Below are 1,153,433 nucleotides of genomic sequence, written 5' to 3'. Positions count from 1 at the left end.
GAACCTAACTGTGCCCTAGTTGCCCGTGCCACCATTATCTCCAGGATGGATTATGGTAATGCCCTTTTAGCAGGGGCCCACCAAAGAAACACAAAGCCTTTGCAGGTGATACAGAATGAGGCAGTGAGGATCAATATACGGAAGACCAGAAGAGAGCATATCTCATACAGTCGACAAGAACTCACTGATTACCCAGTGATGCACAACTAAAATTCAAAGCAGCAACGCTAGTGCACAAGTCTTTGTATGGTAACACCCCTGTTACACTAAAAACTGTGTAACCATGTACGCACATATAAGAACTTTGCGCTCCCCTACTCTAACTATGGTTAGGAGACCAGCCGACAAACTCACCAATTGACTGGGAATGTATTTTCCTGTCCAAACTGCTAAGATTTGGAATTCTCTTCCTGTGAACCTAAGACTACAAAAAGATCTAAACTGCTTTTGATGACAACTGAAAACTTTACTATTTCACTGAGCATCCTCCCCACACTGCCTAGTCAACTGCACTCCTAATGTCCTGTCTATTTGTACGTCATGTGTTTATGTTATGGCGCCCGACACCTGCAGGTTTCCGGTGCCAAATAAATAAATAAATAAATAAATAAATTAATAAATATTGTATCACGTTAAGGGAATGTTGGTGAACCTGAGTCCTCAGGAGGAATTGGTGGTTGAAGGGCTGGGGAGGTTCGGGAGTGAGAGGGCAGTTAGAAGAGAGCATAGAGGTAGTGGAGGCTGGAGGCCCCATTGACCCCTGTACTCCTGATTGACATTAAATGAACCTTGTTGCATGCCGCAGTGGACTTACCTTTATTATAATGGTCAATGGAAGCGATGTGAAGAGGAGATAGAGAGAGGAGAGAGTTGAAGTGGTCAGTGATGTAGGAGGACTTGTTGCAGAAGGATTGTACATTCCTGAGGCCAAGGGAGAGTGATAGGGAGACAAGGGTAATAGAAAGAGTTGGAGATCCTAGGAGAACGAGTGTGTCTGGCTTGAGTGGTGTGGGGAGAGTAAGGTAAACATTGCACAGAGTTGTAACTGGAGGTCATATCTTCCTCTCTCGCCCCTGTGGTACTGGCAACCTAAGCACCACTCTATTTTTGAATTGACTTCTTACTCTCCTCCAGATCCTTGCCCTCTTCCTTTCCTTTCCAAGTCTCAAGCCATTACATGCATGGCTCTTCATCCTGCCCCCTTATGTTCAACGTTTACCTCCACCATATTATTGCTCTAGTCCACTCCTTTATTCTCTCCTTCTATTCTTACACTTTTAAACCCAAATCCTAATGGGACTTGGCAAGGACCTCAAGTGTAGATAATACAGATAACCCTCACCAACACTGGATTGCCTCCCCCTGGCCGTCCCCATTAGACCCTGCCACATTATCCTCTCATGCTGTCAAAACCCTTGGCTTTCTTCTCACTCCGACCTCTCACATATCCCCCCGGATTGGTAATTTAATCAGCTCTTGCTTCTTCCTCCTTTGAGCTCGCAAAACAATCTTCCCCAATCCATGTTCCCTTCCAAAGTGAACGTTGTTAATGACCTCATTAGTGACTGTTGTTACTGGCCACGCTGGACTATGGGAACTATTTTATTTATTAGATATTTATAATGCAGCTATACAGCAAATGGGTGTTTCAAGGTGCAAACATGTCCATAATGCTGCTGGCTGCCTCCTGTATAGCCTCTGGGGAAGTTAAGACATCACTCCTGCCCTTTACGCCCGCCATTTCAAGTCTCACTGCTCGACGCATAGCCTTCAACTTCGTCAGTTCTCCCTTCATCATCTCTAAATCCCAACATAACTCAAAGTACCTTCTCTCATTTGCTCCCTTCAAAAACATAATGTTGTGGAGGACGAGCTGCCTTCGTCATATCTCAGCTCTGGAACCACTTCTCAGATCTCATCCCGGATTCGTGCCAGTGACCTCCGGCAACCTTGCCTTCCACCGAGAAATTAAAACCAGTGTCTCTTGCAGCTGTGATAGCACGCGTTTTCCTGCTCTACTCACCTAAGACTGTCCAAAGACCAGTTTGGTGGTAAACCTCGCGCTACGCACGTGTTGCAATAATAATAATAATAAGACCCAACGCCAAGTTATCGGTAACTTGGCATCGTGTAGCCCCCACCCCGACCCCCTGACCAGGGTGCACTCTACTCACTTCAGAACTCTGACGCCAAAACCTGCTCCTTAGTGTTGGGGGTCGCCTGCCGTGTCCATCCGGCAGGCGCCCCCGGGGTGCCGCTTCCACACAGCCCCAAACAGGCCCAGCGCCTGTGGGAGTTTGGGGCCTGCCATGTCCATCCGGCAGGCCCCGTGGCGCTATGGGACACCAGCGCCATCGGGGTAGGGGCACAGCCCGCCAGGGTCCTGACCATGCGGACCTCGGCCGCCATCCTGGCACGAGGGTCCCATGGCACCAGGGCCTGCAGGCCTGCACCTCCTACAGCATTAATGAGACACGAACTCAGACCAACCTTCCACGGAGTCTGCAGCCGTTCTGTTTCACGTGCCTGCAGGGGCTCCCTTTATTAACTTGGGCCATGACACCGTCATGGCCCATCTTAAAGGGGCAATACACGGGGGAGGGAGACATCCCCTTAAAGGGGCAACACACATGGGAGGGTCCCACCTAACACTCCTCCTTTTTCATAACGAACAAACAAACGTAGCTAAAACACACATGCCTCCCACCAGTTACAGACCAACAAAATACGTATCAATCAGTACTTGCAGGGTAGACCGAAAATATGATGTGTCACTGACACATACCTAGCTAACGCCAACAGTTACAAATATAAAGTATACTAATCCGTTTCTAAACATGCTCCAATAAGTGATCATGGTGGCCGATGAGCTGCTGGAGGACCACAGGCAGATCCACCACAGTTTGCAAGACCCTTTATTAACCTGGGGTTCGGAATGGCAACTACACCAACAACGCCATGGTCGAAGGCTGGCACCACATGCACATCTCGCACTTACGGGATCACAGCCTCACCTCATTGTTATTTACTGAGACCACTTAGAGCATGTAGTTATTATGCAGGCTCACAGCCTCAAACACACACAGGATTACTGAGTCCTCTTTAAGCAACTGCCGAACGGCAGACGGCCAGTTCCTCTTCCATCAGCGTCCGTTCAGGAGTCACATCCCAAGTCCAGGTCCATTGATGGTACAGTTCACGGCCGGCAAAGCCGCGCCTGGCAAGTGCCAGGGGCCACCTCGGCATGGTCTCTTGATGTTCACAGCAGAGCAGCGAGACGCCGGTCACGGGCAGCCAGGCTACTCCATGTGATGTTGATAGGGCACAGTGTTGTTGATGGGGTACGGGTTGACAGGACATCGCTCACCCCCTTCGTCAGCAATGTTCTCCCGATCTGGTACATGTCTTTCCTCCAGGAGCACAGGAGGGCGCACAAGCACTCATGATGAGCTGCAACCCATCCCTTGACTGATGCACTGATTCTTGGTGTTGGGGCCCAGGGCTGCCTGACTGAACTCAGGGGGTCCGGCAGGTATCTCCCCGACGCCCTGTTTCGCCTGGTCCTTCGATGGCATAGCGTGCAGGGTGTCTTTAGCGACAGGCCGCCAGGGTGTCCTCAGTGGCAGGCAGTCATGGCCACCAGCATAGTAGGCAGGGTGGCCTGTGCACCGATGGCACTGTTCCTGGAGATGATCGTTACTCTGCTGGTTAGCCTTCCCTTCCGACTGCTGTAACAGTGCACCAGTTCTTGTCTGGCTGCCAACGCTGGGCTGGATTGGCGTACCAGGTGCGTGGTGGGAGCTATCATCTCGTATCACCTGATAGCGCCGGGGTTGCACCGAACGCAGGATGTCCTAGTGCTCATGGTTCTGAAACCTGGGGGGCATGAGGGTGAAACTCCCACGTCGGCCACGGTGATGCCATTGTTGGTGCCGGGTCACTGCGGTACCATGACCGCAGAGGGCGGTCTTTTGTGCACATAGTCATCTGTCCATCGCGTTCAGCATCTGGGGCATCGCACTGGACGTGAGGTGCATGATGCACAGGGTACCGTGTGTTCACATACCCTGGGCTTGCCGATGTGGGGCTGGTACATTGGTGCTGTGCTGTGGCATGTGTTGGCATGGAGTACGCGACTGCCTACGTTCTCCCGGGTGGATCGGGCTCATCCGGCTTGCCCTCCCTCCTGGTGCCTGCAGAGCAACCTGCTTCCCAGCTTGCCTCGTCACTTCTACTCTGGTCTGGAGCAGAGGCATTGCTAGGGGGGGCATAGGGGGCCACAGCCCCTGGTCTCTTGGCTGCCGCCCCGGATCTTTTCCAGACCCAGCAACACCCCTGGTCCGGAGTACCTGTCATTTCCCCCTTTTCTTCTGCGCACCTTCCCGCAGTGCAGGGGCATGTTCACTCTCGCGGTGCTGCTCCCGACTGGAGCACGTCATCCACTTTCCGGCGAGTGGCAGGCAGGGCAACTGCAGCGGCTCGGTGGTGGGACTTGTCCAATCGGGCAGACAGTCAGGGCGGCTTCCGTTGCTCTGTATTGGGCCACTTGTAAGACCAAGTCCTGTGGCCACTGATGTCTGCGGGTCTTGGGTCGGCCAGAATACGTGTGGTAGTGGGGCGCCGTTGACTCACTAATGCGGCTTTCTCAGTGTCTTCCCCATTCCGCCGGGGCAGCACTGTCCTCACTGCTCCAGACCGGAGCGGGTCCCTATGTGGCCCTCCCCCTGGTCCGGCTTTCGGAGGGCCCTGTGTTTCTTGGTTTCAGTGCCGTCAGGGCAGGGAGCATGCACATTTTCAATTGATCACCGCCTGGCCTGGGATCTCAGTGACACTCGACCGGTGTGGCACTACCGGGGAGAGGTGCTGCTGTTTGGGCACTGACAGGAACCCGATCTGAAACCGGGGCAGCTTGACTCTCTCTCCACCGGGCCCCATAGTCACTGAAGGGCACGGGCAGCGGCATACACCCTCCCCTGTGTCGCTGTCCGCAAAGGGGGGCAGAGGGGCCAGTGCGTCCGTTGTTCCGGACCTGGACAATGAGGTTGCCCGCCGTCCGGCAGCCCCAGATCCTGATACAGGCTGTTGGCATTGTTGGAGCCTTTTGGTGTCCCCCCCCATAGCTCGGCCAGGGATCTTAATGGGGCTCTGGTGGATGGTGGTATAGCACCGAGTAGGATGATGCTGTCACCTGCGAGGTCATTCTTCCCCCGCAATGATGTTGCGTCAGCGAGCACATTCGCCTCAGGCGCTCCGTTTCTTCTTTCTTCTTTTTTTTTTTTTTTTTTTTGCACGGCAGGCCCATGCTCTTTCGGGGCACTGCCGCATGCTTTCCTTCTGTTGGGGGGGGGCAGACAGCCCACCTCACGGTGCGGCAACGCCGCAGGTTCACCCCACACGGGGCGGGCATCTCCTTTGCGGGCCCAGTTGAAACTGGGCCCGCTGCACAATGATGCAGCGATGTTCGCCGCTCCTCCCCCGCGCGGCTCACAGGCAGGGAAGGGGCAGCGCCTCCACCGTTCCATTTTTTTTTTTTTTCACGGGCCCAGCTGATGATGGGCCAGCGTCAGCTGTTGGGCGGCCCCTGCCCCAACTCCGAGCCGTGGCCGATGCCGCTCCTCTGTCGGGGCCGCCTCAGCTGTTCGGCGGCCCCTCCTTTCAACCTTCCTCTGCGGCGGACTCCGCCAGCATGCGTCGCAGCCAGGTCGCGGTGGAGAGGCAGCCCACCTCACCACCGTGGCGGATGCCACTCAACTCTTCCTGGAAGGGGGGGTTTGCGGGGGAGCCACCTGGAGTCTCACTGCGGCCCCGGCCACCAGCGTTTCCTTGTGGGGGCCCCATACCCCTCGCGGGGAGGACCCTCCTCCTCTCCGGGCGGCAGAGGCAGTATCCTCCTCCTTGCCGCTGCGGGCCCCGTTGATGTGGGCCCGCATCTTCGTTGTCTTCTTGCGGGCCCGGTTGGATTCAGGCCCGCCACCCTCTGTCCTTTTTATTCTTTTGTTTGCGGCGATGTTTGCCGCTCCTCCCCACCGCGGCTCGCAGGTGGGGGAGGGGTGCAGCCACCCACGCGGCCGACGCCGCAGACCTCTTCCGTCCCCCTCAGGGGATGGCCAGGCAGCTGCCCACCATGTTTCCATCCTCCTGCGGGCCCAGTTGGTGTTGGGCCCGGCACACAAGTTCCTCAACGCGGGCCCAGATGTAGATGGGCCCGCCACACTACGACGTCTTCAGGGCACGCGAGGCCCGTTCCTCGTCGCCATTGTTGGGGGTCGCCTGCCGTGTCCATCCGGCAGGCGCCCCCGGGGTGCCGCTTCCACACAGCCCCAAACAGGCCCAGCGCCTGTGGGAGTTTGGGGCCTGCCATGTCCATCCGGCAGGCCCCGTGGCGCTATGGGACACCAGCGCCATCGGGGTAGGGGCACAGCCCGCCAGGGTCCTGACCATGCGGACCTCGGCCGCCATCCTGGCACGAGGGTCCCATGGCACCAGGGCCTGCAGGCCTGCACCTCCTACAGCATTAATGAGACACGAACTCAGACCAACCTTCCACGGAGTCTGCAGCCGTTCTGTTTCACGTGCCTGCAGGGGCTCCCTTTATTAACTTGGGCCATGACACCGTCATGGCCCATCTTAAAGGGGCAATACACGGGGGAGGGAGACATCCCCTTAAAGGGGCAACACACATGGGAGGGTCCCACCTAACACTTAGGCTGCAGTATTGTAAGTGCGTTCGTGATAATGTTACGTTTAAATGCAAAATAGGTTTTCTACGATCGCTTTGCGAGTCTCACATTTCATAATGCACCATATCAAGACTCGTGGTTTTTGTGAGAATGTGTGCGCTGCTGGGCCTTTGAAAACATTACCAGATCTAGGATTTACCAAAGGCACTTGATTATCCTGCCCCAGCTTCTTGCAGGTTTAATTTAACATTTCAGAAAAATCCGTAGGAATGAAATCTTTGAATGTAAAGACACACGTGAAGAGAATCACACTCACAGTGACGTATCCTTTCAGTGTTTGAAATCATGGTGGTTTGTTATACTCATAAAAAAGCAGCTGACACCGCCTGTTTCCTAATAAAGCTCAACTAAAATGTCCTCGTTCGCAAAATGTCTTCCGTTTTTGCCGGTGACCTTAAGCGTGGAAGCAGACATGGCACTCTCTCCAGTCTCCCTCTACGGAATCACCTGCTGAAGGTCGCCCGTGGCCGTACCTGTAACTGCATCTCCTTTTATGGACATATGTGGAATGAGGAAGTGTTTGTACTACAGCTGATAGTTGCCCCCGAGACTCCACCTCCAGATAAAGTGCCTGTCAGCCGTCAGGGAATGTGCCAGAGCTTCCTGGAGTTGCCGTTGCCGACCTCTAGCGGATGTAAAAACAGATGCATGCGTTTACGAATACATTACTTGCCGCCAGTGACGTCACTAGAAATCATTACTGGGGGAACGGTGCGTGCAAACCAGGGGCCGCGAATACAACAAGGGGATAGGGGGGGGGGTAGTGGGGCGGGGCTTTGAAGGTGCGGTGCTGCCACATTAAATAAGGATCAGCGGGCCAAACTGGTTAAAGTATTACATTTATTTTACCAAGCTATACATCCTAAAAGTTAACTCATGTTCAACAGTTGCAAAAAATGCCCTATGCACTGACTGCATTCTTTTAAAGCTAGCAGACATCACTCCCAGGACAGTTTCAAATAGGACAGAGGAAAAAGGCCCACTGGGCCCTCTGCTCTGCCTTTCTTACACCAAAAGGAAACAGCCTGGAATGCACTGAGATCTTATCCTTTTAACAGGCTCAGCAAGCACAGCAATGAAGATTACCCCTGCTAGCTGCGCAGGGAGCATTAATTCTATTAAAGACTAAGGAGGCGAGCATTATGGTTCATCTTCATTTATTTCTACTCTTCAGCAGTTCAACAAAACATAAATAAAACCATGAAAAGTGTAGAACAGAACTTTTCTCTTTTCAAAACTACAATATCCATGAGTCTCTGTAGTCCATGCCCTTTCCACCAGTAACAACCCACTTCCTGTGCTTGGGCTCCTCCTCTGCTTTTACTCGCTCTGACAGTCACTCATGTTCTTTAACTGATCCTCGCCAACGGTGCGGAGGGTCTTCTGAACTTTAAACTCAACTGCCGGTGCTCTCCCGGACTCTTCATACCTTCAGCTACGACACTGCCTTCAGCTGTTCTTCTGATCTTCCCCTATGAAAACATAATAAGAGATCTTAGGGTGGTGTGTATGTAATGTCCTCACTCATATAATGCATCAACATTTATATACATTACAGTACTCGGGTGGGAATTTAATGCTCGCCTCCTTAGTCTTTAATAGAATTAATACTCTCTGCGCAGCTAGCAGGGGTAATCTTCATTCTATGACAAGACTGGAGGCGAGCATTATACTCGTTCAAAGCTTCCCCAGCACCGCACCAGCTAAACCTTCTGCTGGCTTAAAGTAAAACTCTTTAAAAGTATGATCGCTTGACCAGTCTGCTGCTAGCATTATTTCACTCAAAGGCACTCCCGCTCTCGCGGCTGACGATGCCATTGCTCCTCTCACTGAATGAGCTCCATACGTCTCCACATTCACACCTGCTGCCTGCATGACCTCTTTGACCCATCTAGCTATGGTAGCTGATGCCACTGCGTGGTAAGGCTTCCTGCGCGCTATTAATAACTGAGTAGTATTTACTGCTCTATTCTCTGCTGTTCTATTCTCGTATTCTTTAATACACCGTGCAACGCACCATTTCGAATTGTTCGGAAAATACAGATAATGCACTGTGGAGGTGCCTGTCTTGGTCCTCCTGGCTATGGAGAATGTGACTCCCTCCGGACCGAAGGACCGTCTGTTAATTTCTAGCGCTCTAACGTCTGACACTCGTTTGCATGAAATCAGACATAATAACATAGTTAGTTTACCTGATAGCTGTTTAAGAGAAGGGTATTTATCTGATGGCCAATCTGCTAATAATCGCAATACCGTCGTCACGTCCCATGTATTATATTTGGACCATGGCAGCACTCTGAATCTCGCTCCTCTAATGAGCCTCACTACCGCGGGATGCTCCCCTGCCGGTACCCCTTCTATTGGCATATGCCCTGCTGATATGGCTGATCTGTATACTCCTATTGTCCGGAAAGCTTTCCCTTTCTGCAATAAGTGCACCAGGAAATTCAGTATTTCCACTACAGGTGCTGAAACGGGATGAACACTTCTGTTCTTGCACCAGCTTGTCCACTTTGCCCAAGCTGCGTCGTAGCTCCTCCTAGTGGATGGGCAGTCTGGGCCGAAATTCCTGGCAGCGCCCAGCGTCTCCTGATATCCTGCACGCGACTAGCGGGAGTGTCCCTCTCACTCTCAGCGGATGACACGACCCAACTCGGTCCGTGAGCAGTCGCTCTCCTTCGGGGAGGACTCTGGGAACGTCCGCTACTAGTTCCATTAGTGTTGGAAACCACACTTGTGACTTCCACAAAGGTGCTACTAATACCAGTTCCGCATTCTCCCTCCGACACTTCTCTAGCGCTCTGCTCAACATCGCGAAGGGAGGGAAAGCATAATGCGGGCCTCCTGCCCATTCCTGCAGGAAAGCATCCGTTCCTTGCGCTCCCGGGTCCAGCCTCCAGCTGAAATAGAGGCTCGTTTGTGTGTTGAGCCGAGAGGCGAAGAGGTCCATATGTAACGGTCCCCATCACCTGCCCAGCTTCTGAAACACTGCTGGATCCAGCTTCCAATCGCTGGAGTCTGTCAGGTAACGAGAGTTCCAGTCTGCTACCACATTCAGCGAGCCTGGTAGGTACTCTGCAGTCACTGACGTTTCTGTCCGTAGGCAAAAGTGCCAGAAGTCCTTCGCTAGCTCTGCTAGCATCTTGGACCTTGTACCGCCTAGGTGGTTTATGTACCTTACTGCTGATATGTTGTCCATCTTCAGCAGTACACAAGATTTCACCTTTCCTCTTGTGAAGGCTTTGATCGCGAATGATCCTGCCAGGAGCTCTAGACAGTTTATGTGGAGACGGAGCTCCTCTTCGCTCCACTTGCCTCCGGTCTGTAGGGTCCCACATCTGGCTCCCCAGCCCTTCCGGCTGGCATCCGATTCTATTATCAGGTCTGGCTTGTCTCCGAATATGGCTCGCCCATTCCAAGCTTCCATATTCTTTAACCACCACTCTAGTTCTGTAATGGAGTCCTGATCTAGAGGCACCTGTTGGTGATACTTCAGACCCTGTTGTAGATGTTTTATCTTCAACCTCTGTAAAGCCCGGTAGTGCAGGGGCCCTGGGAATATGGCCTGAATAGATGCTGCTAACAGCCCAACTATCCCCGCTAATGTCCTGAGGGATATTCGTTGTTTCTCTAAGCATAACCTGATCTCCCTCTTTATATCTTTGAGCTTTCGAGTTGGCAGCTCCAGAGTCGCTTTCTTTGTGTCTAGTATGCACCCCAGAAAGTCTAATCTCTGTACTGGAATGGTATCTGACTTCTCTGTGTTCACCAGAAATCCTAGTAATACTAGAAGTTCGTGTACCCATCTCGTTTGGTATACTAACACTTCTCGATCTTCTGCCAGGAGTAAGAGGTTGTCCAGATAGATGATCAGTCTGACGCCCTTCTCTCTGATTGCCGCCGCTACTGGCTTCATCAGCTTCGTGAATGCCCAGGGTGCTGAATCAAGCCCGAATGGCATTGTCTTGAATTGCCAGAATTGTCCTCACCAGCGGAAAGCTAGGTATGGCCTGTATTCTCTGAGGGCCGGGACTGTGAGGTAGGTGTCCTTCAGATCTAAACGCGTTAGCCAGTCTCCTTCTCTTAGAGAGTCCCTGAGCTGATGTATGCCCTCCATTTTGAAGTGGCGGTATACTATCCATCCGTTCAGCTCTTTGAGATTTATGACTGGACGCACCTTTTCCTTCCTGTGCACTAGGAACATATTGCTCACAAATTTGGGGGCCGTCTCGCATCTCTCTATCGCCTGTTTGCGGGCAAGCTGCGCTATCTCGCTCTCTAAGCATGCTTGTTCTGCTTGCGCTAGCCTCTGACTCTGTGGTCTGCTCCGCTGAACTGGGCTCTCTATGAAATCTAGCTGCAGCCCTCTGACGGTCTGCAATATCCAGGAATCGCTTGAAAGCTTGCGCCAATTCTCTAAAAACATGCGCGTCCTGCCACCTACAGGAGGATACTGAATCGCTCTCACCTGGCGTAAATCCTTGACCTCGTCCTGATCCCCTGGATCTGCGGCCTCTCGGGTATCTCCCTCTGGACGGAAAGAATGTATCCTGGCTCTTGTTCTCCCAGTATTGCGCTCTGCGGTTCTGAGGTCTTCTGCCTCCTTGACTGCAACCGGCTGCACGACCTCTGGAGCGGCCGGTCCCTCCAAAAACTCTACTTGGGAATATTTTCCGAATCGATGCCTGAGCCTTTTCGAGGGAAGCGTATGTCCCGACAAACCGGCCCATCTCCTTCCCAAAGGTCTCTCCGAAAAGGAGGCCCTGGGCTCCTTCTCCCGCTTCATATGACGAGAGGTCACCAAGTTTCAAATCTATTTTGAACAAAAGGCCTTTCCTCCTCTCCGAAGCGATGGCGCAATTGGCATTCCCAAGAAGACATACTGCCCTCTGGGCCCAACCCACGAGAGCTTCGGGGTCCACTTCTTCTCCTGTGTCCCTAGCTCTCTCTGCAAGGTCCATGATTTTCGCGAGAGGGCCTGCCAAATCTAAAACCTTTTCCTGGCAGCTTTTCCAGGACCGATCGATACCCTTACGGGGGTCTTTATTGGTTTTTGACACGAAGGTCAACATCTTCGGATCGAGCTCTGGGGCTTCTGCTACTTTCCCCGGGAGATCTGGATGCGGGCATTCTGCACGCAGTCGTTGTCTCACCTCCTTGTCCAAAGGCTTGCGTAGTCTTGCTGTCATATACTGTTCCACTCGGGGGGATGGCTGCTCGGGTTCCGGATGCTCTCCGGGTCAAACATATCCTCCTGAGGTTCCAGAAGGTGCTTCTCTTTCCGTGCTCTCTTGCCCCCACTGGGTTTCGCCCAATATTCTTCCTCGACCTCTTCGTCTTCCTGCGAAGTCTGATTGTCAGCCTGCTCATCTTCCGAGCCGGGGTCATCTCTTGTATTTTCATCCCCTTGAGAGGTGGTCATGAGGTTCGGCACCGTCTGCCGTTGCAGATAAGCTTCCTTCAGCTTAGCAAACATGTCAGGCACCTCTGGAGCCCTATTCGCTACCCCTTCCAAAGCGCCCTGGGGGTCGTCCGAGGCTTTCCTTTTGAGGGCTGTTTTACTCCCCTTGAGTTCCCCTTTTAAGGGGTCTGTGGGCGTGTGCTTCCAGTCCTTGGTGCTGCTACTAGGCTGCGAAAACATAACCACCAGTGTCTCCAGCCTCTCATTTAGGGGCCTGACGCCCTCTGCCACTGCATCAATCAGAGAGCTCCCCAGCACTTGCTTAAAGCTGGCAGCGAGGTCCTGCGACTGCTCCTCCTCGCTCCACTCGAACTCTGACATTTTCTGAAGTGCTGTGTGCCTAATATACCCGAGACAGGTCTCTTAGCACGCCCACTGCTCCTGATTGATAAATCAGAGTCAGTAAAAGTCCTTTTTACTTCTTAACTCTGTTCTCTTTTTTTTATTTTTATTTTTCAGTGACTGCACCTATGTCCTTAGCTCTGAGGCTATAGTAAGCCTTTGTCTCTAAGGCGCCAATCGTCTGTTGAGTAACAGTATAGGGATCTGCAGTGTCTTAGCTCAGCAGCTCTCTCCACGTGCACCTACAGTCTCCTAATATGCTCTCCTGGAGCAACGACGCTCACGATCGCAAGATCGCTGGTATCAGGGCCTTGATCAAGCCAATGTAAGCTATTCGCTCTTCCGAGCGCTCTGCTGCTGGTGTGTAAGAAAAAATCTGACGTCGCACAAATGCAGCGTCCTGATGCGCGCGTAACGCACCTTACTCCTCCCACCCGCGAGTGGGGGCTAACGCTTCGGAGCGTAGAGCCTACACACGGCTCACAGTAGCTCCGCCCACCCTGCTTGCGAACTCTCCGGCCGCGCTCTGAACTTCGCGGGTGCTGGCTCCGCCTCCCCAAGGGTGGGGGCCGGCTTGCGGATGCCAGCGCGACCGGCGCTGCGTGTCTTCGCGAGGCTGACTAAACCCCTGGAGTGCCGGTCTTACGACACGGGGCTGTCAGCTTCGCAAATGAAATCTCTCCCTCACGAAAACGTCGCGGAATCTACTCCGACGCGTAGCTACGATAAAACACTCAATCTCACCAGAGCACGCGCCCGTGTTCCTAAACTACGCGCCTATAACACTCCGGATAAATTATTACAGAAATGATTATATTTCTTTTTTTTTTTTTATATGCTACATAAACGAATCTTCTCTTTCACACACGTACTGTGCTAGGCATAATCTTAATCTTCCACTCAAACCCAGTCATTCCAACCCTGACATGCGGAGAGGGAAGAAATGGTACTTATCAGGAAGTGGGTTGTGACTGGTGGAAAGGGCATGGACTACAGAGACTCATGGATATTGTAGTTTTGAAAAGAGAAAAGTTCTGTTCTACACTTTTCATGGTTTTATATATGTTTTGTTGAACTGCTGAAGAGTAGAAATAAATGAAGATGAAGCATAATGCTCGCCTCCAGTCTTGTCATAGACAATGGGAGGTGATTAGTGAGATTAACAGGTTACACAATACATGGAACATGTTCCCTTAAGTTCATAAATGTCACACTTGTGATAACCATTAACTCCTCCCACCCTAAGCTCCTCCTACCGAGGGCCCTCTGTCAATCTGCCCATGGGGCCCCTTGGCTTAAATCTGCCACTGGTTATAAGTGGTATTTATCAGAAGAGACATTGATTCCATCTCAGCCTTAAATAATAGCCAGTAAAAAAAGTCAGTTTAATAGAATAGATATCACTCCTACCTCAGTTTCAAAAGATAGTGAAGGACAGTCTGCTTAACAGATGAAATATCACATACAGGTGCCGAGTGCAGGGGCAAAGGAGGCAACTGCTACCTTGGTCCTTTACCAATGGCTGCAGGAATCTCACTTTGCCCCCATAAAATTGTTTTCAGTGTTCAGTTTCTGGCGGTATTACTCAGTGGTAGCTGGTGAATTTATTTTTTGGAGGGGCGTACATATTTCCCCCAAATATGTTTTAGCAACCGAGCATAGCGAGGGAGCCCAAACCAATGACATGGGGTTGCGGGGGGGTTTCCCCCACAAGAACATTTTTAAAATAATATCTTAAAATGGTGAATTTTGAAAATGTTTTGAAAACAGTTTGCAATTGATTTTGTACAGTAACTCATGAAAAAATCCAATAGATACAAGTCACCAACAGTGCACAGTAGCATTTCCCCAAAACATTCTCACGATGCCTTCACCCAAAATATATTCCAGTATATACATTTTCACACTGCCTGTCCCATACATTCCCATGCTGGCTGCACCATTATATGCCACTATTCCCATATAAGAAAATACTCATGATTGCTTTGCGCATAATGGCACTAATGATACTCTATAAGAAAACATAAACACGCTTCTTCTGCCAATATAGGAGAGGAGCCCTATCCAAGAGCATACTCCAGTTGGCGTTACCATTAAAAATGCCATTTCACATTATGAAAACATGTCCAAACTGGCTGCATCAAAATACCAGTCTAGCCGTGTTATAGCACTTATCATGCTTGCTTTATCAAAGATGCCCAATACAAAATGTCATGCCACAGTAAGAAATGTCTAGACTGGCTACACCAAAAATGCCAGTCTGTCTAGCCACGTAATAACACTTATCATGCTTGCTTTATCAAAGATGCTGTGACGAATCTTATTCCGTCACTTTTCCCCATGGCAGGAGCATTTCCCTGTGAGGCTAGGGAGGTGAGCCCCTATGTGATATCCCCGCTAGGGGTAGAGTCAAGTGGGACCTCACCGGGAGAGACTCCCCCCTTTGGGGACAAGGACTCCTGTTTCGAAGAGGAGCTCCCTAAGTTACTTGCCCACAACCCACCACTAGCAGCTCCTACCCAAAGAAGATATGAAGAACAAGCTAATGTTTGTTATTGTGGTGTAGAAAAATTAAATCAACATGAGAAGATGAAGATCGTGCAAGTAATACAGAGTACTCACACAAAAGAGAAAAGGGACTTTGATGCTCTGCTGAGGAAGACCCAGCAATGCGTCATAAATTAAAGAGGAGGATTCCTGGTAGAGAGAAAAGCCTGGGAGCTTTGAAACAGCTGTGAAAGGAGAGCTAAGGGAGACCGGGACGTGCAGCTTTCAAGCGTGGAAGGAAGCTGGCATGTAAAGGCTACGTGAGAGAGGGCTTGTTAGGCAGAAACCTGTGCAGTTCCCTTAGGGACCACTGCAAAAAGTTTAAGACTACAGGAGCAAGCCGTAAACCCAATAGGTAATAGTCTGCACCACCCAGATTTACCTGGTAGCTGTGGCTGAGCAGTCAGACTTCTCTCAAGAAGAGGTAGGCAGTATATAGAGTAAACACAATAGGGCTAAAAATACAGTAGCACAAGCAAACACTGACCAGAGCTTTGGTATAAAAGTATATCATTATTTAATTAAAAACACACTTGTAAAAATACACTGGCACTAATATGTCAAGCAAGTTCAAACACAGTCACTATAAGTATATACACCTCCCTAGTTAATTATTCGACAAGTCTAGGTTAAGACACCACTTATTTAGCAAAAGAGAGATGAGCGCGTAACCGTAGATGGCACTCCAATAATTTGTTTAAAAAGGGAGAGAAAAGGCAGAATAGGAAAAACACACAGTACCAACACTTTTAAGAAACCACAGCAAGTCAACAAAGGCAGGGTCTACTGTAGAGCAAAAAGTTCATAGGCCAGGCCCACTCTTGGAGAGAGCAAGGCGGAATGTGCCCAAGATCACACAGTGGAAATGCACTCAAAGTCTTTGCAGAAAAGTCAAAAAAAGAGGTTGGATCAAGTCAGAAAGGTAATGTTAGCAGGTCCAAGGTCACCCCAGGATAGAGAGTCAAGGATTTACGCGACACCTTGGACAGTCTGTTGCAAGGGAGACCAGGCGGGACACAGTACCTCAAATGGTGAGAAAGCTCCAGCGGGGGCAGTTGTTCCTGGCAGCGGATGCAAGTCGGAGCTTCGTCCAGGGGAAGAGATGATGGAGGAAAGCTGGAGGTCGTTGTACTGCCAGGGAACAAACCAGCCGCGGAGTTTCCCGGTTAAAAGGTACTACACTTTTATTCGCGGGAGTGGTGAAGCGTGGCTATCCGGCCGCCGGAGTGCTTGGCACGGGCGATTCGACCACGAGACGATCCAGGAAGGTGAAAAAGGCAAACTGGTTGGTCCCACCAGCTCAAAGGGAAGAAGACTCTCCTGGAAGAAGATCTCCTCTGTCGTCGGGAAAGTGGTGAGGTTCATACAGCAGGGCTCCACCGGTGGTGTCGTTGTAGATGGCTGAGCTTCTCCCCTCTTCAGATTCTTTATGTCCTGTGGCGACTTCTGAAGTTCCAGTCCCCAAAGCCATGCTTTTATGCAGCAAAACCCCCGTTCATCAGCCTAGCTGTCACTCAAACATGCTAAGTGGTGAGCCGGGCGGCTCACCACTGGGCCAATCACACAAGAGTGCGACTTGAGTTGCCAAGGCAACTCAGTCCAGGGTGCCTAATCCCCCTCCCGCACATCCTGTTGACCCCAGACAGAGTGACACCATTTGGAGGGCTTCTGTGGAGAAGCCCGCCAAAAAATGGAACAAAGGGCTCGACTTGGGTTAGAGTTTCGGAGGCGAACACAAACGCCATTTTAAAACCGAGTCCTGGCAACAAGACCCAACCGGGCAAAAAAGTGGTGCGTTTAAAATTAATGGGAAAATCCCATAGGAAATATTCTGGTGGAATATTTTGCGTGGTATCCACTGCCACCAGCCAGAAACTCGACAAGGGGGGACTGGACAGTGCCCCCTTGGAAAACAGACCCAGGGGTAATCAAATTACCCCTACCAGTACTTCCACAATATGATGGTTTGTACTGGTTCTGTTCACAATTTGAGACTAGTAAAGCCAATGGTGACTTTACAGGCCCTGGGAGACAGTAGTCAGTCCCGGGGTATGGAGTCTATGTTTGGGAGTCACTATGACACCCCTGTGTTACTGCACTGAGGGTGCTGTGTAACACACATACCAAAAACACATGACGCCCTATGGAGTAAAAGACCTCATAGCCCATAAAACACATTACATAGTCAAAGGACATTCTCAAATCATGCCTAAGAGTGGGAGAAAAAGAGTCTCACTCTTAGCAGGAGAATAAAATAAACCCCAAAAATCCAGCAAAGCTGCTGGGGGACTCACTAGGTTTGGGAAATTAGCCTTAACAGAGAATTCTCCCTAACAGGGCTGAAACGAGAGAAGTTGAGGGAAGGAAACCTCACACGAGTTACTAAGTCCTCGGAGAGAGAGAGAGAGAGAGAGACAGAGAGAGAGAGAGAGAGAGAGAGAGAGAGAGAGAGAGAGAGAGAAAAAAAAGCCAACCTGACGGACCAAGGAAAGGTCACTTTCTTGAACGCAGGCCCGGTGCTGCTAACCCTGATAGAAAGAGGCATCTGGGAAGGCGGGAGACCCAGGAGGGATACCCGAATATAACGAGTCTAAGAATCATACTCACCCCAGTGAGGATCTAAAGTTAGTGTTCTTTAGGAAGAGTGGGAAGTCATGGAAACACTCACACTCGTCTCAGTAATGATGAAATAATGGAGAACACAAATAATTATTATTTGAACCGTGATACTTGTATCAATAAGGAAAGAACAGTAAAGAACCAAGAGAATCATTACTGTTACTTTCATATTCATCCCAGTAAACCCAAAGAGATTGAAACAAGTGAGAATCATTGCTGGTATGTTCATCCTCGTCCCAGTAAGACTAAAGAGGTGTAGAGAAGCAAAAATCATTACTGGTACTCTCATACTCGTCCCAGTGAAACCAAAGAGATGGAGAAAAGTGGAAATCATTACTCAAACATTTATTCTTGTCCCAGTAACACTAAAGAGGTGGAGACAAGTGAGAATCATTATTTGAACATTCACACTCATCCCAGTAAAACTAAAGAAGTGGAGACAAGTGAGAATCGTTATGGAAATCCTCATACTTGTCTCAATTACTATGAAGTGGAAAAAGAAAGAGAGAACCCTTTTGGGAACATCTCTAGCTGGCTCAGTCAAGGAAAAGAGTGGACATTGTGTAGTGCAAAACTGAAAAGTGTGATAAAGAGAGAGAGAGAAATTTTCTCAGAAAGGGTAACCAAGGTATCAACGACCTGATTGAGATATTGAAGAATCATGTTTTTGAACTGTATGAACTGTATGAACTGATCAAAGTAGTTGCCAAGAACAACATATGAATACGTTACTACAGTGACTGTGCTGAAAAACAGACCACAGGAGAGGGATTCATTCTCCTGTCCCTTAGTTGGTTTTGATAGTGGTAGGGACAGAATAGATTAGCTTTGGACAGAGAACAAATCTCCCTTTTGGACTCACCGACGACTGACAAGCATCCTAGTTAGTTTGTTTTAGGTAAGGAAAACCCATAGTTTAGGGATAGTCAGGAGTTTGCACTGTTTCATTTACTCAATAAAGTCCTTAAAATGGAAGATACAAGTCTCTGTCCTTCACACGTGTCCAGCCTATTCACTCGTTTGGGTTTTTATGTTACTCCTATGTGGCCGATACGCAAATTGTGGTGCGCCTTAACCTGCCCCTTTCCACCACTGCGGATTATTGCCGGTCCTGTCTGTAGGCGATCTACGCCTAGATGGGCAGCAATTGGCTCAGTTTGAATGGGGAGAAGACAGAGGTCCTGGTGGTTAGGGTTGCGTCTAAGACCTCTCCTTGATCTGCAGAGTTCTGGAGCCAGGAAATGGGTCCTACCTCGACCGTCAGCCATCATGCAAGATCTTGGCGTCGTGTTGTCATCCTCGCTGTCTATGGTAGATCAGATCAGGTCAGTGCGGTGTGCAAATCCGTCCAGTTTAAACTCTGGGTTCTTCACAAAGTTCTAGCTTTTCTGCCTTCTCATCTTTGCCCCCTTGTTGTCTCCTCTTTGGTGGTGGGCTCCCTTGACTATTGTAACGCTCTCCATTTGGCACAGCCCGCTTATTTGATCCATCGCCTTTAAATTATTCAAAACTCGCCTGTGCGTTTGGCCGCAGGGCTTCCTGCCTTTCGTCGGCCTCTGTCATTCTTAGAAAGCTGCACTGGCTTCCAGTGACCCAGCAGATTACGTTTAAGGCACTCTGCCTGGTCCACAGGGCCTTTTTTAGAAGAGGCCCGGAGTAACTGCATCTCAAGTTTAGGCGCTATAAATCTTCTTGCCCGCTTCGATATGCCGCTACTGGTTGTATCTCTATCCATCAGTTTAAGTGTGCCCGCCTAGGTGGTCACTCCTTCTCAGTGGCCGCATCCTATCTCTGGAATGGTCTACCTCCCTTGCTTCGTACTCTGGAAAATCATCCGCCTTCCGTCGAGCGCTTAAAACCTTTCTTTTCTCAGTCTAATGCAGGCTCCTGGATTTTCTCTTTTGGCTGGTCTCTGTTCTGTTTCTTCATAGCCTGATCCCAAGCGCCATGTTGCCCTAGCTGGTGATGGTTTTGCACTTTACAACTATTCATAACATAACATTAAAATGCAAGTATAGCTAAATAATAACACTTATCATGCTTATTTTATCATAGGTGCCCTGTAAAAAAATACCATGCCATGTTACACGCACACAGCTGGAATGTATTTTTTACTAGACATCTATCATAGATGCCCAGTAAACAATACCATGTCTGCCCCCTGGGTCCCAGCCCCGCACAGGGAGTTGACTTTGGCCATTGGGGAGGGTGGTTGTGCCCAGCATGTAGGGAGCCTGCTTTTAACACTAATGGCCCCCAGCCCAGTGATATTCATGGGCCATTGATTCCCTGTGGTGTCCCTTTGAGGCCAGAAGAAAGAACACAGGCTAAGCAAATAAAACTTGCACATGCGCGTGAATGGCGGCTGGGCAAAAGAGCACCTTTAAAACTCCTGGAAAGAGTTATTTGCCAGATTAAGGGGGTAGGCCACTAATAAGGGGGGACAAAGCAGCAAATGGCAGGGGCAATTGCCCCCCTTTTCCCCTTCCTAGGAATGCCTATGCATGCAGCCAGAATGAATTGTAAAGGAGTTGGAAGTTATTGTTAGGAAACCGAATCATCAAGAAAGAGATGTGGCCTAATTATGGAGGGCTTAGGGAAGTAAACATTTGGTGTAAGGGAAGGCGGGATGGGAGGTAGCAGGGATAGGGAGGGACCACCATTATTCTTGTAAATTAATAGTTAATGGTGATTTCTAGATTCGTTAGTATCTCACATGATGCAGATTTTAAAACCTTTTCATTTGACTGAAAATACTAAGCAGACAAGGAACAAAGGATTAGCTTTCAAAGCCCCACAGACGTCTTTGTCTGATGGTGTAGTGTCAAATGATTTTTAAAGAGAAAACAGCAGCACAGTTTGCTCTCAAAATGAAGGGAAAACACATTTTAGACTTCATTGTCTGAAGGGACAGTGTGGGCATTCTTAACTGAGTATTAAGAAATGTTCCCCCATTGTAATGCAGAGGCTGCCCGAGAGTCCCTCCAGGTAGACCCAGACGAAGAGCCGCCAAGAAATGGAGAGTGGTCGGATTGTATTGTATTGTAACAATATTTGTAAAGCGCAGCAAGGACCTGTTGGCATGTAGGCGCTAATGGGGCCAAAGAGAAGAGGAGAAGCATCCCACTCTAAAACAGCAGTGTTTTAAGTTGTTGAAGGAAACTTAACAAGACGTGATTGCTCCTGATGGGGTATGGAAGAGCATTCCATGATGATGGGGCCAGCACAGAAAATGATCTGCCGTTGGCCTGGGCTCTCCTAAAACGGGGGGCAGATAGCAGAAATTGAAGATGTGGTCAGCTCGTGATAATGAGGTAGGATACATTCACACTGCTGAACCTATTAGGAGAAAGGTTGACCCTTTCAAGAGAATACCACACATTTGTCAGTACTCCTTAAAGCCAAAGGCAGAGCAAGGAATTACTCTTGCCATTGAGTCACTCCTGAACCATGGTATAATTGTCCCAACCACCAGTCAATGCAACAATCTGATATTGCTTGCCAAGAAGCCCGGGAAGACCACTCATTGTTTTGTCCAAGGACCTGTAGGCTGTTAATGCTGTGGTAGTTCCCTTGTTCCCGGTTGTGCAAAACTCGGCAGCAATACTGTCATGTATCTCTGTCGAAGCTACTCATTTCACAGTAGTTGATCTGTGTTCAGCATTCTTCTCTGTCCCCATTAGGGATGTACCGAATAGTAGATTTAAGTATTCGGCCGAATACTGTATAATTGGACAAGTGTTTTGCTGGAGCCGAATGTGGAGCTGAATAGTTGCCTTTTTAATAAATAAAGTTATGTGGACAAGAAAACAGGTTGTAAATCAAAAACACTTTAAAATATGTATATCCATTCTTCATTGCATTTAATTTCTTTGTTGTCTATGGAAGATGTTTGTGTAACCCATGTTTTTGTGCATTCATAGGTGTCGCTTGTTGGGCACCGGTCAACTATCCAAGACTAGCACAAAAGTATAGTATGCATGTATGCAATAGCTGTGAGCTGAAACTGGGATGTACTTGTACTTTCAAATGTTCCTTTTGGGCCTGCCCCTCTTTAGCCTTCTGGCACTGAAACACAAAAGGAGTGAATACATCAATTCACACTGGGCTGCCTACACAGGTGTTAATGAATGCAACCCTTTAGGATGCTTAAGCCTTGCTTTCTACATGTAGCACTGAGTGGGAATGAGGCATTTGAAAAATCTCTTCTCATTAATAGATAGTATTTTTCTTTTTTTTCTGTGTGGGGTATGTTTGTTTGTGCTGTCCTGGGACATGGTAAAAGACACCAAACAAAAATATATAGGGAATGCTGAGTCCTCCATGGTTCTCGGATGGTTTGGCTCTATTTGACCTAAAACATTTGACCTATTCACATTTGTTCAAATTTATTTGACCTTTGTTTCGGTCTAAAATGTGGGAGGAGACCTCCCACACGTCCCCCCACTTTCGCTCAACAGAATCTATACCCTTACCCACCCCCATATTACACGGCCATGGTAGTGGCCGTGTAGTTATGGTTAAGTTGCTGTTTCCATAGGAAGAGCACTTTTTGGGTGGCTTATAACTTCGCTCTCCCTGGACAAATTCTCACCAAACTTTGCAAAAACAGTATATGGCCCACACTGAATTTTACCGCAAAGTTTGGTGAGGTTTGGTCCGGGGGGGGCAAAGTTATAGGGGGGATCCCAAAATATCTTTTTTCCCATAGACTGAATGGGGAGAAAATTTTGCGCGCGCCTACAGCCCAAACAGCTGGACGGATTTTCATCAAATTTGCGGCAGGAGCAGTGGCTTGGTAAATTTGGTGAAAATCCATCCAGTACTTTTCTTTAATAACGATGAAAAAGTAGGTCTAGAAAAATTAGTGATATCTATGTCCGCTCCGCGGTCACACTTCCCTGTTCGCTCCGCGGACAAGAAATCGATTGGCTAATCCATAGCGTCATGCCCACGGACATGTGCCGCTTTCACTGATTGGTTGCGCAACAGCATGAAGTGCGTTAGATTTCTTTGCGGCCTCCGCCATATTTTGTTCATCTTTTGGTGTACACGGACATCGCCGGTAACACATATAAAACAAGACACTAATGCACTTGTTACAATTATGAAATACTGTTTCCGAAGGTGAGCTTTACTTAGGTTGGAATGGAATGTGGCCGCGGAAAAATTGAAAAAGTGGTGTTTTCTTGCCACCAAATTCTACGGTAAAGTGGAAGTTGGTGCTCAATGCAAGGCGACCAATGCCTGCGTCTGTGTTACAATGTTTTCAGAATGATATTGAAGTTGGACTGGCGTCCTATGTTTTGAAATCTGAGGCAGCCACCTGGAGTGTTTGATGGAAACAGTGGTTTACGCGCCGTATGGGAGTAGCGGTTCTGATAGGATGCTCATATGTTGTTGCAAAGTGAGAATGTATTTGCCTTCTGAGTGAAGGTCAGTTGAGTTGCTTTTTTGGTTGCGAGGTCAATAGGCCCATGCATCCAAGTCAATTCATAAGGGGCTATTGTTTTTTGACCTTGAGCAAAAGGGAATAAAAGCTATGCAAGGAATGAAAGCTTGGGAAAAAAATACTATTTGTTAAGGTTATATTTTAAAAACGTTTGTTAGGAACATGAAATATCAGTTCACGAATATTCTTTGATGCAAAAAGTTTGCTGTCTGACTTTGGCAAAATTATTGAGGTTGTGAAGATGATGTAAGTTTAATTTTGACGACTGTATACTAATTGTGACAATGTAACTGAAGTATTATATTTTTGCGCAGTTGTAATTTTCATCCAATAACAGAGAGTGTACATTGTTCGCATTTGTAGGCTATGACTAGAGACACCGTTGGTGACCGTTATTTCTTTTTCTTTCAAATGTTATGCTTGCCCACATAGCTTTGTGTATCAGTTTGCACGTTCTTTTGGTCTTGTGTAATATTACGACATGTCATTTTTTCTTGCTTGTCCATTCATGCTGCCTTCATAACTGAATTACCAACCCACTGTGTAGTTGTCCTTATTTTAACCCTTACGACGAGTGCTGTTTATCTGCGTTTGTAGGGTGTCATTATATGTACCCATGGTCAACTCTAATATTTCTTTAAAATGTCATGTTTGGCCACTTACATTTGTGTAGTACTTTCCACAATCTTTGTGTCTGTTTTGGTATTTTTTCCTAAAGGTTGGGTATTGACACACATTTTCTCTTACGTTTTCCGCCTAGCTACATTTTGCCGTACTGTACATTCCATGGTTTCCAGATGCCAAGTGACGGCTTCTTTCTACGCCAGATGCAACTGCTGGTGACCGGGTGCCTGTCCATTATAATGTTATGGGATGACAGGCCAGGGCCGCTCTGTCCCTACGCTGAACTAGCGACAAGGAGCGACTTAACATCATTTATGGTGTAAGGCAACGGTGATGCCGCCGTGTTGGAAATACCTGTGCAAACAAAGCGGGTGCTTTAACAGAAACGCATACTTCGTGTATGCGAAATTAACTGCATGTGTCTCTCCACGAACATTTTCAATGTCGGCCTTAGAGTCATTGCTACAAATTATTTGGAAATGGAATTAGTCCGTTGAACTCTGACAGTTGTTTGTTTTACTTTTATTTAATCAATGACATTTGTGATGTCATCTTTGATGTCCTGGGTGTTAGTGTTAGCAGTGCACCGTGGTGCGGGCAGTTATGGTTGCTTAGCCTACCATAACTGTCGAATTTCAAGGGTTTTTCGATTGTACTTTGAACCATAATGTCACGTTTATAAAGTTTTTTTTAGTGAATTTCACAGGTTTTTAGTAGTGCAACTTAACCATAATGTACCTCAAACAAAGTATTTTTCTAGTGAATATATATGTAATTAAATATGACCAAAAAAAAGGTCAAAAGAATTAGGTCAAATGTTTTTAGGTCAATTATGCAAATACCTCTTGGCTGTTCCTATAGATAAGGAACAGTGATGATTTTCAGGTATTTAATTGGCATGTGCCTCTTTATTTCATTTGTTTCACTTGTACATTGATTTGGTCCTATGTTCTAAATTGTAAACTTGTATCTTCTTGTCTTCATTGGAAAATATCCCTCTTTTTTAACTCTCCAATGTTGGGAGAAATATGTATGCTGCTACCGTCTGGGGCATTTTGGCTAAAAATAATATACCCACGTTCTGTCACTTTTACTCAATTGAAAGGGACTCGTTTTGGCAATATGAGAAAGTTGGAGGGCAGGAATTGTAACCTATGTTTCGATATTAGAAGAACAATTCTGCTGCAATCACACTTGCCACTGAGTTATTTTCCTTGCTTTATAACCTTATCCTGCAGGCTGAATACAGTTCTTTGCTGTAGGCATACTACCTCCTGAGCTATTTTACTCAGGTTGTGGAACTTACTGGGATCACTGATACTGCTATATTAATCAACTTTTATGTATCATTTGGGTTTGGAATTGGTGGAATTGGAACCTGTAGCTTTCAGATTTCTCACACAGATCAACAGCAAATCAATAAGTTCCTAAAGGAAATACCATTTTCCAATAGCGACTTCATAAATTATTGTTCCAGTTCAATGATTTTCAACTGCAAAAAACAGGGCAGACCATAGATACATTTAAAATATTGGCAGTTTTGCTTCAGATCACATCCCTCAGCAAACCACCACATGAAAGTATGTCTGTCTAGCACATGAAGGGCAGGGACGTTGTTTGCACTTACACACCTCTGATCTGCCTGTACTCAATCAAAACATGACAGCAGCATTTGTTTAATGATCTTTTTAAAGGATAAACATGACGGTATACACGCATTCGTCGAAGTATTTTTCATCGTGGGACTTTTCATCGCCGACCCTTTCATCAGCAACATTTTTTTAATTAAATAAATAAAAATGTTGGCGATGAAAGGGTCGGCGATGAAAAGTCCCACGATGAAATTTGGTTCGACGAATGCGTGTATACCGTCATGTTTATCCTTTAAAAAGATCATTAAACAAATGCTGCTGTCATGTTTTGATTGAGTACAGGCAGATCAGAGGTGTGTAAGTGCAAACAACGTCCCTGCCCTTCATGTGCTAGACAGACATACTTTGGTTCGGCGAAATAACGTAGAACCAAACATGACATGCCTGAATGATTTAAGGCACATAGTCAAAGCCTTACTTAATGTATTTTGAAGAGGAAACTATTCAGCTTTGAGTGATAATTAATTTAGCATTCATCTGTAGCCGAACATCGAATTTTTAGCCAGAATTTGGTTGAATACTTACTCGAAGCTGAATTTCAGTACACCCATAGTCCCCATTGTACGGAACTCATGGTGGTAACACTAAAGACAGACACAAGTGATTGATCATAGTTCAAAGGTGTTTATTAAACTGTATATGCAGGTTTGAAAAACACTTAATCTAAACCTAAATCTAAGATGGGAGAAAGCTATGACCATCAAATAATAATATGGCAGTCCTAGCGGCGTTTTGACATACAAAAGGGCCTAAACTAACACAAAACTATTGGCAATCCTTACTGCTAAATACAAAAAGAGTGTGGGATAAGATTCACAAGAAAGAAAGAAGTGTTCACAAATGATAAATCAGGATGTGGTAGCCGAGGGTTTCCCTTCCCCACGTTTTGAGCATGGGACAAGGCGGGACTCCTGAGCACAGCACACTCCCCAGCTTTCCCAGCACGAGACAACAGTTCTGTTTTCAGCTATCAGCTATCGTTGGTTAAGTCTCTTTTCTACAAAGAGTCTCTTGCCTCCGGAGGCCTCCAGGGGGCGCAGGCAAGATGGCTGCCTGATTGCTGTGCTCCACTTCTAGCCGGGGATTTCGTGAAGAGCAGGCTACTACCTGCTCAAACTACTGAGATATGAGTATCAGATCCTGAAGCCGACCTGGGGGGCTGGCAGAGATCTCCTGAAACGACCTTAGTGCGCTGGAAACATCCTGATGCGCACCGGCGCCCTGCCTGTCTGCTGCACCTTGCACCCTCAGTGAAGGGAAAGGATTCTGCTCGGCCCGCTCAGCCTACGGACTCGGATGTGGTGGCAGTGACACTCCGAGCTACGGCTGAGATCAGCTTGTGAAAGCGGCTGGTGAGTCTGCACAACCCGACGAGTGCAGTGAGGAACCCCCCCACACCGAGGCTGACGTGGGAGCGTGCCTTTCCCAGGTGTGGAAGAGTGAGAGAGACGGCCCAGGACATCACTGGAGGCGGCCGAGGTGAGGAAGAGAGAGGGGGAACCCGGCCCCCTTTGCCGGGGGTGCTGCGCCAGCTCCTGCCATCCTTGCGATGCCTTCAGAGGACCAGGCCCGCGTAGCATAAGCCTTTGGACAGCGGGTTGGAGGTTGGGAGAGATGGCTGGCTCACGGAGGGCCGTTGAGGATCAAAGGTGCCTTTCCGACCCCCACCCACACGCTGAGCACTTACGCTCCCTCTGGGGTCAACACGCCACAGAATATGTTTTGAATGGGAATTCGAATTTAGGATCCAATTTCAGAAATAGAGTTGAAAACATCACAAGTCATAGAATTACGAGCAAAACCACAACACATGCCTTTCAAATCGGAAATGGCTGTTATGGGACAAATGCTGTGCCCAAGAAGCAGTTAACATAGCCACATACTTGATTGATATTGTTGCAACCTGCTTGATGAACCACCATAACACAGGTGGAGAAACACAGGTGGCGAAACGTGTGCCGAGAGAACACGGGTGATCTGAACTCTACCAGTACCTCACAAGACAAACTTACTCTGTCTACTGTGCCAACAATCATATATTAAGAGAATCCAAACTGGCTCAAAAATTCGGATTCCTTTCAATTTTCTCAAGTAACCTATGCTACCCCAGGCAGTGCATGAAATCTGGGCTCATTGCCCCCTGATAGGAACAGTGCAGACCAAGGGGGGAAGAGAGGAGCTAAAGAAAACACGGGGCAGGGCGCCATTGGAAGCCATCAACAGTTCTCGGCTGTGGAAGGACAGTTAGGGACTACGCGGACTCTGAGGCCAGACATCAGAGGGGGGAGGCTTGGTCGCCTCAATGTGGTGCACTTCCCAACCCTGGGGAGGGGGGATTCGAAGATGTAGGTGGTGTAGTTGAGACCCACCACCTGTTGAGACAGCAGAGGGTGCTCAGCGCCACTACTCATTGGAAGGGGAACATCCAAGTGGAGGAGAAAATAGGGTTGGCAGCCCCTTTGAGTTTAGGGGTGCTGCCCCCACCACACGGGTGCCCACCCGCCTCCATGAACGAACAGTCGCTCCTGCTACAGACAAAGGATGAGACATTAAGAGGGGCACCTCTGGGCCGGGGACTGCGCACCTGAGACTCCTGGAAGAATAGAGGAAGGAGGTGGCTTGAACACTCTATGAGCTGGAAGGGGGCTTTGGCAAAATTCCAGTATCAAGCCAAGGACACTGTGATGGAATCTGGTAGTGCCACTTTAGTGCAGGCAGAGCTCGGCTCTATAAAAACAGACATTCAGACCATATTGGAGGAGATTCGGGGGATGAGAACGGACATGGGGGTGAGACTGGCCGACCTGTCAGCTAAAGTGACCACTCTGGAGTACAGGATAGACAGCGTCAACGCTAATCAGACGTCCACTTGGCTCCTGGAGACGCAGATGGAGGCTCACTTCATGGAAATGGAACACCTGGAAGAGGAGCTCCGTTTTAAGGTGAATGGCATCGAAAATCTTGAGAGGGGGAACAATCTCCGATTCTTCAGCCTGCTGGAGACCGAGGGCGAGACATCGGAAGGCCTGGAACATAAGGTGCAGGACATAATAAGGATGGTCCTCGGAGCGGAGGCCAAGGGGAGAGTGACTATACACAGAGTGCATCGCGCAGGAGGGGGAACACGAGGCCCCCACACGGTCCTGGTGCAGATGCACGACTACGGAGACAAGGCGAAAATAAGCGCCTAAGGGAAATACAGTATGGTGACTCAAAAGTGTCCATCTTCCAAGACCTCTCGGCCCGCACACTGCTGAGAGGTAAAAAGTGTGGGGCCCTTACCAAATAGCTCCACCCTTTATGCACCCACTGTGGGCCAGGTGGGCTTTATATGCCAGGTGCTTAAAGTAATGGATGAGTGGGGCGCAGGGAGAGATGCTGCTGGGAAGGGACTTCAATCTGATAGTGGCCCCAAATTGGACTGGTGGCCAGCGAAGGTGCTGGGGACGAAAGAGGAGAGTAGGGACATCCTTGCCCTGAGAAATCTACTTCAGGATCATTTTTGTGTCGACGTCTGGTGCAGAGCTTGGCCGGAGCCTGGGGATTACACGTTCTTCTCTCCCCCGCACCAGATATACAGGATAGATCTCCTGCTGATACCCAGGGGACAGGTGGGTGAGGTGAGAAACCCAAGAGTGGAGGCCATCACATGGTCAGACCATGAATTAGTGGTGGCAGACTGGAAACTACCGAAGGTGGAGTTGCAATGATACCTTGTTGAGAGACCAAATCTTTAGAGACTCCCTGAAGGGGGAGATGCAGGCTTATTTCGATACCAACGACAACTGGGTTGTAGGTATGGCAATGGTCTGGGAGGCAGCAAAGGCCACATTCCAGGGGCCTGTTGATTGCGAAAGTTGCCTAGAAGAAACACGCAAGGGCACTGATTGAAAACAGGCTGCGTGGGGAACTGAGAGCCCTCTGCCTCCAACTAAACCAGCGAGATGCGGACAGGGGGGCCTTATTAAGTGACATGAGGGATAAGAGGCAGGAGCTACACACTGGCCTTATTGGGGAGGTCATCAAGAGAATGCGATATACCCGGCAGAGAAATTATGGGACACAGCAGGGACTCTCCTGGCGAACAGAGTGAGAGGCAGTAGAGTGGAAAGGATGGTGGAGGGAATCCGGGATAGAGGAGGACGGATCAGGAAAGTTGGGGAGAACATAGCAGGATGCTTTGCGAACTTTTATGAGGAGTTATATGCTATGTCAGCGGAGGAGTCTTTGGAAGATATGCAACAGTATCTAAACAAACAAGACCTCCCCAAGCTTACAGCAGCAGATAGGGATGCTCTGGAGTGGGAGATAACTGGGGTGGAGGTGCTCTGAGCTATCAATAGGTTGAAGGTGGGGCCGGGAAAGCCCCGGGAGAGGATGGCTTCACGGCTGACTTCTATAAGCAGTTTCAGACGATGCTAGTGAAACCACTGGCCAAGTTGTTTAATCAGATAGCAGGGCGAGACACATTCCCATCAACTGTCTTACATGCCATGATAGCTGTTATACCAAAGGCGGGAAAGGACCTAACGGACTGTGCTTCTTATATGCCTATCTCCCTCCTCAACGTCGACGCAAAAATCTTTGCCAGAATTATAGCAACAAGGTTGGAAGCGCACCTCCCCCGACTGATCCATCAGGATCAGGTAGGGTTTGTGCTCAATAGGCAAGGTGCGGACAGCATGAGAAAAAACCTTCATGTGCTGAATTTGTGGGAGGTGAGAAGGGAGGGGGCACTCTTGTTGTCCCTGGATGCTGAGAAGGCATTTGACCGGGTGAGATGGGCTTTTATGCGGGAGGTCATGGTGTCCTTCGGAATGGACCTGCAGTGGTTGGGTTGGCTGGCTGCTCTATACTCCGAGCCCGTGGCTAGGGTTGTTGTTAATGGGAACAAATCAGGGTCTTTTCCACTAAGGCGGGGTACACGCCAGGGATGCCCTCTCTCTCTGCCAATATATGCGTTTGTGATGGAGCCATGGCCAGCAGCAGTAAGTGCGAATGAAGGCATTGAAGGGGTTAGGATAGGGGGGTACATTGTAAAATAAGTACTCCCTCAAGTACTGGATAGCTTGGAGCAGTATGGGAAACTATTGGGTTTCAGGGTCAACCTAGGGAAATCGGTGATGTTCACAACTGGGGGGGTTGTCAGCAGTGGAACAGGAATATGTGAAGGGGCTCCCTTTCAAATGGCAGAGCGAGATGTTCCAATATTTAGAGATACAGCTAACACAGCATCATGGGGATCTCTTCTCCAGTAATTTTCTCCCTCTGTGGACGGTGGTAAAACAATATATGGAGAGGTGGGCGGGACTGGGTTTGTCCTGGATGGCACGGCTAAATTTCATCAAGACGGTGGTTCTCCACACATTTTTATTTTTGTTTCAAATGTTGCCTATCCTAGTACCTTTGTCCTTTCTGTCTAAAATAAAGAGATGCATGTTACAGTTCCTCTGGGCAGGGAAGAAGCACAGGATCTCCTGTGAGATGTTGACCAGGCCGAAAGAGGAGGGGAGTGGGATTCCCAGACTTTGCCACATATTATAAAGCAACCCAGCTACGGTTTTGGTGGAGCATCTTAACCCGAGATCAGGGAAACAGCAGGTGGCTATGGATAATGAGGTACTGGCTCAGGTCACTCTGGATCAGTGGTTATAGGTTCCCAACACCTGCATTCCGAACAGAGTCCTGCACCACCCAGTCTTGGAAGTTCTGTGGTCTGTATGGATAGAGGGAGGGGAGAGCAGATGGTTTACAATATGGTCATCTCCGCTGAGCTGTATTTGGGCGCCCCCTCTCAGGGATGGGATTGCGGATGCCTTGGCGTTTCAATCTTGGTACGAAGCTGGGCTTAGTAGGGCGGGGCAACTATGGGTTCACTGTGCTTTCATATCCCTGGAGGGTTTGGAGGAGGGCCTCAGTGTGCCGGTTTCTGCTATTTAAGGGGGTCCTGACTGAAGAAAAATGGGGGGCAAACCTTAAGAGGGGACTGACGGATTTCGAGAGAGTTTCTGGTTACACAACAGGGGTCCAAAGGGCTAATAGCTGGACTATATAAATTGTTTCTTTTGGAAGTCCCAAGGGACCCCCCTTTGAGACTGGGGACACGATCTGGGTAGATAAATTGAGGACACACTCTGGACCCATATATGCAGGCGAGCCCATTGCTCCTCCTCTTCACTGCAGTACAGACACCAGGCCCTGAAACTGCTACATAGATGACACTACCCCCGGTCAGGATAGCCTGAATGAGCGAAGGATACGACCCACACTGCTGGAAATGCCACCACGAGAAGGGAGACTGTATACATATGTGGTGGGGGTGCCCCATGGTACAGGTGTATTGGAGGGAGGTTTTGTATTGGATGAAGGGGTAGATGGAATTCAACGGGACCTATCTCCCTGGCTTATTCTTTTCAGAGTTAGTAAGGATGAGGAGCCTCAAGTTGATCGGGGTCACATGTCTCAAATAATGTTGGCTGCTGCACAGTGTTGTCTGGCCCAATTGTGATACACGAATGCCTGGAGAGAAGGAATGGGTTTCTAAGATTAGGGCTATATATGACATGGAGTATTTGACCCACCTCTTGGCTGAATCCAGGACCAACATTGAGGGAGTGCGGCTCCCCTTCTTTGAGAAATATGGTCGGGCAGATCGGAAAGACTGAAAAAGAAAGAGGGATAGGATTGGAGGGAGGTACTTTGCCTATCAGGAAGTGATGTCGAGAGACCTGGAACCTTAAGGTGAGGGTATAGGAGAGATGTTCGCCTGCCCAACGTTTGGACGTACCCGGAAGGGGAACCTTGACTTTGAAAGGAGATATTGCTGTGTATCCACTCTTAAGCGAAGTACTGTGCAAATATCCATAGCTGAGGGGGTGAGGAGGGATGTTTTGTAGTAAGAATACAGAGAAATATATTTTGGTTGTTTTGTGCTGTCATAATTAAAATGCCAATAAAAATTCTTTAATTTTCAAAAAAAGTCTCTTGCCTCCGAGGACCTGATATGTTCAAAAAAACAAAGAAAAAGTTCCTTTCCAAATGTATGTTGGGTGATGAGTTTTCACCCCTGGGTACACTATTCCGGGCTCAGATCCCTCTCGAATATCAGCCTTCTTCCGTCGGGTTCACTGCGGCTTTTCCTCTCAAAACAATTTCACCTGTGGCATTCACAAACCTTAATGTCTTTTTAAACAGTTCACTGTGGACATCCCTCTGTCTGGTTCACTCTTGCCAACACACTGTTAATTGGGACTTCAAGCTTCGCCCTGTTCTATCGGCATCCCTCCGTCGGGTTCACTCTTGCCAAATAATGTCAATCCCACAGTTCATTCTCTTTTCTCACTATGCAGGATTCCTCTCCCTTAGCTTTCCAATTACATGCAGTTGAAAGACTTTTGATTGTCCAGGTTTTTTTTTTCTACACCACTGTATGACCACTTTGACCTTTTCCTTATGACTCTCCTTGGGCCTTCTGGTATCGGTAGTTTCAACAAACGTGGGATGAACCAGGGTCTCTCAAATGAGCACCCATGTTGTGCCAGACCCCTCTGCAGCTGGCTTTCTCTTACTGTTAACAGTTCTTGGAACCTCCCTTAACTTGCCATTTGCACCTCTCATTCAACACAGTTCGGTTTCTTATTTCTCCCCTCGACTCACCGGCTGTGATGAACGGCTTGGCTTTTCTTGTCTCTGGAGTCAAGGACAGTACCACGGTAGCAAGCGTCTCTCCCTGTTCTGATTATCAGTGTAGTTGTGCTCTGTGTACCGTTGACATCTGCTGCAACACACCCTGGCTATTGTTCACAGTCTTATGATTCCTTCCACTGAGCTTTTGCGGGTCTGGGTCGGAAAGGGCAAGGCCGCTTCTCTCCTTGTCACCCCTTCGGTTGTCGCAGCCTTTCTCCTCCTCTTGAATTGCCACCCTGGGATAGATGTCCCGTAGTGCGGTCTGCCTTGCTCGTAGTGTGCTCTCGTGCTCCACCTTTTATCCCTGTGGGAAAGGGAAAGGGCCGTCAGGTGTGTGTGGTTCTCGTCAATTGCCTGACTCTGCCTGACTCTTGTATTGGGACGTGTCAGGTAAACGGTTCTAATGTTAGTCCGTTGTCTTTCGTGGTATAAGAAAGTGTTTGTGTCGGAAAAGGGGGAGAGTAGAGTGTCTTAGTATCAGTAGGCTGGGGAAAAGGTGTTATAAGAAGGAGGATACTGCGTCTCACCCGTCAGTGCCCCGCTTTCACTCCCTGAGGACCCCTCATCCAGGTGGTCCTCACTCACTGATCCACCCCCAGGAACTGGAGCCAATAGCGATGGCCGTGTCCTGGCCACCTGGATGGCAGATCCCCAGGGATTAGTCAGGGAGACACCTTCAGGTTTCTCACACCATACATAAGGATAGCCTGTATTTATTTGCATTTCCACATGGAGGAATTTGGTACATCTGGACAAGATTACCCCAGGAGGTATAAATAGACCCTATACTTTTCTTCCAATAACTAAAGAAACATGTAGATGCATACAACTCGCCGGAAAATTGGAGTTAGTTCAGTATTTGGACAATTTATTGATATCTTCACCATCCTATAAATCATTAAAGCAGGACACACAGATCTTGCTGACCACCCTCACAGAGAAAGGACACCGTGTATCTAAGCAGGAATTGATGCTATCTAGGTACTAGTTCTCACTTCATGTTAAATATGGAGGCACACATTTAAGTTCCCATGAGTTCCTAACCTGATTGTAAGGGTTCTAGGAGAGGTACCCAGCAGTCCGACTGTAGAGCCAAGCAACTCCAGGATCAGGTGATATTGGGGTTTGGGTGATGGCTGACAGTGTGTTACACTGCGTCATTCAGGCTTTGTGGCAACACAGCGTGTGGATCTGATGAACATTCGCAACAGCCGTGTGGTGTGGCACAGGCCTGCCCCAGCAAGATGAAACATTTATATAAATGTTGCTGGGGTGGGCTGCTGGCATCATAGTGGTGAACCCCTATGCAGCATGTGCATTACTCATGCTCAATCAAGATTGTTGATTAACACCCCAGAAAGGGTGAAGCTCTCAGCTTCAGCAGAGCTGCTGCTTCAAAAAAGTAAAATGCAAACGTTCAATTTAACTTAATTATAATGTTGAATGAAAAAACTGGCCCATGCATTAGCCATTGAAACCTGACCACATGAAAGATGGATTCATTTTGGGAAATTACCGATTTCCCAAATGGCCAGTCCTTCGTCCTCCAAGGAATGAGCAAAGAAGCTGATGCTTTGCACCAAGAACTGCACCAGTTTATGAACATTTTAAATGTGATTTAATCAAATTAAATAATTGAAAAGAGGACAACTTACTTTTCTGCTCCTATGAGAGTTGCACTAGAAGCGCATAACGAATCTCTGGAAGAACACAGCCCCTAGTCAATGAAATAAAATAAATAATGTATCCATCAGAGGGACGGGAAACACATGAAATGAAGGGCTAGGAATGGGAGTCATCTTCTGCAGGTCAGAAGTCTAAATAGAATTCGACCCCATCATGATGTCATCCCGTGCCCCTAATCCTAGCGTTTCTTATTTTTTCTTTTACCTTCTAGCAGACTTTAGTTTGGGCATCACTTTGCTCCTATTTTCCTGAGGCAATGCTTGCCTTTGCTGGACTGGACTGCTCATGTGCTCGCTAACTACTGACTACGAACCTTGTGGTCTACCCATGGTTACTGGGACAAGGCCATTTGACTAAAGTCAATGGATCATCCCGGCTCCATCTGGGGGATACAATGGACCTCTCAGCAGAAATGTCATAGGCCCTCATTACGACCCTGGCGGAAAGTAACTGACCTGACCGCCATAGCGTAAATAGCGTTTCCGCCATTGCACGATGGAGTAAAGTGCGGCTAATTCTGACCCATCGGGCACGAGCATTACGCCATGGCGGAAGTGCAAAGTCCGCGATGGCGGAAATGTCCCCAAAACGCCCCTCACCGCCGTCGTGCGGCACCCTAGGTGCAATTCCGCCACCCATCATAGCAGTCACCGTAATGAGCGGTAATCGCAAAATACGGTGACCGTAAATATACGGAAACGGAAGTAAAAACATGGGGCCGGAACGGGAAACAGCACGCCGTACACCTACAAAATCAGAATCCCAACACAACCATTACAAATCCGACCCTGAGACACATCCCAACCCGTTAGCCACCCTAGTCAAAACAATCAAAATGGGAAAAGTTGCTAAAAAAGCGTGCGACCGCAAGCGGCAGGTCCACTTCTCCCATGAGGAACTCACCGTGCTCACAGAGACCCTCCAGGAGAATGCTGCCGTCGTCTTCTCGACGCAAATGACCAGGACGGCACTTGCGAACAAGAAGGCCATATGGCCCTGGTGGCACAGCGGGTAAGTGCGGTGGGGACCGCACCCCGCAACCCACAGCAATGCAGAAAGCGATGGGACGACTTGCGGATACGCGTACGGAGCATACTATCAGCCAACCGTAACATTGCCACAGCTACCGGGGGAGGATCGGAATCACCCATCAAGTTGACCCCCTGGGAAGAAATCTGTGCCTCCACCATTGGAATGGAGAGTATAGAGGGAGTCGGAGGGATGGAGAAAGGAGTGCAGACATCCGAAGAATCAGGTAGGTGGGCCAAATAAAACAATGCTAAATCCACAATGTCCAATCATGTGAAGTACCATGTGTCCACATAGTGCAACAGAAACACATGTCCAGGAGAACGTCCACATACATTGGCCTGATAGCGCACTTTAAAAGTCACATTAAATACATAAATAATCAAAAATCCTAAAAACACCCTCTACACGTGCAGCATGCACACCCTAACTGCAGGCTGCAAAACAACTGCATCCTCAATCCACACAAAAATGAAACCACCTCCAAGGCCCTGACCCAAATCACCCTCAGGTACCACCCCAATGCATGTGATACATTGCCATTCCAATTTCCACAGACCCATAAATAACGCTCGCCCTCCTTTACTCCACCACAGGGTCCGATTCAAACGACGAGCTCCAGGACACCCCTACCAGCACACCTGCAAAGAGGGCCAAGACCAACGGCCAAAGACCCTCCACCTCAGCTGCACGGATCAAGACACGGCAGCAGCACAAATCAAGTGGCAGCACACAGGAGGGGACTTCAACAGGCACCCCAGCAGCCAGCATGCCCACAACAGCAGCACCACAGGTCCCCCCAATGGATGCCACAGAAGGCACTGCTTCTGGTGGCAGCAGCACCATAGGTGACACTGCAATAATGGCAGCATGCTCCGACACAGAAAACGGTGCTGTCGATGTAGGACCCATCCATGACCTGTCTCAATCCCCCTGTTTGTTTCATCCCGTACACCATGAGGATACCACGCAGGGGCACCCACAAGACGACGACTGGCCATCCCCCACAAGCCCTGTGGCAAGGCAACATGAGGTGATCAGCCCCTCTGTGACACCACCGCAAATGGCCATGGCCCAGCAGAGGCAACAGTCCCTCGACCAGGTGATCGTGCAACAGCAGCAACTGGCCACGCTCCTCAAGGAGCATGCTGATGAATGTGGGGGTTCTAAGGCAGTCATAGAAACATCTACTGAGACACTTAGGGCACAAATGGAGAGAAGTACAGAGACACTAAGGGTACAAATGGAGAGAAGTACAGAGACACTAAGGGTACAAATGGAGAGAAGTACAGAGACACTAAGGGTACAAATGGAGAGAAGCACTGAGAGCCTGAGGGGGGAACTGCATGCGACGTCCAAAGACGTATGTGGTGAACTTGCCGCTGTGCGCCGTGTGCTCACTGAGCTCTCACAAACCCTTAGGGACATGCATGGACGTGAGCAGGCAGAGACATCATCCGTTGCAAGTTCCGTCCAGGGCAGCCCCCAACGTAGATCTGGGAGGAACCTGCGCTCCACAGGCAGGGGTGCCCCTGATACCCGGAGAGGGGGCTTGCAATAGCGTCTGCCCACTGACAATGAGCATCTTTGGACACTGGTGTTCGGGGGGGAGGTAGGAGGGTGGAGGGGGGGTGTTGGGCTTTCTTGGGTGGCGGGTCGATGGGGTGTGTAATATAATTTCACATATGCTATAAACATTACATAATCATCCAATGAGATGTGTGGACATTGATCTTTGTGTACGAGGCCTTTATTGGCGTACAGTCCACATTGTGCATGTTCCAGACACACACAGTGCCACAAGTCCCGTGTCCATGTATCAGCCACCAGGCGTGAGTGCTAGAAGCATGAATCTATGATATTCTGACGAATTTCACGGGCCTCCTGTGCCTCGCGGACTCCTTGAGGTGCTGCCACATCCCCACCCTCATCATGACCATCTTGAGGTGCTTGCAGTTCTGCGTCAGGGGGCATGGGCACATTTCTACGTACGCACATGTTGTGTAGCATGACACATGCCATGACCATCTTTGCAACCTTCTCATGGCGGTACAGGAGTGCCCCGCCAGACCTGCTGAGGCAGCGGAAATGACCCTTCAGTAGGCCGAATGCCTGTTCTATGACTACACGGGTACGTGAGTGGGCATGGTTGTAGTCCTCCTCATGCTGGTTCTGTGGGTTCCGGAGTGGTGTAAGGAGCCATCTCTTCAGTGGATACCCGGCATCACCTGTATGTGGACAATAAAGGATGTTTGTGGAATGACATTGCTACGTACGCACCCCCCCCCTTCCTGCCAGGTCATTGCCGCATCACATACCCCACATTATCATGCATGAAATGAGACTCACCGAGTAGCCAGGATCTGTTCCCTGCGTGTCGCTCCATGTAGCGTGGTATTGTAGAGTTCCTCAAGACCATAGAATCATGGGTTGATCCAGGAAATCGGGCACAACAATGTGTAAAGATCCTGTTGGAGTCACACACCATATGTACATTAAGAGAATGATATTGTTTCCGGTTGCGGTACTGGGCCTCCATGGCATGTGGGACAACCAATTCCACATGGGTGCAGTCGATGGCACCAATGCAACCCGGTATGCCGGCCAGTGCATGGAATCCCACTTTTGTGTTTGTAATCTCCTGCTCCGAGCGTGGTAAAGAGATGTAGTCGTCTGCGTGCTTCAGGAGGGCATCGAGCACTTGCGATAGTGTCTGTGACAACAGTGGCTGTGAAATGCCATGCAACTGTCCGACTGTGTGCTGGTAGGTGCCTGTGGCCAGGAAGTGGAGTACAGACACCACCTTCAGTAGGGGTGGGATGGCGGTTATGGTGTCCCCGTCCAAACGGTAGAGGGTGTGGATCTGCTCAGCAGTGAGGTTGAACGGATGAGCTCGGAGGCGTGGGATTGCGGGCTGCCTGCGTGGTGGTAGTGGCTGTGCTGGTGGCCCTTGCTGGCCCTGCCTTGCCCTCCTCCTCCTCCTGCGTCTCCTCTGTGCGGCCGGTTGTTGTAGTAGTTGGTGTTCGTCTTCTTCTTGAAGTTGTAGTACTTGCAGTGCTATCAGGTCCCCCAGGGCCAACATCGCTAGTCCTGCCGGTAGCATTTTGGAGTGGGTGTGGTTGTGGGAGGGGGTTGGGTGTGCAATTTATGTGTTTTCAGGCTGTATAGCCTCCACCTGTGGTGATTCATTCCACCTGTGCCAGCTGCAATCCCCTTTGGGCGAGCACGTCCCGCACACAACGCTGCAATGTGACGCATGGCATCTTGCTATTACAATCATGTATTTAATCCCGATGGCAGTGAAATATTGGTTTATATGTTCATTCTGCTATGGTCCCATTGTTTCACATACTATCTTTGCAGTCGCGAACAAACTTGTGAAGGGTCAGTGGAATGTAGTACTCGATTAACGGTGGACCCTCATGCAGCACTGTACCGAGGTTCACCGACGGGCGGGGCGTCCCATTTGTGAGTGAAGCCAGTTGCCATTTTCACACACTGCCGCACTACATGGATGAATTTGTGATTTCAAGCGGTCACAGATGCCTTTTCGACGTGATGTTGCAAATGAGGAATTCGAAGGACAGCGCTTTCGGTTTTCAGCTAGCGGCGAGGAGACGCCCACAGGTCTGACTGCAAATATAACGTTCTATTGTTTAATGTCCTTGGGACAGGGGCCATGGCGAGAATGCAATGATTGATATGAATAGTATGGGATGCGCAATAGCGTAGTGGACGATAAGGCAGGACGTTCCCAAATACATGTTACTTCACAACACTAGAATTCCGGGCTGGAGCACAGTGGATTTTGCAGACTGCATTACGCACAGACTCAATGGAAATTTCAAATGTGATGTGAGTAAATAATCAGGCGTTTTTATACCGGGATGAGGGAATGATGTATGGATGCATGGACAGATGATTTAATTGAGAGTTTGCCATGTACATGGCTTTTTGGAATCTATCCCCTTCCCCTGCGCTATGTGATGCAGAGCTACCATAGTGGGACCATCGTCTATCTGCCCTTGTTGAACCCTCCCTGTCTCGACGCGCCTTCAAACACTTGTGTCTATGCACGTTACTAATCCCATCTAATGGATTCTGTCTTAACAGACGCATGCACACAAACACTCGTTTGTAATAGTGTTTTCACCTCGATTTATATAGTTATGATTCGCAAGTGATTTTTGGGTGGAAATAATCCTTTTGAGTGGGCTAGCATGCATATGGCTGTAGATTTAGTGTGATCATTGAAGTGAGTAATACAAATGAAGTTCTGATGCCCATACTATTCTTTTTCATTTCATTTGGGTGACAGGTATCTCCTCCCCTTTTGCCGCTGCCATCTGTATGCCACTCCTGCAGATGGCTTTTACTCCCGACACCTGCTGCTTCGAGTTAATCAGTGGAGCACCATTACGATCTTATGGGACGATCGCCAATGGGCCACATGCCCTTACGCAGTACTAGTGGCTAGGAGCTACATATCAACCTTTCAGCTGGACTAGTGCCTACCTAATGGGACGGCCCTGCGGTTCTAGGCGCTTCCATGTTGCCTTTTTGAACGTGAATGTAGCCCCTGTGTACCATGAAGGAACAGGGCGTCACACAAGAAGAAGCTGGTCATTTATTGCGGATGCAGCCCACAGTAATGAAAAATATTTTGGAGTTTATGACCTAATAGCTGTATGGGCTTGGTGAATTTGATGTGCATTAAAATTTGATTCTGATATCAACCGTGTAGCGTTATTCTTTGCGAGTAATGTAGCATATTCCTATTTGTGGAGCGATGTATTGTGAGAAGATCTGCATTGGGTTCCGGCTTCTGAGTATAGTTGCGTGGTACTGTACTGGCCGCGTTTGCCTACGAAGCCCAGTAAGGTCAGGGATGGGGGCTGCCATTATGACTGTTTTAATGATGTCATGCTCAGGGGCGGGGGATTAGCTTTTGTGTAACAGATGCCGGTCAGCCAGGTGGATTGGTGGAATGATGTGATTATCAGAAAATGGCTGGTCACAGGTGCCTGTGTTTGCGTGCGTTTCTTGGAGGGAGACTGAGGTCATGTCCATTGGAATAGCTTCTGTATTCGTGCCATCTGTGCCCTGCAGCTCCCATTGGCCCCTCTTGAGATGAGCCTGGCTGCTCAGTCACTCTGCCAACTTGTGTGGTACATGCTTATGCTGATGGTTGGTTTGTTTACTGGCAAGGGTACAGGGCTGGTGCAGTCTCCCTCAGGATACTGCTTTGAATGTTGCCTTACACTGGTGTCAAGCGATGGGGGCCTGTTGTTGTTTTGTCTCATGTTTCAGTTCATATTGCTGTACTTGAACTTTCACATGCCTGTGCTGCATCAGTACGGCAATGGTGCCATGCCAAATATGGATGGCCACTCACAAGGCACTTGGAGCCCCTACATTCATTTGTTCGTTGGCATGCATGGGTGACTTGTACATTTCACTGGTTGCATTGTGTAACTTCATTGCACCTACGAGGAGTTGTGCAATGTGGGCAGGGAGTGGTGTACAGGCACTCAGTAGGGCCATTTACGGTTGGTTCACGATGCCGTAATTCTCACCATGGCGGAATGGTACTTTCCGCCATGCTTGATGGCGTTAAGTAAATGTCCGCTAGGGTCAGAATTCGCGTACCGTTGCGCCATGGTGGTAATTACGGTTTTGCATGGCGCACGTGCGCGTACTTGGTGCAGTTAGCGTTGGCGTTCACTACGGTGTCGCTGATGGCATCGTACTTTACGGTGACGGGTCATAATCGCACCGAGCGGTATTCGATGGCGGTATTACATTTCTGCCATCGTTTTTCGATTTCCGCCAGGGTCGTAATGAGGGCCATAGAGTGGAGGCTTACACCCCTCACAGGAGGTGCAAGTGAGCAGCCACGTCAACTCGTAACTGCCGCACCACGTGGTATTTCTCACCATGAACACAAATGATGGGCTAATGTTTTTAGTAATATTGAGGGATGTTGTTTTAGGCCAGAGTCTGGAATAGCGTGCTGGAATGCTTGATAAAGTGCATGTCGAATTTTCCGGGACAAGCGCCCCAGAAGGTATAAGAATAGAGGGTTCATTTGTTGGAAATGGGTTAAGGGCTGAAATGATGTCTAATAACTTCTTTTGCTCAATTATCACCTATACAAAATCTAAGACAATTCTTTTTTATGTTTGCAACCTCTCAAGCCTCTATTGCCTTCTGTTAACGACTTCGCTCACTACTTTTCCTCTAAAATCTCAAAATTTCATGATGCGGATAGCCCACTTCTCTCCCTTCTCCATCCTCCTTCTGCCCACCACCTCTTCCCACTACCACTCCTACTTGCGACTTCTTTTAACCTACCGCCCGTACCAAATTAGCACCCTTCGATCGCAGCGCTAACCTATCTTGTGCTCCTATTGACCCGTTTCAAAGACTTGGGGCCTCATCATGAGTTGGGCAGTAACCCTTAAATGCAGCAGTAATGCTATTACTGCCACATTTTTAAGGGTCCACCAAATCACAGGTTTGGCAGGATTTACCCCCAGCTCGGAGCTGGGGGTAAATCTGCCACGAATTAGCCGATTTTCGGTGCTATTACCATGCACTAATACCGCCGGCGGTAGTAGGACCAAAAATTCCCTATTGGTCCAGTGGGGAATGGGGAATTCCCAAATGGGCCCAATGGGGAATGGGGAATTACTGTTCTGCCAAACCTGTGATCCGGCGCTAATAGCGCCGTGGGTTTGGCAGTAACGCTAATATCCCCGGCGGTATTACCGCTGGGATACCGCCCAACTCGTGATGAGGCCCTAAGTCTCAATCACCCATCCATATCTCTCTGAGCTCTTTATCTCTCCTCTCTCTCTCCCCCCACTGAACGCTTGCTTGCCTCCTTCAAATCTGCTTCTGCCCTACCTCTTTTGATGAAACCCTTTGCTGACCCAAGTGTCTCAGTGAACTATCACCCAATTTCTCTCGTTCCTCATTATTCAAAGGACCTTTAGTGGGTGGTCTTCAACTGGGTCACTAGGTGCCATGAGGATAAACCATGAGGATAATGGCCTTGGAGAGCCACGGGTGGTAGCACAGAATCAGAAGATGGACACAGTGATATTTTAGCACTTTCCTTTATTCCCACTCACAAAACCTAAGCTTTGCCTAAATCTAAGAATCTTTGACCTGTTCTACAAAGGAAATTCAAAGAAAGGGTACTCGTCTGGATGTCTTTACAAAAAACCAAGAAAGTCCTCCCTCCACAATCCTACTCTAATCTGAGTCTACCCCTACTACTGTAAACGCAAGCATACCAACTAAAACAAGTCAAGTTAATGGTGGCTGGTTTCTGACCCCCACCCTTGTGTCTCTTTCCTACATATGCTCCTCACCCCTAGTGCACAGTCTAAGCCGGTAGGCTAAAAGTCTTTCTCTTGCTCTGCCTTGGGGTCTTGTTTCCTTCACCCTGACTTGGGGTCTTATTGGCCCTTGCCTCACCTCTCCCACTTACCCGCGGCGACCGCGTATGTTTAGTCTCGCTGCGGAACTCCTCAGGAGAATCTGGGGGGGTTGAGCTCATGCAGCAGTGCTTCTCCTTCCTTCTCGCAGTGCTCTGCTTCGGACGGAGCTTACCCTTCTTTCCCACTGTTGTCCTGCGGCCCACCAGTTGTCAGGTAGCAGTAACTCCTTGCTGCTCCTCTCGGCCAGGTTGGTTGTCGTTCCATGGTCTCAGCTGTGGTTGGGCCGCCATGCCCCGTGTACGCTCTGCGTGGTCTGCCTCACCACCCAGGAGGAGGGTCTCCTCTGGTTCCAGTTCCCTGGCTGCAACTCCCTCTTCACTCCACCAGTGATTGGCACTTTATACTTCCTTTGGTCAGGGGGTGGGTCTTTCCACTCTGGTCTGGTTCCCGTGAGCCAGGTGTAACCAGCGGACAAGAAACCACACCAGCCATTTTTACAGGTTGTGTCCAGTCATTAATTAGATTACCTCCCATGTAGCCAACGAAGATGCTAGGGTTTTGACAAAGGGAGGATTATTCACATTCCTTTCTTGGGACCTTCTGTGCCCTAAAGGTGGGTTACACCATGCTTGACCTGTCCCCTAGGGGGTGTTAAGCTTAGCAGGCTCACTTCCCTAGTCCCAAAGGGGTGGCTCCCCCTTTGAGAGAGGGGAAGAATGAGAGGGGACAAATTCCCTGGAATCGTCACACACTTCAATCTGACTTCTGTAGTATACACTCCAACGACACTGCACTTATGAATGTTCCCAACTTGCTCTCTAATGCTCGTCACTCAAAACTCTTTTCTATGCTCAACTTTCTGGACCTTTCTGCTGCCTTTGAAACTGTTGGTGACACCTCTCTCCTCCTCACTCCCTGGGACGATCATGTTGAGGCTTCTCCATGCCAATCATTATAACGTCTTCATTGTTCTGGACAAAGGTTGCTCTCTTGGATATAAGTTCTCCTTTTAAGTGGATTATTATATTCATATTGAAAGTACATTCAACCAGGAATTAGACACGTTGTTCTATGTAAAGAGCTTCAGTTAAGTAAAAACATGCATGTTCTGGGATTATAATGTAGGTATATAAAAAATAGAGGGCCTTTTGGTGGAGTCAGCCTAGTCCTGCCGCCATCTCTCATTCATATAAAAGGAAAACTCTGTTGATAGTGAGGCCTGAAGAAGAAAAGGTTGTGTTTTTAGGCACACAAAAGGGATGCAGCCTTATGTATGAAAGGGTTCATTCAATGTATGGGTCATGAGGTTCCAACGGCCACTCTTGCTTTCAGAACCTTCCCAGATGAGAAGACCTTGGTACCATGGAGTCAGCATGAGTGTCAGACCTGGTGGGCAACTTATAAACATGTCCATTCTCATTCAGTCTTCTATCGGATCATCGCCACTGGTTTATCCCACTGAACCTGTTCCTAAGTGTCTCTTTCTGATTTACTGGTTTATTTATTAATTTCATGATTTCGTTTTTTTCAGTTACAGGGTGTATCCTCATTTTGTCTGCTAATATATATGTACACTGAGTGGCTTCCAGAAGGTCATGTGACTGAATGTTTTAAAGTCATTTTATCCACATCCTGCATTTCCAGAAGATCCTTTGCACCATCTGAGGGTCCTGCCTTAAAAATGAAGCCACCTGGCCCTACTACACCCAGGACCCTGACTGCATCCTGGCTGAAAGTCTGAAAGCCATTTTGAGCACTCTGATTGGCTCCCAGAGGTTCATGATACACAGGGGCGGTTTATCCATAATTGGAAAGGGGCGTCGACCCACTGGGTCTTGGCCCCCTCTCACCTATTATGGAGGAGTCAGCCCAGTGAAATACAAGCACTCCCTCAGCTGTTTCTTCAAGCTGGGGGAGTGCTCTTAAATGTCAAAGGGAAACACAGTTAAAGTTCCCTAGCCGTGCAAGCTCAATGAACCATGCAAGGCTGGAGGCGTTTGCTTCCCCAGCCTTGCATGACTCATTGGAAATGCTGGCTGGGGAACTTAATGTCTGTATGTGCAAGCAGGGGCGCTCCTGTGCCTCCTCACGCATACAGACTGGAGTGGGGCGTCTCGTCACACACGCTCAGACCCCTCTACACATGAGCAGAAACCAGGAAGCTTCCTGATTCCTGTTCATGCTAGCAGGGGCCTGAGTGCTGGTGAGGAAAGACCCACGGCAGAAGTTACGTTTATTCATGTTCTGTTTTTCATTTTAAAGGATGTGTATGGGTGCATGCGTGCATGCTTGTGTTGTTAGGTGAATAAATGTATGATGATGGATGCTGGTGTATGAGAGCGTGCTTGCTGCTGTGTGCATGTTGTGTAAATGTGTATGTTCGTATGTTCATTTATTTATTATTTAAATATGTGTATGGTTGAGTGTATGCTTGTGTTATGAGTGAGTGCATGATGATTAGCCGGTCAAGTGGCACAGCGAGTAGAGCGCTCGCTTTGACATCTGTGCAGAGCCTGTTACCGCAGGTTCGAATGCCGGCGGGGCCAAACTCAGATACCTGAGGGTTCGTAGCGCTATATAAATGCCTAATTATTATTATGGGTGCGCGTGTGAATGAGAGAGTGTTTGCAGTGTGTATGTTGTCTAAATGTGTGCGTGTGTATGTTCATTTATTTATTTAAATATGTGTATGGATGCATGTATGTTTGTGTTATGAGTAAGTGCATGATGGATGTCTGTGTGGATGAAATAGAGTGTTTGCTGTGTGTATGTTGTGTAAATGTGTGTGTTTGTATGTTTATTGATTTAAATATGTGTTTGGATGCATGTATGCTCGTGTTATGAGCGAGTGTTTGATGGGTGCTTGTGTGAATGAGACAGAGTACTTGCTTGTGTATGTTGTGTAAATGTGTGTGTTTGCATGTTCATTTATTTATCATTTAAATATGTGTATGGATGTATGTATGCTTGTGTTATGAGTGGGTGCATGATGGATGCTCGTGACTGTGAATGAGACAATAAGTGCTCGCTGTGTGTATGTTGTGTATGTGTGTTTCTACTGGTCCTAGTTGATTTTGGCGAGTGGGGGTAAGAGGTTTGTACAACAAAGGCATTTTAAAAATGCCTTTGTTGTACAACCCCCCTCCCCACTGGCCCAGGGGACGGGGATGGTATTTTTTTACTATGATAGATGTCTAGTAAAAAATACCATACCTTGCATACCCACAGAATCACGTTGATTGTGTGTGTGTGTGTTTGGCGCTGTGGTATTTCTTTTACTGGACATCTATGATAGATGTCCAGTAAAAAATACCATCCCTGTCCCCCCAATGCCTGGCATACACACATAACCACGACAGGCTGCCATTTTATTTACTGTGCATCTATGATAGATGTCCAGTAAAAACCATTTGTCTTACCCCAGTGCCCCGCATACACACAATCACATTCATCGTGTGTGTGTGTAAGGCGCTGGGGCCCAGGGGGCTGGCAGGGCATTTCTTACAGTCCGCTAGGATTCCTAGCGCCTCAAATGCAATATCAAGCCTGATTCCTAAGCCCCCCAGCACCTGGCATGTACAGACAAATGATTATCTGTGCATGTGAGGTGCTGGTGGGCAATGAGGGAAGGAATGCCATTTATTAATGGGCATCTGAGAGATGCCCAGTATACAATACCATGACTGTGGCCCCCAGCACCTCGCATGCACACAATTAATGTGTGCCTGTGAGGAGCTCGGGGCCTCAGGGGTCGGGCATTGCAGTTTTTCCTTGGCATCTAGGCTCAATATAAAATATCATGACTGTACCCTGAGACCCCAGCTCCTGACACGCATCTTCCCCCTGTACCTCCCATTAATGTGATTATGTCTGACTGAAAGACACTGGCACACCATGGAGCAGGCATGGCATTTTGTACTGCGCTTGATTGATAAAGCAAGCATGATAAGCGTTATTATATAGCTAGACTAGTGTTATCATGGCTAGACTAGCCATTTCTTACTGTGGTATAACCTTATATCTTGAGCATCTTTGATAATGCAAGCATGATCAGTGGTATTATTCTTTCTGGGAAGTCTTTGAGGTTGTTTTATTCAAGCCTTACCATCAAACTGTATGCGCTCAAAGTGCTTGCCACTGTTTCTTCAAAGCAGTCTTCTGAGAGTTAAAGACTTCATTGGAGCTGTAAATGTTCTACTGGTGTAATAAAAATGTCTTAACCAGGTCTGCCTTCGGCCACTCGCTTTATCAGCCCATGTGTGTCCGGTTATAATAAGCATTGGCAAAGCCAACCGTTTTGGCTTGTGTATAGGTATTAGGCAAGTGCCTTTCCTATGCCTTCACAAAAGCCTAAACGGTTGGCATTGTCAATGCTTGTTTTTATACGTGCCTCTCGAAGATGGAAACTCACAGTATGGTTAAATCATAGGTTTTATATCAGCATTTTCCGTAGCAAAATGAAATGGATTTCTCCAGTTTGAGTTGAGGATATTCGTTCAGGCCAATAGATGGCGTTCTCATTTGCTAATTGCAGTGAGGGGCTATTACATTTGGTTGACGGAAATCCCAAATAAGGGGCGGCTAAAGAACCCCTTTCATGCTGTGCAAGGAGAAGGCTTTGTTGCTTGGAATTATTTAGTAACTTGCTTAAGGCCAACGTCAGTTGGTCGGTAGGGGGCAGCATTCTTTGGAAAAAGTACGGCGAAGTTTACTTATAAAGGGAACAACAGAATGGTCAGATCCACAGATACAATGAATGGAAAATCACCACTTCATGGATTCAGTGTGTGGCATTGCAACGAGCTGCTAGTGCACAACATTATCACACCTAAGTGTTGGGGAATCCAGGAATCGGTGAAGTCAGAGAGAGAGTTCAGAAGCTTATCATGAAACCTGCTACAACACATGGCGAGAATGGGGAGTGCGACTCAATCGCAATTTTCTTAACGTGAGGAGGGGTAAATTAGATGAAAGTCAACACTGAAAGGGGCAAAAGATTCAGACGACAGAGACACCCTCTAAAGGGACGGATTCATTATATTTAGCGACCTTACTTTTCAAAGTGTTGCCTATAAATAGGCCCCCAGTAATTAGACCCGTGCAGTGGCTTAAAGTAGAGTAGCCACGCGACTAAATGAAACTCCCTCCTAGTAGAAGATTTTTGGGCTTACTGCACAAAAACCCAGACTCGCTTAAAAGTGGAAAAGGTCGCTTTAATGTGGCAGGTCAAAGCTCACAACATAAACGCTAAACTGGCCCCTGGCCTTATAGACTAAAAATTAACCGCTTTAACAGTTTGCCAACATTAAATAAATAATTAACTCTTTAAGCCCCCAACAATTAAATGAATAACAAAAAACTTCCTCCCTACCTATCTCCAGGTCCTTACCATCCCCTTACCATCTTCTCCAGCCTTCATCCCCGCTTTCTGCCATCCTCTCCCCGGGGCCATGCCCTTCCATCTTCCAGACCTGCTCCCCTCTCTGCACCCCCGGGGAAGTCCATTTGTGCAAACAGCACCACCCCCATCCTTACCCGCGCTATCCCCCCATTGCTTGCCTTCCCCCCTCATCCAAAGGGGCCATGCCCCCCCGGCACCAGAAAAAACCCTCCCCTGAGGTGTTCTTTTCTGCCCCACCACTGAGTTGCTTAACACTTCCAACTCTTCACCATGCCCTCCACAAGCAACGTCAAATCCAGAAGATAGTAGCTATTTCCGTAAACCGACAAATGAACTCCATCTTCCTTAAAAACCTCAAAGTTCTCATATCGAATCTCCTTGTGCTCAAGAACTCGCACTGCTGCCAGGCCACAAACCTTTATCATCTCCCTGTTTATCTTCTTTCTTGTTCGCTCTACCACGCCTTCACTTACTGCACCCCTCCACACTCTCCTCGGTAACAACTTAGTCCATACCAAACTTACCTTAGGCCATATTTCCCTAAGCCATGCCAGGTCCCTCTTCATCTTCTTCAACAAAGCTACTCCCGTATCCCGCACCAGATCATTCTCTCCAGCATGTATGATCAACCCGTCCGGGGCCCCAAAACGCTCCTTCATCCCCGCCAGCATGAGCAGCAGTTGATCCCAGCGCAGCCCCCCAAGACCCAACCACCTCACAATCCCTATTTCATAACTGCAGCCCAATAGCATGCCAAAAATCCTCTTTTCTGCCTCTCTGCCTGCCCACTTCACAATCGAATGCCCGACAATCCATATTTGCCGAATCTGCCCTGGCCTCCTCGCTGTCTCTGAAAAAGAAATCACAGGGCCTCATTACACGGAAGGCGGTAATGGTTAACGGCCACCGTTAATGGTAACGGTGACCGTTAACCATTACCGCCTTACTACGAGGTCCCTTAGCGGGTTGGTGCTTTAACGCCTGCTTTTTGCAGGCGTTAAAAACCAACCCGCTAAGGGACCTCGGAGCTAATTACGGCACCGCAAAATTGCGGTGCCGTAATTAGCGCCTTCCCCATTCCCATAGAGCCCTATGGGGCAGAAATGGGAATGGGGAAGGGCAATGGCGGAAGGGGGATTTACCACCCCACCAACCTTGGAATGGGGCGGTAAATCCCCTTTCCGCCAAGGCGGTGCCGGTAATTTACCGGCATGGTCCAGGGTGCTAATAGCACCCTGGATCACCGCCTTCCGTGTAATGAGGCCCACAGTGTCACTTACAAACCTCCACTCGCCCAAAACCCACTCCCCACCACGACTCCGCTGCCCCTTCTCAACCAGACCCTTTCCCCAGCTCCCTGATATATCCCTTATACTTCCCAGACCTCCACCTACCCAAACTCTTGACCTTATCCTCTGACAACCCCAAGCGGTTACCCTCAGATGCCGCACCCATCCTAAATGAATGCGTACCAAAATCCTCAGGCTTTTCCCCCACTACCTCCAATGCTTTCCTCAGAACCCCCAGCACCTGCGCTGCCGACACCCCTGACCCCTCAGCATGGCAAGAAACCATCCCCGACCTTCCTCCCGATAATTCCTTCCATACCAAACCCGCCCTCACCGGGCACAGCTCCTTACTTCCCTACACCAGCGGCACCCAGCAGCCCTTCCCCTTCTGGTCCGTTTTTGACCTTCCAATCCAAATATCCACCCCCAAATCCGAGAAATTGACATCCTCCCACTGCAACCCACCCGCACCACCTTCCTCCCCCACAAGCTCTGACACTCTGAATGCCCCAAAAAACAACCACGTAAAGCAAGCCTGAAACATAACTCCTTCCCAAGCCGACCAGCAAACTACTTATAGGGCCCGGCATAATCTGACCAACAGGGTTGCTGATATCGGTCTTCTGCTATCCTTCTCCCCACCCTTTTCCCTCAGCCAGCCCTCTAACATCCTGCTCGCCAACTCCCCGCCATTAGGTGGAAAGCCCCAAAACCATTTGCCGTAGAAGGCTATTCCCGCCAATTTTCCCACTATGGTTGCCTTTGACCAACCTATACCACAAAAGAAAATTAACCACATCATCCCTTCTGCGTTCCTCAGCATCCTCTGAGCCCTTCCAGCTACGAGCCCCCCTTTTTAGGAATTCTTCCCACACCCTCCTGTACGCTGCCCTAGACGACGGTGCCAGAGAGCCCTCCACTAGCGACAGAGCTCTCAGCTTCCTAGCTTCCACAGCTCCTCCGAGATCCGCTGCCCAATCTGGTCAGCTCCAGGTGCCAATCCACGGAATCTCTGCCATTGAAAACGAGATAATGCATCAGCGATGGCATTATATTTACCCGGCATGTGCATAGCCCTGAACAGCACATTCCATTCAAGGCATCGCAACACAAACTCCCTCAATAACCTTGCCACCGTCTGGTCCCTCGCTGACTGCCTGTTGACGACATTGACCATGCACTCATTGTCCACATTGAAATTCACCTTCTTATTTGACTACTCCCTGCCCCACAGTTCCAATGCCACCAACAAAGGAAAGAACTCAAGGAATGCTATACTTCTCCCCTCTTCCAACGGCCACCTCTCCGTGCACCATCTACCTTGCCAGAAAACTCCAAAACCCCCGCACCTTCTGCATCTGAAAATATCTGCACTTCCCAAACTACTGGATCCCCTTGTAGCCACATGGACACCCCTTTAAATCCTTCCAAGAAACGCAGCCAAATCCTGCAATCCTCCGTCACCGCCCCTGAAGCCCTCACCCGATGATGTGGGCATTTAGCTCCCGCCATTGCCCTCGACATGTTCCTACAAAAGGTACGAACCGGGGCCACCACCTTACATGCACATTTTAAATGCCCTACCAACTGCTGCATCTCAAGCAAAGTCATCTTCCGCGCCACCACCACCTTCTCCAGCAAACCCACCAAACGACTCACCTTGTCGTGCTGCAAGCGTGATGTCATTGTCCTGGAGTCCAGCTCAATCCCCAAAAATGTCAAAACCACCGCCAGCCCTTCTGTTTTATCCTCAGCCAAAGGCACCCCCAACTCCTGCATCAATGCCTGAAAAGTCGTTAGCATGTTCCTGCACACAGATTCATTTTACGCCCCGCCGATAAACAAAAAAACATCCAGGCAGTGCAAAACCCCCTCCGTACCTGAACTACAAGTAAAAACCCACTGCAAGAATGAACTAAAACGTTCAAACAAAGCGCAAGAAATCGCACATCCCATCAGTAGAGCCTTGTCCACATAGATTAGATCTTCAAATTGCATTCCCAGCAATCAAAAATCCTCTGGGTTCACCGGCAGCAACCTGAACGCTGCCTTGATATCACACTTGGCCAAAAATGTTCCGCGACCCACCTTCCTTATCAATTCCACTGCCTGGTCCACGCTCGCATATGACACCCCACAATCTTCCGGGGCAATAAAATCATTGACTGACAAGCCCTCCGGCCATGATAAATGATGTATCAGTCTGAATTCTCCCGGCACCTTCTTGGGCACCACCCCCAATGGGGATATCATCAAATCGCCTGGTAAATCCACAAATGGACCAACCACCCACCTGGCTGCCACCTCCTTGAGCAACTTCTCCTTAACCACATCCCCCTTTTCCTTGGCTGATTTCAGATTTTCCACCCATCTGCGCACCCTCGGACCTTGGTACCCTAACCTCAAACCTTCCCTAAAACCATCCCCCAGGATCTTCGCCCCCTCCCTGTCTGGATAAAAACTGAGCCACCTCTCCAGAACTTCTACCTTAACCGGAGTAGAAGCCTTTCCCACAATCCCTCGCCCCCGCCGTCGGTCCCCTTGCTGGAAGCACTGTGTAACTGGGTGCCGACCTGCACATCTGGTGCACTCATATCTGAACCTGCACGCCGTCCTCGAGCAGCCATCCTTGTTGAAACTCCAACACACTGCTGACTGCTGACCCCTGCCTCTTCCCCCTACCCCCTCGGGAGTGGGGTGACCAAGAAAGGGCCGGTAAGGCACGGGTAAGCCACTCGCCGTGTCCACTGTCGGCACGGGCCTTGTCTGCGCCATCCATTGCAGCCAGAGGTCCATATCTATCTCCCCCCAAACCGCCTGGCTATCCTCCGCCAATCTTGCCCTAAATTCCTCGTCGTATCTCACCCATGCAAAACCTCCAAAGCTCGTGAAAGCCTTCCTAATGACATTCATATACTTCCACAGTGCTGCACACCTCTCTGGAAATTTTTCGCAGTAAACACTGCCATATATGATAAACGCTGATGTCCAATTCTCTATTGTCACCGGAACTTTCGGACGCAATGCTAACTCCCTCTCCTCTTCCTTCAAACCCTCTTTGGCTCTGACCTCCCTGTGTAACAGCTTGAAAACATCCACAAATTCACCGGCCCAAATCCTATCCTTTGTAGATGCCATCAAGTGCGCTCCCAATGGTTTAGTGATGCCCATATATGGCAACTTCTTATCTTTTCCTTTACCCTCTGTCTCCTTATCTTTCGTTGCCTGCACCTCAGTTGCCCTGAGCTCCATCGCCCCGTCAGTCTGGACCTCCACTGACGACACCTTTCTCTCCTCACCAAAAGCCCCCGCAGCCTGCATGCCCACATCTCTCATCACCCCTTGCACCCTCACCCCCCCCCACTTACCCCCGACCTCGTGTCTCCCCTCTGCCATGCAGCTGACCACTCTCTACCCTACTCACCTCGCTCTCCCCTGCCGTCGCCCGACTGCAGCCTTGCCTCCACTCGAATGCTCCTCGTCTCCCTCCTCAATGGGCTCCTGCTGCGGGAAGAAAACATGTCAGAAGACTCGCCTAACCAAATATTCCCCCGGCCGCTCAGCTGCCGACCTCCAAACCTTTCCACATCCCCTTCCCACCTTAACCCCTCACTCCCTCTCCCCCTCCTCCTAGCCACCCTGTAACTCTCATCGCCCCATTGCCCCGCATACTCTTCCACCCCATCATCATCCCCAATGCCATACCAGGGCTGCTGCGAGCACATAATCGTTCCGGGAAGCTCCTCTTCAGGTGAACTCAGGGCGTCCGCCCCACCGCTCCTTCTCCTTCTTCTAGGTGGGGCCGTAGGAACCCCTGCCTGCTCTTCTCTTCCTGTCACGACCCTCGCCCAAAACCCCCTCTGGCAAACCCATTGGCCAGGTGGAGTCAGGACTCAGGCCTCTAGAGCCTGGCATCCTCTTCAAAAGCCCTCATGGGGCCAGGCTCATACACCATGAAAAACAATGTGCTTGGGAACTACTTTATTGAATTGCCAGCCAACATGGAGGCATCCACATAGCTTGGTTCTTAAGAATCAAGCTATGCGGTCTAGTGTTTTGGGTGTGGTAGCCTAGGGACTACTTTACCTGGACTATTTTGTTGGGGCTATTTAAGCCACACCCGAGCAAGACAACACGCTTTGCGTTACTTTGCAGCTTGCAACGTGATGCTCACTGTGTCCAGCTATTCCCTCGAACCTCGGAGAAGCAGAACCTTCAAGGAAACAAAAGGAACATCATTAGCAGCAGCATCTTACCTGCAGTCTTCATCTTTAAACACTTGCAGCTACTGAGAACAGCTTCCTCGAATCAGCACGCCTCCTGGACAGAACGATCTGAAAGAGGAAGATAGAGGCAACATTAAAGAAAGCAGTAGAGACATTTACAATTTACGAACTGCTCAAAAGGCTTACCTTGCTGGTCACCTCTCGGCTGGCACCACTCCGGACATTCCACTCGCCCTGAAGAACACCCGACCTACAAGGAAGGAAAACACAGGTTAGCAAAGGCAAGACTTCGTAGCGCTGCACATATCGCTTACTTACCGTATCATAGCGCTCTTAATGCACCATCATTTACCAGCGGGGCTCAACCAAGCCAGTTCGCCGCGCTGAAGTTCCGCATGCCTAAGGGAGAAAAAAAGAGACATTTTAAACAAAGAAAGGCATGCAGGATAGCAACAAATCTAAAGAACAGCAATAAGACCTACCTGAACAATATCAAATGGGCCGGCGTCAGTGAAGTAACTGGACCGCACTCGCCCATGAAAGACAACGCGCCCCTGCAAAGAAGGCAGGAGGTAGAGCACGCCTAATTCTACCACAAGGTGAGGAGAGGGCGCCAGAGGGACTGAAATCATACGGGGGTGGAGGGAGGATACTTACCCCAGTCGGCCAGTCTTGAACACAGTCCTCCTGTATTTTCAGGCAGAACCTTCCCCGCAGACCACATCAGGGCAAAGCTGAGAAGCATACCAGCGAGTCATCCGGCTGGGTGGCGTCCCAGTGGATACCAGGTGAGCGTAACAGAACGTGAAGCCTACCATAACAAATCCACCTGGGCGCCATGGAGACATCAGAAATGGACCAATTGACCCAATTACTAGGAGAGCTTTGTGCTGAAGTTCATTCTGCCCCACAAGAGACTAATGCCCTCAGGAGAGACCTAATAGTGACCAAAGAACACACTGAAGAGATTAGCAGGCAATACTTGCAATCACAGGCAGGACAGACGCCGCTTCCTGAAAGCAATCCAACGATGCAAAACCCCTCCATACCACCCACTCCGGTACAGATCATGTTACCTGGAACAGTGCCCCTGGTACCACCAGAAAGGTTCTCAGGCGACCCACGGAAGTATGCAGCATTCATCAATCAGTGCCGCCTTCATTTTCTTTGTAGGCCTGGAGCATTTCCAAATGACCAAGCTCGGGTAGCTTTTGTCTTATCATACCTTTGTGGTAATGCAGCAGATTGATCGGTGCCGTTGGTAACCCATGACAATCCTCTATTACATGACTTTGGGGGGTTCCAGAGAGAAATGGAAAAACTTTTTGCTAGCCATACCCAGGAACAAGCAGTAGACAATGAACTCTTGTCCCTCCGACAGGGGAATTAGGACTTGTTAACGTACATTGCTACCTTTAACAGACTGGTTGCCAAAGCTAGGCGGCCAGAAAAGAAAAGAACCACGTTATTCCATTGAGGCTTACGAGGCGAATTAAAGGACGTCTTAGCCCAGGTGGTTGATCCACCCAGAGACTGTGCAGAATTCATAAATCTGGTCGTGCAGCTAGACCACCGGTTGCAGGACCGAAAGGCAGACCGGTCTCAGATGGACCCTCGGACCGTGTATGTTCGACCAAGGGAAAACACACCCTGTGTACCTGAAAATGCTGTAGAACCCATTCAGATTGGAGGGATACGGCCTCCATTAACAAAACAAGAGCAGGACAAAAGAAGACAACAAAAGATTTGTTTGTATTGTGGGAAACCAGGACATTCCCTGAAGGACTGTCCAGTAAAACCCCCAAGAAGAACAGTCGGGGCCACAGAGAAGGATGAAGCTAAGGAATCGGAAAACTAACAAGCTCGACAAACGTAGAGGTCAGTTTGTCGAGTGAGAAGAAAGAGTTGCTGACCTCGCACTTTGCAATACCAGTGATCTTAATTAACCACCAACAGTCGTCAAGAATGCATGCCGTTGAAGCATATATCGATAGCGGAGCAGTTGGAAATTATATTGATCAATAACTGGCAGCAGAGATGGGGCTTCCTTTGTGTTCTAAACCAACTATGGACAAGGTAACCACTGTGGATGCGACAGAAATCGCTTTCAGACCAGTAACCCAGTGCACAGCCAGGGTAACCTTGCTTGCCAGGATGGACATCGGGAGTCTATTTCATTCGATCTCATCAACGCACCTCAGTTCAGGCTAATACTAGGGATGCCATGGTTGGTTGCTCACAACCCTTTGATAGACTGGCGGGCATGAAAATTAACCTTCCCCGGTGACTGCTCCCCTGCCTGCTATTACCAAGAGGAGAAACCCAACGTCTGTATCCCCATGACTCCCGGATCGACAGTATCAACCCTGAGAGCAACTAATACCTTGCCAAGTGAATACCATGATTTCCAGGATGTTTTTCAAAAGGACCAAGCCAATACATTACCGCCGCACATGCCCTATGACTATCAGATCGACCTTGTTCCTGGTGCACAAATCCCTTGCGGCAGGATCTATGCTCTCACAGAACCAGAAAACCTTCATTTGAAATCCTATTTAGACTAGTACCTTGCAAACGGATTTATCCGTCCTTCGAAGTCCCCAGCAGCCAGTCCTTTGTTCTTCGTACCGAAAAAGGAAGGAGACTTGAGAACCTGTATTGACTACCGCGCATTGAACCAGATCACCGTGAAGAACCGCTACCCCTTGCCACTTATCCCTGAGATGCTAGACCAAGTTAAAGATGCACAGATTTATACCAAATTGGACCTTCGAGGAGCGTACCACCTGGTCCGAGTCAGAAAAGGAGATGAATGGAAAACCGCCTTCCATACTAAGTACGGCTTGTTTGAAAATCAAGTCATGCCCTTCGGGTTATGCAACGCTCCTGCGGCATTCCAGTATTTCATGAATTACGTCTTAAGGGAATTAATTGATGTGTGTGCCTTATTGTACATAGACGACATCTTAGTATACTCAGCCTCGGAACAAGATCATGTCAGGCACGTTCGTTCAGTCCTCACCAAGCTCCGTCAACATCGCTTGTTTGCAAAGCTTGAAAAATGCTTTTTTCACGTCACCGATGTAGAATTTCTTGGTTTTGTCCTTACTCCAGGAGGCATCAGAATGGACGTGCACAAGGTAGATGCCATTGTGAAATGGCCTTCACCGACGTCTCTGAAAGGGGTACAAAGCATGCTGGGCTTTGCGAACTTCTACCGCCGGTTCATCCCAGACGTCTCTCAGGTTGTGCACCCAATCACAGTACTATTACGATAACACAATAAAAAGTTTGCTTGGACCGAAGAAGCAGAAGAAGCCTTTCAGGAACTTAAACGAAGGTTTACCTCCGCTCCAATCCCGCGACATCCTCATCCAGACCTCCCTTATGTCGTTGAAACTGATGCGTCCAGTCTCGCAATGGGGGCTGTCTTTTCACAGAGACACCCGGAAACCGGCCAGCTTCATCCTATGGCCTTCTGGTCGAAAAAGTTCTCACCTCCAGAGATTAATTATGCCATCCCGGACAAGGAACTCCTGGCTATCAAATCCGCCTTCAAAGCCTGGAGGCACTACCTTCTGGGGGCCAGACACACCATTACAGTCATCACAGACCACCGAAACCTGCAATATCTCAAAACAACCAACGCCCAGTCCTCGCGGCAGTTACGGTGGGCCCTTTTCTTCGCCGAATATGATTATGTAATCACATTTCGACCAGGAGTCAGAAACGGAACGGCGGATGCCGTATCTCGCATGGGCATAGATGAAATAGTATATATAACTCCAGAACCAGTACCTATTATACCTGAAGACAAACTCTTGTGTATCATGACAGCCTTAACACAAGCAGAACTACGAAAAGAAATCCAACGGACAATGAATCCTTATGCCTACCTCGCATGGCAAACTCAAGGAGAACAATATACCATCAAGGACCATCTACCCTTTTTTAGGGATCGCCTATATATACCCAAGAAGGAATTACAACAGCATATTATTTCAACCTATCGCGATTCACTGATCGAAGGGCATCCTCGGATCGCCAAAACCCTAGCTAAGGTGAAAGATAACTTTTGGTGGCCTACCTGGCGTAAGGACATCATTCCGTATATTCATTCCTGCGGTGTCTGCGCACAAAATAAATCACAGAAACAACAACCATCTGGTCTCCTACAACCATTGGACATTCCTCCAGTTCCATGGCACACTCTTTCCCCTGACTTCATCACGGATCTACCTCCAGGCCAAGGGTTCAACACTATCCTTGTAGTTGGGGACTTATTCGCGAAGATGGCCCATTTTATTCCTCTCAAAGGCCTCCCAGACACAGCCACTTTAGCAAAAGTGTTCCTGGAGGGTGTGGCTAAGCTACATGGCTTCCCTTCTGTTCTGGTCTCTGATCGAGGCAGCCAGTTTGTTTCAAACTTCTGGAAAAAATGTTGTGCAATGGCACAGATCGACGTTCGGCTATCTACCAGTCACCATCCCCAAACGGACGGCCAAACCGAGAGAACCAATCAGACACTCGAGCAATATTTACAGTGCATGCTGCACCACAAACAAAGGAATTGGAAAGACCTACTATGGATAGCCGAATGTGCATATAACAATTCTTTGCATTCAAGCACGGGACAAAAGCCCTTCTATACCCTTTATAGCAGACATCCACGTACCTCTGAACTAGACCTTCCAGCCAGCTTGGAAATGCCAGCAGTAAAGACTCTACACACAACCATTACTTAGGCTTTCAAAAGGGCAAAGGAACACCTTATTCATGCCAAAGAAAAACAAAAGGGATTCGCTGGCCAACACCGGAAAAAGGCCCCTGATTATCAAGTAAGAGACAAAGTTTGGTTAGCCACTAAATTCGTACCCATCAAGGGAACCAGGACCTTTCATCCCATATTCTTAGGACCCTATACCATTAAGGCAATTATCAACCCAGCAGCCGTGAAACTGGATTTACCACCTAATCTACACATCCACCCGGTATTCCATGTGTCCCTCCTGAAACCAATGCAACCCGGCACACGGATTGGGACACCACCGAAGCCCATACTTGTTGACGGAGAACCAGAATTCGAAGTCAAAGATACCTTTGGCTCTAAATACTCTAGGACCAAGCTATATCATCTCGTCGATTGGAAAGAATTTGGACCACAAGATAGATCCTGGGAGCCAAGTGAGAATATCCATGCACCACGTCTAATCAGGAAATTCCATCGGAACTTCCCAACCAAACCTGGGCCAGACAGAAGGAACACCATGGGAGGGGCCTTAGGGGGAAGTGCTGTCACAACCCTCGCCCAAAATCCCCTCTGGCAAACCCATTGGCCAGGTGGAGTCAGGACTCAGGCTTTTAGAGCCCGGCATCCTCTTCAAAAGCCCTCATGGGCCAGTCCTGGCGCCTATGGCGCCAGGCTCATACACCATGAAAAACAACGTGCGTGGGAACTACTTTATTGTATTGTCAGCCAACATGGAGGCATCCACATAGCTTGGTTCCTAAGAACCAAGCTATGCGGTCTAGTGTTTTGGGTGTGGCAGCCTAGGGACTACTTTACCTGGACTATTTTGTTGGGGCTATTTAAACCACACCCGAGCAAGACAACACGCTTTGCGTTACTTTGCAGCTTGCAACATGACGCTCACCGTGTCCAGCTAGTCCCTCGAACCTCGGAGAAGCAGAACCTGCAAGGAAACAAAAGGAACATCATTAGCAGCAGCATCTTACCTGCAGTCTTCACCTTTAAAACTCTCAGCTACTGAGAACAGCTTCCTCGAATCTGCACGCCTCCCGGACAGAACCACCTGAAAGAGGAAGATAGAAGCAACATTAAAGAAAGCAGTAGAGACATTTACAAATTATGATCTGCTCAAAAGGTTTACCTGGCTGGTCGCCTCTTGGCTGGCACCACTCCAGACATTCCACTCGCGCCGAAGAACACCGCGACCTACAAGGAAGGAAAACACAGGTTAGCAAAGGCAATACTTCGCAGCGCTGCGCACAGCGCTTACTTACCGCATCATAGCGCTCTTAATGCGCCATCATTTACCAGCGGGGCTCAACCAAGCCAGTTCGGCGCGCTGAAGCTCTGCATACCTAAGGGAGAAAAAAGAGACATTTTAAACAAAGAAAGGCATGCAGGATAGCAACAAAACTAAAGACCAGCAATAAGACCTACCTGAACAATATCAAACGGGCCGGCGTCAGTGAAGTAACTGGACTCCACTCGCCCATGAAAGACAACGCGCCCCTGCAAAGAAGACAGGACGGACAGCATGCCTTATTCTACCACAAGGTGAGGAGAGGGCGCCAGAGGGACTGAAATCATACGGGGGTGGAGGGAGGATACTTGCCCCAGTCGGTCAGTCTTGAACACAGTCCTCCTGTATTTTCAGGCAGAACCTTCCCGCAGACCACATCAGGGCAAAGCTGAGAAGCATACCAGCGAGTAACCCGACTGGGTGGCGTCCTTGTGGATACCAGGTGAGCGTGACACTTCCTGGGCGAGGGGTCCTCACCTCCACCCGGTGCTCCTCCTCGCTAGGGGGCGTGCTGCGCCCTCTAGGCTGCACCCCTATATCCTGTAGAGGGGCCATTCTGAAACCCTCCCTCGGTTGCTCCTGATGAACTGTGGGGGCTGCCCCAAACCCTCCACCCAATGCCCTCCTAAACGGGGAGGTCGTTCCGCACCTCTCCCTCTCCTCACTGCTCTCCGATGACCGCTCCCTCCTTCTCCCCCTCACCTGTAAATACTTACCTCCCTTACCTCTCTGCGCTACTGTCCCCTTCTGCACCTCCTCTCCCCCTCTCTCCTCCTCTGCCAACCCCGCCCCCATGCCCATTCCTCTCCTCTCCATCTGTGCCTGCATCCCCCACCTCTGAAATCCTCCTATAACCATTACTGCCCCCCAACCCTTCTTGATGCTCTCCTGGGAGTTTCCCTCCTGGACCTCCTGCCCCCCCTCCCATGCTCCCCTTTTCTGGCCGCAGGGCTACATGCGACTAGAGCTGCAAGCGCTCCATCCACCGCAGCGCGCCTCTGTGGTCTACCTCCATCTCCCTCCTTTCCCCCGTAACCTCTGACACCGCCCCTTCAAGCTGCGCTTTGGAAGCCCTGCTGATGATCACCAGGGCCTCCCTCAGTACCTTGGCATCAATGAGCCCGTCCTAGTTCGCCTTTTGTCCCGCCATCTCCCTCCTACCACTGCACGGGCTGCGAACCGCCAGCGACACCACTGCTCGCTAACCTGACCCAAAACCACTAGCACTCCAAAGCGCTCACTGCCTCAAGGAAGAAAACTGGAACCGAACCCGGCACAATTCCTTGGCCCCAGAAAAGACCCCAGTCGCTGCAGCCTGACCTCCGAAAATTAGCCTGCCGCACCCCTGCACCAGTTACTCACAGGCGCTGCCAGGCAATTGCACCAGACACAACCACTGCCTGGCCCCCCCAGCTAAATGCAGTAACGCCTGCCAAGTACCACCTGGTGCCCCAACCCCCAGGCCGCCACCACAGTATCCTAAGACACTGGGGCCCCACTACTGGTCACAACGGCCCTGAAGATAAAAGGGGGAAATAGATGATATCCCTGCTAATCTATGTATCCCCAAGCCAAAACAAGATAAATCTCCCTGGAAGCAATATCCTAATATATATATATAAATAACCTACAGGAATTCCGTTCTGCTTTTATTTATTTTTATACCCCCCCACCTACCCAAACTCCCCCCACAAATGGCCAAATCCACCACCCATCTGGCCCTGCGATGCTGCTGCGTCTGAAAACACAGCAGCTGCTGAACAAAATCCCTCCCTGCCTCCGCCCCCGGCCCCTCCTGCTCCCCGGTGGCGGTCCGCCCGCACCGCGCCCACTCAACCCTCGATGAGAGGCCACAGAGAGGCACAGGCCTGCACCTGGCAACAAGCTGGCGAGGCCCACGGCCCCTTTAAGCAAACGCCCCGCCTCCGGCACTTCCCCTCTGCCGCGCCCGCAACAGGCTTAGGTGCTCGCGGCAAGCCGGCGCCACGCACAACGCCTAACCCGCCAAAGCCGACACCACTGCAGCTAACCCCGACAAAGCAGAGCTGCCCCCCAAGAAACCCCCCCAGCTGCTTAAACCGGAGAAAATACCCACCGACTGAGGGGGCTACCCCTCCTGTAACGCAGGTGCGCCCTGGGACTGCCTTATCTACGGCAACTCCCCTATCAGTACCTGTTGCTCCCCGCACTGCTGTTTGTTTTGTGTTTTTTTTACATGCTATCAAACTCACTCCCCCTTCCTGCTCTACCCTTACCGCCTGCCTACCTCACCACACAATCACCCAGGCCCCACGCAGGGAAGGCTCGAAAGCAGGCGACCTGGACAAAGACTCGCCCTCAACGGTCGCCAAATCTCGAACCTTCCCTGCCCCTTAAATACCGCCCCAGGCGGCGCGCTATGCACAGGCCAGCTCGCTGGCCTGTGCAGCGCCCAAAACCACCCTTAGCCAGCTCTGTCCAAAATGAACTAAACCACGTGTATAAGGCCCACTCCCACTGTCAGCAGCAGCATTAGTAGCTACAAAGCAGAAATGTGACAACATATATTTACATGTACCCTGGCCAATCACTTAGGGTCACCAGATTTAAAAAGTAAAAAACCGGAACAGGGCAACTAACATATAGGTAGGACTAACTCTTGAAAGTGGCTGTCAAGGCACTACACTTCAGTAGCCTTTGGATGAGAAGGGGGGTTTTACTATTCAAAGAAACACTTATAATTAACTTATTACAAAGTATCACCATCCGAAGTTGTAAAACGCAGCATTTCTTCTGTGTGAGATTGTGCATTCCTGCCTGCCAGCGATGAAGACCTACTACAAAAAACCAGGACCACTGCAGTTTCCAATGGGAACATAATCTTGAGAAAGGGTGACAGAGTACCAAATACCGGGACAGTCCTGGCAAAACCAGGATGTCTGGTCACCCTACAGTCACTGGAGCAAGTGGAAGAGGAGGGGTAGGGGTGAGCGCAAATTAGAGAGGTTCGATACACAATATTCCTTCCTGACTAGCAACGGAGGTACAGATCCACACAGGGAAAACATTATCTGGGCAAAATATACAGAGGATTGATGACACAAATATATGATATAGTTCACCATCCACTGCCCATAGTACTCTCTGAACAGGCGCCAAAGTAGCTGTATGCACTTATATAAGGACGACTGGGTGCGAGGTCGACTGGGCAAGGGGTTGGTCAAAATACAGGCCTGTGACTAGGATGCATTCACGTGCTCCTTCCAATGCCAAAAGAGCTCAAGGAGGGGGCTGAAGCGTCCTATTTCTATCGTTAATTAAAAGGGAGCCGTGTCCCCTTTCCATTGTTGTGTTCGTGGGTTGCCACCAACGTGACATAGCTCTCAACCCACACGCTTTTGGCGGGTGTCACCCGCTTTGTAAACAGCTGACTCACCCGCCAAGCCTCCAGTACCCCCATTCGTTTCAATGGGCCTCTCACCCGCCAAAAATAAAATCGGGTGTTTTCACCCGCCTTTGTGACTCAAATGGTTGAGAGCTATGGTTACCGCCTGGAGGGCAGTTCGCGCCTAATGATTAAAGTGTTAACATCTACGTTCCATGGCTCTGTGATTTATTGTATTCCTGCTTCATCATTAATGTTCACTTTATTGCCTGAACAACTTATAACAATGGCGACGAGGTAGCTGCTTCACATGAACAGCAGCGTCTGAATCCAGCGCGCTTTTTCAGCACGGCATTGAGTGCTGCAGCCAGCCGGTTGGAGTACGCCGTGGTGAGACGAACACCCCAAGTCACGGGTCGAATCCATATCCAGGAGGACACGTCTCCCAGTGCTCAGCTCGCCTGCAAAGTAAGACGGACATACCAACAAGATTAATTGCACTGCCACAGAGGAATTTCACGGTGCGCATGATTGATAAGCTACTGTGACGTCCCAGCGCCACTATCGCGCATGCGTGGGCCTCGTTCCCGGCCACGCATGCGCAGTTGAAATAAACCGCGCCCGTGCGGCAGTTCGCGCCGGAACGCGTACAGACCACCAGCGCGTCCCGTGTCCTCCTTTACTGTGTGCGTGTGTGTGAGTGCATGCGTGCATGACGGTTCCCCGAGGCACGGGGGACCCTACAACAACTGGCGACGAGGATGGGATATCGCCACGGCAACGTTTGCACGAACGCACGGCAAGCGTAGAATCGGCAGTGCTACGTGTCGTAGCGAGACACGGACCCAACGCGAATAATCCCGTGATGCTTGTGCAGCAGTAGCGGCCTGAAAAGGTGCTTGTGCGCCGCTGCACAGATACCACAATCAATTTTTGGAACCTTGGTTGTTCCCCATAACCCGGGGACGAATCATGCAACCTACAGGTGGTTACGTACAGCACTGTCAAGACTGCGCTAGAGAACCATTTCATACCTCTCTCAAATGTTGACTACGAGGGGTTTCTGTTTTGTGGCGAGAAGCAGAGAGAAGGAGAATCCCTTGATCAGTTCTGCGCCAGGTTGAGGTTGATGGCCACCACGTGTCGGTGGGACAATGATGAGTCAATGATACGGAACCAAGTCATCCAGGGCTGTAGCTCCGGAAAGTTAAGAAGGCAAGTTCTAAGGGAACCGGGGTGGACTCTGATGCAAATCCTGGACAGTGGCAGAATATATGAGCTGGCGGATTTGAGAGGCGCCAAAATGGACGCTGCAAGGCGTCCAGGCATGTTCGAAGATGCATTTGCCGTAAGTAAACGACCCGGAATAAAGGACAAGTGGGGGCAAAGAAGACAAGAGACTCGTCATCCTCCCGAGTCGGGGTCAATGTGTCCATCTTGTGGGTACGACTTACCCCACGCATAAGAATGCCCAGCCGTGTCGAGGTCGTGCGGCCGGTGCGGCAAGCTGGGGCACTACGCCCGGATGTGTCGTGCTCCAGCTCCCATTTCTGTGCTGAGAGGCCCAGCCAGGAGTAGTGGTAGTGGACCCAGAAGGCAAAGGAGCATTGCGGCACTTGAACAAGAAATGCAGCGGCTGCAGCTGGCCGAAGAGGAAGAGGAGGACGATGAAGAGGTGTTCTTCATCTCAAACCTGGCCTCTGGGGCTAGTAAGAAGAGACAGCCCAAATGCATGGTGGACATTCAAGGTGTGCCGACACAGGTCTTGATTGATACAGGCGCCTCAGTATGTGTGTTGGCCGAGGACCATTATCAGAAGTTGCCAGGTCCTCCCCCACTAGACAGTTCGGCAGCAAAGATATTCACCTTTGGAGGGGATGCCCCACTGCCCATTAAGGGGGTGTTTATCACGCCAGTCGCCAAGGGAGACCGAATCATTAGGGCACGTTTTTTTGTCACGGACGTGAGTCCCCATTCGTTACTCAGCTGTGCCGCCTCAGAAGCCCTCGACTTGGTGCATTTTGCATTGGAGGTGTATCAAGTGGAAATTGAGAGCCTGCTCGACAAGTATGCGGGTATCTTTGAAGGGGTAGGGAAGTTGAAGGCGCCCCCGATAAGGCTACATATTGACGACACCATCAGACCAGTTGCCCTCAAGCATAGGCGGATCCCGTTTCATCTCAGGGAGAAGGTCGAGGAAGAGCTGAGGTCGCTCATCAGCATGGATATTATTGAAAGGGTGGAGGGACCCACACCCTGGGTTTCACCTATAGTGGTCGCTCCCAAACAAAGCAGCCAGGAGCGGTAAGAATCTGCGTTGATATGCGCCTCCCTAATGCCGCGATTAAGAGGGAGAGACATTTAACGCCAACACTGGACGACATTGTGGGGGAACTTCAAGGGGCACATGTGTTCTCAAAGCTGGATCTACGGGCCGGCTATCACCAACTGGAACTCCACCCGGACTCCAGATTTATTACAACCTTCACAACCCACGAAGGCCTCTACCAATTTAAGCGCCTGCGCTTCGGCATCTCGTCGGCGGCTGAAGTTTTTCAGAACACTATTAGGGGGGCACTAGCCGGCCTTCAAGGCGTTATAAACATGAGTGACGACATCTTAGTGTTTGCAGACTCTGAGGCGGAACACCTGAGAAGGTTGGAAGGTACTCTAAGGAGGTTGAAAGAACTGGGTCTCACTTTACATCGCCAAAAATGCAAATTCTTTAAAGACCGGATAGGGTTTTTCGGCTTCATCTTTCAGGCTGCAGGAGTGTCACCAGACCCGGCAAAGGTCAGAGATATAAAGGAGGCAGCGGCACCACAATCCCCCACGGAGGTAAGGAGCTTCTTGGGGATGGTGACCTATTGTGGGCGTTTTATCAGGGGACTAGCTTCGATGGCGGAGCCTCTCAGGGCTCTGACAAGAAACGACGCGGTGTGGAAATGGGAGTCCCGAGAACAAGAGGCATTTCAGGCCCTCAAGAATGCTTTTTCAGATGCAGACACCATGGCGTACTTCAACCCGGCCGTCGAGTCAGAAGTGGTAGTAAATGCAAGCCCCCTTGGTGTAGGTGCGGTGTTGCTGCAACCGGATGAGCGCGGCGAGATGAGACCCATTGCCTATGCCAGCAAAGCACTTTCTAGTACAGAGATGAGATACTCACAGATAGAAAGGGAAGCACTGGCCATCCTATGGGGCTGTCGGCACTTCCGCCTGTACATTTTGGGCAAGCCGGTCGTGGTGGTCACCGACCACAAGCCGTTGCTGCCGATACTGGCGGGCGCATCATCGAAGCCGCCGCCCCGAATCGAGTGGTGGATGCTGGCCTTAATGGAATATGGGGTAAAGCTTGTATATAGGCCGGGGACCAATAACCCCGCAGACTATTTGTCGCGTCACCCTAATAAAGAGAACGCAGAAGTAGAAAACGGGGAAGTGGACTGTAAGGGTCTGCTATGTCAAGTGGTAGAAGGTGCACTTCCCATGGCGTTATCGAGACTCACCGTAGCGACGGAGTCCTCCAATGATGAAGTCTTCGGCATCATCAAGGCAGCAGTGAGAAGCGGGGACTGGACAGACGTGCTGCGGAACAACTCAAGGCGCCAGGAGGAAGCACAGAAGGACTTACAAGCGCTCTGGAGGGTGAGAGATGAGTTGTCGATTTCCGACGATGGACTGCTTCTCAGGGGCCAGCAGATCGTCATCCCGAGGGAGCTAAGGCTGTGTGTGCTGGAGCTGGCACACATTGGACACCAGGGTGTCGTCAAGACGAAGGCTAGGTTAAGGCCCAAAGTCTGGTTTCCCGATCTGGAGGCGAGAGTTGAAAGCTTTGTGAAGAGATGTCTGGTCTGCCAGGCGTCGACACCGGATGACAAAGCTCCACCCATTAGCTCGATGGAACGTAGTGAGAAGCCGTGGGGTACGGTCCATGTGGACTTTGGTTCGACAGGTCGAGGCATGTACTTTTTGGTGGCTGTCGATCAATGGTCGCGGTACCCGGAGGTAGAGGTGATTGAGTCAACGGCGACTGAGTTCACCATGGCGGCGTTGGACAAAATGTTCGCTGCGCATGGATTCCCGGATACCATCTGCTCAGACAATGGACCACCGTTTACTGGCAGCCAGTTTGCGCAGTATCTACGAGAGAGGGGGATACAACATAGAAGAGTCTCCCCGCTATGGCCGCGAGCCAATGGCGAAGCCGAAAGGATGATGAGAACGCTCAACAAGGTAATGCGGATCTTGGCCAGCAGGGGTGAGGATCTTGTCAAAAGAGTTGTGGAGTTTCTTCGAGTGTATCGCTCAACTCCCCATCAGTCCACAGGGGTTGCCCCAGCTGAGGCGCTCTTCGGGCGGTGCCCGAGGGGGATGTTACCAGAAATGGAGGACAGGAGGCCAGGGGTCATAGACAATGATAAAGTTTGTGAAGAACGAGCGGTGCGCAACCAGAAGGAGAGTGAACGCAGAGGATTACAAGAAAAGGAAGTGAGAGTTGGGGACTCAGTACTAGTCAAGAATCGACATCCGGAAGGAAAGCTGTCCTTACCGTTTGAACCACGCCCATGGAAAGTGACTCATGTGAAGGGCACGATGGTGACAACAGCCAGTGAACAGGGTACCGTTACCCGCAATCGATCATTTTTTCAAGAAAGTGGATGTCCCGGCGGAAACTCAGGTCTTGAATGACCCTTCGGGCCAGGAAGGAACATCTGAGGCCCAGGAGGGCGTCCCCTCATCGGATCCTGGACCCGCGCCAGAGGCGGACCGCCCTTTGCCTACGGTCACATCGAGATATCCTGTGCTTGGGAGCAGGAGACCTCCAGCTCATCTTAAAGACTATGTCCTGGACTCAGGGGACTGAGCGAGGGGTGACTTACACTTGTGGTCACCGTTTATCATGGTCATGTTACTGTTCTGTTTCACTATAAGGGTTCCATACACCAAAGGTTTGTTTTGTTCTGTTGTTAGAAAAAAGAAGGGATGTGACGTCCCAGCGCCACTATCGCGCATGCGTGGGCCTCGTTCCCGGCCACGCATGCGCAGTTGAAATAAACCACGCCCGTGCAGCAGTTCGCGCCGGGACGCGTACAGACCACCAGCGCGTCCCGTGTCCTCCTTTACTGTGTGCGTGTGTGTGAGTGCATGCGTGCATGACGGTTCCCCGAGGCACGGGGGACCCTACAACAGCTATGTAAGATATTCCAAAGCAAGCCCCTCTTATAAGCAAGCCAATAAAGACTGTCACGGAGGAAACAAGTTCACCACCACACACGGTGCAGTGAATCACCTCATCACGCCTCACAGACACATTTTCCTCGAACAGCACGATCACACGCTGGCCTTTTCTCTTTCATCCAGCAGAGAGCACCAGGCACCAGGCTCCCCATGTGTCACGAAGGCCCTGTTTGTTGCTCCAAAGCCATCCAGCCATCTGCAATAGGAAACGTTCAGAATAAACCAAGGCACTCTGCCACAGTGAGAGTTTTGAAAGCCCTGTGTCCCAGGCCTGTGCACCAGGCAAAGCCCCTGCCACCATGTCAAGCAATGAGTCTGATATTAGTCTGCAGAGCCCTCAATCCAGCTCCACTCCACGCCACCTCACACCCAAAGAAGAAAGTGCCACTGATTCAATGCAGCTGCAGGCCATGCAACACTTCGACATATCTGACACCAGCAGCTTAGCGCCTAGATGGGCCAGGTGGCTTAAATAACTGCAAATATATATTGATGCAACAGGGGTCTGAGAAAAGCACTGTCTAAGGGGAATCTTAATGTACTCGCTCGGCCCTGTAGTTCGAGACATTGGGGGTCATTACGAGTTAGGAGGTAGCCATGCCGCTATTAGCGGCATGGCTAACCCCTTACTGGGTCCGGGTTCCTTAAATGAGGAATTATCGGGCCATTCCAACCTTGGAGGGCCCGGTAATTCCTCATTCAAGGAACCTGGACCCGGTACATCCCCATTCCCATTCGAGCCCCCATAGGGCTCAATGGGAATGGGGAGCATGCTAACAACATTCCCGTTAATAACGGGCCCGTTTTAGCATGCTGGTCTCCTCGCGGGACCCGCTAAGGCCACCTGGTTTTACCAGGCGGCCTTAGCGAGTCCCGCGAGGAGACCTCGTAATAGGGCGGTAAGGGGTTGATGGCTACGGCACCCTTACCGGCGCCGTTAACCCCTTACCGCCCAACTCGGAAAGACCCTCCATTGTGTTTGAAATGCCAGAAAATAACACTGACAAATTTCAAGGCGTAATTGATTCCCTGAACAATTATTTTGCACCACTGAGAAACGTGGATTACGAGAGACATATTTTTCATACGACCACCCAATAGAAAAGCGAAAGCATGGATCATTTTGTGATGAGATTGAGAAAACCTGTAATATTCTGTGACTTTGACCGATACTCGATGGAAGAAGCACTCAAGTCACAAGCAATAGCAGGCTGTGAGTCCCCTGAACTCCACAAAAAACTACTACAGAAAAGCAGAATGCTGGACAAAACACTACAGCTAGCGAGAGCAGATTCTGCACTATCCTAACCGAGTCGCTCAGTAACATTAAAATTAATCAAACTGCCTCATCAGCAACAGTATGCCCCATTCGGACGTCAGGATACACAGCAGAACAGAAAAGGTGCTACAGATGCGAATACAAATTCCCACATGTTGTTCTATGCCCGGCTATTGGTCATCATTGTGACAAATGTGGAGGTGAGGACCATTTCCAATCGGTCTGCAAACACATAACATTTTTTCAACCAGCGGAAACTGGCTGAGTTTCCAGAAGACAAGATGACCATCGCTCGAAGCCGGCGGGAAAGTCCATGCAACGGCCAGCGGTGATCCCCCACCACTAGGAGACGCAGCTCCCACAGTAATCCGCGTTGAGTCATTACGTAGAGACAGATGGCACGAAGAGAAAAGTGATCAATGCAGTTCATACAGATCCAGGCGGGACTCGCAACGATGGCCTACACAACAGAAAATTAGATATTTGGAGGAATCCCCACGACATCGATGGGACTCACACTCCTCCTCAGCCAGCAGAGACAGAAAGAGAGGATACGTCCACGCCATTGGGAACAGGATCGCTGCAGAATACAGCCCTCCATTACTGCAGCAATTAAATGGACTGAGCCGCAAATTTCTGACTGATATCGGGGCTACAGTAAACATAATAAATGAGGACACATACAAGTCTCTAGCCAGTAAGAAGGAATTGAGTGAAGCTGACACTTAAATCTACCCAAATGGGTCGAACAAACCACTCAACTGTCGAGGCATGTTCACAGCCTCATGCCAATACAAGGACAAAAGCCTAAAAGTCAAAATGTATGTCATCAAAGGAGAGGTACCAGGAGGAAGCATACTTAGCTTCCGGTCGGACATTCAGATGGGTCTCACACACATAATGTACCATATCATGTCTGCATACACTACTGGCCCAAAGGAAATGATTCAGAAAATATTCCAGACACTATTTAAAGGCCTAGAGAAGCTCAAAGGCAAACAAATCAAACTACACATAAACACGCAGATACAATCGATTACTCAACACTACAGGGGCATTCCCCTCAACATCCAGAAGCACGTCGAGAATGAAATACAATCCCTGTTCGAACAAGACATAATTGAGCCTGCGTCAGGACCCACACCATGGGTGTCCAGCATCATGCCCGTACCCAAAAAGGAGAACAACGCCAGCATCCTTATTTGCGTTGACATGAGAGCTCCCAATATAGCCATAGAAAGAGAATGTCATCTTGCGCCCAGGATGACAGACATGATGCATCTCCTACAAGGGGCTAAAGTGTTCTCAAATCGAGACTTAAATAAGGGCTATCACCAGCATGAACTGCATCCATCATCCAGATACATCACCACCTTCTCCACGCACCTGGGACTGTTCAGGAATAAAAGGCTCAGCTTCGGAGTATCATCAACGGCTGAAATATTCCAAAATGAAATTCATCAGGTCATCAAGCATATCCCAAATTCCTTAAATTATAGCGATGACATTTTAATATACGGCACTACGCAAGAAATACACGACAAGACTCTAAGAAGAGTGTGCATGGCCCTTGAAGATACCCATCTCATGGTCAACCCTGACAAGTGTGAGCTCAGCAAGACGGCTCTAAAATATTTCGGACATATAGTTTCAAGCGACGGGCTACAACCTGACCCCGAGAAAGTGCAGGCACTGGTGGAGGCTCCACGCCCACCTCTGTGTCCGCGGTACGGTCATTTGTGGGTATGGGGAGTTATTATATGCAATACATTCAAGACTTTGCATCAGTGAGTACGCCCCTCCAACTACTCACAGGGAAACATCAAGAATTGCAAAGAAGCCTTACAGGTGATCAAGAAGCGAATCGCCTCAGCATCCTGCATGACGTACTGTGACCCAGATCTCAATACAGAGCTGACTGTTGACGCAAGGCAGGTCGGGTTGGGAACAATATTAGCCCAATCAAAACCAGGAGCATCGCCTAACACACCGAGGCGCATCATTGCATACGCAAGCCGCAGCCTCTCTGCAACAGAATGTGCATATTCTCAACTGGAGAAAGAAAGCCTAGCGGTTGTGTGGGCGTGTGAACACTACCATCTATTCCTCCATGGACGCCCGTTCACCATCATCACCGACCACCAGGCCCTAACCACAATTTATGGCAAACCAACAGTCAAGATGCCACCCTGCATCGCAAGGTGGGGACACAGGCTGCAGGAATATTCCTTCAACATCATACAACGCCCGGGGAAGGACAACAACCCAGCAGACTTCCTGTCCAGGTACCAACTTTCAGCTCAGGATGAGAGCCAGTCCATCAAGGCGAACCAGTACATATGCTATCTAATAAGTGACGCACTTCCCATGACGAGTGAACAACTGATTGAAGCTCTGAGGAAAGACCATCTACTTCACAAAGTACAAGAATGCCTGACGTCAGGCCAGTGGCATGTCAAAATCAACCATGGACAGCCCTTATCATCAGACAAGGAGAGACATTTCCACACCTTCAGACTCATTGGACACACCTTGTCCATGTCGCCAGAAAGGCTTATGCTGAAAGAGAACAGAATCGTCACCCCTGCAAGCTTGCAAGAGCAAGTGCTCGTACTGGCACACTTGGGACATAGAGGAATTGTATCACAAAACGACAGCTGAGAACCAAAGTGTGGTTTCCCCAGATGGACGAGAAAGTAGAACAACTACTAAGCAAGTGCATTGCATGCAAGGCTGTTGCCTCACGCACCTTTCCGGAACCCCTCAAAATGTCATCAATACCATTACAGGTATGGGATGAAGTTGCCATTGACATGTTTGGCCCATTGGCAAATGGCAAGTAAGTTCTAGAAATCATCGACAAAAATGTCCAGATTCCCAGAGGTGCATCTCATTCACTCCACAAGTTCTCAAGTAGTAATACCAGCGTTAGACAAGACTTTTTGCAGACTACGGGATCCCGTCTATAGTAAAATCAGATAATGGCCCACTAGTCAGCAGACACGACTTTGTCATGTTTGCGGAACATCTGCGTTTTCAACACCGCAAGATGACGCCACTGTGGCCACAGGCCAATGGGACAGTGGAATGAATTATGAGAAATCTGAAACGGGCCCTCCAAGTTTTGCTCCATCACCAACCTATCATTCTGCTAAGGGATTACAGAAATACTCCACAGAGCTTGACAGGAGAGTGTCCCTCGGCACTAATGTTTGGGTGAGAAAGGGCGTGGCTAAAGAGCCATGGGATAAGATGTGCCTCCTGATGTCTCTTGCAGATCCTTAAACATCCTGCTGTACACTGATGCTCGAACTGATGCACTCGGGATACAAATTACACTTCTGCTGGGGGAATGCGAGGAGCATGATGGTAATACTTGTGAGAAGATCTGAGGTGAAAAACTACAGCTACGGCCATAAGAGTAGCGAGAGACTCCCAGGAGAAATACCCAAAATGGCGCCTTCATGGGAACAAAGGACAATGATATGAGCTGCACACACAATGATTCAGGACCGCAACGCGACTGGCTCGGAGAAGCACAATTGATGGCTATAACCCATGCATAATCAGAGGCAATGGCAGCCAAATGAGCCTTCATAGATCCGATGCCTGTGTGAGCTGTAGACAGAGGGAGTAAGGCGCAGTGATTTGTGCGCTCAACAACACATGTCATAAAAGCGGACTGTGCCCCTGAGGTGCGGTGCGGCAGATCGGGAACCAGCGGCCATCCAGCACAGGCGCCCCGGCAGGAGATAGTGGCTTAACAAGTACAGTACAGACACGGATGCATTGCACAGTGCACCCTGAGGCGGTGACATGAACAAGGAGGCACTAACAGACGAATTGGTACAAGCTACCGTGCTGTGCCGTCTGGGTCAGTAACCGCCACTTTATTAAAAACTGGGCTGCGAGATGCCCGGAGATTCGTAGGGTGACCGAGCCCAGATTGGGAGCCGGTGTGCTTGAAGTGGCTGTAAAACACTCTCCTGCTACAGTGATCAGAGCTGCGCTGTGCCACGCCAGGCACGAATGAAAGGATACAGAATAATAAGCAAATGCCACTCTCAAGGGAACGAAACTGACGAAGCCAGTGCCCAGTCAATCCGAAAAGCATAGCCGCTGATGGAAAGCACAGCGTGAGGCAGAGGGCACTCATTTGCATTTTCTCTATTTTTATTTTCATGTTTTGCACTCCTGTTTCACTATGTCCTGTGTGCACGCTGGATGCGGTATGTATCTGCTATGTACACTACCTTTGATTCTACCCTATGTGATATATTGTGAACATTCCACGTGTATGACATTATGGACTTAATTTGTTTAACTAATTCATTTTTTTTGTGGTTCATTAGAAAAAGCATATTACGTTATGGTTTCAGCCCTGAGGAAGGAGCTAGACTCCGAAATGCACAGGCACTGTTAACCATATGTTTTTGGCAATCGACTTGAATGTTGTTGAGTTTACTATGCACATTGATCAACGCAACAATCAAATACATTTTGAATATTAATTAAATTGTGAAGAAACAATTTACAAATGGAACTCTGATTGACTCTGTTTAGAAAATAATTATATCATTCAGTTCTCGGAACAGAAGCGTGAGCACCAGTCTTGGCTGGATGGTTCATCCAGCCTCTTCATTTTTGTTTAGTCTCACATGGTCCTGGTGTCATTAGGACCTACCCAGACTGGTTGCCCCGCACAGAATTTAGTTATTTGTACCAAAAGAAAAGATACACTGACAAATGGTGGTGCCCGCCTTTCATCTGGCCTTCTGCAGAGGGCAATATTAACATATTGGGCCTCATTACAAGTAGGGCGGTAAGGGTTAACGGCCACCGGTAACGAGCCCGGTGCTGTTAAACCCTTACCGCCCTACTACGAGTTCCCTTTGCGGGTCCTTCCTTAACGTCTGCTTCTAGCAGACCAGTCATAAACAAATTTATAAACTCTGATCAAACGGGGTATGTTCCATGCAGAAGTATATCTGATAACTTGAGGAGACTACACCACATTATATAACAGACACAGGGAAGTTCCCAAGTTCCTAGGAGGTAGCAATAATCTCGCTAGATGCAGTGAAAGCCTTTGACTCGGTCAAGTGGCCTTGGCTGATGGCTGTACTAGAGGAATACAGTATTGGGCCTGTGTATTTAAAGTGGGTCCAATTACTATATGATAAACCCCTAGCTCCAGTCAGGATGGGAACAACTATTTCAGAACAGTGGCAGTTAGGAAGAGGTACCAGACAGGGATGTCTGTGGTCCCTGATGCTTTTTATTTTGGCACTTGAACCCCTGACAGTGTACTTGAGGCAGTAATATGGAGAAGTAGGTATCAGCACTAAGGGCGGGCAACATTTGCTATCGATGTACGCTGATGACATGTTGCTGTACCTGAAGTACCCCGAGGAGAACCTACAGTATATTTTGGAGGGTATGGAACGATACGCAATGCTGTCCGGCATAACAGTGAAGCCAAGCATAATCCCCCTGGGTAGATACATAGGGACACCACAACATAAGCTGCCAGTATTACAGATAAGATGGGAAACGGTGACGTTCAAATATCTGTGAATAGATATATACCACAACACAGAGGCTGAACATAAGCAGAATACCGAAAGAGCAGTGTCAAATATTGGAAACAGTATGATATTTTGGGCCAAGCTTCCCTTAACAATGATGGGCAGAGTGGCACTGTTAAAGATGGTGGTGCTACCTAGGTTGTTACACTACTTTGCGAATATACCATATATGATGCCCAAACAATTCTTCATTAAGGTACAAAGCATATGCAGGGGGTTTATATTGCATAACTCCAGGAACAGGGTGGCGTTGTGGAAATTACAGAACCCGTATGAACAAAGGGGCATCAGATTGCCCAACTTTGAGGAATACTACCTGGTTAGCCAACTCTAATACGTGGCAAGGTGGCTATCAGAGGATCCCACGCTGGAATCCAAACTGTTAAGGGCCAAATGCACCCCCTACTTCTTGAATGAATGTATGTGGTTGCCAAAACTGCAACGGGAGAGAGGAAGTAGACTGCTGAACCTGGGGGGAAGATGTGGTGAAAAGCCTGCCAGTTAATCAGGGACCCATGCCCGTGCTCCCCACAGATACCGCTAGTGGCACTGGAAGGAGTGGATGAGCAAATGAGGAGGACTATCAGGGAGAAATGGGAACTGACGGGCAAAGTGACCATGGGGAATGTGTGGCACGATGGGAAGGTGAAAGAGTTTGACGCCTTGGTGGAAGACATTGGATTACATCAAGGACAATACATCACATATGCTAGGCTGGTGAAGATGATAAAAGACAGATGGTTTTATGCAGGGTTAGCTCAACAGCCTGAGGCTGTCATAGAAACATTCTGTGACATATCAGAGGGGGGCCATGAGGTCTCCCGGATATATGAACTGTTGATGTCTAAGGTGGGGAAAGAAGTAACCCAAACATGGCTAGACTGGGAGGAGGACGTGGGGGAACCCATGGGTGATGGGTTATGGGTCAAGGTGCAGGGATACCACAAGAAGGTCTCAAGGAATGTGAGGTTGCAGCAGGTGCAGCTATACTTTACCCATAGAGCATACATGACCCCTAAGAAGATAGCCAAGTTTTAAAATGCTGGTACACAGACACATCCGAAATGTGGGGAGGTAAACGCAGGAATGGCACACATGTTCTGGGCATGCCCCGAAATAACTCTGGGAGGAGGTGGGCCGCCTTCTGGCAAGAAAGGAGATCAATTTAGATGTGAACTCTCCGTGGGCATGCATGTTGGGGGGGTTCCCCAGGCCGAGTAAACTTAAGCATGTGAGAAAACCTAAATATTTGGCATATATACTGGCTAAACGCAGAATAGCAATGAATTGGAAGGCAAGCAGGAGACCGAGAGCAGAGGCTTGGTGGCACGATCTCCAGAAATGACGCAGTGAATAGTGTTGGGGAGGACAAGCAAACACGTTGATTGCCTGGAAACAAATAGTAGTGACACTGTCCAGATGACCAAGCAAGCCAGGAAGATGGTGGCCCTTCAGGTGGGGGAGAAGGAGGAATGCCCGCAGAAATTGAATGAGGAAGGTTGGAATGTTTGGTAGGCTCGGGGGGTGGGGGTGTGGAATTGGATGAAATGAGGAGCCTGAATTGTTATCATTATTAGAAATCATAAGTACTATCTGTAGAGAACCATTACCGATTATTAGACTCTCTGTTAGAGAATCATTAGAATCACCATTACTTTGCTATGGAATTATTCCATTATTGCATTCTGTTTAGTTCTGATTAGTATATTGCTTATGTAGACACCATTACCCAATCACACATTAGACTGTCACCTTTGTATGCATTTGCAATATGCTTTTAGAATGATATTGTATGCATATAGTGCTTGCCATTTAGGCTGCCAATTTGCACTTTGCCATTTGAAATAGAATGACACTTGCATATATCTGAAGTGCCATGTAGTGTTTTAGAGACACGATATATACTCACCATGATATGCTATGTATTTATGTTTGCATTAGAAATAGCGCTTAGGCTGTGAGAGAAACTTATGTTTGCACTAGAGAGAAACTAATTAGGCCTGGAATGACACACACACCGGCATATTTGAAATACACGTAAAGCCATTCACACATTGTTATGCTAGGTAGAGACACATTTAGAGATATGTTTGGTATGTCATGTATGTATGAATGTATGTTGAGTCACATAGAATGAGTCTGCATTATGTAGTACTTGTATTGTGAGAGAAATCGTAAACGCTAGAAAGCATTAGGCTGGAATTTGGATCCATTCTGATGGAGCAGAAGTTGCCTGCGCCACTGGGCTCAGTGCAGAGAATTGTTTGAATTACACTGAGAAAGTATTCGTAAACATTGGCAGAGAGACACAGATAACATGACTCTTGTCCGAGAGGGAGCCTAATCAGCTTGGCTGGTGTGCTTCGCGGAGAGAACACAAGGGTGGGGGCTGCGCCATGAGCACGATGGAGAGATGGAGAGGTGCCTTTTGTATGTTAGGGACGGGGCCTAAGACAGCATTTTTGTAATGCAGAGAGTTCCTACAGTGGAGCGAATGGAGAAACAGGGAATAGATGGTGTTTCGCACTCAGAATGGCCATGAAAGAAAGATATGATGTTCTAATGTCACGCTGACAGCACACGAAGTGACAGAACATGCCGTGAAAGTACACGCGACAGGAACACGACAGGAACACATAACACAGACAGGCAGGCATTTTGCTAAACGCTGAGAGAGAGACGTTCTTGCAGAGATATGTGCGTCATTGGGGACTATAACCAGGAGGGAAGAGAGAGTTGGAGTTACTGAAGAGTTGTGGGACTGCACGAGAGATTGAGAGTTGGCCAGTGAGATCGGGAGAGCCACAGAAAGAGTTGGCTGGAGATGGTGCTTGGTGTAGCAGACTGATGGGCCTTGATGAGATCGATGAGGCAGAGAGAGAGCTTGAGAGAGCTTGGCAGTTGGCAGTCTTGAATGGGAAGTATGGTTATGGCCTACACTAAATTGATTGATTAGGACAGACACTAACATAAGGGGTGAAGGAGAAACTAGACAGGGATTGTCTAGAGTGAGAGTGTGAAGATGGTGTGAATTTGGGGTGGATTTGCCCATGAAGGTAATGGATGCTAGCGCTTGCATTAGATTGCATTAGAACCACACACTTGCAGCACAGGCTTGCATTAGAAACCTAAAAGGCTTATAGTCACTGCATGGTAGCTTTGCGCCAGAAGTATAAATTTATTTTAAAATTTATTTATTGGCATTTGTAGTTAAGAGCGCTTTACATTTTTACTGGTCTGGGCCTTAATTCAGGGCACCTGACCGACTTATTATATACATGCCTTGTTCATAAAACAGAATAACAACATACATAAACAAACTTAACATTAACAGTCTCCTTGCGATTGGGTGTTTGGCGGTAGGCATTGTCGGGGAGGGTGGGTTTAGTGTCCACAGGGGAGTGGGGGGAGTCCTTCTCAGTGTAGATCGGGGGTTGGGGGGTGTGGTTTCGAATGTTCCTTGATTTCATGTTTAGCAGTGGGATGGATACCTGCGACATTCAGGGAGGTTTGTCATCGGGGGATCTGAGCAGTTTGGTTAAGGTGTCTTTCCATGCCTCCAGTGCCATGCTCGAGTCTTCGGTGGATCTAGTTACACTGTCCTCCCAGGCTCTGGTTTCGGCATTCGCCCACCTTTCCAGTTCTCTGCGCCATGCTTTGTGGCTTGGTCCTGTGGGCTTTTTCCAGGCCATGGCGATGGTTCTTTTGGCCGTTATGCATAGCAGGTCCATTACCTTTACAGCGTGTTTCAGTTTGGCTGGCCTAGAGTAACTGCCTAGGAGGCACTCAGCTGGGGTCCATTTGTATCTTGTGACTTCTGCTGCCTCACAGGTTTGCTGCACTTTTGACCAGAGGTTCTGTGCCTTGGTGCAGTTCCATAGCATGTGGATCAAGTCGGCCTCATCCGTCCCGCACCAGGTGCAGTGCATATCAGTGGTCCTTTTGAACTTTGCCATCTTGCTCGGGGTCAAGTAGGTACGGTATAATACGTTGATTTGAATTAATCTAAATCTTTGGTTCCTGGAGACCTCTTTTGGGAAGGTCAATGCTCTGAGCCATTCGTTATCTGTCATTTCCTGACCCATGTCTGTTTCCCAGCGGGTCTTCAATGCAGCACTGCGAGGATTAGGGATGTTTCTCAGAAGACTGTATATTTGAGATATCGGTTTTCCCCCTTCGCTCAAGTTATACAACAGTGTCAAGAAGGGGTCTTCTTCGGGTTCTTCCGGCCAGGTGGACCATCTTGTGCGGGCTATGTTGCGGAGCTTTTGATACCATAGGAATTGGCCGACCTGGATATCTTCTGCCGCCTGCAGCTCAGTGAATTCTCTAAATATGCCGTCGGTGTATAGGTCGCCCCAAGTGTATATCCCTTTCTTTTCCCAGAGCCTGATATTGTATAGGTTGGTGTCTGTCTTGTCGAGCCCTGAGATGATTGGCACTTCTCGGGAGTATGGGTGTTTCAGGCGCAGGACCATCATGGCTCTGTGCCATATCTTTTTGCCTAGGGTCGCCAATAGTGGTGGTCTATGTGTCAGTTTCTGTGGGGTCCAAAGCCATTCTTTCAAGCGGATCGGGGCTATCATGGCCTGTAGCAGGGGTGTCTCAGACGTGGCTTCGTCCGCTAGCCATTTGGATACATGGCTCAGTTGGGCCGCCAGATAATACTTTTCTAGATTTGGTAGTTGTATGCCACCCTGGTCGTACGGTAGGACTAGCGTGGATAAGGCTACCCGATGCCTGCCCTTTCCCCAGAGGAATTCCTTGATTATTTTGTTGAGAAGCTGGAAGAAGGGGTTTTTGATGTAAAAGTGGACATTTTGGAATCCGTACAGAAATCTGGGTAAAATAATCATCTTGGCTATCGAGGCCCTCCCTAGCATGGACAATGGGAGCTTCGCCCAGAACCTTATGGATTTACGTAGTGCTGGTACTTTGGCCTGTGTATTGTGTATGTGCATTAATTCTGGGGTATGCATTATTTGGATCCCTAGATAACGGAAGGAGGCAGTCTGCCATTCGATACCCACTTTGGGGAGATCGTCGCTGCTTCTGTTTTTCAGTCCTGCCAGAGGGAACAAGCAGGATTTAGTTTTGCTAAACTTGATACCCGAATATCTGGTGAAATTGTCGAGCACCTCTAATATTGTCGGCACATTTAGGTGGGGATTGTTAACATACAACAGGACGTCATCCGCATATAATGAAATGATATGGTCTATTCCTGCTAGCCTGATCCCCGCATCAAAGAATTGCTGTCTGAAATAAATTGCTATAGGTTCCAATCCTAAGACGTAGAGCATGGGGGAGAGCGGGCAGCCCTGTCTAGTACCCCGCTGAATATCCCATTTTTCAGACACGTATTTCCCAGATTTCAGCCTGGCCTTAGGTTTGCTATACAGGATCTTGACCCATCTGATAAATCCTTGGCCGACTCCGAATCCCTCCAGAACTGCTATTAGCCATTCCCAGTATATGGAGTCGAACGCCTTAATGGCGTCTAAGGATAGTATTGCTAGGTGTTCGTCGCATGTATTGGTCTGGGCTATGATGTGTTGGAGCCTGCGCAAATTTAGAGATGTATTGCGGCCGGGTATGAAGCCGTTTTGGTCCTGGTGTACTATTTCCCCTATCACTTTGGATAGTCGTTTTGCTAGGATCGTTGTTAATATTTTAACGTCGCAATTGAGCATAGCAAGTGGGCGGTAAGAGTCACATTTGTCAGGGGGTTTGTCAGGTTTGAGCATTGGGATCACTAGGGTCTCTGTCATACTGTCAGGGAGAACGCCTCTCTCATATGTTTCTGAGAAGACCTGGTATAGTAGTGGCGTTAGGGTGGGTTCGAATGTTTTATAAAACTCAGAGGGCAGTCCATCGCTTCCTGGGGTTTTGCATGTAGCTAGGGATTGTATAGCGTCTGCTATGTCTTCTAGTGTGATGTCAGAGCTCAGGGTATCGGATTGTGCTGGTGATAGCTTAGGTAAGCCTATTTCCTCTAGTGTGTCTGCGATTTGTTCCGGTGGGATCTTGTCCACGTGGGAATATAAATTTGTGTAGTAATGTTTAAAAGTATCATTGATACTCTGTTGGGTCTTGTGTTCTATGCCATGCTCGTCCCTTAATGTCATGGTTATCTGTTTGGGGTGTTCACGTTTACACAGCCAGGCCAATAACCGGCCCGGTTTATCTGCTTCCGCGTGTGTTCTGTTGGTCCTGGCGCTAAAATCAAATTTTTCCAGTCTATTCCACGCGCCAGAGCAGGCATCTCTAAGGGTTCTGAGGTCAGGTGCAAATTAGACATAGCATTAGGACTGCCTGCATTGTTATGCATTATGCTTAGCTGTGTGTATATAAATAAATGTATCCCATTGTTATAAATTGTATCGATTCTTTGTGTTGTGTCTTATGCTATTCTGTATGCATGATAGTAATCTAGGAGTAATCACAGTGCACATAGGGCCTGATACGAATGCAGTCAAGGGGGGGTATAGTGATCCACACCCCAATAGGAGATTGTCCAAGATTGTCTGAAGACCGGAGCGTGCTTGCCCAAAAGGAGGGGGGGGCAACATGATGGTTAGGGGTTTGGTTTTTTCAGACTGACAGGGGTGGGGTGAGGTGAGGGGGGAGAAAACACAATATGGAACTGTACTTGAGAATTGACATGTATATTGGTTGCTACACTGTATGGTGCACATGTTGGAAAGTCAATAAAAACTTTACAAAAAAGAAAATAAAAAAAATGTTTGGGTGAGTGATACGTACCACACCGCAACAAAATCCAAAGGCCTCTCTCCCCAACACGTATTTATTTATTTTTTTTTGCATTTTTAAAGCGCTCACACAGCCCGTGGGCATCGAGGCGCTATTACAGGAACTGTTTGTTATAGTTGCATAATTGTATGTCTTAGTTGTGTATTTATAACGCGCTTAAATACCCAGAGGTTTCTAAGCGCGGGCCCCGGGGTTCACACCTGTGTTGCTTCGTGCCGTCTCGCTTCCAAGGCGAGCACGTTGCCATTGAGCTATCCTACCAGTATGTCGACACTGCAAGCACTAAGGACAAAGAGAGTAAAACAAAGATGAAGGAATATTCGGACCTAGGGAGGAAAGCAAAACCCTGTCACATCCAGGTGGGGGACCAAGTATAAGTAAGACAGACTCAAGATGCCAAAGACATCCCCGCATTTAAACCCGAACCAATGACTGTGACACACATACAAGGGTCCATGATAACTGCAGCCAGGCCTCAGGGCACCATCACAAGGAACTCATCATTCTTCAGAACTTTCAAAGGTGACAGAGTTCACGAGAGCACCGACCCCATCAGGGAAGAAGACTCATCTAATGTAGACTCGGAGTACAGAGAAGAAGACAGGGATGCTGACGACATCCCACCGGCATGCAGCCCTTCGCGAAGAGTGGTGCGCATACCCTCAAGGTGGATAGAAGAAATGAACTAAAACAACCCCAGGTTTATGTTTAAGCAAAGGGGAGATGTAGCGTCCTATTTCTATCGCTAATTAAAAGGGAGCCGTGTCCCCTTTCCATTGTTGTGTTTGTGGGTTGTCACCTAAGTGTTTGGACGTAGGCGGGGTTACAGCCTGGAGGGCAGCTCGCACCTAATGATTAAAGTGTTTACGTCTACGTTCCATGGCTCTGTGATTTATTGTATTCCTGCTTCATCATTAATGTTCACTTTATTGCCTGAACAACATATAACAGGAGCTGGAAGAGGGACCTCCCCCTCAGCACCACAAGGCGGGTGGTACACCAGCACAAGGGGCCAAGCTAGCTGGGGATGACTATCCCTTGTGTGGGAGCAAGCTGTGAACAGTAGTCAGTAGATTAACGAGGAACCTTTTTTTTTTAATGTTATACAGTTACACAGTTAAATAACCTTTTACATACTTCTCGAGAAACCTATTTATCCCTGGGAGGTGCGGGGGGGGGGTTTCAAGATCCTCTCAGCTGGTCTGTGCTGATGCTATATGTAAAAAATGTATAGCAGCACCTGGATGCTCGTGAAATCTTAAAAATGTGCATGGGTCTGTGTGTCCAAGAGCACTGGCGATGCAGACGCTCTTTTGATGGCCTCTGTGGAGAACCCGATGCAGCATAGCTTCTAACAGCATTTCGGCGGTCCATCGCTGCAGCACTATGCCTGGTTCGGTGTCAGAAGGTCCCGTGCCACTGCGGACGAATTTCCAACACTTGGCGGACCTGGGATCTTACAGATTGAGCCCGATGAGTGCCGCAGGCCCGCCGCTGCACCTCTCCAAAATGGTGGGCGGAGCCAGGGAGAAGCGCTGGGACGCTGTGTGCACTCTTGGAGCTTTCATCCCTTCTCCATGAGGGCTCTGTCGGCAGCGACTCACCTTCCTTGTGCCCCCCTGGGGGTCCGGCTGCACTGCCATCCAGGGCCTGCCCGGCGCGTGGCGCACATGGGGGGACTGGCTCCCCTCCACCCGAAGTCACAGTGAGTGGTTGCCGCGGGGCGGGGAGCGGGCGGCCAGAGTGGGGCCTGGCGCTGGGGCCACGGCCGGGATGCTGGGCTCCCTTGGGCTCCCCCACCCGCCTCTGGGGACACAGAGGCGGGCCCGGGGAGGTCCCTGAGCCCCAGCGCCCATGGACATCCCGGTGAGGCGTAGAGGACCTGCCGGGCCTCCCCGGACTGCACTGCTGTTCTTTTTCCCCTCTCGCGGGTGAGGGGGGACCAACCCCAATAAACAACACGGCCACAGCGCACTGCTGCAATGTGGGAGGAGGACCAGCAGGAGGGCCCCCAATCACTCCAGCCACATCCCATGGCCTGAAGGGCCACACTGCTGCAACTAGAGCTACCAGGGGGCCTAACAGGAGAAAGGCTCCTCTTCTCTGTTTCCAGGACAGTGAGCTACTCCAAGGCTCACCTAGGATCCGGGGGTGCCCCTGCCCACACATCAACCCTCTTCCCCCCATTGGCAAGCCCTCCCCCTGCTCTGGCCCCAGCTGGCTTTCAACACCACCCTCAGATGAGATGGGGTGATAGCCTGACCTATAACCTCTGCAGGGTCTCCCACAGTTGGCTTCTCTATAACCCATCACGGGGAGCAGCACCTCACCATTCCTGGGGCACTCTGGCCCACCTCAACCCTCCTCGGCATCGTCAGCACCAAGCGACCATCTCAAGACTCTGACAGGCTCTGGATAGACATCAGTACCAGCGGTCCCGACCCACGCAATCATTTTGGAGCCTCACTACCCCACCTCCCCTCCGGCCGGTCCACACATAACCACACGCTGCGCTCAGCAGATTCCACGAGGCTGGATAATAAGGGCCAGAGGCCTCTTTCCTCCCCCCTTATCCAGCGCCCCCCACCTCTGCACCTCAAGCCACAATGTCTAGAGAATCCAAAACCACCAAAAATTCAGACATAGCTGTAATGCTACTTTCATCAGATAAAGGAAAGGAAATTGAGCCTTTGAAACTCACGCCTGCAAAAACCGTGGACGACAGAGGAGCCCTAGCTACTAAAGAAGACATACAAGCATTCATGTCGGACATTAAGGCTGAATTTATATCCTGCATGACCAAACTCTCAGCAAAGTTAGAGCAAACTGATCAAAGACTTACAGAAGCGGAGCAGAGGCTCGGGGAGGTAGAAGATAACTCCCAGGATCATTCCACTACCCTAAGGGAGGTCCAATGCTCAATCCGGGCTCTCGAGGACAACTGTGAGATCCTCGAATACAAACAAGAGGACCTCGAAAACAGGGCTCGGTGCAACAATCTTAGGATCCAAGGCATTCCATCTGCAGTGCTAGACACAGATTTGGTGGAGTACGTGGGGGAGTTCTTCCAATCCCTTTTGCCACAGCTGGATACACACCAACTCCTGCTAGATAGCACTCACAGATTGTGCCTTCGTCCAGGGGGTGGACTCGGACGCTCCCCCCAATGTTATAACACGCATACACTTCTACACCACGAAGGAAGCTATCTCTGCAATTGGTCAGACTCGAGATGAGCTCATTTTCCAGGGCTCCCCCTCCAAATATACCAAGACCTCTCCCTTCTCACCCTGCAGAGGAGAAGAGCCCTTCGACCACTAACTCTCTTCCTGCAGGACTACCAAATCCGCTATAGATTGCTCTTCCCAACAGCGTTGCAATTTTCTTATAAAGGCACTCCCGAGAGAATTAGCCACCTAGAAGATGCAGAAAAGATCCTACATCCTGGCTCCCCTGAAGACTCTCAGAATCCGACACCCGAAGGCACGGAGGGAGAATAGTTCCTGCGATGCTGAAGCCAAGACGGGCCTCCTGGTCTAAAGTGCATAAGAACAGGAGGGGGAGATGATCTGCAGAGACATACCCAGAAAACTTACACCATGGCAATCGAAACTTCAGTGAAGCCGACACACGAAACATAAAAGGCTGCATCGCGCTTCCCATGGCCCATGCCCACTCCATCATGAAGTCCTTGGAAAGGAATACAGTCACCCTAGCCACGTTGGCGAGGAGTGGACATTTGGCCCTGTTGGCCAGGAGGATCGCCGACCCCAAAATGTCGGCTCCACAAACAGTTACAGTTCTGGTCGCCCGTTGGTGGCCGAAGTTAAATTCCCAATTGCAAGGTGCCACCCAGCTGTCTTTCCCCCAAAATGATGCCTGATATACCCTCAACTCGACCCCCCAGAACAACGTTCCATGGGGGCCCCGGATTCCACTTCGACCCTCCGCACCCTGAAGTTCTCCTCCCACAATATCAGAGGGCTGAACTACCCTTTTTATGCGCAAATCCATATTACAAATGTTATTGGACAATGAGACCGAAGTGGCATTCCTACAAGAGACCCACTTTTTGCCGGCATATTTTGGGCGGCTGCGTAACAAACACTTCCCACATCAATATTTAACATCCAGCGGCACCAAAAAAGGGGGAACTGCAATCCTCTTTGCGAAAGGTCTGCACCTCCAAATCCTGGACCAAAACTATGCCCTGAGGGCCGCTATGTAGCACTTAAGTGCCTTCTACTGGGTCAACTATATTCACTCATCTCTGTTTATACACAGAACGAAGGGCAGGCCAACTTCTACCAGACCCTGGCCAATGAGTTAACCTCTTATGTGGAGGGTCAAGACATAATCGGAGGGGACTTTAACGGAGTCCCATACCCCTCCAACGACAGATCACACTTATCCTCTCCCAGGGATTTCAAGCAGGCCCTCAGCCTTCTTCACCTCTTCAGGACTCTGGATGTGGCAGACGCATGGCGCGTGCTTCGTCCCACCGAGAGAGACTATTCTTTCTACTCTTATGTCCACAAAACTTTTTCAAGAATAGATCTTCTCCTGACATTGCCGCAAGTCCTGTCCTATGTCGACGATGTTTCCATTGGCTCTAGGACCCTGTCTGATCATGCCCCGGTTTCCATGAAAATTCGAGCGTATGATGTTTCTCCGAGCCCCTGACGCAGTTGGTCCTTATAAGATCCCATGCTTAATGAAATGTCACTGAGAGACTCTGTTGGCAGGTAAATCCAGAACTTCTTCAGGGAAACCCCCTACGAAGACACTACTCCAGCAAAGCGAACACCTGGGATGCCATGAAGGCAGTCACACGGGGGAGCTGATAGCACAGAGAGTGACATACCATAAACGTCCACGTCAAGCACGCCTGGCGCTCGAGGAGGAACTCCGTATAGCGTAAAGGAATCACAAGCAGAAGGGTTCGTCCCCAAAAACCCAATGAGCCGTCTGCACTGCCCGGAATAAGTTGGAAGCACATTATGCAGAACACACTGCGCACTTGTTGGCGAAGGCTAAACAATTCTATTATGCCAGAAACAACAAAGCAAACAAATTAATGGTGGTAAAGCTAGCCAAAGTGCGCAGGAGAAACACCATTACCAGACTCCAGGACCATCAGGGGGTGGTGCGATACTCTGAACAGGAGAAGTTACAGCTCGCAATAGACCACATGAAACAGGTGATAGACGTGCCAACCCGAGACCCCAACGAACAACGAGAATTCATATGGAAGGCGGTCCTCCACCAACTAGATGACTCCCTGGAAGCTCCGATCACAGGTAGTCATCAAGGCTCTCAAACCCTGTGCTCCAGGCCCCGATGGCGAAGTTCTACAAGATTTTCCGCCCCCAGCTGACCCCCTCCTCGGTCCAACTCTTCATTTCCTTTAGGGACTCAGGCGCAGTATCCCCTTCAAAGCAGGAGTTGATCACCATTCTCCTCCCTAAGCCAGGCAAGGGCACGAAAGATTCAGCCTCCTACAGACCGATTGCCCCCCTAAATAAAGACGCCAGTATTTACTCCAAAATGTTCGCAAACTGCCTATCACATATCCTGACCAATATAATCAATCCCGACTAAACTGGCTTCATCTTAGACAGATCCACAGGGGATAACATACACAGAACCCTGAACTTAATTGATATTGCAGCTCAGGACTCACAGAAAATGGTGCTCCTAGCATTGGACGCCACCAAGGCATTCGATAAAGTCGACTGGGTATTTATGCAGCTCATCTTGGAAGCGTTCCGCTTTCGTCCAGCCTTCCGGGACATGGTCATGGCCAACTACAGATCCCCGAAAACCCTCCTCAGGGTTAACGTCACACTCTCTAACCCAATTGCGCTGACTTGTCGGACAAGACAAGGATGCCCGCTGTCCCCTCTATTATTTGCCCTGGTTATGGAACATTTCGCCCAAAGAATCAGACAGAACACCAATATTAAGGGCCTACAGGTGGGCACATCTCCACACAAAATAGCCCTTTACGTAGATGATGTGCTCCTAACATCTCAGAGGCGCGCAACTCAATGAGACAGGCTCTTTCGCCAATAGGCGCCAGTCTCATAGATTGAAACTTACCTGATGCAGACCATGCTGCAAACTTACCTGATGCAGACCATGCTGCAAGAGCTCCAAGCCAAAGGAGGTTTGGAAGGGACTACTTTACCTAGGGACTATTTTTTTACTCGGGTGGGGCTGGGGAGGAATACTTACCTGGGACTACTTTGGAGGCTATTTAAACCACGCCCGAAGAGCAGCACACGCTTCGCGTTATTCTGCATCCAGCATCGTAACGCTCACCGTGCCTGCAAGTCTGCATCCAGTCTTCTGCCACGCCCGCCTTGAGTCTGGAGCTCCTAGAAAAAGGGAGAAAGAAGGAGAAAAGGTTAGAACAAGAGCAATACATTTGATCCTTACCTGAATTCCTGATCCACCGCGCCTTCGAGCTGGAAGAAAGAAGTTATTTTATGCGCATCGCCTCGCCTGCTGCAGCGCTGCGCTGTACTCACCGGCCTTCGCAGCATCTTCACATTCCACAGCATCCTTCTGCATGTTCCCGCCGCACTCCGGCACCTAAGGGGAACACAAGAACAGGAAGGTGAGCCAAGGGAATAAACAAGAGGCAATATTAGTTACCCCCCATAGACTTACCTGATTTTACCACCGGGGGTACTATACCTCTTCACGGGTCGGCGCAGCTTCCGCAGCATCCTCGCCGAACCACGACCCCTAAGGGGAAACAAAAGGACAGCAAGGTGAAACAAGGGACAAACGAGGGGAAACCTCCTCACCACAATAGACTTGCCTGATTTTACCGCCGGAGGCATTATTCCCTAAGACTTTATACTTTATCTCAGTGCCTGAATAAGGGAAAAGGCGACAGGTTACATACTGACATTATTTTATCGAACTGTGTTGGATAATACAAATCCTTACCTGAATATTACCAGTTGCCACGAGGAACTCTTCGCTAGGGTCAAGCTGCAACCTGACAGGAATCGGACAAGAGTGAAAGTCAGACATTTGAACTCTTACAAACTACATACTTACGGCGTCTTGCCAGAAATCTCAGAGTCAATATTGTTCTGGAACTCACCAATTCCTTCGAGCCAGTGAAGCAACTGGTTATCTATGCGCCCCTGCGCTCAATGCAGGATGGAGAGCTCATCTTTCCAAACCATCAGAAGAATATTCCTACGGGCCAAGCAAACGAAGCTAGGTGGGCCAGTCCAGTCCGCCATCTCGGCACTACGCGTAACATCGGTGGAGACTGTAGCTGTCCAGTTCAGATCGATGCCCCTGTGAGAGCCAGTGTGAGCGTAACACCCTCCCAGCCATGCGCAAATTACAAAGGAAAATATTCCAGTTTATTTGGAGGGGTAGAAAAGCAAGGATCTCGCAGAACACAATGATGGGCGATGCCAAATTAGGCAGGCTTGGAGTCCCCAATTTACAAAACTATCAAGTGGCAGCTCAATTAGCCCAGTCTCACGCCTGGATGTTGACCTCGGAACCTCCAAGATGGGTAGAAACTGAACAATCATGGCTTCCCCTCCCGCTACGATTTCTGCCACATATCGAACTTCTGCATCGCCGGCGATGGGAAAAGCTACTATCCTCCACTAACCAAACCCTACGACTATAGGATTGGGCCTTGAAACGTAAGGGGTCCCAAGTGGGCTGGGCCTGTCTGCCCCGGTCTTTCACAACCCAGCATTTTCCCCGGGTATTCATGCCCGAAATTTAAAAAACTGGATCGTGGGAGGCCTGACCACTCTGAGCCAGCTCTTCGTGGGGGGCGAGCCCCGCACATTCGAACAATGCAAGGAGGCCTTTCACCTCTCGGAGATGGACAGATTCCCCTACATCCAGCTCCGCCACTAGTGCTCCCACCCCCACAAGCGACAGGCCGCAACACGCACCGCAACGGCTCTTGAACTTACCCTGCTAGAGCCCCCAGCACGGGAAATAATTTCCTCCTTATACAGACGCCTGCAGGTTGACTTTCTCTCCGTGGAAGGCGCCCTAAATGGCACAATGGGAGGCCGACTTGGGCCGGCATATAGAAGAATGGGTGGATATAAGGACGAGAATTCACGCCTCTTTCCCCGGAATCACGAATAGGGAATGTGCATACAAAATCCTCCTGCGCTGGTACTACCCTCCCCTGAGGCTCCATCACATGAACCAAGCACTGGACCACGCTTACTGGAGACTCTGCGGCCAACCGGGTTCCTTCTACCACATGTGGTGGCTCTGCCCCAGGGTAAAACAGTTCTGGACACAGCGTCTAGCCACCATTGAGAATATTACCCACGTGGCGCTTCCACTGGAGCCCAAGCTTGTTCTCCTGGGAGCCCCAAGCCCGGGGGTGTACCCCCTATCAGGCAGGAAAGCCAGGTTGATAAACCAATGCCTCCTAGAAGGGAGAATCGAGGTAGCACGCACCTGGAAAGCACCAGAGAGTCCCCTTATGATCCTGTGGTGGGGGAAGATGTGGGATATTCTAATTGCAGAGAAAGTGGCGGCAGCGGGAGCGGGACTTCTCCACCGTTTCTCAGACACATGGGCCCCATTCCTGGAATATGATAAAGCCTACCCGGCACTAACATTCAAACCCCGACATGCCCAGAGAGTCCTCGGCGCAGATATGGAGCCCCAGGGGGAGACAGAGCCCGGGACAGACCTGGAGATCTGAACACCAGGGGAAGCTCCATGCTATAAGGATCAAGGGGGGGAGGGGTAACCGGGGAACTTATTTGTATAATTTTTGCTACCTGCTGAAATGTCTGTCTGTTGTCACCTTGCATTGGTTTAAAATAAACACATTTAAAAAAAAATGTGCATGGGTGATAATGTATGCAACATTGCACTTCAGCATCCAATGCTCCTTTCACAAATATATGAAGCAGCTTCTAAAGGCCCACTTATCGCATTCACCCTCATTTTTGAGTCTGCATAGACTGAGCTTTGCTCACTGGCAGAGCTCATAAAGGTACATATTACAGAAGTGCGCTGGTGTCAGTCAGCAGCTCCTTCATGCATAACCATTTCAGGGGCCACATTCAGAGCAGCAGTGGAATATTACCTCGCAGTAGGTCTGTTTCTTGTTAGGTTGGGAGCAGCCAGGTTAGATGATACAGGCTTGAGGGGTTGCTTGAACCTTGGGTTCCTCTCCCACCACTATGCATACCAAGCTTTCTTCGACACCCAGAGTAGGAATACGAAAAGCTCCTCCAATGAGGTGCATAGGAAGGTATTAAGCCCCAAGTTTGCCAAGACTTTGTTTCTTGCTAGCCAATCATTTGTGGTCTTCGGCTAAGAGACAGGCCAACCATCATCAGTGCACAAGCCGCATTGTATAGTAGTTATAAATGGCACCAAAGCTCCTTTAGAATGCTAGTGATGTCTTGAAACTTAGCAGTAGCACAAAAAAGACAGTAGCTTTTTTTACCATCCCTAGAATGGGATGGTGTGACGCCTGCAATCAAGGTGTAGAGGTCCTTACCCTTTCCTCACTCACTACTTTCCTATGTCTAGATTATCAAGTGCACACCTATTGGTGGTCGGTTTACTTCTTTAATCTTACCGCCTCCAATCTGTGTATCTTATAATTACAACTGGTTAGACCTATTGGTCGGATTAAAATGAATGAATATCTAATAGTGAACTCATTTTCTATTAGATAAAATTAAAATGATGATGACTAAATCAAGCCCTTTCATCGAAGTATGGTGGGTATCGGAGTTTGGGTCATCAACCTCCAAACTACTTCTATTAGTCAACCGGTTTCAGCGGTTCTATTAACTGGCCGCTTTCTTCAGGACAAGAATTGCTACTTCTGCATTATGCATTATAAATATGATTTCTTCTATGTTCTCCACATCTTGGGTACTTGAAGGGTGTTGTCGGGTTTCCAACGGGCAAGCTGGATAGTATCCCGGTCCCTATAGGGTTACAAAAATGGACAAAGGGGAATCATCAGTTTTGGAGTGATACTGAGTCACTTGTGGGGTGTACAAGGATTGCAGTATGAAGGGACCAACAGGGGAGACCTCCATTACCTGTTTGTCACAGTTCTCTGTGGTGTCCACGGTTATTTTGTTGGTTTTTACCAGTCTTCTTGACGTCTTGCTGCGTGGGCACCTACAAGAGAGACCCTAAATCGTCACTTCTCTGGATTCGAGTCTGGCTGGCCTACGACATACTAGCTCATAACAGTTTGGATGGGGTCATTACCTGCTGTAAGCAAGCCCCTTTGTGTGAGCTGTGGAGACTCTCCGTTAGATGCTGGCGCCTCTGTGTAGTCCAGGAATCTTCATGCTTTGATTTGTGGGTTTCCTACAAGAGAAACTGTTTGACATCAGTTCTCATGCTGGGATAATCCACCATTCACACATATGTCAAGCACAGTATATGTTGTCCTCTCTATTACTTACAAATGTTAAAGCTTGTAAGTGCTCTTATAGTATGCATCGTTCTAGGTGGCTTACCCCCCACTTGGGTTAGTCCCGTGCTCCGGTGCTATATTCCCTTATTTAGGATTGTATAGTATCGTGTCTGGTGATTAATACCTAGTGCAGTGACATAGGTGCCGTGATTCTATGCATCCGCTTAGCGCATATGTATGTCCTGTCTAAGTTCCTGGTTGTTGTGCTCAAAGGTATTACCCTTGCGCATCTTACCTTTCATTTCGGTAGCGCCGTTTCGTGGTCTTACTTTCCTGTTGTAATAGCGTCGGTCGCGACCGCTATCTTGTATTCCTCTCATATTTACCTGAACAGTGTCACGGGATCCGGTCACTCTGAGGTCTGTCAACTCCCTCTGTCTGACATTATTTATACCTGCTGATAAAGGGGGAGCTATCGTCATCATGAACAAAAAGACTATGAGGGTATGGTGAACACTTTGATTGAAGATGATAACACGCATCAGAAACTGGGAAGTGATCCCACAGAAAAACTTGATCAACCCCATCATAGAAGAAGCGGAGGCACAAGGTCATATCAGTGCAAAAGAAGCAGACTTTCTGAGTCCCAAACATCCCAGTTGCCCCGCTTTTTACACACTCCCAGAAATCCAAAAAGGGATCTCACCACCACCGGGAAGACCGATAGCCTCAGGCATCGGGTCTATATTGGAACCCTTATCTCAATTTGTGGATTTTTTCTTGCAAAACGAGGTCTGCAAAATGTGATCCTATACTAAGGATACAACAGCAGTTCTAGTGTATCTTGAGAATCTAACCTTGGTCAACCCTGACATTTTTATTGTTACCATGGACATTGAATCTTTGTACTCTAGGATCCCCCAAAGAGAGACCCTGAAAGTAATAGAAAAAGTCCTACAAGACAAAACAGGAACCCTCGATATGCCTATCTCTCTCATTTTACAACTGGTGGAAATTGCCCTCATAAAGAATTACTTTCTGAAAGAGGACACCTATTACGAACAAATAGCTGGGACAGCAATGGGTGCAACATTTGCCCCCACATTGGCAAATCTCTGTGTCGCCAACTTCGAGGAAAAACATATTTACCCTGAGACTACCCCATACTCTAAGAACATCTTGAGTTGGCGTTGATACATCGACAACATTGTCATGCTCTTTGAAGGAGATGAGACAACATTAGCAAATTTCTTTACATGGGTGAATGAACTAGATCCTTTTCTGAGGTTCACCCGTGATGTAAGTAAAACAGAAGCCACCTTCCTTGACTTAAAGATTACCAAAACAGGGCATACTTTTGAAATGACAGTGTTTCGCATAGCCACAGGCAGAAACTCTCTCCTAGAATACACCAGTTTCCATCAAAGGTCCCTTACGGAAAACCTCCCATTCCGGTTTAGGAGGAACTGTACTACCAAAACAGAATACGATCAACAGGCGGAAAGACTAACAGCCAGCTTCAGAGAGAGAAACTATCCCAACAAGATTATAAAACAAGCACGGAAGAGGGCAAGAAACATACCAAGGGAGGTTACCCTAACACAACATGGGAAAAAGGAGAGAGGAGTAGATGTCATCACTGCAGTCTTTAGCCATTCACCAGTGATCAACTGCCTCAAAAAAGAAATCAAAAAGGCTTGGCATATACTGAATGCAGAAGACAACAATCTACCCACACCTCTCTTTGCTATAAAAAAACAAAAGGACAGCCTAGTGCATACATACAAAGAAACAACAAAAGTACCAGAGACATACACCCTTTGGAACACACCTGCGGTAGCTGCTCGGTGTGCCAATTCACGAAGCGCACCACCATGTTGGACATCGGTTGGAAATATCCATGGGAACAGAGGACTTTTACGAATTGTAATACCACAAATGTAATGTACCTAATTCAATGCCCGTGCAACGAGAGGTACATCAGAATGACAACAAGGGCCATAAAAATATGTATCTGTGAACACAGATCGAATATCAGGACCAAACAACACACAGCCCCATTAGTGGAGTATTACATGTCAAAGGGCCACTCAGAAAATGAAATATTGTGGACAATATTGGAAAAAGTAACGACACAAAGAAGAGGCGGGAATATATCTGCACTACTATTGAGAAGAGAACAGATGTGGATCTTTAGACTCCAGAGCCATAAGAATGGCCTAAACGAAGAAATCTGCTGGCATACATTAGCTGTCCAGTATGATTGACATGAAATAGACGTTATCTCTAGGTTTTACCTTAGAGGACAAGAATGTAGCCCCTAATAGCCGGGCCCTTTGTGGGCTATGAGTGACATATGTTTTTCACATATGCTGTGATGTTGCACACATGTTGTATGCATTGGCAGGAGATGTGTGAAAAATGTAGCCATCATTTCCCCATGCGCAGTGCACATTGGCAGGAAAGGGGTGAGACATGGACTATGCCTAATTATCGATGATCGCAAGAGAATGTGCACGTTTTTCAAGCAATGTGTAATAAATTGTCCAGGTGTACTCATTAATGAGCCATCACCGAATGTTCTGGGATGCACATTTTTCCCACATTCATTTTGTGAATTCTCACCTCACAGTAATAGGCTCTATTGCAAAATGCATTATGCTTCATCGAGCATTTCAGTGTGATGCACGATTGCATTTGAATCGGCCCCAAAATGTCAAAACACACTGTGATGTCTGCACAGGAATTGAGGAAAAGCATGCAACTCTACTCTTTCTGGGTGTTGCGCGCTAAAAACATTTTACATGGGCATGCAGGGCAACATTTTGGAGCACCTGGGAGAGAGATTTTGTCATGGAAAGCGAGAGAGCTAAATTTTCCCATTGGATTTCATTGGGGTTAGAATTATTTATTTCTCTTCTCACTATCTCACAGGGTATTCCCACTATCAGATCACGGTGGGCTTGGTTCCAGCCTCAGCACCCTCCAGCTACTTATCGGAAGCTGCTGTGTACCTTTTTTATGGAAGCCCTGCTCCGGAGTGGAGGCGGTCTCTCTGGGTCATGGAGGTCTGCGTCCTTGCCTTTTCTCTGGTCTGCATGATCTGCTGTTCTGTGTAGCCTCATCCTTCTAAGATCTTTGCAGGAGTTAGAACACCAGTGCATCCTATTTTGTCTGCTTCGTTCTTTGGCGGTCCCGGTCCGGTTGGGGCTCTCGCCCTTGTGAAATGGTCATGCTCCACAGACTGCATTGGGTCTCTACCTGCCACGCCGACTGCTTGGCTGTCCGCTCTTCCTCTGCGGAAGCGTCTACCTCTGCTGCACATCTGTGCATGCTGCTGCCTCCAGCATTCCGGCTGTCTCTCTCCTCCTCTGTTGGTGTTCCTCCCTGGAATAGAGAGGAGGATTGCATTGGTCCTGGTCCTCCTCAAGAAGCGTCAACAAAAACCGGTCATAAACCAAGCCATCCACTTTAAAGAGGCCCTGTACCTGCTTATAAGGTTCATCTCCCATATAACAAACACACACTGTGGAGTTTAAAGTGGAGGGAGGTGGGATGGAATCCTTGCTTGTGCCTGCATTGTCCCCAGATGGGATGAGGGGATCCCACTTGCCCTGACGTAGAGACGGTATGCGAAGCAGGCTCATCTCCCAAGTTTGAAAGGGGGTGGCTACCGCTTGGGGAGAAGGGATGAATTCCCTGGATTCGTGACACCATCTATAGTTCTATATGTGTTGTTCTGTTGGGTGAATTCAAGGGAGAGGGGCAAAGGCCCTTCTCGCTGGAAAATGTGAGCAAGTGCAAGGTCTCGGCAAAACCTAAAAACTGGGGAATTTTTCAGAAGCTCCTACAACTTCTTGTGCCCCTCTTTACTGTCCTACATTTCATAGCAGCTGCTGGTGAATGTACTTATAAAATTAAGACTAACAGGAGTTTAAAGCAGGGATGACGTTTTGCTCTGATGCTTTTTAATACTGTCTTTTGGGATTTTACCTGGTTTACTAATAAATGTTAGAACCTTCAACCCCCATCAAATTATGATTTACTCATATTCAATTACTTTTTATGCGTGTGGTTTCATTGTCTTAGATGGGATTTCAACTGGCCTCCAGAAAATCCATGACCATTTGGTATATTACTGTGCAGTACATTAGTTAATCATTAATAAGGAGAAAACTGAAATAATGGTTTTGAGTAAGACAAAAAAGATAACAGATAAAAGAACATTGTAAATAAAAATAGATAGTACATTAAATCAAATTAATTCCTTTATTTACCATGGCCTAGCCTAACTGTTGTTGGAAGCTTAACCTGAAAGCATCATTTCAGATCATTGAAGAGTTGGTTGGGTGAAGAGCCCTGTGAGTGGACTATCGAAATGTGATGCATCATTGGGTTCCACATCTTTACAGTGACTGAAATGGCTGGTATCTGTTTACCACATAACTGCGGACAAAGGATGCTGGTTAGCTTGACACCAACAGGAACCAGGAGCTACCTATGACACCTCTTGCCAACTTGTCCCATAAACATATGTCTACATGACATTAAGTCTGTATGTTTGGGACAGTGTATAAAGAAAAATTAACACGCATCTAGAAAACTAGCATATATACTAGACAAAAACGTAAAGTTGCCATTTAGTGTGGAAGCTATATTTGCAGGACACTATGCCCCATGCATATGTTTATACTATATTCACTGAACAAAACTTATTTGACATTTAATTTGCGCAGATTTAATGCAACAAAACCCCTGAAATTCAGCGCATATGGGAAGTCATGACCAGCTTAACTGATGTTGATGTCCCCCATAATGCCATTTTGTATATCATTGTGAATCCCTTCTCTTATAATATGTATGTGCTTGTGAGCTTTGCAACGGGAACACGCAGAGTTAGGCTGGTCATGACTTCCCACATCCCCTGAATTTCAAGGGTTTGTGTTGTGTTAAATTTGCGCATCTTAACTGCACCTTAACTAAAGTTTTTCAGTGAATTTCAGGGTTTTTGTCATACCATAGTTTACACTGTACATGTTCCCCCCAATATGTTTCTTTTGAACCCACTAGGTGGCCACAGCCTTTGGACACTACACATGTCTTTCGGCTCCACTAGCCAGGGTCTTCAGCCAGTTAGCACGGCCGTCCACTGTATCTTTTAAAACACTATCTTTCTTTCCCGCTCACTAGCCATGGCCTTTGCTCATGACCATTTGCCTCGGCCTGCGGCCGTGGCCCCTTTACATGTTTACAGCTTTCTTCTGGTCCCACTAGCCAGGGCCTCTGTCCGTGGCCACACACCACTAGCATTCTTTTGTTCACACTAGCCATGGCCTTTGGCCTTGGCAAGTGGCCACAGTCTTTTTCTGTGGCCCATCGACATGTTGCCTAAATAGGTTTTGTTGGAACCTATTAGCCATGGTCTTTGGCTACGGCCTTTGGCTGTGTCCACTTTCCATATTGCACCATTTGGTTCCTTAAAGTAACCCAGTAGCCATAGCCTTCAGCCACAGCCATTAACCCACACCCCAACCTCACTATAGCTGTAAAATTCCACTTTTGTATCAATCTAATATTCTTAACTCTCTTTAAAAAAAAAACTTTTTCCCATAACCGCGGTTAGTACCCCCGATAATAACAATGTACTACAAATAATTGCAGTTATCCGTAAATGCATGCAAATAACCAAAGTTATCTGTAAAAAGTGTGCAAAATCCCAAACTCTTCCCTGTCCTCCTAGGTACACTCACCAAGTGCCCCCTCCTTTTGCATTGCCCTCACCCACACTCTGCAAGTTCTTTTCCCCTCCCATTTCCCCCAACACTGGCCTTTTGCGTGACGCACTTTAATTCCTGATCACGCTTTCTATTATACCCAGGGTTCTACCATGGGATAACCGCTGTTATGCGAACATGTTTGAGTTCTGAACTTTGTCCCCAGCACCCTGCAAACTCCCCAATTTCACATGGTGTCCTCTTTCCCCCGCCCCACCTCCAGCCTGATGCAATTTCATCCATTTCCTCCTCCAAATGGCATTTTTCCACTTTTTGTTTTCAGCTAACCCCGGTTGTATCTGTTATAACCGGGGTTAGCTCCCACATCGGGCCAAAGAAATTGCAGCTTTTTAATTTCTGAAAAGCATCACTGATTCATTGTGGGAGACACTTATAGCTAAAATTTTGGGAGAAGGGGGCACCCCCTTCCCAGTCAAATATGTTAACAACTACTGGATGGAATAGCTCTAGAGCCCTCCCGGAAATCAAGTCAATGGTTCGTGCCAAAGCTGTGTTGTATCTGGTCCAATTCCGTCCAGCAGTTTTTGCTGTGCGCTGCGCAGAAACTTTGACTTTTTCTCTATGGGGAAATGAATGGGAGTAGGCTGAAAAACTGTGTTTTTTTGCTTTCTTAATAGCTTCTTCATTTTTTAACAAAACATTCCCAAAATGTCCAATCTGAGGGGCCCATGACAAATGTTTTGTTTAAAAGATCAGCCAATACATCATGCAAGTCAAATGTTATTAGCAATTACATTTCCGGGTTTCCGATGGAACTTGATACTCAACTTAACTATAGTGCGGCGACCGCCACACTATAATAATGAACATATATTTAGTGCCCTGGTTAAGGATAACGTCCGGCTCTGCCCTTGTCTATGCATTCATGTCACCATACAATAGGAATGTTTGCCTGTCTTTGAAAGCTGATAATTTCAGACGGAACTGTTGTGATGTAGTCTAGGTTAGAATAAATGGAGTCCACAGGGGCCATGTAAATTGGAGAGAGGTGCTTTATTTAGACTGTAGACATCCAAGTTCAGTTGGAGTGAATGTTTGGATATTTTAATCAACAAGTGTGTAGTCAGTGCCATTTTTTAAAGGGGTCGGGAGTTCTGCTTGTTCTTCTTTGTACCGCACAAGGGCTCCCCCCTTACCACCGCACGATCTCTGTGTCCCTGTGGTTTTGCACATGCAGAGAGTAAAGAGCAATGACTATCCCCTTGCAGGAACACTTGAAAAACTGTGGCAGCCCATGCACTCAAGGTACCATGCATCAAACATGGGGGAAAAAGGAAGAACACCGGAGGAAGAATCAGGGAAAACGAGGCCCACAAAGCTTCCCTTTCCATTCTGGCAAGGCAGACAACAACAGGGATATCAAAGCATCTGGGGTAGGTGAGAGAGAGAGCCTTAAGAAGATATGTTTGGTGGGCACAAACACGTGAGCTCATAAGGCTATATGGCTATGATGTTAGTCTCTGCCCCCCCGAGGATACATGCAGTGTCACGTTAGATGCCACCAATGAGGATGAGGTTGCATCACCTTATAACTGGAACAAGAGTCAACTCGGTGCTAGTCACCAGGTTAAATCCTGGTACGTGTAGTGGAAAGATTTGTTAGGCGTGGAGGTTGGATCGTCTGGTTAGTCCAACCAGAGTTGTACAGCCCTCACATGGGGGTTTAAAGCCATGCCCCCCAAGACTGCAGAATGTTCTGTTAGGACATTCATTTATAAATGTAACAGACAAAATGTATTTTACAGACTTTACTGTATGAATCCCATTGTGTAAAACCCTATGAAATCCCCAAGTTGTGTGAGCATGGGGGTGCATCATTTTGGGGTGGGTATTCTCTGCCTGCAAACATGCCCAGGACAACGTCTGAACATACGCGCATGCGCGAGCCGGCACCGCGCATGCGCAGACACCAAGCGCCTGTTCGCACTCAGCCTTCCTCACGGGCGGACGCATCTAAGAGATCTCCAAGCCAGCGAAACTCAGTGCGGGGCCATTCCTCGTCGAAAGCAGACCCCTCGGCCCCCCACGGTCATTAAAATAAGTTGTCTTCCTTATTTTACCAGTTCCTTACTAACCAGTTCCTTACTAACCGCACTGCAAATTGGGGTTCAGACAAGGGAGGGACCCGATCACTGAAGCAGCCCCAGAGCGCACCGGAGCACAAGGCTCAGGGGTGCACCCACGAAACTAAAACCACTAAACTGCCTGAATGCAACTAAATTGCATGATGAGAACAAGTATGCAACTTGCTGAGAAAATGCGCGTTAATCTGTAGAATGCGTACTAATTGTTTCTCCTTTAGCAGACGCAGCGGATAACCTCCGAGACACCGCTGGTGCCAGGGACAAGCCCAGACCTCCGCCAAATCACTGAAGCTAAGTGCTAGTTGTTTTTTATTTTTGACAATTGAAAACTGTGATGTAAAACAAGTGACATGAGTAACTGGTGCTGGAACTAGTACAAAGCCAGAAGCTATGTGCATCTAGTGCCACTATTGTATTGTATGTGCAGTTGTTGTTGGTAATGCAGGCACTGGAGTAAGTGCCCTCATAGTTGCTTCACATTGGGGCTCAGGTACGGACAATTGTCATAGCCAATAGAGACACCACAATGACAGGGGTCTTGAGGGCTGTTGCCTCACTTTGGGGGCATATAAACATGTGCTGGCTTCTAAATCTGTGTCAAGGGGCCAAGCACAGCTGACCTAGTTCAGGTTACATGCCTTGGGGGAACAACTCAGTGCAGCATAACTGAGTGGCGAGACCTCAGGTGTAGATTTGCTTGTATAAATGAATGTGGGTGTTGTATGAGAGATAAGGTGCACAAAGGGATCACGCTCCACTAGTGCATCTCAGCAGCAACAGGACAAGAGCCCAACTCCCCCTACCCATCCATAACTGCTTCCTAACCCTGTATCCGGTGTTCCTACTACCCCATACCCACCCAATCCGTGGACCCTAACCCTCTTTGCCCGTGGTGGTCGCAGTGCCCTGTGTGTATTAAGTCCCAGGCACCAAGACCGTCAAGGGGAGGTGGTAGTTTGTGCTGCTTCTGTGCTGGACCAAGGCTTCTACGACAAGGGAACACTGCAACAACCTGCGCTTCTTTGGCTTACCGGAAAAGGAGGGGGAGACGGAGGGTGACATCAGAAGGGCCATCAGGGTGGTGGTATGTACACTCTTCGGTGATGATGCCATGGAGGAACCTAGAGAATTACCGGAGTGGTGGGCACCACAATGTTTAATCGCTTTAATTAAGTGTACAGATCTCTCAGTCAGTTTTATATAATTTTAACCTGGAGCTGCCAGTTCAAAACTGGTCCTATATCACAAGGACCTTGATAAACCACAAACAGAAATAAGGCAACTTTTCCTTATTATAACTGGCACATCTCAGTTGGCCCCATATTTCTGTCCTTGATAACCCATGCATATAGAGTTCATAACGCTGAAACTAAATGGCAATTTCTGTTTTTCATTTATTTTTTCTGGCGCAACAATTGAATATTCGTGGGACAAACCTAATGAAATGTGCGAATTTGTGAATGTATTGTATATATACCATGTGATGTATTCAAATTGACAAATATATTACAATGTTAAGATTGATGATGTAATCAAGTGCCCATGTACAGCCCTGATGAAGGTTCTTACCGAAATGCATTGGCAGAATGTAGATTGATGGCAAAACATGATCGCACAACACAGTATACTGAAAATTAATATTACTGCAAAAACGGGAATGTGAATAAAACATTCCTGGCCAAAACTACATGGATATAATTGATGTTTTGATTTAACTAAAATATTGGAGAGAGAATTACACTTCTAGAAATTTGCAGTCCTATTTAGAGGCCAACTGAGATGCGTCAGTTTTAATAAGGCAAAGTTGCCTTATTTCTGTTTGTGCCATGGAGGAACCTACCATTGCCCAGGCGCATAGAGCAGGAGGAGGCCCAAGACGGCCGCGCTCGGTGCTGGCATGCTTCCACTATTATGTACAGAGAACAAAGATCTTGGACCGAGCCTGGAGGGAGGGCCCAATCAACTACGGGGAAGCTCGGGTGACTATCTTCCATGACCTCTCGGCTCTCACGCTCACGAGGAGAAAGCTGTGCAGCCCTCTCACTAAGTGGCTGTGGACAAAGGAGTGTGCTACTGTTGGGGATTCCTATTTTCTATGAACTTTGAATACCAAGTGGCAGCTACATGCTGAATTTGACAGGTGCTCTGAGTATCCTTCATTTTGGGATACCCAGGCCCTGCCTTTGGCATCAGTTGATTCCTGATAGGAAACAAGATGGCCCCTGTGGCCTCTTGCTTTCTATCACCTGTTACTGTGTTTTCCCAAAGTCCCAGGAAGCCCCGACTCTGTTGTCCCTCTCTGTTGGGAAGTCCCTTCCCCCTGACTGGCTGTTGGGTGGAAGTTCCTTATATGGTATTGTGGGGAGGTCCAGGCCAGACCGGCTGGAGCCTTCCCAATGACTTTGTGGCTGCTTGGCGACTAAACTAGACTTAAGATCCAGCCTGCATTACCTCTTGAGAGCTAATTCTTGATTGCTCGTCACGTTTAACCAATTAGAGACTCTTGGCTGGGGTGCTCGGTGCCTCTACTCTGCCATATAGAGAGCAGGAGTACAGATAAACCCCCTCCAGTCTTTACACTGGTGGCAGAGGTGGGATATTAATGGTTTTAAGAATCAGTGTGTAACCTTGCCACTTACAAAATCTCTAAACTTTGTTAAATTGAGGTTTAGTTGTGTACTAGATAACTACATCACAAACAATGGAACTATTGCAAATGGTAAATTGACTAGGATGAGTTTAGAGGCTCTCCAGAGTACTTGTGAAGCCAGGGAGTTAGACTTTAAGGATAAGTCTAGGGCTGAGCTGATAGCTGCCCTGGTGGACTACCAGACTGATTGTGAAGCTCTTGAAGGGGGATGCAACCATTGAGGCCTCTGCCCCTGGGGTTGTCATTGAATCTGATTCTGGGAATGCCACCACTCCTGCTGCCTCTGTTCTGACCTCCAGCAATGTTTCTTCAGGCAATTCCTTGGAACTTGACACTGAATGTCAGAAATTCCAGCTAGAGAAAGCTATAGCAGAGACTTCAGTGAAACCAGTTGAGGGTGCCAAGTCCCCTGCCACCAAGTTTATGAAAGATTTGGTTGGTGTGTATGTGGAGGGTTCTGATATCCTCCAGTGGATTGAAGCGTTTGAAATGGCTTGTGCAATCCATGATGTTGATAAAAGCGATTGGGCTAAGTGTTTGTTGAGCAGAGTGCCTCAGACTGGTTATGACTGTATTCTGAAGCTGAGTGTGGAAGAAAGGGGTCAGTATGAGTGCATGAAGTCTGCTTTGATTGCCAAGTTTGGCAAAACACCTACCCAATACCTTAAAAAGGTTCAGGTAATTTAAGAAAAGAGAGAATGTGTCTTGGGTTGACTGGGTGAGTGCTGCACACATGAACATGATGGAGTGGATAGATGGATACAAGGTGAAAACCTTTGTTGAATTATCCCACCATTTGTTTTTTGAGCATCTTTCTTAAGCCTGTTCACCAGAGCTGCGTCAGTATGTTGCTGACCAGAACATTTTAGATCCCTTTAAGCTGGCCAGGCTGGCTGACAAATGGGTCTCCCACCGGGTGTCCCCTAAGGACTCCAGTGGGAAGGACAAGGACAAAGAAAATGGGACCTCTCAGAGGTCTGAGGAGTCCCAGAAGCAATCACAGTCGGGTAAACCAAAACCTTCCTCTCCTAAGACCCAAAAATCTAGTGGGGATAAGTCCTATGTGGGTGGGAGTAAGAGTTGTGGTCCTCCTGCTGCAAAGCAGGCTCCCAGTGGTTCCAGTATCGTATCCCGCATTCCTGGCACTTGTTGGGACTGTGGGGTTCTGGACCACAAGAAGGGTGACCCCACGTGTAAAGATAAGGCACTTGGAGTTCAGGCTGCCAGCCTGACCTACCCTTACCCCATGCTTGAGGTAGAGGCCACTGTCCTCCCCTCCTCTACAGGGATCACATTCAGTGCTCCTGTAGAGCTATCCCTAGTGTCCCTTGGGGCCTGGGACCAGTACGCAGAAGTACTGGCAACAACAGGACCAGTACACAGAAGTACTGGTGACAATCCCACAGAACACCCATAGGTTTTTGAAAAGTGTCCTCTTAAATGGCCAGCCTTCTACTGGTTTGAGAGACACTGGGCAAGCATGACAGTGGTGGACAGGTCCCTGCTCAAGCCAGAGGACTATGTAGGTGCTCCTCTGAGAACTACCAGGTTAGCTGGTGGGCCTCGCAAATTATCGCCTGCAGGCTTAATCAACCTTACGATTGGAGACAAGACAGCGAAGCTTCCTGTCCTGGTTCAGGACAACATGCCTGCTAACATTTTGTTAGGCAATGATTTGGTGGAAATGGGGATGATCACGGATGGTCCACCCATAGCTGCTACGGCAGTCACCCGATCACAGGTCACACCAGGTCCGGCTGCAAGTCCGGTACTCAAGTGACGGTGAAACCCAAGGCAAGAAGACTAAAGAGCAAGAAGGCCATTTCTGTGAAGGGGGCTCCTTCTCTTCCTGCTGCTTCAGCAGCACCCATTGGGATTCATGTTCCGGGCGAGCTGGGTCCAGTGGGGAACCCAAACTCAACTCCTGAGGGAGAAGAGGCAGAAGACCCTCCTGTGGGAGAGGTGCTCAACCCAGAGGATCACCCTGACCTTCAATGCCTGCTGGCTGGAGGGGGGCCCTCTAGGGGTGACTTCTGTAAGGGACAGAGAGAGTACCCTTCTCTTGAGGGTCTGAAGAAACAGGCCCTGGCCCAGGCACAAGAAGAAGTGCCTAGGCCATTCCGGATATATTGGGAGGATGAGCTCCTTGTTAGTGAGCCCCCTAAGCCTGAACCTGGTGCCCTCAAGAGGTTGGTGGTACCCCAGGTTTACAGGCCCTTCCTACTGCAGTTGGTGCATGAGGTGCCATTGGCTGTCATCTTGGTACCAAGAAGACAAAGCAAAGGCACTCTGCCCATTTCTACTGGCCCTGGATGGGAGTAGAAGTGGAGTCCCACTGCAGGACCTGCCCAACTTGTCAGTTGTCTGGCAAGACTGGAGGCAGAGTCAACGCCCCACTGCAACCGTTGCCAGTGGTTGGCACACCGTTTGAGAGGGTGGGCATCGACATTGTCGTCCCCTTGACCCTCCCACTTCAGGTGGACATCGGTTCATCCTGGTCTTGGTAGATCATGCCGGCAGGTACCCTGAGGCTATACCCATTCGAACTGTGACTGCCAACTGTGACTGCCCAGGGCGCTACTGGGCATTTTCACCCGAGTTGGATTCCCTAAGGAGGTGGTCTCTGACAGATGATCCAACTTCATGTCATGTTACATGAAAACCACGTGGGGAGAGTACGGGGTACCTCTGGTCTGGTTGAGAGATTTAACAAAACTCTCAAAGCATGCTGGCTGCTTTGGAATAACCCCTAAGGAGGAAATGGAATCTCCTCCTGCCATGCCTGCTGTTCGCTTACAGAGAGGTACCTCTAGAGGGTGTTGGTTTCAGCCCCTTTGAGTTACTCTTTGGACATCCCGTGAGGGGGCCTCTTGCCTTGATCAGAGAAGGTTTGGAAGCCACCCCTACAGGTCCTTCCAAGCAAGTGGGGGACTATGTGTTAGGCCTCAGATGGAGGAGGACACAGATGATCGGTCAAGCGACAGCAAACCTTAAGGCAAGCCAGGAATTGAACAAATACTGGCATGACCTTAAAGTATCACAAGTAGATTGGACTCCAGGACAGGAGACCCTTGTGATGGAGCCTACCAAGCCTCGAGCTTTGGCAGATAAGTGGACTGGACCTTTCAGGATAATCTCCAAGATGGGTGAAGTCAATTAACTGGTTGACATGGGAGTCCCTGAAGTAGCCCCTCAGGTATTCCACATCAACAGGCTCAAGCCTTTCCATAGGCGAGCAGTAGTCTCATGTCTCTTGCTAGCTTCAGAGCAAGTAGAGGATGAGAGTGAGCCCATTCCTGATTTGCAGCATAGCAACCCTCAGGATGGCTCAGTGGAGGGAGTGCATCTCTCTCCAGATCTGACTCCAGAGCAGCAGAGGGCTCGCTGGGCTTTGGTCCAGCAGTATGTACCTCTTTTTCCCGCTGACACCAGGCCTCACTGCATGGTGCAGGCACGAAATTGACACTGGTGACAGCATACCTGTCAAAAGCAGATGCTACAGGATGTCAGCCACTGTGAAGAACCACATCCAGGCTGAGGTCACCAAGATGTTGGATCTGGGTGTTACTGAACCCTCAACCAGTCCCTGGTCCAGTCCAGTGGTCCTTGTCCCCAACGCAACTTCCCAGGCAAGTACCAAGGACTGGAGGTTCTGTGTGGACTACAGAGGGGTCAATGCCATCTCCAAAACTGACGCGCACCCATTGCCCAGGGCTGATGAGCTTGTGGACACCATAGGTGCTGCCAAATTTGTGAGCACCTTTGACCTTACCTCAGGCATTTGGCAAATAGCTCTGACGGACCATGCCAAGGAAAAAACTGCATTCTCAACACCTTAGGGGCTCTACCAGTTTAGAGTCATGCCTTTTGGGTCGATACATGCACCTGCCACCTTCCAGAAATTGGTCAATCATGCGCTCAGTGGGCTGGAGGCCTTTTGTGTGGCCTACCTAGACGACATTGCTGTCTACAGTTCCACCTGGGAAGAGCATTTGACTTATCTGGATAAGGTGTTACAGGCCTTGAAAAGGGCTAACCTCACTATCAAGGCCACCAAGTGCCAGATAGCTCCGGGGAAAGTTACTTATCTTGGTCATGAGGTAGGAGGGGGTCAAATCCAACCTCTCCCCAGTAAGGTGCAGGATGTACATGACTGGGAGACTCCCACAGACAACTCAAGGGTAGAGAACTTAGGTGGGCTACTGTTGAAAAGGAATGTTCCAGTATAGTTTGGAGCTTTAGGCGTTTTACTTTACAGGGTCTACCTTCATGGTCCAAACTTACCATAAGCCCCTGAAGTGGCTTATGCAGATGAAGGGTGAAAACCCAAAACGCATAGGTGGTCCATTAGCCTGCAAGGGCTAGACTTCACCATTGAGCACAGACCAGGGAAGAGTCGTGATAATACAGATGGCATTTCCAGAAAGTATGTTGACCGTCTGGATGAGGGTGTCAAACTCGTGGGAGATTCGACGCCCTAAGCTCAGTCTATAGGGGCGGGGGGGAGACTGCGATGCTCGAAATCCATTGGAGGGACAGGGCCTCCATATCCTTGTCCTTTACACCTTATCATGTATGTTCTGTCTTGTTATCCATGCAGGAGTTCATGAGGGACTCCTGGCGGTGCAGCTCTTCCTCCTTTTGGTTTGGTGAACAGACCCTTGGGATACCCTTCTGGCACCCATGGGTGGGAGTACAACCCTATACTCCTAGTGTTTGTTTTGGGCACCAGTGTGTGGCCCACAGAGCAGGGTATGGGCTGGAGGCAACTCCATGCTGAATTTGACAGTTCCTCTGAGTATCCTCTATTTTGGGATACCCAGGCCCTGCCATTGGGATCAGTTGATTCCTGATAGGAAACAAGATGACCCCTGTGGCCAATTGCTTTCTATCGTCTGTTACCATGTTTTCCCCAAGTCCTGGGAAGCCCTGACACTGTCCCTTCCCCCTGACTGGCTGTTGGGTGGAAGTTCCATATATGGTATTGTGGGGAGGTCCAGGCTACACCGGCTGGAGCCCTCCCAATGACTATGTTGTGGGTACGCCCGTGGGGCGGGACCTGTGTGAATGGAGTGTGGGACGAATACGCATTTCATGTTATGGGTGTCTAGTATCTGCTGTTTGACCCAATGACTGAGACAGCCCTGCCCGAAACTGGGATGAATGCAGTGTGGAGTGCTGAATGGCTGGGTGCTTGTCCACATCCACATTCCGTGTTGTGAGTGTCTGGATGGAGAAGAATGGCCTGAATGCACTGTGACCCTGATTGGCTGCATGACTGCCTGAATGCCCTTCTGAATGATTGGTTGCCTGAGTGTGACCCAGCAGAGTGAATGGGAGATCAACAGTATATGTGTGGGCCTCTCACTGATGGAAATCATTCAGAAGCTGAAGTTGATACTTGATGCTTACTTTCGAAGCCGAGCCAGAAGAAGAAGGTGAACCGCTGTTCCCTTCAGCTTAATCTGAAAACTGCTCTGCCTTCAAGAAACTGATCCAAGAGAGGACGTGGCTAGGATACCTCTCCCCGAGCTATGAAGGACCATCGTGCACCAGCTGATCTTTGCCAAAGCTTCCTGGAAGCCAGACCCTCGAAAGGCTGCCAGCCGGAGAAGGGGACCACCGCGTAATCCGAAGTGAAGCACCCGGACATCCGTCCATCGTCGTTGTCAAGGGTACACAGGTTTGCTATAACCACTGGAAGCCCGTCGAAGTGTGTTGCCCAGACGCAGGGACAACTTGATGTCATACTGTTCAACAACCGGAGCTGCTACGCTCCACCTTTGCCTAAGACATTTCATTCAAGGACTCCCTTATTCATCCTCGTCGACTACTTTGTCCGGCTGGAGAAAGTCTAGGTCGTCGACGACCGAGGAGAATCCAGCGGTGGGTTTCCTGCCACCCGAAGACTTCAGAGATGCCAACGAAGAGCCGAGAGCCAGCCATCGTCACGTCCCGATTGCCGCCGACGACCCAACACCCTTGCTGGGCCAAAGTTGTTCATTGACTCTGTGCGGCAACAAACTATCGTGGTCGAAGTATACCGCACGCCTCATCACAGGATGTTCATGAGCTTTCATTGACAAGCACCACGAGGATCAAAGCTGCTTCCCCGATGACAGCGTTCACCCTTTCTTCACTTGGAATCTCGACGACCCGTGGCTCATACCTTAAAGGGAGTTCACTCAAGAAGGGCCTGTCGACGACTCATCAAAGAACTCTACGAAACTAGGTACATTGGGGTCATAGAACCTTTAGAGAGACCCTAGACTATATTAAGCATAACTGGACTGGGATTGTCAATACGCGTTATTTACAGGTTGCCCAGGTGGGGGGGATCCTCACACCGAACTGTCTCTAGGTAGACAGGAGACTGTTGTGCCATTGCTTGATTTAACTTGCATTCTATCATTGATTCATCTTATAATCTGATTCGTATGCTATGTGGGGCTGTTAGCTGTGGACGCATTTCAAGGGAATCGATAGTAAGAGTGGTACCATGTAGACCTGTATATATTTGCCATTATAGTATTAACAGAGTACAAAGTGTGTTATTGTGATTGTGTATATAACGTGAACCTTATTTATCTAAAGACGGTGTTTTCACTAACATAGTGTGTGGACATTCCTTTGTGGGTGCTTGGGGACTACACTGTACGTAAGAACCAGCCCGCTTCACCTCCTGAAAGCTACGCCTTGATTGCTCACCACGTTTTACAGAGAGCAGGAGTACAGATAACCCCCCTCTAGTCTTTACACTGGGCAGGCACTATCTGTTCATCAAGGGAAGCCTGAAAGGTGAAAGGATTACCCTTTGCTCAATATACGCCCCCAACACGGGACAGGCAGACTTCTAGGAAGGGGTCACGGTTACACTGATGACATTTGTGGAAGGCCGCCTGGTGGGGAGGGGAGATTGTAATATGGTCCTGGACCCAACGAGAGACCACAAGAGATTGGGAGGTGGTGCAGGGTATACCATGGGCAGAGCCGCCTACAGGAGATTTGTGAACATCAACTGGGACTTGGCCCTTCTTGACTCACTGTGAGAGGGGGTGGGGGGAAACCGACCTTTCACATGTTTCTCAGGGGTGCACAACTCCTACTCACGCATCAATCTAATACCAGTAAATATAGAGTTGTAGGCTCAGGTGAAGAACTCAGTGATATAGTGTGGTCGGTCCATGACATGGTGGTGTGCACGATGGGATGTTAAAAGATAGAGAGGTCTCCCAGTTCGTACTAACTGAGACCACAGACTATTTTGACTTTAATGATATTGGGGAGCTGGGGGTGCAAACTTTTTGGAGGGGTTTTAAGGCCACGATTCATGGGTGCTTAATAGAATAGGCTCCCAAAAAAAGAAAGAGAGGGAGAAAGAAGAGGGGGAGCTGAGACATAAAATCCTGGTGCAACCCGGTGGACCTGGGAGGGACGTGTCTCACGCCGTACAGTGCTGCAGAGCTGAGGCTCCATAGGGCCAAGCTCAAGGCGATCTTAGTTCAGGACACGGAAAATAAATCATTGTTCCTAAAGCAGAAATACCACGAACGAGGGGAAAGGGCAGATAAAATACTTGCGTGGAGACTGAGGGAGGAGAGGAAATAGAAGCTGATTGGGACTATAACAGTCGAGGATGAGGTGGCAGTGCACGACCCTGAGGGAGTGGGAAAGGAATTTGCCAGGTTCTATGAAGGGCTCTATACATCGGAATTTGAAGGTGACAAGGGGCAAATTGCACTGTTTTTGGATACCATGGATTTACCAGGGACACAACCAGGGGAAGCGGCCAGCCTCGGAGAGCCCAACTCGGAGGAGGAGCTTGTTCAGTCTATTAAAGGGCTGAAGTCAGGCACAGCCCCAGAGAGCGATGGCTTCTCAGTGCAATTCTAGAAGCGATTTAGATCCACCCTGGCCCCGTATATGGCATGGGTATTTAACACAGTGTTGGCGGAGATCATTTGCTGCGCTCATTGCTGGAAGTAGTAATTGTGACAATACACAAAGATGGAAGAGATCCGGAAAAGTGTGCCTCGTACCTACCGCCCGATATCCCTACTAAATAGCGACGTGAAGAGGCTGGATAAAATGTTTGGCGCCAGACTGGAGAGTCTCATGCCGTCCCTGATTCATAGGGATCAAGTGGGTTTTATAGAGTGTAGACAGGGCGCCGATAACATATGGATAACAATTAACCTGCTGTGTAAAGCCCAGACCCAGGGGAGCGATGCATGCCTTGCCTCTGTGGATTCAAAGAAAGCGTTTGACAGGTACTGAGGAGAATGGGCAGGTATTTTTTAAATGGGTCGAGGCGATGTACACACAGCCAACAGCGCGAGTGAGGGCTGAACAGAATCATGTCTGAGGTATTCTGCCTGATGTCTGGTACGAGAACGGAATGCCCCTATCTCTGCTGCTATACGCACTCACGATGGATCCGGAGATATTGAACCCCCAAGGGAACATGCTGTACTATGAATGGGACAGAGAATAACTTCTCAAACTAAATAATAAGACTGATAAATGTCCTACCAGCTTTCTGCGTGCTATGAATATTAAACATCAAGAACTGAAAAGTTGAACAGCTATCTGACGGCAAAGAGAAGTGCACAATCGTTTTCCATTGTGTTCCGGCCCAGAGGGGGAGCTAGAAGGACAGCCTACATAGCGGGCTGCCCCTCTGGCTGCCCCACCCCGGGTTTGGTGAAACTCTCTCCTCCTCCCCTTCCATGCAGAAGGGGCGTCCCCCAGGGGCTGACACATCTGGTCTTGGGTACCTGGGGGCCCTCATAAGATAGGGGCTGCAATGGTGCAGTCACTTTGTCTGATAGCAACAGGTTGTGGGAATGATTTGTCATATGGTTAAGAACTTGTCCCAGTGTATGCAAGTGGTGTTAACCTTTATTTTTCAGTTGATGTAGGATGGGGGTTACGCGTTTGCATGATTAAATTCTAACTACATTCGTTTTAAGTTCTCTAGTATCTATTTGTATCAACAGGGTTGCATCACATGATGTTTTAATGTTGTTATGTTTTTGGGTAACAGGTTCTAATTGTCTTTTTCTGTCACAGACAGAGTTTTGACGCTGAGGCTTTGGCCGTGAGCTGTTCAGGAATGGCCAGACTCCCGCCAAATGCAAGAGATGGGCACTGACTCCCCCTCAGGGACAGTTGAGACTCCGGCATCTGATGTCAGGGGTCCTGATAATGATTTACTGACTGGCAGTGCAGAACCAGAAGCGAATGTCCGCTTTCTTGCCAAGGGCAGACAGGGAATGACATAGTGGTCATCCTGGAAATGTATTGTATCTTTACTGATGTGGCTGGGACCGCCCCAATTTGCTTGCTCCAAATAAACTGTTATCTTTGTTTTTCCAAAAGCTTTACAGCCGTTTCTGTGGTTTTTTATGAATAAAATGAACATGTTTCTCATACTGTGATCACACATGAAGGGGGAGGGGGTGGAGGGGGCTCAATAGGGGATCACTCTGCTAAGCCAGACACATGAATGAGAGCACACATTGAGGTACAAAGACCCATCCATCACTCAGCTCTAAAGGCCGCTCACGTAATGGGGGGACCTTATTTAGCAGATTATATTTGGTAAGCACCTCAGAGAGAATTAAAGCCGCAGTTTGCAAGGCTGAAAAAGTTCACTTTGATGTTTGATTCCTGAGAAGACAGAGGGAAGTTCCTTTCCTCTTAATAGAAATACTACCGCTTCGTCTTCCAGGCTTCCAAGAAACTGGAGAGGTGAAAGACAGCAGATGGATATGCCTTAGTTCCTACTTAATGTAACAGAAAATAAGTTGCCTGTGAGCCATCCTTAAACCTATCGCTCTGGGAAATGCAACCTGAATATCATTTTATAACCTGCGGGAAAGAATGTGCAGCGAAAGCACACCCTCCCGTGTTGCTCAATGACGCACTTCGCTAATGAGGATGCTATGGTGTGTGTTAGCTAATTGAGCCTTCCATTTCCAGAGCTGCGTTTTCACATTCAGGCACTAAGCGGGCGTGCATGGCAGAGTTTGGAACTGCTAGATAACATGGCACATTTACAAAAGTACTGGAACTTGTCCCTCCCTTGCTGACATGCAGACAGAAGGAAAACAGCAACGAGGAATACATTTTCGCAAGCCATGTTCTTTCTCCGCGTATGCAGTGGGCGTGAGGGAAGGAGGAAGCAGACGACATTGGCGGTCCAACAACACTGACCTGTGACACACCCATTATCCATTCTGCAAGCAACCAAGGATGGTCAGTTACAACGTTCAGCACAATATTTACATGTAGACCGATAGTGAATGCTGCAGGCATTTTTAAATGAATGTTTGTGACTCACTGCTACAGGCCAGTTACTCAGGGCCATTTTAAGCACTTTGGGGGCCTGGGGCACGGACACCTCCCTTCAAAAGACCAAAGGAATTAAGGGATATAGAATATCTAGTGCGCCCCACCCCTTCTCACGATAACAACCCATAGCTTGATATGCTGCCTCGCAGAGATCAAAATAAGCATGGTAAACTTCCTTTCAGATACCTTACACTCTTCATTCATGTTGTAATCAGTGATTAACAAGTAGCATTTCAAGGGCAACATTAGCAGTCTATGCGAGGGTACTTGTGTTCAAACATAGGTACAGCAAACATTTCATCAATAGCAGCCATGTGGAAGGTATACTGGACATAGTATACCTGCAGGGCACAGATTTTATGACAAAGGTACACATAATCCAGAATAGTCTGAGATTAGCTGCCTCAGAGACAGCAAAAGTGTTCAAGCATGGATACAGATGAACAATGGGAAGCAAGGATCAAACTACACACACCATACCATAGCATAGAGAGTGGATGACGATTTGAAGATACCAGGAACGTCTCTGTATCCAGACAAACTGAGATTAGTAGTGGGACATGGTTTTCAAGCAGTGTCGCCGTTCGAGAGCAAAGAAACAGGTGGCTCTGGTGGGCAATATATCAATGCTCACTATCATTATAGAGCAAGCAACACTATATATAGTCAGTGAAACCATGAATGAGTCTTTTTTAAAGATCGTACCCTGAGAACGAAATCACTCTGATGGGCTGACAATCTAGAAAGGTTTAGGGACTTGCAATTTTGACAAGTGAGGAAATACCAGATTAAATGAGATACCTAGGATCACACATTGATTAAGAGGTGAAGATGGGATTCGTACCCACAATTTCTGGTCTTACCAATTCATTTTCTAGGATTTACAGAACTGAATTGGAAAATATGAAAATCACATAACCCAATATAAACATTTAAAAAACAAAACGTTCGCCCAGCGCAGGCATTGGCTATCCAGTGGAGCGGCCAAGAAACTAGGCGGTAGAGAGCTAACAGCCCTAGAGCGGATCCTCTTGTCGAATCCCCCCAAAGGGAAAATTTTGACCCTTTATAAATTGCTTGACAGGTCGGACTCGTCCAAAAAAAAACTGTACATGCTCAATTGGGGAAAAGACATTGGCAGAACTATCGAGCCGGAGGAGTGGAGTCAGATCTGGGCCCGCACCCACAAGAGCTCCAGATGCACGACAAACAGAGAGGGTGCCTACAAGGTATGTTACCGCTGGTACCGCACCCCGGAAGTCCTAAACAAATTCAACCCGGCCATTCCCCCACAGTGGTGGAGGGGTTGCCCCGACCAGGGCATGCTGCTTCACCTGCTATGGACCTGCCCGAAGTCCACGCGGTTCTGGAGGGAGGTCCTGGACCAGATCAGAGGGATAACAGGCCTCACGATCCCCTGGGACCCGGGCATTGTTCTCTTGGGGGCTACAGGCGATGGCCAGTTCCCACTGACAGGTCGCATAGCGGACTTATGCACCCAACTGTTGACGGCAGCAAAGATTGCCCTGGCCAGACTCTGGAAGAATCCCGAGGGCCCAACCATACAAATGTGGTGGTCCAAATGTTGGGAGACAGTGGCGGCGGAGAAGATCACAGCCCTAAGATTCGGCAACCCTGCCAAATTCAAACAAATCTGGTCCCCCTTCCTGGACTACACAGGGAAATACCCGGGCCTAGCGAGACAGCCCCCCAACCTCCGCTGGATGGGGGTTCAGACTTAGCCGGTGAAGCCGGAACAGGAACCATCTCTGCCAGCGGCAAACAAGTCTAAGACCGACCTAATCCTCCGGCCGACGCCCTGAGATGCGGGGAGACCGGCACTGAGCCGGATCCCCTCACCCGGGCACACGATAAACCCCGCCACTCGCACCATCAACCTAAGACCTTCTGCTCCTCCGACATCCCCCCTGTGGATAGCTCCCCCGCAGTCTCCCCCCCTAGACACCCAAAGACTTGCCCACCGTTGGGCCCAATTGGTGTTGCGTTCATGTTTTATTTTGTTGCTCTTTTTCGTTGTGATACACTACTTGCTAGCCTTCTGTGAAAGGTGTCTCTATCGTTGCAATGTTAAGCTGGCATGCATAAATACCAATAAAACATATTTGAAAAAAAAAAAACGTTATAGAAACATATTATTCAAAGTGGGAATGATTCTAGCTTCATTGTCTCCATCATCAAGGAAAGTATATAAATACCAGCATACTAATGGATGTGATCTTAAAATATTTCAAATAGGTTTCTCTTTTGTATTTTAAAGCTTTAAATACACCCCAAACACGGGCTTGTGCAATGGTATTTAAAAATGTGCAGAAAACCTGTTTTTTTGTCGCATAAGCAAACCTTAAAATATGCTGGTAAGAAGCCTGCAATATCTGGTCTGCTCACTTTTGTCTAGAACTACTTCCACTCAAATGGCCTACATGATAGGAAAGATCAGGAAATTGGCCAAACAATGCCACCAGTATGTGAGAAGAAGGCAGTACAGTACTGTCAGTGATATAAGATTTGTCCAGGATCACTGTATTGTCTGCTGGCAAAGCCAGGATCCAAGCATGAACGCTTTGTTTCCACAGGCTGGAATTCGGATACTTAAACACCTCTAACACTTTATTGTCATCATTGGAGGTGCCTGCCTAGGTTATACAACACCCCATCTAAGCAAACCAATTTCTAGACCATCACCATATTGATGGTATGTTAGTTTCTATAGCAACCACTATCTAGTGCAGGTACATTGGTGATGATAACACCTGGGGTGCTATAAAATAATGTACATTTACATGCAGGCTTAACAACTTCATACATTGGAAAAGCTGAGTCAGCCTTGCTGGAATTTGGTATTGTAATCTTGCATGTGAACGCATATCTCTGCAATGAGTGCTTAACACACTGGGCTATCCTCTGAACCACTGGGACACTGAACTGTATCAATATGTATTTCAACTTTGGCTATTGCACATGATCAATATAATACCCAAAGGAAGGTGAGAATGCTACAGTTGGTGTGCCACACAAACTATGTACACCACAGTGAACATAGCATTACAGGATGAAAAGATCTGAACAAAATGTACTTGTCAACAACAGACAGAAAATAGGTTTAGCCTTAGCAACACACCATAGAAAATCCTGATGTGGGATACTTAATTTTGTCGACTTAGGGAAACTGACTTTTTAAAAAAAATAATATTCTTTCTTGGGGCCACCTCCAAGGTGAGGCAAGTGCCCCTGTTGCCCTCCCATAACGACGTCTCTGCAGTTACTAAAGAAACAGAAATGTTGATACTTAATTAACACACAAATCTTAGGAGCTGCTAAAGTCTACAATTTGGAAACTTTTTTTCATGATTGCATATTTTCTATAGAAAAGTAAAAATTTTTCAAATGATGAGCAAAATATTCTCATAACACGTAATAAACAAGCATTGGCAAAGCCAACAGTTTTGGCCTTTGTGTCCCACCGGAGAGTAAAATGCATGGTATATCTACCATTAAAAGATGGCCGGCTTGCTTCCAGAGAGCTTCCTTAGAGACAGTCATCCAAGATGGCTGCCTCCATGGAAGAGCTCATTCAAAATAAAAGAGTTCGGAGATGTACAGGAAAGGGTGGAAATAGCCATATGGATTACATTGGCTAGGGGCAGGGAATGGGTAGATTACAGCTGTGTAACCCTCCTCAAATGTCATCCTCATTGGAAAAGCATTACAGACCCACATTCAAAGCCCATATTTGAAGCTCTTATGTTAATGGCAATAGTTTCGGCTTTTAAGGTAGTGCTTTCAGTGCCACCTAATAGCCAAACTAATGAACTCGGACTGCCAATGGCCACACTACCTCTATACACAATCACAGTAACCATCATTCCCTTCCATCCCTACCAATAAACTCACCTAGAAAAAGCACCCCACTGCACTAAAACCTATATAACCCATCATTAATAGCCCCCCTACATAGAGTAATTGGTCCCTTATTTGTATTTGTATTTTATTTATTAATATTGCGCACCTGGCCCAAAGGCACCTGGGTGCATTTCTTGAAGTTACAGTTACATAGTATGCATACACGAGAACAGTACAATAATTACAACAATACAGAATACTTACAGGTTATATACAAGATAGTTACAGAGGTAGTTACAAGGAGGTTAGACAGAGCGGTAGAATCTAGTAACGTAGGTAGTATGAGGCAAAGTAGGTTATTGAGGTCGATGAGACAGGTGTAGGTTTTGAGTGGCCTGCGCTATGAGCCACATTTTAGCTTTACTATTAAAGGTGTGGAAGGAGGATTCAGATCTGAGAGGATTGGGAAGTGAGTTCCACAGTTTGGTGGCCAGGACTGGAAAACTGCCCCCCCTTGCTTTCTGAAGCTTGTACCTCGGTAGAGAAAGCAATGAGCTTGGGCTGCTCTCTGTGGGGTGTGAACCGGTTCACCAGATATTTTGGCGCCTGGTTAGCCAAGCATTTGTGTGTAAGTGCAAGAGTTTTGAGGGAGATTCTTTGAGAGACCGAAAGCCAGTGTAGGCTACGTCTGGTGTCAGAGATATGCTGGTTCCTGGGAATATTTAATGCTGCTGTGATAGCGTTATTTTGGGATACCTGTAACTTGCTTAGGTTCTGTTGATTGGTCTCTAGATAAAGCACATTACAATAGTCGAGTTTCGACAAGATGAGGGTTCTGGCAAGGATGATGCAATTAGCTGTGGTAAGGAAAGGTCGACATGCTGTAATAGGTTTACATGTATAGGCTGATGCTGCAATAACAGCATTGGTTTGTCTCATAAGAGATAGGGTAGAATAGAGATAAATGCCTAAGATTTTCGTATCGTTGGATACCTTGACGGTGATGCCATCAATGATGAAAGATTTGAATGCTGGAGCCAGACTGTTGTGTCTGTGTTGGGAGCCTAAAATGAGTAGCTCTGTTTTATCGTCATTAAGACAGAGCCCATGTTGTGCCATCCATGCCTGGATGACCCAATAGACATCATTTGAGACTTTAGTGTCAACTGTATAGTCTCCAGAGATAGGGATGAGTATTTTGGTGTCATCTGCGTAATTAGTGTAGGTGACACCCAAATAATCAAGAATATCGAAGAGCGGTTTCGTGAACACGTTATAGAGAGTAGGGGATACACAAGATCCCTGAGGGACCCCGCACAGGATTGGCAAGGGTTCAGCGGAGGCCGAGGGGGAGAATACCCTCATGGATCTATTTGCCAGGAAAGAACTAATCCATCGTAGTGGCTTTGTCTGAGAAATGTGCAGCAGACATGAGATGATGGAGGAGGATTTGATGGTTCACCAGATCAAATGCTGCTGACAAATCAAGCAACAGTAAGAGGGCCAATTTGCCGTTATCTTTGAAGTCCTCGATTTGAGTTTGTAAATCGATGCGGGCAATTTCAGTTCCGTGCCTCGGTCGGAAACCGAATTGTCTGAGGCCGAGGAGTTTATTGGACTCGAGGTACTCCTGGATCTGCAGATAGGCGGCTCGGTTCAGGATTTTAAGTAAGAAGGGGACGGTGGTGATGGGCCTGTAATTAGTAGGGATGCTAGGATCTAGGGAGGGTTTGAATAGGGGGGATGACCCAGGCGTCCTTCAGATTATCCGGGACTGTACCAGTGTTCAATGTAGACTTTATAAAGGCGGTGATGAAAGGTGCTAATTTGAGGGAAGCCTCTTTAATGATGGGGGCTGGGCATGTGTCACCCTGGCAATTGGAGGGTTTGATTGATTGATTGATTGATATTTTATTTCTATCGCGCTCGTACACAAGTGTTTCAGAGCGCGACAAGGCAAGGGAGGGGAACTGGGGAGAACAAAACAGCGATCTTACTAGGCCCAGTGACATTGAGAACGCACAAGTGCATGGGAGAGGGGGAGGGGAAAAGTGCATGGAAGGGGGAGAAGTGGAAAGTGCGAAGCAGAGGAGAATGAGATAAATAACAATAAATAAATAATAAAGGCAACAAACAGATGTAGTGCAGCCAGCAATTTGCAAGTGCTAGGTTTAAGGCAGCAGACAGGGTAGGTCTGATAAGTGCAGGAAGAAAAAGGGGGGGGGTGTATGGGTATAGATACAGACCCCAGTGCAAGGGGTGGCCCGGAGGCAGTGCAGGAGGGTGGCAGGGTGAGCAGATACCTGGGCCCGAAGGACAGAGGGTGGCCAGATGCACAGTGCCAAGAGAGAACAGATCAGCAGGGGAAAGGGGGAGTGAAGGCAGAAGAAAAGGGGAAGGTCTTGAGGTGCTTCCGGAACCAGAGATGGTTCTCCTCAAGTTTAGTGTGGCAGGGAGGCTGCTCCAGAGGGAGGCCCCAGCCGAAGACAGAGATCTACCCCCAGCTCATTTCTTTAAAAAACGACTGACCCGAGGGAGTTGGAGGTAGAGGAGCGAAGAGCTCGAGAGGGGAAGTATTTGTGGAGGGATAGCTGAAGGTATTTTGGACCCAGGCCCCAGAAAGCCTTGTGGACAATGCAGAGGGTTTTGAATTTAATCCTTGCATCCACTGGGAGCCAATGGAGAGAGTTCAGAGCTGGAGAGATACGATCCCAGGTCTTGAGGCCAAGGACAAGTCTCGCAGTCCTGTTCTGGATTAGTTGCAGAGGGCGGAGAGTAGAGGCAGGTAGATTTAGAAAGAGACTGTTACAATAGTCCAAGCTAGAGAGAACCAGCGCTTGGGATACCATGAGCTTCTGGGGAAAGGAGAGGAAAGGCAGAGTACCTCTGAGGAGGAGCAGTCGGATATTTGACTTTTTAGAGACCTCAGAGATGTGGGCGGAGAAGGAAAGGGTGGAGTCAAAGATGACCCCGAGGTTCTTAGCCTCGCAGGTGGGGGTAGGAGGAGGGCCAAGGGAGGCCAGCGAGAGAGTGAGGGGAAATGATGGTGAAGGTGTGCCGATGAGGAGGATCTCCGTCTTGCTGGCATTCAGACAAAGATCATTGGCGGCCCACCAATCTTGAATGGCAGTTAGGCAATCGGAGATGAGAGAGGGAGAGGAGGTGGCAGAGGGCAGCCTGAAAATGAGTTGAGTGTCGTCAGCATAGCACTGGAAATTGGAGCAGAAAGTGGCAATGCAGTGGGCGAGAGTTGCCAGGTATTGGTTGAAAAGCCAGGTCAAGAGGTTAGACACCTGGGGAACACCACAGGTAGAGAGGAAGATAGATGAAAGAAAGGACCCAAGTTGGACCTGGGAGGGTCGATCTGAGAGGAAAGAGGTCAACCAGGCCAGAGCCTGATCAGTGATACCCAGGTTTTCAAGGAGATGGTTGAGCAGGATGGTATGGTTTACCGTGTCGAAGGCAGAAGAGAGATCGAGGAGGAGGACAGAGGGAATGTTAGAGTCAAGGTTGGAGAGCAGATCTTCACAGATGTTCAGTAGAGCAGTTTCCGTGCTTCTGGCAGCTCTGAAGCCAGACTGGTGGTCATGGAGACAGCCAACAGAATTGGAATGAAGGTTAAGCTGAGAGATGGCCAACTTTTCCAGGCGTTTGCCAAGAAAGGGAGTAATGGAAATTGGGCGATAGTTAGCTGGACAAGAAGGATCATCTGTGGATTTCTTGAGAAGAGAATGCACAAAGTAGTGCTTCAGAGGGGAGGGGAAGGATCCCGAGGCAAAGGAGTGGTTGCAAAAATCAGCAAGGGCTAGAGTGAGGGTGTCAATGTGGTCCTTGATGGTTTTAGAGGAACAGGGATGAACCTGTTTTGACAAGGCTTTCATAGATCGGACTTGTCTAGCGACCTCGTCGGGGGAGAAAAGAGGAAAGGACGAGAAGGATGGTGGGAGGGTGGCTAAAGGAGAGTCAGCAAGCACAGATGGAGAGGGGAGAAAAGGGGTGTGGTTGGAGAGGGTGCACAGGATGTCCTGGGTTTTTTAAATGAAGTGAGAGGCAAGGGCATTGCAAAGAGCCTGGGAGGCAACAGGAATGGTAGAGACTGCAGCAGGGTTGGCCAGCTCCTTGCAGATTTTAAAGAGTTCGGCCAAGTTGTTAGATGCCACAGAGACACGAACTTGAATGTGGACTCTCTTCTTGGTGAGGACAGAGAGTCAGTATTGCCTTTGTAGCAGGCAACAGGCCAGTTTGTCAGAGAATGAACAGGAAGTCCTCCATTTCCTCTCAGCTGCCCTACACTTAAGTTTAAGTGTAGCTAGGTCAGAGTCATACCAGGAATTGCACTTGGCTTTGGACTTAAAACAGACCCTCATGACAGGGGAAAGGGCATCAAGCGTATCAGCATAGCTCTCAACTCACGCTTCTGACGGGTGTCACCCGCCTTGTAAAGGGCTGACTCACCCGCCAAGCCTCCTGCACGCCCATACATTCCAATGGGCGTCTCACCCGCCAAAAACAAAATCGGGTGATTTCACCCGCCTTTGCAACACAAATGGTTGAGAGCTATGTATCAGAAATTGAAGAGCAGAGCAGAGACAGGGCTGTGTCAGGATGTGAGACAGCCAAAGGTGGAGGGGGGGAGAGAAAGTGGCGGCAAAAGCCTCAACTGACACACGCTTCATGGGCTGGATGTCTGAAAAGGTAGATGGCAGTGTTGGGGTAGGCTTGGCTTGGGGGGGAAGAGAGGGAGAGATGAGAGGAGAGGAGGGATAGAGAAGTGGTCAGAGGGGGAGGTCAGAGGAGATCAAGACATCGAGTGTGTGCCCTGCAGAGTGAGTCGGGTCAGAGGGGAGGATGGACAGGGAGAGGGAGTCGCAGAGGTCACGGAAGAGTACAGAGGAGGAGCAAGGAGAGTCTAAATGTATATTGAGGTCACCGAGAAGGAGGAGTTGAGTGGTAGAGGCCAGGAGGGAGGAGGAGAGGTCTGCCTACTCAGAGAGAAATTAGGTGATTTGACTAGGAGGACGGTAGATGGTAACCACAGTAAGAGAATGGGTAGGCAAGAGAGAAAGCCAACAGACAAGGCATTCAAAAGAGGAGTAGGTCTGAGTGGGAATGATAGAGGCAGGAATCCACTCAGGAAAGATCTGGGCTACCCCCCCCCACCGGACCGGGAGGATCTGGGTGCTGAGAGGATCTTGTAGCCATCAGGGAAGAGAGTGTCAAAGCTCGTGACAGAGCTGGCCATGAACCATGTCTCAGTAAGACCACGGACATCAAGGTGATGAGTTTACTGATGATGTTTTCTACCTCTTTGATAACATGGTGAGAAACTGACGGGTTTATGGGTGTGCAGAAGAGGGACAGTTTTTTCCGGAAGGGATGGTGTACGGGGAGTCAGTCAGTAAACTACTTTTATTGACGTTGATTTTAGTTTGTAATATGGAAATGTTGTCAAGGAGCGCTTTTTGCATATTGGAGCACCATGTACTGACTTTAATACAGGTGTCAGCTGGGGCTGAAGGTGATTCTAGTTCTTTAAGTATTTTAAAGAGCTCTTTGGTGTTGGATTCCGCTTGCAGAATACGCTTGTTCTACATGTCTTTTTTAGCTTTAAAAACGTTCTCTTTGTAATTAAGGGAAGCTATGATAAAGCTGGCCTTGTTCGCAGCCGAAGGATGGCTTTCCAAACGGGCCTCAGAGTTTCTCTGTTCCTTGCGGAGTGCTCTCAAGTGTGGTGTGAACCACGAGTTGAGATGTGCCCAAAGTTTGGGTTTCCACAGTTTAATTGGGGCAATGGTGTTCATGGCTGTAAGTATGGTTTGATTGAAAGTATCGACTAGGACTGTGGGGTCCGTGCACGACACAGGCATTATGTAGTAAAGGTAGGATAAGTGGGAGCCGTTTCTCTCTTGTTATATCTTTTATTTCTTGTGCTGATAGATGGTGCGATGATCTGTTTAGAGCATTGGTTATTGGCTTTAAAGTTAATGGTTATAATATGGTGATCTGACCAAGCATATGGTTAGACACTACGTTGATGATACGGCCAGCCAATCAAGGGTTCTCCCCTTGTTGTGTGTGGGTTCCTGAATGTGATGAGAAAAGCCCAGATCGGTTAATGTGCTAGCAAGGTCCAATGCTTTGGATAATTTGTGAATTAGGCTTGGTATTTGCTGCAAGGAGGGAGGTGATATCATCAGCAAAGGTGGATACAGGACCTGGAGGTCTGTAGATAAGGTGCAGGGTGGCAGTTTGGTTAGGTGAGATGGGTAATTTAATAGCTAGTAACTCAGCTGATGGAATATGCTGATTATGGGTGAGTCTAAGACCAAGGGAACTTTTAAAAATGAAGGCGACGCCTCCGCCTTTGGATTGAATAGTATTACGGTTGCATCTGCTGATGGAATAGCCATTTGGGATGGCGAGGGAGAGAATGGACCGGCTGCTGCGTGTAATCAGGTCTCCGTAATGGCTAGGAAGTCTAGGGGCCTCATTACGAGTATGGAGGTAGCCATGGTGCTATTAGCGCTATGGCTGCCTCCATACCGGGCTTCAATACCGGGTTCCTGCAATGAGGAATTACCAGGTCATTCCGACATTGGAGGACCCGGTAATTCCTCCTTGCAGGAACCCATCCCCATTCCCATTTGAGCCCCCAAAGGGCTCAATGGGAATGGGTAGGGAGTTAATAACGGCGCTGTTAATAACGGCCCGTTATTAGCTCCCTCTTCCGCTCACGGGACCCGCTAAGGATGCTTGGGCTAAGGACGCCTGGTTTTACCAGGCATCCTTAGCGGGTCCCGCAAAGGGAACCTCGTAATCGGTGCTCCCGTAATGAAGGGTGCCGGTCCCGTACCGGCACCCTTCATTACGGGAGCGCCAGGGTTATAATGAGGCCCTAGGTCTTGGGCTATGATAAAGTCTGAAATATCCAAAGCATGCGCAAGGAGGGACCTGGCATTGACAAGGGCACCTTTGATTGCAGTATCTTTAGCAGTGCAAGGCTTGCTAGTATTATTACTCGAAGGAGTTTTAGAAGGGGTGTTCTTGGTAACTGATACCTTAGGTCCTTGAGATAGATCGGCAGGAATATTGAGAGATTTCGCAGTAGTAGTAATAAGGTGTTATTGACCAGCTGAGTGGGCAACTCGAAGGAATCTAGAGCCTAGTCTGATGTTCCTGCGGTGCAGAGTGCATGGTTGATTGGGGGTAGGTTTGGCTGAAAAATGTTCCAACCATAATACAGATGAGTTCAGATATGGGTTATGGAGTAGAAAATTGGAGTGGGCATGGTGCTGATGAAATGTGCTGAGGGCCCGGGGGCAGGATGTCGGGCGGGGAGGAGCTTAGTAGCGGTGGTAGATAAAAGCTTGTGGTGCGTGCTGTACATAACCTAGAGCACCTGAATTTCGCAATGGTGGTGGGCTGGGTAGATAACATTCTGTTAATGTTGGGGGATGTCAATGTCAAGGATAGTGATGCGGAAAGTAGCAGAAGAGTACAACATATCAAATAGGGCAGGTACATCATGATACAAATATGATCTAGGCAAGTGGGAAAATCAGCCGGTCAGATGGTGATGATCACCACAAGCAACATAATGTTAGAATAAGGTGGTACAGAGATACCTAGAAATGAGTCTACTGGGTGTCCCATGGACTACAACACAAGCATGGATTGTATAGGTTACAACAGAGTAGTGGCTAAGGAACAGTCAGCTTCAATACAGATACATAAAAAGCGGTTAGAAAATTTTGATTCCATCAGGTGGAGCTTAATAACCTATACAGTTAGCTAGGCAAATTGATTCTGAGAGCCATCAAGAGCTACAACGGCATGCAATAGGTCGAATTGGGTGGTCACATACAGATAGGGCATGTGAGGATAGGATGGCAACACAGTAGGCTGGGTTAAGAGGTGCAGAATGCAATGAAGCAGATCGCAATGTGCGCAGTGTGCTGGAGGAGAGTTCACACAGCATAGTTCAAACTCAACACCATGCAGGGCAGCATGCCAAAGTCAATGGAGTAGGAATTGAGGTGTAAAAAATGCAAGGAAAGTCACGCGGAGCAGGGAGTTTGCTGAAGTCACGAAGTAAGCAGGCTTGCAGGTTGCATTAGGGCGAATAATAACCGTTAGATCTGAGGCACAATGGGTTAACAGACCTGGCACAGTGGGCTAAATGCTGCATGCAGATTTCAGAGCATAAATGAGTTAGATGCAAAAACATTTAAGGCACTGGGGCTGGTTGCACTTTCCAAACTTTATTCTCTTCTTCAAAACATCACCTCCTGCCGCATCTGTGAAAGAAAAGACTAATTAAACACCACACAAATAGAACTCAAAACACCTACTGCACTCTGCTACTCCTCCTTTCTTTACCCAACGCTTCTTGCTATAATTTTCTAACTCCTTTCCGCCCCCATTCCAACCCAGCTCCTCCTCCCTGCTCACTGAACTCCCCTTTTCCATCAACCCCCCCTTTATGTAACACCATGCTCTCACCAAACCCCAACCCCCTACCACCTTTCACTGGTGTCCCTGTCTCACACCCTTGACCTGATAAACCAGCAACTAGTCTTAGTCCATCCGTGTCTTCCTATTGTACCTTTCCATAACAGGGCACAACACTACCCCCCCTCCCTTTCCATTTCCCTTTTCCAAAACCCAGTACCTTCTTTTCCATTCTTTCCCCTTCTTTCTTTTTCTTTTTTAACTACACCATCCCAAATCATCCCACTCTTATCCCTATGCCCTAAAAACCCAAACACCCCACTTCTTCCTCCTCTCACCCTTCCCCTGCTAACCCCCCATTTCAAAATCCCCCTCATAATTTTTCTGACCTCTCTACACCACTTGCTCCCCCGCATAACTATTCCTCAGAGCTGTTGCAGGCCCTTTGCCAGCCCTTTGTCTCTTTTACCTATATATTATATATATATATTTTTTTACACACCATTCTGTCCTTATTCCAAATGCTCATTAACTCCTATTTCCCCGATACCACCTGCCCACCCGCTTTCTGCTGTCGCCAAACAAATTGTTCCCATTCCTGAGCCCCCAACCAATGCTCCCCTTTACTTCTTTTTCCTAGATAACTAAGAGCCCTGTAACGTAACGTGGTGTCATTGGGCCTCATTACGACCCTGGCGGTACGGAGTGAACGGTACCGTAAAAGGTGCCGGCGCCGTTCACCCCGTACCGCCGCATTACGAATTCCCCTCGCGGGACACGGTAAGCACGCCTGGGAAAACCAGGCATGCTTTCTGAGTCCCGCGAGGGTAAGAGGGAGCAAACAACGGGCCATCTCGTAATGGCCCGTTGTTTGCTCCCTCTCCCATTCCCATTCAGCCCTATGGGGGCTGAAATGGGAATGGGGAAGGACCGTGTCCGGGTCCTTGGAGGGAGGAACTACCGGGCCTTCCGAACTCGGAATGGGCCGGTAAGTCCTCATTCCGAGGACCCGGACCCCGACGCGATTTCAGAAGCAGCCATGACGCCAATAGCGGCATGGTTACCTCCGAACTCGTAATGCGGGCCATTGTAGTAAAACTAATTGAAAACATCACTCCACTTGTCTAATCAACCAACAGTATGCTCTCCTCCTAAATGCTCCACAAATGTTGCCGCCACCATCCTCTGCACTTTCCATATTCATCACTCCACTCCTCTTCCTTGCAACTCACTGTAAACCCTCGTAACCCCAGACCAATCCCAGCCACATTTGCTTAGGGCCAGCATTTTCAATGGCATCTCAAGGCAATCTACCCACCAACGCAATCCCATGAGTACTCCCCTGAACTCACCCCAACAATACCAATTGCTTACCCGCTCCTGGCCATGCACCCCTCTTTGTCGCTCCCCCACTGCACCAGGGGCCGTACCTGCACCCTTGGTCCATGCAGTTTAAATCCCTCTCTCCACGTCCTGACGTAACTCCACCACCCTCTTCCTTTGGCAATGCGTCCCCGTTTTCACCCTTGTAAATCCTTGCTCCCCCACTCTTTACCATGCACCTCCCCTATTGCCCCCCTTTTGCACAAGTTGCCGTACCTGTGCCCTTTATCTTTGCAATTTCATTCCTTCTGTGCGCCGTACCCGCATTCCTCCTTCTTGGCCAATGCATCCCTATGCTCACCCTTGATCATGCTCTAATGCGGTCACTGTTCGCTCAATGCATCAGGGCCGTCCGTGCACCCCCTGTCCATGCAGTTCAATCCACACATTATGCTATGCTACTTCACGTAGCACCACTGCCCCCTTTCATCCGCTGGCATGCTGCTCTGTCTCTGCTGTGCAACAGGGGGCGCAAAGTTAAGGTGGCTTTAGCTGAATTTTAGGGGTTTTGTTACTTTAAGTTCTCACTTTAACGTCCCTGCAACTAAAGTTTTTTCCTTGAATTTCAAAGGTTTTGTTACAATGGGCCTCATTACGACCCAGGCGGTAAGGGGTTTACGGCGGCGTAAACAGCGCCGACCCTTACCGCCTGATTCCGAGGTCCCTTAGCGCCATGGAGGATTTAACACCTGCTTTTAGCAGGTGTTAAAATCCATGGCGCTAAGGGACCTTGTTGTTAATTACGCCACCGTAATTTACGGTGGCGTAATTAACGCCTTCCCCACTCCCATTATGACCTATGGGGCAAAAATGGGAATGGGGAAGGGTAAATGGAGATTGGGGACTTACCGCCCCGCCAACCTCGGAATGGGGCGGTAAGTCTGCCAACCACCATGGCGTAAACGTAGTTTACGCCATGGTGGTAAAGGCACGACCCAGGCGGTAACTTACCGCCTGGTCGTAATGAGGCCCAATGTATTGCTCAGCTTAATGTCCCTGCAACTAAAGTTTTTTCCTTGAATTTCAAGGTTTTTGTTATGCAATACACAAAGTTGCATATTTTTAAACTGTATTATTTGTAGCTGCAGCTACAGTTACAGCATCAGCCAATGAATTGCAGGATTGTACGTGCAAAGCTAACACGAGCAACAACTGGAGTGCCTTTATTCGCAGCTAAACTACTGCCCATGTTAACAGTGTAGCCCCAGCTACTGATATTGGGCCTCATTAAGAGTCAGGCGTTAAGGGGTTAACGGCGCCGTAAACGGCGCCGACCCTTAACGCCTGATTACAAGGTCCCTTAGCGTCATGGTGAGTTTAACGCCTGCTTTTTGCAGGTGTTAAAATCCATGGCGCTAAGGGACCATGGTGCTTATTACGCCACCGTAATTTACGGTGGCGTAATTAGCGCCTTCCCCACTCCCATTATGCCCTATGGGGCAAAAATGGGAATGGGGAAGGGTAAAATGGGAAATGGGGATTTACCGCCCCACTCACCTCGGAATGGGGCGGTAAATCCGCCATCCACCATGGTGTAAACATAGTTTACACCATGGTGGTAAGGGTACGACCCAGGCGGTAACTTACCGCCTGGGTCGTAATGAGGCCCATTGTAATATATTTTTGCAGTTTGTGTTCAATTTTATCTATTTTTGTAACTTAAAAGGTGACCCTTCAAAGGGCCATTTCGGGGGACGGAAAGAGGGGGATGGAAGAGGGGAGGAAAACACATAAGGATGAAACATCTAACAAAGGGAATTAAAATAAAAAGCAACATATATATTTTATTTTAATTTTTTATTTTATTTTTAGAAAAAAGGAGGGAATTGCCACTTAAAACAAAAAATAAGAATGACAGTTAATCTGGTATTCAGCGATTAACTTCTGCCATTCCTCAAATGTAGCACCTCCCTTGACTACCCATTGAAGACATCGGGCCTCATTACGAGTGCGGCAGTAAGGGGTTAATGGCGCCAGTAAGGATGCCGGTGCCATTATCCCCTTACCACCGCATTCCGAGGTCCCTTAGCGGGTCCCACTAAGGCCAGCTGGTAAAACCAGCCGTCCTTAGCGGGAGCCGCCAAGGGACCAGGGAGCTAATAACGGGCCTGATATTTACGGCCAGTTATTAGCTCCCTCCCCATTCCCATTGAGCCCTATGGGGGCTCGAATAGGAATGGGGAAGTGTATTTTGAATGGGGATTTACCGGGTCCTCCAAGGTTAGAATGACCCAGTAAGTCCCCATTCAAAGAACCCGGACCCGACTTTGGAGGCAGCCACGGTGCTAATAGCACCATAGCTACCTCCAAACTTGTAATGACCCCCATCATCTACACTTCACTTTCATCATGGAAAGATCGGGAGTCGGTAAAACAGGAGTCTGTGCAGTTGACACCACTGCTGAAGTTGAGGCTTTATTTGCGGTTTTTAATATTGTTGCACTGGTGAATGGAAGTGCTGCAGGTGGTGCTGATGTCCCCCTACACAAAGGGCCTCATTAGGACCCTGGCGCTAAGTGTTTAGCGCCAGGGTCTGGACCAGCCGTTAAAGTAGGGACCCACAAAGGGACCTTGGTGCTAAGTACGGTATCGCAATTTGCGGTACCGTATTTACCGCCTTCCCCATTCCCATAGACCCCTATGGGGCGAAAATGGGAATGGGGAAGGGCCATGGTTCAATGGAGAATTACCGCCCCGCCAACCTTGGAATGGGGTGGTAATTCCCCATTGAACCATGGCGGACCCGTTACAACACCGGCACCAACCATGGTCCTAATAGCGCCATGGTTTAGCGCCGGTGTTGTAATGAAGGCCAAAGAATGGAACCCATGCATTTTTTCTTTTATAATGTTTGTGCGCTTTCCGGTAGTCATTACCGACGTTATCCCAATGGACTCACACTAGATGATTAATCATAATAGTTGTTCCTAGGCGTTCAGATGGAACATTGGAAGGCCCAAAGCATAGAGTTTTGTTGCAGATTGTGCAAAGTTATTCCTCTGCCTCTTTTCTAGAACAGTGTTCTTTAACTTTACAGAAGCGCTAACTGTCAGCAGTGGTTTTCATCCCAGTTGCCTTCTTCCTCAGTGGTGATGGATTCGTAACACAAATTATAACATCATCACTGCTGGTACTCTCATGGTCGGACATGTTGGAATGTCCAACCAGGAAGGAAAATGTAAAACAAAATAAAATACCAACACAAAAAAGACACTGGGGCTCATTCTGAGCCTGCCGGTACGGAAACAGTGCTGGTAAGCTTACCGACCCCATTGTTTAAGAACCGGCATATTACATGTCTGCATGCCGGAGCCGCTGTGCCCGACAGGTCAGACCCTGCCGGACACAGCTGCCACAGTAAGCGGACCATCATGGAAGCACTCCTATTGGACTCTATGGGAATGGGGAATTACAATTTACTGGCGCGTGACTTTCCGGAACACTGGGGTTGTAATCCCCTGGTGTTACCGGCAAGTCAGGTGCCGGTAAATCATTACCCATCTGGCGGCAACCTGTCTGTAGTACCAGCACGGTTAGTGCCGGACTCGTAATAAGCCCCAATGCCTCAAAAAATGAAAAAGTAAAAAAAAAAAAAAGTTAAACAAAAAACAGGCAAACTAAACAAATCACAAAAACTAAGAAAAATAGTATTAGGGAAAAAGTGGGTAATAAGAATAAAGAATTTAAGGGGTAAAGTGCCAAAGATTCTTGCAGTTACTGAAAAACCCTTTCATTAGCAAGTACAGAAAGTTATGATAAATGTAAACTTGTATTTTTGTGGGTGTGGTGATTATTCGCACCTACATACTTCTGCGTCCGCTGATTGGACGGTGTTGTACGCATGGTTGTCATGATATGTCGTAAAACGGCATGGGCGTAGCTGCGTCAATACATCCAAACGTGCGATGGCACTGTCCGTAGACACAGCTAGCAATGACACGTAGGCGCGAAGCCACAGCAAGTAATATAATTGTCTGGAGGGTGATGCATAGCTGCGTCAATGTAATGTGACGCGGACCTCCATGGAAAGAGCTACCTGATTGTTGGCTTTGAGCACCTGGCTAGAGCAAGTGCACCCATGGGCAGCTCCAAAGAAAGGTAAGCCCTTGTTGGGCAAAATCCTTCGAATTAGCACCGTTTTCACCAGCGACTTGAATCGACTTTTATTTTCTGCTGTATTTGAACACCGCCTTATCTATTACACTGATACAGTAATAGCAGCAGAGCACTAGCCCTGAAAGTGCAGCACTGTAGTATGGCATATAGTCTTACCCTAGGTTTTGAGCACAGAGCCCATTCCCAAAATGCCTGCCGCTTTAACACAGGAGTGTTAACTCTTCACTGCTCAACGAGACAAAGCCGGCTCCACACCTAAGGCCCGCCCTCAAGGCCCTGTTAGCGCCTGCCTGTTCGCGTCAGGCCGCGTAGCCTAGGAGAAAGGAACTTCACAGCCCAAGTAAGCGCCATCTGGCATGCTTACTCGCCTCTCACTACAGCGCTTGACTTATTGCTGTGTGCAATGTCCATTTCTACAGGCCAACCGGTATTACCACAGTTGCTCGCAAGCCACATGACTTTTCGCAGCAGCTATCCCTCACGCAGTGACCCTTTGCTCATCAAAAACATTTTAGGCGGATTCCAAGATGGCTGCCAGCACAGTGTAGACATGCTGACAGCGCTCTCTGCACCCCGGCTGGAGAACGGTGCCCACCACCCTGCCAGTGTCAGGGCTCCAGGAGTCCAGGCGCAGGAGTGACACGAACCAACCACCCCCTCTAAGGTTTTGGCGCCTGCAAGCGAGGGCTTACGCAGACATCCGCAACCCCAGCGGGAAAGAGGGTTAGGGAACGCTGGTTGGATGGGTACGGGGAAGTAGGAATACCGGATTGAGGTTGCAGGGTACAGTATTGGATAGGACACGGGAAGAATAGGGAAAAAGTCATTCAAAACCAAGTTATGACATTACATTCACTCATGCATTGCCACACCCATTTGGGGAGTGATTCCAAACAAAACAATAGGGCACTTAGCTCTGGGTTTGAGTGCTGCCCACCTGCCTGCGCACTCCAGGTCCGGTCTGTATCAGAAGCGATCGATCGCTGCAAAAAGAGCAAGAATTAGGCAATGCTCCCTATAGCTCTGAATTACAGTGACACAGCAATCATTCACACATGCATGCTCATTGTCCCATTCTCCAGAACACGGAGGTTAGTGTGTAAGCCACGCGGGGCCCCCGCTGTGTCTTTGTCCCCCGACCCTCACACCAGAACAGGGCTCATAAGGCTGAAACGTCCTCACGCCTCAACTAGTACTGTTTTGAGCCGGAAGTGTTTCCTGATCGTCAATCCGTGCTTGTAAAAGAACCGCACGTGGTTAAAGACGCTCCGGCATTGTTTTTGGGTTCTGGGCGTGACATGCGGGAGCCGCACGTGGCCCACGAAGATTAACCGCAAGCGCTGTTAATTCACCACACTCGCATGGGTTAATGTGATACTCGAAAGTTAACGTTGCCTCCTGGATTAAACGCCATCCAGTGCAACTGTGCACAGTACTTAACTTAGCCGTGCGCAGGGGGGCTTAAGAGTGTGGGCGTTAATCCCCTGCGCGTGATTCCCCTTTAACTCGTCTCTCCCCCAGCTGGGCATGCATGCGCCACTTATCTGAGTGTCTCGAGGGGCCGGGTTGAATGATCCGTGGGGCGTGGCCCCTCGCGTAGTCCCCTGTGGCTGGAGTTCCGGAAGATGCGACCGCTCACGATGAAGTTCTGAGCACAAGCCCTGTGCTTGGAGCTTCGCGCATGCGCGCTGGCTCGCCACACCCCATGTGGCCTGTGAAGTGTAGTTCTTGCCGCCGGGTGTGCTGGGAAATGTGGTCCTGGAAGGTTTCTTCCTATGGAAAGGATGAAGAAGCCTTCTGTAGGGCAAAACACTAGTCCCTCGCACACTGGGTAGTCTGTACTTCTGCCTGGCACCTCTGGTACCCTGACAGTACTCCCCCCCCTTCCGAAGGGTTCGAGGATTGGGTTTCCCGGGATAAGTAGCATGAAAGAGTTTCACAAGTTTCGGAGCATGGACATTACAAGCTGGTTCCCAGGAGCGGTCTTCAGGCCCATACCCAACCCACTCTACTAAATAGTACACCTGACCATCGCTTCGTAGTTGTGAGTTCAAGATAGCTTGCACCTCATATTCGGGGTGACCCTGCACCAACACGGGTGGTGGTTTCATAGTACGAATAGTGGGTCTAGCTGGTTTGAGTAAAGACACATGAAACGTGGGATGGATTTTCATTTGAGTTGGCAAGGCCAAACGAACAGCCACCGGATTTACCACCTCAGTGATCGTGAAAGGCCCAAGATACCGGGGTTGTAGTTTACGAGGACCCTGTAAACGTATATGCTGGGTGGATAACCATACTCGATCCCCCTGTTGGTAACCGGAACTAGGGCGCCTTTTCTTATCCGCATAAGATTTATAGGTGTCTTTGGCCTGTTGTAGGTTGCACTGTATATCCCCCCATACTTGTTTTACGTGTGCGTGTCGTCCTACAAGCGTGGGTAAATCTAAAGAAGGGGCTATTGGCGACATGGGCATGGTCTGTGGATGATAACCGTACATGCCAAAAAACGGCGTATACTTTGTTGAGCTGTGCACAGAATTGTTGTAGGCAATCTCGGCCAACCAGACATATTGCACCCAGGAAGTTTCGGCAGTGGTGGCATAACAGCGCAAATATTGCTCTAGCCCTTGGTTGACCTTTTCAGTTTGTCCATCGGTCTCAGGATGGTAACCAGACGACAGGCTGACTTCCATATTGATCAGTTTGCAGAATGCCCGCCAGAATCGGGATGTAAACTGAGGTCCCCTATCCATAACAACACGAGAGGGAAGACCATGTAGACGTACTACATTATTAAGGAACAACTCAGCTACCTCCCCCGCAGTGGGCACGCCCTTGCAAGGGACAAAGTGACCCATCTTAGTGAGGGAATCTACAATGACTAGGATTGAAGTGTGTTTATCCACTTGTGGTAAACCCACAATTAGATCCATTGGGCCTCATTACAACTCAGGCGGTAAGGGGTTTACGGCGCCGTAAACAGCGCCGACCCTTACCGCCTGAGTACGAGGTCCCTTAGCGCCATGGCGGATTTAACACCTGCTTTTAGCAGGTGTTAAAATCCATGGCGCTAAGGGACCATGTTGTTAATTACGCCACCGTAATTTACGGTGGCGTAATTAACGCCTTCCCAACTCCCATTATGCCCTATGGGGCAAAAATGGGAATGGGGAAGGGTAAATGGGGATTGGGGACTTACCGCCCGCCGACCTCGGAATGGGGCGGTAAGTCCGCCTACCACCATGGCGTAAACATAGTTTACGCCATGGTGGTAAAGTCACGGCCCAGGCGGTAACTTACCGCCTGGGTCGTAATTGTTACGGTATGCCACGGAGCTGATGGCGTAGGTAGGCGTTGCAGTAATCCTGCCGGTTTTTGATGGCCAGCCTTTTGTCGACTGCATGTTTCACAGTCGGATACGTAAACTCGAGTATCTCGCAACATAGTGGGCCACCAGAAATGTCGCGCCACATTTCTTTGGGTTTTTGCTATACCTGGGTGTCCAGCCAGTGTGGAATCATGACACCACTGCATTACCTCAGTCCGCAACTCTGGCGTGGGCAAATACAAAGCTTTCTCATAATAGGGAAGGCCATGCACAACAGTATGTTTGGACCCTCTAGTGCTCCATTCTTGTAACTCTGAAGCTGACATATTTTCTAGCACATCCTCAAAGATGTTAGGTCTACCAACCACTCCTATAATCTGGTGTGGGGGTATTATTGGTCGGGTCTCACTCACTTGCTTCTCCTCGGGCTCAGGATACAGAGACAAGATATCAGCTTTACGGTTGTCGGTCCCAGGCCGATACGTGATAAGAAAGTCGTAATCGGCAAAGAACAGAGCCCACCGTAATTGGCGGTGGCTGAGCGTTTTAGCGGTTTTTATGAACTGCAAATTGCGGTGGTCTGTCATGACAGTTATTTTCTGACGGGCCCCTAACAGATAATGCCTCCATTCTGCAAAGGCGGACTTCACTGCCAACAGTTCCCTGTCGGCTATGGTATAGTTTGTTTCTGCCGGGAGCAGTTTCCTGGAATGGTAGGCTACTGGGTGTAAAAGGCCAGTCTTAGGATCACGCTGGGAGAGGATTGCTCCCAGAGCATAACTAGACGCGTCCGTTTCTATCACGAATGGTATTGATAGATCTGGATGCCTTAACACCGGTGCAGACGTGAATGCTGACTTGAGTTGTTGAAAGCCACGCTCGGCAGATTCGTCCCAATGAAATACTCGACCCTTCCGTAATAGCGTAGTTATCGGGGTTACTAGTTCTGAGAAATTTTTAATGAATCGCCGATAGAAATTAGCAAAGCCAAGAAAGGCCTGCACTTCCTTCACGGAAGTGGGTGCTGGCCAATCCAAGATTGCTTGAACCTTTCTTTTGTCCATTTGTACTCCTGACGGGGTCAAAAAATACCCAAGGAATTCAACCGTGGTGCAGTGGAATTCGCACTTTTCAAGCTTGGCGAACAAGTTGTGCTCTCTAAGGCGTTGTAAAATTGCCTTCACATGCTGAACATGCTCCTGCATATTTCGTGAGTAAATTAAGATGTCGTCTATATACACGACAGCGAAGACATCAAGATACTCACGAAGCACTTCGTCAAGGAAGTCTTGGAAAGCGGCAAGGGCATTACAGAGACCAAACGGCATCACTTGGTATTCATATAAACCAAACTTTGTTCGAAAAGCCGTTTTCCACTCGTCCCCAGCTCTGACTCGCACCAAGTGGTAAGCCCCTCTTAGGTCCAGTTTAGTGTAGACTGCAGCGTCTCGTACCTGATCTAATAAAACTGGTATTAGGGGTAATGGGTATCGATTTTTTACTGTGATGTTGTTAACCCCGCGATAATCGATGCAAATTCTTAATTCACCGGACTTTTTGGGGAAAAAAAGAGTGGTGACGAGACTGGCGAGTTGGAATGCCTCATAAACCCACTACGTAGGCTATCATCGATGTATTTTTTAAGGTGGGCCGTTTCCGCCTCGGTAAGGCAGTAGATATGGCTACACAGGAGTACTGCCCCGGGTTCTAGATCTATATGGCAATCGAAAGACCTATGTGGAGGTAATGTCTCAGCTGCTTGTTTGTCAAACACGTCCTTGAACCCATGGTATTCTGTGGGCAAACGCTGGAAGTCTTGCACCTCCGTCAGCATTATAACGGGCCTTAGAGGGGAGTCATGATCGTTCCGAGGGACTATACAACCTTTTTGACAATAGTCCGATGAAAAGGTAACTGTGCCTGTTGACCAGGACACCTGTGGGTCATGCTTTCTGAGCCAGGGGAGCCCAAAGATTAGGCGAAACTGCGGCGCAGCTATAAGGTCGAATTGCACCTTCTCGAGATGAGTTCCCGAGCAACGCAGTTCCAAAACTTGGGTCCTATGGGTTATGGGCCCGGAACTTAGGACTGTGCCATCCACTGCACGTACTGCTTCTGGATTTTCCAATCGGCATACCGGTATGCCTAATTTGGCGGCATAAGCTATGTCTATGAAATTACCGGTTGCTCCTGAGTCCAGAAACAGCGTAACCGGGGTTTCTTGGTCTAGAAAACGCAAGCACCCTTGCAGAGAAATATGTGGTGCGTAATTAGTACTGTTGTTCCTTGGGGCCATTAAAGCATCCTGGCTCGACTGTATGACCCCTACTGTCGAGCTGACGTGTTTCCCTGCACCTTGGGTCCCGAGGGACATTCTCGGACAAAATGTCCTGAGGTTCCGCAATACATGCAAAGACCCTCCTTTCGTCGGCGATTCCTTTCTTCCTTAGCAAGGGATCCCCGGGCAGCACCAATCTGCATGGGCTCTTCCCCACTCGCTTTCTCAGGTGTTCGTGCTGAGCGTGACTGATCTAGACAGGCAAACGGGCGTGAATCCCCGCGTCGCTTATCTCCCCGTCGCTCTGCCTGACGATGATCCAACCGCAGAGCTAGATCAATCATAGCTGGGCAGCTAGTGGGTTGTGGGTCCACCTGGGTGATTAAGTCCTTTAATTCATCCCGCAGACCCTGGTAAAAAAGGGACATCCTTTTTTCCCTAGGCCAATCAGCCTCAGCCACCAGACGATTGAACTGAGTCACGTACGTGATCAGCTCCCTGTTGCCTTGTCGTAAGGTTAATAGCTCTCGGTCCCTACACAATGCTGCAGCTCTTCGATTGAATATTTTTTCGAATTCAGCCAAAACCTCGTCCCAATCATATAGGACACCATCATCCCGTTGTATCAGCGGATTAGCCCATGCCGCCGCATCACCACTAAGATATGAAATCACGAAGGCTGTTTGTGCCTGTACAGAGCGAAAGGCGGCAGGTTTGGTGAGAAAATGTAGCCTACATTGTGTAATAAATGTCTGGAACTTATGGGGGTCCCCAGAATACCTCTCCGGAGGAGCCAAGGGAACCACAGATTCAGGAGTGACTTGAACCTGCACTGGGGTCGGGGCTGGTATTCCTCCACTGGGCAGGGGGGCCACCTGAGCACTAAGGCTGTGCACCTGAGCAGCCAAGGTAGCATAATCCTGTCTAGAGGCGGCTAGCTCGGCCTGCAAATCCTGTAACACTTTAGTAAGTTCTTCCATGGTGGGGATGGGTCGTACCACTCGGGCGCCTGTCACACATGGGCTTGTGCTACTGTCAGGGCTCCAGGAGTCCAGGCGCAGGAGTGGCATGAACCAACCACCCCCTCTAAGGTTTTGGCGCCTGCAAGCGAGGGCTTACGCAGACATCCGCAACCCCAGCGGGGAAAGAGGGTTAGGGAACGCTGGTTGGATGGGTACGGGGAAGTAGGAATACCGGATTGAGGTTGCAGGGTACAGTATTGGATAGGACACGGGAAGAATAGGGAAAAAGTCATTCAAAACCAAGTTATGACATTACATTCACTCATGCATTGCCACACCCATTTGGGGAGTGATTCCAAACAAAACAATAGGGCACTTAGCTCTGGGTTTGAGTGCTGGCCACCTGCATGCGAACTCCAGGACAGGTCTGTATCAGAAGCGATCGATCGCTGCAAAAAGAGCAAGAATTAGGCAATGCTCCCTATAGCTCTGAATTACAGTGACACAGCAATCATTCACACATGCATGCTCATTGTCCCATTCTCCAGAACACAGAGGTTAGTGTGTAAGTCACGCGGGGCCCCCGCCGTGTCTTTGTCCCCCGACCCTCACACCAGAACAGGGCTCATAAGGCTGAAACGTTCTCACGCCTCAACTAGTACTGTTTTGAGCCGGCAGTGTTTCCTGATCGTCAATCCGTGCTTTTAAAAGAACCGCACGTGGTTAAAGACGCTCCGGCATTGTTTTTGGGTTCTGGGCGTGACATGCGGGAGCCGCACGTGGCCCACGAAGATTAACCGCAAGCGCTGTTAATTCACCACACTCGCATGGGTTAATGTGAAACTCGAAAGTTAACGTTGCCTCCTGGATTAAACGCCATCCAGTGCAACTGTGCACAGTACTTAACTTAGCCGTGCGCAGGGGGGCTTAAGAGTGTGGGCGTTAACCCCCTGCGCGTGATTCCCCTTTAACTCGTCTCTCCCCCAGCTGGGCATGCATGCGCCACTTATCTGAGTGTCTCGAGGGGCCGGGTTGAATGATCCGTGGGGCGTGGCCCCTCGCGTAGTCCCCTCAGGCTGGAGCTCCGGAAGATGCGACCGCTCACGATGAAGTTCTGAGCATAAGCCCCGTGCTCGGAGCTTCGCGCATGCGCGCTGGCTCGCCACACCCCATGTGGCCTGTGAAGTGTAGTTCTTGCCGCCGGGTGTGCTGGGAAATGTGGTCCTGGAAGGTTTCTTCCTATGGAAAGGATGAAGAAGCCTTCTGTAGGGCAAAACACTAGTCCCTCGCACGCTGGGTAGTCTGTACTTCTGGCTGGCACCTTTGGTACCCTGACAGCCAGCGGGCAAATAATTAGCACGGAAAGGACCCCAACAGTGTTGGGAAACTGCACATGCAGAAATCGCAGGGTGCAAAAGGAAATCGCTGCCCCACGAGTAGAGGATCTCCCCGGCGGACCGGGACAGCCAGGCGGCCGCGGGCGGAGAAGCAGAAGAGGGAAAATCCACCCAGCAATGGGCATCAGCGGTGCGGAAGAAGCACGCCAGTCAGAGGCGAGGGAAGGACCAGCGGTCCGAGCACCATCAGAAGCTGGGACAACACCTGGCAGGGAAGAAAGACTCTGCACTCCAGCCACCCCCCAGTCAAGAGGAGAAAAGCAGCAGCAGGAGTAACGTACCTTGGCGGTGAGCGGAAGGACTGCAGAGGACTGCAGCGACGGTTTCCAGGAGGCCGCGCGGCCCAGAGAAGCTATGGTGGGGGAGTCGCCAGCTCCAGAGACAGGAGGAATCGAGGAGCCGAGGCCGCAATAGTAGAGCAGAACAGCCCACAAAGAGAGAAAGGGAACGGCAGAGTCCCCCCTGCCCTGGGCGGACAGGAGGGCTGCCCTGAGACCGCAGGGCCTGGAGGACCAGGCGGAGAGGAGCCGGTAAGTGAAGTGGCCCCGGGGGCGACACACAGAGGTGGGGGGAGCACCGGGCAGTGGGGGTCTTGGAGATTAACAGTGCAACACAGGGAAAGAAAACCACTGCAGAATGGAGGGGGGCCCGGGGACCGAACACCAAGACCTCGTGACCCCCCCCACACAATCATAGCCGCAACAAAAAATGTAAAAATACGATGGACTTTAGAGTGGAGGAAGTACGCAGAGACAAGTGTGGTAGATATGTAATGGTGTGAGCACATGGAGGTCAAATACACAATGGCATCGTCTATGCTCCAAATGTGGTGCAGGACGCATTCCTAAGGGAATTCATGGGAAAACTTGAGGATTTTGCGAGAGGACACATAATCATAATGGGGGACTTTAATTTGGCATGGCAGAGGGACAAAGACAGATCAGGGAGGAAGGACCAGAGGGGGGCAGGGGGGACAGTGGCCTCGCGGAACTGAATGAAAGAATGGAACAAGCCGGGTTACGGGATGTATGGAGGGGGCTGAGGGGAGAAGAGGAGGGTTATACTTTCCTATCGAATGTGCACGGAATCAACTATATCTGGGTATCTGGGCCACTTCAGGGCAAGGTGAGGGAAGTGGAGGCGGGACCCCTAGGAATAGCAGATGACCAACTGGTCTCAATGACACTAGAGCACCAGAGGCGGATGCACAAGATCCGGGGGTGGAAATTCCCGGGGGCACTGCTGAGAGACCCGGTGATTAGAGAGGATTTTGAGGCAAAAATCTGAGAATTTTTCACACTAAACAAAGCCACTAACATGGGGAAAAGCACCAGATGGGACGCATTCAAGGCTACAATCAGGGGGGAACTCATTGCCTCCAGGGCCAGTAGAGACAAACAGATGCAGGCACTTGAGAAACAACTAGAGGCAGAAGTAGAGACCCCCACGACCGGGGCGCAAAGGGCCTATAGACAAGCGATAGGGCAACTAGGGCTCCTGCGCACAAAACAGGCAGAGGGAGCAGTCCTCTATGTCAGGCAGCGGTACTACGCAAAGGCAAACAAGGCAGATGTTCTATTGGCACGTCTACTGAGGGGAGCAGGGACGAAAAACTTTATCGCAGCCAGGGGTGTTGCTAGGTCGGGAAAAGATCAGGGGCTAAGCTAATATCAGGACTGGTGGGACTCTAGGCTAGCTAGCATTTAGGTTGTAGTACCTGAGCTTCCATCCGGGGCTACAACCAAAAGATCCAGGGCTATAGCCTCCTTAGCACCCCCCAGCAACGCCTCTGATCGCAGCCCTAAAAGATGGAAAGTGGGGGGCTCTTCACACGCAATGAAGATATACAGGAGCGTCTGGCAGGATTTTACACTGAACTCTATGCATCCCAAACCCCCAGAACCTAGCACAAGAGCGCTTCCTCGAGAAGCTTAAACTACCCCAAATAGACAGATTGGCCCAAGAAGCCCTGAGCCAACCTATAACGGAGGACGAGGTGAGGAGAGTGGTGAGGAAACTACCCACAAATAAGGCTCTGGGGCCCGACGGCTATACAGCGGCCTTTTATAAAGCGTATGCAGCCACGCTAGTCCCACATATGACACAGCTCTTTAACTCATTCAAAGAAACAGGCCGCATTACCCCATCAATGGAGGAAGCAAAGGTGACTCTGATCCCGAAACCCTACAACAAACATCCAACAGAATGCGCAGCATATAGGCCCATCACCCTCATAAACGTGAATGCAAAAATATATACAAAGATATTGGCGAACATGCTGGAGGGACATCTCCCCGAACTCATTCATCCGGACCAAGCAGGATTCATATGCGTAAGGCAGACAGCGGACAATATCCAGAGGGTGGCACACCTGGTAGAAAAGGTACAGAAAACAAACACCCCCACGGTCCTACTAGCGTTAGATGCAGAAAAAGCATTTGACCTGGGGGAATGGTCCTTCCTATCTAGGGTTATGGAAGCAATGGGCCTATGGGGAGATTACCTTAGACTGGTGCAGGTAAACTACTGAGACCTGCAGATGCGCCTGTCAGTGAACGGGGAGATGTCGCGCCCTATGCAGTTGGGTAGGGGAACAAAACAGGGGTTCCCACTCTCCCCATTGCTCAGGGGAGATCAGGGGAATACCCTTTGGGGGGCAAAATCATAAGGTCACACCCTTCGCGGACAATATGATCCTTGCATTAACAAAACCCCAAGATTCAATTAGGGCAGTGAGGACACTACTAGATAGATTTGGGGAGGTGTCGGGCCTATGTGTAAACATCACTAAGTCGGAGCTAATGAACATCTCACTGAAAAGGCAAGACGAGCCCTGAAATAGACTACCCCGTTTGTCTGGTCCCCAAGGGGGATTAGATACCTGGGAATCCACCTCACCCCGAATCTAGTGGGATGGTACGCAGCGAACTACCTCCCAATGTTGAAGGAAATGAAAAAGGAATCCCAGAGATGGAGGAACCTGAGAATATCTTGGATAGTACGGATAGCGGCTGTGAAAATGGTAGTTCTCCCCCGACTCCTATATCTGTCCCAAGCAATACCAATCGCACTCCCAGCAAGCTTGTTCAGGAAGCTGAAAAAGATGGTAAATGAGTTCATCTGGGAAGGGAAGAAGGCTAGGGTAAATAGACGTCTACTCATGGCCCCGAGGAGGGAGGGGGGCCTGGCCCTACCGGACAGCCACATATATTACAAAGCCGCACAATTACGGGTAATCAGGGAATGGTTTAAGGGAGGTGAGGGGAAGCTCTGGGTGGTCATGGATCAAGCAGTGGCACGACACAATCTCAAAGAAGTGCTCTGGCTGCCAAAACAACATAGGCCAGCACATCTTTACGAGAGCACCATTACGGCACTAGTGGCAGATATATGGGACAGGGTGGTCAAAACGAAGGGGAAAACAACCTTTCCCTCTCCATTCATCCCCATATTTCAAAATGGCGACTTTAGACGGGGAATGGAAAAGGGGGCATTTGGGCAGTGGAGGGAAGGAGGGTGCAGGGTCATCAGGGACCTGTTCCAAGGGGAGGAAGTCTGCTCCTTTGAGGCATGTAAACGAGACTTTAGGGTGGGAGAGGGGGAGTAGCTGAGATATGCGCAGCTGAGACACTGGGTAATGAGTCCGGACAATAAGAAAGCAGCCACCAGGAAAGTAACAACATTCGAGAAATCCATATTGACGAACGATGGAATGAAGGGGCTGATATTCAATCTCTATAAAATACTAGAAGACGCCACCCTGAGAATCCCATGGGCACACATGCAACGATGGGAGCAAGTACTAGGACAAGAGATCACGAGGGAAGCATAGGGTAAACTATGGGGGTAAATACAGAAACTGGTGAGAGCGTCACAACCACAGGAAGCTTGGTACAAAATCCTGTATGGGTGGCACTACACACTGGCCCGACTGCACAGTATGTACCCGAACACAATGTCAGCAGAGTGCTGGAGGGGGTGTGGAGGCAGGGGTACGGTGGAGCACATATGGTGGAAATGCCCCAAGATAGGGCCCTTCTGGAGAGAAATATGACAAGCCTTACATCAGGCATTCAGGACGGATGGGGACAGGCCACCGGAACACATCCTACTGGCTTTTAAAGAACAAGTCGAGTCCAACGAGCCCAAGCACTGAGAGAAGGCAAGAGTAGTTTTAGCCCTAGCTGCAATGACCACCATTGCCGAGAGATGGAAGAGCAACAATATCCCCACCATTCAGGATTGGCTACGCAAAGTGTGGGAGATAGTAGCCCTGGAATGGGCCACCTAAGCAATGAACAATAATGTACAACACTTTGGAAGGGACTGGGGAGAGGTCATGAACTTCCTGAAGGAGGATTTCAGAGTACAGTGGGGCCCCCAGCGCCTCAAACTGCTGGACTTGGAATGACTCTGTGAACCTATATGCTAAAGAGCTGGAGGAACCCTCAACTGCACCCGGGGGGGGGGGGGGGGGGGGGGTAGATTGGGGAATTGTTATACATGTTGTAAAACTAATAAAAAGAAGTAAAAAAAATAAAACATTTTTCGCAAGTTCTGTTGGTATCTCAACTCAGTACTACTATTGCGCTGTTCTCAGAGCCTACGCTTGTTACATTTACTCCTCAAGGGCGCACGCCTTAATCTCAACTTGATGCTCCCTCTTACATCACCCAGCCATACAATGTCCATTCTAGTATGCTGTAGCCTGCATTCAACACCATAAGTGTATTGTGACGACTCCAACTGTTGTATTGATTATAGCTATCTAACGCACAACCCTCTGTGCTATTTCTTATAGCATGTATGTATTGAATTTACAAGGCTGCACCCATATCTCGCTGTACTCAATAATTTCCACATTTGGTTAATACCTATTTGTTGCATTTCACTGAAATCTGCACCTAGCTGCCGCTCATATCTTGAATGCATTTACTGAATTCTGCATTTTGTTGATACCTATTTGTTGTATTTACTGAAATCTGCACCTATCTGCCGCTCATATCTTTGATGCATTTACTGATTTCTGCATTTTGTTGATCCCAATTTGTTGCATTTTACTGAAATCTGCATCTAGCTGGTGCTTATATCTTTGATGCATTTACTGAATTCTGCATTTTGTTGACACCTATTTGTTGCATTTACTGAAATCTGCACCTAGCTGCCGCTCATATCTTTGATGCATTTACTGAATTCTGCATTTTGTTGATACCCATTTTTTGCATTTTACTGAAATCTGCCTCTAGCTGCCACTTATATCTTTGATGCATTTACTGAATTCTGCATTTTGTTGACACCTATTTGTTGCATTTACTGAAATATGCATTTTGGTGACACCTATTTGTTGCAGTTTACTGAAATCTGCACCTAGCTGCCAACCATATTCTGTGGCATTTACTGAACTTGTCAACTTGAAGGATACCTTAGTTACTGCAACTACTGAAATTCACACTTAGCAACTTCCTTTACTGGTTGCACACAACCTATAGAGCAGTACCACATTTGTTGCGGCTCCACATATACTACCGCATCTAACCCACCTGTACATGTCGTGATAACACCAGATCTCTTACTCTAACCATCCTTACCACCCACATGGCCTCCCTACGAAGAGTAACACTCACTATGGCTACTCTCCTTCCCTTGTTTCATTCTATAGCACCTACCAGGTTCTTGCCATCCCTTCAACCATCGACACAGTGGTGGCTTGATGCCAACTCAGTACCACCTAACCAGGACCACTGCCCCTTCACCCCTACTGAGTGGATCGATCGCTTCGCATCCCCACCTACACCTTTGAATCCGTGTCCACTAAGTCTTAGGAATGCTAGACTGGGATCCCATATTCCGGCCTTTAAGATGTCACCCAAGCCCCATGCTCTGCTGGTGGCCAATATACCTCTCAATCCTGTGCCTACAATTCCCACCTCTACACCTTTGGACACTAATAAGAACACCTGTGTACCAGTACTTGGCGCTCCTGAGGTTCCAGCTATCAAAGGGGCTCTTATTAATGCACGATCCCTGCTAGCTCATGCCCTTGACATAGCCAACTTGATCACAACCAACCAGACTTCCTGTCCATTACAGAAACCTGGCTATACCCCCATGGCAGGACTTAAACTGTCCCTAGCCCTCCCAGAAAATTACACAATCATCAGAGCAGACAGAGCTTTCGGCAAAGGTGGGGGAGTAGCCTTCATAGCCAAATCGCACCTTGGCCTGAGAGAATTTTCGAAAGCTAACTTCCCATCGGCTGAACTTCTGTCGGTTAAACTCCCTCTCTCAGCCACCTGCACACTCCTATTCCATCTTATTTACAGACCCCCTGGTGCAATCTCCTCCTTTGAGGAGAACATTACCCTTCTCTTGATCCAAAACACCAAACCTGGTTCCCAACTCATCCTGATGGGCGATCTTAACTTATGCCTTCATGACCCTAACGACACCAACGCCACTGCCTTAGAAAACTCCATATCACAACTGGGCTTTAAGCATTGTATCAATGAGCCTACACACAATAAAGGCAGAACCCTGGATTGGCTGGCTGTCCTAAATTGTACTAGTACAATACTCAACAATGAATCTTGTGCCTGGTCAGACCATCATTGCATTACCTTCAGCATTCAGGAAAGCACCCGACCTGATACCAGTACAGCAATCACCCCACAAACCTTGTCCAGAAATTATCGCAATATAACACTTGATAACTTATGCTGATAACTTATCCTGCTACGTCTGATTACTGCTCCCGATAATAATTTAGACAAGGATCCATCCGCATTGGTAGATCTTTACAACTGCACCTTAGAACAAGCCTTAAACAAAGTTTTCCCTCTCAAATGAAGAAAGGCTAAACCCTCAGCCCATTTAAATAAATGGTTCACTGCTGACCTAAAAACCTTGCGGAACAATAAAAGATCTTATGTAGCCACCTGGAAAAATTAACCTTCCTCCTTTAATAAGGAAATATTCATGACTGCTGCTACTACTTATCAAGCAGCTTTCCTTAATACCAAAAGGGAGATCTACAATGCCAGAACCCAAAATGCCAAATCTGGCACTAAAGAGCTCTTTTCTATACTAAGGGAATTGGAGGCGCCAGCACCGCCTCCAGAAGCCTGCATCAAAGATGTGACCTGGTGCTCCAATACTCAGAAAGCAATTGCTGACAAAATTGCCCTACTTCAAGTTAAAATTGAGACCAAAAAGAACGCCTAGCCTTAAGTTGCCACTCACCCAATCTGCCTGACCTTCATTCTCATCTGTGCCACACATTCTACTTTCCTCCAGTCACCACAAAAGAAGTAGAAAACATCATTATAGGTTTAAAACCGTCAGGATGCCAGGGAGATACATGCCCAGCCTCAGTTATCAAGGAAGGAACAAAAGACGTAGCTCCTTTTATCACAGCCTTGATTAATGCTTCTTTTGAAAGATGATCAGACCCTAACAATCTTAAAGAAGCTAGGGTTATTCCCCTACTTAAAAAACCTACTCTAGATCCAAATGTACCCACTAATTATAGACCCATTACAACTGTTCTCTTCCTCCTAAAAATACTAGATAGAGCGGCTTTTCTGCAAATACAAAAACACTTGGAGGACAATAATGTCTTGGGCCTGCGTCAATCCAGTTTCAGACCCAGGCATGGCACAGAAACTGCCCTCCTGGATCTAAAAATCCAAATGGATGAAGCCAAAGACAAAAGCAACCTGGCCATTCTTTTACTGATGGACCTCTCTGCAGCGTTTGATCTGGTTGATCATCAGATCCTCACTAAACATCTGATCACTGCTGCATCATTCCCACTAACACAGCTAGCTGGATCCAATCCTTTCTCTCAAACAGAACAACAAGGGTCTTTGCACCTTCTGCTTCTGCAGATGCAATACCAATCTCGTGTGGAGTCCCACAGGGTTCATGTGTTTCTTCTACACTGTACAACATCTTCACAAAGCTCCTCTTTGATAGCCTTGACAGCCTGGGGGGTCACCTACACGAATTACGCTGACAACACCCACGTCCTCATTACGCTCATCTTGCTATGAAGAAGACTCAAAAATGCTAAATGATATTTACCTCGAAATCCAGGTGTGGATGGCTACACACAGCCTTTGTTTAAACGACGATAAGATGGAGCTTCTGATCATTGGATCTCTTGCTCGTCTAAACAAACTTGACATATGATACAAACATTTCAACATTGATGGAAACATCATTAAAGTGGCCAATAAAGTCAAAACTCTAGGCGTCTACTTAGACTCTGCGCTTTCCCTCAAAAAACAAGTTAACAACATAGCTTCATCTACAGCTTACACCAACAAATTGATCAACGCCTGCAAACCATACTTGTCCACTAACAGCTGCCTTACGCTGGCCAGGGCATTAATCTTATCTAAACTGGACTATTGTAACACTTTACTCTTAGGTTCCTCTGAACGCAACTTGAACAAATTACAAGTTCTTCAGAACAATGCCCTCAGATGTGCTCTAAATATTCCACGTTCAAATCACATCTCTGCCACCAGACGGGACGCACACTGGCTACCAGTGCGTGACAGGATTACGTTGCGCAGATTAGTGATCACACACAAATGTCTGACAAACACAGCTCCTAAATATTTGGCTGTCAAATTCAGTAGGAACCAACCATCTAGACCCACAAGATCTTCCTACTCACGCTGTCTCAACATCCCTAAGTACAAACTGAAAACAGCAGGTGGATCCAGCTCCCCAGTGTTAGCTGCTAAATGTTGGAACTCTCTACCCGCTGCCATCGGTGCTGAACCCTCTTTTTGGACTTTTAGATCCAAAGTGAAAGCGTGGCTCTTTGCCCAGCAACATTAAACCTCTCACCTACTGTAATCACTACTGATCTCTGAGAAAATGCTCTGATATTGCTACAGCCGTGCTATACTTTGATCCGGGTACGATGTCTAACCTGTAACTTCTGGTAACAATTTGGTATTTCTTTATGGATTGGGATGCTGACTAACTTGTAACCCTTGTCAACATACCTGTATCATTGATGGCGGTTTGCTGGCTTGCGTGTAACCCTTGTCTACAAACTCAGGCAAAACTGTCTCCTTATGTATGTACTGTAACATTTTCCCTAGCTCAAACGCCCAGATACCCTAGGGTTAGGTGTGTTCTACAAATAATAAACTAAACTATTGGATGATTCTATACACGCAGATGTTATGGAATGTCATGGGCGTAGTTGCGTAAATGCATCTCGGTGTGCCATTGGCTCCTTTGTTAATGCAGCAAAGGAAGACAGGAGCTCACAATGCAATTGGCCGGTAGGAAGAGGCGCAAAGCTGCGTGGCCATGTCAACGCAACTTTCAATCCGTTTGCCAGACCATCTTGTGCAATTTCCAATACACATCGGGCCTCATTCCGAGTCTGGCGCTAACCAATGGCGCTATTAGCGCCTTGGTCGGCGCCGGACCCGTACCGGCACCGCCCTGGTCGAATGGGAAATGACCGCCCTATTCCGAGTTGACCAGGGCGGTAATTTCCCATTCCCCAGGGCTCTTCCCCATTCCCAAATGAGCCCCCATAGGGCTCAATGGGAATGGGGAAATTGCAAATAACGGTGACCGTACTTTACGGTCACCGTTATTGGCTTAAAAGCCCCTTTGCGCCCTCGTTCCTAACGCCTGCAGGCGTTAAGGACGAGGGCGCAAAGGGAACTCGGAATGTGGCGGTAAGGGATTACCGGCACCGGTCTCGTTAACGGTGACCGGTATCCCTTACCGCCATACTCGGAATGAGGCCCATCATCCACATCATCCCCATCATCCCAGAATACTCACACCATATAATTTATCATAATTGATGCTCTCAAGCTTTCTGATGGAACATTAGAAGGGCCACATCTTAGTGTTTTCTTGCACAATGTTAAACATATTAAAATGTGCAACTGGTGACAAAAATATAAAATAACAAAAATGACAACTCTAAAAAGGCAATGCCACAAAAAATGACACCGCGTCTCTGAACCTCTCTAGCATTTCTAATACCTCTTCAAATAGAGTTTTGCAATGCTGCTAATGTTTAAAGATTCTGGCTGTTGCTAGCACCACCTTTAATAGGTGAAGGTTAATTTTGCAAAACCACCGCTCACAGCTATAGAAAAAATATAACCCTGTAACACCATTTCCACCACATCACGTCCCAGTGCCACCAAGATATTATGGCAGGTGGCGGAAATGGGGAAATAGTACATCCCCATTCCCATGGGATTCCATGGAAATGGAATCACTGAAGCACCACCACCATTCTTAACAGTGTTGGTGCTTTAGTAAAAACACTGCTGGTAGGAACCTGTACTCCCAGCAGATCAGGTCTGCCAAGAGTTCCAAACCTCTACAAGCAAATGCTTAGCTTGTCGGTCGGAAAGAGTGCTACTACATTGCTACCGGATGTGTAAGGTCCAATTACAAAGATACTATCAGAAGGAAAATGGACCCACACACTCTCATTCCTCCCTGGTCATCAGAATGGAAGCAACGAACAAAAATAGCTTTAGTTTGTTAACTCAACATCAAACATACACAAGTCTTGTACAGTCACACTGCCATTGCATAAATTATTCTGCTCCAATAGAAACGCAAATGCATTTTTCAAGTTTCCAATCTATAAGCTGTTACCAAATGTTCTTATCTTTTTTGTCAACATCATTTACTAAAACACAGAAAGAATCTGCAATGTCACACTTCACTCCTAGAATATTTACATTTGCCTCCAGAATTCAGATGCAAATTCACAACTTTGCCTCTGACCCCTTGCACTAATTTTTTACTAAACTTTGGTATTTTTATTTGCAATCTAACAATAACTTCAAAAAGGATAAACAGTTTGCAATGCAATCACTTCAAACATGTCCAATTTTTTAAATGCAACAGAGATTTCAGACATTATCATGTTGTTCAAAAAACTTCTTGCTCAAATAACTGTTTCATTATAAAACCCAACGCAGTGTCTGCAAACATAAAGTGTCTCATATGTGTCAAATTGTTCTTCTACAAAGAAATACATATAAAGTTTTAATAACCGCCATGGAACGGAAAAACAGACTATATGTAGTCCCTTCTCACATTCCATGGTGGCTATCTTCTTTCTTTAGTTTTTGTTAACTGTTTTAAATGGCCGCCATCAAAAGGGTGAATGGCCTTCACATCCCATTACATGGCAGACATCTTTTCTTTTTTTTCAGTTGCGAAATGCCAGAGTGTCTTCAACTGAATAAACACACTATTAGTACCCTAGGATGAAGACTTTCAGCAGATGCATTGCCTCAGAAAGTAAAGAACCTGGGAAGGCCTCTCGCTCATCCAAGTGGTACTGCTGGAGAGAGGAGCAGCACATCTGTAGACACTTCATAAAAAGCCTCCTCTCTAAACCTCTCTAGCATTTCTAATAACTCTTCAAATAGAGTGTTCCACTGCTTCCGGTGTTTCAAAACTCTGGCTGTTGCTGGCAGCACCTTTAATGGGAGGAGGTTGATTCTGCACAACCACAGTAAAGCTACAGTAAAGATATAACACCACCTATAAGCCAAAAAAGGTTACAGCCCAGTATGGGCCAGACTATCTATTGCAATTACCAATATGCATCATTCACATCATTCCAGAAGACTTGCACCATATAATTTATCATGATTAATGTTCCCAAGCTTTCTGATGGCGCATTACAAGAGCCACATCTTAGTGTTTTCTTGAACAATGTTAGACATGTTTAAAGGTCAAACTGGTAAGTAAAACATAAAATAACAAAAATGACAACTCTAAAAAGACAATGGGCCTCATTATGACTCCGCCGGTAGCCGTGCCGATAAAACCGGCATGGCTGCCGCCAGAGTAATTTTTTCCGGCACCCGGAAATGGGCAATTACCGGGGGCATTCCGGCCCTACTGGACCCGGTAATTGCTCATTCCCGACCGCCGGAAAAAAATGCTCCCCATTCCCATTGAGCCCCAAAAGGGCTCAATGGGAATGGGCAGGCCGGATGCACCAGCACCATTCGTGAATGGTGGCGGTGCATCCGACAGGGTCTGCTTATGGGTGCCGGTATGCCCACCAGGTCAGACCTGGTGGGCGGGATGGCACCCGCGAGCAGACCTTGTAGTTTGCTGGTCTGATAACCACGGTACCAGCAAGCTTACCGGTACCGTAGTTACCGGACCAACAAGCTTATAATGAGGCCCCATGCCACAAAAAATTAAACCTCTCTGAACCTCTCTAGCATTTCTAATGGCTCTTCTAAAAGAGTTTTCCAGTACAGCAGGTGTTTGAAAACTCTGGTGGTTGCTGACACACCTTTAATGTGTGCAGATTGATTCTGCAGAATCACCACTCACAGATACAGTAAAAATATAACACCACATATAATTCAAAAAAGGCTGCAGCCCAGAATAGGCCAGACCATATTGTGCAATTTCCAATGTGCATCATCTACATCATCCCAGAAACTCACACCAAATGATTTATGATAATTGATGTTCCAAGCTTCATATCCCATCCATGGCGGACCTCTTTTTTTTTTTTCTTCTTTTTTTCAGTTGCGAAATACCAGAGTGTCTTCAACCAAATAAATGCACTATTAGTACCCCAGGATGAAGTGGACAGCAGCACCTTTAATTGGTAGAGGTTGATTCTGCACAACCACCGCTCACAGCTACAATGGAGATATAAGACCACATGTAAGCCAAAAAAGACTTCAGCCCAGTATGGCCCAGACCATCTCATGCAATTTCCAATACACATCATCCACCTCATCCCAGGAGACTCACACCAAATGATTATCATACTTGATGTTCCCAAACTTTAGATCCCACATCTTTCTTTTTTCTTTTTTCAGTTGCGAAATGCTTGGGTGTCTTCAAACGAAAATACACACTAGTAGTACCCCAGGATGAAGTGGATGAAGACTGCCAGCAGATACATTGCATCAGAAAGAAAAGATCCTGTGAAGGCCTCTCGCTCATCCAAATGGTACTGATGGACATAGAGCAGCACATCTGTAGACACTTCGTGAAAAGCCTTTAATGGGTGGAGATTGATTCTGCACAACCACCGCTCACAGCTACAATTAAGATATCAGACCACATACACGCCAAAAAAGTCTGCAGCCCACTATGGTCCAGACCATCTCATGCAATTTCCAATACACATCATCCCAGGAAATTTGCAACAAATTAGTTGTCTGCAGTCTTTACTGCTCAGCATTTACGAATATACTCCACAGTGCAGAGCACGTTGCAAAACTGCTGCAGAGGTGTCTGCAGTCTTTGCGGTCCTTGTGTGACACACAGGTAGAGTGCTATACTGAATACAGGATGTGAAGCGCCAGACTTCAGAAATCCATCTTGCTGGTGTAGGTAAGCAAATATGTGAGAGATTGACTTTTAACCGGCAAAATCTAATAGCTACTGCTCCTACTGTTCCTTGTGCTGCGTTTTGCCTCTACGTCTGCTATCCTTGTTCTGGCCAGCTTGTTCCTTGACACTGAGTTTGAGTACTCGAACAGATATTGACACAGAAGAGGGTTTGATTCTAAATTACATCCTTTCACAGAGAGAGCCTGTGTAGCCTCTTGCAAAAAACTATTTGAAATGTCGGGTCCTTGTACTCGTGCCAAGGAAAGAAAGCAATGCCAGCTGACCTGGGGCGCCTTCCGCAGTAACTCGCTGCTATAGCAACACCTCTGCGTGTTTGTAAAGGAGGAACAAGTCGATGTGTGGATCCGCTGAAAAGCAGCAGCTTGATGTGTAGTGAGCGAGACTCTACGTTGTTACCAAGAGAACACGCAAGTAACCCTATTACTGACAATGGTGCCTAAGTATAGAGACTAGCTTACTTGGAGTGTTGAGTGAAAGCCAGAGACTTGCGAAAAAAGAAACCTCACACAACAGGTTTGCCAGCTCACACTTAGGGTCACCACACACCAACATGCTCACTTGCACACCACAATTGAAGATGCCTGCGGCCTTACAATCCACTGAGCTTCCAAACAAAATGACTCTAGTAACATCCCTATGGAAGGGCAGATGAGGACAACATATATACAACCAAATGAGGAAATCGAGACTGTGGCCAATATCCTCCATCAATATGGGGAGATTAATGAAGAGACTAATCAGGGTTACAAAGAACCAAGAGACGATGTCACTGTTGACTTTGATATCGAAGATGACCTCGTCTTTTTAGAAGAACTCTTCACATGACCAGAATCACCAGAATATGCCACGCTAACTCATTCAATCAGTGAACAAGGCATGGCTAATCAATCCATTTCAAGTATTTCCTCTCAATCCACAAAATTACTGATGAATCAACATGCCATTCTTGCTAGCTGAATTTCACAAGATATGGCAAACGTGAGTGCAACTATGGCAAAGAAGCACAGGCGTTAATGGAGTGTATGGTACGTTAAAATGTTCGACGCCTACAACAAACAGAACTTCAACACAAAATGATTTGATTCTAACGGAGGGAAGCGATGAGAGCCCGATGCCATTGAAGACAAATACACTACAGACTAATGAAGATTTGGCAGACCAATATATAAAACTGAGTTTGGCGAGGCAAGCGGTTGTAGGTTAGTCAAAGAACAAAAATGACTGTCAAAATCCATGCGCCCCAATACTATCGCTATTGTCTGAGGAATCCTCAGACTCTGAGGCACACATAACGAGGCAGTCACCGCCAACTTTTGCAGGGTGCCATATAAGCTCTAAAGAACATTCGCAATTTCAAAATATGATTGCAGCATCCCTGGCAGTTGGCTTAAATCCATTGGTCAAACTTTATGAAGGTCTGAATGAAGCCATAGTTGACCAAATGTCCCTCTTCGCGACACTACTCATGAAAATGCAAAATCTTCATCAATCTGGTACAAGTTTGTCTCGATAAAGAAGCTGAACTCATTTCACAGCGGCAAGCAAGGCTTTACGATTTAGCCAGAGGTGAGGAAGCAGAGGAAACAAATCTAATGTCCACTATGCTAGAATTATAAGATCGAAAAAGATTTGAAAAGTACAGCTCAATCTGCAAGGATGGTACAATTGCAGTTCCGATATCTAAAAATAAAAACTTAAGTGCTTCCAACAACAACAACACGACAAAGATAACAATGAAACAATGAACTGCTTCAGTCAGACTGCAAGACTCACCATAAATATTATGAATACATGAGACTCTGATAGTGTAAAGAAGCACAAAATGAAAGATGTGGTACCTGCAACTAAGAAGAACTGCTGATAAGTCCAAATATGGAGGCAGAGGAGCCAGAAACGGAACGCTTTAACTCAAGAGTCATTTTGGTCTCTGAACCAAGTGAGCTGCCAGCTCAGGATTCCACATGAATTCTAGAGCTTTTGCAATTTTCTTTTTAAAAACCAAGCTCCTCGGGCTTACAAATGACCAGGAAACTAATAGTACAATGAAAGAAAACAAAAATGCACTTCCTGCAAAGAAAGCCAAAATCGAACGGAACAAGATCGTTCTTGAGAAAACTAACTTTACCAAACAAATCGTCTGAGGAAAATACCAAGACAACTTTATTATCAAAGAAGCCTGTTACTGTGCTCAGCGATAATAGAGTATTGTATGATCTAAACTCCAGCGACCCGAACATGAGTTTCCTATTGAATTTATCCACCTACTCCATCGATGATGAAGAAGAAGGTCTGAATGAGAATTTTGCAAACCAAACATTTGAAGTGGAGGGCGAATATAAAGACCAAATATCGAATCTTGAGGAAACCACAAAGATGGAACTGCTGAAGAATAACAAGCGCAGAGTTGATTCATCAGCGACCAATATAACTCAGATAGAAGCAAATTTTGTGATGTTTGAACTCCCAAGGTCCGCACTAGCAAATAAGGCAGGAACAAAGAAAATAATGGCAATGAAACAAAATGCCCGTTCCGAACATTGCGAAGTGGGGAGAACAAAATCCATACCTGACAGTGCGTGTTTGGCATCATTACAAATAACAGTGGAGATAATTATTCCTGAACCTGAGGGCCTAATAATGAACAGAAGAAACATTTTGAAATTATTACACTGTTCTCCAAACTTGAGGTACATCCGTACAGATTATATTAAAATCGTTGAATTTGTTAATTAGCAAAGATTTGATTGGGTCACTCTTAAAACAACTTCAAAGCTGAGTTGTGATAACAAGGAAATAGAAGATTGGTCATGGTGAGCAGGATCACTAGCCCAGAAAGCCAAACAATAACAACAAGCATCACAATTCCGTACCCCTGCTTTTTTTTGGATCATGGAATAGCAGAGGCTTCAAGCACCTTTTTAATGATGACTCATGGGATCAAAATGCCTTTGATATCATATAACTACAGGAGAAATGGGTGTCTTCTAAGACCTTCTGTGATGGCTTTGATCTATATTTAAAACCTGCGATAACAAGATCCATGGGCAGACCTTCCTCTGGCCTTCTAACAATGATAAAGCGAAGAAGCACTCTCAGCGATGTCTACCACGATTAGCCTCTTCAATTTGTATTGGAACTCATTGGGCATCAATGACGCCTTATTTGTGAGACCTGTTCCACCCACTCTCAAGAGGAGGTGATCTCCAAAAAATCTTAGCCCAAAGAGAGTTGTATTGGATACAAAAACTAGATGCCATGTACCCCTTAGGGTTAAATGAGGAATACTATTTGGGTCCATTCTTGTGAGCTTGTATACTTATCTGGAAACACAGCCATGGTACCTCTTCTCTTATTTGTTGATTCCTTTGACCACCCCTGATTTTTAATACCATACAGTTTTTTAATATAATTGATTTTTAGTAAGTTCCCTAAATTGTAGCATGTCCAACTACACGTTGTTACCAAAGAGGATGAAAACCCTTCAAATTCTGGGTTCAAATGGAATATAATAGACATATAAAATTATTACAAGTGTATACTTTGATTTTTAGAATGTACACCCATTCATGGGTCAGATTCATCTAGATACACAGTTTTATTTGTGTTCTGATACCATTTTTTGAAAAATGCATGGGAGTCTCTTTTGTATTTAAGACGATTTATCTTATTTTGTTTTTATTACTTGCTCACCAAATTATCATTCTTTTGTTAAATATTTATTCTATCTCACTAACAACACTTAGTTAGGTTGTGGACATACATTGCCCACTCTCCCACCACTGGTGCCCAAGATCTCCAGGAGGGCTTGTGTAATGGTCACAGTGACACTTATGTGCAATAACACTTTTTTTCAACACTTTTTTTCAACTATTTCAAGCCTTGAGTAACACACAGAAACACTCATACACGATCGGTTGAACTATCATTTAGTGCATCTAGGGAGCGTCTATACGCATACAGATTCATCTACACACAAACGAGGCGGACTACCACCTTTTGCCTCCCAATAGGAAAACATATTCTGCGTTCTAGCAGATGCTGCCGTCTGACATACGGTACGATGGGAAAATAAACTTCAATTCCCATGATTCCCTCTACACGATTATTTCGTGTGAGGTTGGTCGCGTCGACGTCATCACGCGACACGCGCGGGTGACGTCACTTGCGAACATGTTTACACTTAAATCCAATCAGAATTGGAGCTTGCGACGTGACGTCATCACGCGCATGCGCGGGTGACGTCACTCGCGACTATAAATATACATACCACTCTCATCCGGCATTCGGGTGCGGATGGAGAATGCCCATACTCTACCTCTTACCAGCAGTCACCTTCTTGTACTGTAAGTATCCTTTAAGGCTACCTTTTCTTAGGCGGCTTGACCTTTTCTTTATAATATAGCCATGCTATTTCTCTTTTTTAGAATACTACAACCAGTTCACACTGATGCCTTTAAAAGACTACTGGTGGTGTCCTACATGACATCGTGAAGTGAGTCTAGGTTTTATTCTACACTTCATAAATCACCACGGGTGCTTGGCATTTGTCACCATTGTAGTTCTTACATGGCTAAATAGCACAGGAACAGGATCTTGTTACACCATTCCCCACTTTTTTTCTTAATAGGTTACTAATCACACTCCCAATCTATTGATGGTTTTGTCTACAAACTCAATAGGCTCCCAAGCATTTGGTGAATAAGTTCATTCTTTGTTACAAGACTAACAGGCCGATTCATGGAATAATTAGCGCGGCGCAAGTGGGCAAAAACGTGCGATTCGCAGTGGAATAGCGAAAATCGCAGTGCAAGTGCGAAAATCGCACGAAAAGCAGCGCACGTCGATTCATGGAAGGGCGTGCGCGAGAAAACCAGCGGATGTGCGATAAAAAAGTGTGCGGCGCACGTTGGCGCACAGGCCATCTAACAGCGTGCGCCAGGTCACAGCGAAAATCGCACAGGCCACAGCGAAATTCGCACATAGCGCGGCGCACGCAACAAAAGTAGGCGGAACACGGGCGTAACACTCGGAATGGGGAACAACTTGCCAAAACGTGGGCGTCACGGGGGAAGTACAGGGCACAAGTGCGCGGAACGCCCACACGCTCGCCTACAACACGTATTCATGGAATAGAATAGGGCAAAAAAGCGCACGCTCAAACCAGCGCACAGGCACAAACACGACCGCCACAAGAAAGCAGGCGGTAGCGTCTCTGCGGCTGTAAGAAATGTGCGCCAAAAGGTGCGCCAACAAATAGCACCTATATACTGCCATGATGAATGTCCCATACTGTGGCCCTCCAGGAAAAATGACGTGCAAAGGGGTACCCACAAACACGGACACCCGCTGACAAAAAATACGTGTGCGAGTATACCGGGGTGCGCGGGAAGTCTCACACGCGATTTCAGCAGGGTACGTGCATCACAGGGGTTCGGGTGAAGTCATTCACGCGATCGGGCCTGGGGGAGCGGGCTACGTGTATTTCAGGGGTTCGCGTGAAGTTTCTCACGCGATCGGGCCTGGGTGAGTGTGCTATGTGTATTTCAGGGGTGCGCGGGAAGTTTTACACGCGAATACCCTGGGCGCGTGTATTTCAGGGGTGCGCGGGAAGTTCCACACGCGAATAGCCTGGGCGCCTGTATTTGAGGGGTGCGCGGGAAGTTCCACACGCAAATAGCCTGGGCGCGTGTATTTCAGGGGTGCGCGGGAAGTTCCACACGCGAATAGCCTGGGCGCGTGTATTTCAGGGGTGCGCGGGAAGTTCCACACGCGAATAGCCTGGGCGCCTGTATTTGAGGGGTGCGCGGGAAGTTCCATACGCAAATAGCCTGGGCGCGTGTATTTGAGGGGTGCGCGGGAAGTTCCACACGCGAATAGCCTGGGCGCGTGTATTTCAGGGGTGCGCGGGAAGTTCCACACGCGAATAGCCTGGGCGCCTGTATTTGAGGGGTGCGCGGGAAGTTCCACACGCAAATAGCCTGGGCGCGTGTATTTCAGGGGTGCGCGTGAAGTCTTTCACGCGATCGGGCCTGGGGGAGCGGGCTACGTGTATTTCAGGGGTGCGCGTGAAGTTTCTCACGCGATCGGGCCTGGGTGAGCGTGCTACGTGTATTTCAGGGGTTCGCGTGAACTTTCACACACGATCGGGCCTGGGGGAGCGGGCTACGTGTATTTCAGGGGTGCGCGGGAAGTTCCACACGCGAATAGCCTGTGCGCGTGTATTTCAGGGGTGCGCGGGAAGTTTTACACGCGAATAGCCTGGGCGCGTGTATTTCAGGGGTGCGCGGGAAGTTCCACACGCGAATAGCCTGTGCGCGTGTATTTCAGGGGTGCGCGGGAAGTTTTACACGCGATTTCTGCACGGTACGTGTATTTCAGGGGTGCCGGGGAGTCCCACATGTGATTTGACAGTGTGGGTCCTCCCAGGTGTACCCTGTACACCCTCCACGGCCCCTGCAGGCAGCCCACACCACAGGGGACTACCCTGCATCCCTGGTCATGTCCCGCAGGCAGCCCACCCAACATGGGCATGCCCCCCAGCAAAGGCACATGTCTCCTTGAACTAATAAACACCAACTCATGTCCCCTTGCACCCCCACCCCCCAGCACTGTGGGGCACCTGCCAGCAGGCCCCCACCCATGTCCAACTCTTGTCCCCTACCACCACCCCCACCCCCCAGTACTGTGGGGCACCTGCCAGCAGGCCCCCACCCATGTCCAACTCATGTCCCCCACCACCCCCACCCCCCAGCACTGTGGGGCACCTGCCAGCAGGCCCCCACCCATGTCCAACTCATGTCTCCCACCACCCCCACCCACCAGCAGTGCAGGGGCAGCCTCCACCAGGCCCCCACTCATGTCACCCACCACCCCCACCCCCCAGCCACCAGGGTCACCCTCCACCAGGCCCCCACCCATGTCTCCCACCACCCCCACCCCACAGCCACCAGGGTCACCCTCCACCAGGCCCCCATTCATGTCTCCCACCACCCCCCACCCCCCAGCAGTGCAGGGGCACCCTCCACCAGGCCCCCACTCATGTCACCCACCACCCCCACCCCCCAGCCACCAGGGTCACCCTCCACCAGGCCCCCACTCATGTCTCCCACCACCCCCCACCCCCCAGCAGTGCAGGGGCACCCTCCACCAGGCCCCCACTCATGTCACCCACCACCCCCACCCCCCAGCCACCAGGGTCACCCTCCACCAGGCCCCCACCCATGTCTCCCACCACCCCCCACCCCCCAGCAGTGCAGGGTCACCCTCGACCAGGCCCCCACTCATGTCCCCCACCACTCCCACCCCCCAGCACTGTGGGGCACCTGCCAGCAGGCCCCCACCCATGTCCAACTCATGTCTCCCACCACCCCCACCCACCAGCAGTGCAGGGGCAGCCTCCACCAGGCCCCCACTCATGTCACCCACCACCCCCACCCCCCAGCCACCAGGGTCACCCTCCACCAGGCCCCCACTCATGTCTCCCACCACCCCCCACACCCCAGCAGTGCAGGGGCACCCTCCACCAGGCCCCCACTCATGTCTCCCACCACCCCCACCCCCCAGCAGTGCAGGGCACCCTCCACCAGGCCCCCACTCATGTCACCCACCACCCCCACACCCCAGCCACCAGGGTCACCCTCCACCAGGCCCCCACCCATGTCTCCCACCACCCCCCACCCCCCAGCAGTGCAGGGTCACCCTCCACCAGGCCCCCACTCATGTCCCCCAGCACCCCCACCCCCCAGCACTGTGGGGCACCTGCCAGCAGGCCCCCACCCATGTCCAACTCTTGTCCCCTACCACCACCCCCACCCCCCAGCACTGTGGGGCACCTGCCAGCAGGCCCCCACCCATGTCCAACTCATGTCCCCCACCACCCCCACCCCCCAGCACTGTGGGGCACCTGCCAGCAGGCCCCCACCCATGTCCAACTCATGTCTCCCACCACCCCCACCCACCAGCAGTGCAGGGGCAGCCTCCACCAGGCCCCCACTCATGTCACCCACCACCCCCACCCCCCAGCCACCAGGGTCACCCTCCACCAGGCCCCCACCCATGTCTCCCATCACCCCCACCCCACAGCCACCAGGGTCACCCTCCACCAGGCCCCCACTCATGTCTCCCACCACCCCCCACCCCCCAGCAGTGCAGGGGCACCCTCCACCAGGCCCCCACTCATGTCACCCACCACCCCCACCCCCCAGCCACCAGGGTCACCCTCCACCAGGCCCCCACTCATGTCTCACACCACCCCCCACCCCCCAGCAGTGCAGGGGCACCCTCCACCAGGCCCCCACTCATGTCACCCACCACCCCCACCCCCCAGCCACCAGGGTCACCCTCCACCAGGCCCCCACCCATGTCTCCCACCACCCCCCACCCCCCAGCAGTGCAGGGTCACCCTCGACCAGGCCCCCACTCATGTCCCCCACCACTCCCACCCCCCAGCACTGTGGGGCACCTGCCAGCAGGCCCCCACCCATGTCCAACTCATGTCTCCCACCACCCCCACCCACCAGCAGTGCAGGGGCAGCCTCCACCAGGCCCCCACTCATGTCACCCACCACACCCACCCCCCAGCCACCAGGGTCACCCTCCACCAGGCCCCCACTCATGTCTCCCACCACCCCCCACACCCCAGCAGTGCAGGGGCACCCTCCACCAGGCCCCCACTCATGTCTCCCACCACCCCCACCCCCCAGCAGTGCAGGGGCACCCTCCACCAGGCCCCCACTCATGTCACCCACCACCCCCACCCCCCAGCCACCAGGGTCACCCTCCACCAGGCCCCCACCCATGTCTCCCACCACCCCCCACCCCCCAGCAGTGCAGGGTCACCCTCCACCAGGCCCCCACTCATGTCCCCCAGCACCCCCACCCCCCAGCACTGTGGGGCACCTGCCAGCAGGCCCCCACCCATGTCCAACTCATGTCTCCCACCACCCCCACCCCCCAGCCACCAGGGTCACCCTCCACCAGGGTCTCCCACCACCCCCCACACCCCAGCAGTGCAGGGGCACCCTCCACCAGGCACCCACACATGTCCCCCTGCCCCCAGGTCCTGAAGATACTCAATCATGGCAGTAATGGCCAGCATACCCAGCACAAACACCCAGGCAAGGATTGCATCCACCCACATATTGAATGCAATTACATGATACAACCCCAATGGCAAGTCTGTAAATGAACACATGTCCGTCACACACACATACACAATGGGTGCAAGTGAATGTCAAAACCCATATCATGACATGTATGAAACCAATGAGAAAATACCACAAGTGAAAGTTAAAAAAACATGTATTAAAGATGAAAAATAAGTAAAAAAATCAAACATACAACAATGGGGATAACAAAATAAATGGTCCATGTCCGAGAACAAATGTAAAAATAAAAAAAAAAAAGTAATCCAAAAACAAATGTTGTCCAAAGCAAAATCATGTGGAAGTAAAATAAAGAAAAACCATTTCCTCATGCTGAACACAATAATTAATAAAAAAAAAAATTCTTCAAAAAGCTAACTATATACAGGAAAATTCCAGGGTCCATGAGCCCAACACCATAAATGAAACCTACTACTACCTAATGAAAATAATATATACAAAAAAGTGGCCATTGTCCGAGCGGTCCAAAAATACAAAAATTAATAAAGGAAACCTAACACTAACTAACTAAATAACTATATACAAAGGCAGCGGGCAAGTCCTGCGGCTCACTCGGTGATGTTGCTGGCCAGGGCATCATCGAACTCCATGTCGATGTCCTGGAGGCGGGACTCTGTCCTGGCCCCGAGGTCTCGCAGGGATAACCCCATGTCCAGCTCAAACCCCCTGCGAGCTTCCTCGACGCACTCAGCCCACCTCAACGCCCGACGCATGGAGAACTCCGCCCTGACCATGGTGAGCCGCTCCTCTTCCGCCCGCTGCCGCTCCGCACCTATCCGCTGGACCAACTGCTCCCACACGGAAGACACCACCATCCCAGGGTTGCCCTGCCCTCCGGCCGATGCCTGCCCCTCTGATCTTGAAGGCCCCGAGCCATGATGCCTCCCACGTCGAGCCTGCTGCTGTCTCCGACACCACTGCCTCTGCCAGCACGACGGCATCCAGGCTGATGGAAACCACCGACGCCGTCGTGCACGTGCCCTGCCCGATGATGCGGTCACATCTTCCATCTGCTGGGGTCCAGTTGCTGTGTTGTCCACCCCTGCTGGACCTCCGACTCCCAACTGTGGCAGGGATGGGATCCCCACCGAGCTGGCTGCATTGGTGGGGGCAGGTCCACAGGGAGCCCTGGTGGCATCTGGGCCGGAAGACGGCAAGGAGAACGACTGGTGTATAGCCTGCACAGAGGAGGAGAGGGCCGCCAGATTGGACAACACATGCAGGAAACCCCCGAACATGGCCGATTCCAATTGGGCCACGTCGGCACGGTGCACTTCGTGATGACGTGCGTCCTCCTCCCGGGAAGCACGCACGGCATCACGAATCACAGCCGTGCGCATCGCGACCCCAATCAGGACCTTCTCCACACGGCCAGGGGTTCCCACGTCCGCAGGTGGAGTGGAGTCAGGTGACATGGACATCCCCTCTACCTGCGGACGGGCCTGGGACGGGGCATCCCTGCTGGTGCATGGTGGTGCACTCACAGGGTCAGGGACAGCGACATGCACAGGCCCCTCCACGGTGACCTGTGCTGCCTCCTGCCCCTGGCCCTGGACTGCACCACTTGCACCAGCAGGGATGCCCCCACCAGGCCCCATGTGTGCCCCAGTGGCGGCCTCCTCCTCCTCTGTGCAAACCACCAACCTGGATGGCTCCTCACCGTCTCCCACCGTAGCAGGCCCCTGTGGGGGCTCACCCACCCCTTCCGCTGCAGCCGTGGGGACATCCCCGCTGCCTTGCTCCACAGCGCCGTCTCCGCCCTCTTCTTCACTAGCCGCTGCGTAGAGGGAGACAAAGAACACAAGCATCAGGGCACTGTACAATGGTCCCCTAGACAGGAAGCAATAGCAGATGAGCACCACTGTCAAAGTACACTTCCATCATGTCCCTCCACAACACATGGGTCAGTCCAGGCAAAACACACACAGTAACAGGCATGGTGCATGCCATGGACATTTCCATGCATGTCCAATGGACTCTTGAAACATTCAATGATATGTAACTCACATGCATCATGGCTCATGCCTATCACATGCACACACTTCACCTCAGTCACATCCATCTGGCCCCAAACACACCAAACACAGCGGATACAAGGGTAATTTGGCAGCTTCACTGAATCTGTGCATTGTCACACACATGTGTCATGCATCCATGGCATGCACAAGTCACAGACACGCAGGTCAGGCACACAGACATGGATACCATATATGTACCTGGCATCAGCACCCATCCCTCACCCCCACCCATGTCCAGGTACAGAGACTGGCATGCTGTCATGTTCAAAATCTGCATAGGGCTCCCCATGCGGCATTTGAACACATGCAACAACCATGTGGGTCACACATCACTGGTCGCACATGCATTACCATGATGTCCCTGCACACATACATGCATACATGGCCTATGGCACACATACAGGCAAGTATCAGACAACCAGCACACCGCAACATGCCCTGTCTCACACAGTAATGCTTGGACACTTACCGCTCAACTCCAGACGGGCCTCCCTCTCAAGGATCTGGGCGTGGAGCGCTGGGCGTACGCGTTCCAGGACCCTCATCTGGATGGAACTCATGCGGCCCCGGCCCCCCTCCACGAGGCGCCGGGCCTTCACAAGGGTCCTGGACCTCAAGTCCTCCCAGCGCTTCTTGATCTTCAGGACGTTGCGGGTTGCCACCCCCTCCGCGTTGATGGCAACCACACAGTCGGCCCAGATCCTCTCCCGTCCTTCCTTGCTGGCGCGGGACGATCCAAAGAGGGCATCATACTGCCCCAGGACATGCTCCACCAGGACACCAACTTCGTTGTCAGTGAAGCTGGTGCCCCTCTGCCCCTCTGGCCTGGGGTTGCCACTGGTGCCAGATGTGGAAGTGCCCGACATGGCAACCCCAGAGGCAGGTGTGGGTGGGCAACTGGGTCCTGGGGCTGGGCTGTGGAGCGATGTAATCCCAGTCGGGAGTCTTCAGTTCCAGCAGGGGTGGACACAGCAACTGGACCCCTGCAGATGGCTGATATGCAGGCACCAAATGGCAGGGCACGGTGGCAGCAGGCAGGCAGGCAGGCAGCAGCAGATGGCACGTGGGAGGCTGCTCGGGGCACTGGGGGGCAGTAACTGGGCCTTCCGGGCAGGAGCGTGGTCTTCCGTGTGTTTTCGCGTGGCCAGCTTGATACGGAGTGATTTGGCACGTGAAAATCCTGCACGTCAGCGTGAAATCCGAGGAAAGGCCCTTAGCGCGTAAGCGCGTCAGCACGCATACGCGATTCTATTGGACCAGAGTCCCTCAGCGCGTAAGCGCGTCTGTGACGTGACCCGCACGGGTGTTCCCCACTCAGCACGTGATGACGGAGCACACGTGGAAATACTGCACGTCAGAGTGTCATCGCGTGTAATTGGACAAAAGTGCGCGTACACGCGATTGGCCTATGTACGTGTATTTCATGGGTGCGCGGCCACTTACACACGCAAGTACGTCAGCGAACCTGTATCCCGTGGTGCGTGTGAATTTCCACACGCCATTGGACTGTGAACTGGATTCCAGGGGTGCGCGGGTCACACGCTCGCCTAGAACACGCGCAAAGCATAAATTTGCGGACTTTAACAATAACAAGCTCAGACGCCAGGATGAACATACCGTTCCTAGCAGCAGTGGCAGTGGGCTACCAAAGGAGGAGGAGGAGGATAGTCAGGGCCAGAATATTCACACCCAGAACCAGCCTTTTCGGGATGCCTGATGACCAGGTGTATGGGAGGTACAGGTTTCCACCACACATTATACTGGACCTGGTGAGTGAGTGGGAGGATGACCTCACATCACCCACCCTGTGCTCCCAAGCACTCAGCCCCCTGGAGAAGGTCCTCAATGTACTGCACTTCTTAGCCACTGGATCATTTCAGCGGACAAGTGCCATAGTGGGTGGGGTGTCACAGGCCACCCAGTCACGCTGCCTACACCAGGTCTTGAACATCATCACTGCACGCCCATCAGTCCGCAGGCACATATACCTGCCCAGAACACCTGCAGAAAGGCATGCTGCCGCCCTGGATTTTTACGCTGTGGCACGATTCCCCAAAGTGCTAGGTGCCATCGACTGCACCCATGTGGCTCTACGTCCCCCCAGGGCATCTGAGCACATCTATAGGAACCGCAAGCACTGGCATTCCATCAACGTGCAGGTAGCATGTAATGCCAAGGGAATCATCACCTCAGTATATGCCAACTATCCCGGCTCCACCCACGACAGCTTCATTTACCGAATGTCCACCCTAAGCCGGGACCTAGAAGCTGGGCGGCATGGCGATACATGGCTGCTTGGTGAGTATGTATGCCACTGCACATGCATGCATGTTGGATACTGAGCAAGGTCACAACCCCACCAATGATACCAATCACCACCTCCACAGGGGACAGTGCCTACCCTCTCAGCCCCCACATGATGACGCCAATTCGGAACCCCACCACGCCACCCCAGGTAAGATATAACACAGCCCACATTACAACCAGGGGCATAGTGGAGCGCACATTCGGAGTGCTAAAGTCACGCTTTCGCTCCCTTGACCGTTCTGGCGGGCAGCTGTTATACGCTCCCCCAGTAGTGTGCAGGATCATAGTGGCAGCATGTGTCCTGCACAACGTTGCAACACGCCGGGGCCTGGCCGTGGACATGGTGGTGGCCCCACATCCCCAACCACATGCACAGCCGCTGCGCATGGGAGGGGAAAGGGCACGGGGGGAGGCAGCCCGTACACAGCTAGTGGCTAATTACTTCACATAGAAATCACACCCCTGTGGAGTGCACACTGCCCTGGCACATTCCATCTGACAATCAATGATGACTCAACCTGACACTGATCCTGAATGTCTGGAGAATGAACCGTGAATACCATATCAGCCTGAGATTGTTCACCTGGAAGTGTCACAATGTGTGCATCCCTACCCACACAGACACCACCAATGCAGTTTTGTGAAGTTACACATTCAAGCAGCTAAAATGAATACCCACTTGCAAAATGCAACAAGAGGACAGTGCCATGTCAGCCAACCCAACCCCAGCACCGCCACACGACACACCGTGCCATGTCATGCTAATTGCAGGTAAACAAAGTAATCCCCACAACATGACATCAGTCTCACTATGTACAGTGTCCCTATTAGAAACCTGCAACACCTGAAATGCTCACAGCAATGCCGGACAAACAACATACTTGAGCACGTACTACCATTAACATGACATCACAAATGTTACATATTAGTAGTCTCACCACCTGGAAATGCCTGCACTCCCACCAGTACCAACTGTGCAGTGTTGGCGCCATGTAGAGTTGTAGGTGCACTGCTGCCAACATGGACCCCATCTCCAGACTAGAGGTCCTTGTGTAGACATGAGGAAGGGACCTGCAAATTGGGAGGTAGACACAGAAGAAGAGTTACACATCAATGCAACATGCAGTGTACAACACAACAGCAATATGCACTAGGAATGTATACACAGTATTGACTACAGACTGCCCACACAGCTCATGGGAGTCCAACGTCACTGTGTAATTCACTGTCACTTGGGCACACCCTTTGCAAGCCCATGGAAACGGGAAGCAGGAGGGGTGTGTGTGACTCAAACCCAAGCATCTGAACCAAATACATTACAAGCCTGCATGTGCCCAGCCACAATGCAGCGTATGCCCACAGGAACGACGGAAGCCAACAAATCGTCCCCAAAAAATTGGGAATAAAAGAAATCAAAATAAAAATAAAAATAAGAAACAATCAAAAATGGCCATTGATGGGCCCGGGGGGGTTGGGGAGGCCACCCAGGAGGTCCGAGGACAGGATGCACACCAGAACCCACCTGCGTGGATCCTGGGAAGATAAAACACCTCCATGGGCTCATGGCCCACACGGCTACCCTATTGTGGGAGTATCACTGCTGTCGCTATTATCACCCTGTGCAGCTGCATCCGGAGGTGGTTGCACTATGGGAGGCAGCCCACGCAAGGCCCTAGTCTGCTCCTCCATGGCTGCAAGCATGCGGGTGTGGTAGGTCTGGTTCTGGAGGATGAGTGTGCGGAGGTCCCCATGCAACAACTCACGAGATGCCCGGACCTCCGCCCTCGTTGCCTGCATCTCAGCTGAGAGCGTACGGGTGAGACGCTCCAGCTGCTGTTCTGTCCTTTGGTGTGTTGAAGCCTCAAGCTCAACAAGAGTCGTCCTGAGGTGAAGGAGCTCCTGCCTCAGGGCTTCCCTGTGGCCCTGGGACTCAATGGAGATGGCCTCCTGCAGAGTCGCCAGTGCCGCCCGCCTGTCCCTGTTGGACCCCAACATGTCCTCCCTGTGTGACTGGCAGATGGAGTCGGTTGCCTGCTCTAGTCGCTCCATCAGCCTTTCTGGGGGGACAATGGAAGTGGCCACCCTATCCATGGCCTGAGCCATCATCTCGGATGATGCAGCCTGTTGGGTTGCCATACCGTAAATGGATTGCTCCCATGCGGTATTGCCGGGTGGCGTACGGCCACCACGTCGGCGGGCACCACACCTGTCTGGGGCAAGGCGAACTGCGCCTTGCTGTGCCGGCACTGCCTGAGGCTGCAGGACTGCATTCCCCCTCTGATCTGCTGGCCCAGGAACAGGATCAGATGTCGCAGAGTGTGACCCTGCATCCGTAACCACCGAAGGCGTAGCTGCCAACACTGACATCCCCATGGAGGGTTCTGACCCTGGTGCAGGTGGGTGAGACAGAACAGAATCCCTCCCTGGAACACTCACCTGCGACGGCACGTAGGTCTCATCCGAATCAACACCTGAGTACAGCTCGGGGGAGGTGCAGCCAGAGACACCCCTTGAGAGCACGACCTGCAGCACTTGTGGGTTCTCCCCCACCACCACACCACGTCCCTCACTGGTGGTTGGTCGGCCCTCGGACCCCTCCTGGGTCTGCACCATCTCCACAACCCCAGCAGTATCAGGTGCGTCTTCCCCTGCAAAGACATGAAAACAAAGAAATGGAAACAGGCATTAGCACCATGGCACACAATGAGGGCTGAGAAGCAAGAGAACCAGTACTTGATTGACACATGTCCCACATGACTAAAACCCTCCCATGCATGCACCCTCACTGCGTATGAAGTGCAGGCAAATGGCACACACTGATGACACCAAGATGGAAGATGAACACATTTCCTGCATGCTGCCTGGCAGTGGTATCACACATTGGCCTGTGATTGCCAGGTGAAACACACATGCCATCACACAGATGGCATGTACCATTGCTATTGAGTGAAGATGGAGAGGAGGGCAGCACCTATTCATTCAGTCCAGTTCCCGCATGTAATCGCTTTTCTAATTCTAACAGGTCAGATTTTTCACCTGGAGCTGCCAGTCTGAAATGGTCCAATTGCACAGGGACATGTGTGTACAAATGATATCCAGGTAACAAAGTCACTCCACTTTACCATACCCATGTCAGACATGTGACTAGTGGACAGCGACATGCCTAGTGAAAGTGGTGGAATGCAAACAAACTGACTGAATGAACAGTGAAAAATGAGCAAATATGTTGTGGCAAGGTGACACTTCAAGGGCAACTGGCGTGCAGTTGGGCTAGATGTCTACTGTTGGCAGAAGGGATACTGCTATGGCCAAATGCAGCTGCGCAGGAAGGATTGCATGAAGCACATGGCTGACCCATACAACTCAGGCGCACACACTCTCACCTGGCACACAAACAGAAGCCCTCACACACACACCATGCACATGGATGACACACACATGCATGTGCACTCACCGGACAATGCCTCGTAATCAGCCAGATCTCCCACGCCTTGGATCTGTTCCTCCGTGACGTAGGTCCCAGCGACTGACTCATGTGGAGTGAGTTCCATGTCTACTACTGGAGACCCACCTCCAGTCACTAGAGTTGCGGCATGACATGAGGCCAGCTTACTCTTTGCCCTGCGCTTTAGGTCATTCCAGCGCTTATAGCAATCATTGGCTGTGCGCCTCACGATTCCAAGGGCACTTACGATGTCCGCAACGGTCTGCCAGTGTGCCTGGCGTTGTGCAGGTGTGGTCTTGGATCCTGCAACAATGACCATCTCGTTGTCATGTCCGGACACATACTCGACAAGTGCATTCAGTTCGTCATCCGTGAAGCTGGGCTTCCTGGATGGGCCGGACTGTGTAGCCGTGTCTGGGGCATCAGCCAGTGCCGGACGAGCACTCTTCCTCTTCCGCTTGGAAGGTGGTGGTGATCCTGAGTGTCCTGCGCCGCTCTGGACACTAGGGGCAGGAGCCCTGGTGGACTCTGTATCAGGAGTGTGGGATTGCACACTCAGCATGGGAGTTGGTGCAGGCATTGGCTCTAGTGTGATGGTGTCAGGGGGAATGTCAGCAGCATGGACTAGGACCGACACTGTCCTGGCTGGGTGTGTGAGGGCTGGGGTGGAAGGAGCCGCAGCTGCCCCTGCAGCCTCTCCACCCTGCCTCCTTGGTGCAGCAGATGACCTTGCTGGCCCAGATGCACGTGGCATGGTGACATCAACGTGCACCAGCGCACGTGTCATAGGCCTGCTGACCTGGAAGTCAGCCATGGAGTCAGCCAGATCTGGTGCCACAATGGGCTGGTCCAACAAGGGCTGAGCATGGATGGTGTCAGCCACATCAGCCTCAACGGGAGGGGGGGGGGGATTATGGGTGCCCTTGACTGGTCCTCCACACATGGGGGGACAGGCTCACCCTGCAAGTAACGACCACGTCCCCTACCGGATCCACCACGGCCACCACTTGTGGCTCTTCCACCTTTGCCACCCTTACGGAATCCTCGCCTCCCAGCCATGGCACTGATGTAAATGTGCGTATGGGAGTGGCTGGAAACTATTGTCCTGGGCAATAGGGGGTCAAAGGGGTTGGGTACCAGATGGTAATTGTACCCTAGTGCTCTTGCAAGGCTGATTGTAACCCCTGGGGAAAGATGACGGGTCACGCTACGCACAGGAGCCCCAAGAAAGGGAGATGACGTGCACGCAACCCCTCCTAGACCACGTGTGCAGAAAGAAAAACCTGCACTACGCTGTGGCACCCAGTAACACAAGAATGAACGTATGCGTGTCACACGCAGCCTAGAATGACCTCTGAAGGGGTAGGCTACACACGGGGCAAGCACAGATGTTAGATACGTGTGTGACTCACCGTCTGCCTGGTAAACGAGCGTGTAAAAGGAGCACGTTTGGTTGGCAACACCCCCGCCAAAAGAAGATTTGTACGCTGTCTGAGGAGACAGGACAACAGTAGAAGGGAACACTGTTTGAGGGAACAGGCCCAGGTAAACCAGTAAAAGCGAAAGAAGAGAAAAAGCTGTCAGAGGTAACAGGGAATACGAACTTGAAACGCCGTGAAGTAAATCGCGTGTGAAACGACAAGAAGTACAGAATTCACCCACTCGCTCTCCACGAAAAGCACGTACAAGGAAGTGGTGTTCTACGCGTACCTTTTATACAGGCCCACACGTCCAGCGTCACTTACGCGGCGTGTACGCGCTAGGGCCATTTCCACCAATTACACGCTTTGTCACTTCTGCGTGTAGGGACATTTCCTCCAATTACACGCTTTGTCACTTCTGCGTGTAGGGCCATTTCCACCAATTACACGCTTTGTCACTTCTGCGTGTAGGGCCATTTCCACCAATTACACGCTTTGTCACTTCTGCGTGTAGGGCCATTTCCACCAATCACACGCGATGAGACTCCGACGTGCAGTCTTTCCACGTGTGCTCTGTCATCACGTGCTGTGTGGGAAACACCCGTGCGGGTCACGTCACAGACGCGCTTACGCGCTGAGGGCCTTTGGTCCAATAGAATCGCGTATGCGTGCTGACGCGCTTACGCGCTAAGGGCCTTTCCTCGATTTTCACGCTGACGTGCAGGATTTTCACGTGCCAAATCACTCCGTACCAAGCTGGCCACGCGTAAGCACACGGAAGACCACGCTCCTGCCCAGAAGGCCGAACTACTGCCCCCCAGAGCCCCGAGCACGCTCCCACCTACCATCTGCTGCTGCCTGACTGCCTGCTGCCCACGTGCACTGCCATTTGCTGCCTGCACATCAGCCAGGGGTGCTGTTGCTGTGACCACCCCTGCTGGAACCGAAGACTCCCGACTGGAATTCCATTGCTCCACAGCCCAGCCCCAGGACCCAGTTGCCCACCCACTCCTGCCTCTGGGGTTGTCATGTCGGGGCAAACACCATCTGTGACCACTGACAACCCCCGGCCAGAGAGGCAGAGGGGCACCAGCTTCAGTGCCACCGAAGTTGGTGTCCTGGTGGAGCAAGTCCTGGGGCAGTATGATGCCCTCTTCGGAAGTTCCCGCGCCGACAAGGAAGGACGGACTCGGATCTGGACTGACATCGTGACTGCCATCAACGCGGAGGGGGTGGCAGTCCGGGACTTACAACATGTCAGGAAGCGCTGGGAGGACTTCAGGTCCAGGACCCTGAACAAGGCCCGGCGCCTCTTGAAGGCAGCAGATGCCAAGGGGCGCCGGGGCCACTTGTCGGAAGAACAGATGGGGGTCCTGGAACGCATATCCCCAGCGCTCCACGTCCAGGTCCTGGAGAAGCAGACCCGTCTGGAGTCGAGCGGTGAGTGTACATGCATCCTGATTGTGAGCAGTGCGTGTGGTGATTATTCGGTATTGTGCAGGTTGCACATCTGTTTGTATGGGGTCGAGTATGGGTGGGGGTGTACATGGCCGTGGGGCTGACACATGCGAGGGCTGTAATGTGTGAGACATGGATGGTGCTTGTGTGTGTAGGCTTGCATGGCAAATGCAGTTGTGCGTGCACACATGTTTGTATGTATGTGTATGTAAGTAGACATGTCCGTGATGTCACGCATGTATGTTGTTTTGGGCTGCATGTATGAGCACTGTGTACATGTGCATGTGTGTGTATTTGTCAAGGGTGCAACAGTGATGCAACATGGATGCATGTGACTGCGGTATGTGTAAGCCTGATTGGCAGATGTGACATGGATGCCCGTCTGAACAGTGCGACACTTGGCAGAGGTGTACACATGCATGCAAGTGTGGTGGTGTGTGTACATGTGTGGTGCACTTCCTGTGTTGCATGTGATGTCTGGGTCACCTTTGGCTGCTCATGCTGTTGTATGTGTATGGATGGTGGTGGCAGTTGCGATATGGCTGTGGTATGGCTCATGTGTGCGAGTTGCAATGACATGTGTGTTGGGGATTGTGATGACATGTCTGAGGTTTGCCAATGCCACTCATGTGCAACTGTCATGTGTGTATGTGTCCATTGTACAGTGCCCTGATGCCTGTGTTTTGTTTCTCCCTGTCTGCAGCGTCAACTGATGAAGAGGGCGGAGAAGGTGCTGTGGAGCACAGCGGCGGGGATCCGACCGCCAGCCGGAGACGCAAGGCCCGGCTCCCCTCCCGTGTTGTCATCTCATCGGGGAGTGAGGAGTCCGGTGCCGCGTCCCAGGCCGCAGCTGCCGGGGGGAGGTCGAAGAGGCGGAGGTTGGAGTTGGACTCCTCGGCAGCAGAAGGGGCAGCTGGGACCCCACAGGGCCCAACAGGGGAAGATGGCACGGAGTCATCCAGGTTGGTGGGGGGTCTGGTGGAGGAGGAGGCCGTGCAAGCACCAGAGACGGGGTCTGGAGGTGGGGATCCCACTGGTGCTAGTGGTGCAGTCCAGGACCAGGGACAGGAGGCAGCACAGGCCGCCGCGGAGGTGCCTGTGTGCAATCCTGTCCCCGATCCTGTCCCTGCATCATCTTGCACCAGCAGGGATGCCTACGTCCAGACCCGTTTCCAGGCAGGGGATGAGCTGACGTCAACTGGCCTTCCTCTGCCTGCGGACGTGGCTATCCAGGTCCGGGTTGAGCCTGTCCTGGCTGGTGTGGCGTTGCGTCAACGGGCCATGCGAGGTGACCTGCAGTCTTTTCATGGAGAGACTGCACGTCATCTCGAATGGCTCGTTGACCACGTCAGCCTGCTGGGACAGGTCACCCAGACCGGATTCCTCCGTCTGATGGGGCTTGTTCCGACCCCCTCCTCAACTGGACCCCCTACGCGCCAGTCGTCCTCTGTGCCATCTTCCCACCCATCAGTCACCTGGGTGCCCTGTGGAGCTGCCTCTGACAGTGCGGCCAGGCTGGTGGAGGAGGCATCCCTGCCACAGTCGGGAGTCGGACGTCCAGCAGGGGTGGCCACATCAACAACTGCACCCCAGCCGGCGGAGGATGTGCAGGCAGCAGGAGGCAGTGCACGGGCAGAGGCAGAGCAGCAGCAGCAACATGGTGGGAGCCATGAAGGCTCGGGGCCTTCGACATCGGAGGGGCAGGCATCGGCCGGAGGGCAGGAGGACCCAGGACAGAGAGTGTCTTCCGTGTGGCAGCGGTTGGGCCACGCCATAGGTGCGGAGCGGCGGCGGGCGGAAGAGGCGCGGCTCACAATGGTCAGGGCGGAGAACTCCATACGGAGGGCCCTGAGGCAGGCCGAGTGCCTCGAGGCAATCCGCAGGGGGTTGGAGGAGGACACGGCGTCGTCCCTGCGGACCCTCGGGGCCATGGAACTGGACCGCCTCCGGGACATCGAACAGGAGTTCGATGATGCCCTGGCCCGGAACACCACGGAGTGAGCCGCTGGACTTGCCCGCCGCCTTTGTATATAGTTCTTTAGTTTTAGGTTTCCTTTGTTTTTTCTTATGATTTGGAGTCGACGGACACTGCTCCACTTTTTGTATATAGTTGATATTTAGGTAGGTTTTTTAGGAGGTTTCCTTAGTTCAGTTGTGATGATGGACCCTTGTTATTTTTGTACATAGTTCTTTGTTGCATAGAGAGTTTTTGCATTTCACTTTGGACAAAATTTTTGGGATTTGATTTTCTACTTTTGTGTTTTTATGCGGACATGCAGCTTATTTTTTCACATTTACATTGTAGTTATTTTTCTTTCTTTACCATTCGTATTTTTGTCCAATACATTTTTTTTTCCATTGTTCACTGTGTGGTTTCATCTCATTGGTTTCATGCATGTCATGTTGTGTGTTTTCCCATTCAATTTGAAAATATGTGTGTGACGGACATGGGTTCATTTGCTTCATGAACATTGGGGGTGTAACGTGTTTTCATTTCCATGTGGGTGAATGGGTTACTTGGTAGGGCTTTTTGGCTGTGGAGGCTGACCATTACGCACATGATTGGGGATTGTGAGGACCTGGTGGGGGCTGCACATGGTGGCAGGGGGGTGGGGGTGGTGGAAGACATGAGTGGGGGCCTGGTGGAGGGTGCCCCTGCACTGCTGAGGGGTGGGGGTGGTTGGAGACATGAGTGGGGGCCTGGTGGAGGGTGCCCCTGCACTGCTGGGGGGTGGGGGTGGTGGGAGACATGAGTGGGGGCCTGGTGGGGGCTGCCCATGGTGGCAGGGGGGTGGGGGTGGTGGGAGACATGAGTGGGGGCCTGGTGGAGGGTGACCCTGCACTGCTGGGGGGTGGGGGTGGTGGGAGACATGAGTGGGGGCCTGGTGGAGGGTGACCCTGCACTGCTGGGGGGTGGGGGTGGTGGGAGACATGGGTGGGTGCCTGGTGGAGGGTGCCCCTGCACTGCTGGGGGGTGGGGGTGCAGGGGGACATGAGTGGGGGCCTGGTGGAGGTTGACCCTGCACTGCTGGGGGGTGGGGGTGCAGGGGGACATGAGTGGGGGCCTGGTGGAGGTTGACCCTGCACTGCTGGGGGGTGGGGGTGGTGGGAGACATGAGTGGGGGCCTGGTGGGGGCTGCCCATGGTGGCAGGGGGGTGGGGGTGGTGGGAGACATGAGTGGGGGCCTGGTGGAGGGTGCCCCTGCACTGCTGGGGGGTGGGGGTGCAGGGGGACATGAGTGGGGGCCTGGTGGAGGTTGACCCTGCACTGCTGGGGTGTGGGGGTGGTGGGAGACATGAGTGGGGGCCTGGTGGGGGCTGCCCATGGTGGCAGGGGGGTGGGGGTGGTGGGAGACATGAGTGGGGGCCTGGTGGAGGGTGACCCTGCACTGCTGGGGGGTGGGGGTGGTGGGAGACATGAGTGGGGGCCTGGTGGAGGGTGACCCTGCACTGCTGGGGGTGGTGGGAGACATGGGTGGGTGCCTGGTGGAGGGTGCCCCTGCACTGCTGGGGGGTGGGGGTGCAGGGGGACATGAGTGGGGGCCTGGTGGAGGGTGCCCCTGCACTGCTGGGGGGTGGGGGTGGTGGGAGACATGAGTGGGGGCCTGGTGGGGGCTGCCCATGGTGGCAGGGGGGTGGGGTGGTGGGAGACATGGGTGGGTGCCTGGTGGAGGGTGACCCTGCACTGCTGGGGGGTGGGGGTGGTGGGAGACATGGGTGGGTGCCTGGTGGAGGGTGACCCTGCACTGCTGGGGGGTGGGGGTGGTGGGAGACATGAGTGGGGGCCTGGTGGAGGGTGCCCCTGCACTGCTGGGGGGTGGGGGTGCAGGGGGACATGAGTGGGGGCCTGGTGGAGGTTGACCCTGCACTGCTGGGGGGTGGGGGTGCAGGGGGACATGAGTGGGGGCCTGGTGGAGGTTGCCCCTGCACTGCTGGGGGGTGGGGGTGGTGGGAGACATGAGTGGGGGCCTGGTGGGGGCTGCCCATGGTGGCAGGGGGTGGGGGTGGTGGGAGACATGAGTGGGGGCCTGGTGGAGGGTGCCCCTGCACTGCTGGGGGGTGGGGGGAGACATGGGTGGGTGCCTGGTGGAGGGTGACCCTGCACTGCTGGGGGGTGGGGGTGGTGGGAGACATGAGTGGGGGCCTGGTGGAGGGTGCCCCTGCACTGCTGGGGGGTGGGGGTGCAGGGGGACATGAGTGGGGGCCTGGTGGAGGTTGACCCTGCACTGCTGGGGGGTGGGGGTGCAGGGGGACATGAGTGGGGGCCTGGTGGAGGTTGACCCTGCACTGCTGGGGGGTGGGGGTGGTGGGAGACATGAGTGGGGGCCTGGTGGGGGCTGACCATGGTGGCAGGGGGGTGGGGGTGGTGGGAGACATGAGTGGGGGCCTGGTGGAGGGTGCCCCTGCACTGCTGGGGGTGGGGGTGCAGGGGGACATGAGTGGGGGCCTGGTGGAGGTTGACCCTGCACTGCTGGGGTGTGGGGGTGGTGGGAGACATGAGTGGGGGCCTGGTGGGGGCTGCCCATGGTGGCAGGGGGGTGGGGGTGGTGGGAGACATGAGTGGGGGCCTGGTGGAGGGTGACCCTGCACTGCTGGGGGGTGGGGGTGGTGGGAGACATGAGTGGGGGCCTGGTGGAGGGTGACCCTGCACTGCTGGGGGGTGGGGGTGGTGGGAGACATGGGTGGGTGCCTGGTGGAGGGTGCCCCTGCACTGCTGGGGGGTGGGGGTGCAGGGGGACATGAGTGGGGGCCTGGTGGAGGTTGACCCTGCACTGCTGGGGGTGGGGGTGCAGGGGGACATGAGTGGGGGCCTGGTGGAGGTTGACCCTGCACTGCTGGGGGGTGGGGGTGGTGGGAGACATGAGTGGGGGCCTGGTGGGGGCTGCCCATGGTGGCAGGGGGGTGGGGGTGGTGGGAGACATGAGTGGGGGCCTGGTGGAGGGTGCCCCTGCACTGCTGGGGGGTGGGGGTGCAGGGGGACATGAGTGGGGGCCTGGTGGAGGTTGACCCTGCACTGCTGGGGTGTGGGGGTGGTGGGAGACATGAGTGGGGGCTGCCCATGGTGGCAGGGGGGTGGGGGTGGTGGGAGACATGAATGGGGGCCTGGTGGAGGGTGACCCTGCACTGCTGGGGGGTGGGGGTGGTGGGAGACATGAGTGGGGGCCTGGTGGAGGGTGACCCTGCACTGCTGGGGGGAGGGGGTGGTGGGAGACATGGGTGGGTGCCTGGTGGAGGGTGCCCCTGCACTGCTGGGGGGTGGGGGTGCAGGGGGACATGAGTGGGGGCCTGGTGGAGGCTGCCCCTGCACTGCTGGGGGGTGGGGGTGGTGGGAGACATGAGTGGGGGCCTGGTGGGGGCTGCCCATGGTGGCAGGGGGGTGGGGGTGGTGGGAGACATGGGTGGGTGCCTGGTGGAGGGTGACCCTGCACTGCTGGGGGGTGGGGGTGGTGGGAGACATGGGTGGGTGCCTGGTGGAGGGTGACCCTGCACTGCTGGGGGGTGGGGGACATGAGTGGGGGCCTGGTGGAGGGTGCCCCTGCACTGCTGGGGGGTGGGGGTGCAGGGGGACAGGAGTGGGGGCCTGGTGGAGGTTGACCCTGCACTGCTGGGGGGTGGGGGTGCAGGGGGACATGAGTGGGGGCCTGGTGGAGGTTGACCCTGCACTGCTGGGGGGTGGGGGTGGTGGGAGACATGAGTGGGGGCCTGGTGGGGGCTGCCCATGGTGGCAGGGGGGTGGGGGTGGTGGGAGACATGAGTGGGGGCCTGGTGGAGGGTGCCCCTGCACTGCTGGGGGGTGGGGGTGCAGGGGGACATGAGTGGGGGCCTGGTGGAGGTTGACCCTGCACTGCTGGGGTGTGGGAGTGGTGGGAGACATGAGTGGGGGCCTGGTGGGGGCTGCCCATGGTGGCAGGGGGGTGGGGGCGGTGGGAGACATGAGTGGGGGCCTGGTGGAGGGTGCCCCTGCACTGCTGGGGGGTGGGGGTGGTGGGAGACATGGGTGGGTGCCTGGTGGAGGGTGACCCTGCACTGCTGGGGGTGGTGGGAGACATGGGTGGGTGCCTGGTGGAGGGTGCCCCTGCACTGCTGGGGGGTGGGGGTGCAGGGGGACATGAGTGGGGGCCTGGTGGAGGGTGCCCCTGCACTGCTGGGGGGTGGGGGTGGTGGGAGACATGAGTGGGGGCCTGGTGGGGGCTGCCCATGGTGGCAGGGGGGTGGGGTGGTGGGAGACATGGGTGGGTGCCTGGTGGAGGGTGACCCTGCACTGCTGGGGGGTGGGGGTGGTGGGAGACATGGGTGGGTGCCTGGTGGAGGGTGACCCTGCACTGCTGGGGGGTGGGGGTGGTGGGAGACATGAGTGGGGGCCTGGTGGGGGCTGCCCATGGTGGCAGGGGGGTGGGGGTGGTGGGAGACATGAGTGGGGGCCTGGTGGAGGGTGCCCCTGCACTGCTGGGGGGTGGGGGTGCAGGGGGACATGAGTGGGGGCCTGGTGGAGGTTGACCCTGCACTGCTGGGGTGTGGGGGTGGTGGGAGACATGAGTGGGGGCCTGGTGGGGGCTGCCCATGGTGGCAGGGGGGTGGGGGTGGTGGGAGACATGAGTGGGTCCTGGTGGAGGGTGACCCTGCACTGCTGGGGGGTGGGGGTGGTGGGAGACATGAGTGGGGGCCTGGTGGAGGGTGACCCTGCACTGCTGGGGGTGGTGGGAGACATGGGTGGGTGCCTGGTGGAGGGTGCCCCTGCACTGCTGGGGGGTGGGGGTGCAGGGGGACATGAGTGGGGGCCTGGTGGAGGGTGCCCCTGCACTGCTGGGGGGTGGGGGTGGTGGGAGACATGAGTGGGGGCCTGGTGGGGGCTGCCCATGGTGGCAGGGGGGTGGGGTGGTGGGAGACATGGGTGGGTGCCTGGTGGAGGGTGACCCTGCACTGCTGGGGGGTGGGGGTGGTGGGAGACATGGGTGGGTGCCTGGTGGAGGGTGACCCTGCACTGCTGGGGGGTGGGGGTGGTGGGAGACATGACTGGGGGCCTGGTGGAGGGTGCCCCTGCACTGCTGGGGGGTGGGGGTGCAGGGGGACATGAGTGGGGGCCTGGTGGAGGTTGACCCTGCACTGCTGGGGGGTGGGGGTGCAGGGGGACATGAGTGGGGGCCTGGTGGAGGTTGCCCCTGCACTGCTGGGGGGTGGGGGGGGTGGGAGACATGAGTGGGGGCCTGGTGGGGGCTGCCCATGGTGGCAGGGGGTGGGGGTGGTGGGAGACATGAGTGGGGGCCTGGTGGAGGGTGCCCCTGCACTGCTGGGGGGTGGGGGGAGACATGGGTGGGTGCCTGGTGGAGGGTGACCCTGTACTGCTGGGGGGTGGGGGTGGTGGGAGACATGAGTGGGGGCCTGGTGGAGGGTGCCCCTGCACTGCTGGGGGGTGGGGGTGCAGGGGGACATGAGTGGGGGCCTGGTGGAGGTTGACCCTGCACTGCTGGGGGGTGAGGGTGCAGGGGGACATGAGTGGGGGCCTGGTGGAGGTTGACCCTGCACTGCTGGGGGGTGGGGGTGGTGGGAGACATGAGTGGGGGCCTGGTGGGGGCTGACCATGGTGGCAGGGGGGTGGGGGTGGTGGGAGACATGAGTGGGGGCCTGGTGGAGGGTGCCCCTGCACTGCTGGGGGTGGGGGTGCAGGGGGACATGAGTGGGGGCCTGGTGGAGGTTGACCCTGCACTGCTGGGGTGTGGGGGTGGTGGGAGACATGAGTGGGGGCCTGGTGGGGGCTGCCCATGGTGGCAGGGGGGTGGGGGTGGTGGGAGACATGAGTGGGGGCCTGGTGGAGGGTGACCCTGCACTGCTGGGGGGTGGGGGTGGTGGGAGACATGAGTGGGGGCCTGGTGGAGGGTGACCCTGCACTGCTGGGGGGTGGGGGTGGTGGGAGACATGGGTGGGTGCCTGGTGGAGGGTGCCCCTGCACTGCTGGGGGGTGGGGGTGCAGGGGGACATGAGTGGGGGCCTGGTGGAGGTTGACCCTGCACTGCTGGGGGTGGGGGTGCAAGGGACATGAGTGGGGGCCTGGTGGAGGTTGACCCTGCACTGCTGGGGGGTGGGGGTGGTGGGAGACATGAGTGGGGGCCTGGTGGGGGCTGCCCATGGTGGCAGGGGGGTGGGGGTGGTGGGAGACATGAGTGGGGGCCTGATGGAGGGTGCCCCTGCACTGCTGGGGGGTGGGGGTGCAGGGGGACATGAGTGGGGGCCTGGTGGAGGTTGACCCTGCACTGCTGGGGTGTGGGGGTGGTGGGAGACATGAGTGGGGGCTGCCCATGGTGGCAGGGGGGTGGGGGTGGTGGGAGACATGAATGGGGGCCTGGTGGAGGGTGACCCTGCACTGCTGGGGGGTGGGGGTGGTGGGAGACATGAGTGGGGGCCTGGTGGAGGGTGACCCTGCACTGCTGGGGGGAGGGGGTGGTGGGAGACATGGGTGGGTGCCTGGTGGAGGGTGCCCCTGCACTGCTGGGGGGTGGGGGTGCAGGGGGACATGAGTGGGGGCCTGGTGGAGGGTGCCCCTGCACTGCTGGGGGGTGGGGGTGGTGGGAGACATGAGTGGGGGCCTGGTGGGGGCTGCCCATGGTGGCAGGGGGTGGGGGTGGTGGGAGACATGGGTGGGTGCCTGGTGGAGGGTGACCCTGCACTGCTGGGGGGTGGGGGTGGTGGGAGACATGGGTGGGTGCCTGGTGGAGGGTGACCCTGCACTGCTGGGGGGTGGGGGACATGAGTGGGGGCCTGGTGGAGGGTGCCCCTGCACTGCTGGGGGGTGGGGGTGCAGGGGGACAGGAGTGGGGGCCTGGTGGAGGTTGACCCTGCACTGCTGGGGGGTGGGGGTGCAGGGGGACATGAGTGGGGGCCTGGTGGAGGTTGACCCTGCACTGCTGGGGGGTGGGGGTGGTGGGAGACATGAGTGGGGGCCTGGTGGGGGCTGCCCATGGTGGCAGGGGGGTGGGGGTGGTGGGAGACATGAGTGGGGGCCTGGTGGAGGGTGCCCCTGCACTGCTGGGGGGTGGGGGTGCAGGGGGACATGAGTGGGGGCCTGGTGGAGGTTGACCCTGCACTGCTGGGGTGTGGGAGTGGTGGGGGACATGAGTGGGGGCCTGGTGGGGGCTGCCCATGGTGGCAGGGGGGTGGGGGCGGTGGGAGACATGAGTGGGGGCCTGGTGGAGGGTGCCCCTGCACTGCTGGGGGGTGGGGGTGGTGGGAGACATGGGTGGGTGCCTGGTGGAGGGTGCCCCTGCACTGCTGGGGGGTGGGGGTGCAGGGGGACATGAGTGGGGGCCTGGTGGAGGTTGACCCTGCACTGCTGGGGGGTGGGGGTGGTGGGAGACATGAGTGGGGGCCTGGTGGGGGCTGCCCATGGTGGCAGGGGGGTGGGGGTGCAGGGGGACATGAGCAGGTGTGCAGGGTAGTCCCCTGTTTTGTGGGCTGCCTGCAGGGGCCGTGGAGGGTGTACAGGGAACACCTGTGAGGACCCACCCAGCCTAATTGCGTGTGATTATTCCCGCACACCCCTGTAATACACGTACCTGGCCAAATCGCATGTGAGAATTCCCGCGCACCCCTGTAATACACGTACCCAGCCGAATCGCGTGTAGAACTTCCCGTGTACCCCTGTAATACACGTACCCAGCCAAATCGCGTGTAGAACTTCCCACGCACCCCTGTAATACACGTACCAAGCCAAATCGCGTCTGATCATTACCACGCACCCCTGTAATACACGTACCAAGCCAAATCGCGTGTGATAATTCCCGCGCACCCCTGTAATACACGTACCTGGCCAAATCGCATGTGAGAATTCCCACGCACCCCTGTAATACACGTACCCAGCCGAATCGCGTGTAGAACTTCCCGTGTACCCCTGTAATACACGTACCCAGCCAAATCGCGTCTGATAATTCCCGCGCACCCCTGTAATACAAGTACCTGGCCAAATCGCATGTGAGAATTCCCGCGCACCCCTGTAATACACGTACCCAGCCGCATCGCGTGTAGAACTTCCCGTGTACCCCTGTAATACACGTACCCAGCCAAATCGCGTCTGATAATTCCAGCGCACCCCTGTAATACACGTACCTGGCCAAATCGCATGTGAGAATTCCCGCGCACCCCTGTAATACACGTACCCAGCCGAATCGCGTGTAGAACTTCCCGTGTACCCCTGTAATACACGTACCCAGCCAAATCGCGTGTGATAATTCCCACGTACCCCTGTAATACACGTACCCTGGCTAATCGCGTGTATTACTTCATGCGTACCCCTGATATGCACGTTACCCGCTTTGCGTTCCTTGTTTGGCAGCCCTGTGGACTGGTCCAGGGTTAGCGCTGCCCTTTGCGATGATTTAGCGATTTTGATGGCTTTTCCTTGCGCGAGGGCGTTCTTGGGGGCGTTACTGCCGCTGCTGCAGGGTCGCTGCGATACTCTGCGCCACGGCTGGTTTGGGAGCCTATAATCCATGAATACGCTGTGCGCGGAAATCGGTTTTAGCGCACGTGCCTGGCGCAGTCAATCGCACGCGGACACTCTGCGCCAGCCGCTTGCGACACTTTTCTGCGAAATTCTATGAATTACCCTGTAAATCTCTTAAACTAATGTTATTGGTTGAAAACATGCGATGATGCCAGTTTTTGTGCTCCTATCTAACTAATGAAGTACCTTGTTTTGGTTCAAAAGTATAAACATGAATACATATTATTAGATAATTAATTTAATTTATTACTTTTTTCTACAGAAATTGTATTTAATGTTAAGAATACAGAACACTTTGCCCCTGATGAAGAGTGAAAATTGATACTCGAAACGCGTTGGGCCACATTAAATTGTGATTTATCATTTGTTGTTATAAAATGAATAAACTACTGTTTGTTGGATAAACAGAAAAGTTGTCAAGAAATAATTGGATGATTTAAGAATAACTTTGTGAGCTAAACAAAGCAATGAAATTTATTTTAAAACGGTGAAAACTACTAGGTTACTGACTGTACCTATTAAAACTTCTATACAGGCTTTCAGCCTCTTGTTGATAGTATGCAGGGGACGCAGGTTTCCTTAAATAGGAAACTATTGTTCAATGTGGAGAAGGTTGCCATCCTTGAAAGACTTCCGGGGAGGGGTACACATCAGAGGTACGCCCTGCAGAGGTGTAGAAGGAGCCCGAGGGGTGGCAGAAGAGGAAGGATGAGTGGGCAAGGTAGCCAAGGAGGAGACAGCAGGGTGAGGCAAGGAAGCCGTTGAGGGAACAGAGTGGACAGCAGGAGAAGAAAGGAAATTGATGAGACACGGAAAGCAACTGTCAAAGAGGAGAAGGTTGGCCTGAGGGTCTTGGACCAGGACAGTATCATTAAGGTAAACATTGATGATGACCTTAGAGGAGTGGAAGGAGGCCAGGAGGGCCTCCCACCTGGTGCCACCATTAATGGGAGAAGAAGCTAAAGGAGAAAGCATAGAGACCATATGAAGTGTCCATAGGTCTGGCGAGGGAACGACAAAGAGGATGTTGGTGAGGGTTTGCCAGGAGGAAGCACTAGTATAGGTGTCAGTGTTAGGGAGGCGAACACTAGGGAAGGACACAGGGAGGGGCGCAAGCAGACGAGACAAGGAGAGACTAGACAGCAGGGGACAATTGAACAAAACGACAAGAGCTCAGACAATAGTAGAACAGTTTGATAGATTAATGTTTTGCTAAGGAGGCAAAAACCAAAGACAGCACTGCTTACACAATGTACTTTAACACCTGAGACAACACACCTAGGTCCGAGAGTCACAATGCAATTTTTAAATACCGGAGAAAACACATCTAATTCTGAAAGTCCTGTATAAGGGGAAAAGGCCCAGGTTTCACAATGCAATTGTAAACACTTACACAATGCAATTTCTTTTTAAATACCGGAGAAAACACACCTAAGTCTGAAAGTCCTGTATAAGGGAAAAAGGCCTAGGTTTCACAATGCAATTTTAAATACTTACACAATGACATTTTTTAAATACTGGAGAAAACACACACCCAGGTCTAAGAGTCTGCTATATGGCAGGGTTGTCAGGGTAGAGTGCAGGATCTATTTCTTTTTTTTATTTCTTTTTATTAAAGTTTTCAAAACATGTCATACACATTACAGTAACATTGTCAAGAGCATTTCATGCATGGTAACTTATAGTTTCAATAAAGCCCCCCAACAACCCCTGATTGTTGAGTTCACAACCACAATCCCCTCTTTCCCCCCATTCCCCCTGTTGGTTTGGCGTTTCCTCTAGTTTCACGATGTTATAAACAGCTATCCTGCTCGTGTCCTGTGTGCAGTGTTCCCTTTCATTGTTCGATAATGAGTATGGCAGCCTCCTTGGGGTCCCGTTTAAGCGATTACATTGGTCTCCTCAGGCGAGGCAACAGTCCAATTTATTTCAGTAGCTATGCAAGGCTTAGAAGTGTTCATTCCAGTCTAGGTCAGTGACTTGATAACCTGTACCATTTAGGGTACAGGTTATCAAGTGCTAGGCATATATTTCTTCACAAAATCTCCCCATAGTAGCTCATATTGAGCATATTTTCCACGAAGGGCTGCAGTGATCCTTTCCATTATACAAATATTAGTGGCCAAATGTATCCATTCCTTCTTCCCCGGCACCTGGTTTGCTTTCCACCGCATCACGAGGGCGCCCCATGCAGCTAATAACAGTGGCGCCGCTAACCCTGTCACTCTCTTGTGTTCATCGTCTCACTCTTCAAACACAAACAGCATTAGGAGGGGGTCAGCAGTTTGTTGGATCCCGTCCAGATCTCTGATCCATCCCAAGACCCCATCCCAAAAGATCTTGACACAAGGGCATCCCCACCACATGTGCCAATAGTTTGCACTCTCACCACATTCACGCCAGCACACCAGGCTCATTGACTGGACATTTATTGACAATCTGTGCGGATCGTACTGCCATCTGTATAACAGTTTAATGGGTGTAACTTATACTGGCTACATATTTTCCCCCACAGCACAGGATCAATTTCCCCTTCCGAAGTCGCTTTCCCACCTACGCTTTACATTTAGCGTTGACCCCCTCCCAGCGTCAATCAACACTCTATTCATCGCGGAGATCAGACCTTTAGACTCAGATTTGGTATTCAATAGTTTTTCAAAGGTGGTAAGGTCCCTCTGAACCTTCTCCCTCCATTTGTCCCTCATAAAGATTCCCTTGAGCTGAAGGAAGGAAAAGACCAGAAGGGGGCCCAACCCCAGTGTTTCCTCTAATTCTGCAATTGTTACAAAAGTCCCCTCCCTCCAGAGTTGGCCCACTGTCTCTAACCCAGCTTCAAACCAGGGCTGGAATCTTTCGTGATTAGGGATGACTTCTCTGACCCCGGGTGCCCAGACGTGACTCATAGGGGAGGGCCATGAAGTGATCCCCTGCATGTTGATCCCATCTCTCCATATGTCCCACAGGAATCGCAAAATTGCCTTTTTTCCCTCGTCAAAAAAAGGCTTCTGCATTCGGATCGGGAGCATCTGAAAGGGATAGAGGAATCTAGGCAGGCATACCATCTTTACCGCGTTCAGTCTCGCAAGCCAGGATATTGTTAGTTTCTGCCACTTTACCAGGTCTGCATGGAAGCTCCAGAGAAAGGAAGGGAAATTGGCATTGTATAACCTATTTAAGTCTCTTGTGATGTTTATTCCCAAATATCGTAGGGTGTCACCTCCAATTGTTAGACCCAGTGGGGAGAATCTTTCGGCGTCACCTTGCGTGGGACCACACAGGGGGACAGAATGGATTTAGCTCTATTTATTTTAAAGCTGGAGAGCTCAACATATTCCTCAATCAAGTGTATCACTCTGGGTATGGACACCAAAGGGTTCTGAGTGTGTAGGAGTAAATCATCAGCATAGAGGGTCACTTTATAGTCTTTCCCTCCCATTTTAAGTCACTCCACTTGTCGATCTTCCCTAAGGTTTTGGGCAAGGGGTGCCAGAGAGAGGGCGAACAATGTTGCGGAGAGCGGGAACCCCTGTCTTGTACCCCTGCCCAGGCCAAACCAGCTAGAGTATTCACCATTAACAAACACTGAGGCTTTGGGGGAAGTGTACACTGCCTCAATCCCTTTTCTAAATTTAGGGCCAATTCCCACCTTGCCCAAAACCACCCCTAGGAAGCCCCATTCGACCCTATCATAGGCCTTATCTGCATCAACCGAAAGGAAGGCTGAGTCGTTTATCATCTTCTGTGAATCATGGATCAGGTGTAGGGTCTTTCGCATGGTATCTGTGCCCTGTCTCCCCATTATGAAACCAACTTGGTCACTGTGTATCAAGCTTGGCATGAGTGTTTCCAATCTCGCAGCGAGGAACCCTTGTGTAGATCTTGGCATCAATATTTAATAAGGATATGGGGTGTTACGATCCACACTGTTTGGGGCCTTCTTTGGGGATTACCGTGATTAGCGCCCGCGAAAAAGAGTCAGGGGCAATACCTGCCACGATGATATCGTTAAAGAGTTCTACCATGAAGGGAAGGAGGAGGGATAGGAAGGACTTGTAGAAGCCTGCGGTATAACCATCTTCCCCCAGGGCTTTCCCTAGAGAGAGTCTCTTCATTGCCCTCTTAATTTCCTCTGCAGTGATGGGGGCATCAAGATCAAGGGCTTCATCATGTGTGAGCTTTGGAATCTCAACACTTACTATATATCCATCTATTCCCGACTGTGTAAGGTCTGTATCCGATTTGTATAGGGTCTCATAAAAGGCTGCAAAAGTCTCCAGAATGCCTCCCTCCTCTGCACTCTGGGCGCTACTACCCTCCTCTATGGACGTCACCCTTCCCTCAGCGGGTTGAACCTGCAGTCTGGCGGCCAACAACGCATGCGCCTTGTCTCCCTTTTCGTAAAACTTCTGCTTAAGAAGTTGCAGTTTCCAGACTGCTTGCCCTTCTTCCAAATGTCAACGCTCTTCCCTCTTCTGTCTTGCCTCCAGGGTCTTACTTCTCTACCTTCCCCGGCCTTCCTCGCCACCTCATCTAGTTGGATTATCTCTTTTCTCAGTCTGTCTTCGATCAAGGCTCTTTCAATTTTTTTGTTGGCCCCCTCTCTGATCAGGATTTCCAGCCATGTTGCTTTCCCTGCCTCCCACACCATCATCTTTGGGACCTCTCCTGTGTTATTGGTTTTGAAATATTGCCCGATTTCGTCCCCCATTTCCGTCTGAAAGACTGGGTCCCTCCAGAGTGACTCATTGCATCTCCACCTTGATCCCTTACGTGGAATGCCTTGCCAGTTCAAGTCAACCGTGACCATGTTGCGATCAGACCACGAGACCGGGACTATCTCTGATACTATCGCTGCCCCCCTTAAGTCCTCGGTAAGATATACGTAATCAATCCTAGTAATGGTTCCATGTGGAGCGGATTAAAAGGTGTAACCTGTCTCCAAAGGGTGAAATCCCCTCCATGCATCTCGCAACTTGTATAGGTCTAACATCTCCATAACCCCTGCACGACCTCCCTCCCCTGGTTCGCGTGCTCTGGGGTTACCCACTTTCCTATCTAGTTTGATGTCTGCCCATAGGTTAAAATCTCCTCCTAGTATTACGTGCCCAGTGGCTTCGAGCATTATTTTGGGAAGTGTACTTGTTAGAAATCGAGATTGTCCCGAGTTGGGGGAGTCCACCGTTGTAAAAGTGAAAGATACCTTCTGCGCAGTGCCTACTACCAACAGCGCTCTTCCCTCCACGTCAGCCCATATATTTGGCACCTCGAATACTAATCCTTTTCTAGTGAGGATCCCAACTCCTGCCTACCTCAGGCGGCCAGAGCCCCAACGTTCGGTCCCCATTCTCGGATTCAATATCCTCCGTTCCTCCCCACATGCATACTTAGTTTACTGCAGGAACATCACGTCAAGTCCCGCTCTTCGGAACTCCCTGCATACCAGAGCCCTTTTAGTCGGCGAGATCAAACCCTTAACGTTTAGTGTTCCCGCCCTGAGGAGACCCCTCCTACGAGGGTCTTGATCTACCGCCATTTGTTTTTGTGTACACCTGGTGTACCTCCGATAGGGACCGGCGCCCGGTCACATGAAGGTACACACACATTGTCACGAATCCGAAGCTTAAGAGTATCCCGTCCCAACCCATCCGCCACCCCACCCCCCTCGCTCCCACCCTCTCCCCCTCACGCCATCCTATCCGACCCGGGCAACATCCCCAAGTCAAGTGCGGACCATCAGCGGAGACGGGTTACTTCACGGTACTACCTTGGAAACAACCAAAATAACATTGATCCCCCTTCAACCCTCTAATCCAACACCAGACATAATCATTCCAACATTTCTCGTATTACTTTTGCTCCATTGCCCAACACAGTTCGGGGATGTCCAATACTCGCATCGTATTACATTCAACTAAGTCATAGCTCCCCAGCGTTGACAAAACTGACACTGCATCCGTTCCAATGACTGGACCCTGCCCCCAGTGGGGAGTATGTTTAGTCGTCAGACCCTGAGTCCAAGGCCCTGATGCCCCCTGAGCCGACATACCCTGGGTCCCTTTGATGCATTCGTAAGGTAAATCCACTGCGGAGGCCTTCTCCCCCAGCACCCCTGCAGAAAATTATCTTTCGGTCACACCCTGTGAGGGAGCGCAACCTGCCCTTAGGTCAACGTGTTGATTCCTTCAGGAATTTTCAGGCCTCTCCATCCGAGGAGGCGTTCCCCCTTCGATATTTTCTGGAGCCTGGTATACGCCTCCTCCTCGGGCCTTAGGTACGCCACTGTCTGTCATCCACTCTCCTCTCATCTTGATCCTGCCCAGTGCTTTAAGTGGGGTAAGAAACTGAGGGGGGGCCCTCATTTGGGGGCGTGGCCTAAGACATGATGGGCGTGGCCCAATTGGTGGGCGGGGCCTAAATGTGACATGGTAAAACTAGTCGGGCCTACATTACTAAGTACATATTTTGTAGCAGACTGCTTGCTACATGGCTTAAAGTATAACAAATCAAAGCTCAAGGTGATTATTTATTGGACCCTTAACTGGGCCGTTGACAAAAGGATAGGTGTTGAGGTACATTAACAGGTGCATAGGTCAGCCTACTAGTCCAGTTTACTTTAAATAGACAGTGTTACTTTAAATAGAATAGTCACCAAAAAACAGAAGAGACAGGTTAGAGATGTCCACAATCAGTGACATGTTTCACCCGATTTGGGCCTCACCAGTGTGATCTATGTGAGATATTTTGAGAGCGATATAGATCAAAAGTTGCCAATCCCAAAAGATTAACAAAAGGGGGAGTTACCATCCTCCCACGTGAAACATTCATTTACAAATCTGTGTTCAAGTGCAAGGCAAAAATTATTGGGGTTAAAAACCATCACATCAGATCAACGCAAATACTATTGTATAGGAGGGGTGTAGAATTTGTTAATACAACCTCTTGTCCAAGCGGCCAAATGTATGAGAAATCAACTTATCCCATAAATAAACGGACTCGTCCAAACATGACACAGGAACTGTCCCTTTTTGGGTTCACCAAACCAGCGAAGTCCCCCTTTGAAAGAAACCCTTACATTTCCAATCCCGGTCTCCCAAAGCGCTGCCAGCTAATCTTAAATATTATAGTCCAGCACCAGCAGCCTTTATTCTCATGGAGTCGAGTCACATACTGATGGCTGTACGAGTGTACCTTAGTCCTGGTTAGTGACGTGATGTACAAAACTGCTTGTTGTACACATTCTCATGCCAATTGCTATGGCAAAAGGAAGGAAGCTCTATGAGGTGGTGGCCTGACAACATAGAACACCAGCCAAGGCAGTTTCTTGGGACTGGCAAATAAGATGGCAGCCTGGGTGAAGTATTTTAGAGGGTGCTGGATTAGCTCTCCTACCCAGACCTCTGAGATTGATGTACCAGCTCTGTTCCCGCTTTTTCCCCCACTTTGCATTCAGATACAATAAGGAAATGGGGCAGTTGATACATATTTTTCTCCTCAACAGAGCATTAAAAACTAAGTGATCAGTGGTAGATCACAAAAGAGACAGCAGAGGGTAGGTAATTGGGAGGGACAGGGCAGTCCCTAAATAAGTGCAAATATTGGGTAATTATAGCTGTTGGAGGATAGTTCAGGGGAAACGCGCTCACCTTGTATGCAAAATGACGGGGAACAACACAGGTTCGAACCCCCGGTCCGCGCTTAGAAACCTCTGGGTATTAAGCACGTTATAAATAACCAATTACAATTACATTGAAAGAATGCATCGTAAGCCCCATGCTGTGGAAAACAATGCCTACACACAGGCAACCTTATCATTAATTTTCCTTGACTGCCATTTGAGTCTCCATAAAAAAGCTGCAAAACCCAGAGCAGATTTGTTAAGAATTTCATTAACTTGCACACTGGTGATAGTAGACTCTCATAGTATGGGACAAATAAAGCTTAAATTATACCCCAGACCCCCACGTCGCTTATGATTTATAGCAATTTACAGTGGGGTATGGGAAGTGAGAAAAGAGAAAAGGACAGAGATAACGAGAGCAGGAGTGAGGGGGAAGCGGTGGAACGAGAGAGAACGACCAACATAGGGGAACACCGAGATGGGCGGCAAACACGCCAAAAACTCAAATAAAGGGGGAGAGAGAAATGCAGAGGCGAATGGGGTAGAAGGCGGTGGAGCATCACCGAAGAGAGCAGAAAAGTAAAGGGGACAATCAAAGGAAAATTAACGTTAAAAAAAAGCAACAGAATTGTCTGTTGCAGTTTCAGCTTTCCAAGGCGAACACACATACACATTGAAGTGCGAAGTTCGCCTTGACTAGCTGAAACTGCAACAAGGAACAGCAGAGCAGACTTTCACTTACCTCATGATTTTCTCCTTCTCTCGTCAGATGGGGGTCGTCGCCGGTCGTCGCAGGTAAGGAAACCGACCGTCCCAAACCTATGGCCACTTTAACTCCTTGTGAGCCTCGGTGACGTGACTTCCTCTGGCAACCCCTCGCGAGGCCATTTTTAAGGGCATGCACATCCTCCTAAGGGTGAGGGGCAGAGACGACAAATCTTGGAAGATCGTTATTCTCGCTGCACCAAGGCCGATAGGCGCTTTCCGTTTAGCCTTCTTGAGTATTCTGGCCTTGTCTTGGTAATTGTGGAAGAGGACTAGGACTGTACTTGGTCCGCCAGGAGCTCCCCCCGCTCTGTGTATCCTTTCAGTCTTTGGTTTGTCAATGGCATCATCTTCGAATAAGAGCTTCATTATGTCATGGAGCGTTTTTTTTTCAAGTCCCCCTCAGATTCCCCTCTTTTTCCGGAATGCCGAAAAACAGTAAGTTGTTCCGTCGCTCTCGGTTCTCTAAATCATCCATTTTAAGACGGAATTCTTCTTCTCGTAGCTCTATTTCAGTAATCCTTTGGTCCATTTGAGACTCTAAGGTATCCAGGGAGGTCTGGTTATTTTGGACTTCTTCGAAACTCTCCTCCATCTTATCCATTCTCTGAGTGATTTTGTCAATCTTTCCTCCAATGTTTGCACCCATATTTTTAATTTCATCCAATAAAGCTGCCACGTCTGCCTTGGTAGCTGCAGCCTCTGCCCCGGAGGTCGCCATGTCTGAACCTTGGTAAGTTTCCTGTGCAAGGTGAGTTGGAGAGTATCTGTATGGTGCCAGTTTCTGTCGTATTTCCATGCACTCGATAATAGGCACCTTGGCAAAGGTTCACAATTGTAGGTGCGTTGCCAGAGGTAGGGCATTTCGTCCTTTTCGTCGGGGTCCAACTTTGAACTCATGCATATGCGCTGTTTCGCTCCCTGGAGGAGGGCACATGCCCCAAACAACTATGAGGGCCCAACCCTCACGGGATCAAGTGATCCGGGTTTTCGGCAATGTTCTGCGCTGTCTATCAGCAGTTGTACCAGAGGAGGCTGGTGCTTGGTTGCAGAGGATCGGGTAGTGTAACACTAGAATGGCCTCGTTTATCGCGGTTGAGGCTGTTGTGGCTGGAACCTGGCAAAGGTCTTAGCATGTGTGGGGGATTAGTCCATTGTCTGCTTTCACCAGAGGGGGGAGGTTAGCCTCTGTTTCATAGCCTTGTCTGGTTGTGGCTCTGTGACACCATAGCCCGGATAGTATGCAGCAGGTGGAAGGACCAGACTTTACAGTCAAGATCCCCGAACACTACAGAGCACCTTTAGTTACGGGCTTGTCCCCTTGTCATCCATTAACTGGGGTTACACTTAAGTTCAACTTCTCAGCAGTGTCATCTCTCCTCCTGGTATGCAAGTTGTGTCACATCCAGGGCGCCAAGCATGCAGATGGTAAATTTAAGTGTTAGGCACACTGAACCGTGTAGTCTTCAATACAGCAGAGCCCTGTCGTGTTTACTTCCTCTCTCCTTGCACATAGACTTCGGGGGCCCCAGGGAGGTAAGGACGCTGATTGTGGGGAGGGTCACCATGCCTTCATAGCGTGTCATGTGTCACTGGGGCCTGTGGAATGCTGTGCCCCTGCGCAACACCACAAATTGAGGAGAGCCCGTGTCGAGTCCGGGGGTGCTACAGCACAAACCCCAGGATGGATCAGGTGGGTGTTGGGGGGTGTGGGGAGCACGTTTGCTATATGGGACTCCCACCGGCCCACTGCTCCCAGGTGATCGCCCTTTGGATCTGCTATACTGCGGTTGGTGCGCTGCAGGGCCTCCGGAGGGAAGGGGCCTCTGGCTCTGCGAGGCTCTTCCTCGGTCAAATGTATGCACAGTAAAGTGCTCGGTCCCCTATTTGGGGCAGCGCACCTGCAGGTCTCCTGTGGGGCAACCGACAACCCCTACTCAAACCCCCCGGTGGACATAATCTGCGGCTCCCCCATGGGCCTGGGGTCCAGCGCCTGCTTCCCGGCTCACCTGGAAATGTCCCGCGCCGCAGGTCCTTCTGTCACGTCGCCAGTCAGGGGGCAAGTTCTCCGGTGGGCCGCGTTCAAGTCCAGAAGGCTGGGCCATGATCTTCCTCGATGGCCCGAGTTGCTATGCTTCCTGGGGCTCAGCCATCTTAGTCATTGAGTTATCTGCAGAGATCCCTCAAGCCGGTGCCGCGTGTGTCAGGCTTCTCGGGTCACAGGGCCCGAATAGGGCGCAACTTTAGGTCCGTATTGAGTGGGATGGAGCCCGTCTCCCCCTGCTGCTGCTTGGGATTGGCAGGCAGTGTGTTTCACCTTCAGGGAGCGGGCACTATGCCCTTGTCTTGATCTTAGACGTGGGCAGCTTGTGACCACAACGAGGTTGCCAGTGCAGTGGGGGTCCCAACTTTAGCGGTCCCAGTGCGGCGGTCCTCAGGAAGTAAGATCTATATCTAGGCCGTGCGCAGCACCTCAGCTCCCCGGGCCATACAATACAGCCTCCGGGCAAGTTCCACTTTCACATTCGGCAACCCTGTAAGGCGCCGTTTCTGTGACATCCGGCGTGGGGGTCACAGGGACCAAAGGTCAATCGTTGTAGGCGGGGGGTCAAAAAGGGGGGAGCTCAAACTCTCTTTCTGGACCCATGATCCGGGAGCTCATGTGGAGTTAGTCTTCAACAACACGCCCCCTGGTGGCTGAACCAGGCTCCATTTCTAACCCGGGACACTCCTACCGTACTTAGTTGCTCATGGTTGACGGTTGGCTGCTGGCTTCCCCTGCTGACACCTGCAGACACTCACTGGAGCTGCCACAGTGGGAGCCGCCCTTTGCTAGGGGCCCTTCGCTGCAGGGGCTGCTGGGCAGGGGGCTGCCTGTGAGGGTCAGTTTAGAATAGTGATCCAACCAATCACGGGTGGTGGGGGGCTGGGAGCCAGGAGGAGGGAGGGGAGAGGAAGTATAAGGAAGGAAGGAGCACAATTAACAACGCCGCAAACACGGGACCTGGGGGGGGCTCAAAGTATGGAATTAGGCCACCAGAGTAAAAGAGGATCAGGAGGGTCAGAGCGCTATCACCACTCACCTGGGCAGGCCCGGGGAGATGGTTCAGTACTTCTGACCACTATGGTAGCTGAAAAAGCAAAGCTACTGATTACAGAATTGAATGATATGATTTGGTATGGCATTTATAACGCGCCTATACACAAGTGTTTCAAGGTGCAACGAGGCAAGGGAGGGGGAACAGAGGGAAGACAGACAACGATCCTACTAGGCCAGGTGTCATTCAGATCGCGCAAGTGCACGGGAAGGGGAAGTGAGAAAGTGCAAGGGGGGAACAGTGCACATGGGATAAAGGAATAAATAACAATAACGTCTTTGCCTGCATCTGCGGAGGAGAGCAGTCACGGAGTGCAGGAGCCCCCTGCTGCATCAGCATGGAGAAAACCACCGGAGAAGCAACCCATTACCACTGTATGCCCAAACAGCAAGCTACCCCTGAGAGCAGGGCTCTACTACCTGCAATAGCGCCTCACCGCCATACATCTGCCCAATTGCCCCCTTTTGCCCCCTTATGCACAGACCTACCGCATGGCCCACAAGCACAAGGAAGCTACACAAGATGGCGGCACTCGCTTCCTGTGACCGTTGATACATGTTGCCTTGCAACGTACGATCAGCTGATTGGCTGACCCGTGGCCCTGCTGGTACTTCCGTGTGCGCCAGGCACCCGAAGGCAAGAGCCGGATCCTACCAAAGGATCGTGAATCTGTCTTTGCTTGTCTTGCCGCAACGCAGCCGCAGAGAGCCCTCCCCGTCACATCGTCACCTCTGCATACCAAGCCCTCGCCAGATACAGACATTGATATACACAGACGCTCCGTGGGAAACCTGGAATCCCCCTAGCCTACAACGAGTGCTCTCACCAACATTTGTAAGTACTAACACTACGTACTGCTCATTGTTACAGAGTAGCCGACCTCTCGGCTCACCACCTGCTATATCCAATGTTTATTGTTCACACGGTCATAGTTCATTGTAGACTTAGCACATCCACATGTATAGTATCTAATCCAGCATCAAGCCTCACACCTGAACCTGCATTTAGCCTGCTGTTGTAACAATGCTTTTAGCCTGTTGCCTGAACTTGCATTTTGCCCGCTGTTTAAACCGTGCATTTAGCCTGTTGCCTGAACTTGCATTTAGCCCACTGTTTAAACCATGCATTTAGCCTGTTGCCTGAACTTGCATTTAGCCCACTGTTTAAACCATGCATTTAGCCTGCTGCCTGATTTTGCATTTAGCCTGCTGTTTAAACCGTGCAGTTTGCCTGCTGCTTGCACTTAGCCCGTAGCTGATTTAAACCGTGCACCAGCTCTGCTCCTGCACCCTCACCCAAGATCTAAAGACCTCCATCTTAATCAGGAGCTGCACTCTTACTATTGCAACCTAGCGCACCCTAAAATACTATGTTTGCCTTGTTCCTACCACTATTACAGGTGGTGCTAGGCCTGTCTACCACTGGCGGCCAAACATGGTCCTCTGTAAGGAAATCAAGGCAGCACCATTTTTACCTGAACTTAACCACAGCCCCCTGGACTCATCCATTAGGCCAACACACTTTCTAACCAAGTTAAACGCGTACCAGAACACACAAACTTTAAGCCCCTTGAGTGATGAGATTTACCGTCCATCTATATCTACTCTGCACCCTAATGGATCCCATACCACAAGCTGGCCTTGCCGGACTGCCTTCAAAGATCTCAGACTCTGCACCAGACCTCAGTCACTACTCAACACACAGGATAACAATGCAACACAGTCCCTCTCTGCGCGCCCTCAAACGCCCTTGCCCAACCAGAGACAGAAATTCTAGACTAGGTACTAGACTCCAAACTTTGTGGGACACCCATCATATAGATCTGTTCGCAAACAGAACCCCAAACATCAGTGAACCGAGGAGAAATGTAACAAAAAAACTTAACTAACCAGAACAAGCTACCTAAAAAGAATAAGCAAATCACTTCCACTAATAAAGACTGTGTTCAGATGATCAAGGGGGCACTAATTAACACCAGACCACTAGTAGCACACGCGACGGACATTGCCGATCTAATCACTGCCGACAATCTAGACTTCCTGGCCATCACAGAATCCTGGCTATATGCAGCAGCAGGACCGTCACTCCTACTCGCTGTACCAGATAATTACACAATTGGAAGAGCTGAAAGAGCTGATGCCAGAGGCGGCAGAATCGCCATCATAGTTAAATCCAACCTAGACCTTATATTAGCCATGACCCATAATCTCTCATCTTGCGAACTACTGACAGCCAAAATACCAATTGACAATTCCCACACCATAACTATCCAACTAGTATACAGACCCCCTGGGCTCATTGGCACCTTTAAGGAAGATCTGTTGCTACTAATGATGGAGAATATTAAAACATCCTCTCAAATGCTATTATTAGGTGATTTCAATCTAGGTCTGAATGACCCTAACGATCAACAAGCACTAGCAGTCGCCAATACTATTACAGAACAAGGCCTTAACCTAAAGGTCACCCAACCTACCCACAGTAAAGGTAGAACCTTTGATTGGGTAGCTGACCTTAACTGTGACACCAATGTTACTGCCATCACTCCCCAATCTTGGACAGATTTAGACCCCTACATGGGGCCAAAACGGCATTAATTGACTTAAAAGCTCATATGGATGAACTTAAGGACAATGGGAAAATTGCCTTGCTACTATTCTTGGACCTATCTGTGGCTTTCGATTTGGTCGACCACAGAGTCTTATGCAACCACCTCGCCTCTGCAGCACATTTCTCGCAGAATGCCATTACATGGATACAATCATTCCTAAATAATAGAACAATGCAAGTCTTCTCTCCATCAGCAGCTGCCAATCCCATCCCTATTACATGCAGAGTCCCCCAAGGCTCCTGCGTATCACCCACTATGTACTACATCTTCATGAAGCCGTTATTCGATGAGCTGCACCATCTGGGTGTCACCTACACTAACTATGCAGATGTCACCCAAATCCTCCTTCCACTGACGGGCATCTATGACAGTGACGTATTACTTGTGAACAAAATCTTTCTAATAATTCAGGCATGGATGGCCACCCACGGCCTATTCCTGAATGACGATAAATCTGAGCTTCTGATAGTGGGCTCTTCATCCAATCTGAACAAAATAAATACAGACTACTCCTCATTCAACATCGATGGAAACACTATCCCAGTGGCCAAAGAGGTAAAGTCTCAAGGTTTCTATCTCGACGCTACATTAAATCTGCACAAACAACTGAATGCTACTGCCTTGGCTACTGCTAACACGGGGAAACTAATCAGGGCTTGCAAACCTTTGCTTACCAAAGAAAGCTGTATTACCCTCGCCAGAGCACTGATACTATCCAAGCTGGATTATTGCAAGGGACTGTACCTGGGAGCAAGTAAATATGTTCTCAACAAATTACAAACATTGCAAAATAACACCCTGAGATCTGCCCCAAGTATCTCAAGGAGAGCTCACATATCTGAAACAAGAAGACAACATAAATGGTTGTCGATTTGAACCATGCGGCGCCTCTTTATCTAACTGAAAGGTTTAACCTCACGTCATCAACCAGAGTCACCAGGTCTTCCAACACCCTCAGCCTGCTAGTCCCCATATACAAACTACAGAAATCAGGGGGAAGTAGCTTCCCAGTCATGGCTGCTCAGCTGTGGAACACACTCCCTCTCTCACTGAAGACTACCAAATCATTCACCAACGTCAGAAGTAATTCTATTAAAGGGTTAGTTGAGAAGCAAAAACATTCCGCTTAACCTTTCCAACCACGGATACCCAAGCTGTTTCCTGGCCTGCATGCTGTATGTAACTAAGCTATCACTTTTATTACCACGGCCCCACTAGCGGATTTGTGGTCTTCTTACTGTATGTCATTATTTAAGCATTTCTAAGATGTGTTGTATATATCTGTAAAATCTGTATGCCATTTCGTTGTATACCTATAACTCCTGTAACTGTCAAACGCGCCCATATACCTATGGGTTAAGGTGCACTATAGAAATGAATAAAACAAAACAAACAAACAAACAATAAGTAAAAGTACGGCCAGCAGGGCAAGTGCAAGGGTAAGTGCAGTCATCAGGTGTCAAGTGCTGGTGGTGGGACTGTAGGGATACGGAAACAGTCCCCAAGTGCGGGGGTTGCCAGGAAGGCAATGCAGGTGTGCAACTGGCGGGGGGGGACTTGGGCCTGAGATCAGTAGGTGGCCAGGTAACCAGTGCAGTATCAGATTCAGCCAGGAAGTCAGCAGGGGAGAGGAGGAGAAAAAGCAGAAGCAAAGAGAAACGTTTTGAGGTGCCTCCGGAGCCAGAGATGATTCTCTTCAAGTTTCAGGGAGGCTGGGAGGCTATTCCAGAGAGAGGCGCCAGCTGAAGAAAGAGATCTACCACCAACTCGTTGTTTGGAGAAGTGACCGACCCTGAGAGAGTTGGAGGCGGATGAGCGACGAGCTCGAGAAGGAAGATATTTAGGAAGAGAGAGTTGAAGGTATTGAGGCCCCCGGCCCCAGAAGGCCTTGTGGACAATGCAGAGGGGTTTGAATTTAATCCTCACAGCCACTGGAAGCCAGTGCAGAGCAGTGGTCGAAGTGAGCGGGAGCGTTCGGTAGAGGTGCTCCTCTACTTTTTTAAATTACCTTTTACAGCTCCTATACTTTTATCTTAAAAAGAAACTGTTCCGGAATGGTTTCTTTTTCAAATAAAAGTGTAGGAAAAAGTTGAAACTTGAACTTCAGTGCACTGCACTGACTGTTCCCTTAAACAGCAGGTGCAAGTGTTTGGGGGTGTGCATTGTGTGTGGGAGGAAACATGGTGATGGGGTTTGTGGGGAGTAGGTTCAGGCCAGCAGTGAACATAGTTCCACTACTTCTTTTCATACACTTCGACCACTGGTGCAGAGATGTCAGTCCTGGAGAGATACGATCCCCGGGCTTGAGGCCAAGGACAAGTCTCGCAGTCCTGTTCTGGATGAGTTGCAGAGGGCGGAGAGTAGAAGCACGCAGATTTAGAAAGAGGCTGTTGCAGTAGTACAGCTTAGAGAGAACCAGTGCTCTGGAGACAGTGAGCTTCTGGCGGAAGGAGAGGAAAGGAAGAATACCTGTGAGGAGGTGCAGCTGGTAGTGTGAATTCTTAGAGACGTCACAGATGTGAGGAGAGAAGGAGAGTGTGGAGTCGAAGATGACCCCGAGGTTTTTAGAATGAGCATGATGTTGTGATACTGAATGGTAAGACGCGTGGTGATACTCCTAGCGGTGTGACAGGGCATAGAGGGGTGTCTACTGCATGCCTAGATGATTACTTCATATCTTGTGATTTCCATAGATGGCTGGATACCCTGAGAACTATTCCAATGTCTCATAGTGATCATTATTTACTTAAATTGACCTTGAAAGAAATTACATCGAGCAGGCACCAACAGACCACTGAGATGTTGGAGAAAAAAACAGAGAGACAATCGTTTAAACATTTTACCAAAAGATGTGAGAAAAATCTATTAAAATCTTGGCACACTTTTGGGGAATGATAGGAAAAATCTCGATTACTCTAGAGTTTTGTTGGACTTCAAGGTACAACATAGAGTTTAAGTACCTGCATTATTCACACCAACAGGTGAAGGAAATGAAAAGAATCCTGAGAAGGGATTTGCAGCAAATTGAACGAATCAGCAGAGAACAAAGTCTTGCTAAAGAATAAAAGGAGACATCAATATCGGAATTGGTTGTTATCCTCAAAAGCCCAACGCTTTCAAGCACACGCTGAAACAATGATGAGTACCCTCGCCAAACAAAAATACACTGCATTTGTGGTTGTTACTGAATAATAATCCAGTCCATCAATTGGCGATTGCAATCCCTGTGGTAACGGAAGCAAAATGGATGAAACACTTTAGCAAATTATTTAGTAAAATACTCCAGGTTGTCTACCCCTCTGTAGCCTTGACCACCTCTCCATGGCCATTCTATTCTGACAGAGAACATTTAGTTGGCTTAATCAGAAAGTTAAATCCTTCCAGAGCAGCTGGTCCTGATGGGTTGAATAACTTTATAATAAGGCAGAATTCAGAAGGGTGGGCTGAGTTCTATTTTATGTTGTTCAACCAAATTAGTAAAACCCATCAGGTTCCACACTCGTGGAAAACAGCACTGATCGTGCTGATTTTCAAGAAGGGCGATAGGGGAGATCCAGCAAATTTTAGACCTATCGCCCTGCTTGACTCTCTTAGCAAGACCTATGCCTCAATTCTTATGAGACAATTAAAAAAGTGGGCCTTGGAGGCTGGTATTCTTGACAAAAGACAGGCAGGTTTCATCAAGGGTATTGGAACGAATCTAAATGTATTCTCGTTGAACATCTTGAAATTGAAAGCCACAACAACACAACAGAAAGTATAACTAGCCTTTATTGATTTAGAACAAGTGTTCAACACAATCAATAGAAATAAACTCTGGAATAACTTGAGAAAATGGGGTTGCCCGGCTGAGCTTTTGGAGGCATTGATGGCCCTGTACTCATCAACTTCAATACAAATTAGAATGTTGCGAGAGGGATTGTTGAGCCAGTCAATTAAGACAGGCAGAGGGGTAAAGCAAGGGTGCCCCCTTGCTGCCACTCTATCTGTCTTATACATGTCTGACATGGTGTCAGTGCAAACAGATGTAAAAGCTTCCCCCCCAAAATCTATGACCAGGACATCCGGTGAGTACTACGTGCAGATGACCTGGTTGATATGGGTTTAACCCCCATTGGTCTGCAAAGACGATTACACCAGCTGAACATTTACATTAAAGAAAATAATATGAGAATAAACATAAAGAAAACAAAAATAATGATCTTAGAAAGCAGACGTAAGAAGACGAAATCTTAATTTGTTTGGTCAATTGATAATGAAACCGTAGAGAAAGTAGATTCTATAACATATTTGGGTGTACATTTGAATTGTAGTTCATAAGAAAAAACGTAGACCGACGGAATTAGATCTAAATGCTTTCGTCTAGCCAATCAAGCAGCAATAATTCTTAAAAAATTCACATTAATACCGGTAGTGGTGTTTTATAAACAAAAGGTTGCTCCAATTGTAATATATGGAGCAGAAACCGCGTAGACTATCCCACCCGAGTGCTGGGATATGATCGAAGGACAATTTTGGAAAAAAGTCCTCAGACTACAGAGAGCACTCCCAGTAGCAAAAATACAATATGAATTGGGTTTACAATCATTAAAGTCCATGATTAAATGGCGAAAACTAGATTTATACCAGAAATGTATTGATAAAGAGCTGTTGCTCCCTTTTGAGATACTGAAAAATAGAGATCAGATAGATGAATCAAAGAAAGAGCTAGTGCTGGACGATTGGAAAAGAGAGTTCCAAGATTGTATCACTTCACTTAACCAATCTAAAGAGACTCTGATAATAAACACTGACAAGATCAAACAGTCTGTAAAGAGACAGGACTGGATAGATACCCAGTCCAAGAGAGCCACATATAAAGCACCCTTGGATTCAGTCCGTGAAGCAAGAGCTCTGAATCAACTTCTGAGATACCTAGAAAAGTTTCCAAGTCTCAAACATCGGGAGACATTCATGCGACTAAGACTAAACATACTGCTCACGATGGAGATTCTCGGAATGAGAGTGTTGACCCCCGGTAAGAGTTCCACATGCATATTTTACAAAACTAGTGGGAAAGTAGAAACAATAAAACACCTGGTAACAGAATGTGAGAATCTGGCGTCAGCAAGGCAGAGACAGTTGGGCGATGTTGCTGCCCACCACAGTTCACTAAGTATAGATGAATGGTGGAACTTATTATTGGTGGGAGAAAAATGTAATATGGTTCTAGCAGTAACAACATTTTTAATTGAGGTGCTGGAATTGCAATAGAGTGTGACTAGATTAAAGCAACATGATTGAGGAATGATGAAGTGAGACATAATTGTATCGATATGTGATGATTTAATACTGTTTTTAGAATTTCTTATTGAGGATGATAATAACTAGATGATTTTGTATTTAGGAATGAATGGATAAGACATTTAGGTTTAATGTAATGTAATATTTGATGGTTTATAATGTATTTTGGATTTTGGATTTATGAATGGTTTGTAATAAACCAAACAAAACAAAATAAAAAATAAAAATGATTTATCATAATTGATGTTCCCAATATTTCTGACAGAACATTACAAGAGCCATGTTTTAGTGTTTTCTTGCACAATGCTAGACATATTCAAATGTCCAACTAGTAACGAAAATACAAAATAACAAAAATTACAATTCTAAAAAGACAATGTCACAAAAAGTGAAGCCTCCTCTTTGAACCTCTCTAGCATTCCTAATGACTCTTCAAATAGATTGTTCCAGTGCTGCAGTATTTGAACACTCGGGCTGTTTCTAGCAGCACCTTCAATGGGTGGAGGTTGATTCTATGTAAAGACGGAGGCAAGCTTATGCTTCATCTTCTATTTATTCTACTCTCCAGCAGTTTCAACAAATAACAACATTTTCAATCTTTTCATCGAAATAAACTTTTTTTTTTAAACTACATGCCCCATCAGTCTTAGGTCCCTGTAACCCCAGTGTCCTGGTCACATGACCTAGTCCTTCCTCTTCCTGTGCTCTTGCTCTTCTTGACTGCCTCCAACTGTAATCCAAACTAGAACTGGGCTGCCGACAGGTCAACATAGTCTCTGAACTTTGATTACTCAGTCGAGTCGATCTTTTGCATTCCAACTTACGACTTCGAACTTGACTCGCTTACTTCTGGGTCGAACTCAACCGTTCTTCTTTTCTTCGCCTAATGACAGAAAAACCATTACATGTTTAGGGCGGCGATACACACACTATTCTGGGAGGAATACATGTAAGTCATCTTGAAATACATTGCACAGATTCATCTTTCAATACTCTTCTCCTCACCCATGTATCTAGAGCGGGAATTTAATGCTCGCCTCCTTGTCTTTAATAGAATCAAGAGCTCCCTGCGCTGTAGTAGGGGGAATCTTCATTCTATGTCAAGACAGAGGTGAGCATTATGCTTGTTCAAAGCTTGTTACCACAGTTTCTGCTAAAGTATTAACTGGTCTAAAATAAAACGTTCAAAATGTGGTATCACTAGCCCAATCAGCTGCTTTCATAATATCTTGCAAAGTCGCTCCTTGCACTAGTGCCTTTGAGGCCATTGAGCCCCTAACTGAAAGCGCTCCAAACTTTGACGATTTTATGCCCGCTAGGCTCATAATCTCTCTGACCCATCTAGCTATGGTGGCTGTTGCTACGCCTTTATGTGGCTTCCAGCTTCCAGCTCAGCTGTTCTATTCTCGTATTCTTTTATGCATGTAGCCACACACCACTTTGGATGTTCTTGCATGTAAGGATACGTAATCGTGGTGGAGCCTGTCTTTGTCCTCCTGGCCAGATTGAACGTCACTCTGTCTGGTCCATGTACTTTTCTATTCACTTCTAGCGCTTTAACGTCTGCTACTCTCCTACATGATACCATACATAACAGCATTGATCATTTTCCAGATAGTCTTTCCAACGACAGGTATCTATTACTGGGCCATTCTGGTAGTAATTTCAGCACTACCGCTACGTCATATAAGGACTCGTACCTCGGTTGTGGTGGTTTCCTAAACCTTATTCCTCTTAGAAGTCATATTACTGCCCCATTCTCTCCTGCTGGCACTCCTTCTATGGGCGTGTGACCTGCTGATATTGCGGATCTATACACCCCTATTGTTCTATAGGCCTTCCCATCTTGCAGGAGTTCCGCTAAAATATTTCTCTCCTCATGGTAGAACTCTCAGGTATCTGTCACTAGCTCCATGAGCCCTGGAAATCATACTTGTGATTTCCATATCGGGACTACTACAATCAGAGTCACTGCTTCTCTGTGTACTTTTGATAGTACTCTGCTCATCATCATGAAAGGTGGGAATGCATAGAGTATCTCACCTCTCCAATCTTACAGGAAGGCATTTACTCTCGCTGCTGCTTGGTCCAGCCTCCAGCTGCAAAATCTTTCCTTCTGGGCGTTCAGTCTGGACGCAAACAGGTCGGTGGGAACTGGGCCCCAGCGCTTTTCTATCTGTCGAGAAATCTCTCTGTCCAGCATCCAGTCGCTGGAGTCCGCTAGGTGTCTGGAGTTCCAGTCCGCTTCTACATTCAGCGAGCCTGGTAGGTATTCCGCTGCTACAGAGGTCCCTGACTCTGGGCAGGAATGACAGAAGTCCTTGGCTTTCTCTGCTAATAATAATGATTACCCTTGCTAATTGCACAGGGAGTATTAATTCTATTAAAGACTAGGAGGAGAGCATTATGCTTCACTTCTTTATTGTTACTACTCTTCAGCAGTTCAACAAACTTATATATTTAACAACACAACAGACAAAGGTGCTCCACTGCAACTTTTTCTAACTTAAAACTACAATCCCCATTGTCTCTGTAGTCCATATCTCTCTCAGCCCCTCTATGACACACTTCCTGTACTTGGGCTCCTCCTCTGCTTTTACGTGCTCTGAACTGTCTTTAAGATGCATAACTTGTCCCGCCAACTGTGCGAAGACTCTGACACTTGTACTCTTAACAGCCGACGACCTCTCGGTTCTTTAGGCTAACTTGTTCCATCCTCCTGCCTTCAGCTATTCTTCTGCTCGTCTCCTAAGAAACACATAATAGAGACATTCAGGGTGGTGGCCATGTACGTGCCCTAATCCAATACAATACATTATTCATTGGACACTACATGACTGGGTGGGAATTTAATGCTCGCCTCCTAGTCTTTAATAGGATTAATACTCCCTGTGCAATTAGCAGAGGTAATCTTTATTCTATGACAAGACTGGAGGCGAGCATTATGTTTGTTCAAAGCTTCCCCAATACTGTTCTTGCTAAACTTTCAGTAAGTTTAAAGTAAAACTCTTTAAATACACGATCACTTGACCAATCTGCTGCCAACATAATCTCTCTCAATGGCACTCCTGTCATGAAGGACTTGGATGCCATCGCACCTCTCACTGAAGGAGCTTCGTACATTCCCACGTTCACACCAGCTGCAAACATCACTTCCTTAACACTTCTTGCTATAGTAGCGGTCGGAACTGTGTGAAAAGGTTTCCTGCGTGCTACTGCATCGTGCTCGCCGCTCTATTTTCTGCTGTCCTCCCCTCATATTCTTTAATACGCTCTACTACACACCAATTAGCTTTTCTTGGAAAATAGGGGTAATGGACTGTCGTCGTTCCTGTTTTAATTCTCTTGGATATTGAGAAAGTTACTCCCTCTGGCCCAAAAGATCTTCTACTAATCTCTAATGCCTTAACGTCTGGTACTCTTTTGCAAGATACGAGACACAACAGCATAGCAAGTTTGCCTGACAACTGTTTCAGGGATAGGTATCTATTCGATGGCCAGTCTTCCAATAAGCAGAGAACCTTAGTGACATCCCACATAGAATTATACTTTGGTTCTGGAGGTACTCTGTAGTTTACTCCCTTGATGAGACGCACTACAGCTGGATGCTCTCCCACTGGGATTCCCTCTATCTGTATATGTCCTGCCGAAATCGCTGATCTGTACTCTCGTATCGTAAGGAATGCTTTACCATCTTGCAGTAAATGTGCTAGAAAATTTAGAATGGCTACTACAGGGGCTGAAAAGGGATGAAGACCTCTCCCTTTACACCAGCTAGTCCACTTGGCCCAAGCCGCGTTGTAGCTCCTCCTAGTGGAAGGAGCCCAGGATTCTGCGATAAGCTTTGCAGCTTCTGTCGAAATTCCTGGCAGCGCCCAGCATCTCCTGATATCCTGCATGCGACTAACTGGAGCGTTCCTCGCACTGTCAGAGGATGACAGAACCCAGCTGGGTCCGTGAGTAACTGCTCTCCTTCGGGGAGAACTCTCGGCAGGTCTATTGCCAGTTCCATGAGCATCGGGAACCACACTTGAGATTTCCATAATGGTGCTACTAAGATCAATTCCGACCTCTCCCTCTGACATTTCGCTAGAACTCTGCTCAACATCGCGAAGGGGGGAAACGCATAGTGCAGGCCGCCGGACCAATCCTGTAGGAAGGCATCGGTCCCTTGTGCTTCGGGGTCTAGTCTCTAACTGAAATACTCCTTTACTTGCGCATTGAGCCTGGACGCAAAGAGGTCTATGCGCACTGGGCCCAATTTCGTGTTCAGAATCTGAAACACTGCTGGATCCAGTCTCCAGTCACTGGAGTCCGTAAAGTACCATGAGTTCCTGTCTGCTATTACATTCAAGGTTCCGGGCAGGTACTCCGCTGTCACTGATGTCTCAGGTTGAAGGCAGAAATGCCATAAGTCCTTCGCTAGCTCCGCTAACAATTTGGACTTCATTCCTCCTAGATGATTTATGTATCGGACTGCTGATAAATTGTCCATTTTCAACAAAACGCACAATTTCATCTTTCCTTTTGTAAATGCCTTGATTGCGAACGACCCTGCTAGTAGCTTCAGGCAGTTTATATGAAGGTGAAGCTCTTCTTTGCATCCAACGCGAAGGGCAGTCAAAGAAAAGCGCAATTCCTGTTTGGACCTGTTTGGACCTTGAGGATCCCGGGTCCGACCCCCTGCTAAAACAGCAGGTAAGCATGCACCAACATGTGTTTACATGCTCTGTCCTCACAGGCCATCCCCACCCTCTCTGGTCCTCCCGTGTTGTTCCCTTGTGCCCCCCCCCTTCCCGCACACAGGAGTCTGTCCTGATACTTTCTGGTTTCATTGTATTGTGGCCAATGCTGGATTTTGCTTTTATGGACTTTATTGATTCACGGTGCATCACCCTTTCTCAACTCTCATGCTGGACTTCCTTGCATCTTGTACTCATGTTGGCCCTGAATCATGCTGTTCCCATCTTCATCTTGTATCCTGGTTTGCAACATTATGTGTTACTACTGACTTCTGCAATTGTATTCGCTCTCCCCTCTTGCTTCTCCACTCTTTTTGACTGCTTACTCTCTGTTCTCTCCTCCCCTCCCCTCTCCCTTTTCCTATCTCCTCCCCTCCTCCCCTTACTTTCGTCTATGCACTTACTCTATCAGAATTGTCCCTGGACCTAGTATGATAGCAAATTCATCTGTCGATACCCCATCGCCTTACTGTTCCCCCCCTCACTCCAGCACTATCTGAAACGTTTTCAGGTTTAGTACGATAGTCGCTTGTTTTGTTCCTCCCCTCCCTTTCTAATCCCCGCGCCCTCACCTTTTGTTTTTCTCCGGCTCTACCAGAAATGTCGTCAGGCGTAGTACAGTAGTTGCCTGTCTGTTTCCATTTCCTTCCCACTCTCCCCCGCCCTTCCTTATACATGTCTTAGCTCTTGCACTATCTTGCACTATCTTGCACCTTGCCTTCAAGCGCTTTGAAACACATTGTGTATAGGCGCTATATAAATAAACTATCATATCATTTCATATCTTCCACCGGTCTCTAGAGGCCCACATCTTGCCCCCGAGCTTTTCCGGCTGGCATCCGACTCGATCACTAAGTCTGGTCGGTCTCCGAAAATGGCACGTCCATTCCAGGCGTCCATGTTCTTGAACCACCATTCCAGTTCTGTAATGGCCTCCTGATCTAGTCGAACCAGTTCATGGTACCTCAGTCCTTGCTGAAGGTGTCTTATTTTCAGCCTCTGGAGGGCTCGGTAGTGCAAAGGACCTGGCAATATGGCTTGGATGGATGCCGCCAACAGTCCCACTATCCTTGCTAACTCTCTGAGCGAGACTTGCTGTTTGCTCAAGCATGCTCTGATCTCTCTTTTGATATCCCTTATCTTTCGAGCAGGGAGTTCTAACGTAGCTTTCTTGGTGTCTAACACAAATCCTAGAAAATCTAGTCTCTGTGCTGGGGTGGTATCTGACTTTTCTATATTCACTAGAAATCCCAGTGATCGTAGCAGATTTTGCACCCAATTCGTCTGATACACCAACGTCTCTCGGTCTTCTGCTAGGAGCAGTAGATCATCTAGGTAAATTATCAGCCTGATGCCTTTCTCTCGAATCGCTGCTGCTACTGGCTTCATCAGTTTCGTGAACGCCCAGGGAGCGGATGCAAGACCAAAGGGCATTGTCTTGAATTGCCAGAGCTGCTTGTTCCAGCGAAAAGCTAGGAAGGTCTTGTAATCTTCTTGTATGGGGATCGTCAGATATGCGTCTTTCAGATCTAAACTTGTCAGCCAGTCCCCCTCTCTCAGGGAGTGTCTGAGCTGGTGGATGCCCTCCATCTTGAAGTGTCGGTACACAATCCACCCATTCAGCTCCTTGAGATTTATAACTGGGCGTACCTTCTCCTTCCTGCGTACTAGGAACATATTGCTTACGAACCTGGGGGCCGTTGTGCATTTCTATCGCCCCTTTTAGTTCCAGCTGCGCTAGCTCGCTGTCTAGGCATCTTTGCTCTGCCAGAGCTAATATCTGTTGGTGTGGCCAATATTGTTGGAACGGTGCCTCTACAAAGTCTAGCTGCAAAACTCTGACGGTCTGCAATATCCAAGTGTCGCTGGAAAGCGTGCTCCAATTGCTCCAAAACATACGTGTTCTCCCTCCCGCCGGGGGTATACTACCGGTCTCACCTCAGGTGAATCTTTGGTCTCTTCCCGATCGTCTGGGTCTGCGACCTCTGGGGAAACGTCCTCTAGCAGGGAAGAACGTGTCCTGCTGTTTATTTTCCCAGTACTGCACTCTGGAGTTAGAGGGCCTTCTTCCTCCTTGGCCTCGACCGGCAGCACGACCTCTGAAGCAGCCGGTCCCACCAAAAACTCTGCTCGGGAAAATCTTTCGGATGGATGCCTGTGCTTTCTCCAGCGATGTGTATGTGCCGATGAAATGGCCAATTTCTTTCCCAAAGGTCTCCCCGAAGAGGAGCCCCTGGGCCGCTTCTCCGGCCTCGTAGGATGCCAAATCGCTCAGCTTCGAGTTGATCTTTAGAAGCAGGCCCCTCCTACTTTCTGATGCTATAGCGCAGTTTTTGTTACCTAGGAGGCATACTGCCCTTTATCTTTTGCCCTCTCTGCTAGGTCCATGATCTTAGCGAGGGGTCCGGCCAAATCCAGCACCTTCTCCTGGCAACTCCTCCAGGATCTGTCGATCCCCTTGCGGGGGTCCTTGCTGGTCTTTGCTACAAAGGTTAGCATTTTGGGATCTAGTTCAGGGGTTTCTGCCACTCTTCCTGGGAGGTCTGGATGCGGGCACTCCGCTCACAGTCGCTGCCTCACTTCCTTATCTAGGGCCTTACGCAGCCTGCTTGCCATGCATTGTGTTACTCTCAGGGATGGTTGCCATTCTGTGGATCTTGGGTTCCTGATGCTCTCCGGATCCAACATGTCTACCTCCACCTCAGTGAGGTGTTTCTCCTTACGAGCTCTTTTGCCTCCACTGGGCTTGACCTCTTCCTCCTCTGAGATCTTCTCACCCTCTTGAGAGGCAAGGTTTCCTGAAGGCTCTTCTTCCGAGCCCGGGTCATCTCCTTTATTATCGTCCCCAGGAGTGGGGTTCATGAGGTCCGGCACTGCCTGACGCTGTTAGTAAGCTTCCTTGAGCTTAGCAAAGGCATCAGCAACCTCTGGGCCTTTTCTTTCGCCCCGTCTGCAGAGCCCTGGGGGCCGTCAGAGGCTTTCCTCTTGCGGGCTTGTGTACTCCCCATTGACCCTGATCCTGAGGGTCCTGTGGGCGTGCGCTCTTTACCTCTGGTGCTCTTTACCTCTGGTGCATTCACTGGGCTGTGTGAGCATGGCTTCCAGCGTCTCCAGTCTCTCTTGGAGGGGTCTTACCCCTAGAGCCACTGCATCTATCAGGGAGCTTCCTAGCACCTCCTTGAAGCTAGCAGCGAGGACTATCTGCTGCTCCTCCTCACTCCACTCGAAATCCGACATTATGAATTGGTGCTGTGTGCCTGTATACCTTTGCCAGGTGTCTTAGCATGCCCACTGCTCCTGTGATGCTCAGTATATATCTTATAAATAAATTCTTATATATATATATATTTGTTTTCTTTTTCCTTATTGTGGCTGCACCAGGTTGTCCAGCTGGCCCTTTAATGGGCTGCACGTGAGAAACTCGCTTTCTTTATGCTGATAACTGTCATGGATCTATGCTCCTGTGGGGGGAGGGGGAAACTCCTCCGTGATACGAGCAGCGGCGTGTACTACACGTGCTTCTCTGTAAAGCACTGCGCTCCGCGTGGTTTCTGCTGCTATGCGATACTCGGATCGCTTATTGTCTTTTATTAAAAAGCACTCGTACGGTGCGTTGTCCTGCAAACACCGCCGGGCCCGGTGTCCTTTACTTCTATCGTAGTGTGGAACTGAAGCACATGCGCTTTCGCATTCACACGCGTATGCTCAAGCTCTGCCCCCGCAAGGGTGGGGGCCGGAGCGCTGTGACCTTCAGCGCTCTTTTTCCTGCCTGGAATTAGGATGACTCGAGCCACGGGCCGAGCTGGACCCCTGAGGTGCCGAGAGTGCGGCACGGGGCTACTCGCCTCCAGGATCTGAAGGCTACTGCTTACCTGCAACGCTTATTGCGAAATATGTACTCTTCATTCGAATCACTCTAATTCACTCTGCCTCACGTACTACGGTAAACTACTCCATTCCATATGACATATTGCCATATTGCTACTGTGCTATTATAACACATAATCATATTACATAATTATATGTACTTCCGATACACCACGCTCACTCTCCGCAGTCAAACTTTCAATCAAATATACATCTGACACAAGGAGAGGGATAGAAATGGCACTTATCTGCTTGAAGAGCAGTAAATGAAGAGGAGGAGCCCAAGGACAGGAAGTGTGTCATAGAGGGGCTGAGAGAGATATGGACTACAGAGACTATGGGGATTGTAGTTTTAAGTTTGAAAAAGTAGCAGAGGAGCACTTTTGTCTGTTGTGTTGTTAAATATATAAGTTTGTTGAACTGCTGAAGAGTAGGAATAATAAAGAAGTGAAGCATAATGCTTGCCTGCAGTCTTGTCATAGAATTTGGACTTCGTCCCTCCTAAGTGATTTATGTATCTGACTGCTGAAATGTTGTCCATCTTCAACAGAATACATTAATTCACTTTGTCTTTCGTAAAAGCCTTGATCGCAAATGATCCGGCTAACAGTTCTAGATAGTTGATGTGCAGTCTGAGTTCCTCTGCACTCCACCTGCCACCTGTTTGGAGCTCTCTGCACCGGGCTCCCCAGGCCACTCTGCTGGTGTCTGATTCTACTACTATTGCCTTTAATAGAATCAAGAGCTCCCTGCGCTGTAGCAGGGGGAATCTTCATTATGCACAACCACCGCTCACAACCGCAGGGAAGATATAAGACGACATATAAGCCAAAAAAGGCTGCAGCCTAGTATGGGCCAGACCACCTCACGCAATCTCCAATACTCATCATTCACATCATTCCAGAAGACTTGCACCATATGATTTATCATGATTGATGTTCCCAGGCTTTCTGATGGAAGATTACAAGAGCCACGTCTTAGTGTTTTGTTGAATAATGTTAGACACGTTTAAAGGTCCAATAACTCTTCAAATAGAGTTCTCCAATGAGACCAATGTTTGAAGACTGTGGCTGTGAGAAACTAAATATTAACATTGACCTAGGTTTGAGAGATTTTACATTTACATGGTTTAGATTGTGGGGGAATGCATTGTTCCAAGTCTTTCCAAAATTGTTAAGTCTGGGAAAGTAGAGAGCACCGGGACGTCATACTAATTCATTGTGGAGGCAATGATTTGGGGAATGTAACAGGGGTGTCCCTTACTTTAATGATAAAACAAGACATGGGAAAACAAATGGAACTATTTCCTCACACCATCTTTATCTTTTCCCATCTCACTCAAAGGCAAAAATGGAGATGGACCACCATATTCAATGGTAAAATTGAGAAATCCCGGAGAAACGTCAATGAAGCAGTTTCAGCATTCATGATATACCACAACCAATTATGGATTTCGAACAACAACATATAGTTCAACATGGCCAATTTCTATAGACATGATGGAGTACACATAACCGATGAAGGAAATACAGTGTTCCTTCAAAACATAAAAACAATACACCTGATTGCTAAGGTTCTACACTCAGAGTACCCCTAAACAGTCCTTTTAAGGACTACTCATCATACATAAATATCCAAATACAATAAATAATAACAAAAACATGTTTTATTATACCCGCAACTACAGTTCATTACTTTTACCATAACCACAGTTACAAAATGTCAGTTAAAAGGGAATTGACTTCAAGTTTTATACTACAATCCAATTTACAATCCAACTTAAACGATCAATATAGTAGAACACTACTCATGTACTTATTTATTTATTTTTATTTAATATGATATAGTTTATGAAAAAACTTTACACATAAAATATACAAACTATAACATACTAAATAAAACATAGTAATAACTCAGCTTCTCAATGCAAGAATAAAACCTAATATTTACCAACATTAAATACAATGAAGTAAAATAAAATGACACAAGTAAAATACATTTTCGTACAGCCATAGAATTGTAATATTATCAATGTCCGTCGTTTAGAACAACATATATCACAGATTGTATCTACAGCTGTACATGCTACACAATCAACCATACGAGAGACAGTCATAGTCCTTCCTACTATCAGTAGCAGGTGGGTTCAGAGGACAGCACACAAGTAAGAATTGGCATCTCAAGGGCAACATAAAATTATTTCAGCTGGAAATTCCGAGTAGGTTCTCTATTACCAACCAAACATTGTATATTGCGATCAAACGCCTAATGTTCAATCTATTGATGCTATGCCAACAAAAGGCTAATTCTGCTATAAGGTTGGAACTATGAGTATATCTGCCATATTGGGTCTGATATGTCATGCATAATTTAGGGCAGTTTGTTAGCACATGTTTCCCTGTTTCTGCTGTTGACTTGTTCTTACATAGTCAGCAGTAACATTCAGCATATGGTATCTGATGTATTACCCCTGTGCAAACCAGCACCGGTAGATAGTTCATCCTAAGTAGCAGGATAAAGCGCCTTAGTCTAACTGCTGAGCACAGATTAAGGTAAAACTGCGGCTTTTATAAAGCGTATATAGCGTGTAGCGTATTCTTAACAAATTGGTAGTTCTTATGATTTTCCAGGTGTGTATAATTTTCTATCCAATCCCAAAGCTCTGCTTTTTTGGAAAGAGCGATTCTGGACCTTTGAGTAAACCCCTCAGCTCGAGTATTCCATCCAATTTCTTTCAGGTACATGTCAACCTTGTTTTTAGGAGAAAATTCCCAGACTGTTTAACAGATTCAATCCTCAGGGTGTCAACAAGTGGATTGCCCGATTTACTCAGCATCAACAGATATAATTTAGCCCTTTTCTTGAGTACCTGAGATTTTTATAAGATCAATCCTAATTCAAGCCTAATGATGGCCATTGGTATGCATGTTGGGAGGCCCAAGATCTTTCTCCAGTATTTGCCTTCCACAGCCTGCAACCAGTTCAGGTCCATATTTTGTATGGCTTCAAGGCCGTAGGTCATCATCGGGACTAGAACCTATTGATATAGCAATCGTGCAGCCCATATGGTGAAGCCGCCATGTTTAATAGTAAAGCGGTATACTAGAGAAGTAATTTGGAAGGCCCTGATCTTTCTATTCTGATTGCACTGGAGATAGTCTCCCTTTGTTTCGATGTCATTTCCCAAATATCTATAGTTCGGGGTATATAGAATCTCCAGCTTCTGTACCTTTAAACTGGTACGTGCTACCTTTTTATTTGTGAATAGAATCAATTGGGTTTTCTGTAGATTTATTATCAGTCCATTGCTGTTAGCATAAAGCCAGAAGGCTTCTGCAGATCTCCGCAGGCCACTAAGTGTATGATCTAATATCACTAAGTCGTCTGCGTACGGAAGGACTGAACAGTGCTTATCACCAATTTTCAGGGGACAGTTATATACCTTTCCGATAGCCTCAGGTAGTTCCCATGTACTTATGTAAAGTAACTGAAAAATAAGAAAGCATAGAAAAATACATAACAATAAACTAGATAGACAAACATTTCACAGCCACACAATATAATACCATAAGTGAGAATACATAACCTAAAATACATTGTATGGCGCATCTAAAACTAGCCTACAATTGCTCCTTTTTATATTCATTTTGTTAAACTATTTTCTTCTAATTTTCACCAAAGTCTCACATGCTCAAAAGTCTGAAAACACGCATCCAAAATAAAAAAAGACTCTCTAATACCAACCAGGTCACTGACCCAAAGGCCAGTGATTTTTCACCCCCGACGTCACTATACCTATACAAATAACTTTCGAAAATAAATGAAATACAGATACTCCCAAAAACATAGCCGGGAATACAGAACTACTCCTACCCGCTGGTATCCATAGTCCTTCGTAGCCTTGGGTATGGCTGCAAATATTGGCAAAATGACTGAAAAAATAAATGCTTCCCTGCCCCCCAGGCCATCACCAAGTGCCCCCCTTATCTGTGCCAGTTCCCCCCACTTCCCTACGGCCTCCTCACCTCCCTTGCCCTCTCCCTTTCACCCCAGAACACATGCTGCTTCTGTGACGCAGTTTGCTTTCAGATGTCGGCTATTCGCAGTTATAGCCAGCTGCAGAAAGCTTGGTGTTGGAAACTCGGTCCCGGGACCCCCTCCAACTCCCACATTTCACTCAATGCCCTCTAGCCTCTACCCTGATGGCATGTGTATGTTTTTTGACCTGCCTATAGCTTTTTACTGCGTTTCATTTCCCCATAACCTTAGTTATAGCAGCGAATATCTCTCGCATCAAGAGAAAACCAAGATAGCGACGTTTCATTTCTGAAAACCATTATCCTGCAATGCACCATGGGAGATATCTCTATTTTTTGGGTGGAAGGGGCACCCCCTTCTCCATCAAATACTAAAATAACTATTGCACAGAATAACCCCAAACCATGTATGGTGTGTGAGCCAATGCTTCATGCCCAAGTTGTTTCGGACCTGGTCCAAATGTGTCCAGCGGTTTGGGATGTGCACTTTTGGGAAAATTTACCTTTTTTATCTATGGGAAAATTATTTGGGAAGTAGGCGTCACTTATGGAGAAAAAAAATGTTTTGGGATGCTTAATAACTTTTATATTTTTTAACAAATCTTTACAAAACTTTGCAGTTGACTCTGGTGACTTCCTGGTTGTTGTTGATTTTCCCAGTTTAAGGAGCCCTCCAGCCTCTTTTCCTTTGCAGATGGGGAGCAGGTGCAAGTGGATCTTGGTCATCTGGCCTAAGCCCCACCCACCTAGTGCCTTCCTGGTTGCCGCTCTTTTTCACTACTTAAGGAGCCCTCAGCACCTGGCCTAAATCCTGCCCACCTGTTGTCTTCCTGGTTGCCGCTCTTTTCCCCACGTAGAAAACCCTGCCCACCTGATGCCTTCCTGCTTGCCTCTATTTTTCCCTAATTAAGGAGCCCTCCACCCTCTTTGCCTTTGCAGATGGGGAGCAGGTGCAAGTGGACCTTGGTCACCTGGCCGAAACCCCGCCCACCTGGTGCATTCCTGGTTGCCGCTCTTTTCCCCACGTAGCAAACCCCGCGCACCTGATGCCTTCCTGCTTGCCTCTATTTTTCCCTAATTAAGGAGCCCTCCACCCTTTTTGCCTTTGCAGATGGGGAGCAGGTGCAAGTGGACCTTGGTCACCTGGCCTAAGCCCTGCCCATCTGGTGCATTCCTGGTTGCCACTCTTTTTCCCACTTAGCAAGCCCTGTCCACCTGGTTGCCGCTCTTTTCCACTACTTAAGGAGTCCTCCAGCCTCTTTTCCTTTGCAGATGGGAAGCAGGTGCAAGTGGATCTTGGTCACCTGTCCTAAGCCCCGCCCACCTGGTGCCTTCCTGGTTGCCACTCTTTTCCCCACTTAGCAAGTCCCGCCCACCTGTTGCTTTAGTTGTTGCCGCTCTTTTTCCCACTTAGTAAACCCTGCCCACCTGATGCCTTCCTGGTTGCTGCCCTTTTCCTCACTTAGCAAGCCCCGCCCACCTGGTGCATTGGTGGTTGCCGCTTTTTTTCTCACTTAGCAAACCCCGCCCACCTGATGCTTCCAGGTTGCCACTCTTTTTCCCTACTTAAGGAGCCCTACAGCCTCTTTTTCTTTGTTGATGGGGAGCAGGTGTAAGTGGATCTTGGTTATCTGGCCTAAGCCCTGCCCACCTGGTGCCTTCCTGGTTGCTGCTCTTTTCCTCACTTAGCAAGCCCCGCTCACCTGGTGCTTCCTGGTTGCCACTCTTTTTCCCTACTTAAGGAGCCCTCCAGCCTCTTTTCCTTTGCGGATGGGTAGCAGGTGCAAATGGATCTTGGTCGCCTGACCTAAGCCCCGCCCACCTGGTGCCTTCCTGGTTGCCGCTCTTTTTCCCACTTGGCAAACTCCACCCGCCTGGTACATTACTGGTTGCCGTTTTTTCCCCTCTACTTAGGGAGCCCTCCAGCCTCTTTTCCTTTGCTGATGAGGAGCTGGTGCAAGTGAATCTTGGTCACCTGGCCTAAGACCTGCCCACTTGGTGCCTTCCTGCTTGCTGCTCTTTTCCCCACTTAGGATGCCCCACCCACCTGGTTGCCACTATTTTTCCCTACTTAAGGAGAACTCCAGCCTCTTTTCCTTTGAAGTTGGGGAGCAGGTGCAAGTGGATCTTGGTCACCTGGCCTAAGCCTCACCCATCTGGTGCCTTCCTGGTTGCCGTTCTTTTCCCCACTTAGCAAGCCCCGCCCACCTGATGCCTTACTAGTTGCCGCTTTTTTTCCCTACTCAAGGAGCCCTCCAGCCTCTTTTCCTTTGCATATGGGGAGCAGGTGCAAGTGGATCTTGGTCACCTGGCCTAACTCCCACCCACCTGGTGCCTTCCTGGTTGTTGCTCTTTTCCCACTTAGCAAGCCCCGCCCACCTGGAACCTTCCTGGTTGCTGCTCTTCTTCCCATTTAGCAAAGCGCGCTCACATGGTGCCTTCCTGGTTGCCGCTCTTTTCCCCACTTAGCGAGCCCTGCCCACCGGGTGTCTTCCGGGTTGCTGCGCTTTTTCCCTACTTAAGGAGCCCTCCATCCTCTTTTCCTTTGCAGATGGGAAGCAGGTGCAATTTGATCTTGATCACATGGCCTAAGCCCCGCCCACCTGGTGCCTTCCTGGTTACTGCTCTTTTTCCCAACTCAAGGAGCCCTCCAGCCTCTTTTCCTTTGCAGATGAGGAGCAGGTGCAAGTGGATCTTGGTCACCTGGCCTAAGCCCCACCCATCTGGTGCCTTCCTGGTTGCCGCTCTTTTCCTCACCTAGCAAGCCCCACCCATCTGGTGCCTTCCTGGTTGCCGCTCTTTTTCCCTACTCAAGGAGCCCTCCAGCCTCTTTTCCTTTGCAGATGGGGAGCAGGTGCAATTTGATCTTGGTCTCCTGGCCTAAGCCCCGCCCACCTGGTGCCTTCCTGGTTGCTGCACTTTTTCCCTACTCAAGGAGCCCTCCAGCCTCTTTTCCTTTGCAGATGAGGAGCAGGTGCAAGTGGATCTTGGTCACCTGGCCTAAGCCCCACCCATCTGGTGCCTTCCTGGTTGCCGCTCTTTTCCTCACCTAGCAAGCCCCACCCATCTGGTGCCTTCCTGGTTGCCGCTCTTTTTCCCTACTCAAGGAGCCCTCCAGCCTCTTTTCCTTTGCAGATGGGGAGCAGGTGCAATTTGATCTTGGTCTCCTGGCCTAAGCCCCGCCCACCTGGTGCCTTCCTGGTTGCTGCACTTTTTCCCTACTCAAGGAGCCCTCCAGCCTCTTTTCCTTTGCAGATGAGGAGCAGGTGCAAGTTGATCTTGGTCACCTGGCCTAAGCACCGCCCACCTGGTGCCTTCCTCGCTGCTGCTCTTTTCCCCACTAAGCAAGCCCCGCCCACCTGGTGTCTTCCTGGTTACCACTCCTTTTCCCTACTTAAGGAGCCCTCCAGCCTCTTTTCCTTTGCAGATGGGGAGCAGGTGCAATTTGATCTTGGTCACCTGGCCTAAGCCCCGCCCACCTGGTGCCTTCCTGGTTGCTGCTCTTTTTCCCTACTCAAGGAGCCCTCCAGCCTCTTTTCCTTTGCAGATGAGGAGCAGGTGCAAGTGGATCTTGGTCACCTGGCCTAAGCCTCACCCATCTGGTGCCTTCCTGGTTGCCGCTCTTTTCTCCACTTAGCAAGCCCTGCCCACCTGATGCCTTACTGGTTGCCGCTCTTTTTCCCTACTCAAGGAGCCCTCCAGCCTCTTTTCCTTTGCAGATGGGGAGCAGGTGCAAGTGGATCTTAGTCACCTGGCCTAACCCCCGCCCACCTGGTGCCTTCCTGGTTGCCGCTCTTTTCCCCACTTAGCAAGCCCCGCCCACCTGGTACCTTCCTGGTTGCTGCTCTTTTTCCCATTTAGCAAAGCGCGCCCACATGGTGCCTTCCTGGTTGCCTCTCTTTTCCCCACTTAGCGAGCCCTGCCCACCTGGTGCCTTCCGGGTTGCTGCTCTTTTTCCCTACTTAAGGAGCCCTCCATCTCTTTTCCTTTGCAGATGGGGAGCAGGTGCAATTTGATCTTGGTCACCTGGCCTAAGCCCTGCCCACCTGGTGCCTTCCTGGTTGCTGCTCTTTTTCCCTACTCAAAGAGCCCTCCAGCTTCTTTTCCTTTGCAGAAGAGGAGCAGGTGCAAGTGGATCTTGGTCACCTGGCCTAAGCCCCACCCATCTGGTGCCTTCCTGGTTGCCGCTCTTTTCCTCACCTAGCAAGCCCCACCCATCTGGTGCCTTCCTGGTTGCCGCTCTTTTTCCCCTACTCAAGGAGCCATGCAGCCTCTTTTCCTTTGCAGATGGGGAGCAGGTGCAAGTGGATCTTGGTAATCTGGCCTTAACCCCCACCCACCTTCTTAGCCCTGTCTCTTCCTTCCTGCTCTTAACTCTTAGACCAAAGGCATCTCTCGCCCGCGCATCCAAAGTGAAGGGCAGACTAAGAAAAGGGCAATTTCTGTTTTGACCTGTTCAGACCAAGAGGATCCAGGGTCCGAACCCCTGCTCAGTCAGCAGGTAAGCATGCACCAACATGTGCTTACTCCCTCTGTCCCCACAGGCATCCCCACCCCTTTGGTCTCCCCGTAATGTTCTCTTGTGCCCTCCCCCTTCTCGCACAGAGGTGTTGTCTATTTTGCTTGATTCTTCTACCCTGCTCCCCCTCCGACACTTCCAGCCTACGTATGCAGGAGTCTGACGTGATACATTCTGGTTTCACCATTACCGTCTTGTGGCCAATGCTGGATTTGACTTTTATGGACTTCATTGATTCACGGTGCATCACTCTTTCTCATGGTGGTCCTGAATCATGCTGTTCCTATCTTCATCTTGAATCCAGGCTTGCAACATTTGTGTTACGCTCTCCCCTCTTGCTTCTCCACCCTTTTTGACTGCTTACTCTCTGTTCTCTCCTCCCCTCCCTTTCTCTCTTTTCCTATATCCTCCCATTACTTTCTTCTATGCACTTACTCTATCAGAATTGTCCCTGGACCTAGTATGACAGCAACCTCGTCTGTCTCCTCCCCCATCCCCTTACTTGTCCACCGCCCCCTCCAGCACTATCTGAAATGTTGTCAGGCCTAGTACGATAGTCGCTTGTTTTGTCCCTCCCCTCCCTTTCTGCAACCCTCACCTTTTGTTTTTCTCCGGCTCTACCAGAAATGTCATCAGGCCTAGTACGGTAGTCGCCTGTCTGTTTCCATTTCCTTCCCACTCTCCCCCTCCCTTCCTTATCTATGTCTTAGCTCTTGCACTATCTGAAATGTCGTCAGGCCGAGTATGATAGTTAATTTCACATCCTTACTGTTCATGGCCTGTGAGAATGTCACTGTATTTTCCCTTGTTCCCTCCCTTGTCTTGAAACTTTTGATACACATTGTGTATAGGCGCTATATAAATAAACTATCATCATCATCATAACCAGTCTGGGGGGGGGGGGGCAAGACTTTTAATCACTTTCAAAATTTCAGTCAAATCTTGTACTCAAATCAAAAGTTATTAACAATAGAATGTTATGGGGTTCCTATGTGTCTTCGACTCACCTTAACTATAGGGCGGCTATTGCCACCCTTTACATTTTTTTTAGAATTAAGAACCCCCCACCCCACCCTGCCCTACACCTGTACCCGAGTGCCCCCAGGCCGCCACAGCAGGTCTTACCCCCAACTCCTCCCCTTTAACAGTCCGATGATGGCTGCTGTGCCCAGACACCAACTATACCTTTTTTTAAAATATATTTCCTGCTCACCTATCTTACGTGGTAACAACCCCACCCCTCGCTATGACACCCCTACCCAACCCCCCCCCTCCCCCCCCACCGCGTGCCCACTAGGTCGCCACCTCAGACCTAGTGCTGGAGAAGGTGGAGGCAACATGGAACAGCGCTAACGTCCAAATGTTCCTGAACCTTTGCCAGCCAGCACCCGTATAAATAACCTGGGGAGGCACTCTACACCTGGACCTGCTCGCTGGACTAGGTGCAGTGCCCACCTCCACGAGGAGCAAAGTGTACTGTGTGCTCCCCCAAGGCCCCCCTTTTCCTTAAATCTGCCACTGGCGGCGGCAGGCTGTTTCTGATCTGGGCTGCGTATGCGCGTTAGCCACTACTCATCCCTGTACACCTGAAGAGCACTTGTCATTTCGTCACATTGAGACAATGTCGCTCGCTCTGACTTTCCTTCCTGGCAACCTGAAGCTGGTTTCTTTTTCGGCCCGCTTTGTGTTGGAGACTGAAGCCGGTTTCGGTTCAGTTTCCGGGTTTGTTCCCTTGGTCCCCGAGCCTTAGTAAAGCTGCGTGGCGGGGCTGAGGCAGCCCGAGTGACAGCAGCAGCTGGAGGGAGTCCCCCTCCCCTCCCCTCCGCTCCGCTGGGAGTATGCAGCGTGTGGAGGACGTTGTCCTCTCGCTTCTGGGATTGATTGGGCTCTACTTGGGAGGACTCGCTGCCGCCCTGTTGGTGGGGTGTTCAATCGCTTTCCTGCTTATGGGCAACATGCATTCAGGAGAACAGTGGGGCCAGGTGAGTGACAGTAACTGTCGCAAAATGGAACCTACTAGAACATTCATCTATGGAGGGCGGGGGGAGATGGGGTCGGGCTGTTACCACTTGTATGACCAGTCAAGCTTAGGGCAGGTAGCAGATGCTAACATACAATTGCAAAAATGCAAAGAGAAAAGTTGGCAATTAACATGGGACGACTTGACAGCTTTGCAAATGCCTACCGACCGTCCAACCGCTAGTATCCCACTGAGTAAAAATTAAAAACGCGCGTACTTACTTGTCTGTGTCAAACCCTCGCCAACGCGTCCCATGTCGGAAGATATCCAGTCCTGTTTTTGTCCATTATTAATCGTGTAGTCCTTGGTTTATAACTGGAGAAGCAAAACTACAAGTACCAGAATGCATTTTTAAAACAGAACTTCATTGGCATCTCCAGAATAACATGGGACATGTTAGGATGTGCTGGACTGTTGTTATGCGAGATCCTAAACATTGAAAAGCCGGGTACATTTGAATGTTCTATTGCCGTGCCCTGCACGAAATGTAAACGTGAGAGGGGATGATGTCGCTTGAGCGGTATCATATATGCCAACATGCCCCATTCCAGTTGGCACAATGCTAATGCAGCACAATACAAATTTCAATTTTGCATTCTGGGATTGGAAGTTATGAATCGCCGGATTGTAAACCCGGGATTCCAATCCCACAATGCAAAAGTAAAACTAGGACTGGACTAGCATTCCCCGACTGGCATGTGGCATATTGGCATGTATGCGTGTGCCCCATTGTAACTTTTAGTTTCGTTTTCTAAGCAATGTGCAACGCATGCTCCAACTTGCACGAAGGTTTCCCATTGGTTCGTGTCTACCAGGATGCACATTGTTTTCGATTTAAGCAAACGAAGACTGGGTGTATTTGGCATACATGATATGGCCGTTGAAAAGAAGTGGCTCACGCATGTGCTCGTTAGTGTTATTTTTCGGGCACGAGTTGAGTTTTTGTCATCGGCTGGATAATATCGTATTTTGCCATGTCTCCAGTGCCCAGCCGGAACAAGCAAATAACGACAGGAAAGTGTGACCCAGCTGACCGACACTTGTTTATTGCGCTTATTAGTCCGACCTTCCAGGATTTTGCGCCTTGAAATGGCAAATTTTGCGGCACAAACCTTTATTTATTGCAGCATTTTTGCAGGACATTTTGTATTAACTGGAGGGATTAAGATTGCCACATTGCAGGAAATAGGCAGAGTGCAAGGCTACAAGAGAGCCAGGGTATCATTATTATGTATCTTTTGTATTAATTTAATAGGAAGAGTCCCAGATGTCTCTGGCTTGGCAGAACAGTGTTTGATTTGGCTACATTTCTGGTTTAATGTTCATGCCTATTTAATATTATTAACTAAATTGGTCATTAGCAATTGTAAGGCTGAAAATATTCCCCTTCTATGTTCTCCAATCCTCCAAACACCCACACACCTCTCTCACCAACACACATCTCACCAACTCTCCATCACAACTTACATTCCTTAACCTCTCACTCTGTCATACAAATACTCACGTGCTATGTCACACTGTCAAGTCGCAATTTGCACTGCCCAGCACCTGCCACACTCCAAATCATACTCCCAACTCACACCTTACACTCTACAATTCCTCCCGCAATATACAGTCCTTCATTCTTTTGTGCTGCTTCTGCATCTTGCATCCTTTCTCCCATTCTATCGTACTCTTCCCTCATCCTTTTTCCCAATCTGCAGCTCACTGCCTCTTTCCGGCCAACCGCTTCCTCTCTGCTTTCTGGCTCACTGACCACACGCTCCCTCTACTTTCTGTACCTTCGCTCGCTCTCAGATTTCTGGCCCACCGCATCATTGCTTCCTCTGCTCTCTTGTGCAGCGCTTCCTCCTATGACCCACTGCTCTCCCTCTGCTTTCTTGCCTATCACTTCACATCTCACCCATCACTCTTCCTCTTTCTCATAGTGTAACCATTTTTTTATTTTTTTTAAATGTAGATTTTGACCCAGTTCCTCAAATAATGGGCCATTTAAAAAAAGAATGGAGGATATGCTATTTTTAGACAACCCATTTTTGGAAATGAGCAGGTCACCTTATTCTCAAAGGTGACCGGTGCATTTCCACAGGCTTGAGCTGTAGCGCAAATTGTGCGCTGGCCAGCTGCCTTGAATGGTGTTCTGGGTTGTTTGACTGTAGTCAATTTCGCTGCGAATTGATTTGCACTTCAGCCAAACAACCCAAAATGTGCCTTTCACCACCACCCCACCCCCACCCCTACTTAACTGCTTGGTCGCTGCCGCTTCCCCTGCAACCCTGCGGTGCCAGATCCGTCCGTCTAACGTGGGTCGGATCCGACTCCGCAGGGTCCCTTTTTCGTTATTTTCTTTTTTTTCTGTCCCCGCCCCCAATTTTGAGGAAAAAGGGGAAAACACTTCTGCAACCACCCTAGACCAAAAATACTGAACATGGGGAGCGGGCGACACCACCGCAACACATGTTCAGTATTTATAAAAATCGATCGAATAGTACCGGACGCAATAGGTCAAATTGTAACATTCGATAGATTTTTGTCATCAAAATGGGCAGTACTTTGAATAGAATCGCTCTCCCGACAGTGTTCTGCAAGCTCCCAGCGCCTTTCACAGGGACAGGCCCTCCAGGTGCCTGCCGCTGTAAAATGCGACCCAAAAAATTCATTTTTATCCAGTTTGAGAAACAGAAATGCAAGCAACACAGCAGCGGTTCATACCTTAAAAGAAATGCATGACAGGGTCAGGAAAGACCCTGTCATGCAGTGGCAGCCCCAGATCCCGTGCGTGTAGGTTTGCCCACAATTTCTGCACATTTAAAAGTGCATCTTGCTTGGGAATGAGGGATGCGCTTTTAAATTGACAGAAACGCCACTTTATTTGATCAAGGAGGTGAAAAAGGCCATCTGAATGGGCGCGCATATAAAATGTGCCCATTCATGTGTCCCTTGTGGATTGGGCTGCACTTTTTTGGGGCGCAAGTGATGAGATGTGTTAGCGCATTTCATTTCTTGTGTAAAAAAAAAGTTGAGAACCTGGCACCCTGAGTAAAATTTTTTTAAAACAGTAATTTCTGAAGATTACTTAAAAAAAATGTAAAAAAAATGTTTGTTTTTAAAGATGCTGTTTTTGCACAAAACAGCAGTTTTTGCAGCAGTTTGCGCAAAACGGCTGTTTTCGCAGCATTTTGCGGGATCGCAAAATCGCTATAAACTGGAGGGTCTGCTTAATGGTGTTCATTTGGGTAGCATGTTTACACAGCAATACCATCAAATATCCAGAGTATGTATCCACAATGGTGCATGCGTATTGACAGCCTTTGCTGATGGGCATAGGACCGATATAATCGATCTGCCAGGTTTGACCTGGTAACTTTCCTCTTCGCAACGTACCCTGGACAATTTGAGGGATGGGTCTATGCTGTTGATTTTGACACACTGGACATTGCTAAATCATTGCTTTCACTACCTCTAAAGGGATACTGATTCCTCAAGCATGTGCCCACTTGAGAGTAGCTTTTTCTCCAAGGTGCCCACATTTCTGGTGAGCCCACTTGGCCAGACCCTCCAAATCATCCTCCTGAGCCTCTGCGTCCCCAAATGAAATCATGGTGTGTTCATCTGCAACAGAATGAAACCAACATTCTAATGAATCTGTAGCACAATGTGCATCTCTACATGATACACTGTGACTTCACTTTGTGATAACATTTCCACAATATCTTGCCACAGTTCCTTTCCCTACAACTCTTTTGAATGCATTTTCCATCCATTCTCTTGCTATGTTGGCAGCCTCACCTCCAGCCCATTCGCCACCGACCATGAATCTGTGTACAAATGACATTGACCAGGGGTCTCTTGTTTCAACGCTTGGTAAACTGCGTAGAGTTCTGCAAACTGACTGCTCTTTCCTTTCCCTGATGTAGTCCCAATCTTTTTTGTCTTGGGAGTGTATGACACTGCTTTCCAATATTGCTTGGTTCCCACATAGGGAGCCCAGCCATCCGTAAACCAGGCATGTTCTGTATACTCTATACTGTCAGATCGCCATTAGGTGCTCCCCATTTCACGTGAGACTCGCGTATTTCAGTCACTGCCTGTGGTATGTCATCTGTGGGTGGTATGTTGGCCTCATGCTCATGTAATTTCGCAACTCCACCCTTTCCTGATTTGGCTCTGTCTTGAATGTACCATTTCCATTTGATTATACTGAGGGTGTCCTATTCTGTGTGTTTTAGGAAAGCTCAATACGCATTGCATAACCAGGATTTCGGGCCTCATCAATACATCATGCCCCACTGTCATTTGCTCAGTATTGACAAGAACCCAATAACCTGCCAGCAACTGCTTATCAAACGGAGTGTTACTAGCCTCGGGAAATCTACGACTCTAGAATCCCAATGGGACACGTTTTCTGTCCTGTTTCTGCCACACGCTCCAGTTAGAATAATTGTCTGTACAGACACATTTAATTCCACTTTGCATTCCATCAATTGCCACACATCAAGCACCTGCTGCACTGTGTCTTTTGCCAAATCAAATCTTTGCTGCGCCTCCCCCACTGAAATTCATATTTCTTTCATGTCACTTTATAGAGGGGGGCCAGTATCTGCCTTAGATGGGTTATGTGCTGTCTCCAGAACCCAAATAGCCCTATGAACTGCTGAACTTGTTTTTTGTTCATCAGAGTGGTGAACTGAAGAATTTTCTGTCGGGCCTTCGGCACCATCTCTTGATGTCCAGTATGCCACTGAATTCCTAAGAATACCACTGTCTCAGCTGGCCCTTGAATTTTGTTAGGGTTAATCTCCCACCCTTCCTTCTTCAACCCTTCCATGACGACTTCTAACTGAGTTTGCACACTTTGCTCATCTTTCCACTGAATCAAAAAATCATGAATGTAGTGAGAGATGTGTATGTCAGATTTACATGGTATCTTGTCTAAGTGTTCTGCCACCAGCTGGTGACAAATGGTCAGGATATGTATGTACCCGATAGGAAATCACGTGATGGTGTACCAACGCCTGTTCCAAGAAAATGCAAACTGCTCTTGGCATTCCTCAGCAAATGGCACAGAGAAAAATGCATTGGCTAAGTCTACCGCTGCATACCAAGTTCCCTCAAACATTTGTACATTCGCAATCAAAGTAACGGTGTCTGGGACTGCAGGCACTAAAGGAGGAGTATGTTTTTTCAACTCGAGATAATCCACAGTCATCCTCCAGCTTCCATCCCCCTTTTCAGGGGATTGTTCCAAGCCGTAGCCACAGGGCGTAACACTCCTGCCTCTACATACCCTTTGATGGTGTCTGAAATGTCCTTCTGCCCGTCCCTCCCCTGGAATGCAGTATTTCTTCATCGATACACACTTTGTTGCCAAAGGCACATGCACTGGGGACATTTTCAATTTGTCTATGGTAATTGGTGGTCAAGTCAATATACTCACTCCAAACTGATAGGTTTTACCTCCAAGTCCCCGAGTCAATCCTTCCAAAATGTCAAACCCAATTATGTACTTGGGTATCGGGACAATCAACACTTGGTATTTCTGCCTTTTCAAATTGCCTATCTTCATTTCCACTCCTGTTTGTACTGCTGGGGGTTCCTTCCCCCTAGCCCTGTAATGGTAAAGTGTCTACCTTTAAATCGTGTAGGCTTTCCATGAATCAAAGAGGCCTCCGCCCCGGTATCAATCAATGCTCGTGCCTCTTGTGTGTTTCCAGGCCCTCAAAAAATCTTAACATTGATATGAGATAGCCTATCCACTTTTAATGCGAGCAGACGCTGCCGGAGCTTGGCAGTACTCATAGTCAAATTTTGAATGAGTGTATCCCGACTCTGACTCTAACATGGCACTCGCCACCTTCCCCAAATCAGCACATGTTGGCTGGTACGGGGACGGGATCCCCATAGACACTTCTTCCTGTTCCTCTTAACCTGTTTATAGCTCTCTTTCGCTGCATGCTGTCTCTTTTTGTATAGCTCGTACATCGCCCGTTTCAAAACATATCCTTTCTGAACACTCAGGAGTCTCTACTATCTTGCCTCCTACCTTCAGTTCTTCTCTCGCTACGGCCCTCTCTATCTCTCTCAATGCTTATCTTCACTTTTGTCCCATTCCCCCAAGTCTTGCAGTTGCCGGATTGCATCCACTACTTCATCAGTGGATTTTCCCATCATACCTACAAGCAATGTCATGATGATACTTTTGTATGTGGGTGGGGCAGTTCTTATCACCATATTTCTGGTTGAAACTGAAAGCGGCACTACCCCCATGTGTCCTGGCTCATCTATGTGAATTGCCTCCTTCATACTCTCTGATCTTTTGAATCACTTCTTTCAAAGTATACCACCTCTTTTCCTCACTAGGACAGTCTGTAGGAATGGTATACTTGTGGTTACACCCTTGGGCTGCTAGGTGCAACAAAGACACCTGCAAACAAAATGTCACTTTCTCTATAAATCTAGCCTACCAGCGTTCAAGCATAGATTCTTGGATTTCTTCCTCACAAAGAACCCTGCTCACAACGCCACATGGATTGCTTGCCAAAAAGTGCATGGACAGACATTTATATTTTTTATCACCAGTACACTGAAGGGCATATCTTGGGCATAGGTAGGCAATGATTCACACATACACACACAGTTAGAAGATAAGCTAGCTCTTATATGGCTATTTATTAATGAAATGCATACATAAATGAATAAACTGCAACAGGAATAAATCACAGAAAAGACAGTAATCTAAAGAGAATACATCACCATTGGTGCAACTTCATTAAGCCCCAGAAACAACTAGGCAGAGAGCACAGCTACAAACAGGCCCGGAGTGAAAAGTCCCCCCTCCGACTGAGGCCTTTGCTTTCTGTCTAACCTTTCCAGAGTACCTTTTCAGAGTACCACATCAGGGGTGTTGCTAGGTCTGGAAAGGATCAGGGGCTAAGCTAATGTCAGGACTAGCGGGACGCTGGGCTAGCTATATCCTTTTGGTTGTAGTCCCTGAGCTTCTATCCGGGGCTACAACCAAAAGACCCGGGGCTATAGCCCCCTTAGCCCCCACCTAGCAACGCCTCTGTACCACATTATAAGCTCTCCGCAAAGGCGGTGTGGAATTTTCTCGAACCTTCTGGCCTGAGCATCTGCGCATTGGTAGTTTACTGCTTGCCCCCTGCCGGAGTGACCTATGGTAACCACAATGAGCAGAGCTCTTCCCTTTCTCAAAACAGCAAAGGAAACAACTCTGTAACTCATCCTCAACTTTGAAAGTGTCCATGGCAATCTTATCAGGTACCAGCCTGCACCTGCAGATCGCTGTCTTCTCGCGCTCCTTGTCCTTGGATGAGCAATGCAAACCAACATAAGCCACGAATAACGTTGAAAATATGTTTTCCAGTAAAATAATGCTAACAATGCTGAAACTGTGTACACGGCAAGTGCAGCTTTCACTGAGGCATGGAGCAAATATCCATTATGGTTCTGAGCGCACCAGAATGCACTGTGCACCAGCGCCATATTTTAGCTCAAAGCATTACAGGGCCACACCCTCTCATGCCGCCCGGTGTTTCGCCAGCATTTCTTCTTGTTGTGTAGCCGAGACAGAGCAGAGAAGGCACAGGGAGCGGTGGGGAGGGGTGTCCACATCTGGGTCTGTGTGGCGGATCCGGCCCGATCTGTTGAGTGCAGTATTGTGCTAGTGCTCCCAGGGGGCGATGTGCTCTCCGCTCCTCCCCGAATCTTCCAGTTTTATTTATTTATTTCGCGGTAGGGAGGTTTGTGAGGGAAAATAGATTTAATAAAGCAAATATAGTTTCATATGTGGGTCAGCTATAATATTTCCCCCCAAATAATATTTGTTTTTTATTATAATTATTTGTGAAAGCTCTCTCATTAGTGGATATTTAGGCAGTTGATTTAGCCTGTGGTTTAGGTGTTTGTCCATACTGTAATAAAAAAAATAAAAGAGAGTGGGATAAATTGGTTATTGGAATTTCTCCTCAGTGGGACCATTTGAGGTGCCCTTGCCGGTTGGGGGGTATGCTCAGTGTGGTGAGGGTGCAAGGGGTTAGCCCAGTGGGTTTTCGCATACAGCCTTTTCTGGGTGGGTTTTGTTAGGTAAAAAGACCATTTCAAGCAGTTGGGTTCCTTGCGTCCCTTTTTGTCTGTTAACAACATGTCTATTCTAGCCTTTGCTTTAATTAATTCGAGGCTAGATTACTGTAACACTCTTTTAGCATGCCCTGCTCAATCCAATCTGGCCGCCCACCAGGTCACTCAAAATGGCACGGTCAGAGCAGTGCTGGGTCTTCAAGACGGCACTCCATTACTGAAGCCAGACAAAAACTGCATTGGATGCCTCTTAAGCACCGGATCTCCTTTAAGATCTTGACTCTTACGTTTAAGTGTCTGAATGCTGCAGCCCCCAGCTACCTCGCTGAGCGTATTAAGCGATATGTACCTGTACGATCCGTGAGATTACTCGAACAGGCTAGGCTTAGTCAACCTAGATTTCGCCTAGCCAAATTTGGGAAAACCAGGTCTGATGTTGTGGCCCCTGCTACCTGGCACTCAATCCCTTTGGACCTTAAGTTATCCACCTCTCTTGCGGAATTCAAAAAGAAGCTGAACACGCTTCTCTTTAGGGCTCCTTAGATTTTGTATCTCTTTTCTTGAATTCTGTGTCTTTTGTTGATTTGCTGTTCTGTTTTGTGTTTTTTGTGCGCCTTGAAGCCTGCGGGCGAATTGGCGCGTTATGAAGAATTAAAATAAATAAATAAATGTCAGGGATGGTGGTGGACGCCCCCAGGCCTTGCAAGAGACCTTGAGCATTATCAGCTGGGCTTCAAAGGCCCAGCTCGAGGGGGCGACGCAAGAAGTTTCGGTTGAAAAGGGGCCCATGGGGGGAGGTTGCAGCGACAAGCGGCTTCGGATGGGGCCCTTGCAACGGTGGTGGCGTGTAGTTCATCAGCGGGGGTGGGGGAGCAGAATGGGAAAAATGGTCCAGGAGAAGCAGGGTGGATATACCCAAGAGGGCGGCAAGTAGCAGGGGAGCTGCAGGAGGTGGGTTAAGGTGTGGGTCTGGAGCAGAGGATATGGGCAGGGGTGCAAATGTGGAGGGAGTGCAGAAGAAAGTGGGTGCCGGGGGCGAAGGGGTGAGGGCTGTAAGGAAGGGATGGATCGAGGGGGTGCGGCGGTACGGAGGGGGAGAGGAGGGAAATGCCTGCAGAAGAGTGCAAGGGGAGGAGGAAGACAATCTCCCCGGGGATAACGGAGATAGGGGAAGGGACATGGTGAGCTCCCCGCAAAGTGGTTTGGTAGGCGGAGGGAGCGGCTTGGCCCCCGTGGCAGTAGAGGTCGAAGAAGGAGAGGGTTTTAGAGCGGCCCCTAGAGGGTGCGGTACAGCCCCTAGCACGACTGATCGCAGGGTGGAGGAGGGAACGCTCGCCCAAGAAGAGAAGAGGAGCAGGAAGGGGTTTGTGCAACCCTGCAGAGAAGACAACACAGGAGCATCAGGGTGGATGCCCCTTGCTGGCCCGTCGAGGGTCTGCCCGGCCCGAGCGGACGCTCGCAACATGAATGGTATAGGACAGGGGAAGATGAATTGGGGGAGGCGGATTGGTTGCTGTGGGATGAGTTGGACCAAGGAGAGCGGGTCGGGAGATAAGGGGTGCAGTGGGGTTTAAGGTTTGAAGTGAAAGAAGGGGCTAGGGGTAGCAGGAGTTGGGGAAGACTGCAGGGAAGATGGCTTGGAGACACTGCTGATGTTTGTTGTCCCTGCAGTAGCAGCCCTTTGAGGAAGGAAAGGAGGAGTACTGGTGTGGCGGCCAGGATGATGCAGATAGGTGATGGCGGGTCAGTAAAAGGTGAGCAAGACAGGGAATGGTCTGCAGCATGGGTCAGTTTGGGGCCTAGGTGGGGGAAAAAAGAAAGGGGGGGTCGGGGCACCTGAGGCAGGCGGTGAGACGTAGTGTCGGCAGGGGCATTGGTTAGGGCGCCTCAGTTGAAGTGCAGACGGACAAGGTCACAGATCCAGGGGCACAGAGGGTGGTGGAGGTGCCTACGGTAATTAAGCATTACAGAGTCAGGTAATGCCCCGAGGCCCATAGCTATAGGCCTGAACTAAGTGATAATGTCCCCGTTGCGAGGGGCATATTGCGATTAGTATCCTGGTCTGCAAGACCAGGGTACTAATAGCAATCTCTTCTGCTGCAGCATTTCAGAACAGAAAAGAAAAAAAATAAAATGTCCAAGGAAATGGCTGCCGGGAAAGGGAAAACTGGGTCAGTTTTCCCTTTCCATGGTGGCCATCAGGAGCAGACACGCTTGGTACAGAAGTGTTCCCAGCGCGTTCGCTCCTGAAAAAAGGAGAAATCGGAAGGTAAGTGGGGTTGGAAGGGCGGCGAGGAAAATAAAAAAAACACATACCTCAATCACCGCCAGGGGACGTGGCGGCCGGGTAATGCCTCGGCGATGGCCAATCAGAATGTGTGTTACATTCTGGTTGACCCTCGCCGGGATACTAATGTAGATTATATATGCAGTTCCATTAGGTCAGATTGTAGCACAGGAGAGGGCTACACTGTTCAAAAACATACCCAACATGTTTTCGATGCATTACCCTCATCTCGGCCATATTTTTTCCAAACAGAATAACAAGCAAGCAAGCAAAAAAGAGAATCAGTAAACGCTAGTACTCATGTCTGGGGTTTCTTGTGGTCTTGTGCAGAAGGGATGCTACAAAGCAGTTTGGGCTGGACCGCCCATTTTGGGGTGGAACCAATCCTGATTTACATATGGTCTTTCCCCTTTCTTTAATTGCTTGGCAAGCTGGAAGGTTGCCCAGAGCTATGCCAGACGTTAAGATTAATTGTAAACCTTATAGCCATCACCTCTTTTGTTTGTCTTAGTCACCTCGACTGGGATAAATATGCCCAGACGTGGGTCCCAAGCCACACCTCGCTGATGACAACCAATGTAGCTGAAGTATGGTTGGGGTCGCTTGTGGTCTCGTGCAGAAGGGATCTGACCAAGCAGTTTGGGCTGGACTGCCTATTTTGGGGTGACACCACACCTGATTTCTCACTACTTGCCCGGCGACGACTAATAAGGATACTTCAAGCTTGAATCGAAGTCCCTTCTTGAAGATACTTGGAAAGATACCCACTCTAAAGATATTGAATTCAAGTGACTTCGATTTTGTCGAATAATTGAGAAAGAAAGTAGGTTGTGTGTCACAAATTAATTGTGGCCTTGCAGAAACTGCTACAAGGATTAGATCACATGTGAACACAATGGAAACTTTGGGTTATATTTTAGACCCTAAAGAGTTAAATGTCACTACCTCACCTTGTTGCCGAGATGTTTGAAGGTCGGATCATCTGCACACAAAAATTCATATCGTCTTGCCAGTCTCTAATGTGGAGAACGAGTGAAGTTAGGATTGTCTGAAGAGTTTCCTACCTAAGCCTTATATGATAAACAAGGGATTGCTAATTTATTAGCTGGAATACAAGAGGGAACACACATATTTTGGCTGAAGTAGGCACTTTGCCCAAACACTTGGAGCATGACATTTTCATGCTCCAGGAGACTTGGTCGATTATCCCTATCAGTATAGATGGGTACTGCCTGTTTCAAGAACCTGCCAAAAAGGGTCCGATGTGATCCCCTTTGGGAGGATTAATAACAGGGATTAAATCAACTTTAAATCCCAGAACTGTATTACTAGATGAAAGTAATAGCAATATGCTTGCAATTGAGATCACTTTGAAATCCGGTACAAAAAGTAGACAGATGCTGTTAAGACGGCATATTTAGACACATTGATGTGCTATGCTCTGAGTGGACAAGTAGTTTAGAACATGACTTATTAATAGTTGGCAGAGATGTGAACGCTCAATGCTATGATAAAGAGATTAGTGCTGTCTATCGCAATGTTTTCGGTAACTGCTCATTATTGCAAAAGAAGTCGAATAAACAGAGCAAGAAAATAGACTTAATTTCTCAGACAATGTGAAATTACTGTTTTAAATGGTCGTACCAGGGAAGATCAGCCTGGTCAAGGCACCTGGAGATGTGGTAAAAAATGGTGTGAGGCAGGCATGGTATTAAGAGAAACACAGACTCAAAAGTAACCGTTTGAAAACCTTTATTATAAAACTTTGTAGGGTTGGTGTAATGCCTAACTGGCTCTAACTCTAATGGGGTTTTTACCTCAACTGATGCTTCTATGGGCCGTCGATGTCTGTAAGTCCAAAACCAAAGTCGGTCTGTGTCCAAACCTATGCTTACCCTCACTCTTAAAACAAATGTGATGTTAGGTCTTCTTTTTTTTTTTTTTTTTTTTTTTTTAATCTGTTTTATTATTTTCATTGTGTCATCAACGTGAACATACACAAAAAACAAAGTGCAATCACACCCATCCCACCCTCCCCCCTCCCTATCCCAACTTGTCCGGGCCCAAACGTGTTACACCACCAGTTCATCCACGTGATTGTTGTGGGTCATCTGTGTCATCGCCAGAGGAGCTTCCCATGTTGGGGCTGAACAGCGTAACCGTTAGCTCCACCCATTGTAGTAGGTCGTCTGAGGTGTCCTGCCTTTGTTGGCACTGCGCCATCTCCCAGACCGCTGTCTCTGCGTTCGTCCATTTGCGGAGGTCTTGCCACCAAGTCAACAAGCAGGGGGCCCGCGGGCGCTTCCAATTCATTGCAATGCGTCTCTTCGCCAGTATATACATTAGGTCTTTTAGTTTATTGAGTGGTCTGTTCTTCTTGCTTCTGGGGTATATGCCGAGGATGCATGCTTTTGGCGTATGAACTTCTAGGGTGATGTTCGCCTCGGCCACCTTGGCTTTGACCTGGGCCCAGAAAGACTGAATGGCGGGGCATCCCCAAAACATATGTATCATCGCCGCGTGGGCTTCGTTGCATTTGGGGCACCCAGTGGTCACAGCTCCACTAAATCTGGAGATGACGTCTGGTGTGAGATACGCTCTATTCGTAATGTAGAATTGGATGAGTTGGAACCTGGCGTTCCTGGATACTTTCCTGTGGTATCCCATTATGGCCCCCCATTCATTGTCTTCGAATTGTGATCCTAGTTCCTGTTCCCACGCCGCCTTACACTGGAGGTTTCGTTGGGTGACGCTGTCTAGCAGTGTGTCATATATTCTTGAGGTCTCATGGCCACCCTCGGCCGCCCCGAGCAGGTCCTCAATGTGTTCGTGACCAGTATTTAACGGATCCGTTGGTGGCCAGCGGGTCACCAGTTTCCTAATCACTGCATTGTGGAGTAAGAACTGTCCCGTGTGGATACCAGAGACTTTTTGTAACTCCGCGAAGGTTAAGATTCCCTGATCATCCGCCAGGTCGCCCAGGGTAGCTACGCCGCAAGGTTCCCAAGTGTCTCTTATTATCCTATGGCTTCCCGGTCTGTTGGCCATGATGGCGGCTATAGGGATCTGAGGAGAGTAGGGGTCAGGGATCAGTGCAGCCTTGCAGGCCCTCCGCCAGATTTGGACGCCCAAGAGAATCAGGTATGAGTGAGGTTGTTTAGACTTGGGTTCAGACCATAGCAGGTCCCTGAGGAGCAATTGCGGGACTTGCGGCTGTAGCAAGCGAGTGTCCGTAGTGGCCTCGTCGGCCATCCATTGTATCACGTGCTTCAATTGTCCGGCCAGGTAATACAGTTCGAAGTTGGGCACTCTGAGGCCCCCCTTGTCATACGGTCTCTGCATCGTTTCGAGGGCGACCCTACGCCTGCCATCCTGCCACAAGAATGTTCTGCACAGTCTGTGTAGTTCGTTGAAAAATTGTCGTGGTATGTTGTGTGGTACGTTGGTGAAGAAATACAGCAGTCTGGGAAGCGCCACCATTTTCAGCAGGCCCACCCTGCCCGCTACCGATAGCGGCAGCCTGCTCCAGAACTCCATTGACCTTGCCAGGCCTTCCTTTGCCCTCACTGTGTTCAGTACGTGCTCAGTCTTGGGGTCTCTGTGCACTCTGATGCCCAGGTATTTGAAGGAGGAGGGTTCCCAGTTTAGGGCAAGATCGGGGAGCTGACCGGCCATTTTCCCGCTCAAGGCGGCGAGGGGGAATAGGCATGATTTGTCCCGGTTGATCTGGATCCCCGTGTATCTGTGAAATCTATCTAAGGTTTCCAGTATGTAGGGCAGTATGTGTGTGGGGTTTGTTAGATAGAGGAGCATATCGTCGGCGTACATGGAAATCACATGGTTCACCCCATCTACTAGTATGCCTCCATCCCCGTATTCCTGTCTCACATATGCTGCCACGGGTTCTATAGCTATAATATACAGCATGGGTGATAGGGGGCATCCCTGCCTAGTTCCTCGAGAAAGCTCCCATTTGTGTGAGAAGGTGCTGTTGGTGCGTACTCTGGCCTCTGGATTGGTGTAAAGGAGTGTGACCCATTTTATGTAGCTGAGCCCTATTCCCATCTTAGACATGGTGGCCAGGAGCCATCTCCAGCGCACTGAGTCAAATGCTTTAGAGGCGTCAAGGGATGCTACTGCACATTGTGTCCGTCTGCCTTCAGTGCTGTGGATAACATGGTGCAGTCTGCGTAGGTTTTCCGTAATGGTTCTACCGGGCACATATGCTGTCTGGTCTTGGTGGATCAGGGACGGGATGACTCTGCGTAACCTCATGGCCAGGATTGCTGCGAGAATCTTGCTATCTGTGTTCAGTAGGGATAGCGGCCTGTACGAGCCGCACTCTGCGCCATCTTTATCAGGTTTCAAGAGGGGTATGATGGTTGCCTCTCTCATGGTGCTGGGTAGTCGGCCTGTGTCGTATGCCTCGTTGAAGACTTGGGCAAGTAGTGGGGCTAGTTCGGCTTCGTAGGCCTTATAGAACTCGCCCGGGAGCCCATCCGGACCTGGGGTTTTCCCTGCGGGGAGCGTTCTAATGATCACTGCGACCTCGTCGGGGGTTATTGGCCCTTCCAGGGATTCAGCCGCGTGTTCCTCGAGGTGTGGTAAATCAATGATGTCCAATACATCCCCTATTTCAGTGTCTGTTGGCTGTGAGGGGTCGGTGTAGAGGGCCTGATAGTACTTCGTGAATATATGGTTTATGGTTGCTTGTGAGTACGTGTCTACGCCTTCATCATCGCGCATGTGGCAGATAGGTATTCTAGGGGTTTCCCGCTTGCAGAGCCACGCTAGTAGCTTGCCCGGTTTGTCACCGAGGGCGTGGTTTCTTTCGATGTATTTCGTGTAGCTGAGTTTCCCGAGGGCCTCCCAATGTTGTAGACAGGCCTTCTTTAGTTCGATTATGCTATGTACGTGGGCTGGGTCTGAGGAGGCCAAAGATTCTAGTTGCTGCAGCTCGTTTTCAGCAATAGCCAACTTAGCTGTGATAGACTTTTGGGCCCCCCCTATAGTGGCTATCGCCTCCCCCCTAATCACTACTTTGTAAGCTTGCCATGCCGTGCTGACATGTTGGACACTGTCCTTATTTGTCAGCCAATAGTTCGCCGTGCATTGCCTAATCTGTTCTTGGAAAGCCTTGTCTAACAGTGCTTCGCCTCTGAGTCTCCATGTGGGTATGGGGGGTCGCGGTGCCGTTAATGTCCAGGAGGTTACTATGGGGGAGTGATCAGACAGCACTCTAGCGAGGTATTGCGTGTCTACAAATGTGTCTAAGTGTTCCTCGCTCACCAGTAGGCTGTCGATTCTAGTGTAGACCGCGTGAGGGGGTGAGTAAAAGGAGTAGCCTCTTTCTTCCGGGTGCTGAGTCCTCCAGAGGTCTAGCAGGGCGTATTGATGTAAGAGGGCTTTCAGTATTTTAGCGGGAGGGGAGGGGCGGGTATGTTTGTTATCCGATCTGTCCATACGCGGGTCAAGGGTGCAGTTATGATCGCCACCCCATATGAGCGTGCCGTCTCTGTCCGGGCTAAGCCGGGTGTATAAGGAGCTGAAGAAGACCGTCGCATCATGGTTGGGGGCATAGGTGTTTACTAGGCAGAATTCTCTGCCGTCTATGGTGCCTCTGAGCAAGGCCATCCTACCTTCGTTATCGATGTGGGTGCATGCGAGGTTGACGGGAATGGTGGGGGCAATCCATATCAGGACTCCCCGTGCATAGTTAGAGTACGTGGTGCCTATCAGGGTTCCTCTCCATCTCTTAGCCAGTGCCGCAAGTTTCTGTGCATTCAGGTGGGTTTCCTGCAATAGGGCGATTCCTATCTTGTGGCGTTTGAGGAAGGTGTGGACCCTGTGTTGTTTGATGTAGCTGTTCAGGCCCCTAACGTTCCATGACATGACTTTAACAACGTTAGTCATGGGTGTAGCGTGAGTGTGAGGACGTGGGTGGGCTGCCCTGTGGTGTCGCCCCCCGGCCTATCAGTGTATGGTTCAGTGGCCTGCTCTGGCGGTGGCACTTAACAATACTAGTTTGAAGTGGTGATGTGTGGTGGTCAAGGTGGTTCCGGACTTTCCCATTAACTAACTGGGACGGGATGCTAACGGGCAATTTCCCGACCCTGCAAACAGTGAACTTGGCGTTAGCCAATAACAGAACTAGTCTAACGGGGTTCCCCCCATCCTGACATCCCCGTTTCTGCTCCATTAGACCTACGGTCCTCTGGTGCCCTACGGGCGGGTTAGATACCCAAAGAGATTCGGGGGTGCGGGCCAATCCCCTTGGTAGTGTCCGATACCAAGCGGTGCCATTCGGTCAGCTCCAAGACACTCGATGGTGCCACAATCTGCAAGGTGAGATTACTTCGCATACGTCCCGATAAAGTGGTTTCATTAGGCTTCCTTGGGGGTGCCGTTTTCTCTTGTTTTCCGTTGCCTTCCTTCTATGTCAGGGATCTGCTCCCTGTCCATCCATTCATTTATATCTGTCGGTGATTCGAAGAGGTGCGTTCGATTGTTATGGATGATCTTAAGTCTGGCCGGGTATAGTAGCATGTATCGCAAGCCCGCATTTTTCAATCTGGCCTTGATGTGGGCGAATTGGGCTCTGCTCCTTTGGACTTGGAGGGTATAGTCCGGGTAGATTGCGATTTTGGCGGAGCCAGACTCAATGTGGCCCCCATTCCGTGAGTGGGCCAGGATAGTCTCTCTGTCTTTGTAATTGAGGACTTTAGCTATTATCGGCCTTGGCGGGTTCCCCGGTGGTGGGCGCTTAGTGAGGGATCTGTGCGCCCTCTCGATGGTGAACCCCTGAGACAATTTGCCGGCACCGACCTCTTGCAGCAGCAGATTTTCGACAAAGTTCGTGGGGTCGTTCCCTTCCGTCCCCTCCGGCAATCCGATAATTCTTATGTTATTGCGGCGTGCCCGTCCTTCCGCCTCGTCCGCCCTGTCTTCGAGGTTCTTGACTTTCTGGGCTAGGGCATCTACCTCTCTTAAGAGGCGAGTTTTGGCGTCAGTATTTTCTTTAACCTGGGACTCCAATGCCTCCGTTCTGCCCGCAATGGAGCGCACATCTTGTCTGAGTAGGTTTAAGTCGATGGCCATGGCATCTATCTTGCCCTCCATGGTTTTTTGGAGCGCCGTAATGGCTTCCAGTAGTTGCGAGTTCGTGGGTTCAGAGGGTCCTACCTCCGAGGTCGTCGAGGCGGCATCTGGTTTGAGGGCGCCAGTGGCTGCGAACGCCTCCATGGTTGTCTGCTTGTGCTTGTTCCTGGGGCCTTTTGCGGACATCTCTTGTGCGGGCGGGCTTGGAATGGGGGGCGCCGGCGGGTTGGGGTGCTGGGGGGCGAGGATTATGATCTCGGCAAACCCTTGCTTCCGGAGCGCCCCGGCCTCCAATAGGGCCGGTGGTAGAGTGCAACCTCTCTCAGGGATGATGCAGCAGGTTCGGTCGACGAGCCGAATGTCCCCCCAGCCCTGTTCCCACTCCGTACCTCGTAGCGCTGTTACCGGGTCTGAGCCCTTCGTTGTGCGCCTCTACCGCAGGGGAGGCGCACGGGGCAGATGCAGTCTCCGGCCGTCGGTCGACTGGGCCAATTCCCCCTGGTAGCCGGAGTCCGAGGCGAGCCTCCTTTTCCGCTCTGTGTTGGGCGCGATCCGGCGCTCGTCTCTTCCGCGGTCAGCAAGCGGTCGCCATTTTGAGTCGTGCGCTTTCCTCCTACACCACGGCGTTTCTCCTCGGTGAGGCCACGCACCGGCCCCAAAACACCGTCGGAAGGTCAGCCGACTGTACCGAAGCGATCTTCGGGTCGCAGGTGTAGTTTCATTTAAGGTGGATGCAGGTTGTGGGCAAAATGATGAGCGCATCAACGGAGCTGCTACGAAGCGCGGCTTTCTCACATGGCGGTCGGCCACGCCCCCCGGTGATGTTAGGTCTTCTTAAAGAAAAATGGTCGTTCAAAAAGAAATGCAAACCAAGATTGGTTTCAGATAGCCTTCAGGTAGATGTAGATCTGCCAGTTTAAAAATAGTTTAATGCAAGAAGGGGTATCTTCCAAGTAGGGCTCTTGTAGCAGGAGGATACAGTTCATAATGTCTCTGGTTCTCTTGTGGTTCCCTTCCACAAGCTCTGACCCCCCTGGTTCCAAAAGAAAAGTCACAGTTGTTTTTAGGCCTCAGCTCTCCCCTTCGAGCAGAGCAAAGGCTGAGCAGCCCGGCAGCTCCCCAGTGGTCAGATTAGAGTGGACGGGTCGGGTGGCGCTAGCCCCAGTGCGGGGCCCTGCAAACCACGCTGAGACCCCTCCTCCACCTAACACGTTTCTCCAGCAGTTCGGAACGCACATTCCATGGGATGCTGACCCCCTCGGTCGCCACACCGGTGGTGGCGTGTGGGCGAACCCCATACCGTTTCACGTTGTACCTGGGCCCAGTCTCTTCCTCCCCCAAGTCTATGCCTCTACCATATTTGTAACCAAGCTGTAAGTTGTTTTATGAAATGCGCCCGGTTACTCCTGGGTCTGGTGCGCAATACAAGTAATAAAAACAAACAAACAAAACAAACAGTGTCTCTCACGGTTTCCTTTGGGCCTCTCAGGGTTCCCCTCCCCAAACTCAGGCCTCTCTGTCTCAAAAAGATTCACACTTTCTTACTTTATAACTCAAATGAAGATTCACAGTTCCTTTCAGGCGTCTCAAGGTTCCCCTCCCCAATCCTCGGCCTTTCTCCCTATAACAATGTCTTTTACAGTTTCCTTTGAGTCTTTCAGGGTTCCCTTCCCCAATTCTAGGCCTCTCTCTTGTCAACAATGTCTCTCACGGTTTCCGTTGGGCATCTCAGGGTTCCCTTCCCCAAGCTCAGGCCTCTCTGTCTCAAAAAGATTCACACTTTCTTACTTTATAACTCAAATGAAGATTCACGGTTCCTTTGGGCCTCTCAGGGTTCCCTCCTCCAAGCATAGGCCCCTTGTGTATCACAAAGTTCACTTAAAAGTTCACAACCACCAAAAGTTCACCTCGTCAGGATGCACCTCTCATAGCACCGTTCCTTCTGGTGAGGTTGCAACAGCCTTCCCTTCACTTCGGAGGATTTTGTTCCCACTTCACTCTCAGTGTAGCTACCCCTTTTCCCACCTTCTATCAAGTGGCGCTGTACACCACCTCTGGTCAGCACAGGGGCAGTATCCCAGACTTTCAAGAATGCAGGGCTTTTGCTCCTCCCATTTCTGGCCGCTTTCCTTACACTTTGTACCTTCGTTTCTGGCACTGTTTCCATTCCTATGCCTTTTCCACTCTGTTCTTGTTTTCTTTCCACCTTTCGTCTTTCCGTGCTGCTCACACCTTTCTCACTGTCCTTTCTTCCGGGTTGCTCACACCCTCTCTTTACTTTCTGTCCTTCACATTTTACTGCTCCTGCTTTTTCTGCCTTTCTGCCACTCGCGCACCTTCTTAACAGGTCACTGCATACCCCAATCCGGCTCCATGGAGACGCAGCTCCCTCGCCATGCCCTAATCCCTCTGATACACTGGGTCAGCGTCCTGGCATCCCGTTCTCCTCTGGATCTTCCGGGCCCCTCCTGATGCGGCCTCCTGTTCCCTGGCTTCCATGATCCGTCCAGCAACCACAGCTCGCTAATTTGTCTTGGCAGAACCACACCTTTTCATATCCTAACTGGGAGTCAATTGGAGTCAGGTGTGTATGGTTAATGTCAGATGCCTGACCTTGCCTGACTCTATTAATGGGACAGCCTAGTGGTGGAGTGTAGTAGGCCTCTTCCTGCATCTTCCTCTTCACAGTGTTGTTACTATGGGTAAGCTTTACAACTCTCGGTTGCCTCTTCCACGTACCAGTACATGTTGGAAATGGAGAGGGGGAAACAGGACAAGACGGAAACTGATATTTATAGGCTGAATAATCATAGGGTGATTGACAGAGGACAGAGGAGAGAGGGGAATCCCATGACCCTGTTTTTATACAACCTAGGTGACTCTTCTGTTTGGTTACTCCTTATCACATGTACACTGCCATGAAAGCACTGGTCTTGACAGCGCCCCCTAGGGTCTGAAATGGGGTAAGACAAATAGGTGTTGAGCTCAAAGCCATGCTTTTGTCTCATCTGATCCTTCTCACTGCCTGCTTCTGCTCTGGTACAATATTGTACGCCTGCCTCTTGGATCAGGGAAAGTGGGACCTGCATATCCCATGAAGGCTTCAGGGACTTCTTCCTCCTCGCCTATCGTCCCGTTGGGATACCGCGTCTCACCTGGGGTCTTCCCTTGAGCACAACCCCACACTCCCTTACCCAGGTGATCCTCGCTCGTCCACCCCCAGGGTTGGGATCCAAAAGCGATGGCCCTCCCCTGGCCACCTGAACAGAAGATTGTGGGGATCTACATGGGAGAATACCCCCAGGTTTCTCACAATGGCCAACTCGAGACTACATCCTTGTGACAAATAATGTACTGGAAATAGTCTCGAGCTGGTGGTGATAGCAAATGTAAATATCAATCATGGTATATTGAAACTTACAATGGAATTGCCACTTAATAAACCAACGATATCGGGCTTAGGAGGTATATCATCCAATCACGCTGGCAATGAAATATACTGGTCTAAAGTGAACATTGATACGATCTCGCTATGAAATCCTCCAGAGCTTGTGGTTGGGATGGATTTTCTGTTATCCTTAAAAATGCACCGCAACTTTGGGCAGAGCTAATGCATATACTTTTGAGCCAAATTTGCGTTCACCTGGTCAACGGCCTACATTGTGTTAATATATAAGAAGGGAGATTGGCTGAATCCTGGCTGAATCCTAGCAATAATCGACATATTGCGCTGTTATATGTAGGCAGCAAAGTCTATGACAGTTTGGTCTTGTATGAATTGGAGGCATGGGCAAGAAAGCAGCATAGATTGGACAAACTCCAGACAGGATTTGGTAAGAATCTAAGTACATGGTTTTGTTTTGCACTTGTTGCAGGATCATGCCGTCACTGCCTATACATAGATTTGACTGCTGTTTTCGATAACCCAAACAGAGCCATTCTGTGGAGCAAGTTGTGAAAACTGAGACTTTCTGTAAACATATTAAGCATTATAACAGCACTTCATTCTAAGACTATTATACAAGTCCACCTAAACAACAGAAGCAGCTTGTCTTCTATGATTAGTATGTATAAGGGTCTTAATCAATGCTGTCTGCTTGCTCCCTGCTTGTTCAACCTATACATATCCAATCTAGGAGAAGCACTGAAGGCAGCTTGTTATTTTCCACCTCGGTTAGGCCAACTGAAGATAGATTGGTTGGTCTATGCCAACGACATATTATTATTTGATGTCACTCCTATTGGCTTGCACCGCTCTATACCAGTTTGCGTTCCTGAATTATTTGACCATCAATATTCAGAAATCCAAAATTATCACCTTTACGTGATGAGAAGAATCAAGGTTTTTCTGGGCATGTCTCAAAATCCAAATTACAAACTGTAAACCATCTGGCATATTTAGGGTTTCACATTTAAAAAATCCAATCTACCTCAAATTGATATATACGATTAAGATTTAAGTTTTTTTTATTTGTGGCTCAGATGAAAAGATCAACATGAAGTATGGCGCCGCTGCTTTAGTTCCAGTAATTACGTTTTGTAGAGTAAAAGCTGTAACAACACTAATATACAGTCCGGAACGCACCGATTCGGTAGATGATAATGTCTTTAATAAATTGGAAGGCTGGTTGTGGAGATGAGTTCTAAATCTGCCAGCCTGTGTTCCAATTCTGGTCACTCGCTAGGAGCTGGACTTGCTACCTTGAACTGGAGGTTGCTCTTGCCAAATTCCAGGATTCTCCTCTCCTATCTTTATATGAAGATCTTTACACCGGACAATCCACTAATGTTATTAATGCTTTTATCATCAAATGTGAGTCCCCCCAAGAAAGGATTGGAGTGGGCACCCATTGCTCTAATTAAAAGCAGTTCCCAAGCCATAAAAAGCCTTGGGAATCATAGTGGCTCGTTATGCAAGAATCAATCCTGAGCTATACATTGTATTGCAATTTTCCCAGAGAAGAAAGAATCTTGGGCTTATTACAGACATATTTAATAACAATTCTGAGCTATAAATGGAAAACCTATGTATGTGCTTTAGATGGAATCTATTAGCTACTCACGAAGTTCTGGGGGCTAGATTAGGAATGGCATGTTGTGATTGTACTTGCCATTCCTGTTTGGCCTCCTCCGAACTGGAGGCTTTGCTTCTTTGGAGTGCCCTTGCTTTCATCAAGTTTTAATTTAGACAGATTTGTGTCTTGCTCTACATCAATAAATTCACTGGAGCATTGGCAATGCATTCCGGTGAGTAAACAGTGTGTGCTAACATTAGCAGCTCTGAGGTTTATGCAGTTAATTATTCCTCCTCCTTAACAGTGTCCCAATAAAGTTTACTTCATTAAGACATAGCATACCATAAAAACACAACAAATTACATCATAATATCCATAAAACATTAAACAAATAAAATCATCATAAAGACTTCCAAACAAAACTGTAAAATCATGAACAGTCACAATTTAATAAAAGTTCTCTTAATGAAAAGGCACGTTTAAGGAACGTCAAAATGGCCCACCTCACCTGAGCTGAATCTGCACATAACAGACAATAAAGTGCATGCTCATAACTTCGAAAGCCCCGGGCCTGCAAGACGGGCTTCAATGTTTGGTCCCTAATCAGTAAAAAAGTAGCGGAAAAAAGAAGAAAATTAGCCAGGTCTTCTTTAGATGCCCTACAAAGGGGACATGAGTGATCCACGCTCCCTTTAGACCAAGCCGACATCACAGCTCTCAAATGTATAGAGTTAAAACAGGCCCTTGAGACAGGAAAGCGATGGGACGGGTGATTGGCCTTGCGCAGATATTTTTAGATGCTGGGGGACGTGATGATCAAATGTGTCCTATTAGATGGCTACATGAGCTCCAAAGACTTTCTTCTGGCCAAGAGAGACTGGAGCACTCTTATTCTCGCAGACTTTGAAACCCTATGGAAACAATGATCCACCCCTGCTTTGGCCAAGCTCGTTTTTACATATGTGAGCCATGGGATAAAGTAGGGGTCCCTACGCACAAAGTACCTCATAAATTCCTGGGTCAAAAAAGCTTTAGGGTTCCCCCAAATCCTCTGCCAAGGACTGACCAGTAAGGATGTGGCCAGATCACCCAGAAACCAGTGGACTGCAAAATTGGGGGTAGACCCAGGCAGGCCCAAAATGTTCTTAAAAAAATCATTCTTAGCAACTTGGATGGGCCCAAGCTTACCAAAGCCCCACAGCACCATACCATATCTTGCCACAGAAGCAGCTTTACCATGGTAAACTTTCAGCACAAATTCTATCGACTTCGCTTTAAACAAACTCTGCGCTCTGGTTACCCCCCTACCCCCGGTTGCCTGTTTGAATCTTTGTGACTGCTTCTCGATGTGTGCCTAGGCCCCAAATATTTCAGAAAATCACACCTCTCAATAGTCTAAATGATTCACTCTAGGGATTGGCTCCCCTTTGCAGGAGATAGCTAAAAACCTTGGGAGACTCTTTCTCCCACAACAAACCATAACGGCCGATTTCTGTGCATTTATCTTAAGCCCTAGAGTGTTCATGAAACAAGAATAGTCATCGACCAAGCGTTGTCATGATCTGGGGGTGCAGGCTAATAAGACGGTATCGTCAGCATAGGCAAGTAAAGGCAAACGCCTGTTGGCCAGCCTAGAGCAGTCAGAGGAGGATTACAATAGATGTTCATATAAGCTGTTAGAATAAAGACAAAAAAGCAAGGGAGCCAATAGACAACCTTGGCACACCCCACATTGCACCCGGAAAGTAGGGGTGCGTTGACCACCACTAGAAGTCCTAATTCGAGCCACTGTGGAGAGGTGCAATATCTCCATTAAGTTCACCAATGCAGATGGGCACATCATGGCTCCGAGTACACTCTACAACCTAACCTTATCATATGCAGTCCTCAGATCCATGAAAGCCAAAAAGATAGGCTGCTCCTTCATAAACAGCGAGCGTGCTATTACCAAATAAAGATACAGAAGCTGCTCTGCTGCTCCCAGGCCTGGCCTGAAGCCCAGCTGAATAGGGGAAAACATGCTTGTGCTCTGGACGCAGTACTCTAGTCTCCCTAAAACAGTCCGACACCAGATCTTAAACACTGAATCCAGCAGGGATCGGTCCGTAGGAGTGTTCACTTAATATTTGTGATATTATGAATGGATAGTCGTAACGATTTTTTATATTGCCATTAAGATGAATTTGATCAAAATGTATGATGATGAATTTGTGTATTTGTATTCATCGATATTTTCATTTTATAAGAATTTTGGGTAAGGTTTAATATTAACCATTACACAATAAAATGTAAATAAAAAATAAAAAAGCTTTCCCTGATATATCAGCCAACATCACTTTGTATTCTGGAACTTGTACATTCTGTTTTCTCATTTTAATTTTGGTCCTACCAGACAAAGTTTATGCAAAGTTAAGCTGCAGCTGACACACATGAAAAGGGGCAATTTGAAAGCTATGTTCAGGAGGTTCCAATTTCTCTCTGTCCTACTTATGTTGCTCAGCCCATGAAAAGTGAATCCATTCTCCAGCTGACCTTTTTAAGGATCCGTCCAACAAGTGCTGATTTGCACCTTCAACTCGGTCCCCTGCCTAAAACTACAATGGGTTTTTAAATACACTCTGGGATTCATGCTACAATCACCAGTGGCGGAGGCAGGCTGTGGCCTGAGTAGCAAGTGCATGCATTCCTCAATCCCCCTGGGCCCAAACTGTGACATGGGAAGGGGATGAGTTTGGGATGGGAAGATGCTGCTGTTCTTGAGTTAACTGGAATACTGATCACTGTGCTAACAAGTTAACACACTTTAAACACTGGGAGGGCCCCCACCTGGTTGCCTGATACGAAGAATCATAAATAAAAATAAATGGCATAATATGATACATGTCTGGTTGCTGTTAATAATTAAGGTCTGAGTAGATCAATAATTCTGTAGCATATTCTCTGTTCACTGTAGTACATACAGTTTGTGTGCTCACCAAAGCTCAACTTATGTCACATTTTCACCTTTTTGGGGTGGGGGAGGAGGGATATATTGATCATTTCAAATAACCAAATTTGAAATGTATGTGTTTGAATAGAGTGCTACAATGGTTTCGTAGATAGCCCAGTGTGTTGAGCACTCATTTTAGAGATGTGTTCATAGGGCCAACTAACAGTTCCAAATCCTGCCAAGACTAACTTAGCATGTCTCTCTGGGAGATCATATAAACTTTGATGATCGTAACACCTGCCTTGCCTGCCAGTAGAACAACTTACCTGCACCAGAAAAGCTTAGTTATAGTAATTAACAAAGCAACAATAGGTGCTGGTGCAGTGTGTGGTGCCTCCAAACGAGGTTTGTGAGCACAGGTTAGCCACCCCAATACAGATCATAATGCATTAGTCAGACGAGGTGATTAGGCACTTTGTAGTTAAGCAGTCAATGCCCATATCAGGCTTTACCACTTAACTATTCTGTGATCCTGGACAAACAATGTCCTTGTATAGTACTGTGCTGTCTTCGGTGGAAGGGTTTGCCTTCTCGCATTCTGATGCCATTGCTTAGACGTTTGCATGCTCTTTCTTATGATGTAGGCCCTTTGAGAAGAAAGACAGGAGAAATTCCAACAAAATATACAGTGCTCAAGCAAGCTTATTTTGTGGTCTGCTCAATTGACATAATAACAGTTTGCTTTTTGTGCAGTTTCAAATGTATTTCTTCACACCATTAACAACAATCTGCAAGTCTGTGTCAAATAATGACTACAAGCAGCTAAACTAATCACAAATGTTCTTTCCCTGGGTGCGTATAAATCTTTAAAATAGAGCAGACAACCCAGATGAGATATTTTTTTGCATCACATAGTAATACGGTACAACGTTATTACAACGCCAGCCTATTTTTCGTGGAGTTTTTTCGGCCGTAAAAACTCAGCAAAAAAATAAACTGGGGATGTGAGAACATAGACCCACTGATACTTTTAATGCTTCCATTTATTACAGAGAAAATAAAGCTACAATCTTTCTCCTTTTGCACAGATTTTAACAAAAGATATATATATATATATATATATATATATTACATGGACGCGGTAGCGTCCATGTAGTTATGGTTAAGTTGATGTTTCCATAGGAAGACCATTTTTTGGGTGGCTTAGAACTCACCAAAGTTTGCAAAAAAAGTATATGGCCCACTCTGAATTACTTTGCAAGGTTTGGAGAGGTTTGGTCCAGGGGGGGCAAAGTTATAGGGGGGTCCCAAAATGTTTGTTTTTTCCCATAGACATAACTTTGCGCACGCCTACAGCCCAAACCGCTGGACGGATTTACACCAAATTTGCGGCAGGAGCGGGGGCTTGGTCCCGAAAGCGTGCTTTTGCAAATTTGGTGGAAATCCATCCAGTAGTTTTTTTTAAAATGACCAAAATGTAAGGCAAAAAAATTAGTGATATCTCCGTTCGCTTCGCGGACGGACTTCCTGGTTCGCTCCGCGGACAGTGCCCTGATTGGCCGAGCGGGATGCGCGATGTCCGCGGACATCTGACGTGTTCGCTGATTGGACGGCGTGGAGCGCTTCAGATTTTTGGTGGCGCCCGACATCTTGCATTCACGGACGACCGCGGACAGCGAGGTGACACTTGCTTTAAAAATTGCATTTAGTGGAGTGTGTTGGTGTGTAAGAGTGTTTGGGGAGAGTGGGGGAGTATGAGATAGGTGCAATGTTGTATTTTTTTATGTGCTAGACGCTTTTGTTGTGTTTGATTTGTCTGCGGACAACACGGCTGTTCTGAAATGTTCGTAAATAAGCAGAATGGATTCGGTGTCAAGTTGAAAGTGTTCTAAGAAGACTCGTGGGGTCCTGGAATGTTTGCAGGGGGTGTCCTGAAGACGTTGTCTGTATTGTTCATTGTCAAGCTGAAAGTGTTCTAAGAACACTCGCGGTGTCCTGAAATGTTCGTACATAAAGAAAATGGGGGTGTCCTGAGGACGCTGTCCGTATCGTCCTCTGGCAAGTTGTATGTGTTCTAGGAACTTCCTTGTGTCCGCGGACATTAAAATGGTTGCAATGCTTGAATCTATGGGTGTGATATGCTGCAGTGGTTGTGGCCAGGGTATAGAATGTTGGGTGCATGGCCATTTGGCCATGCACCCAAGACTCTATGCCCTGGCCACAACCACCGCAGCATATCACACTCATATGCCATGCACCCAAGAGTCTATGCTCTGGCCACAAGCACCGCAGCATATCACACTCCTAGTGGCTTATAACTTTGGGTCAAAAACAAATTTATAAGGAACATTGTTATAAGCCAATATGGGTGTGATATGCTGCGATGGTTGTATTTATCATGTTATACTTACTATTTGGTTTAGTAACGGGAGTCCATGTTTTTCTTGTTCATTTCTGTGATAAAAGAAAATAGCATGTTAGTATTAGTATTTTATAAAGACTTATTACATTGTACAATCAACATTTTCTTCTTTTTTTTTACCCTCATATTTAGTAGATGACCAACCAGAGTACTCTGCAATTTGCTCAGTTTCTGTGTTTGTTGCTAAAATCATTGGGTCGGTGGGAGAAAAAAAATCCATGTTGGATTTAAAAAAAAACCTTTTTGTGTTATGCTAAAGTTTATTTGTTTGTTTGTTTTCAGTGTTTACTTGTTATTTCTGGCTAATGCTTTATACATTGGCTTGTTCCAGTTTTTGGGAGCTGTAAGATATTAGGTATTTGTTTGGATATTGTAAAATTTTGGAGCAGTTAGATACCAGTAGGCGTATTCTAACTGTTTATTTTTTATATAATTTCGTGGAATTTATTTATCTGTTTGGATATTTCTAAATTTTGGGACAGTTAGATACCAATTGGCGTATTCTGTCTGTTTTTTTCTCTATTTGAGTGGTATTAATTTATCTGATTAGTTGTTGTAGCATCTTAGGGCAGTTAGATAGCTTTTGGAATATTGTGACAGTTTATATTTTATTTACTACAAGTGTACTTAAGGATTAAGTACAGTTTAGTTATTAAATTTTGGTTTTAAGAAAATTAAATAAGCGTGTGTAAGATTTGCTGGTAATCTCTGCTTTAGAGTAATGGTACTATCATTACATTCAAACCATCCACATTTCTTTTTTATGTATGCAGTGTAGTTCCCTGAATTGGTTGTGGCTCCTGCGTGGTAGATTATACCTATTGTTGTGAAGGTTTTCCTACCAAGTGATATTTGACCATGTGTGAATCCAGTCAGCTTGCAGTTGTTTTTGGTACCATCTGCATTGTAACGTAGAAGCATTAGTATTACGTATTTATTATGTGTTTGTATCATCTGAATTGCAGGTCGAACATAATCTACCATGGTTTGCATTTTGTACAAGTTGCTGAAATGGAACGGATTCACAATTAGGTATTGATATATACACAAAGCGTTCATTGGGGATTTGTTCTTGTGTCACATTGTTGCAGAGAGTGCATGTATGTTTCCACATGTATGAAATCTGGAAGATTTCTTTTATAGGTATGTTTTTGTTTTCCAGTACTAATAGTAAGTACATTAGACATTCTTGTGGATCTTCCTGTGAGTTTATAGTGAATTTCACCATTCCGGCAGAGTAGTCCAATTGTTGTCTTATTCCATAAACACTATACGTGTTGTCAGGATTGTTTGCTGCATTTCTGTGAAGTACTAACATTTGCAAACACAATGGGTCTGTACTGTGTAAGTAAATGTTCTCAACAATTGGTGGTAATTGAATAGAATATTAATTGCTACATTTGCGTAGCAATTTACACCAACTATCTTTGAGAGTTTAAATGGACCAGGTAGTTCTGTATCTGACTGCTTTTTTTGGAGTTTGTCTTCCTTCTTTGAAGAGGTACCTGGTTTACTTTCCCTAATTGATTCTTTTTTGCTTGTGGCACTTGATGAAGTATTACTTTCTTTTACTCTCTTTGGAGGATTTGCAGTTTCTGTTTGATTTATTTTTCTTTTATAATGTTTTACTTTTTGTGGAACATAATATGTGTTTAGATGAGGAGTGTATAGTGAACGAAGTCTATTGTATTCTAAAATGCAAGGAATATCAGCGTTTATTTTACTTGCATCAAAGTTGATTAGAAATAGACCGTCAAGTGTACATAAGCGTGATAGTGCTACGTAGCTCATGCCTTCTTTAAAGACTGTGTTACCAATGTCTATCATTGCTTTGTCTAGGGTAAGACCTTGTGATTTATGAATGGTGACTGCGTATGCAAGAGTTAGAGAAAATTGTTCTCTGCGTACATACATGTCTTTGAAGAGAAGGAATCGAGCTGTTGAGCATCCTATTCTTTTTACTTCTGAAAGTGTGTCAAAGAGTATATTGACAAACTGAATTTTGTTGTCACGTGGGTATGTTTGAAAGCCAACAACTGTACCCAGTGCTCCATTAACTAGTCCTTGGTCCACGTCAAGGTTACGTTTCAGCATTACTCTGCAATTTAAGGATAATTTTAATATCTTTTCCAAGCCTGCTGTGTTTGAGATTGATTTTTATAAACTATTTAGTCTTGTTGTGGCTTGGTCACACATGGGTAGCGTCATTCCATGTACATCTAGTTGGTCTGCGGCGCTAATTTCCATTATTGGTTACATTTCTTTACTTAACATTATTTCATTGAATTTGAAACAGCTTGCAAGAGTTGGCATTGAGGCCATACAATTGACATTTTTGTGGGATAATTGTTCCATAACATCTGTAGCACATGCATTATCACCATAAAGTGCATGAATGTGCCGGGTTTTCAATATTGCTTCTGCTTCTTTAGAAAATATACCAACTCTGATACTTTTTAAGATGTTGGCATAAGTGAGATCTGCAGATTGGCACATGTTTTCTGTTAATTCTCTGTATTGGAAATGTTGCCAAAGGTTGACATTTCCGATGCTGCCAACAGTTTTACGGAAGAGTTTGTGTCCTAATGTTTTAAAAATAGGCTCACCTATTACTGGTGTCAATTGAAGAAGATCTCCGAAAACAATAATGTGTTTTCCTGCAAAGAGCTCTTCATAGTTTGTTTTGAGTACTTCTTGTAATCTGAGGTGAATCAAAGCCAACATTAGGTTGGACACCATGCTCACTTCATCTATTAGTAGCATTTTCATTTGTTTCAATACTCTGCGTAGTTCCATTGCAGCTTCTGCATAAAGTTTGTAATAATCTAATTTGTTTTGGTGTTCTACTGACAGGAGTAGTAATCGGTGTAAAGTGACACCACCTATGTTGTAGGCAGCTAAACCTGTGGGGGCAGTGACAACAGCTGACAGTTTGTTGTTTGTCAATTGTTGAAGGAACTTACTGATGATTTTGATTAGGAATGTTTTGCCAGAACCAGCTTCACCACTGACATACAATATTATAGATTTGTAATTTTGACAGGTGCATTCTTTGTTTTCATGTTGTACACCATGTGCAATTTCTTTTGTTACTTCTTGAAAAATGCTACGTTGCTCATTGTTTAGCTTTGATTGTAGTTTAGTTAAGTCTTCTTTATCTTCATACTGACACATGGTGTTTTCTACTTCTATCATAGCTAATTCTGCCTAATTTGTTATTAGTGGGTCTCCCAGTGGTTCTTGGCTTCCTGTGACAGAAGGTTGCCTACTGTCAGGAGTGTCCTTTCTAGTTGGGCCTGGAGTTCTTCTTCGTGTTGCTGTTCATTGTGCAACAATGTTTTGTACTGTGCAAAGTTTACATCAGTTATACTGCTTTCATTTGCTTTGAAAGCGTCTTCATATGAGTCATAGTTATCTAGTATTTCTTCTTCTTTTCTCCATGGTTTAAAGAGTTGTAGCAGGGACATGTAATATACTTCTTTATGTTGAGGAATCTTTAATGACAATTTGATATGATTAATTAAATTTGGTCTGGTGAGTTTTACTAAGCTGCCTTCACAGTTTGTCACTTTGTATTTACGGTTTTGTTCATCAGGTTTTATATTATTTTTGTATGTGTAGTTTTGGGCTATGTGGTATAGACACCTGGGTTCCAAAGTGGTACTCCTGTTTGGGTAGTATGTGTCCAATAAATTGTTTTTTAAAATGTCTTGGCTGTTGGGATCATGTTTGGCTATTGTTTCTATATCTTCGTATGATTTTAGAACTCTTTTTCTAGATTTAGCTGGACCAAGACTTAGCCATACTATATTTGCATATTTACCATACAATGCAGTACCAGTTAATCGATCAGCTGCTTCATAGGATCCACATTCTCTATGGGACAGCATTTTTATGCCCAAGCTGTATAATTTCTGAGACACTGTTTTATCTGATGAGAGGTCATTCCAGAGGTCTTGGAGCTCTGTCTTTTCTGATTTGGTTAAGTATGCTGTGACATATCGTGCAACTGCAGTAGAATTGTCTGCAATGTACTGCACATCTATGTTTGCATTCCATAAGTGGGCAATAATTGCATTGTAATCATTGATACATTTTTCTTCTTCTTTTCCTTTTATGCAATATGTATTTTTAGGTGACTTAACTTTAACACTATGTCTAACTGAAGACATGAGGGTGTTCACTTGACCTGTATTTGTAACTGGTCTAGGGAAACCAAATCGGCATTTGGTGTAGTATTTCCCTTTGTTTTTGTATTTGCGACGACAATATTTGCCACATTTGTGTCTTTGGAATTGTAAAATATTTGCATGAAGATCACTATTTGTGGATTCTGATGGAATTTCACAAGTGACATATTTTTCAATAAACTGTAAAACAGTGGCATCACTGTCTTGACCAAATTTAGGAGCATCTTTAATCCATAAAAGCATGTGGACATGTGGTGCTCCTCTGGCTTGGTATTCTTTTCTCCAAAAGAAGTGTTGCAATTCTCCAAGGGGAGGAACAATTTTATTACAAATAAAATGTAGCATAGCAATGAAGCGATGGTGAAAATATCTTGAAACATTAACAGGATCCTGAGAACAAAGTTCTCCAGGTGTTAGTATATCTATGTTTGTTTTGTTTTCGTTTGATATGCGTAGGAAAGCATGTAAATCTTCCCATGCATATTCTGCACAACTTAATGTAACAAACCAAGTGGGTGGGCCAAGGTTTCTGATCATACAACGTACATCTCCATGACGTGGAAACCAGTACTCTTTAGTACCATGCATATTTGCTAATAGATTTGTAAGATTTGCTTGTAAAACCTCATCTTTTTGTTGAACTTTTTGTAATAATTGTGTAGCTGTCATATTTTGAAAGTGTGATCCTGATTTTAATATGTGTGCAATTCCGTAACATAAAGTTGCTAGTTCACTTTCAAAGAGTAGGTGGAATATGTGTTCCACATTTTGTCGAAATCTGGGATCTTCAAAATACATTCGTAATGAGCGATATTCTGATGCTGATATTTGAATAGGTCTATCATTGTATCTTCCTCCTTTGCCAGTCGGAAAGAGTAGAGGAAAAGCACGTGCTTCTATACTTTTTTCCCATATGCTGATTGGTGATCCTTTTGTTTGACGCATTTGGTACGTTTCTATGGTGTCATTAGAGTGCAATGGATGAATTGTATAATGGTGTAAAGTGTTTGATATTGTAGCAGGATCTAGGAGCTCAAATTGACCAGCTTCCTGTGTCACTTGAATTATTTCAGTTGTATCTTTCAAGTTTTCTTCAATATTAATTTCTTTGTAATATTTGTAATATTCATTATTCTCTTTAAGATAATTAAAGATTGTTGCATTGGACGTTGCACTCCTAGAGTGTGCACATTTTCTTTTAGATCTAATGGTAAATACACTACTTTTCCACAAATACCTTTCACTAATTCAGAGGGAGGTAATTTTGCAGTTTTTGGTTGAAGGCGTATTATTGCTTGAAATGGGTGCACTGTTTGAATTATGATGCTCTCATATAAATTAAGTTGTTGAAGGGGTTTTGGTAGTGGATATAATTCCAAGTTATTTGTGATAGCACGTGAAGGAGTTTGGTTGTTGTCTAGTTTTGTAGTGCAGTAACTGCAAAGTATTATGGGGTCAGTTATTTCGTATTTGTTTTCTGCTATAAGGTAGAGAGCTAATTCAAACCATTTAGATTCTTCATTGTCTTCTATTTTGTATGATAGGTCTACAGTTTTTGTGTTACTTTTATAAAAAGTTCTGCGGCAACATACACACATGTGGTTTGGTACTTCAGCTGAAGTACTTTCAAATTTTAGTATTTCTTTTTTGTATGTGTGTAGTGAAAGGTTGCCATGTGTAGAATTGTTACAAAGTTGGTTTACAGCTAATTCATCTTGTAAGTGGGTTTCACTTCCAAAATATTTTGTCTGGAAATAGTCGATTTCTTTTAGTAGGTCTTTTGGTGTACCATGTAGAAGAATGTTATTTAAATTGGCTAGTGCTAAAGCAGGACTTTTAGCATAGTACAGTTTATAAACTAGATTTCTTATACTTGCATGATGTGTTGATATCCTTTTGATATCATGGAAGGTTGTTTTGCAAGTAGGTCATGTAATGCAGACCAATGAATGTCCTTGTAGTCCTGTGTACTTGCGTACTGGACAAGCATCCATATTTTGCAGTAGTTTAATTTTGATTTTGTCTTTGCTTTTCACATATTGATTGAGGAATTGGCATAAAGACTTGAACATTTTTTTGGGAATGTTACACATTGACGTGCATGGCCATTTGTACACTAGATGTTCTGATTCAGTTGAATGGAGGGGTAAATCTACGTTTTCAGGGCATATTTTTGTAAGGAGTACTTCCTGTTCCATTATGGTATTATTAACTTGTTCATAACCTTGACCACTGCTATGTATGGAAATTGTATTTGTTTGCTTTTGTTTGTACGCTTCTTCATTAAAGTATGGTTCTGTGCTTGTAGTGTGACTCCATTCACCTCCACAGATATTTAAGAAGTTATTTCTGTTGACATTTCGTTTATTGAGAAGTCTTTTTTGTAATTTAGTTATTAGTTTTGTTAGTGGTTTTATTCTGTTTAACACTAAAAATAAATAACTTTCTTCTGAGAAGAATTGCATTGTCTATCAACGCTTCTAAGATTACTTTTCTACGATAGGTTTGAAGTGCTGAACCTGGTTTCTCTCCTGTTTTCATAAGATTTTGAAGGACTTTGTGACGGAACATTTTGGCTAAAATGCTTTTCTTGGTATGCTTACTTTGTACTACATCAAGATTTATAGAAGAAGTTTTATTTGTAGTGATAGTTGATTTTCTGTTAATTGTTTTTTGGTTTGTTTTACTTTTTGACAAATTCTGCTATAGATGGATGTTTATGTTGGAGAGTTTTCTTTTCATTTGCTCTACTTCTGCGTTCCTTTCAACGGAGTTGCTTTTTGGTAGGCATTCTTTAGGGTCTGTTGAAATAAATACAGAAGGTATGGGTTGGGGTGTTCTGGAATGCATGAGTGTTGTGTGCATGAGTGTTTGAGTAAGATGATAAAGATGTATGTAATGGTGTGTGATTGTGCTTTGGGAAGTACAACTACTAGGGATGGGTATTCTTGAAATAATGTGTTACTAAACTGGGGTTCAGATGACAGAAAAAAGAAGCCAGTGGTTTGGAGAAGTATAAATAGTATATCTAAAGCTATACAATTAAAACAGTTGTTTGTTCTACAACATCTAAAATCTAGTGGCTCAGTTGGGTAATTTGTGTGTCGAAAAATAGGAAGTTGTGGGCCATTCTGCCAGTAAATCACTGTTTAAGACGGGGGTATTTTTGGTCAGAATGGTGCGGAATCTCTATTTTTAGGCACAAAAATAGCATGAATTAACCTTACAGTGTGTTTGAGTAATAATTCAAACATTATGGTAACATTTGACTTACTTTGTTTCTAAAATGAGCAGTTTGCTTCTTAGTTGTTCTTTGTACTTCAAATTCGGCTGCTTCTTTTCTGGAGAATGGTCTTCACTGCAATTGTAAAAGAAAGAAATTAGTAATTTGGTTTGTATATAGCACTGTTTTTAATTTAGACATAGAATTTTTAAATTGAAATGCTCAGCGCCTTCCTCAAAACCATTAAAACTATCTTATGACTAACTGTAGGAAAGAAAATATCTTTACTATGGCTTGTGATATTCATAATGTAGCACTGTATACCACTATTCCTGTAACTAAGCTTTTCCACGTAATAGTGAGTCAATGTCATAGCCTGCTTTTCCACGTAATAGTGAGTCAATGCCATAGCCTGCTTGTCCTATATAAATGTAAGTAATTATATAAATTGAAAAAATTAAAACCAATTATGTGTTTGTACAAATATTATTGTTTGAGATTTGATCATAGAGTGTGCATGTAATATTGTTTGATTATATGTAATCTATATATTTTATTTCAAAAATGTTGATTTAACATTATTTGCATGTGTGTGTGTGTATGAAGAAATTAAACGATATAAAGGTTTGTAAGTCACAGTTCATTTTAGGACAATGAAAAAATGATCGTAGATTCATTTCACAGATTATAGAAGGTAAAAGTCGGTTAGAAAATGTGTTCATGTACTGTATAGAAAATATGCATACCTGTAGTTTGTGTTCATGCATATGGATATGGACGAAGCTGCAAGTAGAAATCTTGGAGACTTGTATAGTATTTCTCGTAGATCGTGCTTGCCAATGGTATGAGACTTGTACTCCGAGAGATTCACCGTACATTTGCACTGATCTATGATGATGCAGTTACATGTAGAGGTCTTGGATTTGATTGGTGGATGGTCATGTGATTTCTTAGCTACATCCAATGAGGGAATGGTACAGAGAGTGAAGTGGAAATGGTAGAAGGGCTGTCAATGTTACGATATGTTCGCGGACATGGTGGTAGTTCTAGGACACCGCATATTACATCCGGGGGATTTGGGGTGGGGAGGCATGCCAATGAGATTGAATGTAGCAAGGGATTGGTCAGTAAAGTTTAGTGAGTGTGTTGTGCTAGGAGAGGTTTTCTCTGATATTCTTTTTGCTGAGAGAAGAACAGATATCTATGGCTGAGTGTTTCAAAAAACAGATTGTGTGGATTTTGGGAGACTCGTGGATACATTGGTTGAAGGTGCATGCAGAAAGCTGTGGAGTATCTATAGATCTTGGATTCCCACATGTGGAAGTGCACTGGCATGGAGTGCGTGGAATTAAGTGGTTGGACTTGCTACCTCTCTGTGCAACTTTGAAGATAGAGGAACATCCAGACATAATTGTAATTCATTGTGGAGGGAACAGTTTAGGACATGTGTCTGGAATTTCTTTGCAATTTGCAATGAAAGAAGGACTTCAGAAGATCATGGACATGTTTCCAAATTCCAAAGTAATTTTTTCACGGATTGCTCAGAGACAAATGTGGCTTCGTTCTTTCTCATGTGGTCCACAAATGGAGAAAGCAAGGCGTAATGTCAAGTAAGGCTGTTTGTGCCTTCCTAAGAGATTTTGGCATGTCCTCTTTTCACAATGAAAATATTATGTTATGTAGTACATACATTTTTCGCAGAGATGGAGTCCATCTTACTTATGCTGGCAATCAGATTTTTCTGAGAAATGTACAAAATGCATTGCGACCTTTTTTAGAAATACAGCATCCATTTTGAAGTAGGTGTTAAGTATTTATCATTTTTGACATACAAACACCTCCCAAAGGCTCTTTTCAGAGCCACCACTTGCTCCCAGAGAACAATGCAATGGTTACAATAGGGTAGCACCCCAATTTTTCTAATATTCGCGACCTGTCCGCTGACTTTTAAGATATACAAAGGGCCCTGCTTTATTTATCTTCACTTCTATTTTTTAACTGTGAAAGGCGGCTCTGAAAAGAGCCTTATTTTTTTTGATTTTTGTTATTTTGTATTTTTTTGGTTTTTTATACACAACACACTAGGAGAGGAGGGGAAAGGAGGGCAAAGGGGGGACACCAACCACAGGGATAAGAAAGGGCGAGCTGAGAGAGGAAGATGTAGAGTGGGTTTTATTTGGGTAGTGAGCAGGTCTTCTCGTGCTCTGAGACGATAGTCTCAAAAGCACTCCGAAGTCGCTCCCTCCTGCAGAGTACTGTGTCACAGTACATACACACAACTGTGACCCTCGAAAGGTAAGGGTCATCAGAATTCTGTATGGCCTGTGAGGCAGCTTGAGGAAGAAGCTGTCCCACAGAGGTGTTCCTTGTGGTGACAGGATCAGAAACGGAGGATGAAGTAGAGGCAATCAACCTACTACGCTCTTCGCAAGGTACAACCTGGCGAATGGCCCCAGTGTGGAATGAGTTCAGGTGTCACTTCATGGTCGTGGTCCCAAAGCTGTACGCACCATGCCTCCCGCGACTGAGTACCATTTTCCACTCATTGCAGGTGACACGGTTCGCACGAGCCTTAGGAATATTCCCATGAACGGTAAACAATCGCCACACCCAACAATCACGCCGAGGGCGGGTAGTAGGGTTTTTATCTACCTCATTCTCGTCATCCTCCTCTTCCTCCTCTGTATCCTCACTCCTGTTCCCCTCTTCAGGCCCTTGAGGAGATGGTAGTGGTGGAGGGGGTGGGGGTGGTGCTGAGGCAGATGTAGCACCAGGTGGCAATAGTGGACCCATGGATGTCATCGTCTTGGAGATGTAAATCTCAAAATCTGCAAAGTATGCAGAAAAATGCAGTGTGCTCTGTGGAATAGCCAGAAACACAATGAAAATGAGCTCTAGGGCGTGGTCTTTTATAGGGGTGTTGTACGCGGTTCGCGGACATGCGCGCCGTCCGCAAGACAGATCGAACACCAAAAAAGGTTCAAAAGCCACAAAAACTATGTGGAAACTTAGGATTAGTATGTGGGATTTGTGGTATGTTGAGTTTTTAATGAAAAATATTGTGGATTACTTTGAAATGTACTTTTAAACTGTTCGGGGATACGAACAGTGTCTGTATTCAGAACACGCGATCAGCGTGGGCGTGGTCACATGATTGCTTCGTGAGCATGTTCGCTAAGGAAGCGGCTGTCCGCAGGACACCCAATGTACGGACATTGTTTTGCGCATGCGTGTTGATGTTCTACGGACAGTGTTCGGGTCCTGAACTAATTAAAAGTGCGTCACACGTAAAACAAACAGTTACGGACAGCCGTTTGTTCTTAGCACAGTTTAACTTACTTGCGAACAATACAGACAGACATAGCGTCACCTCCATTTTCATTTATTTACGAACAATTCAGGACACCAGGAGTGTTCTTAGAACAGTTTCAACTTGCTAGCGAACACTACGAAAAGGCATAGTGTTCTTAAGGACATCTCCATTTTCGTTTATTTACGGACATTTCAGGACAGTACGAGTGTTCTTAGAACAGTTTCAACTTGCATGAGAACATTACGGACAGATATAGTGTCCTCAGGACACTTACATTTTCGTTTATTTACGAACAATTCCGAACAACCGCGCTGTCCGTGGACACCTAAATTGGTTTTAACACAAAGAAGTGAAAGTAATTACAACACAATATAAAAAAGTAACTTTATTTGACATATATAAACAATTTATGACTGAGAAGGTGGGGCAGAAACGGAAACAAAAACAGGAGAATTAGGGATTTCAACATAATTGGTATCAGGTGAAGAAGGGATGGAAATGTCATCAAAATGTTTTGGTCCATGGAGAGGGTTTGGGGTTAAATGAGTGGGATATGGTGAGGGAGGACAAGTACAGGTGGGACAATGGTATGTTGTTGGTAGTTTTAGGTGATCTTCCACAAAGTTCTTTAAATCGTTAAAATTTGCCATAAGTTGGTCCATTTTTTGGTTAATGTGTTCCAGAGTGTTATCCACCGCTTCTTTTTCTGCAGTAGTGGCAATTTTTGTATGGTCTGTAAAAGAAAAAAATGTATATGTTAAATGTATACAAAATAATATTCATTAATTGGTTTATATAGTAAAGTGTGTACCATTAGGTGCACTATCTTCTGACATTTCTGCATGAGTTGCTTAGTATACTGGATAGAACTTCATAATAGAATGCTATTTATATCAATGCATTGCTTAATGCACTAATTAGCTCATGATATTTATTCAAATGATCCTTGACACTTTTTGGTCAACATTATAAGAATCGCTCCTACAGAGTTTTCATGAAAAGTAAATGCACATGTGATGTCATCAATGATATTTGTGATGTCATCTTTGATGTCCTGGGTGTTAGTCTTAGCAGTGCACGGTTGTGGCGCGAGTTATGGTTGCGTAGCTTACCATAACTGGCGAATTTCAGGGGGTTTTCGATTTTAATTGTAACCATAACGTCCTTTAACAACGTTTTATTACTGAATTTCATAGGTTTGTATTAGTGCAACTTAACCATAATGTCCCTTTAACAAAGTTTTTTCATTGAATTTCATGTTTTTATTAGTCCAACTTAACCATAATGTCCCTTTAACAAAGTTTTTTCAGTGAATTTCATGGGTTTTTACCAGTGCATGCTATTTTCCTACAACTTACTAATATCATACTTACCAAATATAACAATATTTGTGTCCAATTTACAAAGTGTCACCTTAAAACTCTGCCTGCCATTTCCCACCTTTTAGAATCATTTTTAACACTTCTATACACTTTTTGCAACTATTTCAACTAGTTTTGCATCCGTAGACATCTACGAACATCTGACTTCATTGCGGACCTTCCGGACAGTGCCACATGCCCATACACTGGCGCGCAGCATGATGACGTGTCCGAGAACCCGTCCGCACTGCACGATAAGATCCGTCTTTCGCGGACAGTTCGGAACTGCATTTTCTACTGATCTAGGAACTTTCAACTTCAAAATTTCCCTAGCACACCCCCTACACCTTTTCGTACTCATTATCCATTACCAATCTAGTAATTGTACATACTTGGAAGAAATTTATCAAAACTGCTATTTATCTTAAAAATGACATCAGTTATTACCATCCCTCCTCCACAAGAGCCACCGCCACCACCATCTGGAGGACCTTCACAACAAAATTACTTTCAAAGACAATGAAGAGGACCAAGAAGATGAGGTAGTGGAAGTGCCTAATTCTAGCACCAAGATCGAATCATGGGTGTGCCAGTTCATTGCTACTGGTGGGAGTGTACCAAAGGCTAAAGCTACCAAAATGAAATACACTCAGTCGCAGACTATCTGGGCAGTACTCCTAAGGGACCACCTCCATGCGCCGCCACACCAAATCCAATGCCCGCAATGCTCTCAGAAAGGTTATTCCTTTCTCAGCAAGTAGTAAGCTGTCTTCCTCCACCTCATCTTCCTCAACAAATACTGTAACCACACAGCCTGATGTCTACGTGCATTGGTGCGTTATAAATAAATAAATAAGGAGGGCTGCGGACCATTATCGTCCATTGCAGCCCCTGAAATGGCGGGTAAAGGCCATTAGCACCCTTGGTTCCCAAAGCGGGAACCCAGGGTGCTAAAACATAGATTTTTCTTCCTATAGCGGGATGCCTGCGGCGTCCCGCTATAAGAAGGAAGGAAAATCCTTTTCCAAGACAGCCAACATGGAAAGAGAAGGCGGGGCTCCATACACAGCCCCTCTTCCCTTGCCATGGCAGCCCGCACAACCCTATGAACATATTACCACAAGCACTTTTGTTCCCTTTCAAACCTATCCTACCTTCGAATAACTTTACCACATAGCCGTCCTAGGTAGACATAGCCACTTTAACACCATTTTCCGTCCCTAGCGGTCATGGCCCGTTGCCAGATTCTCCGTGTCATAACCTTATGCCATGACCCAGACAATCTGGCTACTGCCCACGGCCACAGGCTATACCTCAGTCAACAAAGGTATATGACTGTAACTACATTATTACACTTGTCAAAAAATAAAACATGGGCACATTTGAAAAACCATGCTTTAATGTCCTTTCCAATGCCCCGCACAAGTTTGCTCGAAGTCCACCCATGTTTTATTTTTTAAAAAGTGTCAAAATGTATGTACATACAATAGTCATATAACTTAGCCCCCACTCAACAAAATACATTCAGTCTTTACACAAACATTGAAGGTTTAGTCTGTAATCTTTCTCAAAACTTTTGTCCACATTCGTCAAATAGCACAAAGTTATAAGCCATCAAAAAATGATGAGACCCCCCCTCTAATTTAGCCCCCTTTTGAGAAAATCCCACCAAACTTTATAAAACCATTTATATCTAGATCCAAAATTGTTTTGCCAAATATTGTGCAGATTCGTCAAATGACACCACATTTATATGTCTTTACAATATTTTGGGACCCCCCCTCTAATTTTGCCCTCTCTTGACAGAATCCCCCCAGAAAATTGCAGAACCATTCTGGATTAGTTCTAGAATAAAATTGCAAAATTACATGCGGTTTCATTGAGTGGCGCAAAAGTTATAAGCCATCCAAAACTGCTTCTCCCCAACTCTGTAATGCAGAAATAGGTACAGATGACCTAGGACATCTGAAGGGTCCACGAACACCACAGGACTGTTCCAGGACATCCAGAGTGTTCGCGGACTTACGGGGAGGTGAAACAACCCGTTTTTTGGCTTCTTATGGCCATATTCAATCCAATCCTCACCCCCCGCATCCCCAGAGATTGTTTGTCGAGTTTGACAAGTGAAATGCTTTTTTTTAAAAAAGAATTTTCACTGCGCTGTTCGCGGACCCCAAAAAAGTCTGCGATTCCAAGATGGCGGGTGTTTCAAGGCAACATACGCATTTCACATTTTCTCACCGTCCAATCAACGGCCGTGTCCCGGTGTCTGCGGACTTTGCAATTTTTTCTGACCAATCAGAGGCCAGTCTGCGGACAGTGCAGCCAATCAGAAGTGAAGTCCGCGGACTGGACATAGATTTCACTAATTTGTTTGCTTTACATTTTGGTAATTACAAAAACATTACTGGATGGATTTACACCAAATTAACAAAAGCATGCTTTCGGAGCCAAACCGCCGCTCCTGCCACAAATTTGGTGTAAATCCGTCCAGCGGTTTGGGCTGTAGGCGTGAGCAAAGTTTTTTTCCCATTTTGTCAATGGGAAAAAAAGAATTTTTGGGACCCCCCTATAACATTGCCCCCCCCGGACCAAACCTCACCAAACTTTGCAAAAAAATTCAGTGGGCCAGATACTTTTTTTGCAAAATTTGTTGAGGATTCGTCCAGGGAGAGCAAAGTTATAAGCCGCCCAAAAAGTGCTCTTCCTATGGAAACAGCAACTTAACCATGACTACACAGCCACTACCGTGGCTGTGTAATATATATATATATATATATATTGAAACAAAAGCAAACAAAGACCGCAGAGTCTTTTTTATATATATATATTTATATATATATATTTGTTTATTATATTTTTTCAAACAAAAAAAATGCCCTGGAACAGGGCAAATCCGGCGAGTTGCACTCCCGAGGGCAGCTGAGAAATGGACGTCCAGTCTCAGCAAGGAAAAGGCAAGGAAAAGGCATGACAGCAGGTCCAGGCAGCACAACAGAAGGGAAAACCTGGATGGATGACGACCCGTTTCGCTGTATTCTGACCGCTTGTTCACGTAGGTAGGGAGTGACACAGAAAAAGGACTCCTTAAAAATGCTTAATATGCTCTATGATCCAAGAACATAGAATGTCCCCATCCACATAAAGGTAGTGTTTAGTGGATTCCTGGCAGCCATGCTACAACGGTGTAAAACACCTCAGTATCAAGTGTACAAACAAAGTCAAATACACTCCACAGTCATTAAAACATTATCGAAGTACTGTGTAGTTCAAAATATTATATATATATGTATATATATAATATTATATAATCTGACGAAGCCCAGTTTGGGGTGAAACGTGTTATTGCAATTTTTCACGGGTGTGCTCTTTGTAGTCCATATCAAAAATAAAGGACATTTTTTACAAATGGAATATGCGTGAGAGGCGCACTTTGTTTGGAGGAACGCTGGATGGAGGAGTGCCGCTGTGAGCCGCTGCTTCGCGGTTCATTGTTTGCTTCAAATATATATATGATCAAGCGGCGAGGAAAGCCGCGAAACGCGTCAACGTTCCTAAACGCGCATATTTTTGCACCTTGGGAGAGCCTTATTTCCATGGCTTTTTAATTATATTTTGCCACTTTGCAAGGCACTAATAAAGAATATATCTTATTTTTCAACTTGGATGTCCGGATTTTGTTTATTCCTAAACTATGAAGAGTGCTACTCACCCAGCCTGACGTCCTCTCAGTGCTTCAAAGATATATATATATATATATATATATATATATATATATATATATATATATATATATATAGTCATATTGGTTTATCATGTGATGTGTCTATTTTCAAAGTCCAATCTACAAAAGAAAGTATTCTTTGTAGCATTGGTTTATCATGTGATGTGTCTATTTTCCAAGTCCAATCTACAAAAGAAAGTATTGTTTTTAGTTCATGAAAGTCAGACAGTCACACATAATTGCATCTTGCTGCTTGACAACAATTGGGAAACAATGCAGTCAAGTGCTAACATTATAGACTGAGCCCAAAGTGTGTGATCTAGGCCAACTCATTCACAATCAAAGTGGCTGATCTGTCAAATTTGGCAATCCCAAATATTTCAAAATTGTGAGACCTTGAAAGTAGTTTAATTTTCAGGGTACGTTCTTCATAAATTCACATTCACAATATACATGGCTATGGTATTGGTTTATATATAGTAATAATAATAATAATAATAATAATAATAATAACCACCGGATATTGCAAACCACAATTTGTTTGTTGGTAAACCCATGCCATGGCCTTGGTGCCCCAGGGTTTTTGTGCGCTTTATAAATGTAAAAATAAATAAATTAATATCAACACCAAGTAAAAAAGCTAAAGCATCTTCTAATCGCAGTCTGTGTTTGAGTGAACTCAACTTCCTGCAAACTCTAGATCTGCATCCTCTCTTTATGCTGTGGTATGTGTACAATTGCCATTGCTTCCAATCTTTCTCCTTACCCATGCTTCAGCAGTGGTGCAATCTGTTAGGGTGCTAATCGGAGTTCTCTCCCTATGCTGGGGTATGTTTACCTCTGTCATATCGGCTACTGATCTTTGTCCTGCCTCTATAGCACAGCCTGTATACCTTCCTTGTGGCTGATAATGCCCTGTAGCTATGCAGAGGAACAACAAGTACTCTCACTGTGGACAGCTAATGTTGCTCATGTAATGCCACTTTGTTTATTATTCTCATTCCAGTATGGATGATGGGGGTAAGCGACTTTGAGGGGGTTTCCACACTTATTTTAATCACTATCAAAGCAACATATTAAGCCAGTGGTGGTTGGTGAACTTTTTCATTGAAGGTGCGTACAGTTTTGTTACACTTAAGAGTACAAGCGAGTGAGCGCAGCAAGCGAAACCCCAAAAAAACAAAGAGAATGTGGGGGCTCAAGCACTGAGGATATCTTTTAAATAATCGTTTAAATTGGTGTTTTTTTGTGCACACTTTTAGTAACAACTCTGGTAAAAGGCCATACAATTTAATTTTGGTAGTCTAGTGTACAATGAAATATCCAGTAGATGCCTTGTCAACAACAGTACGCAGAAGAATTTTCCAACACAATATGATACCTTTTTTTCACAATGTAAGCCACCATTGTCACTGTTCAGCTTTTCACAATGCCTATGCACACAACATATGCCAGTATTTTACTACTGTAAGAATATATTTTAAAGCAAACTGTACACATTTGCCACCATTGTTGTTGTAGGAACTCTCGAGTTGACAGTGCCTAATAATGGCAGTATTGCCATTGCTAGCCCAATACTTCTTTTGGTTGCACCCATTATTGCCAGTAAATGATATAGTAAGAACACGTGCGCTAGCTGTCCTTAGTAAGGCCAGTATATAGCAATGAAAGAACACTTGATTTATCTGTGCATAGAAAACCCTACTCACCTCTGTAAGAGCTTTGTTCTTGGCCAGTACAGGCTGTAGAAATATCAGAAAATAAAGAGAATCAGAATTTGCTGCAAGTGTGCTGCCACCACATGCTAGTATACATCAAATGCATAGCAAAATAAAGTGAAGACGTGAACCTACAAGTAAGTCTGGAAGCATGAGCAGTGCAATCGATACCGCCCTGAAAAGCTTCCGGAGAGGACAGAATGTGCCAATTTCCTTTTCATGTGACATTAACGTTTGATAGTAGTTCCTGTTTTATGCATTCTCGGTTTCGCCAGATAGGTGGACTGAGGCACAGAAAGGCAGGCTGATTGGCCTATGATTATACAATGTGGGTGATGTAGAGAGGCAGCCTAGATTGAACAACCAAGCCTCCTAACATTTTAATCACAAATTTGAGGACAGAGGTGATGAGAGATGTGGTTATGTAAACGGTGAAGTGAGTATCACTGCAGGGATGTGCTTTGCCATCGTTGCATGTGGTATAGGTATGTATTGTAGTATACTGTAATATAACCACATAACCCTGCAGCAGGAGCTGAACACGATGAGCTATGCAAATGATGTCTGCAATATAAATGTTCGACAGCACCAGACACCTAGCTTCTAGTAGCTAGAAAACTGTTGTTACAAGTTATATGCAAAATTCTCCTTTATTGCTCGCATGTGGAAGAAAGTCTCCCCCTATCAAACATATATTGTTGCATCTAGTAAACTTTGCACCGAGCAAAAGATGTTAACTAGATCCTGGGAAAATTACAATTAAGAGGCTGTACTGTGACCACAGGCTACCACTGTGTCTTCCATCACGCTCACCATGACATGCAATTATTTTACTGTCCTAACCTGAATTAGAAGTGTCCTGTAACAGAAACTGATGCCATTGGTTGCGCAGGGACAGTCAGATAACCTGCAGAAACAAATGAAACCAAATGGCATTTCATGATGTCTTACAGAGTCATTCATACATTTTTAATAAATAAACAAAATTAGATTTTTTCATGTGTGCAATCGATTTACTCTGACAGTTGTGAGAAACCTGAAGTCACTCTCACATTTACTCCCTGGGGATCTTCTGTTCAGGTGGCCAGGGAAAGGCTATCGCTTTTGGATCCCGACCCTGGGGGTGGTCTAGCGAGGCAGGATCACCTGGGTGGCGGGTCCTTGGGGATTGGGAAAAGGGTGTCAGAGGGCAAGACATGGTATCCCCCATTTCCTGATAGTAATGTACCTTAACCTCCCTCAGCCTTTGTAGGCTATGTTACAAAGACCCTACTTTTCCCCTTGAAGTCAGACCAAGTACTGAGCAACACTATAGTAATGGGACGAAGAAGAGGGAACCTGAAGGCTATAGAACTGAATGTCAGGCATGTCCTGTTAATTGGACTAATTGGGATCAGGCAAATGAGCCTAGGACTTCACACCTGTAGCCTCTCAAGAAACTCACAGGTGTATAAAAGGTGGAGTTCACAGAGTGTGAGAGGAGAGAGTTGTAGGGAGTTGGAGAGAACAGCAGGAGAGCCATTGCAGTCTGGGGGAAGCCGGAGGAGAATGGGATGCCAGGACGCTGAAGGACAGCTGAGTAAGGGAGGCTGTCATTGCATGGCGAGGGAGGCGTCTCTCCAAGAAGACGTAGAAGGCAGGAGAAGGATACCGTGGAAGATGCCGGTCCCTTTGACTGTGGCCAAGAACTGCTTGTTCCCCTGAATGGCAGTAACCATCCAGGAGTGTCTGAGGGGCAGGCGGCGAGACCCTGACCTCAAATCCCAGAAAGCATCTGGTTGAAGAAAAGGACATCGCAGCCCGTGAATTTCAAGAGAGTGCGAGGAAAACCGGTGCACATATGAAAGTGAAAGAATTACATAGTACCAGAGTGGTAGCGTGCGGTCAGCACGTTCTCGAAAGCCTCTGAGTGAATTAAGGGAACTAATTAAAGTGAATGCAGTAATTGAAGTGAAACTTGCAGAAATATTGTGACAGAATGAAACACGCTGAAAGCAATGAACGAGTAAACTGAGGGGAGCCAGCGATGGGCAAGCAAAATGCTGACCAGGCAAAATAACACTGTAATTGAAGATCAAGCAAGCACATTATAGAAAGGAGAACTAAAAGAGCATAAAGAAAGGCAAACCCTGAATCTAAGAACTGGGGAAACTGTAATCCTCCACAGTGATAAAAAGCTGGAAATGGGTAACTGGTTGCATGACCTGTAATGGGTGCGGACTATTAACTGCGCCTAGACCAGGACGCCCCAACAAGAAGAAGTGTTAAAGCAACCTTGAAAGACACTAAAGCTGAACAGTGGTTTTTTGAGCCATCAGTATTTAAAGCTTGGGGAAGGGAAACCCCTGAGCTCCTTTGAACTATTGTTGCTTTGGACAATCCTGCTTGAATCTTGGGGAAGGGAACCCCTGAGCTCCTCTGGAACTTTGTTGATTTGGTGAAACAGTGCCAGACCTTGGGGAAGGGAACCCTAAGTGCTTCCTGACCTTGTGAAGGGGGCTAGAGATGGCTCCAGACGTTTTGTTGAACACGATTTAGGTTGGCATATACCTACACTACATTTCTGTATTAGATCTGAGGGCAAGCATAGGTTTTGACATAGACAGACCTTTGAGTTGAATTTACGGACTTAGACCTTTCCTTAATTTCTTTAGGTCAGGGTATTCCCACCATAGCTGTGGGGCAAGTTAGGTATTACATCCATTCTGACATTTAAATAAAGGTTTTCAAAACTGTTACATCTGTTGCCTGTGTCATCTCTTGATACCATGCCTGTCTCACACAGTAAACAAGACCATAGTAATGTTGCCTTGCAATCACCAAAATCAGACATGTGGTTAGAGAAAGAGTGAAAGCATCCTGACTGTAAACTATCCCTAGCCATCACAACACCCCTTTCACTGGTAATAAATAGATATGAACCCACATTTCGCTAAAAACATAATATTACAAACACATTCCAAAACAGTTTAATTTTGTTGTTGATGCAGACATTAATATTTGGGAAACACAATTTTAACAAAGCTCTCTTTAAGAACATGAATGTACCCCTGGGCAAACTAAATTATCTAAGCACTGCTTCACATCTAACTTAATAAAAATCCATGCATCCTACTCATTTTCGGATCTGCCTGCCTGAACACCTTTCCCACAACACAGCCGGATATTTGCTGGTAAGATAGCTCAGCGGGTTGAGTGCTCGCTGCTGCAAACTGTGTGTGATGTGCAGGTCCCAGGTTCAAATGCTGGCAAGGGCAACTCAGCCTTTCATCCTTCCGAGGTCGATAAATGAGTACCGACTCCAGTTGGCTGATATCTATGTATATACATATATATCAATGACATTTGTGATGTCATCTTTGATGTCCTGGGTGTTAGTCTTAGCAGTGCACAGTGGTGACGCGAGTTATGGTTGCTTAGATGACCATAACTGGTGAATTTCAAGGGTTTTTCAGTTTTACTTGGAACCATAACGTCCCTTTAACAACGTTTTTTTTGTGAATTTCATAGGTGTTTAGTAGCGCAACTTAACCATAACGTCCCTTTAACAAAGTTCTTTTACTGAATTTCATAGATTTCTGGTAGTGCCACGTAACCATAATGTAAACAAACACCTGACTTCATTACACACCTTCCGAAGAATGCCACATGACCATATGCTGGCGCACAGCATGGTGACGTGTCTGAAAACCCGTACACACTTCACAATAAGATCTGTGCCTCATGGACAGTGTGGAAGTACATTTTGTACTGCTGTAGGAACTTGCAATTTCAACATTTCCCTTGCACAACTCCTATTCGTACGCAGCCTTTAACAATGTAGTACACAGTACATACTTTTAGCAAAACTGCTATTTATCTTAAAACAACATCATCTAAGGGCATCCCTCCTCCCCAAGAAACAGCACAACTACTATAATGAAAGAGCATGAGAAACACTGCCCCTAGCTTACAAATAACACTTCGCACAACCTTTTTCCCCGTCCACCTACCCCTCCATATTACTGTTTAGTGCCTCTTTCCTCAGTTCCGTCCGCAACTTTCGTTCTTAGCTATCCTCCCAAAAAAAAGCTATCCATAAAAAAAAATGTTTCCTTTATGATCCATTTTTCACAGGTAAAAAATGGAACTAATAAAAAAACCGCAACGACTTCATCTACTTTATATTTCGCAGTAAAGTACATAGACGCAATAAGATTTTCCAACATTTCCATTTGCAGTTTGTGTTATGCTAATGGGAATAGTGTAGAGTTGATCCTCCGGTCCAGGGACTGGAACGGTGGATAAAGGGCCAGCAGGCCAAGTTATCAGCCCAATCGTAGCGAGAGTGCATAACGAGGTCTTTCGATCATTACCCCCCTTCCGCCCCTAAAATGGAGGATGAATGCCATTAACAATCTAGATTTCCAAAGCAGTAACCCGTGCTTCTAAAAAAGATGATTATTTGTCCTTAACCGGGACGCCAGAGGAAAGAAAATCCTTTTCCAAGATGGCCACCATAGAAAGGGAAGATGGGTGTTCCATACAGGGCCCTTCTTGGCTTTCCATTGCAGCCTGCAAAAAGCAAAAAGGAAACCCTGTGACGATATTACCATGAGCACATTTTTCTTCCCTTTCAAATGTATCCTAATGTGCAACAACTTTACCACAAAGCCAGTCCCAGGTGGACATGGCCACTTTAATCCTATGTTTTGTCCCTTCTGGTAATGGCCAGTACCCACATTGTCCGGATCATGACCTTATACCATGACCCCGACATTCTGCCCACTGCCCATGGCTACAGCCTACCCCTCAGTGACTGAAGCTGTACCGCTATTGTTTTATGATACTTGTCAAATATGAAAACACTGCCACATCCCCATGCTTTTCGGTCGTTGCCAATCAGCCTTACGCAAATTTACTGTAAATCCACCCAGGTTTTTTTTTGAAAACTGTCAAAAGAATACACAAATGATTTGTCATATTAGGTGTGCACAAAATCCCAACAAACTTTGTAAACTCATTTGCAATCACGTCAGAAGTATTAGAACCATCAGCATTAACCCTCACCTCCCCACACATTATTTCATAAGTTTCACAAGGGCAACAGTCAGAGAATATCATTATCCCGAGGGTTCGACCATGTATTTTTTTTTACAAATGTTGATCTATTGCAAACATTTTCAGCGCACCTTACCTCATTTTTCCTCTTTTAGAAACATACGAAATCTGACAGCAGAGCGCGTCCATCTTGTGCTAATGTTGTCCATTGCCGCATCTGGCTAAGATAAATTGCCCGGATGTCACTAAATCATATGGCCCGCCCCTAACCCTCACATAACCAACCCTAGTGATGTTCAATACCTTTCTCGATAACGTTCCTCGCCAGCGTAGGCAAATGCGCCCATAAGCACCTACGTGCTGTGACGCAGAACCTGAAAACGAACACACATTGACTTACAACATAGCACATCACAATTTGAAATAATAAAACTGTTTTCTTTACAAAACCGGAACACTTTACAATTTGTAAAACACTTTTATTTCACAATAAAGTGTCCAAGAACATCAGACTATTTCCATATGCAAGCAAATTACAAAATAGTTTCTGCGCTCGTGATCGAAAATGTTAATCGTGAGGCACACTTTGTTCTTTTCCCATACACAAAGTATTCGTTTTCGATAAAGGAACCGCTTCGGTCGCACAGTGAATTCCAGGGCGTCGGCATGAATGTGGGCCTAGACCACCATAAAAGATGTTATGTAACTCCTAAGCGCCAGTGCGGCGTATGGACACATGGGCCCTGCTCGATCGTCCCACAAAATAGTCAGTGATGCAGCCATTCATGAGTATGTGCACCTGGCGTGCAAAACATCCATCACTTGGCATCTGGAATCCATGGCAATCGCAGTAAGGCAGCATGTAACTATTTGGAAAACATAACAGAAAATATGTATCAATACCCACCCTTTATTACAATACAACTATTGATTTCTTAATTCGGCATACAGTTTAAAGTAACGATTACTACACACAACAAACACTTTCAAAAATGACAAAAAGAACGTGGAAACTGATACACAAATCGATGTGGTCATGCATGACATTTTAAAGAAATATCAGCGTTGAACATGGATGAATCTAGTAATAGTCTACAAACGCCAAGATTCTGGACTCCCCATAACTACAAAAAAATGACAACTACACAGAAAGATAGTACTTCAGTTACATTGCCAAAATTTATGTTCAGGTAATAAAAAATTAAATCTTTTTCCGGTGTAGAGTTGTCAAAAGCAAACTTACACGATATCCATTCTCTTCGTGAAACTCAGACAGCAATGTGCTTGCACCAAATAATCTTCATTAACTGATATTAAATGTGCCTTACAAATGTTTGGGATGCATAACCTTATCAAATTTGCCTTATTGCAAACTTCCACTTCCTGTATTCTTACTGAATATTCCCTTTCGCTCAAGGTCAAAAAACAATTGACCCTTATGGGTTCAGTCCAATGCGTGGGCCTCCTGAGCTTGCAACCAAAAAAGCAAAGCCAGTGACCTTCACTCAGAATCCAAATACATTCTCACTTTGCAACAACATGGCTCAACGCATTCATGAGAACTGGTACTCCCATACACTTGCAGACCCGCTGTTTCCATCAAACACTGCAGGTGGCTGCCTCAGATTTCAAACTCTAGGGTGCCAGTCTGACTGCAACATTATTTGAAATACATTGTAACAAAGACACATTAATTCTTCGCCTGTACTTTACGGACATTATATTGAGCAACAACTTCAAATGTACCATATGACTTTCGTGACAAAAAAACACCACTTTTTTTCTTCCTGCTGCCACATCCCATCCCAGCCTCATCAACCCTCACATTCCAAAACAGTATTTGATAAGTTTAACAAGTGCAATCTTGTGTTTTTTTATATGTTTTAGCTGCGATGTCCGCAGACACCAAAACACGGATGAAAGATGGCGGGCGCATCGGAACAATCTGACGCACTTCACGCTCTTCACCATCCAATGAGTGAACGCGTCACATGTCTGTGGACATGATGCAAGCCCATTAGACAATTGTTATCTGGTCCGCGGAGCAAACAGGGAAGTGGGACCGCGGAGCGGACATAGATATCACTAATTTTGTGAGACATACTTTTTGGTCGTTTTAAAGAAAACTACTGTACGGATTGTCACCAAATTTATAAAAGCACGCTTCCGGGACCAAGCTCCTGCTCCTGCCGCACATTTGGTGAAAATCCGTCCAGCGGTTTGGGCTGTAGGCATGCGCAAAGTTTTTCCCCCATTCAGTCTATGGGAAGATAAGATGTTTTGGGACCCTCCCTATAACTTTTCCCCCCTGGACCAAACAATCCTCACCAAACTTTGCAAACCAATTCAGAGTGGGCCATATACCTTTTTTGCAAAGTTTGGTGAGAATTCGTCCAGGGGGAGCAAAGTTATAAGCCGCCCAAAAAGTGCTCTTCCTATGGGATTAGCAACTTAACCATAACTACACGGCCATTATTGTGGCCGTGTAAAAAGGCTTGGGTATGTTTCTGTACTCAGCTGATGCCGTTTGTCAGTGTTAGGTTGCCCTCTGCTGTCCAAATGGCAAAGTGCACCCACTCCAACAAAACTATCATTTCAACAAACGGAATGAACACGGTTATACGCTGTCACCTTCACCTTCCACTATTGTAAACATTTGGAAGTTGCTTCATTCCACCCCCACTTCTCTTCACACATGGCACAGCGGTTCCAGTGTCAATGAACAGTTAATTACTGCTCAACGTTTCAGTCCCTAAAGAGCTAAATGCTGTAGGATGAAGGCATCCTCGCAAGCTAAAACGGAAAGTAGGTTCTTTAAGTATGCTACTACGCAATCTTATGCCATCACAGGGACTCTGCAATGGAACAAGGTTGACAATTACGCATCTCTAAAGACATCACAGAGGCCTGTGGGATTGATGTAACTTAGATACTATTCTTATACCGTGCATAACTCTCATTCCATTTGATATTTAGCCTTTTCAATGACCATTAATAAGTCACAGTGACCTACGCCCCCTTCCTGGAAGCAATCATAGTAATTCCAATATTTAAAAAGGGTGATAGAAGTAACCCTATGTATTACTGACTGATATTGACCTTGAATATAAGCTAGAACGTTGGTATGTTATGCCGGGAACAGCTAGGCGTCAGCTCTATATAAATAACACATGATTATCATTAACAAAACTATAACTCAGAAGGCAGGCCTCCATTCCATTGAAAGCTAGCCCATGTTCTTCTTAACGAAATGCAGCAGATTCTGTATAAAGTAAAAATCAGAGGGTTCCACGGTCAGAAAGAACATGGTTTCATTTTTGGTGTTGGAGGCTGTGTGTTCTTGGAGGGAGCATTGATGGCGATGTTAAAACTGAAATGTTTATGACTGAAGGAGCTTTAGTCAAAATATTTTACTATGAAGATGAACTAATACTCTGCTTGAGGCATAATTGGTCAAAGTAAACCTAGCCCAGTGTGTGCTAAGAGTTAAGTTAGAAAGGAAAGAAACAGCGCTGTTCCTGTATAAAATCATGCTGGCAGGCCCACACCTCTAGCGCCCACCAGCATTCTAATGCAAACAATGAGGCTATCTGCATGGAGCCCAGTGTTGGGGCAGAGGCTTGCGATACGGTCACGGCCATAATCTTGCAAGACTTCAGTGGGAGTTTGGGCGGTGAGCGAGCTCCAAGCAGTCAGCGTGAGTACGTGCAACATAGCGGGGCTAACCCCTACTCCTTGGCCCCTTACATCATATTGGTAAAATCATAACATCTCCCGCTTGCTTGCCCCAATGATAGAGTCAGAGACATTCTGAAAGTTGGAAACATATATAACATTTTATTTGGAAAAACATATGGTCGCATAATTTGGAGTCATTTTATGAGGGCGGCCCCCCCATCCCTGCTCAGGTCTTATGACTGCCTGGCACCAACCATGGTCCTTAGCCGCGTGGCTCTGCCAATCCCGCCTTACAAAAGTCCCATGTCCAAAAGCCTGTGAGCCATCTCACACCAATACGTTCTTGCGAGAACGGCCCGCCCTGCATTCCACTGCCAGTTCAGTCATTCCTCCAGAGAGTATGGAGCGAATAAGGCCACTGCATCGGTTGTTGAGGAGTCCCAACCGTCCCTAGTGGAATCAGCGCCCGTGTCACCCCATCCTGCCTGAAGCAGCCAGTGGTTGTAGCTCACGGACCAGACCGCAGCGTGCCTCCTTCTCTAGGACCGCCCTCGTAACTCCGACTGAGACAGAAACCTTAGTTAGTACAGTAAATTGCCACCACCATCCCTGAAAAACAATTTAAAAAAAAAAAAAAACCTTCCTTCTTTGCCACCCTCACCTTATTCCCACACTATAATTAAAAGACAAATCATTCCTCCCCCAAAGCACTCTAAGCCCTTTTACCTTCCCAATGGACCAACCCTTGATCCTCTGTTTACCAGTCCAGTACTCAGCAGCTTGGGTGGGAGGGTGGATGTCGCTGCTGCCAGGGCTGGATGAGAGGACTTGCTCTCTCAGCCCTTGCTATTTAAGCCCCCGGGGGTGCAGGCCGTTTCCGGCCGGACCCCCGAGGGCACCCTGACTGTGTCCCCCATAGAGGAGGCGAGTCCACGCCGGGGGCGGCCTGAGGGGCGGCCCGCTATGTGAGCTGCGCCTCTAGCGCCCCCTGCGTGGGCTGGTGCATCTGCTTAGCGGGGCTAACCCCTACTCCTTGGCCCCTTACATCATATTGGTAAAATCATAACATCTCCCACTTGCTTACCCCAATGATAGAGTCAGAGACATTCTGAAAGTTGGAAACATATATAACATTTTATTTGGAAAAACATATGGTCGCATAATTTGGAGTCATCTTATGAGGGCGGCCCCCCCATCCCTGCTCAGGTCTTCTGCCTGCCTGGCACCAACCATGGTCCTTAGCCGGGTGGCTCCGCCAATACCGCTTTACAAAAGTCCCATGTCCAAAAGCCTGTGAGCCATCTCACACCAATCCGTTCTTGCGAGAACGGCCCGACCTGCATTCCACTGCCAGTTCAGTCATTCCTCCAGAGAGTATGGAGCGAATAAGGCCACTGCATCGGTTGTTGAGGAGTCCCAACCGTCCCTAGTGTAATCAGCGCCCGTGTCACCCCATCCTGCCTGAAGCAGCCAGTGGTTGTAGCTCACGGACCAGACCGCAGCGTGCCTCCTTCTCTAGGACCGCCCTCGTAACTCCGCCACGCTTTGGGGTGGCCCCCCCGCGACCCCAAATGCCCCCACACCAAATTCCTCTTCCTGCTAATCCTCACCAATCCCTATTTGCACCCAGTTCTTGCCATCAGTCCCCATAGTCCTAAATTGAAATGGCCCATCCCGTGCTCCGAAAGATGCACTCCATCTGTTGCAAAATCTATTGGTTTCCCTTCACATAATTCCAGGTGTCTGACAAAAACCAGCCCTTCCTGCTTCATGAAGCGCTCCATGCTCTTGTTCACCCTCTTCCTAGACCTTTCCATTGCACGGTTGGACTCTGCTCCCCGCCATACTTTCCTTGGGATCAGCTCCGACCAAGCTATTTCCGTTGCAGGCAGCATTCTTGCTAAGATCCTAATGCCCTCCTGCATTACTCTCATTAATCTGCCCCTCCCCGAGTCTGCAAGGTCATTCCCCCAAGGTGCACTATCAACAACCTTGGGGGGGCCCTCTTGGTGATTTGCCTGCGCAGCGCGGGGAGAAGTGAGTGCCAGCGCATGCCTGGGGTGCCTAGCCACACCAGCTCGGTGTCCCGAAAACCCAAATTGGCCCCCCGCACCGGCTTCGTGCAGGCGCATTTCTCCGCTCTGCTGATAAACGAGTGGCCAATTATCCAGACTGTACTCCCAGCTGCAATAAATCAAAATGCATAGTTGTTACACCGTTTACCCTTCCTACCCCAGACCCACCCACCCCCATTCTGTTGTCCCCTAGGGACCTGACCTATTCCACTGAAGGGGCTGGGATGTCCTGCCCACCTGGGCGAATGTACAGTTTATACCTGTTGGATTGCCATCTACCCAATCTCTGGATCGCTGAGCCGTGCATCCCAGCTTGAAATGCTGTAGTTGCTGCCCCTATCCGGAAACCATGCGTGGACCATCCTTCCCCATGACACCCTGCTTTTTTAAAAGCCATGGCCAGTACCTTCCGGAATTGGAACATTGTCAGTGGAGACCCGTCCCTGTGTATTAAGAGGTACTTCCCACCGGCTGGCCTCATTGTCATGTAGTGGGACAGTAGCCAAGTGGGGCAGCTGGACTGTTCCGCTGCCCTTCGCAATTTGATTGAGGCGCCCTTCCCGGCCTGATCGGTCTTTGATATCCTGACCTTCACCATGAGGCCATCCTCTGTGAATGTGACATCCCCTGGAGCCAGTGCCCGCCCAGAGTCATCAGCCTTCCCTGTTGCCACCAATTCACTCACCCGGAGGGCCCCAAAAAATGCCAATGCAAATGCCGCCCTGAAGAGCCCCAGCTCAAAACCGTCTATGAATTCCCCTTCCAGTCCCTAAGTAACTTCCCCAGCACTTCAAAGTTAATGGGCTTACGTACATCCTTCCAGTTTCCCCCAAACTTTGACTGCTGCCCTTACTGAGATTTCCTTAGTTGGGTCCCCCTCTCCTTTCAGTTTGGAATGGAACGCTACAGCGGCTAAATGGCTTGTGACCCAGCTCCTGCTCTGCCCCTGGTTGTGTGCCCACAGCACAAACCGCTCTACCTGTGCTGTAAGACCCAAGTTTGTATGCCCCGCTTCCTGCATCACCCCTACAAACTTACTGTAGCCTTTCTGATACCTGGACCGCACTCCTGGTGAGAGCGACTGCTCCCCAAGTTTCCAGAGCGTCGGGTCCACGACATCAGGTGCCACCACTCCTGCATGAACTCTGTGCCCCTCTGCTGTGCCCTTGGGTGGGCCTTCCGGAATCTCTCCCACTGAAAACGAGAAAGAGCGTCAGCAGCCACATTCACAATTCCTGGTAAATGTCTCGCCCTAAATTCAATATTCTGGTACAAGCACACTTCCACAAGTTTCCTTAGCAGCCCCAGAACCACCGGGCATGAAGCGGACTGTAAGTTGATGGCCTGGACCACTGCTTTGTTGTCCGACCAAAAATGGACCCTTCTGTTGCACAACTCACCTGGCCACAACAGGAGGGCTATCACGATTGGGAACAGCTCTAGCGCCATAATGTTCCCCCACCTCCCTTTCTTTCTCCATTGTGTTGGCCACCTCTGCGCACACCACTGTGTGCCCAGGATCACACCAAACCCTTCCTTTCCAGAGGCGTCTGAGTGCATTTGCAACTCACTGCTGGTAACCCATGCGTCCCGCCAAAGGCTTACCCCGTTGAAAACCTTCAGAAACCCCGCCACATGACTAGGTCCTCCTTGAGTGCGGCACTCAGCCTGATGTGGTGGTGTTTGTTAGTCACCCCCGCTGTGGCTCTTGCTAACCTCCTGGCAAACACCCTTCCCGCTGGAACCACCCTGGCTGCAAAGTTGAGTTTCCCAAGCAGCTGTTGCACTTGACCCAAAGTTGTCTTTTCTTTTGCTAGAACACTGGAAATCAACTCCATTAGCCCCTCCACCTTTTCTGTTGGTAACCTGCATGTGCCTTTGCAAGTATCAATTTCTATGCCTAGAAATGTGAGGACATGGACTGGGGTTTGTGTTTTCTCTTTGGCTAGGGGTATCCCCAATTCTGTCATTAGAACCTGAAAGGATGCTAATGCTGATCCGCAGTCCTCAGTACCCTCCAGGTAATGCATGATTGCCCCCCCTTGGTTCCTTTTCTTTTGCTGCCCATTCCAAAAAGGAGCTGAATTGTTCAAAGAAGGCACATGAAACAGCACATCCCATTGGCATGCACCTGTCAAAGAAAAATTGGCCTTCCCATTTGAATCCCAACAAATGAAGGCTATCAGGATGGACTGGTAGGAGCCTGAAAGCAGACTCAATGTCGACCTTTGCCAACCATGCCCTTCTTCCCATCTGGTCCAGTAGCTCCATTGCTTTGTCAAAGGAAGCATATGTAACTGAGCAATAATCAGGGTCCAGCCAATCATTAACCGAATCCCCTTCCGGGTAAGATAGGTGGTGAATCAACCTGTACTTTCCTTCCTCTTTTTTAGGGACAACCCCCAATGGGGACACAATGAAGTTAGGGAGGGGAGCCACCCTAAATGGACCCGCTATTCTCCCCAATGCTTTTTCTTTGGCCAGTTTTTCGCTCACAATCCCTGGTAGCTTGTCTGCTGAAGGTAGGTTCCTAGCCCCTCGTGAAGTCAGGGGTCCTTCGTAAGGGATCCTAAACCCTTCCTTGAAACCCTGGGAGATCAACCTTCCTTCGCCAATTTTTGGGTATTCCGTTAGCCATTGTTGTAATGTTGTAATTTTTATGGGTGAGGGTCCCTTCCCCCAGCTCCCCTCATTGGGTGTTCTTACCTCAGCCCCTGCCACGCGGTCCCCTGGACCCTTGATAGCATGTAGAGGCGGGGTGGGACCCTTTGCATTTTTCACAGGCATGGGCAAATATACATTCACGGCCGAAGCAGCAGTACCCTGCATTAAAACCCCTGCATGTGCCCTTGGCTGTGTCACCCCCCGAGGTGCCCCTGCCGCTCTCCCGTGCCCTCGGTCTGCTCCCGCCGTCTCTCCCCCTGCCCCTCTGCCTGTTCCGAAAGGGCTGCCAAGCTTCCCTCTTGTCCTGTTGTACCTACCCGACCCGGACTTGGTAGTATCTCTGATTGGCTCGCTGGACCTCTCCTGGCCACCCATGAATGCGAACCAACCCTCTGTGTCCTTCTGGGCCCAAGACATTGAGAGCAAATCCTCCATCTTATGCCTGAAACCCCTATCATAATCTATCCAACCCGTCGTCCCATATGTCTTATGTTCTGCCACTATGGTATCCCTGTAATTCCATAGGTCAATCCCTTGTTCTGGGAACTTTTCCATCATCACTGTAGCATACAGAGAGAAGGCCTTTGACCAGTTGTCAATGGTTTCCTCCGGCCTGTACCGCTTTTGCCTCTTTTTCTCTTCCTCTTTTGATACATTAACATCTGGGCCCTCATTTTCAGTTGTCAGCATAGAAAATATGTCAAAGTAATCCCTCGCCCATATCCGTTCCTTTACCTGTTTATGAATGTACCAAGACAACGTACTTCTCCCTGTCAGTAGTGGGGCTATTGTTACCAATGGCACCCCACCGCTTACCGTGGATGTCCCAGCACCCAAGGAAGTCACTGGTAGGCCCTCTGGTGGTGCCACCCTATTGGACCCCAGGGAACTCACGGGCAGCCCCTCTGGTGGTATTACCCCTGCTGCTTGGGGTACCCCATTGGCTGGTGCCCCTATCCCGCTGACCTGCCCTGGGAGTCCTACCTGTGCCCCTGCGACTGCAGCCGGCCCTGTTGGTTGACCCCAGACGGCGAGTGGGCCCACCCCGTTCCCCACTTGAGGTGCCACCGGTACCTGGCCTAACCGGAGCATCATCTGGTCCATGAATCTAGTCATTTCCAATTTCACCCACTCCATGGTCTGCCCGCTTACCTCGGGCTGTGCAACATTCTGGGGGGATGTCCCCGTGTTCGCTACCGGCCCCACAGGACCAGTGTTTACCAATGCTACTGGCTGAATCCCCTGGCTTGCCCCATGTGCCTGGTCAGTATACCTGTGCTTGGGGAAATTTCTGTTGTGGGCAGCGAAATAGAGACATTTGGAGACGCATTCGCTACAGTGTTATGCTCCTTACCCTTTTTCTTCCTGGGTGCGCGCTTTCTCTTGGTGGGAGTGGGTGTCACTACCTCTGGCCCCGTTGGAGGTACCCCTGTGTCCGGTGATCCAGTTGGTGCTGGTCCTTCCAGAGACTGCTCCACCATTCTTTTTGCCCATTCCGCACCTTTATTTCGGACCCTTTCTTGGAACCATGCCACCATCTGGGCCTCCTCCTGGCTCTCATAGGACCTTTCACTGTCGGAAGTGCCCTCCCCACTATCGAACAAACTTGGTGATCCCAGGCTGGACATGTTGCCCCTGCGTAAGAAAGCAAACAAAATAGTGCAACCAGAGTTTGTTGATTAATATAATTTGACCAGTTGTGTATCTTTAAAACCCTTTTGCGCTACTCCTTATGGAGTCCCAGGTTATTGCTACCCCCGTTTAATGCCAGTGCCGTGGCCCTTCCCCAATGCCAGTTGTCCCTCCGGCGCCTGTTCACATTACCTGTGGCAGTCATTTGGCTGCCTCTTTCAGTTGCTAGCCACTTCCAGCCCCCAGTAGGCCCCCTTCCTTACCACAGATCTTTTCCTTCTTCCTTCTAACAAACTACCTCTGTTGCCGTACCTCGAAGATATTCGCTGTGATCTGTAAACACACACATAATTTGTTAATATTGTCCTTTGGACTAAGCCATATGCGTGCCCCAGACTCCTTGTACATTGCATGCACACTTTGGCACAGTACCCCACGGACGCCCCAAAGGGGGGTGTAAAAGATGTCCTCCTAACATCTTACCGTGCAGGTCTAATATTGCATTGCTGTGTGCATAAATCCCCTCACGTCCGCCATCCCCAAACTATGCTTTACAATGCTCAAACCGGTCAACATTTGTGTATATGCGCGTTATAAATTCCTTTCTTGGAATAACCGGAAAAATTATGAAAAAAGTTATTAATTTCCTCTTCTTTAGCAAGATAATATGAAAACAAACAGTTCCTTCCCCATGAACCTTGCATTTGCCCCACTCAGTACGCACTCATTTGTAATTACGTTATAAGTTCCTTCTTAGATTATCTAAAAAGCCATGAAAAATAAACAGCGCCCGCGGTGAAACTAATCATACTTCTTTTAAACTGGTGTGCCTGCTGCTTGGTAATAAACCTTGCCTGCGCACCAATCCGTACATACTTGTGTATAGGCTCGTTATAAATTCCTTTCATTCCACAAGCGAAACTGACACCCTTCATTCCACTGTAATGTGCACGGCTGTGGCTTTCCCCAGCTGTTTTCGCAGGGCCGCATCTTTAAACTAGCTTGCAGCATGTATAGTAAACACATCAAGCCTTCCTCAGCTTGAAGAGCCCTTGTCACTTGACCTCTTTGTTTGCTATCTGCTTTCTGCACACGCAACAGAAATTCTACGCCCTTTCATGTGTACAACTCCTTAAACCATCCGTCCCTGAGCGTCGCACCTTTCTTTCCCTATTCCCGAAAACAAACGGTGCCCTTCCACCTCTAATGATCGATGCGATGGCCCACACCCCCGCAGCAGTTGGTCACCATTGCGTGTCTGCACGCCAGAAATCCCTACCTCCTACGGCCTCACTGTAGAATTTTAGATAATGCAGACCGTGCCCTCAGCCCTCGACCTTCCACTTTGCTCGCACCATGGAGGAAAACTCGCTGCATCGCCCCTTTGTTTTTAAAATTCAGCTTGCATAGTGGCGGAAAACTTTCCCCGCATCGCCCCCTGCCAAAAAGGACCGAAAAAGTGCATTGCTTCCTCATAAAGCACAACTACAGCGCTATAGGAACTCTCTTTGTTTGACATCAAACCCTCGGAATGCGGTATGCAGTGAAAAAAAAGCGCATGACCAGTATGCGCTCACGGCCAGTTCTCCCCACCTGAGCTTCCGTGGCCAACAAAGGAAACCCTCTGCCAAAAAACCGGGCCACCAGCGCCAACCGACAGCAGCAATTTCCCCAAAGCGCCATCTGCCGCTGACCGCAGCACCTTTCCTCGCCTGCTTTTCAAAACGCATACTCTTTCCACACGGTTGAAACCTCGCACACGTGTGTGTTCTGGCGACCATGCGCTTTCCGGCCGTGTTTCAAACATTTTCACTCGCCCCGGGAATGCCTCCCCTTCCCCCGCGCTTTCTTGGCCCCCCCCGGCCTTTAAGAAAGCATTCACCACCTGGCAGCTGCGAATTCGGAGGCATCCTTTACGGCACCCAGGCCGCGAACAAACATAAGGCCAGACTTAAAGAAACCTTCTTTAAAACATCCGAATCCTTGCGTGCAGTAAAAAATCCCAAAGGCCCTTCTCAATACCAAAATAACCATTGCAGCTCTTATAACGCTCCCTACACCCGCCGCTCTAGGTCGCGGCTTTCCATCTAACCCCGACATTCCTTTGTGCTCCTGCGGCACTGTGTGGAATGCAGTGGGCCCCGGCCCCCCAGGCAAGCGCCAGCTACCCAGCGCCTTCCATCTACCCCCGACATCACTTTGCAAGACGCTGTGGAGGAAATGCCATGGGCTCCAGACCCACGGCAAGGACCAGCGCCACTGCGCTGTCCATCAACTCCAGACCTCCCTTTTGTGCCCTCGAGGACCCGTGGAGGAAATGGCGTGGGCTCCAGCCCACGGCAAGGACAAGCGCCCTCGCGCTGTCCCTCAACTCCAGACATTACCTTTTTCAAAAGGATTGCTACTCCCGCTCGTCCTGCCTTGTCCTTGTCACTTGCTTCGCTGCTCCAATGTCGCTGCTGCCAAGGTTGGATGAGAGGACTTGCTCTCTCAGCCCTGGCTATTTAAGTCCCCGGGGGTGCAGGCCGTTTCCGACCGGACCCCCGAGGGCACCCTGACTGCGTCCCCCATAGAGGAGGCGAGTCCACGCAGGGGGCGGCCAGAGGGGAGGCCCGCTATGTGAGCTGCGCCTCTAGCGCCGCCCGCATGGGCTGGCGCATCTGCTGAGCAGCGGCACCCCTCCTGACAGAGGCCCAGCAGGTCCATGCACCTGCAACACAAGAACACTGAAGAATGTAAAGAACAGTTGGAACAGTGACGTAACTGTTCTATGTAACTAGTTATTGCTTTACATATGATAATTAAACAAGTTGCCATAGCACTTGCAGGGAGTCATATTTAAGCCACAACACACAGGCTCCATGCAGAACTACACAAATAAAAGATTCTTAGTTTGGGACGCGCCCCCGCGTGTTCGTGCAGTCACCACTCCATGTTCTAGCCACCCAGACTGAGGCCATCATTATTTATTCATGCAGCATGTGCTCTGCATGACTTCCGCTGCTGAATGTCTGTACAAATAAAAGTCTTAATTCAGCCAGGCAGAATGTGCTGAAAGGGTGGCGTTGCCCCTTAACCCTAAGAAACCGGCCACCACTGTATCAATGTTTGGGTTGGGACGGCAGCGAGAGAGTATTGGGGAACCTTTGTTTTTTTTTTTATTCCGGAGGACCCAAAAGTTGTCTGTGCCTGCATCCCAAAACACATTAAGATGGACATGACCTAAAAGGGTCAGACACAACCTCACAGGGAAAAGAGGACTAATCAGGACAAATCAACCACCACCGCCCCATCTGCACTACGACTCTGCCTGCAGTTTGTTTTACTCCATTAGATAAAAAAAAGAAAACGTCACCAATGTCTGTGCCTTCCAAGGATACAATTGGTCCTCAGCACAGGAGTGAATGTTTGTTGGGAAGTAGTTCCCATCTCTGACTGCAATATGTTGGATTTCAACGTTACAATGGGCAGGTCTGCACAGCAGCCATGCATCCATATTAAGAGCTCTTTTTTCCACCTGAAAGCACGATGAGCCTCTGCAGAAAGACCATTTTACTAAAACAAACACAAATAAAGCCCAGTAATATCTGCCCAGTAAAAAGTCATAGTAACAAAATGCTTGCATGTGTCCAACAATGATGATATATATTGTATATATTTATATGTATTGGAATGTGTAACACGCCACGTGCACACTTAACTGGATGAAGAAGGCGTGCAATGCTGTACACCGAGTGCTTAAGGGCTTTTTGAAACAGCGAGAATTCATCCAACTCCCTAATGCTCTGGGGAAGGGTATTCCATAGTCTTGGTGCTGTCACAGAGAACCTGCAATTGCTTCTATGGACGAATTTAGATACAGGAATGGCCCAAAAAAAGTGCCTCTTTTGAGCACACGGTTCTTGTTGGGCTATATATTTTAATTTTGTTTTGCAAATATGAAAGAGCCAATCCATGCAGGCATTTGAAAGTAAGAGAGAGAACTTTTAAAAGTATCCTGCTCTTTATCTGCAGCCAATGACGGCATCTCCCTCAGTAAAAACTTTGGGAGTGTACCATGATGCCTCTCTCTCACTCGCCACGTCAATGCCATCGCCTCCTCTGCAGCCTACACCACCAAACTCATTAACGCATGTCGTCCATTCCTCTCTTCAGACAGTTGTCTTACCATTGCCAATCCTGATTGAAACATATGTAGTAATTTAGTCATGAGTTTCATTCCACAAAAGATTGCAGCTGACATGCAACTATAGGTTCTATAATCTTTGCAACCCAAGGCAAGCCTGCAACTGAATAATAATTCTTCAAAATGAATGGCTCTAAGGTGGATTTCTTCAATGGTGGAGAATCAATGATTTGTTAATCAGATTGGTGATTCAATCTGCTATAGAGTCATAGACAATTCTGGTGGCGAGGCTGATAGAGGATCTTCAAGGCGAACTGTGGATTTTAGTTGTTTAATCATCCCTGAAATCTCTTCTGACGATACTAAGTGAATGTGAAATTTGCATTTTACCTGGGATTTCAACACACTAGGTAAATCACTTTGTGTCTCCTGATAGATTTTATATTTGCTCATAACTATCTTACATGCATTAATCTCTTCCTGAATATCAGACATTTTGGAAATAAAATACTCATTTAGAGCAGTACAATGATTCTCTGAAATCGGAATGGATTGAGCAGCCTTAGCCGGATTCAGTGTTGAATTTATCATTTGATTTAATATTCTTGGTGCAGTTTCTGCCTTCATGATCTGCTAATTTAAATAAGATGTATTTGTGTTAAAAAATCATCTGTTTATACTTTTTACAAATAGATTTAAGAGAACTCAATCTGTCCTCAGTTTGTGAATTTTCCAGATCCTTTCTGCTTTTACTAAGGTCATTTTAATTTCCCTTAATTCTGTATTTGTATTTTGTATTTATTTTAATGTATATAGCGCGTTAATCAAAAGCGCTAATTCTGGTGTAAACCATGGAGATGGATTGTTATGAAAACATTTCAGAGGTAGCAAAGAAGCTAGGATGGCACATACATGGGGAAATTATTAAAACATCTTGTCTGCAAACTCCTTATATTTGAGATTAGGAGTGATGTTTAAATGATCCAGTCCTGCTGCTAAAAGGGGAGAGGTCAGTTTATGTCTTTTGCAAGTAAGATTTCTAAGGCTATTATTGTCAGTAGCATGTGAGGACCTAGGGTAATCAATAGAAAATTGTATGAGATGGTTATTCAGATATAAATAATCACGTTTTGAAATTCGAATCATTTCAATGGTGTCATATTTGAAGACCTCAGAACAGGTGGTACACCCATCCCCCTTGCCATTGGCAATCTTAATAGCTGTTCTTTCGAGCACTTCATTTTTTCTAAAAATGCAAAGCAAAGTAGGTTGACCTACCAAAATGGCGGGAGACAACCTTACGGTCTGAGATGTTCGAAACAAAAAGCAAAACCACATTTGACCTTCTGGGAGATGACCTTCTGGGAGAAGAAGTCTCTGGAGGAGAGCTCAGGGGCAACGTGCTCGCCTTGGGAGCAAGGCGACGCGGAGCAACACAGGTTCGATCCCCGGGTCCACGCTTAGAAACCTCTGGGTATTAAGCACGTTATAAAGAAACAATTACAATTACAATGTAGCTTCACTGGCGTGCTGATGCGAGCCAACTTTCCGGTCACAGAACCAAACATCAGTTCTGTGCGCTGGCAGAGGTCATATGGGAAATGTAGTGCAGAGATATCTGTTTTAAAGGTTCTTTCTGAACTTTAACTCAATGACATAATAAAACAATGAATTGTTTTAAAAATGAATTAAATAGGGTTATGTCTGTGAATATACAATCTAGAGATCAGGTAAATAGATATTCTATAAAATGTAACTTAACGCTTCTCTTTGTAGCATGGCAAATATCAATTCATCATTAAGTTCATGAAATGCTATAAATGTATGTACGGTATGAAATGCTAAAAATGACATTCTCACGCATTCCTAAAGAGCAGTTAAATGCAATAAAACGCGTAGTTCTTGAAATGCATAAACAGCACAACAGCACACCATAAACAGGTCACATGTCCACAGTGTTAAGGATTCCAATCGGGCGTCACACACCGGACCAGGACTCTTGCCCTTAGCCTATGATGTAGCGCTCAATTAGAATACTTTTTCTTTATTTTCTACGAATTCGAATTGAGCTGGCACCCAACCCGTCTCACACCCCCTTTTACAAATACCTCGGGTCACAATGGACCATGAATCAGGCCGGTGGGTGGTAATACAATATTTATTTATTTTAAATTCAAAGAAAATCACACAGTTTGAATATTGGGCAGCAATCACCAATGGGGTGAAAATTACAATGTAAATTAATGACATACACTTAGTTGACCTTCTACAAGAACATATCCAAAGCACAAATGAATAGGAACACTTTTTCTATTCGGGTAGATGGCACCTGAGTGAAGATTTCCCCCTGCAATGCTCCCTCAAACCCCAATTAATCGACTTGTGAATAGATACAAAGGAGCAGCAAGGAGTCAGAGATATTAGGCAGCAAACGGAATCAAAATCCGACCTTCCCTTACAAAATAAGAGGCAAAACCCTTTGCAATTGCATAAAATGACACTCGGAATTGGTAAATAATTAATTTGTGTGAGGTTGAATAAATGAGATAAATATGACTTATCACAGTATCAGGGATGTAATATAACTAGCAACTACAAGGCAAAGTATCAACAAAGGTGTCAGGCTGAGATCCTGGTGTCTGCAGAAGCTGCTGAGCCCCCGACAATCCACCCAAAATGTGGCACTCTGAGCTGATACTATAAACTGCTCAGTTTACCTCACTTCCAGGGGAAAGGGGGAAGGGACAAATTAACAAACACCAGGCTGGAAGCTAAGACTAGCTGGTTCTTCACCTGTGGTAAAACATAAACATATAATACACCTTGTTATTCATGAGGCACTATACTAACCTTAAGTATCAATATCCTTTACCAAATAAAGTAAAAACCATACCTGGAACTTCTCTACAATATGCCCAGAGAAGTGATAAGCTGACTAGACTTCCTTACTAGTTGACTTGAATCTCAACGATCATTCAGCCTTCTTAGTAGGTCCATGAATGTGAAATTAACTTTGCAGGTAATCTTCTTTAATCTCAAGAAGCTTGAACAAAGTCTTAAGTTCATTAAAAGTAAATGGAAGTTCTAGTGTTTCTGGAAAGTATTTATATTTCTTCTTATAAATTTCTTTTTAGAGTGTTTTTACTTAAATTAACAGTTCTTGAAACTTGCGTCAAAAATCTCACGTAGAAATCTCTTGAACTCGCATAGGGATCCAAACTGAGTGAAGATCGTTGAAGCGCTGTAGATTAAACCACAGAAAAAATCCACACGCGATTAAACGAAAGCACGCACACGCGCTGAAGTTCAACCGCAGGTAAAAATCCACACGCGCTTAGTCCAGGATGCGAACACACGCGCTGACAACAAACCGCGGGTAAAAATCCACACGCGCTTAGTCCAAGATGCGAGCACACGCGCTGACGACAAACCGCGGGTAAAAATCCACACGCGCTTAGTCCAATATGCGACCACACGCGCTGACGACAAACCGCGGGTAAAATCCACACGCGCTTAATCCAATATGCGAGCACACGCGCTGACGACAAACCGCGGGTAAAAATCCACACGCGCTTAGTCCAATATGCGAGCACACGCGCTGACGACAAACCGCGGGTAAAAATCCACACGCGCTTAATCCAATATGCGAGCACACGCGCTGAAGTTCAACCGCGGGTAAAAAACACACGCACAAGAGTATCACGCGACACCAAAGAGCTCGCGCTAGATACTCAAGCGAAGTCTCTCACGCGCAGGCTTCTGTTAACGGAAAAACCACGCGCTTGATAGAAAACGTAGCGTAACAAAGCCAAACATGCGACAGCAATAAAGTTCTTAGTAAATATTTTTCATATGAACTTGAAAATCAGATTAAATCTTCTACAATGACATTATAGAAAGAGTCTTGAGTTTTAAAAGAACTTATCTTGTGGAGAGTCTATGAAACCTTTCTTTTTTCTTGGATAACTCGAAATCTTCTTACTCCTGTTCAGTGCCAAAATGAATCTCCGCAAGATTCCTGTTTGCTTTTCCAAATAAGCCGCTCGACCGCTTGAAACTTGAAACCCCTGAACAAGTTAAGCAGGAGCAGCTTAATACGCGACCTCTCAGCTGGGCAAAGACGATGAAAGGCAGTTTAGAATGTTCATTGTCTTCCCTATAAACAATCACCAGCCAATCAGAACTTAGACTGAGGACCTCCATCTTGGCTTGGGGCATTCTCCATAGACTGCAATGAATGTTAAGGGCAAAATTGGCTGTTTTAAAATTAAACTCATAATAGCTTCCAAAAACCTTTCTATACTAATTTTCCCCAGACCTAATGTCTCAGATGATGTCACTGTATCCTAACAGTACCTGACAGTACCCCCCTTCTAACGCCCAGTCCCTGGGCCTTTTTTCAATGGAAATTTCTTATGGAATTTTTTAACCAAATGAGGAGCATGTACATCACTTGCTTTCTTCTCACTATTCTAGAGTCCAGAATTTTCTTAACTACAAATTCTTCTGAATCATCTTCCTCAAATACAACTGGTGAAGGAGTAGGTGTCAATCTAGTTCCTTTAACCACTGGTTTCAACAAGCTAACATAAAAAGTTGGATGAGTTTTCATATGTCTTGGTAATCTAAGGCGAACAGCCACTGGATTTATCACCCTTTCAACCACAAACGGCCCTACAAAACGAGGGCAAAACTTATTTCTTCCCTTAATTCTCAAAAATTTGGTTGATAACCATACCAAATCTCCCTCCCTATACTGGGGACTAGTCTTTCTTTTAAGGTCCGCAAATCTTTTATATTTCTGTTTACTCTCCACCAACACCCCTTTTGCCTTCTCCAAATTTCTTTTCATGATCTCTAGTCTCTTTTCCACTTCCGGGTTTTCAGCATCATAATCGATCTCTATACTAAGAAAACGAGGATGAAAACCTCGTCCCAAATAAAATGGAGACATTGAGGTGGCATCCTTACTACAGTTGTTATATGCAAATTCTGCCACCCACAACATATCTACCCACTCTTCCCCTGTCTGCAGATAACACCTCAAATATTTCTCCAACTCCTGATTTATCCTTTCCACTTGCCCATTGGTTTCGGGATGGTAACCGGATGATAGGCATACCTCAACTCCCAATCTCTTACAGAAAGCTCTCCAAAATTTAGAAATAAATTGAGACCCTCTGTCTGAGATGACCTGACTGGGAATTCCATGCAGTTTAACTACTTCTTGTAAGAAACTGTGAGCTAAACTATCAGCGGTAACCTCTCCCTTCTTCTTGTCTTCTCTTCCTTTGACAACGGACCTCTCACCCGACTCTGCAGCTCATTTCCCTTTGACTTAACTTCCCTGTTCACCACCTCAACCTTAGATCTCTCTACTCTTCCAGGAAACCTAACTTCCCCCTGAGAACGTCTACGCTCTAAACGTCTTTCGGTTAAACGAAAATCTAACCGAACCACCAAATCAATTAGAGCATCTAAAGTAGTTGGTCGTTCCAAAACACCAGCCAAAGCATCTTTCAATTCATCTTTTAAGCCCCGATAAAATAAGGAAGCCCTCTTCTCCTCTGGCCATCTACTCTCTAAAATTAAAGTTCTAAATTGAGTGATATAAGAAATCAACTCCTTTCCTCCCTGACGCAACTCCAGTAGTTCTCCATCTACCTCTAGAGATACCTGTCTCTTATCAAACATCTTTTTAAATTCGGCCTGGAACAGGGAATAATTATTCAAAGCCAAACTCTTTTGACTCACCAAGAGACTTCCCCATGCAGATGCTTCTCCTGATAAATAAGATAACGTAAATGTAACCTTGGAAGCATCCGTTGAAAATAACTCGGGACGACTTAAGAAATGTAATTCGCACTGAGTCTGAAAAATTTGAAACTTTCTCGGATCTCCCAAAAAACGCTCAGGAGCAGCCAAAGGAACAGGCATAACTAAAGTTCCTAAACCACCCACCACTTCCCTTGAAAGTCTAGGTTCTTGTTCTTCCCCTACTCTCACTAGCTCAGGTGGGTTTCCTGCACCTTCCGAAACTTCCTTTTCTTGTATTTGTGTTACCTTTAAATTTAACTCATCTATTCTTTTATTAAGATTTGAGTATTCTCGATGAGCCACCCGTAACTCTTCTCTAATTTCCCTAACCATTTCTCCCAACGCCTCCATGGCTGTCTCGTCGGGGTTCATACAGCTTGGGCAGACTTTTTCTTTTTTATTGGCCTTTCATTCTGTCAGGCTGAGATCCTGGTGTCTGCAGAAGCTGCTGAGCCCCCGACAATCCACCCAAAATGTGACACTCTGAGCTGATACTATAAACTGCTCAGTTTACCTCACTTCCAGGGGAAAGGGGGAAGGGACAAATTAACAAACACCAGGCTGGAAGCTAAGACTAGCTGGTTCTTCACCTGTGGTAAAACATAAACATATAATACACCTTGTTATTCATGAGGCACTATACTAACCTTAAGTATCAATATCCTTTACCAAATAAAGTAAAAACCATACCTGGAACTTCTCTACAATATGCCCAGAGAAGTGATAAGCTGACTAGACTTCCTTACTAGTTGACTTGAATCTCAACGATCATTCAGCCTTCTTAGTAGGTCCATGAATGTGAAATTAACTTTGCAGGTAATCTTCTTTAAACTCAAGAAGCTTGAACAAAGTCTTAAGTTCATTAAAAGTAAATGGAAGTTCTAGTGTTTCTGGAAAGTATTTATATTTCTTCTTATAAATTTCTTTTTAGAGTGTTTTTACTTAAATTAACAGTTCTTGAAACTTGCGTCAAAAATCTCACGTAGAAATCTCTTGAACTCGCATAGGGATCCAAACTGAGTGAAGATCGTTGAAGCGCTGTAGATTAAACCACAGAAAAAATCCACACGCGATTAAACGAAAGCACGCACACGCGCTGAAGTTCAACCGCGGGTAAAAATCCACACGCGCTTAGTCCAGGATGCGAACACACGCGCTGACGACAAACCGCGGGTAAAAATCCACACGGGCTTAGTCCAAGATGCGAGCACACGCGCTGACGACAAACCGCGGGTAAAAATCCACACGCGCTTAGTCCAATATGCGAGCACACGCGCTGACGACAAACCGCGGGTAAAATCCACACGCGCTTAATCCAATATGCGAGCACACGCGCTGACGACAAACCGCGGGTAAAAATCCACACGCGCTTAGTCCAATATGCGAGCACACGCGCTGACGACAAACCGCGGGTAAAAATCCACACGCGCTTAATCCAATATGCGAGCACACGCGCTGAAGTTCAACCGCGGGTAAAAAACACACGCACAAGAGTATCACGCGACACCAAAGAGCTCGCGCTAGATACTCAAGCGAAGTCTCTCACGCGCAGGCTTCTGTTAACGGAAAAACCACGCGCTTGATAGAAAACGTAGCGTAACAAAGCCAAACATGCGACAGCAATAAAGTTCTTAGTAAATATTTTTCATATGAACTTGAAAATCAGATTAAATCTTCTACAATGACATTATAGAAAGAGTCTTGAGTTTTAAAAGAACTTATCTTGTGGAGAGTCTATGAAACCTTTCTTTTTTCTTGGATAACTCGAAATCTTCTTACTCCTGTTCAGTGCCAAAATGAATCTCCGCAAGATTCCTGTTTGCTCTTTTCCAAATAAGCCGCTCGACCACTTGAAACTTGAAACCCTTGAACAAGTTAAGCAGGAGCAGCTTAATACGCGACCTCTCAGCTGGGCAAAGACGATGAAAGGCAGTTTAGAATGTTCATTGTCTTCCCTATAAACAATCACCAGCCAATCAGAACTTAGACTGAGGACCTCCATCTTGGCTTGGGGCATTCTCCATAGACTGCAATGAATGTTAAGGGCAAAATTGGCTGTTTTAAAATTAAACTCATAATAGCTTCCAAAAACCTTTCTATACTAATTTTCCCCAGACCTAATGTCTCAGATGATGTCACTGTATCCTAACAGTACCTGACAAAAGGTCATACAGTTCAAAAAGCAACTTAAAAGTAAAAACACAGTGCAGCCAAAATCACACGTTGAAAAGTTGCATTTTTCTATTTTGCCTTTTATAAAAGTCAAAACGGTTTTTAAAATGAAAGGGGGAAATGGACAGAATCGGAATGCGCTTTTTAGGTTGGGTGATAGATGCACATCACAGGGATAATATAGAAGTGAAAGAGTGACTCTAGCTGAAGAATTGGATGAGATTTTCAATATGGAAGGAGATTCGGTTTTGGGAAAATAAAGCAGTTAAAAGAGAAAATTGGTTGGGAAAGGAAACAACACGTTTTACTTATACTAGATTATCAAGGCTAAATTGTTAAAGAAAGACACAATACGCTCCAAGGTTAATTTGCAACTTAACCTTTTCACCCCGTGTTCAGCTCTATGTGGGAATTACTTCAAATTATTCAAAATATGACTAAGGATCTATGCAAGATAAAATGAATGGAAGAATTGCGCCAACACTAGAAAATCAAGGACAGGATGCGCAGAGAATTCAGACTTATTTTAACCAAGGTATCAGGGTATGGATGGGCTTACTTAGAGAGTAGGACAAAGACAAGGTATCAAGATAGGTTAGGCTATGCGTTGTTATGGGATGGGGAAATACTCGCAATCAGCGCTTAAGGTGGGGATTTGGGACAGCCAACAGGGTTCTGGACTCAAAGGCTCTGGTCAGCGCATGGCAGACTCTCCTGGCAAAAGACAGCTGGGCAAAGGTCTGGTCACGGCACAGCGACGCCTACGCTGGATGGAGCGGGTAAGCAGGGCAAGCAGAATCCCAAAGCGGGCTCAGCCACCTTTCCCCTTTCTCCCTGAAGTTAGTGGGATTGTTTTATGGGGTTTAGTGCTGAAGCGGGGTTCTGCCTGGATAGGAAGGCCTGGATCAACTATCCCTTTTCTGGCAGTGTGGTCTGGAATCTTGCAGAGTGAAGGTGGAATATCTGGATATGCAGACGCTGGAAAATTCAGAAGAGAGTGTGTCTCCTCCTGTGATCTTCCCCCTTATTTATAAGACTGGTGACATCACAGGGTTTATTGTTGGGCAGAACTAAGCTAGACCTACCCATCAGAACCGGATAGGTCAGCCCATGTTGGTCTCCTCCTCTAGGAGGGGACTCAGTTCATGGGGTTGTGTTTTTATGAGGTGCAAAGCCATCCCGCAGTCATTTTTGCCGAAAATAAATGTATACATAAATCGCTCCTTTTACAGTTGTGTTACTTTTGCAAATTACATAGGCAGATTGCATATTTCAGACAGAACATGGTATTCCAACTCCCAAGTTTGTAGGACTTTGTTTCGCCTTTCTAGTAGTTTTTCATGCTTTTTAGTAGGAACCGCTTCACTCAACATCCCACAATTTTAGGTGTGTGTACATATCGTCATAGAGCATATTTCCATACATTTTTAACGTTCCACCATATGTACTTTTCCCATGATTCACATTTTCCTGGCATTTCCATCCCATACATGCTATGGACAGCCACGCTATCTTCTTTTAAAGCCACAAAAATTACCTTTAAATTGTAAAACCTTTAAATTACGGCGTTGCCCGGCTATAGAAATAACAGTCTTACAGTTTATTAATAAAAACAGTCTTTTAAGCCAGATGGGCTGGCCCTTTGTCCTCCAAATATGGTCATGTCTTTCCAGGCTACCACCAAATGTCAGTTTAGCCCAGAGCTGCGCTGGAGTTTCTCAGTTTGAGTGAATCGTAGGTGTCACTTCAGAAAGTAACATGTAGGTGTCCCAGAATCTATTGTCTCAAGCTGGAGCACAGACACAAGTCTGACGAGCGTGTGAGATGCATCCTCTAGGCCATTCAAAGTTTTGAAGGGCAGAAAGTAACACGTAGGTATCCCAGAAATGTATTGTGGCTCCTTTTGGGGGAGGCCACTCCTGTTGCCAGCACATAATTGTCCTTTGAAGCTATGCAGGAAACCTGTTTGGCTGGTTCCACTGTACAGCCAATGCATCTATTTACTTATTTATTTAGTTTTCCTGAGCCCAAAAGGCAAGGCTGTTAGAATAATGCATCATATTATCTTTTAACCAAACCCCCCTTACATTTCTTCTAGGCAAGGACAGGGCCTTATTCAACATTACACTTTTAAAACAGATATTTTTCTTGTTTGCAAAAGCCCATTTTGACACGTGGTGAATTCTGCTGGGATGTCCCTTTCAAATTCGGTTTTCTCTTCCATCTGGACTCCAAACATGTTTGCAGCCCTAGTCGGTTTCTCTTACACAGCAATCTGTTCAAGGCACAGGTCCACTGAAATTGACATATGCACAGATGAAAAGAGCACCAGGGCGGCATCATTTTAAATGTAAAATAATTCCTTTTTCAAGTGGAAATTTTGAGCTATCAGCAAAGCAGTGCAGCTGTTCTATTCTCTTCTTTGGTGCGCATAAGGAAACATACTGGCAGCCTTTCTCTGTGTGTTCCCTGTTTCCTCTTGCCCAGTAGGTGCTTGGCAAGACAGTGCAGCCATTATATTGTACCTGCAAAACACAGTTTTAATGCGGGCAATAGTGCTCAAAGGAGCCAGCACAGCATTCTGCTGGTAACTGCTGAAGTGCAGCTTGGAGATGGAGGGGAATTCTTCTAAGTAGGTAAATGTATCCCAAAACACACATGTGATATTAGCACATGCCCTGGGAGGGACTAGTTCTATCAAAAGGGGTGGCACACCACAGTGACTATCACACAGGCTTTTCTGGGTTGTAAGTCTGAAAAAGGTATAGCCATATGTGGGTAGTTTGCAGCAGTTTTAAGTTGTGCCATGTGTCAGGTGTGAAATAATAAACCAGTTCTGGCTTCTAAGTTCACTTCATATTGCATTCTGGTACCTTCAGCCTTGCATTTAAAACATTTACTGGAATACAAAATGGCTTGCAATACAAATGTCAGGACTTAAAGAACGTGATTAAAGTACTCTCTTTTGAGATATATGCTTACAAAAGAGCAGTTTGCATGAAGGAATAATGTTAGGTCAGAAAATGGGATTGTGTTCATTCTGCATTTCTACCTTTATTAGGCTTCTGAACTTCCTTACTCTGCAAATGTAAAATGGCCTTCACTTCATAGTGTTCCTTTACTGGCTGAGTGACATTGCAAGTGCATTTTCTGGAGCCAAACTAAGCCACCTATCAGCAATCATCCTAATATTCGCTATAAAACTGGAAGGCATGAAACTAACTCTAGACAGTAACACACCATGTGTCAACTTATTCAACGAATCATCAGGGGTGTTTACAAGCTTCCAGTATGTAAATAAGGCACACAAATCAAATATGACATAGATCGGTACAATATTGAATTTCAAGTAGATCAAGTAGATCATTTCCATGGATGTATGGGGAGTTAATCTCAGAAGTCTTTTTAAGATCACTATCCCCGGTTTTGTCAGCTCTGCCATAATTTGAAAAGCCCAAATCTCTACACCATACAGGGAAATTGCTAATATTTTGTCTTGGTACAGTTTAGAAAGGGCTCCAACAGAGTAACCACCGCCGCTTTTGGCGAAAAAGTTGATAGTACCAGCTATCTGACAGATCATGCTCTTAGTGCGTTCTAGGTATGTAACACCTCACAACCTAGAGTCCAAATTGATTCTGAGATATTTAGAGTCAGTAACTTCCTCAATTACTTCCCCATCCATATGCTAATTAACTTTGAGGGAGTTTAGTTATGAATATCATTTCAGAGAGCTTAATGAAGATTTCAACCCACCAGGAGTTAGGTCAAAGAGAAAAAGATCATCATTATAACCCATTCATTGAATAGGAGTATCTCCTAGTTTCGGTGGTATTGTGGAGGCGTTAGCGATGGCCTCTCTGAGATCTAATAAATAAAGAATAAATAGCATTGGTGCCAAGACGCAACCCTGCTTAAGCTCCTTCTGCAAGCCGGTCAGTCTACCATGTTGATAGAGGCAAACTTTAACCTTGGTTTTCTCATGTAGGGAGATTATCATTTTTAACAGGCCTAGAAGGATGTTCCTAGTGTGCATCTTTCTCCATAACCTGCCCCTATCCACAGTATCAAAGACTGCACTAAAACCAATACATGTCACAAACACAGGAGTATTACGTATTGACCAGGCCTGCTGAACTATGGAGGCCAAGGCCAAACCATTTGTGGTGGTGTTAAGGCACTTCCGAAAGCCGTTTGATTAAACAGGATGACGTTATTGCTCTCTGCCCAAGCTCCTAGCTCTTCTAACAGGACTCTTAGCTGGTGCATTTAACATGGCCAGCAAACGATAATTGCCAGGTTCCGTATGACTGCCTTTTCTGTGAACTGGAACAATAATGCTGCCCCGCCATGAAGACGGGATGATCTGTGTCGTTCTGATCCAGTGAAAAAGCCAATGTAATGCATTTGCCCAGACTTCTGAATCTGTTTTTATTAACAGATTACAAATGCCATCAGGGCCAAGGGCTCGGGACGATTTACTAGCCATAATTAGCCTATGAATATCATTGCTGACCTTGAGCAAAGGCACGTTATAAATGCCACATCATATCATGTCATATAATTAGGGCTTTTAAAAAAGTGCCAATCGGCAGAAATGGTAGCAACCATGATGTTTTCGGTTTCGCCCCCCACTCCCGCCAACAAGAGATTATTCAACATAGGCATTCCAGTCACGTTCCGAAACCCCATTGATCTCTTTAACCAAAGGTTTTTTCCATTTATGATTTTCCAATACAGAGTATTGTTGTTAGTAAGAGATGCATAAATCAGAGCCCACCACTGAGTGCACTGGACTTGAAACCTATGCAGTAGCTGTTTTGTATGTCCTTGGCCCCAGCAGCATACCTGGATGGATGTGGTTCCAAATGTGCTAATCCCCGTAATTCTTTACTTGCAGCCCTTTTCTTATCCTTGATGTGTTTATCAAAGGCATGCTGATGTGTTTTTTTAGGGCCAATCCCTACTCTCGAACGTGTCACTGGGTTAGCAGAAGTTCTTATCATGACATTCTCCACACATCTTTCATATTTAACAATTTCAAGGTGGGCAGCCTCTGGTGATGAATTAGAATCAATGAGCATGCTAGCCAGTGTGTAATCCACAAGAATAGACTGGGCCAAAAGAGAACCAACCCCAATATTGCTATCACTCCAAAAGAGTTGATTTAGTGACGAGTTAACCCGCAACAACCCCGTTGGAACAGTACTCGGAGGGTAACTGCAGATTCAGACTGGCAATAATGGGGAAATTATCACTTTTCTGTTGTTGAAAGATGCACATTTCTGTGATCAACTACGGGGCATTAGCAAAAACTTAGGTAGTCTATAATGCTACAGCAGGTGTGCCCATTCGCCATACTAAACCCAGCCAAATATAGCAAATTTGCCCAGTTACTCCCACATTTACACAATGTACCTAGCCCATCACCCAATAGGGGTGAGGATGAGCAGTCAATCTCCTGCTCCCTAAGGCTGACATCTTGCAGGACCCTGGAGTTAAAATCCCTGCAGATGATGGCAGGTGTCCTGCCAACCTTGGTATGGATAGATTCTTACAGGTCCTTGATTATTGCCTCATGGCAACCCACATAAGGTGGATCATCTATATGTTGATGATTATTATTTCTCTCATTCTGACCTCCGAGGATTCCCGTGGATGTAACACTCTACCAATGAAGACATTCCGGGATACACTAGGAATAGCAACCAAGCCTAAAGGTTTCCTAACTCCCAGTGCCAAGCTGCCTTTTGGGGTGACCCCTAGGTTCCTGAGTAGCTAAAGAAGAAAGTATGTTCCACCCATCTATTAATAAAGGTTCGGTGAGCAAAGTCTCTCGAAGTGTTATAACATTGAAATTGCCAATGTGTTCAAGTAATCTGTCATGTTCAAAAAGGTGCAAGTGACTGCAAGTGTTCCAACTTAGAAGTAGGAAAGGAACGCTGCAACCCTTATCTCCATCCCCAGCCGACAACCCTCCTAAGTAATGTGGTTCACCATGATTAGGGCGTGTGCCTGGGGCGTTCATCTGTGGTGGATTAACCAACATGGGCACCCCCCCGTTTTGTCTCCTATTCAATGGTAAATCATGAAGACGTGGGACACCAGCCTCTCCCAGTGTAGTAGATTGCCCGCCACCTCTTGATTGTTGTAAGGCAATTTACCACAAGAAGCTGTTCCCAGGTGTTCATCAACTTGCAAGGCTGTAGATTTGTCGCCAAGCCTATTAAATGCAGAGCAGTAATCCATGACATAGTCAAGAGAGTTTTCCGCTTCAAAATACAGCATGACTAACATTTTCACAAATGTCCACAATTCTTATATCATTGCTTCTAATGAAGCTTAACGGTAAGAGTATGTGAAGCAATTCCAGTGACCTTGTTCTATTCAGATAAAGAGTTTTGCCATCGCAAAAGAGACTTTGAATTTGCAAAACCTTAAATTTACGAGAACGCTCATTTTTCAAGAATGACATCTGATGCAATTCTATTTAGGTCAGTTTGAAACAAGATGTTATTTACAGCACATCCTGCGTCGACAACTTTAGCAACAGCAGCTGAAGTGGTAAACAACTCTTCTAGATTGTAGACAGGCTCCTCCGCCACAGTCTCGGCAGATGATTCCGCCGGGTAAGAGCCTTATTGCTTTGTTTGACTTTAATATATTCTGGCATCAGAGAGCTATCTTTGGAAATTTTCTCAGTTTGTCGATTAACAGTTCCCACGGTATAAAGCGAGGGGTTAGCAACCTTATTAACAGGCTCACAGTCCTCCTCCACTAATAATGGCATGACAGACACACAGTTGTTCAGGTTAGAACCCTCCTTGCATTGCCCCTTAAAGTTAGGGGCAATCATACCTGCTATGACAAGTAACAGCCTCACCGGAAACAACAGTGAGAATGCCTTTCTATTCCTTTTAGACAGGAGGTCGTCACACATAATGGCTTGTTTGTATACTTTCCTCTTCTTACGTTTATTCCATGCGGCAGAATTAGAGTCTTCCCCAACAGAGGCAGGGTTCATGGACGACTTACCTACAGACAGTTGCTGTGGGATTAAACTCATTAGATCTGTGAAATTCGCAAGAGTTTTGCCCAAACTAACAGTATGTCCATTGGTGATGTTAATAAATGTGTTCACTGATCCCTCTATATGCTTGAGAGAGTTGCCTTGCTTCTCTAGCCTTTTAGCAATAACATCACTTCTAGCAATTAACTGCATAAGGAAACTTTCCAGGACACTGAACATAGCTGCTGAAGAGCTGCTAACATCACAATCATGTAATGTGTCATTAAGCTCATTAACAAGCTCATTAGCAAGCTCGCCATCTGAAGTCTGTGAGAAGGTATCCAGAGAATGTGTCAAAGCGTGCACAGGAGACATGCTACCAATAGACTGATTTTTAAAGTGTGTGGCCACAATAGGCTTAGAGAGGTGGGAAATGTGATTTTCTTCAATCATAGAAATATGCTTGGCCAATGTAATTGGTACTGCCACATCAGTTGCCACATCCATTGCTTCAAGTTTGGTCACCACTGGATTAGCACATGCATGAGTTGAAGATGAGCCAAACACAAAAGTACTAACAGATGCCGGTGTAGGCGCAGATGAAGACTCTAGTAGGGCTCCCGGTGCTGCTCGGGGCAGCTCATTACCAGTGTCTTTACCACGGTATCGATGGATTTTGAAGCAAGGCACGAGAGTGAGACCGTATGCTTCTCTGTCAAATTGGAGCAAAATTCGGTAGCCAGTGTGGGGTCTTTAGCGGGACTGTATCCCGTACAGAATATTTTTTGGGGTCAAACATGCACCCCATGGCAGCATCACCAAGTTGGAAAGTCTTTGGGGGGGCAACTTCTGGAGAGTCGTTGTAGTCAATACTAGGAGGCTCCACTATCTCTACTAGCGAGTCCCCGCCCTCTCGGGCGCGACAAGTAGGGCTAATTATAATGGTAGGGCATTCAGCGTCTTCACACAAGAGTGACACAGTGGCTGTAGTCAAAGGCTCCATACTGTTGACAAAAGTGGGTCTCTTTGAAGCACAGGCTACCACGCCCCCAGTGGCACGTCGTTTCGACATTTTGGCAGGAGGGCTGTAAACCCTAGGAAGAAGAGTGGCTCAAAGGAGACTTCCCCACCCCTGCAGTCACCACCCTGTCTTCTGGAATTGCAACCACCCTCAGCTCATAACAGTTCAGTAACAATGTCCACTTTCTTCCTACTTGCTTTTGCACTGGCTAATTCAAGTGGCTAGATCAGCCAGCTTTAAAGTGCTTTAATCAAGCACTTCGAGACAAAACACTCCATGTCTTCATATAACATCAGATGGCCTGACTATTGCAGTTATAGCAGCGCCAAAGGACCCTAAAACAGAGCATGGTGCTAGTGGGTGCAGATAAGCCTTACTGAATCCCAGCACAAGTTGTTCTTCAACCGTTCCACAATAAGCCTGGAATGTTTTAGTGCGGGGGGAGAGCATGCAGGTGACACAGTGACAATGATGACAGGTATGACAGTAATGACAATGTCAGAAAGGAGGAGGCCAATACGAGATGTGAGGTGGAAAAACTTTGGCCACACGCATTACTGTAATACAAGCCATTGTGCAAAAGAAAACCACCCATAAACAACATCATCAGAAAAAAAACATTAATATATTTTGGGGACAGAGGGATCAGGTGAGCGGGGGCCCTACTCCCACATAGGGCCAACTTGAGGCTGATCCCTGCCGCCCCTTCATAACAAAGCTTGTGATGTTTGCTGGACCAGCGTGTGAGCTGTGTCTAGTGTATTTGGAGGACCCAACGTTTGAGCTGTGTCTGGAGTTTCTTCTTTGACTTTGCAGTTGACTTTCCTCTGCATTCTTCTTGTCTTTTTCATGCCAGGTGTAGAGGTATATGCCTTTCATCAACCGTTGTGCGTTTTCCCATACTTTGCGGCATGTGCATACCTTATTGCTCTGGTGACCCACTTGTAATGTGGCCCCCTGAGGGGCACTACCAATATTTAATCCTCAGAGGTGGATTCTGGAGCATTGGCATGCCTACCACTTGTCTTCAGTTTAGGGGCATTGTCCTTCCCTTGATCCCTTTGTGGTGGGGCGTGTGAGCCTGTTCCACTGTGTTTAGGCATCCTTTTTAGATCACTCTGATCCACTTGTTTTGTGGCCCCTGGTGAGGCGCTATTACTTTTCATCCTCAGCGGTGGGTTCTTGAGCTTCCACTTGCAACCAACCTGATCTTGTTTTGGACATTTTGCCCTTTCACGACCTCAGTGTGAAGGAGGGGGCATCCTGCCTCCCCCCTCCCCCCCCCCCGTTGCCAAGTGCCCTTCTTTCACTTTTAAGGCATCTTTTTCGGCGTTCCTGTAACTCATGATCCACTTGTGTTTGGACCCCCTTGTGCGGTGTTATTGATTTGTTTGTCCTCGGAGGTGGGTTCTTTGAGCCTGTGTTTTCATAACTGAATTTCCATTCCCTTGAACGTGTTTATCTCCATTCTTGACCTTTTGAATTTAGTTATTATTATTATTTGTCCCTATTACACTTTGTAACTAAGCTTTGCATATTCTTGTAAATGCTGCGCCCTGATACCCTCGGGTATAATAGCGCATTATAAATAATAAACAAAACAAAACAAAGTGTTTTAGCCTTTATCTATACTTATTTGATTGTAGTGGGGACCTGGCTTTCCGCCCTGGCCCTCGCATGCTAATGGCGCGAGCACCTAAAAGGTGCTGCTCCAGCCGGACCCACAACAACCCCACCTCCCAGCTTATGCCCTCAGGCCTCCCATGCTGGAGGGCCCATGTTTATTTTCCTTAGTTTTCTCAGTTCCAGTTTTTTCCACTAATTGAAACAGTAAATGCGGAGTGAGGTGAGCTGATGTAATAATTGTTTAGCAAGGTGAAAGAAAGCAAGAAAAGATTTATTGCACCGGATTACTTCTAATGATGTTTTCATGTGTCTGTCAGTTTTCAGCCTTCCTGGCTTTTGGAGACCGCTCCCCAATCCGAGCTGTTGTTGTAGTTGATGCCACACTGCAAATGACGCACTCTGTAGGTTCTGCTCACTCCAACGCGCACGGAACACGAAACACACTGCAGCACACCGCTGCGCTCTGCGGATAGAAGAGCTGTATGAATGAGAAGCACCTCCTTCTCTGACAAGAAACTGGAGACAGACACTGCTCTGCCCTCTGGTCATGGTCACGAAACACACTGCAGCACACTGCTGCGCTCTGCGGGTAGAGGGGCTATATGAATGAGGAGCGCCTCCTTCGCTGCAAGGAAACTGGAGACAGACTCTGCTCTCTGTTCACGGTCATGAAACACACTGCAGCACACTGCCTAATTTTCCTATTCAGCAGTTGCTTTACATACCTTTTATTCTTCTATACCAGAAGATAAAGCATGTATATGCATGCTTTCTGCCTAGGCCAACTCTTGCTTTTATTTTAATACAGTAGATTAAATGAATACTGTTCAGTTGGGTAATGCTAGCAAGTATTATTTGAAATGTTATGAAGCTGTCAGTGCTCACTATGGTGAGTGAATTGGACTCCTTTGTCTGCGACAATTCGTTCTGGTGAGGGTAAATGTTTGATTCATTCACACTGCAAAGGGTGCAATTGGTTTCAGATCCCCCCTCCCCCCCCTCCACACACACACACATACCAGTGAGCAATCTAAAATTCTAAATTAGCAAATCGAATCATAAAGTTAAACCGGCTTTTGTTTGTAGTACTTACATTTTTTTATCACAAGAAGTGGCATGCCTTTGTCAATTACTACAAGCAGGTACCCATATCACACCGTTTTTTTAATGTGTGCTTTTAAATGCAGTCGTAAAACTCGTAGATCATTTTTTGGGCTCACATTACTTTTTGTTCGAGGGGACATGAAGTCGGAATTTGGTTGAATTTGGTCTTTAACTAGTTCAAACATTCTCGTAGTCCATGTGAGCATACAAAAGGTAACTACCCAAAACAATAAAGAAAACTCTCCTTTAGTTGCTAGGGCCGCTACTCTGGGCTTGCATGTATGAAGTGCAGGCCTACCCTGGCAAGAAATCCTAGCTAGAACACTGACTATTGCTGATTTCTTACTTACCACTGCTCGAGGACTGTTATTTTGGTCGTTCCACTAGAATTTGTCATCATCCATGCATTGCATGTTTTCTCTAGAGAAGGCGGTACTGAAATTCCATCTGTATTGCTCGACTTTGAAGATAAATGTAATCTCTCGGCCCTCGTCTTCAGAAGCAATTCTCGTAACCTGCTGTTTTTCTTTGAATTTCGTGATATGGTCAGAGGTTGTTTATCGCCCGGTTAACTCTGATCCTCTGCTGATGCTCTATCTGAATTTGGCCATCGAATGTTTTGCAGAATGTGGTGAAAAATGCAATCATTTAATGGCCTTATATTTAAGACCATATTGTTCTCACATTCGCCAACATGTATAATAGTTTTTTGTGACAAGTGATTTTAACAACTGGCTCAAGGACCCTTTGCTCCTATTTGAAAAGCACTTGGCAATTTCCAGAAACTCAGCATAGTGCATATTGAGGAGGGCCGGCTCATGTTCGCTACCACGCTTTAAACCCAATTATGCTTAGAGATCCAAAGCATGACTGTCTTGTGGTCTGTGTATAAAGGAGGGTAAGTCCCAATTTTTTTGGTAAAGGGGGATTGAGCTGAAAAACGGGACTTAGTTCTTACAGAGGGAACAGAGGAACACAAGCTCAATTACCCCTCTTTTTGTCCGCCTTGCAGCAGGGCAGGGACAGAGGGATTTTTGGATAGATATATTTCTTGTCTATCTAAGAGTCGCATAAAAATATTTCATTATTCAGAGGGTAGTCACAGTAAAAAACATATTTTAATAGTATAATTTATACACTTTTGTAGGTGGTTGGTGCTGTCCACCAGGCACCTCCAGGCTTAGAAAACAATACATACAACTAAAAAGTCCAAACTAACACATACATATTCTGCTTGTGGTGTCTCGGTTAGTAGAGTGACAATTCTAATGATGCACTTTGTCAATTTTAATTTATTGACTTTCAAAAAGTGGGGAAACTCAGACATTCAATGTACAGCATGCAATTTTAAACGCTGCAAGGGAACACAGTTGTTTCAGTGTTAGGATGTCTACATATGTTTCGGCACATAGTATGCATAAACACCATCCCTGGTGTTCTGCTATTTTAGTTGTGGCCCTCTTCAGGACAGAATGTTGTTTTTCGGAATGACAAAAAAGTTCAGAAAAGACCCCAGGTATTCACGTTGTTTTTCAGTGCTGTAAAGGGTGGAAAATATGGAATTTGTGTTAGTGGTGTGTCTAGGACTCAACTTGCATTAAAAACTCTTCTGATAGAAATTTATGCGACATGGATACAATCTTCTCCACATTCCCACTTCTCACTGACCTTTGTATGCTTTTGTGGTCGGACTTAAGATTATTATTTTTGTTCTAGGCAAGCGTCGAAGTCGCTGTCATGCCCTTGATGTCATCATACAATTGGTTGCCTATATCTTGTTTGGGCTTAATGGTTGGTCCTTACGTCGAAGTAATTCAGACTTTCGAGCCTACAGGCACAATTGAAAATTTAAAACAAACCGTTTGTTGTATTTATGCATGTTGGTATTTCAAACATAAAAGTTGTCCTCATTGTTTACTGACCTGAAAGTATCGTCAGAGGATATAATTTAATTTGGCGCTAGTTGTTTTTGCAGAGATGCATGTCCCCTGCATGTGGGTTCCCAGGGGTACCTTCTTTTCCAGTTAGACAGAACCTGTGGGGGCAGATGGAATAAAACCTGCGTTTAGGAGGCCAAATCTCCACATGAGCTGTAATATACTTTTTTTCTTTTTCGCTAGCGTGGTTTCGTAGTTGTTTTATGGAAGATTAGCATTTAGGTTTTGTTTACCTTCTATTTGATTCGATGAAACGATCTTTACGTATCGTAGTGCAGCTCCTCTCAGTTTCGACGTGGAGGTACCAACTTGTTTGAGTTTGGAAGTAATATATTTCATCTCTTGAAACACCAAACTCAAACAACTACGAAACCACGCTAGCGAAAAAGAAAAAAAGTATATTACAGCTCATGTGGAGATTTGGCCTCCTAAACGCAGGTTTTATTCCATCTGCCCCCACAGGTTCTGTCTAACTGGAAAAGAAGGTACCCCTGGGAACCCACATGCAGGGGACATGCATCTCTGCAAAAACAACTAGCGCCAAATTAAATTATATCCTCTGACGATACTTTCAGGTCAGTAAACAATGAGGACAACTTTTATGTTTGAAATACCAACATGCATAAATACAACAAACGGTTTGTTTTAAATTTTCAATTGTGCCTGTAGGCTCGAAAGTCTGAATTACTTCGACGTAAGGACCAACCATTAAGCCCAAACAAGATATAGGCAACCAATTGTATGATGACATCAAGGGCATGACAGCGACTTCGACGCTTGCCTAGAACAAAAATAATAATCTTAAGTCCGACCACAAAAGCATACAAAGGTCAGTGAGAAGTGGGAATGTGGAGAAGATTGTATCCATGTCGCATAAATTTCTATCAGAAGAGTTTTTAATGCAAGTTGAGTCCTAGACACACCACTAACACAAATTCCATATTTTCCACCCTTTACAGCACTGAAAAACAACGTGAATACCTGGGGTCTTTTCTGAACTTTTTTGTCATTCCGAAAAACAACATTCTGTCCTGAAGAGGGCCACAACTAAAATAGCAGAACACCAGGGATGGTGTTTATGCATACTATGTGCCGAAACATATGTAGACATCCTAACACTGAAACAACTGTGTTCCCTTGCAGCGTTTAAAATTGCATGCTGTACATTGAATGTCTGAGTTTCCCCACTTTTTGAAAGTCAATAAATTAAAATTGACAAAGTGCATCATTAGAATTGTCACTCTACTAACCGAGACACCACAAGCAGAATATGTATGTGTTAGTTTGGACTTTTTAGTTGTATGTATTGTTTTCTAAGCCTGGAGGTGCCTGGTGGACAGCACCAACCACCTACAAAAGTGTATAAATTATACTATTAAAATATGTTTTTTACTGTGACTACCCTCTGAATAATGAAATATTTTTATGCGACTCTTAGATAGACAAGAAATATATCTATCCAAAAATCCCTCTGTCCCTGCCCTGCTGCAAGGCGGACAAAAAGAGGGGTAATTGAGCTTGTGTTCCTCTGTTCCCTCTGTCTTGTGGTCTGGACATGATGCCATTCCCGCTGTTCTCCCGCATGCGGTCTGGCATGGATTCATATGCTCATGAATATTCTCTGTGTCAGGCCGGGAATCCTTGGTAAAAGCTCTTGGCAATTCCTAGAAACTCAGCATAGTGCACATTGAGGAGAAACAGCTCATGTTCCCTACCACGCTTTAAACCCAATTATGCTTAGAGATTCTCATACACCTAACCAGAGACTACGATACAGACTCTTCCATCGTCAATTACATTTACCCAGCTGATACAATCCTAGATGGCACAACATTAACTTTGTCTAAACGATGACAAAACAGAGCTACTGCTGGTCAGCCCACAAACTCACCTCAAGAAACTTGATCCCAAATACAAGCACTTCATTATTGATGGAAACACCTTTACCGTCTCTAAAGAAGTTAAAACACTAGGCACGTATCTAGATTACTCCTTAACCTTCTACAGGCAAGTTAATTCCATAATCTCATCAGCAGCCTACACTGCCAAACTCATCAATGCTTGCAGACCCTACTTATGAGCAGACAGTTGCCTAACCTTATCTAGAGCCCTCATTTTGTCAAAACTTGACTATTGTAATATCCTCTTTGCGGGCACAGCAACCAACAGTATCAAAAAACTACAGGTCACTCAAAACAACCCCTTACGGACAGCACTGAACACACCAAGAAGAGGACATATCTCTGAAATCAGACGCAAAGTGCGTTGGCTACCAGTTCAAGACCGGATTAAATTCAAAACCTTAGCAATTGCCCACAAATGACTCATCAACATTGCTCCTAAATATCTTACTAATCTGCTTACTCCAATCCAAACCATCAAGTCCACACGCTCCGTGTCAGCATTCCTTCTCACAGTGCTAAAATTCAAAGGCGGGGGGGCGTAGCTTCCCAGTTGTGGCAGCCAAAGGTTGGAACGCCGTACCTCTAGACATCAGAACCGACCCCTCTCACACCTCATTTCGCAGAAAATTCAAGGCCTGGTTCTTCACTTCCAATGTGTAGCCCTCGATGCCGCAATGCCTACAGTATATTTACTAAACAATCTGCCTATGTAAATACTTCCACTCTACTTCATCAGTACACCACTTATGTGAATAGATGCACATGTAAATGTCACTGATTATTATACCTACGGATCCTGTGCATCTGTAAATTATCCTATGTCTGTATATGCTACTTATGTGAATAAGATTGAACATGTAAATATCACTGATTATCATACTCACGGATCTTATGCATCTGTTAATTATCCTATGTCTGTAAATATGCTCAATATAATAGATGCCAAACTTATGTTTTCTATTGTTGACTGTACCGCATTACCTGTTTTCCAGCGCCCAGATACCCACAGGTTTGGCGTGCTCTATATATGTTAAATAAATAAATAAATAAAAATAAATGAAAGCACCACTGCCTTGTGGTCTGGACATGATGCCATTCCCTGTGTAATTAAGGATCCCCCTTCCAATGTGTCTACACCTGATTCCTTCCATATTATTGTATCTAGGCCATGGAAGGTAATCCTCAATGAAACCCAACTGGCGCTCCTTGATGCATTAAATTCACCTACTGTTTTGGGACCTCCCATTGGTCTCACAATTTTTACTTAACTCTTTTGCAATCTTTGGACAGGCTTGTTCCCATCATGCATCATTATGAATTGATGATTTTAGCTTTTTACATAAAGCTTAGGTGCACTCTTGCCTGGAAGCAAGGTATTTATACCATCACTGAATAAAACCAGCCCTACAGGTGTCTGAGAGGTGCCCGTTCAACTCACGAGATGGGTTATTTCCCTTAATGTATGAGCACAGATGGAGTGTACTGTACACCCTCTGAAAGTGGGACTTTAGAACTGTGCTTAACTGATGGATCTATGTTCATAATATAGTAGGAACTGGGCCTAGCAGAAGTTGATATACTCCTAATATGTGGGCTGGAGCTGGGCAAAACCTGAGTTTGTATACTCACTGTGTGACGTACTGAAATATTGAACTGATAGCTCTTGTGATCATGGTTTACACCATGGCACTGTCTGACTCTTGTCAGTGAAGTCAGAACAAATGTATTGCCCCTAGATGTGCAGAAGCATCATGCATGTGTATTCTATTTCCAATAGGCCACCCATGATGTTGCTGGAAGTAATACTGCCGCAAGAGTTACCGCTGCAAGGGGTACCGATGAGCTCGATGTCCCTGGTGCTTGTCAAAGTGCATCATTCCAAGAAGCACTGGAAAAGGGTATAGTATTATACTTGTTCCATATAGGTGTTTTACTAGCAATTGCAATTTAGAGTTTGACCTAAAAAACACTGATAGCTACATTGTGAACATATTTACCATTCACACGTCACATGCACAGCACAGCCCTTGTTATATAGTGCCTCTAATAATCGTAACACTTGTCAAAGAGTGTTTTATATGGATATCATCTGATAATGTGAATGTGTACTGCAGAGAGATTTAGTAAACCAGACCGGGGAATGCTTCTTTTAAGTTTCCCAATGCTAATTTGATGGTCCACTTAATCCACATCAGGCTCATCTCCCAATGCATTCGCCTGGAGGTGCACATGGCCTGCAAACGGTCCATCTGGCTGTGCTCTGTGAGCCTTGCCCACATGCCTCCTTTCCTTGCTACCTTTGGCAGTGAAACTGGGGAGTGCGGTGGGGCGCAGTGAGTACCGCAGGAGGGCACTCCACCTTCTGAGGACTATAAAGCACTTCATTCCAGAACAGGGCTGTCCATCAGTGGTCCAAGTAGTAGTCCTATCAAAACAAGACTCCAGGAACCCCTCCTTACTGCTCCCCCAAATAAATGATTGGCTTCGCTAAAGGTGAATCAACATGAAGTTGCACGCTTCATCTTCTGAAATGTTGCCTACATCACGCCAGTTCTAACCAACCCACACTGTGTCACATAGGTGACGGGGGCCAATGACTAGAACAAAACAGTAAACATAAGTTCAAGGTGTTTCATTATTGAACAGAATCACATACAGGGATGGTATTAAGTGCAACTGAAACATAAGACTGGGTCTGGGGATGTTTAATTATATATTCAGGGCAACTAAACATTTTAAATCACTTTCCTGCAGCCTTAGTATGGGTCAGGGTTGCCTTCCTGGATCAACAGTTCATTATATTCCAGTAAATGAATCTTTGAGCAAGGTTTCTGGATTCCCAGTATCTAGAACGTGGCTTTTCCAGGGGAGTGTTGATAGCTCTCAGCAATACTGGTATTCAGGGAGATATCGTTCTCTCATTCTTTTCCCCATTGACCTCTAGCTTCTGCACCTCATGGTGCCCTACCTCCATGAAAGCCTATGAATCTCGGGTGCCAGAAATGAGGTGTTTGGGGAGCGAGCATAGAAGGTCCCAAATTCCTGAGTGCAGACCCATGCTGTGAAGTAGGACAAGAGGGTGGCTAAGTATTCCAACACTTTCAGTGTGCTTCCTAGTCACCTCTTGGAACTGTATTCACACACGAGCTTCACACTCCTCCATCTCTAATCTTAATTCCTGCACGAAATTATCCTCCTGTTATCCTGATCTTCCTCCTGCACTTCACGCCTCAAGTTCCCTTTTCCGATCATGCACCAACTCCTTGTTCCCTTTCCCTTCACAGCAACCTCTCATCTCTGTATTTTTCCTTCCACACTCTACTCTCTACCTTGCCTTCTTAGAACTTCGGGACAACTTCATTTTCTTAGTGCCAAATCTCTAAATGACTACTGTCTTGCCCAACTTCGTCACCCTTTTGGGCATGTGCGTCATTGAAATCCATGTTTCCCAGCCCTTTCTGATCCCTCCCATCTTCCATGCCCCTCTGGGCACCTACCATCTTCTCAGTGCTCCTCTCCAAGTCACAATTGTCTCTACCTTTTTTACCCCCTCTCCTCATTAATCTCCTCCAGCTTACTACTGTCCGTCACACCCCCACATCTCTGGGCACCACCCCTGTCCTCACCGATCTTCTCCAAGACACAGCTGCCTCTGACACATTTTTTACCTCTCAGAGTACCACTCCTCTCAACAATGATCTCTTACAATGATAACTATCTCTGGCTCCTTCTTTAGCCCTCTATGCACTTCCCTCTCTCAAGTCACTTCTCCTCCTTTACTATCTTTGATCACAACCCTCTCGCTCCTTACCAATAGCCTCAGTTCTCTTGGCCCCTCTGTTTGGTCTCCTGGGTCTTTCCTACGGCTCCCAGGCTCCTGTGTGGCCCAGCCTTCTGGACCTCTCTTCCAGCCTCCTGGTCCCTGCTCCAATACAACTCCTGTCCTCTCGTTGCTGTCTCCAGCTCATACTCCAACTGCTTCTGCTCTCAGGCTGAGCACCTGCAATTTTTCTAGAGCTGCCTTGTTGCTTCTCTGGGATTGAGTGTTAGGCTCCGCCCCTTGGGATGGTTTACAGGCCTGCTGTGGGACTTGGGATAGACTCATCCCTCCCCTGGGGCGGTCCTTATTCTGTATGCCAAACCCTTGTACTGCCTGCGAGTCTCTATCAAGGGAAAGAGAATACGGGTATGTCTCATCAGGCAGCTAGTGTAGGGATGGACTGAAGAAGATGTCTCTGAATTCTAATGTGAGACTTCGAGCTGCCTAGTCTCTTCTCTTGTAGTGGCATCTTTCTGATTGTCAAATCCTAATCCTACCCCCTGGATGGACACCCCTAGCCTATCTGCCCCTAGCTGTGTGACAGTGAAGACTTTGAACAATGGATGGATGGCTGGTTGACTGGTGACTTTCCCTTCTTAAATATGGTCCCTCTGTTTCTCCCTTTGGGTGGCATACAGGCACCCGCACAATGGGAGCTGAGAGTGCGACAACTGCCCCTTGATTGCCTTAAATGGCCAGTCACCGCCTTCAGTAGAGGCGAAAGCACTGTACCTGGGGTTAAAGAGAGCCTAATTTCCAGGATCCCATGTGATATCCTCTTCCTAGGTATAGGGGCTTTACCTCTTAAAGGGACCCTGTTCCTAGTTGGTGACTTGTGATGGTCCCCTGCCCTGAGACCAGGGTTGGACTGAGGCATAAAATGGGCTCTGCCATGCATGAAAAAGTGGGCACTGTTACATGCTCGTCCTGCACCCCACGTTATCAGTGTGCCCCAACACCTCAGGGACTCAGGGACTTAAGTTACCCCAGGCAATCACCCCAAATAATACACAGGAGACCAGAAGTGCAGAGAAATGGGCTGTAATGCAAACACACCATTGCATGGGAGGGCTGCTCACTGCTCTGCCCCTCCAGGCCTGGCTCATCCTTATATACAAACTGAGTGGCTAAATCCATTCTTCACCCATGAAACAGTATCAATAAGCACGCATAATAACAGAAAGGTACATTTCGGAGAACAGGGGGAAGGAAGCCTGCAGTTGCGAAAGGCCTTCAGTGCCATATCTGCGAGGTAACCTTTGGCAGCCTCTGGCCTTTGAATTTGAGCCAGTGCATTGTCACTATGTACTTATCAGGAGGGGCTTGGGCCTGAGGCATCGAACATTCCACACCTCAGCTCTGCTCTGCAACCTCGCTTGGCATGGGTGTTTCAGCTGTAGGGCAGTCTGTAGGCCAGTCTCATTGTATCCGATGTGCCTCAAAGAAACCAAAAGAAAATGCAGTATCAGAGATAGTAACAGTCACAATCGAAATGACAAATTGTTCCTTTAGTGATAATTTGAATTGTACCCAAGGGAGAGTTCTTTTGATAAAATGTGTTGCAGGTAAAAGCCATTTTAAAGTAAATATGTTCAGTAAGACTGCTCAAAACTAACAGATAGACAGTGAAGTAACTCCCCAAACTGGCCCACTTCAGCCCAAAAACTTGCTCACATTAACTTGTTGGGCTTGCACTGCGGGCATTGTCCTATATGCCAGTCTAACCCTGCCTGAAACTATGACTAAGTGAGTTTCTCTGCCCACTTCAGCCCAAAAACTTGCTCACATTAACTTGTTGGGCTTGCACTGCGGGCATTGTCCTATATGCCAGTCTAACCCTGCCTGAAACTATGACTAAGTGAGTTTCTCTGCTTCTGGGGGATCCTCCCCATACTGCTTTCAGGTTCATCACCCACTAACTTGGGGTCGCATCGGGCCTACATTGGTCACCCCACTGCTGGCCCCCAAAGTTAGGCAGGGGAGTTCGTTGCAACTGGATCCCTCGTCAATCTCACTACATCTTCCAGAAGGCTTGTATCAGATACCAGTCTCTTCATCATAACTATCCGAATTACCTGAGAGACGCATAGCACATTATTTTCTTCTCCTGCTTCTTACCTTGGGCACTCCCCAGGACTAGACATCACATATTTTATTCTTATTCTGTGCTCCCTTCACTCCACCTTTTCCACTTCAGCATGCTACTTGCATAGACTACTATGGCCCGACATATTACATTGTTAGGCCCCCACTCCACATGTTGATGGCTTCACTGCCAGCATTATTCTCCCCTATCCGCTCATCCTACAGCAATGCCCTACCTTCTTAGAAGTCACCCACTCCACATGCTGATGGCTTCACTGCTGGATTTCTTCTACCATGCCTTCTCCTCTTATTACAATGCTGTATTCCTCTCTTGTCACATAACTGCTTGCAGAAATCATCTGCCCAGCTGAGCTGCTCCTGCCGCCACACACTCTACCCCCTCTTCTTAGCTCCAATCCTCTCATGCTGTCCTCTTTCCCTTCTCTCTTAAACTCTATCTGATTGATTTGCTTAATAATATCAATAAGGCAACCACCCTTGGATTGTCCTTGGAGATTTCAATCTCTGGGCTAATGATCCCCTCAATAAACAAGCAGTCTCCCTCCTTTTGTATTGCAGGCTATTGGATTTATTCAGAAACTCCTGGCTCTTACTCGGAGATGGACACACTCTGGATGGGGGTTTGACACACTGCATACCTGCAATGGACACTTGCATTAGCCAGTCTCCCTGTTTGGATCATTTATTGGTGAATTGTATTCTTCCTTTGCCAGTTTCTTCCTTGATCCTTCATTCTAGCTTTAAACAATTTGCAACTGTCAGGAACCTGAAGAAGGTTACACCTCAATTGCTATCTTCTCAGCATTTAGCCAAGCTCATTCCAGCAGATTCATGTACCAATTCAAACGATCCTGCGTTTGTTATCTGACTTTTACTATTAATGACATTATTGAAGCTCTTGCACCTAAACAATTCAAATTAACCTAAATCCAGCAAGAGGGCCTGTTTGATGACCCAATTATTACTCTATGATGTATAAATGTAAAGCTGAGAGGGATTGGCGGAAGAACCCTTCTCCTTGTCCCCTCTCCCTTTACAAGCAATCGGTACATAATCTGAAAAAGCCATCATTGATGTAAAATCACACAGTTTTAATTAAAAAACTTCTTCTGCAAAATCCAACACGTGTGAGCTTTTTACAATCTTTAAAGAGTTTGAGGTAAACTTTCCACCGAAATAACACTACGCAAAGACTCTGGTGCCAATCGATACATGATGAGTTCAATCATGAAATCGCTGATCATCAACAATCCACAGCAGCCCGACAAAATCAATGCATCAAGCTGACTAGAAGCCCATCCAGGCCTGCTGACTCCTCAGCGCCCTTTCTTAACAAAGAACACGTACAACAATATTTGAGTTAAATCCTGTACAGAGGGCCAAATTTGCAAAATCTTTGCAGGTATGAAACCCACCACCTGTCTAGTGGGACAGCTGCAATTCTAGGATCTTTAAGGCCTGTATGGACACTCTTGCTCCCTGGGTGACTACACTTGTTAATGTTTCTTTTGGTGAAGCCAATGTGCCCATGGTTTTTAAGGAGGCATGGATTTTAGACCAAAGATCTTATAATGTTATCGTCAACCTTCTATCATGATTTGCGATTATGTGTATATGAAAATGTAAAATAATATGAAAATGTTGAATAAAAAAGATGTTTAAAAAAAAGGAGTCATGGACCACTCCCCTCCTGAAAAAGCGTCATCTCGATCCCAATATAGCGAAACACAACCAACCTATTACCAATGTTCCAGTTTTACTTAAAATCTTGGATCGTGTCGCTTACACTCAACTTCAGTAGTTCATAGAGAGCAACAATCTACTTAATATAAGACAGTCAGGCTTCAGATCCAGGCACGGTACAGAGACCGCATTACTGGATTTGAAATCCAACATTGCCAGCATTGTTGAGAAAGGCAAGCCATTTCTCCTTATGCTGCTTGATCCATCTGCTGCGTTCAACCTAGTGGATCACTCTTTGTTAGTTGCTAGGCTAGGCAAATAGGCACATTGGTCTAACACGGCTTCCCAATCGATTTCATCTTTTCTTGGTCCCCGGAGCGCGAGAGTAGCCCTGGACAATGCCAGCTCCGATTCCGCACTTGTTACCTCCTGGGGTTCCACAGGGATCATGTATTGTTCCCACTCTGTTTAATATTTACATCATGCCTTTTCTCACCCTCCTTTTAGTCCATTCTACAGGTTGTGCTGGTGACACCCTGGCTGTGTTTGAATTGGACTCGGATGCTATTAATCTAATTGATGAGTATATTCAAAAGTGATTGGTCATCAGTTCCCTGGCATTGAATGCCGAAAAAACAGTACTTTTAATCATAGCATCAGGATATAGGATTACAAAATTGGGCTCTGACTATGAAAGTTTCCTAATAGCAGGGAACAAAATCAAAGTTGTTACGAATGTAAAGACACTGGGCATAATTTTCGATGCCGAGTTTTCTATGAAATCCCATGTCACGCATGTTAGCGCCTCCTGTACATGTTTACCAAACTATTGAATTACATTCGTCCCTACATTTCGCTAAAAAACAGATCATTACTAGACACAGCTCTGATTAACTCGCGCCTTGACTATTGCAACAGCATGTTGTTGGGTACATCAAAGGCCTATTTTCAGGCACTCCAAGTTTCACATAACGGTACAGTTAGAGCTGTGTTACGCCTGTCTAGGAGAGACCATGTTCCAGAGGACAGGAGAGGGCGTCACTGGCTCCCGATTAAACAGTGCGTCACTCACAAGCTAATCTCTCTTACTTACAAGTGTCGTAATGGCGAGGCTCCACAATACCTGACAGATCGCCTTACCACCCTACCACCCAGGCATCACGTTTCTACAACCCTCTAAATTTGGTCCAACCAAGGTTTAAGCTTACGAGCTTCTGAGGTACTACGTTTAACATTCAGGCCCCCTCCTCCTGGAAAAAGCTTCCACCTGATCTTAGGTCGGCTAATTCCCTTTCAGGCTTTAAGAAGGGTGTCAAGACTCTCCTCTTTAATTGCAATCTAGATTAACCTCTGCCTGGTTTAGATCTTTATCCGCCTGTTTAATTGCTATCTTGTGTGTCCTGTCTGTTTGATTTGTGCGCTCTGAGGCCTCTGGGCGAGTAGTGCGTTACAAAAATATAAAATAAAATAAATAAATAAATCGCCCAACCCACCTTCCCCTCTCGCCAACTACATCCACTTTCTCCTGCTATGATGCTTCCCCCCTAACCACCATGTCTTTCGTTATTTATGCCACAACCTCATGGACACCATAGACACCCCCCTCATTTAATAACCCGAAAAACCCACTACCCCATTTTATATGATGTCTAATACTCTTACTTTACTGTTTCCATTGACTCCAACTTTCGACACTACTATGGCTGTAATTTACATATTTGCATGATTTATGTATGCAAATATGAACACCCAATTGATGTACGTAGATGCCACTGCACATGCCCATATGTATGTATGTTTAACTCTGCATAACCATGTTCGTATACATCCCCGCTTTGATGTATGTATAACTCTAAACTTCTTGTACAGTCCCCTGATGCCCTGTGTGCTAGATTCACGCTTAATAAATCTGCACCGTTAAATAAATAAATAAAACAAGGGGCAAGCACCCCTGTTCCACCTTCTCTGTTGCATTCTGACACTATCTGGGGAAACCGGCAATATTCCTACCAGAAGTCACAAAGGCCCCCACAGAAAAAAATTATTTGCATCCAAAACCCTCAGTCCCTTTTCCACTAGCCCCTATCATGTGCAACAATGTCGATGATCTGATCCAGGATCTGCCAACAGTTAGTGTCAAGCGTGCAAGTTGTGCATCCAGTACTTGGCTTCCATAGCTGCACTGTTATTTCATGCTCAGTGCTTGGAATTGGCCCTAAGAGAATGAATAAATGAAAGCCCGAATGAAATGAATGGGCATGAGCTGACTTCAAAGGTACAGCAATTTCACTTCCGAACAGAAGGTCTAGATTGTATTTCTTTTTTCTCACATAATTCGGATGTCCACCAGTCAATAAGCACTCTAAAAAGGTTTAAAAGTGCCCCAAAAAGGTTTGAAAGTGCAGGTACTGAGACTTAGGGACTGATTCACAGAACATTTTCCTATGCGATTCTGCCATTATAAAACGCTTCTGTGAATCAGGCCCATAGGGAGGTACAGTGAATTGCCAAGAATCAGAGTTTCTTTCAAGTGGGGAAGGTTAGATGATTTCACAAGTTGCCAAAGTCGGAAAACTAACTACTAGTTTAGGCTGTACCTTACTGCAAATCAGGAAAACCTAGAACATTGTGCTTGTTGAATACCTCTATGGCCGATAAACCCAGATTATAGTTCTCATCAAATATGTGGATTTTGTTTGGTGAGTGCTGGGTAGAACTGCACCACCTGCGGTCTTGATGATGCAGGGAACACCCCTGATACAGGGCTGTAGGAGTCACTAATGATAATTTGTTTTTCCTATCATATCCTGCTGACAATAATATGTATCCCAGGCCAAAAGGCCTTACTGGAGTTCTGGGGCTCATTATGACCTTGGCAAATGGTAATACTTTTACTGGCACTCGGTATTACCACCGCTTTCCGAGTGCCCGGTTGACAGTCTGTAATACATGCAATTGTTGCCGGTAGGGTGGAGGAATGACCTCCAGCTCTTAGTTGGGGTTAATTCCTCCACCCCACTGGCAAACTCTTAGTTGGCCTGTGCCTGTCGGTATACGTAATTACAGGGTACTAAGCGCTTTACAGCGTTATGTAAGGCCCTTATGCAGGGTCCTATCTCTTTTAAAAGAAATGTTTGGTTTCTGTTTCCAGTGTTCGACTGCATTTATCATCAGTTCATCTTGATGTGGTATGATGCCACTGAGCCAGTGAAGGACCAACCCCTCTACCTAGCCCTGCAGGAGGAATTGTTTTCAGCTGTTGAAGCTATCAAGGGAAAGACCCCTCATATTAACGAAAGTGAGATCTTGACCGGACTTATGAACATTTTGACGCGTCACTTGCAAAAATGCAAGAACAGCAAAGATCAACCAAGGTAAGGGCACATAGCAAGCACTTCTGTAGATTGACCGTTTCTTTTCATTTAATTATGCAAACTGCATTTTCATCTTCCTTGAACAGGGAAAAGCTATCCCAAACCAGAGAGGAAGAGCTAGCTTTCTTCAGGACATACGCTGGAGAGCTCGTGAGTTTTTTGCTACCACCTTCACTGGCTGGGTCACAGCTTCCAACCGTTTTTCTGACGGAGATCCTAGCATTGAAAGGTAGGTGCAGATAAACATACGAAACAGGATAATTTCATTCCCAATATATATCGGCAAAAACATGCAAAGAGAACCCCTGTAGCCCAGCTTTCCTTCTCTCCCTATGCCCGTAACCTTGGTCTTCATATTGACCCTCACCTCTCTCTAGCTCACCACATTTCTCATGCTGCCAAGTCTTGTCGCTTTCACCTCTACAACATTCGTAAAATTCGACCCCTCCTTACTCTTCACGCTACTAAACTCTTAATCACCTCCCTCATCTTCTCCAGACTCTTCTACTGTTCCTCGCTTCTCTTTGGACTCCCCTCCTCTCATCTCACCCCACTCAAATCTGTCTACCACTCTGCCATCTGCTCCCTCTGCCTTCTCTCACCTCTTGATTCCATCTCCTCTTCTCTCACCTCTCTAGGTTGGCTCTCTTTTCACTCCCCCTACGTCTCCTCCCTTCAAACTTTCTATACCCCTTCTCGTTCTCTCCGCTATGCTAATCCTTTCCTACTCTCTGCTCCTCCACCACTCTGCACCCCCTCCCGGTCCCACTCTTTCCAACTCCTCGCACCCTTCCACTGGAACCGCCTCCCCCTCCACATCTGCTCTTCTTCCTCCTACCCTTCATTTCGCTCTTCTCAAAAATCTTATCTTTTTCACTCCCCTCCCTAACACCCTTCATTTCCTCTTCTTCTTCTCCCTCCCCCTCATTCCTCACCTCTTACTCCTGCTTTTCTTTACCCTCTCCATCCTCTCTACCTCCTTCTTCCCCACCCTCAGCTCTCATCTAGCCTTACTCTTTCCTCTCTTCTTCCTCACACCTTCTTGCCTTCCCTCTTACTACCGCTCTTACCTCCACTAATACCTACCATTCCCTTGCACACATCTGCCTCTCCCTACTCCCTCCTCACCTCAGCATTATTGTAAATTGTTCCTTATACTGTTTTCGAGTTGTGATTCAATTGCCATCTTATGCTTGTTGTATTTTTCCTTGTTCTCATGTAAAGCACTTTGGATTAAAGGGCTATATAAATTCAATAAAATACAAAATACAAATACAAATGTCACAACAGAGCATAACCCCTCTGACCATAGAAACACCCAATCTGACAATCCGTTTATGGATAGCATCATATACAACACTCAAATTGCTAGCCAGCACAGCCGAAATCCCCCCCCCAAAATGATAGTACAAAGTACGGTATTTTAAAAAACTAAATTAGCAATCAGCAGTAGTTGCTCATCAGAAAGTGTGCGCTCAAAGCAATGGCAAAATTAATGCAAAGGACCCGATTAGCAGGACTGACCATAAGGCCCTCCGGGTGGGTGAGGCATGTGGGTGAAGTAGGCAATTAAGGAAGGGCTTGGCGTGGGTCAGGAAGGGTGGAGTTTTGTGGTTGTTTGAATTTGTTTTTAGGTTTCTTGTATATAGGTATGGGTGGAGGGGGGTTTAGCGCTATGCCAGAGATCTTTATGTATGTATTAGTGCAGTCCTGTTGTCTAGCAGTGAGGCAGAGCAGGTGTATTATTGTGAAAGTTATTTAATAGTGGCAGGCATTTTGTAGAAGTGACTAAAACTGTTTAAGTTGTGACGAGAGTCTTGATTATTGCAGATAATCTTCATTACTCCAAGTCTTCCTCGTCCCGGTTCTATACCAGTGAGGGCAACAGGCCCCGGGCAAAACCATTCCCAAGCAAGTGTGTTTCTTCCCTTGTTTATCTACTAAGTCCTGCCTCTTAAGGGGCTGAAACATATAGTCCCCATCGACCACATCCCTTCCTGAACATAATAAGCCTGAATCCTAGTCGAGTCAGGATGAAGAAGATTTGGACTTTGAGTAATCAAGATGATCTCTAAGTAATCAAGGCGTTACTCCTCGTCCCGTCTTACTGGTCCCAGTCCGATACCAATGAGGTAGCAGAACATTGAACTAAGATCACTCAAGCACCACATGAAATGCAAAACCAAAAACAACACTTGAGGTCATTCAACTTAAGAGTCAGCGCAACTCAGAACAGCTGTACAGAAAGAACCAACAGATGCTTCTCTGACAAACAACATATAGTGACAGACAAACGTTGAAGGAGATATCCAATTAGTAACTCAACAAATTTCTTTCAGAGACACCCCTTTCAGTTCTGCCCAAGAAGCAGCCACTCGTCTAGTGAATCAACCTAGAATATACCAGGCCAAAGGGACCACCCTAAAGTCCGTAGACCAAAGAGATACCCTCTCTAATCCAACGACTAATAGTGGCAGCTGAAGGCTTATTCCCTTTGTGACCTAGACCTAAAGATAGCAACAAAGTGTTGCTGGAGCGAAAAACAGCAGACCTTTCAAGGTATGTTTAGACTACCCACCCCACATCTAGAAGATGTAGAATCAGTATTGCAAAAGGATGGAAAAACAAATTGTATTGATGCAGTAGAAACACAACCATTAAGGTAATCATTTTAAGAGCTACTTCTTGCGGAGTCTTGAAAGGAGCAACCTGAAAGGCTTCACACCACTGATGGGAGATCCCAAGGAGGAAGACTAGGGTGCACTGGCACACAGTCCATCACAGGGTTTAAAAACAGCTTGGAGGCATAAGATTTCACTTAAGCAATACCTCCCCAGGGTTCTCTCACCACCCTGATTGCAGCAAGCTGGGCTCTCAAGGATGGCACAGCCAACCTCAAGCCAAACCCAACAAAAAAAAATCAAGAATTTGCAAAGGTTCCTAAGATAGAGGAGGACAGATGACAATGCTCACACCATTTTGAAAAAGAGGTCCAATGACTGTCATAAACCTTAAAGGTAGACAGCTTGCAGGCTCCCAGTGCGAGACCTGCTTCCTCTGGCGAAATGCTGTTAGCAATCAATACCTGCTTTTCAGTTTCCAAACTGACAGATGCAATCTTCCGAGAGTGCTATGATGCAGGCTGGGCTAACTCAGCAGAGGAGACATAGTTGTTGCAAAAACCCATGGAGTCCCTGAAGAAACGGAATCCATGTACTCCTCTTTCACAGGGTAAACATCAACAAAACCCGAGCCCCTTCTCTGTTCACTTTGGAAAGGACCTGAGGGATTGGGGGAAGCGGGGAGAAAAAGGTGCAAGAATGTCTCCGACCAAGGAATCGATAAAGCATCCCACCCCCCCAAGCAGAAGGCTCCCTGAGGCCGGAGCAGAACCTTTGCAAGTGAGAGTTGACCTCTGAGGTCATCATTTCCCTACATGGAGGCTGCCATCGACTGCAAATCTGGAGGCACACTCAGGGCTCAGGAGTGAACTCCTGTGAAGATTGGAAAAATCTACTGAGAGAATTTGCCTGAAGATTGTCCGCCCCCACAATGTACAATGACATCAGTAAGGTAAGACCTCAGGCCATGAACAGGACGACTGGGCCAGGTCCATCAGAGATTTGCACAATATCGCACCCTGTCGGTTAATGTAGCACTTTGCCACTAGAATGTCTGTGCAGATATGCACTCCTTTCTGGAGAAGCAGAAGATCAAATCCTGAACAGCATGGCCTATAGCCTCTAACTTCTCCAGTTGGAAGGGTTGGAGGCCTCTGCTGCTGGCCTGTTGTGGCCTAAGGCAGCACCCTAAATCAGTAAACTTGCATCCGTTATTATGGTCACTTGTCCTGAAGGTTGGATGAAACAAACTGTTGAAACACTCTCCTTAGTCATCCACCATTGCAGAGACTGTGCAACCTCCTCCAACATTGTGCCCATAGTCTTGTATTGAAACCACCCCAGGGATCCCACATTTGCAGAGGATAGCGCACAAAGTGTTTGAAGTAGAGCCTGGCCCATGGCACTGTTGATACACAGGCTGCAGAATTCTGCTCAACCAGCAACCTCTGACGAGTCGTTGGACATTGAGCAGACAGAAGAGTAGGCACTTAACTCCTCATCTCCTGAGTCTGACGACGAGGAAGAAAAAGCCTGTTCTGCATGGTGTTGAAGATAACCCAAATGAACTTAAGACACTCAGTCAGAGTGATCCTTGGAATCTCATACTTGATCACCCACCCATGGGCTTTCAGTAGGGCACACACAGTCCTAATGTCTGCCTTTGTCTAGGATGCTGAAGGAGAATTAATCAACCAATCATTGATGTCGGGATGAACTGCAATCCCTACCTCATGCAGGAGTCCCACTAGAGGAACAAGAACCTATGCGAAGATCCTGTGCGCTGTTTTGAATCCAGAGGATAGGGCCACACACTGAAAATGGTCACTGCCTACACAAAACCAGATGAATTGCTGGTGCTTGTCAGAAATACGGATGTGAAAGTAGATGTATTTCAAATTAATAGCGGTCCTTAACTTCCCTAACCTTTGGACACTGTAAATGGACTGCCCTGACTCCATCCGAAAGGTGGTGTGGTAAATGTAAAATCTAAGATCCTTTAAATCCAGGAGAGGTTGGAATTCTCCTGATGTTTTTGGTACCAGGAATGAAATCAATTAGCACCTGATGTTCCGTTTGTTGGGGGGACTCTCGTTATCACACCCTTTTCAGCATGTTTTCCACTCCCTGAGCTAATGGCATACCTTTGACTAGCTGACATTGGAATACACCTTAGTGTTGGTAGCAGTGTTTCCTGAAGAATTCAATCTTCTAGTCCTTCTGTACAATGTCCAGCGCCCATTGATCAGAATTGGAGGCACCCCATTGGCTGAAGAATCCCCTTAATCTGCTCCAAATCTGGATCTTGTGGCTAGAGTGGCACCTCCCATAGCCAGGATGGAGGCTGTGGTTTGGGAATGTTGGAAGTTCTAGAAGCCTGAAAGTTGGCAGCCTCTCTAGCCCTGCTGCAGACCCTCTCAGGTCTTTGTATGAAAGAGGATTGAGTGAATCTAGCGTGAGTCTTCCAACTGCACTGCACTGCATTCTGTGCCAAACTGGAAGAGACAGACCTTACTGACATCCTAGGCTTGTTTCATCATTTTTGCTGAGTTTAGGCCCAAACAACTTTTGTCCTAAAAATGGCTACCTTAAAATAGTTGCCTTCTGGGCTGCAGCCACCATTGGGAATCTTAGCCAGACCCGATGCCTTGCCCCTTCTGTAGAAGATCATGACAAGCCAACCAATTTTAAAGTATCAAAGACAAAAGGTCTGACAACAGCTGAACCTGTTTTACCATTATTTTATTTCAGAAAAATCAGTACCATCTTCCGTTACTTTCCATAAAGCTGAAAAACCACTTATCAGGCTCCCTGTGACATATGGGTACAGGTAGAGGCCCTTATTGCAACATTTGTGGAAGCATAGGGATGCTTTAGACCATTTCTACTTTTCTATCCAATAGGTCTGTGGGTGCTGCATTGCTTGTGTTTCACCCTCAATATGGAGCGAGTCAATTTTAATTGTGGCTTTATGGATAGCTAGTCTCCCCGAGTTTGAAAGGATACAGCGTAGTGAAGAACCTAGGGACTCAGGTTTTATGTTTAATGCCTCAAGTGTTCAGGGAGTATTAGAAGACCTGTTTGAGGAAGAGCTGTTAGCTGCTTAATATTTGCATCGACAGAAGTAGAAGGCTCCCCTTAAATCCTCCTACTGTTCTCACAAGCTAGTCTCACCCCCATCAGGAGGTTGGCATGGGGGGCTTTTAGCCAGGGTCATGTCGACTTTGGATTCCACCATGGCTTGTATTTAATCCCATGGGAGTTCAAGAACAAGTACAGGTGTGAAGCAATGTTTCTGTTTATGTTTGTGTAAACCCTGAATAACATACCTGTACCAATGCCTCCCGCTGCACCCTAAGGTAGGTATGTCTACAATGAAGAGTCCTGATTTCCCCCAATGTGCATGCTTAAGTTATGGCAATAACAAGTGCAGCTTTCAATATCAAACATCTAGTATCAATGGCTCTTGAAGAGACTGAATTAGTAAAGGGATACTAAGGAGGAGCACCTTTGTGGGACTTAGGTCTGGTCAAAGAAAGGCTCTTTAATAATCTCCTAATCTCCTCACCACTTTTTCAAATTTATTTTGATTAAGGTTTTCAATTTCTTACAAACTTTTACTATTTAACAAAACTTAACAAAATGCATTCCAACTTAATTTATGCAATCAACAATCTCGCCAAAACAATTTCTAAAAATGTGGTTAACGCATAAGATGATCTGGGCATCTGGCCTGCATAAAGAGCCTCCCACCAGGCTTCCGCGTCTAGACCAAATTGTGCCAATAGTTGGCAATTTAGGTACAAGGTTCTTAAGCTTCGAAGCTTTTGACAACAAAGATCAAATGTTTTAACAACTCCTCCTGTGCATTTAGAATGCAGATCCAGACCATATATATGGAGTGTAGTATTGTTATGAAGAATGTTTCGCCGAAATCTCATGAACAGATTTCGATGTTTAACACTTGGAAACTTTGTCAAGTAAGCCAGAATTCGATTATAAGAGGCTGTCAAGGTCTTCATGAGTGTATGAGTCTTTGACTGTGCTTTTTTTGTTTCTTTCTCTTGCCAGTCGTGTGTCCAAATAACTTTCTTCACATGCGAGGGATTATTGGTCAAAGTCTCTTTTGAAGTTCCCAGATCAGTTAGAATGTCGAGACATCTTCTCGACCATAAATCTAGAGTCCATTTAGAGAAGCTTCCAGATTCAAGCACCAAAAGTGCAAATTGTGGAAGGCAGGGGAGTTTGATTTTGTTAAAGAGTTGTAGGGTATAATATGATATGATATGGCATTTATAACACGCCTATACACAAGTGTTTCATACCATCTCACTCTTGCATAAAAGGAAAGCAACCCAACCATGTGACGAATGACAGCTACAGGGACTACGTTCGGCAAGTGCAAGACCGTCTGCCAGAATTTCCCTTCTAGTCAGTCCCATGTGTCCCAAGGGAGGCTAAGATAAGATTCTGCTCTCTATGTTGAAGTGGGAATGACTTTTTGATTGTAAAAGCATACAATAGGGAGGAGTGAGAACTTTCCATATTTGTGCCGTATAAGCTTTGCTTGTGCAGATAGTTAGATTACTTTCCTGTCCAAGTATTCTTTCCATGGAACCTCATTTGCATTTGAACTGATCATGATGCCAAGATACTTGATGGTGGGGACTGAGTGTAGGCGATGATTATTTAGCAACCAGATAAGGTTTTTGGATTTCTGTGAGCTTTTTTTTTCCACATTAATACTTCTGATTTTTTGGGTTTAATGCATAGGTCATTTAGGTCAAAATATTTATAAATAATTTCTAGTTTTTGTTGTAGCCCATGGGGAGTTCTATCCAGACTCATCAAATAATCTGCATAAAACATCCACCCAATCATTTGATTGTTTCGTTTTGGTGAGCAGGAGGGCGTAGGATCTATGATATGCCGTATATCTGCAATGAAAAAGTTGAACAAGATGGCTGCAAGAGGGCATCCTTGCTTTAGGCCCTTCGTAATTTTGCTAGATTTAGTCAATAGGCCTTCATGATTAAGTCTGATGTGCACTGATGTGCCGGTGTATAGGGCTTTTGTTGCATTTAAGAGATGATGCGGGCATCTGGCCATTATCATCTTTGACCAGAGTCGTTCCCTTTCAATGCTGTCAAATGCACATTCACAATTGATGCATTCCATATAGATTTTGAAATCCTCTTCCAGGGTCTTCACTTTCAGTAAGTTCAGCAGGAGAAGGTTCAAGTTACACCCTACACTTTTGACAAAACCAGTTTGTCTGTTATCTTAGAGCCCACTCAGTTAAGCGTTTTTGGAGCACAGACGCAAAGATCTTTCCTAGAACGTCCAACAGGGCAATTGGCCTGTAACTGGCGGGGGTTCATGCGCTCTCCCTTTTTGAACATAGGGATGATGGTGCTTTTTTTCCCAAGAACCCGGCACATAGCCTTCTAAGGCGATCCTTTGGAATAGTGTAAGGCTGAATTTGGCCCATTCTTCAGGGGCAGCTACTAGAATTGCATTTGTCAACCCATCAGGGCTCGGGGCTGTAGATTAACTCACATGTTTTATGATTGCAAGAATTTCGTCTGCATCAAAATGAAGGTTCCATGATGAAGTGTTCATTGGGATTTGCGCTGGTAATTTCCCAGGATGATAACTGTATAAGGTTATAAAATGTAGTGCCCAAGTCTGTTCTGGAATGATGTTTGATATAGACTTGCAGGAATCTGATTTTCTCCCATTCAGTAATTGCCAAACATTTCTGTTGTTATTTTCTCCCATTGCTTTCATCATTTTTTCCTTATCATTCTGGAGCATTGTGAAGTTATGAGCTCATACCCAGTGTCGGTATTTCTTCCTCCTTTTCCTAATTAGTTCGCTTCTTACTATTAGTGGGGCATGACGAAGTTCTCTCGCCTTTTTGCGCATCATATGCTTTTGCTCAATCAATGATTCGTCAAAACAGTGTTCCACAGTGGGAACCTGTTTGGCGCCTTTTTTGCTTGGATTGTTGATAGCAGCTAGCACTTGTGTGTAATTTCTCAGAATTTTTTTGGGATATTTCAAGTCTAATCGCACTCGAGTGAGAGTGGAATCTGCTTTGATCTGATGCAGCCAAATTTCTGCCTCTCTCTTATTTTACATTACGCATGTAAGAGTGATTGGCTCATGGTCGCTGTTGGCAAAGCTCTCAAAGATTTTACTTGGTCTAGCAAATTAGTAGAGACAATGAAGGAATCTAATGTGGCCTCAAGTGCACCGTTTTCCCAGGTTTTAGCACAAGAAATGTCTCCTTGTATATTGCCATTTAATTTAGCATATGGACGTGTCTCATGTCCATTGCCTCTGTTCATTGTTTCAGCTGAACCTTCTTTTTAGAATTTCCTGATATAGCTGATCGCTTTTTTTCTTTCTCATATGCCAAACAGTCTATATTCATGTCTCCACAAAGGATGAATATTAGTTCTTGATAACTTGCATAGGTGTTTTTGATCTGGTAGTAACAATTTCCAGAAAATCAATACAAGCAGTGCTGCTGGGTTTCCATTATAGATTGAACAATGCAAGATGTTTGTGAGAGTTCATCTTAGCGCAATCCCCAATTTTTATTATCAAAATATGAATTAAAGGGTTTGGTTAAATTGTCTTCCCAACATCTAAATTTGGTGAGCTTTTCACAAAGATGCTCAGACCTGCAGATGGCCTTCCTACCATCCCTTTCAGGGCTTTATTATGGTAAGTTACAAATCCAGCCATGAGTGGAACTTCTACTAACTAAAGTTGTAGACATAGAATGTCAGCACAAGCCAGTGATGATGGCAGGCCCTGTGTAAGATGTTGGAAACCACGCGTGTTCCGGGCACCGATCGGCAGATTCCATTTATCTTTGGTCTTCTAGCTTTACCACTGCTTGTTTCAATCGTAATTGTCCAAGCTTCCGGATTGAACTTTTCTGCGAGGTCTGACAAAGAGCATTGTTTCTGTCAATTGTAATTTAAATTACTTGGCGTCTTTTGAAAGTGAAAATGGTTTTCTTCTAGCTCTGCGGTCAACATCATGTGTCGATAATGGCGGTTCTGCATTAAAGACCTTAACAGGAGTGTTTTTCAGTTTAGGGGATGCTGGCTGCAACAACTCTCCTGAGAAGCTCGCTTGTGGACTTTGGTCAGCGTGTTTTGCATCGAATCCAAACGATCGAAGGTCGTCACAAGTTTCTACCAACAGTGTCGCCAAAGCAGCCAAAGCCATGTGGAGCAATACTCTATCATTTTCTTCCTCGTTAAAGAAGGCGACAAATTTGATGTCGCTAGAGTGGATGACTCATATTTATGGAACATGGTGCAGTAGGCACATGATATTTTGTTGGTTAAGGATAAGGCTGTCATCCGCTCTCCAGACACGTTCTAAAGACACTACATTTTCCTTTGAATGTGGTGTCGGATGTAAACTTAAAGTTAGTTTATTTGAATTAGCTCGGCCGATGGTTTGAGCATTCTGAGACTCAAAATGGACTTTTTTGCTATGACCATGCGGGCCGAGTTTATGATCATCTTTGCCAATAAGTTATTGGCTATTGGGAATTTGGTTGTCTTGGTCCTGTTTTGATTTCTTTTTTGCTCTAATGTTCTAATCTAATGTTCGAAATGTAGGAAATTCGAAGAGGGAGCCAGTATCTTGTTCTTGTGTCAGAGTTATGACAACTTCACAGATGTCGCTGTCATTGATCACATCTTCCTATTCTTCTTCATGGGTGGATAATTCCATCATAAGGTCATCACGTGGCTCATGGCCATTAGCGGTTACTATTTCTGCGTTGGTTTTTAGATTTTTTCTTCGGGGTCACTGGTTTAGACAAATTTCTTGCCACTCTCCACCAGGCCTTGTTGTTTAATTGTAAATATGGAGTAGGTTGAAGCATTTCCTACATGGTCATAATCCTCTGGATCTACACTGCCGTTTGAAGGTTTAGTGTCATGCTCTTTTCATGGAGCTTGTATTTATTTAGACTCTGGTCCTTCAGATTGCATAGAGCAGCCAGGGGTCTGACCTTAAGACAGCACAGGGGCTTTGTCTCTCTCTTCCGATAAAGATGGGGAAGTGTTTGAGAAATCAATTTGTGTGGAGTCTGTTGCCATACCCGGTCTTCTTTCTTTGGGTGTTCTTTTATCAGCCCTCAACTCTTCCACAATTTCAATTAATGATTTTAACACAGCCCCATCCAGTTCTTTATCTTTTACTCTTCTCTCTCTGGCAGCCTCTATAAAAGATTCTATCAGGATCAATTGGGAGTTCATCAAGGCAATCAGAATAGTCTGGTCTCTCTGCGACTCCAACAAGTTCTCATAAAGTTTCAAGTAGGGAGCAAACGTGATGGTAACTGCTGAAATAATATTTGCTTGTAGGTGCGCTATCTGTTCAGGGCTACTTGCTTCCCTATGTTGGACCGAGGGGTCAGGTGAGGTGATTGATCTGCTGGCACTTTCCTTTATCACCTTCTAGCTATTCTGTAAGCAGCCTTAGGTTCCAAAACATTTCTTGTTTCTGTGTCAGAATCTGTGTCTTTGGTGGAGCTTCTTTGTTCCCAAACTGATGGCACTGCATCATTGTTACATTCACGGTTCTTGTTTAGTAGCAAGACAGTCGTGTTAGAAGTCTGCTGCAGGTTTCGGTCTGGGTGTATCTTTACATCTACAAGTAGCTGTGTTTCTTTTAATTGACCTGCAGCATACCTGATCTTAAGGAGATGCTATTTTGATCTTCACATTCCGAAAAGAAACAAGGATCTAGACAAAAGTTTGCGACTGCCGATGCAAGGTTGTCAGGCAGGTTAGCTAGCAGACATTCTTTATGAGGGTGGTCTTGCCCTGCTATTTTTTCTTTCATTTCTGGTAATAACGGGTGGGGCTCCCTCGTTGCATCTTTAGGACTAAGGTCAACCAAATTAATATTCAATCATATTCGATCATACATTAAGTGAAACAGGTTTCATGGCTCTCTTGTCATATTTTACAGTAAGTTGTGTCGACGACATGCTCCCCAGAGGTTCATTAGTCCTTTCTCCTAGCTCTGTGTGCTGGAGGCTCACTTTGATTCTCATTTGCTGGTGCGGAATGCAGTCATCATTAGCTAATAGCTCAGCATCAGACAGTGAGTTCCAATGCAGAGAGTTCACACCGTCATTTGTTAGAACACTTTGAGAAGCAGTGCTCTTATGTCCAATATGTCCAGTTTAGTTCTTGAGGCTGATTTATGGCATCTGCAGCAACAAACTTTGCCCGATTAAAGTGCCATCTTATATTTGGTGACTCAGACATTGATTTGCTTCTTTTCAACAGGAGAGTTTTTGTTAAATGCCTGAGTGTAGTTCTAGCGCTCTTGTTATTTTCTGGGTTCTCTGACAGCTCGGGAAGTGATTGTTGATCGTTTTTAGGCGTCAGTGTCATTTCAGCTTCCTCTGTCTGAGCTTGCAGAAAGCTACATTGTTATAGTGGAATTTGATTCGTTATAACAGACTCAGAAGGGAGCTCTGCATAGCCTGCAGGCGAGTTGAGGTTATTTGTCTCCAATGGGATTACAGTTGTGAGTAGCGAAGCGCACACTCCGGGGGGAGGAAGCACTGCAGCCGGGGCTGTATTGAACATGAACAGTTCATCTGCAACAGGGATCTCTTTACCGGTACATGCGGTTTGTATTGGGCTGGTGAAATGGGCCGTAGAGCTTTTAAGGCTACTTACACAGTTTGTGCCTTTTGCAGAATGTTTTAGAGGGAGAGCGCCAGTGTGTAACAAATGAGCATTACCCTGGAGCTGATGACGGAAAAATCAGCCCAAGATGGAGGAGGCAGCAGGGTAACCCCTGCGGGGTCATGACGCCAGGACCGGGGACCCTCCCCTTGGGGTCAAAAGGCGAAGGGCGGAACGGCGCCAAAGGCCTAATGGCCCAAAAACCCGCGAAGGGTCGAACAAAGAAAAAGGGGCGGGGCCACCAGGATATAAGCAGGCGGGACCGGGGTGCCAGGCATCTCGCTCCTGCACTGGGACCCGGTCGCCGCCTCGCAAGTGTAAGGAATTTCGTTTTGAGAGATCGGGTCGTGGACGCCGGAGGACTGCCCAGCGGACGGAGGGACGCACAGCTGACCGGGGCTGTGGAGTCACTGCGGGAGGAGAACGCGAAGGACCGGCAGCAGGATCGCTCAGCGGGTCGGTGAAGTCCAGGTCGGGGACGCAGGAGGACCGCCCGGCAGACGGAGGAAAGCCCAGCTGATCAGGACCGCGGAGCTGCTGCAAGAGGAGGCCGCGAAGGACCAGCAGCAGGATCGCCCAGCGGATCAGGGAGGGGACGCCGGAGGACCGCCAGCGGACGGAGGAGAGCCCAGCTGGTCCGGCGGGAGGAAGCGCGCACAGCGTCGAGGCGGGGCTGGAGCCCGGACCTGGAGCGGAGCGGCGCAGGCGGACCAGAGACGAGCAGGAAAGGAGCCCGCTCGATTCAGCGAACGGCCGGGGGGCGGAACAGGTGAGCAGCTCCGGGGCCTGGGAATGGCAGGGGCCCAAGGGGCAAGGAGGCGCGGCAAGGACGCCCGGGGCAGTAACCCGGATCCGAGCAAGCCCAAACCTCGGCAACCCTCCCCCATACGGACAGAAGCGGCTCGAACGAAGGGCCTGGCCAGACGCTGCGGAGGGACAGCAGCTCACAGGCGCCCCCCCCCCCAGGAACAGCCACAGGGGAGGAACGCTCTTACCAGGAGAAAGGTGCAGGAGAGGAGGCACCAGCGGGGGGGGCAAAGGAAACACGAGCAACAGCAACAGGGTGCCTGGGGAGGTCAAGAAACAGGTGGCTTGCACAGTGAGTGGTCAGCAAGCAATGGATCTGGCGGCATTTATGGAGATGGCCAGGGTGGCAGCGGCAACCCATGGCCCGGACTGGATGACAAGGATGGTGGCCCAACCTAGCCAGGAAGGGCCCAGCCAGAGGGTGGAGAGCTCCCCTCTGATGTTTCAGGACAGCGGCAGTGAAGCCACAGTGGTCGAGGCAGAGATTCACAGCGTGGAGGAGGAGGAGGAAGAGGAGGAGATCCAAGTGAGCAAAAGGAAAAGGACAATGACGGCCAAGGCTAAGGCAAGCAAGGAACAGGCCAGCAGCACCAAGAGACCGCGGCAAAAGGGGGGGGCGCAGGAGGATGTGGCTTTAACGGCTCCTACACCTGCTGAGGCTCCAGGGAACCATGTGAGCCCACCCAGCACTCCTGTGACCAGAACGGTGGAGGTCGCTGATGGAGGAACCACATCCCTGGAGACGGTAAAAGGTATGGTGATTGAATGCATGCAGGCCTGGGGGAAGAATGTGCAAATCCCAAATGTTGTTGCCAATACTAGTATGTTGGAGGGAATGATGTCTCAAGGGGTTATAGCTACGCAACCAGGGGCACCACAGGGGCTAGGGGGGCCAGTGTGCGGAGGTAGGAGTCAGGGCTGGTCACAGTCAGGGGGACTAAGTCAGCTGCCACAGAGGAGTGGGATCCCGCCCGTTGGTTTCTTAGCGGTCGGTCTGCCTAGTGTGGGCCCACCTATGGGGGGCGGTCAACTGGCACAGATGGCGGGGCTTCCTTGGGGACAGGAATGGACGGGCCAAGGGCCAAGGGCACCAATGAACGGGGAGATGGCCCAGCAGTTTGCTACAGGGGTACCAACAGCGGCACAGGTGACTCAGAAGGGAGTGGGGCCTGGGCCAGGGGCGGTCTTGCCGGGTGGGCAGAGCGCAGCACAGCTGCCGGCGGTGGGCCCGAGCAGCGGGGAATCAGGGGGAGTGTGGGGCCAGGCAACCCAGTATGGGAGACCAATGCCGGGGTTCTCACCGATACGGGCTACGGTAAACTCCTTGGTGTGGCACATTCCGTGGGGGGTCAAGGAGAGGTTGTGGAGGAAGGAATTTATTGACATCTTTGACTTATTAGGGATTGTACCCACGGGGGGAGGGCTGAAGGAGTTGTCGGAGAAAGAGAAGGAGAAGAGGGAAAGAGAGTGCACCAAGGTGGAGCGCTCCATTAACAACTGGCTAAAAGCTTATAGGATGTATATGTCAGTCATGTTGGAGAGGTACCCGAAGGATGCACTGGCAATGATAGCGTACGAGCAATATGTGCATGATTTGCACTAGAAATATGGCGGCGAGGGTTGGCTGGATTATGACCAGGGCTTTAGGTTAAAGATGCAAATATGGGCAGCAATGTCATGGGACGAAATGGATGTCGGGGGGTATATGGACAAAGTGGTCCCCTGCAGGGAACCCCAGGACAAGCCCCATGGGGAGAGGTCCCGGGGGGGGGGAGAGGCAGGGGCGGGTTCTCGCAACAGGGGAGAGGGTCCTTTCGCGGGCCTTCCTCCTGGGTGTACCGGGCAGCAGCTCACCAGGGGGAGCAAGAAATCTGCTGGAGGTTTGCAGAGGGGTACTGCTCATACGGGAAGGCATGCAGATACAAACACCAGAAGGGTAGGGGCGCGGGCCCCCGCAAAGCCACTCCAGGAGTGGCTAAGCCCAGGGAAAGTGGTAAACCAAAGGAGAAAACAAATGGTGATTGATGCGCCGGCAGAACAAGGCATTGTTAAGGAAGTGGTGACTGACAAATGTATGATTAAAGGGACACTGCCCACACCAGTTAGCCTTCTTGCCATGACTCCCTTTCTAAATATATATCACAACAAGGCCGACGCAAAGTTGTTGTGGCAAGGGTTCAGGTGGGGCTTTCGGATCCCTGGGACAGGTGCCCAAGGGGGGAGGGAGGCGGCCAACTTACGGTCTGCACTGGAGAACCCTGAGGTGGTGGTAAGGAAGGTCAGCAAAGAAGTGGGGCTGGGGAGAGTGGCCGGCCCATTTACGGGGCCTCCCATGAGCAATCTGGTGGTTTCTCCACTGGGACTGGTGCCCAAAAAGGAAGAGGGCCAATTCCGCCTGATACACCACCTGTCCTTCCCCGAGGGTCAGTCGGTGAATGATGGCATCGCGGAGGAGCAGTGCAGGGTGCATTACGCCTCCCTGGAGGACGCAATACAAATGGTGAAAGCAGTAGGGGAAGGGGCATTATTGGGAAAGGCAGACATAGAATCGGCCTTCCGATTGCTACCAATCCACAAGGATAGTTTCCACTTGCTGGGTTTTAAGGTGGGGGACAAGTACTACTACGACAGATGCCTACCCATGGGTTGCGCGATTTCCTGTTCATACTTTGAAGCATTCAGCTCCTTTCTGGAGTTTACAGTTAAACTAGGGAAGAAGGGAGGGGGAATATTGCACTACTTAGATGATTTTCTCTTCATTGGGAGAGAAGGGACGGAGGAATGCGGGGCCCTGATGGAGGGATTCCAAAAACAAATGGAGCAGCTAGGGGTCCCCCTAGCACCAGGGAAGACCATGGGTCCAGCGACAACATTGACATTTTTGGGGATTGAGATCGATTCAGTTAAGGGGGAATGTAGGCTCCCGCAAGACAAGGTACAAAAATTGAGGGGCCTGATTCAGGAGCTATTGGAGAGAAACAAAGCGACTTTACGGGAGTTGCAGTCACTGGCAGGGAACCTCAATTTCCCAGGCAGAGTGATACCGGCTGGGAGGGCATTTGCCAGGAGTGTGGAGCTAATAACTGTGGGCTTACAACACGCCTCACAGCACGTCTGATTGGGTTCAGAGGTAAAGGAGGATCTCCGGATGTGGGAAAGCTTCTTGACAGACTCCAACGGGGTGGCGATCTGGAGGGCTGACTGGGCAAGCAGCCAGAAGCTCAAACTGTTTACAGATTCATCTGGGTCCCTGGGTTTTGGGGCGATCCTGGGGGACAGTTGGTGCGGCATGGCATGGCCAAGGGAATGGCATGAGAAAGGGGTCACTAAAGACATTACGCTGCTGGAACTTTTCCCCATAGTGGTTGCATTTAAGTTGTGGGGGGGGGGGCAGCTGCGGAATTCAAGGGTCGCTCTATGGTCAGATAACTTGGCGATGGTACAGATTATTAACACAGGGTCATCCAGCAATCTGAGGGTTTTGAGGCTCCTCAGGGAACTCACCAGAAGTCTGTTAATGCTGAACATCGAGGTTAGGGCACGGCACATTCCAGGAGTAAAAAACACGGCCGCTGATTCTCTGTCTCGTTTACAGTGGGACCGGTTCCGAGACAGCTTCCCCGAAGCAAGGGAGGAGATGACCCCATTCGAGGAACAGTGGTGGGGGATAATTGGGGCGATCTGACCTCGCTGGTAGAGACTGCCCTGGCACCAGGTACAGCCAAAAGGTACAGGGCTTGTTGGGATCGTTTCATGCAGTTCCAGGAGGAGGTGCTGGCAGGTGGCCGGGGGGAGAACCCGTTGAGGGCATTCATAGGCTGGTGTTGGAAGACAGGGAAGACCCGGGCGTGGGTGGGCTACCACCTGGCGGCCATAGCACATTACGCGAAAGTAAAAGGGGAGAAGGACCCCACTAAGGAACACTACGTCTTGCTGGCCATGAGAGGCTGGGCGAGACAAACCATAGCAAAGCCAGACGAGAGGCGGCCAATCGATATTGGGAAATTGCACAGGTTGGTTAAATGTCTAGGTGCAGTGTGTAGTGAGGAGGCAGAGAGATTGCTCTTCACGGCCGCCTTCACGGTGGCATTTTTTGGGGCTCTCAGGATCAGCGAATTGGTGCCGGAGAACAAGGCCGGCAAAGGGAATGGGTTCTTGCGCGTCAGGGACGTCCAAGTGGGAAGCGCTCAAGTCGTCATTTATGTAAGGAGATCAAAAACGGATCAGAAAGGAAAAGGGGCAGCGTTGACCTTACAGGCAATTCAGGCAAGCAGGGTTTGCCCGGTGGCGGCGGCGGCAAACTTTATGCAGCAGCGACGGCCATCAGGGGCTGAGGCGCCGTGGCACATGCACAGGGATGGGTCCGCACTAAGCCGCTTTCAGTTCAGGAAAGTGATGGCGCTAGGCTTGGATAACATGGGCCTGGCAGGGGGCCGGTTTGGGACGCATTCATTTCGGATAGGGGCCGCCACCTCCACGGCAGTCGGGGGGTTAGGGGCGGAGGACATCAAGAAGCTGGGGAGATGATCTTCAGGATGTTATAAACGTTATGTCAGACCAGAATAAATGTAAAGATAACCATGGCGTTCCCTCCATTTCATTTCCCAGCAGTGCGCCAAAGGAAACTACGCACAGTGTGGGTAGTGGGGCATTCATTCACCTCAAGGGCAAAGGCGAGCTGGACGCAACAGCAAGAGGTCTTGACGGCTGGAGAGTTCAGGATCGAGTGGCATGGGGTGCCAGGGATGAAATGGGCGCAGCTGAAGGGGCAATTGCAAAAGCTGCTGAGTAGGCAGCGGAGGCCGGACGTGTTGGTGATACATTTAGGAGGAAATGACCTGACTACCCTGGGGAGGGGGGTCTTGCTGAGGGACATTACAAACTCACTACAAGAGATATCGGCACAAGTGGGGGAAACGGAGATCATCTGGTCTGAGGTGATTCCCCGGGCACAATGGAGAGGGGCAGAGAGCCATTCAGCAGTAGAGAAATCAAGGAGGAAGCTGAACGGGGCCGTTGCCAAGTTCTGCAGGGGCAGAGGTTTCCATCAGATCAGACACGGCCTGATTGACGGGAAGACACCCGAGTACTTCCTGGCGGATGGGGTACACCTATCCAAAAAAGGAATGGAGCTCTTTTTATGGAACATTTGTACCAAATTGCTGGAGTTGTGAGAGGAATTGTGGAAAGGGGGAGCCACGGTGGGCGGGAACCCACCAGTTGGCGTGGCGGTGTTTGGGCAACCAAGCACAAATGATAGACTCCGGACGAGCCAGAAGGAAACGGAATGGGTCTTCGCTCTTCCGGACCAGCGCCTCTTGGGGGCCTAAACGGCGGGGGCGTCTGGTAGGGACAAATAAGGCTCAGCTTCCCCCAAAACAAACAGCGCTCTCCCCACCCACGGACACCTGCACGGGCAGGTTTGGAACAGGTACAATGGGGCGGGGGAGTTGGGGGCCTACTATACCAAGTATAGGGGGAAGCAAAGGAAATCCGGCAAGCAAAGCGCCAACCGTACAGAATGAAGTTCACAATGTGTACAAATAATTCTGTTGTCATGGAAATAAAACTGCAGCCAAGTTTGCCATTTGAAATTCTGTGTCATGCCAATTTGTGGGGATAAGGAATAATGCATTGGGGTGCATGCGCAAAGAATAATTGGCAGTAAAGGCAAATGGACGGCTGCAGGGGTTATGGAGCTGACGACGGAAAAATCAGCCCAAGATGGAGGAGGCAGCAGGGTAACCCCTGCGGGGTCATGCCGTCAGGACCGGGGACCCTCCCCTTGGGGTCAAAAGGCAAAGGGCGGAACAGCGCCAAATGCCTAATGGCCCAAAAACCCGCGAAGGGTCGAACAAAGAAAAAGGGGCGGGGTCACCAGGATATAAGCAGGCGGGACCGGGGTGCCAGGCATCTCGCTCCTGCACTGGGACCCGGTCGCCGCCTCGCAAGTGTAAGGAATTTCGTTTTCGACCCACCCACCCACGAAATACAAGCAAGGAGCAGGAGACCTGGGCGTTGCTGTCGCAGGACACCCAGGCCAGGATATGACAAGTTGGCGGTGTTTGGGCAACCAAGCACAAATGATAGACTCCGGACGAGCCAGAAGGAAACGGAATGGGTCTTCGCTCTTCCGGACCAGCGCCTCTTGGGGGCCTAAATGGCGGGGGCGTCTGGTAGGGACAAATAAGGCTCAGCTTCCCCCAAAACAAACGGCGCTCTCCCCACCCACGGACACCTGCACGGGCAGGTTTGGAACAGGTACAATGGGGCGGGGGAGTTGGGGGCCTACTATACCAAGTATAGGGGGAAGCAAAGGAAATCCGGCAAGCAAAGCGCCACCCGTACAGAATGAAGTTCACAATGTGTACAAATAATTCTGTTGTCATGGAAATAAAACTGCGGCCAAGTTTGCCATTTGAAATTCTGTGTCATGCCAATTTTTGGGGATAAGGAATAATGCATTGGGGTGCATGAGCAAAGAATAATTGGCAGTAAAGGCAAATGGACGGCTGCAGGGGTTATGTGTACTCAAGGCACGGCTGTTAATTGAAGCCAAATCCACTGCACCGCGTTGAATCTCAAAGCCAGTCACACGCGCTTTAAACCCAGCCCAGGAAAATGCAATTGGGAGGAAAACAGAGGAGAGCCTTTTCGGGGCTGCGCACCGGTGGCCTCACGAATGTACACAGCTGCCAAGTGTCACACATGGTATAAAGTATTTCAAATGCTAACGCTGCTACACAATGCAATCCATGGATTTTGATACTGGCTGGGATGGTACTCATTGTTTTGACACGGCTGCCTGAATCCACGAAGGGTGATTTCAAACAGTCAGTCAGCTGAACGCTCCTCGTCCTGCGTACTGCTCACTGCAACACCACTTAGCAGCCCACTTTGCAGCCACTTTGTGGCCAACTGGCCTTTTGAAGGTATTGAAGGCGGAGCTCAAAGCAGCTCAGAGCAAATGACAAACAGCGAAGACAGACTTCTCCAGGCACCAGACTCCAACAGGTAAGCAAGGGGGGACTGTTGACTGCAACACCACTTAGCAGTCCATTTTGCTGCCGCTTTGCAGCTGGACTGGCCTTTTGAAGGTATTTTGAGCCTGGAGAGGGTAGCTCAGTGGCAACGTGCTCGCCTTGGGAACAAGACGACACGGAGCAATACAGGTTCGATCCCCGGGTCCGCGCCTAGAAACCTCTGGGCAGGGCTGTCAGAAGATGTGGTGAGGCCCGGGGCAAAACATTTGGTGAGGCCTCCTTACAATTCTTTGCACTCAGCCAGCGGCGGCCCCTCCGCAAACAGGAGACTCGAGAAATCTCCCTTTGAGTTTGTGTGCAGGATACCAAATATGGTTTATTAATGCAACTCCAAATCAACTACAGCAAAGTTAGATTTCTCTACCGAAGAAAGGTTTATGCCGGACTAACTTTTGTATCATATGCATAAATATATATAGGATGGCATGAGCTCTCCACTCCGCCACCTCCAACTCTCTGATGGTCAGTCACTATTCCAAGTAAAGAGTTGAGGGCAGATCTGTTTCTTCGGCTGGGGCCTCCCTCTGGAAAGAGCCTCCCTGCCTCTCTTAAACTTGAGCAGAATCAACAAGGGAGAGGAAGAGAGAAGGCAGAAGCAAAGAGACAGGTCTTGAGTTGCTTCCGGAACCAGAGAATGGCTCGGGAAGCAACTCAAGACCTGTCTCTTTACTCTTCTGCCTTCTCTCTTTCTTTCCCTTGCTGATCACCTGCCTGATCCATGCACTAGTCACCTGGTCAAGCTCTGAATTCGGGCCCAGGTCCCTGCATGTCCTGTTGCAATCCTAACACACAAAGGGGAGTCCCCCAAATGAACCATTAACCAACTGGTTCACAAGGCATGTTCTTGCATCAACTTGGCCCTATTCAATGGGTTTCTAATTTACTTCAAAGAACAGCACACACAAAGAGTAGTGCTTTAGTTACATTAAAAACAAAAAATGTATTACGTAGGCCATAGGTCCTACAAATTCAACCTTAAAAATGCTAATTAAGTCTGTTTATAATGATACAGGTAAGCCAAGACATAAGTTAATACATAAAACAATATGACAAATTCATACATTCACTATTGATACGCATACCCACCCTATATGCAACGCATATAAACCATAACCCATTCACAATGCCATCTCTTCTAGATTTGTGAATGAATAGTGTGACATAAAATGGGGAAAGAAAGGGAAACAAATGCTCGATTTAATAGATACGTAAGGGTATCAAATTAATCAATGCAAACCTACGTGGCACAGTATGGTAATTCAGTTTGAGGAAGCACAGACAAGGACTATCTTACTGGCCCCATCGGTCTAATAAATCACAGACATCCTCACTTCAACAGTGCCACTTTCCCTAAATTCTAGAAATCATTGTTCAAGACCGAAAACACATCCCAGTGTCCTGTTGCAATCCTGCACTGCCTCATGGCTCCACTGCACTTGTGGTCTGTATCTGTAACCCTACAGTCCCTCTCTTGCACTTATTCTCCACCCGTTGGCTGCTCTTATGAGTGCCTACACTTGCCACCCGTTGGCTCCACTCTTTGTTTCTCCTTTGTACCCGGACTTCTGCATCCTACACCACCCTCGGCACTTCTTTCCTCCCCCCTTCCCTGCTCTTGTGCGATCTGAATGACACAAGGCCTAGTAAGATTTGTGTTTTGTCCTACAATTTTGTTTCCCCCTCCTTGCCTTGTCGCGCATAGAAACACTTGTGTACAGGCACATTATAAATGCCATATCATATCATTAAGGAGCACACTGCCCCTGTGTGCGCATTAAAACACACATACACAGTGACAAATGATGTACAGTGGAGGCTGGTACATTTCTGAACTTAAGAGGCTTACATGTTTGTGCCAATTAGGTAGGATCAACAGAGCACAGTTATGGAGCCCAAACCAAACAAGGGTTGCTTGAGGGGGGAGGGGGTCTCACTCCCCAGAAAATGTTTGAAACATTGGGTTTAAATTATGCATCTTACAGTACTTTATTTGCAAAATTGGATACAAAGCCATACAGTTTGCAATTAGTTTTGTATGGATTTGTATACAATTTAATGAAGGTCCAGACCAGTGCCAAGGTTTCAAACTCTTCCCCAGAGACCACGAAGAACATGCACACTCTGGGATTCTGGGATCGGTGTCTAGGCAGGTGGTCTGGACAAAGGGGGGAGGAGGATGTGAGAGGATGGAGAGGAAAATGTAATAGGACAGAGATAAAGGGGAGAGGAGGATGTGGGGGAAGGGAGACAAAAGGAGGAGAGGAGGATGTGAGATGAGGGAGACAAAGGGGAGAGGAGGATGTGAGAGGATGGAGAGGAGGATGGAATAGAACAGAGACAAAGGGGAGAGGAGGATGTGAGAGGAGAGAGACAAAGGGGAGAAGGATGTGAGAGGAGAGAGACAAAGGGGGGAGAAAGATGTGAGAGGATGGAGAGGAGGATTTGAGAGGACAGAGACAAAGGGGAGAGGAGGATGTGAGAGGAGAAAGACAAAGGGAGGAGTGGAGGATGTGAGAGGAGAGAGACAAAGGGAATAGGAGGATATGAGAGGAGAGACAAAGGGAGGAGATGAGAGGAGGATGTCAGAGGAGAGATACAAAGGGGAGAGGAGGATGTAAGAGGGTGGAGAGGAGGATTTAATATGACAGAGACAAAGGTGAGAGTAGGATGTGAGAAGAGAGAGCCACACAACAACACAGGAGCCTTCATGACAGGCCGCCATGTGGCCTCCGAGGCCGCATTAGTTCTGCTGCTCAACTGCGACGTGCCGGGCACACACCAGCCCCACAAAGGCAAATAGCGCAGGGCTTCATGCTGGAGGCCTCTCGAGTTGAACGTTTTATAGACCTAAACAAAGGGCTGTATCGGGCATTAGTGGCCCTGAAAACCCAGTTAAAGGCTCAAGCACAGCGAGGGTGCTCAATGAGGTTCACGGTCCCCATCGCCTGCTATGGCCGGATGGTCTAGAAGGGCATTAGAATCCACTTTTTCCCCCTCAATTCGATATTTTTATTCACAATTCATCAACATAGAACACACTATGCGGTGGGTTGCATATTAATGCGTATGAACGAGCATGTGCCTAGTACATAAATCTGCCAATGCAATGCACCTACCTCGCACCCTTCCTCCCCCGCTGCCCCAACCCCACCTCCCTTAGAACTGAAATGGTCAGATCACTCCAAGTGCCCACTGGCAGAACAGGTCCAGCTTCGTACCCTCATCCTCCATGCTGGGCAAAAGGGACAGTCCCAAGTGTGAGTGAACACTCGGGGGAAAAGCACAGTGTAGGAAAAACAGAGGTTTCTGGCAAATGAAACAAGCTATTGGCCAACTCCTCCGCCATCCTGTAATCTCCCCCAGTGCTAATCTTTCTCAGTCCTGCCATCCAGAGCGCAGAACCAATTTGTATTGGAGGCCAACTCCAGCAAACCAGAGTGCCACTGAAGTGCTTTGTGGACAGGGGGGTGCAAAGAGGTTAAAAGGCAAAAAAAAACACAAGGACTGAGAGGTGGGGATGTGGAAGAAAGCCTGGGAAGGGACACCAGAAGGAAAAGTAGTGACAGATCAGTGTGGATAGAACTGTTACACAGGAGAAGTATAAAGAAAAGTACCATGACAGAAATGGGTGACAATATTAGCACGCAAGAGGCAAGGAGTTTGAGAAAAGTGTGGGTCTGCAATGGTAAAAGGAAGGCTACAAGACAATCTGAGGGGAAAATAAAGTAAATAAGAGGGACAATGGAAGGAAGAATAAGCTATGAACATTGTAGGTGCATAACAATACACCATAAGCAACCAAGATGCACATCCCTGATAAAGCCCAACAAGGCCGAAACATGTCTGGCGTGGCTTGTGTCCCGGTACGGAAGGGCCGTGGCCAAGCAGGTGGGCCCATACAGTTCCTGTTCGTGGAAGCCCTAAGACAAAGGGGAGTGCAGGATGCCGGAGTACAGAGACAAAGGGGAGAGTAGGGCGTGAGAGGAGGGAGACAAAGGGGAAAGGAGGATGTGAGAGGAAAGAAACAAAGGGGAGAGAAGGATGTGGGAGGAGGGAGACAAAGGGGATAGAAACATGTAATGGGACAGAGACAAACAGGAGAGGAGGATGTAATAGGACAGAGACAAAGGGGAGAGGAGGATGTGAGAGGAGGAAGACAAAGGGGAGAGTTGGGCGTGAGAGGAGGGAGACAAAGGGGAGAGGAGGATGTAATAGGACAGAGACAAAGGGGAGAGGAGGATGTGAGAGGAGAGAGACAAAGGGGAGAGTAGGGCGTGAGAGGAGGAAGACAAAGGGGAGAGTTGGGCGTGAGAGGAGGGAGACAAAGGGGAGAGGAGGATGTAATAGGACAGAGACAAAGGGGAGAGGAGGATGTGAGAGGAGGGAGACAAGGGGGAGAGGAGGATGTGAGAGGGGGACAACGGGGAGAGAAGGATGTGAGAGGAAAGAAACAAAGGGGAGAGAATGATGTGGCAGGAGGGCGACAAAGGGGAGAGGAGAATGTGAGAGGGGGGAGAAGGATGTGAGAGAAGGGAGACACATGGGAGGGGAGGATGTGAGAGGATGAAGACAAAGGGGAGAGGAGGGTGTGAGTGGAGGGAGACAAAGGGGAGAGGAGGATGTGGGAGCAGGGAGACACAGAGGAGAGGAGAATGTGAGAGGAGGGAGACAAAGGGGAGAGAAGCATGTGGGAGAAGGGAGACAAAGGGGAGGAGGATGTGAGAGGATAGAGACAAAAAGAAGAAAAGGGTGTGATAGGAGGGAGACATAGGGGAGAGGAGGATGTGAGAGAAGGGAGATAAAGGGGAAAGAAAGGAGCGAGAGGAGGGAGATAAAGGGGAGAGGAGGATGTCGGGTAAACCCAAGTAACATGGGTAGAAGAGAACATGGGGGGAAGCAAAGTAGCAGGGAGAGCGTAGAGTGACAAAGGGAAGAGGGGGGAGTCAAAGGGGTGAGCAGAATGTGGAACAAGTCAAAGTAACGCTGAAGGAGTGAGACACTGGGGTGATCAGGGTGCAGGAGAAATCATAGTAACAGGGAGAGGAGAGAGACACAGGGACGGGGATGTGAAGAAAGCCCACCTGGAGTGGAGCCTGGAGACAGAGGAATAAGCATGACGTGAGATAACACAAAGAAACGGAGAGGAAAGTGATAAAGGAGACTTGGGGTGGATGACATTAGGTGCACGGGCAGAAGAGAGACAAAGGAGAGAGCACAGCGCAGAGGAAAGCAAACGAGACACAGGGACATGCTGTCGGACAGCAGAGAACTCCTCTCATATCAGTCACACACTGAGCAACGTGAACACGCTGACTGACAGGAGAGGAGCCCTCTCATGTAATTCAGCATGTCTACATTGTCAGCTGAATAACGGGAGGCAGCAGAGCTCACTTCAGAGCCCTGCTGTCTCCCATTATTTTGCAGTTTGTTGCGGAGCCAAATGGCTTTGCAACAAACAGCAAAATCATTGCGGGGGCAGAGAGGAGACAGCACAGTCCACCATGTAAATAAAGGACACGGGAGACTGTGCTGCCTTCTCCTAGGAGAGGGGGCCGCGAGGCCCCTCGAAAAGCGATGCCCGGTTCAGTTTGCCACCCTTGCACTCCCCTCGTGACGGCCCTGCCTCTGGGTATTAAGCGCATTATAAATAACCTATCATATCATATCATTATTGAAGGCAGAGCTCAATGCAGCTCAGAGCAAATGGCAAACAGCGAAGACAGACTTCTCCAGGCACCAGACTCCAACAGGTAAGCAAGGGGGGACTGCTGACTGCAACACCACTTAGCAGCCCACTTCGCTCCTTCCATTTTCCTCTCCCATCCCCTCCTATCTTGGAGCCTTAATTGCCACACTATACGCACTTGGGGAAGCGACTGCCTATCCCTTTTGCAACCCATCTTTTAAAAACTGCAAAACTGCTGTGGTTCCACATTGCAATGCAGGAATGTTATGAATATTGCTCCATGCAATGAGATTCACCCTTTGTAGTGACTGGCCGTTTAAAGTGCAGAATTGTCTCTGCAAACCATATCCCCTATGTAATGTTCTCTGCTCAATTTCCATACTGGTTTCCGTTTGATCTTTGGGCACTCTGTTCCCCTGTCCCCCACACTTGTACTAGGGGAGATGGCTACTACAGTTTCTTCCACTCTTCCTATCTATGAAGTTCTAGTACAGTTGGAAACCAACACTTTCTGGGCCAAACTCTGACTTGCATTCTCTCCCCTCCTCCTCTTGATCTGACTCCTAGTTAATTCCTCTTGGTACTGACGTTGCTTCTTTTTTCTCATTCAAGGTCACCCTCCTGCACTTTGGCTTATTCTACTCCTGTTTTCTCTTCCTTCTCTCCCTCTGTTTCTATGTCCTTGTTGCGCCCATTCTCTAACTCAGACATTGCACTTCTTCTGTCTACAACCCACCTTTCTCATACTTTGTAAAAGTGCTGGGGTCTTCCACCCACCAGCTCTCTATTCTTGTCAGGATTTCTGGCTCTTGGTGGGGAGGCTTTGTCATCCTTATTGCCACCAGCTTTCGATCTAGAACCTAATGTCTTTACACTGGCAACCTGTGTCTTAATGAAGAGCCACCTTTTTTCTTAATTTGTCTGCATATATTTTCTGTTTTAAATGCCTTATGCATTTTATTTTCTAAGGTATCTCCAAACAACGTTTTATCTTAAAAACAGATTTTATGCTGAATGGCTTTTCTTTTTTTAACTTTGGTTTTTATTAGCATTTTGTAAAACAGAAAAAAAAACAGAAAACGGGGCCTATCTGAGGCCCCCCTGCCCCTCCTTTCACGGCCCTCCCCCTCCCACCCCCTCACCATGTCCAAACCAAACATAACAGCAAAAAAGAGACCAAACTTTCACATATTTTCCTAGTTCTTTGGAGCGCCGCAACATGTGACCCATTCAGTTACTGGCCAGAAGCCGACATCGCCCCAGGCCGTGGGGACCCCCCGATTGGGTGCTGTCCTTCACTGCGGTGGTTGCGCCCCGGCCATCCGGGGACGCCATTTCGGGACTAGTGGACATCCCATCCCCATGCCTGCTGGACCCCGTACCATTCAGTGGGGAATGAGCTTGAGCCATTGTTCACCAAAGCAGTCAGTTTGTCCATCAAGAACATGTTCTTAAGTTTTTTGGTCCAGTCGTCTTTGGAAGGTGTTTCCGGGCTCTTCCACCTCTGGGCCAGGGCTACTTTGCCTGCCCTCAACATGGTTTCCCACATCCTAGGGTATCTGTGTATTTCTGTTTCCTCCGGGGGGAGGCCCAGCAGCATGGTCAGCGGGTTGAGGGGTAGAGGGTCCTCAGTTACCGCCGCTATCCAATCTCTCACCGCTTCCCAATAGGTTTGTACCTTCGGACATAACCACCACATATGACCTCTAGTCCCTAACTGGCCTCAGCCCCTCGGGCATTCAGGGGATACCCCTGCGAACAGTTTCGAGAGTTTTACTGGGTCCCTGTGCCACCCCTGCAGGATTTTAAAGTTGTGTTCCATGTCTGAGGTAAAAAGATTGCCATGAAACGATATCTTGAAAATGCGAGCCCAGGCGTCCTCAGATATCTCCTCCCCCGCCAGGTCACTCCAAAAACCCCGGAATCCTCGCCTTGCCTGGAGGTCATGAGCATTTAAGACAGTGTACATGCGGGAGACCGCTCCCTTTCTAGAGGTTGCTGAGTCAAGGAGTTTCTCGAAGGGCGTTAGTTGTCTTCGCAGGTTAGGGCCCCATACGGGGTTGTTAAGGATGCCCTTGAGGCGGAGGTATTCGAAGATGGAGAGGGTCCCACCTCCCAGTCCCTCCCGGAGGTCCTCATAACTCACAAATTCTCCCTCCCTGAATAGCTGGCCCGCCCATTCCATTCCCGCATCTGACCAACTCTGGGATTGTCTGAACCCTCTGCTGCCCAATTTCAGGGAGGGCCCCCACAAGGAGGTCATAGGGGACGGCCATGAAGATAGATGTGCTGTCTGGGGGCACTCCCTCCAAATGTCCCAGAGAACACCCAGGGTCGGGTGGGATAGCGCTTGCTTCGGGATCGACCTGCGAGGAGCCCACAGGAGGTCACGGACTTTTAGAGGGTGGACATCCATGTCCTCTAGGTATGACCAATATGTCCGTAAACCTTCCTTCATGTGTTCTAGAAGGACCCGCAGTTGCGCTGCATGATAGTACAGTTGGAAATCTGGGAGACCAAAACCCCCCTCCTCTCTCGGAAGCGTCAAGGTGGCCCTGCCAACTCGCGGAGTTTTCCCCTGCCAAATGAAATCTCGGATCTCCTTGTGTAGGTCTATAAATGTTTGAGTGGGTACTTGGGTAGGGAGGGCTGTAAAAAGGTACAGAAGCCGAGGCAGTATGTTCATTTTGACTGCCGTCATCCGACCGTACCATGAGAGGATCATTCCTCCCCATCTTCTCAAGTCGGCGGCGATCTCAGATAGCATGGGTTCATAGTTGGAGGACCCTAGTTTTGTTAAATCCCTAGTGAGGAGAACCCCCAGGTATTTTATTTTGTTCTTGCTCACCGCTATCCCATGAAACCTAGTCAGGGGGTCTAGTACCGGGTCCACCAGTCGCATCGGAAGGAGGACAGATTTGGCGGTGTTTATTTTTAAGCCCGAGAACCTCCCGAACGAGCCAACCAGGGACAGGAGGGGAGGGACCGAAGAGCTCGGGTCCACCAGATATGCTCGGATATCATCCGCAAATAGGGATAGCTTGAATTCCACCTCTCCCCTACCAATTCCCCTGATGTCTGGGTGGGACCTAACCGCTATGGCCAAAGCTTCCATCATGAGGACATACAGGAGGGGGGAAAGAGGGCAGCCCTGTCTTGTTCCTCGAGTAAGGGGGAAGGAATTTGACAGCACTCCGTTCACCTGGACTCTTGCTGTAGGGGCTCTGTAGAGAGCGGCGACCCAGCTCAGGATGTGCGACCCAAAGCCCATTCGTTGGAGAAGGAGGGTCATGTAACTCCACTCCACTCTGTCGAAAGGTTTTTCCGAGTCTAGGGACAGGATGCATGCCTCAAGATCAGAATTTTGGGTGAAGTGAACCAAATCTATCGTTTTGCGGATATTATCCGAACCCTGTCTGCCCCTAATGAAACCCACCTGGTCCCTGTGGATTAGCTTCTGCATTATCCCCTCCATCCTCCTACCCACCACCTTAACCAAGATCTTGACGTCGATATTGAGCAGCGATATGGGTCTGTAGGACGAACACTCCCTCGGGTCTTTTCCTTCCTTGGGAAGGACCACTATTATGGCTCCCATCATGGTGTCGGGGAGAGTGCCCCCCTCCAACACCGAGTTGAAAACCTTCGCCAGATATGGAGACAGGGTGGATCGGAACCTCTTATAAAAATACACGGGAGAAGCCATCCTCCCCCGGGGAAGTCCCCACCCTCATCCCACTAATCGCCTTCTCCACTTCCTCCTTGGTCACCCGGCCCTCCAGCCCCTCTGCCTGGTCTCGTGAAAGGGAAAGTATCTGTATGGAGTCGAGGAACTCTTCGATATGGGCATCGCCGCCGTCCTATTCGGAGGTATATAGTGTCTCATAATATTGACGGAAGGCTTCACTTATGTGGGGGGTGTCAAATCCCATTGTGCCCCTACTGTCCCTCACTACCTTCACCATCCTGCTTCTCTGGACCTCCCTCAGTTTCCAGGCCAGGATCCTGTCCACTCTGTCCCCCTTCTCGTAGTATTTCTGTTTGACCATTTGGAGGCTTTTCTCCGTTTTATGGAGGAGTAGGTTTTTCAATTGGAGCCTGTAATCCTCCAGGGTGGCCATGTGGTCACGCTCTAGGGTTCGTGCCGGGGAGCCCCCCGGTTGGAGGCGCGCTATGTTTTCATTCAGAGTTCTCTCCTGGGTCTCCCTTTCCCTTTTCTGTCGGGAACCAATTTTTATGAGCACTCCTCTTAGTGTTGCCTTAAAGGCATCCCAGAGAGTATGTGTGCCCACCTCCCCATTATCGTTAAGCTCGAAGAACTCTGTGATGGCCTCCAGAACAGTCTGGGTATGTACCTCATCTCTCAAGATGGCGTCATTGCATCTCCAGCGTCCCCTCCATTCTTTGCACCAGCCCCCTGCCAAGGTCACCCTGACCAAGTCGTGGTCTAACCAGGGTACGGGATCTATCCTGTAACCCGCTATGTGTGGTCGGAGTACCTCATCTGCAAGGATATAATCTATTCTGGAGAAGGCTTTGTGGGTGGAGGAGTAGTATGAGAAAGAGTGAGTCCCCTCTCGGGGGGTGGGTAACGTGTCCACCAGGTTCAGGTCATCATTCACCCTTTGGAAGCAGCGAGACGTGGCGTCTCCAGCGGGTCTGAGGCTTGGAGCCCCTACCCGTTGTCTATCTCTGGATGGGTCTAGGACCATATTAAAATCACCTCCCACCACCAATGGGCCTTGGACAAAGGTTTTCAGTCTTTCCCCCGTTCCCTCCCAGAATTGGGCCTGGCCCTCGTTCGGGGCATATACAACCGCCAGGGTTATGGGTGATCCTTGTAGGGAGCCTCGTACGAAGAGGTAACGGCCTTCGGGGTCCCTTAGGATGGACTCTTTCTCAAAATTCAGCCCCCTTGCAATCAAAATTGCAACCCCTCTTTTCTTCCCTTTGTGAGATGCATAGAAAGTCTCTTCGATTCCACCACCCCGCAACCTGGGCTCCCTCCCTCTCGCCCAGTGTGTTTCCTGCACAAAAAGCAGGTCCAGCTTGGCCCTCCTAAATTCCCTGCTGATTAGGGATCTTTTCGTGGGGTGTTCAAGCCCCGAACGTTCAGGGTTCCCACCCCTAGGGCCGGTCGGTCGTCAGCCATAGTCGCTGTCGCCTTTCCCCTTGGTCACCGGTGTCGCAAGGGCGCTCCCTCCCTGCTTACTGTATTTTCTTGTTTGGATCTCTTTGCAACGTTTTCCCAACTTTCCCCCCAACGCATTCCCCACCCTAAAACCACCAACATGTGAACAAACCCCCACTCCCCTCCCCGGCGTCCAGCCATGTAGTTCTTCCATTTCTGGGTTGTTGGCTGGACCACCAGCCGATTCCCCCTCGGCCAGGCGTCATATCCCAAGCTCGCTACCGTGAGCCCCCCCTTCCCCCCTCTCTTCGCTCCCCCGGACCTCCTATTTTAGTTACTCTCCCGGGCCATTGGTTGGTGCCTCACTCGGTTCCCACAGTTTTGATCCCCTCTATGCCCCCTTATACTTGCAGTTCAGGGGGGTGCAGCAAAACCCGGCGTCTCCAGTGTCATTCTGCATTCTAGGCCCGATGATCTCCGTGGGGTCGCTGGTGTCACCCCTCTGAGTCGACCCGGTCATCCTCCATTGGCGTTGGTGGTGTGTTCAGTTTCTTGAACTTTCTCGCGCCGGTTTTTCTCCTTCTGGGGTTGAGATGCCCGAGGGTGCCCCCTCTGAGCGCCTCCGGACCCACTGGTTCCCTCCGGGGGGCGGGTTCGCCCACATAATCTTGAATAGCGCCTTTAATGTCCTCTTCGGTTACCAGCGTTGTGCGTTGGCCAGAGTATTCAAAGGACAGGGAGAAGGGATATCCTCATCTGTAGCGGACCCCCTTCTCTTTCAGTTGTTGTGTTAGAGGGCGGCACATCCTCCGTTTGGCTAGGGTGTAAGCAGAGAGGTCTTGGAAAATGGCGATCTGTGCGCCGTTATAGGTTATCGCCCCCGCTTTCCTCGCAGCCTCTTGAACTTTGGCTTTCTCCGTGTAATAGTGGAAGCGGGCCAGAACTGTTCTGGGGCCCCCCGCTCTTCCCCCGGCCCTGTGTACCCGGTCAAACGTGAGTTCCGTTGTCATTTCCTCAGCAAATAAGAGGGTGATGATGTCTCTCACCACTCGAGTCAGTTCTCTCTCCGTCTCACCCTCCGTCTCCGGAATTCCAAAGAACCTTAGATTGTTCCGCCTTTCCCTATTTTCATAGTCGTCCATGATCCTGGCTCTCTCTTGGTCCCTCTTCTCCAAGGCTGCGAGCCGTGTGTCAAGTTGGATTTCCTGAGATGTGGAGGATGTTTGATAGTTTTCCATTTGTAGGACCCTATCCTCAATTTTGTCTACCCTTTGGTCCAGCTTCTCGAACTTCTGGGCAATGTCGGATCTCATTTCTCTGATCTCCTGAAGGATGGAGGCGAAGCCCTTTTCCATCGTCATTGCGGGTTGGCCCGCGGGTTCCGTGTGGGCCATAGCGCCGGAGACTGTGGGGACCTCAGTCGTGTTTGGTGTTTCTTGGAAGCGAAACGTTTGTAGGGCCTTCTTCCAGCTCATGGGGTGTCGTTGGTCCTTTGCGCGGGGTCCGCTGTAGTCCGGGGGGCCCTAGAGGGGAGTGCTGTGCCACCCCTGGATCAGCCCGTAGTGCGTCTCGCCCGTGAATTTTGTGGTCGATAGGGTGTCCCCCGCGGGGGGCTGGGGTAGCCCTTCAGGCGCGCACACGCCCTGCCAACTGGGGTCGGGGGCCTCACACCTGGGTCCCGGGGCAGCCTGTGAGTTCAAGGTGGGCCGGGGGTGCAATGGTGCGGTGGACGTCGGGGGTGTGCGTCACTTCACTTGACGTGATCGTGGGGTCTCCCTCCGGGGCTAGTGTGTTTATTGCCCCCCAGCTGCTTGGAGGGTCGTGGCCCAGTGGGCCCCTGAGGGTATGCTGCGCTGACCCGGGATGTTGTGGGTCTCTGGTCCCAGTTTAAGGTGGGGCAGCCCCTCAATCGGGCCTGTTGAGCGGGAGGGGGCCTCTGGGCGGCCCCTCGCCCCACCGAGAACCGGTGGGGGCCACACACCCAGGTAGGCCTCTTTAGGCGTTTCAGTCCTGACAGGCTGCCTCGCGGTGTCTTCTCAGGGCGGGTGCACGCCCGGTATCCTCTGGGTCTCCGCCGCGCTCTTAGGTCCTCCTTGCCGGGGGAGGTGGGCTTGGTCACCGTGCGGTGGCGGGCAGCGGGCCCGACCAGCGCCCGCCGCCTGTAGTCCTCCCTGGCGGTGGGGCTGGGGGTCCAAGGCTGGCGGGCAGGAGAAAGTTGGGAAGCCGCCGCCTCCCTCGCGGGCGATCCGCAAGCCTCCCCAGGGGGCCTGTGCCGGCACCCACTCCTCTCCGGAGGCCGATCGGGGCCGGCGCTCTCTTTTTCTGTTCGGGCGCGTGTCACACGCGGCCCGCACCGTCCTCGCCCGGGGGGTGCAGGTGGCCCACACCCCTAGGCGGATTCTCCGGATTCCCTCTCCGCGCGCCACCTCAGTGGGGGACGGCCAGCTGCAGTGCAGGAGGACAAGCCCACCCGTCTCCAACTCCTGTGTCGGCGGGCTGCGATTTAATCTTCCCGGTTCACGGCCGCCCGGGTCCTCTGCGGCGCTCCCACCGCCCAGTCCACGGCACCCGTTCTCCGCTCTCCCGGGGTCCACGGACCCCGCTGTTTCGATCAGCGGGGGCCCCGGGGGTTCCCTCACACTCCGCCTTCCTCTCTTGCCGCAGGGGGGTTTCGGGGGGGGCTCAATACCTCTTACGACTCGGCTGTTGGAGGAGCACGCAAATCAGGCAGCCATCGCCTGCGCGGCCTCTGGTGGCCTCCCTCCTGAATGGCTTTTAGGGAACCTTTGATGTACCAATCCCTTAAATTAATATGGCATCTGCCCTAGATTACTGCCCCCACGCCAATGTAGCTTACCTCAACCTAAGATAGGTCTAACAGAAGCTCTGCATATCAAACAATAGCACCGCACAGACAGCTAAGTCATCTTTATGGAGAACTAATCAAACATCTTTTCCTCATCACGGGTAGCAGCGATTGCTCTAGCTTGGGGGTTAATTTGTGATTGAAAGCAGAGGAGTAATCTCAAATTCAGCGCAGTAGTTCATAAGGGAATAGAACCTGATTCTGGCAGCCAACATTTTTGAGAAAATGTTCATGTCAGCATTTATTAGTGACAGTGGCGGATAGGAACCTAGTTCCTCTGGTGGCTTGTTGGATTTGAGCAACACAGTGATAACCTCCTCTCTATGTGATAGGGGTAGTGTACCGCATGCCATAGATTCCCCCCACACATCAAGTGAGGGACCAGCAGTTGTTTGTATTTATGTATTTGTATGTATTTTATTTATTTATTAATACACAGGAGGAACTATGCTCTTTTGATCACAAAAGAACATAAAATAGATGAGAAATCGATTAGAAGAGAAGCAGTCAGCTGGATGGGTAAGATGGAGGGACCTTCTGACCAGGTTGTGGAGGGGAGTAAATGGAACAGTCACCAGGGACAATACATAACTGGACATAAATAGATTAAGGACAACGCATATTAGACATTTTTAAGTGCAGGTAAGCAGTACGGCCAGCTGAGCTCGGGATGTGACCGACCATGATGGGTGGAGTACTGGAATAGAAGCAGAGGAAGTGAGGGACAGGGGCAGGTTATAAGTGAGGGAAACACAATTAGTCCTGAAGGGCTTTGGGTTTGGTCCACAATTCTCCAAACTGGTCCTATCGAATTTCCAGATCCCCTCCACTCGAATACGAGTCAACTCTAGTTGGACATCCCAAATGCCCCTCAGTAGAGGGACCAGACAAGGGTGCCCCCTATCTCCACTGGTATTTGCACTTGCGATGGAACCCCTAGCCCAACATATCCGCCTTCACCCTGGCATTCGGGGGTTTGAGGTGGGAGATCAATGCCATAAAGTTGCACTTTATGCAGATGATGTGCTTTGTTTCCTAAGGGACACTCGGACTTGAGTCCCTCCACTCATGGGTCTTCTTGATCTCAGGATTCACAATAAACACGTCAAAATCGATAGGCCTGAACCTATCGGAACCACCACACGCGCTAAATGCCTTGCAAAACACTTACTCTCTTAGATGGGAAAGCTCCAAAATTACATACCTTGGGGTGCATTTGACCCCGACCTATTCGGGCCTACAGAAAACCAACATACCCCCCTACTAAAAGGCGCCAAGGAATCCTTACAGAAGTGGGCCCTTCAAGAGATATCTTGGCTGGGGCGCATAAGCGCAGTCAAAATGACTTTGCTCCCTAGGTTTCTTTATACCCTGCAGGCATTCCATGTGTTCATCCCCGAGAGGGACTTATTAAACGTACAGAAAGAGATTAATCGGTTCATCTGGCAACGAAAAACGCCTAGAATTCAGCCCAAGATTCTCACCCGGGGCAGACATTTGGGAGGCCTGGGGCTCCTATCTATATTAAGATATTACAGAGCAACTCAAATTACCCCCATCCTGAGTTGGGCCAATCCAGATGACCCCCCCCCCCAAGTGGCAGGACATTGAACAGCTGTTCTCTGGAGCTCCCCTCTCCCATCTTCCCTTTCTTCCACGAGAGGCACAGACCTCTCTGAAACTCCTCCTCCCGACCACGGGATCCACTCTTCATTGTTGGGATAGACAATACAAGCTAAGGGGACTTTCCCCAGGTTTGGGTCCACTCTCCCCAATCACTCAGAACCCTGCCTTTACACCCGGCCTCCAGGTCAACTCCTATCAAAATTGGTCAAGGGAGGGACACCTTCGACTGCAAGATCTCAATAACAACAACGTCCCACTGACCTTTGCCCAATGCAAAGAGAAATGTACTCTCCCGGAGACCAAGAGATTTAAATACATACAATGGCGACATTGGATTACCAATCCGATTACCAAAAAGGCTGCCACTAGGCCCCCCTCAGGCCTAGAACTAACGGTCGTGGATGGGCAACGCCCACATAGAGTAGCACTCTGTTACCGCCTCCTGGAAACTGTTCCAGAGGACGAGAAACTCCCTTATATGTTGGCATGGGAGAGAGAATTAGGAATCAAAATATCTCCACAGTCATGGCAGAGAATCTGGGGCAGAGCGCATAGGTCCTCTAGATGCACTGCTGTAAGGGAATGGGCTCTTAAAATCTGTTACAGATGGTATTTCTACCCGCAAAGACTACATGGGATGAACCCAGAATATCCGGACACCTGCTGGCATGGATGCGGGGCAAAGGGAGACCTGGGTCATTTATGGTGGCACTGCCCGGTCATTCAAATTTACTAGTTGGAAATTAGGTCAAAGATCAAAGACACATGTGGAATCCTCCTCCCATGGACCCACTAGTGATGCTGCTAGGAGACGCACCAAATGATGGGTCTTATCCCCGCACTGGCCCCTCTGCTCGTCTGCTTACTCAACTACTTATGGCGGCTCGACTTACACAAGCACGATTCTGGAAGGAAATAGAGGGTCCCCACATAGCATACTGGTGGGTAAAGGTGTGGGAACTCCTGGGGGTGGACAAATTAACAGCAGCAATAGAAAATCAGATACCCAAATTCACAAGCGTCTGGGGACCTTTTCTAGACCATGTTGCAGAAAAGGAGCATATGTTCTTCCAGCCCAGGATGATTAAATACCTTCTCCAGCCCTAACATGCCTCTGACATTGTGAAAATAGTCATCAGATGGACATCTAACAGGGGGAATGATACCGCCCTCACAGGACAAGGTGATGATCTGTTGGTAACTATGGTGAGGTCCCTCCCATTTTCTTTTTTCTTTTTCCCCTTATTCTCAGTTCAAAGAGCTACACGAGGTTAAACTACAATATCCTATTCCCAGAGGACGTTTAAGATACTTATAAATTTGATGAATTACAAAATGTTAAAATTAAATGTTGATGTTTGGGGGGGGGCGCTGTTGCGCCAAAGCAAGATGGCAGCCTGAGTGCCGAGCTCCGGACTGAGAATGCACATATCCCTTAATTTCTCCTCTCTGGTACAGCTACTCCATACATCCGTGCTGTGGCCTCTGCGGGAATATATATCACACATCTCTGCCAAGACACAGACCTACAGCCCCTCTGGGAACATTGTTACGGCCGCCGGGGGTGCCAGGGGTGCAGACGTTTGGCTCACCCCCTGTGGCGGCTCCAGGGGAGTCGGCGAGCCCAGCTGCCAGGCGCTGCGGCGCTGTCGGCCCTCGTGGGGGAGGGGCACCCAGAACTGAAGAACGCGCCAAGCCGCTGATTTCACCCAACCAGCGACTCGGATCGCTCTGGCTGGGATCTCACCGTACACACTCAGACCTTCGGAGTGCACCCCGGCATGAGACCGCTGTGGGCTGCCCCGGCCAGCCGGGGGATGGCTCCGTTGACACCTGGTGTCCCCGTGCTGTGGACCCGGACGTAGGGGGCTGGCGCCGTCTCCGCCGCTGGTCCCACACTGGTGCGCGATTCGCCGCCCTCCCTCCTCCTGCCTTCCTCCTGGAGAACAACTGGCCCGGCACACGGCAAGGTAGGGTGGCTCGGGGGGCGGGTGCTTGCTGCTCCCGCAGTGCCACGGTTTCAGCTCTGGCGGACCCGTAATCTCCTCCATCATCCTCCCCCCTCAGCCATGGGGTGTGACTGTTGGTTGCCGCTGGACCGGCCTGCGCGGCCCTGGTGCGCCGGCAGCCCGGGCGCCTTAAGGAAGGCATCCCTGGGCCCGTGGCCCCAAGATTACCTGAACTCTGGGGACCCTTCCCCACCTGGCCTCAAATCAACACGTGCGGCGTCCCCCCATAGGACATAGCCTGCTCCTCTCCAGCGGCTCTGGGCCTGGTGGTGGGCTCCTGGACCTTTGCACTGAGGAACTGACCTATGCACACGTCCTCTGTGCATAGCAAACACCTGCACAACAAGCTGCTGACCCCTTGGCTGCCACCATTGACTAACCACTTTGGTCTGAGTCCTCCTATAGGGGCCCCCCATCGCCACTAACAACTCAGCAAAAAAGTGGCATAGGGGCAAACATATGATCCAGTGACTTGACCATGGTCTGGCTAGGCTGGTATATAGGCTCAGCTGGGTCAGTGTGATAAACCCTATGCAGCGCCGGGACTCATTGGTCACTCCACGTGGCCCCGACCGCTGACACAGCCTAGTGCTGCTCACCAGAACCTGAACTGCGTGCGGCTGGCCCTGCTGACATACATCGCCAGCATACTCACCAAATCTCTCCTAGGGGGACCCCTACCCCTGCATATACGGTCTCGGCCCGATCGTACTAGTGACGGCGCCACCTGCACTGAAACTACAGAGGGCCAGCACTTAAGGGCTACTACTGCAGTGAGCAACCACATCCTGAAAAAGAAGCCTGAGGACACAGCCCAACCAGGGGCAGCTACATAAACTCAGTAAACAGAAGACCCCTTAATCACCTGCCCAGATACCCCCTGGTCTGACAATCGCCATCAAGAAACTCTAACACCTCTGATCACACTCGCTTACCATTGTTTCTGGAACCCTCTCCTTATCCTCACCATGACTAAAGGCGCAGGTGCAGGGAAAAAGCAAAGTTCGCTAAACATGTTTACCAAAACACCATCCAGGTCGGCGGCCGAGACCCCGGAGGAAATGCTCGCCACCGAGGCCCCATCAGTCCCAGATGACTCACAGAAGATGCTGGAATATATCCGGGAGGGCTTTACCACATTGCACACTAAACTTGACGATATGAATGGCACCATCTCCTCCATATGGCCCATATTGAAAAAACAGACGGTCGGGTCGCCGAAATTGAAACTAGGGTGGGTGCCACTGAAGATGACCTGGGCGCTCTCCGCGCTGCGGTTTCCACACTCTCCAATCGGGTATCAGCAGTAGAGAAGAAAAATGATGATCTCGAATCTCACTCGAGACGAAATAACCTGCGCATTGTCGGAATACCTGAGGACAATATCATGGAACCTATGGTAGACTACGTGGAACGCATCCTCATGACACTCCTGGATACACCGAAACTCTCCCCGCAGTTTGCAGTCGAAAGGGCTCACCGATCCCTAACCGCAAAACCCAGACCTGGTGCCCCCCACACGGTCCATCATAGCCAGAATCTTAAACTTCCGTGACCGTGATGCCCTCCTACGAGCAGCCAGGATTAAGGGAGAGCTTCTTCTTGGGCCGGCAGGGATCCACCTCTACCCGGACTTCTCCGTAGCGGTACAGCAGGAACGCAAAACCTTTTTAGCTGTGAAAAAGAGACTCTGAGACTTAGGAGTTAAATACTCCATGCTGTTCCCTGCAAAATTAAGGATCAAATACTCCAACCAAACATTCTTTTTCACGATCCCGGAAGAGGCTTTAAAGTTTATTGATGAGCATTTCCCTGGCTGATCCCTCATCACCGCAGTGGACATTTAGTCTGTTTTGTTTTCTACCAATTGGGCCTATGCCAGCAATAGGCCGTACACAGCCTTGCTCATGATAGCGACTATACTTCCAAGAATACATTAGTTGTCAGTTTGTTTCCTCTTGTTAAGCTGATCCTCCGTTATGCGGTCCTCTTAGGACACACAAACTGTTTAGTAATTACAGATATCCTAATGCTTTCCCAGTCCTAAGTGGTAGCACTGAATCGACTCACATGCTCCCGGGCGTGGTACCGGGGACCTGCTTATATTCACAATTATACTGTGTCATTCTTAACCCTCACGAGAATGCATTAACAGGTTGTTGTTGCCCCCTTGTCTCAACCAACAATCCTCTGCACGCGCGACCTACATTAAACACACTAGTTAATCCTACTGTATTGGAAATCTCCTCGCACTCTCTCCAGTCCGTTGCGCCATCGCCAGGCCAGCTAACATGCCCCCAGGCGCTGATGCCGAGAAGTTTGCTGTTGTTATGGTTGTGTTGGGGTACCTTTCCTCTGTTTGGGGGGAGGGGTGTATGTGGGGGGATGGGATATTATGTTAAAAAAGTCTTGACAACCACCAGAGATGCCACACATACCACAGTAGTGCATTACAGATGCATAGATTGGGTGACACACCTGCCCAGGCTGAGATGGCATTGGCCACTACTAACACATAGAGAAAAACTCAAACAACTCCCCCACACCAATGGTGGATAGCAGCTTAACCTTTATGAGCTGGAATGTGAGGGGTCTGGGCAACCACAAAAAGATGCGACAGATACAACTCTATGCTGAGCGCCAAGGTGTTCAAATCTTATGCTTACAAGAAACCCACGCCCGCTCTGAACAATGTGAGAGATTTGCTAAACAGTGGGGACCCCAGAGGTACTACACTAATTACCTCCACTCAGAGTCGGGGTGCCCTTACTTTAATACACAGGAGCCTTAAGTTCTTTTGCCGCCATTCACAAATAGACCCCCTTGGGAGATATATACTTATTATCGGCAAATTGCAAAATCAAGAGGTAGCCATCTTGAATATATATGGCCCGAACATTGATGATCCCGAATTCTACCTGCACCTGGCTTCAGTCCTGGAGAGTTACCCCAGGTCCCGATCATATGAGGCGGCGACTTCAACACGATATTAGACGTTAACCTAGACAGATCAGGCTCCAGACCTCGCCAGCTCTCCAGGGCAGCCCACACGATTCTCACAATTCACCCCCGACTAGCAGTGGTGGATGCTTGGCGCCTTATGTACCCTGATTCCCGCACATACTCCTTTTATTCTTCAGTCCACGACTCACATTCTAGGATAGACAGATGGCTCTTATCAGACATACTGATCAGTGCCTGTCCCATCTGGCTATCCTCCTCAGAACGCTATCAGATAATTCTCCAGTGATTATCTCATTGAACTGGGGCCAAGACTATGATAAAACGAGACAATGGAGAATGAGGCCCCATGCCCTCCTTGATCAGGCCTTCGCCTCCGAACTTGAATCTTCCATCGAAGAGTTCTTTGAGATTAACACAGATTCAGTATCTTCACAAACCACCCTCTGGGAATCCTTTAAAGCTTATACTAGGGGTATTGCCATATCCAAAGGGAGCGGCATCCTGAAAGGTATCCGGGCGGATATCGCTGACAGCGAATCCTCCCTAGCTAACCTAGAGTCCCAATATGCCCAGGATCACTCCCCTGACACACTAGCATCACTGGGGCCGGAGCTTGACAGATTCCGTAGCCTTGCAGAGCGAGAGGTCAAGTTCCTGGATGGCCCTCAGTCGGTGAGGAGATATGGGGAGGGTGAGCGACCAGGCCGCATGCTGGCTAGATTAATGGGTCGCAAATTTGGAGCCCCCAACATACCGGCGATAGAAAGGCCCGACAGAACACTAGCTACCTCACCACAAGACATCAACTCAGAATTTCTAACATTTTATACCTCCCTATATTCGAAGGTCGACGGCCCCCATGTCTCAGAAATCTATGCCTATCTGGAAAGCCTCCCTCGGTCCTGTCCACTGATGCCATTGTCTCCCTGGAAAGACACTTCACTGCCGAAGAACTTACAGAAGCCATCGAGTCGCTGGCATCAGGAAAAGCCCCTGGGCCAGATGGCCTCCCCATGGACTTTTACAAACATTATAAATCTCACCTGGTTCCGCATTTACTGGCCCTTTGGGAGGAGGCATGCAAAAAAGGCATATTCCCCCCTCTCTCCGAGAGGCAATGATAACAGTCCTTCTCAAACCCGGCAAACCCCCCCCCCCCATGCGGTTCGTACCGGCCCCTCTCGTTCATTAACTGCAACGTCAAAATATACGCTAAACTACTGGCCAACCGACTGGCTTCATTCATGCCCCACATCATTCACCCTGACCAAGCAGGTTTCGTCCCAGGTAGGTCCACATCCCTGAACCTAAGAAGACTCTTCAATGTGATCAGTAGGATCAATCCAAAGACACAGGAGGTGGTAGCCACTTTAGACATGCAGAAGGCATTCGACTCAGAGTCTTGGGAATATTTGTGGCGAGTCCTTGAAAAAGGCAAGTTTGGCCCCAACTTTCGAATCTGGGTCAGGCTCCTCTACACCGGCCCATTGGCCAGGGTCCGCACTGAGGACAGGTGTTCCACCCCCTTCCAAATAGCCAGAGAGACACAACAGGGATGCCCCTTTTCTCCGCTAATATTCGCCGTAGCCATGGAACCCTTTGCGGACATGATGCGCCAGTCACCCTCCCACAGAGGCTTGCGCACAGCGGGCCAGGCCGTTATTGTCTCCCTATATGCCGACGATGCCCTTCTTTACATCCGCTCCCCAGAAACCAATCTTGCTCCATTTCTGAACGATGTAGCAGGATTTGGACACATATCTGGGCTGAAAGTAAACTGTTCTAAGTCGGTCCTATTTCCGCTCACAGACACCATGCAACCACCTTCTGATCTAAGGGGATTCACTTGGTCTCAATCCAACATCACTTACCTGGGGGTGGCAGTTTCCTGGCACACAGAGAAGTTGCGCGTTGACAACTACCAGAATTACCTCACTAACCTGACCCCCAAAACCGCTAGCGGGGCTATACTCCCCATTTCCCTAGCAGGTAGAATCGGAATACTTAAAATGGTAGTGCTACTTCAACTCCTCTACCGATTCACCAACCTTCCTCTACGGCCAGGCGATGAATTCTTCAAGACGCTACGCTGCATAACTAACACCTTCCTTTGGCATTCCGGTGCAGTCTGCCTCAAACTAACTACACTGACCACCCCCAAGGAATTAGGTGGGTTTGGCGCCCCCGACTTTATTAGGTACTGGGTGGTAGCCCAATCTCAATTTGCTTCCCATTGTTTCAACACCATAGATCCCCCTCATGTCCAGCTTGAGAGACTAAAGGTTAGCGAGCGAGCAATTGGTTCTCTCATTCTCAAACCCGTCCCACCTGACCTTGATTCAGCAGACCCCGTTGTTAGTACATCCTTAGCACTCACAAAGATCTGGGCAATGGTTGCTACACCTCACCCATTTCAGGGGGACCTCCCGCTCTGGAATTTCTTCCCTGATGTTCCATACATTCCTCAATCCATTGTGTCTCGCTGGACTGAGGCAGGCTTCTTGACACTTCACAATGCCTATGAACAGGGCAATTTTCTAGAATGGACAGACCTCCCTCTCTCCCTCAGGCGGAAGTCCTCAGCATGGCTACAATACTCCTCTCTTCGGAAGAATCTCAAAGCCAGATACCCCAAATTCCCCACACTGCCACCCGACGATCCCATAATTGCAGAACTCTGCTCCTCCAATTTCTTCAGAGGGAAGGTATCAAGACTTTACAGCCTACTACAGACTAGAGCTGCCCCCTCTTTTCCCAAACTAAGACTTAGGTGGGAGGAGGATCTCAGAGTCGAGATTACCGATGAGCGCTGGTCCCGAATGTGCGCTCGTACCCAGGATGTGTCCTATAACTTTAGGTTTAAATTACTACAATTTAAAGTGTTGCACAGATATCACCACACGCCAAGTAAACTGCATCATATGTTCCACGAATTCTCTCCTAATTGCCCCAGATGTGGCGCTGACCAAGCTTCCTACATTCATATGATCTGGCACTGCTCACACCTGACGCAATACTGGACCGGAATATGCTCCACACTATCCGACATACTAGATCATACCATAGACCCTTCCCCTATGCGGTGCCTCTTCCACGATTTCCCCCAGTTGAAACGTGACTCTAGGAAGTTAGCAGGTCTCTGCATGGTGCTGGCTGTACGCTGCATACTAATGTGCTGGCTTCGCCCTAGTGCGCCCACGTACGCACAGTGGCTCAGGACAGTCACCTGGGCGCATGATACCGAGGAGGCCTGGGGTGCATTGCAACATCCACACTCGAGACCAAGGGTCATCTGGTGTCACTTCCGTAACTACATGTCTGCCTTGAACTCAAACTCAGATTCGGAATGTTCCCTCCCTCCACGGTCCCCTCATTAATTCCCCCCTGTGATTTGTTTCTCCGTTATCCCTGTTCGCAATACATCCTTTATTATTCGACCCTTGTGATCTGCATGAAATCTTACAATGTACTGTAAAGTTTCCTTGTTGTAAATTGCAAATTGATGTCATTCTGTGCCCATATCTGTTTTTCTGTGTGTTGTCAAGTCAAATAAATAAAGGTTTAAAAAAAAAAAAAAAATGTTGATGTTTCATTAAGAGTCTATTTTGCAGGATCAACTGTAGTGACAAACTATGAATGTATCCACTCTCTAAAGTTACTGACGTTTTTATGACTGATGATCTGCAGACGATTCTGAATTAGATTGTTGTTTCATAGACCCTGAGATGAACTACGTTATCACTTGCAATGACTTTTGATGAATTTAATGTTTACTCAATATTTCAATAAAAATATCTTGACAAAAAAAAAGAAGAGAGGGAAACATGTTAGGTAGCAGGCAGATGAGAGGTAAGTTAATAGGGTAACTCAGAGGCAAGGAGGTAGGCTTTTAGTTTTGTTTTGAACAAATATGTGTGGGCTATGTCTCGCATGTCTCGTGGAAGAGAACTCCATGCAAGTGGAGCAAGAAGAGAGAAGAGCAGAAGCAAGAAGAAGCACAGGGAGGGTGAGGACCCACAAAGGTAGTTGAGGAAGCAGATCAATGATTACAAGAAGGCTTGTAGAGTTTGATAGAGAAGGATAGAGTGGTGTTTCAAAAGGTAGTTGTGTGGCATAAGACTGGAACCACAAAGCGCTTGTCAATGCTATAACTTGGATTATATGTATATTAGTCCTCTGAGTAAAATTTGACAGTTGGTTGATTGTCTGATGGCGATGCAGCGGGCGGTTGTGATGATTTGGACCCTATGCCCAGGGTGATCAACCAGGAATTAAGTACAGCAGTTTCACAAACACACCGCGCATACACAATGAATTTAGATGAATAGAATATTTAATATGTCTCTGGGTGATCGCTGTGTGTCAACTCTCGAGAGTGGACCCACGCGATCAGCCAGGGACGGCAGACAGAGTTGAGAGTCACACAATTGGTGTCAATTTAATTTACTGAAAACAGTACACTTTAAGATCCCACAGGTGGGCAACAGAACACAGTCAAGCCTGGAAGAAGTCCTTGTGGACGAAACACATGTCGGCTGTTTTCAATCTCATTAAATATTCTATTCATCTAAATTCAATGTGTATGAGCAGTGTGGTTGTGACACTGTTGTACTTAGATATAGTGATGCCTTACTGTGGATAGATTTGTGAACCAGGAGAAGAAATTTAAATTGGACCCTATTTTGCATCATCAGCCGTCCAGCCTGCTGACGGTACGAGGAAGTAGGTGTGGAGTGAGGGAGTTCAAAGAGAGTCCTGATACCGAAGTTAATGATCTTGTTGAGAGGACAGAAAGCATAGTTGGGGAGACCAAAGAGGATGCTGGCACTGTAGTCCAGTTTAGAGAAGAAAAGAGTGGTTAAGAGATCCTTGGTGGTGTTGAAAGGAAGAAGGTGCCTGCATTTCCTAATATTTAGGAGGTTGAGGTGAGCTGCTGTTCCTGTTATGGAGATGAAAGTAGAAAAGGTGTGAGAAGGGTCATCGATGACGCAGGCACTTCTAGCTGAAGAAGAGTAAGGGAGAATGTCAGGTGGGAACTGAATAGGCAGAGGAAGAGATGAGAGAGAGCTTTTGGCAGGGAAGAAGAGCACCTCTGTTTTGGTAGAGTTTAACATCAGAGTGTGAAGCCATCCAATATTTGATGGGCGAGAAACACTTTGAAATGTTTATAGAGATAAAAGAGGGGAGTTCAGCAAAAGAGAAGAAAATGTGGGTGTCATCTGCAAAGAGTTGGTACGAGAACCCACAGGACGAGATTAGTGCCCTAAGAGCAGAGGTGTAGATTGCAAAGAGGAGTGGACCGAAAGACAGCGCCTTGTGGAACAACAACAGTTAGAGGAGTGAGTTGAGCGTTGTTGTTGCTCCAGGAGGCAGAGAATTGACGAGGTGCAAGGTAGGATTCAATCCAGGCAAAGGCTTGATCGCAAATTCCAAGAAGATAGAGAGTATTGAGATCAGAGTGATCGGCAGTGGCAAAGGCAGCAGATACTCCAAGGAAAATTAGGATAGGTTGGAGTGCTTAGCAGAGGTGATGAAGTTTGGCACATTTATGAGAGCATTTTCTGTGGAGTGATGGAAGTGGCAACCTGCATGTAGGGGGGCTTGAATGTTGTACATATCTAAGAAATTAGTAAGACATTGAACGCAACACTTTCAAACACTTTAGAGTAGTACGTAAGGAGAGACATAGGGCTGTTTTGAAAATAGAGGGAATGCAAGCAGAGTCGAAGGACAGATTGAAGAGTTCAGCAAGGTGAGAGGCCACTAAAGGGGCAGTAGTCTTGACTAGCTGAAGAGCAAGAGGGTCTAATTGGGCACACGCGTGGTTAGCCTTCATTATCAGAAATAGAACTTTGTCAGTATGAGTGTGACTAAAGTGGGAGATAGAGACAGAGGATGATGGTAGAATAGGCAGAGTGTAAAATGTAGGCGGAGGGAGTGTGAGAAAGGTCAGTAGAGAATCTCTAATTCTGGACATTTTTGCAGAAAAGTATTCAGCTAGGTCATTAGCTGCGAGAATAGATTGTCATAGACTTAGGCGAAGTGAGGGGTGAGTCTAGGGTTCCCTGTAGCCCACAAGGATTGTTGGAGTGAGAGTCAATGAGGGTCAGGTAGAATTCCCTTTTCGCTCTGTCAAGAGTGGACTTGAGAGAGTTTAGGTGTTTTGTGTCGATTTGGCCCTGTTGGGAAAATGCTAACACTTATGTCTCCCCAGCCCCCTTAGCAAAAACAAGTAATGGGACTCAGACTAGCAGAAAAAACACACATATATTGTATAAGATTATAAAACAAGTAGCTCATTATAGGCCCTTTATTGATACAAAATATGTATAAATACCAATAAACATACATTTAGATATATAAGAATTTGAATATAGGTTACATCACCGTTAATCAGAAGGCAGAAGAAAACTTCATCTTGGCCACCAACAACACTGCTTAGTCCCTCAGCATGTAGGCAAAGAGATCACTGCGTCCAACGCGGTCTGAGGCGGAGCGTCCTCACTTTCAGTGAGACTGTATCACCCGGGGGTCCAGATTCCAACCAACTTTCTCCATACAATACTCTCTCCTTTATGGGGGCATTTCCCCGCCCTTCTCAATTGCGTTTTGCTCTCGGCCAAAGAGCGGACCACAAGTCGAATTGTGGAAAAATCCAGTTAGAAATGGAAAAAAACAGTGCCCCTCTCTCTCGCATTAATTCCCAGACCCCTTATCATGCACCTGCAGTGTGCTCTGACTCCCTTTCTGTACTCGTCCTTTAATGGACAATACAATAACTATTCTCTGCAGTAAGTCCACTCGAATAATATTTACGCGACCTTGTCCTGTTTTCGCTGCTACTTGCTCATTCTGTGAGGCCCGCGGAAATGCAGACTTTATTACTGTAATGGAAAATGAGTGTTCAAAATGGCTGTGCATCGACGCCATGTTATTCCGGCTCTCCTTTTTCTAGCATTATACTCCACCCCTTGAACACTCAACTACCATAACCGGAAGGTCGTTCAGTAAAAAAACAGAATCTACGAATCATTCTCCATATATTAGGGATACATGAAGCAGACCAACAAAAACAAAACTATAGCAATGCCAAAAAGCCAAAGCAGTGCAGAACATAGTGTTTCAGGAATCGATGATAATAAGTATTCCCACCAATCTCCGTCCTGATATTGCGTCACCTGGGTTACAAGATCTTTGATGTTTTTAATATGCCATATGGGAATGGTCATCTAGATCAAAACAACACAGACTTGGGATTTACCCAAAAAATGTTGAGCCCTACCCACTCCAAAGGCCGCACCCTTGACTGGGTGATTGACCACAATTCTGCCTCCTCCATCACCTCTAACCTTGCTTACCCATGGACAGACCATAATTGCATTCAATTCACCTATAACCTCCGACCCTATCTTGACATCCCATGCCTAGCACCTCCGTTCTCACGAGATCCTAACATCTTAGCTGATAGATTTAAGGACACCCTAACTAACGCAGTAAACCCCTTATCCCCATTAGAATTCAAGAAAGAAAAAAAGTCTTTTCACGCAAACTCCTGGTTCACAGATGAGCTCCAAACCTTGCATGCTAACAAACGCCAGGCTCTCAAAATCTGGCAGACTAACCCATGTGACGCTTCCAAAGAAAACTTCAAATCAGCTGCTCTGCAGTATAAAGATGCTATATTCACTACCAAATATAATGCATTTAATCTCGAATATCCAATGCCAACTCCCAATCCAAAGAACTTCTCACCATCTTTAAAGCACTCACCGCTCCTCCTACCAGCACTGACGAGATCATTAAAGATGAAGCGTGGTGCCCAAGCATACAAGCTGCAATGCTTATAAAAATAGACCTCTTACAGAACAAAATTCAAGATCATTATAAATTCTTACTTAACCAAAACCAGGCCACACAGACCTTGCCCAACCGCAAAACACTCAACTTCCCAAGATTCTCCTTTAAAGCTATCTCAGAATCTGAAGTTATGGACATTCTCAAACATATTAAACCATCGCTATGCAAGGGCGATATATGCCCCCCCAAGATTATTAAGGAGTGTGCCGAGCCCTTTGCTCCACTCCTGACTGCGTTTATCAACTCCTCATTTAAATCAGGCATCGTCCCGGACAGCCTCAAAGGGTCTTGGGTGCGCCACTCTTGAATCTCACAGAAACTGCCCTGCTAGATCTAAAAAATCAAATCACTCAAATCTTGGACAAAGGCAAGCCTGCCCTCCTCCTACTCTTAGACCTCTCAGCGGCTTTCGATCTTGTAGCTCATAAAACCCTTACCGTCCACCTTACGCAAACAGCTCATTTTTCTGATCAAGCAGCTTCCTGCATCACCTCCTTCCCAGAAGGTAAAGCAATGAAAGTTTTCTCAAACATAGCAAATGCAGAACCCACTATCATTCACTCCGGAGTCCCACAGGGATCCTGCACCATCCCAACTCTATACAGTCTCTTTACTAAGCCCCTTTTTGACAAGCTTGATGCACTTGGGATTGCACACGCAAACTATGCTGATGATACTCGGGTGCTCCTACCTCTAACAGGCTCATACGACCAAGACGTAACACCGCTAGGCCAAATCTATTCCACCATCCAAGCATGGATGGCCACAAATGGCTTATGCCTCAATGGAGATAAGACAGAGATTCTTATTCTTGGCCAAAAGACCACACTAGCTAATCTAGATCATCTATACGCCAATTTTAGCATTGACAACTGCATCATCCCAGTCCTATCGTCTGTAAAGACACTAGGGGTTCACATTGATACTACATTATCCATGAACAAGCAAGTCAGCGCCATTGTCTCTACCTCCGCCTTAAGCACCAAACTCATTAACGCTATAAAACCTTTTCCAACTAAGGCGAACTGTCTCTCAATAGCCAGAGCCACCATAGGTGCAAAGCTTAACTATTCCAACGCTCTCTTAGCAGGCACCTCTATAAAAAACATAAACTGGCTCCAAATCACCCAAAATAACTCCTTAAGAGCAGCCTTAAGCATCCCAAGAAGAGACCACATCTCACAAGCTAGGCAGGCAGTTCATTGGCTCCCAGTCAAAGACTGCATCATCTTTAAAATCCTCACTACCTTACACAAGTGCCTCAACTCTACCGCACCCTCCTACCTTTCAGACACACTATCCAGGACTATCTCAGCCCGGCCCATCAGAACACGCTACACCAATCAACTCACCGTCCCGCACATCAACAGGGCTAAAGCAGGAGGGATAGGCTTCCCTTATTTAGCCCCTAAGCTTTGGAATGCACTTCCTACTACACTCAAAGCAGAAACCTCGTTCCTTGCCTTTCGGAAAAACCTGAAAACCTCCCTCTTCAACTAACAATTTACCCTCCCACCTGCTCTCCTCTGCCTCACCCTATGACATATGTAAATTGTTTTTATATGTACACTAAGTATTTCTGCTATCATGTAACTAAGCTCTGTTCACTCTCTGCCACGATGCCTTTGGCTGTTACACGCTCTACAAATAGGAATAAATAAATACATAAATACCTTCCATCAGTTCACACCCCAGATTATGCTTTAAAACTAAGTAATGAATAGCTGCTCTATTCTGCAAAATAGCCTTCCTAATATTTCTATTGTCCAATAATAATTCTGTCAAGGCTTGTGAGGTTTCATTCAGCCCTTTCACTACCAAACAGGCAAGCTTAATAATAGTTGTATAACCACCAGCAGCTAAACCCCGAACTCCAACAATAGAAACACCTTTCGCTAACACTTCAGCTTCAAAAAGCAAATGTACTTCAGAATTACAATCCGGAGTCAAAGTAGTATATGAAGCGGCACATATAGAACGTGTAAAAGCAAGTTTTAGTGGATACATCATTAAACCAAGCCGGGTCAAAGCACACAGGCCACCTGAAATATTAGCAGGAATATAAGAAAAAGTAAAATGACCACAAGAAAATAACCAACCAGGCGGAAGTTTTACATGGTTCAGGTGGCTAACTGTAATAACTGTAAAGTTACACATCATATTGTTCGAAACATCAGGACACATTTTTATAGATCTAGTACACAATAATTTCTCGAAATTAGTTTTCTCAATGTCTTTATCAAGTTTCAATTGTTGATACTTTTTAATATAAGTAGGATCACAATTCATGTGGTAGCAGACGTCAGCAGGAACACCAGAGAATCATTGTGCAAAATACCAAATACGTTTTTTAAAATCAAAGTAGGTGTTGGAATCCAAAAAGACCTAAACATTTTCGGGTTGCCTGACCAATGCCGAATATCCATGATGGGAAAAAGAAGCTGTAAGGATTCTATTTATTTTCCTGAATGCAATACGATAAGCTGCAACAGATGCATCCTCAGGCGCATAGCAGATGGGTGGAGCATCAGTCTTCTTCCAGATGCCTTGCTCCACTTGGAGAATAGAAAAATGTGCCACATTCTCAGACATGAACCCGGACCCTCCCGAATGGACTCCAACGTGCCACACACAGGCACTCCTCACACTCAGTATCTAAAGCATCACTCACGTAAATAACATTTGTCAGCTGGGATATGCATCCATTTCTTTTTCCTAGGCTCCATCCCCAACACTAGTTGATCATCCCCAGTCGCGATTACATCAGCTGGTACGGGCTGACCAGTAGGTTTCTCAATCCATACCTTTGCACCAGGCACCATTGCATCTGATTAGCCAAATCCTTTATATCCACAAATAGTTAATACCATGGGAGGCTGACCTTTCTTTATCGTGGACATTTTAACTGCCACTAATATTAATTGTGCAATTCTGTCCCCTTTACGAATAGGCAGTACATTTTCACTGCTGTTTAAAAAAATAACTTTAATGATGCCTTGATAATCAGTGTCAACAATTCCACCCAATACTTGAATACCCTTTAGGGCTAGGCCAGATCTTGGAGCAGTCAAACCCATATGCGCAGAAGGGATATGTACACCAAGTCCAGTGTCAATTACAACAATGCCTTTTGACTGTAGCTGAATCTCCTCCCTTGCATGTAAATCCACCCCTGCAGACTGAGGAGTGGCTCTATAAGGAGCTAAAGCACCTGTGGAAATTTCCCAATACAACCGGTCTCACAGGCACGATTTGGTTTCATTTTCAAGGCAGGTGTCAACAAACGCATCAATGGAGTTTCACCGTTCACAATGGGATGGTTATTTAAAATTTGAACAGCTTCAAATATATGTTCCCACCAACCTTGCAAAGTACCATGTCCAATCTTGCGCAACTGTTGCTTCAATAAACCATTCATTCTCTCAATAATCCCAGATGCCTCCGGGTGATAAGGGACATGAAAAATCCATTCTATGCCCTTATCTCGGCAGTAATTAATAACCATTTTGCCTTTAAAATGGGATCCATTATCACTCTGAATTTGTAATGGGATACCGTAATACACAGCCACCTGGTCCAGTAATTTAATCGTGTTCAATTGGGTAGCTCTTTTACATGGCAGAACCATTAGGTAGCCGGAATATGTATCTACAATAGTGCATGCATATTGACAACCCTTACTTGTGGGCATAGGACCAATATAATCAATTTGCCAAATCTGACCAGGCAACTTTCCTCATATCAATATACCATGAATTATGCATGGAATAGATCGATGTTTCTGATGTTGGCATTCAGGGCATTGCAAAATCACGGTTTTCACAATCTCCAATGGATGCTAATTCCCCTATCTTGTGCCCACCTTAAGGGGTCCCGGCCCCGGGTGGTACCCCCACCTCAATTCCATCAATGGGGCACCGACCCACGATGGTCACGCCCACGCAGGAGGAACATCAGGCAACAGTGGAGCCAATAAATCTTCAGATTTTTAATCTTTCTCACATTCCGCTTTCCCACATGGAAATGTCAGTCTTGGCGAAAGGGCTCACTTTCATTCCGACTCATGCCGCAGACTAGTTTACTACCAAAATTGAAATAAAAAAAATCTTCAGAACAATCCAGCTGAAAATATTCTTTCAAAAGAATTCTACCCCGGATACTGATACAGGGCTTCGCCCTCCATCTTCATTTACACCAGAAGATAGCATTATGCCTAAAGAGCTATTAACTTTTGTGTACTTAAAGAACTCAGGAAGATTCAAACTAAACAAAAACAGATGAGGTATAATCTCGCACAGCAAAAAAAACAAGCCTTTCACTCCCTTGCAAACAATCCACAGATTGTAATTAAGCCTGCGGACAAGGGGGGTGGGATTGTCGTTATGAGCCTTGAGCAATATCACACAATGGTGATGGATTTACTCAATGTGCCAGGCAGCTACCGCCGCCTTCGGAAGGACCCCACTAAGGGCATCCAAAATATTTTTCAAGAAATTACAAACTATGCTCCAGATCGGGCATGGATCTCGGAGAAAGAATTTAAATTTCTTAACATGTCCAAGGGTTCAACACCCAAATTTTATGCCATCTCCAAGATACATAAGGATGCTGAACATCCTGCAGGGAGACCTATTCTAGCGGGTTGTGGCACGATATTGGAGCCAATTTGTCAATTCATTGACAAATTCCTGCAACCTATAAGCCAGAACACTGCTACTTATCTATGAGATAGCTCATCTGTAATTTCACTATTTGATGCAAACAATTTGACCCCACAACGAGCCTCCTGGTGACGCGTGACATTGTAGCACTGTATACAAGTATCCCCCAAGATGAGGCCATAGAATGTATTCGCTCATGGCTAGTTCAATCACCATCACCTTTAAAAGCACAAGCTGAATTTATCATTGAATGGCTTACCTTGTCTCTACAAAAGAACTTTTTTAAGTATCAAGACCAGTTTTGTGAACAGTCACAGGGCACTGTCATGGGCGCAGTCTTTGCTCCCAGTTTGGAAATATTATCCATGGCCACTGTTGAAGATCAATTTATTTTTGCAGACTCCAATCCTTTTCGTCAATGTATTGACTGTTGGAAGCTCTCCATTGTCAATACAATTTTTATCTGGCATGGCACCACACACCATCTCAATAATTTTCTCATTTGGCTCAATCAATGTCATCCAGCAATAAAGTTCACCATGACGGCCAATAACCACCACATACCGTTTTTGGACTTTTCAATTCAACATTCAAATAATAAATTGATCTGTTCACTTTACACTAAACCTACTGATCGTAATACTCTGCTACATTTCAACAGTTTCCACCCTCGCAATCAAACGGAAAGCTTGCCATACTCACAATTTCTCAGGCTCAGGCGTAATTGCACGCCTTTACCTGATTATGATCACCATACTCAACGGCTTACAATTAAGCTTAGGGAACATGGCTCTCCTAAAAAACTTGTCTCTGACTCTTACAAAAGAGCTAGATTCACTCCCTGTGAGACTCTTTTTGAACCCAAATCTAAACCACTACAACAGAAATTAATATGTGCCTTAACATACAGCCCAGACACCTTTTCCATAAAAAAACAATAAAGAAATTTTGGTCAGTGGCTCAACTTTCGCTACCCGATGAACCAGTTCCCATTTTTGCCATGAAAAGACAACAAAACCTGCAGGATCAATTGGTACACGCATCTTTCAAAAAATCCAACAGATCCACAACCACAAGCTGGGATCTGCGGCCACTCACTGTAAATTCGTCCATAGGACCGAATCAATTACTATTGATGGCAAAATATGGACATTACGGCAGTATACAAACTGCAAAACTCCCTGGGCTATTTACTGTATTGAATGCCCTTGCGACTTTAAATATATTAGCAAGACTACCCGCCCGGTACATACACGTATAACTGAACATCTATCCCCCATTAGATGTAAGTAAATTACTTCTCCGCTGGTCAGTCACCATATGGAAATGGGTCACTCCCCTGATGGCATATCATGGTACATAATAGATGTGGTAAAAGAGGCATCCAATCCACATGCAGCCTTGGCAAACAAAGAAGCTCGCTGGATTTTTCGTTTAGATACCATCGATCGAGGCCTGAATGAAGCACTGCCGATTTGGTAGTCTCCCTCCCTCTGAAGTCTTATTTGACTTCATCATGCATGTGGTTTCGGCTTCAGCACCTTCCTGTACTGTACACTGTGGATTGCACATTCAATGCAGGATCACGTTTTACCCTTCTTTTTATTTTATTTTACTTTAGTTTTTTCAACCAAGCCTTCACTTAACTAGAACTATTTAAGCCATACAGACTGTGTTCAGTACACACATGTATCTTACTAGGACAGCCAATTCAGCCTCTTTTCATCTGGCTTTATCTCGTAGTTTTAATTGCCTCATAAATAGCAAATATATCTGCCTGTCTTTTTTCAGGCACTTTCCTACATTTACCAGCAGGCATTCTCTTTTAGTCCCCTGTCTACCTCTATTACGGGATTCAGACAGCACCTAGTCTATAGTCCTCTTTTTCTTTCCTTACTGGGGGGCTCCTGCTGTCTATAGCCAGATCCTGTCCCTCACGCTTACTTTCCTACATGTACCAGCAGGCACTCTGTTTCAGTACCCTTTCTCTCTTTACTACAGGGCACAGACAGCTGCCAGGCCATAGTCCTCTTTCTTTGTTTACAGGAAGGCTTCTGCAGTATACAGCCAGATCCTGCCTTACCTGTTTCTGCGTCCCCATACAGCTGACTTGCACACAGGACTCTTTGCCTGTAGGGAATTCATTTCTCATAACAGCGCACCCGCATACAGGTGAGTGCAGCCTTTGCCCAATTGTATCCAGAAATGGTCTCTTTCGTGCCGTCCAGTATTCTTGACTTTGACTTCCACTGGCACATTCCTCAAACTTAATAGTAACCTGCTCCTAACAGTTCTTTCCGCCCACAACTGCATTATGGTCTGCTGCCACTAATTTACTGACCTTATATAAGAAATCCATTTCAAGCGTGGCTTTCCTTTTGGTATTGAGGTCCTGCGCCTTATGTTTCTTTTCAGCTCGGGATGATTTACTTAATCAAATGATTTCGATGACAGGTGCCTTCAAATATTTCTGCCATGCGTTTTGGCTACATGTAGGTAAGAAGCTTTTCATCTTGCATTTCTGCTTCAAGGTTCTTTTCCTTTATGACAATTGAGGGTCATTTTCTATTTCTTTTTTCTTCTGGGGCTCTAGCTGCTTAAAACTACAGACCTGCACCAATGTGACCTTTTGCTACGAATTAAACACTCAAGTCTTTGGTGTTATTTGTCTCAACTGAATCATTCTTCCTGTGAACTAACATACCATTGGCACACCACAGTTTGCCTAAGAGCACCTTACTCTATTCAGGTAAGCAGCGCTGAATTGCGCTGTTCCTTTTCGCTGCCTCTTGTGCAAGATTCCACTGATTTCAGGCTGGGTGACTTCTCTGCACTTTTGTTCACGTTTTCTTATGTATTAAACCCCTTGCATTTTCCATTCATCTTGATGCCAAGGGTTATTATTATTTTCTTCAATTTGATGTTTTGCACTCCCCTAGTGACCACATTGGGTGATGGGTGCTAAAACATTTTGCGTCTGTCCTGGGTCCACTCTCTCTGGCTCTGATAACCTAGCTTCACTGGTTTTAATAAGCTGTAGCAATACTACAAACTATGGCACCTGTCTACTTTCCAGACATCCATTTATTGTAAAACTTCCTCTAGGGCTGATCAGAGAAATCCTCTACCTGATGAAGGTGGTACACCCCTTTAATTCCACCGAAACACCCATTGTGCCAAACCTCTGCTTGGGTACTGTGTTGTACCATCAGAACAATAACGGTTGGCTATCCACACTTTCTTTCAACTCAGGCAAGCGGAGGTCGTAGGCTTCTCTACATCAGCCTTCAACTGGTATCTCCTAACCAGGACTTTTTGGAATGATTTATTCATGTTTATAATTATGTATTGATGTACACAATAAGTTGCAATTGGTGTTTCTCGTGTCAATATGCACATGATGATGGCTTAACTTCACTGATTAGCCAGGGACAGTCAGCCAATTCAGCTGTATTTTCTGTTTTGCAAACACATAGATCGCTCTTGGGACTAACATTGTTTAAAATTACATTGGATGTGCTTTTCCATTTCATGTTGAAACTGTTACTGTTTGTGTTCCCTCACAACAATATTTTCTCTGTTGCTAGCTATTCCGCATATGATTATGTTCAAATGTACATTTACATTTTTTCACAATCACTGTTTAATTGTTGAAATAATAGCAAGTTGCTCTATTTTATTTAGCTTTTGTATTACTTTTTGATTTATCAGCACTATATTAGGCCGGAATGTCTATTTCATGAATCTCAGACAATTTTCTTTTGCACTAAAATAATTAAAAACAATTTGTTGTATACTCTATTTACTTTTACTTTTCTTTTTTTTGATTTTGGCATCATTGAGACCCTGAATACTCACAGGGCTTTTGTTACAATATATATACAGGTAACAAAGATCTGTAAAAATATGTGATTAAATCACCACTTAAGGCAACATCTAAATAGCATAAGTTGTACTTGCAAAGTTAACTAATTTCGCACACGGGAACACCTTTTTGTGTACTCTAGCTAGTTCCATTTTTGTTCCCGTTGTTTTGGAGTTCCTCTTTGTCTTACCCACCTTATATTAGCCTTCTTTTCGAGATGTCCTCTCTTCATGTGGGCCCATTTGGCAATCCCCTCCAAATCTTCCTCCTCAGCCCTCAAGTCCATAATTTCAATCTTTGCAGGTTCGTCTGCAACAGAATTGAACCACCGTTCTAATGAATCTGTTGCGCAGTGTGCATCCACATGGTATACTTTCACAGTAGTATGCATCAGCATATAAGCAATATCTTGCCATATCTCTTATCCCCACACTTCTTTTGTGTGAATTTTCCATCCATTCTTTTTCCAAGTTGGTAGCCAAACCACCAAACCATTGGCAACACACCATGAGTCAGTGTAAATATGAGAGTTACCAGGCGATTTATGTTTCAATGCCTGATATACGGCATATAGTTCAGCAAATTGGCTACTTCTCCCTTTACCTGAGGTAGTAAGCATCTTTTTTTTGTCTTGGGGTTGTATGCAACTGCTTTCCAATACCGATCAATCCCTACATATTTAGCTGCACCATCAGTAAACCAAGCATGTTCAGCTTGTTCAGTAGTCAATTCTCCAAATGGGATCCCCCACATAACTGGAGCTTTCTCCACAGTTCTCTCATCCTCCGGTTCGAGATCTGTTAACGGCACGCCTGTTACTTGTTCATGCAGTTTTGCTACACCATTTTTACCAGGTTTGGCTTGGCCTTGTATATACCATTTCCACTTAATCACACTAGCTTCTTGAGCATGCCCAATACTGTGTGTGTTTGGAGAACTAAGCACCCACTGCATGATAGGTATTTCTGGTTGAATGATTATATCATGACCAACAGTCATCTGTTCAGTGTCTACTAGGGCCCAATAACAGGCTAACAATTGTTTTTCAAAAGGGGTATATCTATCACCTGCATCAGGTAATTTCCTACTCCAAAACCCCAAAGGTACTCGCTTTCTATCCTGTTTCTGCCCTAGGCTCCAATTTGCATAGGCATCTTGAGTGGACACATTCAACTCCACTTCACCATTTCTTAATGGCCAATCAAGCACTCTTTGAATGGTACTTTTTGTTTTTCACCCATAGAAACACATTTTTTTGCGTATAATCTTGTAAAGAGGTGCCAACATTTGCCCCAAATGTGGGATGTGCTGCCTCCAGAATCCGAACAAACCAATACATTGTTGTGCTGGCTTTTTGGTTTTTGGAGGCGGAAATTCAAGAATCTTTTGTTTAGCTTTCGGCACCATCTCTTGATGCCCATTGTGCCACTGTATTCCTAGAAAGATAACAGTTTCTGCTGGACCTTGTGTTTTAGCATCATTTATTTCCCATCCTTCCTTGCGTAAACCCTCCCTAATGAGGTCCAAATGTGTTCGTACACTTTGCTCATCCTTACTTTGAATCAGTATGTCATCAATATAATGTACGATTTGCACATCAGGTTTACATGGAATTTTATCTAAATGCTCAGCCACCAGCCGGTGACAAATCGTTGGACTATGCATATAGCCCATAGGTAGACGATTAAAAGTATACTGCATCCCATTCCAAGAAAATGCAAATTGCTCCTGACATTCAGAAGCAATCGGTACGGTGAAGAAAGTGTTAGCCAAATCAAACACGGCGTACCAGGTGCCTTCAAATTTCTGTATATTCTCAACCAACGTTATGGCATCAGGTTCTGCAGGCACCAATGGAGGAATATATTTGTTCAATTCACGATAATCAATAGTGATTCTGAAACTGCGTCTGTTTTTTTTTGACAGGCCAGATGGGATTGTTCAAGCTGTGGTAACAGAACGTAATACACCTGCCTCAGCATATCCTTTAATTGTTTCCGAAATTTCTATTTGCCCGCCGGGTATCCAATATTGTTTCATAGATGCTCTTTTAGTCGCTATCAGAACCTGCATAGGAAGCATTTTCAATTGACCAACTACCACTGGTGTACAGGTGAAGGCACTCACACCAAATTGATAAGTTTTACCTCCTAATCCCAGAGTTAGCCCCTCTAGAATATCAAATCCAATAATGTATTCAGCTAAGGGAACAATCAATACTTGGTAAGTGTCTCTTATTAATTGCCCAATTTTCATATCAATTTCCGTTGTACTGCTGAAGTTTCCTTACCACCCAATCCTGTAATCATAAAATGTTTGCCTTTAAATCTGGAAGGGTTTCCATGTATCAAAGAGACCTCTGCCCCGGTATCAATTAAGGCTCAAACTTCCTGTGTATTACCTGAATGCCAAAACAATTTAACTTTTACATGAGGTCGCCTGTCTACCTTAATATGAGCTGTTGCTACCGGGGTTTGACCATTATCCTATTCATCTTTAGAATATGTTCCTTTTGATCCTCTCTCCACCTTGGCACTAACCATCTTCCTCAAATCAGCATAAGTTGGTTGGGAGGGTATCGATATAGTAGAGGAGTCATCATCACCCCCTTCTGGGGATGATGCGAAAGGATCTACCTCCTTTTTTAGTTTATGCAAATCTTGTTGCTTCACCTGTTTGTAGCACTCTTTCCCACCTAAACCTCATTTTTTATACAACAAATACATATCATGTGTTGCAATTCCATCAATTTCTTGTCATGGCACACCATCTTTCAAAAAAGCTAGGAACATATCCTTCCTAGATATGCGGGAATCTCGACTGTCAAATCTTTTGCCAGGAGTGTGTTTTTCATTTTGTCCCTTGTTCTTGTGGCTTTTCCCATTCACCCACTGCGAGCTGCCTAATTGCATCAACTACTTCATCAGTAACCTTCCCCGTCATATCCACTAACAAGGTCATTATGCCGTTTTTATATGTGGAGGGTTGTCCGAACCAAAGTGTTTCTGGCAGAAACAGACAAATTTGCCAACCCCATATATTGTGGAGTCTCTAGGGGTTTCTCTTCCTTCATAGCATGTTCTCTAATTCTTTGAATAGCTTCCCTCAACGTGTACCATTTTTTGTCATCAGTCGGCCAATCCGACGTAATCGGATATGTATGATTACAACCTTGCGCAGCCAATTGCAAAAGGGGCAATTGTCCATCGTCATCTTTGCCATCACGAGGAGGACCTGCACGCAGGGTCTCCTGTATTTGAACATCATTAGATAAAGGCAAAAACCAAGCAGAATCTGTTGTATCGACCAGAAGACCCGCAGCCCCTCCATCAAACTGTTCTAACTTGATGGGTCCGACTTGATGGTCGTGCAGTTATGTAATGCCTCCGTCCCCAAGTACCGCTCGAGCAGAATGTAAAATACTGCCCTAGCAATCTTTGAGGCCACAGGTGGGAATGTCGTCGTCAGCCTGGTATCGGGAACGCCAGAAGGACCCCTGAGTACTGTAAGGCAAAGGGTTATAATCAAAGAAACACTCAAAAAGGCACTTGGCAATTGGCAGAAGGAGTAAACAAGATGCAGTGACACCAGCTTACCTAAAAGGGGTGGAGTGTAGGTAAGGAACCTATGCAGGGGAACCCACAGCAGGCTGGCATGATGTAATCGACACTCCTGAAAGCACCTGGTGGAGCAAGACTGGATCCGTGGCACAACGTGAAGCAATCCGAGGGTTGCAAAAACAGAAGGGCAATCCAAAAGCAAGTCCAGAGTACAAATAGGTGTCAGATGTCCGGGAAATCAGAGAGCACGCCAGAGTCCAAGGGTAATCCAAGAGCAGTTCCAAGAAGCATTCCAGGGTCGAAGCAAGAAGAGAAAACAAGAAGCAAAGGTAACGCCTGGCAGTCCTCCGTAGAAGTAGCTGTGAAGCAAAGAGTCTTGTTTGCCGGCTTCTTTTGAAGAGGCGAGCGGTATCACGTGACGCATCACGTGACTGCTCGCGCACGTTGCGTGGAGCGCAACGCAGCCAGCGATTGGGGCTGTCGGTACGTCCTGGTATCCTGGCGTCGCCGGCTGTGCAGGAGGCGCCATGGCAACCGCCAACTCGGAAAAGGGCGAAAAGAGGCAGGTCCGCCCAACATGGTATTCCGCCTGCCGTGTTTCCCCCGCTGGTGTGAATGGGAAATACGACGGCGAGAAGCGCCTGATGAGGGAGACAGGTGTGAGGGGGGAAGTGAGAAATGGGTTGTGTGAGAGGGCGTGACAGAGCCCCCCCTCAAAGGCCCACGACCGCGTGGGCTGGAAGGATGCTCCCGGTGAAACCAGGCCACCAGGCGAGGAGCGTGAACATCCCGGGAAGCAACCCAGGAGCGGTCCTCAGGGCCGTACCCCCGCCAGTCCACTAGATACTGTAATCCACCCCTGTGCATACGGGAACCCAGAATAGCCCGCACCTCAAATACATCGGGGGACGAGACAGAGACCGGGGTAGCCAATCGGGTAGGGCCAGGGCATGGTTTAAGCAGGGAGACGTGAAAAACTGGGTGGATCCGCCAGGCGGGGGGCACCGCCAGGCGCATAGCCACCGGGTTCAGGACTTTGACCACCTCATACGGACCCACAAAGCGAGGGAGAAGTTTGCGACACCCAGGGATGTGTAAATGGCGGGTAGAGAGCCAAACCCGATCCCCCACCTTGTATGCAGGTGCATCCGCCCTCCTCCTGTCAGCAGCGGTTTTCATGGAGGATTGGGCCTCACGCAGGTGGACCAATGTTTGGGCATGGACCGAGACCAAATCCCGAGCGCAGGCCGAAGCGGCGGGGGTATCAGAGGAGGAGAAGTCCGGAATAGGAAGAGTACGGGGATGTTGGCCATAGAGGGCGAAGAAAGGTGAGAACCCAGTAGCAGAGTGCAATGTATTGTTATAAGCAAACTCGGCGAGATGCAAGAGGTTAAGCCAAGTGTCCTGATACTGTAACGTTAGGCAGCGTAGATACTGCTCCAATGACTGATTGACCCTCTCGGTTTGCCCGTCGCTCTCTGGATGGTAAGCAGAGGAATAACGAGCATCAATACCCAACAGAGAGGTGAGGGCCCGCCAGAATCGGGAGGTGAACTGTGTGCCTCGATCGGACACCAAAACATCGGGCAGGCCAAAGAGACAGAAGACAGACCTAAAGAAATGCTTGGCTAAGACCGGGGCTGAGGGTACCCCCTTGCATGGTACGAAACGGGCCAGTTTGGTATAGGAGTCGACAACGACCCAAATAGTATCGAAACCCTGTGTACGTGGCAGGTCGGTAATCAGGTCCATGGAGACCGTGTGCCAGGGACGTGGAGGAACCGGGAGGGGAAGAAGAAGACCCAAAGGTCGGCCCCTGCGTGACTTGCCCTGGGCACAGAATGAGCAGGTATTGACGTTATTTTGTACGTCGCGTTTCATAGTCGGCCACCAACACCAGCATTTGAGTAATTCCAGAGTACGATGCTGCCCGGGGTGACCATTAATGGCAGCATCATGAGACCACTCCAACGCCAGGTTCCTGGTTTCACTTGTGGGAAGAAAAAGCTTCCCGTGTACAAAGGGCAGCCCATCCCGCATGACCGGATCCCATTCTGTTAGTGACTGTGGATAGCGAGAGACCCACTGCCGTATGGTGGACTGTAATGAAGGTGATGGTGTGCAGACACAAACTACATGAGTCTCACTCAACAAGGTTTCAGGGAAGGATGGGAGAACCTCCCCCCCAGGGGAACGAGACAGAGCGTCTGCTTTCCCATGCCCGACACCTGGTCTATGTTTGACCATGAAGTCGAACGCGGCAAAGAAGAGATGCCAACGTACTTGTCGGCTGTTTGTACATTTCAGGGAGGCCAGGTCTTGGAGATTCTTATGATCGGAGAACACCACCGTCTGGTGTTTTGCGCCCAGAAGGTGGTGTCTCCAGGTCTGTAGGGCGTCCTTAATGGCCAATAGTTCTTTTTCTGTGACTGTGTAGTGCAATTCGCTTGCCGCGAACTTACGAGAGTGAAAGGCAACCGGATGCAAACGACCAGTGGCAGGACATGGTTGGGACAGTACAGCTCCTAGTGCATAAGAGGATGCGTCTGCCTCGAGGACAAACGGGAGTTCAGGGTCAGGGTGTTGTAACACCGGAGCAGTGGTAAACATAGTTTTCAGGGATTCAAAGGCGTTTTGTTGTGTCACGGACCAGACATAGGGGACTGAAGGGCTAGTGAGCTCAGTGAGTGGTGCTACAATAGAGGAGAACCCAGCTATGAATCGTCGGTAAAAGTTGGCGAAACCCAAAAATGATTGCAGTTGCTTGAGTGTGGTCAGAATTGGCCATTCGTTAATTGCCCGGACTTTGGACTGATTCATAGAGAGACCCCCAGGAGAGATATGGAACCCCAAGAACTCAACCTGACTGGTGGGGAAAATGCACTTCTCGGGTTTAGCAAATAGTGTGTTGGCTTGAAGACGCAACAACACTTCCTTGACATGCGTGATGTGTTCATCAAGGGAGGAAGAGAAAACCAATATGTCATCCAAGTACACTACCACGTAAGCGTTCAGGATATCGCAAAATATGTCATCCATGAAGCGCTGAAACGTAGCAGGAGCATTACAGAGGCCAAACGGCATAACTGTATACTCAAACAACCCTTGTCGTGAGCAGAAGGCCGTCTTCCATTCATCACCCTCCCGCATGCGTATGAGATTGTATGCTCCCCGCAGATCCAGTTTGGTGTAGATTGTGGCATGAGTGAGTTTGTCTAACAATGGGGTAATGAGAGGTATAGGATAGCGGTTTTTTACCGTGATGGCGTTCAAACGCCTGTAATCAATGCAAGGACGGAGATCCCCTTCCTTCTTTGGCACAAAGAAGATAGGACTCGCAGCTGGGGATGTTGATGGGCGAATGTGACCCAGACGCAGGGCCTGCTGTATGTATTCTTGCAGGACTCGCTCTTCTGTCTGGGTTAGGGAGTAGATCCGCCCCTTTGGGATGGGGGCGTCCAGGACTAAATCAATGGGGCAGTCGTAGGATCGATGCAGAGGAAGACCTTCTGCAGAGCCTTTGTCAAACACAGCCCGAAATTCAGAATACTTAGGAGGTATGTTTGTCGTGACCGCCCCTATCATGTGAGTGCCCTGGGCGTCAGATCTGTCTTCTATGGTTAAAGAAGCGACTACCCCTAGAATGTCTGCGGGACCGGAAACCCAAGGTGTCTCGAGCAGACAGTAGTATTGGCATGTTTCTGATTCAAAGGAGACCTGACCCATGCCCCAGTTTATCAGAGGATTGTGCCTCTTTGTAACGCTCACCTGATTCTCGCAGAGGCGCCGGTCTTGACTGGGCGACTACCGTATCTTCAAAGGTGATGTGTAGCACCCGGTTGGCTCTTTGGGCTGGACCTCTGTGCACTGTATGCCTGACGTGTAGAGTAAGATGTCTTAGGTAAGTGAATGCCGAGCTCTCCATCTGCCTCGGGGCAGGGTGCTGTAACCAGTTTCTTCACTGGATAGGTAGCGCAGGCCTCTTGACTTCAGAGGACTGCTGTCCGTCGTTTACTGCACGAACGGTAAGTTTCGAGTCATTCAAATGTCTGTAAAGTCTTTAGTAATGATGTCTCTTGTTTTGCAGGGTTCCGGCGATGGCGGATGACGGGCTGAAGTGAGTTGAAGATGGAGCCCGTGTGATGAATAGAAGCGCCTGGAAGCACGTAAGTAAGCGCTTGTTGCCTGCTTCACGATGCGCTCTAGCTGTCTTTTTATTTTGCAGGTACGAGTTCGGAGAGGCTGCAGGGTGCCGGAATACCCACTGGATTAGATGTGGAAAGGAGTAATGGCACGTGAGTATTAAAGTTCCCCAATGTCTTAAACGCACCTTGTTTTGTCTTTCAGATGCGGGATGCAGCGCCGAAGGCCTCCGGAGCGTGCGAAGAGTTGGTAAGCTTTTGTCTTTCAGATGCCGGAATGCAGTGTGAAGACCTCCGGAGCGCACAAAGAGTAGGTAAGCCTTTGCCTTTCAGATGCCGGAATGCTAACCTGTTCTTCCTTGTCTTTATAGGTGTTGCTGAAGACTGGATTCAGGATGGTAAGCCTTTGCCTTTCAGATGCCGGAATGCTAACCTGTTCTTTCTTGTCTTTATAGGTGTTGCTGAAGACTGGATTCAGGATGGTAAGCCTTTTTCCTTAGGCCCAGGACCGGATGCAGAAGACACGATGAGCGTTCTGCTGCAGAGGTTGCAGAATTACGCAAAGCAAGATTCATCCACCGGGTGTGGTTTAAATAGCCTCCTGTAGTGCTTCGGTGTCTCCTTCCACAGCCACGCCTAGGTAAGAAAAGAGTTCCTGCTTTCCAGAAGAGTTCCAGTGTTCTGAATCTAGGGAGTGGCTCCAGCCCCACTCAACAGGAAAAGTAGTTCCAAACAGAAGGGGATCAGAGGCTCAACTGGCAGGCAAGTAAGCAGCATGGTCTGCTGCAGGTAAGTCCACCCAAGCATTATGAGCCCGGCGCTTCCAGCGCTGGGACTGGGCATATTTATGAGCCTGGTGCCACTGGCGCCAGGACTGGGTCCAAAAGGTCCCAATTGGGACTGGTTGGCACTCGGAACCTGGGTTATGGATCTGCTTCCAAGGGAGTTGGGAAAACCCTGACCTTTTGGAAGCAGAGATCATGACAGTACCCCCCCTCAAGGCCCCTCCCAAACCGGGCTTCTCCGGGGGTTTTGGCTTGTCAGGAAATGTTCGGTGAAATCTTTTGATTAGGCGAGGAGCGTGAACATATTCAGCAGGTTCCCAGGATCTCTCTTGGGGGCCGTAGCCTTTCCAGTCAATTAGGTAGAATAGTTTAGATTTGGAGATCTTGGAGTCCAGAATGCTTTTGACTTCAAACTCGAGTTCTCCATCAACTAGGATAGGTTTTGGAGATTTGGTTAGTCGGGTTTGAGGTTGCACGGGTTTTAATAGAGAGACGTGGAAGACCGGATGTATCTTCATGTGCGGGGGCAAGTCCAACTTGACCGCTACTGGGTTTACTATGGTAGTGATGGAATAGGGACCAAGGTATCTTGGGTTGAATGTGCGTGGCCCTTTTAGAGATAGATATTTGGTGGATAACCAGACTTGATCCCCTTCTTGATAGTGAGGGGCTTCCTTCCGATGTTGATCTGCTCCTTTCTTGTATTGTTCTTTAGCCCTTTGAAGGTGAGAAACCGCTTCCTTAAAGGCTTGGGTGATTGTAGAATGCAGGTAGTCTACTGCTGGTGTTTCAAGATCTTGGAGGGGATCCAACTCCGAGGTTCGAGGGTGACTGCCGTACAAAAGAAAAAACGGGGTTTTCCCAGTTCCCGAATGGACAGAGTTATTGTAGGCATATTCGGCTATCCAAAGGATATCTTTCCAAGTTTTTTCAGTTTGTTGCAGCATGCAGCGTAAATACTGTTCCAGAGTTTGATTGGTCCTCTCGGTTTGTCCGTCGGTCTGAGGGTGGTGACTGGTCGATAGTCTCACATCAATTTGAGCCGACCGACAGCAACTTCGCCAAAAATGAGAAATAAATTGACTACCTCGATCCGAAATTAGAACCGAAGGAAAACCGTGCAGTCGGATGATGTTTTCGAGAAATTCTCGGGCCAGAGTTGCTGCTGTTGGCAAGCCTTTGAGCGGAATGAAATGCGCCATCTTGGAGAATAAGTCCACGATTACTAGAATCGTATTGTATCCGGAGCATGGAGGTAGATCGGTGATGAAGTCCATAGAAAGCGTATGCCAAGGGCGAGGTGGGATGTCAATAGGGCGTAAGAGGCCTGCTAGTCTTTCCTTTTGACTCTTGTTTTGGGCGCATACTCCACAGGACATTATAAAGTCTGTGATATCTTTCTTCCAAGACGGCCACCAGAAGTAGCGCTTGATCTTTTCTGAGGTCTTGGCCATACCGGGATGACCTTCCATTAAAGAGTCGTGATAACAAGAGATTACTTTTTTCTGTAAATCTGTGCTGGGTAGGTATAATCGTTCTTGGAAATACAATAAGTTTTCCTTTACTGCAAAGTCCTTTCCCTGCAGATGCCAATTCTGTATGTCTGCTGGAGTTACAAGTTGCCTGGCTTTATCCTTAACTTCCTCTATGGATTCGGTGGCGATTACACCCAGAATTCTTTGTTCGGGAATGATTGGTACAGGTTTAGGGTTGATCAAGTGTTCTTCCACTCCCATCCGAGAAAGGGCATCAGCTTTACCGTTCTTTGTACCAGGTCGATAGGTAATTATGAAGTCAAACTCGGCAAAGAATAATGCCCAACGGAGTTGTCTAGAGGATTGGGCTTTTGCGGTTTTCAAATATTGCAGGTTTCGGTGATCCGTAATCACAGTAACGGTGTGTCGGGCCCCCAGCAGATAATGCCGCCAAGCCTTAAAGGCAGACTTGATAGCCAGAAGTTCCTTGTCAGTAATCGTGTAATTGATTTCAGGAGGCGAGAATTTGCGGGACCAAAATGCCACGGGATGCAACTGATTGGTTACCGGGTCCTTTTGTGATAGAACTGCCCCCATGGCAAGGCTTGAAGCATCAGTTTCCACGATGTAGGGGAGTTCGGGGCGAAGGTGTTTTAAGATTGGTGCAGAGATAAATTTAGTCTTCAAATCCTGGAAAGCTTGTTCCGCCTCGGTAGACCATTCAAAACGTTTGTTTTTCTTTAACAAGGCAGTGATGGGCTGGACTATTCGAGAGAATTCGGGGATAAACCTGCGGTAAAAGTTAGCGAAGCCTAACATGCTTTGCACACCTTTTACGGAGGATGGTGATGGCCATTTGAGAACTGCATCGACCTTCCTGTTCTGCAGCCTGTGATCTATTTGAACGACCAAGTCTATATAATCCGAACAGTCTTGTGGGGGATTCACTACTTGGGCTAAAACATCTTTGAGCTCTCCACGTAGACCTCTATAAAACAGCGTAATCCTTTTGTCCTCAGGCCATTGAGTTTCCACTATTAGTCTATTGAAAGATGCAATATAAGCCAAAAGGTCTTGATTACCCTGTCGCAACGAAAGAAGCTCATTGTCCAAGGCCTGCCCCTGTGAATGTCTTGCGAACAGTTTTTCCATACTAAGCTGAAAGGCTTGAAAATCATGGAGAACCGGATCATCTTGATTAACTAGAGGGATCGACCAGTCTGCCGCATTGCCACTAAGGTACGAAAGTACAAAAGCTACTTTTGCTTGATCAGTTGGAAAGGCTGCTGGCCGGCATAAGAAGTGCAACCGGCACTGATTGATAAAAACTGCAAACCTCTTTGGGTCACCAGAAAATCGTTCGGGCGGAGCCAGAGGTACATTCCCAGGTAGGTTGATCTGCACTGGATTCATAGAGGAGGTTGAAGGAAGATTTGCCCCTGATGCGGGTAACGGGGTCTGTCCGGCTTGTGACTGTAGCACTTGTCTAGCAAGATTGTCTGTTCTCTCCTTGGAAATAATTAGTTCCCTTCTTAGAGCATTCGTTTCCTGACGAGCTGCATGCACTTCTGCCCTTAGTTCCCCAAGTAACCGGGCTAGGGGGTCAGTATCCGAGGTTTCCATAGCGCCTGGGTGAGAGTTTTGCGGTAGGCTTTGCGTTCTGTAACGCTCACCTGATTCTCGCAGAGGCGCCGGTCTTGACTGGGCGACTACCGTATCTTCAAAGGTGATGTGTAGCACCCGGTTGGCTCTTTGGGCTGGACCTCTGTGCACTGTATGCCTGACGTGTAGAGTAAGATGTCTTAGGTAAGTGAATGCCGAGCTCTCCATCTGCCTCGGGGCAGGGTGCTGTAACCAGTTTCTTCACTGGATAGGTAGCGCAGGCCTCTTGACTTCAGAGGACTGCTGTCCGTCGTTTACTGCACGAACGGTAAGTTTCGAGTCATTCAAATGTCTGTAAAGTCTTTAGTAATGATGTCTCTTGTTTTGCAGGGTTCCGGCGATGGCGGATGACGGGCTGAAGTGAGTTGAAGATGGAGCCCGTGTGATGAATAGAAGCGCCTGGAAGCACGTAAGTAAGCGCTTGTTGCCTGCTTCACGATGCGCTCTAGCTGTCTTTTTATTTTGCAGGTACGAGTTCGGAGAGGCTGCAGGGTGCCGGAATACCCACTGGATTAGATGTGGAAAGGAGTAATGGCACGTGAGTATTAAAGTTCCCCAATGTCTTAAACGCACCTTGTTTTGTCTTTCAGATGCGGGATGCAGCGCCGAAGGCCTCCGGAGCGTGCGAAGAGTTGGTAAGCTTTTGTCTTTCAGATGCCGGAATGCAGTGTGAAGACCTCCGGAGCGCACAAAGAGTAGGTAAGCCTTTGCCTTTCAGATGCCGGAATGCTAACCTGTTCTTCCTTGTCTTTATAGGTGTTGCTGAAGACTGGATTCAGGATGGTAAGCCTTTGCCTTTCAGATGCCGGAATGCTAACCTGTTCTTTCTTGTCTTTATAGGTGTTGCTGAAGACTGGATTCAGGATGGTAAGCCTTTTTCCTTAGGCCCAGGACCGGATGCAGAAGACACGATGAGCGTTCTGCTGCAGAGGTTGCAGAATAACGCAAAGCAAGATTCATCCACCGGGTGTGGTTTAAATAGCCTCCTGTAGTGCTTCGGTGTCTCCTTCCACAGCCACGCCTAGGTAAGAAAAGAGTTCCTGCTTTCCAGAAGAGTTCCAGTGTTCTGAATCTAGGGAGTGGCTCCAGCCCCACCCAACAGGAAAAGTAGTTCCAAACAGAAGGGGATCAGAGGCTCAACTGGCAGGCAAGTAAGCAGCATGGTCTGCTGCAGGTAAGTCCACCCAAGCATTATGAGCCCGGCGCTTCCAGCGCTGGGACTGGGCATATTTATGAGCCTGGTGCCACTGGCGCCAGGACTGGGTCCAAAAGGTCCCAATTGGGACTGGTTGGCACTCGGAACCTGGGTTATGGATCTGCTTCCAAGGGAGTTGGGAAAACCCTGACCTTTTGGAAGCAGAGATCATGACACTCTTTAACCAAGGAATGCCCAGGATAACACCAAACTGAGGCGTGGCTATGAGATCCAATGACATGGTCTCTCTATGGACTTCCTGTATAACTAATTCCATAGGGGCTGTCTGTTGTAGGATTGGTCCAGAGGCTAGGGATGTCCCGTCTACTGCATGAACCGGTTCGGGGTGTTTCTTTTTGATCAGAGGTAAGTTTTGCGAACTGGCTAGCGCTATATCTATAAAGCAGCCTGTAGCTCCAGAGTCGATCACTATTTGTACTGCATGGGAGACTCCTGTAGCTGGGTTTAAGGAAGCGTGTACCACCACAGGTCGGACGGGGCCAAAAGCTGGATCAGAGGTATTTTGTATAGGACTCGCCCCAACCCCTGATCTCAAGGGCGAGTCTTCGGAAAACCCGGAACTTTGTTCCTTGGCCGGCGGGGACATTCCTTTACAAAATGCCCGTTGAGACCGCAGTAGAAGCAAGCGTTGTCCGCCCTTCTGCGCTCTCGTTCGGCATGAGTAATAGGACTGCATACCCCGCCGATCTGCATGGGTTCAGGTAAGGTGCCAGATGAGGTTGAAGGTGAGGTATGGGATAATCCTGCTTCCCCCTTACGTTCTGCCCGCCTGGTGTCGATTTGCAAGGTCAAATCGACTAGGTCGATATAAAGTGAGGTAGGAGAAGGCACCACAGATAAAGCATCCTTCATGGAACCACACAATCCCCGATAATAGATCACTGCTTTCTTGTTCTCTGGCCAGGAAGTCTCAGTAGCGAGTTGGTTGAACTTGGTGATATATTCAATGAGGGTGGATCGGCCTTGAGTAAGATCTAAGAGTTCCATGTCTCTGGATTGGGCTTTATATCTAGTGTCAAAAACCTTGGCCATTTCTTGGGTCAATAACTCGAAATCATACAGAGCAGGATGGTTGCCCTCCAACAATGGGTTAGCCCATGTGGCTGCCACACCCGACAAATGGGATAGAAGAAAAGCCGCCTTAGAGACCGGATCAGAGAAAGCCTGGGGTCGGCATAAGAAATGCAGTTTGCACTGATTTATGAAGGTGCGATATTTCAAGGGATCCCCCTGATACCTCTCAGGGGCTGCTAGAGGAAATGGGGTCTGAACCACCACAGACGGGGCTGGCAGAGTGGGTGGTGTGACGGGAATCGTGTTTTGGGATGGGGCAGCATCGCCGAACTCGGCGTCAACAGGTAAGGGATGTCGTGTGCTTTGCATGGCATCAAGACGGTGGTTCAGTGCAGTGGTGGCAGAGGCCAAGTCAGTACGGAGGGCAGTGGTAGCAGCTGCCATATCTGTCCTAAGCGATGTCACTGCTTGCATTAAAGCAATCACAGGGTCCCCGGCTGAAACATCCATAACTGGACGACCATAAGGCTTCACAGTCTGTTCTAACTTGATGGGTCCGACTTGATGGTCGTGCAGTTATGTAATGCCTCCGTCCCCAAGTACCGCTCGAGCAGAATGTAAAATACTGCCCTAGCAATCTTTGAGGCCACAGGTGGGAATGTCGTCGTCAGCCTGGTAGCGGGAACGCCAGAAGGACCCCTGAGTACTGTAAGGCAAAGGGTTATAATCAAAGAAACACTCAAAAAGGCACTTGGCAATTGGCAGAAGGAGTAAACAAGATGCAGTGACACCAGCTTACCTAAAAGGGGTGGAGTGTAGGTAAGGAACCTATGCAGGGGAACCCACAGCAGGCTGGGATGATGTAATCGACACTCCTGAAAGCACCTGGTGGAGCAAGACTGGATCCGTGGCACAACGTGAAGCAATCCGAGGGTTGCAAAAACAGAAGGGCAATCCAAAAGCAAGTCCAGAGTACAAATAGGTGTCAGATGTCCGGGAAATCAGAGAGCACGCCAGAGTCCAAGGGTAATCCAAGAGCAGTTCCAAGAAGCGTTCCAGGGTCGAAGCAAGGAGAGAAAACAAGAAGCAAAGGTAACGCCTGGCAGTCCTCCGTAGAAGTAACTGTGAAGCAAAGAGTCTTGTTTGCCGGCTTCTTTTGAAGAGGCGAGCGGTATCACGTGACGCACCACGTGACTGCTCGCGCACGTTGCGTGGAGCGCAACGCGGCCAGCGATTGGGGCTGTCGGTACGTCCTGGTATCCTGGCGTCGCCGGCTGTGCAGGAGGCGCCATGGCAACCGCCAACGCGGAAAAGGGCGAAAAGAGGCAGGTCCGCCCAACATAGTATTCCGCCTGCCGTGTTTCCCCCGCTGGTGTGAATGGGAAATACGACGGCGAGAAGCGCCTGATGAGGGAGACAGGTGTGAGGGGGGAAGTGAGAAATGGGTTGTGTGAGAGGGCGTGACACAAACATTCTGACCATCCAAACCAGCAAAGATTCACCTGCCCTCTGTTTTAATTGATTGACTATTTCTCCAACTTCCTGGTGTGAATAATCTTCAAGGGCAGTCATGTCTACTACACTGCCTCCCGGATTCAATGGGTGGTGACCCAGTTTTCTGCGTATGATGGGATTAACCGTCACTTCTTTACATGCCGCCTTAAGCTTTGTTACGGGATTTGGTTCAAAATCACTGCTAGTAGTAGTGCTGTCAAAAACATCGCCATCCCATTGATCGAGGTCCCAATCTACACCTGCGGAGGCAATTACCGTTGCTACTTTACATGAATTAGCGCTACCTCTTCTCTTCCGAAACTTATAACCAGCAACTCTTATTGCGGCTCGTTCGGCCACTGACTGATCTTAGTCCACTTTATCATGAAATAACTTAATTTGAAGTTGTTGCAATAACACAATCTGTTTTTCAGCGGCCAATTCTTTTTCTAACATTTGGACAGAATTTTGTAATTTTACATTCAATTGATGCATTTTTCTAAATGCATGCAACAAAATCCAGCCTCTTCTCCCTAGAGCTGAACACACCTTCCCCTTTTCCACTGGGACTAATTGTAAACAATCAATTCATCTGGACGTGCCTCTCCTATGCTAGTATCCCAGGTTTCACTCAATCCTGCACCACATGCCCTAGTCTGTGCAATTGTATCATAAGGCCTTTTAAACCACCCTGGGATAGTTGCTTCTGGGCAATCTCCGTCAGCGGAGCCACCTTTCTTCCTAAATAAGGACATCATTATAACAGAATGGATGTTTCACCTCCCTAACATCAATATCACCACATGCACACTTACACCACAAAGTTTCTAAAAATCATTTTTTTTCCACCGGTCTGAGTCCAAAAACTTTAATTTATCAACAAGATCCTTTGGCATCCATATCAACACAAAGACCCTGTTCACAGCGCCAAAATGTTTTGAGTCTGTTTGGCCCTGTGGGGAAAATACTAACACTTATGTCTCCCCAGGCCCCTTAGCAAAAACAAGTAATTGGACTCAGACTAGCAGAGAAAACACACATACATCATATAACATTATAAAACAAGTGGCTTGTAATAGGCCCTTTCTTTATACAAAATATGTATAGATACCAATAAACAAACATATATTTAGATATATAAGAATTTGAATATAGGTTACATCACCGTTAAGCAGAAGGCAGAAGAAAACGTCATCTTGGCCACCAACAACATTGCTTAGTCCCTCAGCAGGTAGGCAAAGAGATCACTGCATCCAACAAGGTCTGAAGCGGAACCTCCTCCCTTTCAGAGAGACTGTATCACCCGGGGGTCCAGATTCCAACCAACTTTCTCCATACAATGCTCTCTCCTTCTTGGGGGCATTTCCCTGCCCTTCTCAATTGCGTTTTGCTCTTGGCCGAAGAGCAGATCACAAGTCGAAGGGACAGAGGGTGGAAAAATCCAGTTAGAAGTGGAAAAACCCAGTGCCCCTCTCTCTCTCGCATTCATTCCCAGACCCCTTATCATGCACCTGCAGTGTGCTCCGACTCCCTTTCTGTACTTGTCCTTCAATGGACCATACAATAAATATTCTCCGGAGTAATTCCACTCGAATAATATTTACATGACCTTGTCCTGTTTTCACTGCTACTTGCTCATTCTGTGAGGCTCGCGGAAACACAGACGTTATTACTGTAATGGAAGATGAGTGTTCAAAATGGCTGTGCATCTGCGCCATGTTATTCTGGCTCGCCTTTTTCACACTAGCATTACATCAGGGTGGAGAGGTAGAGTTGCAGGTCTTCATGCATGGGTATGCTTTCTTTTGTGCAGCAGCTGACACATGTCTGTGTGGAGAGAGCCTATGAATGAGGTAACCCATGGTTGAGGATGCTGAGACTTAGGGGTGAAAGTAAGCAGTCGGAAGTGAGGGGAGAATAAGTCATATAGTTAGGATTGGAAGCTGGAGAAGGCAGTGTTTGTTGATGGACAAAGCATCCGGTGTGAAGGAGGAGAGTGAGTACTGTAGGTCGGAGAGAAAGGGGGGAATGACAGAAGGTTTACATTTCCTTTTTAATAATAGGTAAAGCAAGTGGTGAGGAAAGGAGATGGTGGTGGAAACAATTGAGTGATCAGATATGGATGGTGTGACATGGGTATTAGTGGCTGAGAGAGCGGTGGAGATGAATAAGAGATCCAAAGAGTTACCCCCTGTGTGGGTAGGTAGGTTATGGATAGAGTGGAGAGCATGGTCAATTGCTTATAGTCTTTGTAAAATGTAGCTACTAAACCATCTGAGCCTGGACCCTTACCTGACGGTAAGTCACTGATAATTTCTACAGTCTGCGGTAAACAGTGTATCCAAGAACATGGTATTTTCCAAATTTAAGACAGGAGTGGGGACCTCCTTGAGGAACTATGTAGTCTCCTGAATAGATTAACTATGGGTATTGGCATAAATGGAGCTATAATAATGCACAATATTATCAATGACAAGATCATGAGTAATTGATCGTACACCTTGTATCATTGTTCTATCGCCTTCTACCTTTATCACTCGTGCCAGTGTGCAGCGGGTCTGTTGGCTTTACTGTATCTCTGGGCCGATACAGGCCTGTTAATGTAGCAGATTTTGCATTCTGCAAGGCCGTAGAATTTCTCAACTATTTTTCTAATGAATACTATCAGGAGATGCATGTCTGCAATTGGCCCTGTTATTGCCTGAGTCTGTCGTTCATAATGTTTGTATTAATATGACCCCTCATAGTGCTATGGTATATTCTGATGAGATCAAATGCCCTAGGCCCTCCTACGAGAATGACTTGATGTAATCTTGTGCTAATTATTCATATTGTTAGAAGACACCAAACGTTGATCAAGTAGCACAGGGATGGTAACGTAAAATCACATGTACATAATATAACCAATGAGACACCTTATGGGAGTTGCATTTTCCTTTCCCCTCTCTGATGGAGAAGACATGGTAGCTTCCCCTGGTTATTGTGGGACTGATGATGAAGAAGGACCTTATTGTTTCTTTGTAACACACCTAATGCACAATGATAATTCTACTGAGATGGTACTTTCTAATCACATCAGAATTTTATGTGTTGTAATGCTCCCTGTTTCTTGTGTGACTTGTGCACTTTTCCAATGTGACATATCTGTGAGGTCTTACTACTGTAACAGCCCAACAACTGTTGTATGTAACACGGGCCAGAGAAGATATAATGAGGCATAGATGGACCATATTGCATACCTCCCTATAGTCAAATTTTCTTTAATCTTGCCAGGATTCCAGATAACCTTTCATTTCTCTAGTTGTTCAAAGAGTGCTGCTATTTTTCTAGCTCAGTGGAGAGCTTCAGTCTCCACAATAAGGAGAGGATTAGAAGGGCAAATATGGGATGTGGTGCTAACTGTTGCACTGTGGAATGTGGATAAAGGCCAATTACATGGTGAAAAATTAGGACAATTACAACAAGCAGCAACTCTTATTAATGGGGTAGAAATGACTAATGTTGAAGCAAGTCTTGATGAATTGCACATTATCTCTGATCTGAACATTATGGTAAACAACCATGAAACGAACTGAGGGGGACATAGTATGTGATGAGTTGCAAGACTTTTGAATGACCAGCTGCAGACAATTCAGTATGACATTTGGCACAAAGCCTGGTCAAAGGCTCTCACAAATGACTGGAATACCACCTGTTTTGTGGTTTTTACCACCACGGTGATCACTCTGGAAGCACTCTTGATTGCAGTGCAAGAATTCACAATACTCATTTCAAGCATGCATGCCAATTCAAGGAGTGTGGGCTCCCATCTCCTTAATAGTACCAGGATGGGAGTGGCTCATTTACTGTGAATGTCTTGGATATTAAGACTCCTGAATGACCAAGCCAATTTGTCATATGTGCCTCAGAGATAACTCCTGTTGTCTGATTAGGAGTAGAAAGCCAGCGGTAAGTCTGGCCATTGGGGCGACGAGGCAACTGGAGAGGTGGGCAGAAGGTCATATCCAGAAGAACCGAATAAAATTTCCTCCTCGCCCACAGGAACCCCCACAGCTCCAATGTATGAATAAACGTAGTCCAGGTCAGATAGTAACAGTTAGTAGTAAAGTATGTTGGGAAGGAGTAGGTAAATGTTTTTCCCTAAATGTAAAGAAGTTATTTAGTGAAAACGGTAGCTGTATATGGGAAAATGATGCAGTTAAACACAACATCCAAGTTACAAAAAACACTGTTCACTAGCCTGAAAAAAAAAGTCAGCAAAGTATAAATATTAATAGGCCACCTTAGTCTCCATGCTTTCCAAAATATATTTGATCTCCTACCACAAATAGAGAACATTTCTGAACTATAGAAGCAAATTCATGTGCTACAGAGAACATAGAACACTGAGAAACGTGTCTGTCAGGCAGCATATAGAACTGTGTTTTGCAGTAAAAACATGAAACCAGCCTCAACATTCCTTGTAGGCCTTTCTGTTAATAATGTTGATTTTAATTCTTACATTGTTATTGCCATAAGCGCTGCCATAAACAAAATTCAGTACATAACCATATATAGTCTGAAAGTATTGAAATACATACTTTTTATGGTAATACAAATATTTCTCCAAGCATTGAAGATGACGTTTATCACATAATGTATATAGACATTGTTTAAGATGCTATTATAAAACTACGTATGAGCAGGGTTAGTGAAATAAAGGTCAGTCCACATTGTTCTAGTTAGGGATAAAGTACGATTCTGCAAAATCTTGAAAATTAAACAAAGTATTTTGATGGATGGTTGTGGAAAAAGCACAGAAGGAGAGTGTGGTGGTATAATGTAAGTTGGCATCGCCATGGAATAACGTTGTTATAAGGGTAGCCTTGTTGTTGGTATGCCTTGAGGACTACAAGGCATTGTGATTAGAAAGAGACAAGGCCCTTAAGGGCCCTTAAGGCACTGGTGAAACGAGAGTGTAGAGTGGCTCCAAGCATGTGTTGGGGTTTATGGTTTTTATGCACACATGGGAAATATATGCAGAGATTGGATGCCACAGGGTTGGGTTGTGTAGTCTGAGGCCTGGGTTTGTGAAATAGATTTCTATCTTGTTCAGAGGACTGGCTAGCCAAGCAGGAAGGTATCGATTGCCAGAGGGACAGCTAAAACAACAATAGAGTGGCTATTTGGAGCTGAAATAGAATGAAGAGCGATGAGCCCTGGGTTTTGAGCTCGGAAATTGTTGATTGAGTGGCTAAAGAAGCATCCGCCACTTGGCAGGGTCAATCTAGGGTTAGTGGCTAAAACTGGAGACGGATGACTGGAAGAGAAGTTGACCACCGGCTATGTGAGGGTCAAGTAGATTAGCAGGAAAAAGAGTATAATAGAGCGTAGACCAGCACCCTGCGAGAATGCGTGGGCTGGAGCCCGTCTCCCTCCTGCAACACGCCAGCTGATCCAATCTGCGCATATTGTCCACATCCGCTCCTTCACGATTGCATCCTCGCTGAGTTACACCGATCCGACCTACCACACTTCACCCGTGGCCACCAGCCTGCCAGAAACAGTGAGATTTCAATATCCTTGCTACCCTAGTACCTGAAATATCCCAAACCGACGTGTTTTAAAAAAATACGTCTCAGCCGCCTTATCCAACATGGCCGGCGCAACGCGGCCCCATTGTGTGGCTGCATTTGGTTGCTAAGCAACCTACCCACTATATTGGCAAAGCCGCTCCCCTGGCAGGTGGAAGCCAGCAACGGAAAAGGCCAGGAAAAAGGCCCTGTTTGCCCTTGTTTGCATCAGGGTGCCACTAATAAAGCCAAACAAGCATCTGCCCCCCCTCTTTGCACATGAACTCAGCATCTGATGTGCCAATCTTATACCACCAACACCATGACGCCTATTCACATCCTGCTCACATGAGGCATAACCTGTTCTTCCGGTAATTATTCCGCATGGTACCCATTTCTCATCCAGTTCCTGCCTCCAAGCCTGCGGTAATTGCCTAAATGCCTTTGTACTGCATCCAGTCTGTACCACATAAAACATTTTTGCTGCCTACTAGCCCACTGAGCTATACTGAACCTCCCCACTTCCTAGCCCATCTTGTTGCTGCTGTTGCCCTAGGCACACTAGCCCAATGCTCAGTACTGGACTAACCTTTAATGCTGTTGTTGCTGCCATTTGCATTTTAGCCTATTGCCTAATACTGGAATAGCCTATCTCGCTGTTGTTTGATCAATAGCTCCAACCCATCTCATTCATCAAACTCTCATGTCCCTTCTTGCCCACCTTCCTCCTTCTCGCCTGTCTCTCCTAATGAAGTTGAAAAAATTATCAAAGGCCTTAAACCCTCAAGATGCCAAGGAGATTTCTGCCAAGCCACAATCATTCAGGAAGGCGCTAAGGACTTGGCACCGTTCATTGCTACCCTGATTAACTCCTCCTTCAAGACCAGTTCAGTCCCTAACAACCTCAAGGAGGCATGGGTTATGCCTCTCTTAAAATAAACGAACTTGGACCCGAATACACCCACCAATTACAGGCCCAACACTACCGTCCCCTTCCTCTTAAAAATACTAGATAGAGTGGCCTATATACAAATCCAGAAACACCTGAGGACAGTAATTTACATGGCCTGAGACAATCCGGCCTCAGGCCAAGACACGGCACAAAAACGGTCCTCATGGATCTCAAATTCCAAATGGATGAGGTCAAGGATAATGGCAATTTAGCCATGCCCCTGCTGTTAGACCTCTCTGCAGCATTTGATCTTGTTGATCATCAGATCCTCACAGATCACCTGACTACAGCAGCTGCCTTCTCTAGCTACGCTTCTAACTGGATCCAGTCATTTCTCTCTAATCGAACTACCATGGCCTTCGCACCCTCAGCCTCAGCTGACGCTATCCCCATCCAGTGCAGTGTTCCGCAAGGCTCTTGCGTCTCACCGACAGTTTACAATATCTTCACGAAGCTCCTCTTCGACCATCTCAACAACTTGGGCATCACTTACACGAACTACGCTGATGATACCCGCACTTACGCGATCTCAATGTCACCTGGCCTAGTACAATCATTGTCTCTGTCTTCCCTTTGTTTCCCCTCCCTTGCCTCGTCGCGCCTTGAAGCACTTGTGTATAGGCGCGTTATAAACGCCATATCATATCATACCCAAGTTCTCATCACACTGTCAGGGTGCTATGGAGATGACTCTAAACTGATCAATGACATATACCTGGAGACCCAGGCGTGGATGGCAAACCGCTGCCTTTGACTCAATGACGAGAAGACAGAGCTTCTGATCGTCGGATCTCAAATACGGCTAAACAAACTAGACTCCCGATACGCATCCTTTGACATCAATGGGAACTCGATTAAAGTCGCCAAGAAAATCAAAACATTGGGGGTCTACCTAGACTGAACCCTCTCGCTCAAGAAACAAGTGAGCGCCACCCCCTCAACTACTGCTTACACTAACAAGCTCATTAACACATGCAAATAATTTCTATCTCCTAACAGCTGCATCACATTACCCAGGGCCCTAATAATATCCAAGATTGATTATTGTAACACTTTGTTCCTAGGCTGCTCTCAACAGAACCTCAACAGGCTTCAGGTCTTACAAAATAACGCCTTAAGATCTGCACTGAACATCCCCAGATCCAACCATATCACCAGTTTTAGACAGGATGCCCACTGTCAAACTCGGCCCCAAGTACTTGTCAGACAAATTCTCTAAACACCAATCAACCAGACCCACCAGAACTCCGTACTCACACTCCTCACTATTCCGAGGTTCGAATTGAAAAGAGCTGGAGGACCTAGTTTCCCTGTACTGCCGGCTAAATCTTGGAGCTCCCTCCCCCTCACCATCAGAACGGAATCATCCTTCTGGACCTTCAGAGCCAAAGTAAAGAGTTGGCTCTTTGATAAGAAACACTAACAGACTAAGCACTTATTGCCTTGTTAATTAATTCTGATTTACCTTTGTAACACTGTATGCGTGGTACTGTCGCCTAAACTGTAACTTCGAAGGGATTGTGTCCTCCGACGTATTCCTTATCTTTGATAATACGTTTCCAGCTTGCTGGCCTCGGAAATTTTTTCTGTAAAGGGTGCTGCGCGTCGACGTCCGCCGAGTCGATGTCCCTCGACGGCCACCGTATCGGCGCCGACGTCACCATGCCCATAAATAGACACGCGCTGCGTCTGTTGCTCAGGTCCGTTTTTCCGCGCTTCGTGGGGCCTCGGAACGTCATTGCTCAGTTCAGTCAGGTTTATCTAAATCTATTTCGACGAATATTCCTTATCGTTCTCGATGGCTTCTTCATCAGAACCGACGACGCCGCGATCCGGCTTCAAGAAATGTCGAGACTGCGGTAAAAAAATGTCAATAACGGATCCACACCGGGTCTGTTTATGGTGCTTGGGGTCCGAGCACCATTGTTCGGAGTGTGAGGACTGCATGTCCATGACGGCGAAAGCCCTGAAGGAGCGAAAGGGGAAGCTCGAGAGAGGTAAATCAGCCAAATCCTCCTCGAAGGTTTCGTCGGCCGGGTCGAGGCATTCGTCTCCTCGCCCTCGAAAACACTCCCATTCTAGATCTCGAAGCAGCTCCCACCATTCGTTGAGATCTAGACACTCAAAAAAGAGACGTCGAAGGTCCCATTCCTCGTCGTCTTCGGTGTCCCCAGAAAGAGTTTCCTGTCCCACCAAACACAGTTCTCAAGCTGAGTGGGAGGAATTCAGAAAGAAAATGTTAAGCGTCTTCGAGAACGCGGCCTCAACCCCCTCGAAGACAGCTGAGGGTGATACCCCGGGTGAAAAACCCAAAAAATCAAAACGCCGGGAGTCGCAGCACCCGGCGAAACATTCCACCTGAGAGCACCATGAGCCATCGGGTAAGAAGGCACCGTCTTCGACGCCGTCGTCGAGGGTTCCTTCGACGCCGTCGTTGAAGATTCCTTCGACGCACGGGTCGGCGCCATCGGCGCCGTTGTCGAAGGGTTCCTCGACGCATCGGTCGATCAACTCGACGCCGATGAAAGAGAGGACCAAGGCTCCACAGCCAACGGTGTTTTCAAGGGCCTCCGGCACGACGCCAAGACAGTCGTCGATGCCCTCGAGTAGGATCCCGATCCTCTCGAATTCTTCGAGGCCCCTTCCAGTTTTTCCGACGCCATTTTCGGCGCCTTCGAGGCCGGTTACATCGGCGTCGACGACTTTGACATTTTCTCGTCCAATAACGACGAGTTTGGCTCCTTCGGCCCTAGAGATGGGCTTTACTCCATTTCAGAGATCAGAATACCCTGGTCTTTCTTCAATTTTTGAAGAAAGAGAAGACTCTGACCAAGAAACCTTTGGTTTACAGAGATCCTCACTGCCTGCTGCAGAGGATTTCACCTCTGAAGAAAGGAGCTGAAGGAACTACAGGACTCACTTCATGAGGCCAGTGGACTTGACACTTCCCCAGAAGTGGAATTTGTAAAGCCAGACCCAGGGGAACATGCCGAAACACCATATAGAACCCTGATGGCAAGAATAATTGAGTTTATGGGTTGGTCTGCGCCTTCACCTGTTTTCCAACAGGATGATTTAACGGATATACTGGACAAAGGCCCACAGGAGGACCCGGTGGTCCCCTTCCATGCAGCCCTACAAAGAAAAATTGCATCCAATTGGGAGACTCATCCCTGCAGTCAATAAAAGACTGTCAACAAAGTATAGGGTAGCGGCTGCTGACCCTGAATACCTATCAAAACACCCGACCCCAGAGAGCCTGGTGGTTCGAGCGGCAACTTCATCCAGCAGTAGGACTGCTTACCCTACTGTCCCATAGGACAGGGATGACAAGAGGTACGACTCTATGGCAAAGAAAGTCTTCTCTGCCTGTAGTATGGCATTGAAGGCCATCAACGCCACCTGTACGCTCGCCAGGTTCAGTCACACATTATGGGAGTGTGCTTCATCAGCGGCTGACTGCATACCCGATGGAGAGGAGAAGGAAGCCTTCCTTAACATCATTTAAGATGGCAAAGATGCCATGTGCGAGTCTCTTCAAACTGGCATCGATTCCGCTGACAGTATCAGCAGGGCCATGGCGGCTAGTACAACAATCCGCAGGCATGCGTGGTTGCGAAAGTCTGGCTTTGCTCCAGATGTACAGGCCAGACCTTTGAATATGCCCTTTGACGGCTCTTCGTTATTCGGAAAAAAGGCTGATGACAGTCTGGAAAAGTTACAGACTTCTAAAGCAGCAGCAAAATCCTTAGGAGCTGCTATCCGCCAAACTCCTTTTTGCCCCTCAGGAACCTCTGGGAGAGGAAAGTCCTTTCGCTATTATTCCGCATTCGGGAAAGGCAGAGGACAGCCGGCTCAAAGAGGCCAAAGAAGATCCACCCGCGGTGGATGGGTCAAAGGTACTAAGACCGCAGCAGCAGCAGGTGCCTCTTTACCCTCGGCATCTGCATCAGCTGCCCCCAAACCACTCTGAGGCCTTCGCACACAAGTCACCTGTAGGGGGCAGGTTAACTCACCATCTGATGGAATGGCAGGCTATAACGTCAGATGCTTGGGCGTTGGAGACAGTTGCCCAAGGTTACTGCCTACCCTTTCTACACATCCCTCAGAGTCATCCACCGGGGAACAGCTCCCTAAAAGTTCCAGATCCGCTCCTCTTGCAGGAAATTATGGACCTGCTAGAGAAAGGTGCCATAGAACCGGTACTTGTAGCGGACAGGAACAAGGGCTGGTACTCCCCCTACTTTCTCATACCAAAGAAGGACGGAGGACTGAGACCCATCCTGGACTTAAGAGAATTGAACAAGTTCCTCAGGAAGGACAAGTTCAAGATGGTAACTCTCTCTCAGATCCTTTAGGCCCTCCAGATCCAGGACTGGCTGGTATCTCTGGACCTTCAGGATGCTTATTTCCATGTGCCAATCCATCTCAAGCACAGGAAATACTTGAGGTTCGCAATTGGGAACTCTCATTAACAATTTCGAGTTCTGCCATTTGGGCTGACCTCCGCCCGAGGGTCTTCACCAAGCTGATGTCGGTAGTGGCGGCGAGTCTAAGGAGGGAAGGGATCCACGTCTATCCCTACCTGGATGATTGACTGATCAGGGCTGTATCTTCGGAACAGGCCCGGACCCAGCTAGATTATGTCTGCCTCTTCCTTCACAGACTGGGCTTCTCCCTCAATTTAAAGAAGTCACAGATGATACCATCTCAGAGACTCTAGTTCATTGGAGCGGTCCTGGACACTTCCCTGGGAAAAGCCTCGCCACCAGAGGTGAGGGCTCATGATATTCTACAGATGGTCACCAACTTTCAAAATGCCCAACGTCTCCCAGCCTTCGACTTTTTGAGGTTGCTAGGCCTCATGACATCCTGCATCTTCCTTGTGCCAGAGGCTCGCCTGAGAATGAGATCTCTTCAGTGGGCACTGAGAAGTCAGTGGTCACAATTCTCAGGGAGAATGTTAGACCTCCTCCGGATTCCAGACAAGGTAGCCCACGACCTTCAATGGTGGGCCTAATCAGAGAACATCTTGAAAGGAGAACTGTTTTGGCAACCATGGCCGGAGATAACAGTAGTCACAGACGCCTCGCTCACAGGGTGGGGAGCCCATGCCAACGACTTGACCATCAGCGGTCGTTAGTCTCCATCGGAGTCCAGACTACATATCAACCTATTAGAGCTGAGAGCGATCAGACTAGCGCTGAAAGCTTTCCTGCCATCAGTACAGGGGAGAAATGTCCTGGTAATGACGGACAACACGGTGGCCATGCACTACCTCAACAAAAGAGGAGGCGTAGGATCACTGCCACTGTGCAGAGAGGCAATGCAGCTCTGGTTTTGGGCAATTCGGGAAGGAATCTCTCTATCGGCAGTCCATCTAGCCGGAGAGAAGAATTTGACAGCGGACGCTCTGAGCAGGCAGAGCACAGTCTCCCACGAATGGGAGCTAGCTCAGGAAGTCCTTCAAGAGATCTTCGCCCTTTGGGGAACCCCTCAGGTGGATCTGTTCGCCACAAGCACCAACAAGAAGTGCGATCTGTTCTGTTCAAGGGAATTTCCCCCGAGAGGAGCTCTGGGAGACGCGTTCATAGTGGACTGGGAGTTTCCACTCCTCTACACGTTTCCACCAGTCCCTATTATTCCTCAAATGATCAGGAGGTTGAGAAGATTCCGGAAAACCATGATCCTAATTGCCCCGGACTGGGCCAGGAGAACGTGGTACCCGGACCTTCTAGATATGTCCATCTGTCCTCCAATCTGTCTTCCACTCAAAGAGAATCTTCTCTCGCAGAAGGGAGGTCAGGTTCTCCATCCAGACATCAGAACCCTCAACCTTCACGCTTGGCTTCTGAAAGGTTGAGGTACAAGGATTGGGATCTCCCTGATGACGTCATGGAGGTGTTGCTTTCAGCCAGAAGACCAGCAACAAAGTCTTTATACCGCTGCCGTTGGAACAAGTTTTGCAGCTGGTGTAGGGAAGAGAATATCAACCCTTTTTCATGTGATACACCAACGGTGCTATCGTTTCTACTCTACTTGGCAAACTCAGGCCTTCAAGTTGGCACTGTAAAAGGCTATCTCGTAGCGCTTTCTATCTTCAAGCGCACTGCGGAGGAACCATCCTATTTCAAAATTCCTCTAGTGGTACAATTTATCAAGGGTCTGACTAATGTTTACCCTCCAAAACCATTCCAGGTTCCATTAGGGGACTTACATTTAGTCTTAAACTTCTTAATGGGCACTCCATTCGAGCCACTTCACTCTTGCGCATTAAGATTTCTCACACTTAAAACTGTCCTACTGGTAGCACTAACATCTGCTAGGAGGGTGAGTGAGCTACAAGCTCTCTCCTGTAAACCCCCACATACAATCTTCCACAAGGACAAGGTTGTCCTTCAGGTGAAGCCTAATTTTCTCCCAAAGGTGGTCTCTGAATTCCATATTACTCAGAAAATTACCTTGCCTACATTCTACCCTCCTCCCCATCCGGGGAAAGAGGAGGAAAGGCTACACAGGCTGGACCCTAGGCGAGCTCTCAGCTTTTACATCAGCAGAATGGCTAGGATCAGGCAAGCAGACCAACTGTTTGTAGGATACTCAGGTCACAAGTTGGGACTACCCATAACAAAACAAACCATCTCCAGGTGGATTATCTTGGCCATCCTGGAATGTTATAGACTAGCAGGGAAAGAGCCATCCCAAAATCTCAGGGCTCATTCAACCAGGGGTATCGCAGCCTCTTCGGCTCTCCAGAGAGGGGTACCGGTCCGGGACATATGTGCGGCTGCCACATGGTCGTCCGCACATACATTCACAAAATTTTACAATCTGGATTCCTCCACTGCTCAAGAGACCAGATTTTGCAAGGCCGTATTACATTCGGTCCATCCCTAAAGGGATACATAACACTATCACTCCCTCCTCCAATTACATACCACTGCTATGGGAGTCTATCAAAGATAAGGAATACGTCGGAGGACACAATCCCTTCGAAGAACAAGTTACTTCTTACCTGGTAACGTTCTTTCGACGGGATGTTCCGCCGACGTATTCCTTATCGCCCCTCCCATCCATCCCCGCAGTGATAACTTCCCTTGTGGTTGCAGCTTTCGCTGCTTCAAGGTTACTAACCTATTCAGGCATGTCTTTTCTTATGCTACAAAACGGAACTGAGCAACGGACGCAGCTCGTGTCTATTCATGGGCATGGTGACGTCGGTGCCGATACGGTGGCCGTCGAGGGACATCGACTCGGCGGACGTCGACGCGCAGCGCCCTCTACATAAAAAATTTCCGAGGCCAGCAAGCTGGAAACGTATTATCAAAGATAAGGAATACGTCGGAGGAACATCCCGTCGAAAGAACGTTACCAGGTAAGAAGTAACTTGTTCTTCTGGCATCTTTCCCATATGCTCACCTGTACTTAACTTGCATCTCAACTACCTTGTAGCCACCAGTCGACCTGCACGTCTGTATCTTAATCCTCTTGTATGTCTGTAACCCTATCTTAAGTTCTTGCGCCCAGTTACCCTAGGGTCCGGTGCGCGTTACAAATAACTAAACTAAACTAAACTAATTGAAATGGTGGTCACATAATGAAAGGGCTTGAAAGGACGCCAAGAATAAATATCCAGGTTTCAGAGTGATTAGCTAAAGGAGTTAGTCCCGGATCAAAGGAGCTTTTTGTTAGCTCTCTATGCCTCATAAAGTAAAGTGCCCATACATAAACTATGTGTGTCAGATTTAGCGTTGCAGGTCTGTGACCAAGTGGAATCAGTACTAAAATGGAACGATCTACCCATGTTAGAGTTGTCTGTCCTGCAGGAAGGAACCCAAGAAGAGGACTGTGCTTGTATTTGCAATGTTATGAAATTGGGTGTCTAAGGTGATGGTGCCACAGTGAAGGCAGCCAATGAGATTGTGACGACTAGATTTCCTTGTATAGGCCTACACCATGTGTATTTTGGGTGATGAATTTGTAAGGGAGCATGAGTGAAATGTGGGAGTGTGTTAACTGTTCTGGAAATGTATATACTCCGTATCTGTTCTGTGGTTCAGGGAGACTCAGGTTTGTTCAATCTCCAGGGGTTGTCTATCCTCTCCCAGTGGCCATTGTAAAATAAACGTGTTTTAAAGACAATGGGCCTCATTACGACCCAGGCGGACTTCGCGGTGCTAAATGCACCGCGAAGCATGGCGGAAAGCCGCCGATAGCGCCATGGGGGTTGGCGGATTTACCGCCCCATTCCGACCTCGGCGGAGCGGTAAATCCCCAATCCCCATTCTGCCCTTCCCCATTCCCATTTTTGCCCCATAGGGTATAATGGGAGTGGGGAAGGAGTTAATTACGCCACCGTAAAATACGGTGGCGTAATTAACAACGAGGTCCCGTAGCGCCATGGTTTTCTCCGGCTGGTAAAACCAGGCGGAGAAAACCTCCATGGCGCTACGGGAACTCGTAGTATGGCGGAGAGGTACGCCATGCACTACGCTGGCGTAATACCCTCTCCGCCAGGGTCCTAATGAGGCCCAATGTGCATTCCCTTCTTGAGAGGTGGGCTATTTTAGAGTACAGCGGTCACACCTGACATTTGGTGACCGGCTGATGTGATATCCAGGCCCACCCAAGCAGGTGGGATTTACCTGTCCGCACGTATTGCTGCAGCTGTCATGATGCCTACTCCCAGGCATCCGGATCAAGCCCATCAGCCCCGGGAGCAGGCATCCAGACATTTACAAAATCCCCAGCAGCCCCAGCTAGGGGCTGTCTGGGTTCAGTCCTGGCGCCGTAGGCACCAGGCTCATAATAAAAATCAGTCCTGGCGCCTAGACATTACTTACCTCATGCAGACCATGCTGCAAATAAATCCAAGCCAACGTGAGGCCTGGATGGGACTGTTTTACTACAGGGACTATTTTTTACTCATGTGTGGTCCTGGGTAACATCTTTCATGGGACTACTTTGGAGGCTATTTAAACCACGCCCGAACAGCAGCACATGCTTCGTGTTATTCTGCATCCAGCAGCGTGACTCTCACCGTGCCTGCAGCCAGCATCCAGTCTTCTGCCACGCCCGCGTGCCTGCAGCCAGCATCCAGTCTTCTGCCACGCCCGCTTCGAATCCGGAGCTCCTAGAATAAAGAGGAAGAAAAGGACAAGGTTAGAAAACAAACTTATTTCAAATTCCTCACCTGATTCCGGATCCATTTCATCTCCCGACCTGGAAAGTACATCAGTCCTGCATGCATCGCTTCGCCAGCTCCAGCACGGCGCCATACTCGCCAGTTCTCACAGCATCTTTCGATCTGTCACTGTCTCCATCATTTCTTTGCTGTACTCCGCCACCTAGGGGCACAAGAATAACAAGGTGAGCCAAGGGAATCAACAAATACCTCTTACCACCATAGACTTACCTGATTTACCACCGGCGGTATTATTCTCCATATCTTCATATGCCGCATCTGTAAAGAGGGAGAAAAACAATATGTTAACGCATGTAATAGTTACCGGACAGCGTTGGGTAACACAGACTCTTACCTGAACGCCAGCAGCAGCTACGAGACCTTCTTCTCACAAACTCAGTTGCAACTTAAGGAAGGAAGGGGACAAGAGTGAACATCGGGCACATTGACCTCTTTGAACTTGATACTTACCAACCCCGCCTGGGACTTCAGAGTCAATGCTTACCGGAACTCTCCCAACGCCTTCAAACCAGTGAAGTAACTGGTATCTACGTGCCCCTGCAAGACACGCAGGATGGAGAGCTCATCTTTTACAAACATAAGGTGAGGTTACTAAGGGGATACCGGAGGTGATTAGTGGGGGAGAGCGAGAACAGTTGGGAGGCCATCCCTAAAACCCACAGGTGGCTAATCCCTGTCTCCACTTGCAGGAAAATACTTATTTGGGTCCAACAGACAAGACTAGGCGGGCCAGTCCAGACAGTCATCTCTGCACTATGCATCACGTTGACGGAGACCGTAGCTGTCCGGGTCCGATCGACACCCCTGTGGGGTCCAGGTGAGCGTAACAGCAGTGCTTTTCTGAGGGGAGAAGTTTTCGGGTGCCATATTGGTTAAAATCCTGTCTGCTTCCTGAGGCGTGGTGCCACGGCCTAGTCTTGCAGGACAATTAGGAGCTTCAGAGGATATCTAGTTTTTGTGAGTGCACTTTAGCGGGAAACCAAGTGGGGTTTTAATAAGGTTGTGTATTGTATCTTATTTGGGGAATGATAATTGTGGATGCGTATGTATGGAGTCAGATAGGGTGGTTGTGTGAGGCGAGTGGCAGAAGTGATTGAATTTATATGTTGTGAGTCTTTTTTTCATTTTTTCTGTTTTACTTTGTTTATTATTATATTTTCTTTGTATAGTCAGTAGTGATGGGAATATTTCTGTAGTCAGATAAATACTGTGCTGTACTCAAGAGCACTGTAAAAGAGATGAAGAGATAAAACGGATTTTTAACATGTTTTCTTTTGTCTATGATTGTCTTGGCAAGGAATAGAAAAAAAGTTAGTAAAACAATTGTGATGTGGCTAAAAAATGTATGAATGATTAGGGATGAAATTCTAAGAAATTGGTAGGAAAAAATGTGTTTTGTGCTGATGTTTTGATTAGAATTTTGTGCTGGAGGTCCAGCTGTTAAGTTTTGGTAGAAATAGATTGTTGTATCAGGATTCATTTAAGTATGGAGACTCTGCTCGATTACTCGTGCCTGGTGCTTCCACAGCTTAAAGTACACATTCTAAAGTACCACAGGGACTGTGTACGAGAAACTAAGGGGAAAATGTTTACATCATGGCCAGAGGAAGGGACATTTGATAAAGGGATGTTAGAAAATATGTATACCTTTTTATCTATGTAGTATAAGGATTCTAAATTAGAAAAGCAATTTAATATTTTAGAGTTATGGAACATATATGATGAGAAAAAGAGGACGCACAAGGATATGGAAATGAGGTTAACCATGGTAGGCACAGAGGCTCCCTCTGCACCACCGCTATATGGGTGTTATCCCTTGGCGCCCGCCGAAGGATACTCCAACCCAGAGTATGAGCCCCCGGCAACTACTCCAATGGCTGTGGATAGATGAAGGCAAGACGCAGCGCCTTTAGAGAGGAGCTATGGAAGATTTAGAATGGGGGTAGAGGAGAAATGACAGCTTCATCAGTCCAGTTAGCAGATAGGTTTACGACTAGAAGAAAAGGAGAGGGTTACACCCCAAAGGGGGAGGCTTCTGGATAAGCCCAATTAGAGAGAATGGCGAGGGATATGCTGCTGACCGAAAGGTTAGTCGAAAGACTAAGAGCGGAAGATGAGAGAAGGTCAAAGTTCTCGACAGGTAGGACCAATGGAAGAGGACTGGAAGGGCCTTCGACAGCCAGAATAGAAGATAGGTTGAGAAGGGAACTTGTTAAGGTGAAGAGATTGGGACAAAACAGAGCTACGAAGAGGAGTGAACTGGGGTCATCTACATTTATTACCTGAGAAGGAGAAAGTTCTAAAAGTTTCATCCTCTAAGCATGATCTTTAGGCAGAAAAATGTCTCGCAAAATCTCCATGTGTGACTTCCTTTTAGAAATTAACCTTGGTTCATTTATCACAGGACCAGGTGCTTTTGTGTGTATCTCTAAGGTAGGAACAATCACATATGGTCTCGGCTGCCTAGTAGTTGCCACGTCTGTATCCTTCTTTTCTTGCACAGGAGGATACACAAGAATTTTGTCTTTACTTACGTCTACATAATATGACGTTCGTACTGTGAGTGAGAGCAGTATTACTATGAACAAAATACAGGTGTAAATTGTTCATAAACATGACCACTTAAAGCAATAACTTTTAATACATTGTGGACGTCTGTCATGATCTTCCATGATGAAGTTGCTACTGATGCTGCCCATATTACGTTTCAGGAAGGAAAAATTATTTTTAATGTTGCAACATCATGCACTTTTCTGGAATCTGCGGAATCGGCTCAAAAAAGTTCCTCGATCAGTTTTAGCAGGCTGACTAAACAATAATGTACTCAAAATCCCAATAAATGCCACGAATTGGCCTCCGACCAGATGATATGAAGAATTTCTTTCAGCATGAAACAAAAGTTCCTCACTCGAAAAACCTTTCTTGATCTTCTTCCTTGGAAGTTTCACTTCGTCCTTAAGGTTCTCTCAGAGTATGCATTCACTTTGTTGATGATGTCTTTCAATATTTCATTGAGTGCTGCATCGTTTCTCGGATCTCTTAGGAAAGTTCGGATGTCGGTTTGACTCCCAACAAGATGTGGGCATTCCTCTATCAGATAAAGAACTACTGTACTGGCTAGTCTATGAGCATTATCTGGTAACAGGGGCATTTATGTTCCTCACTCTGAACTCAGGAAGCTGAAGGATCTGTTTGATTATAACTATGAGCAACCTTCTTACAATTGGCCCATTTTTTGGATCTTGAAACAACAAGTCAACATTAGTAGTTCTCCCCACCAGTGCAAGGTCAGCGCGCAAGATGAACACAAAAACAGCAAGAATGATCAGGAAATCGTTGTCGTTAGGCACCACCATAGGCACCCTAGAAAAGATTTTCAGTAAAACAGGAATAGGGGACCCTTTCCCTCTACCCAATAGTAAAAAAGAAACTCAGAATTTGGCATATCCTTCTTTTCAATCAAGGCTTAGGTGTGCCTCAGTCCAATGTGAACAAGTTTCTGAGGTTCATGAACAATTATTTTCCCTTAACCCCTTTTTAGTGACTTAAGGAGTGACTCGCAATAAGCCACAGTCCAATAAAAACTCTTTATTTTACTCAGCAACAGCTTCAGCGTCCTTCTTCCTCGTCATAGACCTAGACTGCACGTGCTGTGGTTCTTCCCCGATGCTCTCTTCGGGTGGGGGTGAGGGTGATGCGGGCTCTCCAGTGTAGATCTTTACATCGTCAAGGAAAATCCAAGCGCATCTGCCTTGCACTTTGACTGCAGACGGCATGACATCTTCCACAATGAAAGGGCCATTGAAACGTGGTTCGTGCCACTTCCGAGTGAAATTGAGAATTAGAACTGCATCTCCAGCAAACAGTTTAGGGAGACACAATTGATCAGCTCCTGTTGCTGTTGTATCTCCTTCTGTGTTCTGCATTGTCCTACACCCCTTTTGTTTGAGCTGAGCTGAAATGACAGAGATACTTGAAGTCATACATGTAAGATAATCACGTAACTCCTCTTCCCTAGCAATTCTGCTGTTGGCTGGGCATCACTCCTAGTTCTAGATGGAGGTGGGAGGGGTGTCTTCTTCTGCCTCCTTGTCACTATCTCGTGAGGGGTAAGTTGGTGGTCTGACCCTGGCTGGTTCCTCAACGCGTACAATGCCAGTGGTAGACAATGCAACCATCACTTTTTCAGGGTCAATTTCAATTTAGCTATTCTCTCTTTAAGCAGGCCATTGAGTCTCTCACAGACACCATTTGCTTGTGGGTTATATGGCGATGAGAACTTGTGCTTAATGCTAAGCAACAAGCTTTTTTGTTCAAAGACTTCATTGACAAAATGAGGGCCACTATCTGATCTCAATACTTCACATATTCGCCATCTAGGAAACACTTCTCGAACTAAAAAGTTTGCTGCACAGGTGGCGTCTGTGTGAGTACACGGTCCAGCTTGGATCCACCCTGAAAAGGGTCATACTACTACAAACATATATCTGTATCCATTACATACTTGCAGCATATCGACATAGTCGATGTGTAAATGCTGAAAGGCACCCTTAGGTCTTGGAATGACTCCTCTAATTGTGTGCAATGTGTGCCCAGCAGTAAGCCTTTGACATACTATACAATTTACTACATAAAATGCAACGTGTTCTACGATATTTGGAAAGAACCAATCCTCTGCTATTGTTGCGGTGAGGCGCTCTCTAGTAATGTGCACAGCATAGTATAGCTGTTCCAACGCCACCCTTAATAAGGCTACAGGCATCACCGGTTTACCAGTGCTGTCTTGTCGTCCCAATGCCTCAGAGGGGTTTAAAGAACACCCTCTCTGCATCCACAAGTCTTTTTCGTCTTGGGGTGCTTCCCCTTCGATTTCTCCCATTTGAGTTCTGGACAGATTGTTATAACAATTTGGCACACTCATCATCACCACCATGCTTTCATTCACATTAGGCATATCAAAAGACATGGTTACTTCTGTACATGCAATGCGTTTGACTTCCTCATCTTCTTTTTGATTCCCACGTCAAATAAAATCTGCCCGTTTAGTGTGAGCGGCCCATTTTATGACTGCAATGGCTACTGGGAGTTGTAGTGCTCTAATGAGTCTATCCAATAAGGCTGCGTTGTTTCACTGGTGTGCTGTCTGCTCGGAGGTAGATCCTCCATTTCCAACATGCCAATCCTGCATGCACTGTTGACATCACATAGGCAGAGTCTCTGTACACTGTTACTTCCTAGTCTGCATGATTCTGAAGCGCGACAATCAGTGCTACTAATTCTGCAGTTTGTGCAGAAAATGGAGACGGTAGTCGTGCACTTGACCCTACCTCAAACTCTCCATTGGCCGTGTGCTTTATAACAGCGGCACCTGTATATCTTTTTCCATCATTTTGATCGATTCTAGACCAACCGTCAATAAAGAGATTCTGCCCAGCTGCCAGTGCATTTTCCCTCACCCTTGGGAGTTCGTCACAGAACTCTTTATAGTTTGAACAATCATGCGCATGCTCACCCTCTACCAGTGGTTCCGCTACAAACATGGCAGGATTCACTATTCTGCATCAAACTATTTTGGTCACTGGATTCGTACCTTTAGGTTTTTCCAGAATGGCAAACAATGCATGCACAACAAATAACGTCATAGAACATCCCATCACTATGCAGGCAGCCTTCTCAATGGCGAAAGCGGTGGCTGCCAAATATTGTTCGCACAGGAAGTGACCCCTCATTACTGGGTCTAAAATCCCACTGTAATACGCAAGGGGCTTAAACCCCAATGTAGTTCTCTGCGTGAGTACAGCTGTCATAACAATGCCATTCCTGTGTGAAAACAAGAAGCATTCCTCTGCATAATTAGGAATCCCTAGAACTGGAGCTATACACATCGCTTTCTTCAATTCATCAAACCCTTCTTCCATTGCCTCGTTCCAAACATTTTTTTCCTGATTTACCTGTGCTTTTGTCAGAGCTTGCAACAAGGGCCTTATGTATGAACTGTAGTCAAAGACCCATGCTCTCACATAATTACATAGTCCTAAAAATCTCTGCATGTGTTTTATCTTGACTGACTTTACTGTCTTTAATGTAGCCTCAGCCCTCTCAGGAGTAACCTTCTATCCTTCATGTGAGATTAACTGTCCTATGTACAACACTTCTTCCTGACAGTACTGTAACTTCTCCTTGTCCACTTTATATTCTTTGTCTGTAAGAATAATCATCAGTTGAACTGAATCGCGTGTGCACTTCTCCTCTTTGGCACTACAGACCAATATATCATCCAAGTACTGCAACACAATACTTTCCAAATCAATATTGCTCAAGTCCATCTGTAGGACCCTGTTGAAAATAGATTGGGACTCACAGTACCCCTGTGGTAATCAAGTACTTTTCAGGCGGGTTTGTCTGAACGTAAATGACGTCCGATCTTGCGAGTCTTTGTGCAATAGGATTGAGAAAAACACATTTTTCAAATCAATCACGGTGAAATATCGTGCCTCAACAGGTATGTTACATAAAATTGTCACCGGATTATGAACTAGAGGAAACTCGGCCTCTACAATCTGGTTAATCATTCTTAAATCTTGGATTAAACACCACAAACCCCCTTTCCCTCTCTTGATCGGATAGATAGCGGTATTGCACAGTCACTAAAATACCCTGTTCCATCATGGCAGATATCGTCTTAAAAATACCTTCATCTGCCTCTCGAGACATGGGCTACTGTCATGCTTGAGGTAAAATTGCTCCTGGTTTCAATTTAATCCTTACTTCCCCAGCCCCTTTCAATAGACCTACATCATAGGGGCCCTTTGTCCAAAAGGAAACTCGTATCTTTGCCATTTATTTCATCATCTGATGGATGATCTCTAAACAAGTCTTCATCTGTGACATCAGTCAATCTGTAACCCTTCCCAATGGCGATTACGGCACTCTATTGTCTCCCGTCATAATCAACTCCATCAAGCATAGCTAGTTCTCCTCGTACTATAGCTGCTTGTAACGCTAAAGGGAACATTCGTCCTTCCTCTTCAAACATTATCTTTGGCCTGAATAAAAACTCATCAGGTATTCTCACAGTTTTGCCTACTAAGCCTGGTAGCCATGTCAACAGAATGCATACCCCATAGTAAAAAACTTCTAGTTCGAATGGCACTCCTCGTATGACTACCTTTCCTGCAAATGCCATAACAAACTCGCTTACGTTTAAATGATACATTCCTGGTGTCGAACACACTATGGCTTCATCAGTAAACGAAATTGTCATATTCAACTTAGTCATTAAGTCTCCACCCAATATATTGACAGGTGCCTGTCTTGAATATAATAACGGTACAGACATGTCACACTCTGCTATAAAGACTGCTAGTGCATCAGTAAAAGGAACTCTACTTGTAGCTCCTGTGAAACCTTGAGTATTCATGGCATTTCCAGACATTGAAAATGTCCCCTCTCGTATACATGAGCGTGTTGCACCTGTGTCTACTAAAAACGAAAAAGATGTGCCTCCTATATTAACGTCAACACTCGTTTCCTCTTGAGGATTAGGCGTTATCGATAGTATAGAACACATGAAGTCTCCCAGTGAGCTGTCCTATTGCGGGTAAATTCTAATTCCCGTACCTGTGAAAGGATTCCCTCCATCAATAGTGACACCTCCTATACTAGGAGTTATTAACTGCCCTGGCTCCTGCTTTGCTGTATCTGCAAAGGTGACTGCTGCGACTGCCCTTGTGGCCGATTCATTGTCGGCTGCTGTGTTTGAAAGTCTTGCTGTACTCTCTGTACTTGTGTCTGATTTTGAGCAAACCCATCTCCATTCTGCTGCGAATATGCAGGCAGATTTGACATCCACCCCTCTCAAAAATGGATTATTCTGTACAAATCCCATACGTGCAACATGCCCTGTCATTCCACATGCCCAACATACAGGAGGTCTCCTAATCTTTCCTCCTTGCATGCCTTGGTTATTATTCTGCATGTTCTGGAACCCACTCTGATTATTATGGAAGTTTTTCATGATTATTCTGGAAGCCTCTTCCTCGAAAACCTCCCCTTCCCCGTGGTATAAACCCATTATTACCTTGGTCAAACTGTCTTCGATTATTCCCTTGTCGCATGTTTGCTGATTGCTGTGAACCGGATTCGTCTCCACTAGTCAACATTGCCCCTTCAATGGCGCAGTTGGAAAGTTTTTTCTGCACGAACTTTGCCTCTTCGCCTTTCCTCGTATCATCTTTCTTTCGATTCTTTACTTGCATAAGCCTGCAATAATGCACGATGGTCAGCTGAATTTCTGACCATGGCTTTGCTTCCATGCCCACTAATTTCTTGAGCTGCTTTTGTACTGGGTCTGGCAGCCCTTGGCATAATATGTGATAGAACACAGGTAGAGATTTCTGCCTAGCCTCACGTGTCTCCAAAGCCCACTGCTCTTGAAAATTCGGAATGTAAACAAGCGGATCATCCCCTTCTTGTATCTTTTTCGTCATTATAGCTCCCATATCTGATGTATCCAGATATATCACTCTGGGCGCTTTCCAAACAGCTGCTCTGCAATTATTGAACAGTGCTCCATCATGAGCAGTGTTAACCGTGGTAACACTAGAATATCCTGTTCTTGACCAGATATCATCAGCTCTTTCCCCAAGAATGGCAATCAGGAAACCCTCAATGTCCCCTATAGCTAATGTATTTCCTCCTGTCATTTTCTCTAGCTCAGGTATCCACTTCCCAGCACCAGAAGTTAAATTCGGGAGTTTGCACCTTAAATTATTCTTATCCATTTGCGGCCAAAGTATATACTGTGGTCTCGTTCCTCCCTTCTCCAACAAAGGAAACAGTGAAATCCCAAACTCGCATTTATCGCTCATCGTTTGCCTGTCCATAGCCGGGACAGTAGTTCGACACCGCCTTCTACCTGGTAGTGACCTTAGCCTGCTCACATATGGTGGTGAGTCCCCCCCTCTGACCATGGGGTCTCACTTTAGATCAATTTAGCCACGTCACGGAATCTGACGCCCGAGATATAGGGAGGTCTAAATCTGACCATCTTTCTTCCTTGTCCATTGACAAACACCCGTCAGGCCCACATATATTTTCTTGTTCACCATAAGCGGGTTCTCTATCTTGATATGACATCTCTTGTCCCCAACTTATGTGACCTCTCTCTTAGTCATCTTTTTTCAGAGTCCGTCTATCTGAAGACAGCTCCTTTGGTTCAAAACTACATGAGGCTCCTTCCTTATCGTACAGCTGCGTACTCTCAAGTCGATAATTTTTACCTTTCCCCTGCAATGCTTTCTGGGACTTCATGCCATGATAGACTTAATCAATTGCCTCTCCAATGCTTCTAAAGTCAAACTCATCCTCCAGATTTGCTCTGGACGGGCCTGCTATCGGCTCATGTGTCGGGAAGAATTTTTCTATGTCCTCCCATTACACTACTGGATTAGGATCCATTACCCCATTTTCCATGCAATCAAAATTGCGTGCTCTCTGCCTTCTCTTTCGTTCCATTTCATCGTCAAATTCCTTTCGCCTCCTTGCATCCTCCCTTACCCTGTCTTCTTCTTTTCTTTTTGTGTCCTTCTCTCATTTGCCCTTCGTATTTCTTCATCTCTGCGTCTTTGTATTCTTTTATCCCTTAATTTCTGTTCTTCTTCTTTCCTTCTTTTCCTTTCTAGTCTTTCTTGTTCTTCAATCCCCCTCTGCCTATTATCATACTATATCTGCTCCTCTGCTCTTTCTTGTTTTCTCAGTTGCTCCTCTTGGTACAACTCTTCCCGTCTCTGTCTATTCTTTCTTTTTGTTCTATCGTCTTTCAATCTTGAGGTATTGTTCCAATGGGTATGCACCCCTCACATTGACATTAACCAGAATTACCAATAAACTATTGAGAATACTTCTCCTACCCATGGTGGTGCCTGCTCAGACCTAGAATTTGTGTACAAGCTTACCCATATGGTCTGTATGAGAGGTGTGGTTGTGATATGATAGTATAGGCATGCATTTGATTGTAGGCTTATGGGTGGTGAAGTAAGAGAGATAAGAGTACGAAGAGAGGTGGGGCAGTTTGTTGTGGTGCAGTGATTGCTGCCCCCTGTCCACACCACACCTACTTTGTCAGTCGAGACAGGTTGACGGCTGCAGGCTTCCTGCTTCCCGGGCTGGAGCTGCTTCTGCAGGAGCTGCCCTTTGCCCTTTGCTTTGGGATCCTTCTTCACAGGGGCTACCCAGGCAGAAAGGCTGCTCTCGTGGGTGGGTCCTTTAAGGGCTTCTACAGCCAATCAGCATTGGTGAGCTGGATGGAGGGAGGGTACAAAGCCCAAAACACTAAGCTTTTTTCAATCCAGGCTACGCAGCACTCTAGGCTTCAAAATACAGTTTAAAAATTCCCAATATGCCCTCAAAGTTAAGGCAGTGTCTAGCGGGCCTGCAATACTCACCCGATCACCTCTGTGATGAGAAGGACTGGCAGACGTTGAAACTACAAGGTCTCTGAACCTCGATTCTGACCCTGGGCTTCTTCAGCCAATCAGCGTCGGTGGGCTGGATAGAGGGAGGGCACAAAGCCCAAAGCAGGAAGCCTTCTTCAATCCTGGCAACGCTGCACTCTAGACTGCAAAATACACTTTAAAAGTTCCCAATCAGACCCCAAAGTTAAGGCATGGTCTAGCGGGGCCTGCAACACTCACCCGATCACCTCCACGAACTGATGCCAGTGACACTAGAATTGGAGCGGTCTTGTCTCAGTTAGACAACAAAGGGAGAGAACACCCATCCTTTTCATCAGTAGGGAAGTCAGGAGGGCCACTGTTGAAAGGGAGTGTTTTAGTATAATTTGAGCACTTAGGCATTTTAGAACTTACCTTATAGGATCTGCCTTTAAGGTCAAACTGACTGTAAGCCATTCTGTGTTATGGGTATCCAGGTGTGGTGTGTGTGACACAATGACTGAGACAGCCCTGACTGAAACTGGAGTGAATGAAGTGTAGAGTGCTGAAAGGCTGGGTGCTTATTCCAATCCACAATCTTTGTTATGGGTGTCTGGGTGGAGTGAATGGCCTGAATGCCTGTGAGCCTGATTGGCTGCCTGCCTGCATGAATGCCCTTCTGCATGATTGTGGACTGAGCCTGGCTCAGCCTGAGTGAATGGGGAACAGATGTTTATATCTAGGGTCCTTGCACTCAACAATTTGTTCAAAAGCTGAAGTCAAAACCGAAGCTGATCCCTAGAGTCCAGCTGGAGGAAGAAGATTGTGGCTGCTACCATTCATCAAAATCCAAAAGCTGCTGTGGCGCTCCAAGGACTGATCCAAGAGAGGACCTACAAAGGAGACCTCTCCCCCTGAGCTACGAGGGTCCATCGTGCAACCTGCTGCTCTTCATCTGAAGTACCCTGGAAGCAAGTCCTGTGTGCCTGCTGTCTGGAGAAGGGGTCTTCGTGAGTCCTGAAGAGGAGTGCCTGGGCATCTCGAGTCGACAAAGTCCATTAGTGTTACCCAGGGTCCGGAGGAGCATTTGTGACGCCTGTTGCTGTCCACCGCCCAGACAAATGGGGTACCCTGGCATAGTGCTGGTTGATACCCGGTGGTGCGAAATTTCCAAACTGCTAAATAATACTTCAAGGTACAACTTGGGTCCGTCCTTTCCTTTATCGCCCTCTCTACCTGTGGTGTTCCCTAGGGGTCTAGCCTGTCGCCCTGGCTTTTCAACCAATACCTGGCTACTCTCGCCTACTGCACTTCCATTTTCTGCTCAAACTTCCAGTGCTATGCTGATGACACCCAACTCATTTTTAGGCTTCCCTCTCACACCGCCTCTCCCTCCCTCATCTGTGATTGCCTAATCAGCATTCAAAGTTGGTGTGCCGCCAACAATCTTTGTCTAAATGCCAACAAGACTGAGATCCTTCTCATTGGTACACCTTCACCATGCTTTCCACTCACGCTCTCACAAGCTTCCCTTGGCCCTCCTCCTACCCCTACCTGCAAGGCTAAGAATCTCGGTGCCATCTTTGATTCCACACTTTCCTTCTCCGCACACATCTCTGACGTCTCTAAAAAGTCTAACTTCCTACTGCACCTCCTTAGAGGTACTCTGCCTTTCCTCTCATTCACCAAGAAACTCACGGTCTCCCAGGCTCTGGTTCTCTCTAGGTTGGTCTACTGTAACAGCCTCTTTATATATCTACCTGTCTGCACTCTCCACCCTCTACAACTAATCCAGAACTGGACTGCAAGACTTGTCCTTGGCCTCAAGGCTTGGGATCATATCTCTCCACCTCTGAAATCCCTTCATTCGCCCCCAGTGGACGCAAGGATTACATTTAAAACCCTTCAAAATACCTTCAACTATCCCTCCGTAAATACCTCCCCTCTCAAACCCTTTGCTCCTCTACTTCTAACTCCCTCAGGGTCAGTTGTTTTTCAAAGAAACAAGCTCGGAGTAGATCTCTGTCTTTAGCAGACGCCTCCATTTGGAACAGCCCCTTGGCCACCTTGAAACGTGAAGAGAACCATCTCTGGTTCCGGAAGCACCTCAAGATCTTCCTCTTCGCTTCTGCCTTTGCCCCTCCTCTCCCCTGCTGATCTGTTTTCTCTATTGGCATCATGCTCCTGGCCACCCTTTGTCCTTCAGGCTCAGGTACCTGCTCATCCTCCTGCAGTACCTCCTGAGCCACCTCTTGCAATGGGATCTGTTTCTGTACCCATACAGTTGCCCATTTTTCTTCTGCATATACCTGCATATACCCTGACAAACTACGTACTTGCCTTTGCCTGTATTTATTTTATTAATTTCTTTATTTCTTTATTGCACTTATTATTTATTCTGTTCTCTCCTTGTGCCTCACTTTCCACTCCTCCCCCTTCCTCGCACTCTCTCCCTTTCCCTTTTCCATGCACTTGCATGCTCTTAATGTCACTGGGCCTAGTAAGATCGTTGTTTTTATTCTCCCTTGTTCCCTTCCCTTTGCTTGGTCACGCTCTGAAACACTTGTGTATGAGCATGATATAAATAAAATATATCATATCATAAGGGATATCCTTGCCATCATCACTGACCACTTTTTCCCACTGGCGAAGGCCCAGCGTTGCTGAGTGCAGGGGAAGGTGCGCTGGTGGGTTTCACACCACCAGAATCCAATGAAGATGTCCGGAGGGTCCAGACTTGGTGAGGGTCTGTGGTCCACTCCTGTGCTAGAGTCCAGGTTGCTAGAAGCCTTCCAGAGGTCCGTGCTGCAACTGCAGCACCGAAGATCTGAAATTCACAAAACCGCATAATCCCAACACCAAATGTGACCTATGCATCCGTTGCCGCCTGAAGTCATTGAAGGTCCCCAGGTGCCTTAGTCTCATCTGCTAAGCTGTTAAGGAGCCCACAGCAAGTGTCATCTTCCCAGGACTTCTACAGCGAGAGAAATCACTGATCAACAGAGAGCACTGTGAAGAACAAAACTGCTGCACTTCCGAAAGACTTTGGTTCCATTTTTATTTATGGACTCAGCATCGTTGTGGCACCTTTTTTGAAGGGAAGCATCGAGTGAAACCGAGAAACTCTGCCACTTCGGCTGCCAAGGCACCAAAGGTACTGTGATGAGGAAGAGCATCCTCTAGCCTCAGGAGTTGCCCAGGGGTCCCAGATTTGTCTTGGATCCTGTTCTCCTGTGGCCTCTCAGGTACTTTAGGTTGGTAGTACCTTTAAGAAGAAAGTAGAGGGTAATAGAACATTTTTTGGACTGGGCTCTAAAAGACAAGATAAGTTACTCCATAACTTTTCCATTGCAGGTTGCCCAGGTGTCGGGATCCTCACACATAATTATGTATCCAGAAAGAAAGCATTTTGCCACTGTTCATAACTAACCTGCCTTTCCTCCCTAATCCATGTTGTTACACATCACTTAAGATTTCACGTTGTCTATTTGAAACTGTCTGCAATTGGTGCATTTATTACTGAATTTAAGTATTGTGTGTCACCACAGAGTGTATATATTTGCCATTCTTTGAATAGAACTGCCTGAGTACACAGTGTTATTATTTATATGTATATATATTACTGAACCTTATTTTATATAAACCTAACATAGTGTGTGGACATTCCTTTGCAAGGCTTGGTGACTCATTGTACTTAAGAACCTGCCTGTATCACCGCCTGAGTGCTTAAGCCTTCATTGCTCGTCCAAGCTACCATATAATGAACCTTGGCTGGAGTGCTCTGTGCCTTTGTCCCAACCAAATAGAGGACAGAAGTACAGTCTTTACACAGATGAAAGAGAATCTAGAGTTGTATTGTGTTTGGTGCACCTAGCCTTGCCTTATGTCGGGATAGAGGGCAGTTTTCAAAGCATTCTGTTACAGCTTCAGTAATACCGGTCAATGAAGATGAATGTATAAGAAAAGATGTTAAGGAGCAGCAAAATAATGAGCGTTGTTCCAGAATGGTGCAACTGAATCTCGAAGGCTTTATTGTCGTAGATAACTGATGGGAGCAAGGGGGGGAAGAGTTAAAGAGTTGGTGGAATGAGGGGCTATACAGATGAAATGGTAGCACAGACTGATGAACATTGTGGAAATATCTGGAACCATCATATAAAATGTCTGACATGACTCAAGAAGCCAGAGAAACCTGCAGAGACTCAGCTACTTACACAATATTCTCTGCGATGGGCACTAATGGAAACTGGAGACACATAATATGCCTAGCTGACTTGGCTGGAGGAACATCTGCATTGTTGGACACACCTTGGACTTGTGGAGCAAATTTCTATCGCCAATTGCCACCAGATGGGCGGGTGTGTGCGGTTTGACAACACTGCATGTGCCCATCTATGTGGGTATGGAAAAGCACTTGATGTTTCGAAAGTATGGTATCAAAAACTGTATCTGTGCCTACCTTGCCCTCCTGTGACTTTTGCATCCTTTAGGTTTCCGGATGAGAATAGTATATCAAAGGTTTCTGAGCCTATGAAGATGGAACTTCCTTGTAGGGTCCAATGCTCAAATTATGTTTCAGCAGTATCGACAGAAGCACTTAACAGGATTCCTGAACAGTATAGACACTTTAGCAAGGCTGAGATGGTGTTTGCCTCATTCCTGGCCCTGGGTGCCCAAGCCATAGCAAATACAAAATGGCTCCAGGTTACCCGATTCTAACTGCTTTTGTTGGTAAACTCTTCAGAGTTAGAATTTAGTGCCACAAAGGGAGAAATGCATGTTTTGAGGCATATGACATTGCAGAATCGCTACATCCTCGACCTCCTCACTGCAATGGAGGGTGTGGTTTCTAGCAAAATTGATAGTTTGTGCTGCACCTTTGTACAGTGGTGAGAATGAGACATGTGCAAAGATTATTACTGCATTGCACAAATTGGAACAGGCCTTGGAAAGTGAGGCTGGCATTAAATCAGATTTGTGGATTCACTCCTGGTTCACGTGGATTTCGTCATGGATGAGCCTTGCAATGAAGATCCTGATGACAATCATCGTTTTTTGAAGATGTGTATTTTTTTGTATTTGTCAAGTTTTTTCTAGATACTATTCCTTTAATATGACAAGAACTGCCGATATAATGACTGTCAACCTGTCCAAGGCTAGAGCAACTGCCATTTCATGCCACGTGGGTACTCGAACTGTAAATTGGGAATTGATTGGGGGTTCAGATTTTGGTCCAGGAAATGTATTAGTTAATCAATTAACTAAAAGGGGGAATGTTGGTGTAGATGGATTTTATCTCAATAGAAAGGAGACGTTCACATTGCACGCACCATATTAATGTTATGATGGGACAAGAATGGATGCGATTATGTTACAACATTGTAGTTTTGCATGTATCTAGAAGAGTTCATTAAGGGATGTTAAAGGTTACTTTTAGTGTTATTTTGTGTCTAGTGTGATACATTTTAGATTTACATACATGTAGCAGCATAATGAAGATTGTGTGAACATAATATGGGAGCACATTGTGCAACTTAGCGCAATGAGATTTAAAGCGCAGAGCTTCATATAAAGTGGAAGAAGGCTCTTGAAATGGAAACCCATTATGAGGAGATGCAGTAGTTTTGAACACACATAAATATAAACATGCACACATAAGAAATATATGGGGAGATTGGATGCCGCAGGGTTGGGCTGTGTAGGTAGAGGCCTGGATTTGTGAAATAGATTTCTAGCTTGTTCGGAAGACTGGCTGGCCAAGGGGGAAGGTATCAATTGGCAGAAGGACATCTGCAACAACTTGGTAGTGGCTATTTGGAGCTGAAATAGAATGAAGTGCAATGGGCCCAGGGTTTTGAGCTTGGAAATTGTTGTTTGAGTGGCTGAAGAAGCATCTGCCACTTGGCAGGGTCAATCTGGGGTTAGTGGCAAAAACTGTAGAAGGATGACTGGAAGCGAAGATGACTGCCGGGCTATCCGGTGGTCAAGTAGATTAGCAGGAAAAAGAGTATAATAGGACCAAAGGCCAGATTAATTGAAATGGTGGTCGCATAATGAAAGGGCTTGAAAGGATGCCAAGAATAAGTATGCAGGGTGTCAGAGTGTTTGGAGAAACTAGTTAGTGGCCGATCAAGGGGAGCCTTTTTTTAGGTCTCTATAGCCTCATAAAGTAAAGTGCCCATACATAAACCATGCATGTCAGATTTAGCGTTGCAGGTCTGTGACCAAGTGGAATCAGTACTAAAACTGTATTATATGCCCATGTTAGCTTTGTGTGTCCTGCAGGAAGGAACCCAAGAAGAGGGTTGTGCTTGTATTTGTAATGTCATGAAACTGGGTGTCTAAGGTGATGGTGCCACAGTGAAGGCAGCCAATGAGATTGTGGGGACTAGAGTTGCCTGTATAGGGCTAAACCATTTGTATTTTGAGTTATGACTTTGTGGGAATGTGTTAACTGTTCTGGAAATGTATATATACTGTTTTGTGGTTCAGGGAGACTCAGGTTAGATCAATCTCCAAGGAGTTGTCTAGCCTCTCCCCAGTTCCTGCTGTGAAATAAACTTGTATTAATGACAATGTTTTAGAGCTATTTTAGAGCACAGAGATCAGCCCTCACACACATGACTAGATGGGTCAAGAATGTGTAAGCGAGCTGATACACGTGACCAAATAAAGCAGGAGATGGTACTATGTTGCTAAAATGTGATTTGTCACTGCATGGACAAGGAGCTAAATTCCTCCAAGCCGAACTTATCTTATAGCAACCCAGAAGAGATTTAAGAGCTAGCACCAACCTCCAAAGTGAAACTAGACACTATGAGAAAACATAATTTGGAGGAACTGCCTTCTCCTATCTGATAGCCTAACTGTTGAACTCTATCCCGGAGAAAATAAGAACGATGGAAAACCACCTAACATTTAGTAAGCAGCTAAAGCCTGCCTTTTCAACTCGCTGAGATAAACATAGATCAATCATACAACCATGCCCGCGAGCAGACCACTCCAATTCACATACAATGCCGAACCTCATCTACAAACTATAAGCCCGGAATAAGGAAACCACAAGATAAATACCCACAAAAAGAAACAATAACACAGCTACACAATACACAGAGAGAACCCACTGACGAGCTCCCCATTCCTCTTCCACATCCCACAACTATCATTTACCAAACACGCCCAGAAGGCTAGCGGAACAACTTACCAAAACATGCAAACCGCACATCACTCTCTAACCAAGTTACAAACCCAATAACCTCCAACACCAAACACTGGATGCCGCCCATCCAGATACAACAAGCTCACTGCACAAAACAAAGCAAACCCAGAAAGCTCACACACACAGATGCCAGTTGCTTGTAGATCTGCACGCATCTACAGATAAGCACAACACCTATCCTATCCCTCTCTCCCTCACTAACCAACTCAACCTATTTTACCTTGGAGGGTCACATGAGCACCTGGAGACCATGAAAATGGCAGTGGTGCAAAGTATAAATCAATTGAACATAACATAACTTGTGCAAGGCCATGAGAACCCTTCCCTATATGACGTAATGAACTATTCCTTGTTCGTTAGTGTAATAAATACAACTTTAAAAAAGGTCTTCTTTATTTGGATGGGGGTTTCACTTTTTCCGACAACGATACTCTGTTGGGTTGTTTCCTTGCTTTGCAAAGAAAATAATCTAACTCTGTTATCTGCTGCAAATCCGAAATCAACGAGTGAAGTTTTTGCTTTGACAATAGGGTCATCTTTTTATTTCTATCGTTTGAGCCACAAAGCAGTTCAACTGAGCTACGTAGGCCATTAAATCCTTGTAACCACATTTTAGTTTGAAAAACATGCATCCATAGCTTCCATACTTCATGTTAGTTGTAGGAAAAAAAATATTTATTACAACTATGCCAACAGCACTGTCATGATGGATTACAATTATAGCATCAATCATTCTTTATTTTGCCAAAACAGTGCAGCAAAATATAACACATAGAAAATGAATCTTTGCGTTTGAAAGAGCATTAAAGACGCTTCCCTCAGCAGATCCTCCAGAGAACTTGTGTCATGAATCACATCTCATTACGCACCACTGTTGGATTGTTGATAGCCTAATAACTCAGCTTGCCCACTGAGGCCTGTCAGACCTGTGAGAGGATACATCTCTGCGCATTCATATTAAGTCTGTCATAAATAAAGGCAGAATTGTGTTTGCCCTCCTGTCTAGCAGTCATTCAGTATATTATGATATTATGCTTAGGCCCAGTTTCCCAATAGAAATCTGCATTTCTATTTGAGTCCACACCCTACATTCCTTAGAGGCACACCTGAATTGACCATGAATATCACATTCTACTGGAAGTGGGGTTTGAGGCACAGCATTCATATCAATCATTTTTAGGATATATGGTGTCAGTCAATTGGTATTCCACTAGAAACCAGCAACAGTTAATCTCATCAAAATGAAAGACAATGACAATGACACATCAACCTTTTCCAAAAGTGAATTGACTCAGGTGGCCTCCATTTCGCAATGGATCAGAATGAATGTGGCATTTTTGAGTGTGCCATAAAGAGTAGAGGACTGCATAAGAAAGGCAACTTGCACTGCATAGGAAAGTGCTGACATGTGTAGGATTTCTTGAGCCACTAACAAAAATTTGACTTTGACAACCCCCACAGTGAGATTTAAAGGCATAGCTCATAAGAAGGACCCAAAGCTGGAGTCCAAAAGAGAATGGCACACAGCAGTCTACGCTGCAGGCAGTGGTGGTGATATTCAGGCCTATACAGAGTTGGTCACTGCAATAAAGTTGAGATAAGATCTTATTGCAGATCTTGAACAGCGTCGGTCAGTATCATCATTCAGTATCACTGTCTGGGGGAATAATCTACTTGCACGTCACAACCTCTGTACAATACCAGTTAAGAAACAGTATGCCATTACTTAACTGCAACCCCCAGAATATCAAATTGACCCAGTAGCTCATCAGAATACCCATGGCCCCTACAACTAAACTGAGCTGAAAAGGAAGTGATGTTGGCCCACAAAATATTTGACCTGTAAAATGGAAATCAAAATATATCCAATTAAAGTAATGTGTAAATGTTCAAAACAGAAAAATTGTAAAAGCACTATTTCCAACTCCCTCCAAATATAGCACAAATTCCAATGCCAGAAAAACCTCACACCAAAGTATGGCTGTGTAGGCATCCTACAAAAGTCCAAACTATTAGACCCTTCAAGTATCATATTGCCATAGCTGTCATGATCCATAACCCCGGGAATCCAGACCACGTCCATCAGCCCCGGGAGCAGGCATCATGTTGCCTTGAGAAAACCCAGCAACCCCTGCTAGGGGCTGTCTGGTTTCAGTCCTGGCGCTAATGGCGCCAGGCTCATATGGGACATCAGTCCTGGCGCCATAGGCGCCAGGCTCATAAGTGCACACTTACTTGATGCAGACCATGCTGCAAGAAGATCCAAGCCCATGTGAGGCCTGGAAGGGACTACTTTACCTTAGGGACTATTTTGTTACTTGGGTGTGGTCGGGGAGGAATACTTACCTGGGACTACTTTGGAGGCTATTTAAACCATGCCCGAAGAGCAGCCACGCTTCGCGTTATTCTGCATCCAGCAGCGTAACGTTCACCATGCCAGCAGCAGCATCCAGCCTTCTGCCACGCCCGCCTCGAACCTGGAGCACCTAGAAAGAAGGAAGCAAAGGTTAGAACAAGAGTATTACCTGATTTCTTACCTGATCTCGGATTCATTGCATCTTCAAACCTGAGGAAAGACTTTGTTTTAAACGCGTCGCATCGCCAGCAGCAGCACCGCGCCATACTCACCGTTCCACGCAGCATCTCTTCGATCCAGCGCTGTCTCCATCTTTACATCGCCGAATTCCGGCACCTAAGGGGGACATGAAACAACAAGGTGAGCAGAGAGAACAGACAGAGACAATCTCTTTAGCCGCCATATTCTTACCTGATTTACCGCCGGAGGTATTATTCATCAGCATGCCACATCTTCTTATGCCGCACCTGTGAGAAAAGGAGAAAGCAGCAAGTTTAACCCTTGGCATTATTTACAGGACAGTGTTGGGTAACAGACTTTTACCGGAGCGCTTTCAGCTGTCAATCTTCTTATTGGGTCAAAGCTGCAAGATAAAAGAGGAATTGGACAGGAGTGAATTCCAGACATTTTGAACTCTTACGAACTATATACTTACGGCTCTTCGCCAGGACCTTTTGGAGTCAGGATTCGTCTACAACTCTTCCAATATCTTCAGGCCAGTGAAGTAAATGGTCATCAACGTGCCCCTGCGTACTTCGCAGGATGGAGGGCTCATCCTTCAAGAAGCCAGGTGAGCGTAACAATAGCTAAAAGCTCCCAAATACCAAGTGTCCAAAGTAGCAAATTCACAAATATCAAATTATAATGCCCCGAATCAACAAACCTCCAAGATTATCTCTCAACCAATCTATAAATACTTTATTTGGATCATAGAGTATGAAAGTAATTCATATCAGATAATAACATTTTAACATTGCAAAATAAAATTAATGCTTATTAAAAGAATAAAGCCTCGATGGAAAAAATCAAACACCAAATCCTATGTAATTTTTAGAAATACATAATTAAAACAGAGAAATAACTTACTTCAGGTATCACAAAACTGTAAACTTAATAATATTCAAGTTATATGCAAAATGTGTTTTTCATGTTACGGAAGTTGAATTCCTTGGTTTTATCCTGACTCCAAAAGGAGTCCGAATTGACTCACGAAAGGTGGACGCAATTCTCAAGTGTCCATCACCTAGTTCAGTTGAAGGGGTACAAAGCATGCTTGGATTTGCCAATTTCTACCGCAGATTCATTCCGGACTTCTCACATTTTGTACATCCCATCACAGCACTTTTGCGAAAGAACAAACGCTTCTTGTGGACCAAAGAGGCTGAAAAGGCCTTCCAAGAGCTGAAAGCGAAATTCACGTCTGCGCCTGTCTTAAGACATCCACGCCCAGAGCTTCCATGCATAGTGGAAACTGATGCACCCAGTTTAGCCATGGGAGCTGTCCTGTCCCAGAAGGATCCTGAAACTGGTCAACTTCACCCAGTGGCATTTTGGTCCAGAAAGTTCTCGGCACCCGAGTTAAACTATGCGGTTACCGATAAAGAGTTATTAGCCATCAAATCCGCCTTTAAGGCTTGGCGACACTATCTTCTCGGTGCCAGGCATACCATTACTGTAATCACCGATCACCGGAACTTGCAGTATCTAAAAACAGCCAAAGCCCAATCATCGCGCCAACGTCGATGGGCATTGTTCTTTGCCGAATTCGATTTTGTGATCACTTATCGACCAGGCTGTAAAAATGGCAAGGCAGATGCCTTATCCCGAATAGGAATGGAAGAAGCATATGCGAACCCGGAGCCGGTGCCTATAATTTCTGAACAAAGAATTCTTGACATAACTACTTTACAGACACTGGAAGAAATTCATTTAAAAATCCAACAACTCTTCGATCCAGCAGCCCTGCAGGATTGGGTAAAGAAAGGCCCGGATTACTCAGTCATCAATGATCTACCCTACTATCAAGGACGACTATTTCTACCACACAAGGAATTACAGGAACTTGTCATCTCCAATTATCATGATACCCTGATGGAAGGTCACCCAGGTATCGCAAAAACCGAAGCTAAAATTAAGAGACAATTCTGGTGGCCCACCTGGCGAAAAGATATAAAGTCATTTGTGATGTCTTGCGGCATTTGCGCCCAAAACAAAAGTCAGAAGAAAAAACCAGCTGGCCTTTTACAACCTTTGGATATTCCACCTACACCATGGCACACCTTGTCTTTAGACTTTATTACTGATCTACCTCCATGCAATGGATTTAACACCATTCTAGTTATCGTGGATCTTTTTTCCAAGATGGCCCACTTTATTCCTTTGAAGGGATTACCTTCTGCTTCAATTCTGGCCAAGGAGTTCTTCGAAAACATCGTTCGAATACATGGGTTTCCTTCGGTATTGATCTCTGACCGAGGTAGTCAATTCATTTCACATTTTTGGAAGAAATGTTGCCAATTGGCGCAAATCAACATAAGGTTATCAACCAGTCACCATCCCCAGACCGATGGTCAGACGGAGAGGACCAACCAGACCCCTTGAACAGTACCTACATTGCATGCTTCACCAGACCGAAAGTAATAAGAAAGATATTTTATGGATTTCCGAATATGCATATAATAACTCTGTACATTCAGGAACCGGACAAAGCCCCTTTTATACCATATATGGACACCACCCTTGAACCTCAGAACTCGATTTGCCTCAGCACTTAGAAATGCCCGCAGTTTGTCATTTGCATTCTACTATTACACAAGCCTTCAAGGAAGCAACAGAACATTTGAAGCAAGCAAAAGAGAAATACAAGAAAAATGCTGATCTACATAGAAGTGAAACTCCACAGTACCAAATTGGAGATCAGGTTTGGCTAGCTACAAAACACATACCTCTGAAAGGAACTCAGACTTTTAATCCTAAATATTTAGGACCTTACACCATTAAGGCCATTATCAACCCGGTGGCCGTCAAACTGGAATTACCCTCCAATATTCAAATTCATCCTGTCTTTCATGTTTCACTTTTAAAACCAGTTCAACCAGGAACAAGATTAACCAAACCACCAGATCGTATCTTGATAGATGTTGAACCTGAATTCGAGGTGAAAAACATCCTGGACTCCAAGGTGGTTAAATCAAAACTTTTTTACTTAATCGATTGGAAAGTTTGCGGGCCACAGGACAGGTCATGGGAGCCTAGTGACCACGTTCATGCACCTCGATTAGTGAAGAGATTCCATCAGGACTTCCCAGACAAACCAGGACCAAGGGGAAGAACGACTTTAGGAGGGGCCTTGAGGGGGAGTGCTGTCATAATGCATACCCCCGGGCATCCAGACCACGTCCATCAGCCCCGGGAGCAGGCATCATGTTGCCTTGAGAAAACCCAGCAACCCCTGCTAGGGGCTGTCTAGGTTCAGTCCTGGTGCTAATGGCGCCAGGCTCATATGGGACATCAGTCCTGGCGCCATAGGCGCCAGGCTCATAAGTGCACACTTACCTGATGCAGACCATGCTACAAGAAGATCCAAGCCCATGTGAGGCTTGGAAGGGACTACTTTACCTTAGGGACTATTTTGTTACTCGGGTGTGGTCGGGGAGGAATACCTACCTGGGACTACTTTGGAGCCTATTTAAACCACGCCCGAAGTGCAGCACACGCTTCGCGTTATTCTGCATCCAGCAGCGTAAAGTTCACCGTGCCAGCAGCAGCATCCAGCCTTCTGCCACGCCCGCCTCGAACCTGGACCGCCTAGAAAGAAGGAAGCAAAGGTTAGAACAAGAGTATTACCTGATTTCTTACCTGATCTCGGATTCATTGCATCTTCAAACCTGAGGAAAGACTTTGTTTTAAACGCGTCGCATCCCCAGCAGCAGCGCCGCGCCATACTCACCGTTCCACGCAGCATCTCTTCGATCCGGCGCTGTCTCCATCTTTACATCGCCGAATTCCGACACCTAAGGGGGACAAGAAACAACAAGGTGAGCAGAGAGAACAGACAGAGACTCTTTAGCCGCCATATGCTTACCTGATTTACCGCCGGAGGTATTATTCATCAGCATGCCACATCTTCTTATGCCGCACCTGTGAGAAAAGGAGAAAGCAACAAGTTTAACCCTTGGCATTATTTACCGGACAGTGTTGGGTAACACAGACTTTTACCGGAGCGCTTTCAGCTGTCAATCTTCTTATTGGGTCAAAGCTGCAAGATAAAAGAGGAATTGGACAGGAGTGAATTCCAGACATTTTGAACTCTTACGAACTATATACTTACGGCTCTTCGCCAAGACCTTTTGGAGTCAGGATTCGTCTACAACTCTTCCAATATCTTCAGGCCAGTGAAGTAACTGGTCATCAACGCGCCCCTGCGTACTTCGCAGGATGGAGGGCTCATCCTTCAAGAATATAAGGTGAGATTGCTGAGAAGGCACTTCAGAGGTGATTAGAGGGGAGGACAGTGTGGGTGCTATCACTTGAATCCACAAGTGGCTAAATCCATCTCTCCAATTGTAGGAGAATATTTCTACGGGTCAAGCAGACAAGAATTGGAGGGCAGATCCAGTCAGTCATCGCTGCACTACGCATCACATGGGTGGAGGCCGCAGCAGTCCGGGTCCGACCGACGCCCCTGTGGGAGCCAGGTGAGCGTAACAATAGCTAAAAGCTCCCAAATACCAAGTGTCCAAAGTAGCAAATTCACAAATATCAAATTATAATGCCCCAAATCAACAAACCTCCAAGATTATCTCTCAACCAATCTATAAATACTTTATTTGGATCATAGAGTATGAAAGTAATTCATATCAGATAATAACATTTTAACATTGCAAAATAAAATTAATGCTTATTAAAAGAATAAAGCCTCGATGGAAAAAATCAAACACCAAATCCTATGTAATTTTTAGAAATACATAATTAAAACAGAGAAATAACTTACTTCAGGTATCACAAAACTGTAAACTTAATAATATTCATTCACAGTCTACATTTAGGTGGAAAATGCATAGCATGTATCCAAACAACATAAAAACATGATACTGATTTCTCACAAGGCATTTAGTGTAGCGTTCAGACCCTCCTTCGTAAATTGTTTCAATCCCTAGTAGTAGGAGGACACTAGTAGTGGAAGGAGGGGGGTATTAGTGTATAAGAAGAGTAGTGAGTGGTGTGGGAGGAGAGGTAACATCAAAGGTTTGAGCCTGGCATTAGGAGGAGTCAAACATCAAAGGCATAGAGGACTGGAGGGAGGAGTAATAGGAGATGTGGGTAGAAAGAATGGGAGACCTGATCAGCGTGGGAGTGAGTGAATTTAGCTGAATTCAACTGAGCAGTGCAAGGCACTATCCCTATTCCCTAGTAGAAAATGAAGAGTAGGGAGAGTTAGAAAGTCCCTGACAGTAGGGGTTACCATCCAATAGAACTAACCGGTGGTTACGTATACCTGGGTTAGGGGGGAAATCTCAAGGGAGACAAGATACAGAGGGACGGCCCTAGTGCCTCTCCCAAAACCCCTTTTCCAAACGATTCCTCTGATTAAACCACTAACCTGTCTTTGCCCTGAACAAGTGAATCATTGTTCAAAAGAACTCTTTGTATACCTTGTGCAGTATCTATAATGAACAATCCCTCCGCTGAATCAGAGTACTTTCTGTGGCATCCGTGACACCCGCAGTTCTTGGAACTCCACCCAAGCCATTAAACCAAATAAACAACCCGGGCATCATCTTCGACTCCTGGGACATCTTCCTACCCACAAATAAATATGGTCACCAAAAGCAGCGTTTATAAAACTCTCCTTCTAAAAAATAACCTACGTCCTACTCAGTGCCAACCACAAAAATGAATTGCTAGTTCTTTCAAAACTAAACTATTCTAACAGCCTATACCTATGCCTTCCAAAGGAATTCATTTACCACCTCAAATTGGTAAAGTGCTAAGTAGCCACAATGGCCCTATGGCTGAAACTCTGGGACCACATCCCCTATGCACTGGGAAATCTTACACTGAGTTTGCCGAAAGTTATTTGCCTAACTCATAAAGCATATTGTGCTGTTAGTCCAAATTATTTTACTGAATACTGCAGCCACTTCCCCTCCACCAGAACTGTGAAATCCACGGGTGTCCAAATGCCTACAAATAAAGAACTGTAAAAACAAGAATCAGGGAGAAATTGTTCTCTAACCAAACCTCTGGAACAGTTGCCCACTGCACATAAAAGACCACAAAGAACAAGCAATATTGAAGATGTGCCTGCAGAGAATATTCTGCCTTTGGAAAGTGGAAATGCTTTCATAGATGGGCTAACCTCCTAGTGCTCCCATGTGTGGTAAATGCATTTTGCATTTTGAGGACTCTGTCCCTTAATCAGCAAAAATGTTTAGACTTTGATCTACCTAAGATTTCTGTACCTATACAGCCAATCCCTTTCCCTTCCCCGCTATCCGTTCGTCCCTCTGCCTCTTTCCATCCCTGGACCCTCCCTATCCTGCTGGCATGCCCTGAACTGAGTAATTGCGCATACATCTTTGGTATCCTATAAAACAGCAATTCCTATAAATAAGAAAATACATAAAGTGTCAGAATTAACCAGTTTGCGGATGACACTTCACTGTGCCTTGGGACACCATCCATAAAATATATGTTGCTCCTCCGCTCCTGCCTGGATACGTTGCAGGGCTGGATGTCCTCCATTTTCCACATGCTTCACCAGGATAAAAAAAATAATGTCTCTTGAACACAGATGGAAAATGAAACTTTAAATGGCATTGTCTCTCGGTCTCCCTCTTTCTGTCTCTCTCTCTCTCTCTCTCGCACATCTCGAGATTTCATATGGGATCCTTGGCTTTCCATGTCTGCCTAAATCAGCCATTCTGTTCAATGTACAAACCATTACCTCCACACGCTCAAAAAACCGAATACCTTCTTCCAGCCAATGACTTTTGTTCAAGCTGTGGTCATCGCTGGTTTGTACTTTGGCAATTAACTGCTGATTGTCTTACAACATCCTCTCCGACTCCCATAAGAGCTATCCTACACCCTGCTGTCGGTATATACCTGACTTGGAAAATTCAGGCACTTACCTTGGGCCAGCAAAGACCTCGATTGGTTATCTCTTGAAGCCAGGATGAACTTCAAAGTAGCACGTATGAGCGTCAACAAAATGTAAGCAAATATACAATGTATTTATCTTTACTATCTATTGATTATCTGTGGAGGTTACAGAGGTCTCAGAAACCTCCCACTACTTGAATCGCAGTAAGCATGTCTTCAGTTATACCCAGGACTGACAGCTACAACCTAAGGTCACTCCCTGCTTTATTGCGCACTAAAGCATCCATTGAATGTTGTTTGTCCACAAACCCCCAAAAACCTTTATCTTCCGCAGCTTCCTGAAAGACCATTAGACTGCTCTGTGAATGTTGTCATTTTTCTATCGCAAAGGTGTTCTACCTCATTCTAATGATCAAAATCCTTAGTAAATTTGCTTTGTTTTAATACAATAAATATAATTTGACACTAAAATTAAGAAATACAAGTTCTGTTTAACCAACAATCATTTTGTATGTTCCTTTAGTGTTGACGCCAACATTGCAAACAGTATCTGACCCAGATTTTCTCAACCAAAACCTGATCTGGCAAATGGACCCGCAGGCTGCACAATCCTTATCAAATGTAGGCTGTTTTCCCACAGCAGAAGATGTATGCGGAACAGCCCAGTATCCTTCGGCTCCACAAGATGGCACTACAGATGATGTCCAGGCAAGAGCAAAAGAAGGAGGGTAAGTGCCCTTCCCACGCCACTGCTTGACCAATTTCTCATGTTTTCTTTTCCCTAAAAATCTGTCAGCCAAACCTAAAAGTAGAAATGCTTGAGAGGGTAGGAAGAAGGGGCCACAAGGATCATCTGGCATTTCTTATATATTTTAGATTATTAGAGAGGCGAGAGGGTTGTTTGATGTCCACATGCAGCAGTTTACCCTTAATGTGCACTCTACAGTAGTGGTCGATAAACTGTCAAGCCAGCAGAGCTTAAATATCTGCCCTTAATTGCACCAAGCAAGTGAAGTGGGAGCGCCTAGTCCTATTTACCCCAGCCTAGCAAAGGTTGATTAATATTATGCATTTTACAGCACAGTTTTCTAATTCAATTGCATAAATGGTCCCAGGATTTGATGCATAGTAGACAAATATGTGTGCCACATTAGTGGCATTTTCTCTCCAGAGGTGTAGTGGCATAATTATAAACTATGCACCAGTCGAAGTTACACCAATTTAAAATAAGCCCATCCTATATATTTAAGTTTTAAATACTTTAATTAATAAAAATAAAACTAGAATTGGATGAAAATAAAACACCTTTAAAATTGCTATCATATGCTCATATTGCTGTCAGTATATTGCTTCAAAACTATAGGGTGTTGAAAATAATATATTGCTGAAAGTGCCAACCCATAAGCATTCTCAGTATGCCAATATGTGCCAGTTTCCACATAGCTGTGCAAATGTCCACATTGTCCCAGTTGAGCACACTGTCATGCCAGTTGCTACATTGCAACTAGAAAATGTTGATGTCAGTTTCAGTATTGCCTTTAGAAAATCATATCGATGGAGCGGTCGAGGTCTTACGCTAGTAATGCCCAATCTCTAATAAGCTCCTGCACCAGAGCCACAGATTAGCCATATTGTACAAACATTACTGAATCCATGACCCGCTAAGAGAGTGTCTGATGCCTGGAGGTGTCTTGGTGGAGTATCAGGCATGCTGACCAGGGAGACGGCCACTATAAAGATGACATTCAGCAGGGGCCTGCTGCACCAGACACTGCTCGCCCTCTGCTGAGCTACAGGAGATGTGCCTACCCCCACTGTGTGTGGTCAGCCCGATGGACATGGTGAGGGGGGGGCATGGTGATCGGCTAGGCTGAGTGCCCGAGAGTGCTGAACTCTACCCCAGAGCAGAATATCCTGTATCGGCTAGAAATGTCAAAAGTCTCTCCCGTTCTCACCTGTTTTTGTTGTTTGGTTGAGACCTTCTTTTGTGACTTCTTTCGCACGGTCCGGGATTTGTAAAGACCTGTGCGCTGGTCTTCGGATTCCAGCGTGAGGATGACAATCCAACTCCAGGATACGTTCAGATGTCCAGGACGGAGACCAGGAAGGAGCAATGTCCGAGCTCAGAGACACGGAACGCTGTGACCCGAGCGCGGGCGAAAATCCAGGAAGTTCGAAGGTAAGTTTGAGGAAAGGAAGGAAGGAAGGGGGATTCAAGGAACCGGGAAACAGGATGCAGATGAAAACCCCGAGCGAACTCCGGCAACACATGTCCAACTACAGCAAGCGGTAGTGTTGAGACGGGCAGAGCCGCGGGGTGTGTGTGTTTTGTAGAACGTAGAGCGTGGAGCGCAGAGGCTAGCAAGCGGCGTTCCGTATCAAGCGGCCATGTTGGAAGGATTATTGCATTCAATCCCCTATGGGTCAGGGACCACGAAGTCCAGAAGGGACGCAGACAGCGGTTCATGACAGTATGCCTCCTCTGAAGCCCAGCTCCTCCAGGTTTGCCCGGATGGATAAGATGGTATCTTCGAACCAGCCTGGGGGCATTCATGTCTGACATGGGTTCCCAGGTGCGCTCACTGGGAGGATACCCTTTCCACTCGACCAAATATTGTAGTTGACCACGTCGGTACCTAGAGTCACAGATTCTGGAAACTTCAAATTCGAGCTGGTCATTGACCATCACTGGGGTAGATCTTGAAGCAGTTTGAGATGGCTGAAGATATGGTTTTAACAGAGAGGTGTGGAAGACTGGATGGATCCTTTTCCGTGATTCTGGTATTCGAAGTCGAAAGGCTATTGGGTTGACGATTTCTTTTATAGAAAAGGGCCCGTAATATCTGGGAGCCAATTTATTTGGTCGTAGGTGACGGGGAAGGAGTTTTGAGGATAACCAGACTTTATCGCCTACTGAATAGGAAGGCCCAGGTCTTCTTTTGGAGTCTGCATAATGTTTAACGTCTCTTCGGGCCTTTTCAAGGTGTTCCTTTGCTTCTTTGTGCACATTAATTAGTGTTTCGATCATGGAATCAACCGCAGGTACTGGGGTAGGGTGTGGAAGAATGGACGGTAGAACTGAAGGATGGAATCCTTGACTGCAGAAGAAAGGACTGGTTTTGATAGCTGAATGATCCGAATTGTTGTATGCGAATTCGGCCACAGGTATTAAGAGTGACCAATCATCCTGGACCTTGGTGGCAAAGCAACAAAGATACTGTTCCAGGGTTTGGTTTACTCGTTCAGTGGCTCCATTCGTCTGTGGGTGATAACCCGAAGACAAGGCACGTTGGATTCCCAGTATACTACATAACTGTTTGCAGAATTGGGATATGTACTGGGTCCCCGGTCAGAAATGATCTTGGATGGTAGCCCATGAAGCCGGAATATGTGTTCCACGAAAATTCCAGCAAGTTCAGATGAGGATGTAGTTTGTATAAAGGTGTAAAATGAGCCATATGAGTGAACAAATCAATGGTAACCATTATAGTTGTGTAGCCCCTGGAAGAGGGTAGTTGCACGATAAAATCCGTGGCAATGATTTTCCAGGGTCTTGTTGGTATTGTTATTTGGAGCAGGAGACCTGATGGTCTTTTGTTATCATGTTTGTTCTGATTGCAGATTGCACCTGTTTGGATATGGATCTTGATATCATCCTTCATCTTTGGCCACCAAACTGTCTTTGTATTAGATGGAGAGTGTTGGTGATGCCACAATGTCCTAAATGAAAAGTATCATGGCATAGGCTTGTGATCTTTTGTCTCAGTCCAGGAGTGGGAATGACCAAGCGATTGTCCTTGAACAGGTATCCGTCCTTTTGTTTTGAGATTCCATCGATTGTTTCTCTTAAACTCCTTCCAAGGTTCAGAGGACTGGGTTTGAATTCGATTATCCTCCAGGAGGGTAATTGCTTGGGTAACAAATATTGTGTGGGGAAACATCTTAGGAAAGGTCCGATCTTCAAGGGGTTCATAATCAGGACGTCTGGATAAGGCATCGGCTATAATGTTATGTGTTCCAGGAACATGATGGATTTGAAATTGGTATTGGGCAAAAAAGAAGGCCCAACAGGCTTGGCGACTGTTTCTACATTCTAGTGATTGCAGGACTTGAAGATTCCGATGGTTTGTGTGGACTTGTACCGGGTGTTTGGCTCCCAAAAGAAGATGACGCCAATCAGTGAAGTCTTGACGGATGGCTAGCAATTCCTTCTCCAGGACAGAATAATGAGTTTCACTGGGGGTCAAGGAGCGAGAAAGATAGGCGATAGGATGTTCTAACTTGTCGCCAAGTTCCTGTTTCAGGACTGCCCCAATGGCGTAATTGGAGGCATCAGTTTCGACAAGAAAAGGTTGATAAATTTTAGGTTGAGCTAGGATGGGAGCTTGTGTGAACTCCGACTTCAACCGCTGGAACGCCGAATCTTGGGCAGAGGTCCACCGAAAGGGTGTATCTTTCTTTAACAGTGTAACAATGGGATGCACAATCTCAGAAAATGCTGGTATAAATTTCCGGTAGAAGTTAGCAAGCCCTAGGAAAGCTTGGATTTGTTTTACATAGGTTGGAACAGGCCAGGATAGAATGGAATCAACCTTTGAGGGGTCCATTTCAATTCCTTTTGGGCTAAGAACGAATCTGAGATAGTGAACAGTTGATACATGGAAGAGACACTTCTCGGGTTTAGCCAGGAGCTTGTGTTCACGTAGACGTTGTAAGACTGTCTTTACGTGCTCTTCATGTTTCAGGTGGTCCTTGGAGAATATCAGTATGTTATCCGGATATACAATAACGAAGAGGAAGATTGAGACTGAGATTCTACTCATCGGCACACCCACTCCCTCCTTCCCTGTAGCTCTCTGGCCAGCCTCGCTTGGCCCTCCTCCTGCTCCTACCTGCAAGGCAAAAAACCTCGGGTCATCTTCGACTCCACACTCTCCTTCTCTCCTCATATATCTGACGTCTCTAAGAAGTCACACTACCAGCTGCACCTCCTCAGAGGTATTCTTCTCTTCCTCTCCTTCCCCCAGAAGCTCACTGTCTCCCGAGCCCTGGTTCTCTCGAAGCTGGACTACTGTAACAGCCTCTATCTTAATCTGCCTGCCTCCACTCTCCGCCCCCTGCAACTCATCCAGAACAGAACTGCGAGAATTGTCCTTGGCCTCAAGCCCAGGGACCGTATCTCTCCAGGACTGAAATCTCTACACTGGCTCCCAGTGCCTGCGAGGATTGAGTTCAAAACCCTCTGCATTGTCCACAAGGCCTTCTGGGGCCTGGGGCCTAAATACCTTCAACTCTCTCTTCCTAAATATCTTCCCTCCCGAGCCCTTCGCTCATCCATCTCCAACTCCCTCAGGGTCAGCCGCTTCTCAAAGCAACGAGCTAGGGGTAGATCTCTCGCCGTGGCAGGGGCCTCCCTCTGGAACAGCCTTCCTGCCTCCCTGAAACTTGAGGAGAACCATCTCCGGTTCAGGAAGCACCTCAAAACCTTCCTCTTTGCTTCTGCTTTCTCTCTCCCTCTCCCCTGCTAAATTCTCGACTGAATCTGCACCTAAGCTGCAACTGGGCCACTCTCACCGACCTCGGTCCTGGGCCCAGCCACTCTCCTCTTGCACTGCCTCCCTGGCAACCCCTGCACTGAGGGACTGTTTCTGTATCCCTACAGCCCCCCCCCTTTCCCAGCACTTGTCTGCACTTACCTTGCACTTGCCACCAGCTGGCCCTATTTATTTACTTTATTCTACTTACTTGTACTGCACTTCCCCCCCTCCCCTTCCCCTTGCACTTTTCCCTTCCCCCTCCCCCTGCACTTGCACGGTCTGAATGACACCTGGTCTAGTAGGATCGTTGTCTGTCTTCCCCTTGTTCCCCCCTCCCTGCCTCGTCGCGCCTTGAAACACTTATGTATAGGCGCGTTACAAATGCCATATCATATCATATCAGGAACAGCATATCAGAAAACACCCGATCCATAAAACGTTGGAAGATTGCTGGGGCATTAGCAAGTCCAAAGGGCATAACCAAGTATTCAAAGTGGCCAAGGGGTGTTCTAAAGGCTGTCTTCCATTAGTCACGTTCCTTTATACGAATAAGATGGTAGGCACCCCTGAGATCTAATTTCGTGAAGACGACTGCACCTCTGACTGCTTCCAGGATGTCCGAGATGAGAGGCAATGGGTAACGATCCTTGAAAGTACACTGGTTAAAGCCACAGTAATCTAGGCATGGTCTAGGCTCCTTGGAATCCTTCTTGGGAACAAAAAATAGAGAAGCTCCCGCTGGGGACTTGGATGGTCGTATAATTCCATTTTGCAAATTGGTATCCAAGTATTCACAGAGGGCCCTTTTTTCAGGTTCTGCCAAAATAAAAATTCACCCGAAAGGGATAACTGCTGAAGGTTCAGTATCAATGGCACAATCCTCAGGTCTGTGTGGTGGAAGAGCTTGAACAATGGCTGTCAAGAAAACATCTGTGTAAGCCTGATAGGAACTGGGAATCCGGATGTTGTTAGAAACAGTGACTGGGATGTGCAGAGTTTCTTGAGAGTCTTCAGAGGATCTTGGTAAGGGGTCTTGTGATAAGTAGTGGGACATACAATGTTCAGAACCAAGAAACAAGGAGCCGCTGTCCAATTGATGTAGGGGTTATGCTTTTGTAACCAGGGCATGCCTAGAACCATTGGGTAGTGGGCCGACCTTATGATGTCAAATTTGATCCTCTCTTGATGGTGGTTTATGGAAAGTAGGATCTCTTTAGTTTGAAGGGTTATGGGTCCCGAAGACAGAGGTCTCCCATCAATGGCTTCTATAGGTTGCATTGTCTCTCGAGTTTCATGTGGAATATTGTGAGAAGTGACCCAATCATGATCTATGAATATGCCCATGGCTCCGCAATCCACTAATGACAGGATGGGGTAAGATTCTTTCTTGGAAGGCGATAGAAATTCCTGTAGAATCACAATATCATTTTGTCCAGGAGAGTTCAAGGAAGGAGTTGATGTGGAGCATACATCTCTCTCCCGAAACTGTGCCCCATCTAGGATTGGGAGCTGGCGTTTCCCGAACGCCATGGAGGATCAATAGGGCACTCTCTCACAAGATGTTTATTGGAGGCGCAATACATGCATAGGCCAGTGTGAATTCGGCACATTCTTTCTTGTGGGGTAATGGGTCCACGGAAGGCCCCCGGTTGCATGGGTTCTGGATCTGAGGCAGGAGAAGCTGCGGGCTCTGGTCTGATTGAGTGGTCTGTGGTAGCCTTCTGGAAGTTCGATTTGGATTTCTTTTTCTCCGTCTTTCTTTTCTGGATTCGAAAGTCGATTTGCAAGGAAAGGTCCATAAGTGCCTGCAAGGAGTTTGGGCGAGCTACCCTGGCTAACTCATCCTTTATTTTTTCATTCAGGCCTCTTCGGAAGAGGGTGTAGCTGGCTTCTAGAGACCAATCAGCTTCCTTCACAAGTTGTTTAAAGCGGGTCACATAGGTAAGCATATCCTGGGATCCTTGTTGAAATTCAAGTAAGCGTTCTTGAGCGCTGTAAACCTGCTCTGGACGATCAAACATGGCCTTTAGGGCTTCCACGAACCCATCGTAATTATCCAGGAGGGCGTCGCCCGAATTGACTAGGGGGGTTGCCCAGGTTAAGGCGTTACCAGTGAGGTGTGAGATCATGAACCCCACCTTTGCTCGAGGATTGGAAAAGTAGTAGGGCTTGAAGGTGAAGTGTACCAGACATGAATTAAGGAAGGCACGGAGGGTCTTTGAAGAACCATCAAATTTGTCCACTACTCCTCCCTATAACACACTTTCCTTAGTTGCAGAGTCACGTGACAAGACTAGCTGCTTTAACGCAACATTCTCAGCCTTAAGGTTCTGAACTCGCATGAGGTCTTGAACCGTGGCTTCCATCTCTGTGTCTGTATTGTTTTTTTTAGGCGTCTCAATCTGTCACAAGTCTCTCACCTTCTCACCTGTTTTTGTTGTTTGCTTGAGACCTTCTTTGGTGACTTCTTTCACACGGTCCGGGATTTGTATAGACCCGTGCGCTGGTCTTCGGATTCCAGCGTGAGCATGACAATCCAACTCCAGGATATGTTCAGATGTCCAGGACGGAGACCAGGAAGGAACAATGTCCGAGCTCGGAGACACGGAACGCCGTGACCCGAGCGTGGGCGAAATTCCAGGAAGTTCGAAGGTAAGTTTGAGGAAAGGAAGGAAGGAAGGAAGGGGGATTCAAGCAACCAGGAAACAGGATGCAGATGAAAACCCTGAGCGAACTCCGGCAACACACGTCCAACTACAGCAAGGGGGCGTGTCTGTTTTGTAGAACGTAGAGCGTGGAGCACAGAGGCTGGCAAGCGGCGTTCCGTATCAAGCGGCCATGTTGGAAGGATTATTGCATTTAATCCCCTATGGGTCAGGGACCACTAAGTCCAGAAGGAGGTTCATGACAGGAAATCGGAATCAACCACGGTGGGGGCACCAGTCCGCTAGCCGTACACAAGCTGCAGAGGGGGCATGATCTTTGGCACTACTGAGGCAGCAATCACCCTAAGACTATTGCAGTATAACCCTTGCAACATGAGAATCGCAGAGAGAGGGAGGGACCCGGTGATCGGTTGAACTGTGTACCAATACATTTTGGGTTTTTCCCCAGAGTGGACTATCGCAGAATGGGGACAGTGATAGGCTGCAGAGGTCCAATGGGCACTAGTACATTAGCCCTACATAAGCCTGCACCAGACAGTTCTTTGAGATTTCTAAAAAATCTTTTTCAGAGAATGATTTTATAATGAAAGATTTATAATGAAATAATATCGTTTTTTTATTTTATTTTTTATTTGGGCCCACCTATCCAAACCTCCCCGTTTCCCTATGTTTTTAATCCCACCACAACCCCCTCCCCACCTGCTTTAACCCCTTACCCCAACCCATATATATATTTTCTTGAATTAGATATGTTTTCGTTATAATTGTTTCGTTATAAAATCATTCTCTGAAATGTGTTTGTTTAAAACACTGGATACCACGCCAGACAGATGGTGCATTCTCTTGTGTTCCATAGGTAGCAATCTCTCTGGGACCGTGGCGGAACATCCTCTGTGCCATGATGGGGCACGGGTACCATCTGTCTCATCCCATGCATGGAACGGCTGTTGGCATCCTGGTCGCTTCTTTTCCTCGTGTGCCAGAATCTGCAATATTAAAAGAACAATGATGAGCAAAGGGTCTCAGGACATGGTTCTGCACAGATGCAGATTGACATATTGGGAGTGGGTATAGGAATTGGGACCTATATTGACATGAGGTGGACATATCCTAAAGCACAATTCATTTGGAAAGCGATCCTTTCACATATAAGGGCTATCACAAATATAGAGCTGCTGATGGACCCTTTGCCAGTTCTGCTGGGTGGCACGGCCGATGGGATCTATCCACTTAGGGGTAATAAATCTACTCTCTGCACTCATCTGTTGTTGGCAGCAGAAATCACCCTAGTGCTTAATGGGAAATTCCTAGATGGTCGCATTATCCAGATTTGGTGGGCAAAATATGGGAGATTCTGGCTTCTGAGAAAATAACAGCTTTGTCACTGGGGAAATCTACAAGGTACGTGGCGATCTGGCTTCAATTTATCAACTATGCTAACAACAATCCTATGATTTACAAACCAAATCTTTATAAATATTTCGCTTTGTTAAAAAATGGAATCAGAGAGGTGGGAGGATGCATCAAAATGTTGATGAAGTGTTGAAGACTAGTATTGGGATACCAGGGAGGGTGATGGAAGATCTATATGGGGATAGGTCTATCCCAAAATATGAAGCATTATTTGCGGCAGTGACTTATATAATCTGTTTGTGATCACTCTTTGTATGTCTCCTTTGAATAAATAAAATGGTTTTGCGATATTCGCTGCATTCTTAGTGGAGGTGGGTCTGTCTCTCGGTTTTTCTGGATCTCTCAGTAGCCTTTGATACCATTGAATTTTGGGGCTCACCTTAACATCTTGGATAGCTGGATGGGTTTTGGGGGTACAGTTCACCTTTGGTTCTCCTCCTTCCTGGCTGGCAGTTTGAATCTGGTGACAATGGGTGGGTCAGAGTCAGGGTCATTCCCTGTCCCATTTGGAGTACCACAGGCATCAATTATGTACCCTGTGTGAGGCCAAGTGGACCTCTCTGCTGCCACTGTCCATTTCAGGGGTAGGACTGGTTATGGCAATAACCCTTGTAGGTCTCTGATCGATCTAAGGGGGGTTCCTGCCCTTCTTTTAACATGGCACATGTTTTGGCCTTGTCACAGCGATGCCCTAAACTGGTGATAGGGGATATGCTGCGTCCCCCTCTCCACCACTCATTTTAGGGCATATAAGCCTTGATAGGACTTTTGGCTGATGCCTGATATATAACCAACTCGAAGATCCTTGTACCCTGATAGAAAGGACTGTAGCTTTTGTTCCCATCCACATAATAGTTATTCATAACACTACATGTGGTTTGTACTTGAATATCTAATACATAGTATCATGGAATATAATATTCACCAAATGACACTTAACAGGCTCTTCACCAGTGATTATTAAAACTGATTTTCAGCAAGAAGCGAGAAATCCTGCACCATGGAAATTAAATGTACCTTTTCTTGACTACCCCAACAATATAAATAAAATGCTGGTAGCAATACCAGACCTTCGGGAATCTAATCTGAGAGATTGGTTCTCGACACGTAGGAGTTGGGACGTCTTTAAGGCTTTTATGAAGGGTTAATATATTACCAAATGTTCAAGTAAATTGCAGGCTCTAAAGCAGGAAGAAGTAAGCATTACGGAAGGAATAAAGGAACAGGTGCAAGTTCACAAACCTTCATGCAACAAATGTAAACTATGCAAAATCTCTAGATTGAGAATGTTTATCAAGGTGGTTACCACTGCACGTGCCAAGAAATCCTTTAGCAGGCAGAGGCAATTAGTTAATGATGAGGGAGGCAGACCACTAAAAATGTGACTTCACCCTGAACAGCCTACAACAGGCTGGGGTCAATGACCAAATAACCAATGCTGCAGGGGCCCTTGTTTCCAAAGATGCAAAATATAACAAATGTTTTTTTGACTTTTATTCTAAACTCTATATGACCCCTACTCTGCAGGATCCAATGAAATTAGCGACCTTCTTCTGGACCATAGACCTACCTAAGATTTCCAGGTAGGATGCTGGAAGCCTTAACAGACATTTATCTCAAGTGGAGATAATGAAGGATATATGTGTGGTGAAGGGTAAAGTGCTTGGACATGATGAGCTCTCAATAGATTCATATAACGTATTTGCAGAACATCTGCCTCTGAGGCCACCTTGTGTGTTTGAAGAGGCTTGTGACGTAGGACTCCCCCCTGACTGTATATATGTGGCTAATATCGTGGTGGTGCCTAAATACTAATTAATACTGATTTAAAATTCTCAACACGTATTTGACAATGTGCTTAAAAAACCACATACCGAGGGTGATACACCCAGATCATACAGGATTTATCCCTGGTCGACAATAGATGGATTAAATGGGAAGACTGCTGAACATTCTATCAGTTGTCTCGTTGATGTTATTGTGTCCCTTGATGCCGAAAAAGCCTTTGACTGTTCTAGGTCGGATTACATGTTCGAGGTGTGGGTATGGTCTGGCATTGATGGGCACTTCGTTGACGTGATAAACCTATTATATAAAACGCCAATGTTCTCCATGGTTACCAACAGGTTTGTTTACCCCTCATTCGGGGTATATATTGGCATTAGACAGGGATGCCCATTCTTGCCCAAGCTTTATGCACTTTCAATAGAGCCCATTTCCTCTAAGATCTGTAATGATGGAGAATTCAAGGGCATCACTGTGGGAGATGAAGAACATAGACTGTGGATGACATTATTTTTTATGTTGGGCAATGAACTGACACTTTCCGTAGGGTGCGGGATCTATTATCTATGTATGGCACAGTAGCAGGGCATAGGGTAAATAATGACTAGTGTGAGGTTATGCTGATTCGGGCAGATATCCCTTGGGATCACAGAGGTGTAGCTCTGTTTAAAGTATAAAGCAACTCACTTAAGTATCTAGTGATCCATGTGTCGGCTGACCTTTTTAAATTATCTTCTATAAATTACCCCCCCAATAGTAACTGAAATATCTGCAGACTTGGCTAGGTAGAATTATTTACCTCTGCATTTGGCCACTACTAACAATTGTAAGGGTGTCCCTAATTACACTCACACCAGAATAAATACACCCCTCCAGGGGAATAAGGCAAAAAGTCTATCTTGTAAGGATAACAAGTTTAATCTTACAAAAATGAGGATGGTAGCAAAGGACTCTGCTGCCTGAACGGTCTTCTCCTGTCTCCTGTCCCTCTTCCGCCAAAGTAGTGCCAGGCAGGGGTTTATATAGTCCTGTCTTGCCGTGGTGGTGTCACTGGATATGAACCATAGCTTCATCCCAAAGCGTCCTTCTTCCATACTAGGGATGCTCCAAAGCCTTCTTTTCTTCATTGGCAGCGGTTTTTGTCAGGGCATACTGCTCTACATTTTGCTACCTTATTCAGAAACACACTGCAGCCCTGCAGACTTTTACAAACCTGAGGCCTAGCCCCAGCAAAAACGAAACATTTTAATAAACAATTTCATTCATAGTATCCATATTTCACTCCTGCTAATGTTATCCGGGCCCTATAGGTTCCCACACTTAATACATATAATCTGTCCTATTCTGCATTTTGTCGAACAGAACATGTAATTCCTATTCTTAGCCTGCATGGACCCTTGATGGACAGGAGACAGCTGTTGAGTCACTTCGTATACTGCCAGTGCTAGGCTTAGTGACAAACACTGCGGAAGGCTGTAGTCAATTTTTTAAATCTCACAGGCTGCATTCTTTCTGGGAAGGAGCTTGACGACTCTATAGTACTAAAATGTTACAATGCCTAGAATCTGACATTACAAATCTATTCAGCTAATAGTTCATTGTGCCTTATATTTAAACACTAACTTCCTTCTTCAGTGCCTGCCCATGTCTGTGATTATATTGGCATAAGAGAGCCTTCCCAGTGCCCTCCTCCCCCTAGTCCATATTAGCACCTAAAATAGGTCTTACTTAATTCTAAAGTGCTTGGGGTGCTGGAGGACCCTGGATCCTTCCCAACACAATTCAAAGTCCATTATACTGAACATGAGGAGCAAGGGTGGTGGGGGTGTTCCCTGCTCCCCATGTTCAGTATAATGGGCTTCAAGGGTTGCGGGGGACAAAAAAAAAAAAAAAGAAAAGGAAAAAAAGAAAAAGGGACCCTGCGGCATCATTTCCGACTTGCATTGGAGGGACGAAACTGACACCGCAGGGGTATAGCAAGAGCGCTGGTGGCTGGCAAAAAAGGTAAGGTAAGTAGGGGTGGGGGGATTGGTATAGGGCTGCTGGCGGGACAGGGATTTGTGTTGTTTACCCGAAGGTCAAATAGATTTGCTGCAAAATTGACTACGGGTAATTCCGCCGCATATCTATTGACTTTGGTCAAACAACCCAGATCCATGATCCCAGAGCCTCCACCTGCGAATTTCTCATTAGATCTAGACAAACGAACTAGAAGATTTATTTGTTGGCATAAAAAAGCGTGACTTAATGTGAAACTGCTACTTGCAGATGAGAGATGAGGGAATGGTCCTTCCACCCTGGTCATCCTACTTTTTAGTGTCCAAACTATGCTGGTCCAAAAGCTGGCTTTACAAGGACGATGTCCCGAGCTAGAAATCTCTTGGACTTGCTAAGATTTGACAGTTCATCCCCACCAAGATATTTTATCTCGTCCTCTGCGCACTGTACCAGATTTCATAAAGAAACACCCTCTCCCGGGTTGTACACGGATATGCTGCCCGATCGCTTTCTGCAGACTGTTCATAAGATCCTTTGTTCATCAATCATGGTTGTCAGTTTTACGCAAGGCTGCTTTTAGAAAATAAAAAGTTTGAATATTTCTCCACGAAGGAAGGCTGGAGAAATACTATTATATCTGACCTATACACCGACTATGTACCAAATCCTTTCAGAGAAATTAGAGATACACTGGAGGTGCCTATTGAGGGTTGGCTGACGGACATGGCCATAATACATAGGCTTGAACAGATGGTAATAGAGGAGCATGAGAGTTTTATCTAACTATGATATAATTATGCATCAAGAATCTGATAAATTCCTAACACTAAGAAACTTTTATAGCATTCTCAAAGCACAGAGGAATGCTACACGTGCAACTCTTTGGTCTGAAGATTTGGTGTGCAATCGTGACGTTAAATATATTGAGAGAGTTCATGATTTGATTCCGACTGTATCATTTAATTTGAGACCTAGAGAAACTCTGTGTCTCTATTACACCCCATAAAAGTTGCTCTCTATGGGTTTAGTCCAGTCACCAGATTGCTGGCGGAGTTGTGGCTGTATTGGCTCCCTGGGACATATCCTCTGGGCTTGTCCAGTTGTAAAACCTTATTGGGGAAAAGGTGCCTTCTACACTCGAGGAATTGAATGTGGGGTAAGGTCGGAAAGCATCCATATTATAATGAAATGAAAGGGCATAGACAAAATATTTGATGATGAGCCATTCAAGAAATGAATTCACATCTTTGCTGCTCATAAAACAATACTCATGTCATCGAAAAGTAGATATCCTCCCACCTTTCATATGCGGAGAACTATAGTGTCACAACTATGTACTTTTGAAAGGCATGCCTATAAGATAGGGGGCTAACAGACTTAGCTGAAAAAATGTGGTCTTTATTTGAAGAATGTGTTTGATGTATGCCTTGTTAAACATACGACTCGCTCAGTCATATCTGCGGAGGAAAATTACTTGATATTTGCATATTGTAGCAATTGATTGAATACTGATGCGTTGTACTCAGAGAATCTGATATTTCATCAAGCGTTTTGGACCAGAATAGCTGTGAGCATAGACTGTTTAGTGATGAGCTGATATGATAGGGGCGCAAAGCAACATATAATGGAATATACTATATTTTTGATCTGTAAATGTGCAATGGGTTTACCATGTGATCTCCTGTCTTTGGTATTCTATGGCTATTTCGTAGTATTGCTTGCTTGTTTTATATGTTACGTTCATCAATCTATTAATACAATAAAAAGGAAAGTGTCATCTCAATATCAACAGTGCCATGCCTGTGTTTCCCCAGAGAATGACCAAGCCAGTTGCGCATTGAAATGATATGATGGGTTATTTATAACGTGCTTAACACCCAGAGGTTTCTAATGGCGGACCCGGGGATAGAACCTGTGTTGCTCCGTGTCACCTTCCTTCCGAGCACTTTGCCCCTGAGTTATCCTCCCTGGACGAGTTGGCCACGGAAATGTTCTGTGTTGCTTTTCCATTGCCCCTGACAATTCCCATTCGAGTTTCCCATTTTAACAGTGTCTCCAAAACGTATCAACCCAGTTCTGAGAATGCAATGACATTTGTGTCACTGTTAATCAAAATATCATGCCTGTTTTACATTACCGCACAAAAGGTATTGTTCCATTATCATGTTGTCCCCATTATAGTGCAAGCCCATTTTCACACCCCCTTTGGACAATTGCTCATGCCCGTTTCACATATTCTGCAGACATTGACCATGCCATTTTCAAATTGTCCCCAGAAAATATCAGTTTCACAATGCACACAGACAATTGCCCCATTGCTGTTTCACATGGACACTAGACGAATAATCACGTGACTATGGATTAGACCCCCTCTCTCTGAATTTCTGAATAAGGCCGTTAAAGACAACCAGAATCATCCTGAAGGAATACAAAGCCACAATTCCAGGCTGCCTGGCAGCAAGTAACATAGGTTGCTTGGCAACAAGTAACATAGGCTAGCAGCTGTTTAATGCACTGTTACTCTGAGCAGTGGACAGGTGCACAATGAAGATATGCAGGAACCTACTCAACCAAAGTTACTCACCCCCCCCCCCAATAGGTGTACCCCTAGCCCTAGAGCAGGAGAATGCAATGCACAAACTAACATTCATTTGGCTGCATATTTTAGCTGCTGACATGGCACAATAATTTACACTATTCATTAATGTTTTGGTGATGATACCTTTCACAAACAGAACAAGCACTGACAAAGTCAATAGTTTTGGCTGTTGCATCGTGAAAACCTTTTCTGAGTTTATGCACTCAGACACCCATAGTCAGATAGAAACATGTTATGGGAGAAGCAGACAGAGAGTGGGGAAGGGGCGTGGAATGGGTGGATGAATGAATATGAATGAAGTATTGCTGAATGAATGAGAGCAAAGGAGGATATGTGAATACATGAATGAGGAAGGGTATGTGCTGGAGGTAGGATTGACAGATTTTGAAGACAGGTGAATTTTTTTTTTTTATTTTTTTTATTTTTATTGTAAAACTGCAGTTCAATAATAATATCAAACTTTTGTTACATGGCGCTAACTCAAACAGTTGGTTAGAGTGCTCCCTTCAGAACTAAATCTTTATGTATTATCCATCGATCCTCGCGCATGAATAAAGTCTTGGTTCGCTTCTTCAAGTTTGGTCTGTGCGCAGTATCGCATCTAGGAAGTTGATTATGTTACAAGTGAGCTTAATATTTCTCCCAGCCAAGACTGTGTCCCACCATTCATCTGCATCATATAGGATGGGTTTATAAGAGAGCAAGTGAAGCTCTCGGGGAATGATAAGCTGAGGGCAAGCTGTTATTAAGTGTTTTAGTGACTCCACTTCACCTAAGTTGCAAAATCTGCATTTGTTTGAAGAAATGGTTTTGGATCGACGTTGCCATAATGATTCTCTGGTATTCAGGGCGTTCAATCTGAATTTCAGGAATTGGGTCCTGTGATGGCGTGAGGGGCAAGTTGTGAGATACTTCGGTAAGGAATGTAGTTTCAGCATACTCGTCGAGTCTGGAAAAGTGGATTTAAGCGTTGCTCGGTGCTCGTATGATGATATCCAATCCCAGGACTCAAGTTTTTTTTTTGCGATCTGTGGACGATCAATCAGCTCGTTAGTAGATATATTGGCGGCATCCATAATGGTTTTTATTTTAGACTTCCATGTTTGGAGTAAGCTCGACTGTGAATTTTCTTTTTCATTTACGAAAATTTCATATGCTGGGATTTGTGATCCAAGCATCATTTTCCTCAGAAGCGATAGGGATTGCCATAGTACTGTCATATAAATTGAGTTCTGGGTCAGTTCATATCTCAGAGCCGCCATTGAGATATATTTAGGAAGTCCTAATGCTCGTCTCCAAAACCTCCCTTCAAGTTGCTGCCACAGGGAGTGGTCAAGATTCCACCCAGTCGCTCCACCAAAGGTTATGGTGGGGATGAAATTTTGCAGATAGAATGAAATTAAAGGCGTTATTGAAAATTTTCCAAAGTCTTTATTAATTTTCGCTCCTTGTAGACCTAATTTCGTTGCTCTTTCCAACAGGTCGTTTGACCATGCAGACTCGCAAAGAGAGTTGTTAACCATGATGCCCAGGTATCGAATCGAAGTTACGCTACTTAGATTTTCTTTTCCAATAGCCTATTTGAAATTTTGGTCTTTTCTTGATGCGCTTTTTCCAATACCCATGATCTTCGTTTTTCCTGTGTTTAGTTGTAAGTCGTTAGCTATTAGATATTCGTTTAAGGTGATCAATACGTGTTGCAGGCCAATTTGCGTTTGATCAATTAGCACGATATCATCGGCATATACAAGGTATTTAATCGGAGTTCCATTTATCTTTGGAGAGAAACAGTGCGCAAAATCCAGCCAATTCGGTAGATCCGAAATGAATAGTTTGAATAATTCAGCAGCAAGTGAACATCCTTGCTTGACACCTTTATACGTTGGGATTGGCTCCGTCAGTTCTCCTTGTGAATTCACTTTCACTTGTATTGTGGTGTTTGTATGCAGAGCTATAAGGGGCTCCAGAATTGACACTGGACAGTTCCACCCTCGTAGTTTGGACCAGAGTTTGTCTCGATTTATTGCATCAAATGCTTGTCTAAGATCGACAAATGCGAAAAAGATTTTTTTCTTCGCTTTTAGGGCTTCTAGTTTTAGAATAGTTAGTAGAGTTAGGTTTGCGTCAACGCCTACTTGTTCGACAAAACCTGTTTGTCGGCAGTCTGTTTGATTTTTCTTGGCCGCCCATGCTGTCAGCTTTAGTCGGAGAAATGATCCGAATATTTTTCCCATTGTGTCCAGCAAGGCAATTGGCCGATAGTTAGAAGGATCGTCTCGGCTACCCTTCTTGTAGATTGGTACCACTATAGCTTTCGACCATGAAGCAGGTATTTGTCTTGACGTTGAAATTTGAAAAAACAGATTTTCCATAAATTTGGCCCAATGATGCTTGTGTTTTTTTAACGTGATATTCGAGATTTGGTCTGGGCCGGCTGCTCTTGAATTCTTTAGTTTTTGAATGGCCAGTACTAAATCTTCTTGGGACGGAGTTATGTCCCAAGCTCCAGAGGAAATGAACGAAGGAACTTGTGGGTCTTGGCACTGCTGTTCATATACCTTTGTAAAGTAGTCGACCCAATTCGCGCTCGAAATTTCGTTTGAGATGTTTGGGATTGTTTTTGAAATTCCTCTATTTAATAGAGCCCATATTTCACGTGTGTTTTTAGTGATTATTAACTTGAGCATTGTTTCAGATCGGTCTTGTTCGATTTTCATCGAGTGAGAGTTAAGCCAGTTTCTGTATGCCCGTCGTCGATCTTTTAAGTCCTTTTGTATGCTTTTTTGATCATGTTGGGACTTTCTTATCAGGCGTAAATCTTTCCTCAGTTCTTTTTTTGCTGCGGCGATTTCGTTACTGAATAGATGTTTTGGGCTATGGCCATATATTCTTGAGTTTACATATTTTGGCAAGAATGCAGCGAGCAAAGGAACGTATTCAACGTCATTTGAGTCAGCAAGATTTAATGCTAGTTTCAAGATTTGCGGGCCATTGGTTTTAAGCCTATTTCCGGCAGCATTTATTGATAGCGGTATATCATAAGTCTCAGGCTGCGGATGGATTTCGAGATCTAGTAATAGGCATAGCATGTCATGATCACTTTCGGCCTTCTGAACGACTTCTAGTGACACGACCCTTTCGAACAAATTTCGAGAGGCCCACATGTAGTCTAAGGTATTTCTACATTGTAGTCGCTTCCAGGTTGTCTTGCAGGGTTGGTCACCTTTAGTATTGCCATTTACCATCTGACAATTTCGTGATGCAAGGGCTCGAGACCAAGATTGGCCTCGTTCAGGGACCTCAGACTCCGGTATCTGATTGTTTTCCATTGTTTGAGGATTGAATCGAAACCAACTGCAGTTCAGATCGCCACAAACAATCACTGCTAAATTGGTATACTTGATGAAGGCGTCATCAATTAAAGTTGTTACCTTATCGATGAAATCGAGGGTGGGGATCATTGCTGGATTCCAGTAACAATTAATTACAAGTAGGTGACTGTGTGTCTTGAGGTTCGTCATGTCAATTCGTATAATCGTGCACTGCACAAATGGATTCGGGTTGACTACAACAATGGGGGTCATCCAGTTATAAATTTTCACCATGGTTAGTAGACCTGAATAAGGACGGCCTGTGGGTTTTTTTTTGGCCGGGTTTAGAAAGATACTGTATCCATCTCGGGTGGGCACTTCACGAAGCCATGTTTCTTGGAGGCAGATTATGAAGACATCATCGCAAGGTTCTGTAAAGTTGTTAAACAGATGCATAAAGCCACGGGTGTTCCAGGACATCAGAGTAAGGTTCTTCCTAGTCACTCATTGTTAATGGTGTTGGTCGGTTCTTCTATTAGCTACAGGTCTGCCTCCATCTCTTCCGACTAAGCGGTCCCAGTCGTTTCGTGATTTTTGTGGATATACTAAAGATTTCCGTAAGGACGTCCGGCAGATCGTGCTTTCGGAATTATTTGTATTTGTCTTCCTGGTCATGATTCCTTTTTGATTTATCAAATCAGGTTCCAAGGTAATGTCAAAACCAAAGACGAGCAGCTCTTCAACTGCTTGTAATAAAATGTTTTTCACAGCTCGTGAAGTTATATGTAGCAGCACTTGGTCTGTGGATTTTTCTGTTGCATACTCAACGATTTTTATGTCGTCGGTCGTAATTGTCCGAAGTTGAGGGACGCAGGCGAATAATTTTAGAACATTTGTTCTGTTTAAATTTAAATCGTGTTCATCCGCATATATGTTCTGAAGTCGGAGTTTCCGTGAAGTTGTTTCCAGTTCTGAGATAGTATCGCCATGTGCTTTAGTGCGAAGATGGACTTCAGTTTTCCTCTGATTCAGAGTTAACTTAGGGTTTAGTTTTGAGTTGACAGGTGAGAGTGAGACCTTTGCGATGGTTGTGTTTTTGTTTGTTGAAGCTTCACAAGAGCGTCGTTTGGGCAGGTTTTCATTCAGCGGGATTGACTTTTCTGCGAGTTTATCGAACACATTCGTTGGAGTGGCTTCATGGGAAGACGCATTGTGTGTTTCGCTTCCAATTGAATATGTGGATAGATTACATAGGTCTATAGAGCCTACTTCCGCCGAGCTAGACAGATTTTGGATGTCAGAGTCTATGCGTCGGCGTTTTGCCGATTGTTTAGACATACCTTTGTTCTGCCCTTTTGGTTGGGGAGACCGTTGAGTTTGTAATAAGCTTGCTTGTGATTGTCCAGTTGTTCTCTCAAACAGACCAGTTTTCTTTGGGGTAGTCAGGATTCTTATGAATTTTTTTACTTTCTGACGTATGCTTTTTTGTGGCAGTGCATTGTGGCCAGTGTCGGGAAGTTTCTTTTGGACAATGTTAGGACCCTTCTTGGTCGTTTTAGATATTGCAAAGGTTTTGACTGGGCCACGAAATATATTGAAAGTGGTCGGTTGCGTAGTTGTTTGACCAAGTGCTTCCGCGGAATTCTCAGACAAAAGGGGGGCACCATTTTCTGAAGGGACAGCAGTGTCCGTGTGTCTTAAAGAGTCACAGGGGAGCTCAGAATCAGATTGGATCACATGGATAGGAGCTGGAACGCTAGTATCAGGGTTTGAAGAGGAGCGGACATTGAATGCTGCAAGATATGTCTCGTTTGGCACTTGCTCATTTCTGTTTGGAACTGCTGAATTGCTTTTTGTGATTGATGGCGCCGCATGTATTTGATTATTAGGATTAACATTTTTCCTCATCCATTTCACAGCGTCTAGCAGACCTTCTGTTAGTGTATCGTTTTGGCAGTGGTGTCTTGCGGCCAAATCGCCTAAACGTTCTTGCCATCTAATTGACTGGTCAGCATTTTTTTCAATTTGTTTTTGAAGAAAGTCTGTGAAGAGATCAATTTTGTCTATTTTCTGAGCCAGAGTCTGCATTATTGCTCCTTGTTCAGATATTTGAGTTTGTAGAGCTTCGTAAAGTTTAGTAAAGGGTGCCAGTGCGACTGCGGATGCCGCGAGAACGTTATTGTGAATTTGCGTGATAACTTCAGTTGAAACATTTGCCTGGAAAAAATTAGCAGATATTGCGTCTTGTTCGTTTGAAGATGGGATTGAGCAGTCCAAGTGAAACTTAGATTTGATGGGTGACAGGGTGCGTGGTAGATTGGACGGCGGAAATTCACCATGAGGGGACTTGTTTAAAGAAAATGAGGAGCTTGCTTGGGCCAATTGGTGGTCTTGTGCTTTTGGGAGATTTTGAAGATTTGACTTTAGCTCTGCAATTCTTTGTAGGCGTCTAGCCCTTGCAAAAGAACTGGAGTCCAGATCAGATTGCTTAGTTAGAGCTGATGTCTCGGGCAATTTTGTGGAGTGACGGCTCAAGGCTCTTGTAGCTGCTGATTCCTCTGGCGCTTGACACGCGTAGCTGCTACGGTTACCGTGGACCGAGCGCTCAGGTGTGTAATTTGGGGCGGGATTATTGGCACACTCTATTGCTGGTCGTCCTCTTAGGCGCATTGATGGACCGTGAATTTTTTCGGTGGTTTGTTCGCTTTGAGGGCCCACATGATTGTGTTCTGTTGGCCGCTCCGCGGTCATTGCTGCCAGGACAAAAGGAGGAGTAGAGGATAAGTGACAGGACGTAGTTCCTAAAGGATGCAGGTTTGGTAATAAGTTTTTTTGAGGAACTTCTGAAGTTGATTTCAGCTGTGGGGACGGTACTATTTGTGCGCAGTTAAAGGCACACTCCAAATCCTCGTCATTTGGTAGGTTTAACTGTTCGTCGTCGCTTACCGGAAAGGAAGAGGCAGCGTGGTTAATATGGCACAAAGATTGGAATGGTTGACTAGGTTGGGGTGCCTGAGCATCAGGCACTGAAGGGCCTGGGTGGATCGTGATATCATGTGTTATGTCCAGAGAAGCAGCGGCCGTAGTAGCACTCAACAGGAGGCACATTGACGCAGCAGCAAGCGAGCTGGCAGTCTGCACTGCCGGGTCTTCTTCAGCATTGTTACATAATTTAAGAGTCAGCGGAGGATTGACAGAGATAGGGAGAGGGACTGTGATCACTTGAGGCTCAGGGGCATCGTCATTGGAGGTGTCTAGCAACTCCCGGCTCAAAAATGGAACAGATCCCCCATGAGTTTCCTGGTGATTTTGATCTACAAGTGAGTGTGCTGCCAAAGCTGTCGCTGATGTTGTAGGCGGTGTGCAGTCATTAGAACAGAAGCGGATAAGTGTAGGCGCTTCAATTGGATGGTCATGGCTCAAGGCTTCAGAACGTAAATTAGGATGATGGAGGACGAGGGGCTGCTCTGAGTGATCTGAGTGATCGTTTGATAGGGCTGTAGGTAAGGCTGTAGGTAGGGTAAGCGATGCGAGCAGAGCTCGGGCAGCAGGTTTGCTTACCTTTGTTCCGGGTACTGCTTTCATCGCAGTCCAAGGGTTGAGCATTCGTCTGTGTTGAAGCATTTTCTTCCGAGTCTGGGGCCCTTCTGGTGTTAACGTCATCGATGCTAGGATTAAGTAGCGGTAGCTCGAGGGCTCCCGGGAGCGGACTAGTGCAAACTGGATTCGTTGCCGAAATTCGCGCAGGCAAGACCTATTTAAAGGTGAGCGGTGTGAAAGCAAAAAAGTAAAATAGGATGAAAACACAATATTTCGTTTAGCCGGCAGCCGTCCACGCCGAACAGCCTAACAGCACCAGCCCTTCTGCCACCAGGGCTTACGCCGCAAGGGTGGTTCTGCCGGCTGTAAATGGAGTTTGCAAGGTCACGTGTGAGATCACGTGATCGTCCGTTGCTCTGCCTCCTCCAGGAAGCGAAGAGCGGTCCGATGCAGGCTCGCTCTCAGGAAGCGTTCGGGATGCAGCAGGTAAGTAACCAGCAGTCCTTGTTGCCAAAAAGTACGTGCTTCTTCTCAGTAAAGCACTCGCACCGCTCGGGCGGTTCTGCCGGCTGTAAATGGAGTTTGCAAGGTCACGTGTGAGATCACGTGATCGTCCGTTGCTCTGCCTCCTCCAGGAAGCGAAGAGCGGTCCGATGCAGGCTCGCTCTCAGGAAGCGTTCGGGATGCAGCAGGTAAGTAACCAGCAGTCCTTGTTGCCAAAAAGTACGTGCTTCTTCTCAGTAAAGCACTCGCACCGCTCGGGCGGTTCTGCCGGCTGTAAATGGAGTTTGCAAGGTCACGTGTGAGATCACGTGATCGTCCGTTGCTCTGCCTCCTCCAGGAAGCGAAGAGCGGTCCGATGCAGGCTCGCTCTCAGGAAGCGTTCGGGATGCAGCAGGTAAGTAACCAGCAGTCCTTGTTGCCAAAAAGTACGTGCTTCTTCTCAGTAAAGCACTCGCACCGCTCGGGCGGTTCTGCCGGCTGTAAATGGAGTTAGCAAGGTCACGTGTGAGATCACGTGATCGTCCGTAGCTCTGCCTCCTCCAGGAAGCGAAGAGCGGTCCGATGCAGGCTCGCTCTCAGGAAGCGTTCGGGATGCAGCAGGTAAGTAACCAGCAGTCCTTGTTGCCAAAAAGTACGTGCTTCTTCTCAGTAAAGTAAAGACAGGTGAATTAATTATTAAATTAGCATCTAATGAATAAATGAGTGTGAGGATGGGTGACTCAATGTGACTGTGAGGATGGGTGAATGAGTGAGTGGGAAAACAGCAGCTGCCAAGTCCCCAGCAGTCGGCGTGTTCACAACCGTGGGTGTGCAAAGATACATTTTACAGATTTGGAAACATGGTTTTACAAAAGACAGGCGATTGTGTGCCCTGCCTGGCGGTGTTCACAGGGCCCCGTGTGTGTCAGGATATACATTCCATATCGAATCTTGATAGAAGGGAGAATCAAGTGCTGTTGGATATTGGCGACTGCCATGGTCCACATTGTACATCCTTGATTGTGGCCTCACTGAAAGTAACCATTGCCAGCAGAGGCGTGCCAGGCCCTCGTGACTACCTGCTGTCCCTCAGTGACTACCTGCTGTCCCTCACTTAACATTCACAGCAGAGGCGTGCCAGGCCCTCGTGACTACCTGCTGTCCCTCACTTAACATTCCCAGCAGAGGCGAGCCAGGCCCTCGTGACTACCTGCTGTCCTTCACTTAACATTGCCAGCAGAGGCATGCCAGGCCCTCGTGACTACCTGCTGTCCCTCAGTGACTACCTGCTGTCCCTCACTTAACATTCCCAGCGGAGGCGTGCCAGGCCCTCGTGACTACCTGCTGTCGCTCACTTAACATTCCCAGCAGAGGCGTGCCAGGCCCTCGTGACTACCTGCTGTCCCTCAGTGACTACCTGCTGTCCCTCACTTAACATTGCCAGCGGAGGCGTGCCAGGCCCTCGTGACTACCTGCTGTCCCTCACTTAACATTCCCAGCGGAGGCGTGCCAGGCCCTCGTGACTACGTGCTGTCCCTCACTTAACATTCCCAGCGGAGGCGTGCCAGGCCCTCGTGACTACCTGCTGACGCTCACTTAGCATTCCCAGCAGAGGCGTGCCAGGCCCTCGTGACTACCTGCTGTCCCTCACTTAACATTCCCAGCAGAGGCGTGCCAGGCCCTCGTGACTACCTGCTGTCCCTCACTGAAAGTAACCATTCCCAGCAGAGGTGTGCCAGGCCCTCGTGACTACCTGCTGTCCCTCACTTAACATTCCAAGCGGAGGCGTGCCAGGCCCTCGTGGCTACCTGCTGTCCCTCACTTAACATTCCCAGCGTAGGCGTGCCAGGCCCTCGTGGCTACCTGCTGTCCCTCACTTAACATTCCCAGCGGAGGCGTGCCAGGCCTTCGTGACTACCTGCTGTCCCTCACTTAACATTCTCAGCCGAGGCGTGCCAGGCCCTCGTGACTACCTGCTGTCCCTCACTTAACATTCCAAGCGGAGGCGTGCCAGGCCCTCGTGACTACCTGCTGTCCCTCACTTAACATTCCCAGCGGAGGCGTGCCAGGCCCTCGTGACTACCTGCTGTCCCTCACTTAACATTCCCAGCGGAGGCGTGCCAGGCCCTCGTGACTACCTGCTGTCGCTCACTTAACATTCCCAGCAGAGGCGTGCCAGGCCCTCGTGACTACCTGCTGTCCCTCACTTAACATTCCCAGCAGAGGCGTGCCAGGCCCTTGTGACTACCTGCTGTCCCTCACTTAACATTGCCAGCAGAGGCGTGCCAGGCCCTCGTGACTACCTGCTGTCCCTCACTGAAAGTAACCATTCCCAGCAGAGGTGTGCCAGGCCCTCGTGACTACCTGCTGTCCCTCACTTAACATTCCCAGCAGAGGCGTGCCAGGCCCTCGTGACTACCTGCTGTCCCTCACTTAACATTCCCAGCAGAGGCGTGCCAGGCCCTCGTGACTACCTGCTGTCCCTCACTTAACATTCCCAGCAGAGGCGTGCCAGGCCCTTGTGACTACCTGCTGTCCCTCACTTAACATTCCCAGCAGAGGCGTGCCAGGGATCACCAACCGGGCACACACCTTTTGAAAGCCTTTACGTTGAACGCGCATTCACATCTACCCCTACCCAGACAAAAGGCTCTGAGCTTGCATCATCCTCAGGCCCTCTGGTTCACCGATTCCTAGAACGAGGTCTCCATGCACTTCAATGGGACAATTACATATGTGCCCGATTATGAGCTTGCTCCTGACACATGAGAGCGATGCTATGAATTGCCCACCAACCTTCAAACGTGAACACTCATCTTCCATGCCCAAATGCCCACACAGACGTTTTAAAATGACTCCCTGTAGACTTCAAACAGAACTCTAAACCTCTACAACAACTCACACCCTACCGCCCCAGCCAATGCATCCTTCGACCATGGGCCCACAAGGATCGTTTCTGGGCAAAAAGGCCTCTATGCCCTTGACACAGACCACCTAGAAATAGACCCACACGCAGAGACACAGTACTTCCAATCTGCATGCACCAACACAAGAGGAAAGCTGTCCTGCATGCTCCCCTTTTCCTCTCTATCCTAACCCCAACCCCTCTCTTTCAGATCATCCAGTGTGCCTGGAGACCATGCAAATAACAGTGGTGCACGGTTTCAGTCCCAGTGACATTAAATCTGGAACTCCTTGGAAAAGTTAGCATTCTGCAGCCAGTACGCAAGGGAGATGAAAGGGGTGGGAGCGATGGTGTGAGACACAGATGAGTGTGAGAGTCAGGAATATGAAGTTTGAGACATATGGTAGTGTTTGATGGTTCAGCGAGGAGTAAAAGGTCTATAGACAGAAGAGCTGTGTTGGAGGAGGAGCAGAGAGAGAATGTAGTTTATAGGAGTAAGGAAGAGGAATGTAAGAGATTTAAGACACAAGGGGAGGGGGCAAGGCAAAAATAAAATAGGCAGAGGGGAACAGGTCTAGAACAGATCCTGCTGCATCATCTACGAGGCTGTCACACTGAAGTCCCCAAGCTACCTCACTGAGAAACTCAGTATCTCCAGAGGCCTGTGATCCACCAGAAGTAAGGACACGTTTGGACCTGAACTCTGCTGGTGCAGGCAGGAAAGAGCCAGAAAACAGGCCTTTTCTGTGTATGCTCCAAGACTCTGAAACCTCCTCCCATCAACATCAGGCTCACCTCCTCCACATTTACAGTTCAGGGAGGACTTCCAGACCCTCCCCTTCCAGGAATGACTCCTCGCTAACATCTAGGCCCACACAACCGCAACTCCATACACTGTGTGAGACTGGGTGAGCTGCTCCCCAATGTTTCCTTCCCTGGTTGTTTGCTGAGCCCTGCTGCCAAATTGCCCACCCTCCCACCCCCTGTTGTTAAACTCCCCCGTCCCTGTTTCTCTGCTTCCTTCACTTTGTTCTTCCCCCTATAATTGTAAAATGCTCTGTTGCTTCCCAAAGCTAGGAATGCCCCAATTATAAAAGTAGGAGGAGATAAAGAGGAGTGTGTAGGAGAAGGGTGGAAGAGAGTTAAAGTGGAGGAGGTGAAAAATAGCATGAAAGAGGAGGAGGAGCAAGAGTTAAGATTAAAGTGAGTAGAAAAAATAAGGTCAGAAAAGCAGGGACAAGAAAGAGGAGTGGAGGAGGAACAGCTTAGAGCATGGAGGAACATCAAGGAAGGTAGAAGGCGGTAAACCAAGGACAGCAAGAAGCTGCACAAAAGAGAGGAAGAGTAGTAAAGAGAAAAGGAGGAGGAAGTGTCCAGGAAGGGGCAGGATTACAAACAGAGTAGGGCTGGTAGAGGGTGAAACCACTTTGGGACATTGACCAAGTTGCATCTGGTGAGAAGACCACCTGAAACCAACTGTGTTTTTGGCATTTTGGTTGAATTACCATTTTTCCTTTTAAAAAGACTTCCTATCACATTTTTGTACAGGGCGAGGGCAAGCATAGGTTTAGACACAGATAGACTTTTATTTTGGACTATTAGACAACGACGGCCATTGGAAACATCAGTTAAGGAAACCATCCCTTTAGAGTTAGAGCCAGTCAGGCATTCCACCAAGCCAGGAACCTTAGTAAATAAAGGTTTTAAAACAAATGCTTTTGAGTCTGTGTCTCTCTTCATAGCATGCCTGTCTCACAACACGTATTGCTTGATGATTGTGATCTTTATATGGCTGGACCCACAGTTGCTCAGCATATATGGCAGTTATAATACTCCCCATAACCGGTGGAATGTATGACGCCCAAGTTCAGAAAATAGTCTGTATGTCGTGGAATGTTAATGGCCTTTGTGACAAAATCCCGAGGCACAAACCCTACTCAAGAAACACTTCTCATGGGAACGGACTGTGTGTTCTTTAAACACTTCAACTACCCACTTCAGGCACATGCGGGATTCACGAGGGGATGCAGATTGGTCATGGTGCTCATCCGGTAATATGCTCCTTTTATGATCTTGACTGTGGTTGTCCGAGACACTGGGGGGAGGTACATTTGGTTAACGAGGACACTCAGAGAGACGACTATGGGGCTCCTTAATGTGCATGCCCCACCACCATCAAAGATTGGGCTCCTGCATGAGTTACAGAGGCTGTTCGTAAATATCAAGCAGATCGCTGACTAGTGGGGGGCGACTTTAATGAAGTGATGGATTATGGCTGGGAAATGGTCCCGAACACTAAGGAGGGGAGGTTGGAGGCATTCGTAGATCAACGAATTTGCACAAGCATGGGCCTGGTTGGTGCATGGCTTATGATGCACCCGCAGACACAAGAGTACTCTTTCCACTCGGGGCTCACCTCTTCCTCTCAAGAATCGACTACTTCTTTGTCCCTCACTCAGAACTGCATCAGGTTAGGGACGGCGAGCTGCTGTCAAGAGGCATGTCAGACTACTCCCCGCTGTTGGTAACTATGGGCTTGGATGGTAAACTGGGCCATCCCTCATGGTGATTGAACGCATATTTTTTGGGTTTCCGCATGGTGGTTAGCAGGCTGCACAAGAAAACATCAGCGTATTTTGACCTAAGCGCAGCCTCATCGAGGCACCCCTGGATGCTTTGAGATGGCTAAAAGGTAGTTATTGGAGGGGAAGCAATCTCTGTGCTTGCCTCTAGGGAAAAAGAGAAGATGGCTAAGGTAGCTGAGGTTGAATTACAGATATTGCAATTGGAGCAACACTTCCTTGCAGGCCGATCATAGAGCAAGCAGCTGCAGTTGCTATGACGGTGAGGTAGCTACGAAGTGCTAGGAGGTGTGCGAGGCATCCGCTAACTACTATGTGTTTATATGCGATCCCTGAGACACACTGTACCTTAACATATTCGGACAACCTTCTCCCTCACATCAGAGGTGTGCAAAGAGAGACTTTGGAAGCCAAAATCACACAGGAGGAAATGGTGGCAATATTGTTGCTTCAGTCAGGTAGGACACCGGGACCCAATAGCTTCCCTGCGAAACTATGGTAAAGGCTTAGTGACACTAAATCGGGGCCAATGCTATCTATGTTTCAGAACAGTAAGAGTGAGGGAATATTGCCCCCCGACCTAAAGCATAGTGATACCAAAGAAAGACAAACCACCACACAGATGCCCTTCATATCATCCCATCTCGCTCCTCAACTTGGAGACTAAAGTATTGGCCCAAATCCTGACGACAGGGCTGACCACGGTCTTGCCAATTTTTGTCCACCATGACCAAAATGGTTTCCTGCCGGACAGGGTGACCCGAATGAATATCCAGAGGCTTCAAGTGCCTCTTCAGTTGGTCGACTATATCCCAGAACCATTGACATTAGTGGCTATCGACTCTGAGGAAGCCATTGACTGGGAGTTTATCTGGGCACTACTGTCGGGCATGGGCTTTGAACCAGTCTTTTTGTAAGGGATTAAACTTCTATACAGGGACCCTCTGTCGAATGTCTGGGTTAATGGGGTGACTTCAGGAACTTTCCCGCTGGAGAGGGGAACGAGACAGGGTTGTCCGCTCTCCCTAGTGCTGTTCATCTTGGCCATGGAGCCCCTGGCAATTGGGCTCAGAGGTGATCCTCCCATGAAAGGCTTTGGGTGGTTGGTGGGACACGAAGATCATGTTTCACTGTATGCAGATGATCTGCTGTTGTATGTTGGGGAGCCCCGGAGGTCAATTCCAAGAATCTTGGAAATAATACGGATATGTGGAGGGCAAGTGGCCTTAAAGTCAATTGGGATAAATCAATCCTCTTTCCAGTACAAGGGGGCACTGAGTCTATGCCGGACAGTTGTGAGTTGTCAGCTCATTTAAATATCTGGGCATACACATATGCCGGGACTCAACCACCTTTCTTGCACGTAATTCAACACCTTTATCCGAAAGATTAACTGGTGACACCAAATTCTAGTCAGCTCTCCCCCTATCACTATTGGGCAGAGTGGCAATGTTTAAAATGACGACATTGCCTAGATCTTTGTATCTCTCCAATATCGCTGTCAAGATCCCGGATGGTGAGTTCCAGACTATTGAAAGAGTTTTGAGGAAGCTGCTACGGCGGGATTCCCAACCAAGGATTGCCCTGCGGCTCCTGTAAAACTTAGTGTAGGAGGGAAGGATTGGTCTCCCATATCTTCAGAAATATTACTGGGACGGCCAGCTTGTGGTCGTGAAAGAGTGGCTGCAGGTGGAACTGTGATGCCTGCATATTCTTTTGGAACAGGCCGGCATGGTACTAACGGACCCTCTGCCGACACTTTATGGGGCTGCTAAAGTGTCCGGTCTGCCTTTAATTTCGCATCAGGTGTTACGAGCTGGGGAAAGAATGAGGAGAGAAATAACAGGGATCTGCCTGAACTGGGAAAGTTGGCTTTTACACCTCATTGGTATAGACAAAAATACGGGTGCTGGTGCACATGCTTCTAGAGGGATGCCTGCAGTCCTTTCAGGAGATGCAACAGGTTGCAGAGCTACCAAATGTAGACACCCATCGTAATACTCAATTCGGACACGCCATGTGGTCACAGTCCCATGGGAAGTATGACTTCCCTGAGCAGTCTCCCATGGAAGACAACATGCATACAGACCTGTTGATCAAGAAGGTGATCTCCACCTTATACCAGAGTCTTTGTATCATCACCACGCACCCCTTTACCAAACTCTTGGAAAAATGGGTGGGTGATATAGGTCCTATTGCGGCAGAGGATTGGCAGGAGGCAAAAATGGTACCCAGGGAGATAGCAATCCCATCACGTTTTAGACTCATTCAGCTGAAAAGGTTATACAGAATATATTACACCCCAGAAATGTTGTTTAGGTGGGGCTGGGTTACAGACCCCAGTTGTCTATGGTGTTATGTTGGTCAGGGAGCATTTTACCACACCATCTGGACATGTCCGAGGATTCAGTTGGATTATTAATAAAATCTCCATTATGGCATCCGAACAGATACCAGGGGAGCCAACGTTGATGTTGCTGGAAATGTGACGGTACATAGCTTGTACTCTCTACGAGAAGCTGTTTATTGCAAACACACTGATAGTGGCCAAGAGGAATATCGCCATGCAATGGGGGCGAGAGAGTTACCCAAGTTCTCTAAATGGGTCGTGGACATGGACAACTGCAAAGCAATGGAAGGTCGAGTATACAGGGCTTGCCCCTCCAAGTTTGGAAAGATATGGGACAGATGGGGGAATGTAGACTGGCGCCAATACACACGTAGGTGCTTGTCCTAACCCGCTTGCAACCGGGTTTCACATTATGCAGGGTTCTGGGAGTGTCCGTGCCACTGCCCGGGGGGCTTTAGTATTTTGTATTTTCCTTGTTGATGTATTCCGGCCTTTGGCTCTTTATACCTGTTTGGTGTCTAAGCTGTGCTGTGATTATTGGGATTTGGTTTGATGTTTTGTTTGTACTTAACAAATATAAAAATATATATTTTTTAAAAGAGTACCATCAGCAACCCCAGAGACGTGTTTAGGCCTTGAGTGAGGTGAATCTGAGCCTCTCTAAGGCACAGTGAGCAAGGGATCCACGGCTGGATTACCCTGGATGAAACCCCAAGTTTTACAAAATTAGGAAAGGTGTGGGAGCCCCTGTACTGAGAACGAACATGGGTCAAATACCCTGTTCTGTGGAATTTCTTCCACTCAGGGGGGTCTGCACCCACGTTGTAGCTCACTGCACCCTTCACAGAGGAGAAATATGCATTTGCATATCAGTCTGGTACCACCCACAAGGGCAGTCCAGCACCGAAATGCTAGGCAATTCTCCTCTGAACAAGATTACCATCAGCAACCCCAGACACGTGTTTAGGCCATGTTGGGCCTCCTCAGTGAGGTAAAGCTGAGTCTCTCTAAGGCACAGTGAGCAAGAGGTCCACGTCTGGATTACCCCGGGTTACTTAGGGTGACACCCCAAGTTTTACCAAATTAGAATGGTGTGGGAGCCCCTCTACTGGGAACGAATATGGGTCAAATACCCCGTTCTATGGAATTTCTTCCATTCAGGAATGCCTGCAACCATGATTTAGCTCACTGCACCCTTCACAGAGGACACACATCCACTTGCATAACAGTCTGGTCCCACCCACAAGGGCAGTCTAGCCCCTGTTTTATGGAATTTCTTCCACTCAGGAGGGTCTGCAACCAAATAATAAACCCACTTATTAGTATCTTGCCAATATGTCCTCAGAGTAATAATTATATATTGGCGAAGAGGGACCAGTCAGGAGCAGAAGGACCCCACTGTGAAGTGAAGACAGAGGAGTCACAAAAGCCATGGAGCATTAGAGGGACATGCGCAGGAAGTAGTGCAGCTGTACCGCATTGCTGCTGCCACGCATTGGTCATATCGGCAGCCTGATGGCGGAATGAGAAGTGTATCACCCAAAGCGTAGGAAGGTGGCGTGGAATGAGCTGGAGCAAGTCACAGATGCGAGAACTTGAGTGCGTGTGAGAAAGTGAGCATATGCATTGGTTTCCAGCAACGAACCCTCTGCCGTCCCAGCGCATCCCTTGAGGAGAGGGTCTTAGGCTGTGAACGCCTATGCATTTGAAGCATCAGAGGGCCTGAGAACGTTTATTGTGATTTCATAATGCTGTATAGGTGGGAAGCATAGACAAATCATACCTGTCTCCTTTGTGTCCTCAACAAAGACACCAACAAGAGTATCTTCATGTTGTACAGTTCAGAAAACCCACACAAATAAATATAGAAGGAAAATTATAAGGGGAAAATACATTTGAAAACGAAAGCGAGCAGAAAGAAAGACTACATAAGACATACCAAAGGTCGAAGAAATGCAGAACAAACATGCCCATTTCTAGCAACCACTGGTGAATCCCTCATACCTTGGGGAAAAAATAATGATTCTTTAAAAGTATTTCTTAAGAGCAATTGGCGGGGAAAAGTTTGGCGTTGACTTGAAAGAAGCCTCACTGCTAAACATCTTGGGGGCAGAGTATTTGAGGATTTTCTGCACCTTGCCTGACACACTTACTCAAGACGGGTTGAGAGACCCAACAGCGGGACCATTAAATAGGGAATGTGATGCTGCCATGTTCAAATTAGAGGGATACTTTAATAATAAGACTGATGTAGTTCTGGAGTGATACTGCGTTTTCACAAGGAGACAGAACAAGGGAGAATCACTGGATAATGATTTCGGGCTCTGAGGGGATTACTTGTCTCATGCAAATTCACTGGAAAAGCAGACGAGTACCTTAGGGACCAATTGATGTTATACACAGCTGACCGAAATATTCAACAAAAATGTGGGCAGGCTAAAGAAACTTTCCTAGAGAAAGCAGAGATAGCAGGAACCATGGAGTTAGGGAGCAAATGCATGAAAATTGAACTACAAGAAGACTTGGTCAACCAAGACATAAAAAAATCCAGAGAGATGATGAAGTAGAAAACAGCAGTCTGGAGATAGCTCATATGAAGAGGATACGACTAAGGTCAAAGAAACAAAAAAGAATGAAACACAAATATAAAACAAACCTGCGAACCGTGGTGTCCAAAACACATGACCAATGTCCAAATGTTATAGATGATGGTGTTTCTGACATTACAATGGTGAAAAAGAAAAGAATGCCCCACATGAGTGCTGAATTTTTCAAATGTGGCATGATACAGCACTATGGGAGGGCCTGAAGAAATAACAGAGGCAACCGTAAAACAACTATCAGACCATTAGGGGAAATTGGAGGGCCCAGCAGCTTATTGACCACAGTAGATAAAAAGAACTACCCAGACTTCCTATTGACAGTGAGTTCAAATAGGAATAAAGGCCCTTGGGAATTAATGATGATATATCACATACTGTTGGAGATGATAGTTGACAAAGGTTTCCATTACACAATTGTAGATGTACATACATTCATTAATGAGATGAAAGGCAATGAAAATATGTTGAGACCGACCACATTCTAATAGTAATTAGAGGATATAAATAGATAGATCTCAAGTTTAAAGTTAGAGATATATATTACAAATTGAATGTTGCAGAACATGGCATTGGTAATGAGATGAGAAATGAGAGGCTGCCCTCCAAATTAGAATACACCCAAGTGAAGTGAATTCAATATTATGCATAAATGCACAAGATATGTCCTCTAAATAGGGATTAGTGAGGACATTTCCAGAAGTGTTCAATAACAAGATTGGTACATTTTTTAAAATTAAGGGGTTTAAACACTGCATTGTTCTCAAGAGGGGAGCCAAAGCGGTACTACACAAAGTGTGGAACATGCCTGTAGGTACCAGGGATGAACTGCAAAATTAACTGGATTAACTGTGCAAAGAAAAGTTCATATAGCCTATAGAATCATCTGAGTGGTTGGCACTGATTGTCATTGTCTGGAAGGCGAACACTACAATCGGAATGTGTGTAGATCTTAGGGATTTGAATGCACCCACTGTCCAATATCCGGCAAATGTTGACGGCAATGAAACCAAGAAAGCTATTTAGAACCTTGGACCTGTAGTCGGCATATCACCAGATAGAGTTAATGAAGATTCAAAATCATTGACATAATTTGCGACACCTTTGGGGGCATTTAGGTTAAAATACATGTCTTTTGGGTATGCTTTGGCACCTTCAGTTTTCCAGAGGCATTTGCAACAAATGTTTGTAGATTTAGAAGACGTTCAAGATGACATCTTAATATCGGGGAATGTCTGAAGAAGAACATGATGCCAATTTGCTAGGACTTTTATGAGTTAGTAAGGAGAGAGGTTTGACTTTAAAGATAGACAACTACAAAATAAATGTCACAGAGGTAGTATACCTAGGACATGCCATCAACAACAAAGGCATAAAACCTAAGAGAGAATGAATAGAGGCAATTTCAAAAATACCATCCTCAAGCAACAAGGATCAACTATGATCATTTTTGGCGATGGCAGCATATTATTTAAGTTTATTCAACACTTCACTGACAAAACACAAGCAATGAGAGAACTTATGAAAAAAAACAAAATTTGAGTGTAAGTATAAATGCCAAAAGGAAATGGATGAAATTAAACTAGATATTAATTGACCTTCTGTCCACAAGATGATCAAAACCACCGCAATGAATGTAATCACAGTAGATGAAAGCAATGTGAGGATGGGAGGAGTGATCAATGAAATCCAAGACAGAAAGGAAGTGACCATTGCATTTCCATCTAGAATGTTCAGAGGGACAGAGGTGAACTATTTCACTATAGAAAAGGAGGCCCTTGACTTACAGTGGATGTTGAGACATTGCAAGATAGTAATATGGGGTTTACCTTTAGTAATATGAACTGATCATAATCCTCTGAACCTCATTATGAGCACCAAAAGATTAATATCAGTTTCTCTGAGAATCAGCAGATGGATGGTTGATATAATGCAATATAACACAAACATTGTTTACACACCCAGAAGGAGAAATTTGGCAGTGGATTGCCTTTCTATTTTACCATGAGAGATGCTCAAGAGCATGCAGCATCACTAAGAAAGGAAGAAAACTATAATGAAGAGTGTATAATAGCCAACATACAACCTGGGATAATCAGAGAGGAATGGGTTAAAGCCTCTGTAAAGGACCAGGAAATGGACTTGCTGTGCCAAAGTTTACAAAATGGCTGGGAAACAGTAAAACATAAGCTTCCTGGGTACTCACAAATGTATCATGAAATTGTTGAAGGTGCATTTGAGGGGATTGTTTAATTCCACTGCAGTCTTTGAGGTATAGAATCCTCCAACTGACACATGAAGGACATTTAGGCAGGATACTTACAAAATGTTGTATCAGAGAAAGATAATGGTGGCTAGGAATGCTGAGTGACATGGCAAATCTATTGAGAGATTGTCAAGAATGTTCAAATAGTGTTAAGACAAAGAGGTAATGCACCACTCCCCTACAACCTGTACAGGTACCAGAGACAGTAAGGAAGAAGGCTATGGACATTGTAGATCCAATCAAAACATTAGAACCATATAGATTTATATGATTGTATTGATTGACTATATATCCAAATGGGTGTAATGGGGGGTTGTTCAGGATACGGTGACAACCAGGATGGTGAATAAGTTGTTGCATGCTGTGTTTAACAGAGAGGGTAACCCAGAGGAAATCCTTACTGACAATGGAGTGCAGTTTATATCCAAAGAAATGCGAAAATAATTGAAGGATCGAGGGATCAGACACATGCTTACTTCATTGTATTGCCCAATGGCTAACGGTTTAGTTGAATGCATGAACAATTGTTTTAAGGGCACCATTCAATTGGCAGTGGCAAATTCTCTACCTTGGAGAGACACATTTAAAGAATGTTACCTCCCCTCATACTGTCACAGACATTAAAACTTTTCTGATGATGAGTGGCACAGCAGCCTGTAAACGTCTAAATTAACCATGATCAATGGAAAAGAAAACAACAGGTGTAGACATGGAAGAGGGACTACAAAGAGTAAAAGAGAAACAAGTGAAATACAAAGAGTAGTATGATCGAAAAAATACAACATCCAACATAACACTAATACAAGGAGGTTGGGTCAGTTTAAAGAACTCAGTAGACCATTAAAAGAATTGTCTAAATATAAAGATCCACAAAAAGTGGGTGAGTGGGGGAATAGAGTGTGACTTTGGAAAATGGAAAAAAGTGGGACATGGATAATATAAAGCAACTGAGAGATGTTTGTTTCTCTAATCATAAGTCACAGGTACAAATGGACACTCAACTGTCGAGTTTACAAATAGAACACCCAGAGAACGGAAGTAGGACTTCAGAGCAAATATGACATAACATCTGAGAACACAGAGTTTAAAGAAACAGGAGAATAATACCTAATCTTAAAAATTACTTTATATATTACTAATTATATGTTTTTTATTTTTGTGATTTCTGTATAGGGAGATGTTATGTGTTGAGCTGGCGTCTGTTCTGCAATGCATCCACAATCAGATGAATTCCAGAACAGGTCAGTTAGTGTGTGCGGATTTCAATTTGTAAGGAAGGAGAGAGCAGAAAAAGAGGACATACAATCCATGGTGTCCTTATCATAAACCCACTTATTAGTATCTTACCAATATGAATTGTTACAGGTCCTTAGTTTTCTAAAGGTGAACAATTATTTCTTGAAATCACAATCCGCTGTCTTTAATAGATACCAGTTCTTAAAAAGAAGGCCTCCTATTGACCATTAAGATGTAACATTGATGATAAGCAATCTGTCTGTCAATATGTCTGGCAGTAAAATTAAGTCATTCAATGGACAATGCAGTAGTTCGTTCTTCATGTGTCTTTAGTTCGAATTTGAGGATAGCGGGTCACATATTTATGTTAGACAGTTTTATGTTTAGTCTATTTGAACGTGAATCCACGTGCAAGTTGACAGATTTGACCACTCCTGCGATGTGACTTAACTATGCGATGTGTTTCCACCGAGTTTGATCGCACATCCACGTCACCAGCGTTGTTAAAATATTTGCCAGACAACAATACATTGTGTATTAGCAATTTGCATTAACACATAGATGGGTGGCACCAGAGTTTAGTACCATAACGGGTAAGATTGTTACATCCTGAGGATTTTTGTATGTCAGAGGCCTTTGTTTGATAGCTGCTTTGCATTTTTGCAGCTTTTTTTAATATTCTTGGAACAACACATCGACTGATATACTAAGTGAGTTAATGTCCACATATTGGCGATTGTTCTGGTGATCGCTTGGTGGTGTGGGTGGAATAAGTAATAATGTCAACCTTGTATTCATGGAGGACGCATTACAACCAAACCAGTTAGTGATATAAGAAATACATGTTGGTGACAAACCTTTGTTCATAGTAACTTGAGAACACAAGAAACTGTTGTTGGAGATATTGCGAAACAGGACATTCTAGTAATATATGTTTGGGATGATGGAAGAATTTGATTCAATGTCTGATTGTTCATATAGGATGTTGTAAGAAAAGATATATATTTATGTATCTTATGTCAATTTTTAATGTGCCAAAATGTCGATAGTACTTTTGTATATTGTATTTTTGTATCAAATGGATTATGTTAGCAGAAAACGCATGTTTTGAGTTTTTTATATTTCTTTTTGGGAAGCCAGAAGAAAGATTGCTGAACTGTACAGAATTATGATGTATTCATTAGTTGATTTGGATTTAAACAATGTTGCTTTTTTAAGATTTTTAGATTTAAGATTTATCCCATGAAAATGTTCTTTCTGTATATAAAAATAAAGTGTTCCTTATTTTCGTGGGTTAAGCACTTGCTTTTCTTTTTATGCATTGAACATCACTTGAGTGATGAGGTACTAAGAATCCGAGAAGAACACTTGTTCAGAAAGGTGCAGAGAACTCTAGAACAACTCCTTACACTGGATATGCTGAGAAGCCAAGATGCACAGGTTTTGATATGTGTTGAGAACTTGCCACATGAGGTGCTTAGAAGCAAAGACTAGCACTGGAGGATAGAGGTCCCAGCAATTCGTAAAGAGTGCTTGAACTATGAGGTGCTAGAATCAAATACAAGCATTTGAAGAACACTTTAAGTATGCAGGGCTAAGAAGCCAAGACAATCCTTTCATGTTTAGAGGCTGGAGCAGTCTCGCTGAACACTTGACACATAAGGTGCTGAAAAGTCCATGTAAACACTCAATCTTAGGTGCTAGGAAATCTGGGGAGCACTAGGCTTTTGTAAATGTCAAGAACATGGGAAGGAACTTTTACCCAGAAGTGATCCATAACCTTAAAAGATGATTCGACCTGAGAGCCGTTGACAACTAATCTAACCAGTAAATAAATAATCATTGGTAATGCGGATAGTTTGGCATTTACTGTTGTTCTTTGCATAATGCATTTATGGGCACCAGGGTGCAAAGAGGAGCGTGCAACAATTGAAAGGAGGATGTGATAAGTGGTGCAGGTGTACACTAGAACAAGAAGGGTCATCTTGAATATAGGACCTTTTATAGGACCTTTTATAAAGCCCCAAATGAGATATAGCCTGTGTAGGAACTTGATCATCCTTTCTCCTCCATCAAGTCCCTTGCTGCTAGAGGACCGATCCCAGCATGGCCTCCTTTCCATAGGAGGAACGGCATGGGTCCCTTTGCGGAGCAAACGCTGTCGCCTCCCCGGACCTGCATCACTAGTACAGTGGTGCTGCCCCGGCTCATTTTTGCGGTCTCATTGTGGAGAAGTCTTACTAAATCGAAAAAGCACCCTTAAAAATGGGAGCAAATTTACATGGGGGGGTGGTATGTGTGAAATGTGGTGTACTAGCACTAAATGTTGCCGACGCTTAAGTTACACGTCAAAAAGAATTGCTTCGGATGGCGTATGCCAAAAGTTTCTAGTAACCCCAGTTCCCTGGGCCCTTTTCCTCGCCAGTGGAGCCACAAGGGCTGTTCCACCATCACAGCTCTCTTGCTCTTTTTCCAGCTCAATCCTACTAAACACCCCCCAACCCCCTGCCCCGCCCCACCCCACCCTCCTTGCATTGCAGATCCACCAGAACAGCAAGAGACCACGTGGGCGGCAACGGTGCACGATATAAGAACCTTTAACATAACATAACTTCAGAGAGTTGGGCTGATCCCCGTAGCCAATGACATGGGTGTGCGGCTACGCCTCAGCTTCACATGCTGGCTCGAGGTGCTATACTCGCTGTTGACTCCATAACTGATCGGGAATGCAGAGTGGAAGAGCAGGATTATCCGGACAGGCACTGGGAACGGGAGCAACTGCATTGTTTCTCTTGAGTCTCACGACTTCCGCTGTGCGCTGTGTTTTTGCAGTAGACGCTGCTTCGTGGCAGTCAGTTGGTCTGGAGTTGAAAATTCTTTATTTGGCTTCTAGCCTGCTATGCCGCCCCAGAAGGTGCGGGTTCGTCCGATTTTCTTTTAGGAACAAGAAGTTGTGAATTAATTCTCACATTTCGTTTCTCCCTGGAATTCTGGAGAGGAGACAAACCATGCTTTCGCCCATGGCACAGATTGGGCCAGCCAGGGATCTATGAACCTCCAACTCCTCCACGTCCATTCAAAAGTCGCAGACTTTTGAGCACAGAAGTTTCAACACCACAGCAGCTGATAACAGGCACTCGCCTTTTAAAGAGATATGTCCTCGGGCCGGTCTTTGCCCTGGCAGAGTCCAAGCGGCCTGAACAACAGTGGGTCATTCATGCTAACATTACCCATCCAGGAGATGCCTTTGCTTTGCATTATGGAATGTGAAGTCCTCTGTTAGTATAAATCCAGGAGCAGTGCCATCTAACATTTCTCGCGTGTCCGAGCTCATTGTAGCAGACGTGCCTGGCACACATATATGGGCTATAATGCCCTGCCTCTTGTTATGCAATGTCAGACTATGGTGCACTGGGAAGCAAGAGTTGTACTATCAATAACATATGATCGCTATAACAAATGCCACGCATCAGTGAGTAGAAGAGCATCATGCCCCTGCCCTAATATCTCTTATGGGATCATAAAAACGTGGGTGTCTGCACCCCTGGGGTTTTAATCAACCCTCAAGTTTGTATCAAACCTGTGACCTTTAGGAGAAGATGATTGACATACTCCCAGTCTCCCAGAGTTCACTTTATCTTCAAGTGAGATGCTGTGTGGAACGAAGTCACAGTTACTGTAGACAGATTCTGAGAAAATAAATATATAAATATGCCCAGCACCTTACAGGTCCTGGTACAGTCCTCCCTCCTCGGGGTTGAACGCTGCAGAGCAGATGCCTTCATAGTCTGGATAGGGGTTTGTGAATGAGCTCCTCCATCTCAGACTCTGACTCTGACTAGAACTGCAGTTCAGCCTCTTTCACATGTTCTCTCCCATCACACAGAGAACCGGCAGGGACAAATCTAGCAACACAAGCCATGGGGGCAGAGAGGAAACACTCAGCGCCCGTCCTACAACTTGGTACTTTATGTGTAGAGGGCGCAGAAGGTTCACAAAGAAACCAAATGCCCAGCTTTCAAAAGGAATCTGCTCACTCTATCTCAAACAGATCACGCCACCACTCTAGCATTGAAATTCACACAGGCACGCAATATGTGACAGTACTCCTGATTGGGAGAAAATACGTTTAAACAAGCCACTATTGGATTACATCTGCGTAGTACAACAGGAATTAACACTTAGTGCGTTGGCAATTGTATGCCACAGCATTTCCAGTTGTCATGCCAACCACAAAGACTGCTTCTTGGCACCCCTTTCTTATCTGTACCAATGGTGTTGGCGATATTCTGGTGGCTATGCCACCAAATTGTGCCAAAAACAAACATTTACTGATATACTTGAGTGTTATGGAACCTGAAGATGTTGAGACCCTTAAAAGCCTCTCGAATATAGAAGGAGCTGAAGCAGTTGTGAAGAGTTATTGAAATCTAAAGTATGTGTGGCCTATCCAGAAATAAGCAGCCTGAATTGGGATCTAAGGTTTCCAAGACCAGTATATGAACATGCAGGAAAGGTATGGCGAGAAATATTCCCAAGTGGAACAACATTTATTCTATGTGAAAATATCTCGGAGAAAATGTAGTTATGTTTAAAAGTAGTCAACAAAAAAGCCGTTTTCAAAATGTAGTTATTCAATATAAGCAATGCAATGTGTGAAAATGTTGCCTGTGATAACGTCGCCATTTATTTTTATTTTTAAATACACAAAAGTACAAGGCTGTAACCCTAACAATATCCCAAGCCCCTAATAAAGATAGGCAATTGGCAGCCCTCTACAATCACCCTTATCCCCATTCCTCACCCATACCCTAACTCTAACTCCAACTCTAATTCTACCCTGCACCCTTAGGCTTTGCCTAATACTAAACCCTTCAGCAGGCTAAAGCATTTTATTTGCATTTGACTCTGACCCTAACTCCAACTCCATAACCAGCTCCCAAACCCTTTCTCCAACCCTAACATTAACCTTACCCAACGCCTACCCTAATTCTTGCTCTACCCTAATCCCTATGTTTATTGTAATCCCTACCCTACTCCAACATCACCAGCCCTCCCCAAACTCCCTGTCTATTTTGCTAACACTTATACAAACACTTACTTTATTAGCCCTTTGCTTACCATAACCCCAACCCTAACACTTACTTAATTTACCCTAACGCCTAACCACCACCCAACATCACCAGCCTTCTGCAGTCACCCTGACCATTATCTTTGCCCTAATTCTAACCAAAATATTTTTTCTAGCCCTAATCCTCAGCCTTACTGTTATCCCTACCCTAACCCTAAACCAGGCAATCACAAGTCATCTCGAACCCTAAGACTTACCCGCAGCACCGCATTTTTAGCTACTTTTCAGCTTTTTATTTTACTTCTTTTTGCTTGGTGACTTTTTCACTCCAGAGGCATTTTGACCACCATTTTTTCACTGATTTCATTTTTGGTGTCAACATTTTACTGGATACCAAAAATTGACAGAAGTCAGAGAGTGCACCTTTTGGAAGAACACAAGAAGGAAACCCCACAGCTTCTGTTTTTGTAACTCTGCAAGAATGATAAGGTGAATGGCACGATCAAAGATTGTGAAGCCAATTGAGTAGCCCTAAAACAGCAAGAAGAACAGAAGGTGTCTGATCTAAAGTCATGGGACTGAAACTTCCCTGAAGAAGCGCCAAAGACACAGAAGATTGCGACTGACTCAATGCGATAACCTGATTTAAAGGGGGAAATCAAGTTGCCTTGTAATGAAGACATATATAATTAGAAATATTGGTATAATTAATACATCTTTATCTACCACAGCTGACATTATATCTGTCATCTATGTGTCTATGTGGTGTGTTTTGTTTTATTACAGTCCTACCAATTTTTGAGGCAGTGCCAAAAACACGGATGATCTTGTGTTGTCCCAAACAGCACCTAAAGAATCTGGAAACATTGTGGAGTTATAAACGGACTGGAAGGAAGAAAATATTGGGAGAATATTCAGTTGTAACCGAAATTAATTCATCATTCATTATCATAAGTAAATTGGAGTCCCATGTGAAATTACAGTTACAGAGTATTACTGCTCTGCAGTATAATATGTCTACCACCAAGTGAGCTAGCATAATACACGTTTTGCTGCCTCCTGCCACCTGTAAACTGGGGAATATTTGGTGGAGCAAGCGGACTGAAAGCCTTGGCTGTAATATGTCAGTTTTCAGCCTAGAACCGGTGAGAGTTCTTTCTGGCCCAGTCCTGGGACATGGGCAAGAAAGTGCAGAGGAGACCAACACGATGCTGATCAGCCTCGAATTGCAATCATGGCTCGCTGTGCACTGTAAGGTAGATCACAAAGCCTGCCTGGGAGTGCACAATATCTGCCATGCTGAAGGACTTGTTCCTGATGATCCCTGATTGTTGGGCAGTTTGGTAGACCGCAATCCTGACTCCCTTTGCACTGTAAGGTAGACCACAATGCCTGCCTGGCAGTGCACAATATCTGCCATGCTGAAGGACTTGTTCCTGATGATCCCTGATTTTTTGGCAGTTTGGTAGACCGCAATCCTGACTCCCTGTGCACTGTAAGGTAGATCACAAAGCCTGCCTGGCAGTGCACAACATCTGCCTTGGTGAAGGGCTTCTCCCTAATAATCCACGTTTCTTGGCCAGTTTGGTTACCACACTCTAAATGAGGTGATTCACCCCAAGGACCAGTGGATGTGAAGTGCCTGTGTGCTCGGGCGAAAGACAGCAAATCTTCACAAGCCTTATAATGATCAAGCCCCTGTGTGGAACGTGTTTTGACCTTTATTACAGTACCTTAATCTTGGAGTCTAGCTGAAGCATTGGTGGCAGTGGTGGCCTTAGGCCTCTCCGGGTGCTGATTCTTATGCTTTTACAGTGCCAAAGCTTGTGCTTTGCAAAACTTTACCCATTTCCTACTGTTAGTAGCCAAATATTTCGTGTTTCAGGAAAACACAGTTGACAGCATACCATGTTTCTTTGCACCCTTGCTATACAGTTGTGGGTGGTTAAATCAGCAGTGTACAGTACATACATTCTTCACTCACCTGGATTGTGCCAACTCAAGCAGGAGATGATGGGGGCAAGACTAAATTGTTGACAAATTTCAGTGATTCAAAATGTTTGCAGTAATAGCACCTAGCAATCCATTTATGGATGCAACTTCTAAAGTATTATATTCTGTTTTATAGCAATGCCAGTGATGAAAGGGCTGTCTGCAAACCCAAGAAGAAGGGTAAGAAATCAAATAAATATTATGAACTTTGATTTTTAAATTGTGTGGTAATAATTCATGTTACTAACATTATTACATTTCTGTTAATTTTTTTCAATTAAGAAATAGGTTAGTCAAGACGCACAGACTACATAGTACTGCACTACTGTTAAAAGATGCCAGCCCATATGCTGGCTAAGCCCACTCTGTACAGCCCTCTGCTGCTCTCGAGCTAGGTCCACGCTTTAAACAATACACAAAATAAAAAATAAAGATGCCCCATTGCCGAATAAAAATCTTACTTTGGACGCAACTATCCCATTCTAGTCGTTTTGGCCAAGCCTACTGCCAAAACTATACTTGATGTGGCAAGCAAACGGGGCATCTCATTTTATAATCCTATCATTTTCAAGTTAATGAGATAATTTACTTCAATGCACACGTACTGATCTGATAAGAAAAGGTCACCAAGCATTCCATAGATCGCAAGTATATTAGACTCAATTGGTGAGTTACCGCTGTCTTTTTAGGGTTTGGCCCATGAGTGTCACTTTAGTGAAATCTGGCAGAGCATTGGTAAGAGCCATTGTAGATGGTAAATGTGTATGCATAGATATCCCTCTTAGTGATGTGTCTTTATTGTTCCTTTTGTATGTTTCTGGCATTGTGATTTTCTAAAAGGTGCACATTCTTTGTGTGTCTTAGCTTCACCTGTTTGCCTCTGAGGTCAATTTAATGAGGTGACGACTATATGCCCTGGGCTTCAAAGAACAGCTCTACCTTTTTTGTCTCAAGTGTGCAAATGTTTTTTGTTAAGTAGGTTGTTATCTCCTGTAAAGGTGTGAACTTGATTGCTGGTCTTTTGTCATTGCATGAAGGTTATTAGGGCATTCTGGCATTACAGCCAAAACCTATTGGCTTTGACATTTCTGATTAAAAAGGGGAAGCACTGCCAGACTGTTAACCTCTTAGTTTTTCACAGTTTCCAGATCATGTTAGGTCTGCTGTATTTCAAAGGAGACAACAATAGCATGTCTCAGCAGGACTGCTATAATAGACATTGCACGGTGACCCTACTTCTCAGATGAACTGCTGAACTTGATGAAATAGGACAGTATGGCAGTTCTCTTCAGGGAGGCTGTATTTGAAATGGGACTGTCTCTGTCCTCTTTTCAAACATGTCCATTGTGCCCTCATCTACATTGTTGCAATAGGACCAAAGCCCCTGGTAGCATGAGCTAAATGCAGTCCATGTTATGGATGTTCACAAAGTCCAGGAAGATCCCCCATGAGTACCAGTGAGTGATGTCGGCTGTATGCACTCTCTTCCAGAATCGGGTCAGTGCTTGTCTCAGCAACAGTAGTAAGTTTATAATGAGTTCACACCCTCTGCTTGCGATGGGCTATAATCCCTTAATGGGGTTGCCAACAAACACTCAATGGGGTCTTTCGGATCCTCAAACCCACCATTTCCCCAGGTTCTTTGACCATATCGTCCCAATAACTTTCCAGTTTGGGACATTGCCAACATATAAGAATGCAGGACCCAGCACTCCACATCTCCTCCACCACTGCCTTTTCCCCACTTTACAAACCATTTTGTAGATCTGTTCCGAAGGGTTGGTGCAGGTCGATGCTTGACTTCGTGGCCCATGTTCTTCATTCGGAGCCTAGTGATTTCGTTGCTGAATAATCACTGCACATATTTCTCACTGCAGAATATTCATCGCCAAGATATTCACCTACAATATATAATTAAAAGAAAGGTACAGATAGTAAGCTTGGGAAAGGGGATAATGTTTTTTTATGGGGTGGGTTGTGGGATTAGGGGTTAATGGTGGACCGCGGGGGGATACCACTGCATTTTGCTGCTGCACTGACCATTCAAAAATGAAACATTCGAGGATGAAAAAACCTGGGTTAAAAACACATGATGGAACATTTCATCCAGGTGCTTCCTCAGATTCCACTGCCAAGTTATTATTTATGCTGGAGCAACTCATCGATCAATGCTATAAGAACCTTATATATATATCCCAGAGGCCAGGCTTTGCATGCCCAGGAAATGGAATACTAGTTTTTCGACTGCATTGCGAGACCTCTTTGCGACAGCTTTTATCTTGGTTCAGCACTAGTACTGTATTTGCAAGTGTGCATGCTCTCAAGATCCGGCAACCTGGAGTATTCCCTGCATTCTATAAAGGATTTTATTTTGTCCCTCTTGGAAAAATGAATGAAATGAATTTGCATCCATCCCATCTCCATTTCTTGAATCCCACCTGCCTTTACACTGGGGTGGGTAAATGTAGGGTTTCCATGAAACGATGCTGCTGGACCTGGAAAAGAGGTCAGACCTTGACTAATAGCTAACCTACACCAGACTCTTATTGTGTTGCTGGAAGATCATACATAGCCAACACCGGTAACCAGTGATAAAGTCGCCTGGGAAAAGTTCACCAGAGGGCGACATTTCCCCAAATCTGCACTCTGACCAAAACCAAGCACTTTCCCCAAATATTTTATGACTGGAGTTAGAATAGTAATTAATACCTGTCCTAGAATATGTGAGGGAAGGCTTTAAGCGGTGCAGGGAAAATAATCGCCTACCTGGGGTATATTTCCCAGGGGACATTTTCACGTAGAACCCCAACACCCTTTCTTCTAAGAGTGCCATTTCATTAGCTTATCTTGATGTGTTATGACCATTGACAGTGTTAGCAAATAATTCAATGTTTGGGGGTTCTGCTGTCCCTTTATATGCAATCTTACTCTTTTTGCTTGTCCCCTTTGTTTTTTCATTCTCTGGCTTATGTTTTATTTTTGTGACCAGAGGGCGATCTGTGAAAGCCCCCATGCTACAGCAACCATTATTTAGTATATGGTCCTATGGTAGAACATGCATACTTTTTCAGCCCCTCATTTTGGCCATAGTGATTTTAGCACCCTACATTGGTTTTTAGGAAAAAGGCTGTTCGCAGCTATACTTTATTTTTGGCTTCACCATGGCGCAAGCCGTTTTAAAGTGGTGCCAATATATGCCCTAAATGTGGTATATGCTGTCTCCAAAACCCAAACCGTCATATGAACTACTAAGCTTGTTTCTTGTTCACAGGTGTGGTAAACTCAAATATCTTTTGTCGGACTTTCAGCACCATCTCTTGATGACCATTATGCCACTGAATTCCCAAACATACCACTGTTTCAGCTGGCCCTTGAATTTTGTTAGGGTTAATCTCCCACCCTTCATTCTTCAACCCATCAATGTTGGCTTCTAACTGATTTTGCATTCTCGGGTCATCCTTGCCCTGGATCAGAATATCATCAATTTAATGTGAAATCTGGATATCAGGTAGGCATGGTATTTTGTCCAAATGTTCTTCCACCAGGTGGTGACAAATGGTTTGGCTGTGCAAGTACCACATAGAAAACCTGTGAAGGTGTACTGATGCCTATTCCAAGAAAATGAAAACTGCTTTTGTCACTCCTCAGCAATTGGCACAGAGAAACATTAGCTAAATCTACCACTGCATACCAGGTTCCCTCAAACCTTTGTACGTTCTCAATTAAAGTGATAGCGTCTGGGACTGTGGGGACCAAAGGAGGAGTGCGTTTGTTCAATTCTCTATAATCCTCCAGATCCCATCCCCTTTTTTCAGAGGCCAGATCAGATTATTCCAAGCAGTAGTAACAGGACGTACCACTCCTGCTTCTACATATCCCTAAATGGTGTCTGAAATTTCCTTTTGTCCCCTGGGAATGTGGTATTGCTTTATAGACACACGCTTCATGGCCAAAGTCACGTGTACCAGAGGGAATTTCAATTTGCCTACAATAAATGCTGTACATGTTAATGCATTCACTCCAAACTGATAAGTTTTACATCCCAGTCCTAAAGTCAACCCTTCCAAAATGTTGAAACCAATTATATATTCAGGTATCGGGGCAATCAACACTTGATATTTCTGCTTTGACAAATTGCCTATATTCATTTCCACTCCTGTATGTACTGCAGGTGTTTCCTTTACCCCCAGCCCACTAATGGTAAAGTGTCGACCTTTACATTTTTAAGGATTTCTATGAATCAATGAAGCCTCCGCCCCGGTATCTATCAAAGCTCTGTTGCTTCCTAGCTAGGTTTCCGCCATACAAAACCCAAATATAAATTCAAAAAATGTTACGTGTTTTTATGAAATGGTTTCTATCCTGTCTATTTTTTACATCAATCTGGTACCCATGATGGAGTTAGGTTCAAGCTCTTTGAACGTTTTAAATAAATAAATACATCTTAATTTAAATCCTTTGAGATCATTGTCTTTCAGTTTATACTTATTAGTTGAGGCTGGGTTCAGCCTTTCGTAAATGGGACTTAGTTTAGCTGCCTTGTAATAAGTGCAAATACTCAGACATGCCTGTCGTCCTATATCAGAATGAAACAGAGCTGCCTTGGAGATCCTCAGAGTAAATCACTGCCACATCAATGACATAATATCCTCTGGCATGGTCCTCTACGTATAATTGGCTATGTGTGCCACGTATGGAAAAGGTAAAGCAACTGGGCAAAATGTACATCTGAAGAGAGGCTAACCTGTCTGACTATGATATTGTTAGATTTCTGCATGACTTCAGTTGCTCTGATACTTGACAACCTTGAGTAGCTTGCATAATGCAGCCCCGCTAGTCTCCTGGTTATCTGATCCCCAAGTATCTTATTTTAAAGGCGATCCATCTGAATGGGGTACCTTCTTCTGGAGCAACCAGGGCATCTTTGTCAGTGGCAAGGTTAATGGCCATCTTTTTAGCTAGGTTTATTTTGAAGCCAAAGGTCTGCCTGAAGGAGTCTTATCAGTTTCAAGAGCTTGGGGTCAGAAGTGTCAAGATCGGTTGCGATCATCATGATGTCAGCAAACAGGGAATCTTGTGTGTGACTGAATAGTTCTCGAGTATGGGATTTTCTCATTACTCAGATGCTCCAGGATATTGCGTCAGGAAATGGAAAATGTTGCGGCATAAAATGCACCTTTTGCTGCACAAAACTGTAATTTCTGCCGCATTTTTGCAGCACATTTTCTGACTGGAGGGTGTGAGATTGGGAAATTACAAAGGCAAAACTTTCAATTTCCTTTCTGTTCTCTTGCCTTGTGAGCTGTGCCAGTGGTTCAACCACCATCAATCACAAAGAACATAGCGGATAGTGGGTAACCCTATTTCCCTGATGCAAATAATGTTAAAAGGTGGACGTTAACTTACCCTGTGCCCATTGGTGCAGAACATATTGCATAACGCCTGTTAAAATGTTTTCTCTGCATTCAACATTATCCTCAGGAATGTCCACCCACCACAGTCCAGGGCTTTCTCTGGCATCGCTCTTTGTCCTATGAACTACTTCATCCAGGCCAAATATGTCTTACATTATCCAATCCTTTTCTTCCCATCACAGAACTTACTGGTCCCACTCTATTCTTTTTATTTGGTAGCTGACTTGCTGCCTGTTTGCTAGGACCTTGGTGTATAGCTTAGCATCTTTATTTAGCAGCACTGTTGACCCATAAGAAGGGAATAATGCCGGTGTTCAGCAGAACCATGAATGTTGCTTCTCCTGTTATTTTGGTAACCGCTCTGTTCGCTCTGATGTAATTAAACATCCCTGCAAGTCGGCTAACAAGTTGGTGCGGGCATGTCTCATGATATGATATGTAAAAAGGCAGAGTGCCAGTTGGTCAGGGAAATGTATTAATCATATGGGTTTTGAATGAAGTAACCACCTTCTTCTTGGTTATCAACCCCCTTAATACTACTTTATTGTGGACTGAGATTTTGGTAGCTACACTTCTGAGCCCTTTTTGCCTCTTCTAACTTTGAATGAGTAGAGGGATCTATAAAACATTCTGAATTGTTCAGCTTTCTCTCTCTCTCTCTTTATTTATTCTTGCCATCCCGTTTTTGCGCCTCCCATATAATTTTCCTTGATTCTGGCTCTACGTCACCTTTCTCATGGTATATTTACTTTACATGTTTTCAGGCGAGTTAAGCCTTATTGATCAGTATATCATTGCACTGTAACGCTCACCTGATTCTCGCAGAGGCGCCGGTCTTGACTGGGCGACTACCGTATCTTCAAAGGTGATGTGCAGCACCTGGTTGGCTCTTTGGGCTGGACCTCTGTGCACTGTATGCCTGACGTGTAGAGTAACATGTCTGCAGATAGAAAATATGGGGTTAATGAACTGGGGTTATTGGGGTGTCCCTATCTCTTTCCTCTTCTTCTCTCCTGTAGACCCCCAAAGGTTAACGCTCTCACCTTAGGTAAGTGAATGCCGAGCTCTCCATCTGCCTCGGGGCAGGGTGCTGTAACCAGTTTCTTCACTGGATAGGTAGCGCAGGCCTCTTGACTTCAGAGGACTGCTGTCCGTCGTTTACTGCACGAACGGTAAGTTTCGAGTCATTCAAATGTCTTTAAAGTCTTTAGTAATGATGTCTCTTGTTTTGCAGGGTTCCGGCGATGGCGGATGACGGGCTGAAGTGAGTTGAAGATGGAGCCCGTGTGATGAATAGAAGCGCCTGGATGCACGTAAGTAAGCGCTTGTTGCCTGCTTCACTATGCGCTCTAACTGTCTTTTTATTTTGCAGGTACGAGTTTGGAGCGGCTGCAGGGTACCGGAATACCCACTGGATTAGATGTGGAAAGGAGTAATGGCACGTGAGTATTAAAGTTCCCCAATGTCTTTAAACGCACCTTGTTTTGTCTTTCAGATGCGGGATGCAGCGCCGAAGGCCTCCGGAGCGTGCGAAGAGTTGGTAAACTTTTGTCTTTCAGATGCCGGAATGCAGTGTGAAGACCTCCGGAGCGCACGAAGAGTAGGTAAGCCTTTGCCTTTCAGATGCCGGAATGCTAACCTGTTCTTTCTTGTCTTTATAGGTGTTGCTGAAGACTGGATTCAGGATGGTAAGCCTTTGCCTTTCAGATGCCGGAATGCTAACCTGTTCTTTCTTGTCTTTATAGGTGTTGCTGAAGACTGGATTCAGGATGGTAAGCCTTTTTCCTTAGGCCCAGGACCGGATGCAGAAGACACGATGAGCGTTCTGCTGCAGAGGTTGCAGAATAACGCAAAGCAAGATTCATCCACCGGGTGTGGTTTAAATAGCCTCCTGTAGTGCTTAGGTGTCTCCTTCCACAGCCACGCCTAAGTAAGAAAAGAGTTCCTGGTAAGAAAAGAGTTCCTGCCTTCCAGAAGAGTTCCAGTGTTCTGAATCTAGGGAGTGGCTCCAGCCCCACCCAACAGGAAAAGTAGTTCCAAACAGAAGAGGATCAGAGGCTCAACTGGCAGGCAAGTAAGCAGCATGGTCTGCTGAAGGTAAGTCCACCCAAGCATTATGAGCCCGGCGCTTCCAGCGCTGGGACTGGGCATATTTATGAGCCTGGTGCCACTGGCGCCAGGACTGGGTCCAAAAGGTCCCATTTGGGACTGGTTGGCACTCGGAACCTGGGTTATGGATCTGCTTCCAAGGGAGTTGGGAAAACCCTGATCTTTTGGAAGCAGAGATCATGACAGTACCCCCCCCTCAAGGCCCCTCCCAAACCGGGCTTCTCCGGGGGTTTTGGCTTGTCAGGAAATGTTCGGTGAAATCTTTTGATTAGGCGAGGAGCGTGGACATATTCAGCAGGTTCCCAGGATCTCTCTTGGGGGCCGTAGCCTTTCCAGTCAATTAGGTAGAATAGTTTAGATTTGGAGATCTTGGAGTCCAGAATGCTTTTGACTTCAAACTCGAGTTCTCCATCCACTAGGATAGGTTTTGGAGATTTGGTTAGTCGGGTTTGAGGTTGCACGGGTTTTAATAGAGAGACGTGGAAGACCGGATGTATCTTCATGTGCGGGGGCAAGTCCAACTTGACCGCTACTGGGTTTACTATGGTAGTGATGGAATAGGGACCAAGGTATCTTGGGTTGAATGTGCGTGGCCCTTTTAGAGATAGATATTTGGTGGATAACCAGACTTGATCCCCTACTTGATAGTGAGGGGCTTCCTTCCGATGTTGATCTGCTCCTTTCTTGTATTGTTCTTTAGCCCTTTGAAGGTGAGAAACAGCTTCCTTAAAGGCTTGGGTGATTGTAGAATGCAGGTAGTCTACTGCTAGTGTTTCAAGATCTTGGAGGGGATCCAACTCCGAGGTTCGAGGGTGACTGCCGTACAAAAGAAAAAACGGGGTTTTCCCAGTTCCCGAATGGACAGAGTTATTGTAGGCATACTCGGCTATCCAAAGGATATCTTTCCAAGTTTTTTCAGTTTGTTGCAGCATGCAGCGTAAATACTGTTCCAGAGTTTGATTGGTCCTCTCGGTTTGCCCGTCGGTCTGAGGGTGGTGACTGGTCGATAGTCTCACATCAATTTGAGCCGACCGACAGCAACTTCGCCAAAAATGAGAAATAAATTGACTACCTCGATCCGAAATTAGAACCGAAGGAAAACCGTGCAGTCGGACGATGTTTTCGAGAAATTCTCGGGCCAGAGTTGCTGCTGTTGGCAAGCCTTTGAGCGGAATGAAATGCGCCATCTTGGAGAATAAGTCCACGATTACTAGAATCGTATTGTATCCGGAGCATGGAGGTAGATCGGTGATGAAGTCCATAGAAAGCGTATGCCAAGGGCGAGGTGGGATGTCAATAGGGCGTAAGAGGCCTGCTGGTCTTTCCTTTTGACTCTTGTTTTGGGCGCATACTCCACAGGACATTATAAAGTCTCTGATATCTTTTTTCCAAGACGGCCACCAGAAGTAGCGCTTGATCTTTTCTGAGGTCTTGGCTATACCGGGATGACCTTCCATTAAAGAGTCGTGATAACAAGAGATTACTTTTTTCTGTAAATCTGTGCTGGGTAGGTATAATCGTTCTTGGAAATACAATAAGTTGTCCTTTACTGCAAAGTCCTTTCCCTGCAGATGCCAATTCTGTATGTCTGCTGGAGTTACAAGTTGCCTGGCTTTATCCTTAACTTCCTCTATGGATTCTGTGGCGATTACACCCAGAATTCTTTGTTCGGGAATGATTGGTACAGGTTTAGGGTTGACCAAGTGTTCTTCCACTCCCATCCGAGAAAGGGCATCGGCTTTACCGTTCTTTGTACCAGGTCGATAGGTAATTATGAAGTCAAACTCGGCAAAGAATAATGCCCAACGGAGTTGTCTAGAGGATTGGGCTTTTGCGGTCTTCAAATATTGCAGGTTTCGGTGATCCGTAATCACAGTAACGGTGTGTCGGGCCCCCAGCAGATAATGCCGCCAAGCCTTAAAGGCAGACTTGATAGCCAGAAGTTCCTTGTCAGTAATCGTGTAATTGATTTCAGGAGGCGAGAATTTGCGGGACCAAAATGCCACGGGATGCAACTGATTGGTTACCGGGTCCTTTTGTGATAGAACTGCCCCCATGGCAAGGCTTGAAGCATCAGTTTCCACGATGTAGGGGAGTTCGGGGCGAGGGTGTTTTAAGATTGGTGCAGAGATAAATTTAGTCTTCAAATCCTGGAAAGCTTGTTCCGCCTCGGTAGACCATTCAAAACGTTTGTTTTTCTTTAACAAGGCAGTGATGGGCTGGACTATTCGAGAGAATTCGGGGATAAACCTGCGGTAAAAGTTAGCGAAGCCTAACATGCTTTGCACACCTTTTACGGAGGATGGTGATGGCCATTTGAGAACTGCATCGACCTTCTTTGAATCCATACGCACTCCGCCAGGTGATAATATGAATCCCAAGAATTCAACTTCAGTCACGTTGAAAACACATTTTTCCAACTTAGCGAAAAGTTTGTGTTGACGCAATCTTTCGAGGACCATTTTCACGTGTTTCCGATGTTCAGATTCCGATGAAGAATAAACGAGGATGTTGTCAATGTAAACAACAACACATACATCTATGAGCTCTCTGAGGACATCGTTCATAAAATATTGAAAGGCGGCCGGGGCATTGCAAAGTCCGAAGGGCATGACCTGATATTCAAATAGCCCATACTTGGTGCGGAAGACCGTCTTCCATTCATCGCCCTCTTTTACTCGTACCAAGTGGTAAGCTCCTCTAAGATCCAGCTTTGTATATATGCATGCTTTTCTGACTTGGTCCAGGAGTTCAGGGATCAAAGGTAACGGATATCTATTCTTAACGGTGATCTGGTTCAGGGAGCGATAATCGATACAAGTTCTAAGGTCTCCTTCCTTTTTTGGAACGAAGAACAAAGCTGAAGAAGCAGGGGACTTGGAAGGACGAATAAACCCATTTGCCAGGTATTGATCCAGGTATTGTCGAAGGTGAAGGTTCTCAGGCTCGGTGAGGGCATAAATTCTACTACAAGGAGGAGTAGATCCAGGTATCAGGTCTATCTGGCAGTCATAAGACCTATGAGGAGGTAGAGAGTTAGCCTGATCCTTCCGGAAAACATCTTGGTATTGTAGGTATTCGGGAGGTAACTGGGGAGTCTCTGAAGAAATTGCGGCCAGTGCAACACCAGGTGGAGGGTGACGAGTAGAGACACATTCTGGAAACTGGACCGTTCTTGCTCGCCAATCGATCAGAGGATTGTGTTTCTCTAACCAAGGTATTCCTAGAATAATCTGAAACTGAGGGGCCTTGATCACATCGAACACGATCTTCTCATGGTGTCCATCTTGACTTACTAGCATCACCTCTTGAGTGGTATGCGTTACTGGCCCGGAGGCTATCTCCGTACCATCCACCGTAGTAATGACGTCCTTTACAGCCTTGGGACAAAGAGTTAGATTCATCCTCAAAACCATTTCATGATCCACATAATTGCCGATGGCACCGCTGTCGACGTAAGCTTCAATTGCATGTAATCGATCCGGATTATCAGGGCTAATGAGGACCATAGGTATCACGAAATGCGAGGTCACGGAACTGGTTTTCACGCTCGGCAAGAGGACCTCTATTCTTGTCGGGCGAGGTCGTTTCCCTGCTCAGAGTTTGTAACTTTGGTAACTGCAGCTCCTACTGCCTTCTTGGCAGGTTTCACCGGACAGTCTCGAAGAAAGTGCCCTGAGTTTCCGCAATATAGGCATAATTGCAACTGTTTCCTCCTTTCCCGCTCCCTTTGTGTTAGAGGACCTTTCAGACCCCCTATTTGCATGGGTTCCCCGGAGTCTACTCCTTTGGAAGGAGTTGGCGGTTTGGAAAATACTCGAGCATCAAACTTGGAACGATCGGCCTTCCTGTTCTGCAGCCTGTGATCTATTTGAACGACCAAGTCTATATAATCCGAACAGTCTTGTGGGGGATTCACTACTTGGGCTAAAACGTCTTTGAGCTCTCCACGTAGACCTCTATAAAACAGCGTAATCCTTTTGTCCTCAGGCCATTGAGTTTCCACTATTAGTCTATTGAAAGATGCAATATAAGCCAAAAGGTCTTGATTACCCTGTCGCAACGAAAGAAGCTCATTGTCCAAGGCCTGCCCCTGTGAATGTCTTGCGAACAGTTTTTCCATACTAAGCTGAAAGGCTTGAAAATCATGGAGAACCAGATCATCTTGATTAACTAGAGGGATCGACCAGTCTGCCGCATTGCCACTAAGGTACGAAAGTACAAAAGCTACTTTTGCTTGATCAGTTGGAAAGGCTGCTGGCCGGCATAAGAAGTGCAACCGGCACTGATTGATAAATACTGCAAACCTCTTTGGGTCACCAGAAAATCGTTCGGGCGGAGCCAGAGGTACATTCCCAGGTAGGTTGATCTGCACTGGATTCATAGAGGATGTTGAAGGAAGATTTGCCCCTGATGCGGGTAACGGGGTCTGTCCGGCTTGTGACTGTAGCACTTGTCTAGCAAGATTGTCTGTTCTCTCCTTGGAAATAATTAGTTCCCTTCTTAGAGCATTCGTTTCCTGACGAGCTGCATGCACTTCTGCCCTTAGTTCCCCAAGTAACCAGGCTAGGGGGTCAGTATCTGAGGTTTCCATAGCGCCTGGGCGAGAGTTTTGCGGTAGGCTTTGCGTTCTGTAACGCTCACCTGATTCTCGCAGAGGCGCCGGTCTTGACTGGGCGACTACCGTATCTTCAAAGGTGATGTGTAGCACCCGGTTGGCTCTTTGGGCTGGACCTCTGTGCACTGTATGCCTGACGTGTAGAGTAAGATGTCTGCAGATAGAAAATATGGGGTTAATGAACTGGGGTTATTGGGGTGTCCCTATCTCTTTCCTCTTCTCCTCTCCTGTAGACCCCCAAAGGTTAACGCTCTCACCTTAGGTAAGTGAATGCCGAGCTCTCCATCTGCCTCGGGGCAGGGTGCTGTAACCAGTTTCTTCACTGGATAGGTAGCGCAGGCCTCTTGACTTCAGAGGACTGCTGTCCGTCGTTTACTGCACGAACGGTAAGTTTCGAGTCATTCAAATGTCTTTAAAGTCTTTAGTAATGATGTCTCTTGTTTTGCAGGGTTCCGGCGATGGCGGATGACGGGCTGAAGTGAGTTGAAGATGGAGCCCGTGTGATGAATAGAAGCGCCTGGAAGCACGTAAGTAAGCGCTTGTTGCCTGCTTCACTATGCGCTCTAACTGTCTTTTTATTTTGCAGGTACGAGTTCGGAGCGGCTGCAGGGTGCCGGAATACCCACTGGATTAGATGTGGAAAGGAGTAATGGCACGTGAGTATTAAAGTTCCCCAATGTCTTTAAACGCACCTTGTTTTGTCTTTCAGATGCGGGATGCAGCGCCGAAGGCCTCCGGAGCGTGCGAAGAGTTGGTAAACTTTTGTCTTTCAGATGCCGGAATGCAGTGTGAAGACCTCCGGAGCGCACGAAGAGTAGGTAAGCCTTTGCCTTTCAGATGCCGGAATGCTAACCTGTTCTTTCTTGTCTTTATAGGTGTTGCTGAAGACTGGATTCAGGATGGTAAGCCTTTGCCTTTCAGATGCCGGAATGCTAACCTGTTCTTTCTTGTCTTTATAGGTGTTGCTGAAGACTGGATTCAGGATGGTAAGCCTTTTTCCTTAGGCCCAGGACCGGATGCAGAAGACACGATGAGCGTTCTGCTGCAGAGGTTGCAGAATAACGCAAAGCAAGATTCATCCACCGGGTGTGGTTTAAATAGCCTCCTGTAGTGCTTAGGTGTCTCCTTCCACAGCCACGCCTAAGTAAGAAAAGAGTTCCTGGTAAGAAAAGAGTTCCTGCCTTCCAGAAGAGTTCCAGTGTTCTGAATCTAGGGAGTGGCTCCAGCCCCACCCAACAGGAAAAGTAGTTCCAAACAGAAGAGGATCAGAGGCTCAACTGGCAGGCAAGTAAGCAGCATGGTCTGCTGAAGGTAAGTCCACCCAAGCATTATGAGCCCGGCGCTTCCAGTGCTGGGACTGGGCATATTTATGAGCCTGGTGCCACTGGCGCCAGGACTGGGTCCAAAAGGTCCCAATTGGGACTGGTTGGCACTCGGAACCTGGGTTATGGATCTGCTTCCAAGGGAGTTGGGAAAACCCTGACCTTTTGGAAGCAGAGATCATGACAGTACCCCCCCTCAAGGCCCCTCCCAAACCGGGCTTCTCCGGGGGTTTTGGCTTGTCAGGAAATGTTCGGTGAAATCTTTTGATTAGGCGAGGAGCGTGGACATATTCAGCAGGTTCCCAGGATCTCTCTTGGGGGCCGTAGCCTTTCCAGTCAATTAGGTAGAATAGTTTAGATTTGGAGATCTTGGAGTCCAGAATGCTTTTGACTTCAAACTCGAGTTCTCCATCCACTAGGATAGGTTTTGGAGATTTGGTTAGTCGGGTTTGAGGTTGCACGGGTTTTAATAGAGAGACGTGGAAGACCGGATGTATCTTCATGTGCGGGGGCAAGTCCAACTTGACCGCTACTGGGTTTACTATGGTAGTGATGGAATAGGGACCAAGGTATCTTGGGTTGAATGTGCGTGGCCCTTTTAGAGATAGATATTTGGTGGATAACCAGACTTGATCCCCTACTTGATAGTGAGGGGCTTCCTTCCGATGTTGATCTGCTCCATTCTTGTATTGTTCTTTAGCCCTTTGAAGGTGAGAAACAGCTTCCTTAAAGGCTTGGGTGATTGTAGAATGCAGGTAGTCTACTGCTGGTGTTTCAAGATCTTGGAGGGGATCCAACTCCGAGGTTCGAGGGTGACTGCCGTACAAAAGAAAAAACGGGGTTTTCCCAGTTCCCGAATGGACAGAGTTATTGTAGGCATACTCGGCTATCCAAAGGATATCTTTCCAGGTTTTTTCAGTTTGTTGCAGCATGCAGCGTAAATACTGTTCCAGAGTTTGATTGGTCCTCTCGGTTTGTCCGTCGGTCTGAGGGTGGTGACTGGTCGATAGTCTCACATCAATTTGAGCCGACCGACAGCAACTTCGCCAAAAATGAGAAATAAATTGACTACCTCGATCCGAAATTAGAACCGAAGGAAAACCGTGCAGTCGGACGATGTTTTCGAGAAATTCTCGGGCCAGAGTTGCTGCTGTTGGCAAGCCTTTGAGCGGAATGAAATGCGCCATCTTGGAGAATAAGTCCACGATTACTAGAATCGTATTGTATCCGGAGCATGGAGGTAGATCGGTGATGAAGTCCATAGAAAGCGTATGCCAAGGGCGAGGTGGGATGTCAATAGGGCGTAAGAGGCCTGCTGGTCTTTCCTTTTGACTCTTGTTTTGGGCGCATACTCCACAGGACATTATAAAGTCTCTGATATCTTTTTTCCAAGACGGCCACCAGAAGTAGCGCTTGATCTTTTCTGAGGTCTTGGCTATACCGGGATGACCTTCCATTAAAGAGTCGTGATAACAAGAGATTACTTTTTTCTGTAAATCTGTGCTGGGTAGGTATAATCGTTCTTGGAAATACAATAAGTTGTCCTTTACTGCAAAGTCCTTTCCCTGCAGATGCCAATTCTGTATGCCTGCTGGAGTTACAAGTTGCCTGGCTTTATCCTTAACTTCCTCTATGGATTCTGTGGCGATTACATCCAGAATTCTTTGTTCGGGAATGATTGGTACAGGTTTAGGGTTGACCAAGTGTTCTTCCACTCCCATCCGAGAAAGGGCATCGGCTTTACCGTTCTTTGTACCAGGTCGATAGGTAATTATGAAGTCAAACTCGGCAAAGAATAATGCCCAACGGAGTTGTCTAGAGGATTGGGCTTTTGCGGTCTTCAAATATTGCAGGTTTCGGTGATCCGTAATCACAGCAACGGTGTGTCGGGCCCCCAGCAGATAATGCCGCCAAGCCTTAAAGGCAGACTTGATAGCCAGAAGTTCCTTGTCAGTAATCGTGTAATTGATTTCAGGAGGCGAGAATTTGCGGGACCAAAATGCCACGGGATGCAACTGATTGGTTACCGGGTCCTTTTGTGATAGAACTGCCCCCATGGCAAGGCTTGAAGCATCAGTTTCCACGATGTAGGGGAGTTCGGGGCGAGGGTGTTTTAAGATTGGTGCAGAGATAAATTTAGTCTTCAAATCCTGGAAAGCTTGTTCCGCCTCGGTAGACCATTCAAAACGTTTGTTTTTCTTTAACAAGGCAGTGATGGGCTGGACTATTCGAGAGAATTCGGGGATAAACCTGCGGTAAAAGTTAGCGAAGCCTAACATGCTTTGCACACCTTTTACGGAGGATGGTGATGGCCATTTGAGAACTGCATCGACCTTCTTTGAATCCATACGCACTCCGCCAGGTGATAATATGAATCCCAAGAATTCAACTTCAGTCACGTTGAAAACACATTTTTCCAACTTAGCGAAAAGTTTGTGTTGACGCAATCTTTCGAGGACCATTTTCACGTGTTTCCGATGTTCAGATTCCGATGAAGAATAAACGAGGATGTCGTCAATGTAAACAACAACACATACATCTATGAGCTCTCTGAGGACATCGTTCATAAAATATTGAAAGGCGGCCGGGGCATTGCAAAGTCCGAAGGGCATGACCTGATATTCAAATAGCCCATACTTGGTGCGGAAGGCCGTCTTCCATTCATCGCCCTCTTTTACTCGTACCAAGTGGTAAGCTCCTCTAAGATCCAGCTTTGTATATATGCATGCTTTTCTGACTTGGTCCAGGAGTTCAGGGATCAAAGGTAACGGATATCTATTCTTAACGGTGATCTGGTTCAGGGAGCGATAATCGATACAAGTTCTAAGGTCTCCTTCCTTTTTTGGAACGAAGAACAAAGCTGAAGAAGCAGGGGACTTGGAAGGACGAATAAACCCATTTGCCAGGTATTGATCCAGGTATTGTCGAAGGTGAAGGTTCTCAGGCTCGGTGAGGGCATAAATTCTACTACAAGGAGGAGTAGATCCAGGTATCAGGTCTATCTGGCAGTCATAAGACCTATGAGGAGGTAGAGAGTTAGCCTGATCCTTCCGGAAAACATCTTGGTATTGTAGGTATTCGGGAGGTAACTGGGGAGTCTCTGAAGAAATTGCGGCCAGTGCAACACCAGGTGGAGGGTGACGAGTAGAGACACATTCTGGAAACTGGACCGTTCTTGCTCGCCAATCGATCAGAGGATTGTGTTTCTCTAACCAAGGTATTCCTAGAATAATCTGAAACTGAGGGGCCTTGATCACATCGAACACGATCTTCTCATGGTGTCCATCTTGACTTACTAGCGTCACCTCTTGAGTGGTATGCGTTACTGGCCCGGAGGCTATCTCCGTACCATCCACCGTAGTAATGACGTCCTTTACAGCCTTGGGACAAAGAGTTAGATTCATCCTCAAAACCATTTCATGATCCACATAATTGCCGATGGCACCGCTGTCGACGTAAGCTTCAATTGCATGTAATCGATCCGGATTATCAGGGCTAATGAGGACCATAGGTATCACGAAATGCAAGGTCACGGAACTGGTTTTCACGCTCGGCAAGAGACCTCTATTCTTGTCGGGCGAGGTCGTTTCCCTGCTCAGAGTTTGTAACTTTGGTAACTGCAGCTCCTACTGCCTTCTTGGCAGGTTTCACCGGACAGTCTCGAAGAAAGTGCCCTGAGTTTCCGCAATATAGGCATAATTGCAACTGTTTCCTCCTTTCCCGCTCCCTTTGTGTTAGAGGACCTTTCAGACCCCCTATTTGCATGGGTTCCCCGGAGTCTACTCCTTTGGAAGGAGTTGGCGGTTTGGAAAATGCTCGAGCATCAAACTTGGAACGATCCGCCTTTCTGTTCTGCAGCCTGTGATCTATTTGAACGACCAAGTCTATATAATCCGAACAGTCTTGTGGGGGATTCACTACTTGGGCTAAAACGTCTTTGAGCTCTCCACGTAGACCTCTATAAAACAGCGTAATCCTTTTGTCCTCAGGCCATTGAGTTTCCACTATTAGTCTATTGAAAGATGCAATATAAGCCAAAAGGTCTTGATTACCCTGTCGCAACGAAAGAAGCTCATTGTCCAAGGCCTGCCCCTGTGAATGTCTTGCGAACAGTTTTTCCATACTAAGCTGAAAGGCTTGAAAATCATGGAGAACCAGATCATCTTGATTAACTAGAGGGATCGACCAGTCTGCCGCATTGCCACTAAGGTACGAAAGTACAAAAGCTACTTTTGCTTGATCAGTTGGAAAGGCTGCTGGCCGGCATAAGAAGTGCAACCGGCACTGATTGATAAATACTGCAAACCTCTTTGGGTCACCAGAAAATCGTTCGGGCGGAGCCAGAGGTACATTCCCAGGTAGGTTGATCTGCACTGGATTCATAGAGGATGTTGAAGGAAGATTTGCCCCTGATGCGGGTAACGGGGTCTGTCCGGCTTGTGACTGTAGCACTTGTCTAGCAAGATTGTCTGTTCTCTCCTTGGAAATAATTAGTTCCCTTCTTAGAGCATTCGTTTCCTGACGAGCTGCATGCACTTCTGCCCTTAGTTCCCCAAGTAACCGGGCTAGGGGGTCAGTATCTGAGGTTTCCATAGCGCCTGGGCGAGAGTTTTGCGGTAGGCTTTGCGTTCTGTAACGCTCACCTGATTCTCGCCGAGGCGCCGGTCTTGACTGGGCGACTACCGTATCTTCAAAGGTGATGTGTAGCACCCGGTTGGCTCTTTGGGCTGGACCTCTGTGCACTGTATGCCTGACGTGTAGAGTAAGATGTCTGCAGATAGAAAGTATGGGGTTAATGAACTGGGGTTATTGGGGTGTCCCTATCTCTTTCCTCTTCTCCTCTCCTGTAGACCCCCAAAGGTTAACGCTCTCACCTTAGGTAAGTGAATGCCGAGCTCTCCATCTGCCTCGGGGCAGGGTGCTGTAACCAGTTTCTTCACTGGATAGGTAGCGCAGGCCTCTTGACTTCAGAGGACTGCTGTCCGTCGTTTACTGCACGAACGGTAAGTTTCGAGTCATTCAAATGTCTTTAAAGTCTTTAGTAATGATGTCTCTTGTTTTGCAGGGTTCCGGCGATGGCGGATGACGGGCTGAAGTGAGTTGAAGATGGAGCCCGTGTGATGAATAGAAGCGCCTGGAAGCACGTAAGTAAGCGCTTGTTGCCTGCTTCACTATGCGCTCTAACTGTCTTTTTATTTTGCAGGTACGAGTTCGGAGTGGCTGCAGGGTGCCGGAATACCCACTGGATTAGATGTGGAAAGGAGTAATGGCACGTGAGTATTAAAGTTCCCCAATGTCTTTAAATGCACCTTGTTTTGTCTTTCAGATGCGGGATGCAGCGCCGAAGGCCTCCGGAGCGTGCGAAGAGTTGGTAAACTTTTGTCTTTCAGATGCCGGAATGCAGTGTGAAGACCTCCGGAGCGCACGAAGAGTAGGTAAGCCTTTGCCTTTCAGATGCCGGAATGCTAACCTGTTCTTTCTTGTCTTTATAGGTGTTGCTGAAGACTGGATTCAGGATGGTAAGCCTTTGCCTTTCAGATGCCGGAATGCTAACCTGTTCTTTCTTGTCTTTATAGGTGTTGCTGAAGACTGGATTCAGGATGGTAAGCCTTTTTCCTTAGGCCCAGGACCGGATGCAGAAGACACGATGAGCGTTCTGCTGCAGAGGTTGCAGAATAACGCAAAGCAAGATTCATCCACCGGGTGTGGTTTAAATAGCCTCCTGTAGTGCTTAGGTGTCTCCTTCCACAGCCACGCCTAAGTAAGAAAAGAGTTCCTGGTAAGAAAAGAGTTCCTGCCTTCCAGAAGAGTTCCAGTGTTCTGAATCTAGGGAGTGGCTCCAGCCCCACCCAACAGGAAAAGTAGTTCCAAACAGAAGAGGATCAGAGGCTCAACTGGCAGGCAAGTAAGCAGCATGGTCTGCTGAAGGTAAGTCCACCCAAGCATTATGAGCCCGGCGCTTCCAGCGCTGGGACTGGGCATATTTATGAGCCTGGTGCCACTGGCGCCAGGACTGGGTCCAAAAGGTCCCAATTGGGACTGGTTGGCACTCGGAACCTGGGTTATGGATCTGCTTCCAAGGGAGTTGGGAAAACCCTGACCTTTTGGAAGCAGAGATCATGACAGTACCCCCCCTCAAGGCCCCTCCCAAACCGGGCTTCTCCGGGGGTTTTGGCTTGTCAGGAAATGTTCGGTGAAATCTTTTGATTAGGCGAGGAGCGTGGACATATTCAGCAGGTTCCCAGGATCTCTCTTGGGGGCCGTAGCCTTTCCAGTCAATTAGGTAGAATAGTTTAGATTTGGAGATCTTGGAGTCCAGAATGCTTTTGACTTCAAACTCGAGTTCTCCATCCACTAGGATAGGTTTTGGAGATTTGGTTAGTCGGGTTTGAGGTTGCACGGGTTTTAATAGAGAGACGTGGAAGACCGGATGTATCTTCATGTGCGGGGGCAAGTCCAACTTGACCGCTACTGGGTTTACTATGGTAGTGATGGAATAGGGACCAAGGTATCTTGGGTTGAATGTGCGTGGCCCTTTTAGAGATAGATATTTGGTGGATAACCAGACTTGATCCCCTACTTGATAGTGAGGGGCTTCCTTCCGATGTTGATCTGCTCCTTTCTTGTATTGTTCTTTAGCCCTTTGAAGGTGAGAAACAGCTTCCTTAAAGGCTTGGGTGATTGTAGAATGCAGGTAGTCTACTGCTGGTGTTTCAAGATCTTGGAGGGGATCCAACTCCGAGGTTCGAGGGTGACTGCCGTACAAAAGAAAAAACGGGGTTTTCCCAGTTCCCGAATGGACAGAGTTATTGTAGGCATACTCGGCTATCCAAAGGATATCTTTCCAGGTTTTTTCAGTTTGTTGCAGCATGCAGCGTAAATACTGTTCCAGAGTTTGATTGGTCCTCTCGGTTTGCCCGTCGGTCTGAGGGTGGTGACTGGTCGATAGTCTCACATCAATTTGAGCCGACCGACAGCAACTTCGCCAAAAATGAGAAATAAATTGACTACCTCGATCCGAAATTAGAACCGAAGGAAAACCGTGCAGTCGGACGATGTTTTCGAGAAATTCTCGGGCCAGAGTTGCTGCTGTTGGCAAGCCTTTGAGCGGAATGAAATGCGCCATCTTGGAGAATAAGTCCACGATTACTAGAATCGTATTGTATCCGGAGCATGGAGGTAGATCGGTGATGAAGTCCATAGAAAGCGTATGCCAAGGGCGAGGTGGGATGTCAATAGGGCGTAAGAGGCCTGCTGGTCTTTCCTTTTGACTCTTGTTTTGGGCGCATACTCCACAGGACATTATAAAGTCTCTGATATCTTTTTTCCAAGACGGCCACCAGAAGTAGCGCTTGATCTTTTCTGAGGTCTTGGCTATACCGGGATGACCTTCCATTAAAGAGTCGTGATAACAAGAGATTACTTTTTTCTGTAAATCTGTGCTGGGTAGGTATAATCGTTCTTGGAAATACAATAAGTTGTCCTTTACTGCAAAGTCCTTTCCCTGCAGATGCCAATTCTGTATGTCTGCTGGAGTTACAAGTTGCCTGGCTTTATCCTTAACTTCCTCTATGGATTCTGTGGCGATTACACCCAGAATTCTTTGTTCGGGAATGATTGGTACAGGTTTAGGGTTGACCAAGTGTTCTTCCACTCCCATCCGAGAAAGGGCATCGGCTTTACCGTTCTTTGTACCAGGTCGATAGGTAATTATGAAGTCAAACTCGGCAAAGAATAATGCCCAACGGAGTTGTCTAGAGGATTGGGCTTTTGCGGTCTTCAAATATTGCAGGTTTCGGTGATCCGTAATCACAGTAACGGTGTGTCGGGCCCCCAGCAGATAATGCCGCCAAGCCTTAAAGGCAGACTTGATAGCCAGAAGTTCCTTGTCAGTAATCGTGTAATTGATTTCAGGAGGCGAGAATTTGCGGGACCAAAATGCCACGGGATGCAACTGATTGGTTACCGGGTCCTTTTGTGATAGAACTGCCCCCATGGCAAGGCTTGAAGCATCAGTTTCCACGATGTAGGGGAGTTCGGGGCGAGGGTGTTTTAAGATTGGTGCAGAGATAAATTTAGTCTTCAAATCCTGGAAAGCTTGTTCCGCCTCGGTAGACCATTCAAAACGTTTGTTTTTCTTTAACAAGGCAGTGATGGGCTGGACTATTCGAGAGAATTCGGGGATAAACCTGCGGTAAAAGTTAGCGAAGCCTAACATGCTTTGCACACCTTTTACGGAGGATGGTGATGGCCATTTGAGAACTGCATCGACCTTCTTTGAATCCATACGCACTCCGCCAGGTGATAATATGAATCCCAAGAATTCAACTTCAGTCACGTTGAAAACACATTTTTCCAACTTAGCGAAAAGTTTGTGTTGACGCAATCTTTCGAGGACCATTTTCACGTGTTTCCGATGTTCAGATTCCGATGAAGAATAAACGAGGATGTCGTCAATGTAAACAACAACACATACATCTATGAGCTCTCTGAGGACATCGTTCATAAAATATTGAAAGGCGGCCGGGGCATTGCAAAGTCCGAAGGGCATGACCTGATATTCAAATAGCCCATACTTGGTGCGGAAGGCCGTCTTCCATTCATCGCCCTCTTTTACTCGTACCAAGTGGTAAGCTCCTCTAAGATCCAGCTTTGTATATATGCATGCTTTTCTGACTTGGTCCAGGAGTTCAGGGATCAAAGGTAACGGATATCTATTCTTAACGGTGATCTGGTTCAGGGAGCGATAATCGATACAAGTTCTAAGGTCTCCTTCCTTTTTTGGAACGAAGAACAAAGCTGAAGAAGCAGGGGACTTGGAAGGACGAATAAACCCATTTGCCAGGTATTGATCCAGGTATTGTCGAAGGTGAAGGTTCTCAGGCTCGGTGAGGGCATAAATTCTACTACAAGGAGGAGTAGATCCAGGTATCAGGTCTATCTGGCAGTCATAAGACCTATGAGGAGGTAGAGAGTTAGCCTGATCCTTCTGGAAAACATCTTGGTATTGTAGGTATTCGGGAGGTAACTGGGGAGTCTCTGAAGAAATTGCGGCCAGTGCAACACCAGGTGGAGGGTGACGAGTAGAGACACATTCTGGAAACTGGACCGTTCTTGCTCGACAATCGATCAGAGGATTGTGTTTCTCTAACCAAGGTATTCCTAGAATAATCTGAAACTGAGGGGCCTTGATCACATCGAACACGATCTTCTCATGGTGTCCATCTTGACTTACTAGCGTCACCTCTTGAGTGGTATGCGTTACTGGCCCGGAGGCTATCTCCGTACCATCCACCGTAGTAATGACGTCCTTTACAGCCTTGGGACAAAGAGTTAGATTCATCCTCAAAACCATTTCATGATCCACATAATTGCCGATGGCACCGCTGTCGACGTAAGCTTCAATTGCATGTAATCGATCCGGATTATCAGGGCTAATGAGGACCATAGGTATCACGAAATGCGAGGTCACGGAACTGGTTTTCACGCTCGGCAAGAGGACCTCTATTCTTGTCGGGCGAGGTCGTTTCCCTGCTCAGAGTTTGTAACTTTGGTAACTGCAGCTCCTACTGCCTTCTTGGCAGGTTTCACCGGACAGTCTCGAAGAAAGTGCCCTGAGTTTCCGCAATATAGGCATAATTGCAACTGTTTCCTCCTTTCCCGCTCCCTTTGTGTTAGAGGACCTTTCAGACCCCCTATTTGCATGGGTTCCCCGGAGTCTACTCCTTTGGAAGGAGTTGGCGGTTTGGAAAATACTCGAGCATCAAACTTGGAACGATCGGCCTTCCTGTTCTGCAGCCTGTGATCTATTTGAACGACCAAGTCTATATAATCCGAACAGTCTTGTGGGGGATTCACTACTTGGGCTAAAACGTCTTTGAGCTCTCCACGTAGACCTCTATAAAACAGCGTAATCCTTTTGTCCTCAGGCCATTGAGTTTCCACTATTAGTCTATTGAAAGATGCAATATAAGCCAAAAGGTCTTGATTACCCTGTCGCAACGAAAGAAGCTCATTGTCCAAGGCCTGCCCCTGTGAATGTCTTGCAAACAGTTTTTCCATACTAAGCTGAAAGGCTTGAAAATCATGGAGAACCAGATCATCTTGATTAACTAGAGGGATCGACCAGTCTGCCGCATTGCCACTAAGGTACGAAAGTACAAAAGCTACTTTTGCTTGATCAGTTGGAAAGGCTGCTGGCCGGCATAAGAAGTGCAACCGGCACTGATTGATAAATACTGCAAACCTCTTTGGGTCACCAGAAAATCGTTCGGGCGGAGCCAGAGGTACATTCCCAGGTAGGTTGATCTGCACTGGATTCATAGAGGATGTTGAAGGAAGATTTGCCCCTGATGCGGGTAACGGGGTCTGTCCGGCTTGTGACTGTAGCACTTGTCTAGCAAGATTGTCTGTTCTCTCCTTGGAAATAATTAGTTCCCTTCTTAGAGCATTCGTTTCCTGACGAGCTGCATGCACTTCTGCCCTTAGTTCCCCAAGTAACCGGGCTAGGGGGTCAGTATCTGAGGTTTCCATAGCGCCTGGGCGAGAGTTTTGCGGTAGGCTTTGCGTTCTGTAACGCTCACCTGATTCTCGCAGAGGCGCCGGTCTTGACTGGGCGACTACCGTATCTTCAAAGGTGATGTGTAGCACCCGGTTGGCTCTTTGGGCTGGACCTCTGTGCACTGTATGCCTGACGTGTAGAGTAAGATGTCTGCAGATAGAAAATATGGGGTTAATGAACTGGGGTTATTGGGGTGTCCCTATCTCTTTCCTCTTCTCCTCTCCTGTAGACCCCCAAAGGTTAACGCTCTCACCTTAGGTAAGTGAATGCCGAGCTCTCCATCTGCCTCGGGGCAGGGTGCTGTAACCAGTTTCTTCACTGGATAGGTAGCGCAGGCCTCTTGACTTCAGAGGACTGCTGTCCGTCGTTTACTGCACGAACGGTAAGTTTCGAGTCATTCAAATGTCTTTAAAGTCTTTAGTAATGATGTCTCTTGTTTTGCAGGGTTCCGGCGATGGCGGATGACGGACTGAAGTGAGTTGAAGATGGAGCCCGTGTGATGAATAGAAGCGCCTGGAAGCACGTAAGTAAGCGCTTGTTGCCTGCTTCACTATGCGCTCTAACTGTCTTTTTATTTTGCAGGTACGAGTTCGGAGCGGCTGCAGGGTGCCGGAATACCCACTGGATTAGATGTGGAAAGGAGTAATGGCACGTGAGTATTAAAGTTCCCCAATGTCTTTAAACGCACCTTGTTTTGTCTTTCAGATGCGGGATGCAGCGCCGAAGGCCTCCGGAGCGTGCGAAGAGTTGGTAAACTTTTGTCTTTCAGATGCCGGAATGCAGTGTGAAGACCTCCGGAGCGCACGAAGAGTAGGTAAGCCTTTGCCTTTCAGATGCCGGAATGCTAACCTGTTCTTTCTTGTCTTTATAGGTGTTGCTGAAGACTGGATTCAGGATGGTAAGCCTTTGCCTTTCAGATGCCGGAATGCTAACCTGTTCTTTCTTGTCTTTATAGGTGTTGCTGAAGACTGGATTCAGGATGGTAAGCCTTTTTCCTTAGGCCCAGGACCGGATGCAGAAGACACGATGAGCGTTCTGCTGCAGAGGTTGCAGAATAACGCAAAGCAAGATTCATCCACCGGCCTCCTGTAGTGCTTAGGTGTCTCCTTCCACAGCCACGCCTAAGTAAGAAAAGAGTTCCTGGTAAGAAAAGAGTTCCTGCCTTCCAGAAGAGTTCCAGTGTTCTGAATCTAGGGAGTGGCTCCAGCCCCACCCAACAGGAAAAGTAGTTCCAAACAGAAGAGGATCAGAGGCTCAACTGGCAGGCAAGTAAGCAGCATGGTCTGCTGAAGGTAAGTCCACCCAAGCATTATGAGCCCGGCGCTTCCAGCGCTGGGACTGGGCATATTTATGAGCCTGGTGCCACTGGCGCCAGGACTGGGTCCAAAAGGTCCCAATTGGGACTGGTTGGCACTCGGAACCTGGGTTATGGATCTGCTTCCAAGGGAGTTGGGAAAACCCTGACCTTTTGGAAGCAGAGATCATGACAGCACTGACTCCTGATCTTCTGCAGTCTGCGTTAGACCTCCTTGGATTACTTGGTTCTGTGCTCATCATCTGTTAATTCCTTAATTGCTTTGGTTCATTTATCTGCTTCCACTTTCCTTATCCACTTAAATCGAGCTGTCTTCTATATGAAGAGTCCCCGTAGTGTCGCCTTCGGCATGTCGCATCTGACCCTCGCGTCGGTATAAGTGATTTTGTTAATAATCCCTTCTTCCATCTCTTTGTGGACAATTGGATCCTGTAATGAAGCAGGGCATAGTGTTCATGATCAGGCCTTTATTCTGTATGGGCGCATCCTTATTTGCAATATGCCCTTGCCCTGGCACTTTAAAACACTACTCAGTTGTATAAACGCCTAACAAATGCTCAATAAAATAAACAAAATAAATGACGTGACAGTATCATGGGGCCTCTAGTAGTGTCTCAACTAATTTTAGCATCTAAGTTACATTCACCTTACTGTCGATTCAAGAGTCAGTTCTGTGGGTGTGTTAATAGTCTGAAAGGTCTGTAAATAATTGGTTCCGAGTGCCATGTATCATAGAGGTCATCTTCTCGAATGGTCTCTCTCCTTGGATGCCTGGTTTCACCCCCATCGATCTCCATGCGATCTGTGAGGGTTTGCATGTAGGATAAGGTTCATGCCTACTATCATGGTAATGTCTCCCATCACATATGAAAACAATTTGGGGAGAAAAATGCTTGAAAAAAGTATCCTTGTTTGCATCCAGCCACTGAACTACACGTAATAGGTACTATATACTTCTTTGTCCGTCATGTGATCCTCCATTATGAAATGGAAGTTACTGCTCAGTAGATTAGTAACCCCCTCTTACTCTCCCACACTCAGCTGAAGAACTGACATGGAAAATACGGTATCCCTACAAAATATCCCCACCAAAAATATTGCCGTACATATGGCCGTTTGTCTCGCCATAGGTGATATTTTTGGGGGGGATAATTTGTGTGGAGCAGGGTTGCGGGGTTGTCCCCCGCACATTTTAAAATAATGCAGGGGTTGCGGGGGTGTCCCCCGCAGGGTCCATGGGTCGATATTGGCGCAAAAAGACGCCAATATTTTTGTATTGTGATATTTTCGTGGGGATATTAACACATGGAACCGAAAATATGCAGAGCACAGTCTACCTGTGTGTGTCTTCAGGAGGTGTATCTGCAGAATTCGAAATGGATCCTCTTTCTGGCCCCTCACCATTGGTAGGAAGTGTGAGAGTGTAAATCTGAAACATTGGGACCCAATAATCAAAAAAAAGTTGCGTAACTTTTGCTTATGAATGTAGCTAGAGTAGATCAGCCACACCACAGAGGTACCCGTATCACTTCTTAATTGGGCAGTTAAGTCCTCTTTGATGAGGGTTAGAAAATATTCCCCTGGAGGGTTTAAAATTGCCATGAACTGGGAGCTATTTAGCTCAGGTTTGTAGACTAGAAGTCAACTAGCAGGCTTTTGAGTACCCAGTCCAACTGGGGCCAAACAAATATATCTACTTGACATGTGCTCTTGTTTGCTTGGAAATGTGTTTAAAGGAGTACGTGGACACATTTATAATTTATTTAAAGCATAATGGATCAAATATAACAGAGGAAAGGTTATAGTGCAGCTTTCATGTGGAAGTTAGATTTGTGGCACTGTGTTTTACTATGCACTAGCTCTTAGCTCCTGTGGGATAGAACTTGGGTATTTTGTGATGTCTGATATCCAACAGCTGCATTTAGCTCCTACTCGTCAAATCCATATCCCAATTCCTGCCTCTGTCACTGAAATTACTTCCCAGCAAGAGATACACCTACTGTCACATCCCAACACTTTGTACAACCTCATCAAGTGCACATACAAGCTTTATTGCAACCCTCTGGCACATATACTGTGCACAAGCAAGGACCACACCCATGAAACAGTAATAGATTTGTCCTGCTCCCTTGTTGCTCAGCGTCTGCTGTCTGATCATTGTTAATGACACTTACTACAGAATTCCATAGTGAACCATTTACAGGTACCTAACAGCCTGAGGCGCACAAGGACCCACAGTGTAACAGTCACGTTCCTATTGTCTGATCTGCGCTCATCCATTCCAATCTTCGGCTTTGTCATTTCTCAGCTTTCTGCCTATGTCCTTTCATATCTAATTGCCCAATGTGTTCTGCTCAAGGCAGTAAGTAGTCTAAACACATTGCCCCTCATTATGAGTCTGCCGGTAACCCACCAGTAATAACAGTGGGTTACCAGCAGACTCGCCTTACCGTTTCCAGCGCCTGATATCCCAGTGTCAGCAGAATATTACAGGTTCTGGAAATTGGCGGTAAGTTCCAATTCCATGGAGTCAGAGTGGACTCCATGGAATGGCCTGTCTTAATCACCGGCACCGGTAGTAACAGTGCTGGTGATAGGGGCAATTATTTGCTGGTAGGGGCGTGAACTCCTGGCTGCGGCCTGCCGGTAGTTCACTGTCCCTACTGACAAAGTCGGAGTGTGCCAGTCCGGGGAAAATGCCGGATCCGGTATTACCAGGCGTTTTACCAGCATTTGTCCTGAACCAGCACACTCATAATGACGGTCATTGATATGATGCCTGCCCTTCTGACCTCACTCTCAATTACCTCATCAACTCAAGTCAATCGGTTAAGACGTCTGTAACAAACTGTAAAATGTGCACAAGACATACGCATGTTGTATGGTGTATAATAAACTGCCATCAGAACAGCGCATGAGAATGTACATGGCCCACGTGGTCAAGCAGGAAAGCAAATGTCACAGACCTTAGCATAGAAAGCTGGTTCCTGAAGAGCCAAGCGGACATGCTACATTTTTTACTTCTGGATGAACTACGTTGAAAAGGTAATGGTACCAGACTCAAATCTTTAATAATTCTATGTTCTCCTGCTACACAAATAGAGAAGGGACCCGAGCAGGCAGCTATATTCAGTATGTTCCATATTCAGTATGTTTAAATCTGAACAGTCATGTTTAAAAAGTTTAAGGGTGTTTTACTCGATATCTAGAGAACGCATTAGACAGATTTCACATAGTAATTCTGTATAGGTATGCCAAGGACCATTTTTTCAATACATCCAAACAGGTATCTTATGTTACACTTCATTCATATGTTTGGATGGAAATTATTTTTCATGAATGGATACTACAATGCATTGCCCTGCGGATAACAAAGAAAGGCTCTATTCGCCGCTTTAGGATATTTTCTATGGGGTGTTGTCCACTTTAACTGCCTTTTGCAGACCCCATGAACTAAGAGTTCAAATGTTTTCGACACCAGAATCCAAACTTTGAAATTCCTAACTTCGTAAAGAGGTTAACAAATGTGACAGATTGACTTCTAGAACAGACATTGAAATTGTTAATTTTAGCTCAATTAAATGTACAGGCCAGGCCAAGAACCAGACACACACACACACACAAGATCAGCAGTCGTATGTGGATGTCACGAGCCACACTAAGGTCTCGAGGGGTTGGGACAGTAGATGGCAGGAGACCTGGGCCCATAGAGAGGAAACCATTTTTCTTGAAGCTGTTTTTCATTCAATGTGAGTACAATGGCGCTTGCTCAAGATGTATTTAGACTGGCCGTGGAGTGCAGGAGGGAAACATGTGCTTTGTATGCATTTAAACTAGAATACGTTTTCATTGTTTTTACCAACATGGCAATAGCTTGTATAAGCTTTCTTTTGTTAGGACTGATGGCTTGTTATGTTCTAATGACTGTTATTGCTGCTTGCCTAATAAACATATATGCTATTAGGACATAATGGGTTACATTAAACTACATTATTTAATATTCTCATATCTAGTGTAATTTATTCATGCGAAAGATTCAGAGCTGTCATCTCAAATAAAGGGGAATTTGAACTCTCTTTAATTTCCTGGCTGTTCGTGTTTAGTCATGCTAAAAGGACAGTGGGCCAGACACAAAGATGCAAAGCGCTAGCATCGTGCTTGGTTTGCTTTAGGTATGAATGACGACTGATGATCAGGAGCCATTAATCACAGCCCTTTTGCCACTGGTCGAGACCCATGTCTTCTGCTCGCTCCTATATAAATAGGAAATCAAGACTGGTGGCACCCCAAATGTGACCCCTTTGAGAGAGATGACAGTCATTACTAATATTTACCCTTATGATTTAGTCACAGCAAATGGACCGGACAACATTTGTTTCTAAAAAGCTCTTTTAAAAGGAACTTAGAAAGTGAGCTCAGAAGATAGCTCATTGGGAAGCCCATTGCAGAACAGTCTTGTTTGATTGGCTTAGATGATCAAATTGTGATTCTCCAAATACAAACTTTACTATTGCAATTGCACAATTAGGAGGTTTGTCAGCAGAAACACGCTTCATCAATTTAGAAATGCCAGCCAATAGAATAAATAATCTGTTTCCCACTCTCCTGGTAAGAGGAGACTTAAACACTATTCAATAACGCACATGCCAGTTTCCTGTATTGGCTTTCACTCATATAAATCATGTAAACTGGCTTGGAGGGAATTTGGTTTACCTACCCACAAAAGCCAGACACAGACTGTTCAGTACACCAAACCTGACACTAGAATTCTTAGCCCGTTTCCATCCAAATCATCAAGGGTTCTTGTCGCAAGCAGACCTTGTACTGATGACTGCACATTTTGACACTGTATGAAACCTTGCATTACATTATGCTGCACAGCATGGCAAAATTCCTGCACAGCAACCACAAGGACAGACAGAGACAGGAGGGGGTGCAGTTACAGACATTAAGAATCCTATTGGGGTCTTGCCCTTCTAAAAATGAGGGCATTTCTAAATGGTATTCATAGAATCTAGGACAGCTGCAAGCTGCTTATCCACAAGTTATACCTCAAAAAAGACACATGACTTTGGCCATTTTTCTTCCCTATGATAGAACACACCCTATAGCAAGCTGTGACAGCTGGATTTCAATGTATAGCTTGATGTACTTACTGCTTCTAGGCACTCCATCCATGACATGCTTATTGTAAATATTACGTAACATTATGAGGACACAGGGTGCTGCTGCAGCTATGAATTTAGGCTTGTGCAGAGCCGTTAATAATTATCAAATGGCTGAGAGCATAATTCTACCCTTATTGAGAGGAGAGCCTGCAAACTTAGTTGTTCATAGGAAACAGTCCCTCAATCACTAGGCAGAGATCACCTAGGCAGGAGGCCTGCAGAGGCACAGAAATGGCTAAAAAGGACAGCACACCAGATAAAGGGACACATCAGCAAGGGAAACCCTCGGGAGGTAGAGGATCTTTTCAAGGGAGAATGGGTGGTAGAACACACCACCATCAACTTCCTCCAATAGAGGGAGAAAAGTACCCAGAGCATGAACCAAAGAATGAGAAAACCACAGGAGAAAGGGATGCCCCTCAGTGGCAAAGCACTTACAGGTGTAAAATACCTTGGGGCGAACCTAGAGGGCAGTCCCATTTCAGACCAACAGAGTACAATTTCCAAGATAAAAAACAGCTGAGGAGTCCACAGAAATGCACTGACGAGGCCTCATCTCATTGCACACAGGAACATACAACAGATTATTTTAAGGTTGAGGGGAAAGACATGAAAGTTGAAAGGAAGCATACTGCGACCCTTCAAGTTCAACAAAATTCATAGTGTATACACTCATCGAATCATTCCCAAGACAAAGCATCACGCTGACCGAGTAGAAGTTCTCTTACATTCCATTCTGGGTCTGACATTTCTATATTTGAATGCTAGGAAAACAGAAAATAGAGTATAAGCTACCCCTCTCTATTGTGTACAGGGCTTGTACTACCTCTACAGAGACTGTAGATGTTGAATAAATGCTGTACTATAGCTCACTCGCCCTCTCCTGTGTAAAACAACTTAAAGATTTATTGAACAAATTTCAGATTTAAACACATTACAGATAAAGACAACTCAAAAACGCATACAAATCATGTTTAAAAAGTGTGGAGTTAGTAAGGGTGTTTACTCGATACCTAGAGAACGCATTAGACAGATTTCACATAGTAATTCTGTATGGGTATGCCAATGACCATTTTTTCAATACATCCAAACAGTTATCTTATGTTACCCTTCATTCAAATGTTTGGATGGAAATTATTTTTCATGTATGGATACTACAATGCATTGCCCTGCGGATAACAAAGAAAGGATCTATTCTCCGCTTTAGGATGTTTTCCATGTGGTGTTGTCGACACTGTGTGTTTTGGCCCTTCTAATGATGATTCACACATCCAAGCGATCATCTTTCCGGGTGTTCTATTGGGCCTTCATCAGGACATTATCGTTCGTGGAACCCTTTAAGCTTAATAGGATTTGAATCAATTTCTGACACGTGGGGCAGTACACATCATTTGTACTGTAAGAGATTCATTTTCATTCAAATTGATTCAATTGCCATGGGGCTCTCTTCCTAGATTCATGAGAGGACCTCTCAATGCTTGATGCTGTAATACTCGTGGGGTATGTTCTGTATTTTTTCTGGCTTCGCGTCTCCCAGCATGAGCACTGCACTCTGTCTCAGATAGGCTAGGCTGATATAATGGATATATCACACAACCCTTAAGTGAGATAAACCAGAAATACACTGCGTTAACATTTAAGGGGAGTCATTTTGTGTTCACGCTCATAATGTAAGGGTACAAGAATGCTCTCAGCACTTTCTCAAGCAGAATACAGAGTCTTTTAGCAGACATTTCTAACTGCTGGCAATATGTAGAGGATATTTATGTCAAGTAAATTTAATCATTCGCACATTGGCTGGCAAAGGGTATTTGTTAAACTTCAAGAAATCTAAGATAGCTAATCGGGGGGTCACCTTCCTGGGTTTCACTCTCATGGATTAGGGCAGAGGCCTGTCATATGATTTTCTCGAGAAATGTGCTAAAATATGGCCACCTAGCGCACGTCGACAATTGCAGGCCATTCTAGGTCCTTTCAACTTTGGCAGATTATATGGGTTGTGATGAGTTGAGGGAATTAGTCCCTTCTGCCCACAGGGGAGTCCCCCCTGCGAGACTAGGGAGGTGAGCCAGCTCTGCAACACCCTGCCTAGGGGTCGATGTAAGTGGGTCCTCACCGGGGAAGACTCCTCTTTGAAAGAACCAGAGAGAAAGTGCGTAGAGCCAAGAGAGGGCAGAGAGTTGAGAAAGTTTGAAGAGCTGCGAGAGGGCAGAGAGCTGAGAAAGGGGTAAAGCCGAGAATGAGTGAGAGACAGAGAGAACATGCGGAAGTCCCCAATAAATAGCAGAACGGAAGGATGCGGGGCACATGCAGCACCAGATGCCGCGTAAGCCCGAGCAGCTCCGATGCAGAAGAGAGAGAAACGCTGGAGGACTGGTGTGTGAGAGTGGAGAAAATCAGAGGAACGAGGAACAGAGAGTTTGATGGTGGCATGACCACAAAGCAATTGTAGTGGGCAGCCCACCCGTACAACAACACTGATACCACCAGTGGGAGGAACCACCTCCTGATCTGAGTCACGGCACCAGTGATATCATGGAAGCAAGAGCGAAATGCAGATGAGAGGGATGTTATGTTATGGTGATCCTATTTGTACAGCGCACTATCGCCCAGAGGCAGCATGCCGCTAATGGGAGAGAGACGCAAGCAGAGAAAAAATAAGAAAGAAAAGAACCAACAGAAAATAGGAAGCTTAGAAAAGGAGGGTTTTGAGTCGGTGCCGAAACAGGAAATGATTATCAATGGCACGGAGAGAGCATGGAAGCTTGTTCCATAAAACCCCAGCAGACACCAAGGAAGCACGGCTGTTAATCCTGGCCCAACAAAACCTAAGGACCTGGATATAACAATCAGAGGCAGAGCGCAGGGTCTTAGATGGTATGTAGCGACAGAACTTTTTCTGCAAAAACTCAACAGCACGACCGTAAAAAGCCTGGTGCACAATGCAGAGAGATTTAAATTGAATTTGATGGTTAACAGCGAGCCAATGAAGGCAGCAGAGAGGGGGGATATATGACCCTGCATAGAGACATCAGTGACCACTCTGGCTGCAGTGTTCTGAACGATCTGGAGCCGGTTGAGTAGATATGCAGGCTGAGACAAGACAAGAGAGTTACAGGGAACCAAAACCATAGGCCACCACCAAAGGAGCACGCATGTCAAAGGGCAAAAAAGGGAGAACCTTTCGTAAGATTCTGAGCTGAAAATATCCTGCTTGATAGACAGAGCTAACATGGGTGTACATGGAGTGGGTGGCAGAAATCTTAACTCCAAGGTCTCTGACAACGGTAACAGGTTCAGGGCGCGGACCAAGGGAAGGGGGCCAATGCTCAAGTGTCCAGATCGCTGTCTTCAAGCGAGTACCCACGATTAAGACCTCGGTATGGTCGCCATTCAATTTAAACCAATTGCGGCTCATCCAGTCACCAACCTCAGTCAGGTCGTTCCTGATATTGGCGGAGACCTCAGAAAGGGCAAGATTGAGGGGCAGCACAATCTGGGTATAATCCGTGTAGATGTAGCAGCAGAGGCAAAAGGATTGGGAAAGTATAGCCAGCGGCTGCATATAGAGATTCCAGCCTTGGGGAACCCCGCAAGTAATCGGGACGAGGTGGACCAGTAGAGGGGAAGAGAGAGAGACTGAGAGCAGTTGGCAAGGAAAGAGTGGAACCAGGCTAGCAAGGAACCAGAAATGCCTGCAGCTATCAGCCTTTCAATCAAGATGGTGTGCTTGATGGTGTTGAATGCCGCAGATAAGCTGAGCAGAATCAGGGCACCGACACCACCTGGATCAGCAAGCATAGCCAGGTCATCAATGACCGAAACTAGGACAGTCTCAGTACCCCGCCCAGTTCGAAATCCTGTCGGAAGGGATCAAAGAAAAAAAGGATTCTTCCAGGAAGGAAGAGAGCAGAGGGGTAATGGGGTGATAGCTGGAAGAAGAGGATCCAGGCAGGGCTTTTTTAGGAGGGGAAGGACTATGGAATGCTTCAGAACCAGTGGAATAAAGCCGGTAAGCAGCGAGTGGTTCACTGCCTTCGTCAGCAAAGGAGCGAGTTCAATAATACAAGTTTGCACCACAGAGAGCGGGATGGGATCCAAAGGGTAGCCTAGCTTAGGTTTGGAAATCACCAGGATGATGTCTTTAGGACCACAGTAAGGAAAAGAGGACCAGGAATGAGTCGCCAGTGGGATAGCAAGGAGATTACAATTTGGGTTAGGAGTGGGCAGCGAGTTAGCAATGGTTTGTCGACTATTGTCAATTTTTGTGATGAAAAAAAGCTGATAAAGTATGGCATATTCCCTGTGAGGTTGTCACAGAGGAAGAGCGAGAAGCCATGGTGGGGAGAGATTGTACAGTTTTAAAGAGTTCCTTGGAATGGTTGAGGGCTGATGCAATTTGGCCTGTAAAATAGTTGCACTTGGCTTCAAAGATGGCATGATGGTACACCCCTAAAGCTTGCCGAAAAAACAATTTAGCTGAAGGACAATAGTTGGTATGCCGTATTTCAGCCTGACAACGATAAAGACGGAGTTCAGCAAGATGAGGTTAAAACCAAGCCTTAGAAGGGCGAGCCTGCGGTTTAGATGGAAGAAGAGGAGCTAAATGGTCAGCTCAGTGGTAAATGCCTGGGAGATAAGAGGACATATCAATAGAATCGAAGGAGGAACACACTGTCATGACCTCATCTGGAATAATACTGGTATCAATAGCATACCATCCCTGTTTTGTAGGACGGGGTAAAATGGAGGTGCGAGAAAGGGGAGAAAGAAAACAGATACACAAATAGTAAGACCATGTGGTCAGTCCAAGGGACAGGGAAACAAGGGAACACTTTAGCCAGGGAAGGTATACAGAAAACGAGTTCAAGTGTTGTTTGAGAAGAAGATCTTTCATAGCAGACAAACAACTATCCTGCACTATGACAGATAGTTGTAAGGAGTGTATGTCAAAATCACCTTATAGCAGTAAATCAGAAAGGCAGCACAGAAAGACTGGTCATGGCCAGGAGGACGATATATCAGCAAAGTGTGAAAGGTACGGGAGGCTGAGATGCCACATAAAGTAAGCCGCGCAGCCCAAGAGAATGCAAAAGAGAGTCCATCCTCCTACAGGTACCAGCAACGTTGCCCCTGAACAAACAACTTAATACAAGGAGCAGGAATACAGAAGAAACAAGAGGGACTCATTATAAGATAATCTAAACTTATCCCAGTACTAATGCTAAAAGAGGTGTAAATAATGGGATGAACTAGAAACCAAATAGTGTGCTGATTAAACACCTGTTAGAAAGTGTGTCCGGGAAAAACAAATAACCCTCAGACACTGACATAGAGTAGATACTAATAGGACAATACTGTTAAAACAAATTTGAATTCATACATTTAAAAAATCTATTACAAAAATGTATACAACATAAATACAGATGATACCTATGACCAATACTGTGCCTTAGTGCTGAAACCTACAAAGTGTATGTGATGACAAACCAAGTCACATTCAAATTATCAAACAAGAACATATCTAATTTAAATATATATTGCACCCATCAATAAAAACCAATACAGTCTTATGTGGACAAATATATAAGAGAATTCTTGTAGCTGTTAGCTATCTATAAAGACTCTTATTAGACTGTGTATACACTCTCCACCATCACCCTATATGTTGCAATCCCCTCTCTTCGTGTCAGGATTTTCTTCAGAGGCTGTATTTATATTAAGGGTGCACGGAACCTGGAGGTACAAAGTGATGGATAAAGTACAAGAGGCAGAGCTAGGAACCAGTGTTACTGTTACTAAATACAATAAGAGGGAGGACCCATACAAATTAGGGCCATAATGTGATGAACCAGAACTGTGTTAATGAGATTAGAAAAATATGATTACCACTAAGTGGGAAAGGAATAGAGTTGGAAACGTTCTACCCTCCGAAAAGGGAAAAGTCAACCCATATCCGGGGATAAAAAGGAGATTATAACGGAGAGAGATTCTTTGGGAGTGCAGACCCGTGAGCCCAGAAAGTTAAGACTCATACAAAAATCAGCACTCTGGTAAGAGGCGAAGTGTAATGGGAAATTGAGCCATAAAAGTATCTGAGAGTAGAACAATATACCAGAGGGCCTCGAGCCCTACAGAAGAGAGAGAAAGAGCCTGAAGAGAACTAAAACAATCTGTAAGAAAGAGGACAGGGAGACGACCAGTCCTCTAAAAGAACTTCAGAACTTAATGCAGAGGATAGCAAAAGACTATTTGCACTTGGTCTACTCAGAGGAACAAGAAAGCCAAGACCCTGTGATAATGTGATAAAACACAGTATCCAAGAGAAGGGAGTCATTCTCCTAACCTTTGTTAGCTATACTGGTGGTAGGGTCAGATCGATTAGATTTGGACAGCGTACGGACAGTGTACAGACTTGTTTGGACATTCACACTGACTGTCGAGCACCTTTATTATTATTATGGTATTACTATGGTATTTATTGAGAGCGGATCTAGCTTCAAGAAGCAATGGAACGCTTTACAGAGGTGTATAACAATACAGATGCACAACAGAGTGCTTTGCAGAGGTATACATCAATACAGATGCATGACGGAGTGCTTTTCAAAGGTAACAACAGCATATATACAGCAGGGTTAGGATACAGAGGAGTACAGGGGGGTGGTACAGCAGTACAGGGTGGTGGGGCGGACGGCGTCTAGCGAGTCAGGTGTCCCGGGGTGATGTGTGATGGCCTAGGTGTTGAGGAGAAGAGACTCCTTGAAGAGGTGGTTGTTGAGTTCTTTTCCGAATTGTAAGAGCAAGTCTGATGCTGATGGAGAGGAGGTTCCATAGTCTTGGGGCATATTTATTTTATTTTAGTATTTGTAGAGCGCACTACAGCCCGGAGGCAACGAGGCGCTATAAGGAGATTTAAAGAAGGCTTGCTTGAGGGTTACAATAAGCGGCCCCATATGGTATACTTAGGTAGATTCAGTTACAGGGTTACAGACGATATACAGTCCTATTACATAGTTGCAGCGGGTATACAGTGAAGGTTACAGTTGGTTACTCATATACTTTCCTAGGTAGCATGAGGCATAACAGAGCGTGTGCTAGGTGATATAGTGGAGGTGTAGACCTAGACTGAGGGGCTCTTTCATACAAAGAGCTGGGTTTTTAAGGCCTTGCGGAAGGCTGTGTGAGACTCAATTGATCTAATCTGAGCTGGGAGGTTGTTCCATAGGGTCGCCGCCATAGAGGGGAAGCTAGTGCCTCCTGCCCGCACTCTGCGCGTGTGCGGGACAGTGATGCGATTAGCATAGGCTACTCTAGACGGTCTGTTGATTGTTTGTCTGGTAATCCTCTGTGTCAGATAAGGGGGGGCCTGATCGTGCAGACATTTATGTGTAAGGGCCAAGGTTTTGAAGACCACCCTTTCCCTTATGGGGAGCCAGTGTACCTGCCTCCTGATCCATGAGATGTGTTCCTTGCGAGAGGTGCCAGTAGCAGCTCTTAAGGCATTATTTTGTGCAATCTGGAGTTTGGTGAGGTTTTTTTGGGAAGTTCCAATGAACAGCGCATTGCAGTAGTCAAGTCTGGAGCCGATGATGGCTCTGGCAATTGAGATGCAGTTTTGCTGAGATAGGAAGGGCCTGATGGCATTGATGAGTTTGGAGTGATATGCTGCAGAAGAGGCGATGGCATTGACCTGTCTGTCCATGGTGAGGCTGGGTTCTAGATATACACCCAGTGTTTTGATGGTTTGGGAGATTCTGATGGGAATATTATCCATGGTGAAGGATTGATATTTGGCGTCAAGTTTGCCCAGTGTAGATGGGGAGCCAACAAGCAGTAGTTCGGTCTTATCACTGTTTAGACAGAGCCAGTTCTCCGCCATCCATGATTGGATGGTGGCATAGATCCTATTGAGTGTGTCCAGGTCTGAGGTGTAGTCACCTGACAGGGGGATGAGGACCTGTGTGTCATCTGCATAGTTTGTATATGAGATGCCCACGGAGTCCAGAATCCTGAAGAGAGGCCTTGTGAAGAGATTGTAGAGTGTGGGGGCTATGCAGGAGCCCTGTGGGACTCCGCATTTGATGGAGCTGGGCGTAGCGTTGGCGGAGTCAGAGAAGACCTTCATTACCCTCTCTTGAAGGAACAAGGAGATCCAGTTGCATGCTTTGGCCGAGAAGTGGGCTGAGTTTGTGAGATGGTGGCATAGCGTTTTGTGTTCGACCAGATCGAAGGCCGCAGAGAGGTCAAGGAGCAGGAGGAGAGCTGGTTTGCCCGCATCTCTTAGGTCGTCTATTTGATTTTTAGCATAGGCAGAGAAGGCTTGTTTTCTGGTCCTTTCCTTTTTCAGTGGCAGATTTCAAATCTACACGTGTCCTGACTTCTGGTTGTGCATTGTCTGCTGGAGATGCCGAGTTTCTCCGCTATGTAGCTGGGTGACTTGAGGGTGACTGCCTTATAGATGAGGCAGCAAGATTTGAAGCTGATTTGTGCATGCAGTGTGAGCCAGTGAGGGTTGATGAGGGCTGGCGTGATGTGGTTGTATCTGCATAGACCGTTGATGAAGTGTGCGGCTGCATGTGGGACATTTCTTAGGGGCACAAGAGAGGACGACGGGAGGCCTTCGAGGAGGGAATCACCCCATCCTGGTGGGATAGGCTCAGTGTTTGAACAGTGGATCTAAAGCTGTCCGGAGGGAGGAAGAGCTTGGCTTTCCACATGTGTCTTCAAGGATAGGTGTTTGTCGATGTGGAACCTGAGGGACTTGACGAAATAGGTGAGCTCGAGTGTGAAGCCCTCAAGGTTTGCCCAATTCGATTTGCAGTATCATTCAGATGTGGATGATACGCAGATATACGTTTGGTTAAAACAACCATTGGAGGCAGTGAAGCAAGTCTTAAATTGTGCAGAAAAAAATCAATCCTGTATGCTGGAAAAGAAGCTCCAATTAAAACCCTCTAAAACTGAGATTATTGTCCTTGGTCCCAAAAAGAAATTAGTTAAAGTGCTACATTGGATTCCTTGTCCGTACCTTGTTTGGAATTGCTACTAAATACACCCAGACAGTAAAATATCCGGGCTGCATCTGGCAGTCCAACATGGGCTGTAACCAAATTATCAAGTCTCTCTATTTTCAATTGAAACTTCTTAAACCGTTACTCCAGCCCATTTCCGAGAAGAATCCTCCAACCGCAGTGAGAACCCTCACAAACGACCAAAGTGGACTATTGTAATGCCCTTTCAACTGGCATACAGAAATAATAACTCCAGCGGCTTCAGGTGGCCCAGAACTCATCGTTGTGACAGATCTTTTTCACTACCATGGAAAACACTGATTTCAGAGTTCTGAAGAGGTCTTCACTGGCTCCCAGTGCAACAGTGAATACTGTTCAAGATCTTATGTCTTGTCTTTAAGTGTATTCATGGCCTGTGGGGCGTGGCTTGGCAGCAATGGAATAGGCTGGAAACCCTGCGAGCTCCGTGATCCGACAACTTGATTCGACCAAGAAACGCATATTTTTTGGATCATTGGTGGCCCAAAAGTATGTACAGGCGTGGGAAGATACAGAGCAGAGTACAAACAGGTTGACTGCAAATTTAGAGCTGAGAAACGGCCGCATCGTTACTTTGTCCTGAGAAGTTAGCCGCGGAGAGGGCACCAAAATGGCCGCGGACGAGAACAAAGAGATCCCGAGGGGCGCACCCCTGAAACGAAGGAGCTGTCTCCGTCCGACAGCAGCAGAGGAAGATCGCTAGGGATACGAAATAACTATCACATTGCTCAGTCCGGGTGGCCGTGGAGAAGGAAAGCAAAAGGAAAAACGCTGGTGAAGTGCTCCGAACGGAGCGTGGACGATCGAAGAAACTAGCAGATACCACCGGCCCTTTGAGAACAGTGAGAACCCACCCTCGCTGGGACTGAGGACCACGGGTGAAGGGGCTGATCCACGACTCTTAGGCACAGGGCCATGTCTAATAAACCCCCAAGACTGAAGAGTAAGCAACCTGCATTAGAGGAATATACAAAGACGCCACCAGGCCCGGAAGGAGCCAGGAGCAAAGACAAAGCCCAAGCTGGGAGCAGTGCCACCATGGGCGCGAATCAAGAGGTCCTCGAAGCGATCGCCGATTTGAAAGTGGCTTGGGAGACCAAGCTCGAACTGGCGGTGGCAGAACTAAAAACAGCAATGGAGCTCCAGGTCGGGGCAGTGCAGGAGGATGTGAATCTGCTACGACAAGACGTACGGTCTCTGGCGGAGCGCACAGAGAACCTCGAGAAAGAGATGGGCCCTAACACGGCGGATTGTGCTTCTAACCGGTCGGAGCTTCATGCCCTGGTACAGCGAGTGGGTAATCTGGAGAGCAGAGCGGAGGAGGCGGAAGGGCGGGCCCGGAGAAATAATATCCGTATTGTTGTACTACCAGAAGGAGTGGAAGGCCATAACCCCACGGATTTTGTTGAAACAATGTTGCTACAAGAAATCACTGGGGGAGTGCTGTCTCAGGGGTTCGCAGTGGAAAGGGCTCACAGGGCCCTAACGAGGAGACCGCCGCCAGGAGGCCCACCTAGGCCGGTGCTCGCTAAAATACTTAATTATAGGGATCGTGAAAGGATCCTGTAACACTTCCGCAAAGGTGGGACAATACAGAGAGGTTCGGCAATTATAACGGCTTACCCGGATTATACCTTGACGGTGCAGCGGAGCAGAATGAACTTTGGGGCAGTCAAAGGGAGATTGCGAAAAGCGGGCCATAAATATATGCTGCTCTACCCGGCCAAACTGAAGGTTTTTCATAAGCACAGAACTTTGTTTTTTGAAACTCCGGAAGAAGACATGGGATGGCTCGACACCCAGGGATGCCCCCCAGGAGTGGGACGTTCGGACAGAAGAAGGAGGTGATGCGGATAAGTAACAAGAGGGGCACCAGGGGGTCTCAGAACTTAAGACTATGGGACTTGAATATAGTCACTGAAGTAGCCAGTGGAATGGTGTTGTCGGCATGAGATACATTCATGATCCGCGAATATTGCGATTTAGGCTTTAACTAGGGGCCTTGCAGGACCAACCTGTACATCCTCCATTTATAGTTTAGTTAGGTTACTGATAGTGCGGTGACGCCCTGCTGGGGTCTTGCCCGGGATACCAGGGTAGGCCCAAACGCGGGGGAGCCTGAGATCCAGGGATGGAGCTGGGCAACTGTTGGGGTTGGGGTAGGGTGGGGAGGAGGGAGGGAAGGGGTTGTGTGCCGTGGTTTGTTATAGTTGGGGTAGAGTTATGGGGTAAGCCTACACCTCACAGGAAACAAAATGAACCATGGGAGACCTTAAGATAGTCACTTGGAACGTTAGGGGGCTCAATAGTTATCTGAAGCGGAACAAGGTAATGATGTACCTTCGCAGACAGAAAGTGGATATAGCCCTGTTACAAGAAACTCATTTAACGAAAGACAAACTAGAAGTGATACGGAAAATATGGAGAGGGACAATAGTGGGGGCAACATACTCTGCCTATGCAAGAGGGGTAATCACATGGGTAGCCCCGCATGTTCCGTTTCAGTTGCTGAGCTCGCAGGTAGAGGCGGACGGTAGGATGGTGATTATGAGAGGGATGGTGGAAAACAGATATCTGCATTGTGAATACTTATGCTCCGAACCAAGATACAGCTGCGTATTTTAGGACCCTGTATAGTAAGCTCAGTGGCAGCGTGGAAGGGGCCATATTGTTGGGGGGAGACTTCAATTGTGTGTTGAATCCCACCATAGATAGATCAGACACAAAAATAGGTAGACCCACCCCAGCTGCAAAGGCACTACATGCTCTATTGGCGGAGTTTGGGCTTACAGATGTATGGAGAACATGCCATCCGCAGGATAGACACTATTCACATTATGTGGCCCCACAGGGCCTACATACAAGATTGGACCATGTATTTGTTACGCAGGAGTTGCTGACCGAAATACCGCAGGCGGAATACAAAGCTAGAGTCCTCTCGGACCACTCGCCACTGTTGCTAACATGGCAATACCGACCCCCTAGGGGAAGGATACCCACATGGCAATTGCGTGCAGAAGCTCTTAAAGACAGCGTATTTAGGGAGGACATGCAGGAGGAAATAGTAAGTTATTTCGAGATAAATACTGGCAGTGTTAAAACAGCGGGCACACTCTGTGAAGCTTTTAAAGTGGTGGTGAGAGGAATCGCTATAGCCAAGTCTAAAGGACTGCAGGATGGGATTCTGACCGAACTACAGGACTCTGAGAAGGAATTGGAGAGGGTATTAGAACAAGGCAGTAACACTAAGGCAGATATAGAAAATGCTCTGGGCCTGCAGCAGAAATGTGCAGGATGCTGGGAGAGTTTATGTAACCTTAATTATAAAAAGTACATAGAAAGACAACATGCTGGAGGTGACAAACCAGGAAGACTCCTGGCATGGCTTTACAAAAATGAGACTCCTAGGCCCCCAATAAGAACAATGGTGAGAGATAATGGCGATGTAGTGGATACGCAGGAGGGGGTCAACCAGGAATTTGTAGACTACTATAGACGCTTGTACGGAGACGAGACGGGAAGCGCGAGTGGGGAAATAAGAGACGTATTGGAAGATATTGGGCTACTCCAAATTAGTGTAGAAGAGAGGGAGGTGCTAGATGCCTCGATCACTCTAGAAAAGTTAGAAGAAGTGGTGAGGCAGCTGCCCACGTGTAAAACCCCGGGAACTGACAGACTCCCGAGTGAATTTTATAAGGCGTATAAAGCAGAAATTCTCCCCCCACTGCTGGAAATGCTTAATGAAGCATATGAAGTTGGGAGACTACCGGAATCGCTGCACGAAGCAGTTATTATACCACTCCCCAAGCCAGACAGACCTGGGAGTGACTGTGGTTCCTATAGACCCCTCTCAATGTTAAACCAAGATAGTAAGATTTTAACAGCGGTGTTGGCAAACAGATTGAAAAAGGTCATAACCAAATTAATCCACCCTGATCAAACAGGATATGTCCCGAATAGGAATATTTCGAACAATTTGAGGCGACTACATCGAGTGATTGAACATACTGAAAGGAACACTAGTGAAATGGCGATAGTGTCGCTGGATGCGATCAAGGCAATTGACTCGGTCAAGTGGCCCTGGCTGAAGGCGGCCCTAACCAGCTATGGTATGGGACCAGGATATCTTCACTGGGTAGAACCTCTATATAGCGAGCCATTGGCGAGAGTGAAGACAGGAACTGTGATTTCTGAAAGGTGGCAACTTGGTAGGGGGACCAGACAGGGATGCCCCTGGTCCCCCATGTTATATATTCTGGCCTTAGAACCCCTGCTATTTATCTGAGACAGCAATATGACGAAATAGGCATTGTTGTTGGGGAAACATCAAATTTAATTTCTCTATACGCAGACGACACGTTATTGTATTTGCGCTACCCAGAGGAAAATCTGCAGTATGTATTAGAAGTGATAGATAGGTTTGCTGAACTCTCAGGTATAGCCGTGAACCCAAGTAAATCCTGTGTGTTTCCACTGGGCAGATATAGAGGGCTCTTGGCGGAGAACTTGCCTGTACTCCAGATACCGTGGAAGACCACAACCTTTAGGTATCTTGGGATAGATATACATCATACAGTGGAAGCCGAACATAGGCATAATACAGAAAGAACGGTTCAGAAACTGGAAAACAGCATGAAGTTCTGGGCAAACCTCCCCTTAGCAATGATGGGACGGGGGGCGATGCTTAAGATGGTGGCATTGCCCAGACTATTACATTGCTTCGTGAACATCCCATACTCCATAGCGTGGCAATTCTTTACTAAACTGGACAGTACATGCAGGGAATTCCTATGGTACGGGATGAGGAACAGGGTAGCCCTATGGAAACTCCAAAACCCACATGAGAAAGAAGGCATTAAATCACCTAACTGGGAAGTATATTATGTAGCGAGCCAATTGCAACATGTAGCCAAATGGCTCTCTGCGGAGTCCACCTTAGAGCATAAGCTGCATCAAGGAGATTGCACCCCATATTTTTTGAGAGAAATGATATGGTTACCCAAGCAGGAGCTAAGAGGTCGCCCGGGGATGTTGGATCTTGGGTGGGGGATGTGTCAGAGGGCGTGCCGGTTGATGGATAAGCCGGCCCTGTGCTCTCCGCAAATCCCACTGGTTACAATGACGGGAACAGAAGAGCAACTTAGGTTAATGATTAGGAAGTATTGGGAACGGTGGGAATAGCAACATTGGGGGATGTGTGGCAAGAGAGGAAAATACTGGAATTTGAGGATCTGGTGGAACAAACGGGGTTGAGCACTGGGCAATATATTACATATCATAGGATGGTACAATGAATTAAAGATACCTGGTCCGAAGTGGAACTTGCAGAGGAACCGGACACCACACTAGATGTGATATATGATATAGCAGAAGGTGGGCATGAAACGTCTAGAGTGTACGAGATGATGATGACTCAAGTGGGCAAGGAAGTGGTGCAGCTTAGACTGGCCTCGGAGGAGGAAGTAGGAGATGTGATGAGTGACGGGATGTGGGAAAGGGCTCAGGGGTATCATAAGAAAGTGTCGAGAAACGCTAGGCTGCAACAAATACAGTTGTATATAACGCACAGAGCATATCTGACGCCATTAAAGGTAGCTAAATTTAAGAATGCTGGAAGCCAGGTGCGTCCCAAATGCAATGAAGAAAACGCAGGAATGGTGCATATGTTCTGGGCATGTCCACAGATAGCGAAATATTGGAGAGATATAGCACAGAAAATGGAAGACAAGGGAATCCGCATGAAGGTGGATACGGCATGGGCTTGTTTGTTGGGAGGGTTCCCCAGACCGCGGAAGCTTAAACATGTGAGCAAATTGAAAGATCTGGCATATGTATTGGCGAAGAGAAGGATTGCAATGGGATGGAAAACGTGCCACAAGCCCAAAGTGGAGAAGTGGTGGAGGGACTTGCAGAAGTGGGCGGAGGCAGAAACAGTGGTATGGCAGGAAGCGTGCAAAGGAGACATAGAGGGTGAAGCCGGAGCCCTAGAGGGTTGGAGACTACTAATAGCAGAGCTATTTGGGCCCACGTATGATGGACCAAGTGATGATGACTCGATAAACGTGGCGGGAGAGGCCTCCCCCACCGCAGAAGATGGAGACTATCAATGGGAGACAGTAGGCTTGGGAGGGGGGTGGGACGGGGAAAACAGTGGGCAAAAAAGTAAAATGTATGTGCATTTACGAACAAGATATGTAACCACTGTATGTTGAGTTGGGTTTGTTATCTGTTGTTTGAATAAAATCAATAAAATTGTTTAAAAAAAAAAAGTGTATTCATGGCCTTGCCCCAACTTACCTGACATCTAAGATTGTAACCCATTGTCCCACCTGTACATTGCGATCTATGTGAAAAGGCCTGTTAGTGATCACCCCTCTAGAACTAGCACTTGGGGAGACAGATGTTTCTCTCTTGTGGGCCCCCGTGCTTGGAATTCTTTTCTGCCACAGTTACAGCAAATCAATTCTCTAGTCACCTTTAGGAAGCAATTGAAAATGTACCTGTTTAGATAACTATGTAGGCTAATTTAAGGCACGTAATCTATGCCTACTCTATTTAGTTTTATCTGTGCCCAGATGCAGTTCTCTGCCAGGCTCCCACTTTGGGGATATGCAAGTTACAAATATGAAAATCAAATCAAATCAAGGTTCATGGTTGATAGCCAGATCTGTATGTATGGGTGTTCAGTAGTGAGGAGTAGAAATTCGGTCTTCGAGGGGTTGAGCTTCAAGTATGCACTGGACATTCAAGACTGGATCAGCGAGAGGCAGGGTTTGAGCCTGTGGATGTCCTTGATGGAGTCGGTCTTGAGGTATATCTCTTGTGTCGTCAACGTATTTGTGGATGCGGATGTTGTATGTGGCTAGGAGGGCTATAGATTGAAGATCACTGGGGAGAGGATGGACCCTGCGGGACTCCATAGTTGAAGGGTAGCATTGACAATATAGAGGAGTCTATCTGAAAAAACTGCTGGCAGTTGGTGGGGTAGGACTTCAACCAGTGTAGGATGCGCTGAAGTAGGATATCCGTGAGTGCCTGGTCATCTACTGTTTCGAAAGCGGCCGAGAGGTTGAGTAGAGTCAGGAAGCAGGGGTGGCCATCGTCAAGGATGTTGAGGGCGTCAAATACCACCTGTATGGTTAACGTCTCCGTGCTGCATCTCGTTCTGAACCTGGATTGGTAGGTTTGGCGGAGCTTGTTGGTATCGATGTGTTGATGCAGTTGCATGGCTACCGCTTTATCGATGATCTTACCTAACCTAGGTTGTTGGGATCTAGAGTGGGTTTCTTTAGTAGAGGGAGGATTTGTCCTGTCTTTATGGTCGATGGGAAAGTGCCTTCAGTTAGGAAGCTGTTGATGATCTCCAGGTAGGGAAGTGGAGCTTCTGCAGGGAGTGTCTTGAGGATGGCTGCTGTGATGATGTTGTCTGTATATGATGTGGCTTTGAGGGAGGCCAGGGTTTCTAGCAGGTCCTCTGTAGAGAGTGTCTTGAACGTTGGCATGGGTGTGGAGATTTCTCAAGGAGGGATGTGAGGTGGGACTGTGGATGCAGAGCTGGTGTACATGTCCTGGCGTATCTTGCTGATTTTGTCGATGAGGAAGTTGTTGATGGCGGTGCATTTTTTGATTGAGTGTGGTATGGCAGGGTCAGGTAGCGGGTTGGCTCAGTGCTTGATCGCTTTGAAGAGGGCTCTGCTTTTGTTGTCGGCTTCTGCTATGGTCTTCTGATAGTAGGAGGACTTAGCTGTGTTGAATATTTGTCGGCGGGTTGCTCTGAGGTCCTTAAGGAGCACCAGGTCGAATGCGGTCCTGGAGCGGTGCCAGGATTTCTCATGTTCCTGATGACTCTTTTGCAGAGGTTGAGTTCATGCATGTACCATGGTGTGGACAGTTTCGGTTTGCAGGTGTGTTGTTTCAGAGGTGCGTGTCGGTCAATGGAGGCTGAGAGGGTGGCGTTGAGTGCTTCCAGTAGAGAGTCGCAGTTCGGTTGGGGGTGTTCGGTCCCTGTTAGGTGGAGGTTGGCAAGGTCTTTCGTGAGGGCTTCCACCGGGAAGTTCTTGTAGGGCCTGAAGGTTTGTCTGATGGGTTTCTGCTGGGTGTGCTTGACTTAGGTGGTGTGTAGAATTTTGAAAGGCATGACCAGGTGGTCAGACCAGTCAAGTGGGAGAGGAGAGCTGTTGTGGAGGGAAGGCAGTGCAGTGATGATTACATCGAGGATGTTAACTTTCTCATGTGTTTTGTCTTTCGTGTGCTGTGTGAGGCTGAGGATGTCGAGAAGCCCGAGGAGAGCTTCCTTCATTGGTTTGGTGGCTTTGTTGACTGGGAGGTTGAATTCGCCTAGGAAGGCATTGTTGGCATGCGCGAAGGACATGGTGGTGACCAGGTCAGTGAAGTCTCTGATGAAGGCAGTGTTGCACTTGGGTGGTGTGAAAAACCTGAGGGGCTTTCCCTGCCTACTCCCGAGGGATCTTCAACACAGGGGGCCACGCGAGGGCCACCGCTTTCAAATCCCAAACCTGGGAGTGGACAAGCAAGGGACAATCACCTGGGTAGAGGGTCCTCTGGGATTGGGGAGGGAATAACCAAGAGCGAGACATGGTATCCCACCTTTTCTAACCCTGATCTATCCTACCCTCCTGCTACTGTCATAGGATATTGTCACTCCTGTCCTGTACTACCCCATGACCTCCCATCAGACACTCACTATAGGAGGAACGTAAAGAAATCTAACAACAGAGGTTGGCAAAATTCTTTTTCTAACTACACTGACCTTCCCTCCCCTTCCTCGACCCAATCCTTTTGTTTCCTGTCATCCTCATTTACTAAGGATACAAGACTGAAAGGACCAGAACCACCACCCGCTTCCCAACGCCATGATAAGGTCAGCAGGAGAGGATTTGACGGGTCATACCCTTACCATCCTAAACATTTCTTTAACATTAGGTAGGGAAGAGAAAACTAAAAACAACACAACATCTCTATCATAAATTCCCCTTAAGAACTGAGACAGGGTATCCCCCCTTCTATGGCATTGACCTACCTAAACCCCCCCAAGCCTTCACGAGATAGTGTAAGTCCCACCATCTTCATTCCCAAAAATACCATTCAAGTACTATGACAAAGAGGGAGTCAGGAAGAATACAGACTTCCTGTGCCAAACACCATTATGGTACTGGGACGAAGAAGATGCAAACAGAGGCACAAAGGTATGCTCAATGGAGATGTCCCAATAACAAGGCCAGGCAAGATCATGCATTTGAAGTCAACCATGCCCACATGCAGCCTGTTACAAACTCAGGAGAGTGTCAAATGGACACAGTCACAGAGAACGTGTTTGGTGGAGAGCTGAGATGCCAGAACTGCCCAGGACTAGCCAGAGGAGAACGGGATGCAAGATGCTGAGGGTCTGCAAGTTGAGGCAGCCAGGAGAAGCGATGGCTAGAGAGCCGTGTCTCCAAAGAGCCAGAGAAGTCCTTGGAAGGGAGCCAGGAGGTTTGCTGTAAAGGATCAGGTAGGCGCTATGCTGCCAGTTCCTGCCCCCTCGCCACTGTCCTATTAGAACATTCGGATAAAAGAGCTATAGATGGGACCCCCTGTATCGTTCTGATACCTCATCGAGTGTATGAGAGACGTTATGCACTCAGACATCCATACATAATGTACCCTTGCATTGAAAGTGTGGAAGGATATTGCATGCAAGAAAGTTACATGAAAAGATGTTGTTTGCAAAGATGTCAGAAGGTATTACCCAAACTGACCTTTTACAATTGACCTTTTGCACAATTGACCTAATTGTAATGGTCCTAATTGACCTTCTGCACAATTGACCTTTATATTATTTTAGTTATTTTATATATGTATTGGGTCGGTTTTGGATTATAAGTGTTCCAGGGGTTTTTGGATTGGGTAGGGGTTGCGGGGGGTTTCCCCCCCCGCATATATGTCCTAATTGACCTTCTAAATTAGGTCAGTTGTCCCGAGGTCAATTCTCCCGAGGTCAATTGTGAAAAGGTCAATTAGTATACAACCTCATAGCTATGCTGAAACAATATGAATATACTAAGTAATGAAGTAACTGAAGCACTAAGAGAAACATGAACTTGAAGCTAAAAGTGATCATGGATCTAAAAGAAGATGAAGTAATTTTTTAATCAATAATTCTAAATACGTAGGAACGCAAGGTAGAAAGACAGGGTATAGAAGCTTGCTTTAGAGGAATTTATAACGTGGTAAGGATGGCCATATCAGGAAAATGGACGACGGTTTATGTTGAATGTAACCAAGCTACCTCAGAAACAGGCAGAGACTGTAAGAATCAGGAGATGTGAAAAGACAGCCCTATGAGCAGCCCCGACGATGAGCCTCACACGCCCTTGAATGTTCCAGGACAGTGAGCAACAACTAGGTCAAACTACAAATGAGATACCTTGGCTTGTGGCCTGCCGCTGACAGATGATGGACTCATTGGGAAAATGGGGAGTAGTCTGATGGGATTAAAACACCTACGTTTAATTTCATGTACGTGCTGCTTAGGAGATGAAAGTACAATGTTGGGATAGTATGCCAACCAATAAGTGGGGTTGGGGGACAACCTAACACACAACGTTGCAAGAGCCAATCCACTGATGTTTTGTCCACTATAATCAGCAATGTATGCATTTAGAGGTAGTTCAAGGCGTGCCCTACAGACAAGGGGTATCCAATGAAACACTAACCCTTATATATTTTATAAGTAGACTTGTTCCCTTAACCAATCCCTCCCCTCAATAGGTTTTGTATTTTGCCACGTAGTATGACGTCATAGATGATGTACATCGGGGTATAAGACCTCAGTGCAAGGAAACGTAGGCGTGAGCGTGCATGCATCAGTCTTATGTTTGTCAGGTCTCCCTACTTGAACTAGTAGTACTAGTAGTATTAAACTAGTAGTACTTTGCCATATTCCTTGAGCCTGTCCGGTTATTTGGTTGTGACCATTATTGTAATTCCATCTAGAACAAAATATGCTTCAAGGTGCTACAGCACAGTTTGATAGCGGTGCGGATGGTTAAAGTCTAGTCGACCCAGGCCAGATCCAGGCCCATCGGATGCCTGGCTGCTCCCGCCATTAGCCAGAAGACCATGGAGCTTCCTGTGGAGAGCGGTGAACAGAGTCACGTGTGAAGAAGATTTGGCCGACAGGTCCCTCTTTGCTGAAATTCATGTCCGGTCCCCGCAGGTGCCTCGTGGATAGAAGGAGCTGATCGTTTGAGGGGAGAGTCGCTGCCTGTGGACTCGGATCTGAGTCATGAAAGTAAGTAGAACATTGAGCATGGCAAAAATAGGGGGAGGGATTGTGTTGTAAATAATTACATGTTAAAAGTAATGTGATTTTTGATTCCAAGATGGCCGCCGTGGTGAGGAGTCGCATGTGAACTGCGGTCCGCCCGGACCGCCATGCAATATAGCACGGATTAAGCCGTTTTGAAGTGGCCAGACCCGCTGATCGCCCCTGCGACATCGGACCCCCCCACCCCCTGGAGGAATCGGCACCCGTCGAGAACGGAGGTGCTGTTAAAACCAAAGCGGGAGAGACATCGCGACCTCCCCCTCCCCCACAGCAGAACTCGGAGGCGTGCGCTGGAGCAGCCGAAGGCCGCAGAGAATCTTACCCGGAGCGGAGGGACCCGCGGACTCTCCCCCCTCCTCCCCCGCCACGAAGGACAGGACCCCCCCGGATCGCCGCTGCTGGACGAAGCCGGCGGGCGGGGTGGGCGCGAATACACAGGAGTGGGGGACGGCGCCCTCGGAGGGCCCACATAGGCAGAAGGTGGGGAGCACAGGAGGGAGACTCCAGAAGCCGACAGGCGGGGCGGACCGCTAGGATTCCAGAGCGGGGGCCGCCCTGCAAATACAAAGGCTCCGCAGGCCCACAAGGTGAGTCCGGATGGGAGGGACTCTGGTGCCGACCCCATGATGAGAGGAGGAGGGTGAACGGAGGGGGTGGAGGTGAACCCCCAGGAGAGACTCTGCATACCCACATGCTGCGGGGACACCCTGGGAGGGTGAGACCCTTATAAGGACTTCCATTACTAGATGGTAAACAAGGCTGGCGGTGGGTGCAACACAACAACAAAAGCTCACCAAAAGCAGGCCGGATACCTGTGAGAGGCTCATATAAGGGGCCAGAACCATCACTGGGAGAGGGGGAAATCTGACACTCGAGTGGAGGAGATAAAGAGGGGCTCCCTTCCCCCCCCTCCTAACCCCCACAGAGAACGCAGACGCATCCTACTAAGGAGCGGATCAGGAGCACCCAATTCACCATATGCGCAAGACGGCAGCTACAGCAAGACCAGACAAGACTGCCCCCGCTTCTTAAGGGATAGGAAAGAGTTACAATCCAGTGGGACCAAAGGAAGGTGAAACAGGTAAACAAGTTCCCCAGGCCCGTGGGAAGAGCTGATAAGCCCAGAAAAGCAGGGTACTATGTCAAGAGCCAAGGGGAAAGGAAACACCTCGCAACAAACACCGCAACCCTCCAAGCAAGACGCAAACATTTTACAAATGTGGTCGACAGAAGGGATGACACAAAACAGAAATCACCCACAAGAGGACTCCCAGAAAGGGGAGGACCCACCCACCCACCAACAACAGCCACCCACGAGAGAGGACATGAGAACATGGTTCCAGGACTTGCAAGAAAAATGTATGTCCACGGTGCAGGAACAATTTAGCATGAAGGATGACATGAAGCAGGCGGTGCAAGACCTGAAAATAGACATGGCCAAACTAGAGGAGAGAACGGACGTAATGGAGAGATCAATCCAACAGGTGGAGGAAGAAACAACACAACTCAGCGAAACTCAGGAACACCTAGTAAGACTTACCCACAACTTGGAAATCCAGTGCAAAGATTTAGACAATCGATCTCGTCGATCTAATATTCGCATAAAAAATATGGCGGCGACCGTTTTAGATAAAGACCTGAAGCTCGCAGTGATGGAAGTTTTCAGAGATGTCCTGGGTGCTCAAGATACGGACGAAATAGACAGAGTCCACAGGGTAGGCCCAAAGAGGTTGGGGGCTCCCGGAGAAAGACCAAGGGACGTCCTGGCGGCTCTCTCATCATACCCACAGAAGGAACAGATATTGAGGAGGGCGAGAGAAATGGAACACATCAGAATGAATGGGCAGGAAATACAATTATATCAGGACCTCGCCCTGGTGACACTACAAAAGAGGAGAGCTATGGGCCCCCTTGTCAAGGCGTTGGTAGCGAAAGAAATCCGCTACAAGTGGACTTTCCCTTTTGGCTTGCTATTCACCTGGGAAGGGAAGCAAAGGCGAGCTACCACATGGGAAGAAGGCCTTACCATGATGGGTCTGCAGGAAGAGGAGGCAGACTCGGAGGAAGCCACGTCAGGGGGAAGAAACTCAAGAAAGCCGAGAGGCTGGGAAACGGTCAAGCAGAGACGAAGGAACCCTGGAAGAGAGAATCGTAGCAAATAACGGACGTGAAAGAGATGACACTGAACACTGAGACCTAGAATAAGGGGAATAGCTAAATCTGGGCTCACGCAGGGGGTGAGCGAGGAGATATGATATGAATAGCCACTTTCAGTATGGGTTGGCGGTCCGGGAAGGACCCACGGGCTTGGAATCGTACTGGTGATGATGGAATTGTGGGGTTTAGAATTCCCCACGAATTGGATCCCCGAGGATAAGATGGGCAGAGAGCGATGGGCGCAACGCCCTAGTGTCATTAGGAACCCTCGCCTAACTCAGGGGCAAAAAGTTTGGTTCTTTGTTTATTGTTGGGGGGGACAGTTAATGGGGATGGGAGGGGGGAAATGGGGTGGACACTGGGCACGCAAGGGGACTAGAAAAACTGTCATGAACACGTAGATAATGGGGAAACTACGCATTTTAAGCTATAATGTGAGAGGCATAAACCATCCAACGAAAAGGGTGAAGCTGGAGAAACAGCTAAAAAGGGAGAAGGCAGACGTTTTACTACTCCAGGAGACCCATGTCAGGACAAGGGATAAGCAGAAAACTCGCATCAGAGGGTATAAAATATGGGCGCAGGCAACAACAACAGAGAAAAACGTGGGGGTGCTAATTGCGATAAGGGAAGGGATAGGGGCTACTCTGGTAGATTCTCTCGTAGATAAAGAAGGGAGATATATTCTGGCTAATGTGGATATAAATGGTTTTTGCATTACCCTAGTATCGATATACGCTCCAAACCAGGGGCAAGATGGCTTCCTTAGAGAAGTACTGGGAAAACTAGAAGGATTTGCAAGGGGAGAGGTGATCTTGGGAGGTGATCTCAACATGGCATGGAATCCCTCAATAGATAGAAGTGCAGGCAATGCCCAAGGCCAGGGAGCACCATCAAAACGCCTCAAACAGCAGATGGACCACTTGGCCCTAAACAATGTGTGGAGGGAACTGAAGGGGGAACAAAAGGGGTACACATACTTTTCGCATGTTCACAATTCCATGTCAAGAATCGACTATTTCTGGGTCTCGACGGGCTTACTGGGAATGATACAAGGGATAGAACTCGGTGCGATAGCACTTGCGGATCATGCCCCGCTGTGGCTAGACATAAACCTACCGGGGAAATCGAATGGCCTGTGGAGGTGGAGACTACCCCTAGACATAATCCAAGATCCGATAACAGGGGAATCAATAAAAGAAATGATCGAAGAATACTTTGCACAAAATGTCACAGGGGGGGTCTCCATGGCCACAATCTGGGATGCGTTTAAAGCAGTACTGAGAGGGAGGATCATAGCCCTGAAAAGTACGAAAGACAAGCAAAGATATATGTGGGAAAAGGAATTGGAAAAGTCCATCGCAGAGCTGCAAGAGGAAATCGTGACCCGCCCCACTAAGGCCAACAAGAAAGCACTGAAACACATACAGGGTCAATTGGAACAACTGCGCTCAAAAGGAGCAGAAAAGAACCTATTGTACCTGAGACAGAGATACTATATAAAAGCTAATAAAGCAGATAGACTCTTGGCGAGAAAACTCCGCACAAAGCAGAAAGAAATAACGATTAAAGCCATACGAAATTCCAAAGGGGAACTACAGACTAGAACGCAAGATATAGGAGGGGCGTTTAGAGAATACTATCAGAAATTATACTCCTCAGACTTCCCAGATGCAGAGGCACAAGACACATATTTGAAAGACTTACCCATCCAGCGAATCACAGAAGAGGATAGACAATCCCTGGAGAGTCCAATCAGGGAAGAGGAAGTAATAAAAGCAATAGCAGATCTCCCAGTAAATAAAGCACTGGGTCCAGACGGATTCTCGGCCCCTTTCTATAAAAAGTATGTGGAACAGATATCCCCATTCTAAGCTCCTAAACACATTCAAAGATAGCGCCAATGTGACCCCCACAATGAATGAGGCGAAGGTGCTAGTCTTCCATAAACCAGGGAAAGATCCGACACTCCCCGAGTCCTATAGGCCGATCTCCCTGATAAACATAGACGCGAAAATATACACAAAGATCCTAGCAGCAAGACTATCCCCCCTCCTCCCGAAGCTAATTAATCCAGATCAATCAGGCTTCATCCCGGGAAGACAAACTCATGATAACCTCAGGAGACTAATCCACCTAGTGGAAAAAACAGGCATAACACATACCCAGCGTTATTACTTGCTGTAGATGCCGAGAAGGCGTTTGACCTGGTAGAATGGTCAATGCTATTCAGAGTTCTAACCCACATGGGATTTGGGGAACAATATATAGCCATGATAAGGGAGAACTACAACTCCCCATCCAGTAGGGTAGCTATCAATGGAGAGGTTACGGATAGGATTCTAATATCTAGGGGCACGAAACAGGGCTGCCCACTATCCCCACTGTTGTATGCTATATTCCTGGAACCATTCTTAATAAAAAATAAGGGAGACCGCACACATTAAAGGGATAGCAATGGCAGGAACACAGCATAAAGTAATAGCATATGCAGATGACATGCTGATAGCCATGGAAGATCCGGAGGCTACTCTACAGTCAGTGGTGAAGGAATTAGAAGCATTTGGGAGTATTTCAGGGCTGAAAATTAACAGGAAAAAGTCGTAAATTCTGATCATGGCGGGAGACGAGGAGAAGATAGTAAGGACAGCTAACCTATTAGATCTAAAAGTGTGCGGGAAAAGCATAAAATACCTGGGAATCAGAATAACACAAAAGATAGAGCACATATATATGGGGAAAATTACCCGCAACTCCTGGCAGATATACGCAGGGATCTAGAAAGATGGAACCCCCTACATATATCATGGTGGGGCAGGATACAATCGGTCAAGATGACCACTCTCCCAAAGATATTATACTTCTTTCAGGCTCTCCCGGTCGGCGTCCCACACACCTTCTTCAAATCGCTCTCCAAGGCTACCTCCACCTTTATATGGAAAGGAAAGGCCCCGAGAATAGCTAGGGCCACCCTCACAGCACCAATCAGGGAAGGGGGCATGGTGCTTCCCCATTTTAAGAAGTATTACCAGCTGCGCAATTAAAGGTACTGAGGGAATGGATGGGGGAAAACCCACAACCGATATGGGCACAACAAGACAGGGCAGTAGCAAGGACCCCCTTAGTGGAATTACTTTGGAAGCAAAAACAACATAGACACCCTAATCTAGGGATAAGCAAAATAATGAAAACCACATTAGAAGCATGGGACACCCAAATACAGAAAGGCAAAATGTCCACGGCGTTGGGCCCCTTTACACCTATTTGCCGAAATCCCCAATTCCCACCAGGCATGGAACAAGGGGCATATGAAAAATGGGAAGATGCGGGAATAACGAAGATAGGGGAAATGTTCGTTGACAATCAAATCAGGTCACTTGACTCATGCCTTTTAACAACATCAAGCTCCAATCAAGATAAATACAAATATGAACAACTCAAACACTGGCTGGGAACACCGGAAATTACTAAAGCGGCTACAAGGAACCTTACCCCATTTGAAAACTATGTCATCTCCAACACTGGGTCAAAGAAATGGGTGTCAACGCTGTACTCATTCATAAACACACAAGACGAGGAAATCAAATGGTCATACATGATCAAGTGGGGCAAAACACTGGGGGAAGAACCGTTGAAAGCCCAATGGGATGATTTATGGAAATTAATCCCCAAAATGACACGCTCCGCACAGACCAGAGAAATGTGGACCAAAATAGTGACTCAATGGCACTTCACCCCAGAGAGACTACACGCCATGTTTCCCAACACTCCAAACAAGTGCTGGAGAGGTTGTAAGGAAGTAGGAACATGGAGGCATATATGGTGGGAGTGTATAGGGATAAAACCATTTTGGGAAGAAATTAAAGGAGAGATGGGAAAGATGTTTCCAGAAGTGAGGGAACTAGGAGAAGGAGTTTGGCTGTGCGGATTGAGAGACCAAACAGCAAAGAAAATCAATAAAACGCAGTGGAGAGGATTCATGGGGCTTCTCATAGCAGCATGGCCAACCATCGCCCAGAAATGGAAAAACAAGGACACCACACTTACCTTCACATGGCTTCAAAAAGTGTGGGCCCAAATAACTATGGAAAAGATCACCCACACACTTCAAGGCACGAGGGACAAGTTCACAAAGGAATGCGAAGGGGTCCTGGACTACCTACAGTCGGATTTCATGGAACAGTGGTGTCCCCAGAACGTTAAAGTATCGGACATCTTCAATGCTTGAATAAGTCCCCGGAAAACTGGTCATTAACGCCCCAGGGGGGGTGCGGGAGGGGGTGGGGGTTAGTTGATTAATCTGTTAAAATGTTGTTATGTAAAACCAATAAACACATGTTTAAAAAATAAAAAGTAATGTGATTTTTTTGGGAAGATTATGAAGGGAAAAAAGATGCCTCGATTCCTGGTCCCAAGATGACAGAAGGGTACGCACTAAGTTATTTTAAGTTTCCCATTATCGGAGAAGGGGGGATTTATGAATTAGAGAGGATGACATCAGGTATGATGTTAGCTGTAGATGACATGAAAGGGTTGCTAGCTGCTATTCTAGGGGAGAGAGCTGAGAACATTTAGAAGTGAGCAGAATATGCAGGTATGACTGTGCAAAACACGACACACAATGGAGCGCCATTTAATAATTGCAGAGCAGATATATGGCGAACGCTCAGAGTGCAATATCCGGATAATTCAGACATGGGTGCGGTTATGACTAAGAAGATGGAAGAGGATGAAGAACCTATTGTTTATATTCAAGATATTCAGGACAGATGGAGGCAGGAGACGCGTGAACTGTGCGATAAAACAGTAGCATTATTTTACCACATTTTGTGTCAGGGCCTGTCCGAACCAGTGCAAAAGCAATTGAAAAAACAGGTGGGAATGGAAGAGAAGCAGTTGACAATCGTGAATTACTGCCGTTTAATGCAGGAGGGAAATAAGAAAAAAGCTGAGAACAGAAAGCAGGTGGGAGCAAAGTCAGTTTAGAAGAAGTTGTCTAAAATAGCCATTGAGGCAGCGGTATTGACAAGTAATGAAGGAGTGGTGACACATGAGACACAGCCAGGGAAGCTAAATAACACAGGATATCCGGCAGATCAGAGTGGGTACAATTTTTGGCCGAGGTGGATTTCAAAGCTTTCAAGGAAGAGGAGGATTTAATGGTGGACAGCCACAACAATGTGGACATTTTTCAGCAGAAAAAACAGTCAAGAACAAACTAAGCGGGAAATAAACAGGTAATATAACGTCATTCCCTTAACTAAGGTTTTTTCAGTGAAAATGTATAAATAAATATATATTCAACCATCAATCTTTTCTTTTCAATCACAAATCCCCATAATTTCCGGTTCCATTCTTTCTTCAATTCTTGATGCAGTAATTCGTTTCTTATGGCTATTGCACACTGCATCCCTTCTTTTCTATCTTGTTTTTAGAATTCTCAACCAAGAATTTTATATCTTTCTCTTCTCTTTCACATAGCAATGTTTCCTGTAAGTATTTAATGTCAATGTCCTTTCTTTTTAATATGCACTTTTTAAGTTCCTGCTCATTCGTAAAAATAATTTGGGCATTCCACTGTAGTATTTTAACCATTTTTTACCTTTATCATCCGCTTCGTCTCCCTTTGTCCATTGTTCATTGATTTTGTCAATTGTCCCGCTTTCAATATTTAAATACTTCTCTCCTGATTTCATTATAATTTTAGGTTTTACAGTTCTTCTACTGCTTTCTAACATACAAATTATGACTTCAATTATGAATAAGAGAGCGTTTTTTTCCACCACCATATGCTCCTTCTTTTTTTCTGAATTAGCCGCTTTTCCTTTTTCCTTTCTTGATGCGGCTGATTAGTCTATTCTGTCTTTATTTATTGATCCCATGTTTTTCCTTCATTTCCCTCCACATACTTGGTGAGTGCCTTGCATGCAATATTTTCTGTTCCATTCTCCATTTCAGTATTTGTCTTTCTTTTACCTACACACTACACCCTTTAAATGATATGTTGTGTTTCCCTCACAGTTGCAGAATTTGGATGTTTCACTGTTGTCACATTCTTTCACCGTGCTCTGCACCACAGTTTCCACATTTTCTCTTCCTGTGATAGTTCCCTGCCATCTGTCTGAACTTTTTGTCATTTGCAACATCTGATTGGTATAGGCACACATGTCTATACCCTAAAACTAATATGCAAATTCCGATCAGTCCCTTTTATCTTTGTGAAGCTGCCTAGGCCGGTCTCCTATCTGCTGCTCCCCTTTTTCGATTCATTTATTTACTTTGGTTGAACACTAGACCAGGCTATCTCCCTTCTCTCCTCTGTTTTACTGCTTACCACTGCAGCAGGCAAATGTCTCTGGCCTTCTCATCACCCATCTGGCCTCTTCACAAGCTCCTCCACTCGCCTGGCGATCCAGATGTCAGCCGGGATACAACTCTATTGCCAGTACTTCTACTTGCCTCTGCTGCCGCTTTACTTCCCTCCTCCAATTTTCCATGGCTTACCAGTTGGGTGGCTGATTCTTTTCTCTTGACCCACTCAGGCTCTCAAATATAAACTGCTGCCACTTCCAGCAACTAGCGTGTGTTGGCAGATCTTGTTGATGAAGAAAGAGTTGATGGTGGTGAATTGTTCAATGGAGTGCAGTACGGGTGCATTGGGCAGAGGGTTGATGCAGTGCTTGATGCGTTTGAAGAGGACTCTGCTTTCATTGTTGGCCTTGGATATGGTGTTTTGAAAAGAAGAAGAAAACACAAGAAAAAGAGACCAGGTCAGAACAGAGGTGCAAAGGTACAGTGGAACCAATAGCCCTGCCTATATTCGGGAGCTCTGGGAAGCAAGGGATTAGGGCTACCCTTAATCTCCCCCTTCTCTTGACAGGGTCACAGCCCCATGACCTTGACACATACCTCCATTCTTTCCAATGAATCCTCCTCCCCCTCGATATACCTTGTCCTAAACCCAGAGTTTGATATGCCTGCCATACTCTCTTTTTCCTCTGTATGACCATGGGTCATTGAGTTAAGGAAATGGCTAAATAGGGGAAAATCAGTGCCAATGAGCACCTCCTTCGGGAGGCCTGGTATCTCCACCGTGGGTACCTTTATGTGTCTTCCCAGGGCTCCTACCCGTGTCTGTGCCTGGTGATAGAAGTCTGCGTGCCTATGTACATATAAAATCTTGCGCAGGCCAAGAGATATGGGGTCTGCTCGAATGGCCGTGAACCTGCTTCTGGAATTCACCAAAGTGGGGGCTGCTCTGCCATACATAGTTACCGAAAAATGCAATTCTGGTCTCCCTCACCCATGTAATAGAATGCCCAGGTTGCTACTTCTGGAGTTTCTTAGTCTTCAGAGAACTGATTGGGGGATATCCTGTCTTATCTTATTCTCACTCTGGCTGGGGTCTACCCTGCAGGACAAGTTTCTTTGAGCTCTATTCGTAGAAGCACTATCGCAATGCACTCCTCCTTTCATTGTGATTGGCAGAATCTGGCACATGGCCATGTTTCCCACAGTTATAGCAATGGACTCTCATCTCCGACAGGGGAACTAGACAAGGTCTGGTTCTGTTGTCTGTGGTGGAGAAGTCTGCCTTCTTCTCGATTGTGATTCATAGAGGGTCTGACACGCAAATTGAAGGACTTCTTGCTTTAACCCGTGGCATGGATTTGAGTACACCAGGTTTTATAGAAGTCGGAGAGAGCGCTCGTTGGGACATGGTTTGTAGGTAAGAGTTCGGTTTTTGAATCGCCTCATCGAAGGAGGGTTCATGTAGCCGGATACACCACCTTCTGTAGATACTGGACAAAGAGTTGATGAACTTCTCCAATTTGAACGTCTGTTTGGCTTCATTGAATGTCTTCATCATGCTCTCGACTTGGTAGAGCTGATGTCTCGGTGTCTCCAATTGGAGTATGTGTGGATTCCTTAGCTGCATTTTACAATGTTACTGGCCATGCCCCATCCTCTCTAGAATGCCCCCTTTTAGTTCATGTGCCTTTCCACACCCTTGTAGTGGTTTCCCATCTCCCTATGCCATTCCAGTTTTACTGTAAGATTGCCTATCTATTGCCAGGGAACCCCCACTATCTTATTCTATTTCTTGAACATGGGAGGTCTAAAGACTTTGTTGTTCTCTAACTCTTCCCTCATTGATTTCCTAGGGACCTAACTGGAGAGCGTAATTGGTCTGTTGTTCCCTTACTGAAGACATATTCTTCAGCTTCTTCCCACTCACCTGTCTCTTCTTTTCTCTCTCGCTCTCTCTGTACACTCCATCTCCTAGTATTACCACACTCTTTCTCTCTTCAAGCTCCTGTCTCTCTGCACCAACGTCCCTCTCCAAACTACTTGTTCCCGTGACCATACTAGCCTCCACCAGTGGAAGCTTGCCACAGTCCATCTGTGTGCTTTTTTTGCACGGGGGACTGTGCTGCCTGCCTCTGAGCACGGGTGCATCCGCAGTTATGTATATTTTGTGTTTCTATGCGAGTCTTTTGGGCTCTGCAGCAAAGATAGTATGCAATAATGAGAGGCCAGAGGTGCATTGGAAGTCTGGCTCCTCATTATTGCGCCAACTGCGTAACACACTGACTGACAGGGGAGGAGTCCTCTACTGTCAGCCACTTAGGGCCCGATTCTCATCTTGGCGCCGTGAGCGTGCTAAATAGCACGACTCACTGCGCCATTTCTTGACGCCCAGGCACCACTGCTATTCTCATGTGGGCCTGGGCGTCTTCGCAAGGCACAACAGTGTTTTCGCTGTAATCTGCCTGTTTCTAATGGAAACAGGCGGATTCCAGAATCTCGGCAGCATTTTCGTTAAATAACGAGGGAATCGTTATTTAACGAAAATGCTGCCGAGAACGCAGTTCCTATACACCAAATTAAGCAGCTTCAGCATTGCAAGATGTTGAAGCTGCTTACTGTGGTGTATAGGAAAGTGTTCATATACACCCGTGTGGTGTATATGAACACTTTAATTTAAAGCAAGCAGCTTCAACGTTGCATCCTGCAACATTGAAGCTGCTCGCTTTGGTGTAAATAAAAGTTTTCATATACACTCGTATGTTGTATATTAACACTTTTCAAGTACACCAAAGCAAGCACTTTCAACGTTGCAGCAACGTTGAAGCTGCTTGCTTTGGTGTACCTGAAAGTGTCCATATACAACACGGGTGTATGGACACTTCCATTTACACCAAACAAAGCTTCTTGTGGCACTCCTCCAGTTTAACGGCACCAAAAGGGTACCGTAAATGTGGTTTGTTTAGCCCACATATTAAACTGGAGGAGTGCCACAAGAATAGGCTTCCAAAAAGCCAGTTTACGAATGTGGCGGTTGCTAGGTTGGTTTCCAACCCATTCTAGCAACCGCCACATGTATTCCGAAAGTGGCGCATTCCTAGGGTGGCCAACTCTTTGATAGTATTTTGCGGGACACTTGCCCACAAGGCGGCGGTGACGTCACAACGTCATTCACGTTTGGCCCACCCCTTTTTTAATTTGCATTTTTTTAATGGCTCCTTTAGAGCCTGCAGGTCGAGCTGTAACGCTCTGACACCAGGCTTAATTGAAATGCAAATGGTTTGTCCTTGGGAGGTGATGGTCACGTTTTTTAACTGCAAACATGACCATCACGACCCAGGAACAAACCATTAGCATTTGAATAAAGCCAGGTGTCGAGCGTTACAGCTCGACCTGCAGGCTCTAAAGGAGCCGGGGCTGCAGAGCCGCCGGGGAAAGAAAGCAGCAGGCGGCAGCGCCGTGCTGTTTAAATGCCCACTTCAATTTGCAGAGTGGCTGGGATGGATGCAGGTTGTCCTGACGAAAGTCGGGACAACCTGTGTCCCGCACAGCCACTCTGCAAACGGCGGGACAGAGTCCCTAATTGCGGGACAATCCCGCGAAAAGTGGGACAGTTGGCCACCCTATGCATTCCTTCCGACTTCGGAAGAATGCACCACCTTCAGAATAGGTCTTAAGTACCGAAAAGGTCGTTAAACCTTTTAACGTCCTTTTCGGTACTTAACACCTACATGAAAATCAGGCCCTTAGTGTACATTGTGGAGAGAGGAGGAGCAGGCCATCCGGTCTTCCTTGTCAGCGGGGCCTGTGCTGATGGAGCGTTTGTGCGTGCGTTGGTTGGTGTATTTGTTTTTATGTATGCATGCATGCATGCAAGAGTTGTTTGAAAGATGTATGAATGCACAGGTGAAATTGTTTACGCGCTCGTGTGTGCGTAATTGAAGGAGGGCGGGAGCGCTAAATATAGGGGGCAGTCTGCTGAGGGCATGGCATTATTTTTTGTTTTACCCTTAATGTATAGTAAAGAAATGTTACTGTGCATCATGGGTAAAGCAGACATGATACGTGCTATACTTTCTTAATGTTGCATGGCATTGTTTGCTTGCCATTAAGGAAGGTTACAGCAAACATGATAAGTGCTGTTGGTGACTGGCCGAAATGGAGAGTTCTGGAGGGGAGATTTTGGAGAAAGGTTTTAGTCTTGCCAAATGGTATACTGTATTGCTCTCCCAGAGTGCACGGACAATGTCTAATCCCCCACACTAACGTGAGATGGGGGTTTAGATTCTATTAAAGACAAGGAGGCGATTATTATGCATTACAATCTTTACTCTGAAACCACAGCAGCAAAGAAAAAACGTTTACAAACAAAAAGTTGTAAAGAACAGAACTAAATAGAGTTCAATGTCAATGTAGGGTAGCTACCCAATCCATGATGGAGGACAGGTGAAGCCCTGCAGGTGACCAATGAGCAGGGACCCTTCCTTATATAAGTCCATTACTCTAATCTCAATTCCTCTTTCTGTAGCTGTCTTGAACCAAACGTCCACTGCACAGATCAGACGATAAACGATGAAGGCAAATCCAGCGAAGCTCTCGTACCACGCACTCCATAACCTGTAACTGCGAGCCACACTCCCGATGAGAACCTCCACTAGAAGCTGTAAGAACAACAAGCAAGAAGGGTGGGTGGTTGGGAAGAACAACAAACCAAAGAATGTTCACATGAACCACCTGTGTACATGCGTATCACAGTTGACATATTATATCATATCCAGGGTGGGAGGGTGGGATAATAATCGCCTCCTTGTCTTTAATAGAATCTAAACCCCCATCTCACGTTAGTGTGGGGGATTAGACATTCTATGACAAGACAGGAGGCTCATATTATGCAAGTTCAAAGCCCTTGCATCTCATTAGTACAACATGATCCATACAATAGAGCCAATATAATAAATAATAAAATAAAACAATAGGAAAGGAAACACTTTAAAATGCTTTCATTAAATAGTCAGCTGGCCGCAAGAGAATTGCCCAAGGCTAGGTTGCCCGAAAAACTGTCTTATAAGGCATAGTCAAATCCACCGCAAGAAAAACAGGAAAATGTGCCAATTCCAGCGTTCCTTACAGGTCACCAAAACCAACTGGTGAAAAGAGGGAAAAACATTGAACAAAGTTCTCCTATACTAATAGGTTAGGACAAAACTCATCTGAAATAAATACCTCTGCTGTCCAATCAAACATTTAAACACTTAAATTCCTACCATCTTTGGGAACCTAGAAAGCAAACCAAAGAAAAATAAGCACCTAGCTCTCCTGGAGATAAAGAAAAGAACCCCATAGGGGTGAAAGTCTTGTAGGTTCCATCCCATGCATTAAAGGAAGATATTGCATTAGAAACAGGGCATGTCACAGAACTACACTGGGGAACCAAGAGGGAAAGACAAATCTTCAAAAGGTAAAATGGGAGTAAAAGTAATTTTATAAATTTGTAATAGGACAACCCATCCTGAGCGGAGCTGAGAAGCCATAGACTTAATCCACAATTGTGTTCAGACATACGTGTATACTAAGGAAAGACGTCTTCTAGAGGCAGAGGCAGAATGGCCGAGAGGGGCTTCACCTGAGAAGCTAAACCTGTCAAACCGCCAACACAGAGACTTTCAGATCTCCCGAGCTCTCCATGACAAAAGGCAGGGATTTAAAAAACATGACCCTTAAGAGGCCAAACTCTGCAAGGAGAAACAATGTATCTACAACCAATCGTTACCATTATAAATATGTCCAGTGTTTGAACCTTGTTCCTTCCACCCTGGTTGATAAATCCACTAGAGGATCAAAATAAAAACTAACCGAAGGAGAACTCCTAACTTCAAAGTCTTAGCAAGATTCTAAACTGCAAAGAACTGATCACTAAACAGTTAAACTGAAGTTACACACCAGAAGAGGTGTAAGCTCTAATTCAGCCAATTTGAAGATCCTTGAAGATCACAGCAGCCTGAGCTGGCACAGTATTGCAAAACGAACTTTTGTGAAAACCCAAAAGGTCCACCTGCCATGTAGGTGACTAGGAGAATCAAGTTGTTGACTAAATATATACATATATATACATATATATATATCCGAGCCCTCTGGGAATCGCACTGGCAGACCCCTTCTGATAGTTAATGTAGACGCTGGAACGCATCGTGATAGAGGGTTGCAATAACTTGTATGGGAAATTAGCAGCATTTCCAGACACCTCTATCCCACCAAGGGATATTGAGCCTTCCCAAAGGAGGAGAACCCTCCCCCACTTATCCAAGGGAAAAACCTTGCAACCCAGAAGAAGGCTACCCTGAAGACCACATTAAAGCCCCGCTTTACACCCTTAGGAGAAACAAATACACTCTGGCACTTCTAACCAATCCCCTGACCGTGGACGGGCTCCGCCGAACCTATTGAAATACCAGAAATGCGCAAAGGAAAGTAACTGACGCGGGGGAAATGCTCAGTGCGAGTCTGCACTGGTCACAAACCAGAACTCCTGTAAAAAGGAACAGAAACCATCGGAAGCTATTCCAAGAGGTGTATATCATGATTGCAATCTCCCCCAGGGATGTCGGGAAGGGGAATGAAGGGGGAAAGAACTCTGGGATAATCATCAATGCCCCGTAAACAAAAGGTTGTGAAAGAAATCTGGGACCACTGTCCCCTCAAACCCTGAGGTCTGAGTCTCTGTATTCGTGTGAGGCTGACTGGCCACTAAGGGAATCAGGGACAGGAAAAGTAAGCCCATTGTACATATCAAAAGCACTTATACAGTACTACGACCCTCAGGTATAAGCGGTACTTATCAGTAATACGAACGGTGTGTGGTGAGGAGTTCACTTACCGATCTCAGCTGGATAAAAGACTAATTTAGACCTTTTTAAATTAGGAACCTGTATCAGTAGGGTCAGCACGGAAGTGAAATAAATAAATAACAAAGAGGTTAAGCAACTCTCTTGAGGGTACAGAAACCTGCTTGAACTCCTCGAGCAGAGGAGAAATTGCAACACACTGTTAGACGGTTAGCTGAACCACAGGTCAAGCTTTTGGGAGGAAAAACCATGAGGCAGGTGCCATAAAGTTATTAATTGCCAACACGTCTATCTGATACCATCAAGTGTTCCCAAACACTCCCTCCAAGTAAAACATGGTTGCTCAACGTACCATGCAACAAAACTGAACAGTTACCCTCTAGCTGACCCTGTCTCCACCAATAGTCCAATAGAATAATGAATGTCCAATGGGACAAATAGTGAGGAAAAACACGTCCCCACTAAAGAGAGCATCAAGCCTTGCAGACCTCAATAGAGGCATAACGCATCATCTTTTTCATCCTCATGATGAGATAAAAATTACTGCAGCCTAAGCAGCACAGGTATTGGGTGGAGCAATTGATATCGGGGAAAGCAAAACCTAAGGAAAGGACTGAGTTGTCCTGAAACTAACTAAGGTAAAGGGCGCCAGAATTTTACTAAAAGACGAATGTTAACACCAACGTGATGGCTAGAGAGGAAGGTCCAACCCCCCTACATGGGTCTGTTTACAAATACCTCCAGACACTCTTTTCTTTAAAGTACTTAATAAATAAATAATATAAATAATATAAAATATCCAAGAAAGAGGGGTTACGCCCTCACAGGGGTCCGAACCCCCAGGCCCTTATAGAAGCAAATACCTACTGAGCTATCCGGGCCACTGACAATTCTGAAAAACGCAAATGTGTTCCAGTCAACATTTAAACAAATTGTTTAGCAAAAGAGTACACTGAGCAAGTGCACACTCAACTGCTCACCCTAGCAGGGTGTGTCAACCAGCAGTACACGAGGGAGCACCTCGAAGTAGAATCCAGGCAAAGCCTGAAACCGAGCAGGTTATGGCATGCTCACAGAAAAATCATGACATCTGCCATATGCAGCACCTAAACAAAGTTGTCAACCTTAAGGGAGGAATACACTGAGCAAGCGTGCCTCCATCTGCTCGCCCGAGCAGGGCGTGATAACCAGCAGTACACGAGGGGGTAGCCTCACAGTAGAACTCAGGGAGAACCTGAAACCGAGCAGGTAATGGCACACCAATAGTTAAGGTAATCACCAGCGCCATACGCAGCACAAAAACAAAGTTGCCAACTTTAAGTGAGAAATACACTGAACCAGTGTGCCTCAATCTGCTCCACCGAGCAGGGTGTGGAACCAGCAGTACACGAGGGGTTTACCTCGCAGAAGAACACAGGCAAGCCTGCAAACAAGCATGTTTATGGCTCCCATACAGTGAAAGAAATCACCCATGCCATATGCAGCACCTAAACAAAGCTGCCGACCTTAGGGGAGGAATACACTGAGCAAGTGCACCTCAAACTCTCCACCCGAGCAGGGTGTGGAACCAGCAGTACACGAGGGGTTTACCTCGCAAAACAATACAGGCATAGCCTACACCAAGCAGGTTTACGGCACTTACAGTGAAGGTAACCCTTTATGCCATATGCCGCACTTAAACAAAACTGCATACTATTAGACTTCGCATCAGGCCCTTGAGCGGGCAGGCTATTGTCAGGTAAATGTTAAAATCTTCATTGTTTAAAAAACAAAAAATGTAATTAAAATGTATATACTTTAAAATATAAACTGGACCTAACGGGAACTGAACCCAGGTCGTCTTGCATGAGAAACAGGCAACATCATCATTGAGCTATCCAGCTGTTTGAATGAAACAGAAGCTCTACTAAATAAAGAACACAGAGCTTGTGTGGGACCATACTGGGCAGGCAAGCTCATTAGGCTACCGCACCTGGAATTTCCAGGCATCTTGCACTGAAGCGTTTGTAAAATAAAAGAAACACAGAAGGCCATGCGCGCTTGGTCTGAAGCTTTAGCAGCTTCTGTCAAACTAGTGCGTGACGGAACCATAATAGGGCAGGCAAGCCCTCACCCAGGCGTTTACAGAAAGAAACAAACATTGAGGCACACCGCCGTATAAATGAAGAGGAAAAAGGAAAAGAAAAATGAACACTTTTATTTTCTGGTTACAGTCCGTATTCAAGGCTAGAACCCTGGTCGTCCTGCTTGCAGGCGAAGAGCTTGCCTGTCGTGCCACTTGAGCTGCCCTTCCCCCATGTGCGCCAGACTGAAGCTTAACAGCTTCTGTCATGGGCTGCGCTCACGGGTACAGCAGGAGAATCTCCCCCTTAAATACGCGGCTACATGAAAGGGAAAACGAAACACCCCGTGCACGCCGACCTGAAGCTTAACAGCTTCATTACTGCCCGGCACACAACGGGTCCACAAACGCCTCATAAATCAAGAGGCTCACAATGAAAAGAAAGAAAACACGTGTGCGCCAGGTCTGAAGCAGCAGTTTCAGCTCGACTGGCGCACACGTGTTTTAACATATTACGCTCTAAAAGTGTATTTCACCCACAATAGTAATTTTCCAAAAAACGTCATGAACGCTTGCCACATTGTGAAATATCACTCGTAGGAGGTAGCAGCCAACAAATACCCAATGTGTGAACACACATTAACCAAACACCTATAAATTAAGCAACGGCCGCACGCAGCCTCTCAGATACAATGTACCTAATCAGTAAACCTCCCTTACATATTAAAGGTACTGAAATATATTCACCAAATATATTATATGTATATAAATTAAGGCCTTAATATACTATTAAGGACTACTACTGATGAACATGCAAGACACAACTGAAAGGCGTGACTTAGCTGTGGAATCAGCAGCAAAGAAAGAGGAATTGAGATTAGAGTAATGGACTTATATAAGGAAGGGTCCCTGCTCATTGGTCACCTGCAGGGCTTCACCTGTCCTCCATCATGGATTGGGTAGCTACCCTACATTGACATTGAACTCTATTTAGTTCTGTTCTTTACAACTTTTTGTTTGTAAACGTTTTTTCTTTGCTGCTGTGGTTTCAGAGTAAAGATTGTAATGCATAATATGAGCCTCCTGTCTTGTCATAGAATCATGAATCACCAATGCAATTAGGGAGCCAATACTTTGAACGCAGTAAGACGCAATAACTTGCAACCACACACTCTTAGAAAATAATGAGCACTTATACAGCTATTTATTCAAAGCTTAGAAGCAACCAGTGATAACATAGAATTCCTCATCTCGCCAGGAGCAGCTGGAAGAACCTGATAACAGCCCACAGGTATGCCGGACGAAAGCGTCCCCCTCCGGCTGAAATCTCACCTGACCGCTCAGGGGTTCCGCATATATGCACCCTTCAAAAGGGGTGGCGATTTCTCGAACCTTCTGGCAACGCACTTGTGCATTGATGAGCAGCCGTTGGTTGCCAGCTGGGTCAACCAACAGTACCCTCAAGGAGCAAAGTGCCTCCCTCCTCTAAAAACAAGCACCACGGAAAACAGTCCCATAGCTCATAACAAGACATAACAAAGTTAGCTTTCCCAGCAGAAATGTCCTTGACTGCATACCAGGTTTGGAAAGCATGTTTTCTTCAGCATCGTGAATCTAGCTCTCAGCAAAATGAGTGCAGCTTTTCACTGCGGAATGAAGTAAATATCCATCATGGCTCCGAGCGCTCCCAGAATGCACTGCGCATCAGCGCCATGTTTTAGCTCAAGCATAACAATTCCACCCTTGGATATTTATCTTCCATAGCCCAGTGGCAGAGAAGCCGGTCTCTGAAACCAACGAAATATTAAAACTAAGTTGGGAATGCATTGAATACAACAACAACAAGCTATTATGATAGCTAATATAATGCAAATGCAAGCAAAGGCGTAACGTAGTGTACCCCCAACATCAGGAATCCATGAAAATAACCAATCCCATCAATTCCCAGTATGATCTTGGGACACTTGAGAAATGAGATCCCTCAAACCTCGAATATGACTTTCAATGGATTGTGAATGGTCACTTAGATTGAAACAATACATACCTTCAACTGCGTTACACCCTAAATTATGCTTTAGCAATAGATAATCAACAGCAGGTCTGTTTTGCAAAGTGGCTTTTCTAATAACTTGACTATCAAGGAGTAATTCTTCTAATGCCTGAGAAGTATGATTAAGTCCTTTGACTACTAAACATGCTAATTTAATCAAAGATTTGTAACCCCCAGCAGCTAAACCACAAACTCCCACTAATGAAAGGGTTAATGCTAGAACCTCAGCTTCTGATAGCAAATGCACATGTGAATCACAATCGGGGGATAGACCCACAGACTCGAAAGTTGACCTTTTGCCTCGAGTTATTGCTGGGTGTAAAGGAAACATCATTAGTCCTAATCGAGTTAAGGCACATGGACCTCCGGAAATGTTAGCTGGAATATAAGTATATGTGATGTTGCCACATGAAAAGAGCCATCCTTTTGGAAGTTTCACATGATTCAAATGACTGGCAGCTATCACTGTATGATTACAAGACATATGGCCTCATTACACGGACGGCGGTGGACCAAGGTGCTAATAGCACCTTGGTCCATGCCGGTAAAATACCGGCACCGCCTTGGAGGATGGAGGAAAGGGGAATTACCCCCCTATTCCAAGGTTGGTGGGGCGGTAATTCCCCCTTCCCCCATTGCCCTTCCCCATTCCCATTTTTGCCCCATAGGGCATAATGGGAATGGGGAAGGTGCTAATTACGCCACCGCAAATTGCGATACCGTAATTAGCTCCCTGGTCCCTTTGCGGGTTGGTTTTTAATGCCTGCAAAAAGCAGGCGTTAAAGTCTCCAACCCGCAAAGGGACCTCGTAGTAAGGTGGTAAGGGTTAACGGTCACCGCTACCATTAACGGTGACCGTTAACCCTTACCGCCGTCCGTGTAATGAGGCCCATAGTATTATTCACACTGGTACATGTGCGTGGCACTCGCAAACATAATCGTTGCTCAAACATTGTATGATTTTGCTGTTTGGTTAAATCGAGCTGTTGGCATTTGCCAATTTCTTTTGCATCGCATGTCATAAGGTATCACACATTGCCTTGGGTTATATTATAGGTTATAACACGTGTCAAATTTCTCCATTTGCGATCGGTTTCCTGGCAAAATCTGCAGTACTCATAGATGGAAAAAGATGGCCTAGTATCAGAATCTTGAACCAAAGAATCATTGTGTGTGACGCCGAAAATATGCTTTAAAACCGGAACTGGCGTTGGCACTGCTACTAAGCACATAGTTAGGAAGGCTTCAGCATTGGGCACATCAGTAAGGCAAAAGTGCGTAATGTTGAGCACCTGTTGTGCCAGGTATATCCACATATTCTCCGTTTGTGTATTCATGGGAGAATGTTTTTGCCGTCCTGAAGATGCCTCTCGCATGACTGGCATCAAGGTTGTTGTCACTTGCTCCTGACGTGTTTGCCGCATTTCACAAATCCATGTCTTCGGTCTGGCTGGCTTTTCGGCATCGGCGTAAGGCTGCTTTTGGACAACATTACTCATCACTATCAGTATCCCCTTGATCACTGGCACAGATGTGACATTTTTCGTTGGTAGCAGCATGCTGTTTAACTCTCCCAAATGAAGTCCATTTAGTACCACAATTACACCAGCCAGACACAGGATCTACAAGGCAAACCCAGAAAAGAGATATCAGTGTTGTACATCACTCTTTCAGGTAACATTTGTCTGCGGGCACAGATTGCCATTTCTTTCTACCGGCTCCATTACCAAAACTACTTGGTCTTTGCCTGATGTAATGACATCTGCGGGGCACTGGTGGGCCACTTGGCCTTTCCACCCACACCTTTGCACCCGGTACCATACTATCTGAAGAGCCAAAACCACAATCCCCACGGGTAGTTAACACTGTAGGAGGTTCCCCCTTCTTAATCATGGACAACTTAACGGGAATGATCATCAATTGGGCCACCCGATCACCCTGGTGGATTGGTAACAATTGGTCCCCACTATTCATCAGGATGACTTTGATCTCGCTTTGGTAATCGGCATCAATTACTCCTCTCAACACTTGAACTCCCTTCAATGCTAGGCCAGATCTAGGGGCAATCCATCCCATATGCTCTGGGGGAATTTGTACTCCAATCACGGTTTCAATTACAACAATCCCTCTTGGGTCTAATCTGATTTCTTCATGGGAATGGAAGTCTACCCCTGCTGACTCTGGAGTCGCCCGATAGGGAGCTAAAGAACCCGGGGTAATTTCCCAGTACAATAGGGTTTCTCTGACTGAATTGGGTTGAATCTGTAAAGTAGGAGTCATTAGTCGCATCAAAGGAGTTTCCTGCTCATTCACAGGCCTATTGTTTAGTACTTGCATTGCATCAAACACACGATCACGCCAGCCTGCCAAATTGCCATCTCCAGATTTGCGCTAATGTTCTTTCAACAACCCATTCATTCGTTCAATCAGCCCTGAAGCAGCAGGGTAATAAGGCACATGGTATAGCCACTCAATGCTCTTTTGCTGGCAATACTCCTGTATCAGTTTGCCTTTGAAATGTGACCCATTGTCACTTTGAATCTGCAAAGGCACTCCATAATGTAGTATGATCTGATCTAACAACCTGATGGTGTTCAGTTGTGTTGCACACTTGCACGGCGAAACCATCAGATATCCTGAATATGTATCCACAATAGTGCATGCATACTGGCAACCTTTACTGATTGGCATGGGACCGATATAATCAATCTGCCAAATTTGACCTGGTAGTTTTCCTCTTCGCAATGTACCCCTAACAATCTGAGGGATAGGTCTATGCTGTTGGTGTTGGCACACTGGACATTGCAAAATGATAGTTTTCACTACCTCTAATGGAATACTGATTCCTCGAGCTTGTGCCCACCTGATAGTAGCCTTTTCTCCAAGGTGCCCACATTTCTGGTGAGCCCACTTGGCCAAACCCTCCAAATCGTCTTCCTGAACCTCCGCATCCACAGATGAAATCTTGGTGTGTTTGTCTGCAACAGAATTAAACCAATGTTCTAATGAGTCTGTGGCACAATGCGTGTCAACATGATACACAGTGACTTCACTTTGTGATAACATTTCTGCAATATCTTGCCACAGTTCTTTTCCCCACAACTCTTTTGAATGAATCTTCCACCCAATCTTTTGCCAGGTTGGCAACCACACCGCCAATCCATTCGCCACTGACCATGAATCCGTGTACATATGACATCGACCAGGGGTGTCTTGTTTCAATGCCTGGTAAACTGCGTAAAGCTCTGCAAACTGACTGCTCTTCCCTTTCCCTGACGTTGTCAAAATCTTTTTTGTCTTGGGATTGTACGACACTGCTTTCCAGTATCGCTCAGTTCCCACATATCGAGCTGAGCCATCCATGAACCAGACATGCTCTGTCTGCTCCACGGTCAAATCGCTGTAAGGTACTCCCCATTTCACAGGAGACTCGCGTTTTTCAGGCACTTCCGGTGTTATGTAATCTGAGGGCGGTATGTTGGCTACTTGCTCATGTAATTTCGCAACTCCACCCTTCCCTGATTTGGCTTTGTCTTGAATGTCCCATTTCCATTTAATTATGCTGGCTTCTTGAGCATGTCCTATTCAATGTGTTTTAGGAGAGCTCAGTACCCATTGCATGATTGGTATTTCTGGCCTCATCAATACATCATGGCCCACCGTCATTTGCTCGGTATCAACAAGGGCCCAATAACATGCCAGCACCTGCTTCTCAAACGGAGTGTATGAGTTACCAGCATCGGGCAACTTACGACTTCAAAACCCCAATGGCACTCGTTTCCTGTCCTGTTTCTGCCACACACTCCAGTTAGCATAATTGTCTTGTACAAACACATTCAATTCCACTTCGCCTTCCTTCAATGGCCATAAATCAAGCACCTGCTGCACGGTGTCATTCGCCAACTCAAATGCTTTCTGCTGCTCTTCCCCCCACTGAAACTCATATTTCTTGCGTGTCACCTTGTAGAGGGGGGCCAATATCTGCCTTAAATGGGGAATGTGCTGTCTCCAAAACCCAAACAGCCCTATAAACTGATGAGCTTGCTTTTTGTTCATTGGAGTGGTTAATTCAAGTATTTTCTGTCAGGCTTTTGGCACCATTTCTCGATGCCCATGATGCCACTGAATCCCTAGGAATATCACTGTTTCAGCTAGGCCTTGAATTTTATTTGGGTTAATCTCCCACCCTTCCTTCTTTAATCCTTCCATAATGACATCTAACTGACTTTGCACACTGTGCCCATCCTTGCCCTGAATCAAAATATCATCAATGTAAAGAGAGATTTGTATGTCAGGTTTACACGGTATCTTGTCTAAGTGCTCTGCCACCAGCCGGTGACAGATAGTCGGGCTATGTATGTACCCCATATGTAACCTTGTAAAGGTGTACTGACACCCGCTCCAAGAAAATGCAAACTGCTCTTGACACTCTTCAGCAATTGGTAAAGAGAAAAATGCATTGGCTAAATTGATCATTGCATACCAAGTCCCCTCAAACCTTGGACATTCTCAATCAAGGTAATGGCATCTGGGACCTCGGGCACTAAGGGAGGAGTGTGTTTATTCAACTCACGGTAATCCACCGTCATCCTCCACGACCCATCCCCCTTTTTAATAGGCCAGAGAGGATTGTTCCATGCGGTGGTGATAGGGCGTAACACACCCGCCTCCACATACTCTTTGATGGTGTCTGAAATTTTCTTGTGCCCCCCAGGAATGCGGTATTGCTTCATTGCTACCTGCTTAGTTGCCACAGGCACTTGCACTGGGGGCATCTTCAATTTGCCTACGGTGATGGGTGTACAGATCAATGCACCCACCCCAAACTGGTACGTTTTACCTCCAAGTCCCAAAGTCAACCCTTCCAGAATGTCAAAGCCAATTATATATTCAGGTATCGGGACAATCAACACTTGGTATTTCTGCCTATTCAAATTGCCTATTTTCATCTCCATTTTCATTTGTACTGCGGGGTCTCCTTTCCCCCGAGACCTGTAATAGTAAAGTGTTTGCCTTTAAATCTTGCTGGATTGCCATGAATCAGAGAGGCCTCTGCCCCGGTGTCTGTCAATGCTCGCACCCCTTGCGTATTTCCTGGCCCCCAAAAAATCTTAACATCAACATGGGGCCACCTATCAACTTTTATGCGAGCAGACGCTGCCGGAGCTTGGCCGTAGCCCTAGTCAAATTTCAAATGAGTGTGACTTCACTCCGCCTCTAACATTGCACTCACCACCTTCCTCAAATCAGCTGTATGTTGGCTGGTACGGGGAAGGTGTCCCCATAGACCCTTCTTCTTGTTCTTCCGCAGGAGGAGCGGAATGTGAGGTGTCCCCCTGTGGCTTGGTTACTACCTGTTTCTTAACCTGTTTATAGAGCTCTTTGGCTGCAAGTCCTCTTTTTTGTATAATTCATACATTACTCTGGTTTCAATGCCATCAATTTCTTCTTGTGGCACACCATCTTTTAACAAAGCCAGAAACATGTCCTTTCGGGACACTTGGGAGTCTCTACTATCTTGCCTCCTGCCTTCATTTCTTCTCTCACTGCGCCCCTCTTTCTCCCGTGGCTTGTCATCACTCTTGTCCCACTCCCCTAAATCTGCCAGTTGCCGAATGGCATCCACTACCTCATCAGTGGGTTTGCCCGTCATATCTACGAGCAAAGTCATAATGACACTTTTGTATGCGGGTGGCGCAGTTCTAATCACCATGTTTCGAGTTCAAACTGAGAGCGGCACGGCCCCCATGTGTCCTGGAGCATCTACGTGAATTGCCTCTTTCATAGCATGCTCTCTGACTTTTTGAATTGCCTCTCTCAAAGTATACCACTTTGTTTCTTCACTAGGCCAATCTGTGGTAATGGGGTATTTACGGTTACATGCTTGAGCTTCTAGGTGCAACAAAGACGGTGTCCAGTCATTTGGTCGAATTAAAACTGGTCGAATGACATTTGGTCGACGCAATTTGGTCGAAAACCAAATGGTCGAATTTTTTTTTTTTAATTATATATTTATTTTTCGGGTTTTCGTTTTTAAAAAAAAGGGTTTTTTAGAAAAAAAAGGGGGTTGGGGGGACCCCCCCAAAAAAAAAAAAAAAGGAGTGAAAATAATAAAAAAAAAAAAAAATTGACCATTTGGTTTTCGACCAAATTGGTTCGACCATTTGTCTGGTCGACCAATTTTTTTCGACCAAATGTCTGGTAACCACAAAGACACCTCTGCATCTTGACCGTTGTCATCAGGGGGCGGCCCTGCCCTTAAGACCTCCTGTACATTGGTGTCAGTTGACAAGGGTAGAAAACGCAGTGAGTCTGTGGAATCTACCAACAACCCTGCAGCGCCCCCATCTAGCAATCTCACCATCCATGTCAATAAAGGTTCCCCTGATTTTTGCCTCAAACGGGTAATAATTTCCCCAACCTCCTTCTGGGTGTAATCCTCCAGCGTGGTTAAATCCACCACTCCACCTGCAGGATTCTGCGGGTGGCGTCCGGCTCACCGTCTTCTAACGGGCTTAGTCGCCACTGTTTTCGGCTTCATTTCCATTTTGGGGTCAGACTCATGTGCGGAACTACTCTCTAGACTGGTTGAGTCCAAAATATCACCATCCCACTTATCCGGATCCCAGTCCACACTGGCGGTAGCGATTACAGCTGCCACCTTTCTTTTGTTGACCCCTCCCCTTCTTTTCCTATACTTATACTGGGCTACTCTGACTGCTGCCCTCTCGGCCACAGCCTGGTATGTGTCAGCCTTGTCTTTAAAAAGTTTCATTTGAATCTGCTGCATTAACGCAGTCCGCCTTTCTGCAGCCAGCTCTCTTTCAAATCGCAAAACCTCATTTTTCATTTCCACCTTCATTTGGTATATTTTCCTATAAGCATGCAAAAGAACCCAACCTCGCCTACCTAATGAAGTGCATTCTCTGCCAAGTTCCACTGGAACTTTGTGCAAGCACACCATTACATCAGACGGATCAGCATCTCCCAATCCCTGATCCCATGTTTCACTGAGCCCTGCACCGCATGCCCACGCCTGGGCCAATTTATCATATGGACTCTTAGTCCAGCCTGGAATGATAACATCAGAACATTCACCGCCAGCGGTAACGCTCCTTTTCCTGAACAAACTACTCATTATTGCAAACAAAACAAAACCTCTTTATATCTATATATTTTTTTTTCTTTCCACACTGCAATCACTCCCACAAGCACGCACACACCGGCAAAGGGAAAAAAAACAGCTTAACACAGTTGAACACTCACTGTCAAATTACTTTCGCTTGCAAGATAACCGAAGCCTATCTACGTTCAAACAGATTCTTGAATATTTGGAACAATTCATCACAAATATCCTGTTTGTGACGCCAAAAATGTATTGCTCTCCCAGAGTGCACGGCCAATCATGAATCACCAATGCAATCACGGAGCCAATACTTTGAACGCAGTAAGACGCAATAACTTGCAACCACACACTCTTAGAAAATAATGAGCACTTATACGGCTATTTATTCAAAGCTTAGAAGCACCTAGTGATAACATAGAAATAAATCACAGAAGAAACACAGAAATAAATCACAGAAGAAACACAGAATTCAAAAGGAAATACATCAGCATGAGCGTAACTGGATTCCTCATCTCGCCAGGAGCGGCTGGAAGACCCCGATAACAGCCAGGCCGAGAGCACAACAGCCCACAGGTATGCCGGACGAAAGCGTCCCCCTCCGGCTGAAGTCTCACCTGACCGCTCAGGGGTTCCGCATATATGCACCCTTCAAAAGGGGTGGTGATTTCTCGAACCTTCTGGCAACGCACTTGTGCATTGATGAGCAGCCGTTGGTTGCCAGCTGGGTCAACCGACAGTACCCTCAAGGAGCAAAGTGCCTCCCTCCTCTAAAAACGAGCACCACGGAAAACAGTCCCATAGCTCATAACAAGACATAACAAAGTTAGCTTTCCCAGCAGAAATGTCCTTGAATGCATACCAGGTTTGGAAAGCATGTTTTCTTCAGCATCGTGAATCTAGCTCTCAGCAAAATGAGTGCAGCTTTTCACTGCGGCATGAAGTAAATATCCATCATGGCTCCGAGCGCTCCCAGAATGCACTGCGCATCAGCGCCATGTTTTAGCTCAAGCATAACATATACCAACCATGGCAATCAGATATGAGTTAGGACAAACTTCAATGAAGGCTTGCATCCAGTGGAGTCAAATGATGCTTTATCATAAAATGTTGGTTCTGCCTTGTTCTTTCATGTTTGAAAATTTGAATAGAATGACTCTCATGGGTGCATATGAGGAATTGAACAGCCTAGTGTTGCAATGTGAAAACACTTCAAAACGACTAAGCATTACTAGAGAGGCCTTTCAAGTTAACCCAAACAGAGTTAAACATAAATTATTGGAAAGTAATTGGGTGCCACTAGGGATGACCTTAGCAAATATCGATAATTCAAGGAGCTGGGATCCATTGAAAAGAAACAAAACACACTTCTAAGTTCCCTTATAACATCAGAATATTTACACGCGATTTCACTTAACCCTACTTCCGGAGAGTTAACCACCTAAGATGCCGCCACATTGGCTCATTCATTCACAGAGAGTGAGTCTGCAGCCTAGACACCTTTTGGAACAGACTATTCGTAGGCAACTACCAGACACTATTACTTGCTGTAGTCCGTTTTCCTAACGCAGTTTTCGTATACATTCGCACCCTTCACCTAAAACCGAACAAATTAATATGCAAAGCATAATTAATTTTATTAATGATAGTGAGAGAATTATTTCAATAGGTACGTCAATTCACCAAAATACCAGGGGTATGATATGATATGGCATTTATAACGCGCCTATACACAAGTGTTTCAAGGCGCGACGAGGCAAGGGAGGGGGAACACAAAAAAGGGAAGACAGACAACAAATTTATTAGGCCAGGTGTCATTCAGATCGCGCAGGTGCATGGGACGGGGGGAAAGGGAAAAGTGCTGGGGGGAAGGGAGAGGGGAAAGTGCAGTACATGGGATAGTAGAATAAATAAGATAAATAAAATCAGCCAGATGGTGGCAAGTGCAAGGTAAGTGCAGAACATAAGTGCTGGTAGGGGGACTTTAGGGAGACAGAAAAACAGTCCCCAGGTGCAGGGCAGGGGCCTCCCTCTGGAACAGCCTTCCCACCTCCCTGAAACTTGAGGAGAACCATGCAGATGTGCAACTGGCGGGGCCTGGTCCCGAGATCAGACAGGGTGGCCAGGAAACCAGTGCAGTTTCAGCCAGGAATTCAGCAGGGGAGAAAAAGCAGAAGCAAAGAGGAAGGTTTTGAGGTGCTTCTGGAACCGGAGATGGTTCTCCTCAAGTTTCAGGGAGGCGGGAAGGCTGTTCCAGAGGGAGGCCCCTGCCAAAGAGAGAGATCTACCACCAACTTGTTGCTTAGAAAAGCGACTAACCCTGAGGGAGTTGGAGGCGGATGAGCAATGAGTTCGAAAAGGAAGATATTTGGGAAGAGAGAGTTGAAGGTATTTCGGCCCCAGGGTCCAGAAGGCCTTGTGGATAATGCAGAGGGTTTTGAACTTAATCCTCACAGCCACTGGGAGCCAGTGCAGAGATTTCAGTCCTGGAGAGATACGATCCCTGGGCTTGAGGCCAAGGACAAGTCTCACAGTCCTGTTCTGGATAAGTTGCAGAGGGCGGAGAGTAGAGGCAGGCAGATTTAGATAGAGGCTGTTACAATAGTCCAGCCTAGAGCGAACCAGGGCTCTGGAGACAGTGAGCCTCTGGGGGAAGGAGAGGAAAGGAAGAATACCTCTGAGGAGGTGGAGCTTGTAGTGTGACTTCTTAGAGACATCAGAGATGTGAAGTGAGAAGGATAGTGTGGAGCGAAGATGACCCTGTGGTTTTTAGCCTTGCAGGTGGGAGCAGGAAGAGGGCCAAGAGAAGTCGGCCAGAAAGCTGCAGGGAAGGAGAGAGGAGTAGGTGTAGAGTAGAATCTCAGTCTTACTGGCATTAAGGCAGAGGTCGTTGGTGACACACCACTCCTGGATAGCAGATAGACAGTCAGAGATGAGGGAAGGAGAGGAAGAGGCCGAGGGTAGCCTGAAAATGAGCTGGGTATCATCCGCATAGTACTGAAAGTTGGGGCAGAGAGCAGCGATGCGGTGGGCAAGAAGTGCCAGGTATTGGTTGAACAGCCAGGGAGAGCGGTTAGATCCCTGGGGGACACCACAGGTAGAGAAAAAGATATCGGAGAGGAAGGACCCAAGTTGGACCTGGGAGGGTCGATCAGAGAGGAAAGAAGTCAGCCACGCCAGAGCCTGACCGCTGATACCCAGGTTATCACGGAGACGGTTGAGCAGGATGGCATGGTTGACAGTGTCAAAGGCAGAAGAGAGATCAAGCAAGATGAGGACGCACAGGGTATTGGAGTCAAGGTTGGAGAGCAGGTCTTCACGGATGTTCAGGAGAGCAGTTTCTGTGCTTCTGGCAGCTCTGAAGCCAGACTGATGGTCATGAAGACAAACAACAGATTCAGTGTGAACATTTAGCTGGGAGATGGCCAGTTTCTCCAGGAGCTTGCCCAGGAAGGGAGTGATGGAGATAGGGCGATAGATAGCCGGGCAGGAGTGATCGGCAGAGGGTTTCTTAAGAAGAGGGTGCACAAGGGATGGCTTCAGGGGGGATGGGAAGACTCCAGTGGCGTAGGAGTGATTGTAGAAATCAGCCAGGGCAGGAGCCAGGGAGTTGATATGGTCCTTGATAGTTTTGGAGGAACAGGGGTGAACCTGTTTCGACAAGACTTTCATACATCGGACTTGTCTAGAAAACTTGTCTGCAGAGAAAAGGGGAAAGGCAGAGAAGGAGGGAGAGGGGGTGGCTGAAGATGGGCAAGAGGAAGAGCACAGAATAGAGGTAGGCAGGCGATAGGAGGAGAGTGAGGACAGGATGTCCTGAGTTTTTTAAATGAAGTGAGAAGCCGAGCCGTGCATAGGGCCTTGGAGGGGACAGGAGAGGTAGAGACTGCAGCAGTATTGGCCAGTTCCTTGCAGATTTTAAAGAGGTCAGCCGAGTTGTTAGATGCCGCAAAGATGCGGGCTTGGATATGAGCTCTCTTCTTGGTGAGGACAGAGACCAGTATTGCCTTTGCAGCACCCGGCAGGCCTGGGGTAGCGTAAGTAACATCACAGGAAGTAATGTCATATGACTTTGACCCTGATTGCACACATGAAATAAAATCACTTGACATTTAACTGCAAAGCCATCACCTGAAGTGATTGATGGGTGTCCAAACATGCAAAAGCTTACATTTCATAAAACACCAAACTGGTACTAAAGCAGACATAAGGCTTTTTTTAGCTATCTACCACATTTTAACTAGGGTGCTGCTTTGCTGTGCCATGGAGGGGGTCATGTTATGGCAGGGGTAGAGCCAAAACAACCAGCATAGGTTAGGGGCACTGGGATGCATATCCCACTAAAGCCTCATATGTCTATTTACTGCCAGCCTATACCAATTATTGCTGCACATGTGAAGTCTAATAATCACATGCCATGTAAAGTTACACTTTCCCAGGTGCTGCGATAATACAGTAAGAGTAATGTACCAGCCTAGATATGGTCAAAGTATATGAGTTACAGCTTTATATATCCAGTTGCTTCTTTGACCAGTTGCTGGGATTCTTATATGGTAATACTAGTGTATATCAGTGCAGGCTGCATGGACATGTATGGAAACAACCAGCACTGTTGTTTATACTGGTATATTGTGGGCACAAGGCATAATCTAAATGTTTTGGAACATGCTCCTGTGCACTGTTTGTGGCTTGCATCAATTGTGTTTTTTCATGTGCTACCATAGAAACCCGATTGTAAATTGTGTAGCTTATTACCTAATTGTTCACATAAAGTGCTGTAAAAGCCTCAATTTCAGCCCACACCCCTTTGACCACTGTGACAGATCCAGTAAATGAATCCCTTCTTCCTAATGGGGGCACGCCCCCTTTGGGTCTAGGGTGGTGAGCCTGGGGACGCTCAACATGCCTAGGGGTCAGTGCAAGTGGAATCCCACTGGGGGGTGACCCCCTTTTGGGAAAAGGAAGACCCACGCAAGGTTTTCTAATCCTCCTTCCTCTCCTACAAAATCCCAAGTGTTTTTGTTTGACAAAGACAGTAATGTGGAGGGCATGTTAAAGGTGGTTGGTTTGGTTTCTGACCAGGGTTGGTTTCCCACCCTATCCAGGGAGCGGAACCAATGGAGTTGTCCACCCCGTTCCACAGAGGAATATAAAAATCCTATGGCCAAAGATGGTAGCAAGCACCAGACACCACTAGAAGCCAGCCTGTGAGGCCGCACAACAGAGGGATGTACCTAAAGGCAGGACCACATAGACAGCCGGTGGCCGGAGAGCCCCACGGAACGCTGTCTAGTCCAGGAAGGCGGGGAGCTGCAAGAGCTCAGAGCCGGCGCTGAGATCCAAAGCAAAGCCACGACAGAAGCAATGAGCCGATGTCCATCTGAACCGACGTCGAGAGACTGTCAGTCAGACAGGAAGAACTGACACGAGAAATGCAACAATGAGGACTGGAATGAAATCAAGGCCACAGATGCGCACTGGCCAGAGACACCACCTCCCTCAATGATCACCACAGCAGAGAGAAAGAACGTGTAGCACCTCCCTAGGTGAGGCCACCAAATAGCCCATGCCAGGCTAAGCAGGGATGAAGCAACAAGAGACCCCATGAGAGGGTGAAGGCCCATTCTGGGCCAAGCAACGAGGGGGTGGTAGCCCATTCCGGGCTGTGCCACATTAAACCCCTTGAGGGGGTGAATGCCCAAGCTGGGCTGAGGAACGAGAAACCCCACAATGGGCAAGAAACCCCAACGCAGGAGCATGACTGAATAGTCCCTTAGCCCAAGCTTAGCTAAAGTAAAGACTACCCCGAGCAGGGTTGAGAGACATTATCCCCAATGAGGAAAACAGAGAGATTGGACAATCGTTGAACTATCCAGGCAGGTGAATTGGTTTTGAGAAAGGCAATGTTTGGGTGGGGGCCTGTACTTACCTTCAGTGAGAAACGAGAAAGACTGTAAGACATTTTAATTACTGCCAAGAGAACATTGAAAACTCTTTCTGGGTGGGCGTGGGAGTCAGGAAATCAACCACCACTAGCAAGGAAATAGGAGGAAATAACTCTTTCTTAGGCTGAATGTATGATATCATGTTTGTTATAGCGGTAGGTTCAGAGATGGGCTATGAGAGATTTGGGACAGACGACACGCCGACAAGCACTTGTCTAATTTGTCTTAAAAGAGCAGGGACTGCATCTTAGCATTAGGGACAAGCAAGGTATTATTGGATAACTTGTCCTCATGTCCATCTCCTATCCTTGTCTTATCTCCACCCCTGTGCCTTGTTTTATTCCATTACAGCCTCTCCAACTGTACCTGGAACCCTGTTGTGACATTCGTGGAGCCCAAGGTTGTTGTGGGGCTCCTTACTGTTTTCTTTAGTGAGTTGTAAGCCTTTGAAACAGCAAAAGGGTTGTTAAAGCGAAACTGGGCTGGTGTGTTCAGTTATTCTTTAGTTTGCCTTTCTTTTGGAGGATGCAAGGGCTGCTGGTCACTGTAGTTCCCGTATCTACTACTGGCTTTTCTAGCTACTGTGATCCCGTTGGTTTCTTGGAATATTCTGAAAAAGAGACCTGGTCAGTACAGAGGCTACTAGGTATTGAGACAGGCACAGTGGTAGCAACAGTCCTTATATATATTCAATCACTCTTAGGCTCTTGGGACAAGGGTCCCTCTTGACAGGGTCACATCCATGAACCTGTCAAAATATGTTATTGCAAACTTAATTTACTCTGCACATTAGCCGTATTGATTGGGATGCCAGATAAGGGACCCCGGGTACATGGGGAAAGCAATTTGCCCAGGATCACTCATGTCGGTCAAATGAATAAGACATGGGGTTATAAATCTTAATCACTGAAGCATTTTTACATGGAGTGTTTTATAAAAACTCAGTAAATAAATAAACAACCCCTCTTTCTCTTATATCTGTACTTACGTCTGTTTAATGTATGCACATATTATAACTTGTATAATTAAAATAACTAATTGAATGGTAAAACTAATGGATATTTAGAATGAACAGATGATTTGGTTATCTTTTTAAATTAAAGGTTACAAATTGTGTTTTGAGTTGTGCTGCTTATGCAACAGGGAAAATGGTTTATCAACTCTGCATTGTATTTTTTTCTGTTTTACAGGTGTTTTTCGGAAATTGAGAAACTTACGTAAGAAGAAAGATCAATGTAAAAACTCGGTAATCAAATACTGCGCAAGTAAGGATGATGAAGTAGATGGGTCCACAGAGGAGAGCACCTGTGATTCAGAAGAAGATGGTACATCTTCAGAGGTAAACATAATAGCTCAACTGCCACTTCCGCGATACCACTATCTTTTCGCACATTTATAGTGATAACAGAGTTATTTCTCTAGGAAACAGAGTTTTTAATCTAATATACAAGTCATGCTTGGACAGCCGACACGTGTTGCGACCATTCAAAGGTCCTCTTCAAGGCTAATTTCTAATATTCGTTGCGTAATATTGACCTATGTGCAAGTCAGATATTTCTTATATCTTTTGTTTATACCCAAATCTTTTTTCCATAGCATTCTTTGTTAGTTTTTCTTACTAGTCAATCTATATGGATTTGCCAATTTTCTTCAATAAATGCAATCTCTCAGTTGGATTGTACTTCAAGCTAATCTTTTATGACTTTTGTTTTCCAAATCCTTCATATTTTCATATATGCCTTCCTTTAAGTCTTGTTCTTGATCGTTGCAAGATTCTTACATCTCAGACCGTTCTGATACGGCGTAAACACCCGATTGGTTTGATTAAACAATCCTCATTCTTTAAATAAAAAAATACTCTGACTGCGCTGTATCTTCAGAGGTAAATGATAAAGAGGTGGATTTACCTTTATAGATAGCATTGTGGGTGGTTAGGTTAGGTAAAAGCAGAAGTAGATACAACACCAAGGGGTTCGAATTACCGTATATGCAACATGACCGCAGCCCAAGTTGTCTGCAGTGTCAGTTGGAACGCTGAGGTGGAAAATATTAATTTAGTCAATACCTCATCATAAATCATGTGATCTTGGTTTATCTTTCGTAACCGCCAGTGGGGCCGGGCTGTGGATTTGTCCAGAGAGTGATTGCTATGTATATGGCTCGCATTGCCCTTTGATGTAGAGGCCTACTACTACTGGAAGTGATAATGCTAGCAGCATCACTAGCATTACTGAACTAGTAATACAACCAAAACTAGTACCACTACTAATCCTGGTAATGCTTGTGTAGAAGTCTCTGTCCTGATAGAGCATCTGGAAAACAGGCCAAAGAACTGAAAATTAAATAGAATTGAAAAGAGGAAAAAGTGAGTAATGAGGGGAAGGAAGTCAAAAGTCGAGTGTAGGGAACGGTGGACCCAGAGATTATTTGGCAATGAGTAGAAGAAACTGAAAAGGAAAAAAGGCTTATTCTCAGCCATAAGAAGTAAGTGCTAGTAGTCTACCCTAAAAAAGGGGTATTTCCCTGATATAATTCGAAATGAGCTAGCAGGAAAAGGGCCCTGGTTTGGGTAATTATGGGTAATTATGGAAAAAGTCATGTTTTGATCAATCTATTTAAGAGCGCAAAGAAAGAGAAAGCCTACTTGAATCAGCTGTGATGTAAAACCTGATATGTGCCTGCACTATACCTTAGCAAAGCAAAGGCGGCAACCTTGCGGGACACATCACTTTTAAGCGAACAGCAGTCCAAGAGAAAAGGAACAATAACTTTAGTAGAATTCCATAGAATTTATATAATATATCAAGTCATTTTCAGTTGTTTGTTTTAACCGCAGCCTCTCCAGGCTACTCTAGTTGGCAATGGCGGACCTCCTGTAGCGGGCTTAGCACCCGGAATGCTTCTGTCTGCACGCATTCTTTCTTTTTTCAGGACCTGTTGTTCTGCTATAGTCTCCTAGAGCAGTGGGGGAAAGGAAAGGGATTTAGATATTTTTATTCTTTTTAATGCCCTTTATTTGCCTCTTTTTCTTCCTCTGTTTCCTTTGTGATTGGGGTTGGCAGCAGAGCAGCAATAATGACTTACCTTGATGTGCCCTACATATGTGTTTTTACTCTCTCGCGAGATTGGCTCAAATGGTGCTAGGGGATGGCCAAGAGAGAAGATAAAGGAATGTTCTATCTTAGGGCTGATGTCCATGTAGACCAAGGAAAGGAACATGGTCCTTACAGCATGATGGAGTTTGCTCTTGGTTGGTCGGTTAGTTTGGGGTCCAGCAAGTTTGTCGAACAGTTTATTGCCGCACAAAAACATATATTCCCTAACTTGGTTGTCATAGTTCTGTGTAGATTTGTTTTCACGCTACTCGTACATGTTTGTTTTGTGTTTGAACGGTCTCTCTGGACAGTCAACACGTATGGCTTCATTATGAGTTTGGGAGTGCAGAAAAAAAGTGGAGGTAATTCCGTTACCTCAACTTTTCCCGCTCCGCCAAATGGCAAGTTTTGGCAGAATTACCACTGGCGTGATTACCAAGTGATAATACCGCCGAATTTTGGAGGAAATGTAGAAAATTCAACTCCAGCATCATGCTGGAAGTAAATCCTCCACTTTTCCTCCCAAAAATGGAGGGAATTACCACTCAGTAATTCCACAGGTGGTAATTCGGCCAAAAGTTCCCAACTGAGTCCTATGGACTCCAGAAAATGGGGATTTACACTGTGATAAACCCACGGGATGAAGTGGCAGTAACAGTAATTCTGTTTGGTGGTATTCCTGCAGATTTAACACCGGGATACCATCAAACACGTAATGATGCCCTTAGTCTTTTTCATGGATTTCTTCTTGTTTGGCTTCTTCGAGATACCTGGACCAAGTCACTGCTTTTCACCATTTCAAAAGACACCATATTATTAGAAAGGATCAGTGTCCCCCTCCAGCATTGTTGGAGATATCTCCAAGCAACCAAATCCTCTATGATCGCCAAACAACCATATCCTGAACTGGTTAAGTAGTACAAAGAGAACTTCATGCCAACAGCTATTCAAAGTGCTTTACAAATGGTATGTTGCCAAAAGCTTCCAGCGATGACCATTGATTTGTGCTGGTGAAATCATTAATTCCTCTATACAAGATTGGTGGACCCACACATAGATGCCAGTCAATTCTACAGTTCCCTTACACAAAACCTCCAATGGGCAGATTCAATCCAAGGTCCCAAAGATGCTAAATTGTTGGTTGAAATGTTGATATTGACTAATCCGGTGGCAATCCAATCTTGTTCTGGAAACTCTTCTCGCTTTTAATAGCACTCTTGACTAGAAAATAGCTCTGGCTAGAGGTCAACTCAAATAGATTTTAACATAGTTGATCTGCCACTTCCTCATTTGACTTGCTATCAGATTAGTCATACAGGGGACCAATCAGAGGTCTCCTTGAAACTGTTCATTATAATTCTTGGAAAGGAAGGCTTACATAATTGTTAAAAAAGAGGTTTCTCCACAAACTGCATCAAACTATATTTTTACATTGCTTATTTCCTGGTGGAAGATGTGTTGCTGCTGCACTCGCTCTGGGGAATCTATTAACACTCCACCTCCACACCCAATGAAGACAAAATACGTTTAAATTACTTTGAAATAACTGCCCTTCAATAAGGACACATGGATACAATGTCTAAAAAAATGAGTGGCATTTCATTGGTGCCAGTATAATTTCTTTAAGGGACTTTAGGAAAAGGCTCCTGGCCTTTCACAGTTGAGTTGAATTTAGGAGTATTGCGACAGTGCCAGATAGCTGACCCTATCGAGTGGGGATGGGGACAGGATTCCTTACTGGATGTTTGCCAGATAATTCCTTCCCCAGTGGCAGGTAATGGAGTTGTGAGGGCCCCATTCTATGTTCCTCCCTTATGTGCTTGTATGGCAAGTGGGAAGTACAACATGCTGGTCAGTGCTTTCTCTCTTCTTATGCAGAACTCCCAACCCCAGAAACCTTTGCGGCACACTTTGCTTCAGTCAAATTCTACCTTTGTTTCATTTCATTTACTTATGTAGTGCTTAATTCCTCTGAGGAAACCCAAACAGAAAAACTCAAACAGAAACTGTATCTAGGCCCATATGTTTAATTTAGAGAGAACAAAAACAAAATGTAGTCACTTTAGAGGGATTAGAGAAAGAGATGCGTTTTAAGCTTCCTCCGAAACAAGCTAAGGGAGTCCAACTTCCTAAGATCGGAGGGTAACGAATTCCATGCGTGTGGACCAAACACATAAAAACACCTATCACCTCAGTGCACAAAATAGGAGGTAGATACCACCAGCAGATTTTGCGCAGGCGAGACGAGTCATGCTGAATGGTAGGGACTGATCTTAGAGACAAGATGGACAGAAGCCAGGCTGTGAAGCCACTTAAAAACAAGACAAAGGATCTTAAAAAGGATACTTTGCTCTACTGGCAACTAGTGAAGGGATCTGTGGCAAAGGGGCAAAGGGGCAGATCTAGTCAAATTAAAATGCAGTCTAATGGCTGCATTCTGGGTGACTTGCAGATGATATATTTGACTTTCAGGGATCCCGGCAAGAATGATATTGCAGTAACCAAGTTTGCAGTTTATCATCACTCTGACGACAACTGAGTGATCTTTCTCATCAAAGAGAGGGAGAATCGGCTGCAGGATTCGAAACCTATAATAGATCGACTTTAAAGTCTCATTGACCAGCAAGTTGCAGTTCAGGTTAGACTTCCAAATGCAGCTAAGATTTTTAACCTCAGGTGAGAAAATAGTTGGCAGATTGAATAAGGTAGGGCAAGAAGGAGATGATGTGAATCTTCAAGATGTTTAGTGCCGAATATGATGGCTTCCGTTTTGGTAGGATTAAGTTACAACTGGTTTAACAGCATCCAACTTTTGATATCTTGGGCACATTCTATGATCCGTTTGATTGAGCCTGATGATTTATTAATGCTGACATAGATCTGTGTATTGTCAGGTAGGAGAGAACTGGAGGAATGCGCTCCTATTTTTACTTGCTGAGTCCGATCAGATAAAAAATATGAGAACCAATAAAGGGACTCATCCGACACATAGGTGTCCTTGGTCAGTCTAGATAGGAGTATGTTGAAATCGACTGTGTCGAGGGCCGCTGATAGGTCATGCATGACCATCATGCTAAGATCCCCCTCATCTGCTGATTTTAAGAGGTCATGCCAGACAGCAAGAAATGCTGGCTCTGTAGCATGACGGACCCTGAAACCTGATTGAAACGTATCAAGCTGATAATATTCTTCAAAGAATTTTTGAATTTGAGAGTGACAACCTTTTCAGGGACTTTCGCAGGCAAGGACAGACCTGCGATTGTACCGTAGATTGTGATCTAATTAAGGTTTTTTTAATAGAGGGGTTAGAAAAGATCTTTTTAGCTCCTTAGGGACCATGCCCTGAGTAATGGAGGAATTTACAACACTGGTGACAGAATCCCTTAATTCACCAGCATGGTGTTTGGCCAGACAAGCAAGGATGGAGTCATAATTGTGATTTGTATTTGTGATTTGTGATTTGTATGTTTTAACTTTGTAATTAGGGCAGTTATTTTGACTGAAATAACTGGAGACATTTCATAAGGTAACCGCCCAATTGTTTGTTAAGGAGAATCTCTTTCTCAATAGGGAGGAAGATATAGGTGTACTATAAAGGTGAGAAAACATTACCCCTCTCACTACCAGTTAGGGTGGGGTTGGTAGTGCTTTTACAAAGGCAACATATTAGATAAATAGTATCTCACACATTGAGACAATAAATCAACAGGAACTAAACATACCACTAGATTGACTATAAAAAGGTTTCAATTTATTAATAATTCATTACACCTATACACAAATAAAACATAGTTCAAAGCAGACATAAAACATATCAAAATACAAAAGTTCAATATATCAGATAAAAACATATATATATGGTTCATACAGGGGTCAGTATATCTTCATTCACAAAGACTCTTAGCAGATAGATATCTTTTCAGATTGTCAACATGTGTCGGCCATTACAAATTGCATTAGACACTATCTCTAGTGTCACTTCACACATTACTATTTTGGGTCTTCTTCTGGCAGTAAGGAGAGAGAAATCGTGTGACATAAGAATATCATTGAGTTTAATAGTATCAGGGTTATCTGGAATGTCGCACCAAATATTAAAATCTCCAAGAATAACTGAATTTGAATATTGCATAGGATTTGTTCCCAGGTAATTCTCTAGGAATAATGTAATGTTTCACAGGTGTCGATAACACAGAACCCAAAAGATGGAACGAGCGGGGGATAAATGTAGGTTACAGGCATAAATCTGAGATACCTCACCCCAGGAAAAGAAATGAAAATTGGTTAGCATCAAGGAGGATTTAAACATTATTGCAACTCTAGCGCCTCTTTGGGCTCCCAATTTAGCCATTTAATCTGAAAATCAGAGGGAACAAGAAGATGAAATACTGAGGGAGAGCTGCTATGAAATCATGTTTCTGTGACAACAATCAGGTCAAGATTGTAGGATTCAATCAAATCTGCCACAGCTATGGCATTTTTTACAGCAGATCTGGCGTTAATTAGGGCAGCATGAAGAGATAAGCCCTGTTTTTTTACTCTCTTTAGAGGCGAAAGCAGGGGAGCATCTGTTAGGTAAGAATTTCATATTTATGATAAATCCTCCTGACATGTGTCAACCCCAGAACGTTTTGCTTGGACTAAGTAACTATTTTACCTTGTCCCTAGGTGAAGGGGAATCTCTCACCTAGTCTTTTACTCATTTGTTGGGTGACCATTTTATGTCTCTCCATAGTTAGGGTTTTACTAACCTTGGTCTGTCTTGTGCCATCCTAAAATAGGTTAGAGAGTTATTGCTTACCATAATGTTTTCCACTGATCTGGAAATCAACTGTAGTTCATTACAACATTAGGTCTTACTCACCTATAACTGAGGTTATACCGAATGTAGTTATAGATATATACTGTTCCATGAATTTGTGTTCCACTATTCAGAAAAGTATCCTAGCAACAGGGTTGGTTTACTTAACTGAATGTTACTGCATGACTGACATGGTCTACTACCCTTGAATGACTGACTGTATTCAAAAAGTATATGTAAACTGGTTTTACTCCCCAAGAATAGCTGATTGCATTCTGAATGTGTGATCGGTTTACCTAACCTTGAACTGCTGACTGCTATTCTTAATAAGGCAATACTTTGGGCTGTATCCCTTAAGTATTGGGTTGGTTTTTATAATTGTGCTTATATGTAATGTGATAGTACTTATTTACCCAAGATTCATCTTGACCTACTTGTATTTAAATAAACCATTTAGTTTTACAATACATAGTGTTTCAGTGTTTCTTTGGACCATATGTATGCTCCAATTTCTTTTTACCAAGCTACAGCTCTCTCTCCCCCTAAAATAAGCCTGACTGCTCTGTCTATGCTACCAAATACTCAGGTGGTATGGCCTTATACTGAGTGGAGTTTTTTACTGTTTCAGTTGTATTGTTTTCCAAAGCCCTTAGTTGGACTTCAGACAAACTGTCCTAACAGCATCCAAGGGTTTATTTAAGCCGTGAAGCCTAATTTTATTCAAAGCACGGGGATGGAAGTAACCATGTGTTATTTAATGCTTATAGTTGATGCTTGGTGTCCATGATCAATTGATAAAACATAAGGTGACCACATGTAGCGCTTTCAATTGGCGTATTCACGCATAAGAAGTAAAAACAAATTCAGATAAAGTTAACCGTGAAATAAGACTCACCAAGGTGCCAGGGAAATGTTGAAACAGACAGGGGTTGTCTAACACTTACCGTCGACTACCTGCCCCAAACAGGCTTCGCTTCAGCGCAAGCCTTTTCAGGCCTGCAGCACAGCGAGATGAGGAATTCGGGCCACAACGTCTCAGAGATTGGGAAATGTACTTCCTGAAATAAATGCTATCAGGCAGAGTACTGCTTGCAGGAGGACAGAGGAAACAGAGATTCGTGTTTTCAAGCACAGAGTGTTCTAAAGTTAATACAGATGCAATTTAAAACATGGAGTGTTCTAGAATTAATACGAGTGCAATTTAAAGCACAGAGTGTTCTAAAATTGATACAATTGCAATTTAAGACCGATTAAAATAATACAAGTGAAATATAATCACAGTATAGGAAATATCACACACACACAAGTAATGGTGGCAAAAAAGTAGCAACAAAGTAGCAAGAAGTCAAACTGTACCTTACTTACAAGTTTAAAATGAAGGTGTATTAAATACTCAAAACAAAAGTTTTTATCAATAAACTCAACTTCAGAATTAGTAAAAAAAAAAGTAATTACAACATCTACTGGAAACTGTAGGCATATATAACCACCTGTGGTGTGCGGTTTCTACCTTGTGTGTTCAGTCAGAGCAACCTCCAAAATGACTCTAAATAGTGTATGATGTGCTTTTAGAATACTATTTATAGCTGAATCTATCTATCTAATCTATCTATCTATCTATCTATCTATCTATCTGTCTGTCTGTCTGTCTGTCTGTCTGTCTGTCTGTCTATCTATCTATCTATCTATCTATCTATCTATCTATCTATCTATCTATCTATCTATCTATCAATCTATCTAATTATTTTATTGCACCACTCGCCCAAAGTCCTCAGTGGCTCATTGAACATACTGTAGTTTTCTAAATGCCAGTTTGTAATGAAGTAATGCAGAAATTCAATAGGACAGGTGTAGGTCTGCTGATGATCTACATGATCTCATTTACTGTAAAATGTAGACCTTATTTTCCTTATGCTCTGCAGATTCCCGTCACAATTATATTGTCACCTAATGACTAATAATCCTTTTTTTATCTATCCCTGTGTGGTAATCAACGCATGCCAGTGGATATCTTTGCAGCTTATACCTACAGGCTTTTACCTATTCATAAAAAGCTGACCATACTTGGTGATTTCAATATTTGGCTAGAATAGGTCAATATCAGCAGCACATAAACATGTGACTTCATTTGACACATTACATCTTACACAGCATGTGTGAAGATCCATTCATGAAAACGTTCTCTTAATGGACCTGATTTTCAGTAACTTGGATAGGATTATTGTAGATACTCCTGTTCCAGTGGGCCAGCAATTAACAAGCGTAAAGCTAACAAGCCTTACTCCCCTAAAATGCTGCTGCTAGAACCATGGATGGAACAGTATAACAATCCATGTTACTTAAATAAGAGGACCTTAAACCATCCACGCTGAATGTGAATTCTATGGACTCCCCACTGCAGGCGTTACGATGCAATTGGCTGCTAGCTTCAGTATAGCCAGTTTGTTTCCGCCTGATGGTTAATCACTCCCCAAAGCAGAACTCTACCTCTGGTTTACAACAGCTCTGAGTAAACCTAAAAAAAGAAATGCCATCTTGCATGGAAATATAGACTTACCATAATAGAAAGGACAGGCACGCTCCTAAACAACATATGTTTTCATACAGGAAACTTGTCAAATAAGAGTCGAAGACTTAATACTTCAAAGAAATTCTAGAGGGCCATTCCCCTCATTTATAATCTTGAATGCTTTAGAATCCCCTTCTGTTTTTAATAGGAGTTTAAAGCTGTGACAAGAGCACTGCAACAAACCTACACTTTTCTTTTAATATAAGATACACTCAATATATACCTCCTCAACTGGAAATGTATACTTGCCATTTAGTATAGTCTAATTATCCTAGGATTTTTTAGTTGTGTATTTTGAGGATCTGCAATTGAAGATTTTAGAATTCAAGTTGAGGAGCTGCCATAAAAAAAGAAACTATTCTAATTAGAAGATACTAATTGGTAAGTAAACATTTCCAGTTGCGGACATCAAAGGCAACCCTATTTGTGGATATACATTTGCATATGACGATTATCGATTTGAGGACCAGCATTAATAGATTTCATAATTAAGTTAAACTCAAACTACATTTTCAAGACTACCTGCATCAATTGCATGATTTGGTTTCTTGTATCAAATCTATTTGAGGATTAAATTAAAAATACATTAAAAAAAACTTTTAACAAAATGTATTTGATTTATTTTATTTGGGAGTAAAGCACATTTAGAATCCACATTAATGATCTTTATCTCATTTACCTTACTGTTTGCATTGTCTGCTTGAAAAAAGGCACAGCTCAGAACCTCCTGTTTTGTAACTTGCTTCTTTAATTTTAAAGGGAAGTGTCAGCACATGTGGAACAGATATTCAGTCATCAGAGATCAAAATGATGTGTGGAGAATGGAGCAATGGTGGCTGGAAAGCCTCTGTGTCCAGTTTGCAGGTACACCCTCTCAATCCAATATTATTTCTGAGATCAACTGTCTAGCCTTTAATCGATAATGCCGTTAAAATATTATACATGATAATGTGCCCCAAATGTTCACTATAGCAAGATTATAAGATTACAAACAGAAATGTGTGCCATACAAAGCACAAGGCAGTTGGCTGAGTGATTTATACAGGCACAGAACATTATGACAACACGTATTATTCTTTTATCGCGCACAATGGCGGTACATTATTCTTCATAATGCCAAAATGATAACAGCTATTCTCATTTTGAACAAGATGAAAAGCGCCATTAAAGTTTGGAAAATGTTGTAGTATTGTGTGTTGGGGAATGTTCTCCCAGCTCCAGTCATTTCCTCAGGCCGAAGCCGTGACCATGGGCTGAAGCCTGTGGGGTTCTTTATCTTGAGGACAGACAAGCCTCCCTTCTTTAATTATGATTTACATTTCTCTATTTATTGCCCACCAGATTTTTCAAGCTGAATGTTTTCCAATAATTTTTCATGATATGTGTCGATTTCCCCAAATGGCTATAAAGGCGAGACATTTCTGGAGATCTTGGGGAGTTACTTGGATCTTAACGCAGACTGACATCTCAGTACTCCGCTCTGTCCCGCCTGCTCACCACCCCATCTTGCACTCATCTGGAGTCTGGCAATGCGATTGGAGGTTTCCTCATGATCCACATTATTTTTATTTTTTCCACTTTTATAAGTTATAAAAGTGACAAGAATGTATATGGTATTGATGGGCGAATGCTAATATCAGATACATATAAGCATAACTGCTCACAGTCAATATTCTGCGTTTAGCATATTATATGCTTCATAGACAGCATCTTTGGTTTTAAAAATCAAAAACAAAATGTTATTAAAAAAAACCATGCTGCAGCACTTCAGTCTTCTATGATATGTTGATCGAGCACATATTATTTGGTATATAACTAATAAAGGGCTGGGAAAGGCGCGAGGTATGCAGTGATAATGTCCAGATAAACTTTTGGTAACATTCGCTACACTTGGAGCTACTCTTCCTAATAGCAGTCCTTTTACCTCTGCCACCCATTCCAGGACACTTGATTGACATCTTGATGGTTCTCGGGATGCAATATTTGCGTTTCCCTCTATTTTTACTGTACCTTGGAAGCGCGAGGTAGCAAGTAGTTGTAAAAGATTATTTTTATGTTTCCAAATTGGTGCCCGTCTCTGGAGGTGGGTCACCCTCGTATGTAATGTTTCCTATGCACAGCTGATTCTCCAGAATTTATTTTAAAACCGTGTGCATGTACTTTCATTCATTCTATACAGTTTACCTCCTTCAGAAGTCGAAATTGACATAAAGAAGGCACACAATAACAACGGTCTCATATCTTAAAACGGGTGAGCATTGGTATAGAAAGTGCAATGCAAAAGGATGTCTCTATTACGTTTGTCAATTTTCTAATTTAATTTGAAGAAATCTGAAAAGGCCGGATTTCGGTTTTCCTGGTAGTGTATCCCCATCAGTCAGTATAGGAAAGCACGTCATCAGGTTTGGAACAAGGCTTTGGAATCCTGCATCCTGTCTCCTTCCCACTGGCTAGTCTTTAATATCAGGAGACTATTGGTTGGTTTAGGAATGACCTCTGTTTGCAACCACAGAGGAGTGGATCTAAAACGTTAGTTTCCATGAGGCATACTAGATGGAATGCTTCAATCTTACACACAATTTAATGTTTGGGTGAGTGTTGTGAAAAATGAAATGAGCATCAAGCCCAATGTGCATTATGTACTAGTTATTCCATCATACAACCCTTTTATCACTGAAATATTTCTCAAACATAAAGCTCTGTAGTCATTCTTATGTTCCCAACATGCTCTTTAATGTTATGCAAAGCATGTTGAGACCCTCCCTGCTACTATTGCTCATTGAGATATTTCGAAAGAGTACAATAAGCGTGTACTAGACCGTCCATCACGGAATGATGACCTACGTGGAAGAAATCAGTCTCGCCCGTTTATCTTGATGATGGCAAACAGAGGCAATGTATTCATTGGCATGCAAATCAAGGAATGCAGAGTAGCAACCCAGCAATCCTGCCTAACACAATTTGCTTCCAGGCCTTGTAGCTTTATAGCTTTATGGTCACCTGATCACAGAAAATTCGAGAAAGCCTCCTACAAGACCTTCTGGAAGACTTATTCCACCTCCACAAGGATAATAGACCTATTCATATATCAAGATGTCCATCGTTTCTGTTCCTGAATGAATATGACACATTTCCCATGTGAGGTAACCTCTAAGGTGGTGAAAAATACTTCTAGGAATGTTTATCCAGTTCTGCAGGATCAGCCAAACGGTGTCCGCCTACCGCCCCCACGACAGCTCCCAGTGTCATACAGCAGTCTATTGTTCATACTTTTTTGGGCCGACTGGATCCGATGGACGTGAGCCCATGTCCTTCCTCCAGGAACCCAAAAGGGGATGGAGCATAAGTGTCCAAAGTTATTGCGCATGCGTCAAATGTTCATCATTGCCTTCAGCAAAGAGGGAAATGGAAGGCCTAATAAATGTTTGCTAAAAAAGAAAAACTAAGGACATACAAGGCACAATATCTAAGAAATGGGGTGTTTATAGTCATATGGGCGGCTTCTAGTCACTTCTGCAAAGGAACTCCCCCTCTTCTTCCCAGTGTTTATGTTCAAGCTGTTAAGGAATGGACCCCGCTCCCACACCTATCAAAAATAATATATATGGTTATTCTAGGTTTTATAATGTGCTCTGCTCTGAAAGAGAAGTGCAGTACCCTTATTATGACTACGATGTTTAGTGGAGTGGAAGGGATCACTGGAAGAAAGCTGGCCATCTCCCAGCTTAATCTTCAGACTGAATCTCTTCGTTGTCTTCATGACCATCAGTCTGGCTTCCGAGCTGCCTGAAGCACGGAAACTGCTTTTCTGAACATCCATGAAGACCTGCTCTCAAACCTTGATTCCAACACCCCCTGTGTCCTCATCTTACTTGATCGCTCTTCTGCCGTTGACACGGTCAACCATGGCATCCTGCTCAACCGTCTCTGTGACAATCTGGGTATCACCGGTCAGGCCCTGACGTGGCTGACTACTTTTCTCTCTGTTCGACCCTCCCAGGTCCAACTTGTGTCCTTCCTCTATACCTGTGGGTTCCCCCAGGGGTCTAACCTCTCCCTGGCTGTTCAACCAATACCTGGCACTTCTTGCCCACCACATTGCCGTTCTCTGCCCCAACTTTCAGTGCTATGCGGATGACGCTCAGCTCATATTCAGGCTACCTTCGGCCACCTCTTCTCTGTCTCTCATCTCTGACTGTCTGTCTGCTATCCAGGTGTGGTGAGCCGCCATTGATCTCTGCCTTAATGGCAGTAAGACCGAGATTCTCCTCATCAGCACACCAGCTCCCTCCTTTCCTGTCACTCTCTGGCTGGCCTCTCTGGCCCTCTTCCTGATCCCACTTGCGAGGCTAAAAACCTCGAGGTCATCTTCGACTCCACACTCTCCTTCTCTCCTTACATCTCTGACGTCTCTAAGAAGTCACACTACCAGCTGCACCTCCTCAGAGGTATTCTTCCTTTCCTCTCCTTCCCCCAGAAGCTCACTGTCTCCAGAGCTCTGGGTCTCTCTAGGCTGGACTATTGCAACAGCGTCTTTCTAAATCTGCCTGCTTCTACTCTCCGCCCTCTGCAACTCATCCAGAACAAGACTGAGAGACTTGTCCTTGGCCTCAAGCCCACGGATCGTATCTCTCCAGGACTGAAATCTCTGCACTGGCTCCCAGTGGCTGCGAGGATCAAGTTCAAAACCCTCCACAAGGCTTTCTGGGGCCTGGGGCCTCAATACCTTCAACTCTCTCTTCCTAAATATCTTCCTTCTCGAGCTCTTCGCTTATCCGCCGCCAACTCCCACAGTCAGTCGCTTCTCCAAGCAACAAGTTGGTGGTAGATCTCTTTCTTCAGCTGGGAATCCCTCTGGAACAGCCTCCCTGCCTTCCTGAAACTTGAGGAGAACAATCCCCGGTTCCGGAAGCACCTCAAAACCTTCCTCTTTGCTTCTGCTTTCTCTCCTCCTCTCCCCTACTGAATTCCTGGCTGAAGCTGTACTGGTTACCTAGCCACCCTCTGATCTCGGGCCCAGGTCCCCTCCCCCGCCAGTTAAACACCTGCACTGCCTCCCTGGCAACCCCAGCACTTGGGGACTGTTTTCTGTATCCCTACAGTCCCCAACCAGCACTTGACACGCAATGTCTGCACTTACCCCTGCACGTGCCACTAGCTGGCCCTACTTGTTTTTATTTATTCTATTCCCCCATGTACTGCACTATTCCCACCACCCCTCCCACTCCGCATTTCTCCTCTTCCCCCTTCCCCCTTCCCCTGTGCTTGTGTGATCTGAATGACACTTGGCCTAGTCGGATTGCTGTCTCTGTCTTCCCTCTGTTCCCCCTCCCTTGTCGTGCCTTGAAACACTTGTGTATAGGCGCGTTATAAATGCCATATCATATCATATCATATCATTAGAAATAAATATTCTAACATTTTAAAAAGATCAATTTTACAATGTTAGCAAAATTAAATAAAGCCCTTGTGCTTCTTTTGCAAATAATACCAACGCTTTCTTCTGGTCGTGCAACTATAGCAACGACTAGGATTGCTCTAGCAAGTGCACCCGTGTCTATGTGAGTGTCACCCACATAGAAAGTTAGACAGACATTTAGTGAGACAAAGAGAGAAGAGAGTGAGAGGAGGAGCATGCCTTTCATATTCCTCACGTAATGCAATGAATCCTAACTTTTCTTCTGGATATATGTTAACTGAAACATGTGCCATTGCTGTCAACATACAAGGGCACCCAATACACTTTAATTCAGACCACCGGTTGCCATTTGACCCTGGCAATGCTAGGAAAAGGGTTTGTCTTTAGTAACCTAACTGGAAATATGAGGAGAACATAACCAACATGTTCAGGTCCAGAAAGAAATCCTTATTGGTAGATTTTTTTCAAATCATTTAGCAGAATTTCAAGATATCTGTTCAGCATGTGTCACCTATGAGGCTTATATACATTTCGTACCTTTAAAATGTTATTTTAGGAAGATTATGTGATATTTATGAAAAATCACAGAGGTCTTATTTCTAATCTTGGCCTCACTACCATAGATTTCTTATCTTCGGCAATAGCATCAGATGCAGACTGGAATGGGTACCAGATCGGCTCCATTATATTGTCGTCATGTAGCCTGGAGCCAAAGGCGAGGGATAGAAAGACAGAAAGAGAGAAAGAGAGAGAGAGAGAGAGATAGCGATAGAGATAGAGAGGGATTGTAACAAAAAGTAAAGTCTACAAACAGGCAAATAACAATGTTAAAGAACACTATTCTATAACGCTACAAATTAAACCATGAACCCTGAAGTATAACAACTCAATCCATAACTCTACAAACCCAACTTTGACACACACCTGAACTTTGGTATTGATGTAACCTGTCTAACATTTTAAGTGTGTATTAAAGTACGAAGCTGATTACCAAGGAAAAGAGAAAACAAGAGGAAAGAAGCTGAAATATTACATGTTGTCCTCTGCTACCTTGCGGGTGATACTCTGTGGCCACACTCACTCCTTTAAGGATCCCCAAAGAGCCACGCTGCAGTCTGAGCGTCATCTCTAACCAGCAAGACAAATGCAGAATTTGCATACAGCGTGGTTGAGGCCAGCTTCTTAATCGGATTGTCTCTTACAGGGTGCAGAATTTGCACTCGCCACTAGCAACTGGCTAGTGATATTTGACTCTTGGCGACTAAGAAATGATGTACTGTGTGTATGTATATAATTGAGGTGGCAAGTGACTTTTTTATGGCTGGCTAGTAGCTTGCAACTTGAATTCTTTCCCCCTTTTCTCTTCCCTGGAAGGAGGACCACTTGTAAACACCTCAAAATAAGGGGTCGGATGTAAGCAGGGTTGGAGATCACTGGTACAATACAGGTGTTGTGAAATCAAGGAGAGAGTATTTGAAACAGGTGGTCCAGTCTGTGGGCTTAATCTAGAGGGTACCGAGAAAAATTGAGGTGCTGCCAATAGGACGTAGAGTACGGGGGACTGTCATATCAAGGGGAAGGTAAATAACTGAAAATAAGCAGGTTTGGACCCGGGTGGCATCACTGGATGAGACCAGTTTAGTTTAAAGGGGGAGGAGGATCTGTAAATATATACCCTTATATGGGGCCTGCAGTTGCGAAGGCCTGCTATGTTGTTTAAAATATAAACGTTTGTTCTGTGTATGTGATGTGTTCTATGTGTATATGTGTGTCTGGGCTGCCCTTTACGGTAGTACTGTCTAGAACCCACCAGTGTAACATGAAGTTACCTTAGACAAAACTACTCCAAAAGATTTCAAACCTTAAACCCTACTGTTTGCATGAATTACATGACCATTGTGGGAGATTAATAGCTCTTTACAGATTTTGAAAACCATTCAAAATCGGAGAGATGATGGCTAGTCTGATTAGGTTCTTCTCTTGGAATGTAACGGGGCTGAACAGTCCGCTGAAAAGGAAGGTGCTTGCAAAACTGTGGAGGGCGAGGGCTGATTCTGTATTTATGCAGGAAACTCATTTGCCAGATTGCAACTGGCCATATGGTCTGAATGGGAGCTAGATCAAGAAGATATGAAGCTGCTGTGACCCCCTCTAGACTTGACAGCAAGTGTAAGGGTAGTCTGCATACTGATACGCAATGTCCTGTGCTATATAAAAGGGAGGACCATTAGGGAAACAAAGGGGAGGATCGTCCTGACTGAACTCTGTATAGAGAACACACTACTGGTGCTAGGATTCATTTTTGACCTTGTCGTGCAGCGGCCCCTTCTTCAGAGAACTTTCGGAATATGCATTCCAGTTACAGGGTTGGGCCGCTGTTCTTGGTGGTGACTTTAATTGTGGGTAAGGGGGCTACTAAGGAGCTCAAGAAGCTATTCACAATACGGTTAACATCTGGAGAATTAAGAACTCTGGAATTAGAGAACATTTGTTTTAATGACTGGTCCAAGACTCTCACTCTAGGCTTGAATACTTTATGGTCTCAGATAGACTTGTGAATATGATTTTATCAGTGGAGCTAGAGTAACAGGGACATCAGATCATGCTAACTTGTACTGACAGTAAACTGTTTCCAAGACATAGCTGGGCTGAGAAGGTGGAGATTGAAGCCTGTGAACTTATGGGACAGAGACTCTGGGGGAAAAGATTGCAGACTAATTTGTGATCAATACTGGGTCAACGGGGAACACATCATATGCAAAGGATTCCAAGCGATGATAAGGGGTGAACTGATAAACCACACAAGAACCATGTTAGTAGAAGTGGACTGGCTGACCTAAAAACATTGTGGCCTCATCAGGAGTTTGTCAGTAAACAGGCTCTATTTCCGCCAAGTGGAAATAGCGTTACCGTTGTGATTCGTGGCGCAAATATCAAATAGCACAGAATCGCAACATAGCGTGTATCGTGCCCCGACGGTAACACTAATTGCGCCTGGCAAAAATAGCATCTGAAAACTTGCTGCTCCCGAAAAATGTGGCGCTAATAGTGCTACTGCCCATTGGCGGCGCTGTTAGCGCTGGCGCTATTATCTGAACCCCCTGCAGCCATCCACACCAGCAAATCAGCTAGAATGTCTCAGCAGAGTGTCAGGGGCAAGGCAGCCTAAGATCGCATCAGAAAGCCAAAATTCACTGAGGGTGAGCTGGTAGTGCTTGCCGATGAGGTGGTGGCACACCACGATGAACTGTACGGGTCGAGGCAACAGAAAACCTCTGCACAGCGCCGCACATCCATCCTGCACATGGTGAGCCAGAAGGTTGCAGCAGTGGCCAGCATCCCCCGGGATGGTGAAGACTGCAGAAAACGCTGGAACGACCTGCGGGTCTGGGGACTGCTGTCCCAGCACCGGCAGGAGAGCATGGTCACTGGTGGAGTAACTGTGCCGCCACTTGTACTAACGTCATGGGTGGACAAGTGCAGCTCTGTGTTGGACATGGAGGGCGTTGGAGGTGCAGAGGTGGGTGCCAGCAGCCAGGATGCAGGAGGTGAGTCAACCCCCCTCGACCCATGTGCATGAGACAATGACAGCCTAGCACAGTATGCCCCAGTGGTCAGACCCATGAGCCGGGCATTGCGATGCAGTGAGTGGGTGCCACATCAGCCAGCTAATGCAGCATCCATGTGCCAGTGCACCAAGGCCACCCCAGTGAGTCGGAGCAGCGATGAGGGCAGCCATGGCACCCATCCAAGTGCCATGCACCACACACCCATCGTGGGAGCAGAGCAATGCCCCATAGGGACCTGCAAGTGCTATGTACCCCGCAACCCCGCCAACCAAATTACACCTGCTAAGGCAACGTGGGTGCATGGAGAACAGAAGCATGCAAGCCAGATAACAGATGCTCCAGCACCAACATCTTGCCATCCCCACTCTGGTAAACTGCTTAAACAAGCACACATAAAGAGTCCTCTTTTTTAGGGGGCCAATTACGGAGAGGACATAACTATGAGTAAACTCACAAACGGGACCCAACTGGCTACCCTTCGATGTTACAACAGCTAGGGACTTATAATAGAACAAACAAAGTGAAATATCATCTTTATAAGCATATATCAAAAGAAGAAGTGGGGTCGGATATATAGAAAAGTATGAAATGTATTAAAAAAACATATTAAAAGCCTCAGATTGCTTAGTCATGAGAATGAATAAACACAGACTCGTAAACAATCAAAAAAGATCAACAATACATTTCATGTGTGATCATAACTCAAAGCTACCATTATATAGAGGAAACAAAAACCTTTCTATAGATGGTAGATTATGACACAGAGTGGAAGTGATGTTAGTAGCTGGTGGGTAACTTATCAAACTGCATTTGTTTTAATTAACACATAGGTGTGGGGACTTGTGTATAGATGAAAATTAAAACTGCATTTGGCAGAAGGCCTTGGGAAAGGCAAGGAGGGGCTCAAAGTGGTCATAAAGGGGTCTTGTAAAATCCTCTGTACAGTCGAAAGTCCTTGACCGAAAGATGATCGTGAAGCTAAGGGAAGTGAATCCTGCATCGCAAAAGAGCTAAGGAACTAAATCCTGTATCGTAAAAGTTGAATGAGAAGATGTGCAATTGAGAAACTTGGCAAGAGTGAACCCGAAAGAGGGATGCAGATAAAATGGGGCAAAGTCTAAAGTCCCGAAATACAGTGTGTTGACAAAAGTGAACCCGCAGAGGGATGTCCACAGTGAACTGTTTAAAAAGACATTAAGATTTGTGAATGCCAAAGGGGTCTGAGCCTGAACGAGAGGGATGCAAGGTGTGATTAGCCATCACCCGAAGATTTGTGAATCCCAAAGGGGTCTGAGCCCGAACGAGGAGGATCCAAGGGGTGAAAAGTCATCACCCGAAGATTTGTGAATGCCAAAGGGATCCAGGGGTGAATAGCCATCACCCGAAGATTTGTGAATGCCAAAGGGGTCTGAGCCCGAACGAACGAGGGAGATCCAAGGGGTGAACAGCCATCACATGAAGATTTGTGAATACCAGAAGGGTTTCAGCCCGAACAAGGGGGATCCAGGGGTGGACAAGATATCACCCAAACGTGCAAGCAGAAAGGAAATTTGAACTTTTGTTTATTATTTTGAAACACATCAGGTCCTCTGAGGCAAGAGACTTTTTGTAGGAAAGAGACTTAACCACTGAAGGCCCTGATCGCTGAGAGCAGAACTGTCCGCTCCTGCTGGGAAAGCGTGAGTGTGGGCTGTGCTCCAGAATCCTACCTTGTCACATGCTCAAAACGTGGGGAAGGGAAATTCCAACTATGGCATCCATCCTGACATATTCTTTGTGAACACTTCCTTCTTTCTTATGAACATTATCCCACACTTCTTTTGTATTTAGAGTAAGGATTTGGCAACACGTTTCTGAGTATAGACCTTTTTATTTGACACAACACCACAAGGACTGCCTTATTATTATTTTTATGGTCGAAGCTTGCTCCCATCTTAGATTTAGGTTTAGAGTAGGCGTTTTTCCAACCTAACTTTACTGTTTAATAAACAACCTTGAACTGTGATGACTTGTGTTTGTCTTTACTTTTGCCACCATGAGTTCCTTAAAATATGCAAGCGATAAGTGACGCAATCCAGGGTGCAACATGCAGGATGGCACGGGACAATGCTAGGACCCGCAGGGTCACTACTGCCAGCACTGTTGCACTGACAGCATTTGGTGAAAGGGTAAGGGAAATGATGAAGGGAATCTCAGCCCTCGCAGAGGCTGTCTGTCAGAACAGGCTCAATCCCTTCCCGTTCCAGTACACCTACGGAGGATTCACGGCAAAGCACCCCTAGGCACCAGTCCCTGCGCCAGCTGCGCCCTAGATCACTGGTTGCTGGGAGTCGAGATAGAGTGCACGGCCATAGTGATTGGCATGATGACTGTTGGCCTGAGTGCCCATGCCATGGAATCTTTGGAGGGCGGGTGGGAAGGGGAATTGTGTGCTGGGGTGTTGGTGGTGGGTGGGGGAAGAGGGAATTGTGTGCTGGGGTTTTGGTGGTGGGTGGGAGGAGGGGGGATTGTGTGCTGGGGTGTTGGTTGGGGGTTGCGGGGATTGTGTGCTGTGGTGTTGGTGGTGGGTGGCGGAGGAGGGATTGTGTGCTGGGGTGTTGGTGGAGGGCGGTGAGGGGGGATGGTGTGCTGGGGTGTTGGTGGTGGGTGGGGGTACAGTAGGTGCACAATGTTACATAAAAGTGTGTTGAACATCAATAATGCGTGGACATTCCTGATTTTGTTCATGTGCAGTTTATTTACAGTGCTGGCAGTGGACTGGGGCAGGGTGATGTACTAAAAACAATTATCTATTAGTGCCTGCTGGGGCCAGTCTCCCTTCCCTCACATCATCCCTGGGAACGGCTGCTCTGGCTCCTGCCTCATGCTGTTCATCTGGGTCTTCACTGGGTGTGGCCTGTCCGCGTCGGGGGGTAGTGGCACATTCCTCCTCAAGCAAATGTTGTGTTGCATTGCACACCCCAGAACAATTTTCCCAACTTTCTCATGGACATACATTAGGGCTCCACCAATGCGATATAGGCAACGGAATTGTGCCTTGAGGAGTCCAAAGGTGTGCTCAATGCATACACAGGTCCGGCTGTGGGCATGGTTGTAGGTGGTCCTGTGCGGTGTATGTGGGTCATTCACAGGTGTCATCAGCCATGCCAGCCGTGGATGTCATGATGCCTACCCCTGGAGCACCAGGCCAGGCCCAGCACCCCCGGAAGCAGGCATCATGCCCTCGGGTAAAAGCCCAGCGGCCCCTTATAGGGGCTCTTTGGACTCAGTCCTGGCGCCTTTGGCGCCAGGCTCATGTTGGACATCAGTCCTGGCGCCATAAAGGGAGGTGTTTTGTGCACTTACCTGATGCAGACCATGCTGCACGCTTCAGGCCTCCCTGAGACCTGAAAGGGACTATTTTTTCATAGGGACTATTTTTCACTCGGGCGTGGCCAGGGAAGGATACATACCTAGTTGGGGAAGGATACATACCTGGGACTTCTTTGGAGGCTATTTAAGCCACGCCCAGACAGCAGCTCATGCTTCGCGTTGTTCTGCTTCCTGCAGCTTAACGCTCACCGTGTCTGCTCCTGCTCCTGGACTCCAGCCACGCCCGCCTCGAACCTGGAAGACCTGCAAGGAAGGAAGAGAAGAGAAAGGTGAAAACCAAGGACTATTTCAAACTTCTTACCTGCATCCGGAATCTTCTCGCCAGCATCCCTGAAGAAAGACTTCCATTTAAAAGCATTGCGTTGCTCGCTGCAGCGCCACGCTTCACTCACCTGTCCTCGAGACATCTCCCGGCTCCATCGCGGCTGTCAGCATCGGACGCCACATCTCTGCACCTAGGGGAGAGAGGAAGAAACAAAAGGTGAGCAGAAGGAACACAGAAGGAAAGCCTGATTAACAGCCATAATACCATACCCCGGCCCCTATGGGGAAAGGACAAGAGACATTTCTGGGGAATGATAAGGACATTTAGAGGGATCGCCCTCATCACTACTCACCTCGGCAGTTTAATCCCTCGACGCATCGCCTTCATTCTGCACCTGAAATAAAGGACAGATCACAGGTTAGAAAGACAACATAAAGGGGGCCTCACTTGAACTTTGAACTTTCATACTTACGGCGCATCGCTCAGGAAAGTCAAGTGGATTTTGCCAGCGCCATTCTGAAAACCAGTGAAGTAACTGGACGAACGTGCGCCCCTGCACCAGAAGCATGATGGAGAGTTCATCCTTCCAAACCATAAGGTGAGCTTAAACCGGGGTTTGGAGAAAGTTAGAGAGGAACGAAGGGGGAAAGGGGGGAGCTAGCACACTATTCTGCAGGCTGTTAATCCCCGTTCTCATTTGCAGAAGGATATTCCTACGGGCCAGGCAAGCACGATTTGGAGGTCCTGTCCAATCGGTGTTCCGGGTCCTGCGCATCACGCAAGAAGAGGCCACAGCAATCCAGACTAGACCAGCGCCCCCGTGGGAACCAGGTGAGCGTTACAGTGGATATCCAGAGTCACCTGCATGGGGTGTGTGAGAAACCTGACGGTCTCTCCCTGGCTAGTCCCCGGGGATCTGTCATCCAGGTGGCCAGGACACGGCCATCGCTATTGGATCCAGTTCTTGGGGGTGGACTAGTGAGGGAGGATCACCTGGATGATGGGTCCTTGGGGAGTGGGAGTGGGACACCGACGGGTGTGACACGAAATCCCCCTCCTTCCAACACCTTTTCCTGAGCCTACCACATAGGACCTTCCAAAACACTACCCCCCCCTTTCTGTACGCACAACACGGAAGACAATGGACTAACACCAGAGCCGTTTAATGGACATGTCCCAATACAAGGGCCAGGCAAAGTCAGGCAATTAACCAGAATCACACACACATGATGGCCCTTTCCCTTCCTTACAGGGAGCACAGGGAGAGCAAGACTGACAGCACGATGTGAGAGCCAGTTCTGTTCGGCAGTTCAAGAGGAGGAGAAAGATGGCAAGAGTCGAGAGGAGAGCAGGGGGAGAAGTGACCTTGTCCTTATCGACTGAGACGCCTAACGCCTGAAGAGAAGGAATCATAAGGCCAGGAACACTAGCCTGCTTGTGTTGCACCAGATGTCAATGGTACCCGGGCGCCTCCTACGCTGACAGCCAAGCTGAGGAGAGACGTATGGCCCCATGGTAACAGCCTTGACTCTACCGGTGAGAAAGCAACGCCGTTCATCACAATCAGTGAGTCGAGGGGGAGAGCTTATAAAGAAACTGAATTGTGCTGAACAGAAGTAGCGAGAGGATAATTGAACTTTGAATACAAAGTACTGTTAAGAGAACAGAGGCAGGCACCACGTGGATGTGCGCTTGTGGTGATTACCCTATTGTGGAGCTAGAGGTACCAGAAAGCCTTGGGAGAAAGGCGAGCAGAGGGGTCAAAGTGGTCATACAGGGGTCGTGCAAAGTCATCCGTACCGTCGAAAGTCTTTGACCAACAGATAATCGTGAAGTGAAAGGGAAGTGAATCCCGCTTGATAAAGTGAATGCATGAAATGTGTATCGTAAAGGTTAGCGAGAGTGAACCCGGAAGAGGGAGGCTAATGAGAAGGGACGAGGCCTGAGGTCCCTGTGAACGGTGTACTGATAGGAGTGAACCTAACGAGGGACACCAACGGTTAAACGTTGTGCAAAAGGTGGTCATAGTGAACCCAGAAGAGGGAGGCTGATTAGCAGGGACGGACCCTGGAGATTTGTTCAAAAGGACATTAAGATTCAGAAAACTCAAAGTATTGCAAGACAAGGAGAAGTGAACTGCCCTCCTTGTCCATTGGGGTCCGAGCCCGGCTGAGGGAGATCCAGGGGTGAGAAAGCCTCACCCGAAGTTCATTGAGAAAGGACCTGGAGCCTACTGAGACAGCCCCTGGTCATGTATAAAATATTATAGAAACTCCTTTGACATAACTCTGCAGTGTAAGGAAACGGAAATGTACTGCACCTACCCGACACATCACAACTATCACTCATATCTACAACCACCCAATGTTTCCATGTTACAATGCAACCCGGGCCCTAAAGCTTCTGACCTGGAATGTCAATGGGTTGGGAAATAGTCTGAAAAGGAGGCTGGTACTGCAGTTACTAAACAGACATGCCCCGGATGTGGTCTTCCTGACCGAAACCCACTTGGCGGGTACAAACTGCACCCTCTTCAAACGCACAAACTATCGAACTGCAATACAATCTGGTTTTACAATGGGCTCACGTGGGTGCTCATACCAGTGCACAAGAGACTCCCCTTTACCCTTTCAAAGGTATTGCAAGATACTGGAGGTAGATTCACATATGTCACGGGCACACTATGGGACAAAACTATTTCCCTAATGGCAATCTATTCTCCACCTACATTACTAGCCACACTAATACAAGATATTTCACCCGTGTTAATTGATGACGCTTCAGATATCCTGATTCTGGGTGGGGACTTTAACGAGCTTGTTAATGTAACAAAAGAGTGCACACATGTACGTGGACGGGACCCCAAAACCCGCACTAAACCTACCGCCTTTGCTGAGGCATTAGGACTCCGGGATGTGTGGCACGACCTACACCCGCACAAAAAAGAATACTCGTATCACTCTGGGGTACATGCTTCACTGTCACAGCTGGACTACTTTTTCCTACCAGCACCAGTGGTACCAGATGTCAGTAGTCAACGACATACTGCATGCTGATGCATCGCTACCTCACATGGGGGCATAGTCTGCCATGAGGTTGTACTAAAAATCGCCCACGCCATTACCTCAAATAATGTTGCCACAAACACCCCGAGTCTGGACAGAGATTCACGCTTTCATAGGCTGGGATAAGAAAGTTACGCCACTGCAACCACTGTGGGAAAGCAGGAACCTCTCTGAGGTAGATAAGCTACCTAAGTGCCCGAATTGGGTAACGAGCGGTATAGGAAGAGTGGCTGATGTAGTAGTAGGTGGTAGTATCATATCCTTTGAGGAGTTAACGACAACATTTAATCTCCCAATGACTGAGAGATATCATTACACACAGCTCCAACATGCCCTACAGAAACACCTAGCTGCCTTATCCAATATGCCAGAATTTACCCCCATGGAAAGAAACATAGTTATGGAATACATTAATGCTAAGGTAACTACGGTTATGTATAGTGCTATTACTGTCTTTGCTACCCATGAGCTGTTGAGTCTAAAAGCCAAATGGGAAAGGGAGGTAGCAGATATCATGGCAGAAGATTGGGTAAAGATCCTAATGTACCCACGAGAAACAGCCATCTCGGCCAGGTTACGATTAGTGCAATTGAAGATACTGCACAGGGTTTATTACCCGAGAATGGCCCTCTACCGTTAGGGTAAGGTTGCGGAACCCAATTGTTTATTATGCCAAAATGGGGAGGGAACGTTTTTTCACATATTAGGGGACTGCCCGCATATACAACACTTTTGGCAGCAATGCTGCGACACACTGTCAAGAGTGCTGGGTCAGACGATCCCTCGAGATCCCAAAGTGATGCTGCTAGATGTGGAAGGTGAGGGGGAAATGTCGCGATATGAACAGCTACTTTTTTCAACCACTACTGCATTGATTAAGAGAAATATTGCAAAACTATGGGGTTCTGCAGTGTCCCCGCAAGTTGAACAATGGATCACGGATGTACAGATATGCATTGCAATGGAACAAAGAGTATAGAGAGCACGAGGATGCCCGGAAAAGGCAGGGAAAATCTGGCACTATATGAGTTTCATGACTTGACTATTGTGTATGTTGTAGGTTGGTAAACTCACTGCAGAGAATATCATGTTATATGTATTGTGTATGATCATTCTAGGCAAAACTAATGTCTACTGTCTGTTGATAACGTTTCGACTCCTAGGTGGTCTGTTGTATGTTCAAACAAAACTAATAAATTGTGTTATAAAAAAAAAAGAGAAAGGAACTGGAAAGTTGGTTTATTAAGAATATCGTGTGAGGGGTCGGCACCCAAAAGAGAGGGACCCAGGGGTGAAGTTATCACCCAAAGTTCATTGAGAATGGAACTGTTTGATTAGTCGAGTATGACTGTGAGAGGTCTACGCCCGGAAGAGGGGGACCTAGCGGTGAAGTCATCACCCAAAGCATTCATAGAACAGAACTGTGTGTTCGTTTGTCAAGAATATCAGGCCTCGAAGGCAAGAGACTTTTGTTGAAAAGAGACTTTAGCCATCGGAGAACCTGATAGCTGGGGCGGAACTGTCGGCTCGTGCTGGGAAAAGTTTGAGTGTGTGCTGTGGTCAGGAGACCCATCTTGTCCTGTGCTGAAAACGTGAGAAAGGGAGAACCCTGGCAATCACATCCTGATTTATTATTTGAGAACACCTCTTTCTTTATTGAAACCCTATGCCACACATCTTTTGTATTTAGCGTAAGGATTGGCAATGGGTTTTTCTTAGTATAGGCCCTTTTATTTTGACACAACGCCTCTAGGACTGCCTTATTTTCATTTGATGGTCGACACTTTCTCCCATCTTAGATTTAGGTTTAGTTTAGGCGTTTTCCACCCTGCATTTGCACTTCAATAAACACCCTTGAACTGTGATCATTTGTGTCTGTCTTTACTGTTGCCACCATGAGTTCCTTACAAGTAGCATACAGACATCAGTCAGTTGTCTCATACATGGGTCTTCTATCACAATGTATCGTGGCATTGTTAGCCGTGTGCATGCATGTGTGTATCCTGCCCATGCAATGTACATCTGTGATATCTGTGCAGCCTTTGTAAATGGTGACATGCATAACTTTGCCTGTAATGCACTATGTGGCACTGTGGTGGGTGTTCTGTGGCATATCGCAGGTGAGTGCACATGGCTGTGGCATGGGTGGACATACTGTTGGGTGCTGCTGTGTGAATCTGTGCAGTGCCGCATTCCTGATGCATTGTGGTTCATGTGGTCGATTGTGTCCTTGGGAGGGCAGCAGTGTGTGTACATCAGCGTGTGTGTCCAGGGGTGTCCGACGTGTGCATGCTCCCTTGGATGCCCCCGGTCTTGGTGCAGGTGCTACCCGGCTGCTGCCAGTGCATCCACTTGTCATGCCATGCTTTGTTTCAGTGTTTTCACCGCCCCCCTCTTTTGGTCTCCTGCTTCACTGTGCAAATGTGACACTCACCCACTATCAAGGTCCATCGTCCTCTGTGCCTCTCCATGTATCCTGGAAGTGTGCTGTTGCGTAGGACCATGGAGTCATGGAGGGAACCTGGGTTGCGGGCACAGCAGTGGGTGGTGATGAGGTCGGGCAAGTCAACTGCATGCTGAGGCAGTGGTGGTGCTTCCAGTTCCTGTATACTGCCTCATGGGCCTGTTGCGCCACCAACGCAACATGGGTGCAGTCAATGGCTGCTATGACATTAGGAAGTTGTGCAGTGGCATAGAACTTTGCCTTCATGTCGTTGAACTGGGCCTGGGTGGTGGGCAGTGCAATATGTTGGTTGACATGGCACAGAAGGGCATCTGGCACCTGGCCCAGGACTGCCCAGAATGTGGGCTGTGCCATGTTGTGCATTATGGCCACAGAGTGCTGGAGGGTGCCTGTCCCCAGGAGCTGCAGGACTGCTACCAGCTTCACCAGTGGGGGCACAGCTATACAGAGATTTATCCTGCTCCCTATGTCTTCCTGGATTGTGGCCAGCCGCACAGTGATGGTCTCTCTGTTGAGGCGGTACTCAGTAGCCAACTGGGTGTCACTGAGGGCCCAGGGTGATGGCCTGATCCTGGGGATGGGTGCTCGCCTTGCGGTCTCCTCCTCCTTCTCCCCCCTGTGTTCCCTATGCCCTGGCCTGCATCTCATGGTCCAAGCGCAGCATGAGCAGCTGCCTGTCCCAGCTTGCAGGAAATAATGACAGTACGGCGTTGGAAACATTGTTTGGAGCCTGGGTGTGTCGTATGTAGCCCTCGTACGTGTCTACCAAGCTGCTCCTGACGATCCGATATGATCCTGCGCGAAAAAGAGCTAAAAAAGGCACGTTCGTCCACAAAAAGATACTATTGTATGTGTAAAGGCAAGAGGCAAGTTTGATGAAGATCTGAGTCCTCGATGACTGCAGGAAAACTGGCAAGATCAACTGAAGGTTTGTGGCCGCGGTGCGACACCCCAGACAAAATGGACGGCGCGCTAGAGCAAAGGAGGTCGAGGTAGGCCCAACAGCCCAAAAGCGGATGGTGGTTTGCAAGGAGAGCGCAGTGGGTGGAAAGTGAAGCGGGAAGCAACCACAGCTAAGAGCACTGTACTGGTACTACAGAACGGGTTCGCTGGAAGCGGTCCGTAACACAGCATGCGAGCCGCTCACGGCGCGCGTGAATTGCAATGGATTGCCCACTGGAGCGAGAAGTGTAGCCCCCAAGAAGCGGACTGGCAGAGGCACAAGAGACACACAGGCCTGGCGGTGCCACAGCATGCTGTAACTACGGAGAAGGAGGAACGGGGAAGCAGGGCCCGCACGTTGCAGAAAAGCTGGGCCTCGGCACAAAGGCAGGACTGCACAATGTCAGTGAGAGGAAGCAAGACCAAAAGTAAGCAACCCACTATGGACATTTTTGCTAAACCGCAACAGACTCAACCACCCCGGTACAGGGCGCAGCAGCCGCGCCTGCAGAAATATCCCCGACAAAAGAGGATCATTTGATTCTAACAGCCATCACAGAGTTGAAGGCCTCGTGGGGTACAGCGATGGCGGACCAAAGAACTGCTTTGGAAACCAAAATAGATGCAGTTGGGCTAGAAGTTAACCTGTTGCGACAGGATGTGAGAGCACTGGCTGAAAGAACAAGCGGCCTGGAAAGTACGGTGAAAACCAATACAGAAACCAGCTCGAGGAACGCAAAGGAAGTCCACATTCTGAAGCAACAGGTCGCCAACTTGGAGAACCGCATGGAGGAGGCTGAGGGGAGAGCGAGACGGAGCAACATTCGGGTGGTCGGTCTACCGGAGGGGGAGGAAGGTCAGGACCCCACGACTACGTGGAGAATTTGATCCTACAAGAAATAGGAGCTGACAAGCTTTCCCACGGGTTCGCTGTCGAACGGGCGCACAGGGCCCTAATATGGAAACCTCGACCTAGAGCCCCCCCTCGGGCGATAATAGCAAAGATCTTGAACTATAAAGATAGAAAGAAGATCCTGGAGTACTTTCGCAAGGGTTGAATGATCAAAAGAGCATCTGCAACCATTACGGCATAACCTGACTACACCATGTTGGTACAGAGACAAGGTTATAGCTATGTGGCGATCAAAAGGAGAATGCGCATGGCTGGAATCAAGTACATGCTTTTGTATCCTGCGAAGCTCAAGGTCCTGCAGAAGAGTAAGGCGTACTTTTTTGATACCCCGGAGGATGCGGCAGCATGGCTGGATATGCAGGGTTTCCCGGACCAAGGAGACCACGAGAATCATGATAAGTGAGGGGGACATGTTATGTAGCATGCGAGAATGAGTAATGAGGGCGGGGCGAGGACAGATTACATTGAAAACTGCAAATAAGAGACATTTGGACTTGTTGGACTAGAAAAATAAATGTGAATGAAAATTGGTAGCACCAAGTGCGCTCACATAGAAGCAAATGGGAGTGGCAAGATGGAGACGACCTACCCCCAATAGTTAGAGTAGTAGGGCCGCCATTAGGGCAACCTCACCCTGCTGAGCCGTGAGTAAAGGCAATTGCCAGAAAAGGGCTAGATGCTGGGGTGCCTGAGATCCAGGGATGGAAGTGAGCGACAGTTGGGTAGGGTGATGGGGCGGGAGGAAATGGAAAGGAGTGAGTTGGGACAGGGATGGGGGGTGGGAGGGAGTGAGATGGGGAAGTTTGGGGGGTTTTTTGTTTGGGGAAGTTCATGTTGGGAGACGAGCCTGCATAGAATGGGGATGTATCTGGTCATGGACTCTAATTGTGGGGGGAGAAGAGAGACTCTGATATGCCATGGGGGATCTTAAAATAATTACTTGGAACGTCAGAGGGCTCAATAGTTATCTAAAGAGGAACAAGGTCATGTTATACCTATGCAGACAAAAAGTAGATATAGCCCTGCTGCAGGAGACCCATCTCACACAAGACAAGATGGAAATGATCCGAAAGAAATTTAGGGGGCCTGTGGCGGGGACATCATATTCGGCCTATGCCAGGGGAGTGATCATTTGGGTGGCGCCATATGTTCCGTTCCAACTGTTACAGTCCGTGGTGGAGGCAGACGGGAGGATAGTCATGAAGAGAGGACTGGTGCAAAACAGGGAGATAAGCATTATAAACATGTACGCCCTGAATCAAAACACGGTGGCATATTTCAGAAACGTATGCAACAACCTTAGTACGTGCTTGGGAGGGGCGGTGATCTGGGGAGGAGACTTCAACTGTGTGTTAAACCCTATGGTAGATAGGCAGATGGAAAAATGGACAAACCCACCCCAGCCGCCAGAGTGCTGCATACGCTGTTAGTGGATTTCGGGTTTGAGGATGTATGGAGGGCACATCACCCCCAGGAGAGGCAGTATTCGCACTACTAAGCTCCACAAAATTTGCACACCAGATTAGATTATATGTTTGCCACGCAAGATTTAATGAGTGAGATAAAGGAACGGAATATAAAGCGAGGGTCCTCTCAGACCACTCACCACTAATCCTGAGATGCAATACCGCCCCCTGAGGGGAAAGATCCCGACATGGCGCCTCAGAGCAGAGGCGCTAAAAGACACCATCTTCCGGGAGGATATGAGGGAGGAAATAGTAAACTATTTTGAGATAAACACTGGCAGTGTAAAGACGGCAGGCATGCTTTGAGAGGCCTTTAAAGTGGTGATGAGGGGAGTAGCTATAGCTAAGTCCAAAGGGCTACAAGGAGGGATCCAGGCTGAACTGCAAGATATGGAAAGGGAACTAGAAAGGGTACTAAGAGAAGGAGGAAACACCAAGGAAGATAATGAAAGAATACTTAAGCTGCAGCAGAAATGCACGGGGCACTGGGAGAGATTGTGCAATCTTCATTATAAGAAGTATGTGGAGAGACAGCATGTGGGAGGGGATAAACCAGGGAGGGTCCTGGCATGGCTATATAAAAGTGAGACCCCCAGGCCCACAATTAGGACAATAACGAGGGAGGATAGGAGCTTAGTGGACACCCAAGAGGGAGTTAACCAAGAATTTGTGGAGTATTATCGACTACTGTATGGAGATGATGAGGACAGTGGCTGCACAGAAATATCTGAAAGACTATAAGATATACGACTGCCACAGATTAGTGCCGAAGAGCGGGATGAGGTGGATGCCCTGATTATCTTATAGGAGTTGGAAGAAGTAGTGCGACAGTTGCCTACTAGTAAGACCCCAGGAACTGATGGACTCCCAAGCGAATTTTATAAAACATATAAAGATGAAGTGCTCCCTCCGCTTTTAGAAATGTTGAAGGAAGCGTATGAAGTGGGTAGGCTGCCAGAGTCCCTCAGAGAAGTGACAATTATACCACTGCCCAAACCTAATAAGCCCGGACACAACTGTGGATCATACAGACCCCTGTCAATGCTTAACCAAGACAGCAAAATATTGACGGCTGTATTGGCAAACAGAATGAAGAGGGTTATTGCTAAATTAATACATCCCGACCAGACTGGCTATGTTCCGAACAGGAACAAATCCAGCAATCTCAGGCGACTCCACCGAGTTGTTGAGTATGCAAATGAGGATGAAGGCGAACTGGCAATTGTATCGCTAGACGCAATAAAGGCCTTTGATTCGGTCAAATGGCCATGGCTCATGGCGGCCCTGGCGGGTTATGGGATAGGGCCCGGGTACTTACGCTGGGCTAAAATGCTATATAGCGCTCCGTTGGCTAGAGTTAAAACAGGGTCGGTAATATCAGAGAGGTGGCAGCTTCAGAGAGGCACTAGGCAACGATGCCCGTGGACTTCTATGTTGTATATTCTTGCCCTGGACCCCCTGGCCATATACCTGAGGCAACAGTATGACCCGTTAGGCATTGCTGTAGGAGCGGAACCGCATCTGATTTCTCTGTATGCGGATGACATGTTGTTGTACTTAAGGCACCCAGAAGAAAACCTCCAGTACATTCTGGAAGTGCTGGAGAGATATGCAAAGTTGTCTGGTATAGCCGTGAACCCCGAAAAATCTAGCATATTTCCACTCGGCAGGTACAAAGGGACCCCGCTGGAACAGCTACTGCTACTACAGATACCTTGGGCTGTGTGCACGTTCCGATACCTTGGAATAGACGTATACCATATGGTAGAGGAGGAACACCAATATAATACAGAGGAGGCGATCAGAAAAATTGGAAATAGTATGAAGTTCTGGGTGAAACTACCTCTACCGATGATGGGTCGAGGGGCAATGTTGAAAATGGTGGTCCTACCGAGACTCTTGCATTATTTTTGAAATATCTCGTATCTTATAACAAGACAGACCTTTGACAAGATAAAGAGCATGTGCAGGGACTTCCTCTGGCATGGGATGAGGAATAGGGTAGCCCTTTGGAAGCTGCAAAACTCATACGAAAAAGGGGGAATAAAATTGCCGAACTACAAAATTTACTATATAGCAAGCCGGCTGCAATACGTAGCCAGGTGGCTCTCTGAGGAGTCAACCTCGGAGTCCAGGCTGTTCCGACGGGACTGCGCCCCATACATCCTAAAGGAAATGATGTGGCTACCTAAGGCAGACATGGAAGGGCGCCCAAAGATGATGGTACTAGGGTGGAGGATATGGCGCAGGGCCTGTCAGCTGATGGTGAATTAATTCCCGTGTTCCCCGCAGGTACCATTAGTGGCGTTGACCGGCAAAGACAAGCAATTGAGGATGATGATCAGGAAACACTGGTAACCGGTGGGGATAGCAACCATGGGCGATATATGGCAGGAGGGGGACATAAGGGATTTTGCGATATTGGAGGAAAAAACTGGGTTACATATGGGCCAGTATATTAAATACCACAAGGTGGTGCGGAAAATTAGGGAGACATGGTCTGAATTAGTACTAGCAGAAGAACCGGACACTACTATTGACACAATATATGACATCGCAGAGGGGGGACACGAGATATCTAGAATATATGAGATGATGATGTCCAAAGTGGGGAAGGAGGTGGCGCAGCTGAGACGGGACTGGGAAGAGGAAGTAGAAGGCCCAATGAGTGATGGGATGTGGGAACGAGCCCAAAGGTACCACAAAAAAGTGTCGAGAAATGCAAGACTGCAACAAATACAATTGTACGTAACCCACAGGGCGTATATGACGCCCCAGAGAATAGCCAAATTTAAAAGTGTGGGACGACAAGCATACCCAAAATGTGATGAGGAATAGTGCACATGTTTTGGTCGTGCCCGGTCATTGAGCGGTTTTGGGGCGAGATGGCTCACAAGCTGGCTGAAAAAGGAATTAAAATTGTAGTGGATACGGTGTGGGCTTGTTTGATAGGAGGGTTCCCGAGATCGCATAAACTCAAGCATGTGAGTAAATTAAAGGACTTAGCGTATGCGCTTGCAAAGAGGAGAATTGTTATGGGGTGGAAGGCATGCCAGAGACCACGAATAGAAGTATGGTGGAAAGATCTACAGAAATGGGCCGAAGCGGAAACTGTGGTATGGCAGGATGCAAGTAATGTTGGGGGGGAGGAAGAAGCTGAGACCCTGATAGCCTGGAAACAATTGATAGCAGAGCTTTTGGGTCACCACGAGACCCAACGTAAGACATGGAGGAGGAATCCTTGTAAGACATGGAGGAGGAATCCTTATCACAAGAGGCAGAACCAGAACACGGAAGCGAATAGGCTCGTAAAGGGGGGAGGGAAGGGGAGAAGCAGTGGACATGTTGCAGAGATGTATGTTCATAATGTTATTGTGTGCACTGCAAGTTTGGTTTGTATTGTTTGTTGAAATAAAATTAATAAAATTATTTTTTTTTAAAAACTATCCCAGGAGCACAAGGTCAGGGGGTTAAGGTACTGGCAAGGAACTTGTGATAGATGCTGGAGCATAGGACAATCCAGTGTCAGATAATTAGTTATAATTATAATTGTTCTTTTATAACGCACTTAACACCAGAGATTGGTTTATAAGTGTGAGATCGGTATTCAAACCTGAGTGACGCTGCATTGTCTTGCTTCCAAGACAAACGCCTTGCCCCTGAGATATCCCCCCTCATAGACGAAAACAACGCCCTGATAATAACAAAGGCATCTGTGATGGGTTCTGTTTCTGCTATATGAGAATAATCTGAAGAGACGTACCCCACAACCCCATTGATCAACTAAAACCCAGAAAATCACCAGGCCTTGATGGGTTGCCGGTGGAGTTCTATCAGACCATCAATGCATACCTCGCTTGTACACTATATATCCTTCTCCTTGGTGTTGGTGAGATTTGTCCTTCTATGAAGGAAGCCCTCATGACACTAATCCTTTAGCCAGGCAAAGACCACACGAAATGCGAACGCTATCGACTCATATCACTACTCAATTTAGACATAAAAATATTAGCCAAGATATTCATGAACAAGCTATATTGGCAGCATTATACATGAGTCGCAAGCAGGTTCCTTGGTTGCATGAAACCTGCTTGCGACTCATGTAACATCATCAGTACCATAATATTAGGAGCCTTATTGATATACTGCACATTTAAGGCCAAAACATGCCAGCAGCTGCACTGCTCTTCCTTGACACTGAGAAAGTGCTTGACACAATCAACTGGTCATTCCTGCAACCTACACTACTAAGACTGGGATTTGGAAATTATTTCTTGAAGATGGTGTTGAGACTGGCACCAGACAGGGGTACCCTCTTTCCCCCTTTTATTTAACATTCCTATAGTACCTTTGATAGGATATATTAATCGGGACCATACTGTAAATGGAATGTTCTTCCACCCAGATATAAAGAACTTATGAACTAAGGTTTACAGTCAGCAGAACTGGCATCTGGACATCATGCAAACAAGGGTACTCCCCAAAACATATGCCGGGCCCAGCAGAGGGGCCTAACTTAGAAGTAGGGGCCTGCATTACTGTAAACATGAAAGATAACCCTAAGACTTCCCCATTTAAACTAGGAGAAAACAGCACCCTTTCAGGGTCCCCCACCAATTGAGTCAATCTGAGTAGAAGCCAGAGCTCTAGAGTGAAAAGTATCAAGGTAACAGAAATGTTACACTGTATCTGCCCATGCTTACCCTGCAAAAGCAGCATCCTCCCACCCAGCTACTCCAAAGGAAAAGAAGCTTATTCTACCTTTTAGCTTCATAGTAACTTCTGAAAGGATGTAAAAATAGAAGAGGAACACAGCCAGGGAGCCTCAAGCCACTGTCTCTACACCACGATTGAGAAAACAATCAGAGAAGGATTTCCACAGATGAACTACAAGTAGAGAATATGAATATGAAGCTGTCTGAGCAAGAGTGTTATGAGGAAGATTCTGCAGCAATAATCCATTCTAGATAACAAACTATGAACTGAAACTATTATAACCCAACTCAAGTACAAAGAGTATGCATTCAGCTAGAAAAACCACATCCAATTGACCCAAAATACAATACTCACATTTTCATAAAGTAACTCAAGGAAAGCAAATTAAGGCTCTAATGGAAGACCCACCGGGGAAGGAAGGGGCCAATCTAAAATCCAAACTATCACTTCAGGCTGCCTGCAAAGTTCTTAGAGGGGAAATAACCTTAATTAGCACCCAGGTATGAATGTTGGAATCCTGTCAGCCAATCAGAATCCATGGCTTAAGAGCAATATTCACTGGTGTAATCATAGATACTGACACCTGTCAGGATTCGAACATCTGCCCTGGCATTCCACACTCCACGCTCTCCTGCCCTCTGCCCAAAACATGCCTTTTAGAGGCAGCAAAAGGGTGCTCCTTTCGCTCCTCACCCCTCTAATGTCCCCTCCTTAAACAGCAGGGGAATCAGGTAAAAGAAGACACGGGAGACACCATGGAGGATAATCTAATTTACTTTATTCGTTTACACCAACTAATCTCCTCCCCTCCTCCTTACGCCACTACCGCCTTTATTTTACTCCTCCTTCTCCCTCTATGGTGTCTCTCCAAAAACACAAGATCTTCCCCCCCCCTCTTATCTTTCCAGTTATAGATATCTTCCCCCCATCATCGAGGTCGTCGGATCCCTCTCCCTGATCGTACCTAAGTTACCTCAGGATCAAGAGTTGCACTTGTATCATCAACTTCAACCATTTACTTCTTCCTCTTTCGATCTTCTCTGTCCTTCTTCTCCTTCTATCGTTTCTTCTCCAGATCTTCTTAATGGGCGGAAATGCGATGCATTCCTCATGATTTCCTTATCCTCTAGAGCCACTGTGATCATGGATTCCCTTCTGCGCCACTATAGTAGCGGGATCAATCATTTATCGGGGGTCTGGATTTTTCGTCTGTCTCTGCTGCTCCAAGATCTCATCACCCACATCAAAGGTCTTCAGGGAGGCTCCCCTTCATCAGTCCATATTTGCCTTCACCACCATTTTCCTCTGGTTGTCCTTCTCTCAGAGATCTTTGTCGCACACGTTCATAGGACCGATGCAACTCAGTAGACTTGTCTTGAGAGGCCTAGCCAACATGGGTTCGGCAGGTATCGCTCCTGTCGATTCAAGTGTGGTCAACCTATATTGTCTCCACACCATGCACAATGCTTGTTGCAGAGGTATGTTGTCAACTTCTGCCTTCTGGGCTGTCCTTTGTATCGTCCCAATAAACTTCTCAGCCCTTCCATTGGCCTGGTGCCACAACAGCATCATTTTCCTGTGTTGAAACACAAAATGTCCTGCCAGTCTGGCAAACTCTTGACAATGGAAAGGTGGGCCGTTATCCAAATTGATTATTACTGGAATGCCCAACTCCCTGAATACTTCATCCATCACGTGGCCCCTTGACTTGAAGCTCCTCGAACATACCACCCTGGTAATGGGAACCCTGGGGTACTCATCAATGAAAAGCAGCGCATACGACCCCTTTTGTGTCAGGCCATGAAGCTCCATCCAGTCCAAAGGCCACACAGTTTCTGGTAGGTCTCTTATTACTAGTAACACTGGCGTGTTTGCTTTTTGTCATCATCTGGAAAGCCCTGAAATGTTCAATTAGCGACAGCACCTTTTCGTCGATGCCAGGGAACTAAATGTGATGGTGTAGTAATCACTTGGTATTGACCACTCCCCTGTAGCCTTCAGCCGCCACTTCAACGACAGCCTTTCATGAGGCGGATGGGATGACCAGCCACGTGCCTCTCATGATTAATGAGTCAGCAGCGACAGCTAGTTCTGTGTGAAGACTTGCTAGCCTTTTCAAATCTTTCCCGTTAATACCGTGAAGTCTCTCAATACCACCCCCATTGGTCATCCTTTGTTAGTGTGATCGCTGCCTGTATGGTCAAGTCGTTCCTGGATGCTATTGAAACATCCTTCACTGATACCCCGGGTAGAATTGCTTGTTCCGCTAGGTAGTTGAGGTATGCCTCCTCCACCTTGCCATCTATTGAGGTTGTCTGGGCAGCCGGGTTCCTCGAGATGTAATCTATCAGATTGACGTCTTTCCCCGGCCGATGAATGATGTTCTAGTCATATTCCTGGAACCTCATACCCCATCGTTCTGTGCGAGGGTTGCCAAACAGGGATAGCAATGCCTGATGGTCCATGACAAGCATGAATCACCTGCCAATGAGGAAATGGTGGAAATGCTTGCAAGCCCATACAGCTGTGGGGCTCTCTTTTTCAGGTTGTGAGTACACCACTTGTGTCTTGAAGAGTGCTCTGCTGGTGTATGTAATGATGCACTTCTCTTGTGCCCTCTAAGAATTGGGATAAGATTGCGCCTAGTCCCACTGGGCTAGCATATACAGTTATGTGTTAGGAATCATGGTTCTACACAGTCTGGATTTAAAATACCTGTGGAAAGAAATTTGCCGGCACGTCTGACATCCAAAAAGAAATCCTTGGGACTTAGTTTTTCACGTTTTGGACATCACCCTAGGCTGCAACATCGAGCTCTGTTTCTCGCTCGTTACCGGTTGCCCTGGCAATGAGGAAAACACTTCTGGCGCAGACACGCTGCCGTCAACATGACACGTGACTATGGCACACAGCTTCTGATAGAAGTGTTTGGAACCGCCTCATACTTCTTGGAATCCTTGTTTTCTGGACCTGTGTTTTGCCTTTTTTCGATTCCTCCTTGACCTTGCCTCTTGTCTACCTGCTTCTGTCCAACCCCGTTTCCTTACTACGTCCTTGCTGCTGTTTGTCTTGCTTACTGAAAATCCCACTCTGCATACCGGACTGCCTCTGCTTTGTGATTCTGCTTTACTTAGCCTGCACATTGCCAACCCGCTCTGCATACTGGACTGCCTCTGCTTTGTGATTCTGCTTTACTTAGCCTGCACGTTGCCAACCCGCTCTGCATACTGGACTGCCTCTGCTTTACTTATCCTGCACGTTGCCAACCCGCTCTGCATACTGGACGGCCTCTGCTTAGTGATTCTGCTTTACATAGCCTGAACGTTGCCAACCTGCTCTGCATACTGGACTGCCTCTGCCTTGCGATTTGGCTTTCTACTGCCTGCACATGGCAAGACCCATCTACCCTACGAAGTTTGTTCATCTGTCTGACCCTGCCACCATCTTTTCTGTAGAAAGACCTACCTGTCTGGACTCTCGGAATAGTTCGAAGGGGAACTCCTCGAACTCCACTGCGTTGGATCTCCGAGACTAGAGACTCTCCTTGTTATAGGCGTCCTCGTGCCGTCGGGGTAGTCTTTGGACATTGGATTGTTGAAACTTCTAGGCGTCCTCGTGCCGTCGGGATAGGACCTGGGACCTTGGACCTGGATCCTTAAAACTGAGACCACCGACAAACTACGAAACACTGAATGGTAAGAACCATTTCTCCTTTCATTTATTAGTACTCTAGCACTCCCTCTCGCATAGATTCCTCATTAGACTCTTGTTTTGTTCTTTTATTGATTGGCTTAGGAATCCCCAGGCGACTGAGGAAATCTTCACTACCCTTCTGTAATATCAATGCAGAGTACCACCGTTCAGGTTGGTGTAGTTGGTATTCTGTTCCTTTCGGTTATACAAGATTACAACAGTACTGATCGTGGTATTTTCTCTATTGCTCCCAATTGGTGCCATCGGGTGTGTGTGTCTCCTCTTCCAACTATTTGATCCTTCTGTCTGTAGCCTTACACAGCAGAGGGTTACAATTGTGGGAAGAATTCTTCAGCGACTCCAGAGTCTTCTGCTATCGTGCTCCTACCGTCCTTGTTACCTGGTGGTGAGTTCTAACAATATGTCTGCGTGTTTCATCGGATCGAAGTATGAGAGGTGGTGCGCATTTGCAAGGGCAAGTTTGTTGGCTTTAAACACCAACTGGCATGGGCGATGGCATGGCACAGGAATGTGGCCTCAGCTTCCTCAGAGGTTCTGTTGTCGTGGCATAGTCCCTGAAGTAGTGGGAAAAATAACCTGCCATGCCTAACAATTAGCCAAGTTCAGCTAACGTCACTGGCAGAGGAAGTTGGCTGATGGTGCGTACCTTTACCGGGTCCAGGATCATCCCCAGCTTTGAAAAAATATGTCAGAAGAACTTGAGATTGGCCTTGTTGATCTCACTTATTTCCATATCAAGAGTCAGCTTTGCCTCCATGAGTGTGTGTTCCTCCTGGGTGTGCCCAAATACAAGGATATCATCACTGTAGTTAAATGATTGCTGGACTGGAAACAGGGTGCACCTAATGGTGTCATGTAAGATTTCAGCTGCAGACAAGATCCCAATATTGAGTCTCTTTTATCTATATAACCTATCATGAATTGCAAAGGTAGTGATCAGCCTGGAGGGCGGTGGAGGGGAAGCTGATGGTACCTCTGATTGAGGGCAAACTTAGTGAATTTTATCACACTATTCAGGAGAAGGATCATGTCTTCAATGTTTGACCCAGGAAGGCATTCTTGTTCAATTGCTAGGTTGGGGATTCTCATGCTGACACAGAGCCTGATGCACCACAACTCTTTAGGCACCACCACCACCACCGTCTGGACACATGGGGTGGGTACCGTAGCTCTTTCGATGGTGTCTGCCACCAAGAGACATCTCAGTTCTTCTGACACCATGCGTTGTAGGTGGAATCCGACCTGTCTGGGATGTTGTGGTACTGGGCAGACTGCCTCATTGATATGAAGGATGATTGGGGATCTTTGAGGGCCCCTAACCATGTTATCAGTCTCAAAAACAGTGCTGGCAGGGTAGTTTTGGACAGCAGATATGGATGTGCCGGTGTTAGGGAGAATTCTCCAGAATGGCTAATTTCCCTTACCTACTGAGTCCCTCAGCAGCTTTGCTGGATTTCTAGGATTTATTTTTTTCACCGGGTAAGAGTGTGAGCCTTTTTTTCCCACTCTTACATGTGTTTTGCTGTGTGTGTTTAACATTTTTTGTGTTCATAGACTGTGGAGCCTCACCTACTCCATAGGCACAATCTTTTTACTGTGTTTTACACAGAACATTCAGTGTAGTGACACAGTGATGTCTTTTTGTCTACCCAACTCCGACTTCATTTTCTGGGGCTGACTACTATCTCCCAGAAAATGGTAAAGTTGCCATTGACTTTATTAGTCTCTTTTAAAACTCACAGACCCAGTACAAACTATCTTAAATAGAGTTCTGGAAAGGGTTAATACTTATCCCTTTTTGTCTGCTTCTCTTCCCTTTTCATTAAGACTTGGCTAGTGGCAGTGGTACCTACCCTATTTTTCCTACTGCGGTTATCTTAAATAGCCCTGGTATTGTTTTAGACTATCTTGGTAGCCTCGAACTTAAACCCGCTAGACCATATATGTTTTTATACGGTTCCGGCTGGGTTTATTCACCATTTCTTTTTGTAAAAGTCTTTCTCATGTTTTTCTCTACGCGCCAAACCAGGTTTGGTTCCTTTGTACGCCGTCCTTTTGCAGGCTTCTACAAAGAAGCTCTCCTTAGGCGCCTGTATGTCTGGGAGGGAAAGGATGTGAGGGAGGGGTTTAGGCCTCCCTGCCCAGGGTCTCCTTGGAGACCCATGTTGCACTCTGATCTGATTGGCTGTGGTGACTGCCCCGGCGGGAAAGCCACCCTGCTGTATGATTGACAGCCAGGCTGTGTGAATGGGGGAAAACTGCATAAAAAAGCAGGTCTCTGGGTCTGGAAAGGCAGAGCCACTGGAACGAAAGAACCGAAGAGAGGCTGACAGAAGAGGACCCCTACAATGACTGAACCGCCCAGTGAAGCCCTGCAGCAGGTCCGAATCTTCCTACTCCAACGACAGGGAAGATCTTCAAGGAATCTTCTCCCCTTGAGCTGGTGGGAACAACCAGTTTGCCAAACTGCTCGTCAGGTCTCCCTTCTCTGGTCGAATTTGCTGTACAGAGCTACAGTGAACCCGATAGCCAGGAGGAACGGACCCTGCTTGCGTTTTAAGAAGCGCACCTTTTATTGATTGCTTTGCTCTGCTGCTGGTTTCTTCCCTGGGCAGTGCAGGACCTTCCAGTCTTCCTACTTCGTGTCAGTCCAACCGTCACTTCAGGAATCGTGAGCCTGCAGGACCTGCCAGGAACGTCTCTCTCAGCTACAGCCTGCTTCTCTAATTAAGGTACTGTTCAAATCTGGTTGTCCGTTTCGTTCAGCCGCGGTGAAAGACTGTGAAATCTTTTGCCAATCCGAGGGCTTGTCCTTCTCCATTCTTTATACTAACTTTTCTGCCGACCAACTTCGTCTCGAACTCTTGGCAAAGACTTAACCGCGTACTACCCTGAACTGTGTGATCTTGAGCAAAAGACTCTGACCCATTGACTTTGGGCCAGGCCCTGTTTGAATCTGATTTCCTCACTGTAGTTCCTTTTTCTATATTGCCCTGCTTACTTACTTGTTGGTGTTGTTCAATTCTGGTCTAACTTTGTCCTTCCCTCCCTTTTAAATTACTGGAGTGCCATTTTGCTCACACTTCATTTTGAGCATAACTTGTCCAGAATCTATTGGGTGTGGTGTAGTGTATTAACAGTGTGAATTTTCAACTGCTTTACTTTGGTGAAATGTTTTACAACTCATGTGTAAATACATGTGTATTCTTTTACTCAGGAACCTTGAGTCAGTGTTTGTTTGAATCATAGTAATTGCTGTCCTTTGTGTAACTATTGATACTGCTCACTTACTCTTGAGATAAGTCTGGCTGCTCAGCCATCGCTACCACTTTACTGTGTAGTACAGGCTTGTACCAAAGGTGAATTTGTACTGTCACCTGTAGTCTTAATTGTGTGTGGTGTACCCAAAGGGTACTGCATATAATTCTGCCTAACAGTCGGTGGCAACTGCTGCATGTCCATGTGACACGTGATCTAGATGAGGCCCAGATGTGTGGCCGTCTTGTAGCAGAGTAGTCATCTACTGAGAGCAGGCGTTCGGAGGACATGAAACAGGGCAGGAAGTTCGATCTATCCATGACGAAGCATATGGTAGAACTGGCCGAAACACTGGAGGGGTTCATGTGCGCCCCACTGAAAGATACGTGCTGTGGACACAGCCAAGCTTTGTTCTACGTTGAACAGCCGAAATTGACGTTCATCTATCATATTTACAGTCGCCCCTGTGTCAATCACAAATTCGACATCTCGACCCAGCATGTGTACATTTATTCTAAGGGATGTTTCCTCATCCATGTCTTCTGTCATGAGGTGTACATATTCATCACGTTGGTCGTGGATAGCCAACTGTTCACAAGGAATCTCTTATCCCCCATCCTGGGATTCTTCAGTTGTGAGATGTCCTTTCATGTGTCTCTGTTGATCTGGATCATAGGGACTTTGCGTCAGGAAAGGGTGTCTGTCTCTGCAGACCATTTGGAAGTGTCCTTGCTACATTGTTGTGTCGGTGGCGGGCATGGGTTCCTGTGTGGGAAAGCAAATCCACATCTTTAGCATAGACATGGCCTACATCCTGCTGTGGCTCTCATGTTGGTGGTAGGTCCTACATGCATGTCATTTGGGGACCTCAGTTCCGGGGTTGGGCATGAGTATGCATGCTCCTTCATCGTTTGGCGAGTGGTGCTGGATTTCGATGATATTGCTGCCACTGCTGCCATTGTTTTGCGAATCCACATGTTCATACACTCTAGCCAGGTCAGGTATTTCTGACAAAGAGAACAGTTTCTTTAAAAGTTGTTTCCTGGACACTGACAAGGTACACCCCTCAATTATATATAGTCTGATGGCTTCTTCTTCTAAGAGGTTTTCAAATTGGCAGTGTCATACTTGTTTTGCAATCGAAGGACATATTCTTCCATCATCTCCTGAGCTCTCTGGCTGCATTGGTTAAACATAAACCTCTCATAGTCTCTGTCTTGTTGTGCTCCACATTTTTCGCTGCGGGTTCTAATTAGTGTGGGATACTGCTGCTTATCTTCATTTTGGAGTGTCTTGATAACGGTCTTCATTTCTCTGCCCACCAAGTTAGTGCATATATATCCACCATATCGGCCACATCTTTGTCCCCTAGAGCCTTGATGAAATCCTCAAAGTCTTCCACCCATTCTACCTATCTTGAACCTCGGCCAGCTTGGGATACCAACTGAAATGGTAGTGGTTTCCTCAAAGACGATTCCCTGTTCTGTTCATATTGGATGCACAGGTAGTGCTCCCAGACATGCTGCATGTTCCTCAGGCATGAGTACGAACAAATGAGACATGGTACATGACAAACAAGCTGGGAGCTGAAAAATCTTTAGTGCGGAAATTAGTTGAAGATATGGGTCTTCACCAATTTGCGAAAACCGTAGGTAGTTAACTTCCTTTCTTATATTAGCTGGTAGTTTATTCCATAGCCCTGCCGTGATGTTGGGGAAGGATTTCCCTAGGCCCAATTTGCGTTTGTGGGTGGCTACTGAGATCATTCCTTGGTCTGAGGATCGAAGCCTGCGAATAGGGATGTAGGGGTGGATTTTGGTTTTCAAATATTCAGGCGCTTTCCCGTGTATGCATCTGTGCGACAGAGTCAGAGCCTTGAATTGGATTCTGTTTTCAATTTTTAGCCAATGTAGCTCTTTCCTGGAGTCATTAATGTGATCGAATTTGGTTTTATTCTTAATGATTCTGACGCCGTTGTTTTGTATGATCTGGTATATTTGGAGACATTTTTTATTGGACCCTGCCAACAGTGCATTGTCGTAATCAAACCGTGAGAGTATGGTAGCTCTGGCCATGGTTGCACAATTTCTCTCCGAGAGGTAGGGCCTAATAGCTTTGAGGAGTCTGAGATAGTAAGAGCAGGTTGTTTTTATGTATAGGGCTTGCGCCTCGGCACCCAGTGATGCTTCTAGCATCATACCTAAGGTTTTAACTTTGTTCTGTACTAGGATTTGGGTATTTTCTATCTGGAATGTGCGGTATTCAGGGGAGAGGATGGCTCTGGCTTGATGGGAACCGAATATCATGAACTCGTTTTTTTTACCATTCAAGTACATCCAATTTGAGTCCATCCATAGTTCTGTGATGGAGTAGACTTTAAGCAGTTGTTCGCTGTCTTCCTTGTGGTTTCCACTGAGTTCTATCACTAGCTGAGTATCATCAGCGTAGTTGGTAAAAAAGATGTTTAGATGGTCTAATACGTGACAGGGAAATCTCAGATAAAAGTTGAAGAATAACGGGAACATACTGGCCCCCTATGTGACACCACAAAGAATTTCTTTTTCTTTGGAGAATTTGTCTCCCCAGTGTACCCGTGATAATCTGTTTTTTAGGAAAGACATTATCCAACTTGTCGCCTCTGCAGAGCTTAAAGTGTTAGCTCGGTGATGGGCCGCCACGTGACAGTCAGATCCTTCTGTCTCTATTATCAAAAGCAATTATTATTATTTTTTTTTCTAATGAAATGAGGCAGATTGCCCTGAAAGCTTTGCTGATGCAGGCGGCTGGAATAGATATTGGATAGTGAAGGCTCAGATGCAGAGTGCAGGGCTGGATAGCTACTGCTGCAGGATAGTCATGCGGCTGGATGCCTGGAGACCGGACGTAGGGCGGAGCCTGATGTCCCGTGTGCACTTCAGTGCTGAGGCCTACTGGCAGCAGCGCTCGTCCCAGTGGAGCGTTAGCTCGATCTTACCTGCAGCAGCACTCAGCCAAGTGGGCGTCAGCACCCCAGGGAGCTTTCTGGACAGGCGGATGCACCCACATGTTTCTACTGCCTTTGTCGCTAAGATGTCCGCTCCTTACATGGCAGGGGACTTCTGTAAAAGGAGACACAGGAGACACAATGGAGGATAAAGTTCTTTACTTTATTCCTTAAACCAAAAAGCCTCCTTCCCCCTTACTTTCGTCACTTCCTCCTTTCTTTCACTCCACCTTCTCCACCTACGATGTCTCTCCAAGGACATACCAACTTCTCTGTTGGATCTGCCTTCTCCCTGGATCCCGCTTGATTCGGCCTCCAGTCCTTGGAAATGAACAAACTTAATTTCCTCAGGGGCCAAGCGAGTGAAGTCTGTTCTTCATTTCCATGGTTTAGAGACAGAGCCACTGGGAAGCCAGGGATTAGGCAGATCCACTGTTGCTGCGTCCATATTTCTTTAACCTGGGTGCTGATAGCTTTATCGCCTGCTGGTGTGAGTAGCACATCTTCTAATGTTGCCCTTAGCCATTCTTATGCATCTTTGCTTTGCTCAGATCCATAAGTCATCAGGCATATAAGGGGCCTTTTTCCCCACTGGCAGGGGCAATAGCGCTTAAGAACTCTCATCAAACAATAGCAATGTATTAGGTGGCTGACAAGAAACACCCCCTCCAACTAGACGATTTTGAGCCTGTAGTGAAACCTGGCATGCAAAGGAAAATGATGATATACCAGAAGGCATGACAGCATAACATTGCACAGGCCCTGTGTTGAAACCCAAAGCAAGAGGACTGATCCCAGCAAGCTAACATAGAAGAAGAGTTATATTGTAGTGTAGTTATCCATTTTGTCATGGAAAGACTCTGATGAAAGCAAAGAAGCCCTGGAATTAACTAGTGCCACATTCATTCCAATGCTATCCGACCATGTACTGTAGCAAACTTTTTTTATCAGCAATCCTGTAAAGAAGCCCGAAATAACCCCAATCTAGACCTGGGCACCCTTTCTTATTAGAGTGGTTAATGGAATTAAACAATATTATTCAATCCAATAATGCACTGAATGACTGGAATCTTTTCTGAAATGATTCCATTGCTACTTCAATCAAGTTGTAATCCAAGTTTGTGTGGTTTTTCAAAACAGTTCCACAACCAGTTCCACACTTTTTTTAAGTTCAAACACTGGCATGACAAGTTTTGGAGTTCTGTTTACCCCTTCATCAAATGACCAGCAAACATCAAAAACAATAAGTACCACTTAGTGTGAAATATTTTCAAATAAATGGGAAATACCAATGACCTGCTGATTTACAGAGCGGCACGCTCACAAATTATTATTATTATTATTATTAAGTAAGGACTCTACATACGCAGGATGCTACATCTGGACGCCTCTGATCTCAAGAAACTAGCTGATCTATACACCAAAAGACTAACAAGCGCAATTGACACCATTAGTGCCTAAAAAAGCCAAACCCACAGCTCATATCAATTTCTCGTACACCCAAGACCTTTCGGATCTTAGAACTAAAAAAGACTTGCTGAAACCTGCTGGACAGTAAAAAACCTCTGATGCACTAAATCAGATGTTCACAAATCTATCCAGACAATACAAACATGCTATCATCTGAGCCAAAGCCCCTACCTTAAACTCAAGAATAGCTAATGCCAAATCAGACACCAGAGAACTATTCTCCATCCTACATCCACCCTTACCAAAGACCCAGCTTGGTGCGCCAGCATACAGAATGCCATGGAACAAAGAATTGACATGCGCACTGGCAAGAATACTGTAGAGTACCAGACTGCAGACCTGCACGATTCTATGTGCTCCTGCGCCTGATTTCCGCTGCTGAATTAAAATTCTGAAAAAAGGACTTTGTCATCAAATGTTTTGCTTGACAACACCCATTCCCCAGCAATCCCCTACAAAAACATACCGGCGCGCGCACCAGCGTGCACGCACCGTCAAGAGTACCGTAGAGTACCAGACTGCAGACCTGCAGGATTCTATGTGCTCCTGCACTTGATTTCCTCTGCTGAATTAAATTCTGAAAAAAGGACTTAGTCATCAAAAGGTTTGCTTCATCCAAAGTCCTCATTGGAACAACTTACAGCGGACTTCTATGGTTTGCAACAAACTAACGAATATCTGTATTTTACTCTATTTCTTTAATTTTGCTTGACCACACCCATTACCCAGCAATCCCCTACAAAAACACACTGGCGTGCGCACCGGCAAACGTACCGTAGAGTGCCAGACTGCAGAACTGCAGTTCTGTAGATCTGTGCCTACTTTTTAGGTACTTAAGCTTCAAAAAGTGAATTGAAGTATCTGATCAGCCTCCAAGGACCAGTTTGCCTTGAGATAGAGACCTAATCCTGCGCATGGCAAGGGAGAAAGGGGCACTATGATTTGAATCCGCAGACATACATATATACCCGGAATTCGCCACATATGTTTTGGCTAAACGCAAATCCTTTGACCCAGTCAAAAAGCTGCTACGCGTCCGCCAAGTTCAATTTGTGCCGCTATACCCAGCAAAATTGCGCATACAGCATGAGGACAGGGTGCAGTTTTGTGAAGATCCTGATGAAGCAACAGCGTACATTGAATCCAAAATCTCTATCCCACTACCAAGGAGAGACCGTGATAATGGCTGCGGATCCCCTGGCGATAACTGCAGACCAGACAATGTGGAAAATGACTGATCCCTGCCGAGGGGCTGGCTACAATCCTGCATTGTGATTGGGCACAGGTAACTCCTGCCGCGGAGCTGGTGGCACAGAGGCGGCCATCTAACTAGCCTTGTGGACTGCACATAGTGCACCTCCAGAGTGTTCTAAAATGTTAAGATGCATAATGGGTTTCATCGTCAAGTTGGGGGTGATGATGTGGGAGGGGGACGGGGTGATTCTTGAACTTGTTTACGAATGTTTGGACTGTATGAGTCTACTGTTTTGAGCCTTTATGGTTAAGTTGGAAAACAGTGCAAACTACTCCTCAATCATGGAATACGGTAATATCCTAAATTGTAGCCCGACTGCAATCGGGCCGCGAACACACACACTACAGAAATGCTGGGTACTAACATAACGTTTATGCCATGGAACATTCGCGGTATTAACTACCCCATTAAGGCGCGTAAGCTTGTCACCTACATAAACAGTCACCCAGAGTGGTGATGTTGCAGGAGACACATGCTCAGGGGACCATTAACGACACATTTGCTAAAGCATAGGGCCCACAGCATTGCTACACTAACTATTCGTCCCAATCCAGGGGTGTGTCCAGGGGTGTGATCACATTAATTAATCGATCGCTACCATTTCAGGAGATCAAGCGTATCATAGACCCACAGGGCAGGTATGTCCTTCTCTGGGGCGTACTGGCAGGTGTAACCACAACTCTTATTAATGCTTACGGCCCTAATGTTGACGACCCGCAGTTTTACGGTCAGATTCTAGATATCCTACTTGGGAACCCACACTCACATATCATATGGGGAGGGGACTTCAACTTGATCCTAGACTGCGTTATGGACAGATCCAGGTCCACACAGAGGAACCTGTCTGCTGTGGCTCGGATGCTATTGAATGTGGAAGGGCATTTGGAATTAACGGATGCATTGTGAGCTCATAACTCATCCACACGAGGATACACATTCTACTCGATGCCACATGATGCACACGCTAGAATAGATTTTTGGCTGATTCCTGCCACACTCATGGAACGTGTTGCTGAGTCCAAAATTCTCCCCCGCACGATTTCAGACCGCTCACCCATTAATCTAACCATGGAATGGAGTGCACAGTCCACCTCGTGACCGCTCTGGCGCATGCCCCACTCATGCTTGGCAGATCCAGTCTTTCTTGGAGGACTACACAATGGGTCTATAGAATTCTTCCTCAGGAACGCAGGTACTGTGCAACATCATTGCACGGTATGGGAATCCTATAAAGTGTGGATTAGAGGCGAGATCATCTCCACTGCTTCTGGGACACTAAGGGCCACCAGACAGGAAATAAATGGGGTGGAGGCTGACCTTAAGAAGTTGGAAGATGAGTACGGTAACACTCATGAGCGTGCCCTCCTGGGTTGTATTAAAGCGAATCCACTGAAGTTCAGGGATCTTGCTGATAGAGAAGTCCAACTACTCTATTATCCTGCACGGGCGAGACGATATAGCAAATACGATATACTAGGACGCCAATTGGCGTACGCGGTCAAAAGTGAGGCTGGGGTTCAGCATATTACTGTGATACTCGACGCAACCGACGTTACCCTGAATACACCGGAAGAGGTGAACTCCAAATTCTATAGGTTTTACAAATCCTTATACACAAACTCAGACAATTTTACAACAACAGAACTTGAATCATACCTAGATGAGATTCCGCTCTCAGTGATCTCAGAGGAGGCCCGGCTGGCCATTAATCAACCACTGAGGGGATAATTGAAGCCATTAAATCACTCGCCTCTAGTAAGGCGCTGGGTCCGGAAGGTCTGGGGATTGAACTCTACAAAGAATTGGGTTCTACCCTTGCTCCTGAGCTACTGCGCATATGGGAGGAGTCACTTCACCCTGGCAGACTTCCACCATCAATGTCTGAGCAGTGATCACAGTGCTGCTGAAGCCTAATAGACCAGCTTCAGATATAAGTTCATAAAGGCCGTTGCCTCTCATCAACTCAGACACAAAGATTTTTTCCAAACGGTTGGCCACCAGACTGCTCCCACATATGACAAAACTAGTGCACCCTGACCAATCGGGATTTATTGCCGGGCGGACAATGACATACAACCTACGTAGGCTCTTTGGCATCATCTCACAACTCAACCTCAAGGCGCAAGCGGTCGCGGCCTCTTTAGACGCTGAGAAGGATTTCGATTCAGTTTCCTGGCAGTTACTGTTCTCAGTGATGCGCCGCATGGGTCTGGGCGAATTCTACATCCAGTGTGTCCTCCTGTTATATGCCTCCCCGGCGGCCAGGGTCCGAACTGGGTCCACGCTATCCCCGTTGTTTTTGCTGGAGCGAGGTACGAGACAGGGCTGCTCACTATCCCCGCTGCTGTTTGCCCTTACTATAGAGCCTCTGGCTTGTATCATGTGCGCCTCAGACACATACATCAAGGCTTATGCATGACGGGCCCAACACACATTATCTGACTCTACGCAGATGACTCATTACTATACATTAGAAAACCCCCATGGGAACCTCGGCCCAATGCTGCACGAGGTATCTATTCAGGATATCGTATTAACAAGGCCAAATCACAGCTATTTCCCTTAAATGAGGCCACCACCACCCCCTCTAACCTGGAGGGATTTCATTGGGCTCAAGATAAAGTAAAGTACCTTGGTATAGTGATCACACGCCAACACAACTCACTGTTACTCGAAAATCACAAAAAATACATGCCCACACTCAAAAATAAACTGAACCTTTGGGCTAGGCTTCCAATCTCACTATACAAAAGATTATCCCTCCTAAAGATGATTGTAGTCCCAAAATTATTGTATTACTTCACCAATGTCCCGGTATTGCCAGGGCGCACATTCTTTGATAAGTTGAGGTCGCTCGTGGTGGGTTTTACATGGGGTACTGATACAACGCGGATGAGATGGGAAGACATGACCAAACCGTACGAACAGGGAGGACTTCAAGCAAGTATCACAGGCACATTTTGCCGGGCACTGGTACCCCTCACACGATCAATCTCTACACAGAGGCTTGGAAGAATATAGCGCAGCCCCATCAGACTTGCGTTCAATAGTTCTGAGCAACCGATACACTGACGAATGCAGGTTCGACCCAGTTCGAACGACGGTTAATGACTGGACCAGAATATTCAAGTGGCTAAATGTCATAGAACCCTATGTAGGTGCGATCCCCCTTTGGCACTGCCCGGGGCTCCCTCCAACATATGATAAAACCATACAGAACATGTGGGACTCGGATGCCAAACTGACGCTACATATCCTCTTCCCGGAGGGCTCCTTGTCACACACATAGCCTTCTGTGAGAAACTGGACACTGGCCCTATTAAAACACTGCAGTATTACAGGATCAGAGCGTCTGTCAGGGGGCACTGCCCGTCATTCCCGAACGAACCCGAGGAGTGCGAAGTATTGAGTATGGTGGGAACAGGTGGGAACCCCAGACGATTAGTATCTAAACTGTATAAATAATGCCAAGATGCACTGACACAACCTCTGAAAATTAACGAGAGAAGGGAGAGTGAGCTGGGAATCCCACTAGATGATACACAGTGAACCCAGTGCTGCCGCTTGACAAAGGAGGTGTCCCTTTTAGCTAGGCACAGACTCATGCAATTTAAGATACTCAATAGACTGCACTACACCCCCGTGAAAATTGCCAGGTTTGCCCCTCTGGCCTCCAGCACCTGTGCCAAATGTAACGCTGAAGTGGCTGATGCATATCATATGTACTGGGGCTGCCCTAAGGTGGCCCAATTCTGGCAGGAGGTAGCTGATGTACTCCAGAAATGCACAGGTATCCCCCATGTTTGAAACTTCTTAAATACCTATTTGTCAACATAGGGAAGATAACTATAAAGTTGAGACGCCTCTTTAACCTGAGCTGTTTGCTGTCCAAAAAATGCATACTACTCAGATGGAAGTCTAGGACGGCCCCAGACATTAAAATGTGGATCCAGGAAATGTCTTATGCCAACAAATGTGAACAACAAATGTGAAGAGGCCTATATATCGCTTCCATGCTGTAGACCAAAGAACATTTGGGAACCTTTCAGAGAATACTTATGTACACAGAAACGACACCTAAGCGCAATGTAAATACGAACAAGTATATGACTTAAATGACATTTGCATGTATGTATGTATGTACACTAAATCCTCTGATTGAAACATATGCTGTAACTCTGATGAAGTTTAACTTTGAGGATGTATGTTTGCCACTGCACTGCAAAATAAAGTACAAAAAAAAAAATATAAACGAAAAAAGGATACCAGACTTTGTGACTGATTGTTCCATTATAAGTCTTCATTAAGAATTTCAACAAACTCAATATCAATGGAAGCACATTTTCGAATCAATAGTCTCATTACAGGTTTGCCAGTCCGGAATAATTGCTGGTAAAATTGTCAGTAATTCCGGCACCGTCAATTTTCTATGTATCAGCAAAACACACGTTTACCGGTGGGGGTACTGCTTTACCTCCAGTCAAGAGCTGGAATCAAGCCCCTACTGGAAAATAAATGCTGGAATTACCAGCACTGTTATTACCGGAGGCTGTAATTCCTGCAATCCCCTCCATGGAGTCCTATGGGACTCAGTGGAATGGGGATTACCCTTTCTACCGCATGTAATGTCGCAATTCTGGGATATCAGGCTGTGGAAACGGTAGGGGCAGTTTGTCGGTATCCTGCCGGAATTACCAGCGGGATAGCGGCAAACTTATAATGAGCCCCATACGTTCATTAAGAGCAGAAGGTTGGCAAGAATATAAAGTGTAGATCCAATAAATCTCAGGTTTCCTGAGGCATATAATACTGTCACAGATGATTTTGGGACGAGTTCAAGACTGTGGAACCTCAATCGACTTGCCGAGTGACCCAGTACCATGAAGTGTATTTTTATGTTAGTATTCCTTATATAAGAACAGTGTTTGATAAGCCTGTCCTTCCAACGAGGAAATGTCTGTTCAGTTGTCATTTGAACGACTGGTTTATTGAACATCTAGATAAGTAGAAGTTTTCAGGACCCTTGCAGGGGGCTCTCCAAAGAGCTTTAATGCTGAACCTAGAAAACATCATTAAAGCTGAGTCAAGCAGAAATATACAATTATGATCTGCTAGATTCCCCTTCCTATTAAGTGGAGCTAGGAAAAGATGCCTGGAAGCACAACCATAAAGCGCTTGCACTAGAATACTTGCCACCCCTAGTCATTATACCCTGCTGCAACTGCTAAAAAGGGAGAAGAATGGAATCCTAACAGTACCCCGCTGTAGTGCCACTTAGCCACATTTAAGTAGGGTCTACTAACAGGTGCCATTCAGGCCCTAAAACACAATTAGCGGCTCACTAAAAAAAACACACTTGGTAGAGATGATAAGGGTGAAAGCACGAAAAAAGACTCAGGTTTATCTAGGGAGTTCCTCCCCTCTGAAACATTACAAAATACCCAAATAAAGTTCAAATAATGGAAGGCCAAGCGTAAAAGTCTGATGCTACTACCTAAGACATTAGCAGAAGAGGATACATGGCCGTAGGCCTAAGAGACATCATAACAAAGCTCATTCCTGCACTTACCTTAATTTAAGGGCAAAGGTTAATCAAACAATGCCAGACTCCAAATAGTTGTATCCCTTTGAGCTTTCAGGTGTCTGTAAATGCTTTCGTCTGACCTCTGAGAACCAGGCAACCTGCAGACCTGAGAACAACACAGGTACTGTAGTACCAATCACTGCAGACCCCCCACCCCTCGTGTTTCATCTGTTACTAATCTCCAATCGTACTCCTATCTAACCCATAGAGACCATGTCCCCTTGCTGACCTCCAGAGCAGTCCAAGCCTCAGCTGGCCACAGTGCTCTCTGAAGGTCCGGGGCAGTTACTGTTGAATATGTGAAAACTGATCCTGTCCCAGTGGGATCAGGTCTCTTTACTGCAGTTAATTTTGCTGCGGACAACCATAAAGTGTCCCAGTGTACCCCATCCCAATAGGTTTGTGAGGACCACACTAGACATAATGGGTGACAGGACTGGCGGTTATTAGGGAGAGGAAGAGGGATGCTATCAGACAGATCTCCTTGAATACATTGGGTCGCGGGACAGGGAGGTATTATGGAAGGAGGGGAGTTTTAGGGCCCACCAATACAAAAAGGGAAACTAGGATGGTGCACTTAGAAACCCAGAAGTGGACTTAAAAGAGAAGATGGTTGCTTGCAAGGCTCATAGAGAGAATGCTGGAGTGAAGAAGGGCTGCTACAACGTCTATCATGGTAAAGTGACCCTGAACTGGCCCGTTAGGGGTTATGACAGTATCATGCACCTTTTCCCAAACATGCTCTGCTGGGCCTAATCCAAAGAGAGAGAGAACGTGAAAACATATAAATCAGCAGATACAGACCAGGTTCCCCAGTGGAAGAAAAAACTGCTGTTTCTGAAGGGCTATTTAGTGTGAGAAACCAGAAGGTGCGTCACCCGCTAGTCCCTGGGGATCTCTCTCTCATGTGGCATGGGCACGGCCATCGTCGTTGGATCCAGACCCTGGGAGTGGACTAGTGAGGGAGGATCACCTGGATGAGGGGCCCTTGGGGAGTGGGATTGGGACACCGATGGGTGAGACGCGGTAACCCCTCCTTCCAACACCTTTTCCCCAGCCTACCACGTGGTCATTCCAAAACACTGCCCCCCCCCCCTTTCTGTACACAAACACTTTTGCACAACACAGAAGACAACGGACTAACACCAGATCTGTTTACCGGACATGTCCCAAAACAGGGGTCAGGCAAAGTCAGGCAATTGACCAGAATCACACACACACCTGACGGCCCGTTCCCTTCCCCACAGGGATAAAAGGTGGAGCACAAGACGTGAGAGCCAGTTCCGCCCGGCAGTTCAAAAGGAGGCAAAAGACGGCAAGAGTTGAGAGGAGATCAGGGGGAAAAGCGACCCTGCCCTTATCGACAGAGACCCGTAATGCCTCAAAAGAAGGAATTGAAAGGCTGGGAACAATAGCCTGCGTTTGTTTCAACAGATGTTAATGGTACCCGGGCACCTCCTCCATTGTCAGCCTTGCCAAGGAGAGACGTATGGCTCCATGGTACCGGCCTTGACACTACAGGCAGAAAAGCAAAGCCGTTCATCACAATCAGTGAGTCGAGGGGAGAACGGATTAAGAAACCCAACTGTGCTGACCAAAAGAAGCCAATGGCTAATTTGAACTTTGAAAGGCAAAAGGAATACAGTTGAGAAAATAGGGAGAAAACCAGCTTCAGAGAAGTCCGGCACCATGTGGGTCCTTACTCAGGAAACTCTGGTGATTCCCTAGTGGTTGAAATTATGATAACCAGAAGGCCTTGCAGGAAGGCAAAAAGAGGGTTGAAGTGGTCATACAGGGGTTATGCTAAATCCTCTGTACCATCGAAAGTCGTTGACCGACAGATGATTGTGAAGCAAAAGGAAAATAAATCCCGCTTGGTGAAGTGAAGCATGAACTGTGTATCATAAATGTTGGCAACAGTGAGCCCGGCAGAGGGAGGCTGACGAGAAGGGGTGAAGTCTAAAGTCCCTTGAGCAGTGTGTTAAGAGGAGTGAACCCGATCGAGGGGTGTCTACAGAGAACTGTCTGTAAAAGTTAGCAAGAGTGAACCAGTAGACGGATGCTGACAAAAAAAGGTTAGCAAGGAAAGCCCTGGAGCTTTGTTCAAAAAGACCTTAAGATTTGTGAAACAAGAAGTATTGCAAGACAAAGAAAAGTGAACTGTCCCGCTTGTCATTTGGGGATCCGAGCCCGGCCGAGGGAGATCCAGGGGTGAAAAGCCACAACCCATAGTTCATTGAGAACGGAACTGTTTGAGTAGTCGAGTATGACTGTGAGTGGTCTGCGCCCGGACGAGAGGGACCCAGGGCTGAAGTAGTCACCCAAAGCCATACATGGAATAGAAATATGTGTTTGTTTGTTGAGGGTATTAGGCTTCGAAGGCAAGATACTTTTATTGTAAAGAGACTTAACCAGAGCCTAATAGCTGGAGCGGAACTGTCAGCTCGTGCTGGGGAAAGCTCGAGCGTGTGCTATGCTCAGGAAAGCCACCTTGTCCCGTGCTGAAAACATGGGGAAGGGAGACCACTAGCAATCACATCCTGACTTATTATTTGAGAGCACTTCTTTATTTATTGAAACCCTATCCCACACACTTTTGTATTTAGCGTAAGGAATGGCAATATGTTTTTCTTAGTATAGGCACTTTTACTTTGACACAACGCCACTAGGACTGCCTTATTTTCATTTGATGGTCGGCACTTGCTCCCATCTTAGTTTAGGTGTTTTTCCACCCTGTATTTTCGGTTTAATAAACACCCTTGAACTGTGATCACTTGTGTCTATCTTTACTGTTGCCACTATGATTTCCTTACAATATGCAGAGAACATACAGTGTTACTTTTCTTCAAAACCTACAGGAACTGATATAACTTTTATGTGGAAAGCAAAGCACACAGCTCAGAGGGTCAGCATGACACGGAATAAGGAACCATAACAAGAAATAATATAGTTATGGCACTCCAAGATACAGGTGAACGTGCTGCGCGGAAAAGCAGAGATGATCCAGAAGATGATGCACGGGTTGCGCTGCGATCGACGTGGCGTTCCGGCGGGTGATGCACGACTTGAGCTGTGCAGAAGACTGCAGGTCTGGGGATCCAGAAGTCCCACAGAGAATCTCAAAGCAAGGAGGGATGGAGAGGAAAGAGTAAGAGAAGGCATGTAGCAAGGAAAGCAGGGTGAAACAGAAATGAACAGAGAAAAAGCAGAATAGATAGAAAGCAGAATACTAATAGTAGCGTTCGGGTCAAGATTGAAATAACACATCCGGCAAGATCTGTTGATCCTTTTTGTAGGTTCTCACGATTGCTGATTCTGGCCAGTTCAGCCAGGGGCCATTTTGGAAACAATTTGACCATAGTAAGAGCTGATCGTCTGAGGAGTTTATGGGCGCCATGTTGGGTGTTTAATAAATGGACCTTATTCCCCTATGTTTCCACCTGCACCATACCAACCAAGTGGAATTCCTATGCATGACAGTAATATACCCAGTCGAGAAGTGGCAGAAACAAAAGCAATAAAGTGAAACTTATGGATGAAGTGAATAGAAGTGGTCCTCTGATGGTTTCAGAAAAATCCATTGCACAGTCGAAAGTCTTTCGAATTTTGATTACAAAAAGAAAGCAAAAAATGTGAGATTATAAGGTCTGATCGAGGGAGACCCGTTGTGAACAGTAAAAACCCGAGAACTTGTGAATGTGAAAATCCATACGCCAGGCAATCTGCAATAAGAGACTTTTATTGGGGAAGAGACTTTGGCGCATAAGGCCCAGATACCTATGTTTGAACTGCATCCTCGTGGCAGAGAAGCCAGAGTGTGTGCAAAGCTCTAGTTTGCCACCTTGTCCCGTGCTGACAACACGTGAAAAGGAAGCCAACTGCTCAACTATCCTGACATATTGTTTCTTGAACACTTTTCTTTTGCATACATTGTTTTCCCACACCATTTGTATTTAGAAGTAAGGATCGGTAATAGGTTTATTACTGTCTCCCACTCTCTCTTCCTAAACATCTCCCTTCTCGACATCGCTGCTCATTTACCTCCAACTCTCTGAGGGTCAGTCACTTTTCCAAGCAGAATGTTGGGTGCAGATCTCCATCTTCGGCTGGGGCCTTCCTCTGGAACAGCCTCCCTGCCTCTCTCAAACTTGAGCAGAACCACCTCCGGTTCCGGAAGCAACTCAAGACCTTCCTCTTCGCTTCTGCTTGCTCTCTTCCTCGCCCCAGCTGATTTCCCGACTGCTCCACACACTTGGTCACTTGGCTACCCTCTGAACTTGGGCCCAGTCTCCTGCATGTCCAGTTGCACCTCGCACTGCCTCGCGGCTCACATAGCACTTGTGGTCTGTATCTGCAACCCTATAGTCCCTTCTCTCTGCACTTATGAGCCACCCGTTGGCTGCACTTTTTGAGTTACCTGCACTGAGCCATACACTGGCAGCACTTTTGAGTTACCTGCACTCCCCCCCGATCCCCCCAAACCCTGCCCGGGGCTGCTCCACTTCCCTGTACTTGCGCGATCTGAATCACATAGGGCCTAGTAAGATCATTGTTTTGTCCTCCCTATGTTTCCCCCTCCTTGTCTTGTGCCTAGAAACACTAGTGTAGAGTCGCGTTATAAATGCCATATCATATCATTAGTATAGGCCCTTTTATTTTGACAGAAGCTCCACTAGGACTGCGTTATTATTATTTGATGGTCGTATCTTGCTCCCATCCTTAGATTTAGGGTTAGATAGGCGCTCAACCATCTCATTAAAGTTCAATAAACACCCTTGAACTGTGATCACTTGTGTCTGTCTTCACTGTTTGATACCATGCCTTCCTTACATTAGAGAGTGCTTCCTCTACCAGAAACAGCTTGCAATGTGGACCTGGTCCAGATGCACCTCCCGCACTTTGTTTACCATCTCTGAAAGCCCCAGAAATCCCCTGAAACATGCTAACGTCTGGGATGTTGCTGGGCTACCTTCTCTCGACTTGTAACTGTAATGAATGGTTAGAGACAAACACGGCCGGTAAGCCTTTCTTAAAGCATAAAAAACTCACAGTCCAAGCCCAGAGAATCCAACACACGAGCCACACTCCCAAAGCCTGTATGTACTAATGTACTAAAGTGTGTATTAATATCCCGCAAAGCATCAGTTTGCATTGCATCCATGGCCCACTTCTGCTATGAAATGAGGGCTCGGACCAACTTACTGGCCGGTGCTCGGTCTAGACAGACAAAAAAGAGGAGGAATGGTGGGTGGGGTCGACTTTTGTGGCCCTTCCCAGGATAGAAAGCCGTCTTGCAGTTCACTGTTTTGGTTGAAGTTTTCTTTGGATAGGACAGCGTGTGCCTGTTTCAGAAGATAGTATCTCCTCATTTAAGTAAGGAATGAGAAGTGTGGGTAATGAGCCGGGAGAAATATGGCACATAATCGGATGCACTGATGGATCAAAAAACCACTTGTTTTTTGAAACCTGATAATAAGAAGTACTTTTTCTCTAATGTCTACACCCTCTTTCTTCATACTTAGTTTTCAGATGATGGACGTTTTAATTGTACAATCCAAGTCACAGACGAAGAACATCCCGAAGAGACACTCTGGGAATTTGAACAAAACCAAGAGTCATTTCAAAAGATCCTAAACACTTTGCGCAAGGTAAATTATTTAATCTGCAAGAAAATGGTACACTTTAAACAAATGTCAATTGTTTGCATACAAATGTTGTTTTGCATGATTTTGGTCTGTTTTTCTGCTCGTTTGCTTACATTACTGTAAGCAATGATCGAAGTGAGCGGGAACGGTCTCGAACGGTGTTACACTACTTTTATTTGTATCTGTTTATCATTCCTCTACTTTTTACGCCCATATTCATCATTCTTTATAGAGGATTAGTCCATTCATGTCCCTGTGCAAGTGTAGAGTTGTAACAGGAGCCTTAGATATTAGACGCTTTGACTAATTCAATTCCCCCGGCTGTACCACCTTGTCACATGGTGCACTGTGCTTCCGCCTACCCTCTCCCCTGCCGAGACCCCAGTTCCACTACTTTTTTTGGTACACTTCTATCACTGACTGTAAGTCATTGAATCCGTGTGGAATGTGCTCATACCGTTTTTTCAAACTTGTAAAGTGGGAACAGACAAATAAATATTGTTTGGACACACTCCTAAGCCATGCACCCTCACTTCCAACGTATTTGTTGCAATGACAAATGTTTCCCCAATCTGCAGCAAACCTTAAAATATCTTTGTCTTTGATTTGTGCTCACTTTTGAGAAATATAAATGTGTGTACTTAAAACATGCATCATTGAATCAAATTTATGTTTCGATAATGTTTATAAATGTACTGCATATGATATGATATGATATGGCATTTATAACGCGCCTATACACAAGTGTTTCAAGGCGCAACGAGGCAAGGGAGGGGGACCAGAGGGAGGACAAAGACAACGATCTTACTAGGCCAAGTGACATTGAAATCACGCAAGTGTGGGGTAGGGGGAGGGGAAAAGTGCCAGTGGAAAGGGGTGGGGAAAAGTGCTACACATGGGATCAAAAACAACACGAAGTGCGGGTGGCAGATGCAGGGGTAAATGTGGACAGCAGGTGTCCTAAAGTGCAAGTAAGGGGACTGTAGAGTTACAGATACAGACCCAAGTGCAAGCGTTGCCTGGAGGCAGTGCGGGTGTGCAACTGGGAGGGCAGGGACCTGGGCCCAAGATCAGAGGGTGGCCAGGTGACCAGGGCAGTATCGGACAAGAATTCAGCAGGGGAGAGGAAGAGAGGAAGCAGAAGCAAAGAGGCAGGTCTTGAGGTGCTTCCGGAACTGGAAATGGTTCTCCCCAAGCTTCAGAAAGGCAGGGAGAACGTCTGAATCTGCCCAGGGTCACACTGTTTGAGGAACTATGTCATCCAAAGAGAGGGTTTCCTAACATCCCACACCTGATAAAAGGACACCCTCTTTGAGCTATCAACACCATACTTCAGTAGCCTGTACATAAGGTACCAAACCAAACGAATGCAGACATCAGATAAGCCGGCTTGGTGTGTGCACATCATCAGTTAGGGAGGGAAACTGACATCTATCAGACGCTGAACAGTGAAACAATTTCTAGCTAATCCTGGATCAGCTTTATAACTGTGTATGTATGTATATATATATTTCTGAGGCTTGTGGAATCTGCTTAGATCACATGCTGTGCATAGGCCGACATCTAGTGGAAGCTGCGGAGTATTACAGTTTGTTTTTCGAAAGTCGAAAATGGGCGTCGACACAGGCGTGCCAGTAATACTATCCCTAGTGTGACGTCCACTGTACCCAAGATCCCTCACGCGTGTAGGATCCTCAGATTGTTTTTTTCCGCCATACTGGTCGGAAGCATCTTGCGGAGTTCCCTGGCCTTAGCCATACTTTTGCTGTTATTATAATTTTAATTCTTATTCATTCCCTTCCCCACCCCAACGTCGACCCTCAACCTCGACGACGGCTGGAGAAGTCATCGACCGTCGACTGCTGCACGACGGATCTGGGCCTCGGTAGGCCGCTGGCCTCGGCCCGGGCCTAGTAGGCCGCTGGCCTCGGCCCTTACAAGTAGGGAGAGTGGGGGGTGGTACATACTCTTCACTCTTGATATATAGTTACATTTATATATATTCCTACACTTAGCAGCCCGCTGCCTTAAGGTGCGTATGGAGGGTACCCCTTTTCAATTCTGCCCCAAGTGCAATCGCAAATACCCTTGGGTCGACAGGCACGCCACGTGCAATCTCTGCTTGCCGAGGGATCACCCCGAAGCGAACTGCAGAGCGTGTAGTAGGTTTAAACCTAAGACACTTAAGGACCGTTCGACAAAGCGTTGGGCCCACCACGCCAGGCAGGAGGCCATGGCAGCGGAGGGCGCCTTCAGCGATGGCAGCGACGCCGTACTTTCGGACGGCGAGGGCATTACGGCGTCGAAAGACAGCCGACGAGCGCAGGTCCCCGACCTCGGAAGGTCGTCCGGCAGGGCGGCTATGGGGAAGACCCCCGGCGACGCAAGCGCTACACACCTAACACACACTAAACACACTAAGACCAACCGGACCTCGACGACGTCGACTTCCCGGAAAGAGGCACAAAAAGAACGGTCCGACTCGGTGTCCTCTGGGCGCTCTCGATCGAGATCGCCTCACGACGCAAGGCAATCATCCACTCTTGCCAAGAGTGCCTCGCTACACACACTAACGGAAGTTCGATCGTCGGGAGACGAAGACGACTTCCACCCCCAGGCCGCGCTCCAAGATACCGAGACCGCGGTTAACATCAGTGAGGCCCCACGCCCGAAGCACACAGATACCTCTCCAGACCCTCGACGCCAGGCGTCGAAAGTCTCTGGGGCCCCCAAGGGACAGGGAAAACATTTTTCCACGCACGGAGAAGGGGGGAAACAGCGGAAAGCACAGCCTTCCACCCCTGTAAAGCCTAAGCAGACAAGCAAACACAAGTCTACCCTTGAAAATAAATCACCTGCTAAAGTAATACCCTGTTCCAGGGAATGGTCCAGTGAGGACATAGACAGGGTTATGTCTAGGATGTCTTCCTTGGCTGATTTTTATGATAAGAACCCAGAACACTTTCTTTCATATAACCCTCAAGGGGCCACACCCTCAGGCTCCTCCGATCCTATCCCGCTAAGTAAAGAGCCCCGGGTCGAAAGACCTGAACCCTTCAAGGTTCAGCCTTACTCCACTCCATATTCTACTCCACTCCCCAGTTATCAGGGACAAGTTTTCCCTGAAGAGGACCAGGAGTTTGCATTTATGGAAGAACAAACCGGGACAGATTACTATGCAGAGGATGAGGACCTGGAGGAGGGAGAAGATGAGCAGGAAATTTACAGAGTAGATTCCCCAGTACAAAGCGAAGCCCCAGTTACTGACTCTCCAGTTGATAACCAGCCCCTCCTTAACGAGGTTCTCGCTCGAGCAGCGGAACACTTCCACATCGACACCCACGGTGTACAGGAGGAAAGGGACTTCGCGGAGGAGTTTGTAGGAGAGAGAAGACCGGTCGCTCAGACCATCCCTATCCTCAAATCCATCCAACGAAGAATAGATCCTTCCCTGGTGAATCCTAACCTCACCAGAGCTGTCAACCCCAGAATTGAAAAGATTTTCCGGGCAGCCCAGTCTGACCCTCTGTATATAAAGGGACATCTTAAACCAGATTCCCTAGTGGTGACCAACACTAGAAAGAGGGCTGGCACGCCCTTATCTTCATCAGAAGCTCCTCCCGACAAGGAGAGCAAAAAACTTTACGGGTTTGGCAGAAAGGTAGCCTCAACGTCCGCCTACCAAGCAAGGATTGCGAATTCCACCACCCTGTTGGCTAGTTACAATTGCCATCAATGGGAAGAAGTCGCGGCGCTCATTGCCTCTGCTCCAGAACCGCTAAAGGGCCAGCTGGCTCGGATCTCGGCAGAGGGGAGAGCCGTGTCTGGTTGCATTTTAAAAGCAACTTTCGACGCCGCTGACAACGCAGGGAGATTGATAGCAGAAGGTACTGTTATCAAGAGACATGCGTGGTTACGGCAGTCGGGATTCAAGACAGAAACCCAGGCTTCTTTAATAGACAAGCCAGTGGAACCCGACCTATTGTTTGGGAAAGCGGTCGAAGACGCACTTAAAAATGCCAAAGATGAATATGAGACTCTCAAATCCCTTGGCCAGCTTACCAACAAACCCCCTAACCAGAGGGGGAACAATAATTTTCGTCGCCCACGCGGCCAAAATTCACAAAGAGGCAACTATGCCCAGGGACAAGGTACACAATGGAATAACAACCAGCAGTCTACCCAGAGTTACGGCAGGGGTAACAAGAGAGGTCGTGGAAGAGGCAGAGGCAGCCCCAACAAGGGCGGGGGCACGCCTCCACCAAAACAGTGACGCTCAGTTCAGGGTCCCTTGCCACGCAACCCCAGTAGGGGGACGCATTTCCACCTTCACCCAGGCTTGGGAAGGGATCACCTCAGACAGATGGGTGCTGTCAACAGTATCCGCAGGATATTGTATAGAACTACTGCAGCGTCCCCGGAATCATCCTCCACGACAAAGAGTGCACTCCCTAGAACATCAAAGGATCCTTCTCGAGGAGATCGCCATTCTGCTAGAAAAGGACGCGATAGAACTCGTCCCAGGACACCAGGTAAACAAGGGTATCTATTCAACTTACTTCCTTGTGCCAAAGAAAGATTTGACAATGCGCCCAGTATTGGACTTACGGCCTGCCAACAAATATGTCAAGCCCCAAAAATTCCGTATGACCACGCTACAAGAGGTAATCCCCCTCCTAAAAAAGGGGGATTACATGGCAACCTTGGATATGAAAGATGCTTATTTTCATATTTCCATGCTCCCAGCGCACAAAAAGTACTTGCGCTTCAAGGTGGACAGTCGCCACTACCAATTCAAGGTACTGCCCTTCGGGATAGCTTCAGCACCAAGGGTATTCACCAAGGTACTGGCGGTGGCGGCTGCACACCTACGCAGGGAAGCAATCCCGGTGTACCCTTATCTGGACGACTGGCTCATAACGGGGGAAACCCCAGGAATTTGCAGGTCAAACATTCAGAGGACTATCGACCTCCTCCACGAATTAGGCTTCTCCATCAACGAGAAAAAGTCAAGTCTGGTGCCAAGCACCTCAAAACAGTTTCTAGGAGCTATCCTAGATACTCAGAAAGGATTGACCTTCCCTTCGGAAGAGAGAATTCGGAATATACTTCTGCAAATTCCGCATTATCAGTCAGGTCAACAGATAACAGTACGCAAAGCTATGCGGTTACTGGGCATGATGGCGTCATGCATTTACCTGGTCCCCCACGCGCGTCTGCGCATGCGTCCCATGCAGGAATGGTTGGCGAAACAGTGGTCTCAGGCAAGTGGTCATTGGGACGATCTAGTGGTCGTTTCGCCAACACTCGTACAGAGCCTACACTGGTGGACAAGAGAGAATCTCGCAAAGGGGAAACCCTTTTACGATCCCGAAGTACAAGCCGTGGTGACTACAGATGCATGCCTGACTGGGTGGGGAGCTCACCATCTCCACCACACAGCTCAGGGTCTCTGGTCTCACTCAGTAGCCAAGAACCACATCAATCTGCTAGAGCTTCTGGCAGTATTCCGAGCGCTAAGGGCGTTCGAGCCCCATCTACTGAACTTGTCGGTGCAGATCAGGACGGACAGCACGACAGCCATGTTCTATCTGAACAAGCAAGGGGGGACTCGTTCGCCAAATCTGTCCAAGCTTGCCCAGAAAATATGGATATGGGCACTCAGACGGAACATCTTCCTGTCATCGCAACATGTTCCAGGGGAGCTCAATTCCCTAGCGGATGCTCTAAGCAGAAACTCCCTCCCGGAAGAACACGAATGGGTCCTTCACAGAGACGTAGTAGAAGATCTCTTCTCTCAGTGGGGTTTCCCCACTATAGACCTATTCGCCACAAGCGAAAACAAACAATGCCCAGGATTTGCATCCAGGTTCCCCCAGCCGGACTCCCAAGGGAATGCCCTGTGGATGAACTGGTCAGGGATGTTTGCGTACGCTTTTCCACCAACTCCTCTCATCAGGAAGGTGGTGTACAAGATGAACAAGGAATCTATGACGCTCATCCTAGTTGCTCCCATGTGGGCGAGACAACCATGGTTTCCACACCTACGCAGGATGGCGGTGTGCGAACCCATCAGACTCCCAGCCTGGTACAACCTACTGTCCCAGCAACAGGGTCAAACAGTGCATCAGGAACCCAACTCTATGAACCTAGCAGCATGGCTCCTGAAGTCATAGAGTTTGGACATCTCAAATTACCACAGAGGTGTATGGACATTCTAAAGGAGTCCAGGAAACCAAATACAAGGCACTGTTACTTTGATAAGTGGAAAAGATTCGTTATCTGGTGCCAGAATAAACAAATCAACCCGGTTGATTGCACTCCTTCCAACGTTGTGACATACATGCTCCACCTGCTGGATGCAGGGTTGGTTTTTAACTCGCTGAAAGTACACCTGGCAGCCCTCTCGGCTTACACCACATCCCATAACAAGGTCTCGTGGTGGAAAGTACCAGTGGTTAAAGCCTTCATGGAAGGAGTAAAGAGACTTCACCCTCCTATTTCGAACCCACCGCCAGGATGGGACCTCAACGTGGTGCTAGCTAAGCTCATGGGACCCCCATTCGAACCCATGCATAAAAGTAGTCTCAAACACCTGACTTATAAAACGGCCTTCTTAGTAGCCATTACCTCCATAAGAAGGGTCAGTGAAATTCAGGCTCTGTCAGTGCAGGATCCTTTCTTTACTATCCACAAGGACAAACTGGTTTTACGCACACACCCTAGGTTCTCACCTAAATTCATATCCAAGTTCCATGTAAACCAGTCCATCGAGCTTCCGGCTTTCTTCCAGAACCCGCAAAGCTCGGCTGAGGTGAAACTACACACCCTAGATGTGCGTAGGGCGGTCCTATACTATGTAAATAAAACCAGACCGCTAAGGAAAACAGATCAACTGTTTGTCTCCGTAGCTACAGGCAGAGAGGGGGATCGCGTCTCTAAGGGCGCTATCTCGAAGTGGATTATCAACTGTATACAGCTGTGTTACTCTCTTTCTGACAAGACTCTGCCTTTTACGCCAAGGGCCCACTCTACTAGAGGCATTGGTGCCACTCTGGCTTTCATTGCAAATGTTCCCCTCGACACCATTTGCAAAGCGGCTACTTGGAGCTCTATTCACACTTTTACTCAGCATTACTGCATTGACACTCATTCCAAGACAGATACACAAGTGGGACAAGCGGTTCTAAGACACCTGTTTGCTCATGACCCTTCTCACATCCCACCTCCTTCTTCTGGTACTGCTCGCTAATCTATGCACAGCATGTGATCTAAGCAGATTCCACAAGCCTCAGAAGGGATACATTACTCACCGTAATCGTATTTCTGATGCTTGTATCTGCTTAGATTCACATGCGACCCACCCTTCCTCCCCTCCGAGAGAAGGCGCATGATTGCTTGTAGTCTTACCTTTTCTGTCTATCTGCTTGGATTATCTGTACTCACGCTACTCCTCATGCTTCCTCATGTCAGAAAAAATACAATCTGAGGATCCTACACGCGTGAGGGATCTTGGGTACAGTGGACGTCACACTAGGGATAGTATTACTGGCACGCCTGTGTCGACGCCCATTTTCGACTTTCGAAAAACAAACTGTAATACTCCGCAGCTTCCACTAGATGTCGGCCTATGCACAGCATGTGAATCTAAGCAGATACAAGCATCAGAAATACGATTACGGTGAGTAATGTATCCCATATATATCATGATGGTTTTTTTAAACTGTGTTTTTATTAGTTTTGCAATACAATCAATACCACAATGAAACATTAGAGAAGAAAAAAAAAACCTTCACAGGTGCCAAACCAAGCCCCAACATAGGGCAACAGTCCCCCCAGCTTCTTCCACGAAATGTATATAGTGTTCTCTGCTCCTCAAAGTACTAAAAACAAATAAATACATAAATAAATACATAAATTAGGAGTTTTCTCCACTCCCACGCATTCAAAACCAATACCGAATATTGCTGGTCACTATGCACCTTTAACAATTTAAACACAATGCAAATATCGACCCGCTGGTCGTCACAGTGCCAAGGCCCCACTGCAGCTAGGTCCTGGCTAGTCATGTTGAAAATTCAAATTATAAACTCGTAAGGTTATGTAGAGTGGACTTCACACCATCCTGTATCGGGGATATACCTGTATGGCCCGATTCATTGTTCATATACCTTCCGAAAGCCACCCAATATTCTCTGGGTCTACTGCCACATGAAAGCGCTAGATTGTACAATTTCTCCCTGCGCTCACAGATCGACATAGTGTTGAGCCAAAGACGTACAGAAGGGGCCGTAGCCGAACCCCAGGCCCACGCCACCAGCGTTCTAGCCACCACAGAATTCATGCAAACCAACCGCTTTGCACTTCGGGAGTCCAGATCAATCAGTGCCAGTAACCATGTCTCAGGGGTGAAGGGGATAGGTTCCTCCATAATCTTCTCCATGACTTCTGCCACAGCTGACCAAAAAGCTTGAATCCTAGGGCAGAGCCACGACACGTGATAAATGTCAGCCGAGTCCTGCTGGCATCTCCTACAGGATGAGGATCTGAGGGGAAATACATTATGCAAATACAACGGAGAGTAGTACACCTGATGTATAAATTTAAAATGAATCAAACGAAACCTGTTATTTATGGAAATATTTTTAGTCTGGGCAAAAACAGACAACCATTGAGCCTCCGATAATGACTGCATCAGGCAATCCTCCCATTTAAGCCTGTACTGGGGTGGGGGACGGGGACCCACTGACTGCACCATACCATATAAGGTGGATACCCACTTTCTAGTTGGCGATGGTGTTATAACGAATTCCAACACGGGAGACATCTGGTGGGCAATTGGAAACTCGGGCCATTTAGCTCTCAATACCTCCCGGAGGCGGAAATATAACACCAGAGTGACAGGTGAGTATTCGCTCCTAACCTTAAGCTCGTCACATGCTAAGAAACGGCCACTAGGAGCCATGCCCCCAGAGTGTGGATCTGAAGGTTTTGGAAGTGTTGAATGAAAATATATTAATGCTTAAGAGGGATATTACGAACTCTGTAAATGGGCAACAAGGGGGAGTGCCAGGGCCCTAACCCCGCCCACTTTACTAACTGATCCCACACCCTAAAGGTCACCCCCAAAGGCTGTACCTCCGTTCGCAAATGGCGCTCGCGGGCAGTCCATAGTAGACCCCTAAGGTCATCATGCTGGCTGATAGCACGCTCAAGCCGTGAATAAGGGAGATTACTCGTGCGGGACCACCACCATATGGAATATTGAATCTGAGCTACTATGTAGTATAAGAAGAGGTTGGGGACATCCAGCCCTCCCTGAGAGCATGGGCTACACAGTGTAACCAGCGAAATACGTGGTTGTTTCCCCGCCCAAAATAAGTTAGTCATCATAGTTTTTATACGATTCCAAAAAGCCACAGGTGGCCAGATCGGAACATTGCTAAAAACATATAATAATTTCGGCAGGATCACCATTTTGGACAAAGAAATACGGGCAGCCTGAGATATTGGGAGACGCATCCATGTGTCCACCCTATGCTCCAAGTGTTGAAGATTTGCCATGTAGTTTTCCTTGTATAGTTTAGAGGGGGATGTAGAAACCCTCACCCCCAAGTAACAAATTCCTTGCGGGCACCAAGTAAAAGCTTCCCCCACATCTTGAGGGGAAACCCCCCCCGTAAGTGGAAGCACCTCAGACTTAGTCCAATTTATCTGGAGGCCAGAAAGGGCACCAAATAAGGTGTTCTCGTCCATCATGGGGTGCAAATTGACCTGGGGATTTTTGACATATAACAACATATCATCTGCGTAGAGAGAAACGGCAGATGTGTATGATCTAATAGTCACACCACGATGGGGATGAAACTCCCTCAGGGCACAAGCCACAAGCTCGATTGCCAGCATGAACAAGAGAGGGGAGAAAGTGCAACCCTGCCTAGTACCCCGAGTCGGGTAAATAGGAGCTGACTGGATCCCATTGGTATAGATCAGAGCCCTAGGGGCTGTATAGAGTAGACAAATCCATTATAGGAACTGGTTGCCAATCCCAGAGCGCCGGAGAACCTCGAATAGAAAAGGCCACTCAACAGAATCAAAAGCCTTCTCCGCGTCCAAGGCCACCACTGCGATAGGGACTTCAGGATTTACATTATGCATTAGAGTAAACAATCTATGCAGGTTATTTTGAGTAGAGCGGCCGGGTATAAACCCAGCCTGGTCAGGGAGGATCAGGGCAGGCATATGGGGGAGGAGCAGATCGGCCAGCAACTTCGCTAGGATCTTATTATCAGTGTTCATCAGTGACAGTGGCCGATAGGACGAACACTTCCTGGGGTCTTTATTAGGTTTAAGCAACACCATAACAGGAGCCGTTCTAACAGACTCCGGGAGGATCGCCGAGGAGGACGCCTCCTCAAACATATCACGTAGATGAGGAATAAGTAGGCCCGGGAATGTTTTATACAGTTCCGCTGATATACCATCTGTACCAGGGGCCTTACCATTCGGGAGTGAATTAATTACCTTGAGGAGCTCCTCCTCTGTAGGGGGAATATTAAGAAGCGCCCCAAGCTCAGGTTACAGCTAGCCCAAAGCAATCCTGTCTAGGTATTGAGCGATATCATCATGCCCTGCGGCGCTTTGAGTAGCATATAACCTTTCATAAAATTGCCGGAAAATCTCATTGATCCCTCCCGTATCCCTAACGGGAATTCCCTCAGAAGATTCAACCTCTATAATGGGTTCCAAATGCCGGTCCTGTCTAATGGCCCATGCCAGAGTCCTACTTGGACGATCACCCTCCCCATACCTAGCAGCCGCGACAGGTTCCTCCAGGAATCTATCCTCACTCTCCATTAGTAGGCGGACATCCTGCCTTCTGGCCACCAACTCAGCCTGAAGTGCGGGGGAGACTTACCCGGCTTGGAGCATCTCCATGCTTTTAATTTCTTTTTCCTTAGATGAGATGGCACTGCGAATACCTTTCAAAACACCCCCCTCCTGCGTGATACACCACCCCCGAAGGAACACCTTGAAGGTCTCCCACACCACCCCCTGACTGGGGACCGAATCCTTATTCAGCTGAAAGAACTCCGAGATGGCTTTGCGCAACTCCTCCTGGAACACCACGTCCTCAAGCGCCCGCGCCCGAAACCTCCATCTAAGGAGCCCAGAGCGGGGAGGTGGACCCACAAACTGTACTACCACTGCGGAGTGGTCCGACAGCGTACAGGGGATTATTTCGGCCCTGCTGGAACCGCGGACTAACCCAGGGGACAGGTGAATATAATCTATTCTGGAACTGCTACAATGTACGCTGGAATGGAATGTATATACTCGGTCGTTAGGGTGATGCATCCGCCATGCATCAGTCAAGGTATTATCCTCAGCTATAGATTGCCACTTTAGGGCGGCTCTGGTGGGTGGCCTCTGGGCTGACGTGGACCTATCCAGCTGGGAGGAAAGGGCCAAATTAAAGTTTCCCGCCCATACCACTTCATACCCCGGGAATAGCCTTATGTGTTCAGAACATGTCTGAAAAAACTCAGGGGAGTCATAATTGGGACCATATATGTTTATGATAAGGACAGACCATGCTGCAATCTCCCCGGTCACCAGGACAAACCGTCCCTCATCATCTGAGATCTGTTTATGCAATTGAAATTCCAACGACCGGTGTATATAAATTGCGACCCCCACAGGAGTGAGTGGAATAGGACGATCCGTACCTATTAACCCCCCAGCCTGCCAAGGGGGGAAGCTTCTGCTCCCTCCCTAAATGAGTCTCCTGCACACATAAAACATTAACATGATGGTTCTTCACATAATTGGAGATTCAGCGCGTCTTTTTTCCGTTAGTGAAACCCCGGATGTTCCAAGTGAGCAAATTAATAGTGGACCTTACCAGAGCTAACCGCTCCCGAGGGAGGGTCACATTATGCATGGATTATGAGTGTTGTCCCAATATCTAACCACAGACGATGCACCTGGTACATAGTCGTCAAGGCATTTCAAAAATATATAACGAGCACAAAATTCCATGGTTCTGAAAGAAGGTTCCCTCCCCATCCCCCCAAAAAACAAAACACAACCAACTGACCCCAACATACCCTACCCTCCCCCCTCCCACGCCAGAAACACCAACCTACCGGCCAACAAAACCCACCCCCCTCCCACATAACATCAGCTACCAAACTCTGCCCCGATCAAGTGCCGCTGGGCCTGGGGGGGTGCCGGCGGCTGCTATGCCTCCCTTAGGCAAGAGGCTCGTGTACCACATATATCATGTTGCCTGTTATTACCAATCACCAAGTAAGGAAGAACTCATATCAAGCGGTGACCAGGACATCCCCTAATGGAGTCTGTAAAAACTGTGTACTCAAAAGACGCTGGCCCCAGGGGCAGTTATGGAGGATGAGGAGGCGAGACCACCCGGTCTGGAATTTCAGAGTCAAATCTCTCCGCCGGCTGACACAGGAGAGGTAAAGAACAAGGTTTTCCCCTGATACACCACCCTGAGTTTGGCAGGAAACAACATTGAGTAATGGACATTTTTCTTCTTCAGGGCGTTTTTTGCTGCCTGAAAGGGTTTTCTTAGATCCTGAACTTTCTGACTAAAGTCCGGAAAGAGTCTAATAGTTGCAGTTCCCCACCGGTGGGTCCCTTTGTCTCCTGCAGACCGAAGCAGAATGCCTCGATCTCGATAATTAAACATTTAAGCAATAAACGCCCTCTCCGGGGCACCAGAGGCAGGCCTAACTGCCAGGGACCGGTGAGCCCGCTCCACCATAAACAGATCCGTAACTGGTGGGTTATCGAGAATCTCTTTGAGCAGTTTCTCCACAAATAACTCTATATTATCTATGGGGGTAGAATTTGCTATTCCTGTTATCCTTATATTGTTTCTTCTCGACCTCCCTTCTAAATCGTCATTCTTTGCTACCACCTTTTTAATAGTTTGTTTAAGGGAGGCTACTTCACGCTGAAGTTCAGCTATTTTATCCTCACCATCCCCAATCCGGTGCTCCGCCTCTGACATCCTGCCACACAGTTTCTCAATTTGGACAGCAGAGATGTCAACTTTGCAGGTCAGCGCATCTATCTTTGCATCCAGGTTGTCCGTCCTGTTTTTAAGCGCCATCAGAGTTTGATTTAGGGACGAAATATCCAGCTGAGGGGGGCCTGCCTCATCCCCCTGCTGCGTCAGGTCCGGTCTGGCATACTGTTCCATTTTTTATTGTCTCTTCTGATTTCCCATTATGGGAGACCCACTCAAAGGGGCAGGGATACAAGCTCTGGACAGTCAGGGGGCTATGGAACTGGTGAATCAGGGGAAGAAGCTGAGGCCACCCACAGATAACAACCGATAATCCGTTAGACCAAGATCTCCAGCGTACCCCAAAACCCCACACCACGGATAACCAAGAGATAGGTGGCAGGGTGGCCCCCGACTGCAAGGATCCCGAAGAGCCAGAAATGATGGAGGATCCCAAGCGGAAGGAGCAAGGACTATAAGGCACTGAGGGTGGCAGCCCAACCACCCAATCTGGGACTCTTCAAGCCAAAGGAAGGACAAGCTCGGTCACGATGGAGAAGAAAAAAAATAAAAAAGGCCACAAAGATCCAAGCTGGGTCTCCAACACCATGCGAATCAGCCAAGGCGATGCGGGGGCCATCCAAGAGGGCAACTCATCTAGTGCTGACCGGGGGCCCGGCACCCCGGTAATTGCGGTCGAAAGGAGGCCCCCACTTACCGCACACCGGGAGTCTCTCACCGCAGCTCCGACTCCTCAATCACCCCGCACCGCACTGCAGGCAGGCCAGGAGGCAGAGGCCCTTCGTCCAGCCCCAGGCACCGCCACAGCTCTGGATGGCAGGGACCAGCCGGCGGGCGGCCAGGCAGGCCTCTCCAAACACTCCGGAGCCCCTGCCCGGAGCGGAAGCCCCGCGCCCGAGACGAGGCGGCAGACCCAAAGATATCCCAACCCGGCGGGCACCGGAGCATCGGACCCTGAACACAAAGGCCCCTCCAGCCACAGGGACGCCCACCGAGAACTCCCCAGGCAGAGGGAGGACGAAACGGAGGAGCACAGCCGGCCACCAGACACCGAGCTTCTCCTTCAGCATCGGGAACCGCTGGCGGGGGATGGGATGGCACCAAAATGGAGGATCACAGAGTGCAGAATAAATGGACTTCAGTCTCTGAGTTCCCAACAACTCATGTAGCAGATGTTCCGATTTACTTCCCCAGGTCTCCGCAGCACGGCAACTTGTTTTTAGTATCGATTTAAATGCCGAATGCCTGAGCCTCTGCCGGAGCACTTTCATGCCACGGCCATCTCGATAGCCACGCTACAGCGCCCCCCCATATCATGATGGTTTTAACACATTTTCTCCACCAGAAACTGTTCACAAATACGTTTTGTGCTACAATCCATGTATCTAGTGTTGTTCACAGAGTTGTATTAGCTTATATACGCTGAGCTGATATTGGTTAAGATTTAGAATTGTTCTCTCATTGCTCACATTTGCTCCATCGTCCTCTTTTCCAAATCTCTGGTCTGAGCAATTCCAACAACCTATTCCCTCAGCCCAGGTTTTGCAAAACAGTGGAAGGGGCTCTGTATAATGAATCCGTCCTGCAGGCACCTTCACAATCCCATTACTGCTGAGAAATCTTGGCCATAGAAATCTCCTGGTGTACCCAAACAAATATGGCTAAACGTGCATACAAAAAACATTGTTGGTTTGAGATGGACATCTGAGAGCTATGGGTTTGTTTAGATGAGAAGTTTATCAACCCCTCTCCCAGAGTTGAGACCCAAGGATTCAGCCTTCTGCAGAATTATGGAAAAGAAGGTTGTTGCAGTTCAGAACCTATTGCTCGAGGCCCTCTTTATAACATACAATGGCTTCTTATATTAGATGGGCTGTGTTCCTGGTGCCTTTGCTTCTCATTTCCAGAACCACCATCTGACAACTAGCAAAATGTAAAAGAACTGGGTTGATTAAAATAAGGTAAAATAAATGACTTAGAAATGACAACATTTTACTCGGTTTGGTATATGTGATGCAAACACAGGATTTTCCATTGAATAATCTATACTAAAAGGTGATGCAGGGTTCGCCCAGGAACCAGGACAAGAAGCAGAAGACCGAAACAGATGAAATAAGTGTGGGGACACTCAAACCTGCAGACTGTGAGTGACAGAGAATGGAAAATAACTTTCCAGAAGGGTCTCCCAGAATGAAAGACTTTATATTAAACCTGGACACATTTATCTGAACCCAGAGAATTTTTTTTGGAACTTAAGGAGAAAACATCCTTTTGTCTCGTTGCGTTTTCATCATTTGGCCAAAGTTTTCTACCCATCCCTAAAAAAAAAAAAACACACCTGTTACAAATCCTAAACTTCTGTGTCTGTCTGTCTCTCAATCATTCCACTCATGTTTGTGATACTTTGTAGTATAGCACAAATGTTTTGAGGCTGCACTGTATTGTGTGCACACCTTCTTTTCTTTAAAATGTAGCAAAGTCTTTCTTTCAGATGGCACCACTGATCTGCAATGGCAGCTCTCCTTCAGGCTTCAGCACCCTTTGCACCCTGTTTACTGCTGGTAGTGTTTCTTTTGGCTTTGTTCCAAGAGGCTACCTGATATCTCTGCTCCAAACTTTGGCAGTAGCGATAAATCCGAAAACATCTCCAGAATTCACCTACATTTACACATTTCAAAGATCTCTTACACTCCTGGGCACATGCCAGGCCTGGCTGCACAGTTGCTTTCCTGTGTAATTTGACCCATCAAGGATATTCTGGCCTCCCTCTTGCCTCTGGGCTGTATTCAAATGGCTTTGACTAAATCAGTCTTATTTATGGCTTCTCGAGGGATCTAGCACTGCCCAAGTATTCACTGTGTGAAACCAAAGGGTGTCTCATCTACTAGTCCCCGGGTATCTCTCTCTCAGGTGGCCAGTGCATGGCCATCGCATTTGGATCCAGACCCCGGGGATGGACCGGGGCGGCAGGATCACCTAGGTGAGTGGTCTCTGGGGAGTGGGGGTGAGGCAGCCGATGGTGAGACGCGATATTCCCCTCTTTTTTTTGTACATCTAACCTATCCTATTTTTTAGGATTCTCTGATGTCCCAACCCTCCCCTCTTTCTACACAAACACTGGGCCGAGGAAGAGGGTGACTGAGAGTAACAAGACTAACTCTTATACATCACACTGGACATGTCCCACTAATTGGGTCAGGCAAAGTTAGGCACTTGACTTTAAGTACATACATCTGATACCAATTAGCTTTCCTCACACGGATAAAAGGCGGAACATACAGACACACTCTGAGCAAGGTGGAACACAAGTAAGAGCAGAACTTCCAGGGCAAAGGCAAACCTACTCGAGCAGAGAGACGGACCAAGAGACGATAGCAGTGGGTCGAGAACCCCATGAGTTCCCTACAGGAGGTTGTTGCCTCCAACATGCTGTGCAATACAATGTGGAGAAGGCCAAATCCCAATATTGAAGGCTGCATTGTGTTTCAAGGATGCCAGTGACCCTCCCGAGTGAACAGCAGAGTTGCAGAGGCCAAGCATGTGGTACTAACCTTGACTCGTGAATTGGAAAACTGTAAAGAAATGAAAGAAACACACACAGTTGGTGAGTTGGCAAGCGACCTGAGCGACCAGTGTGTGTTAAGGAAAGATTGAGGTTGCTACATTATATCACAAGTGAAGACTGCACACGTATGGATGAGATGCGAAGAAAGGCAGACCTGTGAATGAACTTTGAAGTAAGGATAGCTGTGAAACCAGCGATACTGAGTAGCGGAGTGGTCTGGCGAAGGGAAGTAGTAGCCCACTTGAAAGTCTCTGTGAAAGGTGAATTGTTTGTAGCGATAAAAGTGAATGAATTACAAAAGTGAAGTGATCAATATTAACCCAGAGAGAAAGGGAGAGTAAAAAGCTAAGCACTGAACTTTGAGTCGAAGTGGTCTTGCGGAGGTCTGTAGAGAAAACCACGCACATTCGTAACTCTTCAACATCCGGAAACAGTCTGAGCCCGACTGTGGAAGACCCAAAGTGTAATGACTTTGGGGAAGGGAGCCCCGTGCAAGTATTGTTGAACTTTTGTTGTGAAAGGTCTGAGCCCGACAGTGGGGGACTGGCATGAACATTTTGTTGAACGTTGTTTGGAAGACTGGAAAGAGAGACTTCAACGTGGAAGGTCAGGTGGGACTCAATCCATGTTTTGAATAGTTTTGTGTTAAAAGCCCGAGCCGGAGTGTATCATCCTGTCTACAGGGACCGCCTTACTGTGTACTGTCTAACGTGGGGGGAGAGCTGATTCAGCCACATTTATTCTTTATATTTGAACACTGATTTTCATTTACATACATCTCCCCTTTATACACTTTGTGTACAAGAGATAGGGCAGGCATTAGGTTTTGTTAGCATAGGCCGTTTTGATATGACAGACTCAACTAGGACTGTTTTATTTATTGTTTGATGGTCGAGGCTACTCCCATCCTAGTTATAGGGCAAAGTAGGAGTTTTTTTTCCAAACCCAGAAACTTTAATAAAGGTTTTACAAATTGTAACTTTTGTGTCAGTGTCATACTTGTGATACCATGCCTACCCTAAATATGGTGTAAGAGTGGGATACAACTCAATTGAAGCAAATTGGGGGGCCCTACAATTCCAGAAACTTAGTCACAGAGGCTCAGACCCCTCTACCACCACAAAATAATCCATAGGCTTTGAAATTTGGAGCATCAGGGACGCTACTATTCCTCCTGGAAAACAAGAGATGATTCCCACAGACTTAGCTCAAATACCCCCTGTGGATTGTTATATAAGATTGGCCCCAAAATCTGGCCTGGGCTGAAAGTTTGGCCTTGACCTCCTAGCAGGCTTTATAGATCCTGAATTTCGGGGAGAAATTAAGGTTCTTCTACAGAACCATGTTGAGACCCTGTTTGAAATACGCTCTGGGGGCAAAATTGCACATAGAATTCTTGAGAAGGCTCTATTTTCCCGTTTTGAGGAAGAAAATTAACCAGAGGAAACTGAGAGAGGTAACATAGGCTTTGGAGAAGTTGATGAGACACCTATCATCGAAGCAAAAAGGGAAGAGGAACCTACAATCCTTCCCGATCTAGCCTTCGCCCAGCAAAATGATCCAGTACTCGCAGAAGCTTTCTTACAAGTGATTCCTGAGGGACAACGACAAGAAAAGGGGAGCCCCTTTTTCTTCCTGAAGCAGGGATTACTATATGGAAGGGAAACCTCCAGGGAAGGACTAAGTAAAGCTCAGTTAGTAATACCCAAGACCCATCGTAAAATAGTGCTAGAGATTGCACACTGTCATTTGTCAGGGCGACACTTGGGACAATCTAAAACCCAAGCTCACATCAGTGGGAAATTCTATTGGCCGGGTATCCATGCTGACATAAAGAACTTCATTCAGACATGTGAGATATGCCAAAATACTGGCTCCCACATTTCCTTGCCAACCCCTCTAAACCCATTACCGATAATAGAAGGCCCTTTCTCTCGAATTGGGATGGATATCATTGGACCATTGGAAACCTCTGGACTGGGCAATAAGTATGTTCTTGTAATCATTGATTACGCTACCCGATACCCAGAAGTCTTTCCCCATGTGGAACAACACAACCCAGCAGATTTTAAAACATCTGTTGCCATTCTTTTCTAGGGTTGGTTTCCCCAAGGAAATTCTAACGGATCAGGGATCCAATTTTATGAGTATGCTTATGGGTGAAGGCAAGGAAATACCACACATTACCACCTTAAGAAACTCAGTTGAACACCCCCAATGGACAGATTGGTAGAGAGATTTAACAAAATCCTAGAAATTATTCTGAGACAATTGGTAGACAAGAATGGGAAGGACTGGGATTGTATGATCTTGTGGGCCCTGTTGCAGTAAGTAAGACCCCTCCGGCATCAACCAGTTTCTCCCCTTTTGAGTTACTGTACGGTAGAGAACCAAGAGATGTTTAAGACATGCTCCGGGAGACCTGGGAAGAAAGAGAAGAGGCACCAATTCCTCTCTCACAAACAGCTACCCAATTACAAGAGCACATGAAACTTGTCCGGAATCTAGTCCAAACCCACCTGGAGAAAGCCCAAATCCAGCAAAAATCTACCTACAACAAGAAGGTAAATTTAAGATCATTTCCAGAGAGACTGAAAGTTCAGTCATCTTACCTACCTTTGAAAAAAAACTTGTGTCAAAGTGGCATGGGCCCTGTGAGGTGCTACAGCAAACAGGAACCTGTACCTATAAAATAGTCCATGGTCCTCCCCTATTGGTTTGGTGACTAAACTCGATCATTCTTGGAGGTTTTGCATAGTCTTCAGGCAAGTCAATGCCATCTCTCCCTTCAATGCCTATCCTATGCCATGCATCAATGAACTAATAGGTAAATTGGGAAATGCCACATTCCTGTCAACCCTAGATTCAACCAAAGGGATAATGGCAGGTCCCTGAACATGGACCTGATAAGGAAAAAGAGAGTGATCTCGATGCCAATAGGACTATTCCAATTCAAAGTCCTCCCTTTTGGACTGCATGGGGCCCCAGCCACTTTCCAACGACTCATGGACAGGCTTTTACAGCCTTATTCCGATTTCTGTGGGGCCTATATTGACGACATAGCAATTTATAGTAAAACTGTGAAGGCTGCATGCATATGGATGAGACACAAAGAAAGGCAGACCTGTAAATTAACTTTGAATTAAGGATAGCTGTGAATTCAGTCATACCGAGTAAACTTTATTTATTAACAGGTTCACATACAGCACGATAGACATGGAGTACATCAACGCATCAATACAAACATTACCGAGCTGCGGAGGGTGCATGCTAGTAGAAGTCCCCCTCAACGGTGTTTAAAAGGAAGTATGCAAACAGAAATTAGCAATTTTCCCAACCACTTATTCTAGCATACTGGGATCTCGTCACCCTGTCTCATCCCCAGCTGCTTCCCCATTCCCCGCCAATTCTCCAGCCATCAAGAAGGCGTGCACAGGGTCCCAGATATCACTACGCCTAGAACTAAAAGTCTGTCTTCTACAGTGTTCCTGCTCAATATCGCAGCACCATGCTAAATCCTTGCGCCACTTTGCTACCGTTGGCACCTTTGGGCTTAACCAATGCATTAAAATACAGCGCTTGGCCAGCAACATGCATATTAACAGTAACTTTCTCCCCGCCTTAGGAATCCCTGGCAGCCAGCCAAAGAAACAGAAAAGGATATCTAAAGGGACTTCCTGGTGAATCATTTCCCCCGTTGACTTAGTCACCTGTTGCCAAAAGGTTGTAAGAGCAGGACAGCTACATATAACATGAATAAACCCTGCACTTTCGAATTTGCATCTGGGGCATCGCCGATTGCTAGAGCGGTCACATTTTTGCTGGCCCAACGGCACCAAATAAGCCTGATGAAGAATTCTATATTGTATAAACTTAAACCGAGAGCTAATCGCCACCCTCCTAGTATATAAACACATATTTTCTCGCGTCACCCAGTTCACAGCCAATATCCATCACCCATGATTCCCTACTCGCTTGAGCCTCCTTTGGTGATGATCTTCGCGTCATTTGATAGATTGTCGAGATAGATTGTCGAGACCACTCTCTTAACATTAACCAAGAACTTCAAGAGAGGAAACACCTGTGGTTCTGCCGGAAAAGATGCAGACCAAGCTTGAAATGCCTCACGGATTCTAAAAAACTGGAAAGCCAGCCCAAAGGCATTACCAAACTTATGCCTGAATAGCTCCAAGTCTGCATAAAAATCAAACATATGATTCCCTCAAAACAAGACCACTCACTCTTGATCTTTCTGTTGCATGTTGGGTCCAAACATTGAATATCTCAGACCCTAAGTTCAGGGGTATATGGAAGAGATACCTGCATTTTCCGCCACAGCCTCCGCCATGCATGTACCGTACATGCTGCCGGATGGAAAAGGCATTTGTCAGGGTACCTTGCAAAGAATACGGTTATGCCGACCTCCTCTCAGTCCTAACATGCAGAAAGAACTTGGTTCCCGGCATCCAGTATGACGGAAACAACACCTGCGTGGCCAGGTAATATAGTTCTAAATCAGTAACTTCAAGGCCCGCTTGTTCTCACATGCCAGTAAGTGTTTCCCATTTAATTCTGGAGGCTTTTGGGCTCCACACCAGCTTAATCATTAGTGACTTTAGCTCAGCAAAAAATTGAGCATCAGGCCACACCTGGACATTAAGAAATAAGTATAATAACTTAGGAAGTATAACCATTTTAGTTATCGCTACCTTCCCCAGGAGTGCAATTGGAAGAGACACCCACCTATCGGCCTCCAGATACGCCCCATTATTATCCTTAAGCAACTGAGAATGGTTTCTACTTACCCTTATGCCCAGATAGTTGGTCGAGATTTGCTCCCAATGAAACCTTCTGGCTCCAAAGGGCTGCACAGTACCCTCATTCAGTGGGAACAGGATTGACTTAGCCCAATTGACCTGCAGCCCCAAAAGACCTGCAAAAGCATTTATGTCTTGCATGAGATGTTACAAATTGTCACCCTGGTCCTCGATATAAAGAATAATATCATCAGCATAAAGTGAGATCAACTCCCGCTCTCCCCCCAGAGCGAGCCCCCTGTGCATATGAAGCGTCCCCAAGTGCACCGCGAGTGGCTCCATTGAAATTGCAGATAGAAGCGGGGACAACAGGCATCCCTGGCGCATCCCTCGCCCTATTTCAAAAGGTGCTGAGTGCCTGCTAAAGAGACCAATCTTCGTGGTCACCCCAGAGTACAGGACCCTAACACATGTCAGGAAGTATTCCGGCACCCCAATCCTTTCCAGAACTGCAAACAAGTAATCCCAAGCTACCTAATCAAACACCATCTCTATATCTAATAGTGCTCTTATCGCATGTACAGCAGGATCAATCTGAGCCAGCACTCCAAATAGTTGTCGCAAGTTAAGGGCCATAGATCGGCCCAGAATAAAGGCAGCTTGGTCTAGGTGCATGACAGAGGGAAGGAATGGGAGTAGCCTATCTGCTGGTATTTTAGAAAATATTTTTGTATCCATATTAATAAGAGATATTGGCCTATAGGAGGCGCAGTCCAATGGGTCTTTAATAGACTTTAATATCAACCAAATTACTCCTTCCCACATCGTGGGAGGCAGCAATCCTGTCTGTAGGCCTTCCTGCCATATTCGAAATAGGTACTCTGCAACATTGGAGCCAAACTGATTCAAGAACTCAGAGGTAAACCCATCTGACCCAGTAGCCTTAGCAGTCGGGAGACCTTTAATTGATGGCAGAATATCCTCTGTAGTGATAGGCACACTCTACAATTCTTTCGTGTGCACGTCCAACTCCTCCAATATGGCCTCTCCAACAAAAACCTGCAGAGCATCAAACTGCACTCCCCCTCTAGCGGCATACAGTCTCCTATAAAACTCATGGAATTTTGCAATAATTAGATCAGGCCCTGATCAGGCTCTTAAAATAACACCTAATCGCCGGATTATCGGTTTTCCCTCTGGCACCACTCACCAGCCCAGCTAAGTATCTCCCCGGTCTCCCCTCTTCTCCATACATACGCGCTAGATGTGGGGTCGCGAAAAAACGCACCTCTCTGTCTCTTCTCTAAAGCTATCAAGAGCTGACAGAACTTCCACTAGGGATTCCTCAGTAGAGTTCTCAGACTGCAATTCCTTAAGCTCACCTTCCAATTTTCCCAGTCTCCCCTGTATCGCCTTTAGTAGCCTGCTTTCAATTGAAATACAGCACCCTCTCAGCTAAACCTTGAATGGCTCCCTGAGAATCCAAGCCCAGGCTACCGATACCACATTACAGGTAAAATACGTGGTTACGATCTCCTGTACCTCACTCCAATATACCACACCTAGCAACGCTTGATCCTTAAAGTGCCAGTGAGGCCGGACAGACAATACATTCTCGAGCCTAAACCTCCACAGAATCAGGTAGTGGTTGTACAACGTTCTCGACAGCATACTACAGCTCTCAGTACCGCGAATAAAGGTCTGTCCCACCGTAATATAATCAATCTGGAATCTCATATCATGCACTGAGGAGTAAAAAGAGTAGTCTCTCTAGTCAGAGTGTAACGTTCTTGACAGATCTACCAACCCAAGATCAGCCAGCCCTCCTTGTATTGCTCTAGCAGCCAAGGATAACGATCTTGCACCAATAGTGCATCTATCTTGCTCTGCATTCAGGATAGTATTAAAAACCCCTGCAACTATTAGCTGAGTATGCAGATAAGCCAAGCACCCACAGAGAGTCGTAAAACCTCAGATCATCTGCATTCGTGCCATACACATTAACCAAAGTCATTTGGTTCCGAGCCAGTGCCCCTGACACTATAAAAAACCTCCCAGCGGGGTCCCTCTCCTGGTGTTGCAGCCTGAACCCCAATGACAATTGAAACACCCCGTGAATAGGAGGAGTAGGACATATAAACCGGACATCTCCCCCGGATCTTGCCAACCCATCATTCACTTTCCCTATCAAATGCGTTTCCTGAAGAAATAGAATTCTAACCCCTTGGTGCTCTCCATATGCTACAATCTTGCGCATTTTAGCATGGTTTTTCAGCCCTCTCATATTCCAGCTAAGTAAAGTACAGCGCTCTTGTGGTGGAAGGCTAGCCATCGGCTAACGTCTCTCAGTGTATGAGTGCATGCCCCTCCAAGTTCATCATATTTTAGCAGTAAACTTGTGTACTCTGCACAGCTTCTTACGCTCACGTGGAATGATTTTACATAAACCTCCTGAAACATAACACCCTCAACCCAACCCCCTTCCCACCCAGCGCACCCTTCCCTGTCTGAACATGCTTTCTAACCCCCCTCATTACCTGACCCTGCCACCCCCAATGCCCAACCCCAGCCAGCAGTGATACCTCCCCAATCCACCCACCCCAACTTCTCTAACTTCCCTTTCTTCGGTGCCCTACCCAGGGTAGCCAGAATCAGCGTTAGACCAACCGAAATGAGTGACCTCCGGAGAGGAGGAGACCCAATGTACCAGGACAAGTAGCAACTGGCCTGTTTTGTTACATATCCAACAAGCCAAATCACAACGTGTGCTCTGCTCTTGGGGCCACACTCCCATCCAATCTCCCCCAGTAGACCACACTTACAACAAAGCAACTTTAAGTCAAGGCCCCATTTCTATATCAACTCGAGGACCCTCCCATTCAATGATGCTTCCACATGCACCTCCGCCCCTCAAGCGTTAGGCAGGGACTCAATGAAAGCTATCACTTCAGTGAAAAAATGTGTCTTTTTCTTGTGGATAACCCACAGTTTAGAGGGGTACAACATTGTATACTGCAACCCCCGTTCCCTCAGCAAGTGCTTTGCTGCCAAGAAGGAGGGACATGCCCTTTAAACAGATGGGGTGAAATCCTGGTAGAACGACACCCTGGCCTCCTTATAACTTAACTCTATGATTCACGTATTCTGTGCAGGATAATATCACGGCCACGTTAGTTCAACAGTTTCATAATGACCGGTACAGATTTTGCCCCGGCTTTTGCTTCTGTGCAGACACCCGGTGCGCCCGCTCGACCAGGAATTGAGGGGCGAGTAGGGGATTGCTCAGGACCTCTTAAAAAAAAAAAGGCTTCCATTAACTATTTCATATTTTGTGCAGGCGCTGACTCCCGGATACCCACCACTCTGATGTTTTTACGTCAAGACTTTGCGTCCATGTCTTCATTTTTATCTCGGATTTCCCTCACTTTGCGCGGTAGCACTCGGATGACCTGGGTCACTTTGCTACTTGTATCCTCTAGGACCCCCACTCTGTGTTCCACTTCACGAAGGCGACTGCTCTCCTTCTCAATCCTCTCCTGAATGCGGTCCATTTTGTACTCCATATTATCCAGTTTAGTGTTCACAGATGCAAAGCTGCTTTTCATCTCTGCCTGTATTAAGCTCAGATCTGCTGCCTGACCGGATGACCCTCCAGGCGTAGCTGGTACTGCATCGCTCGGCGCTACTCACTCTTGCATAAGCGACTTGGAAGCAGCCATTTTGCCCTTGCACAGTGCCAACTGCAGGCGACCTGCTTCTTATTCCCTTTGGCCATCCAGTAACAGCGTACAGCCACCGACGGTCAATGCCTGCCCCCTGCGTTGACACCTCACAATTCCTCAGCCAGGGAGAAGGCTATAAGGATTTCAAAGCTACCACACTGCAACAGTTGACCCACACTGATCAGCACATTCCTCCACCAACAGTTGGGTAACCATGACTTTGCTCACTACATAGCCAGGATCCACTGGGAAGGAGATAAGGCAGGGAAACATTTAGCGTGGCTGCTCAGACGGGAACAGCTGCATCGCTTGATCATGTAAATCGAGAATGAGGCCAGGAACTTGATCAAGACACAGGGGGGCATCAACATGGTTTTTCACCAGTTCTATGAGCAGCTGTATTCAAGTAAGGGACAGGTGGACGCTGAGCAAATGGGTGATGTGCTGGGTCAAGCCTCCCTCCCTCGGTTGGCGGAGGAGGTGGTGGCGAAACTAGAGGAACCCATGTCGAAGGAGGAGATCAGGATGGCGATAGAGTCCCTGGGAACTGGGAAATCGCCAGGAGGTGATGACCACCCTATTAGGGAGAATTCTCTTATAAGGCTAATTTCCCAAACCTAGTGAGTCCCCCAGCAGCTTTTCTGGATTTTTGGGGTTTGTTTTTTTCTCCTGCTAAGAGTGAGACTCTTTTACTCCCACTCTTAGGCATGATTTGAGGTATGTCTTTGACTTGTTATGTGCTTATGGGCTATAGGGTTTCTTTTTACTGCATAGGGTATCATCTGTTTTTCTGTATGTGTGGTACACAGCACCCCAAGTGCAGTACCACAGGGGTGTCACAGTGACCCCCAAACATAGACTCCATACCCTGGGACTGACGACTGTCTCCCAGGGCATGTAAAGTCACCATTGGCTTTACTAGTCCAAAATTGTGAAGAGAACCAGTACAAACCATCATATTGTGGAAGTACAGGTAAGGGGTAATTCGATTGCCCCTGGGTCTGTTTTCGAGGGGGCACGATCCCGTCCCCCTCATCGAGTTTCTGGCTGGTGGCAGTGGTTACCACGCGAAATATTCCACCGGAATATTCTCTATGGGATTTTCCCATTGATTTTAAATGCACCACTTTTTGCTGCAATGTTAAAGATACCGCTGGTTTATTTATTTAATATTAAATCACTGGTTGGGTCTTTTTGCCAGAACTCGATTCTAAAATGGCGTTTGTGTCCGTCTCTGTAACTCTGACCAAGGTCGAGCCCTTTGTTCCACTATTTTGGCGGGCTTCTCCACAGAAGCCCTCCAAATGGTGCCACTCTGTCTGGGTTCCACAGGAGGGGTGGAGGGGGGAATTGGCACCCTGGAATGCGTTGCCTCGGCAACCCAAGTCGCACTCTACTCTGATTGGCCCAGTGGTGAGCCACCCGGCTCACCATTTAGTATGTGTGATTGACAGCTAGGCTGATGAATGGGGGTTTTTCTGCATAAAAGCAGGGCCTTTGGGACTGGAACTTCAGAAGTCGCCACAGGACCTAAGAATACGAAGAGGGAAGAAGCTGAGCCATCTGCAACGACGACACCACCGGTGAAGCCCTGCTGCAACTACCTCACCACTTTCCCGACGACAAGAGAAGATCTTCTACTGGACGAGTCTTCTTCCCCAGAGCTGGTGGGAACAACCAGTTCGCCCTTTTCGCCTTCCAAAGATGTCTCTTGGTTGAATCGCCCGTGCCAAGCACCCCGGCGGCCGGATAGCCAAGCTCACCACTTTTGGCCGCAAATAAAAGGACCGCACCTTTTAATCGGGAACTCTGCGGCTGGTTTCATCCCTGTGCAATGCAACGTCTCCACGTTCCCTCCTCGACGAGATCTTCTCTTCCCCTAGTTGTAAACATGAACTTCAACCACTGCCAGGAACAACTGCCCCCGCTGGAGCTTCCTTTCTCTTTAAGGTACTGTGTCCTGCCTGGCCTCCCTTTCTACAGATTGCTAAAGGTGACCCTTAAATCCTTGGCTTCTAAACTGGGTTGGCTCCAGGCTCTCTAACTATATCTTTTGAATCTCCCCAACCTCTTTTGAACACTCTGCAAAGACTTTCAGTGCACTTTAAACCGTGTGATCCTGGGCACATTTCGCTTTGCTCCATTTAAAGTGGGCCTGGCCTATGAACTTTGGCTCTACAATATAACCTGCCTTCCTCTCTTTCCTCTGAACTCTTAAAAGTGTTGGGAACTGTTTTATTCGTATGTTCGCCTTTTTCTCTCCCTTTAACTACATTATCAGAGTGCCATCTTGGTTAAGCGCTCACATCTGTTCTAACAAATAGTAGTGTTTTAACCCTGACTTGTCTGATAACTATTAAGTGACGTGTGTATACTTTACCTGACTGTGTTTTAACTTGCTTTTGATTGAGAGTGCTAGTATATGCCATAAAGTGTGTTTTAAATAAATAATTATATACTTTTTATTTTTATACAAAGCTCTGGTCAGTGTTTGTTTGCTCTACTGTGTTTTGGCCCTATTGTGCATACTCTATATACTGCCTACCTCTTCTTGAGAGAAGTCTGACTGCCCAGCCAAAGCTACCAGGTAAATCTGGGTGGTGCAGACTGCTACCAATTGGGTTTACTGCTTACTCCTGTAGTCTTAATCTTTTTGCAGTGTTCCCCAAGGGAACTGCACAGGATTCTGCATAACACACCCGGCCGAATTTTATAAAATGTATGCTGATCTCGTGGCCTACTGGCTTTGCCAGCTCTATGATGAAGCCTTCCAATGGGGCGTGCTTACCTGCGTCGCTGAGGGAAGCAATCATTGTGGTATTGCTGAAGAGGGGATGGAACCGCTGCATTGTGGGTCTTACTGCCCCAGGTGTTGGCGTCCCGGCTCCTGAGGGAGGCCTCCCTCCTAATCCACCGGGACCAGTGTGGCTTTGTATGGGGATGAAGCACTACAATTAATATCTGGCAGCGGTCATGGAAAGGGTACAGGGAATTGGGGCAGAGTTAGCGGTTGTCTCCCTAGATGCGGTCAAGGCCTTCGACTTGGTGCGGTGGGAGTGGCTCTTTCAGGTGCTAGAAGAGAATGGCCTGGGTATGAATATACTGCGATGGATTTGCTTATTATACCAGGAACTGCTGGCCAGGGTTAGGACGGGCAAGGTAATCTCCGGCAGCTGGCAACTTGGTAGGGGCACCCGGCAGGGTTGCCCACTGTCCCCGGTCCATTTTGCATTGGCACTGAAACCAGTGGCAAGAAATGTTCAATTTGTATTTCGAGGCGCAGGCTTTGAGGTGGGGGTGAGAGCCAGCAGCATGTTTTTCCCTGTACACCGATGATGTTCTGCTGTACGTACAACATCCCGGGATGCATGTCCCGTACATGATAGAGGTGCTGAACCACCGTGAGGCCCTCCCAGGCTATAAGGTGAGCCAGGATAAGTCGTTGGTATTTCCATTGGGCTCGCTGATGGGAAAAGCACTGGAGGAACTTCCCGAAGTGGCGCTGTGGTGGGAGACAGACTTGTTTCGCTATTTAGGTATCCAGATTCACCACTCAGTGGCGGACACATTCCAGTATGATGTGGGGAGGGCACTCACGGGATAGATGACGGGATAACATTCTGGAACAGACTACTCCCGTCCCTAATGGCAAATATTGCTATCTGCATCTATACAAACATCCCTCACCCATCTTCAAACTTTTAGATAATAAGATAGATGACCTGTTGTGGTGGATGGGGTGCAGAGGGAAACAGGAAGGGAGGCTAGAACTTCTAGGCTATGAACTACATTTTCTGGTATCTGAGCTGCAGCCACTAAATGGGATATCGGGGAAGGAGGCATAGACAGGCAACTAATGGGTGGGGGGGGACGGGGAGGCATCACATTGGGCTTGAGATGTTATGGAGAGCAAAGGGCAATCGTGCTTAAGCACGGTGGTTAGGCAAGCCTGAAAGATGACACAGACCAAGTTACAGATGGGGACAGGAAATAGTCCTGATATACCCTTGAGGGCCGATGGGAAGGTGGCCAAAATAATAGGGGTCAGAGGGGATGTCAAATGTGTTGAAGGGGGATGCCGGACTTTAGGAGATCTGGGAGTGACATTTGAGGAACCGGCCTGGCATAAAATATGCAGGAATATGGGGGAAATCTCAAGGAATGCCAGATTTAAATTGATTCAATACAATATCCTGCACGGGGTATACTTAACCCCCAAAAACTACACATGATACACCTGGACAACCCGCACCAATGCCCGAGGTGTGGACAAAGTGCAGCAAGGTTTTGGCATATGATCTGGGCGTGCCCAGTGATAGCAAAATACTGGCAGGGGGTGATAGCGAAGATTAACGCATTGATGAGGGGGCAGCTGGATTGCTCCCCAGGGGGTGTTTGCTGTGGGTGATCCCAGGGGGGAATGACAGAATCGAAGAAAGAGATTGGCAGCCTTCCTATTATTATTAGCCAACCGCAAGACTGGCAATCTTGTGAGAGAGTCCCAGGGGCCCACTCCTAGCGCAGTGGGTGACAGATGCAGAGATGGGTGGTGGCGGAGCAGGGTGTGATACAGGCACTAAGCAGGAAAGAGGGGTCGGAGGACAAGGTATTTGCTTGGAACATCTTTCTGCATGATCTACCTCCGTGGGAGATGGCAGCATTCAATCATGGGGGAGGTGGCAAGGGGCGAGAACCTTGGAGTGAGTACACAGAGACTGGGCTGGAATCGTGGGGGGGTATTGTTGTTGTATTGTGTTTCGTTTTAAAATTCAATGAACAGATTTAAAAAAAAGAATGAAGAGATAATTGAAGAAACAAGAGTAAGCATACATACAAGTGAGAAGAAACCATATATACAAAGAAGATAAGTAACCAGATGAGTAGTAAATGTATATACGCAGTACCGCAAAGTAGATGAGCCATATAGAAGTTTGCTGCAGTAGGAAATATAACACGGGTAAAGCGGCCATGTTGGAAAGATGGACGCCGGCTCTCAAAGATAGTAAGCGAAGAGCTCAAAGGAAAGATCAGGGTTGCAGAGCTAACAGAAGCTGGAAATACAAATTCACGCATGAACAAAGAATAGCTGTTTCCAAGAGATCGATGATGCCACAGTGCTACTGAAGGGTACAAGGGAAGTCAACGAGGATAAGCAATGTACGCAGGACATATTTCTCTTAGATTAAGTAAATGATTGAACATTTGCGAAATGCCAATCAAAGGGCCTATGTGATGGTGGACCATACACTGTTGCAGCAGCCAATTAGCTGCTGTTATGCTGCTATGATCTGTGTTATACGTAGTTAGAGGGAAGTTCAAGGCATACCTACCAGACAAGGGGCAGCCAATAATGTTACTAACACTTACAGAACCTATAAATAAATATGTTCCCCTATCCAATCCCTCCATTCGATAGGTTTTATTTGTTGTCACGTAGGATGACGTCATAGCTGATGCACATCGAGGTATAAAGCCTTTGTGTACCTGAAATGTAACTGGGAGTGTGTGGACTACAACTTGCTGTTTGCCAGGTTTCCCTACTTTATGGAACTGATAACAAAGTAGTATTTTGCCTGGTTATTTGGGTCCAAGATTATTTGTTATGGTAATTCCATTCTGCGCATAGAAACGCCCAAAAAGTGCTACTGCACATTAGTCTTTCCTATTTCTTGTTTAGGAGGTGAACATTGGGTCGTTGCATATAGCAACATAGTCCAAATTGAGTCTGCATTTGTTAAGCTGCACTAGGACCTTTGTGCCACTAAGTCCACCCAACAAGCCCCCTGCCTTAACACGCCTTTTCAAAAATCATAAACGGGAAGCCAGCATAAAAGGGTGTGAGGAGTTAGGGGGAAAGCAGCACACCATTATGCCGCAAAATGCTCAGGAAATCGCAAAACCCACTCAACACTTTTTTTTAAAACATATTTTATTAACTTTTCAACACACAATACAAACCAAACTTACAGTGCAAGAAGGAAAAATAATCAAATATACAGTGTTACATCCAGGTCCACTGCGTCTTCCGTCCCCCCCCCCCCCCAGCCTACTTCCCTCCTTTTCCGCTTCTACATCCTGCATTAGGGTTCCTCATCCTCTATACTCATTGAATCCCGGCCACTAGATTCTTCATACGTGGGCCCAAAAAGTTATGTTATCAATTGCCTCCAGCTCACTAAAGTACCCGCCTCTTCCGCCCCCCACCCCGCCTTTATACGCTTCCTGCCACACCACAGTCTCTGCCTCTGCCCATTGTTGCATATCTTTCCACCATAGCTCCAGTTTGGGTTTGTAACACGCCTTCCATCCCATAGCAATTCTTCTCTTTGCAAGAACATACGCCAGGTCTTTCAGCTTGCTAACATGCTGAAGTTTACGTGGCCTGGGGAACCCTCCTATTAGACAAGCCCACGCTATGTCCACCCCCATTTTAATTCCATTTTCATCCATCTTTTGTGCTATTTCCCCAAAGAATTTCTCTATTATTGGATACGACCAGAACATGTGCGTCATTCCCACATTTTCTTCGTTACACTTCGGGCATGCTTGACGTCCTGCATTTTTGAATTTGACTATTCTTTGAGGTGTCATATACACCCTGTCAGTTATATACAATTGTATTTGTTGTAATCTGGCGTTTCTTGACACTTTTTTTATGATACCCTTGAGCTCGCTCCCACATCCCATCACTCATCGGGGCCCCCACCTCTTCTTCCCAGTCCAACCTGAGTTGCACCACCTCCTTCCCCACTTTGGTCATTATCGTCTCATATATAATCTAGATGTTTCATGCCCTCCTTCTGTTACATCGTATATCCTGTCTATGGTGGCATCCGGCTCCTCTGCTAATGTTTCCTCTGACCAGGTCTCTTTAATTCGTCGCACCACCCCATGATACGCAATGTACTGTCTCACATGCAGCCCTGTGTCCTCCGCCAGCTCTTCAAAATCCTGTATATTCCCGTCCTGCCACACATCGCCCATTATAGATATTCCTACCGTTTCCCAGTACCTCCTAACAGTCAATCTCAATTGTCTGTCCAGCCACAACAACCGATGGGATTTGCGGGGAACATGAGGTTGGGTTCCTCATTAACTGACAGGCTTTCCGCCATATCTCCCACCCGAGCTTCATCATCCCTGGGCGTTTCCCCATTTCCTGCTTAGGCAACCAAATCACTTCCGTTAAAAAGAATGGGGCACTATCCATTTGTAACAGTCTGAATTCGAAGTCAGCTCGTCAGAGAGCCATTTAGCTACATATTGTAGTTGGCTTGCTATATAGTAAGCTTCAAAGTTCGGTGGTTTTATGCCCCCTTTCTCGTATGGGTTTTGCAGCTTCCATAGGGCTACTCTGTGCCTCGTCCCATGCCATAAGAATTCCCTGCATACGCTGTCCCACCTAGCAAAGAACCCTTTAGGTATCAAGTATGGAATGTTCGTAAAGCAGTGCAACAGCCTGGGCAATATTACCATCTTAAGCATTGCCCCCCCGTCCCATCATTGCCAGGGGGAGCTTTGCCCAAAACTTCATACTATTCTCTATTTTCTTAACTGCTACCTCCGTATTGTGTTCATGTTCTGCTTCTACCATATGGTATATATCTATTCCCAGATATCTAAAAGTGTTACCTGCAGGATCGGCAGCTGCTCTGCAGGGACCCCCCCTGTACCCGCCTAGTGGAAACACACAGGACTTTCCAGGGTTCACCGCTATGCCAGAGAGCCGCGCAAATCGTTCCATCACCTCCAATATATATTGGAGGTTCTCCTCCGGATAGCGTAGGTACAACAACATATCATCAGCATATAGGGAGATTAGATGCGCCCCCCCCCCCAAAGAAATACCTATTACATTGTACTGCTGCCTCAGGTATATTGCCAAGGGCTCTAGTGCCAGAATATACAGCATAGGGGACCATGGGCATCCCTGCCTAGTGCCTCTGCTTAGTTGCCACCTCTTCGATATTACAGCCCCTGTCTTGACTCTGGCCAATGGTGCACTATATAATAGCTTAGCCCATTGAAGGTATCCCGGTCCTATGCCATAATTAGCCAGCGCCGCAATCAGCCAGGGCCATCTGACCGAGTCGAACGCCTTTATCGCATCCAGCGATACAATCGCCATCTCTCCCGCATCTTCCTTCGTGCACTCAATGGCTCGGTGAAGACGCCTGAGGTTGTGCGATATGTTCCTATTAGGGACATAGCCTGTCTGGTCAGGGTGTATTAGCTTGTCCATGACCCTCTTCAATCTATTTGCCAAGACCGCCGTTAATATTTTTCTTGATTTAACATTGAAAAGGGCCTGTACAAGCCACAGTCGCTTCCTGGTTTATTAGGTTTGGGAAGTGGTATTATAACCGCCTCTCTCAGGGACTCTGGTAGTTTCCCAATCTCGTATGCTTCGTTCAACATCTCTAAGAGCGGGGGGAGTACCTCTTTTCCGTATGTTTTATAGAATTCACTAATCTGCGGCAACCCAATATCTTCCAGCGTTTCCCTTATTTCTTGGCTATTGCTTCCCTCTCGGTCTCCGTACAGAGACCTATAATATTCTACAAATTCCTGATTAATCTCCTCCTGAGTGTCTGCTATGCTCCCATCTCTCTTCTCAATCGTTCTGATGGTGGGTCTGGGGGTCTCATTTTTATATAGCCATGCCAGCACTCTCCCCGGCTTATCTCCTCCTGTGTGCTGTCTCTCTATATACTTTTTTATAATTTAGGTTGCACAATCTCTCCCAGCATCCCGCACATTTCTGTTGCAATCCAAGTACTACCTCCACATCTTCTTTAGTATTCCCTCCCCTTTTCAATGCTATTTCTAGCTCTGTTTCCACCGCCTGTAGTTCAGTTAAGATCCCACATTGCAATCCTTTGGACTTAGCTATGGCTATCCCCATCACCACCACTTTGAAAGCCTCCCAGAGCGTGCCCGCCGTCTTAACACTGCCCTTATTTATCTCAAAAAAGCTGATTATTTCCTCCCTCATGTCCTCTCTATACACATTATCTTTCAGCGCCTCTGCTCGCAGGCGCCATGTTGGTATCCTTGCTCTCAGGGGCCTGAATTGCCATACTATTATCAGCGGCGAGTGGTCAGAAAGGACTCTCGCCTTGTACTCTGCCTGCGTTATTTCTGCCATCTGTTCCTGTGCAACATAGTCTAGTCTAGTATATAGGTTATGTGGGGCTGCATAATGAGAGTATTGTCTCTCCTGCGAGTGGAGGGACCTCCATACATCATCCAGGCCAAAATCTACTAATAGTGATTGCAATGTCCTCGCAGCAGGAGTGGGCCTATCTTGTTTGGTATCCAATCTATCAATTTTCGGGTTTAATACGCAATTAAAGTCTCCCCCCCAAATCACCGCCCCCCCAATGCTCCCACTGAGTTTACCATATAGGGTTCTGAAATATGCCGCTGTGTCCTGATTTGGGGCATAGGTGTTTACAATACATATCTCCCTATTTTCCACCAACCCTTTGATTTTCACCGTCCTCCCGTCTGGCTCCGCCGTGTGTTGCAATAGCTGGAACGGGACATGCGGTGCCACCCAAATGATGACCCCCCCCCTTGCATAAGCTGAATACGCCGCCCCCACAACAGTCCCCCTCCACTTTTTGCACACCATTTCCATCTTCTCCCGCATTAGGTGGGTCTCTTGCAGCAAGGCTATGTCAATCGTCTGCATGCGCATGTACATCATCACCTTATTTCTTTTCAGATAACTATTGAGCCCCCTAACACTCCAGATGACTACTTTAAGGTCTCCCATGACTTATATCTTTTACCGGGGTGTAGACTCGCACCCCAACTATGTCCCAAACTTTCCCCCCCTCCCAACTGTCCCCAACTCCAAACACTTCAACAACTCCAACTCTCCCCCCACCCTCCTTCTCCCCTATCCAAACTTCCACTGCACTCCCCCCCCCCACCCACAACTGTTGCCCAGCTCCATCCCTGGATCTCAGGCACACCCGCATCTAGCCCCTTTCCGGCCAAGGCCGTACTAGCAGCACAACAGGGAATTATCACCCTAGTGGTGATCTAACTATTCTACTACTTGGGGGTAAGCCCTCTTCAGCATATAGCTCCGACTGACTGTATCAGCGCTGCCTTCGCTGCCCGTCTTGCGTTTTACTGATTATATTCAAGTCCAACATGTCCAAATGCCATTCATTTTACATTTCGCAACTATATATCCTGTCCCAGTTCTATTGCTCTTTTACTGGCAGCCTCCCCCCCCTCCCACCATACATGGCATTGCAGTCACTTATCGCGTTCTTGCTGAGCCCCCTCCTTGTCTCGGTCCGGACAGCCATTTGCATCCAGCCATCTTGCCACCTCCTCCGGGATATCGAAAAACAGCACCTTATTTTTGTGAGTAATTTTGAGCCTCGCAGGATACAGGAGCATATATTTGTATCCAGCAGCGCGTAATCTTCTTTTAACCGCCACTTAGTTATATCGCTGTCTTTGCACCAGCATGGTGTAGTCCGGATATGCTGAGATAGTTGCTGATCCTCTCTCTATTGTCCCTCCTTTCCGAAAAAATTCCAGTATCTTCTCTCGGTCTCTGTAATTCAAAATTATCGCTATGATTGCCCTGGGAGGTGTCATGATGCCTACCCCCGGAGCACCAGGCCAGGCCCAGCACCCCCGGAAGCAGGCATCATGCCCTCGGGTAAAAGCCCAGCGGCCCCTTATAGGGGCTCTTTGGACTCAGTCCTGGCGCCTTTGGCACCAGGCTCATGTTGGACATCAGTCCTGGCGCCATAGGCGCCAGGCTCATAAAGGGAGGTGTTTTGTGCACTTACCTGATGCAGACCATGCTGCACGCTTCAGGCCTCCCTGAGACCTGAAAGGGACTATTTTTTCATAGGGACTATTTTTTCACTCGGGCATGGCCAGGGAAGGATACATACCTAGTTGGGGAAGGATACATACCTGGGACTTCTTTGGAGGCTATTTAAGCCACGCCCAGACAGCAGCTCATGCTTCGCGTTGTTCTGCTTCCTGCAGCTTAATGCTCACCGTGTCTGCTCCTGCTCCTGGACTCCAGCCACGCCCGCCTCGAACCTGGAAGACCTGCAAGGAAAGAAGAGAAGAGAAAGGTGAAAACCAAGGACTATTTCAAACTTCTTACCTGCATCCGGAATCTTCTCGCCAGCATCCCTGAAGAAAGACTTCCATTTAAAAGCATCGCGTTGCTCGCTGCAGCGCCACGCTTCACTCACCTGTCCTCGAGACATCTCCCGGCTCCATCGCGGCTGTCAGCATCAGACGCCACATCTCTGCACCTAGGGGAGAGAGGAAGAAACAAAAGGTGAGCAAAAGGAACACAGAAGGAAACCCTGATTAACAGCCATAATACTTACCGGCTTTTCTTCCACATTTCGGGTCGGCGCCGCCCCGTTGGCAGGTACCGTACCCCGGCCCCTATGGGGAAAGGACAAGAGACATTTCTGGGGAATGATAAGGACAGTTAGAGGGATCGGCCTCATCACTACTCACCTCGGCAGTTTAACCCCTCGACGCATAGCCTTAATTCTGCACCTGAAATAAAGGACAGATCACAGGTTAGAAAGACAACATAAAGGGGGCCTCACTTGAACTTTGAACTTTCATACTTACGGCGCATCGCTCAGGAAAGTCAAGTGGATTTTGCCAGCGCCATTCTGAAAACCAGTGAAGTAACTGGACGAACGCGCGCCCCTGCACCAGAAGCAGGATGGATAGTTCATCCTTCCAAACCATAAGGTGAGCTTAAACCAGGGTTTGGAGGAAGTTAGAGAGGAACGAAGGGGGAAAGGGGGGAGCTAGCACACTATTCTGCAGACTGTTAATCCCCTTTCTCATCTGCAGAAGGATATCCCTACGGGCCAGGCAAGCACGATTTGGAGGTCCTGTCCAATCGGTGTTCCGGGTCCTGCGCATCACGCTAGAAGAGGCCACAGCAATCCAGACTAGACCAGCGCCCCTGTGGGAACCAGGTGAGCGTTACAGAAGGAGCCCCCAGTTGCGGCCTTCTCATGAGTGCTCTATGGGCTTGCTCGACTGCAAACCCTTTTGACAGCTCACCAACTCCTATCTCCTGCAATAACATGTTCTCCACGTATGTCGTAGGGTCCTGCCCTTCTTCCCCCTCCGGCAGTCCGACCACCCGAATGTTGTTGCGCCTCGCTCGTCCTTCCGCCTCCTCTGCTCGACTCTCCAGATTAGCCACTTGCTGTTTCAGTATGTGGACCTCTTTAGCATTGTTCGCTCCAGTGTCCGTGTTGACCTTCACCGCGCTTTCCAAGCTGCTCGTTCTCTCCGCAAGGGCCCTCACGTCCTGTCTCAGCAAATTCACTTCAATCCCCACTGCATCTATTTTATTCTCAAGTGCCGTTCTCATGTCAGCCATCGTTACGCCCCACGAGGAGTTCAGTTCTGCTATGGCTGTTACTGGCCTCCCTTCCCAATGTTTTCAGCACGGGACAAGGCGGTTCACTCCAGCATAGCACACTCTCTGGCTTCTTCGGCATGAGGACACAGTTCAATTACCAGCATCAGGACCTTCTGTGCCCAAGTATCAAAGTCTCTTGATGCAGAGGGCCTGATGTACCAAAACAAACAAAATGTTCCTTTCCTCTTACAAGCACTCAAGTTAGGTGATTCACTCTTCACCATGGATCCCCCTCAGCCGGGCTCAGATCCCTTTTATACCACCATCGTTACTATGGTTTCTCCTCTTCCGGGCTCAGATCCCCTTCTCCAGTGTTCAGAGATTATCCTTTCTCGAGTGACTCACGGTTAACCCCAGATTCCCCTCAGTCAGGCTTAGATCCTTCCTTTTACACAACCAGTCTCCATCAGCTGGGCTCGGACCAATTGCAGTTTGTATTAGCTATCGAAGACTTTCAAATGTGCACAGGATTTAGCTCGACCCGTTGCAGGACCACTTCTATTTCACATTCACATTTCACATTTGCCACCTCCCAGTTGGATACCTAACAGAGACCTTCGAATGAGCACCCATGTGGTGCCGGACCACTCTGTATATTGTATCTATCTTGGCTTCAAAGGTTCAGTCACTCCTTGGATGTTCAATTATATTCACGCTGCTCATGACATACACTTCACACACTGTTTCTTCCGATGGCTTCATACAAAGTTGCCGCTTGCAACCTTGGTTGTAACACAGACTGGTCTGCTATCAGTCTCCTCGACTCACCGGCTGTGCTGACTCTACTGGTGCTGCTTTGTTGTAGGAGCCAAGGACAGTACCACGGCAGCAAACGCTCCTCCCTGCCTTGGCTATCGACACGGGAGAGCCCTGGGTACCTCTGACACACAATGCACCTCTCTATAGCTTTAATTCCTGATATTATGTTTCTTATTCTTGAGGGATCATGAAGGTAGTGGTTTTCCTCCGAAAGGTCAAGGGCACTTCCCTCCTTGCAACCCTCACTGGTCTTGTGTCTTTCCTTCTTGTATTAAACTGCCATCTCGGAACTGCTGCTTCCTCGTGTGTTTTTTCTTGCTCAGAGTGCGCTTTCGTGCTCTGCCTTTTATTTGTGTGGTGAAGTCAGGTGTGTGTAATTATCAGTAATTGCCTGACCCTTGTGTTGGGACATGTCAGGTATACGGCTCGGGTGTTCGTTTTCTCTCACAGTGAGCTGTCTGTGAGAAAGTGCGGTGTTGGGAAAAGGTGGGGGGATTGAGTTCCCAAGCATCCCACCTGGTAGGATGGGGAAAAGGTGTTAGAGGTAAGGGGATACCGTGTCTCACCGTCCGGTGTCCCATTACCACTCCCCGAAGACGCCCCCCCATCCAGGTGATCCTCCCGCACTGGTCCACCCCCAGGAACTGGATTCAAAAGCGATGGCCGTGTCCTGGCCACCTGGATGACAAATCCCCGGGGACTAGTGGGTGAGACACCGTCTCGTTTCTCACAATATGCAGAAGGAAATGTCTAAATTCTCAAGAGCCATGGTATTCAAAGATGATTAGGGAAATGCGGTGAGGTTGGAGAATGGGGAGGTGCGGAACCATGGATGCTGGGGCTGCTGTAACATTGTGACAGAAATAAAGTACTGAATCTGCTCACCGCTTGTGTAGTCCCAGCTTAATACTTTCACATAAGATTTCTGACCCAGATAAATGGATCGAATATTCTGAAAGGTGTCCGGAAGAACTAAAAAACAGTCTGTGAACAGCCATACGGAACTGGGGAGTGGGCCCCCCCCCGGACAGAATTATTTGAAGCTCAGTATGAAGCATTGGAAACTTAACAAGAAGATGCAGAGAATTGTTTCTGTCATAATAGAATCCGGGTGAGAGGCAACCCATCCCAGGTACAAGAGGAAGATCTCAAGGATGTTGTTCAAGAGGAATTTTGCTTTATCATGAAACTACCAGACAAACAACTATAGAGCTGGACAGAACACATTGCGCCCGTCCGATAACTTGTGTGCACTTCGAGACCATCAAAGAACAAATAATGAATACTTCTAAAAATCTTTTTGTAATTCAATTTAGAGATATAAATATTTCATTGTTCCAGGACCTTGCTTCTGCAACCCTAACTAAAAGGTATGCCCTCAGGCCCATGACTTTCCAATGACATTGTTTTTTAGAGAAAATTGACCATAAAGACAATGAATTAGGGGGAGCAGGTGTTGACATCGACTGGATCAAGAGACGAGTCCTCCTGGACACCACCCCCGTTAGGATCGGCCCCTCAGAACAACCCCTTTACTAAAGTCAGATAAGCTTGGAAACCTGCTGGTCCCAACAAAAAAAAGAAGGCCTATATATAACCATTCGGGCAGTGGCTCCCTGTGCCATTATGAGCACTAATGAGCTGGTCAGGACATTGTTCTGAGTAGAACCACAAATGTTAACCACGACTCAGATAGACAAAGCCAAAGATATATATTTGTCATCGATCCCAGCCATACCTGCCAGCAGAATGCCTGTTTTACAGTTACAGTACGGTAGAATTGTACATTGTATTTGAGTAGGGAGGTGGGAAGGGGAGTTGGGGTTTGTTAATTCTGAAATATGGCTCTGACGGTACATCAAGTAGTCCCTGGGTGTTTCGGTATTGAATAATCAAAAAAAGGCATGCTATTGACAGAAGCAATTAAATAATTCCCATCAGCATAAATACTCCGATAACCCTCCCCCAGAATCATTTGATGTTATTACCTGAAAAGTACAGGGCTTAAACTCGCCCACAAACAGATGCCTTATGGGTCATCTCTTTATGCAGATATCCATTTACGTGCCTAATGACAAACAGGATAAATTCCTGATGAGAATCCTCCCACATGTCACTGCATTTGCAAAAGGTCAGGCGATCACAGTGCAAGACTTTAACCATGTTCCTAATCCAGACATGAATAAAACCTTACCTCCTACTAAAGCAGACTACAGAAACTCGTCCACATTCATCAAGCTACTTAGGGAGCTAGGAGTCATAGATATTTGGAGAGTTCTGAATGACGATATGAGCGATTGTACTAATTTCCCCCATATGCACTGGTGGTACTCGAGATTAGCCGTCTTATTAGAATCTTCTTCCTTAATATTATTCATACCCGAGAGACACGTGTCCTTTTTGACCTTTCCGACCACGCCACAGCGATAATGACATTAGTGATAATACCATCCCCTCCACCCAACAGGCCACCGTATACGACCCCATTTTGAATGATTTAGTTATACACCAACATATTAGATCCGCAATCAGCAACTACTTTCAAGATAGTTCTCCTAAAGACCACTCTAGAGTTATCATTTGGGACACCATGAAGGCAGCGATTTGCAGGAAAATTTTAAGCTATATGGTAGATTATACACAGGCCTGTACCATACTCAAAAACCAATAGGAAAAAGAGGTAAAAATCAATGAGGATAAACATAAGAAAAAAGGATCGCAGAAAATATAGAGATACCATAAAGAAGTCAAAGGCAAACGTGAAGCCCATATTGCCGAAAAGACTTCCTGGACCATTCTCAAAACAAAACAATTTTATTATGCAAAAGGGAATAAAGCCAATAGAATCCTTGCATATAAATTATCCAAATTAACTACCCGAAATAATATTTTTGGTCTGTGAGACAACACAGGAACACTATTCTACGACGAGGACAAAAAATTGAATTGATTCAAGAGTATTATGTCTCTCTTATGACAAACACCCAGTTAGATCCTGGAAATCAGAAGCAATATATCAAATCACTAACTCTGCCCTAGCTTGCTGACGCCCTTAAACAGGAATTGGAAGCCCGGCTCTACGAAAATGAGATAAGAGATGTAATCAAAACCCTGAAAGATAACGCACCTGATCCAGATGGGTTCACTGCATTATTTTTTAAAACCTATCAAACTCAACTAGTCCCTCCTCTGGCAACCTGCTTAATTCATTCCTCACTTATGGATTGATAATCCCCTCTATGGAAGAATGTGTTATTACCTTAATCTTAAAACCTAATAAAGACTCTCTGATTACGAGTTCTACAGACCCTTTACGATAAGGAAAATAGATTCAAAGATGTATTCTAAAGTACTAATTAAACGTCTGGTAACAACTTTACCTGCTTTGATCGACCCAGATCAACCGGGTTTCATCACTGATAGAAATACCCATGATAATATTAGAAGAACTCTAGATTTCATTGAAAGTAGGAAAAAAGGAAGGGAAAATGGAATTAGGAGTTCTATCGCTGGATGCTCATAATGCTTTTCATAAGGACGACTGGAATTACATCCCCCTGCTCCCTTAGGCTTTTGATTTAGGGACCACATTTAGGGGTCTGATGCTTTCCAACTACCATAAACCAAACACTAGAAACAGAATGAATGAAGAAGATATTCATTTTTGACAGGGGCCCAGCAGGGTTGTCCTATGTCACTGCTGATTTTTGCACTGTTCATTGAAACACGGGCAGCATGGATTAGGAGAAACGCAATGATCAAGGGGATACGATTAACTGGGGCAGAGTCCAAAAGGTTCTCTCTATGCTGACGATTTAATGTTAACCTTAATAGATGCCTACCTCATTTGCAACCCTGATGGAGGAGCTCCAGAGTTATAATCTGACTTCAGGCTACACCATTAATTATCCTAAATCTAAAGGGTTAAACGTCTGCATGCCACACGATATACATCCAATATTGACTAAGCTATGCCCTACGAAATGGGAGGAGGATGCAATCTATTGTTTGGGAGTTTGAATTACAGCCAATGGGCCTCATCACGAGATGGGTGGTAGCCATGGTGCTGCTAGCACCATGGCTGCCTCCCATACCGTGCCCATGTCCGGTCTCGTTCAATGGGGACTTACCGGTGTAGTCCGACCCTGGCGGGACCGGTAAGTCCCCATTGAACATGCCATTCCCCATTCCCATTTGAGCCCCCATAGGGCTCAATGGGAATGGGGAGGGCGCTACTAATGGGCTTGCGAATGGCAAGCCCGTTATTAGCTCTCTGGTCCCTTATACGGGACCCGTACGGGACGTGTGGTCAGACCACACATTCCTTATGGTTCACTCCAAGGATCACTCCAAGGGACCTCAGAATCGGGCGGTAAGAGATTACCGGCACCGGTCTCCTTACCGCCCGACTCATAATGACCCTCAATCACAATAACTTGTACCTTTTCAATTTCGTGACATTCATTAAGGATTTAACAGAGAGCATTGATAGAAGGTGAAATGAAGAATTCTTGTGGATTATAATTATTAGAAGCCTCAGTGAGCATGAAAAACAGGATTGGCCGGATCCCAGCTATCAATGTTTTCCCAAAGCTGCCTGGGCTGTTGTAGGCTTACCTGGTCAGATGGCACCACACCCAAGATACAAGTCTGTGCTATTGTCACTAACGTGATTGACCAGACAACTTCTAATCTGTATCTGCCCACATCCTGCTTGAACCACAATGACCTGGATGTCAAAGATTAAGCAGCTCACAGGTGAAGGTCATCATAGCTCAAAGATGCAACTGCGGTTAAGCGACTGTGAAGATTTGCCGCCATGTTTACGTAGGACAGAAATATTTTTGCAGAACTAACACATTCCACAGATAACTTGGTTGGCTTCATGCCATACTGCGAGCTACTCCCAAAGCCCAAATAATACATAATTATATAATGATATCCAAAATATTTCCTCTATTTGTTTTTTAAAAAATTAAGTGGATGGAGAAGCCCTGTCTTGTTGCTCTTTTAAAGTATAAAGAAAATACATTCAAAATTTCTTTTAGTCTCCCATTGGTTCAGAAATGGCAATTCGTTATGCCTGCTGTACATGGAGCTTAGTTGCACCCGAAAGGCGTTGCAAAATCCCCTGTTCAGCAGTTTGGTAAATACATATTCCCAGCGCACCTTTTCAAACATCTTTTCTGTGTGTATGTTTTTGCCTTAAAGTGCTATAGGCCTGACACTAATGACCTTGCTTTGCGTCCATGTCGGGTTTTAGGGTACTAGAGCTTCTTGCCCTGAGGATGAAGTGGTTCAATTATGCATTACATTGTTAAATGTTCTAAGCAAAAATGGAGAAAGAGATTCTATGAATATCCTTGGTTGCCATTGTTTTCCTTCCTAGGGACAGCTTTAAGTTGGTGTAAATGGCTGACCTACGTATAGAAACATGTATTTATTTCATCAGAGTTTATTTCGACAACATTCTTGCTGCTTCAAAGCTGCTACTAAGCATTCTCAGACACAGTGGGGGGCCAGATCATCCGTCTCACCTCTTAGATAGTTATGGCACCAACAAGCCCTAAGCTTCAGTAAACAGGTGTGTTTTCAGTCCTGTTTCGAATCTCAGGAATGTTTCTTCAAAACTTGGGTGAACTCGGCACTTGCACATTCTAAATGCTCACAAGGCCTAGTAGGTCCGTCTTTATCCTTCAGTGTTCTTTATTTTTCAGTGTTTTAGTTGTTTTTCAATCCCAGGTTCCCCCCCTGTTTCCCTGTGAGCGATTTGAAACACAATTTACTTGCTGTATAAGTGCCTTACAAATGCACAATAAAATTAAAAAATAATAAATAAAATAAATAAAGATTGAAGTTACAGAGGGCAGAGCTTTGTACTTCTCCAGCATGGGGTCTGGCATGGATTCACATGCTCATGAATATTCCCCGTCGTCAGGCTGGGAATCCTCGGTAAAGAAAAAACCAGTATCAGTTTCGTTTGGAGGACTCCAGAAGTTTCTCAGGCCCGGCCATGGCCCAGGAGAAGGGAAGCTCGACGCCCGGAAAGCTGTTCAGGGTCTGCCCTGGATGCCAGCTGCAGAACGTCTTCAAGGAGGACGAACACTCTTTTTGTCTTTACTGCCTACATGAGGACAAGACGCACGTGGAGAAGAACTGTGCGTTTTGCGGCAACATGTCGGAGCGGACCATGAAGGACCGCCATCAATGTCTCGCCAACTGGCTAGAAGGGAAGAGCCCGTCCGGCGAGAAGAAGAGGAAGAAATCCGAGCGGTCTTCTAAGACCTTTGAGGACGCCCCGGCGACAGGGGTCCAACATAAGGCCAAGCACCGCGAGTCCGCTGGCACCGGGAGCGCCGAACGGTCGGGCTCTACGGGCGCCAGGCAGGGCGCACCCTCCCCGGCACCATCAACCACGAGCCAACGCTCTGGGTCGGGTAAGAGGAAGGCCGAGCACCCGGCGAAGCTCCTGGAGAGGCCCCGGTCGAGCTCGAAGGCGGAGGGGGAGCGAGGCAGTGTCCCCCCCCCTCAAGGATAAGGCGGTGAGCGCACCTAAGGTGGTGAAGGCCTTAATCCATCCGGCCAAGCCCTCTATCGAAACTGTCGCGGCGGCCCTGGCTCAGCCTGTGGAGGCTACACCAGTGGTGACGACCTCGGGGCTCAGAGTCTCCCTGCCACCTCGGAGGGAGTCCTCTTTTGTGCACATCGATAGGACCCCCGTGAAATCCCCCGTGGGGAAGAAAAAGGGGGGGCAGGGCGTCGTCGTAGATTCGGCCTCAACCTCGGAGGAGGAGCTGGTCGAGGTCTTAAGCCACGGCCTCGGCGTGGAAGAAGACCGGCCCGTCGGGATGGATCCCGACGCAGGTGACGACGACATCGTCAAGGGTACCAACGGGGCCCCTGATCGCCCGTCGGATTCCCCTCTGCCAGCGCCGCGAGACAACTCGGCGGCCATTTTGTTGGCTATACAGTCCTTATGCTCTGAGATAAGGACGAGACTACTGTTGCCGACGGAACCTCTCCCGTCGGGGGACCCAGAACCGGGACCTTCTGGTGTTCCCCCTACCAAGAAAAGAAGGATCCACCCTCCACCTCCTTTTCAGCCGTCGCGCCCCTTCCAGCCCTCCTCCCCGTCCACCCGAGGGGATGATACGGGGACTGACACGGCAGCGACGGGTACGGACGACGAGGTATACAACGAGGATGTACCGTCGTCGCCTCCCACCAGGGCTTCTCCGCCCGACGAGATTGGATCGTTCCACTCAATGATCGCCAGGGCATCCGAGCTTTTCCAACTCTGCCATGAGGAGAAGAAGAAGGAAGGTTTCCTTTATCAGCGGCGCGAGGCCAAGAGGAAGACGGTCCTCGCGGTGCCTCTATTGGACGACATTTGGGATGAGGGCCTCACCCTCCTCAAGAACCCGTCCACGACGCCAGCTAGAAGAGACCGGTACGAGAAAAAGTACCGGGTCCCGGACACGGCCCCCCTGTGCCTCCGGGCGCAGCCTACCCCGGACTCCGTCGTCTCCGCGGCGGCCAGGAAAAAAGCGGGGGAGGTGCGGCCTCCACATCGACTTCCCCACCGGACGGCGAGGGAAAGAAGTTGGACGCTATGGGACGCAGAGTCATCTCGTCTGCAGCGACGACGATTAAAGCTGCCAACGCCTTGGCTATCGTGGCCCGATACGACAGGGAGCTCTGGCAAACTGGCTCCCCTGCTGGACTTCTTGCCGGACGACAAGAGGGCAGAGGCCCTGGAGATCCTGCAGGAAGGTGAGGTGGCTTCGGACCACGCCATTACCGTTGCGACGGACATCGCCGACACTGGGTTCCGCCAGTTGGGCAACGGCGTTTGCCTTAGGCGGCGTGGATGGCTCAAGGCTACGGACTTCCGTCAAGACGTTCAGACCAGAGTCCTGGACATGCCCTTCGATGGGAACAACCTGTTTGGCAAAACGGTGGACGATTCCCTTCAGGCCATTAAAGCGGACACCGAGACGGCCCGGGCCCTTGGAGTTCTGCAACAACGACGGACGCCCTTTCGGAGCAGCGGAGGCAAGGGCGCCTCCAAAGGTTCCGGCGGCGGTTTCTCCTCCTACCGTCAAGCGGCCCGCTCGTCATCTCAGGAGGCCTACAGAGGACGAGGCAAGCCCGGCGGACCCCGCCGTCGTCGCCAAGGACAAGGCGCTAAAGCCTCGTCGAAGCAGGATTGAACCGGCCGGGGGGTCGGGCCCCCACCGAAGCACCCCGGTGGGAGGCCGGCTGGCGAGCTTCGTCAGCGTGTGGGAGTCCATCTCCACCGACCGTTGGGTGCTGGACGCCTTGGCCCGGGGCCACGCGCTCGAGTTTCAAAGAAAGTGTCCGCGCGTCCCCCCCCGTGGCCAGGAAAGAACTTCACGTCCCTCAACTTCTCCTGGAGGTGAAGGCGATGCTCAAGAAGGGCGCCATCGAACTCGTCCCAAAGAGGCTGCGGGGCTCCGGAGTCTACTCGAGATACTTCCTCGTGAAGAAGAAGACGGGGGGATGGCGCCCCATCCTGGACCTGCGACGTCTGAACAAGTTCATCAAGGCGCAAAAGTTCCGGATGGTCACCCTCCAGCACGTCCTGGGTCAGCTGGAGGAAGGAGACTTCCTGTCATCGTTGGATTTGGAGGATGCCTACTTCCATATTCCCATCTTGAAGGGGCACCGAAAATTCCTCAGGTTTGTGGTCCAAGGGCGGCATTACCAGTTCAAAGCCCTCCCCTTCGGTCTACGGTCGGCACCCAGGGTGTTCACCAAGTGCCTCGCACCGGTGGCGGCTCAGCTGCGCCGCAAAGGGATCCACGTCTACCCCTACCTGGACGACTGGCTCATCCGAGCCAAGACAAGGGAGCTCGCCGTGGTCCACACGGCAAGGACCGTCCAACTTCTCACGGACCTGGGATTCTCCGTGAACTACGCCAAATCCCACCTGGTACCCGCGCAAGACACTCTGTTTCTGGGAGCGAGGCTCAACACAGTGTCCCTTCGGGCCTCCCCGTCGGAGGAGAGGACCAGGACCATCCTGGGCAAGGTGCAGCGGATGTTGGTGGCCGACGCGGCCAAGGTGAGGTCCATCAAGTCCCTCCTCGGAATGATGTCTTCCTGCATCTACCTCATTCCCATGTGCAGGCTCCGGATGCGCCCGTTGCAGGAGTTCCTGGACGCGCGCTGGATCCAAACGACGGGCAACTTCGAGGAAAGGATCACACTCGACGAGAGTTTCCTACGAGCGATCCGGTGGTGGGGCACCCGCGCGCATCTGACGGCGGGCATGGACTTCCAGACCCCATCCCACCAGGAGACAGTGACCACGGATGCCTCCCTGGAAGGGTGGGGAGCGCACACCGAAAATCTGCACGCAAGGGGCCTTTGGCTCCCGACGGAGAAATCCTTACATATCAACGTCCTGGAGCTCCGTGCAGTGTTTTGGGCCCTCAGGTCCTTCCTTCCGTCCCTCAAGGGCAAGGTGGTGAGGATCTTCACCGACAACACCACCACCATGTTTTACATCAGAAAACAGGGCGGAACCAGGTCCCCAGCACTGTCCAAGGAGGCGCAGGACCTGTGGCATTGGGCAGTCGCCCAAGGGATGTTTCTGGTGCCGTTTCATCTGGCAGGGATAAAAAACACCATCGCCGACTCACTCAGCAGGGAGCTGCGCTCGTGCCACGAGTGGGAACTACGGCAGGATCTAGTGGATCGCCTCTTCCGACGGTGGGGCACACCCCAGATCGACCTGTTCGCGACGGCGACGAACTCCAAGTGCCGGAGGTTCGCCAGCAGGTTTCCCCAGGCGAGGAGCATGGGCGATGCTTTCTCGTTCCCCGGGAGGGCCTGTTCCTCTACGCGTTCCCTCCTTTGCCACTGCTAATCCGGCTCGTCAACCAGCTCAAGAGGTCACGGTGCAGGATGATCCTCGTCGCACCTGCGTGGCCGAGGCAGATATGGTTCCCGGACCTTCTGGACTTGTCAGCGTCCCCGCCAATCAAGCTGCCGGTGGATGCAGATCTGCTCTCCAGGGAAGGAGGTGCCATCCTCCACCACGACCCGAAATCGCTGAACTTGCAGGCCTGGCTCCTGCAGCGCTAGAGTTTGGAGGATACGACATACCGGCCGACTGCAGAGAGGTTCTTGCAAAGGCCAGGGCGTCCTCGACTCTTAAATGCTACGGACACAAATGGAAGAGGTTCTCTGTATGGTGCCACGCACAGAAGATTAACCCTCTACGGATTACGGCTCCCCAAGTTCTGCCGTACCTGCTGACGCTGGCCAAAGCTGGACTGGCACACGCGTCCATCAAGATTCATCTTGCTGCGATCTCCCGATACACCAGAACCATGGGACGGACGTCCTTGTGGTCTCATCGTCTGGTGAAAGAGTTCATGAAGGGACTTTTCAGATCGTTCCCGCCAGTGAAGGCTCCGGCCCCGGCGTGGGAGCTCAACGTGGTGCTGACCAAGCTCATGGGACCTCCGTTCGAGCCTCTGCACTCGGCCCCGTTGAAGTTTCTGTCGTGGAAAACAGCGTTTCTTGTGGCCATCACCTCCGCACGACAGGTGGGAGAGATCCAGGCCCTTTCCTGCAAGGCCCCGTACTTGACTTTTCACGACACGAGGGTAGTGCTCAGGACGCACCCCTCCTTCATGCCCAAGGTACCGTCGGACTTCCATCTCAACGAACCCTTGGTGTTGCCTGTGTTCTTCCCGTCGCCTTCGTCGCCGGCTGAGAGGACTTTGCACTCGCTGGATGTGGCTAGAGCGCTGAAGTTCTACGTGGACCGCACGAAGTGTTTTCGGAAGACGTCACAACTCTTTGTGAACTTTGGACCTGTCAATCAGGGGAAGGCTCTCTCGAAGGCTTCCATTTCCAGATGGCTCTCCGGCTGTATCATGTACTGTCATCGGTTGGCAAACCGACCGCTGCCCGGCCGTCCGAGAGCCCATTCCACCAGAGCGATCGCAGCTACCACGGCGTTCCTTTCTGGTGTGCCCCTGCTGGACATATGCAGGGCTGCTACGTGGAGGTCGACGCACACCTTCACGAAGTTCTACTGCGTCGATCGGGATTCCAGGGAGGAGTCCAGGGTCGGCCAAGCAGTGCTGTGCAACCTGTTCGCCTGAGGTGAGCCTGGTGAGGAGGTAAGATGCTTAATGTTGAGTTTGATGCAATGCTTAATGTTGAGCCTTTGCCACCTCCTGTGGTTGTGCATGTGTGTACTGCTATGTATTCTTTATTCATGAGCATGTGAATCCATGCCAGACCCCATGCTGGAGAAGGAACAAGTTACTTACCTGTAACTGTTGTTCTCCAGCATGGGTCTGGCATGGATTCACATGCGAACCCTCCCGCCTACCCCTCTGCGGCTCTTCACTTGGTCATACTGCCACTTCACGTGCTTCCAAATCTGAAGATGGCTGGCAGAGGCAGTGCTTAGGTAGAGGGCAGTCATTGGCTGTGGTCAGTATGACGCAGAGACCAGTGATTGGTTATTACTACGAAAGACAGATCAGAAACGAAACTGATACTGGTTTTTTCTTTACCGAGGATTCCCAGCCTGACGACAGGGAATATTCATGAGCATGTGAATCCATGCCAGACCCATGCTGGAGAACAACAGTTACAGGTAAGTAACTTGTTCCTTCCCAACTCATTGCAATTAGCCTGTTGATCAGATATTCGGGCAATTGACGTCAAATGTGTGTGTCTGGATGGTGTATAGACTGGTGAAGGAAGACCTTGATAAGGTATTCCTAGTTCCTATCACATTTGTGGAAAGGCGATGTTACGACCCTCGCCCAAAACCCCCTCTGGCAAACCCATTGGCCAGGTGGAGTCAGGACTCGGGCCTCTAGAGCCTGGCATCCTCTTCGAAAGCCCTCATGGGGCCAGTCCCGGTGCCCATGGCGCCAGGCTCATACACCATGAACAACAATGTGCTTGGGAACTACTTTATTGTATTGTCAGCAAACATGGAGGCATCCACATAGCTTGGTTCCTAAGAACCAAGCTATGCGGTCTAGTGTTTTGGGTGTGGCAGGCCTGGAACTACTTTCCCTGGTACTACTTTACCTAGGCTATATAAACCACAACCTGACTGCAGAACATGCTTCGTTTTACTTTGCAGCTTGCAACGTGACGCTCACCGTGTCCAACTATTCCCTCGAATCTCGGAGAAGCAGAGCCTTCAAGGAGACAAAAGGAACAGCATTAACAGCAGCATCTTACCTGCAGTCTTCATCTTTAAACACTCGCAGCTACTGAGAACAGCTTCCTCGAATCTGCACGCCTCCCCGACAGAACGACCTGAAAGAGGAAGATAGAGGCAACATTAAAGAAAGCTGTAGAGACATGTACAAATTACAAACTGCTCAAAAGGCTTACCTGGCTGGTCGCCTCTCGGCTGGCACCACTCCAGACATTCCACTCGCGCTGAAGAACACCGCGACCTACAAGGAAGGAAAACACAGGTTAGCAAAGGCTAGACTTCGCAGGGCTGCGCATAGTGCTTACCGCATCATAGCGCTCTTAATGCAACATCATTTACCAGCGGGGCTCAACCAAGCCAGTTCGCCGTGCTGAAGCTCTGCATACCTAAGGGAGAAAAAAGAGACATTTTAAACAAAGAAAGACATGCAGGATAGCAACAAAACTAAAGAACAGCAATAAGACCTACCTGAACAATATCAAACGGGCCGGCGTCAGGGAAGTAACTGGACTGCACCAGCCCATGAAAGACAACGTGCCCCTGCAAAGAAGGCAGGATGGAGAGCACACCTAATTCTACCACAAGGCAGAACCTTCCCTGCAGACCACATCAGGGCAAAGCTGAGAAGCATACCAGCGAGTAACCCAGCTGGGTGGCGTCCCTGTGGATACCAGGTGAGCGTAACAGAACACGAAGCCTACCATAACAAATCCACCTGGGCGCCATGGAGACATCAGATATCAGACCAATTGGCCCAATTACTAGGAGAGCTTTGTGCATACGTTAATTCTGCCCGACAAGAGACTAATGCCCTTCGCAGAGACCTAATAGTGACCAAAGAACACACTGAAGAGATTAGCAGGCAATACTTGCAATCACAGGCAGGACAGATGCCTCTACCTGGAAACAATCCAACAATGCAAAACCCCGCCATACCACCCAATCCGGTACAGGTCAGGTTACCTGGGACAGTGCCCCTGGCACCACCAGAAAGGTTCTCAGGCGGAAGTATGCGGCATTCATCAATCAGTGCCGCCTTCATTTTCTTTGTAGGCCTGGAGCATTTCCAAACGACCAAGCTCGGATAGCTTTTGTCTTATCATACCTGAGTGGTAGTGCAGCAGATTGGTCGGTGCCATTGGTAACCCATGGCGATCCTCTATTACACGACTTTGGGGGGTTCCAGAGAGAAATGGAAAAACGTTTTGCTCGCCATACCCAGGAACAAGCAGTAGACAATGAACTCCTGTCCCTCCGACAGGGGAATCAGGACTTGTTAACGTACATTGCTACCTTCAACAGACTGGTTGCCGAAGCTAGGTGGCCAGAAAACAAAAGAACCACGTTATTCCATCGAGGCTTACGAGGCGAATTAAAGGACGTCTTAGCTCAGGTGGTTGATCCACCCAGAGACTGTGCAGAATTCATAAATCTGATCGTGCAGCTAGACCACCGGTTGCAGAACTGAAATGCAGACCGGTCTAAGACGGACCCTCGGACCGTGTATGTTCGACCAAGGGAAAACACACCCTGTGTACCTGAAAATGCTGTAGAACCCATGCAGATTAGAGGGATACGGCCTCCATTAACAAAACAAGAGCGGGACAAAAGAAGACAACAACAGCTTTGTTTGTATTGTGGGAAACCAGGACCTTTCCTGAAGGACTGTCCAGTAAAACCCCCAAGAAGAACAGTTGGGGCCACAGAGAAGGATGAAGCTAATCGGGAAACTACCAAGCTCGACAAACATAGAGGTCAGTTTGTCGAGTGAGAAGAAAGAGTTGCTGACTTCGCACTTTGCAATACCAGTGATCTTAATTAACCACCAACAGTCGTCAAGAATGCATGCCGTTGAAGCATACATCGATAGCGGAGCAGTTGGAAATTATATTGCTCAAGAACTGGCAGCACAGATGGGGCTTCCTTTGTGTTCTAAGCCAACTATGGACAAGGTAACCACTGTGGATGGGACAGAAATCGCTTCCGGACCAGTAACCCAGTGCACAGCCAGTGTAACCTTGCTGTGTCAGGACAGACATCGGGAGTCTATTTCATTCGATCTCATCAAGGCACCTCAGTTCAGGCTAATATTAGGGATGCCATGGTTGGTTGCTCACAACCCTTTGATAGACTGGCGGGCATGAAAATGAACCTTCCCCTGTGAGTGCTCCCCTGCCTGCTATTACCAAGAGGAGGAACCCGACGTCTGTATCCCCATGACTCCTGGAGCGACAGTATCAACCCTGGGAGCAACTAATACCTTGCCAAGTGAATACCATGATTTCCAGGATGTTTTCCGAAAGGACCAAGCCAATACATTGCCGCCGCACAGGCCCTATGACTGTCAGATCGACCTTGTTCCTGGTGCACAAATCCCTTGCGGCAGGATCTACGCTCGCACAGAACCAGAAAGCCTTCATTTGAAATCCTATTTAGACCAGTAGCTTGCAAACGGATTTATCCGTCCTTCAAAGTCCCCTGCAGCCAGTCCTTTGTTCTTTGTACCGAAAAAGGAGGGAGACTTGAGAACCTGTATTGACTACCGCGCATTGAACCAGATCACTGTGAAGAACTGCTACCCCTTGCCATTTATCCCTGAGATGCTAGACCAAGTTAAAGATGCCCAGATTTATACCAAATTGGACCTTCGAGGAGCGTACCACCTGGTCCGAGTCAGAAAAGGAGATGAATGGAAAACCACCTTCCGTACTAAGTACGGCTTGTTTGAATATCAAGTCATGGCCTTCCGGTTATGCAACGCTCCTGCGGCATTCCAATATTTCATGAATGACGTCTTAAGGGAGTTAATTGATGTGTGCACCTTAGTGTACATAGACGACATCTTAGTATACTCAGCCTCGGAACAAGATCATGTCAGGCACGTTTGTTCAGTCCTCACCAAGCTCTGTCAACATCGCTTGTTTGAAAAGCTTGAAAAATGCCTTTTTCACGTCATCGAAGTAGAATTTCTTGGTTTTATCCTTACTCCAGGAGGCATCAGAATGGACGTGCACAAGGTAGATGCCATTCTGAAAGGGCCTTCACCAACCTCTCTGAAAGGGGTACAAAGCATGCTGGGTTTTGCAAACCTCTACCGCCGGTTCATCCCAGACTTCTCTCCGGTTGTGCACCCAATCACAGTACTATTACCAAAAAATAATAAAAAGTTTGCTTGGACCGATAGACGCAGAAGAAGCCTTTCAGGAACTTAAAAGAAGGTTTACCTCCGCTCCAATCCTGCGACATCCTCGTCCAGACCTCCCTTATGTCGTTGAAACTGATGCGTCCAGTCTCGCAATGTTAGCTGTCCTTTCACAGAGAGACCCGGAAACCGGCCAGCTACATCCTGTGGCCTTCTGGTCGAAAAAGTTCTCACCTCCAGAGATTAATTATGCCATCACGGACAAGGAACTCCTGGCTATCAAATCCGCCTTTAAGGCCTGGAGGTACTACCTTCTGGGGGCCAGACACACCATTACAGTCATCACAGACCACCGAAACCTGCAATAACTCAAAACAGCCAAGGCCCAGTCCTCGCGCCAATTACGGTGGGCCCTTTTCTTCGCCGAATATGATTATGTAATCACATTTCGACCAGGAGTCAGAAGCAGAAAGGCGGATGCCTTATCTCGCATGGGCATAGATGAAATAGTATATACAACTCCAGACCCAGTAACTATTATACCTGAAGACAAACTCTTGGGTATCATGACAGCCTTAACACAAGCAGAAATACGAAAAGAAATCCAACGGCCAATGAATCCTGATGCCTACCTCGCATGGCAAACTCAAGGAGAACAATATACCATCAAGGACTACCTACCCTTTTTTTAGGGATCGCCTATATGTACCCAAGAAGGAATTACAACCGCAGATTATTTCAAACTATCACGATTCACTGATCGAAGGGCATCCTGGGATCGCCAAAACCCTAGCTAAGGTGAAAGAGAAGTTTTGGTGGCCTACCTGGCGTAAGACCATCATTCAGTATATTCAGTCCTGCGGTGTCTGCGCACAAAATAAATCACAGAAACAAAAACCATCTGGTCTCCTACAAACATTGCACACTCTTTCCCTTGACTTCATCACTGATCTACCTCCAAGCCAAGGGTTCAACACCATCCTTGTAGTTGTGGACTTATTCTCGAAGATGGCCCATTTTATTCCTCTCAAAGGCCTCCCAGACGCAGCCACTTTAGCAAAAGTGTTCCTGGAGGGCGTGGTTAAGCTACATGGCTTCCCTTCGGTTCTGGTCTCTAATCGAGGCAGCCAGTTTGTTACAAACTTCTGGAAAAAATGCTGTGCAATCGCGCAGATCGACGTTCGGCTATCTACCAGTCACCATCCCCAAACAGACGGCCAAACCGAGAGAACCAATCAGACACTCGAGCAATATTTACGGTGCATGCTGCACCACAAACAAAGGAATTGGAAAGACCTACTATGGATATCCGAATATGCATATAACAATTCTTTGCATTCAAGCATGGGACAAATGCCCTTCTATACCCTTCATGGCAGACATCCACGTACCTCTGAACTAGACCTTCCAGCCAGCTTGGAAATGCCAGCAGTAAAGACTCTACACACAACCATTACTCAAGCTTTCAAAAGGGCAAAGAAACACCTTATTCATACCAAAGAAAAACAAAAGAGATACGGCGACCAACACTGGAAAAAGGCCCCTGATTATCAAGTAGGAGACAAACTTTGGTTAGCCGCTAAATTCATACCGATCAAGGGAACCCGGGCCTTTCATCCCAGATTCTTAGGATCCTATTCCATTAAGGCAATCATCAACCCAGCAGCCATGAAACTGGATTTACCACCTAATCTACACATCCACCCGGTATTCCATGTGTCCCTAGTGAAACCAATGCAACCGGGCACACGGATTGAGACACCACCGAAGCCCATACTTGTTGACGGAGAACCAGAATTCAAAGTCAAAGATATCTTGGACTCTAAATACTCTAGGACCAAGCTATATTATCTCATCGATTGGAAAGGATTTGGACCACAAGATAGATCCTGGGAGCCCAGTGAGAATATCCATGCATCACGTCTAATCGGGAAATTCCACCAGAACTCCCCAACCAAACCTGGGCCAGACAGAAGGAACACCATGGGAGGGGCCTTAGGGGGGGAGTGCTGTCACGACCCTCGCCCAAAACCCCCTCTGGCAAACCCATTGGCCAGGTGGAGACAGGACTCTAGCCTCTAGAGCCTGGCATCCTCTTCAAAAGCCCTCATGCGGCCAGTCCTGGCGCCTTTGGCGCCAGGCTCATACACCATGAACAACAATGTTCTTGGGAACTACTTTATTGTATTGTCAGCCAACATGGAGGCATCCACATAGCTTGGTTCCTAAGAACCAAGCTATGCAGTCTAGTGTTTTGGGTGTGGCAGGCCTGGAACTACTTTCCCTGGTACTACTTTACCTGGGCTATATAAACCACACCCTGACTGCAGAACATGCTTTGTGTTACTTTGCAGCTTGCAAAGTGACACTCACCGTATCAACTATTCCCTCGAACCTCGGAGAAGCAGAACCTGCAAGGAGACAAAAGGAACATCATTAGCAGCAGCATCTTACCTGCAGTCTTCATCTTTAAACACTCACAGCTACTGAGAACAGCTTCCTCGAATCTGCACGCCTCCCGGACAGAACGACCTGAAAGAGGAATTTAGAGGCAACATTAAAGAAAGCTGTAGAGACATTTACAAATTACAAACTGCTCAAAAGGCTTACCTGGCTGGTCGCCTCTCGGCTGGCACCACTCCGGACATTCCACTTGCGCTTAAGAACACTGCAACCTACAAGGAAGGAAAACACAGGTTAGCAAATGCAAGACTTTGCGGCGCTGTGCATAGCGCTTACTTACCGCTTCATAGCGCTCTTAATGCACCATCATTTATGAGCGGGGCTCAACCAAGCCAGTTCGCCGCGCTGAAGCTCTGCATACCTAAGGGAGAAAAAAGAGACATTTTAAACAAAGAAAGGCATGCAGGATAGCAACAAAACTAAAGAACAGCAATAAGACCTACCTGAACTATATCAAACGGGCCGGCGTCAGTGAAGTAACTGGACCGCACTCGCCCATGAAAGACAACGCGCCCCTGCAAAGAAGGCAGGACGGAGAGCACGCCTAATTCTATCACAAGGCAGAACCTTCCCCGCAGACCACATCAGGGCAAAGCTGAGAAGCATACCAGCGAGTAACCCAGCTGGGTGGCGTCCCTGTGGATACCAGGCGAGCGTAACAGGCGATTGGCTGGATCATGAATCTATCTTGAAGCTGAATCTGTGAATTGCCATTGGATAGCTGAAAGTCAATATACCTTACATCAGCAGCAACAGCGTGCAAAGGCAACTATTTGTTGGTTATTAGGAAGTGGTAGATGTTGATCTTTCAAACTGCTAGAGCATAACTTCGCACCCCGATTACTGACATTCAAATAAGATCCACCACCCATCCCATCATTCTACTGCCGACAAGAGTTTGTTTGTGTGTGTATGAACTCCCACCCTACCAAACCCCTCAAAAAAGTTTCCAAAAATTGCCAATAGGTGATTTTTTCTGCACAGGTAACCATTAACTAATGCACCATTTGTTTTGTAGACATGGACAATTTCTGGGGGCAGTGTGAAACCGGCAGAGTAATTTTCTGATTTCAGCAGAGCAGCAGTGGGAAGGTTGAGGATCAGAGCAGTCAAACCAAGTGTTATGACATTTTAGGACCTGAGACAACAGTAGAGGAATCAACTTGAGGAATATGTAATGCTCTTTGTTGCTTCAAAATCGGTCTGTTGGTTGAGGTTTCTGTTATTTTAATATTTGTGTTTGTTTCTATTCAAGGATTTCCCTAACCTTGATGACATCAACATTGGGGCTGTTTCGAATGAACAGAATCAGGTTAACAATGAGAATATGTTAAATACATTTCTGGGGGTAAGTAAACCATGGCCAGCATACCAAAAAAAGCTTAGTATTGTATTGTTTGGATTCTAAAATGGACATTATCCGACTCTGAGGAAAACCAGAATGATGAATGTTATATGGGGAAAAGCAACTATGATGAATTTTCAAAATAGATTAATTAAACGAAAAATTTAAATGGAATAAAAGCTAAAAAATTGGAAATTATTACACGTTTTTCAAATTATGGATTTCTCAAAAATTATCAGAAATATACTGCATATTAATACTAATAATTATAAAATATGAAAATGAATACAGAAAAATAAGTTTTGAATTAAATGTTTTGTTATTATTATTACATTTATTATAGCTGCTGTCCTCTTGATCATTTTCATTATTATTGCTATTATTATTATTATACTTCATAGGGCCTCAAATAAATAAAGAAAAGGATCTTAGAGGTAGGCAGGGGTCATAAACGCCCCACAGATTGTGAAATTCACAATAAAAAAAAAATACTGATGAAAAACAGTTTTTAAAGGGAATGCTGGCAGCATGGCAACCACATTGAAGCTCCTTTTGCTCCATTGCGTAACGTGAATGAAAGGCATAAGGCTTTTTTACGCTTTTCATTCACGCCACACCACATTTTCATTCATTTTTATGGCGGAGAGGAGGGGGGGGCGAACGCAACTTGCATTTCCGCCGCTCCCTTTCTCTCCACTATTGAAATATTGCAGCATTTGCGCGCCATGCATTTTCATGAGGGCACACATGCTGAGGATTCCTATGTAGCCTGCTGGCCTTTTGCACCAGCTGAGAAGGTCAGGGGCGTCTTGACAGACCCGGTAGGAGATGTCTGGGGTCAAGGAGAAGTATTTCCGTTTTTGATGGATTGAATTGAAATGTATTAGTGGTCAGCCAAGTATCGATTTCAGTGAGGCAAGATTGGAGTTGGATAGAATTTTCATGTGGGTTGGGTATCATCTGCGTATGATTGGCAAAAAAATGCTATGTTTGTGGATAATAGACAAGAGGGGTAGCATATAAACATTAAACAAAAACCGAGACTCCACAGGGGACCCTCATGGGAACTGATGAATGCTGGTCAATAAGTACTGCCTTGGATCTGTCCAAGATGAATCTTTGGAACCATGCCAAAGTAGGAGCATATAGCCTGAGTAAATTCTGCAAACGGGAAAGTAATATGCTGTGATGTTCAAAGAAAGCATGGCCCGGCCTCCATTAAACAGGCATGGATTGCCCCGCTGCTAAAGAAACTGTCTCTTGATCCACCAGTAGCAGGGAATTATCGCCCTATAAGGAACACTGCATTTTTGCTCACAATTCTGGATAGGATTGCACATCAAAAATACAGTATTATTTGAGACTACACACCATTCTGGGACTCAAACAATCGGGGTTTGGAGCCACCACAGTACTGAGTCCGCTCTGTTAGATCTGAAATCGAATATCCTGAAGCCTATGGAAAAAGGTCAAGCTTCATTTCTGATGCTTTTGTATCTTACGGCTGCCTTTGACCTTGTAGACCACTCCATTTTAGTGTCCAAGAAACAGCCTCCTTCTCTTAGGAAGGGGTGGGGTGGATTGCATCCTTCCTGTCAGAGCGTGTCGCCAAGGTGTACTGTGTAACAGCTCGGCAAAGGGATTTGTACTCCCATGTGGGATGCCACAGGGCTCCTGCATTGCACCCACCTTGTTTTTTTTTTTAAAAAACTTTATTTTTGGTATTTAAATCTCGATACAACTTCACATCCACACTAGGGTGGACTTAAACTTTGCGCCTTGACCCGGAACCCTCCCACTGCCCCACCCCCCCACCCCTTCACAGCTCCGTCCCCCTGAAACAGCGCCCTCCTTAATTGAGATAGTGCCCCCTCCAGCAATCCCTTCAAGGATGTGGAAATAACCTGGACCAGACCTCACCGGGGGGTGTCCTCTGAGTCTGAAGATGCAGATGTGTGCTCAGCCGCTTCTCCCATCAAGAACAGGGTCAATGGCCCCCAGATGTCTGGAGGACGGGCGTGCAGAGGGAGTAATTTAATGTAGTCCGTTTCCACATCTTGGTAGTATAGCAAGTCTTTGCGCCAGGCGAGGACCGACGGGGGGGGGGGGGGCCTCTGCCCCATGCCATGGCAACCCTCCTACGGGCCAGAGTCAACATTACCCCCGCCAGTTTCCTTATTGGAGCGGAGAGCAGCCTGGTCATGCCCAACAGAGCCGCTATATGGCTTGGTTGAATTGGTTCTCCCACAACAGCCGCTGTCGTCTTCAGAACTTGATTCCAGAAAGGCGAGAGCTCGGGGCACTCCCAAGCTAGGTGCGTAAAGTTTGCAGAGATTAACCCACATCTGATGCATTTCGCTTCTGTGTCCGGGTGATGCTTGTTTGTTTTCGCTGGTGTGTGATATGTTTGATGGAGAAAGTTGAAGTGGATAAGTTTAAGGCGTGAGTTTAGCGCCACTTTTTGAGTTTGTTTCAGGCTATAGAACCAGTCGTCGTCCGAAATCTTAACCTGTAATGACTTCTCCCATCTAGCCTTTGCACCTGGGTTGGCAAGGGATGTGCAGGGAGTGAGGGCCTTGTAGATCTGTGACACCAGCCTGCCCTCGCCCTGCGCTTGGATGACGTTATGTAGTAGTTGCCACGTTGGTTGCTGACGAGGGAAGTCTGGCAATAGAGTCTGCATGGTGTAGCGAGTTCTGAAGTAGAGGAATATGTCCAGGGCTGTGTTTCCTCCTTTGCTTTTTGCTTGCTGTGGTGTTAGAAAACCCTCCTCTGTGAAGAGATCCCCTAGTGTTTGTATGTTCAGCTTGTCGACCCACTTGTGAAACACCGTCTCTGAGGTCAGCGGGATTCCGGGGATAAACTTGATAGGTAGGAGTGGGGAGTACCGTGACTGCACCCCAAGGTTCTGGGCCAGCGTCCTCCAGACTTTGTACGTTATGAGCATCACATTCATCGTGGCGCTGGGAACTGGCAATTGACTAAGGTCGATAGCAGTTAGGAAGTTAGGTGTTGCAAGGGCTCGCTCAACTTGTACATGAGGTCGGATCGCCGGGGAGGCGTACCAATGGCTGAGGAACTGTGCTTGGGCCGCCCAATAGTATCTTTCCAGGTCCGGCAGAGCCAATCCCCCCTTGGTGACTGGGAGTGTTAGCGTGGTGTATGCCACTCTCGCTGGCTTACCCGCCCAGAGTAATTCAAGGACCAAGCTTTTCAATTTTTTCCAGAAGGATTGTTGCAGCGACATTGGGATATTGTTGAAGAGATATAATAGTTTGGGTAAAATCACCATCTTCACCAGGGAGATCCTGCCCCAGAGGGTTAGTGGAAGAGACTTCCAACGAGAGATCTTGTCCTGAAGTGATTTGACCACCACTTCGTAGTTATCCCGGAACACCTCCTGACGTTTTAGAGACAGCTGTATCCCGAGGTACCTAACTCCGGAGCACTTCCATGTGAGGTTGAATTCGTCTGGGAACTGTTTTGTGGCTGGTGTTAGCGGGAATACGATGGATTTTGAGTGGTTGATTTTTAATCCTGACGCTGCTCCGAACTTGATGACTTCCCTCATGACTGGGTTGAGATTTTCTTCCGGGTTTCGGATGAATAGTGCTACATCATCGGCGTAGAGCGAGATGATGAGCTTGTGAGGGCCTATAGTGAGTCCCCTCTGCTGTCTCTGTTCCCGCAGATTGGAGGCTAGAGGTTCCATCACCAGGGCGAATATCAAGGCCGATAGTGGGCAGCCTTGTCTCGTGCCTCGTTGCAGAACTATTGGGGCCGACCTGGCTGTGCCAACAATAATGTTGGCACGAGGCTTGGTATACAGGAGAGAGACCAGGTTAATAAATCGGGCACCTAGGCCCATTCTAGTGAGCACCGTGAACAGAAAAGGCCACTCGACCGAGTCAAATGCCTTTTCAGCGTCGAGAAGCACCGCCACAGCCTGCAATGAGGGGTCCAGTGCGGCCATGACAACGAACATTCTCCTAAGACCAAACGTCGTGTTGCGGCCTGGAATGAAACCGGCTTGGTCCGCCAGAACAAGGGCAGGCATCAATGGCATCAACCTCCTGGCCAGCACCTTAGCAAGTATTTTATTGTCTAGATTGAGGAGAGATATTGGTCGGTATGATGAGCAATCTTCTGGAGGTTTGCCAGGTTTGTGTAGTAGAATAACATTTGCTTCACAGGTGGTAGGTGGCAGATGCCCTCTTTCTAGTGCTTCCGCATATACTGCCTCTAGGAGGGGGGCCAGGGTGCCCGTGAAGGACTTGTAGAATTCTCCCGTCAGCCCGTCGGGGCCTGGCGCTTTAGAGCTGGGGAGGGACTTTATGGCTTCCAAAATCTCATCTTGCGTGACCATTTCGTTTAAAGGTTCTCGGAGAGACTGTTCGACCCAGTAGAGTTCCATGTCCTCCAGGTACTCCAGTGGCACAGTCGACGACTTGTTGAGTTTAGCACTATATAGTTCTTGATAGAAGACCCTGAACTCCTCCGCTATCCTTTCATCGGTATAGACTGTCTCTCCCACAGCGGTCCGAATCGACTCAATATGTGTAAGTCTGTTATCGGCTCTGATTAAGTTTGCCAGAAGGGCCCCGGGTTTTTGGCCTTCTCCGTACTGACGAGCTTGGCTGTTACGATTCAGGAATTTGACCTCACGGTCTGCTGCGAGATTGAAATTCGTCAATTCTTTCTTCAGGGCTGCTGATATTTTGGGATCCGCCCCATTAATGACTTGACGCTCGAGGTTCTTTAGTTTCCCTTCGCTGTTTGTGAGCTCGCGCTTGATGAGCTTGTGGATGCCATTTTCCTTGGCGTGGCAGACTCCTCTAATAAAGCATTTTAGTGACTCCCAAATTGTGCTTGCGGATGGGACTGAACCAGCGTTGGCATCGAGAAACACTCTGATCTTGTCTCTTAGTTCGGAAGCGAACACTTCATCCCTTAACGAGCCGTTCTTGAAGCGCCATCGCTGTAGCGGTGGTGTCGGGGTGGATGGCTTTAAGTTGAGGAAGATAGGGGAATGATCGGAGAGAGTTCTTGGGTGTATGCAGCATCGACCACCTGTCAGAGGACCGCTTGCAGAGACGAAGAGATAGTCGATACGTGAGCTCGAGTTGTGTACAGGTGAATGAAACGTGAATTCTCGTGAATCGCCATTGGAGACTCTCCAAATGTCTATCAGGCTGAAGGCGTTGCAGATTTCTTTTATTTGGAGGCCAGCTTTGGTGGGGGGCAGTGGAGAAGCTTTTGATCTGTCCTTTAGTGGATCAAGTATGGTGTTCATGTCTCCCCCCCAGATTATGGTCGCCGGATCCTGTTTGGAAAGCTGGGTGAGTTCCCATCCAAAATTGTCAGGGCCGTCTGTATTCGGAGCGTAGAAGTTGACAAAGGTCACCTTCTGTCCGGTTACGATACCGCTCACTATGATGGCTCTCCCCTCCGCGTCTTTCGCCATGCGTATCAGGCGGAAGCTCACCCTTCTGTGTATGAGTATGGCGACTCCTCGAGAGTAGGTAGAGTAAGAGGAGTAGTATCTATGACAGCCCCAGCTCTTGGCCCACTGGTGCTCATTCCCTGGTAGAAGGTGGGTCTCTTGAATCATAGCCACGTCAATTTCGTGCCGCCTGAGGTATTGGAGAATTTTCCTGGTTTTGGCTGGGATATTGCCGCCTCTAATGTTCCATGTTAATACGTTGAATGGTTTGGATAAGGCATTCTAATTGTCCGTTTTTCGATTATTGCAGCTGGTCGTGGAGAGGCACCAAGAAGAGACTTGTTGGCTTTGTTGCTGGTAGCTTGTAACTTGCTTGAATAGACGACATTGGAATCTGCCCAGGAGACAGAGAGCGAGGGGGGGGGGGTGAGAACTGGTGGCGCTAAACTTTCCTGATGAACCTTGAAGGCACCGTCCGTGGACAACCTGCACAAACCCGTGGTGTTTCCCTCTTTCAGGTGGGCAACCCCCAACTGGCCCACAGAGAGATCCCATCTAAACCCTTTAAAACAAACAGCGTAACAATTGGAAACCATGTCGCTGTGTAAACTGTACCCCCGAGGGACTCAGCTTAGAGACCTACTGGTAGCCGAGTGCACCCTGGGGAGTAAACTGGAGCTGTGCTAGGGGCGCCTGGGGCCCTCCAAGCTTCCCTGCCCCGCGTTGATATCGCTATGTATTGAGCCTGTTTCCGTCGTATCTTCTTGCAAGTTTTCACTTCGCCCCTGGTCACTCCGGATTATGGCGGATTCCTGTTGTTTCTGTCTCTTTGGGGCCTGGGACGGTTGGGATTCGGGTCTGGACAGCCCATCTGGTCCAGAAACATGCGTGCATCCTCGGGTGATTGAAAAAAGTGGACCCTCTCCCCGTGCTGCACTCTGAGCCTTGCGGGGAAGAGCATCGAGTATGGTAATTGACTGGCACGGAGCCTTTGTTTGATGGCGGTGAAAGATTTCCTCTGGGTTTGTACCGTGGGAGAGAAGTCTGGATAGACATGAATTTTGTCCCCATCATGAAGTAACTCTCCTTTTTCTCTTGCCAGGCGAAGGATAGTGTCTCGGTCTTTGTAGTTGAGCAGCCTGGCAATAATTGGTCTAGGCGGTGCGCCGGGGGCCGGCCGGGTCGATGGAATCCTGTGGGCTCTCTCCACTATGAACATTGGAGACAATGCCTCTCTACTGAAGAGTGATGTGCACAGCGACTCCACAAACTCCTCCATTCTGCCTTGCGGTTGTTGTTCCCTCACCCCGACGAGTCTTATGTTATTCCTTCTTGAAAGACCTTCGAGGTCCTCGCATTTAGCTATTGTTGCCTTCATTTGGGCTTTGAGTTGCGAAACTTTGGTTGAGAGGGATGATGTGCCATCATCTAGATTTGACACTCTTTGCTCGACCTCGTTTAGACGTTCTGCGTGAGTGTCGATGCGGTGTTGAAGGAGATCTACCTTGGAGGCGAGGCCGTCCATTTTGTTGTTCAGATTACCGATGCCTGCCTTCAGGTCTAAAAGGAGTTCTTTTATTTCAAATGTATTACCCTCTGGCTGTCGGGGGCGAGCCATTGGGAGCGGGCGTTTGGTCTTCCCGCTGGACGTGGGCTCTTGGAGTCGCACCGCCCTCAAAAGTTAATTGCCTCTGAGACTTGTCGTTTTTCCCCATTTCAGCTGTGGAGCCGGCGCACTTTGAGCGAGAGCCGCTGTATTTGTAATGCCTGGGGTGGGTAGGAGTTATCCGGCTGCTCGGTTCTGGGCGGATTATAGTTCAAAAACAAAATGGAGCTCCGCTTTTTGGGTTGCGTTCTGCGCGACCTAGGGGGCTGATATGGTTTGGTTTGGGTCAGGGGTTGGCGACTAGCTGTGGTGGCGAGGTGCTTTGTCAGGCTTGTTGCTGTAGCCTCAGTAGGTGAATGAAGTGAGATGTTGCCTTGTATTGGTGACTCTCCCAACTGGCAATCTGGTGGTTGTTAGGGTGCCAGGGTGCCGGGGGGATGCAGGGAAATACCGCCACCGGAGTGTTAGATAGTCTGTCAGAACCGAAATCTCAGTCCAAAGCGGAGGGGAGCGAGGAGGGCCCCCCTGTTCCGGATCATCCAGGGGTATTCGCCCGTGACTCCCTCCTCCCCGACCCGAACCGGGCCCCCGGCTCCTCTCGAGGCCCACGCTTCAGCGCGCCGGCGGAGATCCTTCTCGCCTCACAGCCCCCGATCGTGGCCACCTGCGGCCGGAGCCAACTGGGCAGGGGGGGTGGGCGGGGGGTGGGTCGGGCCGGCTCGGGGCCAACTTCAGCGCTGCGCGCGATCCCCCCCCGTACCTGGTGTCTCTGCTGGTCTTCCGGCCTCTCTCCTCCGAACTCCGGTGGGACGTTGGGGGGCCCCGCAGGGTGGCGGGCGGGTGCCGATGTAGGCCGCGCGCCTGGAAGGCGGATGTTGGACCCGCACCGCTGAACCCCTGTCGCTCGCCCACGCCCGTGGGGCGCCGCACTCCGGATCCGGCCCTCCCGCAGGGCTCGGTCTGCGCTGAGTGGGGCAGGACCCTCGGCGGCGCGGCGCAGGCACCCGCGGTCCGCCAGCTGGATGTGGGCTGCAGCGTCCTTTGCTCCGGCGGGCAAGCAGTGTAGGGCTCAGACCCAAGGCCTCAGGGGTCCCGAGCAGGCATGGAGAGGCCGATTCTCGTCGGAAAAACACTGGCAGGCAGCTGGGCAGATCAGGGAGACAGGAGGCGATGGATTGGGGCTGTGCAGTGCAGAAAACAGCAGGATTATTAAGGATTGATGCGGGGCAATTGCGGGAGCTCAAGCCAAGGCGGCCATCTTGGATGGCCCTCTAGCGCCCTCTCGCACCCACCTTGTTTAATATCTTTACCATCCCCCTGTTCGATTTGCTAGACTCTGAAGGTAGAACATACGCAAATTATGGGGATGACACTCAGTGTCTCATCCACCTTTCATGTAACCACACAGCTGATACCCAGCTCATCAAATCTGCATATTCCATCATCCATGAATGGATGTTACATAATGGTTGGCTTTGAAGAATTCTAAAACGGAAATCGTGGTCCTGGGCACAAGTCAAATACTGCACAGGTTAGACCCGGCATTTCAGTCATTTAAGATAGCAGACTGTGTCTTGAGCTCTCTACCCAAGGTTAAGACCCTAGGGGATCATCTTGGACCCAGAGCTGAGCATTAGAGCGCATGTGGGCCTTCTAGTCTCTCGCTCTTTATACTATCCAAGGCTTCTAAACGCAATTTGGCCCTTTCTGAGTGAGAGTAGCTGTGATGCTGTGGCTCGTGCCATTATCAGCTTGAGCTTGGATTATTGCTCAAGCTTGTTACAGGGACTTCGATGGGGTGATTTAAATCGTCTTCAAGTAGTACAGAGTAACGAAGTGCGCATTGTCTGCCACTTGCATAAAACTGATCAAAACTGATCACTTCTCCTTGGCCAGAAAAGCACTGCACTGGCTGCCAATGGGCAAAGGAATTATGTTTTAAACGCTGTGCATAACTCATGCTTGTTTATTTGGTGTGAGTCCAAGTTATCTTTCCCAATCAGTAAACTGGTTACCGACAAAACAAACTCTGAGATCTAGCGACTTCAGTCTTTTGTCCATTCCTAGGGCAAAGCTCTTGCTAGTTTTGAAATGCTGCTTTTCTCACGCTGCTTCCAAACTTTGGAGTTCTCTGCCTCTGGAGCTGAGGTTCTGTCCTCCTTGGGGCCTTTCAAACGTCATCTGAAAACTCTTCTGTTCGAATAATTCCATTTTGGACCTTTGGATCTGATCTTTCAGTGAGATGTCATGACATTTTATGTTTTTTTTTGTTGTCTGTCCTGCCAGCGAGTTATGAATAAACAAATAAATAAACAAATAAATCCACAGTATCAAATGCTGCAGTCAAGTCAAGCAGTACGAAAAGTGACGATTGCGCTGTATCTGAATAGAGCAGGGCTCATCCCTGACTTAGACCAGAGCTGACTTGGTCCCATGCTCGGGACAGAAGCCGGACTGGTGTAAATCAACAATTTGATGAGTTTCCACAAAGGATGATAGTTGTTTTGTCACAACCGACTAAAGGATTTTCAAAATCCAAGGTAGGCCTGCTATTGGGCGATAATTGCCCAGCACGGCCAGGTCCAATTAAGGTTTTTTTTTTAAATTTATTTTTATTAGAGTTTGTTTCAAACAAGTTACAGCTTTTTCGCTGGAAATTAACAAGCATTTAAACTGGTATTATTGTCAAGCATAAACAATTGTACTTCAATTCCACGTTTCAACATTACCCTTATGAACTTTCCATTCGTAATTAACTCCCATTTAGAATGTACATTAACAGTTCTTCCACCCTCTTCCCCTCCCTTCCTCCTCCCTCCCCACACCCCACAAGACTTTATTTGCTTCTGTTGAGGATTGTGTTATCTAATGTTTAGCGAGCTGCTTGATAGGTTTTGGAGACCACCTTGTTAGGGAGGTTATCGTGGCATATCCCTTTCTTGAGTTGGGTGTTCTGTTGGCAGGTGTTCTCTCACGGCATAGAGCTCTGGGACTAGTCAGCTACCAGATGTTAGTGTATTATCCTGGCATGTACTTGTTAAGGAACTCCATCCATAAGATATCGCATTGTGTGGATTTCCCATGTATGGATGATGTGATCTTTTCCATGGTGCACATATTGGAAGTTACATTGACCCATTCTTTCTCAGTCGGGACTGTAGGGGATTTCCATTTCATGACTAACAGAGCCCTCGCGGCTAATAACAGCTGCGCAGCTATATCTTTGGCCCTCCTCCCTTCATCCTCAATTTTTTCGAATCCAAACAAGACAAGGTAGCGGTCCGCTGTCCACTGGATCCCATCTAGATCCCTAATCCACCCCAGTACTTCATTCCAATATACTTTGATTCAAGGGCAACTCCACCACATATGCCAATAGTCTGCTGTGGATCTGCAACCCCCCCCCACCAACTCATTGGACTAGAAGATTGGTACGTTTTGGAGAGTATGTGCGGATCATATTGCCATCTGTTTAGTTGTTTGAATGCGTGTAATTTATATTGGCGTGAGATCGAAGCGTTGGGTGCTGCCCGACATATCTTATCCCAAGTCTCCGGGTCAATATTTTCTCCTATGTCTCTTTCCCATTTTAGTCTGAGGAGTTCTGTTGAGCCTTTTCCTGCCTCTATTAATGTTTTATACAGGGCCGAGATCAAATCTTTCGTTTCTGTCCTGGAGTCTAGTATGGTTTCAAATGGGGTGAGTTCCCTTCCCAACTTGTCTTTCCATTCGGGTTTCGTCAGGACACCTTTGATCTGCAGGAAGTGGAATGCAGACAGTATGCCTATTCCCAGTGCTTCCTCAGGGAGCGTGATAAATGAGTCCTTTTTCAGGAGTTGTCCCACCCTTTCCAGGACCGCTTCATACCAGGATTGGAATCTCTCTACATTGGGAATCTGGTCATTGATGCCAGGGGACCATAGATTACTTAATGGTGACGGCCATGTGGTGATGTTCTTCATTTCCCTGCCTTCTCGCCATATTTCCCATATGGTTTCGAACATCGGGTGTGATTTTGATCTCCCTAATACTCTTCTTCTAGGGGACCATAGCCACTCAGACTGTCGCTGGGGACAGATAGTGGTTGTCCATGGAAATCCATTGGGGTGTTTTTTGGTTACGGAGATGGGGAATGAGGACTCGTAATTGAGCCGCTTCATAATACTTTTGAATATCTGGGAGGCCCACCCCGCCTTTGTCTTTTGGTAGTATCAGGTTGGAGTATGCAATTCTAGGTTTTTTCCCCTGCCATAGGAACTTTATAATCGCCTTCTTGACTTCCGATAAGAATTGACATGGCATCTGAATGGGGAGCATTTGAAAGGGGTATAAATATCTCGGGAGACAGGTCATTTTTATTGCATTTAAGCATCCCAACCAGGATATCGTCAGTATGTCCCACCGGGCAAGGTCTGTGTGGAATTTTTGGAGAAGCGCTGGGAAATTAGCATCATATAGATCTCGTAATGATCTTGTGACTTGTATCCCTAAGTACTTCAATTTTTTGTGTTCTATCGTAATGCCTAAGGGGGAGTATCTATCAGTGTTCATTTCCACCGATCCCTGTAGGGGGAAGAGTATTGACTTGGATTTGTTAATTTTAAACCCTGATATGTGGCCGTATTCCTCCCGGAGGTAAAGTGCCCTGGGGATGGATGTGTTGGGGTTTGTCACATGGAGAAGTAAATCGTCAGCGTACAGAGCTACCTTATATTCCATCTGCCCTAATCGCATTCCCTCTACTTGGGTGTCTTTTCTCATTTTTTGGGCCAAGGGCTCTACCGAAAGGGCGAAGAGAATAGCTGAGAGGGGGCATCCCTGCCGGGTGCCGCGATTCAACTCAACCATCTCGAGTACTCCCCGTTGACCGATACTGAGGCTTTAGGTGCTGTGTAGACTGCTTTTATTCCCCTTCTAAATTTTGGTCCTAGTCCTACTGTGCGGAGGACTGCGGCGAGGAAGCCCCATTCTACTCTGTCAAAGGCTTTTTTAGCGTCAATGGAGAGTAAGGCAGGCTCATCGTTCATAGTTTGGGAAGCAACAACCAATTGGAGAGTCTTCCTCGTGGTGCCTGCTCCTTGTCGCCTGATTATGAATCCGACCTGATCGGAGTGGATAAGATGGGGCATGTGGGTCTCTAATCTGGCTGCTAGTACCCTTGTATTCATTTTGGCGTCCCGTTTAAGAAGAGATATGGGGTGATACGACCCACAATGTTTGGGGTCTCTTCCCTCCTTGGGGATGACCGTTATGAGTGCTCGGACGAAGGAGTCGGGAGCGACTCCCATTTCGAGGACTTCATTGAATAATTCGGCCAGGAATGGTGTTAGGAGGGCGCTGAAGGTTTTATAGAAGCCGTCTTCTCCTGGGGATTTGCCCAAAGTTAGTCTTTTGATCGCTTCCTGTATTTCTTCCTCAGTTATGGGGGACTTGAGGTGGGCCGAGTCTGTAGCCGCCACTTTAGGGAGACTGATGCCGGCAAGGTAATTGTCTATCTCTTATGAGTCTGGGTCTATTTCTGAAGTATACAGGGATTTGTAAAAATGTGCGAACAGTTCAGGGATGCAGGGTTTATTTTGCTCCTGGTATGGGGTGTCATTTGTTATCTCTATTACCCTACGCTCTGCCCGTTGCATCCTAAGTCTAGCCGCTAATAGTGCATCGGCTTTATCTCCTTTTTCATAAAATATTTGTTTCAATAAGTGCAGCCTACGCACTATCTGGTCATGCTCTAAGTGATGGAGTTCTTCCCATTTTTTTTTGGCCTCTTGGATCTTATTGGGTTCTGTGGTGTCCCTCTCCCTGGCTTCTTTGTCTAGTTGGCATATTTCGCCCCTGAGCTTATTTTCAATGAGCACTCTTTCTCTTTTCTTCCGGCCCCCCTCCCGTATGAGGATCCCCCTCCAGGTTGCTTTGGCCACTTCCCACACCCCATGTTTGGAGATCTCCCCGGTGTTGTTGGCTTTGAAATATTCTCTGATCTCTGTTTCCAATTGGTCTTTAAAGACCGGTCTCTCCACAGGGCCTCATTAAACCTCCATTTCCCACCTCTGATCGGTAAGTGTTCCCACTGTATATCAACTGTGACCATGTCATGATCGGACCATGTTATTGGGGTGATCTCTGAGCGTGATGTGATGCTGTACCGTTCCTGTGAAAGGTAAATATAGTCTATTCGAGTGAAAGTGTTGTGTGGGGCAGAATAGAATGGATATCCTCTTTCGTCGGGGTGCATTCCCCTCTACGCATCAATCAGCGCATATACTTGCATCATGCTTACATAGTCATTACGATCCCCTCTTATTCCATTATTGACGGTTGGGTTACCCGCCTTCCAATCTAAGCTGTCGATCTGCCCATAGGTTAAAGTCCCGCCCCCAGCACAATATGTCCGGTAGCCTCCATTATTTTGGGTATGGTTCTAGAGAGGAATCTGAGCTGTCCCACATTGGGGGAGTAGATTGTAGCTATCGTTACTTCAACCTTCCCAATGGTTCCCGCCACCAGCAAGGCTCGCCCTTCCGCATCTGACCAGGATTTGGTGACATGATATTCGATTCACTTTTTGATGAGGATTCCCACTCCCCCTTTGCGCAATGCTCCATTGCCCCAAAACCATATGCGGAAACGTTTCCCCAGGATAGGCCTCTCTTCCCCCTTCATGTATTTGGTTTCCTGTAGGAATAGGATGTCAATCTTGGCTTTCCGAAACTCCCTTTATACTAACGACCTCTTGGTTGGTGAGTTAAGCCCCTTAACATTAAGCGCCCCCACTTTCAAGGGGCCCCGTATGCTAACTTCAAGGGTGGCCATCTATATGTGACATTGAGGTATTCATGATAATAGGCTGCCATTCCCTGTGTTTCATGCCCTAAACCAGTATTAATATTTTCCCCTCCTCAGCAGTAATTGAGAAATCTGTTTGTCTTTCCCTCTCCCATGTCTTGCGACCCTTCCCCCCTCCCTCCCTGTCCCCTCCCACCCTTCATATGGCGGCATCCGAGCGGGTCCAGTTAAATACACTGAACTAGCAATGAACCACCAGCAGGGACCGTTAACTCATGGTCCTTTTGCGCAGAATAACGACCACATGACTCTGAGCCCCGACTTCATCCCCCCATTTAAACCTCAACTTACAACCATCGAGTGTGGATTTTGCACCGGACAGAAAACAGCCCCTATTTTAGACACTAGTATAGTATAAAGTCAATTGTTGCTGATCCGGTTCACTTGCCCCCCTCTTCGATATTTTCTCGATCCTTTGACTTTCTGTCTCTTAGGGCCTTGAAGTTTCCATTCTCTCCCTTTGCCCCTCGGTGCATCTCCATCGTTCCTTCGTTCACTTGCCTCCACGAGTTCGGATGTGCATGCCTTTATTTCTCTCTCTGATTGTAGTCTGATCCGCGTGCCGTTATGTTCAAAAGAGAGGGAGAAGGGTTATCCCCACCTGTATCGGGTATCTCGCTCCCTCAACCATTTCATCAGGGGGCCACACATCCTCCTTAGAGCTAGTGTCATGGCAGATAGGTCTTGGTATATGGTTATTTGAGCTCCATTAAGGGTGATCACACCCCCGCGCCTTGATTTTTCAAGGATCTTGGCCTTCTCCTGATATCTGTGGAAGCGGCAGAGGTCCGATCTCGGGCCTCCTGGTGGGCCTCCTGCCTTGTGGATCCGCTCAGTCCTTGGTTCGTCAATCTCGTCACAGCTGCCAAGATCTTAATGATATCATGAAGTGTTGTTTTTAGGCCCTCTTCTGTCTCCCCTTCTTATTCCGGGATTCCAAAGAAACACAGGTTATTCCGTCTTTCTCGATTTTCCAAATAGTCCATTTTTAACCTGTATTCTTCCTCTCGCTGCTCGAGTTCTGTAATTCTGTGTTCCAACTGTGTTTCCAAAGTGTCTATCGAGGCTTGGTTGTTTTCCACTCCATCTTCCATCTAGCCTGTCCTCAATCTTGTCTGTGCGTTGGGTGATCTTGTCGATTTTGCCACCTATATTGGCCCCCATATTCTTTATCTCCGCTAGCAGGGCTGCTATGTCACCTTTCGTGGCCGCTGTCTCGCTGTGTGCCGCTGTTTCGGTTGCCATCTTTGGGGTGGCAATTGTGTGGGTGGGGGGAGCGTAGGCGTAAGTGGATAGCTTTTCTTTTGCTTGCAAATATTCGGGGCCCTTCCCCACTGCTTCAGATTAGAGTTTAGCGTAGGTAGGGTGTAAGGGCTTCACTCTCAGGCTGTGCCGTGTGCTCCCAGGTTGCTTACTCGTTTCTATGCTCAGATTGCTCTTTTTGTTCTCGGGAAACAGACATTTTGCCCTCTCCCAATCTTGAGTAGTCCGTGCAGCCTGCGGAGTCCTCGGTTTAGGGAGGGAGGTTGCGGGATGTCCCATTGATGTCAGCCCTGTTCTATGCTGGGTCGCTTGAGGAGGCACATGCCCCTGTTACGGGGGCCCAACCCTCAGTCCTGTCGGCCTTTTGTTGATTCGATGGGTTCGGCACAGGGTTTTCTTACTCCGGCTGAATAGAGGTGCTCTATGAGGGGCGTTCTCTCATGGAAGTTTTAGGAGCTCCTTAATGTAATTGTGTACTTTCCCAGTGCTTGATCATGGGGGGGGGGCGCAAAGCGTAGTTCCGAATGTGTAAACTGTGGCCGGTGCCCCTGGATGCTGGTTGAGAGAAGGAGTGATTTGTCAGAGGCGCCGAAAAGACCTCACCACTAGTGGCCCCAATGCACAGTATCCAGTGAATGTAGCTCTGGTATGTTTGTGGTCGTTGGGGGCCTCACAGTTTAGGGCATGTGCTAACTGGTGCTCCAAATCCTCTTCACTCCGTTCTTTTTTTCTTCTTTTCTACCCCCTTTCCTTCTCCTCCCTCCCCTTTGTGTCCCTGATCAATTAGGGCTTGGTTCCTTCTTGTATATTGTGCTATGCGGGCGCTTTGGGGGCACTCTGGGGGGCGACTGCGCCTTCGAGCTTATGGACACTCTTATATTTTTTGCACACTGCAGGCGCAGGCCTCCGGCTCCGTGTTGGGAGGGGCTGCCTGTGAGACGCGCGTGTTACGCGGTCCCCAGGAGGGATGGATGCAAGGGGGGGGAGGCTCTAATGTGCTGGCGCGGAGTCCCAGGCCGCTGGGGGGTGAGCTGTAGCGCAGGGTGGACGCGCGCTGAGCGTGGTCCTGTGGGCGGGAAGAGAGGGGCAGCCGTCTACCTTTTCCGCGAAGATAGGCACGCTCCAAGTCTCCGCCGACGCAGCCCTCAGCGCGGAGGCGGATTTCAGCCGGGGATGGCCAGTGCGTCCGGGCGGGCAGGGTCACCGGCGACGTCCGTCTGATAGCGTAGGTCTGCAGGCAGAGGCAGATACCTGTCCCCGATTCAGGTCCGTTCTATGTGGGGGCTGCTAGGCGAGCCCGCACTCCTTTCGGATGCCCGTGTGCCTCCGGCGGTTTCGTTTTCGTTTTTCTGCTGGTCACGTTGTGGCTGGAGTCGCACGTTTTCTTCGGTTTCCTCACGAAGACACCTCCGATTTTCTTCAAATTGTTTCCTGGGTGGTGGGGCCACACTCACACGTCCCGTGCTCTATTTCCAGCCCTGGGGGGGTCGTAAAGTGGGGGCTCAGGACCACTATATGGACCTCGGGCTCGGAGCTTACATGAAGAGAGAGCTCATTCGTGCGCCCCTGGCGGTCGACCTCAATGAAGGTTTTTTTAATAGGGGTGTGATATGAGCAAACTTAAGTTCTGGAGGGACAAATCCTTTGATAAGTGAAAGGCTGATAAAATGGATGGCAAGGGTTGAAGAATGTTGTTGCACCACCAATTCTGGTAGAACATCGGAGCTGGACCAAATAGGTTTTAATTTTAGTAACATAGGGCTGGTATCCTTGGCAGTTACTGCTTTAAAGGAAAAGCCATAGGTAGGTGCTGGAAAGGTTTCCTGAGTATCTGGCGAGATGTCTTTCGATAAAGTATCTTGAATAATGTTGATTTTTTTTTAAAGAAATTGATTCATTTCATTACTCATGGAGGCTGACAATGGAGTTTTTTGTGAAGTGCACAAGGGGTTTGCACTTCACTTCGCCTCATTGGCAGCTGATTGCGGCTATGGCGGAAGGCCATTTTAGTTATGATTATTTCTCTTTTGTATTTATTGAGAGCTTTGTAAGCTGCTGCCAGGTAAATGGCACGTCTATCCCTATGCCATTTCCTTTCTTTGGAGCTTTATTGCTTTTTGAGTTGTTTTAGGTCCTGAGTATTCCATGGATTGCTTGACTGTTTTAATTTTGATGTAGAAAGAGGTGCAAATTGATCTGCCCTTTGATATGCTGACTGGTAATCATTATAAAATCCATTTTCTGAGTCATCAGTGTTGCAAAGAGGTCAAGTTGACATGAGATCATCAGAAGAGATTGCAAGAAGTGTTTTTTTAAATTGTTGTTTTGTTTAATTTATCATTCTGTGATTAATCCAAGAATATCTGGACATTATAGAGAGGTTTCTCACGCAGTGATTACTCGTGACAATGGATTAGTAGATGATAGATGGAGGTCTACATTTCTAGTAAAGATGGCATCAAGGTAATGACCTCCTTATGTAAAGGTGAGGAGTCATGACATGTCAAATCGTGACAAAAAACATATCTGAAAATATTGCAGAGGTCCCAGTAACTGTTTGTGTTTAACTCTCCCAAGACAAGCAGTGTCTTCATTCTTCAGTAGAAAGGAAATCATCAACACCATCCAGAAAGCATTTGCCATGATTTGGAGATCTATAACATAGAATAAAGGTAACACATAGTATCCAGCCAGTGCATGTATAAAACCAGTTATGGTCAATTAAGATCCGACCAACTCCTATATTTCATGTGTTGCTCACTACCTGGTGGCAGGCACACCACAAGACTAAGGGGTGAAAGGAAAAGTGACCCTAGACAATAAAAACATGCATTAATATAGTCATCATCACACCCCAAAATACCATCTAAGAACGACAGTCAGGATAATTCCTAGACTTCTAGCACATAGTAGGATAATATTACAAATGCACAGTATATATTCATGGTGCACCTAGAGGGATAAAGTGGGTAATACTTTAGCACTCCAGCTTAAAGGGCCACCTAAATGCGGGATATAATTGGACTGATCGCGCCAGACCATAAGGCCTCATTTCACGCCTAAGAAAATACTGATACAACAGTAGCCAGTAGAGGCATATAGAAGTAAGACATTTCCAGTAAAGGCGTCTAATGTTAAGCTTCAAAAGTACATTCAAAATCACTGATACATGCTGAAAATCAAGTCACTTTTAGAGATATTAAGAAGTGTTCAAATGTTACCCAATTAGACAACGTCTGTTGGCACTGCTGTGGTTTTGAGGGAAAAGTCAGGTAAGTAAGAGTTCTGCCCCACAGGTGCAGAGAAGGAAGCAACCTACCCCAAGGTATCGCAGAGCTATATTGACAGGTTCGAGGCACAAAAGCCCGAAAAAGAAGAGAATCAAGATTTGGGCCACTGTAAATGAATGGTAAAGCGCAGTTGAAGGGGGCCTGCAGACACACATGGGCCATGGGGACCCCTGACGTCATGCATCTTGAGCAACCCACTAACCCAAAGCTCAAAGGTAAGTACTCACATGGCAGTTCCAAAATCACAGCTGAGCATTGCAGAAAGAACCAAGTAAGTAGAAAATCTTCTCTTGCAGGGTGAGTTAAAGGGTCTGAACCCTGCCAGTGAGGAGGACCAAGACAAGGACCACCCAGGAAGGTGGCCTCAGCAGCCAAAAACCAAAGACGAAAGCCAGTGCACAGGGAAAGGACATAGGAACGCAGCCAGTACGAGCAGACCTGGTCATAAAATTGCAGCAGCCCTGTGACAAAATCCTCCAGCAGGCAGAAAAGCCTGCAGAATTCCAGCAGAATTGGGGAAGGGTTAGTGGCTCCCCTAGATGTACCCAAAAATGAATGGGCTGACTTAAGGCAGCCCGCCAGTCACACACAGGGGATTCACACAAAGGTTGCGACAGGCATCCAAGCAGGCTGGCCCAGAAATCCAACAAACAACTAAGTCCATCCACGCACTGTGTATGCCTGTATAAGGACAAGGACTAGTTTAAACCATCCCAAGCAAGAGTAGGGGGTTCAGGCTGGGCTAACAGTGAGCCTGTGGCTGCCCACATTCCTTTTTAAGCCTGTTTCATAGATTCCCTAAACCTAGAAATAAAGAAAAGGAAAGAAAAAATGGCAGAGAGCAGGTTATTAGAAATACATTAATGCCCCAATGGCTAGCAAAAAGGTACATTGGGCTCCCTAATGCAGTAAATCAGGCTGAAAGCTTGTGAAGCCAAAATTAAATTACAGCTGCAACCAGCCAATGTAGGGTGAAAACAGCACCCTAGAGCCAGCATTGGGTGATTAAAAAGCACCCGTCTCTGGGGAGCCATATGGGCTACGATAGGACCATACACTGATAAAGGGTTGCCGTGGCAGGGGTACTTCAGTAAAAATGGCTCTGACCACAGAAATAATGTAGAGATCTTTGAAACCAAAGAGAAAAAAAGCTAAAAGATCAGGGATTCCATAAGATAGGACAGCGGAACCCCAAAAAATGGAATTCTGCCTTAACAGCTACCCACTACCCGCTACAATATCCGTTGCACTTCTGTCTAACCCCTCTGTCATTCTGGAGCCAGCCACAGCATGCTTGTAATGTGTCATTTCATGTTTTTGCCTTGTATTGCTCTGGGCTTGGTGACAGGGGGATCATGTTTCCTTACTCTTGGACACGAGGCTTACATCATGGGTATATCACAGACCAGACTGTTTGGACTCCAGTCATTGGCCTTTACCTTTGAGGGCAGTGTTGTATGCAGTGATTTCACAGCAAGGGAGGACCTGTTTGTAGAAGATTGGGGGAGGTAAGATTGCAGGACCCTTAAGAGTATGATATTGATGACAGGATTTGACTGTTGGCTATCTGTGAGAAAGAGGTTTCCCACTTTAAAAGTCCCAGGGGCTTCTCCCCCTGTGGGAGAGGAAAGAGACCCGAACACACAGTGCAGCACTTGCTTTATTGTATGGCCCCCATGTAAATGCCCTTCAAGAGGGAGAATGTAGGAATTAGCCCAGTTATAGCCCCTAAGCAGGACAATAGCACCTTTAAGCTGGAAGTGATGACTCGAAATGACTGATCAGATTGTGTTATATATTAGTGGGTGGGTGTTCATAAGCCAAATTGTGCCCAGCAGACAATGTTCAGTACTTTGGGTTCCTACAGAGGCTAATAGCTCCACAAACTCCTAAGCACCCCCCCTTTTCGTGTCTACAGACTGGTTGACAAACCCCCTTTCATTATTTTATGTTTTCTGTAGAAAGAGTTTCACAGCACAACAATGTTCCTGTACTTGTTAATTTATTTGTTAGGCTCATATATTCTAGAATCGCGAGGGTTCAAAAACCTTCTATGTTGTGTAAGGAGGCATGTTATCACAAGTATGACACTGACGCAAAAGGTACAATTTGTAAAATATGTATTGAAGTTTTCAATGGGGTTGGAGAAACTCCTACTTTGCCCTATAGCTAGGATGGGAGTAGTCTCGACCATCAAATAATGAATAAAACAGTCCTAGTTGAGTCCGTCAAATCAAAATGGCCTATACTAATAAAACCTAATGCCTGCCCTATTTCTCGTACACAAAGTGTGTAAAGGAGAATATGTATGCAAAGGAAAGTCTGTGTTCAAATATAAAGAGTAAAGGTGGCTGAGTCAGCTCTCCTGCCGACGTTAGACAGCACGGAGTAAAGCAGTCCCCATAGGCAGGATGACACACTCTGGCACAGGTTCTTAACACTAAGGCAGTTCAAAACATGGATAGAGGCCCCCGTGGCCTTCCATATTAAAGTCTCTCTTTCTAGCTTTCAAAACACAATTCAACAAAATGTTCATGCCAGTCCCCCTCGGTCAGGCTCAGACCTATTAAAGAAAATGTTCACATTGGTACCCCTTTGTTGGGCTCAGACCTCTCAAAGCATAACACTTGCAGAAGTTCTCTTCCCCAAGCTTAACTCGCATCCTTTAGGGGTTCCTAAACTAACATATCACACTTCCAGTCTTCCTCAGTCGGGCTCAGACCTTTTCCTTGATGTCGAAGACTTTTGAATGTGCTTGACATTTCACTATAGACATCCGCAGGACCACTTCGACTTTCTTTTTTAAATCACACTCTTGCGTTCTTTGCCCCAGTGTCTCTTGGTCTGGGTATTTCGATGTCATAAGCACCAAAGTTCAACGTTCACCTTTTACACTCCCCTGCTCTCAGGGTTAATTTTGATCACTTCGCTTTTACAGTTCATTCACTTTATGGCTTCAAACATTTCACCTTTCACAGAGACTTTCGAGTGAGCTACTTTCATTTGCTTGACCACTCTGTTACTTAGTATCACTGGTTTCACAGCTATATGTACTTCAAAGTTCATTCACAGGTCTGCCTTTCTTCCCGTCTCAACCACATGCGTGCAGCCTTCAATTTGTACAATATATTGTTGACACTTCACACACCGATCTTTCATGTAATTTGCCAACTCACTGGCTGTCTGCATTTCTTTTTTGTCTTTGCAGTTTCTCATGAGTCAAGGTTAATACCACAGGCTTGGCCTCACCTCCCCAACTCTGCCTTTCACCTGGGAGGGTCGCTGGCATCCTTGAAACAAAGTACAGCCTTTTTGTTTGGGATTTGGCCTTCTCCACGTATCTTTTTCTGCCTTTCAGAGGCAACAACCTCCTGCTGGGAACTCCTGTGGTCCTCTACACTTTGCTCTCGTCCCTTGGCCTGTTGCTCTGCTCCAGTAGGTTTGCCTTCTGCCCGGAAGTTCTGCTCCTGCTTGTGTTGCACCTTGCTCAGAGTGTGTCTCTATGTACCGCCTTTTATCCGTGTGAGGTGTGCTAATTGGTATCAGATGTATGTACTTAAGGTCAAGTGCCTGACTTTGCCTGACCCGATTAGCAGGACATGTCCAATGCGATATGTAAGGGTTAGTCTCTTTACTTTCAGTCACCCTCTTCCTCGGCTCAATGTTTGTGCCTAAGTTAGAACATCAGGGAATCCTATGTAATAGAATGGGTTACGGGTACAGGAAAGGGGGGAATACCGCTTCTCACCCCTATACCCGAAGACCCCTCACCCAGGTGATCCTCTCGCACTGGTCCACCCCCAAGGTTCTGAATCCAAAGGCAATGGCTGTGTCCTATCCACCTGAGAGATGGCCGGGGACTAGCAGGTGAGACACCTTTTGGTTTCTCACAGTTGACATACCCAGAAGTAAATCGACAGGAGGTTGAGGGTCCATCAGTCCTCATTAAAGTCTTTAGCTGTGCTATGTTGATGCCACCAACTGCTTCTTGGGTGCTGGTGAAGTTAAATCTCGCTGGGCCTCATTACAAGTTTGATGGCATCCCACCGGTAAATTCAGCGTTATACCACCAAACGGAATTACTGTTACCGGTACTTGGTCTGCCGGAATTACTGACAGATTACAAATGTTGGTAATGGTAGTTACTCCCTGTGGGAGGATTTGGCAGTATTACCGGCACCGGTAATACCAGTAATTTCTGCTGGCTGGAGGTAATTCTGGCCACATCACCAGATAACTTTGAGTTTGCCAGTGCGGAAACATGCCAGTAAACAGAATTACTGACACGTTCATTCCGCACTGGCAAACTCCTAATGAGGCCCAATACCTTACTGAGTTGCCCACAGATGTACCTGCTTAGTTGTGGTCGTGGGAAATGTAAGCAAAGCAAGGAAATGCTCCATTGTTATTCCTTGTATTAGCACTGTTAACATAGGCTGCATTCAGGCACTAATGTGGGAGAGCAGGTGCTAGGTCAGAATGTGTGCGTCTTTCACATGTTCCCACTCGAGTTGGGGCGACGAGCTCCATGTATACCATGATGGTACACTCAAATGAGTTGTAGAGTCATCAGTATTAATGGACCCAGTGTTTATGTTTGCGCACACACCTATGCATATTTTAGGCCTGCTCTTTCATTAAATAAAGAATCTGGCATTCAGATTTCTAGGTTTGACCTTCCTTTGTTGTGGACTTTGTGTGTATTACACTGTTATAATGGATTTCATCCTCCCACAAATTCCTCATCTACGATAACTATTTCCCCAGCGCAGCTGCTGCTCAGACATTTTTTCTCATTGCGGGGCTGCAACGTGGCTTCTTGTCTTCTCCGCCCATGCCTCTACAGGCCCACTGCTGGATATAATGTTGGGGCCAGTATATTTTGAGGTACGACGACCCATGACATTAGTTCTTTTTTTCTGCGCACTCTGCCCACTTCAGGAACACCACTTCATTTGACATTATTTTCTTCTAATTTCACACCATGGCTGAACACCTCGAAGTGCTTGGGTTTTAAACACTGCATTGACTGTCAGATATCTGTCTCCGATCCTCACAGGATCTTTCTGTAGGGCCTCAGTGAGGAGCATGGCACACAGGACTGTGGGTTGAGCCTGTCAGGCACCCCAAGGGACTTTGTGAGCAAGCAGCAAAACGATTCACCTTTCTCCACAAGGAGAGGGGCAATAAACAGATCTTTTCACCTGTCACAGAGCGTCACACCGGAAGAACGGTCCCCGGTCCACAAGGACAACAATAATAAGTAGAACCACCAGCTGGTCTTTCAAACACCACTGTTCTTCCTTGAGGAAAAGGAGTCACCACTCAAGGGGCTCCTCTGAGGACCAGGCACCCCAGGTACCTTTCCCTACTAAATCGTTCACCCTGAGAAATCGGAGGCCTTTCAGTTTAAGATGCTCGACATTTTCGCCAAGGCCCTGGCTCTGGCTGCTTCGGCCTCACCGCCGACAGCATTGCTGCTGGGCCAGCGGCTTCGGCCTCCGTCCCGCCAGCGCTAGTGGAGTCTACTACTCCCAGGCGAGCTGACTGAGACTCTCAAGATCCCGCGGCTGTATGCCCTTGACCATTGCAAAAACAGATGAGGATCTGCCTCACCGCTCCATCTTCCGAGGTCGGTCGTCCGACCCCAGCTCCCCACCCAGTGCCACTGTGGTTCCTCTGGAGTATGCTCCGCTCCCTATAGAGGACATTGATGATGAAGAGGGTGACCACATCCCCTTTGGGTTGGATCCACTGTGCCCCAGGCAAGTTAGGAATTTCCCTGAAAAATTTTATGGAGAAGGTGACTTGGTGGATCTAGCAGCTGACTTGCAAATGCGAATGGTCCAGACTCTTCATCAAAATTTGACATGCTCCCTGGACCTACCGCTAGTAAACCTTCAGGCCTCTTTTCAATGCCTGATAGCTAAGGTGGTTAATGCCTTAGAGTTATCAACACCTTCTAGATCTAAGGTGCAGTGTGAGCTGACTGATATTCTGGATGAGGGTCCACAGAGAGAGACCCTACTGCCCTTTAACCCGGAGGTTGAAGCACCAGTCTAAGAATTGTGATAGAAACCGGCCTTAGTCCCAACTTTAGTCTGGGAGCTGGCCAAAAAGCATAGGGTAGCCCCTTCTGGTCTGCTGTTCCTTTCTTCTTGTGCCTCCCCAAAGAGTCTAGTAGTCCAGGTGTCTACAGCAAACCTGAAGACGTCTTTCCCCTCTTTGCCACTGGACCGGGAGAGCAAGAGACTGGATGTCTGGGGAAGAAGGTGTTTGGTTGAGGCTACCTGGGCCTGAGGTCCATCAATGCCTCCTGTGAACTAGCCAAATTTTCATTTGGGCTTTGGGTTGCGATTTCAGAGGCTTCGGAGCACCTCCGTCCAGTCGAAATGAACGAAGGATTTGAGTCCCTGGTAAAGGATGGCAATGAGGCTTCACGTCAGATCCTCCAATCAGGCTTAGATACTGCCAACTGTGTGGCTAGGATGATGGCCACTGGAACAATGTTGAGGAGGTACTCACGGCTGAGGACCTCTGGTTTTTCCCCAGATGTCCAAGCCAAACTCCTGGACATGCCATTTGATGGGAACAATCTGTTAAGGACAAAGGCTGATGTGACCCTGCAGACGTTTCAGGCTTCAAAGGCAACTGCTAAGTCTCTGGGCCTATCGGTTCAACAGCTACAGCTTGTGACTCCCATCGGCAGGCGTAGGGTTTTTCAACCCTTCACCTCTTAAGCCCACAGGGGCAGAGGACAATCTTCATCCGGCAGGCAAGTGCAGTGCCGTCCAAATAGTGGCTGAGGCAGATATGCTCCTACAGGAGGCCTGTCAGCCTTTGCTTTGCCCTGTGCAGCCCGGGGTACAAAGCCACTGTGAAACTGACTTCCACCACTCTTCCCTGTATGGTGCAGGATTTCCCTGTTGGACGAGGATTGGAATCATACCACATCCGACACTTGGGCATTACAGGGCATCCAACAAGGATACTGTCTCTACTTTGCCCAATGCCCTCCAGACCACCCCCAGCCAACCAGCACTTGCCTCCAGACCTCCTCCTCCTGGAGGAGGTTTGTCAGCTTCTAACAAAAGGGGCCATAAAACCAGTACCCCACTCTCAAGGGGTGGTACTCCACTTATTTTCTAGTGCAGAGGAAAGGGGTGGTGTATGTCCCATTCTGGATCTGCGTCTGTTGAATCTGTATTTGTGAAAGGGCAAGTTCAAGATGGTTACTCTGGCTCAGATCATTCAAGCCTTTGACCTGCACGACTGGCTAGTCTCCCTGGATCTCTAGGACGCTTACTTATATGTCCCTATCCACAGAAGGCACAGGAAGTACTTGAGTTTCACAGTGGGGCAATGCCACTTCCAATGCAAGGCCCTGATGTTCAGTCTGTCTTTGGCATCCAGTGTCTTCACCAAGCTGCTGGAAGAGGTAGTGGCTTGCCCCAGAAGGGAAGGCATTCATGTGTTTCCCTTTCTGGACAAGTGGCTCATCCGAGCTCGCTCCTCAGAACAGATGTCGACACATTTGTTCTGCACGTGCAGCCTGTTTTACAGCTTGGGCTTCTCCTTAACTTCAAGAAGTCCCCGGTTTCGCCATCCGAGTCCCTCCATTTTATCTGGGTGGTCTTGAACACTCACCTGGGCAGGGTCTTTCAGCCGAGGATTGAGTAGCGAACACCTCCACGTTAGTCCATGTCCTGCAATCTCAGGAGTTGGTTCCATTCTCTGCTTTCCTGCACCTGCTGGGTCTTATGGCCTTCTGCATTCTTGTAGTGCCAGATGCTTGGCTGTGCATGAGGCCACTTCCTTGGCTTCCCAGTTGTCAGTGGTCTCAGTTTCAGGGACGGACCTTTAGTCATCTACTGGTCTCGAGGAAAGTATCCCGAGACCTGGATTGGTGGGCTCTATTAGACAACCTGTTTAAGGGGGCTCTGTTTCAACAACCCTGGCCCCAACTGACACTTTCCTTGTCCTTGTCCTTGTCCATGGACCTGGCCTTTAAAGGCTGGGGCGCTCACCTGAAAAACCTATCAGTGAGCGACATGTGGTCTCTATCAGGATGCTGGGACTGAATTTACTGGAATTGACAGTGATCAGACTGGCCCTGGTCGCTTTGCTTCCTTCAGTTTGGGACAAAACTGGTCTGGCTGTGACGGACAAAATCTGTCCATGCACTAACTCAACAAATAAGGTGGCGAGAAGCAATGTGACTGAGATTCTGGATGCTGGAGAACGGCGTATCACTGACTGCGGCTCATATGGCCAGGAAGAAGGTCATTGCCTTTGCCTTGAGAAGACAGATTTCGGCCTGCCACGAGTTGGTGCTCTGTTAGGAGGTTCTGGTGGAGATTTTCCCCCATCTAGGGACTCCTCAGGTGGACCTCTTCACTTCCATTGCGAACAGGAAGTGCATGCGGTTCTGTTCCAGGGAATTTCCTCGACAGGGAGCTCTGGGGGACGCACTGACAGTCCAGTGGACTATGGGCCTGCTCTTTGCGTTGCCACCGATCCCTGTCATTCCACTGGCTCTCAAGACTCTGCGCCTGTTCGGGTCCACAGTGATCTTGATCACTCCGGGCTGGGTCCGGAGAATGTAGTACCCAAGGTTGCTGGACATATCCATTGGCCCTCGCTGACGCCTCCCGTGCAGTGTGGATCTGCTTTCTCATGTGGGAGGATGAGTCTTTGTACTTTGTAAATTAATCACTCTCTCACGCACTATATAAACAATGTAATCAGTGAGTAAATAAATCACCCTCATTCTTTAAATAAATCACCTATGTGGATGGTGATGGGGAAAATAGCACCAACATGGTTTAGTAGCGATAATATCACAGAACATTTTGGGAACACTGAATTTTATATTTCAAATATGTCTCAGAGAGTGATTCAAGCATGAACCCCCTTCTGAACAGGTAATGCGTAGGGCGCTCTGCTCATTTCATTTGTAACCACAGCCACCTTAGTAGTAAAATGTCTGCAACCCACATGCCATACATACTCATTTGGGCAGCCCCGCTTTTTTGCCGTAGGCTGTTCTGCTTCAGCAGGAGCGTGTAACTCAATCACTCAGTCTCACTGCTTAGCTTGAATCTCCTGAAGTGTGCTTCTCATACAGGAGGAGCTTTGCTGATCTTGTTAACCTGGAACATAACACAGCTAGGCCCTTAGGTAGGGTAATGGTGGTTTACAAGGGGGAATGCACATCCTGTGCAGTGGCAAAACAGGGGTGGAAAGAACGCGATTATTGAGGAATGGGTTTCTGAATGAACATCAGTCAGGCCCCCAGGCAAACTCTGAAGCAGTCAGTGACCTGCTCTTGCTCACAGGCCTCCATGAGCGGAGGAGGAAGAGGGAGCTCTATGGCAGCGGCAACAATAAACAAATCAATCCAGTCATGGTGCATTTCCAACGATCTCTGCCTTAACGCCAGCAAGACTGAGATCCTTCCTATAGGGACACCTGCTCCAACTTTGGAGCTTTGGTTTTAAGGCGCTATATAAATAACACATCATTTTCATCATTTACTTTCTTCCCCTCAATCGACCATCCTCTATGGGCTGTCCCCCATCTCCCTCATCCGAAGCCAGAAACCTTGGAGTCATCTTCGACACCTCTCTTTCCTTCCTCCCTCACATTCAGGACCTTGCCAAGAAGTCCCCCTTTCAACTCTTCCTTCTCAAAGGAATTCTCCCTTTTCTCACTTTCCCCTAGAAGCTCAATGACTCCAGAGTTCAGGTTCTCTGTAGGCTGGACTACTGCAATAGCCTCTTCCTGAATCTACCCTCTTCCTCTCTATGACCTCTCCAGCTAATCCAGAATAGGGCAGCGAGACTTATCCTTGGCCTCAAGCCCAGCAACCACTTTTCTCCAGCCCGAAAAACTCTCCACTGGCTGCAAGGATCAATTTCAAATCCCTCTGCATCATCCATAAGGCTGGGGGCCAGGGACCAAGCTATCTACACCTTGCCCTTACTAAATACTCTCCCTCTAGATCTGTACGTTCCTCAGGTACCAACTCTCTGTGTGTCAAGCGTTTCGCTAAACAGAGGCCTGGGTCCGATCTCTTTCCTCAGCTGGGTCCCTCTTATGGAACAAGCTTCCTCTTCGTCTTGTGCCGGATCTCCTAAAATTCCAGAAGCTACTCAAGACTTTCCCTTCCACCTCCCCCTTCCCTTCCTCCCTCCTCTGCTAATCCCAAAGTCGCTGAGATTGGTGACCAGGGCCCTTACGTGTTCTTCTGGGCACTGGCCTCCCACACCCAATCACCTTCAGCCTCCGCCCGCTCCCAGCACTTGCCACTGGCCTATGCCACCGTAGGCCTGTACTTACCTGTTTATTGGCAGCTGACCTCTCCTTAGCATTTCCTGCACTGGGCACTTACATGTGCTGCTCACTCACAAGCACTGGCACTCCTAGCACTTAGCCCCCACTACCTCTTCCCCTCTCTTCTCTCTGCACTTGCACGTTCTTAATGCTCACAAGGCCTAGTTGGTCCGTCTTTATCCTTCACTGTTTTTTGTTTCAATTCACTTTATTGATTTTACAACATGTTAAACAAATCCACCCCACATCTCCCCCCACCCCCTCCCCCTCCTTGAGGACTTTAATATCTCTTTCCTCCTATGAGGACCCATAAATCAAGTGCGCTCAGTGGAGATCCAAGAGTTTTAAGTGTTGCGGGCACTATTGCACCCTAAAGTCAACTTTCAGAAATTCCATTGTTTCTCCCCATTCTGTAGCGAATTGCCGCAGGTTGTTGTTCATTGCGTACGTTGCCCACACGAGTGCTTCCAAACTTTGCGCAATCCATCAGTGTTTTCATTGTTTTTCAATCCCATGTTCCAGCCCTGTTGCCCTGTTGGTACTTTGAAGCACAATTGACTTGCTGTATAAGCGCCTTATAAATGCACACAAATAAATAAATAAATAAATGAGACCACATCTTGCCACAAACATTGCCAGTTACAGTGCAAATCAAACAGCCTGCTTCCTAACACCCCTTTCTCTTTTTTGCCTGTAGCAATGTTTTGGGCGTAGCATTAGCGCCACCAAATGAGGCAAAAACATAAATAGGTGCTAAACTATGGCACCCTTAGAGAAGAAATAAAGCCTTCAGCCCTGCATTGCTGCACCGTTAAAAAAACGAGCATGGTATGCAGGTTCTTCAAAAGAATGTCATAGATATGTCACACGGTGGCAGTCAGATATAAAAGGAAAATAATATGAAGGGCCGGTATGGTAAAACTCATTACTGCGAGCACAGTATGAGCGTGCTTTTTGTAGCAGGTTCCCACATCTCTGTCTGAAAGATAGTGCGAGGGTCTGCAGACTGCACATACTTTACGTGATATAGAAATATGTGGATTTGTTGCTGGAGGTGCTCTGAACACGCAAACCCCCCAGCGCTCATGCTGCCCCTGCGTTAAGAGGCTTTAACAACCATGCTTTTAAGTGAGCCGGGTCTCAGCCCCGGCGGTTCCCACAACTCAGCAACACAATCCACTTTTTTTTTAATTTCCCGCTCCTCTGCCAGGATTCGAACGCAAGCTGTGCCCCTGACAAACCAGTGCCATATCCACTGCGTTATTCTGTAGGTGTTGGACTACTTTTGTTTCATTCAATAGAGACTGCTTGACACATAGAACCCATGACGGGGTTTATGTGCCAAGCAGTCTATTGAATAAAACAAAAGCAATACAGCACCTATCGACCAGCACAGTGCTGTGCTATGTCGTAGGTGCTGGATTTATTTTGTTTCATTCAATAGACTGCTTGCCACGTAAAGCCCCGCTACCGGCGTTATGCAGCAAGCAGTCTATTGAATGAAACACTTACTGAATCGCACAGTAGCCTGTAGCCTGTGACACTGGTTGGTCCCCGGTTCGGATCCCCAGCATGGGAAAAGAAACACCAAAATCTGTTCCTGCTGTTGGGAGTGGTGGGTGGTTACACTTAACATACAGTTATATGACCACCCTTGGTGTGTCATTGTCCCCGAGAGCGTGCAGTTGTATGCAGTCTCCCCTTCGGAGGCTGCATAAAACTGCATGCTGTGGCGACAATAACACACTAATGCTGGTCATTTAAGTGCATTTTCTTTAAGCTCCTTACACTACTTACATAACACGCACCGCACACTTCAGGCCACGCCCCCACATTACAGCCCCCTCTCGATTTCTCACCCCACTTAAAGCACTGCTACACCCTAATAGTACGGCACCACTCCTCCTGCCGCCAGCATCGGAATGACAGGGGGTGAGTTTAGTGGTGGGGGCGGGCGGGAGGGAGGGTGAAAGTTTAGTATTTGTGTGTCCCATTTACTGGCTTTCAGAATCTGGCCCTAATGACTGCCTTTCCTTCCCCTATCTCTTTCCCTACTTCCCTTTTCCCGATCAAAAGTTTTTATTTCACAACAGTAAATAACAACAAAATATGGCACTAATCTTTGAATCACACTCCTTGTCAACCAAAGTCAAAAGATACGAATCAGCTCATCATAAACTACCACTAAACATCCTGTACAAGAAAAGAATAGAGGTGCATAAAGGAAGAAAGGAAAAAGAACGAGAACAACAAAGCCAAAGTCTGCAAATTACAAAACCAACAATCCATGCAACAGACACAAGAATATCACAAAAACATTGTATAAAACCATAAGTAATGACACCCAACAGTAATATACAAAGCCCGGGATACATCAATCCCGAATGAAAGTTCAAGTTCATCCATAAACATCAAGAAAACAGCTTCCCTTTTCTCATTTCTGAGCTATTGGCCCCGGGTGTGACTCTTCTCTGTAATTTTGTGGAACATGGTAAGAAGGGTACTGCAGGAGTACTGCGGGTGAAAAGTTCCCAAAAAGTTCCAAAAAGCACTCTGACTCTGGGTTCCATACTCATTCAGCCCAAAACCTCCTCCTCCTCCTCTACCTTTTCTGTACACACAAAGCCATAGTACCGTATGGTGCTCAGCCTGGAGCTCCAGGCTGCTGAATTTATCATGCGATTTTGTGCGCTGTGCAAGCTGATCTCATCATTTAATCGCGCACACCAGAGCCTTCCGGTCCGGTGGCTCAGTCTACTGCTGGCTCTAAGCTTCTGGAACTAGGGTTAAGGACACAGCTGGGTAGATTGCCATCTTCCACTGCTCCTTCACTGGTCTTTTGGGTGTACTGAATAACTTAAAGTCTGGGGCGGGGAGAGTCAAAATGTGGCTGTAATGTGGGGGCTTGTAGGATCAAGGATGGCGAAGTTGAACTAGTGAAGTTGCTTTATTGAAACTTAAAGTGTAACTATATACATGTGAAGCATGTGAAGCATGTTGTAGATGAGGATTGGCAAGCCTGGGGCGGAGGCTTGCAACAGCCTTGCTGGTGCTCTGGTCTCAAGCTGGAAGACACCCAATTGTGCATGCTCTTGCTTGTCTCAGCAGGCTTGGATTACCTCCTCCCCAGTTCTCTGGCCAGGGTTGGTGGTGGCCCTGCACCTGAAGCCCAAGGTTACAAATACACTGTCAGCCATTTTGGAATCGGGTTCTGTGAACAGGTCAGTCAAGGTGTGCTAGCTGGTTCCCCCACACTCTTGTGGGATCCTGTCTTCTCTGTAGGCGCCACCGAATGGCTGCACACTTTGCTTGTGATTTCAGTGTCTGCTATATGGAAAACCTTGGACTCTGGGACAAAAGATACAGCTTTGTTCGTCACTATATGAACAATCCTAATTTACCCTGTCTAGAGTCGCATCACAGAGCAGGTGGCTCCATTTGGCCCTCAGATTTCCCCAGCCTCCCTCTATGCGAAACAAAAAAGTCTCACGTTTCACATTTTTAAGCAGATAGATGACACCATAGGTGTACTCATTGACCCCCCCAGAGGATGGTTACATGAGTTCTCCGACTTAACACTTTGCCATTTAGTGTTTTAAATGGAATATTCTTGCTTCAACGCAACGGAAGCTGTTTACCAATATTCGGACTATTTTGCTCATTATATATGCCCCCCCCCTCCATTAAGTCCTTCGCCTTTTACAAATGAAGAACATTTCTGTCACTTCAAAGGAATATTGCTCAAATACCCTCAGCACCAGGATGCACACATGCACACATGAGGAAGCTGGAACCACTGGGCGTTTGACTATGCCACAGCTATGGGTAGGACTGTTCATGGACACGAAAACCACAAAGGTCCTCCTTAAAGGCGGAGAAATGGGATCATAGGATCACAAATTCTCACTTTTGGCCAATGGGAAGCACAGCATATTTGTTCCACGCTCTGACCAGTCCCAGGAAAGGTGGAAGGGAAGTAGATGGGGTCGCAATTTGTTTGGGAGGGGGTATCTCCCGATGGTGTGTATGTCATCATGGACGTGTTTAAAACTTGACACCACTGTGGAGGAGAGCTGACCCTGGCCAGCCCTGCAGAGTGATCTCCTGCTAGTGCTGTGCTCAGGGTGGCACGTTGTGGGCGTTTCAACTGAAATACGTCAATTATGGAAAACACAGGTAGACGCCTTTTTTAAAAAAAAAAAATCTCTGTGTACTGCAGATCTATCTAATCATGTTGCCAATATGGTGCATGGTATTTTCTGTTGATGGCATTATGGCTCTTTTGATTAATCTGTGCAAATATATGTGCTCTGAAAAAAGTATGATATCTGTGCCCATAGAATCAGTCTCAATAAGAGAAAAATTGATCCCATGCCCTGTGCTAAAATGCATCCACGTATTACTTACAGAGCGAAGAGTCAAATTTGCAGTCCTGTGCACTGTTTACAAAACCTGTATTGGCAGAGGTCCGCGCACCCTACAGAACTGGTCCCACAGTACACACGGGACTAGAGCCTTAGGCCATGAAATGCCAGGCTTACAGTAACTCTCAATCGAAATGATTAAAGCAGCATGGCAGTGAAGCAATCAAGGTACAATGCCCTGCAAAACTACCTAGATACCTCACAAAGCCTCGAATGTTTCAACCTGGGCGCGCGTATCGCTGGGTGCACCCCACCACTCCGTAGCAGACCCCACTCACAGGATCACACTAGACCCACGCAGTCGAGGGAAGACCAAACTTAGAATCATGAAATCAACTGCTGTTCTTTGGATAATGAGAAGTGCTCAGCCAGCCCACTCTACTCTCAGCCAAACCCACAGAGTGGGTGCAAGGCAACATGTTGCTAGGATAAAAGCCAAATAATGGAACTGTCATTGCCAGGAGCCAAGGGATGGCAACCCAAGATAATATAAACAAACTAAATGAGGGAATGCATCTTGCTCCATTTATAAGACAATGGGCCTCATTATGAGTATGGCGGTATAAGATAAAGGTAGCAGTAACGGAATTACTGCCACTTTTACCATACCACCGAATAAGAAGTCAGCGCTAGCGGAATTAGCCCCAGTGGAATTAGCGCCGGCGGAATGACCGCCAACACTGTAAATGCATACAGGTGATGGAAATCCACCCAAACCACCCATAAAGGGAACATAATACCCACACCTGATCCTAACACACTTACCAACACCATGCTGCCACTAGCTAATGCGAACTGGGCATGCAGCTGCTATTGCTTCACATTGAGCTGCAGAGGCATGAATAGCAGTGCAGGGGCGCAGTGAGGAGGAAGAGGAGGAGGAGGCGCCATGCAAGGTAAGTGCAAATTCTTCGGGTCAGGCCCTCACCCTGACATTAACTGACAACCACCTGATTACTCTGTACCAGCTGGACAGGGAAACCATCATTTAGCCAATCATCAGCAACCATGATGACATGCAGGGCAGGGCAGCGCAAAGACTAATATGCAGGGAAATGTCTTCTCTGTGAAAAGAGCAGTGAGCTAAAGACTTGGTTGAGACTCTCCCAGGGGCCATCCACCCAAGAACAAGTCAATGGGCTGTGTTCGTGCTGGTAGAGAGTTTCCCAGACCCCCTCTGTTTTGCATACTAAGTAACTTTGGGTCTCACCCTAAGTTACCAGGGGAATCCAGACGTGGACCCCTTGCTCACTGTTCTTAGAGGGGCGCAGCTTCACCTCACTGATGATGCCCAAGAAGGTTGAAACACGTGTATGGGGTTGCTGTGGTACTCTTGTTCAGAGGAGAATTGCCTAGCGTTTCGGTGCTGGACTGATATGTGGGGAAATGTCTTCTCTGTGAAAAAAACAGTGAGCTAAAGACTTGGTTGAGACTCTCCCAGGGGCCATCCACCCAAGAATAAGTCAATGGGCTAGTTCGTGCTGGTAGAGAGTTTCCCAGACCCCCCTCCCCCTCTGTTTTTCAATATCAAAACTGCCTCACCCTTGCTGCCGAAGCTTGTGTCGGTCCTACACTTACTTGCCACTGTACACATGCCCCAGGCCACATATTCACATTTGCTTGCGCAGGTGCATAATGTACTCCTGCGCCATACTTCCCAAAACAGTTCCCTGCCCACCACCCCGGCACAGATAAATGCCACGAAGGCACGTTTGTATTCATCAGCCCACCTGCCCAATGTAATAGCTGCTCTGGACTGCACCCATGTGGCGTTGGTGGCCCCCCGGCATCTGAAGAGATATACCACAAAGGGAAGCAGTATCACTCTATGAATGCCCAGGTCACCTGCAATGCTGTCCTTGTGATCACCCACTGCTGAGCCCGCTTCCCTGGTTCCACCCACAATGCCATAATCCAGCAGAACAGCACACTTCCTGCATACATGAAGAGCCACAGAGACCAACGGACATGGATACTGGGTGAATACAAGTGCCATCACACAAACATATCTTGCAGCATGAGGGAAATGCAATGTGAAGTGGCGGGGGGTATCACCACTAGTGATCAATGCATATCCTGGCAAGGCAGTGTTCATGCAGGGCCGGCCCACTCACCCTGTCCATGACAGCCACCAACCCACAGAACAATAGAGTAGTATGCCAGTCATGCATATTGTCTCAACAAGTAAGTAATGCACACATAGAGAACTGCAGGAACCACAATGCACAGGGAACACATAACTACACATCCAATGGGACAGTTCAACACTGAACAAAGACAATGCAACTCTGGCATACAATGAATGCATGTAGTCTGGCAATCATATATGTGAAGTCATAATGGAATAAAAGCAGAAACCGCAAACATGCACAATAACAACCAATCATCTATCAGGGCACATGCATGATAGCAGCGCACAGGCCCAACACAGGCAACATGCACCCTGCAATACCATTCACAGGTCATGAAGTTGGCGACTGCTGGTTGAGAGCTGTGTGCACGGTGTAACACGACAATGCATATGTACCCCCATTGCATATGACGCTACATTCAATGACTGGGATGGAAAACAATGTTGAAAACATGCATGAAAAGAGTGCCAATCAACATGGATTTTTGAAAAGGAAACTCATCCAAAATGGACTGTGACTGACACCTGTTATCTTTGCCCTTGCAGGTGACTCTGGATATCCCCAGCTTCCATGACTTTTAACACTTGTGAACAATCCACGTATGCCACAGGAGGTAGCTTGCAAAGTGGCACACGTCAGGACCAGGCTGTGCACAGAGCAGACCATTGGTCTGCTGAAGGGTAATTTCCGATGTCTGCACCAGATCGGTGGGTCCTTGATGTACAGGCCGGGGAAGGGTGGACACAAATTTCTTGCCTGTGCCATGCTGCACAACATCTGCCTCAGGTGAAATGTCCCACTAGCCCCTGATGAGGATATATTGCCCCCAGAATACAATGACTCACTACCTGCAGGTGCAGTGCTGCCAGACAGTGAGCGGGAAAGGGGAAGGGATGGCCGTCTGGTGCGGCAAGAACTGATAGACAATTGATTATGATCACATCGATAATCACATGCTGCTCACCTTTGTACATACACACGCATTGAATACATCACAATCACACAAAAAGGAATGCCCTAGCATTGCTTCAAGTGAACTAGAATTTTATGACCAAGTGTGAAAAATACCACCCCAACACACCCACCCCACCCACCTCCCATTCCCCCAACACACCATCCCCAACACCCTCCACTTTCCCCATTCCCAACATAACTCTCCACCCACCTCCCTTGTGCCTATGCACAGAGTGCCAAGAACTGTCATTTCCGTGGCCTGCTGATGCACCGTTGGAGTCAAATGATGCTGGGAGTGGCACCTTGTGGTGCTGGGCACAGATCCCTCTGTGGGGGGATGGGGGTGGAGGGATCAGACTTGGGCCCCTGATGTGCTGCAGTGTCATCTGTATGCAGGAGTGGAGGGACTTGGCAAAGGCCGACATGTCAGCTGTGCGCTCCTTCATCCTCTGCCCTACTTTAGGGGTGGCCGAAGTGGTCTGTGTAAGGAAGGCATGGTATCAACAGTAGACACAGACACAAGTGATACACCTTTCAAAACCTTTATTTTGTATTTTAATAAGGTTGAGAGAATTCCCAACTGGCCCTAACTAGGATATAATTTAAATGACCTAATCCGAATTGCTCGAATTACAATATTGCGAAGCTCACTTGCTTGCATATTGTAATTTGAGCTATTTGGATTTTTATCCCCCACTGTGCTTTTAGTGTATGTGGGGGGCACCCCTGCAACTCCCACAGCCCATAATACTGAACTAGGAGAGCGGGGGACAAGTCCGCAACCTCTGCTCACCTAGTTTGGGATTTTGGGATTCAACCTTATCAACTATGCCGAATGCACACAAAACATGCATTCAGCATTTTTGATACAACATTTTGGGGCAATAGCCCCTAACTAGATTGGGAGTAGTCTCAACCATTAAATCAATAACAAACAAGTCCAAGTCAGTCTAGTCAAAATACAAAGGCCTATACTAAGAAAACCTAACCTTGCCCTCCTTCTTAAATAACAAATGTGTAAAGAGAAAGTATTAAGGAAAAATAGTGGCTCAAAAGAAATTTCAGAATGGCTTAGGTAGCAACTCCCTTCCCCACGTTCAAAAGCAGGGGTTCTCAAGAGTCTCTTAAAAGAATAGGTGATGGCACAGTTCCATCAATCTGGCACACTCTGGCTTACTGGTACAATTCAACAGTTCAGGCTTGGGTTTCAAGCTTTTGACAGTTCAACAAATTCTTTAGGCTTTGTCCGCCTTGCCACAAATGCACAGTTCTACTTTTAACTTGTACTTTACGCAAGTTCAACAGAAGCTTCCCTACGCCTGGCTCAAGCCTGTCTATCACAGTTCAACACAGGCTTCCCTCTGCCAGGCTCAAGCCTGTCTTTCTTTTCACACTTGCCTTTTTCTTCTCACATGTGTTTCCCTCTGCCAGGATCAAACCCTCTTCCCTTCCCCAAGACAGTTCTATGCAATTGGTTCAACACAGGCTTCCCTCTGCCGAGCTCAAGCCTGTCTTTCCTCTCTGTGGGGGTTCCCTTGCCTAAGGCAATTCCATACAACTTTTACTTTACTTCACTTTCACTGTCGAAGACATTCGAAACTGCAAGGATTTTACACAGACCTCTGCATGACCACTTCAACCTCTCTGGTAACCAAACAGTTCAACAACTCCATCAACTCTTAACACCAATGATTCTTGATACTTGTTGTTCTAACGATCTTCATCTTTTCCTTCATTCGCCCTATGGGTGTACCACTTTAAAGTTCATACATTGCCCTCTTAGCATGTTAAAGTTAATATACTTTCTTTTCCTTTCAATTAGCTTCCATTCAATTTTGCGGTTACTTTCTTGTCTTCGCTTCCACTTTATCACAACTTCAAAACACTTTACAGAGACTTTTCAATGTGTGATTCTGCCTTGCAGGACCACTCTGTTACTTTGTATACTCTCATCAGAGTTCAGCAATTGTCCTTTCCATTACACGTTTTATCGGAACACATGCAGCCGTCACTTTGCTACAGTTTTACTTATCTTTAACAAAACCAGGCTTTTGTTGCCTCTAATAACTCACTGATCAGGTTAAGTAGGTTTCTTTTCTCAATGCTTTTCATGTGGCAGTCAAAGCCCCTGGCAACGCCTTCTCTGCTCCTCCCCGACTTCATTGTTCATCCAGAAGGGGAGCAGGCCACCTTGAAGCATGTTATAGGTATTTCCTTGCGATTCACTCAGTTCCAGTTTTGGAACACTTACGGCTCTACAGGAGTATGGAATTCCCGCCTGGCACTCTCTCGTTCTCTGCAAATGCTGACCAGCCCCTTGGCCTTCCAACTTTAATAGCCTGGTTCACATCAGCCCTCGAAGAACTGCTCCTTCTCGTACCCAGCCTCACTCAGAGTGTGCCTGTGCGCGCCACGTTTTATCCTGACAGGGAATGCTAATAAATGGCAGGTGTCTGTAGTTAGGATTACGTGCCTGACTCTGCCTGATCTCATTAAAGGGACAGAGCCATTGCAAGTCATGAGAGGTAATCTTTCTGGCCTCATTCCTCATCTTCCTCGACTCAGTAATGTTGTCAATGTGAAGTGGGGAGAAATTATGGGAGTTTTAGTTTCCCATACAATAAGTAGGGATAGGGGTTGGATGGACAGTGGGAAAAGGGGGATACCATGTCTTTCCACTAGGTGCTTCACCTCCACTCCCCAAGGACCCCCTACCCAGGTGATCCCCCCTCGCTTGTGCACCCCCAGGCTTGGGTTCCAAAAGCAATGGCCTTTCCCTGGCCACCTGAGTACGGTATCCCCGGGGACTAGGCTGTGAAGCACCCTCTGGATTTTCACATCTTGTAGAGGGACAGGGAAATCCTCCTGAAGGGTCCCTGAGGCAGTCCCTGATCGCCTACAGACGCTGAACCTGCTGGCCTGCAAAGTTTTTGATGTCTGACTGGTTCTGCTCCATTGCATCCAGCTTCCCCCATATCGCTGCCAGCGTATGCTGTGGCACTGGCGGTGGGCTCTGGGGAGGGATGGGGCTGAAGCAGGGCAGCTGGAACCAGTGTCTTCCACCTCCTCCTTGTCTGGTGAGCTCTCACCCTGTGTTCACCCCTGACTGGCACTGGCATTGCCGGTCCCACACAGGTGATGAGGGCGTGTCAAGGGGCTGATAGGTGGGTGCATGATTGAGCTCGACACTCTTTGGAATCTCCACCGGGGCTTTCTGTGGTGTGGCCATCCAAGCACCTGCCTCAGCATGTGCTGTGCCCCCTGTATGGCTGGTGAAGGGGCCACTGGGCAGCAATCTGGGGACAGTGGTTGTCACCACACCTGCCACAGGTGGCACAGTGATGAACTCATGTGATCTTGCTGCCTCCCTCCTGGTCTTCCTCCCGCTGCTCTCCCATCTGGCCTGTGCAGGTGTGGAGGTGGCAGTGGACGCACTGCCAACAATGGAGGTGTTCTGGGCAGTGGAGGGCCCGCCTCTTCGCCTTCAATTTACTGTGTACCTGCTGGGTGGATAACGACATGCTGTCAGTCATCTTGCAAACATGCAATTGGACTAGCAAGACACTCATGCAACATGTGATTTGTTCATGCTGCACATATTTTGTATGATGGACATGGATGATTTCAGCAACAACAGAAAGCAATAGTGGGGTAACATTTCTAAAAAACACTTTATTCAAATTACATGCAATGCTTGTACATAATCATATTCCTGTTTTGGACAACAAACATCATTAAAAGAACAGAGCACAGACATTATAGATAAGTAATTCAATACCCAAATACATTCAATGCCAATCACTCACTGTCAGAATTAAACACCCACCTCACTCACTTTTACAATAACTTTCAAATTCGACAGCCTATCTAAATACACACCTTAAACAACAAACCTACAAACATAAATCCAGGAACATAATGAATTTCAATGACAAAAGATTTGTGTACGCGTGTACACAGAGATGGACATTAATGTATTCTTCATGCATCCATTTTCCACCTGATATTCCTGAATAAAATGACCCAACCAGTTTCAATGTATGAAAGAAATGCAATGTCTTCATCAGGGGACCAACATACTACAAAAGCCAAACAAAACATGTTATACAAACATAAGCCTATGCATCTACCCAAACATGCAATTTACAACCCACTTAATTTGTGATAGTAGTACCAAAATGCTGTACTAATCCAATGATCGGAGTCATGTGGGAATAAAATACATGAATCCCACTGATCCAAGGTGAGCAACAAGACAGGATTCCCTCCACCATGCCTCCGCAGTACAGCTGGAGACCCACAGCACCCAACACAAGCTCAGTCCACCACTTGAAAGCCATGTCCGTCACCACTAGTGCATAAGCGCAAGCACACAAAAGGAAAGCCAACCAACCTCAGGGGACTTAGCATGAAGTTGCAGCCCGCCAACAAAGGCACTGGCACAGAGACTGTGCGCTGCAAAAAGAGCCCTGTTGGACCGGTTTCTCAGTGACAGTAAAATTACTCACATATCAGGACCACTGACCACAACAACTATAGGGCATAAGAGAACATACCAATAGTACCTCCATTCTCCCTGGCCATTCACTATTGCATTGTGTGTACTTATGAAAATAAGCGTGTGCGCTTACCAGTGGCTCCAAAACAGACGTCCCTTTCAAAAATGGACAATTAGGGACCAAAATAACCAGAATGAGTTATTCGGTGCCACCTCCAATCTACAAATAAATATAGAAAGGACATTAGGTTAATGTTTAGCATCCCTGCTTGTGGCCCTATAAGCAGAGCAGAAGTCTGTATTGTTTATGGCCCTAATGATCACACCCACATGGGTTCCTACGTGAGTCCGGCTCCCAGGGGGACCTGCACAGCTGAATGTCCGTGCCTGCACTTACCTCATTAGACTGGATTGCAGGGTCAGGGACGGGGCCACCGCGGAGATGAGTCATACCTTCAGTGGAACCCGAACGTTTCCCACAAGGATGGTCACATGATGGCACCATTATGTGTTTATTTATTTATTTCTAATGCGCCGAAAGTCCGCAGGCATCGGGGCGCAGAACATTGGCACAATGAGGACAAACAACAATAGAAGGGACAAAAACAATCCTATGATGAATTTTGGGAATAAGCTAGTTACTTGAAGAGCAGGCTTTTTAAGGATTTCCTGAAAACTCTTAGTTCGGGTTCTGCTCTCAATGCAATGGGTATTGAATCCCAGAGGTTAGCTGCTTTTACTGAAAAAGATCTTTCAAGGACATTTGCATGCCTGTGGTTCCGACGGGTAATCTGCATTTTGTTTGAACGCAATGCTCTGGTTGGATGATACTGAGGTATTATCTAATGTGTGATGTGAATATTGGAGAGGTGGCTTAAGACAGACACCAATGTAACAATTTTTTTTAATTCAGGCCCTCCATGCTCTAAGCATGGCTTAGTGAATACCAGAGGCCATTAACAGCATGTTAGGATCAAACTATTGGGGTAGGACTGAAGGCATCCCCTCACCTGGCACAGTGTCTATTGGGTGTGGCACCAGGCCATGCAGAAGCATTAAAACGCCCTCTTTCCTGTATATTGGAACAGGGTGTGCAGCGGGCTGTTGGAGTGAGAGCTCTGTGTGTTTTCTGTGACAGCCCAACGAGCCACCCAGTGCACTGTGTGACAATGGTCCACAGTTTGTGACTAAGGAGGTAGAAAGGTATCTTGGACAATTAAGCATTATGCCCCGAGGGGCGGGGGCATTTCCGACTCAGGTAATGCCCCGGGGCCTTTGTTAAGCCAGAGTCGGTAATGCCCCCGCTAAGAGGGGCATATAGCTATTAGTACCCCATCCCGCAAGATCTGCGTGACCGGGGCACTTAAAGCATTTTAGGGATGGCCCCACTTCGAGCCTCCTCATTGGCTGATGGGTTGCCACACTCCCCGTCGGGGACAAATGCATGAATCCAGGGATTCACGGTCAGGTAATGCCCCGGCGAGGGCCAATCAGAATGGTCCTTTCATTCTGATTGTCCATCGCCCGGTACTAATGTTGTATAAAACACAGGAGGACAGCGCTGTACCTCCCCAAAGTAATGGGGTGGTGGAAAGTGTTAATCGCTGCCTGATGGATGTAGTGCAAATGGCGAGCCCAAGTGATGTGGACAAGAAGGAGGCGATCCATGAAAGTGTGAGTTGATTGCACCAGTCTCCACACAATGTCATGGGAGTCTGGGATTGATGGTTGCTGGGAGATGAGGCTGAGGCTTGCATGTGAGATAGTGCTCAAATATGCGTACAAAGAGGAGGTGTGTGTTTTTGTCATTGCTTGAGATCATATGGCTCCCTCATTCCAAGTCCTTCCTATAAGGGTGTCAAATGCAGAGTCCCGACCCTGTAGGGTATTTGATGTCCACAAAATAACAAAAAGCTGTGCTCCCATATAAAAATAAAAGTTCCCTTCCTTTTTGAGGTGCCTGAGCACCACCAAATCGCAGTGGTTGAACCACTGCAGCTGGTTTCAATCTCGGCTCCTGTGCTAGCGGGCTCAATCCAACCAAAACACATGGTCCAGGATAATGCAATTTCCTACACTGCAGGCCTCTTGTTGCCCACACCTCTGAGTAGAATGCATCAGCCCACCCATTAGCCAAAACCTGCATTAGCGTCACGTAAAGTAGGGCTGCGAGGGCTGCGACGGTTCCCCATATACAGGAACTGCCCTGTTCAGCCTCCGCTTTCCCTATACCTGCATCCCCTATCCCACAATATATAAAGCTTCTTTTATTATACTTTTTTTTCCAGATGTTTATGCTACCGTCAATAATTTATTTTTGAAGTCCCACGTCTAAGTGCTTGCATCTTACTTTCACCAATAGACTACATGTACTCACACGATATCTTCTATTGATGTTATAATTGATTTGAAAAAGAACAAGCATTGGAAATGCCAACAGTTTGGGCTTTTGTGTCAGCAAAGTCACTTGTGCTGCGAGTACCTGGGCATCTAACAGCAGTGCTTGGCATTGCCTAATACTTGTACACAAGCCAAAACTGCTGGCTTTTCCAATGTTCGTTTTGACCAGGACTTCAGCGAAGGACACACATAGTGCTTATAAATCGAGTGGCTGAGCACGAACCTGGTTACAATATTTTGATTACACCAATAGAGCATTGGCAGCCGCAACATCTGTTTCTCAGCTGTGTGCCTACAATCTGTGGAGCTGGCGTAGGCTGGGGTAGGCAAGCATGTTTTGCAGCATTCTGGGCCGTACTGCGGCTGAATGGGACAGAACATGAATTGAGTATGCAGTGATTAAAGGACCTAAAGACCCTGGGTTCCGGACTGGTGAGGTTCCATGTGCACGTGTAGTTGCTTCACCGAGATATTTTAAGAGAAGGAATCAGGATATGTGAATAAGGGTCAGGCGCTACTGACTTATTATCTCACTGATGTCTGACAGACAGCAGCTTCCAGCTGCTATATTGTTAACATCAAGGCCTAGTAGGACTGTCCTTGGTGTTTTCTTCCCTGTCCTCCGCCCCCTTTTTTGTCTTGTGGCGCCTTGAAGCACCATTTTTGGTCTAGGCGCTTTTTAAATACCCAATACATACATAAATAAATAGCTATGTTCCCATGACACCATGCACCCAGCAAAGCATTGGATTAGTGATGCACAAATGCAGGAGCTGAAAAGGCCCTGTTGTTGTCAACACACCAATGCAAGTGTTGTGTTGCGAAGGAGCTTTCAATAAATACAAAGTTGAAATGTTGTGGTAAAGGTTTCCTATGATTACTTCAGGGACGTAATTTCACCAAATTGCCAGGGGGTATCGAAGTGACATCACACGACGCTCGACCTCTGATGACATCACAGGATGTGATGTAATTTCACGCCACCCAGAAGTGACATCACAGGAAGCGATGGAACACGACATTTCACCCCTCGACAAAACAGGAAGTGGCATCACATAGCATTGTTTCTAAGCACACTACGAAAAATATGGTTACGATATCACTGTAAAGTGAGATACGTTTCAAACAAGAATGGATCACCAAATGTATCGGTGCGTATAGGCCCATAGTACTAAATCACTGGGAATGCAATGCCAAACAATAATGATACGTTATTATATAGCACTTATGTTTAAGCGCTTCACATAGAACAAATACACATACAATATTACCCAACCTGTGCTGGTACTCAATTTTCAACCTCAGCAGGATGAAAGGCTGAGTTGAGCTTGCTGGGAGTCGAACCTCAACCTGCAGGCCACACACACATTGCAGCAGTGAGGGCTCAACCCACTGAGCTATCTTACTGGCTATGACTATTGGAAAACCAGCCACTCCAGAAACAAAGAGCCAATTGCTGCTGGCCAGAGCCCATGAGTTTTTGCACAATATTCATTGTTAATTAGCCTGTGGGGTCCACTTCCCATCTCTGCTGGGCTCCACATGCAGATGATCTCTCCCGCGCTGCTTCTTCTCTTCACGGTAGCCCCACAGGATTACTGCTTCCCCTAGAAAATGGCGGACTGCCGCTTTATTGTTCCTACACTTCAGCAGTTCTTGGCTACTGGCCACTGATTGGCCTGGTGAAGTGCCTTAAGGTCTATCAGGCAGCCAGCAGGCAAAGCCGGCCCCTTCATCAAGGCCCGCCACTAGGCCCCTACGGCCTCCCCCTTTGGCCACTTTCCAACTGCACCGAGACGAGGCAAAACCTGCATGAAAACATCGTGAAGCACCATCGGACCACTGCATAAGTGCTGCACTCTTGGAAGCCCTCTTGGGCTCGGGCACATTGGAGTCAGTACTACCCGCTTGCTAGTATAGAAAAGGGAAAAAAAAGAAAAGAATATTTTCGGTTTTTGTTTCTTCGATTTTCAGTTTTTTCACAATATTCATTGTTAATTAGCCTGGGGTGCCCGCTACTCATCTCTGCTGGGCTCCTCATGCAGAGGAACTCTCCCACGCAGAATCTTCACTTCACGGTAGCCCTGGAGGGTTACTGCATCCTGTGGAGTATAACATCACTCATAAATGGCGGATTGCAGCTTCATTGTTACTCCACTTCAGCAGTTCTTTGCTACTGGCCGCTGATTGTCCTCCTCCTACTACAAGGCCCCTGTCTGTTCCTGTCCTGACCTTGGAGGGCTCAGAGGGCCTCCTCCTTGCACACCCGCAGCACCTCATTGAACAGCCAACAGGAATGCAGCCTGTTGCCCCACAAACTTGGGCCTTTGGAACTTTGTGAACCCCTCAAGAATACCTGTGAGTCATGGCTGGACATTGTTATCGCTCTTTCCACTAACCAATACAGCTGTTCAACCATGGTGTACCTATGCTATTCTGTCTTTTCTGCCTCACTTAATCCTTCTTTTCATTGCCTCTTGTGCAAATCCGAATCCTGGTGTATTTTTTAACATCTCTGCATCCCTTTTTTGCATTGCATTTTGTGCTTCTGATGTAATTCGAATCTTGGTGTGTTTTTTAACATCTCTGTACCCCTTTTTGCTTTGCATTCTATGCTTCTGGTGTAATTCGAATCCTGGTGTGTGTTTTAACATTTCCGCACCCCTTTTTGCATTGCATTCTGTGCTTCTGGTGTCATTTGAATCCTGGTGTGTGTTTTAACATTTCCGCACCCCTTTTTGCATTGCATTCTGTGCTTCTGGTGTCATTTGAATCCTGGTGTGTTTTTTAACATCTCTGTACCCCTTTTTGCTTTGCATTCTATGCTTCTGGTGTAATTCGAATCCTGGTGTGTGTTTTAACATTTCCGCACCCCTTTTTGCATTGCATTCTGTGCTTCTGGTGTCATTTGAATCCTGGTGTGTTTTTTAACATCCCTGCACCCCTTTTGCATTGCATTCTGTGATTATGGTGTAATTCGAATCCTGGTCTATTTTCTTGAGTCTCTTGGCAACTAGGCTACCTGATGAGTTTGTGCTTGTAATGTGCTGTACAGCCCCTCCACTATCCTCCTCCTTTCCCCTGCTACCTTTATGGCACTCACCATCTCCCCTCTCTTTTCTAACTGCTATTCTATCACCTATCCACCTTCTCTCACGAAGTCTGGAAGAAAAAAGCTTAAAAAAGACCTGCTGACCGCTAACCCTGGCCTACCTATCGCAGACACCTATGTCAGCGCAACTCCGAGACAGATTTTCACTGATATCCTCTTTTCTGTCCCCTCTCCAGATCTATGTACTCCTCATCTTATCTCTACTCTCTCTCCTCTCACATCTTCACCCATTAATTGTGGCACTAGATGGGAAGTACTCTCGGTGGGCTTCTCATCGCCCAGGTGTATCATTAATGTCTATCACAATGGCACTTTCTTGGCTCAGGGTCCTCAACCCAACCTCCTCCTCTTTGATCGGCGCTTGCCGTCCCTCATCAACTTCCTTCCCACACCTGCTACTCCTTCCACTTTCTCTGTCCCCCCTCTTCCGACTAGTTTACCACGCCCCTGTTCTCCTCGGAAAACCTTCAAGGGCAGTGACCTCTTGCATCTAGCCACACTTAATGCTCGCTCTGCTATCAAACACTCTGCCGACATCTGCCTCCTCCTTGAAGGCATTGACCTTGATGTCCTCGCTCTTACTGAGATGTGGTTCAATGCCAGCTCAGTCACTGGTTTTGACTTGCTTCTCCCTGACGGCTATAAGATAATCTCCATGCCACGCCCAAACCGCGCTAGCGGTGGTGTTGCCCTGATATTCCCTGAGTGGGTCCCTTCTTCCCTCATGCCCGCCCTGCCTTACTCTTCCTTCGAGAGCCTGGTTTGCAAACTGGTCATCTCTCCCACTTCCTTCCTGACCATTGCCACTATATACAGGCCACCTGGCTCTACCACCCTGTTCTTCTCTGAATGGTCTGATTTTGCCTCCTCTCTCCTCTCATCCACCTCTAAACTCCTTTTCCTGGGTGACTTCAACATCCACCCTGACTCCTCAATCACAGCATCCACTTTCTTCTGTGACCTCTGCACCTCCCTCTCCCTCTCCATACTCCCCTCTGGTCCTATCCACTCGGCTGGACACACTCTTGATGCCATCATCCACACTGATCTCTTGCTCTCCTCCCCACTCACCACCCCAGTCTCCTGGTCAGACCATTCTCTCCTCTCCTCTCACCTGGACCTCTGACATCTGACTGCACTTCCCCCAGCCCTGCCAACCTCGTTCAGGAATGTCCGTCCGATGAAATGAGTGTCAGCTGCTGCATTTGCATCTACCTTCACGCCCCTTTCTATCCCCACAGCAGACTCTACCTCTACCTCCGCCCTCAGCAACCTCCATCTTGGCATCACTAACACTCTTGACATTCTTGCCCCAGTAAGGATCCGCCTGAAACATGCCTCCAAGCGTAACACCTGGTACGACTCTGAACTTGTAACCCTGAGACTCAAATGCAGCCCTGCGGAACGGAAGTGGCAGGCTTTAGGCTCGCCCTCTGACAAACTGGCCTGTCGCCTTCTCCAAAGGCAATACTGACTCTCCCAGGGGGCTCCAAGCTGAAGCTACCACAAACATAAATACAACGATTTAAAAGCTGCGGTTTTATTTCTAAGTTTTCCGGGCTCCTCCAGCTCGGAAAACATAGAAAAAAATTGCAGCTAGTGCTTATTTAAAAAAAAGAAATTAGCACTTACCGAGATGCAGCTTTCCTGCCTGCAGTCTCTGGTCTCCGTCATCCGGCACCAATGAAGCAAAAGCCACCCAGTGGTAGCTTTTGTTTACTACAGCTGGCTTCATTAGCGCCTCATGGGCAAGCACAGGCGGCATCCATTTCACAAAATGGATGCCTCCTAGTGCTTCCCATTTTAAAGTTTGAGCTTCATTTGCTCAATACATTACATAAGGACTTCAACAAAAAAAACATTTTGATATTTTTTTGATTATTGCCCATCTTTTTTCCCAATAATATTTCTGAGCACACTATTCCTTTAAGGCAGAGCCAATTTGTTGACATCCAGTATTCGATTTGATTGTAAATGTTCGACAGAGCTGCAGAATCTGTGTTGTAATCGCCATTAGTTTCCATGACTAGCTGGGTGTCAACGGCATAGTTTGTAAAAAAATACGCCCAGGTCATCTAGAAGTGTACACAGACGCCTGATATATAAATTAAACAAAATGGGCGACAGACTTGCCCCCTGAGGGACTCCACACCAGATCAGGGCTGTTGGTGAGCAAGCTGGGCCCCACTGGATCCTAAATTCACAGTCTGATTGAAAAGAGTGAAAACAATTGACCGCGACATCCGAACAGTGACCTAGGTGGCATAGGGAATGGTGGAGAAGGCCATGGTCCACCAAATCAAAGGCTGCGGACAAATCCAGTAGGACCAGCAGCCCCACTTTCCCCTCCTCTATGATTTTTAGCACATGTGATTGTAGATCCACTAATAGACTCTCTGTGCTGTAACATGGCCTGAAAGCCTGGTTGTCTGCTATGGAGAATAATATTCAATACTACATGTGCCTGGAATTGCAAATATGCAGATTTGTCAAGGATACTAAGAAGTAAATTACAATTGGTAATGGGTCTGAGGTTGTTGGGATCTTTGGGATTTAGATTAGTTTTTTTTGGCAAAGGAGTAACCAAGACGGTCTTGATAGAATTAGGGATCCTTCCTTCTCTAAACGATGCATTCACAAATCTCGTGAGAAATGGGGTGAATAGATCTCTGTGTTCTAGAATGAGTTTTGAGGGCAGAATATATTAGCATTAGCATTTTCTCCATTTAGGGTATAGATATTGCAGAAAAAGAAAAAAGAAGTTGATTTTGAAACTTTAGATCTATATACTGATGATTATTGGGTTTGGTTGCCATATTGAGCGCTTTTTAAAAATGTATTTTGTCTCTTGTGTTGGTAATTTCTGCTATGTCTGGACTGCTATGGAATCTTGATTTGTAGGCAGGAAGTTTGAAGTGATTTAGGCGTTTTCAAGAAGTTTGAGGGTCTCAAAAAGCTTTCTGGAACTCTTAGCTGCTTTCTTTATTTCTAGGTTGTAGTAGTTCTTTTTGGTTTCTACAATTTTGTTTTTGTATATTTTGACTGCCTCTTTCCAAGCCTTATTTTCATCAGATTGATGTTTTACCCAGAGTGATTCCAATTTGCCCTTTTCTCTTTTTAATGCACTAGGCAGTGGTCCCCAACCTTTTGTGTGCAATGAGCAAAATTGGCATTTCAAATTAAATGGGGAGCAACATCAATTTTTCAACGGAACATATCGGCGCACAGTTGGCAGACAAATGATTGAAACACAAATTAGAAATGTAACAAAGTTAAAACTGCGTATAGAACATTTAATTTGCAGTACTTCATAGTTATCTAGATCATGTGTTATTCTAGTCAAAGAAATGTGCAAGGCCTTTAACTTCATTTGACGTTAAGTGGTTGTTTACAAAAACAGGAAATTGAGTGGTTAGTAGTACATTTTTAGACAAATAGGACCAGTCCAGCTGTTTAAAAATATAGTAGGATTAAATAAACATTACCAGGTGTTTCAGGTTCCCAAGCAAAATATTAGTGCAAATGTTTGGACAGTAAAAATGGACCCAAATGAAGCACTGATTTTTCAGGTCTGCTTTGGGATTCTGCCTAGCATTATATGGGTCCTTTAATCGCAAATGATGCACTTATAAGCATACAAGATCGGCAATGCTGTTCCACAGTCATGTATGACTATATTGTAGATTGTTCTTTTCTTCAGGAATGTTATGAAATGTTGCATTTCTTATTGATCAAAAGAGTAAACATGATCCTTATGTTAATTTTCCAATGGCCAGGGTAGGCACCTTGAGGAAGAGATGAAAAATGTGGTTGCGCTTATTCCTTCATGCGCCAAGTTATAATAAAGAAAAGAAACTCCACTCAATTGGAATATAATGATTGAGGTTTAATAGTTAATTAGGATGAGTGCCCTTTGTGATAACACGTGTTTCGACGGACTACGCCGTCTTTCTCAAATCAGAGCTAATGGTATTGAATACAAATGTGGAACGTTGATTTTCAGCAAAAGAATGGAAATGAAAAGTCTCGGGTTAAATCCCAACCTCTGCAATGCAAAAAAGAGCTCCCTGCTATTCTGTCCGCGTTATTATATTCCAATTTAGTGGAGTTTCTTTTCTTTATTATAACTTTGCGCATCAAGGAATAAGCGCAACTGCATTTTTCGTTTTTTCACAAAACGGAGTGGAGGAACCATTGTCTCTGTTGTTGCGCAACGCATGCAACAATTATTAAAAAAAAACCTTCCTCCTTTCAGGGCGCTGAGGTCCACTTTACCAAGTGTCCACAAAGGTCCTCATCAAGTTGAGTTTACCTTGAGGAAGATGTCTGACAGCCATAGAGGCCGGTTGGCGATGCCTACGCTCGAAAAGGAGGCATTGGAAAGAATTACTAATTCACAAGAAATTAAGACATTCTCTTAAAACTGTTAAACCGTTCGGAGGCCACAAAGGAAAGTGTCAGTTTGTTTGAGTCTTTAGGAGAAACTATCCAGGACAGAGCTATAGGCAAACATTGCCCTCAAGTTCAGGAGTTCCAGGTTATAGAAAGGGATGCCCTATGGTTCGATGCAGAATGTAGAATCTCGAAAAGAAAAATTACCCATGATTTAATGAATGATGTGTACATTGCTGGTCAGATTTATAGATAAAAATGGCATGAAAATGTCCTAAAGGCAAAAAAAAGAATTTGAGAAACAATGGGAGCTTTTTTGAAGGACACACATTTGTTTTATGTTTAATATTGTTGTCAAGACAGAGATTATGCCATCACCTTCGACAAGTAGTTCTTGGTCACCAGCCCCTCATGGTTATAAGCCAATTCCCTTACTGGACATTGGGGCTCATTACGAGTTTGGTTGCATCTCAACAGCACCATTACCACCACGTGGTCCAGCAGTATCACTGCCAGATTCCAAGTGGTGGTTTGGTGCTGTTAGTCCCCAATGATGGAGTACATATGTGAAAACAAAATCAAAATATCGAGGCTGAGTACCCCAAAAGGAAATACACCGAACACGGGTTACAAAGGAACATACAAAGTACTTTATTTTATACTGAATCCAGTTACAGAAACAGAGCAAAATCAGATAGCTATCGGCCCTCAGTACAACACAACGAACTCCAGCGTGGTTCAGTGTGTTCAGTGAGAGACGCTGTACATTAGAATGCATTGGCTTTTTATACACTTTGTGAGCATGATGTCCAGCCCCACTTTGGGTTAATATTCCACTTAATACATCACCGATCTAGGGTTTATGCCAAGTCTCGAACAACCGCATATAACTGGTTTACTTTTAATACATGTATCAACAAGCCTATACAGCAACTGTGTAATCTGGGATTTTCCATGTTAGTCTTCTTAAACATTAATACAATGTGGTTAAACAAGTGTTCTATGTTCAGTATTTGAATACATTGTTTTTATAGTATACTTGTGGATTCGTTTCTTTACATGAGTAATCCCTTACACACAAGTCAACGAAGGACAAGGTCTCAGTTCACGACCTCAACAAGTGGCATATTAGCTATGTACAGAGGTCAAGACAGCCATGTTGTATTTTTGGAATGACATCCTCCACCATTTTAACTCAGAGGGTGACTTTTACAAAGCGAATCCCAAAATGGCGGATTGGCCTAAAATGGCGGCTTACATTGATTTAAGGTCGGGACCTTGCAACACGGATTCTTTCGCAAGCGACTTTCGAGCAGCTTGGCGTAGGCCAATATTCATATATTTATTGCAATAGGAGGCACGATATAATTTCTCTTTTGACAAACCCTCCTTTTGGCCTATGCCAAGTGCTAAAACTACTTTGGATCTCCTTGCAAATAACTCCATGCATCATCGTCCATGCACCCCGAATCACTGTCGGAAATATCTATTGCCATTAGGTAATTTGCTAAAATTTCTTTCAACACATATTCTTTGGAAGTTTTATCTGGGGCATACACTTTATGTCCTATCGAACTTGTGCGCAACATCCCCCTAGCATCGAACACATACCAGGTAGACACTGAATACAGCAACAAAGAAACAACAGGATTCCCAAAATAATTAGCAAGACCGAAAGTACCTTCCAAACCCAAGATCGCAAGAAGTCCCAGAACCAAGCGCTTAGATCCGAGTTTCCCTCGGGAACATGCACTTCGGAACTAAGGACATGCAGATTCTGTATTGCCTTGAAGATAGTTGGGGAGGAATCTGGAGCGAAAACACAGCAAGTGGACCCCACTAATTTACACACTCCACCACGCTCAGCCAGAATGACATCTAATGCCATCCGGTTTTGAAGTGCTACTAGTCTTATCGCCTTTTGTTCTAACGTCATATTATAGAGTATGTCCGTGGTCTGATTGATGGTTCTCTCCAGTACTCTCGCTAGTTTTCTGATATCTTCTGAATTCGCTATCTGCCCCCAAAATGGCACAACTGATTTAGCTATATCTCCCAACATTTGTGCTGGGGTGTCACCATTCTCGTCCCGCCGTGGACGAGCCTTTGAAACTTCTCTTGTACTAGCTATAAACACTCCAGGTAACAGGAACCCTAAATAACAGGTTCCCTGCCAATCCCTGGGCAACCATGGGAATGCTACATTACTGCAGACAAAGTAGACAGGTTCGCCTACATACAAAAGGTCTGTTTCCCCCAGTCAAATTTGCAACGTTGGCACAACCTAGAAAATTTCCCATTGACTGAGTTCCATTCCTCTGTATGCAAAAAGAAACTGAATCGGGGCTATGATTAACAGTGTAAGAAGGAGGCATGGCATCCTTATTGCCTATTGGAGCCATCTTAAAGGAAATCAAAGATTGGAAGGGACGAGACAGTGTCAGAAGGCCTAATAGAAGCAACGTTAGGTTTACTCCTGTTTGCAAAAAGCGAGCATCCCAGGGGAGTCAAAACACGCTTCTCAATACTCTTCAAATTGGTGCCATCAAAGTTCCCCGAGATGCTATCATTCCATCGGCCAAAGAACAGTGCTCTTAGAGAACCATAGCAAGCAGTTGTCAAAGGTAAAGGATGAATATACCAACCTAGCCCCTTATCCCTGTGTTGCGGTAAATGTGAGCAGACCCAACAGTTTAGACTTATTAAAAATGGCATGGTAACATTCATGATAAGCAGTAGAGTGTTATTGTGGTACCTTAGTCTATGCTAACAGTCCCTAGGGGATAGAGTATGCAAATGTACAAAGGGAGTAGGAACAATAGGTACACTTTCAGTAGGTAACAAAAGTTCTAAAGAATGAGTTTCTCCAAGGTACCACAATCCTAAGGCAGCGACTATTAAAAACCCAAATATCATTATAAAAATACAGCAATACATTTTCGGGGCCCAGGCATTTTGTCCATTGTCCCGGTTGGTCACCCCCTTATTTACAAGTCCCATACGAGTGGTAACGGTAGCAGACATTGTAGTCTTCAAACGTAGATACCCCAATGTTCGTTGCTGGTGACCTCCCGGTCGAGCGACTTTTTAGTCCTTCCACAACCCTAGCCAACAGAATCCACTTTCTCAAATTTGGGAAAAAACAAGCCCTCAATGATCCTTTTCTTCTTCAAATGAACAGCTGAACCGTGCCGTAAGGTACCTTACTTTCCCCGGTACTGATTGATCTGGAAACAATATGTCGTCACTTCCTGCTGGAAGCAACTTGTCGGAAACAAGTGAAGATGCCGAATTTGAAATAGCAGTTTCCGGATGCAAAACCTTTGGAGAGTGTGGAGACAAAATGGCAGCTTCCCCAAGCCTCACAGGGTCAGAGAGATTCTCCGACACACTCTCAGTGCTACTTACTGCTTTGGGATCATTGGTTGCAGTATCAGCGAGGGGTTCTGTTTCTTCTGTAACGTGTGGCACAGGGTGAGGAAGTTTCTTGACGTGAGATGCGTGGATCCAGTTCTTTCTCCCAGAGACCAGCACCGCTGTCTGGGTGACCAACAGGACTTGGAAAGGCCCACGCCAGCGAGGCGTAAAACAGGAAGAGCGCTCAAATGCTTTGACGAGCACCCAGCTTCCAGGCCGTATGCTGTGGCCCGGGCCCTCGTATCGCACAGGAAGAGCTTCTCGTACCTGGTGATAAATCAAATACAGGTTTTTAGTCAACTGGCTGCAATAATCTGAAAGTAATACATTTTCAACATTTCTCAATGAATTGCATTTAGGAAGGTTCCAAATATTGGCAGGTCTCCCCATTACCACTTCAAATGGAGAGAGCCCAGTCTTAGTTTGAGGGGTTGTACGCATGGATAACAACACGATCGGTAAGGCGTCCGGCCATTTTAGTCTAGTGCCGGCAAAACGTCTTAGCGAGCTTATTCTTAATGATACCGTTGTGTCTTTCTACTAGTCCGGCGCTCTGAGCATGTCTGGCCGAATGAAACCGTTTGTCAATGCGTAATGCCGTACATATCTGCAGAATTACAGCAGCAACAAAATGTGGACCATTGTCCGACCAGATAACTCTTGGTAGCCCGAACCGCGGGAAGTATTCCCTTAACATGATTTTTGCAGTAGTCATGGCTGTAGCATCTTTAACAGGGAAAGCCTCAACCCATTTACTAAAAGCGCAGATAACCACCAGCACATATTTTTTATTCTCACATCGTTCCATTTCAATAAAGTCAAAGTGGATCACTTCGAAGGGGACAGAGGGTGGCCCAAAACTTCCCCTTGGAGTTACTGTCCCCTTTCCCACATTGTGTTGTAGGCAAATCATGCAATCCTGGATGTAGCGCTGGGCAATTTTCAAAATGTTGTCATTTACCCAAACTTTCTCTAACATTTTTGTCATCTTCTGGGCACATACATGTGTAGGACCATGGGCCATGATGACCATCATCATTACATACGCGTCAGGGAGTAGCCATTTCCCTTCCGCCATATCCACCCAACACCCGTCATCATCAAGTTTCCCCAAGCCTTCATCCCACCTTTTGGATTCTTCTAACGTGGCATCAGCTTGCATATCCCGTACAGACCCAACACCCTCATCCATTGCATAAGCATTTACAGTCTCCCTTGAAACGTACATCTCCGTAAGGAGATCAGTAGCAGTTTGTTTAGCTATATGATCAGCAAAGCATTCCCTTTCCCTATATCATCTATAACCTTTCGATGTGCTGCACATTTCATAACTGCTAACTGAGTAGGGAGCGCAAGCGCTGAGAGTAGTTGTACTATTAGGTAGCCATGTTGGATTTTGATGCCATGTGAAGTTAGGAACCCTCTCTCTGACCAAAGTCTCCCAAAGTTGTGAACCACCCCAAAGGCATACTGACTTCGGAACGTTGGGTCAATGCTATAATCTATGCGGCCTGTGCAGAATTATGCGTGATTCTCTTAGTTTCTGCAACCGTGCTTAATGTGGTGATTGCATAAGCAGCGGTTTGAAACAGGAGCCATCACAAAACAGTTCTCCTTGTGGATTATCCAAAGGAGTGTCTTTCAAATCAATTCTACCGTTTGGGCCTCATCACGAGTTGGGCTGTATTCCCGGCTGTTATACAGCCGACTGTAATAGCCCTAACACCGACCAGTCCGGTGGTATTACCACTGGATCACGAGTTGGGCCTTAACGGTAAATCCCCATTCCTGATTGGGTCCATTGGATCCAATGGGGAATTTTTGGCACTAATTATGTGGGCTAATACAGCCGGCTGTAATACAGCCGAAAACAGGTATTTTCACCTCCAGAAAAAAGCTGGAGGTAAAACAGTCGATTTAGCGCCCAACTCGTGAAAGGGCCAGCCCTTAAATGCGGCTGTAATACCGTTACCACCGCATTTAAGGGCTACAGCCAAACTTGTGATGAGACCCTTTGTCTCTTGTTCAGTAGTATACAGACAATCATGTGGCTCTTCATCGCCGCAAGTAGTATCTTGCGGGAAAGGTAGGAGTTCAGCTGGATTAAGAACACAACACCTCTTAATTTGAATGTGAGGAGCAAACAAGATCAATTCATATCTTGTCAACCGTGCAGAAGTGAGGTGTTGCGTTTGAGTTCGGTTCAGTAGAACATCTACAGTGTGAGGCACCATCAGGGTTAGATCATGGCCTAGGACCATTCCCTCACTCTGTTTTACAGACGCAGCAGCAGCAGCAGCGCCAGCTCGCAAACATCTTGGCAAAGAGCATGCTACAGGATCAAGGGCGGAAGAAAAGTAACCACACAGCCTATTCTTCCCTCCATGTTCCTGCCTTAATACAGCCAAAGCACATCCATCACATTCATGCACAAACAACACAAAGGCCTTTTCATAGTTTGGTGTGCCCAAAACTAGTGCAGAGCATAATGCAATCTTAAGCAAGTCAAACGATTGCTGGTGTTCCGTGTTCCATGGCAATGGCGAAGAAATGCCCTTCTTCGTCAATGCCAACATCGGTTTTATCACTAGTGAAAAATTTGGGATCCACAACCTACAGTAAGAAGCCATACCTATCAAGGCTCTAACTTCCTTCTGTATATTTGGGACAGACATGCCAGAAATGTGTTTTATTCTTTCAGGTGTCAATCTTCTTCCCTCCTTTGACAGGAGATAGCCTAAATAGGCGACCTCCTGGCAACAATATTGAATTTTTTTAAGCGAAGCTTTGTGACCATGCTTAGCTAGATGGATAAGCAATAACACAGTGCCCTCCTTACAGGAGCTCTCAGAGTCAGCAGGTAAAAGCAAGTCATCAACGTACTGAAGCAATGTACAGGTAGAGGGCAATTCAAGGGCATCAAGTTGTTCTTTCAAAGCCCTACTATAAATGCTAGGACTCTCTGTGTACCCTTGAGGTGCACGAGTAAATGTGAACGAGCGTCTCCCTAAGGTGAACGCGAACAAGTATCTACTATCCTTGTGTATAGGAATACTAAAGAAAGCATTCGTTAGATCCACCACACTAAAATAAGTAGCTGTAGCTTGAATCATGGTTAGGATTGTCGTTACATCAGGCACAATTGGAAATTTTGGAGCCACAACGTTATTAATGGCACGTAAATCAATTATGAAACGGAATGGAATTGCATTATCGCCTTTCTTGTACACGGGTAAAATCGGACTATTACACAAACTTCCTGAAATTTCTTCAATCACCCCGCGATGCACAAAATCGGAAACAATGCATTTCAAAGCTCCCTCACCCTCAACTGAAATCTTATGCTGGGGAATGCGTGGCAGCTAAATTCCATGTTTCAAAACTATCTCGACAGGTTCAATCTGTAAAACACCGACATCATTGTCGTCAACAGCCCACAAGCTCTCTGGTACATTAATGAATTCTGGAGGTCTAGTCAAGAATTGCGATACAGAAAATTGCTGTGGTGAAATCGTCAAGCGCACTCCATCAGAAGAAAAATAAATCACTGCATTTAATTCTTTTAACAGGTTCAACCCCAGCAAGTTCTCTCCACGATTCAAAGTCAACAGAAAGGGACAGTGGTCTGTAAAGGGACCCAAAGAAATAGGTACCGGCAAAGAAACCGGACAAACAACTGGTGTGCCAGAAAACCCTACAGAAACATTGGTTTGCCCTGACAGTGGAATGTTTGGAACCCGTGAATGATCAATGGAACACTTCTGTGCTCCAGTGTCTATCAAAAACTGATGTTTCCTATTTCCCACCATGATTTCAACGTAGGGACCTTTCTGATTGACGGGAATAGGTGTAGGTTCCAAACCCTGCTTCGGGCAATCCTAACGAAACAGAATGCCATCAAAAGGAAGCTCTTCAGATAAATATGCAGCGGAAGGATGATCAAATATGTTCCTGGTGTCCACACTCGAAATCTGATTATCCTGCGAGAAAGGTTGCTGAGGATCCTGTGTAAACTGAACTCTACCAGGGCCCCCTACACCCGGGCGATCTCTGGATCATCTACCCATATTTCCGAATGTATTATTTGACCTTTGTTGAAGGACGGGGCATTGTGCTTGCCAATGACCCTCTTGACAACAATAAGCACACTTGTTAATGTTCACAGGACCCAAGGGCACATTCCCTTGCGGGACATACTGACCTCTAATCTGAGAACTACCCCCTCTGGGGCATCTAAAAATTTGCTGCAATAGCACTTTTGTTTTCAAATCGCCTTTTTGTTTTTCAACCCTATCTTTTTCATTATTGACACGGTTCTCGTAGTACTGAGCCATATGCAGCACTTCTGATTGGGACTTCGCCTGCCAAGCGCTCTCAGAAGACATCATTTGTGACTGGATGTCAGGCAGCAATCCACGCACAAATTTGTCCACAAACAACCTTTTCCCAGACTCTGTGCCTAGGTCTTGTCCACTGAAATCCGAGAATACCTGTTCTAACCGATTAAAGAACTCGGTAGAACCTTCAGACTTTCCTTGGACACAGGCCGTAAATTTGTCCCATATAATTCTTTTCTCTGGAATTATGGTTTTCAATTTAGCAATGATTCTATCAGACAAAGTTAATATCACCTGAGGCGATCTTTCACCAGCTGGCCTTTCTCCATCGAGTCTAGTTATATTTACCCATGTATCTCCCAACCCTGGCACGTCGTCTATAGTTCTAACTTGCTTCCACAAATCTACGGGCAGGAGTACAGGGAATAACAAATCAGTATCGCCTAAGGTGAATACTGAGGATTGCAAGATGGACTCTATTTCTTTATAGAATCCTGTCAGATTTTTCCTAATATCAGGAATAGATTGCCTAATAGTATTCACTTCCTGTCTTGAGAACGGGACGTGAACGAACTGTGATACATAATGTGCAGGAATGTTCACAGCGACTATATTTCGTGCAGCATCGGCCGCAATCTCAACCTCGGGACAAATGTCAGAGGAACCTCTCTCAGAGGCAACTGAGAAGTAGGTGACTCCGAACGCTTACTAAGCAACAGAGCTAAATCGAGCGCTAAAGCAGTCGAAGAAGTGTCAAGTGAAAAAGCTCTCTTGTAAATACTCAATAACTCTGTGGGACAACTAATCTTTCTTTTTACACAATCATCCTGTAGGTACTCTATCATTACCTGTATCACTTTCCTCTGCATTTTTGGCGTATACTGACTATATGTGTCATATACTTCAACTGGAGTTATTGACATATCCGAAATCCATCTAAGCGCGTCCTTCGTACAAATTCGTGCTTCCTCAGATATCGATTTACGATAAGGAAGGAACCGTTTCTGTACATACATACTTTCCTCCTCGTCATCCTCATTCTGCAACTTTTCTAACTCCTTTCTATACCAAAATAACCTCTCGACATGCTCATTTACTTTCTCCACAGTGTCTCTAGAAAACGCTAAAGTATTTACATCCCTTAACCCTTGCGGGAGATCTGTATTATTTAATATTCCCCACATTACACATAACTGAATCCCTAAACCTTCAATAAAAACATTTTTCTCGGGAAAATTATCTATATTACAAAGTGTGGCAAAAACATTAGCTTGATCATCCCTCTCCATACAATGCTTAGCCCATGCAATTAACTCACGTTTCTTCTCCGCTGGTACAATATTGCGAGTGACAACCTTTGACCCTGCACCTCGATCGATTACAAGCGGCTCAGGACCACTTGGAAGAGAGGGAGCAGGCAAATTCAATGGAGGTACTGTAACTGGTGCGATAAGAAGAGGTGGAGGAGCTGGAGGAAGGGGAACATTAGGAGGAGCAGGAACAACAGGAACAACAGTAGGTAGAGCAGGAATAACAAGAAGAATAGGCAAAGCAGCAGGAAGAGGAACATACAGAGGTGGTGCAGAGGCACCAGGCCTTCTGTTACGCTCACCTGACTCCCACAGGGGTGTCGATCTGAACTGGACAGCTGCGGTCTCCACCAATGTGACGCGTAGTGCCGAGATGACAGACTGGTCTGGCCCACCTACCATTGTTTGCTTGGCCCGTAGGAGTATTCTTCTGCAAATGGAGAAAGGGAATTAACCCCCCGTGGAGTTGAGTGTTAACCCCCACCCCCGCTGTTCTCCCCACTGATCACCTTTAATTTCCCCTCTTATAGTCTCACCTGATGGTTTGGAAAGATGAGCTCTCCATCCTGCATTGAGCGCAGGGGCGTGTAGATAACCAGTTGCTTCACTGTTTCGAAGGAATTGGTGAGTTCCAGAACAATATTGACTCTGAGATTTCCGGCGAGACGCCGTAAGTATATAATTCCTAAGAGTTCAAATGTCTGACTTTCACTCTTGTCCGATTCCTTGCAGGTTGCAGCTTGACCCTAGCGAAGAGTTCCTCGTGGCAACCGGTAACATTCAGGTAAGGATTTGTATTATCCAACACAGTTCGATAAAATAATGTCAGTATGTAACCTGTTGCTTTCTTCCTTATTCAGGTGCTGAGAGAAATTATGAAGTCTCGGAGAATAATGCCTCCGGCGGTAACATTAGGTAAGTCTAGTGTGGTGAGGAGGATTCCCCTTGTTTGTCTCTTTGTTTCACCTTGCTGTCCTTTTGTTCCCCTTAGGGGCCGGGGTACAGCTAAGATGCGGTGGATTCTGCGCCGACCCGTGAAGAGGAATAGTACCCGTGCCGGTAAAATCAGGTAAGTCTATGGGGGGTAACTAATATTGCCTCCGTTTATTCCCTTGGCTCACCTTGCTGTTCTTGTGTTCCCCTTAGGTGCCGGAGTGCGGCGGGAACATGCAGAAGGATGCAGTGGATAGTGAAGATGCTGCGAAGGCCGGTGAGTTCAGCACAGCACTGCAGCAGGCGATGTGCATAAAATAACTTCTTTCTTCCAGCTCGAAGGCGCAGTGGATCAGGAATTCAGGTAAGGATCAAAGAAGACTGGATGCAGACTTGCAAGCACGGTGAGCGTTACGCTGCTGGATGCAGAATAACGCGACGTGTGTGCTGCTCTTCGGGCGTGGTTTAAATAGCCTCCAAAGTAGTCCCAGGTAAGTATTCCTCCCCCGACCACACCCGAGTAAAAAATAGTCCCTAGGTAAAGTAGTCCCTTCGGCTTGGAGCTCTTGCATAATGGTCTGCATTAGGTAAGTTTTAATCTATGAGCCTGGCGCCTATGGCACCAGGACTGACTCTCCATATGAGCCTGGCGCTATAGACGCCAGGACTGCACCCAAATAGCCCCTAGCAGGGCTTGTTGGGCTTGCTTGGAATAACTTGATGCCTGCTTCCGGGGTTGCTGGACTTGATCTGGATCCCCGGGGGTAGGCATCATGACAGCACCCCTCCTCCCCCCAAGGCCCCTCCTAAGGTCGTTCTTCCCCGTGGTTTTGGTTTGTCTGGGAAACTTCGGTGGAATTTTTTCACCAATCGGGGTGCATGAACGTGGCCACTAGGTTCCCATGACCTTTCCTGTGGTCCGTAACCTTTCCAGTCGATTAAATAAAAAAGCTTTGACTTCACCAGCTTGGAGTCCAGGATGTTCTTAACCTCAAATTCGGGTTCCTCGTCTATAAGGATGGGGTCTGGTGGCTTGGTTAGTCTTGTCCCTGGTTGCACTGGCTTCGAAAGTGACACATGAAAGATGGGGTGAATTCGCATATTAGCAGGTAAGTCCAACTTAACGGCCACTGGGTTGATAATGGCCTTAATAGAGTAAGGTCCCAAATATCTGGGGTTAAAGGTCTGTGTTCCCTTTAGAGGTATGTGTTTTGTGGCCAACCATACTTGGTCCCCTATCTGGTATTGTGGAGTATCACTTCTATGCCAATCAGCATTTTTCTTGTATTTTTCTTTTGCTTGTTTTAAATGTGCAGTTGCTTCCTTAAAGGCTTGTGTAATCGTAGCATGCAGATGGTCCACTGCAGGCATTTCTAAGTGTTGGGTTGAGTCAAGGTCTGAGGTTCGAGGATGGTGCCCATATAAGGTATAAAAGGGGCTTTGTCCAGTTCCAGAATGTACTGAATTATTGTATGCATATTCGGTGATCCAAAGAATGTCTTTCCAATTACTCTCAGTCTGATGTAACATACGACGCAGGTATTGTTCAAGAGTCTGGTTGGTCCTCTCTGTTTGACCATCAGTTTGGGGGTGGTGACTGGTCGATAACCTCACATCGATTTGCGCCAATTGACAACATTTCCTCCAAAAATGTGAAATGAATTGGCTGCCCCGGTCAGAGACCAATACGGACGGAAATCCATGTAAGCGAACAATGTTTTTGAGGAACTCCTTGGCCAGGATTGAAGCTGAAGGTAATCCCTTTAAAGGAATAAAGTGGGCCATCTTGTAAAAAAGATGCACAATAACTAGAATGGTGTTAAATCCATTGCATGGAGGTAGATCAGTAATAAAGTCTAACGATAAGGTGTGCCATGGTGTAGGCGGAATGTCTAAAGGTTGTAAGAGTCCAGCTGGTTTTCTCTCCTGACTTTTGTTTTGGGCGCATATGCCACAAGACATTACAAATGATTTAATATCCTTTCGCCAGGTGGGCCACCAGAATTGTTTCTTAATTTTAGCTTCAGTCTTTGCGATACCTGGGTGCCCCTCCATTAGGGTGTCATGATAATGGGAAATGACTAGCTCTTGTAGTTCCTTGTGTGGCAGAAATAGCCGCCCTTGGTAATAAGGCAGTTCATTTGTGACAGAGTAGTCCGGCCCTTTCTTTACCCAGTCCTGCAGGGCTGTGGAATCAAAGAGTTGCTGGATCTTTACCTGAATGTCCACTAATGTCTGTAGCGTAGTCATGCCAAGAATCCTTTGTTCGGAAATTATAGGTACTGGTTCTGGGTTCACTTCTGCCTCTCCCATCCCTATTCGGGATAAGGCGTCTGCTTTACCATTCTTGCAACCTGGTCGATAGGTTATCACGATATCGAACTCGGCCAAGAATAATGCCCATCGGAGCTGGCGTGACGATTGGGCCTTGGCTGTCTTTAAATACTGCAAGTTCCGGTGATCAAAGTAATGGTATGCTTGGCACCGAGAAGATAGTGCCGCCAAGCCTTGAAGGCGGATTTAATGGCTAATAACTCCTTGTCGGTAACCGCATAGTTTAACTCGGGTGCCGAGAACTTTCTGGACCAAAATGCTACTGGGTGAAGCTGGCCAGTTTCAGGGTCCTTTTGGGACAGGATAGCATCCGTGGCTAAACTGGATGCATCAGTTTCCACTATGTATGGAAGTTCAGGGCGTGGGTGCTTTAGTACAGGTGCAGACGTGAATTTTGCTTTCAGCTTCTTCAGTCCACATAAAGCGTTTGTTTTTTCGCAAGAGTGCTGTGATGGGATGTACAACATGTGAGAAATCCGTGATGAATCCGCGGTAGAAATCAGCAAAGCCGAGCATGCTTTGTACTCCTTTATCTGAACTTGGTGATGGCCACTTAAGAATTGCGTCCACCTTTCGTGAGTCCATTCAGACTCCTTTTGGACTCAGGACAAACCCAAGGAATTCAACTTCCGTGGCATGAAAAACACATTTTTCCAGTTTTGCATATAGTTTGTGCTGGCGCAATTTCTCAAGGACTGCTTGGACGTGCTTCACATGGTCAGATTCTGAAGAGGAGTACACTAGAATATCATCGATATATACGACAACACAAACGTCAATGATTTCACGAAGGCCATCGTTCATAAAGTATTGGAAGGCTGCTGGTTCATTGCACAACCCGAAGGGCATCACCTGGTATTCGAATAACCTGTACTTAGTGCGAAAAGCAGTCTTCCATTCGTCACCCTCTTTCACACATACCAGATGGTATGCCCCCCGGAGATCCAACTTAGTGTATATGCAGGCGTCCTTTACTTGGTCTAGTAGTTCGGGGATCAGAGGCAATAGGTATCGGTTCTTAACAGTGATCAGGTTCAATGCACGCTAGTCTATGCACGTTCTGAGGTCACCTTCCTTTTTGGGCACGAAGAACAAAGCTGAAGATGCAGGGGACTTGGATGGGCGAATGAAGCCATTAGCAAGGTACTGGTCTAGGTATTGCCGTAGGTGAAGGTTCTCAGGTTCCGTAAGGGCGTAGATCCTGCTACAAGGGGGTTGTGCACCGGGTATGAGATCGATTTGACAATCGTACGATCTGTGAGGTGGTAAGGTGTTTGCCTGTTCTTTTTGGAAGACGTCCTGGAATTCTTGATATTCTGGAGGTAATTGCACGACTGATGTGGTGACTGTGGCCAGGCCGGCGTTCAAGTTTTCCTTTGGGTAACAGGTTTGTGCACAATCCGGGAAGGTTATTCTTTTCTCTCGCAAATCAATACAAGGATTATGTGTTTCCAACCAAGGTATCCCCAGTATTATTTGGAACTGTGGGGCTTTGATCAGATCAAAAACAATAGTCTCTCGATGCCCATCCTGACCCAATAGTGCCATCTCTGCGGTGGAATGAGTTACAGGCCCAGAGGCAATTTAAGTTCCATCGACTGTGGTGATGACATCTGAGGTGGTCTTTCAGCAGAGAGGTAGATTCATCCTGGAAGCCAATTCGTAGTCCACATAGTTTCCTATGGCCCCGCTATCAATGTATGCCCTTACTGCGTGCATACATGATGGCTGCCTTGGATCTACGAGGACCATTGGTATGATGAAATGCGAGGTCTGAGTATCCTTCTTAAAGCTCGGCAAGCGGACCTCTACGTTTGTCGGGCGTGGTTGTTTCCCGAGTCTGACTCCATATGGCTTTTATCAGCAGCTCCTACCACCTTCTTGGGTGGTTTTACAGGGCAATCCCGTAGAAAATGCCCAGACGTTCCGCAACATAGACACAATTTCATTTGCCGTCTCCTTCCTCTTTCCTTCTGGGTTAAGGGTCCTTTAACCCTTCCGATTTCCATGGGTTCTGAAGCATCTGCTCCTTTGGGGTTAGCGTGGGTTTTGACCAACACCCGATTCTCAAACTTCGCTCGATCAGCCTTTCTGTTCTGAAGTCTGTGATCTAACTGGACCACTAAGTCTATATGTTCAGCGCAGTCTTGAGGTGGGTTCACAACTTGAGCCAAGACATCCTTGAGTTCTCCTCGAAGCCCTCAATGAAATAACATGATTCGTTTTACCTCGGGCCATCCAGTTTCCACTATCAACCTATTAAAGGTCGCAATGTAGGATAGAAGGTCCTGGTTACCCTGTCGTAGGGACAAAAGTTTGTTATCCAGGGCCTGTCCTTGGGAGTGCCGGGAAAATAGTCTTTCCATGCTCATTTGAAAGCCCTGAAAATCCCGAAGAATTGGGTCATCCTGAGTAACTAGTGGAATTGACCAATCAGCTGCACTGCCGCTGAGATATAACCATACAAAGGCTACCTTGGCTTGATCGTTTGGGAAGGCTCCAGGTCTGCATAAAAAGTGCAAGCGGCATTGGTTCATAAACACTGCAAACCTTTTGGGGACCCCGGCAAAGCTTTCGGGCGGAGCTAATGGAATAGTTCCTGGTAGGTTTATTTGCACAGGGTTACTCGATGACACAGGAGCTGCATTTCCCCCTGAGTCCTGGTAGGGGTGTTTGTCCAGCCTGGCTTTGCAGTAGTTGCTTAGCAAGGTCATCAGTTCACTCCTTGGACAAAATCAGTTCTCTCCTAAGAGCATTGGTTTCTTGACGGGGGGAATGCACTTCAGCCCTCAGTTCCCCTAGTAATTGGGCCAATTGGTCAGTTTCTGAGGTATCCATAACGCCCGGATGGGAATTTGTGGGTAGGCTTCGCGTTCTGTTATGCTCACCTGACTCCCACAGGGGCGTCGATCTGAACTGGACAGCTGCGGTCTCCACCAATGTGACGCGTAGTGCCGAGATGACAGACTGGACTGGCCCACCTAGCTTCATTTGCTTGGCCCGTAGGAGTATTCTTCTGCAAGTGGAGAAAGGGAATTAACCCCCCGTGGAGCTGAGTGTTAACCCCCACCCCCGCTTTTCTCCCCACTGATCACCTTTAATGCCCCCTCTTATAGTCTCACCTGATGGTTTGGAAAGATGAGCTCTCCATCCTGCATTGAGCGCAGGGGCGCGTAGATAACCAGTTGCTTCACTGGTTCGAAGGAATTGGTGAGTTCCAGAACAATATTGACTATGAGATTTCCGGCGAGACGCCGTAAGTATATAGTTCATAAGAGTTCAAATGTCTGACTTTCACTCTTGTCCGATTCCTTGCAGGTTGCAGCTTGACCCTAGCGAAGAGTTCCTCATGGCAACCGGAAACATTCAGGTAAGGATTTGTATTATCCAACACAGTTCGTTAAAATAATGTCAGTATGTAACCTGTTGCTTTCTTCCTTATTCAGGTGCTGAGAGAAATTAAAAGTCTCGGGGAATAATGCCTCTGGTGGTAAAATTAGGTAAGTCTATTGTGGTGAGGAGCATTCCCCTTGTTTGTCCCTTTGTTTCACCTTGCTGTCCTTTTGTTCCCCTTAGGGGCCGGGGTACGGCGAAGATGCGGTGGAGGCTGTGCCGACCCGTGAAGAGGAATAGTACCCCCGGCGGTAAAATCAGGTAAGTCTATGGGGGTAACTAATATTGCCTCTGTTTATTCCCTTAGCTCACCTTGCTGTTCTTGTGTTCCCCTTAGGTGCCGGAGTGCGGCGGGAACATGCAGAAGGATGCAGTGGATAGTGAAGATGCTGCGAAGGCCGGTGAGTTCAGCGCGGCGCTGCAGCAGGCGAGGCGACGCGCATAAAATAACTTCTTTCTTCCAGCTTGAAGGCGTGGTGGATCGGGATTTCAGGTAAGGATCAAAGGTATTGCTCTTGTTCTAACCTTTTCTCCTTCTTTCTCCCTTTTTCTAGGCGCTCCAGACTCGAGGTGGGCGTGGCAGAAGACTGGATGCAGACTTGCAGGCACGGTGAGCGTTACGCTGCTGGATGCAGAAGAACGCGAAGCGTGTGCTGCTCTTCGGGCGTGGTTTAAATAGCCTCCAAAGTAGTCCCAGGTAAGTATTCCTCCCCGACCCCACCCGAGTAAAAAATAGTCCCTAGGTAAAGTAGTCCCTTCCAAGCCTCTTTTGGCTTGGAGCTCTTGCAGCATGGTCTGCATCAGGTAAGTTTGCAGCATGGTCTGCATCAGGTAAGTTTTAATCTATGATCCTGGCGACTGACTCTCCATATGAGCCTGGCGCCATAGACGCCAGGACTGCACCCAAATAGCCCTTAGCAGGGGTTGTTGGGCTTGCTTGGAATAACTTGATGCCTGCTTCCGGGGTTGCTGGACTTGATCTGGATCCTCGGGGGGTAGGCATCATGACAGCTTTGTTCATTTAACAATTTATCTATAAATTCATCGGAAGCATGGAGGTCTTTGGACGGATATATTTTTTGAATTCCAAGTGAGAAAGCCCTATCCATATTCCTAGTCGATTCAGAATGTTTCTCTTGGTCATACAATAATGCTTTTTCAGCGTTCGTCTTATGACGGCGCGCATGCTTTTCTCTACTTTTAAGTTGTTACAACGCTTCTTTTTTTCAATTCTGCAAAACATCAAATGCTGCAGGTCTAGCCTTTTTCTTTAATAGAATTGACTCTAAATACTCAATACGAGGGATTTCAAAACTACCATTGATTGGCCACTGAAGTTCAGAGGCATGTCTGGTTTGTCTGTGCCAAATGTCATTAAATACTATACTTCCAATGCCATGCTTACAGTACATAGGACATGCCGGCGACCCCTCCTATGGTGCCGGACGGCTAAATTCCAAAGATTGTCTATCGCTGCGAAACAACGGCCTGAAGCAGGTAGACAATTTCCCAGGCATATCAAATTATTGGTGTTACCTGGTCAATAATTGTGTCTGCAGATACAATGCGCCAAGTTCAAATTTTCAGGGTTGAATTAAGAGTCGGGTCACGACTCACCTGAACAAACTTAAGGAGGTCTGATTGGATTTCAAAGAATTTTACCTAACTAATCTTACCTCGTGTATGGTGATTGTGACAAATCTGCCCGCCTCGATAAGTGGACCCTCGTCAAGATGCTGTCTCAGACCACAAGCTAATCGTCCAGGGATCGGATCGTGCAGCGCTGTTGAGGTGTCGCGTCTCGTTCAGTGGGGCCCCATTTTGTCACACCATCCGATCCCGGTCCGATAGCGTGTGTCAACCTTCAACAATCCGGCATCAATCTTGAGGGTCCCTATTCGGGCGCCAACTGTGAAAACAAAATCAAAATATCGAGGCTGAGTACCCCAAAAGGAAATACACTGAACACGGGTTACAAAGGAACATACAAAGTACTTTATTTTATACTGAATCCAGTTACAGAAACAGAGCAAAATCAGATAGCTATCGGCCCTCAGTACAACACAACGAACTCCAGCCTGGTTCAGTGAGAGACACTGTACATTAGAATGCATTGGCTTTTTATACACTTTGTGAGCACGATGTCCAGCCCCACTTCGGGTTAATATTCCACTTAATACATCACCGATCTAGGGTTCATGCCAAGTCTCGAACAACCGCATATAACTGGTTTGCTTTTAATACATGTATCAACAAGCCTATACAGCAACTGTTTAATCTGGGGTTTTCCATGTTAGTCTTCTTAAACATTAATACAATGTGGTTAAACAAGTGTTCTATGTTCAGTATTTGAATACATTGTTTTTATAGTATACTCGTGGATTGGTTTCTTTACACGAGTAATCCCTTACACACAAGTCAACGAAGGACAAGGTCTCAGCTCACGACCTCAACAAGTGGCCTGCAGGCAAGTTACATATTAGCTATGTACAGAGGTCAAGACGGCCATGTTGTATTTTTGGAATGACATCGTCCACCATTTTAACTCACAGGGTGACTTTTACAAAGCGAATCCTAAAATGGCGGATTGGCCTAAAATGGCAGCTTACATTAATTTAAGGTCAGGACCTTGCAACACGGATTCTTTCGCAAGCAACTTTCGAGCAGCTTGGCTTAGGCCAATATTCATATATTTATTGCAATAGGAGGCACGATATAATTTCTCTTTTGACACATAGGACTCCAGGGTGAATTTCAGCGGTATTTGATTGATAGAAATATAGTGTGGCGTAATTTACATTTTGTTGGGGTCCGTGACGAATCAGTAGATGCTGACCCTTCTCTGACCATGGGGTCAGGGCGGTACATCCTCAATACAATAGTCCCCCTGGGGGTGGTGCACAGGGAGAGGATCACATGGAAGAGGAAACCCCTCATGGAACTAGGAACAACCCTCCCCTGAGAATGTGATATCCTGCCAATCACCAGACCATAGACCCCCCATTTCTACAACCATAGGAACAACCCTGTCCATAATAGGCTCATGAGTTATAGTCACCCTGCCATTCCCCTAGATAGGTACTGGGACTATGAAGAGCACAACCAACCCAAGGAACATCAAGGGTAGAACTGAGGCAAGGAAGAATGGGGAAGAGTTGAAAGATATGCTATTGACAACCACTGAGACAAAGAAGATGCATGAGGGAATGTAGAGTGCCCTGCAAAACGAACATGAGCCTCCTAGACAACTTGGAATAAGTACTGGGATGAAGAGGAGGAGCAGAGGCATGAAGAGTACTCCTAAGAACCACAATGAGCAGTCTAGTTGCTGGCTGCTCATTGGTCAATGCAGAGTAGAAAAGGAAGCGAGACTCAGGAAGAAGTTGTCTAGTCCTCCATGGAGGAGCTGCAGGAGCCAGCATGGTGCAGGAAGGTGCAAGGAAGCACACCAGGATGCCAATAGTGGAGCTGGAAGGACAAGGGCTAGTCCACAGTGGAAGGAACAGAAGGCGAGCTAGCAGAGATAAGCTCCTGGTGTTCCTGAAGACTGTGAAAGGAAGACCACGTTGCCCAGGGAATGACTGACACTGCAGTGTTCTGGGGCAGCCCAGATCCCTCAGGCTGGCTGGTGGTAAACTAAGAAGGTGCAATCAGCATCTTAATAGTCGCAGTACTTGGCAGGCACATGAACAAGGTCTGTCCCGCAACAAGAGAAACTTAAGGGTCTGGGACCCACCAAATGAAAGCATAATGAGTCCTCTTCCTCGTGGCAGTATTTGGGAGGAAAGGGCTCCAAGTACCCATACACAAAGAAGAGGTGTCTGGGACCCACTATACGAGAAACCACACGTCATCTTCCTCTTGGTGGTACATGGGAGAAGAGGGGTCTAAGTACCTGCACGCAAAGAAGGGGGGGTCTGGGACCCACTACACAAGAAACACACAAATCCTCTTTCACAAGGTGGTACTTGGGAGAAAAGGTCTCTCCCAGTTCCCGAACATAAAGAGGGGTCTGGAACCCAATCTCATGAGAAGAAGGGAAACCACAGAGCAATTTACTAAGGACCATACTTGGCAGGGAAGTGAACCAAGTTGGCCCAATCGGAAAGAGATAGAAGCAGAGATCTGGGCCCTACAAAAGAAGAAACCAGGGAAAAGGAGTCATTGACCCTGGTTGTTGCCAGGTTTGTGCAACAGAGAAGTATCTAAACTTTGTTTTACATTTAAGAACTTTGGGTTTGGAGCCCTTGTTGCTTGGAACTCTTTGATTGGATCTACAACCTATTCTTCTGAATTAAGAAGCGCTTTTGTTTTTTATAGTTCAGTCAATAGTGTGAGGAGGGGAAATAGGCTTCAGACTTGTAGCCACAGACTATTTTCTTTAGAAAACAACATCCTGACAGTTTCCTTAGTTTTGTTTTAGGTAGGTAAACACCTCTTAGCTTTAGGGAAAGGCAGGAGTTTCCCCAATCCCCAACCCTTTTACGTTAAAAAAAATACATGCCAATCAAGATGAGCCCACTGTGTCTGAGTCTTTTTTCTACACTCTTACAAGTCACTAATGGTTTAGTAAGTCTTATCCATCAGTGATACGCAGACATCTCAGCATCTGTCCAATACACAAGATCGCAGAATTATATATTATTTTCCACCACCATTAAAGGTGAAAAGCAGGGATGTCAGTTGGCCCCAATGTATTCCTTTTGGATGTTGATTCTAGTAATTCTCTTAGGAAAGTTAATCCACCCTCCACCTGAAGGGTTGATTTCTTAGCTTGCTTCCTTATGCAGAACTTGCCCCCGGCAGGTCTCCAACAGGGCCTGCTAAACACAATTAACTATTTTGGGAACTATAGTTTGAATTTAAATATGATAAATGCAAAAATGATGGTGTTCAGGCAATGGGTGAAACCGTGTAGCTAGTTTTTAAATGTATGTAGAAATGAAGGGGCAGTCTCATTTTTATTTGAGCTTACTCTTCTCAAAGAGCGGTGCTTGCGTCAATGATTTTAAGAAGATAGCTGAAAAGGTATCATTAAGGATTCAAGGGCTTTTTACATTGTTATGTCAAGTGTGGGGCATTCTGATTGGAGAAGTGCCTGAAGGTATATAAGGCAAAGATCTGTTCTATGATTTTAAGGCTGCAAATTCTAGGGTGGTTTGAACTGTCATTTCCTGGAGGGGTTGCAAAATAAACTACTGTGGCAAATAGCAGGTCTCCCTGCAGATACACCTGGTAGCACCTTGTCCGTGGAATTGTGGGTGTTCAATTTGAAAGTTTCAGGTCAGTTAAGAATGTTACTTATTTTTAAAAGCACATCTGGGATTTTCTGCTAATCATAAAGTGAATTTCAGTGCAAGTGTGATTGTAGACTCCCCTGTTGAAGAAAAATACTTGTGGGTATGGGCAGTTGTAAGGCACTGTCCATTTGGATAGGGATGGGATATAACTAAATTTGGCGCATTAAGTCACTTCAAAATAACTCCAAAAGCAAGAGCTTGTCCGATGGAAAAAGAGTCAGATGTCCAAAATATACATAGGGCCCACTTTAGCCTTATATAAAGACTTACGTACACATATAAGATGGCAGGGAGAAATCTGTGAAATAAGATCCCCAGAATGCAGGAGGCTGTTGGTAATGGTACGTTAAATGTACCCACTCCTCAATAAATTAAGAAGGTGTGCAGGAGGAAGCACAAAGTGTGCTTGCTCATTGGAGTCAAAGATTTGGTTAATTTTCTGTTAATTTGTCGTTGTTTCTCTGTTGGCATAAGCGTGGCATGTATGGGAGCTATGTTTTATATAATGAATTGTAATGATCTGTCTTTTATATATAGCAAGTTTGAATAAATTAGCAACTTTTTATTTTGGGCTTCTTCTGTGTGAATTGTATGAAACATTAAAAACATTGTTTTAATGTTGCTAACTTAATGGAGAAATACGATAAAATATTAATTGAGTACTACAGGTCATTACATGGCAAGCTTTAAAAATCACTTCATGGGGCCTTTGGAGGGTACCTCCTAAGAATTCTTTGGGAATGTTGTGGCACATGATGCGTATTAAAGCTCCAGAGGGCTGTTACATTGTGAAAAAGTGGTTGGGAATAAAAATAATACCTTTCTGGATGATTTGGAGCTTATTTTCTCTGCACAAAAGTGATTTGACACAAGATTTAGTGGCAAACATTGGTCAAAACTTTGAGCAGTTGATGAGCAATTCATAGAGGGGTGTGGTGGTGTTAACTAAGTATTTGGATTAGTTAATTGGCTTGTTAGTTTAAACCTATTAACAGTAACTTAATTGGAATGGAATAAAGGCCAAATTAATTTTGAAATAAAAATGTGGCTTGCATTTACCTTATCTGCCCATTACCCATGTGCCAGATGGGCAAAGTATCAAACAATGACCATTTTTCTGCTAGGACACTTTGTAATAATAAATATCGGTGACACCAATATGAATATTGTCGCTAAATGAGCATGGTAGCATCAAACACAAACCTCACATGTACAGAAACATGCATGTATAAGAATAAGCCAGCTGGAACCACAGCAGCTCATTGGCCAACATTCTTGCACAGTCCAGGACTATGTCCTGACTACAGTGCTACTGAAGTGTCATCCCTTCAGTACCTCCTTCTAGGCCTCCACACCATGGCTCCGAGCAACTGGTTAGCAACAATTTAGGGTGCCGCGAGCAACATCTTGCTCCCAAGATACACTTTGGGGATCCCTGCACTAAGGTATGGGGTAGACTATTTTTGATGCCCGGATTAACTCTTAGTAGTCTAGTTTGAATCAGGATCTATTTTCTCCAACGTCTTAGACAAGTTATTTACAAAAGAATCAACTAGATGTTCAACCGAGTCTGTGTTAAACATAAATAACATTGATAACATACTGTTGGTGTCCAAAAGTGACAGCTATATTGGAAAGCTGAAATAGTCCCAATAAGGCTGGTACTAGCACCATACTAGCCAATTATTGTGATAACAGCGATGCAATACCAAATATACTGTATATGCAAAGCGGACAGACATGTGAGGTGATTCAGATATTTAGAGAAAGGGGTGTACTCAGGCAAATGTGGTGTCCTGAGCTTGTATCATAAGGAGATGGTACAAGCCATCCGGAAAAGTTAAATGGGCCCCATAAATGGACCAGCAGGGTGGGGTGGGGACATAAATCCCAATAAATGGAGAGAATGGAAGACCCATACACGGATGGTATACTGTGACTACAAAATAACATCTTGTGTCCCCAAAACGTATCTTTGGCCACAAGCCCAGTGACCGCATCTCTCCGGTCCTAAAATCGCTCCACTGGCTCCCAGTTGTTGCAAGGTTCAAAATCAAGACCCCCTGCATCATCCACAAGGCTTTCTGGGGCCTGGGACCCCGCTACCTCCACCTCTCTCTCCCTAAATACCTCCCTGCTAGAGACCTTCGGTCTTCTAGCTCAGCTCTCTGCAGATCAGATGCTTTTCCAAGCAGAGAGTGTGGGGGTAGATCTCTCTCTTCCACAGGAGCCTCCCTCTGGAATGGCCTCCCTGCCCCTCTCAGGCCTGAGCCAGATCTCCTTAAGTTCCGGATGCTTCTCAAGACCCTCCTTTTCTCGTCTTCCTTCCCCCTCTCTCTCCCCTGCTAATGCCCCCCTCTGCTGCATTTTGACTGGCTGCCTAGTTATACAGGGCACCAGGCCTCCTCGCCCTGTCTACCCCAGAACTTCCTTCTACCCTGAGCCACCCCCCCCCCAAACCTGCACTTGCCCTCCCGGGCTCCTTCCCCCTGTTCTAGCCTGGCAGGGCCTACATCCCTACTGAGCCCGATTGAGCCCCACTCTCGCACTTAGCATGTGGACCCTCATTCTCTGCATTCCCTACTATCTCCTGGCACTTGTCCACCTCCCCACTCCCCTGCACTTCATGATACTGCACTTGCACGATCCGAATGACACAAGACCTGGTAGGACCGTTTCTTGTTATTCTTCATCCCTCCCCCCATCCCTCCCCCGACCCCGCTCTTTTGTCTTGTGGTACCTTGAAACACCATTTGGCTGCAAAGGCATATTTTAAATACCCAATAAAATAAATATCAATCTTATCCTTCAAGTCTATTCAGTCCGACTCTATTGTTCTCAAGTGGAAAATCCACAGTTATTCTTTAAATATGAGTGGTCTAGTAGTTCCTTCAGAATTCCTGTCACTACCCTTATCCACACATAACCAGACTAGCTCATCCACAGAATGACCCTGCTCAATGTAATGAAGTACCACTGCAGCATTCAAATTTCTTATCCATATCTTAGAACGATGCTCAGTTATTCGAAAGTGTACCTGGCAGCCTGTCTTTCCAATGTAAAATTTACCACAGGGGCACTTTGTCGCATGTATCATATTGGCATTCCTACATGTCATGAATGCTCTAAGTTGCCATGTTCTCCCTGCAGCATTAAATGATTTAACTTGTTTAGAGAATTTACAGGTAATGCAGGAGTTGCACAGGAAATGTCCCACCAACGGGATTTTGGTCACTTCCAAGATGATATTCAGGGTAGTTGTATTTCTACTATCTTGCAGCATGTGTTGTTTCAGGCTTTTTTTTCCTTTTAGAAAGTAAACAAGGGTTTATCGAGTGGGTGTTACAATGTATGTAATATACGCCAATTTTTTAGAATTGAACTACGAATCACTTGGGCTTGTTTGCAAAATTTGAGGGAGCATACCAGCCTTTCGATGTTTGTTTTGACCCAGGTATTCGGCAAAAAGGCTTCACGATTCTCGAACAAGGCACTTTTGTGGCAATGATGAACCAATTTCCTTGGGTACCCTCTATTGTAAAATATGTGCAGATCAAGAAAATGTATTGTGATTGCATCTGATTCACACGTACATTTTAGGTCAGGGTGCAAGTTATTAAGCCACACAATACATTTCAAGAGGTCATCCTTGCATCCATTCCATATAATGAATATGTCATTGATATATCGATGAAATAGACCAATTGATACAAAGAATGGGTTGGCTTCATTCAAAATAAACTGTTCTTCCAATAAAGCCATATGCAGGATGGCCAGGCTGGGTGCAAATGTGCAGCCCATAGCCGTGCCCTTTGTTTGCAAGAAGAAGTCACTTTTAAACATAATAATTGTTTTTTTAAGAACAAACGCTATGCATTCTTTCAAAAAATTCAGTAGTGACCAAGTGTGGAGGGTGATGTCTATTCAGTACTGTTTCCAAGCTGGCAAGTGCTTTATTTTGAGAAATGTTAGAAGATAAAGGCTCAATATCTTGCATGGCCAACAGTTGTCGAGATGGATCAAATTCAAGGCCCTCAACTAGATTGATCACGTCTCTTTTATCTTTTAGGAATGTTAAGGTGGCATATGCAAGTGGCTTGATGAAGAAATCCACATATTTAGAAAGAGGCTCTAAAATAGAACCACATCCAGATATACATGGGTGATTTCAGGCCATTGACTACAGCTACTGCTAGGTGGGATTATTGCCTGCTGAGGGTGTACACGGTGCATGCATGTGCACGTTGCCTGTTCACCTACATGTTGCTTGTTGTTGTGGCACAGCTGGTGGTTCACCTGGCAACATGGACTGTCACAACATGCATTGGTGGCTTCTCATGCACATTTCCCCTACAGTGCATGTGCATTACTAAGTAATACCACGTTCCCTGGCACATGCGTGTAGTAACTGTGGTTAGGTACTGATTGCCATGTGGTGGCCCATTCCCCTGCCCATTGTGCTCATCAATGCCGGGAGGTGCATGCCTTTGGCCAGTGCATTCACATGTGAGTGGGGACTGATAGACTTACCACCATCTCCTTGGCTTGATGCTGCCAATTCCCTCAATCCCCTCCATGTGGATGATGGAGCTGGTGTTCTCCCACAGGGCTGGGACAAGGGGGTCCACAGTGCCGCCTCCTGGCCGATGTCTCCCACGAGTGTTTAGACAGGAGTCTGTGGAACTCTAACCTTCAGGTGGTTCCAAAGCTTCTTGCAGTCCTCACTGTCCCAAGGGACTGTGCCCACAGCCGTGGCCTTGTAATTTATTTATTTATCGATAATATGCACACAGCCTATACAGCTTTACATATACAACAATATACACACATTATACATATTTCCATTGATACAAATCTTTAACAATTCTAAAAAATATCACATAATAAAACTAATCACATTAAAACAGAATGCCAGAAGACAATTCTTTTATAATAGATAAAACCACATCATAGAATTTCATCATATGGAAAATCAAGTTCATATCATTACCATTCAGTAATGTTTCCCATAGATAAGTTATGCTTTCATTACTCTTAGAATGATCATAACCTAATAGACATGTTGTATGCAGAAGCAACAGACTTTCACAATCACATAAAATGTGTTTGGCAGATTCAATAATCCACATAACCTGCAGTATCTAGATTCTTTTGGCATTCCCAGTTGTGCTCTTAGAATTTCCAGAGTGTTACACAGGTTAGAATTAAACAGCAGGTAACATCTAATCCTTTTACAATCAGGATAAGCCATCTGGTAACTCGGTTTACACCATCTCTCAGACCAGATTTCTAAACACATTCCACTATTGCTTTTGGTTGCGAGATTGATATATTTTGCTCTCTATTGTGACCATATATTAACCGTGTCAATGACAATTTAACCTTTACCATGGAATATAATGTCCAGCTATGGACTTCGTCCGGGACCCATTTAATATATGTGCAACACCATCTATGGATTTTTTTAAAGTCTTGTCGCTTAATCAAATTTTCATACTGTTCTATCAGATCAACAAAAAACGTATAATTGTCTAATCTAATCAATTTCATGTATAATGTAGCCATTTTATATTCTGCTATGTTACTCACACTACTTAAATTGCATTCTAATAATAAATATTCTCACGGTAAATGCGTAGGCATTCTCAACAAATATCCGTAGAATTTTAGCTTCAAATTTCTCCATTTCTCTTAAAAAGTAACTTCCCCAAATTTCAGCACCATAAAATAAACATAAAACAATCTTTGCCAAATATAGCATTAAAATGGTGCTAACGGAGAAGTCTCCTGACAGCCTATAAAATGTATCAGCGCCATTGTGGCTATCATGCATTTCCTCTTCGTTTCTTGTCAGTGGGGTTTCCAACAGAGAATATTGTCAATAATTACTCCTAGATATTTATAGTACTCCACAAGCTCGATTGATTGTCCATTAATGGACCACTTACAGCTCTTATTATTACTGGATTTCGGTTTGCCTTAAAATTTAATTATCTTTGTGTTTCCTATGTTAATGATTAGATGGTTCAAAGCAGCACATTTTCCAAGTGCATCAAGTTTAGTTTGAAGACCTTTCGGTGTGTAATCTAGCAACAAGAGGTCATCTGCATAACCTAACCAGCCTAACCTTATTGTTCCAATTTTAATGTTGTTTGTGTGAGACACTGAATCATTACTCATAAAGTCGGCAAGGTAAAGGTTAAAAAGCGTGGCTGCCAATATGCAGCCCTGCTGGACTCCTCGCAGTGTTGCTATTGATTCGGACAATTTGCCCTCTACATCGAGACAAACATTTATCGAAGTATCATTATACAATAGTTGAATCATACACAATAACCCTGGCAGAATTCTCCAACTCTTTAGTTTGGGCCAGAGTCGGCTATGGACTATAGTGTCGAAAGCAGCAGTGAAGTCTTTGGCCCATTTGGCAGGTGATAGTCGCAACAGCACATTGCATGTGCCGTCGGGGCATACAGCTCTAGAGTTCTGGAGATTCTTGATAAGTTTGGTTAAAGTTTCCAGAGTATATGTGCCATGCCATGCAGTAGCGTCACTATGATCACTTTCTTCTTATCTCACTGCTGTGCCCAATGACTTCTTTACGTGGGCTACCCAATCCCATTCAGACACACTATTAATAGACAAAGTTTTCTTTTTTGATTTGTTTATGGTGGATCACATTCCTTGCCTATTTTTATTCTTCGCCTTAAAAGCTAAATTACGCCAAATCTCTCTGCTTTTGCGATGGCGTCTAAGCCATAGTTTATATTGCTGTTTGGCCATACATATCTTTACTGCAGCCACTATGCTTTTTTCATACTGCAGTTCTCGAATAGTAGCTCTGAGCTGTTTTTTTGCTACATGAATTTTGGGATTAAAGATAAGAATTTTTGCATGAGATAATTTCCATCTTTCACTATTAGATCTATACTTACGTTTTTTTATTGTTACTGATTTTATGGGTTCAAATTTAGATATCAACATAGTAGATATCAGCATAGTAGATAAATCTGCAGAGCTAGTCTCTATAGTTTCTATAAATTTCGAAAGTTCATGTTCTGCTATTATTCTCCCTTTTTCTAACTTTGTGGGATTCCAGATTATTCGATTCCCTGCACAATTGACTCCAATATCGCCATTCTCTTGATATTCTTATTTGGCTTTCTCCTTAGCAGTGGCTAATAAGAGATAAAGGGGAAGATGATTGCTTTCATCTCAACAGCCTACTGCCATATCTCGCACCATTGGAAAGGCGCTTTTATTAACAATCGTGTAGTCAATTGTGCTCAAACTTAAACCACTTACAAGAGTGGCACTACTATCGCAGTCACCTGCTGTGTTCCTCAGTTGATATTTATTAAACAAAGTGACCCATGCTTTCCCAACTCTATCAGAGAAGCTAGAGATTATAGGCCCAGATGTCTGACCTTCAAGTATATGGTCATTAGAGAAAATTATCTTAGCGTACAAATCACCCACAATAATTATGGGGACATTGGGATCATTATCATCAAGGATACGCGAGACGGTTGCTATATTTTCCTTGTTGAAAGTACCGTTTGGTGGGTTGTAGATATGTACTAGCACAAATGAAGGTGCCTGTGGTAATTTACAATCACCTACTACTGCTAGGGCCATAGTCGTGGACCATCCTAACATTTTACCTATTCACAGATGTTTAATTGTGGTGAGGAGTCCTCCTTTACGACGCCCTCTGGTACCTTTTGCTGCATAGCTTTGAATGGTACATCGACCATCAATATCACATGCTTCAGTTAACCATGTTTCTTGCAGGGCTAAAAGTCAGAACTTACTAATATTCACTATGAGACCGTTATCGCTAATATAGTGAGAGTTTCCTCTTGTATTCCAAGATAAAATGATCTTACTTTCATCAGGATCGGTTTTCAAAGTGAGTCTTAAATGCTACGGGTAGACATTGCCAATATCATGCCGGATTAAGTGTATCTAGGGAACCTTCTTTCGTAGCAGTCTTTTGTCTCAAAATTGGGCTAATATGATCTTTCGCAGCCATTTGAGTTTTTCTTCCATCTCTGCTACTTAGATCAGGCAGTAAAATTTTAGCCTATGGATTTAAGCCTGGGCTAATCGCAATTTCTACTTTGCACATTTTGGTTTCTTTACAAGAAAACCCCTATTTTTCAAGCAACTTTCCATGACTTAGAATACATTCCTGGATCGTTATATTGGCACACCATATGTTGGTAATCACTTTATTAGAGGATACTACTACCTGATCTACAATGTTAAAATCATTAGATAAGATCATTCTTAGTGGAACTATAGATGCACATAGCTCAAGTACTCGCTGTCTATTTAATATAATCAGCTTATTAGAGGAGTCAAGATTCTCAATTTGTATTGCACACACATAGTTTGCAGACTCGTCTATCTGTTTTGTGTTTGCTGATTCAACCCACCCTGTCGATTTTTCTAAGAATCTCACAGTTTTGAATGCCCATTCTTTGGTAGTAGCATTGGCTATTTCCTGTTGGATTATTTGCCCACTTTCAAATATAGTGTGTATGTCTCCCAATATTGCATCAGCGATACCTGGTTCTTTCTTGGCTTTCTTTTTTCCTTTCACTACTTTTTTATTCGTTCCTTGACATTTTTCGGGAGGTTTAGAGGTATATTTGTGCGTGGAATTGTCTAGAAACCATCTAATGTCACGCATCTTAGTCACTTTTTTCATTTTCTCCTTAGCCTCCAAGCTTTCTTGCTCAAGTGGATCATGTATCGCCACTGTATGTACCCCAACATAATTCAGTTCTTTGAAAATAGAAATAGGCTTTTCACTTGTATTCCTAACTTCGACTATTGCTACTTGCTGAGTCGGCTCGATGATACTGAGACTCGATGTTAGTTTTGCATCAATAAGGCATCCATTACGAGGAGCATGTGCAAGTTTAGTGCCATATATCACCGCCTGGGAGTATCTTTTTTTCTTAGAGACTGTCTTAAGTTTGATGTTGTTAATCTTGCCTTTCTTACTCACTAATTTAGCTGTGTGTGTATGATTCACAATATGGGGACATTCTGTAATAGTATATTCTTCGTTAGTTTCAATGGGTATACTCTCGATTGCTAAATTTGCTGCTTTTTCACCTAAAGGTAGATTGCGCTTTTCCATTTCAGCTAGCGTATTGGTACTATTATCTTTATAGCTTTTCTTCTCTTTTTTGCAGATTTCATGTAGTAGTGCTCAATAGTATTACATTTATCTACAAGAGTGGTCAAGACATTTTCCAAAGCTTTGAACATTCATTCAGTATTCATACTCACAAAACTGACTTCTTTGGAATATCTAGGCAGTTAGTTTGAGGGATTGTTTCCAGTGTATTCACATTTGTGGACTCTGGTGGAATCCTTTCTACAGCTAGGCCCACTTGCCTATTAGTAATTAGACCAGATATTGGGTTCTATCACAAATCTGTCATATTGCTTCATTTGCTTATTTTTCTCCACAGTCTGAGAACCACCAGCTTGTACACATTGTGTCTCAGGTAAATTTATACGATACCATTCTCTTATACTATCATGGTTATTCTGTATAGTGTATCGCTCTTTAGCCATAATTTGCTTGATGCCCTTTTGTTTTGCAGCGATCAGGATTGATTCTCTATGGATAGCTTTCTGTGGTATAATGGCTACTAGGGGCACATTTTTCTCAGCAATTTTCCGCAACACCAGTGGACAGTATGTGTCGGTAATAATAGCTATACCATTATTATCAGCTGTCTTTAATGTATTTGGGTCCACAATACCTTGGCATTGGAAAGGATTCATGCTTTCTACTTTTTTTCTTCGAATATACTCTCCCCAGCAGATGCTCCTTCTGTGAGCTCCACTGTGTTTCCCTTAGGGCTAAATTGGACTTGAGTAAATAATTTGGTCCAAATACAGGGAAACGGTACACTAAGCTGTTCCATAATTTGAAGTGCACTACTCTCTATCTCACATTGTGTTCATTTTATTTGGCTTGTCTCTACAGGGCGTTCAATTGTATTAAAAAAACGTCATTTTGGCAAGTTTACAGTCGGTAAGTAAAGCAGGCTGGCTAATAATTTTACGTTTACACGCACGATTACTCCGTATCATGGGCTCACCACAAGGTTTAATAGCACTAGGTGTCAATAACTGGGGAACGCTTGTAAACATAGTAATTTGTTTCTGCGGGAGTGCAGAACGCAACTCCATGTGCACTTCTAGCCAACACGCAGAAAAAAAAAGGTTATCAAACACCACTATAAAAAGACTATTCAACAAGAATACTTAGCTGAATGAGTTAGCAAACAAGTAGTAAACAGATATTTCTTCCGCTATATCTAAGTCTTTCAACTGAAGGGACACGTATGTTAACTATCTCATCAAATTATATCCCTATGTTCAGTACAAATGTAATCACAATTACTCTGTGTAAGTCATAAAATTAGTTAGTATCACAAAAACTAAAATTCATGATAAAATACATCAGTATCAACACATAAAATCAGCAAAAACTACATACAAACCAACATGTAAAACAAAATGCATATGCGCGCCTAAATATAGTTAATATCAACACATTAACTCATGAGTGTAACTCATGAATATGCGATAACTAGGATATAGTCAAAACGCTAGAAAGCAGTGATGATGGTTTTAGGCGCAATGCTACAAATCAGGACTACACTTTACTCACGCTACCTTATGTTTGAAAGCGAGTAGTGCGCCGCCAGCCATGAACATAGCTCTCAACTCACACGCTTTTGGCGGGTGTCACCCGCCTTGTAAAGGGCTGAATCACCCGCCAAGCCTCCTGCACGCCCATTCATTCCAATGGGCGTCTCACCCGCCACAAACAAAACCGGGTGATTTCACCCGCCTAGGCAGCACAAATGGTTGAGAGCTATGCATGAACAGTGTTTTAGCCACCTATCGAAGCTATGGCTGGAGGGCTGCACGCCACTCGCCACAGAGCCAAACATAAAACAGTACGCTTGCGAATGCGGGCATTTACAGGTGCGCGCGCAGGTGCGCGGGCACAATGGTATGTGTGGGCTGCTGGGAGGTGGAGGGGCGGAGTCAGTGCGTCACCAAGGCGCTAAGATTCAAAAGAACAAAACGAATGGAGTGAACAGATATTCAGGCGAGAAAGTCTCAACATAACGTCTCAACCCTGAAACTAAAATAAGGGTCTAAGTTCCACAGTTGGTGGCTATAATTACTTGAAAAGGTCCGACCAAGGTTTCACCGCGTTTAATGAGAGAGCTTCCTCTTGCCGACTGAGGTCCTGCAGCCTATGGGAAGCGATGAACAGCAGGATCTCTTCGGTCTAAGCTTGTCCTGAACAGTAAACCGTACACTTACAGGACCTTGTCATGGATGCTTGCCCAGATTGCTGCCTTCCTCTGCCCTGATGTTTTGCGATGCTGTGAGCCAAATAGCTTGTCAGCATGGCCGCCACCTCATCAGTAACACACCAGACACTCATGCAACATATGCTTTGTTCATACTAAACACATTTTGGATGAGGGCCATGGGTGATATCAGGCCAATGAGTACAGCTACTGCTAGGTGGGAGTAGTGCCTGCCCTTGTGCACCCATCACTGCGTATACATTTACTGAAAATGCAAAAATGTTGAATTTTGACATCCCAATTTTACCCCATATATATGTGGGTTGTGGGGTAAAGTAAATTATACATGAGGGGCGAGGGTAAAAAGGGGGGAAGAAATCTGACATTTTGGTAATTCACAGTAAACTATTTGTAGTGATCACATAGATCTGTGCCTGCTGAGGGTGTACACTGTGCTTGCATGGACATGTTACCTGTTGAACTGCCAATCTTGCTTGTTGTGGCAGAGCTGGTGATTCATTTGGCAACATGGCCTGTCACAGCATGCATGGGTGCTTTGCATGGTTCCATGGCTTCACATGCACATTTCCCCTACAGTGCATGTGCAGTACTACATAACTAAACTAGTTAGCAGTGATCCATGCAAACCTTAGCTCCCACTTGACACATAATGTAAGCTTATTACCAGGTGATCCCAACCACAAAAGTCTACATGGATGCAAATCACATAATGATTTTAAATGACAAACAATGTTTAATGTCCGATTGATACACATAATCAGCAGACACGTTTCGACCTCTAAAAGTTCCTCATCAGGACTGTAGACATCTTGCAACACAAACAAAATGTTTTACAGCATCATTATTTGTTACAGAACATTAAATGCAGATCCCCTATTACATATTCACAAAACGACGGTCCAAGCAATGTAAATACCCGTATTGTTAACATTCAAAATAGATTCATGTAAATCCATTGCATTGACACACCAATTCGAATTATACGCCACATAAATCATTGCATTAAAAGCCACAAAAATAATGGCATATTCAATATTTGACGGTTTGTTACCCAAAAAACAGGTGGAGGGATTCATATGGGGAAAGGGGAAGGGAACGAAAAGAAAGGAAGGAAAAAACCCCCAAAAGGAGTATACTAGAATCATGTACAAAAAAGAAGGTGGGTGAGGCGCGCACTCCCGGTCCTGGTCAATTGAACCTGTTGCAAAAAATATAATAAGTAGCTGGGTCAAATCCCAAAATGGACAAATATTCACAGGGTTAGATCCCTTCTGCTGCAAATCAGGTACTCAGTAATAACAGGGTTAGATCCCTTGCTGCAAATCAGGTACTCAGTAATAACAGGGTTAGATCCCTCAGCTGCAGTTCTGTGGTCTGTAGTTGTTCTCCTCCTAGCGCTTTCTTATCTCAAATAATCATCAGGGAGGCTGTTGAGCAGGTGTGTCTAATTAGACTCAAAGGATTCTGGTAGCTGTAGTGAAAACATTTTTTTCTGTTCAGGTGACCAGCAACCGACACCCCTCCAAAGCACAAGTCCTTCCCAAATTTGGGGGAGGGGAGAGAACCATCTTTATGATTCTCCAAAGTGGGGCACAGTCACCCCGTGGCGCTGCCTCTGGAGCCCGGGACTCCCATAGCATTCAGTACAAAAAAGAAGGTGGGTGAGGCGCGCACTCCCGGTCCTGGTCAATTGAACCTGTTGCAAAAAATATAATAAGTAGCTGGGTCAAATCCCAAAATGGACAAATATTCACAGGGTTAGATCCCTTCTGCTGCAAATCAGGTACTCAGTAATAACAGGGTTAGATCCCTTGCTGCAAATCAGGTACTCAGTAATAACAGGGTTAGATCCCTCAGCTGCAGTTCTGTGGTCTGTAGTTGTTCTCCTCCTAGCGCTTTCTTATCTCAAATAATCATCAGGGAGGCTGTTGAGCAGGTGTGTCTAATTAGACTCAAAGGATTCTGGTAGCTGTAGTGAAAACGTTTTTTTCTGTTCAGGTGACCAGCAACCGACACCCCTCCAAAGCACAAGTCCTTCCCAAATTTGGGGGAGGGGAGAGAACCATCTTTATGATTCTCCAAAGTGGGGCACAGTCACCCCGTGGCGCTGCCTCTGGAGCCCGGGACTCCCATAGCATTCAGTACAAAAAAGAAGGTGGGTGAGGCGCGCACTCCCGGTCCTGGTCAATTGAACCTGTTGCAAAAAATATAATAAGTAGCTGGGTCAAATCCCAAAATGGACAAATATTCACAGGGTTAGATCCCTTCTGCTGCAAATCAGGTACTCAGTAATAACAGGGTTAGATCCCTTGCTGCAAATCAGGTACTCAGTAATAACAGGGTTAGATCCCTCAGCTGCAGTTCTGTGGTCTGTAGTTGTTCTCCTCCTAGCGCTTTCTTATCTCAAATAATCATCAGGGAGGCTGTTGAGCAGGTGTGTCTAATTAGACTCAAAGGATTCTGGTAGCTGTAGTGAAAACGTTTTTTTCTGTTCAGGTGACCAGCAACCGACACCCCTCCAAAGCACAAGTCCTTCCCAAATTTGGGGGAGGGGAGAGAACCATCTTTATGATTCTCCAAAATGGGGCACAGTCACCCCGTGGCGCTGCCTCTGGAGCCCGGGACTCCCATAGCATTCAGTACAAAAAAGAAGGTGGGTGAGGCGCGCACTCCCGGTCCTGGTCAATTGAACCTGTTGCAAAAAATATAATAAGTAGCTGGGTCAAATCCCAAAATGGACAAATATTCACAGGGTTAGATCCCTTCTGCTGCAAATCAGGTACTCAGTAATAACAGGGTTAGATCCCTCAGCTGCAGTTCTGTGGTCTGTAGTTGTTCTCCTCCTAGCGCTTTCTTATCTCAAATAATCATCAGGGAGGCTGTTGAGCAGGTGTGTCTAATTAGACTCAAAGGATTCTGGTAGCTGTAGTGAAAACGTTTTTTTCTGTTCAGGTGACCAGCAACCGACACCCCTCCAAAGCACAAGTCCTTCCCAAATTTGGGGGAGGGGAGAGAACCATCTTTATGATTCTCCAAAGTGGGGCACAGTCACCCCGTGGCGCTGCCTCTGGAGCCCGGGACTCCCATAGCATTCAGTACAAAAAAGAAGGTGGGTGAGGCGCGCACTCCCGGTCCTGGTCAATTGAACCTGTTGCAAAAAATATAATAAGTAGCTGGGTCAAATCCCAAAATGGACAAATATTCACAGGGTTAGATCCCTTCTGCTGCAAATCAGGTACTCAGTAATAACAGGGTTACTAGGGGCACATTTTTCTCAGCAATTTTCCGCAACACCAGTGGACAGTATGTGTCGGTAATAATAGCTATACCATTATTATCAGCTGTCTTTAATGTATTTGGGTCCACAATACCTTGGCATTGGAAAGGATTCATGCTTTCTACTTTTTTTCTTCGAATATACTCTCCCCAGCAGATGCTCCTTCTGTGAGCTCCACTGTGTTTCCCTTAGGGCTAAGTTGGACTTGAGTAAATAATTTGGTCCAAATACAGGGAAACGGTACACTAAGCTGTTCCATAATTTGAAGTGCACTACTCTCTATCTCACATTGTGTTCATTTTATTTGGCTTGTCTCTACAGGGCGTTCAATTGTATTAAAAAAACGTCATTTTGGCAAGTTTACAGTCGGTAAGTAAAGCAGGCTGGCTAATAATTTTACGTTTACACGCACGATTACTCCGTATCATGGGCTCACCACAAGGTTTAATAGCACTAGGTGTCAATAACTGGGGAACGCTTGTAAACATAGTAATTTGTTTCTGCGGGAGTGCAGAACGCAACTCCATGTGCACTTCTAGCCAACACGCAGAAAAAAAAAGGTTATCAAACACCACTATAAAAAGACTATTCAACAAGAATACTTAGCTGAATGAGTTAGCAAACAAGTAGTAAACAGATATTTCTTCCGCTATATCTAAGTCTTTCAACTGAAGGGACACGTATGTTAACTATCTCATCAAATTATATCCCTATGTTCAGTACAAATGTAATCACAATTACTCTGTGTAAGTCATAAAATTAGTTAGTATCACAAAAACTAAAATTCATGATAAAATACATCAGTATCAACACATAAAATCAGCAAAAACTACATACAAACCAACATGTAAAACAAAACATGTACTGAGTACCTGATTTGCAGCAAGGGATCTAACCCTGTTATTACTGAGTACCTGATTTGCAGCAGAAGGGATCTAACCCTGTGAATATTTGTCCATTTTGGGATTTGACCCAGCTACTTATTATATTTTTTGCAACAGGTTCAATTGACCAGGACCGGGAGTGCGCGCCTCACCCACCTTCTTTTTTGTACTGAATGCTATGGGAGTCCCGGGCTCCAGAGGCAGCGCCACGGGGTGACTGTGCCCCACTTTGGAGAATCATAAAGATGGTTCTCTCCCCTCCCCCAAATTTGGGAAGGACTTGTGCTTTGGAGGGGTGTCGGTTGCTGGTCACCTGAACAGAAAAAAACGTTTTCACTACAGCTACCAGAATCCTTTGAGTCTAATTAGACACACCTGCTCAACAGCCTCCCTGATGATTATTTGAGATAAGAAAGCGCTAGGAGGAGAACAACTACAGACCACAGAACTGCAGCTGAGGGATTTAACCCTGTTATTACTGAGTACCTGATTTGCAGCAAGGGATCTAACCCTGTTATTACTGAGTACCTGATTTGCAGCAGAAGGGATCTAACCCTGTGAATATTTGTCCATTTTGGGATTTGACCCAGCTACTTATTATATTTTTTGCAACAGGTTCAATTGACCAGGACCGGGAGTGCGCGCCTCACCCACCTTCTTTTTTGTATAGAATCATGTACAGGTTCATCATGCAATTATTTGTTTAGGTTTATAACCTCATATGTGGGGGTTTAGTAGTGCAAAAAGCAACCCAACACCAGTCATGCTTTTATAGAGCATTAAATTGCAAGCGAAATTAACTCAGTGCTTTCAAAGTACTTCAAAACCTAATTGCCTCACTGTTCAGATGTAGTCCAGGAATAGTATGACCCAGTAGCAGGCTTCCTACTAAGTTGTTCAGTGCACTAAGGGTCTATATAATAAGGTAGTCTATATCTAACCCAACCCAAGTGTCATACATGTTAGTAGACCAGCTGTCCTTCTCCCACAGGGTCAGGACAAGGGGGTGGACAGTCCCACCTGCTGTGGCCAAGGTCTCCTGCAGGTGTTTGGTCAGGAGGCTGCAGACCCTGGCCTTCAGGTGTTTCCAATGCTTCCTAAGGTCCTCACTGCCCCGTGGGACTGTGCCCACAGCCGTGACCCTGTCATGGATGCTTGCCCAGATTGCTGTCTTCCTCTGTTCTGATGTTTTGCGATGCCATATGCCATATAGCTCGTAGGCATGGGCCACCACCTCATCAGTGAGGACCTGCAGCTCTGCCTTTCTGAACTTCTGCTTCCTCAGGTGTAGATCAGGCACTTTCCCTTTGCCTTTCTCTTGGGACATGATTGCACTCTCTCTCTTGGTCTGGATGGCTACAGGAAGTGGGGGTTTCAGAGTGGATTGAGTTTTTAAAAATGGCGGCCGCCGTGCTTTCTTTTCTGGTGATGATGCGATTTCTGCTGGTGGTAATTCCACTGGCAGAATTAATGCTGATTGTATGGGGGTAATGGTAATTCTGCCGAGTCCGGGTGGAATTACGTTGTGTACTCATTTTCAGCTGTTGTTCCGCCAGATGGAATTACTGTTCCTGCCAATGGTGTGCGCGCCATTCCGCCAACTTGTAATACAGCAGTAATTCCATCAGACACCAGGGCGGTAATGGTAATTCCACAGAGGCAGAATTACTGCTGTATTACTGCCCAACTCATAATGAGCCCCACTGTCAATAAATGAAACTACGATTTTTACAGCATGCAAGAGTCTGGTAAATGCAACTGAAACTTGAAGCACAATGCTAGTGTGAAGAAAGAACATTTCAGCTATAGATGCATTGCTTCTGAACTAAGACAACACTATTGATCCAGACAATAATTAGTACTATCACTTCCGACCCTCAGAGTTTAAATGATCAGCATAATGTAGAGCACTGTAAACCTATATCCTCTTTTTTGAGTTTTACCATATGGAGACCATAACAACAGCCTGCAAGCAGACTAAACTAATTCCATCCCTGTGTGCTTGATTTACAAGACTACAACGGGCATGTGCTAAAACCTAGAAATTATGAAAAAATACAAACCTGTGAACTGACCCAAGGAAGAGATGCCAGTGGGTGATGTATTTGTAGTTTAGCTGTAGAAGAGTAACGAATGTTGTGTTCCTGTGAGCCCCCAGCTTCCACTTGGATTGTGAAATTCATCATTTTAAACAGCAACTAATAGTAAAGACTTTTAAAAAGGGAAAGTGTTAACACGAAAACATGAAAAAAGGATCATTTAAAAAGAATGTAATGGAATACAGTGAGAAGCTTGCAGAGGCACATCAAAGTGTGTTAGTCTGCAAAATCGGCACCTAAGGTCCTGTATAAGAATCTCCAGAGATCTGTTTCTGGAAGCAGTACACTCTAGAAGTCCCAAGAGGATGGCTAAAGAAAAATACCTAGAAGGGTCATCACGGTGGCTCAAGTGGGACCCTCGAGTAATGGAGGTAGTGGTGGTTTCACCCATAGGACATACACGACTGAAGATATGTAGAGGAAGGGAATCAACAGAGGGGGTCATTAAGAGAAAAGACTGAGGAGGATTGCTTTGGATTATGATACATGTGCATCGTCACAACATTAGATACAGGAGGACAAAGCAAAACAAAAAGAAGAGGATTGAGAGGTGGAGAAGGTGCCAGTGAAGTGCTCAAAAGAAGAGCCCAGAAAGATGGACCAGAGAGATAAATAATCAAGGACAAGACAGACCAAAACTAAGACAGGAAGAAGAGAAGGTGCACCTAGAAAAAGACAAAGGAGGATCCTAAGACAAAGTCTTGTGTCATGAAGTAGGAAGTTGTGGGATGTATTTACCCATGCATCCGAGCCCTACCTCAAAACTGTGCAGTACTGACATGAAAACATCATGATGGCCAGAGCTTCCCAGAAAATGCACAGGGAAATGCATGAAGAATAGGCTGCCACTCATTTTTGCCGATGTTATGGGCACAGAAGGACACTGCCTAAAACCACCATTGGACTACCCACACAGTAGTCTGAAACCATTGGGAATGGCAATGCTGATTGCCAAAAGCAAACCCATAACTGTTGGGAATTCATTTTTTTTTTCTTAAATCCCAAAAAGGGGTGCAGTACCAGTACTCACCACTATCCAAAAGCCGGCGTTTTAAAACAACACCAGATTTTACTTTTTTGTAGAAAACTGAATAAATGAACCCAAAACATGCCAAAGAAAGACTTACTGAGAGGTGGATCCAATGTAAACTTATATTCTGAAGTGACTTGAAGGTTTATAACAAGACTGGCTGAGCTGTGGATTTCAGCAGTTTAAGTAAATTTGGACTGAAAGACACTAAGAATCTAAGTGTTTAAATTGACTGAGTGACCTACTTTTGAGTGTCACATAGGTTGCAATTGTTTAAATGTCATAGTTTTAAACTTAGAATCAGCATCCTAGCTGCATATGTAAAAAAAATGTCTTGACTTAAACTGGGGAACAGAAATGACATGTAGCTAAAAACTGGCTTAAAGAGATTCCAATTTTGCCTGACATCTACCCCCATCAGGAGTGAAACTTAAGTCACAGCTGTGTTCCCAGGCCTATCTGCCTTTTGCTGGCCACACTAAGGATATGCCATCTCTCTGATAATTGAATTAAGGGGAGCCCCCACAGAATACAGGAGCTCTGAACAAAGCCCTGTCCTGACCCAGGCAGATGGTTTATTGCAGATGTCGTAAAAGTAGCTTCCTCCTGAAGCAAAGGGGAGGGGCACTGCCTGTGAGAGCAAGCTGGCTTGGCAGAACTGGAAAAACCAGAAATTCAACCTTGTGCTGGAGGAAAACCACACCCCTTTGGGGCCAGAACATAACTCTAAAAAGATGAATAACTCATAGAGCGGACATGTGAAAATTTTATAAATGATACCATAATTCTTGTGATTTTTCTGCCCACATTTTAAGAGGTTTTTAGAACCGGTGGTATGTTCAGGGGAGTTTTAGCGGAAAAGAGGATATTACTCAAAATGTGTGCATGTGAAAAATCTGACACTTCATCAACTAATGTCCATACTCCTTGCGCACATGTGTGTAAATTTGGGGTAATGTCCGGTATTGCAAACCAGTTAAAAAGTGCAAAATATTGCCATTTCTGAATGCAAGCTCTCAGGAAGAGCAGAGTTTGAACAGGAGATACCTCCTGTGATATGTGATGGGTGCATGTAATTTCAAACCACTGTGTAGCTATGAAATATGTATTTGGTTCAAATCTAGATTTGTGTGCAAGTTGACAGGAGGAGTGGACTTTCTGCAGGCTGTAAAATGACATCACTCTGACACAACTTAGCTCCCCCAATCAGGGGAGAAATGAAAGCTTGGCCAATGATAAGTGGAGAGGGGCTGGCTAGTGATGCTGCTCACACACACCCATTTTCAAAACACATAAAAGCAGAGAGACAGGACAGATAGGGACCTTCAAATCCATTTGCAGCTGGAAGCTCTGCCGGGAAAATCCATACTTTACCTCCATCAACCTTCAGAGACCCAGACCAGACCAGCAGAGTAGAGCTGACCTGTTAGCAGAACCAGAGAGAGCTGACCCAGATCACTGTGAAGTGCAGAGACCAGAGTCCAGTCCAAAACCTGACCAGATCCGTGGCGAGGCATATTTCTAAATATAGTGTGAGTACATAGTAAAACTGTGCAGAACCAATCTCTTAGTTAAAATAATATAATTCAAGCTATTTTAATCTAAGTAGAACTGCCTCCTAACTGTCACCTGTCATTTGACAAGCTGTCACTTGTCATTTTCTAGTTGCAAGCTGCACTTGTCTTTTTGAACTTTAAAATTTCAAATCTGAAAACCGACCTTTATTTAATCGCTCATATCTCCGCGACCGTTTCTGCTAGAGACTTGCAGTAACTTTCATCTGGAAGCTGAGATCCTAGGCTTTCCTAGCCCTTGTAGTTCCTCTGTAATCGCACCAGACGCATTCGCGAATTTTGCCGCGATTTGCAAATTTCTTCACGTGTAAAAATCTGCTGCTGCTTGCCTTCCATTTGCCAGAAATTCGTTTAACCTGCTAATTATCCCTGAATCATTGCTAGTGTGAGCCTGGACTAATATTAACTAGATACCACTCACCCTGAACCTCTAGAGGGAATTAAAAGCATTTTAGCATATTTTTCACTTTATTGCCAGCACATATAAAAGCATTTTGCCTGTGTTTTCAACTTCTGTAGTCTAAGTTGCTGGGTAAACTGAATTACATTTGAATTGCATTTCTGAGAATTGTGTGCCTTCCTTCCATTTCCTTGCATTGCATAAAAGGGGGGGGGTAAATTGTCCAAGAAAGTGATTACATTGTCTTTTGCTGAAATCCTATCAAGTGATTTTCTGTACTGCATTTCATTCAACATTGCATCCATTTGAACTCTATGAAGCATTCTCTATCACATTATTCTTCTGTCCCTATTTACCAGTGTGCTACCTTATCCATTTCATGTCAACTCCTTAGTGATTATAAAGAAGTGTGCTAGTGCCAGATTCTCCGTTGTTAATCTTTATCATATCAGATTAAGTGTGATATTCAATTATTAATTTATTATAAAGTCTGATATATATATATCTATTGTTTAAATTATCAATTAAACCTTTTAACTTGCAAAACAGAACTACTTCTTGGCTCAGTGGGGTCAGGAGGATTCCAAGAGAGGGGTGTTATATAGGGGTAGTCATCCAGAACGCATGAACTGGACATAAAGTTATATCAATAAGGGTTTTCATTCAGTATTATAGACTAGGCGTTGACTTAGCTGTAGTGTTGAATTGAATCCTCTTACAAATTGGGGGCTCGTGCCGGACGTTTGGGTTAGATCTACCATTTGTGCAGATTAATACAGCGTGCCAGCTGACCAGATACACATATCCGGTCGGATCACCACGCTGTGTTACGCTGTAAAGCACTCCTCATAGGAACGCTCTAAGAAAAAGGTCTGTTTTGCAAAAATAAAATACAAACTTCTGTAAGTCAGGACAGAGACCAATCTCTAGAATGACGACCTTAGTAGACATGAAAATAGCCAGAGAGCACCTCTTACATAAGCTATTTGTGAGAGGTGAATGGACCGAACAGGGCCAGGAGGCGTGGTTGCAGGCAATCACACAACAGGTCACTGAAACAGGGTCAGATATATATAGAGATCAGGGTCCCTTACATGTGGCCCTGAGTGAACTATATATGTCCTCTAAGGCCAAGGATGAGCACAACAAGATTGCCAGGGTAGCGGCATATTTATATTTACATATGCTCTGGCAAGAAAGGAGCAGGCCAGTAGGGATGGGACTCAGGAGGTAAACCTCCTGCAGCAAAGACTGGCCCAGTTCTCCAGGACCAACCAGGAAGCACAGAGGGAAAATGAGGCCCTCTGTCAACACAATGATAGGCTCCAACAACAGGTAGCGATGCAGGAGAGACTGATAGAGTCCAGTAAGGCCTTAACTGAGGAACTGAAGGCACAAATGCAGGCTCTTGTATTGCAACAGGGAGCAGGGGCGGATAGAGAAGAGGTTCGCTGGGAAAGGGAAACTCCGGAGCATAACCTCAGGAGCCCTAGTACCAGAGGCCCTCATACCTCTCAGTCCCTGGACTCTGCCACCCCCATGTTCCCCGGCGCACATGAGCACCGGGCCACCGGGATGGCAGACTACTATCCAGACAAAAGTATGGGGCTCATAGGCCAGTACCACCCAGGTATGGAGGGGCGGGCATCCGGGTATGGGCACCCAAGCGCAGTGCAATTTAGTGGGGAACCCCAGGAGAGTAGGCCCATTAAGGGCATCCTGAAAACCTCTGCCCAGTTAGGCCAGTGGAGGGGGTACCCATCAAATCCTGGCAGCAAGGAGGAATCTGAAGACTCCTCTGAACTGCGCAGGACACAGGAGACCAGGTCCCCACATTCTGCCAGCCATTCCCAGGCTCGCAGAATCCGGGAAAACCTGCAAGAGCAGACAGGAACCTCTGGGAGCAGTGCCTCTGAGTCAGAGGATGAATGGACAAGGGTTACCCGACCCAAAAAGGCCAATAAGGCAAAAAGGGCCTTGCTTAAGGACCCCTTAAAGCAGATTAAGGCGATCAGGAGCGTCATCACGCCTTACCATAAGAACGCTAAGTATTCTGTTTGGGAGCACTTAGAGTTGTTTGAGCAAATGATGGAGACTTTCCATTTGAAGGACAGCCAAAGCTGTATTCAATATGTAAAGTGGACCTTCTCCCCGGAATACTCCAGTTTCTTTGCGGGGCTGGAGGACCAAAATCATTTAAGATGGTCCACCTATAAGGCGGCCATCTTGAAACATTTTTCCATTCATAGAAATCCTCAAGAGGCTCGCAAGGCAGCCTACAATTTGCAATGTGGGGAGGATCAGGCCCCACAAGAATTTGTGCAAGAACTGAAACGTGCTTTTGCGCAGACCACCAGAAGGGTGCGCACAGACAGAGAATTTATCAATACATTTTTTCATGCCTTGCCCAAATACATAATGACCCAGCTGGTGAGGGATTTTCACGAGAAAAGATCTTTAGACTGGGTCATTGAACAGGCTACCCGGATCTATGAGGTGCAGAAACCGGTAGATAGCAAAAGTAATGCCCAGAAAAACCCCAAAGCCAACAGCACCCCTGCTGCTGCCAAGGTGGCAGAGGTAAAGGTCACCCCCGTTTTGGATTTGGAGATGGGGGGGCCTAAAAACCTACCTGCACCTAATAATGCTAGGCCCAGAAGGTCCTTGGGCCAGTCACAGACAGGGAGCCAGGGAGGCAGCCCCACAAATGGGGTCCCTCGCTCTCCTGATTATGTAAGCCCCCGTTACAAGGGAAACAGACCCATCCTGGGTTATGTGTGGACTCCTCCAGCCCAAGGGGGGAGATCCAGCCAAGAACCTAACCCAGGGAACTTTCCTCCTAACTTCCCACCGGAGGGCAGAAATTCTCCGAATCCTGGGCAGAACTTTTTCCCCAGGTATCCACCCAATTTCCAGCCCCAAAATCCTCCACCCTTCTTTCCCCAATTCCCTGAGCCCAGACAACCTAATCCGGGAGAGGGGAGGCCAAGGGTGGAGGGGTACCCAAATCTTCCCAACCCGGGGTATTACCAGAGGAGGGACAGCTACCCTTCCCGGGATCAGCCCAGGGGAGAAAACAGGGCCCCGTATCAGCCTGAGCGGGTTTCCCAGTTAGAGCGCCAGGTTCAAAACATGGCGCGGGATCTGGGTCACATACTGAGGGCTCAGCAGAACTCTCAGATCGGCATGCTGGCGCAGAACGCACCCAACTCTGGACCTGGTGCTCCAGAATAATGACGGGGGCAGCACCCCGATAACTCACCGGTTCCCAGGGAGGAGGCACAAGGGGAAGGGGGGTGTAAAGCCTTGGAGGAAGCTTCCTTCCTCACTTGTAAACAGCCCCTGGAAACCCAGGAACCGGAAACAAAATCTCTTGCCCCTGAAAGTCTGCCTCCTAAGGAGCAGAGGGGGGGTAGGAGAAACAAAAGACCCAAACAGACTCAGTTTGAGGAGGAGGTACAGATCATCCAATTTGAGGGAGAGGGATCCTCAGAGGATCCTGGGAAAAGGATCTTCTCCTTCAGAGAGGGGGGAACTCCTCCCAAAGAAAAATGGGTCCCTAGGGATGCAAATCCAGACTGGGGAGATGTGGAGACTGAGCTACCGCCGCCCACCATCTCATCCCAGAACCAACAGCAAGAGAATCCCCTGGTTCAAACCCATCCTAGTGACTGCCTCCAAAAAGGGGGGGGCGGCCCAGAACTGGAGCCAGGGGAACCCACAATGGCTCTGATCTCCAGTTGCCAAATTTTTCTTTCAGATTCCCAAGGCTCTCCACAGAAGTCTGCCCAAATTTCTTCTCTTGCAATGTCCAAAACCAGAAAATTAGCCCACCAGTTGTCCAAAAATGTGCATTATCTGTGCCCCCTTGAGGAGAAGGAGGGAAGATACTATGCCCCGGTACAAGTACAGGGGCAGGGTACAATTTTGGCACTGGTGGACACTGGATCTCAAGCTACCCTTCTGTCCAGAAGGGGCTTTGACGAACTGAATGCAGGAAGGGGAGAGAATTACCAAATTCCTCTCACCTCACTTCCTGGACAACTGCAGAACTTTGACGGGAAGGAAATTCCCGTCGAGGGGACGGCAGACTTGGACATTAAAATTGGGCGACACAAGTTGAAACACCCAGTCATAGTTGTGACTCCAGAGGGCACCCCTTGTTTACTGGGGAATGACCTCCTGAGGAGGTTGTCACCCTTAATAGATTGCGTAAACAAGGTCCTCTGGACCCAGACTAGCCGACCAATAAAATTAAAACAGAGTGTCAACCATGTTAGTTTAAACGGCACCTGCCACATGGTTGAACAAAAACCTGACCAAGTAGAATTTCACTTCCAGAATAGCCAAATTCCAGACGTGACAGTAATAGCAGTAGGACAACAGACTGATGATGGAGGGTCCTCTCTATTTCTGAAAATCAACCTTCCTTCCAGTCTAAAGTGGTACTCCACGCTGGAAGGAAACACTCTGAGATTCTATACCAATCCACAATCAGAAACTCCCACTCCTATAGTCCAGAAAGATGTGAAATCAGCTCAGAGCCTGGCTGATATTCAGCAAATTGGAGAGCAGTTGTTCATCCCTGTTCAGTTAAATGATGGGAAGGACTCTGTTCTCGCTCGAGTGTGCGTGAACAATGGTAAGAGCTTCATCAGCGAAGCCATGTTTCGCCAACTCCCAAAAGATCCAGCCATTCCCACCTTCAAACTGATAGACAAATGGGAAATGGACCTGGAAGCGCCTAATTCCAAACAGCTCCTGCCAAGCAGGTGTATGCTCAAAATCTCCATTGGCAACAAGAGCATAGTCCACAATTGTTGGGTCGTGCGAGACGTCCCTGCCGCCTTTTACTTAGGCAGTGACATTCTCAATCGCTTTGCCATTAGTTTGGACCTAATAAACGTCAAAGCTTGGTCCCGATTAGCGGATAATCCCATGGGCTTTGATGATCCAGAAAAAGCATTTAGGTCAGCTCAATTGCTACCTTATGCAGTTGAGATTCAGGTTAAAGAGGAAGTCACCATCCCAGAAAGGACCCGACAATTCTCCCTGGAAGTGAAAGTTAAAAGAGGACAATATTTGCAAAACCCTGATGCTTACATACATCTAAATGCTTCTCTCCAACAGCAAGGGTTGGGGGTAAACCCAACTCCATTAGTCAACATAGAACATGACACCATTCCAATAGAGGTGGATAACAGCGACTTAAAGAGTATTACTCTAGCCGCAGGCACCATTATTGGAATGGCGGTTGATGACCGACATTTCTCCATTGATCTTGGAAATGAACTGTTAGGACCAATCCCCAAGGACTGTTTTGACAGTGACAGTAATGACAACGCAACACCAGACAGGATTTTTACCCGGCATGGGGGGAACTTCCTGGTGTACACTTCCTGCCCCTATGGTAAGGAAGATGTGACTTGTGACTTCAGGAGGGATGAGGTGATTTTCCAGGTCCATGAGGGCTGCCTTTCCCACCTGAAGCCTCCGGTCCAAATCAGCACTCTGACCAGGGACTTCTCCACCCAGCTGGAGGAGGCCGCTGAAATAGCCAAACCAGAAGTCTTTCCAGGCTTCAGGCAGATGGTGGAAGAAAGAGTCAACCTAGCTGATGCCTGTGTGACTCTGGAACAAAAGCAAAAGTTGAAACAAGTTTTCTTGGATTTCCAAGATCTCTTTGCGGTAGACTCATATGACTGTGGTCGCACTGACATCCACACAACAACAATCCCCACGGACCCTGGCATGACTCCTGTGTTTGTGAAGCAATATCGCTTGCCTCTCGCATCAATGGAGTCCCTTACTGAAATAATGAAGAACCTTGAGTCCAGGGGAATAATCCGTCCAGTCCACAGCACCTTCAATAACCCGGTGCTGGGAATATTGAAGCCAAACGGCCAGTGGAGACTCTGCGCCGACCTCAGGGAGCTCAACACACGGGTCCATACTTCCCGATGGCCTCTTCCCTACATTGACCAAGGGCTGGCCCAGATTCAGGGGTCACAGGTATTCACTGCAATAGACCTGACCAATGGGTACTGGACCGTGCCTGTCAGTAGGGAGGACCAATACAAACTGGCTTTTACCTTTGGGGGCCAGCAGTACACATGGACCCGGACTCCCTTCGGATACCTCAACTCCGGCAATGAATTCAACATTTTTCTACATAAGGCCATGCCCGACCTGGGTGCGAGGGGTAACCTGGCTTATGTAGATGATGTCCTCATCAAAAGTTCATCTGTGGAGGAACACATAGCGGAGATCCGTTATGTTCTGACGCAGTTGAGGGCCGCCGGAGCAAAACTTTCCTTTCAGAAAGCACAGTGGTGTAGAACCCGTGTTAATTTCTTGGGGCATGAGATTACTCCTCAGGGCCTCTGTCCCCAGGAAAAGAAAGTGGAAGCACTTCAGAAACTGAAAGACCCCACAACTCTGCGAGAACTAAGGAGCCTCCTTGGACTGACTAATTACAGCAGAAAGTTCATTGAGGGCTACGCAGAGATCACCAGACCCCTGATTCATCTCCTGAAGGGGGGGGTCAAGTGGGAATGGGGTCCAGAACAAGCCGAGGCAGTAAGACAACTCAAGAGAAGCCTCTCACAAGCGCCTTGCCTAGCTTACCCTGTCAGAAACAAGGAGTTCTTCCTGGAGACGGGGTTCTCTAATACGTGCTTGACGGCAGTATTATACCAAAAGCATGACAAGGTCAATAAAGTAATCTCCTATGCGAGCAAAACTTTATCCTCTGTGGAAGAAAAATTCAACGATTGTGAGAAGGCACTCCTGGCAACGGTGTGGGCATTGAAGAATTACCGCCCGTTTATCCAGGGGGAACACATCATAGTGGAGACTCCACACCAGCCTCTGCAATATCTCCAAAGTGATAGAATCCGGACCGGAAATGTGAGTAATTCCCGAATTACTTCCTGGATTCTGTCAATGCAAGGCTTTCCTGTGGAGGTCAGATATGGCCAAAACAAGAAAAGTCCCCTCGCGCAAGGTCTGGCTGACTTGCATGATTGTGCCAGAGAAAACTGTCTCGAGGACGAAAGTCTAAAAATCAAGGACAACATGGAGGCATACCTTAATTCCCCACACAAAGTCTTTGAAGAAGACAAGTGTGAGGGAATGCCCACTGTCTATGTGGATGGATGCTCGTACCATGTTGACAACAACGGGGAGAAAGAACTGGTGGCCGGCGTAGGGAATGCATGGGTGAATGAGTTCCCAGAACCCTCCGCTGGATACAAAATTGGTCCCCGAAGTAGTCAGGTGGCAGAATTGATGGCTGTGCATCAGGCCATCCTCACTGCTGTCCAGCATCAACTCCACGAACTGGTCATAATCACAGATTCGGATTATGTACGGAACGGGTTCGTGGAGCACCTGGTTAATTGGAAAGCCAGGGGCATGTTATGTGCTAACAACAAACCCTTGAAACATGGGAAGTTGATCCAAAACATCGATGATCTGGTCACCTCGAATGAGATGACCATCTATTGGAAAAAGATCATGGGTCATTCCAAAGTAGAGGGACCAGACAAAACTGGAAATGACTTAGCTGATCAGCTGGCCAAAACTGGGGCCATCCAAGGGGATCTAATTGAGATTGAGTCCCTGTTGGGGGAAATCCAGGTCACTGCTATCACTAGGTCCCAGACAAATGCTCACAACGACCTTTCAATTGCACAATGGAGTAAGGAGACCCCTGATGCTGATTTGATTACCGCTCAGAAGGGGGATCCAATTATTGGTAAGTTTTACCAGCACCTTGAGGACCCTGAGAACTTTCCCTTGACGGATACCGATTATATTGGGAAAGAGGACCTAAGAGTGTTGATGAAATGTCCAAAAATGTTCCGAATCCAAGACGGTTTGTTGGTAAGGAAATCCAAAGCTGGCCACGATCAGTGGGTGGTTCCTACCTCATTCCGAAGCCTGATGTTAAGTCACGCCCATGATGCGGCCACCGCCGGTCATAGGGGGTTTCACACAACACTGGAAATCTTAAGAGAGGTTGCATACTGGCCACACATGGGACAGGACCTCGACCAATACTTGAAGGGGTGTCTTGTGTGTGCACAATTTCAGCCATCATCCCTCACGCACCGTGCGCCTCTCCAAAAGAGGGGGATGACACTACCATGGTCAGATTTACAAATCGACTTTGTAGGCCCCGTGATTCGCTCTGCTAGGGGGAATAAGTACATGTTGACTGTGACATGCTTGTTTACCAAGTGGGTGGAATGTCTCCCAGCCCCAAATTGCAAGGCAGAAACCGCAGCTGCCCTGATGATTAACCATATCTTTTCCCGTTTCGGTCTCCCTCAAAGGATTGAGTCAGACAGGGGTAGCCACTTCACCAGTGAAGTAATGACAAAGATGTGGGAGATACTGGGGGTCAAAAGGAAGTTGCATATTGCTTACAGGCCAGCTTCTTCTAGGGCAGTAGAGAGATATAACCGGACAATTGTGAGCATCTTAAAAAAGTTTGTGGCAGATTCTGGGCCAAGTTGGGATATCCGATTACCTCTGGTCCTAATGGCCATCAGATCTACCCCTTCATCTGCAACCAAAATGTCACCATTTGAGTTGATGACTGGGCGCAAGATGGTGCTTCCTCAGCATTTGCTCTACAGGACCCAAGAGCAGACACTGATAAATGCCTCCACAACTCATGAGTATGTGGAGAATTTAAGGAAACACCTTCAACATGCTTTTGCTTACGCTCAGCGGAATCTAGAAAGATCAGCTGATAGCATGAAGACCCACTATGACCTGAAAACTTCCAGGAAGGAATATCAGGTGGGGGACCGGGTCTATCTATACAACTTCCAAAGAAACCAGGCAAAACAGCGGAAATTCTTGCCTACATGGAAGGGACCCTTTGAGATCATCGACAAGATCTCCCCTGTGGCCTACAAAATCCACATCCCCAAAGGTCCTTTGGCAACGGGGGAAGACAAGTGGGTCCACATAAACCAGTTGAAATGTTGCCATCCCAGGCACACTCTGCAACAACTGGAGGAATCCACTGGAATCCTAGCGGGTATTGTCTCAGACTAATTCAGTTCCAACCATAAAACATACCACATCTAGTCTCTAAAATATTGTGATTTGCATGAAACTGTCTCTTAGTTATATATTTTTTTTTGTTCAAAATAAGAATGTAATGTTTCGTTATGATGAAATGCATATGCTGCCCCACTATCTCAACAGTGGTGGAAAAATGTCTATGAATAGGTATTGCCGCTCTTCCTTTGTCGTCCTAGGAGAAAGAAAACCTGGAGACGGGACAAGGAGGACGATCCGGAGACCGGGAGCAGAGACGCAACGGGCCCGGGGTACCGCCCAATTTTCCCATCAGGACCGGCGAGGAGAACCGATCGATCCGACCGGATGGAGAAAAAGATGCTGAACTGTGCCATCTATTGGAAGAAGATGAGGAAACATCCCAGGTCTTGCGAGTCCCATTCGTGAAATAGAATGGCCATCGCAAGAGGGGGGCTTGTGGGATGTATTTACCCATGCATCCGAGCCCTACCTCAAAACTGTGCAGTACTGACATGAAAACATCATGATGGCCAGAGCTTCCCAGAAAATGCACAGGGAAATGCATGAAGAATAGGCTGCCACTCATTTTTGCCGATGTTATGGGCACAGAAGGACACTGCCTAAAACCACCATTGGACTACCCACACAGTAGTCTGAAACCATTGGGAATGGCAATGCTGATTGCCAAAAGCAAACCCATAACTGTTGGGAATTCATTTTTTTTTTCTTAAATCCCAAAAAGGGGTGCAGTACCAGTACTCACCACTATCCAAAAGCCGGCGTTTTAAAACAACACCAGATTTTACTTTTTTGTAGAAAACTGAATAAATGAACCCAAAACATGCCAAAGAAAGACTTACTGAGAGGTGGATCCAATGTAAAGTTATATTCTGAAGTGACTTGAAGGTTTATAACAAGACTGGCTGAGCTGTGGATTTCAGCAGGTTAAGTAAATTTGGACTGAAAGACACTAAGAATCTAAGTGTTTAAATTGACTGAGTGACCTACTTTTGAGTGTCACATAGGTTGCAATTGTTTAAATGTCATAGTTTTAAACTTAGAATCAGCATCCTAGCTGCATATGTAAAAAAATGTCTTGACTTAAACTGGGGAACAGAAATGACATGTAGCTAAAAACTGGCTTAAAGAGATTCCAATTTTGCCTGACATCTACCCCCATCAGGAGTGAAACTTGAGTCACAGCTGTGTTCCCAGGCCTATCTGCCTTTTGCTGGCCACACTAAGGATATGCCATCTCTCTGATAATTGAATTAAGGGGAGCCCCCACAGAATACAGGAGCTCTGAACAAAGCCCTGTCCTGACCCAGGCAGATGGTTTATTGCAGATGTCGTAAAAGTAGCTTCCTCCTGAAGCAAAAGGGAGGGGCACTGCCTGTGAGAGCAAGCTGGCTTGGCAGAACTGGAAAAACCAGAAATTCAACCTTGTGCTGGAGGAAAACCACACCCCTTTGGGGCCAGAACATAACTCTAAAAGGATGAATAACTCATAGAGCGGACATGTGAAAATTTTATAAATGATACCATAATTCTTGTGATTTTTCTGCCCACATTTTAAGAGGTTTTTAGAACCAGTGGTATGTTCAGGGGAGTTTTAGCGGAAAAGAGGATATTACTCAAAATGTGTGCATGTGAAAAATCTGACACTTCATCAACTAATGTCCATCCTCCTTGCGCACATGTGTGTAAATTTGGGGTAATGTCCGGTATTGCAAACCAGTTAAAAAGTGCAAAATATTGCCATTTCTGAATGCAAGCTCTCAGGAAGAGCAGAGTTTGAACAGGAGATACCTCCTGTGATATGTGATGGGTGCATGTAATTTCAAACCACTGTGTAGCTATGAAATATGTATTTGGTTCAAATCTAGATTTGTGTGCAAGTTGACAGGAGGAGTGGACTTTCTGCAGGCTGTAAAATGACATCACTATGACACAACTTAGCTCCCCCAATCAGGGGAGAAATGAAAGCTTGGCCAATGATAAGTGGAGAGGGGCTGGCTAGTGATGCTGCTCACACACACCCATTTTCAAAACACATAAAAGGAGAGAGACAGGACAGATAGGGACCTTCAAATCCATTTGCAGCTGGAAGCTCTGCCGGGAAAATCCATACTTTACCTCCATCAACCTTCAGAGACCCAGACCAGACCAGCAGAGTAGAGCTGACCTGTTAGCAGAACCAGAGAGAGCTGACCCAGATCACTGTGAAGTGCAGAGACCAGAGTCCAGTCCAAAACCTGACCAGATCCGTGGCGAGGCATATTTCTAAATATAGTGTGAGTACATAGTAAAACTGTGCAGAACCAATCTCTTAGTTAAAATAATATAATTCAAGCTATTTTAATCTAAGTAGAACTGCCTCCTAACTGTCACCTGTCATTTGACAAGCTGTCACTTGTCATTTTCTAGTTGCAAGCTGCACTTGTCTTTTTGAACTTTAAAATTTCAAATCTGAAAAACGACCTTTATTTAATCGCTCATATCTCCGCGACCGTTTCTGCTAGAGACTTGCAGTAACTTTCATCTGGAAGCTGAGATCCTAGGCTTTCCTAGCCCTTGTAGCTCCTCTGTAATCGCACCAGACGCATTCGCGAATTTTGCCGCGATTTGCAAATTTCTTCACGTGTAAAAATCTGCTGCTGCTTGCCTTCCATTTGCCAGAAATTCGTTTAACCTGCTAATTATCCCTGAATCATTGCTAGTGTGAGCCTGGACTAATATTAACTAGATACCACTCACCCTGAACCTCTAGAGGGAATTAAAAGCATTTTAGCATATTTTTCACTTTATTGCCAGCACATATAAAAGCATTTTGCCTGTGTTTTCAACTTCTGTAGTCTAAGTTGCTGGGTAAACTGAATTACATTTGAATTGCATTTCTGAGAATTGTGTGCCTTCCTTCCATTTCCTTGCATTGCATAAAAGGGGGGGGGGGGTAAATTGTCCAAGAAAGTGATTACATTGTCTTTTGCTGAAATCCTATCAAGTGATTTTCTGTACTGCATTTCATTCAACATTGCATCCATTTGAACTCTATGAAGCATTCTCTATCACATTATTCTTCTGTCCCTATTTACCAGTGTGCTACCTTATCCATTTCATGTCAACTCCTTAGTGATTATAAAGAAGTGTGCTAGTGCCAGATTCTCCGTTGTTAATCTTTATCATATCAGATTAAGTGTGATATTCAATTATTAATTTATTATAAAGTCTGATATATATATATCTATTGTTTAAATTATCAATTAAACCTTTTAACTTGCAAAACAGAACTACTTCTTGGCTCAGTGGGGTCAGGAGGATTCCAAGAGAGGGGTGTTATATAGGGGTAGTCATCCAGAACGCATGAACTGGACATAAAGTTATATCAATAAGGGTTTTCATTCAGTATTATAGACTAGGCGTTGACTTAGCTGTAGTGTTGAATTGAATCCTCTTACAAAGTGATGGGCTTAACACTATTGAAGGAAGACACAGGGAAAGATGCATATCCTCAGCTACCTCCTTGGTCAGCAGACGGTCTAGCTCTTCTCTGAATTCTTGACGCCAACCATTGATATTCTTTTAATGATCGACCCACTACAAAGATTGGCACTGGAGAAAATCAATAGCTGCCCATGAGTATCCCTGAGGTGCACTTGAATAAATATTTTTAATTTGCATTTGCCCGTGAGATTTTCAGAAATGCTCATGTGCAAATATTTATGATTGTAGAAAGTACCTTTAACTTACAATAACCCTCCCACCGACCACTTTCCAATCTTTAACACCGCTTTGCTCCAACTGCTAGATACCAAATGGCGGCTGCTGGCGAGGTCGCCATCTGACACCGCCATTTTGCAGAGTCATATGCACACAGGCAGTTAGGCAGTGACGTGCTGCTGCAGGGGGGTTGCATCATGTCCTTTGGCAAACACCCATGCCCATCTTCCCATCCAAGCACTATACTCCAAGGCTTCTTCCTCACCCGTTAACTTGTTAATATATATATTTTTTTTAACTTTCTTCATTGGTTAATAATTCACAGTTCTGTCACTTTTCCAACCCAATGATATGTTTCCCTTACCCTGGATTCAACATACTTTCAAATCAATCTTTAGACTGTCTTTATGTAGACCTGGTTGTGGGTCCTTGACTTGCAACTACCTTACCTAGTATACACTCCTGCCAGGGCTTCACAACATTATTATCTTAATTTATATCTGGTTGACGATTCACGACTTGCAACCACCTTGCGTGGTATACTCTCCTACCAGGACTTCACAGGATTCACTTTACCTTCTGGGTGTGGGTCTCCAGACAAGCAATCACATTTGCCTGGTATACTCTCCTGCCAGGACTTCACAACATTCACTTTTCCTTTTGGGTGCGGATCTACAGACTCGCAGTTACATTTGCCTGGTTTACTCTCCTGCCAGGATTCATTCTGCATATAACAATTCAGTTCTCTTTGGTATTGGGTCATCGACCCTGTTTGCTGTGCCTCCTTCTCAAAGGCCATCAGCATCCTAGCTTCTTTGCCTGGGTTCACCTGGCCACTGTCTCTGCCTTCTCGTGTCATGATATATATGCTGCAAAGCGCCCCAGTGTCCCACTTCCCTTCCCTAGGCTCACCGGTGTTGCTTGGCCGCTTCTGCTTTCTTCGCGTTTCTCCTCTGTAGTGAGGCAGCTTTTCCTTCTCCGGGCGTCCCGTCTGTCCTCTGTTCTTCGCCGTGCTTCGACCACCTTTTGCTAGCATCTCTCAATGACGGTCCGCTCGCAGTGAATTCTCTCCCAATGGACTTCACAATGGCACCGGTAGCAGCGTTTCTCCTTCCCACTACAGCTGACCCGAGTTTGGGGGTAGTCATGCCGCTAAAAACAGCATGGCTACCGCCAAACTCGTAATGAGGCCCATGGTATTTTAGCTTACACCAGTTTTCATTCTTTTTCAGGACTTGTAGTTTTCTATCCCACTATAGACTTAAAGGTTATTTAAAATGTCCCATTCTGATAAAGATATCTGTTTTTTATTAGTGCCTGACAACTGCTTGTACCATGTCGATGTGAATAAATCGTAAAATGCTGTAAAAATGGAAGCAGATAACGTACAAGTGGACTCTTCACATTTATTAGGTTTTAATCATAAGGAAAAGGGTTATCTTAGCTATGCATTGTAATTGCTATTTTTGTAATTGTAAAGAATTTGATCGCGAAACTGGGGTGTTCAGTGGGATTTGGTATTCACATTCTAATGTGCCCACCTCACGTCTGTTCGCCAAAGATTGCACACTCATTGTACTTCCTGTTACTGTCCTTCGCTGTCCATTTCTGAGTGTTCAAAACAATCAAAGACAGTTAGTGTCAGGCTGCCAATCCAGTCCCTTGTGGTAATATGATATGATAAGTCATTTATAAAGCGCATGTACACATAAGTCAGACTCAGGAGGCGGACAAGAGGTCATGATTCAAAGTTGCTTTTTATTTAACTTAAGAAAAAGGCCTATTCTAACCCTATCTCTAAAGTGTATCTTGGCCCTATCTAAAAAGAAAGAAGCACCAATGGTGTTAGTCAGTAGGTCTTACAAACCTAACATAATCCTCTGTCCCAAATGCCTAATCTAAGTAATGACTTTGCCACTAATACAAAGGACTAACAAAAAGCTGACCAGCAGGTCACTAAAGGATTCCTTACTTAATAACTCATCTGGTGGTTGGCTTCTGACCCCCACCCAAAGGCAAAGGTCTCTCTGGAAGTTTACAGGCTTTGTTCCTGCCGTCATACTTCAGAGTTCTAATATGAATGTCTTTTAAATCTTTCTCGTTTCCTTGTAGAACAGTCTTTGAGTTTGATAATTAAATGGTCATTTCTTCAGTATAGAGTACGGTTTCTTTCAATCGACCTAAGGGTCGTATGTCTCTCTCGCCACGTTCTTGTCCTGCTTTGTTTACCCCTTTTTGGGGTCTGGATGCTTTTGACCTGTTGTGGATTACAGAGTCTCTTTCCCCTTTTTCGGTAATTAGACTTTCACCCTGCCTGGGGTCCTCTGGTTATTCACCCCGCGCAGGCCTAACTGTTTCTCACCCGGCCATGTGGTATTTGATCCCTTACATCTTCTTGGGGTCATTTTGCTTTCACCCTTCCGAGGGTCTTCCGGTTGGTCACCCCCCCATAGGGCATTCGGTCTATTACCCCTGTTTGGGGTCCTTTGGCTTTCACCCCACGGCAGGTCTCCTGGTTTCTCACCCTGCCGCTGGGGTTTTTCTGGCTCTCTCCCACTCGTCCCTGCTCCCAGGCACAGTTGTGTACCTTCTGTGTTGTGGCAGCGTCCGATGGAGATGGCAGTCTCTTTGAAAGCTGCAAAAACCTGGTCCAGCCTCTTCCAGTGTTCCATGCGCCGATTGGTCATGCCGGCCTCCTATTTGGCCGTTGGCTCGTCGGTTCATCTGCGCCGTGGATTGCTTGTGCCAATCAGACACTTCTGGTCTGGGTGGTGCTCTTCTATTTGCTGAGTCGAGTCCGGCTAACTCCAAAGTGGTCTTGAGCCAGCAGCGTTCCATGGTTCCTCTAGACCAGAAGCCTGCTGAGTTGAGCTACCGCATGTCTCACCCCTCCAGAAGGAGATCCCCTCTTGCGGATCGATCCACAGAACGTCATCTTCCTTCTTCTTCCTCACTGGTGTTGTTCCTGTAGTGTCTTTACGGCCCAAGCTGAAACAAGATTGGATGATCCATTGATTCTGTGTTTCTCATAACAGGTGTCTGATAAAAGAGCCAGAAACCACAGCAGCCATTTCTAAAGGGTCATAAGTACAATTATACGTGTCAATCCCCGTATAGCCAACCAACACATGGGACTTTTCACATGAGGGAGGATGAATACAATCTCAACAGTAGCCACATCATAAGGACTGGTGAAAGAAGGTCAGATAGCAGGGTTCCCACCATGGGCACAGAGGGCATGGTGAGTTTGAAGAGTTGCATATGATATGGCACCTAGGCAAAGCATGCAAGTCAGAGACAAGACACTCGATAAGGTCAAGGCACAGCACTCATGAGAGACTTTGTAAGTGTGGGACATACAGGAAAGCGGCAAAAGTACAACGTATACAGGCAGGTTACACAGAGCAAGGTATTCACAGCTAGGCAGAGAAAGTTAAGTGCCCATGGTATTGCGCCCTCGAGTGGTAAAGTTGGAAGGTCATGTGCACTACTCTCGCCAGTCCCTGTGGCTGACCTAAGCCATGCCGCCTCAGAGGACTCTCCACCTCCCTGCACATGCCTTCAATTCCTGAGTCCAGGAATTTTCCATCGCCCACCGCTGATCCAGAAAATGGGATGTGGATTTGATCAATGTTATGCTTCTGCAGTTAAATGCAGAATACCACTTACAGCTTTTTGGCCTTGCTAACATTTTTGCATAGAATCAGAAAGTGCAACTTACAATATTGGCCCACCCTCAACCTCTGTGAGCTCGGACCATGCCTGGCAGCCTCAGGCGGGCTTGCAGGTGTCTTGGTGGATGAAGGGTTGAATGAAGGATAGTTCTTGCAGCAGCACCTTAGCAGAGAGGTAAGCCATGGTCCTGCCCTTGCCCAAGGTTTTCAGCCTGTCTTTTATTTTAAGATGTGGCTATTAGGTGGCAATTTTGCACAACCTATAAGCCAAAACTATTGGCATAGGAGTGCAGCTAGACGGCAGTTGGGTTTGAGGAGGGACACAGCCTGTGGATGTTGTTTGTCTTTTACCCACCCACTGAATACCCATAGCCATGCTAATTCCTAGTCATGTCTGTCCACTGTTAGCCCCCCCCCACAGACAACACACTCCCCTGTCAGCTCTTTGAGCTCTATCACACAAAAACCTCAAACCTTGTGCTGTTATTGGACTGACCTTGTTATGTTAGGCAGTCTTCTGAAAGGTAATGACTTGATTGCAGCTGTGAATCAGTTGCTGGTAAAATGAAAATAGACCGACCAAGTATTTTCTCAACCACTTGATTTATAAGCAATGCCTTCCTACAACTAGTTTAACCATCAAACCCCTCCAATGTTCATTTGATGGGACATATTGCTTGTTACTGTTTAATGATATAGTACTTACTGATCATGCATGGACTTCGTGGGCTGCTGAAGGAAACCATGTTTTTGTTATCTTACAGCAGAAAGCAGTCTTATTTTAGATAGCTCAGTGACATTTGATCAGCACATCTCACTGCATGGCTTTGCATCACATGCCTAGCAAAGATGTACTGTGTCTATAGAATGCCACGCCTCCCTTGCCTTGCTGGGAATTCGGTGTATTAAGCTTATAATAAATATATCCATAGTCCCTTCAATCACATGAGCAGCAACTTTAAACATGAATGGTACCTGCCTGTGAATTGTTCATCAGCCACACTCGAAGCCTGTAGCTCCGGGCTAAACTTGTGTGGTTGCTGCATGCATGTAGGTGTCCTGTTTAAGGTGTAGTGCTAAATCGAGGTGGGACACGCATAAAGATGATGCTGTTTCTTTTCCCCATTTTAACAGAGTTCTAAATTTGTAGGCATGTCCACAACACTAACCAACTACTTTAGTAGAGAAGATACATTTGACAAGTGAGATCAAAGTAGCAATGTTGTGATAATTTAGTGCTACTCATCCCATAAGTTTGTTCGGGTTTTTCTGGTTTTAAACACCTTGTGCACTGTCGAACACTGGCGTGTGTTTGTACCCCTGCAGCATGGCCTGTTTCTTTTACGTAGGGTGAGAGTGACAACCCAGTGGATAAACTTTTCCAGGGAAATGAGATTCCATTCCTATACATTTCTTCAGCTGTGTCGTTGCTGTGCCCATAGACGTATCTCCAAATCTCTCCTGCAGGCCTTCTTCTTTGGCATGAACATTCTTGCCTCATTTTTCCATCATCTCCCAGCACTGGCTTCCAGCATTTCCCCACTGCCACCTTAACTCATATCTCCTATGTTTCCCTCTCCCCCTGTCCTATTAGTGTTTGCCACTGAGGGCTCTTATTCTCAGAACAATATTTGTTCTGGTTGGTAAACCATCTATAATTCTTGATGTCCCTTTAAATTTCTTTAAGATACACTATTGGGTCATACATGTAACAAAGTTATTGGGTTGGAGAAGAATAACTGAAATAAGGGAATCTGGCATAGCCATTGATGTCAGATAGTGCATTCTTTTATTACACATGTCCCCAGATATGATATGATATGTCGCATTTGTAACGCGCCTAAACGCAAGTGTTTCAAGGCGCGACGAGGCAAGGGAGGGGGAACAGAGGAAAGACAGACAACGATCCTACTAGGCCAAGTGTCAATCACATCGTGCATGGGAAGGGGGAAAGTGCGGGGGTGCAAGAAAGTGTTGCAATATTTGCACGTCTCCTTTTCTAGAGTCAAAGCTGGCGCCCAGTATGATGTGCCAAACCCTGGCATAGAAGTTTGTTCAAATGATTGTGTGCAATTTAATATATGTCTATATAATGAATCCCTTCCACTAGCAATTCTGTGTTTCATTGTATACAAAGTATACTTCCCGCATTCAGTCAAGCATGCAAGCAGCAATTTAAGAACATCGGTGGTAACTGCCCATGAACTTGATCAGCCACAATGTCCTGTTAGTAGTTCCTGGCTAAATGTGTGCTCTCGCTGTAGGTACATGTACACCATCTGGAGTAGTGACCGTAAAACTGAGCATTAAGCATGTACTGAGTTCCCTGTTTCATTTTCTAACTTTGCAGAGTTCTAAATATGCAAGTATGTTTATTTTGCCACAGTGCCAACCCATCTGGTTCGCAAGTAACCATCAGAGCTGAGCTGCAAACTGGTCAGGCTTGAGCCAGCTCTAGCGTTTCAGCCAACCTTTCTTTGCATCCTGGAACAGTACTCAGACTTTCTGGGAGACTGTAGTCTATTAGCCCTACACTCTCTCCCTTAAGCTTCTCCCACCAGTGGTCAACAAGGTCACTCACCTTTTGGGGTTTTCTAAGTGTTGCAACACTTCTTCCTTGGCATTTGGAGGAATTTGTTGGTGGTTTATCTCATAACAACATCGTCTTCTCTGGAATGAAAGTTGCCACTGCAAGTGATGGGCACATGCTGGTGTCAGACCCTGGTACTGTCTTTCCCAGCCCCAGGGTCTTAATCAGCCACTGATCGGACCCTACCTTCAGGGTCACCCCACCCGCTCCGGACCACCGGAGCTCCACACGTGGTCGGCGGGCACCCGGCGCACAGCGGCCCCAGCTCTGGGGGCACCCAGGCCGGGGTCGCCACCCTAGCCATGTTCACATGGCCAGGGAACCACACAGGGACGGCGTTGCCCAGCAGGGGCACCGTCCGGATGGCGTTGCCCGGCAGGGACACCGTCCTCCCGCTGGGCCCCGTCCGTGGGCCCAGCACATACAGCGCAGCACCAGCATGGTGCTCACAGGAATGACGCTGGAGACAGTTTCCGTCGTGACTGATGAGCCGGAAGCAGCTCGTCCATTTGATTAACGTGGTCACATGGGGGACCCATGTGACCACAGCACAAATACTGGACTACACCATGTCCCCCTACAGGCCCGCTTTTGATGTATGAACTAGGCAGAGGAGGGGGGTACAGAGCAGATAGAAGATCTCATCCTTGCATTCCTCACCCAGTTTGTCAGTGCTTTTTATTTCGTGCCTGCAAGATATTTTCATGCAGACGTAAAATGAATGGATTCCTATGGAATCATCTTGGTTTAGTACCTGCTTAAGACCTGGCGGAATCCATCTACCTTCAGATGTAGGCGCTACCTGCTTCTATTTTAAAGCCTTGCTGTTCATGTCTGTTGGCTTCTCCTGCTGAGCCGGCTGTACCTCCTTTCATTCCTCAATGCTCTAGTACCCTTCTCTTCTCCTCTCAACTTGTCCTTTACCTCCTCCCGTGTACTCTCACCTCCTTATGTTACTTTTTTGTTCTCTCCACATCCTGTACTCTTAACTCTTGCGAACTCCTTCACTATATCTTCTACTGTCTCCCTGAATGCTGTTTCACCTCCTTGGTGCCGACTCTTGCTACCTCCTTTTCCCTCATTCTTCCTTTATTTCTCTTCTCATAATCCATTGTTTCACTCTCCCGCTCCTCTCTATCAGTTTCCGCCTCCTCTGTTACTTCTTTCACTGACTTACTGACCCCCTTTTCTTCATCTCCCCATCTGCTGCTTTCATGTCACTGCTCCATTGTTCCTCCTACTGCCTGCGTTTCCTTTTCCTCCTCCTCTGTCGTTCTTTCATCCTCTGTTCTTTCTCTCACCACATACTTCGTACCTGTTTCTGCCACCTTCTCTGTCACCTCCACCTCCGTTCGTCCACTCTCCTTCTTGCCATGTTGCCATGCACTCTCCAGCTCTCTCTGCCTCTGGGTCCTAAATCCCACAATCTTCTCATCCCTCAGGGCCTTTTCATAGGTGAGCGGGACATCCTGCAAGCGTAATAATTGTGTAATAACTTGCAGTGGTGGTATTGCCTGGTGAATTGGTGACTCTGCCCTTGAACTACTAAAGCGTAACCTGTTTTCTATTTCCTAGCGTCTGTTAATGCCGCTTCATAGCGGTGGACACTGCTGCTTTCACTCTGGTTCTGAAGCTATGTCTGCTCGTGGCCCCGTGGTCGCTCACCCTCCCTCCAGTACAAGCGTCTCCCCGAATGAGCCTGGGACAGTTAGCAAGGGTTATAGCATGACATCGTTCAGGGATTGGAATTCAGCAATTGCCCTGAGGCTGTTGATGGACTGTAGAGCCTCTGCACCCTACCTCATGGAGCAGGTGGTGGACCCCGGCTGCCAGGGTCACAACAGTCCCCTCACTCCGCCTCCAGCATCACAGCAACCACAGTGGGTTAATGCATCTACAGTAGAGATCTGTGTGCACACCAAGGACATACCTTGGATTGCATCTTGAATACAATGACTTGGATCGGCTTGAATAATAGTGACACACACACACACACACACACATTTGGCCTATATAAAATCTCATTCTGTGGGGGAAACTTCACTGTGTGTAGTTAGTCCAGTGTTGAACTGCATTGGGCTAGGGGTACACGCTGTTTCCATATGAATACTAACTTGTGCTAGGGACCAGGGGAGATTTGGCAGACAGGGAGTAAGTATATGTGTTTATTACATTTTTCACAATGTTCCCTGATGGTGATTACACGTACATCATAATGCACTTTTGTAAATACCTCACTCAGGAATATCAGCATTTACACAAAGATTGTTCACTTGTTTTTTAACTGGATCAACACTTTTGTGTTTAGTTTTGCACAGTTGAACTTGCTTGCAAGCCCTCATTCATTTGCACGTTTTCCAGCACCATCTTCTCCCCGCCTTAAAACTTTCAGTGTCCTCTTCTTTCCCCCTTAAGGCTTCCAGCGCCCTCTTCTCCCCCCCCTTTAAGGCTTCCGGCGCCCTCTTCTTACCCCCCCCTTAAGGCTTCCAGCGCCCTCTTCTCCCCCCCTTAAGGCTTCCAGCACCCTCTTCTCCCCCCTTAAGGCTTCCAGTGCCCTCTTCTCCCCCCCTTAAGGCTTCCAGTGCCCTCTTCTCCCTCCCCCCTTAAGGCTTCCAGTGCCCTCTTCTTCCCCCCCTTAAGGCTTCCAGCGCACTCTTCTCCCCCCCCTTTAAGGCTTCCATCGCACTCTTCCCCCCCTTAAGGCTTCCAGCGCCCTCTTCTCCCCCCTTAAGGCTTCCAGCGCCCTCTTCTTCCCCCCCTTAAGGCTTCCAGCGTCCCCTTCTCCCCCCCCTTAAGGCTTCCAGCGCACTCTCCCCCCCCCTTAAGGCTTCCAGTGCCCTCTTCTCCTCCCCCTTAAGGCTTCCAGTGCCCTCTTCTTTCCCCCCTTAAGGCTTCCAGCGCCCTCTTCTTAACCCCCCCTTAAGGATTCAAGTGTCCTCTTCCCCCCCTTAAGGCTTCCAGCGCCCTCTTCTTTCCCCCCTTAGGGCTTCCAGTGCCCTCTTCTTCCCCCCCCCTTAAGGCTTCCAGCGCCCTCTTCTCCCCCCCCCTTTAAGGCTTCCAGTGCCCTCTTCTTTCCCCCCTTAAGGCTTCCAGTGCTCTCTTTCCCCCCTTAAGGCTTCCAGCGCCCTCTTCTCCCCCCCTTAAGGCTTCCAGTGCCCTCTTCTCCCCCCTTCCCTTAGAGCTTCCAGTGCCCTTTTCTTTCCCCCCTTAAGGCGTCCAGCACCCTCTTCTCCCCCCCCTCTAAAAACTTCCAGCGCATTCTTCGCCCCCCCCCTTAAGGCTTCCAGCGCCCTCTCCCCCCCCCCCTTAAAGCTTCAAGCACCCTCTTTTTTCTCTTGAGGCTTCCAATGCCCTCTTCTGCCCCCCTTAAAACTTCCAGTGCGCTCTTCTCCCCCCCCCTTTAAGGCTTCCAGCACCCTCTTCTCCCCCCCCTTAAGTCTTCCAGCACCCTCTTCTTTCCCCCCTTAAGGCTACTGCCTTCCTTATTGCAGTGCTTCTTTAGCATCCCATCAGTACAAACACTACCACATCACCTCTGTGTTTAATGACCTCCATAGTTACTCCTTCAGTGCCACATTCATTTCAAATTGTTAGTCTTCACTCCCTTAGAGCCCTTTAAGCTGGCAAACCACAACACCCGAATGAGAAATGGAATGTTGTCAGACACCCACAGCCCCAACGCAGTGTTAGTGGAGTTTGAAAAATACTGTATGGAAAATAAAAGGAGATAGTCCTTCTTTCCTACTGCCCCTACCCTTTAGAGCTATTTGCCTAGCCACCTGGTACCGTCCTTCGTGTACATTTTCAGGAACAACAACACAAAGATGCTCCTCTTTTCACTTCACTGTGCTCCTCCTTCCAGCCCCTCTACCCTTCACGAACATCAATTAACTAGAGTCAATGTCCCATGGAAGTATCAAGTATCAGTACACAGAGGCACCATCGAGAACTGTCATTCCACGCCAGTAGTATCTTCGAGAACTTTCCGGTAGCCATTTCTTTGTGGTATACCTGTATATCTGCGTGTGAACCCGTTGGCATCTTCTTTACATACGTTTATTTTCTTTTGTGAAAGAGACACCTTCATGCATGTTTTTGTCTTAATTTCTGGTTTCAGAATCTCGTGGATATTATCACAAAGGTGCAGAACAGGGACGCGCTCTTCTTCCTACTCCCCCTGGACCATTCAGCTGAAGTGGAGTCTGAAGACCCCTCGGACTCATCGCAGGTATGTTGGTGGAATCCGTCCTTTTAATCACAGCAACCTGCTATCCCACTGCTGCACGGCGCATGCCAACCATCTTGCGTCAGGCGGCCAATTTCGGATTTATGAATGTTTTCCGCATTGTTTTTTGCCCAATGGCAACTAAGCACATTTCTTTGGCCGATTTTTCTCATTTTTTTTACTACAACCACTGCACCCTCCTTTTCACTCCCCCAGCCCACCCACTATATATCTTACCTCAACCTCCCATATACCCTTTTGTGGTAAAAAGAAAATCGCATTCAGCAAAAAGGATGTATACCCTGATTTCAGCCTGACCAACATCAAAGTTTACATTAAAAAAAACTTTCTTCACCAAAAAAAAAACCTCAGACGCTTGAAGCACGTCCAGCCATGAAGGTGGAAGTTCAGCAGTGCACCATGTGAGCCTGGTACCGGGGATACCAGGCGCGCACAAACACAGACCCCTGCTTCATAGCAAACAAAATGTGGTGTGTGGGCACGCAGATGCAGAACACCCTGGAGTGTAGCAGTCACAACATATTGTAACATGTTTACATTGCTTTACGTGTTCTGTTAGAGAGCTTTCGTAATGTGCAGTGCAGTGGTTTCCCTGCGCCGAGCCTTGTTCAAGTTTTGGCCTATTGCAACCCCACCAGTGGTATCTAGGAGTACCCAGACCACAGTCTAGGAAGGAAAAGGGAAAAGAGGTTAACGAGGAGTAAAGTGGGTAAGGGGTGACACAAAATCTTCATGATCATCATATAATGTGAATGATATTTATTTTTATGTTAAATTACGGATTCACATTACGATAATACGACTAGTTTCATGTCATCTGTATACAGTCCCACTCCACAGTTGTGGGCAATAAACTGACAGCGATTTCTCAAAACTTGAAATGTATTAACCAAAGTCAACTTCAAACACAGTTGTATACCAAGAAAATCACTACATTTGTATATTATATTCTCAAATAAATAGCAAAATGAACTTTTCCCTGCCTAATAATCTTACTAATATCAATTCATACAAGCATTCATTTCCACCATAATCAATTGTATGTATATAGTATACTCTAAAAGATACTAGGCATTCTAAATACACCCCTTCTATGATTGCCTCTATCTAAGCAACACAGTATACTTCAATGGTAGCATTGTGCTTTATCGGCCAGTATGTGTGAACACAATATAGAACCATTTTAAAATATCTTCAAAAACTCCCCTGTATGACTGTGGGGTTGTGAATGTATTGGCTATGTGCAAGTCATTTAAATATAGGCAAGAACAAATTGCATCAGGCCTCTACCAGTGTTCAGATTAGGAAAATAATATTCTCAGGGATTGTGCTGTCTTGTGTGTGTGTGTCTGTGTGTGTGTCTGTAGTCTTCTCAGAATATGTATGTGCAGCTTTTAATGAACATGTGTGGGCACATTTCAATAACTATGTATGCAAATTTCAATCTAGTAAAGCACAATTTGGGTGATCTGAAATTGACTGTACTTGGACTCTAATTTGTTAATACAAAACAGGTTAGATGCCGGTAAGATGCAGTGCTGGTTGGTATAGGTCCTACCCTTGACCTAAAAAATATAAACAGGTATGCATTTGTCAACTAACACTCTGAGCAAACCATACGTCAATTGCTTTGAGACAAAAGTAAATGACAAGGTCTTGTAAACCAATTGAAATTATATTGAAAAATGCAATCTTGCAGATTAGATTTTTGCACAAATTAAACCAAATTAAACAGAATTGTTTACCATCAACTAACAACTCCTTGCTTGTTGGCTTCAACTCACAAGATTGTATTTTCACTTTACAATATCAACAACCATTTCCATTCACTTGCAAACAGAAAAGGAAATGAGAATGTCCTGTGTATTCAACAACCTCACAACATACTTCTACAAAACATCAATACACATAAGTATGTTTTCTTTTGTAAAACAGAAAGCAGCCTACACGTGTTTCGACTTGTGGTCTTTCTCAAGGCTGACACTTATAATACAATTTTAAGTATCCAATATGTCTGTACTTGTTGACCAAACAATAAATCAATAAAGATTCAAATAAATAAATATAATACAAATTGGAGAAGAAACATGACAAGAACAAACATGAAGAAAAAGAAGAAAAGTAGGAATAAAATACAAAACATAATTATAAACCATTCTGCAACAAAGAATAAGTACATGTCAACTAATTGTGTTGAGACACTTTTTTCACCTCAGTCGCTGGCTTACTGTGAAGCAACCAAAATGCACAACTCACAGGCCCAGTATGTCGCCTTATTCCCCTGTATTGGAGAATCCTCCATTCCAAATACCCATGCACTATATCAGTGTTGTGTTCCATTCAAATAGTATTTTGATCATAGAGTACGCAGTGAGTTCCCTATTGTTATCATCGTGCCAGTTAGTGATCCTGATAACCCAATGCACCAATTCTATCTATTCACTCTCGTGATCATCCTTATGTAATGCATCAGTGAGGTTTGGCAATTTGACCTTATACCACACTGTTCCTTTGCTATATTCCAATCATCAAGTCTTCGATTAGGCATGTAGCGTCAAATCACATCTGAAGATATAATAGTTATGCCGTTATCCTTGGAGGATAAAAGCTCATTGACCATGTATGCCATGCAATATGATAATGGATTACTAACTTACCCCATATTTCGAGAATATCTTTCAAATGGTCTGAGTACACTGCCTGTTCTAGTCTCCTTATATTGTATTTTAATCTAATATCTCCACACCTTATATCATGTTTCCTAAAAATAATACCGAAATTGAGAAAGTATTTTTACTGCTATTGTATCCATAAACAGTCTATTGGTAACACCACAAACAATACCAAGCCTAACCTGTTCTACTAATCTCTCAACAAATCTCATTGTGTCCAAATAATGTTCTAAATTGCATACCATGAATATTGGTCAGCACCTTTACATGTGCGTTCTGATTCTATGCTGGCTTGCAAAGTTATTGGTTTCACAACAAATACTCCCAGCATAATGCTAAAGGATTCCTAACATAGCCACCTATCCTACATGGGTTCACATTCACAAATAATAACTTGCTAATTTCAATAATATAAGGTGCGACCTTGCTAGTGACCCAATTTACTGTTTGGGCTGAATATGTAATCATACCCCATATCCAATTAGCAAAACTACAGTCCCTCCACTTGAATCCAATTAACAAAAAACCCCAGTATAAACGTACCATATTATTCTGTTCAGGATGGTCTGGAAGACATCCTTTTGCATTGGCTCCACGCGGTAGCCATTTTTTTGTTTATTATATGCTAAATCGCATGTGACGTCACGCACACACACAGCGTGTGATGTCGCGATCATCCCCATAACAGTGAGGAAAAGGGGGTAAAGCGTAATGATGCGCATTAGCACACCTGTCCCGTTATCTTTAGATATTCAAGTTATGCACATTGATGTATTGTTAATCCAGTTACCATGGATCAATTTCCACATATTTGGAGGCCCCCCCCCACTCTATAGCATTATAAACAGTGATAGGCTTACACTTGATGAATGTGACAGGTCCCTTTGAAGTTATACTTTAGCCAGGCATTTGGTAGTGGTTTATTGACCTATTCTTAAGAACCAGTTTTAACACGATGATTCCAATAGTTCTGTGTGGCCCCATACCTTGTGATGTGGCTGGGGCTTCTGGAGGAGAGGTTAATTCTAGGTCAATTCAAGTCAACATGCGATTTTAGTTGCGATTTGTGCCTCGCATTTTACAGGGGCACCCTTCTCATCATGTCTGCGAGCAACAAGTGCAATCCAACAGGATGCGTGATTTTGTTAATGGCTCCTCTCTCGCTCGTTCAGAAATATGTTTCTGTTGCCAGTTCACTTTAGAGGAATGGCTTTCACTTCAAAGATCCCCACAATTTGTCACCACAATTTGTCCTCAGGCTAAAGTTGAATATGCATGCAAGTGTGTATGGGATAAACATGCGCTACCACCGTATTTGTGTTCATGAGCCAATCATTTACCTGAATGTGAAAATGTTTCTGCAAACACGATAGAACATATGAGAACATCATATTTTCATGGAAACTGCCTCCCAACAGTTCTCAAAAATACACTTTGAAGTAATGAATCCACATTTTGTCAGCTTTGCATAACAAAGGTTACTGATTCGTGATTTTTTCTAAAGGTTTCCATATTCAAGAATTAAATACAACAAGTAACATTTTATGTCAAATGTCTTGCAAAAACAAATAAATGCAGTTGTTTGCATGGCTATGTTTCAAAACTCTTTTCTTTTAACTCCTCGAAGAACTTAACTGGATTCCAAACGCTGCACATGGAACATGGTTCTCGTAATATTGAAATATAAATTTAACAAGAGAGGCTCTCCTTCAATTTATATATAACAACGCCTTGCTCTGATGCTATTTTGGGCATTTTACCCCACATAGTTTAGGTTTTGTCTCTGCCAATAAATGCCAGAGGGGCAGAAAATGGCAGTGACATTGATGAGGATAATTCAAAAAGAGTCCCATTTTGGCATAAGATATGCCTCTTGTAACCTATGCCACCCGGTATTCGGATCCACAAAGAAATCAAGTGAAACTTACTCCCATTGGAAAAATGTGTAGGTTACACCCCAGTCCCAAAACATGCCATTTGCATCCAATTAAGCTTCAACTGTGGCAGACATCAACAAAAGCACATTTTATTTTTTAAACTTTAAAAAAACGTTTTCCTCTCCATCCAAAATCAATGCAGCTCAATATGAAAGTGCCTTTGCGCTCTCATTTCTGTGCCTTTCCTAGACGTATGAGGGCCGCAAAGTGGAATATGCGTCACCGTTTTGCTTTCTGCCTCTGTCTTGGAAGAGCAAAGGTTTTTTGCCTGCCTGCGATTTCATTACCACTAAAATAGGTGGTGATTCCGCCACAGTAAATCTGCCAATATGTGACGTTAAAGTGGAGGATTTACCCCAGCATGACGCTGGGGGTAAATCCTCCACTTCAACATCAAAAAAGTGAGGGAAATTCCATTTATGACCACACTGCCAAACTTGGAATGAGGTCCATAGTGTAAAATGCCGCCGTAATTCATATTTACACCTCACACCTCAACCAACATGCAGATAAACCGGAAGTGTGTTCACAAATGCTTCTATAACAACTATGCAGCCTGTTGGGGGCTGCTCCGGACCACCGGGCAGCCTCATACTCAGGTTGGGGGGCACCCGACAGAACACACTGGTGCGGCGCTCATGCCGCGGACTCATGGGTGGGGGGGTCACCCCACCCGCTCCGGGCCACCGGAGCTCCACACGTGGTCGGGGGGCACCCGGCGCACAGCGGCCCCAGCTCTGGGGGCACCCAGGCCGGGGTCGCCACCCTAGCCATGTTCACATGGCCAGGGAACCACACAGGGACGACGTTTCCCAGCAGGGGCACCGTCCGGATGGCGTTGCCCAGCAGGGACACCGTCCTCCCGCTGGGCCCCGTCCGTGGGCCCAGCGCATACAGCGCAGCACCAGCATGGTGCTCACAGGAATGACGCTGGAGACAGTTTCCGTCGTGACTGACGAGCCGAAAGCAGCTCGTCCATTTGATTAACGTGGTCACATGGGGGACCCATGTGACCACAGCACAAATACTGGACTACACCATGTCCCCCTACAGGCCGGCTTTTGATGTATGAACTAGGCAGAGGAGGGGGGTACAGAGCAGATAGAAGATCTCATCATTGCATTCCTCACCCAGTTTGTCAGTGCTTTTTATTTCATGCCTGCAAGATATTTTCATGCAGACGTAAAATGAATGGATTCCTATGGAATCGCCTTGGTTTAGTACCTGCTTAAGACCTGGCGGAATCCATAGAAATCCATTAGTAAGCGCTGTCTGAAAAGACAGAGTGAAAAATGGTACAGTAAAAACGAGTTTACTTATTTTCCCCTTCGCCTCATGGACATTTATTGTAAAATGAGACTGTTTTTCTTTTGTGAAAACACATATCTTACAGACTGCAGAGTGCAAAGGTCAAGTGTAAATGCAAGGCGTTAGCCATGCATGCCTTACTTTTACACTCCACGGCATTTTCGTACCATTTGGAAGAGGAGAAGGAATTAACATTTCCTCTCTGCTTTCCTTCTCCGAGCATATGATTTACCGCATGCATGATATTTTTCAGGCATTAATTAAACCAATGATTCTTATGGAATCTGCCTGCCTTAATTAGCACCCGAGATAAGCAGGCAGATTCTGTAGGAGCCCAATGAAAATGCTGTCTGCTAAGTATAATTTGCATTTCCTTTTGTTTTGTTTTTTTACAAAACAATGAGTTAAGGTGCCGAGTCGAGGCGATTTTGCCTCTTTTTAATTTTCACTTTTAAACTCTGTTTTGTAAATATTTAACATTTCATGCAGGGGACTCAACACCCTGTAAGCGCTAATATTGGGGGGCCCCTGCATGCACTTAACATTTTTGAAAAATAAGCCCCATTGCACTTCTTTACCAGAGAACAAGTCAATGGAACATACATTTTTTTAAGAGTTTGTGAGACGTCCTCATGTGTGTTTTTGAGGTATTAGAAAATCCTTACCAGACGTGTGGAATGCCCTCTATTGAGAACGAACACGGACACATGACTTGTTCTCTGGGGTGTTCTCACGCAGGAGGGTCTACGGCCACGTTTTAGCTCACTGTAGCATTTACAGAGTTGAAATTTCAGTTGGCACATTGCTGATGGTAATTTTGTTCAGAGGAGAATTTTACATTTTACATTTACTTTCCAGGCGTCAATCTCATTCTGGGAAATTAGATTTTATGAATCAACCCCATTTCGTGGGCAAATCTCGAGCTACCTGTATTCTGAGGCGAAGTATGGAAAATACCTCCTATATTTCTGTTGAAGCCGATCCTTTAAATTGTGGCTGGTAGATCCATGTGCATCTAAACATGTCCACAATTTCAAATGTTTGCCATTTGTGAAAGGGTCTATGTCTTTGTTTCTTGTCTTAGTTCTTTCTTTCGCGGTGAGCCCCCTTGCATTTCAGGAACTCATTCCATTAAATATACATTACATATGTATATATATATATATATATTTTTTTTTTTCTGGAGCTTGTGGATATGCTTAGATCACATGCTCTGTATGGTCCGACAACTAGTGGAAGTCGTGGAGTATTACAAGATTTGTTTTTGAAACTCGAAAACAGATGTCGACAGGGCATGATTAGTAATACTATCTCTATTGTGATGTGTACTGTACCCATGGTCCTTCACGCGTTTATATGTTTGTTAGGTTTTGTTGTAGCGTTGGGGATAGCAGGGCTTTGACCAGGACTGTTTATTTTAAGAACTCAACTACCTGACCACCTCAATTTCTTTTGTTAGGTAGGGAAACCGCCTTAGAATAGGGATAGATAGACATTTTCTTTTTGTGTACAACATGCCTTCTCTTGGTCAGTCTCCTGCTTCCTTGAACACCACAGAAGGCATGCTATCCCCTTAGTCTATCCAGAGGTGTTGATATGAAGTATGATCCTTCCTTATGCCTGAAAGTACATCATTTCACCAGTTTCAAGAGATTATCTTGCCAGCTTTCTTTCCTTGCCTCTCTTCAAAGGAGGAGGTAGCAAAGTGGCATTTGGTAGATGTTAGCAGGGCGGTCTTGGCATACCTAGAGAAAACAGCATAGTTTAAGACGTCAGACAGTTTATTTGTAACCTTTGACATGTCAGGTAAAGGGAGGAAGGCATCCATTGAATTCCGAAAGTGATGGATTAGATCCACTCTTGCGTTGGTCTGCTCTAACTCAGGTATTCCATTAAATGCAAGGATTCAGGGCATGTCCACCTGGGGCTTTGCGGAATCATGGGTGAAGGCATAGGAAGCTTGATGGACAGCAGTTTGGTCGGATCACAACACCTTCATCATACTTTCATGTCGATCAGAAAAAAGCTTTAGGGAAAGTTTTCTACTTCTCTATCTCACTGACTGTTTTGAGATTCAGCACTTAGTGAATACAGTTTGGATTGGTGTGTGAAGCAGCATATACAGTTGGCTGTGATTTTCTTTTCATCACTCGTCAACATACATCTGAAGCTTTGGTATTCCTCTAAACTAAGCTTTGGGACATGGATGTAAAGCCAAGATTATTTACTAGTGATCATCATTACTCCTATTTCTACTCTTCCTCGTCACAGTCCTGGCACAAACCCTGCCCACCATATATATTTAAAGGATGGAGTTATTGTCATAGAGGCAAGCTGATCTCAAGAATAAGCACTGGCACAAGAACGAGTAGGATTTGGAGTAAGTATCCTGTGTTGAGTAAAATTTGCCCCTATCCCATTTTTAAAAACTGATCAGTGCAGTGACTTCTCAGAAGCAGTATCTCAGAAACATTTACAACTAGTTAATCAATTGGCGGTGTATAGGGATGCTTGAAAAAATAGAAAGAAATGTTTGGTTGCATTTCATTGTAAATCTTTTATTTCCAGCATTTACTCTCTAGTGTACTTTGCTAAAGAAAAAAAAACAACAGAAACTCAAAGGTATCCATTTGCTGAACGATATAACCATGGGCAAAGAATCCATGATTCCGCAAAGCCCCACGTGGACTATGCAAGTCTTTTCACCATCCTCATCTGCCGATCCCATTCCCATCACTTGTGGGGTGCCACAGGGTTCATGTGTCTCACCAGCAATGTATATCATATTCACTAAGCCCCTTTTCGATGATCTAGACGGTCTTGCTATTGCCTAGATGAACTATGCAGATGATACTCAGATCCTCATACCACTTACGGGAGATTACGACAAGGATTTGGCCTTGGTGAATAGAGTTTACCTCATCATCCAGGCCCACGGTCTATGCCTGAATGATGACAAAACTGAGCTCACCATCCTCGGCACCACCCCAAATCTCAATACACTTGGACACAAATGCTCCACCTTTAACATCGATAGCAATACCATTAATGTTGCCAAAGGGGTTAAAACATTAGGATTTTATTTAGATGCCTCCCTCACCTTTACCAAACAGGTAAACTCTATGGCCTCTGCTACTGTTTACACTTGTAAGTTAATTAGAGCTGCTTAGCCATTCCTTTCCACGTACAGTTGCACCACTTTGGCCAGAGCTCTAATTCTATCCAAATTGGACAACTGCAACTCACTATACCTGGGGGCCAATAAGTATATTATATTAACAAAATTCAGATTCTCCAGAACAACGCCCTTAGAGCAGCAATGGGCATAGCAAAAAAAGAACATATATCAGAGATAAGAAGACAGAATAACTGGCTTCCGACCAATGATAAAACTTTGCTAAAAACTGCCTCATTAACACATAAATGCCTTAACAACGCCGCCCCACGCTATCTCACAGCAAGATTTAACAGAAAATCATCCAATCAGCCTACAAGAACGGCCAACTCTAACTGCCTGATGGTTCCAAGGTTTAAACTTACCAAAGTGGGAGGGTGCAGCTTCCCAGTTAACGCTGCACAGCTCTAGAATTCCCTACCCCCCCTCCCTGAGGGCAGACCAAACATACCTACATTTTAGATATAATATCATAAACTGGATTAAAGAAAGGGACCGCTAAATACGTAAGGCGTCTGCTTGCCGGTTCACCCTTGCATTGTATATAGCTCTGTGCTTTGTAATATTTTGCTGTTAGCATGCCCTTAGTCTGCCTGTATATAATATCTAAGGTTTTTTCTACTCGACTGTATAGAATTTCCTTACTGTATCCTGCTGTTTATATATCTTGTTGTATATATGTGTACAACTCTGTAACCTAAGCTGAACATTTTCCTGTTTCTTCTGCGCCCTGATACCCTCGGGTCTGGCGCGCATTACAAATAATAAAACAAACAAACCCAATTTCAATGAAATCTTGGAACGTATGTACCCAAAACTTTTTTAAGCAGTTGAGTGCCATAAAGATCTTTACATACAATTTAAAAATGTACTAAAGGCAGGTCTTACACGCAGATAGGCACTCGAACACAGTGATTGTGGTGATCAAGGGATCTATAGGATAACAATAAAATGAAACTAATTGTAAATTGTGGAAAAAAGGGGAAAATCCAGGGCAAATGCACAAATGTATTTGGTATTTTGTCTAGAAGTGAGTAGAATGAGTGATCACTTATGTAAAAAATGAAAATACATCAGGTAAAGTAAAATTAAGTAAATATTTGTGAAAATAGGTAATGGTAAAGACAAGGCGCATAGTCACATAATGTGCACGCATTACTCAGTGCCAAAGTCTTGAATGTTTGGGAATTCTGTGTGTAATGTTATTTGAGCAATCTTTGGGGGTCAACACAAAATATGCAATTTGCAAGCACGAGTAGCCACAGCAAATACTTTGAATATCTTATACACATTTACTAGAAATCTTGCAATTGCCACATACGTTTTTACATTCATGTGATATGTGTATGTTATCCTTCATTTTAATGAACATGATGAGAAAAGATAGAAGAGAGAGTCTGCGCTTCCTCTTGGTTTGGTATTTATTCATTATTGGCATACATTATTCCAATAGTTAGGCAGCCATCCTTCAAATCCTTCAGAATTCGGCGGCCGACTGGCTTTGGATTCCCCAGTCTTACCCCCTCGCAGTCTATGCTGCGCCGGCTCCATTGGCTTGCTCTGAGTTCTCGAATAGCCTTCAAAATTCTGTGTATTACCCATGTCGCAATCCACAACGTAGGTGCTGAGTACCTTCAAGTGAAAGTGAATCGTTACAATCCCACTGGGTGTCTGCGCTCTGCTTCTCAAAATGTATTCGCAGTTCCACGTTATCGCAGAGCGCGTGCAGGGGGACCTTTTTGGTTCTTGCCCCCACCCTGTGGAATGCCCTCCGTGGCCCGATTACTGACCATGATCAGTTTCGTAGGTTTTTGAAAACTCATCTTTGTTAGCTTGCTGTTTCCCTGGTTTACTGGACCATCTGTTTTGAGTGCCTAGATGCCTTCTGGCCTTAGCTTGTGCTTTATAAATATTATACCACACCATACCACCTCCCGAGGAAACTCTCTAAAACACAATCTGCCTGATTCATGGAATTATTTGCGTGAAAAACGCAGATTTGCGCGCCTTTCTGCCCGAAAATCCCCATACTTCAAACAGGGATTTTCGGGCAGAAAGGCACTCAAATCTGCGTTTTTTACGCAAATAATTCCATGAATCAAGCCAAGGGTTTGTTATCCGACACCTTATTAACCAGATGTCTCTATGTTGTCCCATGCTTTGGGCTCACTTACGAGTTTGGTGGTTAATAGGCAGCGTAACATTACCACAGGATTACGAGTGGTGGAAGGGCTGTGTAAATCCTCATTTTTGGAGTCCATATGAATCCTGGGGATTTTTGGCAGCTTTTTGCTTGAGGTGAATCCTCCACTTTACGTCAACACTCAGAATTCGCCAGTGCAGTAACTGTGGCAGTAATTCCTTTACCGCCAAGAAAGTGGCAACAATTGAGTTACTGCCATTTTATTAACCCACCGGTCAACTCGTAATGAGGCCCTTTGTGCTTTTGCATAAGAAGAGCTGATACAAATTTTGCACATTTACACTCTGAAGAAAGCTTTCATTTTCCCACAGGAGCACATTTCTTGGGGTAGGGCATTAACAGTCCCTAACTAAAATGTATTAACAACTATTTTGTAAAATCTTCTATTTTTTTGTAGGCAGATGCCCTTGAATCTGACGGTGTGACCAGGCACTATCTTCATGAACCTGAGGCTTCACCAGCAACACACTCACTGACTGAAACAACCACTGATTACGGACTGACGCAACGGACTAGTCGCGAAGGATCGAAGTTGACCAAAGCAAACGATCAGGCTCTGAGAACTGCATTCAGTAACTTACTTGCTGAAGCAGTTGGGGGTATGTTTTTATAGAAAATATTTTATTTTTGCCTTGAATGGTGCCCATAATCAAACTGATTGATGTATTTCCACTGTTCATAATGTTTAATCAATCTTGTGAGCCACATAGCCGTACTTATAGCTCAGCAATGTGTTACGCCTGCAGTGCCACGTCTTCACAAATGGTGGTGGGCGCTGTGCATCTACATACAATATGCATCAGCGCTTCAGAGACAGCTTAGAGTGCCTGATCGCTACAGTTCTATGGTGTCGGAACCCTTTTGTGGCCTGGCATCAGAACTTTAGAGGTGATGTTTAGCTCCGTAACTCGGGCATGGGTGCTGAGACTCTGAGGCACAGGAGGTGCACAGTAACACAATGAGGCTTTTAGGAATCCCATTCAGTGGTTTCCAGTTCCTCTAGGTTGGAGTGACATCTCTGACCATGACTAGCGGACTAAGATGTCGAGTTGAGCCTCGGAGAGGACTCTGCTTGCTGTATTCCGTAAATCAAAGGAGGACTACGGATATTTTTCTTCTCCAGTTATCCAAATGCAAAAGGGTACCAACCAATTTCAAGATGCATGAACAGGGCCTAGAACATCTAAACATGTTTGCGGAGGAGTACATGGTGGCATCATTTAGTGGTTCTTACGATATATTAGGTTTTATGGAGAATTAAGCCTTTTCTACCATTACTGTATGCACAAACCATTGGTATTATAGTTGCAGCGTTTGTTCCTCTTGTGTAGGCAAGTTCACATTTAGCATGTCATTGCACGGGTTCAAGGTAAATACTGATACATGCCATATTATAAATGACAAAGGATCGACACATTAAGTACATACTTTTCATATTACCATAGTTTCGCTATAGCAAAGCCCAGAGATGCCATCCCATTGGCTTGCAAGCCTCAACAGTGCTGTTAGCAAAGGGCTGAGCAAAAATGAAAATTCTTTTTTTGGGTCTTGTTTTTCTCTCTCTTTCTCCCTTGGTAACAAGAAGTCTGAGACCTCAGTCTTTTAGAAAAAAAGGCTCTTTGTAGTCCTTTCTAATGTCCCCAAATATTCTACCTTTTCCTTTGGGTTTGGGATTTCCAAAGTTTATTCGTAAAAGTGCGGCCCCTGGACTTTCCCCAGGTCGGTGCACTGATGGTCTTGGTTCTGTCTCAGGTTGATGGTTCCATGCTTGGCCAGCCTTAGCAAGCCTCTGCTGCACTGGCAGGGCGGTGGCCTGGTCAGTCCAAAACAAGGCTGATCTCCAGGACATGAGGGGACAACAAGTGTCCCAAGAGTCATTGTGTCCTGGGAGGGCATACCACAACCTCTCTGTCCCTCAGTGAAATTGTGCAGAATCATGCCTCTGCCTGTCTCTGGTATCTGGGCTGGACCAGCCTGGCTTGGTGGAGCATGCTCACTTGCTAGCCGGAAAGGTTTGGCCTAAACTTCACCCTACGTCTCAGGCTTGACGTACTTGTATTTTATTTTATTTATAGAGTGCTATTCACCGAAGTGCTTTACAAAAGGTACAGAACAACGGTACAAATCAAATGAAAGTCTATAATATGAATGGATCAGTGGGACAATATGTGGTCCTTAAGGCAAGAGTGAAAATGAGGATAGGAAGAGAGAGAGGGTAGAGGGCAGGGAAGTGCGTTCCAGTGCTTGGGGGCAAGAAAAGAGAACGGGCGGAAACGAAATTGAGCACAGGGATAACAAGGTACAGAAAGAAGAAAAAGAGACTGAGCGAAGAGAGCGAGAATAGAAGGGATAATATCAGACAGATAATGGGGAGCCATACCATGAAGACATTTGAATACCAGACAGGGGAAATTAAACAGTAAGCATGTCTCAAATGAGTGCCAACTGAGCTAAATTAAAGCTACGGAAATAGAGACACGAGTGGTGAACGTATAAAAGAATTATAGATGGAACGAAGCAGAGCAAGATGAGTAGCGAGTAGACCAAGAAGCAGACTGGAACAGTAAAACAGACAAGAAAAAAGAAAAGAGGAGACAAGAGTTTTAGCAGCGTGGAAAGAGAAGAAGGAATGCGCTTTCCGAATATTGAGGCGATGAAGATGACATGACCGAGCACTAGTGGAAATATGTGAGGAAAACTTAAGAGAAGAGTCCAAGATTACACCAAGATTCTGGGCAAAGGGAGAGATTGCTAGAGAGGAACGGGAAAAGAAACAGAAGGTAGAGATACAGGCAGGGGAATTGTAGTAGAAGGAAAAAAGAGAACCTCAGTCTTAGAGGGATTGAGGTGAAGATAGTGCTAGGACATTTAGGATTGGATGGATGACCAACAGGAAATAAGAGTTGAATGGATAAAAAGGGAAAGGAGAGGAGACATCTGTGAATCATCAGCATAACAGTGATGAGGGAGACCCAAAGATGACTAAGAAAGATGTTGCTTATATATGGACCAAGATTTTTGGGAGTCATGCGAACGAAGATCCCCAAATATAATATAGGTGGAAACTTGTAGTTTGCCAGTCCGGGAAAAGTCACAGAATTATTGCCACTTTTACCTGCATTGTTCCCAGACCGGCAAACGTATAATGTCCCTCCATAGAGGCTGTTTTATTTACTACCAAGAGATATTTCATTGTTATAGATTGAAGAAGTGGCATTCTATCAATAAGGTCCAAACATTGCTTCGATTCAGATAAGGGCTCTCAGCAGAAGCAAACAAATCAACAATGATTATTCGATTGTCTGTAGCATTAGGCTTCTTTAATGCAATTGCAGATTGAGCACCTTTCTCTCCTGAGTAAGCATAATCTCAGCCTCTGTAAGTGTCAATTGCGTTATGTTATTATTTGTCACTTTCAACTCAGGCTGGTGAGAGGTAAGCCCATTGGAATTCGCTTCTTGTCTCATAGGGGGCTTATCTGCCACATTCCAGCCTCCTTAACCATGAATCAATCAGACCAACATTTGTGCCAGGAATACAGGTAATATGTTTGCAGCAAATTAGCAAAAACTTTGAATCTATTAGGAACTGCTAGATCAGTCAAATCGACTCTCTGAGCACTTGAATCAATAGGAGCCACACTTTCACTAGTGTTCTTACTTTTTTGTTCCCTTTTCTCCGTTTAGCATGACAAGGATATAGACTACCCCCTAACCCGCTAGTCTTTTCAGATGCTCTAGGATACAAGGTGCTAATGGCATCATGTTCATCACTATTTTGAGGCACCTAGATTCAATGGCTTCAAAAAAGGGCCTCAGATTCCAATTCATTTGTGCCATTTTCTTCATCATCCCCAATCTCCTTTAGACACCTTATCATCGGTAAACGGTTCCGGGGGATTCATATGAACTACATCTACCACTCGCTTACTCTCTTGCAGCTCTAGGCTTCACACACCGAATCCTCAGCCCTATACACTACAAAGGTCGCTTTTTGGACTGGTTTGCTGACCTTTACTGTAGCGCTTCAGTGACGTCTAACTTGCCATGCCACTGGACAGACCACAACATCATCTTATTCTCCATACCTGAGACAAACCCTGCCTCAATAACGGCCTCAGCCCTACCTCCCACAGTAACCCAAAGCTCTCGCAAATTAACTAAAGAGTACATCCTACCTATGCTGGAGGAACTTTGTCACTCACAGTCTCTTGCCAGTGACCATGACTGTTGGTAGACATCTACAACAAACCCTTACACTGTCTGTCAACACTGTAACTCCCCTTACACTAAGCAATGCTAAACCCGCCTTGCATCTCAGCACATGGTTTACGGCCGATATCAGAGCCCTCTGCCTGAAGAAATGCGAGTCTGCCTGAAACGAAATGGAGAAACACTCCCTCTGAGCCCAATAAAGCTTGCTTTAGCTCCTTAGTGAGTGACTATATACAGGCCATAATACTAACAAAAAGTTACACCTTAATGCTACGATCACTAACACCAAATCAAGTTGATGTTAGCACTTGCGCAATCTCAATGTCACTTGGCCTAGTAAGATCGTTGTCTCTGTCTTCCCTCTGTTCCCCCTCCCTTGCCTCGTCGCGCTTTGAAACACTTGTGTATAGGCACGTTATAAATGCCATATCATATCAAGTTTGTGCGAGCTCTTCTTGATTGTATGCAATCTTCAATCCCATTATCCCCCGCCATGCAACTGCACCAAGGATAATACCTGGTGCTTAAGCATCTAAAATGCCCTCTTAAAGAAAATAGACTCACTCCAGAAAATTTTTGTAACAAAAAAAACACCCTCAGCAATTTCACCTAAGGTCCACCCAACACATCGTCCACGGTCTCCCGGCATAACCCCCACATATTTACCTTCAACCAGTCTCAGAAACAGAGGTCATCCAGATAATGACAGGTCTCAAGCCTTCTCCTTGCCAAGGGGATGTTTGCCCGACCTCTGTTATCAGGAACTGTGCGGATGCCCTTTCTCCCTTCATCGCTACTCTCATTAACGCCTCTTTCGCCCCATCTCCGTCCCATCTAGTCTAAAGGATGCCTGGGTCCTTCCTCTGCTAAGAAAAACCTTCCTTAGACCCGGCCCTCCCCACCAACTACTGCCCAACCCCCACTATCCCCTTCTTCCTTAAAATCAGGTGCTTCCCTCCAGATGCAGGCCTACCTGGAATCCAACATTCTATTTGGCCTGCAGCAATCCGGCTTTAGACCTGGCCATAATAATGAAACAGCACTGCTGGACTTTAAAAAAAACAGCTAAATGAGATCAAATCCAGCCCTCCTCCTTCTGCTTGATTTGTCTGCAACCTTTCACCTTGTTGAGCATCAGATTCTATGCCAGCAGCTTTCGCCTTCAGCACATTCTTCCGTGGAAGCTATAGCGTGGATCTCCTCCTTTGTGACAGACCGCTCCATGAGAGTCTTCGCAGATAATGCCTCGCCCCCCAGCACCAGTCACTTGGGGTGTGCCACAAGGCTCATGTGTCTTCCCGACCCTCTACAATATTTTCATGAACCATTATTTGACCTGCTCAATGACATGGGTATTTCCTACACAAACATTGTCGATGACACACAGATCCTCCATCCACTAACAGGAAACTACGCCACTCACTCTTACACCCTGCACTCAGGATGCCAAACAATCCAAGCGTCGATGGCTCCCCATATCCTCTACCTCAACAACGACAAGACAGTAATCCTTCTGGTCGGCTCTCAACCTCTACTCAGCAAGCTGGGCCAGGAATACAAAACCTTCACCATCAACCGCATTACTATCCCAGTCTCTAGTATTGTCAAGAGCTTAGGAGTTCACCTGGATGCCACCCTTTCACTTACATGACAGGTCAATGCTATTGTATCTTCTACTGTTTACACGACTAAGCTAAATCAGCACCAGCAGACCTTTCCTGTTTGTGGATAGCTTCCTCACCATTGCCCCAGCGCTTATTAGCTCTAAACTAGATTATTGCAATGCTCTCTTTGCTGACACATACACTCATACAAACTCCAGGCCATTCAGAGCAAGGCACTCAGGGCCGCACTTAACATTCCCAGGAGGGAGCACATCTCTAAGGCAAGAAGAAACACTCACTGGCTACCTATTCCTGAGTGTATTAACAAACTCCAGGCCATTCAGAGCAAGGCACTCAGGGCCGCACTTAACATTCCCAGAAGGGAGCACATCTCTGAGGCAAGAAGAAACGCTCACTGGCTACCTATTCCTGAGTGTATTATCTACAAAACTCTAGCCATTACCCACAAATGCCTTTCATACTCTGCCCACCTACCTCTCTAAGAAACTCAAAAAAGTGCAATCCTAAAGGACCACCCGCTCCGCCCATGCCCACCAACTCCTCACTCCTAGATTTAGAATAAAGAGAACCGGAAGGCTAAGCTTCCCGGTCAATGCCTTCCAAGAACTTGAACTCACTACCCCCGTCACTAACGTCAGAACAATCTTACTGGGTCTTCCAAAAACATCTTAAGATACTGCTATTCTCTCAAGGACTGGCATTGTTCTGACTTAGTCTTCTGTGTTTTTGTTTTTGTTTTAACTTGTACCTGCTATTCTAATTCTGTAACCAGTGCCTTTGATGCCCCCGAGAACTTTATAAATGCAAAAATAAATGAAAATAAATAAATAAAGCCCTCCTTAATCACCCTATGTTCCCTAAATATGTTATTACAGAGGGAAAAAGGGCATTAAGTATAGTCAGCTGCTCATATTGTGCATACATTTCTTCCGATGAAGGCGACCAACTAGAACTAATCGATGTATCCTGGGAATAGGAAGACGAATAAGCACTCTCAGCAATTTGACCTAGAAGATCTAGAAGAACCAATTAAATTGGCTGAAGTTTCAACTGTCGGGACAAATACATTTGAGGTACTACGCATAGACTCTTTCTGCAGACTAAGGCATACATTCATGGAGTTATTGTCGATACCCTTCTCCAAACAAGCATGGTCAGTACTTGCATTTGGATGGTTTCAAACATTAGATTTCAATTTACCAGGCTTTTTGCTTCTTTCATTGACGTACAGTTGTTTGCCACATACCTCACTGCATAGCTGGTATCTTTTCTTATTGGCAGGCATTTCAATTTCAATTTTAAAAAGCTGCAGGCCAACTGAAAAACTTCTCTTAAGCGTGCACTTCAATGCGCCTCCTATATAATAATTCCTGACAGTGCAAAACTGCAGCCTATAATAGCACAAATAAGCCTCAACAGAAGCAGCATGATACGACATGATAGGTTATTTAGAACACGCTTTAATACCCAGATGTTTCTAAGCGCAGACCCGGGGATCGAACCTGTGTTGCTCTATGTCGTCTTGCTTCCAAGGCGAGCACGTTGCCGCTGAGCTATCCTCCCGAGACTCCATGCGACTTTAATCAACCTACCCTCTCCTGTGAGCTCAGCTAGACCATAGGAGAGCCATACACCGAGCGACCATCAATCCAGGCGCCCGGCTGCCACCCGAAATTCCTGTCATGCCCTGTACACGAGGTGATCACCTGGTCACTTAGATTTAGGGACTTAGCTGGTTGTAGCCACTGGCCCTCTGGAGCACCGATGTTGCACGTTCTTCCTCGCGTTCTTCCTCTGAGTCCAACACAAGGAAAGATTCTAGAGGCTCACAAACAAACGTGTCAAGCCGCACCGTAGCTTGACAGCCTGTTGCCATACTCTGAAAAATTATTATTGACTATCAGTTCTTTTGATTATTTTTTCTTTCCTGCAACAGTGCCAGAGAAAACAGAACTTCAAAGCAAAGTTCTGGCTACCTGCATTTTTTAAGCAGTCTGCGTGTGAATTCCTTGCGTGCAAAGTAAACACGTGGATACAATATACACATAAACAATGACTGAGAAAAATCTCAGCGTGGGTGTTCCCCCGGGTCAAAGCAATAATGCAGAAATTACAAAACAGCAACACTCTTGCAACATAAGCTTTTGAAACAGAAAGGTTTCCCTGAGCCACGGTTTTTTTTTGCAACTGTTGCTGCAGATGCAGAGGTAACAGTGTCATTTGAAGGGAGGAAGACCATCTCCCAGCTGGAACCAGAGGAAGAAGAGAGCAGCTCTCAAACAGCTGAACCAGTTGTGACATCCAAGAAAGCAGCAGGCCATAAAATAATCTCAGGCGCTCACAGACCACCTAATGCCAGGCCCATGGGCCAATCCCAAACCAACCCACCCATCCCGTCCATGCACAATAGGTTGCTCTACCCTCTCCCTTAGAGGGAGGGGCAGCAGGCTACATAAGTAGAGCGTGCCCGTCTACAGGTGTAGGGTGTTGGAGTAGGAGCTACTGGAGAGGAGTTTTGGAGGAGAGTGGCAAGTAAGAGGGGTATTAAGGAGGAAGGAGGTTGCGGGAGGTAGTGGCAGGCTGGGAGAATACAATTCTGCTGGAGTTTGAGGAGGGTTACCATCTAAGAACGAGTTATTGAAATGAGGGGATTTTAACATAAGAGCAAAAAGGTTAATCAGAGAGACATTGCTGGAATTCAGGAGAGGTACAACCTTAAAAAGGTGAAAGGTTAACCTCTGAGAAGGGGGATCCTGAGCGGAAAGGTGAATGTCGGGGACCAATGTCCTTCGCTGGGATATAGCTGGCAAAGAGAGCAACCGAGTTGGCGGGGGGAGATAGCCACATGTTTACACTATTCTTCACACCTCTATTATCTCATCTTTGGGTCTCCCTCATCAGTGTTATGCTGATGATTCACAGATGATTTTTCCTCTCCTTTCCCTTTTTATCCATTTTACAGAACTTTTATAAACTGGGTTATGGCTTTAATATACTTCAAGAAACGCATCTGCCAGGTAAAGTATGGAGTCCCTTTTTAGAGTATTTAGGAGTTGCCCAGTTATTTTTAAAAAGTAAGGCTTTACTTGGTCAATGGCTTTGTTTCTTCATGCATATATTATACACAATCCAGAGAAAAACCTTGAAGGGTATTTCCAATATTGCTCTTTCAGGTGATAGGATTACCTGGACAAAGTGTAATGGTACATTTTAAAATACTTAATGACTCAAATGTTTACATATGAAGATGCCCTGATCTTCTTTGGGCAACAAGAATATTATAGAAGGATTGAAAGAGTTGCTATGTTTCTCAAGAAATTCAGTTGTCCTAAACAAGGGCCGGGGAAAATATATGATGCACATAACGCGCAAAAGTACTCAGAGCCAACTTAAGGTTGGTTAAAGCCTCTTCGAAAACTGGCTTGGAGGCTCATTTAAAGTCCTGCAAATAAAATCTGCTTTTAGACATTGGCTTAGAGTTCATAAAGTCTCGATTGCTACAGCTCAATTGCATATTATATCTGGGGATCTTTGTTCGCATGACTCCCACAAATGTTGGTCCATATATAAGCAACTTCTTTCTTAGTCATCTTTGGGTCTCTCTCATCACTGTTATGCTGATGATTCACAGATGTCTCCTCTCCTTTCCCTTTTTATCCATTCCACTCTTATTTCCTGTTGGTCATCCATCCAATCCTAGATGTCCAAGAACTATCTTCACCTCAATCCCTCTAAGACAGAGGTTCTCCTTTGTCCTTATACTACAATTCCTCTGCCTGTACCTCTACCTTCTGTTTCTTTTCCCGTTCCTCTCTAGCAATCTCTCCCTTTGCCCAGAATCCTGGTGTAATCTTGGACTCTTCTCTTATGTTTTTCTCGCATATTTCCACTACTGCTCGGTCATGTTGTCTTCATCTCCTCAATATTCGGAAAGCGCATTCCTTCTTCTCTTTCCACACTGCTAAAACTCTTGTCTCCTCTTTTCTTTTTTCTTGTCTGTTTTACTGTTCCAGTCTGCTCCTTGGTATACTGCTCGGTCATGTTGTCTTCATCTCCTCAATATTCGGAAAGCGCATTCCTTCTTCTCTTTCCACGCTGCTAAAACTCTTGTCTCCTCTTTTCTTTTTTCTTGTCTGTTTTACTGTTCCAGTCTGCTCCTTGGTATACCCTCTACTCATCTTGCTCTGCTCCATTACATCTATAATTCTTTTATACGTTCACCACTCGTGTCTTTATTTCCCCTGCTTTAATTTAGCTCAGTTGGCTCTCATTTGAGACATGCTTACTCTTTAATTTCCCCTGTGTGGTATTGAAATGTCTTCATGGCCTGGCTCTCCATTATCTGTCTGATAGTATCCCTTCTATTCTCCCTCTCTTCACTCAGTCTCTTTTTCTGCTTTCTGTACCCTGTCGTCCCTGTGCTCAATCTCGTTTCCGCTCCTTCTCTCTTCTTGCCCCCAAGCATTGGAACGCACTTCCCTGCCCTCTACCCTCTCTCTCTTCCTATCCTCATTTTCACTCTTGTCTTAAGGACCACCTATTGTCCCACTGATCAATTCATATTATAGACTTTCATTTGATTTGTACCGTTGTTCTGTACCTTTTGTAAAGCACTTCGGTGACTAGCACTCTATAAATAAAATAAAATACAAATAGGTCAAGCCTGAGAGGTAGGGTGAAGTTTAGGCTAAACCCTTCCGGCTAGTAAGTAAGCATGTCCCAGCAAGCCAGACTGGTCCAGGGCAGATACCAGAGGCAGGCAGAGGCATGCGTCTGTGCAATTTCACTGAGGGACAAAGAGGTTGTGGAATGCCCTCCCAGGACACGATGACACTTGTTGTCCCCTCATGTCCTGGAGATCAGCCTTGTTTTGGACTGACCAGGTCACTGCCCAGCCAGGGCAGCAAAGGCTTTCTAAGGCTGGCCAAGCATGGAACCATCAACCTGAGACAGAACCAAGACCATCAGTTCCCCCGACCTGGGGAAAGTCCAGGGGCCGCACTTTTCTGAATAAAGTTTGGAAATCCCACAACCCAAAACCAAAGGAAAAGCAGAATATTATGGGGCATTAGCAAGAACTACAAATAACCTTTTTTTCTAAAAGACTGAGGTCTCAGACTTCTTTTTAGCCAGGGAGGAAGAGAGATAGAAACAAGACCCATAAAAGACTTTTCATATTTGCTCAGCCCTTTGCTAACAGCACTGTTGAGGCTTGCAAGCCAATGGGATGGTATCTCTGGGCTTTCCTATAGCGAAACTGTGGTCATATAAAAAGTATGTACTTAATGTGTCAATCCTTTGTCATTAATACTATGAAATGTATCAGTATTTACCTTGAACCCGTGCAATGACATGCTAAATGTGAAATTGCCTACACAAGAGGAACAAACGCTACAACAATACTACCAATGGTTTGTGCATACAGTAATGGTAGAAAAGGCTTAATGCTCCATAAAACCTAATATATCGTAAGAACCACTAAATTAGTCCATTAGTGGGAAAAAAGAGATTAATCCCATGCCTGAAAATAAATGGTATGAACATGTCCAATTTTTGCATTTTAGGACTGGGATTGGTGTCAGGATTATATGGCCCTTTATAATAGTGGTTGTGTGGACTTCACCATGGAGGATATTCTATTTATAATAGATAAGATGAAAGCCTTACGCGCACCTGACCTGGATGGGTTGGCAAATGTGACCATCAAACATACGCCTCATCTTTGGGCCAAGGTGATCTATCAGCTGTTTTATGAAATACAATCAATGGGAAAAGTTCCTCCTTCATGCAAGAAGTCAATTTTGATACCAGTTCACAAAAAGGGCCCTCAGAATTTGCCAGTCAATTATCGTTTGCTAGCCAGTACTGACTCTGTATCTAAAACCCTTTCTTATTTGCTTTTGGGCAAATTAAATGTATGGGTGAAAGAATTTAACATCATCAAAAACCAAATAAATTGTTTTTGAAAAGGGGTTAACACTAAGACGAACCTATGGTGTTTGCTCTATTTGATTAGGAAATCTTTGTGCTCTAAGAATGAGGCTTTGTATTTTTGCCATGTTGACTATGCTGGGGCTTTTAATACTGTGGACAGAAACATTTTGTGGAATAAACTGGATTGATGGGGCATAGATAGATCGATAATTCATTTAATCAAAGATCTTTACTCTGAAACTTTGTCCTCCTTGAGATTGAAACAGAATGGGCTTTTATCTTCTCCAATACTCACAAATTATAGCCTAAAGCAGGCCTGTGTCTTGGCTCCTTCTTTGTATAACATGTTTCAGATCTAGACGTGCTACTGCAACATTTTCATAACTTTCCACCCAAAATTGGCCAACAAGTGGTGAGTTGATGGTCATATACTGATGACCCTCTTGTATTGGATCACGTCCTGATAGGGTTGCAACAAAGTATTGAGGCACTCCAGCAGTTTTCTGTCGTAACAAATAAAAAATGTATCTAAATAAGACCAAGATCATGGTCTTCAATCCAAGCAAAAATAAAAGGTCTGTGTTTACATGGAAAATTGACAATGTACCCTTAGAAGTGGTCTCTAAATGCACCTGTCTGGGAGTTCCAATATGCAACACTTTAAATTCGGATTCACCTTACAAGGACAAAAGTGCAAAGATTTGTAGCATATTTAGCATATGTAGCATATTTAGAGCTATCTAAGTGAGGAGGTATTCCACAGAGGGGCTCTTAAAAATATATAAAGCAAGTATTTTCTCTAGTGTGCTTTATGGCCTAGAGGTCTATCAAAGTAGGGAAGTACAATAGTTGAATGCTGTTGAGAGTAAATTGTGGCTATTTTCTTTGGGTTTATGTAAATCAACTCCTTGTGAGGCCATTAGCTTATAGTTAGGTTTGACATCTATGCTGAGGAGATGGAAATGTGCCTGCGGGTCATTACATCTTAAAATAATATCTGAAGAAGGTTTTCTCTTCACTTTATGTGAACTTTAGCACTATTTTCAGGGGTGAGGGGAAATTCCTAGCCTTTGAGAAATGGCTAAATGATGTTAACTCCTTTTATGAAGAAATCGATTATAAAATAAGCTATCCCATATATTTAGGTGTTGCTGTTAGATAGTTAAAATGCAAGGATTTCGATCGGGATAGAGGCAACAACCTTAAAAAGAAAGCTTCTTTTAAGGAATGTTTTACAACAAGTCTCTATAAATCAGCCATTTAATTATATTGTGAAATATAATAACTCTAAAATAAGATGTTTTATCATGAGATTGCATTTTAACCAACCTACGACTAATTATAGGTTAGGGAATAGAATTCAACAAGACTTGAGATTTGGTACACTTTGTAATATAGTGATTGAAACAAGTCGACATCTTTTTACATCATGTCGATGTTTAACAGATGTTTATATGAAAGTCTATAGCAATCTTGTAAATGATATGCGTAACATGACGTCTGATCAGTTATGGGCATATATTTTTATGGGGGGGAAATGGCCATCTTGAATACAACAGTTTTAAAATAAATATCTGGCAGATATTAGAAAAACGGTTTTGTATTAAGGGCGAGTTATAATTTTTAGATTTGTGGTGTACTTTCATTAGTTGAATGATATGAATTGATAGTGTATTAATTAGTGTTTTGTATATTGCTTTTATCTGAATTGTGATGTTTTACTGTTTCTTGTTTTGATTAAATTAATTGATAAGTGCTAATTTTTTTGTATATTGGTGTAAATGGTTTGTAACCAAAATCACCTAATGAAAAAATAGAAAAATCACTGTCCAAGGTTTTTTTCTACTCTGCAGCACTGTCGAGAAAACTATTGAAGCTCTATCATATCTGTTTGTTCCTGCTTGCTGTGTCTTGGGTCCATTAAAGTCACAGGCACCTTTTTGTATACTAGGCTAGTGTTACAGACTGCCATCTGGTGAGCGTAGAATAGCCCAGGCTTTTTTGATTTAAAACAAAAAAAATTATATGGATAATTCTGTTTCTTTTTTTTCTAAAGCTTTATTTATTCAATTTTCGAGAGCAAGATTGGCATGTTATCAAAAACAAACATTTATAACAATTCGAAACAAAACAAAACAAAAGCAATGCCCTTGTTCTGTGGCCAGGACCAACATGTGTGGCGGGGATCCCGATCTTTGTCCCAGCCGGGGTCTATTGTGCTCATCGTCCGATCAGTTCATAGAGTTCTTGAGCGAGCCTTATTTGCCACTCCCCCCCTCCCCGGCCATTCCCACCCATAGCCCCTAGCTGGTTCCCTTCCCATTTTCAATGTTCAAAAAGCCCCCAAATCCGCACTAACCCTTTCCCTCCCACCCCAAGTCCTTCCTGATGCTCCTTCTCCTCCAGGATCGCGATAGATTGGGTTGGCCACGTGGGCGCTTCAACTGGCACGGGCCTTATGCGGTGTGTTCATATGAACGCCTCCAGTATCTCTCTGAAGCGGTGTCCTTTAGTGGGATAATTCTGTTTCTGAAAGGAAGGTCTGTTCATTCAAAACTTATTGGAGAAATGGGCCTGCACCTGAAATTGTCGGTAGACATCGGCTTGACTGTATCAAATGATTGCTCGAGACAATGGGAGGCTGCACTTCGAAATGGCTTGATGCCCACTCCCCAGTGGGGCTGCACAATTCAACCATCTCAATAGCGGCTCAACCCCAACAAAAGTATCTCGAAGACTTTCTGAACACTTGATTACCCAAGACAAAAACAAAGGTATTTCGAAGGGGCCTGGTTCCCTTTATCCATTTTAAATTACCATAGTGACTCTTAAGCCCCCTTCTCTACCGTCCAAAGACATATCCCTTAACAACTGGCACTGCTGCTAACACTCTTGCCTTAACACCCTTGCTTATCAACTCATGGTGCCCTTTCACAACAGAGTTCTGCATTCTCTGTGCCTCTTTTATAGCAATAGGTCTTTAATGTTTTAGTGTTATTGTAATCAGCTCACAGATATAGCCTGCACTCGGCCCAAGTTACAAAAAGAGGCAAAGACGGTATACCTTTCGGGCTGTGCCCGATTAACCTTTATGATTGGTATAACTGCTGGTTTAGTAGTAGTGTGAGTCTCAGTAGGCAGTTCATCTACTACTCATTCCCATGCTCCTGCATATCAGTAGTTATTTTGTACCAGCTGGGGGTTCTATTTCTCATCAAGCTTCCACCTCTCAGAAGATCGGCAAGGATAGCTAGAACTGCTGTCATGGACCGCGGGTGGTAATCCCTCCCAATAGACTATAATGGACCCATCCGAGTGTGGATGCTGGAGCTTTCTCCCATCAATATCATTTCCCAGGGTCTGCTGCCAGAGCTTACTCTTATAGCCGTCAACAGGGCTTTCAAGGGTCGTAGAGCCTGCTCGCATAGGCATCAAGGGAGTTTTGGCGAGGCTTCAGTGATGGTCCTGTTTACCTCCTCTGGGTCCAGTAACCACTGGCTTTGGGTGGCACCCAGCCGCAATGATCACCCTACTGTCTATGCCCAGGGTCAAGCAGGTCACCTCATCACAATTGTTACAAGTGAATCTGTAACATCAGGGAAGTAATTTCATAGTTTGAAAGGGAAGCACAACGAACAAGTGGTCCTGTGAATAAAATGTTGCAAGTGCACGGCTTTCGAACTGCACATTGTATCACACGGAACAAAAAGTTCTTAAAGCACTTCCACCAAGCACAGCATCCTCTTGCCGGGGTACAATGTTGCAATTTCACAACGTGCACACAGTTTTGTAGTTTGTATTTGGGTTCATATAACACAAACCTAGCTAGGAAGCAACAGAGCACCTACAAGCAATTTGAGGTTAACAGAGTTCTGTGGAGGCAGAGGTTACAGGTTATAGTAGCTTGGATATCCCTTTCTACAGGGTTGCTATATACCTGGGAGTAGCAGGTGCTAAGCGATCCGTGGGTATTCCTTCAAGTGCAAAGGCTTGTGTTCCATCCTGAACTGCAGGAGCTTTTGAGTGGTCATGATTGGGCCAGGATGATGTCTCAGTAGGCTGAGTGCTCGAGAAGAACGGTTTGCTGTTTTTTTTATTGCATGCCAGTTAGGTCTCAAGCCTCTGAATGGTCTGGCTCCTATAAGAGTGTGTTCCACCTGAGCCCAGACGTTTTGTGGCTAGGTAGTCTGATGTTCGGGCGGCAGAGAGGTTAGGAGAGAAGAACCAGGAAGGCATCCAGCTAAGACAGAGACCGGCGAGACCCCTCTCAAGTCCCCCCCCACCCTCTATCGGCTACTCTCACAGACCAAACTGCTTTCCAAACGTAGCACCCGAGTGAGTCTTGAGGACCCAGAAATGCCTGCATCTAGATACAAAAATCAATAAGGGTTTGGTTCACTGTAAAGCACGCAACGCCCACAAGAGGGTGACAAAACTCCTTTGAACTTGTGAAGACTAGAACACAGGGTGTAGAGAGCACAGGGAGGCCTGGGAATCCAGAATCCCTGAAAGAACTTTGAGGGAAGGTTTCTGAGGATTGGAAGTTGCCCTGCTACATCAAACGAGGAACCACTATGCGCATTTTGCTTCTTTTGGGAAGATCCCAATAACATTTAAATTGGGCCCCTTCTTGTAAAAAAAAATGAAATAAAAACCTTTGGTTTCTACCATATAGTTGTAGCCTACTTCTTGGTCTGAGGCATAAACCTGTGAAAATGCCACATACATAGAAAAGGCACACTATATTTGGCAAGATGGTGTTACTTCCTGTATGGTCACCTGTCATGCAGGTTTATGCATAATCAGCTCTGAACACCTCCGTAGTGTGGAAGCCCATGATGGTACCACACTGGCACCTCTTGCGTACAATGTACAATGAGCTTTAACGTTTGACCACAGCCACTCCTCACCTATATCCTTTGTACCCACATGGTACAGTGATCTACCTTCTGCAGTGACTGCACTTTCCCCAGGTGTTTTTTCAGATGCACCACCACTAAAAGGTTTGGCTATATGGTGCAAGAAGAAGCAGATTGAATACGAGAGGCTCTGGTTTCAGGCAGGCGATACAGATGGACGGGAATGAACAGTAGGGTGCCAACATTGGGGAAGTTCTCTGTGTGGGAAGGGAATTGCTGGATAGGACATATGTAAGTGGCATGCCGCTTCAGCAACATGATGCAAGGAACTGCATGCATGCCCCTTGACTTTGAGCGTGCACTCAGTGTTAAGGAGTGGCATTTGTGAGTCATAGTGCTGCAGTATTCTTGCTCAATGACTTATGAAACAAGGGCTAGCATAGAAACCACTAACGAGCATTATCTCCACTTACCTCTTCATCGTGCCAGTATCATGAAGTTGTATCCATTATTTCTATTCCACAAACAGATAAAACAAAAGAATTCATTCAATAAAATTCATACAACAAAATTCATACAATTCATACAATAAAAACATAACCAAAGTATTCATATAATTAATAATGAATCTTAAATGTTTACAAAATATTCCATTACTCTTCTTATCACAAATTGAATCGTATCAAAAAACATACTACTGCTAACGTCGGGGATACTTGAGACCCACTAACTAAAATCAGTCACCATTTGTTCGGAGTTCTGTACCTACTTATATATTTGTCAAAATAGATAGCTTTAGATTAAGTCAATTAATAGATGAGATATAGTTTCTTGTGCCAGATTGCAAAAACAACATTCTTGGCCAGCTTGCGGTAAATTTCTTCGAATGCCCAGTGCCTCTCTTGTCGGTAAAAGATTAAAAACGCATCCTTAGAAACATATTTCTAAAATTGCAGTTTGGTAATGTTTCCAGATATTTCAGCAGAGTACTATAAGATGTTTGCCTCACCTTCAAAATTCACAAAAAACCTTATATTGTTTGCAGATCAATTGAGTCCTCTGCCAGTCACTATCCCACAACTTTTTCTTAGCTTTTGTTGGATTTGTTAACAATAAATCAAAGGTAATATCAGCTTCTTCCGGAATCGACCCACACTTACTTCCCGCTTTTCCAGTAGTTCATCTTAGTTATTTAAAAAAAAGATTTCCATCTAAAAAACGGGGATCCAGGATCCGCAATTAAAGTCTTCCTAAGTAAAGACAGTTTCTTCGATTGCTCCATGGGCATCAGCGAAAGCAGCCCTAGCTCAAAATGTAAAACCACTATTGGAAAGCTCATAGGTAGGGATAATACTTTTTTCCAAAATGTACCCTCTAGATGCTGCCAATTTATTTCATTTTGGTAAAATAAAGCATCTGCTCCATAAGTTAAAATCAGGATTACATTTTGTTTATAAAATAATATCTCGGGGCATAGTGAGAAACGCCGACATTTCTAAAAATAATTTGATCCTGGGCTGCCAAGGTTTTTGCTTTAAAAATATTCAGTGCATTGGGATGGTTTGGCTTTTAGGTGTTGTGAGAAAAACCTAAATAACAGTATTGCTTTACTAAGACCAGAGGTATAGCCAATAAATGCCATTCAAATAGCGTTTTTTTCTTTCCTCCTTGTGGAAGAATTCTCATCACGTTTGATTTGGGATTATTATTTGTAATCCAATTATTTTTGCATAATTCTCTAATGCAGACAACTGTCTTTGAAGAACAATCTCTGTCTAGTCAAGCAAAACCAAATCGTCTGTGTACAATAACCACTGAATGTGGTTTGTACTTATTCTAGGTGAAAATGCTCAAATATTTCCCAAATAAGTATAACTATTGGAAATTAATAAATGAAAAAGTAAAAAGGTCAGCGGGAACCCTGTTTTAAACCACTTTTTGTGGGGATGCTAGCCAATAATTCTCCCTTCACACTCAGCCGCACCTTCACGGATATCTGGCTGTAAAGAGCTATCATTAGTTCAACCAAATGTGAGGGACAACCCCAACCAGGCAGGCAAATGCCAACCTGCCCCCCAAGGCCTGCTACTAAGGCCGTGTCTGTGCCTGTCTGGGCATGCTAGAGCCCTGGAGGGCCCCTACCCATCAACAAGAAATAATGCTGGCTTCCACAAGCTACACAAACTACATACTGCTCATCGCACTCTGTTTACCCCTAACGTGAGTGATGGACTTCTATTGTCTACTTCTCCCCTTTGTCTTCTAACTGATGCTTTCTCCTTTGAACATTCTACTGACTCACTGCATTCTGTGTGCCCCATTTTCTAATTACATGTTAGCTGTGGTATCTACTTGCACTGCACCGCCTCCTGCATTTCACTGTGCTGTGCCTCCATTTTTAAAAATCGGATATGGGTGTGTTATATCCCATCCATGAACCTCTTACATTTCACTGTGTGTGCCTCCATTTTGGAGAAAAATATATTTAGGTGGGTTTACCCCATCTGTGAACCTCCTGCATTTCACTGCATTGTGCCTCCATTTTTAAAAATCGGTTTTAGCTGTGTTTTACCCCATCTGTGAACCTCCTGCATGTCACTGTGTTGTACATCCATTTAAAAAATAAAATTGGATTTAGGTGTATTTTATCATATTTAACTGTGTGCTCATCCTGCATTGTTTTGCTACTAATTAAAAATCGATTTAGGTATGTGCTCAACCTGCATTTTCTTGGCACTGCGCTGACTGGTTACTTCCCTTTGCCCTCTCTTCTGGTTTGTATTCCAATCCCTCTTCAGTTCCCACTGTTTCTTCCCTGTGCTGTTGTGTCTTCCTTGTGCACCTGCTCCCTCATTGCCTACTTCCTCCAGCGTACTTCAGCTGCTCTCCCTGATGTATACATATTCTTTGCCCCTCACTGTGGTACTTTTTCTCTCTCATATCTTCTGTAACTGCTTCTCTAATTCCTATCCTTCTCCTCTCGCGAAGTCTGGCAGGAAGAACTCAAGAAGGACACATTGGGTTTCAACCCAGTCCTGCCTATCGCTGACGCCTACGTCAGTGCTTCCGCCAGAGAGACTCTAACTGACATCTTCTTTGTCGTTTCTTCTCCCAACCTATGGACTCTTCATATGGTCGCTCTGCTCTCTCCTTACTCTTCCTCATACATTAATGGTGGCACCCGGTGGGAGGTCCTTCTTGCCTTATTCTCACCTCCAGGGTCATCATAAATGTCTATCGAAATGGTACTATCCTGGTACAAGAGCCTAACCCAACCTTTTTCTTTTTGATAGGCTTCCCCCTCGCCTTATCAACATTTCTCTTTCCTCCTCACAGGCTCCCTTGCCATCTGTTACTACGGCCACCCGGCTTCCCTTGCCAGCTATGCCCACCTTGGCTACCTTGCCTGCTACTAACATCACCACATCTCTCACATCTTCTCCCTTGTAGCTTGCAACTGTACAGGCTCTCGTACCTACATGCAATGCTCTGACTACCTCATCAGCCTCCACCTCTCTGGTGCCCTTGCCACCCACTGCCGCAGCATCTGGGGCTCCCTTGCCTCCTCTGGCCCCTCCTACACTGGCTCCCTTGCCATCTACTACTGTCCTGGCTCCCTTGCCTACACTCCCCTCACCGGCATCCTTGTCAGCCTCCACTTCCTACCTCTATCTCTGAGGCACAATCACCAATAACTGGGGGGACCACTATCCCCTGTACACCCCCGTAAGTCTTTCAAAAACAGCAATCTGCTCCACGTTGCCACACTTAACTCTCACTCTGCAGTCAAGCACCCCTCTGATATCTGCCACCTCCTTGAACTCCTGGTTCTCGATGTCCTAGCCCTTACTGAGACATGGTTCAAGGACAGCTCTGTCACAAGTTTTGACACACTTCTCCCTGAAGGCTACAAGATCCTCTCTGTGCCCAGGCCTAACAGGCCAGGAGGGGTTGTAACTCTGATCTTTCCTGAGCGGATCCCCATTTCCATCATTCCCACTCAGGTCTACTCTTCCTTTGAATGTCTGGTGTACAGACTCTCTCTCTCTCTCTCCTGTCTCCTCTCTTACTCTGCCCACCTTCTATCGGCCACCTTCTATCAGCTGCCGGGCCAGCCCACCCTCTTCTACTCTGAATGGGCTAACCTGGCCTGTTCTCTCCTTTCCTCCTCCTCCCAACCCCTACTGTTGGGGGATCTCAACATCCATCTTGATTCTCCTGACTCCTCAGGTCCTTTCTGCAACCTATGCAACTCTGTTTCTCTCTCCATTCTACCTTCTGGTCCGACTCACACCCCTGGCCACACCTTAGATGCTTTTATCTCCACAGACATCCCTCTTTCTATCCCTTTCACTACCTCTCTCTCCTGGACTGATCATTCTTTTCTCTCTTCCCACATGAAGCTCTCTTCTCCTCTAGCACTGGCACACCCTTCACTGTCTCCTTCCTTCAAGGTCATCCGACCCATGAAAAGAGTGACAGTGGCTGCCTTTGCCTCTGCCTACTCTCCTCCTTCTACTGCGGCTGACTCCAACTCTGACACAGACCTCTCAAACTTTCACCTCTCCATCTCCAACACTCTTGGCATCCTGAAGCCTTCCAAAAAGTGAAACTCTTGGTAAGATTACGAGCTGGCTGCCCTTAAACAAAAGTGCAGAACAGCGGAACAGAAATGGGGATCTTCAGGTGCACCATCTGACAAACTGGCCTGCCACCTTCTTCAGAGGCAATATAGACTCTGCATCCACTCCAAGAAAAGAGTCTACATTTAAGCCCGCAACTCAGAGGCATCCAACAACATGGCTGAACTCTTCAAAGTCTGCATGGAACTGGCCAATCCTATTGCAGCCTCTTCCTCTACTGCACCCACCCACACCCTTTGCTCCGCCCTGGCTGCTCATTTCACTGCCAAAACACAGGACATCCTATCCTCTTTCTCCCCCGCACCTTTGACTGTACCCACATCTCTTGGGCCCCCCTCGGCCACCCTCTTCTCTCCTCCCTCTCCCCTGTCACACCTGAGGAGGTCTCTAGAAAAGTCTGCTCCATGAAAGCCTCCTCCAAACAGGTTGACCCATGCCATTCTAAAACCATCAAAGACAACATTGATTCTCTTGCTCCAGTCTTGGCCGACCTCTGCAACCTCTCATTCGCCACTGGAGCTTTCCCCACTTCTCTGAAGCACTCTCTTGTGCACCCTCTGCTCAAAAAACCCTATGCTGACCTTTCTATCCTGCCAAACTATTGCCCAGTCTCTATCACTCCTTTCCTGGGCAAACTCCTGGAGAAATTAGCTATCTCTCAGCTTACCCTCCACACGGAATCTGTTGTCAGTCTCCATGACCATCAGTCTGGCTTTAGAGCATCCAGAAGTACGGAAACTGCTCTTCTGAACACTTCTGAAGACTTACTCTCAAATCATGACTCTAACTCTCCTTTTATCCTCATTCTTCTCGATCTCTCTTCTGCCTTCGACACAGTAAACCACAAAATCCTTATCTCCTGTCTCTGTGATACCCTGGGCATCACCGATCTGGCCCTGGTTCCATGTGTTAAAATCGTGGCAAAAATGGCTGTTTACACAAATAATCACAGCAAAAAGGCAGTGGTTTGGATCCGCCATCCATGTAAAGGATGCAGAGGACACCCGCGCAACCCCCAGACCCATTATACCATTGAAGTGGAGCGGGGTACACCCCGGCAACCTCCGCCCTCCTTAAATGGTATAATGGGGTACACCTTTACCAGGTCCAACCACAGCATTTTTGCCACGATTTTTTGTAAAGGCGACATTTTTGCAGTGATTTTATTACTGAATACCCTGGCCCTGGCATGGCTTGCCTCCTTTATCTCTAACCATCCTTCCCAGCTAGAACTTGGGTCCTTTCTCTCATCTATCACTCTCTCTACTTGTGGCACCCTCAGGGATCTAACCTATGTCCCTAGTTCTTCAATGTCTACATGGCCCCTCTGGCCCACAGGATCTCTACCTTAACCTCTAACTTTCAGTGTTATGCGGATGACACGTAGCTCTCTTTCAGGCTAGCCTCAGCCTCTTCCTCCTCCACGTTCACTCCTGACTGTACGCAATTCAGTCTTGGTGTGCTGCTAACAATATCTGCCTCAATACCAGTAAGACAGAGATCGTCCTCATTGGCACCCCTACCCCTGCTTTCCTAATTTCTCACTGGCCGGCCTCCCTTGGTCCTAAGCCCCCACCTGCTAGTGGGAAAGAAATCTGGGGGTTATTTTCGACTCCACTCTCTCCTTCTCCTCTCACAACTCGGACATCTCCAAAAAGTCCCACTACCAGCTGCACCTCCTCAGAGGTATTCTACCTTTTCTCACCTTCCCCCAAATGCCCTCTGTCTCCAGGCTCCAGGTTCTCACTAGGCTGGACTACTGCAACAACCTCTTTCTCAATCTTGCTACTTGTACTTTCCGTCCGCTACAACTCATCCAGAACAGAACCGCAAGACTTATCTTTGGCCTCAAGCCCACGTACCTCATCTCTCCGGTGCTGAAATCCCTCCACTGGCGCCCTGTGGCTGCTTAGATCAAGTTCAAGACCCTCTGCATAGTCCACAAGGCTTTCTGGGGCCGGGGCCCGCACTACCTACAACACTCTCTTCCTAAATACTCTCCTTCTAGAGCCCTCCGCTCGTCCTCCTCCAACTCTTTGCGGGTGCCTCCCTCTGGAACAGCCTCCCTGCCTCTCTCCGTCTGGAGCCGCAGCACCTTAAGTTCCGGAAACTCCTCAAGACCTTCCTCTTCTCTTCCTATTTCTCTCTCCCTCTCCCTTGCCAACCTCCTCTCTCTCTCTCTCTCCGCTAACTCTGTTCAGCTTTTGCTGACTGATCACCTGGCTCATCTCCAGAGCCTCGAGGGTCCCAGGCTCCACCGCTAGTGTTTGCACTTGCCTCTGGGCCTCTGCACTATGCTCAGCACTACTGCACTTTCAGCGAATGTCCCAATAGAGGTGTTGGGTGTCTTGACCCACGTGCAAGTAATCATGCTGCAACATTTGGTGCTGTGGGCTTAGAAAATTCAAGATGGCGGAAAACCCACATGTGCGCCGAAATCCAGGAAAGCTGCGCAGTTTGTGCGCCCACCAAAATGGTTGCCTCACTTGCCACCCACCAGTGCGAGAATGAAAGGCCGGGTTGCCATGAGGGAAATGGGTTGCCAAAGGAAAAACAGTAGCGCCGGTTAGCTTCAAAGCGCTTTAAAACCACCATTGGACTACCCGCACAGTAGTCTGAAACCATTGGGAATGGCAATGCTGATTGCCAAATGCAACTTAGAATTGTGGGGAATTCATTTGTTAAATCCCAAAAATGGGTGCAGTACCAGTACTCACCACTATCCAAAAGCCGGCGTTTTAAAACCACCCTGTGTTTCTCTGAAGGCAGGCTCAAAATGCCTATTTTCAAACATTACAATATGTGCAAAATATTCACTGAACACCAGCAGACATTTGGCAGAATGGAGTTTTGTGTGCCTACAAAATCTGGGAAATGAAGAGCCCAGAACAATGCTTATTACAAAACTGGCTGAGCTATGGAGTCAGCAGTTTAAGTTGCACTGGATTTAAAGACACTAAAATCGAAAATGTTTAGATTAAATGAGTGACCTATGTTTGGTGTCACATGCCTTTGTAACTGTTGAAATGTCATAGTTTTGCACTTAGAATCAGCATTCTAGCTGCATGTGTAAAATTGCAAGTTAATTTAAAAAGCAACAAAAAACATGACAGTTAGCTGAAAGTCTGGCTTAAGGAACTTGATTTTGCTTGACAACTACCCCCATCAGGAGTGAAATTTGAGTCACAGCTGTGTTCCCAGGACTATCTGCCTTTTTGCTGGCCACACTAAGAATATACCATCTATCTGATGATTGAATTACCTGTGCTCTGCAGGAGAGTGAACAATGCAACTCCCTTCACCCAGGCAGAGGGTTTATTGAGAGGATCATAAATGGCTTCCTCTTGAAAAATGAGCCTTTCAGGACCCAAGCAAATCTTATATTGCAGGGGTCGTAAAAGTGGCTTACTCTTGGCAGAAACTGGGAGGGGGAGAAACTGGAGACAGAAGCTGGCTTGGCAGAACTGGATAAACCAGTATTTCTACCTTGTGCTGAGAGGAAACCACACCCCTTTGGAGCCAGAACATAACTTTAAAAAGATGGATCATTCATAGAGCGGACATGTGAAAATTTTATAAATGATACCATAATTCTTGTGATTTTTCTGCCCACAGTTTAAGAGGTTTTTAGAACCGGTGGTATGTTCAGGGGGGTGTTAGCGGAAAAGTGGATATTACTCTAAATGTATGCATGTTAAAAATCTGAAACTTCATCAGTTAATGTCCATACTCCCTGCGCACATGTATGTAAAGTTGGGTCAATGTCAGAAATTGAAAAATCAGTTAAAAAGTGAAATATGTGCCATTTCTCAATGCAAGCTCTTAGAAACAGCAGATTTGGACAGGGTATACCTCCTGTAATGCATGATGGGTGCGTGTAATTTTAAAACAATATGTACCTCTGCAAATATGTATTTGGTTCAAATCTAGATTTGGGTGCAAGTTGACAGGAGGAGTGGACTTTCTGCAGGCTGTAAAATGACATCACTCTGACACAACTTAGCTCCCCCAATCAGGGGAGAAATGAAAGCTGGACCAATGACAAGTGAGAGGGGCAAGTTTAGTTATGACCAACACACACACCCACTTGCAGAACATATAAATGGACCACTGAAACTTAGGTAGAGACCTTCAAATCCATTTGCAGCTGGAAGCTCTGCCGGGAAAATCCATACTTTAACTCCCTCAACCTTCAGAGAGCAGACATAGAGACTTCAAATCTATCAAGAATCCAGAAGCAGTGCTGTACCCAGAGAGAGAGCAGAGCTGACCCAGATCACTGTTAGCAGAACCAGAGACCCAGACCAGACCAGCAGAGAGAGCTGACCCGATGCTGTGAGCAGTTCCAGAGACCAGACGCTGTGCCCAGAGACCGTCCGAAGTCCGTGACCAAGCCGCTTTCCGGTTCAAAATCTCTTGTGAGTACTCAGCAAAACTCAGAACAAATCTCTTAGTTAAAATAATATAATTCAATCTATTTTAACCTAAGTAGAACTGCCTGATAGCTCCAAATCTGTCACCTGTCATTCTAGCTGCAAAATCTGTCACTTGTCATTTTGAGCTTTTAAAATTTGCAAAACCAAAAACGACCTCTATTAAATCGGTCATAACTCTGTAACCGTTTGGGCTAGAGACTTGCAGTAACTTTCATTTGGAAGCTGAGATCCTAGGCTTTACTAGGACCCCAAAACGATAGAGATAGTCCTTGTGGTTCCTCTGTAATAGCGCTCGGCGCATCCGCGAATTTTGCCGCGATTTGCAAATTTCTTCACGTGTAAAAAGACAGCAGTTTTGCTTTTCCTTGCCAAAAACTTCGTTTACCTGCTAGTTACTACTAAAGCATTGTTAAGGTGATCCTGAATTCATAGAGAGTAGATACCACTCACCCTGAACCTCTGAAAGGGAATTAAAAGCATTTCCAACATATTTCTCATCCATTGCTAGCACATATCAAAGCATTTGGGCCTGTGTTTTCAAAACTCCTATCTGTTTTCTGTAGTGTAAGCTTGCTGGGGTGAACTGAATTACAGTTGATTGCATTTCTGAGAACTGTGTGCTTCCTTCCATTTCCTTGCATTGCATCAAGGGGGGGAGGGGATTGCCAGAGAAAAGTGATTACATTGTTTTGTTGAAATCATATTGAGTATTTTCTATACTGCATTTCATTCATTCAACATTCCATCCATTTGAACTCTATAAAGCATTCTCTATCACATTATTCTTCTTTTGTTCCTATTTACCAGTGTGCTATCTCATCCATTTCATGTCAACTCATTAGTGATTATAAAGAAGTGTGCTAGTGCCAGATTCTCCGTTGTTAATCATTATCATGTCAGATTAAGTGTGATATTCAATTATTAATTTATTATAAAGTGTGATATATATATATATATTTTAAATTATCAAATAAACCTTTTAAACTTGCAAAACAGAACTACTTCTTGGCTCAGTGGGGTCAGGGGGATTCCAAGAGAGGGGTGTTATATAGGGGTAGTCATCCAGAACGCATGAACTGGACATAAAGATATATCAATAAGGGTTTTCATTCAGTATTCTAGACTAGGCGTTGACTTAGCTGTAGTGCGGGATTGAATCCTCTTACAAATTGGGGGCTCGAGCCGGACGTTTGGGTTAGAATACCACTTGTGCAGCTTAATACAGTGTGCTAACTGACGGGATACATACATCCGGTCGGATCACCACGCTGCATTACGCTGTGAAGCATTCCTCAAAAGGGACACTCCAAGAAAAGTTCTGTTCTGCAAAAATAAAATACTAACTTCTGTAAGTCAGGACAGAGACCAATCTCTAGAATGACGACCTTGGTAGATATGAAAATAGCCAGAGAGCACTTCTTACATAAACTATTTGTGAGAGGTGAATGGGCTGAGCAGGGCCAGGATGCCTGGTTGCAGGCCATCACGCGACAGGTCACTGAAACAGGGTCAGACTTATGGAGAGATCAGGGTCCATTACATGTGGCCCTGAGTGAACTATATATGGCTCCTAAAGCCAAAGAGGAACACAATAAGATTGCCAGGATAGCAGCATACCTGTACCTATATATGGGAGACATGCAGGATAGATGTGCCGAAAGCCAAAATCTGGCAAATAGGCAACAGGTGGTGTTAGAGAAGGTCCAATCTGACCTGGTCTCTTCTGAGCAGAGGCTGCAGGGGAGCCAGGAGTCAGAAAATGACAGCAGGCAGTACATCATTAAAATAAAAGAGGATATGGGCATCCTACAACAGGAAAAGACAGACCAGGATACCAGATTTCTGGCCCTGCAGAAGGAGCACCAAGACAGTTTGGACTCCTTACTGCAGAACCAGAAAAAGTTGGAGCAACAGATCAATTTCAACAGGGCATGCGCGGAGCAGGTAGTCACCCTGCAAAGCCAGCTAGATAGAGAGAAAGAGGAGAGCAATAAACTGATTCTGAAAGACCTGGATACCCAGGCAGAGTTTGATCAGGAGCGCCAGAAAGCTGGTGCCTTCCAAAGGCAGAGGGACGACCTGGCGGCACAAATGCAGGCTCTTAGTCAGGAAAGAGACGCCATAGGCCAGGAAGTCTGCCATTTAAAAAGGAAAATGGAAGAAAATCACTTGGCCCTCCAGGGGCTGGGTGATCTCCAAAAAGAGCATGCAAACTTGTTAGAGCACACCAGAAGGGTGGAAGATGCTCTGGCAAGAAAGGAGCAGGCCAGTAGGGAGGGGAATCAGGAGGTAACCCTCCTGCAGCAAAGACTGGCCCAGTGCTCCAGGACCAATCAGGAAGCACAGAGGGAAAATGAGGCTCTCTGCCAGCACAATGAGAGGCTCCAGCAACAGGTAGCGATGCAGGAGAAACTGATAGAGTCGAGTAAGGCCTTAACAGAGGAACTGAAAGCACAAATGCAGGCTCTTGCATTGCAACAGGGAGCAGGGGCGGATAGAGATGAGGTCCGCTGGGAAAGAGAGATTCCTGACCATAACCGCAGGAGCCCTACCACCAGGGGCCTTCATCTCCCCCAGTCCCTGGACTCTACCACCCCCATGTCCCCTGGCGCACATGAGCACAGGGCCACAGGGATGGCAGATTACTATCCAGCTAAGAGTATGGGGCTCATAGGCCAGTACCACTCAGGAATGGAGGGGTGGGCATCCGGGTATGGGCACCCAAGTACAGTACAGTTCAATGGGGAACCCCAGGAGAGTAGGCCCATTAAGGGCATCCTGAAAACCTCTGCCCAGTTAGGTCAGTGGAGGGGGTACCCATCAAATCCTGGCAGCAAGGAGGAATCTGAAGACTCCTCTGAACTGCGCAGGACACAGGAGACCAGGTCCCCACATTCTGCCAGCCATTCCCAGGCTCGCAGAATCCGGGAAAACCTGGAAGAACAGACGGGAACCTCTGGGAGCAGTGCCTCTGAGTCCGAGGACGAATGGACAAGGGTTACCCGAACCAAAAAGGCCAATAAGGCAAAAAGGGCCTTGCTTAAGGACCCCTTAAAGCAGATTAAGACGATCAGGAGCGTCATCACGCCTTACCATAAGAACGCTAAGTATTCTGTTTGGGAGCACTTAGAGTTGTTTGAACAAATGATGGAGACTTTCCATTTGAAGGACAGCCAAAGCTGTATTCAATATGTAAAGTGGACCTTCTCCCCGGAATACTCCAGTTTCTTTGCGGGGCTGGAGGACCAAAATCATTTAAGATGGTCCACCTATAAGGCGGCCATCTTGAAACATTTTTCTGTTCACAGAAATCCTCAAGAGGCTCGCAAGGCAGCCTACAATTTGCAATGTGGGGAGGATCAGGCCCCACAAGAATTTGTGCAGGAGTTAAAGCGGGCTTTTGCACAGACCACAAGAAGGGTGCGCACGGATAGCAGGGAATTTATTAATACGTTTTTCCATGCCTTGCCCAAATATATCATGACCCAGCTCGTGAGGGATTTTCATGAGAAAAGATCTTTAGACTGGGTCATTGAACAGGCTACCGGGATCTATGAGGTGCAGAAACCGATAGATAGCAAAAGTAATGCCCAGAAAAACCCCAAAGCCAACAGCACCCCTGCTGCTGCCAAGGTGGCAGAGGTAAAGGTCACCCCCGTTTTGGATTTGGAGATGGGGGGGCCTAAAAACCTACCTGCACCTAATAATGCTAGGCCCAGGAGGTCCTCGGGTCAGTCACAGACAGGGAGCCAAGGAGGCAGCCCCACAAATGGGGTCCCTCGCTCTCCTGATTATGTAAGTCCCCGTTACAAGGGAAATCGACCCATCCTGGGTTATGTGTGGACTCCTCCAGCCCAAGGGGGGGGGATCCAGCCAAGCACCTAACCCAGGGAACTTCCCTCCAAACTTCCCACAGGAGGGCAGAAATTTACCAAACCCTGGGCAGAACTTTTTTCCCAGATATCCACCCGACTTTCAGCCCCAAAACCATCCATCCTTCTTTCCCCAATTCCCTGAGCCCAGACCACTGAATCCGGGAGAGGGGAGGCCAAGGGTGGAGGGGTACCCAAATCTTCCCAACCCGGGGTATTACCAGAGGAGGGACAGCTACCCTTCCCGGGATCAGCCCAGGGGAAAAAACAGGGCCCCGTATCAGCCTGAGCGGGTTTCCCAGTTAGAGCGCCAGGTTCAAAACATGGCGCGGGATCTGGGTCACATACTGAGGGCTCAGCAGAACCCTCAGATGGGCGTGCCGGCGCAGAACGCACCCAACTCTGGACCTGGTGCTCCAGAACAATGACGGGGGCAGCACCCCGATAACTCACCGGTTCCCAGGGAGGAGGCACAAAGGGAAGGGGGGTGTAAAGCCTTGGAGGAAGCTTCCTTCCTCACTTGTAAACAGCCCCTGGAAACCCAGGAACCGGAAACAAAATCTCTTGCCCCTGAAAGTCTGCCTCCTAAGGAGCAGAGGGGGGGTAGGAGAAACAAAAGACCCAAACAGACTCAGTTTGAGGAGGAGGTACAGATCTTCCAATTTGAGGGAGAGGGATCCTCAGAGGATCCTGAGAAAAGGATCTTCTCCTTCAGAGAGGGGGGAACTCCTCCCAAAGAAAAATGGGTCCCTAGGAATGCAAATCCAGACTGGGGAGATGTGGAGACTGAGCTACCGCCGCCCACCATCTCATCCCAGAACCAACAGCAAGAAAATCCCCGGGTTCAAACCCATCCTAGTGACTGCCTCCAAAAAGGGGGGGGCGGCCCAGAACCGGAGCCAGGGGAACCCACAATGGCTCTGATCTCCAGTTGCCAACTTTTTCTTTCAGATTCCCAAGGCTCTCCACAGAATTCTGCCCAAAATTCTTCTCTCGCGATGTCCAAAACCAGAAAATTAGCCCACCAGTTGTCCAAAAATGTACATTATCTGTGCCCCCTTGAGGAGAAGGAGGGAAGATATTATGCCCCGGTACAAGTACAGGGGCAGGGTACAATCTCGGCACTGGTGGACACTGGATCTCAAGCTACCCTTCTGTCCAGAAGGGCCTTTGACGAACTGAATGCAGGAAGGGGAGAGAATTACCAAATTCCTCTCACCTCTCTTCCTGGGCAACTCCAGAACTTTGACGGGAAGGAAATTCCCGTCGAGGGGACGGCAGATTTGGACATTAAAATTGGGCGACATAAGTTGAAACACCCGGTCATAGTTGTGACCCCAGAGGGCACCCCTTGTTTACTAGGGAATGACCTCCTGAGAAGGTTGTCACCCCTAATAGATTGTGTAAACAAGGTCCTCTGGACCCAGACTAGCCGACCAATAAAATTAAAACAGAGTGTCAACCATGTTAGTTTAAACGGCACGGTTGAACAAAAATCTGACCAAGTAGAATTTCACTTCCAGAATAACCAGATTCCAGACGTGACAGTAATAGCAGTAGGACAACAGACTGGTGATGGGGGGTCCTCTCTATTTCTGAAAATCAACCTTCCTTCCAGTCTAAAGTGGTATTCCACGCTGGAAGGAAACACTCTGAAATTCTATACCAATCCACAATCTGAAACTCCCACTCCTATAGTCCAGAAAGATGTGAAATCAGCTCAGAGCCTGGCTGAGATTCAGCAAATTGGAGAGCAGTTGTTCATCCCTGTTCAGTTAAATGATGGGAAGGACTCTGTTCTCGCTCGAGTGTGTGTGAACAACGGTAAGAGCTTCATCAGCGAAGCCATGTTCCGCCAACTCCCAAAAGATCCAGCCATTCCCACCTTCAAACTGATAGACAAATGGGAAATGGACCTGGAAGCACCTAATTCCAAACATCTCCTGCCAAACAGGTGTATGCTCAAAATCTCCATTGGCAACAAGAGCATAGTCCACAATTGTTGGGTCGTGCGAGACGTCCCTGCCGCCTTTTACTTAGGCAGTGACATTCTCAATCGCTTTGCCATTAGTTTGGACCTAATAAACTTCAAAGCTTGGTCCCGTTTAGCGGATAATCCCATGGGCTTTGATGATCCAGAAAAAGCATTTAGGTCAGCTCAAGTGCTACCTTATGCAGTTGAAATTCAGATTAAAGAGGAAGTCACCATCCCAGAAAGGACCCGACAATTCTCCCTGGAAGTGAAAGTTAAAAGAGGACAACATTTGCAAAACCCTGATGCTTACATACATCTAAACGCTTCTCTCCAACAGCAAGGGTTAGGGGTAAACCCAACACCATTAGTCAACATAGAACATGACACCATTCCAATAGAGGTGGATAACAGCGACTTAAAGAGTATTACTCTAGCCGCAGGCACCATTATTGGAATGGCGGTTGATGACCGACATTTTTCCATAGATTTAGGTAATGAACTGTTAGGGCCAATCCCCAAGGACTGCTTTGACAGTGACAGTGATGACAATACAACACCAGACAGGATTTTTACCCGGCATGGGGGGAACTTCCTGGTGTACACTTCTTGCCCTTATGGTAAGGAAGATGTGACTTGTGACTTCAGGAGGGATGAGGTGATTTTCCAGGTCCATGAGGGCTGCCTTTCCCACCTGAAGCCTCCAGTCCAAATCAGCACTCTGACCAGGGACTTCTCCACCCAGCTGGAGGAGGCCGCTGAAATAGCCAAACCAGAAGTCTTTCCAGGCTTCAGGCAGATGGTGGAAGAGAGAGTCAACCTAGCTGATGCCTGTGTGACTCCGGAACAAAAGCAAAAGTTGAAACAAGTTTTCTTGGATTTCCAAGATCTCTTTGCGGTAGACTCATATGACTGTGGTCGCACTGACATCCACATAACAACAATCCCCACGGACCCTGGCATGACTCCTGTGTTTGTGAAGCAATATCGCTTGCCTCTCGCATCAATGGAGTCCCTTACCGAAATAATTAAGAACCTTGAGTCCTGGGGAATAATCCGTCCCATCCACAGCACCTTCAATAATCCGGTGCTGGGAATATTGAAGCCAAACGGCCAGTGGAGACTCTGCGCCGACCTTAGGGAGCTCAACAAACGGGTCCATACTTCCCGATGGCCTCTGCCCTACATTGACCAAGGGCTGGCCCAGATTCAGGGGTCACAGGTATTCACTGCAATAGACCTGACCAATGGATACTGGACCGTGCCTGTCAGCAGGGAGGACCAATACAAACTGGCTTTTACCTTTGGGGGCCAGCAGTACACATGGACCCGGACTCCCTTCGGATACCTCAACTCCGGCAATGAATTCAACATTTTCCTACATAAGGCCATGCCCGACCTGGGTGCGAGGGGTAACCTGGCTTATGTAGATGATGTCCTCATCAAAAGTTCATCTGTGGAGGAACACATAGCGGAGATCCGTTATGTTCTGACAGAGTTGAGGGCCGCCGGAGCAAAACTTTCCTTTCAGAAAGCACAGTGGTGTAGAACCCGTGTTAATTTCTTGGGGCATGAGATTACTCCTCAGGGCCTCTGTCCCCAGGAAAAGAAAGTGGAAGCACTTCAGAAACTGAAAGACCCCACAACTCTGCGGGAACTAAGGAGCCTCCTTGGACTGACTAATTACAGCAGAAAGTTCATTGAGGGCTACGCAGAGATCACCAGACCCCTGATTCATCTCCTAAAGGGGGGGGTCAAGTGGGAATGGGGTCCAGAACAATCCGAGGCAGTAAGACAACTCAAGCCTCTCACAAGCGCCTTGCCTAGCTTACCCTGTCAGAAACAAGGAGTTCTTCCTGGAGACAGGGTTCTCTAATACGTGCTTGACGGCCGTATTATACCAAAAGCATGACAAGGTCAATAAAGTAATCTCCTATGCGAGCAAAACTTTATCCTCTGTGGAGGAAAAATTCAACGATTGTGAGAAGGCACTCCTGGCAACGGTGTGGGCATTGAAGAATTACCGCCCGTTTATCCAGGGGGAACACATCATAGTGGAGACTCCACACCAGCCTCTGCAATATCTCCAAAGTGACAGAATCCGGGCCGGAAATGTGAGTAATTCCCGAATTACTTCCTGGATTCTGTCAATGCAAGGCTTTCCTGTGGAGGTCTGATATGGCCAAAACAAGAAGAGTCCCCTCGCGCAAGGTCTGGCTGACTTGCATGATTGTGCCAGAGAAAACTGTCTCGAGGACGAAAGTCTAAAAATAAAGGACAACATGGAGGCATACCTTAATTCCCCCCACAAAGTCTTTGAAGAGGACAAGTGTGAGGGAATGCCCACTGTCTATGTGGATGGATGCTCTTACCATGTTGACAACGACGGGGAGAAAGAACTGGTGGCCGGCGTAGGGAATGCATGAGTGAATGAGTCCCCAGAACCCTCCGCTGGATACAAAATTGGTCCCCGAAGTAGTCAGGTGGCAGAATTGATGGCTGTGCATCAGGCCATCCTCACTGCTGTCCAGCATCAACTCCACGAAATGGTCATAATCACAGATTCGGATTATGTACGGAACGGGTTCGTGGAGCACCTGGTTAATTGGAAAACCAGAGGCATGTTATGTGCTAACAACAAACCCTTGAAACATGGGAAGTTGATCCAAAACATTGATGATCTGGTCACATCGAATGAGATGACCATCTATTGGAAAAAGATCAAGGGTCATTCCAAAGTAGAGGGACCAGACAAAACTGGAAATGACTTAGCTGATCAGCTGGCCAAAACCGGGGCCATCCAAGGGGATCTAATTGAGATTGAGTCCCTGTTGGGGGAAATCCAGGTCACTGCCATCACTAGGTCCCAGACAAATGCTCACAACGACCTTTCAATTGCACAATGGAGTAAGGAGACCCCTGATGCTGATTTGATTACTGCTCAGAAGGGGGATCCAATTATTGGTAAATTTTACCAGCACCTTGAGGACCCTGAGAACTTTCCCCTGACGGATACCGATTACATTGGGAAAGAGGACCTAAGAGTGTTGATGAAATGTCCAAAAATGTTCCGGATCCAAGACGGTTTGTTGGTAAGGAAATCCAAAGCTGGCCACGATCAGTGGGTGGTTCCTACCTCATTCCGAAGCCTGATGTTAAGTCACGCCCATGATGCGGCCACCGCCGGTCATAGGGGGTTTCACACAACATTGGAAATCTTAAGAGAGGTTGCATACTGGCCACACATGGGGCAGGACCTCGACCAATACTTGAAGGGGTGTCTTGTGTGTGCACAATTTCAGCCATCATCCCTCACGCACCGCGCGCCTCTCCAAAAGAGGGGGATGACACTGCCATGGTCAGATTTACAAATCGACTTTGTAGGCCCCGTGATTCGCTCTGCTAGGGGGAATAAGTACATGTTGACCGTCACATGCTTGTTTACCAAGTGGGTGGAATGTCTCCCAGCCCCAAATTGCAAGGCAGAAACGGCAGCTGCCTTGATGATTAACCACATCTTTTCCCGTTTTGGTCTACCTCAAAGGATTGAGTCAGACAGAGGTAGCCACTTCACCAGTGAAGTAATGACAAAGATGTGGGAGATACTGGGGGTCAAGAGAAAGCTGCATATTGCTTATAGACCAGCTTCTTCTGGGGCAGTGGAGAGATATAACCGGACAATTGTGAGCATCTTAAAAAAGTTTGTGGCAGATTCTGGGCCAAGTTGGGATATCCGATTACCGCTGGTCCTAATGGCCATCAGATCTACCCCTTCATCTGCAACCAAAATGTCACCATTTGAGTTGATGACTGGGCGCAAGATGGTGCTTCCTCAGCATTTGCTCTATAGGACCCAAGAGCAGACACTGATAAATGCCTCCACTACTCATGAGTATGTGGAGAATTTAAGGAAACACCTCCAACATGCTTTTGCTTACGCTCAGCGGAATCTAGAAAGATCGGCTGATAGCATGAAGACCCATTATGACCTGAAAACTTCCAGGAAGGAATATCAGGTGGGGGACCGGGTCTATCTATACAACTTCCAAAGGAACCAGGCCAAGCAGCGCAAATTTTTGCCTACATGGAAGGGACCCTTTGAGATCATCGACAAAATCTCCCCTGTGGCCTACAAAATCCACATCCCCAAAGGTCCTTTGGCAGCGGGGGAAGACAAGTGGGTCCACATAAACCAGTTGAAGTGTTGCCATCCCAGGCACGCTCTGCAACAACTGGAGGTATCCTCTGGAATCCTAGCGGGTACTGTCTCAGACTAATTCTGTTCCAATCATAAAACATACCACATCTAGTCTCTAAAATATTGTGATTTGCATGAAACTGTCTCTTAGTTATACTGTTTTTTTTTCAAAATAAGAATGTAATGTTTCGTTATGATGAAATGCATATGCTGCCCCACTATCTCAACAGTGGTGGAAAAACGTCTATGAGTAGGTATTGCCGCTCTTCCTTTGTCGTCCTAGGAGAAAGAAAACCTGAAGACGGGCCAAGGAGGGCGATCCGGAGACCGGGAACGAAGATCCAATGGGCCCAGTGGACCGCCCAATATTCCCATCAGGACTGGCGAGGAGAACCGATCGATCCGACCGGATGGAGGAAAAGATGCTGAACTGTGCCATCTACCGGAAGAAGATTATGCGGACAGACCGGTGCATGGGTCAAAACCCTTGTGCACCCGACTCCCCATCGACTCAAATTCAAAGTGCAGTCACGTGGGGGGGCTTGTTGGGTGTCTTGACCCACGTGCAAGTAATCATGCTGCAACATTTGGTGCTGTGGGCTTAGAAAATTCAAGATGGCGGAAAACCCACATGTGCGCCGAAATCCAGGAAAGCTGCGCAGTTTGTGCGCCCACCAAAATGGTTGCCTCACTTGCCACCCACCAGTGCGAGAATGAAAGGCCGGGTTGCCATGAGGGAAATGGGTTGCCAAAGGAAAAACAGTAGCGCCGGTTAGCTTCAAAGCGCTTTAAAACCACCATTGGACTACCCGCACAGTAGTCTGAAACCATTGGGAATGGCAATGCTGATTGCCAAATGCAACTTAGAATTGTGGGGAATTCATTTGTTAAATCCCAAAAATGGGTGCAGTACCAGTACTCACCACTATCCAAAAGCCGGCGTTTTAAAACCACCCTGTGTTTCTCTGAAGGCAGGCTCAAAATGCCTATTTTCAAACATTACAATATGTGCAAAATATTCACTGAACACCAGCAGACATTTGGCAGAATGGAGTTTTGTGTGCCTACAAAATCTGGGAAATGAAGAGCCCAGAACAATGCTTATAACAAAACTGGCTGAGCTATGGAGTCAGCAGTTTAAGTTGCACTGGATTTAAAGACACTAAAATCGAAAATGTTTAGATTAAATGAGTGACCTATGTTTGGTGTCACATGCCTTTGTAACTGTTGAAATGTCATAGTTTTGCACTTAGAATCAGCATTCTAGCTGCATGTGTAAAATTGCAAGTTAATTTAAAAAGCAACAAAAAACATGACAGTTAGCTGAAAGTCTGGCTTAAGGAACTTTATTTTGCTTGACAACTACCCCCATCAGGAGTGAAACTTGAGTCACAGCTGTGTTCCCAGGACTATCTGCCTTTTTGCTGGCCACACTAAGAATATACCATCTATCTGATAATTGAATTACCTGTGCTCTGCAGGAGAGTGAACAATGCAACTCCCTTCACCCAGGCAGAGGGTTTATTGAGAGGATCATAAATGGCTTCCTCTTGAACAATGAGCCTTTCAGGACCCAAGCAAATCTTATATTGCAGGGGTCGTAAAAGTGGCTTACTCTTGGCAGAAACTGGGAGGGGGAGAAACTGGAGACAGAAGCTGGCTTGGCAGAACTGGATAAACCAGTATTTCTACCTTGTGCTGAGAGGAAACCACACCCCTTTGGAGCCAGAACATAACTTTAAAAAGATGGATCATTCATAGAGCGGACATGTGAAAATTTTATAAATGATACCATAATTCTTGTGATTTTTCTGCCCACAGTTTAAGAGGTTTTTAGAACCGGTGGTATGTTCAGGGGGGTGTTAGCGGAAAAGTGGATATTACTCTAAATGTATGCATGTTAAAAATCTGAAACTTCATCAGTTAATGTCCATACTCCCTGCGCACATGTATGTAAAGTTGGGTCAATGTCAGAAATTGAAAAATCAGTAAAAAGTGAAATATGTGCCATTTCTCAATGCAAGCTCTTAGAAACAGCAGATTTGGACAGGGTATACCTCCTGTAATGCATGATGGGTGCGTGTAATTTTAAAACAATATGTACCTCTGCAAATATGTATTTGGTTCAAATCTAGATTTGGGTGCAAGTTGACAGGAGGAGTGGACTTTCTGCAGGCTGTAAAATGACATCACTCTGACACAACTTAGCTCCCCCAATCAGGGGAGAAATGAAAGCTGGACCAATGACAAGTGAGAGGGGCAAGTTTAGTTATGACCAACACACACACCCACTTGCAGAACATATAAATGGACCACTGAAACTTAGGTAGAGACCTTCAAATCCATTTGCAGCTGGAAGCTCTGCCGGGAAAATCCATACTTTAACTCCCTCAACCTTCAGAGAGCAGACATAGAGACTTCAAATCTATCAAGAATCCAGAAGCAGTGCTGTACCCAGAGAGAGAGCAGAGCTGACCCAGATCACTGTTAGCAGAACCAGAGACCCAGACCAGACCAGCAGAGAGAGCTGACCCGATGCTGAGAGCAGTTCCAGAGACCAGACGCTGTGCCCAGAGACCGTCCGAAGTCCGTGACCAAGCCGCTTTCCGGTTCAAAATCTCTTGTGAGTACTCAGCAAAACTCAGAACAAATCTCTTAGTTAAAATAATATAATTCAATCTATTTTAACCTAAGTAGAACTGCCTGATAGCTCCAAATCTGTCACCTGTCATTCTAGCTGCAAAATCTGTCACTTGTCATTTTGAGCTTTTAAAATTTGCAAAACCAAAAACGACCTCTATTAAATCGGTCATAACTCTGTAACCGTTTGGGCTAGAGACTTGCAGTAACTTTCATTTGGAAGCTGAGATCCTAGGCTTTCCTAGGACCCCAAAACGAAAGAGATAGTCCTTGTGGTTCCTCTGTAATAGCGCTCGGCGCATCCGCAAATTTTGCCGCGATTTGCAAATTTCTTCACGTGTAAAAAGACAGCAGTTTTGCTTTTCCTTGCCAAAAACTTCGTTTACCTGCTAGTTACTACTAAAGCATTGTTAAGGTGATCCTGAATTCATAGAGAGTAGATACCACTCACCCTGAACCTCTGAAAGGGAATTAAAAGCATTTCCAACATATTTCTCATCCATTGCTAGCACATATCAAAGCATTTGGGCCTGTGTTTTCAAAACTCCTATCTGTTTTCTGTAGTGTAAGCTTGCTGGGGTGAACTGAATTACAGTTGATTGCATTTCTGAGAACTGTGTGCTTCCTTCCATTTCCTTGCATTGCATCAAGGGGGGGAGGGGATTGCCAGAGAAAAGTGATTACATTGTTTTGTTGAAATCATATTGAGTATTTTCTATACTGCATTTCATTCATTCAACATTCCATCCATTTGAACTCTATAAAGCATTCTCTATCACATTATTCTTCTTTTGTTCCTATTTACCAGTGTGCTATCTCATCCATTTCATGTCAACTCATTAGTGATTATAAAGAAGTGTGCTAGTGCCAGATTCTCCGTTGTTAATCATTATCATGTCAGATTAAGTGTGATATTCAATTATTAATTTATTATAAAGTGTGATATATATATATTTTAAATTATCAAATAAACCTTTTAAACTTGCAAAACAGAACTACTTCTTGGCTCAGTGGGGTCAGGGGGATTCCAAGAGAGGGGTGTTATATAGGGGTAGTCATCCAGAACGCATGAACTGGACATAAAGATATATCAATAAGGGTTTTCATTCAGTATTCTAGACTAGGCGTTGACTTAGCTGTAGTGCGGGATTGAATCCTCTTACAGAGGGTAATCTCTCTGCACTTAACCCAAAGCCATGCTTGTCTCCCTCCCTAATCTGGCTGCACCTGAAACACTTCATGCACTTGTACTAGGAGAAATGCGGTCCGGCCTAGCATGCTAGTTTCTTTTTTGTTAGATCATTCAGATTGCCCTTAATGTACATGCTCTACCCATTGATTGTAATTATGTTTATAGTTTTGCCTTTAATGTACATGTTCTACCCTTCTATTTGGCGTGATACGTCCGGCAATGTAACCCTAGCTGGACCTTCACCATACTGTATGTAACCAGCTTTGCAACCCTCTTGCTGCCTTGGCACCTGGCTACCCTTGGGTTAGGTGTGCATTACAAATAAATAAATACAAATAAAAATACAAATACAGAATACTGTAATCCCTTTCTCCCTTCCTGCCTTGAAGCACTTTGAAGCACTTGACTTGTGTATAAGCGCTGTACAAATAAACAATTAACCAATAAGCTTGGCCCATAAAAGACTCCTATCAATGCTATGAAATGCAAATTTAAAATCTATGAAAGCTGGGAACAATGAAGTTTTCCTATAAAGTGTCTGTGCTTTAAAATAAAATAGAATAAAACCATTTAGAGGAGTCCCGATACCTTTTACGAAACCTTCTTGGTTTCTGTCGGAGATTCCTGCCAATTTTACCCAGTTCTTCAATTTTGATAACAATAGGCTTGCAAGAAATGTCCCTGATGGATCCAAAAGTGCAATGGGGTGATAATTACCTGGAGCCACCCAGTCTCCGTTCTTAAAAATGTGAATAATTATCGCTTTCGGCCAGGTCGAGGGAATTGATCTAATAAAAATGAATATAAAAATATCTGCCCAAACATCCGGAAATTCTTTTATCATGGCATTCAACATCATATCAGGATCAGGAGCTCTTGATATGCTACATCTGGGAATTAAATCTGAAACATCATCTTTATCAAAATTCAACACCCATTCATGCTTCAGCACATAGGTGCCACATTCTAGCATATATGTTTCATTATTAAAGATTTCAGAGAAATGTTTCACCTACGCTTCATTCGACACTAGGTTGGTAGATTGCAATGACATTTGGGGACTATCATCATGCTTAAGTAGTCTCCAAGCTTCATTCATTTTTTTATTAGCCAATGCCGATAGCATGTTTTCTGCATCTCTTTGGTGTATTATCCATCTGTGTCCCCATAACCAATTTTTAAATCTTAATTTTAACTTTTTTCTAACTTGTGATCACTGGAATGGGGAAAATTCCATTGTTTTTAATCTCAGCTCTTAAAAGACCCCTTTCATCCTTTGTTCATTGATCGTATATATGATTAGTGCATTTTGGGCTTAGATGATTTAGCATGCGGAAAGTAAAAGCCTGCAAAATCTCTGTATACACTCCCTTTGCCTAATATCACCTGTTGCCAAACTATCATATTCTGCATCCAGAGCTGCATGAAATGTATCTAACCTAAGCTTGTACCAGCGGAGCCGATTTAGGCCGGATTTAGCTTCAACCCGAAACGGAGAGTTCTGTATAGATCTACCGGATACTGAGAGTTGCCATGTAATTAATTATACAGCATGATGGCTTCCTGAGATGAAAGACATGTTCATAGATTGTATGCAAGGAAAAATAGAACGTGATGCAAAAATGTCATCATTTATGCTCCATTGGTTTTTTCTTCTCCATGTCGGGCAAGCAGGAATATCCCCTCTAACTGCCCCATTAGTCAAACATAAATCTCTAGATCCCAGTATTTAATTTTGAGGTCCTTCCTCCATGACATGAACCTATCTCCAAGCCTCTTTAGCTCCACTCCTCACCCCTGTGACGGTATAATACTACGTGAATCCCATCATTCTCAGTTAAGGTGTAGCCTGGGTTCATGCAGTAAGGTTGTGACTGTGTGAAGCTCCCACAGAGATCCTGGCTTGATCCTTGTAACAGCTTTCGTAACTGCTTATACCCATGTCAAAATACACTTCTGTGTAGGGGAAATCAATGTCCAACCTGCCAGCCTATTCCTGATGTAAATCAAAGCCCGTAAAGCAGAATAATTTACGAGGGAACTGGAGCCCTGCTGTGCTCCAAGATGGCGGCTGCTATGACGCTGTGTGGCTAATGGAGCAGCTCACAAACATGGCTGGGCTGCATCGCTTGTGAACGACTGGACTCTCCCTTATGACTTGCCAGCCATACAGCTAGCCTATGTGTTTTGGCCACCGACGGGGCTGATTAGACGAAGCCTGGTACTGGCCTGCTTGCGTTGCGGTGTGTATAGGCTAGTACACGCTCTCCGCCCTCAACGGAATTGACCCGGAGCTGCAACATGGTGCAGACTTTGTCAACCGCAGCATTCTTTGGGGCACCGCCGGCCCGGAAAGCTGCCCTGTGCCCTGCCGTCAGTACATGAATGTGCAAAATAGATGATTGGAACAATATCCCGCTGCTCAAAACCTAAGGGGAGCCACTCTGACAATAACGACAGCCACTCCTCAACCTACAACCTCACTGACACCGCACACGGCCCATGACCCACCGTCCTTTACCAAGGCTCCAGGTACACTTGCTGTGGGTCTTTGCTTGCTCCAGTGCCTTTGGCCCTTGCCCCCTGTGCCTCCTGATTGCACGCAGCCCCCGCACTTGCACTTAACTTTTGGGAGACGTGACCTGGTGGCCTGGCGGGGGGCCTTTGAAAACACTGCCTGCAGGATCAGCTGTCGCCCGCCTCCCTGTGCTGTTGGCACCTGCTGTGGTGGCAGTATCCGCCAGGCCCTTCTGATTCTTTCACCTCTGGGGATACCGACAAAAGGAGTCTGCTTACTGCATCTACAGTGTTCCCTTCTGTTCTTAGCTGCACTACAACCACTCTATGGTTTTACGGTTGTTCCTGCTCATCTGCCTTGATTATGCCCCCTGTGCAGCAAAGGTTACACCATCAAAACTCGGTAGTAAGGGGTCTACCTCACCTTCCTCTGGCTTTTTACTGAGTGGTGCAGTATCACATACATCAGGCTGTCCCTGCAGCGGATCTCCTACCAAGTCGCCTACGGAAAATAAAGGGAAACCCACCATTATGGATTTGTTTGCCGGCCAAAGTACAAACTCTGTTGCTCCCCAAATGTTGGGCACCGACCAGTCAACACTGCAGTGCCCCGCCCATGACCACAGGAAAAATATACGCGTACTTGGCTTTCCGGAGGGTTCTGAGGGCCCAGGCCCGACCTCTTACATTGAAAATCTACTACTATAATAGATTGGCCCTGGCAAACTGTTGCAGGTTTTTGCAGATAAGAGATCCCACAGCTCCCTCCAGAAAAGGCTACCCCCAGGATGCGTTCACAGGCCTTTGATTGCCAAGATCCTTAACTTCCTCGACAGGGAGGTCCTTTTAAGTCCATTCAGGGAGGGGGTTGAGATATTACGAGACAGTTCGAGGATTGCTATTTATCCAGATTACACTCCTGCAGTCCAGAGGACTAGAAACACATTTGTGCCCACCAAGGCGAGGCTTAGACAATTAGAACATAAATATATGCTCATGTATCCTGCGAGACTGAAGATCCTTTATAATGGCAAATCATCCTTTCTTGACAGTCCTGAAGCTGCGACCATGTGGATGGAACACAACAACTTGTAAAGTAAGGGCGTCCCCTTCACCACTATTATCCTTGAAAACTGACACCCCTTATTGATATGGTTAAATCTTTACAAACAATGGATTCGACACTGAGCCTATACTCTGCTCGCAATCTGCTGGAATGGCTTGATCTAGACTCCTGGTATATCTCTTTGGTTTCCCTTGAGGAATGCTACAGAGACTAAGGGCCTCATTAGGACCCTGGCGGAGAGGGTATTACGCCAGCGTAGTGCATGGCGTACCTCTCCGCCATACTACGAGTTCCCGTAGCGCCATGGAGGTTTTCTCCGCCTGGTTTTACCAGCCGGAGAAAACCATGGCGCTACGGGACCTCGTTGTTAATTACGCCACCGTATTTTACGGTGGCGTAATTAACTCCTTCCCCACTCCCATTATACCCTATGGGGCAAAAATGGGAATGGGGAAGGGCAGAATGGGGATTGGGGATTTACCGCTCCGCCGAGGTCGGAATGGGGCGGTAAATCCGCCAACCCCCATGGCGCTATCGGCGGCTTTCCGCCATGCTTCGCGGTGCATTTAGCACCGCGAAATCCGCCTGGGTCGTAATGAGGCCCTAAGACTTGAAGCTGCTACATATGTCCTTCTGTTCAGTGGGGGAGAAACCCATAGTTGACACTGGTCACCGGCATGTTGCCAGTTCCGTTACCTGGTACACAATGGCCAATCCAAGCCTTGGTGGTACTGGGATGCCTGAACAATACGGTTTTGTTGGGCAATGTTTTACAGTTTTGTTCTTAATGTTGTGTTCTTGTTTAAACCATACATCACAGCTCACTAGGGAGGGGATATGGCTTAACTGGCGGTCACAGGGGCTGCTGTCTCGTAATGGCAGTGATAATGCTAAACGCACCATGAACTGGCATATCGGTATACTTTTTCAACGGGGGCTGCGACTTAACAGGAGATATGTTTCATGCAGTAGTGTGAACCCCCCAGGGCCCACTGAGACTACACAACACAGGATAGTAGCATGGCAGCCATCAGAATACTGTCATGGAATGTGTGTGGCCTAAGCTCCTACCTTTGTAGAAAGCAGGTGAAATCCTACTTACAGTGTAAAAAAATGTCTATAGCTTTACTCCATGAGACCCACCTACTAGCGGAAGAACAAGAGGCGCTCTTGGGCTGCTGGGCTAGAACAGGCTATGGTGCTACATACTCCAACTTTTCTAGAGGGGTGCTGATTTGGATTAGCGGTCGCTACCCTTCCAACTGCTTGAAATGGAGAGCAATAGGGAGGGGAGGTATATAATTCTACGGGGTTACCTTCACTGCAGAGAAATCTGTATAATTAATTTATACTTCCTGAACCACACCATCCGTCCCATGTTTGCACACTTTTCAACCTTATTGCACCCAGACGATTGTGTTTAATTGTATGGGGGGGGCACTTTAACTGTGTTAAAGACACAGGGCTGGATAGATCACTTCCTCCGCGGTGGGCCTTCTCCAGCTTTTATTGCCCTGAACGCGACACTAACTGATCTAGACTTAATGGACGTTTGGAAGGAACTACACCCAGCCAACAGAGGATAATCTTTTTATTCTTCTCCCCATAAACTACACACTAGAATTAACGATTTCTTTACTGGGTTGGGGCAATTAACGGAATTTTTCAGTGCAGAATATATGGGCCGCACAATGTCGGGCCACTCTCCCTTGATGGTTGAGTATAACTTTGGAAGTCCCAGACCTCCTATCCCGACATGGCATATGCCTACTGGCGCATTGACTCACAATGTTTTCAGGAAAACGCTATCAGACTCTTTGACTAACTTTTTAGATGTGGCGAGCGTGGATAATTGGGGCACCATCTGGGAAGACATGAAAGTGGTAACCCCGGGTGAGGTCATAGCAAGTGCTGGGGGCATTCGTCGAAAGCTGGGGGAGGAGTTGGAGGTCATTGAGGAATGAGATTAGAACATTAGAGACCCAGCACTTAAACTGCCAGCTGACCGAGGAAAAACTGGCTGAGATTCATTCCTGTGCCAAGAAGCATGGGGGAGACTGTCCAAATTCGACTATGCCACGCGAACGGGCCGAGCCCAGGTGGAGGGAGATAGAACTGGGAGGCTACTCACTTGGCTTTGTAAACGTGAACAACCAAAATCCCCGACCACACTACTTTTTGACGAGTGTGGGGCTCTGTGCAGATCCCAGCTTGCGATCAATGATATCTTCATTGCGTACTACACACAATTATATGGCCATGACAATTTGCTGTCCCCGGAAGACATAGCAGAGGCTCTTTCACTGATTCAACTCCTGAGTTTTGCCGCAGACCAGCAAACCTCCCTAGAGCAACCCATCACTGTGGAGGTGAAGCTGTTGCATCCCTCTCTACCTGTAAAACTCTGGGTAGTGATGGACTCCCCCCAGAGTTTACAAAGCTTATAGTCCTACCTTAGCCCCAATACGCCTGAAGGTCTTTGAGGAGGCCTATGACAGGGGCATACTGCCAGCTGGCAGGAGGGAGATATTGGTGGTACCCATCCCCAAAGCTGGGAAACCAATGGATAGGTCTGATTCTTATCGGCCCCTTGCCATGCTAAACTATGGCATTCAAATACTCACACCGGTGCTGGCGGCACACCTCCGTAGAGTTATCACCTCCCTGATACACACAGACCAAACTGGTTTTGTGCCTGGTCGCTGCACCGCCTTGAACCTCCGCAGACTCCAGCACATCATAGATCAAACTAACCCCAGAGGAGAGCACTATGTGGTGGCCACCCTTGACACCATTAAGGCTTTAGACTCAGAATACTGGAAATGGTTGCTCACCTCACTGCAAAGTTTCGAGCTGGGAGATTGCTTCATCTGGTGGGTGGTGTTACTATACACGTCACCAACAGCCAGAGCGAAATCTGGCTGCCAGATATCTGGGGCTTGGAAAATATGCCGACGGACCCGTCAGGGTTGCCCTCTTTCTCCCATGCTATACATATTAGCCATGGAACCCCTGGCAGCATTCTTACGCTAGGAATACCTGGATGCGGGCATCATGGTTGGTGGACTCACACTTGATATCAATATACGTAGATGATGTTCTGCTTTACCTGTGTGACCCACAGCACAACCTCCCTATGGTCCTTGACGTATTGGACAGATTTACGTAATTATATGGAATTTCTTTCAGTAGGTGGAAATATTGCGTCTTCCCTTTGGGCGGTCTCTGGGGAGAAAGCGTGGCCGCCTTACTGGATCTAGGCGTCCCATGGGAGATACAATTGTTTAGATATTTGGGAATCTGAATCACTCCTACAACAAAAGATACACACATGCACAACACGCTTAGGGTGGTGGTTGGTTTTAAGAAATCCATGTCTCTTTGTTCTCAGCTACCGCTGTCACTTATGGGTAGGATTGCCATTGTCAAAATTATTGTGCACACTAGATGTCTTTATTACTTCATCAATGTCCATTATTATATAGGGTTAGCCTTTCTTCGTCTCCTAGATTCATTGATCAGAGACTTCGTCTGGGGCCCTGGTCGCCATAAGCTGTCTGTTATAATCTGTGTGGGATTGATTATGGCTATGAGTGTTGTGATGGTGGTGATGTCACTAACATTCTAGGTGGATTGTTGGTGTGGTGATGTCACTGGGACTCTTGGTGGAATGTTGATGTATGTTTGGTGTGCAGGGTTCTACTGGTGGCAGTTGGACCTAAGCTGCTGGGCTAGATGGATGTCCCAGTGCTTTCTCGACTTACTAACTAAGAGAATAAAACCTACATGTAAACTACTTACCTTCTGGTCTTGGTCTTATGGAGAAGGAGCTTCAGTTTATATCATTGGCGACGAGGATGGTTCCGGTGCTGCCGGGAAGGGACAGCTGGTGAGAAGCGCTGCCTTCCTGAGAGACATCCATCAAACTGGAACAAGCTGCTGGCCGGGCGGTGCAGTGGAGGTCCAGGTCGAGGTCCAATTGAAGCGGAGGTGTCTTGCGGGCTGGGCGGTGCTGTGGCCCAGGTTTCAAAGTCCAGGCTGGGGCTTTGAAGAGTGTAGGTGGCCCAGTATAGCCGTGCCAGGAGTGGAGGAACAACAGCTGGTGATGCTGTTGTGTGTACCGGCGGGGGGGGTTGAGGTTGCCCAGTTCCCGGAAGGTACAGGGTGCAGGTGGCGCTGGGGCTGATGTGGCTCATTGCCTGGAGCTGCGCACCCACTGTGCACTTTGGGTGGGTCGGTCCAGAGTTTGACGGAGGTTTGGAGGGGGCTGCCATGACTCCTGAACAGCCTAAGGACTGGAGAGCGGATTGGGAGGAGTTTCCCTTTGGGCTGGTATTCCGCGGGGCCGGTAAGGCAGTCGGGTCGTGGCTGGATTTTGTTTTTGTGAGTGACCGTTGGCAGGAACGGCAATTGGTTCTTCCTAGGAGTGTGCCCCTGCGTCCACCATGGGGAGCAGCTGTGCGCGGCCGTTGGCAGGAAGAGAGCCAGCGTGTTGTGCGTATTGGACTACAGGCTGGAAACCCTTCCAGCTTGGGAGAGTGTTGTGTGCCCCTGCATCCACCAGGGGGAGCAGCTGTGCGCAGCCGTTGGCAGAAAGAGAGCCAGTGTGTCGTGTGTATTGGATTGCAGGATGGAAATCTTTTCATCTTGGGAGAGCGCGGAGGATACATCTGCGACAAGAAGTTTATTTTTGGAGATGATGGCAAGTGCGGTGGCTGGTCCCGAGATTCTGGGCGTCTACAAAGTGTGTGTTGGGGGTCGGAGGATGCCGTTAGCAGGTGATTTGTCAAGAATGATGGCAAGGAGGAGAGCGCTGGATCCGGATCAGTGGGGGACAAGTGACGTGATGAAGGATCTGACAAGTCACTGAGTAGAGGTATGTGATTGGGGAGGCCGGTTTTAATGGTTATGCTGTTTGTATTTTTGTGGTGGCCTCTGGGTTTAGTACAGTTGTGGTTTGGGTCCTGGGTTGATGTTAGCAGTGTAAGGCCTGTGATCTAATGTACTGCTGTTGTGTTTATGTCGTGGCCTGCTGTTTAGGACATTTTCCATGGGCTCGTGGGTGGGGTTCTTTGGCAAAGTTTGTAATGTTTACAATGTTTTTCTTCCAGGTGGGTGGAAGTGGACATGGGGGTGTGGGGTTGGCGCAGGAACTTTTGCGCCAAGTCAATTTCTTTTTTTTTTTTTACTTTTATTTTTCCTGCACTTCATGGGTATGCTGGGATGGGTGCAGGGACTTTTTGCGCCATGTCAATAACTTTTGCATTTATTTTTCTTGCATTCCATGGATATTTTGGGATTGGCGCAGGGACTTTAGTGGAAGGATTTGCATTTAGTGTTTTGCATGTCATGGATATTTTGGGGTTGGCGCAGGGACTTTGGCGTCATGACTTTATCTGTGATTATTTTCATCGGATTTAGATGTTGTCCTCTGGAGTTTTTGTTTGTTAATGTCTGTAGGGGCATGTCCCCTGCATATAAGTGCATGATGTCTGTGTGGAGGATGTCAGTGATTTTAAGGGGCAGTGAGGTGCTGCTGGTAGTATTTTTGGGGGCAGTTAGGTGCTGTCTAGGTAATTTTTGGGGGGCAGTGAGGTGCTGTCTAGCGGGCAGTTAGGTGTTGTCCGGGTCATTTTTTGGGGGCAGCGAGGTGCTGTCTAGGTAATTTTTGGGGGCAGTGAGGCTGTCTAGTGGGCAGTTAGGTGTTGTCCGGGTCATTTTCTGGGGGCAGCGACGTGCTGTCTAGCGGGTGGTTTGGTTTTGTCTGGGTTATCTAAGGGGACCGTGTGTTGTTATGGTGTTTAGTGGTAGGATCATAGTTGGACATAGACATGTTGGCCACATGTCTGTATGGGGTTTAGTTGCTGAATGGTTAGTTGGTTGCGATACAGGGGTCTCCACGGGTAAGGACTTATTGTTGGTTCATTCTTGCGGGTGGTTCATTTCATTCAGCGGGTTTGTAGCTGAGCGGGTTTGGGCTCTGGGAAGAGTTTGTGGTTGAATTAGTTTTCTGTTTTCTATTTTAGATCTTGGTTAGATCTTGGAGTAGTGGTTGGGCTCAGTGGGGGTAAAATGTTTCTGAGTTACAACAATTCTGGTAATTTACTCTAAGAGTGGTTTCCATCTTGGGTCTAGTTTGGTGTTATTGAAGAGGGGGCATATGTTATAATCTATGCTGGTCATGATTATGGCAATGAATGTTGTGTTGGTTGAAGAGAGGGACATATGTTATAATCTGTGTGGGATTGATTATGGCTATGAGTGTTGTGATGGTGGTGATGTCACTAACATTCTAGGTGGAGTGTTGGTGTGGTGATGTCACTGGGACTTTTGGTGGAATGTTGATGTATGTTTGGTGTGCAGGGTTCTACTGGTGGCAGTTGGACCTAAGCTGCTGGGCTAGATGGATGTCCCAGTGCTTTCTCGACTTACTAACTAAGAGAATAAAACCTACATGTAAACTACTTACCTTCTGGTCTTGGTCTTATGGAGAAGGAGCTTCAGTTTATATCACTGTCCCTTTCTGTGCTATGCCTGCCTTACAAAGATGGGGGGTGCAGCTACCAAAGTTCGAGCTTTACGATTTAGCCGCTCAGTTGAGTTTCATTTCAAAGTGGCTAGCTGATGGTCCCACATCAGAATCGACATTCCTCCAACAGCTGGTGTCAACGGCCGGGCTTAAAGAAATATTATGGCTTCCGGGAAGCTGAATAGATTCCTTGCCCCTTCTCATCGGGCTAGGCTTGCAAGATGAAAGGGGTCACAAGATACAACTGGTCCCCGATGGAGTGCCTGTTGGGTGCATAAACTAGACAAAGCAAACACAAACATGTTGTCAGATTTATGGATTTAGCGTGAATACTTCTGAAGAGACGAATTGCCATGTCCTGGAAATCCCCTGGTGGCCCACAATTCAAATTTTGGTTTCATGAATTTGATACTTGGTGCAAGGCTGAAACAAGAGCTTGGGCAATATCATTGCGTCCTCATGATGATAGCCTTGCTGACACTTTTGTAGCTTGGAAATTATTAGTCTTAACTATGTTCCACCCATCAGACGATAAACCACTGTGAATGCCTCAACTACCCACTTTACGATTTATTTTAAGTAATCTTGATTCCTGCCTCCCCTGACTGACTATGCCCGGGTGTAGACCCTCACACATGGCCACCCCATAATTATGCTGCCTGACTCTCACCTTGTGCTGTGGTCTAATTCTGTGTATGGAAATGTTGTGTTCATCCGTTTGGTTGTACATTTTATGTTTACTGTACAATATGCTTCATCGTTACTTGGTCACTCTTGGCTCAATAATCAAACCTGAAAATAAATTAGAGAAGGATTGTTGAGAGTGACATGGCTCTGTATCTCCAGATCCAAAGTTGGGCTTTAGGGAGCAACATATAGCAGCTCCTCTTTCCACAAGAGGGCCTGCAGGAGGACATGATCCTTGGGTAGAGGGGGCCAGGTTGAGCAGGATTAGACACCATGGCCTGAGCAAAGAATGCAGGGGTGGTGGGCGTTTGTCTCTGGCCACCATTCCTGGGACAGACATCTCCACTCCCCTTCTTCCTCTGCTGCCACTGCAACGTAGAGTCTCTACAACCACTCCACCTCCTTCTTTTAATGGCCTGCACTTGAAGGGGTTTTAAATATTAAAAAGTCCTGCTCAGGTGTGGATTATTAGAACCACTAGACTGCATCTTGCAGTCTAGTGCCCCTGAGTCCCTCTTCCTACCCAGTACTTTGGCCATCGTGGGACTTAAAGTCCCCAATGTTCAAATTAAATTTTCCTTTAAAAATTAAAACCGAATTCAATAAAACTAAGACTAAATTGATGGTTATTTCAAAAGAAGGGAAGCACAAACCCTGCGTCAACATCCCTTTGAATGGTGATAGGTTAGCGCATATGATTAGCTGGGTGTCACGATGCCCGCTCCCGGGGAGCCGGCTCAGGCCCTGCGTCCCCGAAAGCGGACATCAAGTCCCCGGGGAAGGTCCCAGCAACCCCTTATAGGGGCCTTTTGGACAGCGTCCTGGCGCCTATGGCGCCAGGCTCATAGAAAACGTCAGTCCTGGCGCCATAGGCGCCAGGCTCATTATGAAAGTGTTTGGGTGCACTTACCTGATGCAGACCATGCTGCAGAACCCCGGCCTCCTCGAGGCCTGAAAGGAACTACTTTACCTGTGGGACTCATTTACCACCCGGGCGTGGTCGGGGAAGGATACATACCTGATTGGAGGAAGGACACATTCTAGGAACTTCTTCCAAGGCTATTTAAACCACACCCGATCAGCCACACGTGCTTCGCGTTGTTCTGCATCTAGCAGCTGGACGCTCACCATGTCTGCTCCTGCATCTTGACTTCTGCCACACCTGCCAGCATCCAGAATCACCTGCAAAGGAAGGGAACAAGAGAACAGAAGAAGGAAAAGGCCTCACCTGCTAAATCTGCATCCCAGAGACATTTCGCCGACAATCCTGAAAAGGAAGACATTTATTTTTAAAAGCACATCGCATCGATCGCTTCAGCGCCGCATTCTACTCACCTTTACAGGGCGCCTCCATGTTCAGCAGCGACCATCCAGATTCGCAGTCGCACCCCCGCACCTAGGGAGAAAAAGACAAGAACAAAGGTGAGAGAAAGAAGGGAAAAGGGAAGCTAAAACTCTATGTCAAGACTTACCTGTTGGGTCATTCCCTTTTCATTTCGGGTCCGCGCTGCATCCAGGCATTTTCGGACCCCGGCCCCTAAGGGGGAAAAAGACACTAGCATTAGAACATTAATGCATGGACACAAGGGGAACCACTTATAGAAAAACTTACCTGGAAGCCAAGCAAGTTTGGTTCTCACCCATCCGAAAATCCAGTGACGTAACTGGATACCAACGCGCCCCTGCATCAGAAGCAGGATGGAGAGCTCGTCCTTCCAGACCCTAAGGTGAGATGCTACGGGGAAGCACAGAAGGGTTTTGAGGAGGGTGAGAGGGGTAAGGGGGAGACCGATTGCATTACCCCGCAGACATTTAACCCCCTATTCTCACCTACAGAAGGATACTTCTGCGAGTCAGACAAGCCAGATCTGGGGCCCGGTCCAGTCCGTCTTCCGAACCCTGTGCATCACCTTAGACGAGGTCACAGCAGCGCGAACCAGGCCAGCGCCCCTGTGGGAGTCAGGTGAGCGTTACACTGGGGTTGCGAGTAACCTCAAAAGGAACATTGCATGATCAAGTGGTTGAAGCTAATTTGGTTCAGTGTGGCGATTGCCAAATTCTCAGAAGATTATGGAGGGGGTGCTTTGAAAGTTTCTATAGAAGCTAACCATCGGCAGGCCCACCAGGCTGCTCTTTATGGGACCAAATTGTGGGGCCTAATTCATATGAAGCACCTAGTTGTCTCAGAGAATTGCTTTCTGAAAAACATCACCGGGCTCCCTCTGTCTACTCCGACAGTTTCATTGCTATTCAAATTTAATATTCAGAGCCTGAGCTATGTAGCATTGATTAAACTTGTATTATACTGGGATAAACCGTGGAGTTCGTCCTCTCTAGCAAATTATGTGCTGTTTTTACTAATGGAAAAACCCTGAGTCGAATGATACGTCAACTAAAGCTATAATCAAGACCAGATATCTTGTTAACTAGGATGAATTGCTAGCTATTAAAATACTAAGTTCTGTGTCCCTTACCCTCTATTGGAACAAAGAAATTAAGGTTTGTATATGGGAAATATTTGGATATTGTGACAAATCTGAGGATGTCTGTCTTACCACCAGGGGGATCCTCTTGTTTATGAGGATGGAGACGCCGCGCTTACCGTGGTGTGACAAAGGAACTGCTGTGCCAACACACCCTTGTTGCAACTTCTTAGACTCTGTCTCCCCCAGATGAGTTTCTTGGAGGAATACTACATCTCCTTGGAGATCGCACATCTTGTTGAGCATTCTCTTGCTTTTTATTGGGTTGCTCAAACCCTGTATGTTAAGTGTCACCAGTGTAATGGGGACCATTATGTGATCCCACGGGGTATTCTGGTGCCGTGACTTCTCTGGGCCTTTTGAGGCTTCCCCATTCTAGGATCTATTCTACGAGGCGATTGACCTAGCCTGAAATTGGAAGCATAATACACACTCTGGCTAGAACATGAGCCTCCTTTAACCATTGTAACAGAACCGATAACGTAAGGTTGGGCCGGCCCAACTAGTCGCTGGTGCCCAACATGTGGCCCGTGTGCCCTACCAGGGGGGCCCAGGATTTCAGGAAACCTGCTAGTCCCCTTCCCCCCTTCTTCTCACAGCCATTTGCTCCTATCGAAGTGCCGGCTGACTCGACTGGATCAGAGCCGCTGCCAGGGTCTGGCGATCTGTACTCATTGTACCTGAAGGTATATTCATGTGTCTGAGGATCGGATCCGAGGTGTCCCAAACATTTTGCTGTTCGGTGTAAGAGGATTCAATTCAGCACTACAGCCAAGTCAACGCCTAGTCTAGAATACTGAATGAAAACCCTTATTGATATATCTTTATGTCCAGTTCATGCGTTCTGGATGACTACCCCTATATAACACCCCTCTCTCAGAATCCCCCTGACCCCACTGAGCCAAGAAGTAGTTCTGTTTTGCAAGTTAAAAGGTTTATTTGAGAAGTAAAGCAATATATATCTATCACACTTTATAATAAATTAATAATTGCATATCACACTTAATCTGAGAGGATAAAGATTAACAACGGAGAATCTGGCACTAGCACACTTCTTGATAATCACTAAGGAGTTGACATGAAATGGATAAGGTAGCACACTGGTAAATAGGGACAGAAGAATAATGTGATAGAGAATGCTTTATAGAGTTCAAATGGATGCAATGTTAAATGAAAGGCAGTACAGAAATTACTTGATAAGATTTCAGCAAAAGACAATGTAATCACTTTCTTGGACAATTCACCCCCCCTTTTATGCAATGCAAAGGAAAGGGAAGGAAGGCACACAATTCTCAGAAATGCAATTCAAACGTAATTCAGTTCACCCAGCAACTTAGACTACAGAAGTTGAAAACACAGGCAATATGCTTTGATATGTGCTGGCAATGGAGTGAAAATATGTTAAAATGCTTTTAATTCCCTCTAGAGGTTCAGGGTGAGTGGTATCTAGTTAATATTAGTCCAGGCTCACTTTAGCAAGGATCTAGGGTGTAACTAGCAGGTTAAACAAATTTTTGGCAACTGAAAGGCAAGCAGCAGCAGATTTTTACACGTGAAGAAATTTGCAAATCGCGGTAAAATGTCAAATCGCGGCTAAATTTGCGAATGCGCCGAGCGCGATTACAGAGGAACTACAAAGACTATCACTATCGTTTTGGGGTCCTAGGAAAGCCTACGATCTCAGCTTCCAGATGAAAGTTACTGCAAGTCTCTAGCACAAACGGTCGCAGAGATATGAGCGATTGAATAAAGGTCGTTTTTCAGATTGAAATTTTAAAGTTCAAAAAGACAAGTGCGGCTTGCAACTAGAAAATGACAAGTGACAGCTTTACAAATGACAGGTGACAGTTAGGAGACAGTTCTACTTAGATTAAAATAGCTTGAATTATATTATTTTAACTAAGAGATTGGTTCTGCACAGTTTTCTAGGTACTCACACTATATTCTTGAGTGAAATGGGCCTCGCCACGGATCTGGTCAGGTTTTAGACTGGACTCTGGTCTCTGCACTTCACAGTGATCTGGGTCAGCTCTCTCTCTGGATTCTGAGGATTGAGGGATTTAAAGTCTGGATCTTTCTGCACAGCTTTCTCTAGAGATTGATGGAGGTAAAGTATGGATTTTCCAGCAGAGCTTCCAGCTGCAAATGGATTTGAAGGTCCCTATCTGTCCTGTCTCTCTGCTTTTATGTGTTTTGAAAATGGGTGTGTGTGAGCAGCATCACTAGCCAGCCCCTCTCCACTTATCATTGGCCAAGCTTTCATTTCTCCCCTGATTGGGGGAGCTAAGTTGTGTCAGAGTGATGTCATTTTACAGCCTGCAGAAAGTCCCCTCCTCCTGTCAACTTGCACACAAATCTAGATTTGAACCAAATACATATTTGCAGAGTTACATATTGTTTAAAATTATATGCACCCCTCACATATCACAGGAGGTATCTCCTGTTCAAACTCTGCTCTTCCTGGGAGCTTGCATTCAGAAATGGCAATATTTTGCACTTTTTAACTGGTTTGCCATACCGGACATTACCCCAAATTTACACACATGTGCGCAAGGAGTATGGACATTAATTGATGAAGTGTCAGATTTTTCACATGCACACATTTTGAGTAATATCCTCTTTTCCGCTAAAACCCCCCTGAACATACCACCGGTTCTAAAAACCTCTTAAAATGTGGGCAGAAAAATCACAAGAATTATGGTGTCATTTAAATAATTTTCACAAGTCCGTACTACGAGTTATTCATCTTTTTAGAGTTATGTTCTGGCCGCAAAGGGGTGTGGTTTTCCTCCAGCACAAGGTTGCATTTCTGGTTTTTCCAGTTCTGCCAAGCCAGCTTGCTCTCACAGACAGTGCCCCTCCCCTTTGCTTCAGGAGGAAGCTACTTTTACAGCATCTGCAATAAACCATCTGCCTGAGTCAGGAGAGGGCTTTGTTCAGAGCTCCTGTATTCTGTGGGGGCTCCCCTTAATTCAATTATCAGAGAGATGGCATATCCTTAGTGTGGCCAGCAAAAGGCAGATAGGCCTGGGAACACAGCTGTGACTCAAATTTCACTCCTGATGGGGGTAGTTGCCAGGCAGAATTGGAATCTCTTTAAGCCAGTCTTTAGCTACATGTCATTTCTGTTCCCCACTTTAAGTCAAGACATTTTTTTACATATGCAGCTAGAATGCTGATTCTAAGTTCAAAACTATGACATTTAAACAATTGCAACCTATGTGACACTCAAAAGTAGGTCACTCAGTCAATTTAAACATTTAGATTTTTTTAGTGTCTTTCAGTCCACATTTACTTAAACTGCTGAAATCCACAGCTCAGCCAGTCTTGTTATACACCTTCAAGTCACTTCAGAATATAACTTTACATTGGATCCACCTCTTAAAATGTCTTTCTTTGGCATGTTTTGGGTTCATTTATTCAGTTTTCTACAAAATCTGGTGGTTTTAAAACGCCGGCTTTTGGATAGTGGTGAGTACTGGTACTGCACCCCTTTTTGGGATTTAAGAAAATGAATTTTCCACAGTTATGGGTTTGCTTTTGGCAATCAGCATTGCCATTCCCAATGGTTTCAGACTACTGTGTGGGTAGTCCAATGGTGGTTTTAGGCAGTGTCCTTCTGTGCCCATAACATCGGCAAAAATGAGTGGCAGCCTATTCTTCATGCAATTCCCTGTGCATTTTCTGGGAAGCTCTGGCCATCATGATGTTTTCCATGTCAGTACTGCAAAGTTTTGAGGTAGGGCTCGGATGCCTGGGTAAATACATCCCACATCGGAGCTCCCCGTTCGTCTTCCGGCGAGGTATGTCGTGTAGCGACACATCCATTTCTGTTTTTTACGGTTGGATCTCCTCCTCAGGCTCTGTTGTGTGGGGTCTGCTGGGTCTTCCAGTGTCAGGTTCTTGTCTCTTTTGTGCATCCCTTTCGGGCTGATTTGAATATGACCCTTGGGGCGCCCGGCCCGGTGCCTTAGTGGGGGATTCCACGCCCACCTTTCCTCTTGATGTGGGGTGCCCTCATAGGCTGTGTTGTAGTGGGCTGGCTTTCTGAGCCCCGTTGTGGTACCCCCAGGGTCTCTCCTGCCGTCGTGCCTAATAGCCCGCTGGGGGGCCCAAATGTTTTCGTGTGAGGTCGGGTCTCCTTGCTGTGTGGCTTGTACTCCCCGGCCCTATACTGGAGTTATTTCTACCCTGGTTCTTCTCACTCCATGCACGACCTGCAGTTGTGGCTGCTGCTATTGTTCTGCGGCCACTTCGTCCGGACCTGCCAGAAGCACCTGGAGTCATGTGCGCAGCCTACTGACGTTGGGGCCTGCTTGGTCCCTGTGCCACCCCCTCTGGTTTAGCGTTGCCTTTAGTTGGTGTCGCTCAGTCTTTACCCGTCTTCTTCGGTTGCGTGGCGGTGTATTATTCCCCCCTGTTGGGCCCCCGTGGGTAACCGGGGTGAGGGCCTCCCAGTACTCAGTGGTGCTGTTGCTGATTTCCTGTGTGGCCTTTTGTGTCTGCAGTTAGCCTGGGAGGGTTCCAGCTGTTGTGTGGCTTGTTCTCCCCAGCATCCAATATTGGGGTCCCTTCCACCTTGGTTCTTCTCCCTCCATGGTGGCAGTGCGATCTGTATTTATGGCTGCTGCTACTGTTCAGGGGCAGCTGCGTTTGGCCCCCCTGGGTGCGCCTGGATCCTTATGCGCAGCCTTCTGGTGTCGGGGCTCGCCCGGCCCTCTGGCTGACCTTGTTTGTTCTATATTGCCCTCCGTTGGTCCTAGGGGGTGCTGCACAGTCTTTATCAGCCTTATTTGGGCTGCGTGACAGAGTACGGTTCTGTTTTGTTGGTGACCTGTGGGTGTCTGGGGTAAGGGCCTCCCCTCTCTCTGCGGTGCTGCCCCTTGGTACTGGTTCGCAAGGGGGGGTGCCGGACCCGGATCCTCCACTGCGCCCCCTCGAGTGGGTGCCCACTATATTTGGTCCTTCTTGTCCCGCTGCCCAAGTCTCCGGGGGGAAGCGGGGCGAGGGGGTGGGCACCGTCGGGTCTTGTTTAGCTCTGGGGGCCCCGTCGCCCCGCTGCCGCCGCTCACTGATGTTCCCTCCTCCGCCTTCCAAGGTCTTTCCTCCGTACCCCACTTTCTTCGATATCGGCCTTCACTCGACCTGGGCATCCCGCATGGCCACTCCGTCTCTTGGTGCTGGCTGTGGTGTCCACAAGGCCACGCGTGCCCTTCGCAGCGGTGTTGGTCCTGGTGTTGTGCCCTAGTCCACGGACGCGCTGGTCTACCTGGTCTGCAGCGGGTCGTTGCCGCCTCTGGTTAATGCGCTGGTTGCCGGGTGCTGGCTCCGGTGCACGTATAGCTTCCCCGTTGGGTTAGCGCCTCCTTGCCTTTGTGTTCCCCCAGCAGCAGTTCCCGGGTGCGCCCTCGTTGATTGGGGCCACTGGGTTCGCCTCGCTTACCCGCCGGAATGGTGTGTGGGCTTGGCGTCCGTGGCTCGTTTCCTGGCCCATCTGCTGCTACCAACGGCTTTGGCTGGCTTTGACTCGTCTTACTCTGGGGTGCCGGGGAGGCCGTCCCCTGCGATCTTCAGTATTACTGTTCCGATTTTCATGAATCTTGCACCATTGGGATCCTCACCATTGCGGGCTGCTTATACCTTCACTTCTGTTGCGATTAACTCATTTCTAGCAGTTTTAGCAGCTTCCCATCTCCATTCGGTGGCCGGAGCTCTGTCAGCCCATGGCCATCTTTCTCTGGCTCTCCAGCGCCCCCCTTCCCCACAGCAAATGCCATATGTATTAAATCAGAAGTGTTGGCTAACGCCTCACTATCCCTACCATGACGAGGATTTCTCTACCTAAAATAAACTAACGGAAAGCACTCTAACAAAAGGTTTCTGTCTGTCACACTTGTACACACACCGAAAAAATAAGGAATTATATGGCAGTTTAACAACAACAAACAAAACAATATAGGTCCCATGACGATAGCTGCTTCTTCTGACAACCTGGGCGGAATCCCCTTCCGAAGTAGAATAAAAATAGGGACGATCACCTTAGAATAAAATTGATTTTAATATTTTGTTTATCTGTCTCTTTTTGATATTTACATAGTTTGGCCTGCCCCAAGTAGTAGTGATAGGGTTATCCCTTTTGGGGTGTCCCTGGGGTTGTTATACCTGTATTGTACACTTATTGTTCGTGTCACCCAGTATATAGTAATCCCCTCCTTCAGCTGGAGTCTTTGGGGTTTCTGTCTGCCAACTGCATTTGCTTATATCCACTTGGTATTGGTCAAAGTCAGCTACATTAGGTTGGTATTCAATATCAACTTGATAATAGTTAAAGTCAATAATCAGTTTCACATTAAGTCAATATTCAATTATGAGCCTGGGTTCATGCAATGAGTAACCACGCAGCAATCCGGGTTCACAGCTAGACATTGAACTCACCAGTGAAGTGCGGGTCCATGTACTTCACTGCTCGCAGCCCGTCTTGCTCTCTTCTCCGACGCGGCTCTGCAACTTCTCTGGTCCAGCCTCCCATGCCTCAGAGTCCTCGCAGCTTTCCCAGCGTTTGGGCGCTCGCCTGCCACCACTGAACGCTGTATGTTGGGAAAGTCACAAGTGGGTGTGCCTTTCTCTACAAAGCCTCTGAAACTGGAGTCTCCCCAGCGTCTTGGTGCTCACCTGCCACTGCTGAACGCTGTTTGGTGGGGAGTATTAGAAACGGGTGTGCTTCCGGCATCAGCTTCTCTCGCCACTTTGGTCCTGGCATCCTGGTTCTTCCACAATTTCTTCTGCTGCTTCGTGGAGAGTGTAAATCTCCACCTGCTACTGCTACTTTCCTGCTGCTTTGGCCCCCTCACCTTCTTCCTGGATCTTGTTCTCCATCTAATGGCCTACACAAGAGGGGGCCTTTTATGCTTCCCTGCCACCCTCAGGTGTAGGTCATTAATCTCAATGGGCTGTGCCTCTGTAGCCCTCTTCTTCATCCCAGTACCCTGGGAATTCTGGGACTTGAAGTCCCTATCAGAAACGTGTGTTCTTTTAATAGCTTCTGTTTTACAATAAGCCATTTGGAGTTTGGGGTTTTGGGGGAAGTTATCTAAAGGGGTCTCCCATTCCTCCTGCCCACCCCCCATGTGATCCTCCCAGCTAACACCGTCCCCAGGGTCAGGATCAGAAAGCGTCCTCCTTGCCCTGGCCACATGAGAGGGGTTCCAGGCCATGATTCCTCAACCACTTAAGGGGAGCATGATCAGTAACCAATCTAAATGTTCAGCATGTTAGATAGTATTTTAAATACATTATTGCCCATTTGATGGCTCGGGCTTCCAACTCTAAAGTAGGATAGTTCTTTTCTCTTGAAAATAATGTCCTACTGATATAAATGATTGGATGTTCTATACCATCATGATTTTGTGACAAAACAGCTCCCAGACCATCACGTGAAGCTTCAGTTTTTAAGATAAACAGTCTATTGAAGTCTACAACCTTCCAGATGGGTTGACTACACAGAATCTGTTTTAGCTGGTTAAAACAGATTTGATCTTCTGACCACCACTTTAGTTTGTGGGGTTTTACATTTTTCGGTATATCAGTAAGAGGGGTAGAAACAGTAGAAACATTTGGAATAATCCTACGGTAGTAGCCAACTAGGCCCAATAAAGCTCTTAAATCCTTATTCGTTTTTGGAGTTGGGGTTTCCACAACAGCTGTGACTTTTTCATTCTGAGGCTGAACCATCCCCTTTCCTACAAAGAAAGCCAGCAAATATGTCACTGCCAATCTATAAGATTACATTGTTTGGGTTTTGCAGTGAGTCCAGATTTTCATAAAGCTTGGGTTACATGTTACAAATGGAACACATGTTCAGGCTTGGTCTTAAAAATCAAACAAATTTACAGGAATGGAGCCCACTCAGGATTTCATGGCTAGGCAGGTTCAACGTAATAAAGATGGTCATACTCCCCAAAATCCTGTATTATTTTATGGCCGTCTGGACGAAAGTCCCCAAATAATTTTTTAGATCACTCAGGTGTCCATAGGAAAGTTTGTATGGAACAATAAAAAGCATAGAGTTGCAAGGAGATTGTTGGAAACACCTAGAAATAGGGGTGGGATGGGGGTTCGAGATATGAGAGCTTACGATCTAACCGCCCAAATCAGAGTAATCAGAGATTGGTCAAAGAATGACAGAAATAAGGGGTGGAGACATATGGAACAAGCACTAGTGGGAGGGCCCCTAGAGTCAGTGCTATGGTTGCCCATGGGGGACAGACCTCAAAATGTATACAAGAGTTCGATAGGGTCATTGCTGTGTGAGGTATGGGACAAACTAGTGGCCAGACTAGACCTAACGACCTACCAATCGCCGTTTACCCCAATATTTTACAACCCGCAATTCATACTAGGGGAAGGAGGGAAAGGGTTTAACACATGGATAGGGGCAGGCAGCCTAAAGACAAGAGACATGTTTTAGGAAGGGGAAAATCAAATCATTTAACCAGTGCAAAGAGGACTCCTCCCTGAGGGAGGAGGAGAGGTTTAGATATATGCAGTTGCGTCACTGGCTACTACAGCCGCAGATAAAGAAAGCAGCACTGAGGCCCCCAGCGCCTTTCGAAAAATTCCTCACAGAAAGCGCAGACGACAAAAACCTGGTGGGGACTCTCTATAAATTCATAAAACAAAATGAGACAATAGGGACCACCCAATACAGGACGCTGTGGGAGGTAGAGGTGGACCGCCAGATAGAAGACGAGTGGGCAAGTTTATGGAGCAAGATACCAAGGCTCACAAAATCGATCCAGATACAAGAGTTCTGGACGAAACTAATGTGCCAATGGCATCTCACCCCGTGCGCACTGAACAAACTTCACCCCCAGGCGAAGAAAGAGTGCTGTGGGGGTGTGGGGATGTATGGTCCTGGGGCAACATATGGTGGGAGTGCCCCCATATTCAAAGCTACTGGGATATAATAGCTGCTGCAGTCGAGGAAATGACTGGAGCCAAAGGCCTCAGTAGTCGAGGCGAAGCCATTCTGGGCCTGGGAGGAACGATTGAAAAGCTACCCTGGAAAGCACTGAGGAAAATGTATGTGATTCTAATGCTCTCAGGGGCCCTGGTAATCGCCCAGAAATGGAAGTTGAAAGACCCACCGAAGGAACACGAATGTATTAGTGAAATAAAGCAAGTTGTATCTATGGAATGGGTTACCTACTCAATACAGAGGAACCACCAGAACTTTGTGGCAGACAGGGACCTTGTGATGAAGTTCTTACAAAAAGACTCAAGAGGTGCATGGTGCCCGAGGAAAATGAAACTGCTGGGTCTGGTGTAAGGCGGGCAAGAGGGCCAGGTCCTCACTACCGGAAGTAGTCTTTGGGCGTGATCCTAGGAAAAGCAGCTGTCCTGGCGAGGAAGGAACCCCAGGAACAAGGGAGCCTAAAAACTTCAGAACTTTCAGTTGGGGAGTCTGGATGGGTACACAGGGCAGGGGGAGAAGGGGTTGGGGTCTGTTTTGTGTTTTGTTGCTTGACATAAATGCTAATAAAAATCTAAATGAAAAATGTAGTTTAAACCATGAGCATCTATCTGGTACCTACAGGAAACCATATTTGTTTTGGTTTTGTTCAGGATTATCCAACCAGACATTAAGTTCACCCACAAATGAGGAATGGAGGAAAGAACAAAAGTGTGAGGAAAAAAGTCCTTAACTGTGGCTCTTAGTCAACAGCCCTGACCTTTTTTCAATTTTGTCCCACTGCATTATTGATTGTTGCTGAGGCGCTCTAATCTAAGCTCATCAGAGAGAGATGTATGTCTTGAGTGGCTCAAAGTAATTCAGGGTAAGGGCACATCATTCACTTTGTTTTCCTGATAAGGTTCCCCACATTGCTGGCTGTGAGGGGCCACTGTAAGGTGACATCCTGTTATTAATGTCCAGCTATACCGGTGTGTAGTGTATTGTAGCCAAGCATTGTTTCTTTGCAGGAGTGTATGTGATTTGGATGCAGAAATATTTGGCCATGGTCACACTGGCTCGGTGGTTTCAGGTCTGTGGGAGCCAAAATCAGAAAAGACTAGTTTGTTTTGATGTCTAGTTTGAATCTGGAGTGTTTGCCCTTGATGAAGTCTGCAAAGTTTGAATGTGGCAACCTCCACTGATTGGGTGGCAACCAGAATGTTTGAAGAACTTACGCTTTGATTGGGGCTTTGGACTCTCAATCCAAATCCCCATGCAGATAGAGGATTTAATGAGTTAATGTGTTGAAGAACTGGTACCTTATCAAATGCTGAGCCGAAGACTAGATATGAAGAAGTTCTGCTGGAAAATGCAGCTTTCCAATATACACCTGACGGCACAGCTCTTCCAGAGACCTGCACGAACTGGACACCCAGCTGCAAGGGTGGAATAAGGATGGTGTTCACTCCACCTGCCTTAACAACAAGTCTTCACCTTTGCGCCCTTGAGAAACCTTGATGGTTCTGGACATCAAACAGACCACAACTCAGCAGAGACATGACCACCAGCACATAGAAGCTCCATCAGCTGACAGTCTCAAAACCTAGGCAGCTGCCTAAAATACTCCAAAACCCATCCATGGTGCCGGTACTCTAGCACTCCTTTTTCTGTTGCTGGAGTCCTCCTACACCACTCTTCTACTGGGCCATCTGCTGGACCAAACATGTCCACAATGGACCACAACTGCAGAGGTTCTCTTTGGTGGTCCTCCAGCCGTGTCAACAACATGACCAAATGATTAACAGCTGACCCTGACCCCAAATGAGCGCTGGGACACTTGGCCCTGCACAGCTGCAGCCCTCGTCCCTATCTGGAGCGGAGTATCTGAAAGCTCCAGTCAGGTACAATTGAGGAATTCAAAATGTGAGGTACGATACACTTTGCTGGCATTTTTTCAACAGGAATTTGAATGAATACGCCACCTATTCCATCAACATGTACAAACACAACTCCCGGACCATCTCAAACAATCGACCATCACCTGGCTTCTAACCTGTATTCTAAGGTGACATACAGATCTGGGTCACCTCATCGCAGTGGCCATTTCACTGCATTTGTGTGTGATTTTTTTTTATAAAGGAAAACCCCTGCCTCCTTAATCAAATACATCAAATAAATGTGGTAAAATGGCCATTTACCAAATGCGAAGAACGGCTGTTGACAAGGTAGGCAGGTTTGAACCCTAGTGAACACAAGCTATACCAGGTGCCAGTAAGCCCTTGAACCACCAGTGACCCAGCAGTTGCCCATACCCCTGAGACTTTAGATGAATGAACTTACATTTCACTATTCCTGCACATTTTATTTGACTTTGACAGTGATAAAGTAGTTAAACTATGCTCACCGTGGATACTCTTTTGTTGAAAGTGATAACTGTGTTATCTTGTAGCTAGTCCACCGTGCTCCATGTTTTAGAGCATGCCTTCTTTGCTTGACCTCTGTTACCAATAGCTGAACGAATGGAGGCAATGGAAGATCTAGAGCCATACCACGGTCCTACTCAGACCACCATACCTATGGTCTGAAGAAAAATTCAGGACTGGTAGATGGAAAATGTGTTATGATGTAAAGGAATCCATCAAGCATGCCAGCTGGGTGATAGCATGGAGGAACTTTAAAGATGAACAGATCATTGTTTACTTTTATATAGCGCTAGCAAACTAACTTATGGCGTCTATGGAGCTCTTTTAGGCACATCGGCATGCTAGGAAGACATACAACATGGAATTGTTCAGACAGCGTTATCACACAGAAGTGCATATGTGAACCACCGGGATTGTGCTGGGGCCATAAACCTCTGAGAAGCCGACTCAGAGCACCTGTATGCCCGCCAATGCCATATTCTATGGGCAGGTTACTGGGGACGCAATGTGAAACCTCCCTAGTGAGGGTGGGAATCGGTATGCAAGATTCTAACTGGGTCCTTTGCCCTCTGTCTACTCTACGGGCAGACCTCCTTACTCTGCCAGTTTCTCTCTTGCGGTTGGTAAAGTGTGCGCTTTACTAGCCCCATCACAATAATCTTTGATCAAACTATTGAGTTTTGTTCGAGTTTGTTTTTCATTTTAGGTGGAATATATATTGTATTGTTTTATAATTTTGCTTTTGAATAAAATATATTTTTTTATATGAGCGTTTGGGTTGCTCCTGAATAAATGGTATGACTGGACAGAGAAGGATGCTAGATGATTAGCCAGCCAAACTATGTTGTGAAGTGTCTCCATCGGGTGCTGTGTTTTGTGTTGATTTGAATCCCGGTACATAGAGACACTGGTCCGGGGCCCCACATTTACAGTCTGCCAGTTTCCTTACATGGTTATAGTGGGATTGAGAAGACAGGGGCCACCTTCAGGCAGTGCTTGGCTCTTCCGGGAATCATCTGCACATATCACTCCTCCACACTCTGCCTCTCTATGCTGCATTTGCTTCCTTAAATGTAAAGGTGGCAGCAGGGTGAAACCTGAATTTGTCCCTCAAGGACTAAGAGTTGTGGGGGTCCTACATTTTACAGGGTTGCGGTGGTTACATAGAAGTAAAGAAGTAACCCCCAGACGTAAACTGAAAATGCGTAAATTAATGGGTACCAAATGTTAGATCAATGTTGCTGTAGTTTGCTGCTGGGAGTAAGGAATCCAGGTTTAGTCAAACTTTCCGAGTTTGTCTTTTGGCTTGAAGGATTTAGTGATGAACTGAATGTAGAGAATAGGCCCTTTTAATTATGTTGGCTGTTTTGTGGCGTGTCCAATGTTGTCTTGTGGCTGCTTCAAAGTGCATGCCCTCCCTGTGGTGCCAAGGAGGAAGGAAGATCTGGCTTCTCAATTATGAGTCACCCTGATTTTCTGATTGTGTCCAGCAGGTTCATTGGTGTGCAGTAGAAGAGCAATTGCTACAGCTTCCACTAATTGTGGGCGGAGGAGGTACTAACCCTCATCTATGGGTGTTGTTGGGTGGCTGCCCATGTCTGCTCCGCTATGGGTGTACACGCTATGCTTTGGTTCCCTTGCCTGCAAAAACCAGGAAGCCTTAGACATAGCAACATAACATACCATGCCATAACTACCTAGTATAACAAGCAAGCATAGCCCACCCTAACATACAATAGTGTACCCTACCAAATCTAACGCAGCATAGCACTTCAAAGCAAGGCATACAATAATACATATAGCATACGATATCATAACCACACAACAACAATGGCATATCATAGCATGCCAAACATAAATAACAGCACAGTTCTGTAATGTGGCCATCTACACTAACAATGCTACTCATATATCAGTGCAGCAAACATGGCCACACGAGCAGATAGAAGGGAGAATGTTGCCCTGTTTCTTCTGGACTTGTTCCAATGGCATCCACAGTCTGTAGGGGGGAATTAAAAATGCCCACCCCCAAATAAATAACGAACTATTCCAAACTGCATTAGAGCAGGCCTCTGTTTTGCATTGAATTTCCCAGAAATGTGTGGATGCTGGAAACCGCTGGGGTATTTTCATAACCTATGTAATCTCTATATGCTCATTGATTGTATCAGTCATTAATACTCTTAAGTAGGTAGGAAATAATAAAATGTCATTGAAATGGGAGATAAAGGAGAATTATATGAAAAGAAACTCAGCATTTAAGTATACGAAGATGGGACGCATTGCATCAAATGCTAAATAATGAAGTAATATGCGTGTATTCACAGCCTTTCATGCATTGCTGTTTTGCAATATTGATAATTATTTCTTTCGTTTCAGGCTCTCTGTATGTCTGTCTAAAATGGTAAGTCTATTCTCAAAAGCATTGCAATCAGCTTGTTGTCAGATTTGTGCAGATCAAGAATGCTTTTGTAAAATAGTTTGTAGTTTCCATTGGAGGAGGATAGAAGCAATTCGTTATTGCTTAATGGTGAGCTGGTCTCTAATTTATTACATTCTTTTGTTGCATCACTAAGCTTTTGTATACCTTTCTTTGTCCATGTCTGTTCTATGTACAGATGTTCTTTCTGTAATGCTATGCATTATATTCCAGCTAACATGTTATGTATTGTGTTGTCTCCTGACCTGGAAGCTCAAGGTTGTTGTTAGAAGGTTAGTGAGACACGATTCCAGCGTTGGCAGTTGGAGCCTGGGGCACTGAAGACATTAGATGTATAATCTGTGCGCTCACTCAGGGCCTCTGTGTGGCTTAAATATACTTGCATAAGTGCACCTTTTGAAGAAATCTGATTTTCCATGTATAATGACAAGTGACAAGGTGAAAAGCATAAAAGAAGGCTACTCCCACTGTTAAGAAGCATTTATGTGTTTCAGGTACTGACTTGAAACTTTTTCAGGGACTTCATTGTAATTTCACTCTTTCAAAGAAGGATATTACGTATCTAACTCAGAAGTGTGAGAAATGCTGTACTATTTCTACTCCTCCCTTGTTCCCATTATGATTCCTCCACTGGACAAGTCCCACTACTCACTCACTTTCCGTTCTTTTCATGACAGCTTTGTGCCATGCAGTGCTTGCTTCTGTACTATTGAGAGCATTGTATGTGGTAGGTCGTGCCCAAAATAACTTTTTTGTTATTGGGGGGACTGTGTTAGAAAAGGGCAAATCTTATATGAAGTAAGGAGTGAAACTCAGACTACCCCTGCCTCCTGTTTATCAATCTGTAAGCCACACGCTCTCTGACATATATTCTTATGTCATTGTCTAATTACTCTGAACTTCCCTGACTCAAAGTTCCTACTCATGTATCAGATATAAATGATTTATTTTATCACATTGATTTTTCTTAACATTTTATACAAAAACATCAAACATCACATAAATAACATACCTAAAAGATCTTGATTTAAAGGGTCATCTCTAGATATAATTTTTCTTCATCTAGTCACAGTTTCACATTTGTTTGTGCAAAATTGTTAAAATGCAAACAAGTTGTTACTCAAATTAAAATATCTGCAGGATGTAATGCCAACGCGTTTCAGCCTATAACCGTAGAATAAACCCCATCCCAGAGAAAGTTTTTCCAGAGGCCTTCATCAGGACAGATGATTAGCTTCAAGTCGCTAAAGGATCTTCCAACCCTTATTTCTTCCTAATCTAAAATGATAGGAGAGCATGACTTGTTCCCCATTAAAGACACAGAGGCGAGCTTTAGACCTTTCTTTCTTTACTCATTCTTGAGCATCACATTTAAACCGTTGCAGTAAAACCCTACAAATCCCAACAACCCGGACCCATGAGCTCATGTCCTAGCTGTACTCCTTCCTCTTTCTTTTTCGTGGATGAACTTTAAATGTTAACCCATTTAACCAAATGAATCCCTCCTCACCACAAAGAGGCTTTTCTAAACATCCTCACAACCAGTGAGCAACTCCCATTGTCAGAAACACTCTGGTTCGCAAAGTCTTCAATTGGAAGCTTGAGAGCAAGAGCAGATTCAATCACTGAGCGCATAGCTCTCAACCATTTGTGTTGCAAAGGCTGGTGAAATCACCCGATTTTGTTTTTGGCGGGTGAGACGCCCATTGGAATGAATGGGCGTGCAGGAGGCTTGGCGGGTGAGTCAGCCCTTTACAAGGCGTGTGACACCTGCCAAAAACGTGTGAGTTGAGAGCTATGACTGAGCGGGCAGAAATCAGCACCATAGAATGGCAGGTAATACAACTATTTTCAGTACATCAACGGCACAAAATGCATTTATGAAAATCAGGTTGGACAGTGCTTGACTCTGTGCCGTTAACAGAACTAATACTCCCTTCACTTTCCTAGTCATGGTAATCTTCTTTCTATGGCAAGCCCAGAAGGGAGCATTATGCTTGTTCAAAGCTTACGCAGCACCAGTGAGGCAACTTCTGTGATCGTCCTGCAATAGAAATACTTGAATGCGGAATGGCTGGACCCGTCGACCACTTTTAAAATGTCCTCAAACTTAACATCAACTGAGAGCGTTGGATGCCATATTGCCACAAGATGTTTGCGCTCCAAAATCAGCAAAATCAACATCCAACTGGCACATCACCAACCACACCTATTGTGCAAGTGTGTAGCATGTCACAGGACCATATGGTCACCTAATTGCATTTTGGCAGCCTGTACCCCGGCATGGTACATTTGTATTCCTTCAAACCCTGAAAGACGCATAGCATGACAAAGCCAGTAACCTGGTCTTGTCAAGAGGGGACAGGACCATCTCTAGCCATCAGCCAGGGGTTGGAGGATTACTAGGGACAAATCCAGATCCAGACAGTTGCATCATAGATGGACCCAATTTCTGTCCCCCAGCCCACCTTGTGGCAGTATGCTTGCTTGAGAATCCTTACCTCCAACCTTGCCTCATGTCTCAGATACTGGCCATTCTCTCTTTGTATTTCCAGAGATCATCAAGCCAGATCCTAAAGTCAACAGCAATCGGCTCCACATCCACCACACATAGAGGAAGAAAGGAGACCAACAAAAAGGCAAAGGAGGAGAAAAGCTACGAAGTGAAACCACAACCCTGCAGAGACTCGACTGCAGAAACACACAGCAATGCAGAGAGAGAAAGAGGGAGACACCTGCTGCAGTCGTGCATAGACAAAGCAAAAACACCTGTGTCACAGGGATGGGAGTACCTGCCAGCGTACTCGCACATAGATTACCACCAAGCCTAGATAACCAGGGACAATTGAAGAGGGCTCATATTCTCCCCACCAATTAACCTACCTGTGGGGGCCAGGAGACCAATCCCCAAGACAGAAACCTGGGCATTGGCACTCAGGAGCCCCTGTGGAAGTTCTGCAGCACGAAGGAGGAGAGAATATAAGCGGGGCTTAACCGGCACTTTTTCCTCTTACAATGCACATAAGTGCCCTGGGAAGGGGAGACAGAACAGGATTGTGTAGGGAAAGAAGACCAGTCCCGACAGAGAGGGACAGTAAAAAGAAGGAACAGAAAGCCTGTTTTTTTTGGGTGAGGTTAGAGGTGGGGTTGGAGGATGGCCAAGAGACCAGCAGGAGGAAGGAAGGGGCGGCAGCTTGTGAAGGAGATTTGTGAAGCAGGTGGGCTATTGGCACAGGAATGGAAGTGGTTCTGCAGTGTTAGTATGCGTGTTTGTGTGGTGAGTGTGTAGAGAGATTAGTGTAAGAGTGAATGTGAAGTGAATGGTTCATGGCGGAAGGTGGGTATTCGAGTAGTTGGTGAGAAGAATAGTCGTAGTAGTATGGAGGAGGGAAGTAATAGTGTGGAGGAAAGCAGTAGTAATTTGAAGAAGGAGAGTAGTAGTGTAGAGAAGGAGAGTAGTAGTGTGGAGGAGGGGAGTAGAGGGATGTTAGAACGGGATGAGAAGTAACATCAAAGGATGGAGGCAAGATCAAGAGCAGTGTAACACTGAGGGGACATCAAAAAGGTGGGTGGAGTGAGAGGGAAGTAGTCAGAGTAGAGGGGAAGAGGTGAGAATGGATGTTCCAGGTCAGCCTGAGTCAAACCAGAGTAAGTGCAACACACTGTCCCCGAGTAAGTGCAAGGCACTGTCCAAATTCCTGTTAAAATACTAAAAATTGGTTAGAATAGCACAACAGTTAGGAAGTCCCTCAGGGAGAATAGACAGCCAATGTTTTAGATTACCATCTGTAGCATGAGACAGCTAATAGACAGTAGGGGTTCAACATTCACTAGCACTAAACAGGGGTTATGGATGCCTGGGCTAGGGAGGAGGGACAGATTCAGACAACCCTAAGCCCGACAAAGAAAATAAAAACCCTTGAATTGCCTACATGACTCAGAGTGATTTCTGTGCCATCTGTGACACGAGCCAAAGATTGTTTACAAAATTCAGGTAAGAACTCAACTTTGTTATCCACAGGCTTATAAATGTCACACCCTTTGGCTAAAAAATAATGTGTGTGGTCCAAGGCCCTGACATTCAACATGTTCTTTCTGGAGTTAAGGCAAAACATCACAGACAATTCTGTCCGGGACATTCCTTCAGGCTCACATCATCATTATTCTGCAAGTCTTCAAACATTTGATAAACCGCTTGCAACATCTGACAACATACAATTCAACAAACTAAATCATTTTAAACAGCCCAATAGAAAGACCTACATGAACAAAAGCTTCATGAAGTACAATATAACCTACTTGAGTTATGGCATTGGATGTAAGTGCACACTACTCTACAATGGAAGCACCTATATAGTGGAAGGACCATACCAAAGTCAAACTTGTTACAGAAGAACATCTTAATGCCACCAAGAATGCTGATCATTAATACACCATGGCCCTTCTGTTGGAACAACAAACACACAAATGATACCTTGGATGTGTGTGTATTTAGAATCAATAGAGCTGACCACTCACCAAGACTTGGAAATTAATCCTGAGATGATGAGAAACATATTGGATCCATGTTGTGGATACAGAGCATTGTGGGCTGCACACTGATAACTAACTTGCTTTTCTCTGACAAATAATAACAAGCAGTACATGATTTTAATCATAGACATCATCTATTTTCTGTTACAATGATAATAAGGTTAATTTTCCTGGATAGAGTAACCATAGTCTTTGTTTTTCTTCTTCTATTTTCTATTAATCTGTACTTCTTCCATTATTATAAGCCCATTCTGGGTTTAACAATCTGACATATGCAGATTTGGAGGATAACTTTCTTACGGATCTGTGTCCTACTTTCATCCTCCATCTCAGTGCTAATTTTCTCTTTGTGAAAGTTTGGGTTTGTAAGACCCACTGTGTTCCCTGTGTACAATGCACATTATCAGACCATACTCAATTCTGTTCAGCCCCTGAGGGTGTTTTCCTGACTTCTTGATCTTTACCAATGGAGCACACATCAGTTTGAGATCCTCCACTTAATATGGTGTAATATGTAGAGATGGTGATACATAGAGTGTCACAGGCCATGCTCTGTGACAAGTTCCTGGACTGCTTTGTAGCTCGTGTGAAATATATTTTACAGCTTGCTGCTGTGACACTTCGACACCCTGTCCTGTTGACAGCTGTTCCCGATTCAATTCGAGTACTGCATTCTTTATGCCCAGATCAATCTTCCATTCCTTTTCCAAACAGGAGACTGAGAGTGAATACGGATAAGGATACAGAGGAAGAATCTTCATCTCCCCACTGTATTATATTGTTCAATAAGAACATTGGGAAAGACTTGCATGCTTCTCTCCCAGAAAGGACTCCTGTAGGATGTTTTTTCTCAAGGCTTTCTCCTGGATAATGCAGTCTTGGACAGGGACCCTTCCTTTTCTGAACAGTATTTTCTCATTTGGCGGAAACCACAATCTGCGGCAGATATATTCAAAGCCTTATACCTAAAGTGGACGGTCCTCAAACCTTTGTGGTTCATGGGCATTTACCATCCGAGTCAGGTGCAGTTTCAGCATCACTCAGTACAAGGAAGAGTACTGTTCAATGGCTAAATGTAGGAGAAATGTAGAGCAAGACATCATAACCAAATGTCACTCTTTCCATTCATCAGTTTAAGGGCAACACTGTCAAGTCATGTTACAACTTTAGAAAATTGGGATAACTTGGATAAGGTTGTGTCAAGATCCATGAAGGGGATGGAAACCACTTTGTATCTTTAACTATTCTTTATTCAAACCCTAGAATATAACATGCATTCCAATTTAAAGAAACCATCTTTGGTTTTATATCTCATGAATCATAACCCAACGTTCCTCCCCTTAGGTCCTGTGCGTTTACGGTGGTGGGTTAAGTAAATGTCTTTGGTAATTAGACAGGATGCAACAAGTTTTTTTAATCATGCCTAGGGTCTTGCTCCTTCCCGGTATCCTGACAGGTCAGCACTTGATGTGGAAAGAAAGGGGTGTCTGCAAATCAAAAACAAAGTCCATGAACTAACAAAGTCACTTGTTTCTCCTAACCCTTAGGAAACTATCTGGCCTTTCCCCATTATTTCTAGTCTTTTGATTAGATGCTCTCTAGAGCTTCTTGCTCTTGTGGACCACTTGTGGGTGGGTATGTGTCCACCTGTGTTCTCTGGTTAAGAGAATATTTCATCCTCTGGGCTGTGCAAGATGTTGAGTCCTGCCTGCTTCCCAGAGGAGGGCCCAGAGCTTTGGGCAGTAGAGGTGTTAACTTATGGCTTCCCTGGTTTCTACACTAGGCATCTCACCATCTCCAAAGCTCAGGATCCTGGCTCTAGTGCCAACCAGCCCACTCCTCCTCGACATCTAGTCACATGCTCATATCTGGGGGTCTTCTCCTACTTCATCCCCACCCACTGGTGTCTCTTAGATCTCCTCAATGTTTCACCACATTCTCATTCCTCTGCTCATTCTGGAATTAATCTATTTGATGTAAGAGTTGCCCCTCTCTCCCCCTCACATTTCGTCTTCCGCCTTTCCTGCATTTTAAATCTCTTTTTCTCTCTCATTCAACCTGCTCCTGATGTTTGTCTACTCATCATCTCCCCCATGTCCTTCCCCTCCACCCCTCCCTCTCCATCTTTCTCCTAAGATTTACTCTCTTCTCCTAATGTTCTCCTTCACTTCCTCCTCTCTCCTGACATGTCGCTCCAATCCCAACCTGATGATCGATACATTCTATGTGTACTCCTCCTGTCTGTTCTTTATCACCTCATATTCCTTGTTCCTTACCACTTCCTGAATGTTTTTAACCACCTCCAATTCTGTGTTCTTTATAACCTGCTCTTTTCTGTAGTTTTCTGCTCCTCTCCTCCAACATCCTGTCTCTTAGGGTCTCCAGACTCCTAACCCGCTTTTCCAGACTTCTGTTTCCTTTGCCTTCCAACCTCCTCTCTCATTCCTCAAACGCCACACTCCAAGTTATGCACCGACTCCTTTAATCCCTAAGTGTTTTAGGAGTACATGTTCTCAGCTGAGTGTTGTGACAGAACTTCCATCAGTTGCAGACCGCAATATCAAGAGGGCGGGCCACCATCTTTGTTTTCCACATTTCCAACATCTACATGTGGAGAGGAGTGCTTGCACATAGCCCTGCTGCACACCTCCATTGCCTCTCCATGGTTACATGTCTTTTCATTGAAAAATGGTTCATGGAAAGATTTTTCATAAAACATTTTTCCATTGAATGTCTATTAATGACACGTTTCATCGAAAATGTGTACATCAAATGTATTGATTTTTATTCTATTGGGGGTCCCCCCCAAACCCGTTTTCTGCCCTTTAAAACACCCCGAACATTAACGAAACTCCCATTTTCCAAATTTAATCCTTTACCCCACCCAAACATACATACATATATTTTAGATCAGGTAAAAATTCAATGAAAGATTTCTTTGATGAAAAATGTTTTCAATGCAACATTTTCGATGAAACATCTTTCAGTGAAACATTTTCTGATGAAGACTGTAATTCCCTCTCCATGGCTTACTCCTCTCATTAGCAGACCACTTCTTCCTCATGCAGGGGCTGTGTAAGTTACGCTAGCGGGTGGGAGACTGACCCCAATTGCAGCTTTTGCATTCTGAATTAGCCAGTAATGCCATCACTGAAGAGTCTGCTGGCCACATGACTAGGCCCTGCCACTCAGCTGCCCTGCCCAAAACCAGTTTCCCTCCTTCCAGCATAAACACTCCAGACTGTCTCCAGGTATACATCATTGAGGATGATGCTGGTCCACATGACCAGGCTCTACCAAACTGCCGCCCCACCCACAACCAGTTCCCCTCCTTCCTGACAGCTACATAAGGACTCCAGGCCAGCTCCAGGCATACAGAATTGGGGAGGCTACTAGTCATGTCACCGGGCGCTGCCACTCAGCTGCACAACCCACCACCTATTTCACCAGTCCACATTATGTGTCCTCATCACTAGCATCCTCCACAAATGATGGACAAACACTGGTTTGTATCTGTTTGGGCCTCATGGGGCTATGGGCTGGACCCACTATCCGCATTTCATCTACAAAGTATTCACTAAACACCTACTTGCCAAAAGACATCTCCATTTGTCTTTTTCCTCCACAGCCAACTCCCACCCTCGCTAGGATTCAAACGACCAATCCCCAGCAAGCTACGCTAGCCACCCACCCAATACCACCCTTGCCTCCATCCAAAACTCAAGGACTATGTGTATACACCCCCTCATGCTGAACAATGCTCAGTTGGCTGTTACTTACACCGCTAAAAAAACTGACTGCACCGTGCAAAAACTTGCATGTCCTCTACACACAAACATGATTACCCCATCTTCCCTTCATGTTTTTTATGTCTTCCTAAACCCTGGCTACTGCATCCAACATTCCGACTGGCCAGGAAGAGCAGGAGGTGGAGTGGCAATCATCAAAAATAGCAATTGGCCATGATCCATCATCCCCTCTCCCAAAGAAAGCCTGTTTGAATAACCTGCCTGCCGGTTCCCTTTATCACATAAGGAATCCAACATCTTCCACCTCATCTACAGACCCTCACAGGAGGGAATCTTCATTGATGACAACACCTATTTACTCTCCTCTGCCAAATTAGCACACACTAATGTCTTCCTCTGAAATTTGAACGTCCCTGAGTCTCTGCCAAATGCCACACTCAAAACAGACTATTCACACTGACTGGATCTATGGACCGTAAGCAGATTTTGCTCTCCCCCACTAACAGGAAAGGCAACATCCTAGACCTAGTCCTTGCATCATCCCACCTCATCACCTGCAAATACACTAGGCCACTTGACTGGTATGACCATGCTGCCATCTCACTGTTGATCACCCACTCAACCACAGCCTAGAAAGGTCAGGCAAAATGCCACCTCACTAAGCACTGCTCATACAAAACCTTCCCTGTCAATGAGCTAGATGCAAACTTTGCAGACTTCCCTGTCAAAGGGAATGCAATGGTCTTCCAAGAATTATTCACCAGCTCTGCTAGGAAACTGGTGGACACTCATGCCCCCCTCAATACCAGCCATACTAACACCTAACCATCCGTCCCCTGATACACCCCTGAGCTCCTATTCAGAAAACACTCAATCAGAGACCTAGAGAAATGGTGGCATAAAAACCATAACCCAGGAGATCTCATCAACTTCACATCTCTCTGCACCAACCGTAGGATTCTGAACACCAAGACCAAAGAGTCCTAGAGAAATGGTGGCACAAAAACCATAACCCAGGAGATCTCATCAACTTCAAATCTCTCTGCACCAACCGTAGGATTCTGAACACCAAGACCAAAGTTGCTTTCTATTCCACCACCATCTCGTAAACCTCTAGAAGGAGCAAAGCCCCCTTCCATGTAGGAACACATTATACCACACCCTCATCCAAACCCAAGGTGCCTGCAACTCAGGGAAAATGTGACAAAATTGACGTTTTCATTGAAAAAATAGATAAAACTTGACAGATCATCAAGTCAACCTCCCCTAATGTTAGCGCCTCCTGCAGCCCAGCACATACACTGACCCTAAGGACAATATTCTTCACCATCTGTCCCTAGACCTCCTTAAAATGTCACCTCTCTCAAACCTACCACTTACTCTGACAATATCAAATTCACGGGCCGAGGCACTCAACACACTTATCAGTATCATTAGTTCCTCCCTCAGTTAACAATCATTTTTGGACACACTCAAGACTGGTCCCATATGACCTCTTTTGAAAAAACAAGCCTTGACTCAGACAACCAGGTCGCCTACTGGCCCATTCCGAACCTCACGTGTATTGGCAACATTTTGAAAAAGTAGTTGCTACACAACTACTCGCCAGCACTGGCTCCTACTCTCCCTACTTGCTGACAAGGTGGGATTTACTGGCACTCTTGTCCTGAATTGGTTTACCTCCTACATCTTGGGGGGATACAAGGCCATCCAGCACGTTGGGTTCTAACCCTCCTGCGCAGTCCCCCAAAGCTCCGTCCTCTCACTGATCCTCCTTAATCTTTACATGGAACCTCTGGGCTCCCTCCTTAAAAACCCTGATATAGCCATCCAGCAATATGCAGACAATACTAAATTATGCATTAGAGTAAAAAGCCCACAGGACATCAGTCATCCCGCTATTACCTAGCCATCATCCAATTTTTTTTGTCGACGGTATATCACAAGCTTAACCCCTTGGAGATCGAATTTGTGATATGCACCTAAAAGGATTTGATCCTCAGCAAAATCTTTCATCATTGGCAGCAGTCTGTCCTTCCAGAAACTCATAGCCAGGAATGCCCAAACATCCTGGCTCCAAATCTCCATCCTTTGCAAAATCGTATCCTTCATCCCGCTGCAGGAGTTCTGGACTGTAGTGGAGGCCCTAGTGGTCTCAAACATCAATGGGGGAAACAACCCTCCTGACTTGGCTCACAGCAGCTCAACTGGCTCCCCCATATGCAGTACACAGGGCCACAGCATTCCTCATTATGAGTGCACAAAAGTTGACTGAATAACTGCCATCCCACGCAAACTGCACTGGTTTAGTCTCTCACCCGGGATAGAGTTCAAGACTGCATGTATCATCTACAAAGTAGTCATGAGTAGCAAACCAGCATAACTGTCGGTTAAGCACAACATATCTGGTGGTACACGTGAACCAGATTGTCTTGACCCTCTGAGGCTCAATCCCTACATCGGCTCGGAATGCCCCCCCCAATTCTCAAATTTTCGATAATACCTAATCAAGGACTAATACCAATGGACACACAGAGTGACACACAAACCACAACTCATAGTACTGCTCTACTGTTAAAAGAAGCCAGCCCAAAAGCTGGCTCCCCACATTCTGTACAGCACTTTGCTGCTCTCAAGCTAGAACCACACTTTAAAAAATAAATAAAAATAATGTCTTTCCCTCCTGACTAAGTGTACAAATTGTCTTACTGTGGGGTTTTAGTAGCATTTGCTGTCCCATATAGGGTGGGGGCAAACCTGTACAGTAAAAGTTCTGATTCCTTAAAAGGACAGTACCAAATAATGGCTCCATGTGCCAATCCGCAGCCTCCCACAGGTGGCATGGAGGGGGTAGTTATAGGTCCACAACAACACCCACAATCACCTAGTTTATTCCACTATTCACCTACAAGCTTAGGCTCTGGACTTCGCCATAACTGTCAAATTTATCTCCACTGAGGCAGTAGAGAAGTTTGCCTTCTGACTTACAGAAGAGAAGAGTCTGCATTGTAGTAACTTAAAATAAAGATTTTACAGGGCCTTTCTTTAGACATTTGAATTTAGCTGTTGAGATGGGAGTTGACTAGGCACCCATGCCTAGTGAGTCCTGGGACATTGAATTCGGAAAGCAGGATATTGTAGACCTTATCAAAAATGCAAACTATTCCAGGGCCGCGGGCCGGATGGCCTCACAAATGACATTCTCAAGAAAGATCCGGAGAAATGGGCCTCATTTATGATGATTCTGTTCAACGATATAAAGAGACTAAAAAGGATACCCCAATCTTGGACGACGTCCATAGTCGTGCCGATTTTCAAGAAGGGAGACAGGTCTATGCCCGCGAACTACAGACCGATCGCCCTCTTGGACGTCGTGGGCAAAATATTTGCAGCAGCGATTCTGAAACATTTGAACGACTGGAGTAGGCTGGCAAACCATCTGGACCCTTGGCAATCGGTTTTCGTAAGGGCATTGGGACATCTTTGAACGTCCTAATCATAAACATACTGAAATGTCTGGTCAAGGAAAAAAAATACAAGAACATCTATATTGCGTCCATAGATTTGGAACATGTGTTCAACTCTGTTGATCACAGTATCCTGTGGCACAAATTGAGGAAATGGGGTTGCCCTAACAATTTGAGAGAACCCTTGGAGGCACTACACAATGGTACAACTCTCAAAGTCAGGTTGGACAGACAGGGTACCCTCTCAAGCAGTTTGGAGGCCCAGAACGGGCTGAAACAGGGTTGTCGGCTGGCCCCGGCAGTATTTTGTCTTTTCATATCTGACATGCAGGAAGCCTTCGGAACGGTGAGATGTTTCCCTCCCAAGATCGCGGGGACCTCCGTGGGAAGGCTGTTGTTTGCAGATGACCTTCTGCTATTAGATCAGACTGCAGTAGGTCTGCAGCGACAACTAAATGCACTAGAGTTGTACATACAAGGAAATGGTCTCCGAATTAATCCGAAGAAATCAAAGATTCTGAGACTAGGTCTAACCACTGGTGTCAAAAATCATAGGTGGTATCTATCGGAGGAAGCTGTACCAGTGGTCCCGGCCATGGTCTACCTGGGAATAACTTTAAAGAACAGTATCCAAGATGGTCCGAGCATTGAAAGACATAGAAGTAAATTTACGAATTTGGCATCTCAAGCACTGTTAATCAAGCGACGCTACTGCTCTTTTTCCCTCCGACCTCTCATAGATTTCTATAAATTGAAAGTATCGCCTATTTTGACCTATGCCGCCGAGGAAAAAAATGTTCTTGCCCCAGAGGTCTGGAATTTGTTGGAGGGTTTATTTTGGAAAAGAGTGATGAGCTTACCAACATCTATCCCGATTGAAAGTGTGCGGAAAGAATTGGGTGTGTCTTCACTTTACATTTCCATGGTCTGGAAATCACTGACCCTCTTTGGCAAATATCTGCACCCCCAGGAAAGAAGGGGTTTTCTGGCTATCAATGAAGCTTTGACCAGAAAACAGATCCGGCTTTAACCACATGGCAGTCTATTTGCACAGAAATTTTGAACAACATAGCCCTAAACACTGATAACCTTATGCAAGATCCGCTCAGGGTTAAGAAGAAACTCTTGGATTGGGACTGGATAGTTATTTGGACCGGCTTAGTGCTTTCCCGTCTGTAACCCAGGGTATGGACAAGCATTACTGTAGAGGTACTGTGCATCCGTATCTGGAAAAATTCCCCTCAAGTATAGAAAGGCATTACTTTCTAAAATTCCATCTAAATCTCCTCTATACAAGAGAAGTTCTAGGGAGGAGAACTAAAATGGGGGAGCAACGAAGTTTGTCGTGTCGCTGCTGTGGACAGGAGGTGGAAATCCTACAGCACTTGGTGATGAACTGTGCTTCATTATCGAGTTCCAGAGAAAAATGGCTGGGAATACACTTCCAAAACCTAAGCACTTTATCTACGGAGGAGAGGTGGTCAATTTTAAGAAGGGGAGGAAAAGTATCCATGACTTTGGCCTTGTTGAACTGAGAGAAGTTTTTATAAAATTGGACATTTAGTTACCTGGCCTTCATTCTTCCGCTCTATCATTTTTCCTCCCTTTAGTTGATGTAATGTTTATTTTTTTTTAAAGTTTCGATTCCATGATGCATTTAAAGTTTTTTTAAAAACGAATTGATGCAATAAAAAATAAAAAAAATTTAAAAAAAATAAAAACTTGGCGTTTCACCCGAAGTAACCCAGGTGTGTACCCCTTGCTCGCTGTACCTTAGAGAGGCTCAGCTTCACCTCACTGAGGAGGTCCAACAAGGCCGAAACACGTGTCAAGGGTTGCTGTTTGGTACTCTTGTTCAAAAGAGAATTGCCTAGCATTTCAGTGCTAGACTGTCTTTGTGGGTGCTACCAGATTGATATGTAAATCAATATTTCTCCTCTGTGAAGGGTGAAGTGAGCTTAAACCTGGTTGTAAACCATCCTGAGTGGAAGAAATTCCATAGAACAGGGTATTTGACGCATGTTTGTTCTCAGCAGAGGGGCTCTTACACCCTGGTCTATAGATGGCAAAAGAATCATTCCAAATCTCATAGGCTGTTCAAGGGTTTTTATTGAAATCATTGCCTGCCCTTGGGCTGTCCCTCTCTCTCTCTCTCATCTTGTGTCGAACCTCCTCCTTAATCCAGGCATCCGTAACCCTGGTTAGTATATACAGAAGGTTGGCCCCTATTGTGTAACACAGTCTTTGTCTAGTACGGAGGACCTAAAGGCATAAAATCTTATCTCTCTAAACTCCCTCAGGGACTTCCTAACCTGCCCTACTGTATTCAGTTGTTAGTGTTAGGGGTATGTATTTTGGAAACAAATCCTCATACTAGTTTGGGTTTGAACGGCAGCATAACCTTTGATCCAATGGATTAATTTCTGGTACTTGGTGGTTGTGAGACTGACTGGGATAGTCACTCCCCTTACTTCAATAGGTAACGGGTTCCTGTGTGTATGATTGGCATAGAGTAGGAGCCATTGTGGGTTACTGTTTTCCCACAATGTTTTGAGCTTGTTTATGGGATACAATTGAGAGGGCTTACAGCGATCAACCTGCTGTCCTTTACAGGTTAGTGGAGAAATAACCTTGATGATTGTATATGGTCTGTGCCATCTGGCCAACAGTTTGCTTTGCGTGGTTGGTATCAAGAACATAGCTTAGTATAACATTTGGAAAGTACATAGCTGACACTCTCAGTCGTATTTTCTCCCTTGGCGCCTTTGGGCTTCCTGTAGATGTGTTCTCACTAACAGCCAAAATGTATCCATGTATTCCCTGATGTTTCTGATCATGGGATGTACACTAGTCTGTCGACTGTTGGGGCTTTGCCTTTTCGTCACGAAGGATATACAGGACATCTCAGAGATTTTACCCATACACCAGATAGAAGGGGAAAACCTGGTTTAGGCCAGTGAGGGCTTCCTTATGGTGAACAAGGCCCACAGAGCTAAATTGTCCCAGTTCCATCCATCTTCTGAGACCAGTTTCTGGAGAATGTGTTTCAGGGTTTTGTTAAGGCATTCCACTAAACCTTCTGTTTGAGGGTGATAAAAGGAGGTTGTTAGAGTTTCAGATCGTTATCAATGCCTTCACTTCACCCATCATTTTTTACATGAAAATACTCCGCTGGTCTGTCAGAATTCCTGCAGGAAATCTGACTGTCATGAAAAATGGAATGAGTACCTTAAGTATTGCCTTGGTGATGTTACTCCACATAGGTAAGGCTTCTGAATACTGTGTCGAATATTAGACGGTGACTAAAATGTATATCATTTGCCTGATTTTCTAGGCTCTAGTGGGCTGACTACAGCCATGCTGATCCGGTGGAAGGGTACATCTATGACTGGTAATGGTTGGAGAGGTGCTTTGGGAACATCATCTGGAGAGGTCTTCTGACAGATGGGGCAACAGGTGCAAAAATGTTTGGCCTCAGCATACACTCCTGGTCATTAGAACTGGCTGATTGGAGTCTTCTGGGTTTTCTCTAGGCCCAGGTGCTTGGCTGTTAAGTTACAGTGGCCTAATTCTAACACAGCCTTCCAGAAGGGTTTTGGAACCAACCACTGATGGTAGTTGACGCCCCCATCTCCTCTGGGGTTTGCACTGACACAATAGAGGAGCCCTCTTCTTTTGACAAAGTGGGGGGTCTTCAGTGTTCGACTCTCATCCTCCAAGTCCAGATTATTCCTAGCGTGGAGTCCAGTCACACAGCAGGTCTTGTGATGGGGTCTTCTCATGTTTCAGCCACTTCACCAAATCCTGGTTCGCCTCCATCTGTAGTATCCAAGGTTTCAACCTCCTCAATAGCTGGGATGATTATTCATTCACATATCAGTTGGGCAATGACTTGGCCTTGTTTCCGGGAAAAGGTGGTATTCTCTAGATTCCTGATTCAACAGTATCTTTTTTTTAAAAAAGTTTTTCATTTTGTCTATTGGTTAAATAAAACCTTTTACACACTTACACATTTAAAAATACAGAACATTTAAAAACATTTCACACAGATGTGAACTATTAACATTTTATGAAAACATTACTAAAAGAAAATACAGTCCAAGCTAAAAATACAATTATCATAATTTCTTAAAAATCTCTTCCCACAAGTAATATAAGGTCTAATTCATGACCAGGTTGTCTACCATAAATATATAAGACCAGAATTGATCAGTATGGATAGAGTGCAGGGCTTGCACCCGAGAGCTGTATGCCCTTTCGTGTAAGGTATTCAGCTTAATACAGTTGGTTAATAAGCGTCTAAGAGTTTCAACTTCTGTTTTGCACAGTCTACATAAGCAATCGTCATAGGGTATATTATTCCAAGCACCAATGTTCATTAATGTGGGGAGTTGATTAAATCTTAAAGCATTATAAAATGTCTAGCATCAGAATTGTGTACGTTTTTAACATATATACAGGTGGTATTTATAGGAAAAGACTTTCTAGAGTATTCTGCATAATTAGATTTCTTAGATACGTGGGAGCTTCTTTCATTTCTATCCCAGATGGCTGCTTAACATTTTATTTCCTTACTTTTGCTTGCCAAATTGTCAGTAGCATCACACTGTAAGGAAGGCAAGGTATCAACAGTAAGACAGACACAAGTGACCACAGTTCAAGGGAGTTTATTGAACTTCAACAAGGGTGTGATAAACACCTATCTAACCCTAAGTCTACAGATGGGAGCAAGCTACAACCATCAAATAATAATAATGCAGTCCTAGTGGAGTCTTGTCAAAACAAAAGGGCCTATACTAAAAAAACAATTGCCAATCCTTACCTCTAAATACAAATAGTGTGGGGTAGTGTTTACCAAAAGGAAAGAATGATATGTCAGGATGTTCATCCCATTGGCCTCCCTTGCCCACGTTTTCAGCACGGGACAAGGCGGTTCACTCGAGCATAGCAAGCTCTCTGGCTTCTTCGCAGAAGGATACTGTTCAATTACCAGCATCATGGCCTTCTGTGCCCAAGTGTCTTTACTTATCAAAGTCTCTTTATTCACAGGGCCTGATGTACCAAAACAAACGAAAAGTTCCTTTCCTCTTATAAGTACTCAATTCAGGTCATTTACTCTTCACCCTAGATTCCCCTCAGCTGGGCTCAGAACCCTTTTATACAACAATCGTTACTTTGGATCCTCCTCTTCCGGGCACAGATCCCCTTTTCCAATGTTCAGGGAACATTCTTTCTATGGTGACTCATGGTTCACCCTGGATCCCCCTCCGCCGGGCTCAGATCCTTCCTCTTACAAAATGAGACTCCATCAGCCGGGCTCGGACCAATTTCAGCAGAGAATATTCTTTCTCGGGTGATTCATGGTTCACCCCGGATCCCCCTCAGCCGGGCTCAGATCCCTCCTCTTACACAATTAGTCTCCCTCAGCTGGGCTCGGACTAATCTGTTCGTATTAACTATCAAAGACTTTCTCATGGGCACAGGGTTTTGCTTGACCCATTGCAGGGTCACTTCGATTTCACAATTCTTTTTTATATTTGCCACCTCTCAGTTGGCTACCTAGCAGAGACCTTCAAATTTGCACCCACGTGGCGCCGAACCATCGTGTATATGGTATCTATCTTGGCTTCAAAAGTTCAGTCACTCCTCTGCTCTTCAATTATATTTGCGTCGCTCGTCACATACGCTTCACACACTGTTCTCTTCAGATTTCTCCACACAATGTTGCCGCTTGCAACCTTGGTTCTAACACAGACCGGTCTGCTATCTGTCTCCCTGACTCACCGGCTGTGCCGACTTTACCGGTGCTGGGTTTTTTTTCAGAGCCAACGACAGGCCTACCGCAGCAAACACTCCCCCCGCCCAGGCTATCGATGCGGCAGAACCCCTGGTACCTCTGACACACAATGCAGATTTCTTCAGCTTTAATTCCAGGTCTTAGGTTTCTTATTCTCGAAGGCTTGTGAAAGTAAAAAATAAATTCTCTGAAAAGGTCAAGGACCCTTCCTTCCTTGCAACCCTCTCTGGTCTTGCCATCTTTATCCTTGTATTAAACTGCTATCTTGCAACTGCTGCTTCCTTGTGTGCTTTGCCTTGCTCAGAGTGTGCTTTCGTGCTCTGCCCTTTATCCATGTGGGGAAGTGTGATGGACGTCGGGTGTGTGTAATGATCAGTAATTGCCTGACTCTTCCTGACCATTGTGTTGGGACAGGTCAGGTGGCTCGGGTGTTAGTCCGTTTTCTCTCACGGTGAGCTGTCCATGAGAAAGTGTTTGTGTCGGGAAAGGGGGGCGGGGTGTTGAGTCCCTAAGTATCCTACCTGGTAGGATGGGGAAAAGGTGTTACAGAGAAGGGGAGACTGCGTCTCACCATCCCACTCCCAGAAGACCGCCCATCCAGACGATCCTCCCACACTTGTCCACCCCAGGAACTGGATCCAAGAGCGATGGCTGTGTCCTGGCCACCTGGATGACAGATCCCCAGGGATTAGCGGGTGAGACACCTTCATGTTTGTCACAACACGTACATCCTATATTCTCCAAGCGCGGAGAGAAGTGTTCTGAAGTGTTCAGCAGATGAAGCAGGGCAACAGTGGACTTGAGCGTTTTGAAGTAAGCTAAAAACATACATTGTGAAAGTGTGCCTCTACAATTGTTTTCACAATTTATGAACTCTATACAAACGGCACTCACAATCACAAACGTTTATCAATATCTATCTGCATCGTTCTGCACTCATTGTACAAGCGTTACGTAATCAATCCGTGAAAAGTAAATATCAACCTTCATTGATCAGGCGGGGTGACTCTAGGCATGATCTGCCTTTGAGCACTGTGTCAGCAATTGTTGGCGCTTCCGTTTTTGAAACTGTGTGAACATTAAGAAGGAGCGTGTCTTCATTCGTTGAGATTACCCCTAGGTTTAGTCGGGGTGACTGTTGGCAAAATCAGCCGTTGAGCCCAGACCTTCGAGTCATCACTTACCACTGTATTTCCACTGTCCACGCTTTATCACTAAAAAACAAGCCTGCCTTATTCATTTGGGTGACTGTTGGCATTCTTTGCCATTGAGCCCCAGTGCGAAAACGGTCTATGAGAGCGTGGCATTTTTGCTATGTATTAGCAGTTTACCAGGGTGACAGGGTGACTGCGGACACCTAAGCATTTGAACCCCGATGACGCTGACTTTTTGAAGCTCAATTGTTTTCTGACACTCAGTGTTAACAGTGCTTGACCTGCTTGCTTTGCAGCTTGTGCGTATTCATGCTCAATTAGCCTCTGTGCTGTGGGCGGACGTGGCTAGTTGAGCGATAACCTTTGATTGTTTTTTTAAAAAAATCTCTAAAGTGTTCAAGGTTGCGGAATTAGAAGCGACTAAGAACTAATTGTATTTCTTTTCGCTTAAACATCTTTGAACTTGCTGAGTGCGCTGTGTTTCTCTTGTATGTGTGCTATAACTAGCATTTTCAGAAGAAAGTACATTGTTTGATTTATTTCTGACAGAATGTACAACCTGAGAAGCTTAACACTCATGGACGATTTGAGGGCCGCTGAAACAGATTTTCATTTTACGTTCCTTCTCAGTTCTTCTCAGCCCTCTACAAACGCCTGTGTTCTACAAAACAACAATGCTGAGAAACGTATGCTTGCAATAAATAGTGACGGAAACCATGTTTCAAGCCTGTCTGCATGTTCCTTAGGGTCAGAAACGGCAATACAAAATGATCCACCTCATTTAGTGAAAAATATTTTAACTCACAACTTAGATTTTACAGTTTCTACCTCTACAATGAAACGACATATCAGTACCATGGTAAACAAAAAACATTCTAGATCACGCAGTTTGAATGCTGGGCAGCCAGCCCAATTCAATTAAAAGAAAAAGGAAATCTAGAAATCAATGGTTCAGGATTTATTGTCTATAGAAACACTGGGTCCACAATTGGACCTAACACATGAAGCTGGAATAAACACACAGAAAAAAAGCTTGATAACTCCTTTTTCTTTGAGATCTCTGCCATGTGCAAAACCCATGACAATACCCAACCTTGGTGTTAGAACCTCGCCTGGTAATATTTCGGCTGGTGAAAGTTATACTGATAAAATCACACATGCAGACACACTGAAGTTACAAGATCCCACAATTTCAGCACTAATTTTGTGTTAACTTCTTTAGTAAATGTCTTTGAATAATTAAAAGCAGAAGTATCTATTTAAAAAAAAAAAAACATTCTTATGGAACTAACAAAAGAAGTGAGCAGTTGCAAGTCCAACTTGGTTTGGCATAATTCAGCTATGCACGCTCATTTCAAGTAGTACTCTGATGGTGCAACACAAAACTAGAAGAAGAAGCTTCAAATAGATTCTATCAAATCTTTGTCAAATGATTTTCTTCAACTTAAGAATAGCAATGAGTCAACGTGGTCTGAAATCAAAGCATGTCTGCTTTCATGTGAACACACGACTACATCAGAAGTTGAACAAATGATCCCCGTCGTCTATGACCCAAGTGGTGGAGATGATACTCCACTATCTGCTTCAACTCTTGAAGAATACTTAAGATTAGCCCAAATTGTAGAATATGAAGCACAAAACCAATCAAAAATTCAGAGAGTTGTCGCTCATTCACATTCAGATGTGACCCCTATTTCGGCACAAACATCTTTACCTGATTATGTAGTAGATTAATAAGTCTCTCCTATTCTAATTGAAGATGGTACAGAAGCCTTTATAAAACAAACATCTCCCCTGAGAAACACCACTGAACCGAAAGGAAAACAAAAAAAGGCTAAAGGCGTTGAGGTGGAAGTCGTTCTTTCTTCTGATAACAACCAAAAAATTGTGGGAAAAAATGTTTTCAAGGTACTTCATAAGGTGAATAAAAGGAACGAATCGCGTGAAAACAATTGAAAGACATAAGATCAGATAACAAAGATGACACATTGAAAACTAATGAAGAAGTTGTCTTATCAAATTCAGATAATTTAACAACTACTCCAAACCTAAATCTACCTGCAGTGATAATAAAAATAACTACTGGGTCCCAACGTGAAGATCATTTGAAAAGCAGCAAGACTCCAGTAAAGGTATTAAAAATAGATCCAATCTTCTGCAAAAAAGGCCAGAAAAAACTAACTGACAAAAGGGAAGAATCCACAAGTAATGTGGAACATACTTCAAAAAAGGTAGCAGGCGCTCCTCTCCAGAAAGAACATGGCATGATAACCTGTTCTGAGATGAGAGTTTGCAGCACATGCTTTTTGCTCACTGTACCTTTCACAGATGGGAAATATCCATTTGCATATCAGTCTTTGTCCCGCCCACATGGGCAGTCCAGCACCGAAATGCTATGGCAATTCCTCTCTGAACAAGAGTACCAACAGCAACCCCATACACGTGTTTCAGCCTTGTTGGGCCTCATCAGTGAGATGAAGCTGCGCCTCTCTGGGCACAGTGAGCAGGGAGTCCACGTCTTGTTGCCCCAAGGTAACTCAGGGTGACCAACCCCAAGTTCCTTGTAAATACTTCAAAAAAGGTAGCAGGCGCTCCTCTCCAGAAAGAACATGGCATGATAACCTGTTCTGAGATGAGAGTTTGCAGCACACGCTTTTTGCTCACTGTACCTTTCACAGATGGGAAATATCCATTTGCATATCAGTCTTTGTCCCGCCCACATAGGCAGTCCAGCACCGAAATACTATGGCAATTCCTCTCTGAACAAGAGTACCAACAGCAACCCCATACACGTGTTTCAGCCTTGTTGTGCCTCATCAGTGAGGTGAAGCTGCACCTCTATGGGCACAGTGAGCAGGGAGTCCACGTCTGGTTGCCCGCAGGTAACTCAGGGTGACCAACCCCAAGTTCCTTGTAAATTCTTCAAAAAAGGTAGCAGGCGCTCCTCTCCAGAAAGAACATGGCATGATAACCTGTTCTGAGATGAGAGCTTGCAGCACACGCTTTTTGCTCACTGTACCTTTCAAAGATGGGAAATATCCATTTGCATATCAGTCTTTGTCCCGCCCACATGGGCAGTCCAGCACCGAAATGCTATGGCAATTCCTCTCTGAACAAGAGTACCAACAGCAACCCCATACACGTGTTTCAGCCTTGTTGGGCCTCATCAGTGAGGTGAAGCTGCGCCTCTCTGGGCACAGTGAGCAGGGAGTCCACGTCTTGTTGCCCCGAGGTAACTCAGGGTGACCAACCCCAAGTTCCTTGTAAATACTTCAAAAAAGGTAGCAGGCGCTCCTCTCCAGAAAGAACATGGCATGATAACCTGTTCTGAGATGAGAGTTTGCTGCACACGCTTTTTGCTCACTGTACCTTTCAAAGATGGGAAATATCCATTTGCATATCAGTCTTTGTCCCGCCCACATGGGCAGTCCAGCACCAAAATGCTATGGCAATTCCTCTCTGAACAAGAGTACCAACAGCAACCCCATACACGTGTTTCAGCCTTGTTGGAACATAAACTACAACCCACAGCGTCTGTGACCAACTGTGAGACAAACTTGTCATCTTCACAAGTAAAGGCTGTGTTTATTCCTGTTTGCGAGGCTGCTAATTTAAATAAACCATTTGTTGCGCCTAAAGAGTGGATGTAACAAACTAATCAGAGTAAAAGTCAGAAACCGTTAAACAGAAGTAACATTTTGGCTTAAATACCTGACACATCTTTTCTCATCAAACGACATAGACAGACTGCCCTTCCCTTATGATAAATCAGCACATATTGTCAAGCTAATTTTGAAAACCACGCTCTTGTGTCATGTGCTTCAGATCTTAAAAACATTGGAGTGGAAGTCTTTACATCAACCCCCATGCTGTACCACCCAAGATTGTATCTTGCATCAATGAGTACAGTTACAGATCTTAAACGATCAACTATGCTTGGGCAACAAGTAGCAGAAATTGAAACAATTCGCTCAATAGGAATAACAGCAGTTCATGCGAATAAAGACAGTGAAAAGTTGCTATCTCTGCTCCTGGATATTATATCACAAGTGCTACAACGTTTGAATAGGTCTTATGCTGAACGGTAGACTTCAGAATATTTGAAACTATTAGGTTGGAACAAGCGGGGGCCATTGTCGTTCCAACACAAGGAAATTGCTGAAATCATTTTCAAGGACTATGACATAGTACTATTATAAGAAATGTGGCTTATTACTGAATTATATTTTGATCGTTTTACTATTGTAACTAACCCCACTCGGGGGCTCCCCTCTGGTGGTTTATTAACAGCTGCTAAAAACATGATAAGCCATAACACTGAATGTTATTGCAATGATATTCAAGGCATCTTGGTAATCAGGTGTCACATCAAGTGGGGTATAACAGTTAAAGGTCTCCAAGTGTTAAATATCTATGGGAACCCAGCTTCCCGTTCATTATAATCATTTTTGGAAAACCTTTCTCATATCCTTACCGAATTGAATATAAACTATCCTGATGATTTAATTATTATAGGAGGCAATTTTAATGCATGTTGTTCCCCAACCGCAAGGCTATTGTCAAAATCTTCAACTAGTAATAAAAATGGTGAACAATGGGAAGAGCTGTTTAAAAATTGGAATTTGAACATAGTGAATGGCAACATTAGTTATGATTGTCCTCTTGCGTTAACCTGGTCAAATGGTAGGAGCTCCTCCGTATATCATGAACCATCGGAAGCGTCCCTTCTGGACTTCCTGGTCCCTGACGCATAGGGGCTTACACTCGGCAGTACTCCCAACATGGCCGCCCAACACGGAACGCTGCCTACCAGTTTCCACGTTGGACGCATCACGTTCTATAAATCAGACACGCCCCCGTGGCTCTGCGCATCTGAACACTACCGCTTACTGTGGCTAGACGTGTGCTGCCGTAGTTCACTCTGTTATCCTCTTGATTCCTGGTTCCCGGTTCCCTATTACTGTCTACTTTTCCATTTCCATTCCCTTTCCCTTTTGTCTTCACTCGCATCCCGGATCTCCGTGTACTCGCTTTCCGAGCACACGCCTTGCAGTTTCCAGGACTTCCCGGACTTCTGAACGATCCAGGACTCGGAACGCTGAACGCACGCTGGTGCCCGAGGACATCCGCACAGGGTTATATAAGACCCGCACCGTGCGTAAGAAGATTCCATCGAAGAACTCCAATAAAGAACTCTGACAGGTGAGAAGGGGGGAAACCTGTGACAGATTGAGACGCCAACAAACTAACACGGACATGGAGGCGGCAGTCCAAGACCTTATGCGCTGCATGCAGGAGTTGACAACAGAAGTTCAGAACCTTAAAGCCGCGAATGCTGCACTAAAACAATTGGTCCTGTCGCATGATTCTGCGACCAAGGAAAGTGTATTGCTGGGCGGAGAAGTGGATAAATATGATGGTTCATCACACAATCTTCGTGGATTCCTTGATTCATGTTTAGTCCACTTTACCTTTAAACCCTATTACTTCTCTACCACCAGGGCAAAGGTGGGCTTTATGATTTTGCATCTTTCCGGAAATGCATTAACTTGAGCTACGCCCTTGGTTAATTCTGGAGATGCCCTCCTGGATGACTATGATGGGTTTGTACAGGCTCTAAAGACCATGTTTGACCACCCGGAACAGGTCTACAGTGCCCAGGAACGCCTACTGGATTTCCAACAAGGTTCCCAGGATATGCTGACCTATGTGGCACGCTTTAAGCAACTGGCCAAGGAAGCAGATTGGTCCTCGGAGGCCTGCTTTACCCTTTTTCAAAGAGGACTGAATGAGGAAATAAAAGATGAGCTGGCCAGGGTAGCTCGCCCAGGCTCCTTCCTGGCTCTTATGGATCTCTCTTTACAAATTGACTTCCGTATCCAGGAAAGGAAGGCGGAAAAAAAGAAGACTAAGGTGACTTACCAAAACATGTCCACAGAACCTTCCTCTAAACCTGAGCCCAGTCCTGCCCCCACCACAGACCCAGAACCCATGCAACTGGGGCCTTCCGTGGACCCATATCCCCGCAAGAAAGAATGAGTCGGATTCACACTGAGATATGTATGTATTGTGCCTCAGATAAACATCTTGTAAGAGAATGTCCCTTAGCTCCTCCACGGCATTCGGGAAACGCCAGCTCCCGATCCTAGATGGAGCACAGCTTCCGGAGAGAGATGTTTGCTCCACATCTATTCCATCCTTGAACTCTCCTGGACAAAGCAAACTTGTGATCCTGCAGGCCTTTCTATCGCCATCCAAGAAAGAAACGTACCCCATTTTGGCATTGGTGGATTGTGGAGCCATGGGGATATTTATAGATCAAGATTGGGTCACTACCCACCACATTCCATATGCAACCTGTAGAGGCAATCGATGGAAGACCTCTCGCTTCAGGACCCATAACCCTACAAACCAATGAGATCCAGCTCTCCATAAACCATCATCGAGAGATGGTCAAATTTGACATCATTAAGTCTGCCCATTATCCAATGGTATTGGGTATGCCTTGGTTACAGAAGCACAACCCATACATCAACTGGGCAGCAGGCTCCTTGTTTCTTGGTTCCGAGCACTGTATGTCTCACTGTCTATCCCTAGATTCTTCTTTGACATCCTCTGAAGACACGCTGGTAGACCAACAGGGCCCATTCACGGTCTCAAATACTATCCAGGTTCCCAGGGCCTATCAGGATTACACTGATGTGTTTTCAACTGCCATAGTTCAAGCCATACCGCCTCACAGACCAGAAGATTGCGCTATTGATGCTGAACCTTCAGCAGTGATTCCCTTTGGAAGGATGTTCATTCTATCCGAACTTGAAAAAAGGGCCCTCCGTGAATACTTGGATACCAACCTTGAAAACGGCACCATACGACCATCTAAATCTCTGGCGGGAGCTTCATTGTTCTTTGTTCCAAAGAAAGACACTAAGGGCCTTAGGCCTTGTCTTGACTATCGTGATCTAAATCAGTGCACCCTCAAGGACCGCTACCCATTGCCCTTAATCTCGGATATCCTGGAAGCAGTGAGAGGCGCTGTAATCTTCACAAAGCTGGATCTCAGAGGTGCCTACCATCTGATCCGTATAAAGGAGGGTGACGAATGGAAAACAGCCTTTAGAACACCCTTTGGTCACTTTGAATAACTGGCCACGCCCTTCGGGCTCACCAAATGCCCTAGCGGTCTTCCAATGTTTCATGGACCGGGTGTTCTCCGATATGCTGTTCCTCTTCGTCATAGTTTACCTGGACGATATTCTGATATTTTCTAAGGACCATCTTAAGCACGAAGAGCATGTTAAGGCAGTCTTACAGCGGCTGCGTGATCATAAGCACCTCTCTAAACCCAAGAAATGTCTCTTTCATGTCTCTACGGTTCACTATCTAGGATTTGTCCTTAGTTCAGAAGGGATTGGAATGGATCAGTCAAAGGTACAAGCCATACTATCCTGGCCTGTTCCAACTTCTGTGAAGCAGATTCAATCCTTCCTGGGGCTTGCCAATTTTTACTGAAAATTCATACCTTCCTTTTCTGAGATAGTTCAACCGATCAATACATTGTTGAAAAAAGATACTCCTTTTCTATGGACAGGGCTCAAGATAAGGCATTCCAACAACTGAAGGCAGAGTTTACACAAGCCCCCATCCTGGACCAACCTGACATCGATCGACCTTTTCTAGTGGAGACGGATGCCTCCAACTATGCCATTGGAGCAGTTCTAAAGCAGGAACTCGAAGACAACTTAGAACACCCCATCGCCTATCTCTCACGAACCCTAACTCCCAGCGAGACTCATTATTCAGTCTTGGAAAAGGAATTGTTAGCCATCCGTCAAGCCTTCACAGAGTGGCGCCATCTACTCCTGGGAGCAAAACATCCTGTTCAGGTCCGTACGGACTATCGGAATCTTCAAGTTTTACGATCCCTGGAATGTAGGAATAGTTGTCAAGCCCGTTGGGCCTTCTTCGCCCAGTACCAGTTCCAAATCCATCATGTCCCTGGGACACACAATATAATAGCTGACTCCTTATCCCGACGTCCCGACTACAAAACTCTTGGAGATCGGTCTTTCCCAAAGGTGTTTCCCCAAACAGTTTTCGTAGCCCAAGCAATCAGCCTTCTGGAGGACGTTCGGATTCAGACCCAGTCCTCTGAGATCTGGAAGGAATTTACTGGGAAGAATCGATGGAGCCTTCAAACAAAGGACCGGTTATTCAAGGATAAGTGTCTGGTTATCCCCACACAGAGACTACGGCAAATGATTATAAACCTCTCTCACGATACCCTTCATTCAGGTCATCGTGGCATCACCAACACTCTTCATTTAATACAGAGGCAATTCTGCTGGCCAAAGATGAAAATTGACGTACAATTGTACATTCAAGCCTGTGCAGTCTGCAATCAAAACAAGCATGATAACAAGAGACCAGCGGGTCTCCTACTACAACCAACGCTACCAACAAGGCCCTGGGAGTACATCGCCACAGACTTTATAGTGGAATTGCCACCCTCCAGGGGTATACAACTATCATGGTCACCATCGATTTATTCACTCACATGGCTCATTTTACACCATTGTATAAACTACCATCTTCCTCGGAACTCGCCGGAATCTTCCTGGAACACATATTCCGACTTCATGGACTCCCTTCCAAGATCATATCAGACAGAGGTCCTCAATACATATCTCAATTTTGGAAACACTTATGCCGTAAACTCGGAATCCAACGTGCCCTCTCCTTAGGTTATCATCCACAGACTAATGGAGCTACAGAACATGTTAACCAAACCCTAGAACAATATCTTCGTGGTTTCACCACCAAGATCCAGGACGATTGGTCACTCTAATCCCTGTGGCTGAATTCGCCTACAACAATTCGGATCACTCGGCTGTCAAGATCAGCCCTTTCTTCTGCAGCCAAGGATTCCACCCTTCGGTTTTACCATCCATTCTCCCACATCCTACACCAGTACCTACAGTCGACCCCAAGATTGAAACCCTCATCAACGTACACAAGGAAGCCAAAGAACGCCTAGAAAAGGCTTGAACTAACACCAAGCATTATGCAGACTCTAAAAGAAGACCAGGGCCTTCCTATGCAGTGGGTGACAAGGTCTGGCTATCCTCGAAACTACTGCCTCGACACTTACGACCGAATAAGCTGGCTCCCCGGTACTATGGCCCTTTTTCCATAAAGGAAATTATTAACCCAGTGGCCTTCCGACTCAAACTACCAGACTCCTGGAAGAGGATCCACCCAGTGTTTCACACGTCTCAAATGAAACCATACGTCCAGTCCTCCCGGACTGCTCCTAGGTCTACCCCTGTACTTGTCGATGACCAACTAGAGTAAGAGGTGTCCAGAATATGTGACTCCAGGTACAGACGTGGTCAGCTCCAGTATCTGGTAGAGTGGAAAGGATACTCTCCTAGTGAACGCACCTGGGAACCAATCTCAAACCTTAATGCCCTCAGATTGCTCAAAAGTTATTATCTTATACATCCAATACATCCAGGCAAACCCAGAGGAACAGGCCTTCGGAGGAGGCATGCTGTCATGAACCATCGGACGCATCGCTTCTGGACTTCCTGGTCCCTGACGCATAGGGGCTTACACTCGGCGGTACTCCCGACATGGCTGCGCAACACGGAACGCTGTCTACCAGTTTCCACATCGGACGCATCACGTTCTATAAAGCAAACACGCCCCTGCGGCTCTGCGTGTCTCAACGCTACCGCTTACTGTGGCTAGACGTGTGCTGCCGTAGTTCGCTCTGTTATCCTCTTGATTCCTGGTTCCCGGTTCCCGATTACTGTCTACTTTTCCATTCCCTTTCCCTTCTGTCTTCACTCGCATCCCGGATCTCCGTGTACTCGCTTCCCGAGCACACGCCTTGCAGTTTCCAGGACTTCCCGGACTTCTGAACGATCCAGGACTCGGATCGCTGAACGCACGCTGGAACCCAAGGACATCCATACAGGATTATATAAGACCCGCACCGTGCATAAGAAGATTCCATCGAAGAACTCCAATAAAGAAATCCGACAGGTGGGAAGGGGGGAAACCTGTGACACCGTAATAGATTACTTCATAGTGTCGCCTGATTTATTCTACAGGTGTAAATGGTTTAGGGTCGCTCCTTGGAGACAAAGTGACCACAATGCTTTACAGATCGTCTTCTCTTTAGAAAGATATTAGAGTAAGGAGACTTATGTTTATAAACTCCATATCAATTTTAGGGGAAATTGATTTGTTAACTTCACAAATAAGGGATGGTAGTTAAATATGAAGTTACATTAATTGGTCACGAAGGGCCTGACAGGGGATTTAGAAATTCTGAGTGCCCCAGGAACATATGTAGAATTCTTGTGGAACTTGAAGCCAACACAGACTAAAAAGAATTTGCCAACTAAATCTCATGCATATACTTTTGAGCAGAAACCTATCAACAAAAAAAAAACAACTTAATAGTAATGTGAAAGAACTATAAAAAAAAGAAAATTGACTAGGACACCTTTAAAGTCGAAAAGACCAAATTGAAAGACATCTATAAACATTGGTCGCGTGGGCACCGATTGATGCGTAAGATCAATGACGGGCAGACCATGTTAACAACGCTTTTACCATCAGAAACTAAACATTTCTGGGCACTAATCAATAATCAAAATCAAACCAAATGTCTAGAACAAACATGTAGTCTTTCTGCTTTTGTGTGGGAGTCTTATTTTAAAGAACAATTAAGCAAGGGTCCTCAAATACAATCTTGTATGAACAACTCCATTGAATGGTGCTTGGAGATAGATGAAAATGAAATTCTGAATTTAATCATGACTGCCTCAAAATCCTGCACAGCCGTGCCCAATGGTTTAACGAACCAGATGTCTAGATTAGACCCTCAAATTTGGTCTTTAATTCTAACAACACTATTTAAGAACATTGTGATATCTAAAGTAATACCCAGTTCATGGAAACAAGCTATAATAATCCCGATTCATAAAAGGGGTCACTGCTAACTAACGGCCAATTTCTCTCATGGACTGTGATAGTAAGATTTTTTCACAAATGATCCTCTGTGAGTTGCAAAAATGGGCCACAAGTCATCACATTCTGTCAAAATTTCAAACAGGATTTATGAAAGGGTTATCATGTATATTAAATGGATTGACCATAAATATCTTACACGCTCAAAGCCAAAAAAAAGCAATCCCTTCCAACTTATATTGCGTTCTTTGGTTTATCAAAGGCTTTTGATTTAATGAATAGGCCTAAATTATGGAAAAGACTTAAATTATGGACCAACCCACATGGGTTACTTCAAATTATCATTGCTTTGCATGATTGCAATACTATCAGAGTCAGACTTAATTTACAAGGTGATCTGTCATCAAACATTCCTTCTGATAACAGGGTAAGACAAGGGTGTCTTTTAGCAGCATTACTCTTTAACCTTTATCTAGCTGACTTAGTTCCTTTCTTACAAAATTATACATGTGCTTCTCCCTTTGTTGGAAATCAAAATACATCTACTGGCCTATGCCGACGACATAGCCCTAATAGATAATACCCCGCTAGGGCTGACACATTTACTTGCAACCATGGAAGCATATGCCTTGATTAATGATTTAAAGATTAACCCCACCAAGTAAAATAATATTATTTTTGGGAAACCAAGCAATAGGTACCATAAATCACAATGGCACATAGCTCAACAAAAATTCTAACAAAACAAGTAAAATACTTGGGACTTATTCTTAGGTCCAAGCCATCACTTCAAGAATTAACCCAAGAGCTTGAGAGGAAGACACATCAATATATGTGCCAGTTAAGAAAATTACTGTGCACATATTGCTGATTTTCCTTAACTCCTTTAATAAAATGGTATAACGGGAAGATAATTCCAGCCCTCTTATATGGAATGGAATGGAATGTACCCCATATTCATGTAACATCAATTGGGATCATCTAGAAGCTTGGCTACGGAAAAATACCTTGTCCCTCCCCCAATCCTTATCAATAGCTAGACTGAGATATGAACTTGATTTACATGTTTTACAATCGCATTATTATTGTAAAGTATTGTCTCTCTACAGATTGATTCTGAATCCACCTGATCGATCTCTGTATGAAGACCTATTTGAATATACCAACACTCAAAAATATAGTTTGCTCAGAAATACGCAAGATGATGCTCAGAGGATTCTTGTTCAATGTGAATGTACATCTCAGACTCTCATAGAAAATCCTGAGAAAATCAAACGAGCACCAATTCGTTCAGATTGGACCAAAACAAGAGCACTAATTAGTAATCTAAAGAATACCAAAAAATGTCCATTATGTGAAAAATCAAGTTTGTATGTATTACCATACATCAAGAGATTCCCTAATTCTTTCTGGCGCAATGAGTTATTATGGTTTTGGTTGTGTCCGACCAAAACTAACAAGACTAACCAAATATGGAATAAATTAGATCCAATTGCAGGTGAATGTGATTTGTGTGGAGAAGAACATCTTCAGGACTTGCAACACATATTCATTTTTTGCTCATCCACACTGACTCTTAAGAAGAATATTTTGCTCACTGTGTACATTATACTGCCTGGATATCAACTCAAGACTTTGGCGAAGATTATCAGCAGGAAAAGAGATCTCATTATCTATTGCTCTTTTGAAACTGTTGAATGAATTGAGCTTCGTAATATTGTCATTGCAACCTGTTAGACCTAAGTAGAGCAAGAGGCTAATCATATTGTGTATATTGTTATTCTTTGTTTTCATTTTGATTTTAGTCATGTGAACATTTTATTATAGTACTTTGTATGGTTGCATGAAATAGTAATATGTATTGATAATTTGTAAGTTGAAAAGTCCTTTTTTGTGACTATATGTACAATAAAAAAAATGTTTCTCAAGAAAGTTTCTATTCTCATTTCCCCATTCTTTTAGAGCTGAATACCTTTTAAAAGCGCCCTCCTGATTTAAAAAGTGTGAGTGTAGGGATTTTGTTTTGTCCTGACTCATCAGGATTTTAATATAGAGATTATATGTGAATGCAATTTTCTGTGTTGTTAACGAAATGACACCTAGATAACTGCAGATTGCCTCCACAGGGATGGACTGGGACAAACCTAGCGCCATCCTCCATATTTTATCCTCCAGAATACTTAAACAAGTTGTTTATTTCGAGGTGTATATCTCTAATACACGGTAAAACACACATTTTATACAGTTATATCAACCCTTCAGTTGAGTGTCCACCAGACTTTGAAAGATCTTATAGTTTTAAACTTTGTCATCCCTCCATCTCTTATGGATTTAGAAAAGATCTCTGTGTTCATATTATTTGTTACAAGTGATCCAAGAAATAAATAACTAGAAACTTCCTCAATTCTTTCCCCTTGCAGAGACCAATTATATTTTTTAGTATAAAGTCCATTGGTCTTTATCATCATAAAATTAGTTTTTGCGGAGGCCACCAGGGGGCGCAAGGAAAATGGAAGCCTGAACGCTGTGTTGCGTCCCTTGCCCTTGTGTTTTGTGGAGTGTTAGGAGAGTTGGGAGTCCGGGACCCGTTGTAAGGGGTGTGGCACCAACTGTGCCAGTGACAGGTTGCGGCAGCCATGGGAAGACCGGGAACAAAGACAGGGAAGAGAATGCTGCAATAGCAAGAGTAAACAGCTGCTGCAAGGCCTGAGGGAGGAGAAGCGGCCGCTGACAGCACCCCTGCAGGCACCATGTGCCAAGCCAGTGCGGGCTGTGGAGGCAAGGATGAGGCGGCGACCCCGACGAGCAAGGGTGCCTCCTGCAGACTCGTAGCAGTAATGGTCTAAAAAGAGACCCTGTGGAGCCAGCAGAGGAGCGGGCCACTGACAGTGCCCCTGCAGGCATTGTGTGTTCAGCCCAGTGCAGACCGCGAAAGGGGAGGTGACCCAGTTGTGGAAAGCTCTGCTGCAGGCTGAAGAGGCTGCTCCCAGAGGAGCTCCGTTGCGGAGGTGGACCGTGGACCACTCCGGCGAGGATGAGGGCTCGCCACTCTGCCTGTCAGAGGAGGACAGAGCAGTGTATAGAGCTGCCGCAGACACCATATATGCAGCTAGTGCAGGCTATGAAAGAGGGGGAGGCTGCTACCAGCTGAGTGCATGGGGGACGGGACCCCACCGGGAGAAGCAGCTGGGCCACGTGGGTCACCATCTCACCCAGAGCACACAACAGGAATCAGCAGGTGATCTGGCACTGACGGGCCTGACCTGCAGAGGAGGTGAGGCAAGAGACGTGCTGGGACAGAGCAGAGGAAAGGATCCACAGAGCAGGAGGGGGCGGTGACGGTCCTCCACAGTTGTCCTTCGGTGGGTGACAGCAAGAGGAAGTGAAAAGCACTGTGCAGGATACCCAGCAGAGTCTGGTCCCAAAGGCTATCTGGAGTGCAGCCCTCCCGCATCACACAGATTAAAGCACACCTAAGTGGACCAGCACACCACTGAGGCCGCAGAGAGGCCACGAGAGAAGGTGGTTTGTTCAGGGACCGAGACTGGCAAGATTGGGGTGCTGAAGAGCAGCAGAAACTGGAGTGAGACAGTGGTGGGTCCCCATCAAACGGAAAAGGTGTGAACTGCAAGCACATCCTTGGGAGGGTGGACTGTGTGACAGTGAGGGGGTGTCAGGATACAGGGGTTTGCTGGGTCGATGATTTGGAGAGAGAAGATTTCCCAGTACCAGTACCACAGCCATGTCGGAGGAGAAATGGAGAGGGAGAAGGAGGTGGCAGGGCCCCACCCCAGCTCTGCAGAGATAGCGACCATCAAGAGCAATATCCAGATGATCCTGGAAGAGATCTGCGGGATGAAAACTGATATCGGAGCCAACATGGCGGACCTGTCAGTGAAAGATGTCACACTGGAGGAAGGGCTCAACGGGGTGGAGGTGAATCAGGCCTCCACGGGTATATTCGAAGCACAGACCGAAGTCTGGTTTTGGGACATTGAGAGAGGAGAGATGGAGTTGGGCCTCAAAACGGATGACATCGAAAATAGATGGCCTCAGAGAAAGGATGGCAGAGTCCCCGGCTGGACTTGAAAAGTAAATCCAGGAAATCATCGGGATGGTCCTGGTATGGAAAGAGGGGAAGCATATGACCTTGGATGGAGTGCATCGGGCAAGAGGAGAAGGGTGCAGAGGACCCCGGTTGGTGCTGGCAAAACTACATTACTACTGTGACAAAGCAGACATTCTTGAGAAGGCACGGCGCATGGGAACTATCGAATATGAGGACTCCAGAGTTGCGATATTTCAGGTTCTCTCGGCCCAGACCGTCATGAGATGGAAAAAGGGTGGCCCTCTCACAAAGTGGCTACAGGAGAAAGGAGTCCGATATAGGTGGGGGATACCCCTTTGCACTAATATTTGAATGGGAAGGCGAACGATTTCACCTGGTGTTGGAAGAAGATATTGTGGGGGCCACTGAGGGTCTTGTGGAATCCCAAAGGAACAGCGTCACTGTGGAAGGAGAGGAATGGACACAGGAGAGGCAAGGGATTCATGGCCTCCAGATGGAGCAAGGCCATCGGAGAATTTAAGGGGCCAGGAAGTTTTGGAAGCTGAACACCCCCTCTCCCAGAAGGGAAGTGACATGAGGGACATAGACCACTTGGTTCCCTGTTAAATTGCTCTGAGGGAGTGACAGGGCCCGATATCGGGTCCTCACATGCCCCTTACATGGTCCCCCAAGATGGGGTCTCCCTGCAGATGACCGGGTGGATGGAGAAAATCTGTTTTGTTATAAGAGGCCTGGGATACCCAGTGTTGGGGGGTAGGTTGGGATGGACCGCTTGCACTCAGGGGGGAGGTTTAGTGACAGATATGAGAGGTGTGAACGGGTTGGAGTTGAGGGTCGGTTCTTTCGTTGTTATTGTTCGGGTTTGGTAGAGATTGTTGAATTACATGGGGGTAGACCAGGCGGATGACTGCGCACGGGGGAGGGAACTCAAGGGGACCCCAGGGGCAGCCGAGGCAGATGGAGGGGGCCGGAGAGTAGCAATGGAGGAAGGCACCCATGACCGCAGAGGCTTGGCCATTGGCAGAACTGGGGAGACTCAGAATGGAGCAGAATAATAATTGGGACGTGATCACAGATACGGATGGGTAGTACCTGGGTATTGGGTGATAGGAAGGCTGACAAGCACTGTGGCAAGGGCAGGGGGCGGCATTCCTGGTGGTTCGACAGGTGTGACCAACATGCTTGGGTCGCACGCCTCAGTTGAAGGGTTAGGGAGGGTGTGTCTGGGTAAGGGAGGGATGGGAGGTTTCATGCAGTGAGTCTTAGGGAGGGCAATGAGGGGGTACCTCTTGAGTGATGTTAAGGGTGACCAGCGAATGGGAAGGAAAGGTTATGGCTGAGATGCACATAGCCACGTTAAACGTGAAAGGACTAAACTCCCAAAACAAGAGATCTTTCACGAGCAATATGTTCCGTAAGCAGCGCTTGGCAATCCTCTTTTTGCAAGAGATTCACTATAAACAGGGGGCGGAATCAGCTATACAAGGGAAGGAAATCAATAGGAATTTTTGGGCTTCCCATAGGGATCGCAAAGAAGGAAGGAGTGGGTATCATACTGGGGACGACTTTCAAGATGACGAAGATACAGGTCAAGAGGGGATTTGGAGGACAATTTCTAGGGATAAAGGGGACTATACAGGGAAACGCGAGTTACCCTGGCTACCTTATATGCTCCTAACGTGTGACAGTTGGGGTTCCTGCGCCAGGTATTTGAGTTGTTGGAGGGCTGGCCAGAGGGGGCCATGATACTGGGGGCGGGGGTATTTCAATCTGGTGGCAGATCCGTTGATAGCCTGGTGGTCAGCTAAGGGCAGTGGTCTAAAAGTGGCGGGCCCAGAAAACACTGCCTTCAAGCACCTCCTGCAGGACCATTACTGGGCTGACTTGTGGCATGGACACTTCCTGGGAACGGGGGTTACATGATTTTTTCACCCCCACACCATACCTATACAAGGATAGACTTGCTACTGGTTCCGCTTGACAGGAAGACTGAGGTGGGGGCGCCCACGGTTGAGGCAATTACTGGGTCCGATCACAAGTTGATGGTGGCAGAATGAAGATAAAGGAGCCCCAGGCAGCAATTGCGCTGAAGGTGTAACAACACCTTGCTGAGGGGTGGGTTCTTCCGAGATTTTCCGAGGTGCATGTGTATTTTTCAGAGGAGGACAGAGCAGTTGATACATTGAAAAGTTGCAGATTCAGGTTCAGGAGGACTCTTTTCGTTACCTGGGAATTCAGGTGACGCGTAACTGTGGTGATCTCTTCCCCAAGAACTTCCTGCCATTGTGGGCAGCCACGAGAAACGACATGGAGGGGTGGGCGAGATTAGGGTTCTCTTGGATGGCGCGCCTGAATGCCATTAAGATGGTGGTGCGGCCACATTTTTATTTTTATTCCAGATGCTCCTGGTAATGATCCCGCCATCCTTTTTCACTGAGGTGAAGATCGCTATACTACAATGTCTTTGGGCGGGGGAAAAGTATAGAGTGGCCTACAGGATCTTGGTCTTACCAAAGGATGAGGGGGGGGATTCCCAGACCTAGAGACCTACCATAAAGCGGCTCAGCTCTGGGTCATGGTAGACAGACTACATGAATCTGCTCTCCGATAAACAGTGGGTGCCAATGGATAATGCGATACTAGCCCCAGTTTCACTGGGAGAATAGCTGTGGGTGCCCAGATCCCATATCCCACAAAGGGTTTTGCTCCACCCAGTGCTGGAAGTCCTGTGGGTTACATGGAAGGAAGGCGAGGGGGTACAAGTGGCTCTCCTCATGGCCATTGCCCTTCAACTGCACATGAGGGATGAGATAGGGGAGCCACTAGCATTTCAACTCTGGTACGAGGGGGGCCTCACTAGAGCCGAACAAATGTGGGAATGAGGCGCCTTTCTCCCATTGAGTAGGCTGGAGGAAACTGTCACCTTTCTGATACCTGCAGCTGAAGGGAGTCCTAACGGACAGCCGGTGGGGTGAGAACCTGAGGAGGGAATTGATGGATTTTGAGCGAGGACCAGGTGGGGGGGTGGATCTAGGGAGAGGCATTGAGGATGCCTTATGGACATAGATCTGTAGAAGGGTTGGGTAGTCCACGATCTCCCTGCAGTATATGCACCAAGCATTAAAATTGATACATAGATGGCATTACCCGCCGGCTAGGATAGCGAAAATGCATAAAGGATATGACCCACGCTGCTGGACGTGCCAACAGGTGAGGGGTGACTATATACACATGTGGCGGGGTTGTCCTAAAGTGCAGTCATGCTGGAGGGATGTCCTATCGTGGATTAAGGGCGTTGACAGGATCCACAGGGAGCTCTCACCGTGGCTCTTCCTCTTTGGGGTGGGGTTAGAGGAGGAAGAGGAGGTTGAAGGGGGGCATATGCTGCACATAATGTTGGTCTCTGCCAGATATTGTTTGGCCCAACTGTGGCAAAAACTGCGTATGCCGGTGGAGGAGGAATGGGTGGCAAAGGTCAGGGCGATTTATGATATGGAATACCTCGCGCATGTATTGGACGATTCCCGGTTTAACATTGACAGCCTATGGCTCCCCTTATTTGCTAAATATAGACACTGAGGGGGGGTAGGATGATGAGGATTTAGAGTTGGAATGGCTGGGAGAGGAATGTGCCTTGTACTGTTTGATGCCAGGGGTGTCTTGTGGAAACGAAACCTACGCGAATCAAGCTATGCTTTGGCCTCGAAATAGACAGATCACTCACCTACATGGCCAGCCAACATGTTTGATAGATTGACAATTGCAGAAGTAATGCTGGCCTGCCTTTCACTAAAAAGGGGGCTACCCCAAATTTGAACTTTGTGGACTCGATAAGGACCTGTTGCATGAGGGGGGAGGAGGTGAAGGGAAGGTGGGTGAGAGGACAAGCTGGTCTTGGGGGGGGGGGGTTTGGTTTTGAGGAGGAGATGTAACGATGGTTTGTAACACAATTTTCGAAATGGCAATAAAATTCAATTTGAAGTTTTTGCTAGATTTTTGATAATATCATTTATCAAAGAGAACTCTTCTAGTGTCTTTAAGCTGTTTTGTTGTCCCAGTGCTGTTTGATCAAATAGAACAATGTCATCCGTGTACGATAGCCATGCCACTGGGCATTGCAAAATGTGCGGCGGATTGTTGTTACAGTTTTCCAGATAAGTTCCTAGATCAGCTAGATTCAGCAGTATCACCATGACCTCTCTCTGGTAGTCCCCATCAATCAATGCTGCTCCCACCCCCAGGGAATACCTCTGGGCCAACCATGACTTTGGATCTAGGTTCCCTCTGGCAGTTCCAGTTTTAGCCCGTATGAACCATGGCCTGTCCTCTAGGATGAATAGTGACTTCTTCATCATCATATAGATTACATTTTGGTCCTCCTGCTGAGACTCGGGTGGGAAGCCGGGCCACGTTTGTCACTTGCATAACGCTTAGCATGTTGGTGACCTCTGTGTAAGGATCTAGATTTGGAGTGATTCTTGTGTCATCTGTGACACTATCTGTTACAGATGGCACTAGAATCACTCTAAACCTCAGAGGCGGTTCAAGAGTTTTTATTGAAATCTTTATGGGCCCTGGGGCTGTCTCTTTCTCTCCTCTTTAGTCAAACCTCCTCTCTAACCAGGCACCCCTGAGCCAAAGTTAGTATATACAGAAGGACCTAGAGGCCGGATGCCTTATCTCTCTAAACTCCCTAAAGGACCTCCTAACAACCCCTACTCTATCCAGTTGTTAGTGTTCTACTGGAATAGCGGATAGTGCCTTATAGGTAATCTGTTGGAGTCAGTCCTTTCTCCAACACGCTCACTCTCACCTCTCCTTTTCTCACAATTTCTGCATGCTCCCTTCATCTCACTCCTCCCTACAATCTTCTATTCCTCCAGTGTTTCTCAATCCCTCTATACTGCGCCTCCACACTTTGATAATTATTGTTATGGTATTTATTGAGCGCGGACCTAGCTTTGAGAAGCAACTGAGCGCTTTACAGAGGTATACACCAATACAGATACATAACGGAGCTCTTTACATATGTGTACAAGGTTACAGATGCATAACGGATTGCTTTTCAATGATAACAGAACGGATATATAGCAAGGGGTGGGATACAAAGGGGGACAGAGGAGGGGTACAGCTTTACCCGGTGCTGGGGAGGACAGGGGTGACGTGATGGCCTAGGTGTTGAGCAGTAGCATTTCAATCAAATCCACCTCATTGAAGAAAATGTGTCACACGAACACATACAGCGGTCGCCATACTATAGTTAAGGTAGGTTGTGAGTTCCATAGGAAATCATACAAATTAATTGCTCATAACTTTTAACTCGTACAATGAATTTGGCTGAAATTCTGCAGACAAGTTTGAACTCACACCCTCCCCTTGCCCCTAGACTGGAAATGTTGGGAAAGATTTATTAAAAAATAAAGTTATCCAGAAAACAAAAAAAGCACTTCCAATGGATTGTGTCCTCCCACATATTCCTCATCTTTGATATATCCAAGAATGACTGCAGCTTGCTTTGGAAAACTCTTTCATAGAGTCGAGCGTCGTGGAGCGTCAAGTCATAGCCCTCAATGGCCTCCATACTATCATCGGCCGTGACGCTGACGCTGGTATATGAAACACGCGCGGTGACCGCTGCCTCAGTTGCATTTTTTCCGCATGTTAACATGCTTCGGAGCGACATCGCCTCAGCAAAATTTCAAATACGTGATTATTTATCTACTCGACATGTGGGCCAAAAATGTCCATTACAGATCTGCACTGAGTCTGTCTGTGGTGCCTGGGAGTAGGCAACAAGGTCGATGACTGTGGCTCGTGCCAGTTCATGACGGCCAAGGCCTTGCGGGAAAGGAAGGGGAAGCTCGAAGCAGGTAAGCTCTCTCCCAAATCCCCCTCCATTACCGCAGCTAATAGAAAGTCTTCCTCAGACTATAGGGACATGTCCCCTGAGAGAAAGCGCTCTAGACCTCAGAAGTGCTTGAGATCGAGGTCACAACACTATTCGTCACCCTCTCACAAAAAAGCAAGAAGCAACAACTTAGGTCTTCATCGACTTCTTCCTACTCTCCGGACAGAGTACCATTTCTGAAAAAGACATTGACTCCAACAGAATGGGAAGATTTCCGCAGCAGCTCCATACATACTGTTTATAACGTCATGTTTAGCGTGAGGCACGCATTGGCACCGGACGAAGTCCATACATAGCATTGCTGCAGCCCTGATGGCAAAACAAGTTTCAGGGGCCAACTGGCACTAGAGATAGCATGTCAAAGGTGTGAAATCTATGGGAGGAACATCCATCAGAAGGAACATCACAGAGAAGTGAGTCATTTGTTGTTCTGTTCACATTTATTCAGCCTCTTAGATGTGTAATACTACCCAAACCTGTTGGGGGGGAAAAATGCTTCCTGAATCTAAAAATACAAACTGAAACTGTAATATACAACTGACAACATGAACAAAGGCAAAGAGCAAAATCATAGATTTCTTAATATTTCTTTCAGTTCCGGCTACGAAAGGGTTCTGTTTAGTAAAGTGAAGGACATGTGCAGTGCAAGTCATCTGCAAACCTCTATTGACAGCTTGAGGGAGCTACTTTGGCCCAATGGAGAACCTGCACCACCTATTAAACCACGATCCCCAGAAGAAATGTACAGCGACAAATTGAAGGCAGAGCAATTACTCGTGAACATATGTACGTATTACGGTGACTTAGCATCTTGCATTTTTTGTGCATATATGGGATGACAACTGATGTAAATTCTGAGCTTTTGTGTGCTAGGAAAATGTTCTTCACTGCCTTTTGCAATTAATACCCCATTTATATTTAGTGCTAAATACTGGGGGTGAGCCTCTTCTTAAGCACTAACGGTTTTTGTAGTAAATAAAGCTGAGGCAAAAACTCAGGCAACCAATTATTTCTGACTTATGATTACCAGATAGTGCTTTATACTTCGGGGAATAATTGTACTGGCGAGTTCTTTATAAGGTGTGCTCACTCACTATAACAAACACAGTGAAGACATTCAAAGCTATGAAGTCATCTTTTCTGATCCTTTTGCCACAAACACATTCCTTCTACTGGAAAGAATGTAAGGGGGAATTTGATTGCAGCAATGTGCTATAAGTAAGTCCATTTAATCAGAAAGTTCTTAAATATGAATCAATTATTTTTTCGACGTATGCTATTGGGAGACAAAGATCTCTTATAGAAACCACAAATACAACAAACCAATAACCCAGATTCCTGTACACAGGCACTTAGTGAACCAGATGCATATGCTCACATACAACCTCCAAGCCCACCTCGTTCTCCAAGAAAGAGTGCATGGCCTCCACATATACAAATGGTGTCCCCTTGTTGGTCCCTTTCCGATTTGTGGGGTAAGCCACCATCGCTGTGTCCCATTCTTCTGTTTGTCACTTCTGATATCAAGCATGTCGCTTTGTCTCTCCAGCGGGGCCTTAAACCAGTCTGGAAATAGCAGCATCATCTGACCTTCATTCCAAATCTCCATATTGATGACATTGCCTCTTTGCCCCCACCCTTCTCCGACATTAGAAAGAGGGAAGAGTTTGGGGGTACGCCAAGTCTTCAGCGCAGTATCTGGGTGGGGGAGAGGAATCATCCCAGCGCCCTTACAGCAGCTTCCCTAGATTTGTCCTTTAGGAGCTGTTATATTGCATATGTACAGCGTCTCCTGCCATAGGTTATGGCGTTGAAGGGCTTTGCCTGTCAGAGAGGCAAAGGAGGAGTATGGTAGAACATGCGGTAGTGGCAGGGAGGAGCAAAGTCAGACATATATTTGGGATGAGGGCAGGGGATAGGTAAGATACTCAGAGAGGCATGAGAAGGCAAAGGTGGAGGATCTATGTGTACTATTGGACCAAATATATTGAGGGACTCAGCTGTATTCTATGGGGCACAGTGCAGAAAGGAGAGATAGCTGGAAAGAGGTGTTCACCGCACGAGGGAGCATGTTTGGAATTTACTGACCCCATGGTAAGCCTGGGCATGTTAAAGCTATAGCTAAGGGCTATGGGAGGCACACATCTTTGGATCAAAGAAAGGAGTTCTTGAAATTTGGGGCCGTAGTCACAATTTTGCCTTGCTTAGCATGCTGGTTGTCCGGATGACAAATGCTTTGAAGCTCACTCTACCATGCTCAGGTGCTGTGCTCAGTGGCCTGTTGTGAATTGTGGCCGTCGGGGCAGGGCTGCCTTGGTCAGGGCAAGAAGACGTTTGTCAGGCATTCATGAGGCATTCATAGGGGCATGGCCCAGAATCCCTGCTCATTCCGGCCAGTGGTCTACCCTGCTGTCTCCCTCATCCCCCAACTTTTCTCATACATTACAACAACAGACAAAAAACTCACATGGTTTTGAGGTGGCACCAGGCCCTCTGTATCAGAGTGATGCTTCAAGCCTGCAGGGGGTTTTTCACGATGAAAGGCAGAGCAGAAAAGGTGGAGTGCGGATTCCTGAAAAAATATGCAGCACCTTCGCCCTAAAAAAGAGGACGTGGAGATGCAACGGCTGCAGGATGATGAAGAGCAGTGCGTTGTCAGTTACAGACATGGGTTTTGGGGCTGGGTGATGTGGTGGATTTTTCAATAAGACTGCAATCTCGAGTTTGCAGTCTCTCTTGCCCCTTTCCAGCTAAGGGTCTCTAAGGGCTTCCCTTATTTGTGCCACAGCTAAATGATGGCAACCGGACAAACATAGCCATGATTTATTGATCCAGATTTTAAGGGCTGTCCCTCCAAAGGTGGGGAGTGGCTGCCAGGGATTAGCATACGCACAAGGTGTGAGCTGTTCCCCATAGGGGCTCTCCTGGTGCCAGGGAAGATACCACCTCCCCCATTGACAGCCATTTGCTCCACAGACGAGAGGAAGGAGGAGAGGGGCTGCAGGGCTGTCTCTCAGAAGTGCATGGGGCGTTGACTGAATTGTGCTGTTACATTTACAACATGTACACAAGTTGCAAAGATGTCTGAGGAAAATGTCAGAAAAAGCAGTAGTGGTACTCCAAACTCGCTCCTAAACTGGGCAGCTGCTGTGTATGCCCTCTTTGACCCCAAAAGCCACGGTGCACTGCCTTCAGCACAGTCTCATGCTAGACCAGCTCAGAAAGAAAGACCACGAAGAAGAAGCTTGAAGGTCCATGAAGATTGAGCAAAACAGCATCTGCGTGGGTTGAATCAGCCAATGTGTAAATTCCTAAGCTACTGGGCATCATTATAACTATGCCGGTAAGACTACCAGCACCGTTGTTACCAGACCAGCACAGTACGACTCTGTGGGCAGGTGCCGTCCCGCCCGCCAGGGTCAGATCTGCCGGGCCGGATGGCACCCGCTCGCAGAGTTGTCACGGGAGCACCGGCACCGCTGTTAACGGTGCCGATGCTCCATTCCCATGGAGTCCTATAGGACTCCATGGGAATGGGGACTAACAGAATTACCAGCACCTGACTTCCTGGCCACCGGACTTGGAATAGATCGTGGCACCGGGAAGTCAGGCACCGGTAATTCAATACAGGCCCGGCGGCTACCTGCTGGTTTTAACGGCACGGCTACCGCCGGACCCGTAATGAGGATGACTGTGTAAGCTGGCTCTAAGGTTGTCAAACACTGCGGTAAGAGCTCCTTTAGTCTACCCTGACCTGTGTATAGACATATATACACGCACACCCAAATATGGATTTATGACGCGCTAACATAACATGATTGGGTTCTTGCTCCATTTTCTAGACATTTTGATGCTATGACTAGGTCTATTATAGCAGTGCTTGGGAAGTGTCTCTTTCTTGATTTCTAGCTACTTCTATGAAGTAGTAACATCAATGTTTGTGTTGTATAACACCTAACTGTGTTAATATTTAAGTATTGAAAGTTACTTTAAAGTTACTTCACAGAGGCTGTATATCTCATCCAGGACGGGGGTTTGCAAAACAATAATGTGACAGCTGTATCGAATAGAACAACAAATACTGGATCCCGAGTCGTTGGGAATGACTCAAGTGAAAGAGGAACTCGATCTGGGTGATCTCTGAGCAAGCTGCTCAAAATTATGGCAAAGATTGGGCAAGCATGATAGGGCAACCTACACAGAAAGCTTACATAAGAATGCCGATAAAGCTAGCAAATTACTGACTTGTCTCTTAAACAAAGAAAATCCACGCACCATTATTGACTCCCTAATTTTAGATGCAGGAGAAACATGTTACACACAACAAGGCATTTTATAACAAGACCCATTAATTACACTCCACACCATGAAATGGCGTGTAGTTATATGTCGTTTTATTATTTATTAATTCATTTTTCCTATATTTTCAATACAAATTACACACAACACAGTTTAAATACAAAAATTAAAGTGCTAATACCAAACTACACAACCTCCTATGGCACTATTACTAATACTTTTTTAAAGTTCCAATGCAACAATATTGCATCACATAATTTGTTATACAATTTCATCAAAGTTAAAAGTTCATTACATTTATATCACTCTTAATAAATATTCAACCAATGAAATCATCCCCATATATATATATAACCTAGCGTACTTTTAAAAAGATTGTTTTACTTGTATTTACAGTAACAAATATATAGTTGGTGCACATCAATGCCTATAGTAAACCATACTCCAGTTTAATAGTTGTCAAACACCAATTATTGGTCCTGAAGAATGATACAAATATTATGACATGCACCCAACATGTTTTGCTCCATATACAACACTCTGATTGTCGGAAGTTCAGCAGGAGTCTGGTGCTGGGAAAACTAAACACAGAATCAATTACTTATAGTTTTGCCGTTCTCATACATATATTAATTCATATAAACTCCCAATGTTGTTTTTTCTTTAAATAACAACTTATATGCATTTCAAATACAGAATTCTTTCTTCATCTGCGGGGCTTTCCCATCTCTAGCCAAATGTCCATTGGCCCTGCACGTGACAATATGTGTTTTGGGGCATATTCCTTATGCATGAGATTCGTGCGTCTCCCAAGCAAATTACAACAGCCATCCACCTGTTGAATGTATACCAAATGACACATTGCTATTGATGTAAATGCTTGTCACCCTATACTACAATAAAGTGCCTAGACATTAACCAGTGCACTCACGTGCCTTGAATGTCTGCCGCATTACTCTTCCAGTAGGAAGGCGCTCACCGGCCACTGGAATAGAGATAAATCCTCCAGTGACCAACTGATTCCCACTAGCCTCTAAAAGCATAACCCAATCTAATGTGGAGCATGCACTATAAATCTCTTACTTGTGTCTCTCAAGGGTTCAGTACACCGTTCCTAGTCCATGTAGAGCCGCTGTGTATGATGAACTCAGCAGAGAGTTCTGTCTGCCTGACATGCATTTCCCTAACGCTGGCTTCTGTAGCTCGTATGGCAAGCAACGCCGTCTTTTCCCACTACAGCTGTCGCTCCTTATTCCATCATGCACGTAGCCTGATTATACGCTGTGAACGTCCTTGAAGTTTGCAGGTCATTTCCTCAAATGTCTCATATGTTTCCTTTGACAGAACATGAGTCTTATTACCTATTCCAGTACTCCCAACTCTAAGCAGTAAACTACCCCAAGCGTAATGATAACAAACAATCTGATACACACAAGTTACCTCGTCACTAGGGACTCCTTAGATCAACACATGGGTAATTGTTTGTCATTTGTACCACTCAATGCATTCATTCAAACCTCTCTCCTTGCATTTAGTAACGACTAATTAGCTCCTGTTCTTTTCTGAGTAGACATTCTTTGTCTGCTTCATCATCTTTTCTTTTTTTCATATGATACAGCACAGTCTACCTCAATTCCTCTGGTTTATGCTGTTTTTCTACATAATGTTCAACCAGAGGGGCTGTCATCATTCTATTTATAACACAGCAGTTGCTTGCTCTGTCATTCTTAACCTCGCTTTCCTGTTTTACAGTCGATTACAGGGGCACTAGGGACACAATACTTTTCCGTGTTTGTTCATAGTATTTGCACTGATCACAGTTTCTTTGTGCCCCACATACCAGTCAATTTTGATTGGTTTCACTTTTTATCCTGACATCATTTTTTATAATCTGGTTTTTCAGATTTGTACTACTTTTGAACGTAAACACTGGCTTTTCAAGGGGAGTTTGACCACCTTCCAATGTTCTCCAATTTGTCATTAGCACTTTCCTGATGTAATCTGACAAATTGGAGAAAGTATTAGCAAACACTATGTTTATCTTTTCTCATATGTCCTAGCAAAGCATTCCTATCATTATGTTTTGCTCTTTTCAGTGCTCTATTTATTAGGCTTCTTGGGTAGCCTTGCTGTGCTAATCTATCTCCCAATGATTTTGCTTCTTCTAAAAAGATGATTTTATTGAAGCTGTTTCTGTTCAGTCTTAAAAATGTACCAAGTGGGGGATTATCCTTAGTATGTTTAGGATGGAAGCTGGTGTGACATAGGAGTGAGTTCTTGTCTGTTAGTTTGTGGAAAGGTTTCACTCCTAGCACATTCTCATTTCTATCTTTGTGACAGCCCTATGGTTGGAAGGGTTTGAATCAATCTGAAGCACTGGCAATGCTGTGGACAACCTTCCACACAACACTGGCAATGCTCTGGGCAACCTTCCACACCACTGTTTTTAGCCTGTCTGTGCCATTGCAAAAGGGGCCCAGGTAAATGCAAATCAATCAGGTACTGCCACCAATGGTAGCAGATCAGCCCTAACTGCTAGGCCAGGTCCCCTCTGCACGGAAACACAAGCAACCCCAGACATGTTTTGGCCTTGTTGGCCCTCTTCCGTGAGGTGCAGCTTGGCTCCCTATGGCGCAGCGAGCATGGGACCCACGTCTGGCCATACACTCTCTCACATAGGGAGACTAACGACAACCAAAAAAAGGGATGGGTGGAAGGTTTTGAATCAATCTGAACCACTGGCAATGCTCTGGGCAACCTTCCGCACCACCGTTTTTTAGCCCGTCTGCGCCATTGCAAGAAATGTGACATAAAGAAAATTCATTTCTTTATAGCTAAATTTAGCAGTAAATTGCAGGAACCTGTTTTGATTGTTTAACCATTTTACAAAGGATCTAGCTTCCCTCTCACCTCTCTTCCATATTAAAAGCACTTCATCGATGTAACATCTCTATAGTATGAAATTATTTCTGTATGGATTATGGTCAGCATATATTTTAGTTTCCTTTAAAAGCTCAACAATAAAGATTTGCCACACTCTGTGCCACTGTGGCACTCATCACTGTACCATGAATCTGGTGATAAAACTTGTTGAGAAACATGAAATAGTTTTCTCTAAACGTCATTTCCACACACCATAAAATGAATGAGTAGCGTGTACATTGATTTTCTCGTTTGGAGTACAGTAGATTTTCTAACATGGTCAGTGTAGCTGCTTGTGGAATCATCGTGTTTAAGGATGTAATGTCCATACCATTCTAGAACTCCAGTCTTTCAATGAATTGTATTATCTCTGTAGTGTCTTTTATAGATGTTCTTGTAGACTTCACAAACAGTCTGAGGTATAATTCAGCAAATGTGGATAATGGTTCCAACACCAAGTCAATACATGCTACAATTGTGCGTCCCGAAGCGTTGATTATAGATTTAGGTATCTTTGGGAGGACGTAGAATTTCTGAATCCTTTGTTTACTTTTAATAAGGAATTGGGCTTCTTGTTTACTGTTCCAATTCCTGTGGAGTGCTTTTTCCACTTTCTCTGTGATTTGTTGCTTTCTGTGAAGCCTTCGTCAGGTTTCTCATAACACATGGAGTAATTTAATTGGTTCCCACATTCCATAATGTGGCCCTTTCTATTTAGGATCACAATGGTGCCTCCCTTGTCTGCTTTCCAAATTATGATTGTGTCATTTTGTGCTATAATTTCGAATTGCTTCTCTTTCCTCTTTACACACATTCTAAAAGGATCTCTTGTTTTTCATCTTCTCTATATGTTCTATTGCAGTGAGCACTCTATTCTCAAATACTTGTGCTTCTGGACTTTGATTCTGCATAGCGGGAGGATAAAAAGGAGGGATTCCGTAACCCTGACTCATTGTGTATTGTCTCACACTCTTTGTCTCAAAAACTGTTTTAGATTGATTTTTCACATCATTTGATGGAATTCGAGACAGAAATGAAATGTGTCATGCATGTTGGTTGTGACATCCCCCAATCCTTTCTCCAGCACGCTTAACTCAGTGTTGGAGCATAGTCTGATAGGCTAACTTTAAGACTCTCCTAATTCTGGTGATCCTCGGTTCGTTCATCCACTCGGTCTTGTGCCGAATCAGTAATGATTGTCCCAGAAAACCTGGCCTGGGACCCTTCTCATGTGACCAGGGAAAGGCAGAAGCTTTCTGATCCCGACCCTGTGGGTTATGTTTTGCGGGAGGATCACCTAAGGAGGAAGCTGGTCAGGAGGAATGGGAAACCCCCTTGTTTAACTTCTCCTGAGACCCCAAACGTCTAATGGCTTATTATAAAACAGAAGAAGTAAGAAAAGCTAACTTAACCGTTTGGGACTTCAAGCCCCATAATCCCCTAAGTCCTGTAATGAAGAAGCTGGCTAAAAAGGTGCAATAATAATAATAATAATAATAATAATAATTAGGCTTTTATATAGCGCTACGAACCCTCAGGTATCTGAGCGCTGCTTATTATTACCCACGGTGTGTGGTGCTCATTTATCGACCTCGGAAGGATGAAAGGCTGAGTTTGGCCCTGCCGGGATTCGAACCTGCGTTAACAGGCTCTGCACGGGTGTCAAAGCGAGCGCTCTACTCGCAGTGCCACTTGACCGGCAATGTTATAGGAGTGGCCAGATTGTTAACAGAAATTACCCACACCTGAGGGAGACTGAAAGTGTTAAAAGGCCCCCTCAGGTGCAGGCCTTTGAGAAGCAGCATGAGCAGGAAGAGCAGTGTAGTATGTGTATGCAGCTGACACAGACACTGGAGGAGGGAGGAGACGCCAGGACCACTCTGAAGCAGAGAACAGTAGCCAGTCCTGATAGGGTCTGTGCCCTCAGAAGTCTTAAGTGCAGAGTTCTCGCAGTGGGAAGCATACAAGAAGGAAGCTTGCCCTCTATAGACCTGTTTTGTAGAGGCTGTGCGGCAGGAAGCTAAAGCGAGGTAAGCTTTCCTTCCCAGGAGGCTGTTTCCAGAGGCTGGCGAGCACCCGAGGGCCTCCGAAGCAAATTAAGCACCTGCTGCAGGTGCCGAGTGTGGTGGCAAGCCAGGGGAAGCAGTTTGCCGGGTCACAAGGAGCCACAGAAGCAGGAATCCTGCCAGCAGCGAGCAGGCTGGACGTGCACGCCTTACCTGGTGAATTCACAAGCTGTAGTGACCCCGGAGCGCTCTGAGACTGCTCGCATGCTCAAGGCAGGCGTTTTCAAAGTAAGCAGCACTCACGTATGAGTGAAAGTGACATTGAGAGTGATTTTGAATACCGAACTATTAAAAAGCAGCGAAAGTCGTGCTTGACAAAAACAAATACTGTAAATGTAAGCGTGTGAGGTTGTGGAGATCCCAGCAAATTGATGGGGCAATATTATTAAGAACCAATACCACAACAATTGCCCAAGCCAAGAGATACCAAAACCAAGGCAATTTAAATCCAGCAGATATTGCCAAAGGGGAAAGGGGACTAATGAAAGGTCCATAAATTGTGAAACTTGCTGCCCATCTTTTATAAAGCATATAACAAACGCTTGCATAAACCTATATTGCCAAAGCCAAAGGAGAAGCAGAATAAGAACCTATTCTTGTCAGTATTTGGTTACATATGCGGTGGGGAAACAGGCTGTCCTGGAGAGACCAAGATGGCCACCGACAAGTGAGGGCGTGAGGCCCTGTGACCTGGCCCGGGCCTAGAGATTGTAAGCTGTGCCCACCCACGGGGAGACACAACATGGTCCCTACACAGCAGCTGGGGCAAGGCGTATAGAGCAGAGGATCGGGACAGAACCCCCCCACCCCAATGGAGTTTCTGAAAGTGTGTACTAGAGACCCCTGACCGGCCCATAGTCAGAGTTTGCTCTGTAGTACTTTTAAGACGAGATAGCTGTACCTTGAGGTGGATGGGGGTGCAGGTATATTACTCCAACACCAATCAATAAGGACAACTCAAAGGTTTGGCAAAGGGGAGTCTGTTTAATGACAAGAACAAAAAACAGGGAAACATGGAAATCAACAGTGATGCGATAGCCGGTCTCGCTTCAACTCCCAACAACTTCATTCAAACAGTAACAGTTATACCCAAAATTCGTCATCATTGACGTGTAACACTCAAAAGTTATCATGCAATTCTATTGGTTGGAAAAGGTAACTTATCTATAGGTGCTATATCTATATATGGTAACGGAGTGTGAGGATTGGATAAAGCCCTTCCTTCAGAAATGACTACAGTGGACATCACTAAAAGTACGACATCCCATTGGTTCTACTATCTATAGGACCCTAGATTATTTGGTTCATTGTGATTGGGTTGGCTTTAACCCCATGCATAAATCTCCACTTTAATTAGCAGCACGCAGAATGGTCAACCAGGTGCAGGATGCCCCAACATTCACCCGGCCTCCCTTCCATCAATCAGTACTTTAGTGGCTATGTGTCAATTAGTTGGCTGTGGTCGGCCTCGAATCTGTAGCTTCTTGTCAGAAAAGTTATGATATCTTTTGTTTGGGAGACAGCCAGGCGGAGGTGCCTCTTCTCGCTTGGCTGGTCATGTCTAGCACACTGTGAATCTGCTTAGTTTTCCTTCTATTTGCGCATTTAATTCTTATTCGGCTTGCCACCTACCTGGGCCTACTTTTCTCGGCCTTCCTGGGGCAGGCTGTTCTGTTCTTAAGTTTCGATTCCGCAAAGCTACTGTTCACCTCCCTCTCTTGGTCTGACCTCGACTTCCCAGGCACGGGCTACACCTGCTGAGTTTCGATTCAGCCATCTCTTCTCGTTTTAGCTGGAATAGGAATCCTGTCCTGTTTGACCCCTAGTAACCTGAGTTAATTCTGCTTTTGTGTAAAGGGGACTTGCACTTATATAGTGTGCTTCGTTGAGGTAGATATATATATAGGTTTGTTGAGCAGAGCGGGTTCGAGCAGTCGCCGGTAGCCCTGTGTGGCCAGACCTGAGGCTTAGCCCTGCCAGGACCTGTGGGCCTCCTGTGAGTGTTTGTAATTATTTTTTTTAAAAAGAACTGTATTGTGTTTACTCACGCTCCGAGCGTGTTGTACTGCCCCCTGCCCCCTCCCCCTGCAGCCACTTCCTGGTCCTCCTCTCCTTTTCCGCCTGACTGCCCGCCCACCTCCCTCTGATTGGGCCTCTCCTGGTCCCTCCAGGACTATACGACGGCTGCTCTCCCCGCTCGCTTCTTTGTTGAGCGGAGCGGGTTCGAGCAGTCGCCGGTAGCCCTGTGTGGCCAGACCTGAGGCTTAGCCCTGCCAGGACCCGTGGGCCTGCTGTGAGGGTTTGTAATTATTTTAAAAAAAAAGAACTGTATTGTGTTTACTCGCGCTCCGAGCACGTTGTACTGCCCCCTGCCCCCTCCCCCTGCAGCCACTTCCTGGTCCTCCTCTCCTTTCCCGCCTCCCTGTGTGATTGGGCCTCTCCTGGTCCTTCCAGGACTACACAAAGGCTGCTCTCCCCGCTCCCTTCTTTGTTGAGCGGAGCGGGTTCGAGCAGTCGCCGGTAGCCCTGTGTGGCCAGACTTGAGGCTTAGCCCTGCCTTGACCCGTGGGCCTCCTGTGAGTGTTTGTAATTATTATTTTTTTTTTTAAAAAACTGCAATTTGTTTCACGCGCTCCCAGCGCGTTGTACAGCCCCCTACCCCCTCCCCCTGCAGCCACTTCCTGGTCCTCCCCGCCTGCCCCGCATCCCTGCCCGCCCACCCCCCTCCCCTTCCTCGCCTCCTTCTGCCTTAAAACTTACCCTCCTGGGCAGCCCCCCTGCCCGGCAGCCCCCTCGTCTAAGGGCCCCTTAGACAAAGGGCGGCTCCTACAGCTGCAGCTCCTGTTGTGTCTGCAGGTGTCCGCAGGGGACGTCAGGCGCCGTTTCATCTTTGTTAGCTCCACCTGCTCTCCCGGCCAACCCCACCTACACCCGTGTCACTTCACTATGCATTGTGCCTATACTTCACTGTTGTTTCTGCAATGTGGTAAACTAGGGCCTTTTCTCCCCTCTCAGGATTCTCAAACCTAGGTGGCCTCTCCACTAGTTACCTAATACGCATTTACTGTGTTTACTGTGTTCTGCAATGTGGTAAACTAGGGCCTTTTCTCCCGTCTCAGGATTCTCAAACTTAGGTGGCCTCTCCACTGGTTACCTAATACGCATTTACTGTGTTCTGCAATGTGGTAAACTAGGGCCTTTTCTCCCTTCTCAGGATTCTCTAACTTAGGTGGCCCCTGTAAGAGGATTCAATTCAACACTACAGCTAAGTCAATGCCTAGTCTGGGATACTGAATGGAAACCCTTATTGATATATCTGTATGTCCAGTTCATGCGTTCTGGATGACTACCCCTATATAACACCCCTCTCTTGGAATCCCCCTGACCCCACTGAGCCAAGAAGTAGTTCTGTTTTGCAAGTTAAAAGGTTTATTTGAGAATTTAAACAATATAGATATATATCACACTTTATAATAAATTAATAATTGGATATCACACTTAATCTGATCAGTAATCAATAATGGATAGTCTGGCACTAGCACACTTGTGAATAGGAACAGAAGAATAAGGTGGTAGAGAATACTTTATATAAGTTCAGATGGATGTAATGTTGAATGAAAAATGCAATACAGAAAATACTCAATATGATTTCAACAAAACAATGTAATCACTTTTCTCTGGCAATCCCCTCCCCCCTTTATGCAATGCAAGGAAATGGAAGGAAAGCACACAGTTCTCAGAAATGCAATCAAAATGTAATTCAGTTCACCCCAGCAAGCTTAGACTACAGAAGTTTGAAACACAGGCCCAAAATGCTTTTATATGTGCTGGCAATGAAGTGAAAAATATGCTAAAATGCTTTTAATTCCCTCTAGAGGTTCAGGTTGAGGATTAGTTGGTTTAAATTAGTTCAGGCTTACTTTAGCAATGTTCTAGGAATGATTGGCAGGTTGCAAACGACTTTCTAACAGTTCTAGCAAGAAGCTGCTGTTTTCACACGTGGAGGAATTTTCAAATCGCGGTAAAATTCACGCGTGCGTTTTTCACGATTGCGGCAAAAGTATCGGGGGTAGGAATATGTTTCTAGGTTCGTTGAAAAGCCAAGATTCCCAGCTTTCAGAGGAAAGTTACTGCAAGTCTCTAGGACAAACGGTCACGGAGATATGAGCGATTAAATAAAGGTAGTTTTTCGGATTTGGAATGTTAAAATTCAAAGTGACAAGTGACAGTTTTGCAAAATGACAAGGTACAACTTCTAGGAGACAGTTCTGGTTAGATTAAAATAGATTGAATTATATTATTTTAACTAAGAGATTGGTTCTGCACAGTTCTGCTAGGTACTCACAATATATTTAGAAATAGAATGGGCCTCGCCACGGATCTGGTCAGGTTTTCTTCACTCGCCACGGACGGTCTCTGCGCACAGCGTCTGGGTCAGCTCTACTCTGCTGGTCTGGTCTGGGTCTCTGGTTCTGATCAGGTCTGTGGGTCCGGATACAGCGGTCTCCGGTTCAGCTGGTCTCTCTCTGGATACAACACTGCTCTCTGGCAAATGGCAAGGGTTCTTGCAAAGAATTCAAACAGCTCGCCTGGCTGTGATAGTGGCAATGATTTGAGGCCTGCTAAAGAGGGATTTAGCTTGTAGTTGACCTCTCTGCTACAAATTCTGAAGTAAAGTTTTGGTCTCTGAAGGTGGATAGATTGAAGTCTCTATGTTGGCTCTCTGAAGGTTGAGGGAGGTAAAGTATGGATTTTCCCGGCAGAGCGTCCCGCAGCAAATGGATTTGAAGGTCCCTATCTGTCCTGACTGTCTGCTTTTATGTGTTTTGAAAATGGGTGTGTGTGCAGCATCCCTAGGCTCTACCCCTCTCCACTTGTCATTGGCCACTTCATCCTCTTCCCCTTGATTGGGGGAATGAAATGAAGTGTCATCATGATGAGGTCTGTTTATGGTACAGAGAACCCATCCCTGTCAAATTACACACAATCTATATTTTGACCCAAAAGACATATTTGCACAGGTACACATTTGTTTAAAATTACATGCACCCATCACATATCACAGGAGGTATACCCTGTCCAAATCTGCTCTTCCTGGGAGCTTGCATTCAGAAATGGCGACATTTGCACTTTTTAACTGGTTTCGCAATATCGGACATTACCCCAAATTTACACACATGTGCGCAAGGAGTATGGACATTAATTGATGAAGTGTCAGATTTTTAACATGCATACATTTTAAGTAATACCCTCTTAACTGCTAGCTTGCCCCCAGATCATGCCACCGGTTCTAAAAACCTCTTAAAATGTGGGCAGAAAAATCACAAGAATTATGGTATCATTTAAATAATTTTCACAAGTCCGCTCTATGAATGATCCATCTTTTTAGAGTTATGTTCTGGCCCCAAAGGGGTGTGGTTTCCCCCCAGCACAAGGTTGAATTTCTGGTTTTTCCAGTTCTGCCAAGCCAGCTTGCTCTCACAGGCAGTGCTCCTCCCCTTTCCTTCAGGAGGAAGCCACTTTTACGGCCCCCGTAATAAAACATTTGCCTGAGTCAGGACAGGGCTTTGTTCAATTTTCTGCAGAGCCCAGGTAATTCAATCAGAGAAGTGTCATATCCCTTTTGGTGGGAGCAGCAAAAGGCAGATAGGCCTGGGAACACAGCTGTTGTGCAAGTCTCATCTCCTGTCGGGGGTAGCTGGTGGGCAGAATTCAGTTCCTTAAGCCAGGCCCCAGCTAATGTCACTTTTAGTTACCTAGTTTTCTGCATTCAAATAAACTAACCATTTCTTACATATGCAGCTAAAATGCTGATTCTAAGTTTAAAACTATGACATTTAAACAATTGCAACCTATGTGACACTCAAAAGTAGGTCACTCATTTCTTTTAAACATTTAGATTTTTAGTGTCTTTCAGTCCAAATTTACTTAAACTGCTGAAATCCACAGCTCAGCCAGTCTTGTTATAAACCTTCAAGTCACTTCAGAATATAACTTTACATGGTATACACCTCTCAGTAAGTCTTTCTTTGGCATGCTTTGGGTTCATTTATTCAGTTTTACACAAAAAAAAAAGTCTGGTGTTGTTTTAAAACGCCGGCTTTCTGATAGTGGTGAGTACTGGTACTGCAACCATTTTTGGGATTTAAGAAAATGAATTCCCCACAATTCTAGGTTGCTTTTGGCAATCAGCATTGCCATTCCCAATGGTTTCAGACTACTGTGTGGGTGGTCCAATGGTGGTTTTAGGCAGTGCCCTTCTGTGCCCATAACATCGGCAAAAATGAGTGGCAGCCTATTCTTCATGCATTTCCCTGTGCATTTTCTGGGAAGCTCTGGCCATCATGATGTTTTCCATGTCAGTACTGCACAGTTTTGAGGTAGGGCTTGGATGCATGGATAAAAACATCCCACAAGCCCCCCTCTTGCGATGGCCATTCTGTTTCACTGATGGGACTCGCAAGACCTGGGATGTTTCCTCATCTTCTTCCAATAGATGGCACAGTTCAGCATCTTTTCCTCCATCCGGTCGGATCGATCGGTTCTCCTCGCCGGTCCTGATGGGAATATTGGGCGGTACCCCGGGCCCCTCGCGTTTCTGCTCCCATTCTCCGGATCATCCTCCTTGGCCAGTCTACAGGTTTTCTTTCTCCTAGGACGACAAAGGAAGAGCGGCAATACCTATTCATGGACATTTCTCCCCACCATTGATATAGTGGGGTGGCATATAAATTTATCGTCAAAACATATGAACATGCACATTTCTTTTTGCATTCAAAAACCAAAACACCCACATTGAGAAACTCAGAATTTGATAGGCGATATGTAGGATATTTTAAGTTAGAACTGAATTAATCTGAGACAGTACCCTCTAGGATTCCAGAGGATTCCTCCAGTTGTTGCAGAGTGTGCCTGGGATGGCAACACTTCAACTGGTTAATGTGGACCCACTTGTCTTCCCCCTCTGCCAAACCGCCTTTGGGGATGCGGATCTTGTAGGCCACAGGGGAGATTTTGTCTATAATCTCAAAGGGTCCCTTCCATGTAGGCAAAAATTTTCGCTGTTTGGCCTGGTTCCTTTGGAAATTGTATAGATAGACCTGGTCCCCCACCTGATATTCCTTCCTGGAAGTCTTCAGGTCATAGTGGGTCTTCATGCTATCAGCTGATCTTTCTAGATTCCGCTGAGCATAAGCAAAAGCATGTTGAAGGTGTTTCCTTAAATTCTCCACATACTCATGAGTTGTGGAGGCATTTATCAGTGTCTGCTCTTGGGTCCTGTAGAGCAAATGCTGAGGAAGCACCATCTTGCGTCCAGTCATCAACTCGAATGGTGACATTTTGGTTGCAGATGAAGGGGTAGATCTGATGGCCATTAGGACCAGAGGTAATCGGATATCCCAACTTGGCCCAGAATCTGCCACAAACTTCTTTAATATGCTCACAATGGTTCGGTTATATCTCTCTACTGCCCCAGAAGAAGCTGGCCGGTAAGCAATATGCAACTTCCTTTTGACCCCCAGTATCTCCCACATCTTTGTCATTACTTCACTGGTGAAGTGGCTACCCCTGTCTGACTCAATCCTTTGAGGTAGACCAAAACGGGAAAAGATGTGGTTAATCATCAGGGCAGCTGCAGTTTCTGCCTTGCAATTTGGGGCTGGGAGACATTCCACCCACTTGGTAAACAAGCATGTCACAGTCAACATGTACTTATTCCCCCTAGCAGAGCGAATCACGGGGCCTACAAAGTCGATTTGTAAATCTGACCATGGCAGTGTCATCCCCCTCTTTTGGAGGGGTGCACGGTGCGTGAGGGATGATGGCTGAAATTGTGCACACACAAGACACCCCTTCAAGTATTGGTCGAGGTCCTGCCCCATGTGTGGCCAGTATGCAACCTCTCTTAAGATTTCCAATGTTGTGTGAAACCCCCTATGACCGGCGGTGGCCGCATCATGGGCGTGACTTAACATCAGGCTTCGGAATGAGGTAGGAACCACCCACTGATCGTGGCCAGCTTTGGATTTCCTTACCAGCAAACCGTCTTGGATCCGGAACATTTTTGGACATTTCATCAACACTCTTAGGTCCTCTTTCCCAATATAATCGGTATCCGTCAGGGGAAAGTTCTCAGGGTCCTCAAGGTGTTGGTAAAACTTACCAATAATTGGATCCCCCTTCTGAGCGGTAATCAAATCAGCATCAGGGGTCTCCTTACTCCATTGTGCAATTGAAAGGTCGTTGTGAGCATTTGTCTGGGACCTAGTGATAGCAGTGACCTGGATTTCCCCCAACAGGGACTCAATCTCAATTAGATCCCCTTGGATGGCCCCGGTTTTGGCCAGCTGATCAGCTAAGTCATTTCCAGTTTTGTCTGGTCCCTCTACTTTGGAATGACCCTTGATCTTTTTCCAATAGATGGTCATCTCATTCGAGGTGACCAGATCATCAATGTTTTGGATCAACTTCCCATGTTTCAAGGGTTTGTTATTAGCACATAACATGCCTCTGGTTTTCCAATTAACCAGGTGCTCCACGAACCCGTTCCGTACATAATCCGAATCTGTGATTATGACCAGTTCGTGGAGTTGATGCTGGACAGCAGTGAGGATGGCCTGATGCACAGCCATCAATTCTGCCACCTGACTACTTCGGGGACCAATTTTGTATCCAGCGGAGGGTTCTGGGGACTCATTCACCCATGCATTCCCTACGCCGGCCACCAGTTCTTTCTCCCCGTTGTTGTCAACATGGTAAGAGCATCCATCCACATAGACAGTGGGCATTCCCTCACACTTGTCTTCTTCAAAGACTTTGTGGGGTGAATTAAGGTATGCCTCCATGTTGTCCTTTATTTTTAGACTTTCGTCCTCGAGACAGTTTTCTCTGGCACAATCATGCAAGTCAGCCAGACCTTGCGCGAGGGGACTCTTCTTGTTTTGGCCATATCTGACCTCCACAGGAAAGCCTTGCATTGACAGAATCCAGGAAGTAATTCGGGAATTACTCACATTTCCGGCCCGGATTCTGTCACTTTGGAGATATTGCAGAGGCTGGTGTGGAGTCTCCACTATGATGTGTTCCCCCTGGATAAACGGGCGGTAATTCTTCAATGCCCACACCGTCGCCAGGAGGGCCTTCTCACAATCGTTGAATTTTTCCTCCACAGAGGATAAAGTTTTGCTCGCATAGGAGATTACTTTATTGACCTTGTCATGCTTTTGGTATAATACTGCCGTCAAGCACGTATTAGAGAACCCCGTCTCCAGTAAGAACTCCTTGTTTCTGACAGGGTAAGCTAGGCAGGGCGCTTGTGAGAGGCTTCTTTTGAGTTGTCTTACTGCCTCGGCTTGTTTTGGACCCCATTCCCACTTGACCCCCCCCTTCAGGAGACGAATCAGGGGTCTGGTGATCTCTGTATAGCCCTCAATGAACTTTCTGCTGTAATTAGTCAGTCCAAGGAGGCTCCTTAGTTCCCGCAGAGTTGTGGGGTCCTTCAGTTTCTGAAGTGCTTCCACTTTCTTTTCCTGAGGACAGAGACCCTGAGGAGTAATCTCATGCCCCAAGAAATTAACACGGGTTCTACACCACTGTGCTTTCTGAAAGGAAAGTTTTGCTCCGGCGGCCCTCAACTGGGTCAGAACATAACGGATCTCCGCTATGTGTTCCTCCACAGATGAACTTTTGATGAGGACATCATCTACATAAGCCAGGTTACCCCTCGCACCCAGGTCGGGCATGGCCTTATGTAGGAAAATATTGAACTCATTACCGGAGTTAAGGTATCCGAAGGGAGTCCGGGTCCATGTGTACTGCTGGCCCCCAAAGGTAAAAGCCAGTTTGTATTGGTCCTCCCTGCTGACAGGCACGGTCCAGTATCCATTGGTCAGGTCTATTGCAGTGAATACCTGTGACCCCTGGATCTGGGCCAGCCCTTGGTCAATGTAGGGCAGAGGCCATCGGGAAGTATGGACCCGTTTGTTGAGCTCCCTAAGGTCAGCGCAGAGTCTCCACTGGCCATTTGGCTTCAATATTCCCAGCACCGGATTATTGAAGGTGCTGTGGACTGGACGGATTATTCCCCGGGACTCAAGGTTCTTAATTATTTCAGTAAGGGACTCCATTGATGCGAGAGGCAAGCGATATTGCTTCACAAACACAGGAGTCATGCCAGGGTCCATGGGGATTGTTGTGTGGATGTCAGTGCGACCACAGTCATATGAGTCTACCACAAAGAGATCTTGGAAATCCAAGAAAACTTGTTTCAACTTTTGCTTTTGTTCCAGAGTCACACAGGCATCAGCTAGGTTGACTCTCTCTTCCACCATCTGCCTGAAGCCTGGAAAGACTTCTGGTTTGGCTATTTCAGCGGCCTCCTCCAGCTGGGTGGAGAAGTCCCTGGTCAGAGTGCTGATTTGGACTGGAGGCTTCAGGTGGGAAAGGCAGCCCTCATGGACCTGGAAAATCACCTCATCCCTCCTGAAGTCACAAGTCACATCTTCCTTACCATAAGGGCAAGAAGTGTACACCAGGAAGTTCCCCCCATGCCGGGTAAAAATCCTGTCTGGTGTCGTATTGTCATCACTGTCACTGTCAAAGCAGTCCTTGGGGATTGGCCCTAACAGTTCATTACCTAAATCTATGGAAAAATGTCGGTCATCAACCGCCATTCCAATAATGGTGCCTGCGGCTAGAGTAATACTCTTTAAGTCGCTGTTATCCACCTCTATTGGAATGGTGTCATGTTCTATGTTGACTAATGGAGTTGGGTTTACCCCCAACCCTTGCTGTTGGAGAGAAGCGTTTAGATGTATGTAAGCATCAGGGTTTTGCAGATATTGTCCTCTTTTAACTTTCACTTCCAGGGAGAATTGTCGGGTCCTTTCTGGGATGGTGACTTCCTCTTTGATCTGAATTTCAACTGCATAAGGTAGCAATTGAGCTGACCTAAATGCTTTTTCTGGATCATCAAAGCCCATGGGATTATCCGCTAATCGGGACCAAGCTTTGAAGTTTATTAGGTCCAAACTAATGGCAAAGCGATTGAGAATGTCACTGCCTAAGTAAAAGGCGGCAGTGACGTCTCGCACGACCCAACAATTATGGACTATGCTCTTGTTGCCAATGGAGATTTTGAGCATACACCTGCTTGGCAGGAGATGTTTGGAATTAGGTGCTTCCAGGTCCATTTCCCATTTGTCTATCAGTTTGAAGGTGGGAATGGCTGGATCTTTTGGGAGTTGGCGAAACATGGCTTCGCTGATGAAGCTCTTACCATTGTTCACGCACACTCGAGCGAGAACAGAGTCCTTCCCATCATTTAACTGAACAGGGATGAACAACTGCTCTCCAATTTGCTGAATATCAGCCAGGCTCTGAGCTGATTTCACATCTTTCTGCACTATAGGAGTGGGAGCTTCTGATTGTGGATTAGTAAAGAATTTCAGGGTGTTTCCTTCCAGTGTGGAATACCACCTTAAACTGGAAGGAAGGTTGATTTTCAGAAATAGAGAGGACCCTCCATCACCAGTCTGTTGTCCTACTGCTATTACTGTCACGTCTGGAATTTGGCTATTCTGGAAGTGAAATTCTACTTGGTCAGATTTTTGTTCAACCATGTGGCAGGTGCCGTTTAAACTAACATGGTTGACACTCTGTTTTAATTTTATTGGTCGGCTAGTCTGGGTGCAGAGGACCTTGTTTACGCAATCTATTAAGGGTGACAACCTCCTCAGGAGGTCATTCCCCAGTAAACAAGGGGTGCCCTCTGGAGTCACTACTATGACCGGGTGTTTCACCTTGTGTCGCCCGATCTTAATGTCCAAGTCTGCAGTCCCCTCAACAGGAATTTCCTTCCCGTCAAAGTTCTGCAGTTGTCCAGGAAGAGAGGTGAGAGGAATTTGGTAATTCTCTCCCCTTCCTGCATTCAGTTCGTCAAAGGCCCTTCTGGACAGAAGGGTAGCTTGAGATCCAGTGTCCACCAGTGCCAAAATTGTACCCTGCCCCTGTACTTGTACTGGGGCATAGTATCTTCCCTCCTTCTCCTCAAGGGGGCACAGATAATGCACATTTTTGGACAACTGGTGGGCTAACTTTCTGGTTTTGGACATCGCTAGCGAAGAGATTTGGGCAGAATTCTGTGGAGAGCCTTGGGAATCTGAAAGAAAAAGTTGGCAACTGGAGATCAGAGCCATTGTGGGTTCCCCTGGCTCCGGTCCTGGGCCGCCCCCCCCTTTTTGGAGGCAGTCACCAGGATGGGTTTGAACCAGGGGATTTTCTTGCTGTTGGTTCTGGGATGAGATGGTGGGCGGCGGTAGCTCAGTCTCCCCATCTCCCCAGTCTGGATTTGCATCCCTAGGGACCCATTTTTCTTTGGGAGGAGTTCCCCCCTCTCTGAAGGAGAAGATCCTTTTCCCAGGATCCTCTGAGGATCCCTCTCCCTCAAATTGGAAGATCTGTACCTCCTCCTCAAACTGAGTCTGTTTGGGTCTTTTGTTTCTCCTACCCCCCCTCTGCTCCTTAGGAGGCAGACTTTCAGGGGCAAGAGATTTTGTTTCCGGTTCCTGGGTTTCCAGGGGCTGTTTACAAGTGAGGAAGGAAGCTTCCTCCAAGGCTTTACACCCCCCTTCCCTTTGTGCCTCCTCCCTGGGGACCGGTGAGTTATCGGGGTGCTGCCCCGTCATTGTTCTGGAGCACCAGGTCCAGAGTTGGGTGCGTTCTGCGCCGGCATGCCGATCTGAAGGTTCTGCTGAGCCCTCAGTATGTGACCCAGATCCCGTGCCATGTTTTGAACCTGGCGCTCTAACTGGGAAACCCGCTCAGGCTGATACGGGGCCCTGTTTTCTCCCCTTGGCTGATCCCGGGAAGGGTAGCTATCCCTTCTTTGGTAGTACCCCTGGTTGGGAAGATTTGGATACCCCTCCACCCTTGGCCTCCCCTCTCCCGGATTCGGTTGTCTGGCCTCAGGGAATTGGGGAAAGAAGGGTGGAGGATTTTGGGGTTGGAAGTTGGGTGGATACCTGGGGAAAAAGTTCTGCCCAGGATTTGGAGAATTTCTGCCCTCCGGTGGGAAGTTAGGAGGGAAGTTCCCTGGGTTAGGTGCTTGGCTGGATCCCCCCCCTTGGGCTGGAGGAGTCCACACATAACCCAGGATGGGTCGATTTCCCTTGTAACGGGGACTTACATAATCAGGAGAGCGAGGGACCCCATTTGTGGGGCTGCCTCCCTGGCTCCATGTCTGTGACTGGCCTGAGGACCTTCTGGACCTAGCATTATTAGGTGCAGGTAGGTTTTTAAGCCCCCCCATCTCCAACTCTAAAACGGGGGTGACCTTTACCGCTGCCACCTTGGCAGCAGCAGGGGTGTTGTTAGCTTTGGGGTTTTTTTGCGCATTATTTTTATTTTCTATTGGCTTCTGCACCTCATAGATCCGGGTCGCCTGTTCAATGACCCAGTCTAAAGATCTTTTCTCGTGAAAATCCCTCACGAGCTGGGTCATTATGTATTTGGGCAAGGCATGGAAAAACGTATTAATAAATTCTCTGCTATCCGTGCGCACCCTTCTTGTGGTCTGTGCAAAAGCACGCTTTAACTCCTGCACAAATTCTTGTGGGGCCTGATCCTCCCCACATTGTAAATTGTAGGCTGCCTTGCGAGCCTCTTGAGGATTTCTATGAGTAGAAAAATGTTTCAAGATGGCCGCCTTATAGGTGGACCATCTTAAATGATTTTGGTCCTCCAGCCCCGCAAAGAAACTGGAGTATTCCGGGGAGAAGGTCCACTTTACATATTGAATACAGCTTTGGCTGTCCTTCAAATGGAAAGTCTCCATCATTTGCTCAAACAACTCTAAGTGCTCCCAAACAGAATACTTGGCGTTCTTATGATAAGGCGTGATGACGCTCCTGATTGCCTTAATCTGCTTTAAGGGGTCCTTAAGCAAGGCCCTTTTTGTCTTATTGGCCCTTTTGGTCCGGGTAACCCTGGTCCATTCATCTTCTGACTCAGAGGCACTGCTCCCAGAGGTTCCCGTCTGTTCTTCCAGGTTTTCCCGGATTCTGCGAGCCTGGGAATGGCTGGCAGAATGTGGGGACCTGGTCTCCTGTGTCCTGTACTGCTCAGAGGAGTCTTCAGATCCCTCCTTGCTGCCAGGATTTGATGGGTACCCCCCCCCACTGACCTAACTGGGCAGAGGTTTTCAGGATGCCCTTAATGGGCCTACTCTCCTGGGGTTCCCCATCAAATTGCACTGTGCTTGGGTGCCCATACCCGGATGCCCGCCCCTCCATTCCTGGGTGGTACTGGCCTATGAGCCCCATGCTTCTGGCTGGATAGTAATCTGCCATCCCTGTGGCCCTGTGCTCATGTGCACCAGGGGACATGGGGGTGGCAGAGTCCAGGGACTGAGAGAGATAAAGGCCTCTGGTACTAAGGCTCCTGGTGTTATGCTCAGGAGTTTCTCTCTCCCAGCGAACCTCATCTCTATCCGCCCCTGCTCCCTGTTGCAATGCAAGAGCCTGCGCCTTCAGTTCCTCAGTTAAGGCCTTACTAGACTCTATCAGTCTCTCCTGCATCGCTACCTGTTGTTGGAGTCTATCATTGTGCTGGCAGAGAGCCTCATTCTCTCTCTGTGCCTCCTGATTGGTCCTGGAGCACTGGGCCAGTCTTTGCTGCAGGAGGGTTACCTCCTGAGCTGTCTCCCTATTGGCCTGCTCCTTTCTTGCTAGAGCATCCTCCACCCTCCTGGTGTGCTCTAACAAGTTCTGGTGTTCTTTTTGGAGGTCACCCAGTCCCTGGTGGGCCAGGTGATTTTCTTCCATTTTTCTTTTTAAGTGGCAGACTTCCTGGCCTAAGGTGTCCCTTTCCTGACTAAGAGTCTGCATCTGTACCGTCAGGTCGTCCCTTTGCCTTTGGAAGGCACCAGATTTCTGGCGCTCCTGATCAAACTCTGCCTGGGTATCCAGGTCTTTCAGAATCAGTTTATTGCTCTCTGCCTTCTCCCTATCTAGGTGGCTTTGCAGGGTGACTACCTGCTCAGCACATACCCTATTGAAGTCTAACTGTTGCTCCAGCTTTTTCTGGCTCTGCAGTAGGGAGTCCAAACCTTCTTGGTACTCCTTCTGCAAGGCCAGAAATCTGGTATCCTGGTCCGCCTTTTCCTGTTGCAGCACATCCATATCCTCCTTTATTTTAATGATATACTGCCTACTATCATTTTCTGACTCCTGGCTCCTCTGCAGCCTCTGCTCAGAAGAGTCCAGATCAGATTGGGCCTTCTGTAATGCCAGCAGTTGCCTACTCGCCAGATCTTGGCCTTCAGCACATTTGTCCTGCATGGCTCCCATATGTAAATATAAATATGCCGCTACCCTGGCAATCTTGTTGTGCTCATCCTTGGCCTTAGAGGACATATATAGTTCACTCAGGGCCACATGTAAGGGACCCTGGTCTCTCCATCTATCTGACCCTGTTTCCGTGATCTGGGGTGCGATTGCTTGCAACCAGACCGTCTGGTCCTGATGAGTCCACTCACCTCTCACAAATAGCTTATGTAAGAAGTGCTCTCTGGCTATTTTCATATCTACCAAGGTCGTTATTCTGGAATTTGAGTTCCTTCCTGACTTACAGAAGTTTGTATTTTATTTTTGCAAAACAGACCTTTTCCTTAGAGCGTTCCTTTGAGGAGTGCTTTACAGCGTAACACAGCGTGGTGATCCGACCGGATATGTGTATCTGGTCAGCTGGCACACTGTATTAATCTGCACAAATGGTAGATCTAACCCAAACGTCCCGCTCGAGCCCCCAATTTGTAAGAGGATTCAATTGAACACTACAGCTAAGTCAATGCCTAGTCTGGGATACTGAATGGAAACCCTTATTGATATATCTTTATGTCCAGTTCATGCGTTCTGGATGACTACCCCTATATAACACCCCTCTCTTGGAATCCCCCTGACCCCACTGAGCCAAGAAGTAGTTCTGTTTTGCAAGTTAAAAGGTTTATTTGAGAATTTAAACAATATAGATATATATCACACTTTATAATAAATTAATAATTGGATATCACACTTAATCTGATCAGTAATCAATAATGGATAGTCTGGCACTAGCACACTTGTGAATAGGAACAGAAGAATAAGGTGGTAGAGAATACTTTATATAGGTTCAGATGGATGTAATGTTGAATGAAAAATGCAATACAGAAAATACTCAATATGATTTCAACAAAAAAATGTAATCACTTTTCTCTGGCAATCCCCTCCCCCCTTTATGCAATGCAAGGAAATGGAAGGAAAGCACACAGTTCTCAGAAATGCAATCAAATGTAATTCAGTTCACCCCAGCAAGCTTAGACTACAGAAGTTTGAAACACAGGCCCAAAATGCTTTTATATGTGCTGGCAATGAAGTGAAAAATATGCTAAAATGCTTTTAATTCCCTCTAGAGGTTCAGGTTGAGGATTAGTTGGTTTAAATTAGTTCAGGCTTACTTTAGCAATGTTCTAGGAATGATTGGCAGGTTGCAAACGACTTTCTAACAAAAGTATCGGGGGTAGGAATGCGGTTCTAGGTTCGTTGAAAAGCCAAGATTCCCAGCTTTCAGAGGAAAGTTACTGCAAGTCTCTAGGACAAACGGTCACGGAGATATGCGCGATTAAATAAAGGTAGTTTTTCGGATTTGGAATGTTAAAATTCAAAGTGACAAGTGACAGTTTTGCAAAATGACAAGGTACAACTTCTAGGAGACAGTTCTGGTTAGATTACAATAGATTGAATTATATTATTTTAACTAAGAGATTGGTTCTGCACAGTTCTGCTAGGTACTCACAATATATTTAGAAATAGAATGGGCCTCGCCACGGATCTGGTCAGGTTTTCTTCACTCGCCACGGACGGTCTCTGCGCACAGCGTCTAGGTCAGCTCTACTCTGCTGGTCTGGTCTGGGTCTCTGGTTCTGATCAGGTCTGTGGGTCCGGATACAGCGGTCTCCGGTTCAGCTGGTCTCTCTCTGGATACAACACTGCTCTCTGGCAAATGGCAAGGGTTCTTGCAAAGAATTCAAACAGCTCGCCTGGCTGTGATAGTGGCAATGATTTGAGGCCTGCTAAAGAGGGATTTAGCTTGTAGTTGACCTCTCTGCTACAAATTCTGAAGTAAAGTCTTGGTCTCTGAAGGTGGATAGATTGAAGTCTCTATGTTGGCTCTCTGAAGGTTGAGGGAGGTAAAGTATGGATTTTCCCGGCAGAGCGTCCCGCAGCAAATGGATTTGAAGGTCCCTATCTGTCCTGACTGTCTGCTTTTATGTGTTTTGAAAATGGGTGTGTGTGCAGCATCACTAGGCTCTACCCCTCTCCACTTGTCATTGGCCACTTCATCCTCTTCCCCTTGATTGGGGGAATGAAATGAAGTGTCATCATGATGAGGTCTGTTTATGGTACAGAGAACCCATCCCTGTCAAATTACACACAATCTATATTTTGACCCAAAAGACATATTTGCACAGGTACACATTTGTTTAAAATTACATGCACCCATCACATATCACAGGAGGTATACCCTGTCCAAATCTGCTCTTCCTGGGAGCTTGCATTCAGAAATGGCGACATTTGCACTTTTTAAATGGTTTCGCAATATCGGACATTACCCCAAATTTACACACATGTGCGCAAGGAGTATGGACATTAATTGATGAAGTGTCAGATTTTTAACATGCATACATTTTAAGTAATACCCTCTTAACTGCTAGCTTGCCCCCAGATCATGCCACCGGTTCTAAAAACCTCTTAAAATGTGGGCAGAAAAATCACAAGAATTATGGTATCATTTAAATAATTTTCACAAGTCCGCTCTATGAATGATCCATCTTTTTAGAGTTATGTTCTGGCCCCAAAGGGGTGTGGTTTCCCCCCAGCACAAGGTTGAATTTCTGGTTTTTCCAGTTCTGCCAAGCCAGCTTGCTCTCACAGGCAGTGCTCCTCCCCTTTCCTTCAGGAGGAAGCCACTTTTACGGCCCCCGTAATAAAACGTTTGCCTGAGTCAGGACAGGGCTTTGTTCAATTTCCTGCAGAGCCCAGGTAATTCAATCAGAGAAGTGTCATATCCCTTTTGGTGGGAGCAGCAAAAGGCAGATAGGCCTGGAAACACAGCTGTTGTGCAAGTCTCATCTCCTGTCGGGGGTAGCTGGTGGGCAGAATTCAGTTCCTTAAGCCAGGCCCCAGCTAATGTCACTTTTAGTTACCCAGTTTTCTGCATTCAAATAAACTAACCATTTCTTACATATGCAGCTAAAATGCTGATTCTAAGTTTAAAACTATGACATTTAAACAATTGCAACCTATGTGACACTCAAAAGTAGGTCACTCATTTCTTTTAAACATTTAGATTTTTAGTGTCTTTCAGTCCAAATTTACTTAAACTGCTGAAATCCACAGCTCAGCCAGTCTTGTTATAAACCTTCAAGTCACTTCAGAATATAACTTTACATGGTATCCACCTCTCAGTAAGTCTTTCTTTGGCATGCTTTGGGTTCATTTATTCAGTTTTACACAAAAAAAAAAGTCTGGTGTTGTTTTAAAACGCCGGCTTTCTGATAGTGGTGAGTACTGGTACTGCAACCATTTTTGGGATTTAAGAAAATGAATTCCCCACAATTCTAGGTTGCTTTTGGCAATCAGCATTGAAATTCCCAATGGTTTCAGACTACTGTGTGGGTGGTCCAATGGTGGTTTTAGGCAGTGCCCTTCTGTGCCCATAACATCGGCAAAAATGAGTGGCAGCCTATTCTTCATGCATTTCCCTGTGCATTTTCTGGGAAGCTCTGGCCATCATGATGTTTTCCATGTCAGTACTGCACAGTTTTGAGGTAGGGCTTGGATGCATGGATAAAAACATCCCACACCCCTCCCGGGTTCCCATATTGAGCACTGTGAGATCTTTAATCCTAAGAGTCTGTCCTACTGCACTACTGGCTTGCCACTCGCTATCTTGTCCGCTTGCTCTAGTCTGTCCCCCCCCTCCTCTCCCTCCTATTCCATGGTGCTCTCTATCTCGCCTATCTTCTCTAACTGCTTCTCCATTGACTATCCTGCTCTCCTCACTAAATCTGGTAGGAAAAAGTTTAAAAAGGACATCCTGGTCTCCAACCCAGGCCTCCCTATCGCTGACACCTACACTAGTGCCTCTTCCAAGGAAACTCTCACTGACATCCTCTTTTTTTTGTCTTCACCTGACCTATGGATCCTTCATATGGTCTCTGTGCTCTCTCCTTTCTCCTCTTCTCCCATCAATGGTGGCACCCGTTGGAATGTCCTCTTGGCCTCCTTCCACTCCTCTAAGGCCATCATTAATGTCTACTCTAATGGGACCGTCTTGGTCCAAGGCCCTCAGGCCAACCTTCACCTCTTTGATAGACGCTTCCCGCACCTCATCAACTTCCTTTCCTCTCCTGCTGTCCCCCCTCCTCTGTCCTCGGCTTCCTTGCCTTCCCCCTCCCTCCATGCCCCCTCTCGTGCTCCTTCTTCACCTGTGCAGGGCATATCTCTGATCTGTACCCCTCCCCGGAAGTCTTTCAAGGATGGCAACCTTCTCCACATTGCCACTCTTAACTCTTGCTCTGCTGTCAAACATTCCTCTGATATATGTCGCCTTCTTGAGGAACTGGACCTTGATGTCCTCGGTCTCACTGAGACATGGTTCACGGGCAGCTCTGTCACCAGCTTTGACACACTCCTACCTGACGGTTACAAGATCCTCTCTGTGCCCAGGCCCAACCGTGTTGGGGGGTGTTGCCCTTATCTTCCCTGAGTGGATTCCTGCCACTGTCACACCTACGCAGACCTACTCCTCTTTTGAATGCCTTGTCTGCCGACTCTCTCTCTCTCCTAGCCATTCCCTTACTGTGGCTACTATCTATCGGCCACCCAGTCAAATTTCCTCCTTCCTCTCTGAGTGGGCGGACCTCTCCTCCTCACTCCTGTCCTCAACCACTCAACTCCTCTTTCTTGGAGACTTCAACATCCACCTGGATGCCTCCTGTCCCCCCTGTGGACACTTTTGCGACCTCTGTGACTCTCTCTCACTCTCTATTCTCCCGTCTGGGCTGACTCATTCTGCAGGGCACACTCTTGATGCTCTGATCTCTTCTGACCTTCCCCTCTCTGTCCCTCTCTCCACTCCTCTCTCCTGGAGTGATCACTTTCTCCTATTCTCCCACCTCACCTTCCCTACCCCTCAGGCAAAGCCACCTTCATCACTGACACCCTCCTTCTCATTCATCCGAACCATGAAGAGCATGTCAGTTGAGGCTTTTGCCGCCACCGTCTCACCCTCCCTCCCCCTACAGCTGACTCCCACCCTGACACAGCCCTCTCTACTCTCCACTCTGCTAAATCTGATACTCTTGATATCCTTGCCCCTGTCATGAGAATCCGCCTGAAGCCCAAAGCCAAATGTAACTCCTGGTATGACTCAGATCTCGTCACCCTAAAACGCAAGTGCAGGGTGGTAGAGAGGAAATGGTGTGCTTCATGTTCATCCTCTGACAAACTGGCCTGCCGCCTGCTCCAAAGGCAATACCGGCTCTCCGTTCTCACCAAGAAGAGACCCCTTATCCAAACCCGCATCTCTGTGGCATCTATCAATTCAGCCAAACTCTTTCAAATCTGCAAGGAGCTGGCCAACCCTGCTGCAGTCTCTACCTCTCCTGTCCCCTCCTAGACCCTCTGCACAGCACTGGCCTCTCACTTCATTTAAAAAACTCAGGACATCCTCTCCTCACTCTCCTCCTATCACCTGCCTCTCTCTATTCCCTGCTCTTCCTCTGGCCCTTCTGCAGCCACCCCTCCTCCCTCCTTCTCTGCCTTTCCCCTTTTCTCTGTTGACGAGGTATCCAGACAAGTCTGATCTATGAAAGTCTCGTCAAAACAGGTTCACCCCTGTTCCTCCAAAACTATCAAGGACCACATCGACTCCCTGGCTCCTGCCCTAGCTGACTTCTGCAATCACTCCTTCGCCTCTGGAGTCTTCCCACCCCCCCTTAAGCACTCCCTTGGGCACCCTCTTCTTAAGAAACCCTCTTCCGACCCCTCCTACCCGGCTAACTATCACCCAATCTCCATCACTCCCTTCCTGGGCAAGCTCCTGGAGAAACTGGCCATCTCCCAGCTTAATCTCCATGCTGAATCTGTTGGTAGTCTTCATGACCATCATTCTGGCTTGAGAGCTGCCAGAAGCATGAAAATTGCTTTCTTGAACATCCGTGAGGACCGGCTCTCGAACCTTGACTCTAACACTCTGTGTGTTCTCATTTTGCTCGATCTCTCTTCTGCCTTTGATACTGTCAACCATGCCATCCTGCTCAACCGTCTCTGTGATAACCTGGGTATCACTGGTCAGTCTCTGGCGTGACTAACCTCTTTCCTCTCCAATCAACCCTCGCAGGTCCAACTGGGGTCCTTCCTCTCTGACATCTTTTTCTCTACCTGTGGTGTCCCCCAGGGATCTAACCTCTCTCCCTGGCTGTTCAACCAGTATCTGGCACTCCTTGCCCACCGCATCGCCGCTTTCTGCCCCAACTTTCAGTGCTATGCGGATGATACCCAGCTCATTTTCAGGCTACCCTCGGCCTCCTCCTCTCCTTCCCTCATCTCTAACTGTCTGTCTGCTATCCAGGAATGGTGTGCCGCCAATGACCTCTGCCTTAATGCCAGTAAGACTGAGATTCTACTCATCACCACACCCACTCCCTCCTTCCCTGCAGCTCTCTGGCCAGCCTCTCTTGGCCCTCTTCCTGCAAGGCAGAAAACATTGGGGTCATCTTCCACTCCACTCTCCTTCTCTTCTCACATATCTGACGTCTCCAAGAAGTCACACTACCAGCTGCACCTCCTCAGAGGTATTCTTCCTTTCGTCTCCTTCCCCCAGAAGCTCACTGTCTCCAGAGCCCTGGTTCTCTCGAAGCTGGACTACTTTAACAGCCTCTATCTAAATCTGCCTGCCTCTACTCTCCGCCCTCTGCAACTTATCCAGAACAGGACTGCGAGACTTGTCCTTGGCCTCAAGCCCAGGGACAGTATCTCTCCAGGACTGAAATCTATACACTGGCTCCCAGTGGCTGCGAGGATTAAGTTCAAAACCCTCTGCATTGTCCACAAGGCCTTCTGGGGCCTGGGGCCAAAATACCTTCAACTCTCTCTTCCTAAATATCTTCCTTCTCGAGCTCTTCGCTCATCCGCCTCCAACTCCCTCAGGGTCAGCCGCTTCTCCAAGCAACGAGTTGGGGGTAGATCTCTCTCCGCGGCAGGGGCCTCCCTCTGGAACAGCCTTCCTGCCTCCCTGAATGTTGAGGTGAACCATCTCCGGTTCCGGAAGCACCTCAAAACCTTCCTCTTTGCTTCTGCTTTCTCTCCCCCTCTCCCCAGCTAAATTACTGAAACTGCGCTGAATCTGCAACTGGGCCACTCTCACCGATCTCGGTCCTTGGCCCAGCCACTCTCCCCTTGCACTGCCTCCCTGGCAACCCCTGCTTTGCGGGACTGTCTCTGTATCCCTACAGCCCCCCTTCCCAGCACTTGTCTGCACTTGCCTTGCACTTGCCACCAGTTGGCCCTTATTATTTATCTTGTATTCTACTAACCCTGTACTGCACTTTCCCCTCTCCCTTTCACCTTGCACTTTACCCTTCCCCTCTACCCATGCACTTGCGTGATCTGAATGACGCCTGGGCTAGTAGGATCGCTGTCTGTCTTCCCTTTGTTCCCCCTTCCCTGCCTCGTCGCGCCTTGAAACACTTGTGTATAGGTGCGTTACAAATGCCATATCATCTCATATCATATCAGGTGGCGCTTACCGCTCTATTCTCCTACTAAGCATAGCAAGCCGCACTGTTTTCTTAGCTTCTTGCGGTTACAAGCATATGTACAGGCGTTAGCTGGTTGAATATCTTCATCCTGCTTTACAGTTTAAGTTTCTTTATATTTCAACATCGTCTCTCCTTCTAAGTTCATGATGTCCTTATTCATGGCGTTTCATCTCTGTGTATCATCTTTAGATTATTGTTTCTTTCATCTGTGAGTTTGTCCGAGCCCTTGTGTCATCACCATTCGTCTTCAATTAAGGCCTGTTGAGTTTCTTCTGGGCCTGTGTTTAAGCAATCTTCATTTCGTGTCATTTGCTGGTAGGGTTGTCTCAATGGATACCTTACTGTCCATGGTTGTCTGGTTATTGGTACTTCAATAGGTATTGTTCTTCTGATAGGCACTGGGCAGAGCCCTAATGCGGCTCTCTGCTGGTTTATTTGCTCATCATACGTCACATATCTCGGTGTGAACGTTCCTGGTACTTTAAAATGGGCAACTGGAGTGCAGGCTTTATTAGGGACCTCCTCTACACTCCCCCCTCTGGTCGATTCATCAACCACTTCTGCTTCCTCTTTTGGATTTGTCTTACTTGGTTCTTCTGTATCCATTTATTCTTCATCTTCTGGGTTCATACATGATGGTTTAAAGGATTGTCTCTTTGGGGTCCATATTTTTATCACTCCCTTCAGGCTTCCTGCTGTTTTTACATGTTCGTCTTTGTTCCATGTCATTAGCTGACATTGTCCATTTGGGCTGCAATAGATCCATTTTCCTTCATAATTTCTGCGTTTCCTGGGATAAAGAAACTTTGTACCTTCTGGCGCATGTTCACTGGCCTTCATAAAGTCTTTTATTTCATCGTCAGTTAAATCTCTGGGCTTCCATCCTGGTTTGACATCAATCATGATCTTCATCCCTATGGCTTTCTTTGCCGTTTTCTGGCATTGCAAGATTATTATCTTGATGACACAAAACCCCAGTAATATCATTACTAGCAGTGCTCCTAGGAACTTGAATGCATCCGCCATCCATTGCGGAACCCATGAAAACAGTGATCCAAACCAGCTCTCATCATCAACTTCGTCGGTTTCATTGATCATCTGGTTCTGTAGGTTTGTCAGCATGCCTATGGCCTCTGTTAAAGTTCAATTTTCTTCGCTGTGAGAAGGTATAGATGTGCAACATGATTCTCCAATTTTTGCACAAACTCCTCCATCCATAGCTGTGATCATGTCAAGTACATATCTGTTCTGGAGAGTCATCAGTCGGATGGCTCTTAACTCTTCCTTGATCGCATTGAATCCTTTTGTTGTCGAGTTGATGGTTTGCAGTAACTCCCACCTGGTTATCTGCAACCATTTAGTATTTGCTCCAACTTGGAATCTTGGCAAGAGGATTGTCGCGAACACTGATGATGTGAGGCTGAATAGCCTGTGTTCATATGGGATTGCATGAAATGCTTCTTCTGATTTGGCAGAGAAATAATTTTCTCTCTTCACTCGAGTTGTAAGTTCCATAAATCTCCTCTTCCTCAGGTGAGCATCTGCTTTCGGGAAACTATCAATATTCAGGTCACCTTTCGGGATCACTAGTGCTGGAACCTGGACATTCACTATTGTGCATATGCCTCCCCAGTTTATCGGCAATCTGATGTATGCTTTGGATCCACATGCCCAATAATGATCCATAATTACTGCAGTCCCATGAGTCATTCCTGGAGCCTCAAAAATGTGTCCCCAGTTCTGATTCTCTCCCATCTTCCTTGTGCCATTGTTCCTGAAGCACAATTTCGGGCTTTCTAGTGGCACTATCTGCAATGGTCCTCCCCTGTCTTCGACCCATGTTAGTAATTTTGTAAGCTTTGGCCATAGTGGTTTGCACAGTCTCTGTGAGTTTTCTATTGCTTCCTTGCAGGCTCCAATGACCATCCATGCTCGGCAGATCACTACTCCTTCTTCCCATCCGTTTGGTGAAAGCACTGTTCCCCAAATCTGCATTTGGCCTCTGTTTTTCCAAATTTGAGCCTCTTCTGGAGTTTTTCCTTGGACGTTCAGTCTCGGCTTTACTTCCCATCTTATTCCTGCTCCTTTAACTTCAGGCTTCTTGTACCATATCACGTGATTCCTAGTATGGGCTCCATTTCTCATCTTAATGTCCTGAACATAATCATCTTCATCGGGATAATCTGTTTCAGTTGCCCATATCAATGAGGCATCACTTCCCATGAACTGGCCTCTGGTGTTTCACATTGCTACGTGTGAGAGACAGTGTGCTGTTGGGACATCGATTTCTACAGCCACGAAGATCTTGAATTTCCCCATGCTGTACTGTAGAAGTGCACAAATGAAGCACTCCCCTTCTGAATTTCGTCTTCCAACTTCTTTCATGTGATGGTACAAAATTCTGTTCCCTAGATGTGTTGTGCTGTCCAGGTAATCGTTTAGTTCATTATTATCTTCATGTAAGCTTCTCTTGAGTCTTAATGTTTTCCTGTAGTTTGCTATAACTACAACCCTGAATGCCTCTGTATGGCTTTTTCTTGCTGGCAGGTTCTCAGGTATACCGGTCCATGGTACAGGCTTCCTCATCTGCTCCATTTGGGTGGAGCAGCTCTTTCCTGGTCCTCATGCATCTTTTCTCTGCTATGTGCAAGTGCCCATGCCAACCAGCCTAACACTGGTCCGGCATATGGCTGTATTGTAGGCCTGGTACTTGTCCCTTGTGCTGGAATATGTGTGCTGGGTAATACAGCCTCTGTCGTTTTGTTCTTCAGTTCCTCTTGTTTTCTCAATCTGGTTACGTGCGGGAACAGAAAGTCTACTAAAATTTGTGTCCTTGCGGAGAGTTTTTCTGAGGCTGCTTCTGTTTTCTTAAGGGCTTCTGACACGACTGCTTCTGTTGGTCTTTCTCTTAATTTTTCTTGTTTTCTCCCACTATCTCCTGTGAAGAGTTTTTCAGTAGGCAGTCTCATCTTCTCTGCTGCTTTCGTTCGAGGCTCTGTGGTCATTGACACTCGGCCTGGTTCGTGTGCATTTAGTGTGAGTGTGCGTGTAGTCAGTGGCCAGTACTTTTTATTCAGTCTCTTCGTGCCGACCCTGTCTCCTGCTTTCCTGCTCATTCGTTACCATAAATGTGTGTGTATCGCTATTAATCACGTTAATTTCAAGATTTTCTAGGGACTGAAATGACTATATAAGGTCTGGGTGCTTTTGTGGGTTTCATGAGGGTATCATCAGGTGGGTGCACTGAAATCGGAACGCTCCATGCACCAATAAAAAATGCAGTTCTGATCGTTAATGACAGTAAAATAATGATAAATACAATGAATAAATGCATTATAGTTCGATATGTAAGGCAACAGCATTTTCTTCCAGAGAAGCGGGGGTGCCTCTCTGCTTGTGGGAGGACCAAGTTACTGTTCTGGGCCCCCATCTCGATCATTTGCCAAATGTCATTGTCAATGTTATTGTTCACCCACCCAATATCGTTCTTCCAGTTCTGTGTTCAAAAGTGTCAGGTGATTCACAAGTGTCCCCCCTTCTTGCGAGTGACGATTGTCTCTTATTACAGGATACAGTTCCTCTGCTAAACTATGGAAAAAATAGATTAAAATAATGCTTTGATGAGTCACCTTTACTGTGCATGTTCAAAGTACGTGAGTTCCCAGTCCACCCCTCGAATCTGCTTCAGTCCTGAGGACATGTTGGACACTGGTCAGTATGAAGAAATAGGGAAAAATGACAACAAATACAGTGTCTCCTTCTGTGTTCTGTGCTGCACTGCACCCTTTTCGTCGTCGCTGCAGCTGGTCTGAAATTACAGTACGGCAAGATATCATGCAGTTCAGATAATTTTGCATTTCAGACCATAAAACCTCTCCTGTCGACGGGGCATCACATCTAGCTCCATCTCAGGGTGGAGGGGAGTTCTCATTCTTCTTCCTTTGGCTATCTCGTGTGGCGTAAGATGATGGTCGGAGCCGGGTTGGTTCCGAAGAGCATACAGTGCCAGAGGAAGGCAGTGCAACCATCCCCTCTTCAGAGTAAGCTTCAACTTGGCTATCCTTTCCTTTAACAAGCGGTTGAGCCTCGTACAGAACCCATTACCATCTGGATGATACGCTGACGATAACTTTTGCATTATACCAAGCAGCAAGCTAATCTGCTCAAAGACTGCATTTACAAAATACGCCCTATTATCTGATCTCATGACATCACACACCCCCCACCTGGGGAACACTTCCCTCACTAAAAATTTGGCTGCAAAGCTAGAGTTTGGGTGTGTACATGGACCTGCTTCTATCCATCTAGAGAATGGACACACCACGACAATTAAATATCTGTACCCGTTGCATACTTGAATCATGTCGACGTAATCGACATGCAAGTGCTGAAAAACGCCCATTTGGCCGGGGGATGACTCCTCTCATTACTTTTAATGTGTGCCCAGCGGTGAATTGCTGGCAGATTATGCAGTTCACCATAAAGAATGCAACATGCTCAGCTAGATTCGGTACGAACCAGTCTTCTGCAAGCATTGCTGCTAGATTCTATTTTGTCATATGCGCCGGGTAGTGCAATTGTTCCAGCGCTATTTTTAGTAGGGCTACAGGCATTACTGGTTTACCAGTGTTGTGTTGTCACCACAAGTTTTTCTCTTCCTGTGGTGCCTCCCCTTGGAGCTCTATTAGTTGCGTTTGCCCAAGATTGTTATAGGCTTCAGGTGTGGTTCGTGCAACCATCCTTCTTTTATGGGTGCACGCCACTTCCACTTCCATAATCGTCTCACTTTTGGATGCCATACGCTTGGCTTCTGTGTCTGCTGCGTGATTTTGGCATGAGACAAAATCTGTCCCTTTCGTGTCGGCGGCACATTTTACGACCGCTATGCCCACTGGGAACTGTAGTGCCTTTATCAGCCTGTCCAATAAGGCTGCGTGCTGCACTGGCATGCCGTCCGCTCGAGGTAGCCCCTCCTTTTCCAGCGCGCTAAGCCTGTGTGCACTGTTGATGTTACATAGGCGGAGTCACTGTACACCGTTTTTTCCTGGTCTGCGTGATTCTCAATGGCGAGTATCAACGCTAATAATTCTGCAGCCTGTGCTGAGTAGTGAGATGGTATTCGCGCACTAACAAATACTTGAAATTCTCCATTTTCTATGTGTTTCATCACAGCAACGCCTGTGTATCTTTGCCCATCACTTTGGTCGATCCTCAAAGACCCGACAATAAAGACGATCTCTCCTATTTTAATCGATGGGTTTGATATAATTACTTCATAGGCAGAAGCTCTCTGAGATGTCAATGTGCCCTTTGGTTTCTCTAGAATGGAAAATAATGAGTGCTCGACGTACAGTGTCATGGAACTTCCCATTACAATGGTTGTCGCCTTCTCTATGGCGAATGCTGCGGCAGCTAAACATTGTTCGCAGGGAAAATGACCTCTCATTACTGGGTCCAGATTCCCACTGTAATATGCTAGGGGCTGGTACCCCAACAAAGTTCTTTGAGCAAGCACTGCCGTCTTAACACTGCCATTTGTGTGTGAAAACAGGTAAAATTCCTCTGCACAATTGGGAATCCCTAGAACTGGTGCTGTGCAAATAGCTCTTTTGAGTTCGGCAAAACCCCTCTCCATGGTCTCAGACCATTCAATCTTTTCTTTTCTCACTTAGGCCTTCTTTAGGGCCTGAAGTAAAGGCTTAGTATAAGAGCTGAAATCGATAACCCAGGCCCTAACATAGTTGCACAGGCCTAGAAAGCTCTGCGTTTGCTTTATCTTGTGTGGCTTAGCCGTGTTCAATATGGCTTCAGCACTTTCTGGGGTCACTTTCTTGCCTTCATGTGAGATCTGCTGCCCTATGTACAGCACTTCCACTTGACAATATAGTAACTTTTCCTTGTCAACCTTATACCCCTTCTCAGCCAGTATAGTCAATAGCTGAACAGAATCGTGCCTGCATTGCTCTTCTGTGGTTCTGCAGAATAGGATGTCATCCACATACTGCAAGACGATACTTTCTAATGCAATATTGCTCAAATCCATCTGCAGGACTCTGTTGAAAATAGACGGAGACACACAGTATCCCTGTGGCAGCATCGTGCTTTTCAGACGCATTTGTCTGAATGTGAATGATGTCAGATTTTGTGAGTCACGGTGCAACGGAATTGAGAAAGGCATTTTTCAAGTCAATTACCATGAAATATTTTGCCTCGACTGGGGATATTACATAGAATTGTAGATGGGTTAGGGACTAGAAGGAACTCGGCCTGAATAATATCATTTACTGGTCGTAAATCCTGAATTAAACGCCAAGACCCCCCCCCCCTTTGATTTCTTGACAGAATAAACTGCTGTATTACATGGTGACTCTGACGTCACTAAGATGCCCTGGTCCATCATAGCAGAGATTGTCTTAGAAATCCCTTCATCTGCCTCCCTGGACATGGGATATTGTCGGGCTCTCGGTAAAATTGCTCCTGGTTTTAGTTTAATTTTCACTTCCCCCAACCCCTACAAGAGGCCTACATCATAGGGTCCTGTTGTCCACACTGAGACAGGCATTTTAGCTATATCATCATCAGAATACTCTGGACACTTTAGTGCCAACATCATTCTCTGAGGCACTTCTCTTTTGATCATCTTTACCCAAAAGATGAGACTTGCTTCCACCATTGTCTCTCCCGTGTCGGCTTGTCCTTCAAACAGATCATCATCAGTGACGTCAGTCACTCGATATCCTTCTTCGACGGCGACAATCGCGCACCATTGTCTGCCTTCACCGTCGTACCCATCAACCAAAACTACTTTCCCTCGCATTGCTGCTGTGTGTATCATCAAGGGAAATACTTGTCCCTCCTCCTCATGCATAGGTATCCGTGGTCTAAATAAAAACTCATCAGGGGTTCTCATGGTTCTGTTTGCAAGGCCTGGCAATCCCGCCATAAGCACGTGCATGCCATATGCGAAAACTTCTGGCTCCAATGGTATGGCCCTCATGGCTATGTGTCCTGAGTATGCTCTAATCATTTTGCATACATTTGAATAGTGCATTCTTGGAATGGAGCATAGTATGCCCTCCTCCGTGAACGAAATTGTCATGTTCAACTTTGTCATTAAGTCTCAACCCAAAATGTTTACTGGGGTATGACGCAAATACAATAAAGGTACATTCATTTCGCACTCTCCTATGGAGACTGGGAGTGCATTTGTAAAGGGAACTCAACTGTGAGCTCCTGTAAAACTCTGAGTATCTATGGCCCCACCGGACAAGGAAAACTTGCCTTCACGTATACACGAGCGTGTTGCACCCGTGTCCACTAGGAAGGAATAATCTTTACCCCCTATAACGACATCCACCCTAGGTTCCCTATGAGGGTCTGGTGTCACTGATAGGATAGAGCACATCAGGGTTCCCAGTGAGCTGTCCTAGTTTATATATAGGTTTGGCCCACTGTGCACTTGTGGATTTTCCCCATTCCTAGTGTTGCTTCCCCTTCCAGGGTTCTGGGTCTGTGGTAGTTGCGGTGGTGCCTGTTGGGATTGTCCTTGTGGAAAATTCCCCATGCTTTGTGGTTGCACCCCTTATTGCGCTCCTGGCGCTTGTTGCTGCACCGTGAGATTCTGTGCAACGCCCTGTTGAAAACTGCAGGTGGATTCGCCATGCCTGCTCCCATCTCTTGGCCATTCTGCATCATGCCTTCACTTCTGCATGTGTGCGCCAAATGTCCTGTCATTCCACACAGCCAACATACTGCTGGTGGTCAAATTATTTGTCCATTTGACATATCCGGGTTACCATTTTGCACATTTTGAAAGCCTCCTTGGTTATTTTGGAACCCTCCCTGATTGCTCTGCCATCCTCTTCCTCTAAATCCTCTTCCCCATGGGTAAAACCCTACGTTACCCTGGTTATTCTGTTGTGGATTAGCCACCTGCTGCATGTTCTGTTCAGCTGCGTTAGTTAGCATGGCTCCTTTGCACCAGCTTCGCTTCCTGACCCTTTCGAGTTGCCTCCTTCTTGCGATTCTTTTCTTGCAGCAGTCTACAGTAATGTGCGATAGTCAGCTGTATTTCAGCCCAAGGCTTAGCCTCAACTCCTACCAATTTCTTGAGTTGTTTTTGTACCGGTTCTGGCAAACCTTGGCACAATATATGGTAAAACACAGGTATTGATTTCGTCCAAGATTCAGGCGTTTCGAGCACCCACACATCTGTGAAATTCTGTATATAAATAAGCAGATCCTCACAATCCTTCATTTTTCGAGTCATTATAGCTCTCATATCGGAAGTGTCTGGGTAAAGCACTCGTAGCGCTTTCCATACTGCTGCTCTGCAATTGTTAAATGGTGCTCCGTCATGCGCAGTGTTCATTGTGGTTACACCAGGGTAGCCTGCCCGTTTCCACACATCATCTGCTCTCTCACCAAGAATGGCAATCAGGAGACCTTTAATATCCCCTATAGCTAGCGTGTTTCCTCCTGTCATTTTTTCGAACTCGTGTATCCATTTTCCGGCTCCCGATTGGAAGCTTATTTTTCTCGATCCATGTGTGGCCATGGAATATATTGTGGTCTTGCTCCCCCTTTTCTAGTAGCGGAAATTGGAATGCGCAGCCCTCTCTCTCTTCTCTCATAGTTCTCCCGTCTATCGCAGGGGTAATATTCCTGCATCGCCATCTACCTGGCAATGTCCTTAGTCTGTCTACATAGGGCGGTAACGACACCCCCCTCTGACCATGAGGTACTCCTTCTTGTCGGCCAGACTGTGCGGCTGACTCTGATGCCCTCGGTGCGGATTCACTCATGTCTGACCATCGTATCCCTCTTTCCCTTGGGAGTTGTCTTTCGCGCCGTCTCCCTTCCTCGTTTGCCCGGCGCTCCTCCCCTTCGGAGTCCAACATTGTTTGTCCACAATTCACACAACTTCTTGTGTCTTCATCGTTTCTATTGATTTCTAATCTATCCAGGGACAGGCTGTCATGATGCCTACCCCCGGGGAACCAGACCAGGTCCAGCAACCCCAGAAGCAGGCATCAAGTTATTTTGAGCAAGCCCAAAAACCCCTGCTAGGGGCTGTTTGGGTGCAGTCCTGGTGCCTATGGCGCCAGGCTCATATGGAGAGTCAGTCCTGGTGCCATAGGCACCAGGCTCATAGAATAGAACTTACCTGATGCAGACCATGCTGCAGAGCTCCAAGCCAATTGAGTCTTGGAAGGGACTATTTTACTTAGGGACTATTTTTTTACTTGGGTGGGGCTGGGAAGGAATACTTACCTGGGCCTACTTTGGAGGCTATTTAAACCACGCCCGAAGAGCAGCACACGCTTCGCGTTATTCTGCATCCAGCAGCGTAACGCTCACCGTGTCTGCAAGCCTGCATCCAGTCTTCTGCCACGCCCGCCTCGAGTCTGCAGCTCCTAGAAAAAGGGAGGAACAGAAGAACAAGAGGTTAGAATAAGAGCACAACCTTCGATCCTTACCTGAATTCCGGATCCACCGCGCCTTCGAGCTGGAAGAAAGAAGCATTATACGCGCGCCGCCTCGCCTGCTGCAGCGCCGCGCTGAACTCACCGGCCTTCGCAGCATCCTCACGATCCACTGCATCCTTCTGCACGTTCCCACCGCACTCTGGCACCTAAGGGGAACACAAGAACAGCAAAGGTGAGCCAAGAGAATAAACTAGAGGCAATAGTAACTACACCCTAAGGGGAACAAAAGGACAACAAGATGAGACAAAGGGACAAACAAGGGGAACTCTTCTCACCACAATAGACTTACCTAATTTTACCGCCGGAGGCATTATTCCCCGAACTTCATATTTTCTCTCCACACCTGAATAAGGGAGCAAGCAACAGGTTACATTCTGGGCTTATTTTATTGAACTGTGTAGGATAAGCCAAATCCTTACCTGAACTTTGTCAGCTACCATGAGGAACTCTTCGCTGGGGTCAAGCTGCAAACTGCAAGGATCGGACAAGAGTGAAAGTCAGACATGTGAACTCTTATGAACTACACACTTTTTGGAGTCAATATTGTTCTGGAACTCACCAATTCCTTCGAGCCAGTGAAGCAACTGGTTATCAACGCACCCCTGCGCTCAATGCAGGATGGAAAGCTCATCTTTTGAAACCATCAGGTGAGACTATAAGAGGGGACATCAAAGGTGATCTGTGGGGAGAACAGCGGGGGTGGGGGGATTTACGCTCAACTCCACAGGTGGTTAATTCCCTTTCTCCATTTGTAGAAGAATATTCCTACGGGCCAAGCAAACGAAGTTAGGGGGGCCAGTCCAGTCCGTCATCTCGGCCCTACGCATCACATTGGTGGAGACCGCAGTTGTCCAGTTCAGATCGACGCTTCTGTGGGAGCCAGGTGAGCGTAACAGTTTTCTATTCCCACTACTTCGGGTGACATCCTCAGTGTCATAAAGCTGAGTGTGTTCTTAGCGCTCATCCTCCCCCTCTCCTTGGGGTATTTGTTCTAACCCCTTTTCATCATATATTCTATCAATCGTTTCCCTGATGCTTCTGGTGTCGAAGTAATCTTCAATATTTGCCCTAGACGTGCCAGGTACTGAATCGTACGCAGGAAAGAATTCTTCGATGTCTTCCCAGTCTACAACTGGATCGAGTTTTTTAACTTCCCTCTCCAAATATTCGAGATCACGTGCCCTTTGCCTTCGTTTACGTTTGATATCGTGATCAAATTCTTTACACTTCCTCGCCTCTTCTCTGACCCTATCTTCTTCCCTTTTCTTTTCATTTCTACGTTCATCTGCCCTTCGAATTTCCTCATCTCTTCGTCTCCTTATCCTTTTTTCACATACCCTTTGCTCTTGTTCTAACCTTTGCTGTTTCTGTCTGTCTTGATCATAGGCTGCTCTCGGGTTGCGATCGAGCTGTTTTTCTTGTTCCTTGCGATATAGCTCTTCTCGCCTTAGTCTATCTTTCCTTCTTATCCTTTCGTCTCTTAAATTCTTCTTTTTCTCCTTTCTCTGTGCCTCATCTAACCTCTCCTTTGGTCTCACGTCATCACTGCCTTTCCCATCGAGTTTCAATAAGATTTGTCCTCCCATCCATTCATCTTTTGCGAATGCTGTCTCATCAGTTCTATCTTCGCTCCCTTTCCCTCTCTCTCCTTGTCGAGAAATGCGCTTGTCTGTGCCTGATCCTTCTTTTCGTCATCGTGTCTCCCCTTGTCCCTTGGGACTGCAGAGGCAAGATTCTTGTCCTTATCCTTCCCTTGATTTTCATCACTACTATATGTAGGTGACTCATATGCGGGGTTGCTGTACCCCGTGGCTGCCTTGAACTCCCTTAATGGGTATAATCCCTCGTCCTTACTTCCTTCAATTGTCGTTTCAGGCGGGGAAGGTGGCGCGGTAGGCGTCTCACTCCCCTCAGTGCATACATTAAGTATCCAATCTGTTGGCGGCTCTTCCTCCTTTGTCTATTCGTACATCTTCCAAAGTTCCAGAACAGCAAAGCGTTTTTCTAGCTTCTATGCCTATATAACTGGCATGCAAATATGTCATCATATGTTGTAAGACAGCTTTAGATAAAGACCCATTTTGTGGCCATGGCATAAACATCTTGTGGGCAGTACCTTTGACCCACTCGGTGCTATACTTCTTTAGCTTGGGTGCGTGTTTTGGTAATTGCTTGCATAAGTGTGCTAATGGGGTCGTGTCTTCCATGCTTAAATCTGTTCCCTTTCCTCTTATATAACACTTGTTAATGCTTTCGTGTGGTTCAAACACCTTGTAACAATATGAGCGAGCACCAAACACTGCAAGCTCCAATCCAAAATTTCCACCACATTTATTTTCTATACTACCAATTTGCTCAAAACATCAATTCATATGCGATTCTGTCTCAGCTATCGAATCGCGCAAAATGTTTAATCCGTTCTCTTAACAAAAATTTCACACGTGATGTCACAACACAACATGTAAGACAGACACTTGACAGACTAGACGGACACCAGCTGGACACAGATATCTCTGCCTCTAATCATTACCCCTTCATGTAGTATAAACAAACCCCTTTCATGACGTCTTTAAACATGGTGGTAGTATAATCGTTCCCCATTATGTGGGACTCTGGGTACACGTTTCTTCTGGCTGCTATATTTAAAGCGCAGGAATAAGGCGAATCCTCTCACTTCTCAGGTGTCCGCCCTGGTAACCTCTCTCTTCTCGGGTGTCCACCCCGGTAACCTCTATTTATTCAATTATGCTCGAGTCATTATCCCCTTACATATATACAGCCTTCTCTACTTCTAACTATATTTTGTTTTTTTCCTCCTCCCTCCGTTCCCTTTTCCCTTTACTTGTTTCTAAAGCATGCACGTTTTCCAGAACATTAGTCTTTTTCACTCACCGTTCGCATTGTTCCTCTCTGGACGCTCGAGATCACCGCCTTTGTTACCGCCTTCTTCAGATTTTCACCCGCTCAGATGCCTGAATCACCCCTGAAGGGATGTGTTGGGAAAACGGGTCCCTTCAGGCCCCGACTGCAGTCTTACTTTATACTACCATTGTCTACGGGGAGCTTCACGGTCTACTCACCCGAATGGCAAAGGACTTGTGATATTGCCGAAGACCTAGAGTTACTTTATGTCGATGGTCAATAGGTGTCTTATTTTAATTAATAATCAATGGTCACCAACCATCCTCTGCTACCAAGTGTACTAGAGAGACCCCTGAACGGCCCAAAGAGTCAGAGTTTGCTCTGTAGTACTTTAAGACGAGATAGCTGCACCTTGAGGTGAATGGGGGTGCAGGTGTATTATTCCAACACCAATCAATAAGGACAACTCAATAGTTTGGCAAAGGGGAGTCCGTTTAATGACGAGTACAAAAAATGGGGAAACATGGAAATCAACAGTGATGCAATAGCCCGTCTCGCTTCAACTCCCAAAAACTTCATGCAAACAGTAACAGTTATACCCAAAATTCGTCATCATTGACGTGTAACACTCAAAAGTTATCATGCAATTCTATTGGTTGGAAAAGGTAACTTAACTATAGGTGCTATATCTATATATGGTAACGGAGTGTGAGGATTGGATAAATATTATCAGGTGGGTGTCTAAGCCCTTCCTTCAAAAATGACTACGGTGGACGTCACTAAAAGTACACCGTCCCATTAGTTCTACTATCTGTAGGACCCTAGATTATTTTGTCCATTGTGATTGGGTTGGCTTCAACCCCATGCATAAATCTCTCACTATCCCTCTGAAGGAGCAGGAGCGCCCTTCCTCACACTGCTGGTGCAGTGTCTGCAAATGGAGAAGCTATGCAGCCACATCCTGATGAAAGGTTAGCCTTAAGGCTTATTGTGCTGCCCATCTGCACGAAAATTAACAACAGCCATTTCCAGCCGAATTTCTGATGAATCTTGTTGCCTTAATCATCCTATTTGCCAAAAAGAGTTGAATAGATTTGGCTTACAGTTTTTCCTGCCCTCTACAACCATTGCTGTGTGTGAACTTCCATTGATAACCACAAGGTTTCACTATTCCAAGATGGCTCCCGCCAAAGTCTCTGAGAACCAGCATCTTTGTTTCCTGTGCTGAGTTTCATGCGGCCACTGATTGGCTGCTGCCCTGCTTGTAAGGGCCAATAGAAACCGGGAGGCAAGAGCCGGCACTCCCACGAAGGCAGGACCACAAAGTCTTCCTGTCCCAGCCTTCCTCGCCGTTCGCAAGGTCCTTATGCCCAATTCGCCTGGTTACGGCCGACTACACTTCACCTACGAAGCATTGAGCCAACACAGTCACGAATCGCAAATCGATCTACAGACAGTAAGACTCCCCCGGCGCTAATGTCACTTCTAATTGCCAACCAGTTACTTCAGTATTATAATCATCTGCGTGACTCCAGTACATATACAATTGTGATGCCACGCACTCTAATCAGGCTACAAGACCATTAGCAACACGTCGTCTGCTGTACTAGCGTGCATATTTTGCCCAGCGTCCCTACGCCATCTGATACGTCCTCTCTACTAGTTTGGCCCTTGTCGTGTGTACTCAGCCTTACAAGTCACTATTGCCTGCTTGGTACTTGGTCTGTCATTGTTAGCACTCCCGTTCTGAATTGGCCTGTTAACGCTTTGCACTGCCGCCGACTCTGGTACGACATCATACTATGACCTGCCCGCGGAATGCCAATTGAGTGTGTGCCCCGCCGGACAGAACTATTATGTGACCCCTCGTACTGCCTTTTGTTGTTGATATTGCATCGCTGCGTTACCTGCCGGCGAATCGCACACTGTGTGATTGCCCCGCCCACCAGAACAATGGTTACCAACCTGGCATTATCTTGTGAACTCCTTGACTGTATCGTATGAATATCTGCTTGCAGAATTTACACAGTGTGATTAGCCTGCCGTCTAGAACTACTTTGTTGCCCACTGCACTGCCTTTTTGAATTCTTATTTGCCTGCAGAACGTATTCCGACTGCCCAGTACTGCTTGGTTGCCCATTGCACTGCCTTTCTGAATTCTTATTTGTCTGCAGAAAGTATTCCGACTGCCCAGTACTGCTTTGTTGCTTATTGCACTGCCTTTCTGAATTCTTATTTGCCTGCAGAATGTATCCCGACTGCCCAGTACTGCTTGGTTGCCCATTGCACTGCCTGTCTGAATTCTTATTTGTCTGCAGACCGTATTCCGACTGCCCAGTACTGCTTTGTTGCCCATTGCACTCCCTTTTTGAATTCTTATTTGCCCGCAGAACGTAACCAGACTGCCCAGTACTGCTTTATTGCCCATTGCACTGCCTTTTTGAATTCTTATTTGTCTGCAGAACGTATTCCAACTGCCCAGTACTGCTTTGTTGCCTATTGCACTGCATTTCTGAATTTTTATTTGCCTGCAGATCGTATTCCGGCTACCCAGTACTGCTTTGTTGCCCATTGCACTGCCTTTCTGAATTCTTATTCACCTGCAGAACGTAGACCGACTGCCCAGTACTGCTTTGTTGCCCAATACATTGCCTTTTTGAAACTGACACGGCACCACACTCTTATTTGCCGGGTGTGCGTATACTTAGAAACTGATAACCCCGTTGCATTCTCCCCTGTTATTATGTATTTCAAGAGTGCAGCAATCCTTCACCTTCAACTTACCTTTTGCCTTTTGATCAATCTTATTGCACATATAGACTCAGCATTACCTAGACGTAACACCCCCGTAGTAGCACCACTACAGAACTACACACACGTCTCCCTGTCACCCTTCTGTGCCTCCCAACATGTATTGAACATGCACCCTACTATTCACGTACAACACCTTAGGGGTACCTTTGACAATTTACAACAACAACTCCCTTCTCATTCAACTCTGGATGTCCCTCTGACTAACCCTTACCTCAACGACCCGGCTCTTTGGCTACATGTCCTCGCCAGGAAACCCACACCCAACCAACCTTGCTGTGTCTTAGTGAGAAATTCTAGACTAGGGTCTAGACTTCTACACACCTCTTACCACCGCACTATTAGTGCCCAGCCTCCCAAACCATCCGACATCAAGCCTATCCCCCCCATGGACACTCCCTCCGTGAACACACCCTCGCTGGTACCCACCCCTGATTCATGCACCTCACCGGTCACTACACAACCCTTAACAAGTATTAAGGCAGCATTGATCAATTTCAGGTCTCTCACTGCCCATGCCCTTGACATGGCTGATCTTATCACCACTCATGACCTTGACCTTATAGCCATCACTGAAACTTGGCTCCATGTGGCCTCAGGACTCCTGCTATCCCTCACACTCCCTGAAGGCTACACGATCATCAGAAATTACCGTAACACTGCTCAAACTAAAGGCGGAGGCCTAGCTATTATCCACAAAACTGCATTAAATCTCCGGCTTTCCACTCCTTGCCAATTCAAATCAGCAGAATCCCTCACAGCGAAGTTCGCCATCTCCCCTAACCAGACCATCACCATCCACATCATATACAGGCCCTCTAGCCCCATATCCACCTTTACTGAGGATCTCGCCCATACCCTGTCTGAAAACACCAAGGCTACCTCTCAAATCATCATAGTAGGTGATTTCAATTTAGGCCTCTTTGACTCCAATGATGCATCTGCCCGTGATGTCAACAGCTTACTACTGAATCTAGGCTTCACACAACGTGTTACTGCACCTACTCACTCTAAGGGCAGAATCCTAGATTGGATAGCTGACCTTAACTGTGACTCTAAGGTCAATTCCAACTTACCATGTGCCTGAACGGACCATCACCTTATCACATTTAGCATCCCCACTAAAACCATCCACTCCATCCCTAGCATAGCACCTGCCACGTCCACCAGGAATAAGCGCAACATAACCTGCACCAAACATATCCCACTCATCCTCCCCGCCCTCAATGATCTTGCCTCTGCATGTTCGGACCCTACTGTCTTGGTCGACACTTACAATCAGACTATGCTAAAGGCACTTGATCTTATCGCTCCCTCCAAATTACGTAAACCTAAACCCCGGGCTCACCTTAACACCTGGTTCATGCCTCAGCTAAGAACCTTACGTAAGGAAAAAAGGACCCTTGAAACTCGCTGGAGAAGCCACCCCACAGAATCTAATAAAGCAAGCATGGCACTAGCTACTTTAAATTACAAATAAGCCATACTGTCTGCTAAAAAAGAGACATAAAATAATCGTATTGAACATGCCCAATCCAACACCAAGGAGCTATTCAAAATTTTAAAGGAACTGGAATCCCGGCAACTCCTCCAGACACCTGCTCCAAAGACAGCGCTTGGTGCACAAACATCCAAGAGGCTCTCCTGGGAAAAATAACTATGCTCCAAACCAAAATTAATGAGAAAAAAACAGCCTACACTCATTTATAGCACAGCTTGCCCCTCAGGCTAACTACAAAGCCAACACTGTATCTTTGCAACTATTCTGCTTCTCACCCCTCTCTACTTCTGAAGTTGAACACATCATTAATAGCTTTAAGCCCTCTAACTGTCAGGGAGACTCTTGCCCTGCCACCATCATCAAGGAGGCCTCATATCACCTGGCGCCCTTCATCACTACACTCATAAACTCCTCCTTCAAGTCGGGGATCGTCCCTGACAACCTCAAGGATGCCTGGGTTATTCCCCTTCTGAAAAAACCTACCTTGGACACTAACACTCCCACCAACTACAGACCCATCACCACAGTGCCATTTCTTTTAAAAATTCTTGATCGAGTGGCATACCTGCAGATCCAAGATTATATTGAATCCAACAACCTTCTAGGTCTCAGGCAATCGGGCTTCCGCCCTTGCCATGGCACAGAAACTGTGCTACTAGACTTAAAAACACAAATTGAAGACTTAAAAGATAAGGGTAAACTGGCTCTCTTACTCCTTCTAGACCTATCCGCAGCATTCGATTTAGTCCATCATCAAATCCTCTGCCACCACCTCAAATCAGCAGCTAATTTCTCGGAGAAAGCCACAGCCTGGATTACGTCCTTCTTGGATAATAGATCTATGAGGGTCTTTTCCCCCTCCATCACTGCTGAACCTTCCCCTGTCACATGTGGTGTCCCCCAAGGATCATGTGTCCCCCAACACTCTACAACGTTTTCACAAAACCTCTATTTGACATACTCGACCGCATGGGCGTCATGTACACTAATTACGCTGACAATACCCAAATACTTATTCATATCACAGGTGACCCAAAACTGACTCCCTAGCTATCAACACCATTTATCAAGTCATCCAGGCCTGGATGGCGCAGCATGAACTGTGTTTAAATGACGAGAAGACTGAGCTCCTCATCTTAGATTCACCCCAAAAACTAAGTAAACTTGATTCTTCATTCAAGTCCTTCACCATCGATGGTAACTCCATCAAAGTGGCCAAGGACACCAAAACATTAGGTATTTACCTTGATTCCACCCTATCCTTATCTAGACAAACTAATGCAGTCTCTTCAGTCGCATCCTACACATGCAAGCTTATCACAGCTTGCCGCCCATTCTTGTCTCCTGCCAATTGCACAACCCTAGCCAGGACCCTAGTCCTCTCCAAAATTGATTACTGCAATGCCCTCTATCTGGGCACCAACCAATGCAATATCAGAAAACTTCAAATCACCCAAAACAATGCTAACAGAGCGGCCCTGAACATTCCTAGAACTGCACACATCTCCGAATACAGACGGAGCCTCCGCTGGCTTTCAGTTACCCAAAGAGTCTCTCTTAAAGCCTTGGCACTCACACACAAAAGTATGCTTTGTGTGTGAGCTTGCTTTACTGCACTTCCCCCCCTCCCCTTCCCCTTGCACTTTTTCCCCCCTCCCCCACCCCTGCACTTGCGCGATCTGAATGACACCTGGCCTAGTAGGATTGTTTGTTTTGTCTCCCCTTGTTCCTCCCCTCCATGCCTCGTCGCGCCTTGAAACACCTGTGTATAGGCGCGTTACAAATACCATATCATATCATATCATATCATATCACTAACCTAGCCCCCAGCTACCTGTCCAACAGGTTCACTTCGCACTCAGCTGCGAGACCGCTAAGAAGTGCACATTCGAATTGCCTCGTCATCCCACGGTTCAACCTCCAAAAATCAGGAGGTTGCAGTTTCCCTGTCCTCACAGCCAAGTTGTGGAACACATTACCTAACCCACTCAGAGCTGAACCTTCCCTCACTGCCTTCAAGCGTTATGCCAAAGCCTGGCTGTCCACCCTCGACTAGTTATGACCTTGACTGTAACATTATTCATGGCATCATAGGCTTCTGCACTATATTATGTCACTGCCATTGCATTCTGCTCAGCCTGTGTAATATGTATACCTTCGATTTTGTCACATGTATATTTTGTATATTCTAAATGTAAATACTTTATGTAAGCTGACTGTAACTAAATAATGCGTCCGGTTGCCCTCAAGCCTTGTGCGCTATACAAATAAATAAAATACAAATACAAATAATTAGCAGCACGCAGAATGGACAACCAGGTGCAGGATGCCCCAAGATTCACCCGGCCTCCCTTCCATCAATCACTACTTTAGTGGCCATGTGTCAATTAGTTGGCTCTGGTTGGCCGCGAAACTGTAGCTTCTTGTCAGAAAAAGTTATGGTATCTTCTATTTGGGAGACAGTCAGGCGTAGGTTCCTCTTCTCGCTCAGCTGGTCACGTGCTAGCACACCGTGAATCTGCTTAGTTTTCCTTCTATTTGCGCATTTAATTCTTATTCGGCTCACCACCTGCCTGGGCCTCCTTATATCGGCTTTCGGGCAGGCTGTTCTGTTCTTAAGTTTCGATTCCACGAAGCTACTGTTCGCCTCCCTCTCTTGGTCTGACCGCGACTTCACAGGCATGGCCTGCCCCTGCTAAGTTTCGATTCAGCCGTCTCTTCTCATTTTAGCTGGAATACGAATCCTGTCCTGTTTGACCCCTAGTAACCTGAGTTAATTCTGCTTTTGTGTAAAGTGGACTTGCACTTATATAGCGTGCTTCGTTGAGGTTGATATATATATATAGGTGGCGCTTGCCACTCTATTCTCCTACTAAGCATAGCAAGCCGCACTGTTTTCTTAGCTTCTTGCGGTTACAAGCATATGTACAGGCGTTAGCTGTTTGAATATCTTCATCCTGATTTACAGTTTAAGTTTCTTTATATTTCAACATCGTCTCTCCTTCTAAGTTCATGATGTCCTTATTCATGGCGTTTCGTCTCTGTGTATCATCTTTTGATTGTCGTTTCTTTCATCTGTGAGTCTTTCCAGGCCCTTGTGTCGTCACCATTCGACAGTGTTTAAGCAATATTTATTTCATGTCATTTGCTGGTAGGGTTGTCTCAATGGATACCTTACTGTCCATGGTTGTCTGGTTATTGGTACTTCAATAGGTATTATTCTTCTGATAGGCAATGTGCAGAGCCCTAATGCGGCTCTCTGCTGGTTTATTTGCTCATCATACGTCACATATCTCGGTGTGAACATTCCTGGTACTTTAAAATGGGCGACTGGAGTGCAGGCTTTATTAAGGACCTCCTATACAAGTGGATTCCAGTGACAGTGAACAGTGCAGAGCACCCACTAAGGCTCTCATACTGTGCAGTACGCAGCTGGAGTGGGCCCCCTGTGGCAGAGCCGACAGATAACCATCAGCCCTGCGAGGCATATGGTGGGTGACCATGCTACCAGCCGAGCGCTTTTCTAGCAGCACCATCACAGGTGAAGGCGGTAGCGGACACCCCCCTGCTGGCCACTGAACACCACTGCCAACAGAAGAAGGAGCGGGTCTAAGAGCGTTCTACAGGGAGCACAAGAGGAGGAAGGAGAGGCACCCAGGGAGCCCAGCGAACCAGTCGGGAGCAGCGATAACGGGACCCCGGAGGGGAGTGAGGCAACATCCCGGGCCCCAGAGAAGAGCAGCAGCAGGGAGAAGTAGTGTTGCCGGTAAGGACCCAGAAGAGGGCAGGAAGAAGCCCAGGGCCCTGGCCAACACAAGTAGAAGAGTGAGTGAGACAGAATATGGACTTGGGCCAGGAACGATGAAAGAAAAGAACAAGTTACTTCTTACCTTGTAACGTTCTTTCGACGGGATGTTCCTCCGACGTATTCATTATCTTTGATAATACGTTTCCAGCTTGCTGGCCTCGGAAATGTTTTCTCTGTAGAGGGCGCTGCGCGTCGACGTCCGCCGAGTCGATGTCCCTCGACGGCCACCGTATCGGCGCCGACGTCACCATGCCCATAAATAGCCACACGCGGCGTCCGTTGCTCAGTTCCGTTTTGTAGCATAAGAAAAGTCATGCCTGAATTGGTTATTGACCTTGAAGGAGCGTAAGCTGCAACCACAAGGGAAGTATTACTGCGGGGATGGATGGGAGGGGCGATAAGGAATACGTCGGAGGAACATCCCGTCGAAAGAACGTTACAAGGTAAGAAGTAACTTGTTCTTCGAAGGGATTGTGTCCTCCAACATATTCCTTATCTTTGATAGACTCCCGTAGCAGTGGCATGTAATTGGAGGTGGGAGTAAGAATGTTATGTATCCCTTTAGGGATGGATCGAATGTAATACGGCCTTGCCAAATCTGGTCTCTTGACTAGTGGAGGAATCCAGCTTGTAAAATTTTGTGAATGTATGTGCGGACGACCATGTGGCAGCCGCGCATATGTCTCTGACCGGTACCCCCCTTTGGAGAGCCGAAGAGGCTGCGATACCCCTGGTTGAATGTGCCCTAAGATTTTGGGGTGGCTCTTTCCCTGCCAGTTTGTAACACTCCAAAATGGCCAAAATAATCCACCTGGAAATGGTTTGTTTTGTTATGGGTAGTCCCAACTTGTGACCTGAGTATCCTACAAACAGTTGGTCTGCTTGCCTGATCCTAGTCATTCTGCTGATGTAAAAGCTTAGAGCTCGCCTTGGGTCCAGCCTATGTAGCCTTTCTTCCTCTTTCCCCGGATGGGGAGGAGGGTAGAACGAAGGTAAGGTAATTTTCTGAGTAATATGAAATTCAGAAACCACCTTTGGGAGGAAATTAGGCTTCACCTGAAGGACAACTTTGTCCTTGTGGAAAATTGTATGTGGGGTTTTACAGGAGAGAGCTTGTAGCTCGCTCACCCTCCTAGCAGTGAAGTGGTTCGAATGGAGTGCCCATTAGGAAGTTTAAGACTAAATTTAAGTCCCATAAGGGAACCTGGAATGGTTTTGGAGGATAAACATTAGTTAATCCTTTGAGAAATTGTATCACTAGAGGTAGTTTGAAATACGATGGTTCCTCCTCAGTGCGCTTGAAGATTGAAAGCGCTGCGAGATAGCCTTTTACAGTGCCAAATTGAAGGCCTGAGTTTGCCAAGTAGAGTAGAAACGATAACACCGTTGGGGTACCACATGAAAAAGGGTCGATATTCTCTTCCCTACACCAGCTGCAAAATTTGTTCCAACGGCAGCGGTATAAAGACTTTGTTGCTGACCTCCTGGCCGAAAGCAACACCTCCATGACGTCATCAGGGAGATCCCAATCCTTGTACCTCACCCTTTCAGAAGCCAAGCGTGAAGGTTGAGGGTTCTGGTGTCTGGATGGAGAACCTGACCCGCCTTCTGCGAGAGAAGATTCTCTTTGAGTGGAAGACGGATTGGAGGGCAGATGGACATATCTAGAAGGTCCGGGTACCACGTTCTCCTGGCCCAGTCCGGGGCAATTAGGATCATGGTTTTCCGGAATCTTCTCAACCTCCTGATAATTTGAGGAATAACAGGGACTGGTGGAAATGCGTAAAGGAGTGGAAACTCCCAGTCCACTATGAACGCATCTCCCAGAGCTCCTCTCAGGGGACATTCCCTTGAACAGAACAGATCGTACTTCCTGTTGGTGCTTGTGGCGAACAGATCCACCTGAGGGGTTCCCCAAAGGGCGAAGATCTCTTGAAGGACTTCCTGAGCTAGCTCCCACTCGTGGGAGACTGTGCTCTGCCTGCTCAGAGCGTCTGCTGTCAAGTTCTTCTCTCCGGCTAGGTGGACTGCCGATAGAGAGATTCCTTCCCGAATTGCCCAAAACCAGAGCTGCATTGCCTCTCTGCACAGTGGCAGTGACCCTACGCCTCCTCTTTTGTTGAGGTAGTGCATGGCCACCGTGTTGTCCGTCATTATCAGGACATTTCTCCCCTGTATTGATGTCAGGAAAGCTTTCAGCGCTAGTCTGATCGCAATCAGCTTCAATAGGTTGATGTGTAGTCTGGACTCCGATGGAGACCAACGACCGCTGATGGTCAAGTCGATGGCATGGGCTCCCCACCCTGTGAGTGAGGCATCTGTGACTACTGTTATCTCCGGCCATGGTTGCCAAAACAGTTCTCATTTCAAGATGTTCTCTGGATAGGCCCACCATTGAAGGTCGCGGGCTACTTTGTCCGGAATCCGGAGGAGATCTGTCATTCTCCCTGAGAATTGCGACCACTGAGTTCTCAGTGCCCACTGAAGAGATCTCATTCTCAGGCGAGCCTCTGGCACAAGGAAGATGCAGGATGCCATGAGGCCTAGCAACCTCAAAAAGTCGAAGGCTGGGAGACGTTGGGCATTTTGAAACTTGTTGACCATCTGCAGAATATCTTGAGCCCTCACCTCTGGTGGCGAGGCATTTCCCAGGGAAGTGTCCAGGACCGCTCCAATGAATTGGAGTCTCTGTGATGGTATCATCTGTGACTTCTTTAAATTGAGGGAGAAGCCCAGTTTGTGAAGGAAGTGGCAGACATAATCTAGCTGGATCTGAGCTTGTTCCGAAGATACAGGCCTGATCAGCCAATCGTCCAGGTAGGGGTAGACATGGATCCCTTCCCTCCTTAGACTCGCAGCCACTACCGACATTAGCTTGGTGAAGACCCTCGGGGCGGAGGTCAGCCCAAATGGCAGAACTCGAAATTGATAATGAGAGTCGCCAATTGTGAACCTCAGGTATTTCCTGTGTTTGGGATGGTTTGGCACATGGAAATAAGCATCCTGAAGGTCCAGAGATACCAGCCAGTCCTGGAGCTGGAGGGCCTGAAGGATCTGAGAGAGAGTTATCATCTTGAACTTGTCCTTTCTGAGGAACTTGTTCAATTCTCGTAAGTCAAGGATGGGTCTCAGTCCTCCGTCCTTCTTTGGTATGAGAAAGTAGGGGGAGTACCAGCCTTTGTTCCTGTCCGCTACAGGTACCGGTTCTATGGCACCTTTCTCTAGCAGGTGTATAATTTCCTGCAAGAGGAGCAGATCTGGAACTTTTAGAGAGCTGTTCCCCGGTGGATGACTCTGAGGGATGTGTAGAAAGTGTAGGCAGTAACCCTGGGCAACTGTCTCCAATGCCCAAGCATCTGACGTTATAGCCTGCCATTCCGTCAGATGGTGAGTTAACCTGCCCCCTGCAGGTGTCTTGTGTGGAAAGAACTCAGAGTGGTTTGGGGGGCAGCTGATGCAGATGCCGAGGGTAAAGAGGCACCGGCTGCTGCTGCGGCCTTAGTACCTTTGACCCGTCCACCTCGGGTGGATCGCCTTTGGCCTCTTTGAGCCGGCTGTCCTCTGCCTTTCCCGAATGTGGAATAATAGCAAAAGGACTTTCCTCTCCCAGAGGTTCCTGAGGGGCGAAAAGGAGTTTGGCGGATAGCAGCTCATAAAGAATTTGCTGCTGCTTTAGATGTCTGCAGCTTTTCCAGACTGTCATCAGCCTTTTTTCCGAATAATGAAGAGCCATCAAAGGGCATATTCAAAAGTCTGACCTGTACATCTGGAGCAAAGCCAGACTTTCGCAACCACGCATGCCTGCGGATTGTTGTACTTACCGCCATGGCCCTGCTGATACTGTCAGCGGAATCGATGCCAGTTTGAAGTGACTAGCACATGGCATATTTGCCATCTTTAATAATGTTAAGGAAGGCTTCTTTTTCCTCTCCTTCGGGTATGCAGTCAGCCGCTGATGAAGCACACTCCCACAGTGTGTGACTGAACCTGGCGAGCGTACAGGTGGCGTTGATGGACTTCAACGCCATACTACAAGCAGAGAAGACTTTCTTTGCCATAGAATCGTGCCTCTTGTCATCTCTATCCTGTGGGACAGTAGGGTAAGCGGTCCTGCTGCTTGATGAAGTTGCCGCTTGGACCACCAGGCTCTCTGGAGTCGGGTGTTTCGATAAGTAAGATTAGCAGCAGCTACCCTATACTTGGCTGATAATCTTTTATTGACAGCAGGGATAACTTCAGGAGTTTCCCAGTTAGATGCAATTTTTCTTTGTAAGGCTGTATGGAAGGGGACCACAGGATCCTCCTGTGGACCTTTGTCTAATATGTCTGTCAGGTCATCCTGTTGAAAAACAGGCGAGGGCGCAGACCAACCCATGAATTCAATAATTCTTACCATCAGGCTTCTATAGGGTGTTTCGGCATGTTCCCCTGGGTCTGGCTTAACAAAATCCACTTCTGGGGAAGTGTCCAGCCCACTTACCTCATGTAATGACTCCTGTAGGTCTTTCAACCTTCTTTCCTCAGAGGTGAAATCCTCTGAAACAGGTAGTGTGGTCCTCTGCAACTGGAAGGTTTTCTGGTCAGAATCTTCCCCTTCTTCATAAATTGAAGATAATCTAGGGTACTCTGACCTCTGAAATGGTATAAAACCCATTTCTAAGGCAGAAGGAGCCAAATTCGTCATTATTGGGCGAGAAAACGTTGATGTCGTCGACGCCGATGTGACAGGCTTCGAAGGCGCCGAAAAGGGCGTCGAGAAAACCCCTTGCGCTCCTTCAAGGCTTTCGCCGTCATGGACATGCAGTCCTCACACTCCGAACAATGGTGCTCGGCTCCCAAGCACCACAAGCAGATCCTGTGTGGATCCGTTATCGACATTTTTTTACCGCAGTCTCGACATTTTTTGAAGCCGGATCGCGGCATTGTCGGTTCCGATGAAGATGCCATCGAGAACGAGTTGGTATATTTCGAGTAGATGTAGATTAGTTATCTGACTGAACTGAGCAACGATGTTCCGAGGCCCCACGAAGCGCGGAAAAACAGAACTGAGCAACAGATGCCGCGCGTGGCTATTTATGGGCATGGTGACGTCGGCGCCGATACGGTGGCCATCGAGGGACATCGACTCGGCGGACGTCGACGCGCAGCGCCCTCTACAGAGAAAAAATTCTGAGGCCAGCAAGCTGGAAACGTATTATCAAAGATAAGGAATACGTCAGAGGACACAATCTCTTCGAATTAGACATGCAGGTGCTGGAGGAGCCCAAGGCTGGCCCTGCCTCATGCCCTACAGTAAGTGGAGGCAAGAAAGAGCCCATAGGAGTGGCACTGGGCCTGGAAAGCTGCAAGGGAAGTAGGTGCAAAAGTACCAGGAGGCCGTATTGAAGCACGCCAAAGCTGCCCCCCCCGCACCCTCCATAGAACAGGAATGCAAGGAGATGCTCTTAACAGAGGAGAAACTGTGGTGCCATAGGGGACGCCTGTAAGAGTGGTGCACTCTGAAGGGGCACTTGAAGGCATGTACAGGTCCATAAAGAATCAGTGTGGCGACAACCTCCAGAGGATCACAAGGGTACCTGGCCCCAAACTATTCGAAGATCGGGGGTGACCCAGACAGGAAGAGGCAGGTGAGCGCTACCAAGACAGGAGGTAACCAGGCCCAGTGGGAACAGCGAAAGGAGAGAGGGCGCAGGGACGACTTCCAGATGCCAGGAGCAAAAGGGAAGGGTACGAAGGCCTGACAAAAGCCACACCGTACTTCCCAGGAAGGGCAGCTGGAGTGTTACTGGAAGCACGGGGGGAGTAGGCCACAACTACTCACAAAAGGCAAAGGTTGAGGAGCGACGGTAAGAGCCCAGAGAAAGACGTATGGCCCTCAGCAAGGATGACTTAAAGGACTGCCTCAGGGACCTGGAAAGAAGGATGATTGCACCTTCCAAAATCAGTCTGCATCGCTGAAAGAAGAGCTACGTGGCTCCCTGAAGGAGGTGAGGGGAGAAGTGAGGAGCTTGGGAGACAGGGTAGACACCACGGAGCAGGGCCTAACGGAGGCATCGGAGGATGTGAAGTAGAACAACGAGCTGCTGGAGCTGGTGGCTATGGTGTCCCAGAACTTGGAGCTACAGGTAGATGACCTGGAGAACTGCTTGTGCCGGTCTAACATTCGGGTAAAAGGACTTAGTGATACGGTCCAAGATGCAGAGCTGAGAGGAACAATTCAACAGTGCTTTGGGGACCTCTTACTAGATATGCCGCAGGCGGGTGTGGGGATTGACCGGATACACAGAGGAGATCATATGGCTTTGTAGGTAAGATCGACCCCAGAACACACACCTAAGCCAGGAAGTGTCTGTGGTATGCAATATATGGGACCAGCTGTTGGAGCGGGGTGCCCTGTCCTCATGCCAATCCCCCTTTACCCTGCTCTTTGGGAACCCACAATTATCGCCAGGTATGGCGCAGGGATCTTTCAGGCAATGGTGCATGGTGGGATGTAGAAAGCTGGGGGATATGATGCAGGGGAAGACAATACGCACGTTTGAGCACTGCAAACAACAAATAGGGCTCACGGAAGGGGACAGAATGGGGTATCAACAAATGAGACACTGGATAATGATCCCCGGTGTCAAACAAGCAGCGGGGAGGGAGCTGACCAAGTTTGAAAACATCATCACCATGCACTCACAGACTAAGCAGAAAGCAGATGATATCCATGCTATATAAAATACTGAAGGATGCTGGGACGCCTGCTTACTGGGGGCGCATGAAGCAATGGGAGCACGGACATTCCTATAGACCATTGAGAAAATGGGGAAACATTACTAAAGTCACGCGATCAATACAACTTAGAGAGACTTGGTATAAGGTCACGAGGCGATGGCACTATACTCCAGTAAAGCTGCATAAAATATACGCTGCTAGTCCGCAGGAATGTTGGAGAGGGTGCTCGGGAAGGGGTGATTGGAAACACATTTGGTGGGAGTGCCCAGTTTTGGGTCCATTATGGGCAGACGTTTCATCTCAGATACAAACAATGATCACGTTTGATGCAGCCCAGCGCCCCCAGGAGTGGCTGTGTGGACTCTTTGATCCTGGGATTAGACCGCCTACCAAAACCCAGAAAAGGGCGTTCTTGATGACGCTGATAACGGGCATAGACTGGTTTCAGAATTTGTGGAAGATGCTTGCAATGGAGTGGGTCACGTATAGCATCCAGGGGGATGGTGTGAAATTCCAGCCGGACTAGGAGATGGAAATGGCATACCTGCGGGGTACTATATGAAGCAATGGTGTCCGCACAGCTTGCAGATATTGGATATTGTGTGATAGACCAAGTAATGCTATGGAGAGGCTGGGCGAGAGAGGAGCTTGGGAGGGTGTTGCTGCCACGTTGAGGGATGGCACAAAGGATGAAAGAAATGTTATTGTTGTTTATATTTGCAAAATGGCTGAAAAAATATTTACAAAAAAGAAAAAATGGCTGCCTTTCTGGAAAATGTTATTCAGAAGGATAGGAGCATAATTTGCAGAGGAGTATTAAAGAGCACCAATGTGAATCTTGTTTCCCTGAACAATGTTAAGTTTGAAGCTGCAAAATGATAACCATTGTGAAGCTGTTGTAAAACTCTTGTCATTTGATCTTAACCACAAAGGGCACTTGTGGTTGTGAATGCTGTTTAAGCAGGGGAATATACCCCTATGGCAAAACTTTGGAGTAGTAGACCCTGCATGGGAGTAAACCAGGTGTGATTAAGGTAGTGGGCCTGGCATGGAAGTAAACCAGGTACAAGCTGGCGCAGTGCTATAAAGTGATGCTGACTAAGATAATGGGCCTCATTATGAGTCCGGCAGTAACCGTGCCGGAAAAACCGGCAGGCTGCCGCCGGACCCGAAATACCATTCCGCCTCCGTGATTGCCGGAATCACCGGGCATTACATCACCGGTGACTGGGTAATTCCGGAGGCGGAATTCCGTAAATCTCCATTCCCATGGAGTCCGATAGGACTCCATGGGGATGGGGACAATGGAAACACTGGTTCCGTCTATGACGGAGCCAGTGTTTCCATTTCCGCCTGCAGGCGGGGGGCGTTACTCCCGCCAGGTTTGACCTGGCGGGAGTGACACCTCTCACCTGCTGAACTCGGAATCAGCCGGTCTGGAAACAACGGTGGTGACGGATTTACCACCACCGTTGTTTCCGGTCCGGCAGGGTCATAATGAGGCCCAATGTATGTTGCTTATGGTGCTGAAGAAGTAGAGGAGTTATATTTCTTCAGAATTCTTCAGTTGTTGCGCACTATCCTGACAAAGACAATGCATTTTGTTTGTGGTGCGGAAGAAAGAACTGTGTAAACTGCAGTAAAGCAAGTATATTTCTTCAGCGCTCCTTAATGTGGCAAATCATCCTGACCAAGACAATCATTGTTGATATTTATGAACTAAGAAAAGGTTCTTTATTTGAAGAGGATCAATCTTTTTCTTGTTCAAGGAAAAGACAGAACCTACTATTTTCTTTATTGAATCATTGGAGTGTTGGAACGTTTTGTTATCAAGTTGGAGTTGCAAAGAACTGTTTTGGAACTTTGGTGCTCACCAGGATTTCCTTATTCTTTCTTTTGAACTGTGAAGCAGAATCCTGCTTGAATCTGGGAAACGGGGAATTTGCCCAGGTTATAAGGAGAGATGGTTGGTACATTACGAATTCAATTGTTATATTATTTTGTTGCTGTTGAACTGCCATGCATTACCTTATTTATGAACCTTATGTATTAGTGTGAGGGCCAGATACCCTTTGTTAGAGTGTTTCCTTAAGTTTATTTTAGGAAGAGGAATCTTCGTCAGGGTAGGGATAGCGAGGCGTTTATCCAACCTTCTAATGTAATAAAATGGCATTTGTTGAAAAACCTTCGCAGAGTTGTCTGCTCACATTTCTGACCCCTCACAGTATCCTCCTGTCCTTTGTCTAAAAAAAAAACCTAAGTCACTTTCGCCTCTTCTCCCTCGACCCCGAAATCCAATGTCAATATATTGTTGTCATTGGTAGGGGTGGCCCATTCATTGGTTTTCCTCTACAGTGTCTTGTTGAGGTGATTACATACAACAAGACATAAATAGTGTCTTTCGAGCCTACTACAGCTAATTTATATGTGCAAACAGATCTAAATATAGATGACAAATTAAATGTTACTTTTCAGGTGATAGACCTACCAAGTAATAATAATGCAGCAACTGGTACAGGACCTTGATAAACAAAGGACGGTACAGGAGATAAAGGAGGAAACGACTAACCTCCCTACAAGTAAAACTCCAGGCATTGATGTTCTGCCATCTGAATTCTATGAAAGATTTGTGAATGGGATGATGGACTCCCTGTGGAGAGTCTACCACTACGCATATGACATGGGGGAACTCCCCGCCAGTATGCGAGAAGCAATCATACTTCCAATTTCAGAACAGGAAAGGATCCCAGAGATAGAGGTTCATATAAACTGCTCTACATGTAAAACACAGGCATGAAAATACTCGTTTGTCTGTTAATGAACAGATTAAAGCCACTACTTCTGTACCTTATGCACACCAATCAGGTGGGATTTATCCCAGAGAGAAACACTACACACAGGCTGTGTAGAATACACCATATAGTAGCAGAAATCCATAATTTGGACAATAATTATATAGCAGTATCTTTAGATGGTCTGCCGTTGTTTCCATGAGGTAAATTACTGCGCTGTAATTTGCTTATTGGAAATTACTTTGAAATGACTTTGAAAATATAGATATATACATGTGGGTTAAGGGGTCAGAGGAGTGTGGGGAGACATTTGACTACTCCTTTAAAAAAATGGAAATGACATTAAACCCTTTAGACACCATTAAAGCATTTGATATGATCAACTGCAATTCGATATTTAGCAGTATTAAAACGCTTTGATAGGGGTGACTCAATTATAAGGCGGATTAAAATTCTATACACAAACCCCACTGCGAGAGTCAAAATAGGTTGGACGATATTCGACAAATGGGATATAAAGTGGTTAACGAGGCAGGGGTGCCCAGTCTCACCTATTTTGTTTGTGTTGGCTATGGAACAATTAGCAAACCGCTAATTGTTCCAATATGGAGTGATGGGCATAATGGTGGGGAAAGTATGTAATTTGACTGCGCTATGTGTGGATGACGACCTGCTCTATTAGAAATGGTCTGAAAATTAGTAAAACTCCCTAGTTTGTTCATCAGCGGGGATACGTCTTACATCTTCCTGTTGAACTATAGTATCCGTGAGGGCTATGCAAATTTACAACCTGGTTAATTGAAATGGTGCCCTGACTTCTTTCATTACTTGGAAATAGTATCCTCCATCACAAACCCCAAACCACTTAAATCAACAACACCTATAAAAATATATTGATGCTGGATAAATCATTGGCATTCTGAAACATCCTCCCTCTCTTGCTAATGGATAAGGTAACGATAACTAAAATGATAATGTTATTGTGCTTCCTTTATTATTTTGCCAATATCCAATATATAATTCTAATTGAGTTCTTCAACACATTGGACACAAAAATATGAAACTTGCTATGGGCTAGAGGAAGACGCAAGAGAGCCATACAAACATTGGACAGACCCATTACTAAGGTAGGATTATGAGTGCCAGATTTTGAAAATTCTTTTTGACCTCACAGCTATAGTATGTTGCCAAATGGCTATTAGATAAAGACACATCAGAAACACAGTTGTCAGACACCACTTCTCACTTTACTTTATTAAAAGGCATTCTGTATGGTGCAAAAAAAGGGAAGACCCTGATACAGATACAGCTGGGCATACAGATTTGGACATGTAAGAAAATGGGTCTGGGAGTCCCTTACTCCCTGAGATCCTTCTGAGATCTGGAAATTTAATAATCCATACAATACTTCACTACAGAAACTCAATATAACCCAAATGGCATAGGTACTTGGGGGGATATATTTACACAGGGATGACTGGTTCCTTTTACCGAAATAAGTAATAGATCTGGGGTATCCTCAGGTCCGTTTCTGACTTATAACATTTTGACCAACTCTGCTAGGAGAAACCAGACTGACTTTCCTGAGGAACCACTACTAAAACCTATATTAATCACACTATACAATAGTCGACATTATAAACAACGGCACTGGCCAGCAGGGGGCCCGTAACAGCAAGTTTTCGCTCTGTTATCATGAATTACAAAAGAGAAGTAAACCAATCTAAAATAAATGTTCTACTCCCCACCCTTTCCTTTCTCTACATAAGTATCCTTCCAGCCTCTCTCATTTTAGATGGTCAGCTGGTGCAAATGGATCTTGGTCATTTGATCTCTGCCCCTCCCTATCTATAAATCACTGTTCATCTGTTGTTGCCCTCTTGTGTTGCTGCTCTTTTTCTTTTCCCAGCCCTTTCTTTCCCTACTTTTGTATTTGGTCAACTGGTGCAAGAAGATCTAGGTCACGTGACCTCTGCCCCACTCCCCTGTGCAGCTTTGCCCAATGCTTTCTTTTTCAAACTGTTAGATCACATGGCGTCTCTTAATCAGGCAGCGGAAGTGAAACACAGACAAAGTAAATGACAATTCTTATTAGGTACTCTGAGGGCTTGGAAAGGGCTAAGGGCCAGTTACTCTGCCCATCGCACACCAGGTAGACATCACAATGTTTTTCCTCTCGCAACAATGCATTCCTATCCTTTCTAGGGGTTGGACAGCCAAAAACCAAAAGCAGCCCTAGACAACTACTCTTGCAAACCTTTTCAATATCAACTGTACACCCCTGCAACACATGCACTACCGCTCAGTGGTTGCAGTCACTGCCAACATCGCCGACCTCATAACTAACAACAATCTTATGCTCTTTTCATTACCAAAACGTGCTTTATACCCTTCTCTACCGCTTCGAAGTCATCCTACCTCACAGCTACAGTATCCCACATACTGACCGCATGGTGGTCAGGTGACCATAAGATCGAGTGGCCCTGCACAGTAATCCCAAAACCCTCACACAGCTCCTTCTAATCCCTCTCATGCCCGTTCCCCATCTCAAACAACAACTCAATTACGTTCCAATTTATTTACTGGCCAACCCATGGGCTTAATAACTTCATTGATGATCTCTCCAACATTTTACCCTCAGCAATGGCCTCATACTCTAATAACATCCTTCTCTGAGACATCCCAACTAGCAAAACAACTCTCTATTCTCCCTGACCGACACCATGGACCTTAAACATTTCATACTCTCCCTATACATGTCAAAGGCCACACATGTGACCTAGTCTTTACCTCCTCCTCACTCTCCCCACTCATGTCAAAGGCCACACAGTTGACCTAGTCTTCACTTCCTCCTTCCAATGCTCCAACTCCATTCCCACGACTGTCCCGACCATGCCGCAGTCTCCCTTCTAATATCAGACACAAGCTTTCACACAAATGGCAGGCAAAACGGCCTGCGGTTGAGTGCTGCTGCTTGAAGAATCTCCTGCTCAGCATACTAGACAGAGTGACACTCTCCATCCCCGAGCATTGTCCTCTTAGACTGACTTCACCCTCTTCTCTGATCTCTCAGACACACTTGTTTCCCTTAAACATTCCGCTTACAAGGATGGTCTCCTCACAGCCTCCCTCATTAAATAACTCTCTGACATCAACCCATTGCTGAACCTATTCATGCGTTCCACCAGGCCATTTGCCCAGGGGTGATCTAACGGAGTATGCGTGTGCTTAATAGCAAAACTAGAATTTCCTCATCATCTCTTTACAAAATTGAACCCCAATGTCTGTTACAATCTCATTGGGAAAATCTTCTTTGAAAAACACTGCCTCCAGAAAATTCTGCATTTCAACTGTGGATGCCTCAAGTACACCCTTCCACTTCACCCACTTAGAGTGATAATCAATTAGTGCTAATACATATTTGCAGCCTCATCCTAACCCCTGAATGGGTCTCCCTTGACATCTATCGCTACCTTAGTCCAATGCTGGGATGGTACTTGAATCAGAATTAGGGTTGTCTCCCTAACAAGTTTACTCTTCTCCCTGTTCATACATGCTTCACACTCCCTAAAGCTTTTCCCTACAAAGTCATCTATACCAGGCCACCAGCAACTCTGTCTCAATCTCCTCTTGGTGCCATTCACTGCCATGTGCCCTTAATGGGCCAGGTTTACCAATTTCTGACTCAAACTTTCTGGAGCGATTACTTTTGCGCCGCTCCTTAATATTGCTCCAATAATGTTGAGCTCATCTTTCACCTCAAACCAACTATCAAAATCCCTGCACTATTTCCCCCGGTCATCAGCTATCTGTCCACTCCTTGACAAATACAACACCTCATCACTTTGCTCAGCCAATTCCCATTCTTGCACACAAAAGGCTTCCTCATGTACATTTGCAACAACCACATCATAAGTTACTTTCCCCTCACTACATGTCCCTGCGTGCACTGGAAGACGTGACAGACAATCTTCCTTCCTCCAGGTAAGTATATCACTTAAAATCAAATGATTGCAATCCCAAAAACCATCTCGAAATTCTAGGTGAGTTATTCTTCCACCTAACACTAGGGATCATTTGCACTAAAGGCCTGTGATCCGACATTACAATGAAGTGATGCCCCCACAAATAAAAGATCAAAAAACAGCTAACGCTTCTCTCTCTATGACTGAGTCATTCAACTCAGCTCCTCTTAATGGTCTTGATGCAAATGCCAATACATTTTCACCTCCAAGTGTTGAGACAATGTTGCCTGAAAATCCACTGGCATCAACTGTCAAAGTGGTGCAGAGACTCGAATGGAAATTCCCTAACGAGGGTGCATTAACAATGTTCTCCTTAATAGTCTCACACCTCCTTTGACATTCTCTCAACCATTCAAAGTTTGATCCCTTTTTTAGCAGAGCCCTTAAGGGTGTAGACTTTACTGCAAAGTATTTCAGGAACTTGTGATATTACTCTGCCAACCCTATAAATGACAGCTGTTGCTTTTTTTTGCCAGGGACCGGTGCCATCCGGATGACATCTACTAAGCTGTTTTTGGGATTAATTCCCCTTGCAGGCAATTTGTGCCCTAGATGTTCTTCTTCCTCTACACATATCTTGTACTTGCTTCTTTGTACTGTCAAACCTGCTGATTTCAGTCTAATACACCCTTCAGTGCTTGATCATGTTCCTCCTTGGATGACACAAATATCAGAACATCATCTTCAAACACCATAGTGTTTGTCAGCCCTTCTATCACCTTTACCACCACTCTTTGAAATACTGTGGTCGCAGAAGCTAGCCTAGGAATTCTACAAAATTTGAAGGCTTCCTCTGGAGTTATAAATGAGGTTAGTTGTTGACACTCATCCGATAAAGAAACCTGGTGATGTACAGCAGAGGGATCCATTACTATGAACCATTTAGCTTTCCCTATGGTGGTCTATACTTCTGATATGTTGGGTAAGAGATGACTGTCCACCCACATGTTTCTATTAAGATCCCTTAAATCTACACATATTCTCAGTTTGCCATTGCTCTTGGTGATCAACACCACAGGTGATAAACTCTGAACCATCTATTTTTCAATAATTCCTCTTTGTAGCATGATATCTAGCTCTTTCCTTAGGCTCTCGCTCATGTGATTAGGTACCAGCCTCACCTCGTGCACCACTGGGATAATGTTTTCTTTAAGCTGAATTCTATGAGCAAAATCCTTAAATTCTCCCAACTTAAATGCCCAATTCTGCTTGCTCCTCTCATCCCAGCAGTGATGATCCGTTATTAGCCACATATACCCATGCAGCGCATCTTCTCCGGACTTTGTATCTTTTCTCTGCCTTGAACCTTCCCAGAAGTTAATTTCCCACATCACCACAAGCATACAGAATAATGTAGTGTTCATGCAACTCTCTCAAATCCTTGTCTAGCAATTCTGTAAATGACTCAGCTGAAATTATGGTCCAAGATGAACCACTGTCCACCTTCATCGGGATTTCCTTGTCATCCATCACAAAGTTGTAAGGCCTTGAACAGCCATTATTTCGAGCACATGTCTCCTAGGTCCTGCTGCATTGCCTTGACTTTCCTGGCTTTGTTCCTCCTGCTTGGCTGCATATTCTATATTACTGAGCGCACTGTCCTTGCTCATGCTTGCGAAGTGACCCTTCTGCTTGCACTTCAGGCATGCAACATTCTTTGCTGGACAGAATTGCTGTTGTTGCTCCAACTTAGGAAACACTTCACTTCTCTATTAACTTTGTAATTCTTGCTACCGGTGCATGATTCTCATGGCAGCATTATCATGCTCTTGCTTATCGCTCTTCATGTGTTGTATATGCATGGCCGTTTGTTCCGCACTTGTTGCTATTCCTACTGTCTCCTCAAGAGACAAGTCCTTAAGTAATATTTTCTCCTGGACGTTCGGATTGTTAGTGCACCTGACTAGCTGATCCCGCAGGAGGGAGGCAGTAAGCATGCCAAACTCACATGTTTGACTTAGAGAGTCATTACGGGTTTTCCGGTATTCCAGCGTTAATTCCATCGCAATACTGGCAAACACAATTACCGTTACAGGCACTTGTCTGCAAATAATACCAGCAGTTTACAATTGCTAGCATTCATGGTAAGTGGATTTTGCTGCAATTACTGCCATGCTATTCCGTGCCGATAATACAGGCAATATTTTGGCGCTCGTGGTCAGATTTACCTCCAGTTCTTAGCTGGAGGTAAATCCTCCACCCCTACCGGCAAGCTTGAAGTTGGCTGATCTGGTAAACGTTATTATTGGCACGTTTACCATGTACCGGCCAACTCATAATGAGCAGCTTAGCGTCTTCTGAGCTGCAATATAGTTCTCCACAGGTTCCTGGTGTTCCTGTGTCCTCTGGAAAAATGTGTCTCTCTCAAAAGTTGTATTCTTCTTTGGTTTCAAAATTATTTTGTAGCTTCTTTAAGGCTTCATCAAGCTCCCTACAGCCCTCTTCTTCCAATTCCGGCAGCCAATCGCAAACACTACACCCTTTGGTACTTAGGTTATCTAATAGAATGGCCTCTTTCTTTATGGGAGTGCATTTCTCGCCTCCAATTGCCACCATGTAGGTCTCTAACATCGTTTTCCACCTCTCTGAGAATATTAGTGGAGTGTCAGGTTCAGCTAGAGACTGGGGTTGGGGTGCCATGCTTGCAGCAGCCATTGTAATATTATACTGCTTTGTTGCTAAGGTGCTTATATTTATTCTCAGCCTTCTTTCTTCCCTGACAACAATTTTGCGGAGACGTTCTGTGTCTTAGATTATTAAGCACTTGTCTTCTAAAGCATTGTGCCCAACAATGTTTGTGTTGCTAGGCGACAGAAGGATCTGGGTCAGCTGAGCCTCTCCGAGCTACCTAGAAGATGAGTGCAAGTCCCTTTCTTGTTGCATGCCTGCACAGGGCAGAACTGCCTCTCCTAACCACTCCTGCAGTATTCCACCAGCTACAGGCCTCCTTTGAGACTCAGTGAGTGTTGGTAGCCTGTAAACCTCCATTTTCTGCTTCCTTCCCCACCCGCCCTCAGCCCTACCTTGCTACATCCCTCATCACCTCCCCCTGCCCTGTGATTGGTTGCTGGAACTGTGTCAGCTGGCCCTCTCCGCGTTACACGGAAGATCCGTGCCAGTGAATACTTTTCTCGATGCACGCTTGCACAGGGCAGCACTGCCTCTTCTCGCCGCTCCTGTGGTTTTCCACCAGCTGAAGACCTCCTTTCTGACCCGGTGAGTGCTGGGAGCCAGTAAGCTTCCATTTTTTGCTTCCTTCCCCACCCGCCCTCAGCCTTCCCTCACTCCCTCCTCTGCCTGCCCCCACTGCCCTGCGATTGATTGCTGCAGCTGGGTCAGCTGACCATCTCCGAGCGTCTTATCACAGATGCTTCAGGGGCAGCCTTGCCCGGGCAGCCGGCTAAGGGCACCTCCATCACGTGTTTCCCTGTTTGCCCTGAGCACCTCAGCCAGGCTTCAAAATATGTCTTCAGCTACTTCCAGGTAAGAGACGATGACAACCTTTTGGTGGCATAGCCAATAATGTGCTTGTGACTCCTGAATTGAATATAGTTGCGTTCTGCGTACAACTTCTGTGCTAAACATAGCTGCATTCTTAAAAATAGCCACTGTACTGAATGTAGGTGCACGTTTGAGTATTGCAACTGTATCGAACTTAGGTGGACTTTTGAGAATAGCCACTGTACTGAATGTAGACGCATTATTGAGTATAGCCATTGTATTGAAATGAGATGGACTTTTGAGAATAGCCACTGTACTGAATCTAGGTGCATGTGTAAGTATAGACACTATATTGAATGTAGATGCATGTTTAAGTATAACCACTGTATTGAACGTAGGTGGACCTTTGAGAATAATCACTGTTATGTATGTAGATGCATGTCTGAGTATAGCAACTGTATTGAATTTAGGTGGACCTTTGAGAATATCCACTGTACTGAATTTAGGGGCATGTTTGAGTATAGCCACTGTACTGCATTTAGATGCATTTATGAGTTTAGCCACTGCCCTGAATTTAGGTGCATGTATAAGTATAGCCACTATATCGAATTTAGGTGGACCTTTGAGAATATCCACTGTACTGAATTTAGGGGCATGTTTGAGTATAGCCACTGTACTGCATTTAGATGCATTTATGAGTTTAGCCACTGCCCTGAATTTAGGTGCATGTATAAGTATAGCCACTATATCGAATTTAGGTGGACCTTTGAGAATAGCCACTGTACTGATTTTAGGTGTGTGTTTGCGTATAGCCAGTGTATTTAATTTAGGTGCATATTTAAGTATAGCCACTGTATCGAATTTAGGTGCATCGTGGAGTATACTCATAATCATACAATGTGGAAACTGATTAGATAACCACGTTGATTTGTTTAATTCTTTTCAGCTGAGAGGCTAACCTACGGGCAATGGCCGTAGATAATATACAGAGGGATTGATCCCTGACACTATTCCAGTACACCTAATCTAGAAGCTTGAATTAAACCAACCAACGTGGTTATCTAATCAGTTTCCACATCGTATGATTACGAGTATAAGTGAAGATCACTACAGAGAATGGCACAACTGACCAGACAAAACTAAATCAGTTTGTGATTAAGTATACACTGTTTTGAACAATTCAACGGAATCTACTTTCTATTTGACCAAAGGACCGGAAGTCGTGGTAAGTGCGGGTCTTGAAACTCTGAGGAATAAACCTATTAAATGATTTATTATCTGAGGTTTTTCAGTGGTATATAATCTGTATCAGTGGACTTGTTTAACCTTCATGGGTTTGAGAGCGAGACACCTTGCCAAACCTTAATTCGATTGTTAACCTATTCGAAACTTTGTGGGAAGTTTGAGGGAAGTGTTCTCCTTACAGCGCCGAACCTCATCTATGATACCTGTAGTTCGAACATATTAATGTGAAAGTGAAAACTAGCACACATGTGACAGATCGATCTCACGACCACAATCAGTCTAGTTGTCAACCTCACTCAGGGCAAAATGAAGTCCTATAGTGATGAAATCGAAGACCTACTATCACATACAACAACATCTACATAATATGACATTGGACATACCACCTTCTCTATCCTTTTCTGAGCATCCCACCTAATCTGAAAAGCCCAAAAAGAACATAGACTTCCTTCTACAATGTATATGGTAATCTGGCGTTTTCCCCAAGTGACACATCCCTTTTTATTCCCTACCATGTCTATTCCATTGTGATTGGTATCTAATCAATTAAAAACTGAACCACTACAACATCATCTAGTCTGATCTCATACTACCAGCAGCAGGGATTACATGAAAAGAACTGAAAAGCAAATAGATGTTTATATTTCTACCCTTGGAAACCTTAACAAAATTTCTCATTCTTGGGAAGTCTCCTTTGTCTCCATGTATATGCTTGGGTGAATTTCAGAATTCTTTCCATTCAATTTAAATTCCTGTCTCGTGTTGCCCTCTGCCTTCTTTAGGGCAAACCTTGACCCCCACACTGCACTTCCCTCCTGGATCATGCACTCAATAAACCAGCAACTTCAGTCTATCTACAGATTTGTGGGTCAAAAGGGTTGTGATAGGAGGATGGGGTAGATGCAGATATTTTGTAGTTGAACTGAAAACACTGGAAGGGCTTTCACATGCCACAGAGACTGCCCCCTCCTTTCATATCTACAGAAAAGCCATTTAGTTTATTAAACCCAAATTGCACAGTGTGCAGATAAATACAAATATGGAGACAAATATGGAGACATTACAATCTAAAATGTTATTATTTTAAATTCCATCAGGTCCAGTCTTATGTTTTCGTGGGCTTTGGAAAAGACAATCAAGCAAACTGTTCAACATCTTTCAAGAGGCAGAGGAGAACAAAGTCCTAATTCGTGTAAGTACATTTACAGCAATTTCAGCTATTTCAGTAGTTGCAAAAGAAAAGCAATTTAAGAAATAGAACGCAAGAAGCAATAGATGTGCATGTAATGTATTTGTTCCATTAGGCAATTTTCTGTGGATTTGATTTTTACTACATTCATTGTACTATAATACTCTATGGTGGTCTCAACGTCCATACATTGTACAACACAGCCACCACCAGTGTTGTGCCAAGGAGGAAACAGAAGAATTAGAATTAGAATGGGAGGTACCACTACTTTGAAGATGCCCCATCCTCCATCAGTACGACCTAAACAACAAATAGCAAATCACATAGTTTAAAATGCTCAAAATATGTTCCACTGGAGCACATTTTTCCAAGATCTACCTACATTAGCTCGTGTCCCAACTAGGTTGTTTTGCCCTAAATCCGTTTATTGTTTGAGTGGGTGGCACAAGTGCTTTCCCTTTGCACTAAATAAGAGATGTCCGCCACATTGCATGTGTGACTGCCACTGGCCTGTATTTTAAGACAAACACAAGAAAGATGCATAGGATTATTCCTGTCTCGGCTATGGTGAGGACCCTATGGGTCGACTGTGGACTCACAACCTCGTTATTTGAGATCTTTGAAGGGAGACACAGATATATTTAAAGTGTTTTAGTTACATGAGTTCAGAATAAAAGAAAGAGGCAGGGTGTTTTCCAAAATAAATGCCAAGAGTGTCAGGATGATTTGCCCAACAGGGTCACTAAGGATGACTGGCTTTCTTCTTGTCCAGAAAATATTCCTCGGCTACAGTTCCGCAGATCTCCGGCAGAGTATTGTTTGAGTGGTCTGCCAGACATATGCCTTCTAGGGCTCTTTCTCTGAGCAAGGTGGAACATAAGAAGGAGCAGAACTTCCGGGGCGAAGGCGAACCTACTGGAGCAGAACGACTGACAGAGGGACGAGAGCAAAGGGTAGAGAAACCCAGAAGATCCATGTATGATGTTGTTGCCTCCGAAGAGCCGTTAAGTATACAAAATAGTGTGGGATGATGTTCACAAAAAGGAAGACGTGTTCACAAAATGATAAGTCAGGATGTTAGGCTATTGGCCTCCCTTCCCAACGTTTTTAGCACAGGGCAAGGCGGGTCACTTCAGCACAGTGCACTCACAGGCTTCTCTGGCACAAGGTCACTGTTCCTTTCACCAATATCAGGGCCTTCTGTGCCCAACTATCTTTTATGCAAAGTCTCTTGCCTCAGAGGACCTGATGTACCATAGTCAACAAATAATGTTCCTTTCTCAATATTCACGTCGGGTGATTTACTCATCACCCTGGATCCCCCTCAGCTAGGCTCGGATCCTTCTTTCACTCACAACCAACCATTTTTAGGTATCCCTGAGTCGGGTTCAAATTTGCCATGTCAATCTTCTCAGGTGTTTTACTGTTCCCCTCTGGATCCCCCTCTTCCGAACTTAGACCTCTTTTCTACATTTGTCCACCTTTTCCGGCTCAGACCGATTTCAGCATATAGACAATCAAAGACTTTTGAGTGTGCACAAGATTTTACATAACCCGATGCAAGACCACTTCGATTGCACAGTTCATTCATTCTTCCCCGTTCAAGGGGGGGCACCAAACTGAGATCTTGGAGTGAGCACCCACGTGGCACCGGACCACTCTGTATTTGGTACTTATCTTGCTTTCACAAAGTTCACTTCTATTCACGTTCTCTTCATACAATGTTGCTGCTTGTCCATTGTCAAAGTCCGGTCGGCTATCAGTATCAGTTTCTCCAACTCACCGGCTGTGCTGAACTCGTTGGCGTTGCTTTGCGATTGGAGTCACGGACAGTACCACAGTGACAATCACTTCTCCCCACCTTGGCTATCAGTGCGGCAGGGCCCCGTGTACCTTTGACACATGCTACACCATTTATCAGCTGCAATCCCTGGTCTTAAGTTTCTTTTCCCCGAGGCTTCTTGAAAGTTGCGGTTCTGTGTTGGAAAGAGCAAGGGCATCTTCCTCCTTGTTGTTCTCTCCAATTTCGCTGCCTTTCTCCTCGGTTTAAACTGCCATTCCCAAATCGCTGCTTCCTCGCGCGTTTTGCCTTGCTTAGAGTGTACTTTCGTGCTACACCTTTTATCCATGTGGGGAAGTGTGATGGAAGTTAGGTGTGTGTAATTATCAGTGATTGCCTGACTCTGCCTGACCCTTGTGTTGGGACATGTCAGGTACACGGCTCTGGTGTTAGTCCATTGTCACTCATGATGAAATATCCGTGAGTAAGGGTTTGTGTCGGAAAAGGGGAGGGGTGTTGAGTTCCTCAGTATCCTACCAGGTAGGATGGGGAAAAGGTGTCATGAGGAAGGGAATACTGCGTCTCACCCTTCGGTGTCTACCTCCCACTCCCTGAAGACCCCCATCCAGATGATCCTCCCACACTGGTCCACCGCCAGGAACTGGATCCAATAGCGATGGCCGTGTCCTGGCCACCTGGGAAGTCCATCTTTACCATCTTTCTACGATTATCAGAACTCTCTGAGAGGCCTGTTTAGCTGCCATCCAACAAACAGACAAACTAAGAAATGCAGAACCCCAAAAAATGTGTTGGACTGATGAGGAAGATGCTTGTTACAATAAGCTAAAACAAACCTTATGCCAAAATCCAATATTAAAAGCAATAGACTTCTCAAAGGAATTCGTATTACAGACTGATGCCTCCCCCACAAGGTTAGGAGCAGTATTATCGTAAATGTATGATGGATTAGAACACCCTATCCTATTCACTAGTCGTAAACTCTTCTCCCGAGAGAAGAACTACTGTGTTGGAACTGGAAGCCCTTGCTATCAAATGGGCAATTGTCCGTCTTAGATACTACCTTCTAGGGAGAAAAGTCACACTCATCACTGACCACTCTCCTTTGGTATGGATAAGTCAACGAAAGGATTCTAACCCTTGAGTCATGCAATGGTTCTTAGACCTACTCCTTCACTGTAGAACACCAAAAAGGTAAAAAACAGCGGAACATTGGTTTCCTTTCCTGGTTTCCCCGTGAAACAGATGCGGCCACATCGCATAGGGGAAGGGTATGTGAGAAACCAAAGGGTGTCTCACCTACTTGTTCCCGGGGATCTCTCTCTCAGGTGGTCAGGGCATGGCCATCACCTTTGGATCCAGACCCTGGGGGTGGACCAGTATGGGAGGATCATCTGGGTGAGGGGGTCTTAAGGGAGTGGGGGTGAGGCAACCAACGGGGAGACGTGGTATTCCCCCCTTGCCCGTTCTCATATCTCATCCTATCTTATAGGATTCTCCAACGTCCCAACTCCCCCCCTTTCTGCACAAACACTGGGCAGAGGTGAAGGGCGACTGAGAGTGAAGAGGCTAACGCTTACACATCTCATTGGACATGTCCTGCTAATCGGGTCAGGCAAAGTCATGCACTTGACTTTAATCACACACATCTGATACCCGTTATCTCTCCCCACACGGGTAAAAGGCGGAACATAGAGACACACTCTGAGCAAGGTGGAACAAGAGAAGGAGAAGAACTTCTGGGGTGAAGGCGAACCTACTGGAGACGAACAACTGACAGAGGGACAAGAGCAAAGGGTAGAGAAACCCAGGAGATCATTGCATGAGGTTGTTCCCTCAGAAGAGCCGTGAAGGATACACAGAGAAGGCCAAATTCCCAATAAGAAGATTGCATTGTGTTTCAAGGACACCAGCGACCCTCCCGGGTGAACGACAGAGTTGGGGAGGCGAGGCCAAGCCTGTGGTATTAACCCTGACTCATGAATTAAAGCTGAAAAGACAAGAAAGGACTGCACACAGCCAGTGAGTTGGGGAACAACATGAAAGGTCTGTGTGTGTTAAGGAAAGATTGAAGTTGCAACTTTATATCTCACAATTGAAGGCTGCGTGCGTGCTGATGAGACACGAAAGAAAACTAACCAGTGATGAACTTTTAAGTGGCTGATAACTGTGAAGCCAGTGATAGAGAGTAACAGAGTGGCCCGGTGAAAAGAAGTAGCCCACTTGAAAGTCTCAGCGAAATGTGAAATGTTTTGTTATACAGCAGCAAAGCGAACAGACTCTGAAATACGTAATGGTCAAGATTAATCCCGGCAAAAGGGGAAGTGAAAAGGTGAATGCTTGAAGAGAAAGATTTCTTTGAACGTTTGTGCTTATGGTGCTGAATAACCAAGACCAAGAGACACTGGTGCAAATAAACATAAGAGTGTGAGCTTAAGAGAAATTCAAAGTGGTCCTGCGGAAGTCTATAGTAAAAGCCTTGCACATTCGAAAGTCTTCAACATTAGTGAAAGGTCTGAGCCCGACTGAGGGCGACCGGAAGTGTGATAAGTTAGGGGAAGGGAACCCCTAACGAATGTGAATTAAGCTTGGGCAAGGGAACCCCTGCAAGTGCTGTGATTGAGAGGCTCTGTGCCCAGCTGAGGGAGACCTGTGTGCACTGTTAAAGCTTTGAGAGGTCCCAGCCAGACAGAGGGAGACCTACGTGAACATTTTTGTTGAACTGTGAACATTTTGTTGAACTGCAAAATAACTTTTGGAATGCTGGAATAAGTGACTTTAATGTGGAACTGACTTGGTTTTGAGAATCTGAGTCAGAGTGTGTCATCCTGTCTACAAGGGTCACCTTGCTCCGTGCTGTCCAACGTGGGGTAGAGAGCTGACTCAGTCATTTTGATCCTTTATGTTATAACACTGATTTAGTTTTGCATACATATTCCCCTTTACACACTCTAACTAAGAGACCGAGCAGACATTAGGTTTTGCTAGTATAGGCTTTTTTTGATTTGACAAAGACTGACTAGGACTCTGCTTTCTATATTATTTGATGGTAGAGACTACTCCCATCATAGTGTGAGAAACCCAAAGGTGTCTCACTTACTAGTCCCCGAGGATCTGTCATCCAGGTGGCCAGGACATGGCCATCGCTATTGGATCAAGATCCTGGGGGTGGACCAGTGGGGGAGGATCACCTGGATAAGGAGTCTTCGGGGAGTGCAAGAGGGACACTGAGGGTTGAGACGTGATACCCCCTTCCTTGTAACACCTTTTGCCCATCCTACCCTGTAGGATATTTAGAAGCTCTACCCCCACCCCCTTTTCCGACACAAACACTTTATTGCACCGGAACAGACTAACACCAGAGCCTTTTACCTGACATGTCCCAAACCACAGGTCAGGCAGAGTCAGGCAATTAACAATAACCATGCACACCTGGTGGCCCTTTACCTTCCCCACAGGGATAAGAGGCAGAGCACAAAAGCACACTTCGAGCAAGGCCGAACGCACAAGCTAACAGCTACACCAAACGGGCAGTTCAAACGGAGGAGAAAGGTGGCGAGACCTGGAGGGACGACTAAGGGAGAACTGCCCATGCACTTTTCAACTCAGACCCACAAAGCCTTCGAAAGGGAAATCATAAGACCGGGAGTTACAGCTGGCGTGGTGGAGCAGCAGATGTCAACAGTGCGCGGGGGGCCTCCCGCATTGATAGTACAGGCGGGGAGGCAAGCTGGCTACTGTGGTACCGTCCTTGACTCCAGAGACAAGAGAAGCCAATGGGTTCAGCACAGCCGGTGAGTCGGAGGAAGCTGATAGCAAACTGAACTGTGTTAAGCCCAAAGTTGCAAGTAGCAGCATTATGAATGCAAGGAACTTAGAAGAAAGAACTTGTGTGTGTTTGAACTTTTGAGAAAGCCCAGACAAGGGCCAGCTGCAGAGTGGTCATGCGCCGTAGGAGTGCTCATTCAAAGGACTCTCGCTGGCCTCTTTGGTTTCGTGTTGAAACTGAAAATATCAGAAGGCCCTAGGAAAGGGCAGCGTGAGGCGTACGAGTGGTTCTACAAGGGTCATGTCAAATCCTTTGTACAATCGAAAGTCTGTGACCCATTCCCAGAGGAAAGCTATAGGAAGGGAATCCCTCTTTCTGACAAGATTGTGAACTGTGGAATAAGGCAAGTGTGAACCGACAGAGGGATGGCAAAATAAAGCTAGGAGAAGGAAAACCCTGCTTTCTGATGAAAATGAGTAAAACATGAACTGTTAGAAATTCATGAACTGTTTTAAAGATGGCTATGTGAACCCGACGGAGGGATGTCAAAGGGAAAGCTACTGAGAGTGAATCGTGCATTGAGATAAAGCAGAGTGTACTGCATATTTGGCAAACGTGAACCCAGCTGAGGGATGTCTGTGAGTTGGGGTGAAGAATAATACACCCAGGAACATTGTGTCGACGAGAGTGAACCCGGTTGAAGGTTGTCCACAGTGTTATTTGTTTTAAAGGACTTTAAGACTCCTGAATGATGTGAGCTGTATTTGAAAGGCCATAGTGAACCCGACGGAGGGATGCCCATTTGCAAGGAGGATCCATGACCGGCGGAGGGATGCCAAAGGGGCGAAGAGCAATTGCCCAAGGTGCAAGACCACAGAAGAAACATTTGTTTGTTATTCTGTTGATCCAGCAGGCCTTCTAAGGCAAGAGACCTTGGGGAAAGAGACTTGGCCCTTGAAGGTTCTGGTATGATTGAAGAGAACCTCGTGCTGGAGAGACCTAGGAGTGTGCTCAGAAGTCCCACCTTCCCCCGTGCTAAAAACGTGGGGAAGGTAAGACCCAGCCATACCATCCTGGCTTATCATTTTGTGAGCACATCTTTCTTTTCTGGTGAACATTATCCCACACTCTTTTTTTGTAACTTAGTAGTAAGGACTGGCAATCTTTTTTTAGTATAGGCCCTTTTTATTTGACAAGATGCCACTAGGACTGCCTTATTATTATTATTTTATGGTCATAGCTTGTTCCCATCTCAGAGTTAGGTTTAGATTAGGCGATTATCCCACCCATAGAAAGTTCAATAAAGCCCCTTGAACTGTGATCACTTGTGTCTGTCTTTACTGTTACCACCATCAGTTCCTTTCAATAGCTATAAGGCAACGCAGGAGTTTTTCAAAACCTCGAAAACAGAATAAACATTTTGAAATTGTATCTCTTGTGTCAGTGTCATACTTGTGACAACATGCCTCCCTTGCGCTTGCCATCTCACTCACTCCTTTTGGCCAGCTCCCCTCTGGGTTGCGGCTTTGTGCCAAGTGTCCTCATTTGGGGCCTCCCAGAATCCCCCTCGCTCTAGGTTCTTCCCAAGACTGACCTTCATCTGCCATGTCTCTTAGCTTGGGGTCTCTTCGGAACTCCAACCTTGCTGGCAGTTCTACTAGGGAATGACAACTGCTGTTTCTACTGGCTCATTTATTATGCTGTCTGCTCCTGCTTTGAGCTGGACTTCAAGGGAACAGGTTGCACCTGTAGGATTGGGCTGTTGCTATTGCCTGATTGGACCATGATATCATGGTCAGGTGGGTGTTTAGTGGGATGGCCTAAAGCAATCTGGTGGGTAGCCACCCTTTTAGATTTTATACTACCTCTGCATAATATGTGTATTCATCCTCTGCCATGGACCTGCCTGTTTCTCTCTGTATTCCCTGGTAAATCCAGCATGTGTGTTTGCCATTTTCAAACCCTTTCTGCACTAAGCTGGGGATGTGAATGTTACTGTTTCAGTTGGCAAGTGTTTGTGAGATAAAAAAAGCAACATTTTTTGGTGCAATCTGCAGACCCCTTCCCCTTAAGTGGAATGCAAAAATGACAGTCACATGGCGCCACGCATACTATCCCACAATTCAGGGATGCAGCCTGGAGAGCAGACAGAAGATGCACCAATGGCTGGTACAGGTAAGTGGTGGTGGGGGTTTGGGGGTAGTGAGGCAGTGGGGCCGCAGAGCAAGCGGGCTGGGTGCGGCTCAGTCCCCCTCCAAACATTTCAGAATGTGCTATAGGAAGAGGGAGAGTCTTGAGAGCAACCTTGAAGGGTGTGGTCATCACAGAAGCCTTCTCTCTCTCCCATGCATGCAGACATTGGGCTGTCTTAGATAGCCCAGGAAGAACACTAAGACTCAGAGATGATTCAAGGGGTTTTATGTGTATTTTCAGAACTCTAGGGCCATCCCTCTCTCTCTTGTTTGAAAAGCACCAATCTTCCCTAACACAGGCATCTCTCCAGGTTGGTATATACCACAGATCACGCCCTACTGTCTATGTTCTTATTAGTGCTAGAAGTTAAGACCTAAAGGCAGAATTCCTTCTCTGTCGAAACTCTCTCGGGGACTTCCTAGACTGTCCCCATGCTATCCAGAAGTAGTCTGAAAGGGATATTGGATTGTGCCTTAGTCACACTGTGCCAGATTTGGTCTCCTTGTTATCACACCCTCCCACTCCCCCTCCTCTCACTTCCTGGTGTTCTCCTCTCACTACTCTCCTCCTTCTAGCTCTACCCTTATTCACTCCTACTCCCTGCATCTTCCTCCTCTACCCCCGATGTCTCTCACACCTTTTTAAGCCTTGCCACTTTGATATTACTACTTTCTCCCTGGTACTACTACTCCCTCGTCCACATGACTACTCCCTACTCCATACTGCTACTCCTTCCCCATCACTACTCCCTCCTCCACACTACCACTACTCACCCCACCTTCTACTCAAGCACCCTACTTTCACTCACAGAATCACTACACATTCACTCCCTACATTTCTTCTCCTAAACACACTTACCACTCGTTCATGCACACTTACATCGCAGTGCCACATGCATTCACTAACCAATGCCTCGCCTGCTTCCTTCCTACTGCTGGTCTCTTGGTCTGCCAACTCCATCTCCTCTGACCTCAGTGAACAACCCACAACTTCCTGTTTCCTGTTGCTTAATTTAACCCCAGACATATCTCCTGATTGGTTTTCTGATCCTGCCCAATCTGGCCCTGTCTTCACCACCTGGGAGGGATCAGTGTTACAGAATGTTTTAAAATGTGGGCTAAATTCTCCCTTTTCTCTCTTTGGGGACATCGTACTGCTGGATTGGTAGCCTGCGCTGTACAGTGTTCATGTCCATGTTAGGGGACTGAGACATGGTTCCTCTTGAGGTGCGTAGTTTGTTGGAGTGACCGCTGATCCAACTCGAGCCGTGGTGGTCTAGGTGGTCCGCTCCGTATTCCTCCTCAGGCTTCCTGAGGCTGGAGTATGGTGCGCTGTTTCAGGCACAGTTGCGTATGGGCAAAGAGTTACACCATTCCATCAAAGGGCCACACCGTTTTGTCTTGGGATGTTGGTCTTCTGACCTCAGTCCCCAATCACACTGTGCCACTGGCACCAGGCGATGCAGACAATGCTGGAGTTGCAAGGGATCGTGCCACACTCCCCAGAAAGTTCTACATCCCATTTGAAGGACATTTATGATGAGAAAGGTAATACCGTACCCTTTAGACTAGAAGTGGCCTGGACACCTCACCGGAGCCACAGTCCACTTTTCAGTGCCTGATGGCCAAGGGGTCGACATCTTGGGGTTGTCTGCCACTTCTCACCTGAAGAGTCAGTATGAGCTAATTGACATCTTGGACATGGGCCCAAAAAAGGATACACTATTGCCTTTATCTATAGAACCTCTCCTTATTTTGGTGCTTTTCATTCCACATTCAATACGTTCTTTAGTGTCCCTCAATACCTCCGCTTCTGACATGGCTTTCCGCCATTCTTCATCTGACACCACATCCACCTCCCACACATAAATGTGCAAACTGGCCACGCACTTCCTAATCCTGGAGGATACTTTGTCTAGACCTTTCATGGTTAACATTTCTTTTAAAGGCTTATGATGCGAGCAAATTGTAAATTTCATGCCCCATAAAAATGACTGAATCTTATATATGGCCCATTTGACTGCCAACATCTCTTTCTCAATTGTTGAATCATTTTTCGCTGCTTCTTTTAACACTTATGAAGCAAAAGAGACAGTAGATTCCTTACCCTTGAACACTTGTGTTAGCACAGGTCCTAAACCTTGATTAATGGCGTCTGTCGTTACTATAGATCTCCTAATGGGATCATAGCTACTGAGTGTTAGGGCTTTTTTCAAAGCATCCTTGATAAGTTCAGTTTCATAAGTATGATCCTATTGGAATTTGGAGCCTTTCTTCACTATTTTCTTCATATTCCTGGATTTTGTGGCAAACCCCGGATCACATTTTGAGTAATACTCTGCCATTCCCAAAAGAAAATTACCTGAGCCTTATCCGTGGGACTGTGGAAATCCAAAATATTATTCACAAGTTCCAATTTGGGTCTCATACCATTTTCAGAAATGTTATGTTCTAAATACTGAATTGTGGTTTTATGAAATTTACACTTCTCTTTGCTAAGTGTCAAACCATGTTCCAGGAAATATCAAGGACTTTCTTTAGTCTGTTATCTCGCTCTTCCCTGGATTGGGCATAAACTAGTAGATCATCTTGAAAACATAGAAGCCCCCTCATGCCACTAAACATTTGATACATCATCCTCTAGAAGACTGCAGCGGCAAAGACTAAGCCAAAGGCCATGCATTTACACTGGAATAGACCCTCAGGTGTAATGAATGTTGCGACATTCCTGGAATCCGGGTGAAGAACTATTTGATGGTAGGCAGATCTCAAATCTAGAGTGCTCATGATTTTGGCCCCTTTTATTGTGCCTAACATTTCCATAATGTTTGGTAATGGATGCCTATCAGGTATAACTAAGCGATTCACCATCCTCAAATCGATACAAAGTCTTAGTTTTCCATTGGGAAACTCACATGTCTGCTGTATCCTTTCAATGGTAACAAGGATGGGATACAGCAGACAGGTGAGTTTCTTTCTTCTTTATTTAAGAGTGTATCTATGACCCACTGGCTTCCTTCAACTCAGCTCTCTTTCTGTTACTCTGTGCTTCTCAAGATATGCAATACTAATGGAAGATGCATTTTATTACCATTCCACCTGAAGTGCTCTACATTCTAGTGTTCCAGTCACAGATGTTACAAAGTGCAGAATGTTACACTTCTGTCAACCACTCTGGGATTTGAAGCGTGTAACCAGTAGATTACGCAGAGAAATATGAAGGAGGCACATTAAGATAGTTCAGCATTCTAGCGTTCATATATCCGAGAGGCAGATTGCATAATAGGGCCTCATTACACGGAAAGCGGTAAGGGTTAACGGTCACCGGTAATGGTACCGCTGACCGTTAACCCTTACCGCCTTACTACGAGGTCCCTTTGCGGGTTGGTACTTTAACGCCTGCTTTTTAGCAGGCGTTAAAAACCAACCCGCAAAGGGACCAGGGTGCTAATTACGGTATCGCAATTTGCGGTACCGTAATTAGCACCTTCCCCATTCCCATTATGCCCTATGGGGCAAAAATGGGAATGGGGAAGGGCAATGGGGGAAGGGGGATTTACCGCTCCGCCAACCTTGGAATAGGGCGGTAATTCCCCTTTCCTCCAAGGCGGTGCCGGTATTTTACCGGCATGAACCAAGGTGCTAGTAGCACCTTGGTCCACCGCCTACCGTGTAATGAGGCCCATAGTATGCAACAGGGGTTTAAGTCAATGAGCTACCATACTATAAAGTAAGCGCGGAGGCGGAGTGATGTGGGAACAGGGATTTATTCGAATGTGGGAAGTATAGGGAGATATATAGATATAGCAGTATCTATTGAGCCCCGCCAGGCACCGCCTCTCGCCGTCCGCTCCAACCGCCGTCCCTCGCTCTCTCCGTGCATCCCAGCTCAAGCTCCTCAGTTCTCGCGTCATCAGCTAGTTGCATGCATCAGGCAGATTGCATGCTACACATCCCCCTCTCTTCACAGTTGGATAGAAATGTGCAGAAATGATTCCTCCTACATATATCCCGTGAGATGCCTGGGCCTCCGATAGATTCTCCCCAATCTTGACTGGCGAGGACCTCCAGCTGCATTGTTAGGCAAGGAAAATGCACTAATGCATCGTCCTAACACTCTAGGATCAGTGTCTTCTTTGCCAACACAAACTCTCCCCACATCATCCATGCAATCACCAATGTTACCTCTCCTTCTTCTATCCAAACACCTCACCAATGACATTCTCTCCATGTTCCACACATGACCATCCTCCACTCTGACAGCATGTTTGAACACCTCAGTTACTATATTGGGCTCAGACCATTTGCAAAGCCCATTTCTGGGAGCAGGAGGAAGTTTAATCCTCACTTTATCTCCCACAGTAGGGTGAGCATTGCTTCTCTCAGTACCAGACCGATCATGTGCTACTTTGTTTTTTAACTGGCTACTCCTGATGTTATCAACAACATTCTCTGATTCTTTTTCTATTGCGGTGTCGTTGTCCATCCAGAATGGTACAAATTTGGTATTAGCTTTTCTGCCTCTACTAAACTCAAAAGGAGAAACTCCTGTCGTACACTGAGGAGAGTTAACCTGTGAGCAACAATATCTCTCACCGCTTTCTCCCAGTCCATACCATTAGACCAAGCCCACTGAATGGCCTCCTTGAGAACTTTGTTCAAACGTTCTACAATACCATTTGTTTGGGGATGGTAAATGGCAGTTTCCTGTGCTCAATGGAGTTTCTCCGACAGTAGTCCTCCATTTCTTTTGATCTAAACTGTGACCCATTGTCTGTCACAATTACCCAAGAGAAACCTTTCTGCTCACTGACTTCTTCTAAGAAATCAATTACAGACTTATAGAAAAGGGGAAAACCCAAAAAGAGACTGCACCCAGTTTTGAAAAAATATAGGTTTAATGCGTAGAAGTGCCCTTTATGATGGCACGTGTTTCGGTCCCTTTATAGACCTTTCTCAAATCAGGTCCGGGGACTCGGCTGTACGCGATCTAACGCAGAACAGAGAAACTAAGGGATCTAACCCGTTATTGGAAGAGCGGCTTACCTTTGCTAAACCCAAATAAATGGAAAAATGGAGCCCTGATTTGAGAATGGTCTATAAAGGGACCGAAACACGTGTCATCATAAAGGGCACTTCTACGCATTAAACCTATATTTTTTCAAAACTGGGCGCAGTCTCTTTTTGGGTTTTCCCCTTTTCTATGATTACATATTGTGTGGTTTTTTTCTTGGCTTAACCACTTAACCCACTGAGACGCGACCTTTGAAAAGAAATAAGAAGGATAATTTTGGATTATTTGACAACAAATCATTTTGAAATACAGAAGTGGAACTAACATGTCGCCATGTTAGACTAGACCAACCTAGCCAACAATTATATACTTATTTGTGATGTTGAGTCTGATCAACGTTTCCATGCACCTAGTTAATAAATCATTGACTACAAAGCAAATGATTGCCTCACATTGCTCCATACAAGGCCTAACACATCTATTCCTAATTTGTCCCACAGGCGTTGAGAGATATCAGTGATAACCATGGGATATTTTGAACTCGCACACAATTTCTCACTCTTGTTACAAAGGATACACTCCCTGACAGCTCTCTCGGTCTGATGATCACAGCCTGGTCACTAGTAATCAATCCTTATTCTTTTTTTGGTCTTAATGATCCCTTGATGACCTTCATGACCCAGGCTAATGAGACGTTGATGAACATTGGGGAATGATCTTGTCACCACGCATTAACATCTCTCCTTGGACACACACTACTCTACTACATTCCAGTATGGTAAGAGACCCAATTCTTTGAAACAATTCTTCCTTCGAGAACTGTCCTCTTCGAATTCACGTCTGAGTCATCTTAGGCTAATGTCCTATTTCATGGCTTCTTCCCATTCCCCTTGTGGCACGGGTACAGAAGCTATTGCCAAAACTACTTCTGGGTCCTTTTCTTCATCATTTAATTCTGTTACAGTGTGAGTCTGGCGGACAGTCGGCTGCAAAATGTTTGACACCAGGCAGATATTTCACTGTGCAATTATATTCTTGCAGTTGGGACACCCATCTCCTGATGCGACCTGATACTTTGTCTAAACTCTTTGACATTATTATTTCGACCAAAGGTTTGTGATTGGTGATAAATTCAAAATGTATGCCCCAGATAAACATTTTGAACTTGTTTGCAGCACATTTGCTGGCCAAAGCTTCCTTTTTGATAGTGGCATAACACTTCTGTGCCCCTTTCAGTAACCAAGAAGCAAACGCTATGAGAAATTCTTTACCAACCTTCTCTTGTGTGACTACTGCGCCCAGACCTACATTGCTGGCATCAGTCGTTATAACTGTCTTCCTGTTGCTCCTAAAATCTTGCAGTGCAGTAGCTTTCGCCAGTGCTCTCTTGATAGATTCAAACTCTTCTACACATGCCTTGCTCCACACAAATATATTCTTCTCTTTGGTAAGCTCAAGCAAAGATGCAGTGTGTTTTGCAAAGTCACAAATGAATTTTGCATAGTACTCCGCCATCCCTAGGAATGTTCGGACTGCCTCAAGAGAGACTGGTCTGGGCATGTTTTCAATCGCATCAGCAAGTTCCTTATCGGGGTGTATACCTTCAGAGTAAATTATGTGTCCCAGATATTCTATTTTTTTGTCTATTGATGTTGCACTTTTCTCTACTTAGAGTCATGCCTGCAGAATGCAATTTCCTGAAAATGTTGTTTAGTCTTTCATTGTGAAGTTTCAAACTATCCGTGTATACTAATATGTCATCTTGAAAGCACAGGATTCCTTCATCTCCATTGAATAACTTGTGCATGACCTTTTGAAATATAGAAGCCGCGGACATCAACCAGAATTGCATTCTTCTGTATTGGAATATTCATTCCGGTGTGATGAAGGCCGTCAAACATTTTGATTCTTCATGTAATTGGACTTGATATGCAGATGCAAGGTCCAGAGATGAGAAAAATTACACTGGACCAATGGTGGATATAATTTCCTGTATATTGGGCAGTGGGTGCCTTTCCAGAACTATACACTTGTTGAGTTCTCTCATGTCAACACAGATCCTGAGTTTCCCAGTTTCCTTCCTTAGGACTACGAGGGGTGACAGCCATGCAGCCGCATCCATGCTTTCTATAATACCTTCACTTACCAATTTCTTTAGTTCACCTTTAACTCCATCTCTCATGGAAAGAGGAACACTGTGCAGTTTTTGCGCTTCAGGTTTGTGATCTTTTTTCTTCTTAATCCTGTGTACAAAACCCTGTAGACAGCCTATTTCATCTCGGAAAATCGAATTCACTATCTTCTCTTCAACGTAGACACTTCTATAGAGAGTACTGCTTCTTCAGCACGGGGATCTAATTTCACTTTAAGCTTCATTTGATGTGTCCAACTTAACCCTTTTTCGTTACATAGACTTTTCCTCTAGCATCTCTGTCTTTGAACCTCAGGGTGCCCCAAAACCATCCTATTAATTCAATTTTTACTTGTCCACAAGCCCTGGGGTTGATATCAACTTAATTGAGAAATTTGTGTTTCAATTTTCTCCATTCGCTTTGGGGTAATAGTTTATATTTGCTATCTGAATCAATCATCATTGACACCAGTGCTTCATCCACAAATATTGAAGCTTTGGGGCTGTCTATCTCTTTCTCATCTTCATCCACTATCATGGATATACATTCCTTGCCCTCTTCATCAATGTGGTCGCTCCCAATCCAATTAGTGGACGTCCTCTTGGTCTTGCAACATCTTGAGAGATGACCCTTTGCATATGTGGCAGATAATTTTCAAAGCAGGACAATCCGGATTGTCCGTCCAGTGATTCGCAGTGTCACACCTGAAACATCTGCCACGACTGCTCCTACTAGGACTGTTCCTTCTCCGTGTACGAAAAGACAATCTGTCCCTCCTGTCTTCTCTCCATGTGAGCCTTTGTATTTTGTCTGATGCTCTCTTTCTGGCAGTGTTGTCATTGACCGAAGAAATAGCATCATTCAATCTGGGCATGTTTATTGGTTGTGGTGTAAACTCAGTCTTTATGTTTGTATCTTTCATTCTATCTTCCAACACCTTGACACATTTCTCTGTGTGCTCTTCTTCTTTTGCAACTCTCAAAACTGTGTCCAATGAGGGATCATCTTTTGACTATAACTTTTCTCTTACTTTGGCACTGTTGCACTCCAACATAAATTGATCCCTCAACCGTTCATTCAGTTGGTTGTTGAAATTGCACGTTCTGGTTAATTTCCTCAAACTCGTGATATATTGCTCCACAATCTCTCCTTCTTCCTGTGCTCTTTTCCCAAATGTATAGAGCTGTAATATCATACTCAATTTCTTTTTGTAATGGTTTCTAATCTTTTAAACAGTTCTCTCATATTCATTAAGACCTTCCTCTTCATTCTCCAGAAGATCGGGTAAGTCCTCGGACTTCTCTTGACCAGTAGAGCCTAGACAATGTAACAAAAGAGATTTTCTCCTCTCAATGCTACAGTTTGCGCCATAAATGACATTGTCACAGTGCTCAAAGTACTTTATCCATCTCTTGCATGGTTTGGCTGGTTCTACTATTTCAGGTAGAAAGAAAGCAGGTGGGGGCACACTGCTGAATGACATGGTCAGGTGGGTAATGCCAGTGATTTTCCGCAATGGATATGTGTTGCAGCAGATTTCTCTTGGTGAAGTTCTTGATGGGTGGATTTGAGTGCAGGGTTGGTTTATTTATGGTTGAAATTAAACAGCATGCACCTATGAGACTTTTCCTGTGGTTTCTGATGAAATGGGTAGTGACTGCACTGAATATAACAGTTGTGGGTGATTGTAAAATGGTATTCAAACTAGTTCTGTCGAAACTGCACTTAAAAATAGAGTGCTGGGCCTCCTTTTGTGTTTTTATAGAGATGCTTGACCTTGAAATGGTGGTGCGCACATGAAGACTAAGCTGCGTCTTTAATGTTGCCCGACATCAAGATGGTGGCAACGAAATCTCACAAGATGTCGTTCTCTTCAATGCTGTGCTGTAATAGGCTGATTGCTGCCTCCCATCATTTATAATTTTTTTTTTAAGGAAATGTATTTTTCGCCAGGAGCGTAAACAGTGGCATGCAGTGGGGCACAGTCACCTCACTTTCAATCTTCAGTCCTCCTGCATCTGGAATGTGGTGAGGTGTACAGCGAATACGCGGGGCTCGTAATTCAAATGTTTCCTCGTCGCCATATGTAAAATAAGCTCGGAGGAGGAGTGATGTGGGAACAGGGATTTATTAGAAGGTGGGAAGTATAGGGAGATATAAAGATATAGCAGTATCTATTGAGCCCCTCCAGGCACCGTCTCTCGCCGTCCGTTCCAACCGCCGCCCCTTGCTCTCTCCGCGCATCCCAGCTCAAGCTCCCCAGTCCTTGCATCATCAGCTAGTAGCATGCATCAGGCAGGTTGCATGCTACACATATGAAGGACAAAAACAGCTTACTCCTGCGCAAATGCAAAGAGCTGCAGCAATGTATGCACCTGAATAGCTGTGTGCCATGAAAGAGAGTGCCAGCAACAGGGGGATAGGAAGACACAGTGCTTCACATAATTACGTAGTTAATCCAGAAAATGTTTTTTAAAATCCAGAAAATGGCAGTCAGAAGTCAAAGAGGTCCATAGTTTGAACAATCTTTAAAACATCAATTCTAGCTCTGGTGCCTTAGATGTATATCTCTTGCTGATGGTATGAAGGCATATCCGATCCCCTCTTTTAACATCCTGTGGTCACAAATCCAACTACTACTTTTCCTCCATTTTTCCCCCAGTCTTGAAAAATACAAGACCGAAGAATTTTCACTATCTTTTCTACTTAAAAATGGGAGTAACCTTTTTGGTCATAGACGTTGTTTACTCTCAAACTTTTAAGCAGTGGAGTATTTGGATTTCCACAAACTATGAGTAACTGCCACATTTGGATCTTCTTTTTTTTCTTCCACTAAAGGTTAACTGACTCATTGGGGGTCATTGGAGAGACCTTAGACAACATAGCTACAGCTCCGGTAACAACACATCTTTAGTCGGAGATCTGGCAGTAAGGCTCCCACCCTTCTTCCATTAAACAGCTCCAGATAAAAAGTGAAACATAGGAGTCACGTCACTTTCCATCTCAACAGTTAAAAGCATGTTTTCATTTGAAGCGGTACGTGGGGAAAGAAAATCAGATTGGCCCAGACCATGTGACGCAGTCTGTAGTCGTAATTCTAGACCCACACATTTAAGATGGGTGGAGGAGCTGGAGTATTTTGCAGCAATACTTTCAAGAGTCTAGGTAGGGTTGCCAACTTGTGTGCCAAAAATCATGGTACCTTTTCATTCCTGTTTTGTCGTGTGAGCTCAAAATAGGCTGCTATTGTGGTGCTAACACAAAATGGCTGATCTGTCGCATGCTACCCCCTTATTCCATTAGGGACGCGCTCACAAGGAGCACATGTTTTTAAACAGACGCTGCTTCACTGAGCAAGTAAAACAATTTCCCAAGCTCAGTCGTTCACTGGGTTCAACAGTCTGAGCAAAGGACCCCCGGCGTGAAGCACATGATAGCCCTGAGAAAAATCTGAATGGGTTCAAGATTGTGCCGAATGCCCCGATCTCTGTGCAATCTGCAGGTGAGAATCCTGCTAAACCCGAGCAGTCTGGCTTCCTCCAGAGATTGATAAAATGATCTCCGCTGGGTGATCATAACATTAGTTGTCAGTACTAGGATTTCAATCTGTTCGTGCCATATTACGCGGTTCGGGGTCCCGCGTAAAACCCCACAGTATTTGTCTTTCATTTCCGATAATTGCTATTATAGACATGATATATTTATTACATTGCAAATAGTCTGCCCAAATCTCCCTGGACACAAACAACCTTGTTCATTGCACCAGAATATGTTTGCCTTAAATCAGGCTAAACATGATATAATTACACATTACGTGCACAAATCCTTTAAATGACCACACATATACCCGAGTTAGGAGCCAAGCTTTTCCAAATGAATGCTTGCAATCCTGGCCATGCAGCTTCATCTCCACGTGTCCCAGTTCCATCATCTAACTTGTGGGAGCACCCACACAAGCCCACACCGTGTGGATGCTGGTACATAACTACATGGACATTTACAAATAGATGATACGTTGAAATCAAAAGATGTCATTCTGGCATGAATTCATTCATATATTTCCTCGCTCATTCACTGCCCTGCAGTCACTTGTCTGGCTGCCTTTTTCTTGCATAACGTTCACTTCCTCTACCGTCCCTACTCTCACTCTTAGAGTGGGGTATTTCATAGATGCATTTGTTTCGCCCTGACTGGGGCTGCCTTCTGTGATTGTAAACCCAGCTTTCAGTCAAACTTTGCTTGCAGGCACTACTTCTGAAACCTAAAATGTCCAGTGGAATTTAAACCATGCCCGAGGGAAGTATCTCCATAAATAATCCCCTCGCTTACATATGAAGTAATGGCGTGGATTGCAGCCAAAAAAAGGCAGGAAACGCTCAGTTCTTCGTAAGGGTCCCGATTGTCCAAAACAGTGGGCCTCATTATGACTGTGCCCGTCTGGTAACAATGGCGCTGGTAAGCCTATCGGCACCATTGTTACCGGACCGGCACAGTGTGAGTCTGTGGGCCGTCCTGCCCGCCAGGCTGTCCGGCCCGCCGGCCAGGGTCAGACCTGTGGGGCGCAACGGCTCCCGCCCGCACAGTTACACGGGAGCACCAGCAGCGTTATTAACGGTGCCGGTGCTTCCGTGGTCCCCATTCCCCTTGAGTCCTATGGGACTCGAATAGGAATGGGGATTTACACTTTACCGGCGCCTGACCTTCCGGAATGCCGGTGTTGTAATCCTCCGGTGTTACCGGCATGCCAGGCGCCGGTAAATCTTGCAAGTCCGGGGGCAACCCGCCGGTAGCACCGGCAGGGTTACCACCAGACTTGTAATGAAGCCCAGTGTGTGCTATAGCACCTTGAAGAATCCTCTATGCACTAGATGAATTACCCGTAATTATCTAAGACCAAATAACCAGACAGACCCAAGGAAGATGGTAAAATACTGCTTTAATTATCATTGACAGAAAGCAGGGAATTGTACAGCTATGAAAATAGATGCATGCATAATCACACCTTCTCTTGTTTGTACAGAGTTTATATACTTTTCCATACGTTATTTATGATGTTATCCTACGTGATATTTTGCAAAACCTACTACTGGGAGGGATTGGATTAGGCAAACATGTCTACATATAGAATCATATAAGTTTTAATATCTCATTGGCTGTCCCTTGTCTGTAGGACATGCCCTGAGCTACTTCTTCATACGTAGTACACTGATTAGAATATGGCAGCGTGTTGAGTGCAACATTGTATGTGGAAGTGCGTGGCAGGCTTCATGATTGGTTGGCAACCGCATCCAACATTGGACTTTCGGCTTGTTTAGCAGCATGTTAGTAGAAGTAAAACGTAGGTGCTTGAAATGCATCAATTAATTTGTAATTTTCCCAATTAGTCCATCGTATGTCATTGACCTGATCCTTAGCCAAGGCCTTCTGTTTGTAGTTGACCTTGTAGTCCGCTCACTGTTGTGGAACATTGAGTGGGCAGGAGCAGACCACTATCTTCATCTGGGTTTTAATGAATAGCCCTTGTTTTCGACTTCTGAGTCACGTGTTAGGAGACCACAGTTTTATCCATTTCAGCCTGTTATTTCGGACTATTTTATTTTATTAAACAGTGTGCTATTACCCTCTGTGGCCTTTAGAGACTTGCTCACTCCACCTCACATAGGTTTTTGCCGTCGTGATTGTTCAATACTTGGCACGTGCAAATGTCCTTGTCTCTCCTAATCTTAGCAGAAATATGTCTTATGCACGTGGTCCATTCCTTCGTCTCCCTTTGTGCCTTGCACCCATCTCTTGAAATAGCCTTCTTGAACCCAAGCCAATGTACTCCCTTATTCTGCACACAAAAAACAGCTTCTTCATCAGTTTTTCAATTTGCAATCCTAAGTTTGTCTTTTGAGGTAACAGTGTTGATTCTTAACTCAGGCCGTCATACATTGTCTTCCAATGGCTATCCTAAACGTTGTATGTATACCTCTTTTTAGCAAGCTTCTATGTATCTTTTCTACCTTGTGTTACAGCGTATTTACAGTTATTGGTCAGCACGTTATTTCATCTTCTTATATTCACGATTACTTTGTCTTTAGGTACATATTCCTCTTAGTCCTTCAGTTACATTGTCAGTTTTAAGTACTTTCATATTGTTTCGGCTTAGGTTCATACATCTCCTCTATGACATTATTCTGTCATCTTCAGACTTTACTTAGAGTTCATCCATATTACTCATAACGCATTTTGGCATCTTGGTAGTGGGCACCCTTCCTGGTAGCATCCATGCTCTGCTCCTACGTGAGGGTATAATCTGAATGGCTGCCTGTGTGCATATTGTCTCTCATACACTAAACGCAATACAGGAATCTTGCATGGTTCCCAATTGTAGCTCTTCGCCTGCTACTCCAGTGTTGAGGGGGCGGGGACCAGAGGAGAGGCATCAACTTGGTCCTCTACATGTCTCCCTCTGGTCGAATATTTTACCATACTCTTAGTGTCTTTTTCTTCTGCAATTCCTGCTCCATCTTCTCATCATATTTTCTTTGGGACCCATATATTCATCACACCCCTCAGGTGACCTGCATATTCTATATGTTCATCCACACTCCAAGTCATATATTGACAGTCCCCTGCTGGTGAACAGAGTATCCATCATCCCACATACCTCTTCTGATTTTGGGGATAGTAAAAATTTGTTCCTGGAGGTTCAAGAGAACTCTTCTTAATGTTTTCTCGAGTACTTTCTTCCGTCTGCATCTTTTCTCCAGTGTCACTGTTAATGTCAATCATTATCTTCATTCCAATAGCTTTCCTGGCTGTCTTCTGGCATTGTCCTGAGATGATCCTTGTGAGACAGAATCCTAGCAGCACTAACACTAGTATGGCTCCACGTAATTTGAAAGCATTCACCAACCAAGATGGAATGCATGAAAACAGAGATGAGAACCGATCGTCTCCTGCCATCTCATCAGCTTCCTCTTCCATGTTTATATGCAGGGTTGTTAACATCGTTATTGCTTCCATCAGGATTCCATTTTCTCTATCATGAGATGGTGTAACGCCTCCCTTATTGCTGTTATTAGATCCAGAACACAACTGTTCTGGAGGGTCATCAGCCTGATGGCTCTCAATTCTTCTTTGATTGCATTGAATCCTTTTATTGTTGCATTTATCGTTCGCAGCAATTCCCACCTAGTGATTTCTAACCACATGGCATTCACTGCTGCTTGGAGTCCTAGTGTAAATACGGATGTCATTATCATGGCAGTCTTACTGAATAATTTAAATTCATCAGGAATATCTTCATAAAACTTTATTGATTTTGATGAGAAATAGTTATCTCTTTTTAGTCGATGAAGATTAAGTGATTTCTTCTTTCTTAGTTTCTTAGGTACTCATTCATTTTTGGAAACTCCTGAATATGGAGGACAATTTGGGGAATCACTAACGCTGGGGCGTGTACCATTATAATGGAGCACACTCCTCCCCAGTCTTTAGGCAATTGCATGTGAGCACTGGATCCGCAAGCCCAATATCGATCCATTAACACTGCAGTTCCTCTATTCATTCCTGGCGCTACGATTATTTCTCCACAACCTTTATTCTTTCCAACACAGACCTTGCCATCATTCTTGAAGCAAGTTGTTGCATTCTTAACTTGCAATATATGCACTGTTCCTGCTTCGTTCTCAACCCATGTTAGTAGTTTTGCATTTTTGGCCTATAATTCTAGGCGTTATCAGTCACCTTTTGCACCTTGTGGATTGCTTCTTTCTTCAATAAGTGTGCAGCACAAAATATTAGGCCACCTTCCCACTGAATACTGGTTGCTACACGTCCATTCACCAACAGCTCTGTCCTTTCCCAGCATCCTGGCTCTCCTGATTTTTCAGTCATGTCTGAGCAATTAATTCTTCTCATTTCGATAGTTTTTCTCGGGTCTCCATACTGGGACAGATACATGAGGTTTTGGCTTGTCCACACTAATCCAGTCTCCATTCTCTTTGTATTCAAATATGTGTCTTCGTATGGAAAAGTCTGTCTTGATCGCCATCTTGGAGTTGCGCATTTTCCTTCAAATTGTCCTCTGGTAGTGCATGCTGCCAGGTGGCTGAGCCATTTTGCATCATGTGAAGGCCTTTCCCTTGCAATAAATGTTCTTGCCGCATTCATGGCATACAGTATCAAGGAGAAAACATAACAACCTTCTTTCAATGGTCTTTCTCCCACCTCCCTCATGTGCTGGTACGATAGGTTGTTAGATAGGTGAGCCGATCTGTCTAAATATGTATTTATACTTTCATTATCTTCTTCAGTACCTCGCTTTTTACGAGAAAAATGTCTTTTCATATCAGAGATCAGTGGGGTTTTGTACTCTTAATGTGCAAAATAGTAGATGTCTTTTTTTCTTGTTCATCCCTGCCTATAATATGCGTGAATGCCAACACAATAAGAATAGCAGTTAAAATCAAAATACCACAAAAAGCACCAATAATTATTCTTTGTACAGTGCATTTCTTTTGTGGGGCCACATTTATTACTTTTTGAAACATTTCCATTTCTCTAATCCTTGTCAATATCCCAAAGTTATTGATTTAGTAATAACCCATGAATTTATAATAAAAACTGCAAAATAATCGCCAATATAATTCTTAAAACTATAGTGTTATTTTTCGGGTTTCTGAGAAATGTCACAATTTCTGTTTGTCTTCTGATCAGAGCTGGATAAGATTGTAGGATATAAGAAAAGACTGCAAGTAAGAATGTGTGTGCAATAGGTAGCATAGAAAATAAAGTGTTCTTCTTTTCTTCTGGCTTTTACTGCTTATGTCCCATTGTCTATCTTGGCGTAGTCTAAAGAAGGTGTTCCAGGATCATTTCAAGTCCAACAGTCCTTAAGAAACCCTAATCTAAAGCTTTGAGAAAATGGACTTAGCGGAGGACTCTCGGTAGTATCAGGAAACTAGGCTGCTTGGCCAGAATATAAGGGACTCCAGCACGCTTAAGAACAAGCTGTTGAGAGAGGACATTTTTAGCAACTACGACTTAGTAGACCTCCAAATGTCATGGCTGATATCAAACTTTGAAGTGGACGGCTGCACAGTAATCAACCAGGGGGCACAGAGCAGTGGAAGGGGGAGACCAGTGGGGGGGTCTCTTGGTTGCTCTACACAATACTGTATTTTCATCAAAAGAACGGATCAGAAACATAACTCCAGGAATCCTGGCATTAAAAGCACACTGGAAAGCGAAGATGGGAATCAAATCTCTGATAGTGATTAACATATACTATAATCCAGCAACAACACCTCTTTCTATCTTCTTGGAACTGTTGGCGGCTATTTTGGGGCAGATCAAAATGAAGTATGGAGCTACAAGCATAATACTGATAGGAGACCTGAACTCACAATGTGTCAAATCACACCTGAGCAATACCACAATAAGAGAGCCCTCACCAAATGAAAACCATTGGTATTCCTTTCTGTTGGAATGGAACCTTTGCATGGCAAATGGGACTATAAAGGGAGATGTTCCTCCTCGCCTGTCCTGGTCAAGAGGGGACCACAATTGTTTATGTGTTCTTATCTAAAGACATGCTGGATAATTGTAGCCATTTTTCCATAGAATCGAATAAATCTAGGTATCATGATATGCTTGTTGGGGTCTTTCGTGATAAAAAGCAAGTGACCGTCAAAGCCCTCTCCATGTCTGTCCTAATAAATAGTAATGGCAACAGAATGGCCAGATTTGGAGGTGGTGGCTCTAAAGTTAATGAGGGTCTATCAAGGTTACTGGGGAATGCCACTTTACTAGAATCTAATCTTATCTACAATCCGCTTACATTTGTTGAACTCCTATTGTTTATTAACTCGCCGAAAATAGTGGGGAACGCAGTAAATGTAAAGCACACTAATTCATTTGATGATGCTACGAGCATCAGAAAGAGAAAGTTAAGAAGGGAAATAAGAATGCTGAAAAATGAAGATCGTTGCAGAGTAGACTACAGAGCCACATTTTTAAAAAGCATGATTAAAGTACAGTAATTGGTTAAAAACTCTGAAATATTAGCGATTACAGGAGGATGGGGGCAAATGCTTCAAGCAGTGGGTAGGGCAAACTCCAGGAATTTCTAGTCTCCTATCAGGGCTATCCTCAAAATACTCAACAGAGTAGCATCATTGATGAGGACTCCTGGCAGGCACACTTTTCATCTTTATACGCCTCATTGAGGTATGTCCCGGATCCCCCACATGATAAAATAAAGTGGGAAAGGAGTTGCGATCAGGACATCATAGGGGACCTTATAAAGAAGTCCTCGGCTTCCAGAGCAGCTGGCCCAAATGGGTTGACAAATCAGATTCTAAAATTAAACTCAGCGTTGTGGTAAAAAACACTATTTAATCTGTTTAACAAGGTAATTCATTCTATGATTCATGGCGAGGGCTATAGTTATCCCAATCTACAAGAAGGGCGATCTGGCTGATCCGATAAACTATCGCCCTATCTCCCTTCTAGATGCAGATAGTAAAATCTTTGCTGGCATAATATTGAGGGAATTGGAATCGTGGGAAGAAAAGGAGGGAATACTATCTTAATATCAAATGGGGTTTAGGCATGGCCTGTCAACCTCATTGAATGGTTTAATTGTCGTTTTCAGCCTCTAGTAGATCTTTTGTGAAAGGGGAGCCTCATTTGTTTGGTGCATGGATTGATCTGTCACAGGCTCTTGACACCGTGAATAAAGTTTGCCTGCGGCAGAAGCTCAGACAATGGGGCCACCTGTCTCATCTTTTGGCCATTATAGTTGATCTCCTCAATGGATCCCATTTAAGAGTAAGGTTGAACTTACATGGCCCTCTGTCTGCACCTATCCCCACTAGTAGGGGCGTTAGGCAGGGTTGTATAGTTGACCCCTGCCTCTTCAACCTTTACATGGCGGATTTGGTAGTTCACTTAAGTCAACGTGGCTCTGTGAGTCCAAAGATCGGGGCCAGGAAAATTAAGTTGGGTAGCTCATGCGGATGATCTTGTCCTGTTCAATGTCATGAGCACTGCTCCCGAGAAGCCAAGTCAAGCCCAGCATCCCCAGAAGCAGGCTCACGACCCTCGTCCCCGGCTCCAGCAAACCCCTATTGGGGTCCTTTGGACCATGTCCTGGCGCCACAGGCGCCAGGCTCATAAGGATCCTCAGTCCTGGCGCCAGGGGCGCCGGGCTCATAATTCTTGCAAAGGTGCTTGGGTGGACCTACCTGTAGCAGACCATGCTGCATACTCACCTTTGCAAATGCTGGCAGGATGAAGTCCCCAGCCTTTTGCTGGGAGGAACTATTCCCTGAACTGGGGCTACTTTCTTACCTGGGTGGGGCTGGTGCCACTCCTTAGCTCTGGAACACAGGAACTCTTTTACCTGGGCGAGGCTGAGGAAGGAGACACCCAATCACTCCAACACTATTTAAACCACACCCGATTGGGAAAACATGCTTCGCGTTATTCTGCATCTGCAGCAGGACACTCACCGAGTCAGCTCCAGCATTCCAGTGTCATCTCCAGCTTCAGCTCAGCAACCTGTGGAAGAAAGACACGAGATCTATACTTACCATCCAGGAATCCAGACACTGGAAGAACCTGCAAGCAAAAGAAACATAAGGTTAGCAAGTTGCAACACGTTCGCAGCCGCGCTCGCTTACCTGATCCATCTGTGCTTTCACGGATTCTTCGCGGCCTTCTCATCAGCAGCCTAACGGCACCTGTAAAGACAAAGAACATTGTTAAGTAGGAATCGGGTGAAGGCGGCTGCCTTTACTTTTCTTACCTGCTGTTGTGCGCGTATTACGATCTCTTCAACCTCAGCAGCCCGGCACCTGAAAACAAGAAAAGACATTTTTGAAGTGCCATTAAAGACTGCAAGAAAGCCTAACACTTACGTGTTTCCCCACGTGCATCCGCGACTGGGAAAACGCCCGCAAGGTCCCGACACCTGCAAATAAGAAAAGAACATTGTTAGAGGTGCTATAATAAGGTCACAGATCATTATACTCACGTACTTCGCACGTGCAACGGCAACGGACGAACAACGCCCTCAGCATCCAGGCACCTGAAAAAGGCAATGCAAAGACTTCATTAAAGGTGCCCAACTCTTCAAGACTATAAACTCTTTATACCTACTGGCATCCGCTCGTGCAGTAACGGCGGCATCACCTTTTGGCATCTCAGCACCAAAAGACTTTGAGGAGCTCCAGTGACGTAACTGGAACCCACGCACCCCTGCATAAGTCGCAGGATGGAGAGCCCAGCATTTATACGCCTAAGGTGAGAGCTCACCAGGACATTGGACTTTCGGAGAGTTGGTGATTAGTGAGGAGGAAGTCCAGCCAAACGGTCATTAACCCTTTTTTCTTCCGCCTGCAGAAACCTTACCCTGCAAGCCAGACGGTCAATAAGAGGAAGCCCAGTCCAGAGAGTCATCCGAGCTCTACGCTTCTCAATTGAAGAGACTATAACAGTTCAGCCGGGACCAGCGCCTCCGTGGGAATCAGGTGAGCGTTACAGAACGCAAAGCCCTCCAATAACCTCCTACCCAGGCGCTATGGAAACTTCCGACACTGATCAACTGGCCCAGTTACTAGGGGAATTAAGAGCTGAAGTACATGCTGCCTGCCAGGAAACGAATGCCCTGAGGAGGGAACTGATTATGTCCAAAGAACGAACTGATGACCTCGCCAGACAGTTATTACAATCACAAGCGGGGCAAACCCCTCTACCTAATTCAGGAGGGACCTATACCCTGGCGGCTTCAGCCAATCCTGTTCAAATCAATCTGCCCGGAAATGTGCCTTTGGCTCCGCCCGAACGCTTCTCTGGTGACCCTAAGAGGTTTACGGTGTTCATAAATCAGTGCCGATTACAAATTCTTTGTAGACCAGCTGCTTTTCCGACTGATCAGACTAAAGTAGCCTTTGTGCTTTCGTATCTTAGCGGCAGCGCAGCTGATTGGTCGATCCCTCTGGTTACACAGGATGACCCGATTCTTCGCAATTTCCAGGCCTTCCAGGCCAATATGGAAAGACTTTTCGCAAGACATTCCCAGGGGCAGGCCCTGGACAACAAACTCCTTTCCCTACGGCAGGGCAATCAGGATCTTCTGGCTTATATTGCGTCATTTAACAGACTAATCGTAGAAACCAGATGGCCCGAGGACAAGAGGATCACGCTTTTCCACAGGGGTTTGCGCGGCGAACTCAAAGACGTCCTAGCCCAGGTCGTGAATCCCCCTCAAGATTGTTCAGAGTACATTGATTTAGTGGTCCAATTGGATCACAGACTACAAAACAGAAAGGCAGACCGCTCCAGGTTCGAAACTCAAGTATTCTCTAAGCCACTAACTCACACCAAAGGAGTTGAAGCCGTAGAACCTATGCAAATAGGGGTCGTAAAGGGTCCCCTAACCCAGAAAGAACGCGACAGGAGACGACAATTGCAGCTATGTCTCTATTGTGGAAATTCAGGACATTTCCTCCGAGATTGCCCGGTGAAACCTCTGAAGAAGACAGTGGGAGCTTCTTGTAAGAATTCCGAAAAGCCTGAGCCGGGAAACGACCTCGCCCGACAAGTGTAGAGGTCCGCTTGCCGAGCGTAAAAACCAGTTCTTTGACCTCGCACTTCATAATGTCAATGGTCCTCATAAATCCAGAACGACCGGATCGTTTGCATGCCATTAAAGCATACATTGATAGCGGAGCGATTGGAAATTATGTAGACCGCGAGATGGCTTCCAGGATGAACCTACCCCTTTGTCCTAAGATTATTAAAGACGTCATTACCACAGTGGATGGTACGGAAATAGCCTCCGGACCGGTAACCCATACCACCACAGAAGTGACGTTATTAGGCCAAGATGGACATCGGGAGGTAATCGTGTTCGATGTGATCAAGACCCCTCAGTTACAAATAATTCTGGGGATCCCTTGGTTGGAGAAACACAATCCTCAAATTGATTGGCAAGCAAAGACGATACAGTTCCCAGAGTGTGCACCTACTTGTTATCCTCGACCCAGTATTGGCCTAGCGGGAGCAACATCCGAAGGACCGCAATTGCCTCCAGAGTATCAAGAATTCCAAGATGTCTTTCAGAAGGAACAGGCTAATACCCTGCCTCCCCACAGATCTTACGACTGTCAAATAGACCTGATACCCGGAGCCACTCCCCCTTGTAGTAGAATTTACGCCCTTACCGAGCCTGAAAATCTTCATTTGCGACAGTATCTGGACCAGTACCTTGCCAATGGATTTATCCGCCCATCGAAGTCTCCTGCATCCTCGGCTCTGTTCTTCGTACCTAAAAAAGAAGGTGACCTTAGAACCTGTATTGATTATCGTGCCCTGAACCAGATAACCGTAAAGAACAGATACCCCCTACCTCTGATTCCGGAACTCCTTGACCAAGTTAAGAACGCCTGCATTTATACAAAGCTAGATCTCCGGGGAGCCTACCACTTGGTACGGATCAAAGAAGGTGACGAATGGAAGACGGCATTTCGCACCAAGTATGGACTATTTGAATACCAAGTGATGCCCTTCGGACTATGCAATGCACCAGCCGCTTTTCAGTATTTTATGAATGATGTCCTCAGAGAACTCATAGATGTTTGCGTAGTCGTCTGCATAGATGACATCCTTGTGTACTCATCTTCAGAAGCAGATCATCGGAAACATGTTAGAGCCGTCCTTGGAAAAACTCCGCCAACATAAGCTTTTTGCTAAGCTCGAAAAATGTGTTTTTCACGTCACGGAGGTCGAATTTCTAGGCTTTATTCTGACACCCAAAGGAGTCCACATGGACTCGAGAAAGGTGGACGCTATCATCAAGTGGCCATCACCTACTTCCGTGAAAGGTGTCCAAAGCATGTTAGGTTTCGCCAACTTTTACCGCAGGTTTATTCCAGAGTTTTCACGAGTGGTGCAGCCCATCACCGCCCTCTTAAGAAAAAACAAACGTTTCGAGTGGTCAACAGAAGCAGAACAGGCCTCTCAAGAGCTAAAAGCCAAGTTCACCTCAGCACCCATACTGAAACACCCACGCCCAGCCCTCCCTTACATCGTTGAGACCGACGCCTCCAGCTTACCAATGGGGGCGGTTCTATCACAGAGAGATCCGGAAACTAACCAATTGCACCCCGTGGCATTCTGGTCTCGCAAGTTCTCGGCGCCTGAAATTAACTACACCATCACAGATAAAAAGCTTTTAGCAATTAAGTCTGCTTTCAAGGCCTGGCGGCACTATCTCCTTGGAGCCAAACACACTGTCACGGTAATCACCGATCATCGAAACCTACAATACCTGAAAACCGCCAAAGCTCAGTCCTCCAGACAGCTTCGCTGGGCACTTTTCTTTGCCAAATTTGACTTTGTAATTACTTATCGCCCCGGCAACAAAAATGGCAAAGCGGATGCCCTTTCCCGGATTGGAATGGGAGATAATATTGTCAATCCTGAACCTGTGCCAATAATTCCAGAACAGAGAATCCTGGGCCTGATTTCTTCACAATCCATCGAAGATATCGAAGCAAAAGTTAAACAACTTGTGACCCCTTCGGACTTACAAAACTGGCAACTGAAGGGAAAGGACTTCATCATAAAAAAAGACCTGACTTATTTTCAGGGACGACTATTCCTACCACATGCCGATTTACAAAAACAGGTAATCTCTTGCTACCATGATTCCTTGATGGAGGGCCACCCAGGCATTGCCAAAACCTCGGAAAAAGTCAAGAGACACTTCTGGTGGCCGTCATGGAGAAAAGACATAAAGGAGTTTGTGATGTCCTGTGGTGTGTGTGCCCAAAACAAAGGTCAAAAGGAAAGACCAGCGGGTCTCCTGCATCCGCTAGACATCCCGCCACATCAATGGCATACCCTCTCCATGGACTTCATCACCGATTTACCCTCCTGTTCCGGATACAACACTATTCTAGTAATTGTAGATTTGTTTTCTAAAATGGCCCACTTCGTTCCTCTAAAGGGCTTACCTTCAGCTTCAGTTCTAGCACGGGAAAAGATTGCACGGCTTCCCTTCGATTTTGATCTCAGATAGGGGGAGCCAGTTTATCTTTCACTTTTGGCGAAGTTGCTGTCGTTTAACTCAAATTGATGTGAGACATTCAACCAGCCATCATCCCCAGACCGACGGACAAACTGAGAGGACAAACCAAACTCTTGAACAATATTTACGTTGTATGCTACAGCAGTTGGAAATTAATTGGAAAGATATCCTTTGGATAGCCGAATATGCTTACAACAACTCGATCCATTCAGGAACCGGAAAAAGTCCCTTTTACATTTTATATGGGATTCATCCTCGAACCTCCAATCTCGACCCGCCCCAAGATCTTGGAACGCCTGCCGTGGATCAACTTCACAATGCTATCACTCAAGCTTTCAAAGAAGCGACAATCCACCTACAACAGGCTAAAGAACGGTACAAAAGGGGAGCAGACCAACACCGAAGAGACGCCCCTCAATACCAGGTTGGAGATCAAGTTTGGTTATCCACCAAACATTTGTCACTTAAAGGACCTCACACCTTCAACTCAAAATATCTGGGACCATATCCAATTACAGCCATAATAAACCCAGTGGCTGTGAAATTGGGTTTGCCATCCCACATGAAAATACATCCGGTGTTTCACGTATCTCTACTAAAACCTATGCAACCTGGAACCAGACTGAATAAACCTCCAGAGCCTATTCAAGTAAATTGAGAACCTGAATTTGAGGTTAAAAACATCCTGGACTCCAAGATCATCAAGTCAAAATTATACTATCTGATCGGCTGGAAGGGTTACGGAACTCAAGAACGATCATGGGAACCCTCTGACCACGTCCATGCTCCTCGTCTATTCAGAAAATTCCACCGAACTTTTCCCAATAGGCCAAAACCTCCGGGGAAGACAAGTTTGGGAGGGGCCTTGAGGGGGGGTGCTGTCATGAGCACTGCTCCCGAGAAGCCAAGTCAAGCCCAGCATCCCCAGAAGCAGGCTCACGACCCTCGTCCCCGGCTCCAGCAAACCCCTATTGGGGTCCTTTGGACCATGTCCTGGCGCCTCTGGTGCCAGGCTCATAAGGATCCTCAGTCCCGGCGCCAGGGGCGCCGGAGTCATAATTCTTGCAAAGGTGCTTGGGTGGACCTACCTGTAGCAGACCATGCTGCATACTCACCTTTGCAAATGCTGGCAGGATGAAGTCCCCAGCCTTTTGCTGGGAGGAACTATTCCCTGAACTGGGACTACTTTCTTACCTGGGTGGGGCTGGTGCCACTCCTTAGCTCTGGAACACAGGAACTCTTTTACCTGGGCGAGGCTGAGGAAGGAGACACCCAATCACTCCAACACTATTTAAACCACACCCGATTGGGAAAACGTGCTTCGCGTTATTCTGCATCTGCAGCAGGACGCTCACCGAGTCAGCTCCAGCATTCCAGTGTCATCTCCAGCTTCAGCTCAGCAACCTGTGGAAGAAAGACACAAGAACTATACTTACCATCCAGGAATCCAGACACCGGCAGAACCTGCAAGCAAAAGAAACATAAGGTTAGCAAGTTGCAACACGTTCGCAGCCGCGCTCGCTTACCTGATCCATCTGTGCTTTCACGGATTCTTCACGGCCTTCTCATCAGCAGCCTAACGGCACCTGTAAAGACAAAGAACATTGTTAAGTAGGAATCGGGTGAAGGCGGCCGCCTTTACTTTTCTTACCTGCTGTTGTGCGCGTATTACGATCTCTTCAACCACAGCAGCCCGGCACCTGAAAACAAGAAAAGACATTATTGAAGTGCCATTAAAGACTGCAAGAAAGCCTAACACTTACGTGTTTCCCCACGTGCATCCGCGACTGGGAAAACGCCTGCAAGGTCCCGACACCTGCAAATAAGAAAAGAACATTGTTAGAGGTGCTATAATAAGGTCACAGATCATTATACTCACGTACTTCGCACGTGCAATGGACGAACAACGCCCTCAGCATCCAGGCACCTGAAAAAGACAATGCAAAGACTTCATTAAAGGTGCCCATCTCTTCAAGACTATAAACTCTTTATACCTACTGGCATCCGCTCGGGCAGTAACGGCGGCATCACCTTTTGGCATCTCAGCACCAAAAGACTTTGAGGAGCTCCAGTGACGTAACTGGAACCCACGCACCCCTGCATAAGTCGCAGGATGGAGAGCCCAGCATTTATACGCCTAAGGTGAGAGCTCACCAGGACATTGGACTTTCGGAGAGTTGGTGATTAGTGAGGAGGAAGTCCAGCCAAACAGTCATTATGTCATATCCCACAGAAGGAGATGGTCATTGTGGCGCCGTTGGTCCCAATCACGGGTGGCGGCCATTGTTTATCCCAAGATGGCGGCGCCATCCGAGTGCAGTATTCCAGCCTTGCAAGGGATGCTTGCAATTATGGCCCCACCCCCTCAGCAAGGATCCGGTTATCTTGCGGCAGGCACAACGCTCGAGTGCGTTGCTTCTCTCCCCAGTCAGCGCTTCAAGCCTTCTTGTCGTATTCCAAGGGCAGAGATTCCGCCTCCTAACCTCTGTTTTCGAGTGCCAGAACGGCTCGAAACAGATCCCTTTCGTTTCAACTGTAACCGATTCCAACCGCACCGGTCTGAACACTTCGCATACATTGCTTCGATTCAGCCTCTTCATTCATTTCCCGACTGTGTAATTCAGAAGGTTTTTCTGCATCACAATTCGAATCTGCTCTCAGATTCCCGAAGTTGCACCACATTATCCACGAGTTCTCACTCTCGGTGTCTCATAGAAGAAATCCGAACACATGCAATCCTGAGACATTATAGGGCACAATCTCCTTTATAACGGGTAACTATTTGGCAACTGATATTCTGCTTCTACTCTGTCTTTCAGTGCAAACTTACCATTCTCTAATCTATGCTTTCGTTATTTTCTTTGTGGTAGTTGCATTCAGTCATCTGGAACTGTGCTAGAGACTCGCCCTATCCTGCTCACAGAGAAGACGTCCCACAACTGAGGCGGTCAGCGTTTTCTTCCCCAGAGGGTTTCCCTGGGGAGTTCATTCCTTCCTGGTGCAATCTATCACGGGATAGGAAGAGATTCCCCCGGGGGGGCTTCTCATATTCAACACATTTGAGCTACTGGATCAGGTCAGTGGGTGCATGTTTACAGGGAACCATTATTATTCCTGGAAATTAAAAATGCTAGAACAAAATATTATAGTAAGCAACGCCCAAAAGAATTATAATAAGGGATTTACCTTAGTTTCTTTTCTATAATTACATTCTGTTTCCAGGAATAATTATTTTTCCCCTTACGCGCTCACTGAAATGGATCCGGCTCAACAACAGCAATTATTGGCGGCAGTTCAGTCGCTAACGGCCGAAGTCCAGGCACTTAAACAAGAGAAAGCGGTGTTACGGCAACACATGGGGAGGTCCCCTAGTTGTTCCGAACTTCCTCCTGGACCTTTACCAGGGGGACGTTTTGATGGAGACCTGCATAAGTTGAGAGAGTTTTTAGAATCTTGCACAGTGCAGTTTACATTTAAGACTGCATTTTTTCACACTGACAGGGATAAGGTGGGACACATGATTGCTCACCTTACCGGTCCTGCTCTAGCCTGGGCTACCCCTTTAGTTACTTCAAACAATCCAATTCTGGATTCATATCCGGCCTTTGTTAATAGTCTTAAGACCATGTTCGGGAGGCAGGAGGTCACAGTGTCAGCTCAAGAACAACTATTGGATTTTCGTCAGGGTTCTTTGGATCCCTTGGTCTATATTACTCGCTTCAAACAATTGGCAGCAGGAACGTCCTGGGCAGATGACGCCTTGATTACGCTTTTTAGGCGGGGTTTAAATGAGGAACTAAAGGATGAGGTCTCTAGAGTTCCTCGCCCGCCTAATTTGGCCGAATTAATATCGATGGCTATGCAGATGGACTACAGAATTTTGGAAAGACGTCAGGAAAAGAGACGGCAAAATAATTTTCGGTCTCATCCTGACAATTCAATGGTCTCCCCCAAGGGAAACTTCTCTGACGAACCAATGCAGATAGGTGCAGCTCGTGGTCCTTTATCCGCAGAGGAGCGACTTCGACGTCGCACCTTAGGGTTATGCATGTACTGTGGTTCCAAGGAGCATTCTTTACAAAATTGTCCGATCGTTCTCTCTCGGAAGCAGGGAAACGCTCGAACCCGACCGTCAGGGGAGCCGCGGTTAGGGAATCAGTGAGCGGTTCCCCTTCTTCCTCCATTTCATCCCACATTACAGATGTCCCTGATACCCCTATGTTGGTTCTAAAGGTTACCTTTTCTTGTGATTCCTTGGGTTTAATTGAGGTTCCAGCACTGGTGGATAGTGGGGCAGCAGGTAATTTCATTGACGATATTTGGGCGGCCAAATTTAGAATTCCTCGTTCTTCCAAATCTATTGCTATTCCCGTTGAGTCAGTAGATGGAAGTCCGTTGGTCTCAGGTCCCATCAAGGAACAGACGGTTCCTTTACGGATGTCCATGGCTACTCATAGGGAAGTCATCACATTAGACATTATCCGGACTGCCCATTATCCTGTGATATTGGGATTACCTTGGCTTAGAGTGCACAACCCCTATATTAATTGGTCAGCTGGAACATTTTTTCTGGGTTCTGTTCATTGTCAAGCCCATTGTTTTCATCGCGGTACTGGTGAACTACTTTCTGCCTCGTCTCGCGGGGGTGAGGGATTGAGAACTACTGTGCTAAATCAGATTCAGGGGATTCCTGAGCCTTATCACTCTTTTCATAAGGTATTTTCCAATACTGAATATGCTGAACTGCCACCTCATCGTAGGGATGATTGTGCCATTGATTTACTTCCGGACCACCCTATCCCATTTGGTCGCTTGTATGTGCTATCCGCAAGAGAAAAGGAGGTTCTTAAGGAGTATCTTCACAAGAATGTGCACAATGGTCTCATTGCCGAATCCACCTCCCCTGCTGGGGCTTCCTTATTTTTTATTCCCAAAAAAGACTCTGCGGAACTCCGACCTTGTATTGACTTTCGCGGATTGAACAAGATTACGGTCCCTGATCGTTATCCTATGCCCCTAATCGCGGACATCCTTGAAGCCATTAAGGGTGCCAGGATTTTCACCAAGTTGGACTTGCGGGGAGCCTACCATCTCATCCGCATCAAATCGGGGGATGAATGGAAGACGGCTTTTAGGACGCCATTTGGACATTATGAGTATCGCGTAATGCCATTTGGATTGCCTAATGCACCGGCAGTCTTCCAGCGCTTTATGGACCATCTATTCTCTGACATTCTCCTGCATTCAGTTATTGTATATCTCAATGATATTTTGGTTTTTTCTACTACACCCGCTGAACACATTGGTCATGTTACAGATGTGCTACAACGCCTTCTAGACAATCATTTATTCTGTAAGCTGGACAAGTGTGAATTTCATCAAGACAGTGTGGCATATTTGGGATTCATTCTATCCGCTCAGGGGGTCTCTATGGATCCCCGGAAGGTTTCTGCTATCCGAGACTGGACTTCTCCAAATTGTGTTAAGGATATCCAGCGATTCCTGGGGTTTGCCAACTTTTATCGGCGATTTATTCCTAGATTTTCTGAGATCATTTTACCGTTAACGGCTCTTCTCAAGAAAGGGGTTCCGTTTCATTGGTCCGTGCAAGCAGAAGAAGCTTTCACCTTCCTAAAGGACTGTTTCATGACAGGGCCTATTCTGCTCTCTCCTGATCAAAGAAAGAGATTTATTGTAGAGTCGGATGCCTCCCACTTTGCCCTTGGAGCTATCCTTCTTCAGGAAGATGAACAGGGGGTGGAGTGTCCCGTTGCGTATATGTCTAAGACCCTTTCTCCTTCAGAACTGAACTATACAGTCCTTGAGAAAGAGTTACTTGCCATCAAACGGGCTTTTGAGGAATGGCGTCATTTACTGCTAGGAGCCCAATTTGCGGTTGAGGTTCGGACAGACCATCACAATCTTCGAGCCCTTCAGAAAGCACAAACTCGGAATAGCAGACAAGCCCGTTGGGCTCATTTTTTTTCTCCGTATGAGATTGTGTTTACCTTCATTCCTGGCAAGAGTAATTTAAAGGCTGATGCTTTATCTAGGAAAGAATCTACTGAGTGGGCTCATTTCCGGGCCGAACCTTTATTTCCCAATGCTCGTTTTGTTCATGTGATTTCTAGTTTTCTTCAGTCCGTAGCCAACGCTACGTTGGTTTTTCAAGAGGAAAACCCTGACGTGTTTCGGGCACTGGGGCTCACTATCTCTCAGGGTTGTGGTTACCGGGATCAGAAACTGTTTTTGCCCTCGGCGAGACTCCAAAAGACTATTCTTACAATGTGTCATGACTCGCTTATGGCTGGTCATCGAGGAGTCAACAATACGACGGAGCTGGTCCGCCGTAACTTCTGGTGGCCTAATCTTGTGGAGGATGTTAAGCAATATGTGGCTGCCTGTACCGTCTGTTTGCAATCAAAGGCACCTCGAGGTTCCCCCTTGGGTCTGCTCACGAGAATGCCCGTGCCGGTTCGTCCATGGCAGATCATTTCCACAGACTTTGTAGTGGATCTTCCTAAGTCAGCGGGATGTACGACCATTATGGTCACTATTGACTACTTCACGAAGATGGCCCACTTCGTGGCCTTGCCTAAGGTACCTACCTCAGCGCAGATGGCAAGGATCTTTATTACGCATATTTTTTCTGTTCATGGCTTACCGGATATGATTGTTTCGGATAGGGGTCCCCAGTACACTTCTAGATATTGGCAGCAACTGTGCAGAATGCTTGGTGTTACCCGTGCCTTGAGCTCGGGATTTCATCCGCAAACAAATGGACAGACGGAACGATTGAATCAGACTCTTGAGGGTTATCTCAGGTGCTATGTTTCAGCTTCTCAGGACAATTGGACGGAGTTGTTGTCTTTGGCAGAATTTGCCTATAATAATGCTCATCACACATCATTGGGATCCAGTCCGTTTCACTGTTCCTATGGGTTCCATCCTACCTGCTTCCCTGTGGGGGTATCGTCTGCATCTTCTTTCCCGGATGTCGTCTGTCTGCTGCAGGATATTCAACAGGGTCATCAGAAGGCTCTGACTTCTCTTCAGAACGCTCAGGAACGGATTAAGCGTTTTGCTGATCGCCGACGCTCTCCAGCTCCAGTTTTTGCATCCGGGGACAGGGTGTGGTTGGCCTCTCGATTTCTTCCTCGGCACCTGGTGCCTTCCAAACTTTCTCCTAAGTACTTTGGTCCATTTCCTGTGCTTCAACGTTTGGGTGAGGCGGCTTATCGTCTACGTCTTCCTCCTTCTTGGTCCAGGATTCACCCAGTTTTTCATGTTTCTCAACTTAAGCAGGATGTGGCGGATCGCTTTTCTCGTCATCTGCTTGCTCGTCCTCCTCCTGTTTCGACTCCTTCGGGGCCGGAGTTTGAGGTAGCCGGCATTTGCGATTCCCGTTACCACCGGGGCCGTCTTCAGTACTTGGTGGATTGGCATGGGTATTCGCCGTCTGAACGGTCCTGGGAACCGGCTTCTGCCGTTCATGCTCCGCAGCTGGTTCGCCGGTTTCATCGTTCTCATCCCGGCAAACCGGGTACGTCTGCTCTTTGGAGGGGGCATACTGTCATATCCCACAGAAGGAGATGGTCATTGTGGCGCCGTTGGTCCCAATCACGGGTGGCGGCCATTGTTTATCCCAAGATGGCGGCGCCATCCGAGTGCAGTATTCCAGCCTTGCAAGGGATGCTTGCAATTATGGCTCCACCCCCTCAGCAAGGATCCGGTTATCTTGCGGCAGGCACAACGCTCGAGTGCGTTGCTTCTCTCCCCAGTCAGCGCTTCAAGCCTTCTTGTCGTATTCCAAGGGCAGAGATTCCGCCTCCTAACCTCTGTTTTCGAGTGCCAGAACGGCTCGAAACAGATCCCTTTCGTTTCAACTGTAACCGATTCCAACCGCACCGCTCTGAACACTTTGCATACATTGCTTCAATTCAGCCTCTTCATTCATTTCCCGACTGTGTAATCAGAAGGTTTTTCTGCATCACAATTCGAATCTGCTCTCAGATTCCCGAAGTTGCACCACATTATCCACGAGTTCTCACTCTCGGTGTCTCATAGAAGAAATTCGAACACATGCAATCCTGAGACATTATAGGGCACAATCTCCTTTATAACGGGTAACTATTTGGCAACTGATATTCTGCTTCTACTCTGTCTTTCAGTGCAAACTTACCATTCTCTAATCTATGCTTTCGTTATTTTCTTTGTGGTAGTTGCATTCAGTCATCTGGAACTGTGCTAGAGACTCGCCCTATCCTGCTCACAGAGAAGACGTCCCACAACTGAGGCGGTCAGGGTTTTCTTCCCCAGAGGGTTTCCCTGGGGAGTTCATTCCTTCCTGGTGCAATCTATCACGGGATAGGAAGAGATTCCCCCGGGGGGGCTTCTCATATTCAACAAATTCGAGCTACTGGATCAGGTCAGTGGGTGCATGTTTACAGGGAACCATTATTATTCCTGGAAATTAAAAATGCTAGAACAAAATATTATACATTAACCCTTTTTTCTTCCACCTGCAGAAACTTACCCTGCAAGCCAGACAGTCAATAAGAGGAAGCCCAGTCCAGAGAGTCATCCGAGCTCTACGCTTCTCAATTGAAGAGACTATAACAGTTCAGCCGGGACCAGCGCCTCCGTGGGAATCAGGTGAGCATTACATTCAACCACACCCCTGTAGGTCTGCAAGACCTGCTGAAAGCTTTTGAGGATTATGCATGATTAAATGATTTAAAGATCAATCCAGCTAAATCTAGAATAGTTGTCTTTAAACGACAACAGACTAAAGGTCCTCCTACAACTGGTTGTTAGCGGGGCATAAGATATCTGTGGAAAAGGAAGTCACATATCTAGGCTTCAATATAAGATCTTTTCTGTCCTTAGGCCAAGTCAGGACAGTCCAAGAATGCAAGCTAGTGGAACTTGACTGCCAGATGAAAAAACTCAATCAGGTTTACTGTAAATTCACGTTAGAACCTTTGATTAAGTTTTATATTGGCAAGGTAATCCCTGTATTAATATACAGTGTGGATATATATCCGGCCATACAATTAATGAACTGAGGGTGTCTCAAAGGCAAACTTTGGAAAACGTGTTAACTCTTCCACAATGCCTGCCTGTGCTGTGTCTAAGATATGAACTAGGTCTACAGTCCCTGAGTTCTCATGTCAAATGGAGGGTACTCTCCCTCTATAGGCAGATAACTGTCCCTAAATAAAATTCACTTTACATAGATATGAAAGTAATGTTGGAGGACTGCTCAAATAATTTCTTAAAGGAACCTAGAACTTGTGCTTTGGAAATCTTATCCGACTGTGATTGTCTTGAAAATTATCTGAAAGAAAATCTGATGTATGTCGAAGGGCGTGTGAAAAAATCTGACTGGATTCAAACAATAACAGAAATGCAGAGCTGCACCGGTTACTCTCACCCTATGATAAACCAAGCGGTCAATTGTCAAGATATCTAAAATGCTTCCCCAATCCAAGGAATAGATCAGACTTCCTCAGATTTCATCTGAACCTCTTGCCAAGGAGAGAGATTCTCTTCATCAGATATAAAGAACAATATGAGGATAACCTTTGTCCGTTGTGTTGTAAAATTAGCCCACAAACCTTGAGACATATATTGTTGGCCTGTGACGGCACCAGAGAAATTAGAACAAATGCATTTGCAAGATTTGTGGATAATGACTGGTAGTTAGACACACCATCATTTTGGGAAAGACTAATTTCAGGCCACAAATCACTGTTAACATGGGAGGTTATAAAGCTATTTCGATCACTGTATGTGATGGGAACTGACTGGAGGGCTACTAACCTTTGAGAGTATTTTTCTTTTATTCTACTTGTACCTCTGTATAAGGTTTGATTCTATAGAAATGTAATTTCTTTATCTTGTTTAACTTTTTCTTTTTACTTTGCATATTATTATGTTGAAATGATTTTTTCTTCTTTTTTAGTAAAGGTTTTTAATAAACCATACACTAATAAAAAAAAGGTTTTACTTTTTCTTACCTTGTCTTGTCTTGACTTTTGGTGATGGATCTTGTCTGAACCCGCTGGAATTCTTCACTTGGTTCAGTAGAGGTAGTAGCAGGAGAGGTCAAGGTTTTTCCTTTATACGGTTTGATGTCATGTAAGTGTATCCACTCTACCCTCCCTTGTAATTTCACAGCAGCAGCGCTACCTTCCTCCACTTTGTTGGGGCCCTCAAAGCAGGGGGTACTCCAGGTGCGTACAAATTTGCAAGCCATCACCTGGTTCCCTGGAACAAGCTGAGAGGCTTGAGTGTTTCTTCCAGATCAATGGGCTGAATGTCCTTTTTATTTCCGCTTGATCCCTCCCATCAATACTGGAGCTGTTGAGACATAAAAGAAACACTTTCAGTCATGGTTTTTACATAATCATGCATTGCATCTCTTAAAGCCCTCGCTAAACTATGGGTATCTGTATTTTCCCCTGTTGGGGTAGTGAGAGGAGTGCTCATGCGTCACCCAGTCACCAACTAATGAGGAGTCAAATGATGATCTCAGCCAGGCTGATTCCGCAGCGCATACAGCTCAAGAGGTAGGCAATGGAGCAAACCCTTTTTTAAAGTGACTTTCAGTTTCGCTATTCTTTCTTTCAAAAGACCATTTATTTCTCACAAATACTGTTTGCTTTCAGATGATAGGCTGATGCAAACTTGTGTCTGTATTTTCGAATAGTTCATTTACGAAGTGCGGCCCATTATCAGATCACAGAACTACGCATAAACCCCATGTTGGAAATACTTTGCGCACAAGGAACTTGGTGGCACACGCAGCATCAGGGTGTGTGCATGGACCCGCCTTGATTCATCTGGAAAAGGGACATACTACAACTAACATATATCTATACCCATTACAAGTCTGCAGCATAATCTATACATAGGAGCTGAAATGGTCCGTTTGGTCTGGGCATTACTCCTCTCACCGTTCGCAAAGTATGTCCTGCAGTACATATCTGGCACACAATACAATTTATAATGAGCTGTGCCACATGTTCAAATAGGTTTGGTACAAACAATTCTTCTGCAATAGTAGCAGCTAGACTTTCTCGAGTCACATGTGCTGGGTATTGAAGTTGCTCCAACGCTACCCACAATAATGCTAGAGGCATAACTGGCTTTCCAGTGCTATCCTGTCTCCACATTGCCTCAGTAGGGGACAGAGAACATCCCTGTTTTTTCCAGAACTATTATTCTTCCTGCAATGCTCGTCCTTGTATTTCAATTAACTGTACAATGGACGTCATATTAAATCCTTCCTTGAGCAGCATGCATCGCCCTGTTGTCTGTCTTATATTTTTTACTTCACTTTCAAATGTGGTTGGGCAATAGGCCGCTTTTCTGGACTCTAAATCTGATGCTTTGTTTCTGCGAGAAATAAAATCTGTTCTCTTTGAATGGGCTGCGCATTTTACGATTGCTATTGTCTCTGGTAAACTCACTGCTTCTATACATTTTTCTAATAAGTCAGCATGTTCCACTGGAGTGCCATCTGCAAAAAGGAAGCCCCTCCTTTTCCAACATGACAGGCCTGTGTGTAAAGTTGACGTCATCCTCAAAGCTTCGTAGCACATCAATAAGTGCTGCAAATTCTGCAGCATGTGCTGAGTAATTTGGGGATAATCTTCTGCTAATCATTACCTCAAATTTACCCTCTCAGTTCAGTTTTACCACTGCCGATCCAGTACGTCTCACTCCTGTCTTTTGATCAGTTCTCAATGACCCATCAATGAAAGCACTTCCCCCATTCCTAGAGCATTCTCTCTAACTCTGGGAATATCATCATAACATTCAGTATACATTTATTTTGATTGCAGGGTTTGAGATAATTACCTAATATCCTGATGATTTTTGTGTGGGCAATGTACCTTTGGGCTTCTCCAAAATGGCAAATAATACATGCTCTACAAATAACTTAACTGAACACTCCATGGTTATTCTTTAAGCCTTTTCAATTGTAAATGCAGCTGCAGCTAAAGATTGCTCAGAAGGACAATGTCCTTTCATGACCGGATCTAAAATCACGCTATAGTAAGCCAATTATTTTTTTTAATTCATGAAATTCCTCAGTCATTTCCTCTGTCCATATAATCTTATTTTTAGCCATCTGGGCCTCTTTGAGTCCTTTTAAAAGTGGATGAATATATGTACTGTAATCAAAGACCTAGGCTCTACAATAATTGCATAGGCCTAAAAATGGTTGCATTTGGCTCATTGTTCTTGACTGTTCAGTTCACATAATAGCCTCTGCCCTTTCAGGTGTCACTTTTCTGACTTTGTGCAAGATCAACTGTCCTATATACAGTACGTCTTCTTCACAGTATTGTCATTTCTCCTTATCTACTTTGTACCCTTTCTATGCCAGTATAGTCATAAGCTTGACAGAGTCTTCTTTGCAGCTTTCTTCTCTCTCACTGCACACTGAAATGTCATCAACGTATTGAATTTTGGTACTTTCAAGTTGGACATTACCCAAGTCCATCTGAAGGACTCAAGTAAAAATTGATGGGGACTCACAGTACCTTTGGGGCAAACGAGTATGTTTCAGGTGAATCGTTCCATACGAAAAGGAAGTCAAATCTTGTGAGTCTTCATGAAGTGGAATTGAGAAAAATGAATTTGTGTAATCTACAACAGTGAAATATTTTGCTTTTGATGGGCTATTACACAATATTGTTGCAAGATTTGGAACTATGGGAAACTCTGCTTCGACTATGTTGTTCAGAGGGCGAAGGTCCTGAATAAATCTCCACAAACCTGCACACCCTGTTGATTTTTTGACAGAGTGCACAGCCGTATTACATGGGGAATCAGATGGTACCAAAACACCTTGCTTCATTAAAGCGGATATGGTTTCGAATATACCTCCATCCGCTCCTCTTAAAATCGGATACTGTTTTGCACGTGGCAGAATTTCTTCTGGTTTAAGCTTAATTTGAACTGCTCCTACTCCTTTTTTATAAGCCCACGTCATATGTACTTGTTGTCCATAAGATACATGGTATCTATTTGAAACCTTCATGAAAAAATTGCAGCTTCTTTTTTACCAATGCCATACTCTGCTGTATTTCTACATTTTCTACTTTGATCCATGAAAAATACTAAATCATCATTTGAATAGTCATCCCTAAATACCTCCTTGTCTGTCAAGTCTGTCAACCTATATCCTTCATTAAGGGCTATCACCGTTCTCCCTCCCCTTGCCTCTTCGTCTGTCCCATGAAGCGTCACCCTTTCTTCTCTAACAATTGCTGCTTCTAGTTATAGAGGGATCATTTTCTCTTCCCTGTCGTCCATAGGGATCTCTCGTCTGAACAGAATGTCTTGGGAGGATAGCTCAGGGGCAACGTGCTCGCCTTGGAAACAAGACAACATGGAGCAACGCAGGTTCGATCCTCGGGTCTGCGCTTAGAAACCTCTGGGTATTAAGTGTGTTATAAATAACATAAATTATCATTAAAAAAACGTATCAGGTATTCTCAATAGCTTACCAATCAATTTAGGCAACCATGATAATAAGACAGTCACTCCATACAAAAACACACCCTCGTCTACAGGTACTCCTCGTAAAGTTTTCTTACCTGTAAACGCTAATATGAGCTCTCTCACATTTACATTATGTATCCCTGGAGTTGAACACACTATTCCCCCATCAGTAAAAGATATTGTTATTTTAAGTTTCATCATCAAGTCACGCCCAAGTATGTTTACCGGCTTTTGTCTAGAGTATAATAATGGCATAGACATGTCATGTTTACCTATAGAAATTGGTAATTTGTCTGTGAAAGGAACTAAGCTCATTGCCCCAGAGAATCCCTGTGCATTCATGGCAGTACCTGGCATTGTGTATTGTCCCTTGCGGACACAGGAACGTGTTTCTCCAGTGTCCACAAGAAATGAAAACGTCTTGCCTCCTATCGTCACCTTGACCCTTGGTTTCTTTTGGGGGTCTGGTGTCACAGATAGTAATAAACACACAAGGTCGCTCTGTGGGCCGTCCTATTGTGGATATAAATCCATTCCTGTACCTGTGAAATGTTTCACTCCTATCACAGTCAGACTCCTCGATTTAGGTGCAGCTACTTGCGTGGCTTCCGTATCCATGTGCCATTGTGATGCACCTGCTTGTTGCATTGGAATAAATTGTATTTGTTGCATCAGTGCCTGCTATTTTTGCCCCTGCAGCGATTGCGTCTGCATTGGGGCTAGTTGTATTTGCTGTGATTGCAGTGCATATGTCTGAGGTTGCGTGTGATCTTGGTCGTAATATCCTTGTGAATCTGTATTATACCGTGGAGCATATCCCATACCCCCTCTTGGAGATTGTCAATTCTGTTGTTGCATGCCTCCCCTGCTTCTGCATACTCTAGCTAAATCTACGGCAACTCCAGCATTGTCTGCCATTAAATCCTCCCCTTTCATGACGGTTTTGAAAAGTCACTTCATCCTCCTCCTCGAGGCCCATTCCCTCTGCCTCTCTGCATAAAATGATACCCATTCTGATCCATTATGTATGCTGCATTATTTTACTGCGGTAACTGTATTATTTGTGCCACTGCTTCCTCATTACTTTTTAGTACTGCTCCTTCTATGGCGTACTTTGATCATTTTATCTGCACCAATTTCACCTCTTCCTGTTTCCTACTCTCTGCTTTCTTTTTATCTTTCTCCCTTAATTGTATATCTGGCCATGGTTTTGCTTCCATTCCCACTTGTTACTTTAGCTGACGTTGCACCGGCTCTGGCAGCCCTTGACATAAAATGTGATAAAATAATACTACCGTTTTATCCCATGATTCATGTGTCTCCAAATTCCATCTATCCTGAATCTCCTGAATAAAGGGTCTTCAGTATCTCCCATTTTCCTAGTCTTTATTGCCCCAATATCTGATGTACCAGGATATTGTACTCAGAGTGATCGCCATACATCTGCTCTACAATTCTTAAATGGTGTTCCATTGTGCAGCATGTTTTGCGCTGTGACTTTCGGATGCCCTGCCCTTTTCCAAATGGTATTAGCTCTCTCCTCTACAATAGCTGATAATAGGTCTATAATGTCACCTATGGCTAAAGTTGCCCCTGACGTTCTTTTATCTAATTCAGAGATCCACTTTCCTGCATCAGAAATTAAACATGGTAGTGTGCACTTTAAATTCTCCTTACCCATTCAGGGTCATGGAATATATTCTGGTCGACCACCCCCCTTCTCTATTAGTGAGACTTGGGACAGTCCTGGTTCATAATCTACCCGCTCACACTCCATGCAGCGTTGTCCTCACCTGTTTGTTTCCGTCCTGGCAAGGCCCTTAATCTACTTAGGTAGTGATATATTTCCTGTGCTGCGCAATCATACCTGTGGTCGTTCAGTTTATGTTGTCAGCTCTGGTGTTTTTTCTATAGGGTCTTCTAAATCCGACCATTTTACCACTTTACCTTTGCTTGATTCTCTTGAAAATCCATATGCACCTTTTCTTTGTGCTTTCTTATCTTCCTTTCTTCATCTGACATTATTATGCCCCAACCTGCATCACTGTTATCTTCTTCTATATCATCAAAATCTAACTTGGTTAAAGACATCGTTCTATGATCGTCTGTCATGATGTCCCCTGATCTACTTCAGTTCCCTTTAAGTGTGAGCTCTGAGTATTCTCTTGAGTTCCATACCTTCCTCTATCCCTCATTTGCCTATATCGGTTCTCAAGCCTCTGCTTTGTCTTCTGTATCCTGTCCACCAGCCCATGTTGATCGTGGCATTACTTGCAGCTCTCTTCGAGGCTGTTGTGACCCTCTCTCTTCTTGCAATTGTTCTTATGCTCCTATGGCATAAATATTCAGTCTTGACATTTTTTAATCCCCTACTTCGATTCATTTCTTCCTCTCTTCTCATTTCCCTTAATTCATCTTCGTTTCACCTTCTTTGCAACCTACGTACTTTCAATCTTTGGGTTTCTGCCTCTTTTTGTTTCTCTTCTAATATCTCCTCTTTTCTCATCTCACATGTTATCCGTTCTTGCCTTTGCTTACACTCGTTGTCCCTTTCTTCTTTATATAATCTCTCTTCTTCTTTCCCTTTCTCCTCCCTCTCTTCTCTTTACCCTCTTACTCGAGCTCCATCAATACCTTTGTCATCTATTTTAAGCAATATTTGCCCTCCCATTCATTTGTTCTGTACTATTGCCATGCCCTTAGCTGTATCCTTTGTTCCCTTCTGTCTCTCTGCTTTTTCCTCTATCTCTATCTGACTGTCCGGCCTATCCTTTCTCTCATCACGCTGTTTATCTTCATCGCGTATTAATATGTATTTGCGTTCTCGATTCCCACTCTCTTCCTTGGTATTGTCACTGCTATAGGCAGGGAGCTCATACATTGGATTAACATACCAGCTGCTGCCTTTAATTCCTTCATGGGATAATATCCCTTCTCTTCAGTATTTACATCTTGCTTTTAAGGAGGGGAAATAGAAGCCGAAGGTGTTACATCTTTTCCTTTATGCTGATTAAGCATCCACTCCCTCTCAGCTGGATCTTCTTTTTCACTTTGATACATTTTTCAGAGTTCTAAAACTGACAACCTTTTCTCTAACATCTTTCCTTTATGAGTGACATGTAAGTATGCCATCATGTGACATAATATCAGTTTTGATAATGAAACCTCTGGGGGTGACGAAATAAGTGTTTTCCTAAGAAGACTCCTACTGGGCTTTCCGCAAAGCCCTCAAAACTTTGCTCTTCAATGAACCCTCCTTTATTCATGCATCCGACTGCATCCTGACCTCTCTAGCCTCATGCATGTATTCCCATGACTGTAACGTATTTACTTCTATGATGTATGCAACACTGTAACTATGTTTATCACCTATTGTGCCTAAGGACCTCTTGTAACCAATTCTCCCCAGCGCCCTGATGCCTGAGGACTTGTGCACGCTATACAAATGAACAAATAAATAAGTTAATTAATTAATCATGCCATTGACCCACTCAGAAGGATATTTCCTAATTTTGACTGTATATCTCGGCAATGTTCTGCATAGGTGTAAAAGAGGTGTGTCATCCATGGTGGTAAGTCAATTTAGACTTCCAATACTTACCCAGTCTATTATTATTCTTCCTAGGATTATTAAGTATATTGTTTCAATCTCTTTGAGCAAGCACCATAAATTGCCACTCGTAATCCGTAAATGAAAACATATTAAAAACTCTTTGTACCACTGTTATTCTTGCTCCTTCGTTCATACTTGTCATTAGTTATGTTTATATTGTTTAGTTTTTTATTATCCTAAGGTTCTCTTCTTTATTTGTATATTTATTTCATCTAATTTTAACCTTCTGATTGACGTCAATCCTTTGTTTACAAAATGTACCAAAAATCACATTTATTTATTTTTTTTCGGCTTGTTTAGCAGCATGTGAGTAGAAATTAAACGTAGGCGCATCTATTTACTTCTTGTTTTCCCATAAGTCCATCGTATTTCATCGACCTGATCCTTAGCCAAGGCCTTCTGTTTGTAGTTGACCTCGTAGTCTGCTCACTGTTCTGGAGCATTGAGGTGGAATGAGCAGATCACTATCTCCATCAGGGTTTTAATGAATAAGCCTTGTTTTTGACTGAGCCATGTGTCAGGAGAATACAATTTTCTCAATTTCAGCCTCTTTTTTAGGACTTTTTGATTTTATTGAACAGGGTGCCATTACCCTCTCTGATCTTTAGAGACTTACTCACTCCACCTCACATAGGCTTTTGCCATTGTGATTGTTCAATACTTGGCACGTGCAAATGTCCTTGTCTCTCCTAATCTTAGCAGAAATATATCTAATGCACGTGGTCTGTTCCTTTGACTCCCTTTGTGCCTAGCACCCATCTCTCAAAATAACCTTCCCTTCATGATCCCAGGCCAAGGTACTCTCTTATTCTGCACACGAAAACACCTTCTTCATCAGTTCTTCTATTAGCAAACCTAAGCTCGTCTTTTGAGGGTTTTTCATTTTTTTTATTTTTTTATTGTGTCGTAAGGCATACAAAGACTTGTTCACACAGTTTTCTTTAAAACCATTACATTACCAAAAAAACATTTACCAATTAATTGTTTGCCATACATTTTAAAAGAGGATTAGGAGTTCAAAAAACAAAGATGAAAAACAAGAGGAACACAGGAAAAGCAAAATCAAAAACAAAGTTCATATATCAAACCATCTGGTTGACAATAAAAAACGTTTCCATCTTTGCATTTAACATTATTGGCAATTTCAGAATGGGATTTGTATAACATTCATTTCATACAGCAATTTTAACAACTCTATTGCCAAAGAGATTTCCTTGCCAGCAGAAAGTTGGTGCCAGAACTCTTGTATATTTAACCAATCATTATGATGTATACATTTGGAAAAATATTTTTTCAAAAATGTTTAAAGTTGCAGGGCACGTGATCAAGAGATCTCGCAAATCTTGAACTAAACCCTCGCCCCAACAGGGTTTATTCTTAACACATGCCGTCTTCCATGTTCTGCCAATGGCTGTCCTAAACGTTGTATGTATACCTCTTTTTAGCAAGCTTCTATGTATCTTTTCTACCTTGCGTTACAGCGTATTTACAGTTATTGGTCAGCACGTTATTTCATTTTCTTATATTCATGATTACTTTGTCTTTAGGTACATGTTCCTCTTAGTGATTCAGTTACATTGTCAGTTTTAAGTACTTTAATATCGTTTTGGCATAGGTTCATGCATCTCCTTCATGACATCATTCTGTCGTCTTCAGACTTTACTTAGAGTTTATCCATATCACTCATAACCGCATTCTGGCATCTTGGTAGTGGGCACCCTTCCTGGTAGCATTCTTCCTCTGCATTCTTCCTCTGCTTCTGCGTGAGAGTATAATCTGAATGGCTACTGCAGTGCATATCGTCTTTCTTACACTCGACGTGGCACAGGAATGTTGCATGGATTATTCATTTCCCAATTGTTGCTCTTCGCCTGCTTCTCCAGTCGGACGGTGTTGAGGGGGCGTGGACCAGAGGCGAGTCATCCACCTGCTCCTCTACAAGTGCAAACATGAATAAGAAAAAAAACACTGTGCTTGAAAATAGCCATGTCAGGTGTCTTCTCTGGAGACGGCGCATTCAGTGTGAAGAATGGGATGGCATTTTAAAACCACTCAAAACTATCCACCATGTTGGGCAATCATTGTGATGCAACGAACATAATCAAAAAACTATATTTTTAAAAATGTTGATTGTATGTTACTGTTAATTGACTGCACCAGTGTCCACTGGGATTCACACGATGCAGGACTTGTGCTGAGCTCCTGCATCACAAGACAATCATTAACAACGCCAATAGTTCATGCTTTTATTTGTATATTCCAGATACATTTGGAAGGCATTCGCTATTTGATAGCTATTTCCATGTTATGTCCAAGAATTGTCATTTGTTCAGGTTTTGTATCACCCTTTTCAGGTGTAGCTATTAAACCAGTAATTGGCACCAAATGCCCATGTAGTCACACCACTACTGTGGATTGCCATTCAATGCCTAGCTACTTACACCACTGGCCAGATATTGTGAAGCTAGGGTAGAAAGTGACAAGGCTTACACAGCTACAGCACACCCTCCACTTTATACTGTTAGGTCACGCCCTGCCGCTTCTTCAGGAAGCACGGAATCCATAGTATTCTACACAGCGGGTGTATCTGATGGACATGTACCACTTTGCATACACAAAACGTGGAATGTTTTGAAGGCTGTACATAGCCCGACCTGATCAGCCCTCTATTGTGTACCGTGTTGCATGGGAATGCTTGAGCCAACACCTCCTGGGCAGTGGGAGTTCCCATTGGCAGCATTCCATTCCATTTTAGCTTATCTATGCCATTACAGAATGGCACTGGCCACATGCAAATCAGCATGAGCCTGCCTCAAATGTAGCCGCCCAGACTGAACTGTTAGTAGTTTCCAAAAAAACATTGACTAAACAATTTGCCTCCAACATGTTTTAGTTATAATCTGGTGACGTGAACAGTAGTTTGGCAGAGGTATTTGCCTGACGGTGGCAGGCTTATGTGCCTAAACAATGTCTTTATCCTTTTTCATGGACTCTAGTACAGTAGGCCCGTGAAAGGTATTCTCTGCTATATAAAATGAAATAGCATAGCATATCAAAGTGAATGCTTGTGCAGGTGTAACAATGAACACCTGCTCATCTTGGGGTGTTTGTATGCCCTTCCTGCGTAGAGAAGGGCACTTTGACGTTTTATATGTGTTCCCTTCCTGAGTCATGGCATGCGGTGCTTCTGTGCTGTTCACATACCTATCATGTAGACCTTTGGAAGCAGCTTCAATATCTGGAAGCAGCGATTTTAAAATATGTTGAGGGTTAGAGCAGAAAACATTGCAGCTTCTCTGCTTGCCAAAATCCTGTGATCTTGGGCAAGTCACCTTATCTCTCTGTGCCTTTAATTATTTATCTCCAGGAATCAGAAGGGGCTGTACTAACTACTTGATAAGAATTGGTCAGTTACATTTCGAAATATAGTGAACATTTTTCATTGGGAACAGGAGCACACATTTACAACAGGGAAAGGGCAGTCTTCGAGCACGAGCATTCAGACTCTTATGGGCCGTTTTACAGAAGCGTTTCACACGGACACAATCGTAAATCAGGCCCTTAGAGTTAGTTAGAATTCCATTAATACTTGCATATATCGCACTCAGTGTCGTTGAAGGAAAAAGGAGTGAGATGGTCACAAAACTGAGCAGTGCTTACTGCAAGACTCTTCTTCTTTACTGATCTCCAAAACCCACACGGAATGTCTCTGTGGCTGCCTTGATTGTAGCAAGTAAAGCAATCAGCCACTCTGAAGTGTAGGTATCATGTTTAATAGTCTTCTGAACTTTGCGCCACAAAGAGCTCCCAAAAATACACATTTAACATGATGCATAAAGTCGCAAGGACAAGAGCTTTGGTTTCATCCATGCTGGACTATTGAAACCATCGCAGTCCGGCATGGTGAATGGCGGAATTACCGCCCCATTCCAAGGTTGGCGGGGGTGGTAATTCCCCATTCACCATGGCCCTTCCCCATTCCCATTTGAGCCTCCATAGGGCTCAATGGGAATGGGGAAGGAGCAAATAACGGTACCGCAATTAGCGGTACCGTTATTTGCTCTGAAGACCCTCAGCGGGTCCCGTCCTTAACGTGTGGTCTGACCACACGTTAAGGACGGGATCCGCTGAGGGACCTCGTAGTAGGGCGGTAAGGGATTGCCGGCACCGGTGCCCTTACCGGTGCCGGAAATCCCTTACCGCCATCCGTGTAATGAGGCCCATATTCTCTCTGCAGGCACTCATGCTGCTCAATCTCACCTTTACACTAGTGTCCTTATAAAATTAGACTTAATAAATCTTTTGGAACACCCCATTTTACCAACTTAGTCCACAAAAGATGTCTATTTACAGAACCAAATGCGGCCTTGAAATCTATGGACATAACATATAACGGAGGATTATTTGTATTAAGTACCGCCTTGAATAACATACTTAGGGCCTCATTACACGGACGGCGGTGGACCAAGGTGCTGTTAGCACCTTGGTCCATGCCGGTAAAATACCGGCACCGCCTTGGTGGAAAGGGGAATTACCGCCCTATTCCAAGGTTGGTGGGGCGGTAATTCCCCCTTCCCCATTGCCCTTCCCCATTCCCATTTTTGCCCCATAGGGCATAATGGAAATGGGGAAGGTGCTAATTACGGCACCGCAAATTGCGGTACCGTAATTAGCTCCCTGGTCCCTTTGCGGGTTGGTTTTTAACGCCAGCAAAAAGCAGGCGTTAAATTCTCCAACCCGCAAAGGGACCTCGTAGTAAGGCGGTAAGGGTTTACCGGTACCGGTAAAATACTGGTACCGGTAAACCCTTACCGCCTACCGTGTAATGAGGCCCTTAGTGTCAGAATATTATGGGTTGTTCCTGAATCGGTGCAGAAACCCGTCTGAAAAGTACTTAACTGGTTTACTCTGTCTGGCCAATGTTTCAACTGCCTCAGTATAATATTGGAAAATAGTTTGTTTTGTACATCCATCCTTGAGAGAAGCCTATAGTTACCTGGATCACTTCTTGCATTATTCTTGGAAATAGGATTAGTACCCGGTGAGCGGGATGTGGTGGCCTCCCTGCCAATGAGCAGGCTCGGAACGGGGACCTTATCACACAGGGAAAAACCCTGCTTCGAGCCTCCTCAGAGCAGGAGGCGGCCATCTTCCCTTACCACGGGGAACAAAGGTAAGTGCGCTCCACGCCTACCCTGCCCCTTCCCCCACACATCTTTTCAACATATCCACTCCTCTCCCTACCCCAACCCCATTTACCTGCGCTGCTCTGTCCTTCAATAGCGCCGGTAACAGTACTGTTCTCGGCTCATCTCCACCGTATGATTAACCACCATGGACAGAGAGAAGGGAGTATGTGTAGTCCCTTATCCCCCGTTCCATGGCGGTCATTTTTTTGTTTACTTTTTTAAAATATCCTTTTAATGTCCGCCATGAAAGGGAGAAGGGACTACATTTACATTTACATTTAGTCCCTTCTCCCTGATCCATGGCAACCATTTGTTTTGCTTATTTTCCTTAAGTTGAGAAATGGTTTACAAGCTGTTTCTCAACTCGAGAAAAATACTATTAATACCCTGTGTAAGGAACTCATGGTGGCAATCTTAAAGACAGACACAAGTGATCACAGTTCAAGGGTGTTTATTAAACTGTATAATAGGTGAGAAAAATACCTAATCTAAACCTAAATCTAAGATGGGAGCAAACAACGACCATCAAATAATAACAAGGCAGTCCTAGTGGCGTCTTCTCAAAAAAAAAGGTCTATACATTAAAAAAACTATTACCAAGCCTTACAACTACATTACAAAGTAGTATGGGATAATGTTCACAAGAAAAGAAAGAAGTGTTCACCAAATGAAAAGTCAGGATGGTAGGGATGGGGTCTCCGTTCCCCACATTTTTAGCACGGGACAAGGCCGGCCCTTTCAGCGCAGCACACGCCTGGGCCTCGCCTGCATGAGGTTACAGTTCCCTTTTAGCGATTCCAGGACATTTCGGGGGCAAGTCTCTTTCCTGCAAAGTCTCTTGCCTTAGAAGGCCTGCTAGACCATAAACAATAAACTAACAAAAGTTCCTTTGGTAATCTTTAACGTTGGACGATTGCACTTCACGCCTTGGATCCCCCTCTGCCGGGCTCTGATCCTTCTTGCAAAGTTAGCCTCCCTCAGTCGGGTTCACTATGGCCTTTTACTCAAAACGTAACATTCAAAAAAGTCTCAATGTCTTCGCAGGCATCCCTCAGTCGGGTTCACATTTGCCCATATCAAAGTTCATGATCTAATCAGAAAGCGGGGTTCCCTTCCTCTAGCCTTCTCCTGCCATCCCTCCGTCGGGTTCACGCTTGCCAGTTAACAACTATTCATTGTGGGCATCCCTCAGCCGGGTTCACACTTGTCGCCACACAGTTCATAGGTGTTTTAACACTATGCGAAATTCACTTCCCTTGGATTTCCAGCCCCCAGTCAGGTTTTCTCTTAGCCCCCAGTCAGGCTTCACACATTCACAGTTCAATCAGTGTTCTCCAATGTGTCAAAGACTTTTGAGTGTACAAGGGGTTTTGCTCGACCCTCGTAGGAGCACTTTCACACTTCTCACTGGCCTCTCTTACGGCTTGTAATTTCAATAAACAATATACTCCAAAAAGGCTTCAGCCAGAGTCCTTCGAATGAGCGCCCCTGTGACGCCGACCACTCTGCTTCTGAACCTTTTACTTAGGTCCCTTTAAATTTCAACTATACAAGTTCTTTGTTCAGCCAGGTTACCACCTGCAATCTTGGGCCCAGCACAGTTCAGTTTTACTATCTGTCTTCCCCGACTCACCAGCTGTGCTGAACTGTTGGAGTTTCTTGTCTCGAGGGTCAAGGCCGACACCACAGCGGCAATCGCTTCTTCTCGCTTTGCTATCAGCATGGGAGGGCCCTGTGTGCCGTAAACACCTGTTACACCACACACCAGCTGAACTTCCCGGTCTTAGGATTTCCCTTTTGGAGACTTTGCGGGTCTGAGTTCAAAAGGGCAAGGGCAATTCGCTCCTCGTCTTCCCTCCAGATCTCTCTGCCTTTGTCCTCCGTTTCAACTCCCGGTACGGATTAGCTGCTTCCTCATGCGTTCGGCCTCACTCAAAGTGTGTTCTCGTCTTCGGCTTTTTATTCCTGTGGGAAAGGAAAGGACCGTCAGGTGTGTGTAGTTATGGTCAATTGCCTGACTCTTGTGTTGGGACATGTCAGGTAAACGGCTCTGGTGTTAGTCTGTTGTCTTTCACGGTGTAGGAAAGTGTTCGCGTCGGAAAAGGAGTGGTAGAGCTTCTAAGTATCCTACGGGTTAGGATGGGGAAAAGGTGTCATAGGCAAGGGGGTGGTTGGTTAACTCAGAAAAGTGAGTTTTGTAGGGTTTGTGAATTGAATAGGGGGGATCGTGGGAAGGGTAGTGTTTTGTCACAACAGATTGGGAGTTCGGGAAATAATAATCAGAGGGACGTGGAGGCGAAGGATTCGGAGTATTTGGATACGCAACGCGAGAACAGGGATTCTGGGAGATGTAGGGCCTCATTACAACATAAGCACTCCCGTAATGAAGGGTGCTGTTATGGGACCGGCACCCTTCATTACGGGATGCCCTATTACGAGGTCCCCTTGCAAGACCCGGTAAGGACGCTTGGTCAGACCAGACGTCCTTTGCGGGTCCCGCAAAGGGACCAGGGAGCTAATAACGGGCCATTATTAACGGGCCCATTATTAGCTCCCTCCCCATTCCCATTGAACCCTATAGGGGCTCAAATGGGAATGGGGATGGGTTCCTTCAAGGAGGAATTACCGGGTCCTCCAAAGTCCGAATGACCCAGTTATTCCTCATTGAAGGAACCCGGTACTGGGACCCAGTAGGGAGGCAGCCATGCCTTTTATTAAGGGCATGGCTACCTCCATGCTCGTAATGAGGCCTGTAGTGTCCTAGTGTAGAGGGTTTTGAGTTCCTATTGGATTTACCATAGACAGAGGGGTCGTTGGATTTGGTAAGGGAGATTCTTTGGGTCGGATGGAGGTTGAGTTGGAACAGCCTATAAGAGCCTCAAGGACTTCGTCCTCTTCCCTGATGGAATACTGTGTCTCACCTGTGGCATTCCCCCAAGCATATCCCCGGGCTCATCTACCCAGGTGATCCTCCCTTGCTCGTCCACCCCCAGGGTGGGGAAATGAGAGTGCCAGCCCTTCCCTGGCCCCCTGAATAAGGGATTCTCGAGGTCTGCTTGGGAGAATACCCTCAGGTTTCTCACATACCCTTCCCCAATGCTGGTTGGACTGTGGTATTTCGCTTGGGAATTCCATGGTGGAATATAACTGGGACTGTCACTGCTGGAACTTTAAACCCTTTCCTGGTTGATTAGGGCTTGAGTAGGAGATGGTTTCAAGAGTTCTCTCACCTCTTTAGCTCCATTGTCCTTTCCCTGTCTTGAGCAGCCAGCAGCACTTCCTCGATATTTTCATGACAGATCCCCATAACGTGCCCCACTCGCCACAAAATAAGCATTGTTCTAATTGAGAGGCTTCTGAGTCATTTAGAGATATATTGGATGTTGACCCTCTCCTATCCTATCCTATTAAGGGGGCTATCCTTATTAAGGGGCCAAAAGAAATGTTGCTGACATTACTGTTCTACAGGTTTTGCTCCTCCTGGTCAATATAAGGTTCTTCCTGTATCTTGCCATTTGGGTTTCTCATCTTCTCTTTCATTTTTTCATCCCCCATTTCACCCTCTGAATAGTAAGGATGAGTTTCTGGGATTTTATCTTCTGAAAAAGGGTGCTCTAGACCCCCTCCTGATGTCTTGTTAGATGATGTTTCATTCTGGGTATTTCGTTTTCTAAATTTCCCAAATTTTCATCCTCCTTTGCCCTTAGGAGGTTGGGACCTGATGTATCCTTTGTACATTTCCTTTTCTCCTGGAATTAAGTTGTGAGTAATTTATCTAGCGACAGGGTTTTAGATTTCCTATGCCAAGGGAGTTGGTGGGTTATTAGGGCTTTCAATTCCTGCATTACGGAATTTGGGTCTTATGGGGCGAGGAAGAGATGATCTATCTGAGGCTCATCAAAACCACTTGGGTTTTTAGTGGTTCTATTAGACGGAGGGTTCAACAGGTTCTCATATATAAGGGTCCCCAGTACTTGACCTTGATGTACATCTCTCGGAGTAGAAGAATAATTTAGCAAAGCGGATTTTAGCTCATCTCCTCAAGATAAAAGGGGAACTATCTCTAGACCCATCTTCCTGTGGGGTATCACATAGATGGCTGAGGTGGCAGAACTACCCATATGTAGGTCCAGAGAGACCACAATGTTATCTCTCCGTGGTATCAGATAGTTTTGGGGACATTGGAGGTAAGAACTATTGCCCTCTACTGCTTTCCATTCAGGGGGAATCGCCTTGAGCCTTAAAGGCTGTAAGGTAACCCCCACTCTAAAGGTGGAGTTCCTGTGAGGCTGATACATTTCCTTAGGGCTGGTTTTCCTGGAAGTCTAGTCTCCATTTTGGTAGGGTCCCCAATTTGTTTCAATTGAGTCACATCCCGCTGCTGACACCATATGTAAGGAACTCATTGTGGCAACAGTAAAGACAGACACAAGTGATCACAGTTCAAGGGTGTTTATTAAACTGTATAATGGGTGAGAAATATGCCTAATCTAAACCTAAATCTAAGATGAGAGCAAGCTAAGACCATCAAATAATAATAAGGCAGTCCTAGTGGAGTCTTGTCAAAATAAAATGGCCTATACTAAAAAAAACTATTGCCAATCCTTACCGCTAAGTTACAAAATAGTGTGGGATAATGTTCACCAGAAAAGAAAGAAGTGTTCACAAAATGATAAGTCAGGAAGGTATAACTGGGGTCTCCCTTGCCCACGTTTTTAGCATGGGACAAGCCAGGACTCTCGAGCACAGCACACTCATGGGCTTCTCCAGCACGAGCGTACAGTTTGTTTCCAAACTATCAAGCCCTTCTGTGGCCAAGTCTCTTTTACACCAGGTCTCTTGCCTCAGAGGGCCTGATGTGATATAAACAACAAAGGTTCCTTTTAGTACTCTTCCCGTTGGGTGATTTCCCTTCACCTTTGGCTCCCCCTCAACCGGGCTCCGATCCTTTTACAACGTTGGCCTCCCTCAGTCGGTTTCACTACAGCCTTTCGTTCACGATATCAGCAACTTATAACATTCAAGAGTCTCAATGTCCCTTTAAACAATCGTTCATTGTGGACATCCCTCAGCCGGGTTCACACTTGTCGACTCAATGTTTATTGGGTGTTACATTTTGTTCTCATTCGTGGGCATCCCTCAGCCGGGTTCACATTTGCCAGCTTAACACAGTTCACTTGGTTGTAACACCTTGTGGGATTTACTTCCCTTAGCTTTTTCCAGCTCCCTGTCAGGCTTTCTTTTAAGCCCCAGTCAGGCTTTCTCTTAGCCCCCAGTCAGGCTTCACCTTAGCCCCCAGTCAGGGTTCACACATTCACCGTTCACACAGTGTTTCCCTCAGCCGGGCGCAAATGCCTGTTTCACAATGTCCTAATTTTGGTAATGGGTTAAGGACTTTCGATTGTACACAGGATTTTGGCTTGACCTTTGTATGACCACTTTAACTTTCTATACCAACCTTTCCTATGGCCTCTTGGTTCTATAATGCTCACAGGAAAGGGGACCAGCCAGAGTCTTTCAAATGGACGCCCACGTGGTGCCAGCCCACTCTGCAGCTGGTCTTTAAAAGTTCATCAGGACACACGTTCTTTGTTCATAACATGTTGCCGTTTGCAACCTTCGCTCAACACTGTTCGGTTTACTTTCGGTTCTCCCTCACAGGCTGTGCTGAACTCCTTGTCTTTTCTTGTTTATGGAGTCAAGGATGGCACCACGGTAGAAAGTGCCTCTCGCCGCCTCGGGTTATCAGTGTGGGAGGGTCCCATGCACCGTTGACATCTGCTACACTACACGTCAGCTGTAGCTCCCGGTCTTATGATTCCTTTCACAGAGGCTTCACGTTTTGGGGCAAGAGCACTGCCCTCTTTGTTATCCTTTCCGGTCTCGCCGCCTTTCTTCTCAGTTTGAACTGCCATCCTGGAATAGCTGTTTCCATGTATGTTTGTCCTGGTTCAAAGTGTGCCCTCGTGCTCCGCCTTTTATCCCTGTGGGGAAGTGAAAGGGCTGTTAGGTGGGTGTATTTATTGTCAATTGCCTGACTCTGCCTGACCCTTGTGTTGGGATATGTCAGGTAAATGACTCTGGTGTAAGTCTGCTGTCTTTCACGGTGTAAGAAAGTGTTTGTGTCGGAAGGAGCTTCTAAATATCCTACAGGGTAGGATGGGGAAAAGGTGTTATAAGGAAGGGGGTCCCGCATCTCACCCGTCTGTGTCCCACTTCCACTCCCCAAAGACCCCCAATCCAGGTGATCTTCCCCCACTGGTCCCCTCCCAGGAACTGAATCCAATAGCGATGGCCGTGTCCTGGCCACCTGGCTGACAGATATCCGGGGACTAGCGGGTGAGACACCTTCAGGTTCCTCACAGGCCCCCTTACCGGCCCCTAACACCCAGCCAAAAATTCTGTTCCTAGCTGCCTCTCCAGTCATTTGCCTTCTTCCAACATCTGAATTCTTATTTTTGGTTAATTCTGCATTTTCAAATTCGAGATTATGCATTTTCTAAATGTTTAATTCATTTATTTGAGCACTGTATGTTTTTCGTTCTATATTTTGATTTATTTTGATTAGTTGCTTTTAATTGCAACAAGTACTCTGAGCATAGCCTATAACTGACTCGGAGCACTATGTAAAAATATTGTACAACATACCAACTTATAATCTGGTTCAATTACTGCAGCTCTCCCCTATAAAAACATGTTAATTGTTCCCAGATGCTTTGATCAATTTTAACAGCAGACACTGAGAGGCAAGACAAGAGACACAGGGAGGTTGGGTGTGTAGGTCATCACTTTAGAGTTGAGAGAAGAGATGTTTGCCAGAAACACAGAAGAGCTGGCAACAGTGCTCTGTGAAAAACCACGGCCATCACTTTTGGATCCAGTTCCTGGGGGTGGACCAATGCGGCAGGATCAGCTAGATGAGGGGTCTTCGGGGAGTTGAACTGGGACACTGCACTGTCAGATGCGGTATCCCCTTCCCTGTAACACCTTTTCCACATCCTACCAGGTAGGTTACCTAGGAACTCACCCCCCCTTTCCCGACACAAACACATTCTCACGGACAGTTCACAGCGAGTGACAACGGACTAATACCAGAGCCGTATACCTGACATGTCCCAACAGCACGGTCAGGCAAGTTCAGGCATTTCTGGATCATTACACACACCTGACTTCCATCACACGTCCCCACGCAAATAAATGGCAGAGCAGGAGAGTACACCGAGCGAGGCGAGACACACAAGGAAACAGCAGTTCCAAGATGGCAGTTTAATACAAGGAGAAAGACACTGAGACTGGAGAGGGTTGCAAGGAGGGACGTACCCTTGACCTCTAAGGACGGTTACTTTCGTGAGCCTTGGAAAGTGAGAAACCTAAGACCAGGAATTAAGGCTGATCAAACCTGTACAGTATGTCGGAGGTAGCCGGGGCTCTCCCGCGTCGATAACCAAGGCAAGGAGGAGCGATTGTCGCTGTGGTGCTGTCCTTGGCTCCTACAACAAAGCAGCATCAGAAAGTACAGCACAGCGAGTCAGTCGGAGAGACTGATTTCAAACCAGCTTGTCTATTGAACCAAGGTTTCAAGCGGCAACATTGTATAAAGTGAACAGTGTGTGAGGCGTTTGTAAGGAGCAACGTGAATCATTGGAAACCAAAAGGAGTAGCCAAACTTTGTAATTGAACTTTGGGATGCCAAGAAGAGATACCATACACAGAGTGGTCCAGGGCCGCGTGGGCACTCATTCGAAAGTCTCTGTTAGGTATCCAACTGATGCTGGTTGTGAGAAAAAGGAATAATAAGATCGAAGTGGTCATGCAGGGGGTTAAACCAACCCCTGTGCACATTCAAAGGTCTTCGATAGTTTAATGTACATCACAATTGGTCCGAGTCAGGCTGAGGGAGACATATTGAGTGAGTGAAAGGGATCTGAGCCCGGAAGAGGGGGTCCAAAGTTGAACTTTTTAGTTTGAAAGGGATCTGAGGCCGGAAGAGGGGGATCCAACCTTGAACTTATGTTTTGAAAGGGACCTGAGCCCGGCTGAAGGGGATCCAGGGTGAACATCCAAATTGGACACAGAAAAATGAAAGGAACGTTTGCATGTTATTACTCTTTTGTACACCAGGCCCTCTGAGTCAAGAGACTTGCAAGAAGTAAAGAGACTTGGACACAGAAGGTCCTGAACAGTGAAATCCAAACTGTATCCCTGTGCTGCAGAGGCCAAAGTGTGTGCTTTGCTCGAGTGACCCACTTTGCCTCCTGCTGAAAACATGGGGAAGGGAGTCCAACGGGCCGAACATCCTGATTTATTATTTTGTGAACACTTCTTTTTTTTTGTGAACATCACCCCACACTATTTGTAAATTAGTAGTAAGGATTGGCAATCGTTTTTTTTAGTATAGGCTCTTTTTATTTTGACAAGACTCCACTAGGACTGCATTATTATTATTTGATGGTCGTAGCTTGCTCCCATCTGTAGATTTAGGTTTAGATAGGCGTTTATCACACCCTTGTGAAAGTTCAATAAACACCCTAGAACTGTGGTCACTTGTGCCTGTCTTACCATTGATACCATGCCTTCCTTACAGCTCTAAGAGGATAACGTATACGAAAAGTTCTATGAACTGAAACGTATAATAAACAATTTCAATTTCAATTTCGATAACATATTTTCATGTGGATATGCCAATCAGGGGTGAAAAGAATGTGCATGGTTAATCAAAAGGAAGCTGGAAGAATAAGACTGAGGAGGTAGAGAGCCTGGCTGCCTAAAACACACACCGGGGTAAGAAGGGTGTCTATCAGGGAGACAGAGACCCTGGCATGTGCTAAATAGAGATTTGTATGAGGGATGGGGCACAAACACTGGAAATGGGCAATAAGGAGACTAAAAAAAAGAAGTGCATCGGGGGTATAGGGACCCTAAATATTTCAAATGCAGTTTGTTGGCTATTTTCCATTTACATTTTCACTGTCGTTTCTGCAGATTTTCGCTTTTTTGCTACAGACATTGGAAAAATATTTCTGCAGATGTTCACATATGATTCTGCAGATTTGGATTACATTTCTTCTGAGATCTGATACTTGTTGGCAGCCTGCTATTTCATTGTTATCATGAAATGTATTTCTTCTTGATTTTTTAAAACATTTTTGTATTCTTTTGTGTTCTCAGCAATGGTTACTCTTTCTGCTGGATGAACTGGTTCCTTCGAGCTCCCTGTCCTGACATATTGATGACATTCTTACTATACCAAGAGAATTGGAAGACATTTTCAGGAAACAAGTTAATCAGTTTGAACCTGATCGATTGTCTTCGAAAGTGCAACATTTGATACAACTATTTGACTTTTCACTATAACTGCAGCTGGAGGTACAATGATGGGATTCTAAACAAGACTACCAGGACCCTCAAGGCACGGGAAATGATACCTTCAGATGGTCATTTTCTAATGAAATGAAGCATAAAAGCAGTGTACGCTTCCCTTTTACTCTTTTATAGCTGTCCTGATGAATAAGAGGGCAGCAAAGCGGAGATGGCATCTACGTTTTGCTTTCCACATCCATCTCAGGAGAGCATTTCCGTTTTACACCTGCAAGAGATTTTCATGCAGGCGCAAAACCAAATATTCCAATGGAATATACCTTGCTTTTACAACTCGGAGCTCGTTTTGGAGTGTAAATGGAGGTGAAAAAGACAGGCATTAAGGTGTTAAACACCCATCTTACCGTTCCCATTCGCACTTCAAGGCATTTTCCTTGTTTTTGAAGGTGGAAGGTGGGAGCGAAACGAGAGGTATGTTTCTGCCACCCTTTTATCCTCCACCTTCAAAAATGATTTGGTTTTACGCCAGAATGACACTTTCATACTTGCATAAAACCAATGTTTTCCTAAATAATATGCCTGCTTTTTACACCAGCAAAAAGCAGGTAGATTACATAGGAAATCATTGTAAACGATGCCTGTCATGCGTACATGGCAGACAGCTTTTACTCATTTTACTCTGCACAGTGCAAAAGAGAGCTGCAAAGGTGCGTCCGCCACCCTTTGCCCGGAGGGGACCGCTTATGCTTGCCTTCATTTACGCTTCGATTTTACACTCTGCTTCGGAAGTGTTTAAAATTGTACTCAGGGGGCTCGCAACACTTAAGTGCAAGTGTTGGTTGTCCCCTGATGCAATTATCATTTAATTTAAAACGACCCCTCTGTTTGCTAAAGAATAGAGGCTCCTTTTAGTCACTTCTTCTTCATATGCACCTAGACTCAACGTCATGGTTTTCAAGCTAGAGCGATTCAGGGAATGTTCAGTAGGGAAAGGGAATGGTTGATCCTTCTCCAGCCAGGAAGTCTACCAACCTCAGAAATTCTCAAAAAATGATTAAGGGCTATGTGTCAGACAGAGTAGACCATGCCAACTACACAGCCAGGCTAGTCAAAAAAGTTACTTTATTTATATATGTAAAATCTTAAAAGCACATGGACTACACATTTCTATTTAGTACTCCCAATGTACACAAATTCAAATAACACTAGACAACATATAATTTGAGGATGGACAAACATGAAAAGTTACAAAAAAATAACGAATACACAGTGACACCAACTTTCTTTCTAAAGCATAACAACAACATTTATGCTAATTACATCAAAAATATCATGACATAGGGCCTCATTACGACCCTGGCGTCGTAAAAGGTGCCGGTGCCGTTCACCCCGTACCGCCGCATTACGAGTTCCCCTTGCGGGACACGGTAAGCACGCCTGGGAAAACCAGGCATGCTTATCGGGTCCCACGAGGGAAAAAGGGAGCAAACAACGGGCCATCTCGTTGTCTCGTGTCCGGGTCCTTGGAGGTCCTTGGAGGGAGGAATTACCGGGCCTTCCGAACTCGGAATGACCCGGTAAGTCCTCATTCCGAGGACCCGGACCCGACGCGATTAGCGGCATGGTTACCGCCGAACTCGTAATGAGGGCCATAATCAGAAAACACTCAAGACACAGGGAAACAGACAATACTTATGAAAATATGTACAAAAGTTGGACATACATTCATCATTTAAAACAAAACATTCCCCTCCTAGCTCAGGGAAAGAAAATGATAGGTAAGAATTCTCCATAACACCTGCACCCATTTAACAATGTGGGTATTTCTTACAAATGTTATACATGTTCAGAATGTTGTGTTTCGGTGGTAGGCGAGCAGTTCTGGTACTCCAGCTATGCACGCCTTTATCAGGACAATAACGGTGGTTGCTCACAAACCAACCATTGGGATCCTGTGTTCATATGTGTATGTGATCAAAACATACAACCATGTCTTAATTCAAAATGGTCTGTCCAACACTTATTACTACACAGAGCTAATCAGCAATGCTGTTTCCTTTCAGGCCTCCCACAGAGGCTGACCCTTTATGCACACAAATTATAGAGGCAATGTTTAAGCTAAATGGTTTTTTATTGCACATGCAGAGGCATCTCTAACTCAGATCCTTCCAAGCACCAACCTCACCAGGCTTTCAGGTAAATACGTTCATTTGAGATTGACTGCATTCAAATATATTTTGTATGGGTTTCCAGAAAACATGGAATGGCAATGGCTCAACAGCATTATCAATTAAAATGAACTTTGAACTTATGTGAAGACAAGCAGGGCTGCTTTCTTTTTATGTTATCATGTGTAATGGGACAAATTCAATGTGTATATGTTTACATTTTTTAAAGTAGAGGTGCTCATAGACCTTCTGTTTGTATGGTATGATTGTGATCAACACTACTCACACTTATAGGTTTTTAATAAAAATGTAAAAACAATTATTTTAAAGCGAACTTGAAATGTAGCTAGGAAATCTATTCTTACATCTGAAGAGATATGCACGGCACGTTGCGGATATAAAACATCAATACAAGTTAAATACAAGTAAAGCGTAATGTAACAGTAGTACTGGGCATTTGCATTTTTTTTTACCAGGAGTATTTTAGTACTTTAAAAAACACATGTGATATGTTATTGTAGAAACTTTGATGTTAAGCTGGTGTGTATTCCACGTCCCCATCTCTGTTTAGAAGATAACCTTTTGTGTGCTAACATGAAGCTATAATACATTGAAATCGTTTGCCTTGTATTTGTGTTACATGCACTATGTGCTAAAGGTATCCACTGTTAGATAAATATTATTGTGAGGCAGATAAATACGTCATCCATAGCTTCTACCCCTCCCCTGTTCAATATTGACCAGGTGAGAAACTTTACTCACTAAGACAACTGTACCATCCTTATCCCAGGCAGGTACAACAAAAGATGGACATAATCGAAAGATGAAGATGGAACAAGTAAACCAAACCAACATTGTGACGGTACTTGCGCATGCATTAGACACGAAGCAAATATGCACTCAACATGAAGAACACGAACACTAGGTAACTCATGCATTTATACATGAAACATGTTAACATAGCATCTATAAGAACTCAAGAATGCTAACGTAAGCAATGTATAAGCTGAATGCAACATGAACAACACACAAACATAGCATAGAAATGCAACAGTAATGGGCAGCCATCTTTTCCAAAATGGAAGCCACAACACACGTCTAAGTAAATGAAAGGCCTCAAGGCTTCATGAGAACTCAAAATGCTGAAATAACCAAATACAGATCCATGCGAAACTCAGATAGTAGCTAGCAAACCAAGCCAAGGTTACCATGAATAAGGGAGGATAGGAATGGAAGAGAGAAAGCTCGAGATAACAATTCCCTAGGCATAAGCAATATATTCTCTGATTAATTAAGAGTTGTAAGCCAGGTGCAGGACAGTTATAATCCAAAAGACTCCATGAAGAATAAGTCAAGAGTGTCCCATTGGTAAAGGATACCATAAAACTCACATTAATATTAGCTAAAATCCTCATAAATGCATAGTGAAAGAATTCCAAACATGGTCTTATCACACGTGAGCCATAAGGGAATCGTTTCTTACCTGTAAATCCATTTCTCCAGCATTGGTATCTTTCATGGATTCACATGCTTAGAATATTCCCCGTTGTCAGGCTGGGAATCCTCGGTAAATTATGGAAAAGTTTTGACACTTTTGTGTCCTATCTACGTCGTTTTGGGCCGCGTACGCCTGCGCCACTAGGACCTAGAGGTATAAGTAGCCCCGCCCCCGCAGCTCCCTCAGATTTCGACCCCCAAAGTAGTATGGAGGACATCTGGTTTGCATGCCAGGGGAGGCCGGTGGGCGCATGTGAATCCATGAAAGATACCAATGCTGGAGAAATGGAGTTACAGGTAAGAAACTATTCCCTTCTCCAGCATTGGATCTTTCATGGATTCACATGCTTAGAATAGATTGTATAGCAGTATCCCCCAACATTGGAGGGGTGCATGCAAACCAATATCACAATAACCATAATGCATATTTATCATGGCAAAACATCACATTATATTATGTTAACAGTGAAAACATCACACTTCAAAGTACATTAGCCGAAGGATGTGACCCCTTAATTGGGGCTTACCTTTTTGAAACAGATGCCGTAGGACTGCACGACCCATCTGTGTATCATCAGCATGTTGCTGTTCGAGGCAATAATGCCGGGTAAATGTGTGTGGTACCGACCAGGAAGCCGCCTGACAGATATCTCCAAGCGGAATTCCGGACCACAATTCCGTCGACGAAGAAGTGGATCTCGTTGAATGGGCCCTTGGACGCTTCTCCAGCGGTTTTCCAGCTTTTGAGTGACAAAACGAAATAGTAGACAACACCCAACAGGCTAGTCCTTGTTTTGAGATCGGTTTACCTTTAGCCGAAGGGCCATAAGCCACAAATAGCTGTCTCGTGTCTCTGAAGCTTTGAGTGCGATGGAGGTAAAATTTTAAAGCTCTTTTCACGTCCGGTGTATGGAGAGTCTTCTCCGCAACCGACGAAGGTGTTGGAAAAAACGTCGGCAGCACTATAGAAGAGTGCTTATGGAACATGGTAGGTACTTTAGGAATGAAATGAGGATTAGTAGCCAACACGACTTTATTATTGAAAAATCTCAAGTACGGTGGATCGATCACTAAAGCTTGTATTTCTGACAGTCGTCGAGCCGAAGTAATAGCCACCAGAAAAGACAATTTCCATGACAAAAATTTCAATGATGACGATGACATCGGCTCAAAAGGGGCCTTCATCAGCGCTGCCAGAACCAGGTTAAGACTCCAGCTTGGAGGAAACTTTTTCGCGGGAGGAAAGGTTCGGAACACTCCTTTAAGGAAATGTTTAATCAGCCGGTCACTAAATAACAGAGTTGAATGTCTCTTCCGAGTAAATCTCGAAATGGCAGCCAGATGCACTTTTATGGATGAAACAGACAAGCCTTTTTGAGCTAGGAGTAGCAAGTATGGTAGAAGCTGTTCCGGTGTGATATTAAGCGGGACCAAACCTGGTTGACCTGCGCACCATGTGCAGAATCTCTTCCATTTGTATGAATATGAAGCGTTCGTGGACGAAGTCCTCGCCGCTTGCAAAATGCGACGACAGTCCGCTGGAATCTCTAACGCGCCAAACTCGTAGAAATCAGGAGCCAGGCTGTCAGACTGAGGCTGTCGGGGTCGTGATGGCAAACAACCCCTTTCTCCTGAGACAGAAGGTTCAGGATTTTCTGGAACCTCATTGGTTCTGCCGCTGAAAGATGGAGTAGATCGGAGAACCACACTTGTCTGGCCCAGTACGGGGCCACCAGGATCACCCGACATGGATATCTGTGGATCCATTGCAGCGTCAGACGTATGAGCGGAAACGGGGGAAAGGCATACAGAATCTTGTCCGTCCACGGGAAAGAGAACGCTTCCCCTAGTGAGTCTTGCTGTGGCCACCTGCTCGCATTTCTTGTTGTCTCTCGTCGCAAAGAGATCGAGGGCCGGACGACCCCATTTCTCGAAGACACGGTGTAGTTGTTGGTCGTTCAGTTCCCATTCCTGTAGTCGATTCATCTCCCTGCTGAGAGAGTCTGCTTGCGCGTTTTTGACTCCTGGCAAGTGGCACGCCAATAGATATATCTTCTGCTGAAGGGCCCAATGCCAGATCTCCTGGGCTTCGGTTGACAGAGTTCTGGAGCGAGTTCCTCCCTGTTTCCTTAGATAAAACATTGTTGTTGTTGTGTTGTCTGTCATAATCTGTACAACTGATCCCTTTATCTGTGGAAGAAAGGATTTCAGGGCCCAACGCACCGCCCTTAATTCCAGCACCTTGATATGAAGGCCGGACTCCTCAGATGACCAACGACCCTGAACCTGTAGGGAATCCAGATGAGCTCCCCAATCCAGTTAGAGAAGCATCCGTCACCACTGTCATCTGGAACACCAGTTCCAGAAAGGGCATTCTCTTTGTCAGATTTATGGAAACTCTCCACCATTGAAGCGCCTGCACGTGTTTGCTGTTGATGGTCAATTTGTCCGACCAACGCCCTTGACTCTGTGCCCATCGATCCACCAAGAATTCCTGAATCATTCTCATGAAGAGACGACAATTGTTGATTAAGGGTATGCAGGATGACATGGTCCCCAGTAGGGACATGTACCTTCACACTGACACTCTGGTGTTGACTTTCCAATCCGATGCTTTTTGCTGCAGTTTCAGAACCCTTTCGACGGATGGCTTTACCAGTCCTGACTGCGTCTGGAACTCCGCTCCCAGAAAGACCAAGAAGGGAGCCAGACATGTGATGTCATCAGTGATGACATTTGTGATGTCATCTTTGATGTCCTGAGTGTTAGTCTTAGCAGTGCACGGTGGTGGCACGAGCTATGGTTGCTGAGCTTACCATAACTGGCGAATAACAGGGGTTTTTCGGTTTTACTTGGAACCATAACGTCCCTTTAACAAAGTATTTTTTACTGAATTTCATAGGTTTTTCATAGCGCAACTTAAAACGTTCCTTTAACAAAGTTTTTTTCACTGAATTTCATAGTTTTTTAGTATCGCAACTTAACCATAACATCCCTTTAACAAAGTTTTTTTCACTGAATATAGATATAGATAATGTAAATGTTATGTTTACTAAGACTCCCTTAGCTTACATAAATATAACATAGAACATAGAAAATACTAAACGCCCTGCCCCTCCTAATGATTTGGGTGTCCGTTGACTGTGCACATGTCCACGGACGGACGCGGTCCCCATCAGCACTATCCAAAAACTCAGGGGGTATCTTACATTATTGTAACATGTAATAAAAACACCAACCATGTTCAAAAAGCTGTCCTTACTTTTGAGGGAGATGGGCGGGGAATGTATGATTTTAGGGGGTGATTTCAATTGTGTGATTGACAGGAAAATGGACCATTCGGCACAATGTAGGTATACTGCTGAGAGCGCAAGTAGGACCTTTAAAGAGTTTATGGATCGCCTGGATTTAATTGATGCTTGGAGGTTTCTTCACCCGGAGGAGATGGAATTCTCCTTTTACTCGCTGGTGCATGACTCTCATTCGAGGATTGATTATTTTCTTGTTTCTGATAGGTTAGCTGGCAAGTTACAGGATGTGACTATTAAGGAAAGAAGTATTTCGGAACACTCTCTTATGACGATGCAGTTGAGTATAGGACAGGAGAGGTCGGGGTTTTCTAAGTGGCAAATTAAAACTTATATTTTACAAGAACAGGGGGTAGCTGACTCTCTAGAGGGTTTCACAAAGAATTACTTTGATATTAATGTTGGCTCAGCTTCTGATGTCATGGTTTGGGAAAGTTATAAGGCGATTGTGCTGGGGGAACTGATGAATATTACATCCCGGGTTAGGAAGAAGGGTTTGACTGAGCTTCATAAATTGGAAAGAGAATTAGAGGAGGCACAGAAACATTTTGCAGTTTCTAAGAGTGTTGAGGATAGGAAAGTGGTATGGAAAAATGGATGTCCAATATGAAAAGGGCGTGTTCTTTATGAAGCAAAAGTTCTGGGAGCAAGGTGACAACAATTAAAAACTGTTGGCAAATAGGTTGCAGGGTCTAATGGATACCTCCTTTGTTCAGAAATTGGTAGATGATAATGGTGAACATATTATTAAAAAGGCTGAGATATGCGAGGGTTTTAGGACGTTTTATGATACTTTATATCGGGAGGATCAATTCCCGACTCAGGTTGATATGGACTCCTTTTTTGATAAGATTGTCATGCCAAATTTGAGTGAGGATCAGTCTGTGATGGTGGATAGCCCTATTACGGAGGAGGAATTATTGGTGGCAATTGGTTAGCTCAATAAGGGTAAGTCACCGGGGATAGACGGTCTTCTGGTAGATTTTTACCAGATGCTGAGTGGTGTGCTGGTACCGTTCCTGTGCACCCTGTATAATGGCTTTATGAGGAACGGCATAATTTGTCCCACCATGAAAGAGGCTTGTGTAGTCGTTCTTCCGAAACCGGGGAAAGATGGTAGGAAATGTGAGAATTATAGGCCGGTTTCACTTCTGAATGTGGACCTCAACATTTTTACTAGAATATTGACTAATAGACTGGATGTGTGCATTGGTAAGCTGATTGGTAGTTCACAGGTTGGATTTATGAGAGGTAGATATGGTTACGATCATATTAGGACGTTGATCGACATTATGGGTCTACCGAAGACAAAAACTTGGGATACCCTGTTGCTTTTTATGGATGCGGAAAAGGCCTTTGACAGGGTCAACTGGTCTTTTCTTTATCGCACTCTTAAGAGGATGGGATTTGGTGACACATTCATTAAGACTATAAGAGCATTGAATTCCGATATTAGTGCGAAGGTATGGGTAAATGGGGTTATGTCCTCCTCATTATTGTTGACTAGAACCGGAAATATCGTCATCGCACAGGGAAGGAGCGCGGCGGCCATCTTTAAAAATACAATCCATTGCCATCCTCATCAGGCAGCACCCTTGGGAGCAATCTGAAGTTTGGAAAAGGCCTACACACCCGGTAGCAATGCCAAAAGCCCCAAAGAAGTCAGCAGACCGACTCCGCAAGCAGCGATTTAGCCCCGAAGAGCTGCAGGCCATGGTCGACACCCTGGAGGAGCACACTGACGTTGTGTTCAGCGGCGACATGCGCCGGGAGGCGGTGCGCCGCAAAAATAACATCTGGGCACAGCTCGCCCAAAGGGTGAGCACAGTAGGCACCACCCCCACACTCCTGTGACTGCTGCAAGCGGTGGGATGACTTGCGGATGAGGAAGCAGAGCTCCCTCTCTGCCAACCAGAGTCAGGCACAGCAGACCAGAGGGGGCCCAAGTTCCCCAATGAGACTGGAGCCATGGGAGGAGACATGCGCTGCGCTGATTGGGACCGCATCCATAGAGGGCGTCGGCGAAATGGAGTTTGGGGCACCGTCGTCTGCTGATGGAGGGGAGTGTCCAAAGTCAACACCGCCAATGGCAATTACATGATAAATACACACCCAAGGGCTGTCCAAAGCACCTTGTCATGGTGCCCTACCCCCATCCAAATCATGCTGAGCCAACTGCCACCCAAGCAAGTGCCAAGTGCAAGTACATAACGCACATCACACATAGTGCACAAACTGGCACATCCCATGATGCACACTGTGCAGATGGGTTGGCAGTGTGCCAGTCAGACTGCACAGCACCAGGCCAGGATGAGTGACTCAGACCCCTGCATACATATCAGACACATGTTGCAATGCCCAAAAGGCCACAAACCCCAAATGACTGAAATGTGAATCCAGCCATTAATGTAATTAGCGTCTCCAACAATCACACATGCCGTCCCTCTCTTCTACCCCCACAGGCACTGAGCATGAGAGCGAGGAGGCCGAGACGAGCCGTCCCACCACCTCCACGGGCAAAGGCAGGGTCCGCACCATACCAGCCCGGACAAAAACACCCACCTCGGCTACCCAAAGGACCATGGAGGATGCACCACCCCATCCCTCCCTGCATCGGCGCCTGCCACAATGCCCACCCTAAGGTCAGAGGAGTCGAGCATTGCTGGGGAGGTGGCAGCATGGCCCCCCTGGAAAATGTGGACAGCCCCTTGTCCATCTGTGGGGCCTCAGAGGAGGACTTCTACCCCACCGTCCACACCCCAGAGCCCAGCAATGTCCCCCAGGTCTCGTGCAGTGACTCAAGGGAGCCTGACACACCTGGCCGAAGTGCATGTGGCGATGCACAGGGAGACACCGATCCCGGGCCCAGTTCCCCAGTCGAGGCCCTGTCAGGGCATGTAGGCCCAATCCCCTGCAGGGATGAAAGACCACCACTGGATGCACTTTTTGTGCCACAGCTCACTGCCCATATCACTGAGGTGATGGAAGACAACCGCCAGGGCAGGTTGGAGTGGCTAGACGAACTCAGGGCAATTCGTCAGGTGGTCAAGGAGAGCACGAACCGGTTATGCGACGTCCTTGGGCGCATTGCAGATGGCCTGGAGGCTGCGCATCCCAATCAGGCCGCCTCAGCAGGAAGATACCCCCTCATCCAGTCGCTCCACCCCGGCAAGCCCACCGCAACGCACCCTGCGTTCTCAGCGGCGCCGGGACATGCCTCCCCCATGGCCCCGGGATCATGGAGTAGTCGGCATTGCTGCCACATGTGGCCTTGATGGACAACATGGGACTACTGTTGTGGAGTTGGGGGGGAGGGGGGTGAGGGGTGAGGGTTTGTTGTGGAGTTGGGGGGGTGGGAGGTGAGGATTTGTTGTGGAGGTGGGGGCGAGGGGGGTGGGGGGTGAGGGTTTGTTGTGGAGTTGGTGGGAGCGGGTGGGGTGGTGGAGGGAATGGTCACACTTATGCTTTTGAATCGACAATACACTGTTGGAGTTTCAAAGTTAAACATGTGTGGACATTCATCATTGTGCATGCGTATTATGATGTATGACAGTGCATGGTCTACAAGTATCCACACACCCAGTGCCCTGTGTCCCATGTCATGGCACCCTCTGCTGCCACACGACATGTCCCTCCTGTGCACCGGCTCAATGATGCTGTCTTGCCCCTTCCTTCTCCTCCTTCACTCCAACTTCATCTGGTGTTGGCAGTCCCATGTCAGAGAACAGGGCCACGTCCCAAAGGATGCATAATTTCGTACAGCATCACACATGACATGGGGCTCTTGGACACCTACTCATTGCAGTAGCTAGGTCCCCCACCAGACCAGCTTAGGCAACTAATATGTGCACTGCACAAGCCAAGTGGTGCTTCATCTGCACGCATGCACAGGTATGGGCAGTATTGTAGGCCTCCTTGGGCCTGTTCTGTGGGTTTGTGACAGGGGTCCTGTACCATAGTGTCAAGGGACAGCCACCAACACGTTGATGTCTAGCCAATGAAGGTACGTGTCTTGACTGTCATGATGGAGTACTGAACTTGTCTTACATGGTAGCAGGTCATTGATGCCCATACGCACATGTCCATGGATACATTTACCCCATTCATGGCCCCAATATGTGTCCTGTGCAATGGGATGCTGTAGGGGGGAGCGTCTTCGAGATGGTCTATGAACAGTGGCCCGCACATCTCATGGTATGTGCTTCATTAATGCATGCAGCAGTCTTGAGGTTAGATCCATGAATTGCAGTGTACTGTGTGATTCCGTAGTTGGGTGTGTTGGCTGTAGTCAGTGGCATATCCATCATACTGCTCTTATCCGTGCTATGGTGACACAGTCAGACGACTCAACAAGCAGACAGGCACATCGTCCTGCATGTCGCCCCATGCGGCACGGTAGCATGGGGTTCATCTGGCCCATTTAGTCATGAGTTGGCCCTGGATCTCGGGCCCACCCATGTGTGATGGTGTTGCTTGCGTTGCATTCCATCTGCACGTTGGTGGAGTGGTATTGCTTGTGGTTGCAATACGCCACCTGCATGCCCTGCGGGTCTGGCAAATCCACGTGGGTGCAGTCAGGGGCACCCATGCAATTTGGCATGCCTGCCAATGCATGGGGTGAAACTTTTGTGTCGTATATCTCCTGGGTAGTCCATGGTAGGGATTTGTAGTCCCTTGTGCGCTTGTGGAGGTGATCCAGCACTTGGTTCTGCGTCCGTGAAATGGACGGTTGTGATATGCCATGCATGGGCCCCACTGTGTGCTGGTAGGTGCCTGTGGCATGGATGTGGGGCACAGGCACCACCTTCAGTTGAGCAGGGATAGCAGTGTGTATTTGTATGATGCTCACTTATCTCTCGTAATTAATCAGGGCAACTATGGTGGTGATGGTGGCACAGTCAAGCTGGTAGAGGGTGAGTATCTGCTCAGGGGTTCGCTTGAGGGATCGGACCTGATGCATGGGAGTGGGGGCTGCTGGGGTGGTGACGGTGGCCGCACTGGTGCTGCATGCGGGGCCTGTCTCATCCTCCTTCTCCTCCTGTGTCTCCTCTGTAGTGGGGCCTGGTGTTGTTGGTGTTGTTTTTGTAGTTGTGGCCTTGCAAGCAGGGCCTCCTGCTTCATGTACTGCTACCACTATTGGTATCATCTTGGTGTGGGAAGGGGTGTGGTGTGTGGGTGTGATCCTTTTCTGCTGTGGCAGACTCCATTGCCTACACCTGTGCTGATTGTGTGGACCTGTGGCTCTGGGAACCACTGCTCAGGGTTCTTTACACCTTTTCTGAGATGCCTGTATGTACTCCATGCCGGTAAGGTACTTTACGGCCTTAAGGAGGCCGTTATTTACGTGTGCGCGTTACTTGTGATCAGCTCCGGTTTACGCCATGGTGCTAATATCGGCATGGTGTGTCTCACACGTGACCCAAGACCGTTATTTACTGCATCGTACTTTACGGTACCGTAAATAGCGGTCTGGTTGGTCGGAATAGCCCGTAGCGGTAAGCGATGCGGTAATCCTTTACCGGTATCGTTTTTCCCTTACCTCCAACCTTGTAATGACCCCCATGTGTCTCTACCACGTAGCCCAAAACTTCACATACAAAAAAATATTAAACCAGATGAAAAGAAAGGTAGATACAGCGTTGTAAATTGTGAAAGCAGCTTAGTGAAACTTACCAAATGCAGCTTAATTAATCATATCAAATTGTCATTAAAAACTCCTCAACATAAAGAACTGTATTACATGTCCCTGCTACAACTTTTTAAACCATGGAGAAAAGAAGAAGAGTTACTAGATACATCTTGAAAGGGGCCCCTAGGGGACCCTGACGTCTGTGGAAACAAGGCGAGTCACCACACACGATAGAGACGCCAGACACGAGGTTGTATTCCCAAAGCTAGGGTTTATTGCAAAGCAAAAGTCTCAGTTGGCCAACTCTGTCTCACGCCCCGCGACGTGTATCTCTAGACCTCGAGGGACGCAAGAGCCATGAATTACGTACATCAGTTACATATATACAAAATGCATATCAAGCAATCAGCTATGACATGTTTAACACCCCCCTTTATTGGGTTTCTTTGAACTTGGTGTGATGATGGACATCTCCGACCACTATGACACCTTCAAACATCTATTTTAGTAACAATTTGCAATTTGTGAGTGCGAAGGCATCTTTCAGTTGTTGAATAGAACACAGCGCTTCTGTTCTTGGAAGCGAACTACATACGGGGGGGTTGCATTCTGGACCTTGCTATCTATCAGGTGCTATTTGCGTCCTGGGAGCCGACATGCTCTAGCGGGCTCACAAAAGGGGGGCCGTAAGAAAAGCATAATTCAAGCCTTTAGCGGTATTATTCTAACATATTCTACCATATAACAAGACTGGCTGGCAGCTGTGAAATGATTAAATACCCTGCAGCTCTGCTTCAAGGCTACATTCGGGAGGGAGCCGGGCATTCTTCCTGGCGCTGCCTACGTTTGTGTTTCAGCGAACTCTTGTTATCCTCATGGCCCTGCGGCCTTGTCCTTTTCACATACAGACAACAATGTTTCACAGTCGAGCAGTGTAAGTGGAAAATATACTGCAAAGCAATAGGAACAGAAAGCAATGAGCAATGGTTAGAAAACAAAATGGCGATTCTTGTTACATCAAAATGGGCGTTCATTAGCAAACTCGAAAACCTATATTTTGTCATATTGTGCATGAGACGGTTAGCCCACGGCCACCAAAATGCGTTTGCGGTTCCAAAGTAGAGGTATCCGTATTTCTAGACTGACAAACCCTCCTTTGGCCGTATGCCAAATATCTCATCTATTTATTGAAACCTCCTCTAGTGATGATGAATCTGAAGTACTTATGTCTGAGTCTTGCATGCTATCGTGGACATCATTGTCTTCATCAATATCTATTGCCATCAACTCTTTTACTGCTCTCATCTCATTTGGGTCTGGGCTAGTTCGATCATGAGGTTGTTTTTTCTTTGTTATCATATGCATGCATCCTTCCGTACATCCCTCAGTTACCTCAGCGCAAACTATGGGTAAACAATGTATACAACAACAGCGCGTTAGGAATATTCCGAACACCACTACTAATATTGAGATCAACTTCCATCCCCAAGCTCGTAGTATTCCCCAAAACCAAGATCCTATTCCCCAGCGCCCTTCTCCAGTAGGGAGTTCAGAGCTTAGAACGTGCATTTTCTTTATTGCTTCAAAGATCGTGGGGGAGTAGTCATCAACATAAACGCAACATGCTGATCCCACTATTTTGCAAATTCCCCCACGATCAACCAGGATCACATCGAGAGCCATTCTATTTTGCAGCGTCATTAACCTGATTCCTCTTTCTTCCAATGTCATGTTAAATAATATATCTGTTGTTGTGTTTATTGTATTCTTTAGGATTCTGGAGAGTTGCCTTATATTATAGGAGTTCACTATTTTCCCTAAGAATGGAATGAATGATTTTGCTACATCAGCTGCTATTAAAACACCTTTGTCAGTCCTTTTGACTCTAGTTCTGGATAATCTGGCCAAGGCTGATGTTTCTAAGAGGAATACTCGTGGGAAGAGTAGCCCTAGGTAACATGTACCTCCCCAGTTTCTGGGCAACCAAAGGTATGCTTTCTCTACACATATAAAATAAACTGGATCACCTACGTATACTGGTTCTATTTCCCATTTTAGCACCACTATATTCATACAACCAGCATATGTTCCGTCTAATAAAGAGCCTTTCTTTTTTAGACAAAAAGGCACAGTTCTTGGGCTATAATTCACTGTGTAAGATGGGGGAATTGCATCTTTGTCCCCTTCTGTTCTTATACGAAATGTCATTACAGATGTTTTTTTCTGGTGGGGATAATCTATCTCGTCTATTTTGACGTGTTATCTTTCGTGCGTTTTTCCTCGTAGGCTCTGGGGCTATTATTTGTGCTTTATGGAAAATTGACAACCCACAGGCTTCATTATTATCTCCTCAAACTCATTCATGTCATGTGGTTCTGTCTAATTGACCTTTATTACTCTCATTCCATTTGCCATAGAACATTGCACCTAAAGATGCTCTACATGCAGAACTTAATGGTAATGGCTGCACATACCACCCTATTCCTTTCCCGGCATGCTGTGGTAAATGGGCACATACCCAGCAGTTTGTTTTCTTCAGGATTGCATGTGTCATGTTCATTATCAGCAATAAGGTGTTATTTCCAAAACCTTCCCTGTGTTTTTCTTCCATTTGGGGTAGGGTATAAGTGATCACCTGAACCGGGCTTTCAGTAGTGGATATATTAATTATTGGTAAAAACATTTCTAATGGGTGTATTGTTTCTACCCACCATAATATTAGGGCTTTCGATATTGGTGCTACCACGCTCATAAAGCACATTATTATCGTTAGTACCAGCATACAATTTGTTTTACCATGTGTTTTTCTTAAGCTTATAGTCTTTCTAATTGACTCATTCTCAGCGGTGGTGGTGCAGGAGGAGGCTGGAACCGGTCCCGGCATGTTTCTCATCGCCCTTTTTTATCACAGTTCGTTGTGGCTATCTCTCTTCGTCGCGCTTGCTCTGATGTTAATAAGTTCAATGGAATTGTCACAGTTCAGTTCTGCCTGTCTCTTTTTTTTTTATTATTAGCCTGGATTCGAGTATTCGTTTTTAGGTGAGATCACTTGTTCCCGCTTATACTGCTGAGAGGACCTTCGATCAGTTATCTCACTTGCCTTAGTACCATGTGCGCCCAGTTTGTACGTTCTGGTTCAGGACACATGTACTTTTATGATCGCACAGAGGAGCCGCGAGTCTTGAATTGTCCGACTTGCACAATTCTCACGCTTCTCTCCTCTACACCTCTGGTTCCTTCTCCGTCCATGAGCTGAACCAGAGGGTGACATAAACACCAAAAAGAACTGCGGATCACTTTGTCTTCCGAGGCCGCAGGTTGTATCGCCTTGCTCCTAGTATTGTATGATCCGTGAACAGTGCCGGTGCACTTCCAGATTCAGGCTCGAAGTCATCCTGTGGCGCTACTGCAAGTGCTGGTGTGCGCCGCGCCAATGATGCAGGTCCGTCTTTGGCGTGCAGGCAAGTGCTGGTGGGCGCCAAAGGGGTACACGATTTGGTTTTGCTGGCATTTGCATGGCAGATTTCGCGAGTCGGTCAGTAGTGATGTCGATTCTGCTGGGCAACGTTGGGGCACTCTTTCCCCTTCCCCCTCTTTGGCAATTGTCTCAGGCTTTGTTTCGAGTTTCACTTCTCGTTTTGGCAGATTAGCTGGCAACAGTTTCTTTCGTTTCTGGGACCACTGTCTCTTTCCAGTCATCAGTGTCAGGCAAGTCTTTCAGTGCAGTTGGAATCTTCTTGGCATGGGTGGCATGGATCCACGACTTCCTTCCATCCACCCGTATTGCCGTCTGCGTTGCCAAAAGTACTTGATAGGGCCCGTGCCACCTGGGTGCTAATGATGACTTTCTTTCAAAGTTTTTTAGCAGCACCCAGTCTCCTGGCTCCAGCGCGTGCCCCGGACCTGTGTATCTCACTGGTAATGCCCCCTGCACCTGCTGATGAATCAAACGCAATTTCTGCATTAGAAGGCCACAATAAGTACTAAGCACAGGATGTTCTATCTCACTTAGTCGCTTTGGCTGAGGTGCGCACCAAACATTTGCCGGCCTCCCCATAACGATCTCGTATGGGGAGAGCCCAGTTTTAGCCTGTACAGACGTACGCATGCATAATAGTGCTATTGGTAATGCATCCACCCAACTCAACTTGCTTCCCGCACAAATCTTGCTAATCTTTGATTTAAGAATCCCGTTGTGCCTCTCCACAAGACTGGCAGAACTCAGATGCCTTGAACTATGGAATCTCTTATCAATCTGGAGACCAGCACATATCTGTAATACCACTTCACCCACAAAATGCGGTCCATTATCAGACCATAGTACTCGGGGCAAGCCAAATCTGGAAAAGTACTCCTTCAACATTACTTTTGCCGTACTCATTGCTGTGCAGTCTTTCAAAGGATATGCCTCCACCCACTTACTGAATGCACAGATCACCACCAAGACGTATTTTAAGTTTTGGCACCTCTCCATCTCTATGAAATCAAAATGGATTACCTCAAATGGCATGGAGGGCAGCCCAAAACTGCCTGTTGGAGTCACTGTTCCCTTCCCTACATTGTGTTGCAAACACGTGATACAGTTCTGCACCAACCTCTCTGCATTCTTTTTTATGTTTACATTCTGCCATACTGTAGAAAGGTGCTGTATTATTTTCTTCGCACAGATGTGCGTAGGGCTGCCATTGAGGCCATTTCAGTCACGTACAAATTTGGCAATATCCAGTTTCTAGTTCCCTTGTCCACCCAACAACCCTACAGATCCAACTCAGCAGATCCCTCTGTCCACCCCTGTATTTCATCGGCCGTAGCCTCGGCCTGCATTTCTTTGACAGTGGCAACTCCAGCTTCTATCATACAGGGTACTTCCTCTGTCTGAACCATCGTCATTTTGGTATTCAAATCAGTGGCAGTTTGTTTCGCAATTCTGTCTGCAAACGCCTTTCCCCATAGCTCTCAACCATTTATGTCGCAAAGACGGGTGAAAACACCTGATTTTACTTTTGGCGGGTGAGAGGCCCATTGAAATGAATGGGCATGAAGGAGCCTTGGCGGGTGAGTCAGCTGTTTACAAGGCGGGTGACACCCACCAAAAGCGTGTGAGTTAAGAGCTATGCCTTTCCCTCTCCTACTTTACATGTTACTTTTTTATGTGCCTCGCATTTCACTATTGCTAGGCGCTTTGGAAACGTGAGTGCAGGCAGCAATCGTACAATGAAAGGGCCATGTTGAATTCTGGCGCCATGTGATGTCAGAAACCCTCTCTCAGCCCAGAGTCAACCAAAATGATGAACTACTCCAAAAGCATACTGACTATCAGTATATATATTCACATTCAAATTTTCAGAAATCTCGCAGGCTCTGGTCAATGCTATTATTTCTGCGGCTTGTGCTGAATTATAGGGGGATTCTTTTACTTTCTACAACACTCTCTAGAGTAGTGATAGCGTATGCGGCAGTTGTCGTGCCATCTGGTAATTTAAAACATGAACCGTCACAAAATAACTCTCCATCCGGCTCTTTCTGTGGAATATCACTTAAATCAACTCTTCCCTTGGTTTCTTCCTCAGTGACCATTAAGCAATCTTGGGGGGGTGATTCATTCTTCCCAATTTCTTTTATGGTTAGTGGCATTAATTCTGCAGGATTCAAAGCGCTACACCTCAAAATTTGGATATGGGGCGCGAACAAGATAATCTCATATCTTGTCAATCTAGCAGAGGTGAGGTGATGCGTCTGTGTCCTATTTAATAGAACGTCTATGGTATGTGGCACCATCAGAATTAAAGTGTGCCCCAATACCATTCCTTCTGTTTGTTTCACTGACGCAGCAGCCGCCGCGACAGATCACAAACATCGTGGTAGTGCGAGCGCTACAGGGTCCAGCGCAGAAGAAAAATAGCCGCACGGCCTATTTCTTCCACCTTGTTCCTGTGTCAAAACCGCCAATGCACATCCTTCACTTTCATACACAAATAGTCTAAACATTTTCTCATAGTTCGGCGTACCCAAAACTGGAGCCGAGCATAATGCAGTTTTCAATCCATCAAATGCTTTCTGACATTCCTCATCTCACTGCAAAGGCATAACCGCATCCTTTCTAGTTAGATTCACTAATGGTTTCACAATTAACGCAAAATTACCAATCCATTGTCGGCAATCTGAAGCCATGCCTATTATGGCTCTGACTCCTTTTTGCGTCTTTGGAATAGGCATACAAGAAATACTTTCTATGCGTTCTGGCATTAGTCTTCTCCCTCCTTTCGAAAGTAGGTAGCTCAAATAAGCCACCTCCTTTCGATTATACTGAAATTTCTTTAAACTAGCTTTATGGCCATGTGCCGCTAGGTGTGACAGTAGTAATACAGTGCTTTCTTTACAAATCTCCTCTGTGTCTGCAGCTAGCAATAGATCGTCTATGTATTGCAAGAGAACACAACCCACAGGTAATTCCAGCATGTCTAGCTGCTCTTTTAATGCACTACTGTAAATACTTGGACTTTCCGTGTAACCTTGCGGAATCCACGTAAATGTAAATGATCGTCATCCTAATGTGAACGCGAACAAATATCTACTGTTCTTGTCCACTGGAATACTAAAGAATGCGTTTTTCAAATCTACTACACTAAAATATTCTGCTGAAACAGGTATCATTGTCAATATTGTAGTGACGTCTGGCACTAGAGGAAATTGCGGATCTACTACCTTATTCAATGCGTGTAGATCAATTATGAAACAGTATGGTACCTCATTACCTCCTTTTTTATAAACCGGAAGAATCGGGCTGTTGCATGTACTGCCTGTAATTTCCTCGATTACCCCTAATTTCACCAAATCTGTAACAATACTCTTCAATCCTTTCTCACCTTCAACCGAAATTTTGTATTGGGGTATTCACGGTAGGGTAACACCTTCTTTCAAAATAATCTTTACTGGCTCTATCTTTAAACATCCTACATCATTGTCATGCATTGCCCATATAAAGGTTGGTACTTTACTTAGTTCCCCTGGCAACGCTTCGGACATGAATTCTGACACAGGGGCATCGTGTGGCCATATCGTTAGGAACACTCCGTCTGTCTTGCAATGTATAACAGAACCTAGTTTTTTCAACAAGTTTAATCCCAACAAAGTTTCTCCACAATTTTCTGTTAGAAGGAAAGGACAATGTTCAGTAAATGGTCCTATGGTAACTGGTATTGGTTTGGACACTGGGTTTATGACTGGTGTACCTGCGAACCCTACGGAAATATTCTTTCGCCCTAACAGTGGTATATCCGGAACCAAGTGATGGTCTATTGAACACTTCTGCGCTCCTGTATCTACAAGAAAGCGGTGCTCCTCATTCCCGACTCTCATTTCTACGTAGGGTCCTCTCTGATTCACGGGAATAGACACTGGTTCCGACCCCTGTCCTGGGCTGTCCTATTGGGGAAATAACACATCGTCTGATGTGTAATCATTACTATTACTGTAATACGTGTTTGGCTGTGTATCGAAAACATTTCCACTCTTCCCTCTATTTCCCCCACTCTGATTTCCATATTGTTGATTTTGCTGTCCCTGACTCTGATTTGGGCATTTTGGTTTTGGCCTTGGTTTTGATTACCTCCGTTATTATGATGCTGCTGCATACTATTCCTATTTAGTCCATTTGCTCCTGGGTGTCCTCTATGCTGTCTCCTCTGACCAGACCCATTTCTATTCTGTAGATGCGGACATTGCGCTCGCCAATGTCCTTCCTCCTTACAATATTCACACTGATTCGGTCCCACTGTTCCCCCATGCATATTCGAATTACTCCTTCCTTGTGCGTTCCCTCGCCCTCTATTATGTCCTGTTTCTTGCTGCAATAGTACCTGTGTTCTTATTAGACATTCTTTCAAGTCTGCCCCCACCTGTTTTAGCAACGATAATTCGTTCACCATCTCCTTCTGCCTCAGCGATGGTAATTGCTGCCGTTCATTATGCGACCCCTTTTCCCCCTTCCCAGGTCTCCCGATATCCCTACTCCTGTACGCAGGTGTAGTAAATACTTTGACAGGTGCAGTAAACATTTCAACATAATCATTATCTAATTCATCTCTAAGCTCAAAAAGTCTATATACATGTTCTCTCACTTCGTCATCCCTCTCCCTACAGCGTGCTAATGTATTCAAATCTAACAATCGCTGCGGTGGTAATTTCCCAATTAGCTGTTTCCATTTCTCCACCAAATATTCACCCATGCATTCCAACACTACCTGTCTTTCGTTGCTTCTATGGAAGTCATATCGAAGCCACTGCTGCCGTCCCATCATTCCCGTCTATATACATCTCTGCCTGTTGCTGCAATTCCACCTTCCTTTCTTTGCTGATTGCGCTGCGGGTTACCCTCGTGCACCCCCGTTGGTCAGTCCCGCCTCTTACCCCCGCGGTTTCATCTTCAACCACGGGAGGAACGGACGGTACTGAGTCTGTGCCTGAGGCGGGAGGTGCGGATGGGACAATGGGAACAGGGAGTGTCTGTTGTGGGTCTGATTGGCTAATCGGAAGTGTTACGCGCACGGTCTGTGGCTGTGGGAGGGCTTGAGCTACCGGAGGGAGAGCTTGGGCTACGGGCGGGCTCTGGGCAATAGCTACTGACGTGTCTGGTCTTACTTCTGATCTTGGGCCTTGTTTTGTATGTGTCAATACATTTTCTATCAATTCATCTGCTATGTGTAATTCTCGTTGTGGGTATATCTTTTCTATATTCAACTGGTCACGCCTACCTGCCCTTCTTAGACTCTCAGTCCACTCCTCCTCTTCTTTCTCATTCGCTACTTCACCTTTCGATATATGCCTGCGCGCATGCTTCGCTCTGCTTTTAAATCGGGCATTGTTTCCTTTCTCCAGTCTTTAATAGTCTCAAATGCTGCAGGACGCGCTTTCTTTCTTATCAAAACCCTTTCCAGGTTGTCTATCCTCGCTATCTCAAAACTACCATTAATCGGCCACTGATGGTCTTGTTGCTTTCTGGTTTGCCTATGCCAAGTCTCACAGAATATTATCGCACCCACTCCATACTTCACATACATCTCATACGCCGGCGTTCCCCCACGTGGTACAATTTGGCCATTTTCCAAAGATTGTCTACCACAGCGGAAAAACCCTGCTAGGGTGAACAATACCCCAGGCATGTTTCAACCTTCCCCCTGGTTAATCAACCTTACCTAGGGCGTTTGATTTTGCAAAGTCAACTCTCAACCAATATCAGGATACTTTGAATCGAGGAATGACTCACCTGATAAATCAAGTCGTCTGTATACTGACGCACCAAAGGACGTTGTTTCTGCGTTTCTTGGCTTCCGCCTCATTTCGGGACCCTCACCTCCTTGTTCTCTAGCCAGGCATGTCGATCAGGGATCAGATGTGTGCAGATCTGCAAAGGAGTCTCTCATCACTTTTACAGGGCGCCCCGAGCACCTCTTGATCCCGGCTCGATCGTTCCGTCCTCGCCGTTCTTTGCCTTCCTCAATTACAACTTTACGAGATGGAACAAGTGGGGGAGGGTCCCTATTCGGGCGCCATCTTGAAAGGGGCCACTAGGGGACCCTGACGTCTATGGAAACAAGGCGAGTCACCACACACGATAGAGACGCCAGGCACGAGGTTGTATTCCCAAAGCTAGGGTTTATTGCAAAGCAAAAGTCTCAGTTGGCCAACTCGGTCTCACGCCCCGCGACGTGTATCTCTAGACCTCGAGGGACGCAAGAGCCATGAATTACGTTCATCAGTTACATATATACAAGATGCATATCAAACAATCAGCTATGACATTTTTAACACCCCCCCTTTATTGGGTTTCTTTGAACTTGGTGTGATGATGGACATCTCCGACCACTATGACACCTTCATACATCTATTCTAGTAACGATTTGCAATTTGTGAGTGCGAAGGCATCTTTCAGTTGTTGAATAGAACACAGTGCTTCTGTTCTTGGAAGCGAACTACATACGGGGGGGTTGCATTCCGGACCTTGCTATCTATCAGGTGCTATTCGCGTCCTGGGAGCCGACATGCTCTAGCGGGCTCAGAAAAGGGGGCCGTAAGAAAAGCATAATTCAAGCCTTTAGCGGTATTATTCTAACATATTCTACCATATAACGAGACTGGCTGGCAGCTGTGAAATGATTAAATGCCCTGCAGCTCTGCTTCAAGGCTACATTCGGGAGGGAGCCGGGCATTCTTCCTGGCGCTGCCTACGTTTGTGTTTCAGCGAACTCTTGTTATCCTCACGGCCCTGCGGCCCTGTCTTTTTCACATACAGACAACAATGTTTCACAGTCGAGCAGTGTAAGCGGAAAATATACTGCGAGCAATAGGAACAGAAAGCAATGAGCAATGGTTAGAAAACAAAATGGCGATTCTTGTTACATCAAAATGGCCGTTCATTAGCAAACTCAAAAACCTATATTTTGTCATATCGTGCATGAGACGGTTGGCCCACGGCCACCAAAATGCGTGTGCAGTTTCAAAGTAGAGGTATCCGTATTTCTAGACTGACAATATTACTCCTACGAAGAAGCTTTCAAAGCAAACGAAAGCAATATAACAGACATAAACTTTACACAGTACCAAAAAGTGTTGCACAATGAACAGCAACACGAAGAACTACTCCAGGCCCAACTACAAGTGGACACTCCCGACAGTAGTCAACCTTCTGTAACAGGAAGCCAAGAACCACTTGGACAGCCATTAATAGCAAATGAGGCAGAATTAGCCATGATAGAAATATAAAACACCATGTGTCAGTATGAACAAGCTACAGAAGACTTCGCTGTACTGAAATCACAACTGAACAATGAGCAGCGTAGCATTTTCCAAGAAATAACAAAACAAATTGAACATGGTGTGCAACATGAAAATAAAAACTGTACTTGCCAAGACTACAAACCCATACTGCTATACGTGAGTGGTGAAGCTGGTTCAGGCAAAACATTCTTAATCAAAATCATCAGCAAGTTCCTTCAACAATTGACAAACAACAAACTGTCAGCTGTTGTAACTGCCCCCACAGGTTTAGCTGCCTACAACATAGGCGGTGTCACTTTACACCGATTGCTACTCCTTCCAGTATAACACCAAAACAAATTAGACTATTACAAACTGTCCACAGAAGCTGCAATGGAACTACGCAGGGGTTTCAAACAAATGAAAATGCTGCTAATAGATGAGGTGAGCATGATCTCCAACATAATGTTGGCTTTGATTCACCTCAGATTACAAGAGGTCCTCAAAACAGACTAAGAAGAGCTCTTTGGAGGAAAACACATTATTGTTTTCGGAGATCTTCTTCAATTGACACCAGTGAAAGCTGAATCTATTTTTAAGACCTTAGGGCACAAACTTTGCCATAAAACTCTTGGCAGCATAGGAAATGTCAACCTTTGGCAACATTTACAATACAGAGAATTAACAGAAAACGTGCGCAGTTGCAGACCTCACATACGCCAACGTTTTAAAAAATATTAGAGTTGGTGTACTATCTCAAGAAGCACAATCAGTATTAAAAACCAGGCACATCCATGCACTCTATGGCCATAATTCATGGGCTACTGATGTCATGGAACAATTAGCACACAAAAATGTCAATTGTATGTCCTTGATGCCAACTCTTGCAAACTGTTCACAGTTCAATGAAACAATGTTGAAAAAAGAAATGCAACCAATAATTGATATTTGCTCCACAGATAAACTGGCCATACGTGGTATGACACTACCCATGTGTCAACAAGCCACAACAAGACTAAATACCTTAAAAAACTCTATCTCCAACACAGCTGGTTTGGAGAAAATATTAAAATTATCTTTAAACTATAGAGTAATGCTTAAACGTAACCTTGACGTGGAGCAGGGACTAGTTAATGGAGCACTTGGTACAGTTGTTGGCTTTCAAACATACCCACGTGACAACAACATTCAATGGGCCTCATTACAACCCAGGCGGTAAGTTCCCTACTTTACCACCATGGTGTAAACTTTGTTTACACCATGGTGGATGGCGGATTTACCGCCCCATTCCAAGGTGATTGGGGCGGTAAATCCCCATTCCCCATTTACCCTTCCCCATTCCCATTTTTGCCCCATAGGGCATAATGGGAGTGGGGAAGGCGCTAATTACGGCACCGTTGTAATGAGGCCCAATGTGTCAATGTTCTCTTTGACAAACTATCAGAAGATAAAAGGATAGGATGCTCAACAGCCCGCTTTCTTCTTTTGAAAGACATTAATGTGAGCAGAGAACAATTTTCACTGACTCTAGCATATGCAGTTACCATTCTCAAATCACAAGGTCTTACCCTAGACAAAGCATTAATAGATATTGGTAGCATAGTATTTAAAGAAGGCATGAGCTATGTAGCACTATCACGCTTACGTACACTTGACAGACTATTTCTAATAGACTTTGATGCAAGTAAAGTAAATGCAGATATTCCTTGCATTCGAGAATCCAATAGGCTGTGTTCACTCTACACCCCCATCTAAAACCTATCCTGTTCCACAAAAAGCAAAATGTTGTAAAAGAAAACTACTTCAAACTGAAATTATATAGGATATCACTGCAATTCCTCCAAAGAAAAAAAAAAGAAACTAATACTTCATCAAGTACCACAACCAAAGAAGAATCTACTGGTCAAAGTAACTCAACTACTTCTTCAAAGAAGCAACACACACTCCGCAAAAATGACTTTGACACAGAACTGTCAGGTCCATTCAAATTTTCAAATATAACTGCTGTAAATTGCTACGCAAATGTAGCAATAAATATTCTACTCCAATTGCCACCAATTATTGAGAACATTTACTTACACAGTATAGACCAATTGTGTTTGCAAATGTTAGTCCTTCATAGAAATGCAACCAACAATCCTGACAACACGTACAATGTTCATAGAATAAGACAAGAATTGGACTACTGTGCTAGAATGGTCAAATTCACTATAAACTCACAAGAAGTTCTACAAGAATTTCTAATGTACTTAATACAAGTACTACAAAACAAAAACATACCTATAAATGAAATCTTCCATGCACTCTCTGCAGCCATGTGGCACAGTAACTAGTCGTTAATGAACGCTTCATGTTTGTATCCATTGCTAACTGTGAATCCATTCGATTTCAGCAACTTGTACAAAATGCAAACCATGGCAGATTATGTACTACCTGCAATTCAGATAATCGCTCCACCTTACAAATACAGACACATAGTAAATATGTAATAGTAATGCTTTTACGTTACAATGCAGATAGTTCTAAAAACAACTGTAAGCTGACTGGATTTACACATGGTCAAGTATCACTTGGTAAGAAAACCTTCACAACATTAGGTATAAACTACCACGCAGGAGTCACAACCAATGCAGGTCACTACACTGCATATATAAAAAAGAATTGTGGATGGTTCAAATATAATGATAGTACCATTACTCTAAAGCAGATATTACCAGCAAATCGTGTAAACGCTTACTTAATATTCTTGAAACCAAAATTTAATACGTAATCTGTGTATGAACATAAGCAAAACTTCAACTTCAAAACTGTGCACAGTTAGCGTACGCCAACATGTATCTAACTGCCCCAAGATTCTGCAACAAGCAAACAGATAAATAAATATCACTAAAATGTAACGAGAAATATACAGTTAGAATACACCAACAGGTATCTAACTACCCCAAAAAAACTGCAACATCCCAACAGATAGATGAATAGCATGAAAGTAGAAATAAACAATTAGAATATGCCAACAGGTATCTAATTGCCCCAAAAATCTGCAACAAGCCAACAGATAGAAGATTAGCAGAAACAAGAAATAAACAGTAAAACAATGAAAGAAATATATTGTACCACAACATAGAAGTTTATTTTTTAATCCAGCATTGATTTTATTTCCCAGAGACCCAATGATTTAGAAAACAAACACAGAAACTGAGAAAATTGTGCAGTACACTGGTTTGAACGATAGTACTTGTAAAGTACTAAATATGATGGTAAAAAAAAATACAAAAATGTCTATTATGCAATGCAATAACTCATTATCAACTACCTGATCTAACATATGAGCTTTTCTTTTATCACAGAGATTGAAAAAGTATGTCTGGTCCAGTTACCCATGTCATAAAAAAACTGCATACAACCACAAAAAAACTCAACCTGTAAGTATAAAATAAATAGACTCACAAACACAGCTGCATATCACACCCATTCAAGCAAACATCTAACCATACACCACAATCCAAAATGTTTACTTCCAAGGGTATCTTATGACGCAGTCCTTGTTACAAACTCTACAATCTTAACTGCATATCCTAGTCAAAACTTCACATAAAAACTCTACAAATGAAACAGTACACAAACTTTTGGGTTGTGGATATTTGATGGCTGTTTGATTCTATGGGTGTGTAATGCTGCGGTGGTTGTGGCCAGGGCCTATGCACCCAAGACTCTAGGCCCTGGCCACAACCACCGCAGCATAACAGACCTTTGCTACCAAACATTTTGACTGTGGTATGTGGGCTGCTTATAGGGGATATTAATTACAATCAATGCTCTACTAACAACCCAAAACCAACATCATACTAAAGTAAAATAACCAGTAGTGCATTTATTATGTCCGCGGACAGCCGTGAAGACCGTGGACATGGCGAACACATCAGGGGCACCTGCCACCTAAACAAATACAGTATTTGACCCATTTCTTACTCCCCAACTGTCCCCAAGCACTCCTGCACACCAACACACTCCCCAAAATTGCATTTTGCCTCTGTTCGCCGCCACGCTGTGGCGGATCCAAGATGGTGTGCGCATCGAAACAATGTGACGCACCTCACGCCTCACTCCAGCAAATCGGCGGACACATTGCGTGCGGACATAGATATCACTCATCTTTTTGCCTTACGTTTTGGTCATTTAAAAAAAAAACTACTGGACGGATTTACACCAAATTAACAAAAGCACTAAGCCGCCGCTCCTGCCTCAAATTTGGTGGAAATCCGTCCTGCGGTTTGAGCTGTAGGCGTGCGCAGTTTTTTCCCATTATGTCTATGGGAAAAAAGACATTTTGGGACCCCCCCTATAACTTTGCCCCCCTGGACCAAACCTGACCAAGATTTGCAAATAAATAAATAAAATAAATAAATTCAGAGTGGGCCATATACTTTTTTGCAAAGTTTGGTGAGAATTCGTCCAGGGGAGCGAAGTTATAAGCTGCCCAAAAAGTGCTCTTCCTATGGGATTAGCAACTTAACCATAACTACACAGCCACTACCGTGGGCTGTGTGATATATATATATATATATAGATATATAGATATATAGATATATATATATATATATATATACACACAAATAATTCTGGGTTTTTTCGATGGATTTTTTTTGGTAAATAAAAAGTGCATCGAAATCATGTTTCCAGTAAAATCACTGGACACTGTTTCCCTGACATAAAATCCACCTACTGGAGCAATGGGGGACTTACGCTCCGCACAGGCAGTATGAGCGAGGGTCAGGATTGGGAATATGAATTGAAAGATGGTGCACCAGCAAGTTATTGGCTTGGACCAGCACCCTACGCCCAATACATAGGAACAGCAACCAAGGCACAGCAACCAAACCTAGCCCTTCCCCAATTACAGCCCACAGGTGCAGATACTCAGAGCCCAGTCCCCAGTGAACACTATAAAAAACAGAGGCTCCAGTCTACCCAGAGTTGGAAAGTGATACAATGAACATTTAGGAGGTGGCAAGAGGAGGAGAAGAGACAGGAGGAAATTATAATATCAGAAGGAGAAGGTTGTACAGAAGAGGTGGAGGTGGTGAGATATGAGATGGAGCAGGTAACAGGAGGTACATAAAATAACTTCTAAGGTGGAAGTGGTGAATGGAGGGCACCAGCCGAGTCTGAGAAGTAGCTGGTGAAGGGAGAAGTTAATATGAAGGCAGTGAGAAAGCCCCTAATCAGGCAGAATGGGAATCTTCTGGCAAGGGAGGTCAGCGTTAGGCAGGACCAGAAGGTGGGTGCAGTAAAAAGAACAGTCAGAGCAACCAAGTTGGTGGCAGGATGGTAACCCTGCCTGGCATTAAGTAGGGGGCTAAAAAGGACTGTTCATGGATCCATCTCACCCCAAAAGAGAAGTTGTATCTATACCACCAGTTGGTCAACATGACAGACAGACTAACCCTTGCAATTTTGGCAGAGCAAGGACTATCAACTGAGTCTGTGAATACCTGGGAAACCTGCAATGGACTGAGAGACTTCTAAGGATTTAGGAACACCTGTGAAACTTGAAACACCACTGGGAGTTGAGACATTATTACACGCAGTGTAAGGGACTTCAAGTCTTTTTTGGTGTCATCATTAATTTGTTGCTGTTCATTTTCATTTGGTCAACCCCTTTCTCAATAAGCACATGTGAACTATTCAACTTATGTCCAATCTTTTGTGCAGCCCACTGTGTCATGATCTCTGCTTCCAAAAGATCAGGACTTGCCCGACTCCCTTGGAAGCAGACCCATAACCCCGGTTCCGAGTGCCAGCCAGTCCCAATTGGGACCTTTTGGACCCTGTCCTGGCGCCAGTGGCACCAGGCTCATAAAGATGCCCAGTCCCAGCGCTGGAAGCGCCGGGCTCATAATGCTTGGGTGGACTTACCTGCAGCAGACCATGCTGCTTACTTACCTGCCAGTTGAACCCCTGATCCTCTTCTGTTTGGGACTACTTTTCCTGTTGGGTGGGGCAGGAGCCACTCCCTAGGTTCAGAACACTGGAACTCTTCTGGAAAGCAGGAACTCTTTTCTTACCTAGGCGTGGCTGTGGAAGGAGACACCTAAGCACTACAGGAGGCTATTTAAACCACACCCGATGGATGAATCTTGCTTTGCGTTATTCTGCATTCTCTGCAGCAGAACGCTCATCGTGTCTTCTGCTTCTGATCCTGGGCCTAAGGGAACAAAGGCTTACCATCCTGGAATCCAGTCTTCAGCAGCACCTGTAAAGACAAAGAAAGAACAGGTTAGCACTACGGTCTTCAGTGGCAGCGCATCTCTTACCTGGTCCATCGGCTGTCACCAACGCCTCGCGCTGCATTCCGGCATCTATCTGAAAGACAAAGGCTTACCTACTCTTCGCATGCTCCGGAGGTCTTCGCACTGCATTCCGGCATCTGAAAGACAAAAGCTTACCAGCTCTTCGCACGCTCCGGAGGCCTTCGGCGCTGCATCCCGCATCTGAAAGACAAAGGAAGGTGCATTTAAAGACATTGGGCAACTTTATTACTCACGTGCCATTACTCCTTCCCACGCCGAATCCAGTGGGTATTCCAGCACCCTTCAGCTTCTCTAAAGCTCCGAACTTGTACCTGCAAGATAAAAGGGACAGTTAGTGCGCATCGTGAAGCAGGCTACAAGCGCTTACTTACGTGCTTCCAGGCGCTTCTATTCCTCACGCGGGTTCGATCCTCAACTCTCATCAGCCCACCATCCGCCATCGCCGGAACCCTGCAAAACAAGAGATATCATTACAAAAGACTTTTAAGACATTTGAAGTGCCCAGAACTTACCGTTCGTGCAGTTAACGACAGACAGCAGTCCTCTGAGGTCAAGAGGCCTGCACCCTTATCCAGTGAAGAAACTGGTTACGGCACCCTGCCCCGAGGCAGATGGAGAGCTCGGCGTTCACTTACCTAAGGTGAGGGTGTTAACCTTTGGGGTTCTACAGGAGAAGAGAAAGGGAAGAGGAGAGAGGCACCCAATAACCCCAGTTCATTAATCCCATATTTTCTATCTGCAGACATATTACTCTTCGAGTCAGACATACAGTGCACAGAGGTCCAGCCCAAAGAGCCAACCGTGTGTTACACATCACCTTTGAAGATACGGCATTCACCCAGTCAAGAACGGCGCCTCTGCGGGAATCAGGTGAGCGGTACAGAACGCAAAGCCTATCGCAAAACTCCCACCCAGGCGCTATGGAAACCTCGGATACCGACCAGCTAGCCCAGTTACTTGGGGAACTAAGAGCAGAAGTGCATGCAGCCCGTCAGGAAACGAATGCTCTAAGAAGGGAACTGATTATTTCCAAGGAGCGAACAGACGATCTCGCTAGACAATTGCTACAGTCACAAGCCGGACAAACTCCGTTACCCGCATCAGGGGCAAATCTTCCTTCAACATCCTCTACGAACCCAGTGCAGATCAACCTACCTGGGAATGTACCTCTGGCTCCGCCCGAACGATTTTCTGGTGACCCAAAGAGGTTTGCAGTATTTATTAATCAGTGCCGGTTGCACTTCTTATGCCGGCCAGCAGCCTTTCCAACTGATCAAGCTAAGGTAGCTTTCGTGCTTTCGTACCTTAGTGGCAATGCGGCAGACTGGTCGATCCCTCTAGTTAATCAAGATGATCCGGTTCTCCATGATTTTCAAGCTTTTCAGCTTAGTATTGAAAAACTGTTTGCAAGACATTCACAGGGGCAGGCCTTGGACAATGAGCTCCTTTCATTGCGACAGGGTAATCAAGACCTTTTGGCTTATATTGCATCTTTCAACAGACTGATAGTGGAAACTCGATGGCCTGAGGACAAAAGGATTACGCTGTTTTATAGAGGTCTACTTGGAGAGCTCAAAGATGTGTTAGCCCAAGTAGTAAATCCCCCGCAAGACTGTTCGGACTATATTGACTTAGTCGTTCAAATTGACCACAGACTGCAGAACAGGAAGGCCGATCGTTCCAAGTTTGATGCTCGAGTATTTTCCAAACCACCAACTCCTACCAAAGGAGTAGACTCCGGGGAACCCATGCAAATAGGGGGCCTGAAAGGACCACTAACACAAAAGGAGCGGGAAAGGAGAAAACAGCTGCAATTATGCCGGAAACTCAGGGCACTTTCTTCGAGACTGTCCGGTGAAACCAGCCAAGAAGGCAGTAGGAGCTGCAGTTACCAGGGTCACAAACTCTGAGCAGGGAAACGACCTCGCCCGACAAGAATAGAGGTCCTCTTGCCGAGCGTTAAAACCAGTTCCGTGACCTCGCATTTCGTGATACCTATGGTCCTCATTAGCCCTGAACATCCGGATCAATTACATGCGATTGAAGCTTACGTCGACAGCGGTGCCATCGGCAATTATGTGGATCATGAAATGGTTTTGAGGATGAATCTGACTCTTTGTCCAAAGGCTGTAAAGGACGTCATTACTACGGTGGATGGTACGGAAATAGCCTCCGGACCAGTAACGCATACCACCCAAGAAGTGACGCTAGTAAGTCAAGAGGGACACCATGAGAAGATCGTGTTCGATGTGATCAAGGCCCCTCAGTTCCAGATTATTCTAGGAATTCCTTGGTTAGAGAAGCAAAATCCTCAGATCGATTGGCGAGCAAGAACGGTTCAGTTTCCAGAATGTGTCTCTACTTGTCACCCTCGACCTGGTGTTGCACTGGCAGCAATTTCCTCGGAGGCTCCCCAGTTACCTCCTGAATACCTAGAATTCCAAGATGTTTTCCGGAAGGATCAGGCTAACTCTCTACCTCCTCATAGGTCTTATGACTGCCAGATAGACCTGATACCTGGATCTACTCCTCCTTGTAGTAGAATGTATGCCCTCACCGAGCCTGAGAATCTTCACCTCCGACAATACCTGGATCAATACCTAGCGAATGGGTTTATTCGTCCTTCCAAGTCCCCTGCTTCCTCAGCTTTGTTCTTCGTTCCAAAAAAGAAGGGGACCTTAGAACTTGTATAGATTATCGCGCCCTGAACCAGATCGCCGTTAAGAATAGATATCCGTTACCTTTGATCCCTGAACTCCTGGACCAGGTCGGAAAAGCATGCATATATACAAAGCTGGATCTTAGAGGAGCCTACCACTTGGTACGAGTGAAAGAGGGCGATGAATGGAAGACGGCCTTCCGCACCAAGTATGGGCTATTTGAATATCAGGTCATGCCCTTCGGACTTTGCAATGCCCCGGCCGCCTTTCAATATTTTATGAACGATGTCCTCAGAGAGCTCATAGATGTGTGTGTTGTTTACATTGACGACATCCTCGTTTATTCTTCATCGGAAACTGAACATCGGAAACACGTGAAAATGGTCCTCGAGAGATTGCGTCAACACAAACTTTTCGCTAAGTTGGAAAAATGTGTTTTCAACGTGACTGAAGTTGAATTCTTGGGATTCATATTATCACCTAGCGGAGTGCGTATGGATTCAAAGAAGGTCGATGCAATTCTCAAATGGCCATCGCCATCCTCCGTAAAAGGTGTTCAAAGCATGTTAGGCTTCGCTAACTTTTACCGCAGGTTTATCCCCGAATTCTCTCGAATAGTCCAGCCCATCACCGCCTTGTTAAAGAAAAATAAACGTTTTGAATGGTCTACCGAGGCGGAACAAGCTTTCCAGAATTTGAAGACTAGATTTCTCTCTGCACCGATCTTAAAACATCCTGGCCCAGAACTCCCCTACATCGTTGAAACTGATGCTTCAAGCCTTGCCATGGGGGCAGTTCTATCACAAAAGGACCCAGTAACCAATCAGTTACATCCCGTGGCATTTTGGTCCCGCAAATTCTCGCCTCCTGAAATCAATTACACTATTACTGATAAGGAACTTCTAGCTATCAAGTCCGCCTTTAAGGCTTGGCGGCATTATCTTCTGGGGGCCCAACACACCGTTACTGTGATTACAGATCACCGAAACCTGCAATATTTGAAAACCGCAAAAGCTCAATCCTCTAGGCAACTCCGTTGGGCACTATTCTTTGCCGAGTTTGACTTCATAATTACCTATCGATCTGGTACAAAAAACGGTAAAGCTGATGCCCTTTCTCGGATGGGAGTGGAAGAACATTTGATCAATCCTAAACCTGTACCTACCATTCCCGAACAAAGAATTCTAGGTGTAATCGCCACACAATCCATAGAGGAAGTTAAGGATAAAGCCAGGCTACTGGTAACTCCAGCAGACATACAGAGTTGGCATCTGCAGGGAAAGGACTTTACGGTGAAGGACAACCTATTATAGTTCCAAGAACGGTTATACCTGCCCAGCACAGATTTACAGAAAAAGGTAATCTCTTGTTATCACGATTCTTTAATGGAAGGACATCCCGGTATGACCAAGACCTCGGAAAAGATCAAGCGCTACTTCTGGTGGCCGTCTTGGAAAAAAGATATTAGAGACTTTATAATGTCCTGTGGAGTATGCGCCCAAAACAAGAGTCAAAAGGAAAAACCAGCCGGCCTCTTACGCCCTATTTCCATCCCGCCTCGCCCTTGGCATACGCTTTCTATGGACTTCATCACTGATCTACCTCCATGCTCCGGATACAATACGATCCTGGTAATCGTGGACCTATTCTCCAAGATGGCGCATTTCATTCCACTCAAAGGCTTACCAACAGCAGCAACTCTGGCCCGAGAATTTCTCGAAAACATCGTCCGACTGCACGGTTTTCCTTCAGTTCTAATTTCGGATAGAGGTAGTCAATTTATTTCTCATTTTTGGCAAAGTTGCTGTCGGTCGGCTCAAATTGATGTGAGACTTTCGACCAGCCACCACCCTCAAACCGACGGACAAACCGAGAGGACCAATCAAACTCTGGAACAGTATTTGCGCTGCATGCTACAACAAACTGAAAAAACTTGGAAAGATATCCTTTGGATAGCCGAATATGCCTACTCGGGAACTGGGAAGACCCCGTTTTTTCTTTTATACGGTAGTCACCCTCGAACCTCGGAGTTGGATCCACTCCAAGATCTTGGAACACCAGCAGTAGACCACCTGCATTCTACAATCACCCAAGCCTTTAAGGAAGCCATTTCTCACCTTCAAAGGGCGAAAGAACAATACAAGAAAGGAGCAGACCAACATCGGAAGGAAGCCCCCCAATATCAAGTAGGAGATCAAGTTTGGCTATCCACCAAATATCTACCTCTAAAAGGACCACGCACATTCAACCCAAGATACCTTGGTCCCTATTCCATCACTACCATACTAAATCCAGTAGCGGTCAAGTTGGACTTGCCCCCTCACATGAAGATACATCCGGTCTTCCACGTCTCTCTATTAAAACCCGTGCAACCTCAAACCCGACTAACTACATCTCCAAAACCTATTCTAATTGATGGAGAACTCGAGTTTGAAGTCAAAAGCATCATGGATTCCAAGATCTCCAAATCTAAACTATTTTACCTGATTGACTGGAAAGGCTACGGTCCCCAAGAAAGATCCTGGGAACCTGCAGAATATGTCCACGCGCCTCGTCTAATCAAAAGATTTCATCGAACATTTCCTAACAAGCCCAAACCCCCGGAGAAGCCCGGTTTGGGAGGGGCCTTGAGGGGGGGTGCTGTCATGATCTCTGCTTCCAAAAGATCAGGACTTGCCCGACTCCCTTGGAAGCAGACCCATAACCCCGGTTCCGAGTGCCAGCCAGTCCCAATTGGGACCTTTTGGACCCTGTCCTGGCGCCAGTGGCACCAGGCTCATAAAGATGCCCAGTCCCAGCGCTGGAAGCGCCGGGCTCATAATGCTTGGGTGGACTTACCTGCAGCAGACCATGCTGCTTACTTACCTGCCAGTTGAACCCCTGATCCTCTTCTGTTTGGGACTACTTTTCCTGTTGGGTGGGGCAGGAGCCACTCCCTAGGTTCAGAACACTGGAACTCTTCTGGAAAGCAGGAACTCTTTTCTTACCTAGGCGTGGCTGTGGAAGGAGACACCTAAGCACTACAGGAGGCTATTTAAACCACACCCGATGGATGAATCTTGCTTTGCGTTATTCTGCATTCTCTGCAGCAGAACGCTCATCGTGTCTTCTGCTTCTGATCCTGGGCCTAAGGGAACAAAGGCTTACCATCCTGGAATCCAGTCTTCAGCAGCACCTGTAAAGACAAAGAAAGAACAGGTTAGCACTACGGTCTTCAGTGGCAGCGCATCTCTTACCTGGTCCATCGGCTGTCACCAACGCCTCGCGCTGCATTCCGGCATCTGAAAGACAAAGGCTTACCTACTCTTCGCATGCTCCGGAGGTCTTCGCACTGCATTCCGGCATCTGAAAGACAAAAGCTTACCAGCTCTTCGCACGCTCCGGAGGCCTTCGGCGCTGCATCCCACATCTGAAAGACAAAAGAAGGTGCATTTAAAGACATTGGGCAACTTTATTACTCACGTGCCATTACTCCTTCCCACGCCGAATCCAGTGGGTATTCCAGCACCCTTCAGCTTCTCTAAAGCTCCGAACTTGTACCTGCAAGATAAAAGGGACAGTTAGTGCGCATCGTGAAGCAGGCTACAAGCGCTTACTTACGTGCTTCCAGGCGCTTCTATTCCTCACGCGGGTTCGATCCTCAACTCTCATCAGCCCGCCATCCGCCATCGCCGGAACCCTGCAAAACAAGAGATATCATTACAAAAGACTTTTAAGACATTTGAAGTGCCCAGAACTTACCGTTCGTGCAGTTAACGACAGACAGCAGTCCTCTGAGGTCAAGAGGCCTGCACCCTTATCCAGTGAAGAAACTGGTTACGGCACCCTGCCCCGAGGCAGATGGAGAGCTCGACGTTCACTTACCTAAGGTGAGGGTGTTAACCTTTGGGGTTCTACAGGAGAAGAGAAAGGGAAGAGGAGAGAGGCACCCAATAACCCCAGTTCATTAATCCCATATTTTCTATCTGCAGACATATTACTCTTCGAGTCAGACATACAGTGCACAGAGGTCCAGCCCAAAGAGCCAACCGTGTGTTACACATCACCTTTGAAGATACGGCATTCACACAGTCAAGACCGGCGCCTCTGCGGGAATCAGGTGAGCGTTACACACTGGACCTCTGGACACCTGCTGCTCCACCTCTCTGCCCTTTCCTTCATTGCTTCAATACACTGCCATGCTGTAACTTGAACATCTATCTCTGTATTCTTAGCTCCCACCTATCCCATTAGCCCTCTCCCTGTTATTTCCCCTAAGGTTTGGGCTGAAACTGTGCTCTTGAACCAGGATTATCAAACCAGCCCTTTAAGACAGGGTAGCAATACTTTGAGATGAATGGGGATGCAGAAGATACTCAAACATCAATAATCAAACTAACTCAGGAAGTTGGCAAAGTTTTAACTGTTTTAATGTCAATTATCTAAAACAGGGAGTACAACGACATCAACGGACATCTCATATCATGGTCTGTTGTACATTTCATAACAAACAGCATTCTTATTCTAGAAATCTGTCATTGCTGACGTCAACCTGCATGGCAAACTACAAAAACCTATTGGAGAAAGTGATTGGGTCTAGGGGAAAATCTAGGTATACGTTCCATACTTATCTAAGAGAGTGATAGGGTCTTTAACATCAGGTGGGGCAACTAAGCCCTCCCCTCAAACAGGTCACTCTGAACGTCATAGAAATACACAACATCCCATTGGTTACACAAACTATAGGGCTCTCCACTACGTGGCCCCCTATAATTGGTTGGCACCTTTACATTCGTCAGTACTTTACCACCTACACCAGCAGCAGCGGGATGGTACCCCAGGTGCTGGTGGGTTGGACTTGACCATAGCTTCCCACCAATTAGCATGTCATCTATCATCACCTCTGCGGTCTGCATGTCAATTAAGGCTTAGAACTCAGCCTTGGAAATGTTCCCTTGCTCTGGAGAAGACGAGGGAGTATAGCATTTGCTGCCTCCTTGCATAGGTATGGTTCGTCACGATTGTCCTTTTTCACCCATCCACGTGACTGAAGACCATGATATCGAGCTCTGGTGTACTTAAAATACAATTTTTTAATGAACCTCTGACATCTTCATTGTTTTCGTGCACGTCTTCTGAACATGAGTTTGTTCTTTCACACTTTTGTAGCTACTGTCTGATAATTCCAGCTCAAGGCAGCCTTGACTTCTTGGGGCTGGTCCAGCCTCGCCCTTCTTTGATTCACTTCTGTAATTCGATTGCTTTTCAACTACGACACACTGGAAAAGCCATCCTTTCTCTGGTCCAGCTCTGCTAAAATGCATAGTGGAATCGTCCATAGTTCACTCATTCCTATATATATATATATATATATATATATATATATATATATATATATGTTTGGCGCATGCCGCAATCTATTCACTACATAGCTAGCCTTAAGAATACTTTGTCTGCTTGCATTTCTTTGCATCTGTACACGTGTAAAATGACTTCATGTTTTTTAATCTTTTCTGTAGCATGAGCATCGTCATCTCGAGCCCGAAATGTTGCTCATCTGTGATAATTCATCCTTAGTGCCTATAGAATACCTATGTTCTCTTGTCTCTGCATCTCTTCTGGGTGCGTCAGTCTTGCTTCGTGTGGCGTCACTAATCTGCTCTTTTGCTCACTTTTCACGCTTCTTCTGGGATTTCATTCAAATGGCAATCATACTCTCGTGTATGCAGGTATGGCTTTCTCAATGGAACCTTGCTTCCAGGATTCTCCTTGGTATTGGTATTTTCACTGGTACTGCACGTATTTCACCCTCTGGTTCCCAATATATAGGTAACATGGGCGAGATGCTTGAGGTGGGGTACTTGGCTCCTTCTCTACACTCTAGATGGAATTACCAATAAACATCTCAGAACAAATAATCGGACAGACCCAAGAAAGATGGTAAAATACTGCTTTAATCTCAATGAAAGAAAGCAGGGAGTTGTACAGCTATCAAAATAGATGCTTGCATAATCACACTTCCTCTTGTGTATACAGAATGTATAGATCTTTTTGTACGTCATCTATGACGTCATCCTACATGGCATTTTACAAAACCTATTAACAGGAAGGATTGATTAAGGGGAACATATCTACTTATAGAATGTATAGAGGTTAACATCTCATTAGCTGCCCCTTGTCTGTAGGACACGCCTTGAGCTACTTCTACCTACATAGTACACTGATTATAGCAGAGAATATGGCAGCAGATTGGTAACTGCAACATTGTATGTGAAAGTGCGTGGCAGGCCTTATGATTGGTTGGCAACCCCATCCAACCTTGGACTTTCGGCTTGTTTAGCAGCACGTGAGTAGAAACGTAACCTAGGTGCTAGAGATGCATCAATTCATTTCTTGTTTTCCAAATTAGTCCATCATATGTCATTGGCAGCCAATACATTCTGTTTGTAGTTGACCTCATATTCTGCTCACTGTTCTGGAACATTGAGGGGGTATGAACAGACCGCTATCTTCATCTGGGTTTTAATGAATAGCCCTTGTTTTCGACTTCTGAGTCACGTGTTAGAAGACCACGATTTTGTCAATTTCAGCCTTTCATTTAAGACTATTTGATTTTATCAAACAGGGTGCCATTACCCTCTCTGGCATTTAGAAACATGCTCACTCCACCTCACATAGGCTTTTGTCCTTGTGATTATTCAGTACTTGGCACTTGCAAATGTCCTTGTCTCTCCTAATCTTGGCAGAAATGTGTCTGTCGTGGTCCGTTCCTTCGACTGCTTTAGTGCCTTGCACCCATCTCTTGAAATAGCCTTCTTGATGCTTGGCCAAGGTACTCCCTTATACTCTTACATCCCATCCCCTTTCCTCCATACTGTATGGGTGTCCCTCGCTAGGGACGAGAGACAGAACCCTTTTCACCAGAAAAAATCATCTTCCCCTTTAAATTTAGATGTACGTGGGGGTGCGGCCCTGGGAGCATGCGCATTCCTGACTCCGCCCACCGGCGCCACTCCTCAGTCCTCTTTTCTGCATCAAAGGGAGTGGACTGCTTTCACCAGCGCTCCTGGGTTAGGCCTCAGGCCTAGTAATTCCACACGCTCTTCTCCGTAGAAGTGTCTTTTTGTCTTCTTCTTTTCTTCAATCAAATACTCTGTCCTCTGGTGCTACGCTCCTCCCCGGTGCATGTCGACGTCAGCGGACTTCAGCAGGTGTCCAGCTTGTGAGGGGCTCTTCCCTAGGTCTGCTGCCTTGGCCCCGACCACGGTTGGGAGGGCTGTACCACGCTCTGAAGAACAGGTTAAGCGGTGGAGGGAGCTCTTCGGAAGGTCGCCTCCAGAGGACTTAAAGGAATTCGTCAAGCACAAGTCCAGGCCCAAAGTAGGGGCACTTTTTATCTGCACCCCGTAAAGGCGACTCCTTCCCCAGGAATTGCATGAGCGGGAAGGACCTTTCAGGTTCTTGTACCAGTGCAGGTACCGAGGCTACTACAGCTACCAGCGTTCAGGCCGAGGGGTCGCAAGATCCTACCGGTGAGGGTACTGAGGGACCATAAGGTTCTATTACCAGGTTTACGCCCGAGGGGCTATGCCTTAGTACCAGACAAATGTCTGAGGGGGTGCCTGTACATGGCATGGAAAAGGCCGGGCCCAGCGCGGCAAGTGCCATGGTGCAGGCACATGGCATGCAGCCCGACAAGATGGCCGGTGGGCCAGATAAGATGGCGGCTCGTCCAACACCATCCCCCTTTGGGGACCAGGTAGGGGAATGAGATTCGAGATGGGACTGGTCTTCACCAGGCACATGGCCCATGGCATATCTTTCTTTGTCGCAGGGTAGGTAAACCCCGCAGCCAGTAAGGCAGAGTGTGTCCAGACCTCAACATCCTCAGGGCCCTCGCACCCATTCCCGTGCCTCCAGGGACTCCAACGGACTGCGAGGACAGGTTTTTAAAAAAAGTTATGACCCTCATGAGGTCTCCGCAGATGGGCGTCATCCTCAGGGATGTGCTCAGGGACATGCTCCCTCCGCTAGCACCCACGGCCACTCCAGCGCTTCCGGCACCTATGCAGCCCCAGCTTCCCATGCCAGTTCCCACTACGCCAGAACCACCAAAGCCACCACAACAGCCACCGGCTCTGGTCAGTACGTCACAGCACCTAGCACCCCTCCTGTGGCTCCGGTTCAACAGGACACCTTGGTTGACACGGATGAGGAGGAGGACCCGGACACACCGTCTTTGCCCAAGGCCAAGGCCTTCCATGAGCGGCTCGCTGGCCTGGCCGAATATTTGGGGCTTCCTCAGCCCGAGGTGGAACAACCAGAGGCTGGGGTCTTGGCAAAGGTCCTCACTCTACGCCCGAGGCTAGAACAGGGATCACAATGCAAAAGGATGTGGTCTCATTGGCCAAAAAGGGGTGGCTTAAACCCCATTCAGAGCAGCCTACCAACAGACACCTCAACTCCAAGGTTAGGCAGATGGAGGGCAACCCCCTCTTGCTGTCGGCACACCCACAGCCACACTCCTCGGTGATCGCTGCAGCTTCGATCTACCCCAAGCCGCAATCGTCTTTGGCGTCGTCAGCCTCGGCACTCCTGGGAAAGGAGGAGAAGATCCTGGAAGCATACGGGAAGAAAACGTACTCCAACGCTTCCCTCCACCTGCATCAGTCTAATGCAGCTGCTATGCTTGCAGCTGACAATCAGCAGCTCTTGCGGGAGATCGCTGACTTCCTTCCAGAACGTCTGGTGCAAAGCCAGGCATGCTTCAAGGCGGGGCTGGCGGAGCCCAAAATTGTCACCCAAGACATAATGGAGTCCACTGTGGCTCACATCGACACCTCTGGCTGTGCCATCTGCATCGATATGGACATGAGAAGCACAGCCTTGCTTTGGGCAACTAAGTTCAACCCGGACGTACAGTAACTCATACTGGACCTTCCCTTTCAGGGTGGCAACCTCTTACATTCCATCACGGATGAGGAACTGGATAGGAAGAACGTTTCCCAGACTGCTAAATCCTTATCCATCCTCACTAAGGCCACTCCTAAGGAGTATAGCCAGACGCACCAGCGTTCAGACAAGGGTTGGTCCTTCGGTGGGTTCAGGGGTTTCCAAGAACGACATCCAGGCAACCGGATAGGTCCCCGAGCCAGCACTGGTGCAAGCAACACAAGGCCACGTACAAGGGCTTCTTTCAGTCCCCCTCCTCAGAAAGAAGGCATGGCACGCCCATCCGGGTCCACGTGTCTCCGGTGGGGGGCATGCTTGCCCTTCACTACCAATGCTGGCACACGAGGTTCGTGGACCCCTGGATCCTATCCATAGTATCCACGGGCTACCGCCTACCCATCCCTCCCACTCCTCTCTGCTCCCCTCCCCTCCCACAGATTGGGACAACTCTACTGGCGGAAATTTGCTAGCTCGTAGAGAGTCAGGCGGTGGATGAAGTCCCAGCAAGGTCTGGGCTTCTATTCATGGATTCTTGCCATACACAAGAAGAACCAGGCTGGCCTGAGAGTTGTGTTGGACCTTTCCACTTTGAACCTTTCCCTTCCTCTTCAAAAGTTCAAGATGGTTACCCCAGTGCTTATAACAGAGACACTGTGCAGGGGACAATTGATGTGCTCCCTGGATCTGAAGGATGCTTACTTACATTTCCCAATCTAGCAGCCCCATCGTCCTTTCTGAGGTTCATGATCATGGCCTTCCACTTCCAATACAAGGTTCTACCCTACGGCCTCAATTCGGCTCCCAGGGTCTTTCCAAGACCATCCCATCCCAATCCAGCCCACCCACCATCTCTCCCACCCCATCCCCTATCCAAACACCAAGCTAGAGGAGCCCGATGGGGAGCCAACCATCCCAAGACCCCTGTTCCTCCCATCCCCTCCACCCACCCGGCCACTATCATCACACCCACATCCCCTAACCCCCCAACTAACGGCCCGCCTAGCCTTCAAAGACACCCAGCCTCGCAACAACCCCCCCGCCTTTCCCCCATCAACTCCCACCAACATCCTCCTCCGACCCCACTTCTTCCCCTCCCTAAAAACTGCACACCTCGCCCTGGCAAGAACAGTAGCCACATCTGTTTCACCCTCCGACCCCCCTACCCTCTCTCACACACCAACCGCAACAAAAACCCTGAAGAGAAAATGTACCTGGTCTCCCTCAATCTCTCAGTACTCCTCGCCACTCCTGTCTCAACCCACCGACTCCATCTCCCAATCTCAATCATCCCCTCCCTCCCCCCTGCCTCTCCATGCTTGAAACCCCTCTCCCTTGAATTCTCACCAACCACAACTGAAACTCCTAAACCCCCACACCCCACCTTCAAGTCCCCCAACCCAATTCCAACCAACCCGACACACCCGTCCAACCCCTCCCCCACCACACCGACTACCTCAACCGCCCGACTACTCTTCACATCGACCGCCGACCACCCCCCCCTCTCTCTCTCACCCCAGTTTCCACTCTCTCCCATCACCCCTCCCCACCGACCCCCCCCACCTCCCATCAGCCTCACAGCCTCCCATCCTCCACCTCTGCTACTCCCACATCATCCTCCTGTACCAAAGTAAGATGCATCCTCTTCAATGCCCGATCTGTAGCAAAAAACAGACACAGCATCTTTGACCACCTCGCCGCTGACAAACCGGACCTGGTCTTCATCACGGAAACCTGGTTCTCTCTGACGACTTTGCCCCTATCGCCAATGAAGCCTTCCCCCAGACTACTCCCTCATCCCACTGAAAAGACTCTCTAGAGGAGGAGGAATAGCCATCGCCTTCAAGTCACACTTCTCCGCCTCAATCATCGCCAACAATCCCTTCCTGCGAATCGCTTCTCATAAAACTATCCCTCCCCCCTCGTTCTCCCACAGCTTTCTAATCATCTACAGACCTCCTGGCTACGACAGACAATTATCAAACAACCTCTGCGACTCAATAGCCACCCTCCAATTAAACCATCCCAGCCTCACCCTTCTAGGAGATTTCAACATCTGGCTTGACATCCCCACCAACCCTATGACCCGCTCTCTGGTTCACTGCCTAGACGCGATTAACCTCCATACCCACACAAACGGGCCAACTCACTATAAAGGACACACCCTTGATGCCATCTTCAGCTCCCACAACTAGATACAGCTAAACCCCCCCACCCCTATCATCTGGTCCGATCACTTCATTGTCTCTTTCACCATTTGCTCACCCACCCCGCCCCCCTTACCCGAACCAGAACCTCCAAATCTACGCAAATGCTGGAAGAAACTAGACATCCTTCCTGACCTAGCTGACACGCTCCTTCAGTCTCCTCCCCCCACCCTCCCACCAAATGAACACCTAACCTCTGAGGCCTTTGACTCATGGCTCAATACCTCATTAATCCCACTCACCCCCACTTGCAAACCATCAGCTTGCCATGGCCCTTTTCCTAAATGGTTTACACCAGAACTGAACACCGCAAAACAACTATATAAATCCCTCGAACGCAAATGGTGGAAAGACAAAACCACCCTGAGCAGATCCACCTTGGTCCGGCACCATCGCCACTACAAAGCCGAAATCCGGAAAGCAAATAAAATCCCACTACAACTCCTGAATCCTGTACTGTGAAACCCCCAGCAAAGAACTACACAAAATCATCTCCGAATTCACCAAACCATCATGTACCACCACCCAATCAACCCCCTCACAATCATTCCGCGACTCACTCTCTCTCCACTTCTACACTACTGCTCTCGAAAGAACAAATTCTCTAACCAACAAACTGGCCCTCTTGCACCCACCAAACAATCCACCCACCCTACCTGCCATCCCACCGCCTGCAACTGCTACCGACCTGACCTTCGACTCTTTCACTCCAATATCAACTGACCAATTTCTCAAACTTCTCTCCGCCCGCAAACCATCCAGCTCCCCGCTAGACCCCTGCCCAGCCACAACCCTCAAATAAATATTCACATCTACCTGAGCAGGAGAACACGCAAGAACCATCATAAACGACTCCCTCTCCTCAGGAATTTTTCCTGACGCGTTCAAAACTGCTCACGTCAAGCCTCTGCTAAAAAAACTTCCCTCAACCGTCTCGACCCCAAAAACTACCACCCCATCTCAAACACCAGGTTCCTTGCTAAAATCATTGACCAAACCGCCTACTCCCAACTAAAGGCCTTTGTCGAAGCCAACAATCTCCTAGACCCCACTCAATGAGGTTTCAGACCCCGACACTGAACCGAAAACAACTCTAACCTCAGTCTGGGATGACCTTAAAAACACTGCAGATTCTGCGGGATGCGCCGCATTAATCCATCTTGACCTATCCTCCGCCTTTGACACAATCAACCACTCAATCCTCCTCGACCGTCTCCACTCCCTAGGAATCCATGGAAACGCTCTCAAATGGATAGCATCCTTCCTCAACAATAGTAACCAAATAACCCTACTCTCCTCCTATGCTTCCCCCGCCCGACCAGTCAATACCGGAGTTCCACAAGGAGCATGCCTATCAGCCCTCCTGTTCAACCTCTGTATGTCCTCCCTCCCACGTTTAATCAGCTCAAACAATATCCTGTGCTACAACTACGCTGATGACACCCAACTAATCGTAAAACTCCTTAATTCAAAACCCAACTGCCAACCCGACCTCGCTGCCTGCCTCCTTGACATAGATCATTGGATGATCACAAACCACCTCTTGTTAAACCCCTCCAAAACTGAAATCATCGTGTGTGGCAACACCAAACTTCTTCTGCAACCCCTACCCTGGCCATCCTCCATGGGCAATTCACCAACATGCTCAAAATCAGTAAAAAACCTTGGATGCACTCTCGACTCCAAGTCAACAACGTTGCTAAGTCCTGCCACTACCACCTGAAAATTCTTAGGTGCATTTTTCCATACCTCTCCTTTCCCAACAGACTCTCCGCAGTCCAATCAATTGTTATGTCGAGACTGGACTATGCTAACCCCCTCTACCTCAGAGTCCATGCGTACCACCTGACTAAACTACAAAGAGCACAAAATGCTGCGGCCAAACTGCTACTTGCACTTGGCCCAAGAGATCACATCTCCCCAGCTCTCAAACCTCTTCACTGGCTTCCAGTTGCCCGAACATTATGCATCTCTCACTGAGCAATGCATAAAACCGGACCTCAATATTTCAGGACAAACTAAAACCCTACCATCCACCATGCACTCTAAGATCAAGCACTGCCCGCCTCCTAGTGATACCAAAACCAACTCAGTCAGGTTAGGTGGATCATAATTCTCAGCTCTGGCCCCCACTCTGTGGAACTCACTTCCACCCCACATCCGACTCACCGAGGACCTTATGTCTTTCCGCAAACTACTGAAAATGTGGCTCTTCCCCTAAAAATCGACTCTTAACACAAACAGTATAACAGCAACACTAAACAGTAGCCCATGGGTGCTGTATCAAAAAAAATTAAAAAATACAGCATCGAGACCCGATCGAGAAAAAATGGAAACCTAAAACTACTAATGTAAATTCAAACAGATAAGCTGAATAGAACGAATGAAGTGGATGAAAGGAATGAAGTAGTTGAAAGGAATTAAGTGGATGAAAGGAATGAAGTGGATGAAAAGCATGAAGTAGATGCAGTTGGTGAAACGAATGCATTAGATGAAACGGATGTAATGGATGCAGCGGATGAATCGGATGCAGTAGGTGTAACGGATAAAGTGGATGGAACAGATGAAGTGGATGGGACAGAACGGATGAAGTGGACGGGACGGAACGGATGAAGTGGACAGAATGGATGAAGTGGACAGAACGGATGGAATGAACGAAGTGGATGGAATGGACGAAGTGGATGGAACGAGTGGATGGAACGGGAGAAGTGGTTGGAACGGGGAAACGGGGAAAAGTGGACAGAACGGAAGAAGAATTGGATAGAATAGAAGAAGAAGTGATTAAAAGAAGTATCCTGATTAGATGAACTGTAACAAATGGTTGAATTATATAGTACTGACCAAGTAAACGAAACAGAAAAGTAGTTTGAACGCGTGGAAAGGATGGAGTGACAGATAAAGTGGACAAAGGAATGAAATGGATGGAAAGGTGAATGAATTGAGCAGCGGGAATAGATGGAACAGAGTGAGTTGACAGAACGGATAGAGCGGATCGAACACACAGAATGAATGAAACGGATAGAGTGAATGCAAAGAATGGAACAAAGAGCTAGCGGGTAAGTCTACTTGTCAAATCAAACTGATGAAGTGGATGGAACAGACGAATCAGAGGGAACGGAGTAAACGTGCTGGCTAGCAGAGCAAATGGAACAGACAAAACACTTAGAATGATTAGAACGGATGGAGTGGGTGGAACGGATGGAGTGGGTTTAACAAATGAATGGACGGAACAGACTGAACGGATGGTAGGAGTCGAATAGATAAAACGGATGAGTAGACTGAGCCGGTGAGATTACCGAGCAGATTGAACAAATGGAAAAATTAGTAGCTTAAACAAATGGAACGTATCAAATAGACTGAATGGATGCAGAGGATGAAAACAGGTACAGCAGACAGTTCAGATGGAGTTGATGAAGCAAATAGAGTGGAGGGAACAGATCGAGTGGATCAGTCTGATGGAGTAGATGGAATAAATGAAGTGAATGGAACAGGTAGAGTGGATGGAACAGATGGAATGGATGAACAGATGGAGTGTATGGAACAGATGGAGTGGATGAAGCCGAAGGTGTGGATGGAACAGAAGGACTGGATGGATAAAATGGAATAGATGGAACTGATGGAGTTGAACGAAAAGTTGGAATGGATAGAGCAGATGGAACGGACAAAGTGGACTGGAGTGAATAGAACAGATGGAGTAGATGTAACAGGTGAAGTGGAGAGAACAGATGGATTAGATAGAACGGAAAGACCAAACAGAACGAATAGAGCGGATGGAACAAACCAAGTGGATGGAACAGACAGAGTGGATGGAACAGATGGGACAGACGGTGTGGAGGGAATGGATGGACTGGATCGAATGGATGGAGTCGATGGAATGGATGGAATGGATGGATCGGATGGAGTGGATGGAGTGGATGGCGCGGATGGAACGGATTGAGTGGATGGAACAGATAGAGTGGATGGAACATATAGAGTGGATGGAACAGATGGAGTGGATGGAACGGATAGAGTGGAAGGAACGTATAGAGTTGATGGAACGGATTGAGTGGATGGAACAGATAGAGTGGGTGAAACAGATAGAGTGGATGGAACGGATGGAGTGGATGGAGCTGATGGAATCCATGGAACGGATGGAATGCATGGAACGGATGGAGTGCATGGAACGGATGGAGTGCATGGAACGGATGGAGCAGATGGAACGGATGGAGCAGATGGAACGGATGGAGCGGATGGAACGGATGGAGTGGATGGAACAGAGGGAGTGGATGGAATGGAGGGAGTGGATGGAATGGAGGGAGTGGATGAAACAGATGGAGTACATGGAACAGACGGAGTACATGGAACGGAGGGAGTACATGGAACGGAGTGAGTGCATGGAACGATGGAGTGCATGGAACGGAAGGAGTGATGAAACGGATGGAGTGGATGGACCGGATGGAGTCGAAGGAACGGATGCAGCGGATGGAACTGATGAAGTGAGTAAAACACATGGAACAGATCAAATGAATAAAAAGGATGGAACAGACAGAACACACTAAACAGATGGGAAGGATGAAATGGATCAACAGATTGGATTGAGTAGTCTATGTGGATGAAGGATCCAATGAATGGAAAGACTAATAAACTAAATGATGAACCAGACAAAATGTATGAACAGACGAAGCTGAATGAACTGACAGAGTGATTAAAACAGATAGCATTGATGGCACAGACGAGTTCTCATACTAACACACGCCTCATACTCCTCATCATCCTAATTAAACACAGCTAGCTGAGCACTCACCGCTAGCCCAAGCGTCTCCTCAGGCCTAACGCAACCAGAAATCAGTCTGGGTATCAACCCACCAGAATGAACACATATTTCGGACCTCCCAACCACCACACCTACCGCTAAGAAGCAGCTGTAATGCAAGTGCCACACCAGCTCCACACATATCCGGTGCACCCAGGTACCTTATGACTCTCTCTCTCTACTGTCTTGAACTACGGTTCCCGAGGGCGTTCAACCTACCAGCGCTTTGATATCATACCATTGATACATAAGGCGCTATATAAATGCAAAGTAACATAACATAACATGAACACAGTGGCCGCCCTCCTCAGGGCCCAGGGTCACCACGTCTATCCATACCTAGATGACTAGCTTGTCCGGGCAGGGTCTCACAAGGCAGTCCACCACACTGCCTCCGCCCTCATGCTTACACTACACGAGTTGGGATTTTCCATCAATCTCAAGAAGTCACAGCTGGAACCCATGCAGTCTCTGACGTTCCTGAGCCTCATCTGGGATATGTGCTCGGAGAGGATATTCCCCTCGGAGGACAAGATCACGGCCATCAAGAGGGCCATGGGGCATTTTCTCAGCAGAGCAGTGACCTCAGCATGGTGGTACCAACACCTCTTGGGCATTATTGCAGCATCTCCCCTGGCAGTGCCGCACACAAGTCTCAACATAAGGAGATTGCAGTTGCATTTCACAGCCTCCTGGAATCAGGAGAAGGGTTCCCAGGCGGAACTCGTCAGCATTCCACAGCATTTCCACCAGGATCTGGTCTGGTGGAGAAGGGACAGCAACTTGCAGAGAGGCAGGCCCTTTCGTCCGCCAGCTCCACAGGTCACCATCACCACAGACTCATCCCTGGAAGGTTGAGGAGATACCCTGGACAGCCACAGTGTCTATGAAGTATGGTCCCGGCAGGAGCAGGAGGCCCACATCAACTGGTTTGCTCTCAAACCCTTCCACCCGATGATCAGTGACAAGGTGATCCTCATGCAAACGGACAGCTCCACCAGCATGTATACATCAACAAGCAGGGGGGCACCAGGTTCCTCCCCCCTATGTGCTCTAGCAGTCGACATTTGGGAGTGGGCCCTGGTACAAAGCATGCACTTGACAGCAACGCACCTCCCGCTGGAGTCCAACCTGGAGTCGGACAGGCTCAGCAAGTTAGTTGCAGACAACTACGAGTGGCAATTGGACCACCAGGTCTTTCAGGGGATCTTCGACAGGTGGGGTCAACCTCAGGTTGATCTCTTTGCCACCTGGTACAACAGGAGGTACCCCCAGTTTGTGTCCTGGCAGGGAAAGGGCTGGGGCTCGCTGGGCGATGCAGATTCAGTGGAGCAACATGCATGCTTATGTCTTCCCTCCCACTCCCCTCGTCCGCAAGGTGGTATGCAAGATACGGGAGACCAGGCACCTCCGGATCATCCTCATGGTTCTGTGGTGGCCAGCAAGGCCATGGTTCTCGGAGCTCCTCAGCCTGTCGGAGCAAACCCTGATGCACCTTCCACTCGGCCCAGCTCACCTTCTATCACAGCAGGTAGACACGGCCATCCCGCTCGCCCCCAGAAGTTAGCCCTTGCAGCGTGGTTCCTGAACAGGTCACACTAAGGCATCTGCATCTGTCACAGGCGAACCTAGAGATCATACAGGGCGCTAGAAGTGATGCTACCAGGAGCCAGTACAAAAGCAAGTGGAGCAGGTTTTGTCACTGGGCGGATTCAAAGGAGGTCGATCCACTGACCTGCACGTTAGATGATGTGCTATCCTTCTCTGCACACCCTGCACACTCGGGCATGCAGGTAGACACATGCCACACCTATCTGGTGGGCATTGGAGTCTACCGGAACTCGGAGGAGGAGGTATTTTCCTCATACAACCCAGTGGTTGAAAGACACCTGGCGGGCCTCACCAGGCTCTAACCGCCTATCAAGAAGCCACACCCAGTGTGGGACCTCAACGTGATCTTGGAGGCCTTGGTGCATAAACCATTCGAGCCAATGGCGTCTGCGGACATCAGGCTGGTCACCATTAAGACAGCCCTCCCGGTGGGCCTTACCTCTGCACACAGGGTCAGTGAAATCCAGGCACTGGTGGCTTTAGAGCCTTATACTACTTTCCATAAGGACATGGTGGTGCTTAGAATGCACCCAGCCTTTTTACCTATGGTTGATTCCTCTTTTCATCTGAATGAAGGGATAGTGCTACCAACTTTCTTTGCGGATGGGTACTGCACTGTCTAGATGTCAGGCAAGCCCTAAAATTCTACCTTGACAGAACTAACAGCTTCAGAAAGTCAGATGCTCTGTTTTTCACCTTTGGTGGGTCAAAGCCTGGCTACCAGGCTTCCAAGGTCTCCATAGCAAGATGGATGGTTACGGCCATCCCGGAGGCATACGAGGGGCAGCAAAAACCTCTTCCGGCTAATATGCATGCCCACGCTATCAGAGCCAAGGTCATGGCGGTTGCCTTTCAGAGGCATGTCCCTTGGCAGGTCATCAGCAAGGTGGCTACATGGGCTACGCCTTCGGCCTTCTGCAAGCACTTCTGCTTGGATGCCAGTTCCAGGTCGGACGTGGCATTTGGGCAGGGAGTATTGAGGAAGTTGTTTTCCTAGGAGGGTCACCTCTCCACCCTGGGGTTACATTCAGTTGTAATTGCCCATACAGTATAGAGAAAAGGGGACAGGACGTAGGAGTAATTATAAATTACTGTAGTAACTAACGTACTTTTAGTCCATAGTCTCCTTTCCTCCATACGTCCCACTATCCTCCCCCCTAATACAGCCAGTGTCATTAGGCAATGGTAATATTGTCGATGCGTCAAAGGGGACTGAGGAGTGACGCCAGTGGGTGGAGTCAGCGCATTTTCCCCCGGCCGCGCCCCCGCATGCATTTAAATTTAAAGGGGAAGATGATTTTTTCTGGTGAAAAAGGTTCCGTCTTATGTCCCTTGTGAGGGACGCCCATACATTATGGAGGAAAGGGGAATATGGACTAGGAGTACGTTAGTCACTAGGGTGAGTAGCTTATAATTTCTGCACGCGAAAACAGCTACTTAATTAGTTCTTCACTTTGCAATCGTAGGCTTGTCTTTTTGAGGTAACAGGGCTGATTCTTAACACATGCCGTGGTCCATTTTCTTCCAATGGCCGTCCTAAATGTTCTATGTATACCTCTTTTCAGCAAGCTTCTTTGTATCTTTTCTACGTTGCGTTACAGCGCATTTACAGTTAATGGTCAACACGTTATTTCATCTTCTTTTATTCCTGATTACTTTGTCTTTAGGTACATGTTTTTCTTTGTGCTTCAGTTACATTGTCCATTTTAAGTATTTTCATTTTGTTTCAGCATAGGTTCATACATCTCCTTTATGACATCATTCTGTCATCTTCAGACTTCGTTTAGAGTTCATCCATAATTCCCATAGCCGCATTCCGGCACTTTGGCAGTGAGCATCCTTCTTGGTAACTTCCTTCCACTGTCTCAACATGATGGTATCTTCTAAATGGCTGTCTGCGTGCATACCATCTTTCATACAATCCACACGGTATAGACATGTCACATAAACTTGTGCATTGGTTCCCAATTGTAGCTCTTCGTCTGCTACTCCGATAAGATGGTTGTGAGGGGGCAGGGACCAGAGGAGAGGCATCGACCTGCTCCTCTATACAACATTTAACTGGTCAAGAATAAAGGCATTTGGGGTCCAAGGGTTATGCTGTGAGTGTTGCTCGCAAACCTGTGCTTTTTAATTAACCTTCTATAGTTGCATTGTGAGACTCAGGGACTCTTATGGTGGGATGTCCACATGTAGCTTGCTTCACCTCATACTTCTCTATTTTTCCATTAAGAAAATCAAATGTCTTAGAGTAAACACGGCTTGCCACACAAACAAGGACAGGATTTGGTCGGAAAGCCTGGGGATCATTAAAATGTCCCTGAGGTCCTGTATCATGTGCTGATGGAAGTTCCTGACTGAGAAGGAATCAAGGGAGGTCGATTCCGTCTCCATATTGTCAGAGACAGTATGGATGTTCCAGAGTACGAAGTACACACACGCGCTCACAGACGCCAACACATAAAACCCCTTTTAGGGAGAAAGGAACATCTTGCAGACCCCGGCCAATACGAAAGTACACCTCTTTCTCTTCCCGGTGGCGGTTGCCATGGAAATTGAGTGCGAGACGCGGATGCATCCGACGTCAGACGCACGTTACGATCATGTGACCGTAACTTCATAAAACTCCTCCTCTCCCGACACTCATTGTTTCTGATTAGTTGCGAACTATGTTTTGTTCTTGCTGTCAAGTTGCCTACTTTGTGATTATTGCCAGTGTAAAAGTCTAGTAAGAGACTTATTCCTTGCCTTCTCCATACCCACCATTTTCCCCTTCCTCTTCTGTGCCTTGTTCCCACTACCTGTGTGTCTATTCCCGCTTCAGACCTACCTCTTTGTCGCCCTCCCTGATCCCTGTTCTCACCTGGACTGATTAGTGGATTGCTTTTGCCTCACGATTTCAACGCTGTTTGCTTCCTGCATGTTGCCGACGCGGACTGCTTAACGGATTGCCTTCACCTCCCGATTTCAACGCTGTTTGCTTCCTGCACGTTGCCGACCCGGACTGCTTAACGGATTGCCTTTGCCTCCCAATTTCAACGCTGTTTGCTTCTTGCGCTTTGCTGACCCGGACTGCTTAACGGATTGCCTTTTACCTCCCGATTGTCCTTCTCTTGTACTGTGATCCGGAAACTTCCAGACCACTAAACCACCATGGATCCATATCAACGCAAGTGCTCTCCTGCATAAGACTGTGGGTACCCCCTCCTCGCCTTTCTTCGGTACGGACTAGAGACTGCCATTTGTACCCTGGGAAGAAAGGGGGGAGCGTCCTCGTTTCGTCGGGTGCACTTGTGGGACATCCTCTCCCTAGGCGTTCCCGTGCCGTTGGGAATAGTCCCAGGCCTGTTGTACCTTACAGTCTTATTTTGGAGCACTTGTCCTGCCTCTATTTTGGTCTCGTGAACCACCTATGGTAAGAAGTGTCTGTCCTGTTTTGCTTTTCCTTCATGCTTTGGTCACTTGTGAGGATTTAGAAGTTTTTCCATTGTGTTTCCTTTTGTGCTCAGAATCAGAGGTCCAGGGTTCCCATTCTATGATACTGTTTTCAAGCTTCTTCCCTTGGGGTCTTTGAGTATCTACATTAAGGTATTAGATTTATTTAGTTGTTACATTTTTTGCTTAGGAAAGAAGTAAGATTGTTGTTAACCAATCTTTTCCTTTCCGGTTTAGGGAGTCTTCTGCCACGCGTTTGGGTCCATTCTTCCAAACAATCAATCCCTGGTGTTGTTTTCATTGTAATCACACACAGGGTTATATTGTAGGGTAGAATTCATCGGCTACACTGCGAGGGCAAGCCCGCACAGGCGATCCTGACACTGACCCTCAGTGTCACCCCAGCCCCATCTCCTGGACTCCAGCATTGGACGTTGTCTCCTTCAGTATTTCTAAGGCGCAAACGTTTCAGGGTCACAGCACCCTTCCACTTCTTTGTTTTATGTAAATCCTCAGGGATTCACTCCCAGCTTATTCTTGACTGATTCAGTCTGAGGCCCCTCCCAGACAGAGCCAGGTGAGTTCACCTGCAAGCAGCTACCTCCCACCCCTTGCGTTAGGGCGCATGTGCATGTATTTTCGCCCTCCAGCTGTAGGTGGCACTCCTGGTCCAATAATGATACCATGTACCTTATATCAGCAAGCTTTTCTTCCCACTTGCCTAGTAATTTGGTCAGGCTTTGTTAGTGCAACCCACCAGCCACAGGTCTCGCTCCTGGACCAAGGTCTCCTCTCAGAATCTGTGATACATTGCTAGAAAGGCAGTTGGCTTTCTCGCCTTTTCTGGGTTTCGTCTCTGCCAGTGCTGGTGGACCGTCTCAGCTATCCGTGTCTTTCAGCTGCCTTTGGTCCTCGAAGCACTCCAACCTATACTGGTTCCTTTCTCCTAAATTGGGGAAATTGGGACTCCTTTATATTGTTTGGACTAGGTGCCTACTCTGTGAATTTCCGTGCGGGTCCTATATTTTTCTGCTGCCATCTGAATAGGAGTAAGGAAAGCTGTGTAGTTCAGAACTCAGCAAAGAGGGATTTTAAAAGGCTGATGGACGCTTTGAATTCATGCCATCTGCTGGTATTTGGTTGCTGAGCATCCTGTTTTCTCTCTCTGCCTGGCTTGTTGCTTTCTTTACAGGTAAAGAGAACGAGGGCTCGTGAATTTTGAAATTCTGCAGCCTGCTTGCTTCCTTGGGGAATGTCCATGTTGTGGTGTCCAATTAAGTTGTAAGTCCATAAACCCTGCCGTTGACTAGAGGTTCATTTATATCTCTACTCAGCTGTCTTGCTGAGTGTGAGATGGGTAGTATTAATGTGTGAAGGAGTACCAGAGTGTGTTTTCCATCATGTCTGACTGGTTGTTGGCGCGGCATGCCTCTCGTCTCTGGGGAGTGGAGTGTGTACTTCCATTTAAATAAATGGAGTTGGACCCTGCTGGATATAGGATCTGTGAGGAGGGGGTTCCTTCACTCCTTGACTAAAGAAGTCCTTTCGGGGGATGTGCTCATCCTGAACCCATGTTCCAGGCAATGGGGAAGGCACTCACTTTCCTGGGAGAACTACTGTCATGCTCAAGCCTTTGCACAGTGTCTGTAGGTACATGGCACGAGGGATAAGGACAGGCGGAGAGGCTGTGGAAAATCCCACATGTACCTCCTTCAGATCGTACATCCCATAATGACTGGGCTTCCTGGTCATCAATGCCTCTTGAAGCCCCATTGTAGGGATATTAAATGTGGCTTTGTCACAGTGCAATCCCATTCAGAGCATTGGCCACCACATGTAAAAGCCATTGTTTCGCAGTTGTGTGTTTTGTCACTGTGGAAACATTTGTATTGCATTACCCTTTAAATAACCATTCTGATCACTCTTAACCCTTTCACTGCTGGAACTTCATTTCTTGCCTATATAAATTAGAACCTATAAAGATATTGTAGGATGCAAAGAAGTGATACAGAGGAGTCAGATAGTTGTCATTGGTCAGGTTTATTTTAAAAATGTGGTAAAACAGGACCAGGATGGATAAACACCTAAGGGATCTAGAAGTATATATAAAAAAAGGACGACTTCAGAAAAGGTGTAAATTAAAGGATAACAGAAAAGTAAGGGGTGGTAGGTGCCCTCACACCTTAGGATGCCCTTGTGGTCTTAACAGAAATACACAATCCTGTTCTCAACAAGTCTCTGTCCCACTGGGGATTCCTTCATCTAATCCAAAACAGAGTCCAAAGGTGGCCAACAAAACGTTCCAACCTTAGATTATGAAGCCTCTTAGCCCATTCTTCCCATAAACACCAACTCCAGAATCCTTTAACCAATACAGCAATCCCAGCACATGCCATATAAAAGCCCAGCCTCAATCTATGACGAAAACTCACAATTGGTTCTCCTGTTAGAAATGCGGTTTTGAGTATGCCCGGTATTCAGGGTTCTCCTGGCATCAGGTTTCTAACATACTTTAGTTATCAAGTGGTCTGGTGCTCTTTTTAGCAGCTTTCTCCATGGACTAATTTCTAAAGGGGTATCGTGTCCCTCACTCTGTAGCTCATTGTATTTTCTCCCTCCGCTGTAGCTAATTTAAAGTTGGGCTATCAAACGGCCCACATTACTGGGTTTATGGGTAGATGAGTATTTTCTCCCCATGTCACCAGAGGCTCCTTGTCAGGCAGCTAATTTCACCCTCCTGGCTTCAAGCTCTCCCTTAGACCCCACCTTTCCCAGGAGTCTGTAGTTTGTTGCGGTGAAACCAAGCAGCCCTTCACTGCTAAATGTTGCCAAGTATTTCCCCCACACTATTCACAGCCCCCCTCTCTCTACAGGGGTTCCAAACACCCAGAGCCATCCTCCAGACAGTAATCTCTTCTTAGGGTAGCTTAGCTTTGAAGAAAATATCTGCTTCCTCCAGGTCTGTGACACCTACTGACTTTCCCCCAAATCTTTTACACCGGTGGTGCTGTGTGATTTTCTGTAACCTCTCTTGGGAATGATTTATTTCCAAATTAGCTGCATTACCATAATGGGCCTATTGGCAGCGTGCAAGACTTTATAGGTATCAAACAGAAAACAGTAGGACACAGTGGTACATGCTCGCCCGAGGGCCGCAGCCATGAGGTAAGCGATTGGCTTGTTCTCTCTATCTTTGCCTTACCCTGATACACGATCACGCTGGTAGGTGAAAGTCTTTATCAGCAGTTCGCACCATTGTCTGATTCAACTGGGATGCTGGCAAACATAGGGCCTCATTACAACTCTGGCAGAATGGGTTTAATGGTGCCGGTACAGCTGCCGGTGCCGTTAAACCCATTCCACCCTATTACGAGGTCCCCTTGCGGGACCTGCTCTGAATGTCTGGTCAGACCAGACGTCCTTTGCGGGTCCCGCGAGGGGACCAGGGAGCTAAAAACGGGCCCGTTATTAGCTCTCTACCCATTCCCATTTGAGCCCTAGGGGGGAATGGGGATGGTCCGGGTCTGGGTTCCCTGAATGGGTAAATACTGGGCCCTCCAAAGTCGGAATGGCCCGGTAGTTCCCCATTCAGGGACCACAGACCCGGACCCGAGTTTGGAGGCAGCCATGCCCTTATTCCTCAACTCTGATGGGCTTTATTCTTCCCAGAATATGATTACATAATCACGTACCGACCTGGAGTCCAGAATGGAAAAGCCAACGCCCTATCCCGCATGGGGATTGATGAGAACGCATATTCAACCCCAGACCCGGTGGCCATTATTCCAGGTGACAAACTACTAGGACTTACAACAATGTTATTTCTGGACGAACTCCAAAAGGAAATTCGGCTCCTAATGAACACCGAGGCTATACAAGTCTGGACCACTCAAGGTGAACATTACACAACAAAGAACCAACTCCTGTATTTCAGAGGGTGTTTATATCTACCGAATAAGGCACTACAAGAACAAGTCATTTCTGGTTATCACAACCCCCTCATAGAACGACATCCAAGAATTGCCAAGACTCTAGGCAAGGTGAAAAGAAATTATTGGTGGACGACCTGGCAAAAGGACATTACGCAGTTTATCCTGTCATGTGGCATTTGTGCAGAGAATAAATCCCAGAAACAAAGACCTGCGGGCCTTCTTAAACCCCTGAAAATTCCACCTGCACCTCAGCACACACTCTCCCGCGATTTCATCACAGATCTGCCTCCCTGTCAAGGGTTGAACACTATCCTAGTGGTTGTTGGCCTATTCTCTAAAATGGCCCATTTCATTCCACTTAAGGTTCTACCAAATGCATCCAGTCTGGAAAAGGTGTTTTTAGAGCAAATCGTACGATTACATGGTTTGCCCTCCGTCCTGATTTCTGACCGAGGGAGTCAGTTTGTGTCTAACTTCTGGAGGAAGAGTTGAGCAATTGCCCAAATCGATATTCGTCTGTCCATTAGTCACCATCCCCAAACTGATGGCCAAATGGAGCGGACGAATCCGACACTAGAGCAATACCTACGGTGCATGTTACATCAAGTGGAAGAACCTGGAAGGATGTGCTGTGGATAGCCGAATATGCCTACAACAACTCGCTACACACCAGTACCGGACAGAGTCCATTCTATACTGTATATGGAAGGCCCCCACGTACTTCCGAATTAGGCCTTGGAAATGCCTGCGGTGAAGACTTTACATACGACCATCACTCAAGCCTTCAAAAAAGCAGCAGTACACTTCATCCAAGCCAAAGAAAGACAGAAAAGATTCTCTGATCAACACCGAAGAAAAGCCCCAGACTACCAAGTTGGAGATGAAGTCTGGTTGGCGTCTTGGCAAGTGCCCATAAGAGGAACTCGAACATTTCATCCCAGATACCTAGGGCCCTATACCATCAAGGCTATTATAAATCCTGTGGCAGTAAAACTAGCTTTACCACCAAATATGCAGATCCATCCCGTATTCCACGTGTCACTCTTAAAATCTGGTCAACCTGGAACTCTGGTCAAAACACCACCAAATCCAGTACTGGTTAACGGAGAACCCGAATTTGAAGTCAAGGACATCCTAGATTCTAAGCTCACCTGGTCCAAGTTATATTACTTAGTGGACTGGAAGGGATACGGCCCTAAGGACATGGGAACCTAGCGAGCACGTCCATGTGCCACACCTGGTAAGACGATTTCATCGGAACGATCGACCAAACCAAGGCCAGATGGAGGAAATACCTTGAGAGGGGCCTTAGGGGGAGTGCTGTCACGATCCATGCCCCTGACCCCCTCAGGTATAACAGCCCACTGGCAGCAGTGGGGCTAAAGCCCTTCACACTGGCCCCAAAGGCCTTAAAACTTCATCAGAAACATACATGGAGTCAGTCCTAGCGCCTTTGGCACCAGGCTCATTATCAGGAATAAAACAATACCAGTTTTGGACCTTAACCCAACATGGAGGCCTATTTTACAGCTCCGTTCTTTAGAACTAAGCCATGCGGTCTAGTGTTTTGGGTGTGGCTGGGCCTGGAACTACTTTATCTGGTCCATTTAAACCACACACAAACAGCAGAACACGCTACGCGTTATTCTGCACTCCTGCAGCATAACGCTCACCGTGTCCAGCACCTGCTCATCTGCTTCTCCGGCGGCCCGATCCTGAAGCCCTAGATCTGGATTCCATTAATAACCTGGAAGCACAAGAACAGCATTAGCGAGCAAGAATACTTACCTGTGAAGTAACCGGTCTTGAATACATCCTGCGCTTCGCTTACCTCGCCCATATCCGGAGTTCGCCACAACCTGCAAATGTAAACAAACAAGGACAGCATTAATAACAATTCTTACCTGGGCAAGCAGCGAGTCCTGGCAGCACCCTGCGCTTCTCTTCCCTCGCCCATCTCCGGGTTTCACCACAACCTGCAAGGGAGAAGGAACAAGGTCAGCATTAACAAAGCACTTACCTGGGCAAGCAGCGCTTTGATCGCTCATCACTCCGGAACATCACTGCAACCTGTACAAAGAAGGGAAGAGAACACAGGTTAGCAATTAACACCAATAAACAGCGCAGCGCTCTGTGCATCAATCGCTCACCGTCGTCTTCGCCATCGGCGCGGCAACTCTGAGATCGCAACCATCCCTGTGAAACAAAGAGAGACATTGTTAGGGAACAGCGTAGTGGAGCAAGACGCCGAGAAGACAGAGAAAACGGAGGGGAAGAAAGAGACAGAAAAAAGACGGAAAAGACATTATAATTCACCTGGAAGACAGCAAGCAGAGTCGGAGTCACAGCCGGTCTGGACCGACATAACGGCACACGGATCAGTGAAGCAACTAGGTCCACGGAACGCCTGCACCAACCACGCGTCCCTGCACAGAGACGCAGGATGGAGAGTTCAATGCACAAAAACCTAAGGTGAGCAATAACCCCAAGGGAGGGGATTTGGACCAGAGGGAGGTGGGAGTCCACTCATCACAGAACCAGTATCTTAACCTGCCATTCTCCTGTTATAGGCGCTACCCAGAGTCTGGCATATAACCAAGCAGAGGGGTCCGGGATAGCGCTCAGACCTCCATCCAGTATCGTGTGGCACCCCCGTGGATACCAGGTGAGCGTAACACTTTGGCCCGCTGTTCATTTCGTGGGTAAAGCTACTGTATACACAACCCACGTCCAGAATGAATGTAAATGGTACCCTAGCCCCCCCCCATCAATATTAGCGGCGGAACCCGGCAGGGCTGTCCGCTGTAACCCCTACTGGTCGCCATGGTTATAGAACCGATGGTGGATGCTATCCACAGTAAATATTCGCAACGGGGTGTTAGACTCATGGGAGAGCCAAAAACCATCTCACTGTATGCTGATGTTGCGCTATTATTTATTCGAGACCCAACTAGATATCTGGCGCCAGTTATGTCTGACGTCCTAGAATTTGGGACTATGTCTGGACTCTGGGTCAATTGCACAAAGTCTGAACTATTCCCGTTGACTGAGTCAACCAACCCCCCCCAGACCTAATGGGATTTACATGGTCCCCATTAGAAATAAAATACCTAGGGATTAATGTTACACATCACAAGACCTCCCTGTATGCCCAAAACCTAGGAGAATACCTACTACGGCTGCAAACTAAATTGCGTACCTGGGCAAAACTTTCAATCACTATTGCGGGAAGGGTCTCACTTCTTAAAATGCTAATACTCCCTAAGCTGCTATATTATTTTCTCAACATACCATTATGGCCCGCAACAGTATTCTTTGAGGCACTAGAAAGAGCTATTAACGGCTTTATATAGCACACTGGCCCGGTGAGGCTGAAATGGGACAATTTGGCTAAGCCATATGACAGAGGGGGCCTAGCCACCCCTAACTTCGAGAGGTACTGGGTGGTGGCGCAAGCACACTACGCTGCCTACTGGGTCAACGAGGACGCTCAACACCCTAATTTAAAAATCAAAAGGCATATTGCAGGCACCTGAGATGTGCGGTCGCTTGTACTTCCACCAAACTACAAAGAAGGGACAGATACTGATCCAATAACTGTAACAGCCCTAGCATGGCACAAAATATGGAGGATACTGAACAACCCTAGACTGTACCATAGAGGCTTGCCTCTGTGGAATTTTTCCCCCTCATTTCCCACGATAAACAAGGCGGATGCGCGCCAGTGGACTATGGACGGGTACGGAGCGATCGACGATGTGTAGAGTATATATCCCTTTATGGAATGCCAAGACTTAGCAACACCTTTGCGTAGGCAATCCCTACAATGGTTACAGTATGCTGGGCTTCGTAAGGCAGTCAAACACATGTGGAATTCATATCTGGTACAACCGCCGGATGAACCACTACTAGAGACTATTATGAGGGGTACCTCTGTGAGTGGGATAGTGGCTAGATTGTATGATGCACTGCAGACCCAAGGCTGTAAGCCCCTGAGTAAGCTTAGAGACTCCTGGTCGAGGGATTTAGGGGAACACCTCAGTGATGATGGTTAGGAGGCCATTTGTCAGCAAATGCGTGAAGTATCCTTTAACTCTAGGTGTCAGCTGATACAATTTAAAGTGTTACACCGATTCCACTACACCCCTTCCAGACTGCACCATTTCTCACACACTCAATCACAATCATGTTCTAGGTGCCGCATAAATGAAGCAAACTATATTCACATGCTTTGGAGCTGTCCGAGGTTGAAAGAATATTGGGCTGGGGTTTGCAATACTATGTCGACTATATTGAACTGCACACTGGACCCCACTCCAGCCAACTGTTTGTTTCACCAGTTTGAACATATACAGGGAGGCCTTCATAAACTGGCGAGCCTATGTATGTTGCTCGCAGTCCATTGTACAATATTGCTATGGCTATGCCCAACTGGCCCTACTGTCACTCAGTGGCTAAGAGCAGTTACTTGGGCATCCGATATGGAGGAACGTTGGTCCACATTACAACCAATGAGTTGCAAACCCAAAGACATATCCGTACTGCAGTTACCTGGTGTCTGTCCAGTCGGATGCATAAGACATGGAAAGCACACCCAACAAAATACGTCTCTTGCACTAAACGTCCAATTCCCGATACTATTGTTTGGCTACCAAAATACAGACTGTAATATGAGCTATGCAATTACAGCTGTATAATGTCTGGTGATGTCCTATGATGCAATGCACTGTCTTCTATTGAGAATGCTATCTGTTTTACTCTTGTTGTAATGTCAAACACGCTCTTTAAATAAAGGTTTAAAAAAAAGAATATTATGACGACATTCCAGGAGCCAGGGAAAATGCACTTGGGGGTGGGGAAGTACTCTTTATTGACGGGTCCTCAATAACTGACCACACGTCAGGGGAACATCATACTGGGATTGCAGTTTTAAAATTAAAACAGAATTAGACATTTGAAATAGTGGGAAGCGTGAGATTACCCTTCCATTTTTCAGCACAGGCAGCGGAATTGTAGCACATGAGGATGAGAAGATCACAGTGTACTCTGACTCTGCACATGTGACGTCAACAGTACATGCAGGATGTTCAAGATGGAAAAGGTGGGGCTTTTGATGTGCTGATGGCACGTCAGTGGTGCACGCGCCCCTCTTGGTCAGACTCGCAGATGCACTACAACTCCCATCCACCATTGCGGTAGTGAAGTGCCAAGCCCACACGAGGGGGGGAGGACATAGTTTCACACAGCAACAAAGCTGCAGATGCAGAAGCAAAACGAATAGCCTACTTTCCAGAAATACACGAGTTTGATACTCCTCCCAATAGACACACACAAACGCACAGCATGGTATTGCCAGAATGGTATAATTTGTTGCCCATTACCCAAATAATGGAGTTACAGGGACGAGCACCAGCAGAAGAGAAAGAATTGTGGATAAGGAGGGTGTGTTCGGTATCCCCCATGAATGCAATGTGGCGACAAGAAAGCACCAGAAAGCTGTAGCTTTAATGCAGCTTCATTACCCGACCTATATAAGTAAGGAAGCTCTACCAGCACACATAGCAGAAGATTGGTTTTGTCCGAACTTGGCAGAGCATGTTGCCGCATTCATGAGTAATTGTATTTTTTGTCAAAGATTCACTGCAAGTCACACGTTGCATGTAGTGAGTGGAGCAATACCCCAACCTAATGGGGCATTCCAACATCTCCATATAGATAATGTTGATATGATTCAAAACTGCAATGGCTACAGGTACATGTTAGTAGTTGTATGTCTACTACCGCCAGCCTCGTATTGAGGTCCAATGTATTTTTAAACCATACTTCACTGTGGACATTCCTCTGTCGGGTTCACTCTTGTCAACACACTGTTTATCAGGACTTCAGGCTTCACCCCTTTACATCGGCATCCCTCCGTCGGGTTTACTCCTGCCAACTTTTGCCAATCACACAATTTCTTCTACTTTCTTACGATGCGGGATTCACTTCCATTAGGTTTACAAACTTCTGCCGGTCAGAGACTTTCGACTATACAGAGGATTTTGCTAGATCTCTGTATGACCACTTTCACCCCTTTCTTGTGCCGTTCCCAAGGCCTTCTGGTAACAGTAGTTTCAACAATAGGGTAATCAGCCACAGTTTCTCGAGTGAACACCCACGTGGTGCCAGACTCATCTGCAGCTGGTTTTCCCTTCTCGTATTAACAGTTCTTTGTACTTTTCTTCAATTAGCACTCTGCTACTTTTGTTCAACACAGTACGGTTTCTTATCAATTCTCCCCTTGACTCACCGGCTGTGATGAACCGCTTGACCTTTCTCGTCTCTGGAGTCAAGGATGGTACAACAGTGGTAGGCGTCTCTCCCTTGCTTGGTTATCAGCGGAGGAGGGCCTCCATGAAGAGGATACCCACCCCCTCTTTGGTCAGTCAACCCACCTATAGCAACGCCTGTGTTTTTAATTTTCCCTGTGGAATCACTGCCATTACAGCGAGTTCTGGTTGAATGAGACTGTGCTTTAGCAGATTGCTGATTGCTGCGAAAATGCTTTTGGTTTCCACTGGGTTGCTTGGTTTTCCGGGGTTTGCTAGTCGCTAGTCATAAGCCTTTGCTGTCCCCTGTTATATCCGGCGGTTGCAATATTTCTTGGGTGGGTATTGACTGGGGGTTGGCTATACTAGGATCAGCTATTGCTACATCATGATTTTCACAAGATGACTGTGGGATAGAAGGGCTGGTGTATTATCTTCCACATTTGGGGCCATGTCTATCGCAGTATTGGAATAGTTGGTCTGTCTGACCACGGATGCCCCACATGACCCCACTGCTAAGGTTGTAGTATGTTAGGCAGAATCCTGGGCAGTACCCTTAGGGACCACTACACAAGATTAAGACTACAGGTGGTAGTACAATTTCACGTTTGGTACAAGCCTGTACTACACAGTTAGAGTGGAAGCAGTAGCAGAACAGCCAGACTTATCTCAAGAGCAAATGAGCAGTAGTAGAGATTACACAAAGGACTACAATTATTGTGACTCAAGCAAACACTGACTCAAGGTTTCTGGTTAAAAAAATATAAGTACATTTATTCTTAAACCATCTGTTCATAAAACACTTCACTTCTATTAAATTAAAACCACATTTCAAATACACTACACACAACCAATTCACCTTGTGCAGTTCAATTCAAGGTAAGTACATTGGATTTGACGGACCAGTGTTGTGAAACAATGACGCTACCGTGGGTTAATACGCAATCAATTTTTGACAGTAATGACAGGTCGGTCTTACTAAAGAAAGGCGTACCCGCGAGAAGAAATGTTACCAAAGTCAAACACACTTAGCACATGGATCAACACAAGAGAGTTGGGGATAAAAATCAAAGGCAATACTTTTGTCAAGGCAGGTAGAATCAAGAGGCACTTTCTAAAACGTAGATAAAAGTCAATAGGCCTGCACCAGTGTCAGTGGGACAGGGTTCCTGTTGTCGAGGATCACAAGGTTAGAACAGTTCACGATTCGAGATTGCCAGGAGTACTTGGATCTTGTCAAAAGGGAGGCAGAAGTTATAAGAAGGAAGGAAGATAAGGACAAGCCCTTGGTGAGGAGAAAAAGGGTTCACCCTAGTTCCTTGAAGTCAGACACAGTACCTTATTCGTGTGAAGAGTAGCTGGTGCCATGGCAGTTGTTCCTGGTATTTCCCGCAGACTCACGGTTCCTGAAGCTTCAGTCATGGGGACAAGAAGGAGGACGTCTGGAGCGATCTGCACTACCCAGGGATGAAGCCGGCAGCAGCAAAGCAACGGTGAATAAAAGGTGCGCTCCTTTAAAACAGGAGAAGCTCTTCACATTGCTATCCAGACCACTACAGCTGTGTGCAGCGATTTCGAACAAGAAGAGGATCCTCTGCCTGTGGAAGGTGAGCTGGTTGATCCCACCAGGCTCAAGGGAAGAAGACTCCGGACTGGATCTTCTCTTGTCGTTGAAGGGTAGATAGCTCAGGACTGCAGCAGGGCTTCACCGGGACTCGGGAGTTGCAGCAGCCGTCTTCTTCTCTGCTCCTCTTCGATTCCTTGCAGTTCCAGTAGCGACTCTGACTTCCAGCCCAAGAGTCCATGCCAAAATCCCCCATTCACACAGCCTGGCTGTCAATCACTCAGCAGAGGGGTTGTCTGCCCGGACAACCACCTCAGCCAATCAAGACAAAGTGCGACTTGGGTCTCCAAGGAGACCCTGTGGAGGGGGTGACTACACCCCTCCCCCACATTCAGCCCACCTAGACACCCAGGCGCCAAAGGAGGGTTTCTGGTGAGAAGCCCGCCAAAGGTCAGCGAACAAAGGAGGCAAATCTGGTTTGCCGCGCAAAGTAAAACACAAGAAGGATTTTAACAAAAAGAAATGGCGATAAAACCCGACCGGAACCAATTTAAAAAGTATTTGGTCAAGCAGGTTTAAGTTTGAGAAAATACAATAGCCTAAAACAGTACCACATTTATATAATATAATCGCGGTAGAAAAGATAGGGTAGATACCACTGCCACCAGCCAAGTCTTGGTGTTAAGGGAGCGAAACAAAGCTCCAAGAAGCACAGACAAAAAGGAGTAGGAATTAACCCTTTCCAGTACTCCATGTAAGAGGGAGTGTACTGGATCTGCAGTTTAAATGACTACATAAAGTAAATGGCAACTTTACCTGTTTTTGGGGGACAGTAGTCAGCCCCAGAAAAATTGAGTCAGGGGGAAGTCTTAAAGACAACCCTGTGTCACTGCACTGAAGGTGCTGTGTAACACACACGAAAAGTGGGGCTCATGGAGTGGTGTGGCTCCAGAGCCCAAACAGTTGAAATACACATGGCAAAACACATGTAAGAGTGGGAAAAAGGTTCACACTCTTACCAGGTGGAAAACAATAAACCCCAGAAATCCAGCAAAGCTGCTGAGGGACTCACTAGGTAAGGGAAATTAGCCATACATGAGAATTCTCCCTAACATAGTATCATTAGACAGTTTTATCAATGTGGCAATGACCCCCTCCACATGTTCAAAAGCACCCCTGATAACAGATTCACCCATTTTGTTTTTATACTAAGGCTTCAGAGTTTTGACCAAGGCTAACCCTTTGTATAACTTTGTTTTAAAGTGTACCTGTCTGGTTTCTTTACTAGTCTTGCACACACTATTGGGGCATTTCTTTGTTGTCTTTTTTGCTGAAGGTGGGGGGTTTCGAATGCTAATAACAGATGTATACCTGCATGTACCCTTGGCATGATGTCTATAGTAATAATACTAGCGCAGAGGTCATTTGAAATGTTAGCAGGGTCTGCCTGACTATTGACTATTATTACACCCCTCCCCAGCATCATTTTTGCCATCCAGCTGCCTGTCAACGCCATGAGCAACGCTTGTGTCTGGGTTATTCATAGTGTTCATTTTACTGACCCCACCATATTGAGCATCAACAGGAGCAGCCTGTGGGGTATCAAACACATACACTGGAATACCGACACATTTCTGTTCACTTAACACATTGTCAGCATTATCCAGTGTTGGACTGGGATCATTATGAAATGTTTCAAGGGGTATATCGGCGACAGAGTGTATCGTGTCTAAAGGCTCCTGAATAGTAGCAGTAGTCATTAATATAGGGCATTTCCCATGTATATGGTCTCAACGCGCTTATGTGTGTGCATTTGGCCAAGATTAGGAATTAGGTGGACTGGCGAGGCTCCTGTTAGCAACCCAAGAGGTCAGACACGTGCATGAGCAAAGTCACAGGAGTGCGCTAGTGCAAGAGACTCTTCATGTGTCGAGCTAGACCAAATTTGTCATAGGTTTTCACTGTATTCTAATGGCAGAGGTGTTGAGGCAAGTCTGGTGTAAGGAGCTAAGACGTAAGTATCCAGCTTGACCGAATTTGTCGTAGTCCTAGCTGCATTCTAAAGTGTGTGGATGGATAGCCGTGCCTGAGGCAGATCTCGCTATGTGATCAGATTGTCTGAAAAGAGAAGGCACCCTGCTAGGCTCTTCTGGGTGTATTAACTAAGGATTGTAACCCAGCAGCTTGTATAGCAGCCATCACTGCATCTAATTAATTCAGGGTCTCAATATCAGTGCCAGGCATAACACATGTCCCCACATGCATTTAATCCTCCGCCGCACTAATGTCTTCATACTGAAGCAGGGTAAGCTCACACTGTTGAATAAATGTTATATGTGCAGGCGAGTTGTTTATTGGGTTCAATGAAGCATTAACAATATTAGCTGTAATATGTTCAGCTTCACAGTTAACCACATTATTTTCTTCAGAACTAACACCTGTTATATTTTCCCCATTAGTTACTATCGGATAAGTTGTTTCAGCATCATCAAGGCTGATGACAACTACTCCTTCGGTTGAGCACAATTGTCTGTTGATGCCACCCACTGTGCCCCACCCCTAGGTCCATTGTTGTTCTTTTTAAGACTCAGCCTTATTCCTCTAGACCTGGGCTGTCTTTAAGCAGCATCATGTGGTGGCTTTTGTTTTTTAGAGAACCCAGCATTTATATCAAAACACCTCAGCTCATACTTCAGCGCCAGTCTGGCTGGATGCTATTGAACACTTTTAAAGTGGTGTTTCAAAACCAGACCGTCCAGCTGCCTGCATGACGGCGCAGGCAAAACATGCAGTGCCATTCCCGCTCCAGTAAAATAAGATTGGACATTTGAAGAATTGTACTGTCCACCAACACATCCTGGGTCTCAACACCACAGCCTATAGTGTTCCACGGTTGGCGGGCAAACCCCCGCCTTGGCAGCTGTGGTCCCCATGTGTATACACTCTTTTGCTGATAAAACAGTGGGCTCCTTCATCCCTACGGTTCTTAGGGCTTGCGGATAGCTGTGGGTTCCAAAACCCCCGCCCTCTTGCTGCGACATTCCCATGGTGGCAAGTGGCAAGCTCCATTGATAAAACAACAAAACCACTCTCCATTTTAAGAATCCCCAAGATCCCACTGACCGTTGATGGGCCTGCAGATCCACTGGCTCTTGAACAGCCCAATATGCCATTCCTCATATCCACAGATGAACAATTTCTCCTATCCTCCATGCTTGAATATACCAATGTTGATTGCAAGGGCTCAGAATGAACATCCAAGGGCCACCATATATCCATATCCTCAATGCTTGGATCAGCCATTGCTGATGATGCGATCTCCTGGTTAGTATCCATTCTGACTCTAAATAAATACATGAATATAGACTCTGAAAATGGATTTCAAAATATGCTCTCAACATATCACGCTAAAATATTGGCTTTAACATTAACCGCTTACTTAGAACCTACCATACATAAAATCTACCTGTGCTATCACTGGGCTTTCCAATGCGCAATACATAGAGGCTACAAACAATGCCATAGAACTGATAGCTCTTCAAAACATCACTTTCATCTAGCTATATAAATAAAAATGTAAATGTTCGTTTGTTCAAAATCTTAAATCTCCAAAAGTTCTTCACTGATTGCTTTGAAATTTTGACACGTTGCATTCGAATAGGCGTGTGTTTTTATATACCTACTATATATAGATGTCACACCTGTGACAGGTAAAAACATGCTTTTTCTGAAAAACAGCGCCATCTGTTGGACGTAAAAGCAACACACGCTATACTAAACATTTTACTTCAAACCAGCGCCATCTGTTGGACGTAAAAGCAACACATGCTGGCTCAAATACATGCTGACAACCTCTTATAACGCATGACTTTGTTAAAAATCTCTCGAGATTCTTACTCACCATGATCAAAGCTAATACGAAATATCTGATCTTAGGAGATTTCAATGTATGGTACAACCATACAGAAGATAAAATTGCCCTTGAAATGCAAAAGACTCTGCATGAACTAGGCTTTATACAACACATTCAAGTGCCTACACATTGTCTGGGCCATATCCTAGACTGGGTAGTTAGTCATGAAACCAATATTGATAACATACTGGTCGCACCATGTCCCTGGTCTGATCACTTCTTTGTGAACTTCAATTTTCCCATTGACTTCCCTCCTAAACCTAAAACTCAGATTCCTGTTAAAATATCACATCGAAACCTAAAGAACATCAAAAAGAATAAAGTGGAATCAATACTTAATACCATACTTGATCCTATGATGGACACCCCGGAAAACCTAGAAAAAAGGATCTCTTACAACTTAGAATGTGTTGCTAACACCTGGCACCTATAAAAATGAAGGTGCCTAAAGCTGATAACAGACATAATTCATGGTTTACACCAGAGCTTCAGTCCCTGAAATCAATAACCACGAAATCATATTACTTGTGGAAAAAGCGTAATACCTCATTGCTTCTTAACAAATACAAAGCCTTGATTAGTACTTATAAAAAGGCTAGTCTTAAAGCCAAATCTAGTTTCTTCAATGACCTTATACAAAATGCACAGCCTAACACAAAGGAGCTCTTCCACATCCTGAAAGAACAGGAAAGAACTAACCACTCTACGCCAGCCAGAACTATTGCAGATGATGTTACTTGGTGCAATGTCATGCAACAAGCTATGCACAATAAATTAGGTAGGATTAAGGAAGATATACTGGAAAAAAGTATTAATTTAAACTGCTCTAAGGCCACTAACACTGATCGACCGTATCAAAGATCACCAACTATTCCTGTCTTCAATTTAGTGCCCATAACGGACAAGGATTTAGAAATTATCATCACCCAACTAAAAGCCACAAAGAATAAGAACAATATCCATATTACCATGATAATTAAGACATGTGCCCCCTCCTTAATTTCATCTATTTGTCAATTTGTAAATACCTCCATATCCACCGGTACGGTCCCTCAGGAACTTAAGAAATCATGGGTCATCCCAATCCTGAAGAAACCAGGGCTCTCAGTTGATATGCCAAATAATTATCGACCCATTACAAATACAGCGTTCCTACTTATGATTCTTGACCGTGTGGCTTACATTCAAATCGCAGAACATTTAAAGACACATCCCATCTTAAATGACCATCAGTCTGGATTTCGGGTTGGGTACGGCACTGAGACCGCATTACTTGAACTCAAATCTAAATTGATGGTCCGTATGGACAACAGGGACGCTTCCTTACTTATGTTGCTCGATCTTTCAGCGGCTTTCGACCTGGTGGACCATGATATCATGGCCACCAGGTTGTGTGAAGTAGCTAATTTCTCTCCTTTGGCCTGTAAATGGGTATTGTCCTTCCTTAAGAATAGAGACAGTAGAGTCTTTTGCGGCAATGCGGAATCGGAACCCATTGTAACAACTTGTGGCGTTCCACAGGGTGCTTGTACATCCCCCTGCTTTTATAATATATTTACAGCCCCCTTGTTTACTATGCTCGACTTTGAGAATATCATTTTTACTAACTATGCGGATGACACGCAATGTGTCATCCCGCTTATTGGCTGTCACAGAGAAGATGAAATAGCCATTAACAGAGTCTTCGCTCTTATTGAGGCATGGATGGTCCATAACAAACTGGCATTGAATAAATCAAAAACGGAACTACTTGTTATAGGCTCACCACATACCATCACTAGAATGGGGCCAAAGTATGAGAACTTTCAATTGGGAGGAGAATCTATTAAACCCCTAAAAAAGGTGAAAACCCTTGGGGTAACTTTCGATCAACACATGACTATGAAACAACATGTCAGCAGTCTTGTATCCTCATGTGCATACTACATCAAACTGTTAGCACACCTAAGGCCATTGATCTCACAGGAGAAGGCTGAGACTATTGCAAGAGCAATACTATGCTCTAAGATAGACTACTGCTCTAGCCTACTCATGGGCATCAGTAAATCTGATTGTAACAGGCTACAGGTATGCCAAAACGGGGCTATCAGAGCTGTTATGAATCTTAAATTTAGCGATCATGTTACACCGGCAAGACGTGAGCTACACTGGCTGCCAGTGACCTCTAGATTCCTATTCCGAACTCTGACGATTATACATAAGTGTAGATCAGGAAACATGCCTGGATACTTACAGCAACTGCTATCCACTAAAAACAATGTGCGAATAGTAAGGTCGAATAATCAGCATTCTTTGATTGAACCAATGTGCCATACTGTCAGAGCTGCAAATTCAGCCTTTGTCTTCAACGGACCTAGAGCTTGGAACGCTCTGCCCCTAAACATGAGATCCATTGACTCCCTTAAATTGTGCCTAAAGACATACTTGTTCAATTAATTGATTATGAGACAGCTATAAACTATTTTTTCGTCATGATTCTGCATCTCTGACCTGTTTACTCGTTACTCGTTGTCTGTATCTTGTAGTGCCCTCACGCCCTCGGGTTCATGGCTGCACTATATAAATGTATTAAAGTAAAGTAAAGAGGAAGCAGCAGAGCAGCGTGCAGCCAGACTTTAGGATGCCCAGTTGCGAGCACAGTGATCGCGTTCTGCAGCTTCAGATCTGCTTCGAACGCGACAGGCTGAGAGTGGCTGAAAGACGTCAACGAGAAACAGCAGATCAGCGTCAAACATGACTCCGTGCTCAGCAATCACGCGATTACAATCGCTTTGCATTCCGGTACAACCCAGTTTATGATTATAGTTTGAGATAGCATGTTCTCATCGGACCATGACTGAAGTGTGTCATTATTGGAAGGCTCTGAAATTTAATGGAGAAACGAAAGGAATTTGTTATGCGCCGTCGGGAAAATTAAACTGCCTCAACTTGGAGAACCGCCAGAGCCATTAAAAACTACCCACAAGCATTGTGAAATCAAACATATTACAAACGTACGCTTTCTCTTTTCTTTCTTTTCCATTTAACAGCAATGCGCGGCCGGGGCAGCTAGTATGAAATATAAACCTAACAATCTGCATCTATTCCCCCCTAGCACAGCATACTTCTAAAAAGGCCACAGGTGCCAGAACAATGTGCCTTTGCTATTGCATTACTAAAAGCTTAAACAATTCCTAGCAAAAATCACTAGAGCACCCAACTATAGCTTTCAACTGCCGTGCAGCTAGACTAAAATAAAGCACATAATTTTACAAAGGTAGCGGGCGCCCCTCTCTCGCAAGAACAGACATGATAACCTGTTCAGTGGTTATTAACCACTTGAGAGTTCGCAGCCACTGCTTTTACTCACTGTGCCTTTCACAGATGGGAAATATCCATTTGCATATCAGTTTTTGTCCTGCCCAGGGGCAGTCCAGCACCGAAATACAATGGCAATTCCAATCTGAACGAGAGTACCACCAGCAACCCCATACACGTGTTTCACCCTTGTTGGGGATCATCAGTGAGGTGAAGCTGATGCCTCTCTAAGCACAGTGAGAGGGAGACCACGTCTGGTTGCCCCCAGGAGACCTAGGGTTACCAATCCCAGGTTCCTTAACAAATAATTTTACAAAGGTAGCGGGCGCCCCTCTCTCGCAAGAACAGACATGATAACCTGTTCAGTGGTTATTAACCACTTGAGAGTTCGCAGCCACTGCTTTTACTCACTGTGCCTTTCACAGATGGGAAATATCCATTTGCATATCAGTCTTTGTCCTGCCCAGGGGCAGTCCAGCACCGAAATACAATGGCAATTCCAATCTGAACGAGAGTACCACCAGCAACCCCATACACGTGTTTCACCCTTGGGGTTGGGGTTGCTGGTGGTACTCTCGTTCAGATTGGAATTGCCATTGTATTTCGGTGCTGGACTGCTCCTTGGGCAGGACAAAGACTGATATGCAAATGGATATTACCCATCTGTGAAAGGCACAGTGAGTAAAAGCAGTGGCTGCGAACTCTCAAGTGGTTAATAACCACTGAACAGGTTATCATGTCTGTTCTTGCGAGAGAGGGGCGCCCGCTACCTTTGTAAAACTATTTTTTAAGGAACCTGGGATTGGTAACCCTAGGTCTCCTGGGGGCAACCAGACGTGGTCTCCCTCTCACTGTGCTTAGAGAGGCATCAGCTTCACCTCACTGATGATCCCCAACAAGGGTGAAACACGTGTATGGGGTTGCTGGTGGTACTCTCGTTCAGATTGGAATTGCCATTGTATTTCGGTGCTGGACTGCTCCCTGGGCAGGACAAAGACTGATATGCAAATGGATATTACCCATCTGTGAAAGGCACAGTGAGTAAAAGCAGTGGCTGCGAACTCTCAAGTGGTTAATAACCACTGAACAGGTTATCATGTCTGTTCTTGCGAGAGAGGGGCGCCCGCTACCTTTGTAAAACTATTTTTTAAGGAACCTGGGATTGGTAACCCTAGGTCTCCTGGGGGCAACCAGACGTGGTCTCCCTCTCACTGTGCTTAGAGAGGCATCAGCTTCACCTCACTGATGATCCCCAACAAGGGTGAAACACGTGTATGGGGTTGCTGGTGGTACTCTCGTTCAGATTGGAATTGCCATTGTATTTCGGTGCTGGACTGCTCCCTGGGCAGGACAAAGACTGATATGCAAATGGATATTACCCATCTGTGAAAGGCACAGTGAGTAAAAGCAGTGGCTGCGAACTCTCAAGTGGTTAATAACCACTGAACAGGTTATCATGTCTGTTCTTGCGAGAGAGGGGCGCCCGCTACCTTTGTAAAACTATTTTTTAAGGAACCTGGGATTGGTAACCCTAGGTCTCCTGGGGGCAACCAGACGTGGTCTCCCTCTCACTGTGCTTAGAGAGGCATCAGCTTCACCTCACTGATGATCCCCAACAAGGGTGAAACACGTGTATGGGGTTGCTGGTGGTACTCTCGTTCAGATTGGAATTGCCATTGTATTTCGGTGCTGGACTGCTCGCTGGGCAGGACAAAGACTGATATGCAAATGGATATTACCGATCTGTGAAAGGCACAGTGAGTAAAAGCAGTGGCTGCGAACTCTCAAGTGGTTAATAACCACTGAACAGGTTATCATGTCTGTTCTTGCGAGAGAGGGGCGCCCGCTACCTTTGTAAAACTATTTTTTAAGGAACCTGGGATTGGTAACCCTAGGTCTCCTGGGGGCAACCAGACGTGGTCTCCCTCTCACTGTGCTTAGAGAGGCATCAGCTTCACCTCACTGATGATCCCCAACAAGGGTGAAACACGTGTATGGGGTTGCTGGTGGTACTCTCGTTCAGATTGGAATTGCCATTGTATTTCGGTGCTGGACTGCTCCCTGGGCAGGACAAAGACTGATATGCAAATGGATATTACCCATCTGTGAAAGGCACAGTGAGTAAAAGCAGTGGCTGCGAACTCTCAAGTGGTTAATAACCACTGAACAGGTTATCATGTCTGTTCTTGCGAGAGAGGGGCGCCCGCTACCTTTGTAAAACTATTTTTTAAGGAACCTGGGATTGGTAACCCTAGGTCTCCTGGGGGCAACCAGACGTGGTCTCCCTCTCACTGTGCTTAGAGAGGCATCAGCTTCACCTCACTGATGATCCCCAACAAGGGTGAAACACGTGTATGGGGTTGCTGGTGGTACTCTCGTTCAGATTGGAATTGCCATTGTATTTCGGTGCTGGACTGCTCCCTGGGCAGGACAAAGACTGATATGCAAATGGATATTACCCATCTGTGAAAGGCACAGTGAGTAAAAGCAGTGGCTGCAAACTCTCAAGTGGTTAATAACCACTGAACAGGTTATCATGTCTGTTCTTGCGAGAGAGGGGCGCCCGCTACCTTTGTAAAACTATTTTTTAAGGAACCTGGGATTGGTAACCCTAGGTCTCCTGGGGGCAACCAGACGTGGTCTCCCTCTCACTGTGCTTAGAGAGGCATCAGCTTCACCTCACTGATGATCCCCAACAAGGGTGAAACACGTGTATGGGGTTGCTGGTGGTACTCTCGTTCAGATTGGAATTGCCATTGTATTTCGGTGCTGGACTGCTCCCTGGGCAGGACAAAGACTGATATGCAAATGGATATTACCCATCTGTGAAAGGCACAGTGAGTAAAAGCAGTGGCTGCGAACTCTCAAGTGGTTAATAACCACTGAACAGGTTATCATGTCTGTTCTTGCGAGAGAGGGGCGCCCGCTACCTTTGTAAAACTATTTTTTAAGGAACCTGGGATTGGTAACCCTAGGTCTCCTGGGGGCAACCAGACGTGGTCTCCCTCTCACTGTGCTTAGAGAGGCATCAGCTTCACCTCACTGATGATCCCCAACAAGGGTGAAACACGTGTATGGGGTTGCTGGTGGTACTCTCGTTCAGATTGGAATTGCCATTGTATTTCGGTGCTGGACTGCTCCCTGGGCAGGACAAAGACTGATATGCAAATGGATATTACCCATCTGTGAAAGGCACAGTGAGTAAAAGCAGTGGCTGCGAACTCTCAAGTGGTTAATAACCACTGAACAGGTTATCATGTCTGTTCTTGCGAGAGAGGGGCGCCCGCTACCTTTGTAAAACTATTTTTTAAGGAACCTGGGATTGGTAACCCTAGGTCTCCTGGGGGCAACCAGACGTGGTCTCCCTCTCACTGTGCTTAGAGAGGCATCAGCTTCACCTCACTGATGATCCCCAACAAGGGTGAAACACGTGTATGGGGTTGCTGGTGGTACTCTCGTTCAGATTGGAATTGCCATTGTATTTCGGTGCTGGACTGCTCCCTGGGCAGGACAAAGACTGATATGCAAATGGATATTACCCATCTGTGAAAGGCACAGTGAGTAAAAGCAGTGGCTGCGAACTCTCAAGTGGTTAATAACCACTGAACAGGTTATCATGTCTGTTCTTGCGAGAGAGGGGCGCCCGCTACCTTTGTAAAACTAAAATAAAGCACAGTTTGAAATGTTCACATGTAAATGACATTGTCCAGTTCATAAAACCCTTGCAAGTGCACTGCTCTCACTGCTTTATCTACTCATTCATTATATAGGGTCAGTGCAATCCTGTTAATAAGGCTTAAATCAAGCAAAAAGGTTTAATCAGCTAGCCAAGGATGTGTTATTCCAAACCTCTGCGATATGGTTGCTGTCTCTTTAAAGACTCCTATTTATTCCACAGCACATTGACAGTTTAAGCACAAGTTTCAAATGAATTGAAACACCAGATTTCCTAGTTAAAGGTAATTTCATCATTGCTGCTTCATAAACTATACCCCAGAGACTTCCTAACTCCTGGTGATAATGACAACACATAATAAAACACTACTGAATTAGATTTTAAAACATGGTGTTAAAATATAGGCCTGTAACATAACTCCCAAATATTGGCCTTGTGGCTTGCCACAAGCATGTCATAATGGCTTTTTTAAAACAACCACCCCATTAATATGTGTTTAAACCCATTACACAATGTAAACAAATGGGAGGTGCACCAAAGTGATAGTAAGTCCCTCTCTTACAGGTGGTGCCCCCTGGCCTGTTGGGACTCCAACGTAGACTAAACAAAACACAATCCAGTCGTTACCAACTGGCAAACTCCTATGCACCCCTCTGGGTCGAACAACCCTAATCAACTTAAATAGATAATACTGAATTGTTTATAAAGAAGGTGTAAATGTGGTATAAAAAAATATTAAATACATTTACAGCAAAGATGTACTCATCAATTATAGTAAATACAATCCTGATTTTGTTCTTAGACAAAATGAAATTAAGTGCATGAGGTGTAAATCATAATTAATTTATAAAATGTTATACACAAAATCAAATGAAAACATCAGAACTTAATCATAAATATTCATGGAACAGTATTAACATGGAATGTCAATTTTGATCAATCTCAGTGATAAACAATTCCAACATGCCGACACGTTCGGAACCAGAAATTCCTTTCTCAAGGCTATTAATCTGTTGCTTCCTTAAATTCATTAACATTCATTAACATCTGCAAGTTAAAGATATAACTATATAAGTATCCAAATTAATAAAGTAAACTGAATTCACATTTTTAGAACACTTCTACTTAATGAAGCTGACACCCACCTTTGAATTGGTGGATCCTCTCACTACAGCGAAAGCGCCTAAAAACTGCAAAACACACTACTCAAATTTACTGGCTTCCATAACTAGATCACATCGATAATTGCCAACCACAAAACGGTTCAACTCAACCACACAGGAGTGTCCAAGTCTTTACAGCCCGTTGTCACAAACAAACAAGCTCCTCTTCCTCAATCTCCTGAGTCTCCCAGTGATCTGCAAAAAGAGCAGTCAGTGAAAACTCCCCACTACCTAAAACAGATGTGTATTACAGTTACAACCCGTGTGTTCCTATCCGGCATATACTTCCATGGACGGCAGAGCATCGGACCGGCAAACTGGTCTGGTGCCCTGTGCCTGTGTTTTTAAAGGCAGAGACAATTGCTGCAAAGCAATTCCGGGTTAGGGGAAGCTGGGAAGGGCTATGATGCTGAAAGTGGCCATCTTGGAGTGACTACACTCTGTTCTCTTAAGGTACACGTAGTGGCTACACTCCGTTCTCTTGAAGCACATACAGTGCAGATTGTAATATTCAACAATAAGGATTAGGGACCATTGAACCAAGTCTCCAAATGGAAAACAGCCTGCTCCTACCACATTTTCTTTTTAAACTGTCAGTGAAACACATACCCTACACATGCTTAATTCAAATTAAATATTGACTTACCATAATGTACGCAAGTAAATGTTTGAAGTCTGCCACCAATAATCCTGTTAAACAGCCCCCGTCCTTGTGCAGGGCTCTGCCGAAATCCAAGCCCTTTGTCTGCACTTGGAGGATCCAATTAGTCCCTGGGGATGTCCACCATGGAGTCTTCCACCCAGCCTCCTGCAGACTGTGATTGATCGCACAGCATGAACAATCCAAGTGCTGAGCTTCTCAATATTCAATTAAAAAGTGTATTCTTGTAAAAATGGTATCACAATTAAAACAAGTAATAAAAGAAATTAAAAAATACTCATGCTCCTGGTTACCCCCCACCGGTAAGTCTTCCAGGCCTTGCAGCTGCCAAAAATCCAACTCCTTCTCCAAAGCGCAGACTCCAGACAGGCTCTGATGATCTTCCATTACAGACAGAACGATTCCTTTTAAGGGTGAAGGAATGCACCCAGTCAGCCCCCTCCCCAATCATATCTATGTGACCGGATACGGATACCTGGTTTTCAACCATCAGTTTCATGTTGAGCCATCACAAAAGCATGACATCAGCTGATTTTTAAAATACACCCCTTTTGATCGGACCACCCATCTCACAGATCTGATCTATATGGCCCAGATGTCTTGCTGTGGGAGTCTGCAGACCCAGATGTTTCCTACCAGCACATCCCCAGACCAAACCATGACAGTGGCTATTATTTTTTAATAAAGTGCTTCATACAATCTTATCACCATCCCAGATATCCTGACATGAAATCAGTGTTTCCTGCTAACCCCAGCACGACCCAGGAAACATTTTATCCGTTGTTTTTCAAAGCGTTTCATACACTATGAATATATGGCCTAGTGTTGGTCCTAATACCATGAGTCACTATGGTGTATCAAAGGGACACAAATAGCAGGGCACAATACACCAGTTTAAGATAGATCAGACCACATTTTCCCGGCCTTTGTTTACAAAGCTGGCACTGAGCATTGCAAAAGAATTGTCGGTGTCATGTCATTCCAAGCTGGTTCAGCACGACAACTCACAGCCCCATGGCTTCAGTTTTTAAAAAATCTACCCCATGCTTCTGAAATCATTATGTGTGCGGCAATATGCAACTGATTAAAAATCTGCAACTACTGCCATTATATATAGTAACTGGTGGTTCATAATACAATTTACCATTCCATAAAACTCATGTTATTGGGTTCCAAATAGGACTCAATTTAGATAATAGCATCGCGCCATAAAATAGTAATCGTCGTGTTCACATTCATCTAGCCCCACCTCTTGACACCATTAAATGCTTAAAACAGCACTTGCTATACATTTAGTTCCCTTGTCCAGTGTTCTTAACACACTTTCCAGCACGCTGTGCTTTTGGTGAGTGGCATTTGGGCACCTCTCAAAAATAATAATTTCAGCAGCTACAGAGAGGTCGCAGCCCATTAAACACAGAAGGCTCATGGGGGTTTAATCACACGGGCCAGAACACACAATAAAGGACTGCTTTAGGTCACTTCTTTCCACTATTGGTCTCTCGCATAAAAGTCAATGCAATACATCTTCCTGGCCATCGCCTGCACTTGGAAGCAGAAGGAAACATGTCTTTTGCGGCCGCAACATCCGAGATCCAGCTCCGGGAGCATGGATTCCACCTTTAGACCGGATCTGAGAAATTAATCTTCAGGCTCCTTTGGGGGAGGCCGCCTTTGTGGCGTAGTGGAAGCGGTTTCCCAATTCCCACTGCTACACTAGTGGGTTGCAGTTAAACAACATAAACTTATCTGATCAAATGATTCTTTATATTATGAAACAAATTGAACTGGTTGACCCTTGGAGGGACCGCAATCCAAGAGTATGTGGATACACATCGATGCATGACGCACAGTCCAGGATTGACTACTGGCTAGTAGCGGCTATGCTTATGGCACGGGTGAGGGACTGTAGGATACATCCTACAACCATCTCTGATCACTCACCGGTCACGGCCCTGTACCCCCCGCCCTCTTTGGCGCATGCCCCTCTCATGCTTACTAAATTTGGTGTTCCTGGAGACATTGCGCATTGGGGTCAGAGGAATGAAGGTTACGTTCAACATTCCTCCACAGTTTGGGAGACATTTAAAGTGTGGGCCAGAGGGGTGGTGATTTCATTCTCCACGGGCACATTGAAGGAAATGAGAAGAGAGTTGGGCAGAGTCGAAGCTGACCTGAGACAGCTTGAAAACAAATATGGCACGTCCCACAACAGAGCATTATTGGGTCTCATTAAAGGGAACCTATTAAAATGTACAGAATTGGCAGACAGGGAAGTCCGCTTCATGAGGCAACCTGTTCAGGCAAGGCGCTATGGGGAGGCGGATAGACCGGGCCGATTCCTTGCAGACGCCATCAGATCTGAGAAAGGGGTGCAAAACATTACTGGTATTAAAGGGACATCAGTAAATATTCTCACTGCTCCGGGGGCAATCAAAGGCACATTTTTCCAGTATTATAAGTCGCTGTATGCAAATTCTGATAGGTGCACTAATGCAGAGTTGGAGAACTACCTAAATGAGATTCCACTCCCAACATTGTCACAGGAAGCACAATTAGTCCTATTTCAACCACTCATACTTGACGAAATCACAGAAGCAATTATAGCCCTTCCATCCGGAAAGGCCCCCGGCCCTAATGGCATTGGTATGGAACTACATAAGGAGTTCTGATCAATCCTTGCTCTCAGGCTACTGACGGTCTGGGAGGAATCCCTTCAATCCGGGCATCTACCCCCCTCCCCCTCAGAAGCTGTGATCACCGTATTACTTAAACCCAACAGACCAGCCTTTGAGATCGCTTTGTACAGGCTGTTATCCCTAATTAATGCTGACACCAAAATATTTGCCAAGATTCTATCCACCCGTATCCTCCCATATATGTTGACGTTGGTCCATCCTGATCAGTCCGAGTTCATCCCTGGCCGCTACACAGCGTTCAACTTGCATAGATTATTCTGCATCATGTCCCAAATCAACCTGAATTCTCAGGCCGCGGCCGCCTCTCTTGACTCCATCTCATGGCAGTTTCTTTTCGCAGTGCTCCAGCAAATGCAGTTCGTAGATCATATCGTACAGTTTATTCGCCTGCTATTTGCAGGGCCAGCAGCCAGAGTCTGCAGCGGCTGCACGTTGTCGCCTGTGTTCCTCATGGGTCAGGGAACAAGGCAGGCTTGCCCATTATCCCCCTTACTCTTCGCCCTGATTGAGCCCCTTGTATGTATCATACGTCTTAAACACAGTCACAGAGGCCTGCATATAGCCGGTCCACCACAAATAATATCTCTCTACGCTGATGACACACTGTTGTACGTTCAAAACCCAAAGCAAAATGTGGCCCCATTGCTGCAAGCGGTCCGCATGTTCTCTACATACTCTGGGTACCATATTAACCAAACAAAATTTGAGCTGTTCCCGCTGACAGACGTTACACTTGCCCCAAAGGATTTGATGTGGCTCAGGTGGGTCCCGCATAACTTTAAATATTTGGGCAATCTGGTTTCTCGTTCACACCGATCACTGCTGGCAGATAACCGTGAGGCACACTTAATGGCGCTGGCAGATAAGTTGAGTTTGTGGGCCAAATTTCCCATTTCACTATATGGTAGGCTCTCAATGTTGAAAATGATAGTGGTTCCTAAACTATTGTACTATTTTAACAATATTCCTGTTTGGCCGGAATGCTCCTATGAAAAACTACGCTCCTTGGAAATCAGCTATACATGGAGAGTGGGGGTTCCACGAAAGAAATGGGAGGGATTGTCCAAACCGTGCGAACAAGGAGGCCTTCAGGCCCCTGACTTCGAACTTTACTACACCGATTTGCAGGCACAGTACGCCGGTTATTGGTATTCCCCCCAGGGTCGCCCGATACATATGGCTTTAGAGGCATATAGTGCCTCCCCTTCGTACTTGAAGTCAATAATACTTGCCAATCAGCATGCTGACACTTGTACGTTTGATCCTGTCTGTGCAACAGCAAACGCGTGGGCAAGATTGTTTAAGAGACTTGATGTGTCGACTCCATATTGCGGAGTGCTTCCCTTATGGAATTGCCCTGACCTTCGTCTGACCAAGATATTCAAATTGGGTGGGATCCTGAGAAGGCAATGACCCTGCATTACCTGTTCCCTGACGGAACTTTTGTCTCTCATGAAAACTTCACTGCTAAACTGGGCAATAACCCAATAAGAGCGCTTCAATGTTTTAAAATGAGAGCAGCGGTTCGGAGCCGCTGGCTCTCGTTCCCCCACGAACCCATTACATGTGAATCATTGGAAATGGTAGTGTCCAGTACAGACCCAAGAAGACTGGTGTCAAGACTGTACACGGCATGTCAGGCTAACCAAATATTTATCCACAGCGCAAAAGGGGAGTGGGAGAAAGATCTGGGTATGGTAATAAATGATGTGCAGTGGTCGAGATGTTGTCGGCTGACAAGGGAAGTCTCCCTGAATGCTCGGTTTAGACTAATACAGTTTAAGTTACTAAACCAACTACATTACACGCCTGTGCAGATAGCAAGGTTTGTACCCACGATCAGCAGTGAGTGTGTGAAATGTGGCACAGATGCTGCTGACTCCCTGCACATGTACTGGAGTTGCCCGAAGATTGCACAGTTCTGGTGCACGGTGGCAGAAGCCTTGCATGAAATTAGGTGCACGGTGGCAGAAGCCTTGCATGAAATTACTGGTATCCCCCCTACACTTCTACCCTCCAAATACTGGCTGGGAGACATTGGGAAGGTGTCTGTGAAGATTTGCTGACTGTTCAATCTGGGTTGTCTCATTGCTAAAAAAAATTGATATTGCTATAACTGCTGGAAGTCAATAGCTGCCCCTGATGTTAATGCATGGTTTAGGGAACTTAATTATGCCAATGAAAGGGCGGAGTGTTACATTGTGCTGGTTACACCCAGCTGCAGACCCAAGGACTTATGGGAACCATTCCGCGAATACCTCCGGAAGGTGACTGTGGCCAAGTAAATGTGTTGTGTGATATCGTGACTAATAATATACCTGAGCAGTGTGTAACTTGTTTGATTGAACTAAGATAGTTTTTAACAAGATTGTAACAAACTCGCCTATGTATGTGTTTAGAGGTTGTACGTCTGTCACTGCACTAAATAAAGTTTTTAAAAAAACATAGCAAAAGGAATTTTAGGACATGCCTGTTTTCCAGGGCATTCGCTTCATCTGTATCTGTCGACCCAGTTTCCTGTCAATGGTGGATTTTCTGCAGGAGTTACCGCTGGCATTCGTGTTGAACACACAGGCTGTGTCAAAAGTGCTGCCATCCGGTCTACGTGCAATGAACTTTTATAAATGCCTTTTAACAATAAAACGGCCCTCCCGACATCTCAAAAAAAAGCTAAACATAAACTTCACTCTGTTTGCAAACGTGGAAAAATATTTTTATGTTTACTGTCAAAGTGCTGCTGTCTGTGTAGCAGCGAGAAACAGTGCATTCCCTAAAGAACACGCATTGTCAAAGACAACAGTTTGTGCGTTTGCGTAGGAATGTGCATGACACTTTAGAATCAACTGTATAGAGGTTCACTACGTCATCTATTTATCCACTACAATGGTGGTCTTACCCAATGTATATCAAACTTATATAAAATGACACTTTGCTTAGAAAGGTTTGATGTTACGAGTTGATAAAGTGAACTCAAAATTATAGGATTATTTTTTGGGTGCAATCAAATGTATAGAGGATCCTTATGACATCTATTTTTACACTACAATGATGGTCTTATCAAATTTTATATCAAATGTTTATACAATTAATATACATTTAGATTAACAAATTTGGGGTTCAAATAAAGGTTTTGGGGTTCCATTAAATTTACAGCGGCTCAATATATCTATGTATAGCCCATATCAGGGCTCTTATCGAATGTATATAAAACATGTTGAGGGTCAATAAAATGTATATCAAACATTTTGGGGGCCAATCAAATTCCTGTCACTTTTAACACTGACATAAAAGGTATCCCCTACAACTACTCTGTTGGCAGACGAAAATGACAATGGATTCTTGTGGAATCTGCCTGCTTTTGCTAGTTCATAAAGCAGGCTGTTGCCACATGAATCCATTGGTTTTAAACCAGCATGAAAAGGCCATGCCACCGTAGAACCAAGTGGTTTTTTAAGGCGGTTGGGAAAAGTAGACAGAAATGTAACTCCCATTCTGCCTCGCTTCTCCACCTTCAAAAACTACAAAAATGCCCCAGAGCAGGAATGAAGGTATTGAGAGAGATGAAACATGGTTACGCCTGTCTTAAGCATCTTTGTGTATGCTCTGGAGACATGAAAAGGGAGCCCCTTAGTGGGAACTAGAAGCTGCTATAGGGAGTTAGTGCTACAGCAGTGGGAAAGCATGAGAAGCAGGGGAAGAGAACAGGAGATAGTCAAGCCAAACAGGCAACATAAAGGAGAATGTATTAGCAGAGGTGGCTAAGCCAAATAGGCTATACTGTAAGAGCATAAAGGCCTGTAAGAGAGGCAAAAGCAAAGCGCCTCAGTAAGAGTATGCCGCATGGCTTTCGAGTTCTGGAGGACGGCCGTTCTTCTGGATCATCGGACAAGGCCAAGTAAATAAGTGTGCGAGGACCTCAAAACCACCCTGAGACTGCAAGTGCGCAGTAGGAGGCATTCCTGGGCACGGACAACCCAGAACTTTCTGTGTGAATTAAAATAGGAATGGAACTATGTACATTAAATCCTCTTTGGATAGGTCCATTCACTCTGACTTATTTGGCCATTCTGACAATGTACCTTTGAATCTCCCCAGTTTGATTTGGTGCCCAACTCCTATAGGCGTTCCTCAAGGCTCCACACAGCGACCAAACAGAGGTGTTGGACTATCTTGAGACACATGCTGCATTTCCTCTCCTTCTGAGAAATGGATGACAATAATCACATCAACATGTAGACCTGTTATGTTGTCTACAATTATTGTTCTGCAGAACTGTTCAAATAATTATTCCAGCGTGATCGATGATTGTAGGGTGAATCTTTTTTTGATTCACCGTTGTCTCTTTCCATGTGTCTGTCTCTCCTCCTTCCTCTCCTTTTCTCTCACCTTTGCACCTCCTTTCCCTCAAAGACCACAGGTTGGGTCGCCCCAGGTGATGGCACATTGTACCACCTTTTCGGACATGCTTCAGCACTGTAAGACCATTATTGTGGTGATCAGCACTGTATAAATGCTTTCTTTTAACATAACATAATATGCATAGTCCGCTGGATTATTTCAGTTTATTTACATTGAGTTTTTGTAATAGGTGGCACAAATGTCAGATCTGTAGTATGAGCCCTGTGTGATGTCTATTTCCATCCCAAATGCTTCTCTCTGCAGGAGCCACCTTCAGATCGTCTTTCTGTCCAATACTAGTTGGGACATGGAGGAAATGCGGAAGTGTCACTTTGTTCATATATATCATTATTACTGAGCAAGGTGTGAGGATTTATCCTAACAATGATGTCATGCAATCAGCATAACACAACATGTATCACCATAGGACCGCCTTGAATGCTATGCAAAGAGATGCAACATGAACTGCTAACAAATGTTGTGAACACAACGCATGTTGCATGGAATCTTTAGGGTAGCAGACTGCCATATGGAATAGTATGGCACCTTGCAAACCGCATTTTCAGAGAGCACTTACTTAGCGACAATGTCCTTAGCAACTGTATTCAGATACATTGTTTATTTTAGAAAAGAGATAACATGCTTCAATTCCCAGAGCTGAGATGAAATGGCCTGCACAGAGGCTGCAGGATCATGTAACACGCATGTGTTTAATTACATAGGCAGGAGAAGACAGAAGGAATCCTTACGATGTTATCTTCTCATCTATATAACCTAGCATTGAGGTCCAGATTTAAGGGCACTTAGCCAGCTTAGTGAAGTCAGAGCTGGTCTGCTATTGAAAACACGTGACCCTCATTATTAGGGTAGAACACTTACCCACTCCCTCGCCGTAGAATCATTGCTTTATATCTAGTGGTCCAGGTGAGTTGGCGGTGACAACCTAGGTATTGATTCCTAGAGATAAACCCCGGGGGTGGTTATACATATAGCTGCAAGGAGAAGAAAGGGGCTATTCTGTTTCTTTTGAGATGAGACTGCTAGAAGAACGATAGACGGGCAGCTGGCAGGCTGTGCACTGGGCCCTTGAGCCAAGGCCTTGAGGACACCATCCAGAGACAAAGATAGCATTTGCATACGCAGAGGTCTTTTCATTTTTTATCAAAACGCAATCTATAGAAAGTTGCATGCATTGAATTCGTGACTTGTGAAAAGGTTCATCCTAAGATATTGCAATAATGATTATAACGCATTAGCTGTCAGCGACTTAGTGTACAATGACTGTGTTTTGCATGAGTAGCAAGTGAGATTCAGGAGTGACAGTAGTGGATCCTTCTAACTAGTAATGTTTTGAACATATATGAGGTTGCAGGGACAACAAAATAAGCAGGTCCTGGGCTTTCATATGCAACACTATGATTGCTTAGCCAAGCAGAGCAGATAAACGGCATGCATTATTCACTACGTTTTAAATGTATTAAGGGTTTTGAAAGAGCTAAGCTTTAAAAGCTAATCAAGCAATGCATTACTTTTCCAAGAAGCCAGAAGCCAGTGGTTTTAGTGTGGAGCTCCAAGGCAAACTCACAGTGAGAACAGAATGGTTTTCAGATGTGTTTTAAAGAAGCAGTAGGCAATACTTTAAACCACATTGTAAGACTGCTGCACAGCTTGAACTAAGCAAGTTGTTATGTCATATTTAACCAATGTCATGGTGATGAGAGAATTGTTTGATACAATATCATTGCATATTGCTTATCAGAGACTCAGAGAATGAGAATATGTGTTTTTGTAAACATATTTTTAAACATAAATCAGAAGTGGTTCTAAAGAATTTCAATCGGAGTTGTCAATGTAATGTGTGATTTAGTGTCTTGAGATTGCATATCATATGCAGCAGGTCATTGCAGAGTCAACATAGACTGATATGTCATTTTATCTGGATCCAAACACCTAGGTAATGTGAATATTATTGAGCTATGGTGTCATTTAAATGCATGTTTTTGAATTTCTAATAACAATCACCTCCTTCATAATGTTTCATTCACGTTACATTTGATATACGTTTTTGCAATGATTTAAGAAAAAGAAACCTTAAAACCATACCCAATCATAGATTTGAGTGCATGTCGAATATGCTTAGAATAATTTGACATATCCTACCTCCTGATGAAGATTAATCCCCACACCTCCTGGACAAGACAATGTAAATTGCAAAGAATTCCCACTCAAAGGGAATTTTTGTCAGAAGAGAAAACATTGAAAATTGTCGGACTCAAACAACATCAGAAACACTGCAGGTATCGCTAAAGTCTGTTTTTTTCTGAATAGGCTAAGGGAAAGCTGTATGCAAATTAAAGGTATGATTTTGTTTTTATTTTGGAAATTCCTGTGTCTTTCGTGTTTTGGGCCCATGGACATAACTCACTTTAAATGTTGCCTTCATTGTAATCATTGGCCGCCATAGATTGACATATTTGTTCAATAAGCATCTTCTGCAGGACCACACAGCACCTGATGCAAGGCATATTAGATCTTCAGACCCACACCACTCACTAAAACAAGAAAGGAAATACTCTGGCCAGGTATGCCATGATGTCTGAGACATCCACAGACACCACTTAGGCACAGCAACTACAGACCAAAATAGCCTCATGCATAGTGCCACGTAGTGTCAAACAAGCCGTCGCAAAACCAATAGGTGTGCCATTTTTTGTAGTTGAGAGTGATTACGTCAGTGGCTCGACATGTTTATTTTCCAGATGTATGGATAATTGGGTGACTATGAATGGGTGAATGAATTAGTGGATGAATATGGATGGTTGAGTTGGGGAATGGGCCTTTGTGGGTGGATGGGTGAGTGGGTGAACATGTTGCTATGGATGGACAGATGAAAGGGTAGGTGAATGTGATTGTATGGATGGTTGTTTGACGGGCGAACATGATTATAGGTGTGGATGGATGGATAGATGGATGCATGGATGAAGAGGTGAATATGGTTACATGGGTGGATGGATGAGTGTGAAAGTGGTTCAGTCGGTGAATGGATGAGTGGATGGATATTGTTGCATGAGAAGATAAAAATGACTCTGGATAAAAGAATGGATTTGGTTGTTTAGATGGATGAACGGATAAGTGGGTGAATATAGTCATATGGATGGATGAGTGGGTAAATGTTTGCATAGGTGAATGGATGAGTCAGTGAATGCGAGTGTATGGTTATATGGGTGCATGGAAGAATGTGTAAATATGGTTACAGGGGTGGACGAAACATTTATATAGACCTTCTGGTCAGAAATGGAGAGTCAACGCCTATCCAAGTATATATTTTCATTAAACCTCTCAATATCCATATTTCCTTTTTGTATTATTTAACAAAGAAAGCTATTTACAATTAATTCTGTATGGTCTAATAATCTAAAGCCATCCTCAATGGACTCCTTTCAATTAATCATGAATCCTCACCAGACCAAATCTTTACAAGCACCATCAGAAGCAGAAGTGTACCCAAAAATATAGTGTACAGCTGTGACACGTGTAATGGGCATCCTGTGGTTCCAATGATGCTAATTACTTTGAAGTGATGACTTCGAAATATATATGCAGTTATGGGTTAAGGGGCAAAAAGGGGTTGGGGAGGGTTTTTGGATAGGGGTAGTAGTGAAGGGGGCATAAATGGGGACCCCCAACCCCCAAATAAAAAACAAACAAATCGAATACAATTTTGAAGTAACCCCTTCGAAGTAAATTACCTCGAAGTAATTATTTGGCATGGAACTGTGTAATGTGTGCATTCACGAAATGAAGAAATATACAACATATTGATATACTCATTATTCCCAACAGAATCTGGACGGGTTTTAGTTCCCATTAGAATGTTCCTCAAGGTCCTCTAGTGTTAAGAATATCCGCTCCATGGGCATAGAGCTGAGCCAAACACATCTGCCAATTAGAAAACAAAAGTCATGACACTGCCACATCTGTATACTATTTATATGCTAATTCTTTATATTGTTTAAACATTGCAACATAAATTAACAGTAACTGATGGAGGTTAATCTCCCTTTCCCTTATGATAAATATTTTCCATAAGGTTTGCCCTATCTGTGAAAAAATAATAATCACATAGGGGTTTTCATAATTCTCTCAAGACTGCCATATAAGGGGTGATATCATGTGCCCAAGAAGAACTGTGTGGCTGGATGTGCAGATGGACAGATGAAGTGAGTGAATATTAGTCTATGGGTAGTTGGATGAAATGGGTGAACATGATTGCATGGGTGGAGAGATGAGGTGGAGAGATGAGGGAGAGAATATGGTTGTATGGGTGGATAAGTTCATGTATATGGTTGTATAGGTGGATGACGGATGAGTATGGATGGGTAGGAGAATATTGTTGCATGGGAGGATGAGTGTGTAAGCATTGCAGTGAGTGCTTCACTGTAATGTAATCGCCTCCTTGCTTGTCCTGTCTGCCCATTAACACACGGCTACACAGGGAAAGGGCATGCTGCCCAATTGCCACTCCAGGCTCCTGGCCTCAGTCCGAGATTGAGCTTCCTTCATCCATTTCCAGTCCCGTCTGCAGACTAAATAAGCAAAATATCATCCACCCAATCGTGGCCATTATTGATTGGGAAGCTTGTTATATACCAATGGTACAAAATAACAAACACAATGGGCCTCATTACGACCCAGGCGGTAAGGGGTTTACGGCAGCGTAAACAGCGCCGACCCTTACCGCCTGATTCCGAGGTCCCTTAGCGCCATGGAGGATTTAACACCTGCTTTTAGCAGGTGTTAAAATCCATGGCGCTCTGGGACCTTGTTGTTAATTACGCCACCGTAATTTACGGTGGCGTAATTAACGCCTTCCCCACTCCCATTATGCCCTATGGGGCAAAAATGGGAATGGGGAAGGGTAAATGGGGATTGGGGACTTACCGCCCCGCCAACCTCGAAATGGGGCGGTAAATCCGCCAACCACCATGGCGTAAACGTACGACCCAGGCGGTAACTTACCGCCTGGGTCGTAATGAGGCCCAATGTGGTGCAGCACAAGAGTGAAACACACATCAATGTACTAAGCAGCAGGGAAAGAAACCTGCGTTTGAAAGCATTATTCCCTACGCTCTCTCTTAGCTACCCTCACCCCTACACAGTGACCACCGCTGGTCTCTGGCTTTCAGCTGGATGCACTCATTGGGCCTCATTACGAGGTTGGAGGTAGCCATGGCGCAATTAGCACCATGGCTGCCTCCAAAACCCTTCCGACTCCGGCCAGGTGAATGGAGTAATTACCGGTCCATGCCGAGGTCGGAGGGACCGGTAATTCACCAGGGCCATTCCCCATTCCCATTTGAGCCCCCATAAGGGCTCAATGGGAAGGGGGAAAGTGGCACTAACGGTACTGCAAATTGCGGTACCGTTTTTGACCCCAGTATCCCTTTGCGGGTCCCGTCCTTAACGCCTGCAAAAACCAGGCATTAAGGAAGGACCCGCAAAGGGAACTCGTAGTAGGGAGGTAAGGGATTACCAGCACCGGTGCCCTTACTGGTGCCGGTAATCCCTTACCTCCCACCTCGTAATGAGGCCCATTGTGTTTCATATCATGGAGCAGCTCGCTGGCCCCAGGGTCCCCAAAACAGCCTCATTTTATAAAAAACGGATAAATGCATGCCGGGAACCACCAAGGTTAGCACGTATGTGCCGTTGGATCCCTGCATGTGATTTTAAAAACTCACAAGGCGGAGAGGAAACGGAAAGAGTAAAAGGGTGGCAAACTGTTTCTGCTCTTCCATGTTCCCCTCCGTAAAGTAAATGCTACCTGCAAATACTCTTTGCAGAGGCGTTTACTAATGGATTCCTATGGAACCCACCTGAGCTTGATGAGATGTAAAACCAAGGCATATTTCATATGTAAGGTGTTTTTCTCCCCTTTAGTCTGTAGGAAAGAGTGAGTCACAACCTGTAGGAGACCTGAGCATGGGAGTATAACACCTCACGGTGCAAGAATTATGAGAAACCCAGGGGGAATAATCGATGGAACCCTCATCAGGGCCTAGCGTTGGTCAGTCCAATTGACTGACAGCTGTACTGGTGCCCCTGATTAAATAACCAGACACAGTTTTACTTCTCATAATAAGCATAACCACTTTTGTTTATGTAATTTCACTCTGTCAAACCAATCTTCGGTACATATGAACAATATTACACCACTGTACTCCTAGCGGAGGTGCTCTGTGCTAGTACATGTAAAGAACAATATATTACAGTTATAATTCCATCACTTTTTGTTAGCATTAAGTACTTATTTGCTGCTATAATATTGAAATAGGTCCTGGGGTGGTCCCTGAGGACAATTACATTCACATTTAGTAAATAACAGATTAAATATGTCCGTGAGGCCACCTTGAAAACAAGTGCATTCACATTTGGTAAATAAATATTCAAATGGACCCGTGGGTATCACCTTGAGAATAACTGCATTTGCAGTTGGTAAATAAATAGATAAATAATCAGTGGGGTCACCCGAGAACAAGCGCAATAACATTTGGTAAATAAATACTAGCTATACCTGTGGGGTCGCATGAGAACAAGCACGTTCCCATTTAGTAAGTAAATAATCAAATATATCTGTGGAGTTCCATGAGAACAAGCGCCTTCACATTTGGTAAATAAATAATCATATTTAACTGTGGCGTCACCTGAGACCAAGCGCATTCATATGTGGTAAAGAAATGATCAAATATATCTGTGGCGTCACCTGAGAACAAACACATTCACATTTGGTAAATAAATAATCCTATATAACTGTAGCGTCACCTGGAGAACAAGCGCATTCCCATGTGGTAAAGAAATAATCAATTTGGTCGGACCAACGTCCCCACACGGTTCGTAGTGGCAAAACATGTCACTGGGACGTATCGCACTCAACACCACAAACCACCAATCACCCAGTCAGACCACCGGGCCGTAATCCACCGCTCCCCTGCGCCAGGCACGCACCTCAGATTAGATCCTAGCGGGACGTTACAGACTCCACACAGCACAGACCAAGAGCCAGGCCCCAAAATGGGCACATCACTGCACACATGTGTGGATACAGCCGACCTCTCAGGGTCCCACAGGGCCTTTCACACCTTGTCTCCTGAGTCGGCCAAACTCACTTTTTCCCTGATCAACCCACTCCACAGAGCTACTGATCAGGTACAGCCTCTCAACGTCACCGGGACAGGAGAGGAGATTATTACCTTATGCCTGGTCCTCCACTCGCCCACGCATTAGCCGTGAAGCCGACACACGTAGTTTCCCTCTTAAACTCTTTCCCTATCCTACCTGACTGCTAAACTCAGTGCGAGAACACCTGCTGCTCTCTCGCCTCACGAGCGGTGGCGGGTGTTGGGGGTTACTGGTGCCCCCCCAGCGCTGTCCGCAAGCCCCGGATCCCCCAAGGACTCAGCCGCGCACGTCCTTGTGGTTCGGACTTCCCGGTCGCTCTGCGCGGCCGGGAAACGCCCCGTTTATTTATGCTGCACGTGGCGGCGTGCAACATCACGCCGCTGTGTGCGCGCCCCGTCATCGGGCAGCGCCACACTCCTCCTTTTTCGGGAGGACAAACGACAAACATTGAAAAACTATACACTGCAAATCAAAACACTATATGTCTATAACACTTCACATGTCCCATTCTGAAAACCCCTTTATTAACATCCACCCGGGTCCCCTTACTTAACCGTTCCCATTGTCAGGATGATCAGACACCTGTCCCAGAACGTAGTCGCTGAGGTGAGCAGGTTTCCCTCGCCCAGTCCTCTGGGGGTACCTCCTACTCACCTCTGGCACGGGTGATCGGTCCACAGGCATTCCTCGGACCGGGGACTCGGGCAGACATGGTGATTCTCCTTCGTCCTCAGGGACGACCTCCAAGTCCGGATCAGGGGGTGGATCAGTCCTGGGATCCTGCAACTTCTTAAAGAAGCTCATGTTGCGAGTTACCTCAGACCGGCCATCCAATGCAGTCACCATGTATCCCTTGACCGCAACAACGTCCAACGGCTCCGGCTCGTATGGTAGGGAGAGCTTCCATTGGGGATGTCTATTTCGAACGAGGACCTCATCACCCGGCTCCAGCCGCTGTGGGCAAAGTCCCCTCACAAGGTCCTCTTGTTCAATCCTTATTCGCCGGTCAGCCTTGACCTGTTGATTGTCAATCACCCCGGTTCTTTCTCTCCCACCTCAGGCAACAGCCCCCGAGGACACCGCTTGAACAACGCCTGTGCTGGGGCCACTCCCGTGCATGCATGCGGTGTGGTACGGTACACTCTCAAGAAATGATAGACGGCTCTTTGGAGGGACTGTCCTTGGCCCTGGGCGATCCAAAATGTCTTATTTAAGGTTCTCATCATCCGTTCTGCTTCACCATTTGCCCTTGGCCAGAGAGGCGAGATCTTCCTGTGCACCACCCCATAGCTCTCCATCAGTTCGGCGAACCGTTCACTCTGGAACGGCGCCCCGTTGTCTGAGCACACCGCATGTGGGAAACCATGGGCCGCAAACACCTTTTCCACGGCCACCACGACATGCTCAAACGCCACTGACTCTACGAACTCCACCTCGGGGTACCTCAAGTATTCGTCAACAAGCACGAGGAAGTGGGTGCCCATCATGGTGGAGCCAAAGTCTGCATGAACGACTTCCCACAGGTGTGTCCCTCGAGGCATCGCCTCTATGACAGGTTCTCGCTGCAGGGGTGATGCCGCCTGACACCAAACGCAGGCTGCCACGAAATCGTCCACCTTCCACTCCAATTCCGGGAACCACACTTTCAACCTTAGGCGTGCTTTGGTCTTGGCCGCGCCCTGGTGGCCACGGTGTGCAAGGGCAATCACATCCCCACCCTTTGACTGGGGCACCACAATTCGATCTCCCCGGAGTAGAAGGCCGGATGTTGAGAACGACAGCTCCTCCCGGACCTTCCACAACTGCTCCAGTCCAGTTCTGGCCTCCTGGGTACGCCCCACTAGGGCCTCCAGTACCGACTTCCAGGTTCCCTGCTGCATGGATTGCCTTAGTATCCTGAAACACTCATCATCTGCTGCAGCTGTCTCAAGTTCCTTTAAGGGCATGACATTCGGGGTGGCCGCCTCCACCACCACCCGGACATGCTCTTCGGCCTCCTCCGCACAGTCGTCATAGTCCTCCGCTCCAGGCACCGCCGGGTGTCTAGAGAGATAGTCTGCCGCATTGTTCGCCCCCGGCCGATACACCACGGTGACTCAATATTCCAAGAGGGCGAGCATCCATCTCTCAATTCGTGCTGGCGGCTTGGAGGATGAACCCGCCAGGATGGGAATCAGCGGTTTGTGGTCCGTCACCACCGTCACTGGGCGTCCAAGAACGTAGAGCCAGAAGTGCCTGCAGCCCCAGAGTATGGCCAGCGCCTTGCGCTCATTCTGCGAGTATCGTTGCTCCGCCTCCGATAGCGCCTTGCTGGCGTATACCACCGGGCGGACACCCCCATCATGGTCGATCTGTGTCAGCACGACGCCCAAACCAAACGGACTGGCATCAACAATGATCTCCGATGGTAACACAGGATCAAAGAAGGCCATGGTGTCCTCTGCTGCCAGGGCGCCCCTGATGTCGTCAAAGGCCGCTTGTTCAAGCGGGCCCCAGCTCCAGATGGTGTCTTTTCTTGTCAGCGCCCTGAGCGGTTCCGACCTGGAGGCAAGGTTCTGGATGAATCGTCCACAGTAAGTAACCATGCCCAGGGAACTACGCACATCCGACACGGATTCCTATCCTTGTGGAGGGAGAGGCCCAGGGACTGCAGTCTCTCAAATTTCTTTGCCAGGCATCTCAGGTGGTCTACCTCCGTTCTGGCAAACACCAGGATGTCATCGCTGATATTCAGGATGCCCTCCAGGTCTGCTAGGGTGTCCTTGATGATGTTTTGAAACACCTCTGCTGCCGAGGACACCCCGAAACTCAGTCTCTTGTGACGGTACAGACCTCGGTGCGTGGTAAAAGTAGTAATATACCTCGACTCAGGGTGGAGGACGACATGGTGATAACCCGCTCGGAGGTCCAACTTCGAGAAGAAGCGAGCGCCTTGTACCTCGGCAATGATGTCATCTATCATCGGGGTGAGGTGTCTTTCTCTTTTGATTGCTTTGTTCGGCAACCTCATGTCCACACAGATCCGGACGGCATCAGGCTGTTTGGGTTTTCGTGCCACCACAATTTGGGATACCCAGGGAGTCGGACCCTCCACCTTCTCTATGATGTTGAGATTGACCAAGTTGTCCAGCTCCTTATCGACATGTTCACGAAGGTGAAACGGTACTCTGCGATGTTTCAGGGCGATGGGCTGCACGGATTCGTCAATGAGCAGCCTCACTGGATCGCCAGCCATCTGTCCAATCCCCTTGAATAATGTGACATATTTCTCCAGCAAGTCATTGATGTCTTCTAGATAGACGGAGTACGCAAAGCTGGCAATGCCAAGAGCCTCTGCCGCTGCACAGCTCAGCAAGGTATTGTTGCTCACTGTGTCACATAGAACAGTGCAGTGATTTGGGATCCATCGTGCTCCACCTTCGCCACGAAGACGCCGTCCAATGGGATAGGGTCTATGCCACCAAACGCAAAGATGCGGGCCTTGGGTGCGACCAATTTGGGAGGCCGGTCCATGGTGTCATAGTGTTCACGGGCCATCACATTGACAGACGCCCCCCGTGTCTACCAGGACCGGGACTGGAGAATGGTTTACATCCACCACACATCTTGGCTGTCTCCTGTTGTTTCCTTTCAGGACCTCCACACTTCAGACAAAGAAGATGTTCTCTTCCTTATCTTCGTCAGCCTCCTCTGCCTGAACATCCTCTTCACCCTGGTCCACTTGAGCGACGTTGGGCAGTCGACCCTGGTGAATGAAGATGGGCCGGGCGGGGCCTCGCGGCACCAGCACAGGCATCGCCGCCTTGCACACTCTTGAGAAATGGTCTGGTAGCCCACACCGTCCACAGGTCTTTCCGGCCACAGGGCATCCTGTTGGGTGGGGCAGATCGTAGCCACACTTCTGGCAAGACTCACCTGCTCTCCCAGCTCTGTCTCGGGGGCCGCTGCCAGGTCTTCTGGTGCCCCTGCCGCCACGCCACATCGCACACACCTCCTCGGTTTTGATGGGGCGTGACCCAGCCTCCATTCTCGCTGCCCTCGCCTCAGACACCTCATGGCACCTCCCCAGTTCAAGGATGCGTGGGAGTGTGATTCTGGGCTCCCTTAGCACTTGTCGCCTGAGCTTTCCTGAAGAACACACCTGTATGAGCATTGTCCTGATCATATCTTCAGCATCACCCCACGCACAAGCCAATGACAGGCGCCTCAGGCGTCCATAGAAAGTGTCCAGGGTCTCGTCCTCTTTCTGTTTGGCGGACAGCATCACAAAGCACTCATAGTCCGCATTGGCTAGAGGTAGAAAAGGAGCTTGAAGGGCGGCCTTCGCCTGACCGTAGGACCCATCCCCCGGCGGAAGTGATTCAAACATTTCCTGAACTGAGGGCCCTGCTGAATATAACATGGTCGCCAGTCTGGAGTCATCATCAGCCACTTGAGCGGCTCGAAAGTACATGTCCAGGCGGTCGACCCACCTCTTCCACCTGGGCCCCAAGCTGGAAGGTGGGCCCGAAATATCAAACTCTGGAATTGGCTGCAGGGCCGCCTTTGCACGAGGCTGGGCCATAGCTGGAGGAATCTGTTGGAGAACGGGTACCACCGCCGGTTGCACAGGAGGTAGCGGACCTGGAGGACCTGCCTGCCCTCCCAGAGGCTGCTGCACTTGCTGTCCTGTTGCTGCTGCTGCTGCTGGTGCACTGTCTTGATCCTCAGTGTCACTCATGAGCTTGAGCGCACAGGCACCCCCAGTGTGGGAAATGGGAGCCGCAACTCAGACTCAAGCCACCTCCAGGGAGGAAAAACAGTCACTGCAACACACCTCTGTGATGATGAAGAGGATGAAGATGGTTTCAGCCTGATGAAGAAGTATTAAAGTCACTGCAGCACACCTCTGTGAGGATGAAGAAGGCTCCAGCCCTCGACTGTTCCAAAAATTGAGGCAAGAAGAATAATGGGCTATGCAGGCCCAGCCATGTTAGCCCTCCTCCTTGCTTGCACTCGACGTAGGAGACCCAACAAAATGAAAAATCACAAATTGGGCACATGTGTATGCAGGTATGTGTGTGTCAGCTGCCTGCTGACAGAAGTTCCAAAAATGAGGTCTGGATTCACTTCGTAAAGTTCGACGGCATGATAGACAAAATGGCCGCCAGCCGCGTGGGTGACGCACTACCTGAAACGAAGTCTTAATCCGACCTCGTTTTGGTTACTGGCGCCCCCCCCAGTGCTGTCCGCAAGCCCCGGATCCCCCAAGGACTCAGCCGCACTCGTCCTTGTGGATCCGGCTTCCCGGTCGCTCTGCGCGGACAAGAAACTCCCTGTTTATTTATGCTGCACGCAGCGGCGTGCAATTTCACGCTGCCGCGTGCGTGCCCCATCATCGGGCAGCGCCACAGCGGGCAAGGGTGCCACCCGTCAAGGGCCCTTTAGAGTCACGCCCTCTGCACACTCTCTCGACCCCGGGTGGGGAAGAGAGAAATACTGGGCCAGATGTGTGGCATAGCTCTCAACTCACACGCTTTTGACGGGTGTCACCCGCCTTGTAAACAGCTGACTCACCCGCCAAGCCTCCTGCACGCCCATTCATTTCAATGGACCTCTCACCCGCCAAAAATAAAATCGGGGGGTTTCACCCGCCTTTGCGATATAAATGGTTGAGAGCTATGCGTGTGGACGGCCTACGGATGGGGGCTCGTCACTGTCTCAACAGAGGGCCTGGATGCCCTCTGGGACTGTATGGAGCTCCCTTCTTTCCTCTCCCAGCGCTCTCCCTCCGACGCTCCTCTCTGGTTCTTATGCTCCCCGGGACCACTCCACTTGTGCCCACCAGCAGGGGGGCTCGTGCCGGTCCTGATGTGAAATCACCTCACAAACGGCCCTGCTCCCACTGCTGGTGGGACCTACCATCATTGCTCTGGCACACACTGCATGCCAAAACCACGCAGCACAGTGAAACCGACCACAAGAAGAGTAAATAAACAAACATGCTCTCTAAACCACGTGACACCAGTGGTGGAAATGGAAGAAATACACAACACAAGGGCCGGGGTGGGGGAAGAGTTTGGCGGCGGGGCGGTGCATGGGGGCGTGGCCTAGAGGGGCAGGGCTCGTAGTGGACACCAAGCAATGCTGGAATACTTTTAAAAAAAAAAGAAATTAAAAAAGCGGCCGCGACAGCAGCATTGCCTTTTACCGTGGCTTTGGCACTGGTGTGTAATGCACAATACACAATGCTCGCTACATGTACAACTGAAAGGAATCCGTTGTACATGTAGCGAGTGTACATGTAGCGAGCAGTGTGCATTGTGCATTACACACCAGTGCCAAAGCCACGGTAAAAGGCAATGCTGCCGTTGCAGGCACTTTTTTCTTTTTCTTTTCTTTAAGTATTCCAGCACGGCTCATGGGCTTGGGCGGCTGACTCTGGCCGGGACCCAAGATCCGGCTCCATATCTGGTGCCAGATCTCGGATCTGCAGAGAGCCGGCCCAATGACTAGCACTGAGTGACACATAGCCCATGCACACACATAAAACCACAAGCAATGCAGGTTTACGCATATTAATCCATTTGTTTTACAGCTGCATGAAAATCTCATGCATGAGTACAACGAAACTCACTGACAAGGTTCTATGCCATGCATTCCTCTTCTATCTCTATATTCTTCCCCTGCTAAACTCAGTGCGAGAACATCTGCCACTCTCTCGGACTCACGAGCGGTGGCGGGCAAGGGTGGCACCCGTCAAGGGCTCCTTTGGAGTCATGCCCTCCGGCACACTCTCTCGACCCCAGGTGGGGAAGAGAGAAATACCGGGCCAGACGTGTGGACGGCCCACGGATGGGGGCCCGTCACTGCCTCAACAGAGGGCCTAGATGGACCCCAGGACTGTATGGAGCTCCCTTCTCTCCTCCTCTCTCCCGGTGCTCTCCCTCCGATGCTCCCCTTGGGCTCTTATACTCCCCGGGACCACTCCACTTGTGCCCACCAGCAGGGGGGCTTGTGCCGGTCCTGAGGTGAAATCACTTCACAGACGGCCCCGCTGCCCCTGCTGGTGGGACCTACCATCATTGCTATGGCACATAGGCTGAGTAGTGTGGGCTCCCCTTCGCTCTATTTCTCACCCTCTAGTAGCCCTGATACAGTAATAATAATACAGACAGAATTTTTGTTCGTGGAAACATTATAGGCCGTAGGCTTGTTTATTTTCTACAGAAAATAACACCAAACAATAATCATAACAACCAACAATAACACCAACTCGCTTTTGGGCACTGTCCAGGGGGTGTAGATGCCCAGCCTTCTCCTTGGCTAGTCTTAGTTACCCAGGGGCATCTGTTCCTGGACACGTGCCGCTGCCTACGACTTTCTGCAACCGTGTACCGAAGAAAGTACTCGGCGTTCCTGTTCCTTGTTCTTTCCTCTCGCCTTTTTGCTGGGTGGGTTGGGTGGCAAAACCTTTCCTTCTCCCCCTTTTCCAGGCCCTGGGAGCTTACCCGAATGAGGTGTGCTTCTTACCTGGTTGTGCCTGTCTTGCTTTTCGTTGGGGTACTTATACCCCTTTGGCCCATTGTTGAACCTCTGGGGGGCCGGACTTCCTCCTGCCCCCCTGTTGCTTTTACCTCACACCTTACCCATGTGTGTTTTGTGTTTTGTGCCTTCTCCTTGGCTAGTCTTAGTTACCCTGGGGCATCCGTTCCTGGACACGTGCCGCCACACCTGAGTGGGTGTCGCCTCGGTCGCTCAGGTCCCCCCAAAAAGCTTCCCTATCTGCAACCTCACTCAGCTAAGGCTCTGAAAATGTTATCTGTAAAAATTCCCATCCCTTTGTTGGATAGGTGTACCCCGTCCTGGTGGAAAATCTCTGGGTTGTTCTGCGACAAGCCATGCTTTATAAACTGAAGCCCCATACTCCTACAGTACTTTTCTACCGCCTTGTTGAGCTTTTTCCTTGCAACTTCGATTGCATGCCTCCTGTGTGCCCCGTACCAGACTCTGCAGGTAATTATCTCGAACATAAAAATTTCGGTTTTCCACCAGCAGTGTGCTATGGCCCTTAGGGACTCACACATGTTGCGCATCAGTTCGCCCCTATTTGTTTTGACCAGGTCATTACCCCCAAGGTGGATTACCAGATACTCCGGGGGGTCCCTAAATCCGATCAGGTCCGATAACCGGTCATGAATGTCCTCCCAATGCATTCCTGGGAGGCCCCACCAGGATGTTATTGTCTTTTTAAAATGCAGGCCCTCTTTGAAGTCTTCGATCCACCTGCCTGCTCGTGTCACAAATGAATGGCCGACTATCCATGCCGACTTGTAGGGGCTTGTATCTGCATGGGTGGATGGGAGAGAAATCATATCAAGCTTTCTCTTACATATCTTTTGAAGCATTGTGACCTCCACCCCCTGATTTTCTTTACGCTTTCACTCCTAGGCCTCCTGCCCATGCCGACGTGGCTGCCCCTATTCTAAAAGAGTGGGTCCCGAACTCTGCTGCATCCCACCCCGCTACAGCTATGGTTTTCTTTAGCACCGCTTGGAACTGATATCTGCTGAGCGCCCTGCCCTCCCTGTGTATAAGTAGTTGCCCCCCGACTTCCGGCCGTACCTCGATAAAATCTTGGGTGATGCACCTGGGACAATGTTCCCTATCCTTATTGCAATTCAGCTCTATTGTTCTACCTTTCCCCATCTGGTCTGTTTTCGATTTCCTCAATAATATCGACATGCCTTTGGATCCTATGCTGACGTTGCCTCTTGCTAGCCCATCACCTGCAACTGTGTTGCGTGCTACCAGGTCCCCAATCCTAAAAGCCCCATAATATGCTAGTGCAAACGCCGCCTTGAACAGCCTTGTCTCATAGCTGTCGCTACACGTACTATGCAACAAATGTAACAGTTTAACCACTTTACCAAAATTCAGGGGTCTCCTGCTGTCTGTTTTTTTCCCCTCCAATTTTTCCCAGCCCTTGATCGCATATTTTATCCGTGGGCTACCTGTTGGTTCTGTCACCCCGGCCACCTTAGAGGTATATGCAACTGCGGCCAAATGTGCTGCCGCCCAGCTTTTTCTTTTCCCTTGTGCAAATGCTTTCTCCTGGAAGTCACACATTTTGGAGATTGTAATCTCCCCCACTTCTTGCAAACCAGTTTCCTTTAACACATTATTTACATGCTTCTTGTATTGCTTACCAGTTTTGTATGTTATAGCGTTCCTGGCCAATCTTTCTATCACTTGACCTTGCACCTCCTCTTCTGAGTCAACCTTGTAGTTAACCGTTTTTCCTCCATTGCTTTTAATGGGACCCATGCCTTCTGTGGCGTGGGCGTTTTTATCCTGTTTGCGTCCGGCCGCAGCTCTCTGAACTTGTCCCACTGGAAACGACCACATTTGCTTCTCCAGCGATATGCCTCGCCTTTAAGACCACATTATTATTCAGACAACCCAATTTTATTGCCCTCATTAATTCCAAGACCAGCGGGCATGATGCGCTTCCATTATTTATTACATGCACTACTGCTATGTTGTCTGACCAAACATTTAGCTCTTTGCTATTTAGTTCCGCCTCCCATGCACACAGTGCTACCCAGATAGGAAACAGCTCCAGTAATGTAATATTACTCGTCCAAGCTGCATCCTGCCAGGCCTTTGGCCACTTTTCTGCGCACCAATTTGTCCCCAATATTGCGCCAAAACCAAAATCCCCGGCTGCATCTGTAAATAGGACCCTCTTGCTCTCTTCGTTTATTGGTGAGCGCCAGATCACTGCTCCGTTGAATGATTTACGGAATACACCCCATACCTCCAAATCTTTCTTGATTCCCCCGCCAATTCTGACTCTGTGGTGGCCCTCTTTCGCCCCTCTTGTTCTCTGTTCAATCCTTCTTTGGAATATCCTGCCTTGTGGTATAACCCTACCAGCAAAGTTTAGTTTACCTGCCAGTGATTGCAATTCCTTAACCGTGGCCTTATTTTTTCCTTTTAGACTTTTGATTGTTCTCAATAGGTCTGCCACTTTCTCCTCCGGGATCCTGCACACTCCCCTTTGTGAGTCTATTTCTATACCTAGAAATTGTATCCTTTGTGTTGGGCCCATTGTTTTTTCTTCCGCCAGCGGGAAGCCCCAGTCTTCTGTTAATGCCATGAATTTGTTCAAGGTAGCCCTACACAGTTCGGAACCCTGTGGTCCCACAAATAGAAAATCGTCCAGGTAGTGTACTACTTGTGCCTCCTCCATCTCCTTTGTGAGTGCGAATTGAAAGAATGAACTCATTTTCTCAAAATATGCGCACGAGATGGCGCAACCCATTGGTAGGCATTTATCCACAAAATGATCGCCCTCCGAATGCATGCATAGCCACCTCTGTGATTCCCTATTGACTGGGAGCAGGCGAAATGCTGACTTTATATCAGCCTTCGCCATCCATGCCCCCTCCCCTGCTTTCCTTTCCACCTGTACTGCTTCCTGAAAATCTGCATAAGACACTGACACTGCATCCTGTGGTATGCCATCGTTCACCGATGCCCCTGGAGCGTATGATAAGTGGTGAATCAGCCTGAATTCGCCTGCCTCCTTCTTTGGGACCAGCCCCAAAGGTGAGCATATGTATTCCGCAAATGGGGGGATCTGTATGGGCCCCCTATCCTCCCCAGTTCTACTTCTTTCTTGATTTTTTGGCCCACTAACACTCTGTTCTCTAGAACGGATTTCAGGTTTTTTGGAGTATTCTGGGACCCTTGTCCTTCAAATGGAATATTGAAACCCTCCTGGAAGCCTCTCCTGATCGTCTCTGCAACTTCCTTGTCTGGAAAAACCTGTAGCCACTTCTCCATTCTTTCAATCTTAACTGGCGTGGCCCCTTTCTCATCGCTTTTCCTAACTCCACTTTTCCAGTACCCTGTGCGTGCTGGATGCTGCTCTGGTGCATTTTGTGGTACTATGTTGGCCCTTACAATTTTCGCATCTGTGGCTGAATTTGCATTTCTTGCCCCAGCTACATGGCACCCCATTCTCGAAGTTTCGACATTGCGCTGCATCTCTCCTTGTTGGCCCATTGCTTCCCCTACCGCCCACTTGTGCTGTTGGTAATATGGTGATCTGCCAACTGCTCTGTGAGCTGTATTGTCTGTTCTGAAAACTCTGATCCCTTGTTCTGTCATAATTGTTCTCATATCTTCTGGTATTATATTTATAATCGTTTCTAAAGTCGTTTTGCCAATATTACCTCCTTTGATAGCCTCCCGCACTACTCTGTTCCCTGGCGTCCCATTTTTCTTTTAGCACATTGGCCCTCATTACGACCCTGGCGGAGATCCATGGTGCAATTTGCACCATGGTCCATGGCGCTAAGCTGCCAACTCCGCCATGGTGGTTGGCGGACTTACCGCCCCATTCCGACCTTGGCGGGGCGGTAAGTCCCCAATCCCCATTTACCCTTCCCCATTCCCATTTTTGCCCCAGAGGGTATAATGGGAGTGGGGAAGGCGTTAATTACGCCACCGTAAATTACGGTGGCGTAATTAACAACAAGTCCCGTAGCGCCATGGATTTTTCCGCCTGCAAAAAGCAGGCGTAAAAATCACCATGGCGCTACGGGAACTCGTAGTCAGGCGGAAAGGTGCGCCATGGTTTACGCCGGCGTAAACCCCTTTCCGCAAGGGTCGTAATGAGGGCCATTGAATATGTACAGGTTGAAATTCTCCTCATCCCAACCTATGTCTGGGAAGCAATCCATTTCTTTTCTAAATTCATGGTCATATTCCTTCCATGCATCCCCCCCGAATGCTTTGTAAACCTTCAAAACCCTCTGCTGGTATGTTACTAGTGATAAACCGTCTTCTGGATATTTTTGCAGTATGATAGTGGACATAATTTGGAAAGCTGCCGTCCAATTATCAAAATTCCTAGGTACTGGTGCCCTTTTTAGTAAGCCCTTCTCATCCTCTTTTATATCTTCTAATGATACATTCTGCCCTCTCTTTTGTACATCTAGTAACGAAAAAATATCTAGAAATTCTTTTCTCCATATTTTCTCCTTCACTTTTTCATTAATGTACCATGCTTAAGCTTTCATAGAACGCCCCTGTGTGTCTTTCCCGACCGTGAGCCGGCCATATTTCGTCATAAACGTGGCTGGTTCTTGTACCGCTATAATGGAAGGTCCGGCTGGTGTTCCCGGTAGGCTGGCAGTCGTCCCCAGGGGGACAGACGTTAGCAGACCCCCTTGTACCCCCCCTGTGGTATGGGGACCCTTTTGTCTGCTGGACTTGGCCCATCCGCCCCCTGCCCGTCAAGTGCTCCTTCTAACCTAGCCTTTTTCTGCTTATCTTTACATATTACCCCCTTCCATTTCACTCATGCCTTCAAGTGGTCCCTCTCTTCGTCTTCACTACTTTCTGTTTCAGATGTTACCACCCTTTGTTTCTTCTCCTTTCCCCCACGGGTTCTGGGCGACTTACCCTGAGCCGTGATGCATGTTTTTAACATTTTTACAATCTTGTCCCCAATATTATTGCCCATTTTTACAGTACCTTTTTTATTTCCTTTCTTTTGC

The 1,153,433-nt window shown here is 46.6% G+C and overlaps 1 protein-coding gene and 1 long non-coding RNA gene across 2 annotated transcripts; one reads left to right on the top strand and one right to left on the bottom strand.

The window, feature by feature from the left end:
- Window positions 1-221,454: 221,454 nt before the first annotated feature.
- Window positions 221,455-1,051,405, top strand: LOC138480909 (uncharacterized). Its single transcript, XM_069612710.1, has 16 exons — window positions 221,455-221,813; window positions 310,811-310,931; window positions 319,794-320,016; window positions 320,103-320,245; window positions 435,591-435,795; window positions 479,538-479,581; window positions 563,966-564,114; window positions 574,000-574,104; window positions 623,218-623,343; window positions 680,744-680,836; window positions 796,362-796,472; window positions 808,183-808,384; window positions 874,408-874,432; window positions 914,724-914,914; window positions 986,067-986,161; window positions 1,048,642-1,051,405. Exons 1-16 carry the CDS (start codon window positions 221,670-221,672, stop codon window positions 1,048,693-1,048,695), a joined length of 2,031 nt encoding a protein of 676 aa, XP_069468811.1. The 5' UTR covers window positions 221,455-221,669; the 3' UTR covers window positions 1,048,696-1,051,405.
- On the bottom strand, window positions 267,224-284,843 carry LOC138480910 (uncharacterized). The gene is made up of 3 exons (XR_011274163.1): window positions 284,702-284,843; window positions 268,072-268,135; window positions 267,224-267,252 (listed from the first exon to the last, which is right to left on the bottom strand). It is a non-coding gene; the product is annotated as an uncharacterized lncRNA (long non-coding RNA).
- Window positions 1,051,406-1,153,433: the final 102,028 nt, after the last annotated feature.

Source organism: Ambystoma mexicanum, chromosome 5p, assembly GCF_040938575.1.
Source record: "Ambystoma mexicanum isolate Mex_15411 chromosome 5p, UKY_AmexF1_1, whole genome shotgun sequence".
Lineage (NCBI taxonomy): Eukaryota > Metazoa > Chordata > Amphibia > Caudata > Ambystomatidae > Ambystoma > Ambystoma mexicanum.
The sequence above is the reverse complement of the archived record's forward strand: the minus strand, read 5'-3'. Positions and strand labels throughout refer to the sequence as shown.

Excerpts from the sequence above, each read along its gene's own strand:
- LOC138480909 (XM_069612710.1), top strand. The coding sequence starts at position 221,670 with ATGCAGCGTGTGGAGGACGTTGTCCTCTCGCTTCTGGGATTGATTGGG. Across the intron at positions 564,115-573,999 it reads AAGATGGTACATCTTCAGAG|GGAAGTGTCAGCACATGTGG; the intron begins GTAAACATAATA and ends TTAATTTTAAAG. Across the intron at positions 623,344-680,743 it reads TCCTAAACACTTTGCGCAAG|GATTTCCCTAACCTTGATGA; the intron begins GTAAATTATTTA and ends TTTCTATTCAAG.